The sequence below is a fragment of the Harpia harpyja genome, chromosome 3 (assembly GCF_026419915.1).
Source record: "Harpia harpyja isolate bHarHar1 chromosome 3, bHarHar1 primary haplotype, whole genome shotgun sequence".
Lineage (NCBI taxonomy): Eukaryota > Metazoa > Chordata > Aves > Accipitriformes > Accipitridae > Harpia > Harpia harpyja.
Genome location: NC_068942.1, coordinates 35,077,796 through 36,231,228, shown reverse-complemented (window position 1 = coordinate 36,231,228; position 1,153,433 = coordinate 35,077,796). Strand labels below are relative to the sequence as shown.

Genomic DNA, 1,153,433 nt, shown 5'->3' with positions numbered 1-1,153,433 from the left:
GGTGTGTGGTGAGTGAATCTCTCTTTAATAAAATGCTATTTATGTTAATTTTAAAAAGGAACTTAATAGCTGGTATGTGATGGTAGCTTTCTGAGTGATGCTAATGTCCTCCTTATATTCTACTCCTTTTATGCCTAATTCCGCTTCCTTAAGGAAAGTTCCTTATGTTACATCTGCCTTCCATTACGTAAGAAAAGCTGGATGCAATTCCTAAGTCAGGAATATTTCTAGGTCAGCTTTGCTTTACTTCTGACAGGGAACAAATTGTGCCATCCACATTCCAGCTGGTACACTAGTCTCTTTTGTTTTGAAGTGAACAAGGCTCCCCAGGCAACAGTTATTAGAAAGAGACTGGGCGGTACTGTTTCCATGTTACTTTACAACAGATACCCCCCAAAAAATCAACTCTATCTTGAAAACGAGCTCTAAATATGGCTTGAGAAAGTTATATGCATGACAGGATTTGGGTCTTTAAGCAAAAATAAGGGAGTGGGCTGGATTTGAAAAATACTCCATTGCAAGTCCTAAATTACTCTTCTAAGATTGCAGTTACTTCTTTAGAACAGCTGATTTTATGAGACTTCCATTATACTAAACTTGTATTTTTGTTACCTGTAAAATTTATTGTTAGTCTACTGAACACAGTGTAATTACTCTGCAATTACAGGGATGTTAAAAATTGTAAACCAGGCAATTAACCTTATGACCACAGGAGTGTGTAGTCAGTACAAGTAGCAAAACATGTTAGTTCAGAATAATGACACTGCCATGTACTGAGTATGAAACTCATGGGATAACGATGAAGAATTCACTTCTGCAGTTAACCTCCCTGTTACATGAATTAGCTGCAATTACTGATATAAAAAAAATGTATCCATTATATAACTACATAGCAGTTGAAGAAAAAAAGAAAAAATTCTCATAAATTTAAGATTCAGGGGCACACTCTTTCAACCTTTACCTAGTAAAGCCAATTAATCTCCTTCTGCTGCCAACAGAAAGAGAATCCCCTTCCTGAGAGCATTTTTAAGACCTTGCCACAGTTTAGGAGATTGAGGGTCTATGTTTCTGTCCTAAAATTTCAGAGCAGACAGACAGGTGGACACAATGCATACTATTTGCATAATAAAACCAACAGCCCAGATCACAATGTACTGACTGTTGGTTCAGTGTGTGCACAGTAGATCTGTATTTTGATTTCTGAAGGACATGTAACTTAGTCAAAGCTCTGCCTCGGCTTAGCTCCCTGGCATGGATACATCTCAGAGAAATGATGAATTTTTCTCTTCTTCCTTTCACAAAAATTCAAAGCAAAGAGAGAAAGGATGTGTCTGAAATTCTGGATGGATAGTAGTACTAGAAGAGTCAGCTACTGACCCCTAGCTAAGTTATATGCTTCAGGAGATAAAAAATTTATTAATTCTGTATTAATTCCTCCTATTATTCCATGCAAAAAAGCATCACAGAAAAGCTAAAAGAATTTCTCCCATGGCAAAGAAGTCAGATCTTGGAGCTTACAATTGGATATGAGCCCTCTTGCTATGTGCATGGGTTCATACCAGATTTAAGAAGTACCAGTACAAAGGTGTCAAGAGGTTCTTCAGGAAGTCTGGCCCACCCGTTGCAGAGTGGTGTTCTGTTATTATCAGTAAACACTATATGGTCCTTTGCTTAAAAAAAATCTCTCTCCACTGTTTGACTAGAACTATTGATACTAGTATGGCACAACTGCAGCATTTCTACCCTGTTCCCAAGTCAAAATCTTCTCATAGATTAGGAAGTTGAGATTGCTTTGTTAACCATAATTAGAAAGGTAAACTACAAACAAGTAACTATATTTTGTCTCCCTAAGTTCCCTCCCTCTGCAGTTTTAATTTCTCAATTCCCAGTTTGAAGTATTCATGGCATTACTATGTACTGTTGCACAGTCATCCTTCACTTAATTAGCAGCTGCTTCCTAGTCATGAGTAAAGCTTTATCTTGTATGATATAAGTAATAACTAGTATGTTCTTTTGAAATAAAACACAAATAACACAAAGTACTCTCAATCAGTAGAACTCAAACTGTTTTCCAAAAGAACGGCCCTATCTTTCTCTTGAGGAAACTGAGGCACAGACTTGTGAAATTAATTGCCAAGATTTTCAAGAATGGCAATAATATCAAGTGGCAGAGCCAGGAAGAGAAGCCCTCTCTCAAGTTCAAGGGCAATGCTTTGTTTACCAGTGTTCGTTATAAAGGTATAATATAAAATACTATGTTCAAAAGCAGGAGTAAGCGTATAAATCTTTGACAAGAAAAAATAAGTAAGAAAAATAGAACTTTGCCAAATTCTGAATCCTCCTTCTGTTGCCCATAGTCAATGATGATAGCAACATGCAAAGAAAGTCACTCATTTTACATTAAGTACTCTGTGCTTTTGAGACTGAAATTTATTTGATAGAGGTCTAATCCCTTAATAATCTCGGAACCTGAAGGAAATGAATTTTTAATGTGGCATCTTTCTAATCACAGTCAAGATCAGAGCAGGAAGAAGCTCTCCTGTTTTTCACAGACAAGAAAACTCCTCAATCTTAAAATTAATTTGAACTTTTTCTACTAATTCCTACCAATCACAAAACGGATCACTGAAAACAACCTCTAATAAAGATATTTAGTCTCTTTGTGTTATGGACTTCCACCAGGTCTTGTTAAAATATGTAAGTAAAAGAAAAAGTATCCCATTATACACTAACTTAATAACTGATAATGGCAGAAAGCCCATGAGGGTTAATTAGTTAGGTGGAGATGCAGGATTAAGCACAGATAGAATAAAAGAGGGATAAATCTGCAAATATAACCAAAGGTGTCATGAGGTGTACATAGCCCCTGGAGATAAAAGTTAATAGGAAAAAAAGTAGGAAATTGGACTTGGGAATTATGAGAGTTTCATCAGAAGTTATCATAGTTTCAAAGTATTTCTCCGTCTCAGTCCAAGTAAATCACAAGGGCAAAATTCCACTCACTCATTTGTTAGCAGAGGTAAAAGGGAAAGGCAGGCCACAAACTCTTAAGCTGCATGGGTGATTAAAATAACTTTGTGGGAAGTATGTCAGAGGAATCTCAGTCCCAGCAACACACTCGTAAGAAGTAGTAAGAAATTACTGCATTGAAAGCCAAAGATTTAGGAGAATAAATGCAAAGAAGAAACCTTGCCAGGAGGGATTCTGCGGAACAACCAATTTCAGTTGAATGCAAAGTCAGAAACTATATATAAAAATGGCTACAGAAAACTCAGATATAAGTGTATTAATATTGTAAATCATATAACTTGTTTTTCTACTTACTAGAATTGTATTTTTGGTAAAATGATAAAATAAGCACTTCTTCCTGGAAGAACTGAAGAGAATGGGAAATAATTAAGTTAATCTCCAGAAGTAAAAAAATGTAGATAAGAAGTACTTTGAAATTTTGCTTACTTTGAGACACTTGGAGGGAAGTACACAGGCTGACTTACAGTCACTGAAGTTCTTTAATCAATGACTTAAAATAACATCCTTGACTTGGAATATATTTGAAAACTGATAGTCCAAAGATTATTCCCCCAAAATACAACTCCTCAGAGAAGGCCTAAAGTATTTAGGGGTATGTGGGGGGACTTTTCTCTAAAACACCTTTATTGTAGATAAGCACTGCTTCACTTTATGAAACTTGTTCAGCTATGAAGCAGTCTTTTCATTACCTTGAAAAGCACACATTAGCCTTTTGCACAAGTTGAAATGAACTCAAGTCTTCTGGGGTCTGCAACTGAAAACCCCATCAAGGGAAAGTTAAGTGGGAGTTTCTTCCACAGAAAGCTAAAGACCTGAAATGTATGCATGGAACCTTCAAAGAGGAAGAAGATGCTCAAAGACGTGGGGTTAATTGTGACACTGAACTACGGGGTGCTGGTGAAAAGACATAAACCAGTGAGAACAGAAGATGGAATTTTGGAGGAAAATGGATGATTGGTTTTGGAGGTAGGATATTACAGGAAGGTTTGTGACACAGCACAGATGGCCTGGAGAAGAGGACATACCTGAGAAAGAAAAACTGAAGAAAAAGAAGTTCTTGAGGTAGCAGTGGGTTAGAGTCGCAGTTGAGCCGCTTCAAAATCAGAATGAGAAAGGTGAAGAAAGGCCAGAAAGGGCACAAGTATTAGATTCCACCTGCTTGGCATAGGCAATGCCTTCTCCCTAAGAAGCCATCTCCCACTGTGAGTATGCAGCCTCTTTTCCCAGTCTACTGTCACAGAATTGTTTCAGTGGCAAAGGGAATGCTTCTTTTCAAACTTACCATGCCTTGGAGCTCAGCATGGAGCTAGGAGGGAATACAAAATTTCTTACATTGCCGTCTTGTAAAGCCACAGCAGTTCACAGACTCTCATTGACTTTATTTTCATAGCAGGAGCTAAGGTAAACATTGGATCAGCTGTTCAAGGATGTGCTGGGTTTCTTGCTTGTTTTCATATGTTATATTGATTAAAACAGCAGGAGCAGCCTCGCAGCACAGCCCCTTCAGTCAACTCCTCAACCTAGTAATGACTTGAAATATATGAATTACTGGCCAAGAAAATACATGCTATGGATGGCAGATGAAGAAAAATTGTATTTAATAATTTTCAAATGTATTTTCTTTCCCTTTCTCACTACCTTTGCTGTTCTGTTCTAAGCCATTTTGCTACACAGCTCATGTGATTATCTGATTCACTAGCACAAGCTAATTTGGTGCTTGCCTTTTATTTCTTTTAATTCTCAGAGCAAATATAAGTGTTTTTGAAGTAAATTAATCATTACTTTTATTCTTCAAAATAAGCTAAGGCTTGCGGCCACTTATTTACCTCTTCTCCTGTTTGCCCAGGGATAAAAAAGGCAACTTGGGACAGTCCTCTGATGGACATCTGCTTAGAAGACCCGTAGAAGGCAAAGGAAAAAGTTAGTCTAAGTTAAGAAGTCATTTCTGTATCTTTATTACTGCGCTACGACAGAAAGGTGCAGATACTGAAAAGAAGCTGTTCAAAGAGCCAATGGAAAGACTATCAAACAGAAATAAGTAAATCATGGAAAACAACACTCACACTTTTCATTAACAAACTCTTCTTAAGAAGATATGACAACTGGAAAACATCAACCATATAAACTTCTTCTGAACACTGAGTAACTTTCTTAAGTCTAAGATTTGGTTGTTTGGAAGCTGTTTTTTCCAGCCAGCTGGAAGGGTTGAGACTCTCCCTGGAGTCCCACTTCTTGTTCACATTTGCTGTGTCACCTTTGATGTATCACCTGCTAAAACGGGGGAAGAATGGAATGCAGTTCCTGAGGCCAGAATCAATATGTGTTTCATGCTGAGTGGCAATAGAGTAAAACTTTGGGGAACAAATGCCACCAAAAATGTTTGTGTTGGAATGGTTTGCTTATTGTGAAGTAACTTTTCATCTTTAAAATGGGGTTTTGCTAAATGTATAGAAAAACTGTAGTAAAAATTTGTGTGAGAGAGCAAAATAATTTTTTAAAACCAGGGGGATTTTAAGAAACTTATAATATAGAAGGAAAATATTGTGTGGGTGTTCTTAGGAAACATTTTCAAGTATTTTATTTGTATCTGTAGTTAAGCTATGAGAACCATAGATGTATTTTTTGATGAAAGCTTTATAGCCCTTACTGTGGTAAAAGTACAGCAAAAGTACAAAGTTCAAAATCCCTCTTCACTGATTCTTCTCCCATGACTTGCAATACCATGTCTTTCCTGGGCCAACACCTCCATGGACTCTCCATTAGCTGCAACATCAAGACTCAGTGTCCCCACCTCTATTATGCATTCTGCTCTGATTAAATCTTCTTGTATCTTTGCGCTTCACTAAAAATGGAAGCTACTACATAATTTAACGGTTTTTTCTTCAATGACATTTCTTCTGTGTAATGCCATCTACAGAGTTCCTACATTTTTCCCTTGTCTTTCCCTCTTCTTTGATATGTGCAATACACTCTGAAAACTCTTTCTAAGAACTATTCTCCTTGAATCATAGCTGAGTCAAACTGGAGAATGGTTTCAGTTTGTCTGTCAGCTACATGGACTCTTTATCTATATTGGTTAACTTGCTTTCCCATCCAATTCTTTACATATGAAATGAGATAAAACCACTCCAGTTTTGTTCCCTTTCTTTTCCTCTTCTTCCATGGGTTACCTCCATCATGTGTTTCTAGATCACAAGAATTTTAGAAGAGTGCTCTTTATATTTTTGTAAGTAGTACTGGGCATACTAGAAGCTCTTAATAAACAGGAAATCGAAGTTCAATCTTCTTACACAACTAAGAATATATAACCATACGTTTTAATTCTTTCTCTGGAGAGATAGAGAGAAACTAGGATTGAACTAAATGTCATCAAAGTCTCAGTGCATTCATTTGCCAGAATGTATCCATGTATGTGCGCATATATACACTTATGTATGTTTCCCATACGTTTCTACCCAGATGCAGTTTTTGAAGTGGAATAGAAATCCATACGCCAGTTTCTAAATCACAAGAGATTTCACAGACAAATTGATATCTAAAGCCCTGATGGAGGTGAACCATTATGATGTACACTCATAGAAGGATCCAGTCTGAGCAAGAACTCAAGAGGAGCTACAGTAACAGTTGTATTAGCTTTTCCATGTCATATCCTATAGAATCTGACAGGCAGGCACAGAGAGAGCTCAAGACATTCCAAGGTTAGGGGACAGACTGAATCAGTGAACCAAATCAAGTTACAAAGCATCTTTTTAGTCCTGAAACTTTGTTTCTTCCAGTTTTAAATAAAATCCTTGAATAGAAAAGCTTCTTAGTGGGCTGAATATCACCCCTGTCAGAAAATCTGTGGAGCCTGCACTCTCTAAAATGCACTGCATGGATGATAGAAATGAATCATGGAAAAAAAAAAAAGTCTTTACATGCAAGCAGCAGAAAGCATCACTATTTTAATTTCTAAAGCAGAACTTACAAAGAACTTAAAAAGAACTTACAAAAGAAGCCATAAAAGTTACTATCTATATAATTCAAAAGCTCTAGACCAAGAAACTTACTTAAGAATAAAGACTTTTAATGAGCAAGGTCTTTGTTTTGACATGTGCAGACTAACCATGCTAAAGCTCAATGTATTACATGAGTTATTTTCATCTGCTGATGTTCTCATGTTTCAAAGGCCATGCCACAATATTACTTCTTGATCAAGGGGGTGTAGTACATCTGCTGGAGACAAAAGGACAATTTTAAGGTCAACAATAGACTAAGAGAGGCCAGAAACCTAATCTTAAATCATAACCTGCTTTGTATGGCTAATGGTGAAATGATCCCTTAAAATTCCTGAAAATAAAATAAAGTTCTTCAGTAGTATTTACTTTTCAATCCAAAACCCAAGAATGGGCTCAATTTTCAGTTCTGTTTTGTCAGGTATGACAAAAACCTCATTCATTTCAAGAAAGATCATAGTCCAGGATGTTAAAAATGTGTTTTACCTAATGAATTTAGCTCTTGCTTTGAAATTCAACATGATGGATGTCTTAAAAGACTCATAGTTTTTGGAAGGATGCTTCAGTTTGGGGTAGGAAAGCTCAGGACTCCATCATAAAATAGCCTTATAATTTGGATAAAAGTTTGGATCATAGCTGTCATAGAACATGCAACTGGTTCTACTTCCTTGGCCATATATTACTGCAAAGAAAGACGGATAGATGCAATTTTGAAAATTAATATTATGCCACATGTTCTGTTATGTATGGCAGAATCCAGAGGAAAAAAAAAAACCTCCCAAATGTATAGAACTTCTAAGTTAGTCCTTCTCCAATGAACTGTTACTGTTATTGGAATAGAATATGGAAATATATGGCATAATATATATTTTGTCACTAGTTTAATGCTTCAGAGTCTGTTTCTAAGTAATGTTAAATAGTCACCATATACTGACGATATCAAAGAGAACCAGAAATTCATTCCTTACAGTTTGATTTTATTACAGTCAAAACACCATGTACCCATGGAAAATAGCTGAGTTCCTTTTGAAATTGTAGTGTGTTAAAGAAAATCTAGAGCCAGAAACCTATCTGTCAAGTTTAATACAATAGCACATGATTATTATTCTAGCTAATACATGCCAGGTTGCCATGGCCAGTTAATACAGATATTCCCATTGCCAAGACTACCATGTTTTACATAGTCAACGTTGATTTATTTACCTGCAAGGGGGGAAGAGGAAGAAAGAACAAAAACCATAGAACAAAATTCATATTTTTTTCACACAGAGAAAAAATATTATTATGATATTAAACTATAAAGAATTCATTAGTAAAAATTAACACCATGCACAAATACTTGAAATCTTGAAAAGCTAACAAGGTAAAGACTTTGAGATAAAGTATGTGTGCCATAATGCGGATGGCAGCAATACAGAGACCAGGAGTGCTGGGGTGCATCTGCTGCTACAGTTTGCCTGGGAAAATTGAACAAAGTTGTTCGATGTTATTTTCCCTATTCTATCCTTTTTGACCATTTCAACTAGTTCTCATCTTACATATATAATATGTAAGTTTTTATACATTAATTTTATTCTCTGACTGAATTAATTAAAATTGACCAGGGTCACCAAGACTATACTGAAATTTTATGACTCTGAGGTTGATTCATTGTTCTGAAAATACATGGTCTTCTCAGTCTTTAAGTCAAAATACCTTAACTGTATGTAATTTATTCTTGCTTTATTCACGTGATTCTGCAATCTGGTTGAATGCAGTATTTTTTCCAGCTAAGGCAAGACATTGCTGACAGTGTTATGTGACCAGTTTGATTTATATATTCTCTTATTTTTCAAGCTACAGGAAAAGAGTAAGTTCCTTTGATACTGCTAATCATATATAAGTCCTTGAGCATTGTTTCTAACTTGGACATAAACTATGTATTGAGTCAATATTGCGATGCACACTTACAAACCTAAAGAAAAATAGAACTGTAGAGTTCCCCGATCATCCAAAGATCTCAAAGAACACTCTAAAATAGAATTATTCTTCATTCTCAGACACATCTACACTGGTTATTTATCCAGAGTGACAAAGCTAGTCTGCTGAACCAATTCTGGGTGACCTTTGCCTCATTTGTATCTCTTAATTCTGATGCTTTATTTCAGTGATTGGATTTTGAAAAATAATTGTTTATAAAGATTTCATTGTATCTGACACACAGCATTTGGAGTTTAAATTAAGCTAACAAACTTTAAAAATATCAAGGTTTCCCATAGTAGTTTCCAACTGGTAGTTCCAACATCTAGCCAAATATCCTCTCTTCTCTTCCTGAAAATGGAAAAACCACAGAATTTTTTAAATTTATGTGACAATATCTGGTTTTTTAATATTCTGTGAAATCTGGAAATCTGAAACAAATAATACATTTATAATTTTCTGGAAATTAAAAATCTTTTTTTGACTCACACAGTTGCAAATTAAAAATCTTTTTTTCCCCTGCAGCTTTTGGCTTTTTTAATGTTTTATCAGTAAAAATAAAAAAAACTAATCTTTTTTTATAAAAGCAGGTAATTTTCAGCCAGTTGGAAAACCAGAATCTACTACTGAAACCAGTTCCTTAGTAGAAATTTTTCAGTCAAACTAAGGACATGATATTCTTCAGGTCTCTTACCCCACGCTTACCAGATGCACTAAGTTGATTAAAATAATTCCAAAGAAAATAGAACAATGACATTGATAATCAACATCTTTCTTCTTCAACTACAGCTACCCAACCAAGAGCTGCTGGATTGATCACTAAAGCCCAGGCAATTCGGAGGAAATTTTTCGTTAAGAAACCTATTCAGTGAGAGTCTGTCTCTCTTGAGCTATTTCCCCAGGCCAAAAAGGTATTTTATCTAAATGAACACAACTAATTACACTACATATTGCAAAAAATCGTTCAGGGCTCCTTTTATTAAATTTGAACTGGTCACTTTTGACTGCTCTGATGGTGCTTTCTTAAAAGAATAATCTCAAGATATTATCATTGGTCAGGGGAAACCTCCAATTCTACCTTTCCTTTCCCTTCTTAGCATTGGTACTCTCTTTAGCACATTTACTAAATATTGAGATGAGTATTAAACACCTTAATCCTTCTCAATGAATAAAATTATGGTTTATATAGATTACATTTCTTGCTCCTTCACATGACATTCAGGGATATGAAATAAAGCCCCCAAATAAAATTGATTTATTTCTTGAAATGATAGTATGTAAACCAAAATTAATTTTAATTTCAATCTGGATTAAATGTACCACTGAAATTCAACATCAGATTATTAAAAGCTTTTATCATCAATTTGACAGTAACTGCTGATATACTGGGAAAGGAGAAATTCAAGTCAGGCTGACTTTTTTAACATTGACTCTAATATATTTTTACCCAAAATGGAAAAAGGGATGAAAAATGTTTAGATCCAATCTAGAGTTTGGATCAAAGTATGCTCTTCCAAAAAATCTGAAGACATTTTTATAAGACTTAAAGAAGCAATGAAAAAAATATTAAAAATAACCATATACACATAGTATAACAACACCATAATGACATAGAAAAATAATGTGAAATTTCAAAAGGGTAATTTTAATTTTTATGCAACACAAATGAAGGAATAATCAATCTCAGCCTGGGCCATAGCTAAATGAAACAGTTTTGCATCCTTTAGGCTACATCTATACGGTTCTTGTGATCTGCTTCAGGGAATAATTGCTGTTTCCCCCAGCCAATTAGTCTGGAGCAGTGTGCATCCCCTCCATTCATGGCTAGCTCCTTTTAAAACCAATTCGCTATATCTACACTGGATAGTGCTTGGAATACAGCTGGCTGAGAACATATTCTGGAAGCTACTGTGCCTACTTAATGCAAACATCCTTCAGCACGCTGCGCTAACCATCTGTCTGCCCTCACGTGCCACATGCCTGCACCATCAAGCTTCGAAAACAGCCATATGGAGCCAAACTCTGCTCAGAGGTCCTGGAGACGACAGGCTGCACCTCCAGCTGCCACTGCTGCATTCCCTGCGTGAGAAGCTTTACCATCTTGTCAGGTCTGCCACTGGGTCAGCCTTGTCCTCCTATAACCAAGGTCAGGCTTAGTTATAGGACACCAATGATCCAGGTTTCTCTTTCAAAAATGTCTTTGAAGAAGAAACAAAGGATGCAGTTGTTGGTTATGTGTGGAGAAGCACAATGTTGCAGCATGGCTCAAGAAACCCAAACCTGGACACAGGACTCCAGGCATGGTCTTCTCAATTGCAGAGTGGAAGGATCATCTCCCTGGACCTCTCGGTTTTCTTTGCTGCCAGGGTGCACTGCTCGCTCACATTCAGTTTGCTGTCTACCGGGACACTTGGGTTCTTTTCTTCATAGCTGTTTCAGACAATTAGTCCCAGACTGCACAGTTGTGCAGGGTTATTTCTCCCCAGCAGCTGGACTTTGGATTTGCTTTTGATGAACTTTCTGAAGCTCCTGTCAGTCCCTTTCTCCAGCTTGTCCAAGCCATTCTGAATAGCAGCTGCTCCCTCCAACTTGGTGTAACCTGCAAACTTGCTGAAAATACACTCCACCTCATCATCCAGGTCTTTAATGATGACAGTCCCAGTATTGAGGGTAATCCCAGTGAAGTCACAGGTCAGCAGTTGTGCCAGACTGCTTGTTTTGAACTTGTTTGTTCCATGTGCTATGCACATTAGCATACAGCTCTTTGAAATCCCTCCTGAATCATGCTGCTTTTACAAGGGATGTGTGTCCTGCCGTCCCTCAAGACTCATCTGCTCTGTCCCTTGTTCCCTTCCTCCTCTTCAAATTATGGTAACCATCCCCTGGCTTATCTAGTTTAAAGTCCTCCTCAGCAGGTTAGTAAGACTGTTTGCTCACTTAGTTGGCTTCCAAGTAGTCCTTGCTCCTCGAACAGTCCACCTGCGACACCAGCCATGCAGCCTGGTGTTGATCCACTGGATATGCCTACTTCCATTTGATCTTTTCCCCTCACCAACAGGATTCATAAGAGCACCACCGGACCACCTGCCCTTCACCTCACCCCAAGAACTCTGCACTCACTCTAGATGGACGCCAGGTTAACCCTGGCAGCATTGCTGGCACCCGTACAAAAGTGCAGCAAAGGTAACAAGGCTTGCCAAGCCTCACCAGTATTTTTTTGCAACTTCTCCGAACCTGGTCCCTGCAGGAGGAAGTCTCCAAAAGCCATCACTTGCCTTTTCCCCTTTGTACAGGAACCAGAAGCTAGCCCTCGGTGCTGCAGCACCCAGAAACCCAAATGTGACGGTCTGACAAATTATAGTCAATGTCTCAAACATTCATTAAAGAACCTTGGTGGAGAAGATGACCTCTGTAAAAGCGCTGGAGTTGTGTGAACAGGAAAATGTGGCTGGAGGAGAGGGCCCCAAGGAGGGTGGGACCACGCTTCTCCAAAGCCACGATTCCTTATCTTAAGCAACCATGAGAAGAAGCACAGTGTATGTGCCTGGAGGAGGGGGCCCCACGGAGGATGGGACTGCGCTTCTATCTTACGTGGTCATGTCGGCAGGGAGAGAGAGGCAACTCCCCAACGATCCCTCCAAGTCCCCCAACTGATTCCAGAGAGCCCCAGGAATGTGAACTGCGCATGTTGAGACCACCGACTATAAAAGAAGGGAGGACAAGTTCTTGGCGCGTGCCTTCTGGAACTGGATCTCTAGGCTGGCTGGACCAACACTGGACTCAGGACTGGTGAAACCCTTTTCTTCCCTCTTCCTTCCTTCCTTCCTTCTTTCCTTCCTTCCTTCCTTTCTTTCTTTCTTTTTTTCTTTCTCTCTTTCTTTCTCTCTCCCCCCCTCTTTTTCTTTCTCTCTTTTCCACAGTCCCTATGCCTCATCCTTTTAAACATAAACCATTGACCAAGTCTGGGACTAGGAGTGGATCCAGCTGCCCCGGGGCTCCTCTTTGAGAAGGAGTCCAGAAAGCAAGAGGGTCAACTCTGAACGTTGTCACTCAACAGGAGGGCTCTCCTTCTGACATAGTTTCATGTTGCTTTTTCTGCTTCTTTTTCTACACCTCCCTTCCCTTGTCAAACAGTGGCTTAATGACATGATGTAAGGTTCATGTTGATGAGTTCACTACTACTTGGGCAAGGTTAGCTAGGTTGAATAAATGTTGATTGTTGTTTGAACTCCCCTGGTGTCATTGCACCTTAATTCTGACAAAGGAAATCCATGAACCTGAGTCGCTCCAACCTTCGGACGTGACACCAAGGTGCCCTAAGCATCTCCCAGACTAGAAGCAGAGCCCAAAGCTGTCCCTCATGTGCCACACAGCTGGTGGGGACGAGCACGCGGTGGGGTGGTCTCTCTGGGGCTGCTCCTAGCTACCTTGCGAGCCTCTCACACCTCTTCTGTGCCACACAGGAGCTCCCAACTTGCTGAGGAAACAACATTTCTGTGGAGCAGCGGTGTTGGACAAGGCTCCTGGCTTTTTCCTACCTGGATCCTTGACCCAGCTTAGTGTATTATGGGTATAGGTGGCTCGCATCTGCCCCACGTCCCCACTGGGGGCACAGACTCCTGGCCCCCTCTCTCTGCTGGGTGCCATTGCGGGGAGGTGGGTTCCCCCAGTTGTGAGGAGTGGGCAGCCTGCAGGCTGCTGGAGGAGCCCCCCTGCGTGGCATCTTCCTAGATTTTCTGGGGAAAGAAAGGGGTTTGTGCCACTCTGTGAAATCACAGAGATGAACAAGGGAACTACAAGGGTGAAAGGAGGAAAACACAGGAGAAAGTTTCTTGGGAGGGGGTGTATAATTGCTGCTTTGCTAAGGAAAGTGTAAGACCAGCATGACTTTTTTCCTGGTGCCCGTGCATGTTGATTCTGAGATTGCAAGAGGGAGTAGGGGAGAACGAATTCTGTTTTGTCACTACATGCAATGACATTTTAAAAAGTCATCTGTTTACTTCACTGGTAGCTGCCCTTATGAAATGATGATTTTTCTGTTGTTAGATCTGCCAGTTTAAATTTTATATATCCAGTCTAGCAAAGGATTTCATTTTCAGACAGAAGTGTCTAGGCACTCGCTGGTCTTACCTTGTGAGTGTTTGTTGTTCAGTGTCTTACAGAGACAGGGACAGCAGCTATTTTTTTTGTGGTTTTTGTTGTTGTTGTTGTTTGACATTGCACACTTTCATTTTGCTGGCAGATTTCCAGTCTTCTGGTCCCAATTAGGTTCTCACCGCCGGGGATGCTTGCTTGAGTCCTCACTCATCACCATCTCAAGAACAAAGTGAAAGGACTATTGAAGTGACCTGATGTAGTCTGAGAATTTGTCAGCAGCTGAGAGGGATACCTGTTCTCTCAGGCCTTGGTCACTAACGGTGTCAAAAGCCAAAAACCTGTTTGGAACAACTATCTTGTATACATATACAGTATGTTCCGTTTCGGATATAACTTTGTCATTTAACCTTACAAATTATGTTCTGCATTTTAGTCTGTCACAGAGTTTTCAAAGTAGTTTCTGTGACATTAATGATCATATACTATGAGTGACAGTGCTATTACAAGCTTTGCTATATTCAGGGTATGTCTGCATATATATTGACTTAGTATAACATTATTCCCTTAATTTGCAAGACCTCACATAGCCCTCCCTATCTCCCTTTCAAAAATCTATTGATTCTGTACTGGTAAATACAGTTGGTTTACTGTATAAAAGCTTGCTTGGATTAAAAAAAGAATATTTATTTGGCATATGTTCTTGTCCCAAAGCTATTGAAGTTTTATGTTAGCAGTACAGTTCTTATTTATCCATTCTTATATCCATTTTATTTATCTTACTTCTCCATTTTTTTTTGACTTATCTATTTTTCTTAATTATCCATTTTTTATTAATGCTGATGCTATTTGTCTTGGTAACACAAAAGAGCATGTCCAGAATGTTCAGATAGAAAAGAAAGGGAACCAAGATGTTTTAAAAGGAGCACAGAAGTTTAGCACCTCAGTAGAGTGGGGACCTATACTGGTTTGGGCTAGGATGGAGTTAATTTTCGTAATAGTAGCTTGTATGGTGCTATGTTTGGATTTGTGATGAAGAGTGTTGATAACACAGGGATGTTTTCATTACTGCTGAGCAGTGCTTACCCAAAGCCAAGGCGTTTTCTGCTTCTCCCCCACCCCACCAGCGAGCAGGCTGGGGGGGCACAAGGAGTTGGGAGGGGACACAGCCGGGACAGCTGACCCCAACTGACCCAAGGGATATTCCAGACCATAGGACGTCATGCTCAGCATATAAACCTGGGGGAAGAAGAATCAAAGGGGGGGATGTTCGGAGTGATGGCGTTTCTCTTCCCAAGTCACTGTTAGGCGTGCTGGAGCCCTGCTGTCCTGGAGATGGCTGAACACCTGCCTGCCGAAGGGAAGTGGTGAATGAATCCCTTATTTTGCTCTGCTTGCTCATGCAGCTTTTGCTTTACCTATTAAACTGTCCTTACCTCAACCCACAAGTTTTCTCACTTTTACCTTTCCGATTCTCTCCCCCATCCCACCGGAGGGGAGTGAGTGAGCGGCTGTGTGGTGCTCAGCTGCCTCCTGGGGTTAACCCATAACTGGAGTTGTCTTAAAAGGAGCACAGGAGTTTAACACCTCAGTAAACTGTGGAATCAATACAAGATTGGACTGAGCATACTAGAGCAAGTTCTTCCTAAAAATGATCAGTAGTGTAATACCTAATATTGACATATAAATGGTCCTTTTTATGTTTCAAAGTTAACAAGTAATAAAATGAACGAGGCAGTTTAACTCTGTCCTGCAGAGATCGCAGTAGATTATCAGCAGAATTTGAATTAAAAGAATCTATGTATTAATGTATGAAATACATCTGTTACGCATTATGCAGGTATTCTTCAAAACAGGAAAGCTGTCAACACACTTGATATGTTCTGAACCATTTTTCTTACTGTGATTCATAAATACTGTCATTAAGTGTCTTGCCAACAACTTGAAAAATATGCAGGCCTGTTTACATCTTACAGATAGAGATTTTTTTTCCTTTCAGTGCCTCCCTCCATCAGTTCAGTTAAACTGCAAGATTGGACTTCATGGATCTGTAGTTTACCAGTATTTAAAGTAAAACGTAATAATTTTGTTCCATTTTTGCCAATGTCTCTGGCTAAAGATCCACGTTATCTTCGTTGGAATTCCTGGCAGGATTTTTTCATAAAATACTCCATAACAAGAAAATTTAAAAATTAAGTGTTCTTTGGAGACCTCATAGTCTCCAAGCCCTCATTAAATTGCCATTTATACAATATGCTTCCTAACCACCAGGGTCACTTTGCTGTGAAGGTACATCACAAAGGGAATGCAGTAAATCTCAGTGAATATTTCACAACCCTCTCTGGCAATTGAAGTTTTAAATGGCATCTTCTCTGCATAGCCAATAAAATGAGAATCAGAAGGCAACTGCAGGATAGCCCAGATAAAATGAGCCAACTGCTGTCCCATATTATTTCACAGTGAGAGAAAAAACACATACTAAGCTGAAAGACAATATACATTGTTATGGCACTGCGCTGTGTAGCAACAAAAAAGTTCTATGGAGTTCTGTTGGCTAATAGGGCAAAATACTTGTAGGAACTAATTTCAAATATACTGAATTTCTTTATCATCTAAGCATTCAGAGAATAACAATCCATTTTCTTTCTCTCTTTTTGAGAAATGCAGTCTGTTGCTGAGGATTGCCTCTCTTACTTTGAAAGACCTTCACTGAATTCAGTCTGGACAATCTCTTCAGTGCTTCCATTTTCCATTAAACTGGGAACAGGATTATATGATATTTCCAGCCAATTTTAGGAGTTTTCAATCCACTGATCACGCTAACAGTTTTTGCAGGAACATCATAAGTGATGTTAGAGTCTCAGAAGATAGAGGGTTGGCGTTTTTTTGGAAAAGTACTTTTGCTCCTTATATTTCAGATTCTTAAAAATGCTACAGCGAACTGCGTCAATGCAGCTCTGTGTTTCAGTGCAGAAACAAGATAGCCCAACATTTTATCCAAGAATTTTGTATGCATATGCTTTTCAAATACTAGCTAACCCTCATATCTTCTGTGAAACCTAGAGACATTTGAAATTACATTTTGAAAAATAGAGAAACTATGGTGGAAATTCTGGAGGTGGTTCAGCAAGGGTGGAAGATGAATCACTGTCACATATATGTGGGTGAATATATGAAAGATGTAAAAATCTTAACTTTATTGCACAAAAGTGGTAAAGCCATAGATGAACTCTTAAGTTGCTAGTGATGACAATCCATCTGTTATTTATTCCAGGTATGGTATTTGTTATTTCTTATTTAGGGACCATTTATTAACTCCTGTCACTGAATATTATCTTGCTACAGCAGTAGTTCATATAAATTAATAAAAACATTTATTTAGCAACTCAGAACTTGAGGAAGTCAAGAAGTTCAAAATTTGCTTTTTATTGTATAAATTTAGAAAAATATGTGATCAAGTAAGGCAGTCCCCAAATTACCTGCATGTGTCTTGACAGTCTTAGCAGAACTTAAAAATAAACATCACTGATATAAGAACAGAAAAAATGTTAAGATTTATTGAATATTCTATAGGGATCATTTCTGTGATGGCCCACTTGCAAATTGTGTACCTCCCATCATAAACTTCTCTATTTAAACAAACCCATTAAATCCTCAAAACATGTTAAATTTAAAATTTGGTTTTCATCAATTATTTTTAACAGTAATGTTGTATTCCAGAGTTTCCTAGCCTTCTTTAGTGTGTTGCTTGATTGTATAATAAAGTATCACTCTTCGGAATGGAAAAAAAAAAAATTACTAACACTACCAAGATTATGAAATAGTCAATAAAGCTGCATCATTTTAAAGTACAGATAATATTAATCTTGGGTCTTCCCATCTGTTACTGTTGTAGGAAACTCCATCACACATGAGGAAGAGGAAGAAGATACTTTGTTGTGCCACTGAACAGTTAGAAGTTGCTCAAGACTTGAATGTTAGAATAGCAAGTCCGATAGAAACTTACAGTTGGCAGAGAACTTGTTGCAAGGTAAAAATGAAACCCAACTACTTTTTCATATGGCTGTACCCCATATTGCACGCTATTAGCTTCACATGCATGATTCATTGCACATATATATACGTGCTCCTAGCAGTGATGATTGTAACCATATTTTTGGAAAAGCAATTAAGCACTTACATTAAAAATCCAGAAACAATGTCATGAAGTTATATTTTTTGTGCAATCTTTATGATCACAAGCACCTAGGACGTTTTAAATCCTTTGAAGATCCATTTTAGAGTCAACATACTCTTTCCTTCTCCCTGCCACAAACTTAAAAAAAAACCCGAAGAAGAAAAAGGGGACAGACAAAAGAAAAGGAAGCACAAATCCCCATAAAAGATATTGTAGTTTTTACCGTCTTGTCTCAAAGGATTAATGACGCATACTCATAAGTGTAATACATATCTATGTATCTTTGAAACACCGGAGATAACACAATATATTCCCTTGAACTTACTCTGTGTTTCAAACTGCACTACAAAGACATGCTGCAGAGAACAGTTGTGTGCTGGATCCCATCTGTGGTGGACCCCAGTGAGTGGTAGAGGCTTGTGTCATGAAAAATGATACTTCACTGGAGTCTTTTTCTTCATCCAGTAAATCTGCAGAGAATGCTGAAAAACACTGTTCCAAAAATCTTGAAATGAAAAAAAAAAAAAAGTGCTGAAACAGACAGGATATTTCTCAGTAGAGATAACAAAGGATTTCTTTTAAAATTATGCTTCATACGGCAAAGTTTCACTCATGTGCATACCATGACTCAGAAAGTCCAGCAGACTGAACTGTCAACACTTGCTGAACTACCAGACACAAGGAATTCAGGAGACAAATTTAAATGTGGTAGTCAAATTACAGTAGTTTAACATTCTTTACTGGCAAGATTATTTACACTGGTTTGACCCTTAATTGTTGAAAAACTTATTACTGCTTCTAGTTGCCAAAAAGTTGGAGAAATTTGGTAAAAATTAGGAAATACTACTTTACTTCATTTTAACCCAAAAAAGCATAGGCTTCAAGGGCATCTGCAAGCCAAGTGGCAGGCTGACACACATCCAGGGGCTATTCCTCAGTTGTGTTTCTTTGTGCTCTTCCTTTACGTGATGTCACTGACTACATGGATGCTCCAGAGCAAGGTAGAAATTAATTAAGCACTCATCAAACGTTTCTAGGGCAGACCTTTCTCTACCTCATTCCAGCAGCATGCTGGTGTGATGTATTAGAGGATAACAAATATGCTAGGGAACAACGTTACTTGGAAGGAGTGCAGCTAAGTTTGTTCTGGTGATGTTGCATTGACCATGTATTGACAGTTAGGGATTAACTTTCATTTAATTAATCTGAATTTTTTTCTTGTGCACTGGACTTTTACAATAACCTCTTCATGTGGTCAATTCAGCAGCCTTTGGGTTCTTAAAGCTCAGGGAAATATGTCAGAAAAGACTCCTAAGGAGTATTTTTGTTCTTCTTTAGTTGTCTTTGTATAGAATATGGCAAAAACTTCCTGTCAAAAACCATCTCCTCTTTGAAGGTGGAAACCCACAAACATTTAGTCTAACACTATAGGGTCCTGTGCTCTTGCAATATCCCAAGATTTTACTAGTTTATTTTAACAGTTACACCAGGAAAATTTTTTTCAACTAGTTTCCCCTACCCCCACCCCATCGTGGTTTAACCCCAGCCAGCAACTAAGCACCACGCAGCCGCTCACTCACTTTCCCCCCCCACCCAGTGGGATGGGGGAGAAAATTGGGAAAAGAAGTAAAACTCGTGGGTTGAGATAAGAATGGTTTAATAGAACAGAAAAGAAGAAACTAATAATGATAATGATAACACTAATAAAATGACAACAGTAATAATGAAAGGATTGGAATGTACAAATGATGCACAGTGCAATTGCTCACCACCTGCCGATCGATGCCCAGTTAGTCCCCGAGTGGTGATCCCCCCACCCCCACTCCCCCCAGTTTATACACTAGATGTGACATCCCATGGTATGGAATACACCGTTGGCCAGTTTGGGTCAGCTGCCCTGGCTGTGTCCCCTCCCAACTTCTTGTGCCCCTCCAGCTTTCTCACTGGCTGGGCATGAGAAGCTGAAAAATCCTTGACTTTAGACCGAACACTGCTTAGCAACAACTGAAAACATCAGTGTTACCAACATTCTTCTCATACCTAACTCAAAACATAGCACTGTACCAGCTACTAGGAAGACAATCAACTCTATCCCAGCTGAAACCAGGACACCCCCCCCCCCCGCACCTTTGAAAAGCAAGACTCTAGAATCTGTTCTACCTCTCCATTCCCCAGCGGTAGTTCCTATGATAAATTAACTGATGTAAATTTTGTTACCATAGTGGCTATGACTGTGTTAAAACCAGTATCCAGTCTCGCAGCCTGACACTTGGGGATCACTAAATCTGCCATCTCCAAGCAGAAAGTAAAGGCTGTCATTGTCATTTAGTGTGACAATAAGTTAGCTGAAGTTGCTCCTGTGTGAAAATGTTATCTTTTGGGAATACCCAGGAACAGTTGGAGTGTGAGAGAGGGAAGAATTCCTTTGCAAAATGCTTAATCATTACTGCTTTTGCTTGCCTTTGAGCATTTGCACACACAATTTGGTAATAAGCAGATTTAATTGCTTTCTGACACTGAGGATTAAGTAGCCTGCCCTGCTGTCCACTCTCAGAGCCATTAGTGTACATGTCGCTGAGGTCGACTGAGTCCATTTCAGTACTATTGCTCATCCATTTCCCTTTTACTAAGTGAATACTCCAGGATGCCTAAGTCATATCAAGGGTTCCTAAGGCCCCTTTTTGTCTCTACTGTCTACAGCAGATGATTTCAGGGTAATCACACCACTTCTTTTACTTTGGGAGCTATTATTTATGGTAATACGTAATCAACCAACAAAGTTCACAAATTTATCGGTGTTCAATACTTTTTTCCTGACACAGTGGCAATAAATAATAATTATAGAAAGCATGACAGAATCATTGATCATAGAATCAGAAAGCAGAATTCAGCTACAGTGTTAAAGCCTGTGAACTCATGTGGATTATTTAACTTTTCATTAGTTTCTCAAGTCAGGTACAATCATTTCTACCTTCTATTTACCCTAATATTTACAGCCATTTGCATGTTGTTTTCATAAGTCTTGAAGCCACTAGAAGTTGAAAGAAAAATGCTGGGGTTTAGTATGCTTTTTCTGAATTTCTATGGTTAGCTCATTGAATTGAAATTTCTTATTACAGTGGTGTCGTGGTTTCAGCCCAGCCGGTAACAAAGGACCACGCAGCCGCTCGCTCACTCCTCCCGCCCCCCTCCGGTGGGATAGGGAGGAGACGGAGGAGAGAAAAGAAAAAAAACCTGGAACCTCGAGGGTTGAGATAAGGGCAGTTTACTGGGACAACACAAAAAAAAAAGGTTACAACAACAACAACGGTACTAATGAAAGAATATACAAAAAAAAAGTGATGCACAGTGCAACTGCTCACCACCCGGAACCCGACGCTCCGCCACCGAAAATCGAGAGAGCTCCCCCCGGCCCGCTCCCCATTTATATACTGAGCATGATGTCACATGGTATGGAATAGCTCCTTGGCTAGTTCAGGTCGGCTGCCCCGGCTATGCCCCCCCCCCACCTCCCAGGTTCCTGTAAAAATTAACTCTATCCCAGCTGAACCCAGGACAAGTGGTTATACCCACATGTAGGCCTATGTGCCATGCTCCTTCATGTTACTTAACACACATACTGGAGTTGAATATGGACTGGCGAAGTTTCTTACAATCAGTGAATGTCTATATGGTGTCAAAACATACTATAACAAGAACTATTTTCCTTATTCTGAAACATGCGGAGATACTAGCAAAACACAAAGTATTGAAACATATGCTTTCTGCTGGAAGAAGACAGCATAGATAGTGGTTTAATTTAACTCTCCAAAAAACAGCTTGGATTTGCACTAGGGAAAACTACAAAGGATTTATTATTTCAATGCACCATTTGAAGTGGCAAGGGCAAAACCAACAATAACAAAAATATTCTTTGCTCACAGACAGAAAGGCAAAATTTGAGCCTTTTAAAATTTTTTTTTTTTAATCTCTTTTCTCCAGGATGGAACAGTGATTTCACCCTGGGCTTGTTAAGGAGGTCTGTGAATAGTGAAAATTTACAAGGATTTGGAAAGCAAACAAATTAATAGAAGAAAAATCCATCTGGAACTTTTAAATACAAAATCTCCATCTCTAGTTGTAAAAGTCCCCAAATGGTAAACTGCTGGATTCTTGAAGAAAATTCAAAGTGTTCCTTCTCTTCTTGCTCTAATTTTATGCTCTTGCCAGAATACTGTGGACTGCTTTGTTCAAAGAATGCTGATTTAAACGGGCCCAACTGTATTTTCCACATACTTGCAAATGACCTGGAAAAGGAAAATGAATAGTAAGATGACTGAGTTTGCTCGTGATGCTGGATTTTCAGAATAATATAGGTGAGTACCATCTTCACAGAATGATAGACTTTCTAAAACTCAGTGGGTAATAGAAAGAAAAGTTAAGTTTAGTGTAGATAGATATCAAATAACATCAAACAAATATAAGACTTCATATGTAAAATGATGGGTTCAGAGCTGACCATTACTGCTCAGGAGTGAGATCATGGGGTTATGACTCACAGCTCCACAAAAGCATCATTTTACTATTTAGCAATTATGAAAAAGCAATCAAATGTTAGAAATTATTAGAAAAGAAATAGAGAACAAAACATGGTATAACCACTTCTTGAATACTGTGTGCATAATATAGGAAATAAAACTCTGATCATCCTGTTCTTACACTTCTCCCTAAGCATCTTTATTGGCCATCATGGAGGACAGGACACATAATTAGATGATGCTTTGATTTGTCCCAGTACTTCCCCATATTTATGATGTTATGTTTGGATGTTTAGATTAATTATTTAAATTCACTTCAATAAGCAATCAAGAAAAGCATAGGCACAAGTCACTACATTAGTTAGTAATGTAATGAAGAAACTCATTTTTTAAATAGCCAGTAGAAATTTTGGCCCTGTGCATGCTGGCTGAATAATGTTGCTTTGACCTTAAGTCCGTAAGTCCTGTGTCTCCAAACTAGGCACACTTATAGTATAATGAAACTGTTTTCTGTTTTGCGCTTTTGAACAGATGAGTTCAGGTGTATTAACTATCTGACTAATCGTCGTGACTGTCCACACTGACTCATCTGGTGGAAAACTTCCATGTTAGAACTTTCAGCTCTGCAAAATGTTGCCCTTGCTATAGGAACAGCAGCATGTGGCCACTCTTCCACCAGTCAAAATGGAGGTTGCTGGCTAGAGTTTGCCTAGTAGGTTCCACGAGTTTGCATTTTGACAGTTCTTTTCCAAAGTCTGGGCTGTCCTAAATTTAAGCCAGTTTTCAAGCTAATATTGCAGAGGAAATAATTGGATAATACAGACTTCTGTGCAAGCTTGACTATGAGTTAACATGATTAGCAAGGGCACATTCTTTATAACCAGTAGAAGATTGCTTTTACATTGCTGAACTCATGCTTTAAACCATAAATATAAAACTGGAGTTATGTCCCAAAGAAGCGTTCCATTGTTAACAGATGTATTATGAATATGGAAGCTTTTATCTCTCATTTTAGACACTGTCAAAGGCAGGTCGTTGCCATGACAGACATATGGTCTGATTCAGGATAATCTTGTCTGTGAAATATTAAGACACACACCTTCTCTAACCCACGCACCCACCTGCAATTGTCTCTAAGAGGGAAGAATAGCAACATTGGAAGGAACATACCATGCAGAACATTAGGAGATTCAGCTGATTTTAGTTAACGATAGTTTGTTCTGTTCCTACTTATTTCATACACTAACATGTTTCAGGATGTTGATTTTATCAATAAGTGGATGATTTGGTATTATGTCTTTGACGTTAACAACCATTTTTGTTTTGCTCTCAAAGTTTATAATAACACAAGAAAGCAAAGACAAAATTTCAACCTCTTATGTCCAATTGGGTGCATAATTCCTCCATTATTATTCTGATTATTATTCTTATCCTATTAGCTTCTTCACCTTGAGCTAATATGACATTTCAGTGCTATGGGAAATCAATGGGGCAAAAATTTCTCATGCTACCACAAACAATTACTGTTGATTTAGGTACAAAGACTAAATATCAGATAGATAATATGGATAAAGAGGTTAAAGAAAACTCCTCTGTTATTGGATATCTGCTAAGTGGTTTGTAAAAAAGGGTGTGGTCTGTAGGGAAGAAAAAAGCTTGTTTACTGAGTCCATGTAACCTGAATAAAACTTACTTTCAGCATAATTAGCTGTAGCTGTGCATCCAATACTGGCTGCATACTTCAGACTTGATCAAAGCTTTATATTGTCTTCCACTTCAGTATTCGCTGCCTGATTGTACATGTACATGTAAGTGTTTGCTTCTGTACCTCAAATCCGTCAATTCCTTTGATTTTGTAACTCTTGTCACCTACTGACAGGAGGCATCATATGCTACCAATTATACACACATTCTGATCAGGAAGATAACCAGCCCTTTTGCCTGAGGAGAGAAGAAGATATGAAGGAAGGAAACTCCTTGATCAGACTATTGTTCCAGTGCCCCTCAAAGAAATCCTGTAATTATACTAAATGATGTAAGAGTTAAGGAGGGCGATGGTTGTAAGGTGGGTGGAATTGCATTTAGGAACTACTTTTGGAGGCGCCTTGTTGGTTTTTTTGTTTTAAAGAAATTCTCTGAGGACTTTACATCTTCTGAGGCTTCTGGTTTATATTTAGTTTAGAAAAATAAGATTAAACAGCATTTCAAATGTCATTTTCAGACTGTAGGTTTCCTACAGACACTAAAAGTGTCAGGATAGCTGGATTGAATTTGGGTGAGATTGGAGAATAAAACTTAAATTTCTGACTAAAGGTTTTTGTGACCCCTCAGTTAAATGTAAGGGGCTGACAAGAGAAACAGGCTACCAAATGACTAATCCCTGGAGAACCTTTTCCTCTGGGCCATGGCTGGGAGCCTTGATTTCATTCAGCCAAATGTTGTATCTACATTTAGGGTTGGGAGAGAGACAAAGTATAGAGCTGCAGTTGTAGTCAGGTTGTAAATTGACTTCAATGGGAATTCATAGGCTGCCAAAAAATTGTCCCCTGAGGCCTTTTTCCATGGCTGTGGGTCCTTGAGATAGACTCAGTCAAAGCCAGGCCCTAGTTTTATGGTAATTATCAGGATGGCGACAAGCCCACGGCCCAGAGGAACAAACTCTCATCTGCCATTTCATTTTCCGCATACACTTTCCCTTGAGAGCCTTCTTGCCACCCTGCTGCAGCTGCAGCACCAGGCTTCGTCTCCCTCCCAAACTTTGTCCTAATCCTAACCCAGTGCCCATTGGCTGAGCCTAACCCAACGTGCTGGTTTTGCCTGGGATAGAGTTCATTTTCTTCACAGTAGATAGTATGGGGCTGTGTTGGATTTGTGATGAAAAGAGTGTTGGTGACACAGGGATGTTTTTGTTACTGCTGAGCAGTGCTTACCCAGAGCCAAGGGCTTTTCTGCTTCTCCCCCCACCCCACCAGCAAGCAGGCTGGGGGGGCACAAGGAGTTGGGAGGGGACACAGCCGGGACAGCTGACCCCAACTGACCCAAGGGATATTCCAGACCATAGGACGTCATGCTCGGCATGTAAAGCTGGGGGAAGAAGGAAAGGGGCGATGTTCGGAGTGATGGCATTTGTCTTCCCAAGTAACTGCTACTTAGTGTGATGGAGCCCTGCTGTCCTGGAGATGGCTGAACACCTGCCTGCCCATGGGAAGTGGGGAATGGATTCCTTGGTTTGCTTTGCTTGTGTGCGGCTTTTGCCTTGCCTATTAAACTGTCTTTATCCCAGCTCAAGAGTTTTCTCACTTTTTACTCTTCCAATTCTCTCTCCCATCCCACCGGAGGGGAGTGAGCGAGTGACTGCTTGGGGCCAAGCTGCCGGCTGGGGTTAAACCAAGACATCCAATAACTCCCAACTACTGCTCAGAGGGAAGATATTTCAGGGGACAATTCTTTTTCAAACATACCTGTCCGTTAGGAGTAGGGTTAATGGTGGCATTTACAGTTAGGGTTTTGAGAGACACAAAGTCTAGTGGATAAAGACAGAAAGTGCACTATGTGGCTTAGTAGTACCCTAGAAGAGGTGACCTAAACTCTATAGGGTCATGTGGTTAACTGCGCATCTGTCTGGATTGTCCCTTTCATTCTTTTACCTTGTGTTTATTTCCTTCATTTATGCTTGTGGTTTTTCTGGAAACTGTTTAGCAGCTTAGTCTATGTGTTTGTGTATTTGAAAGAGAGAATCTAATAAACAGTAAATATGGAAAAACCTAGAGATTGTCTCTGAAATCAGATTTATTTGCACGTAACTGCCTCCTAAATGAAAAATTTAACACCCCTTTTCTCTTACCAGCAGCTAAGGATTAAATTTTCTTCTCCATTGTGCTATGCAAAAATTTTTTCAAGGTCAGAAATAAGATTTGTCCAAACTTGACTTGAAGTTTCCGTAGTTCCTCTTTCATTCTTGTTGAATGTGAGCTTTTATGGCTATTATTTATTAAATATTAATTTGGAGATGACCACAGTGGAACTGGCAGGGAAAATTCTCTCTCCTATTGTTCTACAGCATTTAGACAACATTTAGTAAGGTAAAACTGACTTTTACACACAAGTAATTTTCTGATGGAGCTCTATGGAGATGCCCTTTATATGGATCAGTATAGTTGGGTATGATGGGACTCTATTCTAACACAAACGTTTATTGTATGTCTAATAAACCTTCAGTACTTCAGATTTGAATAGTTAATCATAGCAAGCAATTAATTTTGAGAGGACTACAGCTAGCAGAAGTGGCAGAAGTTTATATTGCTGAGGACCGATTTATGTTATATAAACACATTAAAGGTAACATGTTCCCTATGTACATAGCAAAAGGAATGCTTCCTTTCCTGAAGTGCAGCTTTCTGACACATTTGCTTTTCAAATATTATTTAGAAAAGACATCAGTCTTCTAAAATGCTGCTGACATGTTTGTTATTAGTCACTGGTTTGGCAAATTGCCATTTCCTTCTCCTCCCTTTCCTCGCCCTTATGTACAAGGCTACCTATCTATTTATTTATTTTTCCTGTTGGAATGTAAAGAGAGTGAATTTACATAGTTCATCTCCAAGTGCCATAACAGTCCTCTTCATGTCTAGAAAGGAGATTGTGTCAGCAAATGACTGTCACAAATATGTTGCCTACCTGCAAACTCCAAGTGGGACCACTTAATGAAACTTGACTTAAACAAACATGATGGTTAATAATATTTAATTCAGGCTAGCAAGGAAGGACAGGAGCCTCCTTTCAAAAAGGACTTATTTCGGATTTCATGCCAACTGCTATCCGTAATCCATTATTGCTGGTGTTCCATCCTGCATCTGCTAATCACATACCTATGAATCATTATAGACGTGAGCAATTTAGACAAAACAGCATTACACACAAAAAAGAAGATAACCACTTAACAGGCGTTCAAGACTTGGCCAGAATCTCAGCAGATCAGAGTATCAGTAAATCCAAGAATTAGTATATGAATGGAAAACTTGAAATCTTTGCTTTTATTATAAATGCTGCTCAAACTTATATTTTGACATGAACATGTGTATGAGAGAAGACAAAGTTAACAACTTTTGACTTTTAAAGTTTATTTTAGTTAGAGTTTGAACAAAAATAAGAAGAGTTCTTGGGCAGTTCTGATTAAGAAAAAGTAAAAAAAAAGTGCATCCAATATTTAGGATGTTTTGGATTGCTCTTTTTTGCAGTTAATGAAGCCCTTAATCTCATGTCACAAAAGACTTTATCATGGCAGGCAGACCAAAGAAGGAAAATAGTGAAAAGGAAACAGTAGAACAAAAATAACAGTAAATATTAAGTCTCTGTGGACAAAGTAGTCAGAGACTTTTAAAGATGCTGTTTGTTCTGCTTTCTCTGAATGAGAGAGAGATAAGGAGGGTTACAGGAAAATAAGAATCTGTACCAGCTTAGCTGTAGAAACATTATTTATTCATATCTTACTGACTGGTTTCTACTATCTGCAAATTTGGGTTGGGTACCTAATGCAAAAGAGTTTTCTCAAAGGTGACCAGTGTACTCCATTTGGATAGATATCCTGATTTATTTCAATCTTTTGTTCTGGAAAGAAAAGACATGAAAGAAAGGTAAGGAATAAAATCTGGCTGATGGCTTGTCATCTGTCTTAGCTTTCCAGTACTCCATGATATTCCTATGGTACTACAACATTGCAATTTATTTTTTCTTCCTTTAATTCAACATCTCTTTTTATTATGCAGTTTATTCCCCAATTAGTATAAAATTGTTCTCTTAATATTATAATCCCTTTGAAAAAAACACAAAAGAAAGTGATTCAGCTGGTGGAGACACATCAGAGAAAAATGTCTCCCAAGATGCACTTCATCCTGCTTCAGATAAACTACTTAGTTGTCACTCTTTCTTTCAAGTTTCCCAGCTTGATTTCAACACCCAGTATAAAGAGATAACCTTAGCATATTCTCGGTGGTTAAGCAATGAAAGATATTTTCCTTTTATAATTTTAGCAGCATAAGGCCACCAGAAATGGAAGGGGCAAACAGGGGTGTTAGGGATTTCCTTACTACAGGAGAATTCGAGCACCGCGGAGTGGGTTGTACTGAGAGGCAAGACTGAGGCTGGGCTCAGAAAAGAGAGAGATGGAAGGGAATATTTTCATAATATGTGCTCTATCAAAATTCTACCTTCCAGACAGCCTCTAGATGACTATAAAGCTACCACAAACTTATAGCAAACCTTTGGTCTATTCTAATGTACAGAAGTGGCTCCTGCAGGCCTAAGCCTAACAGAATTTGAACAACATAAATATAATCTGATGTTTCTTGTCATTCTGTGTTCTAACATCATTCAGGTGGCAGGGATAAAAAGAAGACAGGAACTTCGGGGTCTGAGTCTGTCCAGTTTTTTGTTTCTACTCATCATTTTTCTACTGTGAATGTGACAACAGTGAATTTTCTTTACTGACATCAAACATTCTCTTTTCTTCACAAATATTTGGAGAGTAAGTTCCTCCTTTTGTATTCTTATATTTTGATACTTGGGCTGGCCACATTATTAAATAACTGCTCATGTGTTTTGAGAACAGTGTGCATTCCTTCTTGCAAATCACAGGGAGCATTAAAGCTTTAAGCTGTCACCTTAGAAGCTCTCAAATGGGTTTTTAATCAGGGTAATTGCCAGCACACATAAGCAGTCAGAAGAACTACAGCACCAAAGTGCTTTAAAATGGAGAGAGTGGAAAACTGTCAGTTAGGAATTTGGCTATAAAGATTTCTTAACTAATTCTGTAAAGATTTCTTAACTAATGCGCTTGTTCAAGTATGCAGGACTTGATCCACCGAATGCAAAGTTGCACCAAATGTAATCGTTAAACATTTCCTGGGGAGAAAAAAAGTGTATGTGATAGCTCCTCTAAGTGTTTCATCTCAGCTACTTGCATTTTCAGTTCTGTTAAAAAATTAGTTGTAATATTTCCCCTGTTACATGATAAATTGGGAAATAGAAAAAACCAGCAGATTACTGATATTTTTTCTCATGCTAATCCATTTGTCTGACCTTCCTAGTACACAAATAGCAGCATTTTTGCTCAGCAGCCCAGATTCAAAAGTGGATTAGAGACAAAGCACCAGAGTTAAGAACCCAAAGCATCAAAACAGAGCATTTATCAGCTAAACATCCCTGTGACCTTGCCCCGCACAGAATGCAAGTCAGTTCATTACATGTCTCAGATATGAACACAGAGTGTATACTTTACTCAAGATCAACAGTGTGACCTGTGAAAAACAATGACATTTATAACGGAGCCAAAGGTAGAGGGTTTTTATATTTTTCAGTGAAATATCAAGCTAAAATTCACATGTAAGGATTAATAAATGTAGGGGTATGATCCTCTATCTCAGCGGCCACCAAATCTCCCAAAAAGTTTTCCCTGATAAGTAGCTGTCTGTCTCAAGAGATGAACAAAGCTGGAACAGCAGAGCTTTTGCAGATGTGTTTCTATCAGGTATTTGATATGCAACTAGAAATCAGGATAAAGGGATAGTATTAATATCAATGACAATTTGATTTTCTCGTTGTCTGCATACCTACACTGCAGATGGGAGTAAGGACAAGATGGCTTTTCTGCAGCACAAGAAATTAAACTGTTCCAATTATTTAATGGGTACACTAATTCCTGTCGGATATTTGAATGTTTCTTCTCAGGCAGGTAACTACACATTTTTGGGACTACATCTGCTATTCAGAAGAACAGCTTTTTTGCCTTTGACAGTGGTGATCTCTTAGCTTTCCACACATTGCCAAGTCCAAAGGCAATGACATGTAACAGCTATCCATTTTAAATGAGAGGTACTTTGTGAAGAGCAGAGAAGGACATTTAGCAGCTAGCATAGGACTCTTGCCAAATCATTTTACTACATCTCTGAAGTTAAGTATTTCTCTCTGTCACTGCATCATAGTTTACTGAGACTAGGAGAGTCAGGGAAAGTAAGGGAAGAGTTTCCCTACTCCTTGGGCTTCCACTCAGTGGGTGATGACAATTTTGTAATGGTACCTAGTATCGTATTTAAGTTGTAAGCTGTCTGTGTAAAGGACATCTTTTTTCCAGTGTTTGTGCAGCATCAATGCAAATTAATCAATGAAAACGACAAGTGGCGAAGAGCTAAAATGTTCAAAATGAGTGGAGAAGCTAGTCCTGCAACCCAGGACTAGCTAGTGTCTGAACTAAAACCTAATGTACATCCCTCATTTTTAGAAAGTTATTTTAAAAAGATTTTCTTTGAGATGATATCAGTGTGTGTACTTGATCTTATTTGTTTCATATTGTATAAGCACGCACAGATACCCCCTAGCATCATCAACCTTTCTTTATATTCTGCATTGCTTGAGGACACACACAAAGACCTAACAAAATTGCCTGATGTAAATACTACTGAACTGTCCTGATACTTGCATAGCTAGAGGCAGAGTTTGACAGTAAAGGCTGGATAATAAACATTAATGTTTTCACTCTAAACCATGCTGCTGAAGGTGTTGAGATCTTCTGGGATCCGTATTATATCATAACAGTCTATAATGGCCATGTCAGAAGCATACATATTCTCTGGTGTCATAACGGATGATTCTGGCTTTAGCAGCTCACTGGTAATACCTATATGAACAGAAATACAAAAAAGATGAGTGGAGGATAGCAGACTAGACCTATAGATGCAGAGTATCACCACTGACCTTCACATTATGCCTGAAGGAGCTGTTCAGGTGATTTGATTAGACCCTTGGGTATATCCAGAAGAATCAGAGAAATCTATTCCATGTCTCCAGTGTACTCAAAAGTTATGCAGTCCTTTCAGGTAACATTTTTCCCTGCAGTCATTTATGAGATGAGGTCAATGAATGAGAGAGATGGGTCAAAAGCATTTGTAACACCAGTAAAATAGCTAAAGCATCCTTTTTCACCCACATTTGGGTACTATGTAGGAATATAAAATTTGCCCAATTTCCAGTGTTTGAGCTAAATGGCACAATTTTAGAGATAAGATTGCTGCAGTGAAATATGGGATTTTTTGAAATAGAAAGTGCCATATCCCAAGGGTAATCAAATACATTCTTCAAAAACAGCCAAGCTAAAATAGCACCCCTGCCACAGATAATCTCCAAAAAAGTGAGCAAAGTGATAGAGGCAAGTATTGCTTTTTAACTCTTAACCTGTGGCTAGAACTGGCTCATGGTTTAAGGTAAGAGGGAAAGTATCTGTGAAAGTATGAAGTACCACATTCAGCTTGATTAGCCCTGCTTGATAAGCAGGGCAAAAAGCAAGCTTCCTCTCACTCCACGCCTCCCAACAAAGGGTGCATTTTAGCATCTCAGTTGCAGAAGAATTGGTTTTTTGGCAGGCTTGTTCCATTTTCTTGTCTTTGCCAGCTGACTCTAGTACCCACGTGGACAGGACAGTATGAGCAGCCAGTACTTCTATATCTTATTTTCCCAGGAGATTTTCTGTCCCTGGAGAGTCTCCAGTATGGATTTATTCTGCTAGAAGTCTACCATATACTGCAAAACAATGTAGGAGAAAAACAGCCATATGATGAGGGAGCTACATAACTCAGGCTTTGAATGCCTGTTCAAGCAAGCTATGGTTCTTGGTCTAATCCACGTAGACTACAGAATGTTGACTTAACACCTGGTCATGAGAAAATATTCTCTATAACTGGCAGTTCTCTAGCTACCTCTATAGGAGGCCAATGACAGAACAGAGTTTCCACTCTCATACTATCTGACTCTTGTAGAAAACAGGTACTTATCAAGGTGCTTTCAGGACTCTTCTCTCCCACAGTGTTAGAAGAAAGATGGAATATTCTTGGGCAAGGCTCTGGCCTCACTGTGTGTTGTCCCTCCCTGTGTCTCTGAGAGCTGGAAGTAAAACCAGATCAAAACAAAAAGGCTGACTAAATGCTCCTCTCTGGCTCAGTCCTATCAGGAAGAGTTTTCTCAGCATCTTCAATAATAGCAAAATCAACTCTTTGGCATTTTGGAGTCTGTCACTTCCTTCTCATTGCTTTATGAATTTTGGCTTACTGAGCAATGAAAGTAAACACTTCTAAGACAGCCAGATTAACTCTTTCCTGTGCTCCAACAATTAAAGTCAACTAAATCTCCTAGTCTGAATTCAGAACTTCTCTCTTAAGTGAAGCAGATAAAATGAGTTGAGTAGATAAAATGAGTTAAGTAGACCTGACATTCTCTTCTCCCATTAAAAATTAATGTTTAAAAATGTCAGATTTCTATCCTTACTTTAGCAACACATAGACATGATAGAGGAGGAGCTAGAATAATTTGAATGAGCACTGGTTAAGCAAGACAAAGTCAGGATTAGCTGTGATGAAGCTCAGTGCTTCCTCTTTTTTAGATTTATAAGAAAGAAACAGCAAAAAGAAAACTGAACTTTGTAGGAAGCTTGTTAGAAACTTTAGCTTCAGTATAGAGAAGACACTTATTGGGTATTTGGGAAGTTGGCATTTTGTAAACCTGGTTTGGTTTTGTGAATCCATTCTTTTAATAATCTAATTTTCTTCTTATTTCTCAACCATAACTTTAGTAGAAATGATTTTACCCCAGTTGGGATTTCTTCTTTCTTTTTTTTACTAAAAGAGCAGTAAACCTGGTAATACAGGAAGAAATAGAAATTGAGACTAATTCCAATTTTCAAATGAAATGAAAAAGTAGTTTTTTAAGTATTAACTTTCATTGCATTTATTCATGATTCTTATTAATTGACAGTATTTAGTCATTTAAAATGGCATCCTTCAGTTGTTATTATCAATTATTGAGATTTATATTCTATAAACAAGCATGCTTGTATTTCTCTGCACTACAGCTTACATCACCTAGACTTCCGATTTTTGTAGCTCTACCTTTAAGCACTTTGTGTGCTTGGAAACATGGAGTTCTTTCCCAGTGTACACAATAACATTCCAGAGCTATTCAAAGCACCAATTTGACAGAAACAAGAGAAGAAGTAAAAAAGAAGAGGAAAATGAATATGCTTGTTGTTGGAGTGGTTTCCAACATACTTTTCTACAAAAACCCCACAGCGTTATGTTTTATCACAAAGATACCTTAAAGAGAGTTGTATTATCTTAACATCATCTTAAAACATTATATAAATACACAGTCTGTATTAGATCTCCTGTACCATTACCTGTGGTCTCGTGTCCAAATGGTATTTGGCCTGTTGGAATAGAATCATCACTGAGATTGAGAATACCTGCTGTTTAATTACAGAGGAAGAGGCTAACATCAAGGCTAGCCAAATGGAACATAGGCTGGGGTAACTGATGGGCCGAGAGGACCTTTACTTCCTTTACCTTACCAGTTTATTGATTTTATCTATCATTTTACCTGCTACTGACCTGAACACTAATTTTTCATCCTGGAGACAGAGGCTTGAACGTGAACTTCCTTACGAATGGCACAGAGAGTTCTGAAATCTTTTTTTCTTGATATCACCGTGGAGACAGTTTGTGCCTAATGAAAATGTATTGTAGGCCTTTATGTAGTAATCACTATCAGAGTGTTGCACATTTTTAATCATTTAAAGATGTCATTTAAATATTATCTATCCTCTATGAATATTTGATGCTCATTAAATATTCCTTGGAAAAGTAAAAATAACACTTACATTTGTTAAAGGATTTTGGCAGCAGTAATATCACCAGAATGTTTTTCACTTCTCCTAGAGTTAGTAATACATCCTTTTTCTGCAGATGCATCTCACCCCTAAGTATTAGAAAGACACATTCCCAAAGATGGAGGACAAACTGTCTGGAAAAGGTCAGAGGAGGCAGAATCAGAAGTAAAGCCACAACGGAGAACCATAGGAAATATTTCTATCCTATTTCTTCTGTAAGAGCAGTCTATTGTGAAATTTTACATTAAGAAAATGTATTCTGAATTCCAAAGAGCTATAATGCCTAAACAAAACAACCCCCACTTCAGATCGCAGAACATTTGAAAAATGAAATAAAGGAACAGAACACAGTGGTCAAAATCATGATGAGTATTCCATTAATTCCATTCTCTCCACTTCCCTCATCCCACTATACAAATGTGTGTAGATCTGCGTGTGCGTGTGTGGGCACACACACACACACTTAACTTAGCCTGGGTAGTTTCAGTTACTTATACAAAGTGAAGTTATCCTTACATAATCCTTTATTTACGATTGCTGTGTAAATCTGATTTACACATATTTTTAGGCCTGTTAACCTTTTGTCTCAACAATTTTTGTAGCCCAAATCTCCACAGGATAACTGTCATACAAAAAAGACTTTTATTTTGTCATTATAAAATGTATTGTGCTTGTTTTATTCTGATGCTATGTCAAAAGGGCTCCCGTTTTAATTTATCTAAAACTGTTTATTATTTTGTGACCTCTGTTCATTCCTCTCTAATGATAACAACAAAAACCCCGTAGTTCTTCCATTGTCTGTTCAGTTACTGACACCTTTTTTAGTGAATTATTCATCTGCCTGCTGCTTTTAAAATTGCTTTCTCATGATAGATTTCCATCCCAAGCAGAGTAGCAGTGTTAAGAATTTCTTAGGTGTTCTATCAGTTAAGGATTTTCCCTCTTTAGTCTCGAAGAAGCTGTAACAAGCTTTAATACTCACAGTCATTAGCTGTGTGTCTTGGATATGAGAATGCAGCAAAGCTGCTATTCCTCTCATAACCTTTCCTGCAGGGTCTGTAATGTGTGTTAACACTTTATTATATTAGAGAAATCAGGGAAATGATATGTTTACCACTGCAACTCAGGAAATGTATGGTTAAATGTCAGTTATTAGCATGGTCATAAACCTTCACAACATCAAAAAATGGCATTTATCACCTCAGGAGAAGGCTAATTAAGCTAGAGGACTTTGTTTAAATTCTCAAATAGCTTGAGCTGCGTGAAGGTCCCTTATGCATAATCCATTCTGATTCAAAATGCTACAGGAAAACACGAGCAAGGTAGAGACAGGACTGGAGGAACAATGGGGCCATGGATTAAAGGCACATACATTATTCAAACTTTTCTCTGATACTGGCTTCAGTGGAGAATTAAATTAAATGTTTTCCAGCTTTCATTGTTGAGATACGAAATAGAGTTCTTCCTGCCTGGAGAGGTAAGAGGGTTTTGTCAGAATGGTAACCAGCCAGCAGGAGTGAGGTATGTAAGTACTAGAATTAAGGGAATACCAGCATGAGCTTGTTCTCCTTATAACTTTATACATAACAGGCTGAGACCACAGAAGGCCTTTTATTTTTATTTTTTTTTAAGGAACCTTTTATCACTCATGATTCTGAAAATCATGGCTTGCTTTGTTCTGTATGTATGAATATATGAGTAGTTATGGCTCATAACTTTCCCCAGTGAGTGTAGCCATTCTGATGTGACGCTGGAATTGCAGCTGCAGTGAGCTAGGCGAGGGCTTACTTGTGGATCTGGAAAAGAGAGGGGCAGTCCCAGAGTGAACACAGCAGTCCTACAGCAGTAAGAAGAATCAGAAGCCATGCTGGGCCCCGTACACAGAAAGGACAGTTTTTACAGCAAGGGACTGCAGATAGAGAAGAAATCAGACATTAAAAATCTTGTTGATAACTTCATATGATATAAAAGCTTTAGCAGAAAAGGCAAACCAGCTGTTTTACGTGAAGTAGACCACCAAATTTTTAAAGGACCTGTAGAAATGATTGGGTTTCTGACAAGATGTGGGCATAAATTGAGCTACCACCTATGTGAAGGGTTTTGAAGCAGTACCTTACCTAGAATCAAGAGTTGAGAATATGCAGATTTATTATTTGCAAGAAGCAAATAATCCATGGGATCCTATTCGGAAAGCCAAATAATTATTCCCATTGGGAAGGATATTATGTATACAGTGTGTACATACGTATGTATGTATATGATATATCTGCTTAGTCTGGTGGAATACTCACCTAATTCAGATTTTCCTACTTGTGAGCTACTTTATTCATTAATAGCCAATGCACTAAACCAAGTGCGTTGTGCCCATCTTGTAGCTGAATGGGTCAGTTTTCTGCAAGAGTGTTGATGTATACAAATTTTGATCTTTTGTCAGTTAATCTGTTGAGGAGAATCCCAGCTTTGCAGCTTCTCACACCTTTGTCCTTTATACATGGAGTTATGTGTACTTTCATCTTTCTTCCCATAGATTTTAATTTAGTTTAGTCTCACACAGTAATCTCTATTGCTTTGTTTCTTCATGTTTTGATTGTGCTGACACAACTGTCTTCTCTGCCTGACTGCTACTTTCATGGAAACTTACCTACTAATTACTTTTCATATATTCCCTTCCATTGTTCTCAATAATGATTGAGAACAAAATCTGTCTTCCTTAAAAAATGCATAACTATTTAGTTGGCTTTAGTTAGAGGTCAAATTGATGAAAGTGCACTGACTCTTTGTTAAAAAAAATATTTCTCTTGGGTTTAAAAGGATTTAGAGATATGTTTGCTGACTTAAGGTCTCCCTGTTGTAAATGAGCCCGCTGGGATCATTTTATCATTGTGCTCTAAATTTAGCAGATGAAGAAATAGTTAATTACACAGGAATGCAGATCCAGCACTTTTCATCAGAACTAACCCACTCTAAACTAGTTTCACTAGAACTAAAAATCTCTCATCTACCAAGAACTGGTCTCCAGCACCTAGCAAGTACCTCCTACAGGGCATGTCCAGTTGCAATGACTTTCAGTGTTGATGCAATGTGAAATCAGATCAGACCAATTCTCTTACAAGAAAAGAAGCTGAATAACGTTAATGCATATTCAGGAATGTACTGTCTCTTGGAATAGGTTAAGGACAAAAATTGTTAGACCATTGATGCTTCAAGGCAGTGTGTAAATACTTCAGTTAAAACATTGATTCAACTATAATGAGAGTTCTGTGGGATCACACTTAGGGTGAGGGGAAAAAGGAGGGCTTTACCCCCCAAGGAGAAACAGGCCAGAGGGTCCTGCCGTTTGAGAAGATAATGCAATCTGGGGATAACTGAGAGAAATGAGAGGAAAAAGTAAAGGAAAAAGATATAAATGAATTTTAAAGCTCAGTAAGGCAGTGAAGTTTCCCATGTTTTGAAATAAGCTTTCAAATACTTGCAAATGCAAGTCTAGGCTGTGAATTCTTTCATTACTGTTACCTTTGCCCTCCTAATAGAGCTACCCTTCTTCTGTGTGAGAAAGATAACTTTCCTTAAGAGCAGCTGGAGCTGTGGATGAAAATGAGTGCTTTTCCAGCATTTTCTGATACGACAGCAACTGTTCGCTATACTTTGTTATGAGTTACAAATAAGCAACTCTCAGTGATGAGATCTACACTAGCTAGCAATTTGGTGCAGTAGCAGTAAATCAGTAGACAAAAAAAGAAGTTGTTGAGGACCCTACACCAACATTACAGGCAGTTTGGGAATCTTACTTGAGACTAGATCTATTCTTTTCTGCTGGATCAGTCATTGTCACCATGCATATGGATTGAAACTATCCAAAAGACCAGTCTTTGGTTGTGACCCTGCGGTCCCTGGGAAGGGCTGGAGAATGTTTGGTGCATACTCAAACCAGTGATTCTGGTTTAGCTCCCTCCCAAAAGAATCTATTTAACATGTATCAGAATTTCTCTGAAAAGTGAACCAATACAAGATAAATTGGGTAAAGTGAGGGTTTTTCTTTGAAAGCACACTATGACTGCACACTAAGGCACTTTCTCTTCTGTCTCTGAATATAAAACTTGTGACAGTTTGTTGAAGGAATGACTGACAGAAGGGGCTGATAATGGCAAAAAAATCTTACACAATTGTTTTCTCATTTTGACAGTGTTTTTCCAGCTTTTCAGCTGGTGCTGACATAAGGGAAAACGAATTGCAAGCTGATTGAAGAAATCCTCTTCATAACCCTTCTGTGAATAACATGTTAAAGAAATCCACTCCATGTTTTAGTCTTCTGGAGGAGACTAAGAACATTACTTGGTGCTGTTTGGATGCCCATAGCACATAGGCAGGATCAGTAATGTGGATAATTATTTTAATACTGAGCCATAAAATATTAACTCAAAGAGCAATTCTGTTGGGATAGATTTCCAAATCTTTTCACTGCTGCCTTTTTCAAAGAATTATATTCCATTTTAGTTCATCCGCAATTTAACACATAACTGCTGTAAGTAAATGAGCTGTAACATGCCTTCTTTCCCATTATGTGTCTCCAGAGACACTTCCGTTATCAAAAAGTTTCTCACTGCTGGGTATTACCCCTACCATAAGGAAAAAAAAGTGCATTTCATTTGGTCACAGTAGCTTCTTCTGAGAAAACTGATTTTTTCATTTGGATTGGAAATAAAGCATGTGTCTTCAATTATTAGTAATAGTTCATAGTATAGAATATACATCTATATATAGATAGCACCAAAGACACAGTAATGCTCTTCCAACACAAAAAGGTCTTTTTCCCAAATTTTCCCAAATTCCTTCCAATAGAGGCTTTTTGGGGAAAAAATGTAGCCACCTGGAGTTACATATTAGGACATTTCATTTCGTCCTTCAGCTACTTCATGGTGGTAATACTTAGATTCTCTAACTGAAAAAAATTGCATTAGCAAATTGAGCTAAAAGTTTGTTATTAGCTCATGTTGTTCTATCATCGTTCTAGTATAGAAGAGGGATTCAGATAAGTGTTGTGTTTATTAATCAGAATGCTATAGTTTTCCTAAATACTTCTGAAAGATACTTTTTTTGAAGTTTATTTCACTTCTTGCAAAGCTTAGAACTTCTCTGCCGAAAGAAATACCGAAACTTCTCTGCCGAAAGAAAACTCTTCAGAATACCATGTAAGGATGTGGATGAATAGAGAGGGAGATGCAGCAAAGGCAGATGCCACCACTGCACTCCCTGGTGATAAGACACTGCTGGTGCTCTCTTCTCTCACCACAGGATAGGGGAGGGGAGGGCACAAGTGTATTATCTCAGCTGTTGTGATAGATTAAGCCTGACACGCTGCCAAATCTTATGTGTATTAATAAGTTTCTCCCACTGATCCCCAATGGCAGTCAGATGGGTTCATTGGTAGATTGTGGTGGACATTTAAATGTTTGAGCTGGGCAATTTGAGATGAACTGTCATGATTCATTAGCCCTGTTGAGGGAACAGTGCCAGGAAGTATCTGGCTGATTACTTGAGAGACACCTAGTAAGCAGAATAAAACCCCAACTCACTCAGCAAATCTCACAGCAGTGCTAAGGGGTCTAAACCCAATGACCGATACAACACACTGCCACTTGTAATAGCCAGGAATTAAAAGCTGTTGTTATCAGGGACTTAATCTTAAAGGCTGGCAAACAATATGCTTCCAAATCACAATTTAGCACCAACCGACGACTGCCTGCCCCTTGCCTGCAGGGTGTATCTGTGCGTGTGGAAGCAGACTGGAAGCTGATGAATTACTGGTTATAGGAATAAGCAGTTCCTCATTTTTTCAAAATGTGTTTCTCCAATGTCCCTGCCTCCCTTTAAGGAGCTGACTGTTGACAGCAGTGCGGAGCTGAACCAATTTGCAGGACTTAGTAAAAACTGTAGGCTGAAGGGTCAAGGTGACAAAGGGAAGACTGACCAATTGCTTTTGAATCCAGCCTGTCTTCTTTCACCGTATGTCTTGTAAGCAAAGGGAGTTCAATTGTTTTACCTTCCTTAGTTTCTCAGGTAATACACAGCATCTTCAGTATCGTGACAATAAATCCTTCTACAAATTCCTAGAGGTTTTACTGTCCACTAGGCTGACTATCATGGAATGTTGTGTTTCTATATTAAAAAAAAACCCAAACAAACAGCATTCTCTGATAGAACAAGAAGAATGCTAAAACTCTAGGGAAGAGGAGATGAGACATTCTTGCATGTATCATATTTGATTTATAACTTAACATAAGGAGAAGCAGATACAAAATAAGGCTATTCAGAACTTTGCCATTCATGGACAAGAACTGAGAATCAGCTTTTGTATTGTTGTATCTCCTGTTCCACACATCTTAGCCCCACTGAAAGATGATCTGTTCTTTATGAAGGAATGCTTTTTAAGAGACTTTCTTTGCTGTTTTTTTTTTTTTTCTGGATAATCAAAGCTCTCAAGTTTCTTCACCTGTCATTGTAATTACAAATATATTTACATACTTCTGTGAATAAATGTATGAACGATTTTTACCCAGTTCCTTCTAATGATCTGTAATTAACTATTTTTTTACCACCAGGACTGAATCTACTGGCTAAAGGTCAACCTTCACAAGTTTACAGGTGTTCCCTTCCAGTCATATTTTCAGAACCACTTTGCTCTCTTTATACTGCCGCTAGTAAAGCTTGCCATGCCTTGTGGATTGCTGTCAGGCGCTTGTCAAAGACTATAAAATAAATAGTATTTCTTCAAAAAGTATTTTCTTTTATCTCTTATCTGTCATTTGTTCCCTCATCCGTATGCATTTATTAAAGACCTGACAGAATGAATGTTTAGAGACGTGATTATTTAGCCCTTTTGGTGGAAGAAAAAAGCAACTAAAAATACCTGAGGAGCAAATAAAATACAGTAGTCTTTCATATTTGGATACATACTTAGGTCATTAGAGAAAATTAATTTTGTGACCTTTCCTACTACTGTCCTTTGCTGTGCAGAGTTCAGTATGAATGGTAGTTTTTGCTTTGAAGGTAAATTCAGTAAGTTAACGTTAGGGTACACAGCTGCCTGAGAACCATGGTGTAGAATAACAGAGAGCAGTGACAATCAGGAATGAAATGCATTTGCAAAGCTACTATGGACAAAGGTATAATTATGTTGTATTATGGTTCTTTCGTGCATCTCCTAGTCTATAAGTGCAAATACACCCATTTGTCTTGTCTGGATAATGCTTTAGTTTGAAAAAGTTCTTAAGGAGTCCTCTCATCTATCATCTAGTGTTGTGGCACAATGGTTTTATACGTTTATAGACAGTACAATTTGGCTAAATTGAAATCTATAGCCAAAATAGAGCTCAGTGGGATCTGAGTTTGTGTTTAATACCTTTCAGTGTAAAAAAAAAGAGAAGGAGTATCTAATTAAGGCTCTATGATGATGGGTGTGTTAAAAATGTAGTAGAGAACAATTTCAAATCTTTATATTGTAAAAAATATCTTCCATGACAAAATGTAAAACACAGTATAAATATAGGGAGAAATCTTTGAGTTTTTAAATTTTTTTTTTTAATAAATGGGTAGATATAAATGTTATCTTGTCAATTTGTCATCAGATTCTCTACTTCTTTGTGTTTGTTCTTGCAAGAAACCAGACATACACTGGGACTCATGTTTTCATGGACCTTTTATTTTTTTAAATGCTGATTCTTAGAATATCAGCATATAGGCTAAAGAACAGATGATAACTTTTTATGCAGAAAAAACCCCAAAACATGTACCAAAGGTAGTGTGCTTCAAAATAAAATTCCTTAAAGTATAAAATGCTTGACTCTAGGATGTGCTGCTTATTGATGTAATTAATACAACAGCATATGAGGTCAGTGCTAAGGTGTTGCATTAAAATTCATGTTTGATAAAACTGGTTATCTGCTTTTTAGTATCTCATCTAGGGGAAGAGAACCTTACATATGTTATCAATTAGTGATATAAGCAGTATGAAAATAGAACAGAAAGACAGACTTTCCTTTAACTTATTCTATACAATCATGGGAAATTTCAGGTTGAGTAGGCATATATCTAGGTGCTGCCATACCTGTGATTAAATACAACATTAATTTATCACACATATGTGAAAATCTGACATACTTCAGAAATAAAAAAATTCAATAAAATAAAATTAATACTGTTCCTTTATATCTGCAGTCAGGAGTGTGAAGGAGGTTTCAGCTTGATCATTGATTTAAATCAGCTCAGATCAGAAAGAATCAGAAAGATGCCCCCAGATGATTGCTTTAGGACAGGATTTGATAGTTTTGAAACCAGTTTCTAAGGAAATAATGTCTGACTTTCAGACCACACCAGGGTAACTAAAACTGATTGTTACCCACTTTAGCATCATCAGGCAAAGACTGGGGATGGAAATAGCTTACAAAATCAACTAATTCTATACCCTGCAGAGGTAGTATTTTTAGACCATGGCACTTCATAAGTAGCTACTTAGGAGAAAAGCTTGTAGTGATTCTGGGTTTTGTACAGAGGATCCATTGTTCAGGACTGTCAGTTCAGAAGCACAAAAAACCATGATAAGCATTTACAATTTTGAGCTGTACACAGAAGTGGAAGCGCTCCCTTTTGGGACAATGACACTCTTAGAAAATACTTTAAATAAAGAAATTTAGAATCTGTTCCTCATCTACAAGGTGGCTTAGTAAATGTGATAGCATTCAATTAGACTCTGGTTTTAGATATACTGCGACTAGGTCAAGTTGTACAATGTGTATTGCACAGAAAATAAACAGGACTGTTCAAGATCAGAACAGATAAGACTGTTCAAGAACAATAAATGAATGGGTCTTATTCTTCCCCCAGATAAATGGAGTAGAAATTGGAGAATAGCTCTGACAAGTCAAAGGACTTCCTGTTTTATTCTTTTTCTCCTACATATATGAAATATGAATTCATGTATAGGCACAAAGAGGCTAGTTGTGAGTTTTTTTCACGTGAACTTACAACATCCATCCATCCAAAATCTGCCACCTCCTCTATTCTGCTGTAACCAGTTTTGCCTTTTTGTGCCTGTTTCATACACACAGTCATTCAGAGCGGGCACCACTCCTCCATTCTGAGGGTTTTGTTAAGTTATGTAGAAGTGGGCATAAGTGTGGCTAGTACAGAAAATACATAGTAAATAATAAAAGAAGGCAGGACTTTTCATCTCTTCCAAGGTGTTTGTTACTTTGAAAGCAAGTATAATGTGTCTTATGTCATCTTCTCTTTCTTTTTTCTTTCTCACTTTCTGATCACCATTTGTATGAGTAGAGAAGAAAGTCATCTATGAACAACCAACTAATTTAGTTTTAATTTGCATGTAAAACTTTCTGCTTCAATTTAAATCAATAATTGCTTACCACAGGTCTGACTAAGCATTCCAAAATTGATTCGCAAAGCAAATTTGTATTTGATAATTCAAAATTTTCTGACTGTCAGTCATTTTGTGGGAGTGTCCTGCCCAGCCACACAATGGTAAATCAAGATTCTCTGCCATGGTTGATTCCCTCTGTCAGAGGATTTAAATCACATGTCCTGACTATGCAATAGTATATATTTGGGCTGAAGAATGTAAATGTGTTTAATAAAATCCATTCAAATCCTTTTTGTAGGCCTCAGGATTACTAAAAGCAAGACAAATCCTCCTCTTAAATGACATCTTAAGATCTCAAACTCTGTCTGTTACAAGATTATCCTTAGTATATACAATTCTATTTCATTCAATAATGAGTTAGAGTAGGTACTCACTAGCCATGAGTAGATGCACGCAGATCTCCTCAGATTTGTCATTGGTATTTTGCTCCTGTACTTGTAACACTAATAATTTTCTTTCTTTATATTCAGTGACAAGTATTTGTGATTTCAGAGCACAAGGGTCTGGTTTCTGTTCCTGTTAATGAAGTTCCAGGTGACCATGAAGTGCTGCAGAGTGACAGCTGTGAGATCCTAGGTGGCCACAGATTTGTTAGAATGCAAAATAGTCACTAATAGGGCACCTAGTGAGAATGGTCCTTTTTTGTCTTAAAATATACTAGATCTAGACACAACTCTTTCATCTACAATGTCAAGAAACAAAAAAGTGAGGATTTTTTAAAGGAGAATACTGTAATTTTTAAGACCCACTGACAGCTGTTTCAGTCATGTTTCAACGTCAATATTTTTTTAAAACCACAAGTGTTAAACTGAAGTAAAAAATTACCTTACATGTCCTATGTGTGAAAAGTGCTCAAGTTCTAACTGTGCACTGGGGTGAAATAAATACGTCACAATGTTTACTCTTTGGAAACCTTTAGTTACCAGCATAATGGTTAAGGCTGTAAATCAGTAGGCATTGTGTAAGTATGTATTTTGCCCATATAGCAAAGTCATATACTAACGCAAAATCATTGGAACTACTTCCTGATTTCCCTCACTCAAAAGCCACAATCATAAAGAAGGTCCCCTCAAATTTTCCATGTCGTATTGCACAAATTTGAAAATATCTCTGTAAATACTGTTTTCCAAATAGAGAAAATCAGAAACAGACGTCAAAATATTTACTATGCTTTAATTAAAAAAAAAAAAAATTAAGCTGTGACTCTATATTTTTTAAAAATCCCGTCTAGCTTTTAGGGTTGGGTTTTTTTTTTTCATTTTCACAGCGCAGTGACATGATAGGGACTTCTCATGTTGTGTAACCTCATGTCAGGGCCTGGAGGGGGGCAATAACAGCCTGTACTGGCCCCGACCACAGCCCGGCCCTGAGATGGGCCAGACCCGATGTGCGGGCTGACGTCCCGGTCTGGTTTTGTCCCGTCCCCTTCACTCTGACCTTGCCCCATGATCTGGGTGCCTGGTGGAACCTGGCCACAGTCTCTGGGTCTGCCCCGCTCACCTTGCACAGGTATGGTGGGGCTGGGGACCGACTGGTGAGGCCCTTGTCCTGCCAGCCTAGCTTTGCTAAAAAATTGGTAGGCTTAAGCGTACGCTTGAGGTGAAGCAAGTGTTTGAGTATGTAATTGAAATAAGGACGTGTCTATGTTGTCTCCTGAATCAGGACAGTAAAGATAAGTCAGTCACAGCTAACCAAAGTCATTCCTGAGAAAGGAGCTGACCATATTAATTATACAAGAAGACACCAGTCTTAAAGACTGCCTTCAGGCTATACTTACCTAATATATCGCTATTCATTTATTCCGGTGTGGGTAAAGGAGGGCCCACTGCTCGTTATCTTATCAATCTTAACAAATGTATCCTTACCACTCCAGCATAAAGGAGAACAGAATTGTTATTCTTACACTTGAGACAGAGACATGGGGACAGGGAAATGAGGCGCCGGAAGGTTGAACTAAACCTAAACTAGTGGATTTGGGAATGTTTTAGAGTCCCTGGTCCAGTTAAGTGTTCACCCTCCTGACTGCCGCTTGGATCTACCTGTTGTCGTGGCAGCTGTGGGTTTCCACTGGAAGGAAACACAAGTGTGCAAGGGACTTCAAGGTTAATTTGGTGACTAGGACAGTGTACCAACTATGACATATAATCGCTGCTAGATACAACCACAAAGTCCTTGGTAAAGTCTGAAGTAGATGTCTTCAAAGTCAGAAGATACCTGCTCCAGTTACCAGAACATTCCTTTTTCTATTTTGTTAACGTTATGCTCCATTGTTTATGACAAAAAACTAAATGGTCAGCTGGATTGTTTAAATGCCACTAAATGGCACTGTTTCTATGTTACAGTATAAACAGTGATACCCTTACTCATGTTAAATAGTATCTTGTGTCAATGACAGCTATTGAAAAGCTGCACTGTAAAACTGAAAAAGCAGTATAAAATCCTGTCTTGTACCACCTTGCCACTTCTGAGTCATCCTAAACTTTCATTTGATCTTCCTTTTCTATCTCAATGAAAAATACATGACACCTTCATGCTCAGAAATTAATCTGCCCAACTCTCAGGGGCTACCATCTCTGAGAGAAGCTATGCAGTTTTTGAGGTTTGACAATTCCAACAAATTTCAGATCAGGGAGGAGCTGGGTGTAAGATGGCAATTTTTGTATTCTTACCTTTGTGTTTGAATTTACAGTCACACTGAGTGAACTTCCCTCTTTCTCTCTCACTCAGCATCTACATATTGTGAATTATGTCTAAATACCAAAGTGTTATTTAATGTAGCCAAAGAAGAAAGGAATGAATGATAGCCCATTATTGCTTTACATTCAGAGATCATTCTCAGAGTTCAGGGCTATTCTTTTAGCCATGCCACAAGAATTACACAGGCACGACTAGTTTTTATAACCCCCTTAGGCAATGTTGAAACTATAAACATGATGGGAATGAAGTCTCACCATGTGTATCTAATAGCACCAAAGAGAGTAACTAGAATTGGTGCTGACACAGCATTTGGCTTGTATTAAAGGTTTAACACACTACCCAAATCCCCTTGGCTGCTTGGTGTCAGGCTTTTATATCATTAGGAGAGGCTGTGTGGAGGCACGGTCCCAAAATATGATGCTAGTGAGGTGTCTACTGCTGCCATAAAAAAGTATACATACTGAGGTGCTTGGTTCAGTTCTGGACAGGGATCTGGGCAAATAACACTGCAAAAATTCAGGTGTATGCATACATCTAACTCTTGTTTATGCAGTAAAGGGATGGCATGGAACAGTGAAATGTATACAGAAGTAATGCAAAACTATGTAAGATAGGGGCATATATATACACACATGTACGCATGTATCTGTGTGGATACTGCTTAAGTTTTATGAAACCTCTGTACATTGACACACAGCTTCAGTCCCATACAGAACTTTACTTTCCTCCCAGTTAACTGATGTAAGAAAGGAAAACCACCACTGCAGTCAGAAGTTACAGAGAGATTTAACAAAATCAACAGTATGAAAATTAGGCCATGAAAAATAGATGCAGTTGTACATCAGAACTTCTCTCTCATATTCATTATACTTTAAAATACTGTTATAAGAAACACTTTGTTCCAAGTGAAAGGTATTCTAAGAATTCTACTTTAAAAATTTAAAACCGTTTTCAGAAAATACAGATTAAAAAAATTATTAGACTTATTCTAAACATTATCTTCAAACGGATCATTTCTCCTTGCAAATATTTCCACTGAACAATTTTGACTGGATTTTCTTTCTTGTTTGGATATACATTACATGAGGAATAGCTTCTTTTCTTCAGTGAAATTTGTCTACCTGCTAGGAAGTCTAATGTGTTTGATAAATGCTCAGCAAAATTAGTCACTCAAACATTGAAATTACAGGGAAAGCAATTTATAGATGCACCGACATAGGACTTCAGAAAGTTTGCCAATAACTTCTGTGGGTATTTGTTCAGATTTAGTGCTAGCATTTCTTACCCTTCGGCTTTCCTAAATGAGGATTTCTTGATTTCAGGCTTTCTCCTGTGGAAAATTTCTCCTATTTCTGACATTCCTCATTACTTTCAGTTTCTTTGTTTAGTTGCTATTTTATCTTTGCTATCAATTTTTGTTACTTCAGTTGCTTGAGCATTCAAGTAATAAGCCTCCCACTGTTTCTTTTTAATGACTTCTATAATTCATGTTTTTAAGCAATGTCAGCCATGTCTCAGTTAACTATAACCCTACTCCCTTTGTTTGATAATATAAAACCTAAATTCAATACAGCCCTAAATCAGGAGTTCAGGTTTTATCCCTAAAATAAATCACCGTCACCTTGCCAGCCATACCAGAAAATTTCTGTCCGATTGAATTATCAGTAAATTGAAGGTCAGCCGGGTTTATTACTTAATATTTGTATTATAGTGCATACTGCTTAATGATACCTTAGCCTCCAACGGTTCCCCAGGCTTCAGTATATCCCACTTTCCTCAGTTTGTATGTTTCCTGCTAGCCATCAAATGTACTTAAGGATTAGCAATTAAAGCCTGTTTCTGTATTACTGATAATATTTTGTATAAAAGAAAGATATGATAATTCAGAGAATGAGTGCACAATTAAATGCTCTAAGATGTAGGTAATTCAGCAGAAGTGCATGTGAAAATTGCCCATCACATACATAATTCTCTATTATACATGCACAGTGACCTCATTTGCATGTACAACTGTAGCTATTTTTCAAAAAAGGTGTGCAGCCTTATTTATATATGCAACTACACAAAAAAAGCCTGAAAACAGTGCTTCTGGTGAATTATAGAAATAGTTTTTCATGATTATTAGAAGTATCCCCACTATGACAAAGCATCCAATTTAAAAGACTAGTAATAAAATAGGTATAAGATCCAAGTATTAAAAAAATCACAGTAAAGAAAACTGAAGATCCTTCCTGCTTTCCTGTGAAGGTTTCCCTAGACCCTGTATGAGATCAGTGTCTCTGGTGGTAAAAAGTGTCTAGAAAGGTAATTGGCCAATTGTGAATTTCCTGGAAATGGAGGAATCCACAGGGAACATAAAGGGAGTGCAGCTCCCAACAGAGGACATATCAGCACATATTGTAGCTCTCATGAATCAGAATGTAAAGGCTACAATTTGGGTACAGGCAAGGGAGAGAATTTCGGACAAAAGTCTCTTATGTCATAGTATTGAAAGTATCCAGAGTGTCATAGCTTTCACCTGAGACAGGCCATATTTCAGAATCAGCCTCCTCTGTAAAGGTTGTAGCATATTTATTAAGCATCTTATCCGTTCTGAGGATTGAATTGGGCCTGTTTAAAACCTTATTTCTGTGTAATTGCTGTCAGTATTTATTAAGCTTCATTGCAAAGATAGAGCAGGGCAGGGAAATAAGCCTCACTGGTGACAGTCTGCATTAAATAAAAAGAGCTAGTAGCCAACCTTATGCTGTATTTGTCATTTAGGTCTAGGTTTTATTTTAAATGCTTCTGAGCAATTTTGAATGATCTCTAAAACAATTGCATCATAGCTACTGGAAATTGAAATCCGGTACACAATTGCATCTTTTTTATTATGTTGCCCTAATCTGAACCTCATATTTTCCAGCCCAACTTTTACCTCTTCCCTCTGAGAGCTTGTGGAATCAGACCACATTGATAGACAGACCCAAAGGTCAGTTAAAAGAAGAATGAGAAATTTTTCTGGAAAACTTTTCTGCAGTCATCGTCTACTGCAATCACAGACTTATGCTCTGGGGAACACGGCAGTGCTCTGCCTCCAGGGCTTTCATCTCAGGAGAACCATAAGAACCAAAACTGATCTATGTGATTTTTTTTCCTTTCCTTTTTTTTTGGGGGGGGGGGGGGGTGCCTCTATACACCAACACTGAAGGGTTCTTCTCTTCCTCCTTTCCAAGATTACTCCCTTGAGCAGTCTTGGTCTGTTTTATCCATCAGTGGCTAACTCTTAGATGACGCTCCTGTAAAAATGCTATGGTGTAGCAGTAATGGAATAGTTATTTTGTCCTTAACTTATCCCATCTCAAGCTGCTTCATCCCACCTCAACTGATTCACAACTGTAGATATAGAGGGACAGCCATGGTCTTTAAAGATTCCTTCTTTTTAGTCCAATATTGCCTACATTTTCCTGTTCAAAATTTCGTTCCATTTTTATAATTTTAAACTTCCAATGGCATTCAAACATTTCCTTTTGAAATTTGTATCAATCCCAGCCATTTTGTTCTAAAGTTCTAAATGTCTCATAGTAGCTATACTTTGGGAAAGCGCTTGAGTTCCTTAAACTTTTCAAGTGTCTTAAATTGACAAACTTATGCTAGAAGTCTGGTAAAAGCAAATCCTCTGTGAGAGCTCAGATACTCCTGAAAAAGTTCTGTTCTTTCTGTCAACAGTGTGCTCTATTAAGTACATGAAATAGAAACAGCCACCTATATTTGCTGGGGAAACTGAGGAACTGCGAAAACTTACGTGACTTTCTGAAGGACACAAAATTACTCTGTCCTAGTTTTAGGACTAGAAATAGACATGCAGATCTTAGTCCTATGTATTAAACCTTAGTTATAGTTCTGAGTAGAGGGCCTTAGAAAGCCATGTAAGTGAGAACTGAATTCAAACAGTAAATAAACGATCATCAAGTCTCAGCTAAGATGTTTTATTGCCAGTGTTGGTGTCCAGGAATAAAGGAAAATGCCTGCATTTTCTATCATAAGGAAAGTTTATAAATCTGGCAGTTAAAAAAGAACAGCTTTTGATTTTCACACACTTTGGATGCACATTGGGATCATAGGGAGAGAACTAAAGCAGAGTTAGATTGGGTGATTACAGAAAGCTATTTATTTATTTATTAAAGATAAATCGTTCAAAGATAGGGCTGGAAGGAACTTCAGAATGTCAGTCAGTTCACCCACCTTGAACAATGCAGGGTAGATAAACCTGCACTATCCCAAGGTGGGATATAAACCGCAGTCAAATCTACTCTTAAAGGTAGCTAGCAAAGGAAATTTTACATCCTTTCTAATCCTCCAGGTAAGCTCTTCTTTCCAGTGCTTCACTAATGTTATAATTAGAAAGGTTTCCTAAATATTACTTACCACAAGTTGAAGCTCTTTGTAATCACAATCACACTGCCAGGTTTCTAAGGGCCTTTAGGTGGAATCAAGGGTAAGGAAGTAAAGGGCTTTTCAGAATGGAGGAGAGGCAGTCTTTCAATATCTATATGTCAGTTAAATTTCCTGCAGAATCACTAAGCAAAACTATCCTTCTTATGCCTTAATTAAATAACCCTTGAGGATGAAGTACATAAGGGAGAAGGTCATGGTGAAAACTGTAATTATTTCCTGGAGCTATTGATTTTATGCTAATGATTTTAAATTATGCATATAGCTTGCATCTAATAATCTTACCTAGAATGGCAGGTGGTGTTTTGAGCTTTCTCTGTCACTTGGGAGGAGGCTTGTTTGGACATCTTTCAGTGTGTCTACATTGCTTATTGCAAAGGTTGGTGTGGGGAGGAGAGGGAGCTGAATATCAGGTCAAAGGAAAAAATCTTTACTTTTTGTTAGGGGAATGAAAAGAACCAAAGCAAATGGAGAGAAGAGAAGAGAAGCTAAAAGAAGCGAAGAGAAGAGAAGGAGATAATGTGTGAAACAAATCAGAACAGAATATCTGTCCACCCACTGAGTATGACAGGTTTTTGAAATCAAGATTCTGGTGGATGAGATATAGTTTCTCTTAGGAAACTCCCAATACAGAGTTCATCCCTGAAGTATCATATATCAGGATTCCTTCCTTGTTTGTGTATCTTCTGAAGACCTAGTCATGGAAAAATATATTTCTCTAAATCTTCCAGTATATTTTATCTTCTTGATGTTTATGACTTAAAAACTATCAGCTATGGATATCTTCTCAAAAAATTGTGTATTTCACAGTTTTTAAGGTCCAAGAAGAGATCTATTCAATGTGTTGTGAATGTGTTGATTTTTTGACTCACAAAGTCTTCTCAGCTCTCTGTAATTTAGATGAGCACCATGCTTGTACTGTGAATGATTTTACAGTGTTGTTCTTTATTGATAAAAGCTATAAATCTGGGTATTCTGCTTTAGAGGAGCAACTCTTTTCCTGGAAGAGCTCAAAGATATGCTCTGGAAGTGTTCATGCTATTCTACTTTGTGTATATCACAGATGACAGCTAGAGTTTGATATAATCACATAAACTGCTCTTGTTGTACTGTTTTTTAATATGTTCAGGTAATAGCCACCGATGTGGGATATTCTATAAGATTAAAAAAAAAATCAAAACCCAAATGGATCTTAATTTGTGTATAGTTCACATTCACCAACCTCCACCAAAACATTACAGGACGAACAGCCTACCAAGGTTTGCTCATCATAGAATATCTTGCCATGTTCCAAAGGCACACATCAGGTTTTGCACTACATGCATGGCAAGGCTGAACATCACTTTTTAATTTAGAGGGATGACAGTTGCCTGCATACTTTTAGTCTCATTCTGCATTGACCGCATCTGTCACCTTGATATCTCTCTAGATATATAGTTTTTATTCTAGCTGAATCCAGAAAACACTAGTTATTACCATATTTACACTAAATACTCTGACTTCCTTAGCTGTGGTTGAAATGGAGTGAAACTTTCTTACTTTTTAAGACATCTGATTTGTCTGCAACACAGAAGGAACAGACTGGCAGGCAGTAGCAAGGAGAAATTTTCTTCAGCTACTGCCCATGGTGTGCCTTATTGGAAAGACTAACATGGACTTCAGTCACTGTATCTGTCAATCTCACGCTTCCCACCAGTTCACAAGTCAAAAGTAAAGAAGTAAGTAAATGAAGCAGGTAAAAAGAAAACATTGTGGAAAATAATGGGGATGGGAGAAGAAAGCGCTTGAAATGATGAGAAAAATTCCAATGTACTGATTACTTACCTGCCAGGTTTCTATTCGCTAGGTGGTCTTCACATACAGATGCTATAGCTGAAAAGGTTTTTAGTATCACTTGGGTTTTCCTTGTTTTTTCTTTCCCACATTTCAGTGTCTATATGTCTCTCCTTAACGACTTAACATAGTTTAATGTCTCCTCTGCCATTCTCACTAATCATCACCTCCAACTACTAACGGCACCAGGCCTCCCTGTGATTTGCACTTTGTGGCCAGCTACTTTTAATTTGGTCTGCAGCGACTGCAAAAAGGGCAGAGAGCAATTACAGAGCAGATTGATGCTTGGCAATAGACTTAGAGGTGCATTGTTTTGGGGGGGATGTTTTAATCTTTTTTTTATTTATTTTTTAAGATTATGGGACACACTAAAATTTCCAGTTTGGGAAATAATTTAGAGAGATTATAACTCCATTCTGATTCAATGTGCTACTAGAATGGAAAAAACCCCCGGTTTATATGAAGCTTTTTAAACTGATAATCAGAAATCCAACAGTCTGAATTGCAATTCTAGACACATACTACACACCTTTTATGATAATTTACATGAGTAATACTGCTGCAGTGTTTATGTGAATAAGTGTTAATCAAGGACTAAAAAAAGTTCTGAAAGAAACTGTTTGTAAACAATCATGAGGCTTTCCTTGTAACATTGTTACTAGATTAGACTGCTACTAATCTTTGTATGTATAGCATCTGCTAAAACCACAGAAGATGTTAGGAAACCACGTGGTATGAATAACTGATATTAGTTCTCATGGAAATTTAGCCATTTCTAGTATGTAATATGACTGTTATTTAGTGGCTTAAATAGCACAGCAATATTGCATCATAATTTCAGACAAGGAGAGAGAGAAACTTGTGTAAAATTCAAACTGCAAAGAAAATTTACTGTAGTTCTACTCCTGTTTTTTCTAATAGCCCTCCATTAGTAAATATACATGTAGTAAAATACATGCAGTAAAGAAAATGGCACATGATCTTTACTAAGCAGGAACAGCTAGGTAGGTCAGTGATTCTTTATTTCACTGTAAGCTTGCATCCCAGGCAGAACAGCATCAACCACATAAGGATTAATTTAGTACTCAAAGAAGGGGTAGACAAATGTCACTCTAAATGATAGATCCTTCTTCGCTCATGCCTCTAACAGATTTACTTGGAAGCAAACAACCAATGCTACTCTTCTTTTGCTTTGTAAGAGTTGGCTTTCCTTTTTGCTCCACAAATGTAAGTCCCACCAGTTTACTCCCTCACGTGCATGCACACAGTCTTCCTTTTACACTTTAGTGTGACAACAGAGATGTTTAGATAATTTCTGCTCGTTGTGTCATAGATACTTCTATGGTATGATATTTTCTAACGCCAGGCCTGAAGGTCTTATAACCACCACCTCCACAACTAGTCAGTGAAATGCTGGCGGTCCCTGCCTTTCTTTTACTGAAAGTTATATTTGATCCACCCTTTCAGTCCCCTGTTATCTGTTACCACTACTGATCAAGGGAATGACCAGCCTGCTCTCAGAAATGGCTGTGATATGTCAAGGCAAGATGACAACTAAGTCTGAAGAGCAGTAGTCAATCTGTGGAGGGAATGCAGAACCAGAAATAACAGATAAGGTTGCAGGTTGTAGTTGAGATGCAGTAAGATGACTTTTACAATATGTTTACAGGTAGGGGGTTCTGGTGGACCATGTGAGAATTCATTGCTAGTGTGCTTGAGAGAAAAATGTGCTTAACTCTTTGCCTACACAATGACTGCCTGAAGCCATAATTCTGAGTCCATTCAAATAAAATACATAAAAAAAGTAAAGGACACTATCTCTTGGAAGGCAAGATAATAACATCATGTGGCACTTGTGTTTAATTTTTATCAGTGTCTTGCAAAAATGAGATCAAATAATTATCTACTTTCAAAGCACAGTCTGTAATGCCTAGCATCTTTTATTATTGCAAAAGCTCTTACCAAGGAAACAAAGTCTCTGCCAGATAGGAACTAAACGTAATTCTACAGCTATTACATCCTAAAGTAAGATGATGCTTTCAGTAAAAGGATATTAAAATGCATCAGGTGACGGTAGTACATCATGTATGTATATGTTCTTGGGCACCCAATAAACCTCAAAGACACTGAGATGCTATCAGATAACTTTGTGTATATGTCAGGTGATATTGACCTCCTCCTTACTTGAAATAATGCAAGCAAAATTTTTAATATATATCTTTTTAAAAGATTTTAAAACTCTGAAGGATACTGAGAACATTTACCATACCTATAGGACATTACAATTGTGACTTCTTATGTATATAGGATGACTCTTTTCGCTTCTGCCTTAAAGGTGCCAAACTGACAACCTTAAAGACTCTGAGCTCTAAGCGCTCCTTTGCTGAACAGCACAGAGCAGGCAGAATTACTGAAGGCTTCATTTGAACTGCATCACCATTTGTCTCAACTTTCAGCCTCCAGGGATCTGCCCTAAGTAGTAGTGGTGCACATTCATAAGGATGTCACTTTTGGTAGCAATTTTTATGAGACTGCCAGAGGAACTAGTTTATTTCATGTAAACTACTGAAAAGACAGCAGTGGCATTGGCTATTTGTATGGCTTTGAATACATTAGCAGAGGCAGAGACATGTTACCTAGAAGGATATCACATAGCACAGAAATACAGATTACTGTACGAGCTCCTCTCTAAAAATTACCAACACATTCTTGTAATATATAACCGATTTACTAATTTTTGAATATTCAAGGCAGGACACTGATTTAGCTGCAGAATTCTCAGTGCGCTAAAATATACGAATCTTTAAAAGAACTCTGTCAAGAAATGTAACCACCAAGTTCTACTAATGTTTAAAAATAAATGAAGATGTGGGCCGTTGCTCACAAAATCCATTATAAATTGAATTGCTTCCCTTTTTACTTGAACTAGGAATAAATTTAAAGTAGGGAGATTTTTAATGTGTTTAAACTTCCTGCTTCACTTTGAATCAAATTTCAGTAGTGTTACAAACTTGTCCAAAAGTGAAACAGAGTATAGACAGTGTATTTGGCCAGTTTCATCTCACTGAACCTCTGCTTTACTCATCCTGGCATGATATAAACAATAAAATATGAATCAGGTTTTTAAAACAATTTTTGTTTCAAGAAATATTTTTATCATCAACACTTTAACACATCTGATCTTGTATTGATAAAATCAGTATTTTTAAATCAAGAAAATTGAAACTGCAGCTTCTGATCTACCTAAAATTATTGCTTTGCACATTTGTCACAGGTTTTCCAATCAGATTGATACAAAACTTGAGTGGTCGAGCTGAGATCCAAAAGAACAATTGAGTGTAACACAGAAGAGATAATTTGTGCTTTTCCTGCAACTAAAGTTTTGAGAAGATGTAATGCAGATTTTCTTTTTAAAAGTAAATCCTCAATGGACATATTTGAGATACTCCAACAGTCTATGGAACATTAACTTTTTACACTGTCGTAGGCGCTGGCAAAGGGTTGCCGATATGAATTAGAAACACTATGACTTCAACACAAAGATTATTGACGTGATCAAACTGAAGACATTTCCTGTATTTAGAAAGTAATCTGATGTAGAACACTTCTTTTCCCCATTCACTTATTGTGTTTTACCTGTTTGGGATTCAGTATTTATATTTTACTCACAGTATTTTTCTATTTCATGTCTGGAGTAAACCCAAAGCAAAAATCTTTTCCCATATCTTTGTCAGATTTTGTTCTACTTTCATATCAGAGAGTGATATCATATCAGTTCAATCTAACCTTTTTAGCATATTTCCTGAAATGGTTGGAGCTTGCAGAGAACAATAAACATGAGTGGGAAACCTTATTCTCTGCTAAGATGCAATAAGATGCTTAGTGAACAGAGAAAATTCCTTGAAATTTGATGCTTTATGTGCAAAAGATCTGTTGAGACAAACAACAGCCACTGCTCTCCCCTCATCCACCAAGCTAGTCACCTTATTGTACAAGGCTATCATGTTTGTTAAGCATGATTTCCCCTTCATATACTCATGCTGACTGCTTAAAAATTGACTAAATTTAGTTTTTGATCCAGCTGGCTTACTGACCACATCTCCAGTGGGAACTGCCAGGAGAAACAGTCAATATTTTGATGATTTACAAACAAGTACTGAGCTGGAGAACTTTTTGAAAGGCATTTATGTTTTTATTTGTTCATTTTTCCTGATTGGGAGGGCTATAGCTGATACCCACCACAACCGCGCCCATGTCAGTCTGCCTGCTAATTCTGACCTGTAAAACCTCTATGAAGTACTAAAACATTGAGCTATCCAGCTTCATAGAAAATCCAGGTTTGGATTTCTTTCATTATTTGGATTTCTTTCCTCATTATTCCAGCAGTTTTGTTCATGAATGTGATAGCTGACAGAACATTAATATCTCACACTAATAGACAGGCTTGCCAATATTGGAAGGACTAATGGCCTGATGATGCAGACTGGGTTGAAGTGGTCAAACCTTTTTAGTACTACTGATACTCTCCTGAAACCCCGAATTATTTGGTCAAAAGTACAGAGACATGTATCAAGGAATTTTAATTGCAGTCAGTCTGTTGGTAATAGATTTACCCTCTCTTGGGCCTTCTTAGAATCTGACTACATTTTTTTTTCAAAGTCCACAGCTGCACTTCAGTTGATTCACCAAATCATTTGGGAAGTTCAGTGGAGTGTGGCTTAACATATATCAGAAGAAGAGTATTAATATACTGACACTCGTCTGGCATGAGAAGCCACTTTGGCTGAAGAAATGATAACATGTTCAGGCACTGAATAGTCAAGATGTGCAAATGAAAAAAGGAGTATTAGTACAGATGAATAGAGACTAAAGAAGTCTAATTCTCACTTAAAAATGACTTGTTAACACATCACTCACTGATTTTACAAGTTAGAGGCAGAGCTTAAAGCAAAACCATATCAGCTCTTCTTCAAGAATGAGTTTACATGTCTAAGAGAGAGTCGTGTGCACTGGGAACAAAGTAGGCAGTGCTGCAGTGACCCAATATATTCTTTAGAATATAGAGAAAAACAGTGTAGTAAATAAGTTAATAACTGAATGCATTAATAAATTAGCAACTTATTCTATGAAAATTAAAGAAATCATAGAAAAGAGATGGCAAGCACCTTGGAAGTCATTGTCTCTCCTCAGTGTCAGAAGGCAGGGCCTATATCACCCCTGACAGACATTCTTTGACTTATTCTTTAAAATCTCTCATGGTCTCCAAGCAGACTAAACTAGTGCTCACTATCCTTACCATTGGAACGTCTAGCACTGACATAGTCTCCCTTGTTGTTTTACTGTTTGTTTATGTACAGTCTCCTCACAGTCTGTGATAGGCTTATATTCCATTTCTCTCATCACAGAATTCAGCTACTGCATCTCTGATTATTCTCACTGACCTTTGTTTTCTCCACGTCTGCTTCCTTCTTAAAATGTGCTGTGCAAAACTAGACAGGACTCTTGGAAAGGACAGCTTTACAAGGGTAGAAAGGGTTCAAATCATTACTTCGTACATCTAACATAATATCATCTCTGTATATACTTCCTAGTATGATTATTGGTCTTTGCAGCAGCATGATATTGTTGGCCCATATCCTACTTCTGAACCAGTATAATCCTTAGATTGTTTTCTACAGAATTGCTGCTCACCTAGTCACTCTGCAATAGCGGTAATTGAAATAATACACTATAGAATGTGTCACACACTTCTGTTTTCAGAATAGCATTGGCAGGCTGCAAAGAGGACCTTATCTATTTGCCCTTCAGTGAGAACCTTGGTAATGTTTATGCTAGGAAGAAACATTAAATTGTTCTATATATTCTATATTCTATAATAAATAGTCAAGATTTAACTTAAAAATCCTTGTTACTGATCTACCTCTAAAGGATTTATTTGGCTTTCAAACAATATTTAGCTTTGGGAATCAACTAGTTTCTTCAAATTGTGCTTTGATTGTGCTTTTTGTACAAAAATTGAGAGAATATAAAGAAAACCTTCTGCACTATCTGTACAGAAGCACTGTACGATTTGGAGAAATATGGAACTAGTAAGGTTGTACTTTAAAAACAGTTTTACATAAAGGCATCAAGTTTTCAAGTTGCTAGAGTAAGAGTTGAAATGATAGGTATCTCCTATATACACAAATGATAGGTAGGCATCAGGCCCTCCTGTGATGAGCTATCCTCATCACTCCCTGCTTATATTTAGCAGTCTTCCTAGCAGAGAAAAGCATAATTGTAGAAAAGACTTTTTTCAGGGTTGCATACTGTCAGTGTGAGAAGTCAGCTTTCTTACATGCTATGTCCCAGTTAGCAGTTTGGGACTCGTTCCCCTTGCTGGTTTGATTCCATGATTGTCAATCAGTTTTTCTTATAGTCAGTAACAATAAACACGATTGCGGTTGCGGTTAGCTGTCAAAGCCTGGAATAGTAAATACATGGGGCTAGAAGGAATGCAAGTATTCAGAACAGATTAATTGAAACATCAGTTAAGGAGGTAGGACAAAGGCAATTACTATGTTGAGGAAAAAACTAAGAGCCCATTCAATAGTAGCTGATTTTAAGGATGCTTTGTGCAAAACACAGACATGAAGAAATGAGAAACAGGATGGTTATCCAGTGACCAGATGGGGTATGAAGCACAGAGGGGAAAAAGCCCCATTAGGTTAAATTTGTACCAGGAAAGCAGCTTTCCACTTGTGTTAGAACCTCACAGATACCACTGTTGTTGTTTTTTTTCCTTAAGATATTTGGACTAGGTGTCATTGACTGCAGCCAGCTTACTAGCCACTTTTTTCTTATAAACAATGGGCTTCAAGTTATATGCTGATTTGAATTTCCTTCAGTGTCTTGTCAAATCAAATCACTCATTTTTTCACCATTTCCTTATCCAAGATCCAGTACTGTCTATAACAATATTCAAAAATTACAATATCAACTTAAAATTATATTGATTTTGAAAATAAAATAGCATTTTTTCCTTTCTTTTTTTAACTAGATAATTACTTTGGATCTTAATAAGAAAACTAGGATACTTATTTGATCATTTTATTGCAGAGTCTGTCTTAAAGACTATTGCAAGACTTCTGATAGGAATGTGAGATTTGTCAACACTTGTGTCGTTCTTTGCAGCAGGTTATCATTGCTGCTGGTCACCTTGGGATTTTTTTAATGTTATCATTTTCCAAAAATTCCTGAGCTCAAAAGTAAAGGTGATTTCCTAAATACACAGGTTTTGTAATTTCTTTCTTCATTTTTTGCAGCAGCCTACTGGGAATGACAAGTCATTGACAGAGAAGACTCCTGTTAAGCAGAAACTGTTCTTCTCAGGCATGCTGTTAAATCTTTCTCATGGCTGAATCTAAACACCATTTTTTAGATCTTTTTCATGAGCAGTGTGGATAAAATGGGGATTGAGTCAAAGGGAACAGCAGTGCAAAGGCTGTTGCTAGCTTTGCACTGTTACAATGACAAGTATTTATTTGGCTGTCAGTCTAATGTGCTGCTTTAATAGTCATTCTCTATATTCTCTGAGGCTACAGCAGAAAAGGTATGGGATGGATGGAATAAGTCCATGGTCTGGGCATAGTTTATTTAGACTAAATAAATGTAAGCCATGGTAATAAATAGGAGGCAGACAAGGGATGAATTAGCCTAAACAAAACTGGAAATAGGACCAGTTTTTACAGCACCAAACTGATTTGGGAAAATGAAGTTAAATTTTCTGTCTTTGTGGTGGGTTAACCTTAGCTAGATGCCAGACAACCACCAAGGCACTCTCGCATTCCCCCTCAACAGCACAGGGGGAGAAAATAAGATGAAAAAGCTCATGGGTCACAATAACAACAGAGACATCAATTACCATCACAGGCAAAATAGACTCAACTTGGGGAAAATTAATTTATTGCCGTTTAAAAATAGTATGATAGTGAGAAACAAAGGCAAAACTAAAACCACTTTCCCCCCTCCTTCTTCCTAGGCTTGGCTTCACTCCTTTATTCCTGACTCTTCTACCTCCTGCTGCCCCGAGGGTTGTTTCTTTCACGTTTTTCTCACTCCTTTCTCTCACAGCCGCTGTGCAGTACTTTTTACCCTTTCTTAAATATGTTATCCCAGAGGTGCCACCAGCATCACTAATGGGCTCAGCTTTGGGGACCCAAATGGGGAAACTGGTTCTGTCTGACACCGGGGCAGCACAAAAGCCACCCCTGCAGCCCCCCTGCTACCAAAACCTTGCCACAGAAACCCAATACAGTCTTGAAAAAGATCTTATACCTCAGTTCTTACAGAATTGAAGTTAAAAGTACTTCTCTGCTTTTTCAGATGTTTACAGAACTAGGAAGTAGGAGATGCGTATATGCTAACTAAGAAGCAGTAAGCTTCTTTTACAACAATGGCATAGGGACTAAAAGAGAACATGACTTATTTTCCTAGGGACTGCGGATATACTGTTATGGCACCTAAACCTTTTTGCTTAAAATATCTGTCAAATTTTATTGCTATCTTTATTCTGTTTATAGGAACCATTTCAAGGAAAAAATTGGAAATATCTGTTGCTACAGGCAAAAATCCTATGCAGGTAAGATTTTTCCACTTCAGATGCGAACAGCACAAGCATTAAAAGCAGGCCTTCAAATTAATATTATTGCTTAGAGGTTTTTTTTGTTTTTCACAAAGTGTATAATTGAACCTTTTTTGATCTCTTTTTCCTTTTATTCACTTCAAAATGATAAAAAAAATCAAATGCTACTGGATTCTTAATTTCTTCCACCTGAATGATATAACCATTGTACACCATCACAAGGTTTAAGGAAGTAGATGCAGCAGTTTCCATACCATGCTTGTGTAGTTCTGAAACAGGAGGCAACAAACGGTGTTGACAGGATAGGTCAAGTCTATGAAACTTGTAAAACTTGCCCTCGAGCATTGTAACCAAATATAGAAAGAACTCAAACATTTGACAGTTATTTTTAAAGATTCTTACAAATTCCTGGAATGTGAGTCTTGTTACCTTTGAAAACAGATAAAAAGCACAGAAGGACAGATGCATGCACACAAAAAGCTTCTTCCTCTGCTGGACTTCTAAAACTGACACCATGTTTTGCAGAAGATCAGTGAAAGATTCTTCTGCTTCACTATAAATGGTCTTTCCCTGTTTAAAATATGCTTTTATGTCAAACAATTCACTGAAACTGTGAGAACTGTGTGGTCAGTTAGGAAATATAAGATATGGTATATCCTACCTATAGAGAACAGGGAGGGGTTTCTGGTTCACATGTGCTGCTTGGAGAATAGAAGTCAGCTGGCACAGTCACTCACTTGTCAAGGGAGTTTCTCTTGTTCTTCCCTGTTGCATGCTGTCTAAAGTTTACTAGCATATTTCTAAAAAGGTGACTCATATTAAGTAAGGGTTTACAAGTCACCAGGGTCTCTGTTAACATGTTGGCGCTGTTGAGCTGTTTTTCTGTTACTGAAGGATAGGAAACAATATCTATGATGTAGCTATGACAGCTTTGTGATACCCATTTTCCACTTGTGGTCAGTATAAAAGAAAAAACTTCTATTGCCTCCTGTAAGAACTGAATTAGGTAGTTAATATTTCCAAGGCCTACAGTTGTAGAATTTCCATGACCTATCATTCCCTGTTTGATGCTTTATCATCCATATCTATAGTCATTCCAGTGCAGCTCAAAGTAACAAAAGCAATTTGAATACAGTGATACAGAAACTGAGTGATTTATGCAAGATAAGCACCAAAAAGTTTGGGATGTTTTGCCAATTCTTTTTGTCTTCGTAATCTTGGACTGTACAAGTTACACATGATAAGGTTTTCTCAGGATTGTTAAGTCCCCTTTTTTTGTGGATGAGCAGAAATAACAGCTGTTTGTGTGAATAAAAATGATAAAGAAAAAGTCAACCAAGGTTGTTAAAGAAGGTTATGTCAGAGTCAGGAGATGAATCATTCCAGTTCTGGAAGACAAGTGATACTTAAGAAATTCACCACATTCCACATTATACGAGTTCCGCAAGTTTATGCAAGATTGCTGTCAAGGGAAACTGTGAATACGCAGGTCTATAACATCATTTTTTTCTTACACAAAGTGAGGACAACACATCCCAGCAGTACATGCAAAAGTAGATTTTGCTGCTCTAAGGACTCAGAGAAGGAGTTTTGCAGACCTTACCCAGGATCGACTGAGTGTGGTTTTCGGTCACAACTGCCTAAGGATACAACTATACAGCAGTGCTCCCTGTCAGCATCTTGTAGGCCCTGGAACTGATTTTACAGTCATCTTATTTGCCATCCTAAGAATGTATTTTCAGTTGCTTAACGCCTAAAGTTGTTTCTGTATTAATGTTGTATGGTTGTCTAAACATATTGGGAGAAGTCAGGCTTCTGAAAATTCAAGGAACTTTTTTTTTGCATAGTTTCAAGTGCCCCAGTATCCTAGGCTCTCACTGCATTTGTGTGCATCTGTTTCTTTGCTAGGTGAATTACTGAAAATCTCCAAGAGCAATAGAATTAAATTGCTTTAAAATGTCAGTATAAACACAATGAAGGAAATGCTTAAGAATTGTAACTTGGAAATTTTTTTTGAAGTTCCTCCTGTACTAAGCATTTTATAGAATAAACAGAGACATGGCTCTTGCCCCAAGGAACCCTGTATGTTTTACAGTCTTAACATGAAATGAGGAAAGGATGGAATCAGGACATTTAAATCACATTTTGGCTTCAACCCTGCTGTTCACTTGGTTAATTAAGACAGATTTCTTTGGAGAAAAGAAAAACATTATACCAGTTATTTTTCTATCCTTAGCTAAGCAACAAACTTGCGAGTATTTTAGGAACAAGTATATGACAATAGCCTCCAGATATGAAGGCTGTTAACAAGCTGACATGGAACATTTCTGCTTCTACACGATAGAAGGGGAAATATTGCAATGAGACTGTAAGAATATGGATACATTTGGGAAAAATAAGCTACAGAAGATGCAAGTATGACCAAAAAAAAAGGCACTAAAATGATCGTTAAACCAACTGAGACACCCTCTGAATTTATTAAGAATTTTATTATGGTGAAGCCAGCAACCCTATGTGATACCATCCTAGTTTAAGTGTCATGTCAAAAAGAATGTGTTAAAGAAAGCCAGTATGCACACTAACTTTTCAAGGTGATGATGCTGGGTTAATTTTAAATACAGACATATTGAAGATGGGCATTTTTAAAAGCCTTTCTGGTCTCAAAAATAACTATGTGAAAATGCCTTTCTCCAGCAAAACAGGCCTACATCCTGTATTTAATCTGACCTATTTTCTGTTGCATCTGAAGTATATTTTTAATAATATTTACACTGGTTGACAATTAGAGATTTATTTATAGATGTTATTTTATTTTCAGCTAAGAAATACTCAGCAAAACTGTAGACTGAAATATAGCTGAAGTCATTAAGCTTCTAGTTATATGACTGTTTGTTAGAAAAAAACCCCACTATATAAACTTATTGTTTGAAAATCATGAAGAGATGATGAAGTTGCTAAATTTCCAAGTACTCTGTGAAATGTGAACTACTAGCAAGCCACCAGTTTTACATGACAAAATGGGCAATCCTCTCACTTCATGTGCCACGGAACCAAAGAAATGTCATACCGATTTGGCTGACTCTGTGGCTACGGAAATGCTTTGAAAGGTGCATTAGATCAGGACCTATGTGGAGAGATCATTTCCCTTGTACATCTGGACAGCTTCCAGGGGTTAATTGTTACAGAATTGTTATGAGACTTTTTAGCTGAAGTTGAATCTGTTTAAGAGTTACTGAGGGAGCTAGCCTCAGTAAATTTCTCTAATCCCATTTTTAGCGCACGTATGTTTCTGTGATCATAGGGCAATGAGTTCCACAGATTAGTATGTACCACACAAGAAAATACTTTTCTTTCTTGTCAGTAGTACTGTTTCCTGACAATTACCCTGACAGCCCTCTAATTCCTGTGCTGCTGCCTTCTTTTTCTGCTTTCCTTCGATGATTTGTAGACATCTAGGACATAGCCCATCCCAGCTGTCTCTTTTCCAAATGGAAAGGTTTTATTTAGTCATTCCTTGTATGGTAGCTCTTTCCTACCTGAGTTATTCTTGTTATCCTCCCCTATATCATCTTTGGTTTTACAATAACTTTTTTAAGATGAGATACCAGAACTGCATGAATATTCAGAATGTGGAAACATCTGACACAAAATAATCTAGCGAAATGTTCTGCTTTGTTAGAATTTCCTTCCTAAAAATCTATGACTTGAAAAATCAAAGCACTTCACTTTTCCAGAATAAAAAGAACATGTACAGTGATGTTACATTTAGTCACTTCCTTATTTTAAAACTAGTCACTTTGCTAGCTACACGGGAGTTTAAAAAGCAAAGACTTACCATTGCACAAATTTAGCCTTTATTTGATTTCATTGCCCTCCTGATCTTGTGCAAATAGCTTAAGGATTTTGTGACTTTGTGAATGGCTGCTGTGATAGAATTAAGATGTTAACTCTGAAGCCTAATGACAATGTAAGCAAAACTGTTATACTACTCACAGTATGTCATTTTAGCAGAAATACTGAGATGCTTTGGTAATATGAAAGATGACAGTATACAAATCAATATTTTCCATTCTCCAAGATCCATTGTAAGCATAAGATTCTATAAGACATCTGCTCCAGTGCTTTATATTCCATTTAACATGTACTTTTAAGACATTGTGTGATTTGTTTTCGATAGGTTACACACGTGTCCTGCTTCGGTTAATCTTTTGCTATTTGTCAGCATTTTGTTAGCTGTTTCTATAAGTGTATATTTCAATAACTGTATAGAAATCTCTGCTTTTCATAAGTATTGTCATTGAAAACATTCACTCTTAAAGTGCTTCTGACAAAACAAAGCAAAGTATAAAACCAGCATCAGCGGCATTACTTCACACATGCCATGGACATTAGTGATACAACAGCGGTATCACGTAGGAAGTGTGCTGAGATTTGATTTCTTCTATAATGAGGTTTTGGGTAACAATTTCTTCTGTCACCTGAGAGTTCAGCTGTTAACTCATACAATTAATTATGCATATTGTTCTGATTTTCCTCTTCTTTATTTTGTAATCCCTTCATTTGATTTCAAGCATCTGTGACACACCAGTTTGTTTGTGCTGGAGAAGAATAGAAGGGAAAACAGCTATCCATCTGCATCACAACGCTTGTGAGCACTGAGAACGTGGTTTCTAGATTTTTCCTATCGATTCCTGGATTGTGGCTTACATTCACTTTCTCTCTGACAAAAACATACTGAAAGGCCTTTTCACAGAGACAACAACAGGGTTTGTATGCCATCATTCTGCCAAAGTACACTGCAACCCATTGACTCATTTCATATTGAGTCGCCTATAGAACCAGTGTGGTCTGGCAGATATGACTCAGCTGACTTTGTGTTCATTTTTCAGCAGCATAAAGTAAAAAACCAAGCTGATCTTTCAAACATAAACTTTTGTCTTCTCAGTAGAAACCAATTTGCCAATTAATTTCAGCCACTGGGCTACTAAAAAAATTTTGCCATCTGCAATTTATTTATAATTGTTGCTCATGAACATTCAGCATTTGACATTATGTATTGTAACAAGTAAATTGAACAGCTTCTGAGATGATTTTGCAGGGCAGCTGTATTGAAATGTAATCATGTAGCTTAGAGAAAAAACAGTCCTGGATTATATATGTTACTGTTGATATAAAAAGATCCTATAACTTGAAGTTGCCTTCCATTTGTTAAGATCACAGGCGAGCTGTACAGCTGTGTTAAATTGCATCCAGTAATGTGCCTGTCACAGGTGGCTCATTTGAGTAAATGAAGACATGCACTGAGAGAAGACTCAAGCTTGGACGGATAAGATTTCTTAAGATGCATTAGCTCATCTTCACCCATCGGACCAAGCTCTGGCCATCCTTGTCTCTACTGTCAGTCTAGGCCGACATATTTGTCTGATCTCAGCAGATTACCTGCTATCTGACTGTCAAAGGATTCCTAATATTGAGCCTTTCCTCCACTTTTATTTTTCATATGCTTGTAGTCCCCAGCAGTGATCTTTTCCCACATGTGTTTTTCCTCTTTAAGTTTCTTCTCCTTATACTTTGCATAACAGAAGTACTGTGCATTCTTTAATGGATGTTTATAATGAAGTCCAGTGAACTTCAGTTATGAAGTAGTCTTTAACTAATGTTAGACTGAGGTAGTTATCATGGGATGTTCTTGATCTTTCCATTTTAGAGAATAATTCAGAGCTGGGCATCTTGGATTCAAGTGCTATTTAGCAGGAGAGGAATCGAAAAGCCATGAGTAGTTCCCTTGGCTTACAGCACCAAAAAGTCAGGCAGCATATTGACCCAAAATGCATTCCCAGGGGTTTTTTTTGTTTTATTGTGGTTTTTTATTGGTTTTTGTTTGTTTGGTGGTTGGTTTTTTTATCTTCCCTACAAGGTCATATATATGGTTCAGGCTGGATTGAAATAGTCTTTATTTCTATGTGCTCCTTCCCTTTCTCATACAGAGATAATGTTTCAGTCACACTCAGCTTTTACCCAGTGTTCAAGCAAAGTCCTTCTGTCTGGAATTTTTGTATTCTCGAGTATGTTTGCATAATGATATGGGCAGGTGTGTCTATTTCAAAAGAAGAGAAATACCTAAATTTACCAGTCTCCACAAGATTTAAGCCCCTTCATTACCTAATGGGTAATTAGAATCCTGAACAATCCAAGTAAGGAACCAGCCTAATTCTGGAGAATCTCTTAAAACCACAGGAACTGCATTAGCTTATGCTTAAATCACCCACTATCTATCTGCTAAGATAAATTCCAAAGACCACAATTGTATAGAATTCTTTGCAGAAATACACAGAGTGTGTGTCGCACATCTCTCAATTAAGAAGGTGATGATGTAGGTAAATTAAACTAATTACTTGTTGTGAACACTCATCACTTTATAGAAACAGACTCAAAATCTCATTTCTGTCTACACTATTTGGAGCAACTTTGGTCCAAATACTCCAGTCATGCAGTTGCATGTTGCAACAACCATGAAATTGCAGTGCACAAAGTTGCCCTTTTTCAGTTTCTGTGAGTAGGACTCCCATTTCAAGATTTTTGCATTCACAAACCAAGCTGCGACATGAAACTGTTTACCCAGTGCTTTCAGGGAGGTGAGAGATGATACCTTTTGTTTTCTTGTGCCAACATCCACCCCAAATCAGAAATAAACTTTTCTATTTCACAGCTACACACTGAGAGGTAACTTTGAAAGTAATTCCAACATGCTTGCAGAGGTAGAGGAAGATCTAAAAGTACCTCACTTGACACAATTTTCTGTATGAACAAATATTTATACATAGCCCTGTACAATTATAGAGTCTGCTATCAATGCAGTTGTAAGTATGGGATACGAATATTCAGAAAATTAGGGATTCCAATCTGCAAATTGGTGGAGCATGGGTGACAAATAAATTGACAGGAATTTCTCTTCCATTGAGTTGAGGGGGGGATGGTATCTTCTGACTTTCCTTTCATTGTCTCAGAGAAATATCCAAGATATCTCTAACTATAGTAGGTAATTATGTCTCTCCAGTATCTGTTTCATGCTATGACAATCATGTTATGCCTTATTTTGATAAATTTTACATACTAACATAAGTTAGTGCTAAGCATTCTACAAATTATTTTAGACCGCAGCAGTTAAAAATAATCCCTTTATGCAAATAGCCCGCAGTATTTGCCTTTTCTGTTCCTTGAAGACGCTTGAAGTTCATAGCTGTAAAATCATTTGTGAAAAAGTCCTATACAAAATAAATGCTACGCTAATATGAGGAGATACTGGAGCTAAATCAATAATGAAGTGGTTCAGATAAAAGATATACGTGTTATTTTCTATCCTTAATATTATTTAGCAATGTAAGATGCTGAATTTCTTCATGAACTCTTTCTGTCATGTGGGAATACCTTCCTTCCCTCCTCATTGTGTATAACACCAGAGGAGTGCCAGATGTTTTACAGACAGCAAGGAAAACCAGCTATTTTAAGGAGTTACACTATATGTATATATATATTTATAAATAAAATGATGCAGAGTATTATTTGAAATCAGAAACTGTTTCTTAGGAAAGATAGGAAATTGTTCTGCATATAATGATTTATCTCTATGCTATGTCTGCTATGGGCCAAGCAAAAATTAATGTCAAAGCAAAATGGAATCTGGAAGTCTTGTCATCTAGTTGTAATTAAATAACATTGATGTAGCAAATTTGGGGGTTTGCTCAAGTTGATTTTTAGAAAAGATTTAAAGGAAGGTGAGGACACTTGTCAAACACTGTTAAGGAACTAGTTCCAAGTTTATTATCACACAATTCTATTTTCCTGTGTACACTCTGTGTTAGTCCACCTTTTTTCTACTATCTTTTTCACCTTTCTTATCTCCTAATCTTCATTTTTCAGAACAATTATCTTCTAGTAGTATTTGTAGTCTAATTAGAGCCTGAAAGGAATGTATTTCTATTTCTTATATACTATATTAAGACAGTAGTTCTCAGTGTCTACTTTTAAAATAGAAGGGCACTTTGGGTGGACTTCTTTGGGGGGCTTTCCTGGATTTGCTGGTCTTTAATTATTTCATAAATGATGCTATCATAGGTTGCTTAATGAACTTTTAAGTGACACCAAATCCTGGGAAGAACTACAGGTAAATTGGGAAAGGGAGTACAGTGCAAATGATTTGCATAAATTAGGGACTGTGAGAACAGAAAGTTAATGAATATAGACAGGTACACCTGTATTCCTGTCAAGAAGACAGCAATAAGAACGATCAAAGATCTAGAAAATAAGACCTCATGTAACGTGCAAGTCCTGAGACAGTCTGGAAGAAAAGAGTGAAGATGTTACTGTCAGGCATTGCTACAGAGGAAAAGAATAATCTGCTCTCCACGACAAGTAATGAGCTTAAACTGTAGCAAGTATTTCAAGGTAGATGATAATTTTTTTCTAACTCCAAGGAAAGCAATACCTGCAATAAATGGTCTGGAGATATCATGGAGTCTTCCTCATCAGATGCTATCAAGAACAGGTTAGAAAAGCACTTAAGAAGACTGATACAGGCATGCTGATTACTCCGTCAGTGAATGAATTAGAGGACCTGTGAAGGTTGTTTTCTGCTTTGCAATTTTATTATCAGACATTAGTGGAAGCAATACCTCTCACTTTTCCCACTTCTTGTGCAGTCCTCCATATTTTGCTTGGTAACAACTGTAGAGTCCTGCATATAGGGCTGGGAAAATGTAGGCAGAGTTCAAACAGTTTTGGTTGGAGAATTTGGGACAGGTTTGGGGGATAAATCTTGACCTTTGCAAATGAAGACCTAACTGTAGAATGATGTCAACTAGCTATTAATATTGTGATATGAATCATATCCCCTCCTAGCAGTGCCATTCATTAGTGCTCACACACCAGAATGAAATATTGTAATGCATTGGCTTTGATAGCCAGTCTTTGTGGCCTGTATTGTTTTTTCCTCTTACGTTTGACATATTTACAGAATACGTTGAAAAGCTAAATAACAAAAGGCTTTGGACTACTTAGCAATTTGTTTCTCTAAGAAAAGAAAGCAGGTTTAATGTTTCGTATTTGCAGTGATATAGCACCAACAAATAGGCAGCAGAAACAATGTCAGCTTAACGTCTATTGCAAAGTGAAATGTAAATGGAAAACTGCTTTCCGCTGCTGCCACCCCTACAGGCAAATGCCAGTGAAATAGTTGTCAGGTCAGGCAATCAGTGATGATATTGATCACATTTTGTGTTTAAAGACAATAAAAAAGAAGGGTTTCACCTATTGAGCCATTCATGTTGAGTTAGGTAAGCTTTAAAGCACCATAGAATTATGAATAGTACACCTCCAACCTTTCTTTCCTGTCCTTTAATATTGTTTAATTCTAAACAGATCTGTTTTGACTTTGGACAGCATTTTTAATTATACCTAAAAAAAAATATTGTGAGTGAATGAGTGAGTGAGCGAGTGAGTGAAGAGTATTGTAGGAATTCAGCACAGAAAAAGAAAAGAGCAAGGGAATAGCACAATAGAGATCTTGATAAAGTTTCTATTACCTACCCAAAAAGAAGCATAACTACGTTGGAAATTCTTGCATTTTAAATTGCACAAGCTGTTTCATTATAAGTGAGATTCTTTTCAAAGAGTGCGAGGTTTCAATAGATCTTCAAACAGTCTGCTTAGCATTTTACATGGGACTATTTGACTGTATTCAAAGTAGAAAAAGTAGTTATAGAACTGAAGAACAGAGTGTAGTCAACAGCTGATTGAAAAATCCAGAGAAGGTTATTCTGGTAAATATAGTGATCCTCTTTCTCAGTGAGCGTTAAACTAGATAAACAACATGTGGTCCGTAACAATACCAGCTACTGAACAACCGGAGGCCTAAATCCTGTGATCATAAAAATGCTTTGGCTGCATTTTCATGAATAGTACAGACCAGACATATGTCTTGGGAAAATAGGAAAGTTAATTCTAAGTAGTATTTCCTCTTCTCTCTAATGTCACTTGAAACTACTTCTGTCGTCATATTTGACACTAAATTTCAACATGTATTGTGGTGCAATAAACAGCTGCACCACAGATGTGCTGCAATTTACAGATGGATAAATTGAAATGATTTTCCCACTCGATAGCAAGGAAAAGTTTTACATTCATTAAGCAACCTCATGCTACATCTGCCTCAAGGGAAACTCCTTCAGAGCACCCACTAGGATGTCACTGTAATAAGGTATCATTTACAAATCCTAGGAAATAATAAAGGATTCCTTTTTCAAGAGATTATTCTATTCCTGTTTGACTATAAGTAATATTCACCAAGGACCTTTGCATGACTGTGCAAAACTAAAACTGAGTTGCTTCAGCAAATGTTGGTCAATCGTTCCTTGCCAAGAATACTCATCCTTTCCTTTAGCAAATTTATGAAGCTATAGCATTACTAAAATACTGAATAATTATATTCTTGGGGACTGAGCAGGACAACAAAACAGATATCAGTAGTATGTTCTGCTAGTATCAGATGGTGGAAGATCTTCAGATAAATTGGGGGGGTTTTTTAGCCTAATCACAAGGTATGACAGTCTGCTTCAACAGTAACTACTTTTTGACAACTCCTGAGGGATTTGCACACTAAAACCCCTATATTTTCTGGGTACCAGCTGAAATAAAGATGATTTGTCAATAGCTTTGAATCCAGAGCTACCCATATTACTATTTTTAAAGATTATCTTATTTTTTAAAGTTGACTAATAAGATAAAACTTTTATATATGTCATTTTATGCTTATGCATGTAAATACCTATAATTTTTTTTAGAGATAGACTTTCCACCAACATGTGTATAAAGGGTCTACAAATTATGAATTCCACAGTATTGGTTCACAGGGATGATTTTGTAAAGACAGCGGTGATATTGGTTTGGATTTATATGCAGTCCTTAATTACTGCCCATTTTCTAATATAAACAGCAGTTCCATACACTGAAAAAAAGGATAGAAAGGAGAATTCACCATGGGTTTTATTCATTGAGGATGGCTGAGGGTATGGTTCAAATTCCCGTGAAAGAGTTTGAGATTTGATAATTAAAGCTGATACCTGGGTGCATATATTTACAAATATTGAATTTAAGATTATATAGGAAACCTTAGCTGAGTTACTTCTGAAGTTCTGGGTGCTGTGCTTAGTAAATAACATTTCTGTAAGGCTGACATTAGAGTTTTGTTTTTCTTTGTACTTTTTCTGAGTTTTAATATATAGTATGCACTTCAAATTCTTTAGAATGATTGACACTTGTAAATACACATTTACTGCCTTACATACTTTCCTCTTCTAACAGGTAACAACTTCAAAGTAGTTATTAGATTTCCTAGAGATTTACCCCAGTTTGACTTGAGTATAGTCTGTTTTTATATCATTGTCTGATATTTAATCTAAAGTTATTCTCAGCTAGTCCTTCTCTTTCCTTGCCACAGAAGTTTCCTAACTAGAGTAACATTACAAAGCAGAGATTTGAATCAAGAAAGAGATTCCAAAGCATTTATTCACAAGTGAATATCTGATATAAAATGAAAAAGGAACAGGGTAATGAAAGATGGAAAAATGCCTAGGGAAACAACCCTGTATTTTTCTTACCAGCCTATGAACTACTAGTAACACACATAAATTCTCAGGTAGATTAATTATGTAAGAGAGTTTAAGGAAAGACTCTATTCTAGTAGCTTTTGCCATCTAAGACTTAATATGGCCTATTAAGAGGCCAATGGAAACCTTAAAATCACCAGGAAACCATTGCTGAAAAAATAGTATTTCATGCTTTTGCAAGCATCCCTCATAAAAGGCTTCTTATGTGGTATTTTTATGTGGGGTTAAGAAATTTCCCTTATTTCTTGTAACTTTTACCTTTTCTGGTACATACACTTAAAAAAAAAAAAATAAAAATCCTTACTTTCTGTCTCTTCCTATCAGGGCTCCTCATTCCCATGAGAGAACAGGAGGGCCTTGGTCTCTTGTCAGAATAAAAAAGGTTGACTCTCTTTTTTTCTCTTATCCTTCCTATACATATGCAATGTCTTTCAGCATCTCTGTGCTATGGCACAGGTAACTGATGGCCTTTTGTATTCTATGGAAAATACAATTCTATGACTTTTACAGCACTCCAGAACCTATCCATGCTCTATCTCTGTCAAGGTATTTTAAATCTAAACTGACTTGCACACCAAAGGATAGATTCATTGATACTTGCAAAAACCTACGTCTTATACCTGTCTGATTTATCTGAAATCACTCATAATAAAGGAACGGTTTAATGAAAAAGGTGTAAATATAGTAAAGCAATGAGTTATGTGCTAGTTGATAACACTAGAAACACAAGTTACAAAAAAGAAGCTCCAAACATTACAATTATTTCTTTGTCCCCAGTCTCTTCCCAACCTGTGAGCTTCAGAATTTTTTGAGACTTCTTTCAACTGAAGATGCCATACTCTGCTGCATCAATGTTCTGCTTCTAAAAATGGCCTTCTGTATGCATTAGATATGTCGGAGTGTGCATATGACTTTGTGCCAGTCAAGGGGAGGATGGGGGAAGGATGGATATTTTAACTGATATTTGCTACAGATGAAGCTTCAAAACCTGTTTCAGCTAGTTCTTTCCCAATTTAGGATCTTTTGTTGGACTGTGGCTTTGTTCATTTGCTCACTGCTTGCAAGAAAGTAGCATTCTTACGCTTATCCGAAAATATTTTTCCAGTGATGTGGATATGATCAATGATTTTGACTAGTACTCAGGTTTACCTTTTTTTTTTTTCTCAAGGTGTCAGCTGACTTGCAGTTTTGAAATTTTGAAATTTGAACATAGCATTTCATACATATGACATGTGACTGTCTTGCTGTGTGACAGTTTCAATTGCACTTTGGCTTAGTGACTTTTTAGAAAGACCACACACTGGTCTTGAAGCAGGTCCAATCCCACACACAGAAACATGCTGTTTGTTTTAGAGGTCAGTGAGTCTTCCCATTGAGTTTAAAGCATGGTTACTGCTGTGCAAAATTAGAATTACTGTAGTGTGGGTAATACTTGTTTTAGACTATTCCTCTGTTCTGAATTTTGGACTATAATTATCTGTGCTCCACAGTATCATTTGTGGATTCAGCACTGCTATTTTCCTTAGTCTTCCTACGGTCTTATCAGGCTTTGTGATAGGTATCTCTGGCACAGAGGGAGAGAGAGAACAGTCGCTAATTGCCACTTGGAAGTCTATGGGATTCAGAGTTCTATGTAAATCTACTGCTTGTCAAATACGAATTTCATGGACCTCAGATGCTGCCATTTATTATGTTGTACATTCCTGGGGCATTGTTGTACCTGATCCTCTATAATGTTGGTTACTTTTAGGTTCCTTGGAGAGCAATATAAGATGCTTCTCTGAGTCAGACTCATGAGAGGTTAGTGTCTCTGTAAATGTCCTTTTCACCTGTTATACAGCTATAACACCTTACGTACAGTATGTGCTGCATTTAACATATGCTGAATGAGTGGTGGAGTGGTATCTCATAAAAGATTGGTCAGAATTTATATAAGCTGTATGTTTTATTCTTCCAGTTAAAACAGATGAAGTTAACAGATATACACTAACATATTTTCACCTTTTCCTCACCAGTTATGAGTGGACAATGTCATGAGAATGGGATAGTATGCTGTGGTTAGGAGCTCTCAGGAAAATATTATTCCATCATTCATGAATCTTAAATTCAGGCTCTGTAAATTTTTATGTGTAGACCATGTAAGAGCCAGAGCTAAAACAGACTACCATGCTGTTTATTATCTTTAATATTTAACTTTGTTTCACTGTCTATGAAACTAAAGAGTCATCACACATCCCAAACATTTACAGAACTGCTAAGATGAGCCCAGAGCTGTTCCCACTGACTTCTGCTGAGAAGCTTCAAATGATGCACATACCAAGTTCAAGCAGGAAACAGAGAAAAATTACTATCATCTCATGCAGGCAGATCATTGCCATGGGATGTGTATTTCTTAAACTAGTTTTAAGGTGAAAAGCCCATTGACACTGTTTGAAAGTTCATCAACCAAGAGTTTGAAAAAAATTATAATGCAGTATTAGTCCTTATTTCTCATAGCTGGAAGGGTGTTATGGTACGATAATTAATAATTTTTTTTTTACTGTCTTGTCAGAATGTGCTTTGCAAATGCATTACTTTTAGTTATGTTTTAAGAACAAAGGCAATGTTGTTGACATCAACCATTGCTTTATGAAATGGAATTAGTATTAGACAAAATAATTTCCTGATCAGTTCTGATACAGCAAAATTCTGTTTATGCCAGAATATGAGTTGTCTTAACTTCCAGTTACTTAGAACATGTTTGCCTGTGGTTCTTATGATGCTCCCTGTTAGGAAACACATTTCTCTGGGGAAAAAATATAGATCTGTCTCTTGGCCATTCCCATTAGCAATTAATCTGATGTGGAGAAGAACAGATGAGGATTTAGGAACGGTGGTGAAAATTCAGCTCCCTCATTGTTTGTACTGAGTTGAAATTAGCCCATGAGCTGTGACTTGGCAGAAGATTTGTTTGGACACTTAAGTCTGTTTTTAGCCTATGTTTCAGTCTATATTTCAGGAGTTGTAGATTTTATCTGTAGCCTGATTTTGTCTTTCATTAAGTCAGTTTCCATTTTGTAAAATAGGACAATAATAGTGACTGAAGTGGTCCAAAATTAATGACAAGTTTAAATAAAATCTCTATCTCTAGTCTAAAATAAAAAAATTCCCACTTTTACTATATAAACCCTAAAAATGCCTTTTGTTCTGTTAATATAAAATGCTTATTAAAAAATTAATATGTGAAATACTATCATCTGATCATTGCTTATATAGGTCAGTTTAATATGTACATGTCAGAATGGGTGAACATTTATTTCTGAACTACCTAGGTATTGCAGTAACAGAAGCCATTCAAGCCTTAGATAGATTAAGATCTTAAACACTGAGAGTTGTTGCTGTCCTTCTAAGTCCCAAAATGTTGTAGATAAGATGTTTTTTTGATGAAATATTGTATTTTAATAGAAATCAGTTTGGCAGAAGGGCTAGGAAAGTAGAATGGAAGCCATTAGATTTATTCTGCGTAACAGGAGTCTTCTGGCTGCTTTCTCTACTGTCTTAAAAGTGCTGTTGTTCCATGATTCTCTGAAAAAGAAAAGGCGACAGAAAATGTGTACAAATGCCATCTAGCTAATTAAAAGTTAAACTGCAGGACGTTTTGTAGGGCAAAGGCAGAAAACTGATTTACCACCATACTTCTCTTTTTTTCACTTTGAGGCCACTTTTCTAACAGAAAATAGATTTTGTGAGGACAAAGCAGATGTGTTGTGAGCTGCCTCCCTGTGAACTAATTAAGCTCCTTGAGACTGTGTTGAGAGGTAAATTGTCACTTTTTTCTAAGAGAAAATGAGTTTTAACTTCAGATTTATGTGAGCATTTACATCAACAAGTCTGCTGGGCTTGTTTACACAGGCAATGTTCACTTAGTTAGAATCTGGCCTTTTGCGAATCCATGTGGAATGTCGTAACTGATAAAGACATCGAGTCTACACAACAAAACCTACTTCTGCAATGTAATAAACTAAGCAAATCGGTGCTTAATGTGTTGTTCTGGTTGTCACTTTACGCATAACACGTCAACATTTTGCTGCGGTAACTAAAGGAAACTCTCATGGTTCTTTTCCAAAAGCACAAATATATATATTATTAGCTGGTAGCCATGGGCAGCCCATAAAACATAGTTAAGTAATCTTCCATACTGAAGAGGGTAGTAGTACACACAGTTAACCTATGAAAATGGTAAGGCCCATTTCTTTTGCAAGAAATGTTCTGGGATGCATGGTGACACTGTGAGCATAACTGCCTTATCTGACTGCGTGACATGTCTAAAAGAAATCAGATTAAGGTAATGGGAACTCTGGTGGTTGCTAGAACTGGGGAAAGGAATCATCAGCATGTCTATTTGCCATAGACCTAAGCCTTCTGATTCCTTTTATATGTACATTAATTTACATCTGAAATGAGAAACTGGGAAGCTTGATGCTTTCTGCCTAGAGAGTAGATACTTTTATATTCTAACTACCCTGAGACATCAGTTTCTTGCTTGTTGCCCTCATTTTGAGCCTTCCCTGGGACACTTGTAACTTTACAGCTTGAACAGTTTGGCCTGCCCCTGGAATCCCAAATCTTGATGATGGAACATGACAACAGTTTTTTCCCTAAATAATCCTATCATACTTAAGTAAAGTTCTTGGCAGTGGCTTATCCCTAAGTAATCCCATCACAGGGAAATTCTTGGCAGTCAGTCCTTAAAAAAACCAGAGAAATTTAGTTTAAAATATTAAACCAAATAAATAATATGATCACATTAAAAAATAAAACAAGAAAGGATTAAGTGAAGAGAGGGAAAAGACAGATCTGATTGGATTTTTTCCATTGTAAATTAAAGTACAGCTGCTTGGGGTGGATGCATGATGCTGGGTTCTTCTTGCAGTAATTAGAAAGCCAGTGCTGCCAAAACCTGCTTTCCCATCTGCCACTCAGTTTGTGGGATGTTCCTAAAGCCCCTCTCAGAAGGCTGGTGTTCACTGATCCTACTCAGTCATAAAACTGAACCTCCAGCACATGTTACATCAACAAAATAAGCCTAGAGAAAGAAACCGGGAGAGTACTTCACTCTGTAATCACTTCACAAACTATTTGAAAATCTCAGAGAAAGCAAAGCCTTGATACTGAAAAGAACAAAAACTTTGTCGGTGTTAGTGGTTCCCATGCACAGGGAGGAATGGTTGCCCTTTCAACCAACCTTTAAAGTGTTACATGGCATTTTTTGATCTTTTTCTCTGTTTTGAGTTGCTTTAGAAACAGGCTTAGGATGTTTTGAAATCAGCCAGATTTGGGGTTTGGAAAGTTGTGTCTTGTTTTTATTTTCAAAAGGTCAAGGTTCAAGATTGTGAAGAAAAGGTACTGATTAATTTCCATTTTTGTGATGGGGAAATGATGGGGAATTAGTTGAGTTTGGTATCGGTTGCAGAGGAGTAATAAGGGAGAAAATCTCTCCTATTGGAACGTACAATCATAGAAATATCTAAGGACTCTTCTTCTGCAAGTGCACTGTCTTTTTCTATAATACAACTGTTATTAGCTATTCTGATTTTGTACATGTTAGAAGACAAAATTTCTGTTGAATCACTCAGTTGTCATACTGGTTTCTATATTTCCCACATGAATTAGGACCACTGAATGAATATTCAGTATGCAGAAGTGAAGCTGATCACTTATAACATTAATATGCTATAATGAGGCAAGGAAATATTCAATCAATGATGTTATGCATAATACTTCCATGTGGGTTTTGTTGCATGTGAGCTTAAGTTTTCTTAAAAGTGGGGTATGGATTTTTTGAAAGACTGATATAAAGGGCTATTATTTTTTAAATCTCTGATAAGCAGAGATATTTCAGATATTTCAGGCTCATTAAGAAAAATGCCATCTAGTTCCTTAGTAAAACTAATGCTGAACTCTGTAAATATTTAACACTGTAAATAGTATAAAGCCTTATAATTTGAAATGTAGATTGTTGTTGATAGATTTTAAGCCAGATGTAGTAGGTATGAGTCTAATGGTGTTACTTAAATGTATCTTCACTTGGTTGCCAAAACAATTTTTCACATACAAATTTATAACAAAATATTTAACTCTGTTCCCTAGCATGGACAATTAAACCTGTCCTGAACTCATGCCAAGGTGGTCTCTCAGCCTACATGGGGTATTCAGATTTTGCAGTGTGTGACAGTTAGACGCTTCAGAGCTTTAAAAGAGTGATATATCCTCACAGTCAGCTCCAAATGTTTCAGCACTCTGCAAGTAAATAGCTAGCAGCATGTCATCCTTCAAGCGAATAGCTGATTGGACTCTTGTTCTGGTAAGACAGAAATCTGTTGCCGATACCTAAAATGGCAGAGAATTGCAGACCAGACAGTAGACACACGTTGACCTTGAACCACCCACTGGGTGAGCTGGTAGAGCTTCCCTCGACAGGCACAGCTCTCGGTAGAGCAGCGGGAAGAGGTCATTGCGCAGCATGCTCTTGGTCATGGCTTGCTAGCCACTTCTGGAAACATTTCCTTAATATCTCTGCTATACAGCAGCACTACTTTCACCTGATCCTGAGCCTTTTTGGATGAGCCGATGAGCCCAGCAACTCAAGAGTAGAAGCAATCCTGTGACCTTTGCTGCATCAATAACCACTACCACTCACATAGTGCTTAGTATTACGAATACAGAGACAGAGAGACAATAAACTTCTTTCAAACAGTGCCTGAAATCAGCTATGCAGAATGATAAAAGTAAATGTATTCCTTTGGCCTTTCTTATTTTCTTTTCGCTCACATCAATGCTACAGTATAAATCACATGGCTAGACAGAGCACATTAACTATTGCTATACCTTCTGGTAAATCATAGCATCCACAGGTAAATAGTAAGAACTTTTTGTTACTGAGCAAGTGGGTATAATAACTGCACAAAAGAAACACTTGTAAAATGAAAGGCATTGAAACAGAATGAATAATTAAAATATATTAGTATAACATGCTTAAATGTGTCATATACAGGCAAGAGGTTTAGTTGGATGAACATTAATAGCTGGAGTAACACTGTAACAGACTAAGCATCTAGGAGATTTCATCATCAGAAGATACAGCATGTATCTGGGAGGATTTCTGAGTTACTTTAACAGAGTTACTACTAGCTCACTACAGGATTTTTGGCACATCAGCTAATATCTTTGCGCTTCAGTTTACTCCTATGCTAACGATGAAAATCAAGCATACTTAACTGTTCTGAGAATCACACAGAGCTCTGACATAAACTAAAGGTGCAACATTAAATGCAAAGAAAAGCATCTTTGGCTGTCTATATGGATATTAGACTGGCTGTTACAGAACTTACTGGATACTTTAAAGTGGTACAATGTTACAGAGCATGCTACATGGAATAAAATTGAAATAAAGTGTTGAAAAAAAATGAGATACACTTCATAGCAAAGTGTTTTGAACATTTGTCATAATGGATATGTCATGAAAGAAAATGTTTACAGAACATTGCAAAAATATATAATTTTTCCAAACCAGCAGTAACATCATCCCAAAATTAATCTCCACTCATGATACAGAAACAATGCAACATGAATAAAGTCAACCCCAAATTAATCTCCACTCATGATATGGAAACAATGCAAAATGAATGTATGTTGCAAAAAAGTAAGAACACAAGAATGCAGGGCAGCTTGAGGTATGACATAAATAAATGTAAGGGATATTAGTAAGATTAGTGTATAGGAGTGTTAACACAAATCAACATATGCAGTACGAAATTGGATTGCTTGCTGCACAACAGAAGAACAGCAGTCTAACAGAGAAGATATAGTATGTCATAAAAAAGCACAGTAGTTTCCAAATATTAAATAAATATATTGATGTTATTAATAACAGGGTAGTGCAGGACCTTGTGCCTGTTCTTATTAAACACCTTCCTTAATAATTTGCATCAAAGGGGTAACGTCATTATTAATGAAATTTGCTTCTGCTGCTGACTTCGTGAAGTTGCAACCACTCTCAAAAGATATTAAAGCACCTGAAAAGCCAGGAATAGGAACAGAAAATTAATTGAGAATTAGTCTGGGAAAAAGCACCTGCTACAATTTTGCTATCTTCATTGCATAATTAACTGAAGTTTAGGAACTCCTGAGACATACATAAATACAAACATGTATATGAATGGCATCTAAAAATGTAGCTTCAATTGGAGAGAAAAGCCTGAGAAGCAGAAACCTTAAACTGTAGTGTGTGATAGAAGAGCCTGTTGAAAATTATTTTACAATGCAATATGGATAGATTTCTGATCTATTTTGGGCTGCACATACATATGTACCATATAACATGGCAGGAATGTATCTATCTACAAGAAGTCTATGGTGCCATAAGACCCCTACCTTCAATATGTGTACACCATCAGAGTCATGTTGAAGTAAATGATGTGGAAAAAAATTATATGACTCTTGTATATTAAGGCATAACCTGAATCCAGAGTTATAAGTTAAGTAAATTGTTCGGGGAATTTGCAAGAGCACAAAACCAAGCAAGCAAGCAAAAAGTTCACAGAGCCAGGAAAGTCTTACCTATGACAGAAGTCTAAAAATTATAGGTAAACTTCTGTAGCGCTTTTAAATGACAAAGGGCAAGTCTCTGTTTCAGTCACAGAAGTGTTAAAAGTGATGGTTAACTTGGGTGTTCTGTATGGGTATATGGTCTAAAGCTTTGACAACAGAGATTTCTTTGCATGGGAAAATCTGTCTCATGAGAAAACAAGGAAGTCATATCACCTGGCATAGTAAAAACCAAACTTGACAAAATAATAAAGAGTTTGAAAGCAACAATCCTTCAAGTTGTAAAGATAGCTCAGTAGATTAAGATGGATTTGCACAACTTCCCCGGCTTCTATAAATATTATCAATATTTATATCCATCAATACCATGTATCTATCAAAATCTGTTATGTTAAACATATTAATGATAAAGTATGGGTTTTTTAAAACACTGAAACAAGCCATGCATACATTTGTATTTTCAGTTCTCATAAAATTGAAATAAATGATATCTTAGAATACTGTCTGACAAGTATCAAAGCAATTCAAATGATTTGTCAAGAGTTCAATAGGAAATAATCACATATTTCATAGGAAATATTCAACTGAGATTTTCCTTTGGCTTAGATATGTGCTGTCATTACAGTACAATGCATGCTATGCAGAATACTGATTCATGTATTGCACAGAAAAGTCAGTAAGGAAACCCTCAGGAAATACAAACTATTTCTTCACAACTATTCTGGTTCATTTTAAGAGAAAGGATATGCCTACATCCCTTGCAATGCTATGAATATCTCAGCCCTAACTCATATCAGTTTGAGAAGCTAGTTAAGTCTTCAAGTACAGAAAGTATAAAGGTGAGCATTCAAAACCAGCCATTTCTAACAAATCATAAATACCTGGTGCTGAGGTGCTGATGAAATAGTTTAACTGCTGATAATGCTATGGGGCCAAGAGGAAGGCAGGCATCCACTGGATTTTATTCTTATGTGTTAGCAAAAATAATTAAGCGTAAGAGCCTTTTTCACAGTAAATAATTTATTTGCTGAAGAAGGCACTCTTCTCATGAATGACCACTTAGGCAAAATGTGTTGAATGTTCTCTACAAACATGTTAAATCCATAAGTTGCCAGTTATAGTGACTTTGCTGCAGTTGTGTTACTGGTTGCCTACGTCATACTAAGTTTTTTTCAGTTCTTTAGTGCTGGACAAGTGAAATTTTCCTTGGACAGGGTTAGCATTTCTGGTATTAAAATAAATTGTATATTGTAAACAGACATTGCTTGCAGGTGAAGAAACATTGTAATGTCATGGTTAATATTCAAGTACAAAAGCCATATACACCAATATTTCCAAAAAAGCGATGAAAAAGTAAACTGAGTTTGTGAAATGTTCTTAAACATTGTCAAGCCTCTCAATTATGTTGCAGTAATTGTGACTGTTACATAAATGAACACACCTTGTTCAGCAGATCAGAGATGCATTTGTGGATCAGGTAGTAGCAGCTTGAACCTGGAAGTCCAAAGGAAAGTAAAAAGTATAAAATTCTACAATGCTGTATTCAGAGTCGCACTGCACATAAAAAGCAGTATACTGGCATTCATGCTAACAGTAACTACTGTAATATTTCAGGTAAAAGAGTATATGTCTCTAAGGGATTGTACACTCAGTTAATTAGGGATCAGAATCAGGAATTGGTTCTCACATAATTTCTGCTTTTCCCCGCAAGATAATTTCAGAACTGTCAGTAATATAAATGAATAATAGTAGCAACGCTATCTGGCACTAATTATAGCACTTACCCATACTGTGATAGTAAAGATTGCCTTCTGCAATGGTAATAGCTAACATTTGAATGGTGCCTTTCATGTTCAAAAATCCCCAAATACTCGACAAATTAGAAACCTGATCTTTCTGGGTATATGTAAATCCTTGATGAAGGAGGTCCGAGACAGAAGGAGTATAGCTTTTTTATCATCTATATGTCTGATGATCCTGTAATCTTTATCTAGAAGCCCACATCGATTTCTGGAGGTTAAATGACTCAAACAGAAAAAATGATTGGGACATCAGGAATAAAACCAAGTGTGCAAATCACATCTCCAAAGCCCTAAACATTTATTTATTGGCAAAAAATGTTCAAAACATTGTACTTTGTAATGGTATTTTTTTCCTTCCTCCATCTTGGCATTTCTTTCATAAATGTCATTTTCCTTTACCCAGTTACTCACATGTAAATATACAAAACTCCTTGTAGCAGAGACATGGCTTACTATACATATTTGTTATACTTTTTCCCAGTATTAATTGTACAATTACCACTGAGGTATAACTCCCATCACTTCAACTGAGACATTTAGAACTGGGAATTTGGTAAACAGGAGTTCTTCATTTGTCATAGAAATGTGGTAACTCTGAGCCAGCATGGAGGTTAGGAAAATATATAAATAAGCTCTTTTTCTAGTTTGAAATGACTGAAGAGAAATGAGCTATTTTGTCAGGCTGAATGTGGTTACTAACAGTGACATCTGGACTCAGACTCATGTTCTTATGGAAAGATTGAGGGGCCTTTGCTGGTCCCAAGAAGAGATATTGTCTATTTTCCAGCTCAGCTGTGACTCAGTGGTAAGAATGCGAGTGCCTGTGTGAATGTTACATTTCTGCACAACTGGTCTTCATTACAAGCGTGGTTATTCACCTTGCTAGAGGAAGGAAAGCTCATTTTGACTTAGCATTTTTTAATATGGAAGAGATAAGACTTTACTTCTGATTTACCCTGTTTAATGTTAAACTGTATTTTCTTCGTCAGCTGGTGAGATTTCACATGGAGGAAGCAAATGTTCTCATTCATTGCAGATATATTAACACATAAGTAGGGGCTCCAAAATTCTCAAAGATCTTGAAGGAAAAGCCAGAAATGCGTTTCCAAATTTAGGCTTTAATCGGGTTGCTAGCCCAGCTTTAGCACAGCACTGAGGGACATTTCTGAGACCAGTTTACTTTGATGGTGTATGAGCACCTGCTTAAATTGAAACACATATTTAAACAAGCACCTGCTTAAGTGATTTGCTGAAACTGAGTTTCCACTACTTTCTCTGGGAGAACCTTTGTGCCCTTCTCAGCAGCAAGCATCAATAAAGAGGCCTGATTACATTATAAAATGTCTAACAAATACTGTTTAATGCTGACTTTTTAGGTCATCACTGCTGGGAACAGCAAATAGTTTTTACTTTGCCAGGTGAGATTAATTTGTAAATAAATGAGGCTGCAAAATACCCTACACAGCACCTGTGGGCTGTTCTGCTCCTATGACTGGGGAGAAAAAAAAGATAATGATGCTTTTTAAAAGCTTACGGTTTGAAATATGTTGCAATATCTTTTGTTTATTTTCTTTCATTAAAAAAAAATGAAAAATCCCAACTAGAATGATTATAGGTAAAATAATGTGCAATAATCTCTTCTTGTAGCTCCTGTTTTAAACAATATGCTGACTTTTTTTCTGTCTGTAGTTTTGAAATATACCAGCATTGATATAAATGAAAGGTACAAATAGAAGAAGAGTGACCAGCTCTCTTGAGTGCAAGCTGTTAGTTTTCACTAAAAACCTTCACTGTTAAGAGCGTCGTAAAAAGAAAAAGAAAACCAGAGAAAAGCTTCTGAGATGTATTTGGAATGGGGAGAAAACAAGTAGGCTTTATTAGCAAAACCTGACTGCTGTCAATACAAGTAAACTAAAGCTAACTTACTGTATTCAAATTGAATGGTGCCTAATATGAGTCTGCTTTGCTAATCAGTGAATGTTATTCAACTGTAATTTTACAACAAATACTATGTAAAATATTTTGCTCTGGCAGCTTTTATGCATTGCTTCAGCATTGGTACCGCCTACTAGTATGAGTTTTTTAGAAGGTCTTGCTTTGCAATGAAAGGGACATTGTGAAGAGGTTGACTGTGGTCCTGTTGATGGTTTGGGATATTCAGATGGGGTTCAGATCCTCTTTCTTTCATAGATTGCCTGTGCAGACAGGTCTGTTACGAAATTGTGCTGAAGTTCCCTTTCCACTAGAACGAAGTTATTGTGCTTCCTTGAGTTATTGGGCTGTTATAAATCCATAAACACAAAGCTACTGTTCCAAAAACAGGGAAAGGGAAGCCTGGTGGAGGTAAAGAGGATAGAAAGGACTGTCTTTCTGTGGGCTGAATACATGCTAGAACAGAAAAGGTCTACTTAGGACAGATTAATCTCTTCCGATTTCTAATCCATCCCTAGAAGAATCTGTTCTACTGGTGAAAACAATAGCTGTGTGATATCGGTAACTATCATCAGCCCATTCAGTCAGCCTTACTGTTAGGTTAGGTTAGGTTAATGTTAGAGTTAGGACTTAATCAGGGTTTCTGTGCTAAAATGCATTTAGCTCTGTCATACGATATTTTATTTCATTGCAAAGGAATATGTTTAGCACTTCCCTAAAAACTTCAGTGATGTACACAAATATATAAAAAAGTTGTAATCCTTGTAGTCTGAAAAATTCAAGTACTATCCAAATGCGCCAAAGTGGGGCAGGAACAAGAATACAGAGAAAAATACTTACAAATATATATTTCCAAATCTCAATTTGAAATTAAAAAATTGGTGGGTAAATCACCTGAAAATTTTTCCTGGAAATAGTACAAATCTTCTATTTAACACATTGCTCAGCCTTGTATCAGAACATCCATTCTAAAATTAATCATGTGGAATAAAACTAAACTAGAACCCAAGAAGTGTAGTCCTCCAGTTTGTAAAATATCAAAGATTGTAAAATACTCAGAGACAATAACCAGTGCAAACAGTAGAAGGAAGACTGGAAGCCATTATTTATTTAAAGGCAACTGGCATTTCAACTAATTATTTTTACAGTATACTGTTAAAAAGTTTTTATACTAAGAGACTATATTTGCTCAATGTCATTTACACAAAGACAAATCATATTGCTTTCTTTTATATTGTTGATCCATTGGAGGCACATAGACTTCATTTAAATTTTAACTTCCCTTCCTGACCCCTAATCAACTCTGGTACACCAGAAGGTATTAAGTTTCTCCAGAAAATCAGTTTCCATTTGCTGACCAGTTGGCAAAAAAAGTGAGTTAATTATTTTTATTCTGTTCAGTAGATGTTTTGCTGGATTCTGCTACATGCTTTAATTGACACACTCTATCCCTTTAATGATGGGGAAGAATAGAATTAGTAGAGAGCTACTTCTGTTCCTCTCCAGTTCCAAACGGTAGGATTGATGTCTCTTTCACAAATACCTGATTTTCCAGATGTGGTTTGTGCAACAAGTACTTATATAAGTTGTATGTCTTCTTTTGACTTCTTTTATCATATTGTATGACCAGTAAAAAAACAGAATTAGGAGACAATTTTGTGAGCAGGGCACATAAGTAAGTGCCTGAACTCATAATCAAGATCAAGAAGGTAGATATCTGAACTTTCAATTGTATGAGTAGAACCCAAAATCACAGTTTTTGTGGATAGAAAAAGAGATTATTATTTTTGCCTTCTTGATTCTTGCTACATTTTAGCATAATTTCAAAACAGGATCAAAATCTGTAAGTCAAAAAAGAGAAATAAAGAGAAGCTCATCTGTTTCTTTGAATCCCTTATTAGAACATGTGAAAGTGAAGAAAAATGGCATTCTGATCATCTGAGTGCTTCCTCTAATGGTATTAGCACTTTCTAACTACGCTCATATTTATAGCTTTGCAAGATTTTTGAAGAACCTCACTAATGGCTTTTCAAGCACAACAGTGCATGACCGCTTTCTGGAGAATGTGGTAAGAAAATTATCATTTTCAATAGGAGAAATATGGGGACTTCTGCAGTCAAAGGTTTCAGTAACCATGTTCATTGGTGGCATAGATTTATCCTGCCCAGAGCATTACTAATTAACAAGGTTCTGTGAATAACTGCAGGTCTGGTCAACCCCCTGTGCAGAAGTTTCCAGCATTTCCAAAGGTTTTGCTGAAGTCTTCTATGGAATGCATTTCAAATTCTATATGTAATGTGGTTACCATAAAGACGTTTTAATGTATTACATGTTTTCCAGTCAGGTATTAAGTCTCTGACACTGAACGATACTTGGTGTTTCAGCAAAGGGAAAATAAATTATAATGTCTTAATTTGTGACCTAAATCATGGGATCTGGCAACTTGTATTACTGTTATACCAGTACTATGACCTCTCATAAAGTTGTCAAATTCTAGCAAAATCCCAACTGCAGTAAGTATTTGTGTTGAGTATACTTTGATTTCTTCATTGCCTTACATTCTTGAAAGATCAAAGCACCTTCCTTTTTTAGTTTTTTTTTTATATCTGTCTGTGTTCATCAAAATAGGCTGGTGAAAAACAGTCAGATGAGCTGGTTGGTTTTGGAGGCTGTCTTATGGTGCAGAATCTAATATTCAGGGGTGCTTTTTGTTGTTTGATTACAACAATGAAATCTCAAGGCCACAGACTGCAAAAGAAAAACTTCTTTTTGTAAGCCAGCTATAACCTGCTACAGCAATGTCTTTCTCTCTGTGCAAGTGCCCAGAGAAATATAAATGCCTCAGCAGGGTGCTAACTTTGAAGCCTAACAAATAATTATTAAATTGTCCAATCACAGTACTGTTACTTTCCCTGCCAAAATTGTCCTCGCTCACTCCATATACCATTTGCCGTCTTTTATCTGATGCTTGGCTTGCAAAGTGGCTTGGGCAGGGACCGTTACATGGCTGCCCTATAGGCAGTAACTCACTCTTGATCTTAGGAAATACTGCAGTAAAAATGTGAATAAAAGTGTGAACACTGCAATAATAAAGAGATAGGGAGACAAGGGGTTAAGGGTAGTATTTTTTTTTTCACTTAGTTGTTATGAGGTATCCAGTCACCCGCTCTCCCTCTATAACCTAAAAGAGAGTAGTTCTCGTCTTACTACAGACTAGAGATGAAACCAAGATAATTAACACAGATTGGAGCCTGTTAGTAAGGTTAGAGGTAAATGAGATGAAGTGTACCCAAATATAAGTTTCAAGCTTCTGTTTGTAGATTTTGTTTAAAAAGGATCACTGCATTAGGAATACTAGTGTAGTTTATCAGTGGTAGCTCATCACAGTGCCTGAAGAGTGAAGAGCTGAAATTGCTAAAGCTTGTGGGACCTATTTTTTGCTTCTGTATGTTACTCTACTCAGCAGTGACAGGCAATTACCTCCGTGTTAGAACTTTGAAAAATGCAGATTAAAAGTAAGAGGATGAGGTTAAAATGCAGAGGGATCTTAGTTCAGCTAAAGGAGTAATTTAATCCTCATAAGTTCAGTGATAACAGAAAACATCAGACTAGTCTTATTTCCTTTTACATTTTATAAATAGTTGTTATAGGAAAATGAACTCCATAAGACCACTTGTTTATGTATTTCTGTAGCCCACCTCTTCTCATTTTCATTTAAGAAGATACAAGCCTAGCACCTCACATATCTTCAAAGTGAACTTCTAACTCAGAATCAGATTGCTCTATGCAGAAAAGCTACCAGCAATAGAGAAAAAACCCACTCATCTATCCAGTATTTATGCAGCTGTATTTATAAGTTAATGGGTTGCATTGTGCGTATGATACAATTAATTTCTTATCCAGAATATATTATAGAACACTGTGGTGAATACTGCAACCTTCAATTTGCCATGGAAATTAATAAACTATTGAATTCAGAGCACTCATGGTTCATTCGGATAACCACCCCATACGTTAGATCACTTTCCATTGCCATTAATATATGTAACATCTGTTTCCTTCCTGCCTTTCTTTCTCTCTCTCTGTCTCTCTTCCATTTACTTTTGTTATGGCAACAGGTAAGCAGTTTAAAGTATTCACGGTATATGAGAACAACCCAATGACACTTAAGATACAAGAGCACTCCACATTTGTAGATCTTGTCTCATGGTTCCGTCTCCTGCGTTACCAAAAGTTCTTACCTCAAAGAGTTCAGGGTAAAATCCGAACTCTGCTTCATCTCTTCTGCCCAGTAAATGTATATATTTTTCATATAAGGATAAAATTCTTAACAGATTTACTTCCTTGTGGAGGTAAGCATCAAAACTCCACAATTACTGGAGGAAATAACAGGAAATTGAGATTTCAGACTGCTTTCTCAGTCACAAATGCTCAATTCAAATATTCTTGAGTCTAAGAGGCAGATAAATTGTTCCGCTATGTTAGAAAATATGTCTCTGATCTTTCCTTTACGTTTGCACACAACAAACATTTACTGTCACTTTGTGACCTAGGCAAAATTATTCATTTCCACTTGAACCAGCTGTTTCAAACTATTTTTGAACATTGCATTTACCAAAGGAAATGCAACATTTTCTTTTTTACATTTTTTTAAAAATGTGTCATGGAGTGATTTTTACACTGATAACTTTTCCTTTGATTGCTTGGATCTTCTTCACTTGAATGAAAGAGAAGTATTTTGAGAAGCATAAAAGTCCTTGACTCTATCTTTGTAAGCCCTGGGAGGGATGAGTGCTGCCTGCCTTTTTCCAAGTGTTTGTTCTTTCTTTGCTATTTTTTTCTGCCGTGTTTTGACTGGAGCTTCTGTGCTTTTGCTGAACCTCCGTCCCTCTTGGGACTCAAGCTGATAGGAAATTGTGGTTGCAATGCTTTCAGGTAAAAGCATGAATCAGTGCCTGAAATGCTCATTTTCAACTCTGAGAAATCCAACATGAGTACTGTGATTCATGTTACAGCACATGCCAAACAAAAATGAGATGCCTGTCGTGATGCTGCGTTAGCGTCTTGTGACATTGCACTGCTCTGAAATAAAGCAAGCCAGCTGTGTCCCTGTCCAGTGCTCATAAGAACACGTGTTCTAATGAACTTAGCAGTGTAGCACTGCAAAAAGTGGCTATCTCCCCTTGTGGCTTTCAAAAATAATTCCATCTTTCTTACAGGAAGATCATTTTGTGAAAAGAGAAGGTAGCTCTTTTTTTTCCTTCACACAACCAGTTCAGCAGAAGTTCACCCCTAAACTGAAGCACAATTTTATCTATCTCCCATTGGGCTTCCCTTTCCCATTTTTTTGGAACAGCAACCTGGTATTTTTTTTACATAATTCAGTCCCGTGTTTTACCAGAATATGCTTCCTTTCATTTGTTAATAAAGGTCAAGGCCAGTGTGCCTCTGGATTGCATGCTAAAGCCTCAGAAAGTAAGTCTGACAATGCAGTGTGCCTGAGTCTGATCAATCTGACCTGTGCAACGGCATATACTTACTCCCCTCATCCCTGAGAACTGGTAACTCTGATGCCCTAAAGATAGCCGTTTGAGTGTTGTCATTGTTTATTTTTATCATTTTGTCAGCTCTGCTTCTCCTCTGTGCCTGAGTTTATAAACAAGGCCCAAAATGTCAGAAGAAAAGTCCATTTAGAGGAAGTAGAGTACTTTCACATCTGGGAGATATTATTAACACAACATCATGTAAAGCAGGAAAGCTAATGAAAGATTAAAATATAGTTAAAAACAAAACACCCCTCACTTTCTTTGATGATAAATATTTTAAGAGTCATTTCCAGCTGGAGGAGTTTTTGGTGGATTGTTGTTTTCTGCAAATCAGCTTCCCTACACAAGTAGAACATTTGCTCAGAAAGTCTTACTTCTTGGGAGAGTACATCAATTCTTTCCCTCTCTTCTAATCAAAAAGAAATAAAAATAAAGGCAATGCACCCTTGGGGAAGTGATCTTCTATTAATGACTTGAAAGAAATTTTAATCATAAAAGCAAGAAGCAGCTTCTGTTTGCTCTGTTACTATTATAAAATCGTTTATGGCCAATGTAATTGAAGGCCCATACCAGTCATTAACAACCTCTCTCTCAAACTCAACAGCTCTGCATATGTAAGATCTGTCTGGGAAGACCAAATAACAGCTTGAAATTAATCATTTAGCTTCTGGTGGTGAACTTACCATACCTTTAATAACATCTAAGCAAGACTGCATGCAAAAAAGTGACAAGGTGTATCTCATCACTTCCTGTTTTCAAGATTTTTGCCAGGAAAACCACTGCTGGAATATGACAGAAGTATTCCCATGTCCCCAGCCCTAAGTGACATCTGATACTAGATGATATTTTGCTACAACATCTGCTGCCTTCTTGCTTGAAAAGGTTTGCACTCCTGGATTCAGGGTGCAAGGTTCCATCTGCAAGGTTCAAGGTGGCAAGGTTCCATCTGCAAGGCACACACAATTTACCAATGCTGTGTTTGTAATGCAATTGATTGGACTTTTAATTTCTTGTACAAATGGACAGAATTAGAAACTCATAAACAGCTTCCCTCTAGGCTTCAGTTACCTGGAAATAGATTTATTTGCTGAAAAAAATTATATAGGTCCATTAATGAAGCCTTAACATTCCCACGTTCTGCTACTCGTTTTAGCTGCACAAAGTCTCAGCTTGCAATATGTGCAGTAAATTTTTCGTGTTAAATCTCTTGAGGACTCATTTGGACCAAATTATTACACTTAAGAACATCCTGTACCTAAGGCTGGAGCACAAATAACCATGTTACTGCCCTAGGAAAAAGGATGACCGGTGTCTTCCTCCAACAGGGATGGTTTGCACTTCCAGCTATTCTCTTACCCACAGGCAATTTGGAGCACAGGCAGAAGGAGCTGCTCATGGATTCACGGCTCTGGCAGTGACAAGTGGCCTGTTCGTGACCACCATTTTTTTCCCAGAGACTTATCTGAGCACTTGAAAATGTGTAGCGCATGAGCAATGCAACTCAGAATGATGGAAAAGGCAGCCAGGAGCCGGCTGTCACCATCAGAATAATTTATCTAGCCTAAAGTCTGCTGCCAGAATGCCGTCTCAAGAAAAATGACATTCAAGAGCAGGTGGAGGTCCAGGTAAGTAGACCTAGCTGACCTCCTGTAACCTCATACAACTCATAGAACCTATGAGTTATAGGCTGAGCATGCCCAGTGTTGGAGTAGGTGCTCATTTTCTGGCCAGCACAGAACTTATTTCTAAATCATGTTTTCGAGTGTTCCCTTCAGCTCATGTTTAAGTCTTTAAGGACAGCTAAGAAATAAAATTAAAAATTATGTCTCCCTGCCATGGGAAATTTTGATATTTCCACATTTGTTTTCATCAAAACTCAAGCTGAAATGCTGAAATACCAGAATTTCTTGTGAAACAAAAGGTTTTGTACATATTTTGAATTGATAATGTTGGTATGTCCCCTTTTCCCATAACATTAAGCTATCTGAGTTGCTGTGTTAATCTAACTGGAAGTCCTCCTTCAGGGGCGTACGGGCAGAGGATCAGAAATAGAGACATTCCCCAGAGGCACTGTGACTACTTAGATCAATAAAGAGTCTGAAGGTAGACTGACCCCAAAACAAACATTATTGTTTGCTTTTCCTGACAGAGAAGTGATCAGTTTGAAAATTTCGCTGGAAGTGTTGTCTTGTAGAGGCCTACATTTCCTATGAAACCACCATTGTTATAGAAAACTGGCCATTACTTATATTTATAACAAATATCAGTTCTGACCTGAAGAAATCATCATTTATATATGATCACCTTGCTAGCTTGTTCATAAGTCTACATGTGTATCCATGTAGTGTGCTATGTGCTGATTTAGGAGTACCCAAATAGGCTGCCGACATGTTTGAAAATGAGGTGCAAAGTTGGATGTCGATGAGAGATGGTGCACAAGGACAAATTAACTAACCACCGCAAGTTCAAATGGAATTTTCAATAAGCCCCGGTGGTAATAGGTGTGGTAATAAGAAACAAGACAGTCTCTATATTAATTGACCTCATTACCACAAATGATAGTTGGACTTTTTTTTGACAATTTTCCAGGTGTCCTCACATTATTCTTACAGCCTTACGAGAGGGAAAAATGTGGTATTCATCACTAACTAGCCACTATCTAATACTTATGTAAAACTAGGTTAGTTATAGATCAGTCCCACTAAATACATAACTGCTTGATGTTAAGCAGCTGTGGAAGTGCTTTGCAACTTAGGGCTCATAAATGGATTTTTACTAGTAATTCAGCAGTAAAAAGAGTCTTAAAGTCATAACCGTGACAACTGATCATACATTCTCTGCGATACTTGGTGACTGTCGCTTATGCTATTGCCTTTAATAACAATTATACGTACACATAAGTACATACACACACACAACCAATGGGTTAATCTTCCAGGTTGGGAAAGTGTTTCAATTCCTGACTGCAAAATGTCGTTTTTTAGTAAGGTATGCAGAAACTGTCTTTAAATGAATGAGCCTATTGCTGGATATCAGAATCCAAATGGGAAATGCTATTTAGTAGTTAGAATAAAATGGTCTGTATGGTGAGGAATAGATTAGGCTGCCTCACAGTGACTGAGCAGAGATAATAGGAGGTGATATGAATGTGGAAATAGTAATTTGCAATGGGCCCTGTAACACTTGTAGCATGTGTTTGAACAGTCAGAACACAGTAGAATGGTTCTACCTTTCCTTGTTTAATAAAAGATGTGCTCCAGGCATTTGCCTGACTGTGCCTTGTGCCACTATAAGTTTGCTGACTCTTCTGCTCTACTGTTCTATTTGGGTCAGGTTATCTAAACAGTTGCATTAAACAGTGTCAGATTTCTTGTTAACAGAGAACATGCATTTTTAGCCAAATTTCTGAAAATAGCAATTCTGGCCTCTCAGTTTTGTGACATCCTCTGCAGTGTTTCATTTGACTCTCAGAAATAAAATTCTTTTAAATCAGTGACTTTTAAAAAAAATATTCACCAGTGTATTTGAAGGCATGATTCATAGGGTTGGAAGATGGAGATCTAAATTAGTTGCCAAAAATAGAAGTGAACGAAGGAGGTTTATCTGTCTTTGTCAATGCTACAATATTAACAAACTCAACAGCTTCCCTGGGGGTATCCTGGGAATCTGTTTGGGACTGAGAATTTGAGTGAAGCTGCAAATTTTTCAGTGTTGCTGAACACATAACAAAGCAAGCCACTCTGACAGCCAAGCTTCTGTCTCCAGACATTTTTTTTCAACAGATGATGGCCTGAGCAGCCAGCTGGACTTAAAGCTGGATCCAGATTTTCAAAAATCAAGAGTTGTGAATCTGAAGATTACTTATGGCGTGTTATTGAAATACTTTTGTTGATGAGGTGATGCTCCAGATGTTTCAGAGACTGGCTCCATCTTGTCTTTTGTCCAAAGAAAAAGAATCATTGGAGAAATTGAACACATGGAATTATGACAATGATTCCATCAGTACCAAGGTGGTGTCAGAAGCTCTCTCATAAAATAGTAAGAGAAAAAAACATGACAGAGGGCTTTCTGCCAACTGTGGCAGCCTGCATACTTCTCTGACCTGCCTATGCAAAGGGACACTTGAGTTGTGGTGCTTAATTGTCAGTGGTTCTTTCATGAATTTTGGACTTTTTTTTTTTTTTTAAGTTGCTTACAAGCTCTTCTTCTACAGCTTGAGTTTGAGTTATCTTTGGAGAACAACAGGGAAACAAGGTACAAAATACCTTTCCTGACATGGATTCATCCTGTTTTCTGGGTATTAGGCACTAGAAGGATATTAATCTTAGTTTTATCTCTCTTAAAAATAATGTTTACACCCACCATACCTCTCCTAGTGTTGTCTTTAATAACTTGGATTCAATATTGTCCAATTCTGTGCTACTTCACACCAATGCAAAGGGAAAGCATAATGCCACCAGATCAGAACAATAGTATTTCTCATATACATTTACACTCATATTGTAGGAGAGTAAATGATAACGTACTGAGGGGCTTAGTGCAAATTTCTTTCTAATCTTCTTATACTTTCTTAGGAACAAGCTGTATTTAAAGCTGCATTAAATCTTAATTTTTTGTGGCCTTTTCCTTCTATCATTATTTTCCATCTGTTTTTAGTTAATCTTTGCACAATTCTTTGGAAGAGCAAGCACCAAGTCTTGTTTTTTCTTTCCTTCTATGTGAGGGGAAAAAACCTGACAGCCCTATACATAAAGATGAATGAATGAGTTATAAATAATTCGAGCAATGACTGCTGCTACTTTATCATTCAGTTATATCCTTTTCATTGACTAATATAGAATTGCAGGGAGCCCTGTACCTTCATCTTCTTTAAGCAGCAGAGGATCTAACTGCTAAGTATATGTGCATGCAGATACAAAGAATTACGTAAAGACATAGAATATGCCCTAGGTGACTTGCTTAGCCTTATTGGCTTGTCATTTCTTTCGGGTGGGCTAGATGTCAGTGAACAGTGCAGTGGGACAGCAAACCCACTACCATTCAGATAGAGAGCTCATCAGTCCCGCTGACCACAGTACAGCTGGCAACACATTGTGTCTGTTCCACAGGTGAGCAAACTGAGATATCAGGGTGACATTAATAGAGAAAAATATTTAGCATCTCTGAGTGTTGAGCACTTCTGTTCATTTGGCTCGAGGGTTTTTATGATGGATAAGCAAGGATGAGAGGCTGCTTTTGAAAAGTGCATTAGCACTTGCCCTGAGATTTTCTGTACTATCATCTCTTCCTCTCTCCTTAAATAGGCAGACTGTGTCTGACATGTGTTTTGGGGGGAACCTTAAAAAATCCACATTGTGTTATTAATAGTAAGTGTCACCAAGCTTTCTCCCATAGGAGTAAATATTAGTTACTGAACATGAACAATGTCAAAGGAATTTTCCTTGTGATTAATGGTGTGACAGTGAATAACAAAAGAAGCATTAATAGTTTGCTGCTTGTTATCAGGGTTTGCTGTTTTCTTTCTACAGAACAACAATTTGTCAGAAAATTACCTGGGCAGCACTTAATGGCAAAGCTCCAGAAAACATGTTCACGTGATAAACAAGCTGCAAGTGTGATGGGCTTTTCTAGTGGGTCAGATTGTAGCACTTTGCTGGGCAGCATGGAGAGGAAGAAGGTTTCTTATGAGTCTCTGATGAAGCAATATGTCACATGCTGCCTCAAAGTCAGATTTGGGAGTCAGTCACACCATAGTCATCATCACTACTGATTTTGAAATATCCAACCATCAAATCTCAAACAACAGTGGAAGTTCATGAGCTGCCATGCCTCTGCACCTAACACTTATTTCCTGAGGAAGGCTCTGCAAGCTCTTTTAGCTATAGCTTGTCAACTGGATACAGAGAAAGAGGAAGGGACATTTTATACTTCAACTTTGAAGAAGGTTAAACATGGCTTTTTTTCCTTTTCTGGTGTCTATACCCTGATAAAATCTTGTAATATACTGCCTATTCCTTTTTTTTTTTTTTTTTTCTTTTTCAATAAATTGTGTTACTGCCTTTATTTTCATCTGGCATGAGAAAAGGATCATTTCAAGTTCCATGGATGAAATCAAGTCACTCCTCTCTTGCAGGTGTCATTGTTCACTGGAACATTAGTAGACTGTCATCCTAATAGATTTCCCTGGAGTACTCAAAGAACAGCAAAATGCAGCTCAAAACAGCACAGGCTCTTTTAGGAACTGTACAATACTGGCCTGTAGAGATAGCATTACTCAGCATTACCCAGGAAATTTCATGAACCTGTCACAAGAGAGGCTATGAACCACAAAGGTCACAAATTACTTTGTAACACCAGCTAATCCTGGAAAATACAGGTGAGGGACGTTGCAGTTCCCTTACTTTCCTCCACCGTCTGCAAGGCAACTGTACTGCAGGAAGAGACCGAAGCATGAGAGACTCCCATTTCTTGCCTTCTCCAATTTTTTTTATCAGGTATGACATATTCACCTGTTCAGGCTTCCTCAGTTCCAGCAGCCAGGGCTTACAGAAGGCACAACCAAGACAACAGGGAATGGAAGTAGTTACCTGGATCAAAACTGTGTAAATGAATATAGTGAAGTCATATTCCACTTGTCAGTACAGCTGCATAGAGGCATAGGAAAATCTTGTCCCAACTAGTGGGAAATAAATGTTGGAATGATAATCCATTTTCTGCACTGATAAAGAGATATTTTGCCAATACTTTGTTTTCACTGGGAGGTACTGAGTCCCCACAGAAGTTTGTTATTGCTTGACAGACTTCAGACTTACCTTAATACTAATAAGTTTTGATTGCACCTGTTGCAGAAACTAGCTTTCCAGTGCTTTGGGATTTTAAAAGAAAACTTTTTAGGAATATACTTGCTTCCTGAATTCTATTTTGCCTCCTTTTTTATTGCAGCAAGTAGAATCTCTGTGGCAGACACAGTACTTAGATCTTCCACAGGGAGTTTCACAGAATATCTAGGAAAATTTCTAAGAAATGTAAGGTCTTGACAGCTATGTCATGCATAGAAGCACATAGGTCATCAGCTTCTTCGGTCTCATTTAATAATGCCATGTCCCTTACACATTTGCAACAGTCTGCTTTGATAGGGATTACAAGCCTTTAGGTGCCAGCTGGATTTCTCTTAGGAGGGCTGTACTTGCCAATTTTCTATGGAAAAGACTCCATTTCATTAAATTGGAAAAGTCCCCACCCCCAAAAGCATTATTAATTGGCCATGCTTTGGCATGAGAGCATGTGCACAGAGAAGAGAGGAGAAGCTGCTGGGAAGCAAGTGCACCTTGTACAAATAAATCCAACCTTTATCCCTTCACATGCCATGAAAAGAAAAAAGGGGGTTTTGTACACACGGATTACACAGACTCTTGGAGTAGCTTGGTAAGATGGTTACAGACATTCCACCATGAGTTTTTTTGCTTCCTGTAAGTTAAAACCCATACAGAATATCTGTCCTCTCTGCTCGAGTGTCTTCTGTTAGAAAGCGGTTGTACAGAGCCATGTGGAGGATAGTATGGCAGCATACAAAGGTACACATAATGCTCAGTTTTCCATACCTGTGGCTTGGAAACAGTTTTTACCATTAGATTGAGAAAAAGTGCATCCACTGAGCCCTCTCTCCATGCCTTAGAGAGCCTGTGTTAGGAAGGTTCCTAAGGAGGTCTGAACTTACCTGCAGACCCTACTAAGGGAAAATGATAACAGAATTATGGCTTGGTTTACTTACCTGGTCATGATTTAATCCTCCTGGGGGTTTTATGGGAGTGGTTTGGTCTATTTCTTTAATCAGTCTCTAAGAAGTTATGCTTACGATACACTGATTGCATTTGTCTGATTATTCTACTTCTAAAGATCGCTGTTCTACTGGAAGTCACCTTCCAGGAATCAAGCAGTACAGTTTTATTCCTGTGAGATAAATTACAATAGTGTGAATACCAAGCACATCCTCACGGACCCACAGCTCTGTCAGTACAGATATTGCAGCAGTTGTCAGAGCATAATTATATTAACTACATATTCCAGCATTTATTCCAAGTCTAACCACTATATGTCTTTTTACTTTTATAGGACTGTTACATTTGCTCTGCGATACTGCAACAGACTTAATAAAAACTTCCTCTTCTCACCTTGGGGCAACCAAACCACACATTCTAAAATTGCAGATACTTCCATACAAATCTTCCCCAGCCTCTCTGATTTAAAAATCTGACATGAGAAATCTCCTGTGATATTAATTTATGAAACTTTAGTTCTAAAACATTTATTTCTCATTGTTTACATCTTTCTGTTTGTAGTAATGGACAATACTAAAAATATAGCATATGAAAAGTTAAATTAAGTTTATAAATATGCATAAGAATACCTAATGGGTTGAAGACAGCCTCGGGAAATCATCAGTGCTCATGTTTATCAAATTAATTAGTGGCTTTGACAGCTCAGCTGCTAGACAGGTGGCCTTTTGCCTCATTTTCACAGATCCTATTAACTATTTGGAATCGATGTGAAAGGAAGATTCTCAGACCTATGTTAAATCTGGACATACATTGCTTAGACTGTGTGTTCTCAAATGGAGACAAAGTCTGTGCCCTAATTTTTGTCTACTAATGATGGCATTTTTGTTCCACTAACTGTAGTCAAGAGTTTGGAATCTGGATCTCGATTCGCTTGTATGAAATACATGACATTGTCCATCTTGTTTATAAAATAGAGCTTATGAGCTCTGTCAAAAATGAGTCATACAGATTAGCAAACCATAAAGTGCCATGCTCTGGTAAATGACAGTGGTAAAATAGCTTTCTTTTTATTGATATTCCACTGCTCTGAAACAAAATAGCTATTAAGCAGGAAAATGAGAAAGGTTGGTTTTCCCTCCCATAACTCTTACTCCACTAGGCAGACATCAGCCAAGACCAATAGCGAGGCTTGGTTCATAAACTGAAGTTTATGATGTTTTATTCACTGGCAAAACCTGCATGGTGCCTTGAGATCTCTTGATGATATATGTGCAGCAAGTGTCACTCTGCTTCTTAGAACCAATATCACACACAACGTAGTACTGTGAGGAGCAGGTGAGGTCCAGAAGAACAGTGCTTCTAGACTTGTGGTAAAACAGTGAGGGAGAGGGATGGTTAGCGTACAGAGTACAAAAAAAGAATTGAAATAATAACAAAGTAAATAGGAACTGACTCATTTTTCCCATCTCACATTTTCAGCTATCTAGTCTTATGGGTGTGACCTGATAGAAACAAATGTTCATTTCACTGTCCTGAATACTCTTTTTCTTTCCTCATCTGTCAGATGGGTACCAAATGAAGATACAGACAATAGGTAATGATCCATCCAAACTCAAAGTTAGTGTCACACTGAGCATTTTAAATAGAGAGGCTGAGATATTTCAGTTATGTATGCAGAATTTGGTGAAATGTAACACAAAACAGGAGCTTAGCTAAAGATGCAGAGTGGAAACTTCCAGACAAATAAAGTCCTGTTAAACACCCCACACAGTTTCAGCCTGATGATGTCTTAGTACAGCTCAGGTTAATGTTCTCCAGTTGTGGGTAGCAACTGCTATGGGAACCGTGAAATGGGATCACGGCTGGGGAAAGTGAGTTGCTGAAAATTTTGCTGGAACCTAGTATCAATTGTTCTGCTCTGCCCTTCAGGATTATGTGTTCTCTGATAATCCTTTGTAAAGCACACACACAGGAATCGTGCATTCTTGTCAATGAAATTTCATTCTTATTTAACAATTCAAGGGGTTTGCCAACCTGAGAATGATGAAAAAAGCTGTCTTAAGTCACTAGTACTTCTAGCTACTGATGACAAGAAATAAAGTAAGCAGCAGATAAAAGGCAGGGTGCTTTGTTTAATACACAGTTAGCTTTCAAAGTCTTCTCTAGCCTTGCCAAAAGGCCATTATTCTATAACTTGCAGTTCTTGTGAAAACAAACAAAAAAATTTTTTTTCTTTTTCTGAAAGACTCTCCACAACATATTTGGTCTGTCAGCTAACACTCTGGAACTGAAATATGGCCTTAAGGACAAGTATATATATAAAGACGCACCTTCCCTTGATTGTATTTTGTTTCTCTCATAACAAAGCAAGAAGATGTTGAGTTAGAGAATAAAATAGAGTTTGGGGGAGCTGTCTTAGTATATTTTGACAAATCTCTTCTTTCTTATGCCAACTAAAGCATCACAATATAAATTAGTTGCTCCAAACTGCTTACTACCGTAATTAACTCTGCTATGCTCTAGTGTCAGAAATAGCTGTTTTATAACTGTTGCAAATCAAACTGCTCTGCCATTGAAGTAGTCACTTGCCAAGAGACCGTGACACCTCATCCTTTAGATGGATATTGCTTGAAAACACCGCCTTTTATTTGTCCCTGTGAGGCTGAATGGACATCCACTATAAAATTGTACTGAGGGAAATGGGAGTTGAATCAGCGACACGTTTAACAATGCATAACCTTTATTATTCTGCTCCCAGGAGCATTGAAATTTGCATGGCTTAGCAAGTTGCAAGCTGTAATGACAGCACTTAGGACAGACATCAGTGGCAGCAACAGAGTGATCCAGTGAGAAGAGCAGAAATAACCCAGCTTCAGAACCCACAGAGATATTGCAGAGATGTTCAGCACCTGGCTAATAGCACGTAATTCCTTGGGTATTCTTTGTAAGACACCATTATCCATGCTAAGGCTACTTGCTTTTAATAGAGATATAATGTGTAACACTATCAAGAAATCCAAGTGATCCAGCCATTACATTTTCAATATTTTCTATTTTTGCTACTGTGCTTTATCCAGTTGAAAGGTAAGAGAAACACATGCTGTGTGATAATGTAACTACATCTGGAACAAAAAAAAAATTCCCTAGCTCTGAAATAGTGGTATAATGACTCAGTTAGTAGGTATATGTTTATAGGAGTAGATGCATATAGAAAGATAAAGTCTAGCTACAGATAAATATCTTTAAATCAACCTAAAACATGCATTTTGCTCTAGCTAAAAAAACTTGAGTATTACTAATATGTATAAAGCAAATTTATTTCATAGTGGTGCTCATTAGACAGTGAAATAGTATCTAGCATATAAAAAATATATAGCATATGAAATAAAAAGTGAAATGAGTTTTTTCTGTCTCTATTTAATAGATTTTAAAATTTGTTACAGCTATATATAATATATTCCAGGAGAGTATTTTGTACTTACCTATTAGCTGATCTTTTTTGATTTCTTGGGGTGAATAGGACAGGCAGATATGTGTATGTGCAGAGTATTATTTTCATTTGATTGCTGGGCAGGATTGGTGGCCCTGCACGCTTTTTTAAACATTGGACTAGTTTTTACCAATATTCTTTTCTGACACTGAAAAGTCACAGAAACTGGTAGGAAAAATCCTTGTGCTTTGCTTGGGGATAATAAAACACGAGATGTGCAACTGGTGATGGTACAGTCAAATACTGCATTCTTTCGGAAAGAGATGATACCCGTGGTTTATCAGGTTTCCATGTTTAAATGTTATCAGGAGATGGTAATCAGGTGAAAGATCACTGATTACATCTGATGACAGAAAGGACCTGGTGATTATAAAGGAGAGAGGAGGATGGGTAGAGGAAAGAGGAGAAAGGAAAGCTGGCTGCAGAGTAGAGAGGTGTCATCGGCAGGAAAGCAGTGGGGTGAGCACATCCTGACAAATAAAGTCACATCCCAAAATCCAAAGGTAAACTCAGGTTAGGATATAAGATGAAGAATAGCGTGTATTTGGAACCAAGGAAAACGAAAACGGTTTCGCTGTCCGGCAGCGGCAAGGGCAGGAGCCCTTCTGGGAAGGCAAGGGGTGAGCGGCCAGCAGCACTGTTGTGGCACTGGGTGTCCTCCCTCCCTCCCAGAGCACCAAGAGCAGGGCAACTGCTGATGGTAGCCAGGGCCAAATGGGAGCCCTGATCACCCGGGAACAGGGGTCAGCCTTGGCTGAGGCGTCTTCTAGCTCTTTCTTTCAAGGCCACCAGCTGCCCGAATGTTGGCCCTGAGCCCTCGCAGCCAAACCCTGAGAAGAAGAGGGACGTGTCCAAGCCCCTGACACACTTAAGTCTCTGAAATGTTAAGCCCAAGCCAAATTGCTCATGGGTCATGCTCCAGGAAGAGGCATGTTTGCAGTATAGAAGCTTTTGGGGGATCGCCTGTCAGCAGAACCGACAGCACACGGCGACGGCAGGACTTGACTTCCTGACAGGGTATCCTACAAAACCTCTGTGCCAAAGAGGTATTGTGGGGAGATGGGAACTACAGATTGGCAACGACTGGGATCAAAGCTTCCCAGGTAAGAGGATCAGATGCCTACTGATCGTTCCGTTTCAGGAGCTCCACATGGGCTCCACAACAGCAGCCTGTTGCAGGTTTTAAATAGTTTTCACGAATTATTCTGAGGCACTCAAACGCACAAGGTTCTTGTTTTGCTGACGTCAAATCATTTCTAATACAAGTAGTGGCACAGAATTAAAGGACTAGTCACTTGAATAAGAACTTACAATATTAGACCTTAAAGGTCTTATTCAAACACTAAGTCAGTGATAGACTGAAGAAACATGATCTAATTCAGGTGGTTCCATGAAAACCAAATGGCAGTTTATAGAGAGACTGTATGGTTATATATGGACATAACAGGTCCCACATGAACCCTCTAGAGTCTGTGTAAAGGAAATCCAGACTGACAGGGGGTGGTGGAGGGATCGGTGAAGTCTTAAGTTTGCTTCCCACAGTGACTGACCTCGCTCAAGTGCCATAGTAATCTGCTGTTTGCAGAGACCAATTGCACAAGTCACAGGAGAAAGATGGAATAAGGAAAGGATTGTCTGACAGAAGTGTCATTATATCCTTCCTCTTAACAAAGGCAATGTGACATAGCCAAAATTAGCTTAAAAGGAGGGAAAAAGTAAGGCATAGTAGCAGTATAAGTCAAAATGGAGGCAGATGAAACAAGGTCTTAAGACTCACCCTTGAATTTTAATGCGAGTGATTTTAACGGAGTATTGACAGCAGAAGGTAGACTGGTGATTTCACCAGGAGGTTTTATAAATCTTCTAAGTAATAAGAAGACATAAAGAAAATATGTTTATCTTGTAACTGGTAACTTAGCTGCTTTCACTCTGTTAAAACATCAAGCAATGGATTCAGATTCTTCTGCTTGGAACTACAGAGAAAAAAGGTCAATGAATTAGCAGTTAGATATTATGCACTGCCCAGTAAAAATAAGCCAGTACCTAAGTTAATAGAAAGAAATGCTCTTTTGCTAATATAAATTGCATTCACTAGCAGAAGAAAGTAAATAACTTCAGTGTATCAGCCTCTGGAATACACCCAAATGTTGTTCTTCAGCTAAGGCATTTATCACACTGAAAGGATAATTCAAAGCAAGGTCCCTAAACATGTACAGGTTGGGTTTTCATTGACCTTATCATCATTTATTATTAGAAATTGTAATGAATTATTATATTTAGAGTAGGTATGCAATGAGAAACTATATATAGACTAAGAATCCATTTTGGGTTACTGGAAAATACTATAATAAATAAAAATTATTAATAAAAAGCAATGTGTAATAAATTATGGTAGGTTGAAATGTAATTGTAGAGCTTTGTGGATATTGGGCTGAATTTAAAGTTACTTGTGCTGGAAGTTTAATGACTCCTGACTTTTGAACAGGGCTGCATTAATTAATCAATTGGTAATTACAACTGTGATTAACAGCTGTGATCATGATTGGTAACAAGTATTGATTAATTCCCCAATAATTCTGGCACAGTTTAGAATAAGAAGCACTTCGCAGGATGCAGGAAGCATGATTAACAAAAGCAATAATAAAAACACTTCACTCTCATTACAGAGCTGTCTGGGGGGAACAAGATTTGTGAAGGTGGGAAACCTAGGTAGATTTGCCAAGGTAAAACAGCATTATGCCAAAGATTACCTTAATGAAAGAGAATTATTGGGAAAAGTGGGTGCATTTTTTCATAATGATAAATTTTCTCCAGACTTACAGTCATTATGTCCCCACTACTGAAGTCTTTTTTCATTACAATAGCGTGTTCATTTCGAACTGGACTCAGAAACTCTTTTTATTCCCATAAAAGATAACATTTATACACTTTCCAAAGTGCCATATGAATAGTGGCTCATTATCTACTCCTACAAAGAACTACTAATGAAGGGCACAAGGAGATGAAATATGCATCTGCTAACCAAAGCTGACAATTCCATTTTGTGACAATGTTTTCAATTTTTATTTTCTTTGTTCCATAGCAGAACTGAAAAGAAAGCTTTTGAGAATGTTTGCAAAAAGCAGGATTATGCTAACATATCTATTCAGAACCAAAGTCTTAGTTTTATATTGTCAAAAAGAGATAGGTATGTATGTCATCTACTCGCTAAGGCATTGGCATATACAGCAGGAAGCCAAGGCTCCTCTTCCTTTACAGTCGGTACAAAGATTTTCATCTAAGGCCACTGTGGGCCAGGTGCAGAATGGATATATGCATTCTGAATCAGTTCCCTAACCATCACAGTATAGAAAGTCTTCTGGTTAGCAAAACAAAACAAAACAACAACAAAAAAAGAAGAATCAAGTACTACTACACTATTGCTGTTAATGTTGAAAAAGATACAGCTGAAGAGAAAAATATTTTTTAGTATGTCATTTTCAGCATATCAACTTTAGGCACTATTCCTTTGTACTATGAATGAAAAGTAAGTTCATATAATAATAAAATATAATAGTTCATATTATATTTCCCATCTGGAAAACTATCAGTGACAGGATTTTTTTTTCAGTAAGTTTCTATCACTAGGGAAAAGAAAATATAAATTTAAATCAAGGACTTCTCTCCCTACTCCATAATCTTCCAATCCAAATCAGAACAGACACTTCTGAGTCAAAATAATTTCTATATTCTCAACTCTTGCCATTTTATTATGATCTTTGTTGTTTATTATAATATTAATGTTTCAGCTCTGGGAAGTTCAGTCAATTGAATATATGAGAATTTAATCATTTAAAAAGAAAACTTACTATTTGCTAAAAGCAAAAAGAGCTTACTCACTCGATTTTAAAGAATAGTTTCAGTGGCATAGGTGGATGGCATGGCATGGGTGACTCCTAAACACTTGAAATCAAGAGAGAAGACATCAAAAAAGTTTTAGTTCTAACTTTTAAGTCCACTCTATGATTTCTGAACATGCCTCACCATTTTAATCATGTGTTGATACTGCATTTCAAGTAATTTTCACAAAGAAGCTCTCTGATCCTGGAGGTCTCTTGAGTCACTGTGGTCCCCTTCGTCTCTACACGGTGCTCCTTCAATTTTAATAGACTTACATAGTGTGCTGCTGGTAATACCCTTTAAGATGGCCAATTCCTTGCCAACGTTATCCTCTACCTCAGATCATTCTTCTGCCATACTTAGTATGATCCCAAAGTGGTGTTAGGCGAAGGAAGGAAAGGAGGTAGGTGGGGGGAGAGAGAGAGATGATAAGTCTCAAAGTTTAGCTGTGGATTTGAACCTCCCTGAAGTTCTGTGTGTTTGGGCCTGGGCTTAAGCACATGCTCTTTCAGAATACATAGGAAACTAACAAAAGCAGAAGCAAAAAGTCCTTCTAAAATGAAATTACAATCAAAGCAGGAAAAAAAAATTATAGCAATAAAATAAGAATGAGATCTGATAATTATATCAAAAGGTTTAGCATGAAATGCAGCACAATGAACTACAACACTTCTAAAGCTTATCACTCTCTCACGTAATGTTTGTGATACCAAGAGGTAAGAATTAAGACACTTGAAAATTCATTTTAGAGACTATCTTTATTCAAAAGTCCTTTTGAGACCAGTACCAAATTCAGAAAAACATACAACTGATTTTGCCAAGAAGACGAAAGACTGAATTTTCTTTTTTTTTTTAGATTTATTAAATAGCATTGTTAAATAAGGTATAAACATAAGACGTGAACAGATGCTTTTATTCCACAGAGTCCAGTTCCGTAACTCTACCCTTCCATCCCAGTAACTTTTCAAAGAAGATCTGTCTTCCTGGTCTTCTCATTGCTTCCCACCCTTGATGGGTGAATATTTTTTAAAAGGCTGTAGGGACTCATCAAGTTTAAATGGCATGATGCACACATTTTATGCCATTCTTCGGCTGCAGCTGGAGACTGCAGACAATAATAATATTAATATTATTAATATTAATATTAATAATCTAAAAAGCTTCATGCTGTAGATGGAAATAGCTTTCCCTAATGTTCTTTAGAGCATAAAAATGCTAAGAAGGACTTTTGATTTTGAATTATGTAGTCCTGCACAGGACATTTGAAATAGCAGCTGACAGGAAATGGTGTTTTTTTCCAGAGTTTTACACATGCATGAGGCCACCATACTGCTGCAGGTGATATCAGATGTTATAACCCCTGTCAAGGATACATTGTTTGTGGCATCTGGTTACTGATAACTAGACTATACTTTTTTTTTCTCTATATATTTAATAGAAAAGGGACTCCAAGATGCTATACAATACAAAATGCTGAGTTAAGTATTAACAGTAGAGCAAGCAAATATGCCATTAGGCTGTCAAAGGTCATGAATGACCTGAGCTTGTTTGCTTCAGTCTCCCACTCTCTGGCTTATTTTCAGGACAGGCTTAACTCCAGTTATAAATCATGTGACTCCTTCTCTTTAGCTGATACCATCCTCACTTCATGTAATTTGAATGCAATTTTGTAACATGCTGTCTCAAACTTTAGGCTTCCTACCTCAAATACGTCTGAAAACAGCACAACTCCTTGGTAAAAATTGAGGGCAGGATCTATGTAGTCATTTTTTCAGTAGTAAAAATCAAAATAGTTTTTGATAATTGTTTTCATCTCACTCTGAAGTATAGCTCCCGGTGCCACAGATTACCACACTGAAGACCTTCTATGGTAACATGTAGTTATTGTTGATTGCTGACACAAGAGTAAAAAATTGCACCTTTTTTTTTTTTTAAGATTAAAAGTTGGGTCTCCACAATCCTCAAGTGTTACTGAAGTAAATAAAGCCAAACTTTGACTAACATAGTTTATGTACCAAAGACATTCTGTAAATTGCTACAGAACTGTGGAAGGTCAAGAAATCCTTTCATGTTAATGTCTAGGGTTATCTACTATACAATAAATTTCTCTCAGGTGATCAACACTTTTTCTGCATCAAAATTCTTATTTTTAATCAAGACTTTTTCACATATAGCAGAGATTTTGCCACCAAGGTGGTTTAAATGATACTATGCAAGTACAAGTTACTATGTTTAGACCCTCCTTAACAAAGTCTATATTCAAAAACTACCAAACGCTGTTAGTTGTCACATTTGAGATCAAGTAAGCGATGGTATCGTATCTAAAGAACTAGGAATCAAAAGTAAAGATAGTTTCTTTATGACAAGACACATTTTAATCAGAAATTTTGATTTGTCAAAATGAGAAAGGTCTGCTGAAAAAGCACTGCTTAGTTTCCTGCCAACTTGCACGGGAATCTGGTTTCTACAGCAGCTGGGACTCTGTTGTCTGTGGCTCACATGTTCATCTGCAAAACTTAAGCTCTAGGTATGGGTCAGGGGTCCAGGGTCTTTGGCAAAGCATCTGAAAGTGGTCAGAGGTCTGTCTGAGATGAAGCTTTTCAGGTTATCAGGTTTTTATCAGGTTTTCTGCCTTCAGGATCTGAGCTGTATCTTGGGATGGGCAGCTAGGATGTGTGTCACTCTGGATTTGATGACCTCAAGATTTTCAAATATTTGTAACCCAACTACTATCTCAGGACTTGTTGCAGGGCTTTTACTCCTTTTGCCCCCCAGTAGATATGGGGAGTAGCTTTGAAGTTAGAAGTACTGGGAGCTTTAGTTGAGATTGGAGGCCTTGGACTTTGGGTTCCCACACTCCCTTTTTGTTTAAGCAAAGCTTCTAGTGTAACATTTCTATAATTTTTGTAAAAATTTTATTTCTCCATAGTTGGAAATTCTTACAGTTCTTCCTATTCCTTCAAAACTTAGACAGCTTTCTTTCCTAGCAGGTAGAATTTTCTTGCAGGGCAGACAACCATTCCACTAGCTCTGCCTGAGAAACCTGAGTTCTACTTTCACCACCCGGATAGGTGATCACACCTCTCTTTTTGTTTCAGTTTCTTTATTTCTAAAACTATATCTGTAATAATCCTGCTTTTATTTAAACTTTTTGAATCTGATATCCTACAGCTGAGCTAAATACTGCTTGTACAACATCATGAGTAAGCCCATTGTACTACATGTATGAATATTTGAGGATGAATTCAGGTTCAGATTTAGTCTGACAACATGGGGATCAGATTTTCTCAATACAGATATTTTTCAGTGTTTTGGTCCTCTAAGGAAGGAAAGAAAGAAACAAACCCCCCTTGCTTAGTTTAAGCTTAATGTTTGCTTAACATGTATCAGAAAGGTTCAAACCAAAAAGTACAGAGGATTCAGAGGCCATACAGCTTCTACGAAAGGTATGAAAATATCTGTATATTCTAGTGAGCATAACTGATGATTTGCTGCATGGCAAGGTTTCTTACTATAAAAACTAAATCTCATTGAATGCCTTCTAGCACTATTGCAAGGAATAAGTAGCAGAGTGAATCTCTGTAGGTACAAATTTCATTTTTCAGTAGTCCCCTGGAATCTCTTCTCTTTCGTCTGACGGATTATCACATCCTTTTCTATATCATTTCTATTCATCTTGCATTGGAGCAAAGGAAGGAAGGGTAGGATGAGGGTGATCACCTCTGTGTCAGATATATGCAGCAAAGCAGCTAAACTTGGCCAAATCCATAAATCCCCTTAATAAAGCAATTTCATTTCCCTTCAACAGGTAGAATCAATCAGAATGCACTTTCATATGCTAATATCTAGAGAATCTACCAGAAAAGACATAGCAACAAGATCCTTACACACAGCAGAGGGGAGAGGACAACAGATCAGGAGGAATTATTAGATCTGAAAACATTACAATTTAATGAATCATCATACAGTTACCTTGTGGCCACCAATAAGCATTCCAGGCTATGCTATGATTTACCAGGCTTGAGAGACCTTGTTATCTAGTTGGTGTTACACCCAGAAAACCTGGATCATCTTCTTTTCTAGTAGGTCTATTTCCCTTGCCATTAGCAGATTTTATTTTTATTGTCATCCTGTTTGGGATTTATTTATCCACATGGTGTATTGTGTACCACGTAGGAGGCATGTGATGTCCAAATGTCTTCTACCTTTGCTCCAAGAGAGCTTCAGAGGACAAACCTGACTCTTCCTCAGCAGGTGACTGTAGGAAAGCAGATAGTATGCTTATGCATATAAGGATGTACTTTCTTTATGGAACCAATCTGATTAAAACTATGTCCAGAAAGAGAGCAGACAATTTCATATAGCATTTTCTTAATTTGTCTTTTCCTAGTATCACAGAAGCTTGCGCATTTGCATTTGCTATCTTAATTGTGGGTAATTAAAACCACAAAATATTCTTTGCTCTTTAGCAAGCGTGTAACTTTACTTATGAGTAGCATATGAATACAGTTTATTTAGCCCACAGGTGCCAAGAAACTGTAGCAGTGCTATGTTGTCTGCATTATAATGATATACAGGCAAGACATTACAGGAGAACTTTTCTTTCATATGCTGATTTGGAACAAAATGGACCAGCAAATATTCTGCACTTTGTCCAGCTGTTTTGGTCATTTGCAACGTAAGAAGAATCAACGTGAAAAGAGATAGAGAACAGATGAAAGGCTTCAAAGACAGCAAACACAAGCAGCTGTAGAAACAGAGAACATAGAAAGGCAAGAGACTTGTACACATATTGACAGGATCTATCTGTAAGGAACTGCAAGGTATGTGGTGGATTGATCTCCTGGCTATTTCCTTGGGAGAAAGAAAACTTTACCTTGCTGACAGGACAGCAGGAAGAAATACCAGCAGAGAAATCATGTGAAGATTTTCTTCCCAGAAGACAGTCTATCATCTCAAAGGAAAAATTATTTACTGTTCTTAACCACAGCCCCCTTTTTGTATCTCAGAAGATAAAATTGGAATTTCATCATACTTGGGAAGTATTTCTAAATACGGAAATGTATCTGTGTGTTTCATGCATTAAACTTTTACTTAGAGAAGTGTCAGAAAAAATCATATACCTATAAAGGTGTGGGGAGGGTTCTTAACACTTTTAAACTATATAGGGATGATGATCATTGAACTCAGTTCCTGATTCTGCCTATAGTATGCCTATATCCTGTTTGTGACTTATTTTACAGTAAAAAAAACCCTTATGATAATTAAATGCGAGAATTGATTAGTGAGAGAGAAACATCATGAGTGGTCTTCTTAATATACAGCATGAAAGATATGATACAATAGAGTATTGTTATTTTCTAAAGCTGGTCGTTTATTCAGATAAATGTGGTAACCACGATAATATCTACTGCCAAACAGTGGAAGTTTGCAGGCATCTTTTAACTGAGGAAACAGCACTGTGATTCATTGTCAATTGGAAACCTACTGGGAAATTCATGAAAATATCCCATCAAGCTTTCAGTAGATAGCACTAGAGGTAACAGATTAATAAGAACGCATTTAATTTTATGGCGCTGTTCAACAAAACCTTCTAATTACCTCACAAGCATGCAGTTAAAATACATCAAAAACAATAAAACCTCTCAGAGTAATACATAATTAAAATAGTCAATCAAATTAAGAACGTTTCCCGGAAAAGTAGATGAATCTGCGAACCTTCTACGTAGTTCTTTAATGGCTGTGATGTTGACATACATTCCACTTATATGATTCCTTTGCTACTCTATGGATGTTAAAGTTCTGTACTTACTTTCCATGAACAGGAGTTATTTTAGCCCGACTAGAACATGTGAAAACATAAAAGACCATCTGTTTAGCTAGTAAGAATACAGGTTATTGTTTAGAACAGGAATGGAGAAAGCAATCTCCTGACCAGGGGCCAGGGCATGAGCTCAGGTGCTGCTCTGGAGCCAAAGGGTGTAGGGTGCAGAAATGGAGGCTCAAGGTGGGGCTTCTCTCAGGTTTTTCTCACAGCTTAGCTGTTTTCACCAAAGCCTGGTTCAAGGTGTGCTGTAGGAGGGTAGACCCCAAGGATTGTGATGGGAGAGGGAAGACTGAAGAAGAAGGTGGGTACAGGTTGGTCAGGGCATTTAGACCCCGTTGGTGCGCTTGGGACTTTGACAAAGACCATCTCAAATGTCGTGCTAAAACGTAGTTTGAGTACCTACAAAGATGGGCAATAACACTAAATCAGCAACTTCCCATGCTTCACCCATATATTTATCCCTAGAAATGAAGGGAAATAAAATGAGCTACTGTGACTTTAACTTCTGTAATGAATTTAGGTATTGCTTAAGATTCACCTAAGTTCCCATTTTAATTCATTGGTGGCTATTTATAGTCTTCTTTCATGCATGACCAGTTAAATAGAGATATATGTCAGTGTTTAATTCTCCATATGACCAAATGATCATAATATAACTTAATCTCCATGATACAGCGGTGTGTCCTACTGAATCTCTGAAGCAAAATGCATGTCTACAGAGAACGATTAAAGTCACAGAATCACAGAATCGTTTAGGTTGGAAGGGACCTCTTGAGTTCATCTGCTCATGTCCATTCAGGAATCAAACACCCCACATTTACTTTCAGACAGCATAAATCTCTAAGCAATGATGTTTTTCCTCAGGAATACTTGTTTCTTGGTTATTTTTGGCCTGTGCAAGGTTCTTAGTTTTCTCTACTTTTATTTCTGTTCTTAGTTTTATTCTATTTGCCATCCATTTAAGAGAATTCCAATGTTTTTTCATCCATGCTAGGCTCCCAAATGATGAACCATCCATCTCTCCTCTGGGAAGGTCTTCTTTACACATCCTCACACAGTTATGATGATTTTCTCAACAATATTCCTAAAGTTCTCTTAGCTCAATTTCATCACATGAATTGTAATATTGGGGGGGGGGGGAACACTTTGAAGGTATATTCCCTTCTCTCAGATGCTTCTGACATGTCATTCCCAGCATCCCAATATATCCAGGAAGACATTCAGCAAAACAGCCAGCTGAAGGGCTTCATACCACTTCATTTAGAAATACTTTCAGCTGGTGACTTCAGATAATGTTCTTTCTGTTTAACTAGGATGCCTAACATCAAGCAGCGCTAGGGCTCTGAATTCAGCCCTGTTCTTGTAATAAACTTTCTTCAGAAAATTCATCTTTCCTGTCTCCCCCAAATCACAGTTGTTCTTAGAATTCTCTCTAGTTTGCCTCATATTTATTACCTAAATAAATGTAAAAGAAAGTCTAAAATAGGACACAATATCAAGCAGGGTATTATTTTAGTAAGAAAACAGTGATTAGAAGTGTTCAAGAATGACTTCTGTGTTCAAAAGATCTGAGCCAATAATGCATATAAATTTCCCACAAATTTTCATTCATATTTTCAAATGGATTCATATATTCATGTGCCTTCTCTTCTTGAGCTCACTTCCACATATATTTTTGTAGTTAAACTGAAGTAACGTTAATTTCAAGGTTGTGCATATGACAAAGTACAGAAGCAGAAGATTGCATCGACTGTGGGAGTACTGCTTGTACAAATGCTTGCATAATCTCTGAGCAGAAAAAGCCACCATATTGCAAGGAGCAATGAACATATCTTTGTTTTACCCGTGAGTGGGTGTATATATACACCCTACTGAATTCTCCTTTGTCTGTGTTCTGTTACTTTCATATCATGTTTGTAGAAAAATGAATTTGTATGAGCAATGTTAATAAGGAATTCTTGCTCTGTGGTGCTGTCTTTGGACAAATGTAAAAAGGCAAATGAGAAAAAAGCAATAGAAAAAAATGGATACTGGCAGCGACTGAAGCCAGGGTTTGTATTTATGAGATGTTAAACTGGCATAATTGCAGCTAGTATATTAAACAATGCCTTGACTGTTTTTTGTCTGCTGGGCTTAGAACCATGTGTGGGGAGCTCCATCCAATCCCAGTGCAAGGCAGTTTTGGAATGCCGCCTTCTCTGTCCTCTGGATTAGGTTCTTCATTACCCTCTTCAAATCCATTACCCTCTTCAAATCCACCAGCTTTTTTCTGGTCAGGGAGAGAAACATTGCTAGAGTAGAGGTTAGGCAGATGATAGCTTGGGACAGAAACACAGGTAAGGGAAAGAAGTTCGGTCACAAACCAGACCAATGAAGAAAAAGAGGAACTAGCAGAATCATAAAAGATTTATGAGATCACAGCACAGGGCTTCTATCACAGCTACAAGTCTTGCATGTGTGATGCAGTGACTCGTATGATGATATCAGCAAGTGTTAACTTTGGTGTAATTTCTTATTGTCTGTACTCAGAATTGTGACTCCACTGTAGTATCAGTAAGTCAGTCATACTTACTTTTATCCTCTGTATAGGCATTTCAGTTAGTTTAGCTTAGGGTGCTCCCAAAGTAAAGCAAGGGGGAAAAAAAAAATATACTAGAAGAAACAAGAGTTTTGTCAAGATAACTCAAGGGCTTTATTAGCCCCCCTACCTTATATTGTAACTTTTTATATAGGCAATACCATCCTGAAAATGCCAAAAAGTTTTCCAGTGGGTATACTTATTTGCATGCAGAACATCATTGCAGTGTTCATCATTAACATCACAGAAGGATCCCAGTAAACACACCAAGTTTCCTATAGGGCTTTTTGCATTTTTACATGAACAATTTAGTTAATGATGTCACACAGCAAAGTTAACTAATTACATTTTTAATTAGTTTCTGGAATTAAAGTGGGTTATATTTAGAACTTATTTAATTAAAATAGGCAAACTATATTTCATGTGCATAATGTAGATATTCTCAGAACTTCTCACTCTTTGCTCCACCACAAATATAATTAACAGGAAGATTTTCAGTGCATTTCCAAGAAGAAAGGGCGAAATATCTTTTCCCTTTCTAATGATAACCAGCAGTCTCAGCTCCTTGCACTTTTAAAGTGGGTAGGTAAGAAATGTTTATTATTCAGCTCAATACGCCACAGTGACATAGGACCAGAGGGTCCATAAATAGTATTTGCCTCCTGGCAACTCTATTCCATGATAATATCCTTTTGATACCAGGGCTGTGCACAGCTGAAAGAACCCCCAGGCTATCTCTCTACTTCCAAAAGTTGGTAAACTGTTTCCTGGAGAAAATAAATAAACAAATAAATAAATAAATAAATAAGAATAAGCAAAAAAATGCAACAGAAGCAAAAGTAACATTAAATAATTACTGCATTCATTTGGCTGTAACAAAAGCAAAAAAGATAGCTTAAAGGTTACAAGAGAATCACAAATGGAGAATACTGTCCCACAGATTCTCTTCTAACTGTGTATAATTATACTAAACCCCTGAAGATATCCATGAAGAGCGCTTCAAAATTCGGGACTTATCATTCAAATAATATAAAGCCTGCTTTCCTGGAATTCTGAATCCATATGGCTCTTTCTGAAGGCAGTTTTTGGTTTTCTTGACATCTTTGAAAATCAAAACTGTTTTGTGTAAACCCCTTTTTGTACTGCGAAGAGAGACACCTTTTAAAATCTATCATTTGTCTTGACTTCAAGACCAATATTATTTATCACAATTTTCAGAAATGTTCAAATGCCTGTTAAAGGACAAGTTTCGTGTCCAAAGGTGTTCTCAAAGAAAGGACCCGATTCAAGGCACGTTAAAATTACTGAGGGCTGCAATTACCTGTGCGCAAGGGCATTCTGTGCAAGGCTTTGCAGTCTGTGACCTCTGTCTCCTGCTTGTTTGTGCAGTCTCTCGCCCTGGAATTCGGTTCATAGAAACCAGGGCACAATGCAAGAGAAGAGTAAAGGGCAAATTTCTGGGTCCCCTTCTAACAAAAATTTGGGAAGTGGCTGAGGCATGATCCCAGACTGCCTTGCCACGAAGCACCCACAGAAACTCTGTAGGTGGAAAAACTGTCGTGCACATGGAGTGATTCAGAGATGAGATCCCAACCCCCAAAGGCCACAACGCTACGACACTGCATTGGCCTGAACAGGGCCAATGTTTTCTATCGGTTCTAAAAGATATCTGCTGAGCTAAAACATTGTGAGGTTATGTGCAGTTTAACAGTTGCTACCCTCCGGGAAAGAAGTGTGTGTGCCTCCCTAACTGGCTATATGATTCTTGGGTATAGAAGGAAGTCTGTGTAACAAGAAATGCTTTATGATGCGAGACTTAAACATTGTGAAAGCTGCTTTACCTTAGCTCCTTGGAAAGCCTTTTAAACTGTGAGGTGTGGTGATCATCCCAAATGCATGGAAATTAATACTATAAAAGCAAATACCTCTGTTGCACTGCTGTTGATTTCAGAACCATGCATTTACAGCATTTAAAAAATAATTTACACATAACTTACTTGGCTTCTGGTTTAGCTCTTTTGCATAACTTTGTGTGAACACCCCTAGGAATTTTTCCCCACATGAAAGCTAGCAAGCAGCTGTTATTCATGGAAATACACATATTCACAGGAAGACTGGTTGCTTCAGCTGATGATTTAAAATAAAACCCTGCATTTCCTGAAAACAGTCTCTCTTAATCCATTAAGTATAGAAAAGGTAGCTTTTTCTTTTCTTTTTCTTTTCTTTTGTTTTTTTGTCAGTGCTTTGTCCCCAGTGAATATTAAGGTGCCTTCTCTCATAAAACAGAGGAGCAGATCAATGCAGTGTCTTCATTTGTTGTCTTTGCATTTGTCGCTAAAGCAAACCTAAAAGTCACTTGGGGCAGCCTCAAAGCTTGTTTTCTACTCAAAGAAAAATTGCACAAGACAAAAAAATGCCTCTGAGGTTTAATTATCCTTCTTTGTTACATCTCACTAGGAAGAAATGTACTGTAGCTGTGAGTTCTTCCATGGCCAAGATACCTGTACTTGTTGCTTTTTTTTGTTGCCAATGGCAAATAGGTCTTTAAAAATGAATTCTTCCTGCTTCCTTTTTTGCCCATACTCTCAAGAGTTTCTCCCTTGTGCACAGATGTGCAAATTTGGTGATGGAGCCTGGGAAAAAATTCATCTGATACTCCCCAGCTGTGTTTGTCCGTTGATGTGTTCATGTCCCATGCTGGATTTTTCTCTTACAGGGATGGAAACCTCAGTTATGGAATGGTTTTCTGATCTCCAGTGCTCTCCATCAGCTGTTTCTTTCATTGGGCATCAAATTCCTCTTTCCTGCTTGGCTGTCTTATTTCCTCTTAACATTCTGTTAAAATAAATAAATAAAAAAACCCTACATTTTTCTTGAATTTTAAAGTGGCAGCCTTTCGCCTGCCAAAACCAAGCGTATTAGACAAAAACTTCCATCCGCTCATTTCCTGCGGTGTTGCCTGAGTCACCTTAGGAATAAAACTGTTAGAGAGGCAGTTTAGAACAAGCTACGTCCTCATTCTGTGATACTGTTGAGCGACTGGTACCTTCTGGTCCTTCTCCATCTGGTACTTTTAAAATTTTTACTGAATGTACTTTATTTAACTGCACAGTTCCCACAGGGTAACATTTGCTTCACCTGCATAAATGAGAAATGAAATATGAAAATTGACCCTGTCACATTGTGAGGGTCTGATGTAGCATTTTTCACTCCCACTACATTTGCTATTCCAACTGACTGGAATCTTTCCAATCTTTCTGCACAATTTGAGGCTCTTGAAATTACTGCATATACAATTATATTTCCAGCAACATTATGCAAGGCCAGGACAGAGGCCTCATTAATGGCCTGGAAAGGGAGCGTAGATCTTTGTCCACTTTTCCATCTGTTAACATAGCTTGTGATATGGAGATGCTAACTGTTGCACAGTGCGTGCGTTGTGAAATTGTGAAAAAGACTGACCTCACGACCAGGACTTACCAAACATAATTACCTCATTTCTACAGAACAAATTCTGTGCAGCTTTATGAGGCATAAATAATGGATATATGTTCTCCCACCGGTTTACTGAGAGAGTAGCTGTCTATATCCTATGTGGTCATTCTAGAATAGTCTTTCTGTTATTACACACTAGCACTAGCGACCTTAAGAAATGTATCATATAGTCACAGGCAACAGAAGTCATAGGAAGTAACTTTCTGCCATAATTTTCCTTCACACAGATAGTTTTAACGATAGATGACTTCATCATCTACAAATGTCTTAAGACATGCAGAGCAATCAGAGACGAGACGTTAATTAACTTTGTTCAGTAATTTTTTGCTTGTACACGATTTACTTCACCTGTAATGTTAAATGTAGAGATAAGAAGACATTTAAGGTCCTCAGGCCCACCAGAACAATGATCAAAGACTGAAGCAAGTGACAGCTCAGGCAGATTATAACAGGAAAATTAGGATCTGGGTTTTGAACCCTTTTCTTACCCCCCTTTTTTATTTCTTTTTGGCAAAGAGCTAATGGGATCCTCTCCAACTGCTTTTGACCTAATTGGCCTTTCCCTACTTGTGGAATAATTCTGCTTTTTGCTGGATGATTTGCAGCCTCTCCCACCAGAAGTGGCTAAATTATATATGCTTGGAGGGAGAAATGAAATGAAAATGTCTAGTACTATAAGAAACAGACAGCAGCATGAAGAAAGCAATTTTACCCTAGTGTTTATTAGTGTACAACACCATAGTGATAATTTTTGTTTTGCTAATTAATGACAGCAACTTACTGAAGCGGAATGTAATAATGAAAGTTATTGAGCTGTTTTTGTCCATGGTTCTGAGGCTGTTTGAGTATCATTACCTACTGAACAGGAGTGCTGGCTGGGGTAGAAACAAACTAAGGAAGGTGTCGGGGCCTGGGGGAGGATGACACTAATTGTCTTTACTGGTCCCACAGCCCCATTTCAGCTCAGCTCGGGGCACTATTATCTCTCCTAGGCAGCGGCCGGCCAGCAGCGAGGGCTATGCTGCCAACGGGAGGGGGACGGGTCCCAGCGAGACCCTCCGTGGGTCCGGCAGGAGTGTGCGAGGGATCACTTTTGGGGGGCTGCCCGGGACCTGGCCAGTGGCTCGCACAGGGCAACGCGCAAGGGCCGAGGGACGAGCAGAAGCGGGAACCAAGGCTTTAGAAAGCGGTTTTCCTTTGGTAGCTCTTGTTTCCTTAACCAAATGGTTTGGTTGTGTTGATTTTACAGTACTCGTCTCAGAGAGAAACAAATGTGTTCCAGCAACACTTGATATTTTAATGTTTCAGAGACAATACGTTCTTTTCTGGAGGGGAAGGGATAAACTGTAATGATGTCCATGGTTTAATATGACGTCCTGCTACTTAGTGATTACTTTGTCTATTTATACTCTGCCTGGATCCACAAACTCCATTTGCAGCTCAGGTACATATATCTAGCTGTATTGTTTCGATCTTGCCTCAGGAGAACGGTGTTTGACAGTGAGTGTCAATTTGCAAAAATGTGTTGTCTGCACTTTTTGAAGAACAAAGCAAGATACAGATTTTTTTTTTTTTTTAAGCCAAGCATAAAGGTTTACTATTTATTTGGGACATTAATTTCAATGAAGGATGGGAGCCCAGTGGAATTAATTATGAGGCAAAGGAGAAGCATCCCATAAAAACTTCTTTTCTTGATACCCTTTCCTACGTGTTCTTCAGTAAAGAACAATTATTTCAGAAGTCTTGGCTGGAAAAATGGATTATAGTGACAGAAAAGAGTAGTTCTTTTATATTTGCTGAGGAAGACCATGCACCTGAACCACATGCCAACTGCATCAATGGAAATACTTTTAATTTGTGGCCTCTTCTGTCAGTGTTGTATAGAAAATGTGGAATGCAAGCATGAGACTGAGGAAGAAAGATAAAAGGAGACTATAAAAAATGGACTAGTTAAAAGGTAAGCGATTTACAAACACTTTGTACACCAAAGTAGACGAAGAATTATCTATTGTGGCTTAATGAGGTTTGGCTAGCAGTAATAGAGATTTAGGATAAAGACCTAGCCTGTCTATCAAGGGACCTTCCCAACCATAGGAATTTTTTCATTGTGGAAAACTTTAAGGTTTTTATTTCTGTGGTCTTTTAAAATCAGGTAACAATAGAAACTGTAACTTGTGGAACAATTTGTTCCTATGCTTAGGAAAAGCGGCATGTCCTTCAATTACACTTTTCATGTTTAGTTTTAGGTTATTTCTAAGCACTTGGTAATTTTCAAGGGGGCTGTTAATGAGTGTACTGGGCTGGGGGGCTCTGACTGTAGTGAATCTGTAGCTAATTTATTCAGCTGCACTGTGTTCTAAGATTTTTGTGTGTGCTTATACCCCGATGACTTCAGAACAAGATCATACTGTGAAAGTATGATTACACACTTTTACTGGCTTTGCAATAGCTAGCAAGAAAGGAAGGGTTTGTGCTTAGCAGAGGTTAAAACATAAAAGGCACAGTGGAAGACTTGTAGATGCCAGGGATCAGAGTTGCTTGTCAAATTCTGTCAAATACCGGGTGCAGTATGGATCTAGTCTTTACTGTGATGGTGGAGATTCTGGTCAAACAGAATGCCTTGTATGATACTTCTCTCAAAAGCACTTGTAACTTTTGTTTCACTTAGGCATAGGGAGGAGATTATTCTCTTGATTGCTGGTAGCGATGATTTATCTTCAGTCCCTGTCGATAATGGCCTTCTGCTAGTAAACACAGGCTAAGGGGTAAGTGGTGAGTTGAACACAGGGTGTAAGTACCTATATGAGACCTATTTCTGATAGAAGTGCTTTTAATCTAACCAATACAAGAATAAGGGACCTAAGGCTTCAGGCTTTTAGTCATATGCGATATGGTGTTAAAGTTTTACTAGGGAAGTAACCATGCAGTAAATATTCCTCATTTTTCCTTTAGACTAAAACTGGATAGCATCCTAGAAAGACTCATTATCACACAACCAGAAGATACGTAAATGATGTAGCAAACACTTACTAAAACTCTATTGTCTGTGTTATGCAGTTAGATTAAAGGAATATAATGATTCTTTTAATTTGGTCCTATGAAACTGCATGCAGGTTTGCATTGACAAATACGCTTGCATTAGTTTGTTCTGCTCAAAAGTCAAAGTGGACAGATGTAACCTAAGTCTCATCCAGGAGTCATACGTAGTACAGTGTCTGAGCAAATACATCTTATTTAGTCTTTAAGTACCCTGTTAGAATACAGCAGAGGAAATAAATACATATTCTGGTCACAGTGTTCTGATGATATGGCTGTATATGGCTTCTGGACCAGAGCTTGCTCACATTAGGCAACTGGAAATGCAACCAGAAGGAATTCATATCTGCACGCATACCTTACAAGCCCTCTGTCTTCAGCTGCCCTTAAAATTCCCATCAGACTACTGACTAGAGGTAACAATTAAGGTATCAAATATTGATATCAAAGACACTGATTCTTAATTCCACATTAGAGACTCAGCTGTTTCACCTCCTGTTTCATGAGTTATCAGCAAAATAGAGTTCCATTTTGCTGTTAGTTTGATGAAGGGGGAAGGGACGATATAAGAAAGAACCAAGTGATTGTATAGAATTTGCAGCACAGTTATAGTGTCTGTGTATGCGTGCATGTCTGTACACATCTTCTGACTTCTAAATTCAGCCAAACTGTACACAGAATCATTGAAGAAATAGAGCTTCATAATGTTATTTTTATGGACCAGGTTTTATAACTGGGCTTGCACTTAAAAGTGTCTAGTAGAGTATATAGTGTATACAGGATGCTAAAAAAGTGTTAACTTTTGCAAAAACTTCCTAGCCCATGTTAAACCTAATTTAAAACATTTTGGCTTTAGTGTCATCATTTTAAAATGATATAATTAAGTATTTTTCAAAGGAAAATACATGCTGATGTCTCTGCATAGTATTAATTATTTAAAATGAACATCATTGCTGCAAATTTTGTAATGGAAAATAATTTTACCAAAGCAGATCAAATGACTACATCACGTCTCCCTTGTAGTAAGTGTATCCTGCTCTTTGAATTATTCACCACTATATATCTATAAGTACATAAAATATACATGCAGTAACTGTACAAAGCAGAGCCTGGGTGAGTCTATTGAAAGCATGCCTGGAATATGTTCTGTAATATCCCAAATCTCAGATCAAGCATAAAGCATACTTAGCTCTGTGTATTCCATGGTAAGGATTTTCCCGAAAATGACTGAGTGCTCCAAGTTGTGGTGAGAGGTATAATGACATGGTATATGTGACGGTCTTTTGGGGAGAACTCAACTGACCTAGTATGAAGAGAGCAAAGGAATATTGTGTGCTGCTTACCTTAGCCTTGTTATCATGTCAAAATTTTGATATGTAAAGCATTGAAACAAAAAATGGTAAAACACAAGTTTAGCTGGACTTGCGAACACCCACCAATCATTGTTGGCAGGCAAGTAATGTTAGTCACTGAGACAACCAAATTGCTTAAGGAGATTACATATGTATTGCATTTTTACCCTATTTTACTTCTGTTTTGTTTTTTTTTTATTATTATTTGTCCTGTGTTTGGAGTTTGCACCGTGAGCACTCTCATTCCCTTTACTCCCTCTTGCCTTCATTACTGCATCTTCCTTTCATCTTCAAAATCCTAGCTCTCCAGACTTCCATATGTACAGAACGCTATTGCTAGCTTCATTCAGGATCTCCTTTTCCACTCTAGTGCAAAAATACGTTGAGGCCATTAATTTCTATGAGAATGTACTTAGAAAGCTCGAAGGAGTGGAAACAAGAAAGGCCACATCCAAAGAATACAATGTGGGTGGCAGTTATGGGACGTTAGTGTGCTGGGGAAACCTGTTTTGTGATCCCTGATTTGTATTTCTAAAACTCCTCTCTAAGCATAACACAAAGTCTTTAGGTGAGACATTACTTGATCTACCTCAAATGTCCTGGATAAACATATGCAAGTATCTCATCTTCCTGGTGTGGAATCATATCTGGAGAATAGGGAACATAATATTTCTTTATCTTGTAATGGAACTGCAAAGTTCATTAACGTCTCCGAGGTGGTTGTGTACTTCATTTATAGGAGCTATCTAAGCATGACATGAACAATTACATTGCTTTGCAGCTTGTTTCTTTTTAACATCAGTTTCATCTGATTATTTTAACACTCTGTCTATACCATTTAAAATTGTCTGAAATACAGCTTATATCAAACAAATCATACAAAATAGTGATACTGAAAGTACTCTCGATGCCCTTTTCTGCTAGCATTCAGAAACAGTTAGGATAGACTTGTAACTAGAAGGTATAAGTAGCAGGCATTGAAAAAGGAAGTCTGTTATTCTCGGGGCATAACACAATTTTTCCTGAAACCATAAGTTTTTTCCGTGTTTTAGATACCTGTCCTGATGCTCATATTCTGATATTCTTTGAACTTTGAAGCCCGAGGTCTGTCAACCAATGTACACTGAGTACTGGAAAAGTAATGCTAAATTGCTATGGCAGTTCACTGGGTCTAAGGAGATAAGCTATTCTTTTTTGTATCAATTACCCTACTAAAGATGACTTTTCTGAGCCTCAGTGTCAACACTGTAGAAAGAGGAACAATACAGATGACTTTACAAGTTACTTTGAACAGTACTAAACAGAACTAGGAGGTCTTGCTATTATCGCAGTCTACTACGGTAAGTAGAAATACCCAGCTGCTTTTACTCTGATACTGTATGTTCTAGATGAGAACTCTGTGTTGCACATAGATAGTAATTAGCTGGTTTGGTTTCAGCAGCCTTATACAGCCATGGCTTAAGCAGACAGTGCTGTCAGGAAACAACTCTATGTTGACTTGTTGAAACAAGTGACAGTTTTTCCCTATGCATAGGCTACATTTGTTCTTGGCTTTGCCTAGCAAATCTAATCTCTGAAAGAAAGATGGATAAACTCTCCTGGCTTGTGTAATCTCTTATAAATATGCTATAAATTGAGCAGATGTCAAATTGTCATGCTTGTAATGCCATACGTGTATAAAACTTTATGGCATGCATGGCAGTATGCTCCGGCAGCAGGGCTAATGGCATTAGTAACACAGTAGTCAAACAACCCTAAAGTGGAAATAACAAAATTGCTAACAGGGATGTGCAAGAGGCCAATCATTTTAAATCAATCCCATCTCACATGACACAACAGGGCCCTCTTAATTTACTGCTTTTCTAGGTCTTACCAGAAAAAGGGTGCATCATAAGAAGCAAGATATATCTTGAGGCCTTTTCTTAAGCAAGGAAGAGAAAGTCTTATTCCCCTCAGACCTACAAAATAACAGGAAGATGCTGACCTTGGTAGCTGTGAAAAGGAGTGCGGGTAATAGCACAGTTACTCAGTTTCAGTCATTTTAAACTAACTCACTATAAGACAGGGCACTTGAGACCACAAATAGAATTCTGATGGTCTGTCAGATGTGGATATACAGGCAAAAGTATCTTCTGTGCCATCAGAGACATTGATTAGTGACAGGTAATGGTCAGAAACTTATTAATGGTGAAATGTGTTTTTTGTACTTAACTCTTGTTGGTTTTTTCGATCTGCATCAGTTTTGCAGTCAGCTGGGATCGATGGCATCAGACTGTAGGAATACCAAAGGAAAGCAGAAAAAGTCCAAACCATCTAAATGCAGCCTATTAATTCTGACTCATCAGGCTTAAAACCAGCGGTATTTGTGTCCCTGCTAACTTGCCCGATCTAGCCACAACACTCATCACACTGGTAGCTGGATGCCTTCCTGATGTCCCCATTGTGGGTAAATCAGCCTAACTTACACCTTCTGACACGTACTCATTGACAGCATGACAACTGGTAGGACGCAGCGTGGTGACTTGGCAGCTGTTAGATCTGCCTCTGCAAGGCAAATCGGATAGAACTAGTTTGTAAGGTTTTGTCAGCGACCTGTACAGATCGCTTTATCAAGGAGAAGGACAATGAGGTTTATGCTTTGATGTTTTTTCAGTCCAAGCCCTTTGTTTTAGTATGAATCTGCGAAGAATTTAAAACCTTTCCCTCAGACTTCCTACAGCCACGTGGATAACGAGAAGTAAAACTTGTCTCTGAGAAGATGTACTGGCAATTTGTTCTCTTCAATCCATGCTTGGATTCTGGCTGTTTGCTATGAGAGGTGTCAGAGAGCTGAGCATCAAAACCATCTCATGCTGGCCATACTCATCATAGGCAGGTACCACGTGTCACCTTCACTTTCCCTAATACAAGGAGACAATGTCATGAGGAGTGTCAGGGAAGATTTACAGCCCATTGAGATCTCTTTTTCTCTTTCCCAGGAGCTAATGTAAGCAATAAAGTACACAAGCTCATGGAGCTACATAACTCTTTTTGTCAGCTGTGTCACTTGGATTCAATATATCCCATACTAGGTGACAGGAGTGTCTGCTATTGTGTGGTGAATGTTCCAAAAAACCAAGCATAGCTCTCACCTCCTCCCTTACCACAACCCAGCAGACAGAATCAAATCTTTGCACACCAGCAGGACAAGTCTTGCAGGTACATTAATCTGTCTTACCTCCTGATTTCAGAGTTTTGCTAGCTAGTTCTGCTGCATTTGCTTTCGCGCATACTTTCTGGTTTTTCCTTCTTTCCCTTTTCCGCTCTCCAGATACAGAAGAGGCAAAGCCCTGTCAAGTCATCTGTAATTCTTGACAGCATAATTTCCTTGGGTCAAAAGCAAAGCAGTTTAACTGTGAGGAAAAGGGTATTCCCCTCCTTTCCATAATGGCAAAGTGAAAGTTCCAAAGAGATTTGTCACTTTCCGGAAATAAAAACTTGTGATGAGTGTTTATATAACTTTGGGTTTAACTTATTTCAGTGTTTTTTAATATTTGTCAGCACTATTGTTAGAATAAACAGCTCTTTAATCTTCATGTAGATTGCAGGGTCACACATGTGAGATTAATGGGGGTGTGAGAAAAGTCACTCAGTCATCCCCTACTGAAAATTGGAAAGTGTGTATGTATTCTGTTTCTTTTTGGCTGAACTGGAGCGTGGTGCTGGCTAACATAAATCTGTTTCACTGAAAATTAGGAGAGAGTCACTTTACTTGTGCACCATTGTGAAGGAGGAGAATTATGCTGGGGAAAAAAACAGTTATGATGTGGCAAGTATTAGCATTGACACGGGTAAATTAGTTTGCGAAAGTTCATTTCTGTCCTAGTTGTCACTGCAGAGATTTGAGTAGCTACTTAGGTGACCAGAGCTTTGTCACAATATTGTGCAGGCTGACAGATAACGTCGTGCAAGAAAGGTTTTCTGCTTCCTTGGTGATATTTCAGGTGACATTTATTAGCTAAGTAATAATACAATGCATTTATACAGGAAATATGATCTGTGGGAAATTATTCATAGAGCTGCACGGCAGAATCAGTAATCCATTCCAACAGAATCCACACTTACTACATTGTCCAGAATTTAGCCATCTTTGTTTATATCTAAAGGGGAAGAAGCAGTGCATAAAAGTATGTTGTTGAAGATAGACAATGGGCGGGTGAAGGAGGAAGTATACTATGACATCTGGACAGATGTTATCTTAATACAAGAGACTGATGTTACTGGTCACACCAGCTGTCTGGAAAAAATGCCTATTTTTTATCTTTATTAACAATCTGGGCTGAAGAAATTCAACAAAAATAAAATGCTTCAAGGCTCTTTTCTCTAGATCCGGAAGACTCATGAGAATATTCAGTTAGCCAAGTCTGTTCTCTGGCCTTTTAAACTGTACCAAACTAATAAACACTCGTAAAATATTTTCATCCTGTAATATCTCCTCTTCAATTTCTCTGTATGTATACAGGCTTTTTGCATCTCATTACTTTGTTTGCCTTGAAGCAAGACTGACATTTTCAGCAAGGGCTGAAATGTGAGATTTTTTGAGATAATGAAATCTGTGTCCGAAAAAAACCCAAAGCAACTAGAAAAGGTTTAAATTAGAAAAATTAATGTGCTGTATGCTTAGCTAATTATGTCAGGATTTTTGTATGGTTTCTTTTTAATCAGGCACCACCTAGAAACCTGTGAGCTAGCGACTTATTTTTCCTTCTCCATTTGGCACTTGAAGGAAAGGAAATTACAGTTCTAATTCTGTTTTAATTTTATTGGTTTTGTTGTTGTACTTATAATTAATATGTTCTGTACTGCAAGAGGGTGAAATTATATGCTCATTATAGAATTAATTAATGTCAGATTAAGTCAATTGATTCCCCCACCACCATCCCTGCTGTGATAACACTTCTTGGGGCCTTTTGTCACTAAGGCATCATTACATTCTCTTATTTCCTCTGGGACTAGGTAGGAACTTCTCCCTCATCCTAAAAGAAGAAATGCAATTGCACCTATTTGTTTTCAGTTCCATTAGATTTACTCAGTGCTTCAGTCTTGCTTAACGTTTGGAAAATTGCAGGAGTCAACCTGAAAGCCAGCTTTTTTCTTGTTTGGTTTTTTTTTTTACCTTTTCCTGACAGAGTTTTCCCAGGTGCTGTCTCAGAGCTCTCTGATCCTACTGACAGGGGTACCTATGTGTACTGTAAAACATGTAACACGATAAAGAGCTTCCCCAGTGACTCCATGGACTGCTCCCCTCAACCTCTCTGCTTATCTGTCCCCTTTGTAATTCCTGGATGAAGTTCTAGAGCCTACATCAAACAGATGACTACAGCCATCTCAATGAAAGTCGAACATTTGGACTCCTCACTGTAGGGGGATAACACTCCTGATTTCATTGTTCTACTCCAAGCACAAACAGAATCTACTGTGGATAACAAGAGAAGTAATTGGTATTCTAGTAAATGTTTATGGTTTAAAAGACATCCAAACAAGAAAAAAGGGAAAAGAATATTAACATTCCCTACAGAAATGTAAATTGAAGCACTGGAGTTCTTACTTGACTCCAAGACTGAGAAGAGCAAAGACTAAAAACAGAATGTGTAAGTAATGCATCTGCTTTTACAGTGTGAAGTTCAAAAAACAAGTGAGTAAGCACTTCTCATGATATGATGCTGTAGGCAGAAAAGGGAAGGCCAAAGTCTTAAAATTGGTGTGCCTTACACTGGCAGGCAAGTTCCATACTGAAATGAAGTCAGTGAGCTGTGGCTACCCCCTGTCTTCTGGAACAGGAGCTGTTTAGTACATATGTGTAGCTGTACTTTCCCAAGCAGTATGGTGTTTCCAGTATGAAAAAACACAAGGAAAGATACTGAGAATAAAGATAATAAACTAAGAATTCTTAAAGTATTAAATTACATCGCCAGTACAATTACCTGAAGTTCTTCGCAAGTAAAACACTTTTTCTTTTAATAGAGTTCTTTGCTGTTTAGAAAATGAAAAACCGTCTTAAAAATATTCAATGAAAGGGATGTCACCTGCTGCAACATCAGCAAGCACTTCCCAGCTGTGATTCTTCTGGAGCTGTTGATGCGGGGAAAGTGTCTGTATTCTCTGTCTGTACGGTATCCACCTTGTAGTTTACTTGAACATTTTGTTGAGGGTGCATTTCTTATGCTTTTTGTCTTTGCCTTCTTTGTGCTGAACTTTATATCCTTTTTAATAAGACAGTTATTCTGCTCTGCATTTGCCAAGGGAGTCATGCAGGTTCATTCTATTTTGTAGAAGTGTCTTTTCTGTTAGAACAGTAGATAGCCACCTACTAATTAAAGTAAATGGCACACATTAATGTCTCCATGGTGCTTTGTTTATTTCAGATTGATATTTCTTGAGCAGCTATTTCTCACTTTCGATAAGGAAGATATTTGTAACCTTCATTTACTTGTGTAGCATGTAAAGTTTACTCTGTTCAGGGATCAGATCAGGGATCTTTGAACTGTTTTCTCATTTCTGACACTGGTCTGCTATGTGACCTGTGCAAGTCAGTGACAAGTAATTGCTACTTGAATTGGTAGTTTTGGATATTCAATATTGCTGAAAAAAGCTGCTGAGATGGAATTTCAAGATGTTTACATATTTTAGTACAAATAATACTAAAATCACTGGGATAGTTGAGCATCCTACTTCAAGCTTGCTTAGCTACCTTATAGAATAAACACTATTAGCAACAATGCTTTGGTGCTCCTTTCCAGCTACTGAGTTGTAAAAATAATCCCCCTTATTAAAATGGTTTTCCCAGTGAGGTTACTAAGGTGATGAGCTACTTTGGAATAGCCAGTTTCATCTTCATAATTTTAATACTACACTGCTGTTTCAGAGGCAAATATGACAGAAGGTGTCATGAGTTTAATAGGCTTTTCATGGAAACTATTAGAGTTGGCAAGGTAGATATATTATTAGTCTGTAAGTACTAAGTAAGTTTACTTCAAAGGTAAATTTAGTATTTTTTCCAGGACATTAAAGAACTGTGATGAATCTGACATATTTGGGAAAAATAACTTAAGCCTATCATTCTAAAACTTATTCTGAATGATCACAGGAGTTTCTTACTGACATGACTGCAGCTAGAATACTGGGATTTCTCATTTCTCACTAGCCTTCAGTGTCCTCACTTTGCAGACAAAGCAACTGAAGTTCAAAGTGATTTGCTCACTCTTACAGGAAGACTGTGGTGAACAAGGACTTCAACATAGATTGCCTAATACTTCTTTACCTCAGAGTCTCACATCAGTAAGCGCAGGTGCCCTTAAAAAAATTGCCACAACCATTAAGTGTATTTCCATTTACTAGTCTACCTTTAATTGGTTGTGATGTAAAAGTGATTAAGTTTTTAATTGCTACAGGGTGAGCTGTAGCTTGGAAATGTTGATACTGATTTTCTATTCCTAAACATTGTGCTTCAGAAAGGGAGGAAAATCTGGAGACTCGCAAGATTCAAGGATAACAGACTTTCTTAACTGATCCCAGCTCTGTCAGGTCCTGGTTGCAACTGTTTCTCATCAGTGTACTTGCATTTTTTCCCCCTTGTTAGAACACTACTTTATTGTAGTGAATCTCTTTTCTACTATCACTAGGCCAGGAGACACCTGACTGCAAAAAAAAAAAACAAACCAAAAAACCAGCTAGGTTCCAGAACTGGAAGAAATAACTCCATGCCAGCAACTCATCACTAGTGTTGAATGAAAGGAAAATACAACACTGTCAAGACATGAAAGTCTAACAAGTCTTCTAAACTTACAGATTGAGATTTATATTCTCTTTTGATGTGGATACAGATGTGTCTGACATGCTGTTCCTTGTTCAGGTGATCTTGATGAATGTAGCTAATTGTTCTACTGCTGTTATCTGTTGCAGGTTGCCTAATAAGTCTTCATAAAATGCCTGTGCTGTTACCCTTGTAGTCTTTGAAAGGATGCTATAAAGCAAAACTATTAGACTTGCCCTTTGAGGCACCACACCAAAGACTGATAACTAACAATACAGTATCAGGTGAAAGAAGCATTAGAGCTGCTAGCAGGAACGGCATCAAGAATTGGGGAGCTTTTATTTTTTATGCTTTAAAAATGACCAGACTCTTTGGGCCAAGAGGGAGGTAACAAAGGTTTTCTCCTTTTTTCCTTTTCTTCTAGCAGTATTACTAGCTGATTTTGCAAGGGCCTGGAAGGTTTAAGGGGAAGGGAAAGGAAAATAGCCGAAACAGGCTGAGGAATAAAGGTAGGATTTGGGGTTTGTTTGTACTTTTATGGTGCTAAGGCACAGCTGAGCCTTTGGTTTTGATTTAGCCCTTTGGACACAGTCAGAAAGTTCTCTGAATTAAGGTGTACTAAGGAGATTGCATTAGATCAATCCTGGAAGAGTTAAAAATAGTTCCCAAAGTGGGTGCTGGTACACAAAATAAAAAAGTGGATCTCGGAAGAATTTAGCTCTGGTCTTTAGAAAATTGATGATGCCTTCTGTTCATAAAAAAGGCCCTTTTATTCAGGGGTTACAAGGCAGGTGTAAATCAAGTCAATAGAAGACTGCAGAGGCAAATTAATGCTACTATGCTGGTCAATAGATTAGGAAACTAAAATATGCGCAATAGTTAAATGGATTCTCCAAGGTCTTTGGTCTATGAGGAATTCAGGAGACTTGATGTAGTTAATCAGTTACCTGGAAAGGAAGCTACCGACTACACAGATTCTCAGTATATTTCAATAACAAGCCAGGGCTTACAAGTGAGCCCTAAAATTTTTCAAAGGAAAAGCATGTGTAGGTAAAGGACCTCATTTGACAGATACGTGAAGACTACTCAAACCTGTCAATATTTCCTCAGAAAATTTAGTAACAGCAATAATTAGCTCAGAGTAAGTCTTTTTTCCTCAAGTTCCTTTTTATTACAAGTAAGTTGATCTGCAGCCATAAAAATGATTGTTTTAAAAACTAATTGCATTTGGTCTTTCTGGATTTTCTGTAGCTAAAATGAGCTTGATTTTTAAATAGATATTTTGTATGCACCCATGACTTCTGGGCATTAGCCTCATAATGTACATAGCTGAACAGTTAGTCAACATCTCTAAGTAATACAAACATTGACTCTTCAAGGTCATGATGAAGGTATTTTCAAGGGCACTACTGTCCAGTGTAAAATTTTGTCAAATAAAAGGCTTAGGGCTCATCTTTTCTCTTAATATAGATATATTCATTTTGGTCCTATCCAGAGATTGACCCTGGTGATTTTACTACCTGGGAAAACTGAAGTGTATTGTCTTTACTATGTTTTTATTGCACATATGTCAGTTCCAGAGGTTAAAAAAAAAAAGCTACTTTTTAAAGTACAAAGCGTTACATTTGCTAAAGAAAATCTTCAGGAATAGCTCATTAACTTCTGAAGGGGCTCACTGGCTTTGTAGAAGTCATGCGTGGACAGATTTGGCTTCAGATACCGAAATCTCAGAAACTTTCAGATAAAGAAGCATAAGAATTAACCTGCAGATATATATAACTAACAGGGTGGCTTTATCTAGATTGCAGCATCCCACATAATATTTGACATTTCCATAGCACATTCTTGATTTATAAAGCCTGAGAACACCTCAGGAAGGTAGGAGGATGTTAATCTCCCCGTTTTTATACACTTAGAAACTAGGTCATGTTATTCATTCATTTCATGAAAAGATTTTCCTTCTCTTTTGTTCCACAATGATGTACCTTTTTTTTTTTTTTGAACTGTCAGTCAAAACAAGGTGTAAAGACCACATTGCAGGACAAATGGTGTATAAATGGATTTTGTAAATTCTGTCATATCTATGCAAACATGACAAAAAAAGGCTTGCAAGTGTGGATGGTTTAAACACAGCATGGTTCACAAGCTGATAGATCAGCTTTGTAAATGCCTCTCAGTTGCAGCCATCTTCAGTATATTGCTTCTGGAAGTTAAAACACATGAGAACTTTTCTTACACTGGAAGTTAACCCCATTTCACTACAGAAAGGGCCAGAACTTGGGAGTATGGTAAGTCAAGACATGTGCAAATAGGTGCTTTTAGCACCATTTCACAGCTCTAATTCCAGTGCTGTTCTGTGCCAGACAGTATAAGTGTTAGAGAAGCCCGAGGGCTGCCATGGTCACAGGAATGAATATGCATCAGTTGGGTGTGAAATAGCTGGCAAGTTCTTATCTTTGCTCCATATATGCAAAGTTAGCTCCTCTGAACGGATTAAGGTGATATGTGTAAGGTAATAAGGTAATATGTGCAGCTATTTTAGGCATTTAAACATTTCTTTCCATTGTAACCTATATTTTATTTTCATTAATGAGAGATTTATGTGGGCATGCAACCATTTCTACTGGTTTTACAAGAAGCCAGCAAAAAGCAGCAGAGTAATTTTGGATTTTCTGGTCTTATGTCAGGTTGTCCTTATCAAATGCCATTCCACTTTAACAAAATTCAGGCCATGCATATAGCATCTTTCTTCCATTAGAAGGACTGCCTTGACAAAACAGTTACTGTCACTGTTTTGTCAGGCTTAATCACTGATTTAACATCACTGCGGCCAACTGACCATGCTAATAGGATTTATGCATACCTTGAAGAAATTATGTTCTTTTCTATGCTCTCACTAAAGAGGATCTGAGCACAGCTGCCAGTACAACACCTTGTGACCCTGTTGCATAGACTCTGATCCAGGATATTGGCATCTTGAAAGAATCCTAATATGCACAGTAAAATTTAATGTTACAACAATGAGTACAAACAACTGTCCTCTTTGTTCTTCCCTCTTTCCACAGAGCATAAGTGAATAGGTCTGGAGAGCTGGAGCATCTATCTATAAAGGAAGTCCTTGACCAGAAATGTCAAGGAGAGAAAAAGCCAGATTTTTTATTTTTTTTTTTTTATATTTAGCTTTGAGAAATCCTATTATTTCAGAGTAAAAGATTAGCAAGGATATAAGCCATCTACTAATCGAGTTGATAAGATGCCTAGTGGATATCAGAGATAAACAGCTTTATTGTGCATTTATCTTGTAGAGAGTCTAAATTTTATCCTTACTGTCTTCTTTTTCAACATTTATCTTGGAGTTTCTTTACAGATCAAAAGTTTATTGAAAGCTCCACTAGAAGGCACACTTTCATACCCTGCTGGGAACTTTTTGGCATATCACTAAAACATGTGGACTTACAAAGATAGAGACAGGAACTGAACAAAACCAATGACATTCAGTCCAAGAGGAGCCAGAGAAGAAACATTTGAAAGAGGAATGACCCTGAGTGTCACCAGCTGGTGGATGGGTTCAGCAAGCCTTTCTCAGTGGTGCTGAGAAAAAGTATTCTGAGCCTTGAACAGTGCTGCTTATGGTATAATGGACTGTAATTTAAATCATCTTGCTAAGAAGAGAAATGGAGCCATCAAGGGACAAAAAAGCTTGTCTTTTTATACCCACCCCCAAGGTTTTGAGCAAGCTGAAAACTGCATAACTAGGGTTTACATTGTCATATGACACTATCATTAAAAGTTGAGGCAGGTTAATTGGAATGGTAAACCAGCATGTGGGGAAATCTAAAGGCAACAATTAATGTGTCCTAAAGCTGCTGAACATCAGAGAGAGAAAACTCTTTGGTAGTCGTTATTTTATTACCTTTTCACTCTCCTTTCGTTAGAGCAGGGACAGCTACCTCAGGCACCTCAATGTATGACTGCCTGTTCTAACATGGCTTTTATCACCATCATTTGGAGCTCCATGAGGGCATGGAACCATTTCTTGTGATGTATTGCGGACCAGTCATAACCACCTTGAGGTGGGTCTGAGGGCTGAAGCAGAGGTAATGAGACAAGACAGGCCCATTTTCACCAGAGTTCAGGGAGTGGAAGATTAATTAGTTGGAATAGTCTCCCCTTGGACACTGCTTTAAAAGGTAAAATATGTTGAACTAAAGTATCTCAACTCTATCCTTTAGTCTCAGTGGCCCTATGTATTAAGCAAATAAGCGTTATTTTCCTCATTAATCAAACAGGTAAAACTAAAGTATAGAGATTATGCAGCATTAGATTATGTGTTTTAAAGGGATCAGGGTTTAGACTTACCATTGTGACTCATAATGACCCATAATTCTTGTGTTGTTTCTGCTGTAGTAAAATGACAGCACCATGGTGGCATTCATGTCGTGCTGACCATGCTATACAAACAGGATGGATCTTGCTTGTTTTCCCAGTGGATGCAAATTTTTTCCAGCTCCTGTCTCATGAAGTCTTGGTCAGCAGCTACACTTCAGATCCAAGCTTAGTCGTGAAATTCTTGCAGGGTATGCAGAAAAACTCAGAGCTGATGTTGTGCTATTAATATTTATACTTTGGGTTTTATATCTCTTACTATTTTTTCCCCCCTCTGTTGAAGATCTGTCTTTTTACTATGCCAAGCGCAGCTCTGCTTCGCAGTTTGCAGTGCCTTCATAGACCCTGGGGCCAGCACAGATAGTGCTAACTCACAGTAAGCTGAACAGAGTAACCACTTAAGGAGCTGAGATGCAGAGGCATCCTTTGTTCAATTAAGCATTTCCTTCTGTTGGAGCTCTGTTGAATTCCTAAAAACTTACTTGCTTTCTCATTAATTTCTTAATTCGATTGCATGGCCTGAAATTTTCTTTTCTGGGATGAGAAGGCTCTTCCTTACACATCCCTTTGAGCTTTGGGGACTCTACCAGTTTGTTTACTGCTGGTAGCAGCAGCCAGCTTCACTCCTGTTCTTCCAAATTAAAATGGAAAATGCTTTTTCATTGCTTTCACTGCTCTGTACAATGGATTTCTCTTCTGATTTTAGTACTTCCCATTTTTATTCTTAAATTTTCATTGCTCTTAGATTTTTCTTAAAAAAAAAAATCCAGCAAATCATAAAATCATTTATGTTGGAAAAGACCTTTAATATCATCGAGTCCAACCATTAACCTAACACTGCCTAGTCCACCACTAAACCAATTCCCAAAGTGCCACGTCTACATGTCTTTTAAATACCTCCAGGGATGGTGACTCCACCACTTCCCTGGGCAGCCTGTTCCAGTGCTTGATAACCCTTTCATTGAAGAAATTTTTCCTAATATCCAATCTAAACCTCCCCTGCCGCAACTTGAGGCTGTTTCCTCTTGTTGTATCACTTCTCACTTGGGAAAAGAGACCGACCCCCACCTCACTACAACCTCCTTTCAGGCAGTTGTAGAGAGCGATAAGGTCTCTCCTCAGCCTCCTCTTCTCCAGACTAAACAACTCCAGATCCCTCAGCCACTCCTCATAAGACTTGTGCTCCAGGCCCCTCACCAACTTGGTTGCCCTTCTCTGGACACGCTCCAGCACCTCCATGTCTTTCCTGTAGTGAGGGGCCCAAAACTGAACACAGGACTCGAGGTGCGGCCTCACCAGTGCCAAGTATGGGGGGACGATCACTGCCCTAGTCCTGCTGGCCACACGATTTCTGATACAAGCCAGGATGGATATATTTGAGATTCTGTGAATTCCATTTACTGGATGGATGATCGGTTTTCCTGGTACAGATGAGATTTTGGCAGGAGATTAAATAAGAATGTTTATCACTTGCTCCTTCTGAACTCCTAAATTATATGTACACTTAAATAAGCTGTTAAACTCCTTTGGGAGTGCCATATTATAATTTATCTCTGCAAATTTCTACTCTGAACAGAAAGTTTCTATCTTAGTAACCAAAAATTAAGTAGTTAGTAACTAAAAGACATGCTAACTGCTACTGAGTAATAATGTTTTTGTGCTACCACAACTTTTATAATTCTGTATTAACTTATTTGTTGGAGGATTATTTAGGATGAGAAGCTTGATCCACATTAGTACTCCTAAAACCAAAAAAATCCTGGATATATTTAAAACCTTTGAGTTTTGAGTTGTGCCTCTAAGATATAAAAAACCCAGTGCACCAAATGACATGTTCGGGATTTTCAAAACTAAGTCAAGTCAGCATTTTTCCCCTGTAGATCTACTATTCCATGTTTTGTATGCAGATCCACAACATGCACAGGTTCCTTCACAAATGATACTTTCCACTGAGGCTGAGCTGCTTCAATGTGGTATTTGGCAATGCATACGGTTCCCCCGCACAGCACTTCAGAACAAGCTGAAGAGCAGTCTGTATAGCTGTAACATACAGGTGGTTCTTACAGGAGCTGTAACACCTAACTTGATTAACAAGCTGATGATGGCAACAAAAGCAAGGGGTAAGGGCACCAGGTTGTGTTTGGTTTTAAGAATGTCTAGGGAATCTATATTAGCCTTTCTGTTATCTATCTGGAGATGACATGGCCTCCAAACCTCCTTTGTAATCTAAACTTCTCTGTGTTTTGAAACTAGACTGATGTTCCAACTGTTGGTCTGATGTAAGCATTCCTGTAAAATACCTTGACTGCATTCTCATATGCAATTAGAACTTCAGCTGTAAGTTCTGAGGGCTTTTTCCTGTTTTTCTGAGCTTAACATGGAACTTTTCAGTGTCAAATGGTAATAACCACAACTATAAAGTATAGGCTTCCACTACTGTTACTACAACAAACAGAATAGCCACTTGCATCCTGCCTCTTATGTAGCATTGTCCAAACAATTGTCCTGAAAGCAATCACAAGTGCCAGAGCTGCGCTGCTGCCTGTCATCCCTCAATATTCACAATCCATAGCATGTGATAAGCTTCAGAGATTTTTTTTATTTGGTAGCTTCCCTTAAGTCCTTCCATTAAGATAAATCATTCTTGTATCTAGGAACGATTCACAATAAGTTTTTAAAGTATTGGTGATGAGAATAGTCACTGTTATTTTGCTTCTCTGGTAACTATGGCTCTGAGGTATTAAAATAGCTTTCTAGGCAAAATGGAGTCTTTAGTAAGCTGCAGCTTTTCAGTAGTCCAAGACATCATGTGTGGAATGTTCAAATCAAAATCCACACAGTGGCTTAGCACCTTTTTTGAAACATTTTGCTCTTTCCTTGGCTTTTAGTCCTCGATAGGGACTGATGGATTTATGTGCTGAGCAGCAAGTGCAAGAAGCAATGTGGAAGATCCCTTGAGCTCTTGCCATCAAAAATCAGTGACTGTGAGCTCTCAGTATGATCTCCTGCAGTAATTAGCTGTTTCTAACTTTATCCACCACACCACAGACTCTGTGCACTATGGAATTTAACATCTCAGCCCATTAGCTGATATCCCTGAGCAGTCAAGATGCCAAAAGACTATTATGTGTAATCCTTGATTTCCTATCAGCTATATCCCAAGATTATTCAATCAGCAAGCAGATGAACTTTAGTTTGTGATCCTTTGGCATGATTCCAGATACTGTAACATCTGAGATGATTTGCAAGGTATTTGTACATTTTAAATAGGGGGAAAAATTCCCCAAACAACTCCAAATTAGCTGAAGAACAGAAGGAAAAAAATCCATCAGTTATTTACAAGAGAACATATGCTCCCTCCTATTCTTTTTTGCACACATGACTTGTCAAACACCTTTTTTTAGACATTTGGAAGCCCTAAGGAAAATATTATTGCTGCAAATGTATGTATATCTAGATGTATGTAGGCAGAGCCAGGTGCAGTACAGTAAAACCTCCAATAAAATGCATCACAGAGAGATAGTGCACATCGTGATTACATGCTTAGCACTGGGGTTTTTCTAATGCTACTTAATCACGTGTCTGAATCCGTGAGTGTATACTGAGGGAGTTGTACATAAGTATAAAGGTTTGCACATAAGGGTTTGGTCAGAGAACTGCTAACTATCATTATTTGTGACTATTAAAGAGTTTTTTTCCATTTTCCCTTCCATTTTGTGAGGGAATAACATTATGTGGTTTCTTTTCTCATCTGGATAATAGTTTTTGATAAGTCTTAAATAATCTAAAGTTCCTTAGGGACTTAGGCCTAAAATTCAGTGCATTTCAAGTAACATTTAAAGGGATACTGTAAAAAAGCACCAAAGTCACAAATTTTCCTACAGAACTGAAAGCCTCACTTCCTCTTGCACAGAGGTTCCTGACTTTTTCTTTTTTCTGTTGTTGATGAACTTAATCTCAAAAGATGTAGCCTAAAATATGTCCACATAGCACAATGCAGTACTTGGGTCACCTGAATTATCTGTGGGACAGGCAACATGAAACAAGACACAACATGGGATCATACAGAGAAACAGCTCTGCATCCTTGAAGCAGTATATCTCCACATTAATTAGCTCTGTCTCTAGCAGGGTGTTATTGAGCGCTATGTTACTAATTAGAGTTCCCAGGCCAGGTCATATGGCACCGATGTGGAGTCTCTGGTTGATGCTCAGCTCATACTGTAGACATTCCTGTTAGGTACCTTTGAGAATTTTACTTTTAATCCCTCTGCTGCAGGTTCCCTGTCTGTAGAACAGAGAAGGTAAAAATGCAATAGTACTTCTTATCCTTTTGTTAACTGCTCTGTCATCTGTTAACATGGAATTTATGTAAATAAAAAGCATTGTTATAAAAAAAAAAAACAACAACCATCCAAAAAAACCCTGAACAGATAAAGGCATTGTAGCCATATTCATCTGTAGCAAGTTTCTCCACAGCTGCCCAAGACCTGTCATCATCATTCAGTAGATTTGCCTTCAGCAAAGCACTTAGATTTTTCTGCTTCTTTTCTGAAGGCTTTGTTGTGTGTGCCAGTAATTACAATTATTCTAGTAATGACAGCCCTGTAAGTGACATCCTAGACTTCTCAAAGCTTGCTATCATAGCCAACGGCTATCATAGCACAAGTGGCACATGCTAGCTTTCCCAAGTGAAATGTCAGTCGAGTTACCTTCTTGCAGTTTACCGTTCCATTTTAGGTATGTGCATGCACACGTGCACACACAACTTCTGGGAACTGACAAAACAGACCCTCTCTGTTAGGCATCCCAGAAGAATTTCACAGCAGAGCTCCAGCACAGATACCAAAACAAGTCCTCGATTTCCCTCTCTCTGGCGGCCACCTACTCCACCTGTTTATTGTTGCCTGCATCTGGCTCGGGGAAATGTAGAGACCTGGTTATCAGTCAGAACCACACACGCTGCAGCTGGCAGCTGGTTTCCTAAAACTTGGAGAGATGTCTCCAATATATTGGTAAGCATTTGTTATGATAAAAGTGCTGACATAATTTCAACATGAAGCAAGGTAAAAGTGTCAAATTACATCAAGAATGTGAGTCAAATGCTTTTGTAAAAAAAGAACAAAAAAATCTTTGTGATGCTTTGATTCTTCCCATCCTGTATGAAACAGAAACAGTAAGGAGTCCTTGGATAAAGTGGGTTTCAGATTCTGTTGCAGAGCAAAAATATCCTGTAATCTTTGCAATGACATTGCAATTCTATAGAGTTTTTCAAAGCAATATCAGAATATAAAATCATTAATTTTCATGTTTCTGTGGATCACTATAGACAAAAAGTAATTGCTAACCTTATTCTACAGAGGAGTTGGCAGAAATAATGAAGTATCTTTTTGCAAGTATGATTGTTTGTATGAAGTAATTGTTACATAGCAACCTAACTTCTGCATGAAAATAATTACTATCTTATTAAAATGTGAATAATTTCTATATAAAGTAAATAATTAAATGCTAAGAAAATTTTTCAGAACTGTTCCATGGAGTACTGCCTTACCATATTTGTGTGCAGAATTAGCATGCTTTATTGTTTATCTGCAGCTTAGATGAATGTTAATGCTTTATAATCATACCCATCACTAGCCGCTGAAGAAAACAGATATGTATTTGTATGGTGCTAAATTTTCATAGAACACCTCCCACATAAAGGTTTTATGGAAGTTTATTCATTTATTCATAACTCTTACAACTGTGCAAATCCAGAACAAAATGGTTAAAGAAAACCTATACAGAGGTTATGTGAGTCTTCATTTGGGGGGGTGGAGATCTTTTGAACTCTGCAGACCTTCATGATTTTCAGAAATGTAAAACATTGGCAGCTGTAAGAGAATTCAGGCAAGTTCAAAAAAATTCACTTTAAGATGTCTTAGGTTAAATATAAAAAAGTAGAGACTTCCATATACTAGAAATGGTATGAGTGACTTGTCCAAAAAGATACAAGACAATTGACTTAAACTGAGAATAGTTCCTAAGTCTTCTGACTCCTTTTTGTATACCTTGAATAAAACCAGTTAGAATTTTCCTTCCTCTGTCTTCCTGAATGACTCAGTAAAGTAGGAGAAAGAGAAGCATGTTAACTGAGAAAAGAAGGAAGACCAAGATTTACCAATGAAAGCCACCTGCAGTCTTGATGCAAAGAGTGAGAACTTAATGGATGTTTTAATGTTCAGTGCTTCAACGAATGATGCATACTGCTCCTAGCTCCCTTTTATTATGTCTTATCTAACCTACATCAGTAGATTGCTGTGCTTTCCACCAGTGCTTTCAAACAGAACAAGTTTATTTCAGATTAAGGTCTACTAGTGAAACAATGGTGAAAGTCAAATCTCTGTGAAAGAATGCAGAGTCCTGTGTTGCTTCTGGAGGAGTGTGCAGCATTCTCGAATACAAAATAGCATCTAGCTTTGGAGGAGAGCAGACAGTTTCATAAGATCAAAACCATACTGGTTTGAATCATAGAATCATTTAGGTTGGAAAAGACCTTCAAGACCATCGAGTCCAACCATCATCCATGCCCACTAAACCATGTTATGGAGTACCCCGTCTACGCGCTTTTTGAATACCTCCAGGGATGGTGACTCAACCGCTTCCCTGAGCAGCCTGTTCCAATGCCTGACAACCCTCTCAGTAAAGAAATTTTTCCTAATATCTAACCTAAATCTCCCTTGCCACAACTTGAGGCCATTCCCTCTCATCCTATCTCCAGCCACCTGACAGAAGAGACCAGCACCCACCTCACCACAACCCCCTTTCAGGTAGTTGTGGAGAGCGATAAGGTGTCCCCTCAGCCTCCTCTTCTCCAGACTAAACAACCCCAGTTCCCTCAGCCGCTCCTCATAAGACTTGTGCTCTAGACCCTTCACCAGCTTGGTTGCCCTTCTCTGGACATGTTCCAGCACCTCAATGTCTTTCCTGTAGTGAGGGGCCCAAAACTGAACACAGTACTCGAGGTGTGGCCTCACCAGTGCCGAGAACAGGGGGATGATCACCTCCCTGCTCCTGCTGGCCACACTATTCCTGATACAGGCCAGGATGCCGTTGGCCTTCTTGGCCACCTGGGCACACTGCTGGCTCATATTCAGCCGGCTGTCAACCAGCACCCCCAGGTCTTTCTCTGCCAGGCAGCTTTCCAGCCACTCTTCCCCAAGCCTGTAGCGCTGCATGGGGTTGTTGTGACCCAAGTGCAGGACCCGGCACTTGGCCTTGTCGGACTTCATACGATTGGCCTCAGCCCATCGATCCAGCCTGTCCAGATCTCTTTGTAGAGCCTCCCTACCCTCAAGCAGATCGACCCTGCCTCCCAACTTGGTGTCGTCTGCAAGCCTACTGAGGGTGCACTCAACCCCCTTGTCCAGATCATTTATAAAGACATTAAACAGAACTGGCCCCAATACTGAGCCCTGGGGAACACCACTTGTGACCAGCTGCCAACTGGATTTAACTCCATTCACCACAGTGCTTTGGGCCCACCCATCCAGATAGTTTTTTACCCAGCAAAGAGTGTGCCCATCCAAGCCATAAGCAGCCAGTTTCTCCAGGAGAACGCTGTGGGAAAAGGTGTCAAAGGCTTTATTAAACTCTAGGTAGACAACATCCACAGCCTTTCCCTCATCCACCTAGTGGGTCACCTTGTCATAGAAGGAGATCAGGTTAGTCAAGTAGGACCTGACTTTCATAAAACCATGCTGCCTGGGCATGAGCACCTGGTTGTCCTGTATGTCCCACATGATGGCACACAAGATGATCTGCTCCACAGCACTCCCCAGCAAGGAGGTCAGGCTGACAGCCTGTAGTTCCCCAGATCCTCCTCCCAGCCCTGCTTGTAGATTGGCATCACATGTGCTAACCTCTAGTCAGCTGGGACCTCCCCAGTTAGCCAGGACTGCTGATAAATGATTGAAAGTGGCTTGGTGAGCACTTCTGCCAGCTCCCTCAGTACCCTTGGGTGGATCCCATCCAGCCCCATAGACTTGTGTGTGTCTAAGTGGTGTAGCAGGTCGCTAACCCTTTCCCCTTGGATTATGGGAGCTTCATTCTACTCCCTGTCTCTGTCTTCCAGCTCAGAGGGCTGGGTACTCTGAGAACAACTGGTCTTACTATTAAAGACTGAGGCAAAGAAGGCATTAAGTACCTCAGCCTTTTCCTCATCCTTTGTCACTATGTTTTCCCCCACACCCAATAAAGGATGGAGATCCTCCCTAGCCCTCCTTTTGTTGCTAATGTATTTATACAAACATTTTTTGTTGTCCCAACCAACAGGTCCAGCAGGGCGCCTTCCCTAGTTGGCTCACTCACCAGCTGTGTCAGGAAATTATCTTCCACCCACTCCAGGGACCTCCTAGACTGTTTCATCTCTGCTGTATTGTATTTCCAGCAGACATCTGGTAAGTTGAAGTCCCTCACGAGAACAAGAGATAGCAATTGTGAGACTTCTCCCAGCCGCTTATAGAATATTTCGCCTGCCTCTTCATCGTGGTTGGGTGGTCTATAACAGACTCCCACCATGATATCTGCCTTGTTGGCCTTCCCCCTGATTCTTACCCATAAACACTCAACCCTATCATCACCATCATTAAACTCTATACTATCAAAACACTCCCTAACATACAGGGCTACCCCACTGTCTCTCCTTCTTTGCCTATCCCTTCTGAAAAGTTTATAGCCATCCATTGCAGCACTCCAGTTGTGTGAGTCATCCCAGCATGTTTCCATGATAGCAACTATATCATAGTTTTCCAGCTGCACAATGGCTTCCAGCTCCTCCTGTTTGTTGCCCATGCTGCATGCATTGGTGTAGATGCACTTCAGTTGGGGTATTGATCCTGCCACCTTTCTGGGGGGAGAAGCCCTAATTCCTATATGGCCATTCTCAGGCACTTCCATGGTTTCTAGCACATCCATAACCCTTGCATCTTTGCTGCTGCACGGATCTCCATCCCCTACCTCCACTGAGATGGCAGACCAAAGGACCTCACTAGCATACCATCCCTCAAATGTTGGCGTGCCGCCCGCAGGCTTTTGTCTAGCGAGCCTGGTTTTATCACTTTCCCCCTTCAAATCTAGTTCAAAGCTCTTTCAATGAGCCCTGCTAACTCCTGTGCAAAGATCCTTTTCCCCCTTTGAGACAGGTGTACCCCATCTGTCGCCAGCAGGCCTGGTGTTGTGTAGACCAAACCATGATCAAAAAACCCAAAATTCTGCCAGTGGCACCAGGCTCGGAGCCAGGGATTGATCTGCTGGGTCTTCCTCTTTCTGCCCTCATCATTCCCTGCAACTGGAAGGATAGGGGAGAACACTACTTGTGCTCCTGATCCCTTAACCAGTCATCCCAAGGCCCTGAAGTCTCTCTTGATTGTCCTCGGACTTCTTGTTGCAACTTCATTGCTGCCTACCTGAAAAATCAATAATGGATAATAATCTGAGGGCCGTACTAGGGTAGAAAGTTTTCTCTTCACATCTTTAACCTGGCCCCCAGCAGCAGACCCCCTAAGAAGTGGGTCTGGTCTGCACATTAGGCCTTCTGTTCCCTTCAGAAGGGAGTCTCCTATGACAATGACCTGTCATTTTTTCTTTATGGAAGCAGTTTTGACACAGGTCATAGACTGACTTAACCTCAGCAACACCTCCAGGCTAGATGAACCATCCTCCTCGTCATTATTTGGTTCCACTTGCAGAGCCTCATACTTATTATGCAAGGGCACCTGGGAAGGTGCGGTAGTCTTGGAGGAGACATGCCTGCTGCACCGGGCAGGAACTTGTCACCATTGCCCCCTGTCCCTTGAGTCACCGCGTTCAGCCAGGCGGAGAGAGGATAGGGAATCCTCCGTATCATGTGTCGTGTCTGCCGGTTGGGCCTCTCCCAGGGAAGGTAGGGTGCGATTCCAGTAGTCCGCCTCTCTCTCGAACTCCCTGAGACACCTCAACCTACTCACCTCCACCTGGAGCTCTGTCACTCAGCGGAGGAGTTCCTCTCCCTGGGCACACGTCCCACAGGTGTGCTCACTGCTGCCAGCCGGTGCTGGCATAAGAGCAGGGCACAGCCTGCAGCCTGGCACCGGGGTGGGCATCTGCGCCAGTCGTGGTGGGTGCAGAGCTTAGAGAGGCCATGGCTTTCTGCTGGGTGAGTACCTGTGAGACACTGAAAGAGTTAATGTCTCGAACATTGTGGTGGGGCAAGTTCTGCTTAAAGACAAACCCTGCGCAGCAAGCAACCAAGGTGAAAAGCCCATCAGCTCAGACATCAGCAACAGGAGGGGGAGGGCGTGCTGGAGGGTGCGCAGCTCCCTGTTCTGATAAGCTGTTCTGATACAAAGATCAAACAATGGCCAGGTCTGCAGGGAAGAAGTTACTTCCCAAACGACCCCCAAGCCCAAACGCTCACAAACTGCTCACTAGCCTAATGAGTTCAAGTGCCCACCCAAAGGAGGGGCAAAGATGATAAAAGGACACAAACTGAAGCCCCGGGCACGCAAGCCCACCGGAATGGGACCCCTCAGCTGACTGGACCCCTTGGCTGACTGAACCAATGCTGGACCCAGGACCGGTGAAATCTTTCTCTCTTCCTTTCTCTTTCTCTGTCTTCTTCTCTCTTTCCTTTTCCACAATCCCTACACCTCATCTGTTTCAAGATATAAACCGTTGACCAAGACTGAGACTAAGAGTAGATCCAGCCACCCCTGGGCCCTTCTCCGAGGAGGAGTCTAGAAAGCAAGGGGGTCTGCTCTGAACCTCGTGACTCAACGGGAGGGATCTCCTTATTCCCTGAATTGATGTATATGGTTACATGGTTTACAGAAGTAGTCTTATGCCGATTCCTGTTGTGAGAAACCCTGTCACCTACTACCACGCTTCCCCAGTTCAGTTTGCTTCTGTCATAAATAAAATCTTTAACTGATCGTTTGGTGTCGTTTCACCTTACTTTAGCCCGAGGGAATATCAAATTAAACACGACTCCCTGGTGTGTCCAGTCTGGGTCGTGACAGTACCAGTGCTCCCTGGTCGAGCTGGCAGAGTTTCAGCGCCCTTGCGCATAAACTGCCATGGTGCTCCTGGTCGCTAGCATTCCCTAAGGCCTCTTTCTATACATGGAGGGGGGCTGGGCCACCGTTGCTCCTGGCCATGCCCAGGTCTCATCAGCCGCCGTCACATGAGCTGTGAGCTCCCAGCGGGTCTCTCGGGAGAGTTTTAACAACACTGAAATAGCTTGCAAATTCATCTTGATTTTTGTCAAGCTCTCCATGTCACTTTTACAGAAACCTACACAAACAGCTTTTATCCATTTTATACAAGGAACAACTGGAAGTAACTTAGTGAAGGAGCAAATCCATAATTAAATGGTCCCAAATAGTTTTTCACTTCCCTGATTTGGCAGAATTCCCTGGGAAAGGGAGATTTTATGCCATATGAAGAAAAATAATATCAGAATTGACAGAAGATTAGAAAAAAAATAATTGTGTAGTTCTAGATAAAGTCTAAGATGTGATACATGCAGTTTTGTCACAAGTTGTAAGATAGTTGTAAGACTCGATCACAACTGTAACACTGAATAGAAAGGAAAAAAAGAGATGACTTCAGACTGTACAAGAGAAAGTAATTTAAGGCCTTTCAGTCATCAGAGGATGCTTTGGATGGTTCCAGTGTAACTGCTGTGATTTTCTGCATTTCCTTAAGGCAGAACTTCCAAGGCTAGATAATTAAGTTTGTAAATGATGCAGAAGACAGCTATAATGTCAGTCAGCACATCCAGGTGGAATTGAATTTGTCTTTCTAAACAAGGAGCTTAAACTCAAAGTGGTAATAAACCACCTTTTGGTTATATATATCTCTCTAGTGTTTATTTATTCAGCAATGAATTTATTCAGGCAGCTGGTATGAGCAAAAAGGTGCAGAGCCATCAGTCTTGTCCAAGGATGTCCTGGACAGCTTGCCTCTTTTCTTCCCTCTCATTTAAAATTATGCAAGACTGGAAGGTAGTGGAACTAAGCCAAGAAAGAAAAAAATCTCTTCTGAAAGCTAGAGATATTTGAGGAAACAAGTTAAAATAAAAGTAACTTAGTTCACTGTGGAGCAGCTACGAGCTAAGACAAAAAAGACTGGATCTTCCAGTAAGAAGGATCTGGGATGATCAGAAACTGAGAAGACTGGGTGCTAACTCAGTCTTTTTGGTTATATCTGCACTGCTGTCTCAGAACATGCTCAAAGTCAAATTATCAGCCAACTTGTATTAATATTTGCAGAAGTGTCTCCTGGCTGGTCCTGGGGCACCTGATTTCAACCTCCCCAAAGGAAACTCAAGCTGTATGCTGTACAGCCTCCACTGTCTTGTGATGATGCCAGGCAGAAAACATAAGCTGGGAGCCCTCCTTAGAGCAGACTAGGTTCTTCACAGAAGGTAGCTGACATAGTTGATTATACTGGTGAATGGGACTCTTGGGCAGTCGGGATGGAGGGTGTATGCAACAGCAGGTTTGGTGCCTGGGGTGAAATTTTTTTTCTGAGAGTTCTTTTATGTTGCCAGAAAGGTTATTATTTCTATCATTATTATCTAAAGTGATGTTATTACTGTTTCTCTGCATCAACCAGGATCTGAGGGAGGAGGAAGAGGAAATCTGTGGTAGAACCTCTAATGCAAGTCCACCTTCACCTAAGAGTGAGCTTACGAAGTTCTTATCTTCCTCAGTATTTTAGAGGTCACTGTAAAGGTTCTTTAGTGAAGGAGCAATTATCTTATAACAGAAGGAATTTTCGATTTATGCAGTGCCAGTGCAGTATTTGCATTGGGAGATCCTAGCATAACACAAATAATTAGTATTATGCAATTGCTTCCTTTCTTGGATCCTTCTGTTTGGGTTTTTCAGCATTCTGACCCACTGGCTTTCCATTCGGTTCCTGCTTTGCTTCTTGGACTTGATATACGTTGACTCCTTGACTTGCAGGGCCTTAGTCTGGCTTCTAATACCACTTATGCTGTGCTTCTCAGAATTGCGTATTGCTGCTTCTTTCCACACCTGACCAAGGACCATGACTGTGACTCTTGTTCCTGCTTCTTTCTCCAACCAATATGAGACCAGTAGGGATTACAGTCACAATCCCAGAGACAGTAAATGCTTCATTCCTGTATTGTCTTTCATGCTTTTTGAATAATACCTGTTGTATTAATAATTCCACTGAGCTTCCAGATCATAGGCAAGTTAGTCTTGGGGGTTTATCAGTTGCTTTCTTCCCTATGTTCTTTTAATTAACATCTACCATCCAGTTGGGTACATATTCTACCATTTTTGTCCATTCATTCTGAGATGAGCATGAAAGCTTGCTAAATGCTTTAATCGGTAATTATGAATTCTGTTATTTTCTCATGCTTTCCAGTTAGGTATTTTTCTCAGTCTTGCTCATGTATCTCCGTGTACATTTCCAATTGCTTCAATCTAAGCTTCATACTAGACACAAACTTCATTTTTGTCAATCCATGTTGCAAAAGGACTATATGGTGTCTTTTTATCACAGTTCTTTCAAAAAAATCAGTCAAACTTTATTCATTTGTCACTATATTTTTCTCATCCTTATGCTCCAACTCTCTGAAAAAAATCTCCTCATTTTCTAACTACTTACTTTGCTTGTAGTATTGTTGCATCTCTATGTATGTCTTAAGATTTTCTGACTGAACTTAAAGTTTCTGCCTAATTTCTTTTTAAAGTGCTGCAATAAAATCTTAAACTAAGATTTTTATTTTAATTTCTGCAACTCTTAGTACTTGTCTGCTTTATAGTTTCCCACTCTTCTCCAAAAATTAGGCTTCATTATGTTTTGTCTATAGTGTTTCCCACTGATGCCTTCTTATGTCACAGCAGTTTCATTCCTTTTTTCCATATTTTCCCAATTTTGTCATCATCAAGTTTGTACACCAGTACAGATTTCATACACCTGTGAAGTACTTAATTATCCCAGAAATATTCAGTAATATTTCTGTGACTTAATATTCTTTTTATTCATACAACTCCAGGTACCTTTACCAATTTAATCCGTACCTTACATGTCTTACACTGTCTATATGCTTCCATTCACTCCCTGTAGGTCGGTATTTTCCAGTTGGTTTACATCAAGAATGTATTTTAATCAATTAATGTATTTTACATCAATCAATGTATTTTAAAGTAAAATACATGTTTTGTCATTGCTGACACTGTACTTGCACAATTACTCTTCAGTTACCACTTTCTTTTATGGCTATGGTTCAAAGCTGTATATGTTAAAAATGTCATCTTCTATAAAGCCAAATTGGATCAATTAACTGTACTTCAAAAAAGTTATCCCATTTCCTTAGGCAATCTCTTCCTCTAACTACCATCTTTTTGGGGATGTGACTTTTTCCACACATTGTTATGCTGGATTCCTCTGCCTCATTTCATTGCCACCTGTGTGTACATATACAAAGTGGTATCAGTCTAGTGTGGAGTCCAGCTGTAGAGATGCACTTCTGAATTTAAGTTGCAACACCGCTCTTAATTTCAGGATATTTCATTTGTTTGTGAATCAACTATAGTTAGGCTGTTTCCTGTTGGAGTACCAGGTTTAGATTTTGTTACTCACATACTAGATAAAGATGACTCTGATTATTTTTTTCATGCAACACTTCCACTCACACCTTTCCTGCTGAATCTAATAACTGAGGCAAAGTGCATCAAATACCAGAGAGGACATAGCTGGACTTCAGGATAAGGAAGCCAACAAGTATTGTTACAGGTAATGAAGAAGAAGAAAACATTAGCGTCAGTAAATACCAACACTAATGCTTTGACACCCACTCACATATCTTAGGGAAGAGACTGAAAAGGCACCAAGGACGTTGCTGTGACAGATACAGGGGTTTCAAGAGATTGACTGACACGTTGTTATGAAAGATCCTAATTGAGCTTGATGGCCTAGTAAATGGGAACCAAATGTTGCAAACCATGGGGAAAGCTCTGAAATAGTTGGTTCATTCAATTTCTTCTTGTTTGTCAGGGTAGTTAGCAAATTGCCGTCTGATACGAACTCACTTCATGTGTTACTAATCAGAATTAATATCAAAGCCAAACAGTTACCTCCTATGAGGAGATGGATTCAATCTTCTCTAATATACTTTCTTTGTCTCTATAATGCAAAAAAGCAAAACCACATATATGTGTATGTATACAAGGCAACGAAGTGAACAATGATTTCTTCTAGGGAATTAAGTTTAGTATGTCACCAACAGAAAAATTTATAGTTCCAAACTTTTAAAACACTAACTAGTCAGAAGGAACAAGGCATGCTAAAATAACACACCTTGGATCCAGCACTCATGGGATAAAAACTGTGAGGGGATGAAATTCCATTCCACAGCAGACATGTCCCTTTCAGAGTCATACTTCAATACATGTGAAAGTTAAATCATAAATTTCAAAATTTTCTGTTAAAAAAAAATAATCCATTCCTCCTGACCAAAATACTTTAGGCCCCTTGCACCATCATATGACATAATACAAAATAAAAGTATTTGAAATAAGTGATTTCAAAACACAACATGACCTGTCAGGATGGCTTTTCTCCATAGCAGAAGGGTTACATTATTGATTCTGTTTCACAGAATAGGTGGCTGCTTTAAATAGAAGTACACATTCTAATGCCATGTGGTTTCCTCAAAGTGTTAACACTCAGCTCTACCAAACATTATAGAAACTCAAATACAGTGACAGGCACCATACAATTGTCAAGAAAGGAAGAAACTATAAAGAATAAGCAACAGAGATATTTCAGCGTTTTCCTATTAGATGAATCTGTTTGGAAAGACTGTGGATCAACATTGTTTGAGTGTCAGCAGAGGAAGAATCATATTACAAAAACTGTTCTTAAAACTCTCATGGTGTCCAGAATCTAGGCTTTCTCTTTTTTTCATGTAAATCACATATCAAGGGCAGATTTCTCCTAGGTTTTTTTCCATATGAGATCATTGAATATGAACACAGGATTCTGCCTACATGGGTTTTTTCTGAAGCTTCCATAAATCTGAATCCTCCTTCCAACTTTAATTAAACAAAAAATTCAATTAATTCTGGAAATATCAAAGCAATAAATTTGAAATAATTTTTGAAAATATGATTTTGGGGGTGATTGGTGTAGGAAGAAATAGATGATCAGATGAAAAAAATGTGTTATGATTTCTCAACTCATAAATTTTTTTAAAAATCACTATTGGAAAGCTAGTGTAACAGACATCAGTATTAGACCCTACACTTGTAAACCTTATTGCTTTCATTTTACGCTGGTTTATGTGTGATGTTTTGGTTCTGATGTTTAATTGAATGTTACATGAGCTGTAAAAACTTTTGAGTTGTAGGAAAAATGCAGGAGACAAACACTTGTCACTTAACAGTGTTAACACTGAATGTTAATCATGGCTTCCCCCAGATAAGCCCACATGCTGCTTGTTTAACTGTGACTTTCAAAATACTAGAAATGTACCGTGAACTGAGGTTTTATCTTCTATATGAATTTATTTAATTAGTTCATAGCATCTGTATTCATCTTTGAGGTTTTAAATGCAGCCAGCTGAAGCTATCAGTTCAGCAAGTTTCTCCAGAAATAAATTTTAACTGGAATGAGCTGGGAATGAGATGGGATGGGAAGGACACACATATTGGTGGGGGTTTTGTTGGGTTTTTTTGTGGAGACTGGCAACCTTAATATTCTAGTTTATTTAAAATCTGTGACTTTCCTAATCTAATGACTATGAGGGAAAGCTTCTGAATCCTATAGTTATACCTGTGCTGTGTTACCCGATGTGTTCTTCAGGAATCTTCCACTGTCTGTGTTTGTTAGTCACATTGAAGTCTATCCTGTGCATATAAAGTTGCCTAAATAAAATCTTTGTGGGGATGATGTATTTAGTCATTGGCAAAAGTAAGGAAGAACCATTTAAATGAGCATATTTTTATAAGAACAAGCATATAGGAACCATTTACATTACAAAATATACCTAAAAAATTGAACGTATTTCCAAAGCTTACCCTCTCAGGTAAATATACCCATCCAACCAATTGCCTTGTGAATTTTGAGGCAGGTCAAGGTTTCTTTAAAAAGATTTGGTTTCCCCTGAAACAAAAGTACAAATATCAACTGTATGCAAAATCCTAGCTTTGTTCCAGAAGTCATTGGTGTCTGAAAATGAACATGCAGACTGATACACAACAGTAAATACAGATTTAAAGGGGGAGAAAGGGAGGGCGGGTTGCAGTTATACTTCCCGCCCTGTTAGCACTGTCTCTGTACCAGGGTCTGGGCAGCTTCTCAGCCTAATATACTACAACATCAGGTCTTGATGATAGTAGTAATTCACTTCTTTTCAGAGCACTAGAGTAGCCTGACTTATAAAACATTGACCAAATAGTTGATGCTAAGAAATCTTGTTTCTTTTACATGCAAAGCTTCTCAAATGCTTGTGCATTCTCCTTTTGCTTACCTGGCAAAATCTAATCCAAAACCAAATAGAAGGGTTATAGCTCTGTAAACCATATACAACAGCATCGTGCTCATATATGTTTACAACTCATGTTATAGGCATTGCTATAGTTATGCATCGCGCAAATTTGTGAGTGGTATCACATGGCTCATGTAGGTATTTTCAGGTATTAATGAACAACTAGCCACTTCATTTGTGCAACTGCTAACTAGCTACTATTGTCTGTCTTTGGATGGAAGAAACTAAATAAGGTAATACGAAGTGTGCCTGCTCTCTACTTTATCTTTCTCTGGTAGTTATTTAAAAGAAAACAAGTTGGTCTTTTTTTTCCTTGTCACTTTTGACAAAAATGCAAGAATTCATATATTTTTGTCTGTTTGGAAATACATTGTATACTCAGCTCTTTCCCAGCTGATTTCACATCTACTCTCCTGAAATTTTCTATATGGTAATACAAACTGCTGCTTGTGCATTTAGCATGGTATCCTTCAGTGCAGTGTATGTCAGCTAGCTTTTTCTCTCCAGTCTGTAAAAAGTAGTATTTTGATAGTGTCTGAAATTAACCTCTGTGTGTGGTTTTTTCTTATTTTTTTCTTTTTTTTTTTTTACCTTTGGAAATGGAGCAGCATAAAGCACTGACTCTTCTGTTCATTGCAGACCTTTTGCATTTTTAGATAAAGCACTTGATTGATCACTTGTTTCCTTATTTGCTGATGATGATTATCTAACGGTGTACAGCTTCCTAATAATTGGATATTGTGCTTTCCCATTTGGTGTATTACTATTCTATATCACTTATTATTTGTCAGGTAATTAACTTTTAATTACACTGTTTAAAGCAAAGGGCAATGTTGATTGAATTACAACCTGGCAGACGGAACACACACTGGAGATATGGAACTGAGCTTTTCTCATCTGAGTTTGTTTTTGCAGCAGTGTGGGGCAATCATCAAGCACCCAGATACTCTAGTCATAACAAAACACGCTCTTGGGATTTTTTAACTTGATTTTAAAAATCCATTTAGCTTCAAGGAGCATTACAAAAATGATAGATCTGAAATCAAAGTACTCTGTTTAACAACACAGCTGTTTAATCATAAATGGTAGCTCTATGAATTTCCACTTCTCTCCCATCATAGCTTCAACCTGCTTCAGAGAGAATGCCTCCACCAGTGAAAGTAATTTCTTCTCTGATTCTGTCTTTCAGTCCTTAGCTAACCTGCTGAAATCACTAAAGAGCACTAACCACATGTTATTCAGAAAAGGATTTTCTTCTGATACAAATGCCTTTTCTTTGGAAATGGCTCCAAATCCATCAACTTTTTTCAACACAGTGAACAATAATATTATTGTAATATTACTGTCACATTTTTGTAATATTCAGATTAATTCTAATCCAAACCAAGGCAAATTTCCAAAGCATTTTTCATGATCAAAACCAAAACCTTCTGATTTGCAAAAAATACAAGCAAAGAATGTATTTTTCTGGGAGTTTTTGGTAGAAAACTCCAACCAAAAAAAGCTTAGACAAACATCTGAGTCTTTTTCATCTTCCAAACCCAAGACTATTAATCACCATTTTGGTCCAACAAAAACTGGTTTTGTTGTTGGTTTTTTCACTGTTTTGTCACCTCTATTAATTTGATATAAAATTTTTAAATACCTTCATATAATACTTAATACATTGATTTCTGTTTGAAGATGTGATAAGCTAGAAGGCAGATCATCTCCATGGAATCAAAAAGGAACCAAAGCCTGGAGGTAGTTAAAAAAAAAGCCTTACACCATATTTGTGTAAGTGGAAATTGTGTCTCTGGTCTCAAGCCAGCTGAGCAGGAATTGCACTAAAGAAAGATCTAAACAGAGAAAATAATTTCAGAAAAGTGAGCAATCCAAAATGGCTCAATTACAGGGTTGTGATTACCATTGTTACTTATGTCTGGCAACAAACCGGTAGCTGAAAGACAGACAGTAATTTATAAGAAGTCCAATGTTGACAAATGCTTACAGTTCAAAACTGGTAAAACTTGTCTCTTTTTTCTGAAACCAGATGACATAGCAAAAAATCCCGTTACGGACCTGTCAGTCATAATAAGATGCATTATGCTGAAGTGATGTAAAAACACAAATAAAAACGTACAAGAGCTACAGAAAATGAAAGTGTCTTCTGCCCACATAGAAGCCCTTTCTGCCTCACCCCTGTCTTTGTTAATGAAAACAGATTTAAGAGGTGGGATATTTATTATGGAAGCAAGTTAAAGAAAAGGACTTGTCAGTTTGATGGAAGATGTTGTTTGTGAAACAAAACCAGAACATGATATAAATTGCAAGTAAGACTAACTCAGGAAGGGCCAGCCCTGCATATAGTATGCTGTATACTGTATATGGGTAATAGGTATATTTCTTCCAGTTGATATAAATAACTTGTTATCATTCAGGACTAAAAGGTAACAAAAGATTGAACCAGAGGAAATGGCTGTGTGGAACCCATGTCTTTTATAACACTTACCAAATACAGCTTGCTGTGGGTGAGAAATTAAATTGTTCAGTATGGCTTAGCTGACATCATCTTGGACAAAAAAGATTTTTTCCTATGTGAAAAGTATTGTGGAATTTATCCTAGCTTTACCACAGAAGAGCAAGTCATTCAGTCATTTGCTGGAGTGTTTGAACATTAGTCATCTATTGCCTATTTGATATGTGAAAGTCAGGTCAGGCTGGTCCTGAGCCTTGACTTTTATGGTTACTAGTAGTACTTAGATGGATTCCCAGACTTCTTCCGAAACAATACAAGACTCTACAAGACAAGTGATTATATTTTAGAATTGATTCCCAGTTCGTATGCAAGACTGATGTACTGATTTTTCACTTGTTTACAAGTTTATAGAGAACCTGCTTCCTGATTAAAAATCTGAAGTCCTGCTGAGTAAATCTATTGATTTTATGACAAGGCTACCCTCTATGAATGCTCTTGATTTAATGGTTTATCAAAATCAATCATAAAGTCTTTGTCAATATGAAAGAACTATGTACAGAGTATAAAAGAAAGGAGGGAAACTATTTGTTAACAGAAGTCAGTTTAGAATGGATTTCAACCTAGCTGGGGACAGTATTCATCTGTTAATGAAAAACCTTATGAAGACAGAGCAGGCAGACATCTAACTGATGTAAAGCTGCATCTCTGCTATATTTTTCCTGTAAGTTAATCAGAGGAAATATAAATAGGACTCAAATTTTCACTGCAGTCATAGAAATTTAATATGTAATTTGCCAGACACTTTCAATCATCTGAGAAAAAAACACAACCAAACAAAAAAACCCACTTTCTTCAAACCTAAATAAGAAAAGGCACCTAAACTAACACAAAACTGTTGGTGTAAATAACCAGAAATAAACCAGTCAGGCATATTTGCAACTTGCAACTGCAAGATTTAGTTTTATATATCCTATCATTGCCATGTTTCAAAAGGCAATAAAATCTTTACTGTGAAGAAAAAAAATCTGGTTTTAAAATATGTGCATTCTGTGTGTGCATAATTATTTTAATTACAACTGATCTTTCAGTAACTGTGCTAAAAAACCACCATGAAATACAGGTAAACCTAATAAAAGACAGTGAGACTATATCCCCATTCCTGTCCTTCTCAAAGTCAATAAAAACGTCAAGGCATTGGCACAAATGTTTGAATATAAAAGGAATGCCACTGGAAGATAGGAAGTTTTGCTCAGATAAATTTTGTTGTTTATCTTGGCAAAAAACATCATAATATTACCTTCCAAAGTTACCATTTATCTCACCAAAATGAACATTAATTTTATGTTTTCAGTGTGAATCTGAAGAAATCATGGGATGTGATCCACTGTCCTTAAAAATCAGAGTAGTCAGACAGTAACTTTCAGCTTTAAAATAGGGAGTTAAGTCTTCTGTTCCCTTTGTACAGCCACATAATGTTAACTGAAAATTTTAGGGCCTGCTTCTATTTTATATTTGTATATTTAGTATTGATTAACTCTGGCAGAGAGCCTTAGCACATATCATTAAAATTCCTTTCTGTACAGGAAATGAAGAGGAGGTCTGTGCAAATCTTATTCCACTGACAATATACAAATATATGATATATTTTGGGTCTTTTTTAAAAAATGTTTGTTGTATTTATGATTGACCCAGCAACTTCATCAAGAAGTAACATGAGCAGATAGCTATTAGAAAATGAAAGACACCAAGACTAAAAAACTTATCTGAATATAGAAAAAACACCTGGTTTAATTTTTGAAAAAATACTTACCAGGAGCCAGCTCCAGGGGCGGTGAGCGGAGTGTCAGTTAAAGCTAAGCAAACATAAACACTGTGCTAAGTACGGAGGTACAGATCTTGACTGTCAGAAGGAAGGACAAAAATAGTTACTAAAACGTCTACAATGTTTTCCTACTGAGTTAAGTCCTGAGCACAATCCTGCAAAATTAACTGTATTTCTAATTTATACTTCTTTTTAAATGAACAGAGGCATCACAAACATTTTACCTAAACCTTCTCCCCATGTTAGGGATTCATATCACACAGCTTACCTCTGAACAGCTGTGAGCTGAAGAGCAAAACCACTTTGAATTTTGTCTATCGTTAACCATGTGAGGCAACCTCAGCTGAAATCTAAGCAGTGAGAGTACAAATATGCCCCTGACCAGTCTGGCATGAGCTGAAGTGACAGGAGGGGACAATATTTCATGACATAACCAATCAAAGGTAGCAGTAGGCCCTCTCTCCAGCAAGTCTCCACTCTGCTACTTTCCCTATGCAAAACTCCATGGGGTCAGGGAGACATGAAGGGGCGAGCAACTAGAAATCCAGTAACCAAATAAATATCTAGATAAATCAGAGAACATTTTTTAAAGAAAAACTAAAATTTTTTTGTAGATAGGACTAGGAAGTTTGCTCGAGGAAGAAGAGCAAGTAGGTGATTTGTGGGTAAATCATATGGGAGAAGGAATGGACTTTCTGATAAATATTTCATATAATGAATGCCTAGCAGGAAAGGGTTACTTACATAAATACGTCCATGTTTCTTTATTTTAAAATATCCTATTAAGTAGGCTTGTTGTGCTCTGTGAGTTATACCTAAAGATACTTAAAAACCTTTCCTGCCAGATGTTAAAGGAAAAGAGTAATAAATAACTTGAGGCAAAGTTTTAACCTTTTTCTACTCTGCACTCATTTTTCTGTTTATTGGACCAGATGAATACTTACCACAAAAATAAAACAACAGCAATAATAAAAAAAAATGCCTGTGATATTTGTGAGTTTTAACTCAGTAAACAGTAGAAAGATAGCAGCTAAATTAAAAGACAATACTAGTGCAGGGGAAAGTTGGGTCCATTCCCCAAAAAAGCAGCAAGCCTGACCTCCCAAGAATGCTTTGTAACTGAGGTCAACTTTGGATGCAGATTTTGTGTGGGAAAAGCAAGTACCACATGAAGTATTGGTGGATCTGGATTAAGTTTTGTAAATCGTATCATTTCCTTGATGTCCTGAATGTCAGTGAGGGATCAATGCACAAGGTGCATTGGGTTGATGAATACACCAGTTTTAAATCAAAATGGAAAGCTGAAGCCTGGGTTGTGCTAGGTCACCTCAATATTTTTCACAAGATGAGGAAAGAGCATAAGCCTCATTTCTCAGGTTAAATCTCTTCCTGGGGAACCTGCATCCTACTTTCTTAGGTAGGATATACCAATACTAGTAGCTATTCCACTTGCTGAAGCTCAAAATCCTCAGCTCACCTTTTTATTTTAAATATATGAACTTGCCCATTTTAACAAAGAATTTGTAAAGAAAAGAAAATGGCATGCTGGCAATTAAAAGTATTTCTATCTTTCAAGCAGCAAAAGTTCTCATTTTTATTCTGCCTGACAATTTGACATGAATAGCATGGAGATGCTACATAAGGTGATACAAAGACTGATGAATTGTCTCCTGCCTCTGGGTAGGAATCAATCATCATCACTAAATATTATAGATCAATTAATTTCAGGCACACATTCTGCATGTTATGAATGGATTCACCCTTAAAAGGATTTGATGGCCTGTGTTTATACCACAAAAGTGGATGTTTTACACTGTTTGAGTTCCATCAATGCTGGCTTGGTGGAGCAGAATCACTGTCCTGATTGATAAATCAGCATCAGGTCAGCATTAAGCTAAAACAAAGTAAGGATGAGCCAAACTAGGAAGCAAGGAGCCAAACATGCCTCGGTCATCCTTGAACCCTTCAGAGTTCAAATAAAAACTTGGATGCAACTCTCTAGCATCCTGCTTACTGGAGGAAGGACCGAACAAAGAATTCAAACCAACACCTTCTTTATCTGCCCACCTTTAAAATAAGGGCTGCATTATATAGGCTTGACCTTTGCCAGAAATGCACCTGGAGGGGCAGGGCCCTGAGCACATTCCCCCCCACACCTCTTTTGGGGGTCTGGCAGCAGGGCCCAGGGCCGGCACAGCCCAGAGCTGCCCCGTTCCCACTGGTGGTGGCTTTGGGGTGAGGCTCCCCGGCAGCGCGGCGGGGGGGGCCTGGGCCAGGGCTGACCCCCATCCTGCGGGAGATGCTCCAGGCTGGCCGAGGATCCAGTGCTGGGCTCCGCTGGAGCTCCCGTTGCCCCTGCCTCGCAGCTGGGCTGCTGCCTGGTCCTGCGCTCCTGGTCTGGACCCCAAACTGGTCTGAGATTATCAGAATCTTTAAAGATCAAGACCAGCAGAACCGTTCCCAAAATATATGAGGACTCTTATTTGGCCAAGGAAAGAAATTAAGAAAGAGCCTTTGTTCTCCATCTCAAATACGTATTTTGGTTATAGGTTTAAATGGCTCTAAACATTTCAAAACTCCTAGGTTTACTAAGACATATAGTTACATTGCAAAAAGGGCTTTAAAGCATTCACTTCAGACTCCTGATGGGAATACAGTATGCATTAGGCTTTTTCATTTTGTCATGTCAGTTTTAATCCCAGCACAGCAATGAAAGTGGCGCGGGGCATCACTTTAGGATCTGGGAATAGTTCTGAAAAGAAGCCCAACAAAAACTAGTTGCTTTTTTTTAAGTGAAACTGGTCAGGGCTAGGCTGGCACACCAAGTGCATGGCTACGAATCCCATGTATGTGTCCGGAAATCCCAGATCAGCAGCTAAGAGAGGACCTGATCTCCAGCCATAAACTGGGGCTGAAAATTCCAAAGATCAGAAACTTAAAGAGACTTTTAGCTCCAGAGCTGTGCCTTGAATTTGATCCCAAGTGGTGGGAAGGGAGCAGCAGCTATCTGAAGCCATTCTACAGTTATTCCTGACGTGCATTGTGCAGGGCTGTAAGCCATTATATAAGTTTAAGTATTAACATTAGGTGTATCCCAGACAACTCAAAATTAGATTTGTCATGATACCTAAAAGGGGAAGTGAGAACTGGGATCTAACCTAGCTGCAGTTTAGAAAGCAAATATGTCCCAGGAGGTCTTCACCATATGAATGTTAAGTTGATTTCTGTTTCCAGAATTGCCCTGTGTTTTCTTACTGACAAAGTCTGTCTGTGCTAGCTTAGCTATTGCTGTCTTACATATGCAAAGAAGCCAAGCACTGCAATATTATGAATTCAGAGATGGTTTACCCACACTGCCATCTACAGAATGTTACACAGATCAGCAAATTATGAGAGATGCTATACTAACAGATGCTCCCTTTTTCTTTTTTCTTTCTCTGTCTTTTTTTTTTTTTAAGTTAATGTAGCTCACTCACATGACTATTTGCTTTTTACATGGATTTACAACAGTAAACTAGAACGCTGCACTGTGAACACCTTTCCAAGTATTACTGCCTAGCACTCCTACAGCTCATTTCACCTTATTAAAGTCTAGTTTTTGTCTGGTGTGCATTTTACTGCAACTTTCCCAGTTTCCTTGTGTTACATCAGGTCATAGTGTGTTACCTTAACGCGTAGTCTGTTAGGTCTGTTGCACAGTACTGTGGTTCAGGGCACAGCTCCAAGGTCCACTGGAGCTCACTCATTGCTGCCTATATCTGGTTAGTTATTCTGTGAAGATCCCAGTGAAACCCACTTTAATCTAACTGTGGTAATACAGTACCGACCTTTGTGGCCCATTTGCTGAGCAGATGAGAAACTCCAGTATCCAGCTAAGCACCTTTTTAGTGTTTGGTCACTGGGCAGTAGACACAGCTCTGCTGCTGCTCCATTCAGGACCCAGGCAACATTTAGCGTAGAAGAAAAAGCTTCAAGCTGTTTCCTTTTCATTCAAACTACTGCACTAAGGAAGGAATAGCAAAGCGTGCAATCTCATCAGCAAGACTTGGCAGTTATATGGGGGATAAAGAAGGCTGAAAAGTATTGTATATGTTCAAGAATTCTCTAAATATACTATAAAAATACTCCACTTGTCATTCTTAATGATTCTCTGCTGCCACTTATGGTGATTGGAGCTCCATTTACAGTTTTTTTCATTTGAAAGCATTTCAGTCTTGGAACAAATCGAATAGATCACAGAGAGTTCACATTTCAAAGTGCTGAACAGAAACTTCCTCGTTTTGGATGCTTTTTGTAATTCTTCGCTTCTGCCAAGATTTTTCCCAGGCACATAATATGCTGTGTTGCTGGTATACAAAACTTTGACTTCTGTAAATAAATGAGCCGCAAGAGGAACTGCTATATTCTCCTGTTTGAATGATTCATGTACCTCCAGCAGTAGGAAATAACATACTATACAGAATCTTACAGAAGTAGCCTGTGTAGCTGGCACAACAATGTGATGGGATGCCTAGCATTGAAAGATAATGAGATTTCCTGTGAGCTGAGTATGTATGGTAAGCCCTCAGGATTCAGTAGAAGTGTGAAAAGTAGACAGTGGATTATGAGAAGAAAGAAGGATGAAGATAAACTTTTAAGATCATTCTTCAAAAAAGTGCTTAATTTTGAGAATTTACAATACATCCTCCAGACAACTGTTCAGACATTGTTTTTCAAATGCAGGAAGTGTTACCTGAATCTTGATCGATCACTCTCCCCTGATCTTTTCAAAGGATGCAGGATTTCCTTGTGTCCCCTCAAGAATAAATAAAAGGATTGAAGACAAAATCTTCCCTGACTTTATGCCCGTTCTTAGATGTCTTACCAGCAGTCATCTTTTGAAGCATATATTATCAGTCTCCCATTTTAGAAATGAGGGAGGTTTTTCTTGTGGTGATGTTCATATTTTGTCCTGCAAAGAATAGCAGCCTTCAAAGATTGTAACAAACCAGCTTCTTACAGGGATAGATAAGAAAACCCACTGCAGTCAACAGAGAGCCTGACACTGACTTTAGAGGGCCCAATGTAGACCAAGGCCAGTGGTTAATCGGCTGTGAATGGGTGAGAGGGTTTGGGAACCAAAAGTCAGACCACATTGTTTTTAATTAAATGTGAAATAGTTAAATTTTTCTGTTCCCTGTTTCCCTGCTCTCTCTAGCAGAAGTAGTCCAGGAGTACACTTTGAGAAGAAACTGTTCTTCTAATGCTCTGAGTAGCCAAAGCACCTGTATTTCCCTCCTGATGTATGCATCACAGGCATGCTTGTAGCTACATTTAAGAGGACTGTGGAAAGATCTGTGGGCTAAGTTGTTTAGAGACAAGAGCAGCATCCTCTGCAAGTATAATCTGACCTTACTCTAATTAGATAATTTTTTACCAGCTGAAGATCAGCGAAGGGGAAAAGAATCATTTATTTATCCAAATACTAATTCATCACAAAAAGACCTTTCAAGTGGAAAAATGCTAGGAAAAATCTACATGATTTCTATAAATGTTTTTTTTTAAAAAATATTCAAAAGCAACTTTTTAAAACTTACACTTTGGCAGTCTTAAAACAGCATGAAAGTGAAACATTTTATCAACTATACTGAAACAAAACTCATTTGGGACCTCTCCAGGAGGAATTTCTTCTACTATTTCATTTGCATTTGGAACTGAAAACCCACGATATCCGTATTTTGCAAGCAGACAGAGGAGTCCTAATAAAAAGGCATCTTAGAGTGTTCCTAGAAAGTTACATGGCAAAGTTCAGATCCCTGGCAAGGCAGTGAAGCCCAGGAATCAGATGCACAACAAAAATGGGATCAGATCTCTCTCTTCTGTAACGTCTTTTCATTTTTATATCTGTTCTCAATCCCTCAATTTTTGAAGCTTCTTTAAAAACCTCTTGTAAAAGTTATTTCCCTGTGTTCCTTGATTTGAAGAATGATAATGGCAATGTTGGAAACTTTGAGTGGTTTTTTTTAAATGATTACTAGTAGTAATGCCTACAAATGGTAATCCTCTTATAAGCAAAAGCAGTTATTCTTAGTCATACACTGGGAAAGGAAGGAGCAGACAAGTGATTTAAGCGATTTGCCTTTGGATCTGTATGTAGCTGAATTACAGGCTCATTCTCTAATTTTTGTGTTACATTATGTTGGATCACCTTGTTTGCAGGACAGTGGTTTTTCCATGCTGTGTGCTACAGAATGTTTCTGGTTTTGGCAATGAATGTTTCTCATGTTGTTCTCCTAATAAATGCACAATCAATAAAACAATTCAGCTGTTTATTCTGAAGAATATTAGCTATTTGCTTGAATAAGCAGTTCTTTCTAGAAGATATTTATAACTTCCCAGAATCCAGCCACTCACCTCATTTCTAAGTAACTTAAAAAAAGAACAGAAATGTCTTATGGAAAATGATGAAACAGCCTTCATTCCTAAATTCTGCTTCTTCACCTGTCATTTGTGTGTTACTCAACTACGACAGCTGTTTTCAGGGCATGAGGAAAGAGCTTGATTACCAGAAATAATTTTTTTTTTTTCATGATAACAGAGTAATTAATGAGTTATGTGGTGACTCAGCAATAAAAAGACATTTTGAAATAAAGGATGTTAATCAACAGAGTAATTTTCATATTCTGGAAAGCTGATCTTTCTCAAGGAGAAAAGATTCTGAAGAATCCAGCACGTGGATTTGCCAGGCTTCCTGTTCCAGCTTTCCAAAATAAAAATTTTCACCACAGGCAATATTGGGGTGAAGTACAAAAAGATGTGTATTTTTCTCGAAAGGCATCTTAAAACCTGTCATATAATGGAAATGCACTTATTTCACAGAAAAAAAAATCAATTGAGAAAACCATTGACTTTTTTCTTCACATAAATTCAAAAGGGCTAGCTGCTTTCCTTTCATAAGAAATCTGTCATAAGACTATCAATATCTTATAACTGAGAAAGCCTGTAGTACTTACGAAAGTGTTAGTGGTATTATACACTCATCAGTTCAAATGATTTTAATAGGAAAAATTTAAGGCAAAAGCAGAATTAGACCCTTGGTGTTCAGTCATGGTGCTAGATCATAGCTCATCATTGCTTCTGATCTGCATCGCACACTCTGATCCCACGGCAATTACAATGACACTTGGTCAGCTCCATTCCCCAAACATCACTGAAGAGCCTCACGTGTCAGTATTCTCCATAAGTGACAAGCAGAAAACACTGACTGTTACGGCTGGAAGAGCAGAGCCACTTCCAAAAATTGGGAAGGGAGAGCAGGACTTTCCTGTTAGTGCCTTTTCCATTCCTTCATTCTGAAAAAGCTAAAGGAACCATGATATGTTAGTCTGCTGGAGCCAATTTCCATCACTGGTTTTGCTTTGCCTAGGCCCTTGAAAACAAACTGGTTGCTGGGGGAAACTTTATTAAAAGCGCTGTGATATTTTCTTCTGGCTTTTCTTCTGACCTAAAAATGCCTCCAAGATGAGACAGAGAAAACTTTAAAAAGCTGGTTTATTCCCCTCTCCCCCTTTTCCCATCACACATATACTTTCCCCTGATGATTCAGATCTATTCTGTGCCTTCAGAACTTGCTTTCTTGTGAAGGAAAAGGACGCATATCTGGAGCATACAATCAGCATTTTGATAAGGGCACACGGAATACACATATAGGCTCGTCCCTGATACTTCTTTGCTGCTTCTTTCTTTTTCTCCACTGTACAGCAGAGGCATTTCACAGATTCTACTCTAAAAAGAGCTAAGTGATTTGGGGGTTTGTTTTATCTTCTTTTTTTCTTTTTTTGGTAATAGTAAACTTGCTGGAATCAGCATCCCCAGACTATTTGCAATGTCAAAATGAGTTCCCCCTGTCATTTGATCTGATTACCAAATAATGCTAATGGAGGATAAAGTCACGAAATAGGAAGTGTTTGGATTTTTGGCTGTTTTGCCAACACTAAAGATAAAACATTTTTATTTTAAATTGGCTGGAATTCCTAACAGCAGGGAGGGCAGAAGCTGTCTAAGTGAAAATAAGAAAAGAAAACATGCTACATTGGGTTCAGATCAAAAGTTGTGGGTTTTTTTTAAGTTTGGCTGCTGAACTAAAAAATCAATTATTTTCACAGCTCTTCCTGAAAAGCAGTACCAAACAGTACTTTTCTGACAGCTTTTCCCACCATGGAAAAGGCTTAATAAATCCTAAAAAAGTGGTGGTTCAGTATAACACCAAGACCATCCCTGCAGGTTTTTTGACAAGGCTGGGAAACCCCATTCCCTGTCTCCTCTCTCAGTGCCCAAAGGTGGACTGTGGACGTTACCATTTTTCAGCTGCAATTGAAAGGATTTCCCGGCACAGCTCGGCTAGGGCGGCCACACGCCCAAGAGGGAGCCTGCGGTGGTGGTCACCTCAGGTGTGGGGAGTGAATGGCGAGAGCAGCCCTGTGCTCAGGATGGGCAGGCAGCCCTCAGACGCGTGTACAAGGAAGCTGATTGCTGCCTCTTGGAAGCCCATCATCTAATTTACGGTTTAGGGCTAAGGAATAAACTGCCTTTTCCAACCTGTGCTTTGGCTGTGGCCGTTGGCCGTTTTATCTACATGTTGAGCTATGAGCCATGTGTAAGCTGATGCTGCTTATAGATCTACGCCTTCAGGCACTGGTGTGACAAGACACGGGCACTTGGTCACAGAACAGCTAGTTATAATTGTGGGAAGACTGGGGAGGAGAGGAAAAAGAGAAGTGATTCAATTTGTGCAGAGTGAGCTTTATTTGGTTTCAGTAACCAGCAGTTATCAATAATCAGCTCTTTGTATCAAGTGTGCTTCACTATGCACTTTATTTAGACTTAGAAAGATGGTGACTGAACATTAAGTAAATAGTGAACAACTATGAAGAATTTATTAGAGTATCCTGATTATGTAGAACAGAATTTAGAATCATTTTTTACTAATTTGGAAAGTGTCACAAAATTCATTCAGGAAGTCCTTATAGTCTTACTGTTTTCCAGTGTGAAATGCATTGCTGGCAGCTTTTTTCCGCTGGCTCCTTTGGTGCAAGAGGCATGAAGACAAGTCTGTAGAGATCAGCAAAACCACTACAGCACTTACTGTGGAAAGCGTGGTCCAGGTTTACGTTGATGCTGTCCACCGGCTATGTGCGGTGTAGACCTGGTAAGGATCTCAGCATGTCAGAGCAGTACCAGTCCCCCATCTGGCAAAAGAGCATCCCCCCATTAAGCCTGTTTTGAGTAACATCAACTTCTTCCAAGATAAATCCACAGCTTTAAAAGGAAGAAGTTCAGAGACAGCTGAATTAAAAAATAGGAGTACTGTATCAAGTACCGAAGACTCATCAAAAATCTTATTCATCCTCCATCCACGCCAGTGGTTACACTTGGACTGGCTCATCAGCTGCTAAACACTTGCTGGCTCATTGCCAGTCTTCACATATACTGCTGCTGTTCACCTTCCTGCCTTTTGCTTGAAAAAGGCTCCCAGTTTGTTCTCCCAGTCAGTGCATCTTCAGTTTGTGAATCTGCTGGTTTAATGCCAAGGTTATATTAAAACTACAAGGTGTATTTTGAACCGGTCCTTGTTTTAGCGTTAAGCAGCTAGCTTCAGGTGAATTATCCACGTAGCAATTCAGGCTGTTCCAAGGTCTGCCCTGAGCAGGATCAGTGTGTTGATCTTGCACTGTGGTTAAGGCATGTGAGTGTTTCTAGGCAACAGCCCTCCCTGAAGTGATGTCTCCAGCATCACAGCAAGCTGCTCTGACCTTCCTTGCCCAACAACTGGCTGCTGACAAGCTGGCCAAAGCCTTGTCCTCAGTGTGCACCTGGAGTGAGGCTGAATCCAATGACAGTCACGGCTGCCCCATGTAACAACTGCACACAGCATGTGTATTAATACAGTTGCTCAAAAGGCATCTATTAAATAGAGTTGTTTTCTTTCTTATTTTAACCACTAGGAAACTAGAACAGAGAACTATTTGCCTTAGGTAATTCAGGAATTTTGTAGTGGAAATGGAAATAAAATCCAGGTGTCTGGACTCAGAGTACTGTGCTTTACCTACAAGATAACACACACTTTTTTCAACCTCTTACAAAAAAACCAGACTTTGTAAGAATATAGCTCTGGTTTGCTTATGGATCTCAAAGGACAGCAAAGTTTGGATCTCAGATTTGAACTCGGGGCTGCCTAGGGTTGTTAAAGTCCTTTAGAAATATTAGGGGTACTGGACTACTGCACATAGCACTGCTGTAGACATTAATCACAGCACTGTGTAAACATCTTTTCCATTCAGAATTCAGCATACATTTAATCTATCAGTTCAGAGACATGCTGACAACAAAGAGTTATTTTCATCTGGCAGATTAATTTCTCTTTTATTACCTCTTCAGAACATCCTACACTGGTACCTCATCTTCTCTCTGAATCATCCGGAGAGTACAGGGAATTGGGTATATCTATAGCCAACAGTTGCAGAAATCTAGTTTATAGCTAACAGACAACCATCCAAAAAAGTAACTGAAGATGTTTGTATAAGGCATTGAGGAAAAAAAGGCACTGGAAGAAAGAGAGTTGTAGGGAAGTCTTTTCAGGTCTGTGTTCCCCTCAGTGATACTAGATGAGATGTGAACAGACAGTCTTAACTTCTTACAGGCATTAAGTAATATTAATGTTGTTTATGGAAGTTCACAAGAGCAGGACAGCAACCACATGATGTTAAATTTTACCACAAAGTAGGAAGTTCTTCTTCAGAGTGATTTGTGTTTCTGTTCCTGAGGAATGGGCTACCTCTGAATTGAGGAAGATGCAACATTCAGCAGTGTGTCTTCCATGGGTGCTGTTTAGTTTCATGCATAGAAATAAAGAAACTATAGTATTAGTAGTACAGTCATCAACACAGTATACAGATCTAGAGATAGTAACACTATAGCATGCAAAATAGCCCACTCAGGCCTCTTTTTTCTCACACAAAGTGTTATATGTATGTGTGATTTCCAATGTACATACTGCATTATGTCCTTCAATTCCTCTTGCAGTGCACTGTGGTGCTGTGAACTGTTAACCGTTGCCTTCATCTTCAAAGAAAAATGATTTAGGTAGCAGATGAAGTAATACTTTTACATAGCTTTGTCAGCAATCTGGGAACCATCAGGAAAAAAATATGCAAGTTCTGAGACAAAGTACTTTAAGAGTTTCTAAGTCTCTGGTTTCTACTACCACTTAGTGACAAATGCAGCCAAATATCCATGACCATGGCCTTAGGCTGCACCTCAAGATTGCTAAAGCTTTTCACACGCAGTACTGGAGGCATCAGTTCACATTAAAAGTTTCTAACGCAGCTGTGAGCACACTGCTTCAGGGTTGAGAAGTGCTGAAACAAAGCAAAACCAGTGCCTAGGCAGCACTACTGATTTCTGGTGGCATGGCATGCACTCATAGACCAGAATGGTGTTGGAGAGAGAAAGAGTTGGAGAGAGGAGAACAACTTTAATAAAGATGACTGCTCCTGCAAGAAGAGAATAGAGAAGAGAAGAGAAGAGAAGAGAAGAGAAGAGAAGAGAAGAGAAGAGAAGAGAAGAGAAGAGAAGAGAAGAGAAGAGAGATTAATGGAGCTGCTGACTGTGCAGAGAGAACAGATGTTGGAGGTTAATGGAGCATTAGTAAAAGAAAGAAGATCAGTCTCCTAATACCTGGTATGGTTTTTTTAGTCAGAGGTTTCTTTAAAGAAATGCACAAGGTTTAATCGTAGTTGAAATACAAAGTAAAACACTGCATGGCCTTGTTTAGCATAAAGGGTTTCAGCAGAGCCATACTTGGCTCCAAGATTGCCCTCTGTGAATTTCTCACTTTAGAAGTATTATCTGCTGCCATTGCTATCAACCTTATTTAACTATAATCATCATCTCTCCAAATACAGATAAAGTTTGGAACCCTCCTTCTAATGAATTATTCTGTGTAATGAGGATAACAGATTAAAGAAAGAAAAAGGATACTCACTTTAAGGAAAAAAATATTCATGTAATACATAAATATATCCTGTATTTATGTTGTACAGTTACAAGGTATATAAATTAACAGCATGTTTGCTTTTTTACCAGCAGTAAACTACAGAGATAAGTGCTTTCAAACTGGTTTCTAAAAATTACTTTTTCTGGTACTAATAAAGACCCCACCTAACACTGTAAAAATGTAACTTATAACTTCAGGATTCCATTTTCCTTTGATAAACTAAGGCCTGTGAGCTCCCAACCTCTTACGAGAATAGTTTAAAAATCACTAGGTGCATTTCATTGCTAATAAAAGGAACTATGTGCTGACAGACTTAAAAACTGAAATTGATTGCTTATTGAAAGAAGCCTCAAGGTAGTGGAAAAGATAGCAAAGTATCCTCAGGCTGCTCAACTGAAGAGTCTCAGACTTCAGCCTAGCTAAGTGGCCATATATCCTGGCTTTTCAGCTGATACTTATTTCTCCCAGGAACTGTTTTGGGTACTCTGGAGGTGTTGAGGATTCCAGTTCATTAGTGGAAAGTTTTTGTTTTGTAACCACAAACCATTGTCTTTTTGCTCCAAAAAATATTAATGGTTCTTCTTCAGTGTCTCATAACAAATTCATGCAGGCACCAGGTTAGTAGGAAAGTTCTGTATTCTGAGAAACATGAGCATATCACTGTCGAGTTACAAGCTGGCCATAGTGATGTTAAGGCATCTGTTTTAAAGATACTTCTGCATGACTACCGCAGTAGAAAAATGGGAAACAGACCAGGCTTATTTTAGTACACGTGTGCAATGGTCTGTCTGTCTATGAACCACAAGACTACAGCCTATAAACTGAATGAATGAAGCTGCAAGCTGGGTATAGGCAATGGGCTGTTGGTTTTTAGCTTGCTTTAGAATTAATGTTTAACTCAGATGGTACAGTGACGAGCCCAGTGTAAAGTAGAAAGAGTGTGTTTGTGTTGTCAGTGTATTTCTCCTCCCTTCTCAGTCCACAGCCTTGGTGCCCATATTGTCTCTTCTGCACATATACCAGACTGCTCCCAGGTTCCTGCTGGAGGGAGCCAGCTTGGCTCCTGCTCAAGAGAATATGCACAACTCACACGACTGTTTTCTCCAGCATTGAGTTGAGATAGATTATACAAACATGGACTATATTGACTTTACCTACCTCTATGTAGGACAGTCTGCCAGTGTCATCCCAGAACACTCACACACAACACACAGTCTCAGCACGTTATAAAAATACCACTCTGATGGCTGCAACTAAGCCTTCTCTTTATTTCTGGCATTTGGCAATGCAAACACACACAAACACACAGATGACAATCATTCTGCCTCAGTGCCATCAGGATGCCTTATAGGGCCCAGAGTCTCCAGGGCTGAGTGTAGCACTGTGTGGATATGGGCAATCCACTCTCACTGTGAGAACAAGCCAGGCTGTACCAACCAGCCTCAGTCCCAGAGCTCACTTTCTGGTGAGATCAGCAAAGATGGTTTGGATGCAATATAAACCGCTGTGTGCTTCTCATGTCTCCTACGTCAGCTAAGCCATCAGGTGTGAGCATGTTTGCATGTTACGTATACACATAAAGTTACTGAGGAGATGTATGCTCAACAGCTGTGGACAAACTGATGATAATTTGACCTTGCAATTTTATTCCGTGCTGAATTAGCTCATCTAATAATATCTTCATCCAGAAGGAGCTTGTAAAAAGAAAAAGAAAATAATAATATGATGGTTTTGCCCATTTCTCTTTTCATCTGGGCTCTTCCATATGACTTTGTTGTCCATCACACAAGAATCTTTTCAGTTCTGCGTGTTCTGCCTGCTCATTACTAAGGTACATGATCACTTTTTATTCTTGTTTTTCGACAATATTCCAGCAACTTTCATTTTTTCTAATCACAGCTGAAAAACAATAAGGATAAGTTCTCAGTGACTTCAGTTGAAGGCTGTCGGTTGATGACAGCTGAGGGTCTGGCCATTTTGTTCTCCATGGCTGGCCTTTAAACTCACAGCTCCTCTGCCATTATTTATCATTTAACTTTCTCACTGTTTCTTTTAACTCTGTAAATATCTGGGGGATAGAGATTGCAAAAGAAAAGATACAAAAAAAAAAAGCAGCTGATGTTATATTGATGTGAATTACCTGATATGCTGTGCATGACAAATATTTTTTTATAAACCTAGGCTTAAAACATGAATACCAAGATAAACATAGAATCATAGAATCATAGAATCATTTCGGTTGGAAAAGACCTTCAAGATCATCAAGTCCAACCATTAACCATGCCCCCTAAACCATGCCCTGGAGTACCCTGTCCACTCGCTTTTTGAATACCTCCAGGGATGGTGAATCAACCACTTCCCTGGGCAGCCCATTCCAATGTTTGACAACCCTCTCAGTAAAAAAATTTTTCCTAATATCTAACCTAAATCTCCCTTGCCTCAACTTGAGGCCATTTCCTCTTGTCCTGTCTCCAGCCACCTGACAGAAGAGACCAACACATCTTATGATGCTGGTGATCTTCGACTGTCTGTGAAAAGGCTCCCAGGTGTTTTTCCTTTTTTGCTTCTGATGTTCACTTCTGAGTTTTGAAAAGTGTTCTTCTGTCATGTATGCCTGTTTAAACACTTCAACTCTTAGCTAATTATGATTCTAAGACCTTTTTTAAGTCCAGCCAGTAACAAAGCACCATGAAGCCGCCCGCTCAACTCCTTCCTGCCCTCCCCCTGCCCCCCCCCGCGGAGGGATGAGGAGAAAATATAAAGAAACACTCGTGGGTTGTGGGTCGAGACAAGGACAGGGAGGGATCACTCCCCACTTATGGTCACGGGCAAAAGACAGGCTCAGCTTGGGGAAGAAACAAAATCAATTTAATTTGCTACCAATCCAATCAAAACAAGGATATTGGGAAGTATAAACCCAACCTGAGAGCAGCTTCCCCCCCACCCTCCCGCCTTCCCGCCTCAGCCCCACTCCCGGTTCTCTCTCCCCAGGGGAGCAGGGGACGGGGGCTGGGGTCGGTTCCTCACCCCTTGTCTCTGCCGCTCCTTCCTCCTCAGGGGGAGGAGGACTCCGCGCTCGGCCCCTGCTCCGCCGTGGGGTCCGTCCCTCCCGCGGGAGGCAGCCCTTCACCAACTGCTCCAGCGTGGGTCCTTCCCGCGGGCCGCAGTTCCTCACCAACTGCTCCAGCGCGGCTCCTCCCCCGGCGCTCCTCCTCCCCTCCTTCCTCACTGACCTCGGTACCCGCAGAGGGGTTCCTCTCACATCCCAATCCCCCACTCACCGCAGGTTTCCCCCCTTAACTCCTCTCTCCCAGAGGCGCTACCGCCGTCGCTGAGGGGCTCGGCCTGGGCCAGCGGTGGGTCCGGCTTGGGGCCGGGGGAGCTTCGAGCAGCTTCTCACAGGAGCCGGCCCTGCAGCTTCCCCCCCCCCCAAAACCCCACCACACAAACCCAAAACAGACCTTCAAAATGAATAGAGAAATAGAATTTTCTTTTCCTTTTAAAATTAGTCTTTGAACTGTAGTCATTCCCCACTCCCATGGAGAGAGAAATTTTTATAATTTGTTGAAATCTCAGTCCAATATGAGATAGGAGATGGCTGCTCGGTATATATAAACTCCCAACTACACTGTGATATGTTGTGAGACAGCAGTCTGCAAGTATTTCAAGAGTATAAAAAACAACAAAGGAAATGAGTTATAAATGTCTGGGTGCCTAAGTGCAAAGAATAGATTGAGAAAAGAAAAATCTAAGCTGAAAAGTTGCAGATTTTTCCTACAAGGGAAGCATTCTAGACTGTGAAGCGAAGAAACAGAAGCCTCATCCCTTGGGGCTTTAAAAGCAAACCAAAGCAGAAAAAATGTTCAGAAATACATTTTTGTGAAAGGCAGATGTATCTCATAAGGTTACTTCAATAAGGAAACACTTTGGAGAAAAACACTGTATTAGTAGATTAACAGATAGGATTATTTAGTAGTGTTTTCCACATGTAATTTCAGACTGTCTTTTGTTAACAGACAGTGGTGTAAACTGAATGTTATGGTGTCCTTTAGACAAAAGCAGTTTCTTTTGTTTTGCGTCACAACCTCCATGGTAATAATGTAGATATTGTCAAACAAACTAATGTTCCCTGCTATTGCAATCTCTGCACTAACTAACGTCAAATCCTTCAGAAGAGTATAGACTGTGAACTGGGCTAGACCAGGACCCTGTCTCAGAGAATGACCAGCAGAACATTCATTTCAACATATTTAGGAAACGACACACAGCACAACAGTATGAGCAGTCCTTTGAGACACAGTTCCAGGCCCCATTTCCTGCACTGGCAGCGGCCTCTAGACCAGAAGAAGGAGCAGGTAAAAATAATCTTTTCATGTCCCTGATCTGACATCAAGTCTCACAGTTGGTAAGTATGAAGATTTTCATTCTGTTAATTCTAACTGCAAATATGAATCCTGTTCATATTAAAAAGGAATGATCTGTGTTCAAAACTTCAAGGTAATTTAGCTCTAATTGTGTGTTTTGTGTATTCTTCCTATTTTTAGTGGTCAATCTCATGCTAAATCTTAATTATCAACTACAGCACAAAAATATCTTGTATTTATGTGTTTCTCTAGTGTCAGCAATATCTTTCAAAAGAAGGCATTGTGTATAAAAATATATATAGTGTATGTGTGTGAACACATGGTCAATAGATGAAGCAGACCCCGCAAAGATGCAGGAAGACAGCGTGTGAAAGCTTGGTAAATTTAAGACTCTAAGGAGTCTTAAGACTCCTTCATACATCAGACTTTAAATTTTTAAAACTTTTTTTTTCGGATAATATTTGCCATTAGCAAAGAGAGGAGATAAGAAACTAAGTGGGGAAATTATATAAAAGATGGAGACAGTTTAATTTTTGCAACTGTCATTTCAATTCAGACTTTGGACTCCTGTGTTTGTCTAGTTACTGGTGCTCGCAGCTCTGTATCAAAAATGGCACTGAATGATCAAACAGACAATCCCAGTTGTACAAAATTCCCCAAGAAAATACTCAAATTTTTTTTCATGCCATTTCTTTTACAGGAAAGTAGAACAGTTTGAAAGAGACTGTGCCACCTAATATTATGCTAACCATTACAAATGCTAGTAGTTACCTGTAGCATATATGACTTAGGAAATACTTTCCTTTCCTTGTAAATTAGAAAGTGTCCTAGTTATCTTTGCATGCATATCGTGGCTGAAATATCAATGTGTCAAACTGATAACATCTGTGTAATGCAGATAACTTTTCAGTAAATTCCTCCAATTGCCTGAGCTTCTGCTATTTCCCATTTGTAGCAATGATCAATTTTTCACTGAAAGCAGAGCCTCAAGCATTAGCATATTAGCTATCACTTACATTTTACAGGATTGTCAATGAAAAGTGACACCAACATTCTTGCTATACAAAAACCTTAAAGACAACAAGGCCTTTTGTACACAAGTACCCTCACCTGGACAAACTGTTGGTTAATTACATTCTTTTTACATAAACCTTCTTGCATTTGGCCAGATATGCTAGTCTTAGTCATTTCCTGTCCTAATCAGTTGTTCAGAGTGGTTGCAAGAAATTAAACAACTCCTGTTTTCTGCCTACCATATTAAATGGCTGCATTGCATTAGTGGAGGCAGTCATATGTTTCACCAACTTGGTCTCTCCAGCTCTCTTTTTCATTGCCTGCTACCGGGAGATTTTCTCTGAGAACAAGAGGGAGAGGTGCATGTTTAATTTTCTGAAGTGCCAGGCTCCCACAGGTCCAAAATGAAGTCCCTATATTTTTCTTCAGTGTACTTTGGCTTCCTATCAAGATGGAAGATTGTGTATAAATGGGAAAGATTGATTTATTATCACATTTCTTTCAGCAAGAAAACAAATAGTTATTAGATGGTCTGGGACGTAGTCCTGGCAGCTGAAAGGAGGCAGTGTAAGATAAAGAGGAGTTCTCCATCTCTCTCAATTTAAAATTACTTTTTAGGAAGAAAACTGCAGATTCAGGAAAAAAGTTTAAACTGACTGTTAGTTTTCTTGTATGAGCGCATATATCAACTGTGATGGAATGGAGCTGGCTTGGTGGAGTGTATCATTAGAGGAGTCTCTCATATATACCTCACTCCTCCAAAACGCTCAGCTGCTTTTCCACCTGGCACTGGAAAAACACCATGTAGGGAGTGATTTCTGACAAAGAGTGGGAGAAAAGAAGACATAGTGCTGTGCCACTCTTAAATTTGCTAAGAACACTTGTTTTTTGACAGAGTGGTAGGAAATGACAATAGAAGGCAGTTAGGTCAAATAAAAAATTAAGAAACGAGAAGTGGCTGTAAAGAACAGTTTGGATTAAGGAATGTCTGAAAGCCATACCTGTATTGTCATTCCATCCATTTCACACAAAAGGGCCTCACAAAAGCTATGGAGTACAGACACATTTGTTCTACATGTGACTGTCTCTAATGAAGATTATAGCTCAAAGTACATTCCATCACAATTCCTCCAAAGTCAAGGGACTGTGCTAAACTTCCTTACTGGGAACTATAGCCAAATTCCTTCTACTGTCCACATACACCCTCTTAATATAAGTGTAATTAAAAGTAAAGAACAAACACAAATGTGGCTCATGTCAAGATAGGTGAACTTGACCAGTTATGGTGCCCTTACCACAATCATTAATTACATGTTGCCTGTTCTGTGGTCATGCCTAGGACAGCTTTACTCTCTGTGGAAATTAATTTTCCTCCTTGAAGATCATTCTGGTAAATTACGCTACAGATGACACAGCCTGGTACAGCTACTGTGGTTCTTCAGGGGAAAGACAAAGCCATGTTCACAATAGGGTAATCTTGCTGGAAGTAGCTATTACAAGATGTGACTACACGTCAGCCCCTGTTGGATGGATAGCATAATAAAGAAGAGAAAGAGGGCACTTCTCAATTCAAATCGACACAGTGAATCCCAGAAAGCCTATTTTAACAAGATTCAGTGACTCCAGGACAGAACTATTATGACTACATTTCTGCCTTTCTCTCACTTTCAAACCAGTCATCAATACTTGCAGTATTTATATGCCTTTGCTGTGGGTAGGAGCTGATAACTTGGGAGCAACATGTGGGCTTCAGTCTAAGTCAGGCCTGTTGAAAGTCTACATCTGTGACCTGAAAGCAGTGCTCAAATAAGTTGGCCTGTTTGGGCATATGTTGCCCACAGCAAGCTCTGCTTCCACATCAGAAACTCAAGTTTATGTTGAACCTTGCATGTATTTTAAATTCAACAGTTACAGCTGGCTGATGAAACACGACTAAGTGAAAAGCTATAGAAAAGCAAAAAGCTGAGAGCAGTAGGAGGAACTTAGGGGCAGAGTCAACAGGAGGAGACGAGGTGGCTGTCAGCACAATTAAAATTGAATTTTTATTTAAGAAAACCCATAATATTGCAGAAGTGAGGAGTTGACTCTCGGTTTCTGCTTTGCTGCCCCTCCTTCTTTCATCTGACCTCTATAAATCGCTTCTTGCAGACTCCAGTGAACAGGAACAGGAACTCCAGGAACAGACTCACTTTTGCTCTAGCCACTTAGCAATAAGGCTAGCAATATGAATTGCCAGTCACATCAGGCTATTGTAGTAATTCTTTGTAAGAAGAAATTGGACCAGTTTTATAGGTCACATCACTTTTTAAAAAATGTAACCCAAGCAACACACTGTTTTATGCTAGCATGAAAACACAGATCTAAAGCTATTAAAGCAAAATGACAATTTGGGGGATGGAACAGAGTCAGACAGGGGTTGGAAACAAAAGATGATTTCTCCTGTGCTGTCTTTAATTATGAAGCATCAGTATAAAATCCTTTGTAGCAAGTTCAATACGAAAATGTAGTGGGATTAGCAATTAGCACCATCAGGGTCCTTTTAAACACTGCATCACCCACACAGTGCCTTTGGGGATCAGAGAGGGAAATCTGAGTTCTTGTTCATTGTTGGAGTCCCAAGTGGGGAAATTAGCAAGTAACACGTACTCATATGCAGTACCAGCACTTCACAATGAGCCAGCCTGATAGCCCACTCATTGAGATGACATAATATGCCAGCGAGAGTCTGCTCCTGAAAGAGACATTGCTGTGGCTGCTGCTGTTGCTGCTATCCAGTTAAAATAACATGCAAGGAGAAGAAAGATAAAATAATCCAACATGCACAGCAGTAGAGTGGGATACAAGTTTATACCTTTAACAAAAGTTTTCTGGAACTTCTTCGCTGGTAAAGGCTTTATCCAGATAGGCAAATAAATCTTCCTCTGTGCAATGTCTTAAAAATAGGAAACAGAAACTTTGGCTTGGCCAATCCGTGCTGGTGGAAACATGAAATTTTTGATAATCAGATAACAAAGATGCCATTTAGGACTGGCAAAGACCTACTATTTTTCTGCATTTCTAAGTGGGACTTCTCAGAATTTGAATCCTGCTTAGTCCCTTGTTTGGATAGAAGAATTTTTTAAGCAATAGAGGTATTTCAGTTTCCTGAGTGTAAAACTACCAAATTAGCTTTTAGGAGTCCAGGATTGCTGCATTTCCAGGATTGAATACAGGGAAAATCAAAGGGATATTCTAGTGTAGAGACCAGAGAAAGAAACAGATAAGAGTCTTGATTCCTTCCCATTCTAGGGCTGCCAAGGGCCAGTTTGACAGCTGTGGTAGCATATAAATCAGCAGGAGATTTTTGTGGTGCTGAATTGCAGAACTTCCTGCATGAAGACTGTTCTCACTGTAAAGGGTCCTTATCCTGACTTGCCCCTTTTACCCTCTTTCTACCCTGCTTCTTACAAAAGCAGTTCCTGGACCTTCTGGTTGCTCTTGGTAGGGAGGGGAGACACTGCATGTTTCACATTATCTCAGCCACAAACCCTAGGAAATTACAGTGTTCTGAATACAGCTGTCATCTGTAAATACACTTAGCAATCTTTGACATCAGTTTCTAGATATAGATTATCCTAAACTTTGAATCAGACAGATTAGAGATGGTAGAAATTGTTCCAGTGCAAGTGTTAGTTCTTTGAAATGTCATTTTCAGCCATGACATTTGAGTTTGCTTTTGCTCTAGGATCATGACACATGCTATGAAAACTTTTTCTGAAGAGGAGCTATGGAAAGAGAGTGGGAAAGCAACAGTTATTCTGAGTCTATCTCCCAGGCATGCATATTGGAGGCATTTTTTCTTTCATATTTCATAGGCAATGTTGTCTTTTTCATATTACCTGGTTTTGTTTCCCAACTAAAACCACTGTGGCTCCAGCTACAAGGCAATGGGATATGAGGAATTAATTAGCATGGAAAGTGGCTGGTGGAGAATAAATGCAGTGACACTGAAATTAAATAAATGGATGCAGGAAAGAGAAAATAAAATGAGAGTTCAAAAAACAGTAGAACTTGCATAGGAAGGGAGCAGGGCTATTGTGAATGGGTCCAAATACTCCCTTATAACTTCTGTGATGACTGCAGATGGTGACGAGGTGACATTTTGTGGTTGCTCTCCTGACCTAGACATAAGCCAAACATTAAGGAACTATTCACAGAAATCGTCTTTCTCTTGAGGCTCTCAGCTGTCTCTCTGAATGCTTTGTCCCTTTCTCCTTCTTTCGCTTTCTGTTCCTGTAGGCAAAGATGACAAGCTTTATACCCTCTGATGTTCCTCTGTAGAATGTCAGCCTCAAAAATTCTGCCTGAAAGTTTCTCTCCCCCCCATCTGTCTTCTCTCTTCTGTCCCTGGGTGACATCTGGTGTATTGGCTGAGGTCTCCAGGCAGCTTCATGGCAGCTCCAGACTTGCCTAGGGCAGCTGGCTAGAGCTATCAAAGGGGACGACTGGGTTGTTTTGTCCTCGCTGAATGTTGGTTTCTTTAAGTCACCTTTGGGTTCTGGGAATTTTCAGAGCAGCTTTTTATCTGCGACTCGCACACAGTCTTAACGTTGGAGGAATGAAAGCAGATTTCAAAGAAACCTACAGTTTTCTTTAGTTCTTGAAATGTGCTTTCCCTCCCCATCCCCCAATCAACAAATAACTAAACGGAAGAGACTTTCATCTTGGAAACAATGGTGCTTCTTTTTAATGACATGTTCTGTTCTGTACTGGAAAGTCAATAAATGTTCTCCACATTTGGAAAGGGGAAAAGTAAAACTGCCTTTGTTGAGAGCAAAGAGCATTTTCATCAGAAGTGAAGCAAATTTAGTATATTTCTTATGTGGAAGACGTCAGAAAGAAGAATGTGTATAGATTAAATTTTTGTGGTGATGGAGAAGTTCCACTGTCTTGCCTGACCGTCTTCATCTTTTATCCTAGCTTACTATCATCTCCTCACCTGCTTGTTTCCTTGACATAAATATTAGTGACACCAGTCTCTCCTATACACAGTTTCTAAGATAAATTTTTTTAGTCTTTTTGTATTCTTCCCTTAACTTTCTGATTAGGAGTTGGCTTTGTTTTGCCTTCACTCACAAGATCTTTCCCTGTTCATCCACTCTGTCTCTTTGGGCTACCACAGTTGCTCTGTCCATGATGGTCAAAAAGCTGCTCTTCATGTCTATGGTTTAATCTCGCACCTCATGCCCCTTAGCCTATTCCATCTGAATTGACTTCTGAAGCTAAAGCTCCTTGATTCTTTGCTGTAACTGGACAGGAGATAGAATGGTAAACTAATCCTGTCCCCAAATACCCTGAGGGCTAGACAGCCAGCATTTGTCTTCTGCTGAGAGCCTAAATTCCAGAAAAAGACCTTTTCATGCAGAAAATCAAAGTACAGAAGGATTCTGCTGATCATCTCCTCTTATCTGGGGGGTAACTGGCATAAGATACAGCTTTGTCATCTCTGCCAGTTTTCCAGGAGCAAAGCATTTGTGTGCCCAGGCAAATCCTTTGGATGGATATGTGTCTCAGACTGTTTCAAGGTGTCTTTGTCTTCAGAGAGATGTACTGTTTCGAGACAGACACTCAGGTTATAACTTTCTTATAAACTCAGAGGATGAACTCAGGATTTTGCCGTGGGCTTTAAGTAGACTTGCATAGTACAGTGTACCTCTGCTGAGATGTCCTCAAGTTCTGTAGGAATTTGGCCTTTAAGCACAGCTACAGTTACTTTGTTGAACTCCAAAACATGCACAATAAACCTTTTCAGTATTTATGGAGTGCAGTCTTACAATCTACCTTGGGGTTTGTAGCATTTTGAGGGCTGGTTAGTAGCAGAAAATCCACCAGCCATGGTGCTCAGTTCTATTTAAAATACATTAGTGCTTTAAAGAGATCCAGATCTCACACAGTGGATTGATTGTAAAGTTTCAGGTTTCTAGCCATTAACTATGGCTTGAACTGATATATGTTCTCAATGGCAACAGCATTCTTCATGTAATAACTGGAGTCATTTACCTTCATCTCAGAGGGTGCTTGCTGAACTGCACCCTGAATATGTCACCCAGCTACCTCACCTCCCAGCCTGGCAGCCCCTAGCATTCCTCAGGACACTTAAGACATCCAATATACACTAGAAAGTAATCAGTTATGCCTACATGAGCCTTAAGCTCCACTGAATATTACAACCTGAAATGCAGGACATGCCTGCTAGTTGTATTTTTGTAATTGCTTAAGAGCACAGTACAGTGTTATCATGTGTTCAGAGTGTGCGCAGTCATTAGAGGAGACATGACAAACTGCTCAGTCATTCAGCCAGAGGTATTAAGGGAGCTGACGATAGTGTACTTCAAAAGAAGCTAAAATCCTTGAGTGTCTAAGGTTATCTCTCTGTTAACAATGAAAACTCTCCAAAGGAGAGACTGGAGCCTTTGCGGGGTCCAAAGGTGAAGGAAAAGAACATTCGTAAAGGCAGTAAAAATGGAATAGAAGTGGAAATTTAAATTGAATGAAAAGAAGTTCCAGTAATCAAGTTTACCTGGTAGTTGAGTTCATTAATGGAAACTAAGATCTGCGCTCCTATTGTCCTATTTCAGTCTGGTGAAGAATGAGGCCTCTTGCTTCTACAGAGAGAAAATGACATTGCTGTTTAGGGACCCCTGCTTTTATTCACTCTTACATGCTCTATTTTTAGAGCAAATTATACACCTTTAGTCAACAGAATGGCACCCAAAACCCATGTTTGCAAGTGCAGCTGGAAGGATGTTTTTTGTTCTGAAGGGTGATAAAATCTGAGTGAATCCCAAGGAGCTGGTTCTGCTTCCAGGAACAGGCTGTAGCCTGTTTTCACACATCATGCAACAAAAATAAAAGAAGTCAATAAAGCAGCCAGTTGGGGAAGGAAGAGCAAGGCTTACAAGCATGAGATAATGTGATTTGTCAAAGAAGACATGTGCAAACAGAGTCATCTTTAAAAATTAAAAAACCAGATCATAATAACTGAATGTCTGACACATTGTCTTTATAAACAGTATACCACATTAAAAAACAGTGGTGTGGGTTTTTTCACACATTAGTCAGTTATGTCCTGAGAGGTAAAATTCAAATTTCCTTTCATTTCAGGTACTTCCCACATTTACATTACCATAGAAATTATGAGTATTGGTTTTCCCCTGACAAAATCTGATTTATGAATATTTCTAAAGGAACTAAGCATTTTTCTTGACTCAGCAAAAATGCTACTCTTTCCCATTTCACATTGATGTTTGCAAACGATTCACAAATACTAGTTTTTGTGCCTGTTCTGGTTATAAGTAGTTGAATTGAAAAAGTGCTTATTGAACCATTTTAAACTCTTTTTCAGCTTTAGCAAGTCTACAAACATTCTGTCCAAATACTTTGCTTAACTGTGTTCTGTGGGCTTTTCTTATGTCACTTCCACCATACTTCAGGTACATAATTCTTATGATTAGGAAATGGTCTTTAATGAATCCACTTTCAGCTGCCTGGTCAGTAGGGAAATGGGAATGGGTTGGAGAGCATTTTAGAATTTCCTGAGTGTGTATTGCTCCACGTATCACTTTCAGTAAAATTAAGGGACTGCTACAGTTGTTTGGCATGATGAGCAATCTCAGTTTTGACCTCCAAGAATGCTATCCATTCAAAGTAATTGCCTGGACAGGAAGCTTCCTAGTGGAAATGTTGGCAGTCAAATCCCTATTTAGCTAATTTAATGTTTCCTGGCCAGACTCGAGGTGTGTTTTTTTGTTGTTGGTTTTTTTGCTTTTGTTTTGTTTTGTTTTGTTGGGGTTATTTCCTATTGGAAAAAGCCCACTCTTACAGTTTTGCATAAATTGCTTCATACTTCAATGTTCATGATTCTGTTTGGATTCTGATTTCACATGCACTTTTTCTGAAAATCAGTTGCTCAGCTGTGCATAGTGTTGACAAAAGAAATTGTATTACTTAAGGGAAATAATTTGTTCTGTGACATTTATGTAGTCTTTTCTCATAAAGCATGATTTCACACAAGAAGTGTGACATATTTCAACCACCAGTTGATTAAATACCTATGAGACAGGAAACAGAGTGTTGGTTTTCTTGCTCCAGGGTTTTCACCAAATGGGAAAAAGGAGATTTTCATCAGCTCTCAGTACTGATAAGAGTTCACATCATCTTTGCAAGAGTCAAGCTGCTCTAAGAAAAAATCACAAATACCTAAGCAGAGGTATTTTCATGCTGAAGGTGGCAGTATTGGATATAGACACCATCCAGCTCACTGCAAACTAGCTCTAGGTCAGTAATCTTACCCAAACTCAAGGATTTTGATGGAAAGAGCAGTGGTGCATATTAGAGAAAAATGTCCAGACTTGCTTTAAAATGCTGCTAAACAGAGGATCTGACATGGGCTACATTCTCACTGTGCTGAACTGTAACCACTTCAGGGCTATTAATAAGGTCAAAGCAAACAGCATGAGGAACTAAAGCACGAGCTTCTCCAAAATGCCTCACCTCGTGGAGGCAGAAACTACTTCCCAAGATGTGAAAGGAATTTAATGTGTTATTAATCCTGTATCATACTGGTGAATGATATTAGAGGAACGAGGTAATGCCATTTGAGACAAAGGGGTTTCTGGTGTGGATATTTGGATCCAACACACTTTTGTCTAGATTTATGAGATGAAGTAAAGATTGAGTGGTAAGAGCGATCACTAGTGTCAGTGACTACTAAGCACTCTCTTGTGACAAAAATATGCTCTGTATCGTGGTTCCAGTTCAAATATGTGAGATTAAATACAGTTTTGCTTCTGACTATACTTCTGATAAGGTGTCAGAAGAGAAGTCTGTGGCAAGGGAGGAAATCAAGCCATCAAGGAATTTGGCAGAGAAATAAAGAAAAGTCTGAATTTTCCTGGTGGCACCTTTTATTGCAGTGCACCGGTGTACATCTGTAACTAAGTCTTGTACATGTGTAAATAGGAAACTTGGTTATTTGACACCTAAATTGTCAGTCTGGTTTCTCGAGATCCTTAATACCACACAGCGAACAGAGAATAAATTAATCCCTCTGTTATATGTCAAAGGCACTGGAGAGGCACGGGAGTTTTATGATACATTTCCTTAGGACCAGTATAATGCCAGCCACTGACATTCAAAAAATAGAAAGAACACTTTCATCTTGGCATGAATGGCATTTTGGGAAAGTCATTTTCTTTGCAAGAGAGAAGCCATCAGGTGAAACAATTGAGCCTTGTGTCACAGATCTCAAAAACAAAAAACAGCTTTGTGAATAGAACAGTTGTTAGGATGAACTAATTTGTGGTATATTTGAAAACATGATCAAACAAGGGTTAAGAAATAGGTGTGACAGCGTAAAGTAGGGATATCTTCCAGACTTATAGAAAATATGCCTCCATAAATTCAAGTTTTAGTGTGCTTTGGAGAGAACTCCTAAACCTCTGTGCAAAAATCTGCATCTAAACCTATAAAATGAGTCAACGTCAGTGGCCAGATTTGCCTACAACAAATATGGAGTCATAACATGTTATGAAATTTCCAGTCAAAAGGATGCATTGGCGTATATACCCTAACAGCAACCATTTCATTAGAGCATGGTTCTCAATATCAGTTGCAAAAGAGATGTAAAAGCAAGGTACGTCTATAAACACAGAAAATCCAAGATGTGATTTTGGAAAGAATTGACAGACTTGATCACTGAAGATCTGAATTTGTCTCAGAGATTTGAGGATGTGTACATTCCTAAAGCCAAAGGAGAAACCTGCTTTCTTTCCACAAAACTTTGCCATTTTTTCAGGAGCTTTACCAAGTCCTTGATGAGACATTGCTGTAAAATTTAACTTTTCTGTTTGTGGGTGAGGATTTTTATGTTTAGAAGTACAGGGTTTTTCCCCCCTCAGCTGTACCTCAACACCAGGTACAATAGCAAAGATTCTTCATCAATAGGAAAATCGTATATAAAGCAGGTTTATCAGTCAGTCAATTTTAAATTCAAAATATAACAATCAAACATCTCCAGCTTTAAAAATTTCTTGCATTAATCAGCAGCAAGTAGAGCAGCAAGTAATGAGCCAGAAGTTCTTACGGCAAATGAAGACGTTTAGAATTCAGTACAGTGAAGATCTCATTTAAAAAAACCTAAGTCTCAAGAAATCACCACTGTCTAACCAGATAACTTTGAAGGATAAGAATTACTATCCTCAATACTGCCTTATCTGTCTCAGAAGCAACAGATGCATCAGAAGTTATTACCTGCTAAGTGGAAAATTACAGACCAGATGGAGCTAATTAATTTGCAATTAAAAAATTGCCACAAACCAAATAATATAATTAATTTTCTGCAAGATATGGTTATGCAAAAGATTGGTCTGTCACTTTTAAGGCGTCCAAAACATTCATAACAGTTATATAAGCTGATGGATGCTCTGGAGCAGGATAAGCACCTACAAATTCTGATGTGTAGCAAACTTAGGTGGGAAATTGCAAACCTGGACAATAAACTTTCAAAAAGCTCTGAAACTTGGTGTTAATCTGGCAGCTTTTTGATCTCAGCTGAAACCTCTGCTTGGAAAGCAAAAAAGAAAAAAAAAATAGAAGTTTGTCTTTGCAAAGCTACAAACCAAGTTACAGAATTACTTTTCCAGCTTGGAGTGTGTACTACTACAATTTATGTGTGTTTCCAACTTGGACTGTGCATTTCTACAACTTATGTGAAGCTCTGAACCATGCAGGAGTCTGTGCTTCCCTGTGAGACTCCTGTTGCTCTTGCTTTGACTCCTCAATATATTAAAAAAGCTTTCTTGCTGTAGACATGCATAGCAAATAGTCAAGTGACTAGAGGACTCAACCTCCCAAACTTCATTAATAAACCTAGAGCTATTTTGAGCTTTTTTTCATGTGTGTGCAAGTGTGCATATATATATATGTATGTATGCATGCATGCGTATGTATAAATAAAAGTTTCAGGATCAAGCCTTGCTGTATAGCTTTAAAAAAAGATATTTTTATCCCCTTGATTTTTGCTCAGTTTGGATATTTTTGATACAGAAAAAAATTCAGTCATGTTTGTGAAGCCATGTAAAACCCTGCTAGCTAACCCTGTGGGATAGAGAGATGAAAGACTTAAGCTATTTCTCCTAACAACAATGTGCTCAGGACTTTCACGTTACCCTTTATTCAACAGAATCACCAGTTCCTTAATCTGAAACAAATAAGGAAACCTTTCCAGTCAGCTAATGCACTTCACACTTGGAGAGGCCTCCTCCCGAAGGGAGACACAAGTACAGAATTGCTACCACTTCTCTCACCACTTTTCTGCACAGCTGTGGCAGCTGCTTCACTGCAGTGCACCCTGTGACTTTGTGGGCACTGGCGAGTCATGCTGTCACACCAGGGCTCTGTGGGCACTCCTGGGAGCTGGGGACATCAAAACCTCTCCAGAGACTGATGACAAGGCACCACACACAGTAAGTGCATCTAATGGAATAGGGGAAGACATGTGAAAGGCTAACTTAGGAGCTCTTCAACTTAACTAGGCTCTTTTTTTGATTTAAACATTTCCACAGAAATAATGGGACCTGGCAAAACCTCTGGATATCATGCAAAGTGGGAGATAATCTGAATAACATAAAACTAAACCAAACAAAAACCCCCTAAATTAGCAGAAATTCCTAAATTAGGGGTGCTGTGTTAGCAAAATCTGCAAAATGGCTGTCACACATATTCCTAAAGCTATAAGAACCATATCTTAACAAAACATGGAATAATGGAGATATAGCCACACTTATTACCTGTTGTAATTTCTTGTGTAAATTTAAATGATTTCATAGATAATTTGATTGCTTTCCATTTCTGTGTTCTGGATAGTAGCATGATGAGAACCTTGTAAATACATAAATGCCTATGCAAGAAACCTTTTGAAACTGCAGCATGTAACACTTCATGTTCCTGTATTTGCAATTTATTTTGTACTTTCTTTCCATGGCACATGGCACCACAGAGTAGCCAAGAATTCCGTGTTCTGCTGCTTCAGGGATCTTACAGACTGGTTTTACTGAAGGGGAAGATGTATAGGTCACTCCACTGTCCTGCATCCTTTGTAATGTTGTTCTTAAAAAACCAGTATAGTTAACCTTCACCTTAATCTTCATTTTCCTTAGCATCTTTGACAACAAGTGGGTGTGAGATTCTGTCTCACTACATCCTGACCACAGGCTGTGGTCTAATGACAATCTAAATCTTTGGAAAAACCAAAGGACATTCTGCAATGGTGGAAAAAGACCTGACCCAGAGATTCATATGCAAAATCATTATTTTGTAGAAGCCTTCCCCCAGGGGAGGTACTTGGGGGACTTTTCAAGCACTTCAGTTCACGTAACCTTACTTACAGGGAAATGGTGAGAAATAGGTAAGAGAAGATTTAAAGTATTAGGGATCGCAGGATCTTAGAATCACGGTAAAACTAGGCATAAAGATGTTTCAAATGAAATTTCCCAAATCTGAAATGGTTACACTTACTGACTGCTTTTGAAAATGTTGCTATGTCTGAAGTCCTCTCCCTCTGCCTGATCCTTTAACGAAACAATAGAATATGTGCTTCACAGTGGTATGTTCATACACTCAAATGCAGTTTGAATAGTTGGGAATTAGTTACAGTGTAACAAGAAAAACCTCTGCAAATTTGCCAAGTGCTCTTTATGGCTATTCAGAAGCATTTTTTAACCTGATGTTTTCAAGAACATTTAAAATGTGTTAATCACTATTTTAGTCTTATAAATCAGGTACAGTAACTATTAATTTTCTTACTTAAGAAAAAAGACACCATGAAGCTTATTTCCAGGTGTTATCCACTGAAACCAAGCAATAATCTCAGATAGAAACTGATGACTAAGTATCAAAATAAATAGAAATATTGCCATTAATTTTAATTATGTATGCTCCTTCTCCCAATTTAAGGTGGGTTTTTTGTTGGGTGGTTGCGTTTGTTTTGCATTTAGCTCCCTCATATATATTCTGAATTAGCATATTAAAAATGGAATGAAAGATAATACAGTCAGTAACCAAATATGAGTAGGATGTTTTATCTTACTCTGCTCTCTTGCATTCCTCTAGCTCAATAACAATACAACACCTCGGAAACTTTGAATGGACCTACATACCCAAAATAGACTACAGTGATTAGTTTCCCCCAGGTACCATTTAATAGGACATATGTAATGATATATACAGGAACCACATGCAATACTTCTGACGACAAACATGACATCTAAACTTCATGACAGCTAAACTTCATAAATGGGTCTCTCAGATTTTAAACTCAGAAGCATTAACTCCAAAAAATGAAGGATACACAGAAGTCAACAAACAAATTGTTTTGTTTGAGGACTAAAGCTGTTCTGAATGTAGCTTGGTTGGACATGACAAGAGCTAAAACAGCAGCTTGTGACAAAATCAGACCTGTTCTAACACATGCATCTCTGACCTTCCAAGAACTCCATTCTGCAAGAAAAAGGGAATATTCTGATCATTTTCATAGAATCATAGAATACTGGGTTGGAAGGGACCTCAAGGATCATTTGGTCCTACCTTTCATGGCAAAAGCACAGTCTCAACAAGTTGGCCCAGCACGCTGTCCAGCCGAATCGTTAAGTGTCGAATGTTGGGGAATCCACCGCTTCCCTGGGCAGATTATTCCAATGGCTGACTGTTCTCATTGTGAACAATTTTCCTCTTGTGTCCAATTGGAATCTCCCCAGGAGTAACTTGTACCCATTACCCCTCATCTCTTCCATGTGACTCCCTGTAAAAAGGGAATCTCCATCTTCTTTGTAGCCGCTCTTTCAATACTGGAACATGGTGATAAGGTCTCCCCTAAGCCTTCTTTTCTCAAGGCTGAACAAACCCAGTTCTCTCAGCCTTTCCTCATATGGCAGGCTCCCCAGTCCTTTGATCATCTTTGTGGCCCTTCTCTGGAGCCCCTCCAGCCTGTCCACAGCTTTTTTGCATAGCGGGGACCAAAACTGAACACAGTATTCCAGGTGCGGCCTGACAAGCGCTGAGTAGAGTGGGATAATGACTTTATCTCTGCTGGTGATGCCCTCGTTGATGCAACCCAGCATCCTGTTGGCTTGCTTTGCCGCAGCAGCATGCTGTTCACTCATACTGAGCTGCTTGTCCACCAGGACCCCCAGGTCCCTTTCCACAGAGCTGTTCTCCAGCCAGGTAGATTCCAGCCTGTGTTGCACTCCTGGATGATGTTTTCCAAGGTGCAAGACCTTACATTTCTCTTTGTTGAACTTCATAAGGTTCTTGTTAGCCCACGCTTCCAGCCTATCCAGGTCTTCCTGCAGGGTGGCTCCCCCTTCTGAAGTGTCCACTTCCCCATTCAGTTTGGTATCATTGGCCAACTTCATCAAAGTACACTTGATCCCATCATCCAGATCACTTATGAAGATATTAAACAGCATTGGGCCCAATATCAATCCCTGGGGGACCCCACTTGTGACAGGTTGCCAGTTTGAGAAGGAGCTATTTACCACCACCTTCTGGGCGCAGCCTGTCAGCCAGTTCCCCATGCACCGCACTGACCACTGGTCTAGACCATAATGCATCAGTTTCTCTAGGAGGAGGCTGTGGGAAATCATATCTAAAGCCTTGGAGAAATCCAAGTAGACAATGTCCACCACTTGCCCCACATCAGCTGAGCAGGTTACTTTGCCATAAAAGGCAATCAGGTTTGTCAAGCACGATTTGCCCTTGGTGAATCTTTGCTGTTTTTTCCCAGTCATGTGCTTCATTTGACTTGTGATAGCCCCCAGGAAGATTTGTTCCATAACTTTCTCAGGGATTGAAGACTGATGGGCCTGTAATTTCCTGGATCCTTCTTTAAGCCCTTCTTGTAGATGGGGGCAACGTTAGCCTTCTTCCAGTCTTCCGGGACATCCCCTGATCTCCACGACTTCTCAAAGATTATGGAGACTAGCCTCGCAACAACGTCAGCCGGCTCTCTTAAAACCCTCAGGTGGTTATTGTCAGGGTCCATCAATTTGTAGGGGTCAAGCTCTTGTAATAGTTCACATACCAACTCTTCCTTCACTGATGGGTCTGTGTTTGCATCAACCTGGATTTTTGTTCCCAAGGCCTGGAGCTCAACAGTGGTGGTAAAGACAGAGGTGAAGAAAGTGTTGAGAACCTCTCCCTTTTCAGTGTTGTTGATGACTAATTCACCACTCCTGTTTAACAGTGGGCCACTATTTTCCTTCTGTTTCTGCTTGTTGTTTATGTACCTGAAAAACCCTTTGTTGTAGTTTTTGACATCTCTGGCCAATTTCAATTCAAGCTGAGCTTTTGCTTTTCTAACTGCATCTCTGCACGCCCTGGCAATGCCCTTGTAGTTCTCAGCGGGTATTCATCTGTTTTTTCCATCTCTGTATGCTTCTCTTTTGGTTTTGAGCAGACTTAGAAGCTCGCAGTTAAGCCAAGGGGGTCACTTGCTCCACTTACTTCCCTTACCTTTAAAGGGGATGAACTGGTTTTGTGCTTTCAGGAGAGCATTCTTGAAAAACTCCCAGCACTCACTAGCTCCTTTATCTTCCATGGAAGCTTGCCATGGAATCCCTCCCAGTTGAGCTCTGAGTGGGCTGAAGTTTGCTCTTCTAAAATCTAAAATCTTTGTCTTAGTACTAACCTTCAGCGCGCTCAGCAGGATCCCAAACTCCACAATATTGTGATCACTGCAGCCAAGGCTGTCACTAACCGAGATATTACAAAGCAGGTTTTCTTGGTTTGCGAGTAGCAAGTCCAGCAGTGCCTCATTCCTGGTTGGCACATCTAACATTTGTATGAGGAAGCAGTCCTCTACACATTCCAGGAACTTGATGGATGACATGTGAGCTGCTGTATTGTTCTTCCAACAAATGTCTGGATAGTTGAAGTCACCCATAAGAACCAGGTTCTGTTGACTCGAAGCTTGCTTAAGTGACCCAAATATTGCTTCATTTGCCTTATCATGTTGGTTTGGAGGTCGGTAGCAAATGTACTGTAAGATTCCCTTGGAGACGACCCCTCTGATCTTGACTCAGAAGTATTCGATAGGGCTTCCACAATCACTGTAGTTGACTTCTATACATTCAAGGTTCTTCTTAACACAGAGTGCGACTACTCCTCCTCTTCTTCCCTGCCTGTCTTTACAAAACAGCCTATAGCCATCCATCATGATCCTCCAGTCATGTGAGTTGTCCCACCATGTTTCAGTTATTCCTATGATATCATAACTTTGTGACTGGGCACAGAGCTCCAGTTCCTCCTGTTTGTTCCCCAGGCTGTGTGCATTTGTATACATACACTTGAGGTGGTTGGTCTTCGGATTCTCATCTTGGGAGGCAGCCAAGGAACATTTGTCACTGCTCTGGTTGGCCTGGCTTATTCCCCAGTTGGTTGCAATAGTGTGAGCATTGCCATTTTGGATCCTGTCCCCCAGGTCCTTCAGTTTAAAGCCTGCCTCACCAAGTTGGCCAGCCTGCTGCCAAAGATTCCCTTACCTTTTCTAGACAGGTGGATCCCATCCCTCCTTAACACTCCCTAACAGGCTATAGTCATCAAAGAATGTCCCATTGTCATAAAAGCCAAAACCCTCACAACAGCACCAGCCATGAAGCCAGAAATTGATTTGCATTATGTCTATTTCTGGCTGCACCCTTTCCTCTAACTGGTAAAGTGGAAGAAAAGATAACTTGGGCACCAATACTTTTTGCTTGCACCCCCAGGGCTTTGTAGTCTTCCTGGATTATGCCCAGGTTCCGGCTTGCAGTGTTATTCATGACCACATGAAAGAGTAGCAATGGATAGTGGTCTGTGCTCTTGACAAGTTGTGGCACCCTCTCAACAACATGTCAGACCTTAGCTCCTGGAAGGCAGCATAACTCTCGTGACTCCCTGGCAGGCCAGCAGATGGGTGCCTCAGTGCCCCTTAACAGAGAGTTACCCACTACAAGGACTCATCATTTCTTTTTGCTGTGTTCACTGTGTGCTGCTGGTACAGTTTCTCCTTGCAGACCTTGCTCATGAGTGTCAACACCTGTTAAAGCTTCATATCTGGTTTTGGTTGTAATGCTGGAGGGTGGGGACTGAAGCAGAGTCTTGCTTTTGTGGGTCACCAGGGTCCAAGGTGCCTCATTCTCTGTGGTGTCCACCACAGGAGCATGCTTCTGAAACTACTTACCTATCTCTGTCTAGGCCCCTTTAATACTGTGCAGCCTTTTAACTGTTTCCTGCAGCTCGGCCACCTGACACAACAAATCATCAGTCTGTGCTCATATTTTGCAGGTATTTACCTTTACTCTAGGAGAAGGGTCTGGGGACTCATTGCAACCTACTGAAGTCTCCTTCCTTACCAGTTCCATCTGGGTGGAAGCATCAGACTTCTCAGGGACTTTCTCTGTGGAAACTGGTTTTAATGCTGAGGCAAGTGTCCACCATCCTGGCAGAGACCTAGAGCACTTCCCTGGGCTATGGGCCTACAAGCAGGGTACACAGCCTTTCTCATGCACCCTTCTGCACAAACTGCTGCACCTTCTCTGTGCCACCTCTCAATCCCTGTTTGCACACCCTGTAGAGGATGAGATGAGGATTTATCCTCTAACACATCCTCAGCTAGCAGAGCCATCAAGGATGGCCTCTGAGTGAGCCCATCATCAGGAACCTCAATGGTAGAGCAAACTAAATAGACATCTGTACCCACCCTGGTGTTTCTGGACTCCCAAATAAACACTTAACCCCAGCTTTTTAAAAGCTTTTAGGAAATATTTGGACTATGTGTATCCCTTTAAAAACATTTAGAGAAGCCTTGCTACAGCTGAGCCTTAATCAGTTTTTCAAGATACCCACTGATGAGATTCTGCATGTCAGCTGAAGTTCCCTTATTTCCTCTTTTCATTTTATAAGTGGCCACTTGCCAGCACTCTTTTTCTGGCAGCCAGTCATGTGGTGATGATTAGCTGACACTGATGAGCCATTTCTTTCAGTCCTTTTGCCCAGGACTTCCCAACTGAAACAACTTTAAACAGAAGAGAAAGAAATAGGTTAATTATTTCAAGAAGTGGGAAGAGAAAATACATTCCTGAGGTTTTGTTTATGATCTTCCTTTTGCAACAATTGTAGTAATTTAGTTCCATTAAATGCATATATTGGAGTCCATGCATGCTTACTCATAATTTTGATAAGAAAAAATATCCTGGAAAGTCAATGACAGAAATAGAATTGCATCACAGGATCAGGGAAATACTTGTCAAAAGGGGCCTCTAGAAGTCAATTAGTCCACCAACAACCCACTCAGAGCAGGAATACTGTCAACATAAGATCAGATCATCTTTCACAGGATCTCAGGATCTGTGTTCCCACATGAGCAATACATCAAAAATGGAAGAAAGGCAAGGGCTAGAGGGATGGAAAATCCTTCAGCTGGTCTTATTCTTCCCTATTTGGTGCTGTGCACATCTGCTCCTTACAGACCTAACTAAAATCTGTAGGCATAGAGGTGTCGTGTTATAATATTTCTGCCAGAGGTGGAAGAAAAATTGGGATGTTCATTTTGGTAGCTACCCACCCTTAAATCCATAAATTATAAATTATAGATACCTACAATGAAATTATCAGTCTGCATTCTTTTCCGTACCACCAGGAGAGTGCATTGTGTTTTTCAAGTTAATACAGATTCAGGCTCCATGTATTCCAAATTTTCAGTGTGTGATGAGAAAGAAATCTTTCATTTTAAATGGATTTTTTTAAAAAAACATACTTTGCTTTCACTTGCCCAAGACCAACCACTTCATTTATAAAATCCATGTGTTCTCTGGCAGACTGCATCTGGGCTATGACTAGAGTATTATTACTGAGAAAGGTGCATAAATGATCATAGGAAAAGTAAGACTTGCTGTACTATTCTACTTGATGATCTGGTCCTCTCTAGGGTTAAGACTGAGTTCTAGGTGCTCAGACAGGTTCGCTTGATTGATATTATTAGTCTGGAATTGTCTAAAGATAAAAAAAAGGTTAAAGTACTAGTTTCTTTCTCTAACTGGAAAAACAGTCAAATTGGATTTACATTTCAGAAATTGGCAAGAAGAGACACACAACAGAACTGCGGCTAAGAAATAATGTATTTTTTTCCTGACTGGCACTGATTTCCCTTATGACTCTCCTCACCATGCCATAATGATGAAATTAATGTCCAGCTTCACTCTTTAAAAGGTCAGTGCATCCAGACAAAGAACACCCTAAAGTGAAGCTGTTCTAGATTTATTATCAAGCTTCCTGAGGAGCTCACCCACAGGATCCAAGAATGATCCTGAAGTCAAAGGCAAACCGGAGCTAAATATTTTCTCCTACGTATTGCGGATTGTCACAGAATTGCACCTCGGAGTGTTTTGTTCTATTCACAAACTGTTCAACATCTCCATGGGTTACCTCAGTTCAGCTATAACTCTGTATCACCCCTGTGTAAGGACATGCCACCCCAACCACTTTGACTCTACAGGTAAACCTGAGCTCCTTAATTTGATGATCCCTCCAGGCTCTGCAAAGAGAACCGAAGCCTTCACAGACATTTGGATATCATCTGGGTATAATATACTTTTATGCAAAGCAGCATTTATTGGTCATCTGGACAGAGAAGCAACGGTCCTGAGCAAAAATGCCATTTTGTCAGAGGCCTGGCAGTTCCATAGCACAATTACTACAGTACTTCCCTAAATCTATTTGTCAAGGTGCCTGTGCCTGCCTTCCTCTCCCTCTCTGACTCTCCTGCAGTTTCTTTGAAGAGCTGTCTTTCACATGATTCATCTTATCAGCAGCACAAGGCCAGTAGTTGTTCAGTTATTTCTGGAAAGGTGTTTACCTCAGGATATTGCCTCATTCCGTTTGTGAATGGCCATTGGCTCTAGGTGATACCTTTAAATGAAGAACCCAAAGCAATATTTTAACCCATTCCTCTTAGAAGTCTTCCTCTAGGGCAATTAGCTGTGGCAATTATGTGTGGCAACTGCTCTACTCTACATTCAAACATCACAAAGGATTCTTAAAGTCAACAAAGACATTCTCAAATGTCAACAATTGCTAAACAATGCTTGGTTTGATTATTTTATGTGCATCAACCCAAGAAGTTTTCAGATATTAAAATTTCCAGAGAAGTTGAGGTTATTATTTAGGGAGCATATATATGGAAAAATTTCAATAAAATGGTAAATAAAAAATGCATATCTCATCTGGTGATTAAAAAGTACTACACATTTGAGTTGGGGACAGTGTCACTTGCCATGGCTTTGGGTAGTTCAAATGGAGATAATGTTTTAAGTAAGCTGCACATGCTGTATAAAATTTGCATGCAAAATTAAACTTTTTTTTTGGTAAATAAATACTCTTGTAATGCTCAAACAAGTAGAAACTTTCAGAATTTGACTAATAATCACCATTATGTTTTGCAGTATCCTATAACTTCTTACAGAAGCATAAGAGGAAACCCAGTTAGGGAATGGCACCTTGTTAGAGCAGAGACTCTTCAGTGTCCTCAACTATAAAAATTATTGTAATAAGGATAATTCTTTACTTGTGGGAGAGTGCAGAGTGGGCTTTGATGGCATTGCAAAGCTTAATTGACTGTTTTTTGGTATGTGGGCTTGTTGAATTGGGAGAAGGAGGAGGAATAGGCATTCATGTTGTACAAAGTATTCCTATGATTTTTGTTGTAATTTATTATTTATCACCTGCTATGTACATAAAGGCTTTCTCCTACTCCACCTGGTTTTGCCTTGTAATAGTCATCAGCCTCCAAGTCTACAATTGTTCATGCAATATTAACATTCATGATCTTGCCAAGATGTTTAGAACTAGAAGCCAGAATACACTTGCACACTTGTACACACCAGGGATGACATACTTTCGGATCACAGAGGCATTATCCCAAGCATATGAATGGACTATGTAAGCAGAACTTGAGGGATTAGCAAAACTGGAGAACTTGGCTGCAATTGATTGTATAATAAAAGGTTAAGTAAAGCCTTTCCAGTAATTTTTCGCAGCATAATTACTCAATGCACTGCATTTCACAGGGTGGAATGCTTTGAGCAAGACTGCTTCTGAATTGGACCAGTAGTTGTAGTTCAAGGTGATTTTTCTTTCAATAGAAGCCAGTATATTTACAGAAGCCACAGAGATGCTATATAAAATTGTCTTTAAAATCTTATCTTCTATTTGGAGGCAGAAGTATGAGCCAGATATTTTAGAGCAGGGAGAAACACATCTACCATTTGCCTGGGAGCAAGCTACGTATTGTCATAATTATAGCAAATATTATTTTTCTCCTGTTGTACTATATAAAATGGAATAATTGGATGAACAGCCTCACTTCAAGCAATCTCTGCTAACTGGTGAGGAATGTCAGCATATATAACCTAGGGAACTGTGAACCATGTGAAAAAGAGGTATCCCCATTAAAGTACAATGAGGTTGGATCTAATCCTGCAAGGGCCTGGTGAGGCTAGTGAGGCTACACTGAGCATTTCAAATTCATAGAAAGCCAAAAAATCCAAAAGGCTTGGCATGAGAAAGGGTGTTTTATTTTCACTTCAACAATCATTGGAAGTTCTAATTATAGTTTTCACTTTTATAAAGTTATAAACCAGATGATCTCAAAAGGCATTACAATCCCTCATGAACTTAATCTCATAATGCCCAAGAAATAGAAAGCTTCTTTAAATTATATTTTCTAGGGTTTACGGGACACTGTTAACTCAGCCAAGCATAAAACCAGATCTCCTTACCCCCTTATCTATGCTTCAGCCATCGAAAAAACTGTGTAACTAATGGCTCTTACCTTCTCATTTTATTTTCTTAATTTTCTCTTCAATGAGATAACTCTGGTCTTCTTAACAGGCATCAAAAAACTATGACCAAACAAAGCCAACAATCAATTTGCTGGAAAACCAGACTAGTTCTTGGCTAGATCTCACTATTTCAAGTATCTTTATAAAAGGTTTATACGCTAATTAAAATAAGTAATAATAAATTACAGGAAGATGTTGACTTATTTTATTTGTTTAAGAAGACAAACATAATGAATTTCATCTTTATTTAGTGAAAATTTGCGTGCAAATAGATCTTGGGTAACTTCACTGAATTTGATTGCTGGGGATCTTATATAAATTGTTAACTAAGTTTCTCTTTATTTCACTTTTTTCCCCTTTTCTCCCCCCGCCCCGGTCTCTTAAGGAAACTCTTCTTTTTTACCCTTCCTTTATGTTTCACAGAGAGAAACAGAAGAGATTACATCTTTTTTATTGTAGGAATAGATCCTATTTAATGCTTCTGGAATTTCTCCTTTGTGTCTCAAATCAGCAGAATTTGAGAGCCATAATGAGAAATAGCAAGGTGAAGTTTAAAGAGAATTGCTTCAGACATAGAAACACGTGTCCCACTGTCAAAAACTTTCCATTCCCTTAGCAGCAGAATGGAAGATGAACCCTGCTAAGTTCTGAATTGCAGTATAGATCCTTTGTGGAAAATGGGAGAGACCCAACTGTAAATATAAATGCTAAGAAATATAATCAGAAGAAAACAAATTTCTGAAGGAGGAACAAACAATATTTTTTCTTTCAAGTAAATTAGTAAAATAATAGGAATAAGTTAACCAGTCTTTTGCCATTTACAGGTGGGATATGAATACTGTATTAATAATAGAGATACAGTCAGCCTGCTATCTAAATTACCTTTGTAATTGTTATTACTCTATTGATGGGCTGTGGTGTAGGTGGCAGATGTGATTGTATGATGTACCATGTTATTTTCATTACATTTTTCATTCTTAAGGGATGTTAAAATTGGAAAACACATTTAACCAATGCATTTTTAAATCTCTCTGAACTTCAGTTGTTTGGGAGCAATGATTGCAATTTAGGTTAGCTGTCTGAGTTCTGTAACTTGTGCAAAAATTCCAGGAAGGACAAAAGAGGTTCAAAAGGGACAGCTATTGTAACTGCCAGTCCTAATGCCAAGAAAGTACAAATTTTTCCAGTGTGTTTGTCTCATGACTTTCTGTAAGTCATCCATATCACATTAGATAGGAATTAAATGCTGTGGTTACAATATCTGTGGTGTTTTATCTGAAAACTGAAGGCAAAATTAAAGGCTGGTGTTATTTTGGTAAGTTAGAAAGGGTAGCATGTAATAGGCTGAGAAGAATGTGCATGCTAAAGGAGAGCAAATCTTTTTGCTGTGAAATCTGGGCCATTACTGTTGGTATGTGCTGCAAAGATGTTTGATTTCTGACAGATGCTAACTGACAGGTTGTAGCTTTTGGTGTCCGTATCTTCATAGCACCAGAAACAGTCTGCTGCCTGAACAATTTTCAATGCAAAAGAACAAAAATGAATATATAATTTGGATAAGGGTAAAGATAAACACAGTATCAATAGAGATTATCACAGAAATATTAGCTTGAACTACTGGGTTGAACATAAAAGGAAGAAAAATTCGGGTGTATTTCATCAAAAAATACACTCTAATAGTGAAGTTTTATTAGACTGTGGAATAGTCCCATGGGGCAGAGGTGGACCTATATCAGATGTTCACAAGTAGCCAGGAAAAAGCAGCAGAAATAAAACTATAGGAAGCAATTTTTTATTTATAAGTGATGTGATCTATTTGTTGATTTCTCATTTCTACAAGTGCTTTCAAGATGTCCTGGAGCTTAAGCTTGCAAAAAGGCTTGTCCTATCCACCCTGTACTGCACATGTAGCATCCTGGTTGACTTCAATATTTCATATTAATCCCATCCCTAGCAGCTCCTTTGCTTCCTATTGTTCCTGAATTGTTGGCTCATTGTTTTCAACTGCTGCCCATTTTCTATTGCAATTGCTCTCCTACCCTTGTGACCTTGGCAGGCAGTGAACACTTTTGAAGAGCTAATCAGGCTTTTACAGATTTCCACTGAAGAGGCCTTGGAGTAGCAACTTGTTGGAGAATGCTGGGTGGACAAACCTTACTATTTTGTGATGCTTTTTCTATACTTGTTTTGACACACACAGATCTTTGTCCATACAGCTGATACAAATACATACAAGCAAAAGTGATTTATGTTTAATTAAAATTCTTTCTACAGCTTGACTGAGCATAAAAGTCCTTCAAAAATACAGCCCCCAAATAAGGACTCTAGGGAAACATTTACAAAATGAGATAAAAACGAAAAAAGCACAACACAATTACTTAGCAAACCAAGTTCCAATTTAATAATTCATGCCATTCCTCCCAAAAGCCTTCTAAATGTACACTTTGAGCTTTCTGGATATTTCAGCTTTCTGTGTGGGTCAACAGAATCAGTGCTTTGAGGATGAGTGCATCCTCATCCTAGAAATTATCTTTTGATTTATTAACCGTTCAAGCTAACTCCCAATTGTAACTTCTGTAATTCATTAGAGCTGTAATTTTGTCCATGATTTGCCTCAGTACCTACTTCAAAGTTTCACTCCTTCCCCCTTGGTTCACACTCGGTTGAATAAAATGACCCTTTTTTTCTCCTAAGCCTTTATTTACATTTGTATGCTCATACAAACATGAAGAGGGACTGTGAAACCACCTGTCATCTGAGTCTAATAATCACCAATATGCAAAATATATACACTACTTTATCCACATTTTCCCATAATAAAAACTCAAATATCTACTCTCTCTATTTCATAGGTGCAGAAGAAATTTGTCAGGTAAGAAATCTTGCTAAACCTTGTCCCATTTTCGCCATTTTGACTGCTGAACAACACTACTTGTCTTGTAGTACTAAATACACAATGTCATGCTGTTCCCAAGCGGTATTACAGATATGTCATCATTTGTTTTGAACAAGGGAAGCATGGTAGTTGGTTAAAGGTCTGAGATTACTAGTCTACCAGGTATAATATTCTGGTATTGGAAATAACGGGGATCGATGTGTCCTGACTGACCCTTTGTTCCTCATTATATAGTGGGTTAATCATGTGATGTCAAGCATGATGCAGGAGAGGAAGAAGAGTAGATTCATTTTTGCTCCTTATGGTGTATTTTGACACTTCAAGGAGAAAACATAACTGGAAACCATATTTTTATGTCATTTGAAAACTATGAATTCAGTAGGGATTTACAGGACAGGAAAACAGTGAATGCTTGTCGTATTTGCATGTAGAATAAGGCTTCATATAGAGGAACAATGTAAGGGGAAGACAACTAATTTGTTGACAATGCAACTCCTTTCTGCCCATTAAGGAAATCTGAAGAGAAATGGGAAGTCTTGTTATGGTGTTGTCCCACAAACAGGGTTCATTTACCTGGTGTGCAAGCCAATAACACACAGAGTCAAGGTATTTTGAAATTAAAGTCATTGATGTGTATGAATGGGTGCCTGTCTCAAGACAGCACACCTTTGTCTCAAAAGTTCTTACTTTTATACACTTAACTAATACATATTCATTGTTATTTTCCTTAATGATTGGCTCTTTCTTCTTCTCCCCTCATGTAAATTAGTTCGCAGACTCTATCTTCTTCCTTCATTGTCTTCTTTTGGGTATGTTGTATCATTTGAGTAAGTGGTCAATGAGTTGGTGGTCGATCTTTCCCTGTAGGAATTACCTTTTACCTACTTACTCTGTCTTGGCAGTTCCAAGCGGTTCTTCAAGGTTTGTTGACCAGACCACAATCCATTACCTTTTCTGACATAAACATAAAGCCTCGTTGTCTAATAGTTCCTAAACCCTATATCCTGTCTAGTTATATTTCCCTATTTTAAATATTAACTAATGGGGGCTGTATACAGGACTTTAGCAGTTCCCTGGTTATTTCAATCATATTATACATATTAATTGATAACAATGCTACCATTGTAAGCTCCATTCATATAAAACTACAGAGGGCTTATGGTAAAAGGATTATACACTGAAACTGCACAAATACATTTATTTTTAAAAAATGTTTCTTACACCGTTCCGCTGTAGTTACCTATACCTATTGTATGAGTGGTAAGAGCACAATCAACTCCCATCTTGAGATTGTAAGAGGTTGCACTCTCAGGATTGCAAGAGGTTGCACCAAGCCTAATAGCTCTGCCACAATGTGTTCTAGTTTTCTGATTCATCTAAATAAAACAGTTATTCTCAATGAAATTTAGGATGGATTGATGTCCGTTAAGAACTTTCCACCAGCCTTAACACCGCTGTGTGTGTTATTGCCGCTCTTTGTCACTGTTTTCTTTCAGCCTCCTGGCAGTTAGTTGTTCTGTTGCCTGTTGGTCTGCAGACAGTTGTAATTCAAGCATTAGGATAAGAATGAATGGAGAATGGAAAAATCTGGGTGTGGAAGGTGCTGAAGAAGATGGTGGCAGGGAGAAGCTAATGAGAATAGCAGGTGTTGATGGTACCAACATTAGCAGGTCATCAAGATCCCGGCAGAGGGGAGAGAAAAGACTGGAAGTAGTGCTGGAAGTGAGTATAAATGCATGAATTGTAGTTAGTGAAATCAGTTTTTTTTCAGAATGAAATTATCTTCTCCCACTACAATATTGCTTATTGAGCTTTGCTACCTTGTTGCTACAATGCAGCATCACAGTTTCCTACAAGTCAATAGCTGTCAAAATACAGTAATACAACTAGGTAGTTGTCCTGGTTTCAGCTGGGATAGAGTTAACTGTCTTCCTAGTAGCTGGTACAGTGCTGTGTTTTGAGTTCAGTATGTGAAGAATGTTGATAACACTGATCTTTTCAGTTGTTGCTCAGTAGTGTTTAGACTAATGTCAAGGATTTTTCAGCTTCTCATGCCCAGCCAGTGAGAAAGCTGGAGGGGCACAAGAAGTTGGCACAGGACACAGCCAGGGCACCTGACCCAAACTGGCCAACAGGGTATTCCATACCATGTGACGTCCCGTCCAGTATAGGAACGGGGAAGTGGGGGCAGGGATTCGCCGCTCGGGGACTGGCTGGGTGTCGGTCGGCGGGTGGTGAGCAATTGCACTGCGCATCATTTGTACATTCCAATCCTTTCATTATTTCTGTTGTCATTTTATTAGTGTTATCATTATCATTATTAGTTTCTTCTTTTTCTCTGTTCTATTAAACCGTTCTTATCTCAACCCACGGGTTTTGCTTCTTTTCCTAATTTTCTCCCCCATCCCACTGGGTGGGGGGGAGTGAGTGAGCGGCTGCGTGGTGTTTAGTTGCTGGCTGGGGTTAAACCACGACAGTAGTGCATGTCATTAAGATGGAGTGCCGGGCAAAGAAATATATCCCATAGAATTAAAGAAAATACCAGTAGCAAAGGTTCATCACTTATGCTGCAACAGCATCACTAAACTATTTTCTTTCCCCCCAAATTGAGCTTTCTTCTACCTTCCATTTTCTAATGAGCAGGCACTGTCTCACACACAATCAAGTTACATTTTGTGGCTGAATACTAAATATGTTTCTTCTGCTAGAAATAGTGCGGAATAGCTTAAGAATCTTAAACATAATTATATTAATATAAAAGCTTTTCATTCCCATTAAGGTTTGCTCCTCATTTTTCAAATGTCATTCACAACAATTGATTTGTATCTTGTTGATTTGAAATAATTCATCTGAGATTGAAAATAATAATAAAAAATAGTGGCATAAATGACACTTATTCTTTAACACGTTTACTATTACAAGACATCTGTCTAAATGGGCTTCAATGTATTATCAATTTTCTATCATTGCATTTTCCAAAAATAGAATGATGATTTATTTCATTTTTCTCATCATCTTATCTTGTGTTATAGCTCTCTGAAATTGAAAGTGCATTATACTGTGGATGTCTGTACCTTTTTATATTGCTGTGGTAACATACAGCTTTCCTCTGCAGCTCAGACTTCTAACTTGTTGTCTTTTACCGAGCTGTATAGAATTGTTACACGGGTTGGCAGAGCCAAGTAGCAGATCCAAATCAGCTAGATGGAGGTTGACAGAAGCAAAGGTGGAACAAGGACAAATAGGTGACAGGAGAGGACAAATATAAGGACTGAAGAAACATAACATCGCCACATAGCAGTGATAGCTGGGGATTCAGAGTCCTGCAATTTCTTATTCTACTATTGATTTACTGTGTGAATGTCTTAAACTCCAACTGGGTGTTGGTAGAAAAGAATCCCAGATTTTCATTTTACACATCTCCCCTACAATTCAGATTAGGGAGGGAGGGATGACCAAAATTCATGTCCCAAATGACAGGAATATTAGCCAGTTATATATAGCTTTGCCTGTCTTTTAACTTAGTATGAAGAAACAGACAAGTTAAACTTGATATCCAAGAAGGTTGTAAACCTGAATTCCTAAAATGCTGTTGAATATATTGGTCTTACCTTAGTAATTAAACAAGATTGGTCACTGGATCATCTGTACTTAATAGACAGTTTTTAATATTACAAATGTAGCAAACATTTACATCTAATGACACTTATTAAAGTTTTCATAGATACCATAAGCCAAGGTGCACAAAATTATTTCTTTTTTTTTTTTTTTTCATTGCATGCATGCAAGTCTTCTCTGACTTTTCATTACTTTCTTGGCTTTTCAGATTTATCTCAAAATGAGATCTTATTGTCATGCAAACTGACTCAATAAGCTGGGAAAAACCTCAACTGAGATTTATAATTGTCACAATCAACCTTCTAAATAAACACCTGATGGGAAAAAGGTGAGCCAGAAGAAGACTGGAAAGAGGAATGAAAAAGTTCCTATTCAGACAGCGGAGGAACACATTAATCAGTCCCTTTGTGTGTGTTTCCTCAGGTCTAGTGCATACCACCATCTAGTGGTTCTGAATATAATATAGAAAATTACACCTAACTTTATTATAATTTGTTTTGGTGTTTGAAACTGAAAATCCTCAGATAAACTTTTACAGGAACCATTATCGGTAATGCAAGACTTCCTGCAGCCCTACAATCCATCAGAATTACATGTGAGATTGCAAACTGTCTTAGCCTTGGCTAATACAGAAGTGCCCTGCCAGAATACGAGGCAATGGAGGTGGGAAATAAATATTCCCTAACCCCATTTTTCTCTCTTCTTGGCACAGAGAGCCACTGAAACAGAATATATAATACCAATCTACAGAGGGGGACAACTTCTGCCTTTAATAAGCAGGATTGCAGACACATCTGAAATGAGCTCTAATATTGTGTGAGATGTGTAGTCAATTAGAAAAAATGACTTTGCATCTACCTCAGAAGAATTTTTTTTCAAAACTATTTCTGTGGTATATAATGGTAGATCTTTCTGCTGCAGTATAAGGCAGTAGGTAAAAGCAGTGTTATAATGTGGGGTCTGCAATTATGGACTTCAAGACCTGAGGTAAATGGCAACTCTTTGGAATCAGGATAACCAAAACTCCATACCTGAGCATAATTTAAAGCATATGAGCTGTGTCGATCCTGAAATTCTTTCATGATCAGTAAGGCTTTATATAACAGCAATAGATGTTTCCCTATGTAGAAGATGTTCACCGAAGTCTGATCTTGAATTCAACAATGCAAAGGTAGTCTCATTAGACTAGATGCTGAACTGTACATATGGAAGTCATGGGATAGAAGATGGGGACAAGAAAAGACTCATAGACTAGATTCTACATTTTTGTTCTATCAGTCAAGTGATAAATTATAATTTCTTGTCAGTTCAGACTACATTGGACACTAGGAATGCCTCAATCAAGAGAGCTGGCTAGAAGAGGGACTAGAGGCAATGTTCCACTATTCAGTTAAGCTTTCCATGTAGTCCAGAGACCAGAGTAGGCTTGGCAGGTGAAATTCCCATACATATTGATAAATAACCCCACATCATGAAGGTGGACAGAACTCTGAACAATAACTAGGGAGCAGAAAATAAAGAAAAAGGAAGAGATGAGGAAAACATACAAAAAATAAAATGAAGGTCAGATGGCCTCTGTCCTATCTATGTGCGTATCTGTCAACCAGTTAAAGATTACTAGGTTGTTCATAATGCTTCCAACAAGCTCAGGGCCTCTTCCATAATACAGTGAAGTCACAGAAGCTTATTCTGTGACATATTTATTAATGACTTTGCTCAAAGAAATGAACAAAGCATGAAAATAAAAACCACAACCCCCTTTCCTAGCAGTATGTGTACATTTTATTCTGTGGATGCTAACAACTCTTACCCACAACAGTTTGCCTGTGGGAATCATAGGCTGCAGCTGGACATACCAGGCTTTATCTCTGTTAGTGGCCAATACTCCCTGTGGTGATAATGGAATTTAAAAAAAAGTCAGCTTTATCAGTCAGCTTTTCAGAAAGCAATTTTGGAGAGAATATTCCTATCAGGATCACATGTAGATTTGTGAAACAAGGGTATTTTCCAGCAAAACCACTGTTCTGCATTACATTTATCTCATTTTTTGCAGCTTCCACAGTAGAAACCTTCAAACATGCTTTGAGCAGTGCCAGATATCCTGCTGGTTACTCATCAAAAGCACAGTTTAGAAGTGTTATTATGGTATTTTAGCCAATATTCTCTCTCTCTCTCTCAAATTATTTTTGGTTCTTTTCAGCACACTCAAAAGAGTTTAATATGTGATGGAAGTTGTGACAACATGTTTAGTACCTAAAACTGTTCATATTAATAGTGGCCCAAATCAGCAATTTAAACTTGTTTGAACTCTTGGAAGTTTCTTACTGTAAGGTCATTGCACAAAAGGAAAACATAAACTTTGGATATGTAAGAAAGAGTAATTACTAGAAGAAAATAAATTATTTTACTATTCTGCTTATTACTCATGAAAGTAATATTAAACATACCTTCTTTAAGAGAGATGCAGTTGGAAAGAGTGAAGAAAATATAGAACTTGAAGAATGAAAGGAATACAGGGAGCGTAAAAGGGCCTGTTTCTTTATCTTAGTAGGGTAAAAATTGAGAGGTGATCAATAATTGTAAAGCATCTTCACTGACAGGAAAATACTAGGTATTGAAGAAGGTCTACAGTAAAGTACACACATATGCAACAAGAAATTATGTCTATAATTGTAAGAATTAAATTGGAGATATGGCGTGCATCTTTAGCTGTGAGGATAATTAATCATTGCAAAACATCACTTAGGAAAATTGTCCGTTCTTCACCTCTTCAGTGAAGACACAAATTATTGGACTGCAATCAGGAGTGACTGGGTGGAATTCAGTGGTCTGTTAGACAGGAAGTCTGATTCAGATAATAAAATCATACTTTATTGACCTTAAAAATCAATAAAAGATTTGTAATTTTAAGCCCTAAGTATCATAAAGAAAACTAATCATGCAAATCTGATTTGTCTGTGTTATAGTGAACCTTCATACTGAGAAAAAGTGTCAGAATAATGTAGTGCAAAAGGAACTTTCCCTTCTGCTGCGGCTTCTGCCTGTCTCCATATGGTCACAACTCTGGGGCTTGTCATCATATCCATTTCTTCATTACATATAACAGTTCTGGATTTGTTCTGGAAATAGTTGTTTACAGCCAAACCTGATGCACTGGAATTAAGTGCAGTGTTTCCAGTCACTAGATCCACAATTTGTGAGCATTTGTTATTAGTTCACAGCTATACTCTGGCAAGATGGGTGGGGGTAAGCAGGGGGGGTAAAGTGCTGACTACTTAACTTCATGTGTGCGACTGTAGTATTTGCTTCTGATAACATTGCTTCAGTCTGTATCATCCCACAAAGCACATGGAATTGTGGTGCATTTTCATGCCAGCAGCAAAGCAATTGCTGTCCTCTACTAACCCATTGTAGAGTACTGATCTATTAGATAACTCTATTTACAATACAACAGAACTCTGTATTATATGTGGATATCGACTGTCTCTCCCCCCCCCCCCCCCTTTTTGTATGGCTATTTTAGCAACAGTGTAAGAAGTTACACATGACAACACAAATTTGGGGTGGGGGGTGCTGCGTATGGCTGCAAAGGTATGATTGCTTCTGTTTAAGCCCTGCAGAAATCTATCTATCTGTGATGCTTATAAATAGTTATAGGGGGAGAAAAAGGCATTCCTAATTTCATTCCTCAGGAGAGGGGGAGAGAGATGACTTACAAAGATAATCAAATAGAGAAAGATCAGCCAATATTAGCATCCTGAATAATAACACAGAGATCAACCAAAGAGATTTAAACACTTCAACACACCCTGGAAAAGAAAATCCATTTTTCTGATAACAGTTATTGAAGTTGAGCTATCACAAAACATAGTTTACAGAATGCATGAGTGACTACAGCACAGGAATGAAAAATAACTTAGTACACGATCTGGAATGGTCAGATGCCCTTTTGGGGCAGATCTTGTTACCCATTAGTTCAATGGGTATCTGTAATACTAGTCTTAATCATGAAAGTCAAGATCTGTTTCCAACCTATTTGCCCTGATAGCCAATTAGTTATTCTTCAGTGACTTCTTTTGTAAACTGTTTTGTTCTGTACTAGGCATGAAAAATGTTTGGTAAGATCACATTTTTCACATTCTGCAGTGCAGGTGCTTCATACAAATCTATATCTAGTGTCTTTTATTCACATGAAGTAAATTGCTCTTGTTCAGACTTAGTTTATCACACCAAAGTCAAATGGACTAGGTCAATTTGGGGCACTTTTTACATATTTCATGGTCTGGGGGGGGTGGTGGTGTTAGTCTCTGATAATTACAGTAACTCTGTAGCATAGATAAATGTGTCAGGCTTTGATAATCCTTAGAAAAAAAGCCCACAGAAATGTTAGATGTGAACCTCCCATTGACAGTTGAACCTATCTCTTAAGCATTCATCCACTTTAAAAGCAAGGTATATGGCTAGTTTTGAATTTGAGCAGTACCTTCTTTGCTTTTAGGCCCCAGCCTACATGCCACAAAGTGAGTCAAGTAACAAATTTAAATAAAGAAGATTTTGCACTAACTGCAAAAAATTATTCAAGCAAATATGGCGGCAGTAAAAATGCTTTATCTTTAGTCTGGGCAATGGGACCATAATTACTGAGCAGCCACCAAAGACTAAATGTACTTTGAGTGTAACAGCTGATTTCTAGTTGCCAAGCCTGTAAGAATCTTGCCAATTTATATTAGATTTTAACTCATTATGAATATCACAAAATATCCCTAAAAATCTGAGCTTTTAATAAGTCAAAACTCACCTCATCAATAGCCTATTTGATATAATACACTAGAATGATATGAATCATCCAGATCCAGACCAGGTGTTTAATTGCACAAAACTCCTGGCTAATCACAAATGATTGGTATGTTTGGATTAAAAGATTTCCCTGCATTTATCAGCAGGTTTAGTCAATCCCCACAAACAAATGCCATCACAAGGACCCTCATTTAGGGGACACTTTTGCATAAGTTATTAATGTTTAATTTGGGGAAAAGGCGTAATCTCATGTTTCTTCAGTTTCTAGAAGAATGAGAACAATTTGGGCCATTCATAACCACCTTAGGACTGAAGAGCAGCGTGGAGATCCATCACCCCACTGTTTCTTTGTCTTGAGCCAGACACAGCCAGGTGGGGCAAGTTTTACAGTGTTCTTCTGCTGCCTACCTCTCTTTTCTCCAACTCATTATCTTTGGTCTTGGCTCTAATTTTGCAATGTCATTTTCAGTTAGTGGCAGTTAAGTGTTTTTCAGCTTTCTAGATCTTTATTGCCAAATTAATATAGCCTTACGATGTATTAGTACATTTTGGAATTTTACCACAGGTATTTAAAGAGAGCTCAGGTTAGTTTTAGATAAAATGTAATGTTTCATACAGAGTATGAATCTGTGTATATAAAGCTATGTGTATAAAAATAGCTGATTAACTGATTAACAGGACTTTCGGAACAATATGATTTTGTTAGTTTTAGCATGATCTTTTGTTGTTCTGGTTGTTGCTTGTCTGGTTACACATACAAGAACAGGGATAACCCTGCCTTGTCGGGAGTTTAATTATTTTCTCATCCATACTTGGTTTTGAAGCTTACCGGAGGAAAGTACTGTGGGCAGCGCAGCTGTCTCCGTTATCGCTGTAGCAACAAATACAGTAGTCCTGATTCCCATTGTAATGCAATTAATCTTCCACTTTGCACTAATGGATGAACAAGCATATTTACTGCAGCATAAAATCCTAATTATTTCCTGAACAGATGCATAAAGGGAATTTAAATTAATGGCAAGTGACAAATGTGATAAATGTAGATAACATCTTTAAATACTAATATTCTGCATTGCAGACATTTTTCCAATGCACACAGTTTCTAAACCTACACAGGATGTGTTTTCCCCTTGTAACGAAGCTGTCTCACAGACAGATGTTTCAGACACCAGGTAACTCCCCCTGAGGACACCCCTGCCCAGCAGGCATGACTGAGTTGTGTTGCATTCGGAGTTGTTGGTCAGAGTCCTCCTTTCATCCCAACTCCTTTGCTTTATAGTCATGCAGTATTTCCTGTCAAAAACTCATGAGTGAGGTCTTCATCCTCCTCTCATTGAACTGTCTTAAAGATTTTTGCGTTACATAGAAATACAACAGATTTGGATTTTTTTTACAAAATTCTTTACAAAGTAAGAAAGATTGCTAGAAGACCATATGGAGTGGTCATACTAGCAATGTGAACTTTAACAATGTAGTACCTAGAATTTGCCACATCTCCAGCGAAGGCTAACCTGAAATTTCATCTGCAAGGCTTCCAAGGACCATCACTACGTGACGTACGATTCTGTCTCATTCACAGAGCACAGACATATTCTAGGATCTGGATGCAGAGAAAATGTCTTCTGCTTCTCCAGATCCATCAAGGTCTGACTTGACTTGACAAAGCACCTTCTATTTGTATGTCACGTAGGTTCTGAATTCTTTTCAGGGCAAACAAATGCATTTATTCACTACTTTATTTCAGCAAAACAGCCCAATGCATCTTGCAAGCTATATCCCTTGACAAAACAAGGGTAGTATCTGGTCTGTGCAGCTGTACTAATGCTTTCATAAAAATAGTAATTTTTTTGTGGGGCTAACAGCTTTCAAATTTTTCATATTGTCCCTGTTCAGATTTTTCTCTGCAGTTATTCTCATCTTCTTTCACTCAGTCTTAGGTAGCCTTTGAGATATCCATGACCCCAGAGATTCACACAGGTTCCTTTTTTCCCAGTGTCCGTTAATTTTTTCCTCACTCTCTTAGCTCTCCTTGTCCTCTTGATACTGCATTTCCATGTCATCTTTGTCACTTCCTGGTTCTTCTGTCTTCTCTGTCTGGCCAGATTACTGCTCCATCTTGCACACTGCTGTTACCAGCTCCCGACAACTCCTTTCTCAAGTGTGCCTTAGATTTAGATATCAGTATAATGATACAGCAGGGACTCCAAAAGTGCTGCAAATTAGATTTGAAAGAATATATTAAAATGAACTCTCTCTTTCTCTCCATACCAAGGGGGATATTAGGAGAAACTAGGATAACTAAATGTTTACCACTCCCTGGAAATAAATGGTACAGGCAGCAGAACAAAATTGCAGACAAATACAAAGGAAAATCGGTGTAGTGTACCAGTAGAATTAATAAGATTAAAACCTAGGTTTTAATCAGTATATATTTAATTGTCGTGGAACCTTGTTAGAGGCATTCAGGCTGCTACCTGTTAGCAGTTAACTTCTGCCCTTAAATACGAAGGTTTATATACTAGTAAATTTTTATCGTGTCTAAGTTCTCATTATCCATGTAAATGTATAATTCTTTATTAATTCCATTTAAGCTCTTAACCTCAATTATATCCTGTGGCAGCAAGTTCCACAGGTTAATTACGTATCATGTTTAAAAAATTTCTCCTTTCATCAGCTTTATATTTATCTCTTAACAATCCTTTCTTTATGACCCTATTACAATTTACGTAATTTCCTAGGAATTGCCTTTCTTGTACTCCAGCTCTGGTTTTTTTCTCTTCTCAAGAACAGAAAAGTTTGACAGCTTATCTTTTTTATTATTTGAAACAAAGCAGCTCTAAAATAATTAAAATATGTGAGACCAGTGTAAAAAATGTTTCTTTGACCTCAGGGTCACCCGACAGAACACCTTCCAACATTTTATTTCAGAAATAGAACTAATCCAGAATGTTATCATGCAATAAAATGTAATTTCTGAAACAGACACTTTGTGTAGAGGAAATAACTCTTTACTCAAACTGTTGTGCTTGTTAGCAAACTTGAAATTGTGCTAATTAATTTTTTTCAAGCTGAAACTGCAAATCATGAGTAAAGTAACAATAAAATCACCTTGTTTCTCAAAAGCCTAACCAAACCAAAGACCATGAATGCTATTGGCAGAGAACTGGACTGCTACAAATACTAAGTTGGGCCATGGAAATGTATTTTTCAGGCTATATTTTCCAAATTCATAAACACTTAATGCACAAAGATAAAATCTGGGGAGAAAAACTTTATGGAAGTAGTGTCTTATCTAGATTTTTAAGTATTAGGTATAGCCATATACATAACCTGGTGTCTTTTGCAGAGTCATTGACTGATATACTCAGTGTATTGGAAATGTATGTTCTAGATATGAGAAATCAACGTTGCCAAAATTAGATTATCTTTCTAGTCCTTTGTTTCCTAATTCTCATCTTCAGAAAAGCTTATCAGAGGAAACATTCTGACATATTTAATGATTTAATTCACTTTTGCCTGATTAATGCATTCAAATTTTTTTTCTCCCAGTCTTTCCATATTATTTCTGCTATGTTATTGCTGCTGAAAGATTATGATAGAGCAAGCACAAGGCTGACCACAAAAACATCATCTACAACAGAATTGTTCCTTCTGCTTCTTCAGGCCCATATGTAGTTCCAGTAGACAAACAGGAAAGATTTTAGTATTTATTAGACATGCAGATCCAATACAGCTGTGCAAGAGATGTTAAGCTCTTCCTTGTTTTGTTTGCCTTGAGCAGAAAATGGAAGTTCCATTTTGTTTCACTGAGTTCCTTCCTAGCACAAAACTCTGTAAAAGGGCTGGTGGAATTCCACTTTGCCAAGGAAAACAACCAGATTTGCCGAATGATTTGGAGTGTGTCATCAGGATGACAGTTCCCTCCATCAAGACCGCCCCAATGTCTTTAGGGTACTCTATAAACTTGGAGACATAAAAGACCAGTACGGAGAGGGTAGCTCTTGAGGCCTTCGTCTTATACATACATAAAGGAATAACTCTTCCTGATTTTTGAACTGGTGCCATTTGATCTGGAACTGTGGGAAGAATCAGCCTGGAAGCTCACTGGCCCATGACTTCTGTGATTAACACATCAAAGAAGAGTTTCAGTTCAGTTCTTCAGCCTTGTCAGTTCTGCATTTACACAAATATAGAAAAATAAATCCTTAAAAATGAGCTGAGACTCAAGTTTTATGAATCCATTTTTCTGGCACAAGTTCAATGGACTGAGTTTTATGAAAACTGCAAGAAGAATGAAAATGGATGAGAAGGTTCATTTTTATGTACCTTTCTGTGTATCTTTTCCCAGTCTCTGTAGCCTCTGCTACACAAAAATCCCAAACAATTACTAGGGTTTCTGAGATGTGATGATCTTCTTCTACTACCTCTATTCTGTATAATTATAAGTGAATTCTGGAATGTCATCAGCCCCACAGCTCATAGTTATTTCCACACAAATCCTCAAAGAACAAATATCATGCCTCTTGGTATAGTGCTTAATTGTGGACACTCCAGTAAATCTCACTTGGTAAAATAATAGGAAGTTTAATGCATCTAATTTGGTAAAATTTGCAGTAGACTTAATAGAAGTTAAGCCTGGCCTATGTATAAAGTAAAAATATTTCTTAGAAGTAGAGTGATGTCAGGAATTCTGTGTTGGATTTGTGGAACTGTAGGCACAAGGAAGTCATCTCTCCTCCCTATAGTCAGGCTCAGAAACAATGACAGACCTGGGAACAGAACCAAGTTTTCTCATGAGTGATCCCTGTGATGATAGTGCCCTCTTTCCTTGCATGCTCTGTAGTCCTCTCAGGCTTTTGGTATTCAAGGAATGGCAGGTGAGACCTTTCGGACTGCAATTATATCTAGAATACAGTGCTGAAAATATGTGATACAATTATTTTCTCTCTTGGTAATCTGTCTCCAATTACTAATTGGCAACACCAAGTCCAAAATCCACACCCAAACCGGTAAAGCCCCTCCTCTTCTCCCAAAGAAAAGCTTTTTGCATTTAGGCAAGAAAAAAAGCTGTTGCATGCTCTAGCCAGGACCAACACCAAAAAAAGGAACAGTGCTGTACAGGAATAAAAATTTCAATTTGAAAGAAATTTGTCATGATAATGTTTGTTTTCTTTTTACTTCTATTAATATAAACTTTAAAATGAAAGGTCACTTCAAGATTAAAAAAAAAAAGAGAAATATCCTGTTCCAAAAAGATTAGAATGAAGCAATTTCCCTTGTGAAGAAGCCTTTTTCACTTTTCCTTAAGAAAATGCCAGTCAAATTGACATATTCATGTCAAAGGTTTTCTTTTTTAACAAAAATCTATTTTCTAGAAGAAAAAGAAAGCAGTTTCTCCAGTTCTAATAAAGATTTTGTGTTTGAGACTTGGATAGAAAATTCAATAATTCACAAGGTAAAATAAGATCCAGTTAATTCTAGCTTAGTGGTTGTGCCCTTCAAATCTAATGGGAGGAAACTTGTTCAGTCAGAAAGTAGGAAGACAACTCCAAGGTACTCTAGCAAGCATGTACATGGATAAGGAGTAGCTGCTTTGTAAAGGCTTGTTTCCTGACCGTAAATATACTTTAAGACTACTCGCCAGGACACTGGGCAGTTACCAGTTACAGCTCTCTTAGCAGTTACAGCTGAACAAGAAAGGTTGCTGTAGACTGGGGGCGTCATAATAATCTCATTTCAGATGGTGATTTTTATACAATTCTCAGATTGTGCTACATGACACTCTGTAGCACGATATGAAGGAACAAATATAAAGTATTCATTACTTGTTATAACGGAGTGAAAGCAACAGCAAGTTATGAATAGACTGTATTGCCACATACAAAATCTTTCTTTAAGTGAAGATTTACTATGGCCCGTTATGGATCCACCTGCATTGAGGGACAGCTGTGTATTGTGGCACAGGTCATAGTGCCGGGTCTTTGGTCACCCACAGCTGGAGCTGTTGGTCCTGGCTAGAGCATACAACAGCTTTTTTTCTTGCCTAAATGCAAAAAGCTTTTCTTTGGGAGAAGAGGAGGGGCTGTACTGGTTTGGGTGTGGATTTTGGACTTGGTGGTGCCAAGGTATGGCTTTGGGAGACGAGAAGGATGGGCTAGTGCAAAAGGTCCATTGGTGTAGATATAGCCAAAGACCACATTGTTCTACTCAAGTAGCTCATGGGTGACTTTATAGGTCTCAGGGTAGCCAGTACAGGAAAAATACTTGTTCAGGAGCATTTTTGGTGACGGCCTTGCTTCAGGCAATTTCAGAACTTGTCGTGAAATCTTTCTGTGAAAAACTCCCTAGGGAACCAGAAGAACTGCAGCCAGTGCAAAAGCTGCAGAAGAAACCTAGCAGCTCAAACTTTCTCTCGGGCTGGCCAGCTGACCATCAGTTTTCATGGCTCCCAGTCTCTGTCTTCTTCTAACAAATATGAATATGTATTAGAGCAGAATTTCAGAACCGAAGACCCCACTGAAAGAAAGAGGCTGTAAGACCCCTAGTATCTTGTGAAACAGCTCTTCTTTCTCAGAGACAGATGATTGAACCTTTATGTACTGTGTCCAATATTAGCCTTAATTTTCTTTTGTATTCATCTGCCCTATGATGACAGCTAAGAAAAGAAGTCATTCATGTAAAAAGATGATGGCACTTGACAAGCAAAATCTGTAGTTTATTAATAATTAAAAATTATTTCCATGTTCTGTTACTGATGGAATATTTAATCATTTGTTCAGTCAATACCAATGTCTCATTTATTATTCATTAAAGATAAATACTGTGTAGTGCTTCTGGATTGAAATGTGTTACACCAAGATTATTAAGAGCACCCAGAGTTGATTTATTATTTAGAAATTGATTAAACTTTTGTACAGAATTTAATGACTTAAATAACCCTCCAGATTTTTAAAGTTAACAATAAGTTTTATTTAAAGATTGGTTATGTGAACACAAGCAGTTATGGAGAAAAAAGAAGCTCTCAGACCTAAGTTTAACAATTAAACTGAGATCGTTCTGGAGAGAAACACATAACTAATACCAGGCCTGCCTCACACATCCACAATGACTTTCTTCTATTTTTAATGTGAAAGTACATCAGTACATGCTGTGCTGTGTCACCATAACCTTGCCACCGCTTAGCCCCGTCCTCTGAGGAATCAGCATGGCCCCCCTTCATCCCCCCAATTTTTACCCCCTTCAGGCTGGGTTACTAGACTTTTTTGAAGGGACTTGTGTACGATTTATGGAGGTTGTGCTGTACCTCTTCTTCTCAGTCTGTATCCTGAATAAAGCCAAAGATCAGGAAAGGAGAGATTCATCTCTTCACATCCTGTCAGTGGTAACTTACCACCTGAGGAGTATAAGGAGATGAGACACTTCTTTCTTCTCTGCAAGTGGACAGTCAGCCCAGCAGCAAAAGGTCTGCTGTCTCTCTCTGTAAAAGGGTTTCTAACTTGACTGGTAATGACTAGCTACTAAGTGAAACCAGTTTTGAAAATGAAGTCTTTGATTTTTATAGCTCCCTAATTGCTGGGGCAAACCTGGAGGCTGCAGCCCAGGTCAGGGAATTGAATTTACTTGAGGAGACTAAGAAGAGAATAAGTCATTACCTGAGGGGATCAGGTAACAACCGTGGTATCTATTGTTTGTAGCTTCAAATTAGAGATCTCTGGCTAGAGTATGTTATGCAAAAATTTTGGAAAAAATAAAAAGTTCAGTTTATTAGTTTTTAATAAATAAACAAAAAATACCTTGAGGTATTAAAAGAAAAAGTGAAGGGTTTTCTGTACTATTTCCTTTTCAAGCTTATTATTCAAGGTTTGGAACTCTTTTCTCTCCCTTCAAATAATGCAGGACTTCCTAACCTCACTAAAAGAAATTTTTCTGGTCATTCTTTTCTCAGACATGGGGAACAGCTTGAAAGAGTTCAACTACCCAAAAATATATATTGTAAAGACTTACAGGCTGTAAGGGTCATTCATGTGGGTGCCATATGCTTTCCTTCTGCCTCCTGCAAACCGCAATTCCGGAAGTACCTTTGTTTCCCCATGCTTCTCAGTTAAGCACATGCAGATATTGGTGTTGGACAAGGCACCAGAGGAGAGAACCTCGATAGATCATAGATGTACCCTTTGTCCCCCCTCAGAGGAGGTATGACAGTGCAGAGGAGAAAGTATTTATTAAAATTCAGAGATATTCTCTCCCCTTCTGGCTCATCCACACTCAAGGGGAGTAGGGAGCACCTATGCATCTCCTGGGTAGATTTCCTCCTCCCCAGAGCAGATCTTCCTTTTTTTACTGTATACACATTGCTGAGATTACTGACATAAGTATTTTCCATGCATGTATTTTTGGGAGAAGGAGGATATTTCTCTGCACATTTAAACCATGCTTTATTCCATGAATAGTGCATGTAAATGTCAAACAGGACAGGCAGAAAGGTTTTAGAGTACTCATTGAAAAAGCAGTCCCCACGTTGTTTGTGCACCAAAGCAAGGGGTCCCCGTGTCCAGTGCCGAGGCAGTTGTAGCAGAGCACCAGGGCTGGCAGGAGCGATGGAGGCTGCTTCGTTACAGAAAGACTTGATGGAGAAGAGAGACTTGAGAAGAAGGAAGTTTTCTTTTAGAAAAAAAAGTAGCCTTTGGCTGCATCCTAACAAACTAGACAATTAACAGTAGAGTGCTCTGCCGTGGGAAGGAGTAACACCTTCTCATCTGTCATACAAGAGACAAGTGAAAATAACTCCTACTCTGTAGGTGTCCACAAAGGCTTGTCACAGGCTTTACCCTGGGAGCATTTCCTCATTAAAAGTGAAGGGTAGAGACAGAGTGTAAATATCACCATTTTTCTGTAGTTCTACCTGGTGTTGGCTTTATTGAATCAGAGCCCTGCTTTTCTTTAAATTCAGATCCCTGGAAAGAGAAGGTTTCTGGGCTGAGAAATGCTGCTTGGCGTTGCTGAAAGACAGTGTGGGACTGGATAGGGCAGGGTGAAATTCAGGAAAAGATGGGATTCAGTGGTGAGCAGAGGATGAAAGTGCTGATCTGGGGAGGTCTTCAATGAAGATAAATTTGCTAAGTGTTACAAATGCGAAATATCTATCGGCATATTTCTAAACACATTGTAATTAAGATTACATTACATATGCCAATCTCTATAATTAATTGTTTAATGTTACAATTATAGAAACCAGAAGAAAATTGAGTGATTACAATATGATTAACATAAGTAATCACATTAGAAAGACAATCTTGAATTCTTCAGTACCAAATCTTGGATTTAGGTAAAGATTTTTTGACTCTTTTTTAATTTCTCATAAAACCTAGAACAGTGTTAAGTCCTTAACAACAAAATGATTTCTGTGTTCCAAAACTATCTGAAGTGTTCCCAATGTGCTGTTGATACAGTATATCAGTGTCCTGGTTTCAGCTGGGATAGAGTTAATTTTCCTCCTTGTAGCTGGTATAGTGTTATGTTTTGGATTCAGTATGAGAAGAATGTTGATAACACACTGATGTTTTCAGTTGTTGCTAAGCCGTGTTTAGACTAAGTCAAGGATTTTTCTGCTTCTCCTGCCCAGCCAGCCAGAAGGCTGGAGGGGCACAAGATGTTGGGAGGGGACACAGCCAGGACAGCTGACCCAAACTGGCCAAAGGCATATTCCAGACCATGTGATGTCGTGTCCAGTATATAAACTTGGGGCAGTTGGCCTGGGGGGCGGATCGCTGCTTGGGCACTAACTGGGCATCGGTCGGCGAGTGGTGAGCAATTGCATTGTGCATCACTTGTTTTGTATATTCCAATTATTATTATTATTATTATTATTATTATTGTTGTTGTTGTAATTTTTTTATCATTATCATTATTATTATTATTTTCTTCCTTTCTGTCCTATTAAACTGTCTTTACCTCAACCCACGAGTTTTACTTTTTTTTCCCCAATTCTCTTCCCCATCCCACTGGGTGCAGGGGGGAAGTGAGCAAGCAGCTTCGTGGTGCTTAGTTGCCAGCTGGGGTTAAATCACGACAATCAGAAGGAAAAAGAGTAGAAGACAGAACTTTGACACTTTTAAGTATGACTTTTAAGTAGCTTTTAGTGAAGAAGATGTAACCAGCTAGGAAGAAGGAATAAAAGAATTTAAAATAAATAAACCTTTGGAAATGTGGAGTGGATTGTGTGCTGTAGAAAATTCTGGTAACTTGAAAGCTTTTCACTTACAGAGACCTTTCTTAAAAATTAATTACATCAAGAGAAACACTTTCATCTGAAAATTACTTTGCTGGGTCTATTTATGACAGACTTCATGGATCAAAATCATTGAAAATACAGTTAAAGAGATTTTCAATGGAACCCACAGCCAGTATAGGACCTGAAACTTATTTGCAATCTTTTATGTGTTATAGCTGGGATACTTTTTTTCATGTTGTTTTAAAGAGAGATGTGCTTTCTATCAGTTTATAACTAATCAGATCACTAGGAAGAAGATAGCTTTAGGGCTTTGTACTGTTTTGCATTTATTTTACCTGTACATATATTGTGAGTAGTGTAATTCCATTAACAGCAAAAATGGACTAAAAATGCATTTTTTACATTCCTAGAAACAAGACAATAAAGCAGTGAAGACATCCTTCTCTTAATATGATGAACTGTTCAAATGCTCTGTTTTCAGTTTGTGGGTACAGCAGAACATAACATATTACAATTTAGATGTGTATCTCAAAGATGCTCAGAATACGTGATGTGACTAATTTAGTACTGATGTCAGACATCTATTGTGACTTCACACAGATCTGTAAACTGCTAGTTCTGGGCACAGTGCTTACACTCCTCACTGGTCCTACTGTCTCTAGGAAATATTTTTGCTGGGTTGGAATCTTTATTTTATTTATCAGTCTGCAAAGTTAACTCTTTGTTAAATATGGTTTTTAATAATTTGCAATATCTCTGAATCTTACACTTTGTTACAGAATGTGGAAGATTATTATAATAGTTTAAATATACTTAAATATTTCAATATAATACAATGAAATTAGAAGGCATCATTGAAATACTGCAGTCTTTTCCCTCCACAATTTCTATATTACGTCTTACTCAACACCATAGGATGGGAACGTGTGCAATATAAATGGGTTTCCTCCCTGTCTTATTTTAGTTGTAAAAACCATCTTCCATTAACTGTGTGGGATTTGCAGTTTGGGGACTGAACATTTTTCTTGCCTATAGCTGTATTGATCCCTGTGCAGTTCAAAGTCCTAGAAATGATAGTTATAAATTCCATGAGGAAAACATTGGAGGCTGCCAGCACTTCCCTCCTATGGAAGAAAGATAAATGATCAGCAGGAATGCAAGGTTTGAGGTCTTGATATTTGGTGGGTTTCTTTCACTTGACCCTTTCCTGGCAAGAAAACTCCTATAGATAGGACTGTACAGTAAAGGAAGCAGAGGTTGTTGCTGGCTTAAGCCATTAAAAGCTCTTTTTCAGCTCTGAGGCAGGGATTTTACTCTCCTAAAGGATGGGGAGACAGTGATTTAGACGACCAGTTTTTTCAAACATACTGAATGGTTTATACCTACAAATATTCTATACTGTTATCGTCATGTAAGTTATCACTTAGATTGGCTGTGTAACAGACCCATGAAAAATAGTCTGCAGGGAGTCTTCTTTCTGACCGGTAATGGACAAAATGGACCACAGTCCTGGATCTCCTTCCAACTTTAAGTGTTGGGAATCTGTAAGAAGCCAAAAGACAGCAGAGCATGCAGAGTTTCACAATTCTGCCTAAGGCAAGCATCTTCTTTATTTAAGTGCCACAATCCATCAGAAATTCTTGACCACAGTATGAAAGGGTCAGATAATAATCTTTTGAAGGCAGGGGAATGAAGACCTTTCACAAGTGCATTTTAAAAACATATGGTAAGTTGTTTTTTTTCCTTTTCTAAATTTGATCACACACTGTTACACAGTAACCAAATTACTGGGAGACTATTCTTCACTGGGGAATAATCAGTTTACAGAGCTTTCTGTCTCTAAGATCATGGAAAGGCTTAACTAGGAAAGAGATCATCCCATATATATATAATTTCTGGCATCTGAACTGAATTTGCATTTTAACCTCTGAAGGCCTTATGGTTTGTGTCACCCACAGCTGGATCATTGTCAAGTGGAGTGAACATGTGATGAGAAACAAGAGTTTTGCTTGCCTGCCTTTGCTATTGACTTGCTGTGTGACCTTATATTTAATATGTGGGCCAGTGTTTTCAAAATTACTCCCTTATTGTTCATACTTCATGTAAGTCTCCGCATGCCCTACTGGAGATACGTTTAAATATTTATTGGCTTGTGGGCTTGATTCTTCCCTTTCCCATATGATTGCCTGACACATAGGAAGGATATCATTAAAGCAGTCTCTGACTCTTCTGTGTCAGCACACCGATCCCAGTAGCAAACACACCTAATGAAGAAGTCCAAATGAAATCTTCTTCAGCAGCTTGCTACGGAAAGCATTCAGCCATGTAGGGGCGTGACTCAGGGTCAAATGTCAAAATTCTCAATTTTGCGATAATGCCGAAGACTTTCCAGGGAATATCATACCTCATCCAGCTCCAGACAGTGCTGGCAAAGGGAAAACCGACTTTCAGTATTTCAGTCGGGCCCATCTTCATACATGGGATTGATGTGATGAAAGCTCTCTTTAAAGGGATAGCTCTCCATTTTCTGAAGTTTGTGAATAAACACTGTGGTGAGAGCGATAAATTACATTTCCAGGATACCAGAAGTGCAACAGTTGGATGGGGAAAAAAGAGATACTGCAACAGAAGTTTAGCTTAACAGAAACTGTATTTCAGCAACAAACCTTAATGCCCAGTTGCAGGCTTAAGGGCCACTTCTGGGTATGTCCGCCTCAGTTGTCATTCACCAGGTGATCTTAGGCAATCTGACATTTCTCCTCTCTGCCTGAATGCTTTCCGTGTGAGACTTCATGGTGAAGTGTTGCCAGTAGCCAGCCTTCCCAAATCCCCAGAACAGCTTCAGACTGTGCTAACCTCTGTGGGGCTGTGGAAAGCCCATCTGTTCATTCAGTCTTTTGACTGTGGCAGAGTAGCTGTGATGAGGTTTTGTTTATAGGCTTTCGAAGGTAATAGGTTGGATGCTACCCTTGTGTTTATGTTGTTATAGCAGGGGGCTGCAGTTATAAATTTAGGTTCACTTCCTTTGCAGGCAGTTGTTGGCAGTATGATGTTAAATGGAATGTAATTGCAAAGTAAATTCACCTAGAGGGACCTTTTTTTTTTTTTTTAATAAATTGAAATATACATTTAGAAATGAATCTCTGTGAAAAGGCATTAGTTCACAGAACATCTGCTTACTGAATGTTACACAATACTGAAAAGAAGTTGTTTAACAGAAGTTCTTTGCAGAACTGTGTCTCATTTAATTCTAGATCAGCAATGGACATTCCAATGTTGCCAGATACTTACTCTTTTGATTGTGTATTTAATTTTATTTCCTGGTGTCCAGTCTGTTCTCCTGCAAGTTTGACATCAGTAAAGCTCAGGCAGACTCAAGAAGGTTACTTGTAATTTCCAACAGTATGAAGTAAGAATTGGATCTTTACTGTCCAAAACATGTACAAGAGTTCTGTCAGAATTATCCCTGAATGCTGCTGTGAATACTAGAGCAGACAAATACACACCTCTTGGGAGAAATCCTGCAGTTATGAGAATCCCATGCCAATTTAATGAAGCTGCTGAGACATTCAGGTGAAGTTTGGGATACTTAACTAAATCAAGCTGTTGTGGATTGTCTCATGCCTGTCTATTCATTGCTGATTCACCCTTAAATTTAAATGGAGCTTGTTCCAACCAGCTACTTCAGCTGTTGATAAGAGTGATCTGAATAGCTGTGATTTTGCTGTGCCCATTTTTCTCTAATAAAATAATGGTAGTTAATTATCACAGTTGAAATATCTTTTTTGATATCAGTTTTTTTTCCTTCCTTCGCTTTTTTGGCTTATCACCACTGATATCATTTCAGATGACAGCCCCTCTGTATTATTTTGCTAATGCTGCCAAAGTCCAGTGAATGCACTGGCTAAGTACCAACAGCCGTATTTCTTCCACTAGATGCTTACCTTTAACAGTGAAATCCCTAATTGGTGTTTCACACAACCCCTCTGCTTCAAGCATGTTAGCACTTGTTAGGTGGATGAAGTAATGTAAAGGAGTGTGGTACAAATCACAGAGAGCTTGAGGGCCTTTCCGGGGGGGGGGGGGGGGGGGGGGGGGGGTTTGCAAATATTTTTGTTCTTTAGGAGGTGAAGCTCTGGGCTATCTGTGTGAAGAAAACTCATTCCTCTCTTGCAAGATCTTTCAGTCAAGTCATAAACTACCTCCGCCTGGCATTGTTGAGTCTCACCCAGCTCCTATTTAAAATATCTCTAAAAGGTGCTTATCACATCATGGCCTAGATTCTGTTGAGGTGATTTCACTACCAACTTGGGAGCTACTTTCTTATTACTGCCCATCTGTACCCAGTCTTGTACTAAGGATCTTACTGAAAGTTTACATTTTGTGGATTGCAGATTGCTGAATGAAATCAGAACGCAACAGGCACGTTCTGCATTTGTTTTTAAAAGGCTGCAGTATGCTGCTCTGATCTTCCATATGATGTTCATTTTTCTTCCTATATTGAAAAAATGAGAACTTCCAAGTAGAGGTTTGGAATAAAGAGTTGTTGATAAGCTCTACATTTTTGTAATGCTTTGGGACATAAGCCAACATGAATGAGCAGAAATTTCATAACTGCTTGAACATTACTCTGAAACATGGTGTTGCTTCGCCCTGGGGTCAGAGCTCTTGGCTACGTGGGAAACTGATTCAATCCACTGATGTGGTTTCTCTGTTTCAGGCAAATTAATAGAAATGTTGCCACTTACTGCAATGAGAGCACAGGCAAGTCAGACGCTAAAATGTCACAACTGTTCCATTCTTTGAAACAGTTCAGCTACATAAATTTTCACCGCAGAAGTACATCTTGGGGGAGTACTAGAGGAAACAGTGAGGTACACAAATTAATTCCACTAGGATTCTTAGTTAGGCCAAATAGAGTTTATTTCTTTGCTACTTTACACCTTGAACAACTAAACTCATTTGCAAAGAGCAAGTGGAAAGTATATATAAAATACAGCTGTTCCACCCCCAGCAAAATCTTATACATTCTGTGCAGAGGCAGATTAAAAATGGCAAAACAGCAGATAATTTAGCTTACACACTTTATGAAACTGTGTTTCAGACTGAATATGAGATAGATGGTGTTTTCAAAAATCTAGACACAGCTCTAAAATCTCCTAAGCAAACCCATCAGATTTATAGGCAGGATTCAGAGAAATGATAGTGAAATATAGAATAAAGTATCTGTTTGTCTAGCAAGTCTTGACTGAATATTAATTTTTTTTGTTATGTATCAGCAACTCAAAAAACAACAAAGAAGGTCTCAAAAAAAGCTACATTTCAGTATCAGCTTAGAACTGCTGAGTAGCTGTACAAGTATTAGCATCATCTCTTCGGCTTTGTTTTGATAAGATAAACAGATTGAATTTTTTTAATTTCTCACTGTAAACCATTTCTGTAATCCTTATGTCATTTTCTTTTCTCCACCCTCTTAACTTCTTTAAGATCTTCTAAATATGTGAGAATCTGAATACCTATCCTTTTCTGGTTTTCATCCCATCAATCACATGCAATCATGCTTTACTTGTGCCCACTACAACCTGTTCATCTATCCAGGGATTTTAATAGCCCATTTGACAAAACTGCATCCTAAAAACTCACCTTGAGTTGCTAGTCTGCTATGATCCTTTCATGTCTATCTGATTCTTAAGATGGGGTCCTCATTCTATGTATTTGGCTGGCTGTCTTGGTTTGGGTTTTTTTCTGAGATAATACCTAACTTCAGTTTTGACTGCATTAAAACTCTCTCTTTAGAATGTTTAACTCAGTAATTCAAGCAAATTACTCAGCCCTTATTATTATTTGGCATTTCCTGCTTTTTTTTTTTCAACTTGGAATTTTCATTAGTGATTGCATGCTTTCCCTCGTGTCATTGACAGAAACGGTAATAGCAGGAGCATAGTAGATGCAGAGTGTCAATCCATGATTGAGCCAAGGAGAAACTCCCTTCTTGAATACGAGTATCACACTGAGAACTGTTTTTCAAGATCTTTTAGGTAGCCTTTATTCTAGATAACACATGGTAGTTGATAAATTGTAGCAGTATTTTTCAATCAAGTAGCCATGGCAAACACTTTTAATGTTTATTAGATGACTATAGATCTTGTACTGAGTACTTACTGAGATCTCAATCCCAAGGTACCGTAGTTTATGATCACGTGACGCAAATTCCTCCCTCTTCTCCACAAAAAGCATGATCCTTCTCTGACTTTAGTCGTGCTTTTATGGTAATTTTCTTAAGCAAATGCAGAGAATGACATGAAAAATCCTCCTGAATAGACAGCATTCTTTTCTCTTCAACCTCTTCTAGCTATGAATTCTTTCTTTCCATTGCTGTCATTCACCATTTCCACCATATCAGTTATGTGCCCATAAGAAATGAAGAAAAAGTCATTTATCATTGCTTCTAAGTGTTATCATGTAGAAGGAATGCCCTATGACTGAGCTACATCTTGAGTTGTTTTCAGATTTTTTTTGGCAGTGATATTAAATAACCAAGACTGGGTAGTTACTGAGAGAACTTGGAAAAAAAGAAGAGTAAACTTCTCTAAATAAAGCATCAGTGTACTCTACTCAATTTTGTGAGCAACTTAAGCTCTTGCTAATTGCAGTTAATTCTTCAAAAAGCGTCTCAGAACTTTATATTATAACCTCCGCATGGATGATTGTATTCACAGAGAGTAAAAAGAAAAAGGGGAAGTGAAATATATGAACTTGGAATGAAGCACAACTTTTTAATCTCTCCTTTTAATTGGGATAAAGTTTGGATAAAGCTTTTTTTTTTCTAAAAAAACAAAGTCAAGACTTCTTTTTACAGATTACAATTCCTTTAAAAAGTTTGTGTGTGTATTGGCAAAAATACCTCCAGCCTTCACTTGTGTGGTATTTCCACAGCACCATGCTCTGAGCCAAGCTGGCATGGCAGTGCCATCCTCCCGGGTCTTCCATGATCGGGCACTCCTGCTTTCTCTTTGCAGAGTTCATTTTCTGCCAGTCTATCTCCATGAAACAACTCGCTCATGATTAGACAGGCAGCATTGCTGAAACAAGAGAGGACACATAACTCAATCTACGAGCTAGAGAAAGAGGGCATGATACTCTCATTTGATTTAGAATGAGCTTGAACTATCATTGTACCTAAAAGATAGGAGAAAGGGAAGAAAATTTAGGAAAGAGAAGTGAACAAGTGAAAAAAAAAATTAAACTAAAAGTCATTAATTCTGTCTATAACTGTGTTATTTTTACAAACAAGGAATAAATTGTCCTACTAAGCATTGGAGGCCAAATTATTCACTCCTGTTCTGAGGCAAACATGCCTTCAAAGTTTCACAGAAGTCCTGAACTCCACCAAATAGTGCATTTTCTTATCAAGTACTAATTTTGGACAGGAATGGAGCCTGGAATCACTGTTACCTTGTCTCTTTAGTGTAACCTGGAGGTGAAAGTGTCAGGAAAAGTGCAGGAGTCATAGGAAAACCTATAGGTTCTCAGAAACTGTGTTTAGCTGTTGTTAGACCCCAACTTTCCGTGTTTTGTTCAAGGCTGCCATAACTTGAGAAACAGGTTCTTCACAGTCCTTTTTTATAACTGCTGCATAACTTGGGATCAAAAATTGTCTACAAATAGTGAACAATCACTAGTCTGAGACTATAGAATGCCAAAATCCATAGGGTATGTGAGCAAAGCACTAAAACAACTGACGTAGTTTCAGAAATCAAGTTCTGTTATGGGTTTATTTTCAAATAGAAAAAGCAGCAAATAAATTATTTCACTGAATTTATTACTTTCTTCTATTTTTTAATAATATTCCTGGCATTGCCAGTAAGACACAGTGTAAACACTTTCAAGGAAGAGAGACTTCACAGCTGATTTGCAGTACTCCAGTGGCAGAAATAGGAATGGAATACATAAAAAATGATTAGAGGTCTGAAGGATTCCAGAAAAAAAAAACCAAGAGGAAAAAATATGTTTACAAGATCTTAGTGAAGTAAAACTAGAAATGCTGGGGGAAAATGAAAAAAAAAAAGCTTTGAGATATTTTTCTCTTGGAATACACAGTTAAAAGATTTTTCAAGGAAATTCTGCTTATGCTGCATTACAGTCCTTCAAAATACTTATTACTAACAAAAATATTGAACACGATGCTACTTTATTTCCAAGTATGTATGTGTATATATATACACACACAAGTATATATGTTTATTTCCAAGTGTGTCTATGTGTGTGTGTGTGTGTGTGTATATATACGTTCCACAGGCAGAAAGAACTACTTAATTTTGTTTTGGACTAGCTCCACTATAATGTCTATCCACCAGGATATCGCATATATTTTCAAAACTTTTTCTCTAGAAACAAAAGGTTCTTCTATATTTGCTTTATAATGTTATGACCTTACTTTTGCATCTCATCTCTATAAACATTTCTTTTTGTCTGAAAGTCAGGCATATCAATTCCTTTTCTTTCACATTTTTATTCTTATATCTTTAGGAATGTCATTAGATCAAAAGTGTGTGTCTGAGATGGTAACATAGTTCTGTCTTTAATAGTAGGTATATGTGTCATTATTCAATATTGTAAATTTATGCTTACTTTTTCACAAATATATTAGTAATACATCTAAAGCGTCAATTATTCATAATATGTCCGTCATAACAAAATAAATATATAGATGATTTGGCAATGAAGTAGTTGTATCAGACATTTCTCCCCCCCCCCCCCCAATTTCCAAAAACATTCTAAAACACTTGTGAAAGTTCTTTGTCATAATAAGGTTTTATTTTCTAATGTGGAAAACCCTAATGTTGACACTTTCCATGTTCATGAAACTCGAGAGGCCATGGCACTTAGAGAAGAGTCAACAATTAGGAAATAAAAGAGGAAAAGGAGTTTGGGAAAAATTATAACACACATAATATCTATGGCAAAGAATCATATATATTAATTTAGGCTGGAAAAAAGCCTAAATTTCATTTCAGTCTGAAATAACTGAATTCAAATGAGAGATTTTCTCATACATTTCTCACTTGTGAACTTTTAAGGGTAGGTTCTTGATCTTTTCTAACAAAACCTTCTAATACATCCTAAAATAGCTTCTTGCAAGTGGGTAGTGAAGTATTTATGAGAAGTATTATTTGCACTCTGTCCTTTGAACAAAGGGAATGGTCTTGTGCTTGCCAAAGAGGTCACAACTTTATCAGTATTACATACCAGCTGGGTATCTGATTTTCAAGACCAAGATAACTAGAGATAATTATACTAACAGGTTTTTTTCTTTTTTCTGAAAAGATTGTCTGACTTCTTTGCCATCTTAGTTTACACGAGCATGTTACTGGCTTGATTTTCACTGAGGCTATCACCTCTATCTATATGTTGGAAGACTTCCTTTTGTCCCTAAAAATCATTCTTTCAGCATTGAAGATACTGAGGAAATCAGTCACGTAAAACTGTTTGTGTGTGCAGTGGAGAAGATGATGTATAGATACTTGCCCGGCCTCTGATGGTTTCTCCTAATTTGGAGGCATTTACTGTCAGCTGAAGGGATTTTTGCTCATATGGACCCACTGATCAGTTCCTGGTCATGAGAGCATGGAAGGATGAGCAGAAAAAAAATTAGCATCTTAAACAGTTGTGAACACTAGGCTTCATTGCTAGCTTTGGTAGGAAAACAGAAATTCTGCTTGTCTGGAAGTTCTCACATATTGAAAATAATTTTTGCCTTCAACCAAGTGGAAAAGCTGACATTTCAAAATGTTTCATAAACAGGTACTTTTTAAAAAAAAAGATAAAACATCAAATATTGAACCATTTTGTTTCAGTAGTGTAGACATAACACAGCAAATAATATAAATAAATGAGAAGTCAGCATAAAATGAAACAATACTGAATTCAATACTGCTTTTTAACTTTGAATTTTTTAAGAAAATGTTTTGTAATGTTGCCAGAATTTGCACATTCCTGTGAAATAGTTTTTTACATGAAACAGCATTGTCCAAACAGAATACTATTTTTTGTAGCCTCTTTATATAATTTTCCTTACAACAGCTGTATAATAAAATTAATTTAATAACTAAATAGATAATGATTGCCCTCTTTCTTTTAATGGATTTTTTTAAGAGGTAGTGAAATGCCTAAATATGTTTATCTGAAGAAGTTTTTGCGTATTTTTCATGCTGGAAAATAATTTGTTCATTGATATTCTCATAATTGCAAATAATATTCACCAGATAATTTTGAAGACCAGGTAAATAATAATAGAAAATGTCAATGAAAGTTATAAACTGAATTGGTAATGAATGATGGCTTATCTCTTGTTAACTGTACCCAATTCAAAAATTCATATAGTTGTTTAATTATAGCTACTTCTGTAAGACATGTTATTCCTCTTCTTTCTTGAATGAGTCAGACTGCCATCCAGCATAACGTATCTGAACTGTTGCTTTTAAAATGGGCTTGTGAAAATCTCACTTACATTTTCTTTCATACAAAATATAATTATTCAGGCTTCAAATGTCTTTTTCATAATATTTGTGATAGCAAAGCATGAGGACCTGATGCACACGGGTTATCTATCTGAAGGAATTTCAAATGCAATCAAACCGAAATTTATACTGAGATAACAACAAACATAATTGCAGAAAATTTCCAGCTAGTTTTCAGCTTGAAAAATTTGCAGATCAGTTTCTATTTGGATGACAAGTTGCTGATATACAGTCTAGAGACTTTCTAAATGTATTTCATTTTAAAAGAGGTGGCCATCAAAAAGCAGATAATTAGTTTGTAGTTTCAGACTGAATTCCTGTATTCAGTTTTCCAGAAAAAAACCTTAGCCCCATGGTGGACTCTAATAGGAGAGGTTAGGAAAAGGTCAATCCTTCTCTCTCTTTTCAGCATCTTCCTTATCAAGAAATTGCACTCTAAACTCATATATACAATGTGAAGACTTGCAATACTGTCAAGGTGAGAGTCTTATAATGTAGCATAACATCACTGTCTGATAATTCCTTCTATAGCCTTCATAATACAGTTATTTTGCAGCTTCATAAATTGAATCTCAGGACAGGACAAACATTTCCAAACTGAGGTATCTAAAGTTTTGGTGACTAAATGGAGTTCTTTGTTTTCCCCATAGTTCTGAAGTCAGTGCTATGGATGAGTACATGTTTCCTTTAAAGCTTGGTAGCTTAGTTTTGGCACTCTTTTGATGCATAATGTTTAGTATTTGAATAAGAACAGCTTGCACTTCTATGGTGAGTGCTTATCGAAGTAACAGATGAAATGAAATCCTAACTCTGACATTACTCATAGCAATTTATGCCATTGATTTCAAGAGAGCCAGTTTTGACACCCCTTTCTTGATCCATTGACAAGAAAAATTTCTCTTCTGAGTACAACTCAGCTACTGTTACATATATTTCTATTATGTTCTTACAGTATTTAAAAACAGAGAGTGAAGTGAATCTTTTTTTTTTTTTTTTCCCTGTATTCAAGATGATAAGCACCAAACAGGTTCACAGAATCAGGCACACCTTCAGGTTGGAAGGGACCTCCTGTGGTCTCTAGTCAAGCCTGCTGCTCAGAGCAGGATCAATACTGGATGTAAAGCAGGTTGCTTAAGGTTTTGTCCATTTAGGTCTTGGACACCTCCAAGGTGGAGATTGCATTATATCCTCACAGTGATTTCTTTTTTCCACTTACATCCGGTTGGAGTTTCCCTTTTCAGTTTACGATTTTTGTCTCTTGTTCTCCCACCACGCACAAAACATGGGACAGTCACAAGATTAAGAAGTATTGAATATTCTGCTGAGGTGTAAAAGAAACTCAACACTGTGCTGCTCCTATCCTTTCTCTGGATAGACTTTGGCCTGCTGATCTCAACTTGTGTTACTGATGGTGACACAAGATGAACTTTCAGCAAAATGAGAATGCTGAGGACTCTGTTTATTTGTTAAAATTCCTCTACATTTTCATCAGCTGTAAATGTATTCCTCATGTAGGGAGAATAACATGGGGAATCTGATACCATAGGTTGAAAAGCATAGTTTCATTCTCATAGCATGATACACCTGATCCTGCAACTTTAAGAAAAAATGGCACAACAAGTCTGACATGTGGCAGAGGTCTGGATGTGTATTGTAAACGGGAAAGGCCTACCTCAGGTAAAAGCAAAGGCGTTTATTTTTTACATCGCTTTTGTATTGTTCCATGCAGTATCAATAATATTAGGACATGTTACGTTATGACATAATTAAAAGGAATTGTGCTATGAGAAGAGCTGTCTAAAAATAAATAAATTCCCTAGCACCAAGTAATATGTTGGCTGAATGTTTAAGACAACATCTGTATTTTGAGTTTGAGTAATAAATTTTGAAACAGTTATACAGGGAGCATCTATTCTACTTGGCTGGCTGATGTGCTAAAGCTTTCCCTTCTCTTATACCCACAGTATGATGCTATGGTAGGCCAAAACATCCCAGTATAAAGTTGGTTTTGGGAGGAGCAGGATTTAGAACAGGAAATACCACACACTGAAGCTGGACTAGAATAACTGGCCAGACTTTGACAGTTTTATTGACTCCTGAAGTCTTTTAGTCCCACTTACCAACAAGGGAAATGAGATGAGGAAAACTAAAAGAAGATCCTTAGGCTTCAGGTCTTTATAAAACTTCTTGCAAGACTTCTTAGGGTTTCTAAAACTCTACCTGCTGAAGTTTGGATAGTATTTGTTAAACAAGGATGGTTGCTTTTTATTTTCAGTCACTACATGAAAATATTTGTAATTTTCATATCATGTCAGATCAAAAAACGGACACAATTTATTTGTCGAAATGAACACTGAGTATTTGGACCACTTGCTTCTGGACCACTTGCTTTCCATGCATGGTCAATAAATGAAGCTGAACCTGTTATCTGTCTAGCTCAGTAGCTTACCTGTCTTCAAGTAAGACTGCATGGAGGGTTGATTGGTTGTAGCAAGAGAACCCAACCCTTCTCATCTCTTAGAGTATAAAGTAAATATTATCTCAGAACTTCTCTTGCTCTGTGTCAGATTAAGTATGAGATGTAAGTTATACTTTTGAAGTAACATATAACAATGCCAGTGTAGGAGGTTCTTTGACATCTTTATCTGGTACCAAAATAATATTGCCTACAACATGTTGTGATTTATGATACAGAAAGTGTCATAAATCAACACACAAGATGCTGGTTAAAATAGAACACTTTTGTCAGACAATGTCAGGTTGTACCACATCGATTATTTTTGTGTGCTGTGTAAGACAATTTTCCATTTGTCTTACATTGTATGGATGTGAATTAGAACATATATGAATGCATATTCAGTGAAGGCTATTTCTTTGTATTTCACCTTCACAATAACTGATGCTTCATCATTTAAATTGCTCAGAAGATCATTGAAATAATCTTTTTATAATGGCTAAGTTGCATTCATTTTTTCTCACTCTCGTATTCAAATGAAATGGCTGAAATTTTCCTGCTCAGATATTTCTAGTATCATGTTGAAGATGCTAAAATTAGGAATATTTCAATCATTAGAGTGAGTATTTGAGGTTTTTGAGTGGTTGAAGCATGGAGTTAGAAAGAAGCCCTTTACAACTATAATTTTGATTGTCACTGCCCTCCTGTCTTTCATGTAATATATTTATGCATCACTTTTAGCCTGAAATTCTTCAGATTCAGATCTTAACTATGAGCTGGGGTTGTGTTAATATATGCAGCTGTCACTGTCTCAGCATGACTAGCCTTATAGAGATACTAGTGATCTAATGGTGGCTCACAGCTTTGGGTGGAAATCCAGTCATCTTTACAATGTGTTTCAATCACAGTGGAATTATATTTTTACCTGAGGAGATGTTCCCATCTCATTTCCTGTAACTCAAGTGAAAAAATATCTGGGGCTGAATGCAGAAATCAGCATCTTTAATGCCACCAAAGCATAACAGGAGTCACATTTGTTTACAGAGCGAAGGCTCAGTTAAAGAAGGGAGAAGGATTTCAATTTCATCCTTATTTGATGTGGTGTCCTGGTTTTGGCTAGGATAGAGTTAATTTTCTTCCTAGTAGGTGGTATAGTGTTATGTTTTGGGCTCAGTATGAGAAGAATGGTGATAACACACTGATGTTTTCAGTTGTTGCTAAGTAGTGTTCATACCAAGTCAAGGGTTTTTCAGCTTCTCATGCCCAGCAAGAAGGCTGGAGGGACACAAGAACCTGGGAGGGGACACAGCCAGGGCAGCTGACCCAAACTGGCCAACGGGGTATTCCATACCATGTGATGTCGTGCCCAGTATTATAAACTGGGGGGAGTTGGCCTGGCGGGATCGCTGCTCGGGAACTAACTGGCCATCTGTCAGTGAGTAGTGAGCAATTGCATTGTGCATCACTTGTTTCATATATTGTGATTCTTTTATTATTTTGTTGTCATTTTTATTTTATTATTATTATCATCATCATCATCATTATTATTATTTTCTTCCTTTCTGTCCTATTAAACTGTCTTTATCTCAGCCCACAAGTTTTACTTTTTTTCGATTCTCTCTCCCATCCCACTGGGTGGGAGGACTGAGCGAGCAGCTGCATGGTGCTTAGTTGCCGGCTGATGTTAAACCACAACCTATGGGGTTTTTTCCTTCTTTTTCTTAAAAGACGATGAATCTTCAAGTAAAAAATAACAGGAAAAGCTCTGTCTATACTTGCATGTATATTCATAAGCAGACCTAAATAATTTAGCAAGAGCTTAATCCTTTTCATTTTTAAATACATTACATTAATCCATTTATATGAGATCATTATTTCTAGCTCTTCTGTGAGGCAGAGCCTTAGTACCTAACATAGTCTTTTCGGTTTTAAAAAAAAAAAAAAAAAAGTGACAAACTTCCATGAATAACAGCAAACACAGGGTTTGTTCCCATTACAGTTTGCATGCTGCTAGCTTTTCCCCAGCTCACAGATGATTAATACCAGTCCAAAATCTGAGCCAAGCTCGGTTTCAGTTTTCACATATAACACTCCCAGGTCAGGTTCTGCTTCTCATGCTTTGCCCCCTGTTCGGTCCCAGGCACCCCCTGCTCTTGGCGGCTCTTCCCTTCACCCAGACTGACAAGGAAGCACCTAATTCCAGTGCAGGAGCATATCAACGTCCTATAGCTCTGATCTCATGACTTCTTTGCAGATAGTCCCAGATAACGTACAAGATGGCATTTGTAATCATAAAGGGCCCATTACAGTAAATTCATCCTAAATCCTTTCCAAAGGCCAGGCTAACTGTGAAGTCTCTAAGGAACCAAGTTTGCCCTTTGCAAATCAGACTGTCTGTGTTCCCACAATGCATAATTCAGTGGAAGCATTCCTTGCAACAGGGCGCTGTGGATGCTTAAACATTTACATAGAGTCGAAAAGCAATTAGACAAATTAGAATGGAAAATAGATCCATGAAGGTGTTATTAACTACAGGTATAACATTTTTGGTTCAGGAAATCTCTACGCCACAAACCCCTGGAGCTGGGGAAGTCTATCAGAGAGTTACCACTGTGTGACCTCTAGGCAGGCACTCGCTCATGGCCATCGCTCATGGCACGTTACCGGGCTAGATGAACTTTTATGCTGATCTGCTACAGCCACTTCTCCAAAGTGTGAGGACTACAACATTTTGAATGGATGCCACAGACGCAAGCCAATAAAGCTTTCCCTAACAGAAGGTTAGATCTGTTTTTGGTCGTCAGTGACAGCTTTGCTGAAGTCAATGAGCCACTGGGGACATTCCATCTAAGGTGAATCCAGGTCTGACAGCGGTGAAGATACTTGTTGCCTGAGTGTGACTAATCTATGAGGAAAAGGGTGAGTGTATAGTGGTGCTGATTTCTACAATATTGAATGTGTAAATGAAGACATATTGAAAAAGAATTAAATCTAATTAATAACAAAAGGGCCATAGTTGGCTGATGCTTATATAGCTGAATAAAACTGCTGGAAGTCTGCAGACCATTCTTAAGAGCTTTACAAAGAACAATTGATTCTCAAACATTTTTATTTTCTTTGTCAGTCACATGCAAAGAAAAGAAAGTTTGGTAACTGATAAAGTTTCTGGGATTTATCTTGTCTCTTATAACAATGGCAAAATGGGAAAGGAGGCTAAGTGGAATATAGGAAAATACTCACCTGTTAAGAAACCTGTCTCATGGTAAATGAATTAATTTGTACTTAGATTCACTGCATCAGCTCAATTTCTATAGCTCCTTTCATCCAAATGTGTATTCCCTAAGTACCATTCAGATTTACTCAATGGATGTATAAACGATGTACAGAAAATACTGGCATTTCTGTAACAGTACAAAGCAACTCTACCTAAGCCTGCACAGCAGGAAGTGACTTGTTAATATTAATTGTTCACATGTAGATAACATCTCCACTGAACCAAGCGCTGTCTGTGCACATGTTCTTTGCAGTGAAATTTGGAGTCACCTCAGCAGCTAGTTCTGCCCACAGTCCCAAAAGCAGCACAAAAGTGTGAGCTGATGAGAGAGTACAGGTGTTACTGATGCAAAATTTAAGGAATGATTAGAAGATTCCCAAATGACTGGGGAAACAGTTACCAAGACCATCAGTGTGCGTGCTTAAGGGCATTTAAATTGCCACCAAATAGCTCAGAAAAGATTTACATATGTTATGTTACAAGGCTACTCTGGTTGCATTTTCTTCTGCTTTCCACTGAAGCATTGGATAAAGGACAAGCTGTCTGCCAAAACGGTTGAATAATTTATTTCACAGAGGCATTTGCTTACAGAATTCATTCATTATATTTACATAGGGTATTCTCATGGACTCGTAGTGTCTAAGTTAATTGGTCTTTCTATATGTATACAAACCTGATAAACAATTGCAAAAATGCACAAAAATACAATCTGAAATTCTCCCCAGCAGCTAGTTATGCTGCGTATTTTACTAAATCTTTTTGCGGGTTGTTTCCAGCATTGGTGTAGCTGCAAGTGTCATAAAAGGACACTGTAGGGCTGGTTATCCATGAAACAAATGTCATGGCAGTATCCATTATGGAAAAAAAAAAAAAAGGTTTTACCCACTCCACAATGTAACTGCAACAGGGAAATTGAAGAACAAGAGGTAGACTCATAAATTAAAATTATGTATCTTATTTCATCATTTCCATTGCTGTTAGCATGATCACAGTAGGTGGTCCTAAAATTAAGATTTTTTTGTGCACTTAATTTTAAAGGATGAAAACATTCTATTTAATTCCACCAAAGGAAAACACATTTCAAAATCTAACGTTCTGTTATTAAACTCTTTCATTTTAAAAAAATCCTATTTCTTTAAAGATTATTGTGAAGGATAATGTGTTTTATTACAATTCTGAGCTAATACTATTTGGAACTGTTTTATGAACACTGGCATAATAACATTTGTTTCGCTTGCAGGATTTAGCTAGAGAAAAACGTTACATTTGCTAGACGCTTTATAGCATGAAATAGGTATTACCAATACTTGCATACTGTATTCCATTAATTGCTCTTGGTTGGTAGCTGGTCCCATTTACAGTACAGATTATGTGCTGAAAGACAGGGAGCACTGATCCATTGTAAAGATACTGCTTACACTCCAGCCTGTTACAGTCTGTCTCATGACGTTTCAGTTAAACTGTTTTCCATATTTTTTTCTGAGGACTGAGATGAAAAGCTCTAAAGTGACTAGAGATTATTTGGTTTTGCTGAACATCAGTTGTCCTCCAGACTGATGGAATTTGGAACCGTAGAGAGCTATGTTGGGTTATTAAGAACATCTTTGAACTCGATGCAGCATGGTGTTGCCCTGCCTCAAAAGGTGAAAGCCATCCTCAGCCTTGAAGTCCAGGGGCAGCGATCCTCTGGGAAAAGCACCTTTCTTTCTGCTATTTAGTACAGTATTGGATGCTTTTTTTTTTGAAGGGTTGAAATAATGTTACTTAATTGTAATAAACAAAACACATTTCAAAATCTTAACTTTCATGTAATTAAAAACTGTGAAATAGCCTATTTCTTTAAAGATTATGAGAAGAGTAATGAGTTTTAGTGCAATTCTATATGCATGGTTTAAGTTAGAAGTCCTGAGAGGGAGGAAACTAGGTCTTTTCAGTATTATTTCATCACCTCTTCCCAACTGGAACCAGACAGGCCAGATGTCAATGAAAGTGAAAGCTGTTTCAATTTTTAAACCCTCAGAGGCTAAGCTGGTCTATTATCTCCACCAGATCCGTTCAGTACATCCACTGGGTCGAATCCTGCCACTCTGTTTTTCTCCAGTTCTAGCTGCATCTAAGTATAGTAATGTCGAGTATACTCAGATATAGGAGGTTGAAGCTGAGCAGCTAAATTTAGGCAATACAGCTGCATGTACACTATCTTTGGAAATTCTTTCCAAATTCAATTTACAGAGTATCATGTGTAAGCTGTGTCCACACCATAGCTTTTAGTTCACCTTTGGCATGTCTGCACTGCACCTGAGGAGAAACAAATTTGGACAAACTGTATGACTTGCCTTTTGGGCCCTGTTAAAAGGAGTTTTCTAGCACATACACAATTGCCCTACCTCACCAGCCTCACGACACCCCTCGGCATTCTAAGAAGAAATAGCTACCTGAGCACCCACGTGGGTGTTTATAAGACATGCTGCTCAGTGATGTTCCTGCTATGCGGCTGCACAATATCTGCAACACAATTGGGAAGACCCTTCATGGCTTTCTGCGGTGAAGCCACAGATACTAGGAGGTGGGAAGGTACAGCCTTGAGGAGGCGAGGAGCTATAGCTACAATATTTCTTCGAAGACCCACTTGAAGGTGAACAGAGCTGCTTGTGTGTTGTTTTTATAGGACAGAGAAAAAAGCTGCTGATGGGATCATTTTAATTCTGTACACCTGGTATTCTTAATAATGGATACAGGCTTTAGGGAGGTGAAGTATAACTTTCACCACATTGCTGGGGCTTACCTTTCTCCATTTTCCTGCGGCAGATTATACATTCAGACCTGCTCTATACCCTTTTAAGTGAGGACTTGGATTTCTCTTTTCTGAAATAACCCAGCCTGATGACAGAGAAGTTATCCAGGAAAAAGTTGGGATGATTTCACATGCCAAATGCTCAGTGAGCAGATTGGCATAGGATATCTTAGCACTTAAGGATATGAGAATGTGGAGAGGGATGCAAACCTACAGAGATTTCCAGTGTGATACTGTGGGATGCTAGGCTTATCCTGCTATATCCATACCATGGAAATGAATGACATGGATGAGTTACTTAGAAAGGACAGTGGCAGGATAACTCACCATTTGGATGCAAGCAGATTGGAACAACCAGAAGCTTTTCCATTCCCTTGTTTGTTTTAGATATTACTAGAAGATACATTTGTTCCTTATGATCTCTGCTCGACTGAGTGATCCAAATTAACTGAAGCTAAAGGAGCCACATGATGCACACCAAAGGCTCTGCCTAGAAGCGATGGAATATACACATGTACTTGTGGGTTTGTGTATTTGTGTTTTTATCAGCCACTCTGGGTAAGACCTCCTATCTCATAAACAGGATTCCATGTGCTGTGGTTAACTCCATCCCTCTTATAGGCAGCCCCTGTATGACAGAGCAGTCTCACATGTAATAACATTAAGAATACTGAGAGGCAGCAATTTTTATGAGCATTGTTGTTTTTGTGTGACTGCATCAGAGATGGAAGGTACTGTATATTGGACCCTCTATGACTGTTTATTGATCTGGCATTTTGAGAGGCTATGCGAAGTCAGAATGGCCACAGCTACCTTCCAATGTCCAGTGAAAATGCCGCTGCTGGCTTGCTTTCCAAATCTGGGAACATCTCTCAGTGGAATGCTAAAGAGCCAAAAGCCTTATGAAATGAGGTGAGATATTATATACTGTCTGAAAAACATGCTGACAAAGAGAAATTTTGCAGAGAAAGTCTAAAGAATTTGGGACTACTTGTATCCAAAGGATGTTACTCTTCACTGTCTAGACAGTCTATTGTAGTGGGTTTTATCTCTTTTTACCCAGAAATGCTTTTGTTCTAAGCAAAAAGATGTTTTACTTAGGGTAGGGACAATTTAGCCATTGATTACTGTTGCACAGTCCTGAAGGGAACAGGTTTGCAGGGCACAGACGTAATCAGACCTGCTGAGCTAGATGAGAACTTCTATCACAGGACTATAACCCAGATACTTACCTAAAAAAGGAATAATCTTGTGATTAAACCCCCAGATACAAGTGCTAATTAGAAACTGAAGAAACAGACTCCATCAAAAAATTACATGAGGTTTTGTTAGAGAGACTAGGAGGGAGACAAAGCTGTGTTTTGCCTGCTAACTGATCAGTATTTTTAAGAATAAACTGCTTCTGCCCCATATAATTTCATTTTTCTTCAACTTAGAAGAGGGTATATGTTTTTCTCTCTTCCTCTCATTCTGTTCTAGACACTTACTTCACCATGTAAAAAGTTAGTACCCTCATCTGTATGTTGTGATGATAATAGGTGTTACCATATGTGACAATTGCCTTTTACCAGTATGAGGTCTTGAACTTGCTTGAAGAATAGCAGGAGTTCTGGAAAGGAACAGGGAGCCAATTTACCTTTCAGGGTCCCCGGAGTGAACCCTGCTGAAAACATTAAGCGTAGCTGACTTTGCAGGCTGTGCAGTGCCATGTGCATGTATGTGTTTAAGGTTTGCCGGGAGACCAGATACAGAAACAAGAATTTCTTTAGGTGTTCAGATGGGTATTACCCGGTTATCAAAAATGAAACATTTTCTTTAGAGGATACCGGATGTCTTGATGCCTAAGAAGCCTTAAAAAGCATGGTACATTTTCTATTGTAGCCATCTGATTTCAAGTCTTCAGGTCACACTGAATGTGAATATGATGTTTTTAATCTTGTCACCGGTCAGGATTTGAATGCATTAACCCAGGTTTGTTTAGGAGAGCTTATGTGAGAGCACATGGTTCATGGCTTTTTAAAGACAGTCTTATCAGGTTCTGATTGCTGCAACACAACTACTGCATCACGTATTGTGTTTGGAATAATCTTCTGTGCTTATTCAGGGAGTGGGAAAGGAACAGTGGAAATTTTGCCACAGTATTTCATGTTCAGAGTTAAATCATGGCATAGAGAAAACAGAGAATGTAATTGTGATCGAGCAAAAAGAAAAGATGAAAATAGGAGATATATTGACCTAAAAATTTAAGAGCACTTTATTTCTCTTGAACATTAAAGGAATGCAGTTATTATAGACCTGGAATTGGGGATATAATTTTTCTCTTCTGATCAAAACTGCTAAATAGCTAAAGGAACCTCCCTGAATAATTCTTCTGAAAGTTTTGGCACAGGTCCCACTGTTTGCTGAGAAAAGGCTTTGGGAATTTAAAACCTAAATAACATTGCTTGCGAAAGGGATTAGAAGAATAATATCTCGAGGTATACTGGGCCGGGGAGGAAGTAAGGGAGGGCTATTGAAGGACTAATGGATTTGAAAGCAAGAAAATATGAAAGCAGTGGATATTATGATTCGATTGGAGTAAAAAAAGGCTGTAGCCTAAGACTAAGAAATTCATATACGTGATGCAAGAGAATTTTAATCTGAAGAGGGACAAAGAAAAAATTTGAAAGCATACTGTCGGGGTAAATGCATACATGGATAAAGTACTTGTGCATAACTCAGTAGAGCTAGGTGACTGTTCAGTACTCACAAGCAATTCATTTCTGCCAGTAGCTTTAAAATACTTATTTCATGTTCGTATCATACATATACGCCAGGTCCTCAGTTCTGTGCGTACTTGACCAAAGTTATCATATTTTCCTTTCAGCTAAGCCCAATTACATATGGAAAAATGCAAATGCAGGAATTTTATGCCCCTGGTCTGAATTTTTATTCTAACCAACACTTTCCTCCCCCTTCACAGCACACCGCACTAGATTTTTATATGCAAATATCTTGAAATGGTACAGCTTCTTTCCCCCTCTGGTGGGAACCTGCAGAACTGCAGATGCTACAAAAGTTTTGTAGCAGATACTTGTCAGCTCATCTGTCCTGGAAACGTACCTTTTTCTCCTTCTGAACCCTTGTCTCATGCATTTTGTTTCGTGTTACCTGTGCTTATTCTTTATTCCCAGTGTTATAAAGTTGCTCTGAAGACTAACGACACCAAATAAAAAAAGGCCTATGGTGTGTAACAAGGATAGAACAACTGTATTTCTATCAAGTTATTCCAATGACCTATAGAAGATAGTGAAGAATTCTTTCTCTTCAAATTCACAAATTCGATGAAGAGTGTTACTGACACTGTCCTTGTAACAAAACAAGTCAGCAGCAAGGTCAAGCCCAGAACATGGCAGGGGGCAGGAGGAAGGGGGATGCTGCCCTCCTGTCTGCTTCTGTCACGATTCGTCAGCGGTTTCCTTCTGAGAACAGTCCACGCTGTCTTAAGATAAAGTGAAGCTATCACTGACCTGAGGTTAAGCGACAATCATTTAGCAAGCTAACGGGCTTCCAGCAACTGTCCTATCTGAGGAAGAAGAACCTCAGAGGAGGCTTTTATCACACTCGCAGTCCCCAGGTCCTTGTGTTGAGCCCCAAATCCTTGCATCGAGCCACAGGGACAGCTCCTTCTCAATCTTGTGGCTGTTCTCTAACACTCAGGCACCTGTCAATCTCAGCAAAACAAGACAGGAGGTCAAACGAAGTAGGACCTCTGCAATAAGAGGGTGCACAAGTTATGGTAGCCACCTCAGGTGGTTGTAGATACTTCAAACAGATATGAACTAGACATCTTACGGTCTCATGAGTCATCATAACATGAAAGAATGAACACTCCTACGTTGTTTTAATATGAGTCCTCTTTATCATCTCCAATTATAAGATAATATCCCTGACCATTACCTTTAAAAAGACTCTGGTAGAAGTGTATGTATTTGGCTGTAGTAAGTGCACACATGGATCCATGATAAAAATACAGCAAATGTTTTTTCCTTTTATAAGTTTTCACAAAGAGGTACAAGAGAAGAAATGTGATAAGACCCAATTAAAGGTTGCAAATAATTAGACTTTCCAGAAAAGAGCAGATAAGGATCTGTTCTTACTTTGTGACAACCAAGATTTTAAAGAATTAGGATGTAGACTGAACATCAGAAACACTTGTTCAGCTGGAGATTATATAAAATAATACTACAATAATAGCACTTGGTTTTGTATATCATCTTTTACAGGCCCCATATTCCTTAATAGTTTAAAATGGTAAGTAATACAAGTGAAACATTTACATGCAAAGTGAATTTTCAATTACTGTACTATGTAGAGGTTATGCTGAAATTAATGTCTACCTCATTCTTGAATTTTCGAAGTACTTTAGCTTGCCTGGGTCTAGAAGTAAACATTTTAATCTCACGTGAAACTGAAGTTAAAATTTCATCTTTTTTTTCTGAAAATTGGGCCAGAGCTCTAATCCAGAGTCTTGACAATGAATAATGCTCCAGCGATGCCCTAATCACACTGTAGACTTCTGAAAAATCAGTGACAGAGCCAAACTTATGAAAAAACACACCCCCCGCCCCATTCAAACTTAACATCTTTTCTATTAATTTGCCTTTTCAGTGTTCCAAACTCACAACATCACTTTGAGAAAAATTTCAGACTACAGTTAAATCCCCAAAATGTTTCTGTCTGCTTTTGCCTGTCTCTTTAGCACTCTGCAATCTTATCTGCTTCTGTAGTTATTTAAAACGGATCTTAAAAATGGAGGGAGTAGTTTAAAAAAAAAAAAAAAGAAAAAGCTTTTTTTCAAAGGATAGTGAACTACTAGTAAAAATTTCAAATGGGATCTGCTCCACGGCTAGAGAAACATTGCAAAATTTATATTAACACTGTATTTCCAGGGAACTGGCGTCAGAATATAATTTTGGCAGAAGAGCAAAGAACAGACATACTTCAGGGAAAATTACCATGCAGCAATAGGTGCTAGGTGTAAAAAATTGGTAAGTGATGTTAAGAGAAGGTTAAAAAGAAACACAATTATTATAAGATTAAGGATTCAATAATATGTCAGGAAACATTTTGTAAAAGTAATCTAATGTCAGAGACACTGAATAACGGGAAAAGCTACTTAAGGCAAGTAAATTATAAACTGTAAGTAGTAGGTAGAAATTCTAGTAGATAGAATTAAGTAACAGTGAGAACTTAATTCCCCCTTCAGCATCTAGGTTTTTGGAATAGGCCCAGATTAGTCACCCAGTCAAGAGCCTACACAAGAACTGAAAAATTTTAACAGCTACAAAAACAGCTGCCTTCTAGGTAGATTTAATGAACAATAAATTTAGTTGTACACAGGTTTAGTGCTCCTGAAAACTGAAAACCCAAGAGCTTTGTGGCATCTTCATGTGTACATAGACAAAAAGCTTATATAAGAATATCAAGAATATCTGTACTTATTATCTGTATAATAAACTGCACATAAAAGGAGAGTTTTGATGCCCTTTGGTGATGCTGTGAGTACCAGTCATCGGGTGAAGCAAACAGAAAATGTAGCAGAGCCATGGAGAGAGTAAGAGAAAGGATGGAAATCTGGCCCAGAAAAGGTCAAGTGGGAAAGTAAAAGAACTTCTGAACACTCCTGCTTTGAAAGAGGGAGCAAATAAATTGCCTTTTGTTGTTTGTTTCCTTCCATGGTCAGGTTCATGGTCTCTGCAAATAAACAGGACTGCATCAATGAAATGCACAGTGCTGAATAGGTGTCTTCTCCAAAGGAGAAAGACCACAAAATCTGAATTTTTACTGTTTTGTCTATCAAAAAATAATGATATGTTTCTCAGTGTGGAATAGAATTCATGTAGTTTCTTTTTTTTTTTTAATGCAACTGTCATGTCAAAAGCTTCTGCTTTTAGAAGAAATATTCACCACTGAGAATATATGGGGCTTTGGTGTTTATAAAACCTAAAGCAGTAGTTTCTCCAGAAAAAAAAAAAAAAAAAAGAGTATTTCCTAACTGAAAAAATCTCACAGTCAGAGAGAAAAGTCTGAGGGCAGTTGGAAAGCCATATGCCAGGCAGGAATGCTGCCCTAATCCGAATGCAAAGAGACGGGCATGGCTGTACAGCTGTACAGCTATTTCTACTTCAAGCAATACCTGAATGCATGTGCAGTGCAATTGCAGAGGCAGAGACAAGGAAGGAGAGGAGCTATAGACTCCTCAGGTGTATCCTGAATAGCTGTGACACCTTACAGTTACGAGCTCTAAGAGCATGTTCAGCACTCATCCATGACAGGTCACGGACTTAATTTTTTAGGATAGACAAGGAGAAGACAGCCTGGAAATGACCAAGAAGCCCCAAAACATTAGGGAGTGAGGGATAATCTGAGCCAACAAAATAACCAGTAAGAAGTACCTCCCAGTCCCGGATTAAGAAAGAATCACAAACTATTGGGTACTCCTGTGAATGCCGTTCAGCACCGATAACCCTGCGTTTGCATTGAGGATGCTTGCTTTGGTCCTGATGGCTACTTTAGCTGTGGAAGCTGAGAGAAATCAGCACTTGCTGTAAAATCATCCGAGCTGAGTTAATGTTTGGGCTCTTAGCCCAAGCTAAGCTGCATGCTGCTAGGCCTGCTCTGCTTGCAGAAGCCAGTTTACATGAATTATTTACTACCATCAGATTTTGCCTTCTCACTCCCTTTTCTTAACTAGCTTTAGAGTAGCTCAGATATGCCTACACAAGCTAGAAGCACAGTTGTGCATACGTGGGAAATATATCCCAGGTCAAAAGCTATTTCTTTGCCTGTCATTGGAACAATTCCACCATCCCTTTCACATGGCATGGATTGAAGACTGTGATCCTTGTTTTTCCGATGAGAGTGCTGAGTGCCAGGGCTCTGAGGGCATCCGTGGGCGTTGATGGCTCTGACCACCTCACCTGCAACCCCCACCCTCTGCCAATGGTCTTGGGACCTCTCAGGTCCCTGACACTAGGTTGCGTGTGATGATATTATGAAAATATTGCTTTTAAGGAATTCATATATATAAATTATTCCTGGCTATACTTATCAGTGTGTCAGTTTCACCATTGCAAATGCCATATTATGAAAGTCCCAAGAAGAATGATTGTTTTGGGAATTATGCACCTCAGACTACTTCTTGCCATGCGAGACAGTATGCTTTTCCCCCAATATTTTCCTCATATTTTCTAATTATGATATAACAAAAGTTATTCTGAGCTAGCTAAGTATTTACTTAATATTTAAGTAAATATTAGAATACTTCATGGACAATGCAAAGCAAACTGTCAAGCTATCAAAATGTTTGGTGTGTAAAAAGCCAGGATCTATCCTTTACTAACATAATTGCTATATTTCCTCTGTGATTTAATGCTGACATATATAGAGAAAGCAATAGTTTCTAGTCCTGTGCCTGCTTTTTTTTTTAAATTTATTTCCCTTTTGTTATGTGAGTTCATTCTTTGATATATAGCACGAAACATCAATAACAAAGTAAGGGAAAACAAATAAATTTATATCATTTTTTGTTTAAATCTCACCTGTCAACTAAAGGATCACAAAGCATTTTAAAAAAAGTATTAAGTGTCTACTGAATACACACTGAAGTTGATGGGAGTCTTTCCACAGACTTCCCTGTGCTTTGGATCAAGGCTTAAAGAACTAATTCTATTAGCAACCCAGGGGAGTAAAATATGGTTAGGAAAAATTAAAAGTAGAAGAGATATCTTAAGAAGTTATAGATGCTGAATTAATAATACTGGGGATAGAACTGAAAAATATTTTCAGTCCTAAGTCATGTACCTCAGACACATGTTGCCAGTCATTAATAGCAATCATTTTAAGACTCACAGGTACTATGCAGAAATCAGTAAATACTTCTGGTATTGGAAGAGTACTGAAAGTACTAAATGCAGCAGGATAGAACAAATTTAACCTGTCAGTCTTCTGTTTGCCCCTTCAGGTATGTATTCATGCATGTGTAAGAGTGAGCAAGAAAGCAAAATAACAAGAGGAATACAATAGTAAAGACTCCACCTCTTCCACTAAATGAAACTCATCATTTTTTATTGACCAACATGAAGAAGAAAAATCACTGTTCCTGTTAGAGAAACTACATTTGGTAATTTAAAACAATATACTTGGAAATATCTGTGAAACATTAAGGACAGCCAGAGAAAGCAAGCTTTCTACACAGCATCCTGTCAGAGTTATCTGATTCACTGGTCAAATAAGTTTAAAATAACGGCCTTTAGAAACATTTTATTTGATTTACAGTAATTTCCTTCTCTTTTCCTCTTTAAAAAACAATAACATATTGATATAGTTTAACATCCTACAGCTCAGAACAGTTCCAGGCATTCTATGAAATGGTCCTAATCTATAAAATATGGTCTTCTTGCTACAAATCATTACATCCATGAGTAACTTTATGTACATGAGTTATTCCAGGGATTTGCTGGGACTGTTTACATCTCCTCCCTTATTCGTTCACAGAGTGTGTACATTAAAGGTACACAGGTAACTTTACCTGTCACTGTAAGGCAAATGCTGAAGTCTGAATACTGCATCAAATTAACAAGCTAGTGGTAGCAGGGTGTTTCAAATCTGCCTGTAGGTTTCATAAAGGGACCATGACTTTTAAAATCAAACCCACAATACTGGTTACAGGGCACAACAGAATTTGTGCAGCAAGTAGAAATCCACACTGAAGAGGAAGAAAGGAGAAACACATCTCGAAGTTATCCAGATTTGTTAAACCATGTGTGGGATATTTGATACCAACAGTATGAGGAGTGTAACACCTTTAGAAATCAATTGTGTAGTACCAGGACTATGAAGAGCGAGGAGGACAGCTGGACGTGGTGTGCAGGAGTTGCTTAGAGAAGAGAAGAGGGTTATTTAGTGATGCACTTGGCTGTGAGAGATGGTTCCCCAAGTCAGTGCCGTCAACTGTCTGGAGGGTAGATAGCTGATGTAGTGATGCTGAACTATGACAGTGACTGGGAGTGATAGATGCAGGAGAAAGATAATTAGGGGAATTGGCAGGGCTGGAGGGAAGAAAGCTGAAATCTATTGTGACCATAAAGAAGATGGGAGGAATAGAAGGGCTTCTATCTCCTGTAAGTAAGGAGGGACTTGAAAGCTCTCTGATGATGGTAAGACCTTAGTGTCAGAAGGTGGGGGATAACCTGAAGGATGACAATTTGCCAAACTTGAGCCTGCTGCTTTGTAGAGAGCTTGTCACTTGTAAATGAGGAGCTTTCGACATGGGAGCAAGATAGAGACAAAAATATCATTTGGTGTCCAGAAAGGTGGATGTTACAGACATTCACAGAAAACACTGGCAAAAAATGCAGTGTAAGGCTGAACACTGTGATCTTTTTAAGATGACTTGGAACTGAATTTAAGTTAACCACAGCAATTCAGCGTTAGCCGTGATAATAACGAAAAAGAAGGCAATGTACCTTAGAGTGATTCAGTCAACTTCTTCTGGACATCTCATGCCCTAGATGTCTGTCACTGCTGAAGTCTGCATTAAGCAAACTCTCCTTTGGACCCTAGGTCCTTTCACACTAATGTATAGACCCTCAAGTGGATAGGAATCCCCATGCAGATCGGAGTATCAAATACTGAAAGAAAGCACAGAACCCAAGAATAGCTGTGCTTGGTCAGACCAAAGGATCCTTCTACTCCAGTATTGTGCCTCTGATGAGTCGAGATAGGAATGGAGCTGGTGGCAGGCATAGGAAAGCCTAGAGATAACTGGTTGCTATTGTGGTGTTAAATCAAGTTGCTTTCAACCCTAGATTAAAGAAGAAAGTCGTTATAACTGTGGCCAGGCTTTACTGCTACGTATGTGCATTTGCTTCACTCACATAAAGAAAGACTTCACTTCCACTTCACAAGGCCACATGTTTCTTACCTGGGCATTCATCACCTGACTGATAATGACTGTTCTCTGTACTTGGATTCTTTAGGGAGCGGGCTGTAGGTAAAGTACCTTATAGTCCTTGGGTGTTTATATCCTATTAATTTCATTGAGAGTTAGGCAACTAATTAGAAGGTACATGCCTGAAAGCCTTTGATAAGGTAGGCCTTTGTCTCTGCAAACAGATGCTATGCTGCTGATAGCATTGCAACAGAATGAAGCTACAATGTGGATGGTTTCGTACATAAGTGAGGAATTGGACCTTAGAAAATCCAACCTTTTTTCTTGAATGTCCTACAAAGTACTCTGTGACTTAGTTAAGTTATTCAAGCTCATTGGGTCCCAGTTCTTCATTAGCCATTTTCAGTTACCAACATCTGTCTCTTTTCAAGACACAATAAGGGTAATATTTTCAAGATGTTTACAGAAATATAGGACCAGATAATTAAAAATTAATAGAGAGATGAAAAATAGATGCAGAAAGCACTGTATTTTATACATTTTCAATTGGTTTCTATACAGCGTACATATACCTTCTTCCTGACTAGGTAGGGAAACAAAACACTTTCTTGGGGTAATGTACAGTAAAGATCCATTTTCATGACTATCTAAATGTCTCTGTCTCTTTCAGTAATACAAATCCCTCTATACTGTATTCTAGTACTCTACAAGTCCAGACTGAAAATAAATGCCTCTGGAATTTTCTTTTTGTCGGTTATTTCTGGCTCCAATAGCAAGAAGAAGTGTATTTTAAGGGAGAGTTTGGTTTTTTGGGGGTGATTAAATGTATAAGTCTGCCAAAACACACTTGAACTAAACAGTAATCCCCCAGGAAGCCTGTGAGACTTTGAATTTTATTACTGAAGTGAGTCTACAACTAAAATGGTTTCCTTGCCTCTTACGTGTTATTTTCTCACAGTTACACTGGAGAGCAGAACCTGATTTTATAATAAAATTTACTTAGTATGCAAAATTCCAGATGCGGAATCAATGAAGATGCTCAAACAGAATTTAATGGTGATGATGAGTGACAGATGAGAAATCAGCTCCCTCTTCTAAACCTGGAATAGCTCAATGAGGCCACTGAATTGTAGGTGTTCACTAATTTCAGAAATGCCAGTAATTGTGAATTAAACAGAGATCAAGGATGGGTTTGTTTAGGGAAAATATGCCTTTCTAAATAGTCAGCACTAAGAAAAATAGTCTTTTAAAAAGTAATTTAAATAGCAGGTTTTAAAAATGCAATACCTGGGCTTTTTGGGAAAGAACTCCCTCAGTGTTTCTTTTTCAAAGAATATATGGTCTGTATGATTGATGTGGTTGATACACTGTGTGAGCTGTGATCCCGGTGGCCAATTCACAGCAAGGTGCAGCTGGGTTAGTAAGGGTTGGTAGTGAGGTACATACAGCATTATGGAGTCCGTCATGGGCAAAACAGAATCGACTTGAAGAATTTTTACTGTATCTTATTGCCAACTAACGCAAACTTCTAATCACCGATTTGAGTATTTAGGAGGAAAATACCTGTCCCCCACCTTCCCCAGGCTTAGCTTAAGTCAACACCTCTGCCCCCCACTTCCTAGGCTCAGGGTCGGCGCAGAACGGTTTCTGTCTGCTGCTCCTCCGGTCACCCACGGCTGCAGTCCCTCGGGGGAGTGCCTGCCCCAGCGTGGGTCACCCACCGTTGAGGTTTTGGAGCTCGGTAAGTTGCTTACACCAGTATTGGAGCCATCGGCGTGGGGCAGTTCATGCCCTTCTCCCACACTGGGCACCACTGCAGCTCCCGGTACTTAAAGCAGTTCAGGCCCAATACACTCTTCTATACTTCAACAGCAACTGACAACTTTTTCTTAGGCTTGTTTTTTTACAGCCATCTGGTAGAATTTCAGAAAATTTAATTAGGAAATTAAATCCCTGCTACAAAATGTCATAGGGTAGCTAAACAACAGCGTATAAAACCATTCAAAAGCGATAATGCCACGTCCTAAAAGCTGACTCTGTTGTACCTGAGGCAGGAGGGTCAGTGGCTCTGAATTGGTGTCAGAGCCCTTCACACACTGTGTCGATACAGCAGCAAAAAGTTCCAGTGACTTGCTACTAGTGAGACTGTCTTTGCATCAGTGCTTGGAAAGGCATTTAGGTATGCGGTGGGAGGTCCCACCTCTTGGGTGGATAAAGGTTGTGACAGTAAGATAATCTGTCTCATTTAGAGATCTCGCGTCATTTTTTGTTGAGAGCGAGAATAGTGGAAGTCATAGCTGCGGCTCAGATGATGGCGATGTTTACTCTGAAGATTTAGTTCCCTTTAGTTCTTCCTCATTTCTTTTCCAAAGCTACTACTTGGGCTGCATTGTCCATTGCAAAAGTAGATTTGGACATAAAACCTGAAATCCTGATGCAGACAAAGCAATACAGGGTATTTATAGCACTGTGGTCAGTTTAGGTAGATGAGAGGTATGGGGGGACAAAGTTGATTTTGATTAGTTAACTTTAAAGTCTGCACCATGTACAATTCCAACAAGTTTGCTGCATCTGTGAATAAATGAGATTTTTTTTCCCCAATTAAGATACAGTCATTATTGTGCTCAGTTGAACAATAGCAGCTTTTCTCTTTTGAGGGCTGGTTTGGTTTTTTTTTATACTAGGGAAAATAATCTGTCACCTAACTCTCATTTAGAGTTCAGCCTGCTGATTACTCATAAAGAGCGTGGAGACACTAGGATCAAGGTCAGTATGTGTGAGGCAACAGCTTGCTGAAATGGCTATTTTAAAAGCCTGAGGTTAAACATATATAACCAGTATTTTTCTTCTGTGAAACGACAAGCATATTTCTCTTATTAATGAGAAACACAGTCTTTCTGAACTTGAATTTTATCTACTGAGGGTACAGGGTGCTTTTTTTTCCCTTGCTGCCCCCCCCAAGTTGTTATCCCACTTTTAGAGAGTTATGCAAAGATTTTGTCTTCATTTTGCAACACGCGACAATGAATAAACACCCTTACTTGGGTTACAGACCATCAAAAGTAATGCTAATACCTTTGCATTCAGGGATATTCTTCAATGAAGTCCTTTGATCTGTAAAATTAAATATAGAATCATAGAATCATAGAATCATTTCAGTTGGAAAAGACCTTCAAGATCATCAAGTCCAACCATTAACCATGCCCCCTAAACCATGCCCTGGAGTACCCTGTCCACTCGCTTTTTGAATACCTCCAGGGATGGTGACTCAACCACTTCCCTGGGTAGCCCATTCCAATGTTTGACAACCCTCTCAGTAAAAAAATTTTTCCTAATATCTAACCTAAATCTCCCTTGCCTCAACTTGAGGCCATTTCCTCTTGTCCTATCTCCAGCCACCTGACAGAAGAGACCAACACCCACCTCACTACAACCCCCTTTCAGGTAGTTGTAGAGAGCGATAAGGTCTCCCCTCAGTCTCCTCTTTCCTAGACTGAACAACCCCAGATCCCTCAGCCGCTCCTCATAAGTCTTGTGCTCAAGGCGCCTCACCAACTTGGTTGCCCTTCTCTGGACACGCTTCCCTCACTATCTGTATAAAACCCTCTAACAGCCCTAAGTTTTTCTAAATTACACTGATTTCTACAGTGACATTTTAATTATGAAACTTCTTCTGAAGAGAATTCTTGAACTAAGACATCTTTTCAAAGACAATTTGCCCTCAGTGCGGCGCAGGCAGCTGAGATACAGGACTCGGGGATAACGCAGCTGTATTGTGGCTTAGCAGATGACAACAGATGCAGAATAAATTCTTTTAGCTTACCTCTCAGTAGAAGAGATTTAGGCTGAGGTATTTTACCTTTCATTTGCAATGGGTTAAAGTATTTCTGCTCAGCTGTACTCAGTAACTCATTAATCTTAGGTGGCTCCAGCTGTGTGGGAATGAAGGTGCTCATATGTAGGTTCACAGGAATAGTTGATAAATATAATTTTATATCAGTAAGTGTTAGAGGCCAAAAGAGAAGCTTATACCAGCTTAACATTATGGCTTTCTTACAGGAGTACAGGAAACCAGTGTGAACAGAGAGTGGAAACACAGCAGTTTCATTAGGAAAGCCCTTAAGGTCAGTGGTAAGAAGAAAATCATTCAAATATCAATTTCCTAAAAGAACAGAAATACAAATAAGTCCTAAGAACGCCTCATTAGGACCAGGTACATTAGCTATTAATACATATGGGTAACCGAAGCACAAAGCCTTTGGGATGACTTCCCGAGGCCACGTAATGGGTGCTGGCGAGGCCACAAGCAATGTCACTGCGTTATCTCTAACACCCCAGAGACGCCCAGGCCCTTACAGGTTTCCCTGTGCCCTGGCTGGAGCTGCAGGAATAACCTCTGTGTGTTTTTATGCTGGTGACGATACAACTCGTGCTTATTCAGTTAAACTTGCGGTTTTGCTGTGCCCGACCTCGTGCCTTATTCACTGCAAGCGCTTCAAATGCTTTTCTGGGAACAGAATTGTTAGGCAATAGGCTTTTCCATAGGGTTTATCCTTAGACCATCCGAAAGTTTAATGAATATTAATATTCCACTGTTATTTTCCTCTGTTCTTCTTTAATAAGGTGGTAATATGATTCCCATTTTACATATGGAACAGAAGCTCAGACCATTTCAGGTTAAAAATTAGAGCCATGATGCAAGGCGCCCAGTTTTTTTGCATTTCATGCTCTTTGGTGCAAGCTCTGATGCACCCTGACTGCTAGCAGCTGGGGGGTCAGGGCCAGGCTGGGGGTACTTATGGCCACCAGTGCCCAGCTGGGGGGTCTGGGGGTGGGCAGCTTTTCAGATGTGGTCTGGGAGGGCAGGAGGAATGGCAAGAGCTTGTGGTGAGCAAAGGGGTTTGGGGTAGTGGAGAATGGGGTTTTTTCTTCCTACTCTGTTTGTGGAGCTGTGTTGTACTGAGGCTTGGTAGTAGGGTTATGGGTTTCCTGGGGTTTAAGGGAAAGACTTCTGATGTGAGGGAAGGTATTTTCTGGGAAAAATGCAGAGTGGCTGAGGAGCCTGAACGCAGGACTGGTGAGGAACGCATATGTGATGAGTTTAAGCTGCCTTTAGCTAACTAATGGGAAATACTGATTATGGGATGATGTATGGAAATGCAAAAAGATGGGTGTGTAAAATCTTTCTTCTTCTTCCCGAGTTTTAAACTCAGGGAAGCTTTATATGGTTTGGAACCCTCTTCTGAGGGTAAATATTCTGTGCTCACGGACTGTGTAAAACTTTTTATTGTATTTGCTGTAATGTGGTACTCAAAAATAACTGTGAGGAAATACTAGGTGGGAAAAATGTGTGCTCTTTCTGTATGAGAATGCTGGCTGGGTTAGGCATTCAGGCAGCAGGGGACCTGGGCTCACTCTTGCTGTGAGGAGTTCCTGTCTACTACTTCTAGCTCTTAGAGGACTACCCTGGTCCCTTGGACTTCTGCGACATCCACTGTCTCTTTCCCTCTTAGCGCAAACTCAGCTTTGTGTTCCTACGATTTTTTGTTCTTCCCCCTCCCTGTATTTTTAGCCTGTGCATTTTTCCTAGCCAGTCTGACCTTACACCTTTCAGTAGCCTAGCTGCCAGTTCATAGTATCTCTCTGTTGAATGGGTGTGAACTCAGTGTATTTAGGTTTTGCATGTTTGTCTTACAAGTTCACAACGCTTCTAAAATATGGATGACAGAAATTTTCTGATGCTGGGGAGAGCTGCCTGCTAAATTAAAAATTTTATTCCAAAGTCCAAGCATGCTAGAAGAATTCAGTGGATTAGCTGGAATGCTGTCCTTAGTAAATCAAAGTATTTTTACTGTAATTTTTGCTTTCTGAAGTTTCTGAATTAATTTTCTTGAAACATTTAGCCTGAAGGAGGTAATTGACAGGACATGTGTAATCCAAAAGTGCTACGGTTTTGTAAAATTCTAAACTGTCAATGAGAAAGTATTTTCAAGATTTTTGGGGGTTTGCTTAGAGTGAATGGTGTAATCAAGTAACCTTGATTATGCATGGTGTAATAAACACCTTCTTAGCAGTTTGGCATGTAGTCCTTCTGAAAAGGTAAATAGAAAGGAACAACGTTTTTCTTGTTGGAGTCTTTCTAATAACCCATGTGGCAACAAAATCCTTGTTTTTCTTCTGTATTTGTGTCTTCATGAAGAATCCCAGCAGCTGTTTGGGTCTTCTCTGTTGGATCATGGAAGCTAGCAATGGAAAAGACCTCCTTCATTAGGTTACCTAATGCCCCTCACCCTCTGTACGAGACTATTCACTATTGTACTATTATTTTGTCCAGTCTCATTTAAAATGAGACCTATGCCTGGCCTTACACTATTTCCTCTGAATGACACTTCCAAAGCTGAAAATGATACAATTATCATGCGTGTTTTGTGCTTTACAAGCTAAACTTTTATTTACCTTAATTTCATCTAACAATTCTTAGTGAAAACTTCTTTATGATGTAAAATAACTTTCAGCTCCCATTTCCAAGGTAGTCTATGGTTATTTTGTTTCCATGGTACATATCCCTCTGAGAGCTATGTTTTCTGCCAGTCTTCTGTTTCCATCTAATGGACCTAAATCAAGTTTAAATTTAAGAAGGTTTTCTCTTCTTACTCCTGAATTAGTCAAGATAACTTAGCAAATGTTTTCTTCCACACAAATTATTTGCAGTCCAAGTTAAATTCTGAGTAGCTTGTATTTATTTGTTCTTGAGCTAAAATCCTGTAATAAACTCTCAGTGGCAGCAACTGGGCAACCAGTGAACCTCAGTGAGTCTTAGAATAGATGCGACTTGTTTTTGATGAACATTATATGGAGTAGTGTGCTATGGAAGGAGGCGAGGTTTGGTTGGATTGTTTGGAGTTATTCTAAAGAAGGACGTATTCCTAAAAGTTTTCTCTAAGACGTTTACTTCCGGTCTTGTACTGTAACTTCCAAGTCTTTAATTGTGCTTTGTCTCTTGCTTAATCCTTCAGCCTTCTGTTCATATGAAACATGGATTTATTTTTTGGGGGGTGGTTCATTTTTAGTCACAAGTTTTCAAACTTGCTGATCTGCTATGTGCTTCTGCACCTCTCCCTGCAACATTCTCCCCAAACCCCTTTGCCCTTTGATTTTTTTCTGTCCTATGCTACCACTCTAATCAATACTCTCTGGTGTATTTCGTGTTTGTTCAAAGATATTGTTACTCTTCTTTCCCAGAATCTGTGGAGAGGTTTTTCTGTAACAGCTTCTTCCTTCCCACCCCTGCTCTCTTATCTTTCCTTCTCTCACCCATGGCAGAAAGAACAAGTTCACCACAATGGCAGCTAATAGAGGTAGTTCATATGCAATTTCACCAGTTTTCATTACATCTCCAAAATGTATCTGGTGAACCTCTTCAGGTTCTCTTAACTGTGCTTTCAGTAATTGCAGCAGACTCCAGGGCACACAGCTGATTGAGGCAGAAATGGGATGTGAGTCTGAGTATTGATCACAGTACAGGGAAACCTTTATCTCCGGATCATCCAGGCCAGGTAGGTATAGAACAAAAATTGTCAAGCAGAGGAAGACATCATGTCCCTGCTCTAGGACTGACAAAGAACACAGAGGTAGCATTAACAAGAACAGGCAATTAACTTTTTAAAACGCTATTCTCGAGGGTTAAACTTTTAAGAAATACTCATTTCTCATGGTTGGCAGCAACAGCCGTTGGACTTAGTCTTTAGAGGGAGCTTATTTATTTGCCAGGCAATGTATATGGCAGGATACTTTCTGTAGAGTGATTGCAGATTAACCCTCGTTAACAATCTGCTAACAGCAAATGTAAGCACCTGCATGAAAGGTGTCTGTACTGGAGCTGGTCACTCAAGCACTCCTGGGCCTTGGAGGGTCTGGTCTGGTCTCCTCCCAAATGTAGACGCCTAAAATGAAACAAATGATAGTGCCCTGAGGTATCAACTCTTTTTAACAGTGACTATAAAGGGAGCCTGAAAAGACAAGCTCGCATGTAGATGTATGACCACAAGTGAAGGAACTGCTGTCTTTAAGGACAGTTAAATGCTATTTGTTCTGAGACCCATAAGAAAGATGCCTCTGTAGGTATCATAATGTTATTAAGATTATTATTGCTAAAGCATGTCCTTGGAAGTGCTGCACTGCTTTGAGTGAGGAGGAAAAAAATAAGCAAACCATCCTTAACTTGAAGCCCCAAATGATCTGCTCTTTTCTATCATCTGTAAGCTTGAAATTTAGCACAAGAAAAGCTAATATTTTGCTGTCTGTTGCCTGTGGTGATACGTAGGTTTTAGTAAGAAGAGTAAAGGACATTCTTGTATAAAAAATGCTTCATTGCACGTGAGGGACATGGATGTAGTGGCTGACAAAAAATGTTTAATAGGAAAATAAGTTATCTAAGCCTGTAGCAGCCTCTATCAGCATATGCATTTTTGAGGTAACAGAACTCAGTGCTCATGCAGTGGATCTTTACAGCATTAACTTTGAGATCTATTAGGCTCTGGAACAGTCTCCCATGAAAAGTGATGCAAACCCTCTTGCTCAGTCTTTAAAACTAGACTGCAAGCCGGTGAATGTATATTAGAGAGCAGTAACTGAGAGATAAACTTGGTTGAGAGAGATGGACATAATAGATCTCCATTTCTGAATGACGTAACTGCCAAGGTAACAATTAAATCTAATTACTTGATCAGCCTAAACACAGAACTAGGTTTTCTTTTTTAGGTTTTCCCCATTATGTGCCAACTTCCTTCTTCATGGAGCACGCTAACCCTTAAAGTCTTGCAAGTGCAGTTGTGTACAAGGTTTGATTAATTTCTCTCCCAATAGATGTATTAGCATAGCCATCTCTCTGTTTTGAGGCTGAAGTAGCTTTTATTTTGGAACTTCTGCAGTAGCTGCAGATCTCTTGGGCTCTCACAAGCCTTTGTCCCCCTTGTGAAGTAAAATGTCTTATTTCAGGCCTAGCTTGGGTTAAGCTAGGAAGTATTAAAATACCCTATTTCAACATGACTTTGATATGTGAAGTTCTACTCGCTGTCACAGAACTCTTCTGAATATACATAAAACTCAGAAAGGCTCAGGTCTTTTTGCCCTTCTTGTGAATCCTGAAATTAGGGTGGTTTTTTTTTAATTGTTCCTCTTGTTATTGAGTCACTATAGGTTGTTTCTGCATGCAAGCAAATTTTAATGATTGGTGTGTCTGCTTGAAACTTTGTAAATATACTAAAACAACTTTCCAAAATACTGCACAGTCATAAACATATGAGAAGACATTTTGACTTCCCCTGATCATCTTGGTAGTCAGCCTGCAGTGTTCAGATACATGGAGAAAGCACACCTTTTTGATAAACTAAAGCTAATTTTACCCTCATCCTGATATTATTCCTTGTTTAGAAATGACTATCCCACTACTGAGTATCAAGCTGGTTTGCTGAATTCCTGTGCACACAAGTAAGACTTGAAAGGAAACCTGGAGTTGGGGCTGGAAGGAAAATGGCCATCTCAGGAGCAGGAATATTGATGAAACTATCCCTCAGGCATTCTTAATTGCAGCCAGTAAAACTTGAGTCAGTGTAAATAATAAACTACTGATGGGCACAAGGGGTACAGAGAGGATAGTCAAAAGCTCCTAGAGAAATAAAGCATCTGAGACTCAAAATATTGGTTTAAGATATATGTTGTAATCACAGCTTCCAATTTTTCTTTCTCTTTTAATTTTTTTTTTACCTGAATGTATGTTAAGTTAAAGGTCATGAAGAGATCTATGACCAGCTAAAAAAATCAAATTAAAATCTCCTTGCTGCCTAGAAAAGAAAAATCTTCTAGGGAACTGAAATGTACTAGTGTAATACTCTGATCTTTTTGTTATCAATGCTTCTTCAGTATAGGATAAATCAATCCAAGGTATTTAGTTTTAGTTTAGTAACTTTCAACTTGTTCCTTAAACAGTGATGCAGTATTTAAGGCTGCCTGTATATTTCAACAATCCAGCTGTTTTTAGGAAGTGTTCAATGATGTGAGAATAAAAACCAGACAAACAATTTCACTAATTCTGTTTTTGATAAGAGACATACCGCACCCTTTTATTCTTGCAACCCAGCTCTCTACAGAGGGGAAGAGAGATAATAACTGTCACAGATATATGCAAACAAATGTAAACAGAATGGTAATATTAGCTCAAGCTGTGGGTCTGTGTATTGGAGTATTTTGCTTGCAGCAGTGGCTGTGAGTGGATGCCTCTGTAAGAAGAAAGGCAGGGCAAGCACAGGCAATGTCCCTGGCCTTCAAGTATTTTCTCAGGTGTCTTGACCAGAGAGGACAAACTATAATTTCTTTTGTGGGGTGGTGGTGGTGAGGGAACAGGTATGTATCAGAATGTAACATTTATGTAGGATTTTGGGGTTTGGAGTCTGTGGGCATGGGGTTTTGATTTTTTTTTTTTATTATGATGAACTGTAAGCTTCTAAAATAGCCTTTCTTTTTAAGGGTTGGAAAATCTGTCTTCAAATAATAGCAGCCAAATAGCACAAAATCAAGGTGATGATGATTTGTATTTCAGCATTGCAGGATTAATTTGAAATCATAGGCTTGAGGCCCTGAATTAGAATAAATTTTTAGGCAGAAGGTTGGAATCTGATGGTAAGTCTCTGTTGGAATTAAAAATATCTACAATGAAAACTGCTCAATTTGCTAAAGAAGTTGTCCTAAAAAAACCCAAATGATGCCACTATATGACATGCCTATCTGTATTTTAGGGCAGTTAATACCTAAATATAAAACCTAGTGTGTTTCTCGGACTCTGAGGACTCCCTTGTGTCGCTTGCTAGACTATGTGAATCTCAAGATGTAAAGAACATGAAGAATCTGTTTGCTGTAGTTATGGTGTTGTACTTTCTCCCTGGGGAAGAGAAGTTTAGGATGAAATAATTATTACTATTATTCATATGCCTATTGCAACAGGAATGGATACGCTTCCTACGACATGCTCAGAACAGTAGAAATCCATTTACCATTTCTCTTGAATATAAACTTTGGCAAACTCCTGAAATGTTTGCAAGAATTAATTTCCCCCCCCTTCCAGATAACACATTCTCTTGCTTGTCTGCTTTTCCACTTTCTTTTGCTGTCTGTCTCCTGAAAATCTTTGTCATTATAAGTAGGCTTCACAACTCCTGGGAGGAAGGTTCCTTGAAAAAGCAATCACAGTGCTCTTAGTATTGTACGGCTTGGCTATGGAGATGCCTCAATCAGCGGGAACAGCTGCCGCAAGCCGCGTGTGCGGTCTGTAGGCTGGCGTGTAAATTTACACTCTGTGTTGATCCTGGCTTGAAGTTAGGACTGGCTGGGGAAAGTGGTGGCTGAGAAACTGACCTGTATTTGCTTCTGATGATTGCTATGAGGGTGCTCACCTGGGTGGTGTAGACAGCTGGCAGTAGTAACTCCTCAAACCTCACCAGCCAGAGGTGCCTGGTTGTAGCTGGTGACAGCCTTCGCCTGTCTCGGTGAGCCTCCTGGACCATCTTTCACCCCTGCTACAGTCCTGCTAAGAGCTATGTCAGTGTGGAAATTGTAGTCTTAAATATGACTTTTCCTTGATAAAGTCACTGAAAATTAAGAGGAAGCAAGGGGGCTGGGCTGAGCTGACAAATAGCATATGGATTTGGGGTTCACTAAATCAAAACAGGTTAACGTAACCGAGTGAAACACTGCAAAAATCTTTGAGGGACTTTGGAGGTTTTGTGTGTGTGTGCCTGTGTGCTGGGTCAGTACTTTCTCTACCAAGGGCTCTACTGAGCAATAAGCTCAGGTGCTTAACTTGCGCTAAATTTCAGATCTTGTTTTCAGAGGTGTGATGTTAACTGACAGGTCATCAAGTTCAGCTGAGTTTGGTGAGGGCCAGAGTGAGAGGGAGTTGAAGTAAGGTTTTGGGGGGGGGCAGGGAGCGGTATATCTGCCTGTTTCATAATGTTTTGTAAACTGCCTTTGTTTTAAGAATCATGTGGGAATATGAACGAAGATGCTTGTAAGACTGTAGTAGTCAGGGGACTGATGTTTTGTCCAAAGTGCTACACGTGTTGCCCCCTGGGGGGACAAAAAAAAAAACAACCCCAAACCAGAAAGCAACCAACCCTTGGAAGTGCAAAAGATGTTTCTTCCTTTTGATTAACATGAAAGTAATTAGTGGGTGGTATTGTTTTAACACAGATGTAAGGACAGATGAGGTAGAACGGAGGTCCTTGCCTACACTTTTGGGATTATGATGAGCAATAACTGGAAGATACTATTAACAATAACTTATTCTTGCACAACACTTAATCTTTTTTCTTCTTCTTTAATGTGTAATCTGTGTCATAGAAATTAGAATGCAAGTCAGTTTAATTTTTTGCTGTTGTTTACAATCCGTTGGACTGGAACATTAGATGTGTGAATTAGTTTAATTAGCTTTGGTGTAATTTTTTTGTGTACTCAAGAGATTCTGACTGCACCTAGAAAAACAACCTTAAGGTGGTGGAAAAGCCTGTCCATAGTGGACTTTGGTCTAGACATGAGGTCTGTCTTATGAAAGCTGAGTGACTGGTTAGAACTATAAATGTTACTTCACTGATAAAGTTAATGTTCTGAGAGTAGCCAAATTACTCGTGCCGCAGTCTTAGAAAGTAGAACATGAACCATTAGTTTCATTACTATGTGTTCTGGGATGATGTGTTCTCAAAACAGAAAGTATCAATGTAGTGCTATAAGCTTGTGGCATGCCTGTGGCATTTTGGACACTGCACGAAGTGGAAAAGGTTTGTGACAAGAGTGCTCAAGTGAATAGAGCAAAGTCGATATGAGGGACAGTTACATACATCAGGGCTTCTCAGCGTGAAGAAATGAGTCCAGGCAGCATATGACAGAAGATTATAAAGCTGTGAGTGGCGTACCCAAGTGCGCAGAGCGTTCCTGTCTCTGACCTTGCAACTTCTTATGGCACAGACAGTTAAAGGTTGGGACGGTGTACTTGGGAAATATCACTATTTGCTTCCCGTGATCTGATGGCTGTCTGTGACAGTGACCAACACAGGCAAAATTTTGGCTAGATGGACCTTCAGCCCAAGCTACTGTGGCTGCTTATGTTCCTGTGTGGATAGACTCAGTTATGGTCATGGATAAATGAGAATGCTGTTTGCTGTTTTCTTGACTTAGGCATCTTAAACACAAATACAAGGTGTCATGCAGTGTTGGGAATAGGATGGGTTGTGGAGAAGAGAAGAAAAATAATTGCAGCAAAGAAAAAAACATTTACCATTTACAATGTCTCCTGTTAGTTCTGTGGACTTTCATATAAATAAATCATTTTAGATTTAAATTATAATGCAAGTTAAGCTGAGAAAGTGAACAAAAGCCCAAGTGACTACACGTGATTAGTGGAACAGGGCTGGTCTTCCATCTTCTGAAACAGCTCCCTACAGTGCCCTATATTTCTCTTTCCATATACCATGAAGATCCAGCCTTCTCGTCCTGTGTGGTTTTGTAAGTTCACTGGCTGTCAAAACTGCAGGGTTTACTCACCAGTAGAAGGCTTTTACTCAGTGTTACTATTAAATATTGTGGCAACAGTGCTTACGGACAGTGCCATATTAGATTGCAGTCCTCTGTGCTAAAGTGACATTAATACTGCCATGGTCAGGGCATCCCGGCTTCTTTGCCAGCTTCCCTACGGATGGGCTATCTAAAACTACACCGGCATTTCTGTCTCTGTGCTTGTACAATCACAGTTTAGTTGCTAGAACTTGCTGTGGTAAGTGATCTTTTGTGATCTTTTTGTGATCCAAAGCACCAGACTCATTTCGCTAGCTCATTCAATAGGGAGCTCTGTCAAGTGTATTTGGTTATTCAGACCTATGAACTGGTTCCTTACCAGTCCCATATAGTTATAACTTACTGTAGTAATCCCCAAGCTGCATCTGAAGAATGGTTTATTTTTGCTTTCAGGTTTCCGAAGGAGTCTCAAAGTGTCATCTGCTGCAAAAAGTTGGAATTATGGATGCCAAGTGAGACAGCAGTGCTTGCATGCTGAACCTGATGTGGAAGGTCCAAACTACCTGTGGGAAAACAAAGGCAATATGACTGATTTCATATTTCATGGGAGTGAATTACAGCTAGGGCTTGCACTTGCCACAGCAGAATACCCACGCTCATGCACCGATGTAGGTCAGCTGCTTGGACAGTACATGGAAAATCTGTTTTGGCTGTTGGACTGAGAACTTCAAACTTGTTTCACAAGTGAAAGGTTTCAGCAGAACAATTCTTGGTAAAGGAGGGAATTTCAAGCACCTTCATAAATGCAGCGCTGGATGTCTGCCTCCACTGACTTTCAAAATTTTTCTTTTCCTGCCAGAAATCCTTTCTTTTCTAAAAATATTTACTTGACTCTGCATATTGCTGTCTAATCTAGAGATGGATAATACAGTGCTGATTTTAAAATCCTGACTGGTACAGGATATAAGCATGACTTCTAAAATAGTGCTAAACCGAGTTGCTTCGGAACAAATTTTCTAACCTAACGCGCTCTTCTGGGTGTAGCGTGGTTTATACACCACCGCCAGCCCCCACTTCCCCCCCCCGTAAGCAGTCCTGCTATCCTAATCTTCTAGACCATTTACTACCCTCCTCTTATCCCAAGGAAAATACAATTGCTGGCTCTGATATTCATTAAGTGATAATCCAGATTAATTCAGACTTTGATGTAGAAACAGGTCCTATTTCGGCTGCAAAGAAATCCAGATCGCCCCACGGAAAATGCCCCTGCACACACACGCGCACGTACACACGCGAGCAGGCAGTATGTAGAATGCCTTAAAGAAACTGTAGCTAACCACCTTATTAGTATTCCTCCCTCCTCTGTGTTTCACTTGCAGCAACAGAGGGCTGAGCAAAATGCAGTAGAACAGGGACAGAGACAGAGCTGGCAATCATCTCGGTGCAGGCTGCTGAATGTAGGGGGTGGGGGGGATGCAGCAAAGCAAGATTAATAACCTTGCCATAATCCTGTGCACCCTGGAAGGAGATACCTCTGGTGACTGAGCTGTTCTTGCCTTGATTAATTGGACCGAGTGACTGAGGGGCTGGCAATCCACCTGGTTTGGAGGCGACCCCCTGGTTTTGCTGCTCTCTGAATCCTCTACCCATCTGGGAAGGTAACAGTGAGACATACCATCTGCAGCACACACAGCAGCTATTGGAGGCTACTACTGACAGTTTGCGCTACAGTTTTTTGGTGAGCGAGGAGCCAGGTATATCGTACAGTAGGATATTTCTGTGCTCGAGCTACCGAATTTCACAATCTGGTCCCTACGCTCCCTTTTCCAATTGCCTTTGAGTTCTGGGCTTACTTTTGGCATAGTCTCCTGGACGCATTTTGCTGGGGATGGAAGAGCAGTAAATGGAACCTCTGAAAACTAATTGTTTTGCTTCTGTGTGACTCAAGAAAGAGAAAAGCGAAAAGAATCAAAGCCAGCTGGAGGAATTTAAATTTCTTTCGGAGAAGTTTACAGAGGGACTGTACAAAAGGTAAGTCCAGGGGTTTGTCTGCCCCTTCTGTTTCCTTCTCTGTCTCTTGCTTGCTGCTTTGAGCTGGGGAAAAAAGCTAAAACATGAGTACTGGGTGCATATGGAGTGTGGTGTTTGTAAAGTCTGTGCTTGTAATTGGCATCCCCTTTTTACTTCCTTTTCTGTTGGTTTTGGTTTGTTTTTTTTTTCGGTTTGTGGGGTTTGGGGTTTTTTTTTCCCCTCCCCCTGGCATTTGCACAGTAACAAAAAAATGCTTGGACAATAATGATCTATACTGCTGGAAAATGTTAGTTAAGTAGCACTATAAGGCTCCTTTCATTTCAAAGGTATTAGAATTTCTAGGGAGATAATTCTTTTTATTAAACCAGCTAAAATATTTGGGAAGTATCTAGAATGGGCAAGAAATACAGTTCATAAAATACCTTCATTAGAAGTCTCCATATTTTTCATAAATCTTGTCTGGTTTTTTTCTCTGCATTTAGTCAGCTCTGGAATGATGAATATGTAAGTAAAAAGCTGCTTCTGCTGCTGTTAGCGGAAGTAGAAGGTAGCAGAATGGAAATCTGAGGATTTGTGCATCACTTATGTGAAGTTCATCTGTTTGCTTCTCATTAACCTTTTGAATGCTGCTGCTTTTTCTTTTTTTCTTTTTTTTTTTCAGCTACAGAATTTATGAAATAGGTAGGGCCAAACAGTAATAACTCATACGGAACAGAGTCCCAATCGCAAATGAGTTCTTGTGGGCCCTGAATTTTGGGGATGGAGGTGCTACCAGGTGCTGAGGTGACCAAAGTAAATGTCTCATCCAGCATGGTTCATGGCACTCCAGTATTTCTGGAGATCTATCAATCATACGGCTGTGGTGCAACTCGGTGTTTAAACCTGGCACTTATCTTCCCCCCACACACTTCCTCCCCCCCCCCCCCCAATGCAGTTTCTGCAGGAACAGTATGACTCTGTAGCCTTTCCCATCTTTCCATTAAATAATAGAAATAAAATACCATTGCATTGCAATAGAATCGGAGCTCTTGTAGTTGAGCTTTTTTTTATTGCTGCACTGATAGTACTTAGCATTCCCAAGAAGGTGAGAAAACCATCTGTAAATACATTTCAAAGATGCATCGTTCTCCAAATGGAATTGCTAGGTACTCACTCCTTCTCAATTATATGAATATGAATGACTAATATTGAAGGATATGGTATCTATTTGAAAGACTGCATAGCTGGTTATTTAGTGTAAAAAGACATGGCTCAAAATTCAGTTCTACTGAATAATCAGATGTTGAGGGGCTTGTATTTGTATGTATACATACGTAATGTATGTGAAGAAAAGGGGACTTACGTCAGATTTATAAATATAAGGACACATCAAATAGGATGGACCTTTGATCCATTTGGCACAAAGAAGTGTAATGACCCTTCTTGTAATAGATCCTGTGTTGTAAAGCTAAAAACTTAATGAAAAGGCTCTGCTTCAGAGTAATCAAATCACTTCATGTTATTGCATCCTGTCAGTCAGTCCCTCTATTTCCCACTGGTTTTGCATAATAGCTTTAAAGGGGGATTAAGGAAGAAAGCAGAACTGGTTATAGGTGTGTTTCCCCTCATTTTCTGGAAGTGATGCTCTGTGTTGCATGTGCCTTTACTCTATATGATTACATATAGACAAATCTTTCTGGGCAGGATGCAGTTTGCCCTCCTACTTTCCTCAAGCCCCATTGCATATAGCACACGAATCTATTTCACCAGGCAATGAGCTATGCTCTCTTTTAACTATGGGGAATGGTCTGTGTGTAATGAGGGCTTAAAAAAAAAAAAAGGTGTGTGTGGAGAAATGACAACTCCTGATTTTTAGAGCCTGGTTTTAGAATTGAAGTATGTAATGAGACCATCAAAGCAGAGATGTTGACTGGATGAAAGCAGGGGAAGGAACGTTCTGCCTGGAGATGAAACAACTTTCGTGTTCTGGGGAAAAAGACAACACATTTGTTCCACTAGTATTTCTACATATTCTGATGTGTAGGGTATAATTTAGCAGTGTTGCCCTAAACTGAGTGGGAGGGTAGTCACCTGTATGCTGGAGAAGAAAGATGTCGCTGCTCTCTTGATAGCGTGTCCAGATGTTGTTAATCATCTATCTCTGTTGATCATCAACCCTACTGAAGTAAGACTGGTGTGGATTTTTTTGCATGTAGTATTATCTCCTTATATACTGCAGACTAAAGCAAATGGTGGTTATTTTACATTTTTAATAGATTCACTAAACAGGAAACCTCGTGCTTCTCCCTGCCCCCCCCCAACCCTACCTAAGTATTTATATTGGTTTAGTAGATTTTGATGAGAACTATTCCCAAATTTCCTAATTATATTGTCATATTTTCTATTTTTTGTTTTTGTTTGTACATCTTATAACATACAATATTGTATATAACATTATATCACAGGATCAATTTGGGTTTCTAATACCATTGCTGCTATTATGGCAAGAATGGAAATGGATAATACTTGGTGCTAGCAGGTTTTATGTGGGAACAGGCTTTAGCACCAGTTGGACCGTGTGTGGGCTTTTTAATGTTGAGTTAGAAAACTGTAAAATGAATGTCAAGTGTTTCATTTTAGTGGCACTTCCATTTTAATTGCATTTCATAGTGTAATATCGCATATACCTTCGATGTCACCTAATGGGGAGAATGCTTTCTTCTCTACCGTTGGGGTGCTTGTATGGGCTCAATCTACTACGCGTTGTGTGTCTTGCTGGAATAGGAAGGGAAGGCCCGCACGGGTCTTGCAGTGAGTGTATCGTAGGTAAAGTCTCTCAGCAGGAATATGGGTACAATGAGATTCTCATGAGCTGAATTTTCTAAATGTTGTTCTAAGAATAAGTGGAAGGTAAAGAAAACTGATATTTCTTTTTCACTTAGTTCCAGTTAATCCAGCAGCTTCGTTTTCTCATTGCTGAAGTCAGCCAACAACCAGGCACTAAGCTTCTCCAGCACATGTTGCTGTGTTTCCAAGATCCAGGGTACTTTGCACATGAATTTCTCCTTCCTTCTGAAACAAGCTGGGCTGACAACTGGTATGTCAATCTTGGAGCTCTGCAGCTGCATGCAAGCGAGGGGAGGATGGGAGAGAGGAGATGTACCAGCAATTCCAGGACTTGAACCAAAAGAACAAGCTCTGTGGGATGGCAGAACGTGTCGTTTTGATTGCTGACTCATTGTGTTGGTCTGCAATATTGTCTTAAGCTAATGTGATGACATTGGGCCTGGCTTTGAAAGAAGGAGCCAGAAAAGAGTAGTTTATCAGTAAACCCACACTGCTTATGAATGTGTACTTCCCTAATGACAAATGGTACGATCACTGGAAATTCCTGTGGGTTAGTGTTCCTAAATCTCTTACTTTAAGAGAATTAATAGCAAGTAAAATTTACTGCTTTTAGCCACTTAAGAAAAAAAAAAAAAAGAAGTTACAAATATATCCTTTCAGTTGACAAGTTAGTTGACTGCAGTAAATGACTTCCCACCCCCACCCCCCCCACTACATTGCTGTCCTTCCCTTTTCTTTTCATTCCGTGTTGAAGGATAAGGTTTAGGGATGAAGGAGAATCAGAACCCAAAATTCCAGTTCCTGGGCTGGCAAATAAACATGTTGGATAAACTCAAAACTCTTAAGCAGCAGATTAAAACCAATTAATTTTCTGCTTTCAGTACTCCTAGTTGCAAGTGTGAAAATGGAGTTTGTTTGGGAGATTAATTTCTTTGCTTTTCAAAAGGACAGTTACTCAGGTAGTTTAGGGAAGACCGCCTTTGTGGTGCTACCTGTTATTTGGCCTTCCACAGACTGAGGTAGCCAAGGCGGCTTCCTTTAGTAGTAGGAGTTCCTTATGTTTTTATGAAATTAATACAAAAGATCGTGTATTTTTCTTAAGTTGTATAACAAAAACCCATGAGAAAATGTTGACTTAGACACTGTAGCTTTCAGGAGTGGTCCAAAAGAGGAGTGTTGAGAGCATGGTATACATATGCAGGTATTTGCTTCTAGAGACTGTTACTGTTGAGGTTGGCAAGATAGTGATGGTGACGTTCTCAAAGTTAAGATTCAAATGCCCAAGTGGTATGCTAAGTTTTCCACAGTTATTTCATATTGCTGAAGAGGAAACTTACTGTTCGGTGTTCTCAAAATCTGCGAGATGCTGCCATGCAAGAGCTCTTGCTGCCAGACTCAGAGTGGTTACGTAAGGTAGAATCCTATTGATCCTGGAGGAGGGTGGTGGGCAGAGGTTTCTTCAGAAACTGGAGACTTACTTTCTCGGAACATGTACTGCAGAGGCAGAATTGTAGCAAGGAAACTAGGTCTCTTCCCAGCATGTATTGAAGAAACTTTTCTCATAGAGACAACAATTATTTTGTAACTTGCCAAAGTTTCTTTACTCAACTGGCCATCAATGGTAGGTACACTGTTTGTGCATTGCCAAGGCTAGCAGAAATGTCAGTGTAAAACAACAGCATGCTTAAGTGAGGCTTGTAACTGCAAATATAAAGGGCTTCTCTTGTTGCATTTTTGACATAGCTTTGAGCTTGCAACCCATGTCAGGGAGATTTTCCTTGAGGCCCATTATTCTAACCTCTTCAATAATTTAAGATGTTGTTTTGGTAGGTTAAATTTATGTCAAGTGCTCATGAAGTCCAGCATGTACTAGTAATTAGAGACTGTCAGTTCCAGTCCTGTTGTTCATTCTGTTTACAAGAGTAAGAACAGGGTTATATCCTTCTTTGTTTAGCTCCTCTGAAATAGCTGAATTGGCATGAGGTAAAGATACAGACAAGTGAGGTGGGAGGCCAGTAATTTTTTTTTTTTTTTTTTTTGCAAATGTTTGCTTGATTCGATTTAACTCTCTGTGGGAGCAAAAGAATCCTCCCCTTTATATTGTTTAGTCGTAGGAGAAAATCTTATCAGTGCAACGTGGGGCTATCAAGCAGTGGGCATGTTTTCCATAGAATCTTGGCTTTCTTCTTCTAATTTGTCTACTACTAGTAATATAAGCTTTACAGTCTTTTCTGCTGTCCCAGAAAGAAATTGGCAAATGAGAAAGAAAAGTGACACGTCTGCACTACATATGTGGTGGATCATCAGTTTTTATAAACCAGTAAGACATCGTTTTGGAATTATTAGGTAAAGCTAGGGATGGCACTTCTTTGCCTGTGTGATTCCTCCCCTGCCCCCATTATTAATCAGTTAAGCATGTTGAAAGCATCAGTGCAGCTTCTAGTTGAAGGGACAAAGAGAAGGTGAATGTTCTGAGATGAGGCCTTTCTACAGAGGCTCTCCCATTGAGGCTGTGTTTATTTCAACCTATATTTATAGGCTTTTCTCTGGAGCTACTCACTATAATAACTGTGCATTTCATGTAAACCTATAAATCTTCACTATACCCTCAGTTATTTCAGGAAGAAAATGAGGCACTTCAAAGTGAAATGATCTACCTACAATTTACTTAAAACCTGCAAGAGCAGCTGCCTTCTAGAAAGCAGAAGATTCAACCGTAAAAACTGAAGACAAAAGAGCGGAATGGGTGAACTCAAAGTAGGAAGGAAAAGTAGTGCAGCGATTACCCCGAAGACAAAAGTAGTTTCATATTCTTGTAAGGGTACAAGGAGGGATTGCATTGTACAGACTGCACATGGAAAAAAATGTTACTTTTGTGTGCAGTGAAACTGTGTTTTTGCAGTTTGGGTGGGGAAAAACGGGTTGTAGAATGTTCTTTTAAGCATCTCAAGCATATGCTTCAGAAATGCCACTTAGGTCCCAAGTGTGCATTTTTATTTTGAACAAGGGTAGATAGAGCAAGGTTAATAACAGGAGTAGCATTATCAAAACTCCATGAGGGATTTGGATCTCTCTTGAAAAAGCTTTGAAAACTTAAGCCTTGGACTTTGATAGGAAATTTGAGCTACAGTTCCTTAAAGGAATATATATTGAGTAAGAGTAAATATCAAGTAAGAACATATCTTCCTGGGAATAATGCCTCACCACAGACTCTTCAGTTATTATATTGGAATGGGGTTGTAAATATTAAAGTCATGTTCTTTATCTGTTCAACTATGCAATCATTCCTCTTGGGTGGAAGTGCAATCTAGCTCTGAAAACAAATGAGGTGAGAGATGTAGTTTAGACCACATTTGGGTGAAAGGAGCGTATGAACTGGAGAAGGGTGCAGGCCCAGGAATACAAGACTGTTTGTATGGTTAGAAGTTCATACAGGTATGTGCTAAACTTGCGTTTAGATGGGATTGTTGGGAGAATGATGAGAGTGGTGGGTTCACAATAGTTAACATTTGGATCAACTGAATTCAGGAAGTCTGAAGCAAACTGAGGACATCCAGAAGAGGTAATTTAATATATAGGTATGCAAGAGCCTAAGAATCCAGAGATAACACTCAAATAAAATGACCGATGCATTGAAAACTTGTAAAGGAAGTGTGTGAAGTAATGTAACTGCAGGGGTCGGTATTTTAATTCATTTCTGGAAAACCAAGTATTACAGTTTCTGGAGTTTGTGAGCTAGACCTTAGAATATTTGACTGTGGCAATTTTTATGTAATCACCCACATGTCTTCCGGTGAAAAATGTAAGTCAAAACTGTGCAAGCTTTGAAGATTTTTAGTGACTAAAAAAAAAAAAAATCGTGAATGGCTTTATATTATCACCTCTAGAATACGCAGAGGAACTTGGCTGAATTAATGTATGGCTGGCTTAATGTAACCTGGTTGTCAGGCAGTAAATACCATGCACTTTCTTCCTCCCCTTCGTATCACGCCTGATCCGCATGCGTGTTTTGCCTCTGAAGTTTCAGTGGATGCTTGCAGTGGAGTGGGCTGTGTGTAGCAGTGCTGCTCAGTGGCACCTCTTGTTTTCCTGTGACCTCCAGCAGAATTATCTGTACTGTTTACTGGAGAACCAAGTGGCCTCAGGGGAGCAAGGACTGCCCTAAATCCTTCTTGGCTCTGCCCTGCCCTGCAACTACCATGCGATTGAGCTGAGTAGTAAGGGAGAGACAGTATAGCCTGACTTGTTAGCTTTCCTTTTCCTCCTTTGTCATTGATATTCAGGGATTGCTGCAGTAACCCGATGCCCTCCTTTTACAGAAGTCACAACCCTTTCGAACCACAAAAGATCCCATCAGACTGGGATTCCCTTGACAATCAGCTTTATAGTTTAAGCAGCTTTATGCAATACTGAAAACAGTGACAGTTGAGAGAGGTAACTAGGAGACTTCTTATATTATAAATACTTGGCTTGGCAAAGTATGCTTAAGGGTCTTAAGCTGCCTAAAAGAGTCTCTTAATCTGCCTTAATTCTTCTTATTATATTCTTTTTCTGAAGTAGGAGGAGATGCAAGATCTTTCTTTTCATTTAGATGAATAGAGAAGCTCTGCACCTGTCTCCAGATAAATCGACTCCATTCTGTAGTATGCAGGCTTGGGATACCACTTTCGAAGTGAATCGTCAAAAGTTAGGGATTACTGCTTTAGATTTGTCCTGTTTTTAGAGAGATGCATTTCTGCCTACATCTGAACTTTTTTCCTCTCAAGGGGAGTATTTGCCACCAGGCAAGTGGGGTTAATTGTTCTGTTTTCCTGTATGGGAAGTGTTAGATTAAAAATTTAGAAAGGGAGGGTGGAATTTCCTTGATCCCGTGAGTTCCTCGTTGTGAAGATTTGTGTGAAACTTTCCAAGAGTATTAGCTTTAAGTCTGTTTATGAAACACCTCATTTAATATATGGGATGTGTATGTTCTACTAGATGTGTTTAAGGAATGTAGAAAGACAGGGGGAACTTGGTAAAAGTTCTGTCCCAAATACTTATATTTATGTAATGTAATTTCCCATTTGGAATCGGAGCTTTGTTGTGAATCATGAGCATTTCAATGATTTTTCCATCTGGAATTTAGTGGAAGCTTCTGAGTTCTAGCAGTGGAGAAGCCTAACTTATTTCATCATCTCTTATCTGTGTGACATAAACTTACATCTTTGTTCTAGCTAGGGATGACCCAGTTTGAAGTCTTTTCGGTAGTGTCAGTAGGAAATATGCTTCCCTGCCACCACCTTCCTCTTCACGCTTTCGGATATGGGGAGGGAAACGTCAGGAGCAAAATCTTATAAAGTGATCATCTTGGATGCAGAGGAAGTAGAAAGGGGTAACGCTATTACTCTGATATTCATAAACGTTTACTTTGCTAGTGGAAGTGAGTTTTGTGTTGTATTGAGGGAGGAGAAAGTGCATTTGGGAAAGTAATGATTTTTCTAAATCTATGAATATTTGAGAAAATACCACATATTTCTAAATGCAACGTAAGTAATAATTTCCTAAAGTTATTTTGTCCAGGTTAAATGTCTATTGTACAGTAAGAGTGCTCTCCTGTTTTATCAGAAACAATGCCTGAGCTTTTAACACTTAAATTCTTTTACTTCTGACTGTTGCTGATAGTTGTCTCTTTCTTTCTTTCCATATTGTTTAACTGTAATTGGTGTACTAGAAGGCTGCTTTCATGATCTTGTCCAGGCCCTCGGGCAATGGAAAGGAGTAGGTAGTTCCAATAAGGATGTCAGTTCATGAGAATAAGCGTTTGGCCTCCAGTTGTTGTTCTACAAATTATTGTCTAAATAGTACTTTTCAAATGTAGGTGCATTTCTGCAACCACTTCAGGCTTAGGTGTGTTTAATTATTTAAGCCTAGCAGTAAGCACTGTGAGCAGCAGTGGAGGAAAGGTCACTGGAGAAAGAAGAGCATGTCTTCTACAAAAGGCCCTGATGTTGCATTTGATTTTTAGTAGGATAACACAGATACTAGAAAACATTAAGAATTTACACAGGCTTTATACCACTGTTAGTAATGGAACTAGAAATTGCCCTCTAATAGTGTAATACTCTGAATTTTTAGTATTACAAATGAAAGGAAACTCTTTAATTGTTTCAGTTTCTAAAACAAATGGGGAATGTGCTCCTACTTTTAATGGAAACTATCTCATTAGGAGGTAATACCTCTTAAACAGCTAATACAGTTGGAAAAAGCAAAAAGCTATCATAGCTACACTAAAAATGTTTTGGGCAAGACTACTAGTGTAAAACTACGGGGTGTGGGGTTTTGGTGGTGTTTTGTTTTTTTTTTAAACATCACATCTTAAGGTCTGCTACTTGAGCGATAGTGTTTTCCTTTTTTTTTTTTTTTTTTTCCCCTGCAGTTCTCTAGAGTATAAATTTTATTTTAATGACTCGAGGTTAGTATTGAGTTGATGTGTGGGTGATATGAAATGAAACTAGTGGGTTTTGCTCTTGCTTTTGCCCCTGATTGGAAGTCTCTGTTGAATTTCATTTTTTTATGTAGACTTTGCCAACAAAAGAAAATAATACACCTAATCAATACTCTTGTTGCCCTACTCATTAGACATACTAACCCAAATAGAATAGGCAAGATGCACTGCCTTTAAATCTAGGGTAGTGCTCTGGCCCTTTTGGAGGGAGCAGGCTCTCTTTCTGTGCCTGTTGACGTTATGAAAGTTCAGGTAGCTGTGGTTAGAAGAATAGTCTTATATTTGATCTACTATAACCATATGCCACTACTCTGTGATCTGTCTTACTTGCTTTTGCTTTCTCCGTGACCTGTTTTCCTGTAGGGTAAAGAATCTATAGATTTATATACTGTATGGACTACTAAAACTGTTATTGAGCTACTGCATTAAGCTGGTAAATTACTCCCCAAATGCATGGCTGCTACCCCTCAGGACAGAAATGAGAAGCTTCCTCGCCGCCATCTTGTGTACTCCTGACACTTGTGCTATTTCTGATTAACTTGTTTTCTCTGTATTACAGTAACAAATATCTTTAATGGCATTTCATTATACATACAATGCCCTGAGTTTCATAAGATGAAGAAATGCTTTTACTTGCTTGGGCTTTCAATCTCTACTTGCAGGCACTCGGCAAGCAGTAATCATTTTTTTGATTTTATTGTTGAATGGCTGTTAAAATTCAGTCATTTTGTGAGACAAAGCAATACCTCCCTTCTGAGATCATACTATTTAACTTGGCAGAACTGGAACAAAACAGGATGCACAATCAATGCAATGCAGTAAGGGTCAAGGCTGTGGTTTGGATATATGACCTCTTGCTACCTGTGACCTTTAAAGCCAAGATTATTCTATTAAACTGCTCCTCCACAGGCAGGCGTAAGGATCAGAACGCTGGTCGTTGCCTTGCCGCTGCCTTCTGCGTTACCTTCAGTGGCCAAATAGGTTTAAAATCATGCTGCAGTAGAGCAGGACAGAGGTGATGGAGAAATAGATCACGTTGGAGATGCCTACATCTGAACTACCTGCACCGAGCCCTGGCTAGAACTGATGTGACTGCCATTCATGTTGGATGAGAGGGCAATAAACGTGGGTCACCATGTCAAGATAGTGGGCAGCGTCTGTGTCATTTTAGGGTATAAGGAGGAACTAGACTATTAGCAAGGTTAGTTTGGGGTTTGTTTCTAAACATTGCCATTGTTAATTCATTCTTTTTCTTTGCTTTTTGCTTGCCCTGTGCTGGTAAGGATGGAGATGAAATATGCAAGCAACTTCTAACTCATTCTCTTCCACACCAGCTAGTCCAAGAATAATTTGAGAAGTATTAAGCAAGAGTTGAGTCACTAAATCAACCATGAAGTTCTGACTTGCTGTGTTGGAGGTTATGTCTCACTTCCCATCGCTTTGCATAGCCCCTGGTTCACAGTGGTTGTGAAGCTCCAGCCATAGTCTGTGCCACAGCTTATGCCAATACATCACGTTACAAACCATGCTCTGGAATTGCAAGGTTGATTGTGTTTCCCTCAAGGGTAGAAACAACAAGAGCAGAACTGTGGGATCAGTTTGAACAGTAGAGATGTGTATTACACAACCCATGCAGGTGGTGTGCTGCTTTAATTGCTCCGTAGCTGCGTAGGGAAAACTGGAGGACTGACACCGTGCTCTGAGGACACCGATGGGTAAAACTCGTAATAGTCGGACCTTGCAGCAGCATTGGGGCTTAGAGACCCTACAGCAGTCCAGCCAGCTGATCCCTTGCAGTGTTTGGTAAAACAAACCCTGTAGCAAGAGTTTTAAAGAAGATAAGACTACGGTGCATGAAATCTACAGTCACAGATTTAGAGGAACCTCTGCCCGCTGAAGAAGATCCATATGGCATTTAATGGATATGAAGATTATAGGCGTCCATCAAAAAGTAATAGGACTACATGGTGATTACTCTTAAATTTATGGAATATAAGGAAACATCAATATAGCGCTTTCCTGTAGGACTTGTTCAACTATCGTATAGCATTTCTTGTCTGGGATGTAATTTTCTATTGAACTTGATGGGAGGATCCCAAAATAGAAAATTATGATTAAAAAGCAGATTTTTTTTTTTCCTCTTGGTATGTACTCCTTACAGAGCAAATATATTTTTAGGATTTTATCTAGAGTAGCAGCACAGAAGAACAGTATGACTTTTTACCCTATCGCTTCTGTTGTGGTACAGAGGACACATTTAAAACGTTAACTAAACTTGCTGTTAACATTAGTTCTATATTTAAGGCTTCATCTGCATTAAGTAAAACAAATATCCCAACAGTGTAATCAGGAGAGGTTGTTTGAGAGTGTGTGAAATGGGGAAGGAAGGTTCATAAAAATGGTGGCTTTGACTTCTGCTTTTGGAAATCAGTTCATTAAGAACTTACAACTTGATAAGAGGTGAGGAAACTATGTGGGGTTTAAAGTTTTCAATTCTCAGACATGATAAAGGCAAAACTGAAACAGTGTATACATTCAGTGGTGTGTATATATATTCTTCCTCTAGAAAGTTTTAAAATAAAAATGTTTTTTCTAAATCAGAGTAAGACAAGAAGCACTGAATCCTTCAAGATAGCCCCGGCCATCCTCTGCATAAATCTAACTACAGTTTAAATAATACAGTTAATAACACTTTAGTCTTGTCATTTTCTGTCACTGTCAGAACAAAGTTGTGCCTGTATCGAAATACTTGGGCTACTTTGCTTTATGAAGTAACTTGAGTTGACTTCATGTTTTGATCTCAGATCTTCGTAGATACCACTCTGCTTTCTTCATTATTCTCTTAATACTGCACAACACTAACTTTTCCAGACTTTGGTCGGGGAGTAGCACAATATTTATTTAGAAATGTGTTCCTGTTCTCGTGTCTACAGCTAGAAATAATGTGTGTGTGTGTATAAAACACCCCCCCCATTTCTTTAGAAGGTTCAAGTGCTTCTGTCATATTTGCTCACTTCTGCTACAACAGAAGCAGATTTTCTGTGCAAAAACATTAAAACTTCTTGTACTTCTGAGGTGAACAACTGTCAGGATTTTTTTTTTTAGATGACCTTTTCTTTTTTCTTTTTCCGCGGTCTATGGAAAGAAGGTAAAGCTTCAACTGAAGAGTTGGAACCGGTGTTTCCCCATCCCCCTGCCTTGTCTCCAAAAATTAGCCTCAAGTTTTGCTTCCCGTAGCCCTTTGCCTCCGTTCCTGGAGGAGAGCAGATCTGAGCGGTGTTTCCTCGGGCAAGTCTTTTTGAAAGATTATATCTGGAGCTAAGCCTTAAAGGACGGTTTCAGTGCGCCCTATCTCTACTTCAAATCTTTCGAGCGTTTCCCTTTGCTGTTTTGGGGGTTTTTTTTCTGGACTCCTTACTGAGTTTTATCACGAGTGGAAGTAGACCGCTTAAAAATCAGTTTGTTTCCTTTGCGACCTGGAACTGCTTTACGCGTAGCTCGTAAAGAAGAGTGATTTCCGAATTCAATTTATCGTGGTGCAGCACTTAAGTCACCCGCAGCGCTGGCGAAAGCACCGTTTCGGCGTGGTTCCTCTCACTTAATTGCAAATTGAAAGGGGACGGAGGGGGTGAGAAGGCCCGGGGGGGGGGGGGCGGGCTCGCTGCCCCTTCCCGCCGCTGCTGAGGGGATCGCTGCTTCCCGCCGCCGGGCTGGGCTCGGCGCCTGCCGGGATCCTCCTGACTCCTCTGCCTTGCTCGTTTACCTCATTAAAGGCGAGTTTTTCTAAGGAAAAGTAAGGCGGTGGTTCTAGCAACTAATTGTTTCATTAGCTGCGTGTATTGATGTGGCTTAATGTGCTTACAGGCAAGTACATCAGCCCAATAAAAATGAGGTAAAATGTGTTCGTCGCCTCTCCCGATCCCCCCTTCCCCTTTTCTCATAACAATAACTTCTGTAATACAGAAATTTAACTTCGTTGTTACCCAGTCTTGCCCTAAAAAGCTAGCTAAAGTTCAGGGCGTTAAATACTCCGTTAGGAAGAGGTGGTGATGGAAGTAACTTGACTTTGCTGAATCGGTTCACTCAGTAGGGAAGGAACTGAGCAGCTGAACAATAATCTAAGCTTATTTCAGGCACTGATCAGTCCAAAAAGAAGGCCTTGATACCGAAAAGCCGGTCGAAGAAACTCTCTAAGACTCGTTTTGGAGTTTTAGAAAGCAGGCGTTCTTTATTGCAGCGCTGGGTGCACGGGGGATAGTTCCATCTAGCGTGCATACCACAGCTTTAGCACAAACAGGTTATATAGAATAACTAATTGCATATTAATCAGATTAGTATATGTATACATAAAAATGATTGCGACTGATTATCTTAGTACTGCCTACATCCGATCATGCGCAGTGAAGGATCCATTTGAGTCCAAGGGCTGCTTTTGCGACCACCGACCCATTGAAGTTCTTGCTGGCTGTCCTTGAAGTCTTTGTTCTTGTCCTTGTTCTCTGATCTTGAAGCTTAACGCAGTTTCAATCACATGTGGTCAGTTTCAACATTGTTCTCATCTAGCGTACAGGAACATCTAGTCATAAAAGCAAAGAACTGCAAAACTTATGAATAATTACTAGTTAATCACTTGACTAGACTTTGTAATTATCTCCCCGGTTACCCTTTGTCTATTGTTTCAACCATAATGTTAATATATGATCATTTAGCAAATCTCACTTGCACAGTCACCTAGCAGCAAACCAGTTTTCATAGAAGGTACAAAATATTAAAACCATAAAAGTTTGAACAAACCACATGAAATGTATGGACATATGCTATCAGCCTTAATCTTTAGAGAAAGTGACGGGAGGCTTTTGTTTGTGGCGTATTATTTTTGATCATTCCCTCTGATCTGTTGTGTGTGTGTTTTACAGGTCTGTTGGGTGCAGAGGTGGCTGTTCAAGGTTACCTGGTTCTGTGAAGGAGACTAAAACAATCTTGCAACTATAATGAATAATGGTTATTCACACCTCGAACAATGAAAATGTTCTAAAATTATAAAAAAAATTCTCTTTCCTAGATGGAGGAACACAGGTACTCCACCCCCACCTTTTTTTATTTTTTCCTCGAATTTTTTCTGCACTGTTTGCTCCACCACAGGGTTCTTTTGCCAGGTTGGATTTGGTTAATGTGGAGTGTCAGAAAGTAAGTAACAGTACTTTGGATCTACAGAGTGCTTCTCAAATCAGTTTCTTGTTCAGTTTCTAGGTGCACAATGAGTATTCCCCCTTGAGAGAGAGATAGCTGGCCGCTTATGCAAGAATAGCTAGTAGGGGTAGTTATCCTTAGGAATCGGAGTCAAATCCCATTGAGACAAATATCAAATGTTAAGAACTCTCTTACCGTGATTCATGTAGATTTTGGTGCGTATAATTGCATTACTTTTACCTGGGTCGTGGTTTTTAAGGTGGTTCTGAAGTCATAAGGTCTTGAAGTTGGAAGACCTGAAATCTTCAGTTCTATCCTCAACGAAAGCCCTTCACCAAAGCGCTACAGCAGAGGGCTAAACTTTGTGCAGATTCCACAGCTATAAAATATTGAAGTTTTCTTTAAGTATCTCAATTTAAAACTGGCCCAAATAGAAGTTATGACTATAAGAATGAAACCCAACTTTCTGTCAGGAATCTAGTCATGTCCAGTCTCTAATGATTTGGAAAGTGATGACATATTGATAGCGTACCTCACTAGCAGTATAACAGAGTATGTGATGGAATTTGAGTAACTGTTATCTTCATTTCTGTGTTAATCAACCTGACTCTTGAAGTACGGTATCTTCTTACTCTTGCCTGCCATGTAGAACTACTCTTGCAGCAGGAAATTCAGTGGCTTGATTTACGGATGGACTAAGTGATTTCATAAGTCGTTAATGCTTATGAATCCAGCAGTATGAAAAAAAAACCCCACTGTTCTACTTATTTTAGTGTAAGCATGATTAATTTCAGACTCAACCTGGAAATACAATGTGTTCTCTCTTTCTTGTCCCCCATTAATTAAAAAAATAAAATATCTGTACCTTTAAAATGGAAGTGTCCATGAAGTTTTGTAAGCTTAGAGAGAGAGAATAGTCCTTGAAGTCTTTCAGGATTGTCTTGAAAAACCTTATAGAAACAGGACTACTTTTCTTCTGGATTTCTTTCAACTATCAAAATTTCTTTGAGAACCACTAGCCTTTGCTTTTCTGAAAACACATTACTCCTTTTGGCAGCTGCTTAAATGGCAGCTGATGCCAGGACTATATGAAAGGCCATGGCACAAATCAAAACCATATGTATAGAGGACCGTAATACATCTGTTACTGGTAATGAGATGCATTAACATGGTGGAAATGATCCTAATTCTAATATACGTATGGGAAAGGGGGAAGATTGGTGCTCATAGCAAGGCATGCTAGAGGTTTATCTCTTTAAAGCACTTTATAACCATTATAAAAATGTTTTTCAGCATCCTCATGATAAAAACCAGTAAATGGTCACTTTTCAGACAGAAGATAATATTGAGGTATCAGCAATTCTGGTGCGTTTGTGTTGGGCTAACACTTTAAGAGGTCCTTGCTACTAAGCTAATGCTCACCCATTCATTATGTTTTCATAAGGGTAAGCGTCTTGGACGTATGGGGTATTCTGTGAGCTAGAAGTCTAGTACAACACTGAGTATTTCAATTAACTGGGTATTATAAATGGCCCTTCAGAAAAATCCTTCTGCATATTTAATTTGTGCATGTAAAATAAACTTGTAATGAGATGTGCTATGGTTTACCTCTGTGCCACAAGTTAAGGTATTGATCTTTCTTTTTGTTAAGGATGTTTAAGAGTGAAGAAATAGGCTATCACATGGCAAGCTACTTCCATATAACTCTTTAAAGGACTAGAACAGAGGTGTGAATTGGAAAAAAATAATCACAATATTTTCTTGGTTTTTTCTTTAGCTGTAAAGAGTAATACCAGTGTCAGAAAGATGCAGTCTGCTGCGCTGTAATTGATCCTTTTTCCTGCTTAGAACTGGGCCCTTATTAATAGTTTGTGTAGTTGGTAGTGATTGTAGAGGTTTTTTTGAAAACAGTTACTTGCTGCCACTTCTGTCTCACTTTCTTTTCTTATCTGCATAAACTTTGTTCTTTTCTGGGAAGAAAGGCATTTTTCTTTCCCTCTAGAAATCTCACTTGACATTTAGCAAGGGACGTTTTTAAGAACGTCAGATTGATGAGAGCTGTTTGCTGAAGTCTCACCATGTTCATTCAGCTGAGCAATATCTGTTGTTAACAGCTGTAATTATTATGAACAGGTTTAAAAGGACAAGCTTATTGCTGTAGGTTGGCAACATGCTTTTGAGCTGCTGGTTACACAGTAGTAATACTTTGCATGTTACATTGCTTTTTATCTTCAAAGTGCTTACAGGTACTGGCTAATTAAATGCATTAGAGGCTCTCTGTAGGTCCCTTGGTTGGGGGGCAGTAAATAACTGCTTCTTTATTTATGTTGTACAATTTGTGAGTGTTTAGGTTCATAATGACAAGCAACAGATAGAGATGTGACCCTTGTGGTTGAGGTACGACTCGTTAAGTTTTGCTGAAGACTTTCGGACTTGGTTTCGCTTTACCATATACCCTATGGGAATTCAGTAACTGTAAAGCCTTTCTTCTTTGGTAAGAAAAGAGAGCACAGGTGCGGCTATGCAACCAAGATGAGGCAGCAGGATCACCTTACTGAAGGTGCTGGAAGCTGCTAAGAGTGAGTGAGAACTTCCAGGACCCCTGGGAAAATCAAATAAACTGAGTTTTGAAGTTACAAATACACAGTATTTGCAATACAAGTGACCTGACCCACAAGTTGCATTACTGAATCTTAGAGTCCTTTAGTTTTTACCTGGGATCCCTTTCATCAGGTGAGTTCCTAGTGATGGCTATTTTGCAAAGAAAAATGGAAGCAAAGGCAGCTTACTGGGCATAACAGAATTGTCATTTGTTTTCTCATGTTTCTTGGTTAGCCAAGCGTGGGATGTTTAAGAAATAAGAGATTCCTGTGCTAGCTTGAGTATCTTTTACTTCATTATGCAGACAACTCTGGGCAGATATGTAATCAGATAAGTACTTGAGCTCAGGCTCTAGTGACTATTTGTGCTAATTGATAAAAAGATTGCTCCATAGTAGCCTAAGTGATGATTGGGCCCTATGTTGGGAAAAGAAAGCGCGCGTTTGGCCAGCTGACTCTCAGTATTTGTATTGGTTTTGTGTGGCAAGGTTTTGGTAGTGGGGGGGGGTTACAGGGGTGGCTTCTGTAAGAAGCTGCTGGAAGCTTCCCCTGTGTTCGAGAGAGCCCATACCAGCCGGCTCTAAGACGGACCCGCCGCCAGCCAAGACCGAGCCAATCAGCGATAGTGGTAACGCCTCTGTGATAACATTTTTAAGAAGGAAAAAAAGTTGGGACGGCGGTATTCGGCAGCTGGAGAGAGGAGTGAGAACATGTAAGAGAAGCAACCCTGCGGACACCAAGGTCAGTGAAGAAGGAGGGGGAGGAGATGCTCCAGGGGCCGGAGCAGAGATTCCCCTGCAGCCCGTGGGGAAGACCACGGTGAGGCAGGCTGTCCCCCTGCAGTCCATGGAGGTCCACGGTGGAGCAGATCTCCACCTGCAGCCCGTGGAGGACCCCACGCTGGAGCAGGTGGGTTCCCGAAGGAGGCTGTGACCCCGTGGGAACCCCGCGCTGGAGCAGGCTCCTGGCAGGACCTGCGGATCTGTGGAGAGAGAAGCCCATGGAGCAGGTTTTCTGGCAGGACTTGTGACCCCGTGGGGGGCCCACGCTGGAGCAGTCTGTGCCTGAAGGACTGCACACCGTGGAAAGGACCCATGCTGGAGCAGTTCGTGAAGAACTGCAGCCCATGGGAAGGACCCACGTTGGAGAAGTTCGTGGAGGACTGTCTCCCGTGGGTGGGACCCCACGCTGGAGCAGGGGAAGAGTGTGATGAGTCCTCCCCCTGAGGAGGATGAAGCGGCAGAAAATAACTTGTGATGAACTGACCGTAAACCCCATCCCCGTCCCCCTGTGCCGCTGGGGGGGTGGTAGAGAATCCGGGAGTGAAGTTGTGCCCGGGAAGAAGGGAGGGGTGGAGGGAAGGTGTTCTGAGATTTGGTTTTATTTCTCATTACCCTACTCCGGTTGATTTGTAATAAATCAAGTTAATTTTCCCCAAACTGAGTCTGTTTTGCCTGTGATGGTAATTGGTGAGTGATCTCTCCTATCCTTATCTTGACCCACAAGCTCTTTGTTATATTTTCTCTCCCCTGTCCAGCTGAGAAGGAGGGGGAGTGATAAAATGGCTCTGGTGGGCACCTGGCGTCCAGCCAGGGTTAACCCATCACAGTATTGAATGTACCTGACAAGAGAATGGGACAATGTCTTACCTATGTATTTCATGTATATCTAAAGCTAGAAATCGTGATGTAGCTAAATAGCTACTGCAAACGCAAAGCTCTTTTCCCTATGTTTTTGAGACAGCATCCCATTTGTGGAAGTATCTTTGCATTGGTCATCGTTTTAGTTTGTGACAGATGGAGAAATACCTACTTTCCTTAAACTTCTCTTTGAGTTTGGAGGAAGGTGATTGCAAATGCGTTTCAGTACATGACTTTAGAAGCATCATAAACTGTGTAATTTGCTGTTTGGGCATTTATATACATCATTGCCAAGAATTATGAAATAATGTTTAGCTGATTAATATTCCTAGTGAACTGAAGCGTGCTCAGAACAGCTGTACTGAGCTTGAAACCGTGTGACACATTTGAGCCTTTTAGACTTAGAGCAATTACCAAGAGATCTCAAAGTTGGATTTTCTTAGACCTTGTGTGCCCTTTTTGCATAAGCAAGCAGAAGTCACTTTGAAAAGTTCTCTATGCATACTAATTCTTGTTGTGGCATTAATAGCTATATTTGTTTCAAAAGGATTGCCTGCATAGTAGTCGACTCTTCATAATCTGACCTTTATTTGGACACATGAATTGGAATTAAGCTTTTAAAAATTCAGGCCTTTGTTCCCTCTGGCATTGTTTAGATTCAGTTATCATATTTTAGCTTTACACCCTCCCCTTCCCCACTTTATATATCTGCAGTTTTGGCCACAGTATTGCTTGTGATCTTGAGACAGTCTGATTGCTCACGGACATAGCTGGGAAATCATAGTCCCTGTCTCCCTGGGCTGAGTTTTTAGCAGGCCAGGTGTTGCTTTTCTTTCAAGTCCTGAGGTGCTGAAAAATAATTAATGAGATCATGCACCTTTCTGTTAGCTTGCTAGCTTCCAGTGAGCCTTAGTTCCCACTGTACAGCTCTTCTTTTGGAGAAATTGTCTGAACTGACCCTGAATGGCATTGTTGGCTTTCTGTCTCTGAATTAAAGATATCCAATTTGGGGGAGGAGAGTGATTCACAAACTTTAAATACACAGAGCTTCGGGGTGTGCTTTTTATGATTCCTGCCTACTTACCTATTTAGCAATGTCTCATATTATCAGGGTTTGTATTCATTTTGGGAATGATTTCTGATGAAATGGAGCTTAGGGAGGGGGAGACCAAGCCACTTTGAGGCTAAAAAGTAGGCAGATCAAAGGACAGCCTTGTATAGCTCTGAGTTTGGAAGGATGTCAGAATGGTGTCTGTCCATATGTCTGTCCACAGAAGGATCAGCTATACTCATGTCATCTTTGGCAGATGTCTAATTTCTTTTTAAAGACCTCCAATGATGAAGACTACACAGACTCCCTAAGCAAATTTGTCCTATATATGAAGCTAGTGAGCTGTCATTGAGAAGTTGCTTGTAGAGCTTGAATGTTATAAATACAACCGATAATATTAATGCTGTCAGTGCCCTCGTCCATGCACCAACACACTCATGCTTATTCCCATCAGCGTGTGCCTGATGATTTCACAGATTATGGTCCTTTAATTAGAGCATGGCAAATTCTGCTGGGGATTGACGTTCCCAGGCCCAGTGCAACTTTACGTATTCTGCCAGACTACTGCTGGGAAACCTGGGGGTTTAGTTTCACTTGGGGCTGGTTCTGGGGAGATTGCAGGCATTTCTTCTGGAGCTTGATTGAGGAAAGAGGCAGCTGCTAAGGACAGTCATGTGAAGAACTTGTATTTAGGGTTTAATTTCTTCCTAGTATCTTGTGGTTTGCTCTCTGAAGTCATTTTGCTTATAACCGTATGATCTTCCCTCCAGCAACCGAGTATGTTTTCATAAACAGCACATAATGGATTTGATGATACTTTATTATGTGACTAGGGTTGAGTTTCCATACCCGAAAGGTAGGGATACCAGATAAGTGATAAGAGCAGATGGCGCAGTCATTATCAGAGGAAAACAGCTAAAGAAGTTGCTTGAGAGCGGGAAATGAATCAAAGAATACTGTGCATAAGCATGCTCTCAGCTGTCTTTATGTACTTACAATTTTAGAGTCACCTCATACCTTCTTACGCTGCTTTTGCTGCTTTGCTCTACTTTCAGCTATAGGTGTGTCCTCCCTTTGCTCTGTAGACAAAGAGCCATGGCAGAGCTGTTGACCTAGGAAGCAACTGGGCAGGAGAACGTAGGACAGAAACATTCTTCCATGGCTGGAGTCAGAGTCCCAAGGGATCAAGTGGAGGAACAGAGATGGGACAAGGTGGGAACTGTGCCAGTTCTCGAAAACCTCCAAGCCTTGCACAAGCATCTAGAGCTAAGCAATCTCCTTGCTTATTTCTCTAAGTGCTCTGTCTGGTTTGGTCTGCCGTATGTGTTCAGTTGCTTGCAGTGCTTACTTGCTAAGATTTATGAAGTCTCCATAATGTAGCTGCATCTTGCTCATCTTCCTTTCCTAGGCAGTTACCTAGATGCTCTAGGAGATGAATAAAGTCAGTGTTGAAAATTTGAGCTTTGTGTCTAGGCTGTAGAGAGAAATGCTGTCTAACAGTCTTGACTTAGGGCTAGAAACTGAAATTTCTGTGTTACTCCCTGACTTGCAAGTAGATTTTTGTCACAACCCCTCCCCCCAACAACAGAAAAAACCCAAACCCAAAACAACTTTTTGTAAAGCTGGGTCTGGGAATGTAGTGTTCACTAGTCTTTGGCTGTCTGGAGAAATGTTTGCTGGTTGTAAAGTGCTTAGAGACCTCAGTACACAACTATAGTACAAAATATTTTGTCGTAGTGTCTACTTTGCATGTCACTCTTCTCACTTTTTTGTTTTATTTCTGATTATCATCCAGCTGTGAATTTTTTTGTTTTTCTTCTGATATGAATCCTAGCTTATAGAAATGTTTCCCTCCAGACTTTTTGGTCTGGATTTTAAAACTGTAATTGAAAGTATACCCTCTTTCTCTCCGGAATCCTTATTTTTGTTCTGTTGTGGTTCAGTTGTCTGTTTCATGTATCGTGTTATTGGTTTTCTACTTGTTATTTTGTTACATTCATTCTTAGGCTCTCAAGAATGTCATCCTATTGTGCTATATGCTTTGCAAATGTAGGAGAAAGATTATTCCTCCTTGCAAGATGCTTTGCTTTCATGTGAGATGGGGGCCAAAGATTGTTCAGACACACAGATAAGAAAATATAGCATGTGAAGGGTGCTTAGCATATTAAACTTGATGTAGGCAAAGAAAATTCTATTTTAGGAGTCAGGATTCTCTATTTATAGTCCTTTGCACACCTTTCCAAGAGACACATTAAAACTGCATCACCTGCCGTGATCTAGCAATCAGCTCCCCGAGAAAGCGCTCTTTGAATGCAAAGGGATGGCGCGCCTATGAAAGATGAAAGAGCAAGTTCCTCAGTGGCTCCTTACTGCGCTAATTAACTGAGACAAAACCTTTTTCCCCTTTGCTATTCTGCTTGCAAAAGCAGAACGGTGCTGTCTTGCCTTTTGGCTGCTGCCCCGCGGCAGCGCTCCTCCGGCTCCTCTGCAACAGGGTCCTCTCCAGGGCTGTCAAGTGTCAAGATGCTGCCGGGAGCCTGAGAAGAGCTCTGGAGTCCCGCGTGGTGATGGGGACGCGGGGAGACAAACAGCTCTTTCTTCCCTCTTGATCCCCAGTAAAGAATGAGACAGACGCAGCAGCTCCAACAGCTGCACCACGGCGAATGCGAACCGGCGGCTGGTAGGGCATCGTGAGCTGTTCGTGATGCTGTTTGCTGACTTTTTTTATTTTGACATGCTGCCTTTACTGTGGCTGCTGTTTTGTGTCACGCTTGCAGTGAGTCCTCAGCAGGGCTTCTCCCCTGCCCCCCTCAATTTTCTTGTATACCTGTAAAGAAATATCTTCATCTTGAAGGAACTGGTGCAACTGAAGAACAGTGGGAGTAAATAAGTTGCTGCCCATGGCTTGCTTGTTTTCCTTTTGCCTTCAGGTAAAGTTTGCAATAGTGCAAAACCAGAAGGTTTTCCTGTACACTCTGACAGAATCTGTGAGCACTCACTTCTTATGCTAATTTTTGTGATATTAGAGTGACCCATGGTAAAACTTCTGACTTTGTTACTCTCAACCTGGGTACCTTCTGCGGAAAATGCTTGTGAACGTTGCTGTGGCTGTGGTGGAATAATCATGGTAAAGATGAGGATGTGAATCGCAAATGCCAGCAGTACTGTGGGATGTTGCCAGCTACTGCACCTCCTCTGTGGTTTTCCCCCGCTTCTGCTGAAGTACCTTGTCTTTTACCCACTTTTGCTTTATGCTGATGCTTTTATGGAATCTCTTGTGGTTCTGTAGGTGTTTGACCATCGTTTTGGTCTGAAATACATTCTGTTATTTCAATACTCGCCACTCCCTGTCCCTTGCTGGTGACTTTACACTACACAGAGCAAAGAACAGTTTTGCAATCTGGTGTAGGCCAGTGGTGCAAAGCCCTTGTAGAAATAAACAGCTCCACTGAGAATTAGCGACTTCATTTATGTTGGGTATTGAACAGGCAGGACACAAGTGTGTATGTTTTACCAAGGCTGAAGTAGGACATAGCAGATCGGCAGAGTCTGCAGCGAAGGACAAGTGTAACCTTCAGTGGAATTTGTATCCGTGGGATTTGTATCTGTGTATCCAGGTCGCTTTCCGTCATCCTGTAACCAAGGGCTCAGAAGTCACGTGTCCCTTTCTGCAGTGTTGGTGCTGTAAGTGGAGTTGCTTAAGGCTGTATATAAAAACCTCACTACAGGTATAATTTAACTATTCTTTCTTCAATTGCAGAAGCGAAGAGCACTCTCTGTACCTTGTCATCCTGTATGTGCTGCAAGAGATTTTTCTGTCGTATCTATACCCACATGTATTTCCTTCCTCTTGCATAATTCATTATTGAAGAATTTGCATTTCCCTGAAGTTGAAAGTTTCAAGAGTGTGTTGTAATGGTGAGAGAAACAGGGGTGGAAGGAGCTGACTGGGTTTGTTTTTTTTTGACCTAGCACTTTTGCAAATTTATTTATTGTACAAAAACCTCTTAACTAAGAGGCAGTTGAACTGGTGCCAGTGGAATATTTCAGACTTTAAAAGTGACACGACCCATTTATATTTTTACTTGAAAAAGCATTTTCTGAGCTGCCTCAGCACAAGGTGATCATCTGCCCATGTCCCCTGCTGAACTGACAGTGCAGGGAAGCTAAGCCTTTAACTGTCCCTACGTACAGATACCCCCATGCCTTTTTTTCCAAAGTCAGTAGTTTACTATGTCTTTGATATGGGGAAATGTCATGGGCAAATGGGCAGTTGTCATGGGCAGATATGCAACAGGGAGGTTTTTGGTGCGGTACCAGGTACAGGGCTGTTGTCACAGGTAATAATGTATGAGTAGCCTATACTGACAACCAGTCTTTAGTAGATGTGGATCTGATAAAATGCATAGAGCATACGTTGGGATAGCTACAGTCCTTTGAATGTAGAACGCGCTTTTCTTGCATAGCACTGTAAGAGGCAACCATGTATGCTAAAGCATGCATGTGGCTTTCTTCACAAATCAGAATGTGAATATCTTTCATTTGGGAATCTTTCCTTTTGAAGCAGATGAGCAAAGGACACTTCCAAGAAATTCTGACTACCTCTTTTTAGTAACTCAGTTTATTTTTTTTTTTCATGGATGTACCACATCCTACAGCAACAAGGCTTTAAAGCACTTAAAAGGAACTTGGTGAGAGAGCAGTTGGCCCTCATTGAGGGGTACTCTATGTTACGCCACGTCATCGGGTCATGGGAATGGAATACCAACTATTGTGCTAGTTCTCCCCAGTACCATCTCTTCCTTGCCGGGGTGTCACTCTAAAGGCTTCAACCTCTATTGCAATTTAGCACCACAGAATGTGGGATGGAGGCTGCACCAGGTTGGGATGTGGCTCATCACAATATCAATAACGTTATTGATGTTACATGTGCTGCTGCTTGACGGAATCATGCAAACCTAAAAGACAAGGTAATCAATTGTAGCTGAAAAGTACTTAGCTGGGAGAGAGGGCATGCTGAAAGGCTGGTATGACCTTTCCAGATCATCACTCTATTTAGTATAATTAATGAAAAGCTTCCTGCTGGACTGAAGTGTCTAGGTGCTTTCCTTTGGGGGAGGGGAGCCTAGGGAAAGATGGAGATACCGCTTTTGAAGAGCCCAGACGACAAAATCTTGTTGTGAAAGAAGGAAGATCATAAAGAATTAGGCAGCTCAGGTATGCACCGCTTCACCGTCGGTCGGATTATTGAAATTAATGTCTGTGTCACTGTTTACGTCACTGCAACATGTCTTTTGACACCTCTGGCAATTTCCCTCTCGACGGAGAATCATTTTTCATCTTCATGATGCACCAGGAATTTCTTATCGCTGCTGCAGAAGTGCTGTATGTGTATTCATAGCTTGGCTTAGAAGGAGAGGTTTTTACAATAGGTTAAGAGCTCAGACAGCCATAATTTCCCTTTTGGCAATGCTCTGTTTGATCCTCTTTTACAGATCAAATAAATACACTGGAGGTCAAGGGAAGCAGTGAGTGTAGCAAACCCAAACACCGACTGACACAGCCTAAAAGCCCCCCCATGCTAGTTAAATCTTGTGTTCACACAATGCTGCCACCGGTTCACTGTTTAAAAACAAAAATGCCTTCAAGTTTCTGCCAACAACCAAAGCTGTCCAATTTGTATTTAATCAGTTATTTGTTACTGTCTGGCATATTTTGCCTGAATGGTTATTATATGTCTATTTGTCTTTGTTTCCCTCCCATGTTTTGCTGAAGCAACAATAGCATGGAGACATTTGCCTTGCAGAAAAAGAATCTCGGTGAATCATTCAAACCTGTTTCCTTGGCTTTGTCATAGTAAATTTGTATGTCTGTGTAGGAAGTAAAATAGACTGGTCACTTGCTGTGTCTTCTGCTGCTGCTGCTTCCCAATGGCTAGTTATAATTTCAGATTGCTTCCTCTGAGAAACACAAAAAGTTGTATGATACTTAGTCCTTTAACAACCAGAAACAAACAGAGTGAATGTAAAATTGGTGTAAAATAGCCTCTGTTTAAAAATATTCTGCTACCATTGCACTGTGAATAAATTGTTCTTTTTAAGGCCTAACTGATTTTAAATTTTAGGAATAAGCATATGGGGGTTTGGGGTTTTTTTTGTTTGTTTGGTTGGTTTTTTCCCTTTGAGACTGCAAAACTTAAATATATATTTATTTTTAAAAACTCCATCTTGTACACTGGGCACTGTAGAGTCACTGTAAGGCCAGACACTCAGTAGAGCAGAATGATTTCAATGTGAATTTCTCACCTCAGCAAAGAAGACTGCTTTTTAGTCATCTAGGGCTGTAGTCAACACATCCGTTTCTCCTCACTTCAAGAATATGGTTTTCGTAGTTAAATACTCCGAACAACTGTCAGCAGGTCTTCCTCTACACATGGCAGAGAGAGGGTGTTCTGGCAGTAGTTGCTTTTAAATCTTGAGTTACCTTTATTATGACTTGTGCTGTTACTGCAGTGCTTCCTATGCACCTACTGCAGTGTGACTTTCTGGAAAATTGGAAAGTATTCAAAAATGGCTCACTTGGTTGCTTCTAAATTCACAGCCACCTTCACATCTTATGATGGAGACAGATCTGGATTCAAACTGCTGAAGAACAGTCAGTTTCCCATGGGCTCTGTCATATCAGTGTCCTAGTAGAAAGGCCCCACAGCATTTAGAGAGTTTGGAAGGCAGTGGATAGGGAGCTCAAAGTGTGTTGTTTTAAGAAAATGCTGGTCTACTTTCAGCAAAATAAGCCATTTGTGAATGGCTGGCTTTTTCCAAACGCAATAAACAGAGACCAATATAGAGATAAGACTTGACGTGTCTCTATTTTGATAGGTCTATTTTGATATAAAAGCTGATGACATTTTGTGCAGAAGACGACTCTTGTTTTGTTCTGAGTGTTTATTCTTCTACACAAAGGGGCAGGACTGATGCCACTGTGAAGTCTTTGTGAAGTTTTGGAGAAAGATAGTGATAACTTTTGGAGGAGGAATATTAACAATAGTCATCTTGCACAATATGTACTTAAGTGGTTTCTCACAACTTATGAAGGCTGATGTAAATGCAATACTGCAACTTCTGTGGCTAATGTGAATCCCATAGCATTCTGTAGACCTTTAATTGTGTGAAGAACTGGTGCAAAAACATTGTTCCTTAATTTGGGAATAGACACTTGCCTTGTTTGGGGCAAGATGTGTGGCCTCCTTCAGCCTTTCCACCTATAAGGATATCAACACATCTAAACAAGTGGGTTTTTCAAGGAAGAGGAGATACTGTGGTCTGTTTCCACCAGTTGCTGCTTGCCTGTGTTGTTCTGTTTGACCCGGTTCAGAGATGGAAATCTGCCTTTTGTATTTGGCAATATACACTTCCAAACTCAGCCTTTATGGCTAGTGGTGGAGTAGACATAACTTTTTGGATGCCAATAGAGAGCTCATTTGTTTGTCTCTGATCCTTCACTCTTATCTTCCCCGTGGGGTGCTTTAAAAGAAGCATCATTCTTCTGCATAGTTTGTATCAAACAGTGAAGGTTTGCTTGATGTAAAAATGATTCACTATATGTCAGCCATCTGTTCTTCCAGTCTTTAAATGCTGTTTCTGATCAGTAGAGGCCCTCAAATTTTTGAGTGAAAAAACCTTGAGTGAGAAAATGGCATTAAAGTTTTATGTCACCTTCTTTTGGCTCAATAAACAATAGTGAAGTATACAACGGATTAATAGATCCTTCCTGCAGGGCCTCAGCTATATTATCTGGAGGAATTTTGTCTGCTAAAACATGAGCCTTACAGTACCTCTGCAGGCATAAATTATTTGGCTTTTCTTCTTGTGAAGGATAGCCTGTCACCCTAAAGGCAATTTTTCCTTTTCCATTACAATGTACCAATGTACTATAACTTTCATGTGCTTGTTCCAGTACACGCCCCCATATGCAGCATGTTAACTTCCCTACATACATAAATGTTCGTGCCTTAACAAAGAATCAGATCTGTGCTTTTGTGTAGATAACTGAATGCTGGTATTGCATAGAGCTGACCAACAGAAAATCTAAGACACAGCAATTTAGAACAAAAACAAAGCTTACCATGGAGTGTTTGTGGCTTTCTCTTGCTCTCCATGTGAGATTATGGTATTGCTGTAGGTGTGGGAGCTTCAGATTCAGGTCTCTATTTTGCCTCCTGCAGAGTGATTTTGCAGATGAAAGCTGCTGGCCTCAATTAGGCAAAACAAGGACCCTAACCTGAATGTTGTGCCATGAATCTCACAGGTGGCCTCTTGCTGAGATGGCTGTACTGTTGTGTTTTCCCTTCTCCAACAATCAGAATTGCTTACCAAAGTTTATCTAACATCTCTCAAATGTAACTGTGCCTGAAGTTGCAGGAGGTCAGAGTGCATATTGAAATTTTCTTTTCCTGCTTCTAGGCATCGCAAGATTAACATAAAAAGCTTCACCTCTGCTGTTTCCCTTCTGACACTTTGAGAATGAAATTTACTTTTGTACAGGGTCGATTTAATCCAACTTGAGTACTGTGAGTGTAGGTATGAGCACGTGTTTGCAGCGCTGTCTTCTGAACACGACTGAAGTGAGCCCAAGATAGGCTTGATTCTGGCTCGGTCTGTAGGATTCTGTTTCATTGCATTTAAAATTCAAAGTGCAGAAGTGCACAGAAGTTTCAATCAAGTTGGATAAAGCTACACGAACCTCAAAATAGCATCTGTGTTTGTGGCATTGTATATCCTAACCAGATGTTGCACAGGCATTGCTTTATCAAGCTGCTGTCTATTCCTTTGGTATGCTGAAGAATTCGTAGTTTGGTGCTCAAAGTAAATCCTGGAGCAAGAACTGCTGTGGCATCAGTCTTGTCCATCATACACCAGCTCATTGTTTTTGTTAGGTCTTCATATGATCTGTGTTAGCACCTCGAGGCTGTTTTAGTCTATGGGTTTATAAAGCCTGAGGTGTTAGTATTGAAAGTATTGGTTAAAGTTTCTATAGACAATTTCAGACAAACTTCTGTTCTTACCTTTGTAAAGATTTCACAGTTCATACTGTTTTCTGTCTCTTAATCTTTTTCTTAGTGTGATTCCTCATCTCTCAATATTAAAAGATTACTTCTGTATACGCTGAATTTTTGTGCTTAAGGTCAGCAAAGCTTGTGGAAGTTTCCTTTAGTAAAACAGAAGAACAAAGCATGATTTCTTTGTTGCTCAGAGAGCACTGTTGCATTTGTTGACCACCATCACCTTTTGTAAACCTTTGGGGACTGTAAAGAAGCTGTTGCGTTAATTCAACATGATCCAAATCAACCAGTGCGGTTTGTGTCAAGAAAAATATTTTAGCAGGCCCATTATAATGTTTCTATCAGATTCAGTACACTAAAGAAAACAGAATTGGGGGTTATGCTTCGGACTAAAGTTCTTTACACTATGCTTTCTACAAAGGCTTACTAGAGGAATTGAATTACTTGCGTATTGAAGGATAAGATTGTTGATTAGAAGCTGGTTGAGAGACAGAATAATGTTTGGAATTGCTCAGTCTTGCATAAACAAAAAGCTGCTGGCAGCATCTTGTCTCAGAATTGGATAATATAGCGAGGCAGGCTGTTGAATATGCTTATTAGAAGTTATTTCTAATTATTTTTCTCACTTCTAAATGTTTGAATATAGGAAAAAAATTGAAAACTGAAGCTTTCATTTTCAATATAAAACCCACAAAACTGAAGAAAGCAGAACCAAACTTTTTCCCTGTTATTTTAAGATCATTCTGAATGAGGAAAATGGAAGAAAGGACACAGGTGACAAAAGGCATCTGAAGTGGCAAAGATTTGAAGAATAATAAAATTGTTAGGTTTGAGTCTTTTTTTTTTTTTAAGTTCAAAGTGGCTTTTAAAGAGTTTTATAAAGTTGTTACAAAGCTAATCCGATACAGAGAAGTGCACTTAGAGCAGTCTGAAATGCTCAAACCCATTGATGGGTTCTAAATTAAATGCCACTATTCTCTTCACACAATCTTGGGCTTTGTTGTTTTTGGCTTACTGAAAATATCTACTTAGTGCTTAGCTGTGGTCAAAATTATTTTAAAAAAATCCTGCTTGACAATAGCCTTTTAATAAGAAAGGAATTGAGAATATACTAGGAATATGCTGTTGCTGTTTCAGCAGAAGTTATATAAAATATTTGCTTGGGTTTTGGTGGTTTGGTTTTTTTTTTTTTTTCTTCCTTCATTTCAAAGATGAAAGAACAGGGAGAAAAAGTTGGAGAGCAATAAAAAAACCTGGATTTTTCTCTGGTCTTAATGGAAAAGCTTCCATTGACTTTGGGGATGTTATGGGGGAATTGTGATGAGCCTCTTAAATAGGGAAGAATAAAGACAACAAGACCACTGAGCTCATAAGAGATCATACAATATTACAAAATGAAGAAAAGTAAAATAATATAGACTATGTCATCTGGATGTACTGATTTCTGCTTTTGGACAAGTAGGGGTAACATGCTTATTTAGTGGGGAGAGTGGAAAAAAATAGCACTTTCAAGCAACTTTTATGGAAAAATTAATTTTATTTCTTGTTGAAACATAAAAAGCTTGAGAATCTCATGGTTTTTTTTTTCTCTCTAAACCTTTCCCTAACAACAACAACAAAAAAGAAAATCGAGAAAATGGGTAGGAAAGAAGTATGTTGTGTCTCTCCTCACCCCCCCCAGTGGAATAAATGAGACTAAGCCAAATGTTCTCGAAATTGGAGAACTAGAGAAAACCAAGAGACTTGTAAGGTTTTTTGTTTGTTTGTTTTCTCCATTCTCTGTGTTGTGGCTTTGTTTTTGTGGGCTTTTAAGGCAATCTCTAAGAGCACTACGAGAGGATGAAATAGCTTTGATATTAAAACACAAGAAACTGAGACAGGATTTGATTGAAGAAAGTACATTTCCTTAAAGAAAAGCTTTATCCCCAAGTGCACTGGTTTTATAATCATGATAGGACTATGAGCAAGCTGTGGTATACCAATTTTTGTGCTTTCAAATATGTGCCAACTGCTGACCATTGGATTTAGGAAGATATTTTCCTCACAGCATTTGGTATTACGTAGTTATCATTACAATTCCTCAGGGAGAAAATGTATATGAAGGAGGCAATGTTATAATTTCCTTACAAAGACAGGGAAGTGCAGCATTAAACTTCTATCTGAAATGTCTTTTGGACAGGGTATTCTTGGTAAGAAGTGTGGGATCACTGGCTTATTTTCCTTGTTTAGTCATGGGACACCTTCAGCTCTGCAGCCCACCTCTGCTTTAATGTAAAGGCCCTGTTGCTCTCAGATCAGGTGAAGCGTGGGTCAACAACCATGTCTTGCCTCTCAGTAGTTTTGGTGGCAATTTCCTATGTTACATATATATGATTTTTGTCTAATGTTATTGGGCTGATCTGTATCTCTTTAATTGTTGTGTCATGACCTGACACAAAGGACCATCTTGTACACAAAAATACTGAAGAAAACATACTGGAGAACATACTGGGATATCTTAGAACTGCAGTGTTCTCTACAAGATTATAAAGTGAAAAGAAAGCCTCCTGAAATGTGGTACTTTTACAGTCTTAAAATACGCATAAATTATGGCTTCAATTCAGTTTCAGGCATTGGTGACACAACTCCTATGGTTTATGGTATGAGTGGCCTAAGGCAACAGAATTAAAGCAATATTGTGTTCCATTATTTCCTATAATGAATTTAGCACACAATAGGAGTGTGTACTAGTTGTTTACTAGGACTACAGTCTTCGGGGTACTGGGTAACTATGCACTGAGGAATTCTGTGGATTTCAGCTGTGTGCATTATAGGTGTTGAAATGACTGAAAATGGACTGTGTCAGCAGTATAAATCTGTGATAACATTTTCTTGAATATGAAATGTGAGAATACTTATTTATTTGCTTTCCAGCGTTAGCAGTATGCTTTCAGCCAGTTATTTAATACTGTGGGGGTTTTTTGCTAGTGGCAGAGTTGGTTTCACTTATGGGTAGGGTGGCTGTTACATGTGTTTGCATGCATCTGTATCCCTGGGATTTTTTTAGAGAAAGTATTCTCACTTGTCTCTTAGGATTTTGTCCTCCTTTCTCGTTGGAGAAAAGTTATTTGTGCTGAAAATGTTGAAAATCCTGAATCTTGAATTCTTCGTTCTTTTTGCAGAACCTGATCTGCAAAAGCAGTAGTAGCTCAAGCTTCTGAATTCACCCGGTTTAGCTACAGATTGTCCTGGAAAGGCTCTTTGGGACTGAATTAATTAGTTCAGTGCTGGGATGGAAAAATATGGTAGACTTCTCTGTTAAGACTGCTGATTGTGATAGTAGATCTTTGGATAGGAACAGGTTTTATTTAGTCTTACTTGGTTTTTAGCACTGGGCACGAACTACGTAGAGGGAAAACACTAGGCAGTTGTAAAAGTCATCAGAATGCATTATACTTGCAAGAAGACTATCACTTTCATTAGAGTAACTGATGTCTTTGATTCTCCCCTCTCCCCCAATTATTTTTCTCTGCTTATGGGAGAATGTTCCTTGCCCAAAGAAATACTCTAAAGATGATGTAATGATCTTAGTAGAGATGAGCTAACTGTTAGATTCCTCTGAAATGTTTTGGTAACTTACACCTTGTTTTATTTTAGAATCTTTTTTTAGAATGTGTTGATATTTGGATGCGAAACATTATAATGGTGAATTACAGTTTGTTCTCAGGTGTCGCTTTTTGATATCCATGGGTGCTGTATTTTCCTTTTTCTTTTCTTTTTTTTTTTTGTCTAATGATTAACAGTACATCTGAGACAAATAAAGGATGGCAGCGTATCTTTGGTGCTTTTATACATGGATATTGCCAGTCTCAATACTTCACTACTATGGAAGTAGGTTTAAACAACACACGTACACCCCAACCGAAGAAAAACCCTAAACTGGGAAAGAACATGAATGTACAGTGCAAAACAAAACTGCCTTAGATAGAAAGGAGTTCTGTGTAGGGTTACTATAACCTTTTCTCATTCTTTCCTGCTATATTACTTTTTCTGCTGTAATTGTAAAGTATTTTCTATTACCTATGAGTATTTAGAAGGGTTTTTCACTTTATTTTACTCACAGCTGGGCAGGACTGGGAAAATCAGAGAGAACACAAAAGATCAGAGTATTAAAGGAGGTCTGATGGAACAGGCAGATGAGATTTTTCTACATGTTACTTTGTTTTCTGTGAAGAAAATTGTTATTAGGCAACTTACCTGTACAGCCTTGAGGAAAATAAAAAAGGAAGTTCTGCATAGCTCCGTAATAACATGTTTAGAAAACGTAGTTTCAAAACGCTTCAATTCTTGGGCACACAGAAAAGCAAGAAAGCCTCACTGTTTATTACTGCTGCACATTGGCGTAACTCAGTAGTACATAAGCCTACACTGAAGTGTTTCTAGTTATGAACATATGACACTTATGTATGTTAATTTTAAAAATATATTTTAGCTGACTAAAGTATTCATGTCAGTGGTTAGCACAATTAGAGATGTTCACAATAGCACTCAGTGTTAACTGTTGTACTGTAGCAAACTCCAATTAATTGTCCCTCTGCATACATAATTACAGCACATGTCTAATCAGGGTTCAACATCCTGAACAGTATTACTTCAACATGGGTAATTGTTAGAGAAAAGTAATTAATTAAACCTTCCAGTGTGCGTTTGGGTGCTAATTGTTTCACTGTTGTTCCCCTGCCCCACTTATCCCTCACTAAATTTTTATTCATTTTTATTTTTCCTACTGAGTAATTATTTGTACTTTGTAAAAGTCTTGGTGAAGTTAGGCGGGTAGCATAACATTCATAAAAACATCTGTTCACAGGTACTTTATCCACCTAGTATTTTAGTATGTACACAAGAGTAGGATGAAATTACAATGTCTCTGTGCCCCTAGCCGGAAGAATTCTTAGTGGAATCTATTTACAACGTTTGTGTCAGGATGATGATGTTGTAACAAGTACTGAGAAGTAGCTTTCCTGCCCATTCAGACTTCAAAGACCCCAATGACACTCTTCAGCCAGGGAAACAGTGAAGTACTACGTGATGGAAGGTGTCTGCAGCTGCCTGATGTGGGGGGGACCCTTTGCAGTAGCTGCGATTTGAAGGTCATGGTACTTATTAGTATTGCTGACGCTAAATGTATTGTTCCAGATGATATTTGCAGATATTAGTACTGGATGTGTAAATGGCATCTCTCCCACAGTCAACTTCTGCTCCAGCTGTTGTTCAGGAAAGATGGGTTCAGCCCGAGAAGTGTCCTCAGTAATCCTTCCAAGTCTTGTTCAATTTGTTTGCTTAAAATATTAGGCTTATATTAAGCTCAGGTGCTAGAGTTGTATGTTTAACGTTGTGTGGTTTGATAGCTATTTTTGTGTGCTGGTAAGACATCCTGTCTGAAACACTTTCCCTAGTGCACTAATCCTGATCTGAACTGGATCAATGTACAAAATGGTGGACCAGGCTGGATTTGCTGAACTACCAAATGGATTTATGGTGACCTTGATTCCTCAGATAATTTTTTTTTTTTTTTTTTTTTTTTTGAGTAATGCTTGAAGTTAGTTTGCAAGAGCGAGCTCCATGGACAACCAGCTGGGAGCAACTCATGCCAGGGGAGCTGTAATTACTTACTAAATGTACCCTGCTTATATGAAGAGGATATGTTTACTATCTTGCCTCTTGAAATGCCATCACTGCTTTATAAGAATTAAAAACTGCCAGCTTTTTTAAAGGTGCCTAAGAAGATTAGCACCAGTGTGGGCCTTTGCAGTAGCCTGGAAGCTGAAGGCAATACCTTCAGAAATACTCAAGCCACTTAAATAATTGTATTAAGTTGAAATAGAAATGGATCCATACCGCTCTTACAGTTGTTATTGTCTTGAACAAACTGTTACATTGGGCAAGAATGGGAGGCTGTATGGATCTTTCATATTCTGTATTTACCTGCTCATGATAGGTATAAATTGTTGAATGTCTGTTCCTTATGCTTTCTAGTTCAAGGAGAGGATGTAGCCCAAATATTGTTTTGGCTGAACCAAGTGAAATTGTAGAGTTAAATGATAAACCGGGGATTTATTGGTAGTAGATGTAGGGAATATATACTGAATTTAGTAAAAAAAAAAAAAAAAAAAAAAGGCATTTTACTGCAAATATTTACATTAATGGAGAAGTTAACTTCAGAGAATGAAATTACTGAAGGCTGGAAAGCATGCAAGTCCAGCTGAGGTGCTCAGCTCAGGACCTCTGGCCCCTTCTATTTTTAAAGTTTATATAGATTATATTTTAAATTTTTGGGGGGGAGGGCAAGTAATACGAACTAATATATGAATTGGGAAGTCTTGTGTATGTTTTTAGAGAAAAATTTGTAATGGTAAAATAAATGCAGCCTTCATACAGGCATGGGGGTGGTGGTTTACGCTGTAATATATGCAAGCCAGTTTTTGAAGTAAGGACTTCTCTTTACGGACCTTTATACTTTCTTAGTATTTTCACCAAATCCCTTTCTATTCATGATACAGCTAATTGGAATTCCATATACTTTGTTAAAATCAGATGTACTTTGTACCACCACCAACGTGCTAAGCACAGCATTGACTTGCGTGCCAACAACAGTCGTTGGAAGCTCTTTTTTTCCCCCATCACCTTCCCCTGAATTTTTTTCTTCCATGTATCTTTTTCTGAGTTCCATTCCCACCAAAAAAATCACTGAAAGAATTATAGTTCCTCAAATATTTGTGTTTCTTGTTTGTGGGTGTCTCACCTCCAGTGGTTCTGCTTTATGAGAAGAGTGGAGCAAGGATTGGATTGCTCTGTTTTCTCCTTGTGGTTTCGCAGACCTTTGCTGCCACTAGGCTATCGAGTTGGGTTGCTAAAACAACGTGGTTCAACGTTGTTTCGATAAACTCTTCAAAAGAGAATCCATTGTAATTTTTCTTAAGCCTGGTTTCCTAGAATAAGCGCACAAACTTCCTTCCCCTGTCTGCATGTCTCTACTTCTTAGTCTTTCAGTTGGTCATCACTGGTATTAACTGAATTTATAAGAGTAGAGAGATTTTATGAAAGTGAGTGGGACGGATATACAAGTGAATCCAGACTGAAGAAATACTTGAGCATTGGTGGAAGTATAACACATTGGGTAGAAGAGAATCCATCACAAAATGTATAACCATTTTTATATTTCTGGGAGAAGAAGCTTTGATCAAAGCTTGGGAGTTATTAGAGACAGGCATCCTGATATCCTGTGTTTTGTTTTCTGTGTATTGAACTGTTTTGAATCTGTGAGAGTGCTCTTGTCACAGAATATTTTGTTAAATCCATTAATGTGTCAGTTTGCTTGCCTTGGTGACTTCAGTCTTTTCTGTTCACTAGTCAAGCTGCCTCTATTTCCTTGCTAAGCTTTTGCTGCGTATAGTTGCTGTGTTCGTTGTGACACAATGCTGCAGGTAATGCTTCAAAACTGTTTTTTAGACTCACAGGAGGTGAAGTACTTGCCTTGTGACTTCTTCCCTCCCTTTGTACCCAAAGGTATCCTCCTGTTCAGTGACCCAGTGAATGAGAGACAGAAATGAAAGGTGACTTTTGTCTTCATGCTCTACTCTGCTGGAATGAAGGAAGCCCAGCTGCTTTTAGACAGCAAGACTGAGGAGAGAACCAGATTACATGCTGAGAATGGTTACACACTGAGAATAATTAGAACAACATGGATTTAATATCATTATTGCCAGGCATTATTCTAGTCATTGCATTGCAACTGCTCTGTTTCTGGCTTCCATAAATAACACCATTTTCAGGGCAACCGGAGAAAACAAATTCAGATTCGGTTACCTAAGTTATTGCTCATGTTCTTCTTCACCTTTTCTATTGCCTCTTCATTATAACCTTTTTCTTTGACCTAGATAATTTCTCATTTGCCTCTTTGAACATAATAACCAACAACAGAAAAATTGAGAATTTTCTTCCTTCTTTTTGGATGGCTTTGAGGTTCCTTTCATTGGTCCTCTTTCCTCATACTTTTCATTTGAATTTTAACAGCCTTGTAGTGTGTGTGATACTGCCTTCTGAATGAGGGAAAATAAGAAGCAATGGAGGAAGCACGGGGGGAAAGGGAGAGGAAAAAGAGACTGTATGCTTATAAAATCAGAGATTATGTTAGTGGCCCCAGTAACTCTGAAGGTCAGCTCTGTATAAATGTAAAATTCCAGCTTTTGTGAGATGCGACGATGAGTGAAAAATTTGACGATGAGTGAAAAATTTGGAAGACTGTAATCTGTGGCACTCACTGATAAGCCGTAGGGCTGTGTCCACTGAGTAGTGCAGTTACCTTCTGGAAAATGGAATAATAGGCTTTAAGGTGCGTAATGAAGTCCAGAATAGAAAATTCGGACATAACTATATAGAAAAAAAATACTTAGCTAGTAAAAAGTTTCCTGGTAATAGTGTTGACTTGATGAGATTTTTCTATGGGGGGAAAAAAAAACCATGGAAAACTAACCTTAAAAAGGCAGTTTCACAGTTGAGATGGTAATTACATGTATCAGCGCTGCTGAGTCAGATTTATTTATTCATTTATTCCTAAAGCAGACCACACCTGTGTAATTTGATATTCCACAGTGGATGAGGAACGTGAGATACTGCCAGTAACTTGCATATGCAAGCCAGTGGGTCTGGAAAGTGTCCGTTTTGTGATGCTCTTGTCTTCTAGCCCTGTGTAATCTGGCCCTGTGTCAGTCAGAACCTGCATAGATGCCTTCTGCAAGGGATGTGTTTGCACTAGTGAGCTGATTTACATCAGGATTGTGCTTTTGATATTGATGCCCCAATCATTATCACCTGCCTTGCTTTGGCTTATCTCATAGGTTGGTCGGGGAGCCCAAAACCTGACTTTTAGATGAGCCTACCCAAGGTGAGGGTGTCTCCTGTGTTCCAGCCCTGAATGAGTGCTCAGTTCACGGGATCGGACTGGGGCTAGTCAGAAGTACATCTTCGGCACATGTACCATGGGAACGCTGAGTCTCTCACTGGGCTGTAGCTCCTACTCAGTGGTACTACTTGCCAGTGCAGGTGTAGCTTTTGGCACCAAAGCTGTAGGTTACTGGCTCCTGTAGCAACAAATACGATGATTGCTAGGAATGAATTAAATGTGAACAGACAACCTTAACAGTGTCTCTGTCTGACTTGGAGTGCTTGACCTAATGATCACTTCACATCCATTTTTGTGATATGTGGATGGAAGGTGTTTTTCTCCAAGCTGTGTAATGCTTTGGATTTTTTTTTTTAAGTGGCAATGATCTGATTTTTCAGTTCTGTTTTCTTTTTACTGTAAATTGATGAATTGCAGTGTATGTTTTCCTTTTGTCCCACAACACTTTTCCTGTCGTTTTTCAGTGTTTCTTTTGTGCAATTTTAATTGACTACTTCCCTCTTAATTAGATATATGGCTGTAACTTTGAAGGAAAAATCCTGACAATTGTTTTCCCTCCCTAAATGTGTGTTTTGAATCTTTTTAACATTGATACAGTGCTATTAAACCATAGCAGAGAACCTTAATATCAGCCTAGCTTACATAGGTGAATTTAAGATAGCAATTGTTTGCTGGTATACTTTCTAATACTCTGGTCAATGGGCAGAATAATCCTCCAAGCCCATCTACTTCTAATCTTTGAGTGAAAATAGAGCTGGGTTTACATATAATTTGCAGGTGGATAATCCCTGATGGCTGCTGTATTCTGTTAGGGTATCAGCACCAGAAAAAGTCATAAAACCAGCTGAGCTAGCAAGGTTAAGGAAGCAGCTACTTTGCATCTATGTAGTAATCCCATGGAAGTGAGACTGCTTGCAGATCAAAAACATTTAGGGGAGGAAATCAAATGGCATAATCTTTTTGAAAGAATACTTCAACTTCAGCAGCCACAGTACTGCGTACTATTTCCATAAATTCTTGCAAGCTAAGCAGGAACTGGTAAAGTTAGTATAAAATACTGTGTAAGGTATTTTTCGTACAAGACCTGTTCCCCAGAATGCTTCAGAGGGTTGAGCAATGTGGTGTTACACTGGCACTAAACCATATGAAACTGGTGGGAGCGAGGGAAGCAGAAGGTATTACAGAGCAGGGAGGGGGTTTGCAGATGAGATATTTTTTTTTTCTTTTTCTCCTAATGGGAAGGAGAATTGATGAATCGGAGATACTGGGAAATTAATATGGACAGGAGGTGGCAAGGTGTTAAGGATTACTCTTCTATGCATGTGAGGGGCTGGTAATAGGTAAAGAGGGAAAATAGAGGAGTAAAGAGGATGATGTACCTGTGGATGAGGCTGGAGGCAGTGCAAGCAGAGACTGCAAAAGCACATTCTAACTTGAAGTAGAACATTGAATGCATTGCTTTATTTACAGGGAACCTCTGTTATGAGGGTAATGGTACTAAAGTATTTCTCCTTCTGAGCTAATACTGGGCCAGCATCTTCAAAGTAGTCTTAAGTGTACATGCTTTCTACTTTGGAAAGTAGAGCAAACGTGACTGCTGCTGTTGAACATCCCATTTTAGTACGTAAAGGTTTCTGCTAGTTTTGTTAAATAGTTTCTTTAAAACAAACAAAGAAAAAAAACTTTTTGCATCTTATTTCAGTGTTCTTTTTTTATATGAAATATCCTGATTTTTTTTTTTAACAGTCCTTAGAAACACTGGAAGATCTTAAACTTTTTAAAGGTTAAACTATTGTTTCATTTCATATTGAGAAAAAATTAATTTGATCTGAAACTATTTGCTTTCTTTTTGGAATTACTAAAGAGATTTCTTTATTTTATGTGATACCCCTTTTATTTTAGAATGTCATTGTATGATTGAATTTTGATCTTGAATAACTTCATTCACCTTGAGTTTTTCCATATAGTACCTATATATGATTTTTTAAAAATTTTGTTGTAACCTTGAGTACTTGTGTGCCCTAAATATTCTAAAGTTTTCTTCTTGGAAGTGGTTATATTTAGTGCATGGTTGAAATCTGTTTGTGTTCTGGTTTAAATATTTTTGCCAAGTTTGGGGAATTTCTGGCTGAAAACCACTATGCTAATAATGTCTTCTTTAGCAAGGTATTCAGGATAACATGAAATAACAAATCCTCCCCCCAACACAGTTTTTGCTATATTGGGACTGCTTTTGTATAGTTTTCAAGCACCAACTGGTGGATCTTTATATAAAGAACACAGAGATAGCTGCAGCACAATTTTCAACCCTACTGAAACAAATGACTTATGCCTTGGGGCGACGTCTCTAGTTACACGTATTTTAAACCTTCCAGTAGGGATCTGCATGCTTATGTAAGTAGTATTAACTTTCTCTGACACTTTTGTTGCACAAAAGTGGAATCATAGCAGTTCTTGTAGCTTTCTGTACCTACCGAGTTGAGAAACATAGCACAACCTATGTTAATGTATTGTAGATGGTATGGTTTAAGCTTGTCTCATAGGATGTTTGAAAGGCCATACATGCTCGCAGGTCCACTAGATTTTTATATGCTTTTCTACGCTCATAAATATTTACACTCATCCATGCTTGAACAGCTGAGAAAAGTCTTTCCAAAGAAGCCTTTTGGTCTTATCGATGCAATCTGATAGAAATTCCCTTCCACAGTGTTAAAGGCAGAGAACGCTTCTGGAGCTCCGGCTGTGGAGGTCTGAGCCTTAGCCACCTGCGTCAGCAGCATACTCGCTCTCCTGTGACACGAGAAGTGAGAGTGGGTCAACATTCGTAACGGTCTGAGTGAACTAAATGCTCACAGTACGAATATATTCTCTGATCTGTGTCCTGCCAGTTGTTGTCAAACCTTTAAGGATTTAAAACTGTAAAGATGTACCAATATAATGAATCAGAATAGCAAATCTTTACTGTGCTCACTCCTCTTCATCTGTGGAACAGTATCTCCTACTTCTTTCCCATGTTGTACTGCTGGTGAGAAAATATGGGGGTGCCTATGGAAACTGTAATATGGAAAAAAAAAATTTAAAAAAAATCTTGCTTTCTGTTCTGGGGAACATCATGAATGGCTGGGAAACCCAGAACTGTAACAGTGAGAAAGCAGTAAAAGTTTCCCTTATAATAAATTAAGGGAAACTAAGGAGAAGAACTTAGTTTTGGACAGCATACAGTATTCGCAAGATTGTGTTTGAAGGGTATCTAGCCTTTTTTAGGGTTTTAAGGATATCTGATTACTGTAGGCTCTAAAAAATAGTGGTAAAGGTGATATAAGCTCTCAAGGGTGCTCACTCCGAGGAAGTGAGACTGTGTGGGGATATGGGTAGAGGACTCCTGTAACTCCTAGCTCTTTTTCCTTTTCATAGTAAGGACCCAATATCTGTTGGAAGTCAATGAGTTCTGAATGCCTTTCTGTTTGCAGTAACTCGAACCGAGTCTTCTCTGATTAAATGTGTTGTTCAGACGTGGTAGGTGCCCTCTGGGTGCCTGAGCGCTGGCAGGAGAAGAAGAGGTACAAGCAGCTGGAGACATTAGGCTAGCTGCAGGTTTTGCAGATGCGGGAAAAGAGACTGCATGTAAGTGAGCATGTAAGCGCCCTCCTTTCTGGCAAGCTGTCAGGATCCATTTGGCAAACTGACGCTCAGCCTGAGCGCGGGCTGAGCCTGCCCTGGAGAGACTGGCTGAGGCAGGTGCTTGTGCACTTGGCAGCAGGTTGGGCTCTGGGCTTCGCCGTCTTCAGGAGGAGGGGTCTGCTGGAAGCTGATAAATTGCTATGACAAAGAGGTTCTTGTTCCTGGTGATGATGTTATGCAGTAACTACACTGTAAAGGACTGATTTAAGTGTGTATTCAGCACAGCTGGTACTGCATCACAAGAGTTTTCCTGAAGTACTTATGGGAAAGAATGTGTTAATGCCTCTCACCATTTTTCTTCATAAATCTTTGAAATAAGTGCCAGTTACTTAAGCTGTTAGGTTCAATTCAAACTTGCTGTGTCTTGGTTATATGATTGAACTACTTTAACCCCACAGAGAGGTACAATATTACACATATATAACATGGTGGTTGTGATACAGAAGACCTGAAGATGGAAACTGCCAATCAGTACTGAAATCATTACTTTATGGGGCATGATTTATGCCATCTAAATGCATCTAAGTCAAAGTTTAGCATCTGGCCTAAGCCATAGTGCCATCCCTCTTCCTATTCCTGTGGAGCCAAGGTAGGGAAAAGATTACATCTGTCAGATGATTCATACTATCCAGATTTTTTTTACACACCTAATTTTAGGGTATGGTGAGTCATATTTTTGGCAGTAGATATTTCCAGAAATTGATTACTTAGAGTACCTTTGAAAATTTAGTTGTCTAGACTAATGAAGTTAAATGAGTTGGATTCGAAATTGATTGTTATATGCAGGCCAACTAGTGTCTTGCGGCTGGTTTCTTAAAGATGTAAACATAAATGTCTAGTATGGCACCCATTAACTTTTTGGTGTTAATCAGCCCTTTTTTTCTTTCTAAAATACATCACAAAAATAACTTGCTAATTTTCACTGGGTGATTTCAAAAGCCAAAACAAATCAGGAAAGTTGAAAACAGATAAAAGAATTCTAGTCTCTTAAGTCTATTTACTTCTAACTGTGGCCTAGACAACTGAAGAAAAACAAGGAAAAAATTCTGATCTTAGTAAATACTGCTTCTGTAGTATGTGTAAATATTACTGAAAGGGCAACCTTATGATTAAAAACAAAATAAGAAAAAAAAAAAAGAGGTAAAACAAGTGTCTGTGAGCTATGGATATTTTGCATTTGGAAATTGGGTACATTTTATTCAAGTTCTCATTAGACAATATTAGCTACAGAACACTTTTTGTATTTTTTACAAATATCTTGCAGCGTCTTTTGGCAAATGACCAGACAAAATAATAAAACTTCCATTTGGAGTAAAACCTCTCTTGGGCAACACTTGTTTGCATAAGTCCTGCTTTGGATTTAGCCAATTGAGTGATGTGGTGCTAATCATTTTGCTTGCTTAAGCATGTGTGGTGTAAAAATAGCAATTATAATGTAGTTGCCATGTTGATGCAAAAGGATGTGCTAGCTCAGGGTGTCTGTCGCTGCCATCTGTGGAGAAGACTGCGTGGTGTCTCAGCTGCATGTGTTGAGGGTTATACTGTTAGTTAAGATTTTTCCAAAGGATTTAATATTTAGGACCTTTAGCAATGTTCAGGGAAGTCTGAACGCAGTCCCTATTGTTTTGTTGTTCTAAATGCCCAGGAGCCATCAGCTTTGTATGTTTAAATGGTGTGGGGGAATGGAAAGCTTATGAGTCTACTAATATAATAGCATGGCAATGGGATTAGTGTTGATCACTCTGTTCAGGAGAGAGGCTTGATTGAGGGAGATGCCTGGTAATATTACGTTATGTTTCTGTGTAATCCACTCTGTAGTAGCTGCTGTCAGGTTTGACTTTGGACATTAATCACTGTTTGTCCTCCACATGTACTCAGGTGGGGTTGAACACCGTTAGCCTTCCCTCTGTAGCTATCTGTGATTCAATATCAAATCCTGCTCACAGTTTGTCCCCGTCTGTATCGGCAGTCAGGCTATAACAGAGCGTCTTCAATCACAGCTAAGCGTGGAGCTGGAAAGGACCTCTATTCCATACCCATTTTCAAACACTTTTCCAACTCTTAATCTTGACCTAGATTTGTCTAGCTCTCCTGAGAATGTATTGTTCATCCAGGAACAACATCTTATACACAAACATCCGTCGTATACCTACCTAAAGTGAATGGCAGATGAGACCCTTGCTCTTGAAGGGTTATTTTTCTATATATTAACTTACTGCTGATCAATTATAATCTGAGAATTTGACATACTGATAATTTTTTTTAATGGGAAACCAGTTTACTTCTAAAAGTGGTAATGTTCCTTGTAACTTGCTCTAATAATCAATTCTAATCAGATCCAATTACGACATCTGACAGCTCTTCTACCAAGTCCGACATATCTTCATCACAACTTCGGATTCAGACAAAGATCGTTCCCCAGGATTTAAGTTAGTTACTTTGCATCTCGGTGAGCAAGGCTGTCTGAAGAGCCGGGTGTACTTATTCACCAGCTTTTTTCCCTTCCCCAAAATTATTAGTCAGAAGGAAAGATAATTACAAGGTTGAAGATGAATGGTCTAATCCACTGTCTTGAATTTTCTCATTTTCCTGCATTATTCATATTTTTTGGCTGGGTGTGGGAAGCACAAGCTGAATGCTGATGCCTGTGCTGGCTGCTGTCTGTCCAGTGCTACCTGTTTCTTTCCAGGAGAATATCTCCAGTGAGCACCTGTTCTCCAGCTTGTGATTTAGGGAAGTCACAGGTTTGAGTCTCTGGTATCTTTTAATTGTCTCCATACCACGTGCTTTTTAAAGTCTCTAAAGCAGAAAAGTTTTCTGACTGGGAATGAACACAGGCGGCACTACTGCCCTGGGGGCTGTAAGCCCCAGGGAACCTGGGAGTTTAATCTCCTCTGCCTAGGAATGAACTGGTTTTGTCTGTCACCTCTTGCTAATGCATTCCCGCTTGGCAAAACGTGCTCCCCCCCCCCCCCCCCCCCAGCTCTTCTGGAGAGAAACTCCTTTCTTAGCATTTGAAACTGGGTTTTTTCCTCTTGTTGCCACTTCTGAGTTAGCAGCCCTTCAGACTGGTGTGTGTTGGTTCCTCTGGTCAAAGAATCACTCTGACTTCTGGGACTTGGGTGACAAAGGACAGGTCCAATTAAGAGACTGTTTCATATCAGCAGTGACGACAGAAAAGAGACCTTATGGCCCCTATGTTGATAATACAGACTGGGGTCCAATGCAAGGCCACAGTAATAGGAAAATCTGAAGCCAGCAATTTGGGGACTTGATAAAGTTGTCTCTGTTAGTACCTCAGTGATGAGAGTTGATAGGACTTTTACTCCTGACTACACCAAGTGATTTTGTAAATCTAAAACTGAATTACTTCAAGTGATGTTACAGCCCTTGTTTTGCTATTTATGTTGTTTTCTTTTGAAAGTAATTCTTTTCACACGCTTCTGTAATGTGAATAAAAACCCCCAACATATTGTTTTGGGATTTATTCTGTTATTTTTACTGAATAGAGGTCAGAGTTTAAATACATTAGTGAGATGAAATTCTTTCTGGAGAATACTTCGAGTACAAAATAGCATAATGATGCTCTGGGACATTCAATACAAAGGTTAATGGAACAACTGTCTTGATGGTTAACGCTCTTTCATACAATATAAAGTTTTATTGTATGATCAGGAAAATGTATGTCAAAAAAAGACAAGGACCTACATCACTTGCTTTGTAGGGACCTATGTGTATTTATTTTGTAGCTGTCTTTGTTAGTTCTACTGGCAGCTGTACCAGGTGTGAAAGCTTCCTAACAGTATGGAAAACTACATCGTAGAGAAGATATTAAAAAGATAAGACAGAAACATGATGTGAGTTCTGATCTGTGCTGTAGAAGATATTTTTGCTTAAGAAACAAATTAGTTGCTGTTTAGTTTGTCTCAATTTAGAATGTCTTCTGCTGTTCACAATCTTTAACTCTCTGAGGTCTGTGCAGTCCCCAGAGAAACAGGACTGGGTTTCAAACAGAGGAAGTTTCTGAGATAGACTAAAATAGGAGACGTGATATTGCAAGGTGAAACCTCAGTCTTTCTAGCCATATGCTACTCTACTGGGGAGGATCTTCCCCATGTAGAAGGTGACAAGAGAGGGAGAGAAGGATGTCCAGCAGACAGAGAAGGACCTACAGCTCCAATCTCAGTCTTTCCACAGAGAGGTACAAAGTAGATGGGAAGAGCTGAGAAACTCTGGATGAAAACTGGCAATGGTATCTCAAAAGTTATTTGAATTAACTATGGGAACGTTGACTGGGAGATTGAATTAAGCAGGTACCTAACCAGTGTGCTTGAGTCTGTGCAGGGTTGGGCAGTCAGAGTGATCAAGTTTTTTAAAATACCAGTACAGGAATAATGGAATAGGGACAAAGGCACAGAGTTTTTCTACGGAAAAGGAGGTTGTCTGGGAGAGGATGGTCAATAGTCCTTGGTCAGTGCTCAGAGGCTACATTGGAGCTGGAGTTGCAATCTGAAAGTGCAACTGTATTTGCGTGACACTCACTTCACAAGTGTTAGAGGAATATGAGGATTTCCTCACTGGCTTTGATGAGCAAGAAGTGTACAAAATGCTGATTTAAGCAAGTGACCTACTGTATCCGCTTTCAGTTTTGAAAATGAACCTAGACCAGTGTGAGTATGCTTCTCTGTCATGCCCTTAGCAGTGACTGTGCTGCTTCTGCCATCCTACTTGAATCACTAGAAAAATGTTACAAGTTTATGCCATTTGCATTAGTGCTGTGAAAGTTCTGCTGGCTGCTTGCTTTTCCTTGTGTTTTAATTCCATCCTCTTGTAGTGGCAGTTTGAAGCTTTTCGTGCACTAGGAAATGGAAATTTCAGAGCAGTTGTGTTGACTGACTTGTTTACACCCGCCAACCACTGATTACTTTGGGTTTTCTCTGTATACTTTCTTTCTATGCATGGGCAGTTTCAAATTCTGCTCTGCTTCTGTAATAAGTTAACTCCTCTTTTGTGCTGTCATCTCCTGGGACGAATCTTAGCTGCTTATTTCTACTTGATATTGGGTGGTTGGTTTTTTGGTGTGTGTGTGGGTTTTTAGGTTTTTTTGTTGTTGTGTTTGGGTTTTTTGGGTGTGTGGGTTTTGGTTTTTTTGTTTGGTTTGTTTTTTTTTTTAAGAAAGCCACCTGTTTGTTTGGATTCAGTTTGCTTAATGAAAAGGATTTTGTGGAGCAAAGTTCTGAATGATCTTTCCCATCCCTCCCCTGCCCTGCCTCTTTGTCATGAGGAACACTGCTGTTAGTAGTCCATTAAATATTAATGACTCTCATTGCAATTTCTCTCTAATGTGCTTTATTTTGGTACTAGTCCAAGCTGTGGAAATGAAAACCCCCTCGGGACCTTATGCAGAATGTCATTTGCTCTGCAGTTTTGGCTGTAAACATGATAATAAATTAGAGGATGTAATGAATATTCATTGAAGCGCACAAGGTTTCTTTCTTCACCCATGTCTGCCTATCAGTTTCCCTCTAAACTGTACCTGATAAGAGACGCGCGTGGATGTTGGCAGCCCCAGTGGCTTGATATGTTCAGTCCGTTAGTGATGTGTTTGCCTTGAAAAAATGTTTACTAAAAAGGGGTCAAAAGTGTCTTGTCCTTGCAAAATTCGGGGGGGGGGGGAAATCCCTAGGTCTTCCAGCCAGTTTAATGTGGGTTAATAAGTTTAGAGTCATAAGTTGTCCTTGTGTGTGGCTGCAACTTCACTGCCTTAGTTATCCTTGTGTTGGGATTCGGGTCAGCTCATTCACTGGAGTGAGAGGTGGTTTGGCAATCTGCTAAGGCTGTTCTGTCAAATCCTACTGCTCAGCAGGATTAGGCCAGGTTAGTTCATAAAATTCAGTTCATAGCAAAAAAAGTGGTTTTGCACATTCCAGTGCCGTTCAATCCTTTACAAGAAAACTTGTTCCACTTTCAGTAGTAATTCTCACTTTATTCCTTAGCAATACTAATTCTCTTTTGGACTATTTGGAAATTTGTTATTGTATGTGGGAAGGATAAGAAAGGGTTTGTAACATTTTAAGTTACTTAATTTGTGGAGTTGTCATGAGAGATTGTTAAATTCTAACTGCTTCTAAATAAAAAAAAAAAAGTTGAGTAAAGTGGCTACCTAATTATCTCTCGGTATGTAACTATTTATAGAATATACACTGAGTATCAAGCATGCCAAATATACTACATGGGCTTTGGATGAGGAAAGCTTCAGTTTAGGAAAACTCATCCTGTAACTGGTCTGAAGCTTTTTCTCTCTACCCAACAGCACTGAGAAACCATTATGAATCCATTACTATTTTTTTGTGGTCAGTACCTAATGCTTCTGCTTTCATTTAGAAACTGTATGAACTTTATCTATAAATCTTTTTGGTTAAATAAAAAGTTTTCCATTAAAACTTTTTTTTTTTTTTTTACTTTCATCTTTGTTATCAGCTTTGAAAGGAGTACAAAGTCTGTGTTTTCATAGTCTATTGGGTAGTTTATTGGCTTGGGATTTCTGAGAGAATCCAAGCAATCTGTGCTTTGATTGAGACAAAGCAGCACTTTCAATCTGGATCTGTCACAGCCTGACTGTGGACTTTTACATCTGTCAGGTGATAAAGTGTGTATTTTCTCCCTTCTGCTGGAGCATTTTGGAGCACAAATAAAGATGAATGTTTTTCCATCCAGAATAAGTTATTTCTTAACTCTTTTTGCTCACTTGATTCTTTTTCGTTCAGTTTGATGCTTTTTGTTGCTCTTTGTGTTTTTTCATCAAGAATTTCAAACTTTATCAGGAATTAGTATTTCTGCTTTAAAACAGTTCTAGTGTAGAGAATATATATGTCAGGGAATCGTAGTGCTGCAGTGGGAATGGTTACAAAACCCAATAGATTGGTTTCAATCTTGGAAATACCACTTCCTTTACTTAATTGATGTTTGTTAACAATACACATTGTCAGTGGCTACCTCTTAATTGTTATCACTACATATTAACACAGTTAGTCCATAACAATCTATCCTAATTCAGCTGCGAGTATACAGTCCAGTAGAGGTGATGCAGCTATCAGTGCCAGCAAAGTGGCAAGTCCTTGATGGTCTTATTTGAAGGTGAGGGTGATCTTGCTTAGGTGCTCTTTTGAAGGAGGGAAGGTCGAATGGAAGCTAGTATTGTGTTGTCTTTCTTCCCGTCCTTTCTTGTTCTTTACTGGTATCTTATCTTTCTCTTCCCCAAATAAGAATACTGTCTCATTGGCTAGTTTCAACAAGCATCTTTCCTGTTTGTATGGTGAATCCAAAATAGTCCAGCAGAATGTCTTTCCTATCTGTTTGACATCCTTTGTTACCTTGCAGATTTTACTACTTGCACATGTCTTCCTCGGTCCCATTTCTGCAACTCCATCATAATTCTCTATTTGCCCCTTTGCAATTCATGTTATTTATGTTTAGCAGGGTTAGAAATGCTCGTTGCTGGTTATGCGATTAGTGGTGTAACAGTGTCACACAGGTACTTATCTGCTCTTGCTGGTTGTGCTATTTTAGTTTGCTTATGCCTGTGCTTAGGGCATATGAATATTAATTAGGTCTTGCTGAGTATGATTTTACTTTGAGTGCAACAGGTGTCTCTGCTTCAATGGCACTCTGCTGGTGCTGGCGAAAACAGCCTTCTGAAGTGCTTATGTTTCTTTGAGACACGGATGTCAAAGTTGCTTGTTTATTCTTCTGTCTCACTGGGTGGTATAAACAGATCTGGCAGAGTATTGTGGGATTCCTCATTTGGTATGCTGACTCATATATAGGACCTGACTGTCAGAAATACTCAAGATGCCTTCATTGGGGGGATACTACTGCCTTCTTAAAAAAACTTTTATCAAATTACTTTTAATGTATGGTGACTTAGTCAAGTAACTCATCTTACCATCCCTTCTCTCACCAGTAGCTTATGTAAGTGAGCTTATGTAAGTAGGAATTAACTTTGTTATACTGGATTAAAACTGAGCGCCAGTGTTTTCTGGCTGTTGTAATGTCACAAACTGGTAAGGAATCTGATCTCACCCTGAAGATGTCATGGTTGGTGCTTTTGACGGACCCTGTTCTGGCAGTGCCTTTGAGTAATGCTTCCTTGCCTTCTCAGCACACACATCTCTTGGAACATGTACACACAGGAGCCTCGTGTTCTGCTGTTGACAATGCCCGGGTCCCTTCCCAAATGCAGAATCATCCTGTACTTCTAGCTTCTGACCTAGCTAAGTCAAATTCCCAAGCTCCAGCTGTTGGACTCTTCAACCTGTTTGGTTCCTGGATGCTTAGAAGGAGCCTGTGCAGCGCTCACAGACAGCAGGCTGGGCTGTACGTGGTACTCTCCCAAGAGCCCTGTGTGCCAGGAGTATTTCTGGACTATTCTTGATGTCAGCAATTCTGTCTTAGAAGCAATTTCTCCAAGTTTAAACTGTATCGGTACGTGGCTAAATTATCTTCAAAACAGTTATGTCATTAAATACAGATCTTCGTAGTCACTATCATCTAGTTACATCATCTTCCTTCATTTCTGTAGCTAATCTATTAACATTTCCTAGTATACACATCTCTTGCCCTAATATCTGTACTGTGGTATGCTTTTAATATGTGCTCTCATAGTGTATGTTTGTTTAAAATAAATAGGTTTGTTCAATGCTGTATTTAATTAAAAAAAATTGCTACTAGTATTCATGGGGTTTGTATGTTTATTTAAACTATATTTTTCCAATATCCTGTTTTGTAGAGAATGAAGACCCTGGAATAAAACTAAAATAGAAAAATAGTGAAAGAGAAAGGAGGGACTTCTGCAGAGACATGAGGGAAACAAGGTAAATTGGCCCTCATACAAACAGCTCTGTTGCAATTGTAAGAACATTTCTAGTGCCTCTGGATATTTCTTATCAACTAAACCATAAGATGTAGCTTCTTATTTGAAGTATTAAAGTGGGTACTCTAATTAGTCTGCATCAAACAGTAGGAATTTATTAAGACCAAAGAGGGACATGTTACCTCCAGAGAAAATTATGTATAATGGCAATAATAATAATAAAAATAAAAATCCATGAAACCCAGAATATGAATTGCAGACTCCTGGTTCAGGTCATACTCCTTGCATGAAGACATGTCATGTCATGACTAATCTAAAACTTTTCAAAAGGAAATTATAAATATATTTGGATGTAGTATTTTCACTTGTATGTGTCAGTCAGAGATGTAGCTTTTACATTAAACTTTTCCATATCTTAGTGAGAGTCTGTGTCACTTGGAACTGACTGCAAAAAGGTGATAAGGAATGTGTGACTGTATTGGTTGGTCTTTCAGCTCAGTCAGATTTGTGTGTTGTCATTAATCTGTGGTTAATTAGCAGATGACTTTAATGTCTATGTATAGCCTGGGATGTAAAAGGATTACGCTGTTAATATGTTAAATATAAGATTTTGAGATATTAAGTCCTTTTATTACCACAAATTATATTTGATCTTCAGCTAATATTCTGGAGGGAATTAAAAAAAAAAAAGCAACCTATCCCTTATCAAAATGATTTCAAATGTCATATCAAAAAACCTATGGATATTTATTTATATTTAGGAAAGGATTTTAAGATTAATCTAGCAAGATGTGTCGAGGTATGCAAACATAAGATCTCTGAAGTTCTTTGTAGATTAATTTGTCTTCACAACAGTTCTGCTTTAGTGTAAGCACCTTAATTTTGAAGATGGTGAAACTCAAACTAAAAGAAGTGAAATGTTTTACTTGTGTGAGGCTTCATCAGCAAGGGCATTGGAAGGATCAAAATGTAGGAATTACTCTTACCATTTTTTTTTGTTTTTTTCACTGCTGTGACTTATTAAAAATCAGATTCTTTAATAGTTGACTTCAGTTAATGATCTTCTTGAGGACAAATAGATTTTAGAACTGGCTTTGAGTTAAATACTGTTCTTAACCTTTTCTTTTTTTAAATAAATATTGATAATTCTAGAAACTTGAGAACTCTGGAGTTTTTCATCATTTGCTTTTCCCATGCAGTATTGAAAATAGCAGCACACCAGGGATTGTGGATATCTTGATAAAATTTATTAAAAAAAAAAGATATATTTCACTATTTATTGTTTCTTATTACCTCCCCCTTTTCTTTCTCCTTCTATGGTATGATATACTTGGACTTCTTTTTATATAAAATAACGTGCACATTTAGCCACCAATTATTTTTCTACTCTTTTCTGGTTAAGAAATTCAGGAATGAGAATTAAAAAGTTAGCAAATGTTGTGATATTATGGGTAGTGCTAATAGCATTCACTTATTTGGAAAAAAAAAAAAAAAAATTGTAGCTTGCTTGTGGTCACAAATGGTCAATGCAAGTTTCCAGTTAGAATTTAAAACTAGTTTTCCAGTACTGGTCCAGGAATGTAAGTGAAAGCTGATTTGTAAAAACATATTATGGTGCAAATATACGTAAATTGTTGCCTTTTTATTTCTGGTGGATTGAGAACTAGGACGTTTTCACAGCATTTCAGAAAATGAGTGCACCTTTACCTCTTCCATTAATGGCTTCCATTAACTCTTCAATTATCAGCATAACAGCTGCTGAATATATAAAGCAAGGGCCAACTATGGTGCCAAAAGAAATAACTGGGAAAGACAATGGAATCTATATAGCAATATTAAGGAGTAATTCTGTATTGCAGAATGACTGTGTTGAATGACCTAGCAGTGCATATTTGCTTTGAAAAGTGACAGTAAAAGTAGATATTTTTCTTTATCACACATACCAGTAAAAAGATTTTTACACGTCAATGACCCTCTGTCTTCTGCAAGGTTATAACCACTGGAGGAGTTTGATTCTATAAATGAAACTTAATTAGATGTGAAGCTGCATGAGTCAGAACAGAGTCCAGCTGGCTCACTTTACAGAACTAACAGCAGCGAAACCAATAGAAGCTTTTGTCAACAAATTCATTAGTGGAGACTGTGATGGCTAAAAACATTAATTTTTTTTAAATATATTTTTTTATTTTTTATTAAAATATTCTCTTGGCCTTTGAGTTAAGGGGAAGCATGGATCGTAATGATAATGCTTGATGCAGTACTGTTTAAAGCATATTATGAACCCAAACGGGTTGCTTGTTGACTTCTCATCACTTGTGTTCCTCCAGTGAAGACAGAAAAACACTCTGGTTGCTATTATCTGTTCCTTTCATAAATAGTACAGGACAAAACGTAGCTGTTGACACTTCTTCCAGGTCATTGCTTGGCTGTCTTCTCTCACTTATCTCAGCAGTTAGATGAATAGGTTCCAAGGTCTGGTTTCCCTATTTTGCCCAAGTACAAAAAAAAATTCCCTGCAAAAGTTTGGGTAGGAGAAGGGTAGCTCTTGTATATGGCAGTCAAACCAGGAAAGGGCTTTGGTATTTACTATTCCGATCTGTATGTTTAGGCCAACCCCTAAAGGTAGATGTTATTGTTAGCGTTTTAGCCCTACTTCATACTATAGAGTAATTAATCATACTGAGAGTGTTCAATTGTATCAAAGCATTTTTTCTTTCTCTTTTGTTTCCCTGTTTCTCACTTTTTTTTTTTTCCTATTGCTGATTTATTTGGAAGGCTGCTTAGTTACTATGGCGGTTCTTAGGGTGATAAGTGATTGGAACAGGTAATTTAAAAATCTTACTGTTCTCATTTTCTAGATGGTTAATACAAAAGAGAAACCCACTGCTGTATCAGTCTCTACTAGAGACCTTAAAATAGAAGAGGCCAAATCAATGGCATGAATATTTAGGACAGGGAGAGAAGGGCAGGGGACTGCCCTGTGGAGAAGTTTGGGTGAGGGAAGCTTTGCAGAATGGATTTCTTCTGCATGTATTTATTGGGATGGGGAACAATGTTGGGGGAAAACAAAAAAGATAATTTAAAGGAAGGCAGAAGACCTACAGTCCAGAAATAGTTGTCTGCTTTAATGAAAAAGAGTATGACCTTGTTCCTGTGATGCATTGCTTACTTGCTGCAAGTTAAGTTCAGCATCCTTGCTTTTTCTTGGAATCAATGAGAAATCTGCATGCTTGTGGTGGTGGGATCAAGTGTTATACAGAAGCTGTGTTTTAATTTAATAGGCTGTTATTGTAACTGTCCTTCCCTCCCTCTCTCCTTCCCTCCTTTTCCTTGGGAAAACAGAAAATAATTTGTGGATATGGGGAGGGGAAATAGTACGTATCGCTCTTCCTCTGGATACATATTGGCGTTTGCTTGCAACTGCTACTAATAATGGAGCACAGATAACTAAATAGGGACGGAGCATATGCTACATTTTGCATTTAATAAAATTTGTTTGTATGCTAGAGTTGGGATGGACAGGACTGGCTGGGTCTGCTGTTAAGGAGGACCAAAAATTAGGACAGTGGGAGTATGAGGAAACTATATGGACAGAAACTTTATGCTGCGACTACACTATGGCAGTAAAATACCATCTCTAGCCAAGGTTGGTATAGGAGATTTTTTTTTTTCCCCTCCAACTTGCATGTGTTAAAAGAATTGTGAAAAGGTTAAGATTATATTTTATGGTCTTTGCCTGTGTTATGGTTCATTCTCAGCTCAGTCTGTGTTCAGATCCCCATTTCTAAGACCATAAAATTTCTGTGGAAGAAGGGAAAAGCTAAAAAACAACGACAAAGTGCTGATGTTCCAGCTGTGAAGACGAGATTCTCTGAATTTCAATGTGGAAGTCTAGATGGATCCTGCTGCTGTTGTCACAGTCTAGACAATGAATTTGGAATAATAGGAGATTATCTTCTATGATCTGCACATGATATAGTAATGGACTGCATCTACCCATCACTTCTGAGTATATCAGGTGCCATTCTTCCAGCAAGTGGTGGATAGGAATGTACGTGGGGTGTAGGGTGTGGTTTGGTGGGGTCCTGTTTTGTTTTGAGACGTGCCAGGGACAGGCATCTTCTGTCATGCAGCTGCTGCTTTTATTTGAAAAATTTGTAAAGAGTACCCCAACTTTTAAAAAATAAAATATGATTGGTGCATATACTGTGAAGTGAACATACCATATTTTCCTACAATATGCTTTCATGAAAAAGAATAAGCAAGGAATAGGGAGAAGAAAAGGTGGTTGTGTGTGTGTAGAATTTAATGAGGTCTATTCCTTGTGACCTGATTAAATACTTGGTCTACTTTATCTCCTTCTGCTCTTGGCCTCTGCAGTCATAAATAGTCCTTGGGATCTGCACACTGACAAGGCTGCTGTATGCAGTGGATTTCTTGCCCTTGCTAACTATTATGATTGACAGTGTTAATCTGTATGTTGCGATGTCATACTGCTGGTGTGTGTGTGTAGATATGTATGAAATTTGAGTATAGGCTACTGACTATTGATATGCAAAATATAAGCAGACTAATCAGATTTTCAGTTTGCCCTTTGCAAGTCTCGAATGTCATCTCTATGAGAGCTTAAGCAAGATTTAGTAGCTTGAACAGCACATATGAAAGTTTTTGTTGTTTTTTTTAGCAGCATTTAAACCCTATATTTACAAATCCTTGTGCAGGTGCAGTTACAATACACAAGTGACACTGAAGTCTGGTCTTCTGCCGTTAAGAAATGCAAGCCTCCATCCTGGGAAGTAAAGAAGAGTTTGCTTTTACTAGAGCCGGAGTTTCTGTGTGCTTTTTGTGGGCCAGCTTTTGCTGGGCAAAATCCAAATGGCAAATTACGTTCCTCTCCCAGGTGTCAAGCACTTAAGGATGGCAAATGTTGCAAACCTAGATTAATATTCTTTCAAAGTCTTTGCTATAATGTGCCTCCCACCTTGATAACCTGCTTAATCTCTCCTGCACAGAAAGTGCAGTGCTCTTCTGCAGTCCAGTGCCAGTCCCACCCAGCTTCCGCAGATGGGCAAGTCACACGTTGGTCTTGTATGAAAGGTTTTAAGGAATTTCTCTGTGTGTCAGGCTGTGTTCGGTGTTTAGGCTATGGCTCTGTGACACAGTAATTGGTTAGCTATGGGAAGCTTTTGTTGGTAGATACATGGGGGGGATTAATAAAAAACTTAATATAAAAGTGCTTTCAGATCAACAAATGATTTCTAAAAGGCAGCAGTAACTTCAGCCTTTACCAAGTCAGTTACCCTTTAGCTCACCTGACCACCCCATGGCTATGTACTCCATAGATATGCAAGTCCTGGTATACTACTTTTTCATTTTGATTCATCTTTCTTTCTCAGCCATGTTGGTGGATCTGAATTTTTGCCAATGCCAGTGTAACTTTATCATTTAATTCTTCTGTGGTCTGTTCCTCCATTGATAAAAAATTACAAAAGCACTCCTATAAGTGTGCTTTGGATACTTTCCATTAACTAACTTTAAGGGACTTTCTAAATGGTCGTATTAACAGCTGGAGTGAACTTCTATTACTGCATTGGGCAAATAATGCTTTGACTTAGCTGGACTTACTGCAGTTTGCATCAGTTGGGAATCTCGCTGAGGCTGGAAGCAGCAGTCCTAGTGATTGCTTTGCTTTCCTGCCTGTTCCTGTACGTAAATGAAGCACAAGCTTGTCTGTATTCTTTTTCTGAAATCTATTCTGCCTATGCTATGCAAGGTAGGTCTTCCTGAATGCTGATGGGAGCCACACCTGTTTGCTAAATTAAGAACAAAGAATGTCATTTACTTACTGTTCCTCAAAATCAGTGTTTCCCTCACATGAAAGCTTGTGTCTACTGGTGCCAGTGAGAGCCACCTGCATATGTCTAACAACATCATGTAGTCATTGGTAATATGCTGCAGAATAGGAAAGGAACAGGAATTGCTGTACTCCAGATGGAATAAAACCAGAAAAACAGGAGTGCTAATGAGGCAGATGACCCTGTATGATGAAATTACCTTCTCTTCCACTTGGTGAAATGATGTAATGTAGTCATTTCCCAGGTCCTTCTGTACATTGCCTCTTCCGCTTAGTCAAGAGCAAGTGCTGCAGAGAATCACAGCAAAGTGTTAATGTATTCTAATCTACATCTCTTTTCTTACAACAGGGACTTGCTTTTTCAAATATAGTAATTTAAGCAGAAAAGGAATAGTTTGAGCATAATGCTGATGTTTTGATATTTCAGAATGAGTCACAAATGGCTCAACTTAAGCTGCATGTTTAAGTATAAAAAAACTTGAAAAACCTAAGCAGGTCAAAATTACTATGACTGAATTTGCAATTGATTGGTTCCAGTGATAGCAAGTGGTATACTTGTGGTAGGGAAGTTAAATGCTGTGTTGAAGAACTTAGAGGATCAGCTGCATTAAATCACTGGCAAATAAGAATCAAAGCAAAGTTCAAAGCAAATAGCTCATATTTAAAAAGGGTTACTTTTTTTCAATTATTAGTTTGGCTATTAAAATGTTTTGAAGTTTGACAGGTATAAAGAGATACGTTGTGTTTGCTTATGATTGTGGATCTTTGATTCAAGATAGAAAAAACAAAACAAAAGGCTGGATTTTTTTTTTTTCAGAAGTCTAACTCGATGATAAAAAGTGTTTAGGAGAACTCGGCTTACTCGGTGCTTTCATGCACAATACTGGTGTCTGGCTCTATTTTCATCCTCTGAAGTGGCTTATTATTTGGCTGGAATGGTCCTTGTCTCATTTTGTATACTGACAAGGGCAAATTCTGAAACAACGTTTCAAACAAATGAAAAAATGTGACGGAAAAATTTTTATACGCAGTAACTGCTGTTTTTGAGTTATTAAAGTAGCCTTCTGTTATCCTGAATAACAATAGGCTTCACTACTAAAAGCAATGATAGATCCTGTATAGTGGAAATGTAAGCAAGGTTAATTATAGGGGGGACGTGGGAACTAGAATGAACCACAGTGTTTATAACACTAAAAACATCCCTTTCAAAAGACAAATATAATCCTTGAATGTTTTACAAATATTTAGGAAGGAAGGTCATAAAAGAAGGGTGGTTGTTTTGTGGTTTGGTTTTTGTGGTTTTTTTTTTTTGGTTTTTTTTTTTTTTTTAAATTATTATAGCACATTTATCTTTTGTACCCATAAATATGGCAAAACAATGTAGTGGCTCCCCATAGGAATCACCAGGATGGCTTGATGCTGGAGCTTTTCAGTGCTGTCTCAGAGTTTGTTTTCTGTGTTCACATGATAAAGGAGAAGTGAAGGAGAATCAGTGAATGGAAAATGGATGTATCCTTGTGAGCCCCTCTGCCAGCGAGTAAGGGGAGCTGTGCGTCCACTTGTTGAACAAGATTAGGGAACAGATGTGGCAGGTAAAACAGGTTGTTTTGCGTGGTTAACTCTCAGATGGATTTGTTCCAGAGTCTGAAAGATGCACAGGAATTGATAGGGCAGAAGCACACGGTGATAGGTTGATTGCTACTTGACAGGTTTTATGTCAGCTTAAAGCAACACACTACAGTGGTTTCACACTTGAGTTAAGACTGACATGCAGCAGGAGGGTGGGCTCTCCTTTTTCCTTCTCTTCTAGCTGTTTCTACTGTTGCTTTCGTGTAAGTTGGGGGGTGTGTGTGTGGGTTTTTATTATTTTTAGTTTACGTGGCTGCACAAATAATCAGGCTAATTTGCTAATCCAGTAGCAGAGTAATCCATTGGAACAATTTGCAGCAAACTGAATTTGCATGTCTCCACGTTGTTAGCGTTTAGCCCGCAGCTAAATACTAACCTACTAAACCTACTGTGTAGTTGGCCTAAGGTAATCGTGAACCCATTTTTAAAGACAACTCGCATCCCACTCCTGTATATATTTTGAGGTGCATGCTTTGTAGGAGATAGCTACACCTAGGTGTAGGTGATAGCTTTTGACTTGTAGGCTGCTGAAGAGCTGTTGTTCGACTGTTGTGTGGCTACAGTCACCTAATATCAGGTACTTCATCTCAGTGAATGGCTGATATCACCAGTATAATGAGTGCCCGGTATATCACTAACATACAGTCTAATAAATTTCTGATTTAAGTCTCCTACCTACTTTTTATATAAATGACATATGATGCTGTAAAAACAGATGGCAGACTTGGTAACAAAGTCCTTTCTATTTTCTGTCACCTACTGTCAAGTTTATGGGTTCCCGGGTGTCGCTTCCATTTACTTGTTATTAACTCTTGTCAAAGAGGAGCTCCACGTTCTTGGTGCTGCTGGATCTTTACCGTTTAGTTTAGCTGCTTGTTAATCTGACAGAGCACTCAACATTTGATTGAATAATTCAATCTGTTTTTTTCTGAGCTGCTCACTGTGATTCTGAGGTGGGAAGCATACTTTAAAGAGCTTATGATATGCATATTAAAGATTTTAAGATAACTTTGTTTTTTTACATTCCGGCCTATGCATAGTAATGAAACAGAACTTTTCATTTAAGCTCTAGTATAAAATAAATAATTTGGACTGAATTCCTGACAGCAGAGGTTACAGATAAAGGGCATGTGTGGGGGTGTGTGTACATGAGCTAGAGGAGCACAGTACAATCCATGAGTCATGTCTGTTTGAAATACATAATATTTCAACAGCAAGCAAAATAGGGCTATTTATGAGCTTAGAACTGAAAAGCTTAGAAATTCTGATGTGTTTTCATGAAATTTAGCTCTATGATTTTTTTCCAGTGAATTTTTATCAGATATTGATTTGGATACTGAAATATTACATCTGCTTTACAAACTGTTAAATATTTACTCTTTGAAGTTGGACCTTGCTGAAGACTTCCTGGCCTTGAAGAGTACAAACAAAACAGTACTGTGTGCATCTTGATGCCAGCAGTGTTGGCTGAAACTAAGTGTACTGAAGTGGTTGTTTTCAAACAGTTTAAAAACCAAACAAACAAAAGTTATGACTCTATGGAGGAGGACTGAGTACAAAGCTTAATGACCAAGCAGCTTCTGGATGAATGAAGTAGCCAACAGGATTTCCAGGGAAGCAGGTTTGAAGGATGTTTGGAAGAGAATTTGAGAGGCTTGTTTAGGTACACGTCTGTGCTCAGTACAGTTGCAGCCTAAATAAAGATCATGACTTTTGATTTGCAATTTGGGCCATATTTCTTGTTGTTTTGTGGGGGAAGAGGTTAGTGGTGGCAGGGTTTTTGCAGGAATACAGGTTACTCTAATAATTGATTTACTGTGTTGTAATAGTATTGTCTACAGTCTTCCAATTTCATACCTATCATACCAGTATATATGCCCAGAAGACAGATAATCCTCACTTGAAATTTTATATTCAGGTGAATAAAAGAATTCTTTTCCAAGAGAGTGATAGACAGCAGGAGAAATGGTTGTCTAATAGATATGAAACACAGCTTGCTCAAAGAACAGGGACTCCCTATGACTTGATTTAATGGAGGTGATACAAAAACTAAAAAAACAAAATGTTTCTGGAGAAATGGATCACTTCAGAGACCTTAGAGTAAACAGGAGAAAATTGTCCCAAATATCCTGGATCTCTTTTCTGATCAACAAATAGAGGATGTACTTAATGTGAATCAATGACTAAGCAGGTGCACACAGGATGCTAATGTATTTTGGTTCATCTTCAGTGGAAGGATGGTGCTGTACAACTTGTGATTTTTGCCCAGCGTAGAGGGAAATTGTGTGCAAAGAATGAGTCTTCTAGATACATCAGAATCTCATTAAACTCATGACTGAAGTGCTGAGAAGGTATGGAATGGGGTATTTATCACAGAGTCAAAATGGAGAAAGGCAACCATCAGGCTGCCAGAATATGAAAAGAAATCTTGTAATAGCCAAACTCAGTGTTAGGAGCTTAATTCTTCTTATTATTTTTAAGATTAATTGGAATTACTCATTTCCAAATTTAAACTTGACAAAGTGGTAACTAAAATATGGCTATTTCAGTCCCTGGAATTGAAATGTTAAAATAAATATTTATGACCTTATTACAAATGACTAAGTGGGTGAAAAAGAAATGAAGTTACATTCATGTAAAATGATGTTACTTATTTCCAAATTCCTGGTAACTAGGAGCAAATGCTCTAGAGTACTTGCATGTTCATGATATAAAATGTAAATATAGTATTTATTATTCTCCTATCAATTGCCAAATCACACAAGAAAATGGAATATTCAGTTCTTTGCCATCTGTAAAATGATGGGAGAAAAATGCTTTAGCATAGATGGTTTTGGCTTGAATTACATATTCTGGAGATGTAGCGCTGCCAATGATGTGTGGTGTCCCTTGTCCCCAACCCAAACAACTTTAGCATTTCTATAGACTACAAATTCCATGTTCAGAAACCTGACATACAACTTAATAAGTTTTATATTGGACATAAATCTGGCAGAATATAACATGACAGAACTAAAAAGTACATGATATAATAGGATTATGGCTTACGCGCAAAAAGGAAACTCCAAACCAATAGAAACCACGCAAGGTTTTCAGTGCAGCTAGGTACAGTTGAAAACAGATGAGATTCCTGAACTGGGAGAGGGTATTTGGAGAGAAGACTAATGCTTGGGAACTGTTTGCGGAATGTTTTATAATTATGATCTTAAAAAGTATGCTCCATGGGTCAAAACAAATAGTTTGTAGAGAAAATGAAACTTAAAAAAAAAAACAATAAAAAAAATCTTAAAGTACTTTTTTTTTTTAGCAACTACAGATGATGATATAAAATGACACAAAGAGGTATCTCAGGGTAATAAACAGAAGGATGATGTATAGAAATTGTGTTTAAAATATATATTATAAAATACATTACATATTTTTTTAAATAAGCATGTATGTCTTAGGGACGAAAGGAAATATAAGAAGGTATAAATCTAACAACGTGGAACCAGTGGTATTACCAATAGTCAGGAAGATGAATATGTCTTATATTTTTGTTTTGGAAAAGTACTGATTTATGTAGTTAACTGATAATGAATTATCTTCCAGTTTCCTAGTAGGTAGTGTATTTGTTGAAGCAAAGTATTTTGAACCTTTGAGTTCCATCAAGATATTTGGACTGAACTTCTTGCAGCTATTTTAAAACTTACCTGGACAAGTTATCTGTAACATTGGTATATCATAAATCTTGGAGCATTAGGGAAATTCTAGAAGGTGCTTAATAGCGTTGTATCAATATTAAAAAGAACAAAGACTGGATGAATGTCCAACCTAATATTTGTGTCTTAAGTATAAAAGGTAATATAATTATTCTAATCAGTAAAATAAAATAATAATAATAAAAGCACTGTCGAGCTAGCTTTGTGTTTTTAATTAAATTCCAAGTGTAACTAATAGTGCTTTAACTTTGAACCTTTTTAGGTTCAAAATCTCATATTCACTCTTTAGTCCCAGATAAGACTTGCATAATGTCCCTGAAATGCATCATGATCAGCAGCAAATGAGATTCATAATTAACACAAAGTTAAGAGGTGTGCAAGGTGTGCAGAGGTGTCTGAATCCTGGCTCTTTAGACACCCTAGGTGGGTGAGTCTGGGATTCACACCCTATGCTCCCTTTCTGACTTCAGTTTTGGGTGAGACCCTTGATTTCAAGGACTAGTTGGTTCTTCTAGTGGAAGTAAAAGTTCTGTAAAGTGTTCAGCTACCCTTGCAAGGCTTATTGTCTCAGTGTGCTGATGCAGCAATGATGGTACTTTCAGTGCTAAGATGGCAGTAGCTCAGGTGACTTGGTGTTACATGTATTTTGTGGCAGAAACATGTCCTTAGACTTTTGTAAGGCATTTTAGGGTGTTGCTTTTATTACATTTTAAATAGAATAATAAAAAAAATGACACTGTGCATATTGACTCCATTAGAAAAGCACAATCATCTCAAAAGGTTATTGCAGATGTATTTCTACTGCTGCCCATCGGGGATCAATTTCTGATCCCACACTGTTTAATGTTATTAACCTGGAGGAAAACTATAAAGTAGTTAAGATCTCTGGTAACATGGAGGTTGAGGAGTAAAATAAGCAGTTTTTAAGATTCAAGTGAAGGTAATGATATTCTTAGGGAAGGGAGATACAGTTTCTAAGTTGAAAATTAGTAGAATTAAGCATTTTTGTTGTGAACAGTAACACAGAGGCTTGCAAAATTAAATGGTGAGACACTGTAATAGTAGATGATACAGAAACTACAGTGCAAAAATACTGCCTAAGCATGTTCCACTGCAAAACAAAAGCAGTAGGAAGACAACAGAATGGCAAATAAATGTTTTGAAATGAGACTTGAAGTGCCTTTTGAGTAAGGAAAATATGGATAAAAGCTGCCACCAGAGAACAGGAGAGAAAAACTGATGAAGCAGCTGTGAAGAATATGGCAGAAGACTATCTGAGACTATTTACAGAGAAAAAGATTGTGACAGGGAGATAATATTTTCCATGCAGTGTTACTGAAACATCTGTTGCTTCTGGTTTTGTTCTTCTTTGTTTAAACTTTTGGCATTAGGGCATGTTGTTGCATCCTACTTCAGAGAAGATAAAATGAAGACTAATGTGTAATTCTGTAGTAAAAGTACTGGAGTATAAAAATTCTAGGTTTTAAGTCATCCTTCTTGCATGCTGTTGATGTTGGATATAGAAAATCCTATGGTAGACTAGAAAGTCTTGTTTTAAATTAAGTTAGTTAGCCAAGATCATTCTGATCTTTTCTATTCTTCCTGATTAATGGTGCTTCACCTGGAGCACTGATTCTGATCCTTTCTATTCTTCCTGATTGATGGTGCGTCCCTCTTGGCAGGAAAATGAACTACTGACCCGATACAGAGCGACTTAGCAGTTAAAGTAAGGAGGGGATACCTCCTCAAATGTCCACCAAAGACCACCCAAGACCCCCTCGCATGCGGAGAAGGCATCTGATGTGTCACGGTTATGTAATCCTATGCATATGCATTAGATAGTTTGACTACGTACTAGGTAGAAGTAGTTTAATAAATCAGACACAATTGTTACTGTATAAAAGGGACACACCTGATGAATCTGGTGTGCTTGATTTGTGGAAAGTCCACCCAGCACCCTGCGCAGAATAAAGCAGTATCTCTCCTGAGTGTGTGAGATTGGTCTATTGCACACCGGGTAATGAATCCGCTTTTAGGACAACGCTATTGGTAACTTATGCCTCAGTTTCCTCATCTGAATGAAAGGCCATGAGGGTATTTCTGTAATTGATTGAGTTGAGTTTTAAAATACTTGAATGCTTTGAGATACTTGAAGGAACAGTCTTTCTAGATCTTAATTAGTTGTATAATGATGCAAGAGAAGCATATATAATCTTTGAGATGTTTCACCATTGTATATTTTTCAACGTAATTAATTTTTAAAGAGGAGGATCAGGGGAAAATCCATCTTTTATTGGGTAAACTTCATTAAAGACATGCACATAGTCCATCAATAATGAGATTTTCCATCTCCGTGAGCTTCCTTGTCTATTCATTTTTCTTTCCCACCTGCACTCACAATGGTGGCTGTTTGCTCCCACATACATTCAACAATGCATCATTTGTAAGCTGGCCCTCATTCATTTCATTCCTGTTTGAAAGGCCTGACAAAAAGCCCTGTGAGAAGCCTTTCAATGCAAATGCCAGTTTAATGACTTGGTTCATTCAGCAGAGAGGAATCTGAGATAACTTGACTTCTCCTTGCTGCAAATACAAGAAAATGTTTTCATAAAGCCTTGGACGTGTCATGCTTTTTAACAAGACACTTTCAGTTTGCAAACAAAATCTGATGGCTTTAATTTTTCGTTAAATAAAATCTCGAGATTTTTCTGCACTGTCAACCTCCTACGCCTCTCCCTGCGTGCAAGGAGGCAGGAGGGTGCGAGCTGTCCTTGCTCCGCAGCCTCAAAAATGCATCTGCCTTTGAAAGCTTTGATTTGCTTCATTTCCTCAGCAGAGCAGCAGTTCTCCTTGAGGATAAACCCTTGTTTGATTGGCTCTTTCTGAACGTGTTTAAATATCAAATTATTGGGAAATTAAGAGTGTAGTTACTCTTGTTAAAGCCAAAGGACAAACACATTTAGTCTGTTTCAACAGCCTGCATTGTGGTTTGTTCTTGGGACATGTATTCTTCTTAAATTAATTCTCTTTAATTTCTAAATCATTTGTTTACTGGATTTTCTCACAGAAGGATGAAATCAAAGTTATGATAATAAAATAATGGCACTGTCTAGGCAGCCTTTGGGTATTTGGTACAGAATTTGAAGACAGTGGTTTGTAGCATTGATGTTGTAAAAGAAATGAGTTGATCTTCTGTTTAAATTCACAAACCTGTGTTAGAGTTATTGGAAAGCTGCGAGGAATTGACCAGGGATAGAACGAACAGCATTTACACAGACTGTGATATTATCAAAATTAATGTTGACAGAGAAATTTTTAGAGAGACTTCATTTTCTGTGGGTTGTCTGGCCAGGATTTTGAATGTAGCAGAAGGATGACTTTTACGTGACAGTCTTCTATGAAGCAAGACCATAAATTTCTCATCATAAGTTTGACCACCATTCATGGTGTTGCACAAATAATTCCACTATAATATTCACTTCAGTTGCCACATCTGCTTGCACATTAGCCTTCCACAAACAGTATTAAAATATTTTGAATGGTATTCTGTTTTAATATTATTTTTAAAAGAGATATTTAACTGATGCTTTGGACTTGACGGGTGCTCTCAAGTCAGTAATGGAGTATGCCACACAAATTCTTTCTCATCTTTCCAAATAAAAATTAAGATTTTACTATTTCTGGTGTATAAATCTAGAATTGAGCTAACTTCCTGTGAAAAGCTAGTGAGTGTACCAATCTTTACTAGCGTACAAGAACTAAAACATAGTTTCTGTGTGGTCCTGCAGCAGCTGCCAGATTTAACATTTTCTTGTCCCTGCTGACCAGCTTTAGACACAAGCCACTCATCCTGGCAGTAGCTCCTCTAACTAAATGCTTAGAAATCAGACTGGAAAAGTAGAATATAAGACTATATTCTAGAAAGGAGGAGAAGAGGGAAGAAAAAGAAGCTACTCTTGTGTTATCAAGTTCCATGTAACACATTGACAACTCATTCTCTATTGATAGTTCTTAAAATCACAAAAGCCATGATATTTTAGGTGGTATTCAACTAGGAATATTTCTTAGCATTGTAATACATAATGATTAGGTAATTATGCTTTTCATTTTCTTAGTGCTTCGCAAATATGTGCTGGTTACAGAATCCTCATAACAAGCTGATGTTCAGTTTCATCCCTGTTTTAGAGCCAGGAAGACTGATTGAAAGGGTTAAGCTGTTAGCCTAAATCTCCAGAAAGAGTTGGTTTTGGAACCAGTAGTGGTTTGTGCTTCTGTGATCACAAAACTAAACCTATCTGATGAGGCTGGCTGTCTTTAAAAAAACTGGGGCGAGACCCCCCCATATCTTCCAAGTATAAAACTTCAAAACAAACCTCTTGAAGATGTTCAGTTATGTGTGTCTGTCTTGTAGAAGATTTAAATGTGAACCTCTTGAACAAGTTGTTCACTGTTTTAAAAAACCTTTTAAAATTAGTACACAATGACATATTGGCTCAATTACCTTCAACCTTGTTAAGTCTGTTCTGTGCTGTAATAATTTTATTAGGATAAATACAGAACATGTACCACCATAAATACCCATGGATCATGTTGTGCTTTTGTGTGTTGTATTTGGTTGCCCTTGACACACACAAGCAAATGAAAAATGAAACACTGTATGGCGTCTACTATTAAAAAAAGTGAAGGAGAGGTATGTCAGGTGATAACATTCATATGATTAATAGCAGAAGCATTTTACAAAATATAACAGAAAAAAGTACTGACATTAGAAGTGACACAGTATGTTAATTGTTCTTTGAGTCTAAACTTAATCATTCCAGTATGAATATATCTTCTGTTTGTGGGTGGTTTGGGGTTTTTTGTGTGTTTTTTGTTTGGTTTTTTTATATCATGCACATAGTTTCATTGTTTTTTTCACTGGACCAAAGGACGTCTCCTGACTTTCATTAACAAGTGATTTGATTGTTGAATGGGGTTTTTCGTCTAGTCTAATTTGCGTTATTAAACTGTGTTGAGTAATTTACAAAAATCAGGGGCTTTTTGCAACTACTATGTGTGGGAGGAGAAATAGCTGCCTCAGATACTTCATTGACTGAACAGATAAATTTGTGCTGACTTGTCCAAAGTGGGGAAGCAGGCTACAGTGATAGGGCCATAAATACTGACTCTTAGGCTTGTAACTTTAACTTGGTGTTGGAATTCAATCTCTTCCTCTGTGCAGAGCACTGAGATTGCTGTAGTGGAAGGGAAAGACGACCCCTGTGACTGAGCTATTGCTGGCGTGAAATATAACGGATCTGCACGCCCGAAGTCAGTCTGACCTTCCCTACAGCACATCTCATGTGATTTGGATGGGTAGCAGGCTGCTACCAGGGTAAGCATAACTTTTTTGCTGCTTCCCCCTTGCTGACTCGAAGGCAAGGCGGGTTTGAATTGGGCAGCTGGCAGTTTATCCAAGACTATGTGGCTGTAGGTGTATCTGCATTTGTGAGAGGGGAGTATGTGTTGAAATGAAAATTGAGCAGGAAGACTGGATTTTTCCTTGTTTGGTACGAATGATAAATGCCTGGGGTAGGTGTCGCTGTCCTTGTTTTTGTTCTCAGAATAATATCTGCGAGTAAGAATAAAACAAACTTGGATGTTAATCTAAATAGAATGATGACAAAGCTAAAAGATTCACTGGGTTTTCACAGGAATGGGAGGATAACTCGTAAAGATTTAAAGAGCTTTTCATTCTGTGGCTATTACAAATTGATTTTAATTGAAAAGTATATTTGATTCTGATAATACCTGCTTCTGAGACACAGTATATTTTCAGTTTTTTGCTTTACTGAGAGGATCCTATGATGCTATGTTTCAGAAATACAAACTCACCGAGGACTCATTGCAGGATTATTCAAATGTTGGACTTCAGTCTGGACCACAAGTAAACTTGTTGCTAGACCTCACCGATTTCTCAGATGTTCTGTTCCTGTGTGAGAGCCCATATTATTATTTTCCTGTCTTCTTAGGGTACAGGTTACTGGTTGTGAAGATGGTATACCAACACCAGGACGCGTAGAGGTGGTTTGTTGTTCCTTCCTGGGTGTCCTTAGCAAAACTGCTTTGCAGGCCTTGGAAAAGTAATTGAATAGATATTGTACAATGAATAAAAGGTTTGCATATATTTTATCTGGGGAAAATAAGATAAAAGGCTTGCACACGCCTAGTGTTGTCAGGCTAGATGAAAACCCAGAAAAAATATTTTCATGCATAAAGGAAATATCATAACTAAGGAGTTGCAGAGCATGCAGGTGGACTAGGCTGGAAACACTGGAGTCCCAGTACACAATGTAACCAAATTAATTTACTTGTCCCTGCTAACAGTAGTGCCTGCTCATAGCTTACGAATAGACAGTGAGTCTGTATCACAGAGCAAAGGGATTCAAAGTCTGCTCAGTTACTAAATAGGCACATGTTTTTTATATATATGTACACACGCACATGCACCCTTGTATTAAACTAGGGAAAGAGATGCAAGAAATTCTGATACAAACCATGAGAAAAGCACTTCAGTAGAGGGGACTGTCATACCAAATGCTGATCACGTGTATCTCACTGAGCGAAAGGAGGCACACTTGTGCACACTTAGCTCTGAAAAGCCTAATGGAAAGTCTAATGGAAAAACCCCACAGATCTCAAACCTGGTTTTGTAATACAGACTAAAACATGCTAGTATAAGAGACCCTGCCTATAATAAATGTATAACCCATTGCACTTTTGGTTTTAATTCTGAAAAGTTCTCTTGCTACATAGTTGTTTCAATTACAATATATGTTGATCTTGTAAGCCACCAGCTAAAGGCTTGGAACAGTAATTGCAAGAAGCAAGCAGTCTAAAAATCATGTAAATTGAATGAGACAGGGAATGAAGAACAATCTGTTGAGCAATGAAACTGAGTGGAGGGGAACAGGAATGCTAAATATCTCAATAGATCTGGGAGAGAAGGGGTGGGACTTTTTTTTTTTATCTAATGAAGAAACAAAAGTAAATCATCACCACATATAATCCTGCCATTTGTCGTATGCATTTATTTTAGCAGTCTTAAACTACACAATGAAAATAAATGTCTGAGTGTAAATTTATTTCTGAAAGATTTCTGAGCGGACATTACCTGCTATCTTAATGATAGGAGGTAGCATAAAGAAGCCAGAAAATTTCTTCTGAGTTTTCGTTTCCAAAATCCTGACTTTTCCCAAACACTTCTTTACAGGGAGCTAGTCTAATGTGAAATGCCTCATTAGACACAATACTTCTTACTGTATAAGACTTTAAGAAATCATTTGCCCTGCTATAGAGAGATTTGAGTTTTTAGATATGTTTCTCAATGAAAGTGATTATGTTTGGCAAGGTGCCAAGAATGATTTAGGATATTTGGATAAGACAGACACAAGGCTGCTTCTCAGATTATTTAGTTTCCAGATGTTAGTGTGGCTGACTCTCAAGATTGTACATTGAGTCTGAGTGCATTTAGTCAAGTCTTCCCACCCAGAACTGGTTCTTTGATTTGGTATAGGTGATGCAATGTTCTCAGGTCAGTCTTGGGTTTCATTCCTCCTCCAACAGGCTTGAACGTAAGTTTGTCAAAGCTGTATAATAACTTCCTGGAAAATTTCTAGAACGCTTTATTTAGCCAAGTTTTAAAATTGTTTCTTGCTATACTTAAAAAATAAACAATAAAAAAACCCCACAGCCAACCAAACAAAAAAACCCCCAAATAAAATATTTTTTAAAATTAGTGAGTGAAACAGACTGCACCAGTCATGAACTGGAGTACTGTGTGTGAATGCTGGTCATTAGTGCGAGGTAGAGAACCAAAGAGGATCTTGAAAATCTGAAGTTCTGGAGTCCAGACAAAAGAGAATTTTCAGGAACAGTTAAGTTTAGGCAACTCAATCTGATTTTGTTTAGAGTGGGTGATAACTGGAGTTACGATTTGAATGAGACTCTTTTCCAATCCTCAGGCCAGGCTGGAGGAAAGACTTTGTATTTGAAATTTTAATACTGTCAATCTAGGTTAGTGTGAAAACACTGAATTCTGATTACTATATTTTATCTATGTTTCCATTTCAAGTATCTGCCTCCATTGAAAAGCTCAGGATGTATCTGTAAGATTTTTGTGATGACATCTTCCCCTCTAACACTAGATGCCTTCTAACAGCATTTTCTAAAGTCAGATATTTATTAGCTATCCAGTTTTATCACAGCTTAATGGTAGTTGTTACAATCCATAACCAGACATCTTGACATTGTTCATTGTTATTCTACAGAAGACTAAACATATCTCCAACTGTCTTACCACATATGAATTTGTAACTTCCTAATATCTGATTCTGTGAAGTGTTTAGCAGCTGTTAAGATTGGTAATGGTATTTACCTTTCCTGTGGGAGAAGAGACCACTAAGTGTAAGATTTCTAAGAGTATATATTGAAGTGTTTTTCTCCTTTTGTGTTTCTGTAGAAGTCATGCAGTTCATTTCCAGGATTTAAACGCACCATTCTTTATTTTAGTCTTCACTGACACGTCAGGTGTATCATTTTCAAAACTTGTCTGTAGCACTACTTCACATTTGATCCTTTCCTAACTAAGAAGGAAAGCTGCATCGTCTGTTTCCAGATCTGATGTGAATATTTATGCTTTGTCTGCATCTTTATAAATTAGAGAGCAGCGAGATGAATGAAAATAGTGAATCGGCGAGGACGGTGTGTGTAATGCTGGCAGAAATTTACTGTCCAATTTCTACTGATGAATTAGAGGAGGTAGTCCATATCCACTTCAGTCAGTTCTTTAATGCTCTACAACATTGGAGGTTTAAGTTTTACCACTGTGTGGAGGCCTTTTGGTTTATTTCCAGACCAGTGTATTAAAACCATGAGAATACTTAGAAATACAACTCTCTAATTCTGATCTTTAACTTATTTTGTTCCAATAGTGCCACTCTGGCAATAAATTGCACTATTTCCAGAAGTTGTATTTTTCTTTTAGATATGCCTATTACAGTTCAGCTTCGTATAGAAATTTCTAGACTATAGTGCAATAAAGACCAAGTTATATGTCTAGCTCAGTAATTATATCATTAGAATGAATTCAAACTCCTATCCTTATCCTCCCTTCCCCGTCTTAGTCTAGCTTTGATTCCATTTTACAATTTTTTCTCTGCTTTTGCTCTACCGCAGTGACTCGTCGTGTCCTGCCTAGTGCACCATGAAGCTTAAAACTTGATGCCAAATTGATTTATCACAATCATGCATTTCTAACAGCCTGGTTCTGCTAGTTAGTCAATAGAAGGAAGGCTAAAGAAAAAAGTTAACAATTGAGAACAGTTTTGCATGAGCATTGCTGTCTTTGAGAATCATCTTGCTATTGTCACTTTGATCTTTCTCTTCCTGTCTTGTTCTTTTTTAATGATGCTCTGTTGTATAATGTCAGGTCAAGATATGTGACAATGTATCATCTTTGGTCTTATTAGCTTCTTGGAACATTTTGCCTAATTATAAAAGTGCTGATGAATAGCTTATATTAAAAATGTAGGGAGATCCCATAGCTGTAGGAAAGCTACTCTGATAATGTTGGTACTGAAATTAAAATATAATAAAGAAAACATTTTCAAGATAAAGTTATATGTAAAAAGCAAACAGGGTCAGCATTCAGCATTTCCACATGCTGTGAAATGGTAATGTGAAGATACACAACTAAAGTACTGAGAAACTAAAGCATGAGAAAAACCCTGATTTAGGTCAGCTCTGTGTCTTTTATGTTGATCTCATGGATGAAAAACACTGAACCTTAGAAGTAAAGTCAGCCATGACCTAACCATTAATAGATCTGAAACAAGGTCATTGGATAGATTTTTTTCATCTCCATCCCTGTGATTGAATTTTTGTTTAACTGTTCAATTCACTCAACAAGAGCATTACTTTTACCTTGGATATTGCTTTTAGCGGTATATACTATGTCCACCTAGTATATTCAAGAACAGTATTTTTACATGTCTTTGGTCTTAATGTAACCATTTGTTATTTGCACAGACTGAAGAACAACTATGATATTTTCATATCACTGTATCACATTGAAGATTTTTTTCTTTTTTTTTTAAACCTGTTTACAAATTTCTTGTACCTTTTCTGCTTTCTTTTTAAGATAAACAAACTGGATTATGGTGAGGAGAAGGCACAGGTCTTCAGCAGAGGGAATGGGACTCCTATACATTATTGCCACTAGCCACTTAGTACCAACTAGACTAGTGGATTCTGCAGCTGGTCAGTAGTGCTTCCTTTCACATTGGATCGCTCTTTTGAGGTTGAATAAATGATCTTAAGCCTATGTAATGAATTTGCCATCCTACTTTATGGAGAGGGAGTGGAAAGCAGAGTGAAGCACTGCAGAATCCAGATAAACCAGAAATATAGTGTACAGTAACAGAATATGTTCCTTACTCCATGTGGAAGATAAGACTTGTGTGCTGTCTCCTGGAGGAGTCCTTATTTTTGAGAAGGATGTAATTATTTAAAAAGATCACTCTCAAAAAATGTTTTCAGACTATGCTCAAATGTTATTGAAAGGTGTAACTTTTCTCCCTGTTTTGTATTGTCCCCCTTTGTAGCTTTCAAATATTGTGGATTTAGCAGGGGTGTTTATTAGTATGCAGGCAAAAAGTCTGCAAAATGTTAATAGCTTATCTGGCAAGTAAGCTATGCTGACTCTTACTACCCAGACCTGCAGAGAGTTGAGTCAGGTTTTGTTTATCTGTGGACATTTCTTGTGTGTTTGCTGCTATCACATCTGATAACTAATGATCAGTAATGGGGAAACAATACTGTTGCTATTTTCAGTCTGGAAGATAGAGGCCCAAGGACAGTTCAAAAAAGCTCTCACAACTCTCATGAAAATAGGCATCTTTAAAAATCTGAAAAATGACTAGGATTAGATCACTTTCCCACATCTGCATTTCTGTTCTTTGTCTCTAGTCAGTCTCATCTGGTTTATGAGCTTAAAATACAATAAAATTCAGTAGTAGATTGGATGAGTTCGTGGAAGATAGTTAAATGAAGGCTACTTCATGTATTGGCATCACATTCATTTCAGAAATTGTCTCAGGTGAAAATGGTTTGAAGTTCGGAGAGCATTGGCTGGAAATATGATCTATGCATTCATTGAACTTGTTTTTTCCCTGGTCAAGTGTGCAGCCGCTGCTGGAGATTGCGGCATTTGGTAGAGCAAAGCCCTGTTGACTTAGTACGCTATCACTGTAGTCGATTTTCTGGGATGATGAAGAGTAGTTTCTCAAGATAGTCAAGTAAACAAAAATCTCTGAAACTATGAAAGCTTGGGTCTGTGCAATTATGACTGTTAAGATTAAGAGAATAAATTTAATGAGATCTTACAGTTGTTATTATCTTGACACCTTTCACTGTTTCAATTCATTAACTGGAGTATCCATGTTGCACTTGAGATAAGTATGACTAAGCCCTTACAAAGTAAGTAAGCATTCAGAGCAGACGTTTTTGGGTGTCTTGAAATTTTAAACTCCTGGGCTGACCAATCTGTTGAAGTTACTTAAGAGTGGCAAATTCTGTGGAGCTAGTTCCAGCAACTGCTCAGACAGTGGGACAGTATTGGAAAACCCTGCAATATCAAATATAAGAGAAAATAATTCCTCAAGTTATTTTCAGAATAAATAACTTACTAATGGCTGATGTTGCAGGGCCATTTGTCTTGCATAAGGCTTTTTGTCATTTATTTTTATGTTCTTGTGTATATGCCAGTAGGGAAAGGAGAAAGGGAGACTTAATAGCAAATTTCAATTCTGATCAAACAAAGGTAGGCAATCCTAGCATTGTGAATTCAGGAGGACAAAACTTGTTTTTCACGTAACAGTCAAGAAATGTGTGTTGGACACACAAAACTTTGAGATTCAAAATAGAACTGAATTTATGGCATTTGGGGGTTTCTTCAATGGGCTTTGGTCTTTGGCCGAATTTGTTACACTTACTTTATAAATACACGTATGTATATAGGTGTGGGTGTATGCATGTATATAAAACAAACAAAAACCCAAATGACCCTACTGTTTATTCAAGAGATGATAAAATATAAATCAAGATCTGTATCTTGTTAGAGGGATGTCTTATGATGATGTGCTCCTATGTGTTCCTTGCAATAGCCAGTTGATCATTCCTATTAAAGCCTTTTCTGGCTAAAATCCTGTAGAGCTTTTCCCCCTTGCTTAAAGAGTTTCTATTCCTTCACTGGCCAAGGATTTATCAGTAGGATTGGGAGCAGTAGGCCCACTTTCTACTTAGTTTATTTTTTTATATAATGCAGAAGATGCACATGAATGCAGCTATTGCTGAAGCTCTATAGAATGATCTTTTCCCTTAAAAAATACTGCAGCTTTTCTGAGCACGTTTGAATTGCACATTCATATGGCACAATCTGAGAGGAGTGTGAATATACCCCTAGGTTGGCTTTTATGTACGAGCCAGCACAAGGCACATGCAGTGGCTTTTGAGAGCAAGTTTAGGCCCACGTTACATCTGGTCTAAAAAACTCCAGACTTGTTTTGGCTGAAATTTTAGAGAAATGGAGCTGTCTTCCCTTGTGGCCTATGATAGAGAACTAAGTTTTGTATCTATAATTGGAATCGCTAACAATATAAAGCAGATAGGGAGGTTCTGTATGAAATCCTTTCATGGGAGGAATAAAAGGTGCCACACAGAGTGTCGATACAAGTGTCAGCAGTACCTACTGTAGACAGATTTTTTTAGCCTTTGTGGATAGAATATGCTTGGTTAATGCTTCTGCAGTGAACACAGCTGCTTAGAGAAAAGAAAATAAAGTCAACAATGACTTTTCATGCTGATATAAAATGCAAAGCATTGTGCCAAAAAAGGCCATTTGTATTTTTCTACAAATGCTCTCAACTTTCAGTAATTCTTTTAAATTTAAAGTAGTCACAAGCACCGTAGTATTCCCAAGCTATCTGATGGGTACTACAGTTGGCTCCAGACTTTGTGTAGGTTACAATTACATAGGTTGACTTTACTTATACTCCTTATGGCTTTACCCATTTTTAAGAATGAATACCTCAGACCATATGTCTGTGTTTTCTGAATAGAAATGTAGAGCACTGTTTAAAGGATATAGTTCATATTGCAGTTGGGTAATTTTTACAAAGGATGAAGGCGGAGAGTAATGGAGCTCTGCCACCCACAGCACTAATTAAATTTATCCATGTGAAACACAAACATCCTCACAAGCTACTTAAGGCTAATGGACTGCTATTTTTTTCTATTTATTTTGTTTTCAGCAGAGTGATAGGTGATGAATGCACCTAATGTTTTGAGGGTGCTTGGTTAGAATAAGCTGAGAAAAATCTTACTCAAAGACCCTTCTCTTGAGGAAACCTTCTCCAAAAAGCCTATGTTTTTGACTTGAAGGTTGGAGGAACTTGTTTAATATCCTTAATGCAAGAATTAGCTGTGAGAGTTCTAGTGCTTTGAGTGTATCTGAATATTAATGAGATCATCTGAGTTGATCTTATGGGGAAATTGCTTACTGGAAAATGTTTTATCAGATTTTTTTTTTTTTTTTTTTTTTTTTTTTTTTTGAAACTTATTGCCAGGGTGCATTGAGGCTTGGGGCTCCCTGAGGGTGGGCGTCTGTGGGGTGTCCCCAGCAGGGCAGGGCTGGGGGGGCTGTCAGGGGACAGCCCCAGCCCTGGGGCATCAGGCACCTCCATGGGACAGGCCAAAGATGTTGGCCCGTAGGTGGGGGTCAAGATCAGGCTTGGTGGGGAGAACTGGAGTCAGATAAAGCCACGGAATGACTGGGCAGGGCTGTGGATATGGGGTGGGACATTCAGCCCTCTCTTGTTGTTTTTCTTCGTGGAGTTTGAACGCAACAGTTGGTGTCATCTCCCACCCTGGTCCTGCATCAGACAGAAACGACTGTTTTCTGTCTCTTCCATTTCACAGAAATAAATGCTCCTTTATCCTTTCAAATTCCTATTGTCAGTGGTCTTTGCAATTTAATGTTCAGCACTGATTCTTTGCTCTATCTGCCAGGTAATTGAGTATACGTAGTTACTGTTACTGACAGAAGTGATTGGTTTGAACGAGCGGACTATGAGATTTGTTCTTGGTTAATGTACTGCTTATGTCTCAAGGAAAAAAAGGCTCCCTGATGTCAACCATCTGTAAATTCTCAATTTCAATGAGAAAGGAAAATATCCCTGTTTTCACAAATAGGCAGAACTTTTCATAAATCGGTAAAGACCATTGGTGTACTCCTGCTGTGCCAGCTATCAGCTTTTTTGTACTTCTTGTGTATGTTTCTAACTTTAGCCATTAAATATGTTCTTAGTGTTATTGTTGAATTTTAAAGGTAGGCTCTAATTTCAGGATTAATATTGGTAATTGGATATAAAAGCAAACAACTTTTAACATAGCATTTTGTAATGTATAGATAATTTTGCACGGAAGAATTGAATGGGCTGAACCTATAAATCTGTAAATAAGGAAGGTGTCTCTGTAGAAGAGTAGGCATGAAATCGAAGGGAGTCTGAAGTTGAGAGCCCAGGTAGCAGAACTCCAAGACAGGAATGACAGGATGTCCTGCCTTTTCAGAATGCCTTTCAGAATGTCCATTCCTCCTTTCTAGCATTTTATTTTTTCATTTCCCATGGTTGTTTTTACAGGTTTAATATTCTGGGATAAATACATGCTTAGGTTTATAGATGATTGATTAATCCAATGGATGATACTTTATAAAATGTTCATTTTGAGTTTAGGGGACAGTAGGTTTCATATATGGTAGGCAAGAATTTGCCTATTTCTAACAGAAGAATAGGGAAGATTTTTCTTCTGACGTTAGCTATATTCTGCAAATATACTTCTAGTACATTAAGAAGTACTTTTTGGGAATTTAGCTTCTCCCATTTTCTAGATATAATCATTACCCCTGGATATAACCATTTCCCTAGCCTTTAATTTCCACAGATGAATGGTTTGCTACATATAATTTCAAGGACACAGTACCTGGACTCCTGTTTAGCAATTGGTTAATCGGTCCAAGGCTATCTAAAGTGCAAGTCAGCTTACATGCAAAATTATTCCATTGCCAGCCGCTTTTTATTTTTCTCCCTCCTGTTGAAGGCATACTTCTGCTGAGAGAAGTCAAAGACAAAATTAGCATCTGTAAATTGAGAATGCTGGCATTAAATTAAACAAGCAGAATACAAAGAAAGTTTTTGGTTTTGAAAATCTTACAAAAAGCAGTTGCCTATGATTACTGCAGCTGAGAAACAGCAGCTGTACTGACTTACTGTATGAATTTAAAGAACTATACTTAACTGCTCTCAGCATGTTCTCAAAAAACCATGAGCACTCAGCGAATGTTGACTTTGTCGTATGCTTATAAAGTGTTTAGTTACTTCTGATAGATCCATATTTGTTGCATCACGAGTTGACCTGTGGAATGGAGTAATGACTTGGAGCAATTGCACTTTATTAATCTTTTAAGGTCTAATCGATATTCCTAAATTATTCTTAGATTTGTGAATTACAGAGTCTGTAGTAATGAATTTTTATTACATGAAAGAAGTATTGAAGTGCTAGAGGTAAATAAGACTACCAATGAAATGGCTGGATGTCATTGTATGAACAGATTGTGATTACAGTTCTTTTTCTTTCTGTAACTCAGCTCAACTCCATGAAGAGTAAGCCTGAACTCTGCCTGTTCAGGAGTTTTCAAGAACATTAAACTAATATTGTTGTATATGCAATCTTGATAATGTAATGATAGTTACTAATGATCAGCGACTGGTATGGGATAGCTGTGAATGGGCATCTAGGATTAGGTGAAAAGAGTACAAAAGGGAGAATTTTACTATCTTGTGGGACAAAGAATTAAAACATAATTGTCTCTGATCTGTTGGACATCGACTTCTTCCGAGTGGTCTAGTTTCAAGATGTTGGGAAGATGTGACCTGTGAGGCAGTTTGCTTGTGATAAGGTTTAAGCTCCTGGAGCTTCTGAAACCCTTCTGAAAAAGTTATTCTTGGCTGTTGCCTGCAAACGTGCAGACACCTGGAGCACTCGAGCAGAGCTCCAGCCTCCTTACCCATGGCCTCTTTCTTTTGTCTCCGAACCAAACCCTTATAAATACTACTGTATGAAATGTGAATTAATAGGTATATCTGGAATTAGATATTAGTGATTCCAAGTAGGAAGCTACTCATACTAAGACCTTACTTGCTTTTATGCCTGAATTGTATTTGAATTTCACTCAACACAATAGCTTTTTCGATTTTGTGTACATGCAGCAGGTATCATAGCTTTTATTCAATGGATGAATACTGAGAGTGAGGAAATATCAACTGTCTTCCAGAGTTCAAATGCTCAAGTCTTGTTAATCACACTTTAAATGGAAAATGCACAATGAGAAATGTCATGTTTTAAACTCAAGGACTTTAGTATTTAGCTGTTGAAGAGTTGAAATCATTTTCCTGTTGTAATATTTATTTTTCATATTTTCTCACTACAGTCTTTTGTTTGGATGCCTAACAGATTAGTTTTGTAAAGCTATTTTGTAACTGAGGATGGTATTCATATACATCCTGTGGAGGGCAACCAGAGATTGCAGCTTATATGGACACATCCATGTGGCCTTTAAAATGTCTGTGTGTTCTGGTGTAACCTCCTCCTGGTTCATACCAGTCTTGTTCAGATACTTTTACCGCTGGGAAAGGGGCAGGATATATAATATGTCAGCAAATATATATTGGCTAATATGAACAATAAATAGGTAGCATCATTAGTTTTACTGACCCTGATGGGACAGCTGATAAGTGTCTGCTGGCCAGCAGTATTCAGTGACGTGAGGAAGTCAGCTTTTATTTTTCCTTGAAACAGGCCAATCTTCTATCATCTTTCAATTACCTTTTCTAAATTATTATTCTTAGCTTTTTATGTCAATATTTTTACTATCAAAACTTTAAGCTGATAAGGATCCCTGTATCAAAAATTATACTTCTTCACTTTGACTTTTTCAGTCTTTTGTGGTCTTAGCTCGTGCATTTCCTCACATCTTGAAATAATCTTTTTCAGCAAAACTGAGCCAAGGTCACACATTTGCAATGCGCTATTTCAGTATATTCACTAATTGCGTCACATAGTTGGGCCAGGGATGAGGATTACAGTCAGGCACAGAACGGAGCTCCAGCTATAAGATTGAGGTGCTAGTGAGACAGCAGCATGTGTTGAACCAACCGCTCTGTGGTTATTTCATCACTGGTACTGACACTAACTACACTAAAACAGCTTTGGTATTGCTACGTGGGCTACAGATGCATACTTTGTAGGTTGGAAGCCGTTGTTTAAATGGGAACATCATTCTGAAAGAGCCAGTTTAAAAATTGAATGCCTTCACAAGGGATAAACAGTTTGAGTGAAATAAAGAAATTTAAATGATATTTTATAAAAATCAGACATGTTTCTAAAAATATAATTTGCAAATTGCAAAGTACTAAAATGAGGGTTTCGTTGATGTAATTTATAGTATTTAAGTTTACAGTCTTTAAGGCTGTTTTTATTTATTCTGAAAACTCTGCATCTAGGAATTAACATTTGACTTAAGCTAGTCACTGGTAGCAAAAGACTAATTTTCAATTATTTTTCATATACTTCATAATGGTCGCTAAGAGAAAGCTAGTCTCTTTGAATAGTTTTGAAGTGTTTCTGCAAAATAAGTTATTTAGGCTTAGTGGTCTACCAGAGTCCTGTTCAGTTGGCATGTATTTTGAGACTGGGGTGTCTCATGAAGGATACTTAGCAAGTAAAGCTGAATTGTAAGAACAAACTTCAGAAAGTCAGCAGCAAATAAGTTCTGAACGCTAAATGACAGGTGGAATGCTTCTGTCTATTAGATCTAATTGTTTAGAGCAAAGCCCTGGGCTATTAACTATGCATAATGGGTCATTAAACCCAATGAAATCGACTGTCTTAGGTCAATACTGATGTTAGGTCATTGTTGTTATTATCACAACAAATATTTCATTGGGTCCTTTAAAATTAGAACACTTTCACTGTAATTTTTCCCCCTTCATTTCTTTGATGAGCAGGAGAATGTTTGTCATAATAATATTCCATAGCTTGCTTTCAGTTCATGCTTTAGATTTTCTTTGGAAGTTTGGCTTTAGGCTGATGTCTTAGTGTCAGAGGAAAAAAAAAGTTACTTATGAAGATACTTATGATACTTAGTTTCATACATGTGGTGAAGCAGAAAATCAGAGAAGGGGTTTGGTTTTTTAAACTAATTTTTCTTTCCTGTATTAGTAAATCGAGTACTAAAACTGGAGACTAGTTCAAGAACACTCAATTTATTAATTTTAAGAATTTCTAACTGAATTTTGCTGAAGACAGCAAGTATATATTAAACAGACTTATCCTAAACCTTTCTGCAGTTTGTCATATCAAGTCACTGATATACTTTACCTGCAGCTGGAAATAATGTCTTTATAATTTTGTATTTATATCTTAATACCATTGCATGTATATATAAGCTGTATTATTTGCTTTCTGCCATTCCAATTCTTCCTGCTTTTTGTAGAATATTAGAAATTTTGGTTAAAAGGGATCTCTCACAATCTAGTCTAAGCCAGCGCTATTGCCATGCTGAATCCTGAAAATTTCTGAGGATGGAGGTTTCAGCAGCTGTCCCCTGGCTGCCCCGCCCTCTTGATTAGCTTTTCCTTAATGTCTAATCAGAACCTTCCAAGCTGCGAGCGGTGACCACAGGTTATTGTTGTAGCATCATGCGGTATGGAGGGCAGCATCTCTGACATCAATTCTGACTCCCATTCAGATAGTTGTAGGCTGGTATTAAATTCCCTCTCAGCTTGTCTTTAGCCTGGCTAAACAAGGTCAGCTCAGGTTTACGCCCAAGGCATTTTAACTATTTTAGCTGGCCTACTGCCGAAGTGCTCACAACTCCTGGAAATGAATATTCTTGTTCTTCTCCTATGCCTTGTTTTGTTTTTTGTGTTTTTAGACTCCTAAGTCCCTCCCTTCCTTCTTTATCAACGTTTTCACAGACACATCTGAACCATGGTGCTGTAGTGATATCATGTTATCTGGCATATCTTTGAAAATTGGTTGTAATCTTTAGGGCAGATAACTCTTATGGTAGTCTTTATCAACCATAAACCATCCTTTTGACAGAATAGGTATTTTGTCTGTAATCATAGGTAGATACTAGTGCAGAATATTCAGCGGATTGTGGCAGTTATTTTTAAGTGAGCTGTTTCAATGTTTTAAATTATCATAGCTTGCTACCAATAAGCACGTCTAATAAATTTGCAGATAAACAGCAGCTAGATGTTTTTTCGATATGTATTTAAAAACCTTCCTTATAAACTGCAGAAAGATTTTCACAGTAGTGTCTCAAGTGCAGTGGCATATTTGTTATGCAGAGTCAGTGGCGCTCAGATCACTTTCTTCCAATGCTCCCTTTTCACTGGTTGGGCATGAGCTTTCTTGGGAGATAAAATCTTCTTTAAGAAATATGTCTGTTGTCCCTTTTATGTTTGCTATGAGATAATACAGTGAAACATTGCCACATAAAATTATCTAGCCTATGCTTCAGACATTGATGGTGGAGCTATGTTTCAGTTGACCTCTAGCTCTGTGGCATGTATATGAATATAACACTGTGTTTATGAAAGATGCCGTTGAAGGAAAGAAGCAGTATATCAGGAGGAGCTGAGAATACACAGCAAACGATTTCACAAGAGCTTAGATTTTGTCTGTGACGGATATGTTTACGAACTCAATAGTTGTGATTAGGAATTTTCTGTTCCAGCCAAACTCCATTTAGTACACGTTAGGCAGTGGCAGAACAAGAACTGGCTGACCTCAGTGTCTCCCACTTCCTATGCTATGAAGCCAGTACATATCCTTAGCAAACTGTTTAAAAAGAACCCCTAAAGAGTAGTACTCTATGTTAATAGAATGGGATAAAAAGCAGTCAAAGCAGAAAGCTGGTGACGGAGTATACATGGTGGGCACATCCCAGAGGGAATGTTGGAAGTTCTTCAGAATCATAATGTGGCTTTCCTCTGCAAATGTTGTCCAAAATATCTTAGCAGTGTCTGTTAGGTCTGAGCGATGAATATCTAGAGTAAAATCTTTGCAGGGAAACATAGCAAGTGTTAAAATTGTCATGAACTATACTGAAAAACTTTACATTTCTGTTACTACTGTGCTTATTTTATACAACTCCATGTTGAAATGAATTACTACTGCTCTATAGAAATGCAGTTCACTGTGGGCTTCCACATTATCTTCCCCTGTTATAATGCTGTATTTGTTATTTAATCATCAGTGTAAGAAAAGCAGTAACTTCAGTTAGCCATGGCTGAGGGAAGACTACTTTAGATATACCAGGCTGCTTAGTAGTAGTGTTAGCTCTAAAAACACTCTGTGCTTTTTGCTTCACTCCAACATTTATTGTATTTATCCATCTTAATGCTTTTCTAGTATAACTTTCTGCACTTTGATGGGTTTTTTAGCTACTAGATAGCTGTTAGCATAAAATTTTGCATGTACTACTTAATCTACTGTTTTCATGGTAAAAATGAGGTTTAGGGTGTTATATCTGCTTAGAGTGATTTGGAAAAATTAAAACCCATGGCTTCAAAATTTCAAGATTGATGACAACATTATAGATAATTGCTTGGTGTTTAAATATCATTGATCAACTTTTCCTTGTTGAAGATGGGGATGCTTTCCAATGACACTACTGAGGTGTTCAATTTGAGCTACCCTCCACTGATCTGCTTCCAAAATAATATTCAATTGTAAGCATTAGGTAAAAGATCTACTTTAGAAACTCTAAACTTAGTGTATTCCCCAGCAGTAAAAAACTAGGATGTCGAAAAACTTAGGCAGCACTTCACCCAATTTGAATGTCTGTGTGTTATTCAGTTTACCCGCTTGCCTCTGTGAGCCCTGATCACATACATTTTGACTGAAATATATGTTTCAGAAGGGATCTAGCTTTGATACCAGCACACTTGAATATCAGATGCTGCACAGGATTCCTGTTATAATATCTATGGCTTCCCAAATATTGAATGAAAACGTTAAATTATTGAATGAAGATGTTGAATTGCTTATTAGCTTTTCTAGCTGAAAGCTTCAGTGGATGATTTGATATGCTCTGTTCCCATATATGTTAGAAAAAGCATAGTAAACTTCCTTTCCTCCTCCCTTCCACTGAGGAAAAAGTGAAAGCAATTATGGGTACAGTGGACCTGAATCATAATGTTCAAATTTAATTGAATTGAATCAGCTGGGTCGGTTCGCTGTTTTGTTTCCTCTAAACTGCTATGATGCCTTAAAGGAAAAAGTGCATGGACTAGACTCTCTGCCTGGACTACATCCAGAACTATGTGTGCCAGTTTAACCTTTGGAAGAACCACTTTGTCACATTATAGGAGAAACATCTCAAAGACAGGATGGCCTGCAGAGGGGAATAAGTCACAGGGCACTACAGCGACTCAAGCAGACTCCACACAGTCTGAAATCTGGCTGACATGGGTCGTGTTGCTTGGGAATGGTCAACTCTTCATTTTGATCCCAAGATCTTTGTCCTGGCATTTCTGGCATTCTTCATAAATGTCCTTTCTGTAAGTAAATGGTAATCCTGATGGAAAATGAAAATGTAATTTGAAGTGCTGGATTTTCTCAAAGAATAGTAATTATGACTTTTCACCTATTTGTTTGTCAGTTGTTAGGCTTTCTGGATAATTTAGAGCTTTACTATCCCGAGAAAGTAAAAACTCGTAGCAAGTAATCCTGGCACCATGCTAAGTATACATAATTTTTGTGGGCTTTTTAATATACCTTCAAAAGTAATAAACATGCATTACAGTTATTTGGAAATCTTAGCTGATGTTTCGAGGTGAGAAACTTTCAGATCACATGTAGCACTTCAGTTCCATTTCTTTTTATGGTTGGATGGCTGTAAGTTACAAAAAGAAAGAATGGGTTTGGAGCAATTGTTTAGGTGTGGAAATGTGGCCACGTCGTGTTTGAAACGTAAAGGCTTGGTAAAACTAGGATTAATTTCACCCAGGAGAAGAATTTTGTTAGCAGGCTTGAGTCTGCACCCTCATGGAAATCAGGTATAATTGGCAGTGGCGGCTGTAATGCGTTTTTGCTGGTGGGGATGCCCCACGCGAGGGCTGCTGCACAGATGCAGCGTCCGTCCAGCTCCCGCCTGTGCCACTGCCTCTGGTATTGCTGCAGGGCTGAGCTTGGTGCTGATGCCTGTATTGTCCCTGCTCCGTGCAGGAGGGAATTAAAAGATAGAAAAAGCTGAAGGCGTAAAAGCTTTAGTGGAAGTAGACCCGCTTGTCCCTACTGTAATATCCATCCCTGGTTATTAATGGTTTGTAGTGAATTGTCTCATGATAGGTGTTGATGGTAACTGTGCTCTCTGCATACAAGAAAAAGCCATTCAAATGGGAAGAAGCGAGGGAAGTTTGTGCTTTCTTGGCAGTCAGACAATTTTTATTTTCTTTCAACACTCAGGTTTAAAATGTTTGTAAGGTTATTTAATAATGCTATTACAGAATTCATTTAATATTTATTGTCTGTTGTAATAAAGGCCATCTTTAGTTGCATGTAGTGACAGATAGCTCCACTCCACAGAGTGTTGAATGGAGGTGATTGTTACGGATAATTTTCCAGACCTGCAAACTCCGAATGAATAAATAGATGAGGAAGGAACTGCAATCTGAAAGTTTTATCACCAAACAGTCTTTAAATTCTACCAAAACAATTCCTTGCATGTTTCCCTTCAATTTCTGGTGGAATAGCTGTGCATGTGTGGCAGTCACATAGAGCTTAGTCTAATCTGTAGTATATCCTGATGATTTTTGTATGTTAGCAGTACTTTTTATAATTTACACAGTTTTTGTGAGGGGACTCAGGCAAACAAAGTAGACTTGTGACCACCTGGAGTGGGAGAGGAAAAAGGGAATCCTTCCCTAGCAGTGCAACACAGGGAACTTCTTTCCTCTCCTATTGCTTATGGATGTCTATTTAGAAAATGTTTTTCCATTTCACAACTGCATGTATCGGTATCGGCCATTTACCTTATACATCAACGCTTAGCTTGAACACAAGTAAGATGTTACTTTTTGCTTCATATGTGACTGATAGTTAATTATACTTCTTGACAGCTATCCAACATGGACGTCAGACACTTCTAGTTTTCATAAACTGCCTTTTTAAAGGAATTGTTTATTTGTGTGATGTGATTTAAAATAATCTATCCGCTGCACACTTACACTGGGCTATGGCATAGCAAAGGCATCGAGTCCTGCTTCATGCTAACCTTATTTAGTATAGGCTTCTCTTTTATTACTTGTGTTATAGCAAAGGTAAATCCCTCTGCTTGTCTTCCAGTGTAAGAAAAATGAATTAAATTAACTGAACTCTTCTGTTACTGAACAAGGTGTCTCTATACATTGTAAGGGTTAAAGTGCTCTGGCATGGCTGAAATGAAGCATCTCTTACTTAATTAGGAGCTGCTTTAAATACATTCTCACAGGGATTATCAGCATTTTAATGGGGCAGTTTTTCTCATTTCCGTCACCAATACCTGGATTTGCATGTGTGCTTGAAGTTTTTATGACTCTTAGTTCCTGTGACAGTGTCTCTAAAATACAGTATTTGGTTTAGATGACTCACTATCTTTGAATAATTCATTTCTTCATTGTTTATATATATTCTCCTAGTAATTAAAAAAATTTTTTTTTTTCCTAGCAGTGAATTCATTAGCTTGCTTGTTTTGAGCCAGTGGAAAAAATCAGACAAGTTAATCTATGTATGAGGTTTTTTTCCCTCAGCTGATGAAGAGGAGGAGGAGGAAGGTGATGTAATTCATGGTGCCTTAGTTCCCAGATGGGAAACAAATACACAGAGCAGTTGACATATAATGGCTTAAAATGTAGATATTTGGTTGTACCTGGTATGTATGTATGTATGTTTTTCCGTGTGATGTTTGTGGAGTAAAATGTTCTCCATGAGGGCTGTGCAGGATGTGTCCTGTGAGCTGCTCCGAATACGGTGGTTACCGTGTGTCAACTGGCGGAGTAGGAACTTCTTGTGAAGCCAATGTGCATAACTTCAGATAATGTTTGGATCAGCATGGCTGTGAGTGGTAGAAGCAGGGACCCTGATACATACCGAAAAAAGAAGTATTAAAAAAACCTGTCAGCTGAGGTAACGTAGACAAGTCACATAACATTTAAAAGAACTCACTGAACTGTGAAGACTGACATTTGCATCATAAAATCAGGCTTTGTTTAACTAAGTTAATGCATTTTAAGCTTGTTCTGTCTTTTGGTTTAATAAAATAGGAGCAATGAATGATTGGAGAATTGAAAACAGATTGGCTCCCATTTTAAACCACATCAAGTTTAATTTAGTAGATATATTAATTTTGACTGTTTTTATAGTTGAAAGCAATGGAAAGTATTCATGAACAATCTGAGTTTCACTATGCTTATGCATGGCACCAAGTTTGACCTTCAAATGCAAGTAATTGGAATTGTGCATTTCCTACAAAGCAATTCTGGGATCCTGAATGAAGGGAGTGTCCCTTCCTTCCCACCTCCTTTCCTCCTACAAAACCAAGGGACCTTTCCTCCCACCATTTCAAAGAAGAGGTTTACACTGTTGCTATGAAATTACAGGATAGCCTGGGAGATGAGAACGATACCAAATTCCACTTCTGCTTTCTCCTCTCCCACTAGTTCGTCCACCTCAGCAGCAGCCATTTCACTACTGTATTTATACTCCCTAATCTTCTGCTATGATATAGCCCCTTTTTTCATGAAAAACCGTGTAGATTTTTTTTTTCTACTTGGGCAGAAATTTTTTTCTAAACTAGATTATGCTAATGATTCATTGGGTTATTTTTATATGGTGACACTGTTTCACTGATACATCTCTCAGGTGATGAGAAGATGAAGTTGAATGCTCAAAGTAGGTGATACTTCAGTTGATTGATTTCTGCATACTCAGTCAATAGTTACGTGCAACTTACTTGATGGCAATGTCTGCTTCCATGATCCTCTTCCTAGTTCCATCCCATGCTTCTCTCTTCTTTACTGTCCTTTTATGTTAAGTGCAATTGCTTGTTCTGGCTGCACAGTGAATTAGATCAGGGAACTAATATGTTAGAAAAAAAGAACTTGGCAAAAAAAATTTACTTTCTAAGTGTATCAGTGCATAGGAAAGCACATCTGGAATTGGTATGGATAAAGTGTATGCGTAGGGTTGCACCTGCACAAGATACAGCAGCCTCAGTTTCTTAAGAGTACAGAAGAATTTTTAAAATTTTAGAATCTGTTATGCCAAAATTAATTAGAGCAAACTTTGATCAAGTGTCCTGAAAATCAGCATGTGTACGTACAATTGTCCATTTTTGCAAATGTAGCTCTAAATATACCCCTAATTTCATTTTTTTAACATGATGATCAGGAAGTTAGGGATAGTATGATTTTACTTGTATAATTCTAGAGCTGATTGAATGATGGAAAAGCAGGCTGACTTAGCTGTTTAAAAAGTGATTAAACTAAAACTAGTATGCACTCTTTCTATAAAGCATAATTCAATTAAAAATACAGTTTGTTTGAAACTATAGCCTTCCAAAGAAATGTATTAATTTCCATTAAATTTTCCTATAAGTGATCTCAGCTACAGGGCAAAATTTTTGAGAGAGAAACTTCAGAACCTCAGAGACCAAGACAATCTTGTGGGTGGTGAGAAACAGTCTTCTCGTTTATAACAAAAGATTAGAAATGGATCTGCTAAGTGAATGGTGTGAGATTAATGAAAGCCAAATTTCAATTACTCATTCGTATCAAATTGTTTGCGCAGAAGCTACAGCAGGAGCATTAATTACCAAACTTTTTAATGACAGTAAGCTAACAGATCAATTTAAGTAAATTGGTATTTACTCAATAGTACTTACTCAATATATTGTCTTATATGATTTTGAGTTATTTTCTCATATTTAATGTTATCCTTTTCTTTCCTATTCCCCTAAACTTCCTATATTATTTCTTCAAATTGCTTAACAGCTGTTCTCTTCAAACCAGGCATAGCTGCATATTAGTTTTTTTTTTTCATGTATCTTTTGAGGTTTTAAAAATTAGTCTGAACTTATATTGCCATCTTCTGCCAATAAAACCTATACACAAAATTTTTGCTCTTTCTGAAGTTACAATTAGTGATACTGCCTGAGCTTATATAATGGAAACCTTATCTAAATCCTTCTCTTTTTTGCTGTTTCATATCACACGTGCTGTCCACAAACACCTGCAGAACATAGGCTTAACAGGGTGTAATTGATTTAATGATGCAGACCTTTGACTCCGACTAGAAGGACAGACCAATACGTTGCAGCGCAATTCTAGGTATTAAGCGCTTTTAATGCTGGGGAAAATGTATCAAATTTGATGAAAAATATCTTTATGAGCAAAACAGTGAATTTAGATCAAAATCAGCAAAGCGTGTAAATGCTGGCCTTTTGCTTTCTTCTTTTAAAGTGAAGTTTTTCTCCGAGAAGTCTACTTGATTGGAGAAAAAAAAAAAAGGCTACTCATGCCTCCCCCCAATATTTTGTTGTGGGATGAACAAAATATCTTTTTCCATTATGGAAATTTTAATTTCTTTTTTTGTTTCATTTTATAAAAAAATGCTTGACACACCTGTCCCTCATCTTCCTGTCCCCAGTGTGGTCATCAAATGAAAAAAATAAAGTTTTATAGAGAGCTCTACTTTCTATTCCTTTTAAAATGTTGCACTGAATATATGTCATGCATTCACATGATGCCGCTCGCTCTAGAGTCATGGTGCTCTCTGCTAGCAAACGCTAGCAATGCTGGACATTGTGCCACCCGACCTTCACCACCTCCAGCTAAATGCACTTGTTCTTGTTCTTAACCGGGAGGTGCTAATGGGGCTGTAGGATGTACACAGTCACCATAAGCATCTCTGTTGCAGGGACGTTTTTATGCCTGTTCTGGTCTCATCTCAAAATGAATAATATCAGGATTCATACCATCTTTAAATAACTCCTCAGAGAAATTTTCTATTACCTAGGTTGATTTTTTTACATTAATCTATATTAGCAATTTTGTTCATGCTGGTAACAAGCAGATATAAGCCTCCAAGGAGAGAGAATATTTAAGAAAGTCCAGAGAAATAATTGAAGACATCTTGTGGGACAGAATAAAATGACCAAAGGGACATATTTTATTTCCTACTTAAAACCAATATTTTGTGGCTGTACCTGTCAAAGATCAGAAGTTTCTCTTTGGCTTCAAGGTCGGGATTAGTGCTAAAATCCCCTGCAGATCCAATTAGCAAAATCTCCAAATTATCATGCTGGCTAAGTTATAGCGATTGCCAAATGCTTGGAATACAGCTTCAAATGTTCTTAAATTTGCTTTGGTAGGGGTTGCCAGAGTTTCTAGAGGCATACCTGGACACCAGGATTTTCTGCTGACCCTATTAGTATAGTCTCTTGTCCTATTCTGTCCTATCTGTCTGAACCAATAGTTGGTTCATTACAGGTGGTTACTTTTGATAATTGTGGTTTGGTGTTTACGTTATTTAGGAAGTGTGTAGCGTTTAGTTAGCTCGAGTAATTCTTGAAAAAATACTTGCTAAAGCACCTTTTTTTAGGTACGTGATTATTTGGAGGTATGCGAGTGCTGTAATGCTCATACACATTTAATTTTAATTATTACAAATATAAAGCTTTTGGCTACTGGAGTAAAAACCATTGTGATAGGGTTCTCATAATAGGAGCTACCTCCAAGACTGCAGGAGCAGAAGTAGTCTACACCCATGGGTGAATTTTCAGTAGGCAAATTGCAATTACAGTGCTTGAATTACTTTAGGGCACTAGGGAAGACATCTTAAACTCTGTGAACTTTTTTAATAAATAGGAAGAGTTTTAATGCTGTTTCATACCTATACCAAAAGATAAATCTGCCCGTGAAATTACTTTCTTTTATGTGGTGGAGAACACCACGTTCTTCATGTTTGGCATGGCTTCCTGTAATTTAATTTAACCTTCCATCTGCTTTGTGTAGCAGTCCACCATGTTGTGCTTTGCCCAGCTTGCATACTTTTTAGCAAGACCAATACCTGAGACAGTATTGGCTGCGTTTTTCTTAGCTGTTTTAACCTAGGTTTTCCTGCCAAACCGTAGTCTCAGGGCAAAAGCACCACTTTGTCTATTTTCCGTACTTATTTTAAATATTGAACTTCTTTCTAGTGACTCTCCGCCACTCTTTTTTTCTTTCTAGTTTTTTTTTTTTCCACCAGCAGCTTCCTTTCTTCCCCAGCAGGTGCCAACTTGGCACCGTGCAGGCTTCCTCTGAACTTGGTGCCGTGGCTGTTTCCAAGGCTGTCGAACAGGGAGCTCTTATGTGAGCAAGTGCAGCTGGAATTTTGCTCTTCCTCCTCCTCCTCTTCCTCCTCCTCCTCCTCTCCCCCCGGCTTTCCTCCAGCTCACTCCGCAGCAGCGGTGCCCTTGCAGCCTGGCGAGCCGGAGAGTGAGAACACTTTGTCTCCCGCCAGGAGCGAGCCTTGCACGCGGCTGGGCAGCGTGCCACAGCTAGCTTGGATAGCTGCTCGGTTCTCTTAGGATAACATGCACCGCGCGGGTCCGCAGCTGCGCGTAGCAGCCGTGCATCTCTGCTAGCTGAACTGCCACCAGTCTCTCCTCTTACTTGGATTTCCTTCGGCAGGAGCTTTGCAATAAAATCCAGTCTCCCTCATGAACTGCATAAGAACATTCTTTGTCACTTTATTCCTTTTAAAAAAACCCAAAGCAGTAAACTTCTGGCATAGCTGATGGGGACAACTGAGATAATTAATCTACTCAAAAAGTAACAACAACCGTGATCTTAGAACTGTTTACTGCTTTAGTGTTAAAATGTAATAAAATGGCACTAATGCCTGTTGGAATTTTACTGTCTTATTGTATCTGAACTATAAAAAAAAAGCACTGTGAAGTTTATCTTATTACGGAAATAAGCTGTTCAAGCACAAGAGAGATACAAAAGGGATGTATTGTTACTTGTCGCAAATTGGGTCTATTTTAGAGCAAAGTTTTGTTGTGCCTTCATCGTTATTAACTAAAATACCTTCACAGTAGATCTGTAAATGCTTATTAGGAAAGTGTTAATATTAGCTTTAATATAAGCACTAATATTGGCATGAATTTAGCATTAGCATTTAGTATTAGCATTAACATAAGCTTTAGTATTGAGTTTTGGAGATAATAGAACAGAAGTTACAGGGATGTAAATGACTTCCCCAAGGTTTTATAACACATCAGTGGTAGAGAAAGAATTCTAGACAAGTATCCAGATGCTGCTGGTGCTCTTGTACAAAGAGACTGGAGAATGTCTGGGAAGTTCAGGACATGGTTTAGTGGGCATGGTGGTGGTGGGTTGACAGTTGGACTTGATGATCTTAAAGGTCTTTTCCAACCGAAACAATTCCACGGTTCTAAGTCAGTCCTTAACTAACTTGTTTCTTGTAGTCTCTGTCACTTGTTCTTTTCTTTCCCACACAGTAATTGGGGGAGAGAGACTGGGGAGAAAAAGAAAGGATTAGTAACCTCAGAACTTTCTCAGACTGCACACGTGCCCGTGTTAAGCTTGCATAGATGTAACATGGGGAACCAGTGCAGTCTTAGTGAGATAAGGTCTGCAACATCGCGAGGAGCCCCAATACCAGCAAAAGCATATGTTAAAGTGCTGCTCACATATATTGTGTGTCTCTGTGTGTAAACATGTGTGTGTATTGCTGTTAATGATGGAGAAGGAATAGGATATGCAAAACCTCAGCACAATATCTATTGCTCTGTAAAAGTGGTTGTGCTGGAGATGTCACCTACACTTAGCCTCCTGGGGTGGCCCTGAGTGTCAGATACTGATAGTTGCATCTTCTTGGGAGAAAAAAAAAAAAAAAAAAAAAGCAACTGTGTCCTAAAAGTAAGCAACACACTGATGCACTCAGAATGCTTCAGCCGGCAGACTGCTTTAGACATGCTCACACTTTTCCTAAGGAACAGGGTCACTGTAGTGCTCCTTTATTGTTGCTTCCTCAGCTGCACAGGCAAATCTGATCCTCTGAATATTTAAAGGGACACAGTGTGCAGGGGATCGCACAGAGAGGTGCTGCTCTGGGCTTGCTAGAGTACTCCCTCATGTTGCACCTCCCTCGCTGCCACCCTTCACTGCTGCTCTCTTGAATGTTCTAGTTTTCTTCTCTGCACCTGATTAAGAAGCAAAGCTTGCCTTGTAGAGAATTTACAATGCTGTATTTTAGTCTTAGTGTTTTCTGAGCTGTTTGTTCAGAAATGCAGGGAAAGTTAGTAGTTAAGGTCTTGTGTCACACATGCTGTACTATTTTTAACTGCGTTGTATTTCAAAGAAGTTGTATAGTTTAAAGCAGGAAGGGATTATTTGGCCTTTTATTTTTACTTTGTTATAGGCTATTAAATTTTGTCAAGATAATCCTATGGAGAAGTCAGTAGCTTTAGTTTCTGAGAACTGTCATGCTATACTATAACCAACCTGTTCTGTGAGACAAGCAGAGAACAGGAGAGAACATGGTATCACTGTTATGCAAGGCTTTGCCATGACAGCATGTTGATTAACTGACAATTCATACTCCAAAATGAGATAAAGGGGAAAAAAACCCAACAACAAAAAAAATAATTTTTCCTGCTGCTGTCATCTTACCAAATCTGATGATTAACTTAATATTCGGATATGCAGCTGAACGATTCCATTATGTGTTCAGAGCTAGGTCATCCTCAAAGATACACGTCAGTCTCAAAGGAATTGTGGAGAAGTTAGTGATACTTACCCGAACACAAAGCTAGCGTTATGAGCACGGCCAGGGCAATGCATGTAATTGTAAAGACAAACAAGGAAATTAATGGATTCACCAATCACAGGCATGGAAGAGATTACTTTGCCTAGGCATTTTTGTATCTCAAAAACAAACTGCAAAGTGTTCCCAGAAAGCATATTCACAGCATGATAGTTAAGTCCCTAGATTCTGGGGACAGGTAATGGTGGGAGTCTCTTCCTTCACCTCTTAGACCATTTCAGTGTTAGTTCCCTTATTCCTAGGAAACTGTGTTTTGTTTCAAGACTTAATTTTTCAGTTATGTTTTGCTACTAAGAACAGAAGACCTCCATGGGACTGTGTGTTTTTCATGCATAGGTATGTCTACAGAGACATGAAACCACTTCTCAGCTTGCTTTGGGATCAAATGGGCTCTACCATTGCATTGTAAGACTTGTTTTTTCAGTCCCCAAGTCCTTTTTTGGTGGTGGTTTTACTTTTGGAACTTACTCATTTTTGTGGAAGGTTGAATACCAGCCGTGCTGGTCAAAACACCAGTACAGTGTATTACTAAGATGACTTCCGCACTTAATAGTCTCCTTTTACACACTCAAAAATCTTAGTAACTTTTCTTGACTTAATTTGTGGTAGGTAAAGGTATGTGGTGACCCTAAATATCTCTGAGTCTGCAACTTCAAGGCAAACTACGCTTCTTATCAAATACTTGAATCCACTGTATCATGCTAGTCTGTATGAAAAAAGTGTGTGTGAGGTTGTTTGCTGAATTTTGGTATTCATATCTTTGTGTAAAAGTACCTACTCTCATTATTACTGTCCTGTTGGCCTGCATTCTGTCCGGAGACTATCTGAAAATACAGATTGTTTTTTGTTTGTTTTTTTTTTTTTGACTCTGGTTCAAAAATCAACTTTCAAATATTAAAAAGATCTGCACTGAATAATTCTGTATCAGACTCTATTTGGAATGACTCAAGAATATCTGCCCTCTAATAGGTACATTAGAATCTGTGTTTAATCCATCTACTGTGAGAGAAGACTTGCATAGGCTTTCAGCAGTTTTACAGTCATCATGAAGCATATATGGGTCATGCATAATCCATGAGGGAATAGAGAGAGGTTATATGAGTGTAAGATACTATTATGGTATCACAGTGGTGTTTCTGCTAGGCTTTATACCAGATGTACTACTTGGTTAAAATCAGATGCTTTGTTGAAGAAGTTGTAGCAAAGAATCTGTTTTTATAACTCTCCTGGAATTTTCTGAGAGCCAGAAAATACTGCACTCCTTTATCACTGCTGCCAAAGAAAGAATAGATGTCACTGATCTTGATAGTGGGCATCACTTACTTGAAAAGTTAACAGGTTTTCCCAGTTCTTTCAACATCTGTCTGGAGGATTGCCTAAATCAATTCCTAATGGACAAAACCTGACCAAGAAGTGAAAATTATAGCTTATTTGATTGTTCTTGCTGTGTTTCCTTTTTCTCTTTTATATGTTTCTCTGCTTTCCTTCCTGAAATTCATTACTGCCATGGCAGCAAATAGTTTGAATGAAAGGACAGTTCACTTTGATTTAATTTTCTAGAGGGTTGTGTACTTGTGTTTTCCATCTCACAAAACAGAATAAATAATAAAAAATACATTATAATGTGTTTGCAATAGATTGAATCCTCACTGTAAGAGTCAACCTTGTTTCCCAGCAGAAATCTAACCTACTCTCCTGATAGACGACGTAGAAGGAGATAGTATTGTTGTTGTTATTGTTGCTATTATTATTATTATTATTTTATTAGATGTTTTGTGCCTTAGGGACAGGAGTATGAGTTGGCAGTTGCTACGGAAACTAGTTTGAAAAATGTTATTGAGAATCAGTGAATCTGCTTGCAAGACAGCTGTCACTGTGGACATAAATTAGATCTATCCTCATTAGTTAGGGGCTCTCTCTGGGGGGGGTGGAGGTGCTAATCTGACATTTTCCATATTTGAGAGAGAGATTTTCTTGTGCAATTCTCTTATTTACAAGAACAGTATAGCTGTTAATGGAGTAAATGTTTTCATTAATTTCTTCTTGTTACATATCCTGATGCTAAGTAAAGTTTGTTTTCCCAAGATGCTACTACAGAAAATAAACTTTTTTTTTTTTCTTTTTAATTCCACAAATACTGGTGGTATGTATTCCACAAATTCGAGGTGGTAAACTCATATGACAGAACACAGACTTTTTTTAGTGTGACAGAACTCTGCATCCTTATGGGTTGGTCCTTGGGGTGATAATTCAGCCTTATGGTTGTTTCATAGCTATAGCTGTTCTGCCCCATTAGTCTTATACCCCAATCTACTCTTCCTGTAGCTCCTGTATGCGTAAAGTAGAGAATCCATTTTAATCAGCCAGTGTCATCTTAGCCAATTGCTGCCTTTGGGGAATTGAATGCAGGCTCTTAATTCTGCATTTTTCAGCTGTTCCTCGCAAGACATTTCAACAAGTATACAGTTTTCTTCCAAGGGAAAGGGTGGTTATTCTGTCTTCATGTCCTGGTGTGGTCTGAAACTTCTTATTCATATGCTGCTTATTTTTTCCTTTCCAAACACTCTCTTAAGGGACATGTTTTAGGACTGAGCTCATCTCATGTAACCTGTGGATGATAAGTTTCCCCTACATCTGCTCATTTCAAGAAGAGTTTTGTTGGTTAGTAATTTTTCATCTTGGCCAGCTGGAGAAGTAAGTATTTCCTATGTGAGTTTTTGGTGTATTTTCAGTCTTTCACCATTCTTCATTCTTTTCATAATTTCATTCATTTTCCACCGTTGTATCTTTCTTTCTGGTTAGGAGAATCAGTATGTTGATTGTCAGAAACTTTCATTGGGAGGGGAGAAACTAAACCTGAACTACCCTCCAGTTAGAAATGTTTTGTTACAGAATACTTTAGGGCTTTCTAATCAAGCTGGGAAGGGGAGCAACTGCTTTCTCCTTTTATAAGGAGATAAAAGGACATAATTATCTTAGAAAGCTAAGGCCAGCCAAATTTAAATTAGAAATGGGTACTTTTTAACATGATTAACTGCTAGAATAAACTGTCATGGAAGGTGTATTTTCTCATCTTTTGATGTCATTTATATCACTTTTAGAAAATATGTCTTAGCCAAATACAAGTTAAACTTTCATTAAATGCAAATTAATGAGCTCAGTGTAAAGGCACATTGGTGACAGACAGGAAGGCGGACTACCCTGAATGCTCACTTCATCCTTAACTTTAATAAATCAATAACAGTGCAGTTTTCCCTCACTTCCCTCTCATTTATTTTATAATTCACAAGATGAAACTGACCATAAATAGTATTTTGGTATAATAGTTTTTGTCGCTAGCTTGTGTATTAAAAAATATTTTATACCGTTTGTAAAAAATTCATGAGAACCTAGAGAGAAAAGTACCTGAGTTGAATGTAGGAGACTGACACTATCTCTACATTTCTATAGCAATTCCTTAAATGCAAACCTGTAGACTGTGAACAAATGGCACTGTAGCTTTGCCGCCATGCTGCCACTTCATTAGACCTGTGTATGTCCTATTGTTGCTGTATCTTCTTGTCCCAGTTGAGATTTCATTCCTGTAAGAGGATCTGGTGTCACGTATGATGATTTTTTTTTTTCCAGATGTGGATAGCTGCTTACTAGAGGCAACCAGATCTGGCAAAGTAATTTCATTATAAATGAGCCAATAGTCATGAGATTCTTAAAATATTTTGTTGCTCGCTAAAGGACTGGACTAGGTTAACTGAACCTGAACAGCTCTATCTCTATTTCTGATTCTTTTTGCTCATGCAGTCATCTTGTTTTGGTTTTACTTGCCTGCACAAATAAATGTACAAGTCTTCCTACCCTATTACATTTTTTTCTGTACTGATAAGGTTGCAGGAGGAAAACATTCTATTTAGTAAAGGGTGGAAATGGAATAATGGAATTAACCCATTTGTGACATTTGCATTTTTAAACTAATGTGTTTAAGGATTATATGAGCAGGTTGAATTTCATTTTGGTTCAAGATGAAACTTGCTTGTTATGATTGTTCAAATGTCGTTTCTCTACACCTGTGTATGTATGATATTAGATGATACAGTTGTTGACAGAATTTTGATCACCAGACTCATTTCATCTATGCTATTTTTCATTTTAAAATTGATTTGAATGATTCAGACTTGGGGAGTTTGTTTGCTAAGCATAGGTTTGGTCATTCAGTTCTCGGACCACGTTATCTCAGATGTTCCTAGAGCTGCATGCCACAGTTAGAGTTAGAAATCTGTGTCTGATTGCAGCATGCTTCTGATACCTGCTTCAGTGCAATGTATGTTATTAGGAAGATTAGCAAGTAAGTGAAGCGAGAGATCTATTCATTATATTGTATATTGCACAATAATTTTATTGGATTTTTATGTGCATAGATGTTTGAAGAACAATAGAATCCAAATAAGGAATACTGCTGATTTGAGGGATAAATACAAACCCTAAACAAAAGTTTTCTGTTGTAATTTTAAGACCAACTTAGGCAATTGGTTTCAGTTGATCTTTGCAGGGCAGCCCGAGACCTTCATGAATCTTCTATTACAAATTTATTTGTACACACACACATACAGATATGAACTTTCAGTTAATACCTTTTCTTGAATACAGTTTTCAATGGCTTAGTTATGTATATGTTTTGAGGACCATCACATTTAGGAATATTTTTGTGAGGAAAATAATCTACTGTTTTGCTTGTAATCATTTTGAGAAAACATTTTAAAGGACAGGCAATATTTAACCCTGGCTTTTATTCAAATTGTTGGGCTCAAGCTCTTTATAATCTGTTTAACCAGTGATCGATGGTCCTTGATGTGTTTTGTGACTTATCTCAAAATCATCCACATTTTCATCTGGAACATGAGGCTAGAAAACCTTTCATCTACCCTGTGCTTCCTATTAATAAAATTATTAGGAACAGCATTTGCTCCTATTGTAGTCATGGGCTTAAAGCACTGCAGAGACTTCCTACGTAATTCTATTTATGCAGGGATTTCTGATGGATTCTGGAGGGCTTATCAACCCAAATGTCACTGGAATTCTGTGGAAGCTTCTGAGAATCTCAACCATCTCTCTGTGTCCCACTTCACTGTCAGTTTAAAAGAAAAAAAAAAGAAAAAGAGGGAAACAGAAAAGCCCTCTCACTTGATGATTTGTGCTTGGTTACTATAGTGATGAATCCTGTATGAAAACCCACACAGTTCTGACTGGAATCCAGACATGCAGATACTTGTCAGAAAAGAAAACAGAGAAAGAGAATAAATTCAATAGTATAATATTGAATGGTTGTGTGAACCAAATCTATTTGGATGAAATTATTATCTGAATTTTAATCTGGATCTTCTTGTTTTAGACACTGATGTTAAATAGTTCTTTCAGACAGCTTTTAAGCACAGAAAGCATGGACACTTGCTGGGGCATGGTGCAGGAAGGCTAAAATTAAACTCAAAGTACAGTCCTGGCTGACATTCCCAGGTGGTGTGACACCTTCAATATTTAGTCTTTCCACCTGTATTTCCCTTATCCAAGTGCAGGGACCATAACAATTAGGTATTTTCACAGCAGACTCCCTTTGTGTCTTCAAAACTCCAAGACATTTCTCTTCTTGAATCTTCGGTTTCCTTTTTCTTTTGAGTAAAATCACTTCACCTTCTCTCAAAGTAGCTTCTGCGCAGGCTGTGAGGTTGGGTTTTGCTTCTAGACTTGACCCTGTAGCTTCCAGGTCCCCACCTGTAGGCCTGGGGTACTTCCAGTCCTTCTGCCAGCTCTGAGGATTGCTGCAACTTGTCCCTGGAGCATCTTGTCCCTGAGGCAGTGACAGGAACTAGATGAGTCCTTTTGCTTCTCCTCCAAAGGGTATCCTGTCCAAATTCTTTTTGTTCCTATTCAGTTGAGTTGGGAATTTCTCTCCAATTTTCATGGTCATTCTGTTGACCTTTTCTGAATGCTGGGCTGTTGAATTGTTTGAGAATTTTCCACTGTTACAGTTTTTAGCAAGAAGTTACAGATGCTTGTATTCACATTTCACAGAAATACAAGAATTTTGTTGAATTTGTGATTTAAAAATATGCCATGGGAGTTGTACTGGTTTGCTTCCCACCTGGTAAATGGTGGGCTCAGAAGGTGCAGCCAGCCTTGCTGCTTGGACTGATTTGGACTCTGGAATGTGCCAGACTTAAGTATTTCTGGGTCAAAGAGGAGCACTCAACCCCGAAGAAAAAAGTTCTTGATTCTGTTGGGAAGCCAGGACTCTCTTTAGCCTGGAAATCCAGCTATGGTCTTTCAAGGCTTTTAAGCTCCCAGATTGACATTTAGGATATCAAACAGTGGTGAGAAAACCATAAAGGAGATCCCTTGATGTAGTCTGATATGTTTTTTTCTCATTCCTAGTGTACCAAAGCTTTTCTGATCTGGGACCAGTCCCTCTGTCCCCCAGGTGGGTGCTCTCAGAGATCTCAGAATTAGGCCATGAGCAGGAATCCCAGCTCCTGCCTCTGCAGCAGGTCCCCTGGCAGCCCGGGCTCCGGGTCCTCATAGTCTAGGTGTCTGGCAGTGCTAGAAGCATGGAGAGACTCACCAAAGCCCAGGATCTCAGGTCTGGGCTCTCAGCTCCTTGGTGACGAGTGCTAGGTGTGTGATACCCCATTAATTTCAACATCGTGTCCATGAACTCTGAGGTTTTTAATCTCTTTACAGCTCTGAGGTCATCCCAGTTCTGGGTTTAAAACATATAATACTCTCTGTTTTAAACAGATAATAAAACTAAAGAGGATAATGTATCTTGAAATTTCAGATTTAACTTCACAGCTAGCCAAACTTTCTCATCTTCACACTCACTCTAATTCTCTACTTTGTCGTATCTGAACTTTTTAACAAAAGTTTTACACTAACGTATCTTCACAGCATATGCTATACTAACTTACTAAACTTCCCGCCCTGAGCAGATAACCCCAGTGAAACAGACACAACTCACCTTTTGAGTGTTTTAATTTCTGTCTGTTATCTCAAGTCAGAAAAAGAATCTCATTAAAGATGATAATAAATTAAGCTAATTGTTGCAATGCTATCTATTAATGACTACTATATTACATGCATCAGAAGGCTGCCTTTAAATTTTTTTTTCTCTCATTATTAATAATTACTTTTATTAAGCTTTTGTCTTTAATGTTGTTTCAGTGCCTTACCTGAGTAATGAAAATGCTTGAAAAAAAAATGGTAAAGTAATTTAACTGTTATTGTCTATAAATACAGAAAATACTGGTCTGGCTTTTAACAGTATTTGCAAAGCTTGGTTATTACTGGTAACAGCTATGTATTGTAGATCATGCAGAACTTTAATAGATGACTTAGACAACGTCACATCCAAATGATCCAGACTTGCATTTACTGTGCGATAACATGTACAAAGTCACCTCAGTGGGATTCGGTGATGACCCCTTTATCTTGAAGCCGGTGTTACTGTGGCTGTAACAATTCAATCTTCCTTTGTCACTGCACTGACAGTGTCCTCCTCCATGGTCTGGAAAAGTCACTCGTAAATGAGATCAGCAATTTCTATCTACTGAAGCTCTAACTAAGGTAGCTACAGTGAAATTTGAAACAACAAGCTTCACTCAAAAAAAACCTCGTCAATAACAGCCCCCCTCCCTGGTCCCTCCCACCCCAAGCAGGGGAGAGAAAGAAAAGATGGCAAGTCCCCTCCTGTTCATGGTCACTCAGCTAGATTTAAGCTAGGAGCATATCCAGGAGCTGCTCTATCTTGTCAGACTAGTGGCACACCTACCTATTTTGTCTTGGGGGCAACTATAATAATTGGTATTTTTCAGAATGTACAAACCGCTCCAAACTAGGGAGTTAATGATGTTGGGAAAATTTCTTTCTGAACCCCATGTTTAGTTTCTGCTGTGAAGCGTGAAAATTGAACTGGATTATACCCTTATATTTATTATGCATACTGAAATAATCCATTATAATTGTCTCTTAAACCTTTTTTTACTCTTGCCCCCAGATGGTATCTGTAAAGTATATAAATGTACATAAAATTAATTTTCTTCTTATTCAGTTTTTAGGTTGGAAATGAAGTATTATATACTTTGCCACCTAGAATACATTTTAATATGTTACTTAATTGTTTCTTCTGAGGTTCTGGTAGATGCTGCACCCCAAAATCACAGTCAGCAGAGCATCACTTAGGAGGGCTCCTTATCCACTGAACTGAAAGTCAGTCGTTTTAGCTTAAATAAGTAAGTAATACTGTTTGGAGTGCTAGGTATCTGGAGCAGTTAAAATGTTGTCCTGTTGTCTTTAACTGGCTGAGTTGTGAAGCTGGTGAGTTCTGGCTAACAGTTGGGTGATGGGTACGGGAGACTAATGTAGTCTTCAAAAAAGTCTGTTATGAGTCCAGATAGGTTGGAGAGAAGTCTGTTGGTCTGCTTTAAGAACATGAGTTTTATTAGTTACTGTGGCACAGCTCAGAGGTGGTAGTTCATTAAGCTACCCTACTTGAGCTAAATAGCTATACTTTTATGCTTCACTTAAAGTAAATGAGATGAACAGTGCCTTCTGAAAATGGGACTTAGAGCTCATATCTTGCTCGGGGACTTCTGAAAAATTGACTTCTTATTTTTCTTTTCAAGCAGCTCTTCATGTGACACCAATTAAGTATTTTGGAGGTGGTGACTCATTTGATAGAGAGGTAAATGTCCAGATGGTAAAAATCACTTGGCAGTAACTTCAAGTAAAAGGAATTGATCTGAACAGATATCTCTTTGCCAACTCAGTAGTTTGCTAGAATTATAATTTAAAAATAGACAATTAGGGAAATTAAGTGAGTTTATTAGAGAGTTAACCAGCTCAACTAATGAACTAAAAATAGTCTTAAATGGTGGTAATAGCCAATTTCTTGAAGATTATTGTTTCATTAATTATCCCATTTCAGCATTTCTGTCTCATCAGAATTAGTGTCTTCTATATGACACTGTTCCTACAGATATGTACTTGTTCTTTATCAAAAAAATATAGTGCACTGTGCAGATCTTGTTTTTAAAGCATTGGATCAAAAATGAGAAGGTTTGGGTTCTGTTCCTAATTTCCCTTTTGTCTATTGGAGGCAAAGAGTACACAGGGGAAAAATCACCCAAGTTTGGTTTTTTTTTTTTCTTTAGACATCCGTCTTTGGCCACTGTTCAGAGGTAGGATATAGGGTACATAAAGCTGTTTTCATATTCTTAATATGTGACCTGAAGCAAAAGACTTTCATTGCTGTTGTGTACTCCTGGCTTATATTCTCTCTTCCCTCATTTCCTGCTAATTTTTTTTTTTTTTTTTCAGATAGTCTGTATACTTTCCAAGCAGATGCTGCTTGTGCAGATTATTTCACTCTGGGGGTTTTGGTACTTGTTTGAGCCTCGAGGAATTTTTTCAATATCCATAAGAACAACAAAATTATTCCTTCCTAATAATTACTGGTTTTTGTAATTTCTCAAGAAAAGGAGATGAATAAATTTAAAATCATTGGTACATGACAAGAAGGGGACTTACGGAGTCATCAAGATCAGTTCTTACTCATTATATAAGCTTGCTTGAAAATTGTTTTCATATACACATTGAATTGAAAAAAAAAGGGGGGGGGAGCCTCAGTACTCCTGCTGGAAGTCTGTTCTAGAATCTCATTTCTCTCATGATTAAAAAAACTGTTTAATATCCATCCTCTTTCCAGTTTATGGAATTTCTTAGTGATTTTATCTTGTATGCCTAACACTTGTAGCATCTTATTTAGAAAGACAGCCAACCTTGCTTTAAAGACTTGTTGTGAAGGATTTGTTATTTCCCCAGTAATCTATCTCAATGCAGTTTCACTTACTGCTACTATAAATTTGCATTGTTCCTTTTTTTTTTTTTTTTTTAAGGTTTGAATTTTCTGACTACTTCCAGCTATTGAGGGTTTTTTTATGCCTTTGTCAGACTGAAAAGGCTTTGTAATGTTAAAAGTTTTCTGGTTTTGTACATCAGTAGACCATTAGCAAATTAACTATATTCCTGCTTCTCTTTTACTTAAGCCTTTCTCGAAGATTGTAGAAGGGTGTGCATCCTTGGAGAAGGTGCCCTGAAAGGGGACTTTCTCCTTCACTTCTTAGGCAATGAAGCCACATTAACTCCAGAATGCAACCAGTCTGAGGAGGCACAGTGTTCCTCTGAACCTCTTACTGCTGCACGGGAGAGTCAGAAATTAGGATAAATAAGGCTGATGCACACAATCATAAAGCCTAGCCAATATTTTTAAGGTATTTGCAATTCTAGTGTTCTAAGAAAACAAAAAAAACCCTCAAAACAAAAAAAACAGGTCACCTCGTTTATTTTGTGGATTTAGTGTTGGGGGGTGTGTGTGTATAGACTAATGAAGAAAATAGCAAGGTGTTGGTTTTTTAAGGAATATTTCTAGTTTATTTTTTTCTTTCTATTCTGTAAGCATATTTGCATATACTAATAAGGAACCTTGAGCCTCCAGGACCTAACTGCAATCTAAGAATGTATTTCCCCAAATTTGAGGATGTGCAGTTTGAAATTGTTTTTTGTATTAAATCCTGGCCTGCTGTAGAGAGAGTGTTATTATGAGATTCTCTTCTCACCTGGAAATTTAGTGAAATTAATGAGTCTTGATTTAGTGCTGCTGTGATTTTTGTTGTTGTTGCTTTTTTAAAAATTTTATTTGAAGGAAACAGAAATGATGTGTTTGCAATAGCCTTTTGCTTCTCCATGTAGCCGATAGGAGTGACATTGCTTCTATTACAGGTGTGCTGGGTTGACCCTGGCTGGATGCCAGGTGCCCACCAAAGCCTCTCTGTCACTGTCCCCTCAGCTGGACAGGGAGAGAAAATACAATGAAAGTCTCTTGGGTCAAGATGAGGACAGGGAGAGATCACTCACCAATTACCCTCACAGGCAAAACAGACTCAACTCTGAGAATTAACTTAATTTGTGGCCAGTCAAAGCAGAGTAGGGTAAGGAGAAATAAAACCCCAAATCTTATAACACCTTCCCCCCACCCCTTCCTCCTTCCCGGGTGCAGCTTCACTCCCGAATTCTCTACCTCCTCCCATCAGCAGCATGGGGGGACAGGGAGTCAGGGTTGGGGTCAGTTCATCACACCTTGTCTCTGCCGCTTCATCCTCCTCAGGGGGAGGACTCCTCACTCTTCCCCTGCTCCAGCGTGGGGTCCCACCCATGGAAGAGTCTTTCATGAACTTCTCCAGCGTGGGTCCTTCCCACGGGCTGCAGTCCTTCAGGCATAGACTGGTCCAGCGTGGGTTCCCCGTGGGGTCACAAGTCCTGCCAGAAAACCTGCTCCAGCGTGGGCTCCTCTCTCCACGGGGTCACAGGTCCTGCCAGAAGCCTGCTCCGGCGCGGGCTTCCCACGGGATCACAGCCTCCTTTGGGCACCCACCTGCTCCGGCGTGGGGTCCTCCCCAGGCTGCAGGTGGAGATCTGATCCACCGTGGACCTCCCTGGGCTGCAGGGGGACAGCCTGCCTCACCATGGTCTTCACCACGGGCTGCAGGGGAATCTCTGCTCCGGCACCTGGAGCACCTCCTCCCCCTCCTTCTGCACTGACCTTGGTGTCTGCAGGGTTCTTTCTCTCACATATTCTCACTCCTCTCCAGCTGCAGTTGCTGTTCTGCAGCAACTTTTCCTCCACCTTAAATACGTTCTCCCAGAGGCACTACCACCATCACTGATGGGCTCAGCCTTGGCCAGTGGTGGGTCTGTCTTGGAGCCAGCTGGCATTGGCTCTGTCAGACCTGGGGGAAGCTTCTGGCAGCTTCTCACAGAAGCCACCCCTGTAGCCCCCCACTACCAAAACCTTGTCATGCAAACCCAATACAACAGGCAACATGATTGTTACTACATGTCAAATAATAATGGCCTGCAATTTTGGGGTAAGAAGTTTCTTTCCCTTCTTATCATTAGTGGACACGCTGAATTTATACTAATCTTAGAGATGAACACCACCATAGTAAGTCTATAAATTATTTTTCTATGAGAGGATTAAAAATGGGTACCACAATACCAGTCAGGAAACAAAGCAGATATTGAGACATAAAAGACAATATTATTAGTGTTGTTTAAATGGTTACAATCTTGAGTGTGTCCGTATAAACTGGCCATTATTGATAATCTCTCTAACACTTATTATGCTAGAGGTAACACCTATGACACCCGTCTGTATAAATTATAGTTTACATACATATATTAGTGTGCTATATTTCAGGCTGTGTGTCAGGATCTCCTGACTTAATGAGACAGTGGGAATTAGTTGCCTAAATATTTTTGTAGATCTCATTTCAAGTTATGGAAGCAAAGCAATATTTAGAAAGTCTGTACATACTATTAAACCTCAACACGAAGAGAGTATTACAGCCTCATTAAGATCATTTAGTTGAGCAATTCCTGTTCCTGATCTGTGATCAGAAACAGAATTAAAGTTTTGCAGAAATAAATAGTAACTGGATTGTCACCAGATACTAGTATTTTAGAAAGGCTCCTGATATGTCTCAGTTAATTCCGGCTAAAAGTGGAGAAAACAAAGCAATTCCCTGATTTTGAGAATACTCGGGTTTCTACTACGTCAGTGCATCCAAGATGTTGCAGGTAAGCTAGGACAAACTTAAAAATAGGCACGAATCTCTTGGAAACAGTAAGCTGCCCAAAAGGCACCCACGGGGTTAAATATGCTGCTGCCACTAGGTGTCATGCTGGGATCATCTCCTGAAGCACGAGTGCTCATCAAAGGTGCTGAATGAAGACACGGGATCTCCTTTCTGTATTTTAGTATCTAAAAAGGCTAATTCTGCAGGCTGTAATTGCCACGGGCCTGCCCGGCGTATCGGGTGCCTTCGCAAGGGACCAGACTCGGACCTGGGCGCATCCGTGCCACCCAGCCTACAGCAACGCAGCTACCGAACAGTTCCTCTTTCAGTTCAGATGATAGAAACCCTTGAGTCCCACGGACCTGCTTAGGAAACCGTGCTTAAATGGCTTCATGTGGGTGTGCTTGGTAATATGGGGAAAAAAATACAATTTTTTTAATCCCCCTCCAATGTTTCTATCATGTAAAGATCAAATGAGCCAAATTAAAAAAAAAAAAAAACAACAAAGCAGCCCCTGAACATAATGCAGCTTTTTATACAGAAAGACCCCTGCAAGAAGAATTTGGTTTCATAAGCACTGAACCCAATGTCAAGTAATAAACTTTCTGTTTATTGCAATTAGTTTTATAATACGGAAATCATCACGGGAATTGAGAATACAAAATCAGTATGAGGGCAACTGGTTTTATTTTTTAGCCTGCTGCACTGTGTTTGTGCACTCATTCACAAAATTGTCATTGTTTCTTAACAGAGGCATGTTACCAATATGTATAAATACTTGATGGGAGGGAATAAAGAAGATGAATCGGATCTTTGTAGGTTGTGTCCGGTGAAAGGACAAGAGGAAATGGACACAAATTTGAAATGCTGGAAGTTCTCATTTTGTGTAAGAAAAAACTTCCAGCTGTGAGGTGATGATTCCCCAACATGTTCCCCAGGGAGGTTGTAGAATCTCTTCTTGGAGATGCTAGAAATCACCTGGACATGGTCCTGGGCAGGCTGCTGTGGGTGGCCCTGCTTGAGCAGGGGGCTTGAATTTAGATGTACTCCAGAGGTGACTTCCAACCTCAACCATTCTGTGGTTCTGGGTGTTTCCATTCTTCATGTTGATCCAGCATTGGGAGTACTTAAAAAAAACAAACAACAACAAACAAACAAAAACCGAAGCAAAAATGCAAGAAACAAAACCCCAATACACAATGCTAAGCATTGTGATCATAGGCTTTAATTGTCAAGTAGCAATGAACTTCTGATAGGAATTTTTGTTACAAAAGGAAAAAAACTTTCTTTGCACCATATACTATATGCCTAAGAGGTGATGAAGTAGATTCTATCTTTTCAATCTGTTACACCTACTGTTTTGTCCCAAGCTTGTGCATGGCTGGAATAACTCGGGTCCTGTGAATCATTTCTCACCGTTCTGAAGTTGATTGATGCTAGTCCTCCATGCACTAGCAGTTTCTGTGCTGGAAACTGAAGTATTACTTGTGTGTATATATAAACATCGTCGTTGTTACGTGTGCAAGCTTTTCTCAGATGTTTCAGGTATCACAAGCAACCGCCTTACTATGGCAAGTTTGAACCGACCAGAGGCGAAAGTGTATACAGCCCACTTACAGGATAGCACGTTATGCGGTATCTGTCCATCAGTGTGATGTTTTTGCCTCACAAACTCGGGTGTATCTACGTTAGCAGAGTTGTGCTCTCCACCGCACAAAATATGTTGTTATTTTAGTGTGTGCTATCTGTTACATAACTGCCTACTCTCAGTCTCTCACCTGAATCCTCCATTTACAAACATGAGGCAGATTTCCTTAGAAGTTTTGCACAAAAAAAGTGAGTGTATGTAGGCCAGTGCAGTGTGGTAACAGATATGCCGTGACTTCACACAATAGCTTCTCTTGGGTTTCAGTTCTGTATGTGTGAATTCTGTTATCTCAGACCAGTGATGTGCTGAGATACAAAAACTTTAAAATATACTTCCAAAGATTTTTTTTTTGGCTGTTGGTCTGTATCCTTTTGTTGTATCTGTGTATACCTATACTAAATGCTTTATTGCAGGGGCTGCCTGTTTGTCGCACAGTGAGACCTTAATCCATGTTCTTTTTGCCTAGCCAATATGATGGTGAAAAATATATTACTAGTAATTAAAGAAGCAGAAAAGTTTCTCATTTCTTTGATTTGGTATTTTCATTAATAATGTGTGTGAAGTAATAACGAATATACATGTACATGACATCATCTTGGGAGAAATAGCGGATGCTTGGGAAGACAGTATTAGAATGTAATATTTTCTTGACATTTATGGGGAGAAGTGGCCTAAAAAGAAAAAATACAAAATTCTGTGAAGATAAATGGAAAGTGCTACATGTAAAGGAAAACACATGTATAGGTGCCAAATATGTAAAAAGTGATTAGGCAGTGCATCATTTAGAAGTACCTTGGGAGTTACAGGAGACAAGATACTGTAGATAAATGAGAAATATTTTGCTGTTGCAGGATAGTCAAATCTGTTGGTGTTTATGGAAGAATTATGGGGTGGTTTGGCTTCATTTGGCAGGGATGAGGATGGGGCTTCATGAAGTAGTATAACTCCTTGTTGGCAGTGCGGTAGAGAGATGCAGGCGGCTTGCAGAGGGTAGTGCTTGGAATGTGCTAAACACAGAGCATTGCACGTTGATGGTGTCTTGGAGATAAGGAATGAAGGGCTAGACCTGGATGGAAAAGAAAATATGGGAGAGGCCAAGGCTTTAAAATATTTTCATTCCAATAATGTTAATGCCTTAAAAACAAGATCTGCGCAGTACTTTTTTTGATACAGAACGAGTATGTAGCTGCAGAAACAGCCCCATATAGTACATTTTAATTCTGGTAGGATGGAAACGCTGAGATGTAATAATGAAAGAGAAATTCTCAAGAAAATTGGCCATTACCACCATTTACGACTATTTTTAGTTCCAACAGTATCTCAAAATACTGAGACAAAAGAACAGCTCCTTGAGTAGTTTGTTGACTGGGCACCTGTCTGGATCACCAGGTGTCTGTCAGCCTGGGCTTCAGTTTCTGTCTGTCTTTCCTGTTGCTGGAGCATTCTCATTAATAAAAATAAATATCCCTTAGTTATTATGATTCTGTAACTTGAAATTTAGGGTGGTGATGTGAACAATGTTTGCTTCATCTAGGCTATTTTTATATCATCTGATTAATAGTTGATAAGGGCTGTTCTCTGTTTGAAATTTCACCTTAGAGCAAAACATTTATTCCACTCCATCCATCATCCCTACCCCAAGGGTGCGTGTGGAGTGTCTGAGATTGCGATTGATAACATCTTAAACTGTTATTTGTTTGTTCCTTCTCATATCTTTAATAAAGGTGGGTATTGACAGTTGACCATACATCCATATAGTTTGTGTTCTCCGTTAAGATGATAACATGGGATTTGTATTCATCTTCCTTTGGACAGGTGACTAATGTTGGGTAAGAAGGGTCAATCCATTTTCTAGTTTAATAAAGAATATCTCCACATGTGGGTGGTAATTAATGGTATTGCAATGTGACAAAGATTTTTAAAAATAATTGCCTAACATCTCTTTTTGGAGAGGTAAGTACTTGGCCTAGCATTTGAAACTTCTTAGTAGCTGCTATTATAGTAGACTTAATACTCCTCATTATTATGAAACTCAGGTGTTTTTTAGGTACTTTAATTGTGGATTTCAGAGCTTAATTTAAGCTTAAATTTTTTGCTAGTATTAAGGCTGCTGTCTAGAACCTTTCACCCATAGAATTTAACTTGCTTTAAAAAACCCCCCACAAACATGTTGAGTGGAAAATTTGGTTTATACCATAGACCATATCACAAAAATACAGTATTTGGCTAATGAAGAGTTAAATATCTTACCACTATCTTATGAGTTAATAGAGGGGAAAAAAAGCTGCTTATCAGTATGTTTTGTCTTAGCTTAATGAACGAAGAGAGAGACTGAGCAATGGTTCACTTAAGTAATTTTCTATTAAGTAATTTTTTTAGCTATCGGTCATTGGAAAGTCCCCATTGTCTCATAATCTGGTTGCTTGTCGTTTATCCTAACAAACTGGAAGAAGCAAGTTTTATAAAGGAAGGTGAATGATGTATATAAATCCAGCTTCAACCATTGAAAAAACCAGAAAAACAACTCAGGAAATGGAAAAATGTAATAAATAATTTATATTTTCCTGGGTTTTACATGATGCAGATTAAAGGTGTTGAGCTGACCACAGTGTTATCTCTTTAGAGGCAGTACCAGCCTTTTCTTGCTACTGGGTTTCAGAGGGTTTGGGCTAGATGACCTTTAAAGGTCTCTTCCAACCCAAACCATTCAATAAGTCTATCATAATATTTCTAAAATGGACAAAAAACATGTGTTGCATTTCTAATAAAGAAATCCTAATATATTCAGCTCAGGCCCAGTGTCTGCCAGTGACTTGTTACCTTGTTCAGACTTGTTGGATGATGTTCACGTGGACCCTCTTCAACTAATCAAACCTTCACTTGTTGCTGCTTTCTCCAGCCAGCTACTTCCAGCTCATTCCCAGCTACTCCCCTCTGCCAATAATATACCCTTCACCTTCAGAGTAGAGGTATGAGCCTTTATTTGAAGAAAAAGAAGAAAAAAAAATTAAAATAAATAAACAAAAATACAGATTATTTCACACTTCTAATTTGGGTGGCTCTCCAGCTGCGGGCAGAAAAGATTCTATCTTCAGTTAGAAAAGTTATTTTTAGCTAACACTAGTTCACTGGTACTTATGTGTAATATGGGACGGGCAGTATCCTGACATGCCTCAAGCTGTTAATTTTCTTTACCACCACTACAGGTTGTTATACTCAACTGAGCAATGCAACTGCTTTTAGGCCTGTGCTGTAAACTAGATTTCAGTTTGGAAAAAAAAAACCCACCCCATAAATCTTTTAAGAGAGAAAATTGCCTTTTTCCTTCATTTCTGTCTTTCAGGACTTCACGATCAGTGCAAGTCCTCTGAATTTTGAAAGTGCTCACCGTAATTTATTTGCTACTAAAATCTAATTAATACTAGACAACGGAAATGGAAGGTCTTGTTTGCTTTACTAAAGCATAAACTTTTTGCTCGTCACCTTGTCTGTGGTGTGGTTCGCTTTGGAGCGAATGGCTTAAATACAAGGGGTTTGCATAGTCTGAATGAACCTTGAGAAGACACTCAAATGTCACGTCTCTCTGAGTCTTGTCACGGTGTTCGTCCCTTCAGAGACTTCTCTTTTGCTAGCTATTTACTTAGAAAAGAGTGTTAGAAGCTGCATTTTAACAGTCCTTTTCTTGGGGATTTGCTGACATTGGTGTGTCCTTGTTTCACAGAGCATGTCTTTGCTGAATGGAATTAATGAGTTTTATTGTAGGCTACGCACTGTAAACATCTAAGGACGATTGCCTGTAAAGCCAGTTATTAGGAGTTTGCTTGATCTGGAATAGGTTGATCGATCATAATATTGTTTGTAGCATTAGGTATGAAACACCACCGCTGTCACATATATGCTGCCTAAATGACATGTTTCTGTGTATCACAAGATATGTTTAGAACCGGGGGTCTTGTGTTGTCCCTGCTAAAGCCACCATGCTTTGTGTGGCCCAGGGACTTTCCCTGTAGACACACAGCTCTCACTGAGAGTGTTGGGATTTTAGTGATTTATTGAATTGTTTCACTGAGTCTAGAAGAACAGCAATAATGTGTTCCTTCTTAAGATCTTAGTACATACTGGAAAATTTGCTGGGTTTTCTGTTTTGGTTTAGACGTCAACCTTTCAAACAGTTAGTATATCTGTGATTTTCATATGGACTTTGGGAAGGAAAATAGTAGGAGTAAAAGATCTCAACCTGGAAACTGAGTCTCATTTGCTTTTACTAAAATAAGAGCTGCTGGACCAGGACGAAAACAACTGAACAGTAAGAGGAAAAGTGGGGAAATAGTGTTTTTTGTAACTTAAAATTTATGACACCTGGGAATGGTAAGGCATGAAAACTGAATGCAAGCAGAGAAAACGCACATTAATTTTTTATTCTGGCATGTAGGAAGTATAGGTTATTTATGTTTCTCTCTCTCTCAGTTTCAAAGGGTTTGTTATACAGTATGTCTTAGTTTTTCATTAGAAGTTTACCATAGAAGATATTAGACTGTTTTGAAGAATTCTAATTACAGATGGGTTTTGAGGATGACTTTTCATATAAATACAGTTCATGTACTTACTGTATGCTTTTGTGTGTTCAGAGTTCTGTTTTTTTAACAGGCCTAGACTGATTGATATAAATTGATGATGTGTATTATTTCAATTTTCCTTAGTGTATATATTCAGAAACTAAAGCAACATAGCAGAACATGATACTTGTACCAGGCTATTGCAATAAAAGTTGCAGTGGGGGCTGAAGGGAGGGATTGTCATCTCTAATCTTATGTCTCTTCAACTTGTGACCTTGCAATGCTTTTGGAGGATACTGTTATTTTTAATACTTTGACAGTGGCTTAAAAAGCTGAATATATTCCTGATGGAAAAAGCAGTCAATTTAATTTAATTTTAATTTTTTTTTTTTTTTAAGTAAAGAAATTGAAATAAAGGGGAAAGGGAGTGCTTCATACTAGCTTAAGTGTTCTTACGAATTAAAGCTCTTTTGGGGTTGGGGGCAAGGGATACTTAAGCAAAGCTCACAAACTTCACAAAAATGTGTGCCCTGTTCATTAGACTAGGTGAAGAATATTATGGGGTTTAGGACATTTTGCTCTGTCCCCTGAGATTGCAAGGTGGTTTTATCATGGGGGTAAACACCTTGAAAAATCACAGACTGGTAGAATTTTTTAAAACAATGTTTTTATGTAAACAGATTTTAAGCAAAAATGTTTCACTTTGAGTTCTACATCTCTCATGGTGTGAAGTAGATCAGGTCTTTGTGCAGAGCTACAGAAAAGGGATTTTTCATCTCCAGAAAGCATTCAGTGATGTGTTGTACCCTTGCTGGGGAGGGAGCTCTTCCCATCTGTATCCCACCCTCCCATCCCCCAAGTTTTAGGTTGCTTTTCTGTCCAACATCTGTACAACATGGCTGGGTTTTTTTTTTTTTTTCTTAAAAACACGGGCAGTTACTCAAGTGGAATTTGCCACGTTTACAAGCTGTAGCACAGTGCTTTTCAAATTGTGAATTTCTGCCTGCTCTGTCAAGTTGATGGGTTTCCATGACTTCACTCAATGTTTTTGAGCATACACTGGAGCTGAGGTCTCACTTCTGAAATAGGTCTCACTTTAGTTATAAAATGGGGTTGTTATAAAGGTGACAGGCATGATAATGACCTATTACAAAATAGGTCTTGGTTGCATAGTTTTAACCTTAAAAACATTAAACAATAAATTTTTCACTTGTGTATTTGGCTCATAGGCTATTTGATTTGTCCTTGTGCAGTTACAACTAACAAGGTAAACAGAATATGAAAAATTCCCCATTTGTGGGGAACTGTGTTAGTAGAAATGACTGGAAAAGATGCAGATCGACAGAAAATTAAACACAGCGTATTTACCATCAAATGACTGAGACTGATGAAGTAGATAAGGTATGTTTTTGTGCATGACTGTCAACAACACTGAGATAGAGGTGAGAGAACAGATTTAGAGGGGGAGGTAGATTTTTTCTTGGAAGATCAATGAAAAGAGGTTTGATGATACATGCTGGCTTAGGGCTCTTATGTCTAAGTGTTGGGGGGGGAATAATGTTGATAAAGCACAAGGTGAGTGGGTTGCCTGCACAGTACAGAAAAGCATTGTTTTTGTTGGCATTGTCACAGCATGTGTAGTTCCATGTGCTGCTTGTGTGGACTTTGACTTCTGGGCTTCACAAATTTTCTGTCTAGGTGTTTTTCTTGCATCATCTTGAATTCTCTGTCATGACAGATCGTAATCTATCGCGTAGAAGTTTCAGTCAGGACTGGGTGACTTTCTCTACTGAGCAGATTCCTATTGCTTTGTTGATAGCTTATTCTCGATTTTTCAGCAGTTTCTTTCTGAGTTTTTACTCTCGGATTGCAGTTACAACCTAGTATGTTATGCTCATCTCAGCCTTTGAAAATAGCAAGATTGGTCCTCAGCCTTAGACCATTCGCAAACTTTCAATCTTTTTCGTTCTCTCATATAAAACCCGTGTTCCCTTTTCTCCATTTTACATTAAGTGCAAAACTCAGAATTTGGTTTCACAGTCGCTTTTGCCTGGCTTTAGCACTGCTTATTGTGACACGGTAGCCATAGGTTTCTTGTGGCCACACAGTGTTTGCGGTACAGTGAGCAGTAATGTTTAATATTCTTCAGCTGCCCTGACCATATAGAAGCTTTATTGTATGGCAGGACCACTGACCACTCCAGCCCTTCTTTCAGGCTGTCCTTTAACTTGTTTTGCTCTTGGTATGGTGGCTCAGTAATGAGAACAACCAAAGAGTATGACTTTGGTTCTAATTAACTGGTGTTGTAGAACATGTATACCACAGTCTTTCCAGATGACTCTTAACAAATCTTTCTAAAGGTGTGATTCCTCATAAGCAATGCTACCAGGTGCCCAGGTTTCATTTATAATAGTCTGCTACTCGTTCTGAAAATAATTTCTGAATGTGTACATATGCAAATCAACTCTACCATGTGTGCACAGTGATTTCAGTGCCTTGAAGATACATCAAGCCTGTTAAAACTCTTCTGTACAGGAGATCTGCACAAGAAATGTGGTGGAACCACTTGCTTCCTGACCAGGAAATCCAATGACTGAAATAAAGGGCATCTGCTCCTGTGTTTAGGTACAACAGAGGCAGATTTTAAAATTTGTTTATGTGTAGCATTCCTATTGTTAGCCGAGAGAGACAATTACTACCTTTAAAAAATACTGATCTGAAAGTTTAAGTATCGGAAATTCCCGGGCAGGGATAACAGAACGTACTTCTGTTGTGTCTGTGCTGTTCCTTCATTTTGGGGACCACAGATGTCAGGAGAATGATTGCTTATTTGCTTTTTGCTGCTTTCCTCTCTTTACCTAACAGCTTGCTCAGATAAATACTCTTGGTAGCTCCCCCTGCTGCAGTTTGGAAAAGCAGTTCAGCATAATATAGTAGACAAGGAAAAAAGTAATGTGTTCACTTTGATGGCAGAACTGAAAAATAATGGAAGGAAAAAGATAGTTTTGGGATCAGCCAAAACAGTTCTACTCTCACACCTGAATTGAGACATGTAGTGTCAACTCATTCTTTGAAATATTTTTAACTATTCAATTTAACAATTTTTCCTTTTAATTTAGGTAATTTTCTAAAAAGTTCTGTTATGAGTGAAATACATGATTTAAAAAAATCTGCTGATGCAAAATATTACGGTGTATCAAACCCTCTTTTATAAAAAGACAATAATCAGTATTTGAAATGTTCCCTTTTTATCTCAAAATATTAATTGAATTTTGAATTGAATATTTATAAATTGAATTCAGATTAACTCTTTTCTCCAAGACTTGTTTTTAATAGATGTGCTGCTTATCAACAAATCTCTAGCATACAGGGTGATAATAAGAACCAAAAAAGGAGGGCAGGGAGGAAATCCATGTTTCTGCTGTGGAGAGGATTAAAAAAATTTCAAATTTTCATGTCAGAATTTCTTTACAAATCAAACTGAAGACAGAGGAATTGCATCTATTTATGGAAACTAGTTGTAACAACGTTGAATGTGAGATACCTCACAGTGGTTTAAATTGCAGGAGTATGTAGCACGCTGGCTTCTGACATTTCAGATTGTCATGACATCATCCAGGCTGTGCCTGCCATGGGTTGACAAACTTCTTAATGCTGCCAACCTAGTACCTATAATTATCATGACACAAATAGGAAATCTCTTATTCAAAAAATGAAAATGAGGCATATTTATTTACAGTTGGTATTTATAATTGCTGCAGCTTGTGCTGAACAGGCTTACTGAGTGATTTCATTTACACAGAGACACCCCTCACCCCCAATGGAAGGAATTAACTTTTCTCTACAGCACCATTTGTGTATTAATGACAGAAGTTTTAATCTATTCAACTTCTGCAATTAGCTTACTTCCAAAAGTCGTCCTCTTCCTTCCTATTTTTTCTCCACGGTTTCTCTTTTCTGCTTCACCATTGCTCAAGACTAACTTTGTGCCCATTGATTCTGATTACACACCTCGATGTCAGAGAATTGTCTCCTAGAAAGCCGGTATTTTTGCCCTCCCTTTTTCCCTCATCTAGATACTGTTACCAACATAAAATAAGGACCATGTGCTTTTCTGATGCCGAATTCAGAATTCACTGAATGCAGTTACTGTCAGTGCTTCTCCTTACCCCTATGCCAGCAATACTTTCTAAGTGTAGCCAGATCTATGTTTGTTATTCTTGGAAGGAGGCAATGTAGTGGAATGAAAGTGGGTAAACAATATTTTTCCAAGATGCTCTTATAGTATCCAAGCAGTGTATAAGCACAGACACTGAAGCACAATGACTATGTTAATTCCTTTCTTCCCACTGCAGTAGTTCTGAGATGATGTTTATTTCACTTGCTGAGGTAATGAGTTTTGTGACTTAATTAGTAGTAATATAACATCACCTGGTTTTGTATATTTCTTTACAATTTACAATTGATTTAATTCAAAGCTTTCCTATGACATTTATCGCTGGACTATGTCAGATCTTATTAAGAATAAGAGAGTCAAGGATTCAGAATTTTTGAGCTTCATAACTTTTCTTGTATGCAACTGGAGCTGTGTATCCTCATGCCAAAGCTTTGAAAATTGATGTTTATAGACTTTACAAAAGGTCGGGCAGTCAGTCCACAGCACAGCCAGAAATATAATCAAAATTATTTGATGTGTCCTTACATTTCTTTCTAAAAGGCATCCTTTCCTTCCATAAATTTACAAAAAGTGTATGTTCTACTTTAAAAAGATTGACTTTAGGAACAGATTAGGAATGCATCTATGTTGTCCGTAGATGTAGACAAGTTTTCAATTACCACTAAATATTTTATTGCCCTTTTTAAAGTGCTGAATTTTCAAAAGTCCTGCTGAAATTAATGGAATTGTGAAATACTCCAGCACCTAGAAGAAAGCTATTAATAATTTTCCCATTTCTTTTTTTGTTCTGTTTCCCCTCCTCTGTGTTTTCTATGGTTTGCATTATTATTTGATAACTCCAAAATTTGAATACATGCATGACAAACAAGACAATGCCACTTGTTGAATATAAAGTTGTGTGTTTGTGATAGAAGAGGTTTTCTGCTGTAATATTTTGTGAATGTACATATGAGGTTGATACTTGACTCTTAATTCTTTAAGAGGAGTTACTTTACTGGGTGGAAGGCGATTTAGCTAAGAAAGCCTTTCACTTGGCTCTGGGGAGTCTGAGATGAGTTCACTTTTTCTAGGGCTGAAGTTAGAAACAAAAGAATACTGAACAAACATGAGAGAAAATAGATACTGAAATGATGTTGCTGAGCCAGAATGGTTCAGTGCTTCCCAACAACTCCACAAGCACTGATAAGTAGGAAAAAAAAAAAAGTCAGAATTTCTGTGCGCTTTGTAGCACACTGTTAATGATAAAGTAATGCATAGTTTTGAAAATCATGTTCTTGACACTTTCGTCATTGTGGTAGTCACAGGATGGACTTTCACAGGACGGTTTTTGGACCTGCCATCAAAGCTGGGAAGGTGATGGGGGATGAAATGGAGGCTGCAGTCAAGCAGACCGGTCTCATTGACCGAATTGCTGCTTTCACTCAGGGAAAGGTGAGGACAATCCCTCAGGGTCGCAAGACCTGAGCAGGATTATAATGGCTCTAAGCCACCTTGTAAAGAGGGTGACACATTTAAGTGTCTTTCCTGAGCCTTTGTTCATGTCGTGCTGTTTACCTTCACCTACAGTCTTGTGATTTTTGCATTGCTCTTACCTTACCCTTTGAGAATGTCACAAATAAATTGCAAATAAGAAAACGTTACTCACAAATAATAACGCTGCTGTTCTTGATTAATAAATGAAACTACTTGAGGAAAAAACCTACCACTCCACACAAGTAACAGTCTAGATGTGACCCTTGAATTTTGTGCATTTTGGAAGGAAAGCAAAGACAGTTTAATATTTTGAGATGGGAAGGACACTAAACCACTAATTTAAATGTGGTGTGGGCTCTCTGGAGTGTAAATCATGAGGAAGATGAACAAAACATCTGCTGTGGGAAGGAGACAGAAAGTGCAGAATTCAGATGATGGTAAATGTTATTGATATTTCATAAACTGATAAAACCCCAGTTACAATTGGATTTTTAGCTACTTCCTTTTTAAATAGTGTGATCCAGGAACACCTGTAAGGGCAGGTTACCTCTCTGATTTGCTTTCCAACCTGATTGTGTAGCACAGGAATGTTTAAAAGATGGACAACTGCAAATTATGCTTTATGTTAACAGCTATATATTTTTTTCTGCCTATAAAGGTAGCTTAGCAAAAAAATTCTTTGGATCTGGATCAGAGCTTCACTGTCTAAACTCATCATGAAGCTTATGTGTCCTGAAGAATAAAGGAAATGCCAGAATGAAAAGACTACAGCAGGGTTTCAGGTACTTGACCATTAGGGTCAAAAGCTGAAGCTACATTTGATATGCAGTTTACATGGCTAGGTTAGTGTATCTATGAAGGTCGATAAGCAGGCAGAAATAAATAGTTTAACAGAGCCACCTCTTACAGCTCAGTGCTTACTTGAGTAAAGTGACAGGCAATGTAACCTGCAAAGGGTTTAAAAAAAAAAAATTAATAAATTAAACCTGAGCATTTTGATTATGTAGAGTCCAATTTCTTGTTATATTAGAGACAAATAATGGCATACAATTATTTTTATCAGGTACAGGAAATCTTTTAATAACAGTAATATCTTTGAAATATCAAACTCAAATATATTATTCCATGAACTATCTAATCTGTCTTCCTTATATGTCTAAGGCAGCCAATTACATAGCTGGAAATTAACTTTTAGAAACTAAGGATTTGAGAATTCAGTGAACTGATAATACAGGAATAGTGAGGCTCAAACTCTGATTCCAATCTAATGAAAGAATATAATTATTATACCATAGCTTTAAATATATTTTTCTCTTTTGGATATATCTATCTTGCACAGAACTCAGAGTTATCAAATGCAATCACCTAAAAAATGGCAGATCTTCATTCTGGAACTATGATTTTATTAGAATAATTTTTGCCAACAAATTCAGGAGTCTGTCATGAATCATGACCTTTCCACTAGGCTCTGTGAAATTACAGACAAAATCAGTTTGTTCTTAGTATCAAGATGTTATAGTACAAATGTATATGCTTGTGATGAAGTGCAGAGAAAGTACAGATTGCTGTTGGTCTGTCCGTTAGGTGTGATATAAGCATGCAGCGGCCTGCAGTCGATGCCTTTTCTTTACGTAAAACAAATTGGTAGATGTCAGAGTGGATTTTTAAAGAGGAGTGTTAAGCTCCCTAACGAAGCAATGTAGAGAATGTTTCTGATGAGTACTCTCTAAAAGGGGGAAGGACAGCATGGGAAAAATGATCAATAGGTACAGCTGGAAATGTGATAAAATTGGTCAACTATAGTAGGGAGACAGCCTCTTCATAGCACGTGAAATATGAGGCAGTAAGAGTAAAGACGATAAAGGATATTAAGCATGTAGCAGCACGTGCTACTGGTTATGTGACGGATAGCTAACCTCATATCTGTATAGCAGTCACGTATTCATAGTGTCTGCTTCTAGGTTTGGAGATAGGTCTGGTAGTAAGAAGGACTGAGAGTAGAAACTTAGAATAATGTCTGGGAAAGAAAATTAGTTAGAAATGCTGCTTTAGTTGTATTGAGCTTCATGTGTGGGTCATACTCCCAGTCCCATGCATTGAACAGACAGACTAAGACTTCATTTTGGAGATAAGTCAAATTTGAAATAGAGAGGTAGACAACTGTTATTGTTTCTTATGGATAAAGTGTCTACAAAAATCCCAGTGAACACTGGAGAGGTGAGTGACAGCTTGCTGAAGGAATGAATAGAAGAATATAAAAGAACAGGAATTCAGAATCACAAGAGCTAAAAGAATAGAAGGATGCAAAATTCTGCACAGAAGAGTTTTAAGTGGCTGGCAAACTAAGCAGGGTGAGGGTGGAAACCTCATTCTAAGCTTTGAGCAGGAAAAGATTGTTCAGAAGCATAGCTGGGAAATTCCCTTTATCTCTACCACACTGAGGTGTTTCATGCTGATCTGGGAAGGAACTGGTGCCCCAAGTCAGTGGTAAATGGAGTCCTTGGGCTCACTGCTGAAATCACCGGTGGGGAATGTATTTGCATGTTACGAACTGGGCTAAAGCCCCTCAGTCATCTCTCAGAAGTCATCAGATAGTCTTTAGTAATTGCAATGTCTTTAATAACTAAGATAAATCTTGAATATGTCCTGCTAGAAGGCAGGCTTGACTTTAAACCTATTTAAAAAATATATAAGCTATCCTACAGCCTGAAGCAAGATGCCTTTATCTCTTTTCTTCTGACATATCTAAATATCTGCTGTGGATATTTGGCACTGAAAAAAAGCCTGCCAATCTAGCTAAAAGGTTTATGATTTTTTCCTTCGTATGCTTTTAAGAAAATTAAGTACTTGTTGGGGTAGTGGCTTTCAGAACTAATTGAGGCTTTCAGAACAGATCTACCACTGAAAAAATAACAACAAAAATGATTGTGTGATAGCTTTTGTAGAGCATTTAAAGATGTTTGGTTCTGTTCCTGCACAGATAACTAGAACTTTCTCAATATTTATCAGGGAAGAACATCTGAGGAATAGAGTTCGAATATTTCTCCCCAACTTGACTCCAAAGGGTAGAGCTTCGAGGAAAACATTAAGGCACGCTGGCAGAACTCAAGGGGAAGAATCTGACCCTGTCATGGCCTGAGCCATGTTTTCTCATGAAAAATTCATTCTCCATTCCTAGTACTTTTTCATGACAGAGAATGTGTTTAAAGAAAAAAGTATAAACTTTTCTACACATACAGAAAGTAGGATATAGTATGAAGCGTAGTAGAAATATATTATCCTATATAAAATGTACATGTGAAACAGTTTTGATTTTCTAATGCTTGTAACACTTAAAGTTATTTTTTCTTAAATGTAAAACTCATGCAAAACCATCTCCAAGAAAAATTGCATGTTTTTGCCTGAAATACTCATAACAAAATTTTTCTTCTATTCAAATAGAGGGGGTATGTCCACCATATCTACTAGCCTGGTTTTTGAAGAATTTCTTTTGATTGAAGAACTGCCTGGTCATTTTCACAACTATTTTGTTCTTTGCACAGGAAGGCCTCAGGCCAATTTTTCAAGCTGATGAGGAATTCCTATTGTCTTTTTTTGATGGAAGGGATAATAGACTGTTTAAAGAATTGGATGAGACCTGCAGAAAGTTTACAGACATTGATGTGCTGATAAGCAAGACCATCTAAACTCTGCCTGGTAGCTTCATTACTCTTAATTTGTTCTGGTTTTCATCCAGCAGGGTTGATACTTTAGCTTGGCAAATATTTTAGTCATTTGCTAAAACTGTTACCTATACTTGTGGAGAAGAATCTGCTTACTGTTTGCAAATATTGCTGTAGAGATGCGTAGCTGCAGAAGATCTCAATATACAACAAATCATATAGACTTATTCCGATGCAAAATTGGGTAAAACTTATTCACGCAGGATAAGAGGCTCAGAAACACCAGAGGAAATCCCTATAGACACTTTCCAAAATTAGGTTTAAATAGGATGAGGGAACTTAGAGCTGTAAAAAGGAAAAGGGATGAAAAAAGCAATATTTTGCAACCTGTTGAAAAAATTCTAAAATATTTCGTATGCCAAGTTTAGTGTTAGTACTGACTCATGTTGACAGCCATTGATAGATCAGAATTTGTAGATGCCTACAGGGTCAATTGTTGTTATATTAACATTTGTATGTCAGACTATAATTCTGTGTGACATGTGGTATTAAAGCTACAAATCCTGATCTAAGGAGCTTACAAACTAACTTAAATCATTGGGAAAAAATAACATAAAGTGACAACAGTCCAATAATGTGTGTCTCTGCCGTGAAAGTTGAAAGACTTTCTTTGCCAGCAAGTAGAGCTTATACTTTGATTCTAATGACTGAGAGAATCTGAGTATCTGGATTCTGCTTTTGGTAGTGGCCTTACTGTCTACCTGCTTATATATAGCACACAGAGTTCTTGCCTATCAAAGTAGTAACTGGAGGCATATGAAGATTACAGAGACCCTTGTTATGGGGACTGCTGTCCTCTAATAAGCAGAAGTGACTGTGATATAATTTGTTTCAGAGAATTTATTTTATGAAAAGCTCTGGTAGTTCACTGAGGTAAAAAATCCCAGGTAATAAGCAAAGAGGATTTCTGGGGGATTTTCTTCCCCCCAGAAATGGGGAAAACATAAATATCACATACAGAAGCTTAAATGAAAAAACTTGACCTTTTTATTTTCAAGTTGCCTCAGTAACCTGAATTTGATGAAAATTATTATTTTAGAATTCTTTCAGTCAAGCAAATTATATTCCCACTGCATGTGCATTAGTATATTATCACAGGATCCTACATTAGAAACTAGAAGATGGCTAAATATTTGCTGGTTCAGGAAGATCCTTCACCACTGCCTTCATAATCTGGCCTGAAGAGCATCTATGACTTGACAGAAAATTCATATTGGGGGAAATGTCCATGAGGTTCCTTGACAGCGAGCATGGTTATTAAAATGTGGGGGTTTTTTTGAGGGGGGAGAAGGGGACGATGTGAAAACCTTCTTTAACTTAGAAGTAACTTAAAAATCAACCAAGCAAATGCTACAGTCTCTGCATCTTGGTATCTGAGTAGGTGGAATAAACATTTTCTGAAGAGGTTTTTTTGTGAATGCTATCTTCCAGTTTGATGTCTTTCTCATACCTTGTTCTCACAAGTTAAGACTAGTGAAAACTTACTATGATGCCATTGACCTCATAAAAGAGTACTGTATCCAGAAAAAAAACCTGCTTTCACCAGTTTCTTCAATCTCTTTTATTTCAGAAGGGTGCCCTTTAGCCTACCACAGTTGTGGCCCCTGTCAGAGACCAGTTCTTGTAGCAGGAAGAATACTGTCTACATTGACAATGTGGTAGTCTCTAGTCAAGATAGGCAATCCTGTTTGAATTGCCTGATAGTTTTACGAGCCTCATTCTGGGAAGTTTGTATCATTAGCCTGACTGAACATGCTGTCAACTGATACGGAACATAATGTTTGAGCTTTGTGAAAAGAAAGGATAAGTTGTGGTGTGTCCTTGACAAAAATCCTCAACCCTTCCCTGGCGTATTGCATAATAGTAAAACACAAAAGCATGTCCATACCTTTCCAGGAACTACGCGTAGAATGTTTCTCGTTTTGCTAGCACAATTTGCCAGTGGCAGCCTTCTTGCAGGATGGTACCCTGAGGAAGGTATTTGGGATAGATGCCAGTGTAAGGCATCCCAAATGTGCTTCAGAAGTTTCTCTATTCACTCTTTGCAACAGCACCTGGATTTTGGTAGAGCTTCGTGCTCAAAGGAAACGCATCACGTGTGGTAATGGGTGCAGTGTGGACTTAAAAGAAAAATGGAGAGCAAAAACCTCTAGTATACTGAAGTCAAAAGATAATTCCATAAGTGGAAACTATTTGGTTATTAGAAAAGAATGTGTAGCAGCAAATGTGCTGTTGAGTTGCCAGAAATCCTGCTTACTTGGCAATTGCTTTCTATTCATTGCAAATTAATGTAGATGCTAATGCTCCACAGCTTTAAATGAAATGCAGATAAAAGATGCAAATGATAGAAATATGATGTGCTATGCCTTCATGTAGCTGTATACATTGAGAGTCCAGTATTCCTTGTGTTTTAAAAAAACAAATTACAAAGTGGGGGAGGCAACAAAAAGACAAGTAAACATTGACTTTCTGTGAAAGGAAGAATCTTACTATTCTATTGGATTTGGGAGGGCATTTGGAAATGGCACGTGTTGGCTTCAAGGCTCATTTTAAAGAGAAATTAAAACAAACTTCATTCAGGCCTGAGACAGATGGATATCACTTGAGTGAAGTGTTCTGCTTAGAAAGCTTGGACAGAAAAAGAATGATTAGGAAGCAGCGATTCTGAGAAGGCTTAATTAGAATTAGAACAAGTGCAGGGAAAATAACCCACACTTGTACATACATCAGAAGTATGGAAAGTGAATGCTTATTCCACAGTTCATCTATATTGTCCATTATAATATATCCAGGGTGTTTAATTTAAAAAAAACCCAAATTTAATTAAAATGAAAATAGTTGCCTAACAGTATAACAATTCATTTATTTGATTTATAAATTGATCTGGTTGCTGGTTTGAGAGAGTGAAAGAGAAAAGCAGCAATAGGTGAGGATGAGGGAAAGCTTGTAACCTACGTGTCATCCTTAAGAGTAAAGGACATTTACAGTATCACAGTAAAAAGAAATACCGTATGTGAAGGAATGAGCAGTTTCTCCACAATGCTTTCAATTCAGGGAGAGGTGTCAGAGGTTGAATGTATGTTTGAACGTGTTTCTTTCTCTGAAGAAGGGAACTTCTTCTGCTTTTCTCCATTTGGATGTATGAACTCTGACAACCACATTTCAATTTTATAAATAAATATAAGTGACAAAGCACTGAAAAAAATGTACTTGTGCTTTTGTCCTGTTTCTCAAAGAAAAGTAGGGAGGTAACAGAAGCGTGTTATGAACAGTGGGGTTAAGTAGCAGCTTCATGGTTTTGCTGCTTTACATTTTATAACTGAATCCAAAACACTCTTGAGTGTTCATCCATAACTACCCAAAGAGAAGGCTGGGTAGCCCAGTTAAAGGGAATAACACACTCCTTTGATCATTAGAGACTCATAGGCATTTGAACAGCAGTCTGACCATCATTATTTCTTCCAGCCATTCTGGTTATTAAGTTGGAAATGGATCATTGGTTCATTTTGCATCACTTCACAATTTGTAGTGATAAATGTTTTTTAATGGTCAATGTCAGGCTATAATAATAAAGTGGAAATATAATGAAATGGGGCAGTGAGCTTCTAGGCTAGGACTCCTAAGGTAAAGGGAAAACAGAAACACTATTAAGCAAGATGTCCCTTCATTCTCTCAGTGAAATAAAGCTGCCTGCACGCCCTTTCCATTTTCCCTTGATTGCCAGTTGATTTCCAAAATTTATTTCTATGTAACCTCTGATTTTGTGAACAGAGTTAGTTCTGAATTAAACCACCAAATCTAGGCGTATCTGAATTTCCACCTCTGGACAGCATGATTGAACTCTGTGCCTTGGCCATTTCCAAAAGTGGTATGAGAGACAGGTTGTTTACTCTGTGTCATGCTTCAGCCTTACTAAATGCCATACTAAAATGCCAACTATGGAACCAGTTTCCATGGTGTGTGTTAGGTGGTTACCTTCCTCAAAATAGCTAAGCTTAGCTCAGTATCCAAAGTCACTAAGCAAGGTCCTGACATTCAGATACTAAAAGCACAGCTTCACACAGGTGAGTTCGAAAAAGATCTAAATCCAGTAGGCCCTGGGCCATCCAGCCCAACTGTAAAAACTAATTGTCAAACCTATTAAAAGTGTAAATTCCCACCCTTCTACCCCTACCCCAATCCTGGAAGTCCCACTGAATTCTTTGACCGATTATAATTCCAAATACTTTTACTTAACATCTTCATCTTTTCCAATGCAATAATTAAATTTCTCTGGCTCTACTGAATTCTTGATTGCCATTTGATTTCTGGAGCTAAATTTTGAAACAGAACAAAATGAAGTATCCTAACTGGTGCTGTGTTGATCAGTTCAAGATCAAATCCTTGGTTTATGACTCCTATATTTTAATTTCCTATAGGTAAATCAAAATGTTAATGCTAGAATTACTCTTGCAGCATTACTGTCTTTTTTTCAGACCCTTTAATCTAAAGAATACTTGATTCTAGAGAAGTAGAACTGAATGCCACAGAAATTTTCTCCCAAGACTAGGCCGTCTCTAAATTTCCCTTCGTCAGTAACTCCTTTTCAGATTGTAGTTGTTACTGAATAAGTACCACTCCTACATCTCTTATTCAAAAGTGGATTGATAAGCCAAAAATATCAATAAATGTGTAATACTTCATACTGCTTAGCCTTTTCCCATTAGGATAATCGCCTACTAATGGTGGCAGGTTCCAGGAGACTGATAACATCGTACTGCTCTCTAACCATTGCAATTATATTTCAGAGCTCCCATTAAGCATAAAGTCAGAATCAGTATGTTATACTATCTATATGATTTGAATACTCACAAGCAGTGTCCTTTTTCAGAAAACTTTTCCAAATAGTTATACTTTTATTTCTTACCTTTAAAAAAGTTACTTCTGTAACTCATGAAGCGAGAGTAGAAGAACAGAATACCAAAGAGTAGAGCAAATAAAATATATTTATAGCTCGTCTTCTTGTTTTTAAACCTCTTAATAATGCCTATAGCAAAAAGACAATGTCCCAGAATCAGAGAATAAAAGGAATAAATAAATGGGCAGGTAAAGTTCTGAAAAATATATAGTAGTGACCTCATTACAAATTTGATGAGCAGATCATTGGCTTACCAGACTGTTATTTGATTTGATGCTGTTTTTATCTTTCTAAAAAGTCAGAAGATGTTGACCACTCACTGCTCCTGTGAAATCAGTGGGAGCTGCAGATATTTAGTATCTAGAAAAGTCTATGTGGTTCTCAGGATTTGAAACTCTGTATGGAAAACAAATTTTCCTCATATTGTTCATTTGATAATAAAAATGTGGTAGTTACTATAGCTAAATTATCTTAAACCTTCAGAGATAAATGACCTACAAAGTTCAAATCACAAAATTGTTCATTTAGCTTAGTTGATGATTTTCCCTTTGAAATTATACATGAATGAACAGATGGCAAGCAATCCAAACCCCTGACTGTTAGTGGAGTACTGTCATTTCAGATCAAGATTGCAGTTCATTAGCACAGAAGAAATAATCTGTTGTCTCTGTAATGGGACATCTTAGTATCAGGCTTGATCAGAAAGATTCGTTAAGCAGGAAAAGTTGCAAAAAGAGTTTCTGTTGATACTAACTGTTGATATTGAAGTGTATGGCCTAATAGATATAGTAGAGGACTTGGGTTGTGTTCTTGAATTTGCCATGAAATTACTTCGGACAAGTGACTCATTCATTCTTGATTCCTCCATCTGTGAAATGTGAAATTCTTCTCCAGGGTAGCATAAAATCTAATGAATGCTTTAAAGCACTATTCGTTTCTGAGGCACAAACCACTTGCACGTTGGTATGTGTTTTGTGCTACGTACTAATCCAGGAAAAACAGACAGAGCGGGAGCCTTAGAGCCAAAACTTAGTATGCTTTCTTTTTCAACGGTGGACAAAGATAGTGCAATGATACCTGACAGCAACAGATCTTTCAAAACGCATTTTGCTTTATGTGTACAGGGAATGGAGTGGAGTAAAAAGAGCAGCGACTGCGTGGATAGAGGCAAGAGGTGGACTGCTTTTTTCAAACCTACTTGTAGGCTCAGATTCTGCTTGTTTGAGCAATCCCAATTTTGTGAAAGACAAAATGACTAAGTAAATAGTAGGCAGCAGAGAGCAGGACCTGTGTTAAGAGGACTGTTTCTCAGTACAGTTCAGTTCCCATAGGTGTTGAAATAATCACAGGACAGTTATGAATCATGTAGAATAACTGCGTTATGAGATGGAGGAAATGACAGAGGCTGGATTGGAGAACAGGAAGGAAATTTTTCAGATGAAATTTAGAAAAGGTTTTGTAGCGAGGCGGTTACTGTTATTGGAAGTTGAATGTGAAAGAAAGATAACGCAAGGATTATTGCTACTTCCTTCGTGCTGACTTTTTTTTCCCCTTCACTGTGATGTGTGGAGGCTTCATGAAAACTCTAGTAGTTATGGGGTGGTATATTTTTTATGCAAACTTATTTACATTAAGAACATGAACAGAGGTTAAATCGAGGAGATGTTTTGGCAAAGATTTTCTGTCTTTATGTGCTTTAGCTTTGATTATTCATATTCTCAGGAAGAGAACTATGAATTAATTTTTTATCGGTGCCAAGAAGCATAGGAAGATCCTTAGTCTTTTATATATTTCAGCTGAACTTATTTGTAGCCACTGCAGTATGCAGTTCCAAGGCTGCTGTCCTTTAGCAAGTGAAATACTACTTCAGAGGTGAAGCTTTAGTGTTGTTACAAGTAGGAGCTTTTGGTGAAACAGAGGACAAAGCGAAAGACATGTTCTGTAGGACACATGCTTGGTGGATATAACTGGGTCCAGATCTCTGAAATTAGCAGAAATATGCTGGGTTTACAAATTGAGTTTTAAGAGCCTCCTGGGCTAGCGAGCATAAATTGTCAGGAGTTTTCAATCCTTGTACTCAGAAGATCCAGAGAAAAATCTGTATTTTATGGCATGCTATTACGTGATTTGCTGTGCTTTTGGGGTTTACAGCATCCTCTCAGCATCTGTTGCAGGCCTTACTGTTATCAAGGAATTTGTGTTAGGTAGGTCACTGATATCTTTTGAAATAGATACTACCTTGTATCTTGGTGGAACTGTTGGAGTTACCTTTTTAAGGTCTGCTTCTCCAAAGCTTTCCAGCTGGTCCCTTTTATTGGCATGTATGGACTTTGACAACTTATGCTTGGTCCTGGACTTGACAATGTATTTGTTCCTATTAATAATATCTTGTATTTGTTCGTGCTTGTGTAATTCTCTCACGTATCCCAGTGTCTCACTTGGAGTGAAATGACTTGGTGACTTTAAAAATATATATATTTTTTAATCTCTTTGTATATTTGTGATTTGAGAGTTAGTAGGCCTATTAGCAGTGCAAAGATTTTCACCTTTTTCTCCCTAGTATACTGGAAAGTTGTTAGAATCAGCTTAAAAGTTGCATTGATTGGAAACAAATAATTAAAGTTCATTTCCTAACAAATTGATTTGAGCTGAACAGCCCCTGAACTGCTACAAATTCACTAAACAAAGTGAAGACGCAAGTTATCAAGCTTTTGTCATTCATCAGCAAGCCAATCTGAGTCATCATTTTTCGCTCAGTAATAATTGCTCTCATTCATCCTTTGTTCTGCCTTTATTGTTTTTCTGTTTCTCTTCTTGTAAACCAATCTCATCAAGAGAAATAGTAGGGATTTTGCATGTCGAAAATATGCCTTGGAGCAACGCATGAGCGATGCTATAGCCTAGCATAGAGTGCTGTCCTTGCTTGGTAGTGTGTTCCCTGTAGGAATCTATCAGAGCTACTCACTCTTAGCTTGCAGCGGGTGATTAACTTGCTACCTGTGGAGCACAAAGGATTGGTTTATTTATTCTGCAGTGAAGCTTCAGCAAAGCTTTTTCTCACAAGGCATTTCTCCTTCTTTGAGGTGCAAGAGTAAAAGAACCAACTGTCATACTTCTCCCACATAAGTAGTGATTTTTGCCCAAAAGAAAGATGGATGCATATTCATGTTACATTTTTTTATCCTGGTTAAAAAAAAAAACGTGTTTGCTACTATTACTTGTTCCATGCTCATAATTCAAAAAAATACCACCATAAAATGCTCACAAGCTCTGTGGCTTAATATGACTTGTATCATCTTTATGCACTAAGAAAGAAAATTACACCATCTGATGAACCTATAGTATGTGTGTGTGCATATTGCTATTCTCATAAAGGAGTAGAAGTAGTACCCATTTACATGCTTCCCTACCCCCTCCCTCTGCTGATTTATTTACCAAAATTGCCACTATTGGCACAACTCCGGTCAGGGTGGCAGGACTGTCTCGGGTAGTATCTGCCCTATTTAAAGGATCTCCTAATCAACCTGCAATAGATCTATTGCCAGTGCAAGGGTGATTTGTTAGGGGGGAGGAGGGAAGGAGGAAGGGTGCTAGTGCAACTACCTATTATTAATCTTCTACCTGGAAGTAACAATCGCTCTTTCATCCATACTTTTAAATTGTATTTTCATATGAGAGTCTTTCCATATCTTGAATAATTTTTTTATATCTGTCTCTTGACATCTGTTGATTTTGTATTAATTTTCCTTTTAAATGTAAGTTACAGGACATTACGATAATGTAAGTAATCTTTAGTAACATATATTAACATAACCACTTTGTTTTTGGCTGTTTATTCTTGCATCCTTTGTCATACATGGGTCAAAAAGATGTTTACTTTCTCGTAGGTCTCTCAGAGGTGATGGAGGTTTTATGTCAAACGTTGCTGGCATTTTAGGCAAATGTCAAGTAATAACAAACTCTGATAGCCTGTAATATGATTGAAGTTAACAGAGCCAAAATTAGCCTGTTAGGGAATCTGGAGAACTGTAGGTAGCTTTGCATGTTCTAGCTGATGCAGCCTTTATTATGGTTGCTTACTGTCAGTCATTGCAGCAATTACTGTGCAATTAAGTGTGAAATATCATTAGGTTTTAATCCTGTGTTTTCTTGTCCTCCTTGTGAGGAGAACTGAAGAATCGTTTTGAATGGTACTAGGCTACGTTGTGCTAAAAGAAGTATCATTTCTCTGATGCCTTCATTGAGCCACTAGAGAAGGTTATGGCTATGCTGAAGAATCCCATTCTTTTTTTGACCACGCTTTCCAAAAAGAAGTGTGTTACTTGTGGGGCTAGAGACAACTGTGCTCTAATCGGAGAAGTATTACTGTTTCTACTTTTCTGGTCAGGAACAGACACAGAGCAACTGTTGAAGATGTCAGAGGGAAAAAGAAAAAATCCTGTGGCAAATGTGCGAAGTAAGCTTTTTGAGACAGTCCAGCACCTTAATTGGAAGACTTTCTTCTTGCTGGCAGTGGGTCTTCTTGCCCTGCTCCTCCAGCTTTCCATTTCAAATTGTAGTATCCTTGCTGGTTTTGCATTATGAATAAGTGCTATACTGGAAGCGTAGTTTGGGGCAAGAGGTACAGTTTAACATTAAGATTTGATGAGGAAGCTGTAGCAGTCCTCTAGATACTATCATCAGTAAATCCTGAATTTGACATAAACTTCAGGTTTAGAACTGTAGGTTTAAAGTGTTGTTTAAATCATTTTAAACATAAATTGTTTAAATCATTAAAACCATCAATAATTTTTATTATGACTTTCTCTGAAAGAAAGATTCTTTGTTTTGTGGGGGAAAAAACCCTGCACGTAGCTGTGTGGACTTTGTTCAATTTTGAAATGAGCAGGCTTGTTCTTAACATCTTCTCAATTAGTGCAGAAGAATAATTCTGGCACTTGGCCACAAGATTTCCCAAACCCTTGAGGTCATTGAAATTATATCCGTGAAGAATATACCATTACTATTTTTAAAATGCAGCTCGAATTATTACTTTTCAGTGAAACCAAACATCTTTCTTCCTCTCTACCTGCTTCAATCCAGTGATGCCAAAGTGGATAGCAAGCATCTTGTTATGGACATCATCTCCTCTCGCTGTAATTAATTTTTTAGAAAAGTAACCTTCCCCCCCCCCGTCTTCCTGTTATTTCTTCTGGTTCAATGTCTCTCAAGCAAATGTGAATACATAGCTTGTTATTCCACCCCATGAATCCATGTTTATAACTGTTGAATTTTTTGGTTAATTGTCAGAATGTGCAGTACATATACTGTCATGGTTACCTTTTGACAGATGTGTGTATGTTCTCACTTTAGGAAGACATTTGAGTTCTTTTCATGAAGACAGGGTTCATTCAGATCATTAAATCCTACACAGTTCTAGTTAATAAAACAGAAAATCTGCCTGCACAGTGTTGAATTCTCTCCGTGACTCAGACAACTCTTCACCTTCCCCCAGCTTCTTAAGTCATTCAGCAGATTGTTTTTTAATACCAAATTTATTCGGATAGCCTTGATTATATTCAATACAGGTTGTATATGTGAGGTAGATGGTACATTCCTGTGGAGCGTTTTATTTCAAAGGCAATGCCAGGACACTGTATTTCTAGGACATAGGTAAAGTTGCATAGTAGTTAGGTAATTATTTGTGCAAATAATAAAGCAAAACTTTACTGGTGATTAGTTTGGGGGACTTTGGAGTGCCTGGTTATGTGAGAAAACACTGTTCATAGGAGAAAGCTTGTACCTTTTCTATACTTGGTTTTGCCCTATGCAATTTTTTTCTGTCTCTATCTGATGTCTGATTTAAAGGAGACTTCTGTGTATGTTTGCTTCCAGCTTTTCTTTCTCCTTGCCTGGGTGTTATCACGTTGTTACACAAAGTCCTGAATCCTGAGTCATTCTAAAAAAACCCCAATGATTAAATGCACTGATCAATTAATTTGAAGTTTCTTTCTTGTAGACCTTTTAGATGGTCTGTGTCACTGATTTAAAAGGTTCCCCTTTCAGCTATTTCAGTTGTTAATAATGTGATAAGCCTTGCCTGTTGTTCTGCCTCTAGTTGTAAGCAATGCTCTGAGGAAAAAGGTAAGTCTTCTTTTGAATATTAAGAATTAAAATAATGGAAAACACAGTACAGCTTTTCTGACCCTTGTTTTATTCCCAGCTGGTGCCTCAGCACACTTCGAACTGATTTCACTTGCTACTATGGCCCACAGTAATGCTTACAGAAGTACTATTTTGAGCTACAGAATACCAACTGAACTTTGTTTTGCTCCAATTTTCCATGGATTTTCTCTTAATCAGAAAGAAAGTAAAAAAAAAAAAATAGAGCTTTTCTGGTGTGTTTGCTCCTTTTTCCACTGCTGCAGTTTTGTTTCATGTGGCCTCTCTTTTCCTGTTTTGCATGTGATATAGAGCAGTAAACAAAGAAAGCAGAAACATAAAAAGGAAAATAAAATAGGTAAAAATTGTTATGCGTTTCCAATGAAAAATAATCAGTGTAGTTTTGGGATAAAAGTTTATTTTTTTGTGCTACAAATCATTGATGTAAAATGCTCAGTATCATAGATCCTGTCTTTTTACTAGCACTGTTAGATTCTTTTCAGAATAGAACTGTGTTCCCACAAACACTTTATCCTTTGAAAAGGTGTTTGAGGATGTAACGGAGTAAGTAATCTTTTAACCTCAGAAGAGATACAAATAAAAATGGACATGCTGGGTTTATTAGGTTGCACTGAGAGATCCCCTGGTAAATACCATATGTGAGCAAATCCCTGTCTATGTATGTTGCTCTTCGAACAGCTTTTTATTGTTCTGCCTTTTCCCCTGTTACAAGTATAGAAGCGCAAAATTGTCAACCTGCAAGCATTTTTTTACTTTTAGACATAATGTGCTCCAGAATCACTAGATGGCATCGTCGCAGGCTGAGATAGAGCTGTTGCTTGAGGATAGTTGCCTTTTCAAGCGAAACCCGGTAAAGGGGTCGGCCTATTCTGTGGATACCATTGTGAAACTGGAAAATGATATATAAATATCTAGTGAATTCACTTTCTAAGTGAGTTGGAATCTTTAAAAATTACACGAATGAGCTGAAATCCCCAATCAATACAGAGATCTTAAAAGATGACTGGTTAAAATTGATTGAGACCAATATAAGATTTCCAACTTTTCTTTACTAGATTCTTTTCTTATCCCTTGTGTGACCTGGACCTGCCTGTGTTCATCTTGCATCATTTGCTCCTAATTGCTTTCCTTGTGGAGTTATTCTTGCCAAAGTAGGCACAGAAAATGCATTGCTGATAAAGTACCCCAAATATTTCTAAAATAATCAGTGAATCTACAATTTTTGCTTCATCTTCCGCTGAAAACATATTAAAAATGCACTTTTCCAGGCAATTACACAATTGGTTCCTAGGTTTTTCTTGGAAATTCCTCTGCTAATTATATAGATGTCTGGAGAAGGCTGCAGCTCCCTGCACTAAGGCTTTAAGACAGTGGCCCAAGGCTTTGCCATCTGTTGTACAGGTGCATGATATAACCAAAGGCTATAGGGAGAACAAAAAAAGCTCAGAAGTTAGAGCAGAACTGGTAAATTAATTTATTGGACTGTTGTGAGATAGCAGATACCTGCATTTTCATCCTGGCTTTTGCTCTGATGCCTACTGAGTGAGTTTACGTCTTTTTTTTGCATTTCTTCCCCCATATGTGGAAAAGATGCTATTTTTTTTTCTCATGTGCAAGAAATGCTGTTCTGAAGAACAGAATGATCCTCAGTACATGTTTGAGTGCATAGATGTGTGCATGCCTGCATGTGCCCATTTGGGTATATGTATATTGGTATATCGATTTAAAAAAATATTTTCATTTAGACAACCATTCATGCATTCTGATTAACAGGCTCCAGTTACCACTGTAAGAAAATGCTACTGGAAAGAGATTCACATCTTGGTAAGAAAACTGGCACATGCATCTATGTTCCACTGCTCAGAGTTAGGTTTTCTCTTGTTTTTCTGTAACTAATAGTGGTTGCATCAGTATTGAATTGTATTAGCAAAAATGAAGCTAAATACTGAAATTAAAATTGGAAACTTGAAAAGCAATTCAGGATTTTTAAAAGTCCCTGGAAGGAATAAATTCTGATGTAGTTTGACATTATGGTGAGATGCATGTAGCCAGTAATGCCTCTCAGACATTTGCTTCAAGCTTCTATCGTATATTTCTGGATCAGTCAAGATTGGTTTAAAATTTAAAGCCATTTTCTGTGTTCATGAGGTTTAGAATCTATGTTAACAAAAATCACGTGAACTCAAAAGGGGTGTGCGTTTATGGGTACTAATTAAGTCAAAGGTCTGCCATGCTTTGCAGTAAATTAAAGTGACCCATTTAAAATGCTGACTCTGGAACTTTTTTGGTTGGGGGGAAAATAATGTAAATTTTAGATTAAACATTTATAACTGAAATCAAGTTTTGAGCTTTGATGTCAGGACGCATTTTTATTCCTCTATTACAACAAAAGTTTGCCATTTTTTTCAGAGCAGTTTCTTCACTTTTGCCACTTTTTTTCAGCTAGAGAAACAGTGAGGAGGATGCACTGAAACTGCCTATTTTTCTGAGTGCTTCTGCAATCAGTGTGGGAAAATTTTGTTTTGCTTTAGTTTCTTCTGCTGAAATGGTTTGTTCTTTCTGTGTGTGGCTGGAAGGAGAGAGGGGAGTAAGAAAAGAAAGGTTTCCTTATGTCTTTAAACTCCTTAGTCTTCCAGAGGGCAGTAAGAATAGAAAGATTCCCATATGTCTTTAAACTCAGTCTTCCTTTCGTGATTTTTCTATTCTCTGTTGTTTCTTCAGATTCAGAAGAATTTTGTCTCCTAACAGGCTTGTTCATTTATTTTAGCTGCAAGCGATTTCAAGTTAAATCCCAAAGTACTCGCTATTCCCTCTTCTGTTTGCACGTTGTCCCTTTTTACAGTGAACTTCATTTCCCTAAGTATTTTTCCTGTGTGAGGTAATTTTTCTTAAGAAAATCTTACACTTACTTTAAGTTGCACTGGAAACTGATAATATAATGTTCTTGCTTACAGTAATTGTGTTCCCCATGTGGGAGTAGCTGGTGATTTACAAGGAAAGGTTTGCTCTTTAACTTTAGTAACTTAAAGGTTTTTAAGGATGTAAATTAGGTCTTGGCTCCTATAGGAACTCTTCTAGACTCTATATGGTCACTATTTGCCACATGAAAGGAAATTCTAAGTATTTGAATTCCACATTCAAATTCAGGTTTCAGTGAATATTTTTTCTAATTTTTGACTTTGAAAAGTTTCTTTTCAGTTGTTGTAGTAGTGATAGTAGAAATTATCTTTGTCTATTACTATTTGTCTGCCTGCCTTATTTTACATAAGTTGCTGAATTTCAAAGTCTCTCACAGGAGTATGTAAAGTGCCTTGGATATTTGTGTGGTTTTTGGAGAGCATCGATTAGGATGGCAGCTGGGTACATCTAGCCTATGATTTCCCATGTTCACATCTGTGGGATACTTATGTGCGTGTATGTATTGCATGGATGGGATTAATGAATCTCGCTCAACAGGGAATGGGAGATTTTAGGGTGAAGATTTCCAAGGTGAATCCAAAAAGGTCTTGGAATAGTGGGTTCACTGAGTGTCAGATTTTTATTTATTTATTTATTTTTTTTTTCATATCATGGCTGGACTGTAAATGTAATCCTTGTTATCTATCCAGCTAGGTCTCCTGACCACTCTTCATATGCCATCTTGGAATATAATTTCACAGTGGACGTTTTTGTTCCAAGTTTTGTGCTTGTGTTGTCTATTTGCACCCAAAATATTTGTTTTTAAGCAATTTTTCTTTTCTTCTTGAGAATTTTGATATATAACTGTCTTGCTTTGTAATGTTAATTTTTTAAATTGAGGTTTCATCTGCCGATGAGAAATTATTTTTTCTCTCACTGCTTTTCCTTTTTCTCAGATAACTTTTTCCTGCTGACTTTATAGTGTGAATTGAAAAAAAAAAAAAAAATCTTTCACTTTGGCTAGCCCTTAACAGAAGATTAGAACAAAAGTCCTTGCTATCATATTTTTCATATTTCTTCTTAACTAGGTCATCATATTACAACAGGTAGAAGGATTCACAAATCATTCTCCATCTAATCATTTCTCATTTAAACCACTTGTAATTCCCTGATGAGGTCTTCAGAAGTGAAATGGTAACTATAGCTAGTGCTTTCTTTTTGCTGTCTTTTGACATTTTACTCTGTCTCTCGCATCTGGCTCAAGTTCAAGTACTGACACTTAAATCATGTTTGCTTCCTCTCCTTTAGATTAATCTTTCTACTTTTTCACATTTTCTCCTTAAGTTTGAGAAAGATCTTCTCTACCTCTTTCCCACTGGGTCAGAGCTTTCTTTTCATCTGTTTCATCTGATTGTTCCACCTCTGTCAGTGTTCCCTTGTGCAGCAAGTTACTCCGGTCATGAAAAGAATTTTTAAGTCTTGCTTTGGAACAAGTTTTCAAATATTTGTGGATTGAAAATAGTGAAAAAAAATAATCAGAAATTCTAGAAATACTTTTCACCCCACAAAAACAAATTCAGAGGGAGGTGTGATACATTTGGGAAAAAGAACTTGGAATGTCAGGATTGTTTGAGAATTTTCTGAATTGGCATGTTGCACACAAATAGTTATGAGTTTATGGAAAGAGTATTCTTAAAAATAATATATTCTGAGAACAGGTTCATGAAAAGTGCTGTGTAGAATAAAGAGAAGTTTGATGTATTATATCACTGCTCTTTTGCTATCTGCCACATATTGATAATACCCAAAGAAGAAATTTGACCTTTTCTTAAGAACTGCTTGTGGGCCTCTGAATGGAGGAAAGATGGTAGTATGGTAGTTCATGTGAGTGAGAGGAAAAGCTCGCACCATTTCTAATATTGAGACTGTTTTTTGCTTTTGTTTGTCCTATTACACTGAAAAAAAAAACCCCAACCTTTTTTTTTCTGGAAAGGAAGAACCAAGCCAGTTCTCTGCTTCTGAGCAAAGTCAAATGTTATAAATGTTTGCTAAATCTTGCATGACTATTAGGAGAGAAAACTATTCTAAGTGCTTTAGAAATCTCTCTTTTAGAAAGTCTTTTGTTTCCATTTCAAATAAAGTTTAATTACAAAGGAAGGCTTGACTTCTCCCTTGAGTATTTTCCTGTAATAATCTTTCTAATGTAGTGGTCCTCTTGCAAATAAGAAATGTTCTTGGTTTTGGAGCATGTGGATACTTATTGAAATGTGCACACTCCCTCTGGGCTGTTCAAAATACCTGTTCAGGGATGAAAATTGATATATTCATGAGGCCTGGCATCTGTTACAATTAGATATTTACAGTTTGTGTTCCCTTGATAGCCTTCAAGAGATAATGGAGAAGACTGTTTTTCCCTTTTTGTGTGCATCTGTAGATGGATAGTACGTTACAAATACATTGTTGCTAGTAGACATTGTTTTGCTGTCTTCATAATTGTTGCATTCATTAAAAATATAATGAATGGTAGATTAGCAGTTACACTTTATACTTTTGCTTCAATATTTCTTGCACTTGGTGGCACTTGCAGTAACTGGTATCTATTCTGTACTGAACAGCATCTGTTACTCCTCTGGAAAGGCAGAGCTTCAGGGAGTGTGCTGTGTACATGACTGAACTTTAGGACATAAGAAATAGCGTTATTTTCAGAAGCAGTTGGAGAGGTCAGTCATCCTCATGGTTAAATCTTACATCAGTTCACCACTGGAAGCAGTTCAGTCAGTAGCTCTTCATCTTGTGCTCAGTAGCCTTTAATCCCTATTTTTGGCCAAGTTGCCATGCTCTACATACCTTTCTCAGCCTTGGCTCAATAATACTAACAAAGACTGAATCTGAAACATGTAACAAAGCAGTCAATACTTTAGTACTTCTCTAATTGCCAGTGCTCTGGAAAGCAATGTACAGATCAAAAATTTGAATGGTAAATGTGTAGATCATCACTTGATACTTAACCTCAACCTTCAGAAGAATCTGGTTTGTGAAGACCAGGTAAACATTAAGGTAGTTCAGAGCGAATACCATGGCAGTTTTCATTGAATTAAAGTGGAAACCACAACTCTTTTGTCAGAATGTGGACGAGATCTTTGAAGAACACAATACACTTCCCTGACCTGGAAGGTAGGTGAGAGGGTAATCACAACAGGCGTTCAAGTTTTTCTGGGGAGACTGGCTGTGACTGTGAGATGGGCTGCCTTTTTTTTTTTTTTTTTATAGTAATTAACTTCCCTTTTCTCCCTTTCCCTGGTCTCATTCTCAAAGGTGAGGTCATGCTGTTCCCCTGACAACAAATAAATAGTTATAATTAAAAAAAAAAGAAGAAAGGACATTTTTGGTTTTGGATCTGAGCCAGAAATTCAGTTCTTGGCTATACGCCTTGTTCTTCTCTGTGCTTCTGTAAAGTTGCACCTCTGTTAAATCTTACAAATAGAGTTCGTATCGTTATGCCAAGTGTCAGAGATGCTTCAAAAATGTGTAACACTTTATCAGTTTCTTGACATTGAAATGTGTGTTCAAAGGAGTCTGCTAAGCTATGTTCCCAATGCAATTCCCATATTAAAAAGAATGTGTTAGTTCTCACATTAGTATGTGCAAATGGGTACTTAAGGGCACTGATGACCTCTTGCATCCCAATTCAGCACTATCCTAAGAACTGGGTATCTTGCGGTCTGCCTAGTAGGTTATGTTTATACTTGAGGATTTTCTGTGGACATTTCATTTATAGGTACTACACATATTAAGTGAAAAATCGTCATGGATCATTAAGTGGATAAGTGAATATGTAATTATGGTTTTCTTCAGGGGAAAATACTTTGCAAGATACTAAAAAAAAAAAAAGTTGAAGTCCTTTGTATTTTTGTTTTCATTTGAGTGGTTAAGATGAACAGTCTTTGACATTTACAATAAATCATGGAATTGCTGAAGGTTGTACAAAAAGATTTGAAATCTTGATTAGATTAGAAATTATGTGTATGTTAGGTGGAGAAGTGAAATTTTGTTGAAATACCCTGTTTCTGAAATGTTTTGAGTTTACCCCGCTTTTCTGGAACAAGGTCTCCTCACTTTAGTAATTTGGCCACCACAAAAAAATAATCTAGTAGGTAATCTACTACTCTAGTAGTGTTGGTGAACCAGTTTTGTCTGTTTAATGCCATGGTCTGCATAGTAATGATTTTACCTTGGTAAAGACAGAATATGAACATGTTTCTGTAGCCCAGGAAACGTATTTTTCATATTTCTTCACTTAAGAAAACAAACAAACAAACGCCACCACCCTGCAATTTTCTATTTGTGCAATTTCCAATTAAAAAAAGTAATACACTATGTTTTATTTTCTTTTCAGTGAAGAATTAAATTGGATTTTTTTTAAAGCCCAATCTCTCTCACACACAGAATACAATTAGTCTCTGATCCAGTTGTATAAATGTGATCTCAGTTCCCAGAGAGTTTAGGATTTGCATTGTAAGGTAATATTCTGTGTTGAGTCTTACAATAAAATGTCCAATTATAATCACTTAAGAAGGTAAACCCTTCTGATAAAGGGCCTTGCCTACTGAGAACTAAACCTCTAGTGATTTCACACCTCCCTGATGACTGTTTAAGAACATAAAACAAATGAACAAATTGATTTAGGTTTAGATGTAGGAAACATTATTTATGTGGTGGGGGATTAAAACATTTGGTATGAAGGCAAATAGCATCCATTTTTAATGTTGCTCACTGTGTAAAATATGGCTTTTAAACTACCTTTTAATTTCCGATCTAAATAATAACATTTCACAGAATCACAGAATAGTTGAAGTTGGAAGGAGCCTCTGGAGATCATCTTGCCCAATCCCCCTGCTCAAGCAGGGCCACCTAAAGACTGTTGCCCAGGACCACGTCCAGACAACTTTTGAGTATCTGCATGGAGGGAGACTCCCACCACCTCCCTGGGCAACCCGTGCCAGTGCTTGGTCACTCTCACAGCCAAAAAATGTTTCCTGACGTTCGGAGGGAACCTCCTGTGTTTCAGTTTGTGCCCATTGCCTCTGGTCCTGTCACTGGGCACGCCTGAAAAGAGCCTGGCTCTGTCCTCTTTGCACCCTCCCTTCAGGTATTTATAGACCTCGGTAAGAACCTCCCTGAGCCTTCTCTTCTCCAGGCTAGAACAGTCCCAGCTCTCTCAGCCTTTCCCCATAGAAGAGGTGCTCTGGTCCCTTCATCATCCTCATGGCCCTTCATTGGACTGTCTCCAGTCTGTCCATATCTCTTTCGTACTGAGGACACGATACTCCAGGTGCGGAGTAGAGGGGAAGGATCACCTCCCTTGACCTGCTGGCATTGTTTTGCTTCACGCAGCCCCAGGATATCATTAGCCTTCTTTGGGGCAAGGGCTCCTGTTCAACTTGGTGTCCACCCAGACACCCAGGTACTTTTCTGCTAAGCTGTTTTCCAGCTGGTTGGCCCCCAGCCCTGCGCTGCCACATGGGTTTTTTCTTCCCCAGGTGCAGGACTTTGCACGTACCTTTGTTGAACCTTTCCTGTCAGCCCGTTTCTCCAGCCTGTTGAGGTCCTTCTGGATGGCAGCAGAACCCTGTGGTGTATCGGCCACTCCTCCCAGCTTAGTGTCATCAGCAGACTTGCTGGGGTTACGTGTTGTCCCATCATCCAGATCATTAATGAAGATGTTGAACAGTTTTGGACCCAGTATTGATCCCTGGGATACACTGGTAGTTACTTGCCTTCAACTAAGCTCTATGTCACTGATTACTACCCTCATTTGCATCTATATCATCTTCTGATACCTAGTAGGAGCCCATGCAGTGTGCAGGGAGGGGCAGCACACTAAGTGCATATTTTTATTAAGTAGATTCTCTGAACCACCACAGTGAAAGAGAAAGGAAATTCTGTAGCTGAATGTACATTTTACATATACTCAGGACTGAAGGACAGAACATGATTTTAATGTATGCAGGGGACAGGTAGCAATGCGTTTACAAGATATTGAGTACCTTTCATGTTTGTCACAATTTCGTGTTGTATTAGTGCAAGTGGTTTAAAAATCTCTAAACATTCTTAGACTTTTAAAGTTTATAGTGCTGTAGCTCTGTTTCACAGTGAGTCCCTCTCTTCTTTTTCTTGTATATAGTATTTGGCAATTTTTTTGCTTCATTGTTGAAGGACTATTTCAAAAGGCGGTTTTTATAGTCACCAAGACAGTTAATATATTTAGTCCTGTACGAAATGCAAAGGTAAGCAAATCAAGTACAGAAAGGGGATGGTATTAAAGGCAATACAGAGGTAGAGTTCGTAAAACATTAAATGGGAGGATGAATGACTAGGAAACAAATGAGAAGGGAATGAAAGTTTTCTGTGCAGTCACAGGTGGAGGGCTCGGGGGAAGGGACAGGGCATAATGACAGTTTGATAATTAAGGCTGAACAACAGAGGCGGCTGGTTTGAAATAGGTGGTCAGGGAAGCCACGTATGAGGTAGAAATTCAGGGTAAAAATACAGATCTCTTTGTGAAGATTCTTACCAGGATGTATAAACACAGCTCTCTGAAAGGCTCCTTGCCTCCTGAGAAACAAGGAAAGAAAAAAAATAATACATCCTTAATTCATAAGCAGACTGTGTTCTTCAAATACCATGAAGTTCAAATCAAAATGAACAGTGGGAGGATCAGTCCCAGCACCCGGCTTCTTTAGTACTTAACATTTTAGTAGCAGTTGAGATTTGTAGTTCCAGAGAATTGAGTCCAGCCAGCTTAAGAGTGTAAATTGCATGCTTTTTTTTTGACTGTAGCTCTCTCTATTAGCCCTTGATGCCATCAATTTAGGGCATGTCACATTTGCTATGTGCATTTAGAAAGGCCCACTGAACTCTAAATTATAACAATGTATTTCAGAAAAAGAAGCCATCTCTTCAATGATTTTCCAATAATTCTAACTTTGGCAGGCGCGTTCTTTGGGAATTCATTATCATACTGAATTCTTTCTGCAAAAGGAAGTAAGAAAATCAATTATCTCTGCTAAGATAACAGAAGGAGCCTTAAGCTTGGATGAAGTTGTAATACTTTGAAGATGAACTTTGACTTGCGTATGAAAATAACAGAGATCTTTAAATCCATGTACAAAAGGAGACATTCCTCAGCTGACACTGTAGTTCAACTAGTGGTAGATATATAGTGGAGTAGTGTTTAATTCAGCATGTGGCTTATAAGCGAAATATAACACTTGTGGGAAATTAGACCTTATTTAAAGCCCATTTAAATCAGTGAGAGGATTCTCATTCGGTTGATGAATGAGTAAGTTCTTATTTTTGCAGATCTGAGAAAATACTTTACCTCCATGGCATTTCACTGCTTATAGATCTTAGAGCATTTTACAAACTTTAATTAAATGAGTTCAAACATAATTTTGACAAATGTTTTCAGGAAGAAACAGGAACAGTAGAATATCCAACTGGAAAGAAATGTGGGGAATGCAAATAGAGGGTTGATGTTTTTGAATTAGAATGAAGGCTTGTTTGTAATTAGCATTGTTTGCTCATCTCTGCTGGCAGAGAATTCTACTATACTTACAGTTTTTTCTGGTTTATTTTTATTAGAATAGTGGTAGTACACCAGAATCCCAGAAATTATTTGTTTCTCTATTGGCAAATTCAGTAGAATTCTGCTCCCATGCAGCTTCTCATTCCCCCAACTTTTTGCACTTTTTTCCTATCAGGTCATTTCAGAAATACTTTTAAAAGTACCTTCCTAAGAATATTTGCTTTAAGAGGTTACTAATCTGTATTAAAAAATATCAGTGAGTGGCTGGAATTGAGTTGAAACCTCTTAAACTGCGTTTGTCAGTTGTGGGATTGCTGTAGTTGCAACCCAGCTCTACCATGTGTTGAGTGAACAGGGCAAAACTGGTTTCTGCTCTGGGTTGCTTCTAATCTAAGTAGCAGATCAATAGCACTAGGTGTGGGAACACAACATTATGCTGAAATAATACTGGTTGATTTGATGGCAGTACTAGTTCCAGTACAGTGGTAGCACATCCACTATCAACAGAAATTAGTGATTCTGGAAGCCCTGTAACTAACAGGATCAAAAGAAAGGGAGATAGTAACATAATGTGCATTATCTCTTTCTAGAAGTTTAGTGTTATGCTATACCTGCACTACCCACCCACTTTTCTTAGACAAGAAGAGCTTGTTTGTGTTCATTTGATAAATCATGGGAAACTTTCCAGTTCTTCATTAATGTTCTAAATCCCAAAGTCTTGAACCACATACGCTGAGTTCTCAGTTATCAGTAATTCACTGGCATGCATCAGCATATCCATATTGTTTTGTTATTGGATGGTTGGCTGAAGTTAGAAGGGGTTTTTTTTGTGTTACGTAGGTGAGCTTGAACTCCTTGTAAGCTTAACCCTTTGTTCTTACAAGACAAATGGACTGAGCCCCATACAGCCACTTTTTAAAAATGAAACTTTAAATACTTCCTTTTGGCTTTACTACCTATGAAAAGGAAAAGGCAGGTAGCTCAGGAAAGCAGGCAAGAGAGTAAGTAGGGAGTGTTACAGCAGTGTTGCATTTTGCATTCTGTGATACATTCCTAATATAGCCAGCTCTTACTTTGAAAATTGTAGTATTAATTCACAGTAATTAATCACTCCTTGCACACACCATATTCTAGGTAGTATTAAAAGCATAACGCTTCTTGACATGCTTGTTTTGATGGGATCTAAATTCCAGACCCAACAGACCCTGAATGTTTCCATCTTCAGCACAGTATTTCTAGCTGTTTCTTCCCTTCCAGAAGTTTTGGGGATTTTTTTTCTCCTGAATGATTAATGTTCTTTATCATTCTGATATTAGAGGGATGAAAATGCAAAGCCAAGCTTGGTGCAGAACAATGGTGACATCTTTGGTTTTATCAAAACATTAACTTGATTTCAGTCGGCCATAATCAATTACATGTAATTTCCAGTATGTGCCCTTTAAACCATATGAGGTCTAGAATCAAGCTGGATATTATAAATTAAATGAGAGCTGCTGTCTGAGGTTTCCTAATAACAATGACTTCAGAAAAGGGAATAGCAAAGTATGTTCTTAGTGGCAGAGCCCTATGCAATAATGAATAGTATAATTTTGCTAGTCATCTTTATTTTACATTTTCCTGAAAATAAGCTATTCAAATGAAGTGGTTTTTTTTAATGACATCAAGCTAAGAAATTTCTGAAAAGTACTATCAAATACGGTATTGAAAACTCATACTGTGGTTGAATGTTAGGAAGACTTCTAATCTTATTTTGGTGGTGTTTTTGAAGATTTGACTGGAACTGGATACAAATCTTATACTGGACTTCATGATGATCCACTGTAGAGAGGTGAAAGTCATCACCTTCCTCAGTGACTGAGTAGTTTCCAGCTGCACAGAATGGTCAGATCTTGGGTTTTCAAGCAGATTGAATCTGTAGGAAGTTGTGTCGTGGTTTAACCCCAGCCAGCAACTAAACACCACGCAGCCGCTCACTCACTCCCCCCCACCCAGTGGGATGGGGGAGAAAATCAGGAAAAGAAGCAAAACCCGTGGGTTGAGATAAGAACGGTTTAATAGAACAGAAAAAGAAGAAACTAATAATGATAATGATAACACTAATAAAATGACAACAGAAATAATGAAAGGATTGGAATGTACAAATGCTGCGCAGTGCAATTGCTCACCACCCGCCGACCGACACCCCGCCAGTCCCCGAGCGGCGAATCCCTGCCCCCACTTCCCCGTTCCTATACTAGATGGGACGTCACATGGTATGGAATACCCTGTTGGCCAGTTTGGGTCAGGTGCCCTGGCTGTGTCCTGTGCCAACTTCTTGTGCCCCTCCAGCTTTCTCACTGGCTGGGCATGAGAAGCTGAAAAATCCTTGACATTAGTCTAAACACTACTGAGCAACAACTGAAAACATCAGTGTTATCAACATTCTTCACATACTGAACTCAAAACACAGCACTGTACCAGCTACTAGGAAGACAGTTAACTCTATCCCAGCTGAAACCAGGACAGTATCCACCCCTTATTCTATACCATTGACGTCATGCACAGTTCCCATACCTTTAGTTACATCCTGATCAATCATCACCTTTCCATCCCTTTAAGACATATGAGCAATGATATATATATATATGTATACACACACAGAGATATCATTCCTTTAGTTCATGGGTCATGTTCATAAAATGTTCATTGAGTTCATTTAGTTTCCGACTCTGGGCTCCATCTGTCATACCAGTCTTTCTGGGCAGGAGGGATGGTGCAAAGTCCTCTCAGTCGGTAGAGCAGAATTGGGCTTCAGTGCAGTGTGACAAGCAGGTGACATTTGGCGCAGCAGGAGGATGGTGTGCACCGTTGGATTGTTGCATGCTGGAGTCAGTTCTGGTTCCATCACTACTGCGCTTTGTTCAGTTTTGTCACAGTTCTTTTCTTGCTTGATCTAAGTGATTCTTACTATAGTACTATGGATATAGCACATAATTATAGTAAGGATAATATACAGTAGCAGGGTTATATAGCAACTAATATACAGTTTAATTCTGGCTGTTCTCACCTAAAATTAAATCCCCTTGAGGCACACATCGGACTTCCCCATCTTTTCGCATCACCCACCAGGTGCACCCAGGCCCTTGAGCAAAAGCAATCCCACGAATGGGTTTACCTTTGCCTGAGGCAGGAGTAACCCAGACTGTCTTCCCTAACATATTTTTTATGTGCACTACAGGGACTTTATCCCCTTCTACAGTATGTAAAAATTCTGACTGGGCAGGGCCACCCCGATTGGCAGATCCTCTGGTGTTGACTAACCAGGTGGCTTTTGCTAAATGTGTATCCCAATGTTTGAAAGTTCCACCCCCCATTGCTCTCAATGTAGTCTTTAACAGTCCATTGTATCGCTCAATTTTCCCAGAGGCTGGTGCATGATAGGGGATATGATACACCCACTCAATGCCATGCTCTTTGGCCCAGGTGTCTATGAGGTTGTTTCGGAAATGAGTCCCGTTGTCTGACTCAATTCGTTCTGGGGTGCCATGTCGCCACAAGACTTGCTTTTCTAGGCCCAGGATAGTGTTCCGGGCGGTGGCATGGGGCACAGAATATGTTTCCAGCCATCCAGTGGTTGCTTCCACCATCGTGAGCACATAGCGCTTGCCTTGGCGAGTTTGTGGGAGTGTGATATAGTCAATCTGCCAGGCTTCTCCATATTTATATTTCAGCCATCGCCCTCCATACCACAGGGGCTTTAACCGCTTGGCTTGCTTAATTGCAGCACATGTTTCACATTCATGGATAACCTGTGCAATAGTGTCCATGGTCAAGTCCACCCCTCGGTCACGAGCCCATCTATATGTTGCATCTCTTCCCTGATGGCCTGAAGCATCATGGGCCCACCGAGCCATAAATAGCTCACCCTTATGTTGCCAGTCCAGGTCCACCTGAGCCACTTCAATCTTGGCAGCCTGATCCACCTGTTGGTTGTTTTGATGTTCTTCAGTGGCCCGACTCTTGGGTATGTGAGCATCTACATGACGTACTTTTACAACCAGATTCTCTAGCTGGGATGCAATATCTTGCCACAGTGCGGCAGCCCAGATGGGTTTACCTCTGCGCTGCCAGTTGCTCTGCTTCCATTGCTGTAGCCACCCCCACAGGGCATTTGCCACCATCCATGAGTCAGTATAGAGATAGAGCACTGGCCACTTTTCTCTTTCAGCAATATCTAATGCTAGCTGGATGGCTTTCACCTCTGCAAACTGACTCGATTCACCTTCTCCTTCAGCAGTTTCTGCAACTTGTCGTGTAGGACTCCATGCGGCAGCTTTCCACCTCCGATGCTTTCCCACGATGCGACAGGATCCGTCAGTGAACAGGGCATATTGCCTCTCATTTTCTGGCAGTTTATTATACAGCGGGGCCTCTTCAGCACGTGCCACCTCCTCCTCTGGCGACATTCCAAAATCTTTGCCTTCTGGCCAGTCCGTGATCACTTCCAAAATTCCTGGGCGACTGGGGTTTCCTATGCGAGCCCGTTGTGTGATCAGTGCAATCCACTTACTCCACGTGGCGTCAGTCGCGTGATGTGTAGAGGAGACCCTCCCTTTGAACATCCAGCCCAGCACTGGCAGTCGGGGTGCTAAGAGGAGCTGTGTTTCAGTACCAACAACTTCTGAGGCAGCTCGAACTCCTTCATATGCTGCCAATATCTCTTTTTCAGTTGGAGTATAGCGAGCTTCGGATCCCCGATATCCTCGACTCCAAAACCCCAGGGGTCGGCCTCGGGTCTCCCCAGGTGCTTTCGGCCAGAGGCTCCAGGTAGGGCCATTCTCCCCAGCTGCAGTATAGAGCACATTTTTAACATCTTGTCCTGTCCGGACTGGTCCAAGGGCTACTGCGTGAACAATCTCCCGTTTAATTTGTTCAAAGGCTTGTTGTTGCTCAGGGCCCCATTGAAAATCATTCTTCTTTCGGGTCACTTGATAGAGAGGGCTTACAATCAGACTGTAATTTGGAATATGCATTCTCCAAAACCCCACGACACCTAAGAAGGCCTGTGTTTCCTTTTTATTAGTTGGTGGAGACATAGCTGCTCTTTTGTTAATCACATCCATTGGGATCTGACGACGCCCATCTTGCCATTTTATTCCTAAAAACTGGATCTCCCGTGCAGGTCCCTTGACCTTACTTTCTTTTATGGCAAAACCGGCTTTCAGAAGGATTTGGATTATTTTCTTCCCTTTCTCAAAGACTTCTTCTGCCGTGTTGCCCCATACGATGATGTCATCAATGTATTGCAGGTGTTCCGGAGCTTCACCTTTTTCCAGGGCAGTCTGGATTAGTCCATGGCAAATGGTGGGGCTGTGTTTCCACCCCTGGGGCAATCGATTCCAAGTGTACTGGACACCCCTCCAAGTAAAGGCAAATTGTGGACGACACTCTGCTGCCAGAGGGATTGAGAAAAACGCATTAGCAATGTCAATTGTGGCATACCACTTGGCTGCCTTTGACTCTAGTTCGTATTGAAGTTCTAGCATATCTGGAACGGCAGCACTCAGCGGTGGCGTAACTTCATTCAGGCCGCGATAGTCAACTGTTAGTCTCCACTCCCCATTAGACTTTCGCACGGGCCATATGGGACTATTAAAAGGTGAGCGAGTTTTGCTGATCACTCCTTGGCTCTCCAGTTGGCGAATCAACTTGTGGATGGGAATCAGAGAGTCTCGGTTGGTGCGATATTGCCGCCGGTGCACCGTCGTGGTAGCAATTGGTACTTGTTGTTCTTCAACCCTCAGCAACCCCACAATCGAAGGGTCTTGAGAGAGACCAGGCAGGGTAGACAGCTGTTCCGTGCCCTCCGTCTCCAAGGCAGCTATACCAAAAGCCCATCGATACCCCTTTGGGTCCTTCAAATACCCTCTCCTGAGATAGTCTATGCCAAGGATGCACGGAGCCTCTGGACCAGTCACAATGGGGTGTTTCTGCCATTCATTCCCAGTTAGGCTTACTTCAGCTTCCAATACAGTTAAGTCTTGGGATCCCCCTGTCACACCAGAAATAGAAATGGGTTCTGCCCCTTCATAACTTGATGGCATTAAAGTACACTGTGCGCCGGTGTCTACTAGAGCCTTATACTCCTGTGGGTCTAATGTGCCAGGCCATCGAATCCACACAGTCCAATAGACCCGGTTATCCCTTTCCTCCACCTGGCTGGAGGCAGGGCCCCTCTAATTCTGGTCAGAGTATCCAGTATTCACTTCTCGTAAAATTGGCTCAGAAGTCCCTTCAAGAGGATCAGAAATAAGATCAGCCCTTCTACTCTGTCTGGAAACCGGAGCGGCATTTTTCCTGGTAGAATCCCCTTTTGTGGTGTTTTTTCCTCGCAGCTCACGTACCCGTGCATTTAGGACCGAGGTAGGTTTTCCATCCCATTTCCTCACGTCCTCTCCATGATCACATAAGTAAAACCACAGGGCACCTCGCGGTGTGTACCTTCTATATTCTCTCTCTTGGGCAGAGGAGCGCTCACTCCTAATAGCTGAGACATTGGTCCTTACAGGTGGGCAACAGGACATCTCCTCTTTGAATTGCTGGAAATCCTCGGACAGCTTCTCCACAGCCGAAATGCATGCTTGTAGGGAGGAGGAGAGATTTTCTTCGTATTGACGGAGTTGGCGAGCCACTTCATCCACTGTCGGTGCCTCTTCGTCTTTCCAGGTCATTATTGCCAGTGAGTTGGCATAGGACGTACAAACTTCCGCCACATGGGTCGTGTGCATTGGACTTCGTCTGGATCTTTGGGTAATTGTGGGTTGTCTGGATCATGATGAATTGTCTCTAGCACAGCTAATTCCCTCAGATATTGGATACCTTTTTCCATGGTTGTCCACTTGCTTGATTGACATATAACATCTTCCTTAAAGGGGTACCTTTCCTTCACACTTGACAGGAGTCGCCTCCAGAGGCTGATGGCTTGTGTCCCTCTTCCAATTGCCTTGTCAATGCCACCTTCCCTGGCAAGCGATCCCAGCTGCTTGGCTTCCCTACCTTCTAATTCCAAGCTATTAGCCCCATTGTCCCAGCATCGGAGGAGCCAGGTGATAATATGCTCACCTATACGGCGGCCAAAATCTTTTCGCATATCCCGCAGCTCACTCAAGGATAGGGACCGGGTTATTACCTCTGGTTCTGCCTCTTCCTCCTGTTCCCGTGATGACCCTGGTTCACCTTCATCCTTCACTAAGCGAACTGGTTTTTTTGTATATTTCTTTTTCTGTACGGGGGCAACTGATACTGGTGCAGGTTGGTCCGCTGGTTCAGTTGCAGTACCGCTCGCCGGGTCTTGGATAACCGCAGTGTCTGTTGCCGAGGTTTGGGTAGCTGCCGTGCTCGTCACCGGGGCTGGAGGGGCCGCAGTGCCCGTTGCCGAGGTTTGAGTGACCGCAGTGCTCATTGTTTTGTTGTTAGGTCCAGAGACCTTCTCTTCCCCTTGAGGGTACTGTGTGGTGTCGAACAGGGCTCGATAGGCATGGGCCAGGCCCCAGCACGTTGCAGTAATTTGTATCTCTCTGGAGCTGCCGGGGTGACAGCATACCTTTTCCAAATATTTTACTAGTTCTTCTGGATTCTGCACTTGTTCAGGGGTGAATTTCCAAAACATTGGAGGTGCCCACTTTTCTAGGTACTTGCCCATACTACCCCACACACCCTGCCACTCATAATTCTCCAGCCTTGGGGCAGATCTCTGGGTGATTTTCTTAAATAGTTGTTTAACCTTAAACGAGAGCTGAACCACATTCAGAAGCATGCTAATTCCTAGCAGTAGGGCTAGGACCGTGCTGGTCCCAACATCCCAAGAGTATTCAAATTTTTCAAAATTCTCAAACACCATTGTAACTGGACTGAAGGAGAAAGGAGAGGGGAAGAAAGGTATCCCACCCATAGACTGGTTTTCCAATGAGGAAAGGTAAATGGTATAATTATTAATAGTTTTCCACAGATGGCTTCCACAGTATAAAGGTGACAATGCTGAGTGCAAGTACCGGATTAATCCCACAGCCGACGACTTTATCATACCATAAACCAGTGTTGTACAATACATCAAAGCGAAAACCTTAATCCACCTCCCACGGATGATAAGCAGCAGAAGAGGGACTACATACAGCAAGTGAGGTGATACATAACAGAACTTTAAAAACCAGAGCAACAACTCTAAGAACACATAAATCAACATAATGACCAGCGACTATTAGACCGATATAATGAATGCTTGTAACAAATTTGTTTTAACAAGCTCTGGTCAGGTTTGTCGTTATCTCAACCTTTCGTGCCCCACGTTGGGCGCCAAAAAGGACTGTTGTGGTTTAACCCCAGCCAGCAACTAAACACCACGCAGCCGCTCACTCACTCCCCCCCACCCAGTGGGATGGGGGAGAAAATCAGGAAAAGAAGCAAAACCCGTGGGTTGAGATAAGAACGGTTTAATAGAACAGAAAAAGAAGAAACTAATAATGATAATGATAACACTAATAAAATGACAACAGAAATAATGAAAGGATTGGAATGTACAGATGATGCGCAGTGCAATTGCTCACCACCCGCCGACCGACACCCCGCCAGTCCCCGAGCGGCGAATCCCTGCCCCCACTTCCCCGTTCCTATACTAGATGGGACGTCACATGGTATGGAATACCCTGTTGGCCAGTTTGGGTCAGGTGCCCTGGCTGTGTCCTGTGCCAACTTCTTGTGCCCCTCCAGCTTTCTCACTGGCTGGGCATGAGAAGCTGAAAAATCCTTGACATTAGTCTAAACACTACTGAGCAACAACTGAAAACATCAGTGTTATCAACATTCTTCACATACTGAACTCAAAACACAGCACTGTACCAGCTACTAGGAAGACAGTTAACTCTATCCCAGCTGAAACCAGGACAAGTTGAAAGTAAATTTACAGCACACCTGAGGAAACGTTTCTGATGGGGAAGTACAGGAGGAAAGTACAGTACCTACAGAAGGCACCTTATTAGCTCAAAGCCACGAACAGGTCAGACAAGACAAATTGCATTGCATCACAGAAACCAGGCAACTTTTCCTTAAAGTTACATATTCTCTCCATCCTCCTGTGGCTGGGAGATTTTTCTTCAATTGCGTAGCAAGAAGGTAAAAGGTAGTTATGGGAGAATCAGAGCAAATGCCCCTCTGGGCCAGAAGAGCAATGGTCAATCTGGCCTAATATTCTGTCTCCAAAAGGGTTCGTGGGAGCCCTGGGGATGGGGAGAGCTACAGGAAGAACATGCACAAACCTGGGTGCTTGTCGTGGTCCGCTCTCCTGTACTTGCCCCCTCATTTAGAATTTGGGATTTTAGTGTACATTTCTCCTGTTCCTAGGTGTATCAATGCCTAATAATTGTTGGACATGGCTAAATTTAGAATCATGTTGCTACTATGGCATCGATTTACTTTCTGAATTGACAGAGACGGTCTTTTCTTGTAAGTGATCAATACTTAAAATAGATGTGGTGTGTTTGATCATTCAGTTCTGCAGTGCTCAGTATGGCTTTTGGTTAGAGAATAGATGATAAATAATAATTTTGTAGGAATGCATTCCACATTTTCCTCCTTCCTCGACGCTATTTTTTTTTCCTTAGGAGAAATCAGATATTTAATATAATCAGAGTTTTCAGTAGAGTCTTACATATTCTAAATGTTTGGCACTGTAAGGGCAAATTCTCTTCCTAAAAACAAATCAGTCTTTTTCTCCTTATTTCAAGTACTTTTTTTTTTTTTTTTATCCTTCACATATGCCCTGGTTTCATTCACTCTGTTCCTAGTCTTTGTGTTGGAATTTATTTCACACAGTTTTCTCATCGTAACTGAAAATGGCTTCACTTTGAGACCTGAGGAGTCATGTGTGACCCAACTCTAGATAACAGATGTGAGCTTTGACTTGTATTTTTTTATTTCCCTTAACTTTAATGCCTTCTGAAGGCACTGATATGCTGTATTTTTAAAGCAGGCAGCTTGTTGCGTTCATCCATTACCAAATATTCCTGGATCCAGGATGCTGCTAGAGAGGCATGGCAGGGAAACATGCAATTTGTAGCTTCTCTTATTGAATAATAATAATTTTGAATTTGTATCTTGGTAAGTAATAATAGTAAAAAAAAAAAAAAAAAAATCAGATTATCTTCTGCAGTGTTGATTCCTAAGTGATTTTCAGAAGCATCTTCTGCCTTTGGCACTGTGTAGTAAAACCATTATCCTACCATACAGTGCAATAATGACAGAACACATGCTGTGTAATGTAAACTTACGATCCAGTTCTAGGCAGATGTTATTAGGCTGTCATCTCTTCGAGCAGCAGTAGTGGAATTAAAAACCAACCAAACAAAAAACAACAGCAAAACCCCCGAAATACCCTTCTCTCCCTCCCACCCCTCCAATAGCAATAGAAACTGTATTCATATCTGCTAAGTGATTTTGCATTGATGGAGGCTTTTCTTCCTTTAACAGATTCTTTTTTATTTAGGTTTTTTTTCCCTTGCCTCACAAAGGAAGGCCAATTCAATCTAGACTATATGTAATCTAGTGAATAATGTGACATCGCTTTTTTTTTTTTTTCTTTGAGGGGGGAGTTTACTTTCAAAACTGTCCTTCTTGAGGACTAGAGGAGAGCCTCTGGAAAATATATGTTAGGAGCGAAACGTATGCCATAATCATTCTGTGCACCTATATCTGATTTTGTAAAAAGGAGTGAACCTGCTTTCCATTTGGTCTGTTTTAGATTATAAACTAGGACTACATCCAAAGACTTAGTGACTAAATAGTTCTCAGCCTCATAATGCTTTTTTTGTCTATCGATGTTTGTGAGTTAGGGAAGCATTATCATAGCAGCCATGCAGGTAATTAAGTTCCATGTAAAAAGTCATTCCAGGCTGCGGGGAAGTGTATCTGAGCACTAACTTGATCCTCATCTGTAGTTTCAAAATTTCCGCATTGGTCTGGGTTTGGTGGGGATAGATTTAATTTTCACAAGAAGCTGGGAGGGGGCACAGCCTGGACAGCTGACCCGAACTAGCCAAGGGGATATTCCGTACCATATGACGTCATGCTCAGTATAGAACTGGGGGAGCTGGCCTGGGGGAGGAAGAGAGATCTTGGCTCGGGAATGGGCTGAGCATCAGGTTCTGGGTGGTGAGCAATTGCATTGTGCATCACTCGTTTCATATATTCTATTTATTATTATTATTGTTGTTATTATTATTATTAATATTATTATTATTTCTTCTCTCCTTGTGTTGTTTTATTAAATTGTCCTTATCTTGACCCATGAGTTTTTACCTTTTTCTTCCGATTCTCCTCCCCATCCCACCAGGAGGGAGGGGTGAGCGAGCGGCTGCGTGGTGCTTAGTTGCCAGCCGGGCTTAAACCACCACACGCAGCTTTCACTGACACAACCTTGGGTGAGAGAGGAGGGAGCTCTAAGGAGGGGCTTATTGCAAGCCCTCAACATTAGGATGAATTTCTTTTTCCTTTGAGGTTCAAATTCCCTTTACTTTAAAACTCAATTCTATGTTGAGTCTACGTTGTCAATACATTCTGTCATTATAGACAGCATTTCTGTCAATTGTTATATTGACAGAAAATGGTCTATTTCTTGGTGGTTTTGTGTAATACTGTGCTATCGCTTCATGTTAAGTGAATAGTTAGAGAAACTGAAGGTCTCTTTCTGAGCTCATCTCTATTCTGTGATTATCACAACACTGAGTTTTCTCTCAGCTTTGCCCTGCAGGCAAGAGAAATTTGGGGCTTTCATGCATGTCCACCAGGTGACAGCCAGGCTATACCTAGGGTGCTGCTTGTTATGATTGCCCCTTGAGATCCTTATTAGCAGTCTCTATGACCAAGCAGTAGATGGAGACAAGCGTTTCAGTCTCTTCTTGCTACACAACAGTGATGTGACCCTCTGGTTACAGCAGCATCACATTTTATTTCTTTATTTTGCACACAACTTTATGGATTTTTCAGCTTGCCTAAAATATCACTGCACTCATGAAGGAATGGAGGAAAAAAAAAAATCTTTCTTCAAATTCCTTTTTATGCAGCTTGATTTTGATCATAATTTGCTACAGCATTTACATCTGGTACTTTCTTTGGACATAAACAGAGAAAGAAAAAATAAACAAGAAATAAGGAATAAAACATCACTTCTAATAATGAGCTTTCTCTTATACCACAGTGACTTTTTTTCCTATAGGGAATGACTTGTGGATCTTGCCATCTTGAATGTTTGATAGGTACCTTGCACCACAGAAATAAATAAATCCATCAGCTTGGTTTAATGTGTACCCTTCAGTTGAGGCACAAGGGAACATGTTGGATATGTAAATAGTTGCATAGCAATTTTATACTGTTCCTTAAATAGCCGCTATGTGTACAGCAACACTTTGGTTTTGGAAGGAAATACTCTGTTGCAATTTATATATGAATAATAATATGAATAATGTGAAGGTCACTTCATCGTTCAAAGGAAGTCCTCCATCTGTCATGTGAATGGCGTGTATCTTGAATGTTTCCATTGAATTCTCTCTCCTGTAGCATGCTGAGTGCTTTTCCTACCCTCATAAAGATGAATTCTCAGACCCACAAGGATCGCTGGCTAAAAGTCACATCCAAATTTCTTGAGAATGCATGCACCCGAAGGGTTTGATTTGCTCTTTCTGCGACTAATTGCTAAGGAGAACGTTTGGATTTGGCCTTTTCCCTGCCATGCTCTAGTTTAGAGTGACTTTTCCCTACATGTTTTCTGCAACGGGCAGGGTTGCATGCAGCTTCCCTAACTGGCACAGAAAAGGGAGTGATGTTCTGCAAGCGCACGGCTCGCGGCTGAGCTCTTTAATGGGACACGTGGCCAACTGAGCAGCCGGATGGACCAGCAGTTGTAGGTACTTTACACTGAACGCTACTCAGGAATTAAATCTTTGAAATCAAAGATAAACATACAGGGAATGAAACAGCAAATTAGTGCTGCCAAGAGAAGATTTGGTAGCCTCTGGGATTTGTCAATAACTTCCAATAGTTTGCCCAGTAGCAGGGAGGAAACAGACCTTTTAAAACGAGGAAATCCTCTGTTTGGCAGGGAGACAGGAAGAAGATCCAATATTCTGCCGGAAACAGCCAGACTTCAACAGTGCTAGAGTGAGGGAAAAATGTTTATTATTAGTTGTTTACTGCCAAATGATTATTTAATGTTCTAAATATTCTGAAGAAATAGGCCAGGATATAAAGCCCTATGATAAAATATTTACAGTTGTCAGGCCAAGTGAGGTGTATTGGGGGGTGGTTGGAGTGTTGTGTGTGACCTAGATATATTTGAAGTCTTGCTAGATGGTGGAATATGATCTGAGAGGAGTGATCCCTGAAGATTTCTATCACATATCAAAACCAGGGTGGTTGTGAAATGTTTCTCTTACTGAGATGATCATGCCTGAAAAACCACTTCTCAAGCCCTTCCCAAATTCTTTCCTAAACCTTTGTATGCATTTATGCTGCTGGTGCATATTGCGTAATATTCTATGAACTGCAATAGTACGATCTTCTCTAGTTTGTCTTTAAGAGAATAGTGTTTTCTGTGTGCTGTCCAAGGGAAGAGGGCACAAAGAAGTGGAGAGCACTGAGATGTAATACAATTGAAAGTCCTAAAAAATCACTGATTTTTTTCTCTTCTTGGAAGAGGTGACTCTCTTTGGATTTTCTTAATCTGAAAAAAGTTGTCTTTGTGCAAGATGATTGCACAGTGGCTAATTTTGAATGGGCTGTTAAGCGGTCGAGGGCTTGTGAACTGCCATTTTTACCAAAAATAGCTGGTTTATCCTTTATTACAATTTAAAGTACCCCTACGGCTCCCCTGCTCCATTTTCAGCTACTCGTGTATCCTGCTGCAGGTGAGGTTTCCACCACATGGTTTTCTATGTCCTAATAGGTTGTAATCCCGTGAACTGGTCACTTGGCACACCTGAAGAAACAGAAAGCTTTGCAGCGGGAGGATAGGAATGAGCAACTGGTTGGTGGGGGAAGGAGGAGCTTCCCACAATGACCAGTTGCTGATGAACTAGAAAGTTTTGGTTAAAAAAAAAAAAAAAAGTACTAGTGATTTTTCTTTCTGCTTCCTCTCTTACTCTTCAGTGATGCTGAGAAGGTTACATGTCCACTGGGAATGAGGTACATACCCCCTTCATTCCTGCAAAAGTAACTGCCCGCTGTGTTTACAGCAGTAAATGAACACTTCCTATTATCCAAAACAATATTTTTAGAAGACATAGGGTTATAGTCAGTTCTCATGAGGAATTTTTAAATCAATATTTAGTTTACTGAAAAAATTAATACTGAAAAGATTTGTTATGCAAGCATCCTATTTTCAATGTTTCTTACTTATAAAAATGCATGATCTTATATTCTGTAGTTTAATTAAATTTACGCTAGAAGAAAGTTAAAAATGGGGGAAAAGAAATCAAAATTAGATATTGAAGTTGAACCAGTCTGCTTCCATTTTTCAACTACCTTTTTGGTTCATTAGTAATATCTAATTCCCCACCTCCCACCTACCCCCCCAATAAGGTGGACTTCTTTTGTCTTTAAGAATTTTAGCATATAGAAAAACTTTACCTTATCCTTTCCTTGTGGATGGAAGTGACCTAATTCGTCTTACTGAGTCCCTACAAGATCAGAATATGGTTCCTAAGGGGACAAAAAAGACAAATAGCTTTTTCTTTATTTTGGGGTGAAATGGAAGATATGATAGTAGATTCTACATTCTTCCTACTGAGAGCTGAGTTGTTTTGGTGAAATTTGTTAGACAGTGGTTTCTACAATGATTGTAGTTCCTTAAAGATGCTGAGTGCCAACTCCATTCGTGTCCTAACTCACTGAAGTATGGAAAAAATCTGGGAATCTTATGTAAGTGTGCGCTCTTCAACAACTTCACACAACAGTGGTAAGCCAAGATGGTTGAAAAATTATAGATATTCCTACGCTATTTTATGTTAACTAGGGATGCTTACTTAGGTATCTATTTTAATGTACATGCTTATAAATGTGTTGTCTTTATTAATGTTTGAATCACTCGTTGTGTTTGAGTTCTTCTGCCAAAAGAGTAACTTAAACTTATACTGTCTTTTGGCTTTGCAATTTACCTAAAGCACAAAAAGGAGTTTCATCTTTAGCCAGCAAGAGCTTACCATGTATTGATTTTTTTTTTTTTGAGTAAGAATTTCAGACAAATATAAAAATATTATTTTATGTTTCATGCTTTGCATTTTCATGTTTCTAAGATAAGTAGGTGGGATTAAAAACATGCCAGAAATACAGCTACAGTGTAACCATAGACTGTATGCTGTGTATTGATCTTTTCAGTTGCTATTAAACTGTAATACACCCAATGTTGGTAATAATACATACTTTCAAATTGTTGATCAGTTCTGGTCTCTTATGTTTATAATCAATAATTGGATAGAGTTTAAATGAATCGTGTTGACTTGGTCTTCTAGACATTAATTCAACTTAGAAATGCAAGCTAATAGTCATTAAAGTTAAATGAAAAATTGAGTCTCTTGGCTTATAAAAACTTTACTAGTATTTGTGGTTCTGATCATTTTCCTAAAGATGCAGATATTATAATATCAGCTGTTTGACTTTTGCATAAGTTAGAGAAAAAATACAAAGGTATTTATTATGCAAAAACTGGCAGGGAAAAGAAAGAGGAAACCAAATGGTGCTCAGTTATTTCAGATAAAATTGTCGTTAGATGCCCCAGTGAAGAGTAAATCTCCAGATTATATTTTTAAACTTTTTTCCTCCACACACTACAAAGAGCGATAAGATCTTAGAAGCTGGGGCAAAACTGATCCATGTGACAGATCTTTACATGTCTGTCACATCTCCCTAGTCTTCTGGGATAGGGTGCGTTTAAGCCAAAAGACAGAGCGAAGGATCAGATCAAGGCTCAAGGGGACAACGGGATTCTTGGGGATAATGTGAATAATGGGATTATGTGGCTCAGTACTCTGAAATGCTTGCTAGGATATCCAAACTATGCTGTGTATCCTGGGCTAAGAACAGAGCCTGGATTTCAGCCAGATGCTAGATGTTCAAGGGACCAAGGGTTGGAACTCAGCCTGAAAGCCTGCCCCCAAAAAGGGCACATAACCAGAGCTGTGAAAGCAGCATTGTTTGTCTTAAAGCATTTCTGGCATTTTTGTTTCTACTTCACTGGAGGAAGATGGGTATAATATCCCTTACTCTCCCTCTGGTCTAACAGGAAAAGCTAAAGATAAACAAGGTTGAGAAATGGCTCAATTGTCTGTAATGAAAAAAATGTGCTCAGTGGACACTTTCATTTTACAGCTATTACCCTTAGGACCATCCTTATTCTCTCAACTAGCTTTTGCTGATGAATAAAGTCTTGACTGATCATTATTCTCTGAGGTACTTTGGTAGGATTTATGGCTTTGAAGTGGTTGTCACATATGCCACTGAAGTACTTCACTCTTTTTTTTTTTTTTCTCCCATCCTGACACCTCCCACAACCAAAAAGGGTTGGCTGGACTGGAGTTCTAATGAAACTGAAATCGTAGCAGCTTTGCCAGTGAGGAAGGGTTTGAGAGCAATTTAGTACAAAGACAAGGTGCTAAAACCAGAATCATGGTGTTTCAGATTATTATTCCTGGGTAAAGTTTCATATTGCTATTTGTGAAAGTCTTTTCTGGTTTTTGCGTTACTGTTCAAGTGATTAAATCTGTAATGGAAGTTATGTTTGTGTTTTGTGCGCACAGCATAAGAAGGTAAAGATTTTTTTATAGGCTAGCTTTAAGAAAAAAAGTAAACCCGAGTATTAAGCTGTGCTTTTATGGAGTTGTTACATGCAGAAAAGAATATTAGAGGTGCTACACCAGATCAGTGGAAAATGCTCCGTTTGGGAACCTGCTTAGTAGGGTTAAACCAGAAGAACTCGGATGTGAAGCCAATAAAGAGAGTGTGTAGGGCTGAGGCAAATCCTTAGTGGGAGAGCTAAGCAGGTCCTCATCAGCCATGATCAAAACCATTATTCCTGCAACGTGGAGCAATGAAGCATTAACATCACTGTTGAGTCAGTACCCACTGTATGAACTGAAATGGGTAAAATGCTAAAAGTACTGCCAAACTTCTGATCTCTTCAACTAAGTGAGGAAAGCTGAGGCAGGATGAAAGGACTGATTTGGAAAAGCAGTTATAAAGAAGAAGAGAAATTTTACTGTAGTCTAGTTTCAAGTTCTTCTCATGAAAAACAGTTGAAACACAGGCTGTGTCTTTTCAGCAAGTGGAATAGAAAAGGAATCCAGACTGCAGGACAAATATGAGTTAGCTGAGGTCAGGGCAGAAACGGGCATTTTCAAACCCATTATTGTCAGGGTACCGTGTTTATATGTATGTGATAGTTTAGCTAGATCTGAACTCTAAAAAGTGCCTGACGTTACCATTTGAGGGTAGAAAGGGAGTACTATGTTCTTGATCTTAGTTTGCTCTTTGCTCTTGTGATAGTCACTCAAGCAAGCAAATGCCAGTGTTCTTTCTCAGTGTAGTTCTGTGATGTTTTCTCTAGCGGTTGCTCAGTAGTTTCTCAGCCGAGTTGACAGAATTGTTTTTTCATGGGGCTGTGTTGTACGGCATTGGATGATCTAAGTTAAACCAGAAAACTTCTTTCAGAGGCAGTAGGGCTGACCCTCCTCACAGAAGATAGTTGTCTGCCGTAGGTGTGTATTATTATCAAGAGGTAGGGGTGATGATCTGTGTTACCATACCCTCATGGGAGACCGGCAGGCAGTGGTACCAGTTTCCTTTTACTGTGTGCATGGGAAATGGGGTAGCTTGTTTTAAAATAAGGAATAATACTTAATATCACAAATCCTAAAAATGAAAGTAAAGAATATTTTGAGGATTTAATGAACAAATGTTCAAAAAGTGAATGCCATGGCTACAATGCTTGTGATCTTAGAGGTGAAACAGTAAACAGGAAGATTTCCTTACCCAGTGTCTATTTCTTATGTTTTTTCTTGCAAACCACCAGAGTACATTTTGTACCAGTCATAGTGCCTTAAGTTAGTCTCCAAGATCATCTAGTTATTTGATTCCCCACTGAGACTACAACTGTGTGAACTGGAAAAAAAAGGGGGGTTGTGTCCTGATCTGATACGAGGAAACCTTTTAAAAAATCTTGTTTTTCTGCAGCTTAGGAATTGACAGCTTTAGTTCTGGCAGTTTCAGGGAAAGGACAGGAGAGAGAATTAGCTGTTCCCTTGTCAAGTGTCCTCATACTGTAAATGTACTTGGTGCAGCCATTAAGAGCTGTAATGTCAATATAGCTTCTTTTGTTGTCAAAGTTTCCAACTCAAATGCAGAGGTGAGCTGTTAAATACTCTAGCTGATCTAGGTGACAGCCTTTACCTTTCTTCTGCAGTACATCCCCCCTCTCCATTCTTACCTTGTTCCCTGTATCAAGGTGTGTCTCCCCAGACTCCCATTTCTTTCTCCTTTTCCCTTGACATGCTGGCTGGCATTGACTCCTCCCTAAAGGAGGCAAAGCTCCAAGATACAATAGTACAACTAACTTGCAGGCCAGCGTATCTACTGCAGGGATAGAAGCACCGTGGGGTGGCCAGCTAAGAGGCAGCCAACCACTTGGACTAGATGGATGCCATCTGGCTTCTCTGTCAGCACCTATCTATTTGCTGGCCAAGATACATGAGCTATCTGACTGCTTCACTATTCAGTACCCAGAAGGTACGTACTGCTTTTTTAACTCTTGTGGAGAGCTGAATGTCTCATATCTGCTTTTGGACTGTATTTTGTCTGTAGTACGCAGCCTTTTGTCTTCATTTTGTTGGTGGGGATTACATTTAGGGATTGTTCTTCAGAAAAAAACCTCTGTCTTGTCATTATTTCCTGAAGAATTTTCAGCACTTCAGTTTCTTCATCGTTGCAAGTCAGACTTTGATGCAAGAAGACCCTATAGGATCTCTCTGTCTCTCCCCCCCCCCCCCCCAAGTTTTTTATTAAAAAAAAACCAAACCCAAACAACCCCCCCCAAAACGCCCACAAAACACTCATTAATTCCTTTGACGGGGTGGGAAGAGACAGCTTAGAAAACTCAACATTATATCCTGACCGTCCGAAACTATTGGATTCTTTGACCCAGGCAGCTTGATGAAAACTGACTCGGTATCCTGTCCTGTCACAAAGGACCTGTAAGTACTTTTGATTGCTCTTGTAATGTGTCTTCCTCCAGAAACAGTGCCTGTGGTTAACATTTTTGCTATTAAGTAGCAAAGTTCAGGGACAGAAAAACTGCAGTGAATGTGGTGTGTGAATTTCAATCTCTATGGTTTTCCTTGTGCCCTTGGAGAGATTAATTTTCTGCTGTTTGACACACGCTGAGCCCAGAAACACTCCTAAACATTCTTATTCTCCCTCTTTTAACAACCTAACATAGCTTATTTTATTATTAAAAAATAATAATGAAAAGAAGTAATCAGTGGTTTTCACTTGTTTTTCAGATACCTAAGCATAAATGCTTACATGTGTTGGCTGAAATTTATTGTTGTCCCGAAATGATGAATGTGTGTACGTGCATGGAATGAAAAAGTCAGCATGTGTATGAGGAGATGCTAATGGCATCATATCTCACGGGGTCTATGTTCTTTCCCTGTGCACAGTTTGGTAAAAGGGAGGTGTTATTAGTGTCATGGTATAAACATATTTTCATATCAGAAGTGTAGCGATATGGCTAACTGCTACATATCTTTTATGAGAGAAGATTCCTGCAGCAATAGTCCTCAAAAACATGGTCGTTACCAGGAATTACTGACTGGATTTTTAGTTAATGCCCCAGGTAGGACAGAGCAGAATCATTTGTGTCCTGCCTAGCTAGTCATTAAATATGGTAATGACTGTGTTTAGGAAAAGGGCTGTTCCTGTTATAATAGTAACCATCGTTGTTATGATAGAAATTCAGTCTGTTCTTGCCTGTGTTTCTGAAGTCCATCTAACCTGTGCATCTGTTTTGGAAAACTGGTTCTTTGTCAAGAGTTAATTACCAACTTTGAAAGAAAAAAAAGTAGAAAGACCTTCAGGAGGACTTTAGAGAATACAAATTATCCTGCTGTAGAGAAATATCATTGTTTAGACAAGTATTGCAATTTGGGAGAGAAAAAAAATTAAGAATGGGCCTGGCTGGCTGAGTGGCCTTAATACATTCTTCTCTCACTGTCCCTATAGAAATTTAATTCAAATGAGGGTTTTTTTGGCACTGCCTTTCTAAGTTCATTGGTTTGCCTGAATTTAAAGGATGCGAATGAGTAAACCAAACCCTCATATTTTGACATAATTCACAGCATTTGAAGGCCAGAACTAGAATCTAGGAGTTTTGCAGGACAGATTCAGTGGAGATGCTGTCTGTCAATACCAGAAACTAGGGCTTAAGGGGTCTGGGATGGGGCCTGGAAAGGTTCGGCACTGTTGAATTCAGTGTTTTGCAAGCTAGCGTTTGAGTTTTGTAGAGAAGCTATATGTTGCAATGAGGGATAGAATCACAATATGAATAAGAAGGCTACCCTGTTGAAATGGATTTGAGGTGAGTCATGCATTAAATGAAAAAGAATTAAGAATAGTTTATGTTTCTGTATTGCTCTTTTACTATTAATTTAATAACTAACTCTGAAGAGATTTAATAAGATAACGAGGGAAGACAGCTGAGAGTGATGCATTGGGAGAGACTATTAAGCAAGCCAGCTCTATAAAGCTTGTCTACCTCTGTTAACATTAAAATACTGTGTGTGTTAAAATGTTTCTGAATTACAACAGAAAAAAACAGTTGGTGTAAGCCCTGTACTGTAAACTGTATTGTTCTACTATTAAGACACATCGTTGTCCCCTTGTTGCTGCTCTCTTGACTAACTTTCCTTTACAGAGAATGTGTTTACTAACGGTTTACTGCTGTGGAGGAAAAGGAAATACATCTTTTGTCAGCAGGCTGTATCTTTTCCCTTTGTTTCTTAGGGTCTTGTTTATATTGGAAATATTCTTTGTTATATGCTAAGTTAACAGAGTTTTAATCAATTTATGGCCCCCAGCCATGACCCCTTTTTAACTCTTGAGAAACTTTCCAGGCTCCTTCAGCATTTGGATGTTCATTTTTATCATGTCTTTTGGAGTTAATTGGAAACCTTTGTCTCTTTCACAGAAAGTTATTTTACCCAATCTTCCTCTGTTAAATTCCTCAAGTATTCTAGATTGATTTATAGACCGTTACCAGGTATTGTCATATTCTTTTAACCATTGAATATATTTCCTCATGTTAGAAAGATAAAAATGTCATGTGTTTCCTCGTATCCAAAAATTAAATATAACTACAAATCCAGAAAATCAAGTCAGAGAAAGTAGGAGAGAAATGACGTTCATGTCAGCCTAGCAGTTATCTGCTAACGCACCTTTGCAATTGCTTGCAGTAGGAACTACTCAGTTCTGGGTGACCATTACAACATTCCCCTTAATTGTTTCTGCTTGTTCACTAAAACTTGTTTGACAGCTGAATGTTTTAGTTTTCTGACAGCTAATAATAATAAGAATGAGAAAAGAGAGGACTGGCATCGTGCTCAGAAAGCCTTGCAGAACAGTGGTGAGGTCTGCCACGGGGAACACAGCCTCTGCTGTTAAGATACTTAAGAGACCCTGACGGTATCGAAGGGAAAAGGAAACCACAGGGACCCCTGTTAGGGACTTGGAGTCAGTTAATGGGAAAACAAAGATGAAGACTGAGATGATTCAGAGATGAACAGGATGAAGATTGTGTGGTGGGGAATGAATAAGAGAAGAGAGAAATATAGCAGAGAACGAACTGAGAAACTGATACGTCTGTTTGCATTTTGGGGATATGGGGTATTTCTATTTTGGGGAAAAGGAGAAGGGACATAAATGGGGCTCTGATGGATAAGAATAAAAATAAATAGGCTGTGAAGGGAGTGGAGAATAGGATGTCTGCAGAGAATTACAGGGCTTGTAGAAGTTAGGGGCTCCCTCCCTCATGAGCAAAAGGCTAGCAAGGTACTATAGCTATTAAGTATACAGGTGGTATAAACACACACATACAATAGAAAAAAAGAAAGCCACTGATTGTATGGACAGAGTCAGGGCCTTTTCATTTCTTTAGTCTGGGCCCACGTTGCTTGTCCTGTATTGCTTGGGAAGGGAGGTTCTGGGGCTTCTGACACAGAAAAGTCCGGGACAGCTGTGTCCAGGGAGCTGAAGTGCTGGGGTAGCAGGGAGCATGTCATGGGACCATTGTGTGTTCAGTGAACTTGGCTTTCAGAAATTCTGAATGTTTGATTCCTCTGCAAATGCTTGTCAAGTGTATAATTTTTGAGCATCTCTCAAATAGTAATGAGTTTCATCTAAGTGATACACAATTGGTACGTTTCACCAATAGTTTGATGCAAAGATATCATTTGTCCCACCAGTGTGTGCATTTGTTGTCCTATTTGTTAAACCAAAAGATCATTATTGATGTCCAGCCTTTGAAAAATTCAAGGAGACATCTGGAAAGGTAGGTCAGAACAGTAATTTCCACTTTAAAAGTCTCAGTGGGAGGATTAGCTGAGGGGTGGGATTAAATTCACCTATGTTTGTGAATTGGAATTTGATTGTCTGGTGAAGCAGAGTTGTAAATTGCATAGATCTGTGTTCATATTAATGTAGTGATTTGTATATTGTGGCTACCATAAAAGTTTTATAGGGCTAGTGGTAGGGTAATGTTTTGTCCCTTTTGCCAACTTTTGTCATCCAAAAGAGCGGGGAGACACAAGCCAAGCGCAGAAGTATTTTAATCTTCATGCTTTGCATGTTTTACATCTTCCAAAGTGGAAAAATAATTCAGTTCCTCGTGGCACATGCTTTGGGTTTGGAAGCCTACTTTAAAAAGAGTAAATTTGGAAGGCTTTTTGCATGACATTTTTATTCATACATTACCAGATGTCAATGATGTGCGTGGTACTGACTGTTGCCCAGCTCTGTCAAGATCAGCAACTTGGATAGCGCATTTCTATTGGCGTTTTGGTGACCTTTCTTTTAAACACCTTTGAGTTTGTCTGATGAGGCTGAACATTTAAAGTTCCAGCCATACCTAATGAGAATTGCATTTGCAGCACCTTTTCAAAACTGGGCTCTTAACTGGGTGTGCAGGTTGCGTTTATCAAACCACTTCATATCCAGAGTCAAATTGTTTACTTCCTTATCTTTTGTAAATTCTCAGTATCACATTTAGAGATGGTATCACTCCCTTTTTGTGGTATGCAAATGACACTGAAATCTTTCCTTTGAATCTGTGCATGGAGTGATTGAAAAAACCCAAGTAAATGGAATTTTAATCTAAACATGAAAAAGAGGACATACATGAAGTAAATGCAGGTTGAACTGTGATAAATAAGAGGCTGTGATTCTGCAGGGAGGTTTAAATTGTTATTAGCAAAAACCTGCTAATCTTCACGAGAGGAAAATTATTACAAGTAGAGATTTTGGAGACTGCAAGGATGGCAGTTTCATCTGAGCTGCCTCTAAAATCCTGTGGGCAATGAGATAGCTAGCAAGGATTTCAAGTTAGCTTATTCTCCAGTGTTCCTAATCTGCTTACTTTATGTTGGGGTTTGATGCAATAATATACTTTCCCTCTGTATTGCAAGCTGCTCAGTTTGAGTCCTTACAATTTATACTTTGGCATGAGAAAATAGAAGAATGCTGTATCAGCTGTCCCATCACAGTCGTTTTGCCTCTCTATGTGAAAAAGAGAGGTTAGAGAGGTCTGCTGAGGAGATTTCACAGTGCGATGGTGGCAAGGGTTATATTACTCATGGAAGCAGCAACATGAGAGAAAAAAAAAAGATAAGAGAATAAACTTTTCTCTGTCCTTTCAGGGTAACCTTAGCAAACACAAATCTGGATACTCTTTCAATAAAGCCCAGAGCACCAGAACAGTGGAGTGCATTGCCCTTTGACAGGTCATTAACCCATCCTGACAGTGAAAGGCAGCCAGAGGTAGAGGCATGATGTGAGAACAGATTTTAAGAGAGTTAAAGTGCAAAGTCTTGTGTTAAAGAAAAGGGAAGGAGGTATGTGCTGTCCTTCTCTACTAATTTTGTGTCAGGAACTTCACAAATAGCAGGAGCTATTCCTTCAGACGTGTATGTCCTGTAGGAGTAGATGTATGCAAAAAGATAAGCATGGTTGAATAATGGAGAAGTGACCAGGAACGCATGTAACTGAGAACTGGTGGAAAATCGGGACTCCTTCTGTCAGTTCTAAGTTGGGTGGGGTTTTGGCAAAAAAGAAACAGGGGTTTGTTGTTATCTTTTGTCAGGCTATTTATTGGTTTTGCTAAGTTCAAAAGTAGTGGCCTGAATAAGTCTGAAACCATTTGTATTGTGGTTTAAATCTGTTCCCTTCATGTGCAGAACAAGTCTAAAGGGCTATTTCTGGTTAATTTGTGTTTATTCTAAATTTCTTATGAGCTGTCTGGTCTTGAATGGTTGTATAGTCATTTAGTTATGTGTACAATTGTTGCCCACTTACAATTGTATTTTGTCTAATTCCTGCCCACATACTTCCTGCCCAAATTTGTCTGCTTCTGGATTACTATGCATTAATAGTTTTGATGCAGTGCCTTTGAATATGGCATTGAACATATATGCTCTCAAATGTTCACATCTATTAGTCTTTGCAATCTTTAAATTCTCCCCTTCTTTGCTGTCTCCTCCAAAGAGCCCCTGGAATGCTGTTGTATTAAATAGAATTTCAACAACAGCCAACAGACCTTGCCACATGTTATGCCATTATGCTTCTCTCTGACCTTATTACACAAGAACAACCATTATATAGAATTTATGCTAGTTAATTTGTATTGCTGTCTGCCACCGTGTCACAGTGTGCTGGTAAACAGGTCTTTGCAGAATGAACTTTAGAAGTGGCCATTGTGGCAAAACTTACCATTTTACTTTCAAGGGAGTTTCCTAAATCCAGGATAAAGAAATTTAGCTATTGGTTAGTTATGGCTCACAGTGATCTGGAATAAATTCTTGGTAAAAAAAAAATCAAACTCAGCAGTTTTTTGTTAAAGCCCTGCCTTTTGTGAAATCACCTTGTGAAAAGTTGTGTTGACTGATGGCTGCATGAATTCATTGTGGAGCTTCATGTAACCTTCTGTGAAGTTCAGTGAGGGGGAAGGTGTTGGAGGTATTCCATACATACTCTTTTCTTAGGAGTTCTTAGGTTCAAAGTTGGTGTCAGTTGCATAGCAGATTTACATATCAACTTGCTCTTTCAATTGATGGTTGATCACCTTTTAGATCCAAAAATGAGTTTGGGTGACTGCTTATATTTACCATACAGGAAGAAGTTAGTGCCATACATATAAAATGAAATCTGGGGACCTCTTTTGTACCCCTGAATCATGGAGCACATATAAGGTAGCCTTCTGTCAGAAAGCCTGAGTACACATTATAAATAAATATTGCTCTGAACAGTCATAAATAACACTCTTAGCTTTTAATGCATAATTAACATTGAGTAGTAGCTAGTAACACAGCCAAATAATTATGCCGCATTTTAAGACTATTTCTGTCTGCTTCAGCCACACAGTCAAGCAGTTAAAATATGGCCAGTTCTTTGGAGTTTGGCACAGTAATTTTTAGCTACAAATTCCCAGTGAGCTCTTTAAAAATCTAATTAGTAACAACCATTAGCGTTGGCTTATTCCTCTGCTTTAGACACTAAATAAGCAGCATGTTTTTGTAGGGTAAAGTCCTACAGCGTACTTGGAATACAAGCTACAATGGTTCGTTTTCCTCTTCCTCCTGAACCAGAGCACCTTAAATTACCTAGTGGTGTGAATGGCTGAATCCAGTTATGAGTAATTAGGTACCAGACTACTTTCACATCCTGATTCCCTGTGACCAGGACGTAACCGTCCTGCAGTAGGAGCTGAAAGCCTTCACTCGCTCACATATTTGGTGGGGACCTGTGCTAAGTGATCTGCTTCAAATAAATACGCAGAAGAGAATGATTAGCTGAGGTTGACCATATGAAATCTGACTGAGGTTAGGTGAGAAAACTGATCTAGGAGGTTAGAAAATACAGTTACTCTCAGAGTTTCTCCTCAGTTCTCTACTCAAGCGTTTCATTAGGTCACAACACGCAACCCAGCCCGATTCAAAGGAGCAGGTTACTAGCTGTGGTATGACGTAATGTATGCAAGTATACAATCTTAGAGCTGATTTTTAAATAAAACCATACAGCTGCATTTCGGGTGGTTTAGCCTGTAAGATGCCTAAATGTTTAATGTGGTATCTAAATTCATAAGTCTAAATTTAAAAGCCTTTGTTTCCTCATTTACAAGTGTTACCTTGTGTGAATGTAGCGGGGTTGACCTGATTTAATATTACAGAGTTCTTAGAGAGACTTTCCAGAGAAGGTTTCAGTAAAAGCAGAACAGAGAGTTGTAGCAAGATGCATGTCTCTGTAATTATTTGATTCAAGAACTATGCAACAAAAATGTTGCATGCACTGGAGAATGACAGTTGCACACTGAATTGTATGTAAAGCCAATTTTGTGCTCAATAGCTGCATTTTGTCAATACTTTATAACTAGCTGTTATTATTTGTGTTATATATGTATATTAGTAGTATATTTCACATTGAGTTTGCAAATTGTGTACACGTTATGCAGCATAAGGCCACGGATACCACTACAGGTCTAGAAAACAGGAAATACTTCAAATGCTAATTATTTTATTTTTAAAGTATTTTTTCTGGTGCAGTCCAAAAGGACATAGAAAAGAACTTTCAAAACTAAATAAAAGTAGAATACTTTCAAGGCTACTTAAGACTTCTTCCCACCTGCCTTTTCTAGATATAGTAAGGTATTATTAGAAACAGTTATCTTCTGTCTTTTAGGGTTTTATTTGGATGATCTCTGGTTCTTAATTGAAGAGTTGATTTCCAAAATGACTAGATGTTATTCTGATTTGACTTTATGTAGGATTTTGTGTAGTAATTGTTGGACGTACTGGGACATTGTAGTGAAGAGTTACTTAACACATACTTAGTTTTTGTTTTGTGGTTTGGGGTTTTTTTTAAGAGTATTATTTTCCAGGTAGCTTTGAAGCCATGTTTTTATACGAGCATATATTATTCTTATTTTTACAGCAGATCCTTGACTATTAAGCTTTCTTGTGATCCTTGAAAAGTTTTGAATTGTCTTCTGTGTATACTCAGAAGTTGAGTCAGCAGGCTGAGTTGCCATTTCCTCAAAAGGCAAAACTTCAACAGTAAAGATGTAGCCTGATGATCAATTAATAGATGAACCCACAACTTAGTTCTCTCTCCAAATACAGCTCTGTGTAGCTTATTTTAAGGATTTCTCTTCTCCCCTACAGACAAAAAAAAAGAGGATAACCTAATTTGGGTGTTCCTCTGTCTGGTCACTTATACTGTGCAAATTTCCAGACAGAGATCATGCCTACGGCTTGTTTCATCATATTTTTTCCCCCAGTCTTTAATGCTGTTTAGTCTGCAACTGTATTATTTTGTATTTTAGGCAGAGGAAATTGGGAGCCTTGGCAGTACCGGGGTGAATTCTGAACACAAGAACACATCGCCCCTTTCTTCCTAATCGAGTGATACTTTCAGAAGATAAACGAACAAAATCTCCCCAGTTGTCAATGCTTATAAACATAATGGCAGCAGAAAGTATTCCGAGAGCAGCAGCTATCCAGCACTTACTGGCACTGTTAGTGCCTGCAATTTTACAGCTGCTGATCCACCCCCCTTTCTGGTACAGAATACAAAGTTCCCCTGGGGAGATCTTCTGTGGCAGAGTTAGTAAGTCAAGCACAGGACCATTTTTAAAAGTACTGATTTTCACTACCTGCTCCATTATTTCTATCCCAACCATTTTGGTTTTAGCATGGAAAAGGTGTTTGAACACTTTCCCTATTCTTCCTTGAATGTGGCAACTCATCTGTTTCTCGCTGCATCCTCATGTAACTGGAGAGAAGGGCAACGTGTTTGCCTGAGTTATTATCTGATCTGCTGGCTCTCAGATTGTCTAGCTAGGAGTTCTCACTTTTTCCCCCTGTATCTCTTAATTCCATCACTTAATCTCTTTATAGTACACTTTGTCCTTTCCCTTGCTTTGTTTATCCAGAGAGGCGATGGGAGTCACTCCAGCAGGGACACTGCAGACATAATATGTCCCAAGTTCATCACAGAAGGCTGAGGCAGTGGCCTTGAAAGATACCTACTTAATTTCTCTTCCCTGCTATGGATCCAAGCAATTTTCCCTGCTGTAAAGCTCTGTTTGCTAATGCAACCCAATAACTGATATTTCTGGCCTGAATTCATCCTTGCTGGAAATAGCCCCTTTGCTTTTAGTAGAGCTATTTTAGGGATGGATTTAGTCATCTAGCTTGTTAAATTATGCTCCTTTCTGTTCCTTGATTTCCTGCTTTCCCACAATGTGAAATCTATAGTCTCCTCTCTTGGGTCAGCATTTTATTTTCAATGTGAAATACAAGTCCTGGCTCCGAGGCAGTGATAAACCACTGGAAGAGATTCTATTATATAAAGGATTAATATTGAAGTATTTATTCTAGCACTGAGTAGTAGGAGTTGAATACTGGAAGGTCTGCTATTTTTTGCCAAAATGTGTTTCTTACAAGAAGGTGCCAGGCTAATAATGCGTAAGATTGCATTTTTTCAATGTCAAGAGACAACAGAAAATCAGGAAGGGAAGGAGGAGAGAAGATGCCTGTGGATTATGCAGCTGACATCCAATGGACCTGAGAGAATCTGAGTAGTAACAGGGAACTGGCTTACTGTGAGTTATTTTGGCCATGTAAATTCTTGAATTTTCATGTCTGCAAAGCTGTTTTGCCAGTTCTACTAATGATTTAGATTAGCTTCCTTATTGGTAAGGTCTGTTCTATCGCTGGTATGAAAATGTGCTCTAAAAAGAAAAGTGTATAATTATGAATCTGCACTTTTATCAGTCCTTTGAAGACTAACAGGCTATTCAATGCATATTGGAACACCGTTTCTGCATCCACCTCAAAGGAATTTAAATTTGAGAAGATCAGTTTTTATATTCCGTGCCTGAAATTCCCATAGATTAGAATAGAGTTACAACAGTAATCCAGAAAACTATCCAGACTGCTGAGATACCTTCTTGGGTGTCTGAGGCCTCTCTTGTGATTCCCCCCACCCCCCCCCCCCCCCCCCCCCCAGTTCTGAACAATGCATATCAGAGACTGTGTTTTACATTTGCAAATATATTAAATCTAAAGTACATTAAATTTTTATATTCAATATAAAAACAAATAGCTTAAAGTATTATGGAAGTGATACAGACCAAAACTTTTGTTGTTGTTGGTGGTGGTTTTTTGGTTTTGGGTTTTTTTGTTGTTTTTTTTTAATGGTCCCATCTATAAATTTAGCAGACTGATGGCCCATAGGATCTGTTTCTGGCTTCATTAGCAACAGTGATAGTCTACACAAAACATAACAGCAGAACTTTGGCACGTGCAGCCGAAAAGAGAAACACCAATTACTGATACTCTGTCCCTGTGGGTAAGCTTTTGTTCATGTTTCAGGGCATGAAAAGATCAGTACAAAATGCTTATGATACAGCAGTCTAAAAATGGGGTTACTGAGGCATATGCTATATTTCTTTGCTTGGTCTTCCTGTGTTAATGACAGATTTTGAGGGCTTAAACTGGATGAATACCCTTGAAAAGTTATTTCAGAGACTAAACATTGTCAGCAGTAGAGGCTGTGCAACCAAGAGATGACATGAACTGGCCAGGACCAGAAGAGAACTCAGAAGGAAAGCAAGGATGAAATAGCCAAATTACACTACACATAACCAATAAACGTGATTTGTGTCCTCTTGCTTCCTGCTGCCTAGGTACTTGAAGGCTGTGAGGTGCAAAATACAAGTTCCTAAACAGGGCTTCAGGAAGATCTGGAGAACTGTACGTGGCAAATTATTAGAGTCTGTATCAAACCCAAAAGGCCTTGTGGATAAATACACTGGGGAAGGGTCAGCATAACTTCTGTGAAGTGAATCACGCTGTACAAATGTACTGGAATCATCTGAAGGAAGAGCAGCATGGCTGATAATTAAATTTAGCTCCGTCTCCTAAAGGCTTGTGAGAAAGCCCTTAAGGAGGCAAGAAGCAGGGGAATAAGAAGAGAATTCCTTCAACGGGTAAATCAGCGATTTAAACATGGGAAACACAGGGCAGGAACAAATGATCAGTTCCCTAAGTCACCAGCGGAGTTCCAAAAATATCTGTGCTGGGACCTGGGCTATCCAGCATGTGTAACAACGTGCAACCGGTGGAGTAAGAAAGCTTGTTGATGGACGTAAATAGAAATACTAAAATTAAGTTGAAGAATTGGAGGAGGACCTTAAGCAACTCAGTAGCTGCCTAATCAAATAGCAGATTAAATTTGGTGTAGGTTACGGTAAAATTTTTCACATGGGAAAAGTAAATTTTAAAATTGTATATGAAATGATGAATTCTGAGTTGATTTTTAGCAGTCAGAAGAAGACTCGTGAGGTTATACTATAGAAAGTCCCATAAAAGTATCAGCTCGGTACCTGGTAGCAAATCAAAAGAAATGGAAAAACAAACTGTTAGGAATTATTAGAAAACAAACAACTCATTGTGTCACTATAAATCCAGAGTTTGCCCATATCTTGGACATTTTATATTCCCCTAATCAACTAAATCTTTAATATCTGCAAATGTGTCTGAGCTATGGCTGGCTGGAGGTTGGGAGATAGTAGGGCAAATATGACCTGTGTTTCCTCACGACTTGTATTCATTCAGATGAGACCAACTTTTGGCTACTGTCTGAACAGGGCTGGAGCTTTTGGGCTGAACCAGGATGACAAATCTTAGTTCTTTGCTTATGGTAGAGTAGAAAATATAAATAAAATGTCAGCTGACTTCTATTTCTACCATGTTACATTTTATTCTTAAAATTAGAAAATGAGTTTCTCTTCAGCATGTGTGCTGAGTCCATTCTTTAGCACTTCGCATTCACACACAGTAAATAGCATTTAGTATCTTGGATTTGGGAGCTCCTCTAACAAATTGCCATGTCTAACAACTTACCATGTTTTAGTCATCGTTTTTTGCCTCAGACCTAGAAGCATTTGATTCTAGTTTGTGAAAATAACTATAACGTGCATGCAGATTCTAGAAAAGCTATTTTTCTTCCTTATTTTCCTCTTTTTATTCATCTCATGTTTAGCATCATGCTTTTGGTATCTCCATCACACTGTAAGAAAACTTCCTTTGAAGTGCTCAGCACTTTGAAAGCAGGACAGGAGAGGAGAAGGTCAGAAGTTTCGTCAGGTATCTGCTGAGATCTGCCTGTTTAGAAACTGAGGAGTACTTGACCAAGGTACTGACTGAGGCTTTTCCAGAAGGAGTTTTTTGATCCGATGTGCTGTTGGTTTGCTTTTAGGGGTCAAGAAAACAACATGCAGCGCTAACATCAGGTTTAGAACAACACAGCTTTTCTTTAGCTATACTTTGTGTGTGAACTAAGGAATGGAAAAGTCACTTTGCACAAAATAAGGTATAACAGGGACCACGACAGGACTGAGACCCATCTATCACCTCTGCACACCTTTCATAGAACTTTCTGCATGCTGTGTAAAAGCTGTTGTTGCTTCCTGATCTGTTTTCCTTTTATACTGTAAGGTATGGAGTCATCATTTCAGATCATTTCAGACTCGGCAAGTCTGGTCACTTGGAATAAACTGCGTGACAGATCAGACTAGTTAAACTATTCATTACCAGTGCTATTAATTACAAATGCAGACATTTCTTTCCCTTGCCTTTTAATACATCCGTATTTCTGTGATTGTCAGAGTCATTCATAAATATCTGCTATTTTTAGCAAACAATTTTCAACTAATGACATGAAATGAACCATTGAAAATGAGCAATTTATTTGCTTCAGTTATTTGTTATTCGCTGCTTGGGGTATGGCTGGCCTGTACATCATTTGTTATTATTTTTGAATAGATGACTGAAAACTTTTTAATCTTGGGAATGATGAATGTGGTGATGTAGAGTTAACTCCTGTTCTCATTTCCAGCTGTTACATTTTTCACTTATTTGAGTTCTTATCATATGCAATTCTTTAAGTATTCCAGTTTAAATGTAAATGTACAAAAACTGGAGGTGCACAGTTCTTTTACCAGTGGTGGATAAGTAGATAAGTGATATGGAAGATCACTCGAGAGGAGGAAGTCGATAGATTTATGAATGGGAGAAGTGTGTACAAGGCAACCCCTCCACCGAGAGGGTCCGACGCAGTGACAGCATGGAAGAACTCGTGTGTTGGACTATGGAGACTTACTTTAACAGCTGAGTTTGTATTTTACGTGTAGTGGTTTTACACAAGTCCCTGTAGTGCTGCTAAGTCATGCCAAGAATACACATACAAAACGCTGTATTTGTTCTCCTTTACCTCTACCTTCCCTGTCTTGTCTTTTCCTCTCCCTGCTGCTCTCATTTAATATACGTCTGTTAAGAGAGTGAGAGTTAGATTTACTTATCAGTTCATTGTTTACTAAATCTGTTAATTTACATTATCTGGCATATGTTAAATGCAAGATTTGGTAGAATATCTGATGGCTTTAGAAATGACTAGAGATTCCCCCCCCGACCTCCCCCCTTCTTCTGCTGGCACTAAGGTGTACAACACAGAGCACCGCTTCCATGGGCCTCTTGGAAAACTAACTTAAGGCATAACAGCTTATTGGTGATATGACAGTTTTCAGAGACATTATGTTAAAGGCAAAATGATAAATTATTCCTCCTCTGCTGTGGAGGAAAGATAGGAAATAGAGATCAGCATGGCATCATCAGATGCCTTTTGAGAAAATTCAGTAATCGTACAAAAAATGGAAACAAAAGCACATGACATTCAGAGGCAAACTAGGCAAATGAGATCTAAATAAAATCACCACTATGCAAGGAGTAACTATACATATTTTGTAGACAGCCTGGAAAAGCATAAAAACGGTGTCCTGCAGTAGCCACATTAATTGACACTTCTGAAAGGTAGCTCTGATCCGCATCTTCTATCCATATTCCTATTAGTTTGATAGTAATGTTAAAGGTGAATGTCCTAGTGAGATTCCACTTGCATTTGAAGCAGTCTTGCACTTTTGTCTCCTGACTGTCAGACTAGCATCCTGGCAATCTAAAATTAAGTAAAATTGGTTTTAAAAAAATGTTAAATTTATGTGAGTGAAAGCTAATGGGTTATTAGACCATTTCAAAGGTGTGGAATGTGAATAGAGATTTTCAGATGTTAACTGAAACTGGCAAATGTGATCGAGTAACAGAAGTCTACTGTTAAAATAGGTTTAATTTAGAAAGAATACTTCCGTTAACAAGATGAGTTTGTGCATGACAGTCAGTTGTACAGACTGTTGGCTTGTGGAGACAAAACTGTATGCAGAGGTGTGATGTGATCTTCTGTTACTTCTGTTGATATGCTCCGTGTTGAAACCGTGAATCTGGGATTAGTCGAGAAGTGAGCTTCTACCTTTCTACCAAAAATGCAGAGTGAGGGAGTTCTGTCCCCTTCTGTTAGACCTAGAGCCATGCGCTAACTCACAAAAGCGACTGTGAATCCTCAATCATATCTTTAGCTGATGTTCGCATGTTGCCCGGTCCTGGAAAATAGGAGGGAAGAAAACTACTGGATCAAACAGAAAACTTGGTGCTAATCCTTTCCTTTATTCCCTTGGTACGCTTTATTTTTCCTTTTTGTTTTCATTTGAGCTGCTGTGTTGCGTCTCCCAGTGTGCTCTGTAGGGAGGAGTCTGAAGCAGGTGGCAGAAACTCATTGCAATGCGAAGGTTCAAACCCCGCTACGTGCAGTTTATAAGTAATTGTGTCATGGCTCACAGAAAATTACCAATCCGTGCCAATTAGCACAAGATAGATTTTTTTTTTTTTTTCCTTTTGTTTCTTTTTAAAGCTTGGGAAATTCTAAAAGAGGCAGCAGCAAAGTTTACTGTTTGTTATGTGCAGGTTCACGTTGAATTATGAAATACGGGTTAGCATGCAATTTCTGGTACAATTGTGTTCTCCATTAGCAAACTGGAGGCTTCATTTATACACTGAAAAACACAACAACAAATTAGGTGGGTGACTGCATAGAAATATTAGAGTGAAAAGATGGAAGGGTGCATCTGGAATGTGCAATGAGGAAATACACATTATAAAATAAATGTCTCCATTTTAATATTTCCACCTACTCTCCTTATGGTGATACCATGTGGTTCTTTTTCTCATTTTTGTCTGCCTTAGTAGTTTCAAACTTTTGAGAAAAGGAATATTTAAGAGAATAAAAATATGAAGAAAAGCAGTTTGGCTGTCCTCTACAAGCTGTAGTTCCTGCAAATGAGTAGAAGATTAACTTTCAAATCTTTCTGCCCTTGAGCTTTTCATGTTTTTATTTATGTCCTGAAAAACACAGCTAGTCTTTTGTATTCCTTCCTTGTCCACTTGATCAGAAATGGTAATAAAGTTGTAAAAACATGTGGGAATGGCCTACAGCCTGTAAACAAAGAGTAACTTTTACCAGAACATTCTCTTATGGAACAGAAACAGTGGATTCTGGGATTGTTGACAACGACTGTAATGGAGACAGGTCTTAACCTATCGCCTTCCTTTCACGCACATGCAACTTCGAGTACTCTATCTGCATCTTCGTTTCTACAAGGAAGTTTCCAAACACCTTCTAGGATTTCCTAGTGTTTCTACATACTTCCAAAAGTTTGTGGGAGATGGTTTTGGCAACCTTTTGCTTCCTCCGTGTACTGACTGCTAGTAAAAGACCATCACTACTAGAACACTTCAAACTCTGCCATCTGTCTTTTATACTATTAACTGAAATATTTTGGCTGTAAAACTACCGTCTGGCTCACAGAATTCAATATAAAAATATCGGCAAAAGAAACAGAACAATATGGAAGAGAATGTTAGGAAGGAAAGGAAGAGAAAATGCTGGGGGATGGGGGGGAGAGAAGAACAGGAACACAATGAAGAAAAAAGGCACATGAAGAAAAGGAGTCACAAATTATGTATTCCTGGAATGAAGCGATTTTGAATGCAAGCAGCAGTCAGCTGGGGTTTCTAAAACCCTAGCAGATAGACATGCTTGTTTTTTATTTGCCAGAGTTATTTTTCTCTAGTAAAAAGAAAGCAAGAAAGGTGACTTACTGAAACCATGCTGTCATGCTTCCTTCTTTTTTGCTTTCCATCTCCAATGAGTTTTTCCTCTTTTTCTGCCTCAGGAGGTGAATGGTCATGACTTCTCTGCAGTGACTCCTCTTGTTCTACATTTTTATAAAAAAACCCAAACAAACCCTTATTTCATGTTGATATCTCAGCAGAACTTTTGGGGTGTTGATGATAATAGAAAAAAAACCCAAAGAAAACCCCAAATGTAGCAGTAATCCAAATAACTGTAGACTTCAAATGTGAGTGTCAGACCTCTGGAGTTCCGCCATATAGACCATATAGATATGAGTTGGAGTATGGATGGTGGTCTACATCTAAACTCAAGACTAAATATCAGTTCTCTCAGAAATGCATTCTTTAATGTAACACAAAGAAAGTAAAAAAGTATTAGTAGCACACTGCAGAAAAGTCAATTTGAGCCCATCTCTATAAGAAAGCAGTTACTCAGTTCAACAGTTTGAAAGGGGAAAAACCCCTGTCTGTTCCTCTATTCTGATATTATCTGCTTTTTTAGAGTCTGTTTTGAAAACCTTTCAGTTATTTCAGATTTATGGATTCCATAACTACTCTTTCTATTTGTGTGGTTCCCCCCCCCCCCCCCCCCCCAAATTATTATATTGTCCTGTTTCAGATCAAGTGTCCTTGAAACTGTGGGCCTATGTTGAGAGATGAGCTTCATAGAATCTACACATTAACAGTTTTATTTGCTATTATGATGATAATTAAGAGGGACAACTAATTCCATATTAGTACAAAGAAAAGCTGGAGAAAACTAGAGAAAGGAGGAAAACATTTACAGTACCCTTAAACTAACTGTTGATCTGAGGAGAAGTAGCTTAATATTTTTATCATATTTAATGGAAACCTAAATAAAATGTAGTTCACCAAATAGCTGTACATTCAGGCAGAAACTGCCTTTGACTGTATAGAAACACAAAGTGCTCACTGCTGGTTTTTAGGTTTTATACTGCTGAAAGCTATGGGTAGAGTTCCTTGTTTAACTCAGGTTATATGGAATTTGGCTTCTGTAGGAGTTGGATCGATTCAATTCTGAGTACTATTAGGTAGTTTATATTTAGTATTCTTGCCAATGCCACAAGTGATTGTTGTCTTGTATAATGTCATAGAATCATAGAATGGTTTGGGTTGGAAGGGACCTTAATGGTCATCTAGTTCCAACCCCCCTGCCATGGGCAGGGACACCTTCCGCTAGACCAGGTTGCTCAAAGCCCCATCCAACCTGGCCTTGAACACTGCCAGGGATGGGGCAGCCACAACCTGTTCCAGTGCCTCACCACCCTCACGGTGAAGAACTTCTTCCTTACATCTAATCTAAATCTGCCCTCTTTCAGTTTAAAGATGTTACCCCTCATCCTACCACTGCAGTCCCTGATAAAGAGTCCCTCCCCATCTTTCCTGCAGGCCCCCTTTAGGTACTGGAAGGCTGCTATGGGGTGTCCCCGGAGCCTTCTCTTCTCCAGGCTGAACAACCCCAACTCTCTCAGCCTGTCCTCGTAGGAGAGGTGTTCCAGTCCTCTGATCATCTTTGTGGCCCTCATTCCTTAATATATGTAGTGAAAACAAATTAAAAATTTGAATGCTGGTCAGTGCCTTCAGTGACTTTCTTCTATGTTCTTTATTGACTAATGGCATTAGTATTAGGAAGTCACACTCTGTCAAAGTTGGTGAAACCACCAACTTTCCTTAAATATGCTAATAATATAATCTTTTCTGTTTGATTCTCTTGCATTAGGGTAAGACTACTTTCACTTTGTCAACTAAGAAATGTGATCTAACTTACTAGCAGGTACTACAACACTATTTAGGTGGCATTACAGGGATTTGTGGCATAGAAAAGAAGTGAGAATCCTCTGACACTCTGCTAAGGAAAATACCCGGATCAGCCAGAACCTGCTGGGAAATTAGCATACGCAATGTAAATGATGCTGGAGACATGAAGCTGGATTAGCAGACTTAAGGGGATTTGTAATGAAATAAATGAGAAGAAAGCTAATACCTTAGGGACTTTTTTTCCCCCCAAAATGAGTGCAGTCACATTTTCTTTTTGCTGATACCGCTTCTTTGAATATTTCAGTGCTAAGCAAAATATTTTCAATAATATTACAAAGTAGCTTTTTTTCAGAAGATGTATCCAAAATAAATAAAATTAATGGCCGGGTTATAGTAATGTTTCTTCGAAATGTTAATTTGGTCTATATCATAATTTGAAGTGTTAATGTTCATAATGTCTTGGCCAAAATCCAATCGTGGTAATTACAGTTAGTGGATCAAATTTCACCTGGCAGTTTCCAATGGAGAGAATAGGTTTATTTCTTTCCTGCACCATTACCAGGTCCTCTTAACAGCTGTCATGTCTAGCCTTGGAGATCTATTCATCAGAAAAAGTCTTAGTAATATACTGAAGTGAAAAGCGTAAGTCAGATTCAAATTTTAATTTTCAGATTATTTTATAGATTACTGTTATTAGTAGAAAAAACCAGACTCTTCAGTAATAACGTATTCTGATTTTCAGTCTGTGTAACAAAGATTATCTGTATTTTTCTACTAACATGCTCTAGACAGTGGAGTTTAGATTAGACACTGATTTTGCAAGCTAGCATATGGCTTATTTCAGTGAGAATACTTACAAACTCATCTTTCTGGCCTTGTGTCTGGGTCTGTGTAGCCATACAGCCCAATGCAGTTTCAGTAGCTATATCACTAGAATAAGGATTTAACTTCTGAGATAAGATCTGAGTTATGTTCTGTGGCATAAAGGTTTTTCTTCTGTCTTCTGCTGTTTGGTTCCTCTGATACCAATTTTGCTACTATTTTCTTCTTTTTTCCCCCCTTTTTTTTTTATAGATGCATAAACTGAGATGTAAGGCATGGGCGATTTATTCTGAGTGATTCCATATGTATGATATTATAAGATAGAAAAGCAAATTAATATTGTTTCATAGGAGAACCCATGCAGTTCTTTCAAACAATGCAAAGAATCTCCATCTTTAACCTCAGAAATGTACATGCCAATCACATAAATCAAGACCTCCTACAAGCATGCAGGACAGCTGTTGAGTAGATGACAAGAACCTGTGTTTTTTAACAAACATTTTGGTTGTTTTTAGTGAATCACAGTGGCTTTTTGGAGTTACTAGAAGGCTAAAGTTATATTACTGCTTTGTTTTTCTTTTAATGATAATGTATCTGGAGTATCACTGAGATTGTTTAAGGGAAAATTACTTTGTTGCAGCATCTGTGATAGAGTTGGTGCATTGCGAGGAGGATTTTGGTCTCCTGTGCTGCATTAAATGCAACTTGACAGCATTTAAAAAAAACCTTTGGCAGTAAGTATTTGTACCTAGGATGGAAAACATTACTTGGTACGTGCACAAGATCTCAATAAGTAGCATTGGAGGAACAGGTTGAATCCTCTTCATACGAGAATGAGTTACATGTGAGCAGGAATTGGCTCTTCTCTCACCACTCACTGTACAGTACATGGAAATTCCAGGGTTATTCCGGGGCCTTCTCAGGTAGGATGGCAAGGAGTGATTCTTTTGCACAGCTTGATGTACTGTAGCCTGCAGAGAATTTAATTCAAAGCAGCGGTTATTGTTCTTTTGAGCAAGAACAACAGGAAAAGAATTTTTGTGAATTTTGTCTAGTGCTTTGGTTTCCTTTGAAATCACTACTGTATGCCACTTCATCCTCCAGAACACAACTTAATTGGCACGTAGTGATGGAGGCAGTGCCACTAGCTCTCATAACTTTTTCTGTGACTCACAGTATTTAGGGGTTTTCTTCACATACCAAGTTCTAAATTTCTATGATTGCATGAGAATCACAACAGGAAGTTGAAATAAAAGCAAGTTTCTAATTCTCTTGATTGCAGACATGAGCTTGATAGCAGAATGCAAAGTCCAAACTTTAGCCGTTTAAAAAAATATCTTGATTATTAATACAATGTCAGGATTATTTTAGAACTTGACTGATGAACTCTGAACTTCTCAAGTTGACAACAGAGTGCGTGTGCTTTTTTTCCTGTCCTGTGTGAGTGATGAATTCTGCCTGAAGCCAGTATCTGCCAAGGTACTGTTTATATAAACCTTTAGTCTAACCCAGCACTTAGAAAACACATTGCCAGATGTATTTAAAATATCTTTTTCTCTTTAATAAATAAACAAACAACCCCAAGCATAATACATACAGTCCTTCTCTTTTGCACCTTTCTGCTCCAGCTGCATTGTGACCTTCTTCTTAATGCTTCCAATGCAGTGAGTGTAGAAGAGCTTATTATTTCATAACCTTCTGAGTACTGAGGTTTGGATTGTTTTTTAATTAGCATTTTAATTGCTCATCAAAGTAATTGAAAACTGTGTTGGAAAAATGGTGCATTTACTTATCCCTTGGGTACCAGTCAACACTAAGCTTTTCCCAAGGTCAAATGTGTGCTTGTGATAGTGGGAACTTTCTTCAGTGACGTGATGCTGAAGACTTGGTGAGCAGAGATGTTTTTACCATGCCTTGCAATCTGCCTCTGCCTATGGTGGGGGAACAAAGAGGTATTACTCTGTGCATAGCTACTTATGCAAAGTTTGCTCTGAGAAGATGTATTACCTTATCGCTTATCAAAGCTAGACCACTTGTTGTAAGTATACAAGATGAGTCTTAAGTGGTTAATGGTGGTAGGGAAGCTTTAATTTATGTCAGTGCTCTTGGACAGTGTGTGCACTCAGGGACACTCATCCCACTGCTAACATACGATCGCTGGAATCTAAGGTAAGGCTCAGTTCCTGGAACTGTCTATAGAGAAGACACTCAACAGGCAAGAATTCAAGCAGGCTGGGTCACATTAAGCTGGAAGCTGTGCTAAAAGGCTATGAAATAATTGTTTAGATATTGTTTAAACAAGCTGTCTGAGCCCTCACTAATTTTTACAGGAAGGAATGAAATGACCTTACTGATCAGTTTGTCTTACGTTACTTTGAACAATCCTGCTCATTGTCTACTCTCCTCAAGTTGTTTGTTTTACCTTGCAATGAACTTGCCCTTCTTCAGCTGCAAGATCCCTGCTGGGAGGATTCCAGCAGTCTCTCAACAGGGAGCTCAGTAAGAATATTGAAATGTTAGGTTTACCTATTTTCCCTTTAAATTTATAGTTTCACATAATTCATGTGCTGTCTTGGGACTTATTTTCCCATCCCACTTGTACAAAGGCAACTGTGCTCATTGTTCTATGGTCCAAAAATTGGGGCCTGAAAAGAAAGAAATGTGAGGCGAACCCATCCTCTTCTGTGAATGTCTCCTTTCTGCTTAATCTCCCCAAATTCTTAGTAGTAAGTACTTGACAGTGCTCTATTGAAGCTGATGGAAGAGTTCCCTTTTGTTTGTTACTTGTAAGGAGGATTTGGGCATTGCAGTCTTTATAAACTATATTATACGTCTTCATGCAGTACAAGGCAATGCAATTCACAAGTCTTCTCAATGGTTCTGTAGGATTTTTTTCTAATTATTTACTAAAAATGTTTGGACTTGAAATGTGTTAATACCCATAAAGTTTCACTGAGGAATTAAAATGGAATGAAATAGAACAAAACCTTTTTGTTTCAGAAATAGATTTTTGTTCAAATTTATGTTGTATTCTAGGTAATTGTTTTATACTACCTTTTTGTTTTTACAGTATTTGTGGTTTGTTCCATAGCAGAGTTGCATAATAATATTAGAAATTACCTGTGGAACAAATTCCAGGTCTTAGCAAACTCAGGTTGCTTTCCTCCAGTCCAACCCTTCTGTGTGAGCTGAAGATGGACTATTTGTTCTTTAGGCTCTAGAGTTTTTAACCTGTAGAGTTTTTAATGTATGAAAAAATGCTTATATAAATTGTGTACTTGAGAGTATTGTCCTTTCAGTGACAATTTATTCTGATTTTCAGAGCTACTAACCAGTCACAATGCTTGCTAAAGTTAGTAGATGTTGTTTTAAGCCCACATATCTCATGTTAAGAATCTATTTTTACATCCAGTTTAAGAGATAGGCCTTACTCTTTTCAATCAACCAGTTTCTGAAGTGGAGGTATTCTGCCAGTTGAGCAAGAGGGGAAAAAAAAAAAAAAATCATTTTGCTAACTTTGAACCTTCAAAGCTCTTCTGGGTATAATAATGGCTACAGAACATCTGAAGTCTTAGAAAAAGCATATTTTACTTTGTGCTCATTGGTAAATTAGGATTAATCACTGGCTGAGCTTGCAGTTGATGTGTAATTGGCTCATTGTCACTGAACAGGCTTAAGAGGGGAAACTACACGGGTTATTGCTTTGGAAGTTAAAAAAGGAAGTCTCTGCTATGTTTGAAATGAAAATAAAACAGCTAGAGATTGACCCATTGAAACATTTCATACTTTTCATTGCTAGCAGGAGATCCTCAGTGAGGCAGATCAAATGTAATTATTGAGAGAACATAAAGAAAACATCTTTGTTTGCTGTGTTGTAATGAGGACAGCTCAGCAGGATTGGTCCTGAGTGTGCTGGATTCTGACTGGTGTACAGGCTTGTATGCTGCAGAGTTAGCAGGGGTCTTAGTCGTTTAATTACATGCAGTTATTTTTGCTTTTGCAAGCACTTGTAACTTTCTTCTAAAAAGAGGTAAATCTTGCAATACTTAATGTGCACTTCATATCCTGAAGGTGCTTTACAATTATTAAGCAATTAGTGTGAACGCCACCCAGGTATACTTCTATCCCTTCATACGTATGTCGCAGTGATGGATATAACCTAAACCCAAAGATGTCTGTTTACAGATGGAGAAACAAACCAAAATGAGTTCTTTTGGCATGTCTGAAATCAGGTTCAGAGAGTTTAAAGGAGTTGTTTTCCATGTGATAGCTAATCAATGATGAATTTGGAAATATGACTTGGTAGTGAACTCCCGGTCCTTCTGGACCGGATGAGGGTTTCTCAACTCCAATATTAATGTCTGTCTCCTGAGTCCTGGCTTCCAGTTCTTGTACCCATCTTTTTCTTTTACGAGTAGGAACTTGAACATCATTTAAAGTGGGAGAAAGGAAAGGATATTTGCACTTCTTTGGTTTAGGTGAGAATGTTCAGTTCTTAAAGGTACATTAGTTTAGTCTCCGAGAAGTCTACCTAAAGAGGACAGAGAATCTTTCAGCAGGTGACTGTGGACAGAAACGTGATGGAAGAGGTCTGAGTTTTTCTCTGAAGAATTCTCTTGCTCACTGTGGACTACATAGGGACCCAAGGGAGATGAGTCTCCTAACTTCACTATCTAATGTTAAGCAATGTAAATACGCTCTCCTGTCTGTCTGCCTGAAAATCCAAGTATGAGTTTCTTATATGAAAGAGTTTCAGCAATGAACACCTATATACATAAAAGACTATGGCTTTTAAATTTGAAAATTGTGAACAATATATGCCAAGAATATATAAATAACATATGTCAAAAAGAAGTCATCTTGCAGTACAGTTGATAACAGTTCTTAGTGATCATATCTTGACATTAATTTTTTTGGATACAGACGACCACTGAAGCTGCAAAGGGTTTATTAGTGGCTATAAACGTACTGAGACAGCCATGTTTTACATTTGTATATGCTCAAAATCATTATTTTCTTAGGGTTCTCAATGTGTCATATATTTATCCACAAACAGCCCTTTGAAGTTACAAACAACTTTGAATTATATTTCCAATGGGAAATCCCAACAAATTAGCATTGTTTTGTTTCACTTCCAAGTTGAGATGAACAGCTGCATTTCTTGTTTCTTAAAGAATTTTTTTGATAATACCAAAAGATGTTTCTTAGTGCATACAGTTCAAATAATATCTATATTGTCATAGTTCAAAACAAAGGAGATATTAAGGATTAATATTTACCTCATCAAACCAATATTTGAACATTACTGAAATTAAATGGGAATGTGTAGTAATTAATTTTGACATTGCTGTGTATGAAATTCTGCCCACAACAACGCATTCTTGCAAAATGCTGAATTTTCTGATGGAAAACCATTTTGTTAGTTTTCACCAATTCTTATAGGAAAGTGCTGTTCTCAGACATGTACATAATTTGCACTAAGTAACTTTTCCCTGAACACATGGGGCATTGCGTATTAAAATGTATTGTTGATTGCAATCTTAATTTTTCTCCCTTTGCATAAAAAACATCTTGGATCAAATGTGGCCGAGGTTATAAAAAAGAAAAAAAGTAGTAAGGAAAATTGGATTACTTCCTTTTATTTCCTCAAATTAATCTGAAATATTAAAATATTGCTCCACTCATTAAGTAAAATCACTTTTCGCGGCGATAAGATTGATTGCAAGTGGGTCATTTGTTGAACTGCAAGACCCTTCTAAAAACTGCGGCTTGTATCTTAACCTGGCTCGTGCGTAGGCACGTATGCCACAGGTTCACTGGTGTGCTCTTCCCAGTACTTCCAGCCTCCCTCCAAAAAACCAACAGATGTCTGAGTCCTTGTGTCCCAGATGGTCAGTACTAGCTGATAGGTCTCTGGTACTTGATCTTCCTAATTTCTTCTTCCTCTTCTAGGTCTTCTCCTTGTGACTATAAGTATCAGTCAGAATGCTTAATCTCTCCAGAATGGTTGTGTGCTCTGTGTTTTCAGTTTTACTAAGCATGGGATCAAGCCCTTGTGAAAGAAGAATATTTTTGCGGAACTGTCTTTCTGTGTGCAAATCATGCTGTTTTTTCCTTTGGTTTACATTCTTCAGAGATGTAGTTTTCTCACTCAATTGATGCTGCGTGTGTGTATAAAAAAAATATACAGCAATTTGTTTTCTTTCCAGTTGTATTGCTATTGTCTTCCTCTGATCCACTCACCCTGGAATAGGAAGGAAAATCTTACAAGAGCTTAGAAATAACAAACCTTGTATCTAAGAAGTGAAAATATCGATGTTAAGGTAAAAATGATAAAATTTTATTTTTCTTTAAGCAAAGGATGAAGAAGGATAATAGTTCTTTGTTGTGACATATAAGATCATGTCTTGATTCACCATGGGTACAGAAGCTTGTGAGAAAGGGTATGATCACTAGGGATTAGCTGTTTAAAAAAATCTTAATGTAAAATTCCAAAGCATGCAGAAACATTTGTTTCCTAAGTTACCCTTCTGTTCAGTTGTATTTTCACTGTTTCTGAATTTAATTTGAGAGTTTGGGGTTTTGCTGACCAATCCAGAAACATGACCTTATCCCTCTGATATATATTCTCTCCTAATCTGCATAGTCTTACATTACATACATCACTGCAATGTCCGTGTGCCTTAAGCAGTGGTTACTAACATCTGTCACATGCCTGTTACATATGTCCTCAGGCAGAGAGGTATGAAGAATCTTTTTCTTTTTTTTTTTTGTAGGGTGTTTCCCCACGGTCTTCTCTGGTTTTGCTTATAAGCAGAAGGCAGGACACAGCTATGAGTTGGGGTGCTTCACAGCATGTAAACTTTGGACTAATTTGGGGGGATGTAGGGTGGTAGAAACTTATGGTTTATTTTGGAGATTTTTTTTTTTTTTAAATCATGAGTAATACATGGAGAGGAAAGTTTAAGAAAAGGATACCAATGCTGTGGTATTCATACCTTAATTAGTACTCTAATCACTGGACTATTGCCTATTCTGGTGTAAATATTATCTCTTTTTTCCCCTCAACCCCCCCAATATGGTATTATTTCAGCAGAGACTGATTTTTGTTTTGTTTTGGGTTTTTTTTTAATATTTTCTTTCTTAGGATAGGAAAACAGATCTGCTTACCCAGACCTCAAGTGCTCCAGTATTCAGCTATTAAAAGGATTGTTTTGATCGTTAAGTCAACCTGACTGTACTTTAAACCAGCTTTAAACCATGCTTTGCTTTCATATATGCTCCCTTCCTTTAAGTATGGGAGGGATAGGGAAGGGCTGGGTGCAGACACCCTCCTGACAGGTAGTAGAAATCAGCATGTGACTGTTAAGGTTGTTAAATGCTTGGAAAAAAAAAAGTTTGTGTTGATGGAGAGATCTTCTAATGATCTTATGTGCCTTAAAACCAAGGATGACCCCCTAAAGAAAGTGTGTGGAACATTATACCTTGTATGTGTAAAATATGGTAATAGAATTAAATAGATAACAAAACCGTCAAGTTGGGAATATTTTTTTAAATTAAATTTCTTTATATACCCTTTATTAGTGGATCACTTATGTGATCATTTGATCTGCCCTATTGATACGTATAGCAGTAGGGGTATTCCTGGCGATGTTATATTGCATAGAAAGTTTTACTCTTCAACTTTCTTGCATTTCCTCATCACCCTCAAAACAGTTAATTTCCTGATTCTGTTTATTCTTCTGGTTTTTGATTTATGCTATTTATTAAATGCTTCATAGTTATTGAATACTCGATGCTTCATTTTTCCTTTATAACATCTTTGTTTGACAGTCCTTTTATTGAAGGAGAAGATTAAGTGATAAAGTAAGGATAAAATAAATGCATCAAGATTTCTTCAGGTTCATTTTATCATCTGATGACTGCAGAACATGTTTTCAGCAATGGGGAGATGACTGAATTTCTCTCCGTCCTGGCCACATCTGGATTGCAAAAGAAGACTAGTTAGTGTGCTGCTGATTTTCCATCAGAAGGAGGTAGCAGTGCGTGGGCAGGAAAAGAGCAGCAGGATTCTTCAATGGCATTCAAACCTGAATAGCTAGGGGAGCAGAACTTCAGGATATTTGAGTGCATTTAGCAGGCAGCGTAGGCACAGCCTTTATGTGCCTCAGCCTCTAGACAGAATAAAGGATAACCTGCACTAAAACCAGTAGATATATTAAACAGTATTAAGGCTGGATTTGTTAAATGGGAACAACTTCCTCTCTGTCTCATCCTCAATGTCTTCGGTGTAAGTAAACCATGACAATTGTAGAGAAAATGAAAGGCAAGGAAGGAAAAAAAGAGAAGATCTATTCCAGAACATAGCCATTTTGTCTGTATGTCTGTCCTTCTCTTGGACAGCTAATAAGGAGGGACAGAGTTAGAAAAATAATTTTACTTTTCAACAGTAATCAGGAAATAAGAAATCTTATATTGTTCTTTTTTGTTGTATTGGTTTTCTGCAAAATGAGGCATTTTCCTTTTCCAGAGATGGGGAGAAACAAACACTTCACCAGTTTTACATCATTTTGCATTTCCTCCTGGCTGATCTTTTATGGTTTTTCCTCTCTGACTCATGCCAAGAGCTATTTCAGCTTGACATATTGCAAGTGCATTTTCTGTCTATTATGAAATGGAGAAATGTGAATGATGGATGTGCAGTAGGCTTGCTCACTCCTGTATGCCTTGCTATTGATAAGTAAGCTTAGGTAGCCAGGAATGAACTTGTATTTACTTCAAAGCCATCTGGGCGCCTTTCATTCAAGTTGTCTGTAGCACCGTGGGTGTCCTCTTGTCCTTGCAGTGATTCACACCTCTTGCTACAGAAGATTTCCACTTTCCTCTTTACCTCACTCCTTGTAAGTAAGTCAAATAAAATAGGTCACTTCTTTACATGGCATCTTTTAAATGTATGATCTTTCCTCTTCCACAGACAGCTAGATCTCTCCTCTGTAGCTTTATTAAGAGCATGTATTAATGTTTTCATTTGATTTCTGTAGTATGTACATACCGATATTACTGCAGCCAGATTCTAACCTGTTGTGCCTCAGTTTTCCAAGTGTAAAGTGAGAACATGGTATTTCCTTACACCATAAAGATCATTTTGTAGCCTTGCTTATTAATATCAGTAGCATTTCATGTAGTGAAGTCGGTTACTGACAGAGCATGAGTTAAAGCTCAAGCTCATCTGCTTCTCCATGGATAATGTCTTTATTATTTTATATTGTGCATTTCACATGTCCTCACTGATTCATTGGATTTTTTTATTCACAGTTGAGTGTCCTCTGACACTGTTATATGGTGTTTTGAGTTCAGTATCTGGCTGCTGTTAGGGGAGGCTGCTAAGAAGATTATGAGCGCTATCATCCCACTCCTAACTAATGGTAGTTCCATTTGGGTGTTAGGTTTGTCATTTCATACCAGTAGGATCTGATCTCTCATTCAGCTTTCAGATATATGTGTGAGATTCTTCTTTCGCAAGATGAAGGTGAAGCTGACTGAAGAGTTACTGTACCTTACCTCTCCCTTCGCTTCCGCTAATCAATTTGAAGGCATTTCAAGGTCTGACTCAACTTCTAAATGCCTGAATTAGAAAAATCTGTAATATTTTTTCCTCTATTTGAGATAAATTATGCATTTGTGAAATCAGTCAGGACAAGTAAATCTCAGTCATGTCAAGGAAATAGAAATATTCCCATGGGTAGGATTAACAGGCCTAAATTTGCACCTAGTCTTTCTCTGGATACAGGCTTAATTCCCATTTCCTTATCTGTGTAGGAAGCTACGAGGTGTGCTGGGTCATCAAATGGGACATTGGGAAATCACAAACCGACTTGGGAGATCCATGGATTCTGTGGCATGTGAGTGGAAATCCCCAGTCACGTTTCCATGCAATCAGCAGAAATCTTTTTTTTTTTTTTTTTTTTTTAAAATAGAGAGCGAGAGAAAAGGAAAAAAAAAAAAAAAGGCTTATTATCCACTGTTTTATTTTGGGAGACAATGTGCTAGTATCCTTAACAGTGACGTTCAGACCTGACAGTTATTTTTCTAGCCACCTGGAGATGTTACTACCTGAAGCTTGGTTCGTGCATTAATGTTTATTTCAGCAACCATTAGATCTGAAAAAATACCTTGAGCGAGATAGCCAGAAGTTCTCCATGCCTCCACTTGGACCCAATCTTCAAACTGAGAGTGCTAGGTGCTAGTTATTTTATATAGCTGCTGGATTTTAGAGAAATTAGTGATCTACAGTTCCCAGTAGGGGTAATGAAGACTTTTGGTTTATAGTCTTTTCTTACATTCCTCTACTCGATTCTGCAGTAGCTACAGGAATTTGAGATCATTTAAAGGGTCTAATTGCTTTGTGCTTTTACTTTATATTACAGATAATTATTTAAAAATGATGGCTAGAAAATTAACCTTCAGAAGCTGAATAATGGAAATTGAATGGGCACATAGATACAGGCTACCTGGTACCCAGTAAATTCTCAGTTTCTTATTTCTACCCTTGACAGTGTTTTCAGCCAACAGCTGTGGAAAGAATGTATTAAATCTAAAGCTGTATAATCCATTATTTTTCTTGCAGTATTTATTATTTTCTAAACCTACAAGCAGCTTGAATCTTGAACACCAAGATTATATTTTCTCTCCACGGTAATTAGCAGTATCTTGTCAATTCAGCTGTGAGATACTGTGTAAGGAATGATCTTATCACCTTGAAAACTTCAAATATTTAAAATCAAATGTGGGAATGTCCATAATGGGGTTCTAGGAGGGGAAACAATTTTGAAATAAGACCTGGTTTAAACTGAAGATGCTGCTTATTCATAGGTTTAAAACAGACCTAATAAGTTATTAATTTAAAAGTTCAGGTTATTAAATGTGTGTTTTCCCTCATTCTTCTCTGACCTTTTAAGTGGATCATTGTCTTTCTTGCTGAGAACCTTAGAATTCAACACAAAAGATGCTATCAGGACTCTAAATATTAAAAATTTGACCATGTTTACAGTTTTCTGTGGGATTCTGTAATAACAGTCTTTATTGACCTGAACCTTAAAGAACTCCTTGTTGTCCTGTCAAGTGGATTTTAAGGTTATAAAAACTTAATAACTTGTTGGTTATTAATAAGTCGGTTATTAATAAGTCAGTTATTAACAAGTTGGTTATTAACAGATGGTCCAGTAAACATCTTAGCTTGAATATTAGGAATCTGTATTTTGATGGAGAAGTGATGAGATGAAGAAAAGCATCTCAAGAAGAATAGCCCATGCTCTGTCATAAGAAGCTATTTCAGTTCTGCCTTGGACCTCTACAGGTCAAAACCTGGAAATGCAAATTTTCTTTTGCCTTAGTCCCCTTCTTTTTGGGTCACATATTCTTTGCTACCTTCCTTTGGAGATGTAGTATGAAGATTTTTTTTTTTTTTTTTAAATAGGTGATTGTTGTAGAAAGCACATCAGCTAGATGCTTTTAAAAAGTAGAATGCAGCTTGGTGCAAAGTGCGAGCAAAACTGGAGTTTAACAACAGTTTAAAAGCATGCTCCATCAAAGAGACCGTCCCTGCTGCCTGTAGCAACAGAGTAATTGCATCAAATGCATTACAAATAAACAACCACACAGTGTTTTCTGTTACTTTCAGAACTGCTGATAACAGAGGAAGGTCTCCCCAAAGAGTGTTTCAAGACAGTAATGTAATTAGAATTAATAATAATAATTGAACACAAATGAAAGGGAAATTCACAGCGGTTTCAAGAAAGTTTAGGCTTTTAAACTTGTTTATGTGTCTGAGGTCTTGTGTTGCATGAATACTCATGAATAGAGTGTGCCAAAATACAAGGTTATCTTTTCTTTGTTGGAAGATTTGTACTGATTTCCAGTGCTTTAGATTAGACTGTTAGAGGTTAATAAAAGGGATCATGTGGTAGGTGTGAAGACTTAGATTCTCAGCATGTGGAACTGGTATATGTGTAAAAATAAATCAAGTTTTTCTTTATTGATCCAGTCTTAAGGGTGTAATACTGACAGAGATTTTTTTCCTTGCCACTCCACAGTTTCAATGGCTTATTTATTTTTACAAGAAGTAATCATGGCATACATTATTAAATTTTAACATGCAATTAGTATATTTTTATTCCATTCCATATAATTTTGTAACCCATACTGTACACTTAGTATAACTCTGAGCTTTAAGAGAGTAGTTTCAGTATTGGCTGTTTTCACTGGGAAACTAACTGTATTGAGGACAAAAGAGATAAAGGATTTATGTTCAGATTTACTTGGTGGCATTACAGAATATATTTATCTCAATCTTATTTTTAGACCTGCACAAGGATGTTTACTTCAGTTCATTTCAATAATTCTATGAGAATATATAGAAGAAAGGAAAGCAAAATAGTTCATTAACTTCATAAAGAATTAATAAGCTATTAGGAAGCTGTCACTTGCCACGAGTAAAGTAAATAACATTTAATCTAATAGTATCATAGCACATTTCTACCTGTGTAACAAAGTGCAGTTATTCTACTCATAATGAGCAGATGACATTCAATTTATAGTTTAAGCCAAGTCTGCTAATTCCAGGGAAGCTGAAAGATCCCAATATCTACAGACTAACATAGGAGACAATTTTCTCACATAGTGGGTGAAAACGTGCTAACACATCTGCACATACGTTTCCATCTCGCAGGATGCTCCACTGGAACAGAAATGTGTCTTTATAATAGTCTGAAGGTTTGCTGTCCTAATGGTTCCCAAGAAGACAAGGGATGTTAAGTGCAGTTGCAAAATGTTTGTGGTCTAGTTCATTGAACAACCGTGATGTTTCTGCTGTCATGAAGAGAATTTCTCTGGGGGTTAGGATGCTGGCCAGGGTATTGCTGATACCCAAGTAAATTTTTTGCTGTGTCTCAGACAGGTAACAGCCTGTCTGTGTGAAATCCACAGAGCTTTTGACAGCTGCTCTGTGGGCCTGAAGTGGCCACTTCTACATGACAGTAGTCTGGAAGAGCCTTGGAAGGACCAGGAATGGTAGATCACTGATAGCAGGTGAATTGCTTTGTAACACTTATAACAATATTGAGGTCCTTGCCTCTACTGCCTAACCTGCCAGTTGAAAAGAGTGCAATAGTAGCAAAAAATTGCAATTTATACTGTTCCTCTGCTGTCCCTATTTTAGAGAAAAAAAAATTTCTCCAGGTGATACTAAGCAAATACATTTAAACTATGTTGTATGGTATCTAGATTATGTGTTAATGCAATAGTGTCTTGCGGTTCAAAGTTGTTGGAGTAATTTATTTAGTGTTTTCTAAAAGTCCATACTTCAATGCTGAAAGCCTTATGTTTCAACACTGATAATTAATGAAAAAATACCACACTAGGTTGAAACCACCATTTTTTGGTTACCAATTTGGTTTTGAGTTACAGTAGAGATGCCTGGGGTAGATCTTACTGGGGAAGCTGTGTGTCTGGGAACAAGGGAAGTGAATTCCAGCTCTATGCCACATTTCTCTGGCTAGATTGTTTTCATGTCCTGGACTGTCATTCAAAATTAGCATAGTTGTTCTGCTTCTTTAGAGTAAACTTTAGTATGATTGCACGTTGGTGGGTGTAACTTAGAAAAAGTGTATGGATTAGAATCTCAAGATAAATCTCTTTTACGTTTATGAAATCACATATGTATCATCTAGATTTTTCAGTGAAATCCTAATTTTGAGCTACTTCTTGCAGTGTGCATTGTGTCTGCAAGTAATTGTCTGCTCATCCTTTCTGTGGAAGAGCTATGAATGGCGTAAGGAATAGGCAGTTTGCTGGAGCCTTGCTTCCTTGTTTTTATGAATGGGTTGGTGCTTCAGCTGCCCCACTGGCAGAATACTTGTGGGTTAATTTTTTTTGGTTACTGCACTGCCATTTACAGTGTGCTTATAGAGCAACTCAAAAAGAGGTGGTTCTTGATGCCTGAATGTAATAACATACCTTATAAAAGAAATGGGAACAGTTCATTTTGCTGATTGATTAAATACTTATTATTAAATGTCTTTTAAGCTAGAATTTTCTGAAGAGCTATTAAATGATGTAGCTGATTGCCGAATTTTGAAAGCACAAGCCTCTCTTCAGCTTAATCACAGGATCTCTGATCTTTTCGTTATATTTAAAGGCCTCTTGAAGTGACAAGGTTGATATGAAAAAATAACATGCAATCACAAAATAACTGCATGTTATGTTTTCCAAAACACTGAGGTAGCTACATAATAATTACTTTTGGAGCTATTAAATGAAAATGCACAGCAGTATTCAGGAATATGTGATTACTCAGAGGATTTCTTTATTAAATCTCTAACTTGTATTAAACAATAGGTGCCCCCTCCCTCACTTTATGCAACACCTCATGCTTGATGATATTAAAGTCTTTTCCAAATTTGGTTAAATTAATCCCTGGGGCAAATCTGCTCAAAACAAAGGTATGGTATCAGTGACTAAGCACGGACATTAGTTAAGACTGAGTGATACTGTACAATAGGAGGAGGATGGATGAAAGAAGGTATTGCACTCGTTTTTGAGATGCAGATTTTCAATGCAAAGAGAGATGCACTTCAACAATGCCATTGTCAGATTTGAATCCCATGGTTGAAGCTCTATTTTGCAAATACTAAGTGGTTTTAATAGGTTATTAATGCATTGAAAAAAATGTACTCTACAGTGTTTTCCTGAACAGTTTATAAGAACAAACGTTGAAGAGTTTAACATTTCATTCTAATTTAGAATCATGATTATTTTAAATTTCTGATTTGTCTTTTTGTAGTACACCAGTTCATGAAGAGTTAATAATGCACTCCCTCTGTTCTCTGCTCCCCTCCCCACAAAGAGCAATCAGGACTCATAGTAGGACACTTCCTTGCTGAAGGACAAATACATTTGTGGAAATTCCAGATGCCAAGCATGTCTGCAAGAAGGATATCTGTTTCCAGACAGGTTCAACGTGTGAGTAGCAGTGATCTGTCGTAAAGCCTATAGCAAACCAAGGAAGAGCTATGTTTGCACCTAAAAACTCAGCTTTAACATCAACACTTCCTCCTCTTTATTCTTATTTGTATTACTATTATTATGATGATGTCTTCTAGCATCTGTTTTACAAAACAGTTAAATCACCTGTGGGAACTGCAAGGACAATAATGGCTTGAATGTATCTGGATGTGCATAATAATATGTTGTGGAGATGGAGTGCATGCAAATTTAGCACAAAAAGACACAGAAAGCTAGAACAGGTGTACTTTACATGTGGTATAAGAGTGAGTCAGAAGAGATGTTTAATAATGAATATTATCAGAAACAGAAAGCGGAAAATTCACAACACAGGTAAAGAAGATTTTTAAAAGGCAAACTGTGAAGCAATTTGTGTGGTTGAGGTTACTGAGAGGACAATTTGTACCTAGGGTGCTTTAAGTTTAGAAAGGGACCTAAATCAGTGTACCAGACATACCAGGTGGAAGTAATAGTTGATGGCAAACATGACGTAGGATTACATTTGCCCTGGGTGATGCTTTGGGCACTGCAAAGTATTCCGGCAAGCATAGTTAAATGGTCATGCTCACTATTGAAGGAAAGGCACTGAAACCTGTTTGCATAAGCATCTTTTCAGCATAGAGCTCTGAGAAATTCTTTCTGCGACTGAATTGTCCGTTTTCACCAAATCTTCCAGGTATAGAAGGCCTCAGTTTTTGAATACTGTATGTAGGAAAAAATGATGGGATTTGAAAATGAGAGCTTGGTTGCCTGTCTTCGCCAGAAGTACAGGGCGAGTTATCTATCTTGAGGAAACTAAAGAGCTAGAAAATGTTTAAGAAACAAGATATTCTAGAGATCATGGCTAACAAAGAAAATATAATGCATTACCATAGTGGTTGACAGACTCAAAGTCAATGATAATTAAAACTGTTTCTTGAACTACAGGTTTTGTTATAAATGAGTTAGCAGGAAGATTAATTGCTTTTGGCAGCAGCCAAATTTTTGTCCATTTTTGAAGGAAGCACAAATGTATTTCCATTCTTATACATTACCATGACTACTGAGAAGGTTTTTACCATTCTCTGAGCCTGAGAAAACAGACACACAGTGTATACATGATTTTCCAAATGCATCAGTAGGTCACAGATACAAGTTTCTAAGGTATGCATGTTTGCTATGAACATTAGAAGCTTCATTCTGATTTTAGAAAAAATACTCTGATTAATAATTGAAGTCTTAAAAAAAAGAATTCACAGGAAAAGAAGTCATCATTTTCCATGAGTTCTTTTAAATCACTATGCTAGTAAGGGAAAGTAAAACAGGAAGCGAGACAGATGTTGCATTATATGTTTTTTTCCAACTTGAAATAATTGGTTCTCCAAACTTTCCTTGGGTCAAAGTAATAAAAAAAGATCCACACCACTTCCCCATCCCCCGTCCAGTATTCTCCCTGCACGTTATTATTTACCAAACAGCAATATTGTGCTTTGTGGCATACAATAATACAGTACACAGATGAAGACAGTCACTGCCTGTCTCTGTTAGGTCAACAGAATTCCAACAAGGTTTACTTTATATTTTCCAACATATAGAATGATAGTGTGTGGTCTCTGTATTTAGATTCAGAAAAAGCTCAATCTCTAGTAAGTAATGTGTTAATGGAATTGAAGGCTTGAGAGTTTTCTTTTTTTTTTTTTCCCCTCCCCACTCAATGATATTTTTATTTTCTTCCTTTTTTGTTCCGAATGTTGAATAAGACTATTTTGTTGTTTTGCCACTGACAGGGGATGTACCATCTCTCTTGGATATTTTTAGGAATGTTTAGTTTTCCATTCATTGGCATAGAAAAGAAGTAACAATGAGACTGTTCTCATTGGAGGTACACTGATCTTTTTTACAAGACGTTTTTAGGACCGTGTGTGAGTTTTCATCATATTGCTTTTGTTGTTCTGCACTGTGGCAAATTGGTGCTTTGTGGCAGCCGCAATGGACCAAAACATCCATAAAACTGAGTGGCATTGGCTGGTCTGACAGCATAATTAGTCTACTGAAAGAGAAGTGTTTAACAGAGTATGTAATTGTTCATTCTAGATTTAGTCAGAATAATATTCTAACATTTCTGGCTTTTAGAAAAACTCCTTAATGATCAATACCTCCATTGCTACATTCTATTCTGCATACAAAATTAAAAAGGTGAATAAGATGTTAGCAACCTTGTCCTTAATATGCAGATGTAGATGCAATTCTTGCAGCTTACTGTGAGGTGACAGGTGCTTGATAGTGCAAGCAGCACAAAGGTAGCTGGAGCTGTTACTGCATATGGAGCTGTCTGCTAACTGTCCAGAATTACAGTCCTCTGTTTATGAGACTGGCCTCCCTTGAGGTTTTCTTCTAATTTTAACAGGAGCTGCTCAGTTGAGGCTGACAAAATTCAGCCAGAGATACAATAGCAAGACGGATAACGTGTAATCAGAGAGTAACACTTAGGGAGAACCTGTGGTGTCCTCATGCCAGCATAACGACCTTGTGTTTATTAAAATAAATATCCCCAAGCAAGACAGTGCCAAGGAGTTCAATAACAGAAATATTTTTGTGTCCTCCTGCTGCTGAGTGAACAGGGTCTGAAGGTGCCACCTCTAATTGAAAGCAGTCTGCATGCTCGTAACAGTTAAGGCTAATTTATTTGTTTATGACGGATAACTGCATGCAGACTACATGGGAAAGGGGTGGTGTAAGGCAAAATTGAGATATATTTTCCAGCTGTGCTGAGGAAAGATAGCAAATTCCCTGTGTTGTTATTGTAAGTGATGATGGTGACGGTGAAAACAAAAATGAGTCAAGGCAATTGCAAGTGTTTTGCATTTTCCTGGTTTATAGGTAGGTTTATTGTTCCAGTCACACTTTTATATGGCATCTTCAAATGTCTGCAGGTCTGGTAGGAATATGTGCCATGCAAATTCGACTTACCACGTGAGACCTGAACTTGCAAAACAGAAAGCTAAAGTGGTTACCAGCAGTCTTCTGTTCTTGATACTATCTCCATCCTTGGAGGTATTCCAGATACTAAGGACCAGATACACATGGTCCTGACTAAGCTGTTCCAGTTGACTGTGTTTTGAGAGAGGGATTGGACTTGGATGATCTTCAGAGGTCCCTTCCAGCGTCAACTATTCTGTCATTCTCTGAAATTGTTTGCGGTATATCCTCTGTTGTCAACTGATATAACCTCAAAATACTCCTGCAAGGTGGAAAATTCTAGAATTATAGAGCTGACAGAATTGCTCAAGGTAACGTAGTCACCCTTGTGACGTAGGATACAATCAGGTATGTTTATGTCATTCCTGATAAATGCTTTTTCAGGAGGACTTGAATCCATGGAATAACTTGGCAGGAACCTGTGGAGGTCATTTAGTGCAGCTGCGACACAGTGTATGGCCAGCTTAGATCAGGTTGTTGAGGGCTTTGTTCACTCAGGTTTTTAATATCTCCAAAGATGGAGATAGCACAGCTTCTCTGGACAACCAGCTGCAATATTTGACAACCCTCATGGTAAATTTTTTTTTTCTCCCTTGCATCTAAGGAGATTACCCTTGTTGCAGTTTGTGTTAATCTTTCATCTGTCACTGGCACTGTTGAGAAGGGTCTGGTGCTCTCTCTATTCTTGACAGCTTCCCGTTAGGCAGTTCAGGTAAGATGGCCCATGAGCTTTCTCTTCGGAAGACTGAACAAGCACAGTTTTCAGCTTCTCCTTGTACATTGTGTGCTCCAGGCTCTAAATCATATTGGACTCACTTCAGTACATCAACGTCTGTCTTGTACTCTCTGTCTTATACAAGAAATACACGTGGACAACAGTTGAGTCTCACAATTGCTGTAGAGGGAAATAATCACTTTCCTCAATCTGCCGGCTGTCACTTTGCTAATGCAGCCCGTGTGCAGTTGGCGTGGGTTACTCCACCCCAGCGGCAGGACTTTGCATTTGCCCTTGTCAAACTTCATTAGGTCTCTGTCAGCCCATGTCTGTGGCATGCCAAAGTCCCTCTGAAGGGACTAATTCCGGGGACAGAGGCATCACAATTTCCATATTATATTTTACTGTATTATTTTCCACATGGTTAGATTTTTTTTTTCCTTAGGACTAACTTGATTCTTCCTTTTGATGCAGTTTAAATCTGTTACTATTGGTCATGTAATCCCTAGGCATGGAAAATCAATTTATGCTATCCTCTTTGCAGCAGCTCTTTAGGTATTTGGAAACTTACCATAACCTCCTCTTACTCTTTTCTGGTTTTCTCTCCTCCTCCATTTTTCACAAGTCATATTCTCTTTGTATTTTTTCTTGTTTCGTTTGGACTATCTGCAGCTGACCCTCATCTTTATTGAAATACCTGAAATTTGACACAGTATTCTGTGTGAGTCTTTACCCTTGGTAAGTACAGTAGGGGATAATTTCCTACCTTTTACAGGCTGTGTATTAGCAGATACATCCCAAATACAATTTACTGCTTTTATAACAGCATAAAATTATGTTTAGCTCCTGAACCGTGAAAACTTCCAAATCCTTTTCAGTGAAACCGTTTTTCCTTGCTGTATTTGTGTAGCATGTTACTGACCCTAGATTCAGAATATTGTCCATGTTTAAGGGTATTTTGGTTCAGTTTGTTTTTTCAAAGCATAGTTCCGCATTGTCAAGATAACTTTCAGTTCTAGGCTTGTCCTTCCAACTGGCTCTGTCATGTTTCATCTTTCAGCATCCTCATCATTAATGAAAACACTGAGTAGGCCTGAATCAATAGGGAACTTCAATAGATGTATTGTTTCATTTTGATGAAATGGCATTGGTAATAACTTTCCAAGAACTGTTCTCTAAGCAGCTTTGCCTCTGTGCTAATCTATTTTCATCTAGACTGTGCGTTCTCCCCTGTTTATGAGCATATCAGATGAGGCAGTGTCAAAATCCTGAACTCAGATGGTAGTATATGAAACCTTTGTAAAACCTTTTATCTTGTCAGAGAAAGAAAATCGCTAGCTGTTACTCATTTTTTTTGAGTACATGTTACTCATGTTTTGTTTTTTTTCCCAGTATTTTTCCGAGAACTGAAATTTAGTTCAAAATTTGAAACTCCTCAGCTTTCTTTTGTTCCCAAGGGTAGAAACAGTGTTTTCCCTCCTCTGGTTCCACCCCTGTGCTATATAGAAATACTGTCATAAAATAAGATGTCAAGCATCATAAAATTGTCATAGGACACTATATATGTTGCTGAGCAGTCTGTTTCACACATTATTCTCTTCCCAGTAGCCAGCTATTTAATTAAATTCCTTAACTATCACTAGGCCCAGTTCTTTCTGTTCACCTAATCTTCTTAGTTTTGTAATCTATACTAGGCGACTAGGTCCTACTAGAGGTCTGAACACCTTTATAATACTTGGATTAGTATGCGATTGGCTTAGATGCTTGGCATGCAGATTCACTGTCCTTCCTTTGTTCCTTGCTGTGAATATTCCACTTCTTCCTGAATTTTTAGGGTTAGTCATAATTTTTCTGCTTCTCTGTGGCTTTCTGTTACTGTCTCCCCTCAGTCATGAGGAGGCTTGTAATTTGGTAAGCAAAATATTTTTTTAATCTATCTGGGCTGTATTATGTTGTTATGAAACACCATCCTGTAGTCAAAGGAGCCAGACCCTTTCTGGACCCTCCTCTGCAGAAGCACACGTTGTCTTCAGGATGCATCTGCTTTCACTTAAGCCCAGTACCTTTTCCTGAGAGGACTGTACACCCCAAAGCTGATTGCGTCACCCCTTACACCACTACTGTTTGCTTTATTGGCACCTTTTATCTTCTTAGAGAAGACCCTGGCAATATCGGTATCTGCATGATTTTTTTTTTTTTTTTTTTTTTTTATATTCACCAGATGAATTCAGTAGCTTTAGAGGAAATTTTCAGATACAGGCTCCTAAATGACAGCGTATCTCTCAAAGCTTTGTGTGGATTGTATTACGAACATTTCAAAATGGAGTTTTAAAAGTTGAAGTAGCCTAATTTCAAAAGAAACTGGAAAGCAAATTTCAATCTGATTGCTTTTCCACCCCAGATTTCTGTATGGCTCCATATTGACTATGGATACCTGCCAAGCTAACATTTGGTTATGCCATCTCATCAATAAACAATGTCCTTCCAGGAAACCACTTTAATTCAATTAATGTGGCAAGTCAAGCGAGGTCAGAATTGAAATTCTGTAGATATTTGTATTGCAGAGACATTTTTTAATTACATACAGTTTTACATAAGGGACCCTCTCAGAGAAAGGCTTTAAAGGGGGAAACAAAAGTGTCCAACTGTAATCAAGCCATCAACACACATTCTGTGAAGGTAGAGTGTGTCTGATATTCCATATGAAATCAAAAAAATTTAACTGGGGAGGGGAGGAAAGCTGTCTAGTGAATGGTATTTAAGTGGAACTTCGTTGATGAATATAAACCTCCAAAAGCAAAGGTAATTGAAGAAAAGACACACTCATACCTTCAATGAAATAGGGTCAAGATAAAACTCTTGTGTATGATTACATGCAGTAATTGCTGAGGAGATACTAGAATGTAATGCAAGTCACTTAACAACAGTATTTGAGAGACTATCTACGTTCCTTCCACTCTTCATATTTAATATATGAAAATCAGGCAGGCAACAGCATTGTACTTGTTCACAATTTTATTTTAATAGCAAACATCTGACATGACATTTTAAGTCTGCCAAATTTAAACAAAAAGATAACTTTATAGAGAAGAAAATCATGTACATCATGTATTTTTAATTGTCAGTGTAAGTAGAATTAGATGATCCTTGGTAGAAAGAATCACAAATTGTTGGAGGAGTGAACGGTTAGATGAGTTTTGTACGTTCCGACATTAAGTGAAGCAATTATTTAAATAGTTAAAGGTATTTTACTTCATATTTTACCTCATGTGATCTTGTGCTGGTTTCTCATGAGTTTTTTATTGCATTGAACGAAAATGGCCGCTATCCCAAAAATATTGTTGGGTTAGAAAACAAACACCAAGTAGGAACCTGAAAGTCATATTGCTTTTCTGTACAACATCAGCGTAACTGCTATATGTATTAATCTCCAGATTAGGTATGCTTTTATGAGAACGTAAACTACTTTGAGACGAATTCAGAGAAGAGTTTCAAGAATGGCCTGTAATCTGGGAACCGCTACCAGTGAAAGACTTCAGAAATTCAGTCTGCTGAATTTATCAAAGTGATGATTAAGAGGTGATCTCATAACAATTTTCAAGTATGTTTGTAGGAAGAGATTGCACATAGATTGTTCTTTATCAAAAAGTTGCAAATGTGGCCTCACAATTCAAATAGGAAACAAACTGAGGCTAGAAATAAGACATATGCAATATATCATGGGACAGTAGAGCTTCTTTCTTTACTAGTGGTGTAGACTCAAAGTTCTCAAGAGTTTGCATGGGAGAAAGTATCACCCACTGATTCCAGTCTCCCAGTTATGGTAATTAATATATTTTGAGGATATCAGTAACCTAACTGAGTGTAAAGTAGCACTTTCAAGAACACCGAGAACTGCCTCTAATCCTTCTCAGCACCTGATTTGTTAGCCTTGCTGTTTCCATACATCTTCAACTGAAGATGCAACTCTTTGAAACATAGAGCATTTAATCATTAACAGACATTTGCTAAAATGAAGTTGGAGCGGTTGGTAATACTGTGGGATTTATAGCCCATAACAACAGGCAGGCGCTCAGACAGCTTTATGGATGTGTTATAATGATATGAAGTGAAGAAACCTCGGCGGGAGAGCAGGGACCTGCTTCTTCTGTTTACTGTAATGCAGTCTCCGAAGGAAAATACCACATTTCTGAATTTGGGTGGTTTTATTGACACACTTGCTACCTGAATGGGGTCTGAATTGCAGCCACAAAACTGATCTGTTTTGTCAGATTTTGAAACTCTAGTCTCCTTTAAGAAATAAACCATAAAATAAGACGGGGAGGTGCTGGCAATATCTTACTGCTCTGTTCAACCGTTACTGCTGTGAGGAGATGAAAAAAACCCAATATCCAGGTAGGTGGCTGGTTTGCCTTCATCACACTTAAAAGCATGGCACATACAGCCAATACAAGATATGATTATGTTGTATTTTGTGAATCCTACATGGTAGCGGAAAAAATAGTTGTTTATCATCATTACATGTCCACCCTACCAATGACAGAGCTGTCAACCAGAGTGATTACCTCAATGCAACAGAAACTACAACAGAAGGGCCAAAGTAATTTCACTAGCTAGAACAGAAGATTAACTTTGTTTAGGCAGTTTAATGACTGCTTTAGGCAAGCTAGCATTAGGTGTAGGGCAATAAAGATTTTACTCCTAGGATGGTTGGTTTTTTTAAGTTGTTTGCTTTATAGTAATCATGTGTGCTAATGCCAATTTTTACCTAAATATATTCTTGATTTTTTCAGAATGGTATTTAACAAAAGCAGTTATTGTAATAAATTTTAAGCATATTAAAAAATATATATTCTTAATTAAAAAATAGGATTTTTTTTTTTTTCAGACAGCATCTGATTCAAACAAGCTGTCACAGTTTTTTGGTCTTGAAAGAGAATGATCTATGGAGTAACCGGTGTGGTTTCTGGGCTATTATAACACTTGGTCCCATGTTTCTGCATGTGAATTCTAACAGCTCCTTCATACATAGGCCCATTTTATCACTGAAATCTTGCTTAACTATTGCTAGGAGTTTGCAGTTGTAAAGTGCAGTGGACACAGTTTCAAACATGAAAAGAGACTTGGACCTTGAAATATGTTCCTTTAATGTCATATAATATTTAGTAAGTCTGTGAAAGGAATAAGAATATTAGTATGTAATCTCATCCTGAAACTTGTGAGATTTCTGTATCTCTGCTGCATTATTTCCAAGCAGACAGGTGTTCTTAGCTGCTTATTTGCAATGCAGATGAAAGAGTGCTTCAGCAGCAAGATTTCAGTCTTTTGCCAACAGCTTTAATTTTCATTTAAAACAATGTTTAAGAAGTGTTCAGAAGATAATATAGCAGAACTCATTAAGAGAAGACTGCTGTGTAATACACAGGATATTCTAATTATTACAACTGACTACAAAGAAAAGTAGATATGAAAAAATTGTGTTTTCAAAAGCGTCTTAAATCAACTGAAGTAGGACTAACACAAAGAAGGAAGATTCCAGCTTCCCAGAAATCAGATAGGCTTCAACGAATTGGTAGAATCTACTAGAAAGGATCTTGTATATTATGTTGTTACAAAAATAAAATATTTTTTTTAAGAAAAGAAATCATGTTGACTTGTAGCTGTAAGTTGAAGGTGTGGTGCTTGCGTTTAGAAAAAACTGACAGTTCTTTAAGTCTGAAATAGAATGTCTTCTCACACACACTAAGCGTGTGTAATGCCATTTTTACAGAATAAAATTTTAGAGCAGAACTCACTCTTCAAGGAGATAAAAACCCCAAACCTATAAGTAATGAATTTCTCCCCCAAAAGTAAAGAATCTTTCTCCAAAAAGAATCCTTTGTCTCAGCTTAAGACCTGCCTACTTCTGATCACAGAAAGGGACAATGAAAGCTCTCTGACTGTTTCAGATATACAAGATCCATCCCCTTAATAGTTTAAGTTATATATATCTATATACACATATATTAATATAAAGTATGTAATATAAAAATAATTCTGGGTATGTAAAGCATTATAGAGTAGTTGAGGTTAGAAGGGACCTCTGGAGGTCAAGCCTCCTGCTCAAAGCCAGGACGGCTATGAGGTCGGACTAGGTTGCTCATGGCTTTACCTAGCTGAGTTTTAAAAACCTCCAAGGACACCAAGACTGCGGTTTCTGTGGGCAACCTGATCTGGTACTTGATTGTTCTCATGGTGGAGAAGTCAGAACCTCTCTTGTTTCAACTTACGCCTGTTGTTTCTTGACTTCCTTCCTTGCATTGCTGTGAAGATACCCTCCTGTAGGAACTGCCCCTGCCACCCCCAATCCCTCAAGTCATTTATTCTCTAGGCTGAACAAGCCCAGCTCCCTCAGTTTCTCCTCACAGGGCAAGTGACCCCAACCCTGACCATCTCAGTGGCCCTTCACTGGAGTTGCTCCAGTTTATTCTTGTCTTTTTTTGTATCGGGAAAGAAGTGACCATGTTGTTTTCAGTAACTAAAAAGTAACAAATCCTGCTTTTGTGTAAATGACCTCTTATAACTATATTTGGAGATATTTTGACTCAGACCCCGTTTCTTTGGGGGCACACTGCTTCTCGCTAAAGTCATAAGATTTCCTGGAGGAAAGAACAGACTTGGCACTTTGTCTCTTCTCTTCAGATTTCGTGGGAGATCTCACAGTGGAATATAAAAAAGGACAGCACAGAAAAGACTTCACCCTCCTCTCTACTGGAAATCCTACCATTTTGGTACAATTTTTATTTCCTTAGGGTAAAGAAATTTTTCTTTAGAGGTTATTTGGATCACAATTTTTATTTACTCAAGACTGCAGAAACACGTCCTACTGTGATCCAGTCAGCTATTGTGGTTTGCCCTGTAAAAGCTTAAAATCTACTTAGTTTCAAGCAAATTTATTTTGATGGGATTGCAGCCCTTTTTTCCCCTCTTCTTTGTGGGAAGTTGTTGACACGTAGAAGAGGAAGCTTGATTGTCCAGTCTGAAAGCTTAAAGCCTGCCAACTGTAAGGGTATGACAAAAGAAAGCAAAAAAGATATCTTTGTTACCATAGCAACACTAAACCTCTTCCCCCAACCCCACTGAAAAACACCAACTCTCTGTCCTCTTCTCCTATACCGTTAAGAAATTAGATGTGAAGCATTAGCTGTGGGGTATTCTACACTGGAGTGAAAAGCACATTTGCTTATGAAACCGAGACCTCCACCCACAAGAAATCTTCATCTTCATGCAAGGATATCACAAAACCCTTTTTAGTTTCCACTGGAACTTTCTCTAAATTAAATTCAATTAGCAATGTTTTATACAGAAAAACACCGTGCAAATCCTTACTGTGCATTGTATTTCACTGTATTTTTCATCCTTATTCTGTTCCAGAAAGCATAACATGGGGAGGGAGAAGTTTTTGCAAAACCGAACAAAGGTCAACGCTGGTCTACAGTGTTTAGACTAGAAAATGGACTCATTTAGTTTCCTACTGAAGAACTTCAATTGTCAAAGTGACTAATATGTTTATTATTATTATTGTTGTTGTTGTTGTTGCTTTTAAATAAGCCACACTTTTATTTTCTGTATCTTGAAATTATCATTATCGTCCGATGGGAGGGGACATTTCAAGTACTGACCATTTTGGGAATTTAACTTGATTACAAGACTATCCTTCCCACTCCCCTTTGACCTTCATAGTGTTAAAACTTCATGTGCATATTTAGAGCTGTCTGTGGTCACTGATTATGTTTCTAGTGTCACTTTGAGTAGCAATTTAAGAGAACTGTAGTTCAAAAAAGAAAAAGGGGGAAACTCTGATCTCTGTAAATGCAAAACCAGTGAAATTAGTGGCTATGCATACATATACCAAAGTATCTGTGCCTAAGTCATCAAAGGCCTTCTGCGGTACAATCAACAACAAATTTACAAAATTACTTTCTTTAATCACTGCAGATATCATGCAACACATGTATATTCTGCTTGCTTACTAACATGATGCTTTATACTTGTACACAAATATAAATGTATTATGCTAGGTTTTTAGTAAAGCATGTATGTTTGTATTTATGACTAGACCATTTGACACTCATAATAAAATAACTTTTTAATCTCTGTAACTACCCCAAATGTTAAGATAGTTGCCATATTTTTTCATGTATAAAAATATCAATAGATACAACATTTTGGAAGAAGTTGATTTGATGTTGCTTCCTCATATTTTTGAGGCATAAATGAATCCTGCAGTCTGTATTGTGGTTTGTTTTGTTGGTGTTTTTTTTTTTTTTTTCCTCTCCTGCTTCTCTTGTAAATCTAGTGTCCTAAGCGTGAAAGTTCTTACTAGCCTTACAGATATCTAACCAGCATCTAGGTATCTGGCTGTGTTCTTTTGGCTTTAGATATTATCACTAGTCATCACCACCAATGAAGTCATAGATTTGGAGCTAAGATGCCCAAATGAAATCAAGCTTTACTTTGCCTTTGTTATACTGCCTTGCTTATATAGTAAAAAAAAAAAGAAAAAAAAAGAGGTTTTGTCAGTAGTCATCTCTGACTCAAAAGGTCAAAAGAGGTGTTGTGTTTTTCTACTTAGATTAATGCACATTTGAGCTGGAACTGTCCTGTGCTCATGTGTAAAAGTCTCTAGCAAGTTTAAAACTTCAAGTACTTAAATGTTAAATTTCAGTGGATTTTGTATCAATACTTAAGAATAAAGCCCTTTAATTCCATATTGGGCCATATTTCTGTTCACACTAATTGGGGCTACCAGTCTTCAATCAGAAACGTTTCCCTGTGCTGTATTCATGTGAAAGCTAGATCTTCATAAAATGATTTATAAATCTGCCATATCTGCCTTATACGCCTTACAAGTGACTGAGATTCTCACATTTGGTAGCTGAAGTTTCCTATAAGCACTGTGACTACTCTGGCATCCAAGAAATTTTCTCTTTCTGCATTTTTAGATATAAAGCAGAATATGAAAAATTCCATCTTCTGAAATCTTATCTCCATGGATGGACACTTAAGGTATCTAAAGATAAATAGAGACCGAGTGTTCACTGTTGTTACGCTCACATGTAAATCTGGAAAACCGTGAGCTTACTGCCCATATAAGCTGCTCTGAGCAGATGGCGGGGTCATGGCATGCAATCTTGAAGGTTGTATGTCAGCAGTTATTCCAGACATACAACATTAAAATAATGAACAATATAACTAGAGATAAAAAGGGAAAGTTTATTTTATGGTAGCATGTAGTTAAAAAAAAAAAAAAGAGAGAGAGTTTCAGAACTAATTGCTGAAAGTAGTTTGAGCATAATAGCTGTGTAGACTTGTTTCTCACCAGAAACTGCATTGTTTGGTTCTGCTTAGTATAGCATCACACCTGTCAGTTATGTAGAAAATTGCTGCGTAGGTCCACCAGAAGATCTCCTGCTGTATGCCTTGGCTTAAGGCGTGATAAATTCTGTTGCACAGATGTAAATTCTGAAGAGTTGTATGTTGCGTCTTGCAAACATAACCAGGTGTTTGCACTCCTATTCAGAAAGAAGGGTCAGTCTTTCAGTTAAGATTTTGGATTGGTCATTAGAGTTAATGGCATTAATTTTTTCATTTGTGGCGATCTTGGACAGATGTCTGCAACTCTATTCACTCTATACAAGCACCTCAGCACAGTAACTGTCATATACGTAGCATCACGTGTATTACGCGCTTCAGTGGGATTCTGCAGGATGCCGACACCACGTGCGTAAAACCTTTATGAAGGGACTGGGGGGTCCGCGGAGACAGCGAGGGAGCGCAGTGCTCGGTAGGACTCGGGCTGCAACGGCAGCTTGAGCTAACAAACGGCTGTGTGGGAGTGTAACCAGGCTCTGCTGAGGGGACAGAAAGCACATGCTAGCTCTGCACAAACTGCCCTCTCCCCTCTGACATGACATTTTTAGTTTAGGAAGAGGAGAGGCAGAAAATCACTCAGTTCATCTGGATTCTTGTTGCAATGGTACAGTGGAGATCACTCTCTCTCCTACCCCCTTCCTTCCTCTCTTTCACCCTACTTTTTTTCTAAACGATCCTTAATGAATAATAAACTTGCTTTAACTTCATTCTCAGAATTGTCTTAGTATTTGTGATCTTGCAATGCAAAGGTGGAGGCGTTTTCACCTCTGTTGCAAACATAATTTCAGTTATATTTCATGTGACTTGTGTTGATTGACATCAAAGTGGACAGTGATGTTTTGGGAACTTTATACGGCTTCATACTGCCATTGAATGCAATATGGATTTCAGAGCTTTAATGAGATAACAGCATAGAATTATTATACAGAAAATAATTTGGGAAAGCTATAGGGCAGATATGCTTATGTTATGTATACGTATATATATGCCCCTAAGCTTTTTGTTGTAATTTCTTTCATAATTTAAAAAATCAAAAAGTATTAAAATTATGTTTTGACCCTTTACCACAGTACTATTATAGTTCCTTTTTGGCGGGGGTTGTTTACTTCTAAGTAGGCAGTGAAACATCATCCTAAGTCCAATTTTCACTTGCAGGTTTTCTGTTGGGGTCACTCTGTTAATTTAAAATCATAACATAAGACTTGAGTAAGATGCCATTCAGTATGCCTTGTGTTTTCTATCAATTTCTTGTTCTAAATGTCATGATCTAGTTCAATTGTGTTATTTTAATGTCTACTCTTTGAATAACTTGTAATATAGGAAACGAAATCAAGGTAAACCACAGAAGATTAAATAAGAAAACCACAAAAATCTTGTCTATTTACAGTAGATATGATTAATACTAGATTTTAGCTGAATGTTTACCTCTTTCTTACTATATGTGTTAATATCTTTTAATAATGAACTGCCTTTACTACATCGCCATTTCTTATAAATAAAACTATCAAAACTTAGTAAGGATGTAGTGCTGAAAGGAATCAGAATGCGTTTATTCTTAAACTGGATAGATTAATATATTGTATCACATTGGAAGATCAACGATTGCAAGTTAAAGATCCGAGTCTCAGATTCCATCAGTTCTGTGAATTGTAATCAGTCATCTCATTGCCATTCTCTGTCTGTCGTTTTAGAGTTACTATGACACTCTGAGCATTGGTTGGGGTTTTTTCTGTCATCTTTTTCATAGAAATGTTTTTACATTGCCAGTTCTTCATGTAATAGGCAAGTTCACATCTCTGGAAAATGGAAACATTAGTCAGTCAACTATTACACATAAAGAAAACATTTGTACTATTAAATTGGAATGGGTAGACAAAAAAATATCTTCAATAGTCTTTTGTCATTTCTTCTACTCACCTTTTGTTTCCCATTGAAAAACATAGCAGCATAAAACCTAAATTAAAATAAACATACAGTGGCTTCAGGACATAATTTGATTTCCTCTTTGGTTTTAACCACCACCTGCTCATCTATATGAGGAATACTGAGAAATGTATAATGATGGATGGATACTTCTGCATAAACTCTAAAAGAAGAAATATTTTTTAATTGAGATGAATGATAAATGGCCAAGGACTTACACCTTTGACTTTCAGATTAACTTGTTTGACAGCTGCATATAATTATGGTGTGTCCAATGTTTTGGACCTTCTAATTCAATTTACTCAAATAGATATGATTTATTAATTTTACGTTTACTTAAATTAATGAAGGGTACTTATTTTTCCCCCTATGTGAGTCATTCTGATATTACAGACAGTACTGCTTTTTCATGAATTTGATCTCTTACGCTTTTGTCATGCTTGTTGAGTTTTTTGCCTGTTTATACTAAGTGTTTCAACTTTGCTACAATATATTGTGGAATATCCTGTGGTTTGGGTAAGGATAAAAGTCGTGCATCCTTTTTGATTAAATACTTTTAGCTGCCGTGATTTCAGGGACCGAGCTTGATGGACCAGTCCTTACAGATGATCTCTTCCAGCCATCTGCTTCAATATTTCCAGCAAATCTCATGATACTCTTAGCAAAAGGTATTTTGAGTTCAGTAGGCTGCTGCATCATTTTATATAGTCTTCAGTGGAAGCATTTAATTTCATTCCTGTCTTGCATGTAATTCACGTATTATAAGGAGCTTTCTAGTCAGTCAAACTGAGGTAATATGAATTGAGCAACCTGTGAAGGAAGGTTTTTTTCTGTTGTTTTTTTTCTTGGGTGTTTTTTTTTTTTTTTTCTTCCCTAGATCGAACCTTTCTCTTCATTCATAGATTCCCTTGACAGAGCAATTTCCTACTGGAATACTAAGTGACATTCAAATAAAATTGAGTCAATTCTGTTAAATTTTTCTAGAAAAAGAGTTTTGTAAGCATCAAAATGAACTTTCTAAGAATTGTTACAATTTTCTGGTTATTTTTCTTTTTTTCTCTTTTAAATTTCATACTGTGCTTATGTAACTTCAGAATCTTTTGTATTAAAAAACCATTGTTGTTCCTAATTCACTTGGGTGCTTTAAAAAAATTAATCTTTCTTGTCCTCTCTTTAACTTTAGAGGACAGAGAATTACTGTGCACAGTGAATACATAGTAAAGGCAAGAATAAAGCTTTTTGAAAGCTCAGATTTACATTTTAATTGTTGTGCACTCTGACGTGCCACAGTGTTTCACCTTTAGACAGTTTCCGTAGTTAAAAAAACAGTCTTTAAGCAGAATTTACTCATAATTTTGCAATACTGGTATTCAATTGCCAATGCTGTATTTTCCGTTACTGTTTGGTTTCTATTTTCAGTAGGCTGACGTTGTGAGGTCAACCTCAAATCTACACATTTTAGTGAGATCATTCTGCTTTTAAAATAGTTGTCTACACTCATTTAAGGAAATTGGCTGGCACTGCTGTGCTTGAGTGACACCCTCTGCTAGAGTTTACTTTCCTCCTCCATACCTGTGGTAGTACTGACTTGGAGTTATATAGTATGTTCATGTTTGTCTTAGTGACACAACTTATCCTGTCTCAAAACTGCACAGAAAAATTGATGATGCAGGAAATAGAAATTTTTTTTTTTTTCTTCCCATAACTGCACTGTTGTAATTATCTAGAAGACAGGTAGGATGCAGGGTGGAGCTGCTGAACAGCTTATATCAAGTGTGTGAGAAAGCATTTTAGTGCCACAGCTGTCATTTCTTAATAAATTTACCTGTTTGCTGAAAAGTGACCGTGTTACCGAGTTCCACAGACACAGGATGTACAGGGTGCTGTTTTCTTCCACTACTTCTTTCTTGAACTACTTTTTCTCTGCTATTCAGAAACTATCATACTTTTTGATGGGGAAAAAAATCTTTTGCTTCTGCTCTGTAATTTTATGAGCAATTCTTACCTAACCTTTAAGGCTTTAAGGAAAAATATTATTTATCTGTGTTAATTATAGGAAAATAAGTAGAAACTTTTCCTATACATATTTGTTGCCTTGAATTGTATAGTTTGGACTTGTGCTGTGGAATGAAAAATATGGGTTCAGACAGTACAGATTAAGTGTTTAATGTACGTCCTGGAGGTGACATAATCATTCTTCAGTATATGATAAGTAGAACTACTTTCAGCAGCTACTGTTCTCTTTGTTGGATTAAGCTTCTTTTGTGTTGTCTTTGACAAATTCTAGGTTCCCCATTACTTAGAGTTTTTCTCTTTTTTTGTTTTAAGTTTTTGTTGTCAGTAGTGATTGCTCTTCTTTGCTGACCCCACAGAAAACTCTGGCCCTCAGCCAGATAATTCCCTCAGTGGGTCTCTGTATGCCAGGACTACTGTGTCTTTGCTATTCAAGACATCTTCAAAGCATCAAAATTTACCAACATCCTGGAAACACTTCCTCTCTTACTTCTCGTATGGTGGGTTTCTTCCCCTTTATGCTTTCAGAGAAGTCCTCATCTTTTTTCTGATTGAAATCCTTTTTATGGATTCCCTTAAAGATATAGCATGTTCTGAAACTTTCTTAATAATACATACTGTTCCCATAACACTGTGTTCATTCTAAGTCATATGCATTTTGAGGGGATTCTTTCAAACTCTCTGACAAAATAGTTCTGACAGGAACTAAAATGGTATAGTCAGAGCTATTTCTGCTCCAATTAATCTTTACATTAGAAGGTGTTTCACAGAGAGCTACAGAAATGAAAATTCATCTCTGTGGGAATTGTCAATTACCACCAGCACTGTAGCTGGCTCAGAAACTCTTACTAGGACCTATAAAATTAAACCGAAAGAATCTTTTTCCTGACCTTCAAACAGGTTAGTGTTACTTGCTTCCAGTAAAAACACAGTTAATATATTTTTATAGAATTAAATTAAAAAATGATAAATTTAGGCAGACTCAAGAAAAATCGTAGCAATGGTGAGAGTTATTAGTTTGCAGGACACTGAAATTTCTCATAACTTTTATATTTATCCTGTCACTGTACTGGTCAACAGACAAGAAAATATATTCTAAGAGACAGCATTGGCCAGAAAAAATAGTAGCACAGGAGCTGAATTAGTCTGTTGACCTTACGTATATATGTTCTAATCTTCTGTAATGAATTATTTGTTGCTGTACTGCTGAGGCCAAGCGGTGTGTGGTCATCTGATATGTGGGGGTCTCTGAATACTTGAAAAGTTTGGTCAATTTGCAGGAGTAGTAACCTCCACGCTGCACCATACAGCCCATCCATTTTGTCACATGCTGTACTGCTTTGATTTCTTCATAAATAATCCCTCCCAAAATGGAACACCTCCATTTGCTTCTTCTATACCCGGTTGTGCCGGCTAAAGAGAATGGCGGGTTTGTGCTCCTTGGTGTTTTTGTTTTGATTATGCTTAAGGAGTTTATTGTAAGGAATGAACTTGAAATCCTAGTAAATAAAGTATTCTGATATAAAGATGTAGTTATTTTAAAAATTTATCTAGAAAATCACAGAAATGTTTTATTTTGACTAATGCATACTTTGATGCGCAAACCTGATTCTTCAGAATACTTCCTGGTCGTTTATTCAGTAGAACATTGTTGTGGTTTAACCCCAGCTGGCAACTAAGCACCACGCAGCTGCTTACTCACTCCTCCCCCCTCCCAGTGGGATGGGGGAGGGAATTGGAAAAAAAACCCTAACTCGTGGGTTGATGTAAGAGCAGTTTAATAACTAAAATAAAATATAATAATAGCAAAAATAATAATAACAATAATAATTGTAATGAAAAGGAATATAACAAAAAGAGAGAAATTAGACCCAAGAAGAGACAAATGATGCATGATGCAATTGCTCACCACCTGCTGACCGATGCCTGAGCAGCGATCCCCCCTCCCACCCAACTGCCCCCAGTTTATATACTGAACGTGACGTCCTGTGGTATGGAATATGCCTTTGGCTGGTTCAGGTCAGCTGTCCTGGCCATGCTCCCTCCCAGCTCCTTGTACACCTGCTTAATGGCAGAGCATGGGAAACCGAAAAATCCTTAATTTAGGATAAGCGCTACTTAGCAACATGTGTGTTATCAACATTATTCTCACACTAAATCCAAAACACACTGTACCAGCTACTAGGAAGAAAATGAACTCTATCCCAGCTGAAACCAGGACAAACATCCATCAGAACTTTGAAAGTGGCCAGGTAAAGGTTCTTGAAAATAACGTGCAAGAAGTGCTGTTGGCGATGTGCACTCTCACAGGGATCTTGGCTGTCTCCCTTGCTCTTAAAAATTAAAGATTAGATCCAGTCTTGAAACATGAGGGTTTAAGTCTCTTACTAAACACTCTGATACTTCCCACAAGCTTCTATTATAAATTTGTAAAGAGTTATTTCTATAAATGTCTGGTTTCTCTTTATATTCTAATTCTTAGTGTGAGAAGATAAACTCATTTCTACTGGAAGTGTGGGCACATTCTTTGGCTCTTATCTCCTTCCAAAGCATCTAGTGGCCATATTCCATTAGCTGTTGCAGAGAGTGCTTCCTTCCCAATGTTTTATGCTCTTTACTGCTGAAATAAGTAATGTGTCCGGCGGGAGGAGGAAAGGGTGTTCTGCTCTCCTGATTACTGCTGTTAAAATGCCTGGTCAACGTACAGTCTTTACTAGTTTGAGTAATCATTCATCAATTTTCTGTGTGCTTGTCTGAAATTTCGTATTATATGTCTTTAGGAAGGAGCTTTTTTCAGACTTGACTGTTTTCAGTTCTGAGTATGTCGGTATAAAAATCATGGTTTGTGTCTTTGCAGTAATAATTGAGATCCTGAAGTTCTGAGTTTTCCTTTGAAAGATGTAAATTCTGTTACAAAGTATTCTTAGTGAAAGTGTGATGACCATGGAGGCACTCTGTGATGTAATCAGGCAGATCAGGTGACTACAATACTGTCTTCTGGCCTAAAATTTCGAGTAACATGAGAAATTAGAAATTGAAAAATGCTGGAAACTTGAGGTGGTAGTTATATAATGTGTTTGCTATGTGTGAGTTGTATATTCTGTCTGTAATCAACAAATAGATAGAAATGTGGATACCGGGGACCAATAGTATGGGATGGCAGTAAATATCTGTAATGTTGGCGTCAAACATAAATAGAGAGAAACTAGCAAAAGACTAGCTTTCCCAAACTGGAGATTCAGGAGGTGATGGTTTTGATCTTGGTTGGGTTTGCAGCTATGCCCCAGCTAAGCTTGGAAGAGCAGTTGAGGCAGGGCTCTCAAAAATGTCCTGATGGTGCAAGAGCGCAGCCATCCTCCTTGGGACCAAACAGCACCTAAGTCACCCATGCACAGATTTCTAGTTGTTCTCAGTATCTAAATCAGTATCCTTCAGTTTTCATATAGGAGGAGATAGTACTTTTGTAATGAGCTGGAGATAGACAAGAGCGGAGCGTTGGTCTTCTGGCTAAGCTTTTAAAAGGTTAGCTCAAAGGATGAGGTAGGAAATGAAAGTGTTGGAATTGACCGTGTTGTATTTCCCAACTGGTTGCTGCACATTTGGAGCTCTGGTGTCCATGGGAAGTTAGTCACATACGTGTTTAAAGCCTTTGTGCCATGGTACCTGAGCTGTCAATTAGAAACTCCCGGTCAAGGTCTTGTTACTGGTTACTTCTACTCAAGGATTTTGACTGAGCATGTCTTAGGAAATCACCTGTGGGTTGCTACTGCCAGGAATACAGGTTAGTCACTGTAAAAGTGTTCCTAAGAATAGGTAATTCATACCCTTTCAGCGTTGGCACTGAGAATTACCGGCATGCTGTCACCTTAAAACTGTACAGTTTAGAACATTTGTCTGTTTGACTACTTGTGCTGCAATTATTGCATCGTAAATGGATTCATGGCCTGACGTTTGCTGCTCTCATTATAACAACCATTGTCGTAAGAAAGCAGTATTCAAAACTGCAGTGGTTCAATGCCTGACTTCTGAGAAAACACAACTGCCACTGATTCTACAGTCACAAAATATGCTGGCAACTCCCATTCTTTTTACTAGTATTTCTGTCCCCTTGAGGCAGTAAGAAGGGAAAGAAACAGGGTGGAGAAACTGGTATCTGTTGTGGAGATACAATTAGTTCCTAAAAGTATTCTTAAGGCCTTTCTCATCTTTCAGATATTCTGGATTGAATGCAGTAAGCGTAAGGAGACCAGAGCTCTGTTTCACTGATTTACTTTTTCCCTTTAATTGTCGGTATGTCAAACTGATCTAATTTCCAGGGTTCCCCTCTTCAACCACCATAAGAAATTAATCAACACTAATCATTATAAACAGTTCTGATTTCAATGTTTCTTTAATTTTAAAACAATTACCAAATAATTCCTGTTTATTTCCATTTTCCTGCTTTAATCTAGCAGCATTATTTGAGTCCTTCGAGTTGTTCTTCCTTTTAATCATCATCATTATAATCCTGGAATCTATATCTCATTTTCCCCTTTTTAAGTATGCTCATTATATGTAATTTAAAAGTATCTTCTTTGTCTGAAAGTTTTTCTCAGCTCCCTCAAAGGACACGGGAAAATTTAATATAAGTAAACATTAAAGTCCTAGAGATTGATGTGAAATAGTTGTCTGGCTCTGTATCACTTTTATCACTTCAAGGTCTCTATTTCAGATGGACATTGCCTTGGAAGCGAGAGCGAGGAGAAAGATTCTCCCTTACTAATGACATAAATGTTCTGTCTCCCACCCTTACCTTGCTCAGTTGCATATGTTATTCATAAAACTTCAGGTGTTTTCTGTGTCTAGAGAAACTGGTCTGACAATTCATAAACCTGGTTGTGAGACCAGAATTAATAAATATTTTTATAAGCACATTATAACAGAAGAGATAAAGCTGGTCAGGATTTGTCGATATTAGTCATGGAGAACAAATAGATAAAGTGATGGTCATTAAATTACTTCGATGTGATTATTAACTTTTTAGAAAGTATAAATGCAGAAAAAATGAGTATGTCTGTAACTAGATCTTGCAGTAAAGTCCCACATTTCTCTTTCTCCTGTAAAGATAGCTGAAACCAGAGCAACCCGCTCCAAATAGAATGAGATTTCAAACATGATCGAATATCGCATTTTTATAGTAAATCAACTACACCAAATTTCCATTCCCAAGTGTTTTCAAATATTTTAACACTCTTGAAAATTCACATTGTTCATTTTGTTTGGATTCAAAGGTCTTTTGATTTTTCTATTCACATACACTGTAGTAAACTTGTCAAAATATGACACTGAAACTGAAGATCAACAGATTTGAAAAATACAGAAGTTTTTGCTCTGTGTTCTGTGCTCAAGAGAATTTGTTTGTAAATACAGAAATGAACTGTGAAGTTAAAAAAGACAGATGTTACAAGTTCTGTACACGATTTTCGTCTCAGATATTGGGAGACCATACGTGGGTTGATGAAAGTATATTATTAGTCTTGCATTTTGGTTTGCATCTGATGTTGGTCTCACTTACCAAATTATGCTTTTTGCTATTGTGGATTTTTTTTTTTTTTAAGATTTTATATTTTTTCACCATTTTTAATCAAAGAAAGCCAAGGAAAAAAGTGCAGAAAAGTCAATAGCTCATTAGCAGGATACTGATTTCTAATGTTGGAGTTTCAGGTTCAAGACCCTGTTTTACTTGTTCCCAGATCTCAGGTAAAAATGTTTAAATTAATTGGGATGTTGAATATTTGTCCGTCTGGTTTTGACCAGAAAATATATCTTTAAAGTGAGCCATTTTTCATAATAAAATTTTTCCTTGAAAATGTTTTTTTCTTCTCAAAAAATCAAAGGAATGGACCATACAAATAACCATACTTACTACTATTAGCCTAGATTCTTCACTGAAATGTCTTTGAATTTGGTAACATAAGATCCTTATCCGTGGCCATTTTATTCTTTCTCCTGTTAGGAGAGAAACTGAGAAAGAAGTCTATGCTATTTCATCCCATAAATGAAAATCAGGTGGAAAAAGCATGTGAAGTTCTTATCCCTAGTTGATGATGACATTGGTTTGGTCCCTAACAGTAAAATCTGTATGGAAGACGTATTTCTAGTTTCTATTATAATAATCTACAGCAAATCTTTACTGAAAACTACACTTTCATTATTATTCTTTAATGCTATCCAAACTAATTTTCGTTCATTTCGAGATTAAGATTTTGTTGGTTAATGATTTTCATAAATCCAGCTGTATTAGAACCCAAAGTTCCTTCCTTTCTTTCTTGCACTTTCAGCTCTATGCCTTCTCTCCTGCTTCTTTTAGTACTTGGAATGACTTCTTGCTTGCATTAAGTTTCCTTTCTTCTGATCATGTTTCAAACTTTCCGTACATAATCTTTTGCAGAGGCTTCCAGTATGGGTTTCTCTCCAGCTGTTGTGACTGAAAAATCAGTTAGCAATAAAATGATTCCTGTTTAAGCTCTAAATTAAAAGAAGATGACACAAAAATATAATGACGCATATTATTCCATTTTGTTGAATTTTGTTTTGTCGAATTATTTGTTTGACTCTTGGTCTGGATTAGTCAAGATTCTGCTTATATGCTGTTACAAGGTTTCATGCAGTGCTTTGTAATGAATGTGCTGATAATACAGTGTAGTTTTGTCAAACTACAGATGAATAATTAGCTGGTTTTGAAGATGTAGGTCAACAAATCTGAACTCATTTTTGATTAATAAGTTGATAATTTCTTAATAATAATATCCTAATAAGTATTTATTTCATGTTCAGAACAGTTCATCTGTACATAATTCACAAATACTTTCAAGCTCATAGCTAACACTTGTTAAATTTTGATTAGTTTCAATTATCTCCATAGTTTTATTTCTGTATCGAAAGGTTATACAACTAATCAACGCAGTTGCAAATTTCGAACTGTGTATTGGAGGAGGTTTGTAGGTGTCATTTAAATTCTTGATATTTTCCATGTAATTATCAATTTACTTCAGTATATATTCTAATATTTGCTTTTAGATTTATTTATGATGGCTAGATTCTTTCCTGATAATAGAATTTGGCCAATACCTGTAAAATACAAATATTTAAATAAAAAAATTAAATTAATATTTAAATAAAGATAAATAAACATCTAAACTAAATATAACAATTTGAAGAAAGCTTTTATCATCAAATGTAACCCCTTTCTGCTTTGGTTGATATCAAGGCACCTAGGATTTATATTGCAGTACAACACTGCGCCTTTCCTCTGGCTCTTTTTTTCCATAACTTATATAGGAGGCTCTTATGCCTATTCATAAGACCGTTTCTATTCTGAACAGAACATTAAGATTTTAATTCAGTTTAAAAGCAGTGATTAAAAGCAAACTTTCAATTATATTTAAGGATAAATTTTAACTTAAATGTGTAAGTTCTGACTATAATCGTCATATGTACAGGCACTTATGCAGGGGTATGAGTGTAATTAAGTCAAATGGTTGCAAACATGGTACAATAGAACTATAATTACTATTTGATAATTGATATCATGAATGTTATAGCCTTTAGATACTATTATGAAAAGCATCTGTCTCAGCAACTGGCAGGAACTTTTGAAAATAATCTGTAGTTTTTGTCTTCGGGTTTAACAAAAGTCACACTAACTATCACCCTATAAGCTCTGAAGAACAAATCAGTATATGGCTTGCTGCCTCAGATTTGTCTCCTGGTTTTATTATAACCGACAGTACATTGTTACTTTATTGCAGTTCCTACAGTCATGGTTTTTATTTTTTAAATATTCCATCCATCAAATTTACATGAATGACATTGAGTTCCCATGGCATTGCCTGCACTGCTTTTAAGTTGTCTACTGTTTTAACACTGTTTATAACTTCATACAAGTATTTTGATATTAAGGAGGTAATCAATGTTTGAAGACCTGTTGGAAAAGAAGCACTTTGCAGCATTCACAAAATTCTAAGAAATTGCCAGTGATTGGAATACATATTTATAAATGCAACAAAGAGAAATTAAGTAACATCTTACCTTTTAATTATGAGACAGTCTCAGAATTGAAATGTAACATTTATGTGTTGTTTTCTCAATTCATTTTAATTGATACAGTGTGGCTCTTCTTTCTACTTGCTTTTGAGAGCATAGAAATATTGCAACCAAACTGGCTTTAGTTTCTTTCCATGCAGAGCTGCAATTTCAGGCCTGAAAGCATGTAAAGTTGTTTAAACTTATGCTCTGACCTTATGCTTTCTGAGCTGTGTACCTATTTGCCATCAGTAATCTCAAGAAACTTGTATTTCCCCCTTCACTAAATTGGAAGATTAAGTAACACGGCAAAGTTCATGAGGGCGATATGGAAAATGAAGTGAATCCTGCATGTATTAACCTGTAAATTTTGAGTGTTTCTTGACAGGGCACTTTAAAGTCCATTGACTTAAAATAGCTCACAGTTCTGTGAGTGACCAGCATTCACAAATACCTGACCTGTTTTTCTGTGATTTTTTTTTTCCCCAGTAACACACACAGACTGCCAGAAATGAAGTAGAATTTTCTTTTTAGCTTTCCTTTTCTCTCCAGAACTCTGATCCTGCACTTCTGAAATATGGGAAATACAGGAATAAAAGAAATTTGTAAAGCGTTTGGCTAAAATGGGGAAAACATTAGCTAACGCTTACATTATTTGCAGTATTCCCTCAACAGCCAGTGTGCCAGCTTGAAATAGCTCTTACTGGGAGGCAGCAGCACTGTTCTGGGCTCTGAAAAGATTCTGCAGTCTTTCGTGATGTTGATAAATTCTGAAAATAGGTTGATTGAACTAAAAATAATGTCTTGCCTGGGCAGTACTTGGCATCATTCAATGCATTTATTTTAGGAAGGAAGGAAAGGGGGAGGTTGTACTAGGAAAGAGTAAGTCTATCCAGTGGCGTTGCAAGAGAAAAACTCCTAAGCCTTTGTAATTTAGTTGTGAGATATAGTGCAAATGTTAAACCCCAAAGCAACACCACCTAACATCGTGACTGTCCCTGCAGTTGCAGCACTTTTTGCAATAATTTGAGTAATTTCTCACAAGCTCTATAACACACCTGGAAGCTTAAAGTGCTACTCAATTAATTTCCTATGAGCAGCCTTCACTGACTGTTCCTTATGTTGCAGTTGTAAAACAAGCAAACAAACAAACAATGTAAGAGATAAGCTTGTGAATTGTAGGCACTGCTCTACCCTAATGATTCTGTATTGAACCAGTGCCTTAGAAAAAAGAGTTTGAAGCTGTCACCTGCTCTTCTGGATGAAACATAAAACTAAAGCTGAGCTTTCCTGTAGTAATTACATTATCTATTGCTTGGCTTTTTAGCAGTAGAAATATTGACCAAAACCCGAGCTCTTACAGTTAATTCTGTGTAGCTGTATAAATTCTGAAATTTCTGTTTGAATAAAGCCAATGCTAACTTGAATTGTTTTGTACTGCTATTGTGTTGGCTCTTAGACAGTTGCTGTGTTCTGAATTCCCAGAGGGGTTTTGATTGAGTAGTTGTCCATGCCACTCGGCTGTATTGGCAATCTAATATTTTTAAGGTAAAGAATTAATTCTAAATGTAAGAGCAATGTTATATAAGACCCAGGTATGCTAATCCATTTTCAAGATGAAAATTGAACCTGAAGCCAGGTCCTTAATTGGCCCTTCTGTTTCCCCAGCACTGCTGAAATTAGGCACAATTCAGTGGGGTTTTTTTGGCAGAGAAAGCTCTGTTGTTATGTCTTCTTCCTATTTTGCTCATTATAAGCATTGTTTTAGTCCCCCTACACTATTACTTTATGCTCCCCTAAGTTAATTTAAAGGGACTGACTAGCAATGAACACTCTAAATCCAGATGACATCTCAGGTTTTGTTGTGGGCTAATTGGTTGGCCTTGTGTCAACTCAGTTGCTCTTTCTGTCATCCAGAAAACTTCATTTACTTCGCATCGTAGTGCTATGGGTTGCCTTTGCAGAAAAAAAAAGAAAAAAAAAAAGCGTGTGGTAGAAAAGCAACATGGTCGCCCCTCAGTTCTTAAGAATCTAAACGTTAAAAAAGAAATCATTAAGAGCATAAAGAAGTTGTAGCTACGTATAGAACCAATGTCTATGTAAGGACAAAATTGGAAAGGCTGGGGCAAAATGAGAATTATAACTACCAAAAGAGTTACAAGACTTTGTATGGGAAGGCTTTAGAAGAGTATTAGATGTAAGAAAATATGAAAGATTGCCTCACCAAGGCGATCGGCCCCGCTGCAGGTGCGTTCCGCAGCAGAGTGGGGGATTGCGGCGCACGGCGGCGGGGGGTTTCCTCAGCCGGGGAGACCCCAGGGGAGCACGCAGATCCACTGGGAGCCGGCAGCTCTCAGGAGGGAGAGCGGCTGAGGAGGGGCGGGCAGTCTGCAGTGGACCTGCAGCCCACGGCCAAACAGCCAAAAACTCCCCCGCCGGCACACGCAGCAGGGAGGGTGGCCGATAACGTGGAAGAATGGAAGCTTGCAACGGCGAGGACCTGCAGGAGGAAGAGACTTCCCCCGAAGCTTGAGGTGCCCTTGCAGAACCGCTTCGCCGCTCTGCAGACTGAAGAGGAATGACCCAGCCCGTCAGGAGAGATGCTAGAGCTGAGTAAGGCAGCCCGCTCTGCAACCCACGTAACAACCAGCACAACTAAGAAAAGGTGACGGGTGATAGTAGTAGGCGAGTCTCTTCTGAGAGGTACGGAGGCACCCGTCTGCCGACCTGACGCATTCTCTAGAGGCGTCCTGATTACCGGGGTGTCGTGTCAGGGGTGTCACTGAAAGACTGCCAAGCCTTGTACAGCCCACAGACTATTATCCTCCCGGTCAAAGGGAAGCGGTTTGAAAGGGCCAGTCAAATCTGGCGAATCAACAAATGGTTACGAGACCGATGCCGCAGGCAGGAGCTCAGCTACTTAGACCATGGGACTCGCTTCACTGGCGGCTCAACTTAAATGCCTCTGTAAACACGCGTAGCATGGGGAATAAACAAGAGGAGGTAGACGTGCACGCACCTCCAGGGCTGTGATCTTGTTGGCACCGCAGAGATGTGTTGGGATGGAAGGATACAGGCTTTTTTGGAAGGACAGGCAGGGGAGATGAGGAGAGGGTGTTGCCCTCAATGTCAATGACCAGCTGGAGTGCATGGAGCTCCGCCTGGGGATGGATGAGGAGCCGACCGAGAGCTTATGGGTCAGGATTAAAGGGAGGGCAGGGACAGGTGACATTACAGTGGGGGTCTGCCACAGGGAGACCTCATAGCAGCCTTCCAGTACCTAAGGGGCCCTGCAGGAAAGATGGGGAGGGACTTTTTACAAGGGCATGTAGTGATAGGACCAGGGGTAATGGCTTTGAACTGAAAGAGGGTAGATTTAGGTTAGATGTAAGGAAGAAGTTCTTCACCATGAGGGTGGTGAGGCACTGGAACAGGTTGCCCAGAGAGGCTGTGGCTGCCCCATCCCTGGCAGTGTTCAAGGCCAGGTCGGATGGGGCTTTGAGCAACCTGGTCTAGTGGAAGGTGTCCCTGCCCGTGGCAGGGAGGGTTGGAACTAGATGACCATTAAGGTCCCTTCCAACCCAAACCATTCTATGATACTGTATGATGTTATTGGGCTAAGTGAGCATATAACAAATGTCTGAAAAGAAGGTGACTTATTCAGTGACCTTATTCTATTAAACTTCACCAAAAAAAGTGAATTACAAACCTATTTTTAATAGTAAATAACACAGAAAATAAATAGAGGTAAGACTAATGGAAAATGAGTTAATACAGATATATGTAAGTTTTATATTGTGTCCTGATAGCCTGGAAGTAAAGTAACTAGGAACTGTTAATGTTGGAGAAATTGCAGGGCAGAGGGCTCGAAAAGGGTCAGCATTGCACATAGCTGGAGCTTATAGCAGACTGTAAAGTAAATGCATTTGATGCATTATACTGCAGCTGAAACAGCAAGTAACAATGAAAAAAGAATAAATATACCAGAACTGTATGTATGACATAGTAACGTTTCCACTCCACTTAACAGCGGATGGGGCATTTTATTTACAACTGGGTACTAGAGAAGTTTTGACAAATATAAAGGTTCTGATAGCAGGAAAAAATGAAGGTGAAATCCCGGAAGGACTTTAGTGTTGGTTGTTACACTGAAGGCTGTGATCAGTGGTTTTCATGTGCACTGTAGGTGAGACAAGAAGTTATTGTTTCTATTTGTTGCTTAAAGACAATGGGAAAGTAATACTAAAATAACAGAACAATGGAAAAATAATGTCATGGATGCTTTCTGCTAATAGTTTCTAGGAGTAACTAGAGGTAAGCAGGCAGAAGGCTGAAGATCCTTGATTTTATTTCAGAAAATTAGTGTGTGCGCTAGATGATTAGTTGAATTCTCCTGAAATCCCATATTTCTAGGCTATTAATAAAGAAAAGTAAGCGGCATTACTCGGCAGGTATGGATATTAGATAAATCTTACATATTTTGCTAAGTCTCTAAAGTCGCCGTATATAATCATTATCATTCTCTTAGCTACAGTTTTTCAAGTGGAAGTCTCTCCGTGGTGTAGACATCACTAATTATAAAAGCCCTGACTAATGTTTGTGTAAAATATATTAGTACAATAACAGCACAAAAATTTAATAATGACAGCAATAATGCATCATGCTGATTAAAAGTATTTTAATCTTTAGATTCTCACCTTCATTTATACTCTTCTCTTACTACTTTTTCTACTATTGCTATTACGAATGTCACTGCTAAACCTTTAACTCATAGTACCAAACTTACAATAATGTTTATTAAAGCTTAAAACATTTTTACATAAGAAGCTCATCAGTTCCAGCTCTTTATGTTTAGTAGTGATGGTTTTGGTCACTATTTGAGAATGAACTATGAGAAAGTATTTTGAAGTACTTCATCTTTCTACTGCAGATTTGTTTCCTAAAACCATCATACTCTTCCTCTTCCCAGAGCTGTGTTCTATAAGGCTCTATAGTGATGAGTTCTTAAATGTCAGTAAATAGATTTTATTTTTTAAAGTTTTACATTTCTCTGGTTTCATTCAATTTTTTTTCTCTCTCAAATTTTTAATATTTTTCTTCTAGTGATCTTTGTTTCCATATACTGTATATGCTTCCATATACTGTATAATCACAATATGTAGATATTTCTGTGTAGTCGTCTGCAGGCCCTAACCATGCCTGTGCTTTTAGGTGGCTGTCCTAGTGCTATGTGGCCACATACACATCTGTGAAAGCTTAACTGTATCATCCAAGGCTGAGAAGCTGCATCAAACTGCTGCGTTCTTAGACAGAAATAAGTTATCTTTTACCTGATCCTGTGGAGACATGTCTATGAGAGTCAGGGGAGGTGAGCTGCATATGAATGAATCGTTGGAATTTTTTTTTATGGGAGACATAGTTTGGTGAAGGAAAGGCTAGAGCTATCTAGCTTAGAAATTTAAATATTATTTTACTGTGTTTCCTATGATGCTTTTCTCTACTCCCTGTGAACCCATATGTGACTTTTGAACAACTGGAAGTCATCAAACAAGGCAAGGTGTTATTGAGAATATTCTATCTTTTTTTTTTTTTTCCTTTTTTTTTTTTTTCCCCTGCACCTCATATACTAAGAAGTTTTATCTACTGTCTCACCACCTGGCTTTTTTCCACCCATTTAAAGGAGTGCATATTTCCTTAGGACTAACATAGTGAAGTAAAGGCAATATGCTTTGGTGGATTCTGGAAGGAGAGTCTTCATTCCCATGATGTGAGGATGACTTCGATCAAGACTGCACCTTTTACGAGCACTCTGATTGCTTTCTGCCAACACAGGCTGGCCAGCCTTACTTGCTTTTCACATATGAGATATTTTAAAGAGTTCCACTACAGAACGCTGGCTTTATAATTTGTTTCTCAAATATATGCCTTCGCTGCCAATTTTGTGCTTTGTCATCACACTGTTTTCTAGTCCTCAGTGCACAGTTGTCAAGGAACTGAGCACAATTTAGCCCTTTTTAATTGGCTAAGTCATATGAGTCACTGAGCACCTTCTGAGAGGAGCAAACAGTGCTCTAGCTAGCTGGTAGGACTGAACTATCAGCAACAAATAAGTTGCATACCCTGTTATCAGCCTGTAGATGTAACTGTATTTCTTACCTTTTTAAGCTTCTAACATTTGCTTAACTCAAAAATTCTTAAAGGGTGAGATTTGTTAAAAGTCCAGATTACTGATGTGTGCCTGAAAATTTCCAGAACAAGGTGACTCTTTTGAGATGTTTCTAATCACTTAAGTCGTACTGTTGCCTTTCCATATCTGTATGTCTAACATTGTAAGCCAAGCTAATCTTGGCCGTGTGTGCTTACAGCTAGTCTGTATTTCTTTATGGCTAGATAAACGCGGTATGTCAGAATCACTGTTCCACGAAGGGCTGACAAAACTGGAGAGCTGTATCATGCTACCTGCACTCATTCCTGCGTGCCATCACTTGTTTCTTTGTAAGTATTTGATGAGGCTTTAGATACTAAGCGGACTTATTGGACAACCTAACAGATTCTCTCACTGCAGCTCACTCTCAGTAGTATTTTCTCTCAGTCTTGAAAGGTTTAGAATTACTAAAAGCTTCTAAGTCATCTTTTTCTCAGTATTTAGCATCCTCTTCTGTAGGACGGCTGAGGACTTTTTCACAGGGGGTCACAAAGAGTGTGTAAAAAACTCAAGCCTATTGTCATGAGGTTTAAATTCATAATTCAGGAATCTGCAGGAATATGGTCACTTACCAAAAACGTTTGAAATTCACTCTTGACAGCAAGGAACATTCCACAACACTGACTGGAAATCTTACCATGTTTTGATATTTTAGGATAAGGAAGAAATAAAACTTACTAACCACACTAACTAGAAGATATTTGCTTAGAGGTGCAAGAGGCAAAATTTTTTAAAATCAGTCTTATTTCCTACTAGAGGAAATATTAAGCTCTCTTAAGCTGCTGTCAGAGCAGTAGGAATGAACTGGATCTCATAAATTGTACTATATCTATCTGTAAAGCTTCTACATTTTCTTGCGAGTCTACTCAGCTGTTAAACTGATTTCACTGTAAGAGTCTATTATTCAGCCTACCTGTTTCTTTTCTTCATGTGTTCTCATTAATAAATATCAAAAAGAGATAAAGAGAGGTACTCTGGGATATAATCTACAGGATTTCGTTCAATCCTTCTACCATTAATATTCAAGGAAAATGTGATATCTTTTTCTTAAGAAAAATGGGGTTTTTTTGGCCAAGATTCCATTTTCTTTCAGAATATTTGTGAAAGGTCTTTTTGATTGAAACTGGGAATGCATGCTTCCTGAAAAGCAAAAACTTTGTTCCTGGCAGAGCAAAATAAAACAGAAATAATAAACTCCCTGCAGCTCCAGTTACTTTTTACCTATATATGAAATATATTCCTGACTCTTATAAAATGCTAATAGCATGTTCATACTCACAAATAAAGATTTAATTATGCAGGTTTTTAAATGAAATTGTAGCATGTTCCTGTAAATTTCCCAGCTGAGGTTTTACTTTTTCATATATTACCAGAGCATGACTACTGAAAAAACTGCCAATCATTTAACCTCATGTTTTGTTTTGTTTGGTTTTTTTTTGTCTTTCCAGAAATGAATTTCTTTATTGCGAGAAATCAGGATTATTTATTGATGCAGAAAGCAAACGGGCTGATGTTCTGCTGGGTGTTCTGAACAACATGTAAGTGTAATACATTTACTGTAACACTGATTACGTGTTCAATTTAGCTAGTGATTATGATTTGATTTTAACAAAGAAACCATTGGTTAGAGATGTTTCTTAATTTATTGTTATCAGAGCAGCAGATAAGGTTCGATGACAGATTGTGTCTGAGGCCATACCTTTCTGAAGGTATTTTTGTCCCCTTGTTTTACTGTGCACATTAATCTCCATCAGACCCCACTACACATTCATAAGCGTCGCTCAGGAAAGACCATAGCAACAGAAGTCAAGATTAATGGTAATTGATAAGCAAAGCTCTAAAAAAAAAAATTATACAGGGCCTACCTGGTCAGTAAAATGACCTGACACTAGATAAACTTCTTTATTTGTTAACATCCCCCAAAATAGCAGTTTTTTGATCTTTTATAGTAGGAACTGCAAAAACAAGGCTACACAATGGCTGACAGAAATGTAAACTCTGATTAAAATCTTCAGTTTTGAGAAGACACTAGGTAACATAAATGACCTTCTCAGACTTAATGCATTACTACGCAAGGAAAGGCAAAAAGGCCATTTATTCTTTCCCACAGCAATATGTACTGAGCATTGTTGCTGTTCAGTAACAATACTGTTTCTGCTATTGCTAGTGGGATGACAATCTTAAATTTTCTTCTGTTTATGTTTGATTGCATTGTCATACACATTTCTTGCCTGATAAAGGTCCAGTTCTTGAGACTGATGTTGGATCTCTGAGTATTCATTTGACTTTTGAAAGGCTAATTGATTCAGCTTTGTTCATGATGTTGTTTCAGTCTTTTATGTGCACAAACATTTGTGGGGATGATTTTATTGGCTCCAGTATTTGTGGGCTGAATATCTGTCATTTGAATAGTCATGCACTCATGCAGAAGGAGGATTTTGAGCATCCTATTATACAGTATTTTCAGCATGATTCCTGTCACTGGTTTTGGAAAAGCTTCAGTCCAAGAGTAGAAATGATACCAGCTGACTGAGGTGATGTGTCATATATAGTGACTAGTGAGAGCCTAAATGCGAGGTTTGCCACACAGCCAGTCAGCTTGTCTTTGTTCATGTGAACTTTCCTAACAACTCTAAATAATAAATTACTTAATAAAAGATGGTCTTTTTGAAAATAGCTTATCAATTGAAAGAAAGAGTGGTTTGAATCTGTCTGTTCAACTGTAGAGTAGGGCAGGGATTCCCAGACTGGGATCTAAAAGCTATGCAATGGAAACTGCAGCGTGCCTGTATTCTCTGCTGCAAGACTGACAAGAAGAAGATGCAAAAGTGGTCCTCTGGTCAAAAAAATTGGAGGTGTGGTGTCAAAACTCTTATTTTAGCTAGGAAGTTGACACAGGTGTTTGAAGCTGCATGCAGGATTAGACTAGGGGAAAAATAAGATCACCAGGCATCCCTTACCAAAGTCTATATTTTGTTGTTGTTGTTGTTCATAAATACTCTCAGTGTCACGATCACATGATTTAAGACCAATTTTTTCATTGTTAGGGAAAGAAAATAGATGTTTTTCCTTACTGCATTGTGAAGATGAATTCTTTTACTCTACGAGCTCCTTAGATTTTGTGATAGAAGAGATCAATTTGAAATAAAAATTAAATGGATTAGTACCATCTTATTATTGTCCAGACTAAAAGTTAGATTGCAGTTGGCCTAATACAACTGTGTAGCTATTGGCTGTAGCTGATCAGGAAGCTTCAGCTTTCCGTATATGACATCCCACCATTTACATTTTCTGCTGTTACAGCCCTTGTAATTTTATGATGCCCAGTTCTTCTCCCTGCTTTCTAGAAGGTACTGCCTCCTAGTCCCTGTTTCTGTAAAAGGGTAGCAAAAGGTGCACTACACACAGTACTAGTAGAGTTACATGTGCCTCAGTATAGCACTTAACAACATAACTGAACACATGTGCAGCGGGTGTTTGATTTTCAGCACATTCAGCAATCAAAGGTATTCTGGCAGCAACAGGATGACACCGCTACTGATGAGAACTGATCAACATTTTTCAAAAAAAATTTTTCACATCAGAAAATGAAAATTGGTGGAAACTAAAATAGGTGTCCTCAGTCTTTCACCACAACAGCCCACCTGATAACTTTTAGTAATACCAGTGCTTTTGCAATATGTGAGAAGCCAATTAAATGCAGCTCTATAATGAAAGCTGTCTGCCACAAAGCCTGGAGGGTATAAATTGGGGTGTGCTCCTAGCCATGCTTTTTTGAGTGCTAGGCTCTCCTGGTATGAAGAGATACCAAGCCCTAGTACTCCCTGTTCAAACTGGTGGTTCCCTATTACCGACTCCCTGCAGTCTCACACGAGAGTTTGGCAGCCTTGGAAACCCAGGTCTGAGGGGGACTGGGGGGCTCTGGAGTAGCTCTGTGACCCCGAAGGCCTGGGAGATGGAGATGGAGATGGAGCTCTCGGTGCTTTGAGAAGGCTGGTCCCATGCAGGGAGCTTCACTTCGGGGGATAAATTAACCCCAGCCCTGTGGATGAGCATACAGGATTTTTGAGTACTGGCACTGCCTTGAGGGTCCGTGAACCTGGGGCAGCTCCTGATATTTTTCTTTTGTTTCCTTACTCTCTTTCATCTCTGTCATTTGCTGGAGTTCTTCCTGATTCAGAGAATTCAGCGTTTTTACAAAATATCATTATTTTGTGGAATAGAAATTCCATGTTATGGGTTTTATTGCTGTGTAATTTGGGAAAAAAAAATTAAGCCATCTGAGTAGTGCTGATAATAATCCAGGTATATATTATGTTTAAGGGGGTTTTATGTGGATAGTATTCTTCAGCTGAAAACACTGTTCGGGAATGATTAATTTATTTCTTTCTGTTGTTAGAGAATTGGCTGCTAAATGGAAGCATTTTATACTGCACGGTTACTTGAGGCACCGTTATTTTCAATTCAACAGAACTAAGAGCAGAGAATGAGTGACAATATGTTAAGGGACTGTGTATCACAAAATACACAGCTTCAGCTTGCATGTGAAAATATCACTTAGCTGTGATAATAGAAATTAGATTTCAATGAGTATGTTCTTTGTTATTAATCCATTTTTCTCCTTTCATCTGAAGAAATCCTAATAACAAGTTAGACAAATCATACTCTTTAAAACTGATTTGAAATAAAAATGCTTTTGAATCCTTGCAATTTCAGGCATGCATTTTGTAATAATTATGATAATAATAATAATATGTTCCTTTGCTACTAATGTATCGATGCGTACTTGTAAGCGTGCACAATGTTGTATTTTTATTTTTGGTCCAAGTTTATTGTTAAGAATGAAATTATTCTTCCTATTTAAGCAAATTTGTGAGGGAACTGTGGGAGGTACAGTAAGAACATTGAATTTGAAGACCTAAGAAAGATGTTAAATTATAAGGACTGATTATTAATAAGTAGTGTTGAAGTACTAAGGTGAACTTTTTCCTTTGGGGCAAAAGGGGTGGTGTCTTAAGTCTTTTTAATTTTAAATCTTTGATGTTGCATCAGTTTCAATTACTGTCTGAAGTTGAGGAATTTGTAGCATGTGTACCCAGGCAAACACTTCTGTGTGCATTCTGCATAGCATAACTTCTGTATAGGTTAGTACTATTAGAGTCTTAACTGAACATCTTTACGAAGCTTCTTTCAAGTAGCCACTTTTTGTGATACACAGAAAGACACTGATCTTATTATATATAAGGGCTTTTGGTCAGCTACTGTGATTCTCTTTTTGGTCTCTGAGGCCAGCTTAAAGAACAAAAGACTTTAACTTTATTGTCAATGATGTTGAGAAATTACTGCTAATTTAGTAGCATTTCTTAGTTTCTTCTGCTGATTTTGGTCTGGCTGTGACCATTTTTAGCTACCCAATATCCCCTTTTAATTTCACCCTTTCAGAGGGGAGGAAAGAGAAAACAACACTATTGCTTTTCTGTTAGTTTATTTTGTTGAATTATAGTCAGAGGTTTATTACTTTGTAGTCTGGAAACTTCAGCACCGTTCTTGTTTCATAAAGGAGCGCAGGCTGGGGTCAGTGGCAATGGCTCCTCTATATTTAGTGCCTACAAGGTATGGCCCTAACATGCTCATGATCTAACACACAAAGATGCTTGTACACGATGCATGTTGACAAAGCATTAGTACAACGTTATGCAGGCTTCCCGAGACCAATACAAAGCATGCCTGGTTTCTGACAACCCTTTTTATACAGTGTTCAAAATTTATCAGACTATACTTGCATCCCTTCTTGGACATACACTTTCCATCCCTATCACGAACCATTAAGTCACCTTATGTTCAATAAATGTCTGCTTTATGTCCTCTTCTCTCTGTTATTTTGGAGATTTTCTTTATTATTTTGATACCGTTTATCTTGCATCATATTTTTGTGTAGATACTTCATCTATTGTTCACAGCTTCTGTGGGGCCTACTTTGATTAATGCTTTTATCAACTGTATCTGTATAATACTGAATTCTAATCAATTCTCCACCAAAACCTACAACCACTAAAGTGTCACTCAAGAATGAAATAAAAATGTTCCTAGAATATACTGGCCAAATCTATTACTGTCAGTGGGTTCTAGGAAGTTCATAAAAATGTCGAAAAGAATAGCATCATATTTTGAGATTGAAGAAGGGCCGCAGATTTGTTTTTTTTTTTTCTTGTCCAAAATAATCAAGGCAACATTCTTGATTTTCATCACGAAAGAAATTATACAGATTGCAATCATTTACGTGGTAATGATCTCTGTGGAGTACTGAGAGAGAAAACATTCATTTTTCAAGGAGAGCTACAATTTCTTTTTCAAGAATGTTCCTAAAGGAAGCTGTCTGAAGAAGGGGAGCTTTTCCACCTGGTCAGCATTATTAATAGCTTGGTTTTGTCTCACTACTGCAACTGCTCACCCTGGCTCCTCAGCAGAAGAGACCGCAGCAGGAGCTGCAAGGTCTTTGCTGTCCGCTGACCCTGTAGTCTTTTCTGATAAAAGTTTATTCATGTATTTTGTGATTTCAAACAAAAACTTTTGTATTTCATGCAAAGATAGCCTGGCTTCTTCCTACATGTTTATAGTGCATTACATAAAACGCTTTTAATTTCTTTTTCCTTCCCCCCAAATACAAATGTTTCTCTCCAATTGGCTTATTATCGTGCATTACCACAGAGGGTGCTGAATGAACAGTTTCACTTTCTTTTACGGTCACAGCAGTAGTTTGTTTCTGACTCGCTGAAGAGAACACAAGATTTGTGTAGTCACTTGTAAACATCCCGTTGAAGTAACCTTCATCTGTTCCTTGATTCATTGCTTGAGAGTTTACCAGTTAGACCCTTGAGACAGCCATTGTGGGGTAATTGTTATGATGTGAAAGAATCAAAGGACTAATAATTCCAAGGCATTTAGAGTTAGATTCAGCTTAGTTAATTTAGGTATCTGAAACTGTCTAAGATTTAACTACGTATGATCCTTCTGTATGAGAGGACAGAAGCTGACTTCTCTAGAAGGTGTTTCCTACATGAGTTTTTAAGACAGGTATGATGAATTGTCCCATAGAAGTGGGTATTCTTTTTTCCCATTAATTTTAAGGAGAGTCTGCAGTGACTGTTTCAGACTTAAGCAACATACTTTAGGTATTTAAATTTAAACAGGAAATCCCACCCTTGGCAGAAAGCAAATTTTGCTTGACAGATTGATAACACTTAAGTCAGTATAAGAACGCCTTCTACCTTGTGATCTACCAGAACACTTAGTTTTCCAAGTTTTGCCCGTGATCTAATTTATTGTGGCATCTCGTGTACAGTATGTGAATGAAGGTTGAAGGATGCTTTTTCTTTTGTGCTTTAAGGTATAAACTGTGAAAAAAAAATCACATTTTATTACGGCACGATAATTATTCCTAGAGAGTGGCATTACTAGTTAATGCAGACCTAGTTTAAAATTGAACCAGTCTTGCCTCTTCAGATGCGTGCTGTCAGTTAAGTGCCTGTAATGCCTTGCGACATCATCTCTGTGTTGCTTAAATCAAGGAGTTTTTCTGTGGGTGTCGTCCCCCGCCCCCCCCCCCCAAATCTTTCACTTTGTTGCAGAGTGACGTCAAAGATCTTCCTGATAGTTCGCCTCTTGGTCCGCTAATTCTCATGCTCTGAGTTTGCAAGCAAATTCTGGTCTGGGAGCATGCGATTATCAGTGGCAAAATTTAAAGCTTTTGGAGGTATTCTACTGGTATTGTTGTTTTGGAAAGAAAATACACTCTATTTTCTCAGGCTTTTATGTAGGTCACTTAAAATACATATTTTTCAGCAGCCTGTCAAGGGAATTTGCAAATTTTTGGGTTGTTTTTTCCCATCCACCATTTAAAATGGATCCTTTTAAACTTAATACAGCAAAACTAATGGCCACAAGACTTTGCTGCTCTTGTACCCTCACTGTGATCTAATCTAGTTATGTGTATGGGTATAGGAAAAGCACTCAGGCAATGGGAAAATGTGCTATTTTAAGCATGTTCTCTGTATGATTCTGTTAAATTAGTCAGTGGTACATCTGTAGCTTCCTGACAAAAACCCACATGCTTGCCAGATTACAAGAGGACCTGGATGCATCTGTTGGCGTACCAGGCTTATAAAAAAATCAATTTGAAATGTTTCAAGCACTAATGTTGTTCCCAACAAAATAGAGCTAACATTATTAGATACCTGAGCCCCTTCTACATATCCAGGGCAGGAAGTGAAAGAATAAAAAGTTTTTGATTAAATTACATCAAGACCACATTCAGTTCAGTCTGGTTATCATAAATGTACCTGTATGTTAAACACAGTTGAAGGTGCAGCAATATTTATTTACATGTTTAAATTATATTAACTTTAATACTACTAATTAAAAATATTTACATTTATTAGATGCTGTCATCCACAGCAGCCTAGTACACTGTGTATTATGTATACCATGGTATTGTACCTTAAATACAGCCCTATTCACAAAAATGAGAGGTCTATTGACTCATTTGTATGCTTTCAGTTATCAGACTGCAGATCTGTCTGACAGTGAAGTTACTACAAAAGTTGTTTTGTCACTAATTGGAAGGTCCCTTTGGAGCAGAAATAAGAATGTCTGTTGTGCATCACCAGTTGTAAATTTAAAATGTTGTTTCTGGTAGGTATGACATGATTGATATCAATCGATTAGCTGAAGCTTCTTAAGTTATGCCCTAAATGTTGGTAAATGCCATGCTTTTTTCATAATGTCCTTACAGCTTTGATATATTTACATAAATCTTATAACCACCTTCTGAAGATGAAAAATAAAAAAATGTGATCCATTTTTACTCTCCGTGACTACCCTTTAAAATACCAGAACAATAATTCTAGGTTTGAATTTGCCCCAATTGGAGTGTCCTTGGTTTTGCAGAGAAGCTTGACGGAATATTTAGCTGCAACCTCTTTTTGTCATATCATCCTGTGATCTCTTAGACCAAAGACTTAAAAGCTCTCATGGGTGACCGAAAACTATGAAAATACCATGGTTTTGTGTATACTTGTTACGGGCTCTTTTTCTATTAAACAGCAAGATGTTTCCTAGGTTGCAGATTCAGACTGCTGTGTCAGCGAACTTGCTGCCGTTCCTGTGTTTTTGGAGTGGCCGTGGCCGTGGCTGGGGCAGGGCGTAGGGAAGCTTGGCCCTCACCACGGGTACGGTGTGCTGCCCTGAAAGGTTGCAGTTTGGTTTGGAGTTGAGGCGTATGCCAAGACCATACATGTGGTGAAATGATCTTGTTTGGAAGGTGAGTTTGGATAGAAAGTATTGCAAGACTTTGAACGTCGTACAACAAAGAGGCACAAGAGTCGTGCTTTTCACCAGTACTAAAAAACGGTGTTTGCAATTCCTTGGTTTCGAGGTATTGATATCAAACCAGCTGTTGTCTTGGTGCTTTGTTGTTGTTGCTGCTGTGTTACTGGTATGCTGCCAGTCCTTGTGTTTGTTGAAGTTTCAGTCTCTTACAATTCTTCTGCTTGGTAAATGTTCCAAAGGGCTTTATTAAAACAAAAGCCAGATACTCTTGTGATTCTTATGAGGTATATCCTGCATTTATTGTTAGTCGAGCAAAGGGCAGAATTGATACAGTAAGGTTGTATCTATGGCGTGGGTAATGGATACCAAGATTTTCAGCCATGGTTTTCTTCTCTAAGAAACTGCATTATGCCTGACAATAACTTCCAACCAGTAGTTACCAGAGTAACTATTCCTTATGGTTTTCTCATAAACATTATGATAAATATATGAGCTTTGTATGATAGTATAGTTTGACATTCGCTGTGCACAGTTATTTTTCTGGCAGATCTGCTTCCCTCAAAGATAAGATGGCGGGCTGTGATTTATCTATATGTCTGTCTACATAATCTAAATATCAATGTCATAGAGAAGATGTATCACTTCAGTTCTAGTACTCACTGCCAGTTTTGTTAGAGACCTGTCAGTTCTGTAGATGGAAATACTTAAAATGTAAGGAAAGAGTAATTAAGCGTGGATAATGCTGTTTGGCTAAAATAAAACTAAGCTTATTTCTTTCTTCACTAAACTGAATTCCAAATCTGTTCAGAGTTCTGAAATATTAATTTACCAATAACCTCACCATGTATGTAATAATGTGTGTAAACACGTACTCACTCACTCCTGTTCTCCACTCAAATCTATTTTGTGCTTTTGTATCCCTCTGGATAGATAATGTCTCCAATCGGAAGTATCTATCTGTCTCCATTTATTCTCAGTTGTGGTGGTCTACGTCCAGATGTATGTATATATTTGTTCTTATTTTTTAAGGCAACGTGTCTTGTAACTTGAGAAAACAATACTTTTAATTATGTTATGGGCATGACTGCATACTTCTACCTGGAGAAGCCGTATGCTTTCCTTACATTGACTCCCACTGTAATGAGAATAGTATGAGGAGAAAATAAGAGCTAGTAAAAATACCTATTATGAGAAATAGAAGCTGCTTAAAACATCATTTGGAATATTAAAATAAATTCTGGTGAAGAAGGTTCATTACTAGGTGATGTGGTTAAAAATACATGGTCAATCACAAACAGCTGGATAATGAATAAGGTGTATGGATGATAAACACAGCATATATTTCTCTAGCTTATCTTCTTGCATTTATCTCCATAAATATGCTGGTTAAATATACAAAGGAAAATGGGCATTAAAATAGGAAATATGGGAAATTTCACAAGATGTTCAGTTCAGCACAAAATAATTAAGTGCTATAAATTGTTATAAATAAATAGGCATTTTATTAAACAGTCACCCCAATTCTGTTGCTCGCCCTCCATAAGCTTAGATCGCATTCAACTCCTCAACAGTATCTGCTTCATATACTATGGCTCTGAAGTCATGGTGGGACCTGCGGCTAGAGTAAGCTGTGAGTGCCGTCAAGCAACGTGAAGAATACTGCTGTTGTCACCCTCAAGACATCTGAGATGAATCAGAGCAGCAGCATAGCCTTAGACATCCCTGCTGTTGCACACCATGAACCTGACAATGGATCGCTTCCGTTCTCCGAAACACGATCAAAATGGTCTCGACAAGGGAATTAGAGAGCTGCCACAAGCTGTCTCAAGGCACTAAAGGTGTAACTCTTGGAAGCCTCCTTGGTTGAGCCGAGAGTAGAAAACCTCAGTAGCACTTTCTGTATGGAGCAATCAGCCTGTGAGCTTTGAACGAGTCAATAATAACGCAGGGACAGAAGGTGCTTTTACATCATAGGAGACAGTCAGTAGGGCCACCCTTTTTGTGCATATAGGGCTGAATTAAGTAAAAGTAATAAAACAGAGCTGACCAAAACCAGAGTTATAACAGTTCTAGAGATACAGAATAGTCTGTTCTACTGCCCTGGTCTGAATTGGGGGAGCCAGACATCTGAACGCAGGTGGAATCCTAGCCAATAGGTATTAGATATTCTTAGACGCATCTCTTGTTTTTACTCACTGTCAGTTCCATTTTACGTCTTAAAAAATGTCTCCTAAAATTTACTATGTTTCTGTGAGTTTTGGGCGGTTTGATTTGGAAAAAAAAAAAGGTCAAAAATTTTAACTAACCTCAGAAAAATGGGTGTTGAAGAAACCTTTTTGAGGATCCTGTGATTCCTGCTAAGGCAACAGTCCTGTTTCAGAGTCTTAGAAGACAGGAGCTATCACTTACTGAAAGATTGGATTTTACACAAGCTTCATAGTCTGCATCTCCATTAGAAAGTACTTAGATGGTTTTTCTATTTCAAACTAGCTGTTATCTTGGATAAATGTCCATGTTTCATGCTCCAATTACTGTACATGTCTTTTAATGCTAATATCCTAGTAAAACAATTGGTAAAAATAGTGGTGTAAAAATGGTGAATGCTACTTAATTTATATTCCCTAGATAAAAAATAGAAAATGTAAAAGAAAGCGTTTTGTTTCCTATTCCCTGTATTAGTACCATTTGGAGCCACTTTTCAAACTTCCATAGAAGCATTCAGCCAGAGAAGTTGAAAAGGGATCAGAAATACGAGCAGCAAGCCCCGACTTCCTGCACTCTTTATGCCCTTTCTGCCAAGCCAGAGCAAATGTTTATTTGTTACTCTTCAATACATGTTATGAATCAGCAGCAAAAAGGAGAAAAGATATAGAAAGATGTCATTCTAGGTGGGCCAGAGTGATATTTTTGTAATCCTTGCATTATGCCTTCTATTTTCCTGATGTTATTGTCCTCCTAAGTCCTAAAGCACTTTAAGGAACAATACAAAATAGCTTTGATACCATACCGACTCAGTTTCGATGTCATTAACTCCTCCTCCATCTCATAGAAATTCTCTCATGGTATTCTGAACATGACTTTTTCAATTCTATTTCATTTTCCTAAACAGATATCTGAGTGTCCAACAAAGTGCAAAAGTCTGTCTTTCTAACACATATAGCCAGAAGGCACATAAACATATAAAATGGACTGGAAAGTTCTATCCAGTGCCATTAAGTGGCAGTCGACCACTTAGAAAGATAAAATTCTGGTTAATACAGTGATGATGGAGATGTATTGCACAACATAGCTGGAATGAAATCTGTTTATCTTCACCTCCTTTACTCCTCATTCATAGTATATATTGTGATTTCACTACTGGAAAGGCCTTGTAATCTTTTACGCTGTTTGAACGGAGTAATTGATGTTTAGAGCTGCGATATCTTTACTCTCTTTAGAAAAAACACATTCCTGAAAAATATTTAAGATTTACAGAACAAATAAGACAGGCTTTGCAGAGTGTTAGCTCCTTATCTTTACTGACATTTTGTCTATATTCCTGGTTTGTGTAATACTTCCTAGATGTTAATTATTTATCAAACACTAGCAGGTTGCCTGATATTATCCAAAGATGACTTTATGCTTCTTGCCATGATGGCATTATAGGATTTATTTTTTGCCATGTTTGGTTCTGTGCATGCTTTCACATGCCTATGATCACTGCGGAAGCCCAGAAGGCGATACCCTCACATAGAATAAAAAAAAAAGAACACCTTTAAAAATATTCATATGCTCTTTTTGAACATGTGATAGACTATATGTGTGTTTCCCCATAATATCCAGCATTCGTTGAGGTTAAATGTGGCTTGTTCAGCGTACAGTAGGCAATTCTGTTGCAGAGGCACGTGGTGGTTGTTTCAGGCCAGGTAGTACTGCAGATGGAACCTCTGATTTTGCATTGAGGATACCATCCCACCAATGTCTTGACTTCTGCTGGCAGCATAGCTCTATTAACTGCACCAAGTATTTGCTTTTATACAGCATAGGAAGAGAGATGCATCATCAGTCATACATGTAATATTCCTTAACATGTGAACAGATGCTGAAAACCCTTTGTTAAAGAGAGTCTTCATATCTGTTTGAATATACTACATCAAGGTAACTTCATGGACTGTGAAACATGGAGGTTCTTTCCTAGATTTAAAAAAAACAAAACAAAACCAAAACCCAAACCCAGCAGTATACGAACAAAGTCAAAGTTAATGAATCAGTGTCTAAAATTGTATTTTGAAACTGTAAGAGACTGAGAATTGAGGAGAACTTTAACTGTCATAGGTACAGAAGGGTTTAAGGAAGCCTGATAAACAGGATGGTAGAAGCAACTGAATATATTTAAGGGAAAGAATTGGTATCTGTCAATATATTGACAAACCGGCACGCTAATTCATCCATAAAGTGCTACAGGAATAGTAGGTTCATTAGACGTACTAATAGATTAGATTGTCCTACCTCTTGGATTTTTGAATCTGGATATGTGCAGAGGACCTTCACCAAAAAATAAGTTTACAGAAATAAATCTCAGAGGAAATAAAACTCCAAATGAAAGCTTAAAGAATACAGCAACAAAAGAAATAATAACAAAGAATTTTTGCAGAACATGGTATCTGGTTCTGAAGAAATAGTGTATGAGAAGTGCTTTGCAGTTTTTCCTTGTGTTTTGTTTTTACCAAGAGGGATAATGTTACTTTTGAAATGAAAAATTGAAGGAAGAGCTGACAGTAGTATTTCATTCTTGGTAAGGCTTGCTGGGCTCCAGAGCCCCCTCCCCGTAGGAGAACTTTTGTTTTTCAGATGGAGGCTATCAAACAGGAGCCTGATTTTCACAGGACAGATGCAAGGCTTGTCTGCTACTGTAGGGAAAAAGCTATAAAACTCAATTTGTCCCTCCTGAGGAGTTTTCTTCTGTGCTGCCTTGTGTATAGCTCCTGAGCAAATCAGAACAACTATTTCTAGTGAATACAAACATTCCTGCAAACTTCATTGATGTTACTTTTTAGGTCAAGGAGAATAAAATGAAAAGGGGTAATATCAGTAAAAGTCTTACTGAAAGATCACAGAGAATTAGAGAATATAATCTGAACACTAGAAAAGCAAAAGCTAGATACCATTTACAAATCAGGGTAGTTTCATTACAAAAAGAAGTAAAATGAAAAAAAAAAAAAATTCCAAGGAGAACAGTTTCAGCGTTGTCTGTTTTTTGAGTGGTTTCCAGATTTTGGGGGAGAAGATTTTTCCCAGTCTTCCTGGCAAACTGTGTACGTGCAAAGCTTTGCACTCCCAGCTTTTCCCAAGGAAATATATGTAAAATTTTAAAACAACTTCTTACTTGTTATTACTTTGTCTTTCTGAAAGCTTAAGAGTACTAAGCATGATTACTTTTTAAACTGGAGCCTGAAACACACAGAAAGTATAATACCAGCATTAATAGCCTAAGATTCAGGACATCTTCTAATGAATTATAATCCCTGGGAAAATTGAGCTAGATTTTCTGAGATCATTTGTCATTTCTGATACAGTCCAAGTGATTTATCTTCATGCATTTGCCTAATGCATTACTTATTTTAACGTCGATTAGGCTACCAATGCTAATCTGATAGAGAAGACAGCATTTAATGGTTAGAACAATATTGAGAGTTGCTGTTTGTTTGTTGTATCATTGACAAACTGCCTGAATATTAAATATTTCTTTTCCTTGTTTGGTACTTGTAAGCAAGTTTTAATCTGTTGTGGGTCAATTGTAAGAGAACCTTCGAAATTAAACCAAAACCTGCTCTTGAAAGTAAGTGAAAACACTACTGCTTTTCTACTGATCGGATAAACTGTTCAATATTTATATATACCTTTCCTGCCCACCGTTAAATAGAAACAAATTGCTTAAGTGTATCTTAGGCTGCATATTGTTAATAATTGAGGGAAGGTGGTTGAATTATCAGGGCAGGAGTGCAATGTTTATTTTGTGCTTTCAAAAGTAATTCCTGGAGGAACCAAAAAACCTGGTGATTACAGGCTTATTGCAATGAAACCTTGAAAGCTCAGAATGGTTCTGGCAGTAACAAGCTATACTTACTGTATGCAACAGCAGTTTGTTAACAGATTAGGTGAATAATCAGCCTATTATCTTTGCACGTACTCAGTAACCTTTGCAGTGTATCAACAAAGCTACGCCACCATTACATCAAGCATTTATAAATGTGAAAAATCACTTGATATTCTGGTAACGTAGTCTGCATAAAAAGTTTTGAGACAAGAAAAAGAAAGGGGCGCGTACTCCTTTCTAGAGAGAGACAGAGGTAGATGCAGCAGAAAAAGCAGCAATTAGAATACCGGCAGGTGGTAAGACACAGGAACAACTAAATAATTATATACATTTTTATAATTTATTTTTTGTTTCTTAATTTAGCTTTTTATGTAAAGCTATAAGATATTGACTGTTAATTTCAGAAGTCTTTTTCATTTCATCTTTGAAATGTTCATGTTTTGCTAATGTAATGAAAAAAGAAATTGTGATGTTTGAAAATGAATAATTCTTCTTTACTTAAATTTCTTCAGTGGTGCAAAAAGTTGTCAAATACAAACCCTTCAAGATTATTGTGCTGAAAACTAAGACAACATTCAGCAGTTATATCATGGCTTCAAAGATTTTATCTTTTAAAAAGCCTGCATATATTTTGTGTATATGCAAATAACAAATTTCTGATATGCCAGTTTTATCTTAGGAGTACAAAATTCTTGGTCTGTGCATTATTTGAATTAGCCATCAGTTTAAAATCCCAGATAACAGATGCCTGAGCCAAAACGGCAGTAATCAAATAAGTTGAGACTGAGTTCAGCTCCACTCTGAAGGAGGAGATACATCGTTGACTAATCAGCTTAGGCACAAACAATTTCTGAATAGAAGTCATGGTCCACTCTAAGACTGTGAAGTAGAAAAGCATAATACATTCTCAACTCACCGGTGGATTTCTTTAGTGGTTTTGTGATATTTATTATCCTCATCGTTCCTCACTTCCTTCAGCTTTAAAAATGAAGATTATAATTTCTGATACTTTATTTATTAGATACTTTGAGATGAAGAATTGTAGGGAAGCATGAAGACTTGATATGTACATTTCAAGTAATTCTCCAGCTTCACTCCTCTTTGGCCCCACTACAAACCCAAATATATACAAATATAAGTTTTTCTTATGGTTTGGTATATAGTTTAAGAGACCTGAGATTAAGCAAATCATTATTTTCCAGTGAGACTTCATTTTAGCATAACGTTTCTGACCAACTATAAATTAGACTATTAGTTTATAATATTGCTAGTGGTTTAGCTGAGAGCGCCCAACTGCTTCTTTTTTGCTTTGTCTCCTTGTTATACTTATCTGGTTGCATGGTACAGGTTATGATCAATCATGATTCAAAAGGAATGTAGGTTGTTTTCCCAATCCTGTTGCCTTCAGTCTGACAGCTGCTCCCTTGACATCTCCCCAAACTAGTCAGACCTTAAAAGTAAATAATGACAGGCAAACTAAGAACAGCAAGGGATTTATCTCTTCACCCACTGTCTCTCATGCTGACAATCATTTTTCATTCCCAAAAGAGACTGTCAGTTTCTTGGATGACCGCTTATGCTTCTTGGACTCCAGCCGCATTTGTTTTTATTTTTGAGAAGTTCAAGAGATGGCAATGTGAAATGAGTGACCCTTTTCATCCTTCATCTTGAAGAAAGAATGAAAATGACAAATTTGTTCTATTTCAGCATAAACTTAGCATTTTCTCTTCCTTTCTTCAGATGAACAAAGTGAGAGTTATTCCATTAAAAATGTTCTGAGTAACTCAATCCACTGATTTTTTGCAGTGCTCAGAATGGGCAAACATGGCACCAAAAGTATTCATTCTTGCAAATGCAGCTTGCTAATTTGTTTCACTGGTATTTCTGACCCCTTCAGATAAGTACTATTGTGAAAATTAGAAACAAAGGAGAAAAAAGTCTGTTTTAACAAAGTAGTGATGAGATGTTAATGAATAATTCCTGAACTGAAACCAGAATTCTTTCTGCTCTTATTATTTCAATGAGAGTGCAGTGCCATGAGACCTATGGAGCCAGTCACGTGTACGCGAGTAGAAACCCACAAATACTAGGAATAGAAAATACTGACTGACTTTCATGAGTTGAAAGTTGTTCAACAAACCTTTAAACAAAACAGATAAATCACTAAATAGTGTCCTTTTTCTTTTCCAGTCATAGAAAGAAGAATAGGCAATGTGCACTCTTCCAGTGCAAGTGGAATGAATGAAATGAAATCTCCAGTAGCTTTCTCCATAGAGGGGCTGGAAATTAAAATATAAATAAAGCACTTCCATGATGACAGTGCATCTAAAAAATCCTTTGAATTTAGGCCAAACAGCTCTAGAAGAAACGAGAAGTTCCTAGTGCTTCTTGCCAAAACAAAACAAATATGTTTTGAATTTAAAAGCCGTGAAGACAGTTGCATATTTCTCGTTATGTTATACAGTGGAAGTATTGTTTATTGTTTGATTACATGAATGCCCATTGTAGGTCATGGTTTTTAACCTTCAATACAAACAGAAGATATGATAACTATTGATCTTCTAGCCTCACTTCATGACATTCTGTTTTTATTTTTCAACTGAAGGTACATGAAATCCACACTTTAGAGTTATCTAAAAAAAAATTGAACTACAAATTTGATTGCGTTTCATTCAACAAACATGCGTAGGAATTAGCATGGCAATACAATTTAAGCATGCTCGCATCTTTTGCTGCTTTCTGAAATCCCTCCCTTGCATTTCTTTTGGTCCCTTGGGCTATATATTTTATCTCTTTTCAGATGTAAAGTATATTTTATTTAATTCCTTTCCACAGATATTCAGAGGTCTGAGTTCTTCCTTGTTAAACAGTACGCTGATTTGGAAGTGTCTTTGTCATTATATGGAAAGCCTTAATAGGATGTCTGGTTTTTTCCTCAAAAGAAGGTATCTGAAATATCCTCTCTAAAAGCTTATATATCAGAAGAAGTAAATGTGCAGTGTTAGTAATGGATGTTAAACCGAATGGAGAAATGGCATTAAGAAGGAAATACCATTATATTTTGTACATAGCTAACCTGAATAATCTATATAATTATAGAAATTACAGAAGTCAGGTATTCAGAAAAGGATTAGATATGTAAAGTTAATAATGAGAGTATCTACAATGACGTTAGTTAAGAGCAGATCTGTAAGGATTATAGCATTTATTATTTCAGGACATAAATCAAACATCCTAGGAATTAGGGATAAATGTGCTTCTTTGGTTAGAGTATAGCTGTAAAATATTCTCATTTCATTGTAATGTTAAGGATAAAGTAATGGATCAGCTCAGATTTAACATGGCACTTTCAAAATTTTGGATTTTTTACTATTTTGGAGTTATAGAAATACTGTGATGCCAAAGGCAGCAGAAATAGAATGGGGGGAAATTCTAAATAGGAGAGGGAGAAACTTCAGTGAGGGATGTCTTTGTCTTGGCAGCACAGAGCATCATCTTGGTTTTGGTTAATCGCTGTACAAATTTTATGGTCTATAATTATCTTTAATTATAGGGATACACAACCATTATTATGCTAAAAGGAAGATGATAGTTGTGCACAGTCGAACAACCTGTAAGCTCTTATATATCTTTTTATTTTCTGGAAAAGAGTATAGGATTATAATGCTTGTAGGTGTTTCTTCTGTCAGTTTTGGAGCAGTATACATAACAATTATTATCAACTTTCATTACTCATTAAACAGCTTTGCAGAGCTGGGAGAAATATCTTGCTTTGGAACTATCTGTCAGTAACTGGCAAAGGGAAAGCTGTAGAACAGCAGCAGGAAAAAGATGAGGCTATAACTACAACGGTGTCTCCAGAGTCGTCGTCACTCTCCAAATGATCTGAGGCACTGCTCTATGACTGCTGGGGAGGGCATTCCTCTCTCACCCAAAATTTACCATCACCGCCTCTCAGTCAGGAGCGACTGAGCGGTTTCAAGGTCAGGGAGGAAATACTGTTAACCCTTGAGGGCCCCCAAACAGGCTCTGGAAATGTGTCTGGATACTGCTCTGATGTGGATTTGCTGCTCCCTGAGGGAAAGAAACTTCTCTGTGCTCGCCATATCCTACTGAGACGACGCTTAGTGCTGTGAAGGTACTTGATGACACAACTGGAAATGAGTTGCAAAAGGAAAAGCAGGACACCTCATTTTCAAGACTTAAATAAGGTATAGATTTGCTTCTGACAAGCCGGAGTATATCATGGAGTATATTTCTGCCCGTCAAAGCTGGTAATGTATTTTCAGATCATTCTCCTGAGTATTATTTCTCAGAATAGGCTTCTTTCTGGAGTCAGCACTCCTGAATTTATCAAACATCAGGTGAAAGGAACATATCAGTGATACATAATCTGATGACGATCTGCAGTTTTAATAATTGCTTGTTTTGCTATTTCTTTTTACTGGAGGAGGAGACTAAGTAAAGGGAAAATGAGAAATTATATAGTAGTATGATTAATTGTATATTCTTTGAAATATCTTTATTATATAACTTAGCTACAGTTCCTTTAGGATTGAGGTCTGCATGTCTTATAAGAGCTTTAAAATGAAAAGGCAAGCAAGGACTGAAGTTTAGAGACATTTGTATAGCTTGCTTTAATGTACAGGGTAAGTACATAAATACAGGCCGAACAGAACGTTACAGGGTAGATGGATGAACACTGAAAAGAAGGTAATCTCAAAACAGCAGTTGTCAGTAAAGTTAATTGTTGGTTACCTTACATACATAGAAAACTATTAGAAAGCAAAGTATGAGTGGGAATTGTGTTACAGAAGACACTGACTTCACATGTGGAGGCTGGTGAAAAACTGCTACTTATAAATAATGGTAAGGCTAAAGTCTGAGAATAACAGATGTGTTCTCTAAAAGTCACTAAATCAGAAATTAATGCAGTTCTGTCATTCATTTTGTTGTTTTGCAAACATATTTTTTAAAGAGGTGGGTGTAGTATATAATCCCTCAGGCTGAATAGCAATTATTTGCTTCACCTTATATTGAACAGAACAAATTTAAGGAGGGCAAGGACTGGAATTTGTTAAATGGAAGCATAAATCTGGAGGAAAGTTATGATTTGGGCTCCTCAAAATTGGTCTTTGAGTGTAATTATATTTAACATTGTTAATAGCTTTGTCATAAAAAATGCTAGTCAGTGTGCTAATGATGTGATGATGACACAGAATTAGAAAAAAAAAAGTCCATCTATTCAGCAAAAGACTGACTTAATATACAGAAATAATCTAGTGGTTTTACAGACTGGAGAGACAGAAATGGGATGGAATTCATTTGTGTAAAATGCAAGTCATGCACTAGGGTCACAGCAAATAATATTTTTTGCTAAAGCTTTTAGTCAGTTGTGACAAAGAAAGATCTGGCTCAGTGTGAATCACCTAGTGTGAGGAAGACTTTTGTGGGACATTGGTGAGATCACATATAGAATATTGTACAGTTGTGCCTATCGTGAGCAATAAAACCTAACTATAGTTGTCAGCTTCCTGGAGTTAATTTGTGACAGTAAATAGAGGAAAGGAAAGATTATTTGTGGTAGGAATCTAAAAGAACTTGGCTTTTTTTTTCTAGCAAAGACTAAGGGGGACTAAGCCATAATGGGGGGTAAATTACTAGATGAGAACTAAGAAACAATGCTGGCACAATTACAAATGACTATTTGTAGTCAATAGTCTACACTAAACTGACTAAACTGTCATCTGCAGAGTTTTTGACTGAAGAAGCATGTGGCTTTTATTTATATGCATCTTCTTTTGCAGCTGAAGGTAGGTTTTGCATTACTACTTAGTAATTATTTGGGGGAGGGGCTCCTTTTAGTTTCTCTTCAAATTAATTATAGTAATTCTAAGAGTTAAGAATGAAAAAAAAAAAAAGGACTTAAGTCCTGATGGTGAAAACTGTTTTGATGCCATCAAACTAATATGCCCAGGAAAGATGAAATACTGTGGGACTGCTGTCCTGGGCTCTTTTAAAATGGAACTGAACAAAGCCTTTCAGAATATACCATGGCAAACATTGTTTTTAAAATGAACTAGTGATTTTCTAATGTCTAGGCAGAATTAACACTTCCAGAAAGTGAGAGTTTGGTGTAAGAGAACAGGAGCTCGGTTTGTTGGCAAATTACGCCCCTTTTGCAGAGCCTTTAGCCCCAGGTAGCCTGAAGAAGTGTCTATTTCTTGAAGCCCCATCTCAGTGTAACAGCTGGAAAAAACAGATCTGTAAAAAGAACAGATCTTGTGGTTAAATTATTAAAAGTAATAGAGAAATCTTCAATGCAACCAAGATCAAGAGACTTAGGGGTACCCAATGCATTTGTTTTATAAATAGGGCAGTGATTTGCCATCACTTAAATAATAATCTTCAAACAGAAAAGAGGGAAGAGAGTATATTTTGTAGAAACTGCAACATTCATAAGAAAATATACTAAAAAGTTACATGTCAACAGCTTCATATAATGGAGGGCTACCCTCTTCGAATCATCCAGTTTCTCAGGAAATTTATTCTTGAGGCTGATTTTCAGAATAGTAGATAGGTTACTTGCCCATCCAGTGTTTATCTAGCACTTACCTAGCAGAAGACACAGATATGTTGTTCCTCCACATGCTCCATTTTTTTACTTGGGATATCGGCAAGAAAGATTAAAAACCACCTTAATTATGGTGAACCTAAGGAGAAGATAAGACATGATTTAATCAGCTGAGAAATGCTAACAAAATACTATCTAAATAAGAGTTTTAATTTCTTTTTAAGTGTGTACTTGTTTAATTATATTTTGTAAAAATATAAATAACACTTGTAGAGATAGAGGATTTGCTAAATTGTAGAGGTTTATGTAACAAATTACTTTTTCCCTTTTATAGAGTTGAGCTAATCATTAATGATGTTTCTTACATGGAATAAACCAGTATACTAAATCCCCCAAAATCTTTTGCAGCAGTTGCTGTGTTTAGCATTTCAGGTTTGTAATGTCTGAAGTGTTATGTTTCGCGTATTGTTTTGTTGCTCTGAAAACAAATACTACACTTGGAAGACCGTGTGGGTGGATGAGATGGCAAAATGGAGCCGCTGACAGTTCTGCTCCGTTGGTTTTAACGGGAGCACGCTAAAAGGCAGTTGGTTTTGTGTCATTTTACAAGTCAAGGTAGTACATTCCCCCTACTTTCGGATCACGAGCACCTGTCTTTGATCACCCCACTTTGTCCTTCACTCGACAGACCTGATTAGAGAAATACTCATGCCATGTTCCATTTTCCAAGCACAAGTGGAACATATTAAAAACCTGACGCTGATTCAGAGGAAAATTGCTGATATAATGGCAGAGATCTGGCAGCTTCCCAGGGGCTGCCTGGGAGCTGTCTCCCACACAGAGCGGAGGGGAGTGATTGCTTTGTCATGGCAATATGTGCGAGGTGTGTAAAGACCAGATATGCATCAGGCACTTGAATGGTGGCAGGCCTCTACGTGATTAGATTTAGGTTCTATCTAAATGCTTGTCAGGTTAGATTTAAATCTGTTTTCAGTTTCATCTGTTGATGCTACTCACACGGTTCTGTATAAAACTTGACTTAATGCTGTTAATGAAACAATGAAATTACGAAGAAGAGGGATCAGAAAAACCCTACACTGTTAATAAATTTGAGAAGGGAATTTCTGTGACAGCTGATAAATATTCTCTGCTTTCATCATGATTGCATTATTTGCCTGAGAATAGATCTGCTTTGTCCTTTAAAGGGGCTCCTTTTTTTTTATAAAAAAAAAAAAAAAAGGTGTAGTATTAGGAGCCCTGGAGGCATGCATAGCATGGCTTCGTGCTTTCCCAACTGTTTTGTGTCAGAGGTGCTTAACTGTAGTTGAGATTTTGTAATTAGAGGAAATTTTACATAACTGTATTTTCAGTTTTGGGCTTTTTTTGTCTACACAGACCACAAAATGAACTTTGTGCTATTTGTGATGTGCTGCTTTGGTGGTCTTCTTACTCAAATACCTGTCCATTAGGGAATTGCTTACTACCCTAAAATGCATTTCACAGAAACAGCTAAAAACCCATAAAAATAGTTTTCTTTAGCCAAAATAGATCTAAAGAGCAGCAGCCTAGTGATGCCCATTGCTCCTCCTAACTCGTGAGTTGCACACTTTTTCTCTTGCAACCTAAATTGGCTGCAGGTTACAGTATCTGACCAACTTTCATATCTTTGCTGAATAAAACTTTTACTTCATATTACCATACAATTTTTATAGGGCAATTTAAAAGAATCCTGGTTTAGGAATTCTTTTCCACCATTCTTACAGAGAGTCATCTTTTGAATATTAGCTCTACCAGGTAATTGTTATCCAATATTTCTTTTTCATTTATGAGATAGTTATTCACTCATTATTGAGGTAGGCAAAGATAACATTACAATCTGAAGTATGAATACATTGCTTGATATGCAGCAAAGTCCAGCCATCCTTGTCAAGAAATCAGTGTTACGGTTATATACTTGCTTATGGCCATGGAGTGTTCATAAGGGTATCAATGTTTAGAAATTCTACTGTTTTCTTAAAGTCTGATTTGTTTACTTAATATTTGATGGAGAGGTAATGCTTTTTTTTTTTTTTTTTTTGCTTTTCTTTGGTACTCCTTTTTTCTCGGCTACTATCAACATGTATAAATAGGGCAGCAATTTTGAAAATTCTCACTTCGTTGAGTGGGACTTAGGTGATTACAGGATCACCAAAGACAAATTGACTCTTAAAATATTCCGAGCAATGAAGGAGGAATTTCCAGTGGAGGTAGGAAAATAAAAAATCAGTAGTATGTTAATACTGTTACGGTCTCCTCTATCTGTTCCATATTCATGTCAAGATTTCAAATTAGAGTAAACAATAGCATCTATGATACTCAGAGGAATAGTGGCTTCCGTTACGAGAGGCATCTGGAAGAGGATGATGTATTTAATGTAGAAAAACGAGAAGTGAGAGGGGAATGTGCTTATTTTCTCTAAATGCATGAACAGGAAGAAAACTATTAAAGCACAGTGCTGGCAGATAAATAAATGGAGAAATTAAGCCTGAATACATTTAGGTGGAATATTTTAAAAAGGGGTTCTATATTTTAGCTAGCAAACGGCTAACTTTCTGGAAAAAGGGAGAATTCTTACCACAGTGCTTGACAGCTTCTGATAATTATGACTGTGGTTGCTTGGCAGCACGAAGCTGGATCCATTGACCTCTGCATTCTCAAGTATATTTCTGTTGTCTACTTGCCTCTCTTCCTCTAACCCCTGGCATCTCGATATGCAAAATCTTGTCCTCTGTCTCTGGCTGTCTGTCTACTTTTCTGAGAAAAAGAGGATTTTTCTTCATTTTTCCCTTCAGTCAGCTGGTCTTATCTAGGATAACGGCAAAAGGAAGGCTACAAACATGAGTAAAACCAGCTGTTCTGCTGAGTGCTCTCATTGAAAATATCAAAACAATTGGGACCAACTTAGAAGTGTGTCTGTTGATTTTAGAAGTTCAGGAGACGTTCTAGGTAGACAGACTGTAGGCAAATATAAATGGTCTTGCAGTGCTCTGTGGATTCATCCACAGTAGGTTTAAACAGAGAATGTGGTGAAGCCTGTGGAGCAGTGGGTCTCTATTCCATATAGGGAGCATCACGTTTTATTAACTTTCTTTCATTCTTGATGTCCAAGTCACATTAAATAAAATGGTTAAACTAAAGAGATTAATAGTAGAAATGGATGTAACAAGCTGATACTACGTAAATGTCTTGTATTTCAGAAGGGGTCAGTCTTTAAGGACTTTGCTGATGAGATAAATAACTGTAAAAAATTATTATGCTACAGCAAGTCCATTATCCAAAACTGAAGCATAGCTGTTCCTCTGGGTGATGTATGGCAGCTCTTCAATAACCCATACAAACATTGGAGAGTAAAAAGGGATTAAAAGGACAGGATTGTAGCCATATGGTCACCACTGAAGTAGGTATATAAAAGGGAAAACCTGTTTCAGATCAGTGAATAGAAGTTTTTTTTTTACCTCTACTTGCAGAGGTTAATAAGCAAAACTGAAGGAATCCTCAGAGAACCCGTTGTTATAGAGGGCTGAATTATTTTACAGATGTTGAAATTCAAATTTCATCTGTTAATAATTCACTTTAGAGTGCACTTGAAAAGGCCTGAGATGGGGTGAACTTCTACAGCTAATTTTGTTCATTGATAACTCTTTTGAGGGTTATTGAATTGTTGGAATTTTCAGAGAGGAAAAGGACGTTTTTAAGTGCCAGCACTGTATTATGGCTATCTTCCTTGGTATTTCCCTTGGAATATTGGAGGCTTTGTAGGAGAGCAGGATCCTCTATGGTCAAGATTTCATGTTCTACCTTGCTCGTGTTTAGCATACTTCAGCTAATGTGAAATCTGCTGAAAAGATGCTTGGATTCAGCAGTACCTGAGAATTAAAATTTTTACTGGTTTTAGCTAATTTGGGAAGGCAGAAGCGAAGATAGACCTACCAGATGTAATAAATCAAACAAAGGTCTTTCCACAGGAGCTTCTCTGAGATTGAAAAAGACGAAAACTCTCTGTTTAGGTTCTTTGAATGATGGAGCGTGCTGAACAGGCTGCTTGGTGCAGAGAAAGGAGATGACCTGTGTTTGTGCTCACAACATGAACGAGTGATGCTCTCTTTTGTTAGGTTCAGTAGTTCTGTAATTGTCCTTCCTTTCTTTTATGATGACTTTTTTGCTGGTGAAAGCTATCAATCAACAACCCTGAAGACTCTAATCCTTTCTCTATCTTTAGATCACATACAGAGTATACAAATGCAATGCAAGTTTTTTGAAACTGTCAGTGTACCTTAAGCCTGACCCATTGAAACCTTGTTTATAAACTGAAGAAGCTCCATCTCCACAACCAAATCACTGCACAGTTTATAGGCATTTAAGAGGCAGTATTCTTCATCCCTCTGGTTTTTCTATTTAAGCAGCACTGCAATCACCAGATGGTTACAGTAGCTTGTTCCATATAAATGAGGAAACCAAGAGGTAAACAGTTGATTGATAGCCTAGAGCTCTTCAGTGTGTTGATTATATTATTCTAATACTACTGTACTCTGTTAGATAATTTGCACTGTTCTTTTGAGGGTTGAATTTGAACTAAGTTTCACCTGGGGGCTTTCACTGAATCTGACTTTGTTGTGGACTTTATTTATTGGTTTAAACAATACACACACATACACACATCCTTGCCCCTAGTAAATTTGTGCTCTGCACAGCCATTCAAAATTTTGAAACTGATGCAGATCAAAAACACGTCTCTTGTTTGTATACAATATTTATATATCTGTTGTATTGGTTTACATTTGGTATTTGAATTTGCAGCTTACGTTATCTGAGTTCAAACAGGAAACAAGAAAATCACAGTTTCTGGCATTGTAGGTGTTGCCAGTCATTTACAGATACCAAAAGATCACTGGTAAAGTGCTGTTATAATGTAAGTCATAGTGGCTGGCTGCTGTATTTCAATTAATTTTTTAGTTACTTTGATTGCTTACCAAGTTAACAAGATTAATGATTACAAAGCCAGTCATGGCCCAGTGTAGAAAGAACTGTGCTAGAAGATGTTTAAGCCAGGGTTTTTTTTAGCCTTTGCTAAAAGAGCTGAGTTTGGACTTAAGTTCTTTATATAAATTCTGGCATAATTTATTAAGTCACTGTGGCTTTAAGATGTTCAAATTGGGAAAAACAATGTGAAAAAATCAAATTTATTGTTCTAACTCTGGAATGCACTTTTAGACCTTGAAAACAGTTTATACATGGAGGAGTGCTTTCTTTCCTGCATTAATTCTGTAGAGAGAGGGAGAAAAGCCTTGCAGATTAATAATAATAAACCCACAACATTCAATTCCTTTATAAAAAAGGACAACAGTACAGCATAAACAGTCTGTAGAGCAAATGATCTAACAGGCCGTACAATATGTCTAGGGAAAAAGATCAAGTTTCTAAAAGAAAAATATTTTCAGTGGAATTCATGTTAACCCTAAGACAAAGTGCAATAAGCAATTAAAAAAGCAACACTAAGTTTTAATTAGAAACTCTTTAATCCTCAAGGAAAGTCCTTCTAGAATTGGGTCAGAATATTGGAACAGTGACTGTGCGTGTCTGTGTTTGTGCAGAAGGTAAAAGCACAAACACGGATGTGGTTCCTGGGGGGATAGGGAGGCTTTGTGGCCCCACCGAGGGGTGCAGGCTGCACTGAGGGGTACCGATGGGTGGATGAATCATCCCTCCTGCTACTCTCCAGCAGCAGGTCTTTATTAGAAAACTTTTCAGGCTACTGGGGACTTTTTACAGTGCTCTCTGTTGTTCACTCTGCTGGTGCCCAGCTCCATCACTGAGATGTTGCTGAGATCTCTCGTAATTAAAAATTTCCCCGAACCAGAAAACTAGGCTTTGATGGTAGGTCGTTGTTTGGGTTTTCTTGCTTAGCTGTTGTTTTATTCTCTGCACCATATCAAAGTTAACCTGAGTTTCTGTGTTCTGTATTAAAGGACATGATACAACATTCATTTCGGAAAGGGAAAATCACTGCTCTGAGTTTTTGAGTTGGTGGTGCATTGCTCCCGAAAACCAGCCTTCTACAAAAAGCAGTCCAGGTACTCAGGTTACTTGGTTGTACATGTTTCTGCTAGAATCAAGAATAGGATATATTGAACAACATAATAGGTAATGCACTCAGCAGTACGTAGTTACTGCATTGCCTCTGTGATCAATTTGCAACATTTTGCATTTAAAATATTATCTAAAGATTATAAGGTAGCTAAACATCATTGTTCTTTTCATTTTCAGATAGGGCGGTTGAGGTGCTGTGATGCTGAGGTACTTGACAAGAGTTCACACAGGGAATGAATAGCCTGTTTGGCTGCTAATACTCTAGTATAAAATGACCAAACCCATTCATGTCCTTTAAAAAAATATGTTTGTTTGTATGTCTGTCTAAGAGTAAGTTAAAAATCAAGTACAAAATCTTAGACAGCTCACTCAGATTGAACTTCATCAAAGATATCTTCATCCCTTACTGGAAAAATAGTGTCTAATATTTTGATTAAATACATATATAACTTTTAAAGAGATAGCCTTTTTAAAAGTTTATTTTACAACTACAGTGAATTAACACAGCCTATGGGAGGAAAACCAGTTAGTTTAGGACTTTTCCATAACTGAAAAAACCCCCACAGTTTTAAGGTAAGGTAGTTGGATTGCCTAAAGATTGATGGTTATGTGCATATTTTATCATACTTTTTGAATAAAGGTATCTCTATCATCTTTTATCCAATCCATGTATCCATTTCAAAGGTAGGACAGATTATTGCTAAATCTATTTTTTCATATCTCTAATTTTAAATTTTAGGAATTATTCTAGCACAGTAAAGAAGTATGAAAGTATCTCATACCCACTCTGGCTATTAAAAAAATGTTGCATCTTAAGTGTAACATACTAAAGAAGTTTTTACAGATAGAGTACATATGATGCACAGTATAGCAAGCCTGTGGAAACAACTTCTTTTTGTGTCATCTGGTCTTTTTGTAACCCTATTTTCTTGTACATATTTATCTAGGAGCTGGTAGCAAATCCCTTGACATTCTTATCAATATGATAGGATTAATGACAAACCTGCTGAAATTAAGGGAAAACAGGGGGACGGAGAGGAAGAGGTAGGAGGAAAAAAGGGTGTTGAATGACTCAGACAAACTAGCTCTTTTAAGATATTAACAAGTAAGCCAGGAAAAAAAAAAAAAAAAGAAGATGATTCTTATGTAGCAAACTGAATTAAACCTAAACTATTTTTTCTTTCATTCTTCGCGCCATACTTAACCTAAGGATGTAGGCTGCATGGCTGAACAGTGAACTGCTAGTACTTCTTCGGTATTTATTGTCTTCAGATTAGCAACATTTAACTCTTCAACCTCTTAAACTGCCACAAAATAGGAGAATATTAATTGTATTTCTTTTATTAGTTATAATCCATCTTCAACTGTCTTTGCCGAATGATTAAATTGAAGTATTAGTCCTTGTGATTACAGTCAAATACCTCTTCAGTCTGGTTGCACTCAATTTTGAACAGTGATACTTACCAGATCAGTTTACCGGCTAATGCTTGTAACATTTGTCACATGACAAATATTGGTACAATATTAATCTATTCCTACTAATTATAAAACTATGTCTGGCTAATTATAATGCAGACTAAGATTCTGATGACTTGATGACTTAATTTGTCAAGGACACAGAACTTTGCTAGTGAAATCTGTAACTTTTAATAGATACACTTGTAGGAAGTCCTTCCAGTCTCTAAAACCAAAAGAAATTATGTTGGCACTTTCAGAATAATTTCTATTTATTTGTATCAGTAGATAAGATGGGCAGAAATTGTAGGACAGAAGTGGTGTGTGTAGCACCAGCTTGCTGCTTTTTGAGAGTTTACAGTGGAAGCTTGATTTAGTTGCCTAAATCTAGCCTCCAGCTGCCTTTTCCAGATGGACATGAGTCTCCCATAGATCCTGTTATATCTGCCAGACTCCTGACAATGTCTCACATAATCCTGGAATATGTCAAATAACATTAGACGTTTATGTTTAAGCAACAGATTGAGCCCTGTATGTTTAAATACCAAGAGTATACGTCAGTTAAGCTTCGCTGAGGGACATTAAGAAGCTCTGTGGAAAAGTAAAATGTTTCTGAGCTGGGATCAGAACAAATTCCGTAGGTTTGTCCAATATGGATCAGGATTTAACTGCAGGCCATCAAAGGGGAACCTAGTATGAGTCCCGCAGATGGAATTAATTTTGTCTAAAGTCAGATCAAATGCAGTATTCATTTGGAATAAGGATACATCTGCTTTTATGTATGCCTAGTAATGTTTCCTAGTGATTCTACATTAAAAAAAAAAAGGAATACACCTCCAGAGAACAGGGATATTATTTCTGGTTTCTTTGCTATTTAGAAGTTTGGCTAATTCTACTCTGTCTCAAAGCACCCTATGGTTTTTAAATGGATAAGATATTTACATCTACCTACTATTCTAAAGGGCTGACAGTGTTCATCTGTGCTGTTAAACCACTGCTGTGTTCTGTCTCGGAGTTGGCCGCAGTTCAGTAGTAAATGGAATGATTCTATTATTATAGAGTTGTGAAGTGCTTTGAGGTCTGTCAGGATATAAAATATTTTGTGACTGCTTGCCAGATAGGTAAATATCTCAACCATTTTACCCTCTAGAAAAAAGAGAAAAAACTTAAAATATATGTTGACATTTTCATTAGCATTATTACTTCTTTTTAGCTCTTTACAGGAAACAGAAATGCTGAGGAAGAAGTGGTACACTGAGAATTATCCTGACACTTTTTTTAGAAATACACAGTAGGTGTTTGCATAGCATGGAAATATATTCACTTGGATTTGGGGGGGGGGGGGGGGGGTTGGCTCCTAATTTTGTTTCTTTTTTAAGGTTTAAGCAGATGAGGAATTAATGCGGCATTGTATGATTTTCCTCTTCAGGAAATGTGGAATTTTGGGGGTCTTTTTCACTGTTTTGTGGGAAGGAAATTCAGCACTTTTCATGGAACCACAAAGCAGAAACAATAAAGTCTTTCTATCTGACATGTGTTAGTGACCTCAGTAGTGATATCATACAGTAGCATCCAAGAATAATTTAGGTTGGAAAGGACCTCTGGACGTCGTTTTGTCTGGCTGCCCACTTGAAGCAGGACCAGCTTAGTTAGATGAAGCTGCTCTTGAGTCTTGTTCAGTTAAATTCTGAACAATCCCCAAAGATGGAAATTCCTCAGCCTCTCTGGGTACCTGTTCCAGTGTTTGATTACTGTCATTGTGAAATGTTTTTTTCCTTATATCTAATTTGAATTTCCCTTGTAGCAGCTTGTGTCTGTTGCCTCTCACCCTGGCCCCATGTACCTCCAAGACAGTTCTGGATCTGTCTTCTCTCTACCCTCTCACTAAGTAGTTGATGATGGCAATAAGATCCCACACTGGCTTTTTTGGGGGGGGGATTGAACAAATCCAGTTCTCTTAACATCTTCTGGTACATCAGGTGCTTCAGCCCCCCAGTGATCTTGGTGACCCTTTGCTGGATTTACCGGAATGGTGACCCATTCTAGTATGGCAATGACTTTCTTATACTAGGAATCTCAAAATAAAACACAGTATTGAAGATGTGGTCTCAAAAATACTGAGTGGAGGGGAATAATCACTTCTGTTAACTTCCTGACTAGTATGGTTTCGGTCATCCTTATCACAAGGGCATACTATTGTTGTCCTTCTTTCTATCCAGATAATGTCTAGCCTGTCCTGTTGCACAGGTTATTTCATCCTAAATGCAAGGACTTTGCATTTCCCTTTATTAAGCTTCATTTATTCTGTGCATGAATGACTGCAGCATGGGAATCTCACAGGAGAAATGAGAAGTCGATGTGCAACTGTAGAGCTATGATCTCATTGGAATCACAAAGTGGTGATAGGATAGATTACATAATTAGTATGCTGCTTTGGATGGATACACGCTCTTTAGAAAGGATCAGGAAGGTAAGGAAGAGGAGATGTACTTTGTCCAATGAGGAGCCTGGAGCTATGTTTCAGAATAGATGATGAGCCATTTGGGAACTTAAGAGCGAGGACCAGATCAGTGTGTGTGACATTTTGGTAGGCATCTTCTATAGACAATCTGATCAAGAAGAGAAAGTAGATGAAACCTCTTTTTGGAGAACTGGACAAAGAGTCATGATCACAAGCACTGATCCTTACCGTGGACTTGAACATCTTCTGGAAAGACACCGTTACAGTCCAGGTCTCTGGTGAGCGTCAAGAGCAACTCTTGATCCAGGCCATAAGGAAGCTGACCAGGAACGCTCTAGTAGACCTGCTAGTGCTGAATAAGGAAGAAGTGGTCAGACTTGTGAAGTCTGATGGGAGCAGTAACCATGAAATTGTGGGTGTTAAGTAATGGTAACTTTCAACATGCTTGAATTGTGTGACAGTCAGATGGGGTGACACACTGAGAAAATGCACGTTAAAAAGTTGTAGGTTACTACTACGACTTTGCATTGGGAGTTTGATGGTATCGTAGGTCAGTGCTAGAGATTTGTGTAGGTAGTGTGTGTTCTGCTAGAGTCTTGAGTACCACTAACAGTTTTTTTGTTTTGTTTACTAAAAGATATAAAAATACAGGATAAATGAGAACAGAGGTATTTTAGGAACGCTAGCTCCAAATAACTAACCTTGAAATATTCTCACAAATTGCTTGGAAACCCCCTTAGGTATTCAGAGAGGACAAGGAAAGAAAACCTCAAAACCCCCCACCCAAACCATTAAGGGAATATTGCAGGCCAAAAAATCCTGTACTTGCTGCAAGATAGGTGATCAAGATGCACCTATTACATTTTGTTAATTCTTCATGAACAAACAGAGGACAGAATTGTCAGGATTTAAAATTTCTTTTCCAGACAAACCAATAGCAGAGAAACAGAATAACAAATAGAAACAAATTACAGAGAGAATGATTCAAAAAATAGCATGTAAAAGAATTATGTTTGGGCAGTAGCAGTGAGAGAGTATTTTTATTCCTTGGACTCTTACTTTATACGAAATACTTGGCAATTTTGAAATAAAACTTACTTCTTTACACAATGATCTGAAAAACAATTGGCTAGGCAAAAGTGGACTAATAAAATATTGTAGCATGGACTTTACAATGCCAGAGTACTGGAAAATGATCACAGATTGTTTTCCATTGTAATGAAATGAAGGGCAAAGATGAATCACCAGATGATAAATGGATTAGTGTTGCTTCTAATGATGTACATTATATTCAGCTCTATGTAGTTTGCAATTTTTATCGTATTTGGCTTCCAAACAATGATTTCATTCATGTGAAGAATGTACTATGAGCCCATTTAAAATATTTCTTTCGATTTTCAGGTCCTAGCAGAGGGAATTTATATGAGCTGCCAAAGTAAGACTTGCATTAAGGTGCACAGGGTTTTAAGTACCTTCTGTCATGTAATTGTAGGAAAAACCTCTCTTATTTCAGGGCTTGTGATTTCTTCTGGAAGTGCACTGATGAGGAAGTGTTTGGAGAACAGTGAAACTAAACAGAAAGCAAAACAATAAAGATGCTCAGCCATAACAAAAGTTTGGCTTCCAATACGGAAAGTGCCTAGTCCTTTTCACCATTGCTGGCATTTATGAAATAAACATAAAAAAAAAAAACCCAAAACAAAATAAAAACAAAAGTCCTGTTCAAACTGGTAGAGAAACTCCAGTAGAATGGCACTGGAAGTCAATGGTATCTGTGAGTTTTCAGTCATCTTCTACAGTATTTGGTATGTAACATATCAGGAAAGAAGTAAACAGGCTTCTCTACAGCTCAGAAATTATGAATCATGGTAGACACAAAGCTAAGTTGTGTTACAGGCTAAAAAGAGAGACAGCACCAGGTGTGTTTGAATAAATAGAGTCCAGGTGGTATAATCTCCAAATATTTGATGCAACATGGAAGATAAATTTTTCATGAACTGCATCCCAGTATACAAGATAATCTAAGAGATGAATCACTTGCGCTAAGGTTACAGATCCTGAAAAATAAGTGAAATGTCAAGTACATTTCTAGCTGTTACTTCGGTTAGCAAAAGGCATTTCAAAATCTCATGACAAACATAAAGGAAAACATGTGTGCATGAATTCCAAGCAGGTCCCCTCTTTGCTGATTCCATTTTTAAATCCTGAGAACTACTGATTATGAATGGATTTGAATAGCACGTAGAGTGTGGGTCACAGTTGAGCTGGAATCCTGAAATTAATGCAAGAAAACAAAGATGTTGCTAGCTATAAAGCTCACAAGCGTCTTCACTGATTTTTGATTACAAAATGCACGTAACAGCACTCATATGCATTTTTATTGATCCTCCCCACCCTCGCCGATCTCCCAGAAATGTCTAGGTACACAGTGCCTTTTCAAAGCAACAGTGTGCAATAAATGAATAGTTTTGAATGTCTGAAAAATCTTTTTTCTGTAACTTTGGACTTAGATTCTGTTCTAAATTGGCAGTAACCCTACTGAGTGGAAACTAGTGTGGGATCATATTCCATTCTCTCAATCTTTTTGCTAAGCCATATGGACTTTGGGTTCCCTATAGCTCTGAAAAGTGTCTTTCTGTCACCACTCTGGTTTTGCTTGTAGAAATCCACTTTGCACTTATTTCAGTAAATCCCACAATAATATGTTGAGGTCTCCTTTTGTGTTTCTTCAGTGCAAAGCATCACAAGAAACTTGGACATGGTCATTCTACCAGCCTCTCATCATTCATGGTAGCAGCAACAAGGGCAAAGCATCAGAGAGAAAACAGCACACAGGATTTCTCCTGCTGCTATGTGTAAATGTTGCAGAAGTACAGATGCAAACTACTATTGCAATCTTAGGAACCATAAAGTAGAGAAAAACTTTTCTCCTATTCTCCTAAAGACGAGTTTAATTAATTTAATTTGGGTCAAGTTTCCTTGTGGTACAAAAGTAACCACAATGTTATTTGTTGTGCTGGCACCACTGGAAAAAACATATTTAAGAAAGAAACAGGCAGCTGAGGGGGTGGAAGCACCCATCTGGAGACACACTCTTGGAAGGAGGCACCATGCTGGGCAGGAACAGCCTTGAAGGACTGTGGCCCATGGGTGACCCATGCTGCGGCACTGACGCTTAGAAACAGAACCGCAGGAAAACCTGAAGAAGCAAAGAACATCTGAGAAAAGGGGCAAGAAGCAAAGCATGGGAGAGGAAACCAGGAAGAAGCAAAGTATTTGAGAGAAACCATTGTGCACATGACCCTGACATCCTTTGCAGCCTATTGCCTCCCTGCGGAATCGGAATGGATTTAGTAACCTGCAGTGAAAACAAGGCAAGCTTAGACTAGGAAGTGGGGAGGAGATGTGTTTGAGTTATATTGAAGCTGGGGAAAGGGGGAGGAAGGGTGTTCACATAAGTGGTTGATCGATTGTGGTTCCGCCCCACCTGACTTGGTGATCAAAAGTTGGTGTTGATTAGCAGGAAGTTAAATCAAGTAAGAATTCCCCAAGTTGACACTGTTGTTTGTCACATATACACGTAATGGTGAAAAAGCAGATTGCATATGTAGCACTAAAAAAAAATCAACAGTAACTGAAAGCCTGTAGAGCTTAATTTCTGAATCCTAGCCTGATATTAGGCACCAGTTGTCTTCTGAGAACATCTGTATTTTAGCTTCTCAGCCTGGGAAAGCAAATATTTGTAAACAGCCACATTTAGATTGTTTCCACTACCTACCTTATACAGGGATAAATACTCTTTCATGTAATAGGCTTTTCTTGTGAAGCATCACCAGGAGGTAGTGTTTACACTAATCTGTTGTGATTTAATTTAGTCCTTAGCATTTGTTGCATTTGAAAATAATTAGAAATTATGAAAAACATTTCCAAAAGCATATATAGAAATGTTTTTGCTATATTTTCATTGTCAGTATGCATTTAAATAAAACACACTTCTCCTATATACGCCCACATACGGAAACTACAGGAGCACCCTTATGAGTTCTTACCCTATGCACCGCAAAAGTATCTTCATCCTTTACTTTTATATTTAGAGGTAGGACCACTGGTTTTAATAGTGCCACTCAAATGCGTAGTTAGTACATATGTATTTTGAGGCTTGTGGCACTAGGGTTTTTTTCTTTGTTGACTTGAGTGATCGTAGATCACTTAAGTAGATCCATTTTCTGTAGGGTTTTGAGGAGAGTAATCTGTTGCTATGTCTCCAAATGTCAAAGGAAAGACACCCCCCCCCCCCCCCCAATTCTGCAAACAAGTTTGAAGATTCACATTCTTCCTTCATTATGATTTAAGATCTGCAAGATCAGCCACCAGGAATGATAAAAATTGGTGATGACATTTTCTTTTTCCAGGTGAACGTATTCTATAGAAAAGCCCTGTGAATGGAGTTATGGAATCCAAACATCATTGTATCCATCTCAAAAAAAGAAAATAACAACTTAAGAAGGTAAAGAGGAGCACATGTGTAGAATCAGGCAGTTTAGAGTCACTGAGCTAAAATGTTATTATGCCTTCCCTTTGTGTATTCTATGATAGTGTTAATTTTCCTAACAGGTAGCTTGACAGATTAAAAATACTAAAATAGGCAATGCTTTCCTCTGTCTTAGCCTATTTTCTGTGGCTTTTAACCAAAATTATAAGGAATATCCTATGTTTCAGACTCAACCCTGTCTTTTCTATGAAAAATGCATACAACCTTTAAATTTTCAAAATTTTCATTTCCTCTATGTAATTGCACACAAACTATCATTTTATCTCATATTTTATTCATGCTTTTAGTATAGGACATAGACTATGAGGTTGAAAGAATGAAAATCTTACTGCCTCCTATGCTGTCGCTACAATTTTTATTACCACCTTCTCTGACAACTTAGTAACAATCATCTGTATGATGCTAGGAGTGACAGAAGGAAGCATCTAGTGAGCAAAGGTCAACAGAAAACCTTGGGTTGTGTTGGAGGGACTGGAAAGCATCCGACAGGAAAAAATTGTGAATCTGGTATTTCTGTCGCTAAACATCATCTCCACTCTTCAGTCTCCCCTTATCAGTATCGTTTCTTCTAATGTTCAGATTAGAGATCTAAGCCACTAGAGAATGAAAAATAGGGTTGGGGATAAAGAAAAAGCATGCAATATACATTGGAAAAGGTGTAAAATATAGGTCATGATATTTCAAGCTGAAATGTAGGAAATGCTCTCCAAGAAGTCTGGCCAACCTGCCAACAGGCATGCTGAATGTGAATGTATTATAGAATATGACTTAGAGATGCAAGCTGCATTTTAAACTTAGCAGATAGTGGAAAGAAAATCTAGAAATAGACAACTTGTTTTTGTTAAAGGTCTTTTCTCTATCTTATATGATTCTGTTATAATTGTTTTAAAAAAATTCAATTTCTATCATAGATCTTGCAATAAGGTATAAAAGAGCATTGTAAAGACGGTATTTCAATTATTTTTTTTCCCCTGGATTTGCAGACTTATCATGACTTGGTATTGATTATTGGTCTCTGTTCATTATACTCTATTATTATAGTTCTCTTTGGAGCTCGTCTAATTTGTTATCTGAAATTTATTTTTCTAACAAACTTATAAATACAGCTTTACAGAGAGCTAAATTATTAGTTTAGCCATAGGTTAACTACTGAGAAAAATATAGCAATATATGACTGTTTTCTTACTGTTTTCTTTTGAATGAAGCGGTATATATGTCATAAATTTATCAAACTAAGTTGGCAGTGCTTAGCTGCATCTTATAAGCCTTATACTGCTAGTAACTAGGGGGGATTGTCCTTGGAGATCATTTTTTAGAGAGAAGGGATCTGAGATCTATTGGCATGTTCACCCTAAATGTCCCACCTGAGTGTGTATCTGGTATTCTTTATTTTGCTAAAGATTTTTTTTTATTTTATGGGATAAAACCCATTGTAGAATATCAGGTAAAATAGAAACTCTAGCAGTGATTCTTTGGACATTACATATGTTGCAGATGTGTGATTCTGGAGGGGTTCAGCAACCCAGCTGAAATGGGCAGCAGGTGTTTGAAATTTGGCTGCTGTGTTATTTCCTACTGCTTAATCTGTTGGTTTTAGTGTCAAAAGGAATTACAAGATAGACCAATCACCTGAGTGACATTAAGAAAAATCTGTTCTTTTTGTTGTTCTGCCTGACAGTTTAGCAGGTGAATTGTGGCAAACATTATTGCATCGACTGGAGTAAGCATTAGGGTCACTGGAGGGTCAAGTTTTCCTTCTTTGACTGAATGTGCTATATTGCTTTCTGAACCCTCCAAATGGCCTAACACCTCCCTCACTTATCTCTTCCAATAAAGCATCTTTGACAGAAAATGCAATCTCTGCTTCTTTCTCAAAGGACACACTAGAGATGCAATGGAGTACGTGCCTGTCATTCTGTTGAATTACCCTGTTCATGAAGATGATGATGTCCTTAAGTGGCTTCAATAATCTACTTCTCCTCACTCTCCCTGGGAAAACAATTTGGGAGTATTCTGCTCTGGAAGAGAGCAGAAACAGCTAGAGCTTGAAACAGCTCTAAATTGTTGGGGTTTAGTTGCATAAATCCTATAGAAACAAAATGCATACCGATCTCTTTAGCTTTACTGAATCTGCAAAACTCGATGTGGCAACAGCAGCTCAAGTACATCGTGGCTTTAGGACTTTGTTTACATTTGAAGCAAATGTAAACAAAGAATAATATGAAGAAGATTGGGATGTGACAGAATGTTGATGAGAAAATTCAAGATAGGGCTTTACTTGGTCTAATTACTTCATTTTAGATCATTTATGGTAGTATAATATTATATAGCGTATAGTAGTATAGTAATTTTTTCTGATCCAATTATCTCCAGTTTACCCAACAAATGAAAGATTAGGAAAAAGATAAATGAAGATACTGAACTTCCACCAGAGCTTTAATGCATAGAAGGTTAAAGCTAGTTGGCAAGTTGCAGAAATGGGACTTGAAAAGTTAAAGCTTCCATTTTTGACTCTGCCATAAATCAAACTCACTTCATTGCTTCATCATACCTGGCATTGGTCAAATCACTTAGCCTTCTACTTCCTCCATTTTTCCATTTATCTCACTGCCTAAGGATCTCAATTTTCATACATTAGCACAGACAGTCACTGACAGTGATAACTTTGGAGGCTACCTGTTATTACACAAGCATGTGAGAAATCATGTATTTACAGTTTGTGTATATTGACACACAGTTCAACAGAAAATGACAAGCTAACTAGTCAGCACAGATGTAATATATTTATGAAAATATATTTTCATGAACTTGATATTCTCAATTGCCAAAGCATGTTGAGAAGCCCAAGTAGGACATATCCTGCCCCAGAATTTAGATGTGGGGGAGAGGTTTATGGAGAAACTGATACAGTTCCACTTCTTGAAGGAGAAGGGGATTTTAGAGAGATCACAGGTTTTTAGCCATGAATTTCAAGGAAGAGTACAGGAGTCTTGATGAGTATATCACCAGAAGATTTTGATTTTTGATCTCCATGAGCATTTGAAAGAGGTAATTTGCAGTAAAAAGCCCCTTGTATCTAAGATGTATAAAATGTAGAACATAGTTGCCATGGATCTTATGTTGAAGTACTGAGAACCCTCTAGTTATGAGCTGTTATCTTCAACCGCTTTATATTTACTAAATCATATACTGAAATAAAAAATAGATTGCTACATTTCCTAACTTTCACTTTCCTTTGAAAAAATGCATATGGTCAATAAATGTTCAATGCTCATAATGTATTTTTTTTAATGTTGTGGAATGTGACAATAAAATACTGAGAATCCTGGTTTTGGTTACATTACAGTTTTTTTCTCTATAATAATTTCTAATCTAATAAACTTTTCTAACATTGCTGGTAATACCATTTTAGCTATCTTTCATCTTTTTGTGTCTTTGTAATAGTTTCTGATCTCCCTTTCATCAGAGTGCATGCCATCCTTAGCAGCAGAATTTCGACACCTCTGTCCAATGTAGTATCTCATCTTTCTTGTATTTATCAAAAGCGAAAATTGTTAAGAAATGCTAGTAGTTTTTGCTGTCTCTTTTAGAGGCATTATGTGCTCCATGGAGACTAGCTCAGAGATGGAAAAGAAATGTTCAAGGTTTTGCTGCTATTCTTAGAAAGTTTTCTTCTTCAAAGCATGACAGCAGGAAGTTACGCAACTCGTGTTTTGAAATGTATTAAGATGTTGTCAGTAATGGCGCCATGTTATATATATGTTATTGTCCACCAAAAATCAGTAAATAATACTATTCAAAGTTAAAAATGAAAGATATGGATAAAAAATGCAGAGCCATGGAAAAGCTATGGTAAAAAACCAACGCATGGAAAAGGTAGTAAAATGTGCTTTCCTTGTTCTATGAAACTTCTCTATTTTCAAGTGTATTCAGTTTCAAAGACAAAACAGTGAATAATAATATACAGAATCAACACCTTGTTGTTGTGTGCTAAAAATAGGTGTTTACTGAATCTTCATTTAACTACAGTGAAAGAAAAGCAACTTTTACTCCCCTGAGAATACCTTCATAGGAAACAGCCTGTCAATATGAACATGACTAGACTGGACACGGACACACGGACTTTCCATGGCAGCTAAAGAGGCCCTCTTTGCAATGCTTGACTTTCAGTGATGAATGACTGTGTTGGCATGAATACTGAAAGACATGGTTTGACATGCTACTTCTGTCACTCTCGTTCCAATGTTTCTCTATGGCAATGTGAGTGTTAAGGAAAGAGTGGTTTCTAAGTATAATGAAAATATTCTATGGTTACACATTTTCATGGATTCTGTGACAGAAGTCAATAGTTTCCAATCAAATGTATCCCATAAATGAAAATAACCCATTACTTTAAATAGTACATATATCTGCTTAGAAAATAAAAATAGTCGTAAAAGAATCATACCAATACAGTACCTTTTGTGTCCTTTAGCTGGAACTGTTTGCTCTGTAGGAAGGTTTTAAGGTTGCTCAACACTGAACAGTGTTAGTAATGATACAGTACTAGGCCTAAGGCCTATTTTCGGAACTAAGAATAGTACAAAGAAAGCTTGTGGTTTGCCTGAGGGTTCTGCAAGTTAAACTATTTGCTACTCTTCTTTCTTTCAGTGAATGTGCTAAATGCTAGAGTGTATACTGGGGAAAATAAAAGCTACCTCCTTCATGGTCTTAATGGCTAATCTGATAGAGATTGAAGATGAGCACCATTGTATTGGGTTTGTGTGACAAGGTTTTGGTAGCGGGGGGGCTACAGGGGTGGCTTCTGTGAGAAGCTGCTAGAAGCTTCCCCCATGTCCGATAGAGCTGCTGGCCAAAGCTGAGCCACTCAGCAACGGTGGTAGTGCCTCTGGGATGACATATTTAAGAAGGGGAAAAAAAAAACAACCTGCTGCAGAACAGCAGCCAAAAAGAGAGCGTGAGAACATGTAAGAGAACCAGCCCTGCAGACGCCCAGGTCAGTGCAGAAGGAGGGGGAGGAGATGCTCCAGGCGCCGGAGCAGAGATTCCCCTGCAGCCCGTGGTGAAGACCATGGTGAGGCAGGCTGTCCCCCTGCAGCCCAGGGAGGTCCATGGTGGAGCAGATCTCCACCTGCAGCCCAGGGAGGACCCCACGCCGGAGCAGGGGGATGTACCCGAAGGAGGCTGTGACCCCGTGGGAACCCCACGCTGGAGCAGGCTCCTGGCAGGACCTGTGGCCGTGTGGAGAGAGGAGCCCACGCTGGAGCAGGTTTTCTGGCAGGACTTGTGACCCTGTGGGTGACCCACGCTGGAGCAGTCTGTGCCTGAAGGACTGCAGCCCATGGAAGGGACCCATGCTGGAGCAGTTCATGGAGGACTGTCTCCTGTGGGAGGGACCCCACGCTGGAGCAGGGGAAGAGTGAGGAGTCCTGCCCCTGAGGAGGAAGGAGGGGCAGAAACAATGCGTGAGGAACTGACCCCAACCCACATTCCCCATCCACTTGCACTGCTGGTGGGGAGGAGGTAGAGAAAATTGGGAGTGAAGTTGAGCCCAGGAAGAAGGGAGGAGTAGGGGGAAGGTGTTTTGAGATTTAGGTTTTTATTTCTCCTTACCCTACTCTGATTTGATTGGCAACAAATTAAATTAATTCCCAGAGTCGAGTCTGTTTTGCCCATGACAGTAATTGGCGAGTGATCTCTCCCTGTCCTTATCTTGACCCATGAGTGTTTTGTTATATTTTCTCTCCCTTGTCCAGCTGAGGAGGGGAGTGATAGAGCAGCTTTGGTGGGCACCTGGCATCCAGCCAGGGTCAACCCAGCACAATCATTTAGAGTTTATAAATAGATAAAGAAGGTGAGACCGCCTTTCCACCCATGTCTTCCTATTACGGTACACAGGTGTGTGAATTCTCAAGGTTCCTCTAAATAATGACTGTTTTGTAGTTATTCCACTAGTGCATCCTAACTCATCACACTACAGGAAACCTTGGTGATGAAGGATGGCCCCTCATAACAAATCATACCGAGGAGGCTAGACCGAACACTAAGATTTGAGTTTCCACAAGTCACTACTCTGAACAGCAATTGAAATTCTTTGGGGGCCTGTACCTGACAACCCAATGTTCAAAAAAGATGATGAATGAAAAGATAGATAATTGCATGAAAGACATTTGACATTTTAATTTACTTAGAATTCTAACTGCAGTTATTTGGAAAGATCACAGTTTGTTTTCTTTGCAAGGGGTCACTTCTAGTTCAGGAGGCAGCTCAGTAAAAAAATGGAATTCTCAGCTGCTCTGTAGGTAACATTATCTCTGCCTACTTTGCCCTGTGATATTGATAACACCATACGTTTTACTAAGAAAAAGGGCTATACTAGCTTTGTATCACAACATTTGTTAGCTTTGTGAAGGTTGACTTTGGATTTGGATTTGATTTTGATTTTTACTGCCAATCTGATTCTCGTGTTATGTTCTGGATATATTTGGAGGTCTGGACCTCCGTAGAGTAACCCAAAATGCAAATATGAATTGATGCAACCCTTCCCCTTCCTGTTCTAAAACTGATTGAATCATTCAGAGTCTGAACTGGTATCTTCATTTAACATAGCAGATTCTGCTATCCCTTAAGGGATTGACTGTGGACTTTCCTGTTGTGTGTTTTGCTCTACACAAGCCAATGCTATGTTGCTCTCAGAGCGGGAGCCCCTTCGGAATGGTGCTGGTTTTGCTAATATGCTATGTTTCACCTTGCGTAAAGCAGTATTCTGTGATAGGAGCATGTGAGCATCCAGCTGTTACACAGGACCTGAAATTTCTCAGCGACAGTTCAGTCATAGGGAAGGGTTTCACCCTGACAGATTTTGGAAGGTAGTATTACTACTCCTCGTTATTATGCAGGTATTAGCATATTCATTACTTGTGGAAGAAACTAGGTTTCTTTCTTCTCGTTGTAATGCAATCAATTACTCAGCGGGGATATTACTGAATATAAATCAATAGCACTAGTGTAATAATGCAAGTGCATCTTTTTCCTGAGAAATGGAGAATGGCAAGGTTAACAGGGAAGGATACAGGCAGTCACATCTCATACATATCTCATTGGATGTTGTATGTAAGAGCTGCATTTAATGCTTCTGCCCGTTTGTCATAAATGCGGATTGTTGCATTGTACTAAGTAAATCCAAAGATGTAATAAAGCTGGGAAATGCAGTAAGAAATCCTGAATTTCTTACACTGTTTTTGGAGAGTGAAGAAGTGAAGACATTACTTAAAAGCCCTATTTTTTTTCAGGGAATAGATTATTAAAAGAAACGTATACGTTTCAGAATTAGTAGTATGACTGTGTCAGAATGAGGGGAGTTTTTTAACAGAGTAGAGGAACAGGGAATGAGAGAAGAAAATCTGCGCTGCTGAACTTTCCAAATTTCACTTTCTGTCTGAGACTGCTGAAAATGAGATATAGTTGGACAAAAATTACCATTTTAATAACATTTTAAACATCAGAAAAAAATTAGTCTGATGCATAAAAACTATGAAAGGATACCAGAAGGTCCTCCAGCTCATCTCTGGACATCTTTCTATTCTCCTCCTCTGGAAGAGAACACCTGCACTACGTAAGTCCTGAAACATGATCATCTAACTGGATTTTAGAAAATTAGTGATGCAGACTAGGCTATGTGTTCCAGTGCTTACTTGCAGAAATTCTCCCAAAGTGTGTCACCTTTGTGGCAATTACATAATATTTCTTTTTGAGTGACCCAGAATGCTTACTGAGAATAGTTTAATGTCTTTGTGATGGTCTTTTACATTCCTCAGTCGTGTCTTCTCTAAACTGAACAACGGCTATTTTCATTTGCTGTCAGAGTATGGATTCTAGTTCAATGTTCACTGTTCTTAACTCTCTCAAAGTGATCAACATCTTTCTAGCAGTGTGGCTTCCCATTACAGAGATAATTCTGAGCTGAAGCCTTACCAGGACAGGTTAGAGTAAAAATACAATTTCCTTTGTTTCACAGACAATTTCTAGTCTATACATTGAGGTTTCATAGTTAACTTTTTCATTAAGGCTGCTGATTTCGACTTGGGTTCACTTTCTGAACCACAATATTCCCTTTGTTTCTGATCTTTACGGGTCAGTCCTTTCTGAGAAGACTTCAGTTCAGTCTGAATTATTTAACTGTAGTGAATATTCTGTGTTATCTGTTGGTACATGTTGATAAGATTAGGTTTTATGCTCAGAAATGTGATGAAAGACTTAACAATTCTTCTGCATGTTGAGAGTTGAAGCGTACTATCCATTAAATATTTCAGTTACCAGGAACTGTTTTACTTAAAGTGGCACGTTGACTGCTGCTACGACTGCTTTTTTTGTGCTGAGCCCTTTAGAGGTAGTCTGCTAAGGCACACTCTCTTCCATCACTTCATTTGAAATAACTTCACTCACTGACTCATGTATATGTTTCCTAGAATGTGCTGAGAGTATCTGGTAGTGTACCAACCTGCCCGCGGCTTTTCGTTACACATCTTGTCGTTTTTGGTTGGCTTCATCTCATCGTTGTCATTCATGCAGTATGTCAGTAAATGGATATGAAGAAGTTCAAACACTTTTTCTTTGAAATCCATTGACTTTTAGTCTCCTGGAATAACACTACTGTAAAAATAAAAGTAAACCCTGTCTGGAATGAACGTTTCAGGTTATTGGCCACCTATACCAAAGACATTAGTTTTTGTTTTAGCTCTGTCAGCTAGTCTGTGGAAAAGTGTAATCACTATATATACACACAATTGGATTTCACTAACTTATGCTTGTGATTACATTTTTTAATATTTATATTCCTGTTCTTTGGGGAATGAGCTGATTTTCCTCTGGTTGGAAACTTTCATATACATAATTTAGGTCCCCTGTATATCAATAATAAATAACAGGAGAGATTCTGAGTTTTAGGATAAGGTTGCTCATTCACTTTGCTTTCTGTGTTTTTGTGAATAGATCATTCTCCTAACATGGCATTTTAGAGATTTATCAAACCTGTGTTGAATTTGGTAAACTGAATCAGTTTGGAGAAGTTATGTTTCTTTTATCATTTTCAAAATTGGAACTTCTTGATTTTTGTGACATTTTACTTTGATTTTTTTTTCTTTTTTTTATTTATTGATATTTATTTTCAGGAACAGGAACACTCCAAAATGAAAAAGTGGGGGTTTTCTCCATTTCAGTGAAATTCATATTCACTTAGAGATTTTTTTTTTCCATGTTAGTTGTTTTGTCAGTTCTATATCAAAGCAAACAAATCAGTATATACAGACTAATTCCTAAAACCATCACTGAATCATGTGTGTAACTGTTTTTTTTATGTATGTATTCACACAAGTAAGAAGCACTAGGTATTTAGAACTTGTGAAAGTCCAGAGAGTTTTGATGCTAAGGACCTTGACTGACCATATGTGGGTAAATAAATAGAAGTGTGTTGATTTTCAGTGATTCTACACAGCAAATACTCCTACTGACTAGAGTAAAAAGAGCAAGGTGCCACCAGGAACTTCTAGAATAGTTGCTACCTTTGTTTGGTTATTTGTTTACTAATTTAAATGCTTAACTGTACATTCACAAGAAAAATACTTTTTTTTCATAGTAAGTATTAGGGTTGTCATATTTTCATTTTTTACTTCTCAAGTTCCTGCAGAATTGTATTCAATTTTTAAAAATGGCGAGAGAACAAAAATAGCTTACCGTTCTGTTAGAGAAACTTTAATTATAGTGCTTGCAGGTGGGAAGAGAGACAGTAGGTCATGTCTTTATTAAAACATACCTAATTAAGTAGTGTAGATAAAGCTTTCACTTCTTATAATGTGCCTCCTTTTTGATAGAAATCTGACGGCTGATTGGGCTGGAGTTAAAGAGTAGGTTTCAGGTCAACCAGTGCACTCAGATATTGCTTTCCCATTGAAGTCACACTCAGCCAAGGCAACAGGAGTCAGTTTTAATGAGGCTCGTGCTGCCCAAGAAGGAGATAGATCATAAATTAGTCATACAAGAAAAAGGAGACATAAAGGGATATACAGAGGAGATAAAACTGTTTTGGCGGACAAAGAAAGGTGACTTCCTACTGAGGACACTCACAGGTCCTTCGAAATGAAAATAGCTGATAGCAGGGGTATTGTCACCAAGTTGGAATGATAATTCTTTAGAAACTGATTATTGTCAAGGATATTCCTCTGATGAAGAATCAGAGATGGGATTTTCTGAAATTTGATTGACTGTCTCCTGTTTGTTCTCATGGAAGACAAACCGCTTTGGACTGCGTCAAGGTTTGACTCACACCATGCTAGTGATGTCCATATTGTGTTTAAAACCACGTGCACGAATGATATGTCAGAGTGCCGAATTTTGATGGAAAATCTGCAGCTTGGATCTATGGTAATTAAAATTAAACCCTTAAAGCAAAATTATTTAGACAATTTGGCTTCTTATCTGTGAAGGGGATGACACTTCTGTGGTTCTCTTTCCTACTTCATATTGGAGCACAGTGTGTACCCCAAATGTCAGTAAATTCATCCTCATAATGAAAAGATGTTTTAAGAAAATGTTGTTAAGTCTCTTTTCTCAAAAATAGCTGAGACAAAACAAGTAGACAGGGCTTAGTGCCTGTAAATTTCCTTTATTATATTACTTATTATTATTTATTATATTTTAACAACCAGCTTCTTAGACCTCTTAAAAACGTAATTGCCTATTTAGAGTATGTATATTGAGCATCTGTGTTATGTTGCCATTACTGTGTTACGTACAAGCCATCTGAACCCAGCAAAATTCTTGCAGAAGCCGATTATATTTGGCACATGGACAGTATTTCAGGAAACTGAGGCCCAATGTAATGAAGCCACTTGCCTAAGGTTGCCTGAGTAGTCTGAAATAGAGTAGAGATGTGAAGGAGTTCCATGACAGGACCGCGAGTGTAAGACCATCCTTCCTCCTTGTATGTAGTGGCTCTGGGTAGAAATGCATCTATTGAATTGATATATTTTTTAGATAAGAAAATGGAAGTGTTACCAATACACTTACTACTTTCTTTAGCAAAGCTCAAAAAATTTAAATCTTAATATTCTTTATGTCTATGGACTGTCATTATAAAAAATATGCCAATTACATCTTTTCAGCTAATTTATTGGATTGATGCATCATAAATCAAATAGCTCACTAGGTTTATTCACTATAGGCAGAAATAGTTGTGTTGTTCTCAATGCTTTCAGTACAGCTAATTATTGCAATGCTGTAGACATTAACTACCGTGAGCGGTTCCAGCTGAGTCAATTAATTTAATGAAGCTTGCTCAGAGTAATAAGAATTAAGTCACTGCTAAAAACTAAGCTATGATAAACTATGTTTTTGGGGACAATTTATGCAAAAACCACTGTTGATTCTAGGGATATAGTGGCAAAATATTTCAGTAATTAAACATGTCAGAAAAGGCCATATTAAAGTGTTTCATTGAAGAACTCATTCCTGGCATAAGATAACATTTTATTTTTTAGATTTTCTTTGAGTATACAGAAGCTGGTGACAATCAGTGCTCAACGGGATTAACAGAATTGAACATTCCCACCATTTCAATCATTTAAACCCCTGAATCAGATCCTAAAAACCTCTCTTCCTTTGGTTTCTGAATCTCTAAGTGGTTGGATAGTATTTTCAAGTTTGGGTTTTTGGTTGTGGGTTTTGTTTTTGGGTTTTTTTTTTCCTCCTTTCTATAAATGTAGCATTAGAATCTGGTTACAGAAAAAAGTGTGAAAATTAAGATTTTGTAAAATAAATTCATTCTTGGAGTAGTGCTTTAAAGATAAATCCAGCATAACAAAATATGTGCTGAAACAGTAGGAGCTGTCAGCATTACTAATGATGTAAGACTCATGCTTTTTTTCAGTCTGCTTTCTACAAAACAACTAGTAAATTTGGTCATTATATGTAATTAATAGTCATTTGAAAGAAAGACAAATGATATATTAGATAGCATGTGTGAGTCTTTCTGTGCCGGTTCTCAAAGCACTTTTCTAATAAAACTTGTATAGAGTGACAGCACATCAGTAATGGCGTGAATCGGTTTCTGAAGGTGGCAGGGCTCAGGGGCTGCAGACCTCCCAAAGGCAGCTGAAGGTTTCCTTTCCATTCTGGTGTTCTGTTTTACTTTACAACTTAACAATACAATATATCAGAGTGCCTTGACTTTTGTTCTGGCTGCCCACACAGAAGTCCACAGAGATAACCCCCCCTGGTTTTAAGAAAAATATACACCCATCAAGAAAAGCCAGGATATATTACCGTATTTATTTGTTCAGTCTGTGATCTCTTAGTCTTTCTGTTGATGCTGTTTCAGAGATGATAACTTCAATGTTAGCATCAGTGAGCTATGAAGCTGTATATTTCCAAGCTTTCCTCTGACCAGCAAAAAGCCTAGAGGTTGATATTTTTTTCTTTACTCTCCTGAAAAGTTGACTTTTAATTCTTTGGCAGCAAACCAGCATGTTTACTGGAAGAAAGCAAACTTCTGTAAACTTTGCAGACCTTCTCCCCTATGTTTTCTTTGAGTGCCTGATTATTTTATACTACTTAGTAAACGTACTAATTCAACACTGAAATCTCAATTTCAAGAGAAGAGCATAGAAACAGGAAGAGTAAAACGTCTGTATTGCCTAGCCATAGAGGTAAGCTACAGTTAATGGTTTGTTGCAGCATATTCTGTGCCATCTGCACACACTGCTCTGGTCGTGTCAGCCAGGACAACCGTCTGCCTCCCTGGTTTGGCAGATCTCAATAGCCCTGCTGCTCAGAGATGTACGGGGCGATCAAAATGAAGGAAGACTCCAGTATCCCCATAGGTAAATTTGGAATCCTAAACCCAAGAGGATGATTCTTGAAACCCCTGCCCTGGGTTGGCTTTGGGTTTGGTCATGACACTTCCCTGAACAACTGAAGTTTTGCATGCTCAAACTTCTAGTCTGTCGATGCGACTAAACAGTGTCACTTTTGTCGTATGTGTTAGTAGTAAGGAAATACAATTTTTTTGGTGGGGAGGGGAGAATGTGAAAAAAGGTTAATTTTCTACAGGAAGGCCCACATTTATTAAAGAAGTATTTTAATTCTCATGTTCTCTTCCTAACATCAGAATCTCAAACACACTGGTACATTTTAAATGTTTTAAACAAAGTAAGAGGTAGAGGTCTAAAACCTAGGTTGATCTGAAAGGGTCGTTGAACTAAGGTTCCTCAATTCCCAGAGGTTATTAAGGACATATTAAACAATACCAACCAAGTTTTAAGAATAAACATACCTCGTCAAGATAGACTAGATGATATTTTGATTTTTTTTCCCTGCCTTATTTTCTGTGTGTAATCAAGTATTTCACTTCCAAAAAGAACAATCACACAGTCTTTTAGAAATCTTCGGGTATGCTCCCCAATATGCTGTCAGGGACCTTTCTTTGGTTAGCTCTTTCTTCAGAAGATGTTTCTTCTTCTTCTTCTTCTTAGACTTTCAAACAGGCCCGAAAAGCTTATGTGAAAACATACACACTTTATCTTTTAAATGCTCAGGAATTTAAAGAGTATGTAGGAGTTGGGGTCCTGCTTGATTGTCCTAATAAATCACTTCTAAAATCCCCTTGATCAGCTATTAGTTAACTTAAAAAAACCACAGTAATTCAAGGTGAGTTGAAGTGAAAACTAACAAACAAGAAGTGGTGAGTTTTGCTTAGTTTTTACCAAGTGTGAAACAGGGAACACGATTTCTGCAGTTTGGTAAAGACACAGATTTACGTAATTGTAAAGAAACAAGACTGTCTTTGTGTAGCATTTAGATTAGCTTCAGAAGTTCCTATTTGGTTTGACTGACTCCTTATATCTTCTGCTGTGTTCTGTGGAGGACCATATTCTGAACATTCCTCAACTACTTCTTCACAGTCTTGTTCACAAAAAAACACTGCGCAAACCTTGGTTGAGTCAATCAATTGACAGGCTTTTATATACTTTTGAAGTTTCCTGGTGATTTTGTCTTATTTTTTACTTGGATTATCAAATGTAGAAATCAATAATCATTCCAAACAGAAAAATAAAACCATTTGACATATTGAACATCTACTAATAAAGAAGACCTATGTGCTCAGTTGAAAAGAACTACAATATATATGCATTGGCCTGATGTGACAACAAGTTTATAAACTATACCGCTGCTTGTATTTAATTTTTTGCTGACGGTGGATTGAATGTTTTAGGGGGTCTGAGTGGGCCAAAACAATTAAGAGAAAATCACACTGGAAAGACTGACATTACGATGCCAACCAATACCCTTATGACATCAGAAAAATACAGAAGTTTAGACAGTGTGCCAAATTCTGTGTGGATGTAGTGTCTTGTAAGCCAGACAAGGCAAGTCTCTGAAGATAGTAATAGCATTGCTCTCAGAAGTACTCTGAGGCAGTTACTGAAATAGAGCTGAACTCAGTTACATTCCCTCAGTACTTTCCTATACAAAATTTATTCAGCCTAAGTAAAGCTGCCTTTGCAACCCTCATCATTTGAAGTTGCAGATAATGCAATACTTTAAGTGCAAACGAGCTTCTGTGAAATTCTGCAAGGTTCTTATTCTTAGTGAAGTGTGAAGATAGACTTGTGACTTTCACATCATATTTCTCAAGTAACTTACTAAAACTGACTGTTATGTGGTAGAGATGATCGTTGATGTGAACAGCTCCACTGAGATGAACGGAGAAAACATCTTTTCTCTGAGGCTCCTTTGCAGTCTTTTCCAGGCTGCCTATTTGCAGCACTACCTTATATCAAGTTTTCGTACAGAATGTTACTTTCACAATTAGGAGGTCTAGCAATAGTTTGTTGACTTCTTCTTTTGCCTAAGTTAGAGATCCAGTACTCCAAAGACTGATAAACTAGACCGGAATCAACAAAAAAGGTCTTTTTAGTTTTTCAGTTCTTGTTCTCATGGAATTATTTTCAAAAGGCAGCAAGTGCAACAAACATTTAACTTGTTACTCTATTAGTTTATTAGTCAAAATTTGAAGCGGAGTGGCTTTTCTACCAGATACTTACAACACTTGTAAGTTTTTGAGATCCTAAAGGGGAAACCATAATAGAATATAAACCTGCTTTGATTGCTGTCTAGCAGCAGGCAGTCTGTTTGTTCATTTTGATTACTTATTATCAAATTTGATTATTTTTTATCAAGTAGCTATCTCCTTCACTTGAAAAATAAACTTCTGGTGAAGCATGCTCAAGTGGAAGGACCCCCACTAAATTCTCTCTTCTATACAATAGTATTTTATGGTATGGTATTCAACTGTTGGTATGGATTCACTGCACCCAATTGAAAAACACTTTACATTTGGTCACATTTTGACTTTGTAACATGTCGAGCTATACAGATAATTTATTCACATAATGTAATTTTTTGTTCAGTAGCCAAGCTAAAAAAATAACATAATTAAATGGGTTTAGGTTTTAAGTAGGGAGGCTGGAAGAACTAGTGCAGAGGATAAAGTGAAAGCATGACTCTTGGTTAAACATTAAGGTCTTATAATTTTACTTATAACTTAATTGTACACTGTGGAATGAGAGAAACATATACACATTCTGTATACATTTTAAAGTAGAAAAATTAAGAAGACTTCTAAACAACTTCCTGAATCTGAAACAAATTAATTTGCAGGATACATGCATTAAAGAAAGTAGGCAACGCCTAATCCCTTGGTATAGTTAAAAATGCTGTCGTGGTTTAACCCCAGCCAGCAACGAAGCACCACACAGCCACTCACTTCTCCCGCATCCAGTGCAACAGGGGAGAGAATCGGGGGGAAAAATTAAAACTTGTGGGTTGAGATAAGAATGGTTTAATAGAACAGAAAGGAATAAAATAATAATAACAACAACAACAACAATAATAAAATGACAGTAATAATAATAATAGGACTGGAATATACAAAACAAGTGATGCACAATGCAATTGTTCACCACTCACCGACCGATGCCCAGTTAGTTCCCGAGCAGCGATCCCCCCAGGCCAACTCCCCCCAGTTTATATACTGGGCATGACATTACACGGTATGGAATATCCCTTTGGCCAGTTTGGGTCAGCTGCCCTGGCTGTGTCCCCTCCCAACTTCTTGTGTCCCTCCAGCCTTCTGGATGGCTGGATATTAGAAGCTGAAAAATCCTTGACTTAGTCTAAACATGGCTTAGCAACATCTGAAAACATCAGTGTGTTATCAGCATTCTTCTCACACTGAATCCAAGACATAACACTATACCAGCTACTTGCAAGAAAATTAACCCTATCCCAGCCAAAACCAGGACAAATGCTTTGGGTGTAGTTATATAAAATACATTTTTAAAGACAATCTGACCAAGCCAGGAGCAGTAGTTAGATATACAGCAGAGGTTTCTGATCCTAAAACACATTCCAGCTTCTTTTATGTGCAAACCACTTAAGAGCAGGCCCTAATAGCTGTGAAGAATCATTCTCATTGACATTGCTGCTTTTTAAAAGAACTCTTTTCTTTATTAGATCAGTATGTAAGGAACAAATTTGTATAGTACTGAGGTAATCGAAAACACATGTCAGAAAAGAAGCTGAACATATTAAACCAGTACCCCTCTTATACCTAACATGCACTGTCTTTCCTAGCATGGCAAGTTCAGATTGAACTAGTATTTTTTGTAAAGCAGGCATGCAAGCTGTAAATTTGACTTAAAGCCAGTGATTGCTGCTTTCGCTGTGTTCATCAGCACAAGAGTTACAGTGGCATGTGGAGAAATTTCCCTTCCCGTGCTAGAATTACCACGAGAAAGGGAAGGCAAAGGAAATGTAGGCTGCTTGGTTTTTTGCTGGTGCTGAAATTCTTCATTTCAGTAAGGAAGAAGAAAACATAAGCAATTGTCAAAATGGTTGTTTTGTATGTCTGTATTAGTTCTGTGTTACTCCTCTCTGCAGCAAACAGTATGCTTGTAGGGGACTTTTCCTGAATGATGGAAAAAATATTTTTCAATGGTGTCTAGAGTTCACTGTCTATATATACCCATTAAACATATTTCTCGTTTTACACCCTTTCCCCCCACAAACAAGCTTTCTTAAAATTTGGAATGAGCTATTCCAGCAAATTCAAATAAGATTGCATGGATGAATTTTAATGTAAGTTGGGAGGACAGATAATTGCAGCTGTGGAAATTAGATTTGTGATGATCAAATACACTTCATGAAGGCACACTTATACAACATGGAACAGATCATGTACCAAAAGGGAATATAGTGCAGTTGACTATAGCTATATTATAAAAGCTGTCTAGGTACCCAAGGTGGCATTTAGGAATCTGTAAAATTTTTGTGGAAAGCAGGCAGGTCAAATGTTGACATGGTTTTTTAAAAATCTGTTCTGTACATATCTTCTTGAGCACCTGGTGTCAACTTTTTGACAGGATCAAGTCTAAATGAAATGAAATGCACAGTAGCCTGGGCATTAACAGCAAGTAGCAAGTTAAATACAAGTTGAAAACCAGTGGTGTAAGTTTAACTTGATTTTAGGCTATCTGCTAGGGAAATGTGTTGTTATCTGTGTAGTAGAAAAGGCTGGGGCACATAAAGTGGTTAGCTAAGGGGCAGAAACTATAATGTACCATAAAATCAACCTCTCTAGTGAGTCCATGATCTTCATATTTTGCAGAGGTATGAATTTTAGTTTCTGGCCTATGTCTTTGAAGGTGTGTCATAGTTTTCCCCTGGCTGTAGAATCAAAAGTTCAGTACACGAGACTCTCTTATTTTGGGGGGAAAGATAAATGCATGTGGGGTACTGAAGGAAGAGTAATGATGTTTTAAAAACTAGTGCAAAAATTCTGTCTCCAATCCATGCTGAACTTACTGTTGTGTAAGCCCAAGACTACCTGAGTATTTGAGGTTTTAGAAACAATTATTTTTAATTTACTAGAGTATGTTGGAAGGAATAGATTTGCTGAATACCATTTAGTAACTGGCAGAGGATGTATGTCTGGGAAATGTGTTTGCGGTATTAAGGGCAGAAAGTGTGAGGAGATTCAGAAGAAACTGTGTGCACTGGAAATGATTACAGAGAATCAACAGGGATATCTTTGATAAGCAGTTAATGCGAATGAATTGCCAGACTGTACCATTTTACCTGAACACGTAACTTCTTAAAACCAGATCTTATGCTCTGGAACGTGCATGAAAATATCTTTGCCATACAAAGAAGAAGGTACCTTAACACCCTTAATGTGTATAGGCATAAATCACTCAGTTAATATTTACTTATTCTTTAAACTCTATTGGATTAGACCTGAAGTATTGAGGGCCGAGATTTTTACCATCTTTGTCATTTGATACGTCTTCAGTATTCTGATAAAGTGAGGTCCCAAACATTTCCTGTGTCTGGGGTTTTAAAATGATACTTGGGAGAGAAAAAAGTTAATTCAGGAGAATTTGAGGCATCTTGCTTGCTTTATTTTACCTTTATCTTTTTGACATAGGTGAATTCAATTTCCAACTTTGAAGAAAACCAGGAAATGCTTTGAGACAGGGTTTTTTATTTTATTCTTCACATGCTTTTTAGTAAATCAGATAGTAATATGCATATTTTTGTAAAACAGTTTTTTGTATAATGCATTTCACCTCATTGGCTCAGTTGTTTATAAAATGTGCATTCCTAGTGATTGTTTTTAATCTAGGATTCCTTTTGTTTGGGGTTTAGATAGGTTTAAAGGAAATGCTGAAAATGAAAGACAGAAAAAATAATTTAGCAAATGAATCATATGAGAAAACTCTGTGGAAAAATTTAATAGTCCTGTGGTGGGCTAACCCTGGCTGGATGCCTGGTGCCCTCAAAAGCCGCTCTATCGCTCCCCCTCCTCAACTGGACAGGGGAGAGAAAATATAATAAAGGGCTTGTGGGTTGAGATAAGGACAGCAAAAGTAAAGGTTGTGCGCAAAAGCAAAAGAAAGCAAAAGATTTTATTCTCTACTTCCCATCAGCAGGCGACGTCCAGCTGCTTCCCGGGAAGTGGGGCTTCAGTACGCGTAGTGGTTGCTCTGGAAGACAAACGCAAATAACGAATACCCCCTTCCTCCTCCTTTCTCTTAGCTTTTGTTGCTGAGCACGACGTCATATGGTATGGACTATCCATTTGGTCGGTTTGGGTCAGCTGTCCTGGCCATGTCCCCTCCCAAGATCTTGCCCAGCCCCAGGCTACTGGTGAAGGGGGGGAAATGTTGGAGAGACAGCCTTGATGCTGTGCCAGCACTGCTCAGCAGTAGCCAAAACACTGGTGTGTGATCAACACCTTTCTAGCTACCGATACAGAGCACAGCGCTATGAGGGCTGCTATGGGGAAATTTATCTCAGCCAGACTCAATACAAGTCCTCATTTAACTCCCAATTGGAACATTTTCTTGAAAGATCGTCTGCCTTGATTATTCTAGTTTACCATAGAACAAATAAATAGAAGACTTATGTGGCTGCCTGTATTTGATCTGCTGTCATTAAAATATCTATACCCAAATGTAGTTCCTCATGTAATAATACAGATTACAGTGAAGTGAGAGAGAGCATGGAGAAATAAAATGTAATGAGGGGATAGTTTGGAATGGTCTGAAGATCTAAAATTGGCTAGAGTTTATAAAGAGTTGTTTTTCATGGCTGCTAAAGAAATTGGAATAATGCAGTCATCCTGAGCCATAAAAATCATTGAAAGTTCGTTACCACTGGAAAATAAAAAGTATACTGTAGAATCACGAGTTATATTACAGCAGAGAAATGTTACTCATTTGACAAAAACAGGTGCTTCTATGATACTTTTTTTTTTTTTTTACAAAGTTATGTAGTCTTTAGAAGAATAACTATTACCCTTTTTTAGGGGAACATTTAATGATATATTTCTTTGGGAGAATTAATTTTATGAAATCACATTTTGAGATGTTCTGGTGAAGTATCTCTCTTCTGTTGATTATAAAGTGAACCTGAACTTTCATGTCGCAGTTAAGTGTCTAAATAAGGCAAAAGATGTATTTGAAGTCTGAAGGTGATATTACAATGAGCTTCATAGAATCATAGAATGGTTTGGATTTGAAGGGACCTTTAAAGGTCATCTAGTCCAACCCTGCTGCAATGAGAAGGGACATCTTCAACTAAATCAGGTTGCTCAAAGTCCCATCCAACCTAACCTTGAACACTTCCAGGGATGGGGAAATTAATTGAGGTATTGTTCAGGGCCAGGAATCCAGAAATTCTGTGTAAACGGGTAGTGATCTTTTGTGGCCAGCACCAGCGTTAAGGTAATTTTTAGGTCTCAGGTTGTGTCTTGGAAGTATATGGACTTCAGAATTTGGAGATCAACTGAGTTAGCTGCAGATTTTGCATCTTTTATGGCAGGAATTTCTGTAGCCATGTACTTTCAGCTATGGAAATCCAGTACAAGAGAACATAGGAAGCAAAACCAGACTGTTGTGGTTAACTGTGGATGTTTGGCAACGACGAATTAAAAGCTGGTGCTGCAGGCATATTGTGATGATACTTCACAGAAAGAGCTACAATATTGCACAATACTTCTGGGTTTTGGTCTCTTACTTTAGCTTTAAAGGAAATAGATGCATGTATCACTGTATTTGAAAATATATTTAAAAGTCAAGTAAACATAATTTAATATTATATGAATAATATGCTACTATTATTAACACTAGCAAATGGTCATTCTCCATCTAAGATGGCAGTACCTCCTGCTAGTGCTTTAAAAAATGGAATAATTTCATATATTGCAAAAATGCAAGAACCTTAAGACTGAATAATGGTATCTGTTTACAATGGTGGACCACAGCTCAGTGAAGGTGTATAAACTTCAGTATAAACTTCTACCATGTTTAATACCAGTGAGATTGATTCACAAGTACAGTTCTTATGTACAACAGAAAGTGTTTGTCACATTGAACTTCGAAAAGGAGTAATATCTGTTTGCAGCAGGTGAGGCGATGTTAGAAGAATGTAATTACTTAAACTTGATTTGACCATGCTGTGAAAAGCAACATATGCTGCCTCATAAAATGATGCAATTTTTACTTTTAAATGGTGTCTATTCTGTCAGTAACTAACCATCTAATTCTCTACTCTGTGCCATGAAGGAGTAGAAGAGTAACTCAAGTTAGTGAAGCTGCAAAAGACAAAGACAGAATGTGGGGAAAGGAGGGAAAGGACACAAAAAGCAATACAGGTTAAAAAATCGTAGAATTATAGAGTGGTTTCGGTTGGAAGGGACCTTAATGGTCATGTAGTTCCAACCCCCCTGCCATAGGTAGGGACATCTTCCACTAGACCAGGTTGCTCAAAGCCCCGTCCAACCTGGCCTTGAACACTGCCAGGGATGGGGCAGCCACAGCCTCTCTGTGCAACCTGTTCCAGTGCCTCACCACCCCCACAGTGAAGAACTTCTTCCTTACATTGAATCTAAATCTACTCTCTTTCAGATTAAAGCCGTTACCCCTCATCCTACCACTGCAGTCCCTGATAAAGAGTCCCTCCCCATCTTTCCTGCAGGCCCCCTTTAGGTACTGGAAGGCTGCTATAAGGTCTCCCTGGATCCTTCTCTTCTCCAGGTTGAACAACCCCAACTCTCTCAGCCTGTCTTCATAGGAGAGGTGCTCCAGCCCCCTGATCATCTTCATGGCCCTCCTCTGGAATTGCTCCAACAGTTCCGTGTCCTTCTTATGTTGGGGACCCCAGAGCTGAATGCAGTACTCCAGGTGGGGTCTCACAAGAGCAGAGTAGAGGGGAGAATCACCTCCCTTGGCCTGCTGGTCATGCTTCTCTTGGTGCAGCCCAGGATACAGTTGGCTTTCTGGGCTGCAAACACACATTGCTGGATCACGCTGAGCTTTTTGTATAACCAACACCCCTAAGTCCTTCTCCGCAGGGTTGCTTTCAATTTTACTCATTGTCCATTACTGTATTCGTTCTTGGGATTACCCTGACCCAGGTGCAGGACCTTGTATTTGGCCTTGTTAAACTTCATGAGGTTTGCACAGGCCCATCTCTCAAGCCTGTCCAGGTCCCTCTGGATGGCATCCCTTCCATCCAGCATCTTGACCACACCACACAGCTCAGTGTTGTCGGCAAACTTGCTGAGGGTGCACGCAATCCCACTGTCCATTCACCAACAAAGATATTAAACAGCGCCGGTCCCAATACCGACCCCTGAGGAACACCCCTTGTCACTGGTCTCCACTTGGACATCGAGCTGTTGACTGCAACTCTTTGAGTGTGACCATCCGGCCAATTCCTTATCCACCGGGTGGTCCATCTGTCAAATCCATGTCTCTCCAATTTAGAGACAAGGATGTTGTGTGGGACAGTGTCAAACGCTTTGCACAAGTCCAGGTAGATGATGTCTGTTGCTCTTCCCTTATCCATCAATGCTGTAACCCTGTCGTAGAAGGCCACCAAATTTGTCAGGCATGATTGGCCCTTAGTGAAGCCATCTTGGCTGTCATGTGAGGTCTTTTTTTGGTGTGCATACATACACACATACAAATATAAATTTATATGTCTATGTATATAAATGCCTTTTTGTCATGGTGAGGGCTTGTATTTGGGAAACCTAAAATTTCCTTTCGGAAGCAGAGATGAAAGTTTGCAAAGTAGTCCTTATTTCCAGCATTGCTAAACTGATTTCTCAGATTAAGCTTTAGTGACATTGGCTTCGGTCTTGCAGGGAACTATGATCCTGATCCAGTGAACTGTGTAAGGATATATTTAATTTATACAAATAACATCCTTATATTAGTTTTGTACTGAAATTTAGGTGTATAGGTGAGTGCTCCACTGGATTGGGATAAAAATACTCATTGCTTTGCTGAACTGAGTGCACTGAGGCAAGAAATAACCATTCAAAGGTGTGAAGCAAATATTAGTGTTACAGCTGTATAGTAGTGTCCTGTGTAAAAATAATTCTGTCTGATATTTGGCTCAGATTATTGGCATAGTTTTGATATTTGGCGCTTATACTCTGGAATTCCTCTGCCACTTTTAGTTGTATTTTTTTTTGAGTGTTCCTCCATTAGCAGACAAGGGGAAAAGTAGCTGATTTCCTTGCAACTGAAGTCAGATGAGAGAATGTTAGTTTTGGGGTTTTTTTATTAAGTTTGAATAAATATGTCCATGCACTTTACCACCCCCACCCCCCCCTTTTTAGGAAAAGAAGTAATTGTTCAGGGCCACACCGACTTAGCCAGGGGATGTGACAAAATGTTATTGTGCTAAGGTGAGACGTGGCTAAAAGCAAATCTGCCAAAAACATAATTAAGGTAAATGGAAGCCTATATTAATGAAACTCATTGCGAAGCTGATACAGGAAGAAAATGTGGTTTGAGAATAATTATTTGAAAGCAAAATCGTCAAGGCTTATTCCATGAAGTAAAAAACAGTTATGCATTCAATGACAGTTTGAAATTAAAAGAAAGTAAAGGATTGCAAATCAATAACAATAAAAAGTGCACTAAGCTAATGGATCCCTTGTTTCAAATTGAAAGTGACAGTTTTGAATTCCAGAGTAAACTCTTAGTGATGGCGCTTTTCATTACCACACAGCAGCCCTGCCATTTTAGCTTCCCCAGCTGTACTCACTTGGCTACACGCTGCTTTGATCTATGACTCTATTTGCTATGCCTTTCAGGGATAGGGAAGTGGGAACTCATTACTGAAAAACACCCGAGTGATTTGGAAGATAGATTTTCATGTCACCAGCTGATCCCTGAGGCTCAGCATCCACCCTTTGAACAGAAAGTTAAGTAAAACCTGAGAAGATGTTTTCCATGTTGCTCTTTCAAAAGGGACTTTGCTGACTAACTGATTTAATGGGCATATCTGTTTACAGGCACTTCTGTGTTTTCCAGTAGAGTAAACACTTCTCCTTGTAGCGAAGAAATAGCTCGGTGGTTTTCTTAGTCCTGTCTCTTGCTTTTAGCTGTGTGCTATTCCCATAATACTCTGGACCACTGATGCTTGACGTGTAGGAGCTGAAATAATCAGAACTGATTGGAATATTCAAGATAAAATAGCACAAAATTATACCATAGGAGAAAATCCTGGAGACAGAGGAGCTTTAGTCTCCCCTCACTCCCCCAATCTCCTTAAATGCTACGATCATTGTTTCCTGTAAGACAGTTCTGATAGTTTTTTCTCTTAATTAATTTTAAAATATCTTATTTAGGGAAACAATCAGGAGTACCCTACGTATACTGGTATGTTCATACATATGCTTTGAGATAGCAGCTGGGTTGTATGAATAATTAGTTTTGTTTCTCAGGATAAATAAAGGATGAGTCAACCAAAAATTACATGAGGGATCCTGTTTATGAAAAAAAAGAAAGAAAAGATTTAATTATGAATCAAATATTATGGCCAAGGAAGCTATTTAATGTAAAAATAGGCAAACAGATAAACTCAATTTAAGCCGCTTAACATTAGAGACAGTGGCCTCACTTATATCTGCAATGACTGAGGCTTTCCCTCATATTTTGAGATCTAGGTTCTGTTTACCTTCTTGGTTTTTTTCAGTAGCACTTACTTTTCAGAATGGTCCCCTAAATTTTATGCTTTAAAGGGCTTTAGATATGTCACCTCCCTTTTAATGTTTGACTTCATATGAACTATATTCATTTTCTGTAAGTAAAAAAAGTGATTCTTTATATTGTTTTTGTAATATTCACCAGAGAGATGAACACCTAAATTCAGCTCCAAATGAGTATATTAGAGAAAAGTATCAGAAAAGAATATTGAGGAACCATTCCTGAACACGCACTGGGCATTCACATGCTTCAGCTCAGGAAGAAGTGGATTCAAAGTATATCACTTGAAGAAGTGAATCGAATCTGGGACTAAGTGAAAGTTAATGTGAATTCATTAAAATTTGAGTTTGGGTTTTTTTGGTGAAAAAATTAGCGGAAAAACAAAATGTAAAGACAGCCAACCTGCTATCCGTTTTTCAGAAGAACATTTCTGTGTCTTCAGAGAAGAAAAATCACAGCTATTAGAAGAAAAGGTAGGTGGAAAAATGTATGTGGGGATAACCTTTGAAGCCCTGCTTTTAAAAGCAGCTCACAAGAAAACTTAAATGTAGTCTGTTAAACTACAGAATGAGGCAAAGATTTTTAGCTTTGTTAATGTCCATCTTTTAGGGTTTCTTCTGTGAAAGAATTGGGGAAGTAAACAACTATGTTTTTCCTTAGCTAGTTGCAGTTTAAGACCTTACTTCTTTCACCTGTTCCATCACTGTCCCTCCAATGTACTTCAGTATTCTATGGGAACACACTGGAATTCTCCCTGTGAGTGACCTTAGTTTACATTACCACAGACTAAAATCCTTGTAGTTCTTTGTGCTAAAGCTTTTCTTTGCACTGAAACAGAACAAAACCAGTCACCTTGCCTGGTGTAGCATTTCAGATATGAGATGGTAACTGTAAGAGTATTACTCCTGGCTAGTTTGTGCACTAGAAGCTTTATTGACAAAGTGATAAATTTTGCATCTTGGAAAACAATTGATGTACTTTAACATTATCGAAAATATTCTTATTTTATTTATGTTTTTAACAAGAATGTCAAACATTTTTGCAGTGAAAACGTGGGGAGAAAAAATGGTTGTGAAAAGACAAAAGCAAGTTTGTATTATAAAAACATTAGAAGCCTTTGAAATAAATATTTCTATGAGCATTCTTCCAAAGTGGCTATAAAATAATAATAACCCGTTCTATACTCCAAGCAGAATAAAACTTCTGTTTTGTTATCATGTACATGTTTACAGGTTATCAAGTAACATACTGCAGGGAGTAATAATTTAACAATTGGTGGAAATAATGGGAGTCATCTTGATATTGTCTAAATAGCTTACATTCAGATGATTGGAATTATTTGAACATTTAATTGTCACTAAAATTGGTAGGTATTATATGCCTAATTCCGTCATCCTTGGATTTGCTCTAATTCTCTGGCTTTGCAATTAATGGAAAAATTCTTAACTGCAGTTTTGAGGTTTAGATTCTTCATGCATCCATTCCTCCGTTCAGAAAAAAATGGTTAAAATGATCCCTAGCAAGTGTCTTGATCTGCTTAGAAGAAATCTGAGGCTCATGCAATGCATCAGTATATACTGGGGGCCAACCAGGTGGAAAAGAGCTTTGCAGAAACAGACCTGGGGCATCCTGATGGACACCAAGGTGAACATGAGCAAGCACTATGCCTTTGCCCCAAATAAGGCTAGTGGTATCCTGGGCTGCCATTAGGCAGTATTGCTAGCAGGTCGAAGGAGGTGATCCTTGCCTTATATTCAGCACTGGTAAGGCCACACCTGGAACACTGTGTCCAGTTCTGGGCTTCCCAGTACAAGAAAGACATGGACAGGCTGGAGAGAGTCCAACAAAAGGCCATGAAGATGATGGACTGGGGCATCTCTCCTATGGGGAAAGACTGAGAGAGCTGGGACTATTCTAGCCTGGAGAATAGAAGGCTCGGGGGGGACCTTATCAATGTCTAGAAATACCTGAAAGGAGGCTGTAAAGAAGAGAGAGCCCGGCCACCTTCAGTGGTGCCCGGTGACAGGACCAGAGGCAATGGGCACAAACTGAAACACAGGAGGTTCCCTCTGAACATCAGGAAACATTCTTTGACTGTGAGAGTGACCAAGCACTGCCACGGGTTGCCCAGGGAGGTTGTGGAGTCTCCCTCCTTGGAGATATTCAGAAGCCATCTGGAGATCGTCCTGTGCAACCTGCTCTAAGCGGCCCCGCTTGAGCAGGGGTGGTGGACCAGATGACGTCCAGAGGTCCCTTCCACCCTCAGCCATTCTGCAATGCTGTGGTTCTGTAATTTTATAGTGTTCTCTTGATGTAGTGGTCATCAAATACCTGATGATGAGTCCCCAGAGAAGTAATTTATCCAGATTTGAGATAGACATAGACACACGTGGCCATGCATGTACTACACATACATGCATGTGCTGGCCATCTTATTTGTTAAAATGTTAGCATAGCTTTGGAATTGTTTAGTGATATAGTTGAACTTTCACCAATGAAATGAGCGGTATTGCCATTGATTTCAATGAGACAATTACTGTGTTCTGTCAGGAGTTTTAATTAGTATTACTGTTATGCTATAGGATTAAAGGAGGAGAATTAAAACTGGGAACTCAAAGACAAAGTTGAAAGTTGTATTTCTGGTTTAACCAGTGGCTTGCTCTGTGAGCTGGGGAAAGCTGTTTTAATTATCTGTGCCTTCATTTTCCAATTTGTAGATCCCAGATAATAAAATGCACCTACCTTGCAGGGGTGTTGTGAGTTTCAATTAGTGCTTGTAAAGTGCTCTGAGCTCCACAGATAAAAGACGCTATAGCAGTAGGAACTTTTATTGTTGTTATATCATTATAATATATGTTAGCTTAGCTCTGTGACATTAATCTTCCTTTATCAAGAGACTTATAACTCACTCCTGGCTACCTCTCTTGTGCATTATAATTTTCTCTATGTACCAAACATATATGTCATATTGTTATATAACCATGTTGAATTTTATATCTATATGCGCTGTGTATTCACGAGATAATAGATTTTTTTTAAAGCTGCTGGAAATAATTCATGCTCATTGATTCTGGTGACTTTACTCTTGACTGATGTTATATTTTTACCTGTTTTTAAAAAGTATTGTAATAAATTAATAAATTAGTTCCTTGGTTTCTTGGTTTTTATGTGGAGCTCAAATAAAGTGTTGTGTCATGTGGCATTATTTCCCTTTGTTGAAGTGTATCAGTATGAAAATCATAATGTGGACTTGCCTTGGTAACTGCATTATTGCATATCAAACATTAGGACAAGTACAATGCTTTACCTTCAAGAATGAAACTTATTTACTGCTCACAATGTCTAATATATTACCATTATTGTATCTGAAGTAGAGAAATTGTACTAGCAGGGTTTGTTGCATAGCATTTGCTTGCATGGCTATATCCTTCACTGAGTAATCAAACATATTGCATGATGCCAGAAGAGTTTTGAAGGGAAAAAGCTATGTAAAGCAGTATTAACAATAGGGCATGTGGTGTCAACTGACGGATGTTCTTGCCTTATGTATCAGAGACCATCATTAATAGCTGCTGACACAGATCCCTCCTTCCTGTGTAAATCATTAAGTTTCAATAAGCAGTATCTGCAAAATCATTTTCACTTTGTTTTGTTCCTTTTTGCTCTAAATGCTTTATAGGCCATTTTTTTTGCTAATGCCCTCCTATTGTTTGCAGAGTTGCTTGACATTTTGAGAAAGGTGAGGAGTCTTATTTTTATCTTTTAGTATTGGTTCAGAGACTTTACTGATATAAGTGAATGTGAATATAGAAATATAATTTCTATAAATATTATATAGTAATGTTAGATTGATTAACTAATATTAATTATATTATTCTTTAGAATTATATCATGTAAACCCATTATTAATGATTATATAATGTTGTTTAGATAATATAAATAATGATGAAGGTGAATATATAAATAATACATTTGATTGTAAAATGTAATACAATTTCTAGTTGTTTTGTTGTGTGTATGGTTATCACATGGTTTACAATCGTCAACCAAAATTATTACTAGATTATGAGGACAAGTGGATGATGGTCAAGTAATTGCTGCAGAATGTGAAAGAGATGTTTAAGATGTTCCTGCTTTAAGCTGTATTTTCAACAACTCTCTGTCCTCCCATCTGTTGGACCGTGGAACAGATTATTCAGTTAATCTCAGAAGCAGTTTAATGTAGTTTGTATGGTTTTGTGTTAAAGCACACTACAGTGCATTCATGCCTTGTGTCCAGTTTGCATTGATGCAGATGAGGAATATTATCTACACATTACTTCTGTTGTGAGGCAGAAATCTGTGATGAGAAGGTTGACAGGGTGGAAAACAGAAGCATAAAGAGCCATACAGGAGGCTTTTTGCAATTGTTTGACCAAAGCCACAGTTCAAAATCCTTTGATTCAAAACGAAAAAGTCTAGGTTCATACTTAGCTACAGCAGCATGTTTAGGTAGTTGTAAGTTTAGGTATCTAGAAAACTATTTGCATGGTGAAGATTGGATCCTGAGGTGGATATTTGCGGACTGAAGTGTCTTTTTCCAATCTAGATTAATTATTACACTATTTCACTTGTAAGAGTATGATGCTTCATCAAAAACAGTGGCATTTTACACACAGGTTGAACTGGTAATAGTGAGTAAAAGGAGAAAAGCATATTCTTGAATACAATTAAGCATCGCTTCTGTCACAAACAAACATTATAACATATGTTTTTCATTAGTACTTCAGGTTCTTCTTTTCCATTTATTGGTTTTACGTACTGAAACAAAAGGAGTACTTTCATGCAAATGTCTCTAATTGTATTAGTGTTGGCAATTTTATTTAGAATGGATGTTTTGCAACCATTTTAACCTCAAGCAAATATGTTGTTGCCCCAACCAGCCTAATTTAATTGATGCCACAACTGAACAGAAGTGATTCATCCCAAGCAACTCTAATGTTTTCATGAACTTAGTACATAGTGAGATAAAGGGTACGTTCATATCATGCAGAAAATTTAAGCTGGAAGTTAAAGTTTCTACTCACAAAATAAGACTTCTAACAATTGACAAATTTAATCTTGAGCAGGCTTCCTTTCTACTTACAGAAACATTGAAACATTTTAATGCTCTGTAGTTATATCATATTTTTCAAGTGAGATTTTGGAAGAGAATTTTTATTATATGTGTAAAAAACAGATTGCGAATGCTCTGAGGTAGAAGGAAGTTTGATTAAGGTCTTCTGGAATGTTTAAAACTTGACAGAAATTTTCTTCTCAGTAGATGTTTTGCCTTGGATTGTAATGGAGCCAGGGTTCAATCTCTTAAGTCTCAATATCTCTTTGCACTTTATCAGAACTGGGAAACTCACAGGTTAGCTGGAAAAAAACTTAATAATTATTTATTAAGTCAGACATTGGATTTGTGGTTTTGCTTTTTCTTCTAGCATGTCAAATAGTCTTTAGTAAGCAAATTTCTCTATTGTTTTTTCTGGTGTAGTTTTAAAATCCCTCACTAATCATCATTGTGTGTCTTTTTATTAAAATACTCGACCTTCCTAAAAAGGAGCTACTTGTATGTTTCTTTCTTTCTTTCCTTCTTTCTTCTTTCCTTTTTTTTCTTTTTTCTTTTTCCTTCCTATTGCCAATCATATGTCAAACTGGTGAGTTTCTTTTCAGATACTATATATGAATAGTTTGGCATAGTTGGCTTCCCACAGTCTTTTATCAGCGCTTGATTCTGAGTGAGTATTTTTAATTGGATGACAACAGTAAGAATCCTATTCACTGATGACTTATATGCATCGTGTATGTGGCTTGCTTTTTTTTTTTCCTCACTCCCCCCTACCTATATTCAACAACAAAAAAAGATTTGTTAGCAAGGTATTTGATTTTAAAGCAAATAATGTGAAAGACAACTTGTTAAGCTTAGCACATTTCTAAAAGTATTTTGTAGTGAGTTGTATGTGATAAAACAGAACTTCTAAGAGAGTCACAAAGTCCCTTTCATTCAATAATAATGAAATGATGTATTTTCACTGCACATTGTGAATTAAGGAAAAGCCACTTCGCTGCTGCTAAAGCTTTTTTTGATACACACTGATTTTATTATTTCTTCACAGGGAGGTTTTTGGTTGAGATATTATTAAGCAAGAAATGCGTTTTTGATACAAAGCAATAGCCTTTGTTCAGAGTAAGGCTGCCAACTTCCCCAAGTTGTGAGAGATACTGAACTCATGCTCAAGTGTTACTGGATTTGAGCTCTGCTGAAGAAGGCTAGAAAAGTCACTCCATTCAAATTGAAAAAGAGAGTTATGGGAAATACGAAGTGGAAGAGAGCATACGATATATGCAAAGTCATTTCATAGAAAGGACAGGGAAAGGTTCAAATGAAAAACTAAAGCCTGTAAGTTCTTTACATCTGTTAATGTTAGTGAATTACCATCTGGCGGTATAAATGGACGAGTCACATGCAGGATGATGAAGCAGATTTCAAAATAATGAATAAAACTGTTAGTCTAGCTAACTGCTAGTTTATCCTGCTGTTGGCACACGGATTTATACAGCGAGCTGGTGATTATTAAAATTATAATCAAAATCATGAGTCATATATGCTTAATGAGAAATTTCATGTGAGATGCAATTTGCATTGAAATGCATCTCCACATTGCAAAGAGTGAAGAGAGTAGTCTACCATCACATTTGCTTGAGAGTATTAGTTAATGAAAGAAATGGCACAACTGTAAACATGTGGTATGGTCTTCCTTTTTGCAATTAAATTCATTGTTACCTTGGATGGAAGTCCCTGTTTAGAACTATAGAAAAACAGCAAAGAAGTAAAATCTTTCAGTGTATTCCTTCTTTCCATTTAGGAAACCTTTGCCTCTCCACCCCACCCTTGTGTAATATGCTATCTATGTTTTTCTCTTCTTAATGTTATTACATTGCTGCTAATTATGCCAGCTAGAACTGGAATAATTTTTCCTGCTTGTTTATTCCTTTGACTACTTCTTTTGTGTAAAATTCCATGTTCTCATTAATCAATTTGACATATATTTCTCTCCTCTGAATTTCTGTTTACTATGACAGTGCACTTTGGAGGCCCACACCAAGAAGTGAAAAATAGGACAAACTTCTGTCTTGGAAAGTAGACAACAAAGCTGTATAGGCTTGCATTTTCTTAAATTGCTTATGTGGCCAACAGAAGGTATTGCAACTCTCAAGTTAAAAACATTAAATTAAAATTAATCCTGGTTTAATTAAATGATTGTGTTGTTGGGAAAGCATCAGTTTGCTTTAGCTCGCAGAAACGTGACGATGCTGTTCTTTAAAGAATGCTTTTGTCCACATTCATGAATAAGTTTCTAATTTTCTTTAGCAGCACATTTTATCCCAATCCTGAAAAGTGCTGATCTGCCAAATAGTCACAACTATTTTATTGGATTTTGCTAATCTAAGTTCATGTCAAGATTAAGCTTTTTTTGTGGTGAAATGGACTTTCCATAGAGTATGTACATCTAAATCACTCAAGAGAAAAAATAAATAAAACCCTATGGAGTACAGAAATTTCCTTATGGAGCATTTTTGTCCAGTATTACATGACAGGGACAAGTAAATATGCATGAGTAAGAGACTACTTCTTCCTTTGACTGATGGAGTATTTTGGTTTCCATGTTAAAGAGAGGATATCCATTAGAATACAGTCTGGGTCACCCATATATATAGTTATGGTAATATAATTATTGTTCCTAGAGCAGAATTACAGGAAATAGTTGGATCCTGACAGAAAGGAAGTAGATTTCCAGTTTCCAAATTACGAATGCCAAATGATTTATATAGGCTGAAAACATGAATCACTGATTTCAGTAAAAATTGCTTTAGGGGATTATCAGATCATCCTGCAGTGTGTGGGTCTGTGCAAGTAGTGAGTGCTTTAGAATATTTACTTTACTTGTGATTTCTGTGACATTCCGTCATATAATCGGGGATGCAGCTGATTTTTCTGTTATATTTAATAAAACCTGAAGCCTCAAGCACAAAAAGCATGCATTCCTGAAATAGGAGATTCATTTATAAGCAAGTAAGAATGCTTGTAGTTATGGTCAATAGTTATTAGCAGCAGACAATGGCAATTCATTAGTCCTTCTTTGGGTTTTTTTTTGTTGTTTGGGGTTGTTTGGTTTTTCTGTGTGTTGGTTTTAAATGGTGACCAAGAGCAACTTAGATGAATTGGGTGTATTTCTGTCACTTGTAGAATTGGTCAAACTCCTGTGAAGGTTCCTATATATCATTAATTTAGGTTATAATTCCAAGCTGGAGAAAAAAAATGGAGATACTTAATAGTTAGCTGGAATGTCTCTGAAATATTGTTAGATGTTTTCATATATTTTGATTGAAGTTTTAAATGAGTGTTCAAAATTCAGAAATCATTGTCCAGTTCTTATTTTCTGTTCTAGACATTGAAGAAGTACTACTGCTTAACCAGTTGTATTCAGTAGGAGTTACCAGATTATGTTTTCCTAATGTTCACTGCTCTCTGCCAGCGCCTATCCCAAGGTTCTGCTTTCAGAACTGCTTTCACAACTTAGCTGACAATAATGCAGATGATTTCAGAAGAGGAAGCTTGGTACAACATACTTTACTCTCCAGTAGTGATATTTGCTATGCAAAGTTCAAAGGAGCAGAAAATTATTGTTCAAAATGGTTGAGATAATTCTCTGAAGATAGGAAGGGAGCAATTGTATTAAATGTCATATTTTCTGTTATCGCTTTTCGGAATATGACAGCACTATAAAATACTGCCAACATTTGTATGGTACCATATAATGTATCTAACAACTGGCCTTCATCTTTTATAACAAGACATGAATTAAGTATGTTTACAGTTGGCAGCAATCCATTTCAGTGCTAGGATATAGCACTGGAATTATGTGCTTCTCCCCAGCCCTTTCTCTGCTGTCTTTTAAAGAGCATGATCACATTCTCACAATTTAAAAGGTATTATATGGAAGAAAATTGTAAGCCTTTGTCTTCTGACAGCAGAAGAGAATTACTGACCATTTAAATAGCCTATGTGTTTTGTCTAAATAAGTGATTCATGTTTGATTTTTCATAATGTCTTTTGTTAGTTTCTGTGAAAGTGAAGAACAGCATGCAAAATATGGAGACTCACACTTTTAAAAATTGCTGTTAAAAGTTATGTTTTAGAGTAAGAGCAACCATCCATCTTTGTTCTTCCTTCTCTACAGTGTTTCTCTAGTAAATCAAGCCCAAAAGAAAATAAACAAAGGAATAGTAGGTAAATGTCTTAGTTTTTACATTGTTATCCTTGTACATTTAGCGTTGCACCATCGTGTTGGTGTTGGCTCAAATCGTGAAACGCGTACTTTATTTACGTATTTATACTACAACAACTTTAATTAATCTGCAAAAATTCTGCTAAAATTTTTCATCAGATACGGTCCAGTTACTGTAAAATTTGGGATTGAATTATGATATGATAACTGATTAGAATGTTTGCCGCTTGAATTGTGCCATGGAGAGAGAGCTGTGTTAAGAAAACAGGAGAAGGTCCGTTGGAAATAGTGTTGCACTCTCTGGATCAGTCTGGATGAGTTTTGCTATACACAAAGAGACTGCACGCCAGATACACTCCACCTAAAAGTAGAAAGCAGTATTTTATTGACTGAGACACAAAGGATGTAGCTAGAACTAGCTATCTACTAGGCTAACCACTAATATGTTTCATCACCCTTGATGAGGCCCTTGGTGGGGAAGGGTCAGCTGCTGCTGCGCTTTGGAATGGGATAATCCATGATATTCCTGAATTGCCATGTTCCAGCTCTGGTTTTCCCCTTAGATTTTTATACTTTTTTTCACATCCTTGGTTTTTCTCTTGAACCCTTGAGCTGCTGACAATCCTCTTCTCCTCTATTTTACCTCTGCAGTTTTACCTTTTGTGTCTTGCATGGCTTTAGGCTATGTACTTTGTCACAGCTCTTTCCTGTAACATAGCGGGTTTTTAAAAAGTCCTAGCCAATGTTATGCACCCGTGCTGTGTCAGAACTAGTGTGAGGTCACAGAAAACTGAACCCCTCCAGAGAGAGAGAGAGAGGAGGATTTTTTTTGCTGAAGCATTCAGGGGCTGTTCCACAGCTTGAACCTGAAGTGCTCTTGGTTCCATTAAGTCAATACTAGTATTACTGTTGAACTAAGGAGGCCTAAAATTTCCTCTTAAGTCTCTAGATGCTCATTCCTGAGACCTTTCAGCAATTACTTTCCTTAACTGCATTTTAAATTAATAATAGTGATTTTATTTTGATATGTACTTAATATGTAATGCTGCTTCTTCAAAGAAGATGTAATGCATATGTTTTTTAAAAGTATGTACATTTTCTTACTCATTTGATCAAGAAAAAAGGTGACTTTTTTGTCCCAAGAACTAACCTACTTTATAGATGCAGGATTCCACAAAAGTTTTAGATTCTTGAAGAGTCAGAGGAAAGTAGCATAGACATAAACTTACGTTATAGTAAAAATGGATTGATAGATTCTTGAACAGAGGTTTGCAGTAGATTTTGACTAGGATGAAACAGAAGGATTCTGTTTTGCATCTTTCCTGTCTGATTTCCAGAGCACTATAACAGGTGCAGTGGTAGGGTTGCCAAATGGATCAGTCTTTTCCTTGTCTTTCATTTTCAACTCTACATGTCTCATCTACTGAGTATTTCTTAAAAATTTCTTATGATACACTTCCTCTTTCTCAACTTTGAAATGGTACCAGGAACTGAAAGAAGAGGTTGAAGAAGACAGATGATTGGGAGATTAACAACAGAATTTGTAGGAGGATGCAAAACTTCTTCAGTCTCTCATCCAGCTGTGACCTGCTTGTCAGAGTGTAATGCTCTTTATTCTAATGTGCTGACTCCAGTGTATCTGTATGAGAAAAAAAAACAGAAGAAAACCAATACCTTAAGCTCTGCTTTTGGAATCCATCCAGAAATATTTTCCCCTAAGCTTGTAACAAACAGCTGCCAGGACTCCATGAGTCCCGTAACATACAGCCGTGAGTACTCCTCATGAACATTGCATTAGTATATGTGCTTGGTCAACAGTTTCACAGAGGATTGAGCCAAAGATATACAGAGAAGAAACAAGGTCTTCAGGGACATTGCTGTACTTTCTGCCAAAAAACAGTGAAAACATAAAAATGTCTTTGTTTTATGCTTAATTTCCACTTCTCATTCAACTGAACATTTGTGGAAGTGCAGTATGCTATAGGTATCTCTGATTTCACTTGTCTTTCCTTTTAATATATTGAGAACTCTGTTTACAAGTTCTGAGCTTTACCCCTCTGTTATAAACACAAGCCCAACCCCAAGACCTATGCCTCAGATGCATATTTCTAAGAATTTTAAAGTCATCAAATCTGCTTTTAAAACAGAAAATAAAAATTATACCAGTATCCATGGTATCCAAATTTTCATCCATGCAAAAATAGTTAACTGAATGCAGGAAGAATTGGGGCACAAACAGGAAGAAAAAAGGTTACAAAAAATGCTGTAGACTTAATTGCCTGACCTGAACAAGATCAGCTTTCATGTGTGTACCTGAAAGAAATAAATGGTGTATTGCCTTGTTTTCTAACATTAGTAGCTTGTACAAAAAAAGCCCAGGGTTAGTTAGACACTGGAAGGTGGAGCTTTAAAGAGAACTAAAATTTCCCTGTTAGTGGCATATGTGATTCAGCAGGTGGTGCTCTTCCCTCTGCTTATCATTGATGAACCCAACGTTGGGGCTGCCTCATACAACTCAAAACTCTAGACATTTGTGGTTATTTGGTTATTCAGTAGACCATGTCCCAACAGTAATGACAGTAAAAATTAAGAGCATGTTTCAGATGAAGCCAAAGCTTACTTTTCCCTATGTGCACACTGCCTCTCCCCCTCTTTCTCCTTCCCCTGAAGTGTAAGCACGGACTGGAGCCTGAATACTCTCTTTGCCCTGTGGCCAAAAGCAGTATTCAACATCTCTGACTTGAGTAACTATGTTGACAAGTTTGTCTCATTTGCCTAGCGGGTTTCTTAATCATAATTAGTGATATTTCTTATATTTTCTTCACCTGAGGATCAGCCCTTCTCTTGCTAACAGTTAATAAACACCACGCCCTTCTCCTGAAAAAAAAAAGGGGTGGAAAACCAGACACTGTCACAGCTGTCACAGCTGTGGATAACGAATGATGCCAATGAAACAGTCTCATGGGTATATTCAAGTGGACACCCTTCTCTTCAGCTATACCTTCCTTGCAGTGTCTTCTCAGTAATAGCCCCTCTAGCACACTCCTCAGAACCCAAGAGCCCGGGAAGGCAGGACACTGCTGGAGTCCCAGCTCTTCCTATACTGTTAATGCATTTCTTTTTAATTCCAGACACCGGTCTATTCTATTAAATATTCTTTCCATCAGTGCTTTCTCAGACACCTCAACTTTTTCTTGGTCTAACGCATAGGACACTATGGGCTGTTTCCTCTAGTTGGGGAAGAGAGAGTAACGATGTCAGAAGACAAACCACAGTGCAAAACTACCCGTGGGGAATCTGTGCATTCCTGTTGATGCTCTTTTGAGCGCAATCACAGAGCAGCCAGTCAGCCGTGCTTGGCATCTGGAGTCCCAAGAAGAATGACGTCGCAGTGCCAACTTACAATTTGGAGGTGCCAAACAGGTGCCATTTAGTAAATTATCTACAAGACTCTTGAGTGCTGTCAGATCTCTTTTGACCTTGGCAAGCTGTGTATCAACATATAATATTGACTCAAGTTTTTATGTGGCAAAGTGTAACTTTAAATACAAACACACGGCAGAAGGAGGTAAGTTAATATTCCATTCTCATGTCTTTTTCACTTCTGCTTCAGAGTCTCTGCCATTGTGAAAAGAGAAACTGCTTCTGTTCTTCAGTAGCTAGAAGTGAACAAGCCATTATGGGCTTGTCTGTCAGTGTAATGCAAACTTTTATATGCAAAACCATATTGTCTGTCAGCATATGAACATTATAACAATAGGCTTATATGGCCATCATTGTTACAGGAAGACTGAAAGGGCTTTCGTATGAGGTATATGAATCTAGTTTAAAGTTTGATTTAAATAACGCACAATTAATGTAGGTTGCTAAAGTGCTTTAACATTAAATGAATCCTCTCTGTGTGGTCATCATAAAAATGTGAGCTCTTGCCAGCAAACCATTATAGATTTAATTTTTGTTGTGTAGGAACATTCTGCTGTATTCTTGGCATTCATATATCTGTTGACAGTTTTTGATTTTTAGTAATTATTGCATGTTTCTACATTTTATCATAAGTTACTTTTGTTTTTAATCTACTTATGCATTATAATGTTTACATTAATGTTTTGTTTATTTGAGACTGAATTTCTAAAAACAGGGGAAAAGGTAAGTAGATCTTTAAGATTTTTCTAAGCCTTTCTTTTGTGTGGTATGTGGTATTAATAATGCCCTACAGGGAAATAATCTAAAAACTTTATTGTAATACTGTGGTTCAGAAAGGAAGCATGACAGCCGTACATTACTACTAATTGAATTTAATGAGCTTCTTAGCACCATGCAAGTGAGTCTTTGAAATAGAAGCTATTCAGTTTAGATCATTTGGATTATAATTAAATAATTTCACATTTACCACAGGGGCAAGTTTAATCTTAATTAGACCTTTTTACAGAAAGGTGATGCTGTATATCTTTGCATCTGTATAGATGTACACTTTTGAAATACTTACGTTAATCAAAGTTTAATGTTGAAATAGATAAATATGGCAGCATTTTCTCTAGGGAAATTTTAGTAGTGATGCAATTGCTCATTTTGAGAAAATGAAAAGATATTTTCTTCAAAATATTGTTATGTCTACAATTTTAACAGAGTGATACCAGACAATTTGCCTAACTGAATGATATTTTGACTTTAGCACAGTTGCAAAAGAGAGGAAGCTTCAGTCTGTATTGTTAAAATTACAGAAAACTTATGAGTCTTTGTTACGTTAGCTGATTGAAGTGAAGTTGGGCTTGAACTTGCTTTCACTGCTATTATTTTCTTACGCTACTTTTGATCTCACTGAAATCCTCAATGAAGTTTTGAACCACAGTCTCAGATTCACTTAACAGTGAGTAAGAAATTGCCCACATGTTAAATAATCAATGCAGGTGATTGGTTAGTTGAGCTAACACTGATAAAATATATCTGCTGGTTTTTAAGTCTTCTTCCCCTTGGTTACAAAATCTATATAATCAGTTTCTTTTTCTTGCAATATGCTTTCCAAAACCTTGCAATACATCTTCCCCCATTTTTGGAGTATTAAGTATCTAATAGGAATAACATGACTGACTGTGTTTTGTCATCTCCGTTGAGAAACAAAGGATTTCTTTTTTTTTGCAAGGTGACTGCTAATTTAGGTTCCTAGAATCTGAGGTGCCTCACTTCAGTACGACAAGGACTTTCATCTCCTCTTTCCATAGGTTCAAGTTGCCTTTAATTTCTTTGAAAGTCAATTTGAAATGCAGGTACTTATCAACCCTGCAAAAGAGGCCACAGATGACTCAAAGCTGTAGGCATCATCCTGTAAAATTGAGAAGTCTTTTACCTTTAACAGTAGTCTCTCCAAGTGGGTGGCGGTGAGAAAGAGCTTGTAGTACAGCTACTTATACCATTTCTGTTCTGTGGATGAAGAGAAAACTTAAGTCTCCAGGGCTGTCAATCCAGCATGAAATTCAGATATTTTTACAATTATTATTTTAGCTCTGTGAGTCATTCTGTGATACATAAGGATATGTGCAATAAATAGATAATGGGTTAGATCTAGCCAAAGTGTTTAAGTGTGATACTGGAGATGCACTTGTTATGCCTTTTTGTCTCTGTGTGATTTTGTAGAGATATTTCTAGGTATGTAAAAGCAATGATTCAAGCTTAGGTAATAACATTTTAAATTCTGCTCATTATCTTTGTATTTAAAAAACCAAAGAATATATAGCAAGAGTGTGTGATTGTCATTTCAGACACACACACTCACGTCCCTGTCTCTTGATTCAGTTCCACTAGCCGTATCTGATCTGATACCTCAAAACAAGCCCTGCAACAGAACTGATAACCCATAATGCTGTATGGAAACAGAAGAACTTGTGAAGACCTAAAATTCTCCATAACTCTAGTAGCAGTTTGTTTGCTGCACAAACAAGAGTGTTGATTATCCTTGATTTAGCCTTAATGAACACAGATGTATTTAGTCATGCAGTTATTCAGCATTTAGATATCTAGCCATAATATTTGACTCGGTGATGTTGACAGCATTGATACTGAGAATTGAAAATGCTAAACAAAGATAAGTGTTCTCAGTAGTATATGGAAAAGTTTGTTATTGGTTGGTTGGGGTTTTTTTGCCCCCAGTGGAATGTGTTTAAAGAGCAGTAAGGGAGAATAAAATATATTCAATGCATCTCTCTTACTGTTTAGCATCTTGTGTGTATGTCTTGACATCAGAAAATTGTACCTCTCAAATGTTCTTCACGTGCATATCTTGAAATCAAGTGCAAGTCTTCCACGTCCTTTGTAACAGTTTCAGTGGTGTTTCTCCATTGTGTATCAGCATATAGGAATATATGATACCTACAGGTGAATTAAAATCTGAGCACGTACAAACACCAGTCAGAGGTATTTAGATTTTAGATTTGGATTCCTCTACAAGTTTAGGAGATGAAGCTGAACTTAGGAACATGACTGCATGCCAGCATCACTCCACTGAGCTTAACAATTATTTCTACAAAATGCAAGGAGAAGGAAAATCAAGCATTTTTAGAATAAGAATTTTAACATCCATTTACCATACTCATCTGATTAGTATATCTCTTCCTTTACTGTATTGAAAAAAATCCAAAGTTCTTCCTAGTGACATTTTTCTTCATTGCTCCCTGTCTTTTTTGGAAGTTTTCATAATGGGCCTAGGATGACTAGTTATTAATTGAAAGTTGGAACCGTATAGACCTGGCATGCCCTGTGCCACTGTATGTGGTAGGCATCAGTATGACAAAACTAATATTCCAAACTTATACTATCATATATGTGAGCCAACTCAGTGGGCACAGTAGGTTTTGAATGCGGAATTGGTTTGCCTTCCACTTAACGCTGTAGAGAAGTCTTGTTAAAGGCAGGTGCACGGTCATTTCATATGTTGTTCTGAGAGCAAGAGGAGAAGACTTACTTCTGATTTAGGGTTAACACAGTAAAAGCCCATTAAGAGAATGAGCATATTACTGCTAGTGAAGAGCACTAAGCTTTACCTATCAAGGAAGGGTAGTTTCCTTGATTTGATTTTAATATCATGTCATGAATATCTACTTTAGAAAGTAAGTAAAAGTATATAATACAAATGAATGTTTCAAACAGTACTAGGGAAATGGAACAAATTAATGGTTAAGCTATTCTACAGGTGTTTATAACATCCTCTTTCTTTATGATGGTCTGTATACTTGAGTTTCTCCTATTTCCTGTAACCAAGTTTCTGCCAAATGGCTGAAAAGAATAGACTTGACAGATGACATCCTTTCTTTTCCCCAGTTTTTGCCATCTTTTTCTTTAGGAGGAAAAACAAACATGCAATTATATTTTGTCATTTGAATATGAAGAATTCTTACCTATAAGTTATGTTAGTTTTACCCAGACTAGGTTATGATATATAAACAACACATCTGATCCTGGTTATTTTTACCTTTAATCTCTATACTTGCAAAGAGAGATTTTTCTTATTGCTGTTGGTTTTTTGTTGTTGTTGTTGTTTGTTGTTGTTGTTGTTGTAAAATAACTGGAAATGGTGGCCTTATAATACAACTGTTGCCAGACACTGTCATCCCAGTGTATGTTGGGGCAGTGGCAAAACTGTAATTCATCTAGCTTTGACACAGCAGGGCTTTTTGAACACCTTCGCCTCTCTTATTCTTTGGAGGAGTACAGACTCTGCTATCCTATCCTTCTAGTTCACATTCTTATTCTCCTATATTCTTCCATGACTTGAGGAGTCTTGAGACAATTTATCACCTCTCTTCAGGACATGGTTTAGTGGGCATGGTGGTGTTGGGTTGACGGTTGGACTTGATGATCTTAGAGGTCTTTTCCAAAATTAGTGATTCTATTCTATTCCTTTGTCCATGGCACTTAAGATAAAGATTCAGAAACTGAATATACTGTATTTTGGGGGTATCTGCTTCAGACAACCCTTTCCAATGTGGTATTTAACCAAGATACAGGTGCCATATAGGTGAAAAGATCAAGGTCTGAGGAGTGGAGGGGTTTGACAGTGTTGCTATGCTTTTGTGTTAAATCTCATTAATGCTTAAAAGTGAGTTATTTTTCATTTAGTTGAATAGGTGTGTTTCATTTGACCTGGGGAATTTGTTCACCAAACAAGGTTATTATATTCTCTTCCCACCACCAGCCCCATCTATTTAGGAAAAAAGCACTAGAGTAAGAAAATCTAAGATCCTTAGCATAAAATAGTGAAGGACTCCAAAGCTACATTCCAACTTTTCCTCCCCATCTCAAGGAGTATAAACCAGAGCAGCAGAATGGAGTTATCTTCTCAGTGCCATAAGCTTTAAGATCTTCACAGCACTTCAAGAGCTAGTTGTTTTTATAGCAGTACATAGTTACAGATGGACATGACCCTTTCTCTTCAGCATCCCCTTGGTTAACTGCTCATCAAGAGTCTAGAGACACTTCCAAAAACTTGGAAAACTTTTTGGAACTATAGTAAAACTGTGACTATTTAATCTGTATATGTATTTTGACAAAAAATAATAGAAAAAAAATTACAAGTTACTTTTTATATTTCTTGTCTCTGTTACATATATGAATCTCTAATACAAGTTTTTTGGAAAGTCTTCTGCGGGTGAGTGGATTTGATGCTTCTTAGTATCTGATAATGATGGGATAACTGGTGGAAGGCCAGAACATACTCCTCAGACCTACTGTTCCTGTTTCTTTGGGGAATTGACTGATCTTCACTGCCTTTCTTATTGTGTTCATCCTGCCACTGAACTGATAAGAAAACATAAGCTGAAAATAATTTAGTAAACAGTTCATTAATACACTTGGTAGTGTGTTGGTTAACTTGTTCAAATTGTCAGTCTGGAAAGTTCAACTGTGTCTATAAATTCTCCAGACTCTTTGTGATGAATAGCGAGCTTTCATCCATCCAGCTCTTTTAAACTTGATTTTTGGCTAGCTAGGTGATGGTCTGAATGAAAGGCCAATGAAGTGATACATATCTTAATAATAATTACATATCACTAAAATGTTAATTTCCATTAATTAAAATTACCACTCATATTGGTCATGAAATAGAGTAGAATATGCTGATACACATTGTCAGATTCCAAGTTAACTGGAACCAGTCAAGAGAAAGACGCCTAAGTATTGCGGTAGACAGATAATGAAAATACGGAAAAGCTTGATGTGCAGCAGAGAAATGAAAGTAAATAGAGCGCTAGCACACATAAGAATAAGGAAATATATTGAAAATGCTATGCAATTATATAAATCAACAGCGCTATTTCCTTTGGGTACTGGATTCAGACAGGGGTAGGTATTTACTTTTGCAGAGTCAATAAAGCGGAGCCCTGAGATGGAACATAAATGCTTCTATTGCAAGGAAAGGAAATGGCACCTGTGTTTCTATCTGCATGTTGTCTCTGAGAAATTACTAGTATGGCCATCATAATCTTATCTGAGCAGAAATACTTAGCTGGATAGATCGTTAAGTGCTGTCTTTGACACTGTGACACATCTGTATTTAGCGTTCACCAAATTTTGAATGCAGATCTGAATATGTTTCCAAACCCGATTCTGTTTTCCTCCTCAGCCAATTTGTTGTTCTGGAGAACGTTAATATTTGTGTCCTTTTTAGTATGTGTTGGAATTGCTAATGTAGTTCAGCTGTACCGCTACTTTGAAACATTTAGAAGAAAATAAAGAGAAAACAAAGCCTCTGTGAATAAAATCTAGTAAGAATAAATTTCTATGTTCAACTTTCACTTTTTGTCAGGTAATCAGTAAAAGAAAATGCCTGGAGTATTGCAAAACCCACTCAGTGTGCATGCATATCATTGTATCCCTCCATAACAACTCCATCAGTAAAGCTGGGGGTGATGAGGAATGACTAGCAGTAGGAGCTACTGAAGTAAATAATCATACAAGTAGGAATAATTGAAAACTCAATTTTTTGATGTATTTCAGGCTGTTTTGAGACCATTTATATTTTAACGTGCCTAAAGTACCACTATCTCTAAACCTTGTTTTGCTTCTGAAGGGGCAACGAGTGTCAGATTCTTGATTTCCAAAGTAAATACTGTACTTTAAGGGTAATCCTGTGAGCATCACAATGGAACATGAAGAGAATTTTGTGAATTGGCTTATGTCACTGACCAACTAGGGATGGATAATGTACCTTCAGCCAGACTACATTGCATTGTATTACATTTTTCATGTATCTGCATCTTGGGATTTTTTTTGTCTTCTGAATTTTCTCTGAAAATTCCCAGATCTGCAGCTCTTGGGAGCATTGCTCCCACTTCTTTTGAGTAACTTTGATATTTATCCATCTATAATCAAATATATATATATATGCCTGTGCTAATAGATTATATAAAGATCTTTGATGTTCCTTCCTTTTTTCCCCTTTTTTTTCAGAGTGCTTGGCTTTTGCTATATCAAAGTCAGAAATCATAATAATTATCACCAAAGAAGGTTCTTGTTTTCCATCTGAATCTACTTAAATTCCTATAAAGACTGAAATAAGAGGGTAGAATGATCTCCTTTTTTGGCATCAAAGGGTAATGTTCCATGTACGGATATCCAGACTGCACAGCCCAGTCACTTCACCATAGAATATCCCTGACACCCACACTCCTGATTAATGGACTCTATGCAAAGAAGCAATGTATAGTTAAAATTTTTATCCTTCTACAGGGCTGTCTTGTTTTCCACTGTTGTAAACACCTCTCCATGCATGTTTTTTTCATTGGTGTGATGATATAAAGACCATGTCACTGCATTATTGATTATTATGACTAAAAAAAAATAGGCTGCTTTTATTTTCTTTCAGGGTTACTATATTTTAATACAATTGATATCATTTCTAATGCCCTACCAAGATTAAGTTTAAGGCTGCTTCAAGTTTACTTAAACAGAAAAGGATTAATCTTTGTCTTTTATTCCATCTAGTCTTTGGATGTATTTGTAATACTTTCTCTATTTGTTGCTTTACGTCTATCTCAGACAGTGATTTATTCTTCTTTTGTTTTTCTTCTTATGGAATGTATGTATTTAGAAAAGTCATGTATAACGGGCATATTGGCAGTTATATAATACTCATGGGACCTTACAATATTTACAAGGATAAATTGGGACCATAAGTCCACTGTGGATTTGGTGACTTCGTCTGAATTTAATTAAGAGATGAAGGGGGGTGTAATAATATTAATTATTACAATAAGCGATAGTACCATTTGACAAGGTAGAAACTTTTTTCTGATGAACCAAGTGTTTTCATATCACTTGTGGCCAGAACAACAAAGAATCTACTGTGATCACAAGTGACGTACCATCCTTGATCTGTGGCTATCTGGCCATGTATGTGACTGAAGGGGGATGGTTGTGTAAAGCAGAGAACAGGGGTGATAGGCAGATGATCACCACATCTCCATCTGTTTATCTCTCTATCCACTTAGTTGCAGAGGCTGAACTTCACTGAGATTGTCAACAAAGCCATTATTCCACTCATTGGTCAATGTGTGTTCATTTTCTGCTGACTGCTTCAGGGATCGATGCACTGTATGCTGATCTTTTTCTCAGGTTCATTTTTCCAAGGGCAGTTATGTGTAATCCCCAGTTCATCTGCATCGTGAAAACATCATGATTAAGAGGTGGCAAATCACTGAAATAATAATTCACCTGTGGGGAAACCGAAGGACAAGGGAGTGATAAAATCTTTCACCTCTCCTATATGAAACTACTGTAGTAGTCATTATGATTGTTATGGTTTGTTTGCTATTTTTTCGCTTTATTTTTATTTGTCTGGTAACTTCATCTTTTGGTTATTTTTAAATTTATTAAAGGAGCTCTGATTTGTGTTTTGACCCTCTTGGGCGGGGGTTCTGTTCATAGATGGATCTGGAAAGAGGAGATGGAAGGAAAAGTAAACAAGCAGGTTCTCAGGAAAAAAACCAAGCTTTTTTCTTCCATTTAACCTAATCTGTAGCCTACAGGGATGCTGTATTGCTGAAATAAAGAAATTCTGATAAAAAAAAAATCTCGGGTCTTTCACCAAAAATGTTCAATTGTATTTTATGATATGAGAAATGTCTTTTAATTGAAATGAGTCTCTGGAGGGTGGGAAATTACCTAAGGCAGTATTTGAAAGAAGTGCCTTGATACAGCACTCCGAATGGCATATTATGAGATAAATAAAACCATACTGAGCATAAGCAGAACCACGTGGCAACTTTCTGTATAATGCTGCCTGTGAAAGGCTCATATAGGAGATAAGATATACTGACTCTATCCAGTTAGAGATCTCATTTTGGATCAAAAGCTTTTGAGAAAACTGAGGTTTAGACTGATGTTTGCTTGATGTATGCTATTTCTATTACAGATGGATTGACTTTACTAGGAAATATGAAGAACTAAATCTGCAAACCTGCAAATCACAATAAGGAAAATGTATTTCTGTAAAAGTGTAGGTTACAGGTTATCAGGATTTTTGCTTGCTTGTTTTGTTTTTAATTTCAGTCATATCTAAGTAGTAATGATAGCATTTCTTTTGACTTTCTCAGGGATAGGAACCTGTCTTATATTCACAAATTGCAGAATGTGTTTCAGCTTGTCTTTAATTCTGAGCACACACTGCTCTAAGGGAGACATAGTACAATACTTTTAAAAATATCATCCTACTACGAGGCTTAAATTCTGTTTCTAAGACATTTGTAAAATATAATAGCAATTCCTATAAACTCAGGATAGATAATCTGATTATAGGATGTTATTTATTTAAATATCATTTATCCACATCCATATATTTATGATAATAGGATAATTCTTTTTTACATGCATTAGGTATGAACTAAGATTTTTAGATGTTTGTGAATTCTAAGTGTATACAAATAAATTCTGTGACTTAGATTGTTCAATTGTTAATGAATAAATATGAAGCTTATTTTTTAAGCGACATAAATATAAAATCTTTCTGGTTTAGCCACCTTTAATGAATTCTGATTAAAGCTAAATATTGTCCTGTCTTGATAAATTAAATCATTCGAATTTGTCGATCGCAGTGTGGAAAATAGCTTCTGTTTCTGCATATATAAATAGTAATTATGATAGGTCTTTTCAGTGTGTCCAGAAGTTGCTTTCCCTCTTCGTGGTAAGGGAATTCATCTATACTGCCTTTCCTAATTGAATAGCATCTGTCACAGAGTATATGAAGATGACTTAGGTCCAGGTATAAATCTGTACTGAAAACCAGTAATGACTCATATCTTCAGTTCTTTCAGGGTAAGCCCCAGTGTAGACATTCATATTTCAGAATAAGTGTCATATTTTGATTTAGTTTAAGCTAGCTAAAAATGACTTAAATCAATGACTTAAAAATGACTTAATATAATGCAGTGTTAAAGTTAGGAATGTTCACCGAGGCTTAAAATACCAGTAGTCTTTACATTGCAATTTCATGCAAACTGTATATGTAAAACATCATTTGAAAGCTCTACAACCAGTAAAAAGCTCCGCCGCATTGTCCTGTTTCCCAGTCTCTCTCAAAGCCAGGGCATCTCATGTTGTTTCTCTTACATAGGAGTTGAAGGGACAGATTTGAACATGATGTGAGAAGGATTTCCTCTGAGGAAACCTTTTGTGCCTGGGCAAGGGCACTCTGGCTCGGCTGGTGGGGCTCCTTCCCATTTGTTTGGACCATGTGGCTTCCCCTGCAAGGTTGAGGGGGAGGCTCTCCTGATGCCCAGGCTGTAATTGGATATCCCCATAATTAAATATAGCAGTTTTCACTCTGCCTTGCAACATATGTAATCTTTTACACCTGGGTAAGACAGGTAGAAAAGGTTCCTATTCTGATTTGCTTGCAGTGTACACTTGTATAGTAGTCATTCCGCATGGGTGTTAATGAATCCACCAAATGCCAGACACTAGAGAATGAAATGAAAAAGGGTGGTTCATAGCAGTGAAAGTTAACTACCATTGTGTTGACGTTACTTTTTATTTTGTTAGGAATGGAGTGGTAGCCAAGATTTTAGACAGGAGGGAAATGAAATTATCATTGAGAATGGAGAACTACCCTCTCACCCCTTCAAAAGAAATCAGGTAGTTTAAAGCAATGACAGAATAAGAAAACATCTTTGGAAAAAAGTGCCTAAAGTTTGGCCTATACCCTATGCCGTGATAAAGAAATCTTTTATCAACCTGTCTTTAATTAAGCAGTTTTACATGGCTGGAAACTATATCTCTAAAAGCTATATAGTGGTTCATGCATGCAAGGCATTTTTTTTGTGTGAATACATGAATGTCGTTTAAGAAAGAAAAAAAAAATCTTAATTTGAAACATTTTAAAAAATCTTGTAGTTGAGTGCTGAGGGAACTTACTTCAGTGAGTGTACTAGAAGTCCATGTCAGAATTACAGCGTAGGAAACATTTTAGTCTTTTTTTCCCCCAGGCAGTAAGAGAAATATGTGTGGACATTTTATGCCACATTCTGCAACTGTGACTATGCCAACAAGTTGCTTGATTTATTGCTTAGTAGGAACAATGGAGTGATTTCTATAAAAATCCCAAGTATAAATCCAGCCAAGACTCCTACAGTGTGGTACTTTGACCTAATTTATTTAGGAGTCCAATTCTTTTCAGCATAGAACCATCATAAAACAAGGAAATTGCCCTGCACAAGGTGCTGAAAATTTACATCATTTAGGAAATTCTGGATAACTGCATGAGCTTGCAGAATACATTTTGTTTCACAAGTACACTGACATGCATAGCGTTATGCAAGGGGAAGGAAAATCCAAATAATTCAGTCTCAGTCACCGCTCATCAGGGAACAGTAATACCATGGATTTTTTCTAATTTGTCCTTAAAAATTTGTAATGTGAAATAATTTGACCTTGTTATATCTGTGGGATGATGAGGACTGTGAAAATAAGGTTTTATTTAAATACAACATGGTGATGGATGAGGGCATTTGTCCTTCCTCAGTCATGTAGTCTTTGCTGTAGAAACAGTGGAAAGATGAGCTCATCAGATTGAGACATAACATTTATAAAGCAGAAAATACAATGTAGTGATACATCCTGTCAAACTACCAGAAAGCAGAGCCCAATCAGGATTCAAAATTAAAGGGTCAAAAAACGAATTTAAAGTTTTGAGGCACTAACAGGTTGTTGAAATACAGTAGAATATGGTAGGTGTTTTAACAAGAAAATATTGCACTGCTGGTGGATGAAAGACCAGTCTTTTCTTCAGTGGCTGTTGTATTATAGGAACATGATGAGGAAATAGGATTCCATGACGTTAGATGGAGTAGGAGAAACAAACAAACTAAATGCTCACTTTAATAGCACTTCCTCAAAATATTATAAGTGTCTTTGAAACCTGGCTTCAGGGAAAACAAGAGGCAATGGGCACAAATTGAAATACAGAAAATTCCATTTAAACCTGAGGAGAAAACTTTTAATGTTTGGGTGGTCAAACAACGGAGGTTGGATTAGGTGGTCTTCACAGGTCCCTTCCAACCTCCAAGATTCTGTGATTCCCAAATACAGAATTAAAACTGTTTAGTAATTAATCATATATGTACTTGTATTTATACTCCAGGCAGTTCCTCAGTTGCAATTATAATGTAATACTTGTTTAACCATAAAAAGATTACTGGTGTTATTACTTTTATTGCAAAAACATAAGTGTCAGGTTGTTATCACTGCTGCATGCATTGTACAAATTGTTCTGTCCATTGTTTACAAGTAAAAGGATAAAGTAAATTATATGATGAATTACTGTTGCCATTTTACAGATGGAAAACATAGGCTGAAAGATAAAATCCATATGCTCAATGCTTTTCAATGCTTAACGCCCATTACCACCCTTGGTGACCCAGTTTAAACATATGGCTGAACTAGAAACTGACCCTCAGCAGTCAGAGTCCCAGTCTCATGGGCAACCATTGCACCGTCCTTTCCCTGAATTGCGTTTGGAAGCAGAACAGGAATTGAATGACAATAGTGCTTACCAGTATATACGGTGCATATGTGAGTGTGAACTCTGTGTCGCTGAAATACCCTGACTAACTTTCAGGAATTATTGTACTGGCAAAGCTGGATTATTATTAGGTGCTAATTAATTCTGTGATATATTAAAAAAGACGGGACAGATTAAGAAAGTTTTTCATTGAAGCAATACCTTCATACTTTTAGTATCAAGCGGCCGGTTTTTCTGTAATTATAGACTAATATTCACTATTTTGTGCAAAGAGGGAAAGTATGTGATCTGGTGTGGAGATTGGAATGCCGTCTGATCCATTCCTGTACTGCTGCCAGAGGTAGTTCTCATAACATCCTTGTAAAGGATAAAATACTGATGGCAGGTAAAATATTTGAGGTTCATTTAAAATTTAGTAAAGCATTACTGTAAGATGAAACATACCTCCCGTTCTCCTTTGGCAGAGTGGCTCACATAGTTGTAATGGTAACGTTAGGCCAAGTTCTGATCTTCATGCAGCACAGGAGTAAAATCACTTTCCACAGGGAAGTTCTTGGAATGATCCTGGTGATTAAGTTTTAGAACAGCAGTAGTCTCTGTAGCTTTCCCTTATGTAATAGTAAGTTAAACTGCGGGATAATCTGTGACTCTGAATATGTCTGATGCATTTTTGTCTCTTGTGTCTATTTTTGTGCCCTGATTATTCTCATTTGTTATGGAAGATGAATAATATATCAGTGGTGTAGGTGTATGTATAAAGGGTTTTTTCCCGCTTTAAAGAATAACACTTTTTACTTTTATATTCTATTCCCTATATCTTATATTAATATATATTTGCTATAAGATGTTTCTATTTTTATATTCTATAAATTTGATGAAGAATATATTTACTTTTAGTATCTGTGCCCAAATGGAAGTTCTTTCTGATGGTAAGAAACTATTAGATCCCTCCAGTTAAGTTTTAAATAATGGTTTATTGCTTTTCTAGATACTGAAGCTATTTTTTCTTCTATACATAGAAAGCAGTCAGCTGAGACAAGAACCTGACAATAGAATAATTTAATTACAGTTAATTAATAAACCCACTGGATCACAATAAGTTAATAAAAGCAGGTGATAATATTTCTTTGGGATAGAAAATCACTGCTTGGAGAAAACATGATGGATGTGATCAAAACATTCCTTGTATTTCCATACTGCATATTAACTAGATACATAATTTTCAGTTATTCAGAATTATTATATATAACTGATGAGATCTGATACACAACGGCTAGTGATGTGCACTGTTGTAATTTCTGATATTCAAAGAGAAACTGCAAATATTACAATATCTCAAATTAAGCTCACTATTAGTTACAAAGGAATGTTGCCACATTTTTCTCCCTGAGTTTTCCTTCACACATTGCTTTCAAGCATAGAAGAAATGAGCCTTCTGGAATTTGAGTGACTTATACTAACCATATTGTCTATGGAAGTATTTGGGTTTTGGCATGAATTTGTTGGATAGCATACGTCTGTGATCTTTTGATTAATTAGGGATGACCATTATATTTACTCCCAGATGTTTCTTACTTCAAAAGAGAAATTACATTTCCCGGTATTTGAACAGTTGCATCGTGCAAAATTAACGTAGGTTAACATAGTACACACCTGCCTTAGAATTTTGGTGTTCTTCAGTGGAATAACATGAAATAGTTTCAGATGAGTAAAATATTTAAGTAGCCATTAACGACTGTCACAGCTATATAAAATCACAATGGAAGCAGACTGATGAAAATGTTGTCCTAGGAGATAAAATAAATATATTGTTCAGATCTGCAGTTAGTAGGGAAAATATATGTATGTCATGGGGATACCTGGCTTTTAATTCATGTCAGGAAGTAGCTCTACTGTGTCAGAGAGAGTTTCTGCACAAGGAATACCCAAGTTCACAGGTGCTCCCTAGCATTGTTCATTTGGCGTTGTTTAACGTACAGTTCCTGCCAAATGCTATAAAATGCTATAAACATTGGAAAAAAAGCCCTAACCCCCAACAAAATAACTAGCTGCATTTCAATGTGTGCAGTTCAAAAAAGGATGATGATTTTTCTGTGTCATTGAGTCATGATGTGAATTGGCCCTACAGTATATGGATATTTTGTCTGGTACATGGGATAATGGCTGTAGTATAGACTGTCCACTCTGTGGTGTCTCAAGAACAAGTTCCACATTATTATTAATATTATTGTTGATGAAGATAAGCAGAACAGAATATAACCTCTAGTCAAAACCAGATGTATTCTCTTTTATTTTCTGTGTTTATAAATTGTAGGTTTTACATGGTCTGCCTAAGAAATTTTAAGTAGTTGTACTTCAGAGGTGTTTCTATTTCATAATTAATCATGAGATTTCTAAATATGCTCATTATAAAGCACATTATAATCTGGTGCTCTGTCAGCATAGATGCACCACACCATAAAATATTATCTTCCCCCCCCCCAACACACACAGGTTGCCAGAAAAAAAGGAATGTGCAATGGAGATAGTTAATAAGGAAATATCCTAAGATAGGGAATACCATTTGAGAAAATAAAGACGCTGCACTTTGGCATGAAGGGTAATTAATTGTACCATGAATTACTGAAGACAGATAAACTGAAAATCACTTTCCTTCCATTCTTTCATTCATTAATACTGTGTGTCTGCTAAGGTCTGCTGTTACCTTCTTTCCAAACTTTATTCTTGGCTGTTCATCTGTACCTTTTCATATAGTCATATATGGTTGTATAAGAAAAAAAGTGTTTAAAGGGGTGATTGGTGATCAATTTTTAGGACAGATCTCAAACTGACTTTTAAGTTGGCAACTGTAGGCTCTCTGTTGGTAGCAGAAGTAAATTATAGGGAATGGATTTCTTGGGACTCATCTATGTCAGTGTTGCAGCCATGTTTGTTTGTGCTTAAAGCATATTCTGGATCTGGATGCCAGTTGCATCAATAATGGAGAAAGCATTTGGAAAACTCTTGCATGCTCTCTTTCTTTCTGACTTTTGCAGCTTTATAAAGCAATTAAATGAAGCCAAGGATGGATGCTGTTGAGCTCTAAGCTAAAGAGAGAAAACATTTAGCAACCTAGAATGAATTTTAAAAAGGCACAGCCTCCTTCCTTTTTATCATGTTAATATCAGAAATATACTTTTAAATATAGTATTTCAGGATAGTAGTAGCCCAGGCATCCCTGTAGCAGGCAGGGCACTCTACCAGAGTTTGTAAATTACGTGAAGTAACAGAATCACAGCGACTAACATTAAGCATAGTCAAAGCAATAGATGACATTTTATTCTTGAGTTGATTATGTTATCTAGGAAGCGTAAGTATTATTCACTAATATTCAGAAAAGTCTGCATGCAGTCCAAGGGATGTGGGGGGCAGCCAACATGGAGCCTTTTTTAGAACATCAAAGTATGTTGAGGTGAGCACAGTCTTTTATTTTGTATTTGCACAGAGGAATACTGAATCATGAGAGAAAGTTAGGGTACAGATCTTTCATTACCGTGGGTCTGATTTCTCACTTCTTTGCATCCTTGTAGAGTCATGGTTGTGAAAAGTGAATTCTGATGGCTACCAGCACTGGAATGGGCATTTTACATTTTCACATTTCAAATGATTAAATGGATTTTGAAACCTTTTGGTGGTGAAGAATCAGTTCTAGTTATGTTTTTCCTTGTACTAGAGTTTTCAGAGATTTTTTGCTGCATGTGAGTATGCTATTAAGTGAGAATTATTTTGAGTTGTGAGTTCCACAACCATCCAGGTCTTACCAAAAGCTTTTCAGATAAAAAAATGACAAAATTAGAAATAATGATATTATAAGAACGTCGGGTTTATTTTCAATTTTCTCCCCCTCCCCCGCCCCCAAAGAAAAGCAATCTGTATAAATCAAGGGAGAGCATTATTTTCTTCTAAAGAATAATTTGTTTTCTTATTGGTACTTTCTAAATGCATAGAAAATCATTTTACTGAAGAGCAGTTTTTAGTATGCCTTATAGTAGAGTGTTGTTATGTTCTGCGATAACACTATTAGAAATTAATGGACAGTGATGAATGTCATGTGTTTTGGAAACTGCTGAGCGGTGTTTGATGAAAGTTTTCGGTGTGTTGATGCAATACAATTGGAGAACTTTCAAAGATAGTGATGAGCTAAATTAGAATAAATTTGCATTGGTTAGTATTAATTTAGAGGCAAATTGAAGAAATATAGAAATTCTAAATGAATTCCTAAATCTAATAAACTGGATGTAGACTTGTCTGATTTGATATTTAGTCTTTCTTTCTCTTCCCCTTAGGAAAAAAGAGTTAAAACTGACTTTCTACTATAGGTATTTATTCTATTACTGCCACTTGTCTTTGAGAATTCCTATCTCCAATCTGTGTACCACCTGCTGGGTGGAATTCTGCTCATTTATTTATATACGTGTTACAGCTTCAGGGGTTTTTTTGCATACTATTTACTGACAGGTCCTATCAGGAATATTTTTGGCTAATATATAAAATTCTTGAAATTGTATGTCTCAGTACAGATAGTACCATTGTCAGTCTTAGACTTAACAAAAATATTTTTTAAAATACACTTTAGAATTTCTTTCTTACACTGCAGAAGAAAATTGTTGTGTATGAATTAACATTCCATAAATGCCTGCTTGAAATTTATGGGTTTCACATTGCTTGAGGAAGCACAAATGGCATATATGGTGTTTATATCATCTAAATACCCATACTATTATTTTCTGAATAAAACAAGAAATTTGCAGGCTTGTGTATTGGGTTTGCATGGCAAGGTTTTGGTAGTGGGGGGCTACAGGGGTGGCTTCTGTGAGAAGCTGCCAGAAGCTTCCCCCATGTCTGACAGAGCCAATGCCAGCCAGCTCCAAGACGGACCCATCACTGGCCAAGGCTGAGCCCATCAGTGACGGTGGTAGTGCCTCTGGAGAACATAAAGAAGGGAAAAAAAAGTTGCTGTGGCACAGAAACTGCACCTGGAAAGAGGATTGAGAACATGTAAAAAAAACAACCCTGCAGGGAAACACCCAGGTCAGTGCAGAAGGAGGGGGAGGAGGTGCTCCAGGCGCCAGAGCAGAGATTCCCCTGCAGCCCGTGGGGAAGACCGTGGTGAGGCAGGCTGTCCCCCTGCAGCCCAGGGAGGTCCACAGTGGAGCAGATCTCCACCTGCAGCCCGGGGAGGACCCCACGCCGGAGCAGGGGGATGCCCGAAGGAGGCTGTGACCCCGTGGGAAGCCCACGCTTCAGCAGGTTTTCTGGCAGGACTTGTGACCCCACGGGTGACCCACGCTGGAGCAGTCTGTGCCTGAAGGACTGCAGCCCATGGAAGGGACCCACGCTGGAGCAGTTTGTGAAGAGCTGCAGCCCGTGGGAAGGACCCACGATGGAGAAGCTCGTGGAGGACTGTCTCCTGTGGGAGGGACCCCATGCTGGAACAGGGGAAGAGTGAGGAGTCCTGCCCCTGAGGAGGAAGGAGCGGCAGAGACAAAGGTGTGGCGAACTGACCCCAACCCCCGTTCCCCGTCCCCCTGCGCCACTGGCTGGGGTGGGCGGGGGGCGGGGGGTAGGTAGAGAATCCGGGAGTGAAGCTGTGCCTGGGAAGAAGGGAGGGGTGTGGCGAAGGTGTTCTGATATTTGGTTTTATTTCTCATTACCCTACTCTGATTTTGATTGGTAATAAATTAAATTAATTTTCCCCAAGCTGAGTCTGTTTTGCCCATGACAGTAATTAATGAGTGATCTCTCCCTGTCCTTATGTCGACCCACAAGCCTTTTGTTATATTTTCTCTCCCCTGTCCAGCTGAGAGGGGCAGTGATAGTGCAGCTTGTGTGGGCACCTGGCATCCAGCCAAGGTCAACCCACCAGAGCTTGTCATAGTGATGCAGGGACGTATTACATCAGTTAACCTTTTTTTTCCCCTTCAGCTTAAATGGTAGGTTTGCAGGTTTTTCAGCATCAACAAAACCTTATTATCTAATATTGGACATAAATTGGACAAAATAATAGCATTTAAAGTAGTGTGCAATAAATACACTTGTTATGGTGTTGCCATTTTTTTCATGGGCGGCTTAACTTTAAATAATATCATAGTGTTTAAGCAAGTTTTGTTGTAATGGTAACAAAAATCGCAGTTTATGACAGTTTTTAATGCAAAAAATGTTCAGGTGCATTACCTGTACTTTAGCAGTAAGGATTTTTAACCACATCCCTTCATAAAAGCCTTAACAACAAAAAGTAACTTTATCTTCTCCAGCTGGTGTAACTTGAGGAAATGGAAGGTTTAAACCTGAAAAATTTCATATCTTTTGAACAGAAAGGGACTTATGTAAAATGCAGCTTCCTTCTCAAAGAGTTGGCCAATCTAAAATTTGTTTTCAATGGAGCAAATATTTTCAAACATGTCTCAGAAAGCCCTTAGGCTGAGCAGTATCTTTCTCTTCCATGGCCGAAGAAGATAAATAGATGTGCCTTAGGCATTTTGCTCTTATGGGTCAAATTCGGCATTGTATCTCAAAGTCTGGACAACTAACTTTTTTTGAGAGAAGGCAAACATTCCAAATAATGTTTGTTATGGACCACCAACAGGTGATATGTCAATGGCATTTATTTTCAAAATTTCATACTCAGCTTGGGTAATGAATTGGACCTGCTGAACCTGTGTCCTCTCAGATCTTGTCAACTGCATGAGCAAAATTTCCTTGGAGCTTTTCCCAAGGAGCAGGTTGAGAACCAATGCACTGTGAGAAAACCAGGTATTATGCTTGCAACTTCTGCAGGCATTAAGTAAAAAACATAAGTTGAAAATAATGGCTCAATAGTTAATGACTTTGTAATCCAGATAGTATAGTCCTCAAAATCCACATCAAAATCATGAAGAAATATTGTAGATATTTAGCCTTTAACATGCCCCAGAAGGATCAGATTGATCATGAACGTACTATGCTTTAAAGACTGATGTTTGAAAAGTCTTTGAAATGGTGGCCTTGCAATCAGAAATCCATATATCCTGACCTTCTTGGAAAACTGTCCTTCTTGCAAAAGATTTTCTAACTGACCAATGAAATTTAAAAAACTGTTTTAGCAACAGCTTGTATTCTTAGCTGAGAAATGTTAACAACTTCACTATTGTCGTGGTTTAACCCCAGCCAGCAACTAAACACCACGCAGCCGCTCACTCACTCCCCCCCACCCAGTGGGATGGGGGAGAAAATTAGGAAAAGAAGCAAAACCCGTGGGTTGAGATAAGAACGGTTTAATAGAACAGAGAAAGAAGAAACTAATAATGATAATGATAACACTAATAAAATGACAACAGCAATAATGAAAGGATTGGAATGTACAAATGATGCGCAGTGCAATTGCTCACCACCCGCCGACCGACACCCCGCCAGTCCCCGAGCGGCGAATCCCTGCCCCCACTTCCCCGTTCCTATACTGGATGGGACGTCACATGGTATGGAATACCCCGTTGGCCAGTTTGGGTCAGGTGCCCTGGCTGTGTCCTGTGCCAACTTCTTGTGCCCCTCCAGCTTTCTCACTGGCTGGGCATGAGAAGCTGAAAAATCCTTGACATTAGTCTAAACACTACTGAGCAACAACTGAAAACATCAGTGTTATCAACATTCTTCACATACGGAACTCAAAACATAGCACCGTACCAGCTACTAGGAAGACAGTTAACTCTATCCCAGCTGAAACCAGGACAACTATTAGAATATTGGTACTCTTTAACTTCTCAGAAGCTGGAAGAGACTAATTACTGTGAGAGTAATGGGGCAGGGCAAAAAAGCAAAGGACAAGTACAAATGTCAAAAGTGAAAAGCTAGAGCAAATATATTTAAAAATATTTGAAATCCTTTTGGATTAAGGAGTTTTTTTGTGACCTTATGTGACATTCAAGAGGAAGAGTTGTTATTCCAGAATGATGAAGAACAGGCTGGAAGTGCTCAGAGTTAGACCTCAAGGAAATGACCTGCTGTCAACAAGTTTGGCAGATAACATGAACTCTTGCAGCCAGTAGCTGATGACAACTTCTTCTTACTGTTCAGCTACAGAAAGACGGCACTGCTTTCTACTTGGGGACTAGCTCACTGCTTTTACTTGCACACTTCACTGAAATGTTTGCAGGATTATGTTCTCTTGAACTTGCACTTTCTTAGTAACACTTTGACGTGCTTGATCCAAGCAAGTAGGAGTGTTGCCAGAACTGTAATATTTTACCCTCGTCCACAAGATATCATATATTTATGGTTTAAATCTTTCCCCATGCGTTTTCTTCCTTTTCAGAGATGTCATTTGCCACTGAATCCATGTTTCTCAATATGGTTTAAAAACCTCTAGAAAACTTGGCCTGTATTTGAATTGTAATGAAACCTGAAAGCAGAGGAATTCTGACAGTGTTTCAGGGTACTTGAATTTTGAACTTCATGTCACTTTTAAATTAAAAATGTGGCTTTAAAAATTAAAAATTAATTTTAAATTAAAAATAAGAATTGTGTCTAGAAGATGACAGAAATGCCTCTCTATGTAAAAGAAAGGTTGGATTAAAGGGTATCTTATAAATACTAAAATTAATTCTTTTGCAAGAAAATAGAGTGACAGAAATTTTGTAAGCATCAGTATTTTTCATGCATCTTATTTTCTATATAACCCTGACTTTATTTTTAATGTGTGCTCGAAGAGGAGATTGTCACAGGTGAGAATCTGAGCACAATTCCAGTTGAAATACATGAGAACCATTTGTCTCATTTCCCACAGTGTCTTTGAAATATTTAGCATAAATCTGTGAGTATTTTGTCTTCCCTGAGGCATACGAAGTTTATGGACAGCTCTACTTCTGATTCAAGGTGTGGACTATATTGCCTTGCTGTGTAAGCAAACAACTTTGTGATTCAAATGACTGTTTTCTCTTCACCCTTCCTGCTGCCACCACAGGTAGTTTCCACATGAAGCTGCATCATTATGCTGCTGATCAAATGTTGCACTGAAAATCTCCTACAGTTTAAATTCCCTGTGGAAGGATATGACACTGTTATTATGGAAGAATGCTTTCAAGTTTGCATTTGTCAGGAAACAATTAACATTGCTTGGGCAAATGATCAGTGCTGCTAGAGTTACTGAATATACTGATATAAGTTAAGAACGTTTACAATTCTTAATAATACCCCATTTCCTTCATTTACAACTGTCTCACCACACTTTCAGAAAAACAACAAAAATGTTAGCCATGTGATTCAACATAGATATGATAGTAGGCCCCATCTTGGAATGTAACACATCAAGCAGCAAAACAATCTTATGACTATTGTTTCCAGTATTTGTCTGCATGTAGATGTTTTGGCATTTTAGATCCTTAATAACTCACTTGGATAATTTCTTTTTTCTCTTTTGTCTGTTTATCTTTTTTATTTTTTCTCTCTTTTTTTTTCCATAAAGCTTCATATTTCCAACTCTGCAAAATTACAGGGTATCAAAACTTAGAGATTCAGGAGTGAATATTTCTCACATCATGGGACAGGGGTGAGGATTACTGGAATAAAATAAAAAATGTTAGACTCTGTAGTGGCTTCTGAGACAGAAGTATGGACTGTGAAAATGAATTAATGAGCAAAGTGCACGGGAGGAGTGAAGATCAAAGGTTCATGGTTAAGTGCATTATCATAGGGACATCACACAAAATGGTATCTAATCAAATGATTAGTTGCAAGGCTAGAAAGGTCTCTAAAAAATACTATATTTTACTGTCTTGATTCACATATCTGGCTTAATATGTGTGATTTAATGAAAATGAAGCGCCCTGAAATTACTGATACCAGCTAGTCTCTGTATTTTATGTAAGTTAGTGTGTGCTTAACTGCATGTTAGAACTCTACATTTAATTGAAAAAACTAGGAATTACTACAGAAATAAATGGTACATAGTTTTCAGTGAACGCTAGAAGTACGTGAAGAATTGTTCTAGCTGTATATGAGAACCCCCTGAGCAAGGCTGACATATGGCTGGTGATATCCTGTAGGGAAATGTACAGTGCAAGGAGGTAATAATAATCCTTCTTAGAAAATAAAGGTCACTAGTGATAGTAAATGCCAAGAAGTCATCAGGGATTTTTTTAGAGCCTATTGGGTCAGTAAAACCTTAGTAGGCTCATGTATTTCTTTAACTGTAAAAAAGGATTCGGTTTGGATCAGGGAATATAAGAGCTTGTCAGTGAAGTAGAGAAGGAACTTCTTCCTAGCTTGAGCCAATGGTTGTTTCTTCTAGGAGGATATATTAGTTTGGGGAGGTTATGCTTTTGAGCCATTGACCTGATTTCCAGCACTGTTGATTTCCTGCAAATTCAAAGTCAGTAGAAGCTAAGACACTAAAAAATTCAGGAATTCAGTTCCTGTATTTTCATATATGGATAAATAAAATATATTTCTGGAAATGTAAATTTTAAATGCTCATATGTTTAAGAATGTTCTGTGTTAACAAATGATTGATTGAACAGTCCAGTAACCAGAAGCTTAACTTTTTCCTTCTAGATTATCCTTTTCTTTTCATATAAAGAATTATGAAAAGTAATTCTGTTTTTTTAAAAAATGGTGGTGGTGATCACTCCAGGTTCTGAATGATGGATGTTCATATGGCAAAAGTTATTTTTGTGAACAAGTTATCTCTAAGTACAACTGGCATGCACTTAGCTTTTAGGAGTATGTTCAGAAGGTAGGAATGGAAATAAAGTCATGTTGTTGATGCAACCGGATAAGTGTTAAGACACGTAGGCAGAAGAAAGTATAGCAGGAGTTAGCACGACCATTAACTATTTTGTACATGGAGAAATACAGATTTTCAATTACCATCTTTGCCAATCTAAAACTTATTGACCTATTAACTTATTTACTTCTCTATTGTAATTGATTTTGGAACTACACATATTAATTGATATGTAGCCCATGCACTTATATAGACAAATATGAGAATGCGCCTGTTCGTGTTTGTGGTATGCAGAGACTTCCAGAAAAAAAAAATTATCTCAAAGAATACATGTGATAATAATGCTGGCAAATTATTTGATTTGCCATACTCACCTTTATTTGGAATTCAGTTGCTGTATTCTGTCTCTCTGTTAAACATCAGCTTATCTGTGCTTGAAAATATTTACCCCTGCCTTACCAATTATAATTCACTACTTTTGAAAAGACACCTTTTTTGTTAGCATGAGGTTGCTTCTTGGGATTTTTTTCTCCCAGACCCACCTTTATGCTTGCAATATGTTCCTCACACATGTCTTCAGAGCTGAATTCTTTAAAAGCTCTCTTTACAGCTTTTCTTTTCATGGTACCTGTAATAGTTTTCTATTGTGTGCCAACTGCTGGTGTCCTGAGATCAACAATTCTCTAGATAGGAGCTCTTTGTCTGCCATATTGCTGTGTTCTTGTTCCTCAGCATTTACCATCCCGTTCATCTGTATTTGCAAAAAGCTAGCACGATGCAGCTCTCATCTGCACCTGCACTACGGGAACTTGTTACCATGGCTGTCATCAGAATTAGTATCAGTATTATTATTCATTATTGCTGATGGAGATTTTTTTACTTCTAATTTTTATATAAACTGTGCAGGCTGCCTTAATTTGGGGAATTTGATGACTCCATGATAGATAAGCTTATCAATACTTTCCTTTCAAAATTGAATCTGTCTATATAGTTTGTTGATATTGCAGTATAACTCATCCATCCATTCAGACCAAGCTTTGTGCTGAATTTTAGCATTATGAGAATCAGCATACATGAAAATTACAGAGTTTTTTAGTAGACAGATAGATTACAACAACAAATTGAATAACAAAAATAACAAATTACTGAATTAAATTCAGTGAGTGCTGTATGTCTGTAAAAATACTGAACTCTAACTTTACAGAAATATTTTATTATCCACTAATCTATTTGTCCTGTTTCCAGAGGTAAGATTTTAATCCACTATGCTTTTTATGTCTAAACAATCTGTCACCAGATTACTTGAGAAACCCTAAGAATATAATTTTCTATTTCCAGCTACTATCAAAATATAGTGCTGTTTTATACTTCAGTATTACTATTAATCTGGTTCCTTCTATTCCTTGGCAATTGAGAGTTACTTCTCGCTCAGTATGGTTAGGATTCTCTATTAGCAATAATTGATAGCATTAGATGAGTCTATGATTCTCTAGCAATTGCATTAACAGGAGATTCTCAGATGCTTGTAGCCTTACCCATTTGGGCCATAAGAAATAAACAGGTTTGTACAGGTTTTGTAAACAATAAAATAAAATAAATAGGGAAGCTAAAACCATAATGATTACTATAGTGCTTTTTCTGGAATACTGCCAATATGACTAGGAAGATCACTTATGAGATTATTCCAGCAATTATACAAGGCTATAGATCTGGTAAAGTGCATACTTTATATAACTAAACAATAAAACAGCAAAATAGGAAGGGGGAGAGAAGAATAAATGAAGGTCATTTAACGGTGGTTTTGTCAAATGCTGGACTGTATTCACTTATATTTGATGATATAGCATCCAGCTCTTTGTTCTCCTTGTCATCTGTCCTTCACACCAGATGTATGTGATTTATGAAATGAGTGTATGGACATAGTTCAACTCTTGATGTGCAAGCACTTTCCCAGGTCAGGTGGAGTCTGCAGTTTGTGAAACTCCTCTTTTCCACGCACAAGATCTTTCCTCTTTTGGTACTGATTCTAAATGTGTATTTAGAAGAACTAACTCTGGCTTGTTAACATATTCTCCTTTTTCATATTTACTTGTGATTGGGATGGGGTCTTTTTTGTTTGTTAGTTCTTCTGCCCTTTAAAATACTGTATTTTTTACGCTGGGAGACATTAATTTGTGGGAATGTCTGTACCTAGATGTCCTGGTTTCAGCTGGGATAGAGTTAACTGTCTTCCTAGTAGCTGGTACAGTGCTATGTTTTGAGTTCAGTATGCGAAGAATGTTGATAACACTGATGTTTTCAGTTGTTGCTCATTAGTGTTTAGACTAAAGTCAAGGATTTTTCAGCTTCTCATGCCCAGCCAGCGAGAAAGCTGGAGGGGCACAAGAAGTTGGCACAGGACACAGCCGGGGCACCTGACCCAAACTGGCCAACGGGGTATTCCATACCATGGGATGTCCCATCTAGTATAGGAACTGGGGAGTGGGGGCGGGGATTCGCCGCTCGGGGACTGGCTGGGTGTCGGTCGGCGGGTGGTGAGCAATTGCACTGCGCATCATTTGTACATTCCAATCCTTTCATTATTACTGTTGTCATTTTATGAGTGTTATCATTATCATTATTAGTTTCTTCTTTTCTGTTCTATTAAACCGTTCTTATCTCAACCCACGGGTTTTGCTTCTTTTCCCGATTTTCTCCCCCATCCCACTGGGTGGGGGGGGAGTGAGTGAGTGAGCGGCTGCGTGGTGTTTAGTTGCTGGCTGGGGTTAAACCACGACACTAGAGCTTACCAACTTTTAACAGCTAAAACTCGATTTCAGTTTGTAAGGAGAAGAGCGATTGTTAGGCTCAGAGTAACTGCTCTGTTTTTGAAAATGTGATTTGATACAAAACGATATGTAACAATAAATGACATATTTGTTGGCAGATTCACAGAGAGCTCAAATAATCAGTAGACTTGTATTTTTTGTTTGTTTGTTTGTAGTGGAAGACCCTTACTAGCAGCGCTGTCTTCAGGTTGTGCCCAGTCAAACCGGGGCTGCTGATATGCAAGAAACACCCTTGCAGCATTTTTTGTCCTCTGCTGCTTAGCCTCATTAATCCATGAAATGTTTGAGACTGAGGCAGAGCACAGAGGTAATTCTCTGACCTCTAACAGCTTGTTTCACTGAATTCTTTGAGGTTTTTGAGACTGGTTAAAGCACAGTCAGCTTGAACTACGCTGGGAAAAGCAGGAAAAATGAAGAATAAGATTTGACCAGAGGCATGTCAGTTCACTGTTGAAGGGGATTTTGTTGAATTAGCAGCATATTCCCTTCAAGTAGAGTTTCACTTCAGGAATTACTCAGGCAGGTTAGACAAGCAAGCATCTTACAGCAATTCTCCAGGTGGAGCCAAGTCAGTATTCTTTATTTATTATCTTTTTAGTGCTTTGAGGAACTGCCCTCTCATTGAATTAGAATGCCTTCAATCCTCTAGCCTCCAGTGATAGAAGGAAATAAAGACTGACTGCAAAACCGAGTGTAGTTACTGGGGGGCTGTGCGCATGTGAAGCATGTTCTTAATGTTAGTGCTCCTTTCAGAGTAACAAGCAGCTATGATCATGAGGAAGAAGGGAATGGTTTCTGTTGGCTTTTGCATTTGTGTGCTCTTATTCATTAGATATGTAGACATTGTGTAGATGTAAATTAAGGATTGGCTTTATGGAACCTGTACATTTAGCTTAATAAACAATCTGTACTTCCTAAATGCTTATACATCTTTGCAAGTCACATGAATGCAAGATTTCAGACCATTACGCTTCCCTAAAACTGTGGGTTTTGCCTTTTTTTTTTTTTTTTAAATCATAAATGCAGGTCAGATCTCCTATCCAGCCAAGTTTTGTCAAGTTTCACTGAATTTTTATGCAATTCATTGACAGTGAAATATTTCTATATTTAGACTAATAGGGAATCAGGGTGTTCTAAAGGAAAAGCCAAAGCATGAGAGGAAGAGAACAAAACTGCAAGTTTTGTCATGGTGCAGACTATGGTAATGGCTTTTAGATGTCATGCTGTCAAAGTGGATCCAAATGTAAGGAAGGGGGAGACAAGTGTAGTAGCATCTTGTCTGGGGCTCATCAGTCTGGCTGTTTCATTTGCCCAAGGTGTCTTCAGATCTACTCCCATTTCTGTCATTCCAGGGACAGCTTACAAGGTTTCTTCCTCCCAGGTTCATGCTGCTGCTGTAAAGTACTTTTGACTTATTGTTCCTGTGTACAGATAAGGAAAAATGAATGATGATTTTAGAAACTCCTAGATTCTGAACACAAGAAAAAGTACTTCCTCCCCTTTCTCCAGTGCTGCTTTGTAGAAAGATGGAAGGGTGATCAGCTTTGAGAAGGAAAATTGCTTTAATGCTACTTGATTTACAAGAGGTTTGCATCACATGAAAATTTTCATGTTGTTACTGGGTTTTTCTGAAGAGTGTGGAGAATAAAACTGTTATACTTTTTTTCTACCTTTAGCCTCCTTTGCCTTCAGGTATAAGGAGGAAATTTGATGCAGCAGTAGCGCTGCTCTCTTATTTTGTGGTGGAAGATAGTGGTAACATAAAACATACATTTTGAAAAACTCACTGCATACCTTGGAAAACTAGCATTAGCAGAGTAGTTCATAGGTGGAGGATGATAAAAGCTTCTTAGGGTTTCTCAGTTCCCTGGTAAGTGACGGGGCTCAGCCTGGAGATGCAACTGGACTCCAGAGCAGCCCTGTGATGTTAGCTTCACAGCTCCTTCCACAGAGATGTGTATTGCTCAGCAGCACCCACACCATGATAGCTTTGCTGCCTGGGCGCTTTCCGTGCACAGGAGAGAAGTAGTGGCTTTGATGGGTTTAATGGCCCTCTGGAGGGGTATCTGTGCTTGCCAAGTAAGTGGAAAGGCTGCCTAGGTATGTAGTTTAGACCAGCTGTCTGACTTTTAGATAGCTAGTCAAGTGAAATAAATCCCACTGCGGGTGACCCAAGCAAAAGTCAGTACCCGCTTCCATCTCAATTTGCTCAGTGGAATCCTTCCTATTGCCTGCTTCGAGGGCAAAACACCGTACAATTGGCATTGCCATACAGGAGCAATTAAAAGGTAAGGTGGTAGGTAACTACAAATATTTTTTAAGGAAAGTCATGAGAAGTTTTGCAAAACTTCTGAAAATTAACATAGCTTTCCTGAAGTCGATAGAGCAGCACAGATTGAAGCTATCTGAAAGTTTACTCCATACATTTTAAAAACTAAAGTTCTTTGCAATTAAAAATGTTGGCTTGACCATGGTTTCATTGCACAGGTGGGATTGACATCAAGTTTCCCAGGACACTTTCCCTTCAGCAAATGCAATGCAGGCCTGTTCTGATCTTACTGTGCCCATTTGATCATTAATTTTTGCTACTGTTGCCAAGAGTGTGCCAGTTTTAGTTTGACTGTTGACAGTGATTTTTCTGAACATCAGTCTGCTATGCACTGTGCTGAGATCCACCAAACTTATTTCAAATAACAAGTGAGAACATCCCCCCCTTTACTCCTCCACACACTGCTCTTAATATAGCGATTGTATTCACATCAAAGCTGTCAGAAGGTTTCTGTGATCTCATTAGCTATACTTATTTCTACCTACAGAATAAATGAATCATCAACTGAAACAGCATAAAGACCAACTGGTAAGACTCACATGGCTATATGTATATCTGTGCTGAGAATAGATATTTTCTCAAGTCTGTAGATTCCACATGTTAAAATTGCTGGCTTTGCAGACCTAAAAAGGGTTAAGTCATTTCTGAGATGAATTTAGTTCTACAGTCTTTAACATGGAAACAAAATTGTTAAACCCTTTAACAAGTAGTTTTATAATTTCATATGCCATATTAAAAAAAAAGCCCTTTCTGTTTATAGAACACTGAAGGAACTGAAAATATAATTTAATGCTTGTGGATTTTTTTTTGCTTTGTTTTTGTTTATGTGGTTAAAACACAGAGTCATTTCATTTTATGGCTGTGTGAGGTAAATTAGATAGATGGTACCCAATAGAAGTTAGCCGAGTTGATTCAGCCAATTTAAATGCTTCTGAATATAAGCATGCACTGTAGAGGAGTGAAATCAGATTAAATGGGAAAATGAAGAGAGATGGGACACGGCTAGAAGCTAGGTGTTAAATAAGTGATGTAGGGATATTGGTGGTGGATGATAGCAAGTACAGGACATGCATAGTGAAAGAGTAAAAGGATTCTGATGTCTAGCTACTGGTTACTCATACTATTTGAAGATAATTTTAGATGCTAGTGGGAAGAGTGGTCACTGGAAACTAAAATCTCTAACAGCCAGCAGCCATGTCTAGAGGAGCTGGGCAGTACAGAGTGTGTCAGTCAGCAAGTTGAGGCAGGTACCTCTGAAAGTTGAGGACTCTCATTCATTCTTCATGGATGAGAGAAATAGGTCTAGCAGAGAAAAGATGGAGAATTCAGAGTTGGTTAGTTGGACATGGAATTCTTCTAATTCTGTATCCTCTTTCTTTATGGTTAAGGGGAAGGAGTTCTACAGACTTGACAAAGTGAGATTTATTCTGCTGATAAGGAGTATAAAGTGAGGGGAAACATAAAACTCTACATCCTCTCTTTCTCATTCAGTGAAACATAGATACCCAGTCTAAAAGCATTCTTTGTACAGAGGAGCTCCATGTGTCATTGCCACAGACAGCTCCTCTGCGTCCATGCAGAACCAATCTAGTGGAATAAGTGAATGTCTGACCAATGAAAACAAATCTTACACCAATACACAAGCACACTCATATTCTGAAGTGCAGGAGAAACAGCTTTTCCTGGTGTAGCTTTGACAGGAGTTTGTGTCTGTGTCTGTCTCATTTCCAGAAACAAGAACAATAGATCTGTAAATCTGAACTGGGATTAAGAATTCCAACCTACACAACTAAAACTTCCTATTTCCAGAATTCAATGCCTCATTTTGGGGGGGTTATAAAATTCTTATAAATGGAGGAATGACTTTTGTAGATCTAGAATAGTGTCCCTTGTGATAGTGTGGGGAGTTTCCCAAACTATCGGTTTGAGATCAAAGTACATTGCATCCAAATTTCATTTCCTAATAGTCTCTTGCAATCGTTCAATCATGTCGCCTCATTATTGGATGCCAGAAGGCCTCTGTAGATATCCAAAAGACAATCTTCATTGTTTCCACATCAGGCTATGTTGTTCTGAGACAAATGTTCATAGGCCAAAAAATAAATCTACTAAGTACTGGTAACCTATGTAACTCAAAAGGCAAAAATTGCCATGTATAATCAAGCCTTGTGAGTCAGGAAAACATTCTTCTCAGGTAAATTGGCTGAATGTTACAAAGATTTACATGAACAGTGACCTTCGAAAATCTGGTATTTCAGTACCATGAACCTGAGTAATAAATTACGTGGTAGAGTGTAGCTGATTTAGCTGATTCTGTTCACTGCTAGTCTGCATGGCTGGGTGTCCAGATCAAGGAACTGGGGAGTTCAGCGCAGACGATCTGAATGTCATGCAGTTAGCTCGTGTCCGGTCAAGTTGGCTGCATTTGGAAACCAGGAGGTAAGAAGTTTTTGGGGGTGACAGCTGCCAAAGGCAAATGAAGAAGGCAGCAGGACTCACTTCAGGAGCGGATGGAGAGGAGTCTGTGGGAGCAGCAAATACCAGCACTGAACTTTCCAGCAGTTCATTTCACAGTGGTGGCCAGCCCTCGTGATCTTGGCAGGACATGTGCCACGCATGTCAGAGTACTGAGCGGCAAGGGTCAGAGCCAAACAAGGTGGAGGCTCCCAATCTCATTCCCCTGCAGACGGGCAGCCCGAGTGCCACGGGGGCTCAACGTGTCGGTGTCAACAGCACCTCCCCTCTCTTCACAAACATACACATCATCGCAAATAATATCGACTAGAAGCACTCCCAGGTGTGCGTACAAAACTGAAGTCAGTAAGATGCCGCTAGTGCCATGTCTCACAGGGACGCTTTGATAGGTAAAAGAATTTAAAGATAATTTATTTATCAAATGTTGTGATTTCTTTTTTTTTTTTTTCCTTTTTTCCCTTATGATAAATACAGTCATCTTTCAGGAAAAGTGATTTTATATGTTACGTTCCATTATAAACAAATGGCTTAATGGTCATGTCATAGTCATAGGTCCTGAAATCTGTCAGTAGGCAGCCCTTTTACTTTAGTTCTTGTCTATAAAATGAAAGAATGATTTACAGATGCTGCACATTTACAGTTTGAGCTTTGCAAAGAAGTCCTTGCCAGAACAAGATACTTTGTAATAGAATAATACCCTGGGTTTGCTTTACTTTATTTTTCACCATCTTTATAAAGTCTTGCATCAAGATAGAGCTTGGAAATAACATCATTTTTTTTTCTTATTGTCTAATTGATCTAATTTATCTATCTTATCTCTATCTTTCTTATTTATCTTACTTCTGTTTTAGCATAAGCAGAGAGGCTGTAGTACCCAGAAACACAGCATGAGAGACATAGTCTCAGCTGATAGAAATCAGTGTAGCTCCTTTGAAGGCCAAGAATCTGGCCATCAATATCATGTAAAGTTACTGGGTTTTGATTTCCAGGAGAGTTGACAGAGCACACATATCTCCAGGTAAAGTAAGTGGAAGAGACAGGCTCAATATCTCTGAAAATCAGGCCCATTATTGCTAATAGGTCATAGGAATTTGTAAACAAAGGATTAAATTCTGCTATATCTTACTGACCTAGCCACAGTTACACAGTTGTGTGTGGTACCCAGGTATAATTCAGCTTATGGAGAATCCTGTTTTTGTGTTTTTTTGCTTTCTGGTTTCATTCTGAAAACATGTTTGCTTCCAGATATATTTTCTGTGTTATGATCCACCGTCTTGTTTGCAATTTCCAGTTTTTTAAAAAACTTTGATGTGTCTGGTAAAGAAACAATGCATTAGGACAGATGGGAGGGGCTGGGTAATGCCTGTGAAATGTTTGGGGAAACTGAGTAAGATCTTTGCTGCAGGGAAGCTTTAAATACCAATTCCCTTCCAGTAGGGAGTAGGCAAAGGCTAAAAAACTATTTTGGAACTTACCCCTTTTCCAGTTCAGGCAAGTAGCATTAACAAATGTCAGGTCCAATTGAATTTTGCCTGTTCTATGATCTGTCCATCCTCGAGGCACATGCTGCCCATGAAGGTGACAGAATAACAATTATTTTCTCCAACTTCAAGGAGTTTTCACACACATTGGGGATCCTGCTGATTCACTGTACAGATTATCATTAAAAGTGAAGTGCTATGCTAAAACCAGATTGTAAATTGTGTTACTGTATGTCTTTGTATGGGTAGAAAAAAAGGAAGCACGGGGCAAAAGTCAAAAACCTGAAGTAATGTAAACTTCTGTTACACTTGACATTTGAGCTTTTCCAGTGAGTTCTTTGTGTAAAAGTCCATTCCTGGGCATTACTGTCACTTCTGCTTTCACTATGGAACATTAACTCTGTTTTCATTGCTCACATCTAGCAATGATCAGATGAAGCGTAGCATATCCAAGCTGATAAGCTATCATTTGCTTGCTTTTAAATACAGACATACACACATATTTCAGTACCATCCTTCTCCTGCTGGCTTCTTTTGTTAAAAAGCTGGTTCTTCCATGCAGAAGAAGAACCCCCCCCCCCCCAAAAAAAAGTGGTTTTTTTTCCTTCACTGATGAAATATTTGAAGATGTGCTTGTGAAATAATAAGACTGTTCCATCAGGCTGGATCTTAACAGGCCATAAGGCAGCTCGAGCATCACACCCATTATCTGCTATGCAAATTTATTCATCTTTCAGCAGTGAGTTTTGTTTCGGGTTAAAAGAATTACAGGAGGAATGTACCTCTGCTATGCATGTAGATGTGTTTTGGGGGGTTGCTAGTGAAAAGCCTTGCCTTGGGAACTAAGAGTGATGAAACAAGCGACTCCACAGATCTTCCATTTCTGGAGATATAACCATAATCTGAGATACCAGTGATACTTTCATGTACCCTACTGTCAAGGTCGATTTCCTAAATGCTGCAGCCCATTAAAAACTGTGGAGATAAACTGGTCTGCAAAACTGCTGGTGTGGCAGCTTGAAAGGAATGTGCATAGCAGAACTACCTGGTGTAGGCAGAGGGGCTGTGTTGACAGGGCAACTGGAGACTGAAACAATAGGAAAGTTGTTAATCTGGGATGCAGTGCAATCACTTAATTACAGAAGCCTACGAGATTTAGCTTTACATAACTTTCTAGTGTTTTGCAAATTTTCTGTTATTACATCACCTGCCCTGTTAATAACTCTTACTAACTTCAGGGTGATCTGAACTAGAGTGCCAGGATAGAAAGTTTGGTCCTGTATGCATTTTAAGTGTTGTGGTATTTTCTGCCTCATAAGGCTATAATATATCTTGTAATGTAGGTGATAACATAACCGTGATAGAAAGGAGTGAGGCAGTCTAGTAGGCAACGTAAAGAAGAATGTGATGGGGGCAGAGGGATAGAAAGAAAAGTATGGAGATTATAAAATGAGGGTGATTACCACTATGTAATCATATTACAACTTTTGAAGTGCTAATTTTCCCTTACCCCTGCATGCCCTCCTGGTCTCTGTAAGAGGAGAGGACAAAGCTAAACCAGGTCATACAGAGACTCATAGAGGCAAGTGAGAGTTAAGCTGTTGGCCACGAGACTTGATATCCCAGTGATTAGTATGTTGAAATACACTGAATTAAGTAAGGGAAGGTGGAAGAATCTTGCATTTGTATTTATGCTGTATTTATTCTTTTGAGCATTGGGTGTTAGGTGACTTTGAAAAGAAAAGCTGCAGGTTTGCTGGAGATCCAAACATCTCCTATACCCGCAGTCACTAATTCACTAGGAATGTCTTATGTCCACATGTGACAATCATTCATTTTCAGAATTGCTCAACTCTTCGTGCAGATCTGTGGCATTTTCAGATTTAGAGGCAGCCAAGTGCATGAACTTCACTAATTTCCATATACTGTGTGGAAAATTATCCAGAATGTTTTACATTAAAATTCAAGGTTTGTACAGCACACCTTCCGTATAGCACTGCTGCAAATTAAACTCACTTATACATTAGGAAAGGTGCCAATGCAATCATAATAGAAGGCTGAAGTGCTGAAATGATAAAGTAGTTCTTTTTCTGCCTTCCTTGGCACATGTTCAGCACCCCACTTCGATTCAAATATCATACTCCATTTGGGAAAACTCTTGAGAGCAATAAAAATTATGCATTATGAACCTGATTTGTAAGGAGAGGATGCGAGACGTGCTAGAAGTCTGGTACAAAATAACCGTAGGTTTTTCAGATCCTGCATATAACAGTTGTGGAAATTTGGTTCTTATGCATGTGTACTTCTGAATGAAGAACTTCCTAACAGTGACTCTTCAATAAATGTCAGAGGAATATAGTCCTTGTTTGGACATTTGCCAGACTGAAGAGCAGCCAGTCCCCCGTTCTCATCTGCTGGATTAAGCACATTGAGTTACTTTGTTCATGAAGCGACGTCATCTGTGTCAAAATCATGTAGCATGTCATTTTTCTGTGCACTCAGACTGATTGATTAGTTCACTGTCATTCTAAATGCTTTTCTGTTAAATAGTTTGTAGAGCTGATTGCTTTTGAAAGGATTTTTTTCATTGGAAAAGGTCATTAATCCCAATAACACTTTTGAAAGGAACTGTTGCTTTTGGCATTTTATTTTTGTTTCAGCATTTTCCATAGATACACTGTTTGCATTCATTTTTATTGGAAATGTTATGAAAACATTTATTGGCATTTCTAATTTGCGGCTGATCTAATATTCGGTAAATGATACAGAATATTTTGATGACTTCCTAAAAAATCCCTCAAATACTTAAAAGGACAAAAAAGACACTGCTTACAGACACAGTAACATGAAAACAATATTTTATAATGTTTAGAAAATGTTTTATGCATTTTATTTTTGGTTGTTTAAATTTCTAATGCTTCTTAATGCTAGAAAGCATGTTTTCCTCACCAGTAATTTCCATTTTAAAGTAGCATTTGGAGGCACTCTGATTAAGTTTCATAGGAAGTCATCAAACAGATACTGTGTTCTACCTTCAGGTTGTAAGGATTGTATTTGTTGATGTGGTGGGCCTTTTTAAATATATGCAAGTATATGTAAGTACATATATATGGGTGCACAAGTAGTCCTAATAAGAATGAGGTAATGACTTGTTATCAAAGGACAGATAAATAACGGTAATAACATAAAACTTGCACTTTTTTTTTTTTTCCTGATTCAGAGCTGGAGGCAAAAAGATGACTTAATACCTTTTTAAATAAGATAAATTATTTCTTAGACAAGGCTGTATTCAAAAGTGTGAGTGCTGTTATTAGGCACAGATTGATTTTATCATTCAACAGTGAAAACCAGGGGGTGATCTTGTCCTGAGTTAATTGCTCTAGATTGAAATCCAGTAGTAAAGTCTGGCATGAAGGGAACTCTACTAGGAACTTAGATATAACCTGAGAACTTAAGAGTAGGAGGTGGTAGGAGAAGGAGGGAATCTGAATGTATTGGTCAGTTAGAGAATGACTATCTGCTGACAGTGTTAGGTAGCAGGGAAATGATAAAGGAGGTTCTAAAAGGCATTAAGTGAGTATTATTAGCAGCCTTAGAGGAATAATGTGATTTGGAACATGCTCAGAGTAGGGAGAGATACAGTGCAGTTCAGAGAACATGAGGAGACATGGCCTGTGTATTCTAGTCCAGCTGAAATTGAGAAGAGATAAAGTGATTTTCTATAAACATATGACAGCCTCTAATTTGCACTTTTATTTGTGTTAATCTTAAACTTCAAATCTTTCCTGGTCATTTGCTGAGACCAGGGAGGTTGTTTTCTCCTTTCTCTTCTGCAGTTGCAGAATTCAGTTTTTAAATGACTAGAACTAAAATCCAAGGGCAGACAATATGGTGGCAAGTTGCACTGGAATGAAATTCTCCTGACTGGTTCGTTGGTGTATCCTACTCATATTTTTAAGTTTACATTTCTCTCCATATTTAAGATCAGAAGGAAATTTAATCTCCTCAGTTCAAGTCAGTATGGCTGTCTTTTTTTGTTCTGTCCTTTTTTAAATTGTGGTGGGGTTTTTTTTGCTTCTCTTCATTCCTTGTAATGGGGGGAGTATAGTTCCATTTTCTAGGGTGATTTGGAAATTGTATTTAAGGAATTCCTTGCTTTCATTCTTATATAGGATATGTATGATATTACAGTCTTCTTTGATCTCTTCTGTTCTCCTTCTGTGGCACATTATAGTTATGGAATTTTGTCTCTTGCTGAGTGTCACAGGCATGGCCAAACCACCTTAGCAAGGATTCACAGAAATCACTGAGAAATAGTTTTGTCAAAAAAACCCCTTCTTTTTCCAGTGTAGGATTGGTTTCTCAGTATACATGGACTTAAGCTGCTGAAGGAAGTTTCTACAATATGAATTCTTCATTTGGAGAAAGGTAATTGGATAAAGACACAATATATTCTCTCCATTCTGTTTGTACAAATTAAAATGGTAATTGTGTGAGCCCAGTACAAAGGGCCAACTTGAAAGGAAGAACTTTGATATGTGAGAAATTTACTTTCAAGCACCATAAACAAAGACAGGTGAAAAACTGTAAAGCTTCAGAGAAGCTATTGCACTCTCAGAACATCTGTGTCTCTTCACATGTGTTCCCAGGACCCACTCATCCCAGTAGACAAAGCAGATAATAATTGTGCTTGTGGGGCTTTTATTTAGAATTTGCATATGCAAACAGTAACAGCTGCTTGTACGTGCAAAGTTCTGTGCTTCTATAATTGCATAGCCTAGATGTTGATAGTTTTCAATCTTATTCGTGTGTCAGAACCGACTTTCCTTTTCCCCTGAGAATTCTTCCTGCTCCAAGGGAAAAGACCCAGATAATAGGCAGGTAGCAAATTATAAAGCTCTTGGTAAAGTCCACACCTGGCAACTCAGAAGCGCTGGTAATAACAGCAGTTTATTGTTATTTCACAAAAGAAGTACAATGTACGCTGTCTGGATCCACCTTAGGCTGTGATTTCTCAGGGTTCTGTAATCCAGGAGGCAGCAGTTGGTTTGACTACAAGTGTCTCCAAGAGGCTCTGGTAGGGTCATGTAAGGAGTGAGAATGGCCTGGGGTAAAAGCTGTGTATCAAATCCTTGCATTGTATGCCAGCTGGAAGATGTCCTAGCTTTTGATAGAGTTGCAGTAGCCTTAAGTGGGACAGTGGACCTAACATTTAAGTGGTATGCTTGGACAAGCTTCAAATGAGAAGTTAGTCTTGAAACTAAAAATGGTAATCTTGTAATCAGTAAGGGATGGGTAGGTGAGTGAAGGACCTGAATGTTAACTGACTGTTTCAACCAAAATTAAATCTGTGAGTTACTTAAGCAGAGAAAGCGATTTGTCAAGCTGAGTAGATGTAGTGGGAGTGGAGGGCTTCAGTCTGAATGGCCGGTGATCATTTTGGCTGCGGTGCTCTTGGATTTTACCATCAATTTATTAATTTCATTGCTCACTTAAAATGTGGAGAGCGTCTATCTCCATCCCATTTAATGCAAAAAAGGGATTTACTCTAGGTTTGTAAAGGATGTCAAGAGCAGGAGGTGTGTAGGTACTGAAGCGGGCAGACCGTGGTGGGGCAGCGGGTGGCAGTGCCGGGTGACACCGGTGTACGTGGGAGGGTGGGCTGGGTGGGGGGGGTTACAGTGCGGTAGCATCTGCTTTACAGGTTTTTTGACCTCATATGTGCTTTTGCTTGCTTTTCGCTACTGCAGGGATATAAGGCTGCAGAAAATCTAGTGTAGTCAGGATAGTGATTTCCTTTGTGGCAGTCATACTGTATCTTGTGAAATCTCTCAGTCTTTAAAATCTTGAGGTATTTATTGGTTTTCCTTAGTGTCGCGGTCATAGGGGTTAATGTAAGTCTCCCATCTGCTAGAAACACCTAGTAATTAGGACTGCAGAGTAAAAATATGCTGGTGTACACCAAGTGCAACCTAAAGTTCAGAAAAAAGCAGATAAATAAAAAAGGCAATCCTCTAATCACACAACAAATCAAATATATTGATATTTGCTAGAATTTCCTGATTTCATATGACTGACATCTATTATATAGAACTGGTCTAGAAATTTTTATAGGTAAAAGAATTTTTTGGTTTTAGTTTGAACTCTCCATTGGATCCTCCTCAAAATTTAGAAGCAATCTGTTGTGGTTTAACCCCAGCCGGCAACTAAGTACCACACAACCGCTCGCTCACTCCTCCCCCTACCCCAGTGGGATGGGGAGGAGAATCAGAAAAAAATTTAAAACTCGTGGGCTGAGATAAGAACAGTTTAATACTTGAAATATAATAATAATAATAATAATAGTAATGAAAAGGAAGATAACAAAAAGAGAGAGAAATAAAACCCAAGAGAAACAAGTGATGCACAACGCCAGTACTCACCACTGACTGACCAATGCCCGGTTAGTTCCCGAGCAGCGATCCCCCCTCCTGGCCAACTCCCCCCAGTTTATATACTGAGCGTGACGTCCTGTGGTATGGAATATGCCTTTGGCTTGTTCGGGTCAGCTGTCCTGGCCATGCTCCCTCCCAGCTCCTTGTGCACCTGCTTAATGGCAGAGCATGGGAAACCGAAAAATTCTTGACTTAGGATAGGCACTGCTTCGCAACAACTAAAACATCAGTGTGTTATCAACATTATTCTCATACTAAATCCAAAATACAGCACTGTACCAGCTACTAGGAAGAAAATTAACTCTGTCCCAGGTGAAACAAGGACACAAATAATGTATTCCCTCTCTAGTTTTTAGCTTCAAAGTATAATGGGAGAATATTTTGAAATATAACAAAGATAAGGCGGATATCCGTGTATTAAAGTAGTGATTGGTTGGCTTACTATAATCTCTAAATTTGAATATCAGATTATTTGAATTTTCCTGGGATACAAAAGTTTTATAGTGATGGCAACAGATCTATCCAATGTATTCAAAACATAGCATGTATGTGTACATGCATGGAAGTGTAAAAATTATACATGCAAATATATGTGTATGAATGTGTCCTCCCACCCTGTTTTACTGTGGTCTTAAATTGCTAATGCTATAAAGCAGGCATTATGATTTCCTAGGTGTTTGTGTTTTTGTAGCATCTACTATTAAAGGAGATTAGGTGTTAACAGTAGTTGGACAAATGAATACTTATTTCAGTTATTTATTATTGGTGAATATTTTCATTTATGGTTTTGAAGTGGCAATTGTTTGGGTTGGGTTCAGAATGTGAGCGCATTAACTTCAGTCAACTCTAATAAATCCATATGTGTTTTCAGTCTTTAGAAGTATTTTGGATGAGGTGCAACACAGGATATGTATGAAATAGGTGTTGGTAAAAAAGGAGATAAAATTCTATTTAATGCATTAAATAAACAAGTGGCCATTAAGAGAATGAAAGTTAATTAAGAACCTGTATAGGAGTTTAATGAGGTACTCATAAGAATGCCAGGCAAATAAGATGCATTTAAAGAATGCTTTTCTTCCATTTCATAATAATTTTCAAAATTTTAACATAGTTCCTTATTTTAAATTGGGACAAAAATAAAATTTCCTAGTTATTTTCTAACCTGTAAATACAACCTAATCTAGAAGAGGTTTTCTGAAACACATGTTGACTATTTATTTCCATTTTGAATTTTAAAATAATCCTGTATTTATTTTTATAATTAAGCTTAATAGCTTTTTTTTTTTTTTTTTGTGAACAGAGGCTTTAAAAACCTTTCATTATAACAATTTTAGATAAATAAGAGCTTGCTCAGGACCAGCCCTCCCAATCAGGCTCAGCAGGCTGAGACAGCTGATGTTTGGAATGGAAGAGTAACTAAAATTTGCCATAATGCAAATTAACTGGGCATAAACAAAGAGATATTTTCCTGATATTTCTTTGCCTCATAATCAAATAAACAACCACTAAATATTGTGTTCTTCTAGACTCTTTTACTTTCTGTGTCCTAATTAATATTTATCAGGATAACTTTTGAAAGTTAAAAATGTTAATTTAACTCACTAGGTCTCTTGCTTCATTAATGTGTTCAGTAGTGTCATTTAGAAGAAAATGCTTCATCAAACAGTAGTGCTTCAATCATAAAAGGATGTAATAGCAGAAGCATTAGAACTCACATGATCCAAAGCCTCTCTCAATTGTTCACATCTCATTTTCTAAATGGGACCAGTCATTATCTTTCTTAGCTCATTTCAGACAAGCAAAATACTCCCTTACTTTTCATATAGAACCTTTTATTCCTTGAGGGTACCTAAGGGCTCTGTGTACAACATTTATTATTTTACCTTCAAATATGCATTCACCTCTGGGCTGGAACAAAGTGGAATGCTTAAAGGCTCAAAATTTCCTGCTCTTTCTAGATGACAGTGGTTCTTTAGATTGCTTCTGTAATGAGAAAGCAAATGGTGCAATCTGTTCTAAAAGCCACCCCCAAGTTACGCCAATACTGGAATCTGCAGGCTCAGCATCTCTTGGGGGATTTGATAAAAAATAACTATTTGTTTTCTTTTTGCAGCTTTCAGCTGAGGACTTTCTAGTATTTTCTAGCTGTTAATAAAGTTGGCTTCAAAAGCCTGTTAGCAACGTTTGCTCTTATTTTTTTGACTTTACCTGTGTTTGGCTAACAAATGTATCTGATAGATATCAGGCATGATCCTTAAACTATGCATGGCTATAGGATCATTCTGGATACTCTCAAATTATGTTTTATGTCCTCTTTTATAAATTTACATATGGGATTGCCCAGCACTACTGATAAATGGTGAAACATGATCCAGGAGTTCTCATTCCCAGCTATCTCATCAAATGATGAGCTCACATTGTCTAGATTCTCTGCTAATTGTATAGTGAGCAATCTGAATGAAGGCTTAAAATAAGCACCCAGATTTGATTGTTATAAAGGATATAACACAACTGTTAAACTAAGTCCTCTTCTAAGTTTATTATCAGGGAATATAGAGGGAAGAGCAGCTCCTCTCTCTGTGGTTTGGATCAACCCCCCAGTTACAGCATTTTGGGGTTAAACTCTGTAACACTCTGTCTTGATTTTACTTTTGCTCTTAATGCTTTTTTATTCCCCCTCCCTCCTCTTCCCCCATGCTACTCATGCAGATTAATACAGCTCAGAGCAGACTAGACTGTTCTTTTCTGAAGTGTTGCAGCTCAATTTCAAATCCCAGCCTCACTGGGCATCCTGTGATTTATACTCACACAGCTTCTAGGGGATCAATTTGGCTGCACCGTCTTCTGAGGGATATGCAAACCCTTCTTTTATGTGTGATTTATAACATTTGAGACAGATAAACACCTGATAATCTTCCTGATACTAGTTCAGCTGCACTTGTACTCCAGTGAATGAATGGCAATTTGGAATTCATTCCTATCTCTAACACTTTTGCTTTACCACCTCCACTCTTCTCTCTAGTTTTTCTGCCCACTATGTAAAATCTCTGTCTTCTCTACATTATTAGAAGAAAGAGTTCACATGAAAACCTGACTCTGCTGGTGCTCCTGGAGTGAGTGATATTTGATTCCAGTATAACACCAACTAGCTCATCTGGGGAGGGTATATAACTCAGCTATTATCTTCTGAGGGGCTTGAAATTTAATAAAGTGTAAATGAGCCCCGCCATGTAACCTTTAGAGTAAGTACAACAGCTTTCAAAAGTCTGAAATTAATTGGCTTGGCTTTTTTTCTGTATATAAAGCAAAAGTACGAAAGACATAGTAATGTTTTTGTCTGCATCATCCTTTTTCTATATTGAGATGTAGACTTGGGAATAAATCTGTGTACAGCCTCTGAATTCTTTCTGAGACTATGTGTTCAATCCACTATTATTATTTTGCCATATGCTTGCCCCGTATGTCTTGTATTCAGAAGACAGAAAACAGGCTACATAGCGTGGAGATTGGAGGACCATTGAAGACTGTTGAAACCCAAAAAGCTGTTGCCTAAATGGAACAATGGTGTGGCTGTATGCCAACTATTTTTATCCATCCTAAGTGCAGAGGATTCCTGTTTTAAGGGGTAAAAGAGTCTTCCCAAAAATGGAGAGATGGAGTTGTTGATGTAAGAATCTAAAAGTCCAACAGAGAAAGTTTGGTGAGCTAGCCAAGAGAAAAAACTGAAGAAACAAAAGGGAGGGAAGGAGGTATGTTGAGAGTAGGATTAAATACAGCTAAAAAACAAAGACTACAAAGGTTAGAGAAGACTTCTTGGTCTGAGAATGTGTGAATGAAGTAAGGATGGCTACCACAACACTGTAGATAGCTAAAGGGCAGTAGGGAATCTAAGGCAAGAAATAGTACGAAAGAAGTTAGTATTTTATCTGGATGAGTAGAAGTCCTATGTGTTTTAAAGGTTAAAGATGCTTAGTGTTAGAAAATGTTTACAAAATCTATTCCTTTTTCCTTAAACTATCATTTCTATCTGAAATTTTATGCTGTAAACCAGCATCCATGGGCCTAGAACTGAGGAAGAGCTGGGTGTTTAAACTTGTGGCATTTGTTAGTTCATCATTTAGACTTCTCTCATCATTTTGTGGATGGGAACCTCTGTAGACTGAAACTGAAACCATTTCACGAAATCCCTTTCAGGTCAATGAACTTTCAAGAAGTCACATCTGAACCTTTTTGTGAGTTTTCTCAGGGACCATGTTTCCTGGGTGCACAGTTCTGGGTAGCCAGTTCTGCGTGTTCTCCCAGGGGTGTGTGGGAGAGACTGTTGGGTTAGAATGGGAAGCCGTGCAGTTTGTCTAGGAGCTCTGCCTCATCTCCTCCTTGACTAAAATGGTGGATGAAGCTTGATAAGGTTTTCCACTTCAGTAAAGACTTTCCTGCGATTTCAGGAAATCTGTTGTGCTTCAACTGTAGAATTAATGTCTAAATTATTTTTTCCTGTTTTGTTTTTTTACTAGTGGAATCTGAGTGTAAGCCTAACGGTTATGTGTATATACCAGGCATGAATACATACAAACACACAAATACATTTTTTATTTCTGTATACATTCTTGCAAGATAAAACAATTCCCTATTCTTTTTAAGGGAGGTTACAATTTTAGTGTAATGAAAAAGTGATGGTTATAACGAAAGGGAAAGGAAGGAAATTAAGAAGGTATTTCTAAAAACTTGCCCAGCAATTTTTTGCCAAGAGCACTAATCATGACATACAGATAGAATTCCAATTTTTTAAACGGTTACTGCGCCTTCAAAAAAATTCTATCAATTTCCCTGAGGTTAAGGATTTACCTAACTAAAATATTGTGGAAGCTTTTTTATCTTTTCCTCCTCCTCCTCCTTCTTTTCCTTCTCCTTTTTTTTTTTCTTTTTCCCCTTTCCTCCCCTTCCCCCTCCTTTTTTTTCCCTGTGGTTTTTGTTTGTTTATTTTTAAGGCTTGATCCTACCTTTATTAAAAGCAATGGGAGGTCTGCTCAGTGGAAGTGGTATGCCCCCTTAACGATCTTGTGTGTTTTGTCCCAGTTGTGGCTGCCTTTCTTCTGTTTATGAACTGATTTGTATATAGTACTTTGGGATCTCTCCACAAGATGGATGCTACATAAGTGTGCTAATTAACAGAAGGCATTTTTGTTCCTATTCGAAAAACTATAATTGAAAAATGATCTGCAAATGTTTCTACAGCTGTTAATATATTTTCCTCAACTTTTCAGAGTCATTACCAGGCACACTGTGAATGAATTCAGAGCAAAAGTAATAGAACTTTAGACTTTACTCGTCTACCCGTGAACAGGTCCATTGACTTGCTGCTGGGTGTGAATAAAATACCATCCTATTGCATATCAGTGACATAACTTTTTTTATCCAGTTATACAGTTTTAGGTCCTATTCTTCCTACCTAAAAAGGAAACGAAGCCTGAAAATAGTGAAAATATATTTTCATTTCAAGGCTGTTCTTTCATCTGACTTATTATACTGCCATCATCTTCAAATCATGCAAAAGCTGCCCTTTTCATACTGAAGTATGGTAAGAAAGTACTTAATGACAACTTACAAAAAAATTGTACCTGAATGCAGTAGTATCAGCAAAACATTAGCGTGCCAATATCTAGTGTATATACTAGCACAGTAGATGCTGTATATGGACATAATTAACGTAGTCATTCAGCACATGAACTGACTTGGTAGAGAAAATGCAGCCACATTTCTAACACTATATATTCAATGCCATACTAGCCATTTTTTGGGGGGGGGCATACTCCAGTTTTCAGAACTAAAGTAGACGTAATGTTTGGTTGTACCTGATCTTGGAGCAGCTGGGTTCTGAGATAATGTATGGAGTACATTCAGCATCACAGCTGCTGTGCTGTGCTTAATCTGGCAGTGAGAAAGAGCTTCACAGTAAGAGTAACTGTTTGCCCTAAAGATAGTATACAACACGTGGTTTGCATTTCAGAAACCATGGACAATAAGACTTTACATTGATATCCTAGCCTTTACTATTTCTAGCTGTCTTTGTGGTATCTAATGAGGAATCAAATCTGATTTTCAGTAATAGCATTACCGTTCTATTTTTTTGGTGAGTTTTGGTTGGGATCTCCACCTAATAGCAAGATTAAAAACCACAGTTTTCTGGTTATAACAGGTTTCTACCATGTAAGAAATTACTTTTGCCCTCTGCCAGTGTCTGGAGGAGCTGAACTGGAATAGTCTTACCTGTGCATCTCTCTGTGCTTATCTTTGAAGAAATACTTAACGTAAAGCTTGTAGCTCCTTATGTATTTAGTACATTCTGTCTGCTAGCATTACATGATAAAGTAAAACAAGGTTGCTTGGGAAGTGGGGTTTAGAAATCTCAAATTACTTTTTTTCCCCAGCCTTATAAACATTATTTAATACTAACCCACCTGTCTCCTGGCACTCCCTGCTTCTCTACTTACGCAGGTAAGACTGTCAGTTTAGTGTGGAGGCTGGCAGGCCATTAAGGGGTGCTTTGTGCAAATGGGTTGCAAAAACATAGACTTCTTGTTTTTTATAGAGAAGAGGCCGGCTCTGAGAAAGCTTAACTCCGAGTATGGAAACATAAATAAAATCTAATGCCAGTTCTTCAGAACTATCTATTTCAACAGTTTGTGGGAGGTGGTCTATTTCTGCAAGGGTCTGGATTGCGCAATGAGTCAAGGAGCCGATTAAAAGTCTGACCATATAGGCTATTGCCGAAGTCAACACAGGATCAAGACCGCTTTGTAATGGCATTTTGCAGCCCAATCCAGGCACCTGGTAGCATCCTCAGGTTAAGCATTTCATGATTCCCTGATCTTAACCCCCTTGTTGAAATTTGTAATCTTTTCTGTTTTGTAGGTGGAAAGGGGAGAGTAAGATAATGGTTGAGAGTTGATCATTGGGAGCCTGCATGTGCTTTGCCGAATCCTAATCCAACCCTGCTTTATCATCTGCCCTTATTTCTCTAATATCTACTTCCCTCACAATCTTTAACATATTCATTATACCGTGAACTAGAAAGGTGTTGTTAATGCTGTTGCACAAATGAGGAAATAAGATACAGGCTGAACGCTAGATCCACAAAGGGAAATTCCTGACTCTTGGACTAGCTACCAAGTTAGGCATCTGAACTGTAGGGTTTATATATATGCACTATCTGGAGAATATCTATAGTTATGATGACAGTAAGTATGAGAGCGGGGCTATAAAAGTCCTCCAGTATGTGAGCAGTTTATATTGGAAATAAGTTGTTCTTTTTACAAACTGAAGAGAGTTTTTTGGTTTCTCTGCAAAGACAACAGGGAGAAGAGGCAGCAACCCAAACCTCCTACATGCCAAGTAAAGGTTAATAAAGAGGCAAAGCTCCTCTTCTGGATGAACTTTAGCATGAAACAGGTGAATACAATTGTATTTTCTTTTGACCTTAATTCTGTAGGTATTTCTTAGGTAAGCATTTGCTTACTATTTTGGGCCTCATAGTGGTACACTGAAGAAAATACCTCAACTGTGCATTTCAGGTTTAGGCATGAAAAAATGTGAATGGCCTCAGTTTTGACATAATAGAAACAGTACTTAGTATTTTCAGAAACAGCAGCAGTGCCCACAGGGCTTTGCTGGTTAAAAGTCCAGTGCCTGGCACACGTGATAGAAGCTTTGACTGACCTTCCACTCTTTAACTTAGGTGACTATACTGAGGAGAAATTTGGATCCAGGTATGCTAAATCTAAGGCAAGATCTTACCACTGTACAACTTTTCCAGCCAATTGCCTTTCATAAGCAAGTGCCTTCATTTCACAGTGCTTCAGTGTCCTGGGTTCGGTTGGGATAGAGTTAATTTTGAGATAATGACAGATCTGACCAGGGCACGTTAAGACAAATTTGTTGTACGCATTTCTTATATTAGTTAAATAGTCGCTGGTCACATTGTTGGTTCATTTGTTCACATGGTTGTGTTATGTAAATTCTTAAATGCACTATGTATTTCCTGCGGTGATATTTATCACTTCTGGGAGAGGGATCAGAACTATCATTTTGCTGTACTGGGTAATGTCAGCTTATGATATGATTACATCACTGGTCATGAGGTTAAGCTGGTGTTTGTACGTGGCAATGATGTCATGCCTGTAACTCGGGCACCATCTCTCGGAATTTATTAGTAATCGCACCCAATTGATGGGGAAGATGGGGTGGGGGATACTGCCTCCCGCTCTTCCACCTCCCCTTTCTCTTTCAGGCTCATTACAACAGGTTTTGAGAATTTTGAATATCCCTGGGATGTTCAAGCCAGCATGCTCTTGTTGCTATGTCTCCTGAATGTGTCTCAGGTCTTGTTTAGGGTTACACAAACGTTTTTTAAGAATACCACTCAGAGATCTGCCCCAAGGCTGGATAGTCATGGGTGTCATGGCATGTGGGAGAATATGGGCAGGTATCTAGACAAATTCTTGCCTCCAAAGGTTTGGAACTTCAATCCTGAACAACTACAGGACCCTGATAAAGTGATAGAATATTTGAAAGGAAAATGCTGTGGTTATTCTGAAGAGGCGCAACTTGTCACTCTGTGCTGGGCCCTGGCCAGTGCCTGCCAAACACTGCTCAATACTATGCAGCACCCTCAGGGGGAACGGAGGGAAAATAGTCTGACAGGCACTGCGGCTACTCCAATCCTCATGACAAGCACTGCAGCTACCCCAACCCCAGCGACAGGCACTGTGGCTACTCAAATCCCAGTCACAGGCACTGCAGCTGAACCAGAGAACCAACCTCTGCCAGTATCAGTTGCCCCTATACAGAAGCAGAAATACACAAAAAAAATCAGTTTGCATAGTGAGGGATGAAGATGAACCAGGGTCATCATGAGAACAGGAGGAAGAGGCAAAACCAGAGATAATCACCCGATCCCTGTCCCTGAGTGATCTGTGAGATATGCGAAAGGATTTCAGCCGCCATCCAGGTGAGCACATTGTTACTGTGCTGCTCCGATGCTGGGATAATGGGGCCAGTAGTTTGGAATTAGAGGGTAGGGAAGGCAAGCATCTGGGATCTCTGTCTAGGGAAGGGGCCATTGACAAGGCAATTGGAAAAAAGACACAAGCCCCCTCGGCCTCTGGAGGCAACTTCTGCCAGGCGTGAAGGAAAGGTACCCCTTCAAGGAAGATTTTACATGTCACCCAGGCAAATGGACCACCATGGAGAGAGGTATCCAGTACCTGAGGGAATTAGCCGTGCTGGAGGTGATTTATAATGATCCAGAAAACGAGCAGTCACCCACAGATCCAGATGAAGTCCAATGCACACAACCGATGTGGTGGAAGTTTCTATGAAGTGCACCACTGTCGTATGCCCGGTCATTGGCAGTAGTGTTCTGGAAAGAAGGCAAGGGACAAACGGTAGATGAAATGGCTGGCCAACTCTGGCAATACGAAGGAAGTCTCTCTTCCTCCCTCCAGGCCTGCGTCTTGGCTGTGGAGAAACTGCCAGACATGCTAGCTGAGAAACTGTCCCGAGAGTTCCAGCGATTCGAGGGTAAGTTCTGCCCCCCACTTGTATGGGCCCGTATCTCAGCTATTGGGAGTAAGTGTTCCTCTGCTCAAGAGAGAGGATATAGAAGGTACACACCATGGGGTACCCTGTGGTTTTACCTGCATGGCCACAGAGAGGACGTGAGGGAGTGGGATGGAAAACCTACCTCGACCCTAGAGGCATGGGTATGTGAGATGCAAGGAAAAAGCAATCACAAAAGAGGATTCTTCCTAGAAAAATGCCACTCCAGTTTCCAGTGGGCAGTTCCCCAGACAGAGTAGAAGGGCTGATCTCACTTCTGATGCTCTTGAAGGGACTTCTGATTCATGTTTACAAAAAGTGAGTAACGAATACTACGACCAGCATTAGAGGGGCCCTGCCTCCAGCCAGGTGGAGGAAGGGGACAACCGGGTTTATTGGACTGTGTGGATTCAATGGCCTGACACGTCACACCCACAGGAGTATAAGGCTCTGGTGGACACTGATGCGCAATGTACCCTAGTGCCATCAAGTGATAAAAGGGCAGAACCCATCTGTATTTCTGGAGTGACAGGGGGATCCAACAGCTAGCTGTACTGGAAGGTGAAGTGAGTCTAACTGGGAATGAGTGGCATAAACATCCCATTGTGACTGGCCCAGAGGCTCTGTGCATCCTCGGTGTAGACTACCTCAGGAGAGGTATTTCAAGGACTCAGAAGGGTACCAGTGGGCCTGTGGTATAGCTGCCTTGGAGATGGAGGAAACTGAACAGCTGTCCACCTTGCACGGTCTCTCAGAGGACCCTTCGGTTGTGGGGTTGCTGAGGGTTGAAGGGCAACAGGTGCCAATCGCTACCACAGTGGTGCACCAGCAGCAATATCGCACCAACTGAGACTCCCTGATTCCCACCCATAAGCTGATTCGTCAACTGGAGAGCCAAGGGGTGATCAGCAAAACTCATTCACTCTTTAATAGTCCCATTTGGCCAGTGTGAAAGTCTAATGGAGAGTGGAGACTAACAGTTGACTATTGTGGCCTGAATGAAGTCACACTGCTGCTGAGTGCTGCCATACCGGACATGCTAGAACTTCAATACAAACTAGAGTCAAAGGCAGCCAAGAGGTACACTGCAACTGACATCGCTAATGTTTTTTTCTTAATCCCTTTGGCAGCAGAGTACAGGCCACAGTTTGCTTTAACTTGGAGGGGTGTCCAGTATACCTAGAATTGACAGGAGTGGAAACACAGCCCTACCATTTGCCATGGACTGATCCAGATTGCACTGGAACAGGGTGAAGCTCCGGAACACCTGCAATACATTGATGATATCATCGTATGGGGCAACGCAGCAGAAGTTTTTGAGAAAGGGAAGAAAATAGTTCAAATGCTTCTGAAGGCTGGTTTTGCCATGAAATGGAGTAAGGTCAAGGGACCTGCACAGGAGATCCAGTTTTTAGGAATAAAATGGCAAGATGGGTGTCATCAGATCCCAAAGGATGTGATCAACAGAATAATAGTTATGTCTCCACCAACTAGCAAAAAGGAAACACAAGCTTTCTTAGGCATTGTGGGTTTTTGGAGGATGCATATTCCAGATTACAGTCTGATTGTGAGCCCTCTCTATCAAGTGACTCAGAAGAAGAATGATTTTAAATGGGGGCCTGAGCAACGACAAGCCTTTGAACAAAATAAACGGGAAATTGTTCATGCAGTAGCCCTTGGGCCAGTCTGGGCAGGACAAGATCTTAAAAATGTGCTCTGCACTGCAGCCAGGGAGAATGGCCCTACCTGGAGCCTCTGGCAGAAAGCACCTGGGGAGACCCGAGGCCGACCCCTGGGGTTTTGGAGTCGGGGATACAGAGGATCCGAGACTCGCTATACTCCAACTGAAAAAGAGATATTGGCAGCATGTGAAGGAGTTTGAGCTGCCTCAGAAGTGGTTAGTACTGAAACACAGCTCCTCTTAGCACCCCGACTGCCAGTGCTGGGCTGGATGTTCAAAGGGAGGGTCTCCTCTACACATCATGCAACTGATGCCACGTGGAGTAAGTGGGTCGCACTGATCACACAACGGGCTCGCATAGGAAACCCCAGTCGCCCAGGAATTTTGGAATTGATCATGGACTGGCCAGAAGGCAGAGATTTTGGAATGTCACCAGAGGAGGAGGTGACGCATGCTGAAGAGGCCCCGCTGTATAATAAACTGCCAGAAAATGAGAGGCAATATGCCCTGTTCACTGACGGATCCTGTCGCATTGTGGGAAAGCATCGGAGGTGGAAGGCTGCTGTATGGAGTCCTACACGACAAGTCGCAGAAACTGCTGGAGGAGAAGGTGAATCGAGTCAGTTTGTGGAAACAAAAGCCATCCAGCTCGCTTTAGACGTTGCTGATCAAGAAAAATGGCCAGTGCTCTACTGACTCATAGATACCGGCAAATGCCCTGTGGGCACGGGCCGTGCCAAATACACCAGCCGTGAGCTCTGGATGCAGCATGCAACAATCCAACACCATACACCATCCTTCCTACCCTGAAAGACTGTTACAACAGATGGAGCCCCAAAGTCAGGGATTAAATGAACTCAATGGAGACGTTAGAGGGATGGCCCATAGACCAAGGGAATGATATCTGTGTGTGTGTATGTATATATATCAAAGACAGGGAAAGTGGTGGTGATTAATTGGAAAGTGTAGGATCTGCGCATGACGTAGATTGGTATAGAATAAGGGGTGGATAATGGTCTGGGTTCGGCTGGGATAGAGTTGATTTTCACAAGAAGCTGGGAGGGGCCACAGCCAGGACAGCTGACCCGAACTAGCCAAGGGGATATTCCGTACTGTACAACGTCATGCTCAGTATATAACCTGGGGGAACTGGCTGAGGGGGAGGAGGGATCACGGCTTGGGAAGGGGCTGACTGTCAGGTTCTGGGTGGTGAGCAATTGTGTTGTGCATCACTAGTTTCATATACTCTATTATTATTATTATTTCTTCTCTCCTTGTGTTGTCCTATTAAACTGTCCTTATTGCAACCTGCAAGTTTTTACCTTTTTTTTCTGATTCTCCTCCCCATCCCACTGGGAGGGAGGAGTGAGTGAGCAGCTGCGTGGTGCTTAGTTGCTGGCTGGGCCTAAATCACGACATTCAGTTTACCCATCAAATGAGGATAAGAATGTCATTTTTTATTTCAGAGGAAGTGCTCTGAGGCTTCGTGAGGTTCAAAAAATGTTTTGAGAAATCCTGGGATAAGCAATAAGTACCAGTAAAGAAGATATATCCTGGTTCTGTAATGAATCTTCCTCTACTGGTTACGAACTACAACTGTCTCTTCCAATGAGAAACCAAGAATTCTTATTTCTATTTCCAAGGCTCAGGCTTTGTCTTCAATTGCATTAATGTTTTGTGTATGCACAGAATTGTCTGTGCCCTGTTATACTTTCTGATTTCTAAACTTAGGCAGCAACTTTTCTGCACTCTTGTATTTTCTATAAAATATTTCCTTTTAATATACACAAATGCAGAAAAGTAGGTAGGTGCATAAGATGAGCTGATTTCTGGTTAAGGTTGAAAAATCAGGAGAGCTATACATACATTTTTAGGTCAGAATTTGTCCTGATAGCTTATACGTCAGTAAAGCCGTAATAAAAGTAAATAAATAAAGGCAAGATTTCACATTGGATCAAACCTGTGATCAAGTGCTCATTTCTGATCATGCCTGTTCTGAAAAGTAGATCATAATGGAATGAACTTTTTAGCTTCTCTCATTTCCCGGTTGATGCGTGCCTTGGAGCTTGAGGATTTGTATCTCTCAAAAATTATTCTATTTCACATGTTCTTATTAAGCCTATTAAGTCTAATGCTTATCTGAATTCTAATAAGCTCCTATTTTCTGTACTATTTTAGCACAGCTAGAACTATAGATTAAAGGTGCTTTATGTTTTAAATTTAAAAAAAGAAAAGCTTTTTGAAAAAAACCCACTTTGGGATTTAATTGAATACTGCCCTGATTGTGTTCTTCTTTGAGTGGTAAAGATAAGTAAAACCGTATCTATATCTTCACTGCTGTTTCAAGAAACTCCAGGGAACCTCTCCCAGTGAGGGTTACCTAGAGTGGCGTATCACTTTTGCATTGGCAGAATAGCTGTGTAATTACTGCAGATTGTTAGGTAATCTCCAAATCGTGAGCAGGTGGCCAAGAACATCCATGGCAGGACCTTGAGTGCAGTAATAGCTCTAATGGCCCTGACCAGTCTCACCTGGGGCCTCCATCCACGTCCGTGCCCATAGGCCCAAGGGCTGCATTTAAGATGAGTCCTGAGTGTCTGAGCTGTGCTGTAGGAGCTTTGGTTGCTAGCTAGCTCAGGCATGTCTGTGCCTAGACATAGACCCTGTTGATCTTGGCCCTAACCCATGGACTGACTTCTTGGCTTGACCTGTCTTGTCCCTCTGGACAGTATCTCAGCCTCATTACCCTTAACTGCTCCTGACTTCATCTTGGACCTGCCTTATTGCTATGAACTTTCCTGCTGATCTGCATTCTTGGTTGAACCTGGTAATGATTTCTGGATCTGCTCCCTCTCTGAAGGGCCCCTGCCCTGCTGACCTTTTTAGTGCACTTGGCTCCTGTCTCCTTGTCACTTAGGGAGCAGCTAACCCTTGCTGTGCCCTGATGATCTTTCTGGATGCAGGCATGTGATGAGGAATGATAGGAGAGCTACTGTCTCTGAAAGCTAGCTCATCAGGCTTCGTGACCTGATGGTCACATGGAGGGCGAGGAAACATAGAGCTTAAAATACAGGCATCCTTCTGGGGCCTTCTTAGAATATTATGAAACTATTCTTCACGTTTAAATGATGTACTCTCTTGCATGATACATAAGCAGAAAAGAAAGAGTGGGAGAAGCCTCTCAAGTTTCAGTTCTTAAAGTATCCACAGAAATTAAGCGAGGCTCTAATTAGCAAGCTCAGAATTTGATTGAAAATAAAAAAGGGCTCAGAAGATGTTCTACCTTTTGAAACTGGGCTGCAAATCAAAACTGAAGCTGACTTGTAAGTAGTCTTTTAAAATATCCATTTTATTAAAAATAGTGACCTGTCTTGTGGAACAGAATTTTCATGTAGCTTTTTGTGACCACTGGGTCACCAGCAGGAGACAAATTGCAGGTACTAGAGAAAGGGAGAAACATGGACTAAAGGCAGATCATTGCTTACTGTCATGCTTTTGGGTGCTTTCTGTATTGAATCTGTTCTCTGTGTGTTGAGTCTGGCTACCTTAAGGAATGCTTTACTACGGGGATAGGATTTGGCTTACCGCACCAGACATGAGGACAGCCAGGACCAAATACCATTTTCACAAGTTGCTGTTCTTGTGCAAGTGTATCCAAGCTGGCTAGTGAATCCTTATTCAGGATTGGAGAATGTCATCAGAAAGTAGTTCCTGGATTTAGTTATTGGGTAACTATCTATTGTAGAGTCCCATCATCATCACTACTATGTACAAGGCCTGTGTTAGCTAGTGCCACATCTTGATCTGGAAGGTGAACAAGGGAAACAGAAATCTCGTGGGTAATAGAAATACTAACATTTAGCTTACTTGTCCTCCTTGTAGAAGCATTATGAATTTTTGGGGAAGAGTTCTTGAAAGTGTAGTCGCTGGTTGGTGGAAGGACTTGGTATGATTTTCCTGCTCTTGGCAGAGTGGTTCTCGTGGTAAGGCCCTTGGGTATTCTGCAGACAGGACTCACCTTGTTCTTGCTTTCTATTGAAAGTGCAGTATATGACTATTAACTTAGTTGAGACCTCTTTGCTCCTGGTACAGGGTTTCTAATAGACAGTATAGTATAGTCTTAAATAATAAAGGGCACTGCTCTTGCTAACAGCTGTTGTAGTTGTTGACCATCATAATGACTGTCAACCACAAATCTTCTGGTGCTAGAAAAGCAGACTTTGATTAAAAATGTATCTGTGGTATGTATTTATGGTATAGTATGTGTGGTAAGATATACGTTAAGGATATATACCTTCTTAAAATGATAGAAGCGCATGAAATTCCTCAGTTGTCCAGTAGCTGTTCTAGCTGGCACACAGCTGCTGTCTCCACTTGGTCAGACAAGTATATCTCAAAATTTTTTATAATGCCTTCATATTCTGAGTTTTTTGAAGAGTCTTATCTTTACAAAAGAGTTAAGACTTACTGGTGAGATTATCATTGAGGATCCTTTTGAATTTGGTGCAACAAAGATAGTTGTACTTTCTGTTATGTTCAGTTCTAAGTTTGGAAGGATGGCTTGGAGGTTTTCAATCACTAAATGCTAGGGTAAGATGTCTCCTGAAGTTGAAAGCATTGCAGAGGAGGCAATAATGGTGTTCTTCAGACTGTGTGATGTGTCAGTTCGGTATGTTTTTGCTTTTAACATGTTTTTAGAGGGAGGAGGACAATGATTCTTGTCCCTCCTTTTTCTCTTTCAAATAATTCATCCTAAAATGCTTCTGAAGCTCCTCTGATACAGCCAATACTGAAGTGAGACAATCTTAAATGACACCATCAGCAAAACATTTTCTTGGAAATGACATGCTAAGTAGTGCAGATACTGATCTTCATTAGATAGTTAAATATTTAAATAATTAAAATAAACTACTGAATAAATATAAATATTTAAAATAAATCTGAAAGCAGCTTGGACGTGCAAAACAAAATGGGTGGTTTGTTCATCACTCAAGTATTGGTTTGCCCATCAGGATGGTATCATGCCTATGCTGTGTTTGAGAGAGCAGGTACTGTAAGCTGATCAAAGCATCTTGCACAACATATTAGCTGAAATTGTTGACTGCATGGTTCTAGAGTATAAAATTCCAAAGCTCAAGGGTGCAGTTTTCTCAGTTTATTACACTTCTGTTTATTACATTTATTTTTAGTAGCTGAAATGTTCCCTTAGGCAATATCATCAGAAGACAAATGAGAATGTTAAGATTAGAACATGAGTTGTAAAATTATGCAGCACATTTTGGGACCTGCAGCTCTAGTTTCTGATCTATAGAGCCGCTTACCTTCATGGCTTATAGTCCATGATGTTCGATGTTGTGAATCATTCATTTTATTTTTTTTTTCCTCCTTTGCCAAATAAAGGAGATTAGAAAATGCATCTATGTCTGTTTTTCACAGATTAAAAAAAAAAAAAAATCAGCATCAGCTTTTCATTGTCTCTTACATCCAGAATGAAACCTCTACAAGTCTCAAGTGAAAAAACAGTAATAGATTTTCACTTAGCACAAAAAGCTACTCCAAATGAGTATCGAAGGAAAAGGGCCCTTAACAAAATGTTTTGGTAACAATAAAAATTCTTTTAAAGTGAGTTCCCAGAATGAAGGACAGACCTTGACTAGGCTTTTGAAATTTATTTGAAACTGAAGGAAGTTTTGTGAAGTAGAATTTATTCATTGCTTAGCTGAAAAGCATATTGTATACAGAAATGCCTCTAAAAGAAATTTCTGCTTGTAAACAAGCATCCTTACTCCTGAAGTACTTATCTCCAAAGATAGATTAGGTATTTTGACACAGGATTTAGACCCACCTGACAGCTGCACCAAAGGGCACTTACCTTTTTTATCTATGGAGTAAAGAACTGTGTTGCTAGTAGAAAGCTAATAGCCACTTCTTGTTTCATTTCATTTTTGGTCTCTGCCTTTGTGTAATAATACTTTGGGGCTATGTACAAGAAAAGGAGTCAGTTGGAATATTAATGCAAGCTAGCGTTTTCCAAATAAAACCAATGTCAAAATGTGCTAAGCATTAGTGCCTTTACTTAGAGCAGAACATTAATGCCTAAGTTAGAAGTTTGAGCATCATTCAGGAAAGCTGGCATGCTATATTGCATGAAGTACTCTGCATACATTGAGTACACAGTAACATTCAGTCAAGTTGAGCCTCTAGCTCAGCATCTGAGGCCAAATCTGGAAAAAAAAAAAAAAAATTAGTTTTGTGGTTTTTCTGTTGTTTTGTGATCTGCTGCCCTGTACAGTTCCAGAACAACCTGTTAACATGAAAATCATCACTCTTCTCTTTGTGTTCAGGTTATATTCTGTATAGCTTAGCATTTTGGCTTACCTGTCATGGAGGAGTTGGAAGAATTTCTTCCATATTTCTAACAGCAGAAAGTCCAGTCAGTATTTAAACTCACTTGGCCATAATAACTTGACATTCCACTATTTAAATTAGTATGTCTATAAGGAACTGTCCTCTGGTGGTCTGGAAAGTGTCTTGAGTGTGCAGGTAGCTCTGAGTCATAGTTACTGTGTTGCTCTGATTCCTGATGCCCTGGAAGCATCCTTCAAGGAGTTATAGATCAAGTCCACAAGTGCTAATGGGGTCATTCACTGCAACAAACACTACAGCTAACATGAATCCTAGCTTGCACAAAATTTCTGAAAACTAACTGTTCACGTGTTGGGATAAAAAGTGGAAACAAATACCAATAGCTTATATGACAAAGTGAAAGAAAACAGCTTGTATTAAAATATCAAATGGCGATCACGGTTTGAAAAATGCATTCTTTATTACTCTAAGTTTCATTACTGTAAATCTAATATGCCAAGTGAGATGTATAGCAGCTGTGCTTTGGCCAAGAGCTGAGACCAAGGCAAATGGTCTGAACCTGTTAAGTCAATGCAAACAAGACCTGAAGGTAGGGAGCTGTGATCTGAGCTATGGACCAAAAGCTGAGAGAACAATACCTGAAACAGCTGGAAAGATACGGCACAACATCACTGTGGATGGCTCGTACTGCCAGCCTGACCTAACCCTGGTTATATCCCTTGCTTAGTCCACTTAATTCATTGAATGTAGTGTCTTTTTTGCTTGGTACTCCTTTCCCACTGTGACAGGATCAGATAAGCTACTTAACAGTGCACAGTATGACTGTTCATGCTTTTGTATATGCAAGCGAAGAGAATTATATTTAGACAGTAATTGCAATCATTTTATAATGCTGACAAAATCCATGTCTAGTTGGTATCCGTGTTGATAGTATCAAACTGAAAAGGAACAAGGTGAATCTAACAGGCTGTATGAGAGTAAAAATTCAATGGTGTGAGAATCCTCCAAGTTTAGGTTGCTTAATTTCCTAGAAAGGTTCTTCAGTTATTCTTTTGAAAGTAAGAACTGTCAGGGCTATAGCAGTATGCTGAAATCTAATAAGTCTAATGCTGGGAGAAATAATAATTAAAAAATCTTGTAGTTCTTTTCCTTTTAATTTTGCATATGTTTGGTAATTTATTTTCATAATTTATTAGATTATAATGCAAAAATTGCAGCATATGAAGAAGTGCATTCACATGGTTATTGAACACCTACTGAAGAGGAAAACTTTCCTTTCAGCTGTAATGTTTGTCTAGGGTACATAGCATGTTCCTAAGATGATTTCATGTATAAAAGACTGTGAGACAAATTAAAGCTGTCATGTTTCTGAGACCATGGTATAAATCTGAAAAATTTACCTCAGGGAGTTTGGGGTAGAGAAGAAGAAAAAAGGGGGTGGGAACAAAAGAGGAAAAGGAGAGAATATCCAAACTCTGTGTGTGAATGCATAGAAGGATAAGTGATGGGCTTTCTCTGATCAAATGGAACTGATAGGGGATCTGCAACCTTTTTTATTAATTCATTATGTTAACTGAAGGTAAAACTCAGTTTCAGGGGCTGAATTGCCCCAGTAGGAGTAATTTTACTATCTGAAGGATTTTAAATATTCTTAAAAGAATAAAACATTATTTGTAAATTGGACCCAAGGATAGCAGGTTGACTCCTAAGGTTGCCTTATGCATCCCCACCTGTATATTAATTCACGTATGCTGTTATTACCAAGTACAAAGATAATGTGTGTGTTTCAAGATCTTTTATTCATGGCTTGAGGCATCCTCATCTTCAGTGGTATGTTTTCCATTATCTCTTATGGCTAGTTTCTTCCTGTGATGAGGGTAGACGGCAGCGTTGTTGCCTGATCCATTAACCTGACCTGTTGCCTGTGTGTTTCCCCAGCTCCGAGTAGGTAATTGGCTTAATATCCCAAAACACTTTTTGAAGGTTGAATTTTCTTTCTCTTCAGGGTTTTTCAAAATATGTACCGGGGGAGTGAGTTGGGCCTGTGGAGAAAGGAAACCTCTATCCCCGAGTAGCCAGGGCTGACCCCCATCCTGCGGGAGATGCTCCAGGCTGGCCAAGGATCCAGTGCTGGGCTCCGCCGGAGTTCCCGTTGCCTGGACTGACCCGGCCTGGCCTGGCCATTGCTGGGAGGGAGCAGACAGGCTGTGTGTCACTGTAATGCGGGCTTCCACATCGGAGGCGAAGCCCTTAATGGTTTTTTTTTTTTTGGCAAAGGTTTTTCTCAGTAAGGTGTTTTACTCCGTTTCTTCTTTGATGAACGGTTGTTTTTACTGAGTCTAGGAATGCTGTGTCTGATCCGGACAGCGTCCACATTAATCTGTTTGTTCTAGAAAGCATTTAGATAATTTGATGATTAAATTACAAGCATATTCTAGAAAACTCTGAATATATTTTAAAGCGAGATACTTGGATCAACCAAGGTAAGAGAAAACACTGAATGAACTATTTCACATGTATGTTATATGGATGTAATTCTTTTACACATTAGGGATATAAATCTGGAAGAAGTCCATTGGTGGTAATCTAGTGCTTTTTGTAAGTGCTCGGGACTTTCCACCAAATGGCAAAAATTATCAGTATTTTGTGTGTATATTAATTTCAGAATTTGCAACAAAAGTCTCGTGTGGTTGCAGTTGAATGCAGTCTGGGAAGTTCAGAGCCGAGTGAGATATTTCTTCTAATGAAGTAACTGAAACTCTTTTCAAGGTAGTATAGCTTGCTCATGCCACACTTTCCCTCCAAAGATCAACTCCAAAGGCTATAAAGACTGACTGCATTAGTTTGGTTTTAACTCTGAATCCAAAGGACCTTTTACTTAGCACTTTAAGAAATACCAAAGGGACCTTTATATTTACAGTTTTTGACAACACCCTAAGCCTCACAGGCCTTTCTTCCTAAATTAAATAAAATCTGCAGTGCAAACTATGCAAATGCATTTTGTCATTCTCCTCCCCGAGTTGCCTCTTAGCATTTTATCACCTTGCGCATGGTTAGGTTATAGTGGTTTTCCCACAAGCACCTGTTGTACATCTAAAATGAGAAGAAAAAGGAGGGGAAAAATACCCCAACCCATAGCCTTGTGCTAGGGAAAATTGTGTCTTATTTTCTCCTCAGAGAATGACGTTAGCGCTGACACCTATAAATGTGAAATCACTTAAGATATCGACCATTAAAAGTGTTTCTGATCACTTCATGTGTGTGGTTTCTGTAGCATATCCTAAATTTTCTTCTTCCAGTCAGATATAAAAGTTAAGATCATCAGCACTTGAACTGACTAGAACAGTAATCCATGTAGTTCAGATGGCACTTTTTCCAGATGGAATCTAGGGCTGAGGGGCAGAAATTTCAGAAATATCTTTCTTTGGACTCCATCATCACTAGCATAGAAATCAGTTGTGGAAAGGGTGATGCCAGCTCCCATCAGCAGGGTCTGGTAGCAAAGGAGTGGATGTTACAGTCTGTGGATTTTTGATGAATAGATGAAGCGCAATGAGCAGGAAGAATGGGTTACATTCTTCACTGATAGCAGATGTGTACAGAGCGATTAGTGCCCTTGACAAGTACCCAGGTAATGGTGTATCTCGCTGCCATAGATGCATGGTTTTCATCATGACAAAATAATCAAATTTATGTGCTTCCCATTCTCCACGTTTAAGACAAAAATTGTTTTGTTTTAACTTTAATCTGTCATCCATGAAGGTGTCAAGTATTTCCATATCATATGTGTTGCATTTTAAGTTTATACATAGTTTTAACACCTTGTAATTTGGGGGGGATCTAAATCTAACTTGGCTAGAGCAAATGAAGTATTAAGTTACTGATGCTACTGAAGCCTTTTTTCAGGTATCGGTTTTTTTTAATGAGGCCTCATCAGTGTGGCTTCTCCTCAACCAAGAACACCCAGTGCTCCATCAGAACCATTAGAATTAAGGCACAATATTGAAACCCTTACCTAGCAGAAGCAATAATCTGTCATTCAAAGACTGTATCATACCATAGTCAAACAATGATTTAAAAAATAGAAAATAGAGTAATGTAGCCATAGACTAGATTCAGCTCTGAAAATAATGAGAAATACCACCTTAGATGATGTACAGACTTTCTGAAAAGATAAGTAATGTAAATGTGTATGAGTATCAGGGGAGTTTGCTTAATATGTAATGATGTATTATTGAGAGCGGAATTGTGTAAATTGAAATTCAGGGAAGGAAAGAAAAGGATAAACTTTAAGGCTTTTGTGGTGGAATAGGTGGCTGGAGCCTGTAAAATATGTGCAATTAGGGCAGGAGAACAAAGATGGAATGGTGATACTATGGTCTAGAGAATAGCTGAGAGATGAAAAGCAATTATCAGTGTGAAAGAAGAGAAGGAAAAGTACTACAAGTAAAGACAGAGCTTATTTCCTCTAGACAGCTTTTGGAAATAGCTACAAAACAGCTACTGAGAGAATTGCATCTGAAAAAAACCCCCAAACCAAAACCAAATACCAGAAAACAGAAACCCAAATCAAACCAAAACCAACCCCCACCCAGACAAAACAAGAAACCGCCATAATTTTCAGGTTTTCATTTCCTCTGGTGAGTGGGGACAGGCTCCTTCACTCAGCTAGAGAGCAGACAATTACTGTCCTCCAGGGTCCTAGCTTGGCTCTTTGTTGAAGCAAGTGTGCAAGCTGTGTGCGTGGACTGTGCCCTTGGGGTGCGTGCAGGCTGACTGCTTGCAAATATGGCTGTGTTTACTTTTCTGCTGGTCAGCAACACAGTAGGTGTTTTGTCTTTTAATCTCCTACAAAGCACAAATATTTTTTTCCCCTCTATTTTCTTTTAACTTCCATAGGTAGTTGCCCAAACAAATCAACCATGAAAGGAAGATATCCCTACCCATGGCAGGGCAGTTGGAACTAGATGATCTTTTAAGGTCCCTTCCAACCCAAACCATTCTATTATTCTACAAAAGGTGTACCAGTTCAGTGAACAAGCAAAAAGCTTGAGCTAGTAAATGCATAGCCTCAAGCAATGTTCCTGATGCTTTTTTCTTTAGTTGTCTTAGTAGCTTTATGTACCTATGATGGATGATGTGATACAGGATACTGACAAAACTGTGGGTGTGAGATGTTCAGGCATCTCCAAGACTGCAAAAGAAGCTGTATGTGTTTGTGAGTACACTTGCACTAAAATTCATATGGCCTGGGGGGCATTTTAATGCTTTCGTAAGGTGGAGCTGAAACAGTATGGGTCTAACTTTACTTACGATAAAGAGATTATGTGTATACATGGGTAAGACATGGGTCTCAGGTTGTTTTAATGCCTACAATTCCTCTCTTGCACAGAGTTTTCTAATAATCCTGGGGAAAACCTGCACGTATAACAAAAAATATCTGTCAAGCTTACTGAGAAACCTAAACTAGGATGTAAAAGAAGGAAAGATCATAAGAATAAAGATCTGTAGGTATCCATGCCTGCTTATCCTAGAGCTGTTTCCGTACTTTCTTTAGAAAACAAAACATAACAGAGTATCTCCTATTAAGAAATCAGGATGCTAAGTAAGCAATTACAATTAAAGAAGTAATTGAACTGTTCATGAAGGTTAATGGTTTGTCATCTCACCGTTTCAAATATTCCACAAATAACTAAGCTGAAGAACTCCCTTACAGACTAAGTATTTGTATTTGCACTTTAGAGGAATAGAAACTAAAATAACTTTCTTGGCTGCACAAGAATTAGTCTGTTATGAACAGTTAAGGCAGAACGATATGGATTTCTAGTGCAATGCCTTGTAAAAGAGGATGAGAAGCTGAGGAAGGATTTCAGAGGTATATATATGCTCAGCAGTTTATGGGCAATTGCAAAGATTTGCTGAGACTTTCCTGGAAAAAGGTGTTGTGATTGTGTCCCCACCTTCCCCATGTCGTCTTAAGAGAAAAAGAGCTTTGGAACTTTTTTTCCAGAACCACATAATGAGTGACACTTTCTCTGAGGTACCCAACTAGGAACTGTGGAAACCTTGAGAGAGAGAGAGAGAGAGATACACAAACCTTTGTGTGTGTTTATATATATATATATGTGTGTGTGTATATATAGTCAAACACGGGGGTGTTTGACTGGATGTCTCCAGAGTCCCTTCCACTCTCAGCAATTCTTTGACAGATACAATTTGAAGACGAGGGAACATTTACTGAAGGTAGATAACACATTGGAGTGTAGTGCTTCAAAAGATGATGTAATATTTAGATAATTCTGGAATTAATTGGTTTTTTGTAAGCTCAGTTCATTACTTGGAATCCAACAGTCTCTCCGTAGAAAAAAGGCTGCATCTCCATGCAAAGTATTACTGTACTTCTCCTTAAGCGTTGAGACCTTATTCTGCTCTCACATGAAAGAAGTCAGAGTAGCTCCATTAAAATGCTTTTGAGTTCCTCTATCGTACACTGACTATAGGACCTCACTGAGACATGCTGTTTCTAGAAAACTGAGTTTTCTTAGAGGCACTGAGTACTCAGTTTGCAGTGGTTGAACATCCCTGCAAGTGATGGCAGTACAGTTTTATCTGCGAATAAATTTCTAAAAGATCTGCATATATGTGTTCTTATACTATGCTCTATTTAGTTTTCTTGTGTTCTCTAATTTTGTAGTAGCCAGTGGAAAACTTTATCGTAAGGTTATCAAAGGGAATCAGCGCCCAATTAGTTTTATGGGTGTGTGTGGTTTTTTTAAATGTCATCTTTCATTGATAAGAACAAATAACATGTAGGAGGAAATATTTTTGTTATTTTTTTAAGTGAGGGGAAAACAAGCAAACTAAAACTTTGTCGTGTCATGTTAATTCAGTCTTAGAAGACAGGCCTGTGCACTGCAGAATCAGGTAAAAAGAAAGTGGCACATGGATATAAATAATATCCACAAATATAAAATAATTATATACTAACTTGGAAGAATATTCAAAAGTGTGATGGACTCCATAAAAATTATCAACAGATTCATTTGAAATATTGGCTACCCTGGAAGACTTACGTGCATGCAGTGGTCAGTGTTTTTCTTTTAGCTTCAATATTATTTGTTTACAAGAAGAAAACCAGGTTTTGCAGGATATCATTACTATCCTAGCAAGAAATTTATTTTGTATCTATTAATTTTTTTCTCATCCAAAGGAAAAGTAATATTTATATTTCTTGTTCATTGTTTTTCTGAAGCACTTTTCTTATGTTTTCCTCTTCCTTATATTTCTGACTTAGCTGAAATTAATATAGCTAGTTCTGTGTGACCCTACCTTTCAATACAAGGTTCATGCACCCAGAATCTTCACTTATATCAAAATGATTTAGCTTGTGCACCTGTTATTGATTTCATCAGTACTGAGGAAAAATATTGTGGTGTGATGCACTTGGAGTTTTTCAGAATTGCTATCAAAAAGATCTTTATTGACCAGCCTCATTCCCCAAATGTACACTTAAGTCTAACACAAAGATCAGTGTGGCACTCAGATTACAGTAGTTTGCAAAGAAAGTATGTATCACCTAAAGAAAGCATAAAACACCTGTCATCATGCACTTCTGATGTCTCATTGAACTTATCTAAACAGTAGTTTTATGGTTCATGCTGTCAGGAAAGCTTTGTGCAAGTTGGTTCAGTTCAGCAGTGGCTTGTCTGTGTGTTTCTGATCTATGGGAATAGTAGTGTTAGTAGAAAATTCTTTCCATGGTTTTAGAATTAAAATATTCTTCTATATTCAGGTTGTATATGTTACACTTGAAGGCATACTTGCCAAAATGGATAAATGATTTCTGAACAAGTTTACAAGGACATTATGACTAAATCAATGATAAGGCTGATTGCAAAGACACGTGGGGATGGCAAAGCTGCTGTTTTTCCCTGTATCTGTCTTGTGCCTCTGGCGCAGAGAAAATGAAATGTAAACAGCAAACACTCTCCAACTGGAGAAGATCTCTGGTATTTTTGTAATCCAGTCTCTGGATTTGGAAAGTTGCTGCTCCCAACATAAACCATAATTTCAAACAGTTTACTGAGTTTATGTAAGGACAGTTATTTGTACGTGCCTGTCCTTTTCACTAACGAAATCTGAGTGCTCTACTGAGACAATGGCCTTTTGTATCTGATCCTTCCCCAAATAAAGCAGGGTCAACTGTCAGACACCATTTCTCATTTCTGTGCAGGATTAGTGTTGGTTTATAAATATACTGGGTTGAGGGGGAAAAAAACAACAGAAATTTAACTGCTTCAATCTAGTTCAGGCAAATAAATGTAGACATGCTTGGTTCCTTCTTTAATTGTCTTAAATGAGCCATCTTATTGGTTGCTTAAAGCCAACAGAATAAGCTAAAACCAAAACAATAGGACAGTTGAGGTGACAGAGAAAATTGAGAAAAGTGTGTAAAGGGGTGATTTATAGTTCTGAGGCCTTTGGGGTTTTTTCCCCTTCATTTCATTCATGGGTTCAGCAGCCATGTAGTGAATTCATTCATCGTGCAGAATTATTTCACTTAGTTGTTCTTGGGGTTGTTAAGTTCATAAACTGCATGCAGCCTTGGAATAGATATTGTCATTATATTAGGTACTGTTAGGTTAAATAGTTTAGAGGTTAAATGGCTTAAAATTAACTTCTATAGATAATCTGTTTAGATTTTTAATTCTCTGACTTTGAAAATAAGATACATCTGCCATATAAGACTCATACTTTATTGAGTAAGTACACGTTCTCTTGTCACTGTTCTTCACTGTCATGTTTATGTCATTCAGTCTAGCCATATCTATTTCAGTGACATTTCCATGTTAAGCTAATAAAATTGCTCCTAAACATATGCATGTAGGCTTTGAATTGAAGAGGTGAAGAACACGATGAAGAACACACAGCCACAGGTCTCAAGTCTGTGGAGCTGAAGTCAGGAACCGGTGTACCTCTGAGCTATGTGCTGAAATCCTGTTGGGCTCACTGCTCTGCTAACACATGTACCCAGTTTCAAATCCACGACTGCCTTTTTCGTCTGTTTCAGAGAAGGAGTTTAGGTAAAGCTGATAATCACAGTCCGGATATGACTTTGTTCTAGTTTTCTATATTTGCGAAGTGGAACACAGGTCATAGTCTCTGAAGGTATATGTAAAAGGAACTTAGTACTTCAGTAAGGACCTTCTTGTTATTGTGTGAAAACTATGCGAGAGAATCAGCTTTTATACAGTGGAAGGTTCTACACAGAAATAACCAGTTTAGAGCTGCTTCTTGCCTAGCAAGATCCTTTTCTTGTTTGTATGAACTACTGTACCACTATGGTTAAGATGTATTGGACTCTCAAGATGTGAGTGATGACCTTTTTTCTATCGTTGCCCTATTTTGGCTTCATCAGGTATATAATGGATTCTGTGTTTCAGACAGGATTCGAAACTCAAGCTCAGACCACGTGTTATATGTGTCATAACACCTTTTTTCCCCCCTCAGCTTTACTTGGTTGGTGAGATATTTATCAACTTTCTATTGTATGACATTGTTACATAGTCATTATATTTTCATCCAGTGGTCACTTTTGTTAACTAGCTTGTAGAGCTATGAAAGATGATTTTAGACATTCCTTGTAGTGGTTATGTTTTTTTTCTGCCTTCCTAGAGAATAAAAATACTTTTAAATGCTGATATTTTATCATGCTGACAAGGCAGGGGGAAGGTAAGCATTGTTTATTTTCTAAAGGCACGGAGACACTCAACTAGGTGTCCAACCTGCACGTAAGTGTCATCATTACTGGCTTAATTACAGCTGCGTGTCCTCAAGTTCACTTAGTCTCAAGTTTAGCCGCCTGATGATGTCCACTGTGTGTGGTGGAAATAGTTTACAGAATGCAGTTGTGTTCTTCAGCTTAGATCATTCAGCAGATCTGCTTAGATCATTCAGCAGGTCTGATTTGGGTCCAGGCTCTACAATTACCTTCCCCCTTGAATTAAGACCATGGTAGTCTATAATCAGATAATTTCATCAAGACAAAGCTATATTTGTTTAATGCTACAGTATTTTGAAAAAAGCATATCTTAAAAAATTATCTCTTTTCCAAGTCCTTATTTGCCTATAGGTATCTGACCAGTAATGTGAGGACCTTAGACTAACCTTCCATAGAGACACTTCCAGGCTTCCCTCTCTCTCTGCTTGTCTTCCTGTCAGAGCTCACTGATATCATACCTCACAGACCCTGGCAAATCTTACTTACTGGGAATGAAGTAACTTTTAAAGTGTTTTCATGCTTTGCTCTGCTCTGGTAAAGGACAGCTTTTCCATTCTGTGGGTTAATGATTTTAAAACTTTGTATCTTTCTCATTTTTTAAACAACTTCCAAGGTTGGGTGTTCTTGTGTAGGAAGTCATTCTGTGCCTCTTTTTTCCTCCAAACCCTAGTAAAACTATGGTCCAAAGACATAAAAGAAACCAATGTATTTCATTTTACAGTATCTTCCTCTCTCTGGTCCATATGGTATGTGGTGTTTATAAATTTATTGTATTGTATTTAGTATTACATCTAGACTATCCACTTAAGAAATAGATTCCACACTACTAACACGTAGCATCTCTACTGCTCTATTGATAGAACAACCTATCATAGTTTGTAACTGTATGCAGTAGGAAGTCGTTATTGTATGAAAGGACATGGCATTTTTGAAAGACGTCTCCTCTTAGGATGAAGGAGTAAAACAGTAGTTAATGTTCCCATTGGCCATGTTGCCACTGACTGCTGAAGCAGACAGTCTAGACTCAAGCAACTTGTTGCTCTAATTACTAATAGTCGTGTTCATTTGCAAGTGTTTCAGCAATCACTGGGAATTTACATGGAGTGAAATAGGCTAATTCAGTTACATAAACCTTAAAGAAAATTCTTTAGCCTACCTCCTCCCCTGTTACATTTTAAGGCAAAACTCAGATGAAAGGCAGACTGATACACAAAAGCTTCATGCTGCCAGCAGTTTGATACTTCATGAAAAGATGAATCTAGTAAGAGATCCTACTCTATTTAGGTAGAATCCTACAGTGAGATAGCATTCAGAATAGCATAATAATAGGGATCGGTTTCTCAGGGAATTGCAAAAGGAATATGGAGATGCTGAGTGGTTTTTTTTTTTTTTTTTTTTTTTTTAGCCACTAGCACAAACCCCTTCTAGTTAACTAACTTAACAGAATATATCCTAGCAGGTTGTCTCAGTCCATTTACTCCGTAGACATGGACATCATAGATGCAGTCAGTCATCATTTGCACTAGGTGGTCACGTCATCTGGAAGTCACAAAAGGGTAAAAGAAACAATTTAGTGTTTCATGAAGACTAAGCTATGCTTTAATTTCTAAAACCAGGTTCTGTTCTCTCAAAATGTAAGTGGTGGTATGGAGCGATTTTGCAGATGCAGCACTACTTCTATGGCTAAGCATGGTGTCTGTACTCTCAAATGCTAAAAAAACTCCTTCAAACTTGTGTCTATGCGTTCTAAGTTTCAAATTCACTTAAAACTTTAGAACAGTTCTTGGTTGTGACTATCTGCAGTAGGGGCTAGTGTGAGAGGTTTATCTTGCTACTTCATACAGTGCATGGAGACTTTTAAAATAGTATTTAAGTCCTAAGAAACAACCCCTGATCCTGCTGTTTTCACATGGACAAGTAGGATTTACAATTTCATTTCTCAGAGGTGAAAAGTTTATTCTTAAAAACAGAAAATGACTCTCATTTTGCCAAAGCTGTTTATTTGCTGAAAGTAAATTGCTTACACCAGAAATAGTTTTGATGAATCAATCAACTTGAAATAATATATATAATGGAAAGGAAAGGATTTCTAAAAGTATTGAAATATCCTGTTTAAATTTTATTTTTTTTTAAATAGCAGTTTTTAGTTGGAAATACTGGCAAATTTAGCTTAAGATAAACAAAAAATAAGATCAAGATTGCAAAATGAAATATTTTAGCTGTCCCCAGCTGACCCTGTTGAGAAGTTCTTGATTGTGTGGTTAAAATATTTTTGAAGCATGGAAAGTAATATATTTAGTAGGACAAGAAAAAAATTCTCAGCCAGTTCTTGCAGTTCCTCTGTAACACGATGTTTCAGTACTGTTGAAGATGGACTGAAATCCACAGGAAGGAGATGGCCCCTTGGATCTGATAAGTGAAGCAGTTACCCGTTACAGGGTTGGCAAACATTAATGCATTCATTTAGCTATTGATTATATTAAAATTGCATGAAATAATTTAGGCTTAGTGATATCCTGAAGTGCACATTTGAGACAACTTTCAAGTGTTAAGTGTAAAATGCTCTGATTTGGTATTCTAAGTGCACCACGCGATGTTCTTGTGGGAGATTCTGACACTAAAAGGGTCTGCACTATCTAGCCATATGGCACCTTAGGAAACATTCAAGCATACTATATTATCAGGATTATTCTTCTAGTATATTTTCAAAAGACAAAAGGCAAGCAAATATTCCCAATATTCACAATGTCAAAAAAGGCTAACCTGAGAACAGAATTCCTCTACCCAATATATTCTATTTCTGCCCAGTGCAGAAAGAAAAAGCAAGATTCTTCATTACAGTGGTAAGAAGAATTAGTTTGTTTGTACAGTTTTGGGGTTTTTTTTAATTAAAAATAAGTAAAATTGCAGATCAGAGCTACACACTACTTCTGCTTTCGGTCCTCTTGACAAACTGAAAATCAAAATAGTCTTGACTGACCTTTTTTACTTTGTTTTCCGGAAGTTTCTTATCTTTTCAGAACTTAAATCTAGACAGATTTCTGTAGAAAATTATTTCAAAATAAGAACCATTTATAATCTGAATGTGAAAAATACCTACGGTTTTCAAATGTATTTATTTTTTTAAATAAAAATTAACAGCTGACTTCCATATGAATTCACCTCTTCTCACCTCCCAAATTAGTTTAGTGTCCAACTAAAAAAAAAAAAATTACCCAGATCTTCTCACATGCATCCTCTTTCCTTCTCTTAACATGAATGTACTGCAGTATTTTAAGTCACCTATCAGAGAGGAATTACTTAATGTAACTCACGATGCAAAAAAAAAAAAAAAAAAAAAGAGCAGTTTATTCATTAAGCTGGTAACACACTTATTAAGCTTCTTGCTATCTAATAGGAGAATCTTAATTTTCTGAGAAAAAGTCAGTGTTCACTTCATATATTTAATATAATGGAGACATTTGTGTGTTGATTGACCCCATAGCAATATACTTCTGCTTCCTGGCTATGGGTGGAAGCATGGGTGTTTGAGGTAAGCAGAAATAATTCTCCAGTAAGTTGGACATCTAATTATGGCATTTAAGTGAAAGGCTTTGAAGTAAGTAGAAATATTTTCCTTGTCTGTTCTTCTTTTGATGTTGGCTTAAAATATCTTTCATGAAATACAAACTTATCTGTGTAGAACTTTTTTTAGGAGGCTAGAAATATAATGTTTAATGCTCAGTGAAACAGAATGGGATCAAACCTCCTTAAACGCCTTATGATCAGCTGTTCTGAAATTTTAATAGAATATCATATGTCCAATTGGCTCAAAGAAGTTGCAGCAAACTAATCTTTGCTCTGACTTAAGTTTGGATCATAGATTCCTCAAGGATTGAATTAACTGGTAAACAAGAAAGCTTAACTCTACGTTTTCTGTAGTACAAATTCTTGTCAGGAGATTCTTATCTGAAGATGAGACAACCATAGTGAGATGTCCCAGTTCATGAGGAGCTTTGACAGCATATTTCTTTGGACAGTAGGACAAGAAAGTGCTATTAACATAAATGCCGTCAGATGCTGCATCAAATCTGTATTGGCTCTGTTGATTGCTGACATCTTTTTTTCTCCATCTCTCAGGGGGTGGAGGGGAAGTGGTGTTGTCTTGAGTGTTGAGCCTGCTTAAAAATAGCCTCTGAAATGATCATTTTGCAGCCTAACTTTTCTGGTAGGTGTCATGGTTTCCTGTTGCTAAGTTCCAGTGCCACAATTTATTCTAATACTGGATGCTTCATATGCTAACATAGAGAAATCACATATACCACAGGTATGCACTGCTGCTTTACTTATTACTGCCTAAACCATGCTCCTCACTTCTCAAATACCTGAAAGTATTCATTTGAAGGAACCATAACTAATCTCATAATTCTAAAAAGTAGGCAATCCATTACTTCCTACACTAGAAAGTTTTTTTCACACCAGCAACATAGGTCTTAAATATTTTTCCAGTGTGGTTTTGGTTTTTCGGGGGGGGGGGGGGGGAGGGGGGCTGGGGTGTGTGGCTTTTTTCTTGTTTTTTTTTTTTCTTTTTTTTGTGAAAAGCTAAGAACAGACATTTTCTTTTTTCTATATATACCTTTGTAATGTCATAGCACTTACGTTCTCAAGATTTATCTGGGGGAAAAAAAAAATCATATTTGTTCGGAAAGCATTTCATGAAATAAAGTTTGGAGAAACATAAATTCATTACCCTTAGTGGAACCATGTCAATGCTATTGACTTATATGAAACTGTAATAGTTTAGGTTACATGAGAATCTGACTATATTTTTGTATATACATAGGAAATCTACACTTTTGAAGCTAGATGCCCCCGTCACCTGGAGAGCGTGGGGTCCAGGGGTGCTGGCTAAAGGCTGCTGTCTAGTGAAGACAATGCTAGGTGGTGGCTTGTTGAAGGATTAAATATTTACTTACTCTCTTCCTTTCCTCCACTTGCCCTGGTATTAAAAAGAATGTGGTGACTCCTGGCCTTTACCAGGAAAGATGCAGAAAACAGTGGTATGGTGACGTTGCTTGTACATTTCCTTTGGCGTTTTGACTGAATGCAGTGCTGACTATAATTGATTGAGGGGAGAAAAATCTAGTCTAACTGTAGTGTCTCCTGCTAGAGTTACCATTGTTGATAGTGTTTCCCTGTTTCCATTATAAACATCTCCACCCTGCCATTTTCAAGGTTTATATTTTCAAGAATCTGATGTACAATATCTTAACTCAGGGACAATTTTTTAATAGTTTGTTTCACTATTTTAGCTTTATTTAAAAAAAAAAAGTGTATTGTATTATAAAACAGCTCTGCTTGTTCAAAATAATGTTCCCTTGCTACAATTAAATGGATACCTGGATTTTAACATCCTTTTGTTCATCAGATCATTTGTTTTGGTTGCTCAGCATAGTTTCTAATTAGCTTACGAAAAACATGCTCTGACTTTTAAGTTGTAGGTAACATTTTATTCAATGATTACTACATACATTACTGTAATTACATAGTAATTGTCTGCTTAAACAGATCTATCACATTTTAATACAGAAAGCTTTCATTGTTTTGTGTGTGTATGTACACACACAAATGCACACAAATTATTGTTGAACTTGTAAAGAAAATAATATTATAACGCACTTTGAGGCCATTGTAAAAAAAAACCAACTTCAGAATTCATGCAATTACTGGTAGTATGTTTAGCAATGATATTAGAAGGATTGTAGGTAAAGGGAAGTTCTTCTAAAAACAGTCTGACTTGAGAAAAAGTTTGAGAGACACAGAATAAACAGAGACCTGGGAAAAGTGGGAAAAGAATTACTTCAAAGCAGTGGCCTTCAGGAATATGCTCTGGTTCACTGAACTGGACCAAATTATCCAATGAATATATTCAATAACCTGTTGTGACTAAGGGCAAAACAGAATGTTTACCAGAAGTGAGCTTCTTGAAGAATAACAGTTGACTTAAATTGAAAAAAACAGGGAAGATGCTGGTAAAAATGGAAAACACAAATAAGAGGGCAAGTTGTCATCCCTAGCTTTCACAAAAGTCAGAGTCCCCATTAATCAAAAATATTGAAGTTCAAGCTTCCCAGTTGATTCCTTGGTAAGCTTTGATGTAAGCTTTGGTGCACCATCAATTATGATAACTTTTATGCTTCATTTCAGACTTTTGAGAAGTTTTGACCTTTCCTCCAGCGTAAGATCCAGATGCCAGTAAGCCATACATATTATATCAGTTATTTCTAAAAGTAATTAATCTTCATTGCATCAAAGACCAAATTTGGCCCTTTAGGTTTCTGTGTGGTGTCCCTGTGAACCACTATGCAAGATGCATTCTCAGTCAGAGATTTGGCTGCCTGTGGAGTACAGGCAGATTCAGTATGCCATTATAATTAGGAAAAGCTGTTTCTTTTCCTTTCTATTCAAAGTTATCCATCCAGCATTGCTGACAAAGAAGAGGAGAAAAAAAAACGCACCACTTTTGTCTCAACCTTGTTGCATTATCCCTTCAAGCTGAGTTTTAACCTACAACAGGATAAACAACACCATAGCCGTGCTGGGATTTTGCTGTAGCTATTGATTTTTCTGTTTACATCCCTTGATGGTGAGTGGTGACAATATCAAACACCAAAACAGTTGCAGAAGAGTAAGGTTTTGTCCTTGGAATTAATGTATTATACCGATTGACCAAATTTCTTTATGTTGTTTCATGGGACATCAGAAACTGAGAGACTAGGGTGAAATTGGTTTAATTCCAAAGGCAAACACAGTGCTAAATCAGAGATTAGTCCCTAAATGGTCTTTAAATAGGGTTAAAATCATCCCCCTGTAAAGGTCTAAGTTATTACAGAAAGTGCTGGCTACTTGTTTCCTGCTATCTGTGAGAATTGTTTCATTAGGTTTCTGAGCGTATGTTGCTACTGGCCAAAGCATATGGATATTTTTAGCAATTCAGTTTCTGTATCTCATGTCTGTGGACTACGTTTACCAAGATACCCACCTGCAGAATAACAGAAAATTATACAAAGGACTATTTACAATGACTACCCAAATTTCTTGAGGTTTTTCTACTCGTTTCAACAGAACCATCTGAAGTGTTCCTTACATGAAGAAATGGCAACCAGACACCCCAACTATTATCAGGTACCCATTACAGGTACAATTAAGATGAACACTGTCTTTGTCACAACAAGCCAACCTGGTATGCCTAGAGAGATTTTCAGCTACTATTGAAGTGTGAAACACAGCATTACTGACAGGTATCTTGCCTGCCTGGACTCTACCTCATCCTTCTGTGGACAGTTTGTAAAAAATTACAAGCTATCTTTCCTGTTTTCTGCCTTGCTATTCTTTCTTGGAAATGGGAATAATAGGATCCTGCTCTTTCTGCTCAGTCAGTCTCATTTTTAATGAACTCTAATGGGTTTCTTTGAACTCCATCATTACTACAGATCTATAAATAGTAAAAAAATGTTCCAGGACACTGATATTCAAGGGTGGTGAACTATGAGTAAACCAGGTAACTCAAAAGCACCTTTTCTATGACAGGCTTTCAACAGTGTGCTTTCCCCTTGTTACCATCTGCAGTGCAATAGATTATAAGATCATAATTTGATACAAATATATCTTACTGTGTCACAAAATGCATTTTCAGAAAGGTTCATTTGTGTGTCTTTGTGAAACAGAAATCGTAGAGCTGTTGCAATTCAGTGAAATCTTCTACTTGCTTTTCCCTGCATTGATGTAACTCATCTGCTGTCTGGACGCTCTCTGCTATTGCCAGACAAAAGTGTGGTCGTAATTTTTGAAGCATTTCACGGGGAAGGGCATAAATTTTTTTTATTTCTCCTCATAAATTAAAAAAAAAAAAAACCACAAAAAACCCCCACCAAAACCACTCATTGACCACAGGAAAAATTGACTGACTGTTGCATTCTTGTGTGAGACTGCAGATGTGGATCTATTTCTGTCAAGCACTAGAAGAAGAGAAAGTAGTGTTGAGGAAATGGCACTATCAGCTTGCTTTGGAGTTGAGATGGAGGAAACAAAGATACTCAGTATTGGCCGTGTAGAATGTCTGGGCCAGGAATACTGAATAGGATGAAAAGAGGGATACACAGCTCACATCAGAAAGAGGGTCATGCTTCAGGTTGTTCTAGAGACAACCACAATTGTATTAGCAGTGCTGAGCTTGACATTAAATGTCATGTTCAATTGCAGCTTATTTAAGGTGATGTCTGTGGCTGTAAGAGTGGTGAAAAGGCAGATGAATGTTTTATCTAATAATAACTGGGAGATCAATGGGAGTTTGGCTAAACACTGCTGAAAGGAATAGAGAAAGATATCTACTTCTTTGTGTTATTAAGCTGTGCTTTTCTATGTGAATTTCTAATTTAGTTTCCCTCTCTTTGCTTATATCTTATTATAACAGAAATATGTAAGTTTACAACTGAAAAAAACACTTTTGAAAATAGTCTGTAAGGAACTGTATTTGATGGGGGGTGGCAGAATGGATTGAATGGCATAATCATTCATTTCTGTCTCTGATGTTTGTATGGAAGGAACTTGTGATTTGTTGTTTCCAGCCAAAAGATTCTTTCTGTATCTGTTTCAGCAGAATTTGTGTGTGATCTGCATCACTGGACACCACAAAAATCACTGCACTAATGTGTAATTTGACACCTCATATCTTTGTTCATTGGTTTATGGCTTGTAGCCACTCCAGATTTAAAAAAAAAATACTCTTTTCTTGAATAGGTCTGAGACAGAAATAAGTATAATACTCTATATTTCCAATTAACATTGGATTCCTTATGAATGAATTGTGGACTAGATAGCTACATGTACAGCAGATGTCTCCAGGATGTCCAGAAGTCTCTTGGGAGTTTCTGCTACAAAATTGGACATGTAGAAATCCTGGACAAACACAAAAAAATCCTTGAATTATACTTGGAGAAAATTTGCAATGGAAATAGAAAAATATTTCTGTAAACAAGGGATGTAGACTAGCCCTAAAGGGAGGTCTGCAATATGGTCCCAGGCTTGATATTACTGATCACTCTGCCAGGGTTCAGCTACTTGCATGACAAGCTAAGGCAGGATAATTCACTGTTTCTCTCCATTCCTACTGAAATAGTGATAGATATGAGATACCGTCCTGCCTGATTTGAAGTGACCTGGGGTGAAAATTTATGCCCCAGTTCAGGTGGAGCAGGACTTGGCCATAGTCTTCTGACATGTCATGCCTGTGTTCTCATCGGGAGGCCACAGAATCTTGATAACCTACCCTCTTCATTTCTATGGGGATGTTTTAAAAGCTCTTGCATTCTTCAGAAATGCATTAGAGCATTCTACACTTTGCTGCTATGAAGGCTGAGTTAGAGAGAACATCCAGATTGTGAGTCTAGATGGTGGATAATTTCCTATATCCTATATTCACATCTGATTGCTCCCAAAATTCTCTATGTGAGCTTCATGATCTAAATTACAGGTAGGCAATGAAATAACTAATTTTTAGGGAATCAAACCAACCAAATTCTTCAGTTCCAGTTCAAGTTCAGCTGTGGCTGAAGCTGTTGTGATTCAGTTTTAGTCCTGGCTAGTAACAGTTCATTAACATATATTTGATTAAACTAGATTTGAACTGGATCACTGTAGAAAATGCATCATTAACATTAACATTAATACAGAGTTGCATGATGAGCATGGAATTAAAAATGTGACTTCATCTAGGGAAAGATTATAGCTCCCTACTTAACCTGCTGGAGCCTGGTTACCATTTGCCTTTCCAGTGCTGCACGATCACTTCTCTCCAAGTTTCTCAGACTTTCTAAGGGCCGGACAGAAGACATTGTGCCGTGTTGCACTAGAGATAAAAGTGATTCCTCCGTGGTAACTGGAAACTGAGGGAGAGTGGATGGAAAAACTAACATCCACTAAGACTCTGACTTCCTTTTCTTCTAATAAGTCCTGTATAGACATGCATAAGACAGAAGTATGGAGGTGCATACATACATACATGTGGTCATGACATGTCTGCAAGGGACCTCCATCAGTGGAATTTCTGGAAGGTATCTCAGAGATGAGCCCTTGCAGGCACTTACAGGATGTTGTTAGTTACACAGCTCTTCACCCTGTGATACAGGAATGAAGAGTATGGTTGTCACAACTACAAAAGAGTTTAGTAGAGTTCACTTTAACAATGAAGAGTCTTCACAGTGAAAATGACCTTGAAATAATTTGCAGAATAGCATGATATGGTACAGAATGGCGAGCTTGTGCTGTACGTGATGGCATCTACTGGGGAACAAAACTTTTGTGATGTTCTGGTTTCATTCAGGTTCTCCCAGGGAACAGAGCTTTTTGTTCAAACCATTATTCTCATCCAAAACTGAAAACATTAATTTTTTTACCATCTAGTTCTAATCAGGGTTTAACAAAGGCTGCAAAAGAATAGCTCAGATTCAGTAGTGATTTAAGACAGGTGGGGAAGGCTTGAAACAGGTGCTATGGTTCTTCAATTTGTCAAGCTCAATCAGTTAAAAATCTTTGTTCCCTTGCCAAACTGTAGCTCTGGGATTTATTACTTACCTTGTTGTCACAAGAACACTAGTGTCCTGTAAACGATATGGTGCCTGGCCCTGTTGTAGAGGTTGGGTACGACTGTTAGAAGGAAAATAAATAACAGTAAACTCAAATACAGTAAATAGAATATCTGTAATTTCACTTCTAAGGCCTGATTAAAGAAGATCCAATTTTGTGACATAGCTTTGAGCAAAGAATGTATCTGTTTAAATCAAAGATGCTTATCACCACACTTGTAATACAAAGCAGTATATTTGATGTCATTAAACAAACAGAATCCTGAGTCCTATTCAGACCATAAGTTGTGAGACCCAGGCTATAGTCCTACATCATCAACTTCTTTGATTCTTATTTGTAAATACTAAACAATTCTGTCTCTGTTCTGTACCTTCCCTGCCTGGTACCCATTCTTAAATAATGAGGTTTTCAGTTTTAAATTATTAACTTGTAAATGTAAAAAAAAGATTTAAGGACAAATCAGATTTAAGGACCAGAATAAATGCACCTGGTTAAGATGGAAAATGGCAGAAAGAACAACAACAAAAAATAATGAATTTCTAAAATTATTAAAATGGTTAAAAATTGTATTTTCTCTTCACATCCTCAGCTGTCAAATTCCGTCTCTCCTTGCTGGGACTTCCATGCAGAACGTGTCTTTAGCTTAGCAAAAATTGAGTTTAATGTTTAATAATTTTAACCTTCTGATTCCCAATATTATTATATGCTTTTGTAAATTCTTTGTGAATAAGTTATTAATGATAGCTGACTTCTTTTTATGAAATTCTTAGCATAGAAGGAAGATCTGGAATAAGGAACTTGTATACAAAACAAAAATCCATTCCCAGATATGACTTGTCCCTTATTTCAAAGTCATGTAATCAAGAAAGGAAGAAACCACAACATGCAAAAATTTCTATGGGATTTCCAGATAAATTATATTCTGTATTACTTTGTGCTTGTGGCCTCTTGTTTGGAAGCTTTGTCACTTTTACTCTGAATGAGACTGCATCAGTGCTCCTTAGGGACCTGACAGCCTGGGCCACATTTTCAGTATTTGTGCTCACCTCCACTCTTGGACAGGTGGCTTTGGAGTAGCTGAAGAATCAGAATCTTTGGTTTCCTTCTCCTCAATCCATTTATGACTCCCTTCTGTCTGAGAAAATCTGTCAGCACTTTTCTTCTTTCTGAAGAAAAACAGAAAAATTCACAGAAGTAGCTGGACTAGATGAAAATGATAGTATTCAAAATGTCGTTTCCCTCTCCTCCCACCTCCCCCAAGTAATTTAGCCAGGGAGAAGCATGCATGCAGCCAGAGAGAAACTACACGTGTAATTTTCCCTCATGTCTAATGAACATTGTCTATAAAAAAAGTAATCCCAGGGAAAAAATGACAAAACTTCTTGTTTGAGGACTAAATCCATCTCGCTTAGGGCAGACTTTTTCCGTATTATCCTACCATGCTTTTCCTTGTATAATTCTAATGGATCCATATAATAAACTTGACAGACTAGTCAGCATTCTAATTCAATCTGCCCAACACCTATTCTCATCTTATTTACGCTCATCTCATCCTAGTGTTATTCCAATAGCAGATGAATTAGCTGTGAATTTCATTAAGAATTATATTTACTCATAGGAGGTTTTTTCTGATATTGACTTTTTATTGAATATCAGAATGGTTTGCTGAAACAGAGTTTGAGTGATTCTTTTTGGCCTTGCTGAGGTAGAGAAGAAGTACTATTGACTTCAGTGGGGAAAAATGTGAGCTAGGTAAGCATGTTTTGTGTCACTAAATGCTGAATACCTTTACGTACAGAATTACTAAAATTTTTAGTCTAGAGAGTTAGTTTTAAGCTTGGCTAAATATGTTATTGCTTCCTTTTGTTAGTGTAATGTCTAAATTTCATGAATATGCAGTGTTGCTTAATGCCTACACTGCTAATTGCCTTTATGTGTGGGATAGTAATTTTTCAGACTCTCAAGTTTTAACTTTTTTTTCCTTTTAGTCAGTAAATTAAAAAAAAGTAAAAAAAAAAAAATTCCCTTTCTTCAGTATTGAGAGAAATTGAAATTCAGGGGGATATCCTTGCCATCAATTTTAGGTTACTCAGGCATCTAATTAATAGACTGTAATGTGACTCAAAGCATCAAAATTTAAGTCCTAATGTAGTTTGTCGAATCAGTTAAGTGCATCCAGAAGTTGATTTAGAGCATTTAAGTTATATCAGAAAGCAAAACACCTTATATGACTTGCATAAGTCCAAGTAATTTTATGTAAAGATACTCACAGTTTAAAACTAGATAGGTTTTTTTACCTAATTTCTTAAGCCAATCTTTAAATTAAAAGTAACCAAACACTTTGTATTATGAAGAAGTGATTCTGTTCTTTGAGTTTGAGGAACCAATAAACTAGCACTTTCTACAGCAGTATAAATTATTTACATTTAATTGGCTTTTTGTATTTTGAAAGCCGTATATTATCTTAATTTTACTTTCCTATTTTCCATCTATCGTAAGAGTTTCATAATACATGATGCTTTAGCAACTTTTTTTAAAAGTAAGAACACTGCACTAATCAAAGTAAGTTATTAAGAATTCAACAGGAAAACATCTAGGAAATACAACTATGTTTTAAAAAAAATACAACCTTTTAATCTTGATTTGAGAATTCCGGTATTGAGCTGAAAAAGAATTTAGGTAGTTTCCAATACCTTTTGAGGAACATTTAATAACCATCAATGTTTTATTGAAATGTAAAGGCCTGAAGGAGCTTAAACAAAAATATTTTCCATGTGAAAATCTTTTGCATTTCTGACTGTGTTTAAACTAGAGGCAGATAAAAAATAAAAGGTTTGTTTATAATATTCTTTGATTTATAACAGTATTTTTGTATTCTGTATTAATGGTTTCAAAATCTATATTAGAAAAGAGAATAAGTGGACAAGCAAAAACTTGATAAAAATTATAAAAACCCTGCTTTTTTTAAGATTCTGCATTAAAAAAAATAAAATTCTAGCCAACAGTTGGGTTTTGACACTTCATGTTTCCCAGTAGGTGACAGAAAACAAAACCCTCTTGTGATCTCTTAAATGACACTGAGTATCTCAAGAATAGAAGTAAACAAAGGAAACCACTTCCCTCCAAGAAAACATTTCAAAAATGCATAATCAATGGTATGCTAATCAAGGATTGTGAAAATAGTTTGCAGTGAGCTAATGTAACAGGAATAAAGCCATAATTATTTGAATAATAAATACATTAATGAAATCTGGGGTTTCCCTCTAAGTAGTGTTTTATTTTGGTTGGGTTTCTCCATTTCATCTCACCTCTATTTGGAAATTATAATTGATGGATCTATACCAGGGGACTGGCAGTGTTAATGTCATCAGAATTGGACCCTCTGACATGAAGTATTCAATTAGCACTGAGAATGAAATTATTACTATTATTGCTGCTTTGAACCTAAGCTAAAATAATCTGAAATACTTTGGAAATGTTGACAGAAAGTAGTGGCAACAAACTTCCAATTTCTGAATCCATTGCAACACTTAAAATCAAATCCACGTATGGGGCTTATCATGGGCAGACAAAAGTAAGCTTATTGGTTTTTGTATTAATTGGAAACCACATGAACTTAGTGTGCTGTTGAGCCCAAACTGATGCAATGTACCTTGACTCTGAGGAGGGCTTACTGTCGTAGAATCCATATCACATTAATTGCATTTTCATAGGTTCTGTGTGGGAAGAATGAGGCACTTTTTTATAATCATTGGTGTTTCTAGAAAAAGTTTTATAATGCTGCTGACATTCATGTGTGAAAAACAATGGCTAGAACAGGGCTGTAAGTGGGAGGAGGGGGGTTGAAGTGAAAGACAGAAGTGTGAACACAGTGTTATGCTCTTGGGTCTGATGTCTCATAGATGATACTGCCTCTGTATGAAGGCAAGATACTCCAGGTCAGACAGCAGCACCTGATCAAAACTACTCCAGAGTTCCCTCAGGAACAAAGAAGGAATGTCTTGCTATTCAGTGAGTTCACATGATCATACTCAGAACAGCAATTTTTTTTGTTTTGGTTTTGGGTTTTTTTGTTGTTTTTGTTTGTTTCTTTTTTTTTTTTCTTTAAGATGGAGGAGTTATGATCAATTGCTGCCCACTGATCCAATTCATGTTCTGGATAGATAGGGAAAAAACCCTCTTTAGCCCACAGCTATGTCTGTGAATCATTCATATCTGATGGTATAACCTTTGTCTTTAGTTGCAGTTCTTCCTAATATGGTGATTGTAAGACTTGGCAATGTTTTTTGACTGTAACACCCTGGCAAATGGGAATCCTCCTGACTCTTCTCGCATGTTTTAGTCTGAGATGCTTACCTACTACCATGTCGGCCTCCAGCTGAGTCACTAAACAGAATGATCTAAGATTCCATGACTTCTTTGCAAGCTTCCAGTCACTTACATTTACATCACTTTTATAGTGAGACCAAGAATCCCCAGATATCTTGATTTAGATTATAAGTTCTCCATACTGAACTGTCATCATTTCAATAAATAACAAGACTTAACAGCTCTGGAAATCAGACTACATACATGTAGGTCCCAGAAAGTTTAGTTAAAATCTGAATTCCAGCTAGAGGCAGGACAACCTTTTTATCTGCTTCGGTAAACAGCACTGGGTGGTACCTACAGATGTGGTGATTCTCAATCACTTCTTTAAATGAAGATATTTTATTAAACTTTAAACTACAGCTGAAATAGAACTGTAGTGCAAAAACACTGGGTGAGATATGTCAAGATATTTCATCTAAGATGCCATGGCCCATAATGATAACAGTAACACCTGCCCATAAAGTCCTTGCTCATGTGGCTGTTACTTTCACATCTGCATGTTTAATCTTTGTCAGTACGTCTTGTCAATGAAGGGCTCACAAGATCTTAAGCAAGACTTTAATTTTTACCCCCTGCCCCAATGGCTAAATTGATGAATGCACTAATTGTGTGGATTGAGGAGGATTCCTAATTCATGCTCTAGAGGATTTTTTCTTTGTTTCTTTGCTCTGGCTTCAACAGAACCTTGTTCTGGAAAATGTATGTGTTTGGGAGGAGGTCATTTAGAAGAAAACAGGCTGGCTAAGAAACATGCAGGTGAAATAGTCTTGCTATTTTAAGCAAAGCTGTGCAAAAATGTTGAAGAGCAGATGAGGCTGGGACAGAAGTTGAAGGTTGTTTAGTGGAAAGTTAGTACAAAGCTTACAGAAAAAAAGGCAGAAGAATCCTATCTCCAGCTGAAATGGCAGGAATTATTTAGGGTAGGCTGAATGTTTTACCAATGTGCAAATTTGTCAAGGATATGAATAGTTAATTGGAAGTCTATCTGAATCTTTGAGAGGTTTGAAGAAATGTCTGTCTTTGGTAATATTTTGTCAACCTTTCTGCAGCACTGATGTCATTCACACAATATGTTTGCTCCCAGTGCACACAAGAAACAGTTACATGACTAAGAACCACTACACCAACTCTACTCGGTTCAGCATGTTCTGGAGCAGGGGAAAAAAAAAAAAGCTTATTTCCGACAGTACCTCAGCAGCATAACTGGAACACACATGTTATACAGTAAAATTTATGAACATAAATAATGTTGTATACAGGAATAACACTACTAAAATCAACATGGCTGCACAATCTGAACTACAGACAGTTCCTGGCACCAAAATCTGTCCTTTCAGGCAGCCTGCACTTAAGACTTAAATTAGATTACTGCAAACCTGATCAGTACTTGTATTTGGGGACATAGGTCTTCCTTCAGAAATCAGTATAAGGCAGGCCTTTGAGAAGACCCAGTCATTTTTTTCAGCCTGAACTTAGTGCTATAAAAATAGAGGGCTTTGCTAGAGAATGCACAGCGTTGGGTTTTGAACTCTGAGGTAAGCATCAGGAATACCCATTGTTTCTTCTTTTAAATATGAACATGTATATGCCAGCCCAGCCCTGTGGATTTTCCTTGAGTGACCAAAAGTGGCAGGTGGCTGCTTTGCCCTTCAGGCCTCCCTACACAATGCATTCACGCATTTTGTGATGCCTCCGATATTTAAAGCTAAGTACATGTTTAAAGCGTGATGTTGGATCGGAGCTGCGGCGCAGTGCCAGCACTCTGAAATGCTCTGCCGCAGAGCATGCTGAGAGGAACAGAGGTGTGGTGAGCACAGTAATGAGGATATTACTCCTGTTTACCAGGTGAAACCTTACTTGCGCCGAACGACTTACAGCAATACACCTGTCTGCCCTGCTGGGGCGCACGCATGAGCAAAACTGTTATCAATTATCCAAATCATGGTTAGACCGTATTCAGACATGTGTTGTGACGTTGCAAAAATGTTACTTTTGGAGTTCAGAATTTTAATTGCCTTTTTTTAAACTGCATCTTGTATTTGGTTTGTGCCTTTTATGGTTGTCTTCTATTCCTTTCTCATTCATGTTCCTGATTCCGTCTAAAGTGTGTGTATGAGGGAGGGAGAGGAACAGACTTCTAAAAGTACTTAAGGGATGAGTGGGGAGGAGTAAAATGTAAACAGGGTTTGTTGTTGTTGTTGTGTGTTTATTTTTTTTTCTTCACAAGCAGAACAAAACTGCTAGGTAGTCTCTCTGTATTTGGCACCCAGATAATTCAGCTAGCTGTAATTAACTCGCACCCCTTGTTGCCTTCACACACAAAGGCATCATGATTCTGATGAAGACTGCGTGCCTTTGGTTGTGGTGTTTGTTTGGCATAAGCTAAGCTCCAGTAAGGGAGTTCTAAAGATTGCTTTGTGCCTAGAATGAAATAAAAGTTTATGGCAGGTGATGCAAAAACTGAAAAGAATGTGATGGTGATTTAGAAGTAGCTGTCCAAGATAAAAACACCTTCTGGGTAGCTTCCATGCTCTAGGGAATGCAATGCGAAGTATGGCATGGGGAGAGTGTCTGAGAAAGCAATGTTCCCCCAAATACTTTGAGAGTGCACATCTCTTCTGGGCTGGCTGCTTCTCCATATATTTGTTTCTTGCCTGTTAAAAGTCTTATGGCAATGTGATGTTGTTTCTTGCCTATTAGAAGTCCTATAAGCAATGTGATGTTGGAAGCCAGCTGCATCATATCTCACTGTCTCAATCTTCTGAACTTCAATTCTGACAGCAATAAATTCAGAAAAAATATATTAAGTATTTTTGAATTAGTGGTTGTTTTTCTTTAATTTAAATTATTAACTTGTGGCACCTAGTATTCCACTTGTGTTGGGTTTTGGTTTTGTGGGTTTATTTATAAAAAGAAAAAGGAAAAGGCATAGCTGTGCAGGTACATAAAATCACAGGTGAAAGCCTGTGATGCTGTAGGAGTAGGACTTAAAGGTTGTAGGGAATGGAGGTAATAAGGCCAGTTTCAGAAACCTCCTTCTCCAACTCTGGACTAGCTTTGTGGTCCCCAAAGCACCTGTATCTTCCGCAGTGCTGCATTTGTATTTTGCTTAAGCTCCATGTGTCAGAGATTATGGGGAATTTAAATTAAAAAAAAAAAACCAACAGTAATAGTTTCCTTTCATTCCTGTAGAGCTGGTAACTAATTTCCACTTAACGTGTGAATGTTAGAGGTCAGATGTGTGTAAAGAGGCATGAGTATCAATGAATACTCAATGCAAATATATCCATAGCCTGAAATCCCATCCAAGTCAGAGCCAGCTTTTAATCCTTCAGGTAAAACACACGAGATTTTACGTTTTGTGTGTGAGCAATATGTTTGTGCTTCGTGTACAGTAAACATTCCAGGGTAGGGTCCTTTTTCAAAGTGAAAAGCCTCACTTGAATATTTCTGAAGGGTATTTTTCCCATTTACCTTGTGCTGTGTACCTGTTGCAGGTAACTTTTAATGTTGTACTTAGAAAAAGATATCAAGAAGTAAAAGGCTATTCAAAACCAAACTTGATAAATTCTGCAGCCACACACTGTGGGAGGTAACTAGATTAATAAGAAATTAACTAATTCTTTTGCCTGAATGCATGGTGGTAGGGTTAGTTGATAGCCTGCGTTGTGTAGTGCGTACCATTTACTGTTTTCAATTGCTTCAGTGTGTGACTTAAAAATGGAGGGTCTTCATAAATGACAAATAAAGTGCATTCTATGTGCACTATTCTGTAGCAAAAAAGGTATTTTTTTCTCTTTTGGCTGTCCAAAAGGATATTCGGTAGTGTCAGCTTTAGCATATGTGGTTGATAGATAATGATGGCCCAAATGCTGCAGGGTTAAAGTACTACTTGTTTTTCACAGAATATAATTAGCTATTAACACAAAAGTGTTTAGCTTGGAAAGACAAGTTATTGACAGGAAAATGCATGTATAAAACAAGCAGTAATGTTTATCTGGCAAATTTTGTTTTTATAATTAAACCATCTGCTGTATCGAGTAAGATTGTATAAATATCAGTGTATAGCTGTCCTAGAAATACATGTTTACAAAATACCTGTGATACTTATTAGTAGAAAGTTCTCAAGAAATGAAGATGTAGCAGGAAGAGCCTTGCAGAAATTATTTCCAGAGTAGATATAGCACTTTGAAATTAATAGGTAACAAAAAGTATCTATGCAGTGGGGTATCTACAGGTAGTCTGACTATTGGTCACCTCATCAAAAACTAGTCACAGGAGTAAATGAAGGTAGGCAATGAATGACAGCACCTCCTCTGTGAATGACCTATCTGTTACCTGTAACAGTTACACACACGCAGTTAAAACACCAAACTTCTCCCCTTTATGTATTTGAGTCTGTGCTAGTTTTTTTGAATTTAAAGAGAATTGTATCAGTGTTGTACTGAGCTCTAATGCAAGGGTGAAACTAGCAAGCAGAAAATCACGAGTCATACAGAGAAGTCTAGGGTGCCAGTTATATGATACGATGAGAACAGAACAGCAATAATTTATACACCCTCAGTATTTTTAATCTGTTTCAAAATGATTACTGAAACCTCGTAATATTCAAGCAAAGTAGATATTATTACTCATTTCATTCTTGCCTACAAGAAACCTTTCTGATCTTGCGACACAGAAATTCTGGTATCTTTGGGAGCTGAATTCTGGATTTCTCACTCAGCAGTAAGCTTTAGATCACACTTAATCCAACTTTGCTTTCTACTGAATCTTGTGTTGTAATGCATGCCAAGCAAAATGAATGTGAATTGAGTATACAATGCTGCCAAAATCAAATTCTTTACTACCTTGTGTTTGTAACTGGGCTTGCACATACATTTCATTCATTCTGACTCTGGTGATTATAACAGGTTAAAAAAAGAAAAGGCACAAAATTGCTATGATGGTGAAGAATCAGACGTATTTATTAATTGATATAAATAGCTAGTTTGAAGACAAGCTTCAAAACTCAGAGGCTATCATGAGGTATAAACAAAGCTCTTTGTGATGTTTAAGGAGGTGTGATAATTCTGCCTACATTCTATATAATATCATACAGACTTGGGGGATTTATGTGGGTGTTCTTAGATTACTGACATTCTACAGAAGCTCATTACTTGAATGCGCTTTCTGAATAGGAGATTTGAACAATGCCCACTGTGCTCCCACAATATACATGGTACCTAATATTGAACTTAGATGCTGTTTTAATGAGAAATAATAACGAGCAGTTGAAGATAAATTGCTTTCATTATAATCTAACATTTAAGAAACATAACATTTTACTTTTCATCTTAGAAATGTGATATTATCAACTAGAAGCAGAAAAGAGCTCACTTGAATAATATAATTTTGATGTTCAGGTCTTAGTACTTTAAAAAAAAAAAAAAAATTAAAAAAGGCCCCACCAATAAAATTCTTTTGTAAGAACAGTGTTGTAATGCGTCCTGTTATATGAGAGGGACAGTTCTTCTTTGTCATTGGAGATATTTCAGGAGGATCTTTGATTTCAGATACTGCAAGAAGCTGAAACTCAATAGCTGTTGTTTGTCATTCTGAGGATTTACCGGCTGGCAAAGTAATGACTGTTTATGGTCATTATCAATTGAATTTGACCAGCAGATTTTTCAAGAAATCTAGTATCAAGCTCAGATTTCAACCTACTTCTGAATCCTGATGATTGCATTCTACATCCTTAAATTTGTCTGGCACTTTTCTGTTGTTGTACTGAAATGGTAACAAATACAGTAAAACACATAACTCCCTTCTCCTCCCCCCAGAAAAAAACCCAACCAAACAACCCCCCAAAACATCAAACCCTGCATTGTTCCATCTTTGAGAGACTTACACTTTGGCTTTCTGTATTGGGTTTGCGTGACAAGGTTTTGGTAGTGGGGGGCTACAGGAGTGGCTTCTGTGAGAAGCTGCCAGAAGCTTCTCCTATGTCCGACAGAGCCAATGCCAGCCGGCTCCAAGACGGACCCACCACTGGCCAAGGCTGAGCCCATCAGCGATGGTGGTAGTGCCTCTGGATGACATATTTAAGAAGGGGGAAAAATTGCTGCGCAACAGCAACTACAGCTGGAGAGAGAAGTGAGAACATGTAAGAGAAAGTACTCTGCAGACCCCCAGGTCAGTACAGAAGGAGGGGGAGGAGGTGCTCCAGGCGCCGGAGCAGAGATTCCCCTGCAGCCCGTGGGGAAGACCACGGTGTGGCAGGCTGTCTCACTGCAGCCCATGGAGGTCCACGGTGGAGCAGATATCCACCTGCAGCCCGGGGAGGACCCCACGCCAGAGCAGGGGGATGCCCGAAGGAGGCTGTGACCCTGTGGGAAGCCCACGCTGGAGCAGGCTTCTGGCAGGACCTGCAGATCTGTGGAGAGAGGAGCCCACGCTGGAGCAGGTTTTCTGGCAGGACTTGTGACCCTGTGGGTGACCCACGCTGGAGCAGTCTGTGCCTGAAGGACTGCAGCCCGGGGAAGGGACCCATGCTGGAGCAGTTTGTGAAGAACTGCAGCCTGTGGGAAGGACCCACATTGGAGAAGTTTGTGAAGGACTGTCTCCTGTGGGAGGGACCCCACGCTGGAGCAGGGGAAAAGTTAGGAGTCCTCCCCCTGCTGAGGATGAAGAAGCAGAGACAACATGTAACGAACTGACCCCCAAAACCCATTCCCTGTCCCCCTGCACCACTGGCAGGGGTGTGTGGGGGGTAGGTAGAGAATCCAGGAGTGAAACTGTGCCCGGGAAGAAGTGAGGGGTGGGGGGAAGGTGTTCTAAGGTTTGGGTTTATTTCTCACTACCCTACTCCGATTTTGATTGGTAATAAATCAAATTAATTTTCCCCAAGTCGAGTCTGTTTTGCCTGTGATGGTAATCGGCAAGTGATCTCTCCCTGTCCTTATCTTGACCCATGAGCCTTTCATTATATTTTCTCTCCCTTGTCCAGCTGAGGAGGGGAGTGATAGAGTGGCTTTGGTGGGCACCTGGTATCCAGCCAGGGTCAACCCACTACACTTTCCATAAAAAGACTTTTCTACACACATAACTGAGGGACCTTTTTGATGAAGGTCTTTATGATTCTTCAAGGTGAAAACAACTGTATAAATATAGTTTTAGGCCTTCACCACCTTAACCTTCCAAAACCATCCAAATCTTTTATTCTGTACTTCATTTGTTGACCTTCGGCTTCTGTTTTTCCCACTTGAGGGATCAGTTCATTATGGTCCATCTGTCATCACTTCGGAAAGAGATGATGGCTTGACCCACAAGAATCATTTGTGCATCGTGTTCCTGATCGTTGTGTGTCTAGTATGCCTGTTTATTGTGGGTTCTGCCACTATGACTTAGCTTTTTGCTTCCTAACTTATTTATCTTCTTGCGGATATGTGTTTGAAAAGGTATCAGCTTTTCAATATGCTAATGGAGTAATACTACTGATTTACTTTCCTTTGAGTAGTGATATTGAAGAACCTTCCAAAGAAAATTATACCTTATGCAGTTCTTTGTCATTTACAATACATTTGAAGACAAGTAAACAAGTCCCGATAAAAAATTAAAATCTTCCCCACAGCACTTTACGTTGATTTTTAATTATGAAGTGTGGCTTGTAAAACTGGAATTAGAACCAGCTTTCTCCAGTATTAGCAGGACAACTCTTTGCATCAGGAATTCCCAAACTGCAGTTTGTTTGCCACTTACGGCCAATGAAGTATCTTGTGTATGCCACAAAGGAGCATTTGCACAGCAGTCATTCTCAGCAGAGCATGCTGATTGTCAGGGCTGTAACAGCTGCAATATTTCTTCCAGCTGCTCAGAGAGCTGGAGCTTTCTGCAAATGAGATGCCAGAAAACCCCTCAGCTATACACTCTTGATCCCGACTCCTTCCCAGACCAAGACACAGTATTGGTATTAGTTATGTATTCGGTTTTGCCACTGGTCCACTAGTGCCATTTAAGTGACCGAGATGAATGTAACAAGCAAGAAGCAAAGAAGGGACCATATGGTGAAATGCAGCTAAATAAAATAAGGCATGGCACACCACCTCTGTGAAAAGAATTTTTGCCAGTGAGATGAGATTTGTGATCCCCTACATGATATCTCATCTTTCAATGGCTTTCTGCTTTAGGAAGGATACTTCAGAAAAAGTCTACTGGCTTTGACTGTTGCTAGAATACACCTCTTATGAGAGATTCTGAAAATCTTGCTTTTACTCTTTAATTAAAGATAGAGAGTGAGGGAGGTGCTGTAGAATATTTGGCACTGAGGAGACAGAAAGGCTTGTTCCAAATACTAAGGTTCTTATCAGCGTAACTGAAGGTAGGACTTCTTTTTAAAAAAAACAAAACCAAACAAAACCCCAAAAACCAAACACAAAAAGCCAAACTAAACAACCCCAAACACTTTAGAATCAGAAATTATTTATTTTCACAATTTGAGCTCCAGATCGAGCTCCAGTCGATTTGGTTCCTCAGAGAATTGTGCGGAGAGAACGTGAACCATATACTGACAGAAGTTGTAATAATGCATATAATGGTTGAGAGTAAGGCAAAGGAATGAAGAGAAAACAACATCAAAATTAAACAGCTTAAGGAGTAGGCAGAGAAACAGGAGAAAATAAGGATAGTCCTAAATGGAGGCACATGCACTTACTGTGAAGATTCAGGTCTTTGATAAAAAATGTGCCTGTTTCTGCAACAGTAACTTAAGAAAAAAATGCTCTGCAAGGTGTCACTTACATGTTTCCCTTCAGTATTTTTTATTATATTGTTTTGTGGGTTTTGGTTACTGGAGCAGGAGACTAGAAGCAACAAAACATCAGGATAGGATGTTTTCATGGGATATTTTGAATGTTCGTAAGAAGTACCTTAACGTTACTGTGGGCAAGACTTACACTTCAGCTAAACAACTGCACTTTTTTGACCTTATCTGGAATAACTGTCTATAGTCAATCAAAATGATTACATTAATGACTGTAGCTAATACATACTCGTAAAGAAATAAAGTAAAATGTCCATAATACAGATCACACTGGGTATGCCTTCTCTATCACTAAGTACAGAAATTTAAAATGGGTACTATTTGCAGAATTTTTTAGAAATTGAAAGATGCAGTGCACAAAAAAATTAAGAAAAATCAATCTTGTGTTAAATACGAGTTGGCTTTTTTCACCATTGTCCTGTGAAATACTACAAACAAAATCCCCCTTCAAAAATACTAAAATGCTACAAAAGGTGTCGTAGTTACAAGAGAGAATATTTTGTTATTATGAAGCTATTTATTCAAGTAAACTAGAGAATTAGGTCACAAAGCAGAAGTTATGTGTCTCCATCCTTTGGACATGCTTTGCTCTTGAAAGTGCTACCATTTACCTCAACATTTGCAAGTTTAGGGTATCTTTTCCTTGAAAGCAAGTTGAAGATGATGAATCTAGCTGAACATTTATGCACCATCAAGCAACAGGACGGACATAAATTATCATATATTCATTAAGTAAATTAAACATGACACCTTCAGGGCTGTGACTTGAAAGTGCTATAATGCAAATGAGATAGATACAAAGAAAGTTAGTGGGAGAAGAGCAACAAATGCTCTACACAGAAATAAAGTACCCCTGTCATATGGCGTAGAAAGTAGGTGACTTCCAAAATTCCATTAGAAGCCTCTCTGACTCTTCAGACAATTATTTTTGTAAAATCATGCTCCACCTAACTGGAGACTAAGCATGGAGACTACTCCAAACTTTTGTTTAGAAAAACTTTCATTATGGCTTCAGATCTACAAGTTGTTTTCTGAACTGTTACACAAAAAGTGGCTGTTGCCAGGGAAGTGTTGGCCAAAGCACTTTCAGCAAAAAATGTAAATGCAAAACAATTTCACGAACTCTGGAGGGATTTGTCTCTGGGATGTAATAGAAATATAACAACCCACAACCCTTGCCTAAAAGGAAAAACTAAAAAGCTTGGAGAGGGGGCAAATCAACTTCTTCCCTTCTTTTAAAATAATCATATATGTTTATATTAAAGAGTTTTGCCAGCTGCTCAAATTATATTGCTAGTCTAGTCTTCTCTGTAAGATTTGCTTCCTGAAATCAGTTTAAAATTTTACTTTGCTTTAAAAACAAGGAAACAAAACCCAACAACCAACTCTAAAAGGTAAGTTTCTGGATTTGTGCTTGCAAAGACAAGTGTCAGATTGCCATCTGATAGAGAAAAGAAATGCTGTATTTATTGTTTTCAACTTGTGATGTCCCTATGCTTCTTGGAGGAGACTAATGTGATTTGTTTGTTTGCTTTTTAATGTATAGGGCAATATATACAAAATGGACAAGAACAAAATGGAAAGACAGTTCCTTTTGCTAAAACTTATTGGTACCTTAGGACATAGCTTCAATGATCATGAAAGTGCCCCAGAAACATCTGAGTTAATGCTGACTTAGTTCAAGAACCTAACTACGTGTAGTTGCGTGGGTATGGTTCTGCATCTAAATTTACCTTCCTAGCTGAGATTTTACTTACTTGATTGGTGCGACAGTAGTGTCTATATACTTCTGACACCTAAGGCAAGGAGCGTCCTTAGGATTTACTAGTAAATCTTATTTTACCAGCTGTTTAAAGCTTGCTCAAAAGTTTCTGCACTTAGATTATGCACTTAAAAGCACAACTCCCCATTGGAGTGTATGGGTCATAAAATCCAGCATCTGCAATTGTAAGCAGTCAAATCATATAATCCCTTTCATAAATATTGTGCATGTGGGGAAGGGGAGATTTATGAAGAGTCAATGCATGAGTGGAGTGATTCACTGTATCTGCCGCCAATTGTCCTATGGAGCTGGCAAGAAAACTGGGTATCAAAACCTGGATTTTTTCCTTTAGTTGTCATGTTAATGTGTCGGAATTTTCTAGCAAAGTCATTGCTGTCGGGGTGACAGTTATTATAGTGTGTTTTGTAATGGGAATCTAGATATGCTTTCTGAGATATTTTTATGAGCTTCTGCTCCCTTTTATAAATTGCTGTCTTGGTATGCTGTCAAGGTGTGCTATCAAGGTATGCTATCAACTGCTTGAAATATTTGCTCGCTTAAGGTCCGACTACAAAACAAACACTCATGTCCACTGTTGTTTGTGGCAGGAATCTGACTAAATTGATTAGGATACACATCAGCAGACATGTTATCCTATATGGAGTCACTTTTACACAAACAGCCTTTTATACCATACTCCTGTGCCTGAGAATTAAGAAATGTAGTTAATCTCTCCCTGAGTGGCTGTAAAAATAATTAACTTTAGGTTGTGTAAAATAGAAAGGATTTTGAAAAGCCACGGGAGGTTATTAGCCAGTGTTATTTTAAAATTATTTTCCATTTCAGTTTGGGATGAAGGTTCTATTTGTAATGTCATTTAATAAGGCAGAATGCTTTCTTTTTGACACATGGTGACAGAGTATGGGAAATTGAACAAGACTGGCAGGTCCCTGAGAAATTACAATGGGGATTTGTGTAAATGAAGATGATTATGCTGCAAACTTGTGTCAGTGAAAGCAAGATATATTTAAAATCAATTTCCAATGGACATAACTAGTTCTTCAACCTGAAAAAGATCTCATTTTTGGATGGAAGATTAGCTTACAATAAAAATTTGTATGTTAAATTGCAGGCTAAAGAATTTCGTCAAATTATTGTTTTTTTTCTTTTAACGATAAATGTAAGTAGCCATTTCTGGCTCCACATGCTAAGTGTTTCTAATATACAGATCCTGGATATCACTTTGAACTTACTGAACACAACATAACTGAAATTTTGCATTCTCTATTATGTGTGCATTGGAAGACTCAGTTTTTAGAAATTATGGGTATCTTTCAAGATTGGTATGGCTTTGATCTCCAACTGTAAAGTATGGACATCAATGACCACAAAAGTTCACTGTTGCCTTTGGGTCTTTTTATATTTATTTCATATATTGCAGATGAGTCACGCTTGCTTTGCCTGTGCTTCAGTAAAAAGAAGCTTTGTAACTAGTATGGTCAAGCTAAAGCCAGGTTAATAAAACTTTCTGAATATAAGAATCTATAGGATGGGGATGCACAGTGGATCAGCTACTGCTGCCTTCATTTCAAAATGTGGCTCTGGAAGAAGGTAATGCAGCCATTACCTTTTAAGTACAGATAGATAGCTAAGATACTCAATTCAGACAAGGGACACCAGGGTCTGTGCCTGTTGGATTTTAGATCCATTTGCACGTTTCCCAGGAGAGAGGTTGCATGGCAGCTGAAAGAGTCATCATACCTATGACAGTTTAGGATGATGTCTATCTGTGCTTGCTGTTCATTTCTCACATTCATTTTGATCGTTTACCCTATGACTAATAACCAGATTCAGTTAGTGATTCTTTGGAGACATTGAAGTATGAAGCTATCGTCAACATGTGTCTGAAATTATTCCAGAGCACATGGTCAGGGATTATATGGATTAAAGATGACCCTGGAATGTCTGGAACTATAAGAACTCAATGTGTTTATCTTTTTCTCTGCTTCTGAAGGAAAAACTTGTGCTGCAAAGTACTACAGAATAAAACATGGTACAGTTTCCCAAATAGATGGGGGATAGTGGGTGATCATGCATTTTTATTTAAATTTATTGCTCACAGGAGTTTTGATGATTATATAAAATCACCATCATCAGGATAGATATAGATCATGACTTGTTTTAAAGTAAAAGTTAAAGTGCTTCTTAGCAAAATGCATCTAACCTGTCCTGCTAGGAAGTTCATTAAATAATACAGTGTAATGTATTTGTAATCATTACTTCATAACAGACTCTTAGGTAATGCATGAAATCTGCTACAGAAGACAACACACGATCCCAATTGCTCATCTGCCTCCGTAAGTTCTACACGCAGTGTGAAAGAAGACAGAATATGGGCATAAACATCTGATCTACTACTGGAAAATTTTATAAAGACTTAATAAGTACCTACCTCTTGAGAAATTTATAAAAATAGTCACACAATATGAAAGGCAGTGTGGGGGAAGGGGATCGGGGAGTGTGAAAATGACATTAACTGAAGAGAGGGAATATCCCTCCTTTTTATTCCGTGCTTTTAGCCATCCATCAATATCAGTGCTGGCTTTACATAGTAACAGTGCTATTAATATTCATCACTGCATTGCTTTAAATTTGCAGATAAAATGAATTGGCTGGGAGAGACCAAAACCACCCCCCAAGTACAGTTGTGCACTTCTTATTTCAATTACAGATCTGAAGAAAGCACTGGCATCGCATAGAGAAGAGCTTTTAAAAGCAAGTCCTACATATAGGTAATGGAAATTTTTGATGAATTTTTAAACATGGCATTTACTGCCTGAGGAGTGAATGGTGGGGAGATAGTGATTAGACAACAGTTTACTCTCCCATTTACTGGTGACATCAGACTGGGACCAAAAAATTTCCTGTGAAACTTTTGAAAACCAAAGACACTTATTACATGGGGATAATCAGCTTATGCTTTCATGAGTGAGAAGCAACTTTTGAGCAATTTCAGCTACAGAGAAAAAAACCCAAGAAAACAGCTAGAGAACGCTGATGATTAGCATTACCTTGTTGCCTTGTTATCCCCATACATGTTCAGCCCAATGACATCTTGTAACAGAGCAGGAGGACCATTGTTATATCTTTCTTATCAACTGCTCCCAAAGCTCCCCAGCTACATGGTAAAACTTTGGAGTCATCATTAGACCGTGAACACCCTCACCAGAAGACACTTACCAACTTTGGCTTTTCTGAAGTCTAGTGAGCCCAAACCCAGAGCCTCCAGATTCCGTGGCTCTTTAAGAAGGTAGTCCACTCTCCCTCTTCCCCTTCCATTCCTGCACCTGAGAATGGATTATATTAAGAATTAAATTAAATTGATTGATTCTAGGATTGGAATTTGGTTTGTGGGATATTGTTTTCATAGGCAATGCTTCAGTTTTAACTTGGCTGTCCCCCTGCTTGAGGGACACAGTATGTCAACATCTCATTCTGCCAGTACTGCCATTTTCAAGAAAACAGTGATGACCTTTGAAGGCACTTCTTGCTGGAGGAGTATAGGAAAATGCATCTGAAACAGCTAGCATATAAGTGCAAAATTGAACTGCCTGTTTGGCATCAAATCCCCAAATGGATACCCTTATTCCATACTTGGAGACTTTCTGTCAATTAAAAATTAGATTAGTCCACTCTAATGGATGTGGGGTGTGGAGAGATACTGTGAAGGAGCTGTTCAGCAAGAAGTATGACACGCTTACGGTTTTGTTTCTTTTACATGGGTGATTAGCCAGGAGATTTCTGTTCACTTACATTTCCACTGAAAATCTGTACTTCAAAATCTGAAAATGCAGACTTCCCATAATGTCTTTCCATTTTAACCTGATGTCCTGTAAGACAAAGTTACTGCTGAACTTGTTATTGATTCTGTGTTGTCCTTGAATCAGATGTTTTCACAGTGCCAAAGCAGCAGAAACTGGATTATTTGGCCAGGAGAATACATTTCTGTAGAAATAACAGTGGTCAGAAAATTTGAAGTTAGTTAAGTAAGATGTAAGTTGACTGTAAAGCCAGGTTCCTAAGGACTGTTTTGTCTTATCACAAGACTGAATATATTTAAGGAACTTTCTTTTCATAAAGGCAATGCATCTTATACACTCCTTTATATACTAAGGGTTAAAGAGTAAATTAAGAGTTAGGATTTTCATCCCTTTCTCCTCTTCTTTCTTATAAAAGATGGAGAAAGGTAGCAACAAATGTTTAGGTTCAGTTTCTGGAAAACTGATGAACTTGTTCTTTAGGATATCCTGTGGCTTTAATCAGAGGATCACTTGATGCCCACATTGATCATTAGATTAGACACAGCTTGCATGTGTGTATGCGTGCTGCTTTCTATAATGGCATGAAGGTCGTAGCAGTTGGGTAGCATATGCTGCTAGTCTGCTGCATGGTTACACTGAATTTGCCCATTAAAGCCATGCGTAAATAAAGCTCCATGGTGATTGATGGGGCTGGACATTTTCTTACAACATATGGCTGTGGATTTCCAGGTATCTTGATGATTTTTTTTTTTTTTTGACAGTTGAGAAAATTATTCTAGTTCTGATTCAATTCATCCTGTTACCGTAGGAGAAGCTGTGAAAGATTCATAACCTTCTGTAGGGTTAAACCATATTGATAGCTGAGATACCATGTGACTGAGAAAATACGTACCTGGTTTTTTCTGAAATTGCTTTTAAAAATAATAGGAAATATTATATGAATTCTAAATAAGATTTAAAGCTTTGTAAGGAGTAGGAGTCACTTGTGTTCATTCATGTTTCCACACAATTTTTATACTGTTTTGGTTGTTCTAAATTATGGTATGAATTCTGTCCAAATTCCAGTTTCGCTAATAACTGTATTCTTATTTCTTAAGTACTTCTCCCTATATTTTTCCAAATGAGAGAGATTCTTCTTCATTTTTTACTTGTAATTGTTCTGCAATATTGCTATGAGTACTTTACTAAACTTTTGCCTTTATTTCAGGATGAATACAACAGTTGTTGGTGTCTTGCTCTGCACTTTGTGAAGTCCTTTGCAGCGAGTTGAAATGAAAAACATTATTTAAAAAAAAATCTCAAAGTGATCTATAGTAATATAATTTGATAGTATTTTATATCTACTTTGATTCATTTATCTTTCATTTTGTCATGAATAATCGTTGAATGATAGCACTGTCTGATGTTGAAGTACTCGGTTTTCTAGCTGACTCTGAGTGCAGACTTAAATTGTGAGGGTCCCAGAGAAGGGAGGACACTATATGCACCCTGACAGGTTTTGGCTGTGAAAGTGCACATGGGTTTTCAGCTCTTCTTCTTCACCAGCCTACAGAACTGTACAAATCATGGGGGGCCAGTGCACAATAAGCAGGAAAAATGTGGGACAGCAGGAGTGTAAGTGTCAAGTATGCAGTCAGCTGTGACAAAAACAATTTAGTTAAATTGTAAAATGTTATCTGAAGAGGTAGAAATTCATGTCTTGGCTATAACTAAAGTTGGTCCTACTGCCTGGAGTTTATGCTGATTAGAAACTCAGAATGGTAATTTCTTTTAAATTAATGATCATCTGGAAGACCGGTGGTTGACTCTCTGACAGGGACACAACTAGCCTGACCAGCAATGCTTAGACCTTTTAATAGAATATGGATTATTTTTATGGATGCTACAGCTTCAAACTGGTATCCATAAGGCATAGCTAGAAGCCAGATTCCATTACTTTAGCTCTTTTAAATGCCTGTGTGATCTGTCTGCATTCTCTCTTACTGGTTGTGGGGACTATGTCAGAGCAGCCCTTTATTCTGCTTCTAAAATCTGAATTTGTTCCAAAATACTTCAGAGGTCTATGGTTTAGTACTTTTGCCCATGCTGGGGTGGTGGGGGCGGGAACGGGGAGGGGTGAGAAGAAAAGGCTGGTAGACAATCTTAGCCATGATAAATAAGCAACTACATTAATCAACTTCTCTCATCATGACAACAAACAGGTCTTCCTGGTTCAAGTATCTACCTTTGCCTTTTATAAGAGAAACAGAAAGAGAATCAGACTCTGATAATACTGCACTGAGCTCTGAGGCTCATCTCACTGTAAATTTTTAAAAGGCCATAGAATGCCACAGTTATGTTAAGATTTAGTGACCCTTACTCAAGCAATGATTACATGAACTAATAACCCAGTGCTGGCCTATCATAAAAAGAATGGACTGTCCTGCTAGCTTCAAAGCTTAAGAGGTTCAAAGTGGTTATTTTCAGCATGTAGGGTTTTCTTTCGCAAAACAGAAAACATGCAATTACTGCACAATGATAGAAGGATGGATGTTCATTGAAAATAATAAAACAATGAAGAAATCAGCAACAGTTTGTGGCTCAGCTGTGCTTACTCCATTCTCTACTCAACCATCCCCCTACATCCCTACATACACTTACTCTGTTCCTCTGCTTTGCCCACTTACACCGTCAGTAACTGTGTCACCCGTTGCTACCTCACCATACAGATGTATGTTTTAGGATAGAGCTTTGGAAATGTAGGCTATGCTGCTCAGGTGGAGTGAGGCTTGCTCCCAATCCAGGAGGAAAGGGAAGAGTGTTTTTTGTGACTCCAGATCACAGTCTCTTTCCCAGTGGGACAGTGTACCCAAACTCAAGGCTTGGGGGACGTCCATAAGTAAGCCTTCGTTTTAAAGGATTGTACTTGGCATTTAGACAGATACTACTGTATATGAATCTCAAGGTCATTCAGACTTAACAAAGTACCTCTCACAGTAGTCCTGAGAGCAATTATCAAAGTTGAAAGTTTCAGAAGTATTACTGGCTGTGTGTGTCTGTACTGAACTAATTGTGTCTTTATTTTCAGAATTGCTGAGTATCCACAGATTTCTCTGCAGATAGTAAAAGCAGCGAGTATTTTGTACTCGGTGCAAGATACATAAAACTGAAACATTGTTATGCCACCAAATTACTATTTTGAAATGATCTATAAAGATAACCTTAGAAACATCCTTTTCTTGCCTCCTTTAAAGCAGTGTTTAAATGAAGAAAAACTTGTTCACGGTTAAAATGAGAGTACTTTTTCGCTCCAATGAAAAGGTATCACTACTCCTCCTTCTACCTACAGGACAATACACCTCCATTTGGTAATGAGAAAGCTTTTGTTATACTCCGTATGTTGGTTAAAAGTGAGGTGTCTGCCTCATGCAATTGATTCTTTGCATGTATTTCGGAGTGAAATTGTGGGGAGAGACTGCTACTGAGACAGCCAGTGTCATTTCAGCTGTTTTAAATCGCAATTTGTCTTTAACAGAAGGGAAAAAATGAATACAATGTAGTACAATAAAGTAGTACAGTTGCCTGTCATTTCCATAGCACCTTGGAAAATAAGAGAACTGAAATGGCATGTTGAGTATGTTGGGGAATAGATGAGACCAGAGAACAATGAGCCAACTTTGTTTCTAGGCGGTTATAGTACAGAAGACAAATAGTAACAATACCAGGTTTACTCATTACACAGCAGAGTGCTTACTATTGCTGTATATGCATGGTAATTTACGTTCACACAGCACCGTTGGTCTAAGGTGATCGGTGCAAATGTCCATGCTGTGGCCAAGGATGCTGGCTGAGTTCGAGAACCATAGGACAGTGTGGAAGTAAGAACCAGCAGCTTTGTGAGGCTTGGATGGCTCGAGTTCAATTCCTGTCTCTGCAACAAGTTCTCTTTGTAGTTTGAGACATTTTGGTCATCTTGGCTTGTTTGGCTCTTTTCCGGGGATGGGGGGAAGCAGCCATATTGTCTACTCCAGGGGCTAGAATGTATTGTCATAATAGCACAATCATAGAATCACAGAATCATTTAGGTTCAAAAAGACCTTTAAGATCATCGAGTCCAACCGTAAACCTAACACTGCCAAGTCCACCACTAAACCATGTCCCTAAGTGTCACATCTACACATCTTTTAAATACCTCCAGGAATGGTGACTCAACCACTTCCCTGGGCAGCCTGTTCCAATGCTTGACAACAGTGAAGAATTTTTCCTAATATTATATCTAAACCTCCCCTGGTGCAACTTGAGGCCATTTCCTCTCGTCCTATCACTTGTTACTTGGGAAAAGAGACTGACACCCACTATAATAGATGGGGACCATGCAAGGGGATTTTTCTGAGCTAACGGGTATCATAGGGAAGCCGTCCAAGTATTGCAACCTCTGAAATGTCTGGTGCCGGTGGTGTTGGGGACTTTCTAGCTGCAGATGTGCCCTGGCTATGCCTGATGAGATGTGGTCACTCGATAGACAGATAATTTGGTTTAAGTGTAATCTGGTTTTGCTAAGCTGTGTTCAAATGAAGATCTGTGTTCATCCTTACTGCACAGTTAAACAGCCATCGTATTTTAGTGTGCAACAAGGATTGGGATGTAAAAAAAAGAATACATATCCCACTTGAAAATGGAAGAGAAAGCTAGGTTATCTGAACCTGACTAGGGATCTCAGACGTTTGTCAGAACATCAAGAACAAGGTCTGTCTGCTCATGAATGGCATCATGAAATTCTTAAAATCTAACGGTTGCCAGGACCTAATTTTAAGGCTCGTGCTATAAGATCACCTGCCATGTAAAAGTGTAGCAGTTTAAGGTGCAAAACACCTTAAGATTTATAGAAGTAATCTGACTGTAGATGTTTGATACTTCCATTTCATAGTTGTACCTCAGAAATCATTTGCAAAGTGAAATATCAACTCTTTTTGTGTGTCTCTTTTGTAAAAAGATAGTTTAAACTATCATTCTGTATAATGGACAGTGACTGGATTCAAGTATCCAATGTAGAACATCAACAAATATCAGTCTTATTTTCATGTTCCTTCTAACAGGGCTGCCTCCCATACCAAAAGGGATATTATCAGATTGTGTCACAAACCCAAACTCACCACACAACCAAACCAGAAAGTGGAGTTCAGGTATCTAAGAAATCTTTCTTTCTTTCTTTAGATGGCATGCATTTGAAGTAAAGCTGAGACTAATGGAAACTTAATTTGATGTTAACTCTGCAAGTTCCTTTAACATTTTACAACTCTTAGTTTGATTGGTAGTATTTTACTATTTTTATCCATTTCACTGAACTATCACTAATAATGTGACAGTTGCATCAGAATGGTTTCCAAGGCTTTAACGATCTGGCAAGAAGATGTGAATTGTTCAGCATTAGACTAGATGCCTCAAAAGTATGTCCTACTCACAAGACTTTTGTACTCAAAATCACCTGACTTGTACTTCTGAAAGCACTTTATTAACTTTAAAAACCAGCCATAATGAAAGAAAATCTGCTAATGCAGGAGGTAGGATTTATCACAGTGAATTCAATATTGCTTGAAGTATTTTGATAAAAGAATATTTTATATATATACACAAACACACCCCCATCAGCATGATTTAAAAAACTCTAGACTGTTATCTAAATGTGATTTTTATCCCAACTGCCCTCATCTGACCTTGAAAGAAGCCCAACATAAACTTTCAGTGATGGTATAAAAGCAGATACCTTTTTTCCTTTGTATCTATCATTGAAGAAGAAAGTAAAATATTTACTGTTTGTCATCAGGCTGAATATCTGATCTAGTAGTTGAGAAACCCAGAAAAGGTGAAAAGGATGGCTGTTCTGTAGATTTGTACAGCTTAGTGCAGGCATTATCTTTCTACTGTGAACCTGAAGGATGTACACACCTTCACTACGTAATGCAAGGAGACTCTCCCTCCTGTGTAGCTGCTGTTTTGGAGGTGACAAATTAACTAATATTTCAATTTTCAGAGGTTTCCAATTTTCAAAAGCAACAGGGCAGCTATACAAAGGTATTTAGGCATCCAGGAAAACAATATTAGTAAACTACTAATCCTATTGATTTCATCAAGGTCTGCGAGTTGTCAGTTGTTTTGGATCTTTTATAAGCCTCACTGGCTTCTTGTCTGGTTTTAGCTGACTAAATACATTTGCTAGTATGATCCTTACATACTGAAGATCTGAAATTTTTATTGATACCCTACCATGAAGTTGAGCTAGAATGACCTTAAGGAAACAATTAGCTTTAAGAAAACGAGCAGCTTTTATTATTGTTACATTCAGATTACAAAGAATCTATTGAACACAGAAAATATATGAAACATATAATGTATATTGTTTTAGCGGTTACAGTACTGTCTAATACATGATCCTGGAACATTGTTCATTATTCTCTCTTTTTATACTTATTTTTCAGGTGCAAGAAAATATTGTTTAAATTTTTATGGTGGTTACTACATTTCAAACACAATTTATTTTTTGAAATCAGAATTTTATGTTGAAGATTTTCTTTAATATAGAAAAAGTTAATTTCTTCCCTCTGTTAAATTGTAAAAGGAAACTCTAAAAAACAAGGAAACAAAACAAAAAAGCTTGGCAAAACTGAGAAAGGACAAGAATATGTTGTTAGTAAAGTGGTAACTACATTTATTTAAGACTAATTATATTAGTGGTTGCTAAATAATAGATTTTTCCAGATGTGATTTAAAAACAAATAAAATTTTAAAAAAAATTGTGTTACGATTGATTGGAAAACTTCCAAAATAGAATAAAATAAAAAGTTAATCAAATGTCATTATATGCAGTTGCTTTATCATCATGATGCTTGATTCTGAGATATGCTCCATGCTTCCATTACATTCACACATTTTTATTCCTCAATTTACACCTGTCAGGCTTTTTCTAAAAGTGTCAAATAAAAATGAAATCATAGTTGTCTGGAAAAATATCTATACCCCTGCTAGATACCTTCTAAATCTCCCTATAGTCAATAGGTTTGGTGGAGCATACAAGCTCTTTGGATATTCTGGAAAGTCTTACCTTTCTGATCAAAGGCAGGGTGCCTGGTCAGAGGTGAAGAGTAATGGTGGGTGCAGCAACAATTAGCTCATTTGCATCAACTGACATCTGGGCAGCTCTGGGAGAGTTCTCTCTCCCTTTCTTCCTTCTAACACTTTCATCTAATAGTTTGACACTTTAAGACAATTATAATTTCTGCCCTTTTTTTCCCCGATAAAGCACTTTTGATACAGATCAATGCATCTGAATGTCCCTTTATTTTTAATGGTGCGGCAATGTTAGATACTGACAGCTGGAAACCTTAATTGGGCTGATGACAGGAAAGTAATGGCCGTTTGCAATCACTTATTCTGTCTGACCTTGTATTTAATATCAAAGGGTAAATGTTCATTTTTATTGGAAACCTTCAAGAAATTGAGAGAATGCAAAGATAGGTGGGAATGTGATCTTTCTTAGAGATACCATAATATTGTTACAGGAAATATGCATGTCTCACATTTTACCTTGCCTTTTAAAAAACTAAGGATGGATACATCCTGCTTGTTTGTCATGATTATCCATAACATTGTGTTATGGATGCCTATCCATAATTCTTTTAACCCTATTAAGTACTGTAACAAAAATGAAGATAAAATGAGAGAAGATGGTGAAATTTTCCTGAATTAAATTGGTGGTGTAACTATTAAACCTGCAATATTCCATCATTGGCCAATTAAATGACCAACATCATGTCTTAAAAACTAAAGTTTCAGATTCTCAGAGTATTTTGGCATTTTCTTGGTTTCGGGGTTTTGTTTGGGTTTTTTTTTTCAGATGAAGGTAAGATTCAAACATTGCAGCATCTGAATAATTCACTGTGAGCTGTGTACTTCTATTCCCCACTGCTGATCTAAAGAAGAGGCTTCTTTATGACCAGCAGAGATTAGCAGTTTTGTACTCCTGAAGCATGAGAGTGCACTACTGTAACTTTCATGGCTAGAGCATCCCTGCTTTCAAAATCAGCTTCAGCAATTAGGTTCTATAGGTTGGCTACACATTGCATATTTAAGTATTTTCTTCTTTCTTATAGTAACTATAGTGCAGTGTATGCAGTAAAATTAGTGTCCTGGTTTCAGCTGGGATAGAGTTAACTGTCTTCCTAGTAGCTGGTACAGTGCTATGTTTTGAGTTCAGTATGCAAAGAATGTTGATAACACTGATGTTTTCAGTTGTTGCTCAGTAGTGTTTAGACTAATGTCAAGGATTTTTCAGCTTCTCATGCCCAGCCAGTGAGAAAGCTGGAGGGGCACAAGAAGTTGGCACAGGACACAGCCAGGGCACCTGACCCAAACTGGCCAACGGTGTATTCCATACCATGGGACGTCCCATCCAGTACAGAAACGGGGAAGTGGGGGGCAGGGATTCGCCGCTCGGGGGACTGGCTGGGTGTCGGTCGGCGGGTGGTGAGCAATTGCACTGCGCATCATTTGTACATTCCAATCCTTTCATTATTGCTGTTGTCATTTTATTAGTGTTATCATTATCATTATTAGTTTCTTCTTTTCTGTTCTATTAAACCGTTCTTATCTCAACCCACGGGTTTTGCTTCTTCTCCCGATTTTCTCCCCCATCCCACTGGGTGGGGGGGAGTGAGTGAGCGGCTGCGTGGTGTTTAGTTGCTGGCTGGGGTTAAACCACGACAATTAGTAAAACCAAACTTGCATTTTCAGTTTCATACTTTGTTTATATTTTCATAGACTAAATATGGATTTATTCTAATTATACATAGAGCCAGTTCTCACTATATGTTAATGCTGATGTGTCTGATGTCTGTTCATAGATGCATGAATGTTTAATTGAGGACAAGCTTTCATTTTCTTTTATTTGGGTGAAAGCACTTGACTTTCAGTCCAGTATTCAAATACTGATTGTACCTGCAAATATTATCTCCTTTATTTCAGTGAGAGTAGAGCTAGGAACTTGTTCCATGCAGGAGTTTTCTGAATGACTTATTTGCCAAAAGAAAGCACTGGAACTGGGTAAGGAAGTTAATGAGTTACCATTTGGTATGATCTTGACAAATGTTCTTATTGGGAGCTCAGGAGTTCTCTTGCTTGAAATCAGAGATATTGCCTAGAATCCCAGTTATATGTTGGGCAAACAAAAGATAACATAGGCCTATGTAACTTGGGATAGAGGCCAGCCTATAAACCAGTAAAACCCAGTCTTTTTACTTGATATGACTTTTACTGGGTCAGCTACAATAATTTCTCTACCAACAAGAAGGGCCTAATGAGAATATGAAGCTGAGCAGGCAAAATCTGGACAATAGTTGAGAGAAATATGGGGGCGGGGGAAAACCTAGACTTCCGGAAGTGGTAAGGATATTTCTAGGAATATTTCTAAGGATATTTCTGGAATATTTCCAGGAAGTTTTATTTTGTGCTTCCAGGGATACAGATAAAGATCTTGACCATGCTCAATGTTAAAGCTCTAAAATAAAACTCTGACACTGTAGATGTCAGGTTGGTAATCTCTACGTCGTGGTCAAATACAACTTGGTTTATTTTATTTTGCCTCTGTAATTTTATTCTGCTCTTTCTATTGGTTACAATGAGTGGCCTCATTCTTCCTTATGCAGTCTGTTTTGTCAATGCAAAGTGAGTATAAAAGACGCCCAGATCAGAGCAGTAGAGTTTTTCCCTCATTTTGTTCTGGTAGAAATGTCTATGTAGTTTAGAAGCTAATGAAGAACTGCTGTAGCCAGAAATAACTGGAGCAGTCCTGAAAATTAAATGGATTTACGTGCCTCTGCCACGTCTAGAGCCTTAGTTGGAAAAAGGGTACTTTTTGATAACTTGTTCTTGTCAATGCCTATTACCACAATTGAGGCTCGTGGTGTGTTGTCTCATGCCACCTCTAAGATGGAGGCCACACCTTACTGTATAGAAAGAGAGATTTGTGTCTTTCTAAAGCATTGGCAGGGGACAAAGCACCCTTCCAGTTGCATTTTTACCTTTTTCTGTGAAAAGTAAAAGATGTGTGGTCCTGGGAGCTCTAATAATCTTGTGCTCAGCTCCACAGCTGCATGAATGTGCAGCTTCACTGCCAGCCCCTGCCTCACTGGGACAACTGAGCCCTTAGAAAATTAAGTACCATCCCCAGAATTGCCTAAAAATTCTTCTTATACAGGAAGGGTGTCTCAAGCCGGTACTTCCTACACCTCTATTCTTATTGTTTCACGCACCTCAGGCTGTGAAGAAGAATTTGGCCAATGGTCTGACGAGCTTTGGGAAACTTGTGGGAGTCAGGTAGCTATATAGTTGTGAGATGTCATTATTATTGCAGTAGGTCGGCTCATCTTCCTGTGCAAATATGTGTGTTTGTTTTACACTTGTATCTACACAGGTTGAACAGAACCCATTTGTTAAAATCTAAAGGACTAGCTAATGCTCTGGGGAAACAGAGAGAAGAACCTTCCATTGCACTTTTCTTCTGAAATGCATCACTGATGTGCAGTGGAGGCAATAAGCAGTAAATTTAATTAATAATGGATTTTTTTCACCTTTCAGCTTCCAAAAGAGAATGTTTCTCCCATTCTGTAGAGGTTTATTTTATTAGCCACACAAAGAGAAATAATGCTTCATTTAACTATGTCAAAACCAATCTAAACTCTCTGCTATTTACTTTCCTTTCTATAAATTTTAATGCATTTTTAATTCCACCCCACTGGTTGGCAAATCAACCATTGAAGTTATTGCTGCCCTGTAATGTATTTCAGTCATTTCTAATAAACCTGGACTTTAAGATGATTTATTATTATCTCTGTACACTATGAAAATGGATTCACTGCCTGTGCTGAGTTTCAGCCCTTTCATTACTAGGAGTAGATATGTATAAGATTGAACAAACAAAAGTCACTAATTGGAATACAGACAGTTTCTAATCTTGCTTTTCTTTTGTGAGGAAGAACCATGTTTGAGGGAGAAAATACAGATGATGGATGAGTATTTTATGCATTTAAAGGAGCATTATCATGAAATTAGAGCAGCAAATAGATTAAAAGTTATTTTAACAGAATTTTTTATTATAAAAGCTGGGGGGTTTTCCTGTTTGAAATTAGCCCTGAAATATTCTGTAGCTTCTTTCTTAAGATTTTATGGAAATGTATAAATTTATTTTGTAAAAGTTTGTACCTTAAAAATTAATTTAAGATTTCAGTAAGAAAGTTGGAAAAGATTCAAAAGTAAAATTACTGAAATATAATAAAAATATCCTATCAAAATGCTGTATCATGAAACATCCTCTTCGTTTGAATTTGTTTGTTCAAATACAATAAGAATTCACAATTCTCATTTTCTAGAAGCCACATCAAAATTACCTTGTTCATCACATTTATTACAGAAAAATAATTACTATCAAATAAAAGCATGCTCATTTACGTTAAGTTTTGTACAAATCAGAGCGGTAGACAATTGAGTCCATGTTATTCTCGTCCTTGATTTCTTAAGAGTTCCTTTGTGTCCTTAGCAGTTTGTTTTTAGAATTGTTCTATTCCTTTGTATGACTGTTCCTTGTAACCCAACATCTTCATACGGAATATTTTTCATGGGCAGGGAAAAAGATTTTCAGCTAGTGTTATGACTGGCAGCTGAGCAGTATTTTCAATCTCTCTCCTTCAAGCTGAGTTTATTCAGAAATTGCCCAGGGAATGTCAGGTCAAAGTGAACAAATTTATCTATTCTTTCTTTATTCTTGCTTGTGACTAGAGGTTCTCAATTTCTAGAGCAGATACTATTTCAAATTCCTGCAAAGTCTTTTATAAAGATTAACCTTTCTTAAAAGAGCTAACAAAGCCTTTAAAATGACTTTCAGTGTATTTTGAAGGGATGAGCTATTCCAGTAAATGATGTCGTGCAAAATTTCCTTGAAATGTTCACTTTCTGTCAGTACTATGCTAAATTAACCATGTTTGTCTTTAATAACTACACTGTATGGCCTGTTTACTGGAATTTGGCCTGCTTCAAAGATGTCATTAGGCAAGCTTGTATTGCTTCTTAATAGCTTGCATATTTTAAAAAATTAGTTATTTTGTCTTTACAATGTTGCTTTGCTTTACAAGAAGTCACAGCCTGCACACAGTCAGCTGACACTGAGGACAGGTTTTGTAGGGACTGTCTTATATTCATGCAACTTCATCTATGTGGTGAGTCTCATTTGTGTAGGATTTGGGTGTAAAGTACCAGTATGGTACATTGGAACAAATCTGTTTCATTTTGGTCATGTAAAAATACACTTGGCACTTTGTGACTCAGCTTATCTATTTTTAAAAAGTAGATGATGACAAGGTATGCTAATCATTATTTTTTGCTTCTATCATGAATGTTATTTCAATTGCTAACAATAATTGTACTAGAGAGGTATTTAAATATATCACCTCTTGTGAGAAGTTCACAATCTAATAGATGTTAATTTGCTGAGGTTTTTAAAGCATCTCAAAAGGTCATGTATTGTGATTAAGTCAGTCCCTCCTCATGTTGCTCTGCAACTTCTACTCAGTAGGAGATACAAATACAAGCTAGATTGCAAATGGAATACAAGTATAGGCTAGATCACAGAGGAAAGGAATCTCATGCAGATTTTATTGATATATGTCAGGTGGCTTTTTCATAGCAACCATAAAAATCAAATGGCAATCCATATTTTCTACAGCAAATTAAAGACTTCATAAAGGGGTAAGGGCTAATTTGTTCAGTTTTTATTCTACCTTCTTGTTGTTCTTTTAGGTTTTCTGTGTCTTTATTATTAGGTGTCATTTTCAGAGCAGATGGCAGTGGTGGTGAGGGGGAACTTCCCCCTACATTTATGCAAATGTTTTTAGTGTCCTTCTTCACATTGGTGACATACTTCCCCATATGTTGAACTTGATCAGTATCTGACCTTAAAATGTCAGAGGTAGTAAGAGCAGATAATAAAAATCTTTGAGATGTGGGTAAGAGCAACAAGAATGATTAGAGGCCAGAGCATTAATTTACAAGTAAAGATTAAGTGAACTAAATATATAGTGTATAGCTTAGCAGAATGAATTCAGTTGGAGAAAAAGGATCAAAGGGAGAAGCATATAACCATCTTAATATCTCTAAAGGTTATAAACTGCAAAGCCTGAAATGTGCTAGTTAGTCACAGACTCGATGTGGACAGTGAAGAGAATTATCTTCAGAGCTCAGGGCATAGAAGGAAAAAAGTTATGCTGTCTTTTAGGAAATAGAAGACATACAAGGTCTGTTCACCGTGGCATCAAAAGATGATATGGAAAACAGCAAAAAATTTTTTGTTTTATGTCAGACCTTTCACACTGGCTAACTCAAATATAGACAACTATTCTGCTATTCTGTATTATGAGGCAGGCACAATCAGGCCCAAATACCAAAACGGTTTAACAGTGAAACTTGTAGGTAAGCAGCACTGCCAAATAGCCTGGCAGTGGAATATGATTGTTATGAACTGATTTATTGGATCCTTTAGAACTGAACATAACCGAGTTAAGGCCCAAATCTGGATTCAACACTCCAGACTTTTCGTGCAGAAACTTTATGTCAACTTTCAGGTTCAGAACCTTTCCCATACCTGCCATAAGACTATTTGAACACCATTCCTCTGAATGTCCCCCCCAAAATATCAATTTTCTATCTTGAATTTGATTACTATTTGAGCTCAACTATTAAGCTTCCTTCTTCACATTTTCTGAAGATTTTCGAAGCCATCAGGACCACTTTTCTGCCTCTTTTTGCCCTACAGCATCTTTCTAGCTCTGCAAAATACCATTTAAACATAAGGAAAAAAAAAATACCATCAGGGTGGTCAAACAGTGGAACAGGTTGCCCAGGCAGGTTTTGGAGTGTCTGTCCTGGGCAACCTGCTCTGGTTGACTGTGCTTTGAGCAGGGAGGTTAGATAAGATGATCTCCAGAAGTCTGTTCCATCTTCAAGTATTTTGTGACTGTTTGGACTTTGGCTCCCCTAACTGAATAATGTTTAGAAACTTATGTCAAGTTTTGAAATATAGGTGTTTTTTTTCTCTGAAGAACGCTGTTTGCAATAAATCCATTGCAACCTTTGCTTAAAATGATTTTTTTTTAATAATTTTTATTTTTTAATTCTAAGGGCTGGTTAAACTTCAGCATAACTACTTTAAACATTAATTGAACAGTCCTATCTTTTAATACCCTGTTGAACTGTAACGCAACCATCATTCTTATTTTGTCTGGCTAATTAACTGTTCTGTTTTATTACTGGATTCTATATATTAATTGACTTTGCACATTGGAATTGTTTTCTTATGTCAAGGTAAAATTATATGAGTAATGCTCACTAATAGTTCTGTTTTAATTTTATTCTTGAAGTAAATAATGCACATACTTTTAGCTGATAACAGGAGATTGAATTAATTTCTCCCACTCCTCTAGCCCTCTGCCCATTTTCTTCTCCTTTCTTCCTCCAGACTAGTGCAAGTGTGCAGAAATACTTTTTGCAATGAATCTCTAGTACTGATACTTATTTTGGTAGAAAGAGAAGAAATCTAATAAAAATGAATGACCAGTTTTCATTAAATTGATGAGTTTTGGAGGCTTCCTTTGATCCAGCACAGTGAAATGGTTCATTCCTGAAGAATGAATTTAGCTGTAAGAAATCCAGAAATGAATGCTGCACACCTCAATCAATCAAAGGAATTTAAATAACTCCAGGGCAAGTTGAAATGAAAATAGACAGGCTATTTCCAAATGCTGACAAACAGGAAAATCAATATGACAGGCTTGGGGTTTGCCTCCACTAAAATCCCCAAATTTATTTTGGGTTGCAGTGTCTTTAGCAATCACTCTAATTATCTAATTGTGTGGATTATGAGGTGATTGTGGTTTGTTTTTGTTGTTTACTCTTGATTGAAGTACATGGTTGGTCTTGGCACCTTCATAGCATCAGATAAATCTGTGACAATGTCTGTCTTTGTATCTATAGTAGATGTTTCTGTTTTGAAAGTAGCTGTTTCAAAGATGTACACAAATCATTAAGTCATATCCTAACTCAGGTGGCTGGTGGGATAAATATTGCTTTGCAAACAAGCAGCAAAAGGATAAATCTATCCAACATCCATCATCTTCAGTGTGTCTCTTATTCCACATGCACATTTTGCCAGGAGTAAAGAAGGAACAACTAATATTGATCCCTTCATCTATCTAGGGACAGGAGTCTAAAATTTTTCATTTGCAATATTTTATGTCTCAGTGTTGCCAGCATAAGGACTACATCTGGATTAACTAATACAACATAGTTGTCTTCTAGGTAATAGTGATGGTTCCCGTCCAAATAGGAGGAAAAATGGAGAACTTTTTAAGTCCTTTAAACTACTGTCTGGACAAAGAGATTTTTTTTTTTCCCTAAGTTTTCATTTTCCATGTGCTTTGTGAAATATTTTGGGTTTGAAAAGTCTTACACACAGACCTTCCCTAATATCTGATAAACTACATGAGCCTGCATGTTGTAATCGTGCTGGAGTCTTGTATGCATTTAAACAATTTTTCAGTATTACAGGTGTTACAGGAAGCTGCTTTGAGAGATCAGTTTGAAGACTGTGTCTCCTCTTGTCTCATAATTTCCTTTCCTGTTATCACTGGAAAAGTGGAGACATTCTTCCCAAATGTCTGGGGTCTAGGGATGCTGATGACAGAGAATTTGTATCATTCTACATTCACCTTGCATACGCATTTCCCACAAGAGCATGTACTCTAAGAACTTAAGTAATTCCTGTTTATTTACAAAGTAGTTGTTTACAGACTGCATAACCTCTACAGCAAAAACCTTCCTTTCCCCTATTCTTCTTTAGTCAGTATTTAAAAAAAAAATATTGATTAGTCCACTTAATTTGTCCATGATAATTTGTTTGACTGAATAGGCTGAACCAATATTTTTATAGTTATTGAATACGTCAACTGGGATTGTATGAACTGGTTGTGAATTCCAGGTGATAGCTTATACATATGACTCGTAAAAAGCCTTAAGTTTCTGCCCTTCTGCAGCTCTAGTCTCAAGTATTAACCAGAATACTTATGGTATTGGCTTCAATCCAACAAATCATTTGGGTCCTTGCTTAACTTTAAGAACATGAGCAGTCTTTTTGCATGTAATGATACTGCACATCTGCTTAAATGTTTTGCCAGATTGGGACCAGCATTACAGTAGAGTAGAATGAAAATTGGTTTAGATGCCATTACTGTTAATCCCAAGGAATAAACATTGCCTTCACTTAAATTTTCCTCTCAATCTTTAAAAATTATACATTTGACTGACAAGACGTGGAAAAAGTCTTCCTTCTGTCTGTGTATTTTTGTTTGTTTTGAAACGTGGTTAGTGACAGGGTACTAGACCCACATAGGAAAATAAAAGGTAAAAAAAAAATAACAGGATTCATCTAGTTAAAAAATTATGATTTCTTCTAGCACTGTATAAAACTGGACTGAGTTTCATCTTAAATATTTACTAAAGTTTTGGAAGAAAAGGGTTTAATTTTACATTTATGGAAATTAAGAATTGGTCAGGTTATGTATTACTGCATAACTCAGATTTTCCTCCAAGTTAGTTCATGATTGAAAGACCCACACTAATCTGCTGAAATAAACATTGATATTTTTTTCACAAGCCACAGTAGTAAACCTCTTCATAAAGGACTTATTTATGTTTTGCCTCAGTGATTTTCTCTGCACACTTAGACAGATAAAATGTGATTACACTGAGTGGGTAAATCATAGTTTATTTTCAACATGTTTTCACTTGTGGTCTAAAATCAGATTGGTATGTTCTTCAATGTATTGGTTATTTGCAATTATTTGATGTTTAAATTACAGTAATAATTCTTCTGTAGTTCAATAAGCAGCAACTTACTGTGAGTTTTTGAATTTTAAAATGTGAAAGGATGTTGGTCATTTCTGATACAGTGGAGAGATGATCTGCTCTTACCTTATAAGACTCTGACTTCAGCTTCTGCTCTGAAAAAATACATAGGATAAATTGAAAATTCCCTAGTGCAAATATTTACAATCTACAAGTTATTTTTGAGAAAGATGTCTCCTAGTAAACCAATTTGCTAGACTATTTCCAGGGAGAAAAACAGAAATGAGCCTAGAGGTAAAAAAAAAAAAAGTAATTGGGGGGTGAACACTGATAATTCCTAAGGCACTAATATTTGCCTAACATTAGTAGTGGTATTATGTTGTATTATCTGCCAAGTGAATACATGGATATAATTTTTTCCCCTTAAATGCCTTCGTCTGTACTAAAGCACAGTATAACTCTACACTGTTTATCTTGCTCACTGTGCTACAAAAACGTTCAGTCTCTTATACAGTGGACGAAACTATTTCAAAGACCAAGGTTCAAGTCCTCCCTTGTGTTTAGATCATGGAGATCTACCTTCATCTGTTCCTGTCTTATGCAGAAGAAATAAGAAGAAAAGCATTTCTCAAAAAGCCTGCCCTTCTTGAAGGGAGGGAGCCATCTGTTAAAGAGCTGGCTTTGCTGAGCGCAGTTTCTATGAATGCTATCCTACTGAGCAACAGGCTTGCATCTGAGAATGATAATGACCAAGATGAGTGGCCTTTGCCCTGCTTTAAACCTGCTTTTTCTAAGACCAAGATCTCTGAGGTTGTAGGCACTCTTAGTGCTTTAAGTAACATTCATTGAAGCAACAGGCTAAAAGATTTAATTCAGTTCAGACTGAATTAAGCAAATGGAAAAAATATACAAAACATTGAGAAGGCACATTCATCTTGGTCTTTTTGTTGGAAGGACAATATTTTGTATAAATTATTGGATCAATTCATTGTCCTGCTCTTAGAGAGCCTATTACTTAATTTATGGGAGAGGGAAGTAAAGCAGCTGACCATTGTAAATTCCTGAAGTGGAAAGAAAAGTAGGTAACTCTGGGAACATTTAAGTTGTCTTTTGGTTCAGTTGACACTTTCCAACATGTGGTCAATTATGTCTTATGATACAGTTAATTTCATTTTGTATTTCTTCCCAAGAGAGTGTATAAATATCTTTCGTCATGTAGAACGTGTGTTGTCCTAAAAGTGGATTCATTACCCTGTGTGCTTGATTTGTGGAAAGTCCACCCAGCACCCTGCGCAGAATAAAGCAGTATCTCTCCTGAATGTGTGAGATTGGTCTATTGCACACCGGGCAACGACTCTGTTTTTAGGACAACATGGTTTACGGGAAATAAAATAATAGTTTTAAGGAATTTTGGGGAAATAGTTTTAGAGGTAGGGGTGTCTAACTGGAGTTTTCAGGGTTGAAAGTAATTTTTTTTTTTTTCAGGGGTGTACATCTTTGGCTTGTTTCCCTCAGCTAGTAATTACTGCAAGATCTGTGGCTGTGTAGTGATTGATGAAGGAAATGTCAAAATCTGCAATTGTTCCTGTTGCTTTCAATAACTAAAATCAAGAAACAGGGCCATGGTTTTCTCCCAGAGATAAAAATACTTAGAAAGATGTAGCAATTGGTGTTTGTATTTCAGTAGACAACACTCATGTCTCCAAATCATTATGAAATGAAGGCTTTTGTACTAAAAAGATGCCATGCTTCTTGTGCCATCGTTCACATCAAGTGTAAATCTGAACCTCAGTGTGCTGTCCAAATTCACACTCTGGTAGTTATATTCTGCCCATTTACATTTGCTTTGCAGTTTTGGTAGACTGATTTTTTTTTTTCACTTTCTGTCTGGAAGTATTCTAGTGTGATCAGTGCCATTATTCTGGTGTCTCCTTGTTTTCCAAATAAATTTCAGTTTAAGGTAGCATATTCTTTTTTTCCATCCCTGAACTAAAACCGTAAAACTTTGTCTTCATAAAAGGAATGCTTTGTTATAAGGACTCAATATTACTTACGGGAACTTGTTCTGCATGGGGAGGATGAATAGCTGTCTGTCTACCGCTAATTTTGAACCACTAGTTGTTGCAAAAAGGCAACCACACCCATCAACAATTAACACATCCTAGGGTTTTTGGTGGCATTAATAATTATATTTCTGAAAAGCAGGATAGTTAAGAAAGGACCACTCATTATTTTGTCATGTTGGGAGGCTTTGAACTGGATCCATCGTGGTCAGGTCAGTGGTTGGAATGGGCTGTCCATCTTCCTTCTGATTTTGTGAGCTGAATATTTGTGATACTTTCATTTCTATACTATTACTGTGCAAACAAAATTAATCGACAGAGAAAGCAATCAGCACATAATGCACCCACTGGAACTTCTAATGTAAAATGTTGCCTGCTTCTCTAAACGTTGTCAATTATCAAAGGTTCTCAAAAGGGGAGCAATACTCTTCTGCAAAATAAACAGCCATCATTACAGACCATAGTCCACATATCTATTACTGTGTGTGGAATAAGTATAACTTGTTGGAATACCTTATAAATATAGGCATAATTTACATTCATCTGCACAGTATCAGAAACAATACATGCTGATGAACACATTGCATCAGAGCTTACAGCACTTACACTAGAGATAGAAACAATCATATTTGTTTTTCTGGCTTGGTCCCTGCACTTCATTCTCCTCCACCCTTGTTCCGTCCTCTTTTCTGGGCAGTCACTAGTGCTTTTAGTGCCTTGTCTTGCTGATGAGTGTGGAATAAACTTCAGAAAAAGGCTAGTGATGGACAAATATAAAAACTGACTAAATTAAGAAGTTACATAAGTTGGTCTTGGTTAAAATGTCTTAACGTAAAACAGTCTTTTTTAAGAATATCAACAAATTAATCTCTGTGGTGTCAACAACTTCATCCCGTCAGGACATACATCTTCAAAACAAATTGCTAGTTGTAGATGGTACACAAGAGTGTGATGGGTGTAACTTCAGAGTGTACTTCTTATGCAAGTCTTTTCCATGTATAAGAATTATTTGTGTAGATTGCCTATATGCACACACATATTTGATTAATTTTTTTATATATAATACTCTAACAATTTTGGAGTATGAGTTTTGAACTAAAAAAAGCTACAAGTTCTCACCTAATGGCCCTGACATTTATTTTTGATACTGTAGATATGCAGTTAATCAAGATACACAGTAAGTCCCTGATAAAAACATTTCTTCTCAGGATGTTAAGATTGCGCATCCATTATTATCAATCTTCCTAAGGAGAAAAAAAGCCCTCAGTTTTCTGTTGCTAAGGAAGGTTGCAATGCATATGTCTAGTTTCTTATGTGGTCTTCATTATTGTAGTATCCTAGCATTCTCAAAACAGATGGGGAGATGAAGTACCATGAAATTAAATTCAAAATTACACAGGAAGTCTATACCAGACTTAGAAACTTGAATGAGTCTCCCAGTTTGTTTAATATAAAATTGTCCATTCATTGTAAGAAAGATGTACTATCTGAAGTAAGGAGCTTCACATAACCTTTTCAGAAATCATAAGGAGCTGTTGATACATGGAAAAATGAAGTATGGTCTCATGTAATTATCAGGGTTCCCTGCTTGAGGATTTGGTCATTGTAGTTGTCTTGAAGATACCTCAAGCTACCTTTTCAAATTCTTTTAGCAGGCACTCTATTAACTAAGAAAAACTTTGTTAGCTGCTTCCTTTATTCACAAATACAGATTTTTTTTTTTTCAATCAAGTTGAGAAATGACCCTGAAATTTGCCATCCCCCAAGTCCTCTATCTCTTAACATTGGTTCTGCTAGCCATACTAGGTATTCAAATCCATGATGTAGGTTGCATCTGGTGTTTTACTATTACTGGAAGGTTCTTGTGCTTTTCAGCATTTTTATATTTTTCCCCCTACGGTCAGGGTTAATGCAGATCTTGATTTGTAATAACAGATGGAAAATTACAATTTTAATAACCTACCTGTATCTTCATTGTCATCTGCATTTCTCCTTTACCTTTAGGTCATACTGTTTGATAGACTGTGCATATGATTTTTTATGGAGCCTTTTACCTTCAGAGGCTCCCACAGTTTTGCACACATATCATAGAATCATAGAATGGTTTGGGTTGGAAGGGACCTTAAAGACCATCTAGTTCCCATGACTCTGCCATGGGCAAGGATACCTTCCACTAGACCAGGTTGCTCAAAGCCCCATCCAACCTGGCCTTGAACACTGCCAGGGATGGGGCATCTACAACTTCTCTGGGCAACCTGTTCCAGTGCCTCACCACCCTCACAGTGAAGAACTTCTTCCTTACATCTAATCTAAATCTACTCTCTTTCAGTTTAAAGCCATTATGCCTTGTCCTATCAGTACATGCCCCTCTGAAAAATCCCTCTCTGGCTTTCTTGTAGGCCCCCTTTAGGTACTGGAAGGCTGCTACAAGGTGTCCCTGGAACCTTCTCTTCTCCAGGCTGAACAATCCCAACTCTCTCAGCCTGTCTTCATAGGAGAGGTGCTCCAGCCCCCTAATCATCTTCGTGGCCCTACTCTGGACCTGCTCGAGCAGGTCCATGTCTTTCTTATGTTGGGGGCCTCAGAGCTGAATGCAGTACTGCAGGTGGGGTCTCATGAGAGCGGAGCAGAGGGGGAGAATCACCTCCTTCAGCCTGGTGATCACGCTTCTTTTGGTGCAGCTCAGGATACGGTTGGCTTTCTGGGCTGCCCACACACATTGCTGGGTCATGTTGAGCTTCTCATCAACCAACACCCCCAAGTCCTTCTCCGCAGGGCTGTTCTCAATCCACTCATTGCCCACCCTGTATTTGTGCTTTGGATTGCCCCAACCCATGTGCAGGACCTTGCATTTGGCGTTGTTGAACTTCATGAGGTTCGCACGGGCCCCCCTCTCAAACCTGTTGAGGTCCCTCTGGATGGCATCCCTTCCCTCCAGCGTGTCGACTGCACTACACAGCTCTGTGTCATCGGCAAACTTGCTGCGGGTCCATGTCACTGACAAAGATGTATGGACTGGAGATATACTGGAGCTGAAATGAGGATCCATCTGGATCATAGAGAAACATGGAAGCATATCTCAAGGACTGGATTTTATGGATCAAATCTAGTACAAGAAGGTAGTTATATTCTGCAGCCAAAATGCTATTAAGGCCAATACTTTTGAATTTAAGGTACCAAATCTGTAATCAGCATAAAACATTGCCCCCTCCGGCTGCAACTAATTGTAGCTATTTATCATTTACTTAGCAGTTAAATGAACTGTTTCTGTGTTGGAATACTACAGCTGTTTCCTAGCACTGAACAATATTTCAAAATAGTTTAAGTGAGGAAATAGAGAAGAACCTGCTGAAAATGCAGCTACTTTCCTCAGAATATAATGTTCTGAAGACTCTAGAGCTAATAATAGCCACATTTTCTCAAAAGGCATGCCATTTCAATAACTACGTGTGGCTAGTGATGAACCTGAGATGAAAGGGTTGTGTACATCAGAGGTCTTACGTGGCAAGCTTAGACACTAGCTTAGACTGTTTCTTTGAAAAAAAGACTCCAACCTGGCTAACACATTGCTGACACTGCATTGAGAAATACCCAGTGTTTTTTGTAAAGTTTCTATCCAAGTACAGCTAAGCATCCTCTAGCACTGTTTTACAAACAGAGCCTGAGACTGTAGTAAAGGTAGTATATTGTTTTTACAAAATTACTTAGATTTTAAGTGATAGTGCAAGCTAAAGATAATATTACAGCATATCTAATTATCTTTTTTTTCATCTTCCTGTTTATGACATTGATTTAATTTGGTTAATCTGCATGCCAGTTATATTTCCAGTGGCATAATTCTTTGTTTCCTAGACCTTTAGCCTGGTAGATATGCTTGAATAATAGTGTTTCCTGGATTAATTTTTGGCACCAAGGTTTTATGCTATCTCCAGTTCTGATGTTTAATCCAACATGGTAGTATATTTTTACAAAGCATGGAGACTTGTGTGTGTTAGTGGGCAGCATCAGGCACTTCAGAATTTGGAAGCTGTTTCTAGAATCTCTACCTTATGTTATTTAAAATGGAAATTACTTTATTAAAAATAACTTGGTTCGCCTCAATGCACCTGTTTCTATGCAACAGCAAAGGCACCTGTGTCCTATTAATACTTACATTATGCAGCACATTTGAAAATGTTATAACTCAGGTGGATTATCCTCCTGGGAGCCACATACATCGCTCTTGCCTCAGCTCTTTCTCTCTGTATATGTCAAATTGTTAAATGATCTTCAGGTTACTTCAACATGTTTGCAGCTTGAATCCTTAAAAATACGTTACTCAGGCAAGTAAGAAGAAACTGATTCCAGCTGGCTGGTAGCAGGTCTCCATGTTTTTCTATATTCTGGTTGCCCAATATCTATTTTGAACCCATCCATTCTTTTGCACTGCAATTTAAAATAAAAGAGATATATAGCTGGTAGGTTGTCTACATTTGCTTGTCACTAGCTTAGTCTGTTGTTCAGCTAGAAATAATAATGTCTTTCATGCTGTGTCTTGTCTAGGTCAATTATTTTTAATATAATATCAAAGATTGTGGAAATATTTTTTAAAATATTAGGTATTTTGTGACTACAGCAATGTTAATTAAATATTCACATTAACATATGGCAGTTGGATCTCAAGCTTCAGTTGACTCCCACGGAAAAGACGAAGAAGAAATTATACTTCTTTTGCCCAGAATCTTATTTAATTTACCCTAAAACCAATAGCGTAAATTGACATCAAGGCTATGGAGCAGGGCTGCATATCACTTTGTTAACTAAATACGCTGTGAAACATTTTATTTTCTGCTGTGGCGTCACTATGCGTCACTACAAGTGGTATACTAGGAAATGGCCAATCTTATGTTACATTTCATATGTAGTAGCCAAAGACTGACTGAATACAATATGAACCTTGTCTAAAATATGGAACTCAGTGGTCATTATCCAAGATTTTTATTTCCATTGACTTAGAATAGCATCTTCCCTTATCTACTTCATTATTTTTCTTAAATTAATATTTTAAAAGACAGTGACACTCACTAAATAGGTTTTTGCTGTGTTATACAGCAAGGAAACCCACTACGAGTAGTATAACAATCGTCCAGGATGAGTGGAGCTTTATTGAAAGAGACCTAAAGAGGTCAACTAGGCTATCTCTGTCTTCAAAAGTAAGATGAAATATAACTAATTCCTGACATGTATTTATTTAACACATTCTTAAAAAACCCTCCTAGACTTCACAGGATCCCTTGGCTGACAGGTAGGTCATAGGAAACCTTACAGAGCCTTATTCTGATAACCTCTTTTTTTAACATGTTTGGGCCTTTTTCCACTTGTAACCTTTTCATTTGTTCCTGTCTTCTAATGACGTGCTAAGTTGATGAAAGTTTGATCTGCTAATATCCTCGAGAAGACTTGATCATTGTCTATTCACAGTGTTTTCATGATATTTATTTGGTTCTAAGCATAAATTATATATATTATATCCCTGCAGACATGCTTTTTAACCTGATGTCTTGGGTGGGAGGAACACAGGGGCTAGCGTGTTTTCCTTCCTTCGAAATTTAAAATGCATGGAAGAAGTATTGCTTGTGATAGTTAGAAATCTGAGATCAATTGTGTCAGGGCTGTAGCAATCACTGGTTAGTGACTGAGGTTAGAAAGGAATTTTTACCCACTACTTGAGTGGTAAGGACCTTTTTAGTTGGTTGGTTGGTTGGTTGGTTTTGTGTCACATTCTATAGTAGAGAGCCTGGACCACTCTCTGGGATCATGCAGTGAAATGCTTGCAAGCGATTGGTGGGAGAACTGTGTAAATAAGAAAACTAATGTAAAAGATCTGTTACAGCTTATACAGTAAAAATTCTGTTAATATAGTGTGCTTCCTAACAGTCTTTTCAGGGCCTTTTGAATTAATGAATGTCCTGTCCTGTCTGTAAATGGTTCTTACATGCTTTAGTTCATTGGAAAGCTTGTTAGACACTCTGCTTGCATTCTGGCTAAAGAAAATTTTATCAGTCTCCAGGGCTGCCAGTTTAGATAGCATTAAATACACTAACCACCACTGTTTTGCTTTAGAAGTCAAGCTTATGAAATATTTTATTTTTATTTTATTTCTTTTTAAACATGTATTTTCACCTACTCTTTGCTTTGTGTGAAATGGAAACTGATACTATCTCTGTAATGTGGACTTCTTCATTTCTCAGGGTCATGTTTCAATTGAGATCCAGATGTCAAGTGCTTGCATGGAGCAAATAATTAATTTTTGTTTTCTGATGCTTTCCTAGATGAGCCCCTTGTCAAATCCTGACAACTTGTGAAGATTGTAGATTTTGGGACAGAAGGTATAGCCCTGATCTCATGAAAGTGAAAATGTGTATGACAACTACAGCATATGATTTATTAAATAGCTGTGTTACTCTGTTAAGTTAACCATTGCATCATATCTGCTTCTACCATGTTTCTGATGATACTTATTTTTCTGCTAGAAGCAGAGAAATTATACACCTAACTCAAAAGTATGAAATCAGTTTTGACTAAAGATCTCTTTTGAGATGAAAAATATTTAAGAAAGGTTTATGACTTGTTTATAGAAAAAAATCTCTTTAAAGGATTGGAGGATTATTCTTATGATTTGTCATACACAAACATCCAGTGTTTTAGAAAATGGTATTTGTAAATGGACCAAGACAGTACTTATGGGTACAGGATTTTAAAATCTCAGCAATATGTTCTTATTACTGTATAGTATCCAAAGCAAAAAACTTCTCTTACTATGTATGTTCATATATGAGATTGCATGATGACTGGTCTTCTGCCTGAATCAATGACATTGATCTTCCTTGCAGAAATGAACAATTTGAATGTCAGTTACTGGTCTTCCTTTGAAATTTGTCCTGAGCTCCATTCCTAGCAAGTATTCAATTATTTAAATTGAGAGGTATTTTTTATTGATATAGGAATAAAGAAGAAAGGTAGTAATAGCATTTACTGGGTTGTGGGTTTGGTTTTGGTTTTGTTTCTTCTGTAGTCTTGTATTTGGCTTAACTAGAACTAAAAGCTGAAAGTTTGCACTACTAGAGACCACTTTTCCAGATTTTTATTTTGTTATTTAGGATTCCTGTCATATCACTAGGCTGCTTCAAGTCTGTAGCGCATTACAGCATTCTAAACGACATTTGGTTCTGCCATATGTCATTCTGTGTTGTGGCACACCAGAGTAATATCATGATTTATCAAGTTTATCAATACTTAATTTGTCCTTAACACAGTTTTATCTAATCCATCTATTCATTTGACTTATACTCTTAGTCACTAACTGCCAAAGCACAGACACATAGTTTATCCTGGAAGATGGTATTTTGAGGTAAGTTCCTCCTTATGCTGTAGTTTAGGAGAAGTTTAGAAGCAGTTTAGCCAAAAGGCAGTTGTGTTGCATTATGGCATTTTTCAGATGAAATTTCAAAAGGGTTCATTCGGAGATTATACCAACCAGCTGTGAGGATTTATCTAGAAGATTAAAAGACTAGGGCTCAAATGTGTGAATTAAAAGAGTGAGTTTCTTGGGCCTAGTTAGTTGTTCACTATCAGTGTTGCATTTATTTAGCCACTAATACTTTATTATGCCAATAAGGCTATTTGTGTGCATTTGGAGTCCAGGAAGGTCAAGGCAGGGAATCAGAATATAATTCCTCAAGAAAAATGAGGAGACATGACTGGTTAACAGTGTTTGTGGCCCCATTATTTTACAGAACACAGCTAAAAAGTTTTCAAAAAATGCATTACTAAGTAAAGGTTAAGGGAGCTGATAGACAACAAATACAACAGATAGAATGATGTTCTGGAGAGATTCTGTTTTTACTCATATAAAGACATTTTTATCTTCTTTCATATTGAAAAAATAAATAAAAACAGGTTAAGGGGGCTAGTTAGGAACTGGGTACGTGAAAGAACATTTCTGGGCTGCGGTGATTTGCCCATTCAATCATGCTGTACAAAACACTAAGCATAAGAGCTCAAATAAGGTGGAAAATTTCTAAGGCAAAAAGAAATTACTCCATGGAAATGAGGTTGATTTTGCACGTATTTGTCTGGAGGTCGGCTGTTCGCTTTGTTTTACTGCTGCATTGCCCACAATAAGTCATAACAACAACAAAAATGAAAACTTGCAAATACCAAAACAAAAGTATTTGGCTAGAAACCAAATTATCTTGAAAATGAGATGTAAATGCATATAAGGGGAAATACATAAAAGGAAAAGCATTTTGACTTCTCTAATTATTACTGTCACCTCTAGTAAAGTCATGAATAATTTGCTTCTGCTGTGCCTTTCATTTGCTCTTTGCATAGAACAATATTCCGATTAAATGCTGTGGACTGTGGAGGGAGTTCAGTGTTTCCTTAGAACATATAGTCATGAAATTTTTCTTTCTGTCTTGTCTCTGTTTTCCAGTTAATGTAACCCTTTAAAATGTACATATGTACATGTACTATGAAGTGAACTATAAAGAAGGAAGTTTTGCAAATACCACATGAATATATTTTCACACTGAGTAATAGTTGCAGGAGCCTGAATTCTTAACATAATATATTATATTCTTTCTCTTATCCACTGGTCACTAAAAACTTAATCTAAAGCCTGGTGAAGTCAGTTGAAAGGATCTACTACTGCAGAATTTAATTTAGTAATGGCTGTTAACAAAAAAAAAAAGCAAGCTGGAAAGCTGCAGGAATCTTTTTTTTCCCTTTCATCTTCCCTCCCCAGTTGCATATGCAGTCACTTGAGTGATGGAAGCTAGTGAGATTTTTTTATGTATGTGGTATAAATCTAGTGACTAAAAGATCTCACCTATTGATAGCTGTTCTCGCTGTATATTTTGATCTGTATGGATCTTAGCAGATCTTAAATCTTTAGTTTCCTTCATTGAAACCTGGAACTTCCTTTCACTTCATTGAAATCATCATGATAACTGCCATCCATGTATCCTCCTTCTCCCCTCCAAAAAAAAGCCCTATCAATGAGATCAATATTAGATAGTCTTAAATTCCATTGATATGATAAAATCCTATTTATTCCTAGAAAGGTTAACGCTTGGGAATGTTTTGTATGGAAATGATGGTCCAGAGACCAGAATGGAGGTGCATCAGCAGACAACTGCAAGCAATCCTTGCTAATAACTTTTCATCCCTTGCTGTATCTGTCACGTAACTATTCATTTAATCTTTATGAATTTAATTATTCATGAATCTTTAATAGAAACTTGCTAACAGTTCTTATGTGACTTAGGAGCCTAAGTCTTATAATCGTAAATTAATTACATAAGTAGAAACCAGAGCCCCATTGACAGTCAATTAGTTTTAGGTCATAAATGCAACTGTCACTTTGGAAAACTTAGGCTTATAAATCATTTAAGTAATTGAATATTTTTATGCTACGTTTTTGCTACAAAACAGGCATAAAATTTTCTGGTATCAGCTATTGAATCTGAGATAAAGATATACGTGTAAATATTTATAAAAAATAAACTTCACATGAATGAAAATAGCAGCCATTCTACTCAGTAAATTTTAGGTCCAACAGGAGTAAATAGGTGAGTAAGTACCTGTGCTCTAGTTGCAGATACTTCATCACAAGAACCCTCTGATTATGTAGAGACCTGCCAGCCCTAAAAGCCTTACATAGTGTCAGGTGTTCAGCTTTCCTAAAGCCTGAGCAATAGGTCAATTCTGCATCCTGCTTAGAAGTAAGGGAAGGGAATGCACCAAAGAGGAGTAAGCTACTAAAGAAGCTCCTAGAATTGCCTGCACGTAAATTCCTTACCAGTTTCTTTTAATAATGATCTGATTAGTAGCTTGTTTGCAGGAAGTTTGCATGCTGCTCTTGTGACTTCTATTCTTGGATTTCTTAGTGGTAAAGTTTCAGATGTCACCAACATCAAACAGCAGGAAGGAACATCTGCTGCCCTCATAAACTTCCATTAGATATCTTCCCTGATGGCTCTGAGTGCAAGCCTGAGTATGGCCTTGCAGATGTATTATACTGAAGTATTTTCTAGGGCAGATGGCCAAATTAAAATTATTTACTTATATAGCACAAGACACAGTATTAAATCTACATGAATTAGTCCAATAAAGTACGTACTACAGAGGAGGAGGAGGAAGAGGACTATGGTTTAATTTATAAAAGCATGAGGTTGAAATAGCTTATTTTTAAAAAATTTCTGCTGAAGAGGGAACATCTGAGAATAGTAGTGTCTTTAATATTGGTTTCCTAACATCAGTAGTCATATCTGCTACTTTTGGCATAAATGGAAAACTAATGTATTATGCTGGTAACTATATGCATCACAATACATAGTGAATGTATATACACACATATGCACAGAGTCTGTGTATGAGTTATAACATATGGGCTATATGCAATGATGGAAGAATTAAAAACCCCAACTATATATGTTTGAATGTTTTGTTCTGGAGGGCTTTTGTTTTCAGAAGTGAGTCTGCTTCCCTCAGTCATGAATATAACTCAAGTATTGTATTGTTATACGATTTTAAATCTTAGTCAGAGTATCAAGCTGACAGAGCCCATTATGAAAAACAGAAATGAAAATACCTTATAAGTAATAGTCTTGACTAATTCTTGATACAAAAAAGATACGGGTGGAGATGAAATAAATAGCTATGTATTTCTTTAATTATTTGCACGTTGTGTTCATCCTATAGCAGGAATTACTGTAAATTTAACCAAATTAATATTCTCAGAGAAGGTTCTACACAATCTGAGTAGGTTTTTTTCCCTAAGAACATAAATATGAGATTCTGATCTTTTTCTACATCTCAGAATTTGAGATATCAACAGATGGGCAGGGGGGATTGCCATTGATTTTTAAGTTTAAATAAATTTCATGTGAAATGGGATAAATATCAAAGCATCCAATGTAGTATTTATCATCCTTATTCTTTACTGTGTAGCTTCTTACTGTGTTATTTGGAAAGGTTAGAGAGTTGCAGTATATTTAACACAAAGATTGTTGGCAATATTTGGCTTATACCTTCTGTCTTGTCTAGTAAGGAGGAAGGTGGGGGGAGGGCAGCCCTCAATGAAAGGCTGCTGAAGGATCCTACTGGATCTGCATTGAGTATGACAGCATCTCAAATGAATAAATCCAGGTGGCTCAGCAATTTGAACCTATTTGAAATTAATCGAGTAGTGACCTGCAGATGTCACAGATTTCAGTGTTTATCCGACTTGATCTGAACAAAAATGTGTTTGGAACGAGACAGAGCATAGCATACAGATATTCCAGGATTTCTTAGTCCATGCTTCTCTAGCTAATTAATCAAATACTGTCTTTTGGAGAGAGTATAAATCAGCTCTTCAGAGAAGTGTCTTCTTTTCTGGTTTACAAAGTGCTTCCTCTGACAAAAACTCCGCATGAAACTGTTTAACATCCGTAGTCACCAGTCACTCTGCTTAGAGAGAGAAGTCTCTAGCTCTCATGCAAAAAAATCCTCCCACTCCAGAGTGTTTTACTGGGTCATTATAGAAATCTGCCTCTAGTCTATGTATTTTAATGTCATTGGAATATGCTTCTGTTTTTTATCGCTAAACTTTTTGGCAAACATGAAAGTGATCAGTTGACCATCTGATAGACTCAGCCAAGTTGCCTGTCAGACTTCTCGAGTTGCTGACTCCATCTGGTATGAAGTCAGGAAAACTGACTGAAAACAAGTTCTAATTTGATTTTTTGACTCCTTAACCTTTTCGGTGAGTTCCACCCATGAATTCAAACCGGCCTGAAGAAAGGCCAAGTAATTACTTTGTGATAAGAAGAGCAGCACTGAAGGATTTGCCTGGGGCTCAGAACACTGACGGTCGGATAAAACTCAACGAAGTCCGTGTCCCCAAAAGGCTGCTGAGGCTGGATCTGCTGTAGGCTAATATGCTTAGAGGAAAGGTCAGGCAGTTGTGGAAGCCTGAACAGCAGACTGCCTCTCAGCTCTGTGGCTGGCCGTGTTCAGAAGCCGAGTGGGGAGCAGAAAGGGATTGATATAAATGAGTTCACTGATACCTTTTTTTCCTTAGACCCATATTCCCCAGACGCGGGAGCAGGTGTCGGTGCTGTCACTACAAACAACCGGAGCTCTAATGTGGGCCTCCTGCATAATTGCTGTGGGACAAGAAGACCTGGAGGTCTCAGGCTCCAGGTCTAAAGGTTTGCCCCCACCTTTTCGTAAACGAAGTTGTGCATTTACATTAGAATGAGTGTTCAGAGCAGGAAGAAATTCTGTCTTTCTTCTCCTCTTGATGCCAGCATATTTCTAGGAGAAAGAGTATTCCTGGTAGCATCCTATTACATCTCAGCCACCCACCCTGACAGGAGTGGCTAATTGTTTCTATTGGCAACCACTGAAAAATCAGAGAAGCTTTTTAGCTTCGATTTATGATAGAAACCAGAATAACACCCGGGAAGAACGTAATAGTGGTTTCACTTTCAGTAATTCTCATCTCTGCCGTGTTTCATCTGAGTGCAGTTAGGAGCATAGCCAGGTGCCTTCAGCATAGCCACAGCCTTCGATAGTTGCTTCCACAAGTAATGATTACACACTAAATGATGGGGGACTGCTGGGATTCCTCTTGAACTTGTTGTAAATACGGTAGCTTTTGTTTACTTGAACATCCTACTTCTAAGACTGTGTAACTAAAGAAGGATAGACTAGTTAGAAAGACTGCCAAAAGTCAGTTAAGACTTGTCTCTGCTTAATAACCTTACTTTGTTACCAGTGGTTTTTTCCAAGAGATATAATAGAATTGACTTAAAGCTACTGCAAGAGGTAAACACTTTTTACCTGGGAACAAATTTGTCTTCTAAGTAAAATTAATCTGTTGACTAGGATGCTTTCGTAGTCTGAAATTGCATTTATCTTCTTAATCCTCTTAATCATGCTTTTAAATATTAATTGTGCATTTAGCCGTTACAGAAAAATAGTTGGAAGTTGTTTTTCTGATTGTCAGGGAAATTCTGTAAGATTTTTCACTCTTTTAATATTTCTTGAAATATGAAATATTTTTCTTGAAAGAAACATAAAAAAAAAAGGGGTTATGTACTACTGTTTTCCCTTTTATAATCTCAATGTTTTCAAACAATTCTGCATCTTTCATTGTTGTTCTTCTCTGTGTCCTCTTTCTTTATATGAATCATAGGAGACATTTTAAAACCTATTGGACTGGCAAACTAGAAACCGAAGAAAGCTTCTTTCTCTGCTGAAATAACTGAGTCAGAAGGAATCACTTTCAGTGGGTGAGTTGTGACCCAACCTGTCACTGGCTTCTTTTCTGAATCAGCTAAATAGCAGATACCTCTCAAAAATGTTTAGAAATCACAAAGTTGACATCACCACCTGTTTTCATGTAAGCTACTGAACAGCCACCAGCAGATAGTATTTTATCTTCCATAATTTCCTGACTGATGGTTATGAAAGTAACTGGGAAAGCACCTTCAAATGGGTTAACTAAATGAATGTATTTTTTACAGCTACTGTCTAGTCCCACTCTGGCTTTATTTGTTGATTAGGTTTTGAGGGATCAAGTGTTCATGGTAGTTTTTGTTATTTCTTTAAGTAAAGACTGAATTATAGCTTCTGTTGCCAATTCAAATAATAATTTCAGGATGAAAAAAGTGAAAACGATTTAGTCCCTATGAAGTTCTCTGAGTGCGGGTGAAAGTAGAATTTGGCTAAATCTTGTACAGCTTGCATTTATATATGAGAATTGCAATTTTATTACTATCACCTCTGCATGGAGCTCTGACAAAAACTGAACCTACTGGAAAGATATTGTTTGTGCTCAACTTAGAAGAGGAATTGAAGTCACTTTTCACACAAAAATAATATGGGGCAATAACAACAATATTCAGCAAAAGAAAATTTGTACTTCCTTGGAGTCTTATTATTTGTGTTTGAAAAATATACTAATTATTTGGTCAAGGTAAAGATTTCAACTTCAACTAAATTTCAAACCTTTGTTCTCATTGTCTTGCTCTGACTCAGAAAGCTGTTGTAATTAACTTGTATAGGGAATCTGTAGATGACCTAAAATGCTGTTTTTCTTCTGGGTAAATGAGGCATAGTGGATATGCGGGCAAGGAAAATGGCCCCGTTATGCTCCAGTGATTGGAGGTCTTTACTGTATCACAAAAAATATAGGTTGGTGTGACCGTGGATTTGCTTATATGTCAGCAGATGAAGGGACGAGGCGGGTCTTTGAAATTGAAAAGACATATCAGATAGGTTTTAGTTGTATGTTCATGGGAGATCTCACTGGGCAGAGTGGAATATATGGCTGCACTGTTCTCTTTTGAGCTACTGTAGCATATATAGGGAAAAAACAAAACTTAGAAGGAGAAGTGCGTCTTGTGTAAAATGTGAACGTGGCAGGAGGTGCTCTGTCAAAATAACAGAACTGTAATCAAAAGCAGCCGGGGGCATTGTTGCGTTTCTGTTGTCACCTCTAGGTCAGTGTATGGAGGCCATCAGTAACTTTTGTCTGATAGTGACTATGTGCAGGTACTTGTGGACTCTGGCGTTCATGTGTACACGGCAAAGGTTTTAAAAAACACTCTGGTGCCTTGAAATGACTCCTTCTCGGAATGAGTGTCTGTGGCAGTGCTAAATGTTTCCTAGCAGACGAGTGCCATAGGCACTTTTAATCGAATTGAGGAGCTGATAGAAAGAGGCAAAGTGTATGCTGAAATCCTGCTGTCTATCTGCAGCACAAGTCTAGCAGACAGGGACAGCAAAATCTTCGGACACTCAGTAAACCCCATAAGAGGTCTCCAAAGGGACTGCTTCTAGGACTTGAACCGTAACCTTTTTCTCTGTGGGTGTCACAGTCTGTCTCACCGCACAAAATGCTAGCCAGTGCTCTAAAGTTGATGTTGCCTGTGACACTGGCACCTTTCCCCTGAGAGGTAAGATAAACATGCTAATCTATTTCATATAGGTGATAAAGAATGCTGTCTTCTTGCTGGGAAAGGTGGAGCATTTCCTCCCACTGGCTTACTAGTAAAGGGTTTTCTATACTGATACCACTGCAGCAATGCATATAATGTGCCCCCATATATCAAAACATAATTGTTGGCCTGCCAGTCCATACTGTAAATTGCTTGGGAGAAAAGCGCTAGCATTGTTGCAATTGTAAGGGGAAGAATGAGCGCCATCCTAGTTGCTGCAGGTGACTTGTAAGAAAATATTAGAATAATGTATAGGTCTTTGCCTGAAATTTTGTTAAAGGGGTTGGGAACGTTCTCCCAGGAATATTTTTTGTGGATTTTTTTTAAATTAAATTCTGCACAACTAAACAAGATAGGCAGCAGTATTTACCAGATACTACAGGTGAGATTTTTCAAAAGGAGACTTTGGAAATTTTGAAAATACAGCTGGCATTGTTTCGCTGAAATTTTCTGCTCCTGCAAATGAGGAAGGATGTATTTTTACAGGCTGCACTATTGAGTACAAAATGAGGTATTTTGATGAAGGAGATCAGGACATTGTTCATGTCACTTAGCCATAGCAAAGATGCATCCAGAAAGCTACTTTGCAATGAAAACCAAAATATTTTTGTTATCTGCAAAATTAATGTAAGAGTGTCTGAGAAGTAATTTGCCTGTTCATGTCCTGCAGCCACTGACCCTGGAAATCTGGAAGGATCCTTCTCACTGAGGCATTGTGTCAGGCAGATCTCATTAGAATTCATAAAAATTGAATGTTTTCCATTAAATGTTATAAGTTTGACGAATTTATTAATACCAGTAACAATTTGGGCCATCTTTTTGGTGCTGTTTGAATCAAGCTAGTCTCTGAGAGTAGAAGACTCAACTTTCTATACTTATAACACTTTTCAGTAAAATTGGAAAGCTTTGTTACTGGCCCATCTAGAGAGCTCTCAAGATTTTCAGAACAAGAAGAAATAAGAAATCTTCCTGAGTCGACTTTTCCTGAGTACACTGGTATAATTTTGAATAACTGGAAGTAGAATACCTGGATATCAGAGTAACCCATGTAGTCTAAATGTCCATGTACCAGTTGGTATTTACTTTTGCTTTAAGCCACATACTGCTCAACTAACATTTTTTACCTATACATTCTGCTGTTTTGATTGTAATGCTTGGGAACATTTGCAGTCTCTCCTGTTCACTTCAAAGTTGGTAACTTTATCAACTCTACATATGCCAGATACTGCTCTGCAGCATGTGGATGTTAAGCTGTTTAATCTCCCTGGGAGAATCTTGGTTTAAATCCATGACTAACAATCATACAAAAATATGTCCAAGACAGATGCCTTTCAACTTGTGCAGCTTTTGATATTGGGGTGTCTCAGAACTCTCCAAGTAAATTTTTTATTTCCCCCCACCCTGAAACTTATCTGGAAACAGGCTTGTGGTTTAAATACATAAAATATTTAGTTGGCTTTTCGACCTCAAGAAGACTTTGAAGATATTACTTATTTCTGTGGTTTTATCTTGAGATCTTCAAGACACAGAATTTATGGTATCAGTTTTTCACATGTGAGAGTCTTGCTGCTTCAACACTTGTTGGGGAGACCAAAACTATGCATGTGTCTTGAAAGGATAGTTCAAAACAACTCTAGAAAGATATAGATATAGATAGATAGATAGATACACACACACCTATAATATGTAAGTATATATACATGCATTTGGCTAATTCCAGTGGATAAATCAGTAATACTTTAAGTTGCTGAGAATTTATATGAACATAAGAAAAAATTAGTCAATATCTAGTATTATTGTTACCTTTCTAATGGTAGTTCTTAAAAACTCATTAAAGCTGAAACATTTACTTTGTTTCTAGATTCTAAAATTTCATTTTGCCTTTTTAGAATAATCTTTATTGTTTTCCTAACTGTGTTGCAAAGGGCCTTCTACCTCATTGAAAATAACATAACTATTTGTTTGGGAATGCCAGGAAAATTAATATATTCTACACTTAGAACAACTATAGAACTTAATTGGGGGGGAAATGAATACTTTTTATATAAAAAGGGGGTTTATTTTAAAACATTTGAATTTTAATTATTGCATTTATTTAATTTAAAATTTTCAATTTCAAATTTATTTTTTAAGTCAGTAAATGAATTTTTTTTAATATGTCAATCTCCATTTCTAAGACTACATACCTTTAAATTTTTACCTCCTAGTTGTTCTCTGCCTTGTTTTTCCTTTCCCTAAAGTAGAGGAAAAGTTTGCCAAAACATTTGTTCTGCAAAATTAATTTTCGGGTTTTTTGGGGGGTTTTTTTGGGGGGGGGTGGGGAAGTTGTTTTGTTTTTTTTTTTTAATTGAAACTCTGTTTTTCCCCTCATAGAGGAAACCTCTGCCCCGCAAAAACGAAAAAATATCCCTTGAATAAACAAATAATTTAGACATTAGTAGTTATGTGATCCAAACAAGGAAAGAGAAGTTCAGAAACATAATTAATTATATCTGGAATCCCACAGTAAGTTCTTTGTAACAGCTCTGAACCTCTCTCTCAAGACTACCATGTCTGTCCTTAATGTATTTTTGACCATTGCTTGACAGTGCTGTATACACAATCAGCAGCAAGTAAATACCAATGAGTGCAAAAATAAAGCAAAACAAAACAGTGGGACATTTGAAATATGTGTGGCTTTAGATTAAATTAGACAATGCTGTATGATCCCAGCCCATTCTGTTGCTTATATGCTAAAGATTTGAGTCCTATGGTAATTCTCTACTCACTTATTAAGAAAAAGGTGCACAGATAGCTCTGACTTAGGTCTCTTGAAGATGTAATAAACAAAGCCAAATTCTAATGAATGCAAATATTCACCATTACATTTTAGCTGATTTGTTTTATAAAGGAGGTTGGAGTGAAAAAAAAAAAACAAACCCCAAACCAAAACCAAGCTAAGAAAGGTAGGGTAGCCTTTAATTAGTCCAGGGTTTTGGTGGAATATAACTACCCAAGATGGCAATGTGACCATACAATGAACCTTAACACCTTTTCTTGTATCAGGTAGTGCAGTTTCAGAAACTACCTCTTAGTTGTAAGTGCTGTACAAGTGTCTGTATTGGGACACAGATCAAACAAGCACTAAAAAGACAACCTGCTAATTGCTGCAATAATGTCTTCTTATTGCAACACACTACATAATATTCATGACTTTGAAGATTATTTGGCTGTCACATCATTCCATTTTGGGGTGGACGGGGTGTGGACAATGACACACAGAAGAAGACAGTTTCGGTGGTACCAAAAACTGTCTAAGAGTAACTTCACCTGAGAACTGGTCAGACCACATATTATATACGTATTGAATGATAATCACAACATACAGCTGTTTATTTGGTGTAAACATTATTCTGCCATTTATTTAAATTGAGAACATTTCTGTGTTAGAAAATGTTTTTTTAGAAACACAAATATTTTTCATATTTCAGCATTTCATATTAGGCATTTCATATTTCAGTTGTTTGTCTTCATCATGTCATTGCTGCTTCCCATGTCCACTCAACATTACATTAGTACCTTTTTCAAAAGAGCGAAGGAAAGAGTGAAGGTGAGGGGATATTTACTCCTTTACACCAACAGCTTTTTAGTGGGTTGTTTGTTGCCTTTTTTTTTTTTTAAAGTTCTGTGTTCTACCAAGAGCTTTAGAGAGAATAAGCCTTTTGAATATTCTTGTAAAATATTGTTACTCTGTTCTCACTGTGATGCAGTATTTTTTACTATTTTGTATATACTAACAGAGAGGTACTTTTTGTTGCAGTCACCAGCATTTAAGTGAAAGATATGTCCTCAAAATGATTGTTAAATCAGTTATTTTTGATCATATTAGAAGTCATATTATTTACTGGGTATGCTGTAAACATTTTTAATTCACTGAACGCCAGCTAAAGCTAAAATAGTTTTTCTTTTTTCACATTTTACGTATATCTATGGTCTTTTTATGTTGGTTTTTCTATTCTTCTATTTATTATCAGTCATAATAGATGTTACAGATTTGTGTTGTGGGTTTTAGTACAAGACTTATAAGGCTCATGCTAATGCTGTCTAGACTGTTTCTATTTAGATTGTGAGAATGTGACCTACTTTCATCTCTGTCACTGCATCTGCAGATTCTTCTATTCATGTCATATTAATTTGGCCAAATTTAATGATTGTCCTGCCTCATTAGCTGGACTTGCAGGACACATATGGGAAACCTCAACCAGGCCAAAACTCATTTCTCAGTCATGCCAAGAAGGTGTCACTGTATTTTTCCAGCCCTTTGTGACCCAATGGTCTCAAGTAAATAGCTCTTCTAGTTATTACTAATGGTTGCTGAGATACATTTCGCAAAGTTTAACACAACTACTTAATGATGGTCTGTCCATCTGTGCTTTTAATGATGAGTAACTAATATCCATTCTTATGCATGCAGTTGCAGAAACAAGAATTGAATTTTAATGCTGACTCATTTTTTTCTTTGAGTATTGAATAGAAGAAAATCTTTCACTTTCAATTTGTGTCTTGATGCTACATTTGATTACAGCTTTTGCCAGAGTTTGATGCCTTTTGTTCCTTTGTAAATGTAGAAATTTCTTGAATTTTGTGCATTGCTATTTGCTGTTTTTCTTACCATCTATTCGCTAGTTAGTAAAACAGAAAGCACGTCAACATATTTCACTGAAGAAAAACTGGAGTGGACATAAGATTTTTCAGATAGCTGTGCACGAAGGCAACTAGATTTGTCAATTCAGTATTTAGATCCTCTGGAATATCTCAGCAATTGCATAGTGAAATTCCCTCAAACTCTTCTTAAAATAATGCAGTGTTATCAGCTTCAATTCTCCTATTATTTTCCTAAGCACTACTGCTTTAAATATTAATGTCTGCATGGTATGGAACATAATATTTCTTAATTATGACTGGAGAAGAAGAGAAAAATGCCTCAAGTTACACAGTTAATAGGTTAAGTTAACAATAATAAAGTTTTATGGGTAACTCCTTATTTGATCTCTCTGCGCCCAAACTTATCTGTTCTTATTTTATATACTCAGGGGAGGTTTTCAAGGGGTTGAAGAGTGAAATTGTTGCATCTTAAGATGGTAAATTTGGCTTTCTGATTTAGTTGTTGAAACGTTGCGTGCTGTGTGGAAATTATGGTTCCACAGCAAGATGTAGTTGCACTTTTTTGCTGGTTATTCTTGTCAAACTACACTTCAGTGAAATTGAAACACAATAGAATCATAGAATCATAGAATCATTTTGGTTGGAAAAGACCTTCAAGATCATCGAGTCCAACCATTAACCATGCCCCCTAAACCATGCCCTGGAGTACCCTGTCCACTCGCTTTTTGAATACCTCCAGGGATGGTGAATCAACCACTTCCCTTGGCAGCCCATTCCAATGTTTGACAACCCTCTCAGTAAAAAAATTTTTCCTAATATCTAACCTAAATCTCCCTTGCCTCAACTTGAGGCCATTTCCTCTTGTCCTATCTCCAGCCACCTGACAGAAGAGACCAACACCCACCTCACTACAACCCCCTTTCAGGTAGTTGTAGAGAGCGATCAGGTCTCCCCTCAGCCTCCTCTTTTCTAGACTGAACAGCCCCAGTTCCCTCAGCCGCTCCTCATAAGACTTGTGCTCAAGGCCCCTCACCAACTTGGTTGCCCTTCTCTGGACACGCTCTAGCAGCTCAATGTCTTTCCTGTAGCGAGGGGCCCAAAACTGAACACGGTACTCGAGGTGCGGCCTCACCAGTGCCGAGTACAGGGGAACAACCACCTCCCTGTTCCTGCTGGCCACACTGTTCCTGATACAGGCCAGGATGCCATTGGCCTTCTTGGCCACCTGGGCACACTGCTGGCTCCTATTCAGCCGGCTGTCAACCAGCACGCCCAGGTCTTTCTCTGCCGGGCAGCTTTCCAGCCACTCTTCCCCAAGCCTGTAGCACTGCATGGGGTTGCCGTGACCGAAGTGCAGGACCCGGCACTTGGCCTTGTTAAACTTCATACAATTGGCCTCAGCCCATCGATCCAATACTTCTGACAAGGAGCAATGTACATGCAAGATCAGAAGAACGTCCTGAAAGTTAGGTGCTTAGGCATTTACCTGGTCTTGCTGAACAAGGATACATGGATTGGAAAGAATTTGAGAATAACACTTTTTGTGAGTTTAGTTGGGCAGAAAGCTGAAAATACAAAACTGATGTGGAGCTTCAGAAAGCTGATTGTGAAAGACAAATATTCCTTGCCTAATCAGATGTTCTAGGTGTGGTCACTAATTATTAAACTATAATTAGTTTATGTGCACATCATTTGGATATAGGAGTTATTCAATGTGTAGCCTGGTACTAACCTATCAATAGGAAGTTGTCTTTATCTCAGCAGATGAAATAGTCCTCTGTACAAAAGATTCATACAAGAACTATAGACTATTTAAATCCTCAGGTAGAACGTAAGTGGTTTGTAAATGGTTGCTAGACCTCCTGTTGGGTTTCTACACCACTGTGTATTGTACTGAAGGGATGAATTAGGAACTTTGGTAGCAGGAGTCCATGTTCGGATTGAATTTATTATATAGTTACTGAAATACGTACTGTATTCAGCACACAGTTTTCTTCATTGCTTTGGTGTTCGAATTAAGGAAAAAGCACAGCATCCTAAAATTAGAGAATTAGCAAATTCTCATAGTACTTCAGAATCTCAGTGCTTTTCACTGATCTTATTAATTCCCCTGCTTAGATTTTTTTTTTTTTCTTGAGGAAGTGTATCTAATGTGAATATTTTCCTTGCAAATCTTTTTTAATATGAAACAGAGCTGCTATGAACATAAGTAAGTATCTCATTGTGTAAGCGTTGTATTTGGACTAGATCTTCCAAAAGTGAATGTACATTTGCAATTAGCTATGACTCACAGAGCATTAAAACTCTGCAGTGAATTAGTTTAATTGTATATAAAACACGAGAAGATGTAAAACTTAGAATAACTTTTCCAACAGCAGAAGAAAATCTTTTCTCCTTCTTAGTTAAAAAGACTCTGTCATGTTAACATTACCACATTAATTGAACAAACAGAAATCTTTAAAGCATTTATTTACAAAACTGCACTTGAAGTTGAAAGTCTCCCACCCACAGGAGATGGGATGGAACCCTAGCAAGGCTAAGTGATTCATTCAGATAGTTCAAGAAATCTGGAAACTGGATTTCCAAATGCAAGCCTGGGATGCTAAGTTACATTTTTTGAATACCACAGCTCTCAATACCCTGATTGACCTTTGATTTGTGAGTTGGCTTTTACGAAGTTTTAACTTCTAGTTTTAAAATATTATTCAAAAAGAGTCCTTGGGATGAACTTGGTGATTTTGCAGTGAATTTATTGTTTAGGATTACAGGTACAGAAAGTAACTATTTAAAGACTAGTGCTTTTGAGAATTGCATAGAACATAAGATACTCAGAATTCTTTTCCTCTGCTTTTTGGGGAAATAGTCCTTCCTTCCTTTTTATGTCAAGCACTCAGCAAGTGCCAATATCAGAAGCTTTTCATAACTGCCCAGAGCAGCCTAGAATGGTTGAGTTTACAAGGAAATGTTTGGTTTTGTTAGGTCATTTTTAAAAGAAGTCTACGAAATGGAAAACAGTTTAGACTTGAGTCCTGTACAGGTAGAGATGTGGCTTCCTCAACTGATGCCATCATAATGTAAATGTGATGCCAATGCAATGTGAGATATCATTTTTCTATATATGCCCATTCAGATAGTATGACCTAAACAATATGCTCATGTTTTCTAGTTATTTTATGATCAATGATGATGTAATGAGCTGGGTAACAGTAAGTTAAAGCCATTTGTATTTTCCACTTTCTCTCCACAGACATTTTAGTTATTAAAATTCAGTTTTAGAAAGTATGTGCTCTTTATTCTATTGAGGATTAAAAGATTCATGTATTGTAAGTGCTGAAAAAGCTTGCACTGTAGGATGATACTTGGCACTAATGCTTTTATTAAACCCAGCAATATACTTAAAGAGATTTTCAAACAGTTGTTTGTTTTTTTTTTTTTCTCCTAATAGAACCCACACAGGCATTTTCATGGGAATGACAAAGACATCGCTGCAAGTAATAGTTATTTGTAGCTTGTCATGCATCAACATTGTCACTTTTCAAATGTAGCATGAAGAGTTGAAAATCATCAGTCTGTGTCAGATACAGTGACGTTTTTCTCTCTCGTCTTCACTTTTTGCTCTAATATATATTATGATTATTTCTCTCTTTCCTAAATTGCTGATCCAAATTACAAATATTAAGAGATCTGGGTGTCTGGAATGCATTGGTCAGAAGATTAATAGGAGCGAGGATATGAATTTAAGCTTAAGTATGATTAAAGGGGTGGTATGCAGTCTTTCATCCTTTTAAGACCCAGTACTGTGTTTAATACAGTTGTTTCAAGTGAGAAAAAGGAATGGAAACCAAACAAAGAAAAGTTAGATGGAAAATCGTAATGTTAAGTACACACAGAACCATGTGAATAATAAAATACTAGCTGTGTTACTAGAATGACTTGACAGTTACTTAACACTGAATCTGACAAAGCATTGCAGAATATGATGTAGGAAATAACCCCGAAATTCTTGAGGCTGTGGACAAAACATTTATAAACCGATCGACATTTTCAAAAGTAGTTTTTAAATGTGTACATGGCAATCTTGGCAAACCAATTTTTTATGAATAAGTTATTTTATAAGTGCAGATTGTATATCTGTTAATAGTTCGGATATTGAGGCTATTGAAAGGGTTTACATTTTCGCCTTTGAGTTTGTGCAAAGCTTCCTCATTTTGAAAGACACAAAACATGAATGCACACAGTTTTTATGCAGAGATACAAAAATAATTGATCTTCCAACTCATCCTTTTAACTACAAAATCAAGAAGGAAACATATACTGTGATCAAATTAAAATAAATTTTTCTCTCTTCTCTTCCTACTAAAACCAAACTTGAACAAACCATTTTGGACCAAAAGGCACATTTTGTTTGATCTGAAATACAATGTTATATTTTGTTCCTGTCATGGATTTCTGAGTTTTTTAATGAAATTTTAAATTCAACTTCAAAAATGAGCTATTACATATGATGGCAATGAGGAGAAAGGAGGTCTGGAAAACTGGCATTTCAGAAAGAACTGAAACAACTGACATTGAAAAGAAGAGAAGAATGAGGGATGGAAATGAGGGAACAATAAAAGTTTTCAGCACATGAAAAGTTGTTGAAAACAAGAGTAATCCATGCTGACTGTGGGCAGGATATGTAGTGCGTTTACACTGTAGCAATTTTTTCAATGTTTAATATCGGGAATCACTTTCTAATAAAGAAACTGAAATATTGGACCGTAAGATAGTGGAATATCTATGACTGAATTCTTTCTGAACAAGTTAGAGTGCATATCAAAAAGGATGACAGTTTACTGTGTGAGAGAGGTAGTGAAAAAAATTTACTTGCTAAAGGGCCTAATTTTCTAAATACAAAATAGGATAGATGGGTTCTAGAGCCAAAGTAAAGTCTGTTTTTACACTCAAATCTCATAAACTTGACTTTATTTCTAAATTTTAGTGTTTCTTTTTGTATTGGTATTTGAAGTACAAACCTGTTCTTAGTTTTGAAATTGTGAACAGACTGGTTTGTACTACCTCTCTCACTTGAAAATAATATATTTCTGCTTTTTACAGACTCTCTCCAGACTCTCACAGTATAAAACAGCAGTGATTCTCCCATAGATTGCAAGAATTACTTGTTTTCCTTAACCAGCAACTATAATAAGAAAAATTAATTAAACTGGTGGCTTAAACTAACGACAATAATTTTCAAGAGCAAATAAACTGTTCAGGGTCATGTGGGAGCCAGTCCATGAGAATGAAGTGCAAAAATACCACAAAACCACTCTGAACTAAATATTCTGAAATTTTTGCCAAGGGAAACAAATTGATTTTTCCCCTGGGACTTACTTCATGCAGATCATTAGAATATGGCCAGTCCAACAAGAAGTAAATATGTGCAAATCAGAGGTTTTTCTCCAATTCTAGTGGCAAGGCAGCTATTTCTAAATTCAAAGGCAGGTTATTGTTTTGCACAGAGGGAAACTATTGCACATTTATGAGATATCCTTAAATGTGTTTTCCCCCCAGCACCACATCTTTTTCATTTGAGTGGCAGCCGAAGTGCAGAGTAATATACTGAATTAAGTGAAGGGCTAAATGAAGCAACTAACTGTTCTTTCCAAGACAATGGAGGCACTAAGTGTGATTTAGAACAGCTGGATGTTGACCCTCTTTTTGTATAGGAGTCAGGGCAGGAGAGGTAAGCGTGATCACAGAAGGTTTATCTCTGCTCCTTTTTACAGCTCCTTGAACTCATGTTATGCGAATTCATGTAACTTCCATGTGTGTGAAACATTTGCATTTCCCATTGGGAAATTCTGGGGAACCTAGGAAGGAAGGAAATATTCGTCCCTGCCTAGCCATCTTGTTGCTAAGATAGCAACCACAGCTTTATGACTGTTACAGGCCATGCTTCCTATTTTGATTTACATTTCAGGCTTTCCCTTATTGTAAACTGCAACCAAATCTGACATAGGCGAGAGTGTTTTTGGTATCGTGCCAAGCACAGATTTCCTGGGCTTGATTCCACAAGTAAAATTGTGCTGGCTTTACAGCTGTAAAGAAGCAGGTAGGACTTTACCTAAATGTTTCAAGGGAAGTATATACATCCCAGGGATGGCAACGGTTCAGCTCATAAAGTTTTACAGGGCTGCTTTCATTTGTATTACTGTGGTAAAGATTGCAGATTCTCATATCTGGTAGACGGGCTAATCTGTGTGGAAGGTTACTAAGCATGGACGTGTAGTCTTCAAAAGGTTTGGTTCTGTACTAACAAAATGACTGAAGTTTGTTTTACTCTAATACAATGTGGCTCTAAGACCCTGTTGCAGAGTAATTGTACAGCTCTTAACAGCGTCGTTGATAAAATGGTTTTGTTTTCTGTCTCCAAATTTGTGGCAAATTCACATGGCGTTAGTATTTCTTCATTTTGTCTTGTACTTTTCTAGTAACTTGAGAATTATTCAAGGATGATTTGCATGTATCAGATTTTAAGATAAGGCTGGGAAATATAGGGAATGCATGCATAAAATGTGTGCTTTGTAATTTAAGGTCATACAAATGCAAATGTTTGGAAAAGTCTGTGTGCAGCCTTTTTTCTCCTGCAAAGTGCCGTTACACAGCAACAGATTTGAGTGTCATTAGAGTGGTTATTGAGGGCAAGGAGAAAATCAAGCGTTGACTCGTGTATTTGCTGAGTTTACCTGGAATGGGGGATATGCAAGTTCATTTATTTCTGTTAGGTGATTTGAACATTTTGGAACTTGAATTCCAGTCAAGGTTATTTGTAGAAGTTTGTGGTTACATATTCTTAAAGCTAGAAAGTTTTCTCCCCCACTCCCCCTAGTTTTCTTCTGGTGCTCTGAATTAAGCTGATTTTTTGCTTTAACTCACGTAGGTGCCAAGAACAATTAACAGAGGTCAGTTTATAATGATATGCATGAAAGTTAGTCTTGCTTATTTTCTCCTACCAGCTGTGTTCTGGAGGAGGTACAGGACTGTGCTTTAGAGTTATGAAATCTTTTGGTTTTTGTTGTTGGGAATAGTTAGTAATCAGACTTGCTTTTTTTAAGACCTCGCGAAAATTGTGATTCTGTTAAGGGTTTTCATTAACTGTTATTCTGACAGCTGAAGACAACATATCCTAACGCTTTAAATAAGCCATTTAGTATAAATCAGGTACAATCCAGTAGGCATAAGTCAAAACACTGCTCTGCAATCTCACAGCTAGTCTTCCACAGGTTTGTGGCCATGTCTCACAAACATGGAAAAAAAGGCATACATAGCCAGAAGTGTATTCTGCTGCATTTTCCATCACTGTCACCTTTATTGAAACCTGTACAGGGAAAGTTCCTTGATGAAACAGCATTAAATAAAAGATCCTTTTGGAGATCTTTACAATACACAGTTGTTCTTGTAAACAGGTAATAAGAAATGAAACAATTTGGTCTCCTTTTGTTCTAGTTTTCTAATCAGTTGGTTCTGTTTCAGTTTCCTTAATGCTATGATAGTGCTGGCAGGCAGCATAGAAAGACTTTGGCAGAGTGAGACATCTCTATTGCTTGTCTGAACTTTGGCACAAGAATGACAGTTGTCAGGAAATACCTCAATTGATACGCTGATCCCTAATAGAGTTTTCATGTCTTCTGGTAATTTAATTTTCTCTTTCCTCATATTAAACCTGCTAAATTTTATTAGTATCTCCAAGCTATTTTCTCTGAGTTAATATTTAGAGCCATATTTGCACAGAAAATGATTCTTATTCTGCTTGTAAGGAGCAGGCAAAGTAAGTGTGTGTGTATACACACAGATGTATGTATGTGTAAAACAAGTAGGTGGAACCATAGCTGACAGTCATTTTATATAGGTGAACAAATAATTCAGCTTTCTAATTGAGGTAATTCTGACAAAGTCATTGTGTATACTTGCTTAAGCAAGTTAAGTAGGAACTGGCCAGTAATAGAAATATCTGAGAATTAATCTTTAGGACACGTTTGGCCTCCCATTTCAATAGACATGCATCATTCTTAGCCACAGACTATCTTACACTTTTTCCGTTTTTTCAAGTATCATTTGAAAGCATAATATTTTGATAACCTCAGTAAACCCATTTCTCAGTATAGTCATATTCTAAAATTACCTATGACTAAATCTCATAGTTTCTATCATTTTATTTGGATTAAATCTTTTCTTTCCTCTAAGAAAAAGAAACATTCTATCTTACATATCAGTATATTAGATAAACCTCTACATATTTTTTATCAAGATAAAAAAAAAAAAGTTCTTGCATTTTATCTTTCATGAAACTTCTTTTTAGCCTGACTTCTAATGATTCAGAAACATGTACCGTATCTAATAACAGCATAAATTTATGGAGGCCAGATTAGGCCAGTTTAATCTGGAATGATCCAATGTAATTTGAAATAGAAAATGCAGCTGCTTCTGACACATTTAGGTAATAGTTACACTGTACCGGTTATACTTTATATGTATTTTAAAGACTGGAATTAGAGATGAACTTTTCTATGTTGGATAATTTCATTCCTTCTAACTTGATTTTCAATATTGAATATGTCCAGGACACCAGAGAATCATAAGGAAGAGCAGGATATCAATAAAACTCACAGAAAGTAACCAGATGTCCCACGATGCCCAGCTGATAATTTTGCATCAATTCTCTTAGCTAATGTTGCTGGGATACTGGAGATACAGAGGTTCTCTGTTCATTCTTGATTCCTTGTTCCCTCCTTTTCCGTTTTTAGAGTTGCCTCTTCAGTATTTTCATTCTACAATTAGAAGTATAATATTTCATTCCGGCTTGAACATTTCTAGCACATCAATTAGCACAGATGATGCTGTTTATTCCTCTGACATCAGGTAGTAGGTTCCCATTCAATAGATATTCACAATGGTGAATTCAGCACAAAGGACAGAAAAGGCAGTGTTCCTAAGCCATTCCTCTCTCGTGGTTAGCTCCCAGCCTTTGCATTAATAATAGGGGGAAAAAAATACAAAATACTGTGGGGGGTGCTTAAAAACCAGAACAGATTGGCCAGAGACATTGTGGGCTCCTGTAGGTCTCCACTGGATGTGCCCTGAGCTGCTTGCTCTAATTAGACCTGTCTTGAGCAGGAGACTGGACTGGATGACCCTTGGAGTTTGCTTCCAACCAAAATTATGACTGTGATTTTATTTGTACCCTGTAAAGATTAATGAAAAAAAAAAACACCAAACCCAGAATGCTGTAGACAGATCATCACATACTGAAATAGTATATTTTCTCTCTTCTTTATTTGTCTTTAACTTACTTGTTTGTTCCATAAAAAGTGTAAAGATGGGGGATTTTAATACCAAGTTTTGCTAGAAGTAACTGGATAACAATTCTGAATGTTATGAAAAATTAATCATAGATGGTACAGGGCTTATTGAAAGAAATGGATTTGCTAATGAAGAGATGAATATATAAATGCTGTCTAGTTTTCAGTTTCATGTTCATCTTGACCTTCCCATACCACCTTTGCCAGCAGGCACATTGTCCTAAATTTCTAGCTTACTGTTCTCAAAGTACTCAGCGAGGTAAGACATGGTCACACTATGAGGAACATGCTTTGTGCATGCCGTTAAATTCCTGACCAAATTAGAAAGTTTAGTTCAGGTCCTTTGATCACTGTCTTTTGTATAATGACAAAAAAATGACAGTGCAGTAGTTGAATTCTACTTACATGATTGTATTTTGCCTACTAAAATTTTAAAAGAAATTCAACAGGAATGCCAATTCTTGTTCTTGGTGTGAAAATGCTATGTGGTACTACTGTGAATCATTTCCCAGAAGTTATGAGGCGGGTACATTTTGGTGGTCTGTAAAATGGTTCCTATGTGATGATTTTAGACACTGTGATGAAAACACCTGCATGAATACAACTTAATGGGTTTTTTTGTTAATTTAGAGGTAATAAGCTTACAGGGGGTTTTATATTATAATATTACTAACAAACTGATATTATTGATGGGGGGCATGATCATTAGCTCCTCTGTTAGTATTTTCCCAGGAAATGTTCTGCTCTTCAATCATTATTGCTCAAACTACTGCTCTAAGAAGGAAAATTACAGTGTGATTTGTATCCTGTTATCCACTGTGTTCTAAAAGAAGCATATTAGCATGAGTAAAGTCTAGATAAGGTTTGGAAGGGCTGCTAGAAGGTTTCACACAGGGCTGGTTGCAATGGCACTACAATAATGCTTCCTGACCTGATAATTATGTTTAATAATTATTTCTCTGAATTGCTGCTGAAGTCTGACTTTAAGGTTTTTTTATTCTTGACTCCCAGTCAGAAGTTTATTTTTAAAAAATAAAATTAAAAAAAACACTGCAAAACCAAAAAACCCTAAACAGAGAGTGCTGCTGTATATGGGGAAAGAAGACAGAGAGAAGCAGAAAAATGGAAGAAGTTATCTCAACATTGCAATAATTTTAAAGATGGGGGGCGGGGGGAATGAATTTGCTCATTGTGATTTCATTTTCTGCAAATACTTGAGGAAGCAAATTTTTAGTGGAAATAACACATATAAAGTTTTGCTCATGCAAGCTAATTTTCAAAGCTATAAAAACTGTTTTTAATTATTTATAGCCATAACTTGAGATATTCTTATTCCAGAAATTCAGACTGCCTTCTTTCTCTAATTGACTCCTTTTCTGTTTTGTGTGTGTATATTTAAACCTGATGCCTCCGTTCGATCTCCTTACTTTGCTGCTTTATTTCTTTATGTTCTTCCTGAGTGATTTTAAATTTTTATATTTATGCCTTCTCTGACCCTGCAGATTCTACCTTCTCTTATTAACCTTCTTCCTCATTGCAGAGGGTTGTGCTGACACCCATACCCATACAACTGTTTGTGCATTTGACCTGTTCTTTGTTCAGATCACTTTCTCCAAGACTGATAGATGTGGTTGAATAATATGAGTTTTGTTGGTTGTTAGTAACCAGTCGATGATCCCCTAGCTTGTGCTGCCAGCTCTGTTCCACAAAAAGCAGCAAACCTGTGCCTGGGTTGTGACAGAGGTATTTCCCCCAAATGACCCGTGCCTCTGCAATCCTTCTCGGTGCCATTCAGCGCTGACAACGCGCGTGCTCTCTGCTGTGCGTTATACCGGTCTGAGTGACGCGCCGTGCAATGAACGATGTGTCATAGCTGCAAGTAGGTAGACCTTCCCTCTCTCACTTCTAGCACTTTGCCTAACTCCTCTACTCCCACATAGTTTTGTGACAAAGGGCTGGGATATATTTATATATACTTGCTCTCATTTAACCAAAGCAGAAATCCTCGCCATTCTAGAGCTTAGCATACAAGGTCTTCATCAGCATGGTTGCGCTATAAATATCCCACTTAAATACCTTACAGAATCAAATCCTGAAGGTGGGCATTGGTATAACACAGAACTAGCCCAGGGTAAACATCAATCGGTTTGCTAAAGAAAGAACGTATAAGATGCAGGTGTTTGAAGTTTTCTGCAGCAAGGTAGGGAAGTGGTACCTCAGATATTTTCTCTGTCTTAATATTAGCATGTTCTGGAAATAAATTTGAATCTGTGAGTATATTGTCTAATGCATTTTCTCTCTGCATAGAATCACCCCAGTCATTATGACAAGTTTTTGTTTGTTTGGGGGTTTGAGGGGGTTTTTTTACTGACCAGCAGGCTTAATGACTGACTCATAATCCTGCCATACACTGCCTCCCACCTAATACCATAGTGACAAGCTGCTGGTTTTCTTCTGTTCAAAGGAAGAAATAGAGCTAAAGTCTTTTGAAAAATGGGAGAGCCACCGACATCTTGGTATGATTAAGCTGATATGAATGGTGCTGACTACCTGTAAGAAATACTCCTTGCCCTTTCAAGGTTACGCATAGACCTTAAACATTTAGCACGTGTTATTTTCTATTATATTAGCAAACAAACAAACAGTGTTGTTTGAAAGGCTTTTGAAGATGGAGACATATGGGAGTTAGGTGATTAATGCACTTAGACAAAAGTGTAAATCACGGAATGTTCCAAATCCATGTGTTTAAGCACCTGAACACCTTTTAAAATCTATCCTAGAGGCTTTGTTTGTAGACCAAAGTCAGGTTTAGTGACATTTTGATGTTGTTCAGAAAAGTTTAAATTGAAGAATTTCAGCAAGCTCGAGTTCTTCTGTGAACAAGAAGAACTTCTTATCTTAAACACATTAATTTAATGGGAACAATGCCAATGCCACTCTGCCTACAAACAAGCAGAAAATCCTAGACTGTCGAGTTTAAGGACCAATGTGCATCTACCTCTCATTCCAGTGTATTCTTTTGTAGATTTAACGAGCATATACTTTGCAATAGCTACAAGCTACATTATTTAAGAATAAATCTATGAGAAATTTTCTGTATGTTTTAAGTCACAGATGTTTGAAAAGTTCTTTTATGAAAATATCCATTCCTACAGTGGTTTTGACCATAAAAAAGTGCCAATGACAACATTTAAGCATTACCGTAAGCCATGATAAACATGCATGTACACAGATCATATATGTATCTGTATAAAAGGCAGAAACAAACTAATCCTTGATTCTTCTATCTGTGGTAGTCATGCAGGAAATGAAACAGTTATTTCAATGTAATTCTGTGATTTTAATAACTACTTGAATTCTTAAGAGAATGTTAAGGGAAAATACTTGTGTAAAAAAAAAAATCACTATTATATAAAAAAATGTCAATTGATATATTGATATTTTCTTTGTTTTTATTTTCCTAAGAAAACTGGGGGGAGGGGCAGTTATAAAAAACCCCCAACAACAAATTATCAAGGGTAGTTTGATATTATCAGTATTTTTGTTTTAAACATAATTTGTCTTTAATTATCATATTTCTGGGGAAAGTTTTCAATATAAATATAAAATTGAAACAGCTTTATAACCTTACTTTTGGGAGAGATTGCATTAAATTTGTACTTTGAACCTAAATATCTCTTGTCTTCTAAATTTCTCTTCCAGATAAGGAATTCTAGTAAAATGTACTGTAGGTACTTTAGGACCAGATGGTTAATTCCTGCTTCCGGATCTATGCCTTCATATATGGAATTATTAAATGTGTTTTCCAAAAGTGATGATTCATTTTAGTTGGGTCATCTTTGGAAAATGCATTTTAAATGGGGATGGATTTAATAAATATTGCCGTACCCACTTTTGAAAATAAGGCCCACTTGAAACATTTTAAATGAAAGCCCATATCCCTTGACCTCCTGATTTTCACCAAATGTATTTGTGAACAATTTTGGGAAAATTTGAAAACTTGAGCCTAATATTCTAGTTTTCTTAATATTCCCCCTACTTACTGTCCAGGCACTATCAGTACTGTAAACTTTGATGCTAATACTACTTCTTATCTCTTAAACAACAGGTATTTTTATTAGCCTGTTGGAGATAATTTCCACCTACGTGCACAAAGGAGTGTAAAGCAAATACATTTGTAAGGAAATGCAGTTTCAATCCAAGCTAGTGAAAAGTGCAAGGAGAGAAAAACAGAAGGTCTGAAAAACCCTAAAAAGCAATTGGTAAAAGTGTTGACCAAATCCAGACTCCTGTGTATCACCTCTTGATTTTTTTTTTTTCCTCTGCTCCCAAACAATCCTATAGTCATGATGTACAGCTTCTTAAAACAATGTTTCATTCCTTGCAGGTTTTTTTATCCTCTTCATCACCAGAAATAGTCCCCTTAACAGGAAACTCTTCCCTAGATCTTGAAGATCAGATCTGATTCAGTAAGGTGAGTTTCGATTTCAAACTGTACCCTACGCACTGGGAATGAAGTTTGGAGAGGGGGTAGGAAAACTGAATCTAAAGTATCATTGATTAAAAAAATAATAATAATAATAAAAAAATATACACACACACACTTTAAATAATCATTATTCTTTCCATCATTTTCACCAGCTGTGACTGACAAGATTTCTTAACTTCTTACCAGGATTTGTAACATGCAGTCAATAAAGAATGAGAAATGTTCTCAACCACAAGTTCCTTTTAGAACTTCTCAAAGGATCCTATCCTAATGGGGACAAAGATGTTTATTTGTATTAAACTGGTTTCCTCTTATTGTCTCCAAAATATAGAGTTACAGTTTCCCCTTGTAACCTTTCCAGGGCTTAAGTGCCAATCCAACGCAAATGGGTCTGGGCTATTCTTCCACTTATACTACTTAATGAAATGAAAGTTGTGGAACTACCTGTTATGAAATAATCCTGTATTCTCTTTAGAAGTGATACCATATTGGACTAGACAGACTATTGGTCTGTTCTGGAGTGGCAGTAGCCAAGTAAATTCCAAAAGAATTTCAAGAGGCTCATTATTGTCTTAAAGTTTTTCATCCACCTCTTTAAGAAGAAACTGAAAGACGATTAAATATTTCACGTTTCATATGCTCTTTAAACGATGTACAGTTTTAATGGGAATGTGGAGATAGAAAGGAGAGCTTAACACTGGGTCAGAAAATCTAGAGAACTCAAGATGAATATCGGTCCGTTAACTAACTTACACAGTGTTTCAGAACACTTGTGAGTACAAATACAGTGCCTCCTGCCTTCATTTATTGCTAGGTCCTAAATTGTTCCCTGACTTTCATCCATCTAGTTTGAGTCAACATCTGTCAAAGTACATTTATATCACAATGCATTCAGAGATCTTAAATTATTTACTATCAGGTATTGACTGCTAGGGTATAGAAAAGAATGATAATTATTTAGAAGGGTGGGGTTTTACCCTCTCTGCTACCTTATATTTTTCCTATTTGCCTTGCTTGGTATAGTGCACATCATATTGTGGTTATGGTGTCACATCACGCACTGACACAACTGTGAAACTTTACGCTCCCTGGTCCAATTAATGGTGAGTCCATCCTGTTTAACACATTCAGAAAGTATTGTTTCTATCTTACAGGTAGGGTGACAGGCATGCAAAGAAATCAAATAATCTATCTTGAGATCATGCAAAGACTCTGGAAATACGATCCCAGTGAGTCCTGGCTATAACACTTTTGATGTCCTCATCACTGGCCACAGTCGTGCAAGCACTGACGGTAAGGAAATTGGTTCTTATGTATATTTATATGCATTATAGTATTTCAATCCATTTGAATTTGGGTAAATCTAAAAAAAAAAGTTTCTGTTGTTTTCCAATGGCCAAGGATAAGCCATTAGTGATTTAAGAAGAAAAAAAAGCAAAAAAAAAAGAGTTGAAAAAATTCACTATAAAAAGTACTTGAGTTTTTTTTCATATTGACCAATAAGGGCTAAGTGGAAATTTGTCTGGTATGTAAAAATGATGTCCAGATTTTGGGTATAGAGGATGCTGAAGATATTTAGTTGAAGTAATTTGTTTAGAAAGTTATTAGTACCTGAAAATAGATCTTGAAAATGAAAGTTATCTCCTTGGCTAATGTTATTTGTGCCATGAACTTTTTTTTTTCCATTTTGGCAATTACCTCTATCAATGATCTCTTTGCATACAACATTTCTTTTCCTCCCCAGTTTATTGAAAGCTATAACTTTCTTTGCAATCTTGCATGGTTAAAGCAAGCCATTATCCTTTTTGTGATGAAAATATAGAAATCTGCTCTGTTACTTTTTCCTTGTCTCAGAGGTTAAACTGAAGGTCTTTTCCCCATACCAGAATTTCACTTTGAATGTATGCTAAACATGAGGACGAGGTAGAACAATATGGCTGCTAGGTTGTTTCTCAGTAATGTTTTGAAGCATATGTAGTTAAGATTTAATTCTCGATAAATGCAAATTGTATTTTCCAGTCACAATAACTCCACAGGAGAAGAAATTAAGATGTCTGATACATTCATCTCTATGTCACAGTATCATACTCTTGCTATTTAAAATTCACTGAAGAAAAAAAAATGCTGTCACACTGTAAAGATATTATTTCTAAAGTGATGTATCATTCATGTCCAAGTCTAATTGTCTATATTCTTAAATTTTACATTCCTAAAAATTCCATTTAAAAGAAACAGTCCTCTTTTTCACTGTACTGACATTTTCCAACCTCAATGATTCTATGATTCTGTGATTTACAAACCCAAATATATATTAGATGGGGCATGAATATAAAATGAGGGACCATGCTCTATTCTCATCTATACCTGCATTAATCTGGAGATGCTCCATTGAAATTAAAGGAGTTATTCCTCCCTTTGGAGTGAATTTACGACAGTTTAATGTCAGTGGCAGTCAGTCCTGCAAAGGAGAGAATTTGTCTAGATTCAAGTTCTAAGGCTGAAATTAGTGCCATAGGAAAACGTCAGGACTGTTTTAGAGTGAAAACAGTTGAAATTTTGTTCTAAGCCATTTTGTGAGTCAGATATTTAATGTTGAATACCATAGTTAATTTCAGTAAAAAATGTTCACATTTTATAGGGAGTTGAAAAACATAACCATTGCCAAGAACTGGAAATGGGAACAGAAAAATACAAAATCCTTTTTATTATTATTATTATTATTATTATTGTTAATAATAATAGTAGTAGTAGTGCACAGCTTTTGTTCTTTGCTAGGGTTGCTACCCATGAAAATCACACTTTGCAATTTGATTTTGTCATGTCATAGAGGTTTTGACATGCACTTCTTCCTAATCTGGACTAATTAGTTTAAGTAAAAATTGGGATAGGATGTGAAAACACAGTACTGCAGGGCTACACGGCTACTGTTACAGCAGAGATTAAGTGTGCCCTTGATAAAATGAATACATGAAAATGTATTTCAGGGCAGATTCCACAGTCTATTTCTAACCAAATGAAGGTGAGTTAACAGTGGTTTCGAACAAATGCATTCGGGTGTGTGCATGTTGAGAGGAGCTGTTTGTTACTCAGAAACAGAAAAAGCTTGTCCTTCATTGTTTTGGGAATAACTGTAGGAAAAAAGAGTGAAGATTAATGTTGATCTTCAAGACGCTGAGCTCACAGACAGAGTTTGGAATGGAAGTTAAAATTTAAAATCACATGAAAAAAGATGCTCTGTAAAATTGTGGTCTTATTTAAGTCAGCAGAAATTTTGTCATTGACCTCAGTGGAACCAGAATTCTTCTGCTGGGTACAAAGGAAGCTTTTGCTTTCTTTAATATGTAGTTACTTTTGTGAATATGTGTATACTCTTAGGGTTTAACACTCTATTAAATGTTAGGTATCCTAAAGTCATGCTACAATAAACTTAAAAGTGTTTACCAACCAACCCTAAAGTGTAAGCTCTTGATAGTGACATAATTTCATTTATGTTCTAACGCTAGCTGTGTAATATCTATAGGCCCTAGTCAGAATTGTAACACAACAATCCCAAGAGCAAAGTTAGGAAAAAACTGTTTTGTTTTTTAATTGTTTTAGAAAAAAAAAAATCTCCTCTGCTAGTTATGAGTTGAATGCTAGGCATGTAATTCTCCTAGGCACACAGGTGAATAAGAGAATCTGAGAGCAGATTAGAAAAAATATTTTTACCAAATATGTATAAGGCTTCTTACTTTCCTCCTATGAAAAGACTTTTACGAACTTTTAAATTACAGATTCAGAGAATGGCTGAGGGTGGAAGGGACCTCTGAAGGTCATCTGGTCCAACCCCCCCTGCTCAAGCAGGACCACCTTGAGCTGGTTGCCCAGGACCATGTCCAGGCAGCTTCTGAATATCTCCAAGGGGGAAGACTCCACCACCCCCCTGGGCAACTTGTGCCAGTGCTTGGTCACCCTCACAGTGGAAAAGTGTTTCCTGATGTTCAGAGGGAACCTCCTGTGTTTCAGTTTGTGCCTATTGCCTCTGGTCCTCTCACTGGGCACCACTGAAAAGAGCCTGGCTCTGTCCTCTTTGCACCCTCCCTTCAGGTATTTATAGACCTCGGTAAGAACCTCCCTGAGCCTTCTCTTCTCCAGGCTGAACCATCCCAGCTCTCTCAGCCTTTCCCTGTAGGAGAGATGCTCCAGTCCATCATCTTCATGGCCCTTCGTTGGACTCTCTCCAGTCCGTCCACGTCTCTCTTGTACTGGGGAGCCCAGAACTGGACACGATACTCCAGGTGTGGCCTCACTAGTGCTGAGTAGAGGAGAAGGATCACCTCCCTTGACCTGCTGGCATTGCTTTGCCTCGTGCAGCCCAGGATGCCATTAGCCGCCTTTGCCACAAGGGCATGTTGCTGGCTCCTGTTCAGCTTGGTCAATCGGTTGTCTCCGCTGTAATGGAAACACTGACAAGACAGGATTCAGTTCCATAAGCAGAAATTCTAGAATGTCTTTCTAGGCAGCAGGTTGCTTTTCAGTGATGGATTGTTAACGTACAGAAGTTCTGAGAATATGGTTCCTTTCAAATATAAACAGCGAAAACTACCGTTCCGTTCCATCTTTACCAGGAACAATAGATATTATGATATTATAGAGAAATGAGTTTATTGAACAGTCACTTAAATTTCCATGTGCCAAAAATCACATGTGCTGTGGTTTTACCCAGATTTTCCTGAAAGGAGGATATGTTTTCTTTTACTTCTTCCAAGCTTCTGTGACCCAATAGAAATTACCTATGAAACAAAATTTCTCACTAGAACTGTAAACATCAGAACAAAAATATGTGAAAATGAAGTATAATAGTCAGGCAGTATAATAGTCAGCTGCTAATTTTGACAGTTATGCACCTGCTTTTAGTGTTCTTCATATTAAAGAATTGAACAATAATCAGTGAAATCACATATACAGGGAAATATGTACCATAAGCTTTCATTACATTACAAAAATCATAGTCTCCTTGTGAGATTGTGTATGACATATTTTGTACAGTCTGAGATTTTTAGGATCTCTCTTGAATCCCTAAATTGATTAGTGAGCTTGATCCTAGATCCGTGCAGTCAAAAGTACGTTTGTCAGCATTTTTTGTTCCCTTTTGAAAGTAGTAAGCCGTAAGAGGATTCAAGTACTGTCTCCATATGCAAGCAGCTTCTTGTCAGCAATGCTTAATAAAATAGAAAGAATAATATGTTCAACAGCTTCCTTTATGATTTCTTCATGTTTATTTAAAAGGAAGGCAGGGCTGCCACTGACTTAGAACAACTTGAAACTGCTTTTCACTTTACTTTGTATAAGCAAAATGTTCTGGTTTCACTCTTTTCCTTAAATTTTGGCTATGCTTATTCAATTTTAAAGGTTCGCTACTCTTTTATCTACAGGTCAGAATTGTCTTTTCTTAGGCTTTAGTCACGTTTCTCTTCCACCAAATGACTGACAATTGTGAATATCTAGTCTTTTCCACTGGTGTCGTCCAGTGCTAATCACACACAGAACTTCAGTTCTTTAACTTGCGTCATCTGTCAAGAAGGAAAAGCTGTGTTATAACAATCTGTTGTTGTCCGTATTTGTTATGTGAAGATTTGCCGGTACATACATTTGAGTTTTGTTATCCTCCCATACTCGGGATCAGGCAGTTTTGTCCCATTATATGAAAAACAACGTTCCCTTGCCAGTCTGCGTTTAGTTTTCTTCACAGCTCACCCTTTTGACTCATGATGATCTTGGTCCCTAAGATGAACCAGGACCCAGTGACCTCCGCTGTGTGTTTGGGATTTTGTACCATAGCAGGAGTGACTATTCTGCAGGCTCTAGCCAGGGCAGCTCCTTCTCCTGGAAGGAAACTCCTGGGCAAGGAGACGACCAAGTAAAAGCTGCTCTTAACACTTGCTGTCCTCCTGAGTGTGCCCAGGGCTGGGGAATGGGCACGAAGGATAGCAATTCCCTACTTTAGGAACCGAACAGAAGGCCCCGGGATATTTCCTCTGTCTCACCTTGTCAGTGCTAGTAAAACATTGCATCACCCAAAGTTTTCCATGGGGCTTCATCATCTCACCATGTTGGATGGCTCTTATGAACTGATATGTAGGGAACTTGCCCAGGAAACGTGCAAAATAAAAAATTGAAGGCAATATACAAACAATATGGTTTGGAGGCAACAACGCACAGTGTACCGCAGGAAAAAAGTCACACAAACAATTCTGTCCAGCGCTAATGATACCCTTTTAACATTTGATTAGTGAATGACGTATTGTGATAATACTAAAATATTTGTTTTACAGAGGTTTCACACACAGATGGTATGCGCGCTTGTAAAACAGATAATACAATTATATTTTTTATTTTGTTTAGTAAAAGGACATTTACCTTTTCATATAGCATGCAGTGTCATCTCATAAATATCACAAATTAGATTGCTTTAAAGTTATGTTCTAAGAAGCTAATCACTCTATCTTCTAAGTTTATTAGGTGATAAAGCATAATTGGTATATTAAAAAACCCCAAACTTTAAGAGAGATTACATCATAGCCTACAGCGTATTGCAGTCTTGATACTAATTTTGTGTTTAGTCACATCTATGCCAGCAAATACATTAACTTTGTGCATATATATATATGTACATTTATTTAAGTACTGGCATCTGTTAGAAATGTGTATTTTGATGTAATTTGAATGACATAAAAAGTACAAAATGTACAAATTTCCATCAAAAGTGAAATATTAGATTGTATCCACAGAGATACTGTAGCTATTACAGATGCTTATGTCTTAGACTCTCATTAGATCCCCAAAAGCTGTGTGTCTTCTGGTTTTGATGCCCATATATTTGTTTAATTCAGCTATAGAAACCTTCACTTTTGCTTACAGGCTTTTTAATATTAGCAGGAAATTGTTCAGGCACTTTTTAAAGAAACAGTGGAGCAGACATGGATTAGGCTGTGATGTTTTTATCCTTCTGGGAAAAGGAACAACTTTGTGGTTTTTTCGGATTTTAAGAAGTAAAAAGGAAAAGACTCTGATAAGACGTTCGTAGGCCCAAAATACACCAGCGGCATCAATGAATCAGACGGGAACAAAATAAGCTCACCAACTGAGAAAAAGATCATTACTTGTCAGCAACTTCATCTCCTATCACACTGCAACCTTCTCCAAAAATCCCCAAAGTCTTTTTTAGCATTCTTGAAAGACCATTATGTTTGGGTTATTCATTATTACTACACACTCAGTCTTTCACCCATTGTAGGTAATTTGTGTTTGCCATTGATTTCAGTGATAGTAAGATCAGATGCTAAATGATCTAACGGTGATTAAGGACCTGGTTCCAGTTGCTTAACTTATATCTGGTAGAACTTTCTCATCAGAAAGCCCGCTGAGTTGGTAGAATAAATCTGAAAGTCAATGTTAATGATTCAGTAAGTTTTATTTGAGTGAACTCAGCTAGCTTATGGATTTTATAATTCTAGAAAAACTTATGACATATAACTTAAAAATTTATTTTCTTTTGTTTTCAAGTATGCTGGTTTCACACCAAAGTTGAAGGCTAAGTAAGAATACCAAACATAACTTGGCTATTTGAGAGAGGACTGAGCAAAGCGCTAGCTCTATTATTGCATGCATGGAATAACTCAGAGTTACTGCTTAATATATGAAGTTTGCTATAATTACCATGAAAGCACCTGACTAATTCTTTTTTTGGGGGTTGTGTGGAGGAGTTAGATCTATAAATAATTTCTTTCTGATTTTGAGAGAGACAAATGCTGGCACATCCATCATCCATATTCTGTTTCCCTTGATCCTGGAGAGGGTAGCACATTTAACTTCATACATGCAAAGTTTTCAGTAAAATTTCTGTTTAATTTAGGGCCCTGAAAAAAACAAAACACAAGCCCACTTCTCTGAGCATTTTAGGTAACATACATAAGTACATCTAACATACCTTGATAAGTAGGTAAGTACATAAGAAACATGTCGGTACTTTACTAGCCCAAATCAAGGAGTCAGTTTAGAAACCTCAAAAATCCTGGTCAGAAGTCATTCTAATCAAACTGCAGCAGATTTGATGGGAGACCCTAGACCTTGTACTGTTGTTGTATTGCTGTCACTTAACAGCTCGCTGGAGCCATCACTTAAACCCACTGAAACCTCGAAGCGCTTCGTAGGGCTTTTGGCCTGGAACATCTGCCAAAATGGAGTTTTAGGTAACTTTTATGTGTATACAAGTTTTAAACAAACATTTATTTCTGTAATTGGAAAAGAGATTGTCTTTCCGTGCAAATTATTTCCACTGTTACTTTTTTTTGCAGAGATAACTCTATATCTCGTTTCATTTTATTGTCATTCCTCTGCGTCTGTGGCTGGAGTTGGTACCAGGGCATACTGGCTGTTCTGTACTTCTTTTGCAAAGACAACTTTATACCTCATTTCATTTTACTGTCATTCCCTCTGCTTCAACGGCTAGGCTGGTACCTGTGACTACTGGTTGAACTGTCAGAATCAGGCAGGCTTTTAAGAAAATGAGTTTTGACATTCCTTTCCTTAAGATGATCTCTTGTTTTTCAATTACTGCTTTCTGACTTTGGAGATTTCTTAAGGTAACCCTGAGTTTGTTCCCAGACTGTCAACCAGGTGGCAGCAGTGCCACGTCGGAGCGGCTTCCATACCTTTTCCCTGACATCAAGTGTTAATGCGATTGACCAATCAGTGCTAAGATGATGGGAGGTAATTGGGTAATTGTATTTTACTGATCGCAAGCAGAGAAAAGAAAGGGGGGGGGAGAAGGAGTCAAAAAAAAAAAAAAGAGAGAGAAAGAGGGGAGAGAACGGAAGGGGAGAAGGAGAAGTGTAGCCAGCAAGACTGGCCCTGGGACATTTGCAAATCCTAGGGTGCTACTGAAAGGTGGGGAGTAAGAGAAAGCCAGAGCGACAGAAAAAGCGGAGCTACTCCCAGCAGCACCAGCAGCAGCTGTCGGGAACTGGATGTATACATACATGCGTACGTACATGCACACACAGGGAGAATTCAAGCTGAAGCTAATGGGAGGGAGGAAGGGTTTCGGCTGTGCATTTGAGGGATGAAACTAAAAACTGAAAGAAGCTGCTGCGCTCCTGGGAATGTGTCATCTTGGAAGGGAGGGAGGCAGGCAGGCAGGAAGGAAGAAAAGGGGGAAGATAACTGGCATATGGAAGAAGATGGGAGACTAACTCACTGCTGTGCAGAAGGGAAATCCAACTTGTAGATCTGAAATACACCAGGCTGAGCTTGGAAATGAGATCAGACCTGCATTGAAATAGAGAAAGGGAGGAAAAGGGAGGCAGAGACTGGAGAGCTTTTATCCTTTTCCTCTATCTCTTTCCCTCTCTCTCCTCAAAGAAGAAATAGAAGTTTATCTGTCTCGGTGCTGCTGGATCTTGTATAGCTGCTGGACAAAAGATGGAGAGGAAGCTGAAATGAAAAGCAAAGGGTGCTTGTGAAATTTACAGCTGAGAGGACAAATCACACCTCCCCGGGCTTCTTTTGTGCCCCGTCGGGGGACTTTTAACATCAGAAAGGTTTTGAGAAGTGTGGGGGGGTGGGGGGTGGGATGGCAAAGGGGGAGAGTGGGCGTTAAAAACACCCGTCCCAAGTGTTTAAAAAATAACAAGCGGATGGATTTATTCTTGACAGCTGGTGGGAACCTTGAATTTTTCTCCACTCCCTCCCTCCTTCATTCCATTTAATGTGAGATTATGAAAATGCAGAGGAGTTGGAGGGAAGGCAAAAGGATATAACGTGGAGTTTGAAGCGAGGAGAGGGTGCTGATGCTGTGGATTGCTGGCTTCTTGCTGAAATCAAAAATCCAATTGCGCACTGGGTTGTGATTGGAAATCTAATCAGATCTTTGGAGAGGGGGGAGAGAGACTAAAAGTTTATTGTTTTGACAGACACAAATAAAATATTAAATGCAAAAGGAGAGTCTTTTCTAAAGGAGTGTGGGGGATAGAGAAAAAGAAGAATGGGAATCCCCGTTCTAATGTGGAGACACACGGATTGGATAATTGATAGTGCAGCAAAGAAGGGGGAAGAAGAAAATTGCCTGGCAAGACCTGGATCTTAACAGTCACAACAAAATTACATTAAAAGAATACAGATGGAGGGTTGCTTAAAAAGAAATACAGCCCTTTCTGCTCTCCAGAGAAAAAAAAAATAGTGAGCAATGGAGAGCAGTGGAGCCAGAGAGGCAGAAAACCTCAGAAAAAGGAAACTAGGCAAAGGATCCACAGTGGAATGAAAAGTTTCAGAAAGGAGAAGGACCATTCATCCTCTGCAAGGATTTTTTTTTTTTCCTGTTATTTTAAACCACTCTTCTCCAGTGAAGGCAAACATCAATGTTACCACTACAGCAGTTTTAAGCAGAAAAGTTGAAAGCCACAGAGAAAATAAAGGACAGAGAAGAAGAAAGCAAAATTGCCGGAGGGGGAGAGTTCAGCAGTGTTGGGTTGGATTGGCACCTGTATGGACTGAAATTGCTGGGAAATTGCAATCGGATATCCTTTATTTTTATTTCCTGTCTTGGTTTTTAATTTTGGTTTGGTTGCTGAAATGAAATAGTTTTCTAACCCCTCCCCCACCCTGGTTTTTTGTAACCACTCGGATTTCCAGCTGGGTAGTCTTGGAGGATACAGTAAGTACACTTTCCATTTTATTATTTTTTGGAAAAGGATATATGCCCCATTGCCTCTCTTCTTTCTTCCTTATCCCTCTTTCCTTCATCTTTTCCCCCACCTGAATAAAGAATCTGACTGAATTTTGATAATGGCTGGAGGGGGCGGTTGGGAACGGAGGAGGGAAGCAACGAGGACAGAACTGAATTCTCACAGTAGCTCAAATGTTCCTCTTAGTAAAACTCCAACCTTGGTAGGATGTTGCAGACACCTGCCTGCGTGGCTCTATAGCATTTGTAAATGTTCACTAGCAAAGAAATCTTCTGAGAAAGCCCCTGCAGTGAGTGGGGGGTGCTGTCTTATTGCCCACTCTGCATGAACAAATGCAAGTTGCATAGAATTGGATGCACAGAGGGGGTTTATTTATTTATTTATTTGGTAAGTGTTTAAAATAAAGAAAGGCTCTGACCTGAATGCTGGCATCCAGTCTGACATTGCAGATCAATATGGTGTATTAACAGGAAAATTTTATGGTCAAGCAGGGAGGTGAAGGATGACTTTTGGCGGGAGTGGGGGGGTGTAGGACAAGGGGTTTTAATGGATTTTGAGGAGGCAGCTCTGAGAGAAATGGCACCTTTTACACTCCATTGTGAAGAAAAAGCAGTAGCAGGCAGAGAGAGGACATTCTTCTGTTGAAGGGGAGTTTAGGAAACTGCTGTACTAGCCACCCGTGCCCTCCAGATCTCCTAGGAAATTCTTTGTGATTTTGTGGTGAATCCTTCAGGCTCCCCTAGGACTTTCATGGCAGTTGAAGGAGATTTACTTTGATTGGCAGGCAGTGAGAGGATACTGTGGTGGTAGGAGGTTTTTGTTTTTATGCTGATAACAAAAATAATTTAAAAGTGGCTTGTAGATGGTGGGGTTCACAGATCAGCAATGATGTGTAACAGACCAGTAAATGTCTCTCCCTTCTTGGTGAAATGTAGTGTGGGGGTGTGGAATTAAGGGAGGATAACATGGTGTTTAAAATAGAGGTCCTTGTTTTCCTGTGGGGAAGAGTGTCACTTCCATCCCCTCTCCTGGCATGACTGCTTAGCTTGTAGATAGGGAGTTTTCTTTTTCTTTCTTCTCCTCTCCTCCCTCACCTCTGCCCTCCTCAACCATGGCCTGCACATGTAGAGGCTCCAGCTGAAAGTATTAGGCCAAAACTGGTGGAGAAGGAGAGAGAGAAACAGCTAATGAAATGAGCCATTGAAAGGATACGGATATTTTTTGGCAGGCAAGGTGCAGAACTAGCTTTGCCACTCATTTTACTTTTCTCTAGCTGCAGTATTCTGGAGGAGGGGAGAGAAGGCAGGGATGGGAGAGGTGTTGGTAGAGTCGGATTTTAATGTTTTTTTTCTGGCAGCTTTTCCCTCTTCACAAGCTTCCTGCATGAAACAACACAAACCATAGCTCTAACTTCCCTTGATAAATACATAAATAAATATTAGCATCTTCCTTTTCCCCTCCCTTTCTTCATTCACTCACATCACTACTGTTACTTCATGTAAACGTCCTGAATCTTTTGGTATAATGGAAATGAGACCTTCTGCCTCTCAGATGTGTTCCATGCGCTTCTGTTTGGAGGTCATACCTCTTAAACATTGGCTACTTGTGAAGGATTAAGATTTAGGGTGCAATTCTGCTCCTAAGGAGATCTCTGGGAGTTTTTGTTTGGCCACGCGAACACATCAGACCCTTTGTGCTGGTGTGTTTAGAAAAAGGAGGAAGCAGGCACAGAAAAAAATTGTTCTTTCCAGCTCCAACTACTCTCATCTTTCTCAGTATAGCTAAATTGGTTTAGTATGAAGTGCTTTAGCCTCATTTACTTCTCTGGGCACATGTTTCCTTGTGGGACACTAAATGGATAGTAAGTTTGTCAGCATCTGAAAATAAGCACAAAACTCTGTTCTCCATTCCTTCATGTATCATTATAAGTCTGTGCCCTATTGTGGGCTACACTTATATCAGCAGTTGCAGTAATAGAGCAGCTAAATTTATGTTAAGCTGCTGCTCAGTAATTACTGAAGGAAAAAGAAGCTGGCTAAGGAAAAGGCATCTCCAAGCTTTTCCCTGGATTGCTGTCAAGTGAACACATAAACAGAAAATTTGATAGAGCAACTCCAATTTTTGACAATAGAAAGCTGCCATAGGTGCCTCATTCATTTTGTACAATAACTAGCAGGAGGATTTTCTTGATGTGATAAGGAAGCACTGAGAAAATTTAGCCACCAGTTTGGGCTGAAATGGGCAAACCTTGTCAACATTAAAAAGCTAGGGATGCGTGTCTGCTTCTAAAGAGGCAACAGTTTCACACTTCAGTGAATCATTCACTTAATACAGTAGCCAAAAGACACACGGAATAACCCAGCGTTTAACTCATTCAGTCTCAAAGTGGGAACGAGTATAGCATTTCTCAGCATTTGTGCTGGGCCTTGTCCAGAGCCCAAAGGGCTGATCTTAAAATAAATGGCCAAAACCATCAATCCCAACATCCAGCTAAATGAGGAGCAGCAAATCTCCTCAAGCAGAGGCAAGAGCTGGCTGTCTCTGCTAATTCCCTCGCATGTGCCTGAGCACAGGTGTATCATTCAGCAGCATATGCTGGTCCTGCGGGCTGTCTCCTCTTCAAACCATGGATAATCCCTTTGGTAATGACCCCAGGCAGCTGGGATTTTGGCACTGTACAGGGAACCATTATGTGTATGTTTAGGCACCAAATGCTTGTACAGAAGGAAAGAGAAAGCTATATTGAAGGGTCCTGCTCCATTTGTTCGCCAGAAGGTCAGAGATCATGCACCTCAAACTTCAGGTATTCTTGGCAAACTGTAGGTTAGTAATGCAAGGGGGTAGCTACTCCATGTCTTTTCACATGTCAGGAATGATTTGCACTGATCTAGAATGGGAGCAGGTTCAGTTTGCTGGAGCAGCAAATTTTGTGTCACAGTATCTCCCAGCCTGATGGCACTGATGAGTGAAAAATGGACTTTCAGATTGGGTGAGACCCAAGAAAGAATGCTCTAGATGTGAGCCAATACAAGCAATCGTGTGGAACTGGAGGAAAAGAAAGGGATTCCCCAGGTGCTGCCATGGCTTCCTCCATATAGGCTTTAAAATTATTTGCCTGTGACCTAAAAAGCTGTCTCCCATTTGACACGAAGATTCCTCCTGTAGCAACTTGAGACAGGAAGATTTTGAATGGGGCTCGGGGCAGGATTTTAGCACATTTTGAGAGAGCTTGGTGTTGGTGAAAACTCACAAGCTAAGCTGTCCAGGAGTGAAGCTGCAATATATTCACCGAAGGAGTGCACGGTGCACAGCAGCAGTGCGCGGGAGCCTCCATCTGGGTCTTGCCAGTGTGCCTTCACTTTGCCTTGGAGATATCTCTTTGTTTCTGATTGCTAGTGAGGGAACGAGGAGAAAGAGAAGGGTGCTGGAATTAGTGCCGCTTGCAGCCTGGGAGGAAAATTACTCTGAAGAAATGCAATTAGTACCCACCAAGTCATTCTGAGAGTAGTCAAGCTGACTGGACTTTGGGCTACTATTAGCAGGGGCCCTCCTTCTACATTCCCATCCATCCCCTTGCCAGCTGCTCTGTGAAAATCATCATGAAAACCAAGCTTCCTTCAGTTATAAAGTGCTGCCCCCACAGGACAACCCAGATGAGAAGGATTTAGTAACAGCAGAGCCACAGCGGTTTGGAAGGCAGCCTAGCAGCATGCTCGAGTCTAGCAGCGTGGGCAAGAAGTTGCCCTTAGAAAGGGTCCTGCTGCCGCTTTCTGTAATGGCAGAAGACATTGGGGCTTGGCTTGTGACATTTCGGAATGGTTTATTTAATGCTGTTATTCAGAAAAGAAGGGTACCTGGTTTTTAGCTGTACTACCACGGTCATTTTTTCTCTTGGGAGATAGAAATGGGGACGCAAGAGGGGAGATGAGGGTGCTAGTGGTGTGTTTTAATTGCATATTCACAAGCTGCAATACATGGAAGTGAATTAACGCGTAGTTCCTGGTAGGGGGCCTGGATACTTTGCTATCTGTTAGAGGAAAAGGCAAAAATCAGATGCTTGTGCATGCACACAATAAAAGAGAATCAGGATTTACATTTGGTATCCAAGGAAGCGAGAGCAGAATCCTGCAGGGCTTTCTGTTCATTGTTTAAATGTTGCCATAGCAATATCTCAGGGCACAAGTTACATGTTTTCCACTTCTAGAGTTGAGCTTTTCTTCCCTCTCTGTTTTTCCCTCTCTCGATATACACTACAACCAGGGGTATCTCCACAGAACTTTGCACAGCAATAGGAAAAGGTGTTTGAAGGCTGCCTTATCTGTTCGCATTTGTCTGTCTGTATGTTCTTCCCTGTCATTTACTAATATGTTGGAAACCCAGTTAGGAGGAAATTGTTGGATAGAAGTGGAGTGTGAGGCTTTTGTTGTTAGGACATCGAGCATATTACAATATTTTGTGTAGTGGTGATATGTTAATTGGATAGCTGCAGGCAAGCAAAGTGTAGCAGTCGCTGACAATTAGAAACAACAATGAACTTCCCAGGACTGAATCTATTCCTTGGGCAGATTAAAATGCATTTCAGGTATATACCAGAGCTTCTGTAAATTTAAATACTAACACCACTGTAAGAATTCTTGAAATTCTGTTTTCACAGTGCTGAGACAAGATTTACCCTTGCTGCTTGTGAAAGGGAGAGAGGCAGCATCAGACCACTGAATAAAATCTCCCATAGTATTTGCTGCAAAGCTTGTACTTGTTATGTCAGGACTGTGGGGGAACAATATAACCAGGAAACCAGGAGAATTAAAAAGGAAACCAACCAACCCCAAAACAAAGCAAAAAAACTCCAGCAACAACGGTTTCATATGCAACTAGATAAAGCATACTCAGAAGTATCACAGCAAGATAAGTTAAATGAATGAATTTTTGTCTGCAAACCAGCAGCAATTCAGAGTATTTATTAATGTTCTTTGTGCTTGAGGGATCTCTTTTCAGTTATTTGGCAGTTATGGGATCCATACAGTCCTGTGCGTTAAAATAATCCTCAGAAATATGGATGTGGCTTCCTTTCATGTTCGTATGGACGGTATAGTGTGAAACGACTTCTAGAAGGCCCAGGAGTTGGTGCTTTTCCTTCACTGTACGTATAAGAATGATTGCTCTGAGGGTGAGACCTAATCCTGAAAGCCAGTGGTAGTAATTTTTAAAAAGTATTAGTGTAGTTCAGATCTCCAGCACATTTTATTTTTGCTTGCAAACCTTTTGTCACTTTCATGTCAATAATCTCTTCACTCATGTGCCATTTTACATTGGAAATGAAGCCAAGCACATAAAGACCCTGTTTATTGAGGGGAACGCAGCATGAGTAATAACAGTGCAGGTTTCCCCACACTGCTTATCATCATACCGCAGTCATGATCTTAAGCAGGAGACTGCCTTAAGACCTGAAGCAGGCACTAATTCTGTTCCTGTACCTTGAACTTGCCCCAGCATCTTTGAGATGGCAAAAAAAGAGGCCAGCTGTGATGGGGGTGGGAGGTACTCACCTCAATTCTCATGCACTGTGCTACTGCCCACTGATCAAATTACTGAAGATTCAGTCTTCAGATTCCATTGTCTTGGCTGAAATTTGAAGTAGGGAGCTAGGGATGAAAGTTTCATCATTATTGGGTCTTCATCACCTATAGACCAAGATTTTACTTTCTTTTTAACCTCCAAACCCAACCATTAGTGGACAGGTGGAAGATGCTAGGATGACAGTCTCTCTGTAAACTGGTATAAGTGAGAATTCTGTCTTGCAGAGAATTAATTAAAAGGATTGTTTTGGTTTTTATTCACTTATGCTCATTTTTCTGTTCTAATGCAGCACTGCGACATGTATGAGCTAGTCGATTCTGTAGTAACTCTTCCATGCAACCAGTTTCATTCCTTTTACATGTCTTTCTCTTCTCTTCTCTTCTCTTCTATCATTGTGCAAAGATAAACCCAATGTTGCTGTAATTAATCTCAATTGGAGCTTTAGTAATTACTTCAGCAGGATTGAATCTGCTCTGTGGGTTTTTTTTGTTTTATTTTTTCCTTCTCCTAAATGAAGCACAAAACCCGTTTTAGTTCCAGAAATAAACAATAGGTTAAGTATTTATTTTTACAGACATAAAAGGTGATCCAAATACCATTTTGAATTAATAGGCCATAAACGTCTAAATTTCTAAATGTTCCATATTCCCTTTGCAGTCCCTGATGACATTCCAGGTATTAATGCTTCTTTTTCATTAGTGTATAATGTAATAATCAATGGATTAATTAAGTAATCTGGCCCTTGTTACTGCCACAGCAAAACCTTAAGCTAGATTGACAAAACCAGATATTTTGTAAAATGTCGTATTTTAGGGCTGAATTCTAAAGTCATGGCTAAGAGAATTTGGTGATGGTGTAATCTCTGTGCATTGACTATTAACATCAATAACTGAATATTGTGACCTGTTATAATTAGTTTAACAAAAAAATGTTATAGTTTACTACTTAAAGGCTACAGAAGAGGATCTACAAGGACAGAAAAGGGTTAAGTTAAGGAACCATAGTCTTCCCTCTCTCAATGCATGCAAGTTTCAAATGAAGTGCACAAAAATGTATTAAATTCCATGAGCTTCTTTGCCAACAGGCATATGTGTTGTGTTAAGGGTTTTTAACTTAGCTGTTTGGTTTTACAAGAATTTTCCCTGCCAGTACTCTATTTGTGAGCCCCTATTGGACAGGCAGTTTCTTCTACAAGTGGTTATAGATTGTTTTTCCACAGGCAAGTTTTTATATTTGTTACATCATTTAAAGAACTGAGGTTCATTTTTGTTAGGGTTGTTGATGACACAGCTACTAAAGGGGAAGGATGGTGACCCCATTAGCCTTTCAGGTTGCTCATATGCAGTGCACAGTCTGCTACTTCAATAAGTTTCATTGCATTTAACGCCCATGTGAATTTTGACTGTATATGGTGCAGGGAATTAAAACCATAATGGATTTCTCTTTTGAACTGGAAAGAGGTCGAAAAACCTCACCTCCAGTGAATGTTCATGTTGATATTCCTCTTTCTGTAATGCACCTTTTACTGAGTAGTCTGGCCCTGAAGATTGAGTTATATACATTAAGTGAAGGCCTGGAGCTAACTGTTAAAGACTACTGAATCAAACCATAGTAGAGGATGGCTCAGTCCTTAAGTAACTTTCCATAACATGTGGAAAAAATAATTGTATTTTTTAATGGGAAATTTCAGGTTTGGGGATATGTATGGAAATCTCATGCAGCAGTAGTAGAATGTCATCAAGAATTGCAGAGGAATGTAGATAATAATTTCCTATCACAAAAGGTATTGCATCTGATTTAAAGTATCATATAGGTAAGATTTTTTTTTTGTGGCAAAGAAAGATGAAGTTGGTGATTGCCTATAGCAAATGCAAGATAAAATGCAGCCCATGATGCTGCTTCAAAAGACCTATCTTCTAAACCTGAGGAAAATTATGAGAAAAATTGACTAGAGAGAATATATAAATAGAAGGCTGTGACTATAAACTAGGCAGTTTCTAGGAATATACTGTTTTACCAGAGAAAAAAACAAATCATAAAAAAGTTCACATTTGACTATGAGTCTCTCTTTGATACATGGGAAAATGAAGCCAAAATTTAAAAATTAAACCAAAATCAAACCAAACTAGTATATAGTAGGTAAAAAAAAAAAAAAAAAAAGAGGAAAACAGATAACAACCCCTATGAAAAATATGGTATAAAATGAATACAATTGATCTGATAGGAAAGAAAAGTTGAGGTTGGTTGGTGGGCTTAGAATGTACCAGAAATGAGAGACTGTTGTTGTTCTTATTGCTGCTTTTATTGGAGACATCCTATGAAGAGTTATTGGCAGTAGTGATGCAGAACTGACAGAATTATTCAACTAATATTTCTATTCTGTATCTGGAAAAATCATGATTAAAAATTCTTACCATGAAAAGAAAAAGCAAGTGAAAGGATATGGAAAACATCTGTTAGGGATAAATATTTTTAAATGAACAGTCTTGTTATGCTTTTCCAAAGAGTACTCTAGAGTATATATATCTGGAAAACATTCCAATGATACAAGTGCAATGAACTTGGTAATCATTGACCATTTAGTCTGTATAAATTTTAGGAAAAATAACAGGAAATCCAACACAGGATTCAGCTGATATTACTTTGGGGGTTTAATTATATAGGGGTGTCTCGAAGGTTTTAGGTGTTTATTGTCAATTTGTAAGTATCTAGTATTGTGGTTTATCTGTTGTATTGCTGATCCCAAGCTGGCAGTGAGTGCCGGTTAATTAAATGTTGTTGGTTATAGTGATGTGATTTAAATCACATGAATTGAGAAGTTTTTCCTTGCAACAGTAAGTATTGGCAGCACGATAAATAAGACAGGTGTGCAGAATGATATTGGATGCAAAATGTTATATATAAGAAGGACAGATACAGGATATACCTTCAGAATGACGGACTTCTGTCTGTAAAAGTAAGTCTGAAAAGGATTTGAGATCATAACAGGCAAGAAATTCCACACGAGTTCCCACAGTGATAGTGTTAAAAAAGACTATGTCGTACCATTGGATAAATAAGCAGAGAAATAGAACAGTGATTTTAATAATGTCAGTGGGAAAACTGGAATGCTGTTTACATTTCAATTTGTCCGTGTTGTGAAAATTGTGTTGAAAAGAAAGGAGACACAAAAATACTCAGTGTTGAAAAAAAGGGAAAAGTTCAGTGCTCAAACTTAAGTCTACTGATAAAGAAACTTGAGAACTGATGTGATTAGTGTATGAGGGAAAAAATAGATGTTTAAATGTTTTCTAATATAGCAAATAAAATTCTAAGAAGCAGCAATAGCTGGAAGCTGAGATCTCATAAATTCAGATTAGAAATTAAGAGTAGATTTTTAATGGTGAAAATAATTCACCATTTTTTAAATTGCTTGGAGAAGTTTGTATTTTCTCTATATCTTGGAGTCCATGCACACAGATTGCATGTCTTTGTGGAAGACTGTTGTGAAGTATGCATTATTGTGTTTTGTATATTGTGATATTCAGAAGGGCAGAGTAGATGGTTCTGAGGTCCCTGTACCCTCAGCCTGTGATTCTGCAGGTAGAAGGAATGTAGCCTGGGCATTCATAACCAAGTTTCCAATCCTGTCATCAACACACATGTCTAGCTTGCAATGCACAGAACACCCCAAAGGATTTCACTACCCAGTCCATCGTTCCCTCTCTTCTGAGATTGCTAGCAGAAAGCTCAAGAAGTTTTGGGGTGATCTGCTTTTTTTGTGGCAGTACTCTGACTCAATCTCAGTGCCTCAGATTTCTATCTGGTGAGTTGGAAGAATGTCTTTTGAAATCTGTTAATTTGTCAAATCTGAAATGTTTTTATGGAGATTAATTTTGAAGGCTGTGCTGAGGGTGAACATATACTCACCGTGCATATTTACTAGTCCACTCAGTAGCCCATCCACTAACTTATTTGTGGGATCAAGCTTCTACCTCCTGTATAGTTCTCTTCATAGTGAAGAGATTTGCAAACTTTGGGTGTTGTATCTCTGAAACACTGGCTTATCAGCAACCTGGGCCCCTAACCTGAAAAAGCCCATTTGTTTAAGCTGATTCAGGAGTTCAACACCTAAAATAAAACGAGCCAGAATGTATTGTCTCAGAGCTTTTTTCTAGCTTAGGCTTCCAGATATGAATCCAGGTATGAACTTCTGTCATAGTTAGTCTTGGTGCCAGGCTTCTTTCCAAGTCTGAGATGGACTAAATATAGAGGTGTCAAAGTTGGTATACACTTCTCTCTGTTTCTCTCTGCTTACAGACCACTAAACATTGCTCTGCCCGCATTTTTTCTTGCTGTGGATGGTTGTTAAGCATTTTAGACTAGAAATGTATTTTTCTGTCTTCATAAAATAACTCCATTTGTGGACTTGTTTTTACTTGTTTCCTTCTTTTGCTAATGCATGTCCTTGGTTTGGGAAAATAGAGAAGAGGAAAGAATGAAGTAAGCTTGCCCCTGCATCCCTGCTTTTGGTACTGTAGATTGCAATTATATATAATCTCAGTAGGCTGTCTTCTCGTATTTCTAGTCATTCTTCACCTGATTTCTTGGACACGGTTTGTTCTAAACTCTTCTGAAAAAATTACTGATTAAAATCTAAACCAAAGATATATATTTCATACTTACAGGTGAGGTTGGTGGTCACTTTCTCTGTTTAGTTTTGAGTTTCATAGAGTGTTTCATAGTCCAAGTCAATTTTTTTGTGTAAACTGTGCTTCCTGCATTCAAGACCCTTCCTGGAGTAGTGGGCAATTTCATTGTTACAGCTGAATGTAGTTAGCCTGAGAGATCATGGACTGTGAGAAAGTATTCTCTGAGGTAGCAAAGGGCATTCCTTCAGAGCTAACTATACTCAATTGCTATCAACTATAAATTGTTAACAGATTCTATGTCCTGAGATATCCAGTCCTTATTTCTTTCACCTTTTCTGAAAAACTCACCCAAAATTGCAAGTCTTAGGAAATCTTGACCCAATTAGTGCTTCCAGAGTGCATGCTCCATCTGTGATGCTTCAGCAGTACCGGTATGCAAGAGGCATATTTTGAAGTGACAGGTTGTAACAATCATACTTTCTTTTTCATCTTTAACCTACCTTCCATTACTTACTGCTCTCCACCCATGCTGTATATATCAACTGCAGCTAATGAAAATGTAAAACAATATTCTTTGATACTCAATTTAATTGTCTCCTCATTACTGTTTAGGCTGTCACTGAATGAGATAATAGGACACATTCTTCTAGTAATGTGGCTTCATGAGATGCTGTTCAGAGTTACTGTGTCAGTGTATCCAAAGGAAAACTAAGACTTATTAGGCCTGATTCTCCTTGTGGCTTGTATTGTCATTTATCACTGAGTGACGCTGGAATTCAGACAGTGCAAAATTGAAAGTGTAGTATTTTATGCTCTCATAAGATAGGTGGAAGTGGCTGTATACAAGATAGTGGGAATTTGAATCCTTTGCAGAGGGAGTCACCCCTTTTCAGTACTGCGGGGACCACAGAAAGCCTGCTGGCCTTTCAAATATTCCTAATTTTAGGAAGCTCAGGATGAGATTAGAGACAAGGTTATACTTCTGACCTTGCTATTCTGTCCTATATTGTGCTCCTTTTTGCACCCTTTACTGTACCCTGGCTTTGGATAGATAATCTTACTTTTGCAGGGATTATAAAAATTAATTAATTGATGTCACGTGCTTGCTTATGGGAGAAAACAATGTGAATGGCACGAGTGTAACATGCTAACCTGTACAGAGCTTGCACTAAGAGTGCTAGCATAGCTACTGCAGGTTAGGTTACATTATACAAAAGCACCATTAATACTGACTAAGAATGTCTGCATGGGTAGTCAGTGTAGTAATCAGCATTCTGAAAATTCATACCCTACCTTAATCCTCACTCGTTATTCCACATGTATGTTCCATGTAGTGTGGTCATGGATTTTCAAGGAGGGAAGTTACATGTCCCTTACTGCTCCCTTACGGCTCCCACAGAAGCCAGTAACTTCCCCTACCATTGAAATCCTACCAAATTGATCATCTAGGGCAATTTTCGTATAATGTTTTTATTTGTACTCTCAGCTCCTCCTGTGTTTTTGTAATTTCATGAGGCGCCCTTCTTTTACATATCCCTCATTTTCTTGTGCACGCTTTATGCAATGTTTCATTCCTTACATTTTAAATCGGATAAGGGATTAATTAAGTGTAGCTAAAATTTTGCATCATCGTTCCATTAACTTATTACTATAGGTGACCGTTTGGGAGTTGGCAAAACAAGGCCTAAGTCTAGCAGGCACTGTCTGGGATGGTCCCTTTCTCTTTTCTCTCTCCCAGTCCCTTCCCCAAATTCCCTTGTCAGAGGTTCATGTAACCACTTCTCAAACCATCAACCTACCGTGGGACCAGCCAAATAACTACAGAGGCCATGTGGATTCAGTTTGCTTACTAGGAAAATTAAATTTTGGCTGGGCTGCTCCTCATTCCTTGACTAGAGTTCCTTATGGATGTTGTCTGTCAATAGCTCATCCCTCCCAGTAGCAACAGAGTTCAGAAACTTTTTCTCATGCAGAGCTTCCAAAGCACCTTTGGTGCCAGACGTCTCCTGAAGACTAGGACTATCATTGAATGGTCATGGCAATTGGGAGAGGTGTCTGAGGACTGGAGAAAAGCTAACAGTTGCCTGTTTCTGAGCATTTCTCTAGCTCTTTTTAATGAAAAGTTAAAAGCTTGCAAGATACGATGCTGTTCTTGCCAGCTTTTCTGTGTAGACGAAGCTATGGACAAAAATGAAGCCTCACTGCAAGTTTTATATTGAGGAAAAAAAGTACTAGAGGAGCTGTCAGATTAATTTCACCGGTATGAGTTGAACTACTTCCACTACTAAAACTAGGTATTCAAATAAGTGTATGTCTGTGTGTTTAAGAGGGTAGATTGCCCTTGAAAGTTTTGGAGTGCATTTGGCATTATGACATATTAAAGCGATGACTCGTTACACAGGAGGTTGCATTATAGAAAAATAGCAGGTAAATAATATTTTTAAATATATTTAGCAAAACACCTGCTTCCATATATCTCTCTGTGTAGGAGGGGGATAGAAATCTCCACATTAGTCATGTAGATCTCAGAAGAATTATAACATTGACTATATGGCAGCTAGGCAAAAAAGTAACTGCTTTGAGAAATGTTTAAGAATGAATAAGTTTTTTTTAAAACAAGTAATGAAACTATCTCCCACCTCCCAAAAGCAAGAAAAAATACCAGATCTCGTATCACATCTTTCCCCCTCTACCATTTCAAATGATACCTTTTAAAGGGAAAATGCAATTAGGAGAGACATTTAAATATAGTATGTTTTGGGGTTGTGTGGTGCAGTTTTGGTAGCGGGGTAGGGGCTGCAGGGCCAGCTCCTGTGAGAAGCTGCTGGAAGCTCCCCTGGCCCCAAGCCGGACTCGCCGCTTTCCAAGGCCAAGCCCATCAGCGATGGTGGTAGGACCTCTGGGAGAACGGAGTTAAGAGCAGGGGGAACCTGCAGCGGAGGAGGGCAGTGGGATGTGAGAGAAACCCCTGTGCAGATACCGAGGTCAGTGAAGAAGGAGGGGGAGGAGGTGCCCACAGGAAGGACCCACGCCGGAGCAGTTGGTGAAGGGCTGCCTCCCGCGGGAGGGACGGACCCCACGGCGGAGCAGGGGCCGAGCGCGGAGTCCTCCTCCCCCTGAGGAGGAAGGAGCGGCAGAGACAAGGGGTGAGGAACTGACCCCAGCCCCCATCCCCTGCTCCCCTGCACTGCTGGGGGGAGGAGGGGGAGAAAATCAGGAGTAAAATTAAGCCTGGGAAGAAGAGAGGGGGGTGGGGGGAGAGGTGTTCTAAGGTTTGGTTTTACTTCTCAGTATCCTTGGTTTGATTTGATTGGTAGTAAATTAAATTGATTTTGTTTCTTCCCCAAGTTGAGCCTGACTTCTGCCCATGACCATAAGCGGTGAGTGATCCCTCCCTGCCCTTGTCTCGACCCATGAGCTTTCCTTTCTATTTTCTCCTCCTCATCCCACCGGGGCCGGGGGGGAGGAGTGAACAAGGGGCTGTGTGGTACTTTGTTACCGGCTGGGCTTAAACCATGACATGGTAGAATGGACAGTCTTGTGTATTGTAGTAGTTGCCCCTAGAGATTCCTTGACTCTGATCTTCGTGTGGCCTCTGACTCATTGCCTGAAACAAGACTCTATGTGCTCCATTTTATCTCTCTGTAACTTAAGAGAAATTACTTTTGCATATTGCAGGACAGATCCTTCCACAATTAAATATGCAGCCAGAACTCTCTATTTGTAAGAGTTAAGACATCAAAACCAATATAATTTAAGAAGTGGGAGTGGGATTTCAGAAGAGGTTTTGTGAAGTTAAGCTTTCAGTTGCATGAAAGGTGCTTGTATAAAAGACATTTTGTAAGCACAATTTTTATTGCAATCAGTATCACCATACATAAACCATAGTGTTTCAGTGCAGAGTAAGAGAGGAAAACAAAAGAACATGTATACCTTTTATCTTTAAATATTCCATTAGTGAAACGATTCTGGAGACATAGGTCAAAAACTTCTTTCTTATTCTTCCATTCTTAAGAAAGGTTTTTCCTGATCTGCCAGCATTTGCATGATACCACTAGCTATTTTATAGTCAGACTCTTAGTGATTTTTCTCCTGACTTATTTTACCTCAGGCATAAATTGAATTGAACAAGCAAACAAACAAACAATTCCTTCCTTAAAGTTAAGCAAGATCACAAGCCTGCCAATTCTTACCCTTAAGAGTAAATAGCTGCAGACATGAGCTTATTCAAATATGGCTTTGATATTCTGGTTCTAACCAAGTGAATAAGGAGCATTCGAGTAAAACCTATTCAGGCTTTCTACATGTTTTATACTACATATTTTATTATTCATTTATTTTCAATTTATACACCGGAATGGTTGAAAAGCACCGTGCCCAAACTCTTTTTTCCCTGGACACTCTGAAATTTTTTACCTACTCTGTCAATGTTGCAGTAGTTCACAAGCTCTAAAGCTATAAAGTTCTTTTTGTCATAATTCACAACTTTGGTTGCTTCCATTTGACTTCTTGATGTGTCAATTTGTTGTGCACTTAGTAGACGAACCACTTCCCACTGCTGGATGAAAGGTTTCTATAGCACCCCATGAATATATAGATTTCCTTTTTCCCTTGAATCCAGGGAACTGATTTCTTTACTTTGTCTTAGTGAAAGGTTAGGACTAATTCAGTGTCAAAGATCTAGACAGCTAATTGCCATGTATATGTCTGCAAGTGGCTGGAAGAATTTTGGCTGTGTTAAGGGCTAGGACCTGATGCAGTTAACCTTAACCTTTGTGGGAGGCGTTTAGTCATGACAATACTTGCTTTGCTTCTCTTACTTGAATTTGCTTATCTAGTCGTTACAAACAGGTATGGAAAGGTATAAAGCCAGCAACTGGCGTTAGGTATTGTTTTTGAAATGTTAATGAATTCTCTGATATCCAGTCATCTCCTTTCAACCTACCCTCTACTTATGCAGACGCTCCCCCCCTCCCTCCACTGCAAATGAGCAGATAGAGAGCCTGGGAGAGTATGTGGGCTTTGAAATGTGACTCAGAGGTCAAGAGATTCAGAGTCTCAGGAGGAAAGTGAAATTCACAGCTAAGGACAATTTACTGTGACCAACCTGCCCCTAGGAAACACCCAGCACAACCAAAGGGCTTGGTGATGTCTTGATTTCTCACATTGTCAGTTGCCATGAGTTTGCATAGGAAAGCATGTCTCCTACTGAATTAGAAATACTCTGATGAGTAAAAACTGTTTATTTGAGAAAGGCTTTTCAAGTGCAGATCTTTGGCTGAATTTAAGGTTCCTGTCACAGTTTCCAGTGTTACTGTTCCTATACATGAATCACTGCAAATTCAGTAAAACGAAATTCAATCAGATGTCTGGTAGGGGAAAAACGTAGTGCTAGGTTCCTTCCTTCCTTTTTTTTTTTCTTTTTTTTTTTTTCCTTAGAGCTGTCTGTGGAGGTAACAACACAACTAAGACACCTAAATCGATATCACCAGTGTGCTTGCCTTTGCTTGGCAAATTAAGTATCTTCTAAGAATTGTGTTTAACATAGAGTCTTTGTCTTTTTGTTTTGAAAGGTGCTTTGAATAGCTTTGGTGAATTGCTTAATTGTTTATTGATCTCATATTTATTCAGTTTGTTATTCCTTTTTTTTTTTCTTCCCCTTAACGTTACTACATCCTCTTTTAAAAGTCCTGGAAAAAGTTTACATTAATTCAGAGTTCCTTATCAAAGTTATGTGCATTCCTTAAATTTCATGTTGCTCAAGTGGTAAGGATGGAAGTTATATAGAGGTAACTCAACAGTTAATTAATCAAATAAAGGAGAAATTGTCCACATGGTCAGAATTCATTTCTCACATTGGGGGCAGAAGATAGTTATGGTGAATTTTGCAACAGGCTACTCCTACAGGGTCATATTTTATTAAACTGAGTAAATTGGATAAGTCAGAGCCATGACTGTCTAGGAATTTAAAGAAAATAATTGACACCATCTCCCAAACATACTGTATTTTTCTTTATTTTTGGTGGGTGTTAGATTAAGAGATGTCTGCATAAACGCCAGTTGATGAAGAGAACAAGATGGTACTCTTTTTTGCATTTTGCTTTGGTTTGCATTCCACGAAGCAGATCTGCTTCAGACATGACTCTCCTATACCCTATACTCCTGTCCTTTACTCTTCATCCAAAAATCCCTGACAGTGTTCATCAGTTTTTCAAATCTGTCTGATTTGCCTCTTCTGTAATAACAGTTGTTCCACTATTATGGTAATAGTGTATGTGCAACAGTGGACTGAAAGTAGAATGCTTAAGGACTGCTTCGAATTTTAGCATGGCAGGTTTCCCTTCACCCTCTGAGTCCATAAATGAAAATAATTGCGCTGCAATGCCAAGAAATTAGTATCCTACCACAACTCCAGAATGCTGTGAAAACATAGCATTGCATAACTGTGATTCCACTGAATGGTATCATTATGACTAAAATTATCTAACGTTGTGTTGCCTTTTTGTTCATATCTGGCAGGAATCAGACTATCTCACCATGGTACACAATACATTTTCTAAATATGGGTGAAAAACTAGAACATTCTTCGGAACAAGTATTGCCTAAATACAACAGAAGTGAATGGAGAATGCTGGCCCTGATTAGTGATACATTCTTGCATTGAAATGTGATCAGCATATCAGTCTTCTTTAGAAGGAAGTAAGCTCCTGTTACCAGATGGAAAATAAATTAAATTGAACATTTCTCGTCCCTCAAAAAGTTGGTGCCAAAGTAGAAATGTCTACATATTTTAAAAATCCTAATCTGCAATGTTTTAAAAGAGCTGAAATTTTAAAATGACCATTTAAAAAACCTGTAAATTTCCTTTTAAAGATCATTGTATTTTGCCTCATGCTACCAATAAACTTACCCAAACAGTGTAAGTTGCTATTCCTAGTTAGTTTCATTCTTCTTGAGTAAATGTGAATGAGATCTGAGTAAATGAGAGACGGTTGTTATGCACCATGAGTAAAAGCAAAAAGCAACAGTCCAATTCTCTTCAAAGAACAAAGATACACAGTATTAATGCCTTGGGACAAAGAATCCTCAATTTAAATTTTATGGATTTTGTATTTCTGGTTTCTTTCTAGCCAGTATTGCAGAAGGCATGGGAATTAGCTACCACCATTATCTGTGATAGCAGAGGGTATAAACTGAAGTCCTCATACTTCAGTTCTTTGGGTGAGAAACTAAACCTATATCTGAACACGTTTACATACATAGTCTGCCTTTGTCAAAGAATCTCAATAGCTGCGGCTCTCATGGACTTCCAACTCCTGGAATGCTATTAAACAACGTTGACTCCTAACATAAAGTGAATCATGTATTTCATCAGACCTGTCTTTCAAATAAGAAAGAATTAGTGTAGTTTGGTTTTACATTTGCCTTTTCAAAGATTATGTTGCTAGATTATATGTTAGTGTGCTTGAATAAACTAGAATATGAATGGTCACTTTGCAGTCCTATGATACAGGCTATGCAAATACTTATTAAATAGGAGTGATAAATGTAGTTTAGCTTAACTGTGCAATTGCATTTATTGCTAGATCCAATCTATGTATATACACATGTACCTTAAGTCTAGTCCTGCTGTGTAAGAATATATTAAAGTGACATGCACAGCATTTCCATGGTGTGCTTTATCTTTATTCCCTACCTGATTCTTTTATAAAATCTACTTTAATTTTCCTAAGATCAGATTATTACAGAGAACATACATAGTAACTGACTTGCTGTGTTAGTAACTCTCTGCTTTGCACTGAGCAAAATATAACACCATTTAATATCAAATGTGCAATCAAGAAACATTTGGGTTTCTTCTGCAGTGTCCCAGAGATGGCCAAGAAAGTTAAATCAAAAGTCATTGAGTAATTGTTCTCATTGTTCATATGGATGAATTAGATCCTATCTAAGTCCAGAGAGCCCCGATACATTAAAAGAACCATTACCCCCTTTCCTTCCTCCTCCCCCAAAGGCATTTAATACAGTGTTAATTCTCAGAAAAATTTTCTGTAATTTTTTTTTTCCATAGCTTCTACTACTGTTCTGAGTGGTTGTACAGGTAAAATGGAGTGAAAGAGTTCCGTAGGCATCAAGATGCAGTAACCCAGAGATACTAATGTTAAGTGGTGCCCTTTTCCTAAAAGGCAAACATTTCATGCTTGCTTCTGTGTAAGGCAGTATAAGTGCAGCAAAATTTAGTACTGCTGTTAGACGTATTGTCAATATTATATATCATTATTTGGCTAGAAACCTATTGATAATTAATAACAAATGGAGTAGCAAACAAAAAATATGCTTAAAATATTGGTAACTTAAATATATTTATAAAAGCAAAAAAGTGTATTAAAAAGTATAATTAGTTCATGACCATAAAACTCATACCCATATGAATAACCCAGCTTGAAAATTCAAATTATTTTATTGTGCATGACTTGACAATACAGATGGGAGTAAATTAAAAGCTAGACTGAACAGTTGTTCAGCTCCTTTAGTAGGGGAAGGAATATCCAGGAAGAATCCCGGGAAGGGAATTGTGATTTAGTTACAGTTCCAACTCAGACAATACCTTGATCCATAAGGAAAACAATTTATTGCAATCTGTTCGTCTTACTACCTGCTTTACATAAACCTTTTTCAGCTTACTTTTGTGTTAGGAAGCAGTGTTAAGACTCTCTCTTCTACTCACTTCTTTTATCATCCTTACTGAAAAGGAAATATCTAGAGACTCCATGATCTGGATACGATCTGCAGGAATCAGGATGCTTTACTGGATCAGGACTAGATCTCTCTACCATGCAGCACTGAGCCATAGAAGAGAAATGCAAGTTGCTATAATAAGCCAAGTGCAAAATTGGATTACAAAGTCATTAGAGGCTGTAGTTGTTCAGTACCTTTTAGGCCCTTGGGAAAGATTATTAAACAAATGAAAATGGTTTCAGAACTAAGCATTCTTTTCTTTCCAAATAGTGGTTATTATTTTTAAACTTCTAATTATTGTGCATGATATTGGATTATATCACATATAAAATTTAGTTTATGATGTCTATGAAAGTAGATCCATGCCTATGTAAAAGCATCAAACCATGATTTTTTTTTTCCTGTATCTGTTTCTGTAAGTTAGAAGTTTAGATAACAAAAAGCTTTTTTTTTTTCTCTTTTTTTTCTAAGATTTCTGGACCTTTTTTCCAAACCAGAGTGCCCCAAAAGACCTTTTAAACTACCTAAAATGGTTACAGTTCTGTTTATTTAATTTTTGCATATTTTCAGTTACTAAGTGATTTTATTGTGTATTTAAGAGAAAATACTTGTGAATATGTCTGTGCAAGCGTTTCTACTGTTATAACTTCATAGAATTAGGAAAATATTGGTTGGAAAGGACCACTGGAAATCATCAAGACCATTTGTCCACCTGAAGTGGGGCTATCACCAGCACTGCATCCAATTAGGCCTTGCTTTGTCTAGTGTAGTTGTAAAATCTGTTCAAGAACAGATGTTCCACAGCTCCTCTTGCTCCTGTGCTCCATCACCCTTCTAATGGAGAAGGTTTTTTTGTAATATCCAGCCTTAAATACCATCCTGCAATTTTGGGCTGTTGCCCCTAGTTTGATCTGTCACTATTGAAAAGAGTTTGCTGTGGTCATCTTTAAATCCCCTTAAACAACTGTAGGCTGCCCCTTAGCCTCCTCTCTACCAGACAAAACCAGCCCTAATCCCTCAACCTCCCCTCCTAGAAACATGCTCTAGACCCTGACACTCTCGGTAGCCTTCTGCTGAGCCCTCTTCAGTTTCTCCACATCTTTATTGAGCTCTGGGGCCCAAAACTCGATGCAGTATTTTAGGTGCAGCCTCACTAGTCCCAGGTAGAGAAGGACAATTAATAACTTCCCTTGATGCGCTGGCTGTTGTGCTCTTAACAATCCAGTATGTGGTTTGGCAAAATTACAGTAACAGCAGGCAGTGCTCCGTGAAAGTGCTTGTGTTCAACCTGTCGTCCAGGATGACCTCCAGGTTCTTTCCCTCAGGGCTGCTACTCAACCTGTCAAATCTCAGTCTGTATTGAGCCGTGGTTGTTGCAGACATTTGGAGTCGTTGAACTTCAAGATATTTCTGTTGACTCGGTCCCTAAGTTTCTTAGAATCCTCTTCTTCCAGGAGATGAAATAAGCAGTGGCATTTGAACATACAGTTCTGGGTTTGGATTGCTTCTTTCTAGGTTCCATAAATTAGAGTTCATTTCCCCTTTTCACTAAAGAAAAAAAATCTCTGATTTTTGAGTATATTATTTTGTCTATGTTCCTTAGTAGAATCACATAATTGCTCTCTTTTGCAGATGTATGATAAATATATTCAGTATTTTGGTATGACTGACCATTCTAACAGTAAGCACACCATCAATGGCAATTATTGTTGATACCCTTCAACTCTTGGCAGGAGTTGAGTGCCTAGGCCCCGGACATGGCAGCAGAAGGGTCCAAGTGCAGGGTAGTCTGCTGCTGTGGTTCTTGTTTGGCTCCTTATGTCTATTAGAGCAAGGATAAGTTTGAATCGTGACTCCAGTTTTGCCACTCGCGTAGTTTGCTCTGAGGACTGGCTCTTGGCTGCCGGAACATGCTGAGAATCACCTGATTAAAAAAAAATAAAAAAGACTCCCAAGTAGGGACTTACTGTAAAACAGCTTTTTGAAGTGTTCTCCGAGTTCTGTAAAAAGAGCAAAAAAACTTTTTCCTAGAATAAAATATGATATTTTCAGAAAAATTCCTCCTTGATCCATACATAATAGGCATAAAATACCACTGTGCATTATGCTCCCTGTAATTACCCTAACATGAGCCTGGGTGGAGGGAATAATTTCTTACTTAACTGTCCTTGACAAATGACCTATCCTTTGAGACAAGTTAGGCTAAATCTTTTGTTTTTCTGAGGCAATCATTCATTTATCTCAAAATACCTATCCCAAGAGGTGGTAAGGGTTATGTGAATTACGAGGACTAGAAAACCACCAAATTCTACTTGACCACAGTAGACCGCCTTATCTTACCGATTCTTTGCATCTTCAGGTAAAGTATGGTTTCTATCTCTTATTATGAACTCTCACATTAGTTCCGTCTTGGTGTACTTTCCACAAAATTCTCTCTTGTAGATGTAGGTTTTGTTGTTGTATTAGGCATGGAAACTATTAGGAAAGATAACCGCCATCTCTAAATATTACTGTATTTTCTTCGAGCTTTTGACTTGCAGTTTTTCAGAAGTGAGCTGGGCTGCACTGGAAGAAACAGCAGCAAAGTTTATCATATGACAGAATAGCTCATCTAGCCTAGTATGTCACAATGTATTTTTGAAATAGTAAGTGAATGCTTCTGCTTTGGTTGCAGTGTCATTGGCAGGTGTGTGCTACAGCTAGACAATATTATTTGACTGTTTCTTCCCCTCCCTTCCTTCCCCCCCCAAAAAAATTACGGATGAGAGCTGAATAAAACATTTATTAATTTCATGTCAAATTCTATGACTAGTTTAAATTTTTAAGAAACATTTCTTCACATTTATCAGAAAGAAATACAAATATCGTGGTTGGTTTCTTTCTACTTGAAATTACTTTTAATTTCAAAGTTTCTTTTCATTGTATTACAAATAAGCAAACCCAAACCCTAAAATCTCCTTAGAATTCAAACAAGATTAGTGTTTAGTGGGTACTAGCAGTACTTTGGTAGTAGTCTGTGTGATGTTTTTTTCCAAACTTAGTTCAGTACATATAGCTCTTCAGGGATGCACAGATAGATTCGATTCCAAGTACTTTTTGTAAGTTCTTCCCCCCAGAGTTCCTGCTCCGTGCAGATTCCTGTGACACAAAGTGTCAGTCAGCCATGAGTTCGTAGCACTACATGTTACTTATTTTTTACTTTCTTATTACCGTAAACCCTTTCTATCAGATCTTCTTTCCCACATGTACACTATGCAGCTCAGTCCCAGATATGCAAAACCTCTGTTATTCCATTCTCAAGTGTATCTTGAGTGCAGTCTGCCAATTGTTGATTTTCACCAGATTATGCAGCAATTAAGATGAATTTAGTAAAGTGTTTGTGTGAGAGAGAGAGAGTGAAATAGATCAATTTAAATCACACTTTCAGACTGTCAATCAAAAAACATTATTTTCCTGGAGTTGAAATGGGAGGGATGATAAGAGCTCCTGCGAATTAAAAAAAAAAAAACCTTAAAATATGCCTCACATTTTATTGCGTGTGCAGAAACAAATGTGAACCAATACACGTCCTTTAAAAGATCCTGCTCTTACACACCAAACACCAACAAGTCAGTTAAAAAACTTGACTGTGTATATATAGGTATTTCTGTTGCATGTACCGCACCAAAAGGCAGTAGAGGCTCTTAGATAAACCCCCTGTTAACTATTTTATTACAGACCACAAGTAAAAGGCAAGTTAGACAAACAATAAAATGTGAAAATAATTTTTAATATTATTTGATTTTTCATTTCTTTCAATGGGACCAAAATCTTTGGTGTTTTGCTGAATGACACGAACTTCCAATTTGTTAATTGAGTGTAATAGTAAGAGTGTTCAGGGGACTGCGATACAAAAATCTTATATTTCAGACACTTGTTGCAAGAGACTCTGAAAATAGATAATGATTTTCGTATTGAAAAAAATGGTAATATAAATTTTTAATAAGTTTTAAGAGGGATACCGTTAGCAGAGAATTTAAATATTAGCAGCTATTGACAGAAAATACAGTGTTAGGATACTAGTGACTATCTTTGTATTTTTCTTCTCTTTGCCTTTGACATTTGAAAGTGTGCCCCCCAAAAATTATTGAAAAAAATATGAATATGACTAAAAAAATCCTAGAAATTCACCACACTTCCCCTTTAGCAGATACAGAGCATTTCAACAAAGATTTACAGATAACAGATATTTCTGGTATTTAAAATACAGTTTCTCAGTAAAGGCAAAACTGTTTTGATTTTTTTGAAACAAGGAGAGATGAGTGTTTATTTTCTTCTGGCATCAAAAGCTTTTGATCCTACCTTCTAGACTTGTGTGAGCATTAAATCTTTTCTATTAAATGCTTGCAGGCTTGTAGGCTTTTCACTCACTTTGGAAGAGCCTTAGTCTACTCTTTGTGAATGAACTCTGTATGTGGCTGTAGGGATGTGGTAAACAGTCATGATACTTGGCATTTCCTCCAGCCCAAATCTTTCTTCATCCATTCATCTGTTTTTTTATAAGGTCACAACAAGATACTATTGTGATAGGTGACCTTATAAAAATCATGTGCCTACAGAAAGCTACATTATAAAGGAGGAATTTTGAACGCTGTGTCCAGATGTTGCTTAAAATAGGTTTTCAGATGTAAAGAATCAAATATGAAAACATTAGGGTAAACGTAGTGATTATACAAATTCTTCCCTTAAAGCAGAAGGAAAAGGAAGGGAAATGAGGTCATGTCTATTTTAATAGTGCTTTTAAAAGCAAGAGGAATAGAGAAAGAAGACAAATGAAAGAGGTGTTAAAATGTAGTGGTGCTCCAGAATGATTGACTAGAAGAAGTAATCTCAAAGACAAAAAAGGCAAATATAGATGATTTAGCCTTCCATGTGATCAGTATACAATTGTTTCTTGCTGTCTTATGCTTTGTATACTCTATTTCCAAATGTTCTCGCCTTACAGAATTACGTCTCCGTTGGATAGATTTCAATCTCATGAAATGTTTTGCTACTATTCAGCTTACTACCTTCATTTTACACTATTGTCATTTTCTTGGAGTTTCATTGTCCCTGTATCATGCTAAATAAAGATTTTCTTCCTCAAGATCTGTAATCTTCAGATATTCATAAAATCCCATCTGTTTATTTAGCCGTGTTGGCCTAATCTGTCCCCCTAAAATAAGTTTTTCTTATCACTCTTCCATCTCTGAATATCCTGTTTGTCATTATCATTTTGGTTACAAGATTGCTAGACTTAGGGTGATTTTGCACCCATGATTGCATCAGGCTCAGGTAGGGTACATGGTGAAGATGATGGACTAGGTTAGTGTGAAGTATACTGGTAAAATTTCTTGGTCATCCAGCATTGCTTTGAATCCAATATTCCTTCAGGTGCAAGAAATATACGTGATCAAGGCTGTGGTGACTGACAGCGTCTCCTCCTCAGAGATGATCATTTCTTTTCAGAGGAAAGGAACAGGGGCAAGGGACAGTCATTTGGTCTCCCTCTGTCCTGAAGGGAAAATGTTGCTGAATTTGAGGATTGTATTTTCGTCAATTAGCTTTAAAACATTCTTCTACACAGTTTCTTTGCAGTGAGACTGCCATTAATGCAGTATAAATGAGATTCAGTATTGGGAATGCATAGTTATTTTAAAGTTAAAAGTTTTAAAGTTATTTAAAGCTTCATACCTGCTTTATTTAATTTTGATTAATTCAAATACAAAATAATGTGGGTAACAGCAGAATAAAACTTAGCAGTTCTGCAGAATTCCATTTATGAAATATTTTATAGATGTTTACTAATTATGATGCTGCAACTTCTTAGAAGTTGGTTAAAAATATATAATCCTTTTTTAAAGGAGTGGATTGCCCTACATTTTTTTAATGGCCTCTGTTGGATGTGTTGGCATACAAGTAACCAAGTTTAAATTCCTGCAAAGTCTGAATTTACAAAATGCTGATGATACATAAGTTTGAACTCACTGGGAGTTCAGTAACCCTGAAGTTCAGGCCATAAGATTTCCATCAGTGGGTACCCAAAATCAGAAGTTAAAAAAAGCGCTTTAGTTAATTTCTTTTTTAAAAAAATCCCAACCAACCAACCAAACAAAAAAACCCCTTTGGCTATAGTTCAGCCCTTTAGACCCCTAGACTTGCAGTATAGCACCAAGTTAAGATTACAGATATTTCATTTATTATATCACATTTTTATATCGTCATGATTTTAGGTGTTTGGATGAAGAGTATTCATTGTGAGACTAGTGGGCCTAAGCTGCAGTGTTTTTCCTTGTAGCAGTATCTGTAATGTGATAGATACTTTCCAGAAAGAAACAACAAATTCAGTCTCTGCTAAAAAATAGCATAATGTATATATTTTCTATTCAGTAAACAGCAAAAGAAGAAGGACAACGTGTTAATATTTTTCATGAAAAATAAGAGAAGAAACAAAATGAGCAGAGTATTAAACAAGTGACCCAAGAATATGTTATGTATATGTATTCAGAGTGTTGCGCTGCCATCCAGGCTGGAGGAATGGGCTGGCAGGAACCTTGTGAAGTTCAACAAGGAGAAGCGCAAAGTCCTAAACCTGGGGAAGAACAACCCCAGGCACCGGTGGAGGGTCAGAGGCCGCTCAGGCTGGGGGCTTGAGCAGGGGGGTTGAACCAGTTGACTTCCAGAGGTGCCTTCCAACCTCAGCCATCCTGTGATTCTGCAATACTCCAGTACACTGCTCTGTGTAAGCACTATATTCCTGAAACTGCTGTGGCCCAAACTGCACTGTTGTCTTTATGGAACTCACAGTGACTATTATCATCAGGTCAGGAATTTCATGGCAGCTGATGACCATCTGGAACAATTGAAGCCATAAGTATATTTGGCCAGTTACAGTGAAGAATAGCCAATCTAAAACTCATTATTGGTGTTAGAAACTCATAATTATCAGAAATTTAAAAAGTACTCTTTTACTTCTTTTTTTTCTCCTTTTAAATCTTCTGTCTCACAAATTTAACTTGCTGTTGGTATTATAAGGTTTAGTTTATATACATATATGCCATGCACAAAAATAAAGAAAATCATAGAAAAGCATGTTTTGCGCGTTCAGTGTTTATAATGTAAGTTTATAATGGGCTATGTTCTATAAAGCAGCATTACCGCATGAAGTAGGACATGATAGGTTACTAACATAATGTGTATATAACCGAAGGATTATGATTATTCCATTAGTGTTACAGTTGAAATTAATGCCTCTCCAGCAGACCAATAACCAGTAGGTGAGAATGGTTGTCACAGATGCTGTTGTGCACACCACACTGTTTATTGTGAACGAGATTCTTATTATTACAGAAAAAGTAAATGCTTGCTGGTTTTGGCTAGCAGATGACTTTTGTTTTCAACTTTTACAAATTGTTTTTCATCTGGAACCAGGATGCTTGGCCCATCACTGTATTTCTCTGGGCCTTACTTGCTTTCTCTTTACCTTGCTTTATATCACAGGATCAAGAAATCCAAGAGGATGTTTTTTACCCAAATTTATTCTTGCATTTTTGTGTCCTTAAGATGATGGATGAGATTAGTTAGTGCATTTCTGAGTGGACTGTTGCTTTTATCATGCCTTCTCGGGCAGGGAACAGATACTTGTAAATTCTCAAAAGCTGCCTTTGGGGTGGGAGAGGGATCTTCTTTTCCTGGACTTCTCTCTTCTGCTACTGATCAAACTACCAGTTACCCTCACATATCCAGAAGCTTAGTTCTTATTGGCTGCTTGGTAGTATTTGAGTATCATTTGAGTTTTGCTTCTTTTTTTTGATTGGCATGTTCCTTTGTCATGCAGACCTAGTTTTACCTGATGCATAGATCCCAATATATTCTAATGGGAGTCACTGGGAGTGCTTGTGTTTAATTTTTGCATCCAGCTTCCAGTGACCGGGTATTCCTGGCGGGAGTAACACAGATGTCATTAACTTGCTGAAACTTGTTTTTCAATTTTTGTATTGTTTCAAACTTCATTGATTATGTTTGCCTGTTTCACTAATAGTGCTTATATGATATATGTGTTGAAAATGTCTCTGAATTGGATGTACGTGTATAGAATTGGTATAGGTATTTGTATATGGCTATAATATAGTTAAAATAAAATACCAGAAAGGCATGATGAAATTTGGAACTTTGATCTTCTGATTCCCAGTTTGGTGACCAGTCCACTGGAACTTCTATAAAACTGACATTATTTTTTAATACCGAGTTTTCCTTTTTAAATTAAATTAGTTTTGGCACTGTGATTGCAGTAAGTAGCTAAGGACTTGCTCTTCTTTTGTGCTAAGTATGCTTTCATCTACCTGATTTTAGGGAGCATTGAGGGCTGCTAGGATTGATCCTGAGTAAACACTTTCATTAGGAATTTAATTCTGTAGAGTGCTGGAACTCTCTTTCTGCTGAATGCTACTGAAGGTTCCTAGGCACCTCAAAAGGTTAGGGACTATCACGGCTTGCTTAGCCCATGGTACTACATATGTCACTTGCAATCTCCGAGTAGACCAGACTTCTACTGCTCTCGCTATAGATTATTCTGTGTGGTTTGGGGGTTGTTTTGCTGCGCTTAGAGTGTGAGTCCATCCCTTATAAAATGGAAATATTCTGTGGATGGGGACTGCTGGATTCAGCAAACACAAGTCACTGAAGATGTGGGAAGAGGAAAGACTTGAGATTTTTGTGTAATAGCAATAAAACTAATTAGTCCCCTGAACATTTCATAGAAAACCTCTCCAGAACAGCAAACCAGTCAATGACTGAGGCAGTGTGACAGTAATAATAAATCTTAATTTTCTTACCGGCTTTGTTAGGTCCTTGTTCTTTTAATATTGTTTGTTGTGACATGTGCTTTCCCACATACTCTGTGTAATGCCAGCAGTATACAGGATGCACTTACCACAAAATAAGCATATCCCCAAAGCCTCAGGGCATTGAACTGCCCTTTTGTTCCATGTAACCTATTGCAGAACTACTCACAGAATGACATGCTTTACTGCGTGTCACCTTATTGCTTTATTATTAGCCTGCATAAAGGTCAGATGGGCCTGACTCAAATTCATGAGGAAACAATGCTGTACAAAGTTGTTTTTCCTCATTTTCTCTCTACTGGAGGAGCTGCATATTTTTCTGAGGTCTGCAACAGTATTTCTGATATCATGTGGAAAGCAGAGAACTGTTTTCAATTCCCATTGTGGTAATCAATGAGATGTAAAATTGCAGCAGTTCCATGCTGCCTAGAGCCTCTCCTGACAAACCTCGTTTGGTTTGTCAGAATGCATAAAGCACTCATAAGACTGTAGCATTAGCTCTATTTCTCTCTGACGCGAATGAGCACAGAAAGAAACCAGCTCTTAAGGAGACATTTTCATTTGCTTAAATAACCCTGCCATGGCTGCAGTACAGCCAAATCTTTCTGTGCTATGCATTATTTCTTAGGATGGGAATAGGAACCATTACCTGTATGTGTGGTACAAAAAAGCAATAAGCCCGTGGACTAGCTCAATAGTTATTTCATTTCTGAAAATGTCATTCACACCTAAAAAAAGTCAGTCAAGGTAACAGTCCAGGTACGCTGTATTTTTTAGCATATTTGTGAATACTCAGGAAAGTTACGTTTGTTGCTGTGCCACTGTCCGTGATCATCTGGAACTTAAGGAAGATACAATGTAGAACTTGCATCCTCCTTTTACAGAAACAGAGAACTCATTCACCTTAAGTAAAATAAATTTTCTAGATACTAGCAACTCTAGGCCTTTGAAAGAAGTAAGCAGTCAGGAATCAATTGAATTATGAATATATAAATTCATTTGGTAGTCCCTTAGAAACTGTTTTACAGCATATATTTAGGAAGAAGAAACTCTCAATGCTGTGTGTTTTGGAAGTATGCGGAGTATGGCATATGCTAAAAAAAAAAAAAAAAAGATTTAGCCCCAAAATATTTCCTGTGGGTGTCATTATAGATGGAGTGATTGGGTAGTTTATGGCATTAACAATGGGTGAGAAGCTTCTTGTCTATGCCTCTGATGCAGATAACTACTGTCATCCCTTATCAATTCCTTGGAGGTGTTTATAAAATGTTCTGTTCTCATTCCCTTTGCTACTGGAGCAAACATCAGTTTTGTATAATGGCATTTGTCTTGATTACCTTAGCTGATAAGAGAAGAATTGAGTGAATGTTTGTAAATGAGGTGTTCTTTGTCTGCACTGGTTATTCTTTTAGCATAGAAACTAAGGGGATTGCAAGTTTCTATCTCATTCTAGAACTGGTTTCCAGAACTATATGTCTTTACTTTGCTTAATGTTGATTTTCTAATGAATAAATATGAATAAAAAGGCAACAGCATTGCCATTTCCAAGCTTTCACAAATTGTGTTAAACTTCTTGGTGACAACGACAAAATAATAATCCTGAATGTCATTGAAAATTGGGATTGTGTTGTAGTTTAGGGATATGTTTCAAGTATTCCAGCTACTCTCTCAACTAGCGAGTCAGCAGAATATGTTTTCAACTCATGACTGGATTGCATGATCTAGGTTTAGGAAAATGCAGACTTTGGAGATAATAACATGTAACATCTGCCAAGAGAATAGATGGAGAGCTGGATATGTTGGAATCACTCTCTCCACATGATTGTGTCAGGAGCTCAGTTGCTGTAACTCACCAGTTGTGAGTTCTGGGCCACAAGTTAGGGGAAATGTATCAGGGAAAATGTGGAGAATGATCTGAAAAGAAGAGTTCTGAAATTATTCCTGAGAGAATTTAACAGTTCTCGTAACCACTAAAACCAATCGTAGTCAAAGATGTGTCACAAACATGATTTTCTCTCAACTTCCATTTCTGAAGTCTGATAGCAACATAATTTGTTGGGTTTGTGTTTTAGGGATTTTAAATTGCTTGGGTAGAAAAATCTGCTTCTGAAGTTGAAACTTGGCCTCATTGTACCAGAATATAGCCAAGGAATAAATTATATTTCTGGAGAGCATTTGAAGAAAGAGGGAAAATCATGGGGTTTTTTTTTTTAAGTTTCATGTTTATAGAGATATTTTTATAGCAAAAATTAGGTTCCTTCTTTAATACTTTGATAACTTGCTGAAATTTTGCTGCATGTAGATTGTCATTTGAATTAGTGGTTTGAATGGTTTGGAAAGTTCCATAACTTTTTGTTCCTAGATGAATTCTTTTATTCTTTTTCTTTGCACTCAGGACTTCAGTACAACTATTGTGGATTTCCTCATGTTGCTGAACACAAGAGTAAAATATGGTCTAGATTTTTTTTTTTATACCATGTGTTCTGAACTCTGTCCCCTGGTCCTGCGTTCATTGCTGCCAGACCAGTTAAGCAGGTCTACGGCACAATTACCTGTTTGTGGTGGGTTGACCCTGGCTGGATGCCAGGTGCCCACCAAAGCCGTTCTATCACTCCCCCTCCACAGCTGGACAGGGGAGAGAAAATATAACAAAGAGCTTGTGGGTCGAGATAAGGACAGGAGAGATCACTCACCAATTACCGTCACGGGCAAACCAGACTCAGTTTGGGGAAAATTAACTCAATTTATTACAAATCAACCGGAGTAGGGTAATGAGAAATAAAACCAAATCTCAGAACACCTTCCCTCCACCCCTCCCTTCTTCCCAGGCACAACTTCACTCCCGGATTCTCTACCAACCCCCCCCAGCGGCACAGGGGGACGGGGATGGGGTTTACGGTCAGTTCATCACACGTTATTTTCTGCCGCTTCATCCTCCTCAGGGGGAGGACTCATCACACTCTTCCCCTGCTCCAGCGTGGGGTCCCACCCACGGGAGACAGTCCTCCACGAACTTCTCCAACGTGGGTCCTTCCCACGGGCTGCAGTTCTTCATGAACTGCTCCAGCGTGGGTCCTTTCCACAGCGTGCAGTCCTTCAGGCACAGACTGCTCCAGCGTGGGTCCCCCACGGGGTCACAAGTCCTGCCAGAAAACCTGCTCTGTGGGCTCCTCTCTCCACAGATCCGCAGGTCCTGCCAGGAGCCTGCTCCAGCGTGGGGTTCCCACGGGGTCACAGCCTCCTTCGGGAACCCACCTGCTCCGACATGGGGTCCTCCATGGGCTGCAGGTGGATATCTGCTCCACCGTGGACCTCCCTGGGCTGCAGGGGGACAGCCTGCCTCACCGTGGTCTTCCCCACGGGCTGCAGGGGAATCTCTGCTCCAGCACCTGGAGCACCTCCTCCCCTTCTTCTTCACTGACCTTGGTGTCCGCAGGGTTGTTTCTCTTACATGTTCTCACTCCTCTCTCCAGCTGCCATTTCCCTCTGTCCCAACTTTTTTTTTCCTTCTTAAAAATGTTATCACAGAGGCGTTACCGCTATCGCTGATTGGCTCAGCCTTGGCCAGCGGCGGGTCCGTCTTAGAGCTGGCTGGTATGGGCTCTCTCTCGAACACAGGGGAAGCTTCCAGCAGCTACTTACAGAAGCCACCCCTGTAACCCCCCCCGCTACCAAAACCTTGCCACACAAAGCCAATATGCTGTTCATGGAGAGATTGCCCCATGAGCTCCTGTACAGTACAGTCCTGTACAACTGCAGTCACACAAGGTGTGATTATTTTTTCTTTCTTTTTTACTTTCCCTAATCTTGGGTAAAAATAGCCTTTCATAGGTAATGTTATGAAAGTTCAGACAGAAATTGAAAAAGTGATGACTCTTATAGCTTATAATCATTTAGGTAATATTTATAACAGTCTTTTCAGGAGGTTAAGAAAACAGAAGATATGGTAGAGCTCAGTGAGGTCTTCTCTTCATCCTTCTTGAAGTATGACTAGGCAACCAAAAATAAAAAGCAGGGTTTTGTCTACTGTAGCTTTAATTGAGCTTGAATCTATTCTTGAACTCTGTTCAAAAGGTATTCATGCTTTGAGTGTGCTGTTAAGTAGAATATAAGTGTTGTTTTCTGGGGTGTGTTCCAGGATACTAATCAACCTATTTTATCTAGTATCCATAGGTACTTTCAGGGCTTTGAAATACTCTCATGAACAATGTCTAACATAGACTGTAAAGCCTAAAATAGATTTCCAGACCAGCTTTGGGTTATTGATCTTGAAGGGCTTGTCCCTTTTATATCGTCTGGTTACAGAAGTATTAATCCCAAATAAAGGAATCGGAACCCAGTACTACATTTTCAAAGCTGGATTGCCAACTTGTGTGCTCCTTCTTTTCCTTCTAGCCCCAGAAGTTTTACATAGCTAGCAAACATGGCTCTGCTTCAGGCCCATGAACTCTAGCGAACAGAATTCTTTTCCAGAAGAGCTGAAGTTCAGCCCATCAAGCTGAAGCAGGAATTGAATTGAGTTTCCCTATTTCCTTGCAAATACTCTAACCGCCGGATTATATGCAAAAGAAGAATGCTTGCACTCCTGGTTCTTTAAATAACTGGTGTTGTTCCCTCAGTTGTGTGGGTACCTGAGACTTTTAATTATCTTAAGCAGAATTTTCATGGATTATTACACATGCATTGTACTGGATCTAAAAGATATACTAAATATAAGTATAGAATAAAAATAGGGAAAAAAAAAAAAGAGGACATTCCTGCAAGTATTGCAGTTCTTCATTTGCAATCAAAAAAGAGGACATTAATGTGTAGGTAATTCAGGTAAAGCTGTCATTCACAGACAATATAAATTAATACTCCAGATGGTAAAATTCTGCTTGCAATAGTTTCTAAAAGGCTGAACCAGATAACCTGCTTGCAAAGTCTAAGTCTGCTATGAGACTTTATAAGGTCTACTGGATGCTAACTTGACTTGATTCCAAATTTACAATCTGAAAATGCCTGTATTTTAGGGCACTGAATTTTCTGGAGAGAAAAATTTACAAGTTGAGTCCATATATCTTAATGAGAACTCATAAAGCTGGGCAGATAGTGAAGATAGTATTTTTGAAAATGTCAGCTCTGCCTTTGGTTATGTTTGTGCCATTTTCTATCAGTTTGTTTCATTATGCTTGTGTGCATACTTCTTTCCCATGCATCTGGTTTTGGCACTTTTGGAAAACTGGGGTGTTGAGCTGGAACTGATAACATTTTTGACATCATGGTAATCAGTATAACACAAAGAAAGCGAACATTGCTGGTAGAGATGTGGTAACTATTCCCTTTTCACCCTTCTGAGGTAATAGAACTAATTTTAAATTGGAGGTTATTTCCAAATCATATCCTTTTTAGAGGAAAGAAAAAGATTTTGATGTCCTTTCCAGGTCTAAAGCCCCAGTTTCTTTTCTCAAAGATGTTCAGAGACTTTTCTGGCCTGTTTCCCTATGTTAAAGCTGGATCATCCATTCTGAACCTCTAACATTGTACTATATGACCCATGACACATAATCAATCTGTTAATATACAGGTTTTCATTATTTTTAGTTATATGTATTTTTTGAAAATTATTGAAAACATCATTATTAGCAAGGAAATATGTCATTATTTTATGTACAATTTGCAGACAGGAAAGCAACCGACATTTTTAACTGCTTTGCTGTATGCTAGTAGACTACACTGTTGCAATAGCACTCAATGAAAATCTTTTGATCCTTAATCTCTAATGGCTCTATGCTGATTGTTTTGTGGTTTTTTTTTTTTCATTTTTCAATTACAGTTTCAGGATTGTTCCCTGTTCTTTTGCAGGTAACAGTGCATTGCACCTCCCAGTAGCGCAAGCTTTGGCGATTTCTTCTCAATGTGTTGCAGGGAATATCAGTTATGCATCAGTCCCTGCTTGTCAGTGTCCACATTATATTCACCTCTTTTCATATAAACTTAGAAATTAGTTTAGATGTAATACATGCAAATAGTTAGTGACACACTGTTGACGTTCTTATCATTGCTTTTTCTTAGCACACTCTTGTATTTTCTTACTTGCTTGTTTATTGGAAAAAGGCAACAAGCTCTGGTTTAACAAATAGTATATAAACTCCTCTGAAATCCACGTCTCATATACCTTTGTATGATCTATGAATTCAACATTGTGCACATTTCATAGGGAGAGAGCATTTTTTGTATCACATATGATGAGCTTTTGGTAGTATGGTAAATTGCTATAGGTTGAAAATGAGATTTTGGTTCTATTAGACCCAATACAGATCTTATTCAAAACCAATATCTGGGGATTTTGCTATCTGAGACTGATATTACCGAGTACAGCTTAAGACTTCATTAATATTCTTCTTAAAATGTGTATTGTGCCACAAATTCACAAATTCAGAAAACAATATGCTTCATGCATGACTGCTGGATAATATGTGTAATGTCTTAAAAGTAAACTATTTTGTGTGTTGCTCTATGGCAATCATTCCATCAGTTTAGCAAGAATTCATATCATAATGACTGCGTAGGGGTGTATTTTATGATGAGATGCACAGTTGTGGTATGAGCATCGCTCCCTCTGTTGGGTGGAACTGGAATTACTCAAGAGATGTCCCACATAGTAGTTCCACCAGATAAGTGAAGCTGTATTGACTTCCAGAGTACAACTATCTGAGTTCTAGTTTGCCTCCCCTGTTAATTTTAAAATAAGTCTTTTGTCCAGAAAAATGATTATCAAATAATCTCTGGATGGCCAAATGATTCATTAAGTTGAACACAGTAAGCTATCAACTGAAGTTGTATTTTCCTTGATAAAGAGTGCTCCACTGTTTATTTTGAGTTGGCAAAAGCATGAATACGTAGTTATTTCTCTGCAGTATCTGTTGAATGCAGTTCATCACTATCCCCTTGCTTTAAGACTATGTGATCTTGTGAATTTCTGAGAAGACTTCCCTTTCCTGGAATTATCCTCCCAGGTATAACAATGATGTGTAGCTATGCACATATAGGATAAGGCAAATCATTTTCTTCATTAGTATAGACAAATCATATTCTTCATATCCTTCTGAAGGAAATCCGTCAGCTAAAAAGCAGGTGACTTTGAAAATCTTTCTTTTTGATACCCCAGGGAAGAATTTTTCTTCCCATGTGTAACACCAACAAGTGATGTTATCTTCTTTTGCAATACCTTGAAGGTACAAAGGGCATAAAATAGATTAAATAATGGGGTAGGTCTTTGCATTATTAATATATTTAAAACTCTCTGTATTGGGAAACTCTGGCTTGGGAAATGCATTGTGACTAGGAAGTGTCCACATGAACTAGTCAGCGGGGGCATCCTGTAGCTCCTTTCAAGCTGTTGGCTTCCATGCTTTGTTTCTGAAGCTGATTTTCATAAATTCACTTCAAATTAATGATTGAAAACTCTAGGAACTGGGCATTAAGTAGGTAAAAGATTCCTAAAATGATGAGATAAGTAACATATAAACCCGCAGAGGAATATTATTCATAGAAAGTAGGAATAATTCCCTTTATGATAATAACTAATAATAATTATTAACATAATTATTAATAGAGTTTTAGTTTTGAAAAGAAAACCCAATATTTTTTAGATGCTTCTCAAAAAAATGAACTTGTGTCTTTCTGTGATTAAAATAGGGCTCTGGAACTCAACACTGCTTTCTGAATTTTTCTGTGGTTCTCAGTCTTTTAAGACGGTCAGCTTCCTTTTTTTGTAGAGATAATGATCCTTGCCTACTCCTTTGGTGATCCTACACTATGGTATGGCAAAATTCCTTATAATCATTGCTAAGCTGAAACTATATCAGATACTTCATCAGGGAGGGAAAATCTAAGTCTAAAACTAAGGTTCAGTAGAATTCAGTAGCACTCATCCTATTGCTTTGTAGACAAAGTGGGTTGATTTTTTACCTAAGATTCACTTTTTTTCTCGCTGGCCCACTTTCTGTTTCATTTCAGCCACACTGAATTTAGCAGTTGATGAAGTTGGCCCTAATTTATTTATTTTGCTGTATTTAAAATGCTAGGCGACACTGTCAAATGTTCTTCACTTCAATCTCTTTCTGTTTGTGAATGTCACACTGTGTTGTACAAACACAGCAGGGATGAAAGCTAATACAAATGCATATTTGTGTCTACAGCACAAAAATGTGTATTTATAGATGAACAAACCAGGTCAAATCTTTCATAGTAAAAAATAAATTAAACTGCCATTTGTCAGACAAGTATCTGGAGACTATTATTAGTAGTCAATAGAACTGATAATAAAATGGGGGAATATGGGCAGAGGGAAATACTTTTAATGACATTTTGTGTTTATAAACACATACAGACACTTACATTACAAAGACACTGTTTTTCATACTGTACCGTTGCTTTGAAATGAATCACTCACAGCTTTGTATTAGGCTGAACAAGACAAATAGTCTAGAAGATTGGTTCAACATGGATTAACTTATTTATTGATTAGATGTACAAAAACATTTCCAATCAATAATATAAGGATATAAGTGAATTTCTTTGCTGTAACAGATCACACAGAAAAGCTGAGAATATGATTTTAGAAATTGGTATTTATACCTAACTCAACTTGTTTTGGAGAGATAGCCATGCAGAATTACCTAATCTCCATCTGCTTAACTCAAATGCAGAAGTATAAAAATATTAGCACACCAGACATGCAACTATTCTTTGTTTTGTTTCCATCTGGCATTCTTGAAAGAAGAAAAATGAGAAGTGCAGTACACACAGAAATTATAGGTCTCATGCAGGAGAATAATCCTTACTCAGGATTTCACTAAGCTAAAGGATCAGGAAAAAAATGTAGTTACGACCTTGCAATAAATAATCAAGGTTTATGGAGGTTTGGCCAATTCCTTAGTGTAAAAAAAGTTCTATTCTGATAAGCATTTAAATAAAATAGAGCTCTGAAATAGCAGAATATGTCAACAACTGAAGGCAGTGAAAACTGGCAAGGAAGCCTTTTCAAATCACAAAGAAAACACTGGTAGTTAGTTTTACTGCACAGTGAGTCAGCAGTTATTCAGAGGTGAGATTTAACTCAACTTCTTCATATTTACTGGTTGTACACAATTTGTGTAAAGATATCTGTCTTTGTTTAAGAAACTGTCTGGAATAGCATTTTCTCTCTGTACCCTCTGGGACTGTTGAAAATCTTATGTGGACATAGCACACTGCGATTTTCCTGTTTTATTAACTTTACCTTTATTTGTTACCTAACATGTAAATACCCAGAGCTCACACACGTTTTTACTAACAGTTGGCAAGTGATTTGGATTTGTAAATAAAAGTATCTAATGCTATTTCACATGTCCTAGGGTATCCAAGACTTCCACAGGAGCAGGCAGATAAGACATAGGATCTACAAGAAACCTGTGCTCTTCTGGAATGGCAAATCAGGGCCAGATGTAGTAAAATAGAGTATCTAAAATAACCTCCTTTCTTTTGGCAGTTGAATACTACCCTGTTAGTGATGTTTATTAAAAATAACAGGAACTGTGTAGCTGTTTGTTCTCTTCTGCTTATTTATTTACTATGTCATCATGGTAGCACATGTTACTGTGTTGGTTTTTTCTTTAGTAAGTCTTCCTTTTACTGCAGTTTTTTTCATCCCTTTGGAATCTATAAAAAATATCTGCTTTGAGAACAATTACCAAAGCCTGATTATAACTTCAATGAGTTTGTGTTACTTATTGCCACAAAAAATTTCTAGAAAATATTTAAAGGTTTTAGACCGATTTTTGATCAGTTACTGGCATAAGTCCGAAGTAAAATCAGTGTACTTGAAATGAGGAGCTGAGCAGTGGATTAATACTATTGATTGTTTTCAAAAGATTTCTTGCAATTCTCCTTGGGGAGTTATTCAAGCAGAGATTATCCTTTATATTAACAATAATGTTCCTTTCATCTTTTTCCTACTAAAACTTCTTTCTCCTCGTAACGTCCTTTGTCCAAACCTTCTTTAACGTTTCATTTTGTTGTAGTCCATATCCAGAAACCTAAGCCATTTTGCATCTCTCTCTTTTCATTTGAGGAACAGAGGAAGGGAGGAAGATGGCCAAAATCAGTCTTTTTGGTATACCTCTTCTTTTGTAAGCATAAGTGCATGGCAGGTGAGATTTTCTGGTGTAAATGTAGTAGATTTAGTACCTAATTATAGTCTTTGAAATTTAGGATGAGACTGCTTGCACGTTATTTTTCCATATATCTCGAGAGACTTCATTTTCCCTAGTTTTTGCTCGTTTCCAAAGGATTTCCTTTGGTAGCTGCTTTGGCATAATTCCCATTTTATTCATTCTGTAGGAAAGCCTATTATAACGATTTTTTATAAAAATCCATGTAAAAAATTCTTTCTCTTCTGTTGTCTATTTACATGTCCTTGAACTTATTAAGAACAGAAAAGTAAGTGAGAAAACAGACATGTAAGTCTATGCTTCCAGTACTCTTCATTAGGTTTATTTTCAGAAAGTTTGGCTTAACATTGAAAAGCATATGAAATCATGATCATACTTGGCAAGGGAGGGAAACGCCACATGCTCAATTTTTGCTTTAATAATGATACTCTGTGAGAAATGAACATACCTATGGGGAAACTGCTTCTCAATAAGTAACTACTTAATTTTGGATTATACTTGGAATTTATTTGTATTACAGTAACTCTCAGGAGTACAAATTGAGAGATTTGCTGGGAACTGCAAACTTATGTCATTGTGTAGGATGACAGAGGTAAAACAACTTAGAAAATTGTTTATAGTGAGTCCATGAATAGAAAAAGAAATCCCAGATCTCTATTTGCTCCCAGTAACTTTCTTCCTCCTGTTTAATGAATCATTTTGCACTTTTCAGTTTCCATGGATGTTTTCACTGTTCATAAGTACCTCTGGAAAATGAAGCTCTTTTACCCAGCTGGTTATTTTTGAATAATTTTCTATCATTCATGTCATTGCTTATATTTTATTTCATTGGACACTGATATACCATCCAATATATTTTTTGTTTCCTGTTATAATATTAAGGAGATATTTTTTTTAAATATACTTATTTTATACTATTAAATTTGGGGTAAATTAATATTGATGCCTAAGTATATATAAATACCATGATTTACAAATGCTTCCATAATCCTATAATTGTTGTCATGCTTAAAACAACCTTATCTTTATGTATATAGCTCTGTTCTTAAGAAACAGAAAGTGGAAGTTAGATCTGGTTTCAGGTTTATGTTCTGTCATAGATTCCCTGTATGTTCCTTAATGACAAAACACAGCTACAGATCAACTTAATCAGAAAGAAGTGTAATGGAGTGATCAAGGCATATTGCTATGTCTCAAGACACATTGGTTTGCTATATTTCAGGCTTCAGTTAGGTCCAGAAGTAAATGGAAACTTTTCCATATGAGTTCAGGAGTCAGAAGTAGTGAGATGCAAAACCCACCCCATCACCATGTGCCCACAACTGTGAACACTTGGCATGCCTTTACCACATCATTTGGAAGAGCATGTTAGGCTCTTCAGGACACATCTTTGACCATCTCTTTCTCCCCCCGCCTTTTTTTTCTGTCTGATTAGGGGAGAAGGCTGTGTTGGTCAGGGCGTAAAGTATTTGCAAAGTGCTGTTTAAATAGAATTGGCAAGAAAATAAGTATTTTTTTCTGTAGCATAGGGATATTTTCTGTGGCATCCTCAATTTTGCACTTATAATAAAGGAAAAAAAAAACCACTGAGGAAATAGGCTCTTCCACAAAAAGCCGATGGCTGGTTCAGGGACAGACAGTCCATATCCAGTTTCGATCTACTTGTAATAATAAGTAGTCCCACCCATAACTTCCAAACTGTCCCGCTTTGAGTCACAGACACAGAAGGAGATCAGTTTTAATCTTCATTGCCCTCCAGTGCTTGGATGATGCAGGAACTGCTGGTGACCCGGTACAGCAGCACAAACCCTATCTTCATGTTAAGTAAAAGCTCCAGGCTGCATGAAAACAGAAGCCTTACATAAACACCTAGTATTTCAGGGTGAAAAAGCTTATCAAAGAATCAAATCAACAGGGAGGGCAAGAAAGATCCATGCCTATTACATCAGGAGCTTCCTACAGAGGCTCAGCTTTTGTCTCATGGAAAGTGGGATCTGCTTAGTTCCCAAGCAATTTCCAGGAGGTAGGTACCTCGCTTTGCAAAACCAAGGACTGTGTCCTTTGCTGAGACACTGAGGTGACATATTTGGAGTCCGGTGTTAGAAGGAAGGAACAAACAGCTCTTTGTTTCTGTATCCTCCGTATAGACATTCTCATAAATAAATATATAAATGAAAACTCTCCAGAATTAGTATAGACTAAGAGAGCTCTGTGGAGGTTGCTAGGCAGCTGAGGCCAAAGGAATAGAAAGCAGGCAGGTCTTTGAAAAACAGAATCAGTGACTTATGGGTTATCTGGAGTCACCATTTACTCAGTTGTCTTTTGTCATAAATAAGAGACAGTAGAATTTATTTTTCTTTAGTAAATGAGCAATGTTTTTAAAATATTTGAAATAAAAGACCTGTTTTATACCTCATTCCTATCAGTGTTTTCAAGCTATGAAATTATAAGTATGATTATTATTTCTGATGTTTATTTATAGACTGACTGAAACAGGAATTTTGTGCAGTATATCCAGGCTATAACTTGAAAACAATTTAGCAGAGTAATTAATTTTTAAACTTTTGCCCAATTTTGATTTTAACCACAATGTGCATGTAAGTCTCTACATGAAGGAAGTTTCCAATGCTGAAAGGTATACCTTGCCCTCAAGAGGTGTGTCTGTGTTTCACTGTTGCTAATGACAAGGAAAGACCTAATTTCTACCACCATACCCTGTATGATGTATGATGAAGCTACTCATTACAGAAATATAGCAGTAACACCCCCCCCTTCCTATTACTGCTAAGCATGCAAAAATACAGGCATTTCCAATAGACAAGGTTTTCATATGCAAGATTAGGTGATCACATTATTGACTAATTGCTGCCTTTGAAATCTCTGCTTATATTTGTGTCTTAAAGTCTTCTTTAAATTACCTGTGCCTTCAAGAGCTGTATTATACATACAAGTACATTGAGGGGATACTATAACCCTACAACTCCCCTCCCTTCTCAGATAGTGTAATGACATCTGTATATAATGTTTTAGTCTACTTTAGTTATTCTCTCCCAATGTCTTCAAATTATGTCTCTAGAAGATTTAATTGCTGCATCATGGTTTTTCAATATTTGTTTCTTCCACAGGGTGGATGCTGTGGGGGGGTCCAGGCAGCTCTGTGGAACAGTCTCCAATGGGCTAGTAGGATGAGAAGGTCCAGGGGTAGTTTGGGAAATGAGGAGAAGCATCACCTCCCAAGACGGTAAACCTACTGAAAAGGTAATTCATGCTAGGATATTGTTATGCAGTCAGCTTTTCAGGCTCCAGGGGTATCATGGCTGCAATGCATGGCAGAAAACTGGTAGGGGATGGGAGCACATACCTTTGGCACTGCCTGAGCATTCATACAAAGTCTCCTGAACATCTTTCAAGAGCTTCTTAAATCTCACTGAGTTTCAACTCCATTCCCTATGTGAGGGAGAATTTGGAGGTTGCATCTTAACAGGGGTTTTCTTCTCTTCCTGTGGACCCGTTAGAGAATACAAATCACAAGTTTACAGTAAGTTTCCAAGAAATTCCTTACAGGACTTAAAACTCATGAAGATGCCAGCTTATCAGCCATATAGCAATTTAGCATAATAAAGTGTTGTTTTACAGGGAGAGTTAATGGCTTTATTTTTAACTGTACATAATCTTGTTTGGTTGGCTTATTTCAGTCGCGCCTTCCAGGCTTAACTACTGTGTTTGTGGAGACTCTCTTTCTCCCCTGAAGCCTTAACTATGGATGTTTTTGTTGCTAGTGTTTCAGAAGTTCAAGAGAATGTGCAAACTAAAGATCTGTCATCCCTCAGTGTAACTACAATGCTTCTTCCTTCATGTTAAGAGGTAGAGTTGAGCCATGAAGTACCAGAACATTAAGTTTCTCCGCTGCCCCAAAAGCTCAGCTATATGGTGTATTTCTGAGCCCAGTTAATTTTCAATATGTCCATGCTATGCACACATTTATTGGTCCTCACTTAAATTAAGTTTGCTGAACAAACAGATTTTGTCCACTTACTGTAAACCAATCATTTCCCATGGTACTTTATGAAATATCCGACAGGCTGACTTGCTGCATTCATTTATTAATGTCCCTTAATATATGCAGAGCGTAAGAATATCAACAATGGAAAATCGCACTGGTGGAAAATAAAATGGGATTTTTGATGCAAAACTTTTTGTAAGGATCTATTCCCACATCTCATGAGACACGAAAAAAGCACAAAACATCATTTAATTAGGAAAGCTTTTTTCTTTGCTCAGGAGTATAGATGTTTTGGCTGGTTGAGTACTAGGTTAGGCTTTCAGATGTCTCTGGGAAATACCTTCCTTTTTGTTGCTGGTAAGCTCCCTCCAGCTCCCTGACATTCATTAATTAAAACCATTCAGAGATTCCACTGCTGCAATTCACGAATTGCTTCCATGCTTCACCAGGCTTGGCAGCTGCCAGAAAACAGGCCAATCTGCGCTCATATAACATTACTGAGAGTTATATCTTTGTATAACCTGTAGCTGTGGTAGACAGTCTAAAAACTTCCCCTCTGGAAAGAACAGAAACTACTTTATTACCTGGGAGAAGTTATAAATGCATTTGTGACACAAGAAAGGTTTGATACAGGAAAGTGAAGGTAAGCATAGGTCTTGCCTCCTGCATTTATACAAATGGTGATTGTTTTCAGTTTATAATCTGCTTTTCAAGACTCTTCCACTAAAAGTTGTTGCTAATCAATTCAACCTAGGTACTCCAGACCTAATTTGGGTTTTTATTATATAGAAGAAATGAGGTAGCATAGCCTTTTGTTAATGAGGGTCCAAGAGTCATTACAAAAAATTGCACTGAATGGTTTTAGGTAATTTGCTGTAAACAAAAGATAAGAATAGCTTGCTTATGGTTGGAACTGGTCTGAGATCCAGAGGGTCTGGCATCAGTCCCTAGCCATGTTTCAGGTGTCTTCTTGGGTGCATTTTTCTACCTGTAAAATGGGTAGACTCTCATGGAAGTTCTGTAATGTTCCTTTGTTGATGCTTTTGTGATAATCCTTTCTCAAAGGGGGAAAAGGATCGTTGCACAGGAGTTAGCAGGGCTCATTGAAAGAGCTTTAAACTGGATTTGAAGGGGGAAAGGGATAAAACCAGACTTGCTAGAGATAAGCTTGGGGGTGGCACGCCAATGTTTGAGGGACGGTGTGCTAGCGAGGTCCTTCAGTCTGCTTCATGATGTGCCAAGTACACTGGAACACATTTGAAATGTCTTTATACTAATGCATGCAGCATGAGGAATACACAAGAGGAGCTAGAACCTTTGGCCCAGTCCCAGAGCTACGACATCATTGGCATAAGTGAAACCTGGTGGGATGAGTCCTGTGGCTGATGGACAGTTATAGGCTCTTCAGGAGGGATAGGCAGGGCAGGCAGGGTGGGGGGGAGTGGTACTGTATGTAAGGGAGGAGTTGGATTGTATGGCGCTTACAGTTGGCAGCGACATGGTTGAGAGCCTCTGGGTAAAGATGAAGGGGAAAGTAAATAAAGTGGATGTTGGTGTGGGAGTCTACTATCAACCACTCAGCCAGAATGACAACACCAATGGATTATTCTACAAGGAATTGATCAAGTTGATCTCTAGATCAACTGCCCTTGTCCTTATGGGTGATTTTAACTTCCCAGACATCAACTGGGAATATCATATACTGGACACAAAGAAGTCCAGCAAATCTCTAAAGCACACTGAAGATAACTTCTTGGTGCAGGTACTAAGGGAGTCAGCTAGGAAAGGTGGCCTCCTAGATTTGTTGTTTGTAAACAGAGAGGGACTCATGGGCGAAGTGGTGATTGGTGACTGTCTTGGTCACAGTGACCATGAAGTAGTTTCAAATCATTGGCGATAGAAGAAAAACTGCCAGCAAAACTTTGACCCTGGATACAGGGAGAGCAGACTTCGTTCAGGTTGCTGAAGGAACTAGTTAGTAAGGTCCCCTGGGAATCTGCTTTTGAAGGTATTGGGGTCCATGAATGCTGGTCACTTTTTAAGAGCCATCTCTTAAGAGCGCAGGAGCAGAAAATTCCAAAGTGTTGGAAGTCAAGCAAGTGGGACAGAAGGCCAGCTTGGCTAAGCAGGGATCTTCTTCTAGAGCTTAGTGTATTGGTTTTGTGTGGCAAGGTTTTGGTAGCAGGGGGGGTTACAGGGGTGGCTTCTGTAAGTAGCTGCTGGAAGCTTCCCCTGTGTTCGACAGAGCCCATACCAGCCGGCTCTAAGATGGACCCGCCGCCGGCCAAGGCCGAGCCAATCAGTGATAGTGGTAACGCCTCTGTGATAACATTTTTAAGAAGGAAAAAAAGTTGGGACGGGGGTATTTGGCAGCTGGAGAGAGGAGTGAGAACATGTAAGAGAAACAACCCTGCGGACACCAAGGTCAGTGAAGAAGGAGGGGGAGGAGATGCTCCAGGCGCCGGAGCAGAGATTCCCCTGCAGCCCGTGGTGAAGACCATGGTGAGGCAGGCTGTCCCCCTGCAGCCCAGGGAGGTCCACGGTGGAGCAGATATCCACCTGCAGCCCATGGAGGACCCCACGCCGGAGCAGGTGGGTTCCCGAAGGAGGCTGTGACCCCGTGGGAACCCCACGCTGGAGCAGGCTCCTGGCAGGACCTGCGGATCTGTGGAGAGAGGAGCCCACAGAGCAGGTTTTCTGGCAGGACTTGTGACCCCGTGGGGGACCCACGCTGGAGCAGTGTGCTCCTGAAGGACTGCACACTGTGGAAAGGACCCACGCTGGAGCAGTTCATGAAGAACTGCAGCCCGTGGGAAGGACCCACGTTGGAGAAGTTCGTGGAGGACTGTCTCCCGTGGGTGGGACCCCACGCTGGAGCAGGGGAAGAGTGTGATGAGTCCTCCCCCTGAGGAGGATGAAGCGGCAGAAAATAACGTGTGATGAACTGACCGTAAACCCCATCCCCGTCCCCCTGTGCCGCTGGGGGGGGTTGGTAGAGAATCCGGGAGTGAAGTTGTGCCCGGGAAGAAGGGAGGGGTGGAGGGAAGGTGTTCTGAGATTTGGTTTTATTTCTCATTACCCTACTCCGGTTGATTTGTAATAAATTGAGTTAATTTTCCCCAAACTGAGTCTGTTTTGCCCGTGACGGTAATTGGTGAGTGATCTCTCCTGTCCTTATCTCGACCCACAAGCTCTTTGTTATATTTTCTCTCCCCTGTCCAGCTGAGAAGGAGGGGGAGTGATAGAACGGCTCTGGTGGGCACCTGGTGTTCAGCCAGGGTTAACCCATCACACTTAGGCAGAAAAGGAAAGTGTATGGACATTGGAAGCAAGGACAAGTGACACAGGAGGACTACAGAGATGCTGTTCAGCGATGTAGGGAGAAAAATTCCTGCAGCCAAAGCTCGATTAGAGTTCAGGCTGGCCAGCACTGTGAAGGACAACAAAAATATGTTAACAGCAAAAGGAGGATCAGAGATAACATTGGTCCATTACTTGATGAGGTCGGTCACCTCACAAATAGGGATGTAGACAAAGCGGAGACATCTAATGACTTCTTCGCCTCTGTCTTTAAAACTGATGATGGGCCCTGGAGCCCTGTGTTGGAAGATGTGACTAGAGGGATGATAACATCCCAGCTGACCCTGAACTGGCTGCTCCAGCTGGATGCACATAAAGCTATGGGACCTGGTGGGATTCATCCCAGGGTACTAAAAAAGCCAGCTGATGTTATCATGGGACCTCTCTCCATTATTTTTCAACAGTCTTGGAAGTCTGGAGAGGTCCTAGTCAAGTGGAAGCTGGCAAACGTTGTCCCAGTTTTCAAGAAGGGTAAGAAGGAAAAGCCTGGTAATTACAGGCCTGTCAGTCTCACTTCAGTGCCTGGTAAAATTACAGAGAAGGTTGTTCTGGGAGTTATTGAAAAATACTTGAGAGACAATGCAGTCATTGGTCATAGCCAATACAGGTTCACGAGGGGAAAGTCCTGCTTAACTAACTTCATTTCCTTTTATGACAAGGTCACCCATCTAATTGACCAAGGGTAGCCAGTAAATGTGGTGTTTTTTGATTTTAGCAAAGCTTTTGATACTGTCTCTCACAGTATCCTTCTGGACAAAATGTCCAGCATATAGCTAGGCAGGTCCATAATACGTTGGGTGAACAATTCGCTGATGGGTCGGGCTCAAATAGTTACAGTAAATGGGGTTACATCAGGCTAGCGGCCAGTCACCAGTGGGGTTCCCCAGGGCTCAATTTTAGGGCCAGTGCTCTTTAATGTTTTTATAAATGATCTGGATGCAGGAATCGAATGTACATTAAGTAAGTTTGCTGATGATACTAAACTAGGAGGAGCTGTGGACTCCCTCAAGGGTAGAAAGGCCTTACAGAGAGGTCTGGGTAGACAAGAGAGCTGGGCGATCACCAACCGTATGAAATTTAACAAGAGCAAGTGCTGGATTTTCCACCTTGGATGGGGTAGTCCTGGTTATATGTACAAATTAGGGGATGAGAGGCTGGAGAGCAACCCTGCGGAAAGAGATTTGGGGGTTTGGGTTGATGGCAAGTTGAATAGGAGACAACAGTGTGCTCTGGCAGCCAAAAGGGCCAACCGTGTCCTGGGGTGCATCAAGCACAGCATAGCTAGCCGGTCAAGGGAGGTGATTGTCCCACTCTACACTGCGCTGGTGTGGCCCCACCTCAAGTACTGGCTGCAGTTTTGGGCACCTCGGTATAAGAAGGACAGCAAACTATCAGAACGTGTCCAGAGGAGGGCAACCAAGATAGTGAAAGGTCTCAGGGTAAGACTTATGAGGAGCAGCTGAGGTCACTTGGCTTGTTCAGCTTAGAGAAAAGAAGGCTGAGGGTTGACCTCATCACGGTCTACAAATTCAAGGAGGGCAGCAGAGAGGGAGGTGCTGATCTCCTCTCTCTGGTGACCAGTGAGAGGACACAAGGAAATGGAATGAAGCTGTGTCAGGGGTAGTTCAGATTGGACATTAGGAAAAGGTTCTTCACTGAGAGGGTGGTCAGTCACTAGGACAGGCTCCCCAAGGAAGTGATCATGGCACCAAGCCTGTCAAGACTTCAAGGAGCATCTGGACGATGCTCTTAGTGGTATGGTTTAGTTTTAGGTAGTCCTGTGAGAAGCAGGGAGTTGGACTCGAGGATCCTTATGGGTCCCTTCAACTTGAGATATTCTATGATGCTATGAATCTAACATCAGTGCCATAGAGAACGGTCTGGACTCCAGGCTTTATACTGGGAAAAGAAGTTACAACCCTTCAGAGCAAATATGAAAAGAAACTGAAATTAATGAGCTGACATTGTGATATCTTCATCTGCAACATACTAAATAAAGTTTGAACTTCTCCATCCCTACACTTAATGAGAAACAGGCAGCTTAATGGATTGATGTTTCAGTCTCTGATTCACTGCTTAAATTGTGTTTCATGTGAACTATTGTTGGAAATGCTATTTTGACTGAAGGAAGGGGAAGATAAGAATGCTGTTTTAATATAACTTGAAATCTTGATGGTAAAAGGTAATTTATATTTTCAGTAAGAGGCTTTCATCTTCATTGGAGTCTAATGATATTGATCTGATACCAGTACTAAGTATATATTCTTGAATTCTGACCAGTTTCTGCTTCTGGTGGGAACCACAAATGTTTCACATTGCTCCAGCAAATGGAGCTCTTTCTGTGCATTTCTTTGGCTGGTCAGTGGCTGCATTTTGCTGTTCTGTGTGATAAATATTTTTTTGGGTCTATTTTAAGATGAATGGTTCTAAATTTTATATTTGTGGCAATCGCTGTGCCCCTTCAAGGGTATTTATAGTAAAGTCATAGTAGTCAATGCTGGGTTTGGTTTTGGTTTTCCTTTTCTAACAGCTAAGAAACCAGTTGTGTTCCATGATTTATGGAAAAGTTCAAACCTTTCAAATTAAGTGAAGGGTATACAGCTTCAGAATGAATTATGTTCTTAAACATAATGAAAATCTCCATTTGAGAATGTGGCGTGTCCTGGAGTTTGGAACAGAACAGAAGAAATGAGGTATTCAAATCAAACCAGAAGTTCTTTTCACCTAATAACAATTCACATAGCCATGTTTAGAACAAAGCTTGTATTTTGAATGGCTGTAAATACTGACCTGTGTGTGCACAACTAGTTCTACACAGCTGGCAATTGATAAGACTACAGTCACAAAGCATGCACATGCAAAACTGTGTAGGCAGTGCCCATTGCTAGCAGGCAAAGGGAATACTCAACTAAGTAATTTTTTTAATCTTCTTTATAGCTATAAATTAAAACTGGGAAGCTTCTGTTCAGTCTTTTTCTTTTTTTTTTTTCTTTTTTTTTCTTCCTTTTCACCAAGAGACCTCTAGGGTTTTATCTTAGAAGAAAGAGCCCTTAGTCAGAACCAAAGTCAATAACCCTCAAGAGACAAATGGAGACAGGAGAACTTAGGAGCAATTCCTTCAATGTTTCACAAAAAACTAAAGACTGTGACATGACAAGAATAGACCATTGGATCTCTGAAATTATCTAAGAAATCAAATATGAAAGAGATGAGTTACCAGATAGTCTTCACCTGCATTATTCAATGCCATATACATTGCTCTCTTCACAGCTGATAACACTGTATATAATAAATCTGGTATGTTTTGTGGGGAGAAGTGCTGTGTTCTTTTTGTTTAAACTCACTGTGTGAAATTCCTCCTTCACTAAAACCTGGTAGAAAAGCTGGCCCCTTTAGTGTGTCAGGATACCAGTGATTCAGTGTCTCAATTTAATTCTTTTTCTTCCTCTCTCTAGGGTTGTTTTTTGTTCATCTGCTACTTTTGTTTTCTATTGTTATTTCTCCATTATTATTTAATTTCTTACCAATTATGTTCCACTTCCTGATTTCCTGTTTAATTCCTTGATTTCTGTTATGATAGGTGGCAGAAAACCGTTCACCTGATACTGAAGGAGACCAGTCTGGGCTATTTACTCTTTCTAAGACTGAATGTTCAGGCACCTTCATCTGAATGTTTTGGTTCCTGTAATGTTGCTGGATCCTGTCCTGCAATTTTTAACACTTTAGTGGAAATTTTACTTTGACTACAGTAGCATAAAACTGGTGGTAGAAAAGTTGATCTGAATACCAAATAGTAAAATTTCTTTCCTTAATTCCTTTGATGTCTTGGGGAATTGCAAAGGATTAGCTGTTGATTTTGCAACATATAATTGATAGATAACAAAAATTCAGCTTCAAAGCACTTTAAACCTCTTCTGACAAAAGAAACCATGTTAAAGGATGGTAAAGGGGAGGTAAAGAATTTACTCTCAGATGCATTAAGCAGATCACTTTTTATTGAAGTGACATGTACCTGTTGTAGAAGGTGAGGTCTCTGTGAGAAGTTGTTAATATACCAGAGATCCCATGCATAGCAGCTTTTGTTTATATCCAATGTCTGATATAATATTTATCAGGAAGATACTGAAATCTGTAACAAGGATTGAAGATTACCAAATGAACAGCCTGGATTAGGCAATATGATTATTGAAAAGGAAAAGTGAAAACAACTTACTTACACAAGGTGTCTGACTGCAGCTAGAATCCCCAGGGCATTTAAATCCGTATCAAAGTACCTGGAGATGGAAGTTATTCTCGTGGAGCCTCATGAAGTGGGGGGAAGGGGCGGAATTCATGACTATGTGGCCTTTGAGCAAGAGCATGCTGAAAGAAATTGGCATGAGGGATGTGATTGAAACATAGTTCTAAGCATAGATTAGAACAATAATTTATGGGGGTTGTTTGTTTTTTATTTTTTGCTTGCAATGCTCTGTTTGCTTGGACTATGTAAAAGCTTAATCTCAAGTTTTCCTAGGTATAGCTTTCTTTTTTATTTTTAATCCTGTCTTGTATTGGGAGCAAGATGCATCACAGTGAAACAGTAGGGCTGTCTACATTGCTAGAGGTAAAAAGTCAGAAGAATACGTATGAATACGTATGCAGGTAGTGGAAAAGGAGCTGCACCTTGAGACACAGGTGCTGAGAGTGCTTCCTACTGCTCTGTTAAGCATCAGTATGGGCTGATGCTTAACTGCAGCTGCCAAATATCAGCCTTTGGGAAGGAATTCCCTCTGGCAGAACAGTCCTCTGTTCTTCCTGCTTAGAAGCAGATGGCAGAGGCAGCCCACATCACCAGGCAGACCTGGATATGCTGTGCCTCTTTAGGCTGAAGATTACTCTAATCTAGTAAATCGTTGTTCATTTCAGTCATACAGCTATTTGAACTGACTTAAAGTAAAAGAAAAATTATTTTGGAGGTAATCCCTGCCATTTTTCTATAAAGCAAGTGAGCAGTACAAACAAGGCTGATTTGTACAACATAAAACATAGTAACTAACAGGTGAATTAAAACTGTGAATATATTGCTAATATATTAAAGCATTGTTTTATATTGGCCAAGTAGGCTATTATATATTGTCATAATATTATTTCCAATAGTTTTCTGACATTGTTATATTATGGCAGTGCCTATGATAGTTTATGAAAAGAGCTATATGAGCACAGAATAAGAGAGAGCTCTGCATCATTCAGATGCTGCAGTGAGGGAAGTAATGTCTTTATTTAATCCTCTTGATTTATAACTATGATTTTTTTTTTTTAACTGGGCTGATTACAAGAGTATTTGACCACTTCACAGTCATTAACTCCTTTAGATGCATAAAGTAACAAGAGATGCCTCTCTGAACAGTGAGCCTCTGATCAATACCTAAAAAATACAGTACATCATAACAAAAATGGCAGCACACTGGCTAATGTATTAAATAACCAAGCAGCACAGAAATGCTCAACTTCTCTGAATATTGCACTAGAAATGGTTTTCTTTAGCAAGATTTCATGTTTAGAAGCAGTAGGTTCTGAAAGTGAGTAGGTTTTTCTTTGCAACTCCTGTTGTTTGATCTCCAATTTTACAAAGAAGCTGAGGCACAGAGATGAAGCATTAAGAAAGTTAGGAGTTAGAACCTCTTTCCTACTGTATTTGATCAGGAAATCTTAGCCTTTTTCCCCACAGAAAGCACCACTTAGTCTATTTAAATTCATTATCACATATCTTTATAGGGTTTGAGGATCCGAGATACTACAATTGAAAATCATCCTAACATGTCTAAACAGAGAAAAGATGCTTTAGTCATGGGAATTAAATACAGAGAGGTAGTGGTGGTCCTGTCTGCAGTCCTGTATGCTTTCTTAAAGATAAAGTAGCCCTTTTAATAGCAAGGGTTAATAGCTAAACTAGACAATATCGTCCAGTTGCACAAGTATCCCTAATTAGTTTTGGTAGGAATACTAAAGTTTCAGCACCACACAGTCTGTATGTTTTGAGCTGTAAGCAACAGATCTCCCTATTTCTCCTGTCCTGGGCTCTTCTAAGTATATATTAAGCATTGGAACTAGTTGCTGAGTTCCACAATAATGGGTAATGTTGGCAAATATCCACTAGTGACAGATCTGAGAGCCACCGCAATCCATTCCTTTACTGCAGATTAAAGTTGAATTTAAAATTACCAGCATGAAAAAGAAGTGTTCTTTTTGTAGAAATTGTAATTTGATACCGAGTTGGTGGTCGTTTAAAAATGGAGTTTCAAAAAGAGAAAAGTGTCATGGTCCAAAAAGAAAAAAGTGAAAAATGAGGCTTGGACACCAAATTGGATTGATCTGTGCTAGCAATAACAAATTCAAGCTGCATATAAACTTTATGCATCCTGCATGGTTGCAGCATGAAATCAATGATTATTCACTTGCTTAAATCAAAATTCTGATTAACATGATTAACAGCAAAAAAGTAGAAAGTGTATGCTGGGTTTAGGAATTTGTGTCAAAGTAATGACACCATTGCTGTACCTACCGTACTCTACTATGTCAGAGCTAGGTGACCAGGCAGTGCTAGCTAAAGAACCTCTTGAATATTAATCCAAGATCAAATGATAGCTTGCACTTTTCTTTAAGTCCATCTTTGGGAAATTTGTCTTCCTCGCTATTTTGTTCTCTGATATTCCAAGGCTTTTTTTCTTCTAATGGTTCTGTTTCAGACAGAATGCCACCAGAAGTGTTTTTCTAACCTCCTTCCCACTGGCCCAGTTGACAGGCTGATGAGATTCAAATAACAGCTGAAGATTGTTAAGAAAATCTGAATAAACCAGATGTGCGGCCATTTACAATAGTTGTATTTTTTATCTTTATATTTCCTATTTCTGTTTGATTAAAAACACAATATGAATAATGTTTTAGAAGGTGAAAAGTAAAATCTGATTTTCATGGGATTTAATCTGATGTGTGGGAAATGTAAACCTAATCTTCTATTTAGAAGTGCCTTGTTTGAACTTACTGGCATGCATTTTCAGTTCCAGTTTACTGAATGTGTTCTTCAGCTTCCTTCGTTTATGAATGTGTTGAAGGAGGAATATTAGACATTACTTATCTTACTTGCCAAAGTTTCAGATTTTCCTGAGCCAAGCGTGAACAAAGAATTTCCTGTAGGAGAGTCTAATGTGCAATTCGGTGACAATTTCAGAATTAAAACTGTAAGCTATTCTGTCTGCAGGATGAAATAACAGGGAGTCTTTATTCCATCATGCTTAGAAATGACTTCCTGTAAAAAGATACAGTATTCTAGGTTCTCATAGGGTACCACATTATTCATTTCTTTATTTTGAAATTAGGCACACAAAAAAATGTTGACACAAGTAGCTATAATCAAAGAACATGTAAAAACTAAATCAGGGATGATCCAGATGAGAAAATTTTATTCACATCTTCATAATGAAGGATATAGCCTCCATTTTTAGTATCAGAAGCAGATTTCAGTGTGTTTTTCAGTCATTTGTTACTCCTGATCTCTGGAGTCATCATAAATCAAACGAGAAATAGGAAAAAATGAACATTTTCTGATATCAAACCACTTTTTCAAATATAGCCTGATCTGAAACCTCTTAATTCTGATGGAAAGGCACTTTCTGACTTTTGAGAGGGGTGTTGGAGCTTTGCCTTAGCAATAGGTTGCCTGTCCGTTCAGCTACATGAAGATATATATATACTTGAATTTTTGTTTCTTTTGTTTTCATACTAGCTTGGACAGAAACTTCTTTAGTGTTGATTAAATTGTATGTATGTATTTTGATGATTTACACATTACTACAGCTAAAACATAAACTTCAGAAGTGTTGGAAACAACTGAAATGAAAGAGAGGGACTGACTTAGAATGTAGGAGAGCTATTTTTTGGCTATAATAGTTAAGGTTTATTTGGAAAAAAAGAGTTAAATTACTTCAAATCAGAGGGAGGTTACAGAGCTGTTGATGTATGGTGCTAGAATCATGCTTGCCACACTGTTATACCAAGAATGCCACAGTTATCTCTAGTGCCCTGCAGGTGAAAAGGACAAATTCAGTCTCATTATTATACATTATGTTTGCCACTTGAAGAGGCTACGTATTCCCTGGTCATGCCTGTGAATTTAGTGCATGTAAGAAATTATATTGAACAGGATATGTAGCAACTGTGTTGACCCTTATACTTCTCAATACATAACCATATTGATTATAATTTTAAAAAAAGGGAATAAAAAGGAAGACCTGGGGAACTACAGGCCAGTCAGTCTCAACTATATGGCCAGCAAGATCATGGATCAGCTCCTCCTGGAAACTATGCTAAGGCATATGGAAAATAAGGAGGTGATTGGTGACAGCCAACATGGCTTCACTAAGGGCAAATTGTGCCTGACAAATGTGGTGGCCGCCTGCGACAGGGTTACAGCATTGGTGAATAAGGGGAGAGAAATGGACGTCATCTACCTGGACTTGTCCCACATGACATCCTTGTCTCTAAATTGGAGAGACTTGGTTTTGATGGATAGACCACTCAGTGGATAAGGAATTGGCTGGATGGTCGCACTCAAACAGTTGCGGTCAATGGCTCGATGTCCGAGAGGAGACCAGTGACGAGTGGCGTTCCTCAGGGGTTGCTGTTGGGACCGGCGCTGTTTAATACCTTTGTTGGTGACATGGACAGTGGGATTGAGTGCACCCTCAGCAAGTTTGCCAATGACACCGAGCTGTGTGGTGTGGTTAACACGCTGGATGGAAGGGATGCCATCCAGAGGGACCTGGACAGGCTTGAGAGGTGGGCCTGTGCAGACCTCAGGAAGTTCAACAAGGTTACATGCAAGGTCCTGCACATGGGTTGGGGCAATCCCAAGCACAAGTACAGGCTGGGTGATGAGTGGACTGAGAGCAGCCTTGTGGAGAAGGACCTGGGGGCGTTAGTAGTTGAAAAACTGAATATGAGCCAGCAATGTGCGCTCGCAGCCAGAAAGCCAGTCACATCCTGGGCTGCATCAAAAGAAGTGTGGCCAGCAGGTCATGGGAGGTGATTCTGCCCCTCTGCTCTGGTGAGACCCCACCTGCAGTACTGTGTTCAGCTGTGGGGCCCCCAACATAAGAAGGACATGGACCTGCTCGAGCAGGTCCAGAGGAGGGCCATGAGGATGATCAGGGGTCTGGAGCACCTCTCCTATGAAGACAGGCTGAGAGAGTTGGGGTTGTTTAGCCTGGAGAAGAGAAGGCTCCAGGGAGACCTCATAGCAGCCTTCCAGTACTTCAAGGGGGCCTGCAGGAAAGATGGGGAGGGAGTCTTTAACAGGCAGTTTAATGGTAGGATGAGGGGTCATGGCTTTAAACTGAAAGTGGGTAGATTTAAATTAGCTATTAGGAAAAAATTCTTTACTGTGAGGGTGGTGAGGCACTGGAACACGTTGCCCAGAGAGGCTGTGGATGCCCCATCCCTGGCAGTGTCCAAGGCCAGGTTGGATGGGGCTTTGAGCAACCTGGTCTAGTGGAAGGTGTCCCTGCCCATGGCAGGGGGGTTGGAACTAGATGATCTTTAAGGTCCCTTCCAACCCAAACCATTCTATGATTCTATGATAATGAGCATTAAAATGAAACTAAATTTGTGAGGGCTGCAAAACTTATCAATGGTAAATTAATTTGGAATTTCTTAGCTTTATTATTTTATTCTTATTTTAGTCATATTTTATATTATTTTTACTGTGTTACTCCTTTGACAAGTGTAATAAAAGTGTGCATGCACAATCCATTAACACCTCTCCTTTTAATTTCTTCATTTTCTTAGACAAGCCTCACTGAAATAGTAATTTGCCATACTTCTTCACCTCCTTCTTTTCCCCTCTTCAAAATGAATGTAGTTCATATCTAAGGATTGCTATGGTAGGAAATCTTTTTTATTTCTAGTAAAATGTGGGAGGGATGAAATAGTTATACTGTATACATCTACATAAATGTTATGATGCTATCTTTAAGTGCACAATCATGTTTTAGTCATTCCTTCCCTTATATTCACCATCCATTGAGACCTTGCCTCATTCATTGTGCAGGATGAATTAAAAAAGGAACTGCAGACAAAGAAAGTCTGGTATTTTTTTTGAATGCTTGTCTTTGCAACTGAAAGAACTTCCATTTTTTTGAGGGTAAGTTGTTTTAGATGTAGTACATACACAATTTTTTTCCTTCTATTATTAGGAAGTTTAAACTCTGTCAGTGAGTACTCAGAACTCCCAGTAAAAACAGCTGGAGATCTGTACATGGAGGGGAAGCAGACTGTCAAGTTGAGCTCAGCAGTGCATCTAAGAAAGGAGGGTGTTTCCATAGAGGTTTTGGTTTTTTCTCTGGCAGTAGGTGGTATAAAGAGGAGGGATGTTAAGGACTAAATACTGCAGATGCCCTGAGTTTTGCTGCCATTTGCATATTTTACACTCCTTCAGTTTCTCTCCAAAAGAAACAGGTATGCATTTATAACATGACTTTTGTTGTGGTTTGTTTTAACTTGGTATTGTTTATGTAAGTTAAAAGGAGAATTGATTAATTTTCCAGTTTTTTCCTCCCTCAACTCTGAAGAGATGTTTTTGGTCTCCTTTGATCATTCTTACTGTCTTGAGTACTGGAGTATTCTTACTCTCCTCCCTCTGCATTTAATCAATGCTTCTGTATTCACTTGGTCTTGTAGTTCTGTCCTTGCAAGCTTCAATAGCCTCATCATATTTGGTTCTGCTAAAGACCTCATGGAAAACACTGAAAAACATTCTTCTTGGAAACAATTCTACCAACGTCTCATTGATTTCATTTGCATCAAATCATGATTTTTTTGTTTCTCTTGTTGCTGACTCACCCTGTCCTTCTCTACCCCAGATACATACAGTGGTTTCCTGACACCCTCTGTCATTCTGTCTTCCAGATTGGTGTTCTAGTTCGTAATTACTCCTTGTCCTTGTGTCCCCTAGCTCTATTCCCACTCTGTCCTGAGGCAGTGATTCAGTAGCTCATTGTGCTTAAGTTGATCCTGTCCCTGTTGTTTGCCTGTAAGACTGTTTATGGGATTGCATGATGAAACAGATTACTGACCTATTTTTAAAATATTCTGCCTCTATGGGGAGGCTTGTTATTAACCTGGGAGTTATAACCTTGTTCCCTGGAGATCTATGCAGTGAGTGGAATTATACCCGCACAACTGAACATGTGTTGAGGGGATGGAAACTTTTGGCTGGGGACACCGGAGGCAGGAGCTTCCCAAGAAAGACACCATTGCCAAGAGAAATGGCTGTGGAACAATGGTCTATTTTCCTTGTCATCTCTCCCCAGATCTTTTACTTTAATGATTACATTTAGCCAACTTTCTGAAAGTTAAAGGCCCTTTCAGTTCGTCTGTTTTTGAGTGATCTCCACCAGTCAGTATTAACCAGTCCCTCCAGGACAGGAGAGTGAAAAACAACTGTGCTTATCGACTTCCTGATTTTGAAGGAGCTGAGCTCTTTCCAGCAATTAAAGGTAATTTGAAGTTTTCTGGGAAGTGTAAAAATTGGAGTAAGTAATAATAGTCCCTCTTATTCCCCAACCCTGCAGGGATTGACCTGTTGCTCACTGACAGCTCTCTTTTTTAACCTTTGTATGACCTCCAAGGGATTTATGACCCACAGTTAGAGAAAACAGTGCTAATCTAGTGCTTTCCTGGTCTCAGATGCCACCTTTCTGTGAATAAAATGTGTCATATGCTCTTCTCTTCTGACTCTTCTCTTCTCTTTTGAAACACCATCATTCTCAGGAGAAATGCAACATCCAACATTGATATTTACTAGATTTATGGCAGGAATTTGAAGCCATACATGAAACTTGTTAAGCAGTTCAAGTTAACTAGGTACAATAAAACAGTAGATGGAAGCCCAGGATGTAAGATCCGAAAGACAGAACCTCAGGGATGGTAAGGGATTGTATAAAGATGACACCTTCTTACCTAGTATTTGCTCTTAGTTGATCTTTGCAGTCTTTTTTACTGACAGAGATATGTGTTTTATGAAATTACGCCAAACCTGTGTTGCTATAGGAGGAGCTGGCTCCCTTTCCACTGTAAGCGTTGTGACATGTCAGGGATTTTATTTCTGGTGGGGATGACGTAAAGTGCAGAAAGTAAGTTGTTGGGCTGGCTTTCCAGTGTAGAGTTTGTGATCCTGTTACTTACAGGCATGGTTATTCTTCCCCATCAGTGAACAAACAAGACTGCAGTTTCTCCTCTTCTTCTTTTTTTTTTTTTTTTACTTTTATTACTTACAGTGGCCAGTAACAGGAAAGTTTCCTTCCCTTCTCTTGCCTTGCAGTCATACATCAACAGACAAATTTTCTATCTTTATTTTAATAATCCTGCATGTCATCAACAGAATGTCCCTGGTCCTCACTTTGGGCCTGTGTTCACTTCCAGTACTTTGCTAATCTACCTCAGTGCAATGGCAACACACCAGTAATGACCATTGGATCCAGTGCTGTAGTTTTTGTTGCTAGCACAGTACATCTGCTGCTGTGGAGGCTTTTTGCCTTTTGTCTTTCTCACTAGCTGGTGCCATGCTTTTGGCTGTTTAATGGTTACTTTGCTATTGAACTCCACAGGGGAACATATCCCCAAACATTTCTCTAGCCTCATCCAGAGAAATCTGAGAGCTCTTCTCCCTGTGTTCCCAGCAGGAGCTTCCTGCTTGCTTTTTATGTTTCAGCTACTACACACACATGCTTAGGTCAGACTCCTTTGGTAAAAGCTAACCTAATGAGCTATCACAGAGAGCAGCTAATGCCAGTGCAGCCTCCTCCCCTTTCCCTATATAATATTTCTTATCTACTTATGAAGTCTTTCTGCACTGTGTGATTAATTTTGCTAATCTCAGACTTCTAAATTAACCATTAATTATTACATTTGGCCATTACTCTATTTGAGATCTGCATGGCCTTGTGCTGTCCATACATTTTTATATCAATGTACTTAAATACAGTGCTGTAAGTTATTAATTGGTAAACAACCACTGAAAATTTACTTCACACACAGGTTATTCTGTAGAGAACTGTTGTCCTGGGGAATACCTGTTCCATCTCATTAAAATCATCTTGTTTCCTGAGACATCACATATTTGGGGAACAGTGGGTCAAACCCATTGAGGGATATAGACCTAAAATGCATGCTTAAATTCTTTCTCAGCATCTCTCTTGAGCTGATCCCAAACTGGCTCCATCTCAAATGTTCTTGCTGTTATTGCTTATCGCAGTAAATTACTCCCATCAGAAATTCTAAGCTGTTTCCAGTGCTGCAAGATATCCCTCAATATCAGAGTGTGGGATTGGTATGGTGAAATAATATGAGGTATATTCACTGATTTTTTTTCAAGTTTCTAGCAAGGTAAAATTTGATACTTACATGATATGACTATGATTTGATATGAGCTGTTAAATGGCTGGTTCAGTCATGCAGTATTTGCATTCACCTTTCTAGAGAAAGGGAGGGATCTTTCTTCTCTTATGTTTTACTTCCTGATTTCTTTTCTGTCAATGTTTTCAGTCACATAATATGTTCAAATAACGAATGAATTTGACAATTAATTTCTGCTATTGCAATCCATATAATGTGGAAGGTGTTCAGATATAACTTTGAGGGAATGGGAGAAAACCCCAAGAAAAACAGACAGAAAGATTAAACCTTAGACCAATTCCTGCAGGGTCCTGTACCACTCCAACACTTCCCTCAACTTTGGACAACAGTTCATGTGCAGTTCCATTAAATAGCTAATTTTCATGACCCCCAGAGCATTCACAGAAGTTCCATTGTACCACTTCAAGTAATAAGAGCATCTGATACTGTGAGGGTCTAAGAATTTTTATGTTCAGTTTCACGTTATGAGGCTTTTGAGTGATCAGTGCTTTCCAAAATTCAGACCTCTAGCTTAGTGCTGCGTTCCATAACTTTTTGTGTCTGAAGGCTCAGATATTTGGCGTAATATATATGTAAGAGAAAAAGCTCGCTGCATTTTGAAACCAAGATTGTAGAAAATTATTTTAAAATAATCTTACCATATGCATTTCATTCTCTCTTGTCATGGTGCCTATTACACTCTGAGCTCATAAAGCACCTGGATGTGTAGTTAACTGACAAGTTAATCAGTAGTGCTGCTTTATTCATGACTCTCACGTGCAAAGAGCTGACCATGAGGGAGCTAGAGCCTCTAAGACAAATGATGAGAAAATAAAAGGTAATATTAAAAATACTGTGGTTTACCTTTTTTCTTTTGATTGAAAGAAGGAAAACTAATATGGAGACTGCTTGATTTGGTATTGGTGGCTTAACGGTAGCCTGCTTTTAATGTATGTCTTCAGAAAGTATAGGGTTCTGAAGAGGAACTATTAAGATGGTGGCCAGACTTGTATGGACAGTAAGGAGCAAGTGATCAATGGTGAATATCCAGAATTAAGTAGAATGGGAAAGACTGCAAGTATAAGAAAACAAGATAAGCATCTATACTGTTTCTTAAAGAGCTCTGTAATAATCTAGGTTTAGACATTTGGAATTTTAAAATTTTTACTGCCTGCTTAAGTGATATATGCAGTGTGGGAGTTGCAATTACATTGCTGCAAGCATAACTACAACAATAATATATGCTGTAGACAACTATTTTATATGACAGTGGTGCATACAAGAACCCTGACAAGTTGTGAAAATTAGAGCTGTATCGCTTCTTGCATGATATTCTGGGAACTATGTTAAAAGGAAACAGGACTAATCCTAATGAAACATGACCTCTCCACTGTGCCAAACTACTATAAACTGAATCTGACTGGCTGCTGCACTGGTGACACTTTCTAATCCAATTTAATGGATTCTAGCACTTGCCCGGGCAGCTGTTGAAACCTCCCATTGATTGCAACTTATGTCATCTTTTCATCTGCCTGTTTTGCATTTCAATTATCATCTCCACCTCATTTTGCCTCTTCTGATCAGGGTATCTAGCAAATGTCTACTATCAAAATAATCCCAATATTGCATGTAATTTCCTGTAATGATTCTATGCCACCTCCAGTTCACATTAGGCCCTTGTCTCAGTTAATAACTAAATCACACTTCACAGATAAAACTTGTTATTTACCCTCCATGTTTTCCAGGCACAGTCTGCCCATTGCTCCTCACTGAGTTTTGTTTCTTCACTGCACTTTCATGTAAATTTGTGACAGTCAAAATCCTTCCTCCATGCATAGAACATACATTTTTCCTTACTGTATTGTTCATAAAAGAAAGTTGAAATCTCAGTTTTCAAGTCTCTTAGTTTTCAAGAGAACTAAGATGCCCAAGTTTTTCTTTTACCACTGTTCTATATTATACACTCTTGGATATGTCACTTAAGCTGTTCATGCCTAAGTTTAAAGGTCTTTAAAATGAATACCACAATACTTAATTCACTAGATTATTGTGATCTAATTAATGAATCCTTTGAAAAAATCCTTTGAAGTTCTCATTTGTAAGGTGCTTTATAAACATGTAATAGCCATAGCAATAAATTCACTTAATTTCCTGGGTTTCAGCCCAAAATCATATGGATTTGGGACTTCTGTTTTGTTTTATTCTCCCCACACATAGTGCTTCATTTTGTGGGTCATAACTAAGTCATTTCACATCTCAGTTCTACCTCTAAGTAACGATTGTTCCTTGTGCATACATGTATCAAAGAGAATTTTAAAGGTTCAGTATTCATATTCCATATGAACCACTGGAGTCCTTAATTATAAAATAAGCCTCTTGAAAAATGTAGATTATTTTCCTTTCAACCTTGTCTGCAGTTTAGAAGCATGCAGTGAAAATACGCTGTTTATAGGGGAGGCATACTTCCGGGACTGAGAGTCTTAAATGGGCCAAAATATGTGAAGTATTATTAATACTTTTTGATACTGTGAAATATTTCAAACAGGGTACCAAAATCCCAACTTACTTTTTGACCTTAGCTTCATGCTTTTTGGTGGGCAGAAAAAACCCCTTACCATACAAGTGCTGTATGTGTGCCATTGTCTCTGAAACACAACTAAAACTAGGGAAAACATATAACAGTGCAGAATAAAAAATTTTTACAGGAACTACTGAAGGACATTTAAATCCAGTTGTAACTGTAGCTTTAGACTGATGTAATCTGATTTTCAACAGATTACTGAATTTGAAGGCATCGTTCCTTTTCTGCTGATTGTTATAGGTTACTTAAATGTCATAAGTGAAGAATTCATAGAATCATAGAATAGTTTGGGTTGGAAGGGACCTTTAAAGGTCATCTAGTCCAACCCCGCTCAATGAGCAGAGACATCTTCAAGTAGACCAGGTTGCTCAGAGCCCCGTCCAACCTGACCTTGAATGTTTCCAGGGATGGGACATCTACCACCTCTCTGGGCAACCTGTTCCAGTGCCTCACCACTCTCATTGTAAAAATTTCTTCCTTATATCTAGTCTAAATCTACCTTCTTTGAGTTTAAAACCATTACCCCTTGTCCTATTGCAACAGGCCCTACTAAAACATCTGTCCCCATCTTTCTTACAGGCCCCCTTTAAGTGTTGAAAGGCCGCAGTGAGGTCTCCCCAGAGCCTTCTCTTCTCCAGGCTGAACAACCCCAACTCTCTCAGCCTGTCCTTACAGGAGAGGTGCTCCAGCCCTCTGATCATTTTTGTGTCCCTCCTCTGGACCCGCTCCAGCAGGTCCATGGCTTTCCCATGCTGAGGACCCCAGAGCTGAATGCAGTACTGCAGGTGGGGACTCATCAAAGCGGAATAGAGGGGGAAAATCACTTCCCTCGACCAGCTGGCCATGCTGCTTTTGATGCAGCCCAGGATATGGTTGACCTTCTGGGCTGCAAGCGCTCATGTCCAGCTTTTCAGCCACCAGTACCCCCAAGTCCTTCTTGGCAAGTCTTCTCTCAATCCTTTCATCCCCCAGCCTGTATTGGTACCAGGGGTTGCCCTGACCCATGTGCAGGACCTTATACTTGGCCTTGTTGAACTTCATGAGGTTCACGTGGGCCCACTTCTCGAGCAAATTATCCATTTCAGTTTCCTTCCTGTACTAAAATCTACTCGAGTTTTGTATGCAACAAGAATCCAGCCCCACAATGTAAGTAAATCTCATATATAAGTAAAAACATGGCTGTATTAAGTGCTTGTAAGATCAGGACCCAAGAATGGCATTCCTCCTCCTGTGTTATAGCAAAATGCTCCATTTTATTTATATCTTATTTATACTTTTAGCTTGCCTTAATTTCAAATTATTCCATTAGCATGATCACGAGAATAGAAGAAGTAGGACAGTTTAACAGCTGAAGTGGCTTTTTGGAAAATTGCACAAGTTATTGGCATCATTCACAATTTGCCTGGCACCATTATATCTAATGTAAGATGACTAACTTCATTAAGGCTGAAATATTAGCTGTAGGAGGGGCAGCTGACTGAGGCTATAGTTCTCTACCCAACTGTTGCTTAATCATTTCTATTTATCAGTCAAGAAGAGATTGCTCCAGAATTAAAGAACATTTACTTACCTGTACAAATATAAACATCACCAATTGCTGTGAGTTTATGAAACTAAAAGAACAGAAGAGGCAAAAAGTCTGTAATATGTCTGGGAACAATACTAGAATTATTTGAGTTTAGAGAATAAAATCGGGAAAATATTAATAGACTGTCAGAGAATAACACTTGTAATAGCATGGTAAGAATTACTCTGCATATCTTTCATGGTCTTTTACAAATATTGGAAACACAGCATTTGCAAACTTTAATTAAATCCTCACTGTTCCACTGAGAGTTAACATTTTTAACCCTACTGTAATGAAAAGCTGTGTAGTAGTATATTTTTTTATAGAATTAGAAACTGTCTCCTAATCTTGAAAATGGAAAAAAAATATGACCACAGCCTTTTTTCTATATTTATATTTAACTTATAGTAGTACCTCAGGCATTTAAATATTTACTTATGCAATCATATTAATCACTGAGATAAGTTTATATAATGATCAAAATAATGATGATGTCATGAAGTCTAAAATTTAAGAAACATTTTAAAAAAGATGAGAATAAATTTTCAAACCTAACTTTCTATCCTTTAGCTATATCATTTGCACTCACAAATGGCTGCTTGCAGGTGTAATGCAGGAATATAATTATCTATTTTTGACATGAGCTTCATACAATAGTTTCACATACTGTTGTTGCCTTTGCTGTTGAAAGAATATATGCGATATTACAGTTTTGAATATTTTTCTCAGTTTCCTGTAATTTAGGAAGCAAACAATGAAAGAATAAATAAGAGATTGATTTCATTTTATTTAAGCTCTGTCAAGGCTCTGATTTCTGAAAGGGCTGATATAGCAACATCTGTAATGGGTGCCAATGACTGGGCCTAGGCATAGGCATCTGTTTTGAAAATCCTGGCCCTGGTTAATTCTGTGAAAGCCCATGGGGATTGAGAGACATCAGGTTGACTGTAGCCTGAACCTTGATCTTTTACATTTCTTTCTTCTAGTAGCTCTACATTAAACACAATTATTGTACAAAGGACTTCTTTTTTAAATGGAAAAATACTGGTGAAAAGATGATAGATATTTAAAAAATAGAGAGCATGAGGAAATGCCATGCAAGTAGTAGTTTAATTCCTAAGCCTTTTTGCTCTGTTTTTATTATTCTCTGTAGTTAAATATTAATAGAGTCAGTGCCACTTAAGCAAAGTCATTCGTATCATCTCACTAGCCTACATGGAATTAAGGAAGAATGAACTTCAGCTCTTTAAGTGAGCAGGAGATAACAATGCAGCACGACACAGAAATGATTGAATTTGCCAGTGTTTGTGCAGTGCTCGCTAATTTACAAGGTGCATTTTCAAGCGATTCAGTGGCTGGGATTCCTTGGGGGCAGTTCTCTTGGGCACTGAAACTGAATCAACGTTTAAATGGTTTTACTTTTAGAGTGGTTTAGAAAAATCGTAAGTAAATAGATGTTTTCATAATTAATACAGTAACTGCAAATCATGCATGGATCATTTGCTTTTTGAAAGGAGACAAAACAGTGTTCTCATTTGGCTGGGCATCTTGCACTGTGTTTGTTAGAACTGTGGAGAAATGTAAAATGCAGATTGCTGGATTAAGACAAGACCAATTACTGACTGATCTGGATGAATCCACTCCATCTTTAGTAGATAATGCATCTGCTGTGGAGGAAATAAAGTGAGCTGGAAGTCAGAAAGTTGAATTCTTCTCTATGCTCTGCCACTGATGTGCCTGTGCCAAGGCATCCCACCTTTCCCTGCTGCGGTTCCCCTTTGGCTAGAAACAGGAGAGGCAATGACCCCTTTCAAAAGAACATTCAAGTACTCAATTTTCAAGACACAGTGTGTTATTTCCACCCTGTAAGTTATATTTCCAACCTACAGGAACTCCTATTGTTTTTTTCCTTCGTAATGTCCCCGATGTTTTAAAATATGACTGTTAATGTTTTGCTGCAGTGCCAACATTTCAGTAGAAGAGCATAAGGGAGATTGCTCTGCTCCTGTATGTGTACTCTTTCTGTGTATTTACAAAGAGGGACAGGCTGCTAGACATTTGCCATGTTGATGCAACCTGCGCTTACTTGATTGCTGTAAAATCTAATAAAGCAGGAATTTGGGGGCTGGATGTCTCTTTTTGTGACAGGGAGGAAGGTGACATTCTGGTGAAGGCATAGAGTGGGAGCAAGAGACAAGTCTTCTATTCCTACCTCCTTGATTTCCTGCATGTTTTTGAAAGTCTATACAAAATAAAGTCAAAAATCCTTTTTAATTTTTGTGAGCAGTAATTTTTTTTGGTAAACCGTTGGCTTCAGTAAAGCTGCTCAAGCTTCATCATTGCTAGTTGCCACCCTTGTGTCTATACTAACTCTTTTTTTTAAACTCTCTCACTCTACATAAGATAATAGGTAAAAAACATATTTATGGAGTACTCAAGGGTTTAAATGTCTTTCTCTTGCAAAACCTCTGGAGGGAAAGATATAAAATGCAATTCTAAAAACCTCGAGGGAGCTGGAAACCCCCAAATGGCAATCCCTTGTCATCAAAACAAGGAAAAAATATTTTTGTCTTGGGCTTCTTTCTAATGAGCTCTTGAGATTTTCAACATTGCAAAAGGGGCTTCTGGAACGAGCAAAGTTGGCAGTTGCCTAAAGGAGCCCACTGGTGAAGACAGAAAAACAGCAATGCTTCTTCCGTCTCATTTATATTTAGCAAAACATTAGGAAGTGAAAGCATTGTTCTTGCTAAAGAGGTAGTTCAGGCTCTGGGGGATGAAGACTATTGCTTGACTCTTCATGTTGCTGCTGTTGCCTATTTTACCTGCCCTTCCAATTCCTTGAATTTTCCTTGACTGCCCTAGTTGTAAGTAAAGAAAAATTCTCACAGGGTCTTTTGGCTGAAGCTGGGTAAGGCCCTTCAGCTTCTGCCAGTCTTAATACTTTAGAGCTTTATAGATTTACCAGATGAAGCTCCTTCCCCAAATCTGTGTCCTTGACTCCATCCAGTAGATTCTGAAATTGCTAGCTGTGCGAAACTTTTAGAACAACAGAAAACTTCTGTCTCTGAACTAATGCTTCTCTTTGCTAGGCTTATATTACCTAGAGAAAGGCTGCAAGAATTTTTTTTGAAGTTTTTTTTTACACATACTTGTTAAGATATGTTGGTTTTTTTTTTTTATTTTTTAACTTTAGACAAAGTCATTCGGTTATTTTCCTTGTAAAAATAACTCAAAAGTAAAACTAAAGAACTGAAAGGACTGCTGGGAATTGAGTAGCACTGATGATTAATAGCCTGCTGCCTTTGAAAACTGCAAGTCAGATATGAAATTTCTTTGATAACATAACTGGAATTTTATATTTTAGTTCATATACATATACACACATATATTACTATACATACATGCTTTCTTCCTGATGTACATGTGAGCTTTCCGTGGAAATTCTTGTTGAATGCTGAAAGGTATTCAGTTAAAGGAGTTATGTTGTAATTTCTGTTGCTGTAACAGCCTTTGGAGCATATGAAGTGACAATGAATTTGACAGGGGACTCAGATCCGGTCGCTAGATATTCCCACAATGGTTGAGTTTCAAATCAGAGTATGTCGGTCATGTTTGGGGAGCTGGTAGTAAATATATTGAATTAATCTCAGAAGGAAGTTAGTTTAAAACCAGCTGATGCTTCCCATAAGGAACAATTACCATGTTTGAGAACATAATTAAAGATAGAGTCTCTGAGGTCTGGCTTGACTGCAAAGTCTGTGTAAAAATGTGGGCTTATACTTTTTCTTCCTTCCTATTCTTACCTCCTATTCTATTCTCATTGAAGTGAATTTCATTAGATCTTTACTTTGGAACCTACTTTTATTTAGTTCAAATTTATAAAACCATATTATCTATTTCAGTTTTCTGTTTAAGAGGCACAGTGTGAGATCCATCCTACTTTGACTTATGGAAATACTTCCATATGAATTATTACTGGAGATCTCTACTGTACCCAGACAAATGGCTGCCAATCACCTCTCTGACAAGATATTTCCCTCTGTTGGAGGTTGTTGCTACGTATCTTTCATAGTAATCAGAAGTTTGAAAACACTCAAACAATTAGTGGATATGTGGCAAACTGTGTCTGAACAGCTTTAGTGGTGAATTTCTTCCATTTTGGAGATGCCACTCTATAAAATAAAGGGGAAACTGTGCTGGGCTCCAGGGCAATCTACACTGCGGCAATATACAGTTGGTCACTAACCAGGAATGACACCAGACAGAGCCATGCCTTAGAGTTTTTATCCACATCATTAAACAACTGGAGTTTTGCCCACAAGTTAGAGCAGAAGACTGATGCCAGTGACTTTGGGTCATAGTTGTGCTCCTGATTTATTGCATGGCATTAAACAAATCATCTTGCATCTGTCCTCACTTTTAAGGTCAATTTGGGGGTAGGATTCTTTCAGCATTACCATCGTGATTCGGCCTTCCAGGTGTTACTGCAATATATTTAATAACTGTAATGAAAAATAATATAGTTCACCTTTGCATAAGAAACATTTGAATGCAAAGTATGTATCATCCTTGATTGAATAGATTAGTCTTGAATTGGTAAGACCAACCTGTTATTGTTCAGGTAGACCTAAGCATATATTACCTCTGGCTCCAACCCATGCTATCAATCATAAACTGTTAAATCTGTTCTCAAATGGTACAGTCACTGTCTTTATCTTACCATTTAAGTAGGGAAAAAGTTCTATTTGTGTAGGGAATACAGTAGCTTCACCCCTATCTTCTTTTCTTTTTAGATGAGTCATAGACATTAGCAGATGCATAGAGACTAGTCAGCTGCTTTTTGGTATTTTCAGAATGGGGATAGGCCTTAATGAAAAAGAAAATGCTACTGGCTGTAGAGTTAAGAGAGAGCATAAGGCTGTTTTGCATTGTCCTGGTTTCAGCTGGGATAGAGTTAACTGTCTTCCTAGTAGCTGGTACAGTGCTATGTTTTGAGTTCAGTATGCGAAGAATGTTGATAACACTGATGTTTTCAGTTGTTGCTAAGTCGTCTTTAGTCTAAAGTCCAGGATTTTTCAGCTTCTCATGCCCAGCCAGTGAGAAAGCTGGAGGGGCACAAGAAGTTGGCACAGGACACAGCCAGGGCACCTGACCCAAACTGGCCAACGGTGTATTCCATACCATGTGACGTCCCATCAAGTATAGGAACTGGGGAGTGGGGGCAGGGAATCGCCGCTCGGGGGACTGGCTGGGTGTCGGTCGGCGGGTGGTGAGCAATTGCACTGCGCATCATTTGTACATTCCAATCCTTTCATTATTACTGTTGTCATTTTATGAGTGTTATCATTATCATTATTAGTTTCTTCTTTTCTGTTCTATTAAACCGTTCTTATCTCAACCCACGGGTTTTGCTTCTTTTCCCGATTTTCTCCCCCATCCCACTGGGTGGGGGGGAGTGAGTGAGCGGCTGCGTGGTGTTTAGTTGCTGGCTGGGGTTAAACCACGACAGCGTATACCGCGTTGCAGCTCATTATTTTAAACAATAGAAACAAGTTTGTTTGGTTTTTTTTATTGAACACTAGAGATATACCAGATCTATATGTCTGACTTTGACTATGGAACCATGAAGAAGACTATTCACTTAGATAATTCAGCCCAGATTTTACACTAGCCTCATATGTGCTGAGTCAAGACTGTAGGCGCTGAGCAAGCCTGGCAAGAGCAGTCATGTGAAACAGAGCTTATTGCTAAGATGCAGGCACTCCCAAACCATGGTCTTACATATCCAGGGCAACGTAAGATACACAGCCAATTCTCTCTGCTAGGCTCCTTTGAAAATCTTCGCTTTAATGTAATTAAGCAACATAGTGAGCTCCAGTTGCCGTGATGGTTTGAGTCTCATGCACCTGGCTGACAGTTTCACTGTGTTTCTGCATTATGTCTCTACTTTGATTAGGCCCAGATACATTTAATTAGCAGGTTGTTTGATCAATTAGATAATGAACCCTAAAGTCACCTTCTTGCTTAGATGTGCTTTGAACAACAGTTTTAATCTTAGTGACAGCTCCTCTAGAAAGAAAAGGGGAGAAACCAATGTAATTAAGATGTCAGTGCACAAAAATGCCTATGTGACTGCAGCATAAAACTAAAAATACTTTGAACTCTAAAACATGGATGACATAGAGTTCAGCAGATGTAAACTCCGAGGTTTTCAGTTGAGTTATCATGTGTTTATATCTAGGTCTATGATGAACAGGAGAGAGAAATTTGAAAGCATTTGATGTTGAATCGTCTTTGCTCCCACTTCATTGATTCCTCTAGCACCAGAGTTAGGCTAATGCTGAGTGGAAATTTAATGTTGTTTAGTGCCTATGCGGTACTGTTGTAAAATGCTGCTAAGTCTCTAATGAATAGCAGTAGGTAAAAAACAAAACCAAGGAAAAAAAAAAAAACTATGAGCACTTACTAGAAAACAGTTAGTAGAAAAATACTGGAACCTTGGGATGGAAGTAAGTGGAAGTTCCCTGTCTGGCAATCAGAAATTGCCCCAACCTTGTTGAATTAGTGGAACTGGGAACAAGGATGGGTCAGGGTTCATCTTGGCTTGTGAGATTCTGAGAAGGCCACATTATACTGTGCAATAAAAATAAATACTAGAAAAAAAGAAAATGTAAGCTATTTTGAGAGGCTGGCTTATCTCCCTACCTTCAGGTTTTGTTCCGCTTCTGCAATTTCGAGGATGTTCCCCGATATGGAATCTTGGGGTATAAGTAAAGAATTAGTATTTAAGGCAAAGTAAGTTGCAGTGGCAATTAACGTGTCCATTTTTTAGTAGCTACAGTCACTAAATTAAGGATTCAAACACTAAGATAATTCCCCTGCTGGCATCTAAACTTTGGCCAAATACATAAACAAGGATCAAAAGAAACACTTTTTCAGATGTTTAAAGTGATTTAAGAGGTGGAAACTTAGCCCAGAAGGGGTGGGAATGAGAAACAAAGATTTGTATGTGTGCACACCATGCACAGCCACATACGTGTTCATGTGTTCTAATATATGTGTCTATAGCACTCTCATGTTGAATATTTCTGTTCATTGTGTTTTCTTGTCATGAAGGTTAACTTTGAAACATGTTTTGTGGAGAAAGAAATCCACTGTTTTCTATTTGTCTTCTTATTTTACTGTGTAGCATTGATAGGATGTAAGCTGTTCAACAACAGGAACAGAAATTATTTCTGTCTGCACTAGTGGTAAATAGTGTGGAATCCTATTATTACTTAGATATTTTGTTTGTACTACAGTAGTGAATGGTGTATTGTCTGGTAGAGGTCCACTGGAGATACTTGATAGAGGGTTTTTTTGGGCTCCTAGACTACCTATAGAATTGTTTATTATTTTGCTCTGTTATTGGAAAATATCCCCACTGACTCAACAAATCTTTCTACAGTGCTTAAATCGAGAGAGATTTCTTGTGATGTGGCTTTATTAAGAAAAAAAATGCTGGATTGTTAAAGGGAAATTATTCATGTAAGTAACTGGTACCAGCAACATTAAAACATCCCACTTGGTTACGCAGATACCAATCCAGTTAGGACAGGGTTAATTATGTTCTCTTGACTTCACCTCTCCATTTTCTTTTTGTGCTTTAGTCACACACTTGTTTTCAGATTTAAGTACCAAATTCCCGCAGAAATGCAAAATCAAAAAGTAAACCTCCTCATATCTAACAAAGTCAGTTTTGTATTTGCTCTTTCCATTTTCTTCTCATATCACTGTGCTCTCTCCTTTTTCCTTCACTAGGCGGTCTGTCACTTAGGAAGATGAGTCCTTTGGAAGATCTGATCAACATGTTCCTATAATGTATGATATTGCTAATATTTCTGGTCTCTGACATCATTTCTTAACAACAGGAACATAAGAATGGTCTTTCCAAGTCAGACCATAGATCCATGTAGTTCAGTGTCTTTTTCCTGTAGTAGCACTGAGTAGATATGTATGGAGGAATATAGGAAAAGAACAAAAGCATAATAATAATTTATTGATTTACTCTCCAGTATTTTCAACTTGAGACTTCTCTGGGATGGTATTTTTGTGGTAGTTTTCATAGTTTTTCATTCTACTATCTTGTCTCCTCAGTTTTTGATGCAAGATCACCCAGGTAACTGCTTTTATCATGATGAATGCCTCTTAGCATAAGGATGGTGATACTGGTTCAGTATCACCACAGGCTTCTCTGTGCTGGTATTCTGTTTCCAGAAGGAATTATATGAACACACCAAAGAGCTAGAGCTGGTCAACTGTATATGCTTCTTCCCTAGCTAGGTACTCTTCAGTCTCTGACTGTTTTCAGCTCAGATGAATTTCTGACCCTAAAGTGGATTTATATTTAATAACTCTTATTGGATTGCTCTTCCAGATACTTGTCCAGCATCCATTTGTTTAACTACGTACTTTCTGAAAAAGCATTTCTTTTTGTGTCCTGATACATTCACTTTACACTTTCTAATGCTTGTACAGAGAGAAGCAGCAAAAAAATGATCAGTTCATATTCGTTATTTCTGTATCATGTGTTGTTTTATAGACTACCATTATTTTGCCCTCCTTTGTTTCTTTCACAGAATTCTCATCCATTTTGTCATGTCCCATACAGAATCTGTTCCATGTCTTTCATCACCTCAGCTACTGTTCTGTAAACTTTCTTCAGTTCCACTATATCCTTTCTAAAATGTGGCACAATGTTCAAGAAGTAGGATTGTCAAGCATTTAAATAGGGAATGGCAATGTTTTTGTTTTCTATTCTTTCTCTAATAGTTCCTGACATTGATGTGCTTTTTTGACTGCTATAAAATTGTTTTCCCAGAGTTATCCATTACAACTTCACAATCCTTCTCTGCATAGCTTTTCCCCTGCATTACAGAATAGATTTGTCTGCATTATCCTCAACCTCCTGCAGACTATCCCATTCTTCCTACATGTGCCCATCCCTTTCTGCAGTAAAACTGGCTGAATGCTGAAAGTCATTACTGCACAAGTAAAAAATAAAAGCAAAAAAATATTAATTGCAGAATGAACTTTACAAATTCCATGTGACTCAGGAAGTCTGAGATATTGTTCCAAGCAAACTGAAGTGATGAGAGAAAAAAAAAAATATTAAGATTCCTGAGCTGCTGAGGAAACCAACATTCTTTCTTACATAAGCCTTGGTGCAAAGATGGGCAACAAGAAACTCTTGGAGAATCAGCTTAAGCCAGACCTACAGAGCTTCAAAGGAACATGCTCCAGGGCCACCAGGTCCCTCACTCTGCAGTAGGCAGAAGGATGGTCTTAGATATTGTCTCTAAATAGGGCTGACATGCTTTCTGGGCTTCCCACTCCACTGGAAGCCCTGACAAATTTGTCTTATTGCCAAGGATTTTGTGAAAAAAATAATGTCTTGTAAAATTCCTGACCAGTCTTATTATTCAGCCCACTAAGCATAAAATCAAATCTAGGAGGTGGCCATTAACTCTCAGGGAAGCCTGGCTTTGTTTTATTAAAAACAGCAAAAAGCAGTGGATATTTACACATGGACTGTAGCTGCTTCTGCAGCAAATCCTGGTATGGAAATGTGGCCAGTAGTCATTTCCAAGTACAGAAAGCATCATGACTGACTGCAGGACAGTAATATAATTTGACACTTAAAAATAATATCTCATTATAAAATCATAAGAATTGTCAATAGCAGCACAATGACTCACCAAGGCAGGTAACTCATTATCATGACCTGAATATAAACGAAGTAGGAATGGCTCTGTTGAAGAGGAAAGATTAAAGCATCCTCAGGGAGGAAAACTACCAGCAGCTAAGTTTGAGGAGGTCTATATAGAAACATTCATATTTTTAAATGTTAAGCCATTTTGTTATTTTTCATGCAATAATAAAGCCTAACCACAGGAAAGGCATGAATTTTGGACTCTGCTTTGTGTGTAGAGAACCCTGGGAAACATGCCTGCTCACACAGTGTTACTAATAATAACGTAAATTATTAAAGCTGACAGATTTTTTATAGCTAATGCATGTGCTCTTTGCACTCTGCACTTTCTTCAGCTTGGACAATGAATAAACACCAATCAGGTTTTGTTTCTGCAGTTCATGTGCCAACACAATGCTGTTATTTGTGATCATAGCACTGCAGGAAAATGTTAAAACATAAAGAAGAAAAGGTGGAAAACAGGCAAATAATCTCTTGGGTTTAAATTAAATTTTCTGTTGACAGTACATTCTTGTAATATTCCTTTCTGTAATGGAAAATACAAATATCTAAACAATGCAAAATTTAAATACATGTCCAATGGCTTTGATAGTCTCATCATTAAGATTGACATTGCTCTTTGTGACCTTTCTAATAAACAAAAATTAAATTTTTCTTGTATGTAGGAAAAAGCCATATTTTTAAACTGAGATCTTAAACTCTAGAGAGATTTGTGAAGACAAGTGATTAAAAAAATGCTTTGCCTTTGAGCTCAGAAGAAAGGGAATTAGCAGATACAAAAATAATTTTGTCAATCATTTCTATATCTTACTAAATTTTTGAATGCTTAAAACCTATTTATATGCACCATCAGTAAAACACAACTTTAAAATAAATTTTGAGCATGCAGTTTTCAGGCACTTGAGCTTGCATTCTAAGGGTTAACTTTCTCTAGAACAATTAATAGACTAGCATTCAGGAGCTGGGCACTGATTTTAATGAAATCAGCTGGCTAGGATAAGTGTAAATTTGTAGAAATGCTAGGTAACTTAGAATATATAGAGCCAGACTTTGGCAGCTGTGGTCTGGAGAATTTGGTATAGTTTTCTACGATTCTTGTGTATCATATTTTGCTGAATATTTCTGGTTCTAGGAAGGATATTGCCCATGCAAATAAAGTTGCAAAGTATTCACACATGCTTTATCTATATGCATATACATACTTACTTTTAAGTTTGGTGCAGAAGGAAATGCCATAGATTTATTTTTGGACTATGGTCACAGGAGTTGGAATTGCTTCTGTGCACCAAAAGGTTTTCCTCAACAACTTTAGACCACGCCTTGTCCTCTAATTACTCTTTTTGCAAAAGATGGCCATGCTCAGAGTTTCTCTGACTGCTTTATTCCTTGTTACTCTCTGCCCACTTTTGGGGTATGAACAGCTATCAGTACGTGATTTTTCTCTCATATCCTGCCAAGGGAGGTCTCTACTGTGCACAGCAATGTGACAGCGATTTAAAAGAATCCTTTCCTGCAGGAAGCAATAACACTAGAAATGATTAAAACAAAACTAAAATGTCACCTTCAACTAATGAAATTCCATCATCAAGCAATACTGAGTTAACGCTTCTGTGAGACCCTTTAAGACTCAGATTAAGAAGAGAAAATTAAACTTGAAATGAGAAGAAACAAAACCAGCTCTCTTTTCCCTGGCAAGAGTTGAGTACAGTATGTTGATTATTCTCAGACAAGCTGATCTCACAGGCAGTGACCCCAACTCGGCATAAAGAACAGCTAACAACATGGCTTTAGACGGCTGGCAATGTTATCTATTGTTCATCATCTTAAAAAATGAAATATCCATCTGTCTTGGAGCTAGCTGATCTGTAGCTTCACTCATATGTCCCCTCATATGCGGGGAGACAGTTGAGGAACTGCCTTACTAGCTCAGCCTAGGGATTATTCTCATCCATTTTCCCATCCCTGAGAGTGGGCAGTACAGAGTGCTTCAGTGGAAAGTATAGGATTCCTGCGCAGATGGCAGTTATAAAATAACCTGTGCGTAAGGGAGTTTTCTTTTAAATTCATCTAATTATATCTATATCAATGCCTGCTTGCAAACGCAGGGGTTTGTAGCTTTTTAATTCAGTAAAGTTGTGGTTTTAAGCCACTTCAAGGGATGTTCACAATACCAACAACCCTCCCCGGCCCCCCCATTCAAATCTCCGTGAGCCTCTGCCCCTGGTGGTACCTCTTAGTGGTGAATAGCAGAGACAGGTCGCTTTTTGGGGGAGGGTGTCAGTGCCTACAGAGGTTCCTTGGTTTTAGTGGAGCACAGACGTGAGAGCACAGCACTGGGGAACTGTTTCTGTGAGCTGCAGCTTTCCTGAATAAGGAGGTTTAAGTCTCCTATAGGGGCACTCCCGCATCACCTAACACCGCTACCTTTGGCTGCGCAAGACTGCCAAAAATATACATTTAAGACATTTAGGCTGAATCCTGAGGTTGGAAGCTTTAGCTGTTTTTAGGATCAAGTAGAAATGGGAACTTAACTCAGCTAGTCCCTGCACACTCCAGCATTTCTCTCTCGGCAGCTCAGCTGCGTGTGAGAGTTTAGATGTAATTTTGCCTTGGGCACGGAGCCAGTCCCTGCAACACTGAGAGAAGTGATAGTTCAGGGCTGCTCTTTTACTTCTTTTCATCACCGCTGAGTGTTGTTTTACTTTCCTTGTTTCAGAAAGAAACCGATCATCCAGCGTGTGGGCTGTCAGCAGCTCCCTCGCTCTCATTTTTTTTCCGCAGTACAGCCCGGCGGGGACTGCCAGCCATCCACCGTGTCTCCACACCCTGGCTGCTCTGCCCCCGGGGGGGGCTGCCCAGCCTTCTTTGCCTGCAGTGCATACCCCCAAATCCCCCCCCAACCCCCCCGATGGACACGCCGTCGCGCACGGTGCGATCACTGAGGCCGCAGCTGCCGTTGGATAGAGAGATCTCACGGTCTGCTGCTGCCTACAAGGAGAGGTTTTACCATACTGGATCGGGTCGCACGACCACAAAGTCCAGCGGTGAGCGATACCTGACGTTTCAAACGAAGCTGAGAGCACCTAACAGTGTAACTGGAGAATTGCGTGTGGCTGAAGAAAAGAGTTTATCTTACTGGCTCTGCGTGCCTATGAATCGGAAGCACAGCTACTTCTATCATAGGCTATAGAGCCATGAGTCCCTTCTTTGTCTGGAGTTGGACTTAGGAACACTTCAGTAATAACGACAGACTGTCTTTAATTGGTCTGGTAAAAACCCATGGTGAAAGCCGGAGAGGACATGTGCAACTTAGACTCGGTGAAAAATGTCTTTTCTATCTGAATTTACAGGCAGGTTGGAATTGTCCTGGCCAAACTAACAAAACTCATTGAATTACATGCTGCTCAAGCTAGCACTTAACTGTGCTGTTAACGTTGTTTCATTATATTTTATTGCTGATTGCAGGGCCACTGGTATGGAACACTGTGTGTTCAGATAAAGCTCCTCTGAAGCACCAATTTGTTGAAAGAGTGGAACACTGATAAGGATGTACAAATTAAGATACCTTTAATGGGTTATAAAAGCACTGTCCATATACAGCTGTTCTTAGAAACTGATAGTGATTTCCATGTTCTAGTGATCACGTAATTTTGAAAACAGTGATCTTTGCTGATCTTTATTGGCTGTGATAATTCTGATTGAATTATATATGCTGGTGGTGATAATAAGACTAAAATGTTCTGTGTTTAATGTAATTTGATTTTCAAGGTTTCAGAAGGACCAAAACCATGGGTCACAGATTTTTAGATGAAATCTTTGATGATGCGGAGTTTCAGGAGGTCGGCTTAGTGCATGCTGAATCCCAGCCGCAGCAAGCTGTACATCTTTGTTATGCTGCTGGATATCTTTTCAAACGAAACACTAAATACGGAAGCCATAGTATTTTGTGGATGTAGGGATATCAATTATGTCATGAGAACTGTTTTTTAAAAAGGAACAGGTCTTCAACAAAGAAAGATTTTCCAAGTGATTCAATCTTAGAAAAGTCAAGGTGGGTTTTAAATAGACCATACAGATCTTTGTTCCTTTGTTGGTAGACTTATTTCCCAATGCTCTTCAGTCCAAAGGATGAACTAGAACTCAAAAATTTCTTCAGCTACTGTAATTAAAATACTGAGGTAGCAACTTTATTTTTAAAATGTGAATTTTTTTACTCACATAGGAAGATATATTTGCCAATTCCACAAGACGCATTTGAAGGAGATTTTGATTGATTCTGGGGACTGGAATGGAATTCTCTCATGTTTGTGTCTGGCCGAATACAGACACCACTAATTCGGAGAATGCTCTTTTGCTTCACTGTGCAGAGATTAACTTCATTTCAGTGAAGGCAAAATTTTGGGTCCTGATTTAAAAATAGGTATTGCAGACATTCAACAGAGGAAAGCTCTTTGAAATGTCTCCTTGGGTACATGCAGTTCCCTGCATTTGTGCTTAGTAGTAGAGCATAATTAGATTTCAAATTAATGGATCACGTGACTACCCTCAAACAAGGCTAGGCTAGGGTGAGTCAGTAGGCAAGTGAGTTAATTTCCTCTTTCGAGACCTTAATTCCAGTCCCTACCTCTTTTTTTAAGCATGTGCATCTGTGAAATACGTATGCTTTGTATGTTCATATGTACATGTAGTTATCTGTCAACTAACAATAGAATAGGTAGTCGGTTGGGCTAACGTCCTTGGCAGGACAAAATAGCATTTGTGAATGTCATTATTTGTTGGAACCGCACACTGCAAACAAGTATCTGAGGAACTGGTCTTAGCAGCTTTAAGGCATGATTATTCTATGAAATAGAAAATGGTAACGAAGACACTCATCTTCCCATTTCATTACCTCTCCCCAGAAGCAATTCTGTTTCATTTGCACGGCACAATATTCAAGTTGTTGAATCCTAGTCTCTCAGGACTGTCTCAAAGGACTAGTAATGATTTCAGACCCTCTGCGTAAACATCCATTACAGACTATAATTCTGCACTTTCTCAGCTCCATCATTTTTCTTATTTCTATCTGGAATGTGGCACTAGTAAGAAGTTAAAAAGGGATGAGACTAAATTAGGGACGGAGGACTTCACAACATGGTTCTCTTTCTAACTTAGAAATAAGTGATCTATATATTACTCAACTGAAGCCAATATAAAATGACTTTTAAAAGTCCAGGAAAATTACAATAAACGATGCAATAACAAGCCACAAAGAGTAGCTCTGGCTCAGATTCTCACAACTAGGTAGGTACCTTACTTCTACTTCAGGAATTAAGGATTTGATTATCATGAAGCATGCTGGCTCCAGTCCTTTAAAGTCTCCAAGTATCTATCCTCACCTGCAACTGACCCACAAGAAAATACATGAGTGAGGGAGGATGGGGATGTAGCTTTTAACAGGGATGAAAAGAATAGAGATCTTGTAAAAATGGAACAGGACTGCATTTCTTTTCTTCTAAAACCATATGGAGTATAATGAACCTCTTGTGGAAAGAAAGTGTTTTTCTAATTATTTTACTGGGGCCAGCATTTCCTCCTTGGAACCTAATTAAAAATGATTTCTTTTAGATAATGGTTTGGGGTTATCTTGTAGGATGGATAAAACTCTCTTGTAAGGTCTGTAGAAATTAAATTCTTTAGATTTTTATCCCTAGGCTCTGCAAAAAGTATTTCCAGTCTTCTGAATAGTTTGTTATCATCAAAACCACTGTGTACATTTCAGTGTATTGCATAACAGGCTATTGTTCAGTAAATTCTATTGGCAGTGGTTTTGGAAGGGGTGAGGAGGTGAAGGAAAAAAAAAAGAATAAAAAGGAAACTTAAAAAGAAAATATGGCTTCTAATTACATTAAAATTATTTTTTTCTGGCAAGCCCTATGGTTTTTGCATGGTGTACCTATTTACCTGTTAAGCTATAGATATATAGATATATCAGATGGTCAAAGGAATACTTGGCCATAAATCAATGATTCTATTTAATTCATAGTTACAAAAGAGCATTTTGCATGTTTAGTTTTCTGGGGTGCAACCTTTTCAGTTGTTTTTTCTTACCACATGAGTCAAGGGCACTAAAAGCCAGATACGGCTGTAGTAAGTAACAGAGATGACCTGCTTTTTTTTTTTTTTTTAATCTGACCCTTCATTGAGAAACTTTATTAAGAAACACTTTATAACTCCATGATCTTGAGTCAGGAAGCTACTCTGCTGAGTTCCAAGACCAAATCAGCTTCAGATCAGACTGAGCAATGACCCCCCCCAGCATCTTTCAGCAGCAGGGTGTAAATTTCTGATCTTCAGCATTGCAGCACAAAAGTTCTGCTACATGTATTACAGGAATAACTGCATTAGCTGTGTCACAAGACTATTTTCTTCACCCAAGAGTTGCAACTAATGGCAAATGTCGCACACACCACTCAGCTTTGCTGTGAGAGAACAAGTGATAGTGTAAATAATCCCTAAATGGCTTACAAAAGCCAAGTTTTAATTGTTTTTCCGTAACATGTTTCAGTTTAATCTCTTAAAGCCTTTTTGCAGTTTCCAGATTTTGCAGCCAGCTGCTCTGAGTAACAAGAAAAATTCTATTCGCTCATACTTGTCTTTGTATGAGTAAGAAAGGAATCAAACATCAAAGATTACGGGTACTGTTTTCTAATACAGTCCTGATAGTTTTATACACTTTGCTCTAACTCAGTTGAAGTGCTGTCAGGCTTCATTAAGATCAAACATTCAAGATAATGGAAGGCTGTGATCTTCTCCAATATACTTTGTTAACTCGCATTTGGATAGATCTGTAACTTTTAACAGAAAGGCGAGATTTCTGCATATTGCATAAGAGAATTTGATACTGGTAAGGGGTATGGCATTTGCCTGAAGGGACAAATGGCAAACAGCAGTGTAATAGAAACATGTAGAAGCAATCATCCCAATTTCCCTTTTGAAATCCTCTTAATCACTTCACTAGGTCAATGGTACATGAGTTATCCTTGAGTGAGTTGACTGGGCAAATAGTGGAGATAAAGTGATTAATTTGATTTCTACAGTTTAAAAAAAATAATCATTTAGGATGTGATCATGGAAGTAAACCTAAGGTGGATTTAATACTATTGAGAAGACAACATTGGTTGGAAAAAAAAAAGGCAAGCTTAAACTTGGAACCTTTGAGTACTGATCCTGAATTTGTTTGTTAATTACTCTATGGTTTTGGCAAGTCATAATTCATTGGAGAGGAGTAAAAATGGAATTTAAATACTTATACTCTGCACTCTTTAATGTCTTCATTCCAGGCAGAAGACTCTCATGCATATCAAACACTGAATTCCTCATAACCATCATCTGCACCTCCCTAGAAAACCTCCCTTTGTTTATTTCTTGTGGCAGAAATCCAATAGTCATTGTAAAGGACAGAGACACAAAAAGTTGTAGGGGATTTTTTTGACCCTGCTGTTGATTAAATTGAAACATTTTTTGAGAAATACTGCATAAAATATAATCTTCTTAAGAATATAATGAACTACTTACCAGATAGATATTAAAAAACTAATCTTCATTCTTGTTCATTAACAATGAACAAAGAGAGGTGGTATCCTTTTTTGTTGTCATTGTTTTTCTTAAGTGTAAATCCATTTGCCCTCAGTTGTCTGTCACCAGAACTTGGATAAAAATGTAGGATCAGGAGTTTGAGAAACTATCTAAATGGATGCAGTGAGCTAGATCCTGTGCCAGTGAAGATACACTGATTTATACAAGCTGCGGATCTGGCCTGTGAATTTTATTTTTGACAGTAAACGCTATTACAGCACAGTCAGGACTTTCTACAGGCATTCTTCATGCTATAGAGCACTGGCTCAGCATCCATAACTGTAATTTTGTGTTGAATGACCTGATCTTCATGCACTGAATTGAAATGGAAACTTCCCATTAAAAGAACATTCCAAGATAGCAAAATTCAACATGCGTTTAAGAAAAGAGAACTTTTTTCTCAGGGGGATGAAGAGTCAGGTCACTTTAGTTGAAGTATGAAGTCTGGATATTTGAATTTTTTTTGGGTTACTGATGATTGCATCACCATGTAATGGGCAGAGAGGCACAGCCAACGACCTTTGTAAGGTACAAGGTCTTCACACAGCCGCTCCCTGGGCTAGACTTGCTAGTTCATACTAATGTATGAGAGAAAGGAAAGACTGAATGCCCAAACTAATCAGTAGCGATCCCTTTGGAGTTTGTGTCCAGCTATAGAACTTGCATCCACAATATATAGAAAGAAATTAAGTGAAAGTGTTTTTGTTGCAAACGGAATCAGCCATTATTCCTTGCAGTCTGCAAGGAAGGTGCAGCAAACTTGTGTTCAAAATCCTTGAATCCATAGTCCGAGAATCAGAATTTCAAGAAGAGGACAGTAGTAGCACTATGCCAATTTTCAGATGTACTGTCTGCTGTGTCTGCATTGTCTGTTCAGCAATCACTAATGAAATTATTCCTCTCACTCTCTAGTATGTTCTTACTTTGCCTTTCAGTAAAAATGGGGAGATAAAGAACAGCAGTGAAGAGCAATTGAATATGGTCTAGTAAGTGCCTTTCTCACTCTTAAGTACTGCTTGTTAAATTTCATTTTGAAAAATGAAGCTGTATTTAGTATAAATCTGCGGGATCCTGGTGAGAAGAAAAGGACCCCAAACCATTAAAAGAAAAAATCTGTTCTTTTTGCTGCTGTATAATTTTGAAATGGCTTAGCAATTTGTACTATACTTAAGGAAAAAAAAAAAATTGCTGACAACTTGGACACCAGGCTGCAGGTAAATGAAATTTTAAAAGGAGGATTTAGTACTCTTTAAGAAGGAAAAATGAAGTTTCTGAATTCCCGGAAGACCTTTAATTAAATTGAAAGGTGTATTGCTATGCTACTTTTATACATTAAGGAGAAACTAGTAAGGCTGTTTTGCTGACTGCAGTATACTGCAGTCTTGCAGGTTACATTGCTGGGCTGCTTTGTGGAGCAGCAGCAAACTCTCCCCCCTTAACCAGCTGTAAAGAATTATGGTAAGATTTTAATACAGCTTTCCTCTCTTGTTCTTGTGGTTACCTATAGAGAGGACTTTAAATCCCAGTATTTGCTACTAAGCATTAATTTGTTACCTGTTTTAAGTAAGAAAAGAAGCAGCAGTTGCTGAAGGCAGTCTAAACAGGAGATACCGAATGTTTATAGATCCCACCAAATGATGGCTACTCTCTTGCAGTATTTGTCTTTGCTTTCAAGAAGAGGTAAGATAATTCATGGCTAACTCTTTCCTGAGTAATCTCTCATGCCCTGGCTCACTCCAGACAAATGTCAGGGATAAGAGAGACTGTCTAGCACATGCTTCTGCAAATACCGATAGATTATCTGTATGCATATGTTACTGTTGACTAAAGGATGTGGAGTACTAGTCTGCTTGTATTGGATGCCTAGCTTTCTGTCTGCCCTGAAAAAGATCCGTTGTATCTGCTGAACAAGACAGAGAGTTGCAAGAAGCTATTTTAGGAACTCCATAAAAGCAGATTGTTCTTCCAAGCTAATCCTACAGCAGTGCTCTAGTGCTGTTCTGACAGAAATACTGCTCTCTAACATGATACCAGTGAATGAGAAATCCACTCCACTTGGAGCCAAGCCTTCTTTTGAAAATGCACTTTCCAAAACGGTAGGGGAGTTTGCCCTAATTGTTGGCAGTCTTCAGTATTTCTTGATATTACGTGGTAAACTATAAAAAACCTGCTACATTTCTCTCCAGAAATAGCTAGATTTCAGTGGAGAATAAGGTAATTCTGATATATATATATATAGATATATATATATATATATGTTGTTTGTCAATGTAGGATTTAAAGCTCACAGGGAAACTTCTAGATAAAAGTCAGTATACACCTGTAAGCTATTACCATCTATTAGTCAATGTAAAACCTCCTAAATCCCATGTACACCAGACATAACACATTATAAAGGTTGGAGATAAGGACCCCTCTTCATTCATTGTGGGGTATATCTGCTGGTTTTATTTCATAGCTACCATTGCAACCCTATATTTCATGGTACTAAGGAATAAAAAAGAGAAACACAAAGGAGATAACTTATTATTTAGAAAAAGGAAAGTTTATTTTTTAGAGAACTAAAACTGAATCCATTCTTAAGGTATGATTACCATTCTTTCAACATTTCAGAGATCTTCTTTATTACACAGTTAAAACAAAGGCATTTATCTTATCTTTACCATTTGAAGCCTATTTTATAAAAGCTGCATTTTCATAGCAATTGGCTATCTGAACCTCCTGATATTCCTCAAGAATGGATCAGTCTAGTTTAGAGGGTAACAAGGATCACAAACTTCAGCTGGAATAAAAATCATTCTAGTTTCATTGACTTGAATGGAGCAATGCTACTTTATCCCGTCTGAGAGCTAGACTAAATTCAGCCAATTTCTGTAGAATTACAGAGAAAAAGGTTGCCTTCACACTTCTGCAATGGTAAGAATTATAAAGAAAAGAAGCCACAGGAATGTGCTATGTATATAACTTTTTTTTTCCCCTCAGAGCTATAGAGGAGTTCACATACAAAAAAAATTTGTTTTTTCTATCATCCCCTCCCTGACGGCGATAGCTTAGGTTTAGATCTATGGCTGCAGTATTAGAGGAAGTTCTTAAATCTATGCATGCTCCTTATCTCTGATACCCAGCAGCTCTCCTGTCTTCCATGAAAGCCGCCTGAGATATAGATCCCAGTCCAGAAATCAGGTCTAGTAAAGGAGAGCTCTGTGCTTCTGTGTGAAGAATGTGAGACATAACTCCCTGTAGTCTTTGCTGGTTCTAGCTGCTGCTATTACATCTTGTCACTTCCTGAGCTTTCTTCAGTATTGAGCATATGGACAGCAATATGAGTAGAGAAATGAAGGTGTTTTTCCCAAGATGCTTGAACCCAGGTTTTAAAATCATTCTTGCAGAGCGAGGGCAGACATTGACAGCCAATTACTTGGTAATAGCTGCCATTAGGTATGCTTGCACAAGTAGATATAGCAAGAAATATCAGGCAAATAGCAAAATCTACTCTACAATTAATTATGTAATCTTCCAGACTAAATGGTCCACTGTGTAATGTAGGTCTGTAAGGCAGAGGAGTGCTGGGGATATATATGCTATACAGCGTCGATATTTAAATGCAACATTAGCACTTACATTTGTCATTGTTCTTAGCAGCCCACAACCACGTGGAAGTGGTGTGAAATACTCTGGTAAGAGAGTGCCTGATGATGCCAAAAGTCTTCATAGAATCATAGAATCATTTAGGTTGGAAAAGACCTTCAGGATCATCGAGTCCAACCATCAACCATGCCCACTAAACCATGTCCTGGAGTGCCTTGTCTACGTGCTTTTTGAATACCTCCAGGGATGGTGACTCCACCACTTCCCTGGGCAGCCTGTTCCAATGCCTGACAACCCTTTCAGTACAGAAATTTTTCCTAATATCCAACCTAAACCTCCCTTGCCGCAACTTGAGGCCATTTCCTCTCATCCTATCTCCAGCCACCTGACAGAAGAGACCAGCACCCACCTCACTACAACCTCCTTTCAGGTAGTTGTAGAGAGCGATAAGGCCTCCCCTCAGCCTCCTTTTCTCCAGACTAAACAGCCCCAGTTCCCTCAGCCGCTCCTCATAAGACTTGTGCTCTAGACCCTTCACCAGCTTGGTTGCCCTTCTCTGGACACGCTCCAGCACCTCCATGTCTTTCCTGTAGCGAGGGGCCGATCAGATGCATATGTCATGGGAGGGCTGTGTTAGCAACGTATTTGTCCACTTGAAGTGCTTACATGGCCCCTTGCTAATGACTGCCTGAAAATATTTAATGTACTTATCCTCATGCATCATTCTGGAGAAGAGAGTATAGATAAGAATCCAGGAAATAGTTCTCAGCCAGAGAGATCTGGACACATTAGCACTTTTGTCATTCAACTATTTTTTGATGTGCTCAGCCTGAAGCAATAGTTAGAATTTAAAAATTCAGAAAATATTTTCCTGATAGGAAACAAATAGATTTTTAGAAATACTGTTGAACTATATTTTACAAAGTATATTAGGTATACCTATGCATGCATAAATGTATGCATTTGAATGCAAACTTCATTGGCTTCTTTGTGTTTTGATACTATCTTTAACTATATGACCAGATCATATTTTTCCCCTAGTAACTCTTTGTCTTTCAATGCACAAAATGAAAAAAACCAACCTGAATTCAGTACTTGGGCTTCTATAAGTAGTGCTCTCCTTTTTTTGTAACTACTTGTTACCATAAGGTATGACAGCTGCTTTAAAGCTGCTTTGAGTGTGTCTGTACAACTTTCAGTGACTGTACTATAGGTATATCCCTAGCATGGAACATTTCATCTGTAAATGGTTAAAATTTTACAAAGTTGTAAGAAACTGAAAACAGTCTTTCACAAAGGCAGATGTTGGACATACTTAATAATAGGTGGTATCACTGCTGTCTGTGATAAATATATTTGTACTGCTATACAAGTCAGCAGAGTAATGGAAAGCTTTACTGCAAACAGGTATATTTCTATCCTTGAATAACATCAGCTATCAAATTTATTCTACTTTGGACACATAATTTTCAAATTTGTTTTGAACCTTGGATTCACTCTCTTGCTATACATTTTTAAAGTAACAGAGTAATTTCTTGGAATCTTTTAAGAATCTAATAATAACTTGACATTTTAAAATATTACATAACACATTTCATAGTATGATTTCACATACATGAACTCTGTCGTTTTAGCTGTCTCAGTTGCTACTTTTCCTTTTATGTTATGTGACAGTTTTAATTAAATGAAAATTAAATTTCCATCTCCCTGAAAACTATGCTAAAAAAATGGGATCAAAGCCCTAGTGCTTACTACAGCAATAATCCGTGGTTGGCTCTGTATAGCAAATTCTTATTGATATATGAGATGGAGTCCTGACTCCACTGAAATCAAAGTCAGAACTCCTGTCGGTTTCTGTAGGAATCAACTTTTACCCATGATTTTCTCTCATGGATCTAGTTCAAAATGGAAGTTGTGGTGGGCTCATGAATCTAGAATACTGTATCAGCACTTCAGAGTCTGAACAGCTGAACAAGCAGGCAGCACTGCTGATACTGGACATTGTATCCTGTTGGTTAACTTGACGCAGATAAACAGAACTTCAGTGAAAGTGATCATTTGCTAGAGAAGTATATGCCAGCTTTCCTGGATCTGATATGAATTTCATATTGATGTAATAATAAGTTGAATTTGGCCAGTGATTTCAATAAGCAAGCTATAAGCAGCCTATGTAGAGAAGCTATTCCATTGCATAAATGTATATTCATAAATTGTAAAACTATGTCTACATGAAAATATGAAGTAATCTATTATTTTTCTCTATAACACTTATCGCAGTGTGAAGTTTCAGAGAGATAACGTCTTCTCTGCCTTTATCATTTATGATTCTTGGATCTTCGGTCATAGGCTTGCCAAGCTGGTGAAGAGGGCTTTAAACTAAAGTTGCCGGGGTACGGGAGCCTCAATCCAGACTGCTCCTACCAGTTTGATGCCAGTGCCAGCAATAGATGCCCAGAGCCTGGAGAGGGATCACAGGTCAGCAGGAGAGCACCTGAAGAACAGCACTGAGGAATTCCAGCCACTCCAGCCAGTAAGTCAGCTTCATCGGGGGCCCAACTTAAATGTCTCTGTGCAAACACACATAGCATGGGGAATAAACAGGAGGAGGTAGAGATGTGCACACGCCTGCAGGGCTGTGATCTTATTGGCATCACGGAGACGTGGTGGGATGGCTCCTATGACTGGAATGTTGGAATGGAAGGCTACAGGCTCTTTAGGAAGGACAGCCAGGGAAGATGAGGAGGGGTTGTTGCCCTCAATGTCAGTGACCAGCTGGAGTGCGTGGAGCTCTGCCTGGGGATGGATGAGGAGCTGACCGAGAGCTTATGGGTCAGGATTAAAGGGAGGGCATGGACAGGTGACATTATAGTGGGAGTCTGTTACAGGCCACCCGACCAGGAAGACCAAGCAGATGAGGCCCTTTATAGAAAGATAGGAGCAACCTCATGTTCACAAACCCTGGTCCTCATGGGAGACTTCAACCACCCTAATATCTGTTGGAGGGACGACACGGCAGGGCATAAGCAATCCAGAAGGTTCCTGGAGTGCATTGATGATAACGTCCTTCTTCAAGTGATAGAGGAGCCAATCAGGAGAGGTGCTGTGCTGGACCTTGTACTCACCAACAAGGAGGCACTGGTGGAGGAATGTGAAGCTCAAGGGCAGCGTTGGCTGCAGTGACCCTGAGGTGGAGTTGAAGATCCTTAGAGCAGCAAGGAGGGCGCACAGCAAACTTACAACCCTGGGCTTCAGGAGACCCTCTTCAAGGATCTGCTTGGTAGACTAGCGTGGCATAAAGCCCTGGAGGGAAGAGGGGGCCCAAGAAAGCTTGTTAATATTCAAGGATCACCTCCTCCAAGCTCAGGAGCGATGCATCCCAACAAAAAAGAAGGCAAAAACTCCAGGAGGCCTGCATGGATGAACAAGGAGCTCTGCGACAAACTCAAACACAGAAAGGAAGCCTACAGAGGGTGGAAGCAGGGACAGGTAGCCTCAGAGGAATACACAGAAATTGTCTGAGCAGCCAGGGATCAGGTTGGGTAAGCTAAAGACCTGATAGAATTAAATCTAGCCAGGGGCATCAAGGGCAACACAAAAAGCTTCTATAGGTGCGTCAGCGATAAAAGGAAGACTAGGGAAAATGTGGGCCCTCTACGGATGGGAGCAGGAGACCTGGTTACCTGGGACATGGAGAAGACTCTGGTACCCGATGACTTTTTTGCCTCAGTCTTCACCAGCAAGTGCTCCAGCCACACTGCCCAAGACACAGAAGGCAAAGGCAGGGACTGGGAGAATGAAGAACTGCCACACTGAAGGAGAAGATCAGGTTTGAGACCATCTAAAGAACCTGAAGGTGTACAAGTCCATGGGACCTGATGAGATGCATCCGTGAGTCCTGAAGGAACTGGCGGAAGAATTGGCTAAGCCACTATCCATCATATTTGAGAAGTCATGGCAGCCCAGGGAAGTTCCCACTGACTGGAAAAGGGGAAACATAACTCCCATTTCAAAAAGGGAAAAAAGGAAGACCCAGGGAACTACAGGCCAGTTGATTTCACCTCTGTGCCTGGCAAGATCATGGAGCAGATCATCCTGGAATCTATGCTAAGGCATATGGAAAATAAGGAGGTGATTGGTGACAGCCAACATGGCTTCACTAAGGGCAAATCGTGCCTGACAAATTTGGTGGCCACCTATGACAGGGTTACAGCATTGGTGAATAAGGGGAGAGCAACGGACGTCATCTACCTGGACTTGTGCAGAACATCTGACACTGTCCTGCATGACATCCTTGTCTCTAAATTGGAGAGACATGGATGTGATGGATGGACCACTTGGTGGATAAGGAATTGGCTGGATGGTCACACTCAAAGAGTTGTGGTCAATAGCTTGATGTCCGAGTGGAGACCAGTGACGAGTGGTGTTCCTCAGGGGTCGGTATTGGGACCGGCGCTGTTTAATACTTTTGTTGGTGACATGGACAGTGGGATTGAGTGCACCCTCAGCAAGTTTGCCAACGACACCGAGCTGTGTGGTGTGGTCAAGAAGCTGGATGGAAGGGATGCCATCCAGAGGGACCTGGACAGGCTTGAGAGATGGGCCTGTGCAAACCTCATGAAGTTTAACAAGGCCAAGTGCACATGGATTGGGGCAATCCCAAGCGCAAGTACAGGCTGGGCAATGAGTGGACTGAGAGCAGCCCTGTGGAGAAGGACTTGGGGGTATTAGTGGATGAAAAACTGAATATGAGCCAGCAGTGTGTGCTTGCAGCCCAGAGAGCCAATCACATTCTGGGCTGCACCAAGAGAAGCATGACCAACAAGTCAAGGGAGGTGATTCTACCCCTCTAATCTGCTCTCATGAGACCCCACCTGGAGTACTGCCTTCAGCTGTGGGGCCCCCAACATAAGAAAGACATGGACCTGCTTGAGCAGGTCCAGAGTAGGGCCCCAAAGATGATCAGGGGGCTGGAGCACCTCTCCTATGAAGACAGGCTGAGAGAGTTGGGGTTGTTCAGCCTGGAGAAGAGAAGGCTCCAGGGACACCTTATAGCAGCCATCCGGTACCTGAAGGGAGCCTACAAGAAAGCTGGAGAGGGACTTTTTACAAGGGCATGTAGTCATAGGACAAGGCATAATGGCTTTAAACTGAAAATGGGTAGATTTAGATTAGGTTTAAGAAAGTTCTTTACTGTGAGGTTGGTGAGGCACTGGAATACGTTGCCCAGAGAAGCTGTAGATGCCCCATCCCTGCAGCGTTCAAGGCCAGGTTGGATGGGGCTTTGAGCAACCTGGTCTAGTGGAAGGTGTCCTTGCCCATGGGAGGGGGGTTGGAACTAGGTGATCTTTAAGGTCCCTTTCAACCCAAACCATTCTAGGATTCTGTGATTCTATGATTTATAGATAGTCTGGACAGAAAGAGAATAACTCATGTAATTTGCCACTTTCTCACAAACTCCTTTGGAGCCTTTGATTTTCACCAATCTGCATTGAAAGCTTTCTTTTTTAATGATAACTTTTCCAGGCACATATACATTATCAGTTCTTGAATCAGTCCATATATTCTGCAAAGATATGCACTATGTTTTGGATACCTCAGAAAAACATGATACTGGATTGTGCTAGTGCCTTATTTCAGCCCATGTAGAAAAAAAATGTTCATTATTAATGAGTTACTTCAGAATTAATTTAACATTTGAATAAAATTAAAACTGGTTAAAGTAAAAATACAGAATTATTTTTGTTTGCAGTGTTCAAAGTAGATGACACGGTTATGAAATTTGACTTAGTTATATTTCTTTGGGTTTGCTTCCAGTGCTTGACTAAGCTGTCAAGGGAAAGGATGCTTTTTACCTGTCAGGGTAAAATTCATATGTAGTCTTATATATACATGTATGACCCTATGACTATGCTTTATACAAACATATTTGGGGGTTAATGCACTTATTATTGGAATTTAGTAGTTAAAACATTAGCAATTAGTCACTTCAGAGTGAAACTGGTTTTGAGGCATACTATCTTTCAAAAGTACTCTGGTCCATGAAACATCATCAGTCCTTTACTGGGTCAGAAACAGATGTTTGTGGCAGAAGGACTGACACACTTGAGAGTATATGGTAATTGCAAATGGGAAAGGTGGAGTTCATATTATCCTGGACTGGTGCAATGGTGCCAGAAAATACTTTGCCTAGTTGCATGTGAAAGAGTTATAAACCTCTTAACTATTACCCTCTTCCCCTTCCTTCTTCGGCTAGTGACGATAGTGTCCTGAATGTGAACTGTTGTACTTTTTCAAGTGATTTGCATCTTCCTAGTTGGATAGCCCCAAATGATAATGAATTTGAAACATCACATTTTGCCACTTGTACAGTTCTATGGTAGGAATTTTCTTTCAGGTTGTTTTAAACATTTATAGTTAAAAATCACTTCAGGGCTTGCCAAGACCCTGTCTGACATGAGGCTTATATAAAAGCTTTCCTGTGGGCAAGGATCAGAAGATCATAGCACACGTATTGGAAAGCCTTGCCAAGAGGAAGCTTCGAGAACAGTTCACAGGGAAAAGGTGACAGTAGGTCGCCAGGAGTCCCTGCCCATTCCCACTGGAGGAGGGATTGGACTGGGTCCCAGGTGATCCATACCAGCATCTGTGGCCTGTTCTTTGGGTAGAATTGAGGAACACTGCTCATGAGATGTCCAATGAGTTTCAAGAAGGAATAGCATAGCAAACATCAAAAAACGTCATTTCAAACTCACAATGTATTTCTTTAGACTTGCCAGCTATAGTATCAACAGCTTGTGGCAGATACTTCATATTACATACCAAACTAGACAGCATCCAAATACAGTCCTGCAGGAGAAGGAATGAAAGAAAGGGTACGCAGATGAAATGACCTATTTAGGATATTTAATGTGTTTCTGGAAGGTGTGCAAATACTATGATAAGAAAAGTAATGCAGGAATCTGTAGAATAGGACAGAACATTTTCTAATATTTAATCAAATTGAGTTTTAAATGTCATGGCATGTTGGTCTTCTAATTTAATATGTAGATAAAGTTCACATTCTAGTAGAAATGCGATTCAGGAGTTCTGGGTCACCGTACTGCCTCTGCTGCTGACACTTTTCATTATAGTATATCCACTTGGACTCTTGTGGACTGCTGTGAGCAAGATTTATCCATGCTCCGCTTGGATGCAGACTCTGTCTTTGTGCTCTTAGGGCCAGGCTGGAGCAGCACTGTGAGGCACATTAGCCTGGGGTCAGCAACAAGCTAACAGTTGCTACATGGCTATCATTTGGAGCAACACACATTGCATCTAGTCAGCATGGAGCTTGAAGCTCATGTTTGCAAAGTATCATGTAGACACATGCAAAATTTTGCCAGCTGATTTAATCCATTATTGCCTCGCTTTCTTCAGCCATAAACTACCATAATATTATCTATCTTCTTTCCAGAGGCCTTGTGAGGATGTGTTTATGTTTGATGTCTTATTAAGGTGATCCAATCAAGGATGGATCATTGCCAAAACTCCCATTGTATGCAAAGGGCCCTGGGGCCCCTGCATTCACGCAGCTCCCAACAACAGAAGTCTCAGGTCAAAGTTTGTTGTTCAGAACCAGGAAAATACTTGTAAGTAGTTGTTATAGTCCCTCTGAGTCATCACATAGTTTCACTCTTCATTTTATTTCACTCGCTGCCTCCTAAATTGGATTGAAACATTTTCCCACTTGTAATATTTAAAGGTGTACAAATACTGTATGCAAGAGCACCTGTGACCTATTCATTGCCCAGCAGTGATAGATCTGGCAATAATGTGCTTGCTATTCTGGCTGTGCTGCACTTTGGTAACACCTAGGGTTTAATTGAAATACACCCTGACCTTGGTTTTGTTCATGAGGCATAGAGTGGACATAATTACTAGGAATCTACTGAGGGATATTACGGCAAAATGTCATATTACTAATTTTGGATCCTCACACCCTTTTGGAAAAAAAAAAAAAAATCACAAATCTCAGTAAAAAAAAGTGTGCTGCAGTTTCATAGAAGTCCTAAAACAAGTAATTTTCCAAAAAATTAACTTCTTATATTTCTCTATACCTATTTTTTTCTCTCAAAACACTATCGCAGTATGATAATTGCATTGCCCCTAACAGTTTCATATTCCTTCATAATTAAATAAACAGCTTGTAAATTGCAGACCACAAAATGCCTGTGTTCCACTCTTACCTTAAGGGGTTTCCATAGTTACCAAGGACAAGAAGTTTAACCATCATTTGCCAGAGTCGAGGCTATTTACAGCCTTAACTTTTTACCTCATGTCTCTTTTTCTCTTTGTCTCTTTGTTTATTAACACAATGAGGGAGTAATTTGGACTCAGTTAGCCACTACAAATGCAGTGATGCAAAATGGACTCCCTAAAGTTACCAAGGTTATGAAATACCTATCAAGCACTTCTCCAACTCAACATCAAACAATTCAGACCTTAAAAAAGGAAAACACCTTTCTTGACACAGCATTATGTCATGATAGTATTTAAGCAGGTACCTATTTTAATTCATATCCCCAAAAATATTTGTGCAGATTTTGCATGGCTGCTTTAATATAATTCCCTTTCATCCCTCAGTCTCCTCTGTTTTACATATTACAAAATGCATTTGCAAAAACTGCACTTGTTAAGGCACAAACTTGATTTTTTTATGCCACTGAAATGGATAATCCTCTGATTTGCTAATCTCAAAATAATCTTAAAATCTTTCTAAATGACTTCAAATTTTACCAGAGCGTCTCTGTTGCCAAAGTACAGAAACTACTACGGATCCACAACTGCATTATATATTCATCAAAATAAAATATTTCTGTCCTCTAGTTTATATTATCTACTGAGGTCAAGAGCTCAGCAAGGCTCAAAGGATGATTTGCATGGGTAACAAGAATATTCAGCATTATCACATTCAGTAGACAAATGCACATATTGTAATTTAGGAAAGGATGTTTTGGGCTTTAAAAACTAGACTCCAATTTTCTAAGATTAGGATGAAACTTTCTTAAGGGCAAGTATATACTGTAATTGCCAATTTTTTTTTTTTGTTGCTCTTCATTGTACTGACTATATTTGTATATTCATACTTAGACTGTGGTGTTCTGATCTGACATTTTCTACATCTGTTTTTGTAGTTTGTGAGTAGCGAGAAAATTTTGGAAGGAATCAGGGCTAACATCTTGGATTCCATCAGCCTTGCACTTTTTTGTCTTTGCATCTTTTGAAAGACACAATGTTTTAATATTTCATATACTTAACCTGCAGATTTTTGCCTGCTAATTTGAAATCTTGTAGTATGTTGTTGCAAAGGATGTTAATTTATACAGTTTAATGCTTCCATGTAAAAAAATTTATAATGGTCTACCAGACCAAAACTACTTTGTTTGAAATGAAGTATCACCGTAGTACCTTTAAACAGATGTTGTCTTAAATCACTACTAGTCTGCTAAAACCCAAGTAATGCTACAGTGTTTCAAAATAATGACCCCACTGTGACAGGAGTCAAAATTACATTGTTTTGGAGCAGTGCTTTAGAACATTATATAATTTTTTATTAAGGGTTGGTTTTGTACTAATTTTGTTGTTGTTCACAGATGCCTTCTGAATGGGGATCTGTGATTTTGCTTTGATAGTAAACCAAAAAGGGATTAAGAAAGCATCCTTTCAATAGTTATAAATATACTGCAGTTTAATTGTTGCTCACTGAGGTATTTGTGGTGTAAGATAGTGAAATCCTGAAGGTGCTTGTGTGACTTTCCCTTCTATCATGGTTGGCACATGAGATGTAGTGACATGCTGCTGTAATTAAAAGAATTTTGTTATCAGGGCTATTGTAAAATTTCTTCTGTACAGTTGCCTGTTTCTCCCTGCATAAATATCTGTCCAGAAAAATATAGAAGATGAAACAAACAAAAAAGGTTCAGAGAAACTGTGTTTTATCAACTGAATTAGTGAAGTGAGAAGAGCAAAATGGGACTTGAATAACCCAAGGGATCAGTGATGAGGTAGAAAACCTTTTTACCTTTATGTAATTGGTTTGAATCGAGCCCAAGTCAATACAGAACAAAAGTTCTTAATGTCTACATGGGGTCTCAAGAAAATGAATCCAAATTAACTTTGAAAAGGGACTAGCTAAACTACATTATGTTCTTTTATGGACACTCTTAATTGAAATTACTGTGGCCTTGATTCAATTTAGCTTAAATTAAATTCTAAATAAGAGTGTCCACACAAAGATTTAATGCAATATAATTAACCCACTTTAAAAGTTAATTCCAATTAAATTTCTAGAATGTTTCTGGGTGGACTAGTACCAAGCTGTATTGTGGTGGCTTTTATGAAAGAATTTAAGTTAGTTCATCATGAATAGTTCATAAATTGCTCCTCTTCATACCACTGTGAGCAGTCTGAACAGAGATTAGGACTGTTTTGTCCTCTTCACCCTTTGGGTGACATCCAGGGAAAGGTCAGTAAAGAAGTCAAATAATTCCTTTTAATAAAAATAAGTATGTCTAAAGAAATATCCATTACATAGTCTGATGTTTCCTATGATTTTCCTGTAAAATTAGCAAATGTTATGAGTTGTACTGAGGATACAAAGTGCAAATGACACTTGGAAGTAAAAGAATATTTATAAATAAAGGGACATACCAGACTGATTTAGCTTAAAACACTGTGAAAACTCTTAATTTCCAGCTAAAATGCAAATATTTTTGCCTGGACCATCACGCACTAAAATTCTCATTTTTAAAATGTCTCTTTCATGTTCATTTCTGTTACTTGAAGTTAAGGAGAAAATTTTAAACCTTAGAAAGACATGAGAGAGGAAACATGAAATCAGGCTGGAAAATGAGGGGTGTGAAATAAAGCTGTTTTCTGTATAACAAAATGAAAGAAAAGAAGAAAAAGGCAGACTGGGTCAAACTCATCCTTGATTGAACTCCCCTGAAATCAATGGTGATTCAGGAGGATTGAATGTGTCCAATCACATTTAGGTCTTTGAGGTCAGTGTCTTAGTGATTCAGCTGAGTCTTAAAAGGCTTGCAGAAGAGAACTGGGAAGTATCTGTGGTACAGCAATATCCACTTTGCCTCCTACACTTACACGCTTCAAGGGGCCATAGAAAATCCTGACTGTGTCCCAGAGCGAAATGGTGAAACATGCAAAGAGGAGAATAATTTGCATTGTGAGTGTTTTGATTTATCTGGTCTCATGAGTAATCAGTTTGCATTGCAGGGCTGCCTATCTAGGCCTCTTTGGCCTCCACTGTACTTAACTAAAAATAAAATAAAACCCAAATAGATAAAAGCTGCTGGCTTTGAAACCTCCCAGGTTTTTAGGCATTGCAATAGCTCCCTAAACTGTTGTTGAGACTTTTAAAGTCCTATAGCAGTGAAAAGGGAAAACTGATTTTTAAGAATGGAGGAAAAGATACAGAGCTATATAGCTGCGGTGATGGGTTTTCACTGTAAAACTGTCTGTTTGAAAAAACCCAAACACCTCAGACAGGAGCCAATCCGTGAGAAAAAAAAAAAAGATAAGATGAGGAAGAGAAAGATATGAGATCTACTGTAACCCAGTTTCCCGATTTTGCATGATGATTATTGTGAAGCTTGATTACGAACACAGCATGTGTTCCTTTGTGGGTAGCAAACACATTGAATGGAGAAGTCGACTGGTGTCGTTGTACTGTATATGGGCAGGGAACAGCACGCAAAGTGTTTGTACTTCTCTTGAACCGAAAGCTCTAGTCCTCGGGGGTTCAGCCAGGCGGAAAGGAATTTCAGGAGAGAAGAGGCAGGGAGGGGAGCAGGAAGGTATGGTGAGTGAATCCCCAGCAACGTGGTTCCATCAGCCCAAGCCTTGGCAGCTGTACGGGGACGCACATCGCAGGCTGCAGGAGCATTTGCAGAGCAGATGTTGGTAGAGGATTTCTGACCCCAGCGGAGCTCCCTGCCCACAGTTCAGTCTCTGTTCGGGGATGAGGGTTTACCCTCGTGTGTTTCAGTATTTTGTGGAGATAAAACATATTGTGCGCTTGTCTCCTGGTATCTACACTGAAATTCCCTTGGCTTCCTCTGCTGGCATTGCTGCCAAAAGGGGATCAGTCTCAGGCCCTGAGAGCATTCACAGTTCCTGAAAAGAGAGTCAAAAGAGTCACTTCTGCATAAGGTCATCCTGGGATTTAGACCTATTTTTATTGCTGTACTCAGTGCTCTGTTCCATACAGAAACTATTTTCAATTCTCCGATGCTGATACTACTGGAAGAGACTTCCCAGCATAATTAGCTGCTTGACACACCTAGCTCCTCTTCATATGTTTGGAAATCTGCCATTTAATTTGCAACTGTAGAGTGGCTTGTTTACTAAAAAATGCAGATATCTTTGCAAAGGGTTTTTCCTCTCAAAAACCTCTTTAAAAGGGTGTGATGTACAGCATACCTAACTGTGCTATATAAAGTGAAGCAAAGGTGCATTTTCTGAATGCATCCACATACTTGTCAACTTGAAAAAAGTTGTAAAAAGTGATCTGAATGTCCCTCATCCCAAAGTTTTCTCCACATGGCTGAGGGAGAGTTGTGATGATTTAATTGTGCTTTAGTTGAGATTTAACTGTGATGTCCTTGTGATGATTTAATCACCTGATAAATTCTGTCTATATTTTCAATGCAGTGACATATAGCATCACAGCTCATTTTTTAATGGCAGATGTACAGCACCAACCAAAGTGTGTTAGATCGTGCTGTATCATAAACCATATACTGGGATAAAGCCATGGCCTTTGCACTGCACCGCTCCACTGCTGAGATAGTTAATCATAGACTCACAGACTAGACAGAAAGCTAAGTATGAGTTGCCACCAGCAACTAAACTGCTAGGGATCCAGCTAAGGGTCAGTGGAGCTTGGGAAAATATCTTTGCCACCTGCCATACCTCTTTAGGCAGATCTTTGGGAATGGTGTAGAAGTTCTCTTTTGTAATCAAAGCCCACCATTACAGGAAAATCCTTCAGAGATCAGAGTGAGTATAGTCACTTTCTCCTGGTAAAATAACGGAGAGATCAAAGTACATCAGGCCTAAGACCTAATTACAAAAAAATAGAAAAACGAATTGTGGGTTCCATTACAATGCCCATAAGGAAGACATCTCTGCATACACATTTGGCAAAGTTACCTTTCAGTAGCATAACTACTGCATCCTTCAAGCTGTCCCTAAGGGAAGCTGCACTGTGCATATCTGCAGAGGTAGAGTAGCTTTGTCATTCCTTGCTTCATCTTCTGCATTGGATCTGAAGAGGGCAATGCTTTTTGCTCAAAGGAAAATGTGTAGTACATCGAGACTAAGTATCAGATAAGCTATAGAGAGGAGAACATGCATATCAAACGTCAATTTGAAAAAAGGTGTTTGAGTTCTGTGGTTTGTGTTCTGATTTGAACACAAAACAAATAACTCTCCATATATGTATATGTATGTCTCCATGGCCATAAAGAGAATATACATTACTGTACTAAAATGGCAGATAGTATATGCTTTGGTAATTAGAGCAATGCCACAGACATGCTTAAGGTCATGTTTGGAAACACATTTAATAATTGTACGGCGTCTGGGGAGCTGACAATGCAGTAAGGAAATTCTTTGCATTTTAAACTACATTTTAAATCTATACAGCAGAGGGCACTAGTGTTATTGAATTGACCATAGAGTTGATATTTTGGTACTAGAAAAATGAAGGGGGAAAAAAATCGCTTAGAAGAAAAAGAGGTGTCAACAAAGACTAAAGAAGCTGGTTGATGGTCTGTGTTCCATGTGTGGATTTATAAAGCTAAACCTTCATGTGTCTCTAGCATAATAGACAGATATTGAATAGCAAATTACTCTAGTACAGAGTTCCAGATGGGTCTTTATGTAAAGCCCATTAAAATATTTCCATAATGTTCTTCAAGGCTTTAAATGAATTTTCCATTGTGGTTTTGTGCGGGCTAATTTTTTTCCAGGGTATTTCCAGGGTATTTATGATTTTAAATTACCCTGATGTGAAATGACTGCACTAAGACTTCCTGAATACTTAAGCTCCGAACTATGGAAAACCACCAGTATAAAAGAGAGGACCTTTTTAATACATTCCTACTGCCACTAGGAATCTCACTGCAGTATGTTAGCCTCACGCAAGGCTCACCAGTTGGAAGTGTGCATTTGCAAGTCACTGCCTAGCCTATTTTCTGCTGGTCATGGTGGCGTTTTTGAATCATCAGCTCCCCTGTACTTTAGCAGCACCAAGCACAGTTAGTGTGATCTTATGCTACATACTGCATTTTGCTTCCTGTGTTACCAGAGATGAGGGAAAAAAGTTTAGTAGTGTAAATAAATCCAGAGTTAAATCAAATGGTGGCTACAAAAGCTAAGATTTGCTCTTGCTGCCTCCCAGAAAACGTTCCAGAGGAATGGCAATATAGATCTTCTATACTTACATATTAAACAAAATACAGCTTAGACACAGAAAAATCATCCACACCAACACATGAAAACGTATCTAGAACTTTCCATCTACATCTCACAAAATGGTGATCCTGTCTTCAAAATTATACACTCAGAGCAGCTAATAAGTAGTCAGTGACCAAGCTGGTATTTGAAGTATACACAGATTTGAATTTTGCAGAAACCTGATGGTTGCAGAATTTCCTGAGGGTCTTTGATAGATCATAGTTCTCAGGCATATGTTTGATCGAGACATCCCTCGTACAGGACGGGAAAAAGGTAAATGTAAAAGCCATGGGCAATTTTGGCCTTCAGCACAAGGAAAGAGCTGTTCTATGTGACTGATTCATTGTTTGAGTCAATAAAAAAAATGGGAGGAACATAGGGAATTTATTTTAAGAAGAAAACAAAAAACATTTCTTTTAAAAATCTTTTTGCAACTGAAACATGGAGACATTTTGGTTTGGGTTGAACAATTTTTGCTAATCAGTCTCATAACTGGATAATTTATTTGTTATAACGAAGTACTGTATTCAAGTAATATGTTTTTATCTTTTTTTCTTACCCATGGAGCATATGTGTATTGATGGAAAGGGAAGTTTTGCTGGATAAAGGAGTAGGTGAAGGGAATGGTGGTTCCAGTGAAGACAATAACATTGTACCAGTGCAATGGTAAAATAATTGGTTTGGTGTGTGTATTGGTTTTGTGTGGCAAGGTTTTGGTAGCGGGTGGGGTTACAGGGGTGGCTTCTGTAAGAAGCTGCTGGAAGCTTCCCCTGTGTTCGACAGAGCCCATACCAGCCGGCTCTAAGACAGACCCGCCGCCGGCCAAGGCCGAGCCAATCAGCGATAGTGGTAACGCCTCTGTGATAACATTTTTAAGAAGGAAAAAAAGTTGGGACGGCGGTATTCGGCAGCCGGAGAGAGGAGTGAGAACATGTAAGAGAAACAACCCTGCAGACACCAAGGTCAGTGAAGAAGGAGGGGGAGGAGATGCTCCAGGCGCCGGAGCAGAGATTCCCCTGCAGCCCGTGGTGAAGACCATGGTGAGGCAGGCTGTCCCCCTGCAGTCCATGGAGGTCCACGGTGGAGCAGATATCCACCTGCAGCCCATGGAGGACCCCACGCTGGAGCAGGTGGGTTCCCGAAGGAGGCTGTGACCCCGTGGGAACCCCGCGCTGGAGCAGGCTCCTGGCAGGACCTGCGGATCTGTGGAGAGAGGAGCCCACGGAGCAGGTTTTCTGGCAGGACTTGTGACCCCGTGGGGGGCTCACGCTGGAGCAGTCTGTGCCTGAAGGACTGCACACCGTGGAAAGGACCCATGCTGGAGCAGTTCGTGAAGAACTGCAGCCCGTGGGAAGGACCCACGTTGGAGAAGTTCGTGGAGGACTGTCTCCCGTGGGTGGGACCCCACGCTGGAGCAGGGGAAGAGTGTGATGAGTCCTCCCCCTGAGGAGGATGAAGCGGCAGAAAATAACGTGTGATGAACTGACCGTAAACCCCATCCCCGTCCCCCTGTGCCGCTGGGGGGGTGGTAGAGAATCCGGGAGTGAAGTTGTGCCCGGGAAGAAGGGAGGGGTGGAGGGAAGGTGTTCTGAGATTTGGTTTTATTTCTCATTACCCTACTCCGGTTGATTTGTAATAAATCAAGTTAATTTTTCCCCAAACTGAGTCTGTTTTGCCCGTGACGGTAATTGGTGAGTGATCTCTCCTATCCTTATCTTGACCCACAAGCTCTTTGTTATATTTTCTCTCCCCTGTCCAGTTGAGAAGGAGGGGGAGTGATAGAACAGCTCTGGTTGGCACCTGGCGTCCAGCCAGGGTTAACCCATCACAGTGTGTTTCTGTATCTGTTTTATTACTTGTTAATGGAATTCATTATTCAGTCCAAGTCCTTAGGGGTTAAGTTTTAGAAGAATTTAAAAAATGAGAAAGGAAAGAAAAGACAAATTTACTGAATAAAAAAAACAACTAGTGACAAACAAAAATGCTAATACAATCGCATTAACTATCACAGAAGATGGTTAATTACTATTCAACAGCAAAATCCATGGATCACAGATATCTCCAACTCTCTACAGAGTTTTGCCATATATTGTGTTCAGCACCTCTGAAGAGTAAGCCTGCAGTAAAAAGGAAGGTGTATACAGCAGCCACCCCTCATCTAGTCTAGCACAGTATCCTAAACCCGTGGAGCCGGTGTTCCGAAGTACAGTTGTTGGCAGAGGGAAGGGATGGAGAGGTGGGAGCAGTAACATCTAACACTACAGCCACAGGGCTCTCCAGTCATATGACAGAAGTGTAAGCCATGGAGAGAGAAATTGAGTGACTTGCTCAAGGTTGCAAAACACATTAGTTTCATGAATCTTTCATAACGAGAATGATGTTTTATAAATAGCACTTACAGAACAGATCAAAACCACAGATAAAGCCCAGATTTTCCAATTCCCATTCACAGGTTTTTAACCATTATATTGGCTTTCTCTGCAGTAAATTATTAAAAGTGAGATGAGAACACTTGCTAGCTCTGAACCATTATAACAAGTTTTAAAAAAATTCAGAAATGAATTCTCAAAAACACATTGTCTGAATATATAATTAGAAAAAAAGTCCTTCGTTAAATGAATTGCTCTGAGATGCAAGTTCATCTACTTTTTCCTGGTTTGTTTTTTTTAAAGCAAGATAGGTTTTTTTACACAAAATAAAACAATTCAGAGCCTGGAGTGGCAAACCATTGCCTTATAGTATTTTGTTTTACTGAATATATGTATTATGCATCTGCGTGCTCTAGGTTATAAATATGCTTTAAGCTTGCTGTAATTTATAAGACTTCACTTTTGGCTGATTTATAGAAAATTTCATTAATCTCTACAACAGAGGGACCTTGCACTGAGCAGCAGATTGAAAATGAACTGAGGGCTGGGGGCTTTCAGAACTACCACAAATGAATCAGTACCGAAATTCTTAAATTGGTAATGATCATTTATAGTGTAAAGGTCTTTTTTCCCCTTACAGTAAGATCTCTAGGGTTTTTTTAAAGGTGCCAATGAAACTGCCAACCCTGAAGCTACAGAGATATATTTCAGCATTTAAATGGCTATTCTCATTTCTGTGTTCAACACACATTTACTAATGAGTGTTTCTCTGCTGTTGGTGCCAAACAAAATAATTGAGGAGGAAATATCATGAAATTGGATGATGCTGTTTAACGGTAGGGAAGAATTGATGCTCAGCATGTTTCTTTTGTATTTTTTTTTTTTTTGGATTTGAAATAGGCAAGATCTTGCCCTGACATTTGCATGACCTGCAACATTCAGTATTAAAGGCTTTACTTCTAGTTAAACTCCGGTGCAGGAGTCACATTTGTATAGGCAAAGATTTTCACCCATACAGAACAGGAGTCTCTACTCGCTCTTCATAGTATCTGTTGTCTTGTCTTAAAATGTATCAAGAAAGTTAATACCTTGAATAGTCTGAGGATTCCTATCTTACTCATTTTTGCCTTTTGAGGCCGTTGTCACTTCTTTCAACTCTCCCCCTGAGTTAGAACATTTCTTTTAGGTATCCACTGTGGTTGAACTTGTTATGTGCCATCCAGCTACATGCTTTATACATTGGAATGAATAGGAAAAGCTAGTCTCTGGCTTTTTCTTATCTCATTGCCAATTACAGCTGACATACATAGCTGTACAGGAAACAAAATATTAGCATTTCTACAGCTATTCTCACTACAGAGTTTCATGAAATTGGTAGAGTTGACTGAAAGGACCTGAGAAGTCTTTCTTTAGAGAGCACACTTAAAGATTTGAGATTAATTTAATGTTCTCCTTCTCCCTTCTTTCTTTCTTTCAGGCTATTCAAACTCCAGAAGGACCAACACCAAATAAATTATGAATGTTGAACAAGATGACCTTACATCCACAGCAGATAATGATAGGTCCTAGGTTTAACAGGGCCCTATTTGACCCCCTGCTTGTGGTGTTGTTGGCTCTTCAGCTTCTTGTGGTGGCTGGTCTAGTGAGGGCTCAAACTTGCCCTTCTGTCTGCTCCTGCAGCAACCAGTTCAGTAAAGTGATTTGCGTACGGAAAAATCTGAGAGACGTGCCAGACGGCATCTCCACCAACACCCGGTTACTCAATCTCCATGAGAACCAGATCCAAATCATTAAAGTTAATAGCTTCAAGCATCTGAGGCACCTAGAAATCCTGCAGCTCAGCAGGAATCACATCAGAACAATTGAAATAGGGGCTTTCAATGGTCTGGCCAATCTCAACACTTTGGAACTCTTTGACAATCGTCTGACCACTATCCCAAATGGGGCTTTTGTATACCTGTCAAAACTGAAGGAACTGTGGTTGAGAAACAACCCCATTGAGAGCATCCCTTCTTATGCTTTTAACAGAATCCCTTCTCTCCGGAGGTTGGATTTGGGGGAATTGAAAAGGCTTTCGTACATCTCAGAAGGTGCCTTTGAAGGTCTGTCCAACTTGAGGTATTTGAACCTTGCCATGTGCAATCTTCGAGAGATTCCTAACCTCACCCCGCTTGTAAAACTGGACGAGTTAGATCTTTCTGGGAATCACCTGACTGCCATCCGGCCAGGTTCTTTCCAAGGGTTAATGCATCTTCAGAAATTGTGGATGATACAGTCCCAGATTCAAGTGATAGAAAGGAATGCTTTCGATAACCTTCAGTCACTTGTAGAGATCAATCTGGCACACAACAATCTAACACTACTGCCTCATGACCTGTTCACACCGCTCCGCCTAGAAAGGATCCACTTGCATCACAATCCTTGGAACTGCAACTGTGATATCCTTTGGCTCAGCTGGTGGATTAAAGACAAGGCACCCTCCAATACCGCATGCTGCGCCCGTTGCCACACACCTCCTAGTTTAAAAGGAAGGTACATTGGTGAGCTGGACCTGAATTACTTTACGTGTTATGCTCCAGTCATAGTGGAGCCACCAGCAGACCTCAACGTCACAGAAGGCATGGCTGCAGAGATGAAATGCCGGGCGTCAACCTCCCTGACCTCTGTCTCTTGGATTACTCCAAATGGATCTGTCATGACGCATGGGGCCTACAGAGTTCGGATTGCTGTGCTCAGTGATGGCACATTAAATTTTACAAAGGTAACTGTGCAAGACACAGGTTTGTATACATGCATGGTGAGTAACTCTGTTGGGAATACCACGGCTTCTGCCACGCTGAATGTGACTGCCCTGGATAACCCTGGTTACACATACTTTTCTACCGTCACAGTAGAGACTGTGGAACCTTCTCAGGATGAGGCACAGACCACAGAGCAGGTTGGGCCCACACCAGTTACCAACTGGGAGACCACTAACATGACAACCTCACTCACTCCACAGAGCACAAGATCAACAGAAAAAACGTTCACCATTCCTGTGACGGACACAAACAACGGGATCCCGGGAATAGATGAGGTTATGAAGACTACCAAAATCATAATTGGTTGTTTTGTGGCTATCACTCTCATGGCTGCTGTGATGCTGGTAATTTTCTACAAAATGAGGAAACAGCATCACCGGCAGAACCATCATGCTCCAACGCGGACTGTAGAGATCATTAATGTGGATGATGAGCTTACAGGCGACACACCCATAGAGAGTCACTTGCCCATGCCAGCAATAGAGCATGAGCACCTAAATCACTATAACTCTTATAAGTCTCCTTTCAACCACACAACAACAGTTAACACAATAAATTCAATACACAGTTCAGTGCATGAACCGTTATTGATCCGAATGAACTCAAAAGACAATGTACAAGAGACTCAAATCTAAAACATTTATGACATTATGGGGTGGGGGTGGGGACAACAAAAGATGGTTTATAAAACAAATGACACAAATGACTGGGCTAAATCTACTGTTTCAAAAAAGTGTCTTTACAAAGAAAAAGAAATTTATTTATTAAAAATTCTATTGTGATCTAAAGCAGACAAAATTATGTGTATTCCTCAGAACCTGGTTTTGCTGCACTTATTTACCCTCCTCGTTCCCCTTTTCCTCCCCAGCCTACCCTGATTCCCATTTGCCATATTTTTCATAGGAGATCTTGATTCCCTAAAAGAACTGGTCTAGGAAATTTTGTAAGAATTCTGTTACACTTTGGGAATTTTTATGGTGAATTCTAGTGGTGAGATTCGGACTATTTTGTCACTTTTTCTCTTTTTTTCTTTTGTTTTCTCATGCCCTTTTTGAAATCATTCAGTAGAGAATGGAATAATAACAGCAACTTTACAAGTGAGAAAAACAAAGAAGCAAACCTTTTTTTTTCCATGTAATGATTTGCTCTGTATTTACTGAAAGCACGGTTCTGTGAAAAAATGGAAGAAAAAGTAAAAACAAAACAAACCAAAACAAAACAAAAACCACCCCAAGAAATTAATTTACTTGTGAAAACCTATAAAACCCATGATCTTTTAAACAATTCTAGAACCAGAATTTGTAGTTCAAACACTAAACTAAGATTATAAATAAAATATTGTTTTTTTCTGTACTTGGACATAGCTCATTTTTAGTGTGGATTTAAACATCAAAAGTTTGTTAAAATTCTTACGATATTCTGCTGTGATGTTCCAAAACACAATCACTTTAAAGAGAACAATTAAACCACTTTGGATCATTACTGAAGAATAGCATAGTTTTCATTTTAGTTTATGTAAGCAGCCTACTGGCAAACAAGGGTGTTTGACTTTTAATGCAAGATTAAGATCATTCCTTCTAATGGTGTTTTCAATTATCTCTATTATATCTCAAGATGTATTTCACAATGCCAGGAAAAATTTTGCGAGGAGTTTCAGTTATCACTGAATTTATTAGACAAAGCTGAAAAGTTTGTTCTGTTTTTTGTTATATATAACTGTCAATAAGAAAATTCATCTTTATATCAAAGCTAGTGGTTTCCAGTTCTGTTGTTCTGGGACTCCTAGACACAAATATGAAATACGTTTTGCTGTCTATGATACCTATAATCAGAGCTGTATCCCTATGTGCAAAATGAAATCAAAATGCTGTTATCGGAGTAACTCACAGGAAGAAGTCTGAGGATTTTGGTTTAGAAAAACAGAAAGAACAGAGTCAGCCAAATCAGAGGAGAGTATAGGTTACTGTAATTTGCATGACAGTTAGACTCCCTGTAGAGTAACCAGTTTACATTAATTTAAACTGAGACTCATTTGCCAATAGGAAATGTACACTCTTTTCCTTTCTCTTTATATATGTTCTCTGGGTTTAGCTTATTGGTATAGGAATGGTGTATACCTTGCAAGCTGAAAGCTAAAAGGAAGGCTTTGCATAAGAAAACCAGCTTCAGGACACTCTTCTTCCAAGTAGAAGTTCTGCCAAATTAAACTACTTTATGCATTGGCAACTGAATAGAAGCATTTTAAGATGATTTAGATTAGGAAAAAGAATCATATATATAATCTCTGAATGTCTTTTCACCTATTTTCTTCCTTAACCACCTTTACTGTGAGTTTTCAGGATCCTGTGCCAGGTAAATAATGTTCTTAGTTCTTACCAAAATCTCTTTGGACCTTTCTAGTATGCAACAGCATGCAGGATGAAGAGCCTACTGAAGAGTGTACTTCTATTCTGTAAATTTAAGAAGGAATTTCTGCTAGGTTGAGGGGGTAAATATCTCTTGTTGGATGCACAGTTCTGAAGGTTGCAGGCGAATTTTGTAGTAAGGCGGCCTGATGTAAAGAGGACACAGTGGAGATAGGTGATGATGAATCACACCCTGCAAGGAGTCTGGTAAGTATAATACAGAAATAAACCCAAAGTTCTATAATAATCTCAAAGAAACACTTGGCAAGACATTATCCTTTGATGTACTACGTGAAAAATAATATCTACTCTAAGAGAATTTTAACAGAGGACAAAAAAGGACCTGAATGTAAAATGCTGCAGTTGTGATTTCTAGTTTTGCCTATTTCTTCAGAGTGCATTAGAGAATTTCATTGGTGATTTCTCTTAAGCATTGTAATAGAGTCTGTACAGAAACACTGCAATTACACATTGCGATTTGTACCTTGCCCATCTGGCTGGTAACATTGTGTCCATGACCAATGCTTATCTGAAAATTGAAAAAATTCTTTCCAGGAAACCTAAATCTCGGCCATCTGTAATCAATGGGTTTATGTTAAAAAAAATATGACTACTCTCTAATCAGTATTTGTGAAAGCACTTGTGGTCACCATGGTTTTATAAACATGTAGTTTTTACTAACTCCTAAAGGTTATGCATAGGAGACCTTTGAGAAAAAAAAAAATGTATAGCTATTGCCAAGTGGGACACTGGGTCAGTGACAATCTTTATTCCTTTTTGGTGTAATAAAAAATAATATCAGTGACTGTTTTAAACAACATATACATTCTTACTGAGTGTTAATCTGGTTTTATTGGCTAATCAGAAAAATCAGATATTCCTGCTTGCTCATAATAAGCATAAAGAAAAAGCATTTTGGTGTGTTTGGTTGGGTGAGTATATATGTGTTATGTGGAAAATATTAGTTCTGATTTTCCCAGCATCTTCCCTATCCTTCTTGGAACCACAGAGATTATTTCTGACTCCTTCCTACTTCTATAAAACACACAGTACTTTTTCAGATTAATTAAATACCAGAGTTAGAGATCATCACAGTTTAAATTATGAACTGAGCTCTGCAATAAAGTGAGAGGTGTGCTGTGCTCTCTTGTTTTGGTGCTCAAATCACATGCCAATGCCGCCTGTTACTACTCCAGAGACTACAATGTTAAGAATGAAGCCTGGGTCTCCTATATGGCAGACCACAATTGATAGAAAGCTCTAATGAAATGTCTCTTGCAGGTGACCACGTTGTAGATGGTGTGTGATGTAAAAAAATTGTGCAAAAAAAAAAGTGATCTTGATTATGAGCTATCGCTTTCTAGTGGGCTCATGAGAAAGGATGAATTAGTCTTCATTTCATTTAATGGAGTTTGAAGATGTTTGTCTGCTGTCCTGTACAAAGGACAAGTCTTACAAATCTTGCCATGTGCAGAAATAACATGTGAAAAGCAAAGCAAGTGAGTACGTTTCAATTCCACATACAAGATGGACATTTTATCTTACTTTGAAAAGGGCTAAATATATGAAAATTATTACAGTAATTGTATTTTTTTGCTAAAACATTCTAAAGCGTTAAAAATTATATGTAATTTTTTCAAGATTCCCTGTTCCCACTGATGGCATTATAAGTTGATCACAGCATCAGAGAAAAGATAACTAAACTAATATTATACTTAGTTGTACTGGCTTCATAGTCTTGTGAAAAATATTTTGTAACAGCTGTTACAAGCTTTTATATGTCAGATATGACTATTACTGTAGTCTTTTCAGTGAGGAGAATGGAAAATCTTTTCAACCTATTCATCCTTCTCTAAAGTTTGTATTCCATTTTTTACATGAGCTAAAAGTACAGCATTTTTGAAATTTTCACTTTTTTTCTAAGTCCAGACAGTGAAGGTCTAGGAAGTGTTAGGAGCTACCTTACAGTTTCATACCAAAAGAAGTAAATGAAGAAATAATTTATCCTTATCTTCAATATATAATAAGAAGAGTTAGACTTCAGTGTCTGGGTATCTGTTTTTCTTAGTAGAACTATTTAATGCATCTTTTTCTCATTTGTGCAGGTGCTGCCAAAACCCCATCTCATTTCAAACTTGCATCTACAATTCAGTCTACAGTTAGTCTGAAGGTAGTGGCAGACATTTTGTTATGGAGGTGGTATTATAATTAGTATTGTAGTAGACTAACACCCAGAGCCATCACTACTGACACAGCAGGGGTTCATGGGCTTGGGGAGATTCTGGGAAAACTACCCAGGAAATCTACAATTTCTGTGGGCCCTGCAGCCAACACTACAGTTGCGTGTTTGTGGCTGGAAGAGCACAGCAGGGCAGAAAAGCTTTTGGGCCACAATTTCAGTGGCCGCTCCCCACTTAAGAGCATAGATGGCGAAGTAATCAGGGTGTAATAGTTCAGCTTCAGACATGCAGTGTGTGACTAGGAATGATGGAATTCTTTTTCTTGCTTTTCGCTGTTGTTTAACCCCAGCCAGCAACTAAGCACAACAGAGCCACTCAATCACTTCCTCCTCCCCCCACTCCCGGTGGGATGGGGAGGAGAATCGAAATCAAGTAAAACTTGTGGGTTGAGATAAGAACAGTTTAATAATTGAAATTTAATAATAATAATAATAATAATAATAATAATAATAATGATGATGATGATGATGATGATGATGAAAAGGAAGATAACAAAAAGAGAGTGAAATATAACCCAAGACAGACAAACGATGCACAATGCAATTGCTCACCACCTGCTGACCACTGCCAGTCCCACAGCAGTGATCTGCCCATCCCAGCCAACTCCCCCCAGTTTATATACTGGGCATGACATTATATGATGTGGAATACCCTATTGGCCAGTTTGGGTCAGCTGTGTCCCCTCCCAACTTCTTGTGCCCCTCCAGCCTTCTGGCTGGCTGGGCATCAGAAGCTGAAAAATCCTTGACTTAGTCTAAACATGACTTAGCAACAGCTAAAAATATCAGTGTGTCATCAACAGTCTTCTCGCACTAAATCCAAAACATAACAGTATACCAGCTACTAGGAAGAAAATTAACTCTATCCCAGCTGTACCCAGGACAACTACATTTATTCACAAGTAGGTTTTAAGGCTTAGTGCACACTAAACAATTGAAAACTTGAAGAATAAAAAAGTCACAGATCTACAGTGCAAGTTTTACACAAATAGCAAAGTCATATTTTGACAAAATGCTAATGCTGGTTTGAAGGAGTTTGGGAAGTTTTTTCAGTATTAACTCTATTAAGACAAATGAAATCTGTACTTGAATAGCTACACGCTATTTGCTTCACAAAGAATAAGTCATGCTTTTCTTAGGCGAGATCTGTTAAACAAAATATTGTGTTTAATTTGTCTTGGGTTTAGTCCTTGCTTTCATGCATTTATAACTTACACCTAGACTATCTGATAATCGGAGTGCTCTCTAAAGGGCTGAATCAGTGAACCCTGACTGTAACTCCAGTGAGGTATGGAATTTTGGAATGAGGAGGAGACACTGAAATGATGACATCATCAGATGATTTTATGGCTATCTTTTGTAAAACAAGAAAGAGGAAAATAAAGTCTGTCATTTTTGAGAACTTTTAAAACAAAATCTTATGTAAAACCAGGAAACCTTTGTAAAAAAATAGAAGAAATGAGAACATTATTGGACTTGAAAGTAACAATAAGATGTAATGATTAAAGCAGTGGGAGTCATGTATCCCACATGATCTTTATATCTTTTCTAACAACACGATCTGCAAACTCAAAAATTTGAGTTACTTTTCTATGTATCATTCAGTTTGTGCAAGGATTCTGGCTGCCCTATCCATGGTTTTCTGTTTTCTTCTTAAATTTTTCAGTACATATATGATATAATCTGGGCTCTCAGTTCTAGAACAGTTTTCCAGACAGAGCATGCAAGGGAATTCCCTGCTAAAAGTCATCCAAACTCCACCCATTGGAGGTTCATGTTTAATACTCTCTGGGGCTTTATTCAATCTACTTGAAATGACTTGTGCAGTGTAAGATTCCTTAATTTCTTTGATCCTCTACTACACTAGCACTATATGATTCATATCCTAGTTTGGAGAAGATGGTTTTGCATGTATTATATTTTAATCAAATTTAAAATAAAAATTGCAATTGTATTTTATTTTAGTTTAAAATTTTTAATTCTGTTGACTTGAAAAGTACTTCTGTTCCTTTCACAGTAGCTCACTTAAATGCAAGTAAATTACAAAAAAAAAAAAATCGAAAAAAGAAACTATACCTTAGAATGCTATGCATGCACACGTGTCTGTATATATGTATTATTTAAAAACTGATTCTACAGGTGAGATTAAAGGAATAAAAGAAGAAATGTATAAAAAGGAGAAAGATGGAATAAATGAGCTGAGAGAGAATCTAGTAAAACAGAACTGCAGTTAGTGGACTGCAGAATTAATCCAACCCCTACAACTAATTTAATTCTGTAACATGTAATTCAATTTGATTTAATTTGCTCATTTAATTCCTCAAAAGGACAGTTAGTTGTTTGAGCAAGGAGGTGGAAATCTGAGTTCTGTTTTTGACAGTACCCACATGGTATCATGCAGGTCTTCCTCTTCCCTGTCCTCCTTGTCTTGCCATTTCTGCCTCGCCGCTCAACTATCATTTTCTGAAACTGTCTTCCTGAGGCACCCACCTCTCCAGCCTGTCTTGGGACTGAATTCCAGTGGTCAATGGCACAGAAGACAGGTCACTGTTGTGCTACTAAGTAGAGTCTCTGCAGATCTGGGTACTACATGTTTAAGTCCACTAACTCCTAAACAACTACTTCCTATTTGATACTGCAAGGCAGTTTCATAAATCATTTATAGGTTTTTTTAATATTATATATAAGATTAGGGTTGTTGATCACCTGCCCTGTGTTAATTAACTGTCTTTCAGGTCTTTTTTTTTTCCTGTTGGAACATACCTTTCTTTGTGATGAACTATTTGATCAAATTCTAAGGGTTGGAGAAAAAATATCAATGTCTTTGGATATTCAGACTATAAAAGGATTCCAAATTGTATAAAAATACACTTAAAAAAAAAAAGAAGACAATAAATAACAATGCTCTCAGATTCCTAGAAAGCAAATGGCTAAACAAACATTGTTTCCTCCCCACCCACCCCCTTTTTTTTGGTTAAGAACATTTTCTCTGTTTGACTCGAAGAAGTCATCAAGGCCTTATCAGACTAAATAAAGCAGAGGCACTGACAAGTTCCATGGCTTTTGCTAAGACTCGCATGACAGAGATGATTTTGTTCTGCTAATTTTTTTTAATAAATTCTATTGCCTTTGTCAGCAGTGTTTCCATCAGGATGGATATGAGTAATTATTGTTGGAAATACTGTCACCTCTTGTTTCTACCTGGAGAAACATTGGTTCTGAGTGTTTATCTTTTCAACTCCCTGCTGATTGCTGACACTCCTGTGGGGAAGCAATCAATTCTGTACTGAAAGGGAAGCTTTGGCCTACCTAACACAACAATGAAATAATAAAGGGCTGAACCAGGCAAGGAAGAATAAAATAAAATGCAGTGGTAATGGGGAGAGAAGAGTCCTGAAAAGATAACTAAGCATTACAGGGAGAGAAAAAAAAAAAAAAAATTCAAAGAAGAGAGGAGTTGAAAAGGAATGAGAAATTATTCTCTCCTTTTGTCTCCTCCTTTTCTTCTCATTTCATGCATTTTGTTTCCTGGTATAACTGGATAATAGTTGAACACACTGATGAATGCATTCTAAATAAATCACAATGGAAACTGTCTGAGGGATTATTTTAAAAGTTATAAAAGCAACAGTCTTTAGCCTTGTATGTGTCAAACCAGTCTCAGAGGACTATTTAGGATGTTATGATATTGTACTAAGACACTAAGAGATTACTGTAGCAGGAGATTTAAGTTGGAATTCTGAAAAAAGCTATTCATACTTTATGAGTAGAAAATAGTTTCCCAAGAGAAAAAGTAGAAATTTGCATTCTGGGAGCACCCAATTAGCAATTTCTGCATGTAAATATCATTTTAACATTAACCTCTGCTGCTTTTAAAATTGTTCCCTTAAAATGAATCTGGAAGAAGCACTAAAATGCATAGAATGGACAAGGATGGTAGTAGTGAAATGTTTAATTTAATAGAACTTTCCATTTCTATCCTCTGGGATTATTTTCAGTAATACAGTATTTTTAATTAGGAAGTAAGAAGAGGTTTATTTGTACATTTTCTTCCCCTTCCCCTCCTCAAGTGGGGATAAACATTTTTTGGCTGGCTAATACAACTGGTGTTAGAATTTTGTAAAAAAAGAAAGATACCTTGTGAAACACCTGGTATTTTAGCAGTATGCTTTTGCTTTTTGATTGAAGTTGCTTTTTGGTTTAAGTTGCTTTTCCTTGCCTTTGCAAACAAATATAAGTTAAGGAAATGAAACAGTAAGATAGAAAACTTGACTCTATGGTAAAGTTTGTGAAGGTGTAAGATTTATGTCCTTACTATTTTCTTAATTTCATTCTAATTTGCTGTCACAAAAGGGTAGGAAGCCCAAATAACTACTCCTTATAATTTATTTTATGATTCTTTTGCTTTTGGATATGCTTTTTTCCTCCACTGGTCAAATAAATTTTCTATGCATTTTATTATGTTTCAGATTAGCAGCCTTTTTCCTTGTCTCTAATTACAATTTCAGCTTTTTTCTGTACCTTCAGTATTCACACAACGTATTTTCTCAAAAACTGAGTGGTTTTAATTATGCATTTTCTTCATGATGCACAGTTCTAGGATCTAAGTCTGCATTCCCCTGCTATGTACCCACCCTAACTTCATGGCAGTATCTGCTCTCATTCACTACCCTCACAGCAATATTTGGTTGTATCATACTTTGTGTCTAATTGAGAGTCAGTCCGGAAAGTCGTTAGGCATCTTTCTGCCACACAAACACGAAGTGTTGCTATTAAATGGAAGTGTGGAAGAGTATGGCTGTCCAGCACTTGTTTCAAGGCTTAACAGCAGCTCAAACTTTTGAGGCTTCTGTGGCAATTGGGGTTTGGCGGCAGAAAATCAACAGAACAGCCTGACTGGTGTGAGGTAATTAATCTCTTATGGGTATCTTAACATGGGAAGAGGTTTTCTCTGAATAGGAGAATAATACTGTCTCCTCTAAAGTTTGTTTGACAACCTTAGTAGAAAGGAAGCTGATTTTTTCAGTAAGCTGTTTTCTTATTTAAAATTTCTGAAACCTATCGGTGGTTTAGATTTCTGCAATCGTATTTCATGCATGGTTGATGGAGGTGCTGCAAGACTGGCATTCAGTCAACACCACTGAAGGAAGCCTCATCACCCAAGTTGCAGAAGGCAAAGGCAGGGACTGGGAGAATGAAGAACTGCCACACTGAAGGAGAAGATCAGGTTTGAGACCATCTAAAGAACCTGAAGGTGCACAAGTCCATGGGACCTGATGAGATGCATCCATGAGTCCTGAGGGAACTGACGGAAGAATTGGCTAAGCCACTATCCATCATATTTGAGAAGTCATGGCAGCCCAGGGAAGTTCCCACTGACTGGAAAAGGGGAAACATAACTCCCATTTCAAAAAGGGAAAGAAGGAAGACCCAGGGAACTACAGGCCAGTTGATTTCACCTCTGTGCCTGGCAAGATCATGGAGCAGATCGTCCTGGAATCTATGCTAAGGCATATGGAAAATAAGGCGGTGATTGGTGACAGCCAACATGGCTTCACTAAGGGCAAATCGTGCCTGACAAATTTGGTGGCTGCCTACGACAGGGTTACAGCATTGGTGAATAAGGGGAGAGCAACGGACATCATCTACCTGGACTTGTGCAAAGCATCTGACACTGTCCCACACAACATCCTTGTCTCTAAATTGGAGAGACATAGATTTGACGGATGGACCACTTGGTGGATAAGGAATTGGCTGGATGGTCGCACTCAAACAGTTGTGGTCAATGGCTTGATGTCCGAGTGGAGACCAGTGACGAGTGGTGTTCCTCAGGGGTCGGTATTGGGACCGGCGCTGTTTAATACTTTTGTTGGTGACATGGACAGTGGGATTGAGTGCACCCTCAGTAAGTTTGCCAACGACACCGAGCTGTGTGGTGTGGTCAAGAAGCTGGATGGAAGGGATGCCATCCAGAGGGACCTGGACAGGCTTGAGAGATGGGCCTGTGCAGACCTCATGAAGTTTAACAAGGCCAAGTGCACATGGATTGGGGCAATCCCAAGCGCAAGTACAGGCTGGGCAATGAGTGGACCGAGAGCAGCCCTGTGGAGAAGGACTTGGGGGTATTAGTGGATGAAAAACTGAATATGAGCCAGCAGTGTGTGCTTGCAGCCCAGAGAGCCAATCACATTCTGGGCTGCATCAAGAGAAGCATGACCAACAAGTCAAGGGAGGTGATTCTACCCCTCTAATCTGCTCTCATGAGACCCCACCTGGAGTACTGCCTTCAGCTGTGGGGCCCCCAACATAAGAAAGACATGGACCTGCTTGAGCAGGTCCAGAGTAGGGCCCCAGAGATGATCAGGGGGCTGGAGCACCTCTCCTATGAAGACAGGCTGAGAGAGTTGGGGTTGTTCAGCCTGGAGAAGAGAAGGCTCCAGGGAGACCTCATAGCAGCCTTCCAGTACTTTAAGGGGGCCTGCAGGAAAGATGGGGAAGGAGTCTTTAACAGGCAGTTTAGTGGTAGGATGAGTGGTAATGGTTTTAAACTGAAAGAGGGTAGATTTAGATTAGATGTAAGAAAGAAGTTCTTCACTATGAGGGTGGTGAGGCACTGGAAGATGTTGCCCAGAGAAGCTGTGGCTGCCCCATCCCTGGCAGTGTTCAAGGCCAGGTCAGGTGGGGCTTTGAGCAACCTGGTCTAGTGGAAGGTGTCCTTGCCCATGGCAGGGGGGGTTGGAACTAGATGATCTTTAAGGTCCCTTCCAACCCAAACCATCCTATGATTCTGTGATTCTATGATTGTGCCAGCCTGTTTTTAAATGGATTTTCCTTCTGCTGACCACAGTTAATTATGGGTCTTTTTTTAAATGACTGTTAAGTACTGATAGCATGGTTATGGAAGCACATTACTAGGAATGATGCCAAAATTTTGCAGTTGTGCAAATTTGTGGCATCTGATCCACTGGTAGTGGTCTGTTGCCCTGGCTTAATTTTAAAGTTGTGATGTGACATGTCCTGCTATAATGGTTCAGTAGGGGAAATTATTTTGTTCTTTTAAAATGTTATTTAAGCTCTAAGAGAATTGTTGGGCTGAGAACCAAGTCCTTCACATTGCTTTGCTGTGACAGTGTTGCAGCTTTGACTTTAAGGATGCACCAGAAGTGTGAGAAGTGTTCAGTTTCCCTATCTGCTCTTTTGCGACCAGTCTTCTGTGACAAATGCACTTCTCTATAAGAACATTTACTCTAAGATACAAACTCTGTCAGACACATTGCAAATAGACCACAGTATATTCATCATGGGGTATTAATTGTAATATCTCTTCCTCCTGAGTTTGGCATTGTGGTTAACTTTCCATATCTTCATTCAAGTTTCCATCAAGTGCTCTATCTTAGTGCAGCTGCAAAGTGTTTGATAGCTTAGAGCCTGTCTTTGGAGGGTAAGTTATACAAAAGTAAGCGAGTTGTCACTATATGTCTGTTGTTCAGATACAAACTGCTCTCTGTCCATCCCTTACAGAAACTTCCAATAGTCATGTTTCTCTGCAAACCTAATTGATAAGATTAATTCTCTTTATTCCATTTCATTTCTCAGGGTGTTTCCAAGGAATGGCACAAGTAATGGCAAGAAGAAAGAAGTTGGTGATTTTGCTTCCAGGACATACATGAATCCAGATAATGTTTGTGTAAAGAGCCCATGAAAAAAACTATTAGAAGTAATAGATCAGTCAAGACACAAAAGATTAAAAACTGTCCTGGTTTCAGCTGGGATAGAGTTGTCTTCCTAGTAGCTGGTACAGTGCTATGTTTTTGAGTTAGGTATGGGAAGAATGTTGATAACACACTGATGTTTTCAGTTGTTGCTAAGTAATGCTTAGTCTAAAGTCAAGGATTTTTCAGCTTCTCATGCCCAGCCAGCAAGAAAGCTGGAGGGACACAAGAAGTTGGGAGGCGACACAGCCAGGGCAGCTGATCCAAAGTGGCCAACAGGGTATTCCATACCATGTGACGTCACGTCCAGTGTATAAACTGGGGGGAGTGGGGGCAGGGGGATCACCACTCGGGGATTAACTGGGCATCGATCGGCAGGTGGTGAGCAATTGCACTGTGCATCATTTGTACATTCTAATCCTTTTATTATTACTGTTGTCATTTTATTAGTGTTATCATTATCATTATTAGTTTCTTCTTTTCTGTTCTATTAAACCGTTCTTATCTCAACCTACGGGTTTTGCTTCTTTTCCCGATTTTCTCCCCCATCCCACTGAGTGGGGGGGAGTGAGTGAGCGACTGCATGGTGCTTAGTTGCTGGCTGGGGTTAAACCACGACAAAACCAAATATAAATTCCATTCTTTCCTCTATTGTATACACCCCCCCCCCCGTAGATACATGTGTAGATATATCCATACACTGTCTTGTGGCTCTGATGCTTTTCAGCAGGTCGGCTCTAGAAAGCAGTGCAGGTGCAGTGGAGATGCAGTGCACTTCTCACGGGGTGGCTAGCTGCCCACTGGCATGTGTGGCAGAGGAGGAAATTAAGACACAAAAAGCTCTCACCAAAGTTAAAAGTTCTGGTGTGGATAGGGCCCCGCTATCCCTGAGGTAAGAGTCAATCCCATACGTACAACACAGTGAGTCTGGAGGATCTGCTATATGACAGGAAACTATGTTTGCTTATGTATAAACAGGGAAAAAAAGGTGAGACTCTCCACCAGCAATTCAGAGTACTCTAGGTATCTGAAAGAGGGAGAAAGAGAGTGTCTGTCGCCATAGTAATTCTGGGTTTGCCACTGGTCTATGCTATGTAATTACTATGTAAAAAACTCTTTATATGACTTTTTGAAGCAGTTTCCCCATTTGCAGAATGTGTTGGGAAGCACCAACAGAAAAAACAGCGTGAATGCTGGTCATTACTGCTGTTGCTATTTTTGCTGAGGTTGGACTTTTTATTCATTTGTGTTTCTCAAGCGCTCAGTGCTTCTCTTTGAGAATTTCAAACAGAAGGGTCAACAAGTCACAATCTCCAAGTAAAGCAAGTACATGATTTTATGGTGTTACTTGATCGATATGTCATGTTTTGTGCCTGTTGCGCATCTGTGACAGCATTTGCCAAGACCAGCGACAGCACATTCAGATGGTGTGAGATGTGAGCCAATAATGCAACACACCCCTTGTTTCTCTTGTAGCTTTCTCAAACTTTAGCTTTGGGAGAAAGGGCAAAACAAATGCATTTTCCATCCTCTAGGAAGAAAGAGAAGGGATGCAGGAAAGGTACAGGCACAGATTCATGGAACAATGAGAAAACACACAGAGTTGGGAGGATAGACTTCACCTGGGGAAAGCTGTAGGAAATGGCTTCTCCTCATCTTCCTTCTAGAGAAAGGCATCTCTTGAGTAAATAAGCTTCTGCAGCTTGTTGAGGGTTTTTTCCTTTTAGGAGCACGTTCAGCCTTATCTGTTTCAACCTTATCTTAAATATGGACAGTAAAGTGTTCCGCTTTCAGGAAGATTGATTCAACTAAAAGGCAGAAAGCCATTACGGAAAAGAAACAAGACATTAAAGAACTAGGACTTTGTGTAAGTACACCAGAGTGAATATTTGTGCTGATAGGGGTAAGGAGGAATTGCTGTCGTTTACCGTTTCACCAAATCCTTCCATGAGGGTCTTTCAGGTAGTTTGCAAACAGTTATTCACGATCCCCCCTCCTCATCACCTGTTCGAGGAGGGAAGTTGTGCTAAAAGGTGTCGGAGTTGTTTCGTCCCAGGGTGTGAGCGCAGTGGGTGCCTGGGGCAGGGCCAGATTCCCTGGTCAGGGCAAGGGCTTCTCCCCAGGCCCGGGCACCTTCGGGGAGCAGAGGGTCTTGCAGCCCATGGATGGAAAGAGAAACAAGGTTGCTGAGACTCTGTAGGGGTGTAGCACTGAGAAAACTAACTATTTGAGTGTATAAACATATATTGAAAAGTCTTTGGCTTTTCTGTTTAAATTTTTTTTTTATCATCTTTGATCTCAGTGTGGGGAGAGGTTGTGTTATATTCATCTCAAAGTTCAGACTGCCTTTGTTTCCCATTAGTGAAGCATGATATCTATTTTATAACGGAGCAATCTGGGACAAAGATCAGTTGAATTACGTTGTGTCACAGGTAGAAAGTAATCTTTCTTCTTTTCCCTTTCACTGTGTCAATGCTGTACTTACTTCCTTCTGGGCCCCAGTATACATCATCTAAGTGTCCTACAATGTGTGATTATTGTTGCATTAACTTTAATGTTTTTTTCTAAGAAATAGTTGGAAGGCTTAATATCCAAGGCTGCGTCTTTATTCTCCAAGCTCTCATCATTGACAAATCATGTGATCAAAAAGGTGGTCTTAATGTTTATTTATTATGCTATTTTACTCTTCAAGGCTGAATATAATTCTTTAAATGCCTAGTGTCCAACTCTTTTAATTGAGGTTGAATACATTTCTCTAATAAATTTATTAAGCAGCCTGCTTCCTCAACAGTGTGTTGTAACATAGCACATAACAGCAGTATGCTGTAGAATCAATATTTTTAAAATTCAGTGCTGTTCTGTCAATTAATAAAGAACACAGAAGCAAAACTAACTCTAGCATTCAAATGCAAAGATGTACTCTTTTGCCAATGTTAGCAACCCAAACATTGCTGCATTCTTCCAGTTTATGAGAACTGAAGAGTAAAGCTAACAAGAAACTATGTTTTCTTTTTTTCCAAAATAGAAAGGCTGAGGATAAAAGAGCAGTGTAAACACTGAAGAGTGTGTGTGATTATCAAGAATGTATGTATGTATTTAAAATCTTAAAAAATATTTAATTTAATAATAAGTAATTATTAGGAGGTAGAGTCACTGAGTAAATCTCACATAACCAGCATAGCTTAAGCATTCAAATGTATTTCTTTGCCTGACATTCAACCTTGTAACATTGCTCCTACTAGCAAATAATTCTAATGTCAAGGAATTATAATGAGGCAAACTTACGTATGAAAACAGTAAAATACTTTATTCTCTCTGACTAACTTATGATAAAAGTCTGATGTGGATACCAGTGGAAATGTTGACTTTTTGTCTTCTAATATTGGCACAGTTGTTCATTTCATGGGGAAAAAATAATAAGAAAGGTATATTCTGTAGCTCCTTGTTTCACTAAAAACAAATGAACAAACAACCCAGGGAAAAATCTGGGGGATAGTGATGTTCTCTGAGGTGCCACAAGTTTGTCTGGCTCTCAAAATTATTTTCCCTAGGCAAAGTATAACAGTTTCAGCACAATCTCATCACAGAAAAATAATTTTGAAACAGATTAAAAGTCACTAACAAAGTATTTGCATCCGTATTCTGACTCTAAGTTAGGAGAAAGGGTTGTATGGTTAAAAAAGACTTTTTCCACTAATAATAGTCTAGAAAAATAACATATAAGCAAGTGTGGTTTTGTTGTTGTTGTTGTCCATGTGAGTTAAGACAGCAATGACAATGACAAAGTTCTGTGGGGAAGAATAGGACTTACTTTCACAGTATTTCTTTTTAAGGAGAAAGAAAAAACGGCATGTGGTTTTATGAAATATCTGAGGGAACCTTATTTTCATTATCGTTATACATTCTGGGGATTTTGGGGCGGTTGCTGACTTAGAGTATTCTGATATAATTATTTTTTTAATTAACAAAGCCTTTTAATGGAAAAACGTCCCAGTCCATGAAGGAGACTAAGCAATTGTCATAGGCCTGTGGTTACTGAACTGTGAGAAAAGGGGCCTTGATTGCAACTGTAAAATATGAGAAGAAAGCCTTAGCTTAGAGCCAGCTACAGAGAATAGAATATAAAAGGGTTTGAGAACAAGTTGTGGCGTTGGTATGATGCAAAGGAGGGAGCTGTCGCTGTGCTGCAGTACTGGGATAGATGATCTCATTAACCACCAGTCTGACGTAATCATGCTGTTCATGCTGGTTTATTGTTTGGTGCTGGACAATCCACTTGTACTTTAATAGAATCACAGTTTTGAGGTACGTGATATCTAACAATACCAAAGCTGTTCAGTGCCTGTTTAAGATCCTGGTTTGTTTGGTTTTTTTCATTGGTTGTTGCCCAGTCCTGCAATGCTGGGTCACATCATTTTTGCCTTCTGCCCCATTTCTCTCATCAGAATTGGCGTCCCCTGACCAAGGCTCCTAGCTCTGGCAGTGATGTCTAACTGGATGTGAAGACGGACAGACAGATGAACAGAAAGATAGGTGGTGTTCTGATTTTCCTTTTCTTTCCACTTAGAGCCATGGGTGCTGTTCGTGAGGTCAAATGAAGCTTTGCATGTCCTGAGGCAGAAATGGTGCCAGGTGGGGAACACTGAGAGGGCAGATCCTTTGGCTAAGGGAGGAAGGAGAGGAAGAGCTGGTCCTGGAGCGGAGTGGGGCTCACGTCTTTGGAAGTTGGAAAATTTGGTTCTCCGCAGAGTGAAGGCCTGCAGGAAATCAGATTTGATGGTCAAAAGGAAATTAGTGGAGGAGCAGGAAGAGATCTGAACCTTCCTCCTTTCTCTTATGTGTCCTATGTTCAAAAAACGCAATAGAATTGTGCTACCTGATATGATAGTGATACTTCATTTAAAAGAGACCACATTCAAATATTACTTCCTGTTACTGCTACAGCTGGCTCTGGCTTAAACACTTTTAAGAAGACTAAGTCAAGTCCAAACCAAAGAACTTTAAACACTTAGTAGATGAAGTTGCAGGTTCTAACTTGATGGCTGGTATATGTGACGTCAATCAATTTCATTTGGATTCAGTGCCTCAGGCCTGTCTGTGAAGTCTATATAAATAAGTTTTATGCTATGAAGAACATGGTCTTCTTGATATAACTATCATCTGTCTTCCAGCCTTCTCCAACAGCTTTCTTGTCTGTAGGATTTATTAACTGCTTCGCGTACTTCTCACAGTATCATAGTAAATTAACAAAAATGTCCACAGCTTGAGGTCTTAGATTAAAAACAAAAAAACCAAACCAAACAAACAAAAAGTTGTGTGTCTATGTGAAAAGGAAGTAGAAAAATGTGGGAAGAAAAACTCTGAAGTATCCTAAATTTCCTAGCATTTCCTTTAGGAATTTCTTATGTTATTATATCCAGAGAGCAGACAAGATGCTCACAAAACCAGTCAATGCTGTATATCTTCCCCCCCTCACCCTACACCCCCAAGTAATATTTGTTTTGCAAGATGAATTTCCCTTAAAAAGCAATACTTACTCAGGGTTATGTAGCTAGGTCTTTCAAAATCAGAATCTGGCTGCTCAGGCAACCATGACCACATTTTAAATTGCTTGATTATTTTTCTGTGGGGGGTGACTGTTTTATTGCCTGAAATAACACAATTATGTTGCATTCCTCAATGCAATGGCTGTCACAAAGAGTAGATAAAGAAATAGATTGAGCTTGTTTTCAGTACATTTTGGATGATAATTATTTGAGGATACAAACAGGAATTGTGAGGCAGTACCCAAGAGACTTGAAATCTCACTTCTGAATAAATAGTCACCACTTAAAATGCATTCAAGCTTCTAATATTATTAACCCTCTTTTGTGCTGTAGGCCATATAGTCCAGAAGCGATTAAATGGCGCCTATTTGCCAATGAATCAATCCAGCTGCAATGTAGAAGAAACACTGTAGCTCACCCATCAGAGAACGTTTGTAACCAAAGAGAGTTGAATTATGCTGTAACTGAATTGTGCTGCGAAAAGCCACATTCACCTCTGATTGAAATCCAGTAAATTAAATCCGTACATTTATTTGAACACATAGGCATGTTATACCTTCTCTTTTGTAATGGATGTACAGTGACTTCCAGTAATAAAGCCGGGGTGACTTTGTAGTCCAGATAGCAAGATATAAGAACTGTATTAGTTATGCATGCCTTGTATATTGGAAACAGTTCTCCCTAATCTTCGTAAGAGTGTTCAATTTACTTTCCCCCTGCCCCCATGCTGCAAGGAGTTTGCAATTGGAGTTTGAAGGGGGGTAGTGCCAGGCCAGGTCTGGGATGAGGGCTGTTGTGCAATTCCACAGGTGTTGCTGAGTCTACAGGAGGGTTACAAACATACCTCCAAAAAATTAAAAGAATTGATCTTAAGGGCACATAATAAATTTTACCAGGGGTGTGTGGAGGTGGATTTTTCAAAGCTAAAAATTAAAATTCCTACCCTTTGCAGAAAACAGGTTACAGCTTGGTCTCAAATACTTCGATTTGTTCATTTTAAAATATTCCCTACTAATAAGGTATTACAGAAGAGAAAGAGAGTAGTTCCATACAGGATACACCTTTGATCTGCAACAAAGCTTTTGGTTTCCTTACAGTTATCAACTTCCCCCCCCACTCCCCACATCCCACTCTCAAATACATATAAATATATATATTCTTATATATTTATTTTTCCCCTGTGCATCTTTAGTTTCCTGAAGCTAATATAGCTTGAAGTGTTTATGATTAGAGTTGCCCAAATTAGAAAGTTCACTGCAGAACACAGTTTCTGGTATGTACCTGAGAATAAATAAGGCTATGATCTATTAAATAGGAAAATAACATAACATTGGGAAGTAACAACCAAATGGAACAGGAAACCAACCAAATGGAACAAAGCCCTGCTAGGACTGCTGCATTTGGATGTTTAGTATGGGCAGATTGTTAACCTAGCTTTGAAAAGGAGGTAGGGTGAAAAAGTACTCAAGCAAAAACTGAATCCCTAAATAGTACGCAATTTGCTAACTCCATTCTCTGAAGTATGAAATTAGGATATGGGAGAGGATAGGAAGAATCATGGAGAAGGTGATGAGATCCAACAGCATGAAATCATGTCAGTGGTCCTACTTCTTCCAAGAAGCAAGCAACCGAAACATGGAGAGGCATAAAAGGCACACAAAAGTCAAGGATGTCCAGAGGAGAGAGGTACCTTGTATATAGCTCATTAAAACTGGAAGAGTGGGTCTAAAAGTATTACTTTTTGGTTTAACGTAATGTATTAGATAACTTATTAGGAAGTTTGGCTTCATAACGAAGATAAATTATGGGATGATCTTCATTGCCAATGTAAATTTTTCTCTCAGAATATTGGACTTTACAAACTTCTCTCAAAATGTAAGATGTTTGTTCTCAGTTGTCAGTTTGTGAGTAAAATTATTAGTATTAGAGATTTTTAATGAAGAGCACTACCATGAAGAGCACTCACACAGATTAAGTTTATTGTCATATACGTTTATTTGATTTGAGGTTGCTGATTGAGCCTCTTTGGGAGGAGGCTGAGTGTGAGTATGTAGATGTGTGTGAGAAATTGCATTCAAAAATGTCTTCAATGAAACAGAATACAGTCTTATCAACATCCTTCTCTCAGATGCAGCATGTGCACTGGAGAACAGTTTCCATTTAATAAGCTTCTAAAGCTCTTGGGGGAAATCTGTAGGCCTTTATCACTAAGTGAGCTCAAACTTTTAAGTGTAAATGAAAAAAACAGCTTGGGCTTATTTATTTATTTATTCTTTTTAAAAGCATACTCTTGGGACATAGCAAGTACCTTCAAATATCATTAGAGAAGCAATGAAATAGATATGATATTTATATATCTTAATGGCTTGATGAAAGAGCTGAATCATGCTGAGGGATGTGCTAACACTTTCATATATCATAAAGGAAGACATTAAGCCCCATGCAAAATTCATCCCATGTTGACTCTTAAAGCTTATCAGGAATTTTTAGTGGTATGCTTGTTTTCCTTATTTTTTTATTTGTTTTCATTTAATTTATTTGTTGTCAATGGAATTTAATTTTTCTTACAGTTTTTCAGTGAAGCCAACACCAGAAAAGAGTAAAAAAAGGCATACAAAATTGTCTTCCCAGGGTATTTACTTTTGATGTCAGATTATGCTACTATTTAAAGTCACTTCCACTGAGCCCCAAATAAGTATCCAACTTTGAACAATCCACTAAACTGTTTTCAAGCTTTTCCTACTGCACAATTCTACTAGTAAATGGTTTCAATTTAAAAGAACGTGTTATTCAGACTAACCCTTAATGTGAAATGCAAAATATTGTCTCTTGCACAAATGCATTTTCAGAAAGTGTAACTGAATATGCAGTATTTTTCAATCTTGAGTCCTAGCTATGACAGGTACTGTGGGTGGTTTACTGGAACCTGCTGGAAGTTTTTTGTTGACTATAGTAGGGTTTGACCATTTTGCAGGTTTTACAGGTTTTTTTACCATGCAAATAAAATGCTACTCTCTTTTGATTTAGTAAACTTACTCTTGGAGGTGATTTCTGTTCTCTAAGAATTATGTTAGCATTTAAGAGCAGTGACTTGCGTCAGTATTTTGCATGAAATTTACCTCTTAGCTATCTTACAGTATATAATGGTGAATTCCACCTCCAGGATACACCCATCTAAGTCCATGAACATAGCAATGTTCATGCATCACACATGATGTATGGTTTAAAGATAATGATTAGTACTTTCACTCCAGAAATCTATTAAGGGATTGTGGTCAAAGAGATGCAGTCTTTTTTTCAGTTGATGTAAATGAGAAACTGTGTAATATTTGGTGTCTTCCTCATCATATGTTTTGGAAGAACCTGGGCTGGGGCTTACGATCTTTCCCATTACTTCATGGATTTTCTGGAAACAAGAATCAGTGACGTATTGTTTGAATCAGTTTTTCTTCAATTAAAGGAAAAATTTAAATGGGACCTCAAATTACAATGAAGTGAAATCACCACATTGACACAGTGCTTCTCAAAACCTCTTGACAGGTTTCTGCCATTTCTGCACTGGAGTTAGAAACACTTGTGCTGGTGTGAGTCCCAAACACCAGAGCGCTGTGTGGCATGACTAAATTGTACTTGCCATATTCACATTACTCTTCACGTTGCCACTCGGGCAAAACCTTCCCCTGGGGATCGCTGAGGTTTTGTTTGGTACTTGGTGGTTTGTCTGTACTGAAGCCAGACAGGCAATACCAGATGATGACCTGCTCTGCACACAAAGAATGAGTGGGCACTTGTGTTTCAGCACCAGAACTTTCTAACTGTTATGCTGTTGCTCTCTATTTGATATTTTGATGGTGATGCAGATTTCTGTGTGCAGATTCTCAGAACGTCTGAGTTGAGTATGTCTACTGACCTCACAGGAGCTACACTACTCGAGATTCTAATCCAAATATCTCATATGTGGCGCTAGATAAATTACCATCCACTCTTTCTCCATTATACATTTTCATTTTAAATTTTGCTCTGGTCCTCTTTTTCTATGAAATAACAAAGCAGATCATGGAGCATCATCAAAAGCTGGATAGGCATTTATGTCTATTCTGAGTACCTGCAATTATACACCTCCAGGGTAAGAGAACTCTGCATCATGATCCCCTTGGCAACTGCAATCATCCACACAGTGCATAGTTTACATCATTCCCAGACCAGAATTTGCTACTCAAGGTCATATCTGAAGCACAGAGAAACAATTCAAATGACAGTCAAGGATGGGAGATACCAGAAAATACCAGAGGTTGTTTTTGGTTTGTTTGCTCGTTTGTTTTCTTAAGTAAATGGAGAATTCTGTTCCAGATTTTACTTTAAAGACATTGAAGACTGCAAGACAGTAGGGTCAATAAAACCATACATGCCATGCCATTTTTAAAACACAATATGTTGAATATTAGGTCCATTGGGCCATTATAACTCTTTGTGGCTGTATCATGAAGACCAAAATATGCTGTGACCAAATTTGTTGTGGGAGGTTTCTGTCCTTAAACAGATGTACCTATTTTCTCTTTTTCTTTTTTCAAAGGTGCTGCTGAATCCTGCTAAAATTGAAAAATTGAAAAAGTGAAAGATTACATACACATGCATTATTTCTGTATTTTTACAATACTTTGAGGTATTCTTAAATGAAGTATGATGAACATATATACACAAGCATATGTACTTATCTGTGTTCTGTTACTACATCTGAAGTTTTAAAGCATGTTTTACATACCAGCTTTTGAATAGCACATTGTTTGTAATGACCTCTTGAAATTCCGAGAAGGTACATAATGTTCAGATAGGAGGTAATGCAATTTTTTAGCAGATGGCTACATTTGATATCCCTGTGGAATATATGGAAAAGGCACCATGGCTTTGTTCTGACAAAAAGCCTCGGCTTTCAGGGGCAGCAACGCACACGCACATATACACGCACCCTCGAGATGTAATTTCGCCATCAGCTAATGAATTCTGATTTCTGTATTTGCTAGTTAACAAATTACAGAAGTTCATGCCCAAACCCAAAAGCCAGTTTTGGGCTGGCTTACAAAATCCTTCCAGTTACCTAGCAACGAGCAGGAAGGATGTGGGGGAGCAGGAGGGCTCCGAGTCAATACACGGCAGCAGCAGTGTCAGCTCAGCAAAGCAGACTTTATATAGGTCACCATATTTATATAGGTAGCTCTGTAAAATTAATATAGTTACTGAAATGCAATAACTGCAGGTGTTTTGTGGTCTGACACTAGCATCTCCTAATGTGACCTCGCCAGAATGGCAGCTTCTATGCCCAATATATTCTCACATAGTTAGAAGAATAAAATAGCGGCAGAAGGGAAGGGTGGCAAAGCAGAAGAACAGAACAGAGCATTTGACTGGAAATTAATTGGCTGTTATCAAATATGCAAGGATCTATTTTTTTCATGCCTTTTAAAGGTAGTGTCTTGTACAGAGGAAGAAAATTCCTTTTACAGTTTATATCTGCACTAGAAAAATTAAATATATTTCCCAAGGATTTCACTATGCATTCATCCATTTCTGACTTCTGTGTTTGAAAGGGGAAAAAACACCCAAACTAGTAATTCAGTCGTTGCTTATAAAATAAATTCTGATGTTAATATGTCCAATAAAATTATTTTCATATGAGTGTTTGAGCATACCCATTAGAAAGGGGAGAGGGAAACAGTTATGGCACTGTTTGAAAAAAAAAAAGAATTATATGAAATTTTCTTGTTCATAAATTCATTCTGAAAATGTAGGATAATAATGTTTCTTTTTAACATCTGCTTTTCTGATTTCCCTTGTAAAGGCCTCAGGACAGCATTTCTTCCTTGTTATTGTTGGAGAGATCCCTAGCATAGGAGGACCCTGTTCTCAGTTAAGTAAAAGTTTGAAGGAACTTTGATTTGAGTGCGAGGAAGAATGTAATTATTTTAATTTGAAAAGAAAATCATGATTTTATGTAAAAATATACTCTTGTTAGCTTAAATGAAAAATATAACATACCCAAAGTTCTAATTCTGAAAAACTTATTAATTCACTGACATGCTCAGATATTTTCTTTGGGAGAATTAGGGTTAATTGCAAAGAAGAAACTGAGCCACTGTAGTCATTAACCATAGTCAGAAAAAAGGTGATTTCTCCCTTGAACTTGGAATGCTTTAAAGGGAGGGAGGGGTGGGTTTTTTTGTTTGTGGGAGGTTTTTTCTACAAACAAGGAAGCAAAGGTAGATTTCAGTATGAACTCCTTTGATTACAAGTGTGGCTTTCTAGGGCAATTCTTTAGTCTGTTGTCTACGAAGTTGTATCAGGATGACTTCTATTCATAAGAGTAGCTGTATTATAAGCATCTTTATCATAGGACAGTTTGACCCAGCCGGTATGGCACTAGTGCGACAGTGTTATCAGTGGAAAATGAGGGTGCATGCAAAACACTTGAAGCAATGGCCGAGTGCACTGCCTGTCCCAGGTGATGTACCTGCTGCCTGAATATGGTCCTGACTTACTTTCCTTTACTATAAACACAAGATATAACTTGTTCTTACTGTCGTAGTGGGAGAGTGACCAGCATCTCCACATGCTGGAGGTACTATCTTTGACTCTTTGCTTTCCTCAGGACCTCAGCCCTACCTGTCTTTTTCCTCTTTTCCCACGTATTAAACAGTATGAGAGAAATTTCCGTTCTCCACTGCAATTAATGGATCCTACTGCTTAAACATTTAGAACTTCTTCAATATAAAATGTTTGACGGTTATTATAAATTATTTAATGAGATGTCATAAACTAAAGATACAAGTGATCCCCTCTAATCCTCCTCTGTACCATCCTCCTTAGCCTGCTGCTGTAAAACATTAAAAGCCTTCTTTGTTATGTGTTGATTGGTATTAATGGGGTTAATCTTTGCAAAGTAGAGATTATCTTGCTTTAGTCAGACATTCAAGGGAGAACTTAATTAACCAAAGGCAAAAAAATATGGAAATATAAAAAGACTTGCATACTGATGCAACCTGTTTTCCTATTGCATAGTCACACGTGCGGATGTTGGGCTGCATTGTTCATTTTCAGACGTGGGTCCCAAAACCAGAGCCACACTGTCCCTGCAACCCAGCAAGGAGGGATATGTTGAGGGGAACTGCTGTTCGTATTTATTTCATTTTGCTCTCTTCATCATTTCTTAAAATCTACGTGGTGAGATTTTTGTCTCACAAAAGATGGAGAGAAAAGAAGGTGCGTTATTTACGTGAATTATTCAGCTAGTCTGCTAGATAAATACAATCATAATAGAAGGCCCAGAAAAGTTTATCCTATCAAAAGTGAAAATATGATTTTATTGAATGCAAGTAATTACAGAATGGGATTTGTTGCCAAATATAGATATATTTGCTGGAGATAGATAGCATGTCCACAAAGGGGGAAGTAGTGATTGTAGAATATTCCCTAGTCAAAAAAACTTTCCACACAGGCTTGTGCCTTTTTTGGCCCTTTTCATGTCCAGTCTTCATAGTCTCAGTGCTCACTATCTGTTGGTTTGGATGTCATCTTCACATCATTAATATCTGCATTCTCTTTTCTAAGATCTGCAGCCTCTGGTGACTGGAATTTAAAAGAGCATTTCGTTAGAAGTTAAGTTTCACAGTGTAGTCAAGCTGATTGGATCTTTTTCCTTGATGGCTGCATGAAATTTCTAAGTATAGCTTATTTCTAAACCAGTTTAATCTCAGTAGCTGTTTGAGAAGCTAATTGAAGCTATGTGCATGATTTAGAAGGAATAGTACTGTTTAACTGTTCTCTAATGTGTTGGTATTTGCTCATTAAGCTATTCGAGGTCAGCATAAAGTTTCTACCTCCTTCCCTTGAGCTGGGACTTCAGTACCCAGTGAGAAAGAGATCTTTGGGAACAGCCTCAGACTGGTTTTTGTCAGTTGTCAGTGGCTTCCCATTATTATGGGAAGAGCCTCCAGTTTGGTACTGATCCTCTACTTTTTCTGGGCTTTCATAAATATGGTTAAGGTCCCTTGTTTCTTGACATCTGGGAGATTTAAAAGCTCCATTTTAGCTTAGAATTTAACCAGGAATGTATTTTAAAAAAATACTTTAATAGCCTTGATGAACAGCTCCCAGTGTCCAATGAGTTCAGAGATCAGGTTCAAAAATCATGTCTCATGATGCATAACAGTACTTCAAATTAAATAGAAAGAAATAACAGTTAAAAAAATCTTCCATCCATTATGTGCAATAATGATCCAGACATTCAAATTTGATTACTACAATAATGGCAAGTTCTATTGCTTTTACTAGTGCCTTCATGTAAAACTGCTGTATTTTCTTCTTCTTTTCCTTTGAAAATTCTGAATATAGAAAGTTAAATATTCATCTGGATATGACACTTCAATGTGAACTGTTATTTTATATTTGTTAAGATTTTGAGCAAAAAAGCAGGTGATATATGTGAATGTCTGTGGCTTTCATGCAGAAAGGTGCTGGAGGATCGACTGAATTACAAAACTGCTCCTGGTTGCCCCTGCAGCCATTGCCTTGACCAATATGCAACTCTTATTACAATGTCCTTTTTGTGGACTATTTCCTTGCTTCCAAGCAAAATGCAGACACTTTTATGTCAGATGCTTGAAAATTATTTGAAAACACAACCTATTGATTTAAAAGAAGAAAATGCTAGATGCTTATATATGATAGACATCAGTGCAAGAGCACACAAATAAAGTTAACTGTTGGGGTTTTTTATACTGAGAAACTAAAAAGCCCAGGGACAGGAAGTACAGAAGGAATATATAATGTGTATGTACATAGCTGGTTCCACAGAGTCAGAAAATGGCAACTTCCTCTATAACAAATGTGGGAAACAATGCTCATTTTGAAAATGGAGTATAAGAAAAAAGGGTTATAATACACAATTCCAAGTTATACCAAGAACAGGACAATTTCAGTGTGAATAGAACTTTATATCTATCTCTAAATTACAGTATACTGGATGTTATGGGAGATAATTTGAAATGAACCCTTACATTCTTTAGGATTCCATAAAATACTAGCATTCAGAAAGTTAAATTTGAAGCAAATCGTTTTTGTATAAAGTACAAAGATGTTGAACATTGTTTTCCATTTTTCTTAAGTATTAAACAGATTTTTCCCCTGAATTCGATGTTATTGCTCTAATAAATTCATCAAATATTTCTCAGTGTGCATATTCAGAGATCCAATTATCACAGCACTTTTGAATTAATGATAAAAAAGCAGCTGCATTTAGCGCCCACCCCCCAGTCAACAAAAAAACCCTCTAAGAGGTATTTTCCCCTTGGAGAATAATTTGCTTCTTATGCTCATTTTGATCAGATGCTGGATACTTTCAAAATACATTTGCCACAATAAACAATTGGTTGTTTGCTTTGAATATATTCACAAAACCATTAGGCAAGTAGGACTTTTTAGACTGTTGTAGAAATGGCTATACCATTTAACATAGTAGCCTCTCTTGGCAGAGCTAATAGTAGATGCCTGAGAGAAAAATATTGTTGGAAAACAGAAAAATAATGGTAGCAAAGAAAAATGCTTCCCCCAAGCTTATATTCTAAGCTACTCGTCATCAGCAGCTTGGGCATCCCAACACCAGAGGTTGCAACTGCATTGTGTTAATTATCCTTGACGGGCCTTACTTCCATGAACCTCTCTAACCACTTTCTAAACACATTTGGATTTTGTAACATCCTGTGGCAATGTGTTCCATAATTTAATTATGTATAGCGTGAAAAAGTACACCTGTTTATTTTGTACCTGCTGCCTAATAATTTCATTTAATGCCTCCTGGTTTTAATCTTATGTGGAAAAAATGAATAAGTGTGCCAATTCTCCCTCTTCATGCCATTCATGATGCCACTAGTTTTTCATATCTCTTCTTCACTGACCCTCCTCCAAACTAAAGAATTGTCTAATTAATCTTTCTCCGTTTTCAGTCAGCACCATACTTCAGCTCATCATTGCTCCCTTGTCTTTTCTAGGAACGTTTCTAGGAACTGTTCTAGATCTTCAGTATTCTTAAGATGAGGCAATGATAAAAGAAAATAATATTCTAGGTGTGGATCTAACATGAATTCATACAATGGAACAATGGTGCTTCCTGTTTTCTCTGTGTATTTCCTAGTAACTTTAAACATCTGTTTGCCTTTCTGATTGCTTTTGAGCTGCATGCTTTGAGCTGATGATTTCAAAGAACTACCAACGCTGACATCAAGGTTTTTCTCCTGAATAGCAGCAGATCCTGTGGAGTCTGTTACCGTGTATGTTTAGTTAGAGTAGTTCCTTCCCCATGTGGATTACTTTGCATACTACTGCTAGTTTGTCTGTGCATATTCATAATTCAGGCTGACTACTGATTAATGTTGGTTTCTATGAAGTGGCTGTGTGACCCCAAGGAGATGCATGCATTAAACCCAGCAACTCATTTTGTGTAGGCTGCTGAACAGACATTAGACGAAAATGACTCCTGCTCTCTGTTCACCTGGGCTAATTTCAAACCAAAGTCATAGGAGTGAAGTGCTCTGTATCTTGTTTCGAGTCCCTGGAGTTTACCCAGTCGAATCCATTTGTAATTCAAAATTTATTTGTCTTGAAAGATGTGCTTTGCTTCTTTTACAGCTGGAAACAAATAAGAGATTTATACATTTTTTTCCACCTGAGTTCCAAAGGAAGATAAATTAAAAAAAAGAAGTCTTCAATCCTGCTGTCAAGAAAAAAACCCATTTGTTATTTACAGATACCAAAGCGTCAAATAAAACTCTACTCATTTCTCACCCCAACTTCATGTACACATGTAAATTAACATTAAAATAAAACTTAATTTGATGTTCCATTGATGAAACCCTGTTGGCAACTGTCTGAGTGCCCTGGGTGTTATTCAAGCCTCTGAGCGCAGCACAGTGAGTCTTTGAAATGATTTTTACTCTCTGAATGAGGCAAAGAAGCACTATCTGACCTGAATTTATGATGAGTGTTGCTTATCAATGTTAGCATTAATTTCCTGAGACTAAACAAAGCTGCAAGGAGTAGCACACAATCGTGTTCCCAAAGGTGTGTTGGCATGGTCTGCCACTTTCTATTATGTGCATTTAGGCTGCATTGCTTTAATTATAAAAAGTAAGATCAAAAGGCTTTAAAAATATAAAAATCCAAAGAATTTATAAATTCAAAGCTCTGTCTCAGAATAATATACTGCCACTGTTTAACATGTAAGTACCTCTTAAAATGCATTATGCATTTGCTCCTTCTTTATATGCTTTTAAAGCGCTCATGTCAGAATTTTGAAGTCCCTCTGCACTAGACGCCATTCTCCAGAGTACTGAGTTCACCCTGTAACAAAAATAACTCTACTGCCTTCTCCTTGATGTCAAATTGTCTACCTTCCTGGTGTTAATCATCATAGTAACCAAACATATCACAACATTTAAATAGTGTCTGTGGCAGGGAAGTATTATCTTTTTCCACTTCACAAATGTTAATCTGAAGCAGCATAAAATATCAAGAAACATAACCGAAAGCTTCTGAAATCACCACCCTGGGACGACTGTCCTCCAGCCCAGGCTTGAGGCTGGGAATGGACAGAGCATACATCTCAGTAAAGGACAAAAAAAGGATCAACTAACTTGATCTTATTGGCCAGCCATCCTTCAGTCAGCTGAGCTGAAACTAAGCAAGTGGTAAATATTCTCACTGAAGCTGATGCAAGTTCCACTGGTAATTTAAATCAGAACTGAGACTGAGATCAGAACTGGTAACTGATGCTATAGATAAATGGTAAAGATCAGATCAGGCAAGTAGTTCAGTCTTGCAAACACTTATGTAAGTAACTGATTAGTCGTCTTTTTGTTATGAATGGTTTCTGTAAAGCCCAAAGGCTCCTTTAGGGGAATTCAGAGTTCCTACTGTATAGGGACTGGACTTGTCGTCTAATCTTCCGCATCTTTGATTGATAAAAATTGTTTTCCTCTTTCGTCTCACAGCTTTTCTACTTCAATAGGTTACATATTATCTACGCTCAGCATGACCATTTAGATTAATAGGGTTTATTATACCAAATATAGTGTACACTTGTAAATTTCTTAAGGAAATTCATCCTCAAGAAGGGAGGAAATCATTAGGAAACAGGTATCTAGAAATGTGAAAAGGTAAAATGTGTGTTTAAAATAAAGCCACAGTATTTTCTTTTACAGCTTCAGGATTATCTATTCGTTATCAACCACTCCCAAAGTAAATGCGTCACACTGAGATAAATGGGAAGTAGGGTGAGTTAGTTCATTCCAAACCTTTTATATAATGACTGCTTCATAATTGATGGGAAAAAAGTAGAATATAATGGGCACAGTCTAATACTTTTGAGAAGTGGCACCAGAACTTTTTTTTCTTGTTAAAGTTTTCATCAGATTTGTGATGAATGACCCAGAATCTTTTTACATGTGCATGCTTCACTGTGGTGGTGCAGTTAGAGGCAGTGACACGGTGTAGCCCAGAAAGACCCACATGGCAATGGCAACCACTGGGGACATGCAATGGAGAGCTACACTCTGAAGAAACCCTGCCAGCTCATTCTGCTTTCCATGCTCCACGTAAGGGTCTGTTAACTTCATTGAGCTCTAAGGTTTTACCATAATTTCCCTGTCTGTCTGGGAGGGAAAGAAGCCTTGGGCAAAATCCTGGAATTCTTTTTATAGCTGGCTTCTTTCAGTCAGTCTTGAGAGCTATCACAGGGATACCAACAGTGATAATTTACAGTATAATTGGAAGTCTGTGAACTCATTCTCTATTAACACAGTGGCTTAAAGTACTTTGGGTTTGCCAACACTATCAAAAATATCCTTGCCTTTAGCTGCTTGAGCCCACTAATAAGCAGTGTCCCTGTACTCAGGCTTCACGTGACAGGAGACTGCTTAATATTTTGCACTGTGTTTTCTGGCAGTCATCAGAGGTTGTTCTTAATAGGTGTTAAAACTAGGAGGCTGTAACAATCTGCTATTTCACTACTCAATTATGTTTTTATTACAGTAGATGCACCAGTCTAATTTTGTAAATCTTTTCTTCCCCAAAACCATGTCCCCAAATGTATGTACTGAGTTTTATAGGTAGTAATACACAGATTCTAAAGCAGATCTCAGGTGCTCCTTAAGTTGTTATGGACAGACAATGGCTATCTGGTTTGGGAGGTGAAATGAACTGGCGAGTAAGTCAGTGACTAGACAGCACGTATTCTTAGTTCAAGCTGAAATAAGGTAAAAAAAGATTATGGTGAGTTCCTCTACATTGTGAATACAGGTCTGTGTATGTATATATATATGCACATGCACACATACAAATATGTATATATGAATCTATACATAAGACAGTCTCTCCTGAGATAAGAACCATTCTATGAAAAAGTTAGAAAGCTCCCATGTTCCTCTATTATATAACCTTTTAATAAATTAGGTATAGTGCAATTAAACACCACAATCTGTTTGTGTAGCTACATATAAACAAAATGTTGGCATAGTGATAATTAACCTTACTTTCACCCCAGATTTAAATTAAGTAAATGCTTTGTAAGGGGAAGCCTGTCTCCTGGCTTGCCTGCTTTATGGCTCACTAGGAAGGTCTGTTTTCTTCTGCAAATGTAAGGCAAAAGAATATAGATCCTGAGCTGTTTGAGTCAGTGGTATCTTTAATCAATTCAAAGAAGGTCATACGAGTGTTTCTGCAGGACATACGGCAGATGCTTTAACTGATAGTTATTGGAGCCAATCACTATTCATCATCAAAGTTTCACTGGGGCTTGTGCTGTGGAGAAGAAACAGCAGGTTTTCCTGTGCAGCTCATTGAGGTCATTCTTGTTTGCCCATTAACCCCTATGACAGCGCAATATTAAAGCTGTCCCAAGAGTGGCATGTATTTTTCAGCATGTTGTGCTCTTTTGGAGTATATGCTTGTCTTTCTAAGGTATCCTAATATATTGCGGTTTGAAACTACAGGTAGGGTGGGAACAATTCTTATTGGAAACCAAAGGATTTATATCACTAAAAACCAATAGCATGCTTGACATTGTAAAGAAGATAGACACATACGATTCCTGCTCAGGAAGGATTTGGATTTTGTTATCTAAGTCCCGAGCCCACTGCAGGTAAGATTGACTCGGGTGTTAGGACCAACTCCTTAGCTGTCACAATTTCATTTACCTTAGGAAGGTAGGCAAAATTCCAACGGAACTTTTGGCCTCAAATGTATTGTGAATAAACTCTGTGTGCTCCTTCTTTGGCTTTTGATATAGATTTTATCATTCTGTCCTGAAGATAACTGGTAATAATGTGTTCTTAGAGGGTAGAATGTCATGGCTGCAAGGTGTCAAGCTCTCCTGTTTTACACTTCCTCTATAGCAACTTATTCATCGCTTTGTTGTGCAATGCAGTCTGGACATCGCTTTCTATCTAACCCTGTTACTAAGAGTAGATAGTGTCTTTGTTACATGGAGATCTCCGATACAGACTTAGCTTAAGTATGCATCTACCCTGTCATTTCAATTTGGATCACGAATGTCATTTTGAAGACAGTCTCTCAGTCAGTCCCAATTTCAGAGTAAATTCAATTAAAAGATGTTCTCTAGGAGGAAACTAGTAACTCCAGCTGCTGATGGATGCTCAATCCCTAGGACAAGGATAGAGTTAGTCCAAAGTAAATGCCGTTTGTAATGTCGTTGTGGATGCTGAGTCTTCAGCACCAACTGTTTTGCTCTACAGAGTCTGCTCCTCTTGCCAGCATAGTCTGAGAGCCCTAACAAGATTACACACAGTGGGACATTAAGGTTTTAAACAGATTTTTGAGTGATAAAAATTCTTCTGATGTAAACAATACTTGACAGAATGAAAATCAACATGAATTTCCCAGGCTTCTTTTAAAGATAACAGTTCATTATTAGAAAGTGTTGCAGTACTTTGATCCAAAGCAGGGTAGCTACCAGAAGTGCTGAAACCATACTGACAAAAGCAATATAATAAATTTTTTTTTTAAAAAAATCATAAAGCAAATCCACTCTAAGTTTTGTGTGAGGCTGGGCACTGCATGCTGTGCCAAATTTGCTGAGCATGCATTGTTTTTCTCAGCGATAATTAAACAACTTGATTTAGGTATGTTATTGTTCTACTGAAAGAAGCTGCTTAACGGTTTCATATATAATGTAAGTTGTTTAAACACATGCTAATACAGCTTCAGACCTATTACTTTTTAATCATAGTCAGATTAGATTGTTCCACAAAGTGTATTCCAACATGGGGGAACGCAGTCAGAAAAGACTGTTACCTGTCAAGGTAATGCAGCTATTGAAAAATCAGATACGATTTCAGACTGTAGCAGGCAAAGTAGTTTCAGAACCAGCAGAGAAATATTGATATCACTGTTCAAATCACTAATAAGAACGCATCCAGAGCAAGTGTCCATGACTGCTAAATTCAAAGAAGAGCAGGTAAAGACAAGAACAAATAAAATGATCAACAGGACAGAGAGCCTGTTTTATGGACTCAAAGAGCATGGTGTTTAACCTCATAAAACTAAGGCTGAGAGAGGAGATGATTGCTCGCTATGAATGTCTCAGAAGATAAACATCAGAGATGAAGCAAGCTGTTTGAACTTAAGGACAATTTCAGCACTAGAAGAAATGGAGATAAACTGGCTAAGAGTGAATTTAGCCCATAAGGAGGTTAGAATGAGGCTTTCCCATGTTTGGAAAAGAGAGGCAGAGAAAACAATATAGGTGATTTATAGATAGAGTTTAAATTATTTATGAATGAGAACCCACAAGGAAGTCACCTGTCAAAGGAGGATCCCAAGTTAAATAACCCCACACAGACCTTCAATTTTCCATCTTCATACTTTAGAGGATAAGGATAGTCTTGAGCTTCACAGAGCTTCACAGAACTTTCCTTGTGAATATGTTTTTTCCATAAACATTTGTACCAGATTGCTGCTGCAGTAAAGGATTTCACAGAGCAGTAAAGGATTTATTCAGAATTCACAAAGATTCTGAAAGCTGTGTATAAACCAGAAAAAAATATGATTGAACTTAAAAGTGTCATGTATTTTGACAATAAATGATAGATGACATTAAACTTTTTAGGAGCTTAAACATTCCCATCTCATTATAAAGAATTTTAATTCAACCATGTACTGTCCATAATACTCATCTGGAACTCTCAGCAAAGGTAATTAAATATGTAATAATAAAAAGACGGTGATGAATGTCTTCCTAGCATCTCAGCTCTGCATGTAAATGACATCAAAACATTAAATGGGGAATGATGGCAGCAAATGTAAAGGATTCTGCTCTTAATAACAACTTCGTAAATTTGATGCTGACTTGTCTAAAGTTGATCTTGACGTTGACTTCTCTAAAGTTGATCTTGATTTATACCAGCATAGTCAAGAGAAAAATGTGTTTCAGAGTCACTTACTCAATTACAATACATCTTAGATCAGTGAAAAATTAATTATGTAAAAGTTCAGTGATTTAAATGGCATTAAGTAATCAGGATTCTACTAGTATAGATTTACTCAGATCTAGACTGGAGTTCTGCTCAACTGATTTTTTACTACTGATTTCAAAAAGTTCTACTTTTCATAAAATTTCATTATCATTGTTATTCAAAACCACATTTTTTTTTATATGCATTTCCTTTTCTTTTTTTTTTTCCTTCCGGAAAATCTGTACCATAAGATCAAATTCCTGAAAAACAAGCTGTGTAATAGGCCTGGTTGGAGAGGTCCTTCCTCACCTTCACCTCACTTTTTTACCATGGATAGTTAAAGTACATTCCCTGTTTCTTCCTCTTTTCATTTTTACCATTCTATTAAGATGACTTTTGAAAATTTCATTATTTTGCTTCTAGTGCACCAGAACACACATAGGAATGATAATTTCAGTTAACTAAAAATTGGAATAATATCAGTTAGCCAAAGGATCAGCTATGATTTGCCCTGAAATGGTAATGGAGTCTTGTACAATGATTGAATTATTTCCCATTAGAAGGTTGTCGTTCTTTAGCAATTTTAAAAAAATCAAATAATTCCCTTTGACATTTAGTGAATACTGAAGTTAGTTCAGTCTTACAAATTGATATATTTCTTAAAAGAGTTGAGCAATCACCAATAATTTCATGTTGATTGTCAAGGACTTTATGCCTGCAAAATAAAGAATAGACTGTGAACCTGTGTTCTTACATTCAGTGATAAACTACAAAAACAAATCCAGCTTTATAGTCATTGATTTTATACAAGTTATGCCCTTCTGAAGGATTTTTTTTTTTTCCACACACATAAAGTGGCGGTAAAATAAAAAAGAATTATTCTTTTCACAGAATTATAGGCACTATCCATTGCAAGTATTAATTTTTGCCTTGAGGGAAAGGTATCTGGTTTGAAGGTACCATGGACAAGGAGATTTTTTTCTGTATTTCAGGTATAACTACTAGAGCATACTCGTAATTTCCATTTGTATTAATCCTTGTAGTTCCAAGCACTTTCTAAGGCCAAGCACTGAACTCACTGAATTTCTGTGACAAGCAAGGTGAACAATTTCCACAGCTGAATGAAAGGAAATAAAATTCTTGAAGCACATGAAAATGACAGCAATGATGCAGCAGCATTACATTTTAGGCTATCTGTTGTTTCGGCCTAAGGAAGTACCTACTGATTGTGTTTTACTAATCTTTGTTTGCTTTGCTTACAATTAGTGCCTTAGAAGTAAGAAAATCAAAATGCATTTTATTTTGCTGCCACTCTGGGGACTAAAAGATTTTTTCTTGATTATTTTCTAGAGCAATGACCTTACAATGAGTGAGGTAATGCACAGTAGATGGCTTCAAGCATGATTTTCTATTCATCGCTCTCCATTCATACGGTATTGCAGGTAGTGTGATTCTGACTCATATCATATATTACCTATACTTAAAATTTATTTATTTTGAGTGACTTTTGGACATGTTTTTTTATTCATTATTTCTGTCTCCTTTGGTGTCCGCTACACAGTGCAATTCTATGTGTCATTTTTGAAGGAACCTTCTGAGGCTCTTCTTGCCCAGTAGAAGTTATCTGATGTTTACAACTTAACTTGTAAAGGGAGAAAACTGCAATTTGTTCCTTTAGACTCCTAAAACTATCTAAATAATGTTTTCTCCTGTCTCAGCATATAGGTGCATATATGCATGTGTGTGCATGGTTCTAACTCATTGCAAATGTGCTTAATGTTTGGAGACATCAGTTGATGGCTAATATTTTTCATAGAGGGAAATCTGAAGTGAAAGCTGCTGCTTACCACTGTTAGATATCAGTGTGAGTGTAAATTCTAATGACTCTATCACATGCAAGGATGCGAGTTAAATTGATCTGTAAGCTCATATATGACAAGTTAGACCACTGCTTTTTGTCTGACAGTAGAAGAAGAAAATGTATCTCTAGTAGAAAAAGAAAAAAAGTTACTTTAATCTTTCCAGAAATAAAACAATAAAGAATATCAAACCATTAGTGAATTATTTGATACCTTTAATACCTTAATACCAGTCAAGAGTTTAACACTATTTTGTTTTAGAACTATTAATTTTACTTGATTTTAAAAAAAAAAAATGTGGGAGAGTAAAATTAATGGATTCAAGAGGCCTAATATAATTTGGTTTTAATATTAAAATAATTATGACAACAGGCTAGAAATTTGGAGGAAAAATGTGGTTTTGAGGCTACTCTTCCTAAAATAGTAGATCATATATTTTATCAAGAAACCTCACCCTTCATTCACAGACAGGAGCTCAGCTGGCCAGCCAGGAGTGGCTCAGTCTGTCCACTGCCTGCTTCTTGCAGTTTCATAGAATCATAGAATCATAGAATCGTTTAGGTTAGAAAAGACATTCAAGATCATCCAGTCCAACCATCAACCATGCCCACTAAACCATGTCCTGAAGTGCCTTGTCTACGCGCTTTTTGAATACCTCCAGGGATGGTGACTCAACCACTTCCCTGGGCAGCCTGTTCCAATGTCTGACAACCCTCTCAGTAAAGAAATTTTTCCTAATATCCAAACTAAACCTCCTCTGCCACAACTTGAGGCCATTTCTTCTCGTCCTATCTCCAGCCACCTGACAGAAGAGACCAGCACCCACCTCACTACCTTGTTTCTTCCAGTTCCTCACAGCAACATCAGCAATGCTAGAACTAAGGAAGAAACATCTACACATTAAAAAAAATAAAAATCATAGGGCATGAAAAGGCTTAGTGATCCCCTTGTTTTCTTTATCAACTTCTCTCTCAGGATTTCAAGATGTTTAAAAAAACCCACCAAAATCAATTTATTTTAGCAGCACCCTTCTGTTCTCATGTTCTGCTTAAAAGAAAGTCACAGAAAGTACTAGGCATATGAGAAAAATATCTAAAGTTTCACTTTCAGTTTTGCACATGTTCTTCTGTATCTATAAATCATATTTTTTGCATTTTACATAAGCTGAGTTATGAATTTATTTTATTATTACCTGATGTTAAACAACTTTTTTTAACGTAATGAATTTAAGTTAGAAATCTTTGTGTGTTACAATGGAGTACTGATGTGGAAGTCACTATTCAGGGCAGACAGTTTTCTAAAGTGAATCGTATTTTTCAGTTTCCACTTTCAGAAGTTATAGGAAAGATGATAAACAGACCTTTCAGAACTCTGAAATTCTAGTGCTTTCCAAATGATTAGGTATCCAGAAATCAAGTTATCAATAATCATTGCTTATTATAGACAGTGAAGCCAAAAGTTTAATAACTTCTCATCAGAAGCCAGTGTAAGTACTTATTTGTAAGCAAGTCTGTAACAAGATACACCTTTAGTCACAACTTTAAAAACAATCCAAGTAGATTGCATTGAATTAGAAAGAAGCTAATTAAGAAGAGTCAAGCCTGAATCCATCTCTCTTGCTTCAGTAATCTGGTATCACTACTTTTTTATATCTTTTTCCCTTTGAAAAGCTATTTTAAGTGCCTATTATTTTAAATATACCTAATTTCAATTTCTGTGTTTGCAGCAAGCGTATGTGTCTCACAAAGTGTAGGAAAAATAGAACCACAGAAGATAAAAAAATACATTTTCTGGAATAGTTCTAGTCATTCTATTCCTATTTTGCTTGTATGTAGTCTCAAATTCTCTTCCACCACTATTTAAAGTGAATGTAAAAATCTTTCTCATTTCAGGTAAAAAGAAACAAAGATCTTTTTTTTTTTACCCTGTGCTGAACTAGACCCAAGGTCTATTTGTGTGCATCTGTGTGTGTGTGTGTAAAGTCAAAAAAATCCAATAATATCCAATATCAGATTTTTCAGATAAAGCTGTAAGACATCCACATCCATTCTTGTCTTTGATTGGAGTAGTTGCTAAATCAGATATTATACTGAAGTTTAATATTCCTTCCAAATTTTTAAGAGTTGATTCTTATAATTCAGGATAACTTTAACTTTCTTAAAAACCTTCAACCTGTCTTATGTTCTTGACCTCAGAGTTTCCCACTGACAAGGAGTACCACAGCTTAATCTTGTAGTATTGACATGAGAAAAAAACTTTTTTTCTAGTTTTGAAGTGTTCATATTTTATGCAGTCTTATTTGAAGACTTCAAGACATTTCTACAACTTTAATTTCCCATTTTCTGCAGAGATAAGGATATATGACCATTTGCCAAACTTAACTATAGTCAAGGTTAATGGTGGAAAGAACTACTTTCCCATTTGCTCAGGTAAATATGCATATGTGATCAAAAATTATTCTCTTTAATCCTATAGTGAAGTAAAAAACAAATTAAGTATGATCTTAGACCACTTAAGTATTTTTCCATTGTGCTAACTTTGCCAATGCACGCTGATTTCAACAGGTGTCAAAGGGATCCTTCAAATTACTGAATTTAGTAGAAATACATTGCAGGACTGAGATGCTTGTTTGTTCCTCTATCTAGAAGTATTATTATCAGTGTGTATGATTTCTAAACATTTTTAACACCTCCTAATTCTCAAATGGCTTTTTAAAAAAATCTATCATTATTGGTGTGAAGAAAATGTATTTATGGTATTAACAATTATAGTCTGAGATAAAAATGTAAACCGTAGCAGAAACAAACAAGCAGAATCACCTCATTTTTTATGTATTTTTCGGTCTGTGATCACTTTTGTGATGTGAGTCTATGAATTTGGCTCAACAGAGAATAATGATACTATAAACTGCCTCAAAGTCATTTCAGCTATTTAATGGATGAAAAAAATGAAAATTTGTAAATTTTCATTTTATCTAAGTAATATTTTATTTTCTGTTGTTGTGAAAATGGTAATGTTGCAACGTTAATACTATTTGCTATGGGAGAAAGATATCTTTACTGCTGCATAGAGATAAAACCTGCGGATTACTTTCTGAAAGAGACAAACTGTAGAGTGCTAGACACTCGGCTGAAGGTAGGCAACCTTCAATAGAGACATAAGGCAATATGAAAAAATCTGTTAGCTGTTAACAATAGGGAAGTGATATTAGTGTTTGTATGCTTCCAAGACCCACAGTATAGACATGGCACTTGTAAATCTCTGTTTCGGTATTGCTATTTTCCCTGGCCTATTAGTTAGCATATTGGTCCCAACAGCAGGCAAATTCCAGCCCTTTCTCAAATAGCTATCAAACTATTTTATAATAAACGTTGATCAAAGTAAGAAGTTCTGAGCTTCCCAGCCCCATGAGAGTTCCCCGTTCCTCAGGTGTAGGCCCACACACTCATCAGCTTTCATTCACTGAGTCTTAGTTGGACAGTGAAATTTTAATTATCCCAGTCATCCTTGGAACAGCTTCAGTAGGAGGTACCAAAACAGCTTGATAACCATGTGTTTTTTGGGGGGGTGCTAGCTGGGCAAAAAAGTGCATGAGAAAACATTCTCAGAAAACATTTTGCCACATGATCATGTTCCAGTGTCCTGGCTTTGTTGACCGTTCTAGCATGGGTATAGGTCTCAGTGTCTGGGGACCTCAGTTATATGAAGATAAAGGCCGAAGGGTTGTGGGTGCTTCTAGACAACAGCTGAACACAGGCCTTTAAGATCAATGTTGTGGTGGAAAGGCCTCTGTTTATATACAGAACTGTATATAAAACTATGAACTGCTTTTGTGCTCCTGTAATTGTCTTTGACTTAAACAATATCTCCTGACTATGTGACTAAGGTGGAATAAATGCTACAACTAATAAATGAATACTAATGATAAATAATAAAACTACTGAATGTCACAACTTTATGTAAAGCCTGGCACAATATTTGGTACAAGCACTGGTGACTTATTAGAACTGCAGTTTAGCAACCGATGATTATATCATTTATGAACCAGAACAGGCTGAGAACAGTAAATTAGGCAATTCACAGTAGATTGATGAGAGGTCAGATTTTTTACATCTCCCATTAGGGATGCTTTGTTCACCACAGTTTATCAGGTGTTGAAACTTTGGCAGAACTGGCCTTCAAAAGAGCAAACTTGACTACCTGTCGGTTTGGGGCAGTACTGTTAAATGTCTTTGTGCTTTAAGATAACATATATGAAGTCTGGTTCTTATTACAAGCGTTAGCTCCAGGTTTGAACACATAGAATGGTGGATGACCACTCTTACTACAGATTTTGGGGCTAGACTCACATTTACATGAAACCCAGCTTTGCGTTTACATTTTGTATCATTCATCCTCATCTCTTTCATATCCTCAGGTACGAACCAGGAATACATGTATGCTTCTGAAAAATGGTCTGTGAAAATGGTGGTGTTTGTATCATGCAAAGGACTCAAGAGATGTAATACCACCTTTGATGAAAGTAAAGCCATGCGATAAATTTAAAACATCAGTGCTTTTTTCCAATTTCCAGTTAAAAAAACATTGCCTGAGGTAAATTGAACCTGTAATGGCCATGTAAATGAGGCTATGGAAATCTTCAGGACTTCTTAAACAGGTTCTTCCTTAGCCTCTTCCAGCTGAGTAAGACAAATTCCAAATGTAACTTGCTTTCTGATTTCCCCAAATCTGTTTTCCTTCTACACTTTATAGCATTTTACCTTTTTTTCTCTTCCTACCCTTGAGTCCTTGAATTGTTCCAGCAGTGCAACAATTCTCTCACAGGCTGGCACCAATATACTATGAATTCTACAACTGCTGTTTATTTCAACAAAGCCTGCTACTCATTTCTGATTTTTGGTTGTAAGTCACTCAATTTTTCCACTTTGTATTCCAAGAGCAATTTTGGTGATAAAAATCTAAAGAACGAGGAAAGTGGAATTTAAGTACCTTTGGTAAGGTACTCAGTAAAAACCAAAATATATCAGATGAATACAAGTAGAAAGGGTAGATATGTTTCACATGCAACCCAGGAGTAGCAGACTTACTACAATAAGAAAATTACTTTGGTAATTATTTGAAATCTTTCTCTTGAGCACAATAGTATATCATGCTATAAAACTACATAGCCAGAAAAAAAAACCCAAACAAACCACCTCCATTTGAGGAGAATATTCTCCGGAAGCAATGGAACAATTGTGGGGCAATATATGATTTTTCACTTGAGTCTACAGTCTACAGAGAAGATGACAGACTGATATTTTCATATTAACTGTTGTACGAATTTTCCACTTGAAAACCTTTTAGATAAGAAATATTCACAGAGGGGTCCATGCCTGGACATCCAGCTAAATATTAAGTTGTCCCAGCTTCCTCTCACCTCCCTGACTTCTGCATTCTATGTGTTTTTCCATTAAAGATGGTGTTACATCTCCCGAGTCATCCTTTTCTGCTTTCTGAAAGTCTGGTCATATGCTTGGGGAGGCTTTCAACTGCTTATCAGACAAAGGAGAGCAATGGGATGGTGTCAGAGCCCTTGGTAATTAAGTGCTCACTCCCTTGAAAAGGGTGAGAAGTCATTGAGGGGTAGAAGTAGGGCTGACAGGAGTGAAACTATGCTGCCAGGGGAGCCAAAATAACCAAAAGACAGAAAGCTGATGATACCCGAGTACCATGCATAGTAAAATTCTTTCCTTTCTCATATAAGCAATGATATTGTACAATATTTTATTGCCTTGACTGTTCAGATCTCTGAGTAGTTCAGGGAATTAGGAAGACTGCAGTTTACAAATTTTCTTTTCCCTTCATATAAGCTGAACAAATCTCTTAGTGAGCTGTAAGTATTTAAGCAATAGAAAGCCTAAAAATGATTCTTTAAATGACGGTAAAGACAATAGAGTATGCTTACATAAAAACAGGTTTTTATTAATTCTGTAGGCACCATTTAAACCTCTGCATTGGTCCTCCACAGTAATGTGGTACTGCAGCAACTTCACATTTTGAGTATGCCAATATACCACAGTTATTAGGTACCTGGAATGGAAAATGTAGGTGGTTTTTGGTGTTCACTGCTGTACCTAACTTCAGTCTGCGTTCATATCACAGCATATATGAAGTGATCTACTTAGCTTCAATCCTATAGTAAGCTTTTCTTTTTCAGATCCATTAAACCCAATTTTTGTTTATCTTATTATAAGTTTTGGCACTTAGAAAGTATCTAGCATACTGGTAGCCACTAAGACATTTGCATGGTTAGTATGTTATACTTCCTTCTCTTTGACCTGCAGGGTTAGATTTCTATTAGGATCTTCAAAATTCAGTAGCTTTCAAATTTTTTTTAGATTCAGATTAAACCAATCTTTAGTCTCATCTATTTGTGATGTTTCCAGCTGCAGTTCATGCTAGTTTTGGGGTTCCCATAGCCATGTAAATTTGCTATGTAGGCAAAAATTTAAATCCTTTAAATCCAGGTTTACAAGTCATTTATTAAAATAATTCATAATTAATTGAGTTTCTAATTTGCCTTTTGGTGAAGCGCCCCTAAACGCATGGCATTAAAGCTTCTATTGAAGTGTGGCCTGATTAACTGATTAATAGATTTTGCTTTTTACAGGAGCCTCTTACATATGTGAGCATAATTATATTCTATCACTTTCAGGGAAAAATGGAGTAATTCAGGCAGAGAAATGCTTTGGTCTTGTTATTTAATTAATTTAATGTTGTGTGAAAAGGCCAGATTGACAATTCTGCACAATCAAGTTCTCTTTATTCATAGCACTGTTCAGCATTGAACTGACTGCCCCCCCCCGATTCCTATAACTTCTTTCTGCTTACCAGTGTGCTCCAACTTCAAGCAGAATTAGTTTAGAAGGATCAATTTACTGTAGAATGCTGAACTGTATTGAATTTAATTATTCAAATTCATGCAACTAACATTCTTGCTGTTTTCTAGCTCTTTTCCTTCCTTCCAAAATCCTTTGATTTCTACAATCTTGGGTATCTCTTTCTGAACCATAATTTATTTCCCTATCCCATCCACTCTTTCTCTAGAACAAGTCTTTCCTATGGTATTTGGGTAGGATTTCCCTTTCCACAGTATCTCTGAAGGCTTCAAGTCTCAACTCCTTTGTAAGAATGATGGTGGTCTTGGTGTGCAGGAAGATACTATTCAACCCTTGCAGTGTATATAAGATACAAAAGACCATGATGGCTTTACCTTCCATGTAGGAAAGGAGGCTAAAAAATCTTTCCTAACATGCATTTGCTAAAAATGTGGGCATATTTTTACAAAATATCTGAAAATGCATTCACTTGCATATCTGGTATAGGGTTCCCTGGAATCTTCCAAAATCTACACACAAATAATCTGAGAACTGATATGGTTATTTTGTATATCACTAGTGATAACTCTTTGTAGGGGTGAAAGATTTGTGTGTCAATATTCCTACAATACCTTTTACCTGTAAATAGATTTCTATTTGTAGAGCACCTGCAAGAAAAAGATTAAGATTAATTTCATCTATTTCAGATGAACAAGAAAAAATATTTCAAGCCAGGATGAAAATTACAGTTGCTTTACAGAAAGAAGCATGTAAGTTCCTATACAGTAGCATTTGAAATGAAGAAGAGATGAGCAAAATAAGTCACTCATTACCATAAGTAATGAAGGCTGACTGGGCTTGATAGGAAAAGCCTCATTGCCACTACAGCAACAAGCTGATGTATAGCAAGCAACTAGGGCCACAAAGCCTGTAAGAAAAAGACAGTGATGCTCTTTCTAATGAAAATGGCTTATGTGCCCTTGTATCTTACTTCCTGATGTGAGCTGCAGTGTTGTGCACGTTGCTTTATCTCTGGCTTCTGAAAGTATTTAAGGCTAAGCATTTCTACATCTTGTGGCAAACCTTAGCTTTTACCGTATTCAACTCCTCTTCTAATACAGGAGTTTGTTGTTGGCTTGAACCACTTCCTGAAATGTTATTTCTGTGCCCTTGAGACATGTTTTTGATGCACATTGGTCCTTCACCTTCTTTCTTTCTTTGCTAGGACTTTCTTCAACAGAAATGCATATATATAAAGTTGGTATTGGTATTAAGGTTTCACAGTTTCCCTACTTCTGGAGATCTACTCAGTATCATCCCATCCCAGTTTACAATGACCTTTCTGCTCTTCAGTGGTTATTTTTACTCTGGTTAGTCTCAGATCCTGAAGGTTGTGTTTGCTTATCCTGGCTGCAGTTTGAAGGGCTACAGATAGAGTCAACTGTAAGTATAGTAGCATTTCCCTGCTCTGTGCTCCTTGCCTGGGACTACCCTGAAACACCTGAGACAGTTAAGATGTTTTTCAACAATAAACAGCAACTCATAGGCCAGCAGGTATTCACATCCTAAAACGTTCACTTTGGAAAATGACCTCTGGGACTTCTTGCTTCTCTACTGATTGAAGTTCTTGCTGACTAACTGCTTCGTAAGGAAGGTTGCCAAGTGACTACAATATTGATGCCAACCTGAGTTTAGAAGTACGCACTTAGAAAATAAGTTCAACTACCTGTATGCGACAGTGATGATGTTTTTTTCTAGTGGCAAAAATAAATATATTTACTAGCTTTAAAAACTTTCATTGATAAGCTGCATTGCTGCATTGTAGGGCTGAAAACGCCTCTAGCATTTGCAGCCAGTACGAATAAATCTCTACGATATGGTGCAAAATAACTCTTACCAAGAAAACAAGCCTGTGCCCTCTGTTTCCTTGAGTGAAAGATTTGGAGCTAATTGAACAAGCAGCAAAGTTTTAACCCTAAATAGTGTTTACTTCTAGAACTGCATATTTCAACCTTGACATTTCAGTCCTGCCTTCGTAACCAAAGATTGTGAGAGAGGATCCTTCAGCTGTTACTGTGATTCACTGCAGTCCTAACCCTTCATGTATTTGCAATGTCAGGACTCAAACTCCTTCACCTCTCCTGTATATCACAAGCAGTAGTAATTCTTATCTGTAGTTCTCTACTATTTCAACATAGCATTTTGATCTTGGCTTGGAGCAGTTTCTAAACTAACTTCCCTATAATCTTGAGGCAGCCTTTTCAGAACACGTCAGTCCTGATCTTCCATATTCCCAGGATCTGGGGCTCTCTTGCACAGAAATACACAGGCATTGGAAAATTTCTATGCTGCTTTTGAAATGTGCAGAAGTGTGAAATAAAATATGACCATTCTAAGGAATTTTAACAAACTTTAGTCCTGAGCTGAGATTTAAAAGGGCACTGCCTTTACATTCTTTTTTGTGTTGTTGATTAGTGCTACACCAGATCAACTCTCTGTCTTTGTAATATCTATCTTAACATTGTACAGTTCTGGATGGAGAGTTAACATTTTTTTTTGAGTTGGGGTAGTCAAACTGGTATGTCAACCTCATTGTTTTAAGCAGTTTTGAAATAAAATGGGAGACGGTAAGTATGTTGTAAGAAGAAAAGCCCAAGTACTTTGAATCTAAAATGTTCTCTCACACTCTCCTTTTTTTCCCCCAAGAGATTAAATTGGTTCAGTACAGCTCTGGTTATAATGATCTGATTCCTGGTGCTACTGTGATTAAAAGGGGTGCATTAAAGTAAGCAATGATAAATTAAAAGCACAGTAGAAATCTTGGTGGGTGTGAACAGATGAGTAATCTTAATTGGAAGTAAAATATGCCCATTATTCTGTGCTATAAATGGACTTTTATATTATGAATTGAAGAGATAAAAACTTGATGTGTTCTGCAGTGCCACATTAGAAAGAAGTTCAGTACAACTGTACCGAGTAAAGTCTTTTCTTAGATTAAGGACAAACACAAGCTTTCACGATGCCTCAGTAGCATTTCTTTGCATGTGCAAAACCAGATGCAAGCAGCAACCTTTCTGTTGAACATTCAGATTTTCATAATTCTTTTAGAAAATGCCCTGTAAGTACTTTTCTTTAAAGTAGTGACACAGTATATTCCCATTTATTTTACTTCCTAGTACTTCCCAGGCTAAATAACATAATCGTTACTGTTTTGAAATCCATACAAAATGGCAGCAATCTGAAGCTGCAAAGTAATTACTTAAAGCCCAAAGAATCTAAGAAAAATCTGTGTCTTTGAGTTTAATGGTTCCACGTGATCAACATGTATGACAGGATTCTCCATACAAAGTATATGGATACAATTGGCTTTTGTGAGAACTTGTTTTTTTATTCAGAAGTAGTACTTGCTATTATCTTGCTTCATTAGTAGAGTCTCTCATGAAATTTCCATTGCTTCTCAGCAGGAACAGAAGAATGGACTGTGTGGGCTGGGTTGCCTATTGATAACACAAAACCACATTTGAACCTATTGAGTCAAAACTTTCTGATCCTTATCACATTTCAAGAGCCTGTTGCACAGGATGCCAGTTGTGAACAAACTCTTAGGCAAATGTTTTGAGGCTGTCCCTTTTGTGATTGCTGTGTGTGGAGCTACACAGATCCTACACTCAAATAAGAAATTACAAAATCTCTGTCTTCCCAGAACCTAAGTATTTCAGAGCATTCAGAGCTCTAGGAGGCAGTCTACGGTGTAATTTGCACTTCTACCACATATAATATTGTTTACCTGAAACTAAGTGATAGTCTTAAGAGTAAAAAAAACCCCCGAACTTCTGCCATTAAAATTATGAACAAAAATTAGATTAGTCCCAGTGCTCATCTCTGTAACATAAAGCTCCAGATTTATACAAACAAGAGAATTTTGCTTTTGAAAGTAAGATTTGTTCCACAGAGCCAAATGATCAGTGAAAGAAATGATCATATAACTTCTACTATAATTAGACCGCAACATAGCAATGAACCAACCTAGATAATTAACTGAAGAAAGAATAACCATGTCAGCTCTGGGTGCTGACAGCTGGTGCTTTGTGTTTGCCAACATGCCCTGTTGTGTTAAATTTAGTTACGCTGAAATAACCTGCATGTATTATATTTGTATTAAAAGAATTTGTTTTGCCTTATAGAAGCACTGCTCTTCATGCAGTTCAGCAGTCTGAGGGCTGAAGGTGACAGGGACAGAGAACTCACTAAGTTGGAGAATATGATCTAATAACTTTGTTCTACTTTACACCTCTGACCCTCATTTTAAAAATTATTCACATGCGGGTGACTGCCAAATTCTTGCTATGTCTGCTTTATACAACATTTCAACTGATCCTAAACTGCACAGGATCTGAGGCAGCCACCTTATGAGCTCATATATCACATTTATAAGCATCTCTAGAGACAGCTAATGCAGAGATACAGATAATGCAGAAAGATGTTCCATGGACTGCAAAGTTTGAGGGCCTGTAGTCTTGAATGGAAAGTGGAAAACAAGGTATGTTCTGGCTCTTGCTCATGTTTTTCTTATGCCAGCCCAATTTCACTGAAACATAATTTATTTGCTTCTTTCCTACACAGCAACAGAATAAATCTATGAGTTAATCCTGAGAAAGTGTGTAGAAATTGATAAGTATCCTGCTTTAGAGTCACTAACGCTGGAATTAGCTTTTCTAGTTGGTCCAAGGAAGCCCGAGTGTGTCAATCCTCACATTCAATATGTGGTGTAAATCTTATATATCATTTCCATCTTCTTCCTGTACCAGAGGTAACACAGTGAGAGCACAAGGCTTGGGGCGGTCTTATGCTAAGTTTGTTTTTCAGTTAAGTAAATTATGTCACTGTGTCCCATGTGTGCCTTTTATAAATCTAAAATGAATAAATATCTGTTACACTCCATCATTACACTAATATTAATTACAACCTCAAAGTATGTTGTTCTTTTTCCCCTGTTACATCTATAGATTTTATGCCTTTTTTACAAAAGAATAATACTGACTGCAAAATGAGTGAATTTGAATGAGTGAATTGCTACACAACCAAATTCAAAGCTAACCCAGTATTTAGTAAAGATTCAATGCCTTTGCAATACTTTGGACTAGACTCTCAGTAAAGCAGCACTCAGGCCTTCTCTCTCCTAGGGATTTTTTGGAGTCCAAGGGTAGAAATATGTCTCCACTCTCAATACAGTACATGGAAAGAATGAAGTGCCTCTGTATATACTGATGCTAAAACTCTGAGCAAGATGCCTCATAACCCATTGAACCTATTCAAAGGTGGATGTGTCTAAGATCCTACCTCCCTTTTCCTTGCGCCCCAGAGCTGAGGAATTTGCAATTGGAGGGGAATACTACTTTACTTCTGGTGTACAGTCAGGAACCATTTATGCCCAGAAATCTCTCCAGTCATGGGTTGTGGTGATGTTGTCCTACCTTTCTTATTATAATAGTCATTGCAACAACTGTGAAAAAAAAGGAGGTCAAAATTCAGTTACTGTCTAGCAGAAAATCTTAATCACTAGGCTCTAGATTCAAAGACTCTTCTTGAACTTAGTCCAGAAAGTGTTTGCTGGCCCTGAGTCGAGTGGCATGGCTTGTCTTGTACACCTTCTTAAACTTTCTTGTTGTTCCCAAAACGATGTTTCTGCATGCAAAGTGCTAACTGGGAACAGGCCTTAACACATTCTCTGAGGCGGGTTTTACCTGTGCCAGTGAGGTCAAACATTTTTCGGGCAAGATCAGAGAAGAGCATTTGCTAACAGTTAAGTAGATGTGACCTTTCTAGACTTAGGTGTGAGCTCCTTAGCTTGGAGCTTTTCTCTGCATGCTCAGAAGTGGAACTTGAAGGACCACAGGCTTTTGAAACTGAGCGCAGGCAGAGGTTGCTGATCTACCCTAGGTTAGGAATGCAGATATTTTCACTGATATGGGCCTAGCAGTTTAAGAAGTGCCCAGCCAATATGCCATTTCCCCATAAGTTTACAAGTTATAATGATAATAGCAGAGTCCTTTAATCTTTTGTAGTATTTACTAGTAGATATGCGCATGCTATTGGTGCTGTGCTCTTAATAATAAATTGACAAGGATAATATGGTCTGGCAGGGATTTAACACTGAACATTCAACTTTTGATTGATTCCCAGAGATATTTGTAACATAAAGTTGCGGAACTCATCACTGTTTATTAGGATGTTTTACTTTGCTTCCTTTTTTCATTTGTGCTGTCTTTAGTGGGCAGCTTCAGACCAGTAACTTGGTATGAGGCTGTCAGGCTTCCTCATTGGATTTATCAAAGACAACAGCACAAATGAAGAAAGTTCAGACTGACATTCTTTGAGGTTATGGAGCTTAAACAAATTCACATTGGCCCTTTATTGACAATAGCTCTCCATACACACCATGCATTGCCCTCTTTTTTTATGCTCATCTCAGAGCTAATTACCACCCTTTAACCTGCAGTGACTTTGATATCAGATCTCTGTTCTGCAGCTATTAGCTGTGCACATCAAAGTGGATGGTTCACAGAATTTGGGACTGTGGTGGTATTGGAAGAGGATAAATAGGGTTTTCTTCCTATGTTTTACTGGCTGACACTGCCACCCTGTGAATTCACGTCCTTCTTCCTAAATAGATATACACATGCCCATTTGGAAATAACACCCTCTGTGTTTTTGTCTCTTGGCACTGAAAATAATGAGCTGAAACTTTAGTGAGCCTTTTATTTCTCATACACTGCTTTATTTCATTTCATGTTCCCTAGCATGACTTAGAAAAAAATAAATGTAAGAAATAGAAACTATTTAGCATCAGATTTTGCATATGAAAATGATGACCCAACTAATGGCTCACTAATTACAGGCTTCCCAGAAGGCTGACTAATAAATCTTGAAATAGATTTGATTTGATCAGCTATTGGAAATTGCATCCTTTTCAAGAAGCTAAGTTTAGAAGATTGTTCTCATATCAATATAATGCATGTGCCCCACTAAACATTTTTCCATCTTAGTATTAGCAGTTCCTCAATATTAAGTAAGTATTTCTTACACACAAAGAATTTAATTTTTAAAATAAGCCATCTAACTCCGTGAGGTTATTCTGTATAGCTCACACTAACACCTCGTAGCTGCCTGTTATGCAACCAAAGCTGTAAGACACCCTTGGCGTGTTACAGGTTTTTCATAAACACCAGAATAGGATCCATTATCATATCTGTCGAACCGTAGCGTGAGTGGAAAATGTAAGCTGTGCCTCCTAACTTATTGTAACAAGAGAGTCCTCAAAAGGCATCTTTGTGGCTGTCAATGCAGCGTGTATATATCTCTGGGGTAGTTAAATTCTTTTTATAAATCTCCAGCATTTTATGTGACATCGTTGCAGGAAAGACTGAGTCCGTATTTGTTTGGATGTTTTCTCAGGTTCTGGTAGAAATCAGTGTCAGAGGTAATGAGTAGCTTTGCGCACTAAGGGAGATTAATTCCATGAAGATGTAAAAACAGCTACTGGAAGCATATGGGTTTTTCAATATGTTCCAAAGGCTGCAGATCAAATGTCTTCTTCAATTTGTAAGTAGAAGAATATTTGGGGAAGAAGGGGTCTGTTGTTCTTTTAATTTATTTCTTTAATAATAATAGTTGGGTTTTTTTCTTGAGTCTTAAGGCTACAAATGCAATTTGTGGTCCGCTAGTCATACTGAATGTTTTGTCTTTCCCAGTCATTGGTCATAAAGATTTGGTGGCCAAATTCTGTCTCCATGATGTCTGTGCAAATCTGGTTATTCTCCTGGAAGTGGGGGGAAGTCACAAATGTTGTCCTATATAGGCTACAGTAATACTGACGAGGAGTGTTAAGAATGGGGTGTTTCAAGTGCTGTTACTCATATCGTTCTTCTTGTCTACTGGAAAAAAGGCTGTAGTCTCCAAACAGTGAAACAAATATTTTTCTCAATAGTTAAATTCACATGAAAATAGGGGGAAAATAATATTCCTCTAGTAGAATGAATATTTGATGAATCTAAGGTACCAACTCTAAAACCTTCAACAGTGATCTTGGAAAAGTCAGGCAATGTCGTAATGAATGCATAGCTGGAAACCTTCTTCTAAATGTCTTTTTGTTAATAAAGTCAAAATTCACACTGAAATGTTTCTCTTCTGAGCTCCTGAAAGCAGGAAAAAGTTCAATGAGTTTCCACATCTATTAACCTATTGAAACAACCTAGCAATCTATTAAAACAAGGATTGTAAATAGGGCCTTATGTGAAAGTTCATACCAAAGTACAGAGGGCATTGCGGAGCCACTTACCCAGTGTCAGTTAAGATAAAGCAGGCAAACTGGCAAAAAAGAGAAATTCCATATTTCTACAGTGTCCTAAAAGCAAAACTTGTCTTAGTCGTTTTGGCTTCATTTAACCTGTAACACACTGTGATATGTTTTAGTCAGATATGGAGCATGGCCATTCAGCTTGCTTTAGTTCAAATACAGCCTAGAGTAGGTGAAATAAGTTAGCTAAAAAAATCGAGGCATCTCTGCAATATCAGGGTCAGGGCTTTTAAAGGCTTGGATGTAACAGGATTATTCAGTACTGAAGAAGGCTGTTTTGCCAGCACCATTTTTTTCTAAGTTACTTTGTTAGAAAATCAGTATTACTATTGTTCTTAGTATCTAACTGCAGAGTAGGTTATATTGCCTACACAATTCCAGGTGTATAAATGATAGAGTATATGAAGATGTTAATTATTAAAATGTACAGAGATATTTTAATGATTGCAGAGTACTTTGTGAATAAAGTTTCTCCATGTCTATGTAGCAGAAGTTTTTTTGGCTTCAGAGAGAAGCTATTACAGGGATTGTACTGAGTCTACCTTCTCAAAGAAGACTGTTCTCAGAACATGTGGATGAAGATGCAAGAGTCAATACCCACCTTTTCATGCAATATCCATCCGAGTGGCTAGAATAGTCATGTGGGTTATGAACAAATGAATTTCAGATCTGTCTTTCTGTACTGAGAGAAATTTGATTGTAACATCACACTTCTCAGAAAACTATGCCAACTGTTGGGTGATGAGGGGTTCTTTTCAGTGCTTGCCTAAGATGAACCTTTTTGAGTTAATATGCATTCACTGGTGACAAGTTTCCACACATAATTCAGAGTATTTAGTAACTAGAGCCACCTTGAATGATACATTGATTTGCATATGCTTCAGAAACACAGAAAAATGATTCATATGTGCTTTGATAATAAAATGCGTATGATATACACATATATGCTACATATATATTGCTATATAAATACCTGATTTTCCTCATCCCTGATGACTGTGATAAATAGCAAACAAAGGAAGGACATTTGTTTCTGCATCTCTAATCAAAAAGTCAGAAGGACTAATTTTGTTTCAGCTCTTGTGAATCCCAAGTAGAGATAACATCTTCTTCTAGTCTCAGTTGAGGATTCTCAGTACCTTTGACAGGACAGACCTGGGCACCTCCCAAACCTTAATATTTCCTACTAAGCTGCTCAGTTTGCTCTTTTGGAGGAATGAATTTTTTATTTCTTTTATGCCTAATTGTTGCTCCTAATTGTTGTGTTGTAATAAAGGTCCTACTGTTCCTCTGGACATCAGGATGGCTAAATTTTACATTGTGTTTAAGTCCTAATGGTGACTGTATTCTCAGGAGTCCAGTTTTCATACTGAGTGTCTGATAGAATGCTTCCACTCAAATCTAAATCTTTAAATAGTTATGTGGATACACATTCTCAAAAAATATTTAATGTGAAAACTGAACTGTTCTCAATACATACTGAACCATGATAAGGGGCCAATGTAATAAAAGCAAAAAAAAGCTCTGATTGTACATGGATACTAGATTTGATTTTTTTTCAGGTATTTAGGTAGACAGGCATCAAACTGCTGCTAATCTCCAGCTGATATTAGAAATCATAAAAATACATAAAGAATCTTTTAAATAGCGATAAAATAGTAAAACCATGGTGGATCAGTTATTGTGTTCCAACTTATTTGACTACAATGCAAAGTGCACAAATATATCCAAGGACAGAACCCTACCTTTGAGGTCTGAAAGCTTGATGATGCTGTACTTTTTTGGACACAAAAGATGTTAAATAGTTTCAGAGACATGAATGGACCTTTAATGAATCTCCGTAATGGAGAAGTGACTTAGAATGAATGGAGATAATTAACAGATTGAAGTTCTGCAAGCAACAAGTAATTGGATTATTGGTGGATAATTTGTTTCCACAGACATTTTTACTATCTGGCCATATGCAATATTTCATTCTTATCTTTTTATTCAACAGAAAATTGTCTTCAAACCTTGGATTATCCCCAGTATGATCTTGGCTATTAAGTTACTGGAAGAGAAGGGTACCATTTAAAAAATATTAGTTTTTAGTGATTGTCCATGTCACTCATTTTAATTGTAAATAGCAGTTGTTTCTGTTTCCATATGATGGCTGTACCATCAGGATCCCATAAGGGCTGACATAAGGATAGTGTCTTTATTTTTCTGACACTAAACATACTTCTAGTAGTGGTGCTCTGAAGTAAGGGACTATGGTGAATTCATCAGCAAGGCCAATAAGGAAATTGTATAGAGCTTCATAGGATCAAACAAAACAGGTGGGCAAACGACAGATTTGAAAACTGAAATGATTTATTGAACCTGTATTTGTGCATGTTGCTGGGCTCTTGCATAAAGATAACCCTGTAAGATAGGATCATGGACAGTCCGATACAAACCTCTCCTGTATTTCCTTCCTTCATACACAGTAGAATTGTTTTCTCCTTCAGTCCTATAAAATGTCTTTAACTTTTGTCCCCCTTTGCAAAGTAGTTGAAATTGCTGTTCTTTCCCTTCCCTTGATATTTGGCCCCCATATGGATAGGATTACTGTTCCATAGTAGATTCACTCTCTACCAGATACAGTGTGTCATCTTCTGCATTCCATCATTCACACATACCTTTCTTTTGTTGTCTTCTTTCCTATCTGGCTGATTTTTAAATAGGCCAAGAGCTAGTCCTGGTGATTTTTAAGAATACATGTAGTCAACGCCTCTGGCCAAATTAATTTAATGGTTTTTTTCCCAAGATTAATGTTAATGTCAATTGTTTTTTTTCTCCTTAGAAATTGTTTTAATGACTGTCGCTTGGTAATCCATGGTGCTTGAAAGCAAACCAAAGTACATTGCTTTTCTGTGCACTAACTCAACAATCCAGTCAGCTGGAACAGACAAAAAGGAACACATGGCCTAATAACATTTGCATTGATTGGATGTGAATTTCAGTTATTACAATCCACCTGTCTGGAAGGATTGGGAATTTGGTGCTTATTTGTGTGTGTTTTTGTTTAAGAGAGACAGCAAAGGAAGATAGTGTGGTTCTTTATTGACAATAGGTACTTATAGTAAGCTGCTTTGATTTCTTCTCCAGAGGTGCTTTAAAATTCCCCTATCTTGGCAGAGTAAGTACAATTCCATTAGGAATACGACAGTAGAAATTTCCTACTAATTTAATGAAGATGGACAATTCTCTATTTTTATATTGTGAAGAACTGTGGGATCCTGTCACCTCTGACAATGTGTCACATAACCTGACTGCCATTTACTTATGGGAAGAGCTTGTTCTATTTCACCTTTTATCCTCTCCAAATGAGAGCAGTTGACAGACCTGATATGAAAAAGTAAACTTTTTTTCACCATTATACAAAATTTCTTTTTAGCCACAGAAATCCAATTAAGCTCACACAATTGTGTCCTCCGCCATAAAAAAAAAACCAGTCATCAGAGGTGACACCAGTTAAACACCAGGCGTGTTTAAACTAATCAAAATTTGAAAGGATCTTGTTGAATCAAGGCCTGGCTTGTTAAAGTTTGACCATTGGTGCTATGCTTAGCAGTAAGAGCAGCACTGATTTCTGTTTGTGTGTTTTATGATTCATTTCTTATGGGTTATTGCAAATCCATGTTTCCTTTTGCAGGTATCATGAGACGTACATATCTTCTCTGGAAATGATGGCTAGCAGCATTCTGTGCTCCTGGAAACCATTTTCTATTCTGATCCATGTTACTGCAATGTTGAGTTCTAATGTACACGTTGTCTATATCTTAATACCTATTGATTAAGTACAGCTTTCTTTACAGCTTTGGAGGTTTTTATTTTCCTCCACAGACTGTTTCCATGATTTTGTAAAGAATGTTTAAGACGCAGCCTTTTTTATTTAGAGCAGACATTGATTGGGAAATTCTGGTAAAAGAAAAGTAAAAGTTGGTGACTTGGTAGTCTAGAACCGACTTTTCCAGCAGGTCATGATGTCAAGTCATCCCTTTTACAGATCACTACCGCTACCGAAGACAGAATGTTAGACCTATATTATCACCAAAGACATTTGCAGCTGATATTTTAAATGGTGATTTTGCATCAGGAGCATTCTCCATGCCTTGAGCATGAACAAATCCTTGTAATATTACTTAGGTAAAAGAGGTGATAGAATTCAGCATTGAGCAAGTAGGCAATCAGTAGAGGTTCCACCATCATCCAGTGGAAAATGACTAGTTATAAATTTAATAGGGCTAGCAAATTTGTATTTGGCTTAATTGTCGTATAAGTACATTGATAATTATTATCCTAGATACAAATGGATAGATAAAAAGAAAAATGGACATACTGTGTTATTATTTGAGGCTTTATGATTAAGTTCATAAGATAGCCTGGCAAGGTACATAAAAAATGATCGTTATGCCCACTTATTGTCATAGTCAACGGTTTATCAAATGAATATCTGTGCTCAGGATGATTTAATTGGTTCATTGAATTCTCTTCTGCTCTGGTTGAAAACTGTCATTCTGATTTCACAAACTTTCTAGGATAGAGTGCAACTGCTAAGCAAGTGTCTGTTTGGTTGGAACAATTCAGAAAGGTAAAAGTAGGCTGCTAATAGACTGATTTGGCCTGTGAAAATGAATGTATAGGCTACAGTGTGAAAAGATTAAATTTTAGGCTTCAAAACAAATATGAAATCAAGGAGAGGTACTTTTGGACAAAATGAACTGAAGAAAATATGGTTTTAAGAGTCTACTTACAGTCCCTTAGCACAGTTTCTGATGCTTTTTACACTTTTAGTATTGAGTTCTGTAGGCAGCATAGCAAAAAAAAAAAAAAGACTAATATAACTGGCAGTCTTGAAATGACATATGGCTTCAAAGCAACAGAGAGAAAGGGGGAGTCCTGGGGTCAGAGTACTGGGCATGCCCAGTAAGAAGTTCATTATCACCTGAGAAGGCTGCAAAACATCGTTTAAACCATATCAGAAAAGAGTGGCACAATATTACTGCCCAGGGCTGCCTTTCTAACCAGCTATGTTTGCATATTGAAGTGCTTTATTGAGATAGAAGACACTGAAACAAAATGCAAAAGTGAGAGGTGAAAGATTTAGTTCAAAATTTCTATACAAAGAATTTGTATGAACTGTAACCATAATTCATCAGTGGAATTCTTGGGGTGACTCTAATCCAAAGCCTGAAAAGTTACTCATTCATGAAAACATATTTAACAAATCTGACAGTAATGAAGCTTGATGGTGTGATTCATATGACTAGAATGCTAGCATCAATGGTTATGGTCTATGTAAGTGGATGAAAACAAAGTCAGGTGACATTTTCTGAAAAAGACCTTTTTCTGAGTGAGGCTGTAAGAAGATAATTGGCTTCCTAAGGACATACTTGTTATGTTTAGAAAAAAAAACCAAAATAAAGCACCTATGTTATCATAGGGGACTTTAATTTGAGAGGCTTGCTAGAAAGTTTAGCAATAGCTAAATATTGCTAGAATTTCTAAAAATTATGGGTTACATCTTCATCAGTCAAAAAATGCTGCCCAAGGCATAGGAAAATTTTATATTAGGTATGATTTCATTATGAAAAAGAACAATGAGCTAAATAATATAGAGAAAAAGTACTGAAGAGGAAAATGTAAATTACCTCTGGGAATCACATTAAGACCATTTTACTGTATAAAAGGAAAAAGTTGACAACACTCATTTTTTAAACTACGTATTGGTTAAGAGTAGAAATGGAAGAAAATTCATAACAAACCAAGAGAAAAAAGGAAATTTATAGCATTGAATATAATGGAAAAGAACTAGATTATAGAAAATGGATAAAGGAAGGAAAAAAAACCCTCAAAGAGAGATCTTTGGGAAACTGGTTAAGAGCAAAGAATTTTCACAGTAGTACTAGTATAGTATAATACTACTATAATATAGCACTGAATGGAAATAGAAAAATGTCAGTAATAACATACAGAAAGCTAGAATATTCAATAACTATACCTATTTTGTATTTGGGAGGAAGGTATGTCAGAACCAAACCTAGCAGAAACTAGGTGCCTGCTTCTGGATGTAGTAACTGAAAGGTTAAAGGAGGGTAGTACATAGAATCCATAAGGATTACCAGAAAATAGTTGTGGTTGAAAAATTTGTGATTGCTATACATACTAACCTGCTACAAAGTGAGAGGCTAGATATCCTGTTTTGGAAGATTATGGGTTTGCTTCAAGAAGACAGCAGGATCAATGTTACATTTCCATAAGGTATTATCTTTTGCCTGACAACATTTTAATTTAGAGACAAGAACACCACAAAATCAATGTAGCACACATTAAATAGCAAGGTAATAAGTCTGAAAAAAATAGCACAAACTGAGTTGCTGTATTTCTAGAGAGGACACAAAGTAATTACTTCTTGGCCTATGTGCTATATAATACCTATGGCTGGGAAGAGGCACACCAAATCATAGCCGATGAAGTTTGAAAGCGATACAGAAGTTTGTGAAGTAATAATAAGAAAGACAGGTCCCTGATATGAAAACATCTAGATCCTTGGTTAGCTGGCATAACTAAATTAAATATTTTATTATACACTCCCAAGTCTTCCTCCAAAACAGTACTCAGAAGGACTAACGCAGTATCAGTATGTCTAGATAAAGTAAGTACAGGAAGTTTGTATTTGTGTATGTTGGAATGCCATGACTGCTATTGGAATACTTTATCCAATTCTCATGTTCACAGCTGAGAATAATAATGAAAAATGGAGAAGGTTCAGATAAAACCTACATGTTATTTCACTGCTGGTTAAGAAATATTCTTTTAGGGACTGACGTCTTGATGCTAAATCTAGTTTAGGATTTGCTATTGACTTCCTTCACACCTGCAGGGCTATGATCTTATTGGCATCACGGAGGCGTGGTGGGATGGCTCCTATGACTGGAGTGTTGGAATGGAAGGATACAGGCTCTTTAGGAAGGACAGCCAGGGAGGATGAGGAGGGGGTCTCACCCTGCATGTCAATGACCAGCTGGAGTGCATGGAGCTCCGCCTGGGGATGGATGAGGAGCCGACCAAGATCTTATGGGTCAGGATTAAAGGGGGGGCAGGGACAGGTGACATTATAGTGGGGGTCTGTTACAGGCCACCCGACCAGGAAGACCAAGCAGATGAGGCCCTTTATAGAAAGATAGGAGCAGCCTCATATTCACAAACCCTGGTCCTCATGGGGGACTTCAACCACCCTGATATCTGTTGGAGGGATGACAGAGCAAGGCATAAGCAATCCAGAAGGTTCCTGGAATGCATTGATGATAACGTCCTTCTTCAAGTGATAGAGGAGCCAACGAGGAGAGGTGCTATGCTGGATCTTGTTCTCACCAACAAGGAGGGGCTGGTGGGAATGTGAAGCTCAAGACCCTTTATCAGGGACTGTAGTGGTAGGATGAGGGGTAACGGCTTTAAACTGAAAGAAGGTAGATTTAGATTAGATGTAAAGAAGAAGTTCTTCACTGTGGGGGTGGTGAGGCACTGGAAGAAGTTGTCCAGAGAGATTGTGGCTGCCCCATCCCTGGCAGTGTTCAAGGCCAGGTTGGATGGAGCTTTAAGCAACCTGGTCTAGTAGAAGGTGTTCCTACCTGTGGCAGGGGGGTTGGAACTAGATGATCTTTAAGGTCCCTTCCAACCCCTAAAATTCTATGATTCTGTGATTCTATGGTTATTACTTTACTTAGTATGCGTTCTCAGTCATTATATTCCTGCATCTGAGACCAGAGATGACTACAAACAGTCATGGGAACACAGATCATAGTTAAAATGTGGTAGTGGGAATAGGTCGGCATTTGTATAAATAATTTTTTGTGATTGCTAATTTTACTCTTTTTTATTGCAGTTTGCTCCCTATCTTTGAGCACGACACTTGTCTAAGTAATACAAGTGGGTTTGAAGGGTATGCATTTCTCCCTGATTATCATGTTATCATTGTCATTTTTTAAATTTCTAGTAAGAAGAAAATAAGAACATGATAAATCCTCTATTAGATGAGACTAAGGTCTATCTAGCCCAGTGCTCTTCCTCCAACAGTGACAATAACAGTTTTTACTTAGGGATAAATAAAAATCAATATAATATATGCACTGGAAAGCCGGAAGTACCATTCAAATGCAAAGAATAATCCCCTATTGTTTGAAATTGATACAGAAGTTCCTTCATTCCTTGCCGAGCAGGAACATGTGGAAGAAAGGCCACTTCTTACCGGTGTGGTTTAACCTTTCCTCAGGAGAAGCAGCAGAATTAGGGAGGAAAGGTGGAGCTGTCCCTGACGTCAGCTGCAGTTTCTGTCCCTGCTTCTTCCTGCCCTGGCAGAGTAGGGAGGTGTGCTCCAGAGGATGTCCTGGAGCTGGCAGCCGGACACCACCTCTTGCCTCTACAGCCCTGTCCCATCTCTTGCCCTCAGTTGGAGCAAGTTTGACTGAGTCTTTTCCTGCCTGCCTTCCATCAGTGCTGCACAGAGTTGTACAAGGAGAGAAAGGGCTGCCAGAAAAAGATGAGGTGGGCTGCTTGGCCAAGAGGAAAGCATGACCAAGGAGGGGAAGAAAAGAAAGATATGAAAAGAGAGAAAAGCCCTTCCCATACGCTTTTCCCATGGCCTCTCCCTGTTCCCTCACACTTTGCTCACCCCTCCCAGCTCTCCTCCTACTCTGTCTTCACTACAGAAAGAAATTTCACAACTTCCCCCAAATTATCAGCTTGTTGGAAAACTAAACTTTGTCTTTCGTCTTGTTAGCATTTTTGAGCTATCTTTGTTTCATTAGGAATATATGCCTAAACTGACTGATGCTTAAAACAATAAACTGTGTATTAAAATAACAAGATATTTTGACAAATAAAAATAAATCCCCAAAGTGAGCCTGATATAGGTTGTTTTGATGTAAATCCCCAAAGTAAGCCTCTTATAGGTTGTTTTGATGGCTCCACTGCAATGACACACATAAAAGGGAGAAAAGCTTTTTCCAAACAAAGCATTGTTGACTAAAAGGTAGAAGTGGGGAGCAAAATAAAACACAACACAAATCCACCTGGGACATCTGCAATAGTGTAATTGAGGAGTTACTTTCTTCTCCAATATTTAAAATAGAAAAAAACATTTCTTTCGTCAGGTTATATGACATCGTAATCAAATACTTCTTTGTAACAAAGCAAAGAAGCAAAACTACATAACTAAGATCTGAGTTGAACAGGATAATACTGCATCAGGATGCAATCTACTGCTGAATCAAAATTGGGCAGTAATGGCTAGTGCTGGACAAATACAGCAGAGAAGTATTTCGGAACATTCATTCTCACTTAAACAATGAATTCACTTTGCAAACCTCTCTTTAATTTACTGGTCATTTCTGTAAGCCAAATTTAACATTCTACAAGTATGCATGTGAGTTTGTATTTACATTTGAATGAGTTGCAGATTTGGTTTTCATAAATCTTGCCAGACCACAGTACAATTTATCATGGTAGAGAAAAACACATCTTGAGACATTACAGCCATTGTTTATTGGTTCAATACTTCTTTAAAAACCTTTTCAGGCCTGTGCTAAAATGCTTATTTATATGGAGTCCCACTTCTGTGATTCCATCATGAACTGCTGTATCTGTGACTAAAACGTAGCATCAGTTTTGATGTACACGTGATGAGCAGTTACAGAAAGTTTTGAGTTCCGGAAAGTGTTAAGAAGCTCTTTTCTCCTTAACTGAAATAAAAATCGTAGTGAACAGAAAGAATGGTCTAACAATTCATGGCTTTCTAACATACCAAGAAATGGCACCTCTAGAGGGTGAAGTCTAAACGATGTAAGTTTAAACTGGAAGTGAGGTCTATGTTTTCTTACTGTTGCAGTAAAAGGATGTAAACTTGTATTCTTCACTCAAGGCCTGATATTTCATGCCTCGTGCAGGAATTATTGGGTCACCTTCATTGGCTTTGTGGTATGTGATAAGTCGGAAGAGCTAAGCCTTCTGATAGTAGAAGCAGTGAAACTGGGAACAGTTACCCAAACCACCACAACATCAGAAGTCATTTAGACTACTCATATGTGTAAAGCCAAGGCTTCAGCGTTCTGCTTTTTTCTTTCTCAGGCTCAAGTGTTCTATAATTTCAAGACAGAGCTCTCAGTCTGTGCTCGAGAGCAGCGAGCACACTTTCCTGAGCTGGCGACAGGGCTTGTTCATTTTTGTGTTTGAATGATAGTACAAGCCACACATAACACAGGAGAAGTGGTGAGCCAAGTGAACATGATGTTATTTTTAGCCAGGGGAATAATGTTCACACAGTAGGACAAAAAAAGTGAAACACACAGAAGTTGCAGGAAATGCTTATCAAATAGGTAGTAAAAAGGAAAATTTCCTTTGTTTGTGCTTCTAGGCTGCTTCATTTCTGATGTTGAAGAGAATCTCTCTTCAAAGACACTTAAGACAGGAATAAACTTTCCAACATCTAAAGAATGGAAAGAACAGTGAATAATGAGGAAATATTTGTGTTGCTCCTCAAATCAAAGGCAAATTTGAAAGCATTAATAAAAAAGGCACCCTGGGTAGCTAAACCTGTATTAGTACCAGAGGGATGACAGGATGATTTAAAACATGGTTCCAATTCATTTGAAAGTGTTGAAAAGGATAATCTTTATAACTGGAGGTGATCCTGACTAAACATTTACACCCTTTTTATTTGCCTTTTTCAGGGTCATAAGAGTATGATTTTCTCTTTCAAATTGCAATGGGTATATGCAAATACAACACTTATACTAAGGGCAGAACTAAAAGACTTGCCTACAGAGAACGTGTTTTTCATGACAACACATAACATTTTTAATTACAATGAAACAATGAAGTAGTGGTGCCACGGGATCAGTGTAAGATATTGAAATTGATCATTTTTCAGCTGAACTTTATGATCCAGCAAAGAATTTAAGCATGTATTTTATTTATGTCATATACATAGTTACATTAATTGCAGTGGAATGTACTTACTTACTGTACCTAAACATTATTGTGCGCCTAATGGTGTTACTGGATAAATGCTCATTTCTAGGTCACTAGTACTGAACACCTCTTCTTCAGACCTCTTGAAAATGTCATTGATGATCCTCATATAGGCTCTAACCATCTAACTGGGTAAATGGGTGAATTTTCATGTGTTCACAATGGCTACAAATGGAGGATGGAGGTCACAAAATCCTGATAAACAGACCTAAACCCCACACATATATTGAGCAACATGAAAATTAGCATGAATTTGCCTTCTTTTTGTGATCTTAGAAAACATCTGAAAAATTCTAATCACAAGGCTTGTTTCTCTGAAACAAAGAATAAATTTGGGGAAGAGAATAGGACGGTATTCCTATTTTTATACTGGATTTGTCAGTCATGGTGAAGAACTTCAGCCTGTCGGATTCCAATTCACTGATGCTAACTTCACTGCAAAAAAACCCAAGCAGGTAATGGTACCTGTTCTGCAAAAAATGACGTCAGAATGACTTGTTAATTAAATTGCTTAGAAGAAAAAAATATTCCTGCTCCATCTTCTGAAAATGCATTTCCATTTTGATCCAAACCACAGTCACTTAGACGTAACAAACCTTCATTTCCAAGCGCAGCAGTACCGCACAATTACTCTTCATATTTCAAAGAGCCAAAAATTTTCCTTTTGTCTTGATTCTGAGGATGAACTCTTAGCAGCTTTTAACCTTTTTCTCTGTCTGCTGAGATGATTTCTTATTAATATTTGCTTTCCACAGAATATGAAACTTACGTACATTCTTTCTGCATTCATAACTGTAATTCTTTGTCGTTGATAACATCAGGAGTTATATCGTTCAACAAAAGAAGATCAGAATAATTACAAAATCTGGGACTTATCTGCTGATTCTTAAAAAAAAGATAAAGTAGAGCTATCAAATGGAGCTTTTTAAAAAAAAAGAAAAAAAAAAGCAACACCGCCCAACCTCAGAGTGCTTCCCCCCCAGTCACAAAGTGGCCATCCAGCTACATTTCCCAGATTGTGTACGAATGTGTTTCCAGCCTGTGCCCTCCCTCCTTTGCTCCCTTCATATCATATACCAATGGGTTCCATATTTCAGATCTGAATGTTAATGAATTACTAAAAATGTAATTATGGGTACATATTTATACTTCAAAGTTTAAATGTGAGCAGTTTACTGCTCACAAGTATGAGCAGTTTAGCAATAAATTCAAGTCCATTTTTTCTGCCTAATCGTAGGAATCTTTTTCCTAATTATGAATCTTTGTTAATCTTATCTACAAATGTAGAAATAGACGAAACTACCCTCTAGATCAACTCAAATTATTAATTGTGAATAGAGCTGATAAGAAATAAAAAAAGGAATAATGGAAATTATTTCACCTTAGTTGGTTTTCTTGGTGTTTCAGAGGTGGCAACTCCGCTTCGGCTTCATTCTTTTCTCATAATGCTTGAAGTGGCCTTATGCTGTAGATTACTCATGCATTGTACACCATGCCAAAATGTGATTTGATTTCAAGTGTGTTTAATTTCCATTTTTTGTAAGGGTTTCCAGATTTTTAATGTCTATCTGTATAAAACATATATAAACCTGGAGCTAGAATTTTAGTGGGAATTAAACACTTAACTTCTATATGTTCCCTCGAAAATCGATGTCTTACTCTCTTCTCCTCCCTTCTTTCTTCTAACATTTTTATTACCAACTATATAAACCTTTAATCTTTTCTCATAGCCTCAATTTTGGATTTAATGATTTCTTGTGGGAATGACTGCTACAAGTGGACTAGACATTGTATATGATCTTTTTATGTGTTTTGTATTTATTGCTTACAACACTCAAAGCAATTAAAGATCTTGAAAGCTGTCTGCTTTAATACTGTTTTACATCATATTTATTCTTCAGAAACAGAGAAGCAGTTTAATTCTTTTTATTTGTTGATATTCTACCAGCAATTTGTGTTTCAGAAACTGTGCATCTGTTAAGCAATAACATCAGTCGTATACACTGTTGAGTTAAATACATCTTCCTATCAGGGCTATTTTATATTTCCTCATCAGGAATACTATTTTATATTCCTGTCATCAAATTTTTGTTCCTGTAAAATCACTACTCTTGAATGACTTAGCTGTCACAAAAAACCATCAATGACACAAATAATTGAAATTTCATGCTTCAGTAATAATTCATTTCAATGTTTTTAGACTATTAGCATTTGAAACCTTAAGACATTTGTCAAGTCATGTTAGATAAGCCTTTGTAGAAAGCATCTCCAGGTTTATCTCAGCCAACAATAATCCCCTTTGGAATATTTTGTAAAGAACATCTTCAAACCTCATCTCGGCCAACAATAATCCTCTTGGGTCTGGAGCCCAGAATGTAGCAGGCTGTATCGTTGGTGCTTCAGTCCCCAAAACCTCTCACAGGAAGTCAAATAATCATGAGTTTCTTCACACAGGACAAACAGTAGATTTTGAAGGCACTAGATTGCCAGGACAGTACCCCTTTTGCCTTTTATGATACATGTCTGCACAAGATGCACAAAAGTTTCTGCTTCTTTCAGGTATTTGCTGATGGCTATATGAAATGGCAAACACAAGTATTTCATTTTATAGACATATGAAAAACTTTGAGAAAGAAAAAGATAACAAAAGAGACAAGGAAAATATCTAACCCAAAATTAAAATACATGATAGGAGATTAACAGATACAAACCACAATCTTACATACTTCTTGACTTAACTAGGCAAAACGACCACTGAGATCAAACTATTTTAACATCAAATCACTGTAGCATTGGTCACATATGGCTCATTCCACTTTTACTTTTACTTTTTTCCAGAAAAAATGTATCTCTGACTCAAGTTTTAGTGATGTGTTTTGGTTCTGTGTCTGAAGCAAGACAAAATGAATTCCTGAATGTTTTCAAGGAAAAAAAATCTCACCTTGCACAAATTGAAGGGAGAGGATGGGAATCCAGACCTCATTGCAACCAATGAATATATTGCCACTTACTACTGTACTTGGGCAGAGTAGAATAAAATCACTTTGGAAAAGTGATTGATGATATTTGTACTTTCTTTTTTTCCTCACATAAAATACGTATATGCTTATTCCAGGTGACCAAATAAAGGGTAAATTATCTTTCAAAATAGAGTTTTGCTGCAAATAGCCAAAGGAAAGGAAGTCAGTCTGTAACTCTAGAGAAAAGCAAAGTATAATTCTGTGCACCCTGAGAAAACACTAGAATCAATGTGATTCAGAGTTTAACAGGGAATAATAAGTAATGATATCTGCCTGAAATTATCAGTATTACCTGTGAGTAGAATTCAGTTCTTTGCTTTGCACTAGCGCTTTGTACAACGATGACCTTCCTAACATAACAGAAAACCTTGTGCTTTTCAAATACAGCATGCCATGAGTGACGTTCAGAGTAAATCATACACAAATATTTTTGAAAGAAAACTTTTCATCATGTGAACACAGTACATATTCAGGAAAAGGTAGGTAAGTCTTCAGGTTTAAAGCCATCCCAGCAATCAAAGACACCATTTCCCTCCTTTGCAGGTCTGAACAGCTAGGAAGTGGTTTATTTCGGACATAATCCATTGTTGAAAGGATGGAACTACTATTGATGGGTGCATTTATACTTTATGCTAAATGTCATTCTGAAACTGTGATCATGAATAAATTTGCTAGCCATACAAGTTGCAAGCCTGTGGAAACAACCCTTGCTTATTGCAAGCCATCCAGATCTTCTAGAGTAATGTAGAACCAACTATTCCTGGATCACTTATCTGATTATCTGGTGTTATTTACAGATTTAATATTGACATCAAAGATTAGACCTCCTTTTCTCAATGCTAGACCTCTTTGCCATTACCAGCTGTCCTGTTAAAAGATCCTGGGAAAAGCTGCATCTAGCACCTTTCAGCTAGGAGGAGACTTATTCTGATAAGGCTTTTAAGGAAGAAACTATCTAGTATGAAGTTAAAAGATTCACTAGTTTCAGAAAGTATAGGTTACTTTCTTGTCTCAGCTACTGAACCAGTGTATAACCACACGCAGGTAACATGCTCCCATATATTGTTATTTCTTAATGTTTCTGTTTCTTATGCAGTAGGTGAAAACATGTGGCCAAATTCCTGTCTTTTCCTCATTTCTGCTCACACAGAACTATTTCTTAAGTAAAATGGATGTTTGTATTAAGAAAGAATTATGTAAAAGTTGTTTAAGTATTTATTTTTAATTGCTAGCTCAGCTGACTTTCTGAAATTAAAATGTGGACTTTTTGTCTCTCTATGTATTTAGTCTTTCAGAATATGACATCCATGGCAGCTGCACGTGACCCATGTTAGCTGACACAATTTAGAAAACTGATGTACCTTAACTATAAATACCTGATTTGTGACTCAGAATGAACCTTTGAATGTTCTGCAATAGGTGTTTAGTCTACGACCGTGGTCTTCATAACATCTGGAAATTTATTATGTAAAAATAACCAATAAAATTTGGCTTTGTCTTAGAATTAGCTTGTTCTGTTTTTTTAATTCTGGAAAGTTTTTCAGTAGTGCAAGCAGTCCTGATGAGTTTTCTACTTACCAGAAATAAATGGAAAAGGCCTGGCATGGTCCATTTGGGTTGTAAATTACAAAAAGAAAGTTGTTTAATTGTAATAAAAGTTCAGCTGTGAAAAAAACAATTGGCAAACATCACAGGGATTATGTTATACTTAGATACTGATGCAGGGAGCAGAATGACAATCTTCCAACAAAGTATGCTGCTTCATTGGCTACAGAGTAATTTCCACATTCTCCTTGGCTCAATGAATATTTAAATATTTTTTAGAAAGTGGAAGACTTTCAGTGGAAGTGACACATCTCAGTAAGTGTAAAGGCTTATGTCTCAGTCTGCTAATATTCTGACCTACTTGAGCGTTTAAGAAGCAGCAGTATTGCTATCTTTATATAGGCATAGCTTAGATTTCTAGCTCCAGTAGAAAGATACGACCATGAGTACTAACTGGCAGAAGGTACCTCAGTGGTTGAGAAAGTGAGGCAAAGTGCTGTCCTTCTTGTTGGCATTTTGTGCTAGGCAAGTGTCCCTGTGACTTCGTGGCTTGGAGAAATCTTTTTTTTTTTTTTTTTTTTCAGTTACGTCACTCCGTGTATTATATGGGGATCCTGACGGCTCCCCTCAGAAGTGTGAAGACCCCGACAGGGCAGGGCAGGTGAGAAATAGGAAGTGAGAAAGTCCTCTATATTCTAGTTTGAAGAATATAGATGTGACAGGAAAGAATGTCCTTCTGAGCCTGAAACATCCTTCTACAAGTGCATAATGCACACCTAAGCACACCATAAAATTGTCATCTGAAGAAAAAAATGTAAACACCGTCAGAAAGGGTAACACAGACTCTCTTCAGAACCTAATGCAATTAAAGATCTGCACACAATATTGTACACATTGTTAATGAATCAATTATAAACAATAGGGGCCTATTCTTCTCTCAAGGCACAGATGAAATTCCTGCTAATTCTAGATGATTTTTCAAATCTTAGCTCATTTACATATCTAAAGCAAGCAAAGATAATGTGAGAAAATCAAATTAATTAGGACTCTTACAGGTAATCTGTTTCTTTCCCTTTTCTGTTCCTTTGATTCAGAAAAGTGCTGAGTATCTTCTGTCTTACTGGGCATGAATTGTATTTAACAGCAACGGAAATTCACTGTAGTCAGGAAAGATGCCTAGTGTGGACTACATGTGTCATATTATATATAAGCTTGCTTTTTCCATTATTGTTAGAGTTGTGTCTCGATAATGGCTTGCAAGAAACAAGACCAAGTGGTGGATACCGAAAAGGGGTTGGACTACTGTCTTTCAGATAGGAGCTAACTAAATAGTCATAGTGAATATTCAACATGAATTGATAACTTTTTTTGCTCTTTGAGAGTATACTTATTCACTAGCTTCAGCTGGTGTAGCAGTTTATGCTTGTACAAAGGGAGGACAAATTTAAGGTATAAGTTATTTCCATAGTAAGCTGTTTCATGGCTCTTCTGCATGCCTGGAAGTATCATCAAACTGTAAGTAGGTGGACATTCAGATCATCTGTTATCTGGAACCTAGATGGGTGACATGTTCTTCTCTAGAAATGCTATTTAAACATTAGAGATTGTGGGCTCTTTCCTGCATCTTCTCCCAGGTGACTGGTATACTATGTTGCTGACTGTACAGATAACTGAGTATTTTTAATAGAGAAGAATTTTTCCTACACAGATACTTTTGGTCACCTATGAATATAAGACGCGATATACTGGACAACCTTTTATCAGGATTTATGAGAATTAAAGCTTCCCTGCAAATGTGCATGAATAGGACTCAATAAGAAGAAATGTGGTTGAACCAGATAGCAATTCAGTATTAATTAAATATTCATAGGCACTGTTTTGCAGTGTTCAACCAGCTCTAGTAATCTTATGTAAACCAGTTTCCCTGTCAAAGTTATCTGCCGTACTCTCAGGTATTCATCATGCTGAGTATGCTGCTTGATCTATCTCACTGCACATAACACACAACTTAATGAGTCTAGAGTTGTACTTGGTGTTCCCATACCACTATGAACCATGAAGAAGATGCACGACATCTTTTAAAATCTTGCAATCTTTCCAGAAAATCACGATAACTGATAACAGCTGTCTGATTCATTATTTATGAAAGTGTGTGTTAAAGGCAGCTGAAGAAATGTCATGAAAATATTCTCTTGTTAGGCCCTCTTTATGCTTCAGTAGTTCATTAAATGCTATCTTGCTGTCTGTTTAAGCATATGCTTAAATACCTGACTACACGTACTTTGCTGAATGAGGTCTAAATGCACGTCTGTTATAGTTCTGATAATCTGTCTAATTACGTATTTTGGATAGACTAGACTGTAGGTGTTTAAACAGTGGCCACCAAATTTTTTTTTGGAAAATGGTCCGTGCGTCAGCATGGATACAACTGGGTCAAGACAGAATTTGGCTGGAGAAAGGATGTGATGGTAGCTGAAGTGTAACAACAGTTTGGATGGATGTTGTAATGGATAAAAAGGGTTATGTTTTGTTACTCTTACAGAAAAACATTTTTCAGGATTTTTGGCATAGCTTATCCATGAAGCACTGCAGAGAGTCAAAGATGATGTTCTTCTTATGGACCTGAGGGACAGGCAGGATATCACAGGTATTCACAGTTATCAAGGAAGATGGTAACAAGTAATGTTTCATGGAAAGGAGGAGTCAGAGAATTGTTTTAGCTGTGTTCAAATAGACATCTGTAAGGAAAAATTATGATTACAGTCTGGAGAATTTTTGGACAGAAAAGATGAGACTGGGGCATTTGGGAGTAACTCATATAGAAACAGGAGATAAACTTGTGTCAATAGGTGACACAAATCCAGACTGGAAAAACAACAGACCATGTGGTGGGTTGGCCCTGGCCAACAGCTAAACTCCCACCCTGTCTTTTGCTCACTCTTCTATCCCGGGAGATGGTAAGAAAAAAAAAATTGAAGGAAGGCAAAAAGACTTGTGGGTTGATACAATGACAGTTTAATAAGAAAAGCAAAAGTTGTGCGTGCAAGTGAAGCAACATAAGGAATTCAGTCACTACTTGCCATCAGTGGGCAGATGTCCAGTTGCTTCCTGGGAACCAGGGCCTCAGCACGCCTAATGGCTGCTTGGGAAGACAAATGTCATAACCATGAATGTCCTGCCCTTCCTCCTTCTTCCCCGCAACTTTTACTGCTGAGCACGTCATATGGTATGGGCTATCCTTTCGGTCACTTGGGGTCAGCTGTCCCAGCTGTGTCCCCCCCCAACTTCTTGCCCACCCCCAGCCTACTAGCTTCGGTGGGGCAGGGGCAGCGAAGAGAGAAACAGAAGGCATCGCCGCTGTGCCAGCACTGCTAGGCAGTACAGGGGTGTGTTATCAACCATGGTTTAGCCATAAACACAGAGCACAGCACCATACAGGCTGCTATGAAGAAAGTGGACTTCATAACTTCATCCCAGCAAGACCCAGCACAGGCAGAGACAGGATGATGAACATTAACGCCTTCCAGCAGAATCAGAGAGAAAGCCAGAGGAGAGTACACAGCAGCCAGGGCAGTATATCCAGCAGCTGTAAAGAGAAGGGCAGAATTAGGAAAGGACAAAGAATGGGAGCTAGATGGGGGTCAAGACTACTGCAATGAGTATGCAGAGATTTAACTAGGAGGCTTTATGCAGGTAGTTTTAGTTGAGTCCAATTAAAAGAAACTAGAAAATCTAGGGCAAAAATTACTTAGGTGGAAGTTATAAAGGATGTATTCAACTGTTTTAGCAGTAAGGGGAAGAGGCAAACAGGGACACCTATGTAGGTGTTTTTATTGTTTCTAAACATCAGAAAGACAAGGAGAGGCACAGGGAGGGAGAGACACACACAGGCAAACCTTAAAACATGCATTCCATTTAACTATATTTGCATGCTAATATTTCCTACCAGCCTGAGATGAGGCTATAGACTCTAAATGTTCAGTTCATAAGCTTATATTGGAACAAACACGCAAAAGAACTTTTTTTCTTACAATGAAGTCAAATTCTCAATGTTTAATTTTTGTGTTCTGAAGTATAATTTACTTAATGTTGCCTACATTGTTCTTTTTTGTCTCAGATATATCGTTACTGAGTTTAGATAAAATCTGTTTATCCAATTTCTTTAACTGCTCAAAGAGCTGAAGTTTGATAGAACATGTTAATTACATTCTCTTTCACAATAGTCTCCATCAGCTACTTCCTATTTAATTTTACCAAATTTAAACCAATTTAGGAAGAGAGTTTCCTTCAGTCTTTTATACTTAAATAGCCATCACAAGTACATTAAGGGTGTAAAGACTGCATTGGCTTCATGGGACATTGGTTCAAAACCCTAATGCCTTTACAGTGATATGTAATTTCTGATAAAAGTTTATATGCATACTAAACTTTAAAGCATTTTGTAATAAAAGAGCTTTGTGATATATGGCTACTTCTTAAGGGAATACTGTCAATATGAATGTAAAATACTGAGTTTCAAGTATTTACATATTATACCAATAAATTTTTTTAAATATAGTGTTCCTATTAATTTTGAAAGGATGTGCCTGCAAACAAGTTTATGCTTTTCATGCTGCATTCAAACAAGAAACCCTTATTTGTCTGAGTCCTTCTATCTAAGAATCAAGTAGATACACATCCAACAAAAGTTGGAACTACAGAAATATTTCGGGATTGAGTATGAGCTGTGTCAGATTCATATTTCTTTTAAAGTTCTTTATATATCCATAAAGCTTACATTAGAGTCTAAACTAATTGGATTTTCCCCCTTTTCAATCATCTTTAAAAAGCCAGGCCAAATTCTCATTTCAGGCTACTCCAATGTACTAACTTTATAATCTAGTGGGGTAAATGAGAAAGTGGATTTGATTCCTGTGATTTATGGTAGTATAGACCATACAGGAGAAAACCAGACCTCTGGAATCATTCAACTAAAACTGATTTGACCTGCTAGTAGAATCATTTTATATGCCCTTATGGGGTACAGCGGAACTGGGATCTTTCCTAATCAGAAGATACAAGTGTGTAGGTGCTTGCAGCATTTACAAACTGGATTTACATTAGCTTTTACAAACAATGGATAGCTGTCTCTCAGTAAAATCTGCTTGAAATATTCATTAGCTATTCTTGTGTAAGCTAAGGTGGAATGGAAATTGGACAGCGGGGATAATAGGAAGGTAATGTAATAAATAATATTGCTTGGTAGATCTTCTGAACAAATGAGGACATTTAAAATGTAAGTATTTCCCAAGATGGAGGAATGAGTTTTATTGGTAGAAAATATAAATAGCAAATCAAGAGTCAAATGTTTTCATTATTGGGGACTAGCATAGTGGGAATGTATGCCATAAATGATCTCCACTGCCAGAGCCAGCTTGAACAGTCTTACTATCACAGTGGTATAATTACAAATATGAAACTAAAATGCATTGAAAACATTATACAGACTGAGCCAATTCTTATAATGGATCAGAATATAAAATCATGGCTTGTTAATAAGAAACACAGAAACTGGAATATATTTACAACTGGATGAAATATCATTGGGTGTAATTCAAATCTAAAATCTCTCTTTTAGTTTCCTGCCTAATGGTATTCTACTTCATATAATCTTTGTAAGATTTTTAAGTATTCTAAGATATATATACATGCATGTGTTTATGAATATGTGCATATCAAGATGCATGCAGTCTTCTTGACACATACATAGAAAAATACTGAAATTGGTTCTGTAAAAGTTAACCTTACATAGTGACTTATGTTTGACTAGTCTACTTCCTTGAAGATATTCAGCTTTTGTTTGAGGAGACTGGATGCTGCACTTCCACCACATTGCTTTGAAAATCCTTTTCAATTTCATTCACACAAGCTCAATAAAATTCAAGACGAGTTTTTTAAAGATGGTTTCACACAGAGATAAAGTTTTCAGTTCGCTTAGATCCTAGCCCAGACTCCAAAAAGGACATATCCAAGTTTTGCCTTGATCGGAAGTGTATTCTGTGATTTAATACTTACAAACGTAACAGAGCACATCAAACGGTGCAAAGAATTCCATAAGCAGCACCAGCAGGTACAGCCATTAAAAACCAGAGAACTTCCAGTACATAAAATTGATGATGTTGCACTGTATATATGCTTCATGTTTCTACATGAGCATAGGCCATGACTTCTCATATACACTGTGTAGCTGAAGGGAATCTAAAGCTCCATCAGAAACACTGAGTAACACTGCAACATTTTAAAATAGTAATTAGGACTTATGGGTAGGTCTTTAAGAGAAAATATAGTCATAAGGTGTCTTGCATTTTCTGTCACTAACCTGATCAGTCCTACCTGGAAGCCCTGATGGAATTAAATCTGGCCAGGGACATCAAGAGCAACAAGAAAAGTTTCTATAGGTACGTCGGTGATTGATAAAAGGAAGACTAGGGAAAATGTGGGCCCTCTCCAGAAGGAAATGGGAGACCTGGTTACCCAGGACATGGAGAAGGTTGAGGTACTAAATGACTTTTTTACCTCAGTCTTCACTGGCAAGTTTCCAGCCACACCATCCAAGTTGCAGAAGGCAAAGGCAGGGACTGGGAGAAGTAAGAGCCACCCACCGTAGGAGAAGATCATGTCTGAGACCATCTAAGGAACCTGAAAGTGCACAAGTCCATGGGACCTGATGAGATGCATCCGTGAGTCCTGAGGGAACTAGCAGATGAAGTGGCTAAGCCACTATCCATCATATTTGAGAAGTCGTGGCAGTCCAGGGAAGTTCCCACTGACTGGAAAAGGGGAAACATAACTCCCATTTCAAAAAGGGAAAAAAGGAAGACCCAAGGAACTACAGGCCAGTCGGTTTCACCTTTGTGCCGGGCAAGATCATGGAGCAGATCGTCCTGGAATCTATGCTAAGGCACATGGAAAATAAAGAGGTGATTGGTGACAGCCAACATGGCTTCACTAAGGGCAAATCATGCCTGACAAATTTGGTGGTCTTCTACGACAGGGTTACAGTGTTGGTGGATAAGGGAAGAGCGACTGACATCATCTATCTGGAATTGTGCAAAGCATTTGACACTGTCCCACACGACATCCCTGTCTCTAAATTGGAGAGACATAGATTTGACGGATGGACCACTCGGTGGGTAAGGAATTGGCTGGATGGTCGCACTCAAAGAGTTGTGGTCAACAGCTCGATGTCCGAGAGGAGACCAGTGACGAGTGGTGTTCCTCAGGGGTCGGTACTGGGACCGGCGCTGTTTAATACTTTTGTTGGTGACATGGACAGTGGGATTGAGTGCACCCTCAGCAAGTCTGCTGACTACACCAACAGTCAACACACTGGATGGAAGGGATGCTATCCAGAGGGACCTGGACAGGCTTGAGAGGTGGGCCCATGAGAACCCCATGAAGTTCAACAAGGCCACGTGCAAGGTCCTGCACTTGGGTTGGGGCAATCCCAAGCACAAGCACAGGCTGGGCAATGAGTGGACTGACAGCAGCCCTGCAGAGAAGGACTTGGGGGTGTTGGTTGTACGAGAAGCTCAACATGACCTAGCAATGTGTTTTTGGAGCCCAGAAAGCCAAATGCATTCTGGGCTGCATCAAGAGAAGCATGACCAGCAGGTCAAGGGAGATGATTCTCCTCCACTACTCCACTCTCATGAGACCCCACCTGGAGTACTGCCTTCAGCTGTGGGGCCCCCAACATAAGAAAGACATGGACCTGCTTGAGCAGGTCCAGAGTAGGGCCACAAAGATGATCAGGGGCTGGAGCACCTTGCTTGTGAGGATAGGCTGAGTTGGGGTTGTTCAGCCTGGAGAAGAGAAGGCTCCAGGGAGACCTCATAGCAGCCTTCCAGTACTTAAAGGGGGCCTACAGGAAAGGTGGGGAGGGAGTCTTTAACAGGCAGTTTAGTGGTAGGATGAGTGGTAATGGTTTTAAACTGAAAGAGGGTAGATTTAGCTTAGATGTAAGGAAGAAGTTCTTCACTGTGAGGATGGTGGGGCACTGGAACAGGTTGGCCAGGGAGGTTGTGGCTGCCCCATCCCTGGCAGTGTTCAAGGCCAGGTGAGATGGGGCTTTGAGCAACCTGGTCTAGTGGAAGGTGTCCCTGCCCATGGCAGGGGGGTTGGAACTAGATGGTCTTTAAGGTCCCTTCCAACCCAAACCATTCTATGATTCTATGATTCATTTTATGATATCCTTTACAGGAAGGTGTATTAACTAAAGCAGGAGGAGAGCATCTTGCATAAACTTATGGTTAGAGCATCTGCAAACAGTATAAAAAAATGTGAGCTGGATATTGTTCAGTCTAAGGAAAGAATTAAACCCATTCTCCCACTCTTTGGATGAGTATCCTACACATAAGGTAACAATTTCCAGCAGACTCTTCTCCATCAGCATAATAAGCGATGTTCTGACTGCTATCGTTCATCCTGTGAATGTATGCTAGTTATTGCATGGAGCAGCAGACTTGCACACTTTGAGGGTGTCCTGATTTTCACAGGTGTTCAGCAGCTCTGAAATATAAGTCTCTACTTTTGTGTTTAGCTAAGACCGAGACCTTCAAATTTGAGCAACTATTTATTTCCAAAACATAATTAAGGACTTCTGACATGTATAAATTTTATAGAAATCCACATGCACATTTAAATAGATGTTTGATCTTTACTAAAATTCCAGAATGTAGCTTGTCAACAAGTTCATCCTCCCATACATCTTGTGTGGTAGGTTTTTTAGCTAGTAAATATAATTTTTATCCTTTCTTATAAGTAGGAAAACTGACAGGAGAAAATGAAGTCATTGTTGTCTTTATTTTTGGGGATGCCCTGACAACAAAAAGCATCCCAGGTTTATGTAAGAATATTGGAAACACAGCTTATTAAAGAATAAGCCTACCTGAAAATTGTCAAGAGCTACCCACTTTCAATCATGCCTTCTTTCTTAAGTATGTAACAAATGACAGAAAAAAAAATCCTTCCTACGCAGTATTAAAGGGCAATATGGTACTAAAAAAATATAAGACAAAATGTATTGAGTTTTGTCATTTTTGCCTTAACCAGTATAGTTCCTGAAGGACAGAATAATTATACCCATAAGACTCACAGAGAATAGCAGTGCTGGAAATGTGCTGTAGTGGAATCAAATCAGTAACTCTGAGACTACTTCAAACTCATTTTAAGTATTACTCTCTACTCTCCCTAGGTTTGGGCTGTTGATTATAAAAACTGCTGCCAAGCCTTCTTTTCTGCATAATTATATCCTATGCTTGTTTTTGTTGTTTGGGGTTTTTTTTAATAATGACACTGGAAAAGATGAGACTTGGATGAATGTATTATTGAATATGAAAAGGCTTAAGTTTGATGCTGGGCTTTCCCACTTTTTACAGGTAATTCTTGTTTTCATAAAAATAACTGTATTTTGGAAAGCTATACACGATATCATGAATCAATTGTAGTCTTTTCAAATAAGAGCGGGTGAGCTACAAATATCTTTGAATACCTGAAAATCTTAATCCACGTATATTCGATAGACCATCAACTTGATGTTTTCTTAAAGATTTTCTTTCTTTTTATTTTATCTAAAGAATTGCATTGAAATATAAGTGGAAATGGCTGATCAATTGTACTAGCTTGAGACTTGATTCTCTGAGGTGCTGAGTATCCTTCATTTTCATGGAAGGTTGCTGAGACTGCTTAGTATTCCAGATAGTTGCACTGAGTGGTTAGATAAATACCTTTTTCCAGAAACAGGTATATTTGCAGAATTTTATCTTTACCAGAGATGCTGTTCAACCATAGAGATAAAGCTTAAAATCCTGCAAAATTTAGTTAAATCTACTGAAAGCATTAAGATGTATTTACAGGTTTACATTCCGCCCCCCCACCCCCCGACTTCCCTTGGAATATGAAACAGCATAATTTTCTTCCATGATTAAATGTTCCTATTTATTGGCTGAAGTGCACTGAATGGTGATAGGAAATTGTTTGGTTTGCATTTATTTGGAATAAACTCCAATCTACCAAATATTAGTTCTGCAAAAATTGAGAAACATAAACATTATGTAAATAATCATATGAAGACTTTTTGATACTATATACTTTAATTACTGATCACTACTGGACTAAAACATGGACAGTGCATGACCTATGAATGGAAGAAGAAACGTTTTGCCCTTCTAGGGTTGTGTGACAGGGATTGCAGCCCAACACTGTCATTTGCTGTGGCTTTCATTGTTGCAGGATTTCACTGTTACAGTTCAAAACCTAGTGAAAGCTATGGTAAGAAATGACCTTTTCAAGGTGTTTCTGTGTTTATGTGAATGCAACATTAGTTTCTGGGTCTTGAAGTCCTACACAGTCACAACGTGGATTCTCTGATTGAAAGAGTGAATCACAGAATCATTTAGGTTGGAAAAGACACTTAAGATCATCGAGTCCAACCGTAAACCTAACACTGCCAAGTCCACCACTAAACCACGTCCCTAAGTGCCACGTCTACATGTCTTTTAAATACCTCCAGGGATGGTGACTCAACCACTTCCCTGGGCAGCCTGTTCCAATGCTTGACAACCCTTTCCAGTGAAGAATTTTTTCCTAATATCCAATCTAAACCTCCCCTGGTGCAACTTGAGGCCGTTTCCTCTCACCCTATCAATTGTTACTTGGGAAAAGAGACCAACACCCACCTCATTACAAACTCCACAACATCCACAGCCTTTCCATCATCCACTAAGCAGGTCATCTTGTCATAGAAGATCAGATTAGTCAAGCAGGATGTGCCTTTCATAAACCCATGCCTGATCACCTGGTTGTCCTATACATGCCTTGTGATGGCACTCAAGATGATCTGCTCCATAACCTTCCCTGGCACCAAGGTCAGACTGACAGGCCTGTAGTTCCCCCAATCCTCCTTCCAGCCCTTCTTGTAGGTGGGCATAAATTATGAAAATGATCTCCCATTTTCTATAGGCTCTTTTCAATCCTTTAAATCATAAAATGCCCTGCATACTTCACTGATTTACAAACTATAGACCTGATCTTTATGTCCTTGCAAAAGAGAGAGCTTTTGTTTTCCACTGCAATAGATCTTCTATTTTTCTTCTTGATGAGTCATAATATACCAAATTTGCATACTTTAGACATTCACTGGTAATGTATTTAATGTTTATAATGAACCATGTTCATCTGGAGGCTAATGTATGGCAACAGAGGCAAGAATTCTTAAAATGCTTTAAAAAAATTGGCAGACATATTTGAAGTCATATGGAATATGCACAAAGGACAGAAGATGTGATGAAGGTGATGCATCACATAATTGTGCAATTTGCTACATTAATATTACCAACATGCAGGCAGTAGATATCTGTTCATATAATAAAAGCTGGTAAAGTGTGTTAGTTGTTAAATTCAGCTAGACATCTGAAGTCTAAAAGCTAATGTTTTAGTGCTATGTAAATTTAATTGGACTAAATTGGACCAAAGGGTCATAAATGTTTATGCAACCCTGTTGCTGTACAATGCAGAAAATGAGGTCAAGGTTTCAATCAAAACAGGCAGGAAAACAGAATTCCTCATCTTATGATATGCTAATAAATCTTAGACAGAAGCTCTGAACTGCAAAACCAACTAAATTTAGGCTCACTGCTTTTTTTCTAGAAATTACTTCTGCATAGCCTGTTTAGGTCCTTTTTATTCTGTGGTTATTCTCCCCTCAGGAAAGGAATTAACTTACAGAGAAAAGGAAAGAGAGCAGGAGGGAGACTGGGAAGGACAAGAAGAGGCCTATCCCATGTGTGTCAAATTGTATTCCTAATAGGTCAGGACTGAACACCAGCTACCCTCACTATGGTCCAAATAGGCTGATAACCTACCCCTTATTTAAGGTGTATTGCTCATTTAATTAATTTGCTATATGAATAAAGGGAAGGCTGAATTCAGTGAGTACGTCTTGCAGAGCAATAGTATAACTGCTGAGAGTATAGTATAACTTCTGTAAGTACGTGGTAAGCTTTGTTTTAGTGCCAAATTAAGCTTGAAGAAACACAGTGTTCAAACAAAGTCAATCTCAGAGCTTTGAAGGAATTAAATCTACACTGACTTACTTGTTAAAAAAATTATACTGGAGTTCAGAATTTTATATTTTAATATACATAATATATAAAAAAAAAAGGGAAGAAAACAATAGAGGAAGAAAGCCTCCAGTGATATTCATTAATAACCAAGGTAATTATCACTTCCTTCAACATACAGATAATAATATTTTTAGTTGGGAGAAAAAAGAAAAAAACAACAGGGAGTACTTTATGCAATGAGTACTTTACAAACAATAATGGAAATCAGCTCCTTCTGATACAATCTCAGGGGCTTACCAGAAGCACCTGGAAACATTTACCCATGGTGAGGAGTTTGTGCTGAAGCAGCATTGCAGTTGCTGGGGGCTTGGCTATATTGGTCTGTTTTCAGCTGCCAGTAAGATTTCGGAGTGTAGCCTTGGAACTTGTGGTAGAGCTGGAAAAAGAGATGGGAGTTTCTTATGGCCTAAGTGAGGAATTTGGGGAAAGAAACAAACTTTAAAAACGTTCTTATAAAATGTGAGTAGTATTTCCACCGGATCTTGCCACTGAAAAAATCCTGGAGAACCGCAGTGAGTCTAAGAATTGGGAACAGTTTAAAGAAGTTTTATGAGTTGTCACTTCCCCAAAGGCTGAAACTGCATTTGGTTTTAAGAATATTCTGGTGTAGATTGTAGGAACTGGATTCTTCAAGAATGTTGATTATTAAAAAATGAGACAATTTAGAAATCTAGAAAATGTGAAGGCCAATGCAGAAGCAACAAAAAAATTACTATAATTTTGTCAGACATCATCCATTTAGATCCCTTGATTTGCATTTTTCCAGCATCTTCGTACTACTTGGTAATACAACAACTTTGTGAATTTCTAATACAATATAAATGTTTCTTTCAGTGAAGAAAACAATTAACAGTTTGCCTGGAGGGGAGGGGGGAGATGTGTCTTTTTTTTTTTAAATTGTTAAATTGTTTCTTATTTTAAAAGGAATGTATTTTGTCTGCAAGCACTCCTCCTTCAAGCCATGGAAATAGCAAAATGTTTTCAATAGCTGCTTGTTACCAGTCATGAAAGAGAAATAACCCATTGTCTGTTCATGTATTTTCAAGTCAGAAATGAAACTGCATTAGAGACATGAATTACTGTCAAATGGTTTGAAAATTGACAGTGAATCACCATATGAATCTGTTAATGGTACTTCCAACTTTAGGCAATACCACTCTTTGTATAGCAAGGAGAAAGGAAAAATGAATGTTTTCACCTACCTAATTGTCCAGTTCACATGTACAACAGAACAAAGCACAATACATACAATTATGACTTGACTCTCATGGCTGCATAGCTAACATTCTCAATCACTTTTCATCTGTCAGAAAGTTATTTCACAATGTCCTAAGAATGTCTTTTAATATAGCTTTAACTAACTGTACACGAGTTACACTTAATGATATATTTAATCATACACTGAATCATAGAATGTATTCATTGAAGGTTACATTTCAAAAAAGAGTATATGGCAAATTCTTTATTATTAAATTATTTTTAAAAATAGTAATGCTAAACAAAGTAAAACAATCTTTTCCAGTGTTATATGCCTGAATTGAATGTGGGACTTCCTTTTTTTTTTCCAGGGAAAAAAAGACAAAAAAGTATTTTTTCAGGAACATTGTTTTATTCAGAGATTAAATTTTGATCAAGATTGAGTAATGTGAGTTATTTGCATAAAGAACTGTTTAATGAGTCAATATAATCTGTAAATCTCCTTCAGAAGTTCTGTGTTATGTTAAGGTCCAATGTTTTATAATCCAATACAGGTTGTCTCAGTTTCTTGGAGGTCATGAAATATATTACATTTACTTTCTACCTTAAAACCATGGCAACATTACAAATACATATATTGTCTGTATGTAATCAGATTTGGACAAGTTATAGAAAATTAGCAAGTTTTGTTTTTCAGTCACCTGAATTTCATATTAATTTCATATTAATATATTAATATGCATTAAGTTCATTTCAGTTATAAGCATTAAAAAAAAAGTTTTTTAATAAAACACTTGGTTTGACTTGATATATAGTCAGTTATATAAAATTAAATTGAATTCTATTTGAATGTTTGAGGATACTTGATGGAAAAATCGTTATATTGTGTCGATGCCTTGAACAAAGGCAGGAGAAGGAAAATTTTACTGTATCGCTGTACTAATGAACTCTTGCTTGCTTGAAAACTTCAAAATTTTGGTATGTACTAATTACATAAGAAAAACCTTGAGCTTTGTCAATGGTATGCGCTAAAGGTGCCAACAGACAGGAGGCCTCGGGCCTGATGTGCCTTGGGTCCTGATGGTAAGCTTTGAGTTCTGCTGAGTTTTGTAATTAAAACTTGCCAAGGCTGGTTAACTAGGAGAAAGAGATGACCCACACTGCGTGTGACCAAAGGGTGGACACTTTGTAAATGATAATATGAATATGTATGACTAGAACAATATACATTTTGCTTGCTGTAGGTAACGGTGTGCACGATAGGTGGAGTGATCCCCCGTGCACCCAGCGCCGCAATAAAGAACGCCTGCTTTCTAAAACTCGAAAATCGAGTCTTAGAGTTTCTTTGACTGGCTTTTTTGCTAACAGTGTCAAGAGGTGTTTCTCTACAACAAATGTAAAAGTAAACTGTGTCTTGTTTTTCGTTAGGTCATTCCCTATCTGCATCCAAGAGAGGGAATTTTAATTCTAATGACTGAGGACAGAAGCAGAACTGAATCTTTGGACTAAGGTAGCAGTTGTCTGCCTTTCTCCAGGCATCTTTTAAAAGTATCACCTACTCTTTGGGGTTTGACAGTCTTTTCAGTCTCAAAATGAAGACTGGATTAATAGATTCTGCCCTTTGATTTGACTTGACTTTACTAAATTTCAAAACCAGTTTTCATACAATTCTTTTACCGTATCTTCCTGGTTTTTACTGGTTATGATCCTCATTGCACTGCCCGAACTGAAGTAAAACCTTACTAGTTTTGACTAATTCTATATTCATTCTCTTTTCGTATATCCCCGTCTATCAGTGTTTGTATCCCCATGTTATTTTAACATTTTATGACGTTTACTGAGGTGCAATAAAATATTTACTCAAGATTAGGTGGATAAAGAATAATGATGTTACTTAATTGTTCTTCCCCAAAATAAAACCCTGCATGAGATACTAAATGTAAGAGTTGCATTCTTCTTGAGAGAAAAATACGTAATGCTGGTTGAAAGCTTCACAAGTTTGAACTGACAATTAAATAAGGCTTGATTCAAGATAAAAATAAAGACTGAATACTGTAAATACTGCAGCCACCCAATTCCAATTGCTCTGCCTCTTTAGTTCTTGGAACAGGCTATGAATCAATGTCAGTATGAGTCAATACACTTGCTGACAAGACAAGCAGGTCCCATTCATATTTCAGGTTTCCTGGACAGCCACAGTATGGTCACTTGATAGGGCAGGGACAAGAAAGACTTGTGTCAGTGTAACGTAAGGAGTCATGTCAGGTTTTATGTTTGATTTTGCTCTTTACAACTCAGAACTAGAATTCCTCTGGCTTAACCTAAAGCATAGTCTAGACAGAAGGCATCTTGATGGCATTTACTGATGGCATCTTGAAATACAGCAGTAGTTTTATTGACTGTTCTCTGCTGGGTCTCTAGTCTGTCATCTGTGCTGCTGTGCCCTAATGAAATGCCACTGGGGCTGCAGTGGAGCACAACCGACCCTTTGCTGCCAGAGCACCAGAACTGCATTTTTCTCAGCGTACAGGGTCATGGCTGAAAAGTGTGCGGTTTTGCTTTGTGACCTTTTAATATTATTGAAGTATTCACAGTAACCTTACAATTGTCTCCGCTACCCAGAATGTTCTCAGTGTTGCAGCAGGATTAATGATTTACAAACACACATAAAGATCATAACTATCTGCCTCTAAGGACGTTGGTTTGCAATGTACATCTACATTCACTCTGCAAGTAAGAACATGTCAGCAATAAGCGTTAAAAAAAATGTGTCATTTTGGACCATATCCTCAGCATCCTTCACATGATATATAGTGTCTCAGTCCTAAAGCCATTCTAGTGGAAAGCACTGTACAGTGAAATACTCTAAGGATGTAGAAATCAAAAGTTGTCTTTTTAAGATTAAGGTTACGTTCTAAACCCCAGGTGACTGAAATTCACTAAAAGAAAGGAGGAAGGAGAGAAGAAAAAAAAAGTTAAAGACATGTATTTTTGTCAGCCAGTGAAGCAAAGGTATATATTTCTGTAAGGCAATTGCAAAGAAAGAAAATTGCAAACAAGGAGAAAATCCTCATACAGAAAAGAAAACACATAGCACTGGTGCTAATTACAGCTATGGTTTCTTCAGATTGGCTTCTCATTTAATTTGAATATTGGGTGCATACCTATATTAAATCAGTGTTAATTTCATTGATTTGATGATAGCAAAATTGAAATTTTCATTACCGGACTAGAGTTTGAAAACCACTAAAAGATGCTCAGTGGTTCTTTTATTTCTCAAGGAAGAAAGGTGTGTCATCTGCACACCAAATTGAAAAATACTTGGAAATGTGGCTGACTGGTCGATTTGTTCTTCTATATCCAAAACTCTGAAAATTTCTTCTATTATCCACTACCTGTAACGTGTTCTTGTCTTCTGTTTTGAGTCTGAGTGAGACTGAGTGAGAAAATATGTCTATCCCACTACTGAAAATGAAATGTTCCTACACAGTACAATTGTGTCTCTGAGAATTAATTTTCTATGAAAGCACTTAAACACTGCAGTCAAGCTGGCAGAGGTATAACACAGGACTTTAAAACAATGTCTTTCAGCCCACTTTCAGTGTATCCAATGAGGTTAGCTGTTAAAGACCTGTGTCGGAAAATATGATGTGAAGTAGTGCATTGTCAGTTCATTACATTGCTTGGTACAGACTGAAAAACTATTTCATTCCTATTAAATATGATTACTAAAGACTCCACTTTCCACAACAGTCATTCTACTTCAATTACTGGTTCACGCATTGCTGGTTGAATTCAAAACATTGACAGTTTTACTGAAAGTAAGACAGGGCTAGAAGAAAATCAGCTGAAGCTGAAACCGTAAGACAGACCTAGCCATATACAGGAGTGACTAATATACAGCCTCAATTCTGGTACTTTACAAAGCATTTTAGGGGTTTTTGTTTTGTACAAATAGGTATCCACATAGTCGTAGATTGTTGCTTATTAAAGGATTAGTTTAGCCAATTTCATTGCATCATTTGAAACGAGGTATATGAAGTTCATGTAAATGACAGAGGGAAGGCAGTGCTTTTTCTGGGCTCCCAGTAGAGTCTGCTTATTTAGATAGTCATATGACTTAGAGCAGTGGGGAAGAACTGTATGATTCAGCAGTGAAGTTCAGGACTGGATTATCAGCAGTATTGCAGGGTATCATGAAGTTTTTATTGTCCAAGAGTATTTTATGGAAAAGTATTCATCTTCTCATTTTCAATCCAATCAAGATAGTCTGATCAGTTATTCTGTAGTAGGCACTAAATTCATTCTCGCACAGATGTATGAAAACAGGGTTTGGCTTTACAGAACCTGAACAAAGAGCCTTAAACACTGACATTCTAAGCAAGGCCTTGGCTGATGTGATGGATAATGTTTTGAGCAGCTCAAGACTTATTTTGCATTGTTATTCTCATCCTTTTTTAATCCTGAAAGGTCAGCTGTCAGGAAGAGCCAAAGTTTATCATCTTTTTTTCCCTTGCCTCAGGTTTTTAGTTAGTAAGAAATGATGATGAATTTCAATAACAGGTACTATTTCAAATCTCTTACAAGAATGGAAGCATGCATACAGTGTCCTCGGGTACATGTCTACAGTGCTCTTGCCAAGAGTAAGGAACAGGTTTAAATGAGGAATGTCACACACAAGCCTACTCTAATACGTAATCTTGCGGAGGAATCATTGGACCAAAGAAATCAGACTAAAACTTTCACTGCTTCTCACAAAACTGTAGTATAGACACTCAGTTGGAGTGGAGACTTAAATATCTAATCCTTTTCTCTATAATTCAGGAGTTTCTATAGGCATATTCCAACACACAATGACTTCGATACAAGTCAATTATCATTTAGCATTCAAATTACTGGTGAGAGTAGGCAACAGGAATTCAGCCTACTTCTGCTGAAATCAATGGCAATCTCATTGAATGTAATGCCTCTGGATCAAGATCCTGATTTGCCATGACCACAGACTGCTGTGCTGACCATTTTATCTGGTGGGCTTCTCTATCTTTTTTTCTCATCTGTTGTTGCTTGTCTAAATGAGAAAGTGAGAGGTGCTGTCAGAAGCTAAGACATTGAATTAAACTAATGCAGTTTAATGCAGTGATACATGAATAGTCCATTTACTCTGGGGTAAAAAAAAAAATCATTAAAATACTTTTTCTGATTATTTTATGTTGTCTGGGAAGTAGTTTCAGCTAAACTTGAGTAGTCATTTGCATTCCAAGGACAGGGTAGTTGCTAAGGGGGTATAATAAAAGAATGTAAGTGATGAACTTTTCCATGGTAATGAGGAGTTGGATGGCAAGCCTTCAGACAGAGGGAGGCTATATCTTTGTTATGCATGTACAGGTGCTATCACAAATATGTCTCTAATCCTGAGAGACATCTTTGCCCGCTACAGTACTGTATGTAATAAACAGCATTACCATTTGCCAATGTGTAAGTGATGATCACAGAAAGCAGTTCTGTTCTGCTCTCTTCTATTTCTGTTAGTACAGCAGCTAGGAAAAACAATGAGTGTACAAGTCAATTTATAAAACCTAATTTTTTTTTCTGCAATGGAATACAGAAAATATAATCAAAAGCATTCATTCTTAGCTCATCCACATATCCTAATGATTTTTATATGGTCTTTTTTTATATACAGGGCATATTCTGTGAACCTGAGCTTCCATTCTGTAACAATTTGTACTGTTTTTACTTCAATGTAAGCAAGTGTTAAACTTTCTGAATAATCAAGCAGTATTTTGCACAGGTAGAAATGCTGGTACAAGCTACAAGCAACAAAAAAATCAGACCTTAAATATCCATTTTCAGCCCTCTTTTTCTTTGTGTCCCTTAAACATGAGTCACTCTTGGCAGGAACAGCCAGACCTTCACGTGCACACAAATGGTATTCTGTTTTGACTGGCTATGCTTCAGTAAATGATTTATATATTAACAAAGAGTCAACAACAGCCTGATTTGGGATCTGGAGCCCTGGACTGAATCCATTGCAGGCTCTGGCACTGATGATTCTTGATTGCTAATGTTCACAATGGCAGCATTGGCAGGGCACTAAACAAAAACTTATTTCTGTCTTCTGAATTGCTGTCTTCAACAGCTCATGATTTTCTTTTTCTGTTGATCCCTAAACGTAGCAGATGAGAACACAGAAATGCGGAACAATCTGAGTCAAATTACCTGAAAAATCTTTCTGTACACTTACTAAACAGTTAAAAGTGCGAGACTTGACTTACCATAGTTCTTGGAACCGGCAGAAGACCAATACACTGTTTACATTCCAATTAAATTTTAATTTAGGGGTGTTAAGTGAGTTATAATAAGTAGTTCATAGGCCTTATGCTGCCTATCTACACAGACATGAATTTCACTTTGAGATAGATAATTCTCTGGAAAATAAAGACTATATATGCTGGGACCCCATCAAAATGGTTGTGAAGGGACTTTTTGGATTATTGGTTATCTGTTGCATAAGATACTTCATGTTATACTATTGAAAACTAGGACATTTACATGGCATCTTAGATATCAGCTATAGTTCATTATTAGTGTTTCACTGGAGTCTGATCCAAATAGTGCATTAACTCATAAAGAAAATCTGAACATTATCTTGGCAATACATTGTATATGTTGACATTCAAACAGTAAGAACAAGAAGAAAAAAAAATATTGTCCTGGTTTCAGCTGGGATAGAGTTAACTGTCTTCCTAGTAGCTGGTACAGTGCTATGTTTTGAGTTCAGAGCGAAGAATGTTGATAACACTGATGTTTTCAGTTGTTGCTCAGTAGTGTTTAGACTAATGTCAAGGATTTTTCAGCTTCTCATGCCCAGCCAGTGAGAAAGCTGGAGGGGCACAAGAAGTTGGCACAGGACACAGCCAGGGCACCTGACCCAAACTGGCCAACGGTGTATTCCATACCATGTGACGTCCCATCCAGTACAGAAACGGGGAAGTGGGGGGCAGGGATTCGCCGCTCGGGGACTGGCTGGGTGTCGGTCGGCGGGTGGTGAGCAATTGCACTGCGTATCATTTGTACATTCCAATCCTTTCATTATTGCTGTTGTCATTTTATTAGTGTTATCATTATCATTATTAGTTTCTTCTTTTCTGTTCTATTAAACCGTTCTTATCTCAACCCACGGGTTTTGCTTCTTCTCCCGATTTTCTCCCCCATCCCACTGGGTGGGGGGGAGTGAGTGAGTGGCTGCGTGGTGTTTAGTTGCTGGCTGGGGTTAAACCACGACAAATATATATATATGAAGACAATAATAATCTCTGATACCTCAAAAATTAGATCTATGAAATTATTTCATAACATTAAGTACTATAGCACCTACTTTTCAGTACACACTCATAACAATGAAGCCACATGTGTTGCAGTAGATATCCAAGCATAAGAATCACGAAAACTGTAGTCAGTAAGAGAAGGAAATACCAACAGGAATGTTGTTTCCTAAATACTTGTCTCTCTCTGGGATATAGGATTTAATTCTTGTTTGCAAGTTAGTTGCTAATTCGACTTATGAACTTTTGTATTGAGATGACTTTCTTTCTTTTATGGAAGACAGCAGAAGCTGTGTGGGTGGAATGCTCATGTGTAGGCCAAAAACACCCATATTTTGTTCTCTCTCTCTGAAAGTATTTGAACTTCCAGCTTTCAATAGTCAGCTGTAACAATAAGTTGTAAGGAAATCTGAAGCAGATGATGTTGTTGAAGATGATACATTCTGCATGTATTATTTATGTATTATTTTAACGGGAAGAACCCTTGGATAAAAGGTACAAATTCCCAAGCAATTAATATAAAAGAGCAAGCAATTATATTGAAACTTGGATTTCTCTTTCCAGGAGGCCATGAATCTTGTAAAATATAGAATCAGACTCCTTTTCTTATTTAATGAGCTGATGAATAGTATGAATTTCTTTAACTGGGAGAGCAGCAGTCGTGCTCTGCCTCAGAGCACCTTGGAAGTTGACAAATTTGGAGCAATCACCTGAGCTGTGAATCAGTGACTTCAAGCAGCCAAAGCAATGGAACATAGATCTGTGTCCTGACTAAATCCTTCTCCTGTGCTAGATTTAATAAATAAATTTTAAAAATCCTTTTGGTGCAAAGACCAATCGATTAGATGCTACACCTTAGTGCAGCTATACGTCATAGAGCTATGTTTGTTTTGGTATTCTAGTCCTTCAGCTGTCCCCACTGTCTACATATTGGTATAAATGCTGAGATTCTCCCTGATACATAGGTGGTTCCTTTGGTGAGAGAAGTAGAAGAGCTGATGTACACTTGAGTGCTTTCCCTACATGTAGAATAGGTGTTTAATCCAAAATTTAATCCAGATCCAAAGAAGCTATACACCATAGATACAACTTGTTTTCACCACTCAATTCCAAACTATGGTGTGCAGGTATATGCTTCTTCCACTGATAGTATTACTGGAGCCTCTGGAAAGGCCTATAAGAGCTAGCCCTGGAGAAGAAGAGGAATCATGAAAAAAGTTACCTAAAAACAAGTCCAAAATTACTCTGCATTCACCTAGAATGTCAGCTAAGGAATTTTAATGGTGGAAATGAAGGCATGGTTATACTGTGCAAATTAATACTCTACAGATAGCCCAATGCTAGTGAAGATTTAAGTCACCGAGTTCACGTAACAGAGCTCTTTACCAGACCCAGCTTGGATATGGAGGAAATACAATCATCTTCTAACTTAATAACCGTTATAGCTCCGAGAGGCATCATGAAGAGATCAACGATTCAGAAGTCCCTGACTGCTGGGGAAGAAAGAGGTGCTACTTAGATTGCTTTGTTAAATAGCAATTTTCTGACATCACTGAACATTAAATAAGGTAGTTCTGTCCCACAATATGAGATAAGATTGCAGAGATACACATAGGCTGTCTCTATTATCTCAGTTTCAGTAAGTAACTGTTACACGAAAGCTCAGTGTCATGACCTTTTGTTTTTGAAATAGAAGTAATTTTCTATTTCCCATATCAATTGATTATCATTTTTGTAGGGACACTGAATTGCTGATTGGAATTGACTCAGAAGACTTGTGTCCAAAAATGTACAGGTATATCAAGATACGGTATTTTTTGCAAATGAAAAAATCATACCTACACTTTTTTTCCCAAACATGGATTAAAAATGCTTCGTGAGAGCTCTCTGAAAATTCAGATTTCAATTAGAGCAATATGAACTGAAACTAACATGTTTTTCAGAACACGATTGAGTCAGTTTACCTGACCTTGCAGCTCCAAAGATTTCAAAACTTCAGCAGGCCCCCAGCTTTCTCAGACACAGTGTAGATCTGCTATGCATGCCTGGCCCACGGCTGGCTGTTCTGGGCTTTCCAGCTGTCCCAGCCCTGTGATGGGTCAGTATGCTGTTTGCAGAAAACTGTAGCTTTGATGTTCCAGGTCCCAGGACAGCTCAACTAGATATTAAAGCAGGATTCCTTCAGTGGAGTTGGTCAAAAAATATATATATTTCCTTTAAAGTACTATTTGGGCTTTTCAAGCCTGTTCTTTTAAGAGCATTATTCCTACCTATTTTAAAGGGAGAAATGGTGCAACAGACACAGGTTGATTGCCAAATGTCATTCTGTCAGCCAGTGGCAGAGGCCTTAGTAGTATACTAGAGAAGCAAAGTGTTTTGTTTTGTTTTGTAAGGTGGATATCTTAATACTAGAAGCTATCATCTAAGATACAACTACTTCTACTCTTCACTAAGCGTAAATGCTGCAAAATTTAGTCATCAAGCTCTAGATTAAATTATCAAATGGAAATAACAAAGATCTCAGAAATATGTAGAATTATCCTTCTCATTATTATTCGTATCTTCTCCTCACAGAGGCGGCAGAACCTTTAGGAAGTGTAGGTACCTGTAGCTACCGTAAAAATCTACATTTTGTGTCTCCAGTTAGGACAGCTGTAAAGTTTTGGTACATAATATGGCTATGCTGATTGCCATAAGTTAGTTTTTAGGATCACATCCTCTCTGTGTTACTTAAGTTAAAACAGGGTAAAAGTACAGTCCTTACCTGCTTCTGTTGTGGAAAATAGAACATTTAAACTTTTTTTTTTTTATTTGTGATTCCCTCACTGGAGAAAAGTTTTCTTTGCCGCTATTAGCTTTTTCACTTCATCCTGTTAGTATTTCCAGATTCACATATTGTTTTACCACTAGCTCAGAAGACTTAAAAACAGAAGCAAACTTTGAATTAGTCTGGTAAATGTAGGAGAAAAGGATGGAAAAGAGATGGCATTGCCTGCAACAGAAGTATTTTGTAGTAAATAATTTTTATAACTTTTTTTATTCCAGTCGGCTCAATATTATAGCTGAGGCACCACTGAAATGACAAAAGATCAATCATAAATTTGCAAAAGAAGTTCACCATTTTCAGGATGAAAACTACTGCAATGTACCAAGACAAACCTGTTTGTCTCGGCCTGAGACTGAAGAAAGTAACAAAACTCTAAGCATAAATATCAAGAATTCTCAAGGTCTTAAATAATTTTTTACTTCCTTTAGCAAGGATAATGGAAAGGACTATTGCAGTTCTGCGATTTTCACCCTTATCAAAAATTTGAACTTTTAAACTGTATAAAGCCAGACTCTTCTGGTAGAATAATCAGGCAATTTACATAAGACTAGTATTCACTCAGAACCTCAAAGGCTGGACTTTGTTGGTATCTGACTGCAACACCCACAAGAAAAATCAAGGAACTGCAGGAAGCAATACCAACGATTTAGTCAGTGGGTTTTGTTGAATTAATGGCCTGACAAAGCTAAAATTCTTCAGACTTTGTGTTCTACTCTAAATGCTACTGACTGAATCCTTTTAAAATCAAAGGGTGTTGACCAGGTTGTAGTACTGTTTATTGTGGTGTAGGAACAAAGCACAACCTCCGCGTCCTGCATCTCCTCTTAATGTTAAGCATTATATAAACAAGCAGGAGAGGATACAATCATTGCTTCAGAAGCTTACAATCTATGTGTCAGACAGGTTGTGGCAAGCAGAGGAAAAAGACCAATTAAGTATGTTTTGTGAGCAGAAGTAGCAATCTTGTTTTCTTTTTCCTTGGGTTTTTCTTTTTCCTCCTTTTCAACCTAGTAGTGAAATGAGGGTCTGACAGCAGAGGAAGCTTTTCAAAGAGTTAGTAATTTTTATGGGGGATTTTTCTTGTGCTTTAAAGGTAGCTAACGGAAGGAATTGTGGAGGTGTTTGAATAAGCATCAGAATTCTCCCACAAGGTTATTTATATATTTTTAAAAGGTCACAGAGTTAGCCCCAATGTTATACACAGCTAAACTCTGCAGCTTTGGCTTGTTATCATGAGTTTCTACATGTTTTGTCCTAAAATGTGCTTTAAAGCCGTTAAAGGAATTTCTGTTTTCCAACTTGCATCAGCCTTTATTTCACTTGAGTGCAAATTGAATCTTGAATGTTTAGGAATCTCTCAGGGAAATGTATTATGTCGATGTAAAATAGAATGAGACTCCAAAACTGCCTCGTGAGGTCAAAGCCCAATGATTTATAAACTGAACAGCAACAGAAATCTTCAGAAATTTTTACTGAGCACTAGACATTCCTGACATGAAATCAAAAACAGTTCATAAAATCAAGTACAGTAATTCCTTATTGGTATTTACCTTCCCTCCATTCTCAAAGATTGCCAATTCAATGCAAGTATCTCATCCAGTTCAATAGAAACGCATTCACTAAGCTGACCATGAATCAGCTTTTTCTTTTTTTTTTTTCTTGTTGTTTTCTGTTTTTAATTTTAAAAAGGAGCAGAGGGGAACTGACATGGGTATCACAGAGGCGGCTTAATGTTATGGAAAAACAGATGCATTCTGTGTTTGGTGTTTCGGGTTGCGAGGGTTTTTTTAAAGGTAATACAAACCTAAAGCCATGATGTCAGCCAAAAAAAAGTACACAGCATTTCTTAGATCCCTCCTATAAAACGTCTAGTCCTTAGGTGAGTTGTGAGTAGTTTAATAGCGTCCTTCTACAAACTTATTCACTTTTTTTTTTTTTTAACAAGATGATTTCAGTGTTTGCAGCTGGAAAACTTATTTGTGCAAAGTATCTGTGTAAATATTTGGAAGATCAAATCTAACTTGCAAGGGCTCCTGTGACTTAAAGCTGTGTAAACCTGAAGAAAATTATTTAACTTACATGGATATCTTATCTTACTTGCATGTAGCTGTTATCAGAATTGAATCCATTTCTTCTTTCCCAACCTAAAGAACATGAGGAGGAACACCTTATCTGGAAAGCAAAAGCCATCTTTCAAATCAAACAGGAAAAACCTACAGTTATTTACATTTGGTAATGCCGCTCCTGTGCCACACAAGAAAGCATGATGGCTTTTGTGATGCCTGTGCAATGCACCATGCAACTCTGCTCAGTTCTACACCACTCTCTGTTTGGATTGGCTTTGTCTGGCAGAGTGTAGTCCTGAGGTTTGAGTATAAAAGGAAGGGAAGTAGGATTATTGTGTGCTTTTTAAGCTTAAGTGCATCCCCACAAAGAGTTGATTTTGCTATTTCCAAATATGAAAGGGCTGGGAAAATGCCTCCTGGCAACTGCAGGTATTTGCAGCTTGGGTTGGAGCAAGTCTTATCAATCCCTAGTTTTCTACATTTCTGCAAAGAAACAACTCCTTACATGGGTGCCTCTGAAATTCAGTAGTTCATCTCTCCAATAGAAAAGACTTCCCAAGAAGCCTGTTTCTCTTGAATTTGGTAACTTCCAACCTGAAGTATGATAGATATAGCAAGCAGTCAATAAACTAAGATATCCAAGAGAATGATTACTTTTATATGCCTTGTCAGAGATTTTGCTTTTTGCTGTTGTCTTCTAGGGGATTCTTGAATATTTTGTAAGACACGTCTATTTCTCTGTGCTTTGTTATTTAAGAATAACAAATATATTCATATATAGTATGAATGTTGCAAGCTTCAAGATATGATATGAACCTTACTTCTCCAAATGTTTGAATGAAATTCAGTGAGCATGCAAAAGTAGTTTTCAGTGAATAAAAATACTCAGAGCAATGGCTTCCTATCTCGTGGTAAAGGGTATCACAAGCAATGAAATTTCCACTAACAAAAGTTAGCAGGAGTTCCAGTTCCCATTCACACTTCCACAATTACAGTAAGGAGTACATGTAGCTTTGTTATAAGGCTCATTGAAGAGGGAGAAATTATGTTCTATTTCTGGGACACAGACTTTGAAGTTGCTTTCTTATTCTTATTTCTTTTAGAAAAGTGAAGGTATGTGTCATAGTTTAAGCCCAGCAGGCAGCAAAGCACCACGCAGCTGCTCGCTCACTCCTCCCCCTCGGCCCTGGTGGGATGATGAGGAGAAAATATAAAGAAACAGTCGTGGGTCGAGACAAGGACAGGGAGGGATCACTCCCCACTTATGGTCACGGGCAAAAGGCAGGCTCAGCTTGGGGAAGAAACAAAATCAATTTAATTTACCACCAATCCAATCAAACCAAGGACATTGGGAAGTAAACCCCAACCTGAGAACAACTTCCCCCCAACCCCCCCCTCCTTCCCGCCTCAGCCCCACTCCCGGTTCTCTCTCCCCAGGGGAGCAGGGGACGGGGGCTGGGGTCGGTTCCTCACCCCTTGTCTCTGCCGCTCCTTCCTCCTCAGGGGGAGGAGGACTCCTCCTCACTCGACCCCTGCTCCAGCGAGGGGTCCCTCCCATGGGAGACAGTCCACCAACTTCTCCAACGTGAGTCCTTCCCATGGGCTGTAGTTCTTCACGAACTGCTCCAGCGTGGGTCCCTTCCACAGGCTGCAGTCCTTCAGGCACAGACTGCTCCAGTACAGGTCCCCTGCGGGGTCCCTGCCACAGGAGGAGTTTACAGGCTAAGTCAGTTATTCAGGCTAAATCATCAGTTATTCTCTTTTTATTGAGACTAGAGTGAAATGAATAACGTTTGTCCACACATAAGGCCTAGTCCAATCCTAGCAGTTTCCCCACTGGAAATTGTGAATAGAGGGAAAAAGGATTGACTACAGCTATTGGAGCCTGATAATTCTTAAGTCTTAGCTTTTCTTCAAACTTTAGGCACTAAAATACCAGTAAAATCAATACTGGGATTTATCTAGTTCTAAAAAGGAACATAACACATCATGGAAGTGCCTGGACAATAAAGACAAGACCACATAGGGCTGTTACATGTTTTATTTTTTTCTTCAGTTATTAATGGACTTCATTGATGCTTCATCATTTTTAATTAACATATCTGGATCTTACAGATACTTGGAGCCCTGAACCCCTTTGAGTTCCAGAGAACACAGATAGATTTGTTTCAGTAAGGCACTGTACTCCAATTCAGTAAAAACATTAAAAAGTTGAACATTTTAGAATGTATTCAGGATAGAATTTAGCATCTAGCTAATTGTCTGTCTTAGTGGAGTCTCAAAAGAATTTTTTGTTATTCTTTCTTTCTAAATACCTCATGAATTATTAAACAAATAAATAAAAATGCACTATTTTTCCTCAATTATCTCCAAAACAAAAGTAATGTTTTATATTCGGATCTTAAATAATTTAATTTTCCCCATTTTTTAAATATCTATACAGGGGTTGTGCTGGAATACCTGCATTTTTCAAATTACATTTCTATGCAATCAAAATCAGTGGTGCATTGCTAGCATAAAACTACAGGCAGTGGGAACCAGCTGAGGAATTACTATTGCATGGACACATTTTCAAAAGAGCTACTGCAGAATTCTCTGGGTAAATATGTCCTGAAACACTGAGGTCAACAATAATCATTGCTTTTTACAGTGTAGAAACGAAAGTTAAGGAATCACATAAGGAGTTCAGCAGAAGTCAGATTTTTAGACTTCTTTTTTTTTTCTTTTTTTGGTCAGGACATGGCCTCTTTGCAAACTTGGGCTTCATATTATTTGAATTAAAGGTGGCAATTTTAATCCTACTGGTGCATGGGAATAATGACAAATCTATTTTGTTCGTTCCTGTGGACTTATATCTTCACTTATGACTTCCTCCACTAGTCAAAATGTCAGGTGTTTGATCAGGAGCAGATATCTATTTTTGACAGAAAAGAAATGAATGTTGGAGGATGGTCAAAACCATGAAGCAGCTCATTAATCTAGCATTGTCTGATAAAAAAGAAATAGAAAAGCTTTTAAACTTTTTTTCCTTATTTATTTATTTATTTGTTAAATAACATTTATTTATTTGGAAGAATTTTGAAAAACCCAGGGGGAAGAGGCTATACTTTTAGCTGGAATATTTCTTTGCCCGAGTGAACAGAAACAAATGTCTGCCTTTGATAACTGTGCAGACATTAGACTCTGAATATTAAAAAGGGTTGGCAGCTACAGTATAAACTGGGGCACTTGCCATTTCTGGACAAACTGTGTCATTCTTACTGGAAAGTCAGCTAGTAAATGCTCCAGCATTTTGTCTGCTGTGTTTCTTCTTTGGCAAAACAGAAAACGAAGAATAAATGAACTGAACTGGGAATTCTTTAAACTAGTTATTTTCAAAAGATGAGTTTCCAATTTAGCTTTAAATGTGCTATTATTTAGTGGAATACCAGTGCTCGGAGGGAGGCGGATTTGTGAGTGGTTTGCTGTATGTATAATAAAATGCTGGATAAATAACAGATAGTAGACAAAAAAAGCCTGCTCTGGTCATTACAAAGCCTCCAAGTATTTGGACAAGCAGAAGGGTAAATCAGTCTGCAGTATCTCCCTGACAATCCATATCAAACCAGCCAGTAGTCTGTATACTAATATAATATCATACAATACACTACTTGTGTAACTTCTGTTAGGATAGACACCACTGTATTCCTGAAGAAGCTGCACGCCTGTGACTGGTGAAATTAACGTCTACTTTTCGTTTAGATAGTGCACATTTTAATCCTCAGAGGAGCTGTGGTTGTTTGAAGGCACTGTCTCTCTGCTGTGGATTAAAGTTGGCATAGAGATGGCAAATACTTGGTGCAGTTAGGGCCAAAGCTTGAGCCTTTTCTTACTGGTGTCAGATGCAAAAAGTTGATTGATTTTGGTACTTGGAGAACTAGGCTGCTAGTCTGGAAATGCTGGTAGCTCTTACCACCGCTCCACCTCCATTAATGAAAGGGACCTGTGCTTAATTTCTCATCCTAGTAGTGTTTTGCACATCTGCAAAGCAGAAATTACAGCCAGCCTTCAGGGGATTATACTATTTATGGGGTTTAAGGTACAACTTCTTTGTGATCTGATTGTTTGTGTGTGAGGGAGAGTTTTCCAATTTGGGTATTACGCTTTCTGTCTGTACTGGCTTAGTTTCATGCCGCTGGTATGAGGAAACCTTTACTCAACTCAAGTGCCTGCACAAAGAATTTCTCTAGAGCAACAAATGACCGGTCTATATGAAATAAGTAGACATGTTCCAGTTTACTGAGAACTATGTGTGAAATCCACATATGCCATTAACAGTTCTTTGAGACATTTATTTGATATTGGAAACAATGTGTTTTACAACACCTGCTTGATCTTTTTAAATTATTTGAAGAAGTATAATGTAATTTTAATTTTGATAATTGTAGTCATTCTGACCATGTTTTCTTTCTGTCCTGCTGAGCATGATGGTCAAAATTTTACCTCATGACCAAACCTATTTTGAGACTCTTGAGTAACTTAGAATAATTTCATCTTTACTGTCACCTCCCTGCTTTTATTTAACTTTTGTTTCTGTCTCCTTGTTGTGCTGTGAGATTTTAATGATCATATTCAGAGCGATTTACACTTCTATAGCTAGGCTCTCAAAGTGCTGATCAAACATTAATAAAGCTTCACAGTGGAACTGCTTAGGAATATTTTGATCACCTTTTTTATGGAACACACAGATTCATCAAAACCAAGAATCTGTTTTGATAAGTTTTCCATTTAGGAAACATTGTGACAGAGTTCTGAAGCAGACAAACCCCACGTGTTTCAATAAGAGTTCCACAAATTTTGGAAATAGCTTTTCATTTGGATGATAATTAAAATTTTAAAAAGTGAAGGCAAATTAAGCATTTTAAAAGCATAAAAATGAAAAATTTAGATTGATGAGATTTGAATCGATCAAAGGTTTAGTTCCCAAATATTTGCAAAATTTCAGTTCAGTGTCCCATCTGAGATCAAGGAAAGAAATGCAAAAGGAATATACTTACCAGGGAAACTGAAGCACTTGAATACATCACTGAACTGTGTTGCATTATCTACGAAGCTTTGTCCTGACAAAAATGCCAAGAAAGAAGACAGTTTCAATAATCTAATGTATGCCTAATGTATAATTAGTAAAATCTTAGGTCACTTACAGATATCATCATTCTTCTGTCTATTCACAGGAACACACACCTTTGGAGAATAAGCAAAATCAGACAGTCTCAAGGGCAGCGTTCACTTTTCTGTTTTCTTCCTGCTATACTAACATATAGATGACACTGTCTCCTGCTAATTAATGCCTTTAATTAACTTTAGGCTAAGAACGTGGGAGTCACTAATTTCCATTGGCTAAATTAAGTTTCAGGGAGATTTAACTTTAATGAGTTGACTTGCTAACCCTGTACATATTTTTTTTCTATTTTTAACAAATTTGTATGTATTAACACAGTTAAGCGCTATTGTACAATGTATTGTACAGTGTGATAACATACTATTTCAGAAGCAGCATCTATGAGCACATAAACAAAGGCTGATTTAACCTGTATGTGCATTTACATCACACTGTATATAAACCATATGACACACAGGTGTTCTATACACGAGGAATTTAAGGTAGCAGTCAAAGGAAAAAAAAAATCACTTTGAGCTTGTTTTTGTTGGGTTTTGGTTTAAAATTGATCTGATCTGCTAAGGTTTATAGACAGACCACATCAATGCTAAATACTGAGGAAGGAGACAATACATGGTAATTAGTCCCAAAGCTGTTTTCTAAGCTCTGGATGGGAAGCTCCATTCTGCAGGGTCCTGGGGGTCTATGGAAAGATGCTGGAGGCTCTCAGCTCTCCACTGGAAGATGCACACAATTCATGCTTCATAGCAGCACTCAGCATGTTCCAGGATGAAGCCCATCAAGATCAGTAAGCACACTGATCTGAGAGCAGTCTGATCCAAGGTTTTAATTTCATTTCTGCTCCCCAGAATCAGGAAGTTCATCAGCAAGATCCGCTGTCATTTGGAACAATATGATTATAGGTTCAGCAATTAGATGCTGTCATGAAGACAATATGTTTATCACTGGCATTTCTTATGCCTTTCTCATTTAGAAATTACCTTCAGCATTTAGTTGATTTTCCTCAGCAATTAAATGCATAGGCTTTAAATAATTGGGTTTTCTTAGTTACCTCAGTGTTACAGTAATAAGTTTTATTCAGCTGATAACCCTGTGTGGGGCCAAACTTACAGTGAGTAACTTAAGGAAATATACTGTTGTGGTAAGCAGCCTGTGTTTGTACCTGTGTTTGTTTGTTGGGTTTTTTGTTTGTTTGTTTGTTTTTTGAATATTATATTCAAGTAATGCAAGAGGCACATTAATAGGTTTTGCCTGTGCTGACAGTGATTTGGTCAGTTCTCTTAAACCCACAGATTTTCCCCAAAGTTAGTGTTAAATTGCCACTCTTCTTTCTTGGGGGTTTGCCAATGTACACTCTCTGTGTTGTGCTAACAAAACTAAGGTAATATTCAAAGACAGCTCAGCAATGGCAGGCTGTTATCCCAGGCATGCAAGTATCTCCTCTCTTGCTGAAGTGGTGTCACCGTTGGGCAAACAATTCAGCAGAGAGGATGCACAAAATAAAGTTTTTGGATTCCTGTGGTTGACAAACTTATCTAGAAATGGGGAAAACTTTGGTTCTAATAACTACTTAGCAAAGTTTGCAAAACCTCAGTTTTACATGGATGTGAAATACAGAATCAAGCCTAGGAATGTGGGTTAACAACCAGTACTTGATTGTCTTTCCTCTGCTTTTCTCTTAGCCTATACTGTATGCTCCTGTCGTGGTTTAACCCCAGCCGGCAGCTCAGTCCCAGACAGCTGCTCGCTCACTGCCCCCCAGGTGGGATGGGGGAGAGAATCAGAAGGGTAAAAGTGAGAAAACTCGTGGGCTGAGATAAAGACAGTTTAATAAGTAAAGCAAAAGCCGCATGTGCAAGCAAAGCAAACCAAGGAATCTATTCCCCACTTCTCATGGGCAGGCAGGTGTTCAGCCATCTCCAGGACAGCAGGGCTCCAGCACGTGTAACGGTGACTTGGGAAGACAAATGCCATCACTCCGAACATCCCCCCTTCCTTCTTCTTCCCCCGTTTTATTTGCTGAGCATGACATCCTATGGTCTGGAATATCCCTTGGGTCAGTTGGGGTCAGCTGTCCCAGCTGTGTCCCCTCCCAACTCCTTGTGCCCCCCCAGCCTGCTCGCTGGTGGGGTGGGGGGAGAAGCAGAAAAGCCTTTGGCTCTGGGTAAGCACTGCTCAGCAGTAACAAAAACATCCCTGTGTCACCAACACTGTTTCCAGCACAAATCCAAAACACAGCCCCATCCCAGCTACTGTGAAGAAAATTAACTCTGTCCCAACCCAAACCAGCCCAGCTCCAAATATCAAGAAGCATTTTCCTGTATCTTTGAATGGTTTTAGCTTTAGGAGGCAATGGTTTGGGGAGGAACATCAGATGGTTTTTGTTGTCCAAGGTGACCATTGCTCAGTTTTTACCCAACTAGCTCTAGATGTATCTCCTTTCAGTATTTTATTGCTTTTTTATTTTGTTTTGAGATGTCTTGCATAATGTAGGGAGAAGCACATGCCTGACATTGTTTTCTGTGCTCCACTTCAGAGAAACAGGGGAGTAACGAGGGTGGGAGTGAGAAGTTCTCAAAAGCTACCAGCATCTACCTTTACCTTCCTAAGTTCTTTATATTTTGCCTAAGGACAAACAAAAAGATCTGTGTCATGCTGAGAACTGAATTCTTTTTCAGGTCTTTTTTTCCTGAAGCACATGTCTATTCTTCCTAACAAAGCACTGACCTAGCATAACTTAATTTATGAAATCTGATGAGACCGCAATCCTTTATGAAATAAGTTCAGGCTAATTTACTTTTTATGTTATTGTAAAACTACCAAACAATAGTCAACATGTGATTTTGCAATTTCAAATTTTGCACTGAAACATATAAGACTGCCTACTGGCAGAGGTGTTCCATATAGAAGAGCAAAATATTTAATGGCCTATCTGTATGCCTGGGACATGTAGGCTTCGCTGGGCTTTCCTAGTAACACCAGAATTCTATCAGGGCTAACCTGTGCCCATCGTACATGTACAACTTTAGAAATGTCTATGAGTTTCCAGCTTCTGAATACATTGTATTTTATGACAAACTTGCACCCCTGCAGTTTTTGAAGTTTGCAGAACTGGCACCAATAACACAGCACTCAAAAATCTGCTGCATAGAAATTGAAAGGTGAAAACAATGATGTACCAAAGTCTATCTACATATCATTTTTGTTCGTTCACTGAACATGCAAATGGTCTAGTACCATCCAAAGATATTACTTCTGCAAAAGAGATATTCTAGCATCTGGTTACTGGTATATAGAAGAGACCTATACTTTTGAGAGCTTTTTTTTTTTATAAAACATTGCAACTACTGTGTTTATGAGCACTTAAAAATTCTCCAGTGTTCAATGTTTTATATTTACTGTGCTCTAGACTCAAGAGAATTCCAGACCAGTGAAGAACAGCAAAATGCTTGATTAAAAATAAACCACTTACTTAAAGCCAAAACAATTTCTGGCTTTTCTTCCTCTACAGTTTCCATGGAATTCTTATGGCAGTTTGCTAGAGAGTGTGATTTGGTTTTATGACTTTTTTAAAGTCATAGTTTAAGTTTAAAATAACTCCACTTTAATACTGTGAGTAGTTTTATACTTGCAAGGGGAAGAAATGGTTGGGAGATTTTATGGTCTACAGCTGAAATGGAAACCTTGCTCGCAAGTTCTGTTTGCAAAGAAGCAGAGAACTAGCAATGTTTAATGACTGCAGTCTTCTGAACATTCAAAGATTAAAAAGGAAAAGAACTCTAGAAAGACCCTCCTTACCCCATAGCTCTGTAGTTCCAAAGAATAGATTTTCTTTTTTAGATCTGACTACAGATAGCCTAAATTACTAGCTGTGGTCCCACTTAGTTTCTCCTGAGATTTTCTCAAACTTCTAAAATAATCAGTTTATGTGAGTTTTTTACATAAATCTCCATAGAAGTAACAAGCTGGACTAGCTCATCACTTATCAGGTTTTGAGAAGAAAACAACAGTATCAGTCTTATGAATCTGGCTTTTGCCTGTGCTGCAAGCTGAAAGCGTGGTAAGCAGGAAAACATGTACCTACCTGCCCATGCTTTAGCTATAAATTAATAACACCTATCACACTTGTGGCACCAAACTTTTCCTGTACGAATGGATCCCAGTCAATAAGACTCTCTTGAGGCAGTTGTGCTACAGTGCCTGGATCTGAAAAGATATTTGTATACAACTTGCAATATAACCTGGCAGTAAGCTATCTCTTATTTTCTGTCTTTATCGGTAGGTCCTAAAAAATCTAGTTCTTCCTGTTGATTTGGGCTCCCATTTGTGTTCTTTCTGATGTCGTCTTGTCTATATGGAAAACAGTTCCAGTAAGAAGCCAAAGCAGCAGGCTTAGCTGCAGGAAAAATGCATAAAACCAGAAGAGTTTCATGTCGGACACAAAGAAAAGTTCCTGAATTCAGAGCACCTATCTCTAATACTCTTAAACTGCTAAAAATAAAGCAAACAGATGAAGAGATTCAAATAAGAATTGTATCACTACATGAAGTTAAGTGAAACTACTGAAAAAAAATGAAGTATGACATTCTGTGTTGTTAATACCTGTGGGATGAAAACTCTAGTATCTTTTAATAGCCAAGGAGAAAGAACAGGCCAGTTATCAAAGCGATATGCAGAGGTTTGGAAAACACTGCACTGCCAGCAAGATTCTCCTTTTTAAGATATCAGCTGCATATGAGGAATCAAAAAGAGGAAACTTGTTGAAATGTTTTTCATAATTTTGAGACCATTTATCTAGAGGACACCTAATTCAAGACTAGATTATGGTTGAAAGGCTGCAACCGAGATAAGGGTTTATAGAAGTTACTGTCTCAAACTTAAAATAGCAATCAAAATTTTCCAAGCTGATGAAACATTTTGGATGGAGAATTGAACAATCTTACAGTACAATCACTTAGCAAATTAATAATTTTTCCTGTTTATGAAGATATTCCCTTAGCAACTTTGAAATGTTACAAAAGGTGAGAAAAGAAAAGCAGGACAGTCAGTATAGCTTGGAGGGAGGTTAATTGGATCAAGTTTTGGTGTCTCCCTTAGGACAAGGTGAATTGCTTTTTAGATTACATTGACTGTATTAGGTCTGCATTGACTACAGTGAGAGATTGGACAACTGTCTTGGAGAGAAGGACTTGCAGTGTAAACATCAAGACTGGGTGAAATTAATCCCATCCTTTGAAATTCAACACAGGAAGGAAGGTAGTAAGAGGAGAATATAGTACTCAAATACAGGCTGAACTTCCTAGATGTGTGGGGAGCAATGGAAAATGTTCAAACAAGATTTTTGTCTCTTCATGAAGCCTAAACAATGTCCTGCCTTTGTAAAAAGCTGGTATGCTTGTTAGAAGGAAAAACATTTTATAACATAGAGAGAAAAGAAAAAATCCAGAAGAGAAGAGTACCCGAGGAGAACAGCAGGAATGTGTAACTACTAGGAATTGTTCAAGAGGCAGCTTGTGATTGGAATTGGACCTCCAACTGAGCAGGACATATGAGCAGGACACCAGTGCCTGAGACAGCACTAAATACCCTAGTTAAAATAATGAGAAAAAAAATAGAAATAGAACATAGACAAAGAGAACTGATTAGGTACTGGGCAAATAATTTTTTACTACATTATGAAAACTGGTTAAGTAAAATAACCTTGAAAAATTTTGTTATTGTTTTAGAAAACAGAGGATGTAAGCTAAAGTTGGCATGTCAGACAGTGTATCCTTTCTGAGATAAAGATAATGATGAAGACCTTGAGCCCATGAAAATATATTTTTTAAAGTAACTAGAGAAGCTAATGAAACAAAAGCAAACCCAAGAATGTATGTTTGCTCTGTATTATTATCCCACTAGACAGAAATAGCATTATTAAAGAATACAGTTGCAGGAAATGTCTCAGATATAAGAACTGTGGGAAGCCAACTATAGTAATGGTAGACAATCAATAATAATCTGATTTTGTACATTTATATGTTTTTTAGAAGAGTATAAATCTAAACACAAAATTCTAAGCCCAGGGTATCCACAGTCTAATGATCTCATAGAAAATGGTATTATAATTACTAAAAAAATCCATTAAAAATTTGGGGTCTGATTGGCACAACAAATTTATGTAGCAATGCTCTTGAGCCTGGGATTGTCACTGACTAACATGCTGTTCAACAGGAAGTTTAAAAGGAGACTACCTGACTGTGCAACCACCTAAAGATATAAACAAGGATATTCTAAATTCTTATGAATAGTAGAAAAAGGTCAAAGGGAAAATATAATGTGATAAAACACCATGTGTGACCCTTTGCAGCAGCAAAATAATGTGTGTGCAGGATGACTAACAGTGAAAGAAGCAGAAGATTCGTGTGAAATTATTCTTTGCTCCTGGAAGATAACTGCTAAATGAGAACAGACCTAGAAAGGAGCTGAAATCTTCTACAGTAGGAAGACAGGGGGGAAAAAAAGAAAAGGTTCAAGCCTTCAAATGCTTAAATTAAGCAGAAGTCAGTAGATTAAATAGCACAGCGTAAAAACAAACTAGCAGGCCGATGCAAAACCTAAGTAAAACAGTGCTGATCCCATGAGTTGAATCAGAGACCAGTTGAGAGACTGGTTGTGAATTATGTTTTACAAATACTTTTCCTTTAGAAAATAAAGGATGCCAAGTATTCACCATTACAAGGCTTTGGACAAAACGTTACATGCTCTGAACTGTTCTGAGTAAGACTAATGGTACGAACAGCTTGAGTTCATATGTCCCTAACCCAAACTCTTGAAAACATTTGTTAGTCTACCTGTTATACTAAGGACTCATCGTAAATATAAGAGCACGTTGAATACACATTAATCACCACCTGTGAATACTGCCTGATGTCTGCTTCTTGTCCTCTGCCCACTCTCTCCTCACTGCTTATTCCCCTTTGTCTGGATTGTGTTTAACAATTTCTCACATCCCGTTTCTATTTTCGTTACTGAAATTCTTTCCAAAGATTCACTTTTTCTTCAATTCCAGCAAATATAGCCCTAATATCTTCTCTGCCATGTTGTTTTGACAGAGGAGAAAAAAGGTAAGTCAAAGAAGCATTAAACAATTTCAAATATTCACTTTCTTTCCTGTTACATCCATCTTTTGATGTCTATTCTTTCTCGTAATATCTTATAAGCAAAAAGACTGTCTTTGCATTTGTACTTCCTTAGATAAGGCTCATATTATTGTTGTCACCTGAAAAGAAAGAGACAAAATTTAAGTTAATGACTTGGAGGCACATTTTATAGTTTGTTGCTGCAAAAGGCCTTATTCTCCACTCAGTCACCCACATACAGCACCAGTGCAATTGTCCCGCTGTCAATGGAATTAATTACAGATTTAAATGGTGTCGATGAAGGAAGAATCAAATCTGGTGAAATTATAAGAACTAGGAGACTGATGAGCTATTGGTGAGAATCTTGTCTGGCTGTTATCTGCTTAGCTGCTTTCAGGCCTCACGAGTGTTGCGTGCTGGCATGTGCTCAAGGAAGGCAGGAGGAAAGAGCTCACCAGCAGGGAGGATCACAGACTATTTAGCATCTCACTTTCCAAGTAAGGTGTAGTTCTCATCCCCGTGTTTGAACAATACAAGCCCCGGTTCTTGTGCTGAACCTTAAACTAACACTGGTGGTAACTCTGATATAACTGGATGCACTAAACCTTTAGGAGGTACTGGGGGTATTCAGTAAGCCGCTGAGTTTGACCTTACAGCAATGGAAGCTATAGGGCCTTTACAGTTTTTTTTCTATGAATTGGAAACAGAGGTGGACAAAGAACAGAACTCATACCCAGAAGCACATATATAGTTGGTATTTTTTGAGGTCTATTCTTCCCTCTTTTGTTGTGTGACCTTCCTAAATTAGGCCATCGATCCCAGAAATCTGAATTTTTGAAACAAGTTCTCACGTAAGGCAAAAGAAATTTATTTGACACTTTTTAGTAAATTACTTGTCTGCTCTCAGAAGCCATTGTAGAGTGGCTACATATCACCATATCATCTTTTTAATTTCCCCATTCTGCAGAATGTGTTAGGTTAATCATAAATTATTAGTACATGTTTGTGAAAATATGAATATATACTACTTCCTAACTTCTTCCTGCTTTGGTAAGCAGAAAATGGGACAAAAAGAACAGAGAATTCATAATGGAGATGTGAATTTTCAGTTAAAGCTTTTTAAGTTTCAGGATGTAGCAATGCTCTTGTATAGCTTTACTCCTTGTGCAGTCCCCAGCTGCCACCTTCCCTTCTGTAAGTCACCTGAAGTACTAAAGTCAGAGTAAGAACGCCACTTTCCACTAAAGTGAAAAGCAGTTTTCCATAGGTTTGGTTTGTAGTCTTGGAAAATAATACTTTTATTTACTTGGTTTTACTATTGAAATCTCAAGGTTCCTTCCCTTCAAATGAAATAATGACATTTTGTTGACTTAAGTTTTGGGTGACCAGTTAGAAACACAATAAAGGAGCATGATTTGAGAAAAGTACTGATCATCAACTCTCCAGAAGTCCACCATCTGTAAGACTCTTGCCCAAACATTGAGGAAGGCAAGCCACAAATAGTTTTTTTGTTGCAGTTGTCGTTCTCTGCTTTTCTTAGTACCTCATTTGCTTACAGATTATACATTGCTGTGCTTTATGTAGTTACTGGCAAATAAATAGTGAGATACATATGTGAAAAAATAAAAACCACCCCATTTTTTGATAGTTACTGGCTTGAGCAACCCAAACTAGCAAATAGTTGCAGTAGTAATAGGCAAATAATAGTTACTTTCGTTCTATACAGTTATATATAAAACCAAGAAATGAAAAGGAAACTTTTTATGTATGACATGCTAAACCAAACTGAGTACCAAAATGTGTGCTGTGAAGTAAAGTGAGCTGAAAAAAAGCACACTGAAAGCATGTGAAAAAGCATGCTCAAAATAAACTCCTAATCTTTTCTAACAGAAAAACTTTGGATCTGAAATTCATGCTTTTTTCTCCAAAAGCTGAGATTTGGTTTTCTGTACTGATCCCCTGTATTAATGATCATTCATCTCAAAAATAGTAATAGGACAAAATCCAAACATGCAAACAATGAGGAAGAAAGAGCTGTAGAAGGAAAAATCCCACCTGAGCTCTGGAAAGATCTAGATACGATTCTTGGACTACTTTCTCGTCTCTTTTTCTAAGTAAGAAGCAGCAACAGAAGAAATAAAAATTGCAAGTTCACTATCTATTCCTGCTTTGTTCTGGAAGTGTTGAATTATTTTTAAGAGGAAGATTTGCTGATTCATATGGCATAAAAAGCAGAAATGTCCTCAATTTCTGTAGAGTGAAAACATCAGCAATTTTTCAGCATGAGGAGACAGAAAGCTTGACTAAAAATACATAAAAGCGCATTTGGAATAAGGGGAAAAACAACCTAAAAATATTACTTGGATGAGCATAACCTATTTAGGTGTTGTAAAACCACTGCCAGATTATGTGGTCCCATATTTCTAGGGCTCTTACAAGGTCATCCATTAACTCTGCTTTCTTTTCAAAATGGCTCATTCCAACTGTATTTAGCAGAGTTGTTGTTTAGATGCACACATCTACTTCTAGTTCACTTCATCCCTTGTTTATAACCCTCCTATCAAGCGAGTGAAGCATCTATGGTGATTGAAATTGCCAGTCTGGGAATAGAGTAAAACTCTGAGTAAACATTTGACTTTTACTTAACTTGAGAGAGATCATGCTGAATGGCACGGCCAGTTTTTTGATCCTTTCCTTACAAGGCAAGGAACATGCAGGCTTACATGTGTGTGAGCACTGAGAGGCTGGGATTAGTTTTCAGTATTGGGGGTCTGTATTATGTGAATAAATGAATATAGTTATATGGATTTTCTCACATTCCTTCTTTCCTCCATCTCTAATACCAATAGGCACCTATGTTTACGACTATAGCTGATCTAGTGTTGTGGAGGAAAATGACTATATTGTTTGTGTTTGAGTTTTTCAATATGAAATAAGTCAATTGTCAAGCACCATCAGAGCTGGCATTACTTCTAATCTCCCACTACTTTATAGTAAGCTACACAAACTTCCTGGGCTGCACCAATCTTCAGGATACTCCTAGGATATCCAGAATGATGAAGGACAAGATAAGGTACGGATTCTGGAAATCCAGATCACGAAGTCCTAGAAAGTCAGGTGAATTTCTGTGAGGGAGAGGAATTCTGGAAGCTCTGTGACTTTCAGAGTTGGAGGAGCAGGAGCACTAGGAGCCTTGAAAGCACCTGGTCAGACACTCACATATGGAAAGATGCATGTACTGGAAGCTCCCAGAAACGAAGACCAATGTTCCTCGGCTGTCTCCCAGCAGGAAGGCTATTACCCTGAACTAGCCCATGCTCAAGCAGCTGTTAGAGATCATCTAGTCCCTGCCACCCCTCTTGACGTTACTGGCCCAGAAGATGGTAAAATCCCATGCTTCCTAGAAGTCTATCACATCAGACCAGGCCTGAAAGCATGAAGCTTTGAAGTAGTTTTCAGAGGTAGATCATCAAATATGAAATATTTTATCAAAAGGTCGTTGTGTATGGAAATATTTTCTGATTTAAAAAAATAACGTTGTCTTACAAAAATTGTGACAGCTACCCCCTTGTCAGCCAATGCTTCCACTGGGTGCTGTGTACAAACACTCTGGGAAGCAGGAGTGCCAATGAATCGTGGTACACAGAGGCAAAACTAGATCATTTGGGGTAAATCTACCGTTTTTTTCCTCATTAATTAATCTCTGTTTATTAGGATGATACAGCTTTTTGTTTGGAAGAGAAAAATTTAAAAAAAGGAACAAAACAGATTGTCCTGTGTCCAAGAGAAGGGGTGGATTCTAGAAATACCTTTTATCATTAAGAATAGTGAAACTATATAATTGATTAACCCCACATTGTAGTCTGGCACTAAACTGAGAGAGAACAAATGCAGGCATAAAAAAGAGTAAAAGCTACTTCTTTCTCTCAGGGCATTTCTTTTTTTCAAATATGAAAATGCAGAATTTTCTTACCAAGGAAGGGAAAATGAGGAAAGATGTCAAAATCATGACAGATACATGCATTTCATCCCTTCTAGCACTTAATAGTTCCCGTCCTACAGTGATAGGACCAATTGTAGAGACACACTTTCAATCTTCACACAGTCCAAGTAACAAAGAGCTTGAGGTTTTTACTGAGAGATTGCCAGCTCCTCAGGGAAAGGACTATTTTGCAGAATAGATGGGGCAAGCCACCTTCATGGTGGTGAGGTGACATATTCAGAAAGTGAGAGAAACTTTGGGAACTTACAAAGACTTGCAAGTGATACTGTAGAGCTTACCCCCCCCCCCCGAACATTGAGCCAGAAGGTAGTGTACAAGTTTCATGGAGCCTATTTCACTGAGCCTCCCAAATCTCAGCCCTCCAGCCTCCATCTTGGGAGTACGGGAAATAGAGAACCCCTCCATAAAAGCTAGGGTCCTTGTTCAATTTCAAGGCAATAAGTTTTTCCACTACAAAGTCAGAATGGATTCCACTGTGCACAGAATATGGTCTGGAGAAAAAGGTCCTTTGCAGAGCCTGAACTATATCGATCCAAAGCACTTACGCTTTTTTCTGATTTATTGTGGAAGTAAGAGTATCTTAGAAAGTGCAGAGACCAGTCTCCTTCCTTTATCACCCTCAGGCAAAATGTGAAGAAGAAGGAAGGCATAACAAAAAAAAAAAAACCAAACCAACCCCAAACCCAAAACAAACTGCTTTAGGCCGTTGCCACTACCAAACTAGTACTAAATGCAGTAGTGGCAATGATGATTAGCCATGGTGAATTTCAGAAAATTAAACTTAAAAAAAAACCCAAACAAAACTCTAAAAAACAAAACCACAAAACCTGAGCTATTCTCCAGAGCAGGTCCATCCTAGGAGAATATTCTATTAGACAGTGCACTGTGGGATTTAAATCTCTACACATTCTAGAGTAAAAAAAAGGAGAAAAAAGCCAAAGCAAGGTATGAAGAAGTAGAGCTGGTGCACACTGACCCCTCTGTGAGGAGTATATACTGTTACAAACACAGTAATACCCAGGACATAGAATTTTATATCCCCAGGGGCTTTTGGGACTGTGGGATCACATAAAGTTCCACCGGGTTGCCAGTATTTTTGCTAAAGATATGTGCTCAAAGTTTTATTACTGAGTCTCCCAACAAACAGAAACATGAAAGGAAGCAAATAGAACTGAAGCAAAGGACAACTGAGGTGATCAAGAAATTGTCAGTGGAATTATCTTCCTGGTGCAATCCTGGCTTATGGGAGTTGTACAGTAATGTTAAGTGGCAAACCACGATGGCTGAACCCACCTCTGATTGTCAATTGCCAACAAATTTGTCAGCAACAAGAGGAATTCAGTCTGACACTTTCAGTAGCATGACTGCTGTTTTTGTGGGAAGTATGTTTTTACCTCCTAATCCACAACTTTATCCCCCTGTCCTTCCCAGACAGGCCAGTTTCAATAAAGGACTGGGAGGATCTCCTTCACTGGCCCAGTGCTATTCACCTGTAATCCCCAACAGGTTTTTCTGGTCTTGCTGGATATATATCTATAAACATCAGAGTATGTATAACTTTAAAAAACAGATTGCACTTATATTTAGCTCTCAGAAGTATTAGGAGTCTGAGTGTTTTGTAGAATATTCTCCCGCAACTATTAGGTAAAATCAGTAGAGCAGGTCAAGAGATTACTCTCTGCATCTGGAATCCCAAAGCTGAGGGAGATATTGCAAAGCACATATACAAACAAACAGTAATAAACAGCAAGGCGGCTATATTTTGGATTTTGATTGTTAATAATTGATATACACTCCTGGCACACACTTTTCCCCAAATCATACATTGTCTTCAGGTCACTTACACCCTGCCCTGTGGAAGTCCTGAAAGTGGAAGATGGATGGGTCAAAATTCACCCACAGATTTACTTTTTGGAGCCTGCTTAGCTGATATTTGGCTTCCACTGACAAAAGAAATTCTAAAACTGTATAATTTCATGCCAAACCATTCACATAAGGGATTCTTACCGGTGGCAAATTTCCTGATATCTCATTTTACTTGTGGCATCTGTTAAGGATTTTCTTTTTTAAAAAATCAGAACATCTCTGGATGCTGTCGGATAGATATTTTCAGGATTCAACTGGTACGAATATTTACTGGAAAAGTTAATAACCCCCACGGAGGAGTAATGAAAACATATGAACATATCTTTCTTCATTTTTACCTCAAAATGTCATCTTGTTACACAGTCACAGATTGAAAATTATCAAATGGTCCACACATTTTATTTATCATTACTCTAAAAACAATTTAAAATTCTTTCCCTTTCTTTGACTGTCATATGTAAAGTAAATTTTATCTACATTTTTTAGATGCTTAAATGTGTAGAATGAGTAGCACAAAGGAAAAAGCGTATGAGCTTGCCAAAAGCTATCAGGCCTTGATATTTTAAAACAATTATGTCTGCAAAAAATAACACATAGGACCGTGTGTAGGTCTATTCGTGGGCAAAAGCTGAAAACTATCATGAGCCAAATTCTTTGACGAGGTTTTATGCGGATAGAAGGCTTGGAGAAAGATAAGAGAGAGAGGGTGGTGGACAAAGTCTGTTGTTTGAAAAGATGAAAGTTTTATACCAGGTTTAAAATGTTTAGAAATATGACATCATTTTTTCCTGGCTTGAACTTCAGACAGCATATTGACATTAAATCAATTTGGTAATATGAAAGGGCTTCACTTAAGAAAGGATCTGAGAAATCTAAACTGAGATTCAAGTCTCCCTAGGCCCGATCTTGCTTTATTCTCAATAGCAACAATGTCAGAAAGACAACCAAGATCAAAATCCCAGGAGGGAGTAATTTTTTTTCCTTTGAAAATTTCTATGCTTATGAAGACAGTCTGGGTTTCTGCCTTTGGAATATTAACTAAGCTTTCTTTAGGAGGAAAGCACAGAGCGAGTGTGCCAGGAGACAGGAACGAGTCTCTTTAGTCATGGAATTTGTTCTCGGTTGTGGTGATGTGTGAACTTGAGGCAACTTACCAGCTTTGGTCAAACGGAGATAGAGGGGAAATACTGCATTCTCAGCCTTACAGCAAACAGCTGACAAGTCGAAATACTTTATGAATTATAGCTCATATAGTATGCCCAGCTTTCTTATTTCGTCTCCCTCCTGGTGTTATAAATCCACACTGACATGACTATGGTATTTTATTTGCTAAGCCCCCTGGGGAGGGGAAATAAATAAAAATTAGTATTTGAAGAAAAGGATCGATTTGAGATCTGCATTAAATGCTTCATATTCACTATGTGATGGATATACTGCCTCTTTCTTGCTGCTTAGAAGTTATTTAATGGTCCAGCTGAAATGAGTTCCATAATGAAGGAATACATGAAAACAAATACTGCAAAGAACCATTGCGCTGTCTATCTATCTGACTTAGAGGAGTAAATGTATTAAAGGGAAATAGGAGCAGGAGGATGCTACTGAAACATTGACACTACAGGTAAGGAGGAAAGCAAGACGATCAATAGATTCTTAAGAAAACAATGACAGCGGGATAGGCAGCAGTACAGGCCCTTCACGTTGACTTTTTTTTTTTTTTGCCAGCAGGAGTTCTACATATTTAAAGGGTTTTGAACATCTGAACTGCTGATCATTCATGCCTTATAAAGGCAAGCTCAAATACGAACTCAGTTCATTCAGAGCTCAGAAAGGTCTGTTAGGTTTTTTCATATATTTTCCTAAAGGAACTGCGGGTTTATTTTTTCCAGGACACTTTTTAACCTTCACAGCTAAGGTCCAGTTCTACATGATCTTCATCTACATTACTGGAGTTACTGTAGCCATACTAGCTGAGATATCTCAAAAAAGAAAAAGAAATTAAAATCATGAGACATCTAGAGGGAAAAAAAAATCTAATTGCAAGAGAGACAAATTAGGTTTTCACTCATGTTTTCTGTAGGAAAGATGTGAATTTCCCTGGGAAGTATCCAGGAAAATGCAATTACCCTAAAAAGTATTTATCAAACAAAATACTCAGTCTTCTACCCAGAAAAAATAATGGTAAAATACAAAGTGAAGAATGAAAATGTATTAAATAATTAAATAAATTAATAATGTTCATCTTTCTTTCCCTTCAGTAGGAGAAGCTTGAGGAAGGAAATAATGACAGGACAGTGACAAACTACCCTAAAATTCAGTGATAAAAATAAAGCTTAGTCAGAATGAAATGGTGTAAATTGATATTACAGATTATTATATGAATCTATTCCCACTCAAATGTACTAGGCCTGCATATGCAAAAGACAATGAATGGACTAGCACTAGTGAAAGATATAATTTCCTTAAGTAACGGCAGGAAAATTAGGAAGACTCACAAAACAGGCGAGTAGAGAAGGCAGGGATTTATTGGCGTTGGGAAGGCAGAAGGCAGACCCGGTGGGGAGGAGCGGGAGCTGGTCATCATCACCCAGCTCCCCGGCCCCACGGGTACAAGGAGCAAGGATTGCCGGGTGGCTCTCCGTAGGATGATCCAGGGGCATTCCCAGGAGCACATACCCACTCCCAGGAGCACACAAATGTTGTTGAATGTCCCTGTCATGCCAGATGGCAGGGAAGGAGGCTCAGTCCTGACTTGTGTTCTAGTCCGTGGTGATAGGAAGAACAACAGAAACTAAAATAAATACAGATTATAATTTCTGAGAGCTGAAAGTGATAATGGAACAGGAAAAAGAATGGGAAACCCAGGTACCATCTTCCACATCTATTTGTTTCATTTTGAAACAGCTAGACTGAGACGGCTCTTTAAAGATTTCATAATGTGATGCCTTTAAGAAACCAGCAGCAAGAGCTGGAAAGTATTTCCAATCTATTTCCGTTAGGGTGCTACTGATATGATCGGTTCAGTCCCTTCCATCGGGCACCCACAAGAGAGGGCGAGGATCAAGATCACATTATTCTGAGAGGGTCATTGTAATTCTTACCAGCACTTTAGGCACAAATATTAACTTTGCAGACAATTGCATAATTGCAGAACACCACTCATTAATGTATTAGCAAAACCGTACTTTATTAATACCAGTCTGTAGAGTTTCTCTTTAAGCAAACATGGAAGAAGGCTTGTAAGCTTTTTATATCTGTGATAAAATTTTCAGTGTGAGGTTTCACTGGCCTAGATAAGATGCATAGGAATGGAAAAAACCCAGAGAATGAAGCACCTTTGCCATTGCTATTGGAGATTTTCCTGCCAGAGGTAAATATTGACACAGTGGTGGCCAGGGTTACTGAATATGATAAAACTGTTGTCCTGATCAGTTTGCAGCAGATGCAGTAACCCAGCCACCCCCAATTCCATGAGAATCTTCTCCATTTTAACTTCAGTGGCCAAGACCATGTTCAGACACTGACGTGGTCTATTTCGTATAGCCTGCATTAGGCATAACTTGTGGATCAATTTTTTCCTAACACACAAACTTGAAAGGCTGCACTAGGAATAATATTTCAGAATCACTATTATTTAGGTATAAAAATTATCTGTTAGCTTGACAAGTAAATACTTGTAAGTTGTTTTCAAAATATGGTACATAAAATTACAGTTAATTTACAGATGTCAGTTTACAATTGCCTTTATAAATCATACATTTAAAAAAATCACATTAAAGTATACCCTACCAGTGCAGAAGCCCTAGCAGACAGAAACATATATTAAATGGGTAAAAACAAAGCTTTATCTTAAAAAAGAAGACACAGTGTATCTTCTGCCTGAGTACTGTATCTGTACTGAAATGATAACTTTGGGGTTTTTTTTCATAATTATTTTAAAGATGCACAAAACTGCTGGTTGGTAAATACTTTAGTGAAGCTGATCAGACATTAAGATGTCCCATCCTTTCCTCTAGCACCCTGACTGGAGGCTGTGATTTCTGTGTTTCTTTGACACTTTTATTATTTTTCTTTCCAAGCTGACAAGCTCTAAATTTATCACAGTGTATAACACATTCAAATCACTTCTTTGGGATCACTGGAAAGGATATTACATTAGTTTTACAACTAAAAGAAAGGCATATTCCAACTATTTTGCAGGAAAATATGGCAATGAATGTGGAAGTGTAGCAACCGTCAATCCCTTTGGAGTTCAAATAAAGTTAGAATCCTAAAGGCAAAACTAAAAGTAGGTTAAAATATGTGAAGTTTTCTTTAGTGGGCAGCTTTCAACTGCTGGTGAACATGCCTTTGTGTATTTGAGGTATTCTGATTTATGGTGAGAGCTGTGAAGCCATAGCCTCTGCAGGCAGAAGAACACATATTTAAAGGCTAAATCAGTCTGTCCTTACTATGTTGCACTACTCTTATGACTGTAGTATAGACAGCTTCACTGACTTATTCTTGTACAGACTTCAGGTTTTGAATGATACTTGCATGACTTGCTGAACTGTGCCACAAAACCTTATGTGGAGTTATCCTAGATATAGAGTTGTAGATAAACTACATTACAGCTGTATCTTTGGCTGTTTACTTCTATCATGTTTCCTTTCAGTTCTCACCCAGGTGTTGGTGTTTATCTTCTGTATTTGAACATTCTCTAATTTTAAGCCCCACGGAGCAGGAACAATGTTTATTATGTGTTTATATGAGTGAAATTGAATCAGGTCTTACGATGTGATCTTGTAGCCACCACTACATTTCAGATATATTATAAAGAATTAAAAATAGTAGTAATCATAATAAATAACCAGACTGATTAAATTGTAACTCTACTCTCTTACATCTGTAAGATTGGATGATGAACATTTTTTAAGTTGATTGTGGCATTTCCTGAAGAAATAACAGATGCCACGTGTATATGCAGAAATGTGCGTTTGAATGCTACAGACTGAAGTGAGAAAAAACTGTTCCCAAAAGTTCACCCAGAGAAACATCATTTGCACAAATGCTCATAGGTCAGTAAAGACATAAACAATAAGCAAGCAAATTTCAGAGCATAAATTTGTACTCCTTAAATTTTTATATACCTTCAATATTACTGTATGGTATTTGAAAATCTGTCTGTCTTATACCTGCCACATGGTGCTTGAATATCAAGAAGAATACTCTGCACTTAGAAGAAGGTGTATTTTTCTCAGACATCTTTGAATGCTTTACAGACATTAAAGCACTGGATCTCTAAGATGCTGTGTGAGGCAGAGAATCATCATTATTTCAATTAACCTACATATTTATCCTACACTTGTACAGTTTTCACAGAAAATCTGTAACATATTAGCACTGGAATCTAATGATGTAAACTGTTAGTCCTAAACTTCTCTTCAATAAAATATAAGTTCTATATTATTATTATTAATATTGTTGCTATTTTTACTATACTTTTAATCATCATTTATATAGTGGAAAATGTGAAGCAAAATAATGCATGAACACTAATTTGATTTTGGAATGAGAGCTGTCCTTTAGTCACTGCCCTGTATTGATTTTTAACACATTATATAGCTGCATGTTTTTGCATAGCTTCAATTTTTTGTTTTGTTTTGTCTTACTGTTCATGAATCTCAAGCAGGCTTTTTACATACAAATTCTGCCATACTACATTTTCATTTAAAGACAGCAGTAGAAAGCTCGGGGTGGTATTGAGAAAAAAAGAACTTGAGTTTGATTACTGTATTAAGAAATCAATATGGTTATCTAGTCTTTTATGTCTAATTGGAAAACATAGAATCATTTTCAATCATTAAAATGGTGGCAGCGAAAGAATATGAAATAGCACCTGCTTATCATAGGACTTTTCTCCTGCCATTTCATTTCTTTATGTTCTTTGCCTTTTCTACATCTAAAATAGTTTGCTTTGCTTATTCAGCTTATCCTACCTGCAGAGCTGTGTGGCGCTACCGGTAAGCAATGCATCTGCTAAAGAACATAGTGATCTATCAGAAGGTTTTCTTTCAGAACTGGGACCTGACATACCAGTATTTTGAAAAGAGCAGGATCTGCCATAATGTGTAGTTCAGGCTTCTGACCCTAACCGATGCCGTAAGCTTTCACTGAGGGTACTTACCTAGTCCCCTCCATTTCCTACTATTGCAAGTCTTACATTTATCGTTTGTTATCCTGTCTGAGAATTATGAGTCTTTTCCCCATTCTGCTGAAGGAAACAGGAGCCTAAAAGGCTTCAAGTGGCCTCACCACATACTGTGAGAGTGAAAAGTCCTGATATTTGGTAAATGTAACATGTGCCTGCTAATGATAGCTAAATTTAAATACTCTCTCCCTGTTTGAATACCAGCCTTAAGTCCCTTACTCGGCTTGACATCCATTAAATGCATTAACTTCAGAACACTAATTTGTAATTTTCTGCAACCTTCCTGTGACATGAGTGAAGCCTGGATTCCTCCTCACTAGGTAATACCCCAGGGGTAACAGTTGTGGGCTTCTGGGGTACCCTGTGCCCTGACCAGTTTGCTGTGCTTTGGGGTTTGCTGATGTTTCATTCATTTTCACTTTCAAGCCCAAATGCCCAAAGGTCCTGATCCTGCAATACCTACACCCTTGGCTTTTAAGGGGTTTAAGGGACTGGGGGCTTAAGTTAGGTTTGAAAATCACTTCGGATGGGACAAGCAGCAGGTCACCAGCCGAAGCAGGGCTATGCTGCAGCGGGGAACGTGCCTTGGTACGGCAGCTGATGTCTGCCCTTCTCCACCGGTCTGCACAGGTTGGATAACAAGTACGACGTTGTGTCAAGGCAGCGCGACCTTTCCTGGTTATTACAGTCCAAGCAGCAATATATGCAGTCACTGGGAAAAGTATGGACACTGAGAACCTTTTCTATAAAAAAGCCATGTTGCGTAACCACAAATGAGCATCTTGGGACTGTTTGCTAACAGCTACTTTTACTCTTTCCAATGCTGTTGGTTTTCCATCCTGCTTTTAGCCAACACCTTTTTTAATTTGTCTGCCTCCTGAGACAGGTCAAGACAGTGGAATCCATATCACGTTAAAAAAAATAATAATTCATTGGCAGAATAGGTGAATCCATTTCTATGTGTCTTATTTTTACATTGTCCTAGAACATCATTTATGCATATGCAAAACATACAGGAACACAAATTTGGGGATTACTGTAATACAATTTCTTTCCATTCCGGAAAGTCTGCATGTTGGTTTCTCTGCTATAGGCAGATCGATGTGCATAGGACTTCTGTCAAAAGGGTGTTGCAAAGCTTAAAGAGTTAATGTTTTTGTAGTGTGTGGAAGAAGAGTTATGTTTTACAATAATCTTACAAGGAAATCAATTGCTATAATTATTTTTAATGCTTTAAGCTCAGAGAGATAAAGTAGCAGTTTCCAAACTTGAGAACTTTTTGGAACAATGTCTCATATTTGTTCTGTAACCATTCAATTAGCAACTTAAGGACTAGAATACCCACAATTAAGGACTGGAATACCCACTGTGTCTTTTCTTTTCAGAGCTGTTGAGGAGGTTTAGTCAGCGTTGTTTGTGCCAGTGCACTATGCTTAGTGATGACTGCTGAAGCATCATCAGTGGGTGTTAGATATACTTCTCAAAAGGCACCTACATGCACTATTTCTAATCTGGTAGGTCAACATGTAGTTACAGCAGCTTCTGGCTTTGGTATGTGGAGGATCATACAGACGGGTGTTTAAACATCCGTTCGTGTTTTTACTGGTGGGAGACGTCCACCAGCTCAGACCCCTGGCTGTAGCAAAAATATTCTTTGAGATGAAAAATTGTACTGGTTGCCTTTAAGCTTCTTCTAGTGGTCTCATCCGGAAGCTTTACGGGTTCTCACCTAGCCTCGATTCAGTTTCCATCTGGTTCCCAGGATGCCTAAAATTTTGCACAGTACAGCCTAAGTTTTTATAGCTCCAGGGGACTTAAGGATCATCAGTATGCAGGGTCTTCCTGTTCGTATCTTCTTCTATCTATCTATCTGACAACTTTCTATAATGCCATCTTGAAGGAGATGCCATCACACCCACTATTGTGATCCTGTGACATCTATTGATTGCCTGTTGCCAGTTAAGACAGCCTTGAAATACCTTTGAGTACTACAGCTCTGCAACCCTGCATTATGCAACAAAGAATCTCACCTTCAAGTTATAGGCCAGATTGGGATCACAGCCGTTGCATTTATAAATCCCGAAAAGAAGTTCCAATATCATTTATGTGCTTGTAATTGTAAAACAGCATAATTAAGATCAGAATTATATTTTTGGATAATTTCTATAAAATAACTTAATGGTTTGAGGTCTGTCCCCACTTTATATTCAAACATTGCATTACGATTTAGTTGCAGGCACATGAATTTGTTTTAGAGACATGGCAATTATTAACCAAATCCAACAACCTGAGCAATTATTTGCAGGAAAACAATTTGGTAAAGATGGTAAATTATATTTGTTTGTATTTGTATTGAGGAGGCATTTGATGGAAAAAAGCTTGTAGCCACAAGCCCAAATGTACAACTAGATGAAAAATATTTTGATAAAAATATTTGGTAGTTTGAATGAAGCTGTTTAGAGGAGCCATGTGACACTTTGTGCAAATTTATGTATGTGCTTCTTAAAATTCTTCAGAATAGTCGTATTTTTAAAGGTCTTTATGGGAAATAGTTAATTTCAAATAATTACTGTATTTTTCTAGAAGTGTACCTATGTAGCCTAACAGGAGATACATATATAGATATAGATAGATATAAAATTTAAGCAAGGCTAGGGCACAGTACCAGCAAGCTATTCTCTTCACTATTAGTGTCTTCCCTTTTTAGCTTTGCTGTGTGTGAAATGGTGCTCTTCAAGGCAATACCTTTGTACAGCTGAGAGGACAAGGCATTCTGATGTGAACAGGACTACTGCAAGTTTTGCTCACTTCTTTGTTATTAATTTGCTTACATTTTTATTCAGTGTTACTGGAAATTTTTCTCCAGCTAACGTTATAAGCCTTCACACCACAACCAGTGGCAAGCAGCGCTTGCGCGTAGGTTCATGCTATTTAAAAACATTCTAATGCACAGCAACAGTGCCCTTATATTTCTACCCCTACTAGACTAGAAGAGTAATATAGGACTAACAATAACTTAAAGCCAAAACAAAGCCAGGGCCAACTTCTGTTAAGTGCAGATACAATCTCTGCCACTTGGACTTGGGGCCAGCAAATAGTGCCTGGCCCTGTTTTATTTGTCACTGTAGATATATTCTCAGGTATACATACCACACTATTAATCCCATACTTAAAGGCAGTTGCTTGTGGACCAAAGTTTTCCTGCTCTGCATAGCAGAGAAATAGGAAACAGACTCTTCAAATGAATCTACAGCTATTATCATCTCAGGAACAAAGCATGCATGCTCCTTCTGGTTTCTGGTATGGTCTTTAAAAAAAAATCACTTGCTCTCTTATGAAAACCATAGAAAAATATGGTCTATTAAGGAAAATAAATATATATACAGTCAATTTTACATCTTAGCTGAATAGGGTGCTTCCAGGATAACCTTGAGGTATGTGTTTTGTGGAGTCATTATGAAAACTATTTTATTAGATTTTTAAGTTTTATTTTCTATATATTTATATTTTTATGAAAAGAGAAAAATAATATAAATACATGTTTTTATGTAAATTTTTGTCCTTTTTTTCTCAAATTAAATAATGTTCTGTCATTTTAAATAAAGAAAAGCCATAATTTATGTCCAAATATTCTACTGAAAGCAAGTGCCATTTTCCAGGCAGACATGTAGTAGCTGAAGAAAAAGCTCAGCCTCTTAAATAACCATTTTAGCATCTGGGGTTTCATTCCACCTTGGTGGTGACCTTGTTCGACCCTACTTAATTTTTAATATCATCTTATGAAAACCCTGCCCAGGGTGGTATGGCTGAATACACAGTGAACAGCCAAGCTGCACCATGATTTGTGATTAAAATTATACTTCACAGAAACAAGCAAGTACAGATGAACTATATCAGAAAAAGAAGAATCAATGGATCTTTTAGTCACTCTGTGAAGTGAGAGAACACTTCCAACTGCTCATCATGCTCTCTGGGCTTACAATTGATCTTCTGACTAATTTACCTCAGCTTTTAATTACAGCACAAGGTAATACTCCAAAATCCTTATTTATTGCCTTACTCTGAAAATAGTCCTACTGGTTTCCATGAGATTGTACCTATGGTAGGAAAACATGTATCGGAAACTGTTATAACTACTATGGTACATGTATCAGAAACTACTATATTGCATAATTTTTGAGATAGCCTTCCTATTGTTAAGTCATCAGAAATTTTACTATAACAACTCCCTTGTCTTCCCTTTTCATAGAAATATTTTTAATGCAATGTCTTAAAGTTAGTACCATTGTCAGAGTTAACACTATGTGTTACTAGTTAGAATTGGGCATTCTTGTCTGCCTGTATTTAAGATTCAGGTACTGTCCAGAATAGCTAGCTATGATTTGGTCCATACGGCCATTATGATGCAGGCAGTAGTTTTGTTCAAAGGGGCTCAGAGGAGTCTTTGGGGATGGGGGTTGCGTGGAAATCTAGGGTTGGTTTGCACAGCTATTTTCATGGCCCAGGATAGGTCTCCTGTACACGATGTAAGTGCAGGCAATGACCCCTTTTTGCCCAGTCAGTCAAAAAAGTTATTTGTCTGAGAGCAGAACAGAGGAAAGGGGAAAAAAAAAAAAAAAAAAAAAAAAAAGGACCTCATTTCTCATAAATAAATTCATTGGAAAGATGAATCATTTCTTATCAATACTCTTTAACCAATCCTGGCTTTACATGGCTCATCAAGGTCTTCCCTGTCAGCACCTTCCTTTCACAATATTGGGAGAGAGAAAAGGTGAAAGGAAAGCAAACAAGCAAAAAGGCTTCACACTAGCCTGAGGCTAAAGTAAATGTATTTTAAAACTGTGCCCAACCACTGTGACAAGAGCAGTGTACTGTAAAGAAGTTGGCAGCATCCAGCTGGAGAAATTAAATCTTGTTTGTATGGCAAACACTTAATAACTTTTTGCTGTGTTGATGGAAATGATTCATGCAGATCTGTCTGTAGGATGTCTGTAACCAAGAAAGGCACATTTAGGAAGTGTCTTTTTGTCTCCAAAGCAGTAGAATATGCCCTGGCTGCAAAGAAGTAGAACTGCAGAGCACAGAGAAATAGAAGTTCTCCAGTTCTGTCATAGAACTGATGCCTGCAAACTCTGAGATACTACACAGTGCTAAAACTGGGTACCTTTCACTGAACAAAGCACTTGGATCAGGGATCAAAGTTCACATCATTGTATCCTAAGCACTTCTTTTGCAATCACGTAATTACATCAGACAATGAAATTATTTCTACAAGCCTTGAAGTGTTATGTGATTTCTCTTCTTGTATGAATCTTAGATAATTCTAACGGAAATGCTCCCTTACGCATCATAAACCCTGAAGGTGGAAAAAAAAAAAAAGTTCCTCCAGCTTGTGTGGTTAAGACCTTTGGTTTTAGAGCAGATGACTTGCCTAATAGAGGAGTCATATTCTAAACACTGAGGGGATGCAGCAAAGTGTCAAAAAAAACCCAAAATATCTGTGAAATACTTGGCTAGCCAGGTTTCTGATACTTTTATCACAATGCTACTTTGCTGCAGGCACTTAACTTTAAAATAAGTGCCTTTGATTTTCTTTCTATTAAAGCTGTGGGAGTTTGGGAAAGCAAGCTTGGTGAGTTGGTTACCTTTTATTGCATAAATAAATACCTTAATTAATTTAACTAAATGAAGATCTTAAGACCTAGCAGCAGCTTAATTAGAATCAATGGAGAAATTAAAAATGGTTTAAAATGAGCCAATGTGAAAATAAATCAGAAGGAAGACACAACAGAAAATAGAAACAAACATCCCTACAATAATCCAAATTTTAGGCCCAGTTTAGCTAATGCCAATCAGAACATGCAAATGGTAAGATCACATGTAAACTCCCCCTGAGCTTGAGGTTTGGAGCTCATAGTGGTGATGTGGGCCAACTGCGCAACAGCAAGCAATATTTGTGCTGAGCTTTGGGATACATATTTAAACAAATATAAATATGGATTTTTCTTTCTTGATATATTCCTTGGAAGGCAAAATACTGCGACAAGGATTTATTGCAGACTTTATTTAGTACAGAGAGTTTCACTGCAAGCTGTACCTAAATTCAGATCTCGATCCTCAGGGTAGAAAGGAGAGCTCCAGTGTCCATACTGATGCAAAGCCCTTTGGCAAAAATTTTGCAGCATTTCTTTTCAGACATATTATTTAGTTAAGTAGGAAAGCGGAGCTTAGGGCTCCAGAGTTTCATTGATAGATCTGCCAGTGGGAGGCCAACTTATTTTCTGTGAGTCGTAGTTCACGTGGAATTTAATTGTTTGTTTAAAAAAGTGCTTTGGGAACCAAAGTTCTTATGCCTGGTTGATTATTTCTGGTCCTCCAGTACGATTTGCAGCCTATACGGTTGTGTCAGCATAATTGTTTGTGGGATTGTGTCGTAAAGCAGATTTACAAAATGATCCAGGTTTAAAAAACAAATCCTCCAGAAGTGTGTTTGTTTATTTAATTCTGATCACGATTTCAATCATGTGGTTTATACTAAGGCTCTGCAAACTGTTGTATCAAAACAGCTGAAGGGGCAATAAAGTGCTACTGGGATAGGAGTGAACAGTTGGGGGTAAGATTACTGGGAATTTGTAAAGTTGACTTTACTACCAAAAATGTGTTGAGTAAATATACAGCAGCTTCTTTGAAAGTCACTGGAAAGGATTTCACTATCTTCCACTCATGTTCCATCAGGTCACAGGCTACCACTTGTAATTTAAATTTTGTTTATTATCACTGCAAAAATACACCACTTTCTGGAAAAAAAAGAAAAAAAAAAAAGCGTGATGTTTCATTTTCCCTACCTGCACATACATTTTGAGCTTATTAATGCCATTTTTAAAAATCAAAGACTGGATTTGATTAGAGCTTTCAGTGTCTCTGAAATGCAAACAGTTCTATAGTTTGCTCTTTTAAATGAATAAACAAACTGATAAGTAAACTGTTACTCTTGAATGTGTATTTTTGTAGCAGTGTTTTTCCTCCAGCCAGACCCATGGGGAAATAGAACTGCCAAATTGTTACATTGCATCAGAACATCATCACATTCGGAAATAAAATTACAAAATAATGCTATTTCAGAAGTCATGGAAATCTCATAAGCTTTGCTATGAGGTTTGTGCTCATTTTTCTTAAAATGGGATTCCTGAAAGTTCTAAGACTTAGGCAACAGGGGGATTAGCAGAGAACAACATCACTGGATAGAGCTTTGAGTCATCTAGGGCAGGGGAGTGGAAAAAGCAGAATAAAGGAAGGAAACACAGGCTAGACATGGAATGGAGGGACAGCAGGCACACTGCTGAAGCTGGCAGGGAATGACCAACAAAAATGTCATCCTTTGGCACCAATGCCCCAGGGGGGTTTTATCAGTGCTCTGGAGGACCAAATTGCCAAGCTGCGATGCAGTATTTGCTCAATTAAAACTAATAATAAGATGCATCTGTGATGATATAAAAGAACATGGAGATCTGATGACATCGGTGCCAAAAGAGAGAGATGGATACTAATGGTGGGGGTTCCCTTTTCCCGAGTTAGTGTTTTACATGGCCACTAAGTGATTCTTAAGCATCTTTCCCATCTGGCAGCATAGAAGACACTCCAGATAATAGTCTTGGTAGAAATGAGTTAGGCAGGGAAAATAATTCAAGGAAGTAGTGTTTTTTGTTTCTGTCTCAGTTCCTTCCTCGTACTGTTAACTTGAATTTCACGTCCGAATTAAAGCAAGATCTCAAAGCAGAATTCATCTGAAACTGCTGTGCTGCAAAGCAGAAATCAAAAATTGTGTCATTTTCATTCTGACTGATAAATCCCTTTAGATTGTTCAAAGCTCAGGGCAAGATGAGTGATTTGGCACACAGCATCTGTATACATCCAGACTGCTTGTTCCGACCAGGGTTGAGATTGGGTTTGTGTCTGAATTTACCACCCGCTTGCACAGCCAAGGCACTAATCCTATCCCGTTGTGCATCTTAGCTCTGTAGTGCTTGGGTCAATGAAAGGCTGGGACATGGGTGCAGGAGTAATAGCTCTGCTCTTTGCAGGAGTGAACTGAAGTGGTACCACGTCGATGTATCCCGATTAAGACTGTTGACAGACATTTGCTCTTCTTTTTTGTTCTACTCCAGAATAAAGTCAAACAGGTCAGCTTAAACTATGGGTAAAGAGTAGTGGGTAAGTGTTCATACAAATGTGTTGCCCTGGCTGGCAGATGATGATACCAAAGGCATCCATATGAGAACTTTTTCTCTTCTGTTTCCCTTTGGAGTCAAGAATTTTAAACTAAACCATCTGTGATTTACACTGATCTGGTTGGTTATACTGGAACAGAAAGGAGGACAAGACCTCTGGCTGGGAGGCTAGTATAGTGCCCTTCACTTCTCCTCCAAGACACAATTTGTGTCCTAATCTCAACAAAGTAAGGCTAGGATTACAGGATCAAAGTGCAAGTATCAGACCCAAATTATGCATGTCAACAAGATCTCTTTTTCAGATGATGTATAATTACATAGAAATAATACATAGAAATACATAGAAATGTATAGCTATCTGTTCTTTGAAGGCCAACCTTTTACTCTAATATAAATGTGGCATTTGTCACATTTGTCTGTCATTTCTCGTGATACAATCTCAGACATTGAACATCAGCTTCCTGGTTCAATAGAAGTCAAATACAGATTCTGGCTATGTTTTAAGGGTCCACATGCGTGGGATATTTATTAGTCTAAACCCCAAACTATATAACTAACATAGTATTACTGTAGTTAAAAATACAAATTAATTAAGTTCAAAAATAAATCTACACAGGGAATTATATTGTTGTAATGATACCAGTCTAATTATACATAAGCCTTTAGTATTACTTTTTTTATTTACATGTATAAACAAGTCCTGGAACAAAACTTAGAGCAGCACTCAAACAATACACATTTCCAGGAGTCTCAGACCACATACACAAATGTCCAGTTCCCAGATAACTCCATTTTATGCACAAATTGCCTCTAAACAGAAAGAATGAAAGCCGAATTTGGGTTCTGTCATATGGCATGGTTTCTTTCTCAGAGTTATTCCTAGTATAACCCAACAACAATACAGTTTTTCTTTAAAGGTCTGGGGCACAAACATCTCACATTAAAATCAATACAAATTTTAACATCGAATTGCAATGAGGAAAAGTCTCTTAAGCCTCTATATTCCAAGGTTGTCTTCTGCTTCTAACAGTGCTCGTAATAATTATCTAAATAATGAAGGAGCAAGGAGGTTGAATCCTTAAGGTCTAAAGTGTGCTTTGAGAGATACAGCGGTGCAAAAATTTTTTGAAAGTTGATATGTTCATGTTGTGAGCTAAAAAGCTCTGGAATTGAAAATTGCTATATCTTCCTATACTTTCTGATGTTAAAATCACAACAAAGAATAAGAGAAAGGGGCAGGGCGGGGGGACGACACCATAGACTGGCAGATCAAATTGACCGTGAATTGTTTACCTAAAAAAAAGGAAAGATAACTTTTAATAACATGCTGCTTACAGTACAGTGTAATCAGAACTTTGTTTTGTAAGACTTGGAAAATAAGAAATGGCTCATTATGAATCTCACATTTCTTTATCTTTGTTTATAACCAGCAAAGCGATGCTATCAACGTAATATCTTTGGACTTTAAATCTTCTCAGCCACTATATAAATGGATTTGACATATGCATAATCTGTTGCTAAGATTTATAGTGGACATTTATTAAAGGATTAGGGAGCAATGAAGCTGTTCATGGCTGTGCTACTACATATTTTACTGCATATTTACCAAAAAGGAATGCATAAACATAGTAAGGATTTCAGCAACTTAAATTACTTTTTTTCCTAATCCTTGCTTTGCTTTGGAAATTCTTACATGAGCTGATTTGGCAGGGGGTGGATTAAAATATTTGCTTGGATATGGATACCTTCCATACTCAAGGTACCTAATGTCTTAAAATAATCTACGAATTCAATATTCTGAGCTATGCCCACAAAAAGATTTAGGCACCTAAACGCGGGACAGTGATCAGTTCTCAGTTTAGCTCTTCTGTGGGCCTTGGAAGTGCCTCTAATCCAACAGCATCTCATTTTCCTGTTAGTAAAATTCCCTGAGCACCTAAAAATCTGCTTCTGAATGCTCCCACAAGCATCTCGGTCTGCACCATACTAAGCATGTAAGGATGAATTCATGCTTACACACTTTCTGGAGCAAGAAGTTAAACATTTATTCTTCTCCCTTATTTAGAGGTTAACAACCACTCTGTCTTCAGCTGTGACTGCTCATGGATGCCTAGGACAGCCTGTAAGCATTAGAGAAGGGGACATTACCATCTACTTTCCTGCAATACTCACCAGTTTCTCAGCAATTTGAGGTTCAGAGACTTCCTGAATTTAATAATCTTTTAGTATTCAATAGCTCTTGATGGATATTTTTCCTTCCAGTCATTTTTTTAAAACCTCTGAAGGGTGTCAAGACTCAAAACATTCACTGGTAAAGTATTTCACAGATTAAATAGGCACTGTATCAAGGACTATTTCCATTCATTCATTTTGAACCTTATGTTAGTTTTATTTGATGTTTTCTACTTTTGATGCTTTTGGAAGAGACTCCTATTTGCTTTTTCCAAGCCACTTCCAATTTTACACACCTTCATCATATTTCCTGCTCATCTTTCTCTTTTCAGGTTGAAAACTATTAAATTACGTTTTTTTTTCATCATACGAAAGCCATACCATATCTTTGAATATCACTTCCAGCCTTCTTTGCATCTTTGCCATTTTATCATATTCTTTTTGAAATAGAAAGGCCAGAACTGAACAAGTATTCAAGATTCAGATGCACCAGAGATTTAACTATGGCATAACAGGGCTTCCTCTTTTGAATTCTATTCGTTTTCATATAGTTCCTGGCCTTCTATCTGCTTTCTTGATAACTATTGAAAATTAATTTGATACTTCCTGGAATTCATTATTATAAATCCAAATCTCAATCATGAATAATAAGAATCAGTTTAGACCCCTTTTCTATACAAGTAAAGTAGGAGTCTTTTTCTCTATATGCATCATTTAACATTTACTCATATTTAATTTTGTCTACCCTTTTATCACCAAGTTACTCAGTATTGTGAACTCCTCCTCCGCTGCAGACCATCATCTTTCTTACCTGTAATAATTTGTTACCATGAATAACTTGGCCACGTCCCTCATTTCATCTCCTTTTCTGATTCATTTGTGATTATGTGAAACAACACAGATACCAATGCAGAGCCACATGAGACATCCCTCCACTTTAAAGGCTGACTATATGCTCTTAGATATTTCCTTTATGTTACAAATTTCTTTATCCATGTGAAAATGTTCCTTCTTATTCTATGACAGCTTAATTTCTTTAAGAGGCTTTGGTGAAAGACTTTGCAAAATGTTTTTTGAAAATCAAAGCAGACTACACCAACTAGATGTCTCTTGCCAGTATGTCTATCGACTCTAATGAATTTCACTACATTTATGTGACATGATTGCCCTTTAAGAAATCATGCTGATTCTTCACCAACATATAATTTTTAAGCCATGTGGCTCCTAAATTTCATTTTTAGAAAGCATTCTACCAATTTACATGGTAAAGATATCAGGTTTACTCATCTGTAGATTAGTTAAGGAGCCTAGGAGGCCACGGAGGGACAGAGCTTAAAAGCACGGTGTCGTAATGCTAAAGCCCTTTGTGAAATTAAGCCATATTTGCAGGGAAAAAAAACCATACAGAATATACAGATATTTCAAACCTAAAACTTGAAACCAAAGTTTTGATGCTGATCTCTTGGGATAATGCATGATTCAGACTTTTCATACCAGGGTCTTAGGTGGTTATTAATATTCTAACTGCCTAAATTTGCTTTCTTTTTCATTCCCTGTATGAAAGTTACGTATTATCTTGTCATCTTGGCTGCTAAGCAACTGCAATAATGCCTATCACAGGCAGCCTAACAGATAGCCGTGACTGCTGTTTACCTTTTCTATTGGTGATAATAGTATATGAATATAAATAGGAGATGGCAGGCAATGGCAATAAAGGAACAAATTTCACTGAAACTTTTGAAAAATGTTAAGTTAAAGCTTAGGCTACATGGGTGGTTGAGAAAGTTTTGTGGCAGGGTCTGAAATTGAAGGAAGAGAAGCATTCACTGTTGTGGGAGTGAGCTGGCAACTCATTAATTGTAAATTAATTTCTTTATTTAACAGCTTATGAGCAGTGTTAATCATATTAGTGTCTGAGTTCTTATAACCAGCAGCGGATTTATCCTCCAATCACCTGAGTTATATTAGAAGTATTATGAACTTTGATTTACTGGGGCACAAAAAAGACAAGTAGATCTCGCTTAATTTAGCATCTGTGTAAACCCCTATTAATGAAGAATTAAGATCTTAATAACATCCATCCCCACCAAACAAATAATTTAAAATGTTAAAAAATCAGTATTGTGCATAAAGGTGTTTCTTTGGTGAGACCAAATGGTAAGGAATTTTTTTCCATTGACCTCAGCCAACCAACCTTCAATCTCATGACGTTATGATTTTGGAGTATAATTCTAACACAGTAATTGCATTGTTTATTATTAATAATTTCCTTATTTTAATGAGCTAAGCTTTCCTTCAGTGTGAAGGAAAGTTGACAAAACTTCAGCATTACCTTTTGCTTTTTTAAAGCAACCCCCCATACATACACAGAAATCCCAGTAAATTTCATTCTTGTATAAATTATTAAGACCTTAGAGCTGTAAATGATGCTCTTTCTTTTAAAGCACGGTTTCCCTTCAAAAGGGAAACTGAGTGTGTCCACACTGAAACGGGGCAGGTCCCCTGCAATCCACACCAGAAGATCACCAAAGAGCAAGAGACGTATTCCAATGTGTAATGCTTGCTCAGCCGCTAACACCAGTATCAGGACTGCCAATTACCGTGATAGTTCTTGTTACCTGAATGAAGTCACCAGTTTATAAACAACTGAAACACTATTAGATGATAAACAAATTTTCTAGAATAATATAGTACTTAGCAATTATACATAACACTTTTCATCTTCTGAGTGCTTTACTAATTTTACCAGAAGAGGCTAGAATTGAACCAGTGACCTAAAGGCCAAATGCTCGTTTCACTGAAAATGAATTCTCAAAAGGAATATCAAGGAGCACTAAAATAAATTAAGAAAGAGCAAGGTGCTAATAGAATGAAGGTAAGATTTCTTTCTACGGAATATAAACTAAACATGGCAATGGGATCAAAAGCAAGAAGTGCCCGATAGTGAGAACACGCTACTGAAATACCCTGTGTCTTACTTGCTGTTCATTTGCTACCTTATTGTCTGATTTTAAACAAAATTTTTCTCACATTTGTGTCTTATACTTCTACCTACCTTGTGACAGGAAGTTCCTGCCATCTTCACATTTGCAGAAGGGACATAGTCTGTCTGTCTTTTATATTTACAATGGGGCAAGGACCATCTTTGGAAATAGGTCATGTTAAAATAAAATTTGATTTTAGTGCTCCAAAACAGGGTAGCAAAAATCTTTGTATTTCAAAAAGTTATTTCTGACTAATAGTGATGAAGTGCCAATAATACTTTTTAAAATAAGTGACATTCTTCTTATATATAGTAATTATCTTGTAACAGATACACAGAAACACGAAAAAATAAGTTACGGTGCCAGTGTATACTTTTAAAATTTGGGACTGAACTACAGATGCAATATCACTTTCAGTAAAACGCCTTGGCAGGACAGTTCGTTATTTTCTTCACATGTCATAATACGTGGCATGCTATTTTACACGTGTTGGGAAGTGGGAATTTCTAGAGGTAGATTACTGGAGAGCAATTTCATCTTTGGAAGTAATTAGGAAGTCCATGCAACATGATCATTTCCCATGAGCGAGAACTGATAGAAGCATATAAAATCTTTTTAAAAGGTACTGCTAATGTTCAACAGAGTTGTTAAGGAAGTCCATTAGAGAGAATAAAGAGGAACGATTGGGAATACACAAGGAGGGAAATTTGGAACATTTTTCATATACAATGTTGTTTTCAGCAATGAAGGCTGGGATAGTTAATAACTTCATGGAAACCTATGGGAAATGGAGTACATGTAAGTGAATGAGCTTTTAATAAGACAGATGATTGTAATTCTCATACAAATAATTGTCCTCTCATTACATAAATGACATTGGAAAAATTAGAGGGCATTCCAGCAAAGCCAACTAGAGTAAGTCGATAATTGGAGAATACAGCTTATGGAGAAAGTGCTGGGGAGCTTACTTTAAACTCTAAAAAAGACATAGAACTTTTTTTCTGCAAGGTGCTGGGTTGGTCTGGAGCAATACTGAATACAGTAAAGTAAACAGAATCTGAGGTGCTCAGAAGCTGGAAAGGTAAAATCTGTCCGGCTTCATCTGACAGCAGTTGAGTGGCAGTGTATGCTGGATGACATACAGCCTGACTATGCATATAAATTCCTCTTATTCCAATTACAAATTAAAAATAAAATTTGTAAATAGGTACTAGGTGTCCCAACATTGGTCCTTATTATTGCTACAAGTTTCAATCTATTTTCTGTCCATGAAAAGGATGTCTTTTTTCCCCTAAACTACTCAGGTATCTGTCTAAAATTCAATGCCTAATGCAAAAATATACTGGATAGAGCTCACTGGAAATTTGTCTTCAGAATATTTTTTCTATGAAAAGAATAAGTTCAACAAAGGAACTCAAGTTTTCATGGGAATGTTTCATAGAATTGAGCTGGAAGGAAGATCTGCTCCAGAATGGATTGGTGATTATAGCACTCAATTGAATTCAAAGCTATCCTTTGCCTTATCCCACCTCCTCCTGACTCAGCTAATAGTTACTGTCTCTGTTTCAAATCATCCCTGGCAGATGCCCTAAACCCTCCCTTCCTCGAGCCCAGGTTATCAGCAATTCTAAGAAGACGCTTATTCTTTTTTCTAAGATAATCAGTTTCTGAAACCTAAGGTTTTGCACAAATCAAGCTTCTGCCTTAGCTTTTTGCTGGCTAATCACTAGATCCAAGTGAAGAAAGGTGCTTCTGAGTTTATTCAGCTCCATGTCTTTCACCAGAAGTATGCGTGACCTTGAGCGCTCATCTGCAACATTTTCGTCTGTTGCTATGTTTGTCTATAAAAGTGAGAGAAAACTTCAGAACTTGTTTAGAAGCATTCATTTTTTGACAGCTATTGACAAAGATGCCCACATAAAATAGCAGACTTCATACAAAATGGTGCAAAATAACAATTGGCGCAACTATATGACACAAACAAAACACAAAGCTCTCACTGTAGGAAAGAAATGAAAACCAGAAATGGTTTGTCTATTTTTTTTAAAACAGAGCTGCTGCAACAGATCATGCTCTAGAGCACTTTGCTCAGTGCCAGAGCTACAAAAAATAAAAATTGATTCATGTTAATTTTAAGCCTCTGGGTTCTCACTCCTGGGGTACTACACTCACCAATGATTAATTCAGAAGCTTGGCAGACAGTAGTGCTTTGCCTGCAACTGTGCCAATGGGAATTACTCAAGCATAGAGACTAATCTCAGATAAAGAAACTGTGAGGAAAAGTCACAGACAGAAGGCAGTGTTCAGTATTTGCCTTTTAGGGACATACAGGTGAAATCTTAGTTCTTGTCACTTAGCTAACACATCACAACATGAGTAAAGAACATATATATCCATACCATGATATTGATGTTGGATTTTTTTATGGTTAAAAACAGAGTAAGTTATATTTCTATGCAAAGTACTGTCTCTGTAGCGCAGAAGACTATTTTTTACATTATATCCTCAGTAGTGGAAATTGGCATTTTCTATGGAGCTATGATGATAACTTTTGTTTATAGCCTGGCTGGTTTTTTTCAAGGTTGTACTCAAATAGCCAAAACAATGTAAGCATTACACAAGGTGTTTCCTAGCAGAGGGTAAACAGAGTTCAAGCTGATTGTGGTGCATTCATTCCATCTGGAAAATATTTCCTCTAGCTGTTCCTACAAGAAAGAGGTTGACAGAGTCAGAACTCAGCATGAGAGGGAAGTTTCTGAATTCTCTTGCATTCTGGAGAGCATGTAGGTTAATCACCACCGCCTTAAGATGTTGGGCAGGTAGCACAGCGAGACTAGGAAGCGTGGAGATCAGAGGTGACTTCACCCCATGTGAGCTGAATGTAAAGGAAAGCAGCAATAACATCTGAAAGTTTAGGTTAAAGTGCGCAGTTTTAGCATGCATTGCTGCAATTTTAAGGAGGAAGGGAAGTTACAGCAATGTATAGAGCTACTAACTGTCTCTTCCTGTGTTTTCAGAGACCATATGCTCTTATGCAGTTAAAAAACAACTTCCTACCAGCGTTACTATCAAGGTGACTTTGATTCTAGTTGCCCCAATCCTCTGTGGCTGCTTTCTGCAGCACTTTAAACAGGTCAGTGTGTGTGACACTGTTTATTAGAGAAACCGCTGTTTTTTTGGATTCTTTTTGCCTGCTTTAGATCTTTGGGAAGATAGTTCAAAGCTGTCCATCCCTTTAAGGGAGGAACTTAGAAAGGTAAAAGAAAAAAGCAACATACCCACAGAGTGATAGCAAGGAAGTAGATGTCAGGACTCTTCCTTGAATCATACAAGGTATAGATAATTTAGTAAGCCTGCTATTTATTGCAGGATAAGACAAGTAATTAGGTACATATCCATGTGTAATTTCAAAATGTGGGAATTCACTCCCTGCTTCTTTGTGACTTCTAAAAACATCATGAAAGCTTCTTGTGCTTGTTGACAGTACTCCTTCCCCCAATTCAGAGGCTATTGCACTGTCTGTGCCTATAGATTATGTCATTCAATCAATAAGGAAGCCTTCGCATGCGAAATTGGACCAAAGCCTTAATAACTGTGGGGCCTGTTAAGTAGGGCTCCAGTGCGTACTGGAATATCCTATTTCCAAATTCGCTGTGCTCACTTAGTCTATTTTACATGATCCCATTAACTTTTAGCAAATCTCTTCTACAAGGCATAATGAAACAGTGTGTTTTCACAAAGGTCAGAAGAACAAAGTCAGACATATTGAGAAAGTAATCAATAAATATGTCTTTTCTCTGCTGTAATATTTAGCACTTCAGGGGATGGATGGAATGCTTTAGCATGAAAATAGAAATTATTTTTCCAAGCATGGTATTTTCAGTTTTGCTTACTATCCAGCGGCTTCTCACTAAAAAGTGCTAGTGGCCTAAGCACGCTACTTCATAACTTTTTATGACTTTCCTTAGTATCATACAACATTTAATGATTGAAAGTAATTTTTAAAGAATGGCTTTATAAACTTTTTTATTTGATGAAAAGAAAGAGGGGTAACATTCCTAGTTTCTACCTAAAATGATTAGGATCAAAACTAATTTTCAGCATTCATAATGTTCATAATTCAATATATACATACTATTTTTGGATTAATACAATTTTAAAATGCTAATAGGAGATAATTGTGGCTTTGCCAGAGATTATTACATTAAAGACGTTCCAGTTCTGATTCTCCATAGCACGTTGAGAACCTACTGGCATGCTTTGCTCTTTTGCATAAGCAGAAAGCCTAGCCTACAGCACTTTTATTTCCTTTTACCATTATCACAAGAGTGTAGCTATAAATATTAACTCTCATGAAGTACATTTGTTGCAGAAACATGACTGAAAAACTTCCCTGTCATCTCATGCTAAATTATTACTTGCTTTCTATACCAGATGTTCTTAACAGCCTGTGAGACTGTTCTTGTTTGGGGAAAGAGCCATTTAGGACCCCAAGGAGTCCGATATAAAGGTGATCATAGATAGGAGTGAAATATTGGGGGGAAATATTAGAGACTTTCAAGATAGTTGCAGACCAAGAACAAAAATATTCTTTCTCTTTTTAGAAAGAGGCTCAGATATTTTATTCTACATATACAACAAAGCAACTGTGGTAAGTGCAGGGATGATGAATATTAAATTACAGATAGTACCTACTGGTTATCTTTTAAATATCACTCAGTTTGTATAAACTTCTTCAAAAGTTTCAAAAGAACATATCTAAAGGATCTTCAATTATCTTGCTTGGGGAGACTTTTGCTCACTTCCGTACAAAGTGCCTGGTTAGGTGTACCTAAGGCAATACTGACAAGTTAAATATCATACAATAAGTCACACCTGCGTTGTCTTATATGAGATCATCAAGGAGTGAATGACCATAGTGTTTCTGGCTAAGACCAAGGCGTATCACCAGAGCAGTGTGAGAGCCCAGGCTCAGTACAGCAGAGCAAAGGCAGCAATGTTTTGGCAGCCCTTTCTGTAGGGAACCAGTTTGGTGCTTGCCAGCTTGTGCGTGTGCATGCAAAAGCCATCTTCTTCCTGTAGCATCACAGGAATGGAATAGCATAGCATAGCATAGCATAGCATGGAAGAGAAGAGAAGAGAAGAGAAGAGAAGAGAAGAGAAGAGAAGAGAAGAGAAGAGAAGAGAAGAGAAGAGAAGAGAAGAGAAGAGAAGAGAAGAGAAGAGAAGAGAAGAGAAGAGAAGAGAAGAGAAGAGAAGAGAAGAGAAGAGAAGAGAAGAGAAGAGAAGAGAAGAGAGAAGAGCCTAAGCTGAGGTAGTACCTTAAAAGCAGTGGAAAGGCCTGAAAATACTGATTCCCGAATCTGAAGGCTTCAGCAAGAAAGGCCAGGGATCCAAGTCCTCTTGAGTGCATGAGTCTGACAGGGAAGAAAGGGATACCCTTTTGGCACAAGGGTTCTCAAGCCTAAAGCTTGGGTAAGAGCCAGCCCTTCAGCCCCACCGTGCTCAGGCCTGGCTCAGCAGCTGGCCCAAACAGCTCCCAAGAAAATGGGTGAGTGCTTAGCAGTCGGGTACGGACAGGTTGTTGGCAGGGAAGATTTCTTTGGAGCCTTCCTGACTTTCTGTCAGGACTTTGGTAATGCTGAAAACTCTGGTAAATATTTGATTTTGAAGAATCTACATTCTCCAATGGAAGATTTTTCAGCTGAAGAATTTCTGTCAGGTTCTGTCAAACTTCTATACTTGGCACATTTGACCTTTCAGCAGCTCTCCTACTAGTTCTGACACATATGGCTCAACTCAGTGCCATGAAGTACTTCATTTTCACTAAGATGAAATTTGTTCCTTTATAGTGAGAGATGGTAACATGGCATTTAAAGTCACAGTCTTCTCTAACTCACGGTGTACCTCTGTTCATTTTAAGTGTACATCATTCCATTTTCACCATTACCCACCAGGAGTGGACTGGGGCATCAATCACCATTATTTCGGTGACAAAAAATAGGCAGACATATTTTCCTGCAAAATATAAATATTATTTGCAAACATTCATATTGTTTGGTAATGTGGTTTGAAAAAACAGCGATGACAACCTGGCATTGAAATAAATTTAATTTTGTTTCTAATTAAGCAGAAATGAGCACTGAAATTCAATAAAAGCAAGCAGTAACTAGGGGATTGAGTGAGTTACCTTTTTCTATTATACTATAATCATGTTATATAGAGAGGCTTTCATGACCTTTAGAGCCACTTGAGAATCTAATAAACAGCATCAGGCCCAACTCTGTCAGCAACAAAGATTTTTATCAAGATATTACTGTTACTGCCACTGTACTGGGCTTTTGTGCTTTTGTATGTCATTTTTGTCTAATCTAGAATTTTAAAATGTTCTAACATTTATTTTTATACCATATATTAAGCTGTTGCTTAGTGAAGTAACTGCAACATTCAATATATACACAATGCATGGATTTGTGCCACTAACCTCACCTTGTTTCCATGGTTTTCTGTTGTTCTCCACGTATCTAGTCTGTTTTTAACTCGTATGTTATACATATCTTTGGGAGGAGGAATTATCAGGCAATCACAAACAGGCACTGAGAGAGCTGGGACCTTAAGATTATATTGCTAGCTGTTTAACTGGCAACAGTCAGTTAAAACAAAAGGCTGAGAATCTGGATGCAAGGAGTCTATTTATGCTTCTGTCACCAATGCATTATATGAACTGAGGCAAATCACTTTACCTCATTGTAAAATGGCATAGAAAAATTTATCTCAAAAGGCTTCTGCAGAGACACAGGCAAAAACCTATTTTTTCATGCCTATTTCTGATGAAGGTTTTTTTTCTTCAATAGAAACTGTTCTTTGAAAAGAGTTGTTTTTCATTTGTTTAGTAAAAACAAAATCCAAATGGCCTTTAATGCCAAAAAGTTGGCTTGAAACTGAAAAAAAAAATGGTTTTTTTTCCCAGGAAAAAGGACAGTTTTAGGGAAAAAAATGTATTGAATGAACCATTTTCTGAGGGGAAAAAAATGCTTTGAAGGATATTTTTTTATCAGTTCTGGTACTGTATGTCTGAGATATCTTCCCAAAACAGGCAGCCTAAAGTAAAATGCGGGCAGGTGGGGGATGGGATAACCCATCCTTCTAAAATGATGTCAGAGGTGAATTTGGCTGCTATTGTTACCTTAGTTCACTGCTTAGGGAAAGAAAATTGTTAATGCTCCAGCTGCTCGCTAAGATTCCCTCTACTTACTTTCAAAATTGTTATATTTATGTCCAGCTTACACAAGCGTGAAAACAACCAACAAGCATTCGTAGACATTGTGTAATAAGAATTCAGATACTTAAATTACTTTTGGGCAAACTATTCTCAAGTATTAGAAAAATGTAAGTCCACAATTAAATCTCTCTTAAATAAGGCTCTCATTGAGAACATGACAAAAAAATCTGCTAAAATAAATAATCAAGTGTTCAGGAGCTGTCGTATTTCTCATATTTTTTATTTAGGTTTACCCACTACACTTGTTCATTTCTGTTTCATTACCTTTGCCTGATATTTCTGAATGTCTTGCATTCCATCAGTGATTGCTACCTGTAATGTCACTGACATAGCTTTTTTTTTTCCAAAATTGAAATAATGCAACCATTGACATTTGAAATGACAAGAAAAAAGTGAAAGAGGCTTAAAGGGAAGAATTTTCATATATTTCTATATCTGAGCCTGTAATCCTGGCCTACACTGTTGGGACAGATATCAGTGCATGACATCTAGTGGTAGATGAAAGAGATCCATCGATCTGTGCTATCAAGGAAAGGTTCTTAAATTATTGCATCCGCATGTACACAGCACAAAGGAAAATTATTCTTATCTAAAAGCAGGTGATCATATAAGGTGAATTTATTCTTTATACATCCCTGGACAGTACATCCAGACAGACTCGCAGTCTGTTTTCTATTTTAAGGGATACGCTTTATTTTCATCATTTTCTGTTTCCATTAAAGTAATTCTGAGAGGCGTTTGTTTAGGTACACTAAAGGTTTTTCAAGCAATAATCATGGAAAGATTCATCAAGAATAACATATAGAAAATAAGTGTTATATGATAATTAGAAAGCCCTTTATTTTTCTGTAAGCGGTAAAGTGTTCCAAGGTGTTACAGGTAACACAGCAGTCCTGTATTTTCCATGGAGACATCCTGGACTTCCTTGACCTCCTAATACCTGCATGATATTCTCCACTGTGAATTATAGTAGGAATTTAACTGGATTGAGGAAGAATAATGACCAAATAATATTAAAGTATTCCTCCAACTTTAGGCTGAAGTTTATTTGGAAAGATGGACTGGCTGTGTACAAAGTATCTGTTCTGGAGATATTTAAAGTTTTTAACATATCCAGTTTACCAAACCCCAGTTTTAAAAACTGGATAGTTCTTTCCAAGTTTAGAGCATGTTTAGGCACCGTACTGGGTCAGAACCTCCCTGTTTAACCACACTAGAGAATCCATTTCAAGTTGTTGGTCAGTGTTCTCAGCAGAGGGAAATGTTTTAGCTTTCTGAATTCCCTTCAGTAGCTTTTTTGTTTTTCCCTCCCCTTCACTTTCCTTTTCCCTCCTGGCTAACACTGTTCCTAAAAATGCTTTGATGTTTCTTTTCAGAACTACTTTTCCTGAAAAAATGACACTTTACCAGGATTTTTTTTTTCCCAGATGTATTTGTGATTTTTCTAAACATAAGACTTCCCTTATTAAAAAAAAAACAAACCCAAACCGAAACTTCTTTCTCAAACCTACAGCAAGACACTACAAGTTCAAAGTGGGGAAGGTAGAATATGTTTTATCTGGACAAAACAAGATTCATGTTCATAAGGCACTAGATTGTCTTATTTGAAATGAGTTTCCAGATGAGTTCAGCTGATAACAGAATGTTTAACAGCAATTCTCAACCCAAATTATTTAAATCAGCAAAAGTATCAACAACTAACTAAACCCAGGATTCTTGTAAAAGAAATTCATAAGCAACTATGACTGGATAGTGCATAACTTCATTGCCAGCCATGCCACGCTAAGTCAGCAAGTATACCTTTTTTCCATGGTTTTCTGTAATATAATATGCTTTTCAGTTCTTTCAAAGTAAGCATATTTGGAAAATAGTATATCAACAACTGGGGTGGGAATGGTATTTTTTTTCCTTTGGACATTTGCACGCTAATCCTGCTTTAATCCAACATATTAAACAACCGTAAGATGGAAAAGGTTTGCGAGAGAATGCCCAGTCCTGGAGATGTACTGGCTGCTTTCCATCATGGACAATGAAGCCAAGAGCAAGGGAGGTTTAGCAGGTACAAGAGACATGTGGCATTGTGGCTCTGTGTACGAACAAGAGTGGAAAATCAGGGCTGAGGTGGATTGATAAGAGGGAAGCTGTTGAGACTCAGCTGATGTTCAGACAAATATCTACATAAATAGGTATGGGCGTGAATCTGAATGATCATTCTGAACTCTACCTCCTGTACCATATAGCAGTAATAACCATTAACCTTTTCTACGGTCTGAATACAAAGATCGCCCTTTTAACTTAATGGCAAAGACATCACAGGGACAGAATGCAGCACGTAAAGAACAGAAATGATCTGTGAAAGGACAATGCAGAAAGGAATTTCTGCTGAGCCTCCTTCAGTAACCTTTGCAGAGTCCTTCGTTTCATTGAGAGTTCATACAGTTGCTAAAGAAATGTTAGGAAATATTTGTTATATAATGTGAAACAATAGGACAGAATGAGTTACTTTTGGTAAACGGTAATGTCCAATTGAGCTGCAATCAGCGTGCCCTTTGATTCACGCTTTTTCTGCTGCCTCTGCAAGACAAGGCACTAAAAACTCCTTATGCTGTCCTGTTTAGAAAGAGGGAAATACAATAAACACAGTCAAAAGATGCCTGACCTTTTGTACAGAGCTACTGCTGGAACTGTTGCCATTACCCATTTGGATGATGGGGAATTGCAGCAAGACTGGGTGAAGGAGAACAAAGTGGTCACCCTGCAAGTAAAATAGGCCAGAAAATGCTTGTTCCTGAAGTTCGTCCCAATTTTCCTTCCTCCATCCACCCTCTCACACACACATATATACACACATGTGCACGCACGGTCTCTCCGGCTGTCTCCACGGTAACAGCAGCATCGGGATTTTGCTGCTGCTGCATGTTTTGGAAGCTGCCTTTGCTCAGGGAATGGCTCGCCCAGCTCTGCTTGTGCTTGGATGGCAGCAGCATCACCTGCCAGAGACTGTTCCTGCGTCCGAAGGGCCACTACCTGTTGCAGTACCCCACGTGTGCTGCTATTTCTTTTGGCCATGGGTGGTTTATGCTGACAGGTAGCTAAAGTGCTTTGTACCATTTGTACGTTAGGCAGAGGGAATAAGTGCGTGCAGGTTTATTTGTGTAGAGAGCTACCAACTCAGGACAAAAAGTGCATAGCATAAGGAGGCCCTAGAAACAGAAGTGCCCTGTTTTCGAAACTTGGAGAAGAGGTAAATTCCTACTGAAGGTGTTGTGGTTTGCAGTGTCTCTAGGCAGGAGTCATACTATTTACTATACTAGCGTAAATCCCCAAAGATACAAAAGTCAACTCTGGGGCACGCTGAAAGTCAAGGGTACAGAGGGTAAGCCAGAATCTTGCCCACTTCAGGCTTTTGATGGAAGAGGAAGGAGCTAAACATGTACAGAGAAGGTGAAAGTCCTCTGTTCCACCAACTCTCATGGAAGGTGATGAGAACTCTTCTTACTATCTACCAGTAAGCACCTTTCTGAGTTGGGAAGTGGAAGCCCGGTGATAAGTGCGTTACGGATGTATGCATAACCAAATCCAACAGGTGTTAAAACTCAGATTTATTCTTCAGTAAAAAATTAGTTAGAAGTCCAGTAACATTTTATAGAACCACAGGCTCAATGATGTAAAGAGAATTAATACCACACAGCCAACTCAAGAATTCCCAAGACTTAAAAAAAATGATGGCTCCAAAACACATGTATCACTCACCTAAAAGCTGAGGGCTCTCTCCCTCGAGGAGTTACCTCAGGCGGTGCCCCAACCCAAGGCAGGGGTGCCCAACTGCAGACCCACTGCTCCAGGGAGGACTGATTCCCACATGTCCTCCGGCTTATACCCCTGTCGAATCTGACCTGTGGTCATTTAATCCCTATTGGCCAAGAAGGTCACCTCAGTGTACCTGGCACGTCTCAATTGGCCAGTTCAAATTTCAACCTGCGGCCTCCAGGGTTTAGGTTTTTTTTTTTTTCCTTCCCCTTCTCCCTGCCTGGAGAAGTTTTGTTTCCTGCTGGAAGGATGGGGAGGTGGGGGGAGTGTACTGCCACAAAGTGCCACATTTATAAAAAGATCATGGTTAAAGTCCTTCATAGAAGACACACGAAGAAAGAAATCCATTGTGTTCGATATTTTTAATAACACTGAGCACAAATGTGTACTTGATGTAGGTCAATAATTTTTGTGCTAGATATTCCTCTTACACAGTGAATTTTTGATCAGTGGTGATGTATTATTACCTGTTACATTATGTTAGCTAAACAACGTTATACAATTAGCATTATATCAATGCTGTTCTATTAGCTTTAGTTAATAATACCTTTATTAATAATTTAATAATTTAATATTTAATAATTCAATAATAACCTTCTAAAGAGGAGCAAAATTAGAACTGTTGCACAATCGAAAGTTGACCATGCACCTAGAAATAGGAAAGGTTTGAATCTGTTTCCCAGTAGGGTGGTTCAGGCTTGTGACTTTAAGCAGCAGAGCAAGAATACAGAATCTCAAACGCTGAATCTTAGAACTTGAGTGATGTTAGCTGGAATTCCAAATACTGTGTTTATGACATAATAATAGCAACAATAATAACATTTTTCATTCATAACTTCTGTATAACATTTTGTCCTACAGTTGTGTATCCACAGTCATCACTGAAATAAATTTGCCTCTGCGATAGATGTTGGCAAACAAACAGCCCAGGGAAAATCAGCATGCAGCACAGCAAAGAGAGGAAGACAAATTTTGGTCAAGGACTCAGGGACAAATCCTGCTGACAGTGAAACTGCCGTAGGCTCTTTAATGTCCATGCAGCACAGAAAGACCAATGCATAGTAAATGTCATGGCATTCCATTTATTTGCTTTTTATATACTGTTTAAATGCTTCCCATAAAACACAATCTTTCCAATAGTGCTCTTCATTCACCATTCTCGTGCAGAGATTCTTTTTTTTTGTCTGCATGTTAATTGCCCACATCAGTCTTTTGCTTATTTCTTTCACATATACCTTTAGAATTTTTTTAACTGTTTTCTTATAAAGGATGCTCATGTCCAGTCAGTCAGCAAAGGCTACTAACCAGCCTGTTCACTACCTCTGTTCCTCTTTTTTTCACCTCTTTCTACTATGATACCTATTACTGAAAACAAGTTAGGAAACACTTGTCTGGTGCTTAAAGAGCTACGTCAATATTTCATATTCATAAGACCAGAATAAGATTTGTCTCAAAATCCTCAAATCATAGCTGTTCATTTCATCATATGTTTCTGTTAGGTTAAATCTCTCTTGTGTGTTTTGTCCACTTATTCACAATTACACTCTTCAGTTGCATCTTATTGTTAGAGTCAAGTAATATTCCTGAATCAAGTGATGTCCTTTAATAAGATTATAATTCTATTGAGCCCCAATCCCAAGGAAGGCATTAGGGTGTAACTACATTGTAAAAATCGTCATTATGGTTAATTCAATGTATGGATAGTGAGGGATTTTTTTTTCCCACTGTTTTTCTTTTTTTAACTTTTATTTTAAGCTATGGCTTTTTGTGAATAAGTTCATTAGAGAAATATCTCTCAAGCTTAAATTCCATATTACAAAAACAGCTGAGTTTTGAGGACATGAATTCAAACACAAAATAGAGAACAAGAGAGACAGGCTTCACTGATGTGGGCCCACTGGGAAGTGGCAGGACTGTGAGCAGGAATGCAGTGAGCCTGGACTGTGGCATGAAATAAAGAAGTAAAATCCAAAAGGAAAAAAAAAAAAAGGAAAAAAAAAAAAAGCAAGAACCCCTGCAGCCATTGCATTTGACTTTCTAATAAAGTCAGTCTCAAAGGAGAGCAGAGATGGAAATGAGAAAGGGTGCACTTGTGATGCAGTCATTCTGGCTGTCATCGCCTTTATGGCTTTTCAGCAGGCCACAAAAGGCCAATCCACTAGAATATGAATGAAATACAGTCATGGCCCCACCAAGTAAGTAGGAGGCATCAGACCTCCCTGTTTGGGTCCTAATATCTTTTTCCAGCTCAGTAATCTCTCACTGTAAAGAAAAAACAAGAAAAGACAAACAAAGAAAAAATGATCCTCCCTCCCCATAGCCTGTCTCTGCCCACATCCCTTTGATTATTGTTCTGAAGGGCTCCAGAGAACTGGAAGATTTAATAGTCAACAGGGATTCGGTGAAGTAAACCCCTCTTGGAGTGAGTTTTATTCCCATCAACTAGACTTCTGGATTAAACATGCAATATTGTTATTCAGTTATGTGTGGCAAGATCTGACAGATAGGCATGGGGAAAAAAAGGGTTAAAGGGTCTGAGAATTTAAACAATGGATGCTTTCTCTGAAATTGCTTAGGAGAAAGCTGAGGTACTCATAGCGGAGGTATTTTAGTTGATGCCACCAGTGCATAGAAAGCGTATCTAATCTCCCTTTCCTAACAATTATACTAAAGACACCTTTCCCTGATTTCAGCTGTGATCTAGACATTTCCAGACCCATATTTAAGATTCTGATACATTGTTCTGCCTCTCTCAGGAGCTGCATGGGTTTCGGCAACAGTAAAGCATAACAACGGGAAATTTCCGATGACAGAGGGGAGCTTTGTGTTACTCAGGAGAGCACTGTGCCAGCTACCTCACACAAACTCACCCTGGAACCAGTAGTGTAGCCAAGGGCTGAAATAATCTTACTTATGAAGATTATGCTATTTTGATCGAGTTAGAGAAAGCTCTTCCTGTTTAAGTGTGTATTGTACCATACAGGTTTGCCTGTTGATGGGCTCCGTTCTCCATGGTCTGGTGTGGTACGGAGGTATACGGCGTTGACTCCGTGGACAACCAAGCATCCTCTGCTGACAGTACTAACTCAGGAAGCATGGAAGCAAGCTGTGGTCCAGCTCCCATGCTCCTGTTGACAGTAAGATAATTGTATACTCATTGCAACATTAGCTAATTAATTCTGTCAGATAAGTAGCCAAATATTACTAGTCCCATTAAGATCAAGGGAAAATTTGGACAGCACGGTTAGGTAATTGGACCAAGGCCGTTTCAGAATGTCAGAGTAATGTTTATAACAGAAAATACTTGGCTGGATCATGTTAGCTCTTAGTCTTTACTGCTGTCGGCCTTATGAACTAATTGGAGGTAGCAGTGGCAGAGCTGCAGACTAGTCTGAATTAAGTGTGTATCCAAAAAACAGCTCTTCATTGAGGTTTGAGATACATGTGATTGAAACATTGCATATACTTCAATGATATTTATTTCATTACACATAAACTTTGTGCCTGTGAAAGGCAGAAATAGCCCTTGACATATGACTTCAGCTAATGTTATTGGCAGAAAATCAGTTAAGATTTTTTTTTAATACAATTTATTTTGCATCTTTAAATTACTTGAAATAAGATACTTGAATAAAACTTTTTTGGGGATTTGTTTTACTTGACTGATCAAGAAGATAGTGATGTTGAAAAAAATGAACCTTTGGCAACATACCTTACCCTGGGGTTTTTGGATATTATATATTGTTTGGACAAGGAGGATTAAGTTGTTTGACAAAATACTTTTTTTGGACAATGTGAATATCGATTAAGGTCATTCCTGCAGGATGAGAGGAATTTAATCAGTTTAACCTAGTTCTAGGGAAAATACACCGAGGAGACTGATCTATATTTTAATAAAAAGCATTCTGCGGTGCTATTTCTCATGTTCACTGGCTGAAACTAAGAGGACTTACTACTATCCACATGGCTCAACCATGGGCTAAGAAATATGAGGTTTGCATTTAAAATATAGGTCTTCTGTTCAGCCTAAAACCTTGCACAGGACCTATTCACTGTTTAAAATGTGCAAATAAGTTCTTTATCATACTCTATTTCTGATGGATCCAGTTTTTAGCAGGAAAAGTAGAAGCTTATTGATCTTTCCTGATGCACTCAGTACAAGGCAGACCTGGGAATGGAAGATACTAATTCCCTCTTTTAATCATAAGTGTCTCACCAACAACATTGAAAGCCATAATCTGATTCTGAAGTCATCTTTAATGAGGTAGTATATATGTATCACTGCATTCTAGGAAAACATGCTTTGAACCACTGACTTTGCCTGTCTTTAATACTGTCTGTTTATACTTTCCTTTATTTCTGTTTTCTTTCTTCAGTTTCATCTCCTCATTTCTGATATAAATTAGATAACAATAATCTATATTTCTTTCTTTCTGTCTCTCTCTCCCCCCAGATAGTTAAAGCTATCCATATCCTAGGAAAGAATTACAAGAGTATTTTCTTGTCCAGAGTTTAGACATGCCAATGCATCACTTTAATCTCTTATCACCTTTAATCGTATTTCAAGGAACTAAACTTTTAAAGGCTGAAAAAGAAGCAATAAAATTGTAAATTATCCTTATTCTAAGTTCATATCTCCCACCCGCACCTGTTCTACTTCAACACCTGCCCTCCAGCACTGTCAGGGCAACACTGAGGCATGGAAAAACAACTGTAGTAGTATGACAACTACGTGATAAAAACTTCTGAGTTACTTGATTTAGCCCCTAGCAATCTTTCTTACTGAGTTTAAAAGAAGTTACTTCCTCTGTTGCATGATGCCATTCAGAAGTTTCACATACAACTTCAATGTACAGGATGCCCATTTTGCAGCAGTAACATCTCATATCCAAACCTATTTGATTTTCTGTCCTTGAGTTGCCATGGAGAACTTACACAGCCTCATGTTTTTGCCTTGCTGAATTGTGCAATTTGCAAGGTAGCTGCAGTGCCCATTCTTGATATCCCAATCTACAGAAATTCAGGCAACCCACTAGTACATACACAACAGTGTATCCTGAAGACAAATGTTATCAGTCCTGGGATCCATAAGAACAAAACTTTGCTCCCTCAAATTAGATTCTTAACCCGTGAAGGCTTGGTCTTTTGTAGTGATAAATACAGAGTATTTCAGAGTGTGTATCAGAAAAAGAAAGAAGAAATATTAAAATAAATCAAATTTCATAAGAAACAACCTTCAGTACTGAAATCAGTTACTTTGGAGCAGAGTAATCTGGATTTATAGAATGTTTGTATGGTTCAAATGTAGCAGTGGTAATGTATGAGCATATCCTTCCGGTACACTTTATGATGAGGTAGAGAAAAATGTTTAAAAGCCTGTGTTCATAAAAGACCCTAGGTAAGTTCCAACATAGAGAAATTCAACTCTGCAGTTTGACAGAAGTATTAAGTATGGACAAGTTTGAGATAGACCCACGCTTTATACTTAATCGGTTTTATTTTAACATTAGAGGTACAAATCCTGTGATGCAATGTAGGAAAAAAACTGCTGAGTGAATACTTCTAAGTAAAATTACTACATTCAGTGATATTCTGTTTCATTTTATAATAATGACTGTTACTGACAAGTGTTTAGATAAGGTCTAGAAAAATACATACAGTGAAACTACAAGTTTTGATTTTTTGATTACTCCTTTCACCTGAGAATTTCTCCCTGAAATGTAGTACTTGAGGTTCATCATTCAGTATTTACCTGTTCCAAGTATCCAAAATAAAGATGCATAACCCAAGTAACCAAACACAATGGAAATGGTGAATACCACATTGTTTAATGTGTATTCAGCAAAGTATTTCAGAGGTTTTTGTGAACAAATTTCCGTCAACTTATTGATTACATACATACAGATATCTAAGAAATATGGGCAAAACGAGGCTGGTTTTCAAACAATTCATTCATCAAAACAAAGGTGTTAAATTCATAACATTATTCCTTAAGAGCAGTTTTAATAATTTTTTACCTCCTGTTCCTATTAGGCAATCGAAGACAGTGCAGAAACCAGAGAAATACAACAGAGAAGATGGAAATTTTTTGAAAAATTAGTAAGTAGGAAAAGAATATAAAATTAAGATTTAAGTCTGCCTTTCAATGCATATCAGTTAGTCTCTGGCCAGTTTTGTATGCTCTAAGAAGGACAAAACAAATATCCAAATCACAAAAATGTATAGCTTTTGGCTTAAAAAACCAACAGTGCCTTCAAGTTCAGAGCACTGAAAAAAAAAATTATGAAATTTATTTTAGCCATTTCCATTATATAACCTATACACATGTAAGGTACATGGATGTGTATACAGGTCACATTGGACCTAGATATACTCACTATGGACATAAGCAACAGTTTTTTTCTGAAATAAGTAGAAAAATAGTTAAATCAATAGTGCTGGTGTGCACCAGCCTGTGCTAAACATTTCAAGAAATGATTGGGTTTAGGATTCAGGATTTCTCTTTCTATTTGTCTCCCTGACTACATTCCCTTCTTGTCGTCTTTAAAATGGCTGGCAAACTTGCAGTTGAAAACCCTACCCTGTGCTCAGTCTGTTAACTTTCTAAAATTTCGTGTTAATTTGGAAAGTAAATGCCTTGTGACAGGTGTAACAGACATAGACAGAAATGATGCCAGAGAAAGAGCCATACTAACTAATTAGATATCTAGAAAGTGATTTAAATTTACATCACTTGGATAGTTATGTATACAATTTGTCTTTGCTATTTACCTCTTACTTTTTTCCATTTCTCTATGTGTGTGTAAAGACTGGAAAATGGTAAAGGCAAGGCATATAATTTACTGATGAGAAAGCCTCAGTGCAATCTCAGTGTCAGTGGAATAAGAAACTGTAAGACTACATCTTTTAATATTTTAAGAAAAAAAAAAAGTCCTGTAACAGCTACAGTGCCTTTGCCACCTGACACTAAAAAAAAACATGGACGGTAATTTGAGAAAAGCACAAATGTCAAAAGCATCCCTGTTCTGTACCTGAAACAGATATTGGATACAATCCTATGGGAAAGAAGTAGGCATGGAGAATTACCTATAGCAAAAGAGCTGGCAACATATATTAAATTAAAAGAATTTCAAATCTGCAGGCATGAATAATATGTAACTGAAGAGCTAGAATTAACTAGCTGAAAAGCTCTATGAAACTTTAATGTTAATATTTAATAAGTATTGGAAAACTGGAAAAACTAAAAAGAAGTAGAGGACTGCCATTTCCGTTCCATTAACAGTTTAGAATAATGGGCAACTGCAGGCTGGTTAGCCTGGAAAAGTAGTTGGATAGGTAATTAATTCATGACTCTATTGAGACATCTGTGCACATTTCACTTTTAGATTTTTTTTTTTTTTCCCCCCGAACAACTTTTAGGGCATAATGTCACAATTATCAAAACACAGTCCACCAGTGGTACAGGCATACAATGGCATTTCTGTGGAGTTTGAAATCAGAGTACAAGATAAGGTGTTTATTTATGTTTTTTTTGTAGACTTTATCTTGTGCTAAAGAACAAGGCGATAGGTTATGTCTTGATTTACCATAAAGTTAGAATGGATCCAGAATAAAAATAAGATCTCTGCCGTAAAGTTTTGTCGTTCAAAGTTAACTTTTTTTTTTGGTCTTTTTTTTGTTTTGTTTTTAGCAAACCTGAATGAGCAGAGCAAGTATATATTGTAATAGTGATTTGCATCGGGGAGCCATGAGTGGTGGCGATGAGCCATGTAGCTATGAGGTAGCAACTACGATGAAATAAATGAAGTTGTATTTATGATACTGTTGTATCATGGTGTGAAGCATCAGACACTGGCCTCAGCAAATCAAAAAAGGAAATCAAATGTTATGGTAGACAAGTTTTTGAATGTGGTATGAAAATCTCTCTACGGTGTCTGGTTGATTTGCCTTGCTTATATACTCAGGATTATATTGTTCACTAAATTTAGAGCCAGACAGGAATTTCCTCCTTCATTAGACTGATAAAGTTCTGATGCAGGCTTTGCTTTCAGTTTCTAACCTTTCTGTAAAATATAGAATAAAGTAAACTTCTTATGATCATATGGATATCATCTCTTGAGAACACCTCAGGCTTTTTCCTGCTGATTTTTCCCTCAAAATCAACTAAGAATACAAAAGCAAAAGCCTCTGAGTCACAAATAATACAGCCAACATTGTGGTAAATGAAAAAAACAGCATGTTGGCATATCTTTCTGATGATAGCTATGTATGTTCCTTAACATGACACCAACCAAACACAGACAGGAGATAATGTCACAGCTGTTCCAGGTGCTTACTTCAAATTTTGTCTCGTGAGAATCTAGCTTAATTAAAAATTGTAGACTTAATATATTGCATGACGTACACAAAGTGATCACTAATAGTGAAACTAAGTGATCTAATGGTTTCTCCTGGCCTTAAGCGCATCTGAATGCAGGATTTAATATGCTGCTTGGATGAGGGAAGAAAAACTCATTTCTCTTTCCACACGGCAGCAGGGTCTGGCTGATAAAGAAATGTCAGATCTGAGACTTATTCTTTAAGCATCTAAGGTCTTTGTTTCTCTGCTATCTAAATTCAGAATACCTTGTCTAGTTATATAATCAAGAAGTTTATATCTTGATTTGCTTATCAAACTTTTCAGCTGCATTTTCTTCCTTTTTTTCAATCCTTATTCCACTAAAATTGTGTCTCATTTCATGCAGGCAAACTTAAAAACCTGTCCAAAAGAGAAAGCTTTTCTTCTATATGAACGAAGACAGAGTTATCTGCTTCTGGTACGTTTTATTACCACTAAACTGCCTTGAAGGATTATCAGGGAGGAATATGCACCCAACCCAGGTCTACACACTTAACTCAGTGGGCTATGGTGGTTGCCTAAAGTCAGCATAGAGGAACACTTGCTGCTGTTCCTCCTAGTTGAGCAACTGAACGTAAAGCAACACCTGACATTTGATGGGTTCAGTCAGTGGTAGATATTTCATTGTTGCAAAAAAAAGATGTATGTGGTATAGATGAATAGAATTACAAGAATATGTGAAAGCAGAAAGGAATCTGTTTGTCGTTAATCTAGATGCTCAGATCTTCTTTTCTGAATTTCCTGGCAGAAATCAGCTCATTCCCCAACAACCTCTCTAGTCCCACTCTAAATTGTAAGCATAAAAAGAACATTTAAAAAAAATAAGCCTGTACTTCAGTTATGCCTTCATACATTCACATGTTAAATAGGCATCAAACCAGCTGTGATCCTTTTGTCCTTGGCTATTATCAGAGAGTTTGTCTGCAAATTTTGATTATTTTCATTATTTCTGTACAAATTTGGCTATACGGCTGAATTCTGTGTGGGTGAGACTTCCTTATAGCATACATGAAAGACAATGATCTACAATGGAACATTTCAGTACTGTGGCAATATAGCACTTGCAGTAAATACCTGCAAACAAAGCTTAGAAGCCATCCTAGAGAAACATCAAGAGATCTCTGTAAAAGGTAATACAGATGCTTTTAACTTTCTTTCTGTTATGTACTTTTGTTCATTAAGCCAGGACCAGAAAAGCAGTAAAATTGGACATTACAGGCGGGGCTAGAGCAGGAGGGTTCCCATAACAAAATGATGAACATGTTAGAGTCCTTTTCTCTCTCTGATCTTTAACCTCTGCACACTGAAGTCCCTTTCAGCAATTCAGCTGCATGCAAAAGAAAGCCCCGCGATCCATTTCATCCATTTTTAAAAGGCGTAAGAGATGATTTACTGCTGTCATACATGAATTAAAGAATCTATTTTCTCAAAGGTGATTCTTCATATGAAAATAACACTTCTGTAATATATAGGTACTAGATTATTTACACTGAAGAACATTGAATAATTGTATCAATGACAAATTTTAATTACAGAGTGGCTGAGATCAGTCTAATTCTTTCTGACTCCTGATCTGTCAATAATCTGAAATATAATTTCAATACAAATTTGAAAATCTGTTTCTGATTTGCAGATTAGTTAGAACCGCTGCCCCCGCCTAAGTCAACATTTCTATATTTTTAGTCCTATTTCTAATACAGCTATCATTAACTAAAATGAATGAACGACTGACTTGTTCGAAATTGTAGTCAGAGTTCTACCTGTTTCTATAATTTTAAAGTATTTGAAAAATATCATTTAGGGAAAATAGTTTTCCTTCAGGTCAGATCATAATGTAAACCCCATTCTAATCAAGGTCTATAAACTGCAACTTCATTTTTCATTTGTGATGTTTCTATCCCATTGCGAGATTCTATTGTGGTGGTGGGGTAGTTGGTCTTGGGGGAGTTTTAGAACAACTTCATCGGTATCAGTATCATTATTTTTTTTAAATAGAAAAGATTAAAAATAAATTTAATGACAAAAGAAAATAGATAATTAAGGATTTTAGATGCTTTCTCTTATTTGTATGAGCATATAATTAGAATGAGCATTGCCCCTTTTTCAATTGAATAATTATGCCCCAGAGATTCCCCAGAGAAACTTAATATTCTGGATGGCTTTCTTCTTCAAAGATAAGCCACAAAGTAATGGAATAAAGCGTTGCCATCCCCTTCATGTAAGTAACACAAGGACTTGTAAAAAGCTGAGAGAACACGTGCTTTTTTGAAGCCATTAGGTGGAATTTTCCTTCTCTAGTCAAAAGAACAGTGTCTAACTTCAACAGACTTTGGGAAACAAAATTTCAGCCAGAATATTCCTGGTCACTAGTCTTTATAGTCAATATCTTCTAAATTAACATGCTTTACTTCCTTTTACCTAAACACTGAAACAACAAACTTTTTTTGGCATGAAAACTAAAGCTATGCTTGGAATAGAAAAGGTGTAAAGAGTATGTTTACAGTCCTTATAAACTGAAAGAACCATTTGTAAACTGAAACTTATAAATTTGTTTTTAAACATTTAAATTAATTTGCCATACATGGGAAATAAATTTTGTCAAGATGGTGCTTATTGTCAAAACCAATAACAATGCAAGTGCTCATTTTCTATTATTTGAAAGAGAAAATTTAAGAGCTACTTTGGGAGTCTGAAGTATATAATTTTTGTCTTTTTTATTATTAGTTATTCTAGATCAGTCTGATGTATTGAGAAGTACCTTAAGCGGTGATTTCAGTGATGCAGAAGTATTTCACATGACTCAGAGTCATGGTTTGATGGGCTAATAAATTTAGATAGCAAACCTGTGAAGAAACAATGATTACATGTAATTAGGCTTAATATAGACAGAATGAATTCTTATAGTGGATTTTTTAAATACAAAAGAATTTAGTAAAACAATCTCAGGTCTGCTGAGGAGCAAAAGCACATTGGTTCTTCCAGGGGTGACAGATCTTCTGTGACAGAAATGTCTGTCCACTGATGGACTGCAGTGAATTCTAAGATGAAAGATTTTGTCTGAAATGGAGTACTAGTATGCCTGATGCATCCCTGTTTTAAAATTATATATATAAGCATACAGGTTTTAAATTATGACTTTTTTCCCTTCAGTATTGAAAGCTTTAAGTCATTACCATGGAAACTGTTTGCATCAGAACACTACTTTTCTTTCCAGCTATTTCAGTATCATTAAAACCTTGCTAATACTTTATTATTCACTATCTTTTAAGCCCATATGCATTTCAGTATCTAATTTACTTAACAAATTGTGTCTGACAAAAGAAAAAAACTTATAGTACAATAAACAACACTATTAATTACTCTGTTGAGCAGAGAGCCACTATGTTTGTCAGCAACACTACGCCTTCAAAATAATGGCACCCAGTAATTAAGTATGAACATATTCTATTATTAGAGCATATATCCTTTTTCTTACATTTACTTATAATAAAGAAAAGTGAAGTTGCATTTATTATAGCTGTGGCCTTTATCCTGCTAAAACAAGGCAAGAGGAGAAGAAAAAGGCATTCAGCCTGGGAACATATAAGAAAAAATACGTCACTATGGCAACCAAAAATGTCATTTGTTATACTTTACTCATCAGAGCAATGGAGATTACTTTATTAAAAGATAGAAAATGTCCTCTAAATTTAGGAAGGTCATCAATTACAAAATATTTATTTGTGGAAGGCCAGTTTGGGTGGTTACAGTTTAAGGACTGTATCTTAAACCTCTTATTTACATGATCAAGTCCTCACTGATGTAGGAATTTTCATTCATCTTATGAAGTCTTCCTGCTTAAACAATTTCTACACAGAAGACATTAGGATCAAATTCTGATCTTTGAAATACCAATTTAAATAAAATGTAACTCAACTGTAATTGTCTTCAACATCACACCAAAGTAATCAAGATGGGATGTTGACCTCTACTGGAGAGAAAGCTGAAATTGGCTTTAAGTTTGCTGTATAGTGAATATTACATATAATACAAACAGTGTCAGTTCCTTAACTAGTTTTCTGCAGGCTATGAAATCAACCTCTTTGAAAATGCAGCATTTACTTTGGAACCAAGTTGGATTGTGTGTTCTGGGATCTGGCTGTGCAGCTAAAGAAATTGGAAGGAGAGATCCTTGGCAAGAAAAAGAGAAAACACGCCAAACTGTTCAAATTTGCTTTTGAGAGGCTTCAAAGACCTTGTGAGTTTAATGTGCCGGCTTTATTCTGCTGCAGCATGTACCTGAGCTATGACAGAGTCAAAATGCAGTGACATCGGACTGGCTCACATGATTCATAGCCACGTGATTCAGGATGCTGATTTTCCTTTAAATTACTGCCATGGCTCCCATGCAGGTCAGCAGTGTGTACTTCAGCTTGTCCTTTCAAACTATGCAGGCAGATACAAAAACAGCCTTTTGTGCTTAAATTATAGCTCATAAGATTTTTCTTGTTTGCTTCCTTCAAACCACCCCAAACAGTGAAAAAGAAAGAATAGTTGATGGGAGTTTCCATACATAAGGGACCTCCCTTTTCCATTTTATTTTGCTTGTAATTATTTTTGTCTATTTAATTCTTTAAGGGCTACCTTGGAACACATGAACCAAGCTAATATTTATGCTTTGTTAATTTAACTAGTCCTAATGCATATGGGATATAGCGTATCATAAGTGTTTTTTTTTAACCAATGAGGCAGTAACCAGCTGGCCAAAATATTTTTGGTGATAACAATACCAGTTCATCCTTATATCATTTGCCTGAATTTTTTTCTATCATGGTATAAAATGCTCAGCTGCTGACTTCTGCATTGTTTAGAGCCAACCTCCATTATTAGAAGTAAATTTGTGAAGAAATCTGTATGCACTGCTGCTCATCATGTGTTACAGAAACATCTGATCACACATTTATGATTCAGTAACTATTCTCCAAATGCTTTTGCTGTAGTGCATACACACTTAAGTAATTATTGCTATCATATTGTTTTTCAAGCTTCTCTATTCCTTATCACTACGATAATCTCTATCTTAGGAGTTAGATACTTCATATGTTGTGATATTTCTTTTCCTCTAGAAAAAGATTATTTTAGCATTTTTTTGTAGTTAACAAGAATAAAAAGTAAATAAACGTTTAGGTTTGTAACATGAGCCCTCGTACTGCTGAGAGCAATTCTGCTGGCAGTGTGACTCAGACCTCATGAGAGAACCTTCCCCTTTAAACATCCTCTTACCTTTAGTGAGCCACCTTTAAGAAAGCCAGTTAAGTTGGCTCCAGTGCAAGTCCCTTTTCCTGGATTCTATTGATAGTGTCACTGTTCAGTGTATATCCCAAACCATTTAAGAAAATAAAAAATACCATTAGTGTGCTGTTTCTGTTGTGAACTTGGAATGCAAATATTCATGAGGTATGAATGATTTAATGCAGAATTTTCAAGACACTTGTTTGCTCTTTTTTTGTGCCTGTGTGGTAAAGTCCTCATGTTCACTGCCACCTGGCCACCAGTAACCTCAGGGAGCAGAGAGACTGTGCTTAAGTGTATTCATGCAGTTTACATTGCGCTCTGACAGCATAGAAGGAAAAAAGGCACGAGAAGGAAGCTGTCACAAGATAATGTGCTTAAGCTGTTATGTACCTTAGTGCTTAGTCACCTCTCACCATAGTTCTAACCACCTAAGCACTAAAATGGAGGTAATTTTCCAGAAAGATTAGTGCCCAAAACTCAGAAACTATGCTGATGCCTCCATGAGAGACCAGGCCAGAGCACTGTAATCTAATTATTGATTTGTTTCTCCTTCAAAGACTAATGTGAGATGTTTAAGCACATGTCCTTAAGGGAAAATGCCTTTTTCCAGATCCTAAAGATTTGCCTTAAGTACTGTCAATTTTGCCATGTCTATTATTGTAATATTTTCTGATACAAAAGGAATCTTTAAAGTGCTCAGGCACTAGTTCACGGAGTACTTTAAAGCAAGCCATCTGGTTCCTCTACTGTATTTCAATGCCAAAAGCAGTAAGTTGGCTTTGAAGTTGCTGTGTCTGGTCCGGATGATTGTCCAAGCTGAACTCCAATTTATGGTAGCTGCTATTGGTCATTGTCATGGTTTAACCCCAGCCAGCAACTAAACACCACACAGCTGCTCACTCACTCCCCCCCCACCCAGTGGGATGGAGGAGAAAATCGGGAAAAGAAGCGAAACCCGTGGGTTGAGATAAGAACGGTTTAATAGAACAGAAAAGAAGAAACTAATAAAGATAGTGATAACACTAATAAAATGACAACAGCAATAATGAAAGGATTGGAATGTACAAATGATGCGCAGTGCAATTGCTCACCACCTGCCGACCGACACCCAGCCAGTCCCCCGAGCGGCGAAATCCCTGCCCCCACTTCCCCGTTCCTATACTAGATGGGACGTCCCATGGTATGGAATACCCCGTTGGCCACTTTGGGTCAGGTGCCCTGGCTGTGTCGCCTCCCAACTTCTTGTGCCCCTCCAGCTTTCTCGCTGGCTGGGCATGAGAAGCTGAAAAATCCTTGACTTTAGTCTAAACACTACTGAGCAACAACTGAAAACATCAGTGTTATCAACATTCTTCGCATACTGAACTCAAAACATAGCACTGTACCAGCTACTAGGAAGACAGTTAACTCTATCCCAGCTGAAACCAGGACAGTCATGATGACTACAAAGTACAGAGAAAATTGCATAAGTACCATGCGGTCACCTGTTCACCATCATTTGTACTGCTTCCTATCTCTTTGTGTTTTACTTCCAGACTTTGTGCTACTATTTTGGAGGCAGAGGTAGATGTCACTAGAAAAGCAACGATGCCAACTCTTTCCATCATTCTTGGGTATGGCAAAGGATAGGGCTGTGCACTTGAAAGTTGGTTTTACTTTCTCCCTTTCATCCTGGGCATCCCTGTATCAGCAGTCTTGCAACAGACTTTGTATTTGAGGAGTTAGTGATCTCGGGCAAGCCATGTCTGCACTACTGGGTCTTGTACTTAAGAGCTTGAAAAGCCCTAACGTTGAAATTATTGCCATGCTAGCTATCTGCACATAAATCCCTCTGGTCCAATTACTGTTATAGGTAGAAATGGACTTTTAAATAAGAATGCAGTACTTTTTGATAGCTCAAAGTGCCCATAGGTGGACTTAGACACCAGCACTGTTTTTCTCCAGGTGCTTTTGAAGACATATAAGCTCTCTCTCCTCCCTGGTCAATAATGCTAGCAGACAGACATAAACAAGAGCTCTGTTGTTCAGCAACACATAGCTCACATATTTGTGAGCAGTGCTGGATAAAATTGTCTTGAAAATTCAACACTATGCCAGACATATGCATTGTTCATTCCAAATACCACCCCTGTTTCAGCAGCAGTCTGACACACATATATAAATACTTGGACTCTGTTATGCAAGTATCATGAGGATAATGATATATGAGCAAATAGAATGTTATTTTGAAAGAATCGATGGATCAGCTATAACAAAATGAAGATTTGCAATAACACAATAACTATAATATGCACTAGAGTTGGATCAAATTTTCATGTGACATTTTTATCAGATCCACATAAAATATGAATTCAGGTTTTTTATCAAATTAGTTTGGCCAGAAAATAAAGCTGTTTTCAACTTCAGTTTTTTAAATTAAACAGTACTTTATTTCAAAATTTACATTTTTTAACTCTGTCCACACCCTATAAGGTAGGCATTTAAAGTGGGATTTGTTGCATTTAACTTTAGCCAAATAAATAATACTGTTTAGATAAACAATAATATCTGGTCTATGTGTATCTCTAGGAACACTTCTTTTATCTTCAGCCCTGAAGCTACTGAAAAGGAAACAAGAGTGAGAGACTTATCTCTAAATATTTTTCATCTTTATGCACATGTTCATAAAAGCTGAATGAATCATCTTCTTAATAAACCTCTTTCCACTGATTATAGATGGAGCACACGCTTCTCAGTCTAAGCATTTGACTTTTTAGAAGGTTAAAGTTAAACAAGAAGCATTCAGTCTCTGGTTGCATTGTTTGACCTGAAAGCCCTCTCGCCCCCTCCTTTTTTTTTGTTTGGCTTGTTCAGCCAGCAAGCCAGGAAAAAAATCAGCTTTTCCTACAGCTCTACAAATGTTAAATATGCTAATATTCCCATCGCAGTAATACTAGGGGTCACAATCAATTCTAGGCCTGTTGTATAGGGCAATGTACAAATTGGTTGAGAACAATAGTCCATTCCCCAAACTGTTTGTTGACTGTTAGATAGGACATAACTCATGGATAAAATAAAACAAGGAATAGGAAGGAGCTGACTTCAGTAATAACAATGGAGTCTTTTAGTATCAGCAGTAACAGTAATCACAAAAGAAATAAAAGCAAATTGATCAGATCTTTGTTCAAAAGAATGCAGAGGGGAAAGAGAAAAAAAAGCAAAGCAAATAATGTAATACAAATGTAAGATGAATGATGACACCATTTATATTTTAAAAATATGGGATGCTCATACTGCAGACATGTAAAATTTTTACAACATAAACCTAATCTGAATTCGGTAAATCTATCATTCCACCTATCCTAATCTAATCTTTCACCAACACTCATGATTGTAGTAGGCTAGCAATCCTGAAATCCAGAGTTCTGACTCTAAAAATGCCAGATCTCTTCGCTCTAGAGTATTAGAGCATTAGAGGTGTATTTCAGATTAATCTGAAACTGAACTTTTGATAACATGAAGACTGAGAAACTGGAATAAAACGTCCTGTGAAAAGCCCCGTAAATCAAACCTCCTTAACTGGACACAGCTTTAGGCACAGGACAATTTAGGAGGACAATGCAGATGTCATGAGTTGATCCCACCAATGGCTATATGGTAGAAGTTATCAAATAAACCAAATGTCAACAGCAAAACGAACAAGAAAGTTCTCATCCACTTATCATAAATGTGTTGAATTTTCTCCTTCTGACAGTTTGAATGGATGATTCTGTCATCCAATTTCACCTCAGGGAAGTATTAAAAACACCACAGCAGTAGATGCCATCTGCGAGAAAAACATGAATGATACTGTGTGAGATTGCCCCTGGAATATTAAGGATATACTAGAATCCTCTGGTGGTATGTTCTTCCCTGGAAACCTTGAAACTGTGCAACATGTAATGAATGAAGCAGTCAAAATACGGTTTCAATACAAAAGTTTGTGTGGAAAGAGGCTTTTTTTTCCACCCCACAGTGCTTTTCCATGCAGAGGTTACTTCACCGAGGCCATTCCTCTTTCTTTGCATTCTATACCCAAGGGAATGTTATGTACAACCACAAAAAAACCCTAATATCCTTGCAGAAAAGATCTTAATCCTTACTGAAGAAGGCTTCTGTATCAACTGTGTTTGTCTGATCACACAACTGGCATAATTTCTTCAGGCAACTTCTCTATTTTTTCCTCAAAGTAAATGAAACTCTGAGAACAAGTCTGTATGAACACAAACCTTGCCTCTTGCAACCATGTGCACAGCTAAGTACAGCCACAAAGTCTGGGCTTCCCTTTCTTTGTTGATTCCCAGGACTGTGGGAAGATTGTGAGAGGTGAGATGTACTGAAAATGGTCTCCTCATGAAACAGATAACTAAACTGGTTCATAAAAGAGAAGTAGAGAAGGCATTGATTCTTTTCAATGTTATTTTGTAGGCAGTAACTCCAGGGAGTTACCAGAAAGGACGGTATACATAAGAAATTATCAGTTTTGCATAGGGTTTGTACCTAGCGGTCCAGATGTTGTCAGCAGTCTTATTGCCAGAAACAGATCCTACCATCATGCAGACATCATCCTCATAACTTCCTCCTATGCCTGTGCCCTCCACTTTCTACTGGACTTATAGAAGTAGGAACCAGCAGGCTGCAGCACTGTCCTTCTGTCATTTCTGAGTCTGCTCTGATAGTCTAATACTCTCTAGCCTGATGCTAACTTGGTCAGGTATAAACTGGAGTCCAATACACCAATGGCTTGTCACAGTATGTAAACTTCTACAAGCTTTCCAAAGTATGTAAACTTCCACATGGATAGTTTAAATTGCTTGTAATAACTAAAATCAGCCAACTTGCTATACCATAAAGGACTGGGTGCAGAATACATACAAAACTTGAGTTTAGACTTGATTTCATTGTTCCTAATCAGGTAATTTGTATTTGCAGACAAAGAGTATAAGTACTGCTACAGATCACTGAACCCATCTCATGTTATTGAGTTAGTGCTACAAAGGAAAAAGTCACCTGGTGATTCAGATGATGGATTGGTGCTTGAGATCTTCTGGAAAGGATGGGGAGTAAGGAAGTAAAGCGGCTTAGCATTTGTTTTATTATTTATTGGCATTTTGTATTGTGATGCGTATTATCAAACATCAATTATGGAGAAGTAGAGGTTATTATCTCTGCAAAAGAGGAGAAGGACAGTTCTTGTTCTACTATTTCTGACTTATGGCCAGCCAAACAGCTCACAACTCAAACTGGTCAACTTTATTCAGCTTATGGTTGTCAAACATAATTGATACCTCCTGTTGAGTCATAACCCAATTCATCCCAATTTTTCCACTCCCCTATAATCCTGAAACATTCATGAGGGACAGTTGTACCAATTTTATACAAGCTACTGCTCACAGTCTACAGCTACCAATGTAAAGTCTTTGTGATGCTCTGTTATCAGACTGCATGTCCTTATATTCAGTGGGAACTGGCTCTAAGGAAATATGAAAATAAATTAGCTATTAACTTTAATAATTAAAATAGTCATTCTGGTGGAAAATAGGAGGCTCTGATTTTAAACTCTTAATTTCATGAGTCCATATTAGCCTGTTAAGCTCTGTAGGTTCCCTCTGCAGCCAAGAGAAAGTCAGGTCCCTCCAGAAACTGATTTAGTTACTTTGAATCTTAGTTCAGAAGAGTTTCTCCCTTTTACTACAGAGATTACCTACGTAGATTAATCTCCTAATTTAGGTACCTAAATGATATGTTTAACATAAGAATACTCCACAGCATGATTTGTACCTGTAGCCACACTACAAAACCAAGATCTGTTACGAAATCAGGACCAACCTGTAGATCCAGAGACAAAAATAATATGCTTCTGCATCAAATATATGTGTAAGGGGCACTGGAGTCCTAAACTATATTTCAGTCCTGACTGAAACACTGCGTGGCTGATGAAAAAATCATAATGGTCCCTGGGCTTCTCTTTTCAGCCTTGGTCTCTCTTCTGAGACTACCAATTGCAAGATGTTGGCAAATTCAGGGGTTTTTTTGTGAAGTGGATGCCTGTCAGTTAACATCTATGTTGAAATGCAAATAGTTTTATACAGTTGATCTGGTGGTCATGTGGTAACACCTACACTTAGTCACCAGTAGCTGCCTTACATTAGAACTGATGACCTAAGTGTGACCATTCTAGACTTTGTTAGACATCCAGTCTGACATGGTCATATTTTCCCATGTTAAAATACAATGTAAAGCTCTCTGCTTTTAAAACTATATTTCACAATCGGTCACCTCAGGGAGTGAATCAATTATATGAAATAACTGTTCTCCCTGGGGTGAAAACCCAAGCACACCAGATGCTGTATTAATACAACACAAAATTATTGGCTTTCACATTTTGGTGAAAATACCTTATTTTTCACCTGTGGAAATTTAACTCCTTATTGGTATATATGTGTTCTAAAGCATGTATTACTAGGTTTTGCCAAGAAAATTTTCAGCCTAAAAGACAAAAAGAAACAAAATGTGAACATACTGAGACATTTGTCAGCTTGGAGTTGAAAATTAAGAATTCTCTTTCTTATTTCTCTTATAAGTAGAAAACTTCTGTTTGACATAGAGTTTGGGTCTCTGTGGGAAGACTGAATTTTATTGATTGTTTTCTACACATGGGACTGCACAGCAGAAAGCACGAAAGTGAGAACAGGAGAATAAAATTAAGAAGTAGTGTCACCAGTAGCCACAGCAGCACAAACAAATGAGGAGGGATGTAGTGAGATCTGAGATATAAGGTCACATAATGTTCTGCAGAGCTTTGGCAGTGAGAATGAGAACTTTAATATGATGGCAAAGAAGGAAATGAAGAAAGGAATTACAAGAATGAATTTATAGATTATGATTGATAGGTGAAGAAGATTATTACAAATGCTAAGAACAGAAGTTGTATTCTCAAATATTTGCCTCCTATTTTGAGCATACAGTTTTGTATTGCAAGCATGTGTACTTATTTTGCAGTATTTTTCACATGCAAGTTGTTTGATGCCCAATATGGAAAAAGGTCATATAAAAAGCGATCAAATTTGTGCATTCAAACAGTGTTGCTTAACTTTGCACACAGATGTGACAGAAAACAATAGCTTTTAAACACTTGTGAAGGGAGTGGTTTGAAATAAATAAAAAAAAAAAATACAAAAAGACCTACATTCTTCATGAATGAAAGACCATCTGGTTTGTACTGTAATAGCTTGTTGTGAACCTTTTTAATGACATTTAGCACAAATGACCTGTCATGTATGTGGGTTTGAATTCTGAAGAGTCTTGTAGATGGTCTGACATTGTGCTTCTGCTCTTGTCCTGTTTTACCCCAGTCACCTTAAGCTCTAAGACAAGAACAGTTCTAAGTTCTGGACTATGGGTTCCAGTTTGAATTAAGTAATATCTGTCACAGGTGTTCTGCACAATTTGTAGTCATGAAAAAATGCTACCACATTTCTTTAATTGCACAGATCTCTCTTAGTGTACCTGTGCAAGGCAAAACAGCCACGGTGTGCAAGTGAGTCTAATCTCCGTGATTTTGGAAAACTGCAGTTTTACTTCAGTCATATCTTTTAATATTATGTAGGTGTAGTAAAACATAAGCAGCTAAAGTTCACTGAAAGTCTTAGTCATATCATTGTGATTTCCATACACACACACAGGAATCAGAAGTTATTATATATGCTCCTTAAAGTAGCAGTAGCATCTTTCCATGTATTAGCACATTATTTGCAACAGTGAATTCTCCAAATACCACTATTTAACCAAATGACTGTCATTTTTTTCCCACCCAAGCCTACGTGATCATTCTGACTCAAACACCTACATCTGTCGTAATGGATATAGTTTAAAAATGAGGACAGTACAAAATACTGGTGTGAAAGGGTCAGCATGAAAACTTCATCAGCACCTTGGCTCAATGGCTGAGAACTGCTGGTAACCTGATTCCAGTTAGAGGTTAGCAAAAATTTTCTGCTTTGAAACAGAGAAAAAATGCAATTTGAAAACTTTGATGAAGCTGTCAGGCTCTGAAAGTCAGAGAGAACCCTGGGGACAAAGATAATATTACTGAGTAGAACAAGCCCTCTTTGGTAAAGAAAGATTCATTCTCTTAGGGGTGTAGGAGGAGGATAAAAAGTCTTTTAAGTGATTTTGTGATGGATTATGTTGGCAGAGGTTTTGTCTTTCTGGCTTTTAAAGTATACACGGAACAAGGACATCATCAATATGACAATTTCATAATGAACTTTTCAACTGTGTCTTGTTCTCAGCTGAAGAAGGGCAAAATCCTGTTGCTTAACTTAAGTTCAAATCCACTTTAACTTGAATGGTTGGTAATTTTACTTGTTATTTGAATAGACTAATTTTTCTTCTTTGGAGTGTCCGAGGGAATAAAAAAGAAGACATGTAGAACAGTTACAGAGAGGTGTTAGATAAACAGGTCAGAAAGAAAACTTTAAAGTATATCAGTCATAGAAAATAACTCTGGAACTAACTTTAGTAGATCATCTAGTTCAGTTCATATTTTTACCTCTAAACTTGACAGATAGGCAGTCTAACATATGAAGGACAACATTACCTATGCTTTGATGGTGCAAGGTAGTATTTCCTTTCTTCCTTTCCCTTTTCCTCAAATGCATGAGCTGTCACATAACCAAATCTTCATCTGTGATACCTGTCATTTCATGAATATTTCTAATCTTGACACTTAGTGTACATATCTGAAATTCATCTGTATTCTAACTGTTGTAAGAAATAAACCAAAACCAGAATCTTCTTCTCAGTTCCCCAGACTGCAGTGGCTTAGATAAACTGAGGCAACATATTAAATTTTCCTAGACTGAATATATTTGTGTGATGTTAGAGTTGCTCAGCCTGATAGGACAGATACCTGTTGCTATAGAAATACTGAAGAACAGGATTTAGCAAATTTCTTGCCAAAAGATTTGATAAAAACAAATGAAGTTTCAGGCTTACTAAAATATACTTTTTGATGGCTTGACTATATTTTTTCTTAAAAAATGAAAATGAAAAAACAAAACCCATATTCTTGTGATTAATAGGTGGTTAACACTGATTTTTCCGTTACCCGATATCCCCTTTGTATGCCAGAAGAGATCTAAGACTTTGAAAACCAAACATTTCTTAAATATATTTGTCGATTATATTAAAAAATATTAACAGGATCATACCTAGTATCAAGATTTACAGATGAAAACTGAAAAAGAGTATCACAAACAAAACCACAGAACTTTCAAATTACAGTAACAGTCTTCCACAAATAGGCTTCAAAAGACGGTATCTGAAAAACAAGTTATCATTCATTTCTTAACACCCAGTGGTACCCACATTTCATTGCTCTACGCCCAAATTATCCAAAACCTGAAACTAGAGCACGCACTCTGTATCTGCATGCCAAATATCTATTCTTACCAGTGGGGCAGAGCCTGTAATCCTTTCATTTTTTAACTAAAAATTTTTACAGGGGCCCCTTGTTCCCCTCTGAAGTTCAAGCAGGACTTCTGCCTTGTATATTGTGGGTTATGAGAAGTAAAATTTGAACTAAATTGAATGAAGAGACTCATACTGAAGCTTATCTGCAGACCAAGTTCACTAAGATTGTTGTATGCTAACGAGACACCACCATGGTAAGTGCTATGCCATGGTACTGTATGGATTTTAGAAACAGTGACTCAGAAATGTAATACGTGTCAGTGGTTTGGGGCCTGAATGAGGCCTAGATTTCCAACACCCGTCAAATAGCATGCCAGTTCTTATTTTTATAGAAAGTAGCTGGGTTATTTTAGAACCGTTGACTAGGTAAGATAGCCAACAGTTGCTGTGAAGTTGTGATAAGGTAGCTTGGGTTTTTTTTTCTTTTTTTTTTTTCCTGTTTTTAATTTGCATAGTGTGCTCAGTTATTCAATATACACTAACGGTAAATCTGTTTATTACTCTTGAAGTAGTACTGGAGAGAGAATAATCTCTTTATATTAAAATTGATATGTAAAGAGCCTTGGCTAGAGATTAAAATTATATATTTAAAAGATTCTACAACAGACTCCTGTGTTTTCAGCAACTTTTGTTGCCACGGCAACCGTATGTAATATTTTCATTAAGTTTTTCGTTTCTTTTGTTTGGGGTTTTTATACAAGAGAAAATGAGATCAGTAAGAACATTTACTTAATGACTAAATAGCAAAGAACTTTTTATTTTATGTTTTGTTCTGTTCAGATGTTAAAATTTAAATGTAAGCTTAAAGTCTTTACTTTGATTCAATATGTCATACAATTAAATTAGCAGAAAGCTTAATTAACTGTTTCAATCTGGCTGCTAATCAAGCAATTTGGTAACTACTTGCACAGTTAAAATAAACTGAACTAGTGATATAAGGATGTAGACAGCACTGGTTTTACCACTATTACATTAATTTGTTGCATTCCAATTATACTGGACCTAACATATTAGCCAAATTATGTAGGTACCAAAGAAATGTTTGTAAACCAATAAAACTTTTTACATCTTGTACAGGTGAAGACTAAGGTCTTTTCCATGAACAAACCACAGCAAGAAAACATAATTACCAGAATATGAAACCAAAAAAAGACTGTGACTTGTTTTCCCTCCGAAAGGTGACATAAAGCACACTGTTCTAGTTGAGTCACTTAAATTCTGTTTAAGAACATGAGCTGTCTTTGGATTAGTCCAATACACATATACATTTGATAATATATACTAGCTAAGAAGAGATTATGGGCTCTTGTCAGTTCAAGAAACATGAGATGGTTAGCTCCCATCAGCTCTCACAAGAACTGTGAAGTTGATATATTTATGAGAAACTACATAGAACATAACAGACTCCTCATCTGAAACATCTGGAGAAAAGACAAAGGAAGAGCCACCAAATGGATCATGCTCTGGTCAGAAACAACCAACTTTTTATCATTTTTGCTTCTCATACTTCTTCATGAGCTCTGAGTATAAAAATCAGCTTAAAGACTTGACCCGTACCTAGTTATCCTCTTTTATAACCTGAATTTGTCCATATCTCCAGTTCGCTCTATTGCCTGTATCTCTTCTCAATCCTATCCACACCATCTTTTTTCATGGAATATCTCCCTACTCAAATAGGAGCCAAGGACCTCTGCATTAAGCTTCCTGAGCTCTGAGGAAGAAGTTAACTTCTATTACAATGTCCATTAGACATTCTCAGCACCTAAAAGGTAAGCAGGTAGCAGGGAGAGATATCTGATCTCTCTAGTTTAATTCAGACCCCTTTAGCTGCATGCTTAGTTGGTTATACTCTTCCAGTGCCTTCCAAGTATTTGTCATAGAGACTGTCCCAAATTTATTTGCAGCCTGATTAAGGCAGGAACCTGGACTGGAATCAGCAGCTTCTACAACAGTAGGTGCACAACCTAATATGAAAGTAAACTACTTGACTTTTCATACATTGTCCACTTCTGCTACATAATGCCATTATTTCTCAACACTGGACACTACCGTTGTTTTCTAAATAGAATGAATATTCATGTGACTGACAAGTAGGCCATTAGTAATTTGGCAGTTGGCACTTCAGACACTGAATTTAAATGAAACAGGATTTATACACTTCAACCCACCACGTTCATTCCACCATACACTTTTGCCCTGAACAAAAAGACAAGGTTGAATCTGTACTTCTTAGCTCTGTGTGCGTAGTGTTCATGTTGCTGGCTCTTTTCAATGGAGATAAAAAGACATATTTGACAGCATGCATTGCAATGACAATAAGAAATTGTGAAAAATTCTAATGCAATTATATTCTTTTAAAACTGCCTTCAGGACTTTCAACTTGGTCACATATTTTAACCACAGAGTTTGAGGCAGTCTTGGTAATTGTGCAGACCTAAGGCATATGTTTTGGTCATTATTAATTCTTGAAAAGTCATAGGCAACATACTTAATAACGTTGATAAGAAATTGAGAACTTTTAATTGGTATTTAAATGTGATTTTGATTTTGTTTAACTGGAATTGGTGTAACCCTTATCCGAGTTTAAACAATTCATACCGAAGCAAAAATAAAACTGTGACCTGAAAAACAAAAAGAAAAAAGAAACCCAAATCTTCATGAGACTTTCAGAGAGAAGACTTAGGTGGACAAAACAAAATATGCCTAGAAGAACGGGGATGAAAGGAGGTAGAGGCTGCCCCTTGTTTTTTGGCTTCCCTCCTGTTTATTAGATCTGGGTGTCCTGAGAAGCTGCCTGTGGACGTGCTGTGTGCCTGCTGTGTGCTGGCCTGGGTGCTGTCAAAGCCTTCTGCCATTCCTCCTTCTGCTATTATGCCCTGCAATTCCAATTTGTTCTCTGTTCAGACTGTCTCTAGTGCTTACACAACAAATCTCTATGCCAATATGAGCTAAAAGGTTAAAATTCATATCAAGGTGAAGAATGAACACCTTGCTATCCTAAAGAGGCTCTTATCACCCTGGAAGGTAGGGAAAAGTCACTACACTTACTCATCAAATGCCTGCCAAGTTCTGTACAATTCACAAACCAGATTCAGTGGAGACTCTCATGCACCGAGGAATTGCCATCAGAAAAAGTAAAACAGAAGAGAAACTCAAACATGTCAAACTGTTGCGAAGAAATGAAGAATTCTGTCCTGTTTGAAACCACAAGCAGCGTAATAAGAAATGGCAGCTTGTAATACCTTCCCGGAGTAGTACCTAAAAATCCCTCACTTGCTCTCACCTAAGAAAGCATTCATGTTATAATCTGAAAGGCCTGTAGCCAGACAGAGAAAGAAGAGAGAAAGTGTTTAAATACCTGAAGTTTTACCATCACCCCAGGAGAGGAAAATTAGAAGATACTCACTTTTCTTTCTGATAAGCTATGCTGATATCTGAATGTAATATGAAATGTGCTATAATTTAGAATTCTTCAGGTTTTGTAATGCAGTAGCTGAACTACAGAACTGCATTATAGGGTAATAGAACCTACAGGTTTTTCTTATTCAGGTTTTAAAATAGTAATAGCATAAATAGGAAGACAGTAATAACAGTAAAACAGTAATAGCACAAATACTTTCACCCCAATACATCCTGAATCATCTGTCCTAGGCTACATTGGACACTAATTAATATATTCTTTTTGTCTCCCACTATGCAAAGTTAGCAACATTTCATGATACTCATTTAGTGAGAAAGATCCCCCGTGCAACCTTTTCTAAACATTTTGGTTTATCAAACATACCAGTAGCAGTAGTAACAGTGGCACTGGAAAGACAACAAATGAATCAAACTTTTTCAGTCTCTGCATTAGTGTGAAATTCGAATCAGTTTGATAGTAATTCCCCTTTTACCAAACTAGTTGTCTGTACCTTCCGTAAGGGTTAATTATGGATCCACTTTATAGGCCCTAAAAAAGCAGTTTTGTTCATCTGCTTCTTGCAATAGCATAGCATGTGATTTATTCAGTGCAAAAATGAAAATTGAGCATTAGTACATGTCAAATTATAGAGAATGATGTAACGCATATTCTAATTTTATATATACTTTGGTTTGCTCTGGAAAGGGTTGAAAACCTTATAAATCCCCTTTTATGGATGGTTCTGTCCCTTTTTACCAAATTTAGATTTTTTTTTTTTTTCCCCCAGTGGAAGTGGTAGTTACTTGTGATGAAGCCCACCTACTTCAGACACCTATTTTAGGAAGAGATGAATCATTTCTTGTTGTGCCTCTCTGTTGACTATGGATGAAGCATAAAGGAGTAGTTATCTAAAAATAAGACATCTAAACTAAGCTAAAGTTAGGCCAGAGGAATCCTAGGATAGCTAGCTAAATATATAGTATCCTTTAGTGCTTAAAAAAAGAAGCCATATTGGAAAATCTGAGCACAAGAGACATGTTTTTAAAAAACGTATGTCAGCAGATATTAGACATCTAAATACCTTTTAAAATGAAAAGGCATTAGGAATGCATCCAAAGCTAAGACTTGTGACACCTATAAATTTTAAGTGCATTAGGTAGGATGCAACTGGTATTAGTAAGCCTTGAACCCAAATATAAGTGTACGTTGCTAATAACTCTATATAGGTATTTTACAACACTGTGATGGCATAGCCAGGTGCAATCTATAAGCATTTTACCTAACTGTGAGCAATGCGACCACCAAAAGGGCAAAGACAGGTGTATTTGCAGACAGAAGGCATACAAGTGACAAAAGCTGCCAAACAAAGGAAAAGATGATGACAATGGACTGCAAGGTGGTGGGACATGTACCTGAAGAAACAAGGATGATAAGCGGTATGGGGAGAAGAGGAGACCCCATGTTTTGGGAGCAAAGAGCAAATAGCATAAAAACATCAGGCATAAGTAAAGAAAATCAAAAGAGAAAGAACAAATTGCCTGCCACTCTTCTAATTAGATGTACTTTCTTTTTCTTTTTTTTTTTTTTTTAACATTGTGAACTTAGAAAGCAAACATAGATTATGCTCCAAAACATGGATTACTGCATATTGCATAACAAACTTACTCAGCAGAGCCTAAGCTTAAAGTGTCAATAAACTGTGGGCATAAGGAAGCATGTGGTAAAATGTGTTTGACAAGATGGTCATTCTGCTCAGTAGCAGGTAATGAGATACACCAAGGCACACACATATTTGGTAGGAAGACAAAGAGGCACAAACCATAGTGCATTCTCGTTTTATACAGCCTTCCAACAACTCTTCTAACACGATTGATGACTTAGTTAAGAAGCTGAACATACAACCTCCCACTATGCTCAGTGATTTGGACCTTTGCTGTTGGGTTGTGCCTTAAAATACTAATCAGTTTAAAAATGTGTGAGGCTTTATTAAACACATTTTTCAAACAGTTGCAGCTGCAGAGGGAGAGCATTCCACATCCCTAGTGTTTACAAAATAGCCACTTTCCTATTTATTGGCCTTCATGCTTTGTGATCATTCATGGCTGCTAACACAGAGAGGCAAGAAACAGTAATCTTCCTTACCACGTACAGTTGTCACTAACAGGAATAAAAGCTCTTCATTTCCTCAGAGGTAGCCTTTCTTAAAGAAATCAGCCAGCAACACTATCCTGACCCAGATGATCTGTGACTGAAGAGTTCCTAGTTAACAATTTTTCTATCTTTCTTATTATCGTCATCACACTGCAGCATAGAAAAGAGACTACAATTTTTATTGCACTTTTCTGCCTTTAGTAGAACCTATTATTTTAGTTAACCATGTTACTGCAAGGGAAGGAAATATCCATTTGCTGTCCCTGAAGAGGAATGCCCGTAATGATGAGACAGGAAGGCCAGGCCAAAAAGAACAACTCTAGGTTGTGTTCACAATTAATGGCCCAGTGTGAAAATAGGGATAACTGCTTAATGTAGTTAAGTGGCTTAAACAGGAAGCAGGGAAAAAAAACGTCTCTTGACATTCCTGTTGCAAGCAAATATAAGTTAGGTAATGTATGTATCAGGGAATTAGATATCACTGTGATGGAAGCGTAATGGACTGATACATCACATAGGTGTTATATTTTAAAACAAAATTTACTAAATTCATTCATTACAAACCATTTATATGCTAAATTAGTTGTGAGTATAGAATACTATATGACCTGATATGTGGTCCTTGATGATTCACACTTTGACGGTGTGAATTGCTCATACGCTTACTTAAAACATTTATCCATTGTGTCTGGCTATGTTATGACAGTCTTATGAAGTACTCGCATACTGTTGTTAGTAACACTTATACTTTAGTATGCTTATATTTAGGTTCAAGGCACATTAATATTAATTATGCCCTGCTTAGTGAACTTAAATTGATAGATGTCACGGGCCTCTGCTTTGGCTACCCTGCAATTTAAACAGTGCAAATAAAACCCCCACATTTTTGAGGTACGACAGCAGTTCAGCTGACTCCTCAAAACTGTATTTTCTGGTAGTAGCAAGGACTTGCTTTGTTGGTTGCTGTTGTAAGTTCTGAAGATTTAATGCCGATGATATTTTTGCCCTGTGGCTAGCTGCTGCCTGGATATGGTAAATGTAAAACGGCATGTTTCATTGCCTTGCACTAGCAGTCCTACATTCTTGATCAGTGCTATAATCACAGAAAATATATATAATGGTATCAATTTAACTCATAGGTTACCAGAATCAATCTTCTGTTAATTTTTTATTCCAACACGTATGTAGGAATTATGGTCTGCATGGCAAGCAAGGTTGCTCTGTAATTAATTTTTTGTACAGATACTGCTTCACTGTTCTGAGCTCAGCTCACTGAATCCTATGGAAAAGCAGTTTCCTGAACCAAGGGTTGGCGTCTACTGCAAATTCCCAGGTTATTGGTTCCTTTCTAGTGGATGGTACTAACAGAAATTTGGTCATGTGTTAAATCTTTCAGTCTCTTAGGGTTGACCTTAGGATCTATGTAGGAATGGAGCAGATTGGCTGCAGGATACTGCTTAGAAATGTACGTCTCTAGGCCTGGGATAAACATCTTGTTTCATATCTGATAGCCTGTTTGTTAGAGAACATGTCTAGATATGACTAGAGTATAATTCTTCAGCCTTTCTAGAAGTCAATTGTCCCCATGCAAGAAGGCAAGTAAAGTCCTAAGTCCTGAGTCAATAAACCTGCCTAAGAAAGCTGTATGGTGGCCCATCCCATTACATATAGACTCCCATCATTGTCTACGTCTGAGTACTAGAGTTTTTCAGTAGACACACACCAGTAAGCATTCTGGAAGAAAAAGAGAAGATTGAGGCAGAGCAGTAAAACCCAATTCTGTTCTGAGCTCTACAGAACAGGTCCATTACTGTTGATTTTGATCTTCCAGTTCTAGAGCTGCCTTTCCATTTTTATTTTGGTTTATTTTCAAGCTTTGCTGCCCTCAGGGTTCTCCTATAAGACTAGCACTTTGTGACATTGTAATGTATAAAAGTATCTACATGCCTTGACAAGGTATTTGTAGCAGTAAACCTGGGAAGCTAATGTGCCTGGAGCAATTCTACAGCTTGATAAGAGACACATTTGTGGTGTTCCATAAGTTTTAAGAACTCCCTAAGTGCCTCCACTCTGTATGAAGTATACTCTGAACTGATTCATGAAAGACTTGGCACCTAGACTACTTTCCCCTTATTCTTACCACCACTTACTTTATTTGCGTCAAACACATACACCCCTCTACCCACTTTTCAAGATGCTGATATGGCTATGGATTGGAGTAAAAGCCAACCGTGCTTCTGAAAACTTACATTAATATTTTAAGAAACAGTAATCATAAAATCAATCCTACAGTACAAATAGGTCATGCCTCAGTCAGAATTTGCTCAAGCTCAGTTTGGCTCTGCCAGGGTCCACTGATCCAGCAGCAGGACTGAGATCAGAGTTTTTTCACAGCATTCAGTAGTAATGCTTACAGGACTCACTGTCTGAAATATAAATTTGTTGGAGAATACTTCCCTGCCATAATACAGTAAACAAACAACTCCTCCAACCCAAAATTTTATTCAAAACACATTCTAAAATTAAATTGGTCTACATTCAAAATACTGGAAAACATTATATTTTCTTCCTACAATCAATAATTCTGCTTGTCCCAATAAATCAAACTGAGTTGAAATGGGACACTTGATTACCCCAGGACAACATGGCAACTTTAAAGAATGGGTGTTCCAAGCAATTATTCATAAAACCTTTTTCTGTGCAGTCCAGATAGGAAACATCTCTACATCAAAGAAGAGGGAATGCCAGAGGCTTATAAGGTCAGTGTTTTTTTAAAAAATAAATAAATAAATAAAAGAAAAAAAGACATTCTCTTGTATATAAAGCTTGCTAGTTTGGCAGTGATACAACATGTGCTCGTATGATATAGGGAGGAAATCTACCTGTTTGTCTCAGTGTTTATATTTATATAGTCACTGCTCAGCCCTAAAGCTGTTCTTTAGATCTCCAGCTCAAATAAATGTCACACACTGCTGAATTATTATAAAAATAATTCTGTTATTTACAAATATGACAACAAGCTGGTAACTTACGGAGATTCTCCAACGGATTTTCAATCTTTACAGAGATACATTCCAGCCAGCATATTTCCACTCTCCCTGAATATCATCTTTTAAATTCAGCTGTTAACCACTTGCCAATAGATGTGCCCAGTTTTAGTAGCTACGTATTATGATGGATATAAAGGACATTATCAAATATTGGGAAAAGACTCTTTATGAAAGACAAAATTGCTCTCTCCCTTTTCATTTTTTATGACTGTATTTGGCAGCAACTTTTATCCCACCTTCCTGAGTGCAGTGGGATTTAAACAGGATGAGGAAATGAGAATAAAAATTGAGAATGAGATTTAAAATTAAGTAGTATATGCTGATAATGTAATATGATGACAATGTAATGCAGGATATTTTTGCTTAGCAGCACTATTTTTATTATGCAGGATAAATTTTTTGCACATGTAACAAAGCAGATCCCTCTCCCAACACACACACACACATTTTCCATTTCAAAATCCACAAAACCAGCAAAACGTTTATCAGCTCTACTATCAATACACAAATAAATGCAAAAGCGCTCTATTCTGTTCAAAACAAATCTATTCTGTATTTCTCATGGCAATTTTTTCTTACTGATATTAATTACTCAAAAGAGATCATGAGACTGAAAAAAATTCTAATGAGTAAATTATTGATTGCCTAAACATTTTTGAATATTCAGTATGGCTTTGACTACAGATGGCCTGTTCTGAAATAATTTCAGCCAGTGAAATAATTTCATAAAAGATTTCCTTGTGGTGATCCCAAGCAATACATGGATAAAGCTAGACTGAATCATTTTAACACATCAGCCATTATTGATAAATCTCTTCTGCAATAATTGGAATATAATATGTGTATTTATGAACAGGCAAAGTGAGGGGCTGAGAGAGTAAGGTAAGTGAAAACGAAGGGGGAGAACATACTTCTGACAGCTTGCTTTCCTGTTTTTTCTAGCCGTAAAATACAGCTTTTGTAAATTATCAACACATGAACATTGGCTGAAAAATACATGGACTGGTATTAAGTGTGAGGCTAATTAAACCTAAATAAAGGAAATAGTAATAATCTACATACTTAATCTTTATGTTGAGTAAAGGCATATTTACAAAAGCTTTATCCAGTGTCAGTCACTATATATATATATATATTCAAATTCTTCAAAAGATAGAACTTATCAAGGGATTAGAAAATCTATTCAGCTCGAAAGCTCTTCAGGAGTTCAAAACATCTGGCCTTAAAGAAAGTGCAGGTAGTGATTATGGAGTATATGTATTCAAGAAGAGACACAGAATGCATTTAAGTTTTCTTTCACTTTACAGCAAGATGGCAAAAGGCATAAACTATGTTCTCAAACATACAATGAAGACATTTCAGTGGGTATCAAAGAGGGTGTTTTCCTCCAAAAGCACTATTAGTATTCAGAAGTCACAGTGGAAGAGTGACTACATTGCACTGAGTATTCTTATTTAGAATAAGGAACCGGGATCAATTTAAAAAGGTGAGGAATGCATACGTAACATCAGTCACACGTTGAGCTCTTTATAGTGTTATGAATAAGGACTTTATATCGCAGTGCCCAATAATATTAGTAAAGCTGTTTGATGAAAAGTAGAGATTTCTATCTAATGTCAAGGGATTTTAGTAGAATGGATAATAGTTTCTCCTCTCCTTTTCTCTTTAGTGAACTCATCATCATGATACCTAATAGCCGTATTAAAAAAACACAGAAGCCAGAAATTACAAAAATCCTGAAGTCAGATGAGTATCCCTTCAGTTTCTGCCTCCAGCACTGGTTGATGGCTTGAAGAGTGCAGGGCGGAAGAATATAGTGAATTGATAAAGATTTGCTACTTTTAATAATGAATAGCAACCTATCTTTTAGTCTACTGAGGGAAAACTTCAGCAGACAGACCAGAGTCAGGTGGAAGAGAAGAGAAAGGTGTGGGATCACTGCCAGCAGAGGAGGAGGGATGGAGAACATCCATCTCTGTCTCCAGTCCCCTGGGAAGAAGCCAGTACAGAGCAGGGATGTGGCCAACCAGGAGGCACAAGGCAGGGGATAAGCCCAGCAGTTTGGGTATTGGCACCCAACAGCTGTACAGGTTTTGGTAACTTCTGCAGATAGAATTGTTGCATTCTGTTTTCCAAATTTAGGGGATTGCTACAGATCCCAACTGCATAAATTAACAAGCAGCTCTTTTCTTTTCATAATGCAACTCTACCAGTGCAAGTGCGGAATTGTTGAAACAGTGTGTTAATCTTCTAACTGTTGAAACACAATATAAGAAATAATTCCCTGCAGAATTCAGACAAGTATTGATGAATTTCTGTGAGATGTAGTTAGGAATAAACTAAAGAATAATGTAAGTTACTAAACTGAACTCTGGGCTGGAGGAGGCAGGGAAAGAGATACCATATGCATTTTTTAACTAGATCCCATCTTATCAAATATTTAAACAGTCCAACAATACAATCACACTTCAGTCTGACTAAACAAACCAAAAGCTTCTTTCTAGGCGGGGAGAATTTTCTCTTTTAAGAAGAATTCAACACCCAAATTGAATATCTTTGGCCTCATTTAGATCAGCATTTTAACTTTCTTGCCAAGGAGCTTTGAGTGCTTTGTCCAGATTACAGTCTTCTAGTAAATTTATGTCTAAACTGTATGATGACAACTGATACTCGGTACTCCATTAAAAATGAAAGACGACAATGTGTCATGAACATATTTTTCTCTCCAGAAATGGAAACCTGAGGGTAGCAGTAACTCAGAGTTGCTCTTTCGCCATATAAAAAGGCTATAGTTTTCTGTAGTTTAGCAAATAATAACATCTAAAATAAAATACTTAATATATGAGAAAGGACAATGCATTTAATTTGCTTCAAAACTTCATTTTTCAGAGAATGACTGAACAACTTAATTCTGTGGTACAGGTTCTTGTGCGGAGAAAGGAGAAAGAAGCCTTTTAACTATACTAGAGTACAGAAATTCCATATACACTTTAAAATTAAGATGACAGTATTTCCTCGATGCCAGAGGTACCAGTGGAAAGCAGATGCCCTGGGATCTGCCCAAGCATCAGAGAAACCATCAGGTTTTCAGCCACATTAAATTACTGATGTTAAGTAGCCTGGAGGGGGAAAAAACCCCAAACAATGTCACTTATCTGTACTTCTAAGGTTCAAACTGGATTTTTTAAGGTGGCAGAAAAAGTCATCAGCACAATGAGGCAGAGTCAAAAACTGCAAGGATAAGTGCTTGTCACAAAATCTCATTAAAAGAAGTTTGAAGGCTACACACATCTCCTAGTCAGGCCAACTTTTCAGCTCTGTGGATGAAATCTTTGATGCTATACAAGAGATCAGACTATCTAACTGTTTGGCTGTAAATGTATGAAATATAACCTCTAGAAGTGTTTAGACCTATATTAACAAGGAAGGCAAGAGATATAAAATATGGTAAAGCATTTATTTTTATAATACTCGAAGTCAATTGCCATCTTGGTTGTATTAACTGAAGAAATAAGAATCAACTAGGATGACATTTTAGTTTTTCTTATGATGTCTTCATAAAATGTAAAACCTTTTTAAACAATTTGTAACGTAGCAATCGTGAAAGAGAGACATGAGGAAAAGCTATAGTTCATCTGATTTCTATATCTGCACCTGCCATTCATCAACTAGATTTAGAACACAAACAGTAGAAACAAAAAATTATGCACAAGTTTTAATCAGAGATTTATATAAAGAAATCCTTGGATGGAATTCAGATACAATCTATTGATAGAGAAGCAGTAATTCATGCCAAAGCTGCAAAAAATTTGTTGTGGTTTTTTTTTTTTACTTGACTTTCTAAACCCCCAAACTTTTTACAACTCAGGACTTCTTTTATGTCTTTACAGATGACCCCAATAGGAATTTGCAAAGATGTATGAGAATTTCAAAGCCAAAATTAAAAATTTCATTTCAGAGCTGGCGGAGCCCATAGATACAGAAATCCATAGGCTTGTCTGTACTCTCTGTACTTTTCTTATATAATTCTGGGTAAAGAACCCAGTGCAGCAGATTTATGATTCTCTAAGCCGCAGAACAGGCTTTGGTTTTACAGTTAAGGAGTCGGATTGATGCTCCTACAAGTGACTACAGTAGTTCCTTTTAATTGAACTGAAAAGAGAAACACAGGTTGGAGCGGTGCAAGGTAATCAGAAGCTTACAGAAATACAGGCTTTTTGAAGAGATTCACTGTTATTGCCTCAGCTACTTTAAAAATAAACAAGTGTACAAAGAATTAACATATGTAAAATCCTTCATTAAAGTGAGATTGACTCATTTAGAAGCAGTAATACAGCAGGAAAGCAGCCTGCAGCCAACAAAAGGGCTGCACAGTGGGAGGCTTATCCCAGCAAACAACAATTCACACCTGTTAATTACTCTGAATAGGCTTGCACACAATGCTAGGCATGGCATTTATCCATTGTTTAGAAGCAATACTAATGTAATCTCTGACGTTATTGTTACAAGTGAAATGAAAACTTAACATGAATCTTTGCCTTGCAAATCATCAATTAACTCATCATAGCATTTGCCAGAGGACCCATAAAGATCCAGTGTATCCTAAAGCTATGTAAATAATGAGTATTTCAGCTTCGCTGACAATTATGGTAAGGTTGTTGGTGGTGGGATTACACAAACTCAGTATTTCAGGGAAATTTCTATTTAAACCATCATTTGTTATTTAAAACCTAAACCACTCGTTTGTATCAAGAATACCCCCCCCCAAAAAAAAATCTCACAGAAGTTTCACTTACAATTCCAACACTTTCTAATTAGAAAGCATGTCAATCAAATTTGAAGGTTTTAAAACAATATTTAAGTAATTTGAACACCAGTCAAAATCTAACCATTTAACTTGACACACTTGAAAGACTTAAGGCTTTTACAATTTCATTCTGCTTTTTCACATTAGAGCTTCGATGAACACAAACTGAAGGCATGAAATATTTTGATATTTCTTTATCACAATTATTTGACTAAAAATACTTTTCCTACCTGTACCCATCTATGTACCTAAAACATTTATTTGAGCAGCATTACAAGTCCTGTCCCTAATCTTAAACACTAGCATGCTCAGTCTGCTAACAACTTCAAAGGGAGATTTCAGTACTGAAGGATTATAAAATATTGTCCCACTGCTATTTGTGTACTCAGAGAGTTCGGCCTGAATATACACCCAGGCATTTTGCACATTAAAAATGGTAGACTATATAATTATATTGAGAAATTTATTAGGACAAAATGGAAGTCATAAAGGAGAAAACAATCTCATAGGGGTTTGATAAAAAATTCAGTATTTATACAGATCCTGAATATGAACAGGACTGTTCTGATTTTTTTTAATATTTAAAAGGCAAACAACAACAACAACAATTAAAAAAACAACAAAGCCCAGGAAATTTGGAGGGAATAGGTAGGAAGAGAGGATAGACATACCATCTGTCATCTAAAATCATTAAATTTTTAAGATGATATAGTTTAAACTGGTCTTCTCTGCTTCCACAATAAGCAGAGATCAATGCCTCTGGAGGGTTATTTATTCTCTATTTCCCTCCCCATCTAAATTGGTATTAATTTCCCTTTAAAAGCAATTCCCCACTGATTTTAGAGAGTCTCAATGACCCGTTTAGACAAGGTCCTTAACTTTTAGACTGGGAACAGGAATCCTTCCTGAAATGTTTGTACTTATTAATCTGTTTCGGGTGTCCACATGAAAATGAAGGGATTCTAGGCGATGTACTCACAAATATACTCACAACTGATTTGTTTTTGCCCTTTTCTCGGAGGGCTAAGGCGTAAGCCTGGTAGTCAGAGTTCACAGCCAATATGATTTATTTTGCTAAATTATTACTACTTTTCAGTTCTGTAACTAACAATGAAAAGGTCATGATTTGTTATTAATCACAGAATGGTTGAGGTTGGAAAGGACCTCTTCAGTTCGTCTTGTCCAGCCCCCTGCTTAAGCAAGGTCAGGTACAGCTGGTTGCCAAAGACTGTGTCCAGTCGAGTTTTGAATATCAGATGAAGACTCCACAACCTCCCTGGACAAACTTTTCCAGTGCTCAACCACCCTTACAGTAAAAATGTTTTTTCTTGCATTCAGATGTATTTTCCTGTGGGTTTATTTGTGCTAAAGATGATTGTGAGCAACAGGTAGTAATTCAACCCATGATCAAGTTTGTTCAAGGACAAATTATATTCAGAAAATCATAAGTGATTCTTATTCCAAGCAGTTTTCTGCAATGATGATGAATTGGGCTTGTTCTTAGCTGTATTTATGAAATGTTCAACTGTACTAATTGAAATTCCCAATGCTAATGACTTCTCATAGTGCAACTACATATATTAAGTAGGTTTTTCTGTACTAGTATCTTCTTGATAAACCAATGTATAAATAGATAAATTCTCTGTACACATTTAAATAGGCCAGTGGTATGGCTAATGGTGTTTTTTGCCTGTGGCAGGTACATTTAATAAGAAGGTAAAATCTCTAGATACGTAGATATGCATGTAGTCTGCATCAGATCTCTTATGGGTCCAAGTAGAACCAGTATTTCATTTCTGACATAGAGGTTGTCAGTGATCTAAAACTTTTTTTCCAAACTTTTGATTCTGGTTCTACATCTCAACCAGGTTTCGGTCTCACTCCAGGGGAAAAATAAAAGTTTGTTTGTGTGCCTTCTCCTTTGCCTGTTTTTCATCCACTCTTATTTTCACAGGAGTACAATACCAGGCACACCCATCACGGGAGTATGCAGGGCTACAAATCACAGTAAGCATACATCTGTCTCCAAATTTAAGGCATTTCTTGCTTCATTCTTAAGAGACCTCATTGAGATCCTTCTTAAGGTACTATAAGATTTGAGCTATCATACAGTCCCTACCATAAGGGGGTTTAATTTGATACCCTTCAGGAAACCTTTTATTTTCTTCCATTCACCACAGCTGATGAAACAGTAAGGATTCAATTTTCATTAGAAGTTTCCAAAATTAGTTTCAGGCAGAGTTGGGCAAATGAACACTCTGGTTTGTTCTGCCCTACCCAATCAAGACAACCTCTGCTCTTCTTAACAAAAAGGCAAAGGCAGTTTGAGAATGTGGTTCAAAGATACAGTGAATCCAAACTTACAGGTACTAACTCCAGAATAAGAAAGTTCACCACCGGTGCAGAACTAATGTACGTTTTCTTTGCTAATTCAGATTTGTTTAAAAAACAGCATATTTTGTGTTACATGTTCTCTTATGTAAACATAAAGTTAGTTTAAAAGCATAATGTCAGCAGGAAATCCTTATTATGTGCCTCGGCTAATTAAACATAAGTGCAGCCATATCTCTCCCTCTGATATAGATCCTGCTGGGCAATACAGCATGTAGCAAACTAGTATTAATAACTGTGGAACCATAGCCTGAAAGGATGCACGTAGGAAAGAACTTGCCAAACGTATAAGATGCTTTTGCCGCAAGTATCTTCTGTCTAATTTTGAAGAAAAGAATATTGGAGACATTTATAATACAACAGAATAAGGAAAGAATAATAATGGAAGAAATCTGACCTACTGCCAAGCATTTTCCAGAGCCGCCTCCATCAGAACACGAGTATAGTAACATAATCGCTAGAGTCTGTTGGTTAAATCATTCCGAGTTCAGATGTGATCCACCTAGCTTCACTAACATTACTGGGTTTTCTTTCAGTCATCCCTTGGTCTTCTGCTTCCATTTCGTTTGCTAAGGTGCCTGGGACAAAGGCCCTATAGCTTTCAGGGCTTGGTTCCATATAGGGCCTGAGAAAGTATCACTCTATCTTAAAAAGCTGTGCTTGGTGAGCCCTGGGATGGATGAATTCTCAAAGAATGCACGGTGCTTAGTATGACTGGCATGTCAATAACCAGAACGCCCTCGCAGCTTTTTTACAGGCAGTTCTGCTATCTTTGTCCTTGGGGCATAATGGAGCGGCTGCACTTGTGTGAGAGCACCGAGATCTTGATGCCAAAGAGCACTGCATGAAAAAGCACAAAATCTGCCTACACATCACCAAAGAAACCTAAGAGACTCTTGGGTTTCCTGAGGTTAAACCAGTTTAAATTAGTTTTGAGTGTTTTGCAGATTGTCACTTGTTCATCTCAATAGGGTGCAGCTAGAGCTGGCTGGCCATCTGTCCCTTGTTTCAGCTGCCAGCAATCAGCCACTTGGCAGGGCTAAAGCAAAGAACATCTCCATTATATTTAAAGAAATACTGGACATTTTGCCGTCAGAATCCTGCCAGCAGTTCTGTATTTAGGAAGCATCTGAGTAGAAGGAAGATGCAAAACTGAAAGTAGGCGGAGAGCTTCAGACTCAACTATGAGTCTGAAGAATAAGTTGAAATAAACATTGAAGCCTTTCAGGGATTTTAAAAGGTTAGTAAATATATTTACAATGGGTTTTTGTCCTTGCATTTTACAAGTCAAGCCAAATGTATAATTAGATTATTATGAAGTGAGGCGGTTCTCCCACCTCATCCTCAAAACAGATTGAACTGAAATGTAGTGACATATATCTTTAGGTATCTTCATTTTCTGACTCAGCAAACCTCCTTCCCAGAACGAAGTGAGGCTAAGCCTGAACTGCATCAAACACTAACCAAACAGTACAACTGTAATTCATTTCTGAGCTTTGTTTCCAAACCCGCAAAAGAAATCAACAACAAGCCTCCTCCACCACAAAAAAATCCTCAAAATACCGCTGAATATTGCTGAAATTTCAGATAACTACTTGACCATCAGGACATAATCCTAAAGAGCAATGTTTGCCTGTATCTCCTGTCGGAATTAAAGAGAAAAGTATTCCTCATTACCCCTCTGAGTTTCAAAACCACAAAAAAAAGTTTGGATAACTATGCATTAATGAAAGATACAAAACTTTGTGGTAGCTAGCAAAAAACAGAGAGCAAACATAGAGGAGACTCACCATCCAGCGAACATTCACCAGCAGAAGTTTTAAGAGACCACTGTGTTGGAGTTAAGTCACCCTGGTCTGAGTAAACTTCAACAGCATTTTCCATGGTTCATCCAAAGCATTTCTTAGACAAACGCTGCTTGTGACTCATTTTAAAAACAGCCCATCCAAGAGTTGCTCTTTCCACAACAGTCCAACAATTTAAAAACATTTCCCATAAAGTTTCAATCTAGTTTAAAATTCTTTCCACAGGCACGTGTGGCAGCTGATGAGCATAACACACTGCATTATATTACTGTAAAAAATATTTCTCTTTTAAACAGAGAAACACACATGTAGCTTAAATTTCCTTACTGTTCCTGCACGTTTCTGAGGATTTTGTTAAAAGTTCTCCTGGACGTCTCTTTGCTCCTGGAAGCTGCCACTTTCTCAATCTGGTCTGATCAAGTTTGCGGAAAAAAAAGTCTTTTTTTTTTTTTCTCTCTAACCTTAAAGGGATTGGGTAAATTACCCCTCCTTTTTTAAAGTTACAGCAACCTATGCAATGTGATCAAAGTTACCAAGGAAATGAACCACTGCTTAGTCACTAAAAGTATTAATGCAAAGTAACCAAAATTTCTGTTCATCGGTTCAGTTCCTTAACTCATGTATTATCCTTCTACTTCTAATTTGTGAACAGAGACATGTACCAACCACCAGTGGTTAAGATCCATTTATCACATTTATTGTCTTACTAATATTAATAATGAAAACAAAAATGTTTTTTCATTCCTAAATGAAAAAAAGTCATTAAATAATTTTATTTTTACAAAACCTAAACCCTAAAACTGTTCAACAGATGATGTTTACAATTAACAGCATCAGAATGATTATGCTGGTTAATGGCCCAGAGAACATAAATTGAAGGCTTATGCAAGGCTGATGAGCAGTAACTCTGAAGCCAGTTTTGATAAAATGGTGCATCATTACTCTATATTTGCTGAATATAAACCTATGAGAAGATTTAGAAATTTGATGACAAAATCTGGAATCTTCAGCCAATTTTAAACTCATGGAAGATTAAGTTAGGATTCAAAGGATGTTGGTTTCAGATTCTTTTGAGTGATGACTGTATCAGTTAAAACATCACCACTAATAATGGTGTAATCTCATCACAAAAAGCAACCGGGTTTTTTGAAAACTAGCTTTTTGAAAACTAAATGCCGACCCTTAAGAGACAGCATTGGAAACTTAGTTTCCTGTGATCCATAGTTTTAGCTAAGTTAAAAGATCTTTGTTTCTAGTTTGGATTATTTTTTTTCTTGCATAAATATAAATTAGCTGGACAGCCTGTAAACAGTAAATTATACGCTGTGCTTCGCTACCAGCATAAAATGGGCTTTATTATAAGTAAAGTCCATTTAAAATAGGTACAGGCATTCTGTTTTTCAAAACACCTTTAATGGTAAATACAAGCAATACATTTTATGTAGTAAAATCTAAAATAACGATGCAACTAGACTATAGCTTTTGAGATTCACCATCACTACTTAAACCTCCTTGTACCAAACAGCTTTGGTTTGTGTATTGCAAGCATAAAGAATAAGTTTTAACAAAAGTGTTAAAAGTACAGACATGATGTAAATAGCTTCAGCAGTTGGCATGAAAATTTTAAATGATATTGTTTCTTATGTTACTGAAACAAATAATATTTTACAGACTTCATTTATTGAACTTTTTGGACAGGAAAAGATCACAGCAGCATTGAATAGATTTTGCACAAAGATTCTTAGAATCAGTCAACAGGAGAAAACAGAAAATTGAGAGCTTTGAAATAAGACAGAAAATGAGAACATTTTATGATACAACCGCAACTGCAATTTTAGCAATTTATTTTTCAACAACATAAAGGAGAAGAAAGAGCCTCCTTGTTGTGTATATATGCAATCCACATTTGTGTTAAATCAGTTTTATTTTATTACTTTAAAAAATGGCAGGAGATTAAGAAAGTAGATCAGATTCTCCTCTGTGCCAATATCCATTCTTGTGGCATTGTCAGTAAGCTGATTATTGCTCTCCAGGATTTTTCAGCTAATCTATACAAGTCACAGGAGACTGCATATAAACTGTGGTGTATCAGAGCTTCTTGGCGTTGTGGTTTAAGCCCAGCCAACAACTAAGCACCACACAGCCTCTCGCTCACTCCTCCCTCCCAGAGGGATGGGGAGGAGAATTGGAAGAAAAAGGTGAAAACGTGTGGGTTGAGATAAGGACGGTTTACTAGGACAACACAAGGAGAGAAGTAATAATAACAATAATACTAATAATAGAATATATGAAGCGAGTGATGCACTATGCAATTGCTCACCACCCAGAACCCGATGCTCAGCCCATTCCCGAGCCACGGTCCCTCCTCCCCCCAGGCCAGCTCCCCCAGTTCTATACTGAGCATGACGTCATATGGTACGGAATATCCCCTTGGCTAGTTCGGGTCAGTTGTCCAGGCTGTGCCCCCTCCCAGCTTCTTGTGAAAATTAACTCTAGCCCAGCCGAACCCAGGACACTTGGCCTCCAGTCACCCTTTTTGCCCCAGCTGTTTAGCAATCTTTGCACTGAGAATGGATTGTGGGTGAATACCTGGGTTGGTTTGATGGGTGAACAGTCATAACATTTACTGCATGAATAAATAACATGGGCCAAATTCATGCTTTGTGTAATTCCATTTAGAATGAATATGTTTACACCAGACATCAAAGTAGTTTGCTGGTGGACACAAGGGCAGCAAATTACCATGGTACCTTCCTTCCCTGAAGATGTAAAATGTGAAACAGAAAGAAATTCCAAGGCCAGCCAAAAAAAGATATTTGATCTATAAAGAATTAACTAGACATTCAGTAGTTGAAAAGGTCTGGTGCTCACTTTGGGACTGTTTTGGACAAATGTAGGTATTCACATTTCTCTTTGGCCTTTTTTCTTCATAAGTACATCAGTTTCAGTCTCCAAACAACAGAAAAGCAATAAACCTTTCATCACAGACACTATCACCATCATAAAAGTGTTTCCTTTGTACACTCTTCATTGGGTTTACCTGTTATCAGCCAATTTTGGCATTAGACTTACGCAACCTAGTCAAAGTATAAGATATAAAGTAGAATGTTAAAAAGCAAGCAACTTTCCCTGAAACTTAGGTCTCATGAATAATAATTCTCAGTTAATAATTCTACACATTCATGTGCCTTTTGATGTAGTTCCCATACCAGGAACTTTCTGTCATATATATATGTGTATATATATAGGAAATACTGTTGGAGCATTTTATCAGCAGTGTACCAAACATCAATGCAAGACCTTAGAGGAGGGGACAGTGATTATATTTGAAATGAAAATTGAAACAAAACAGGTTTCACTTACTCTGTCTCTCTCACTGTTCCATACTCACAAACACCAGAAGTCTGTTTGGTGTCCAAGAAGTCTGTCCTGCTGCCAGGCACCACGGCAAGGGTGTTCGGTCTGTCCAGCCACAGTCGGGCACCGTGATGGTTGTGTCCACATGTGGGGTCCAGGATCTGTTGTAATGACAGGCAGTACAAAGGATACCAGCTGGTTTGTCCTTACATGTCCTAGATACTTCTTAGTTCGGGGACTATGTGCAGGTTTGGGATATGTCTTTTTGTACCATTTTGGAGCTGATGGTGATCGGTGTGTCTGTCCTGTCTCAACTTCATCACACCTCAGCAGTCCATACTGTTCTTTTTGCCTCCACATCTGAATGTCTTGTAAAACTTCAGGACTATGTGCTGGAGTCTTGACAGTGCTCTGTGGCCGACTATTACCTAGCAGCTGCAGTCTGACCTCTGGTTGCTTCTGTATTTAGCTTGAACCAAAATGTCATGGAATCCCAGAGAACTATCATATAATGAAAGACTGAATCAGACCCACACTTGCTTCTGAAAAGCCATTACTCGTTACCTGACTGGGATAAGTTAGACAACTGATCAGTGTCATAGGGCAGAAACATTCCATAATCCTTTAAGTAGGTTCCACAGAGTTATTGTTAAGCCCCTTACCTTAAATTTAGGCTTTGACACTGGCATCTCATGTAACCTTAATTTAATTAAAAACAAACACCACCCCCCCCCCCTTTGGTTTCTTTCTCTCCAGAGCTGCTGATCTACTGCAGTTTACAGAGATCAGCTCTGTCCTTCTGTCTTTTTAGCTCATCCATCAGTCATTACCAGCTTAGAATCATCACCTTCTTTTTTCCACTAGTCACCTATTCTGAGGATGATGTACTGGAGGACAGAGGGGAGACAGACTGATTTTCATAAGCTATAACATCAAAAGTTGGAAGGAAATTGTTTTGTTTCTGTAATATACAGTTATGGTAAATTGACATGGGAGAAACAAAGTATATGAAACTTCAGAGATTATTCTTCAGAATTCCTTTTTAGAGAGAGAGAAAAAGAAGAAAGGAGAGAAAGAGCAGAGATTTAGCTCGATGTTTAAAGTATGGAAGGGCCAAGTATTTTATTGGTGTAACTGGGCATAACTCAACCGACTTTCAGTAGAACTCTGTGTATCCATTAATAGTAGCTACATTTCAGACACATAAAATGTTTTGTTTATTCTGCTTTAAATTCATGGGACTAGATGCAGTACACAGTCTACACCAGACAAAGTTAATAGTGATAAAAAAGTTTGAAGAGATACAAAGGTTATGTAGCATTAAAGGGCCATAAACCCTGTTTATATTAGAGGCTGGGAAGGAGAAAAGAACTACTAGTGTGCCAGTGCTGCATGAAAAAGGGATTATTGTCAGCGGGAATGAAACAAGGCCATGATCTCAACTAATTCAAAGCTCCTTCCCAGCTTTTCTTTCTGTCTAATCTGCCAGTTTAAAGATTTCTAGTACTCTTAGTCCTCTGGATCTTGTTTAGTGAGTTTTTAGTACAACACAACTTTAGACAATATGATCATTAAATAAATTTCTAGTTTATGCTAATATGCTCATTAGAGATAGTTGAAAATTTCTATTGAAACAGTTTGGGCCTGAAAATTATTTTTTGACAAAAATTATAAACTATACTTCTATCTATATATATATATATCAGTGTTATATAATGCAGAACAAATCTTGAAATAGAATGATTTCTGAGAAATTAAAATTTTATTTCTGTTTTGATTTTCCATGTTTTAGATGCTTTATTTGTTATAAGCAGATGTGTTAGCTGCACTTATTTAATAACTATTGAAATATTGAAGTCAGTTAAAGAATTTCCATATAACAATTTTTCTTGAATAAGACTCAGTGTAAATCCTAAACCTTAGCTGCATATCCCATTAAACAGGGAGACAGTACCTTGATGTAGCACTTCTGATTACAGTGGAGTCATTGAATTTGACTTAAATGATATGGAAGTCAGATAATATAACATTCCCCTGCTCTACTCTTTTTAACATATATATTGGGGATAGGGAAAAATATTAAGGGAAACAACCTTATTGGTTTTTATCTCACCTTTCTCAACTTGGTTCTCCCACTGTTCTATTTATTACCTTTAATAAATGCCAAATTTATCAAATGCAGACCATCTGGTTTTAGACTGAAACAAAGCTAACATCTTAAATGATTGGTGATCACCTGTGTCCATGCTGCTTTTCTGTTCCACCATGTGAGATAGTAATAGAAAGTTATAGTAGGAAACTAGCAAAGCACACTCAATATTTTTTAGGACTACTCAGCTGAATGCATTGACCCTTACTCAGAAAGCACAAGGAGCCTGAAAAGCAGCTTTCAGATTAGGTGGGGTCAGCACCTGGCTGACAATTACAGGTCTTATAGTTGGTCAGTCCAGGTAGCTCTTTCCTGGAAAACACTGCATTCATGTCCAAAGGAAATTCTTCTTTAATATGAATTTCAGATGTAGCTGCTTTTCAAAACTTTTACTGAGAGCCATCCAACATTAATGTGTCTTTTAGCCCAGTCTCATTGCTTTCTCTTCAATTTATTACAGTTTTATGGAAATTACAAATGAGATGTGAGAAGAAAGGGAGAAGACATATTTTGGGCAAGCTTTAATATCCTGTTAGCAAGCTCTCCAGAAAGAGTTAAGAAATCTTGATAGGATGGATATTCTTTTTTCCTTCCCTCCATCTTCTTGCTTACTAAAAATAAACTGTATGAAGATACACAGTTTCATAGAAAATCACTCTGCAATAAAAAGTGCCCATTATAGAGTGTCAATGGATGTGATAACATGCATAATTTACCTCGGGGGAGTATGTAATTAGAAAATTAACCTTTTACAATTCGCTCCTTAATCAGCTGCAACAAATGACTAGAGAATAACACATTAGCAGCTGCATTTACTGTATTTACATGCTATTAACGAGTGTCGTGGTTTAACCCCAGCCAGCAACTAAACACCACGCAGCCGCTCACTCACTCCCCCCCACTCAGTGGGATGGGGGAGAAAATCGGGAAAAGAAGCAAAACCCGTGGGTTGAGATAAGAACGGTTTAATAGAACAGAAAAGAAGAAACTAATAATGATAATGATAACACTAATAAAATGACAACAGCAATAATGAAAGGATTGGAATGTACAAATGATGCACAGTGCAATTGCTCACCACCCGCCGACCGACACCCAGCCAGTCCCCGAGCGGTGAATCCCTGCCCCCCCCCACTTCCCCATTCCTAAACTGGATGGGACGTCACATGGTATGGAATACACCGTTGGCCAGTTTGGGTCAGGTGCCCTGGCTGTGTCCTGTGCCAACTTCTTGTGCCCCTCCAGCTTTCTCACTGGCTGGGCATGAGAAGCTGAAAAATCCTTGACATTAGTCTAAACACTACTGAGCAACAACTGAAAACATCAGTGTTATCAACATTCTTCACATACTGAACTCAAAACATAGCACTGTACCAGCTACTAGGAAGACAGTTAACTCTATCCCAGCTGAAACCAGGACAACGAGAAACTGAGTATGCTTGAAGAGAAGAAAGAGGAGAATTGAGCCTGTGTCTATGAAAAGTACTGTGCTTGAGATGGCATGATGGCTCTTTGTATTCTTTTTTTCTTTTCCTTTCATTCTCGCAAAGGTGCATTACCAACTCCAGGTATCCTAAGGGCATGTCAGAGCATCTCAACTTTTCCTGTTTTCAGGAACAAATGCATTTGTCTTGTGTTGCATCTTTCTACCATGGTGATCCCTGCTTTGAAAAGACTGAATGAAAAAGGGCTATTTAGTAGCAATTGTAGTCACTTTTTCTTTTTTTTTAATGAGATGAATATTTTTCTATTAAGAAATGGATAGACAGCAATTTCATTATGAAAGAGCTGTCTACAGGTAATAATGTGTTTTAATCACTATGAACTTTATCTGAAATTATTAATATAACAAAATTAAAGTCTCCATATCTGACTACCAATATCCAGAATATTTTTGTTCCTGTACTGTCAGCCCTACAAAACCTTGTCTGTGATGGTCTTGTTGAAAATATTCTGATAAAGAAATTAAAATCCAATTATATATATATAAGAGTTTGGTTTGATTAAGAAGTAGAAAATTGCGAAGCATAGGTATGGGAGTGTTAAGTTTGAAATGTAGTCATAGGAACTTAGGAACTTTAGAAAATGTACTATGTGTGACTATAAGAATTCAAGTATTGTCTAAAATCAGTTAACCACAGAAACTTTGACAACGATTTGTTGGTTTGTAGTGTTTTGTTTTAGGAAACTAAGGAAACCGTCATGGACACCAGTTTGTTGCTTGGAAACCCCCTTACCCCTCCCATCTCGATGTGAGTATCGAGGATTCCAGTCAGTAGAGTTAAGTGAGATTAACCAATGATTGTTTTAACATAAGAATATTAATAAGATGGTGTGACTGAAGGACCAATCATTATAAAGGTTAAATTTAAGAATAGACATAGTATGCATTTTTATGTAAACTAATATAGATGATGGTGAGAATCGTAGTGCGCAGAATCACCTGAGAGGTCAAAAAGCGGACAAGTGAGGAAGACTATGAAAGACCACCAGAGGGCTTCTGAAGACCACCAGAGACCTTCACTGCGCTTGCGTAAAGAACATTTACATATGTTAATAGTTTCCCGGAAAACTAATGATTATGTATAACATTTCTCGGAAATCTAGTAAATATGTATAACAGGTGTACATTTAACCTGCGTAGTTAAACCAGACAGGTGCACACGATAGGTGGAGCGATCCCCCGTGTGCCCAGCGCTGCAATAAAGGAGTGCCTGCTTCTTAACTTCTCATTGCTGTTAAGGAGTTTTATTCCGGATTTCGGCAACAGTTTTGGCGACCCAGATGGGACCTTGCGAGTGAGACTGGACGAGATCGAGTGGTGATCGAACTCCAGCCGGCACCGAGGGATTCTCGGGAGGGAACCATCACTCTCGACTCGCAAAACTCCTCGCAACGTTCCCTGGAGAAAGGGTAAGGCACTTCTTCTTTGCAATTTGTTTGGATAGCCTGCCCATAAGGCGCGGCGAAAGCTTTGCAGGGTTGGGGCTCAGAGGGTACCCGTTTGTGTAGAAGCCTAGGCGTCTGCCCGTAAGTCATAAGCGAAAGCTATTGCTGGGTTGGACATTTGTGTATTTGGGACAATTGTCATTTGCATTTGTTTGGTATTTGGTTTTTGGTTTTTGATATTTGGTATTTGGTTTTTGGTTTTTGATGTTTGGAACTTTGATAATTGATATTTGGTGCATTTGGTATTTGATATAAGCATAATGGCATTAGCCAAACTATTTAAGAGTAAGAGTATGAGAAATATAACCACTGATGAAAAGATACCGAAAACATCACCATTGGGATGTTTATTGACACATTGGAGTGAATTACATGATGATTTACGTAAAAGTCAAATGATTGAATATTGTAATCATTGGTGGCCTTTGTATGTTTTGGAAAATCAGGAAAAGTGACCAACAAATGGAATTTTAAGTTATAATACTATATTACAGTTAATGTTATTTTGTAGGAGAGAGGGTAAATGGAGTAAAGTACCATATGTGGATCTGTTCTTTTATTTGAGGCAGAGAACGGATTGACAAAAAGAATGCAAGTTAGTTAGTCGAGACAATTTGGTGATGACATTGACTTCAGAAAATAAGGAAGCTAAGAGTTGTTGTTCAGCTTGTGATATTGGAAGGAGGTACATTAAATATACAGTACCAAAAGAAGATGAAATGGAACTAGAATTGAAAATAGCCCCACCAAGGGAGGAGCAGGATCTCTCTCCCTCACATTCACGGGAAAGGAGTATTGAGTCAGGGAGAATAATTTATTGGATAGTACTGAAAAACAGATGATATTAAAAACTGGAAAAGCACAAGCAGAGGCAGCACTTATGAATGAGATGCTCTCTGGAACTTTGGAACAGAGTTTTCCTTCGGGAGATCCCCAGTGGGATCCAAATGACCCTGTACACAGGAGAAGGTTAACTCGATATCAAAAATGAGTATTGTATGGAGTAAAGCATACAATGCCGAAAGCTTTGAATTGGTCTAAATTATATGAGATAAAGCAAGATAAAAATGAATCTCTCTGTGTTTTTGGAAAAATTGAAAGAAACTGCTAAAAAAAAATATACTGATTTGAAATTGAAAACAGAGGCAGAACAACAGCAATTGACTTTGATTTTTATGAAGCTGCAAAAATGATGACTTTAAATGAATGAAGGAGACCGGAGGGGAACCCAGCTGAACCTCTGGTTACAATTAAGCTGGGAAATGATAAAGTTGAATTTTTAGTTGATATAGGAGCAGTATATTCTGTTTTGAATACTTATAAAGAGAAATTGGGAAATAAAACAACTAACATAATTGGAGCGACTGGGAAACAAGAAAATAGACCATTCTTTCAACCCCTTGATTTAAAATTTGGAAATAAAACAATTACACATGAATTTTTGTATGTGCCAGAATGTCTGATACCCTTGTTGGGTTGAGATTTGTTATCCAAATTAAATGCACAGATAGCTTTTGAGGGAGGAGAAATTCTTTTAAAAATACCAGAATCAAAGACAGGAAAAATACTGATGATACAGGAGAAGGTTAAGATTCAGGAGATGCCGCAAGAAGTTGATGGTGCTGTGATCCCTACAGTTTGGAACACAGAGATACCTGGAGAATCTAAAATGACACAGCCTGTAAAGGTAAAACTGAAAGAAAATGTGAAACCAGTGAGATTAAAACAGTATCCAGTTAAACCTGAGGCTAGATTGGGAATCAAGAAATTAATTGATAAATTTTTGGAATATGGAATCTTAGAGGAGTGTGAATCTGAATATAATACTCCAATTTTACCAGTGAAAAAGCCATCAGGAGAATACAGATTAGTACAGGATCTGAGGGCGATAAATCAGATAGTGAAAGACATACATCCTGTAGTGGCCAATCCATATACACTTTTAACAGCTCTAGGGGAGAATCACCAGTGGTTTACAGTGCTTGATTTAAAAGATGCTTTCTTTTGTATACCCCTGGAAGAAGGAAGTCGAAAATTATTTGCTTTCGAGTGAGAAAATCCAAAAACAGGACGAAAAACACAATTGACATGGACAAGATTGCCGCAAGGATTCAAGAACAGTCCAACAATTTTTGGGAACCAATTAGCAAAAGAACTTGAGATGTGGAAACGAGATGGTCCCAAACCTGGACATTTGCTCCTACAGTATGTAGACGACATATTGATAACGACAGAAGAGAGACCAGCGTGTATAAAGGTAACAATTGATCTTTTAAACTTTTTGGGGTTAAGCGGATACAAAGTCTCTAGAACTAAGGCCTAGATAGCAAAACAGACTGTGATATATCTGGGTTTTGAAATCTCACAAGGGCAAAGACAGTTGGGAACAGACCACAAAGAAGCAATTTGCAGTATCCCGGAGCCGAGAAATACCCACGAATTGAGAACCTTCTTGGGAATGACTGGGTGGTGTCGGCTATGGATAATGAACTATGGTCTGTTGGCTAAACCTTTATATGAAGCTCTTAAAGGTCCACCATTTGAATGGGGTCCAGATCAGCAGAGAGCTTTCAAGAATCTAAAACAGGCCCTGATGACAGCACCAACCCTGAGACTTCCGGATCTGACTAAAGACTTTCAGTTATTTGTACATGAGAAACAACACCTTGCACTGGGAGTGCTGACTCAGAAGATGGGAAGTTGGAAGTGACCGGTTGGATACTTTTCCAAACAATTGGACTTTGTAAGTAAAGGCTGGCCTGCTTGTTTGAGAACAGTAACAGCCACTGTGATGATAATACAGGAGGCCCGAAAATTGACTTTGGGAAGGATGATGGTGGTATATGGTGATATCAGTGTTAGAACAAAAGGGGGGCCATTGGCTCTCCCCAAGCAGAATGATGAAATATCAGGTAATTTTGATGGAGCAAGATGATGTACTTTTGAAAACCACTAATTTGACTAATCCTGCAGTCTTTTTGAGTTCTATACAGGAAGAAGGACAACTGGAACATGATTACCTGACTACCATTGAGTATGTATATTCCAGTCGAGAGGATCTGAAGGATGTACCTATGGACAATCCAGACTGGGAATTGTACACAGATGGTAGCAGCTTTGTTGAAAATGGAATCCGCTATGCAGGATATGCGGTAACAACTGAAAAATCAGTTATAGAAGCCAATACTTTACCAAATACAGCTTCAGCTCAGAGGGCGGAACTAGTGGCTTTGACAAGGGCTCTAGAATTGAGTGAAGAAAAGAAAGTGAATATTTGGACTGATTCAAAATATGCATTTGGTGTGGTCCATGTCCATGGGATTTTATGGAAGGAAAGAGGATTATTATCCTCTCAGGGGTCCAACATTAAATATAAAGAGGAGATTTTACATTTACTACAAGCAGTTCGGAAACCAACTGCAGTAGCAATCATGCACTGTAAAGCACATCAGTCAGGGAATACAAAAGAAATTATAGGGAACAGATTAGCAGATAAATCAGCTAGGGAAGCAGCCAAAAGGAATGCCCTACAAATGGCATTAATTCCTACAAAAACTATTGCAATACCAAAGGAAAAACCTAAATATTCAGAGGAGGATGAGAAATTGGGGAAACTATTAAATGCAAGGAAAAATTTGGAAAGATGGTGGGTGACATCAAAAGGACAAGTACTAATTCCACCATTTGTAATGAGGGAAATAATACAGACAAAACATAAGGAATGTCATTGGGGGGCAGAAGCATTAATAACTCTTTTGAAAAGGCAAGTAATATCAGTAAAAATGCTAGAAATAGCTAAAATGACAACTGCGAAATGTGAGATATGTTTAAAGAATAATCCAGTTGTAAAAAGGAAAGTTCAAATGGGAATGTTGAAATCAGGAATGGAACCAGGGGATTATTGACAAGTAGATTTTTCGGAGTTACCTCGACAGAATGGGTATCGATACATTCTGGTGGGGGTTGATACGTTTACAGGATAGCCAGAAACCTTTCCCTGTCGGACCAATCAAGCAAAGGAAATCATTAAATGGTTATTACAAGAAATTATCCCGAGATTTGGAGTACCAATTGGAATCTCTTTTGATAGAGGTTCCCATTTTGTTGCAGAAGTGGTCCAGGGTGTTAGTAGAATTTTGGGAATTACATGGGACTTACACACACCTTGGAGACCACAATCTAGTGGGAAGGTGGAAAGAATGAATCAAACATTGAAAAGACAAATTAGTAAAATATGTCAGGAAACTAATTTGAAATGGCCTCAAGCACTCCCACTGACCCTTTTATGAATTCGGGTTCAGCCAAAGAGTGGGACATTGATCAGTCCCTATGAGCTATTATATGGTAAACCTTATGAATCTCCTAAACCAAATCTGAGCATACATTTAAAAGGAAAACAAGATGTATATAACTATCTGCTTTCTTTAGGAAAAACTTTAACTGCACTTCGGAGTATGGTTGTTTAGAACAGACCTCTGTCTTTGGAAAATCCAGTACATGATTTCCAACCAGGTGATTATGTCTATGTGAAGACATGAACTTTTGAACCTCTTCAGGAATGCTGGAAAGGACCCTTTCAAGTATTGTTGACTACTTTCACCGCTGTCAAGATTGCTGAATCAGATGCATGAATCCACTATACTCGGGTGAAGAAAGCTCCATCATCTTGGAAAGTTATATATAGAGACCCTAGAACCTTAAAACTGACTTTGAAGCATGCCTAATCTTCCATATAATTTTGAAATCTAGGGGAAATGCATTTTGATTTGGAAAATAATATTGGTGGGGGTCTGGTCTGAGATTGTGGCTGAACAACAAGTAACAGTGAACTATGGAAGTACTTTGGGATTAGGATGTAACTTTACTCAGATTCCAGAATTTGATCCTGACAAATTAGAAATTAGTTGGATGAGAGAGAAAGGAAAAGGCAAGTATCTAACAAGACAAATTGAACTGAAGAAAAAGGCAAGAAATAAGAGACAAGCTAAACAATTAATTTACCTCCCAAAGAAAACTCAGGAAGAAAATTTGATGGTAGGATTGATTAAGGGATTTGCTAATTTCCAGAATGTGACACAAATTACTGCCTGTTTACCAATACCAAGGGCAGTTGGTGAATCTGTTCCATGGGGAATTTTGACAATGAATTTGACTAATTTAGAACATAGAAATGTGACTAGCCACTGTGAACAAAGACCAGTAGTTGGATGGCAAGAACAAGTGACAATTATCAAGAAACAATAGAAGTCTCCAGGGAGCAGGGCAGATTGTGAAAAATTATTAAATTCTGTTTTTATTAAAGTTGGGAGATTTCATAATATAAGATATTGTACTTATGATGAACAAGTTAAGAAAAATACAACTCGAATGATCATGGAATGAAAATGTGACAAGGCTAATCAGACAATGTTAGAAAGGACAATTAGTTGAGAACTCAGTGTGGTCTATGACTATACTGTCTCAATTCCAATATATGGCTAAAGCTCCTTGGTGTTTTACTTGGGATGAAACCATTTTCACAACTTGGACTATTCAGAGTCCAGGACACTTAGTTTAGACAATGAGTGATGGAACCTGGACAACCCACCTACCTCTTGATAAGAAGGTAAAACAAATCACTTTGGGAATGCCAACATTATACCCAATTTAAAAAGAAGTCTCCTTTTAGAGGATCATTAGAAAATTTGAAATTGGAATGGACAAAAATGTCAGAAATAGATGATGAATGGAATGAACCCTCCACTGGAGTTAGAATTAGTTGGACCCTAGAATCTCTACTAACCCCTTTGACAATATATAGGAATCGAGACTAGCTGTACCAACTAACAAGACAAGTAGAGAAACTGGCCAGTGTGACCAGAAAAGGATTTAAAGATCTAAATATACAATTACAGACCACTTCCAAAATGACTCTACAAAATAGAATGACTTTAGATATGCTTTTACTCAAAGCACACGGAGTGTGTGGATATTTAAAAGACAGAATAGACCATTGTTGTATACACATTCCGAATGTAACTCAGGATGTAGAACATGATTTGGAATTATTGGGAAAAATTGAGAAAGACACTCAAGAGTTACAACAAGATATACAAGAGAGTTGGATAGACAAGATTTTTAAGAGATTAAGTTAGAATCTGAGTTTTTGGATCAAATCATTGATTAGTACAATATTAACCTTGTTGATAATTTTTGTAATGATCATTTTGATTTATTACTTTTTGAAAAGGCAAATTACTCGTAAAACTTCTTTTAATCGCATGATCATCCAAGCTGTTACAAGACAACAAGATGGACAAACAATCTCAGAGTTTCCCCCACCATATAGTGAGTGATTAGTAAAATGATAGTGAAAGTATTGAAATGATTTTCAAAACTTTCAAAGGGGGGAATGTTGAAAATATTCTGATAAAGAAATTAAAATCCAATTATATATATATAAGAGTTTGGTTTGATTAAGAAGTAGAAAATTGCGAAGCATAGGTATGGGAGTGTTAAGTTTGAAATGTAGTCATAGGAACTTTAGAAAATGTACTATGTGTGACTATAAGAATTCAAGTATTGTCTAAAATCAGTTAACCACAGAAACTTTGACAACGATTTGTTGGTTTGTAGTGTTTTGTTTTAGGAAACTAAGGAAACCGTCATGGACACCAGTTTGTTGCTTGGAAACCCCCTTACCCCTCCCATCTCGATGTGAGTATCGAGGATTCCAGTCAGTAGAGTTAAGTGAGATTAACCAATGATTGTTTTAACATAAGAATATTAATAAGATGGTGTGACTGAAGGACCAATCATTATAAAGGTTAAATTTAAGAATAGACATAGTATGCATTTTTATGTAAACTAATATAGATGATGGTGAGAATCGTAGTGCGCAGAATCACCTGAGAGGTCAAAAAGCGGACAAGTGAGGAAGACTATGAAAGACCACCAGAGGGCTTCTGAAGACCACCAGAGACCTTCACTGCGCTTGCGTAAAGAACATTTACATATGTTAATAGTTTCCCGGAAAACTAATGATTATGTATAACATTTCTCGGAAATCTAGTAAATATGTATAACAGGTGTACATTTAACCTGCATAGTTAAACCAGACAGGTGCACACGATAGGTGGAGCGATCCCCCGTGTGCCCAGCGCTGCAATAAAGGAGTGCCTGCTTCTTAACTTCTCATTGCTGTTAAGGAGTTTTATTCCGGATTTCGGCAACAGTCTCAGAGGGATTTAGGATGCTGGCAGGAGACATAAATGCCAATAGTGCAATCCTCTCTTTCAAGGTGATTTACATGTTGTGTTACCATCTATGAGAACTGACAAGAGGTATGAGAGGACCTTCTCCCTTTTTTCCAAGCACTGAAACAAGGTGATTTCTATCATTCTGAAGAACATTGTTGCCCTTCAACAAGAAATATACATATACATTTTCACAGGAAATTTGATAGAGTTTCACTAGCGAGTGGAAAAAAGTCAGAAAGACAAGCAGCAGTTGGGTTCTGGAAAAATAAAGGACTGTTCTGGAAGATGTAGGGATCACAGTATTATCGTAACTGAGATTGTCCCATGCCCCTCACAGTAAGGAAAAATGAATAATCGGGAAAAATGGTTTGATGGTCACTCTTCAGAATAACTAATGTCTCACCAGTGATTCTTTCATTAGCAGGAAAATTTACAGGATGGTAACAAGCCAAACTCAAGAGTTGTGCTTCTCTGCCTGGGTCACGTAATCATGGACAAGTCATTTGTCTTCTCTGAGCTTCAATTTCCTTGTCTATAAAGTTAGGATAATTATAGTCTCTTACCTCACATGGGTGTTGATTGACTGAATGCATTAATGGTTATAAAATGTGCAGTTGTAATGGGGATCTGCATCATAATGTTGCCGAAATCCGGAATAAAACTCCTTAACAACAATGAGAAGTTAAGAAGCAGCTCCTTTATTGCAGCGCTGGGCACACGGGGGATTGCTCCACCTATCGTGTGCACCTGTCTTGTCTAACAATACAGTTAAATACACACCTGTTATACATATTCACTAGATTTCCAAGCAAAATGTTAATTCCTTTTCAATGATTGGTCTTTTAATCATACCACCTTATTAATATTCCTATGTTAAAACAATCATTGGTCAATTTCACTTAACTCTACGAGATGGGAAGGGTAAGGGGGTTTCCAAGCAGCAAACTGGTGTCCATGACGGTTTCCTTAGTTTTTGAAACAAAACATAGAAAGACCAGTATCTTCCTGGTGAGGTTTCTATAGTCACACATAACACAGTTCCTAAAGTTTCTATGACTACATTTCAAACTTAACACTGCTATACATTATGCTTCACAATTTTCTACTTCTTAATCAAACCAAACTCTTATATAATTGGATTTTAATTTCTTTATCAAAATATTTTCAACAATAAGCATCTCAGAAACCATAAATAAATCGCAGTTCTATAGACAGGAGTTTTAATCAGTTTTTCTCTCCTTTGTTACGCCTGGAGAATACTCCACAGAAATTCCTCTTTATACAGTTATCTGGGACACCTTGTTCTGATTTTGTACTTCCCTCATCTACTTCAGAGTTTCGATCTTAGAAATGTGACCAGAATCTGGCTAGTTGGGCTTGATCAACAGAAAGGCTTAAATGTACATATCTAACTTGTATGGCTTTAGATTCTACTCTTGAAGGTGTTCCACTGTGCATATATCAGAGTGACTGGGAAGAGGAGGTTCAAGAGGCCCCTTTTCAGGGTTAAATTCCCTTGAAGGGAGGAGTCCCAGCCCTCAGTCTTAGGATTTTATCATCTTGTTAATCACTGAGGCTGAACTTGGGGTAAATGAACAGGAGTGTCTCCGACTGGAGTACCACCACCTCTTCCTTCTCCTGTGACGCATTTTTAAACATGAAGCAGCTCCATTTGTGCTTTTCAAGGTGTCAGATCCTGTTGCTGCATCGGGAGGTTTCCTGATGGATGTTCCTAAATCAGGATCCTCGGAAAGCAAAAGCTTTGTCCGCTTTCCACCCCCATGGGGGTGAGCTCTTCAGAGCACAGATGTCCAGAAAGGCTAAGGTGGATCTTCAGCAGAGCATTTGCCCGTGCACTGACTTTTGTCACAATTCTGCAATAATGCTGGTACACATTCACCTAAGTACTGTGTGAATAGACACGTAAGCACACTACGTGTACGTGTAAGTACATGCAGAATCACAGTGTGTCTTACATATACATTGTGTGATATTATATACATATATGTGTGATGTTATATACATATATGCATGTATACATGCACTTTTGTTATTATCTCCACGTAAACAATAGTTAAAAATAAAAACAACAATCTTCCTGTGCAAACATGGGACATATTCCCCCAGATTACAGCAATTGAACATCGATCAGGATGTTGGTTTTGTCTACTTGACAGGCCACACCCCAAATATAAAATAAATCTATTCAGTTTGGTTGCAGAATGGTTTTCCCCCTGGGATATTTAAAGTAAATTGTTACCATTACATTCAATAATATTCAACTTTTTTTCCTGTAGATGATAGAAGTGCAAAAATAGTGCTTAAAAAGTGATCTTCTAGACTGTATTTTATAACTTTCATTGGTTATGATGAATTCTCTCATTTTTCATCAATAGGACTATAGATGAGTCACTTCATCTAAAATGTTTTGGGTGAAAATAGAGCTTGTAGAATTTGATTTAGCGTATTGATATATATTTTTAAACTTAAACAGGTCCTTCATTTAACTGTAATTATTAAAGCACTTATGTAGATGCTGACCTGTTTTTTTGTTTTATGATTGCATTACAGACAATATTAGCTGCTTTGTATCATTTTTGAAATGACAACGGGTCCAATCTATTTCCCCACATAACTTAAAGGTCGCCCTGATATAAACTGCTCTCTGCAAGGTTCTGAGAAAAATATAATAGTAAGTCCTATCCTTCAGTACCTAAACAATAGAAATGCCTCCACTGAGACTTGTATTGCAAATTTGATTTTATATAATTAACCAAATCAAAGCAACAATCTGCTTCATTGAGACATCACGCTGAATAATCATTATAGTTGGTAACTTATTTAGTAGCTTGTTAACAAATGAGCTGTTCTGAGAGCTATTACTACTATTCAATTAATTTAAGTATGGAATAAGAGTACAGTTCACGTACAAGAACACTATTTTTTATTTTCTAATACTGCATGCATCAAGTTTCCCATCATTACATCAAAGTGCTATGCTTTTTTACTAGCAGGAAAATCAAAAACCTTGATAATAACTGATGAATGTTAAACATTTTAGAAGTACAGATAAGCCTTTCAGCTTCTGATACCTTCATTTAGTTTATTCTGACTTATTTTCTTTTCAGAGAAAGGTGAGAAATTGATGAAAACAAGACACGTCATAGGATATTAATTTCAATCCTCTCCAAACCAAAGGGCAGAGATACCAATGTAAAAAATGATGCAAAAGCATTACCTAGCGTTGAAAAGGCTCCTAAAATTTTAAAGTTTTAATATATCCAATCCTATTCATGTAGTTATGATTAACCATTTTGTCAGGCCTAGAAGTACTATTGTTAATTTAATATCTTTTGCAGCAGTTGCAAAAACATTAAAGGTCCCAGAAAACTTAGTGTAAAGAACAGGCTCACAGGACACATAAATGCAATCTGGTTCATAGCGTATTTGAAAATGGAAAGCCCTTGTGATGGAGTTTTTTTCCTTAGGTCTTTCTGTGATATTTGTGCAAAGGGAACCATGAGTCAAATGACAAACAACATCAATGTTGACTAATCTTCTACAGACTAAGAAGGTAAAATTAGGCTCATGGTTTTATTTTTATTAGTATCTAAAATTGCTACTATTATTAATACTGTATCTGTTACTGGACCACCAGATAAAGTTGATTTGACCTGTAATCTGGACACATGAAGTAATTTCCGTCAAATTAGCCAATTCACATGGTTTAGAGTTTATTCTCACTAGAAGGCAGCAGTTGATACTTGAAAAGTTACAGGAGCGCAAGCATAGGATGGTATAAATCCTGTTAGAATAAAATTAGCCAGTCAAGAGGTCTGCTTTATTTGTTTTGTTTCATTTTGTTTATATTTGTTTTTGTTTAGGGTTTGGGTTTTTTTTGTTGTTGTTTGGGTATTTTGGTTTTTCGTTGTGTTTTTTTTTTTAACAATATTTGAAATTCAAGTTCAGCAGTCCTTTGCAACAGCTCTATGAGTTCTGTCAGTCTCCGCTATTTCCTGTATGAGTCTTGAAGTGCATCTTCTGTCAGGAATACTTCTTAACCTTCCCTGAAATTACCTCACGCAGGTAGTGGATGAGCACCACTATGCCAATATTGCCCATGAGGGTATTACCTCAATGGTAAGAACTTGCAGGAGAAATATTTAAACCTTGTAACACCGACAGGAAAGAATGAATTTTGGTTAATGGTTACTTCTATGGATGTATATGGTATCCCAGCACTTTAACAAGAAAGACGGGGTGTGAACTTTAGAAGCTGTATATAACAAAGTGATTTGCAGGTGACTGAAAGCTAAGATTAAGTATGAGTTGGTGGCAAATAATAAACCAGCAAGACAGTTTTGAACTGTTCAGTTTTATCATAACCCTGAGCCAAAAGGGGATTAATCATCAAGAAAATATGACAGTATTCTTATAATCTTTGCATTTTATTTCTATTTACATGATTTATTTCATCCTCTACAATATGGCTTTAGAACACTGAATCCAAACTTTTGGGCAAAATTCTCCTTTTGTACCAAGCCATTAATAAATTTTTTAAATTCTAAACATCTCTAAATCAACTTTGAAGGTAGGTCTGTCTCAGGAAATGTAGCCTATTTTTGTTGAAAAATCTGGTATTCAAAGCAGTAATGCTCCAGTGCCTCATAAACCAGAATGCTTCTGGGCATTTTGTGTAGGATCCATCTCAGTAAACATTAGACGACTAAAAGTTGTCATCTAAACTAGTCATCTAGTCTTCCTTTATAGCCAATGGAGAGATATAAACACCTTCAGGGAGTGATTCATCTCATTGAAGATAAGCATCTAAGACAGTTTAGACAAATTGTCTGCCTACAATGTCTAGTTCTCTCAATAAAGAGAGCTTATACAACTAGCTTAGATTGAGACAATCTTTCAGACATTTGAAATTAGACAAGACAAATCCCATGTTTCATGCCTGTTTGGAATCCAAGAACACAGAGTAGGAGAAAAATAGCAGTAGTCTACAAGATTAAATTGTTCCAAGAATAAGTTAACCAAATACTTAACAAATATTTTCAAACTATCTCTTTCAGATTCTTAAGTATTTGACCAATGAACAGAAATGGTGTCCAGAAATACACTAGTCAGCTCTTCTTAACCAACATTTGTTGAAAGATCTTGCGATGTCTAAAGTTCAAAGCATAAGTTCACTTTTGTTTACAGGAATTAAAATTATGTCTTTACATTTTTAAAGGAGGTAAGTATAGATTACGGTGTGCATTTGGACAAGCAGAACAGTTAGGGGAATGGACTAGGGGGGTTCTTGAAACAGAAATCATCAAATCATAAAACAAGAGGGAAAAAAATAATTTCTGGCTCCTTATGAATCCATATGTTTTTCCTATAGTAAAAGATAATCACAATGGTAGAAGATTTGCAGGCATAATAAAGATAGAATATGTCTTAGAAGATACACTAAGGAAGTAAAATTCCATTACAGTGCAGATTACCGTGTCAGAAGGGCTGAATTAATTAGAAGAGAAGCTTGGACTTGCTAAAGCTTAGGCAGTTAAATAGTGGAAACTGATTTGTAAAACATCATCATCAATGGTAAATCCAGTGGCATTTCATGTTAAGTTTTTATTTAAGTGTTCTCACAGTAGTCTGTCACTATACAGATGACAGAGTAAAAGTGATTAGCTATTTTAGTTAAAATTCTTTGCATTCATATTATGTGATACTTAGGGTCCCTTTTATCCAGTATATAGATGATAATGATGTGTTCTGCAACAGTATCTAAATATTACTTGAACACTGAAGGCATAACTGAGTTTTTATTTCAAGTGGCTTTGGTTTTACCAACTGAATCTCTGTTGTAACTAATCCAAAAAGTTAACAGTACTTAAAAGCCAGTGAGACAATCCATGTAAATTTTAAATGACATTTAAAAAATCTGCAACGAAATAGAATGCAATATGATTAGTAAGTAAATTATTTCCTTATGGAATAGGGAACAAAACTACAGCTGAAGTTACAGAAGTAGTCAGGACTTAATAAACACTTTCTACATGTGCCACAGGATGTTCATATAACTATCATTCAGAGGTACCCAAGAATCTGTACACTTCAACTCCTCTTCCATAACCTCCCCTATATTATGCAGTGCCTGAGTAGCAATAAATACTTCACAGCATATATATTTAGAGTATTACTGCTATAGGAGGTGTGGGAAAGCATGGCAAATCTACCAGGATCATGTGTCCTGGGATGCTCACATTTGGAGAAAAGGCAAGCTTTAATGTAAAGGGAAAAAGTATACACAGACTTCATCATCACTTACCACCACTATTGAATGGAAAGAGGTCGAGTCTGTTCTGCAATGTCCTCATTTGTAAAATATGACTATTGAGCACACCAGAAGTTGACAACAAAAACTACTCTGCAACTTAGTATACATACCGTCTTAAAAAGTGGGAATGATAAGGGAAAAAAACATTATTATTTTCTTTTTTTTTTGGCTATTTGTGGTATTTGCATGTTTGACAAAGAACCTTTTTTTTAGTCCAATATGCCGGTTAAATCCCCGGGTGAATTAATTACAAAACTTGCTTATTTACATGCTTCTCTAGGTTCAAAATGAGCAGTTGCTTTCATTTACTGTACCAAATTGCATTACAAGTAATGGTGGGGAAGGCTCCATTTTAGAAATAGTTAAAATTATCTCTTTAAGACTGATTATTCTGCAAAGAATATAATGGAACAGCTATTCACAGTCCCTTCAGCCCAGTATCTTGTTTCTGAAAATAGCCAGTTGTGAATGCTTAGGGAAAAAAAGTATCAGAACAGAGAAATTTATACTGTAAGACTTCCCTGACTACCTTCTCAGCTTCCAGCAATTTGGAATTTAATATCTTAAGTCAAATTCTGTCTTCAGCTTTGTGTTTAATAGCTCTTGATAGACATTTCTTTCATTGGTTAGTCTATTTTTTTTTTTAACTGCAAAAAAGTGATAATTATAAAACAATGTTCATTTTTCATTTTGATTTTTGATGGGGTATTTTTTTATTTACTTAATAGTTTGGACATTGCTGAAGTGTCCATTACCTGCATTCAATGAATATTAATACTGCAGAATATGTTTTGTCAGTCCAGTAATGCCCACAACCGGTTAGGCATTATAGATCACTTCAGTAACATTAACGTGAAGACCAGTTTTCTGGCCTTGAACCATAAACAGTCATTACAATGATAGCACAATATGTGCTAAAATAGAGCAGAAAGAGTTATTGGGGCTTAGGAAATATGATCTGTAACATTATTTGGATTTCAGATATGACAAAGCATTCATAGATGAAGTTTGGGTTTCGTTTTGACCTGCAAGATGTAGCCGTACGACGTGGCTCACTAATGTAAAGTGGGTTCATTCCTTGGCCACATGAAATGATTTTAAATCCTAACAATGAAAATCACCGTGTAAGTGTAAGGAAATAAGGAGCCACCGATTACATTAATGTAAAAAAGATCAAAAGTACTAGAGAAAAGTCTGGAGGGCTGTATCCTCTGGATGTGGGTTCTGCAGTGCCTGGCCCTAGAGCCTTGCCCTGCAGCAGAGAGCTGGCCTCTGGCCGGAGTTTGTGTGCCTTACTGGCAGACCGCATTACAGCAGGGAACGAGGTGGTAAAGTAAAGAATGGTGGTCTAATGATTAGGTCAGTAGGTCTTGCTGACAAATGGTTAGCGTATATATTGGTGGTTAAAATTAATATCTTTATTTTGGCTTCTGATGAAGCTAAAGATAAGCATCTGATTATCACCAGCAGAGAAGACTCGGTGTTTTGATTTAGATACATGCACATACAATTTTAGAAGGTAATCTACAAAGCACATAAAATCCATAATTTCTTGTGGTGATTTTTAACAGGCTGTAGTATTGTCTTTCGGGGAATCAATGGAAACCTCATTGGTTGAAATTTGTGAGGCTCAGCTGGAAAAGATTTTGGAACATAACTTTATCTAGACTGGCTTCTATCTCAGACATTCTAGTTCTGTTTTATATAGCTCTGTTGAAAGAAAGCAGAGATTAAGATTTCAATTCTGCTGTGTCAGTACAGCGGAGCTCAGTGTGCAAGATGACATCTACATATGGTTAAATGCAGAACGGGGTGCTTGCAACAGAAGTTGAAGAAAACCAAAAAGGCAAAAAGATGATCGGTGTAAATCATACTGTTCCTTCAAAAATTAGTATCAGCATTGTCGTGGTTTAACCCCAGCCAGCAACTAAGCACCACGCAGCCACTCACTCACTTCCCCCCTACCCAGTGGGATGGGGGAGAGAATCAGGGAAAAAAAAAGGTGAAACTCGTGGGTTGAGATAAGACCAGTTTAATAGGACAGAAAGGAAGAAACTAATAATGATAATAATAATAATAATGAAATTACAATAATAATAAAAGAATTGGAATATACAAAACAAGTGATGCACAATGCAATTGCTCACCACTCACCGACTGATGCCCAGTTAGTTCCCGAGCAGCGATCCGCCCCCCACCCCAGTCAACTCCCCCCAGTTTATACACTGGGTGTGACATCCTATGGTATGGAATACCCCGTTGGCCAGTTTGGGTCAGCTGTCCTGGCTGTGTCCCCTCCCAACTCCTTGTGCCCCTCCCGCCTTCTTGCTGGCTGGGTATGAGAAGCCGAAAAATCCTTGACTTAGTCTAAACATGACTTAGCAACAACTGAAAACATCAGTGTGTTATCAACATTCTTCTCATATTGAATCCAAGACATAACACTATACCAGCTACCGGAAAGAAAATTAACTCTAACCCAGCCAAAACCAGGACAAGCATAAATAATAGTATATATTACAGGATAAAATTTAGTATGGAATCCAATCACACCAAATCGAATTGAATCAAATAGAACCAAAATGAATAAAATAGAATATTTCAGTTGGAAGGGTCCTGCAACGATCATCTAGTTCAACTACCTGACCACTTCAGGGCTGACCAAAAGTTAAAGCACATTACTAAGGGCATTGTCCAAATGCCTCTTAAAAAACACTGACAGGTGATTCTTTTTCATTTACAGGTAGCATTTGTGAAAATACTGCAGCTGACAATTTATGCCCCATTTTCCCATTTTGTCTTTCCATTTCTTTAATTATATATTATTAACTTTTCTAGGAATCAATGTTTTCCTTAAATGACTTGTATTCTAGTTCTGCAAGATCCTCCAAAATGCCAACAAGAACTAAAAGTTCCTAATAAGTCGTAGAAAATGTGCTCCAAGTATAGATGGTGCCTTGGTTTGCCTAACTTCCCAAGAAAAAACAGCCGATTTCTAGCTTCACAGTAGGGCATTTCACCTCTCGTGTTGCACTGCAGTCCCTGTTATGCTGGTGGAATGAAATTACTTGGTCTATGTACTCTAAAATACTGGCAATGATGTCCTCTGTTGTCATGTACTAGATACAGATTTACAGTAAACTTCAAGCAATAAAAACCTAGAATTGAGATTGTGACTTTTAAGGATCTCAGTCTGGCTCTTCTAGACATCCTTAGGATGGGTTACTAAATTTCCTCACAAACTTTAAGGACTAAGCCCAGGCAGACCGATCCTCTTCCATCTTCTATCATGAGAAGACTAACTTAAAAAAAACACGTGGACATTCCAGTCTTCCAGACTGGTTGGGTGGAAGAGGTGTGGACCAATTCCAGTTCCAGCCCAATGAGCTCTAAGCTGGACACAATGGGATAGCCACAGCCAGTTCACTTCCTTGAAAATGGCAGAGTATTTACGAAGCACCTTGTCAACAATTCTTATTTTTGTTGTTGCTTTTATTGTTAAGATTATTTCAAGCTAGTATCTCATAATTGTGATGATTAACTTATTTCATACTGAGATTTACACAAGCAAAACAATTTAGAAAACAACCTCTTAGCATACTATCAATTTAAAACTGTTAGCTGAAGGAAATTTCAAATAGAAAAATCAAAGTAGGACACTGGGATTTTTTAAACATGAATATAATGAAAAGCCTACCTTCTGTTATCAGCAAGCACATTGCCAGCTCTGTGTCTATTTATAGGACAAATTTTGACCTTGGCACCTCTATTCATGTGCATGAGAATTCTGGGGAGCTTCACAGCAGAAGCAACATAACAGCTTCATGCAAAAATGGGTATCAGAACATGGGAAACTCAAACCTGAAACTGTTTTCTCAAAACCCCTGCGCTTTACAGAATTAAACCCCAACAGGTTTATATCCCCCATACTACTGTACACTGCATTTCAGGGTGGCCCAGGGGGTTACTGGTGGCTGTGCAGACTTAACTGGTCACTGGCAGGACTGTGACTGCACAGCCAGGTGGGCTTACGCTCAGTCTTCCTTCCCTTCGGCAATCCATGGGAAGAGATATCTGATCTCAAGGCAGGTACTTAGGATAAGTTTTGCATTAAGATGGCCTTTCTCTGTATATTACATCGCTAACACCTGAAATGTTAGGAACATGCTGAGGAAGCTACAAGGAGCCCAAATCTTTTAAAACAGTTCATCTAGGATTTACAGTAGTCTATCTTTTAAGCATTGCCTACACTGAAAAAAAATCGTTTTCAGTAATGTATCAGTGAATAGAAATATATTCTTTTTTTTAGCACATACTGATTGCATCTTCTGTACTTTACTACTGCTGGTGATCAACCAGGACAAAAGGATCAAAAGAACTGACTGTGTATTTATGCCTTGCAGATGTTATCAGAGAAGATAACAGGTCAAATTGTTAAAATCATTTTAGAAACACCAAAATTATAGCAAAAAAGATTATCTCATCAGCAGCGTTCAGAAAAAACCACACACAAGAAAGAAAATAATCTACTCCAAAAACAAAGATAAAAAACTCCCTTCTTATTAAAACAGCCCACAGAGTTTAGTTCAGGATTTTGAACTCTGGGTAAGTTAAGAGTAATTCGTGAAATTTAGATGCTTAGTTTCTGAATACCATAGCCATTCCAAAGCTTTGCTTTGGGTTTCTTATGGGGTATGATCTCCATCAATAAATAATATTTACCAAGAACTATAACTTTTTTATTGGGAAATGAAGATTTCTATCAGTATAATCTATCTGTTAGCAAATATCGTTTCATTAAGAACAACTGCTAAAGAAATAGCTTCTGTTTTTCTCCAGAAAACTCATGAGTATAGAAAATATTATTTTTCCATAACCACTGTGAACTGTACTTTGTTTTCAGGAAAAAAAGTATCTAATACTGAGTTAATGTATCAGAGAAAAAATGGGGTAAAAATATTTGACACTTTCTCTGCTGTGGAAATGGTATCCATAAAATTTCTGGCATAAAAAATTCGATCCACTCATCCATCATCCTTTTTTTAATGTCTCTTTCTGAGTTTTTACATAATCATTTTACAAAAAGGTGTCTTGCTCTTACTTGTCCTTCACGAGAGAAAAAAAATCCACTTTTCTTTATGCTTCAGTAATAAACAGAGGTAAAGAAATCAGGCATATATCAGACCTCACCTGGCTTGCTAAGGATCAGGGATACCTCAGATGAGCATGGAGCGAAGTGAAGCAGTGACTTCTGACTGGCACATATTTGTGATCCAAAGAGGTTGTGTTTTCAACACATAATCCTTGGATAAGGATCAAGGTGGGGTAATTTCTTAGCAGGAAAAAGTGCGTATGAAGAAAAGACCTGAAGATACGAATTGATTCCTGTTGTTATAAAACCAAATTAAGAGATGCCAGTTTCAGGCCTTCATGATTTGTGATGCTGCTACCTACTTGTGGTCGTATTTTATTTAGTGCTTTTTTGTCAATTCCTTTCTGTCTTTCAGAGACTTGCTCAGCTGCCACAAAAGAGTTAGTCAAATATGCTGGCATTAAGTGGATGTGCCTTCAGTGGAGGTTAAGCATTTAGTTCAGATTGGAAGAAATAGTCTTTATTTGGGCTTTGAATATTCTCCCATACTCATAAGTCCTAAGGTCTGACATGCAAGAAAAATATAAGTGTAGATGTACATAACAATAAATAGTTCTTTACAGGTTCTCAGCTGAGAGCTTAGTTCATTTCTCAAGTGCTTTTGCTTAAATACAAATCTTTTCTAAATCTATGAATTTAAATAAAATATTTGTAATTTCTGTCCATGAACATTCTGAATATTTAAAAAAGTAGTGAATAAACAGCTTTCAAAAGCACGATAGGAGACTTCTGTCTCTTTAAGGAATTAATTTAATAGTTAAACATAAAATAGTCACAATATTTTTTGCAGAATGATTAAAGAAATCTTTCTTTCCTTCCTGTCTTCCCTTGTGTCTGTCTTCCTTTTAGCAAGCAGTGGCTTGGCAGAACATTCTATGATTGACATATGCATGAACTCAAGTTGACTGAGTCAACACTGACTTCAATTACATGTTATTTTTGTAAAATATGTCTTCGTAACACCTGGTGTTCTTTTAATGCTGTGTAAAAAGAGGTTTTTTTTTTTTAAATAAATGCATGCAAACAAGAGGGTATTATTAATGAAAGTATTATGCTACAATTTTTAGGGCTGATTACTCATTTCATAACTCCTAATAATAGCTAGGACCATTGTTTTATTTATTTTAAACATTTGAGATTGCTTTTCCTCTTTCTGTAAAACATCTTTCTTGGAGCCATTTTTATTAAGCAAGAGTAACTTGGTAATTCTTTTCCTCTTATTTGCTCCAGGGGTTGCAATGGTGATTCTTGGAAGATTGTTCTGAATTACCCTTATATTTCTGTTGCTTTTTCTAAACTTCCCATTAAAAAAATGCAAAGATTAAATTTAATTAGAAATTCTGGTGCCTCATAATTTACTCCATAACTGACATAATGTGAAAGCAGAATGCGTGGTCCTACATTTGACTTTAGATTATGGGAATAAAATAGGTATCCAGACATAACAGGTTTCATATTTTCTTTGTATTGTTTATTTGCATGTATTATCCTTTATTGTACAATGTGAATACAAAGGTTATGTAGAACAAAAGCTGACTGATAACCTTTTATATGCCCTTTGCACCATTATAAATGCTGACTAGTAGGTGAATGCAACAGTGGTAGTTTAAACATTTGATTCTGTGAATTAGATTTTTTCTCATAGTCAGCCTTAAAAAACATATCCAGGGGAGTTCTGAGCTGTTGTATATTATTCCATTTTACATTAAAAAAAAAAGTATTTTTTATATTTAAATACACAGGTACACAATTTAAGTAAAACACTACTTTTGTCTTCTTTTCCAGTAGAGGAAGGGAAAAAAAAAAACCCAGCTAACAATCCTTCCCCTATCAAAACATAAGCCACTTCTTCAAACAAGTACTTGAAAGAATAGATAAGTCTTTTGCTGTGTTGTAAAGGTCAAAAGACAGCCTCTGCCAGACCATATAGGAAATATTAATTCCATTATTTCTGGTTATGGAGGTCTCACTATACTTGCACAGTTTCTCTGTATTTAACTTCCATTATTTGTGTTTACGTGCTGTTGTATGGTCTGGAGAAAGGTCATGTTTAATAAAAACATGGCCAGTCATGCTTTTCGTTATTTTTTGTTTCCTATTTCTCTTGTGACACTTTCAAAATTTTATGTTCAGATAAGCAACGTTCTTCTGTAGAAGGCCAGATGAATAACTTAAAGCCTCACACAAGCCATCTTCCTTCTGTGATCTGTAGATTCTGTTTTTTTAAAACAAACTATAAATAATAATTTTTCTTAATACAGCAGCCTTCTCATTTCAGACTATTTCTATATTGTACAATAATTTAGTCTTATGAAGAGCTTTCTTCCCTTCAAACTTTAATTTTTTAAGGGACTGAAAATTCCGTTGATAGAAATCTATGCATCTGTGTCAATATTCCCACTACCTCTTGTTTACTTTGTCAAAAAGGTTTAGACCGGGCTTAGACCAAAACTTTCACAGACTTTTATATGAAGGCCCTTAGACTGAATCTGCTGATTCATTTGCATGAATCACATATCATTAAAACATGGAAAACATAGAAAATGCAGAGGAAAGAGTTGTGAGCCCCAGAATTCACAAAATTGAATATTTGCAAATTCAGATAAATTTGACTGGAAATTCTTCTCATGAGAAGAGCAAGGAAGTGTTTTTGATAATACCAAAATGTTGTATTGTGATACTTTTAAAAATAAACATTTAAAATATTTGTTTTAAATTGAAGTTATTTTAAATTTAATATCCAAGTTAACTTTGTTTTGATCTTGTACTACAAGTCAAAACAAAAGTATTTCAATAGATCTACTTTCTGGGTTTGCATTTTACCTTATGGAGCATTCAGAAATTTTTTTTTTCTCCAACTGGTAACAGTTTAACTTCAAAGTCTTGAAGTGCTACTTAAAAATACAAACACTAAACACAAATAGAGATCTCATCTATCTATAGATATAAGTAGTATAAAAAACCTAATGAAATTTCTAAGGCTTTCTAAAGAAATAAATCTAATAAAACAAACCCAAAACCAAAGAGGAAAACACAGCAGAAACTTCGACAAACAAGCGAAACCCACATTAAGACAAGGTGCTAAAACCGATCATTGACACAATACTGTGAACTGTAAACTTAGATAAGTGCCCTTCAGTGCAATACTAAATTGAATACCAAGGAAAGTTTGCTTCACCATTTTTCCATTTTAAAAAAATCAATTGAAATACATGCAGAAATGGAAAGCTGTCAAATCAGGGTGTAGCACGGTCAGCTTCTCATGCTAGTCTAGATCTTTAACACAATAGATTGCAGGTGGAAAGAGGCAAATGCTAGTTTTGAACCCACCTTATTATATATTGAGTGCTCTTGGTTTCTTGAATCCATTTGTTCCTCATTGAATGTTTTCACTTGTTTGGGGACATTAAATGAATATTTTAATGCGTACAAAAAGATCGCTGTGCACAGAGCCAGTCTCCAGAGTTGTCAACTGATTTCCATCAGTCCTCTGGTTTAAACCACAGAGATCACAATCTTGAGGGAATCTGTAACGTTTCATAAAAAATGTGGCATGAAATAAACTATATTGCCTGGGATGGAGTTACCTTCCCCATAGCAGCCTTCATAGCGCTGTGCTTTGTATTTGAAGTTAGAATGGTGTTCGAGGATCTAGGCTGTGCGCTTCTAGCCTTCTATGAAAATGCCATGGATTTTTTATTTTAAAAGGCTGAAGGAGGCAACACACCAGTGTTTTGGCTACTGCTGAGCAGTGCTTGCACAGCATCAAGGCTGCCTGCTGTCTCTCCAACTCCTGGCCCCTCTCCAAAGGCCAGCAGGCTGGGGTTGGGCAAGATCTTGGGAGGGGACATAGCCAGAACAGCTGCCCCAAGCTGTCCAAAGGGATATTCCATACCATATGACATCGTGCTCAGCAATAAAAGATAAGAGAAAGGAGGAGGGGAGGGGGCATTCGTTATTAAGGAATTTGTCTTCCGGAGCAACCGCTACACATACCGAGGCCCTACTTCCTGGGAAGTGACTGGATATCCACCTACTTAAGTTGAGAAGAAATCTTTTTGTTTTCCTTTGCTTCCCCAAACAGTCTTTGCTTCTTCTTTATTAAACTGCCTTTATTTTGACCCATGAGTTCTTTTTCATCTCATTTTCTCCTCTCCTGTCCTGCTGAGGCGGGTGGAGTAATAGAGTGGCTTGGTGGGCACCTGGCATCCAGCCAAGGTCAACCTACCACATAAATACATTACATGTTTTGTAGGAAGTAGCTGTTCAACAAGCAGCTTCCTGTTTAAACTTCATCCAGTTTAACAGTCTTCAAAGCCACGAGGAAAATTAATTTCACCAGCAGTGGATTTAGCCCATTGAATATAATACTTCTCTGAAGTAGATAATGAACTTTCTTCATTGAAGTTTACAGGGTTTATGTTTCCTATTTATCACTGACAATGCATGGTTGTAACTTAGTGAAGAAGATCTAGTATTCACAATTGGAAAAACTGGTTTTAGAAAGTCCAAGATACTAATTTTGAGAAAACTGAAGTGATACTGTGTGTCCTTCCCTCCCCCTCTCCCCCCTCTTTTGGATCTTTTTCATTAAATGACCTGCCTGCATCCAATACACAAGGTTCAAAATAATATTAATATTCTGTGTACCTTATTGATTTCCTATGCAGCACTAACTTAAATCCTGTGATGTTTTTCTATTCATTCTAGTTGTACTGATCATCTTATAAGTTGTATACATCTGATACTTCTTTCAGGCACTTTAATTGTATTTGTATGTTTATGAGTTGCTGTTGTATCTATTCCTTTTAAAAAGAGTAAATATTTAACAATAAATATTTCAAAGGAAATGTGTCTAGTAATTCAAACAGATTATTTTCTGAGATATTTTAACTTAGATATACCTTGGTAGTTTTGTAATGACCTTTTTGACATTTATTGTTTGAAACTGTTGAAGAACTGTGATTAAGAGAATCGTAGCATAACCTGAGCAGGTAGGCTGCTGGTTACACACTTGTTTCTCAAATTAAGAAATGAATGGTTTTGTCTTTACTGACAGAAGTGTATTGCATATGTGTATATATGCATTTGTATACATAAGTATACATTTGCACAAACACATATATGATATTTATTTCAACGTGAATGTGTAATTCTGAGGAATAAAACCAAACTTAAAGTGATACTTTTCAGTTTTAACACAAGCAAACGAGAAAAGTTTGGAGAGATCTATCTTTATTGAGGTTCAACCTGGGGGGGTGGTTCATATGTGTTAATTAGCCTGAGATTAAAAGGTGATTTTTTTTTTAAAGCTCCCAGAACAAGATCATTGCTTCATATTATCAAGCATTAGTAAGATTACGAACTTTCTATGCCTAAGATAATAGTTTGAACTTTATAAATACTTTCTGAGAAATAATAGGGACATAGCACGTTTAGGATTAGACTATCACTTTGTAGCTCTAGGTTGATTCTTTAAATGAGAAATTGCTGTAAAATTTTAATGCACCTTCCTTTTAAGATTGTTTTAGAAACAAACAGAAAAACTGTCTGCAACAAACAAGCAAATGAATAAGTAAAAACAGAAGTCAAACCAGGTGCAATACATATAGTTTTAGACAGAGACATCTTTTTATCTCCAGAAAACTTTTGTCAAGAACTTTCCAAATGCAACTTTGCAGAGCATTGCAAGAGGAATTCAAGCATCTGATAAACTCGTCTTCTCTGAGCTTTGATAACAATAATGGTGATATTTTTGTGGTGTACATAATTAGCTGTGCACTTCAGGATACTTCATTCACAGAGATATTACTCTTTGGCACTTCTTTTGACATGGGCATCTATAATGGTGATTTTTGAGTTTGTTTTTTTTTTTTTTTGCCAGGGTGTTACATGAACCCAGTTTCAAGCTAATTAAACACAAAACACTAAACAATTTTCATCTAATAATGTCTCTGTCATTAAAGACTTTGGAAAGTTTTAAAATTTGACCTTAAGATGGAGGTTTAGCTCATTACTGGTCTTCAGAGCTAGATAGTCTTCCAAATCCAAGGCTGACCATGGCCTCCTTCAGCCTTTTAAAATAAAAAATCCATGGCATTTTCATAGAAGGCTAGAAGTGCACAGACTAGATCCTCAAAGCATCAGATGGTGTCAGCTATTAAAGGTTACTTCAAGCAGTAGCCAATTCAAGTACTCATGTCAGCTCAAGGTGTGACCCACAACATCTAGCTATTCTAATCTAAATCAGCAAATCCCTGAGAATACTGACTAGAAGAAGCAAAGCAAACCTACAGTTTGTGTTGTCAAGAGAATTGTCAAGAATGAGACTGTTCTGAGTGCCAGTTATCCCTACCAGTTTAAACGTGTGCAATGTACATTCAAAGTTAGTATTAAGTTTACTTTTCTCACAATGACCTTGAAATAGCATCCCTCTCATTTTAGTAGTTTTCCATCACATTGCAAAAACAGACATAAGAAAAAAAACCACCTCACAGTCAGCATCTCAGAAGCAGCCTCTGGTCACAATAAACCCCATTCTACTTATTCGTGCCACTGGATTTAGACAATTCCTTCTTATCACTGAATGTGAAAAAAAATTGCCCTTATATTACCACTAGATAACTAAAACGGATAACAATTATCCAACGGCAATGTATCACTTATGCACAGCAATACATACTATTATTTATATTAGTGTGAACACAAAGTATATCTATTCCAGAACTGTATACAACTTCTGTGGGGAAAAAAAATAAATACATAAACCCCAAACCTCCTAATGATATTCAAAACCTAGGGCCAGAGGTCCCGTCATCAAGCACAGAGACATAGATGTATCACAATTAATCCCTAAGGACTTTGCCAAAGGATATCCTGACATATCTAGCATCGCTATAGCCATTCATGTGCCATCATTCCTGGCCTCAGCTACGAGGGGAACGGGAGGGATGTTGCTGCAAGAAGCAGCCCTACAAAAATGTCTTTTTTGTGGAGCAGCGTGCTGAGGTAGAAGGCAGGCAGATAGCCCGTGGTGTGGTTCAGCCCTCAGATAGTCCCCGGGTCAGGGGAGGGTGCTGGGGCAGAACAAGCAGATATCTCCACTGGGGAGCCCAGGCTGGTGGCAGGCAGCGTGGAGAAGAGGCCAGCCTCACCAGCAAGGAGACTGACCCGCAATGTGTGAGCAAGCAGAGCGGGGAAGGTCACCAGGGCTGGAGAGCAGTTGCCAAAGCAATCTGCAGCGATGAGTCAGGTCTATCTGGGGAGCCAGGTCAGCAGGACCGGTCAGGACCAGCAAGAGACGCAGCCCAGCACAACAAACCTGCCACGCAGCTCAGGCGAGAACTAAATGTTGCTCTGGAGGGGAGGGAACGGGAGGCAGCCCCCAACAAGGCTCCCCACAGCTCTCCCTCCTCTGTTTGCTGGTGGTTCCCCAAGTGTGATGGCTTAGAGCAGGGGGAGCAGAGGCAGCTCAGCCCCTACGAGGGGCAGGGGGGAGGTCGTGGGGACTGCTGGTGTCCCCAGCGTCCCCAGTGAACGTGTCCGGCCACCTGGGCAACCCACCTCGGTCTCCACCCAGCTCTGAAGCTTAAGCTTTCCATGAGCTGTGCGATGGCAATGTCTTTCTGTTCCTTTCCCTTTCACTAATGCTTGAAGGGGAGAAAATCCAAAAGGGATTGTTAAGGCCTTATTTAAAATTAATAAAGATGACTTCCAGATGTTAAAAACCGGTCACATATCTCTGATGTTACAAATAATAGGCAGAAACAGCTACAGAAAGTAAAATAAATTTGATAACTCTTTAAGTAGATTAGCCTGAGAAGAACATACTGTGTGCTTGCAAGGAGGCGGCAGCGGCAGCAGAGAGGAGAGTCTCCAAAAGCAGTTTTATGCTCAGAGTGCCAGAAGCTGAACACTGGCACTTGGAAAATTCACGTTTGTCTGCTCTCTTTAACAGGTTTATCTTACGTTTTCAATGACATAATACATCATGAAATTTAAGCTGGAGTTTTTAATATCCAGTTAATGTCTGACGTTATAAGAAAAGAAAGAGAGAAGTGCAAAATATTGTGAAAGAAAAATGCATTGCCCCAGGGTCCCCAGACAAGCAGGCAGGAGCATCCTGTCACTCATGTCTAACATCTAATGTATGAAATTATTGGTAAAGGCACAGTAGGTGCTCTCTTTGTCTATATACTTACTGCAGTGCCAGCAGATGAAAAACTCTTCTTATTTATTTATTAAATGCTTTTTTTTAGAGCGCTGGAATAAAAAAGGCTTTATGGGAAATGATAATTCTCTTCTTTTCTGCGTATTTCTGGCATATGGATAAATAATTAAGAAAGTGTTTTCTTTTATCAGTGTCAAAAAGTTAGGAACATCTCAGGACTGCAGCTTTGTAAGAGATTTTTATATGAGATAGTTTGCGAAAGTGCCAGACTGAAAAGTTTTGCTCCACAGGGAAGGAGTAGAAAACGACAAGTAAGTTTCTACCATTTCTGTCCAAACTTCTTTAAATTTACCTTGAAAATAAACTCAACAAGTGAAAGGACAGCTCATCTGCCATTAATCATTCAGGTTTTGACCTCTTTACGGAGGCTGCCAGCCAGGTTGCTAGTCATTGTATTTTCCACTATTAGCTGAATTTGGAACACCAATTTTATCCTACATCTATGACGGGGAAGCAACATTTAGTACTTCTAGAATTTAGTCGTCATATGAATCATCAACCCTGCGCTCTTCCATTCTATAAATCTGAAATAATGACCATTTACAGTGCAGGTATATGTCAACTTGCATAACAAAGTTACCATACGGGTTCTTCCTTTCTGTAAATACCATCACTGGTAGTCGAAGTAGTTATCTATTTCTGCTGGATGTTTTCTGACCTCTGCCCCTTCACTTTGCCTGTTGAAAATGTCATCTTAGCAAGGCTCCCAGAATTGTTAATACTGATACAGCTGTACAGCCAAAAGCAATAGTACTTTTAAATCAAAAAAGTCACTACAGATAAGATTTTAGTAGTCTCTTCCAGAAGATTTGTTCTTGAAAGCTCTTTCTGCAATATGTAGTTAAACCTCTTCAGCATGCCGAAAAGGAAATAGAAATCCATTCAGACTAACAGTTCTGTCTTACCCTTTTGCCCAGTGTAGACAAAACCTTTCCATCTGTCAGACAGACGCTGTGAGCCTTTAACTCTGTGGTGGGTATTGTTAACACGACACACTCCCTCCAGCATAGCTGAGCCAGTGATGTTACCACTGAAAAATTGTGGTTATCTTATAGAGACCAGAACACTAGACTTTCCCCTTAGTGTTTGCGAAGGGGAAATGAAGGATAATTCTCATGCTGGACAAAGCAGCAGACCCTTTCATGCTCACCTGCTATCAAGAATCGTAACTTCTCTGTATCAGTTGAAATTTGTCAAGAAAACTTGTGTTTCTATCTTCTTTCTGTCAGAAAACTCCAGACCAATTTAAATGTTGGCAACTGTTCACATTAGAAAGGACAACAGATAAAAACCCCAAACACTTAAACACATTATTTTCTTTTTTTCTAAAACACTCAGCTGCTGCTTGGTCTTTCTGCCCAGCACTAAGTGCATTCCCAGCTAGTTCATCAAGATAGGTCATCCCTTTTAGCCTTTCTAAGCTGACATAGCACTTAAAATAAATGAAACTAAACAAAATGAAGAAGGTACTTCTGGTTTGCCTGTGTGTTTTTCACTCCAAAAGGTGCTCTAGCTCTGAAACTCTAGCAGACACTTCTGTAGCACCAGGAGCTTGTTTGTGTGGCGGTGTTTATGCTCATCAATCCCCACAGCTCCATTGGCATTCAAGTTAAGTGGAGAGTGTTATGATTTTTACTGGATTTAATTTCTAAAAGCTAATTTTTGGCTCCTTGTTTTTAGCTGGATTGCTTGTTCTCCTGATGAAAAGCTGATTTAACAAGCACAGTAAATGTCAGATAGTATTGGAGAACTGATTTGCAACAGATGTATATATGTTGTTCAGAAATACCCTGGAAAACGGTAGCTTGCCCAAAAGGCTGCAAAGTTAGAGAAGTATTTCCCTTTCCTTTGTGCTGAATACCAGTTTTGAGTGCCAAATCAAGGTGATAATCCTGCACCAATTTATGAAAGAGCGGCATACATTCAGAAATGAGCCACCATTTAGCAAAGACTTTTGGTAAAATAAACTGTAGGATCCTCCAATTTCCAGGAACTCCCTTTACTAGAAGAAAAGGATCAAGTTAGAAAATAGTCAGGACCAGGCTATTTTGTTTTCCTTTAAAAGGCTGTTATACCTTGGCAGTTAAATTGTGCACTACTGATTAAACAAAATATTATTTGTTAGTACATTACATGTCCATCAGTGTCACTCATTAAAAACTCCTTTCATGTGGAGGCTGGGATGAAATAGGTACAATGACACCCCCCCTAATGGCTCTCCCCATGCAAACAAATGTCATATGGTAATTGGTGATATTTTTCAGCCTTTTCTAATAAATTAAAGGTTTTAATTTGAAGAGCTTTTTCTTTTCTAGATGAGCCCTTTCCTGCTTGTTTATTCTGCAGTGGCAGTATCTATTATTAATACAAAGAAGAGGATTATCAAAAATATGGAATCTAACTTTTCTCTTCCCAAGAGAACTAAAGTTTCTAGTATGTTCCAGTCAAATCCAGACTTGACACAGGATGTTTTGTTTTAAAATGTCAATAGAAGATAGTGGCAACTTCATCAGATTTCCCAAAGTTCATACAGAGATTCTCAAGTCTTTAAGGAGCAGTCCACAAACTGTTAAGGCAACGGAACTAGTTGTGGTTTGGCTTTTATCAGACACAAGCGGTGTCCCATTTGATTACTTTTATATACACTTCTACAAATAATAAAAAATCCCATGGATTGCACAGCTCATAGGAAAATACTAGAGGCACATTTTCTGGGTATTACCTGCTTATCTCCTTTCTGAAATAATTCTTATTTTGTTCTTTTCCTCATCCTTTCTTACACTGCCCCAAAATACTTTCTGTCTCCTGAAGACCTATTTTTTCCCTATATTTATAGAATCATAGAATCATTTCGGTTGGAAAAGACCTTCAAGATCATCGAGTCCAACCATTAACCATGCCCCCTAAACCATGCCCTGGAGTACCCTGTCCACTCACTTTTTGAGTATCTCCAGGGATGGTGAATCAACCACTTCCCTGGGCAGCCCATTCCAATGTCTGACAACCCTCTCAGTAAAAAAAATTTTTCCTAATATCTAACCTAAATCTCCCTTGCCTCAACTTGAGGCCATTTCCTCTTGTCCCATCTCCAGACACCTGACAGAAGAGACCAGCACCCACCTCACCACAACCCCCTTTCAGGTAGTTGTAGAGAGCGATAAGGTCTCCCCTCAGCCTCCTCTTTCCTAGACTGAACAACCCCAGATCCCTCAGCCGCTCCTCATAAGACTTGTGCTCTAGAGCCTTCACCAGCCTCGTTGCCCTTCTCTGGACATGTTCCAGCACCTCAATGTCTTTCCTGTAGTGAGGGGCCCAAAACTGAACAAGGTACTTGAGGTGCGGCCTCACCAGTGCCGAGTATGGGGGGACGATCACCTCCCTGCTCCTGCTGGCCACACGATTTCTGATACAGGCCAGGATGCCGTTGGCCTCCTTGGCCACCTGGGCACACTGCTGGCTCATATTCAGCCGGCTGTCAACCAGCACCCCCAGGTCTTTCTCTGCCGGGCAGCTTTCCAGCCACTCTTCCCCAAGCCTGTAGTGCTGCATGGGGTTGCCGTGACCGAAGTGCAGGACCCGGCACTTGGCCTCGTTGAACTTCATACGATTGGCCTCGGCCCATCGATCCAGCCTGTCCAGATCTCTCCGTAGGGCCTTCCTACCCTCAAGCAGATCGACCCTGCCTCCCAACTTGGTGTCGTCTGCAAACTTGCTGAGGGTGCACTCGATCCCCTCATCCAAATCATCAATAAAGATATTAAACAGAACTGGCCCCAGTAATGAGCCCTGGGGAACACCACTCGTGACCCGCCGCCAACTGGATTTCACCCCATTCACCACGACCCTCTGGGCTCGGCCATCCAGCCAGTTTTTCACCCAGTGAATAGTGCACTTATCCAGGCCACGAGACGCCAGCTTCTCAAGGAGTTTGCCATGAGAGACAGTGTCAAAGGCCTTGCTGAAGTCTAGGAAAATAACATCGACAGCCTTTCCCTCATCCACTAGGCTGGTCACCTGGTCATAGAAGGAGATCAGGTTGGTCAAGCATGACCTGCCTTTCGTAAACCCATGCTGACTGGGCCTGATCCCCCTCTTATTCTGGAGTTGCCATGTGAGCGCTTTCAAGACAAACCGTTCCATAATCTTCCCCGGTACCGAGGTCAGGCTGACAGGCCTGTAGTTCCCCGGATCCTCCCTCTGACCCTTCTTATAAATGGGAGTCACATTGGCAAGCCTCCAGTCCTCTGGGACCTCCCCTGTTGACCAGGAACGCTGATAGATGATAGCGAGTGGCTTGGCAAGGACCTTTGTCAGTTCCCGCAGTACTCTTGGATGGATCCCATCAGGTCCCATAGATTTGTGAGTGTCCAGATGGCGTAGCAGGTCCCTAACTAATTCCTCCTGGATTAAGGGGGGTATGTTATGCTCTTCATCCTTACCTTCCAGCTCATGGGGTGGAGTACCCTGAGGATGACTGGATTCACTGTTAAAGACTGAGGCAAAGAAGGCATTAAGTACCTCGGCCTTTTCCTCGTCACTGGCTGCTACGTTCCCTTCTGTATCCATTAAAGGATAGATATTCTCCTTGGGATTCTTTTTACTGTTAACATATTTGTAAAAACATTTTTTGTTGTCCCTTACGATAGTGGCCAGATTTAGTTCTAGCTGAGTTTTCGCCTTTCTAATTTTCTCTCTGAATGATCTAACAAGATCCCTGTACTCCTCCTGAGTTGCCTGCCCTTTCTTCCAGAGATGATAAACTCTCCTTTTTTTCTTAAGTCCTAGCAAACGCTCCCCATTCAGCCAGGCCGGTCGTTTTCCTCGGCGGTTCGACTTGCGGCACGTGGGAATAGCCTGGTCCTGAGCCATTGAGATTTCCTTTTTAAAGAATGTCCATCCCTCCTGGACCCCTTTGCCCTTCAGGACCGTCTCCCAGGGGACTCTCTCAACCAGTGCCTTGAAGAGGCCAAAGCTAGCCCTCCGGAAGTCCATAGTGGTGGTTTTGCTGACCACCTTCTTTGCCTCACCAAGAATTGAAAATTCTATCATCTCATGGTCACTAAGCCCAAGATGGCCTCCAACCATCACACCTCCCACCAATCCTTCCCTGTTCATAAACAACAGATCTAGCAAGGCTCCTCCCCTGGTTGGCTCACCCACCAGCTGTGTCAAGAAGTTATCTTCCACACACTCCAGGAACCGCCTAGATTGTTTACTCACTGCTGTGTTGTATTTCCAGCAGATGTCTGGAAAGTTAAAGTCCCCCACAAGGACAAGGGCACACGATTCTGAGACTACTGCCAGCCGCTTGTAGAACGATTCATCCATCTCTTCAACCTGGTTGGGTGGTCTATAACAGACTCCCAGCACAATATCTGTCTTATTGGCTTTCCCTCTCATCCTCACCCATAAGCACTCCACCTTGTCATCAGAATCGTGTAGCTCTGTACAGTCAAAACATTCCCTAACATACAGAGCCACCCCACCACCTCTTCTACCTTGCCTATCCCTTCTGAAGAGCTTGTAGCCATCCATTGCAGCACTCCAGTCATGGGAGTCGTCCCACCATGTTTCCGTGATGGCGACTAAGTCGTATCTATCCTGCTGCACAATGGCTTCCAGCTCCTCCTGTTTATTGCCCATGCTGCGTGCGTTGGCATAGATGCATTTGAGCTGGGTCATCAAATCCACCCCTAACATCGGCACGCTGCCCCCAGGCTCATCCCTGGTGCACCTAGTTTTATCCCTTACCCCCTTCGAACCTAGTTTAAAGCCCTTTCTATGAGCCCTGCCATCTCATGAGCAAGGATTCTCTTACCCCTTTGAGACAGCTGGACACCATCTGTCGCTAGCAAGCCCGGTGCTGTGTAAGCATCCCCATGATCAAAAAACCCAAAATTCCACCTATGGCACCAGCCTCTGAGCCACGTATTAACCAGGTGTGTTTTCCTGTTCCTTTCAGTGTATTTCCCTGCCACTGAAGGGATTGAGGAAAACACTACCTGTGCTCCCGATCTTTCTATTAATCGTCCCAGTGCCCTGAAATCCCTTCTGATTGCCTTTGGATTCCTCTCTGCAATCTCATCACTGCCAACCTGCACAACCAGCAATGGGTAATAATCAGAGGTCTGAACCAGACCAGGGAGTTTCCTGGTAATGTCTTTTACCCGGGCCCCAGGGAGGCAGCAGACTTCCCTGTGGGATGGGTCAGGTCTGCATATCGGGCCCTCTGTCCCCCTTAAGAGGGAGTCGCCTACGACAATTACCCTCCTTTTTCTTTTTTCAGAGGATGTGAGAATGCGTGGGGTTGCCCGACTGGGCTTAGGCACCTCCCTAGGTAGGGTTTCATCTACACCCTGATCTTCACTGGCCTGGTCCTCAAGTTCCAGAGCCCCGTACCTGTTGAGTAGGGGCAACTGGGAAGGTGAGGGAGACTGGGAGCGGATTCACCTGCCTCCCCGAGCAGGGACCTGTATCCATTCCCCTCCGTCTCGTAGGTCCCCTCCTGCCTGGTGGCAGGAGGGCAGGGGAACCTCGGCTTCTTGCGGAGCCTCCATCTGCTGCCCCTGCCTCAGGGATGGTAGGTGTGGTGTGAGTGTGTGGTGTGTAGGGTGTGGGCCCACCAATCTGTCTCCCTCTCACGCTCCCTGATACTCCTCAACCTTTCCACTGCCTCCTTCAGCTCTACCACCAGGCTGAGCAAATCACCCACCTGGTCACACCTCACACAAGAGGTGTCCCCGCTGACCTCCATCATTTCTGACAGACTCAGGCACTCCCTGCAGCCAGAGACCTGGACAGCTGCACGTTTACATGGCACCTTTGTCTGCGTTGCCATATTTTTCCTAACAATGGCTTTCCCCCGAGTGGCGACCATACCTGGGTCTCCCTCCGGGTCGACACCCACCGCTTGAGTAGCCGCTCCAGCTGGGAACAGGAGGGGCTGCGCCCTGCCTGCACGAACTGCCGCGCCACGCCCTCTCTGACGCACCACGCCCTTTCTGACGCGCTCCTCGGGGCCGTTCCAATCTCCCGCGGTTGCCCCTGGCAACGCCCACGCCGCGTCAGCCTCTCCCGCGAGAGCCGCCGGCTCCGGCCGGGTCCCTCCGCCCTTCCCCGGCGCTCCCGGGCCTCGGGAACCTCCCGGTCCGCCTCAGTCTAGCGCTTAGCCGCCGACTTACCGTTGGCTCTGCTGGCCTCGCCGCTGACTGAATGTACTCCTTTTGGCCTCTTACAATACTGTGTATACTGCCTTGGAAGGTCTCTGCTTTTCCTGGACATACCTCCTGCTTGTTCTGTCTCCCTCTCCCAGACCGGTGATTTCATCCGACCATACAGTTCCTTATATCTCGTTTGAAAAAAAATGAAAGTTTGGTTGAAAAAAATGAATTTGAATTTGGTTTACAGCTGGCAATAAATTAACAGGGGCTTGTTTTAGAATTAATTTAAACTTCACCATTAAACAATTCTTATTTGAGACTTGTTAGGCTGTTTATTCTTTAGTGAAGCTGATTTCATAGTTTGCTTTCCAACTTCTGCAGAAACCTAAGCAAACATCAGAACTCCCCAGAAGGTTTGCAACAGTATGGACCTGAAAAAATAGCATTTGTAGGTCTTCCAAATTTACATTTCCATACCAGGGTGTGTGGAAGTCCTTTAAGGTCTGGATTTCCTAATCCTAGGTCATACCGTATGAAGAGTTGTGCTGGTTTGGGCTGGGATAGAATTAATTTTCTTCACAGTAGCTAGTATGGGGCTGTGTTTTGGATTTGTGCTGGAAACAGTGTTGATAACACAGGGATGTTTTCATTACTGCTGAGCAGTGCTCACACAGAGCCAAGGGCTTTTCTGCTTCTCCCCCCACCCCACCAGCGAGCAGGCTGGGGGTCACAAGGAGTTGGGAGGGGACACAGCCGGGACAGCTGACCCCAACTGACCCAAGGGATATTCCAGACCATAGGACGTCATGCTCGGCATGTAAAGCTGGGGGAAGAAGAAGGAAGGGGGGGACGTTCGGTGTGATAGCGTTTATTTTCCCAAGTCACCGTTACACGTGCTGGAGCCCTGCTGTCCTGGAGATGGCTGAACACCTGCCTGCCCATGGGAAGTGGGGAATGGATTCCTTGGTTTGCTTTGCTTGCACATGCGGCTTTTGCTTTTCCTATTAAACTGTCTTTATCTCAGCCCACAAAGTGTTCTCACTTTTACTCTTCTGATTCTCTCCCCCATCCCACCGGAGGGGAGTGAGCGAGCAGCTGTGTGGGGCTGAGCTGCCGGCTGGGGTTAAACCATGAGAACAGTGTCTTCAGCTCCACATGCTTAGGGACAGGGTGAAGCATGCTCTCAGGGCTGGCTGGCCATTTACCTCTCGGGGGCTGCAGATTATGAGAGAGCTAGGGATTACGTTGACCGGTTTTGTCAGACTGACATAGTGAAGAAGCCACGGGAATTTCCGAAAGAAACTCTTTATTCCTGTCAAAAAAACCCCCAAACAAACCAGCTCATTCTCACAAGTATTTTGATTTTTGCAAATCAGCAGTTTTTAGTACAAACTATCTTCCATATGAAAACCATATTAGGTCAACTAAGCAATAAATAAGGGCTATAGACTCAGTTCCACCATCAAAACAGATTTTTTTGACAAATGTAATGTAATAGGACATTTCTTTTTCAACTGCACTAGCATTCTGTTTTGTTGTGCACTCAGTGTAATAAAATACTCAACCTTGTGATGAAAAGACAGATTATAACACTCAGAAAACACATGGACCAAACAAACACTTGTGCTTCAGCAAGACTTTATTCAAACAAATAGTCCCAGTGACATCCATAGTAGTATGCACATAAAGATGTCTTTCACAGGCACATGTGCATATGAGAAGATTTGAAAATCTCAGATAATATGAGCTTGTCCATTTTCACTTCATGTTTTAAAAAGTTAGTTCCATTTAGGATTGGTAAAAAAAGTGATCAGTAAAACATTTAATGATGAAGTGAAAAATATTTATAAAAAACACCTGCAGATATGACATTTTTCTGTTAGTTTCAGCAAAACCTTCCTTTCTTTTTACTTTCCCTTTCCCTCCATCTTATTTCCTTTTTCCATCAAAGTAAAGCAATTTAAGCAATTAAATTTAATTTAAGCAATTAAAAGATAGAGATTTTTTCCCACACTTTTTTATTTTCTTCTAAAAATGGGATAGCAGACAAGAGTTCATCTGGTCTGAGCGGTCTGTAAGGTAACAGTTACATTTTTCTGTGTTGTTCAGTAATTACTCTGAAAAAAGAGACACAGCCAATATTCACTTAATTCAGTAAGTGCACTGGAAGGATCAACACTGCACAGTATGACACAAAGGTTCCCACTGCCTCGTGGCCAAGCTTATTAAATGTTCCCCACATTTCTTTGCAACTTCAAATGCTATTTCTCAGACTGCGGGAAAACTGTAAATGAAATAAAACTTTTACTGAAACAGAAGTGAAACTAAATTAGTGATGAAATGAAGTGTGTTGAAAATTTGGGTTGATGACAGGTATTGATAAACGTTGGAGATCTGGCAGCTCATCCGAAATTTATTTAGACTATGTAAACAACCACATCTAAACCAGCAGAAATGATGTGTTGAAATTTTCATTAATTTTCAAAATGTCAGAGGAGCTGAAGCTTAAATGCTTTCCCTTTCAGCTGGCACCATTAAGGTAATAGGTGCTTCTCTATTTAATAGAAAAATGCAAATATATAAACAAACTAGTTAAGACTCAACCAGACTTTTCCAAACCCCAACAAAATTTGTCTACATGATGATTGTTCCTTCCTGCTTTCACGCTCTCAGGCTATGTAATTTCTGAGAAGGTTTACCTTGAGTTTCTATACAATTGCACTATCTTAAGTTAATAAGTTCCCGAACTTCAAAATTATTTTCAGAAGAAGGTTGAAAAATCTTTGAAGGCAATATGAAAAACAGAGATAAAAGCACTTTGTATAGCACTCCTGAAATGAGCATTTCATTATAGCCTTTCCAATCAAAAAGAAAAAAAATCATCTTCATGTAGTGCCATTTAAACATTGGTTATATTGCATGAAAATTATTTCCATGGAAATCAGTTTACTGTCACGTATAAATTAAACTAGCATCAGAATAAGCTAGTTTCCTGTCTCTTCTTTTGAGAGACTAAAAGAAATAAAAAATGGAATAAAGGTGATCTTAAGGAAAATAAAAGAACACTTTAACTGAGTTTATCAAGCCTAAGGCTCAGTAACTGTCTGTAGCTATCAGGTTTTTGTAAACCGAACTTGATGCAATGGACTCAGAATAAAACAACATATTAGAAAGTTTTATTTTGTCACTATATTATACTGTTGATTTCTCAAGTTCTTCTTTATACATCTGCTAAACTGAAACAACTGTCATGCACATTTTCAATTTTTAATCAAGCAGAGGCCAAACTGACATATGAAAACAGAGATAGCATATAATACGTATAAATTAGCATATAATACGTATAAATTTTTTTTTTTCTTCTTCTTCTTATGAACAGTTTTACTACCATTTATCACTCCATTGGTTAGTCAATCCTTTCAGGGAAAATTAAAATTGATTAATATTGGAAATCAGTCTGACCAATCATAGTCTTAGGAGTTGGAACCATTTTCTTCTTCACAGCATCAACACAAGAAAAGTGAAGCATATTGCAAAAATACAGAGTGGCAGCTACTTTCCTTTAACTTGCTTTAATTCTTAGTGAGCTTGCACAATGTGCATCAGTGATAGAGCTAAGGGTTAAAGGAGAATCAGGCCTGCAATATTGAAACAATCAAGTCAGATACATTCAGGTTTAAAGTTCAGTAAATGTGCATAAGGTTCAGGTCCTGCTGGATCATCTGGAGTGAAGACCATGAAATTCAAGTGCAGCTTTTACTTCAGTTCTGCTGTCATCTTCTGATGAGAAAACGATTTTATCTTACCAAAACCTTGTCTCCAAAACAGGAGTAATATTGTTTATTTTTTTGGTCCTTTGTTTTTATTGACTATTTATACAGTGAGCTCCTTGAGGTAGCTATTGGTATTCTTTACAGGTGTACATGCTTTTAATAGAATTACGGTATTGTATTTTAACCCTTGATGTAAGAAAATAGACATCTTACAAGACACTACATAGTCCTTACAATACTTGAAATCAGACATTTTTCTAAATCTGTGTTAGTCTTTTCTCCAGAAGGAAGAGCATATTGGTGTCAGAAGCTGGCTTGAAATATCTTGATTCAAGATCAATCATCTTTTGTTTCTATAGAAGTATGAAAAGAAGGTAAAAATCCAATCTCAAAGGGTAAGCAGAAAAACATGTATGCATTCCCTTCAGTATTCTGTTGCCAAATTATTCATGCTGTCAAATACATCATACGCACCTACAAACATAATTTAATTAAATTATGAAGAAGAAGAAAGAAAGCAATGAACAGAGACAGAAGCTGTACAAGAATCATTTGAAGCAGTAGGAAGAAGAGATGGTTAATCAAGCTTGAAAAAAGAGCTGTGGGGTAAGCACTCAGATTCCATGAGTGTGAACATGTGTTCTTAGTTAGGGATGTCTATCTCTAGTTAAAGAAAAAACAAAAGCGCAATATAATAAAAATTTTTAAATAGAATGTCAGCTAAAGTATTACGAAGCACATGAAGCAGGCAAGCCTAAAAATGTAACAGTAACTCTCCACCCAAATATGAAGATGAAAATAATTTAGAAAATTATGCACACTTTTAAAGAACTATTCACTTTCCATATATATAGAAACAGGCTCTGTTCATCCAGTGATAACTTCTAGAGAGAGATAGTGCTGACTTAGAAACTTTAATTGTCCCATTTCTATTGTTAATATCTAACAAGCCGACAGGGCAGCAAAAAAAAAGTATTGCTTGAAGTTTAAACTCAGGTGATTTTTCATAAATTTAAGCAAACTGAGTCAAAAATGCAGACCTACTTTTTTTCTGCTATAATAAATTAACTAAAAAATCTCTACCTTTCCTAAATTATTTACCAAACGTTAATGCTCTAAATCATTTAGGAAGAAATGGACAGAAGAGATTTTTTTACTGCTCAGTCTCTTTCAGTGACATGTTCACCTCCACCTCTGAAGAACACTCAATACCCCCTTGTTAGAAAATCTCCATAATAATGATAAAAGGTGGCTGAACTTTCCCATAATAATAAAGAGAACTAAATATTTGCCAAATCTTGGATTTCTGAAGTGCTAAGTAGAAGTGACTTCATTCTCTGACAGTCTAGATCTTTGCTGTTTGCCTGTATCAAATGTACCAAAACCAAATGTTTTATTTTGGGTTAATTTAATTACTCACATTCTATAAAATGTTTATTTTTCTGGGAAAAAGAAATTCTGTTAAACCTGAACTGATTTTTTTCAACTTTTTTTTTTTTTTTTTACAAGAAAACTGAAAAGTTGGTTATTTGCAAAGTCACAGTGACCAAATTACTAAATCTTGATCCAGGCATCCTAATGTCATTGTGAAAAATATCGCTTTTCTTCAGTATAGTGTAGTTTTGAAGTTGGAATTTACATCAATAGGAGGTGAAGCAACATTTTTATGGTAATTTTATTTACTAGAGTTAAAAATCCTAGTCATTTGAAGCTTCTTAGAATTGTGGAACATTAGTAGTAGTCAAAGTGAAGGCAGATTAGAGGACAGACTGTTAGTGATGTGATAAAAGCAAATGACAAATGCGGTTTGGCATTTGCCTCTCAAATTCCTTACATGCCTAACACCACTGCATCTGTATTACTCCTATAGACAGTCAGGAAATCTTTTTTACAGATTCCTACCAGCATTACATTTCTAGTGAGTATTGTTATGTGCACAAAGACCAAAATAAGCAGGCAAGAGCTTCAAACTATGCTAGCTTTGATGGAAAAGCCATTTTAAAGCACTAAACTTCTCTCAACCATTTGAGTGTCAAGACATGTTGCAGATTTCTGTTTGCAGTTGTACCTAGACTACTTTTCACGGGACCATAACTAAGCTGGATCTGTGAAAAGATCTAGGTAAAAATAACTTCTGAAAAAATTAAAAGGAAGAGGACAAGTATTTTATTGTGTAATTGATTTGGCTACAGCACATTGCCATAAATCACTGCATCGTAACAGCTGGAGAACTGGACAATGCGGAACTGAAATGTTAGGAGGAATGAACAGCCTGGAGTGGGAACTCCTGAACTGAAGTTTACCAATAAAGACTATGTACTTTGAAACCTTATTCTACAACATTTAATTTCAAAAGCATGGGGAAAAGTGAAAAAAATCCCAAATCAACACCACAACAAAAACCAACCAACCAAAAAACCCCCAAACAAACCCCCAAACTTTGCAGCCTAGCTAACCTCAGCAGCATAGTATTTCCCAAGATGTTGTTATTTATAGGCGGTATTAGATTAGGCTGAAGCAGTTTAAGAAAATCACATAGGTAAGACTTTCATTAATCTTCCAAAATAAAATTATTAGTGTAGTACATTTGCTGCCTTGTTCAATTTTAAAGATCAGCAGAACCTTTGAATTTCACTTTGTGGAACAACTCTATATATCATAATCTGTTTTCATTCCTATTTAAGATAAAAATTAATGATTTCAGTTTAAGAGTGCAGGTAAAAAGGAAACTCCACAGACATCTACTTCCAGGGCTTCATTTTCCTAGTATGGGCTGTCTGCCCCACAGAGATGATAGAGATCTGGAAAGTAAAATGGTAGTTCCCTATCTATATAGTGATCAAATTTATGTTTAGTGGCTTTTATTTATAAAATGGTCAATGGCAGAGCCATTTAAAAATAGTCCTACTTCCCAGGCTTTTCCATTCACAGTAGCCCCGCTGCCTTAGGGGTGCTCATACAAGCGGATCAGAGGTGGTGCTTTCAGCAAAGGACCTTCGTAAACCAGCATCGGTGCTGATGGTCAAGCCGTGCATTGGGGAACAGTGGCCTGAAGAGAAGTAGCGTCCAGCTGACAAATTGCTAACAAAACAGCCATTAGACAGCACAACAAGGATCTTTGCTTTGGACAACCTTTCTGAAAGACAAAACAAATTCTCTGCTGAAGTTTTAGTCAAATATTTGTTAATTTACTCTTGAAAAGCCTCCAATAAGACACAGTTTCACTGTGAGATGAACTCCCTTACTGTCACATTTTTCATTTTTTATTCCCTATAACGGTGATATCTATCTTAATATTGTGATTTTTTTTTTTAGTGCAGACAGGATTTTTTTTCCCCTGATAACACAGCTGGCTAACGGATTCTTCAAGAGAAATGTGTATAAAATGTCAACAATAAATAAATACTGGAAATATTCAAAGAGGCAGTTTCATCAGAGTCCTGATCTGTTAATATCTCACTCTGCATATGAAATGCCATTACTTTTAGGAAAACAAGTAATGTGTATATGTTTATTGAAAACACTGCCCTAGCAGCTTGGTTCTTGCTTTGAACAAGTTTTAATTTGACCCACTGCAAGTGTGAACTGTGAATCTGAAGCAGACTGAGTTAGATGTTTTCACTGCAGCCTACAGTTCATCTTGCAGGAACATCTTTGTGCTAGTTGTGTGTACATCATGTGGGCCTCCGGGGTAGAGAGAAAAAAAAAAGCTGACAAATTGGTTTGGTAGTAAATAGGAATTGCTTCTTCTCAGAACTATGACCCATGCCCACAGGAGAAGGATTTATCTATATACGTTCATTGATTCATCCAGATTATATATTGCTGATCATGTGTGGATAATTTTTATTTAAGTGAGTTGCCTGACCTAGAATAGAAAGAGGGGGGAAAAGCTTTAGCTGGAATAAATAAATAAATAACCATTTCCACCTACATCTTCTATTTATGAGCTCCCCAGGTCTGTCTTTTTATTTATTTACCCATAATAACGTTTACAACATATTAACTTTTATTTCTGAAGCAGCCAATTCTTTTTCACTGATCAGTATGAAAAGCAGAACTGTGTTGGAGGTCAGTACTAAAGAGCTTTGTTGCAGTAGCACAAAGGCTGCCAAGACTGGAGTAACACAAGATTATCACCTTTATAAGGAAAAGACAAAAGAGCAATTTTAAAGGTTTGGCCAAAAACACATCAGCACCCCTATGACTAGTAGCTTTATAAATATTTTGTGATGAGCTGTCAGTATGTGCTCAGCTTTAAAAGTTTCTCTAGATTGACTCAAGCGTCTTTCCCTATTATATCATCAAATGTCACTATAATTCTTGCATAATAAGGGTACAAAGACAGTGCCTACAAAACTTGACAAAAGTACAACTTTGTTGTCTTGTAGCAGAACATACTTTCCACTGAAGCAGTTCACTGGACTGAGTTGACAGTAACACAAGACAGCATAACATGAGAAAAAAGGGTGGAAATGTTACATATGTTAACTGCATAGTTATTCTTACTTTCTCTGTAACAATTACAACTGATTTATTAATTATTCAACTTCTAAGATTTCAATTATACTAATAATAAATTATTGGCTTTAATTATATACTAAGCATGCTTCCTCTTTGTCCATAAACAAGACTGAGTCTAACAAAGTCCAGAGTATTTGTTGAACTATGACACAAATAATACTGGTATCTTTGAAGTGGTGAGCTGTGGTTTTACGACTTCAGTGAAATGTCCTCTGTACTGTCTGCACTCTTACTATCCAACGATTGAGAAAATGGAATGCAATGCTTTGTTCAAGTAGTCAGCTGGGGAAAAATGCTGTGCCCTTTTTTTTTATTTCTAAATCTACCTTGTTCTCTTCCTTGTTACAATGTTTTCTGATAGAGGCAATTAATTTTATTTCATGTTTCTGCAATCAGACTGCAGGGTAGTAAATACTAAGACCTTACTGCTTTGATTTAGAGGAGAAATTCCTTTGGGTCAGCTGAGCTGAGGCCAGAGCAAACCATTAATGTTCTGATTTCCCAGAGAGCAGAAGAGGGGTATTTTCTGATTCACAGAGTAGCACTGACACTTACTTACCTTTTGCTTCTGAGGGAGAGCTTCTCTTAAGAAGACAGCAGCTTGAAGGTGTCTGCCTGGCTTGTTTCTTCTGCATGCAGTGCTGCGAAATGACTTCTTCTGTCCCCTTGCGTGTCACTGCTGGAGGGTTTGTGCAGCCACCATCCACCCCGCCGACATCTCGGGGGAGGCTGTGACTGCACGGCCGTGTTGGGAATCACAGCCTGGCGGGGCCGCTCAGCGTTAGAGCCAAATTTGCTGTCACCCAAACAGATGAGTTATCACAACTCCCGGCTCTTCAGCTTCTCAAGAGACTCCCGATGACAGACAGCTGCTTCTGAGCTCCTGTCAGGAGGTGCCTTATAAATAAATGGACTGTTAAATGCAAATGGTGCCTGAAGAAGAGGAGAAATGGGTTAGGAGGGTTTCAAAGACTTGGAATTACCTTAGAGATCCAACAAAGATTGTGATTTTAGAGACACTGTAAGTAGGTTTCTTTCAGATTCCAAGGAACGAAAATAATGGAGAGAACCTTCTCCACTCGGCTGACTAGAGCCTAGAAATGCCAGAAAGGGAGGTATTTCATGGTGATCTTGGAAAGGAAAGAAATAGGTACTAAATATCCTGAATTTAGATTATGCTGTAAGTCGCTTTACAAAAAGGAAAGAGAAAACCAAAAAAATTCTAGGAAATTTTCTTATCAGTTTAGCTAATATTACTAAAAATTACATTTACTTAATAAAAATACTAAATCTGGTTACATGTATAAAATTATAATGGAGTCATTTTCATGTAGCTTCAGCCAAAATGCCCAGATCCTCAGGTGTCTATTTCAATAGATATTGAAATTCCCAGGCATGACCAAGAGGCATATAGGCATTGCTGCTTGAAGAGAGTCAGGACTTATTAGTCTATGTCCTGTTTCACATCAAATATTGGTACTTCAGATATTTTGGCTCTTATAAACTTTGGGTTTGATTTATTTAGAAATAAATAATATATATAACAATCCTGGAAGGAAATAAAATTCTGGTCATGCTATTTATTCAAGTTTTAGTGACTACAAAGTCAGTAAATTTGTTTCCTTGAGAATTTCTAGTTCCTCCCTGAGCTTGTGATGTAGGGAACAAAAGTGAATTTGGAACAGCAGTAGGATTTTAAGTAGCAATGTTGCAAATCTTGAACAAATGTTGTACTAGGAATATGGTGACTTCAGCTTCAAGAAGGCTAGAGTGTTGTCAGAATTTCACCAGTGATTCCATTTAGAGTATGAATGGGGCAATGCAAGCCTCACGTGATATAACACAAGAAAGATTCTCTGCCAAAATAGCTGGAAGAAATTCCTGAATCACCTGCTGGGGACTCTTCTACTACACAAACCAATACGTTTGCACATAACTGTCCCTAACACTGAAACTTCTAGAAAAGCACCCAGGCTTGAGAAGACTTGAAAAGATGCTGAATCCAATATTTATCTTTGTAGATATTCCAAAATTTAATTGCCACCATTGTGAAAAGTGCACGCACTATTTTTGATTAGAATTTGTCTTAAGCATTGGAACTATTGGTTGCTGTAGTGCCTTTCTTTTCTCAACAAACACTGGTGCATGCCAGGATAGAGACAGCGTGAATGAATGAATGAGCATATCCTAAGGGAAAGATGATTATTATTCATCAGTACTCAGAGCTGCTGATTAATATTTCATGGGTATCACTCAGACTACAGAAATGAAGAAAGAGTCAGTCATGCTAACATGACCCATATCAGAAATATGGGTCAATAAACCCAGGACAATTATTATTATTATTATTTTAAACTTATCATTTGTCTCATGCTACTTAGGACTGCTCAGAGAGCAGTTCTTTCTTTTTATAGCCACAGTCAGATAAAAATATGGGTGTCACATGTTTACAGGCAGAAGAGAGTGAAAAAAACCCCAGGAAGACGAACAATAGTTTAAAAAAATAACAGATTTTGCAGCAGATTTCCACTTCTTACTGTGACTCAGACAAATTAAAATGAGATATAACCTTAGTATGAGAGCTATATGCCTTTTATACAATGACTTTAGTAGCATTCTATTTCTTTGTACTTTTTTTGCTAGCACTCTAAACTACTCCACAAACCTTTTTTCCAAGTTGCTGTTTTCTTTTTACTGTCAAAATTTATATAAGTTTTCTCAAATTAACTCATGCAAAATTTCTGGTGCAAAATAATTTGAAAAATACACTTGTGTGCATTTTTTTTTAACACATTATCTATTGTTTGTTCCATTTTGCAAGTATTTGATAAAAACTAAAACTAGGAAATAGGTGGGTTTGGTACTTTTCTTACCAGGTATTGTCTTTCAAAAAATTGAATACTTTTCACTTTTACAAGTGAGATAAGGCTGGAGAAGGCAGAGAGAGAGAGAGAGAGAACAGAACATCATACAAGGGAGTCTTAGAATTTTTTTCTTAATTTATGTTCACCTGGCTAATACGCATGTCTTTCCCAAGATATTACTTTTCAAGAAAAAGAAACAGCTATATCAAGATTAGCTGGTGGGATTTGTTATTTTCACACATTTTCAAAAGAATATGTCCATTTATCTGTAGTTTTAGCCACAGTATGTTGAGAGCAGGGCAAAGTTCACTTAAAAACCTGTTTACTGGGCTTGATCAAATTCTTTGTTACCTTTCTCTAAACAGCAGTCTCCAGGAGTTAACTGGATTATTTTTGTCCTTTGAAAGCATCTGAATGCTGACCAAAAAGTTAAAAAATTGATGACTTCAATTTTGGCATGTCACTGTAAGCCTTGACAGAGTTGCACTTTGTACATCTCAGACTCCTATTTGTCTCTGCAGTCCTGGCGCCTTAGTTTATTTGCACTGACAATAGTATACCAAGTTCTCTTCTTGGAAGTCTTAATTTCATGGTCAGCACCTCCTATATAGCTCTGCTGCACCACGGCAGATAAAATCTGGAAGGGGATCTTATCCCTTTAGACTGAATGGAAAGTCTTAATAAGAAGGGGTAAAAAGAAATAAAGTTGCTTGTATAGACACACAGATAATACATTTTTTGACCCTCCAAAAAGAAAACTTTGGATGTCAGTCACTCATTGGGGTGGGGGGCTCTTTCATTTTTAGAAGAAAAAGTAAATGAAAAGTGACATTTCAGGTGCATAAACACACACCATTCAGTTCAAAGCCAGCAGTTTGAGTTTGGTTTTTTTTGTTTGGGTCTGTTTTTAATTTTTTCCAAAAGGACATTAAAATTATTTCCAGTTTATAATTAATTTTTGCTGTGATCTCTCTAAGAAATTACAACTATTTGAGTTGTAATGAAAAGCCAACAGCTGGGATTCAAGAACTGTTTTGTTCTATGCTGTGTAAAATTTGAACTAGTACTTGCAGTATACATATTTGAGTATTAGCCTAGTTATATCAAACATACATTATAGACAAATCTTGGCAGGAACACTTGGACACAACCATCCAAGCTTTGCTGGAGCAAGAGCATCCCATAGCAGCTAAATTTGGGGCCACACCTTAGCCACCCATTTCCAAAGGAAGCTCTAATACAAAATTTGTTTTACTTCGCCTCTGGTTCATTATTTCTTTTATTGGAATTGGGTTACTAAAGCTTTGATTTCAGGACCGCATTCCAAACACAGAAGGCAATGGTGTACAACTTGTTTTAAAAACAAATCACATAACTTTTGAGGTTTGCCTGTGAGAGATTTTGTTCCTGATTAATAGAATAAATATACAAATGAACCTTTTAATCCAAGCCCTGAAACTGAGCAATTCTTCACAGCCCTGAGGACACTGTACTGTAACTACCAATTAAAAAAAAAAAAAAAAGCACAAATTCTGCCAAAATTGTGTAAAGAGACTCCCCCACCGTCCCCTGCAAAGAGACCCTGAGGGACTGGAGTCAAATTCTTAAGGTGGATGAATAGAAGGAGCAGAACAGCCAAATACCCAGTTCTGTTCAATTTTTGATTACGTCGCCAAAATTAAGTCCTGAATAAAAGTTAATACTAAAAGATGGAAAGTTAAATAAACATCAAAATTAAGGGATATTACATATGAAGGATTTAATTCTCGCACAAAATATTTATGACAATAAACGAAGTTTGAGAGAAGCTGTTTTACTAGAGAAATTTGTCCTAGTTTGTGGAACACAAAGGTGGGCATCTAAAGAATATGCAAAACTTTAACATATTTTAGAGTAGCAGATTTTCATTGATAAAAGACCTAAAGGTCTAGCAGAACCAGATCTCATGGGTAAAGTTTCTTTTGCTTTCAATTCTTTACTTTTGCTTTTGTTTGAAATAAAAAAAATATGCCAAATCCTTGCAAATCAGTGATATTATAGAGAGAAATTATTTCCAAATGAAATAGTATTAGTCACTAAGATATGTAAAATGTTTTGGGATTTGGGTTTTGGGTCTTGGGTTTTTTTTGTTTTTTTTTTAGATAAAAGCATGCAATTTATTAGATTAGGAATTGAGAAGTAGCTATTAACCTAAGGGAAACTGTAGGAAGAACAACATTTCTAGACAATCAACATCCAACATCAAAAGACTTATTTTCTGATTTATGCATGAAAGACAGAATTGGAGGAACAGAAAGGAATTAGACATCTCACTTTCTTGCCCATTCTATTAAGAACATCAAAATACATTATATTTTATGCAAAGAAGAACCTGAAAAAAGTTAGCATTAGCATAAGCTTTCACAGGTTATTAGATGTATTAGTTCATTCTAGAGAAAAAATGAACACTCAGAACCTCATTCAAAGCCTCCCTTCTTCCCATAAGTGCTCTTCTGTCCTCCACTCTCATCTTCCCCACTATTCTGCTCGTTTTACAACTGAAACTCCAGGCAATGTGGAAGTCTCCAAGGCAGCTGTAGTTGTTTTCATAATTCACAACCACAAGAACTACATGACGTCAGAAGTTGCTTTGATCTTCTTGATTCCAAGGAAGCACAATGTCACCTGAGCGGAGGGAAAAAGTGACAGCAACAGTACAGAAAACTCCCAGGGGACTGTTCAGCTTCAAGCATCAGGTTTTTTAATGAACTACTCATGGTATTTTCATATGTGGATTTCAAACAGAATTTCATTTTATGGATGTTAAATGTGTCCCTGAAACTTTGAGTGTGTTTCTTTGATATTGTAAATGGGTTTCAGGGAAAAAAACAATGTCCTCTTGTGGGGTGGGGTGGGAGGTAAGGAGGGAGAAACAACCCGCAAACTGTAATTTTGGGAGAATTTTGTATCCCTGGAAAGCTGGCATGTACAAAAATTCTTACTAATATTGCTCCAGCTCTCTACCATCACACAGGCATCTGCAGAAACCAGAGTAATCCTGAGAACTTGGCAGCAACAAAGACAGTATCAAAAGTGATGGAAAAGATCTCTTGCTTGTTTGGGGAGCTAAATATGCTGTGGTTTTATTTATATTAAAATAATAATTAACAGACCTGTTCATTTTTTCACTTTGCCAGATAGTTTTGTACTACTGTAACAAAAAGGTTTCAGCTCTACTGTTCTTTCTCCCCATCACATTTCCTTACATGGCTCTCACCTATGCACATCAGAAGACAGATGACTTTCTATATTACTTCAAGAATTCAGCGAGCCTTTTTGAGAAACGTGATATTCGGCATGTACTTGTCATACTTTCTGCAATGTTTATGATTTTTACTTATTCATTTAGATGGACTTTTATACTGTTTGAATAATTTTCTCACATTCTTGTCTATGTTTTTCCTTGTTCGTATTTGTAAAATGAAGAAATGTATTTCTTGAAGTTGGCATACTAGTATATAAGAAAATAAACTAACCTTTCTCTTGCCCAGTGTTTCAGCTTGTGCCTTTTTCTTTATTTACAACCTGAAATATAATTCTGAAGATGCTCAATATACTTGGGGTCATTTTCCAGCCTTGTCAATTATTTTTTCTTTATGTACCCTTAAACACTACATATATTCGTTTTGCAAGAAATACTACACGGAATTCCGTTGTTTGCATTACCTGTGAATTCACACTAGATTATAGCAGTGATCACCCTCCAGCCATGAACTCCCACTTTATCCAGGAAATTCCACTTAGCTCTCTAGAAGCAAAGATATTTTATCCCTACAACAGCCAAAATCCTCCAAGAGTTGGTGCAAAGCTGAAGTAACATCCAGTGCAAGTTTGTTGGTGTGAGGTCGAGAGTTGGATTGGAATTTGCTAAGTGAATACCTTAGAGTTTGATGTGGTCTGTTACTGAGATCTGTTCTCTCCAAATGTGAAGGTGATCACTGTCATCTATATAGATGTGGAAGGTCATCTTCGTCACATACTTTCTTCTCCGTTCAGATGCTGAAAGCACCATGGACTTAGGACAGGGTTAACCATCCCAGAATCTCTACCCCGAAGCATATTTACTTCAAGCCTGCAGATGGCCTGGAAGTCTAATTCAAATGGATGCCAAATTCTTCCCCCATTTGGTGGGATACCTTATTTTTCATATCCTGACACTGCCAATATTCTCTCTTTGCCGGATAGGCCTGTAGTAGGAAAAGAGTTACTTGATGCATCATGGGTTAACTAACATAATCTTCAATTTCTCTACTGCAAGCCTATGCAAAGCTCACTGGCCCTAATTGATTTATTGATTTATTCATAATGAGAAAACAGTGTGCATAAAGCAGATGCTAAACATAACGAGCCATAACTTTAAACCCAAACGGGATCAGTAGCATGGCTAACAGAAAATTATTGCTGTAATTTAATAAGTTTTTAAAGGTGCCATGGTGGTATGAATTGGTTCTTCGTTAATAAACTCTGCAGTGCATGAAGATAACAGGGCCATCTTCTTTCCCTAAAGTATTCTGTGGCGGCAGGAGGAAAAAGATTTTTTTTTTTGGTAAAAGAATGAGAGTGATGAAATCCATGCAGGGTTTACTATCTGTTCAAAGGCAACACTAAGCCTGTTGATAATACACACTGTGGCACATCAGAAATTCAGTGCGGCAGGACTGCCCTATTGAGCATATCTTATTTTAGAATCTCTACTGGTTGTACTTACAGCACATGAAACTGGATTTCTTCAGTAGTCACAGCAGCCTGTTCTGTACCATGAGGAAAAAATGTCTGTCAAGCAAGAGTATCTTTTAATATGATATTGCTTCCCTATTCAAGGGGATTATACTATTTTTCTTCTGTGTATAAAAAAAAGCTGATTTTTATTAGAGATGGGGCTAACCTCCCAAGAGTGAAGTCCAGAAGGACTCAGATGCAGAGGTTTATTTGACCTTAATGTAGGGACTAGATAGATAGAGAGCTGGGCACAGTTGATTTCCACTTAATAATGGGAGCCAAAGCTTTGGGGTTTGTTTTGACTCATCTTTAATTCTACCACCTTTTAATCAAAATACATAAATAAATTAAACCAACTCCTTTTCAGCCACAGGCAGTGCACAGGAGAGAATAGAAGCAGGCTACACTCTAGCAAAACCTAGCTGGAGAGTACCACACAGAGAGATGAGGGAAATGCAGGGACTGCTAGCAGATGGAAACATTGAACTGAGCTGGGGCTGCCAGCCTGGGCATGGGCTGTAAAACCTGAAGAGTTCCTACAGTGCTGAACCAAGGTTAGGCAGGGCAAAAGTGAATATTGAAGAATAGTTCCAGCTTCAATCTTGAATAAGCTGCTCACTTTTATTCTTTCTTTCTGCCATTTTCTTTTCTCTCTCTTTTTAAATTTATTTATTTATTTTCTTTGAGCACAAGCAAGTCAAGTCCCTGCTCTGTTTCCCCCTCCTTCTTCTACAGGAAATTCTAGTAAATGACTGACACTGAGATCCTCGTTCTTTCTCCTCACTTTAAGCATTCATTGACTGCTGTAGAAATACAGCTGTGACTTTGAAGCTCAGAGCTAGTTTAATTTTAAGAAGAAATTTAAACAGATCTGGGTTTTGCTGGGTGTGATGAATCTTTTGATACTTTCAGAAAGATACAGATATAGCAAAGAACTTTCTTGCAATATTTGGAATTCAAAGTAAATGTCTTTTAAATTTAAAATTATGTTTTGGAATATCTGTAGCATTTGTCTTATGGTAAGTCCTTGATTAGTATATAGACTTTTGGCAGTATTTGACCTGTTTGTTAAACAAAATGTATAGACAGCATTATGAACTGTAAGCATATTCTATCAAACAGCAAAGAAAGAAGAAAAAGAAAGCAGAGCAAAGAACAAAAGAGAGAGAAAGTGAGAAGACAAAAAAAAAGTACTCTAAATAAAGGGAGTTACAGTGATTGTAGTTTATGTATTATATATGTAATGTGATTCCATGTAGACCTGTATGGAATAAAGGTGTTCTAAATTTTTGTCTGTAGAGATTTTTGCACCAATAAGAGCACCAATTTTTGAAAAATAAGAAAAAAAGTTTTCATCTGTCTTTAAAAGAATAATCCCTATTTTCTCAGCCTAGAAATTTTTGAATTGTAGAGGCAAGAGGCATGTCTGTCCATCGCTGTGAAATGAACTGTGAAGTGTATTTTCCAAATAAGGTTTTCAAATTGGCATTTTGCCATCGACTGGCTGTGGCTACCATCTTTCTTTAAATGTTGCTTTAGCAGAGACACTGAGATCCTGAGCAATTCTGCTAGAGCCTGTATATACCACTGTGGTTTTAAAGGAAACCTGTTCAACTATTGTTAAAAGTCAAAATAAAAGTACTTTCAAACTGAATATTTACATAGCACTGTCTTGTGAACTTTGTACTGTATGGATCATATATGTCCATAATAATAAAGAAAAAAAAAATCTTCATCTTCTTCATCCTCCCATACATAAATTCAGTGTAGCTGCAATGATGTTTGAACTCTAACTGTCATATGTTAAACAGAACAAAACCAATCATTCACTATGCATTTTGGAAACCATGTGTTTGTGGTCAGATACATAAACTGTTAGGTTGGAGAGATAAAACAATGTAATAAATGCTTAATTCTGAAGACAGCTCAACATGTCCGGAAATTTTAAGAGGGTCTGGATTACAAACAATGGGCAATACTGATTTCAGTTTAGGCTTTGCCCCCCCCAGGCTGTTTAATCTTCCTTACAACATATAAATTATAAACTTTTAATAGTTCCTTTTTAACAGATATGATGTCCTGTGGCTTTAACCACTGTTGTCTGAACAGCATGAGTACATGAATGTTTGAATCCTCTGAGAATCAGGAACAGTGATAATTGTCTACCATATAAATGAAAAAAGGCATGATCTGAGGACAAGGCTAGAAAGAGTGCTTTGCAAAGCTAGAAGTTAACTCAAATTTCCTAAATTTAAGTCCAGCAACTTAACTGCAATCACATCAGAAGTCTTGGAGCACTGCCATCTAATTAGAACAGTAAGACCTACAGAAACAGGAACATTTAATTTTTTCTTTTCAGTAGAAGAGTTTACAATACTATGGGAAAAGTCTAAAGATAATGTAGAATACTCTGACCACTCTGGTTTTATCTTGTCAAAGGAGGATGCCACTGAAAGATCTCAGGGAATATTGTGTAGGAAGAAACATAATTATAAGCATAGGAACACTTCATATTTTCATGGTGTAATGAGATAAACTGATTTTAGTGTTATTATCTATTATTTGCAACTAACTTAAGGCTTTATACTACCTCAGCTGACTGACATAATTGGGATCCTGCGTTCTCTATATGAAAATATATTTCTTCATATCACTTAAGCTGCAAGAAGTGGGGGAGTAACATATAACATCTTTGGGCTCAAAGGAAGAAACCATAGGCTGGGATTTGAGTTGGTACTTTTAAAGTTGGTTACTTCCTCCAACACTGCATTAATTTGAACAGAAAACCAAGATGAATTGAGCGACCAGTAAATCCTTTTTCACTGACACCATTCCACTGACTATTGTTAGAATATGATAATCCCAGGAGAAGGCATTTTCCTTACAATTATTGCAAAAGACAGAGATACTCATTTTTCCTGTAAATAAGTGAAGATATTATAGTTGTAAGGGAATATGACTTTTAAGTAGTTAAAATGTTTAAAATACAATCAAATGCCAGTAATCATACTTTTATATTTTATTTCTACTGTATGTCATTATGAAAGACTGTCCTGGTTTCAGCTGGGATAGAGTTAATTTTCTTTCTGGTAGCTGGTATAGTATTACATCTTGGATTTAGTATGAGAAGAATGTTGATAACACACTGACATTTTCAGTTGTTGTTAAGTCGTGTTTAGACTAAGTCAAGGATTTTTCAGCTTCTCATGCCCAGCCAGCAAGAAGGCTGGAGGGGCACAAGAAATTTGGAGGGGACACAGCCAGGACAGCTGACCCAAACTGGCAAAAGGGATATGACATACCATATGACGTCATGCCCAGTATATAAACTGGAGGGAGTTGGCTGGGGGTGGGAGGTGGGGTGGATGGCTGTTCGGGAACTAACTGGGCATCGGTTGGTGAGTGGTGCCTCATTTGTTGGAGCATTGTGCCTCACTTGTTTTGTATATTCCAATTCTTTTATTATTATTATTGTAATTTTATTATTATTATTATTATCATTATTAGTTTCTTCCTTTCTGCCCTATTAAACTGTTCTTATCTCAACCCACGAGTTTTACTTTTTTTTCCCTGATTCTCTCCCCCATCCCACTGTGGGGGGGGGGGGGAAGTGAGTAAGCGGCTGCGTGGTGCTTAGTTGCTGGCTGGGGTTAAATCACGACAAAGACATAGAAATTTGGAGTTGAAAATCTACAGGTCTGGCAAGGACATAAGGCCAGATGATCATAAAAATCATGGTCTTAAAGACCTACAAAGACTGATTCCTCCTGGTAAGGCATCTGTAAGTGTAGCACTCTGGTTAGTAATGAGCCGGTGTCAGTTTGGTTCAGTTTTGAGAAAAATAATTCATGTCACCTCATGAGCATCACAGTCAAACTATTAAAGGTGGGTAATTTTGCCTAGGTCAGTTTTGTTGTATGCCTTACTTTCAAGCTTCATCACTCACCTCTTTGTGTTGGCATTCCTACTTTGTCTAGTGTATGCTTATAAAAGTATCAGTTTTTATCTGCTATTGCAATATACTAACCCATCTGTATGCCTCTACTGACAGTACTGCAAGAACAGCCCCATGAGCTAAATCACCAATTACCACTCCACATCAAAGTTCAGGTGTGGATCACAGTTCAACAGTATGCAAGAGCTGCTGACCTGAACAATCCAAACTAGTGTGACTGCCAATGTAATGAATGCCTCGGATCAGATATTAATGGAACGAACAAGCTAAGAATAATGGCTAAGATTATAATGCCTTGAAGAACAACTGTGTCAAGCTAAAGAATTGAGATGAACATCAGGACACAAGACAGTTATGATTTTGGAAATACTGGCTATGGAGAGACTCTGCAGTTCATTATTCTTGAAATTTTAGTCAGGAGGATTTACACTTGTGTAGGCCACATGTTTGAAAAATGGAATATTTGAAGAAGATTCAGAGGACACAAATTACCAAATGAACAAATTTAGCGTCTAATTTTATAGGGAAAAATGAACCAAGTATAATAGAAGGAAATAACAGATTTTTTTTTTCTGCTTTTTAAATCTTAAAATATAGAAGCTTTCAACATCTATAAAGCTCTGTATTTATTTTGTCAACATTCATACAAAAATAAACAAACCCTGACTAGACTGGAATTTGAAAACTATGCTTTCACAAATAGCGATGAATACACACTATGTTATTATCTGCATAAAATGTTGGTTTTGTGAATCTCTTAAGCTGTAAAATTCTTTCTTTAAAAAGGTGGAATGAAAATAAAGAGTATAAAGTTTTTGCCTAGACAAACTTCTTGTTATTTTAGCTATACCTTACTCCTTTTCTTTTTAGGGCACTAACGTAAATTATGCCATAATATCTTGACAACTAATTCAGTACCTGGAATTGTTCTCCCATAATCCTAGGCTGATACCTAATGGTGAAAGAGGGAAATATCCATCCCTCTGTCTCCCCCTTGGCCTCAATTATGTCAAAATAAAATGAAACACCAGGACTATATCTTTCAAGATACCTATCATGAGAGGAGAGGTATGTACATTTTTCAGCTCTTGCATTGGTCTGCCTATACCCAGAAGCACAAAATTTTATTATCTTGATCTGATCATGCATAAAATACATTTTGTATTAGACCTGGAATTATCCAATCCCATAAAAATTATTTTGTGAAAATATATGAGTGTCAGTTACTGAATCCTTCCAGCAAAGAATTCCACAGGTTATGATTAGATGCTGCATACTTTTCCCTTCTTCCTAATTACAAAAAAAATATGCCTACTGTTATTTACTGGTCTGCTTGCATTGATACAAAATTTCTTTCTTGGCTCAGAAAACACAACCACAAATATAGGAAGGCACATGCATCTACAAACTGCATGCCGACTGACTCTAGATGGCCTATGTGCTAAGGCACGTGTCACTAACTTTTCTCAGCAGCCACCAGGGGTTTTTTTCACCAGATAAAGTCCACCATAGATTCAGTACTGTTAAGAATAAAAGTTTGAATTTGATTCTACAACACAGACAGTAAAGTCTATACAATGGTATGTTTATAAATAAAATAATTCTTAGGTGCTTGCCATAATTCTTCAGATGCACATATATGTAAGTTCTTAAAAACTAATTATAAAAATCGTATTAGTACTCATGGCAAAACAAACACAACCATCTTGAAGTTAATCATATACAATAAAGGAAGATACTAAGTTTTGTTTACCTTTATAGAGACACTCCTGGTTAATTTTCTTTATTAAGTTTCAGTTCTGACTTCTGTTAGAATATCTCGTTTTAATGGAAGCACAACACCATAAAATACGAGAAAAACCATGATGTATCAAACTATCACAATTTAAAATTCCACCAGGGAGACAAATGGGCTGTAGACAGCAGAACATAAGTATTATTTTGAGATCTCCAATTAACCGGAAAATGACAAGTTACACTATGTAACAGGCATGACTAATTGGCAAATTCACTTCCTATTGAATATACACCTGACTTGAACATGACCCTCTCCAATCTGGTTCAGCCTTTCTAATGCTTTTTTGCAATATTCATGCCTTTGAGCATATTCCATTTACGCACATGGACCATGTGCCAGTTGTGGATATTTTTCCTGTCATAACCAAAAAAATCCTCTAAAGCTAAAGTTTGCGTTAACCATTCTAGTCATTCTAGTTCTATTTAAACCAAAGCCTAGAGCCCACAACAAAGCTAACCCAGCAAGCCATGCAGAACCTAGAATTCACAAACTGAACTCTACTTTTCAGTTAGGAGCCAGCTATTGGTCTCTTCAGTTAAGCAAGTTTACTGTTATAATAACTTATGTAGAAAATTCTACTAAAAATTGTTTTAAACGGAATAATTTATGTGAGAAAGTCAGGTTCATTCATTAAATCAAGTGCACTTTAGTGCAGCAGAGCCCACATGCCTATCAGGAACTTAAATAAAACCCACTAATGGTCCAGATAACTCATTTATCTAGGAAGCAGGATTTTGTTTGTTTGGGTTTTGTTTTTTTGTTTTTAAAATAGCAATTAATTCTTCTTGGATCAAACTAAACTTTGCAAGTACTGCTTATTTACACTCTGGGTTTTTTCTTAAAATTGAGTGAAAATTTCATGTTTAAAAGAATCTGGGGACAGAAGTTAGCCAAGCGTATCTGTTTTTTCATACAAATTTATCCACAGTTTAGCCAGAATTCACTCAAAGGAAGTGGTAGATCAAGACTCAGACTCAGTTTAGTTCTCACTTCCCTAGAGAAACACCAAAATGAGCACAATCTAGGTATTAGGTCTCTTTACCAAGGCAAGCCACAGTTTTCATGAATGTCTGCTGTTCTTCCTCTACTTCTCAACCTATTAAACAGAGAAATCAGGAACAAGAATACCACTGCTTGTGAATTAAATGAAGCATAACTATTTAATATGTCTGTAGAGTACTGTTTATCTGGCTTCAAATTCAGGAAGTATAAAGACAAATTTATGCTGCTAAATGCAGATTTTTGTATCAGATTGTCTTGTGGACTTTGATTTGATCAACAAGAAAATCAGAATCTGATCCTTCCCTTTAAGCTTTGTGTCAGGCTAGCTCTCCACAGGTCCTAATCTCTGCTTGTTTCCTTCTAGAGGATGGCTTTTAGTGTCCTGTCTTTTAGTGTGAGTCCAGCTTTTAGTTTGGGACAGGAAAATTTGAGGAAAATTATCAATGGAAAGGACCATGTCTGGGACATACAAGGTCTTTTGTAGAACTAACTTGATTCAAATTATTTTTGTTTTGAAGTGTGACAACCTTTCCATATTATGTTGTTTTTCAAGATGGAGGTCACAATATTGGTTTATTGGGAAATTTGATGCTGAGCACTTGTTTATCCAGTGATGTGAATTTGTTGATGCTTTTCAGCATATACAGTTACTAACCGCAGGTTTGAAACACAAAGTATCAAGGAACTATCTAAGGGTAATCGAGGGACAGTGTGGTCAGCCTCCACAAAACGATATACTAAATAATTCTTAGATTAGCACGGAAGTAGTTTTTTCCTTGGCTAAAGGATAATTATGTTGACAGTATTGCCCACTTGGAAGATAAAACAAAATGTATCAGCAAACAGATGTCATCACAAAGGGCATTTCAGTACACTCCGTAATTACTCCTTTGGACAAACCATGCTTCTCTTAAAAGCCTACCTTATTTATCGCAGAGGTTATGCTAATGGATGCCTAATAATATTACAGATTTCCTACTTGATAAGGTGGACATTATCATGAGTTTAATACCTCTGGACAGGGGACTGCATATTGCACCTGCTCTTCCATCTGTGATGTTTCCTAGGACTTAATTCTTGCTCCAAACACCTAGAGAAGTGCTGTCATAGTCTTTAGACCCTATTATCTGGATCTTGGGAACATGAGCTGGACTATGAAGAACAAATAAAATAAGTTTAGTTAAGTGACAATAATAATTAAAAAAAAAAAAAAGAGTTACTTGAAACTGCTACCTTGCCATCTGTCTATATTACTGAATAAATAAATCCAGGTCTGGAAAATGAATAATGCTCAGAATGTACATCAATAACTTAGGAGTACTTGGAAACTAGCACTCCTCAACACAGCAGAAAGTCATAGTACTGATGCAATCTTCACCATTTGTGAAGAAATACCGCTAAAAGGTGCTAGAAAGTGCAACCAAGGATCCAAGACATCATTCCCTTCAAAAACACAGTGGCAGATCACAAGACCCAGACTGTTTTGCTCAGTACTATAAACAAATCATGTCTCAAAAAACTGGCAATAAAAAAAAGTTAGGAAGGTCTGTCTTTCATGAGCAAGTCTACTTCAGACTAATCAAAGACCATTACAAGATAACCTAGCTTCCTGGATCATACCAGGTAATACATTGTTTTATAGGAATTTCAGCCTGTAACTGCATTCTCCTTCGGGTTCAGCAACAATGTATCTTGGAGCTTTTACCAGGCTTCTTTCAGAAACTGCAGGAATTCATACGTTATATGTTCCCAAAAGGAACGTACCTTCTCCAAAAGTGCATGCTATTACTGGCTTTTTCACGACAACAGAGGTTAATTGATTCCAGCTAAATAAATCATATGTATTGCAGTCTCCGGTGACTGTAGACCATTTGAAAGGAATATGGAAACGATCCCTGCAATGGTTATTAAGCCTAGTAACTCCACCAAGTTTCAACTGGCACCTGATGCATAGAGAATCCGGACAGTCAGCAGATACCTGGTTCACCAAAGCCAGTCCTGAAGCTTCCGCAGTGCAACTGTTCAAACCAGATAGGAAATCCGTCCTTAGGCAAACCCCAGTGTACAGATACACAAGCTGTCATCCTGTACCAGCCAAACAACAGCTGACTGAAAGTAGAATGGTTTACAAGAGCATCTTACAGAAGACATGAAAAGAAGGAAATGTGTTTTTCAAAGGCGCCTTACAATACAATACATCCAGTAGACCTTCAGGAAGGAAAAATATTATATTGTAAGAGTTTGGTATATTCTTTCCAGTTCCTTGTTTATGTAACTCATTTCATATGTAAGTTTAATGCTATAAATGGCATAAAAATATATTAATCACTGTATTAGAAAGTGTCAATGTTAAGAAAACAGTTTATCCCTACTGAATTAGCACTTAGCAGAAGTTGCATCTAAACAACATTCATAGATAAGACATCTTTAAAAGAAGTCATCATTGAAGTTTGCTGCCTCAGTGATATCACTAGCTGGATGTGTGATTTTTGGATCACAGACTAAAAGAAATATAATTGATTATGATGATTTTTTTTTCCTTCAAAATGGAGATACTCCCTGAGTTGGAAATTAAGATGAAAATCCAATACCACTTCTGCCAAAGATTGCTAGGAACAAACAAACCAAGATGGGAAATGTTTAATTTTATCACATTTCTTTTTAGAAGCTGCCCACTTAAAAAATCACATGTGGAAAAGATGTAAGGACTTTAACAGCTGACATACTAAGTTAGACAAGAATCTCATCTATATTAGTGACCTGTAACAGTTGTTTAGGAAAAGAGCCTAAGCAACAGGTTATACCTATCATGTCAGTTCTTAGCATATCAGTGGTTTAATAAACTCTCAGTTAATTTTTTTTTTGCATATATTTGTCTAAACCCCTTCTGAGATCACTTGTAATGTGTCTTGCAAAATATTGTGTCTGTGAGTACTGAATTTTTTTCTGTTTACTATTTTTAAAGTTGAGCTTGCTACCTTCTAATGGGGCATCCTAAAAAAAACCTCAATAGTAATAGTCTTACATATTTTTGTTGTTGTTATTCATAATTTTAAAGATTTTACTATATCTCCTCTCATATGTTCTTGTGTACAGCGTTTCTCACTGTAAAAAAACAACCTCATACCTCTAATTATTTGTGTTGTTTTCTATCTTTTCTTTTTCTATTATATCCTGTTTTGAGATGGGATTAGCAAAAATTTTAAACCCCGTCATAATAATGTTTCCCTGTTTTGTTTGTTTGGTCTCTTCCGAATAGTTCCTAATATTCTATTTATCTTTTTTACTGTTCCCACAGACTGAGCCCACTGTTTGAAAGAACTAGTCACAGTAATTCCAAGATCTTTCTCTTAAATGATAATATCTAATTTAGCTCATATCACTATCAAAGTTATTTTTCTTATACACATTACTTAACAAAGAATTAGGAAAGGATTATCAGAAGTTTATCTGTTATGGGACCATTTTAGTCGGTACTTGCCTTGAAAGCAAGCTTCACTCTCCCAGTCAAGAATGTCCTCCTTCTTTTCTTTTAAAAGAAAACCACAGCAGCAAGATCCAGAGCAGCTTATAATGTCACAAATCAGATGTATAGGCAGTATTTTTTAGAGACTGGGGTATTCAAAATTAGATATAACAGAAGAGTAGGGTATTCCAGGAGGAAAACGATTAGAACAGTGAGGAAAAGAACCCAGAAGCTGGAATGGCAAAAAGGAAATATAGTGGAGAGGAAAAGGGAAAAAAAAATTAACCTTGGAAGAAAAAGAACCCAGAAGAAAACAGGAAAGTGACAAGAAACGAAGCCTCCCTTTGCCTTTGTTTTTTCACAGGCCTCACAAGGCCTGGTGAGTCAGCAAAATGTTTCATGCACTGAGCACAGGTGTAGGTTATCTACAGGTTAAAGTTTATCTAGAATCAGAATCATAGAATCATAGAATGGTTTGGGTTGGAAGGGACCTTAATGATCATCTAGTTCCAGCCCCCCTGCCATAGGCAGGAACACCTTCCACTCAAGCAGGCTGCTCAAAGCCCCATCCAACCTGGCCTTGAACACTGCCAGGGATGGGGCAGCCACAGCCTCTCTGGGCAACCTGTTCTAGTGCCTCACCACCCTCACAGTGAAGAACTTCTTCCTTGCATCTAATCTAAATCTACCCTCTTTCAGTTTAAAACCATTACCCTTTGTCCTATGACTACATGCCCTTGTGAAAAGTCCCTCCCCATCTTTCCTGCAGGCCCCCTTCAGGTACCGGATGGCTGCTATAAGGTCTCCCTGGAGCCTTCTCTTCTCCAGGCTGAATAACCCCAACTCCTTCAGACTGTCCTCACAGGAGAGGTGCTCCAGCCCTCTGATCATCTTCGCGGCCCTCCTCTGGGCTTGCTCCAACGGGTCCATGTCCTTCTTATGTTGGGGGTCCCAGAGCTGAATGCAGTACTGCAGGTGGGGTCTCATGACAGCAGAGTATTGGGGGATGTCCTGGTTTTGGCTGCGATAGAGCTAATCTTTTTAGTAGCTGGTACAGTGTACTCTGGATTTAGTGTGAGAATAACAGTGATAACACACTGGTATTTTAGTTGTTGCTAAGTAGTGCTTATCCTAAGTCAAGAATTTTTTGGTTTCCCATGCTCTGCCAGCAAGCAGGTGCACAAGGAGCTGGGAGGGACCATGGCCAGGACAGCTGACCTGAACCAGCCAAAGGGATATTCCATACCACAGGATGTCACGCTCAGTATATAAACTGGGGGGAGTTGGCCAGGAGGGGCAGATCGCTGCTTGGGCATCGGTCAGTGGGTGGTGAGCAACTACATTGTGCATCACTTGCCTTTTCTTTGGGTTTTTTTTGTTGTTGTTGTTTTGTTACAGTTATTATTATTATTATTATTATTATTATTATTTAGCATTATTTTCCGATTCTCCTCCCTATCCTACTGGGAAGGGGGAGGAGTGAGCAAGCGGCTCCGTGGTGCTTAGTTGCTGGCTGGGGTTAAACCATGACAGGGGAGAATCACCTCCCTCAAACTGCTAGCCACACTTCTTTTGTTGCAGCCCAGAATGCGACTGGCTTTCTGGGCTCCAAATGCACATTGCTGTCTCAGATACAGTTCTTCATCCACTAATACCCCCAAGTCCTTCTCTGCAGGGCTGCTCTCAATCCACTCATTGCCCAGCCTGTATTTGTGCTTGGGATTGCCCCAAACCATGTGCAGGACCTTGCACTTGGCCTTGTTGAACTTCATGAGGTTCTCATGGGCCCAACTCTCAAGCCCGTCCAGGTCCCTCTGGATGGCATCCCTTCCATCCAGTGTGTCGACCGCACCACACAGCTCGGTGTCGTTGGCAAACTTGCTGAGGGTGCACTCAATGCCACTGTCCATGTCACCGACAAAGATATTAAACAGCGCCGGTCCCAATACCGACCCCTGAGGAGCACCACTCGTCACTGGTCTCCTCTCAGACGTCGAGCCATTGACCGCAACTCTTTGAGTGCAACCATCTGGCCAATTCCTTACCCACCGAGTGGTCCATCTATCAAATCCATGTCTCTCTGACTGAGACACAAGGATGTTGTGTGGGACAGTGTCAAATGCTTTGCACAAGTCCAGGTAGATGACATCCCTTGCCCTTTCCTTATCCACCAACACCGTAACCCCAATGCAGAAGCCCACCAAATTTGTCAGGCATGATTTGCCCTTAGTGAAGCCATGTCATCTGTCACCAATCACCTCTTTATTTTCCATGTGCCCTAGCATAGTTTCCAGGAGGATCCGCTCCATGATCTTGCCGGTCACAGAGGTGAGACTGACTGGCCTGTAGTTCCCTGGGTTTTCCTTTTTTCCCTTTCTGAAAATGGGGGTTATTTTTGCCCTTTTCCGGTCAGTGGGAACTTCCCTGGACTGCCACAACTACTCAAATATGATGGATAGTGGCTTAGCCACTTTATCTGCCAGTTCCTTCAGGACTCACAGATGCATCTCATCAGGTCACATGGACTTGTGCACCTTCAGGTTTAGTTTTGTAAAATTAAATTAAAAGACCAAAATAAAAGCAAAATACATGACTTGTTTAGGGGTATTTTTTAAAAAATAAAGCAAAACCAAAATAAAAGAAGGTTTCCATATAGTTTGAACTCTTTCATGATATAAAAGTTATTTATTGAAGTTCTGTATCTGGCATAGCTGAGAATAGTCAGAAACAACACCCTAGCGACCCTCCCTCCCTAATAAAAAGCACTGTGGGCATTTACTTGATATTGGGGATAACCTTACTTATTTTTTTAAATGTAGTTGTAGAAAATAAATGTGCTTGTTATTAATCAAAGGGGGCCTTTGTCAAGCTGCTTTCACAGAATTTAAAGCAAGTTATTTCAGCTACAAGTGATTTGATGCATATATTACAACTGCAATATCTAAATACAGCTGTTGAAAGTATGTGCTTTTTCTTTTTTAACAGTATCACTGAGGATAAAGGGAGAATTCCCACTCAGAGATGAAAGTGGATTAACCTTATATCCTTTGTCTGTCCACTGAGATTTCCGTATCAGACAGGAGGACTGCTAAATTGAAGTGATCTTGTGAGTCACTTCACAGTTGAATAGTTAAAGTAGAAATAAGTATAATGTTGCTGAACAAATAATTTTCTGCTGTGAGGCACAGGACAGTTTAGTGGTATTACAGGACACTCAGTCACTCTGTGGCAAGAAAGGAGAATTATGTAAGCTGCATTTATAAAATGATTTATCTACTGGACCAAAATTAATTTAATAGTACCCAACTTCATAAAATATAGTCAGATTACTTGCAAAGATTGGAATAAGTGCTGAGTAAGAATTTTATTTGGTTGCACTTTAGCAATATTGCCACAAAACATAGATTATTCATAAATAAATAAAAACTTTATCATAGAAAAGCACAAAATACCCATAAGGAAAAATCACTCTTAGCCATTGAGAGTCTCCATTATGCTCATCACTAGAGTAAATTTTCAAAAGTGAACTTAGGTATAATATTTTCTCTCAGTTTATTGCATAATTTAACTGGATGGTGTTTTGCACACCATATTTTCCTATCAACAAATGTACTTGCATTAAACTGTCAGAAAATTAATCTGATTTTTTTTTTTTAATTTTCAGCTACGTCCTTCCTTTTTCTCTAAATCCAAGTCCATAGATTAGAAAGGTCACATCTTAGCTGAGCTAACCATTTCCCTGATAGTGATTATTTGAACTGTTTTGTAGTGCCTTGTGGAAGCCATTGTAGATTACTGAAGCAATAAAAAGAAGCTGAGACAATATTGCATTTTTACCACAAATGGTAAATGGACAATATATTTTGTAATACTAAAAGAAGAATCTTGCAAACAGTATCTTCTTAGAACAACTGTTATGTATAACATTGGTGTAATGCAACAGTCACATGGAACTATATAAGCATTTCATTACAAGACAAATAACTTATGTGTATGCCCAAACACAGTCCCACCTCACAAAGTATTCTACCATCCATGGATCTGTTAATGGATCAGTTCCCACATTTCAAAGCCTGATAAGCTGTGCAGTACTTTATGTTCCTGTGAATAATTCACTGCAGTACTTTACATCTGTGCACAAGATACCTCTACCTACATATTACATCTCTGCATGTCTCTCCCTAACTTTGTATTGTGACATTCTTTTGGTCATTCTCCATGGTTCAGCCCTGCTGACTTCCCTCTGCATCCTAGGAAATTTTATTTTATTTTATTTTATTTCCCATCTCTCTCCATAACTTATCTGTCCTTAAGTAGTTAAGCTGTTACATAGCCATCCTTCCTTTTGCAATCTCTGCCTGGATACTCGTGCTGGTTTTTCAACCTTTACGGTGGGGTTTATTTCAGTTTGGTTCCCTTTAAGCTTAAATGCTTCTATGCCCTGCTTTGTAAACCTCATTCAAAAGTTCAGTCCAGGGTAGAAACCTCTGATGGTGTTCTTATCTTTGGATCAAAACCTAGTTCTTGATTGAATCTGAACAACTGTACTGGAATATAACTAAATAATGGAAGGAAAAATTTCTTTTTGAAGCTTAATGAGCAATTCCACTTACCAATTAAAAAGTATGAAATCTGTAGTTCATACAAATTGAAAGTGCAGTTAAGAAAATGAAAAGAGCTATGTTTGTCCTTCAGTACATGAACAAAAGTGAACCCAGCATACTAGAGGAGATGGAATGTCCACACCCTTATATAATAGTAAGAAAAAAGATATATTATGGAGTTACACTCTTCTATGAAGAATTCCAGATTTGCCACAACTGCAGATAAAATGTAGGATTGTAAATACATGTCCTTTTCTGTATTTCTATAAAGGGTCCAAGATGTACATATGAAAATGAGAGCTATGGATGATGATTTTAGTGCCCAGACTCATTCAACCTAAGATCCTAATTAAATTTCGAAAGTGTCTCTCTCCATAGATTTAAGTTCTCAACAATTCTTAATAGAGGCACACAACTAAAATTTGGTGCCACAATGAAGTTTTTTGTAGCTTTCAGATACAGTTTCCTCCTATAATGTGATTTGTCCGTTTCTTCCTTTTGAGTTTTGGTATTTTCATGTTTGTACCCAATCACAACACATTTACATATAGCCTAACCTGCATTAATGCATTTCTTAAGTTTTTTATAAGAGTAGCAGAGACTGGAGTCTTTGCAAAAAAAAGTTTTTGTGCAACGAAAGACTGCCAGAAGAAAGTCTCTGATAAACATAGGGAGCCAAATGCAATCAAATCCAGTACTTGGTTGCAAAGATTAAGCCCCATCTCTTCTTCACTGTATCATAGCATAAATTTTACAGGTTTCTTTTAATTTAGCCAGTTGTTAGGACTAGAAAGGATCAGACTTGTAGGATCAGTGTATCCATTTCTTTTTCATGTGGCAGGAAGATCTTAGCTTATGATCATGATCAGCCACATTGTAAAACATTCAAATTTGTATGTTCCGTTACACGTTAGCTACTTTTACCATGTGTACTTTGATACTGCCCTTCTGCAAATTTCTAGCTTCAAATAATGAAAAAGATCTAGAATGTGTTTTAATTTCAGCTGTAGTATTTAATCGATATTCCCAAACCATAATAACATATGACTGATGCATTGGGATGAAGCACCACAATAGCAGGTTTTTCTTATGGAAACACTCATTGCCAGAGAATATCAATGTCTTCCTAACTACAGGAATACTGTAAATAGAGTCTGCCTGGAACAACTGTTATGTATAAAATTAGCATAGTTTAAAATTCACATACAGATACAGAAGCATAAGTCTATTTATTTGTTCTGGTTTACTTCCTGAGGGGGTATGTTTCCTTCAAATCTAAGCAACAATAACAGATGATGGCCTGGCCACATTTTACTCATCTTTTGGCTTTACAAATAACTGTTTGATGTGCAAGAGAAATCACAACCTCCAACATTTAAGACAGACAGGAGCATATGCAGGGCTCTTTGCTGTCATTCTTAACTGCAGTACCAGTAGAAGAGCTCTTCAGACTGAAGAATTTAAAAGCTGAGGGGTAAGACGCACATGTACAATCCTTCGTCTACAAAAGGGGTATGTGCAAATTCTCTTTTTCTCAAAAGGTGAAAGAGAGCACAAAATATCAGCTGGCGCTTTTTCTAGCTGATACATGCAATGAATAGCCTAGCTGTCTACAAAGAAAGGTTGAAATACAAGCAAACCCTACAAGCAAAGTCCTCTCATTTTTTTCCTTACTCATTAGTGGATGTCCTTAGTACTGAAGGACTTACAGAAAAGGACTGTCCTTCACAGAAAAGGACTTTTCAAATTCTTCAGAAAATTATCTGCCCACTTTTCTTCCATTAAGAAAGGCTCATGGTTTTCTTCACTTTCAATATGGGTTTACATTATATCCCATAGATCTCTTAGAATCTCTACAAAGTGCTATCAGCATCTACTATAAGAAAAATGGGATATAAGAAAGCTTCCTCTCTGACGTGGTGGCTACAAGGGATCTTCTGAATATACTGATTCCCAGCTAAGAGGCTGAGAAGAGAATGAAAAGAAGCACTGCCTCCATGCTTAGGTACGGCCTGTACATTGCCCAGGCATTTCAATTCTCCTTGGATGAACGAATCCTTGGATATTTGAAGCACACACTACTAGATTAAAAGAAATGAGTTGAAAAATGCACGGAGGTAGACAACTTTTTCCAGTGGAGTTATATTAATGGAATTTCCCACATACTCATGAGGCATGCTCACCTCTCCAGAAAATATAATATAAGGCACATGAAATTTATAGCTAATACTCTTTGTCTGATAAAATGTCAGTATAGATCTGTGTCCTATTCTGGACTGTTATACTACTGAAGGCAAAATGACTGAATAGATGAAAAAAAAGGGTAGAAAGTGTCATACCCAAGTAAATACTTGGGTATACTCTTCCATTAATCAGTGATTAGAACTTCCTTAAGTGGGATTGCATCCATATTTTTCTGTTTTGTAACAATCAATATTTGTGTCTTCCATAGCTTTGTCTAAGCCTTCTGTGTGTCTGTTTGTCTAAGACAGAAACAAACAAAAGCACTTTTTTTTTTTTAACCATAGGACATTACTGAGTAATTTATATTTCTTGCAATATGAAAGTAAATCCTTTATTTACCTTCTTCATATTATTCATTGTAAGGATTTCTATCATATCTCCCCTATTTTATGTCTTTTCCAGGAAGAAGAAACCTATTCTGCTTTGTTCTTCATCCCTTCCATTCTTTTTCATACGTTTTCTAGTTCTACTGCACCTTCCTAGGAAAACACCTAGGATTTTATTCTATAGGTGTTTATATGCTAGGGGGGATCTTGTCAAGCGCTTATAGGAATTCTTATAATTTCAAATCTCCTCCAGTCTCCACTCTTAGGAAGGGTAAAAAAGAAATCTCCATTCTTTTTCTTTTACCATTCTCTCTACTGTTTTCATTTAATTTTTTTTTGTACCAGCATAGAGGTCTGCAAAATTGCAACCAGAGATGCAATTGAAGCTGCACAGTATATTACTTTCTTGCAAAAACATATTTTCAGAGTTATTTCTGTCTTTCAAGAAGTGTGCACTCTCCTTCATTCACCAACTTTGGTCTGAAAGACTAGAATAGTTCCTGTTTGACCTAATGGTAAAATGCCAAGTCTCCCTCTCTAAAAAATGAATAGGAATTAAATTTTTTTGTGCTTACGATAGAGCAAACTATTAAAGACATACTTTATAAATCATATTCTAAAGAACTGGTGTTTTCAATCCATGACAAATCTAGTTAGATTTATTTCACTTCACATACTTTTCACTGAAATATTTTTAGCATTACTTATGAAAAACAATTCTATTTAAAAAATATTTTTTCTTAGGTTAAAAGTAAAATCTCTCTTTCACGAATTAAAAAAAAAATCTAGGCTAAAATTAATGTTTCTTTTCACTTTTTTTCCTCCAAAACCAACTTTTTGTCTTCCCCACTGTCTCCCAGTCCCTAAATTGTGATGACATGAATCTCCAAAAGGAGAACTGCCCCAAATTAACTTGTATAGACATAATCTGGCTTGTCCTGGAATAGCCATCACTCTTCAGGGACAGATAGCACAGGCTATATGAAAGCTTGCTACTCCATGCAAAGGCATGTGGGAACCTCAGTATCAGTTTGAACCCAAGTCCTCAGTAAATCCATTTCCTCAGATAGACTAGGCAGCTAGGCTACTACTCTTTGTGACAATGACAGGGAGTTTCTTAAATATGAGGACTTAGAGCTCAAAATGAGCTTATCCCTCATGAAAAGTCTACCATGACTATGACTGTTTCCTACTACTTATGTCCTATTTCAGGTCTTGCTTCCTTTTTAATATTCGTAGGATCTCTTGTCTTCATCCTTCATCAGTGACAGCTCTTTTTACAAATTAATGGCTACTTTTAAAAGAGAAAGGAGGCAAAAGTGTAGTCCTTTCCAGCTCATGAATAAAGCACCAAGAGAAATCAATCACTCAGTCCCTAGATGAAGAATATTGTGCTTCCCTAAAGTGAAAAGTTTTGTTTTGGGAATCTTAACAAATTTTACCATAAATTTGCAACAGTGCTTTAGCAGTGGAAAGCTAAGTATGAAAAATAAAACGGCAAAGACTGCTCTGAAATTTTACTTTACATAGACAGCATCAGAATTTGCAATGAATATAAAAAAGGCAGTCTCTGGATGTATTCTGTCTCTACTAACTGTGACACTGGAGGAATCAGTATTAGAGTAAAATGGAGATTGAGAGAAAGCTGGTTGGGACCCTTTAATATAATACTTTGCCAATAGGTATCTAGGTTTACTCTAAAACAAATTACCTTTAATAGATGGTTCTACATGGTGCTACAGAAAAAACCCCACCATCTTGGTTTCAGTGAGGAAGACCTAGGCCAGTATAATGGTCTTAAACATCCTACATCATAATCTCTCTAACATTGGGTCAGAGTGACTGAAACATGGGTGTTTCTGCTAAATTTATTTTGTAATAAAGCAATAAATGTTTCTTCAGTTTGGTCTATCTGGCATATTTCACAAACAGCAACATCATGTTTAGATACAAAAGGGAAAGGAGAGAAGTATTTTTAAATAGGGATGCTAGCATAAACAACTTGCTACAGTTTTGGGTATGAACTTTAGTTTAACAGTTTGTGACATTTAAAGGTTCCTAAAGCTGTTTCTCTCTTCCTCTTCCTGAAGCATTCCTGTCTGTGAATATTATCACTTCTTGTACAGCAATACCAGTACGACTGCTTTTGTTTTTTCCTGTGGTCACAATTAAAAACATTTTAGTTAAACTCTAAGGAAGGAAATGATTAAAGGAATCCTGATGTTGTTAGTTATCTGATACCAGCACACAGCTGTATTTTCCAAGATGAAATCAAGAGGATAAGAATTATGTTAATAAGTGGTTCAAGAGGAAAATTAAACTCTTACAGCAAAACGTTGTAGTAGTCTGATGTCCTGGTTTCAGCTGGGATAGAGTTAACTGTCTTCCTAGTAGCTGGTACAGTGCTGTGTTTTGAGTTCAGAGCAAAGAATGTTGATAACACTGATGTTTTCAGTTGTTGCTCAGTAGTGTTTAGACTAATGTCAAGGATTTTTCAGCTTCTCATGCCCAGCCAGTGAGAAAGCTGGAGGGGCACAAGAAGTTGGCACAGGACACAGCCAGGGCACCTGACCCAAACTGGCCAACGGTGTATTCCATACCATGGGACGTCCCATCCAGTATAGGAACGGGGAAGGGGGGGGCAGGGTTTCGCCGCTCGGGGACTGGCTGGGTGTCGGTCGGCGGGTGGTGAGCAATTGCACTGCGCATCATTTGTACATTCCAATCCTTTCATTATTGCTGTTGTCATTTTATTAGTGTTATCATTATTAGTTTCTTCTTTTCTGTTCTATTAAACCGTTCTTATCTCAACCCACGGGTTTTGCTTCTTTTCCCGATTTTCTCCCCCATCCCACTGGGTGGGGGGGGAGTGAGTGAGCGGCTGCGTGGTGTTTAGTTGCTGGTTGGGGTTAAACCATGACATCTGAACAAAGGAAAGAGCAGCAGTCTGGTGCAGGATTTGGATCTAAGACTAGCTCCCCAATGAACACCCTAGAAAGATTCCAGACTGAAGAGGAACTGCAGCAAGTGTGGTGGAAGTTAATGTACAAACCAGAGCTGGCCGTTTTCCTTCCTTGTCCAGGGGCAGACCAGTTATAAGAAGACCACTGAGTTTTTCGCAGTGTGTCAAACGTAGGATCAAAGATTGTTCCCTCGCAAAACATTGTTGAGATTTCATGCTAGTATGACACCTCTAATAAAAGTGGTAAATGCATCTCTGGCATGAGAATTATGTAAATTAAAAAAAAAACAAACCAAAACCCAACCAACCAAACTTCCATACTTGTCAATGTTTATCTTATTTATTATGGTTCCACTGGTATTTGCACTACTCCTATGTTGAGAAAGCCCAACTAAGTTTGCTTTCTCACAAATAGGATTCCAATATGTATGGGGATGAGATATAGAAGAACAAAGTAGAAACAAAACTGAAGCAGGAGAAACTAGGAATTGCAAACCAACTTACACTATTTTGTCTCATATGTTATTTCGTTTCTTCACTCCTCTCCAACTATAACAAGTTTTATTCAGAAAACTCTAGAAAATGTAGTCTTTTCTTTTACATAATTTTAGTACTGATGCATTTGATTTCCAGTGAAGATTTAAAAATTTCACTGATAATCTATAGTGCAAGAGAAGTTGTAAATGATGTCTAGATTGAGGCCAAATGCTCTCGTAGAGGTCATACTATGTTCAATATACTATTTTCTTTGCTTTGAACAACCGCAAATTAATTTGATATTCTATCAATACAATTTTTTTTTTGCAACTTTTATTGGCAACAACTTTATTTTCATATACATATGTATACTGTCATATGAAGTCCAGCTTGATGCTTTGTGCATCTAACGCAACCAGGTCTCTCTTCTTTCTCCTCCTTTAACTTTTTTTTTTATTCTTTGGGAAAAAAATGTCTGAAGCATCCTCTGGCTGATTGTTAATTGATATGCATCTTTACATCTGTGTCTTTCAATGTGAGAAATTAGCATGACAGAGCATGCAAGCAAAAAGCTTTAGAGTAACTGCATAGATTTTTTTGTTGTTGTTCAAACAGAACTCTTCACCATAGTAGAAAAAAAGATATTGCTTTTCTTTGATCTTTATGTCTTTATATTAATAAGCAAATGATTACTAATATTAAAGTAATCTGATTTCCCTGATATGTCAAATCTGTAAAATATGAGAAAATGAGGAAAACACACCAGAAAAGGTGAAACAATCTCCTTTAATTCATTGCCTAAAAAATACAACATCATTAATGTTCCTATTTGGTAGATTTAACACCTTTGTCTAACTGTCCAGTGAAAGTTAATTATAGCATGTTAAATCTATTTAAACCTTTTTATCCTGAAGGAATATAACATGCTTTACACTTTGTATATAGATTTTTGATATATGTGCATGTGACAGTAAAGCAATTATTAAACTAATGTTGGATTCCTGACTTAGAGCACAAGATGGACAATGCATAGTGCGCAGAGCAGAGAAAATCTTTCAGTGAAGCTAATATTTTTTTACCACTACAATAATTTAAACTTAATCCTGTTCTATGCCATAAAAGAGACAAAATATCTACATCTTTAACTTATATTGCCACATCTGAAGTTGTGTTTCATTGTGGTCTCACTGTGATTCTCAGAAAAAAACGTAAACTGTAAAAGTGGCCAAGAGTTATAGAGAGTAAACATCTACTGCCTGAGACAACAGTCCTTCACAGTGTGTGGATTTAGTGGCTGTCATTCAACTTAACATTGAATAAGACATGACTCCTTTATATTTCATCATTTATTTTGAGGATGATCTCATGAACTTCCAGGGCTGAGGCACATGCTGCTCATGATGGGCTCTGTTTTGCACTACATCAGTCAGAAGAGTACCCATGCACACTTACACGAGAACAGCTTTTCTACTACGTAATTTTTCTGTGCCCCTATTTGCCCATGCATTTCTGGTCTATGTATATAGTTTTTATATAAATGCAAAACATATAAAGTTGTTTTTCAAGATCTAACCTCTCCTGGAGAAAGCAAAGCTCTTTACAGTATTCAGTTCTTACTCATTTACTTTGCTGGCCACCTACAACGTGTAAATTGGAACATTATTCTCTGTGACCTCTGACGAGTCCATGCAACCCTCTGCTCTGAAGAAGAGGCGGAATAACAGAATTCACAGAAGGGCTAGAGAGGTGAATTCTGAAAAAACAATTAAATTAAAATAAATTAATGAAAAAATAAATAAGAATTAACTATTTTTGTTCTACAGTAAATTGTGAATCTTACATATGTATATGTGTATAACCACCACACAAAAACATACAGATGCATTACTGTTCCCATTTTACAGTCTACCGTTTCACCTCCTTCAAAACTCCAGACCTCCTAACTTTCTTAGAGCACACAGCATGCCTTACAGAATTACTGCTGTCATTTTTCAACACACCACTTCAGGCTTAGAGAAGGCTGAAATAAATGTGTGTTGGAGGCATGTTTACTCTTATATGACCCTTAATTATAATTACTCATTAGTGCTCATAAATGCTAGCTATATATTTCTAGATGCTTTTAAAAGTTCCATGTTATTTGCTCTAAGTGAAAAAGTCACTACTGCAGTTATTATCTCTGATTACTTTATTATGTGACACTAATAAAATTAAATTGCTTGAGGAATTTTTGCATAAATTCCTAGTTTTATGTAATAATTACATAGGCCAAAAGAATTACCTAAATGATTTGTTGGATAACTCTGTAGAATTTGAATAAGATTTCAAATTGTGAAGTGAGATCACTAACAGGTTAATCATTTTTGTAAGTGCATTTCAAATTTATGATACACAAATAAATTAATTGTTCTTTTGAGAATATGTACTCTTGGCTTGGAACTGATTAGAAACTGTTACTGTCTGATGGCTTTTGGGAGCAAAAGTCTTTGAATATCTGATTTGTTACTGTAGATTTGAAACTTTGTCCTACCACAGTGGTATGTTGTGGTCAGAGCAATTCTTTGGCATGTAAGTTCTAGAGCCTCAGGTTCTGCTCAGTCCTACATTACTGCCAACTATATAGTCCCACTGCAGATCACTGGTTTGAGAAGTACAGAAAGAGCAAAGGGTTCTTAGCCATTGGTGTGATGTCTGGATATCTGCTTGCTATAAACAACACTTAAACTCATAGGCAATTGTCACAAATTAAAGTAATATATGGCCTGCTCTGATTTATATTGAAAAATAAACCAACAATTGGCTAGTTTGAAGCTCACTGGAACCCATATATAGTCAATACTATACTGACTGCCTCCTGAGTCTTAAAATATCCAGATGCTGGCATTTCTGCAAAATATATTAACGTAGGTAGACTGAGAAGAAAATAAACAATGTGGATGAAGTATTCTCCATATCAGCAATGAAATACATTTAGGGGCAGGAATAATGGCCTATTAAAATAAAAAAAAATAATTTAAAATTAATTAAGTTGTGCCTTTCAACAAGCTATTTCATTTTCTTGTTTGTATATTCATAAACCCACAGATATTAGCATAAACAATTATGAAATCTAATAATTAAAGAAGAAAGGGTTCTCACTCATCTTTCCTTCTCCCCTCCATCTCTGCTTTCCCATTTCATGAAGCTTTAGCTGCATAAACTTTCTTCCTGTATCATTTCCTAATTAAAGACCCAGTAAGGGAGCAGAGCAAATAATTCAGCTGGCTTATTTTTAGAGAATTATGACGGAAGCTTGTACTTCTGCTAGTGATGTAGCCTCTGTAGATAAAGACATAAGTCAATTTCCAAGGCTGTCAACACTTTTCCTGAGTGTTAAATTCATTTTTAGAGTACTGTTAAATTATGAAATACTCATTTAAAAAGGAAATATGCTTCCTGTGTTTTGGATAATTATTGTAACTGTCTATTTCACACAGACTAGTGTGAATAGATGTGACTATAAGCAATTGATAGGGGGTGAAGTTCCAGGAGAGAGCTTTATTGTTCATGAGTAATTAAGTAGTTTATCTAGTATTATTATCCGCAATGTGAGGACACAGAGTCAGTACCAATGTCAAATGCCAAACCTAACTTTGTGACTCTTGTCTCTTCTTTCATCATAGAAGGAATAATTGTTCAACTTGAGGGGAACAAGAAGGGGCGATGAAGGCCTAGGGTTTTAAAACAAATGTAGTTCATAGATATGGATGACATGCTAAGAAGGGAGAGCTAGAATTCACCTGCTCAGAGGAGGTGCTGGCTCTCTTCATCCCTGGCACTCAGCAAAAATAACTGGGAGCCATTCATTTTCAAACATATCCACACTGAAGAGATCCAGCTAAATCCAGACTTTATAGTGACTGCCAGGGCCATGGGTGCATCCTTGTTCTCCTGAAGGTTTGGCTGCCGAGACTCAGAGTGGCCAGCTGAGAGTGGAGCTGGTGGTCCTGGGAAGGCAGCGCTGCAGGAATCTCTGCCAGGACCGACCCTCCTTCCCCGTAAGCTGCTTTACACGGAGGTCCTCACCCTGCCCTTGCCCTCGTCCTCGCTGGGTGATGGATGTCACTGGCATAGACCCTGACACAGATTTGCAGACAAGTGCTTATTACGTAAAGAAGGAAAAGGAGAATATTTTGTCAGAAAAAAAGATTTTTCTGAAACAAAGGCTCAGTTTTTCAAGAAGGTATTACAGAAAAGCAAGCAAGTGAATAACATATGCATTTAATCAAAGCCTAGAGACAGTTCAGAGCAGAAGTTTAGGCATTGAGCTCATAATTCTGAGCCGCAAGGCAGCACAACTATCTGTCTTATTACTCCCATGTCTCTCTTCTCTTGAGCTCATCGCTCCAGTGTTAATTAATGATCAACTTGGAATGAGGTAAATTAATATCTAGACCTTCTGGTAGAGAGAAAAGAAGAAAGAACACTCATATGATTTTCTAAATTCTCTGGATAAAGCAAAGGAGAGAAAGAATGGAATATCCATGGACTTCCTCACAAAAAAAAAAAAAAGAAAAAAAAAGGCATTATTCTGCAGTTCTGCTAGCTATAAAAATCAGTCTGTTACAGTGAATTTAGGCAACACTTTTCATTTCCCAAAACAAGTTCTCGAAGCATTTTACATATGTAAAATCACAGAACCATAGAAAGGTTCAGATTGGAAGGGACACTCAAAGACCACCTAGTCCAACCCCCCCACCGTGGACAGGGACACCTTCCACTAGACCAGGTTGCTCAAAGGTCCATCCAACCTGGCCTTGAACACTGCCAGGGATGGGGCATCCACAACCTCTCCGAACAACCTCTTCCAGTGTCTTACCATCCTCATAAAAAATATCTTCCTCATATACAATCTAAATCTACCCTTCTTCAGTTTAATCTAAATTAATTTAAATTAATTTAAAATATCTGAAAGAGTTGCTGTAGCCATCCTAGAAAGGGCACTTGCAGTTTGGAACATAAGTGGCCATGACACTTGCAAGTACTGAAAAGAATGCAATTTTCTGCAGCACCAAGAAAGAAACAAGCAAACCTTACAGAATATTATCGGATAAAAAGCTATCAGAATTTCAGATGTAAGTCCCAAACTGCAGTGCAATCTCACTTAGCAGCCTTCTGAGGCTATGTTTTTTTAGTTCCTTAAGATTTTAAGGTTTTTGATATAGGTGTTTATTTATTCCTTTGGAATTTTTCAGTCAGCCCAGCTCTAGTTTCAAAATCCAGTTTGAAGGATTTTGGTATTTCTTTTTTATTCTCCTAAATACACATATGCAAATCCTTCACCCCTTATTTTGCCATTATGACAGGAATGTTAATATACAGTTGAAAACGGAGGGAAGAAATTCATGCAAGCTTCCAGCAGTATTTAGAACTCACGTATTTGTAGAACTTCTTCCTCTTCTATTCCTGACTCTATTAAGGCACATATCTACATGAATACAGGGGCTCATGACTTCCTTAAATTGGAAGTCTAAAATTCACTATATCGAAATGCCATCTAATCAAATAGAGGTGTTTGTATAGAGGAAAAATTTACTTTTTTTTTCCAGAAGTTTCCTCTACAGCAATGAAGTCTCACTACTAATTGCTGACCTTTCTATATGTCTATTTTATGTGAAGTAATTCATCGATATCACAGTTACATTTAGGGATTGCATTTGTATCACTAAATTTAGTAATTTTTTTTTGCCATTGGCTTTAGTAGTATTGGCTTAACATGATAGGCTTTTTTACTGCTTAAATTTTTTTCCCATTGACTTTACACGATAGTCATTTTCCCAGAAATGAAAGGAGAAACAAATAACTCCTGCAAATACTGGAAGCAGGCACTGCTTATGTGGAAGTCCATGGGGTGGATGCTTAGGGAACAAGGTATAAATATAACACAAAATAAGAAAAAAGGTAACAAGCTCTAATTGCATTACTGTTAAGATGTAGAAGTGCCAGAGTATGACAGATAGATTTGCTGGGATAATTTGCTGAAAGCAATACAAAGAACACTCGGAAAGTAGTTTGCTCTTAAAAAAAAATTTGAATAATTGAACAGTTTCACAGCCATAATGAAAGTGATTTCTAAAACTTCTAATCTATTGTTATATAACAACAGAGAAGGTTAAAATCATGTAGCATGATTCATGTAATTGCTAATATTACAGCTGAGCTATTTAAGAACAGAAATGCCATGTGAGAGAGAAAGGAAAAATAACCATACATTATGCATTGTTCTCCCCCTCACGCACATACACATTTCCTTTGCCTCCGTTCCTACACAGCTACTATTTGTAAAAACTAGACATGGGAGAGCTTGCACATATTCATGAAAAAAGACCATTTTGTGATTCACTTAACTGTCTAATATCTCAGCCACGCTGTGGCCATGATGGGTTATTTTAATGAAAGATGAGAGAGGGATTTCTCACTGATTCAGGTTTCACCAGTGCGAAGGTCAGTTCCTCACGGGAGCGGCGCAGGGACACCCATCATCCTTCATACTGAATACTGGCCTTATTCTCCTATGAGAACCTGCAGTTCTGTGGACTCTATGACTTGAAGGCTAGCAGAAAGTCAAAAGACAGAAAACAGCTGGCTTAATCCCAGTGCTTCACGTATTAATATATTTCCCAAAAGGCAGCAAGATGAAAAACAAAGGGAAAAAGTCCACACAATGGGACTTTTTATCATCAAAATTCAAGTGATACAAACATACCAGCTTTTCTCTATGAAAGAGAAAAATTAGAGCTGAACAACTTCTCATTAATTAATAATAGTGTTGCTATCATCATGAGGGTCTAAGAACTGAAGATTTGTAAAAAGCAGTAATATTTTTATTAATTTTATCTCTTTGAAATAGACTTTCAAATTGTTTTCCCAAACCCTCCTCTTCATAATAGAATACTCTGCTTTCCTATTCCTTTCCTAAGCTGTTCTCAGGAACATGTATATGCATGTGATAATGTATTTTCAAATGAAGTCCAACATATGTGAACAATCAGGAAGACAAAGTGCCTCTGTGAGAAGGTGCATATCTGCTTTGCCATGCCAACAAGTGCATGATCATTGAAATAATGGGCAGTAGCAAAACCAGGTTCTGTGCTCTCTTAAATGCAGTAATTACAATCAATAGCCAGAATCTGCTCCAAGGGAGTGTAGAAAAAAATTCTCCTTTTACTCTCCTTATCATTTCTGTAGCATTACAATGTACGCCTGCAGCTTGCCTCCCATAGCAAAATTTTTCAGTGTGATCAAAAGTCTGGGTGATCATACACCTACAATTTCCTCCTACTGAAAAATCCAGATGATTTTAGCTGGTAACTAATGCAGAAAGAACCTCTAATGTATATTTACAGGCTGTATTACTCCCCAACCCCCAAATTCCCTCAAAAGGCTTTACAGCACTAGAATGTGTTCTTCTTTGTAACTAGTCTTTATAAATGTTGTTAAAAATATTTAGTAACTCTTATTTACGAAAAAAACTTTCAAAAATTAATTACCTCTGAACTAATTTAATTTTAAACTGTATAGTAAAGATTCTTTGCTTTGGCCAAATTGAAAAATGTAGAAATGTAGTCCATGACAAAGTCATTGCAGTTGCTCACGAAGGAGCCTCATGAAAAATTGATTGGTAAGCACACCAACAAAATCAAACTTATGTGACTGGTGTATTCATTGTAAACCTCAAACATGACCATCATTAAATTATAAAATATGAATCACATTGCTCACCTTGGCTAGTTTTCTTCCTGCACAATTAAAAAAGTTAAACATTGTATTTTGGGCTGATAAAATGTTTGACTTGAAAAAAATTACTTAGCTAGAAATATTTAGGCAATAGTACACAGAAAATTCTCACTACTCAGTGCTTGAAATAAAAGGCAAAGAAACAATGAGCTAATATCTCAAAACTGCCAGACTGTTTTAATGTGAACAAAATCAAAAAAGTTTAGATAGATATTAATGAAAGTGTACTTGCAAAAGCATTATGTATGTAAAACACAAACTCATACTTCATATATATTATTTAATATAGAAAGATATAATTATGTGGACACATATCTCTGTATAACTTACTATTTCTTCTAAGTTATCAGGGTAAACAATCATGAAATTGTACTGGGCTCCATGATTATAGCAGAAGCCCTGAAAGTAGAGCACAGGATGATACCAGAGGCCCCACAGATAAAAACGCAGATGGCTTTAGAGGTTTTAAAGCATAACAAAAGTAATTCTTACAACAAGGGGACATCCACGGCTCAGCTGTGGTAATGAAGCCTTTAGTTGCGTATTAGAAAGCTGCACCCTTACAGATGTTGAAAAGAAAAAGGACCTTGTATTGATGGGAAGCATACTGTTGTATAGGGGTCACGTAATCTGATTTTTTTTAGAATTGTGTAACAATGTGCCAAAGCTACCCATAACTAATAGCATAGGCCAAGCTGTCTTTAGACATATATAAATCGGCAACAAAATCTAGTAGTTGAGCAAGCACCTTTATTCAAAACTGGATATGCACTGGTGTCGCATACACATGTAATTATTAGCTTATCATTAAAAAATGGGAAGCATGCCTACATTGTTTGGGTCCGGTCTAGCAGTCTATTGCTTGTGTTTGGTACGGTACCCTGCTCATGGGGTATGGGTGTAATTTTGGCACAAGAAGGCAAAAAGAACTGCCGTACAAGTATGACAAGTCAAATCCCACTAATGCTGAGAAACAGGAGAGTTAAACCAAAATCACATTTATTCAGTGTGAGCACCTTATCACTGCATATTAGAGTCATTACTTTTCTTAGCTTACTTCTGAAACCTAATGAATATTTTAAGCACTATATACATTTTTATATTGTGGAATGATACCTACTTTGGAGAAGGACAATTTGCAAACCCCTCTAGGGATATCCAATAAATACCCCTTGTGTCTTCAGCCATTTTTATTGAGCATTCAAGATCTATTGAATTAAGTGCATTAGATTTTATTCATCTTTAAAATTTGTGATATAACTACTCATTTCTTTGGCTTTTGAGAAATGACCTGAAACAAAAGGGTAGCAAATAACAACTAATTTTGCAACATGCTAATTTTTTCAACATTGCTTTTATAGTTATGCAATTTTTTTTTAGGCTGAAATTATTTGGCAAATTCAGCTTAATTCTACGAACAGTTTCACCTGTACTTCAAAATCCTATTGTTTTGGTGAATAAAATGCTTCAAATTTTTTTAAACCCAACAGCTTACCAAAATTCAAATTCTGGATCACATCATTAGTGATATGGTCCAGAATGCAAACTGTACAAAAAGATCATGGCATTCTATATCTAAGCTCCAGATCCCTATTCAGTATCCATTCCTTTTATTAGGCTTTGATCTTTTTTCTAAAATTTTTTTTTTTAATGTGTCAAACATTAATGAACAAACAATTTCAGGATTTCAGTGACATTTAGTTTCATGTGGAGAGCTTGCTTAGGATACATGTATTAGTCTGAATAATTAATAACTTTGTAAAGAGAGGCAAGATTTTAATGTAATTTCTGAGTTAAACAAAGAAAAGAAATAATAGCACCCAGACACCCAATAAACACACTACAGATATTAAAGTTGCCAGAGACATAGCCAAAGAAAATTATTCACAGACTACTTCTCTGCAGTTAGTTCATTCAGCTCATAGGAACAGCTTTGTACAAAATATTTGTTAATCGCTGTGTTTAACAGGAGATGAAATAATGAAGTCTTTCCCAGGTACTACAAGGGAAGCAAAAGTCTAAACATACCAAATCAGTTGCGTACTGATTTGTGGTTTGCCCAGTTTTAACAGAAAGCAGGAGTCCTGTGTCTCAGATTTCCCTGGTCTAACCATTAGACTGTAATGCTTTAGCTAATCACAATGAAAATTTTATGTGTGTATATATATATACACACACACACTTCACCCAGGAAAGTCCATTGTGATATTATCCACACAACTTAAGTACTTGTATTGCCCAGGGATGTGCTATAATGCAATACGGATAATGATAAAAACAAAATTATACATAATTATCTCATTTGTCTTTTTATTTCCAAGAAGAAAGAAGACTAGATAAAAGAAAATAAAATTTACGTGAAACATGCTGGAAGTCATCAATGCAACAAGAGAAAACTCTTGGCATGAGGAAGGCTAACAAGATTATACTGTGCCTCTAGTGAATTGTGTATGACCAGAACATAGGAAACAAAATTAGTCCTTCCTATTACTAAGTTTCCTGTCACAGCTAAGAGTCATTTAAAAGACATAAACAAAAGCTATGTTACAGCTTATGATATGATTATTCATAAGCAGAAAAGCAGATATATTTCGGATACCCACTATCTATTATACTGCTTTACACGGATGCTCTTATATGCCACGGAAGAGAGAGGAGCGTTTCTAGTGTTGATGATTTCATGGGAGATCGTATGTTAGTCCCCAAGATTCTTAACTCCACAAAAATACCTTTTGACTAAAAGGAATTTTCACAGGAATACAGGCTTTAATGGAGCAACAGTAATTTGCAGGAAGAAATGAATCTTTCAAAACTTCAGTATTCCCAACTGACTAATTTTGGAGGACTTTATTTTAAGCTCTTATTATATGTTAGGTTTCACAATATGGACATTTACCAGTTGAGATCAAGGGAGAGGTATCATCAGTGTATATTTAAAGGAAAATTATCTCATGAAATGTTTCACTTCAACATTCTCTCTGACCTCTGGAAATCCCAGAAGAGCTCTTGTTCATTGGTGTAGATCAGACCATCAGCATTCAGACCTAACTTAGAAATCTAAGAATACGGTTAGTATTTTTAAACTGGTACAGAATACTCAAACAAAATTCTGATGTTATTTTGTTTCCTTTCAGATTTACTATTAAGATTCAGTTCCTGAAAGATATTTAATGACACAGATCTCTTAGAATCATGTGGCATTTTTGCAATAAGCCAATAAGATTTTAATAAACAGCCTATGATAATGACTATCATGAACCCTTCTACCCTTCTCGTCTTGGTGGTTTTTTCCATTCCAGGTAAACCTGAAATTCAGTTCCTTTTCTCCAAAAGCCTGGTACAGGAGATAGCGTTGACACAGCTGGTTCAACTTCATCATTGGAGGTTTTCAAGACTAGACCAGATAAATCCCTGAGTAACATGGGTCAGCCTCACAGTCCATCATGTTTTGACCAAGAGGTTGGACTAGAGACCTCGGAAGGTCCCTTCCGAATTGAATTGTCCTGGGATCCTGCGATACAAATGGTACAGTGAAGCTCTATGCAAATGTGTTGGATTTAATGTGAGCATAGGTGTACGAGGACTGAAGATTGGGGCATATTAGCTTGGATAAATCACCGCCCTGTAATTAGGAACGTTCATTATCTCCCTGTTTGGCCCCTAGAATACACACTCAATCTGCCTGCCTCTCCTACTTCATTTGTTGTCCAGGAGACAGGTCAACACAGAGCTAGTTTGAATGTTTCTGCACTGCTAGGTAGATACCCATTTATTTCTGACTCCAGTAAGGACTACTATTTTTCTTAAAACTTCCTTATGATATAATTCTGAAGTACTTACTCTGTCTTCAGTTTTTATTCAAGAACACTTCAAAAGAGAGAAAAAAAAAAAGAAGAGTTGCTTTAGGAGAGAGAAAGACTGGACTACTCTTGAAAAGTGTAATTCTAATTATTTTTAGTTATTCTGCTAATTATGATCATTTCTCATCTTATGAAGCAAACTATATACTTTTCTATCCTGCCAGAAAATTTCTGTAAGTAATTTGCACTGTAAGCAGCTTGCAGAAAATATTCAGTAATCACATTTCGAAAATTATTCTGTTTCAGTTGAAGTAATAGATAACAGTTTTCACAGTGCCTAGAATTGTTCTTTTCATACCATGACTGGAATAATGCTGTGTAATTTTCACCTGTGAAAACTTACTATAAGAATATAAAAATAATATTTTGTGAACAGTGTAGCAAGTTAACTTATACATTATTCTTTCCATATTTTTTTCCCCACTAATGAACCAAAATATTGAGATAGATGAACTTTGAAAGATACATTTCAACCATCAGAATAAGTACTTTGTTAAATTCTGCTTTGGGAATATATAAAGGATTATGTGGTGCTCAATCTCAGCAGCTGAACAGCAACTAAAAAATACTGACTGGGAAATTTGGAAAAATATTCAAAACATTATTTTGTGCAACTTACTGAATATAAGTATAGAAAGCTCAGTATTAAAATCTGAAGTACATTGAAGCCATGTGGGATTTTCTCTATATGTAAATGTAAAAGGAAATTTTCAAATCTTGTGTCTATATTATTAGCATCAACTGTAAACCATTAGTAATTTCAATATTCTGGAAGTGTGAAAATTGTTTTTAAATAATTCTTAATTTATTGGGTCCAATGCTACTACCTTCACTGCAGTTGAGAACAGAGTTAAAATCCAGGTGCTATGAAGACAATGAAGAACAATTTTTTACATATCTTTTCAAGAGTCTGGAGAAATACAAATGACAGACTGAACTGTAGCTTGATCGCTTAATATATCACCCAGGATATTCAATGTTATACATTTGAAAAGAAATGGTTAAGAAGAAACAATAAAAAAAATTTAAAAAACCACCTCTCTGTACTTTACCATCTATTTCTGACTATGGGGAGACTTTGAACAGAAGACAAAGATATGGAAATGTCACATTTAAAGCTAAAATGAAATGGAGAGATGCATGAATCCGATGTAGTCAGAGACAGTAGAGACCTGAAATGCAAAATGGCTCTCCAAAATGAAATTCCATGACTCACAGTACACTAATGACAATAATCTTTGCTGAAAGATAGCCTTGCTGTTTGTTGAGGTGTGATAGGGGAGAGACATTCAAATGAAATTAAATCGCAGTTCTTTAAAATAGCACAATCTATTGGCCTTAGGTCTAGGCAACCAGCTGAGCTAAGGGTAACAAGCACGTCCAACCAAATAGGGAGCGAGGGGAGAGCTTGGGAGGATCAGGTGTACAAACCAGCGCTTGTTTCTCCTCCTCTTGCCTGAGTCCAAAGGTGCTGCTGGCTCTTCACACCCTGCCTTGCCCTTAGTCCTCCAGCAGAACTGCCAGCCCCCAGCATCCCTTTGATAAATAGAAAGCAGCTAGTGTCCCAAGGATGGCTATTAATCTCCTCACAAGATTAAAGTAAATGGAGGAGCTGAGCAATGCTTTGTAATTACCAATTCATGCATGCCCTTCCTGAGTTTGAAAGAAGTTTCAGCTGTTCCTGCTTCGAACATGGATTAGTTTTAATTGATACATCATCACTCTGAAATTAAGAAACCTGTTGTAGCAAAAGTTTAGTCAAACCTGCTTGTTTAGGAACATTTGGAAACATGAATCTGACTACTTTCTGCTAGGCTGTATTAGTAGATTGATAGACAGAAAAACACTTTTGGGATGTTGGTTGTACTAACTGTAGTGCCTTTTTTTTTTTTTTTTTTTACTTTTTTTTTTCTCCTGCTCTATGATTTTCATTTCAGGAAGTAGGAGAAATGAGTGGTTTGGTCCTAACATTTTCTGTTCAACACTGATCATGCTCTGCTTACTTTTCTGATGATCCACTGAAATGTATTTGAGGGATTAATATAAAATGCCTTTTACTAGGCTGAATTTACTGTTATAGAGAAGATTCGATGTGTAGTTTGGGAAAGCTCACTGTTTCTATTTCAACTATCTAATTCTGCATTCTAGCTCAAAACACAAACACTTAAGTGCACACCATGTTTCCAGTATGGGTTTGAGCAATCTTTCTCTAGAGCACTGCTTTGAATCAGATGTATATTGGTAGTGATACTAGAACAGGTTCATAAGCTAAAACCTGTGGAGAAGTGTTCATTCAAAATAATTGCTCAGTGAAAAACATCCTTATTAAAACCAAAATTATTCATAAGAACTTTCATATTTTTTTAAAAGGTTTTCATTTTCACTAGAACCAATACAAGGATTATTAACAAAACTCAGAAATAAATTTTATTTTTCTAAAAGCTCTATAATACTTCATTAATTATAAAAATCATAGATACAAGGACTACTTTACAAAATATATGAATGTATTGAATAAAATAATAGTTTTATTATAAAAAATGAAAAAAATTCTGATTGGCTTCAAGGGGCAAGTACTTCAATCATTAGTTTGACTGGCAACAAATTATAGTAAATTGCTAAAAAAATAAAATAAACCACTGAATTTCAGATTATAATTTCATTATACAGATGTTACTTAAGTATTTTGCTAGCAAACAATTATACAGCTTTACTCCAACATATTGTCTATTATCTTCTGTCTTGTATTGTTAACTGATTATTTTTCTTTGCATTAAGATGTAGCTATCCCAAAATAATTTTGAGATGGCATAACTCAAGCAGTTGTCCAACAGATGCTTTCATAGAGAATGAGGATAAGAATAATGCTAGTACAGCAAGAAAAATGCTTAAAAGCTCTAACAGGAATATGCCAGTTAAGCAGGGAATTTTTCTTAGAAGATGGCCAGGAGTTAGACAGACACAGAAATATTTAATAGCCCAGTAGTTAGGACACCATCTTAAGTATTTAAAGCCAACTCTATTTATTTTATTTCAGAGTAAGGATTGAAATTAATTTGTCATGAATCAAATTAAAGTATTTTACCCACCCAGGTACTGTCTTAATATAAAATGGCAGAAATTCGAACTTTTGTAATTTTGGAATATGGGTTGTATTTTCTGTGTTTGTACTGACTGTATTCACATAAGTTAATTGATACCATTTTGTCTTTACTCTTTCTGGTATGCAGAAACTGTATAGGTTTTGCCATAGTCTCATATTTTGCTAAACTGAAGCAAACATGACTATATATATGTGTATATATTCTAACTTAAAACTGGTAGTTTTGGTATAAGTGGTCTCTGTTATATCTATATTAGTAGAAGCTAATTTCAAATTGCTTAGCGTATTGTAAAAGCAGTAGGAACCACTTTAAGCTAGCTATGTTCTTAAAGCAGTCTTATTACTTTTAAGGATATGCTGAACACATTATAATAAAAAATGTAGATACCTGTAGTTGATACAGTTCACCATTTATGGACACTAGAAGAAGAAGAACTGACTAGAAGCTAACAGAAAAGGCATACATTTTACCTAAGTGTATAGTAATATAGCCTGTTTTTTACCAGATACTTTATATTACAATCTCTTTCTAAGAGATTCACGTGGATTGTGAGAAGATAGATTGACAAATCAAATTTGGGAAGAGTTATCTCATGAAAATTTTTGCCACTTCCAAGATTTTTGTGTTTTGTGATGGGAATAAACTCAAAGCTTTCCAAATTTGGAAGAAAATAAAGAGAAAAACATCACAGCTACAATCACATGTAACAAATAATAAAGCAATGATTTAAGCACTAGAAAGTTGAACTTCTGTTTCTTATATCCCATGTGATTTTATCCTAATTAAAAATCATGTAACTGGACAAGTGTTACAGTAACATAGATTAAATTATTGTGGGCCACAAGGCCTATTCTAGCAGTTGCCTGTCTGCAGTGATCACTTTTTCCCCAGGCCTATACATGACACGAAAGGAGAAGGGAGGGAAATTGTTTGTACTTGTTCAGCTCAATTGCTCCGGTGTGTTCAGAAATGGTTTTATGTTCCAAATTATGCAGGTACACCCAATATTAGAAACCCTATAGGTATTGAAATGAAACATTTCAGGTGTGATTCTGTCCAGAGAGGCCTTTATTCCTATATTCCTAATGAAATGAGAAGCAGCTGGTACCTTACTTGTCAGGGTTTAGAGCAAAGGAACTATTGGACAAAGGTACTTGACACAACCTCATCTACCCTGTTCTGCAAGTTATAAAGGGCTTAGTGCACAAACTGTTCCCAGATTTAGTACCTGGTGTGTCTCATATACAGACAGTACTGCACAGCTGACCTGTGTGTCTGTCTGGCAGATATTTTATGGGCAACGATCTTATCCTTAGTATATAAATATAGACTAGGAGCAGTAATAATACCAATAAGGAAAGCCTATCACTACAATATCTAAACATTATGTGTGTTTTAATGAAAGCGCAACTACTTCAAGAAGGGTTTTTAACATCCTTTATATTTTACATCTCTGGTTCATTGCTTATTGGAATAGAATTTCTGCTTTCATAAAGTATCCTTCCTTCATTCTCTGCCCCTCAATTTATCTCCCCAAGAAGTCTTTCTAAAGGCTTTTCCAGTGGGAGTTATCTGAGATCCTTTCTTACACTGTATGAGCTAAGTTATTTTTCTTTAGAAACATGCTAGTTTACTCTTTATTCCTCTATGACTCTTTCTTTCATTTTGTTATACTCAAAGCAAACTACAGGACTTAAATATTTTAAGTGTTGCTAAATCAAGGCAAGCACCCACATCCAAGATCAATAATGTTACAAGGTGACAGTAAATGTAAAGCACTCAAAGCCTTGTAAATATTTTAAGTCTGTTTCTGAAGATTTGCAAACAGTTGATGCAAATGTTCAAAGTACTGAAAGGCCATCAGAAAGAGAATTGGGGCTGTCATCATTAAATAGCGAGACTGCAGTCTTTGTGAAAAGTGCTGAAATAGTTCTGAGTGTCTCAGACATGAATTTCTTTGTACTCTCTTTCTTTTGGAACTTCAGGCTCTTGATATATGAGTAAAGCAAAAAGGAACGGAACATCTGCTTAGAGAAAACAAAGGAGTAAGGGAAAACAATGATAGCACTGAAGGAAAACTTAAGAGATGGTAATATAGAAAGAAGAGTTCTTATTAAAGGCTGACTAAAGATGTCTTACAACTGATGAAATGACCCCCATGCTAAAAAAGAGCATGCTGAGATTAGATAAGAGAAGGAAAAAACCCTTCCTAATCAGGAGAAATTCAGCAAGAGTATTTCCAGGGAGAGACATCAGCAGTGGGGATGCTCACAAAGATAAAATGTTGAAGGGAACAGCACAGAGAAAACTAGGTGAAATCCTACTGCTCCCAGGCAGTAAAACAGTAGTAAAGAAATCCTGAAGAAGCAGGGGAAGACAATTTCTTTCCCAGGGATCAGCATGAAAGTACAGACCAGGCTACTACTAGCTTTGCAAAAATGGAGAGACTTTCCTGATTGACCCATATTGTCTTAGATCCAATAACCATGACCTTCATTGCTTTCATAACGTAACCCTCTGCATTCTTATAGAATGAAATACAGGACAAAAGTGAACATCTTACAGCAAATAGAGTCCCTGAATTTTATTTTTTTCCCCCTTGTTTGCCTTGCTTACTGTACATAAAGTTTTCATGCTAATTTTGTCAACCTTGAGAAATTATTCTCCTAAAATTGTAGCTCTAGATACACCCCTAGGCATGTTTCTGTGCTATTTCCTTTCAGTCAAGTACTCTAATTTTGAGACTTTCACAGTTGATATTGGTTTGGTACAGAAGGTACAGAGAATTTTGTAACCATAGAAACTGAGTTAAAGACAAAACATCTGTCTTAACAAAAAAACTTTTCTTTTTTAGTTCTGGTTTTGTAGAAAAAAAAACTTTTAATATATACTCATCTCTGCTTTTTGCCTTCTGATGAACTGGAAACAAAGGGGAGGGGCAGAAGCACAGGGAAAAATGCAGATACACTTTAAAGCTAATTTCAGCCTATCTAGAAAACTGAAGTACCAGAAGTCAATCCTGACCTCCTGTGATTTATAAACTGAACTTTTTAAGACACACTCAAGGACTTCTATGTGAACTGAATCCTTATTGTCTTTGCAATGCCACCCTCTCAAAACTGTTGAATTTTTATTTATTTTTTGCTTTATAATACATGATAAAGAACTCTTTTTTTTTTTTTTTTTTTTAAGGTCCTATCTGAAGTAATGGTAAGATTCTGCATTACTTTGCTCAAAACTCAATACCCTACTGTGTATGTGCCAGTTGAATTACACAACAAAGCAAAGGTATTCTTTCCCTTGAAATCATATTTCCACTATTAAGCTGACCTTTAAATGTACCATTTTGTTAGGCAAACACCGTTATATGAAATTAGTCACAGCTTTCTTGTTTTGTGCAAGCAAATCTTGATTACTCGGCTTCCTGTAAAGCTGCTACTCAGTTTAATAATTCATGCTTCTCTGCTTATCAGCTTTAGAAACCAAAACACTGCATTCTGATATAAATCATACCCACTGCTGCATTTCATTTTAATGCACGGCAGCAAAACACTAACATAATTGGTGCAATCTGTTATTTACAGATATGTTGCGAGACACAGGTGGCAACCTACTTTTTGTATTGTAAGAGAAGAGACGACCTCCTTCACAACTTGAGTAATGTTTTAGAAATTATAGGGATGGTAGGATAGAATTTGTTTATTCTCACTCACAGTAAACTTTGATTCTGTTATAATGACTTATATAGTTTTTTCTTATAAGTTCTCTGATGGGACCTTACTCAATTTATATATGAGCTAGAATGAAGGAATATTACAATAAAACAGTAAGAGAAATGACTTTGTAAAAAGTACATAATACCATATTTTTCTCATTTGCTGACTTATTCTACATAGCCAATTTCTTCTGCTTACAAATGAAATTATACGGAATTTCTTTTTTATTAGTAGGAGAAGTGCTGTAGAGTAATACAAGCACATACAAGAAATCAATGGCAGACTTTTATTCCCAATTTTATTAATAGTGAAAGAATCTCAAATACAATCAAAACCACTCATTCCTACTATACTGCTCAATCCCATTTGTCTGAATTGCATGGTGACCAGAAACATTTGCCATAGATCTGTGATTAATTATAGGTAGAAGTGATTTGAGACTGAACTGGGAGACAAGATATTGAAGGCATTTCAGCAATTGCTCATTTGGATCAGAGCTGTTTAACTAATATGAAGGTACGCTTATTATACGGAAGAAGAATTGTTGGAAACTGTTTTGAAGAATACTCCAGGTAAAATATCTAGAGCTGGTGAAAGAGCGAAGACATCACTGTATGAATAATTCATAACATAACAATAATATGCAACAAATTATTTGATTTTTTAAAAAATACTGTTTTAACTAAATTGATGGAATACTGTCTTCAGCAGCCTTTATTATTTTTCTGAATCATATGAATTCATTGCAGTAGGAACTTGATCCAACCTAGTACTCCATCACAATTTTCCTGTAATAAAATGATTTTTCTAAAAAGACTGAGACAAAGACTTTAATTTTTAAAAGGTTGCAGTCCACATAGGAACCTCATTAGCTGCTAAAAGCAGTGCTTATGGTAAAATCAAGGGTGAAAATGTAAAGTGAATATCAAATAAACATTTCCTGAGTGAGATCTATTAAATCACAGAACATCTGTGGCACATTTTAAGAGGCTTGGAAAAAATACTGTAATACTTTCTTGCATTAAAAGAAAGCACTAAGTATTTTACACTGTCATTTTCATCTCCAGTTTCTGTTTTTGTACTGTTCTACTTTATTAATTTCATTTACTGTGGTTGGTCTGTACAGAGAACTGTGTGGGTTCCATTTACAAAGTACTTCTGCAATAGAAACCTGCATAGCAACACTCAAATACATTTTGAAGCAAGGCAGAAAAAATAGGTTTATCCTCTTTTCTGTCTTTAAATAAGAACTTCCATGGAAAGAAATTGAATCAGAATTAATCAAACCAGAAGAACCTCCCTTGCACAAGAAAGCCAAGAGCATGTTGTCTTTGTGATGCAGCAAGAGGGTACTGCCACAAAAAGCGCTCTGCTCCTGCGGAGGCTCCTGATGCTGCCTCTTCTGATGCCAAACTGGCTATCACCACGTCATCCGCTGTTGGTGCTGTTTCATGCTTTTGTATGAAGGGCCAAGGGAACACACTCTAGATTGTCTCATGCCAAGAGGAGGAATAAAGCAATTTGGGAAACTGAACGACGTAACTACTAGTGCAGAAGACGAATAAACCCTGCTGATTACTCTTTGGCACCAAGGTCTGAGAAGAGGAATCCAGAACCAAAAAAAGCATAAGAGTGTAAATTTGGAACAAGTTTGGAACTTGATGAGAGTCACAGGTAAATGTCAAATGTATCACACCGGAGCCTTTGAGCAGATTACAGACAGAACTTTGGTACAAACAGGAAAAAAGTATTTAGTTGCAATTGCCACTGTTCAAATGACTAATAAAGGTAAAAGGAAAAGCAATTATGAAGCAGAATATATTCAGTAGTATAATTTTTAAAATCCTATCGACGTTTGGAGCGAATGGAAGGTGTGATGATTTGCTCAGACATTCAAGAGTTTATTCACTAACTCAACACCTATTAAATGGCAGCACTGCAAACTGCAGCCCCAAACAAAACCATGTGGAGTACTCCAAGTCCTCCTTGGATCTGGAGGAAGCTACTATGGATGTCAAGAAAATAGGTCAGCCATTTACAGGCAAAGCCAAGCTGCCATTTGGCCGTGCCAAAAGTAGAGTCCAGTTAGTGAAATCTGGTGTTCTACTGGGGTGTAGGCACCAAACTTTGAAAACATCACATTCATTTCATGTAGGTCACAAAACAACAGTCTGGTAGTAAAGTAGCTATATATTTGAGTTAGAGTTAGACTCACTACCTTTTTATGAAGTATTATTTATCCTATTGTTTAATCTCTAAAGTGTCTTGTTCCTTGAGCTTCTTTCCAATGACACTTAGCTGTAAATATGAATGAATAAAAGTACTATTCATTCTTAATATTTATTAATGTATATAAAATTTAATCATACTAGCTATGATATTTGCCCAAAGCATTTTATGTACAGATCTATGTTATATATACCTTCAACCATTACTGTTAAACAGCCACTTCAAGTTGAAGTGCAGCTTTTACAGCACAAAGTCAAGGATTAGTCAAGAGTTCAGAGCCACAAATGACATAGCATCTTTACCATAGTACTAACCACTGACAATCCAGGTAGAGCTTCTAGAGGAAAACCAAAAAAAAAAACCCATTAGTCATGTTAGCATTTAGCCAGAAGAACAGGTTTCAATTGCCTACTCTGTAAGAAAAAGTAGGTAGATATTTTAAAGAATCTTTTTATGTCTCATCCAAAAATCTGCACTTCCAGGTATACATTGGCCTTTAGCACCACCCAGAAGCAAGCACTCACTAACAAGCCAAAGAAAAGAATGTCATCTTCTCAGTCAGTGATATCCAGATGTTGTAACAGGAAGGTGGTGGCTGGAGTTCTACCATCCAGGTACAGACATGGCTCCATCTCTTTCAGGATGTAGGATGGGGCAGGATTTCAACTGACTGTGATCAACGGTAGCGATGTTAAAAATTCCAGCTTCTATAGAAAATACTGGCCACAGCAGGCTTATAAAAATTCGCCCTGTTAACTATATCCCTGTGAAAAACATACTAGCTTGTGACAGAGGAAACAAAGACATCACTTTTGCATGTTCCACTGAGACGATATGTTGATTAGTTCCTCAGCCTGTTTCACACAAGCCAATAGCTCCTCTATAGGAAATTGATGTTTCTAGTGATACAAATACCAGACTTGCCTAGGGACTGAAATGACTTTGACACTTTGATTTCTAGAGGATTTCCTAAGTATGCTGTCAGAAACGGGTATTGGCATCTCATGTTTACTTTTGTTTACCATCCACTTTAGATTTGTGATTCCTTCAGGCTACGTGCCAGATGTATATCCTATCGTGGTAACACTTTATGATGACAAAAACTGCTGACATGTCTTAGTTCAGACAACTCTGAATGTCTCTGACAGCACTGGGACAAGTTAGCATTTGAGCTGGTAAAGCAGAAGCAGAGAAGGCAATACACTAACATTTGCAAATTTTTATGAAAAAACCCTATGCCCCATAATGCATGCTTATGGCAGCCTCAGTTATCAAATTTTACTCATGAAAATTAATTCATAAATAGTACTACTAGCAAATTCAGATAGCAATGCATTTTCTTCAAAGTGAAGGAGAGCTCTGATCTACATCAGTCTTACCACAAATGGCAGTCCTTAGTTAGACTCAGGTCTGTCAGGTTCTTCTCTTTACAGCCACTAGGTTAATTAAAATTAAAGATTAGCCAATTTAACTAACATGATGGTGAAAAAATATGGAAGTTAATGACTCTATGTTAAATTTTTAAAAAAACGCTACCACTGGTGAAGCAGTGTAAATAGGGATTTTCTTCTTAAACTATGCCTACACAAGGCAATCTTCTTTTGACTGACTCATGGGTTGATGTTCATAAAAAAATAGAGAATAAGGTAAGGAAGGTTTACTGTGCTGCTTACAACAGCCACTTGTTTTTCTGAAGCTTAATATCAGTGTATAAAATATCAAGCTGTGATAATGTAAAATCTGGTTTTACAATAGCACTGTGTTATGTTTTATGAATTGAGAAGAAACAATTTTTGTAGAAAGCAGCAAAACTGCTTGTGCCAGTAATGTCCAAAGAGTGGGGACAAAAAAAAAAACTTGAAAAAAGAACACTTCTCCCAAATCAGTTATCCTTTCACCATTAGAATTTGTCCAGGAAAAAATAAAAAAAGTTCAGGAGTATTTATTTAAATTAAGATCTGACTCATATCCTTAATTATTAACCATTATTGAATATTCATTCAAGTAAGAGCTTTGCAAGAATAACTTGTCAAGTTTCTCCTTCATGCTAATATGAAACAGTTCCAGAGGCACAACTTCTTTATTACAAAATTTGTGTAGCCTTAAAGTCTCAACAGTGTTTTAAATTAGTTTAAAAGTCTTTTTGGCCAGGTGTCAATAAATACTTGGGACAGTACTAATTAAGGTTTTTTAAAATTAAATATGAATTCAATGCAACTGAACATGATTTCAAAAGTAATATTTATTCATGTTCATGAAAGAACTGGAAGAAGTTTTTTATGTCTAAATTTTGTAGTCCATAGTAGTACCACTCAAAAACCTAAGTCAAAGGGGTTTTCCTACAGCATTTACTATAGTCAAAAATATTGATATAAAGCCAAAGTGTGAACTTTGGATCAGATCCCAACATGCAAAGAGAATGTACTTTCACAGAGGTATATCAAAAGTCTATCAATCAAACTTCACCTTTTGTTTACAAAAAGAGACATAGCACACCTTTTGAGCATTTGAGCCAAATGACAGAAACTGTATTTTTTGATCCTCTAAGATAGCTTTTCTAAGTTCATACTTTGAAGAGTCACTAGATGCTTAGTAATGTGTGTTTGCTTCTCTTTGTGCTATCAGCAAGTTTAGGCCTCTTTGGGTCAATGCTGCCAGCAGCAGAGCAGTGTAAATCTGAGATTTAATAAGACACGAGTGTACATCTGCATGTGTATACACACCCACATGAACCCGTGATAGTATCAGTCATCAGAATGGAGGCTTGACAGAACAGGCCTCATCTTCTCAGCATTCACTTCAAAACACAAACCGTATTGCAGAGATCTAGTGATAGATGCAGACCTGTTTCAAAGTGTCACTACCCTACTAAAAATCCAAGAAGATTTTTTTTTTTCTTTGATGTTTATTATGATGATAGACTCAGTAGTCTGTGAAATATAATATCTGTGAAATATAATATCCTGTGTTTTTATCTCCTCCTTGTTTGGCCTATCATCTGCAACATTTTCTCCAATACTTTCACAGAGTCAAATAGAAGTCATCGCATTCCTTTAACTCGGCACAAAATAGAATACACAGCAGCACAAGGGGTAGCTAAAGACTGAGTTCACGGTAGCAAACGTTAACACACTGAAACACCAGGTGCTGAGTTGGACATAAACTAGACTATTGAGATGTTAGGTTCAGGCCTCTCACGTATAGATGCAGTATACATGCAGTGTGGTGTTGGCATCTCAAAGTCTTGTTCGAACACAAGGAGAATGTTGGTAGAATTGCAGGAAGGATTTCAAACTCAAACAGAATTAATGTCCTTGCATGTCAAAATATGAATGCGCACTTCATTCACTACTACCTTTTTCTTTCCTTGTCTGCTTTTTCTTTTTTCCTGATAATTTGCCATGCTGCAAACTGAGTCAATTAATTGTTTTTTTTACAGCAGGATATGTGCAGATCTCTAATTTCATTTGAATTTCAGTTCAAATAAAATCCTTTAGATGAAGCAAACACCAATAACCAAATTATTATTTCTGCTATCTTGCCTTCCTTGTAAAGGATGTTTATTTTAACAGGGTGCAACAAAAACATTAAAAAATCTTCTGTAACATACAACTGAATACCATATGCTGGGTAATACTGTTGCCACTGCTAGAAACCTGTGCGTTGCTTGAACTGCATCTTTGAAGTATGCATAATTCTCATGATCCTCAGCCTGCAACCATGCTGGCTGGGAGCTATTTACAGCCAAGTAAGTCTCTCATTTAATTTTCTATAATCCACCAAATCACTATGGCTCCAGCAACATGAATAGTGCCCACCAACTTCTTGAAGAGCAGATTCAAGCTCTCTTTCATATTTCAAGTTCTTATGTAAATTTTAAATATTTTAACACTAGATGTGCTGGTTAGTCTAGATATGAAAATGGAATATCTACACAAAGCATTAGAAGTTGCTTTAGCTCAAATGCCACTTTTCACATAAAAGCATGACTGTAACCTCATCACTCACATAGAATATCTTTCTCGATGGAATGTCAAAGTCAGGAACTGAAATAATTTTGTCCACATTCAATATGTCATTTCTTGTTATAGAATTATAGCCTTCCAGCAAAATTAGTTTTGCAAATATAGTTTCCTGTAGGTGTGCATACATGGTGTATGACCGTCTATATCCAACCGTGTCTGCATGCTGAGCTTATGGGTTGCTTGTCTTCTCCATCAGAATCCACTGAAATGCATTTAACCTCCAGCCACACCTGCTCTAACAGCTCTTGCCTCACAGCTCTTTTCTCCATACTAACAAAGCAATTAGAAGCAAATATTCTCTCATACAACAGATTACCATTATCAGAAGTTATGTTTCTGAATAGTTATGCAAAAGACCTAATTAAAATTGGAACAATAATTTTGATATTCGGCATAGACCTGGTTTTTGCTTCCTCTGTTGTTGTGACTCCATCAACTTTAACACTTCATGCTGCCTGGAGAGTTGAAGACAATAAGCTGGGAACCAGTATTGTGACCCACAATTTTCTGTTGTGAATTTTCTGGTATTTTGCTACTATTGGCATGGTGATCAACATCGTCACATTGATTAGACACTTTGTAAGAAGAACCACAAGAGTGTGCCAAGACTTGTATCCTACGTTCAGGAGCAGATATGGTGAATCTCCCCAGAGGGAGCATTTATATGTTATACAACAGCTGTTGGGGTTTTGGGTTTTTTTTGTTTTTGTTTTTTGGGTTTTTTTTTGTTTTTTTCTTCAAAGAACTGCAGGTAGACCATCAACAGAAAATCAATATGGAGTGACTAAAGATGAATAGGTTTAGTAAAAGTCTGTAATCAGGAGCTGTCAGATATAAAACTTTTCTAAGAACCTTCAATACCTATTTTCCTCAACTCCATAATAGGTGAAAATACTTGAACATAGTAACATTGTTTTACTAATTATATAGCAAATGATTGTCTTGTTGTTGTGGTTGCTCCAAGATCATTACTGACTGCCTGATGGCTATTGGCTTTGATTTAAAGATGTTAATTTTGACCTTGGCATGAGAACGTAGTTAAAATGAGCACAATAGCACATGACTATACTCACATTAACAAGACCATATGCTCCCTAATGAAAAGCACTCTTGTTTAAATGAGAAAGCTATAGGAAAGCTGTTTTTCATGAAGACCAGATGTTAAACTTTGTTTCCCTTTACCTACAGCTGACAGTTTCAATCTCTGGATCTTTCCAGGCTTAAGAACAAAGAAGAGTGTAGAGAGGACCCAAATAAGTACAACTCCAAGGATAGCTCACAGCTGTAGTAGTGTAAGATTTTATTTCCCTATTTTCTAGAGGGTTCTGGTTTTATTTCTGTGATAAATTCTACATTTAAAATACATGTTTTAGCCCTTGATGCACTATTCTAACCTTGCTCATGTAGTTTAAAAACATTATTTACTCCAAGCAAGCTTTTTATTTTCAAAATATAAGCTGAATCCATTGAACCTGATTGCTGTCCAAGGAACACAGTCCTTCCTAAGAATTTAATGTGGGCTGAAAAATAATTCTCCAATCATCCTTGATTTTTTTCCAATTTCAACACAGGCTTTCCCTGAGAGACAAAAAAATCAAGTCATTATAATCCCTAATAAACACACACATGTGCACACTCACATAAAAATAAGTTCATCTCAACATTCACTTTCTAATACTTCCTGAAATCCAATAGCTACTTGTTGAGGGCACGTACTTCAAATTCAAATTGTCAGGTACTCATTGAAGAGATGCCACTAAGGGTTAGCAATCATTTGCAAATTGCAAGAAAGCAAGAAAGCACAATGTGTGCAGTCTGAACACCTGAGAACACAGTGTATACTGTTCCACAGTGGCTGTTTAAAACTGTTTTGTCTTTCAAAAACAAAATATTTTTTGTCCCATTATCTAGGTTTATCAGTTGTAGACCACCACCGTGGAGTCACTGCACAGTGGAGAGAAAGAGGAAAGCTTTGGTTAATTGCAACGCAATTACTTCTGAAGAACAGGAATTGGTTTCCATTCAAAAATCAGCTTTTGAAGGGTAATTCAGGTATATATTACTAATAATCAGAGAGCTAACATTCCCGTATACAGAGGAGTAACACTCCTGCATCATTTGTAGAATGGAAGATAATATCCATTGACATTACTGTCCTCTTCCCTACAACAGCCCTTCTGTTTTGGTTTCAAGAAGGTAAACATCTACAACTCTTTTTGTGAAGGACTGATTCTGTCAATGCAAAGTACACTCTAAACATCTAATATTCCCATTCCAATACTGCACAGGAAACTTAGGAGTGTCTTAGGTATAACCTGAAACCTTAAAGCTGGTCATGCATACAAGAGAAGTGCAGCTGCATAGGGATCTTTCAGCCTTGAAAGGAGAAATTGAGCTGGCTTAAGCACTTTTACGTCTGACTAACAAGGCATCTTTTTCTAAAGATTATGTAACCCCTAATTTAATGTCCTTTTTGTTCCAAGTACCCAATGCTTCTAATTTCTTGCTTAAAGCAAGAATATGTATTGTAACTAAGAACTTAGATAACAATCATGATTCACACATGATTAGCAGAGAGGACAGTAAAATCCAGCAGCTCTTTTTAATGCAAAATAATATCCATTATGTGTTAGTTGCCACCAAATCATCACACTGTTTTGGACCTGAAGATACAAACATTAATCACAGTGTCAAAAAGTTACTCTTACTTACGTCTCAAAGTATTTTCATTGACTTCATTTGAGCTTCAGACCTCATTCTAAGTCATATTTGGACATTGTGTATGAACAAAAGGCTTACTGAAATGAGTAAAGATTGAAAGTCTAAATCCAAATGCCTAAAAAAGATAAGGGAAAAGCAGCCAAAGGAGAAGTTTACTTATTTAATTGAATATTATGTTACATACAATATAATTAAACCACACCAAAATGAAAAGGGCAACCAACGAACCTTGAACTGATAGCTATATCAACTAAGAAACCACTGAGAGAATAATGGCTGTGAAAATGGAAACTTACGCTGTACTCTGGAAGATCTGACTCATAAATAAACCTTTTCTTAAGGGTCCTACTCCTAAATAAATCGCTTTCTTCCCACAGTAGGAACCATCATCTTTCTGTGTAGTAATGCACCCATTTTGAGATTCATTCTGAGAAAAACATGTATGTTCTCAAACTAAGTACGCAGGCTGTAAATACAATATGCAAATAGCACACATTCTAGAATAAGCCAGAGGCAGAGTTGAAGTGGGGAAAAAAAAGTCCATATTAATGTGTATGACAGCCAACAGATAATGGGAGTTCAGTGAATATATTGTGTTGGTTTTGAGCCCTTGCTGTACCCAGGAGGGGACAAGAAGTAGGCATGCAGCCTGAAGTATCCACCACTGATAACCTTATCTTGTACTGCTAAATTATCCCGTGTTGCAAATGCACTTCTTCTTTGTCTCATGTCAGTACCAACACAGAGGTGAATCTGACACTCAAATTCACTCCATTCATTGGATGATCCCAGATTTCATTGCACTCTGAACCCTTCCACTTTAACTGACATTTTTTTTTCAATGAGGAAGAATTACTTAGCTGTAACTATGCAACAAGCATTACCTTTTTTGGCATGTTAAGTTCCACACAGGCTAAGATATGTTGATAATATTTTGGTCTGAAATATGTGTATGCACTAAGCAGTCTTTACTATACTGTAAATCACTAACTGTGATTTACCAGATGTTTTAAAGATTTTATGGTCCACACAATAAATATTGCAGCTTGCAAAAGAGAGTGAAGCAGTGAAGAGACTTGCATTTTTACCTACTCACAGTAACAGAATCATCTCTCATTTGAGGGTTTCAAAGTGCTTTACATGCATTTATTAGATAACTAATTACACACCTTCTCTGAGGAGAAGGTGAGCATTAGTGTATCCATATGACAACTGTGCAAACTGCTGAGGTTCAGCAGTCTGGGGCATGATTTTGAAATCCTTAATCACCTAGCCCTTCGAATTACCTAGCAGCACACTTCCCCCGGACCCCCCGCCACACACAGAGACACGCGCAAAACAAGTAACAATAATTTTCAAAACACAACTTCTTCCAGTGGTTTGGCTGTTAGAAGTAATACATCCACCTCCCCTCATCCATCTTACATACTTAATCCCTGAGAGGCAAATCAGATACAGAAGCCGTACAGTCTTTTCAGTGTTGCAAAGACCCAAATGGTTCAGTTCACATGAAGGATCCTGTTTGTTTCCCAACTACACTCATGCCAGTTGCAATCCAGTTTGCAAAAGGTGCAATTCTAATTCAGCAAGGTTTCTGTTTTGAGTAAAAAAGAGTCACGTGGGGAAAGTTTTCCAGGAACATGTTGTAAATGCCACTCAAGATCTGTCAACACGTTGATAATATCAAATCTAACAGACCTGCACATCATTTCCTCTCTCAGTTATGAATTAAGAAATTAATTTAGAAGGCTTGCACTTCTCAAAATGTTATCACCAGAAAAAAATGTACAGTCATAATCCTATTCAAATAAATTAATGGCCATATCTGAATTTGTTTTAATTATCAGGAAAATCTTCTTGAATATTATTTGTTGATAATTCATTAACTTAAAAAAATCACTGTGATTCAGTAATAAAAACTGCCTGTATTTTTTATAGGTGGAAGGCTTTATAAAAATCAAATGAAACAAAATGAAAAGGTGCTTTAAAAATTTTGTCAGGAGGATTGACTTTCATGAGCTTGTAGTCTGGCCAGTGAAATTACTTGGGTGACATGAAGCTTTTACTTCTCTTTTCATATAATTTTAATAAAAATGGATTGCTCCTAATAAAAAGACACAGCTGTGGTTTCCTTCCCAACCTTTTTTTCAGTTATACAATGTAGCTAGAGAAAGAATGCAGAAGAGGAAATTCACTTTGAAGTTAAAGTTTACTATTCTGCTATCAGTCAGTAACTCTCATTAGTGACTTTGCAATCTCTGTTTCTGAGAAGTGACAGATATAGTTTTATTTGGTTTGGTTTTATTCTTTTCACTTAAGAGGTAGAAAGTAGAACAAAATCCAAATTAAAATGGAAAATATCAGATTTGCACGTATGTCCCCAAATATTATGCTTAGCAACTTGAATCATTTAAAACCACTGTATGAAAAATTTATGTTCTTATGTTGGTTTTGAGTAGTGAATTCTACTGTGTTATTTTTTATACGATACACTGTGACCCCCCCCTAAATATCTTGCATCTTGGCAGACTCAGAAATAACTACATGGTCACTGACCTAGATGGAAAAGTGCAACTACAATAAAGTTTAAAAGGGTTATAATGAACTAGAAAAACAAGAAAAGAAAGTTCAGAAACCTGCCCATCTAAATTAGAGGATGATTTGTAATAGAACTTGTAAAACCATTTGTCTGTTTTCAGAGCAATCTTCAACATCTGTTCAGTAAGTAACAGGTAGGAGGGCAGCTTTGTGGCTTTTCTTCACAATGTTTGTACTAAGAGAAAATCCTTTTGGCTGCCTATGGCTTACTTGGTTCTTCTATGTGATCTAAAGGAGCTAAATTTTGGGGAAGGAGGAAAGACTCTAGAAAAGCCTTGCAATGTCAGTTTTACAGTTTATTGTCAAGAAAAAAAGAGAGGACTAATTAGACATTGATATAGTTTTTTTTCAATGCCAGGATGGTAAAGATATATAGGGGGGGTGAAGGAAAGGGTTTTTTGTCTCTCCTTGAAAATGAAAGAACAGAATGAAAAAAGAAACTTTAAGCATTTTTTATATCATTAAAAGATTACTATCAATCTCTTTAAAAGCAGCAGTAGATAGAAATAATACTAGAGCTGAAAGACAGCACTGGCACAAGCACAAACGTATGTGAACAGTTTTAGGGTGGAATTAGAAGACAGTTTCTAATTGTCAGCTCAGTGAGGTATTGAAAGAACTTTTAATTGTACAGCAAGTTCTAAAACAAACAACTTGCTAGAATTAATAAGGATTACTGTGCTATATAAAGTTTCTGTGCTGGGCATTGAATTTTTTTTTTTTTTTTTTTAATAAAAAAGGAAAATAGAGCTAGACTTACCATCCGTATATTTAAATCATTTGATGATTTGGTAATTCTTTAGTGATGATGTACTACTGCTTTAGTTTAGCCTCACTGGAAGCATGGACATACCAGTTTATTTTCTTTGTTGACATTTGAAGTGTTAAACAGATATTTCAGAAATGTTTTACTTAGTTTAAATTTATTATTCCTTGTGAGAACATCTAAATTTGAATTGATAGAACCATTTGGAAGAAATACAGATATATTTCTAGTCTATAAAATAGCAACAGAGATATTGCTACCCAAATAAACTATTTTGCATAGCTTTCCAGGTGGTCAATATAATCTTTAAAATTCTACAACACCAAAAGCTTGTATATGGGCCTTGAAACCTTATGCTGCAATGTAACTGGAGAAAACCTTTACACTATATATATGAGTGAGGACATCAGAACTGCACACATCTATTTCCATGACAAGTTTTATATAGTCTTTAGACAATACAATGAGAAACATGCTTGTACTTAGTCTTTGGTTCATGTCCCAGCTGCTTAGCGCTGTCAGGCATAAAACAGACAAGAGCTGCCCTGAGAGGGCATCTGAAAATTTGCACTTCAGAAGAAGAATCTTGGGGTGAGAAAAAGCTTACGTGATTAGCTCCAACATGTATTATTTGGTGTTTATCAATGGAAAAATCTGAGCTGGAGCTGTGAGGAGTCTTGAACAGTAAAACAATAGGTTAACAAATGCTAGAGAAAATAGATTTTAACAAAAGAAATTTTTCTCTCTATGCCAAAACGTTCCAGGAAGGGGAACATTAATTCTTAAAGGTGCAAGTACTGTAGTTCCAACTTTTTCCAATACAAGGCACGTCAAGTATGTGAAGGGAACCAGAAGGTTTCACAAAAAGGTTACAGTCTCCATCAGCAAGGAGGATGGAGGATACTGGTTCAGTAGCACCCAAGAGCTGCTGTAATTCATCAGAACCCCAGTCCTACAGAAAAAAAAATCTCAGGTACAGTACTGACTCAGTCCAAGGAGTATCTCCTTAGTGGATGGTACAGAGACTTCTTTGTATTCTCCTTGCCTTGAAATAAACTACTTACCAGGATGACTTTTCCTGTGCCAAGTGCTGTGCTGCTATGACTACACTGCTTTTGATGTGATACCTGGTTTCTTTGAAGCTAAATTGGCATGCCATGCACAGTGCTGCAATTTGCAGTATTGGGGGAGCAATAATGTGGCTTAAAAGTAAACCACTTTTCCTCTTCAGGTCTTCCAAGTGTAAACTTATCTCAGCTGATGCCAGAATCTGCTGTTGTCAAAGTAAGCTCTAAGCAGATGTAGAATTTTTTTGGTTTACTAAGGCTTTATCCTCTGAAATCTGGCTTGTGTTTTCGCCAGACTGAGAAAACTGTCACATTTCTACCTATCTTTATTTGTTTCTGTTGTTATGATTGTGATGATATATGCATAATACACTCAAGACTGCTAGAAGACTTCTGCAAAAGATAACTAGTATTCTTCTCAGTATATCTGTGAGATAGACAGTAGTATTATTCTTTCAGTTTGGTAAACTGTGACACAAGCAAAAAAATTGTTAGTCCATGGTGATGTTAAGAGAACTATCCTGTTTCTCTTGAAATCATTGGGATAATACCTCCAGCCAGTGTAAGTTAGGGTAGTTCCTTTACAATCAGTACAATTGACATATATTATCTAAGGATTTGGTTCAACACCTGAAAACATTTATAGACTTTAGTAAGAGTGAGGCACTTCTCACAGTGAGTAGGTAATTTTTCTATTATAGCAGTCAACATTCACATCTTGTAAAGACAGCAAAGTGGCATGTTATTTTTGCCACGTGTCTCAAAAACTGTTGTTTTTTTTTTCCTTTGCTGACCTGGGAATTATTCCATCACTGCTGCATTTCCAAGGCAAAAGCATGCAGTTTTATGGTAGCAAAAGTGTTGTTTTCAGGAAGAGGGACAGGGTGCTTAAACATAAACAGTGACCATATAATCACTGAAATGCAGTTTTGAAGATGGTTAGATTAATGTCCAACTCTTGCAAACAGTAACCTGATAAATTGTCTGTAATTCTCTTTAAAGCACTGCTGAGGGAAACAGAGAATAGTAAGATCCATCTCATCTCTTGTGCACCACTACATTAGGCATGTTCTCTGTTTGGGGAGAATATTATGCACTCTCTCTTATTAAAAGCTAAAAAAGGGTCAAAAGGTCTAAAAAGATCAGAAAAGATAGGAAGTGTGGGAATAATTTTTGTGGTTTGGGGTTTTTTTTTTGTACTTTGTCCCATCTTGTTGTCTTCGCTGGTTTGGCAGTTGGTACTGAGCTAGCTCAAGGGAAGAGAAAAGACATAATACTTCTATTTTGTAACATAGAAAGAGTTGTGATTTGGAATTACAGTATCATGCCTACCGTGGCAGAACATATTCATGATGTTCCTGAAGATTCAATCTAGGCTAAGAGATGGTAGAACTTCCATGTCTTATCTGAAAAATTGATTATCTTCTGAAAAATGCCAGGTTTCCTAAAGAAAAGTGTCGACGTACTCAATAGTGTTCCCAGCAGGAAGAAGGAACAAGTATCGTTTGCTTCCAGTATTTGGAATTATGAATCAATTAGATGTCACGAATTTGACAAAAACGGAAGAAAGTGCATCAAATATTTTCAATTCCTTATCCTTCTGCATGCTCAGAGAATCAATAAATAGGATGCAGAGCTGATAAATTATTTAAACTATAATAAAGGAAGCAATAAGTACTGCTTTTATCCACCTGTGCTGTGAATACAATGCTTTTCATTTATGACTAAGCTGCACTTTTACCCATATAAAATGATTCTTCTTTCTCTTTTATTGCTGTCAGTTTTTAATATAATTACATGTGTTAAAAATGAAAACAGTCATGGAAAAATCTGTTCTATTAATGGAATTACTTCTATATAATATTGCTCCCAGATGCAAAAAGGTCATCTAGTCATGTCTTTTGTAGCCTTCATCAGGCTGAAATGGTAATAAACTGACAGCGCACAGATAGGAGAGATGAGCTACCATGCTGGGAAACATGTGCTGCAAGAATAGATGCCCATTCACGGATAACCATGGGTCACCATTTCTCTATGTAATGACAGCAGTGTCACCATTGTACAGAATTCAGTTATTAAAGCACTAACAACTTTCCAATTGCAAAACTAGATAGGGCTGAGGATCTTCCAATATTTACAATACCACAGAAGAAAAATTCTGCAGCAATAGTGATTTAAATAGATTTATAAAGGTGTGACTACACAGATTTCTGTGTAGCATAACTCCAGAGCTAATCATAAATACCACCTTTAGCCTGATTATGGCAGACCAGAACTCAGTGAAGGCATATTTGCCCTAGGTTTTATGCCGCTACAGGTTACACTATTGCCTTGCTGCCATCTGCGTCTTTTCTGAAATTTTGCAATATTAGACCATCTGAAGCAGAAATGGATCTTTGCAAGTCTTGTTCTCACAAAGGCAGAGCATTTCAGCTCATTCTTGAGTCTAACAGCAGTGAGACTTTGGCCACTTCTTGTAAAAAATGCCATGTTCTACCTATATTTATGTGCCCTTTGAGAAATTCTATTTTCACATGAGGCAAGAATTCAATTAACCACACTGTCTTCTAGGCGTACTGTCTTGGAGGTTCTCAAGTTTTTTGTGACGATTCTGTCATGACAGTGAAGAAATATTTTTTTTCAATAAAAGTTTAATAAAAGCTAATTTTGCTCTATAAAGTTTTTATTTTTTAAATTTTAAAACTCTACTAAGAATAACATTAAACTATTTCTGGGAAACAATGCTCCATGAGAACTGCATGTTTTGCCTCTAAGAATTAATTCTTTCAATTTTTCATTTCAAAACAACTTTTGTTTATAAATTAAACTTTATCATATTATAACTTTAAAGGTCAAGTCTAGACACATGAAACCAATGCATAAAAGAAATTATGAAATAAATTTTTTAAATGCCTTTAACAGAAAATATATGTAATTGTGTTTTTTTCCTGCGCAAATCTACAGAAATTTTGAATTGCAGTTCTAAGTTCACTTCAGCTTTCATTTTAATGAGGTTCTACACATACAAATATTCCTACAACGGACATTTTATGCTTTTGTTCATACGTTTGCTCTTATGTAAGATATTTTGATTTCTTTTCCTTCTTCCTTCTACAAGGCAAACCCTGTATTAAAATGTAAAGAAAGACATTTCTAAAGATACCTCTTATTAAATATTTGTAGCATAACAGTGGTTCTGAGATATCAGAGAACAAGCTGTTGTTTAATACCAAGGCAAGATCTCTAAGGTAACTCTTATCTGTAACTTATTTTTCTTCTAAATTGCACTACTAAAAATATTTAAAAAACCATACAGATACTAAACATGTCAGTTTAAGTTTCAGCTCCCAAACTTTTCAGAGGCTTGTTAATACTTCATTACAGAATTAAAAATCTGTGTTTTGTTCACTTCCAACCAGAAATATATAATTGGACTTAGTGCATTTAAGATTGCCGTTCAATAACTACCCAGGTATCACTAGCATGACAGTCTTTCTGAACAGCCTGCAATTTGCATTAATTTTGAAAGCACTCAGAATGCTTTCCTGCTATCCCAACACAAAGAACAATAATAACAATGCTGAAACAGTCAAGTCATTTTAAAAATAGAATTCAGTAAAGATGAAGAAGTTTGTTTCAGCTGCTATCATAACATTTTTAACACTGATGATGCTTTGGCTCAGAATTCTACCAGTAAGTGAACAGAATCAGAATTTCTCTGTTGAAATTCTCTTGCATATTTACACTGAATCTTCTGGATAACTTTGCATGGCATACCCATGTGATGATATTTACATCATTAGCCAAGGACCAACAGAATAGGTCCAGGATGAAAAATAAAAGCTAACTTTTTCTTGCTTGCAGTGGAATTTTCTGTACAAACTCTCAATTTAATCTTTTCTCAGCTTTTCTTTATATTCAATCTCTGACTGACCTCAATTGCTTTCATTCTGCCACTTTTTCTCTACTGTGTATTTCTAATGGTGTATGGGAAGATACAGTAGGATCTCAAGCTACTAATATGTGCACAGGTGGTGGCAGTGTTCCTTTTCAAATAGCAGAATTATTTTGATTTTAAATACAAATTCCATAATTGTTGCTTTATTCTAGTGGAGTCCTATTCTACTGGCTGCTCTTACTGATAGAAACAATTGTTTGCAGTACTACAGTATTGAGTTTAAGGAAAGGGTTTATTTCATAGCATAACAAATGTTCTGCTTTCAAATAATTGTAACTAGGGAAAAAACCACCTGCTTCAGGTATACAGATAATTTCTTGTCTCGATTTTTAGATGTTAGTTGCCTAATTCAATTCAAAAGGTAGAAAATGATCAGGGAATCCAGGAGTCAATATTCTACAAAATGTATTTTATCAGAAAAAAGAGACTGGACAATGAGCTCTTTATCAAGAAAGTGAAAAGCGCTTTTTACCTTTCTTAATAAATTGGAATGTCCTGTGATATTCTGGAAAAATACAGGGAGAAAAAAAAAAAGAAAAAAAAAAAGTATGAATTACTGTTCTCCCTTTTCAAGTCTTGACACTTGGAGACATTGTAGAATATTTTCTAGGTTGAGTAGAGATGATTAGAGCCTGTAAGTTTTTTTGGAAATTCTAGAGGGACTTGCTTACCCTTGGATTTAGGAATATAGCTTGAGTTTCTAAATATTTTGTTCAAATGCGTGAAGGCAAGCCAGGAAGCGAGTCTGTAGAAAAACAAAAATAGATGCAAGACAGCAGACTCCCAGGGCTATGACTTAATAATCACAATAGTGTTTCATTAGAATGAATGTTGAGTTTTAGATAAAAATGTTTATAAATACACTGTTAGAAGTATGTTGAGCCTGCACAGATCAGCATTCTGTAACGTTCATACATAATAAAAACGATGAACAGAGCTGAGCAGGGTTGAAGGTTCTTTTTGAACTCCTTTGTGTATAACAACTTCTGGAGAAGTAGACAGAAAATCCCCCCAATATTACAGCTGTTTCAATCATTATGACTTGATTAACATATGTGCAATGAGTTGAAATGTAGCCTTCCCCAGATGGTGGTTCAGCCCACAATACACAAATGCTGAAGGGCAAGCTCTGTCTTTAATTAAAGTTGCCCAACACTAACTGAATAATTTTCAGTTCCCAAACAATAATTGTTCAGTCTGAAATTTTCTACTGACACTTTCCAGTTTGGAAATTCTGTTTCAGGTTAGTGGGATTTTGGCTGGATAGAGTTTGGTCATACCTGAAAATGTTTTAAAAACAAGGAGGAGAAGAATGAGGATGATAGATATCCATATGAAGACATGCCCTCTAGCTTCTATGCATCACATGAAACAGACATGCAACGAAATATTAGTTTGATACAGATGTAGAGCAGGTTGTGGGTATGAAAGATACAGTAACGGTAGAATATTATTAATACAAACACCTTCTGCTAATAAAATTACATGCAGAACTAGAAATCTCTTTAATCAGCATTTAATTTATGGTCTTTTATTATTGATAGATCTTCATCTTGGGAAGGGCATTAGTTCAAGCCTTCACATAGAAGTAATACAGATCAATGGATTAGCCCTTCAGGAGAGGGACTAATTATTTTAATGAGAACATCCTAATTAGGCAGGTTTGAACTGATGATTAAAGAATCCTGCACACTTGGAATTTTAATGGGGTTATCATTGAGTAAACATGATAATGCATGAAGAATGTATGGTTAGAATCTCTGTTAAAGAGCATCTTAGCTCTTAGCATCTTGGAATGCCTGAAAAAATCATGGAAAAGACTTTGATGACAGCCTGAATTCTGCATGCCAGGTGTTGAGATTATAAACTTGCAGATAGAAGACCCAGGAGTTGCATCCACTATTCTGTTTGTGTGCTAGAATTTATTAATAATACAATTGTAATAGAAAACAAGAATTTCTATATTAAAAAGAACTTCCTAAACCCAAATTATCTCATATTCAGTGAAGCATTTGGGTGATCTAATTTCACTCTATTTAGAGAGAAATTGTATTTGCAGAGTACTTTCAGAAGTGAGATGCCAACAAACTTTATTTTATTTATTCTTAGAGACAAGATTAAATGGGAAAGGGGGAAGTGAAAATGTAATATAATTGAATATATTTTCATTAAACATCTAAACTAATCTGATAATGATATAGTAATGCTCCAGTTTCTCATATTTTGCTCATTGACAGCAGTGATCTAAGTAAATAATTGAAAAGGGGTTTTGTGAAAATTTAAGTAATTAAAAACCCACTTATTGACACCACGGTAAATGTTGATAAATTCACTTGTACTCTTTTCCCCGCCAGGTACTATGTATTTTATGGTTAGAGACACTACAAAGAGGGTGTCAATTAAGTAAATAACCTGAACTTTATATGTCTGAATATTAGGCCTCATATTGCTTTTTCTTTTCCATTACTCCCTGCACTGCAATCTGGCATTTTGCCCATCTGTTACAGTACCTACACAATAAAAAAGGCATGCCAAGCATGCTTAGACAATTTGAATTACATGTTCTGAAGTAACATTCTTTTAAGGCATCTGTTAGAATAATAATAAGAAGCATGATAAGAAAACATGTAGAAAATAGTTTTCTGATCACAAAATATTTTTAGGATATTAAGGGTTACTTTCTTTATTTTTCCTCGGCTGCATCAATACATTCTACATGCTGAACACATTTTTCACTGAAAAATGTGTGACAGGATGTTTGAACCCAAATAGCCAATGTCGGCTAAGCTACTCACCTAAAATATAAGAAACTAAGGTTCAAATCTATGGAATTTGCAGATCTCCTTATTCTAGTGGATATTTTAAACACTAAAGATCTCTCTTCACAGACAGACATGTTTTGAAATAAAGCATCCAAATTTCTTTACGTATAACATCTATAGATATACACGGCATAATTTTTTTGCCAGTAGTTCCATCACTGAGATTTTCAAACCACAAAAACTGGATGAATGAAAGCTTATTTAAAAATACAGTATAGAGTTAGTGAAACACAAAAGCAATGCAGTAATACATTATCCCTTGCTATTCTTATAATAGTATCATGTTTAATAAGAAATAACTTTGAATTAACCACTGCTTTTACAAATAATTTCAGAGTAAAAACTGAATTACAAAGTCCAACTAATTCCATCACCAAGTGATGTCTGACCATGGATTAAAAAAGAGGTGAACCTCCTTGCAATTTTCCAGTACTTAAACACCAGCTACAAGGAAGACAGAGGCTCTCTCTTCACAAGAAACTACATAAAGAGAACAGGAGTCAATAGGTACAGGTTGCACTGGGAGAGGTTTCATCTTTATATTAGAAAGAAATTTTTTATATTGAGAACAATCTGGAACAGCCTCCCCAGGGATATAGTGGAGTCCCCATTGATAGCATATGTCCATACATTCTGTATGGTATGTCTAAATATTTTCATGGTTTTAATATTTTGTACCAGCCATGGAAACTGGCTTGCTGCTAGATGACTGTAAAAGTGAGATTTGGTAAATAATTATTAGAAGTCTTATACTAACACTATGATTGAAACAATAGACAAAAGTATAGCCAAGCAATTAACTAGTAGAGGCAGTTACTCATAAGTTTTGCAGTTCTTTGCTCTTATGACTAGATGTTCCTGTAGGCTAGATGAGAACAATGTTGAAACTGACCACGTGTGGTTGAAACTGCGTTAAGCTTCAAGATCAATAAACAAGGACAAGAACAAAGACTTCAAGGACAGCCAACAGAATCTCAAATGGGTTGGTGGCCATAAAAGCAGCCCTTCGACTCAAAGGAATTCTTCATTGCACATGATTGGACATAGGCAGTACTATGATAGTCAGTTACAATAATTTTTATGTATATGTATACTCATCTGATTAATATGTAATTGTTACTCCATATAACCTGTTCGTGCTGAAGCTGTGGCATGCACGCTAGGTGGAATTATCCCCCGTGGATCCAGCGCTGCAATAAAGAACGCCTGCTTTCTAAAACTCCAAAACGAGTCTTAGAGAGTTTCTTTGACCAGCTTTTTGGTATCACCATCACTAGAGGTTTTCAAAATGCAACTGGACAGAGTGCTAGACAATCTCATCTAGTCTCCCTTTTCCATGAAAGATTGGACCAGATGATCTTTTGACGTCCCTTCCAACCTTGGCCGTTCTATGATAAAAATTATTTTATTAGTTATTAGACTGATGTTTCTTTCTGTCACTAAAGTTGCATGTGAATTCAGAAGAGCAGATTAAACTCCTGTTGAACTATAAGGCAGTATGGATGATGTTAGCAATATTGTCCAACATATCCATTTTCCTGATCTTGACCTGAACGGGTAGCCATATGCTGGATTAATATCACAGCAATGTGCAGGAGGCTGGAAAAACAAAGCTTTCCAAACATTTGCCTGCTTTGAGTATTACCAGCAATTAACACTAATATGCAGAACGTATTACCTATTTCAGTTGCCCAATTTTTGCCTGTAAAATTCACCTGGTTTTCATCCTAGCACAGTACTTCCCTATACTTCTTTTCCCATTCTGAACATACATACTTGCCCAGCTCTGAGATACATTTTTAACTTTAAGTGCAGTAAGAGTGAACGACTTTTTAAGAAGCCCAAAGTAACCAAATTTTGGTCTCAAAGGACATGCTTCAGCCCATTTAGTTTTATTTTGTTTCAAGAAAAGCAATTGTAGCAAAAATTTTCAGAAAAATATTAGGTCCAGCCCGTTATAAGAAACCTGTTCAACATTGTCCAGGTTTTGAAAAGGAAAAAAATACTTGTCTTATATAAAGCTTCTGAATGAAGTACAAGTAATTAAGAGAAAAGAGTATGAGTTCATCCAGTAAAGATCTGGAGGAGTTTGGATTTACTTAATGACTGCCTTTAAGATTCTTTATTAATTTTAATTACTAGTATTTCAAATGGAAGCTTCGCATCCAGTATCCAGTCACTGTTTTCAGATTTGGACTCCTGCCAATTTCTTTGTTATACTCAGAGGTGATGTTGAATAATGAAAGAGAGTTTAGCAATTCTTTAAATGAAGCATGTTTCAAAGGTATTTTTAGTCAGGGGTCATCTACTTTGTGTCACACTTCCTTTCCCCCATTCTTTCCAACAATGAGTGAATGGAGGAAAAAACCTTTGTATGTGGGTTGCCAGCCATTAACATACTCCCCTAGACTCAAAGCAATAGACACTTTTGGTATTGGAATTATTTTGAATTATCAGGGTCAGCAAAAATACTTCTAAACAGGTTTTGCTACTCCTGAATTTTTATACTGAGGCAGTAATATTGGTATTATCTATCAGCTCTTCAGTAAAGAAGTGGTTATGTTGTTATACTACACTTAATTTGTGGGATGGGGAAGATTGGGATTGTAGATGAACTGAGAGGTAGGGGGAAATTTTATCATCAGGGACAGAATATAATAAAAGGATGCATAACAACCTGCTAATCCTTGGAGGATTAGCCTGGAAACAGTACTTTATATAATTTCATTTACGTACTACAACACTAAGAATAGGATTGTGTTGATAAAATGTATTGGTGGCATCACCCATGTGAGATGAACAGAATTTCATAGAGAAAGCAATGAGTAACCTGAAAGTAAGAGATGGAATGGAATTCAGTTATACAGAAGCAAGGCAGCATACCTGGTAAATAAAATGTCTGGTATTACTTAAGATGTCATCAGGTAGAAGAAAAGGGCTACATGGTACTTTTCAATGTATAGATGCTGTTGAGCTGCCAGTATAATATGGAGAAGAAGATTAAAACAAATTTGGGGTGTACCGGTGAAAGTATTTCAATCAGATGTTTTAAAAGTATTGCAAAAATCACTGATAAGACTTCATTTTAGGCTCTGATGAGCTCTAGTAAAGAAAGGTGAATTCAAAATAAAACAGGTATGGGGCATGACTACTAAAATGATCAGAAGAAAGTAGAAGCTGCTACAGAGGTGGTAACTGGAAGAATTTTGTTTGTTTAGCCTGGCAAAATAAAGGTTGATAGAATGAGGGGGGAAAGATTGCTGTCCATAAAGATGACATAGTAGGTAAACACCATGAAGTAGTTATTTAGGTTTCAGAAGAGTGATAGTAATAGAGCAAATGAATATGAAGTACCCATGAATGAATTTAGCTAATGTTCTACAAAGCTTTTTAATCCTAAGAGCTGTGATTCCCTGGAATCACAGCCTTTATTCGTTATTATAAGGGCAAAATCCTAAATTACACTTTCTGAGATGAAACATAATAAATGGTGATATAATTTATATCCTGCAACATATATAACAACAGGGTACCAGATTAATGAACAGAAGAACCTGTCCTGATTTCCAATAATCCCTGCCAAACTAAGTTTTCCTACAATACTAGAGATAAATCATATATAATCAGTATAAGGACTAATTTTAGCTCTAGTTGGAATCACAGGTTATTTCCACAAAATGGTAGAATTCTTGCTAGAACATTCTTAGAGTTTAAAATCAAACGGTAAAATTGTGAATTAATCTCATAAAAGAGAAACAGCATTTCTTTTTTACTGGGGTGTGAAACTGGACATAGTAGTCCAGACTCCGTCTCGTAAGTATCTAGCAGAGTGCAATAATCGCTTGGCTACACCCCTGCCAATGCAGCCCTGGATGTTAGACTTCACCACTACCAGGGAGCACTCCTGACTCATGTTCAATTGCTTGTCTGCCACCAGATCCGTCTCTCCGGAGCCAGTATCTATCCAGTTTGTACTGTTGCAATGGATTATTCTGTCCTAAACACACTTTGCCTGAACCTCCAGCTGTTTGGGAGGCTTCTATATGGCAGCCCTGCTCTCCAGTTTACCACCCTCCATTCAGTGCCATCAGTGGACTTGCTGGCAGTGCACCCTATCCCACCGTTCAAAGTCATTAATGTTGATGTTAAATCAAGTCCAGTATCATCCCTTGAGGAATGCCATTTGGAACTGGCTGCCAGTTAGATTTCCAATCAAATCCAATTTCCTTTTTTCCTTCATGCTACTTAACAATTTCACTTCCAGCTGGGCTTTGAACTTAATTGTGTTATCACATATCTGAAGGAGGCTTATAGATTATTCTTGGTAGTGTGTCTCCATTCTTGCAAGTGAATATACGTATGTGTATCTTGTATGTATGTGTGTGTCTACATACGCACATATACATGCCTCTATGTATCTAGACTTACCTCAGGGAAGTAGAGATTGCTGTGATGGAAGTGTTTAAAATACCGATAAATCAGGCCAGCTTCAAAAGAATTTTTTACTAGATTCAAGGCAACCTAATATTGAGTATCTCTTGATTTGTGTAGTTATAATTTCTGATTGTCTCAGGCTTCTGCTTTGGCTAAATCACTGCCATTAACAGTTTCCTTTTGCATCTTCTCTTGCACAATGGAGCAGACTGCCTCTGTGTTACAAGGAGTTTGTCTTTGAAAATCAGTCATCTCCCCTTTGCCCTTCAAAGCAGCATCCCAAAGCTCCTGCCTGCTACTTCCCCGAACAAGCTGAAGTTTGCTTTCCTTTTCCCGAAGTTGCTGTCCTTTAATCTGCTACTCTCCTTCCTCGCTTTCCTTAGCTTCTTAAATTCTATCACCGCACGGTCTCTATGGCCGATGCAGTCACTGACTATAACAAACCCCTCAGCAGTCCTTTCCTAACTTAGGAGTACCTGCCCAAAAGCTGCGTGCCCATGTTAGTGCAAGACCACATCTAAGGTGCTCAGCAGTGTTTACGAGCGACATCTCTCACCATGATGGTCAATGGGCTTCTGGATGAAACGTGGCTTGGAGCAATCTCTTATATCCCCTTAGTATATGGAATGTTAAACAGACCCTAATGTTTAAGAAGTCAGTTTGATGGCAAGTTATAGGTATATCATTCTGTATTTGTTTATCCAAGACAAGTTTGAATATGCTAGAACTATGATTACATTAAATAGTTGCAAGGAAATTCTAAGGATGTTGGGCCAGTTCCAGGCCAATTTTTGCATCAGCATGTTTATATTGATTTAGATAAAGTAATGTGCAAAACAGCCAGCAGAATCAGGGTCTTCACTTAGCCATTTTGACAGATTTTCTATGCATCTCAGAGACTATTTTTATACACACAGACTTTTCTCAATATAGAGCAGAAGGTTTTAGTCAGCAGAAGAAACAGGTTATATTTCTACAATATAATTTGGGGTGAGATCAAGGGCATTTTCTTAGAAACAACTGAAGGAAAATAGTATATTCTTTATACAACAACAACCAAAACCCCCCACAAATGAGCAGGGGAAAAAAAATCCACAGAAGTTCCCTAAACAGAAACAGAATTCTCATTGTAAGCATAAAATCCATTTTTAAATTAGTGCATGGTGTCACAAGGAATATTTATCTAGAGACAGAAGAATTCTATAGGTATAAAAATACTGGAAAATAAAGGCCTGTAGGAGACACAGTATCCCATCAGAAAACAAGAAGAATAAACACAAAATTTTGCATGTCATTATCCTGTAACACTGAGGACAGCTACCAATTTAACAAAACGATACTAATACAACAGCAGCACAAATATGTCTCATGTTATGATTTTTCAGAGTGCCAAACTGAAGAGAATTCTATACCTACATCTTAAATATATCTTAAAATATATTCCCATAAGAAAAAGTCTGATCTCTCCATAGAGCTTTATCAATAGTTGTGTACCAGTTAAGACCACTGAAGTTTCAAGTTTAATCTCATGTAAAATATGCACCCAGATTCTCCTCTGCTTTCGAAAGAAAATTTCATTCACAAACTGAAACCCTGAAGTATTTATTCCATTTATTCTCAGCTTTCACTCAGCCAGTATCTCAGCTGAGGTAAAAGGATATGAAATCTTTCTGAATGTGCTCATGTACTGGAGGTAGAATTCATGGAATTCTGCATAACTTAATGAGCCCTATACCTGCATGTGGACTGACTGAAAACAGAGGGGGAAAAAAAAAAAAAAAAAAAAAAAAGAGGGGGGGAGGGAGAGGGAGGGAAGAGAAAGAATTAACTGAACAAATTTTGTATGGTTTTCATTGTGACAAAAATAGTTACAGCTTGAATTTCTTAGTCCAAATATTTTAACTACTATGTAATGACCCTAGAATTTTATGGATTTTGATCTGCAGTTTTTTCTCCATACATTTAATAATTATCATGGAATGGTAAGTTTTTATTCAAGCGAGGCATCCATTGAGAATTGGCCTAATAAGTAGATATTTCGACCTCCATTTGTTTTATTTCTATCCAAATGAATGTGGCAAATCAAACTTAAATTCAATGCAGAAAAAGTAAGTAATTTCATAGGATATCAGTAGTCACAAAGATGGAAGAACTTGCATCATTTTCATGCCCTTAAAGTATCAATCTGTCAGCAAGTATCTGTTAGATAATTATCTCAGGATTGTTTGCATTTTTAAAACTAATATAAACATCTACTTTTTTTTTAAAATACATGCATAGCAAGCAGGAGAGGAATGAGTCCAAGAGTAGAACAAATTAGTGCACTTCGTATTAATGGAGCAATTAGTTATTACTCATTAAAAAGCTATTAGTAAAACATTGTTATTTATGATAAGTAATAAGCAGCATGCTGCTAAACAGTTGGCAATAGAAATTAGAAAGTAATAATATTTATTAGTTGGAAAGTGAATTAATCTAAAAATTAATACCTTCAAATGTTTAGCATAGTTTTTGTTTAGAGTGATGACAGTTAAAACATTTTTATTAATCTGTTCTTTATAAAAATTAAGCTCTCCTGTATCTGTCACTTAGGTATGCATGTTGTCTTAAACTCCTAAACAAGTGAGCACTATCGTTTATTGTCCCCCATCCATCTAATCTCAGCTGTAGGTCTCCAGTTAGTAATGCTGCAGAATAGTTTTCCCTATTAGCAAATAAATCTTAATAAGTGTATTGTGTTAATAAATCATTTATACTTACAGACCTTTTGGGAAGGGCAAAAGCTCCCAAATTTTGATTTACATGTAAATATTCAACATTGAGCTTTGCAGTATTTTTCTTTGGGACTGAGATCACCTTTTTTTTTTTTTTTTTTTCTCTCTTCTTTTTTCCTTACAGTATAGCAGCCTTACTGCATAGTTTTCTTAGAGCCTCCACATCCATATGCATTATAGCATACAGGTTAAGGAACATTATCATAGAAATAGATATCTAAGCTTTCTGAAGATTAAAGTGGATAAAGTGCATTGATTTAAAATCAGTGCAGTTAGTTAAATTATAATTTAATTTCATCATTTCATTACCAGTAGATTTAAAATACACTGATTAGCCAACAATAGAGCCCATATGGAATTTTTAAAATAAAATACAAATTCTGAAGAACCTCGTTAAACTATTAAGGTTTGCCAAGCACCTAGAATGCTGCCTCCGCCTTGCTTCTAACTGAAGTAACTGTGACTTGGCTAATTATCTTAGTCCTAAACTCATATGTAATCATGAGCAGGATTATGAAGTCAGGTAATTCCTGCATAAGTTCTTTAAGCAAGAAACGGTTAGTGATGGTTTTGCCCTTTTCATAGTTGTTTGGCAGTTTAAGTGTGTGTAGGATCTAGGAGGTTTTTAGGTTTAATTTTCTTTCCTGCTTAAGAGATTTGAACCTGCATCTCCTACCTCCCATGAGAGGACCATTACAAACAACCTATATGCACCTCTCTTTTTGGAGCTGTTCACTTGCAGAAAAGGAAGCCAGGATTAATTGGGCCCAGGGGAAGCACTACACTGTACCTTGGTTTATCATGGAGAGGTATAAAACTTAACTGTAAAAATCTCAGTTGATTACCTTAAATGATAGGGTCTCACTTATGTGTTTGCATTAAATAGTTATTAGGGAAAATACGTAAAACTGGGAACAGGACAAGAACTCTCAAAGGAGAGTCTCAAATGCACTACAAATTTGTGCTTCCACTAGCGTGCTCTAAGTCCCAGGAATCCTGTAGTCCTGACTGTCCAGTAGCACAGTTTAACCAGGAGGGATGGAAGACAGCCTCATCTAGCATCACTTAATTCACTAGGATCAAGACACTCTCATGGGAAGTACAAGCTTTGGTCTGAGCCATCTCAGATAAAAGAGATGAACCCATATTCTATACTTTCTGGGCGATTTCTATAACAATTTGCTTCAAATTCAAAGTATTGTACCAGTCATCTTCTCCCACTACCTTTTTTTTTTTTTGTATGGAACTGGATTATTTGAATTTAAGTCATCTTAGAATATAATAGATATACTCTGAACAGTGAATGATAACATAAGTGATTTAAGGGGGTTTTTGCTAACTTGCTTGATGTTTTCATGAAGGTATTCGGAAGCATTCGCGTGGGCAGTATGTATCAGCTGGAAGGCAGTAATTACAACCAACTAGCAAAGAGCCCGTGAGTGCTTTTAATCCATCTTGATCTAGCAGGTTACCCCAAACCACGCTGGTTCATCGTTGCACAGAAAGAGAACTCAAAGAGAGCTCCTGGAGCTTGGAGAGCAACCACAGCTGCTGGGCAGCAGTTGAAGAAGATGCTTGGCCTTTCTCAGCCTGCTCCCATACAAAGCTGAACAGGGCATCTCAGCCTTTCTGTTGTGGGCATGCACAGGGTATGGTACAAAAAAAATTTGAGGTCCTTTGTGGGAGCCAGCTGATCCTACCTCCTTGCCCTAAATTTATCCTCTCTGCATTACGAGGCTGAGGATTCAGTGCAAGCTGAGAATTCTCGTATTCAGCCAGTATTTGTACTGCCACAAAAATATTCGTGTTCTTTTAGCATTTAATTCAGATAGAAAAAAGGCAAGACTGGAAAAATGTTGATTTAGTTAAATGATAATGAAGCATAATTATAACCAGAGAAAACAATTGGTCTGTGAACATGACTCGTCTCATTAAATTAATTAATCCAAAGGAATCAGTAGTTCCATGTCAGACCTACAACCACAAAACAGATTTTCTAACACAATAATTTTCAATTATGTCCAGAGATTTACTTCCTGAAATTAACTATTTTGTGACTTTTCTGGATAAAATAATTTTAGTAATGAATTTTCTTAAAAATTGTTAGGGACAGAAAAAAATATTGGTTATATGGGAAGATGAGGTATTCTAAAAACAAACAAACAAAACAACCAACAAACCAAACCAAACCACCAAAAAGACCAAAAGAACAAAAAGTGGGAACAAATAAAAGTGCTGAGAGCTATAAGTCTACCTTTATAGAAAGGCCAAAAGAAAGACTAGTATAAATGTAGACTTCCCCAAAAGCTATAAATTGCAAACTTAGGTATCACTAATAAATCCAGTATGTCAGATACATCCTTTTTTTCTATAAGATAAACTAACTTGGAAGTAACCTCTTCACCCATATTTGGAGGGTTGGGAAGAGAACCAATCTTCAATTTTGCTCAAAACGGTCTCACATTAAGCAGTTTGGCAAGTGACTAGATGAGAATTTTAGAAGTAAATCATACCAAAATAATTAAATATGACAGGCATGTAAATTCCTAATTATCAGCACTGAGCCAGGTATTTAAGCAATTTGGATTTGCAAATGATCATACAAGGATTTCAGTAGTATTTGTATGTATATTATATCCAATTAATTGAACTAGAAAACAAAGATGAGGGCTTTAAAGTGAGAGCTTTAAAATTTAGAAAATACATTCTGCATATACTTTTTAAACACATCCCTATCCTCATTCAATCTGTCTTCTATTTTACCAGTCCCCCCAAATGCTTCTCTATTTCTTTTAACACCTGTACCAAATTCTAGTTAAAAGTATACCCCACTCTGAGATTCCTTGTTTCCTTAACTGACAGCCTGTGTTTCCCTTCAATCTCAACCCAGCTTTTCTTCATTGTTCATCTACATTTTCGCAATCAATCAGTCCTGGTACCAAAGATATCTTTCAAGTGATACATGGCATGAAAACATTTAGACCATTTATGTAATGCTTAAATAAAATAATATTCAGTCAGAAATAGGATTACATAATAGAAAATGAAAGCCCATAATGTGTATTATCTTCTGACAAACCTGAGTTGCATGAGAATTTTTACGTACATCAAATAATTAACACCCCCCTCCCTCCCCCCAAACCCAAGACAGTTGAGGACCTCGGTCTTCAAAATTAGGAATGTCTGATATCCCATTAAAACTCAAATTTTTGACTTACATAAAGTTTAATGACATTTAAACAGAAAACCCAGCTCCTAGCTTTTCAGAAATCCCATTGTACCATGCAATTAGGGAAGTTCATTCCTCAAAAATTCAAATAATTGAGTGATTACACTTCAATGCCTTTGAAACCACTCATAGTCCACAGTAAGCAAATTTCCAGAAAATGTTAAATATCGTAATATTATTGTATTGGCACTTGTTTTTTCGTGTCATTTTCTCCCTCCCTGATTATAGTATTACGTATAAATAATAATGTATGTGTTTTCACTACAAAGATTTTCTTTTCTCATTATACAAAGAGTGGGTCAAACATGATGTTATATCAATTATTTCATTATAAAATGGTACGTATCAATATGCATATGTCTCATAACTTTACGAATTGATCTAGATATTGAGGAAGAAAAAAAACCCAGAAAACTGTGCTGTCACTGAGCAAGTATATTCCAGAGATTCTTGTCTTACTGCCAACACACAAAGCAAGTTTACTTGCATCTCAACCAGTCAAACTTGACATAAAGCACAACACAGCTAAAAATACATGACGATCTAAATGCACGATTATTTTAAGAAAATTATACAACACGGAGAAGTGAGAGATGAGCTTTGAACAGTTATAGAGGCATTATTGTATTGGGTGGATCTGGAACATAGAGGTTTGGTTTTTTTTTTCCTGTGATTCTAACCTGTTTAGGTCAAAAGAATAAAGTATAATTTAATTTTAATTTTTAATTTCTTTAAAAAATAAGTCACTTTGGAGCAGATAAACCATAGGAAAGTAAGCTAGGTTATCATTTGTGCAGTTATGTCATGATTAGTGAAGATTTCAGTTATAAAGATAATGCTGATTTCTTGAATCACCATTGAGGTGTATAGGTTCTGTGAGACAGAAGAGGGCAGAATTTGAAATTAATGACATTGAACAGCTGTAAGTATACAAATGAAAAAAACAGTCTTTAGAATTTTTATTAACAAGGTGTATAAGACTGAACAAATCTAGCTTGTCTTTTTTGGATCTGAGTTTCAATGTCATGTCAAAAACCAAAGCAATGGTTTTCCTGTTAACTGAGCAAATTTGATTGCAGGTCACATAAGAGTTGTAGCCAGAAAACAAACACCACAGTTAAAAAAAAAAAAATACTTTCCAGACTAGAGAAACAATTTATCAACTTTCTTGTCAGCAGTATTAAATAGCATATATTCATGCTTCATCTCACACTTAGAAGGCAGTTTTCCGAAGAAGAAACTTATCTATGATGGGTGTTGTATTATGACACAAAATGGTTTCTTGAGGACACCAGATACAGAACTCTTGATTCACAGAAATCTGTGCAAATATTTCTGCAGATTTAGAAATATTGCTTTTTGCATGGTTGTATATTTTCAAACAAAACTTCGTTCAAATTCAGAACTTCATCTTATATTTTTACATTTAGGTAGCACATACCACAGTCTACTCCGTGCTAATTAGACGAGAATATTTACCAACTTTGACAAGCTGACATTTCAAAACTTTCAGTCTAACCTCTATGGTTTGCTGTGAGCTAAATAAAAAGAATTATTTCGGTATGTTCACATTGTGATTTGTTTGTCATCTTGCTCACAACGACAATTGTCTTCTGTTTATAAACCTTCAAATAATCAGAAATAAAAGTAAAATAATTCAATTAAATCTCATTGTCATTTATAAATGGAGATAAACTGCCTCCTCTCTAGGTTCTAAATGTGCAACATGATACAATTTAGAAAGAAAGATCTGATCACTGATTCTTGGCTTCTGTTCTCTATGTTGCTGGCTGCTGCAGAAAGGAGTGTTTTCAGCAGGCAAAAATTGACAGAAATACATAAGCTATGTTGGCAAGCAAGTTCACACTTGGCCTTTACCAGTTGGTGCATCAAGCTGATAGCTGGCCAAAAATAAATTACAACAAAATAAAAATGTACTGATCTTAAAAGAGGAAAAAAGCCCTTCACGCATGCCCCCCACCACACACACATATATATGTAAGGGAGAAAGAGGTGCAAAATCAGAAGTGGAACTCATAAAGAAGGAAAATAAAAACAATACTAAAATCTGTCATATGCCTTTTCCCATCTTTGCACTCTCCATTGTTTCTTGTTCCACTCCAGTCAGACACAGCTCTTCTCAATTAATACCAAGCTCATTTGCTCCCCTCAGAGGACCTTGTTTTCTACATCACCTAGGGCATTAAGATTTTTTTCTTTTTTCCTGGAATGCTATATGAAGCTGCAGGGAGCTGCAGAAGATATATTAATCACAGCTGTTTCTTATAGCCTGTGGAATGGAAAGTTGTTTGTGGTTGGGTTTTTTTGTTTGTTTGTGGGGGTTTTTTTGGAACAAAGCCATTCACTCTGAAGCATCATAAAAAAATTTGAAAGATTTGCAAGACCATGTTCAGCAGCAGCAGTATTTTATTACACAATTATTTCAAGAAGTTCTAATGATTTCACAATTAGGGAAATGGTCTCCTGATTTCTATTCCTACCTCTTATTAGAGATGCCCCAAATATAGAATTTAACAAAAAGCCTAATTAATTGACCTTCACGGTACATAAAGTTTGCCAATTTATTAAAAAGTTAAAATAATTTTATCTACATTTTTAGGCAGTTTTAAGATTTGACTAATTGATGACTTTTGTTGAACAAATATTGGAGGTACTTAGCTATACATTTTTTAAAACTTTAAGAAAAACAGTATATATTCAACAGGTATGAAGACCAAACTTTCAAAATCATTTAAATGCTGCTGTCAAGCAGTTCTAAACGTCTTCCAGCTCACCTATTTTATAATCTATTAATACACTATTATGCATTATCTATTAATACACTATTACAATCCATTAATACACTATTACGCATGTCTGCCAAGCAATGCTAATGGACCCCAAGGTCCACTAGCAAGTAACATAGTCCCTAGTAAGTCCATAACAAGTGCACTTGTTATTCAGCACTTGGGTTAACGAACCAGGTCAAAATTTTTAGGAGGATGAATTTTTGTTTATTATCAAAACAGCAGGTAAACTGAGTGTATACTCCCAAACGATCTGAACTGAATGGTTAAAAGATCTCAAAGGCTATATTCTGATTATATTTCTAGTAGAAGAGAATATTAAAGAAAAAAAAAATAACCTCAAATCTAATTAATCAGACTTTGCACAGCTTAGGCTGCAATTCTAGAAAAGGTGAATAGAATGAACCCGACTTTAAAAGTTGCTGACTTGTAGTGTTCATTGTAAACACCTCACATGTGAAAGACTAAGTTAAACAAATGTGGACATCAATTACTAATAACTAATGCTGTGCATGTATAATCACTGGACTTATTAGGTTTTGCAAAAGACTGTCTTTAGCACCAAGAAAAATAGTAAGACAGTAATAAGAAACATGCCTAAAACATTTCAAAGAAAGAGGAAATTACTTTTTTTACTCTCTTCCCCAAACTTAGTATTATAAATTTGAAGATAAAAGATAGATATCTAAAAGGACAAACAAGATTTCCCCCACCCAAAATGAACAACAACAACAAATTTCTTTGCCTGAGGTTCCAAATCATCTTCAGGAGAGAAGTTGTATGCCATGATAGTTTTATACATAAGGTCTTGGTAGTGAAAGTGTGAAAACATAACTAAACCTATGAACTGCAGAAATACAAACATAAGCCATAGCTAGCTTGCACCTTCCATCACTGATACTTAAGGGGAACTCCACCAAGAAGTGGAAAGTCAAAACATCCAGAAACAGATGACCATTCTAAGGCAATAGATTTCATACTCATAAAAAGTACAATTTGATGAATGTTGTTTGTTCTGGGAGGTTCTTCAGAGAATTTTAGTGGTTTAGATGTCACTTAATTCAGAACTGACATGTTTTTACTATCCGATGGCTGTTCAGGAGCTTTTGAGAAATAAGGTCATTATTTTCCTTTGCTTACAAGTTTTTCTGTGGTCCCTGTGACAATATTTTCTGAAACCATGATAAAGACAAATGGATTTATCTTATTCCTTTGGTGCAGAAAAGTTTTATTACTGCTAGCTCACACAGAGGGAAGTCGAGAAGAGAATGTGTGAAGACTCCTCACCCATTTATGTCAGTTATTTTTGCAAGTGAGATAGGAAAGATCATTTTGACTAACCAGGCTGACTTTGTGCTGTAGCATTTTGTTTGAAGTACTTAATATGCTGCTTTTTCTATTTTCTCTATCATGCTCATTTTTTCCACCTGGTGTATGGAGAAAAGCAGCTGGATGCTTTCCACAGCTGCTGGACTTTTGTCCATGCCACAAAACCAGTAGTCTATGGACAATATTTTAGAAGTAGAACATAAGATGTTACTTTTAAAACATAAGAAGCGAGAAAACTGCAAAATTTTCCTCTAGACTTCAAGTCCTCTGCTTAAAGATAATTAATCTAAATATTCACTTTGCAACAAACAGGAATAGCTGATAGGGCTGCTTGTTCTGGAAGTCTATTTAGATTCTCTTGCAAGAAAACTTGCTGGTTTATGATAGCTACTGAAAACTTCCTCTTTCACTAAGATAGAAATTATCACAGGCAGAAATAATAAAGTTGTTAACTAGAATAAGGTATTGTACTTCAAACTTGTTTCCAATAGTGTATAAGAAACATAAATAGACTTTGGTTTTAACACAGAACAGTTCCATACTTCCATGTGTTTGCAGCTACTTCTTTAAGTAGTTCCCACACTAAGTACATCCTTTGCATTCAGCAGGCCTGAGGAAACAAGGTCTTGGCTACATTTCAGGTGTCATTTAGCTTTTCAAAAGAGCTTATTTAGCATATTTTCCTGCATCATTTGAGAAGCTGCCAACCTTACCACATTCAATTTTCAATGAAATCTTTTCCTTTAAAAAAATTGGATTTCTCATCTCACATTATCATACATCAAGCAGATCTTCAGTAAAGATGTTGAAATGAAATTGTAAACAGCATCCAACATGAAACAACATCATGGTTTTATCAGAAACTGGAATGTGTTAAGTTTTTGTCTTCTTGTATTTGGGGAAAAACTAGTGAATACTGAAATAAAACTAAGCTTCAAGCTTTAATTGCCCTCGAACTATTTTTACTTTAATCATTCTTCTGAAAACACAGCAGGACTAGTCATCATAAAGTAGTTCATTTTTACATGTGACCCCAAGCGTTTGGCTAAGTCAATTCTTTGTTATCTCATTCAAGCTGAACAGTTTAAGAGGGAGTCACCAGCAGTTTATTACTGCACATTGTGCCTTTGTGAATTCTGCACTGCTAATGAGAGGTAATGAAGATACTATGACTATGGTAGACAGACACACTGAAATCACCAACTGTACCAGAGGAGAATAAGGTTTCTCCTAGAGAGTCACTAGAATGATTTGGGGATTTTTGAAACACTGTTTTTCTTCAGAAAAAAAAAAAGTATTAGAACAATAATTAAAGAAATCGCAATCACTTATAAACTTAATAGGAAAACCAGCATCTCTAACAGTGAAAAATGTCATTACAGTCCTCTGAGTTATGAAATGTATCTCCAAAATAGTTGATGAAGGTCATAATATATTTAGATTTTCAGAAGAAAAAAAAAAGCCAAAAAACTTTCACAGTATAAAAGGATGTTAGATATCTGAAAGTTAGTTGTATAAGTGCTAGCTGTTTGCTTTGGCTCCCTTTATGATTAATGATGTGAAATAGGTAGTTCCAGAGGATAGCTCATCCCAACTATATTAAGATCATCAGATCTCTCTCCATGGAAGAAGTATATACAATTAGCTTATTTTTGGACAACACATTTTTAAATCTCCAAATATTCAACAGAAGAATTATGTATGCTCCCTAACACTCATGAATATTAAAAGTGAATTCCTACCCTGAAATTTCAAAATTGGCTAGGACAGAGAGTAAAAATATAATCGTATCATTGAATTTCACCAATTTGCCCAATAGCTTATGATAGTTCTGGAGTGGTATAATTAAAAACAGTAAATGATGATCTGAGGAAGACAACCACCAAATAGGCACACAAGCAGCTATTAATTTGATAAGCTGGAGAGAATATTGAAAATCCTCAAACAGATTTAATGAAAATAATGGATGGATAGTACATACTCACATATGGGTCTCAATAAATGTAAAAGGTGAAGTAAAAGAAATACAATTGCATGGTTCATATATACCATTAGTTTCTAAACTTATGGTAAGCACTCAGAATTTAGACCAATGGATATAGAGAGCTCAAAATAGACTTCTATTCAGTTTCAACTGATAGTCAAAAGGCATGCAAATTGTTAGCTTGGAAATTCAGCTGGGATGAAAAATACATAAATAAGTTACTAGCATGCAGCTGGAATGTCCTCGAGTTTCATCATTACACTTTCACATTCATATTTATTTGCAGTTATCTATATTCAATATAGATCTATTTTTCATGTGTTAGGCCAACTTCTGTTTGAGGTAAAGGTCCTTTGTGGAGCTGGTATTGTTTCTATTAGTCACCACTAAAGAAGTACAGCAACCAAAGAGTGCTTTTTACAAAATAAACAAATCTGGGGCTCATCATTGACGAAGCCAGAGAATCTGGGATGCTCTATTATCCCAGAAGTCCATCAAAATTAGAGGGTTATTACTTATACCCCAAGAGTGGTGCTACGTGACCAAGGTGAAAATGTGTAAATAAACTGTTATTTCTGATCCAAGGCTGATATGTTCTCAAAATAATTCTTAATGAAATTCATTTATCTTTTTCTAATAATCTCTCCCTCTCAACTTTCATGTTAAATTATATATATTGGCTTTTAGACTAGAGGACTATACTTTTTATTCTTGTTACATTACATTTAGATCCATTTGATCTTGAGACCTTTTCAGAACAAAAATAAAAATGCATCCAAAATCTCCCTTCATTTTATAATCTAAAAATCTTGCCTGAATTTGACCAGTGTTCAGAAATAATTTTAACCACTACTCACTTCCAGTTCCTTCAATGAATAAACTATTAGTCGAAAATTGTTTTGCCCAGAAGTAAAACACAGTGAATCTACAATCAATAATGGTGTGAATAGAACATTTTGCTTTCCTTTTTAGTTCTCAGTATGATAATTCAGTAAATAGGAACGCTATACAAAGGAGTTTTTTGCATCTTAGATTGGCACGATGCTGCCCTCCTCCTCCGTCTGCCCACTCTGTTTACATTGGTATTGATTTATGTCACTTACATCTTTTAAAAGTGGAAGAAATAGAAGAAAGGAGATGTGAAACCACAGCATTAAGCACCAGAGCTCTAAGAAGGTGGTGTACCTGTGCCATGCGTGGATGCAGTTAGAGAGACGTTTTGTTTTAGGTGTATCGAGTAATTAGTGTGTCAGAAGAATTTCTGAAGGAAAGATTAAGTTAAGGGAAGAAATAGCCATACACTATACAAGACTATAGAAGACCACATGCAAGGTGATGTAGGTTTTCCTCTAAATACTTGAAAGATAAGATAAAAGCAACTTGGAGTTGTTAGAAAATTCACACTCTCAGAGAAAGTTATAAAAGCTGCAAATGAAACACCACCTTGGGCACTGCCAAATTTAACTTTTATGAGGAATAAATGTATTTCCACATTCCTATTTTTAAACCATACTGTGCTTTCTTGGTGTTTGTATTACATATAGAAAAAAAAAAATCTTTAAATGTTTGGAGAATTAGACTGAAAAAAATGCTTGCTTACCACTTCTGTGCATGCAAATACCAGGGCCTGTCACATGCATTCAGTACGTCCCCTTATAACAACAGGAATCTTGTGCTGACTTCTGGTAAGACCCAAACTCTTCTCACTCAGTGCTGAAAGACTGCTCCTAGCTCAAACACACACACACTCAGGATTGGAAAGGAAGAAGATTATAAAATTATCTTCTCAATACATTTACCAGTATACAAGACAGACAGAAGCTATAAGATTAAGGAGGTGAATATTTGATGTGCTAAAAGCTAAAAAGAAAAGTGTTTTGATTTTGTGAAATGCTGTCTAAATCAGTTATAGCTTCCTCTGTGATTTAAGGTGTATGTATTGTTTTAAGGAACAAGTAGGCTAGAACAGTCTACAAAGCTTTACTATTAAAGAGAGCTAAAAGGTGGCAAAAAAAGGAGAAATGTCAGCTTCATTTATTGCAAATTATTAAGGCAAATCTGAAGTAAATCCCACCCAAATGCTTGTATTGTGGATGCCAGGTCCTTATCACCAACTATTTTATTCCTACGAATCGGTTCCTAATGGGCCATTCTACCTGCTAGCTAGATTTTTAAATATATGGGGTGGGTTATTGTCAGAAATGGGTTAACAGATTCTCTGGCTTCCATCACTGTTGTCACAGTAGCTCCAGGTGTCAGATTTGGCCAGTGAAGCCAAAAGAATAGGTTTCTGGGATGATGCCTTAGAAATACAGGAGAGCACTTCTTGCTTATTGAGAGGATTAGCAAGGGTCATATCCTCAATTAGAGGACGTTGGCTCCCACAGCCTTTCTGCAGAATCTCTTGGAAAGCTAAACACAACAAAATAGACTAATAAATAGATGTTATGATACATCCATATTTAAGGTCAAATAGCAGAAATAAAAAATTAATGCCATAAACACAAAACCTATCCTGGTAAAATTTACTGTAAGAAACAATGATTCTGAAAAGAACTCATGGACAGTGATGAATGAACTCTCTGTGTTGTGCTGTGCCCAAAATAAAAAACGTTATCCTTGGATGAGCAAAAAGGAGAACACCGAGTAAGATTAAGGAGAACATATAACCTCTCATTTGATGTTTGTTGACTTCCACTGTAACAATGGTGTCCATAAATCAGAACGAATGTTGATAATGTGAAGAGAACCATACAATAAAAGAAGCCAAAGGAGCTACTGTAGCAACCTAAAAAGAACATAAACTTGGAAATGGAAAGTAAGAGAGGGCTTTAAAATCTGGTAGCCATCAACCAGAAGGTTACCTTTGTTCTCCAGTGGTTATCACCAAATGTAGATTAGTACAGACTGGTTCGCAATGCCCATTGTTTAACAAACAGTAAATTAGCTATCAGAAAAATTAGCTGCTGTTATGGTGGATTCGCTGTAATTGTGCGTTTTTTATTCAATATTGTTTTCTAAAAGAAACACCAGTTCAAACAAGAATCAATTCAGATTCATCAAAAGGTCACGAAGTCAACAGAAAATAAAGTGTGCTACTTTGTATAGTCTGCATCTGTGTTAACTAAAGGATTTAAAAAATGAGACAAGTTCTAAGTGCATATCTATCTTTATATCTCAGTAAAAGCTCTTTCTAACTGCCTGTTTCCTTTAGATGCCCATATTCTCACTAACAGTAAGCAACTGTATCCATCTCTCCCTTCAATAATAGTAACTGAAAAAGAGAAAACTCTGGGCCATGCAAACAGAAAAAAGCCCTGCATCTCAGTCCTGTCCCTGCTATAGCTATCTCAGAAAAGGACATTTTAGCTCATAGATTTTTATGATGAAGAGCTTGCTAAAACAGCATGTTAAGCAAACTAGGAAAAGATTTAATAGGAGAACCCATTAATGAAGGATTACTAAGTCCAATGGCACAAATATTATGTGAACCAGATGGATCTCTTTTCTACTACCTTTTACAGCTTGATTTTTGAAGGCAGAAATATTTGCTCTCAGAAAGGTAAGCTTTTCTTTTATTCTTCCATCTCCAAGCACTCCAGAACACATTCAGTTGTCACAATGGTTCTCCAGCCTTGTTGCCCATCTAGCTCTCTACAAGACTGCAGGCTTATTTAGAATGAGACTGAGTTCTATGAGCATTACAGATTTTCATAGCACACATGCACAACTGCAAAGTTATGCAAAGACCACATATTTTCACCTTTCTGACCGTTTTTACAATTCTGTAGAAGTTTTAATACTCTTAAAAATGAGAACAGGATACTTTGTTGATCCTGATAGGAAGACTGTTGCACGTTTAGGAGCCAGCGATTCACAGGACAGTTAACCCGAGCAGGCGCAGGCGTGCGCTGCACACACAGCGTGGCTCTCACGCCTGTGTCGTGTTGTACAAACTCCTTGGCTGCAGAATAACCTCACTCAGCTCGGTGTAACAGAGGAGCCTGCAGGCAGCTCCCACTTGGTACCAACGATTACTCCACCTGCATGGCCTTACCTTTATTTAAAAGGGCAGCAAAAAGTTCTCATGAGAACATCCTTTAGGCATAGAGTTGTTTTCTTGTAAGGAAATTCTATAATAGCTCAAGTGACTGCACAAGCTTGTCTCCATGGTCAGCATGTGCTTTGTTCAGCACACTGGAGGAAAATCCATCCAGGCTTCGTCTGATGCTCCACACATGTGGGGTGCTCAGCATCTGGAGGGATGCAAGATTGACTCACTAGCTCTTATTCTGTTTTATTAAAGGAGTTCTCTTATTAAGCCATTTGTTATCAGGCCTTTCTTACTGAGATCTGGAGAGAACCCTGCACCATCCGTCTCTCACCTCTCCTCAAGGTGCTTCCCCCTCCATGCCCCAGTACAGAAACACATTAGTGAAATGGGAAGTGTGGGTTATAGACCTCAGCTGAAAGTGAGGATTATCAAAAAGGCAACCTAATGCGAGAAGGAAATGAATGAAAAGAACCTTTTTCTTATTTTTTACTTCAAGCAAGTGCACAGTACACACTGAGCAGCTGATTCTCAGATGGGTCAGGGAATTCTTTCATTTCACATTATTAAAATGTTCCATTGCCAAAAAAAAAAAGAATTATGTTGTATTGGGTTTGCTTGGCAAGGTTTTGGTAGCAGGGAGGGTTACAGGAGTGGCTTTCTGTGAACAGCTGCTAGAAGCTTCCCCCACGTCCAACAGAGCCCATGCCAGCCAGTTCCAAGACAGACCCACCACTGGCCAAGGCTGAGCCCATCAGCGACGGTAGTAGCACCTCTGGGAGAACAGATTTAAGAAGGGAAAAAAAAGTTGCTGTGTAACAAGATACTGCAGCCAGCTGAGAGGAGTGACAACGTGTGAGAAAAACAACCCTGCAGACGCCCAGGTCAGTGAAGAAAGAGGAGGAGGAGATGCTCCAGGCACCGGAGCAGAGATTCCCCTGCAGCCCATGGGGAAGATCACGGTGAGGCAGGCTGTCCCCCTGCAGCCCAGGGAGGTCCACGGTGGAACAGATCTCCACTTGCAGCCCAGGGAGGACCCCACGCCAGAGCAGGGGGGATGCCGAAAGGAGGCTGTGACCCCGTGGGAAGCCTGTGCCAGAGCAGGCTCCTGGCAGGACCTGTGGCCCTGTGGAAAGAGGAGCCCACGCTGGAGCAGGTTTTCTGGCAGGACTTGTAACCCCACAGGGGACCCACGCTGGAGCAGTCTGTGCCTGAAGGACTGCAGCCCAGGGAAGGGACCCACGCTGGAGCAGTTTGTGAAGAACTGCAGCCCATGGGAAGGACCCACACTGGAGAAGTCTGTGAAGGACTGTCTCCTGTGGGAGGGACCCCACGCTGGAGCAGGGGAAGAGTGAGGAGTCCTGCTCCTGAGGAGGAAGGAGCAGCAGAGACATGTGGTGAACTGACCACAACCCCCATTCCCCATCCCCCTGCACTGCTGGGGGGGGGGGGGGGGGGGGAGCAGGGAGAGAAAACCAGAAGTGGGGTTGAGCCAGGAAGGAGGGAGGGGTTGGGGGAAGGTGGTTTAAGATTTGGTTTTATTTCTTATTACCCTATTCTGGTTTGATCAGCCATAAATTAAGTTAATTTTCCACAAGTCAAGTCTGTTTTGCCCATGAAGGTAATTGGTTGAGTGATCTCTCCCTGTCTTTACCTCGACGCATGAGCCTTTTATTATATTTTTCTCTCACCTGTCCAGCTGAGGAGGGGGAGTGGTAGAGCGGCCACGAGGTGCTTAGTTGCTGCCTGGGGTTAAACCACAACAGCTAGATTATCTAAAAAAGCCTCCCCTAGAGTGGTGAGGCTAGCTAAACTCTAGAGGAACTACATGAACAGTAATGCTTTGAGACACCTCTTAGACATGGATTACCTTCAGTAGGATAATAATGTCATACTAGAATCAAGTTTCAGTATCTTCTGTGCTTTCTCATATCTGATGTTGGGTGGTTTGTGGGAGCAGTGTCAAGGGATTACTCACCTAATACAGGAAGGATACACTCAAGGACACTAATGGGCTCTTTTACTGTCTTTCAGGAATTTGTTTTTTCCTGGAGAATTTAGACTGCAGATTTAAAACATCAGGAGCTAGCAGAAGACATCCTTAAAATTGCAGATGTAAATGTATAACTCCTCCCACTAAAAAATAATGTAATTGTTTAACGGAACATGCATTAGCTCTAGTATGCTTGTAAGCTTGGGTCTATTATTATTAGGCTTCTGAGTTAAAGCTGAAGAAAACAATAAAACCTATAATTTAACAATATATTTGGCAAATTTTGAATCCTCTATCGAGAAGCAAATGAACAAACAAGCCCCCCACCTTTCCAGCTTTGAGAATTGTCTAGACCACGTCTAATTATTCCTTTCTATAAAAGAGCAGGCATTTATTTTGCCATATTGAACTACTTCCCTGCCTCCAAATCACATTTAATTATGGAAATGGCAAGCCACAATACATGTAATGTTTTTCCTGATGCCCAACAGAACTAAGTCCAATCCTATCGTTAGACTTCATCTACTTAGTGATCAGCCACTTGTGAGCTTTTCTTGAATTATTCTTTCATTCATGAATGAGGTTTGTTTCTATGTCAAATCCTTATGAAATTTCTTTTACAAGAACAGGGAGGAAAATATTTTGTTCTTTACATTTATTTATTTTAGAAAAATCATGTCTTTGTGACTAATTTCTATTAGAAATGTGTTAATGGAGTTTAAGTCCTTAATATTTGTACAAACTCTGAAAATGCAAGAAGTCAGCCGTTTTCTAGGCAATACAGCAACTGAAAAGGCACTCTATCTTTTCCTCTACCAAGTGTAGCATTTGGAAAGTAGTTAACTTTCACTCTCATTTAGAGTGGATATTTATTCCATTCTTATGCAAGCCACCATGTACATTTGAATTTCAGATGTCAGTCTTGCAGAATTATATGTCTGTCTAACTTTATGGCTAATAGCCCTTTTGAGTGGGTTAGATAACTTCAAAGAGGCTAAAGTATGTTTTAAAATCCAATGGTGAGCAACGTGAATAAAGAGAATTCTTGATTTGCGTGCAACTTTTTTTTTTTATGACTCTTGGAAAAGACACCTAAAGTATATAAACCCATCACTTTCGAGCAGTTAGTCTGTATTCAGGAATGAAAATATATTGATATGTAATAACACAAACTTACAAAATGAAGAAATAAAAACTCATCTGGCATTCACTAAGCCTGTTGGCATGTGCCAGTGAATTTGCAATGAGGCACAGAAACAGCCAAGCTCACGAAGCCTACATTTTTAGAGCTGTAGCAGTCGTCCTATAAATTATTCTGCATCTAGGTCTACATAAATAGCAAAGACAGATGCACAATACTAGTGCCAGTTTTACAAAATATTACCCCAGTCAGCAAGATGCTGCAATAAATAGGTTAATCATTATTAATGTCTTTGATATTCATCATAACAACATTAATCAAGATGAATTAATTTGGAGTTAATGTGACTGCAATATGAATTGCCAATGGTATTTACTTGTAAATTCAGTTTTTGAGGACAGACTTAATCTCCTTCACTTTCAAAACCACTCTTGATTCTGCATTATTCCACATGAACTACAGACTTCCATGCTATTGTTGATACTGATGTATGGTGGGTTTTTTCCCCTCAAAAATTTTTATGTTTGCAGATATCAGCCCAACTAGCAATTCTGGTAAAAAGTTTTTGACCCAATTGACTAGTACACTGTTGAACAATTGCATGAAAAAAAGAAGTACTATTTTTCTCCAGGAAAAAAATCAGTCTCAGGTACCATCAGATAGATAAAGCTTCTCGTACGTAATTTGGAAGTCAATAGAAAAACTCTTTCATATGAACTTATAGATATCTATAAATATGAAATACAAGTTCCTGGGTTTCATTTGTCATAACTATAATGAATTCAAATCATTAGAACCTGAGAGATAGCCACATCACAAATAGACATAAATTCTTTTATAACTAGAATATAAATTAGAAAATAACTAATTGCCTTCTTAAGTACCGACTATATAGAAGACCATGGCTACTGACTCTAGTACAGAAGAAGGAGCAAAAACTATGTTAAGAAACCAAAAATCAAAGACCCAAACTCTTTAAGTTCTGGTTCAATACCTCCACAATATAACCATTCTTTGTGGCTCTGGGTCAATGTTCACTGTATTTCATTAACAAAATATTAGGTTTAACAAAAGCTTCTGATACACCTTCCCCCCCTCCCCCCCCCCACAGTAATTTATAGTTCAACAAATATTCTGAACATTTCAGGATCCTACCACTGTAAGTTCCCTTCAGAGGATTCTAAATCTCACTCATAGGATGTAATTTTAGCATCAGACACCAGATGGTAATGCGTTAAAAATGTGCATAACCGTTACATGTACATACGTATGAGTATGTAGATGTGTGCATGTATATATATACACACACATACACACACAAACACACACGTGTTGTAGTTCTCCAACTGGACACCAGATGGTAATGCATACTAGAGCAGATACAAAGCATGGCAAGCCTTCTATGGTCAGAGCCATTGCTGTGGAGGTGAAAACTCATTTGCTTTTGCAGTTATGCGTGATGAAGTTTTTGATGGAAAGGAGATGGGGGAAGTGGGAGGCAGTTCTTTATGTGTTTACATCTTTTTTTGAAGTGTATTGGTGCATTTTAAAGTTAATCACACAGAAGTTCATATCTATGACTTAATTTAGTTTTAACCTGTTTTCTTAGCATGGTTTCCAGTTCATAACTATGAGAAACAGGTCTGCTCTCTAATTGCAGTACTGTAGTATATGGAAGTACCTGAATAGGAAGCATCAGGCCTTGTCCTAAGTTTTGCAATTTGTTCCACTGAAACCAAGAGTTCCAGTTCAAGCTGCCTCTGAAGAAGCAAAATTTAATTATGGTGAAAAAGTAAATGCATTTTAACTAAGAGAAATGTAGTAAAAACTTCAAAGCGAAGTTAAAGGGTTGCTCACAAATACTTTGTAGGTTATATACCTGTAAAACAAATATTGTTTTCTAGTTTTCTCGTTGTCTTCCTCTAAAACCAGTTAAAAGTTTAGTAATTAAAAAATAATCATTTGTATTAGATTCTAAATGAATGAATATGCAATTAAAGAAAAGGTAGCTCTAATCAATCATCTTTCTTGGAGTAATTAAAATTCTTTTGATTTATGTCAAGTAGTTGCCAGGTGGGAATATCAGGTCTTATTAACAGTACAATTAAAAATAAAGAATGAAAAAGGTACATTAACACTATTTTCTTGTTTCCCAAATACATTGTTCTCTTTCCCCATCTGTTTTGGTTAAGTCATGAGTACCATAGAACCAATAACTGAAATGGAAGCAGGGCAGTCAGAGATATCTTAGGAGGTACATCAAATCTGAAAAACCAAATACTATCACCTTTGGGCTGTAGCATCTCATTCAGTTCCATAATCACAGAGGCCCACCCAGCTTTGCTTTGCAGTTCTGCCCAAATACAGAGGCCATGACTGCAGTCACCAGGAAAAAAACAGAACGTGTTTAAGAATCACATAGAGGTCCAATGAGATTAGAAGACTGGGTGGTAAAAAGCAGAGGTGAATCTTATATGCATATAAAAAACCCTTTTTTTTGGAAGTATATTTACTTATTTAAAGAAAGTTCAAGTAATCACATGGATTGCATGAAGGTCAGCATACTGCACTTGACTTTTTACTTTATCAATTTCACTCTTCCTTCTGTCATCTCTAAAACTTCCATTTTCCAAGAGTTCACCTGCAATTGCATGCTGAATTTGTCAATATGAGTACATTGTATGAACAATACCAATAATTCACATATACCACAGCAGAAAACATTCATCAAGTTCACAGATATCTCTGTTCAATGTTCAAGATATTCCTAGCTCATAGATGCGTACAACCAAAGATATTTCATTTGACACAACCAGGTCAGTTGATCTATCTAACAACACATTCTAATAGCTAAGCCAAAGTTTTACACATCTGTAAAGGTGCTACTGAAAGCAGAACATTAAATAGCCCAAAGAGTACTAACAGAAAATTTACTAGATATTTTAACACAAGATGTTACGAAAAAGAATTCCATTAATTCATAAGCTTAAGGAAATCCTGCTATCGTGTTTTTTTAAAAAGTCTAAAAAGAAAATAAAAAAACCCCCTCCAAACAAACCAACACCTTCCCAGTAATCAAAATATATTCTTTCTGTTTGTACAGAAGCCAGAACCATTGATTACTTATCAAAAGAACAGACTAATTTGCTGAGGACTATGAAGAAAATCATTACAGGGTTTGAAGGATTGGAAGAGTCCCCCTGAAAAGTACAATTTAAAAACCAGAGCAATTCTACAGAGATTTTTTAGATTTTCAATTTGTCGGGTAGTTTGAGCAACAGGCTTTGAAAAGTCACTACTATCACATGGAATATAATTTAATTTTATAAAACTACAACTAATAAGTGCTACTTATTTCCTGTTGCCCTTCCATCTGCCTTCTGGACTTTTAACTGCTCTTCGTTATTTCTTGACTTCTGGTTTATGATGCCCTATAAAGTCTCCATTATTAATCTACAGGGAATTATAGGGCATAACCACTGTTTAGAGATGGCTAGAGAATGGAAACCCTGCAAAACCTGGTGGTTAAAAGATACAGATGGAATGGCCACTCATGATACATACCAAAAAGTATGAAGAAATTGCATGGAGTGTTGTCATTTAACTCCTACTAAAACTGCTGAGCTTTCAGCAGCAATGTTTTCCTATCATACTCATCTATACTCCACATATGGGTACAACCATACACTTTCAGTCCATCAATATTTTATTTCTAATCCAATTTTTAAGACTGTTTCTTAAAAACCCCCCAAAACCCCCCAAAAACAACCCAAACAAAACCAACAAAAAAACCACCCCAACCCCCCTCCACTAAAAAATAATTTAAAAAATCCTAAAACCAAAACAAACACAAAACCCCACCACAGATATTTTTCAATTGATATGCATGTATTTGTTTCTTAAAAAAGAAACCTATAGCTCTGGCTCAGTAGAGGAACCTGTGCTAATTCATCAGGAGGATGAATTTACGCTGTAAAATGAACAAAAAAGATTGGGGGATGCAATGACATTTAAAGCAGAGGCTGAATTTTGATCCCTTTGACAGCGAGACTCAGCATGTCCATTGCTTAACAGTGCTTGACTTCACTTTCCTCCTACCTTAAGAGAGAGAGAAAATACAAGGGGGCTGGGGGTGATGTGAGGAAATCAGAAAAATACACTAAAAATGATTATTTTTACTTGTTTACTGTATATTCTTTAGTTATCAGCACAGTTCCTTTCTGCTTCAGGATCTTGGTAAGAAGGGGGAATTTTTCCAAAAATGAGGGCGACAGTCAGAAGACAACAGCTCTACCCATTCATCTATTTGAGTGAGTGCCCTGTGTTATCATGTTCATGTTGAACTAAAGCATACTGCAGTAATAATACATGACAACCTGCTTGTTTCACAGACCTGTCATATAAGAATATTT

At 37.9% G+C, this 1,153,433-nt stretch overlaps 1 protein-coding gene across 8 annotated transcripts; it reads left to right on the top strand.

Moving 5' to 3' along the window:
* The first annotated feature begins 261,160 nt into the window (after window positions 1-261,160).
* Window positions 261,161-826,393, top strand: LRRC4C (leucine rich repeat containing 4C). Of its 8 annotated transcripts, XM_052781907.1 has the most exons (8): window positions 261,161-261,904; window positions 490,092-490,181; window positions 710,626-710,712; window positions 711,882-712,020; window positions 762,581-762,713; window positions 807,697-807,880; window positions 812,804-812,978; window positions 823,717-826,393. In XM_052781907.1, the coding sequence occupies exon 8, from the start codon at window positions 823,759-823,761 to the stop codon at window positions 825,673-825,675; it is 1,917 nt and encodes a 638-aa protein (XP_052637867.1). In that variant the 5' UTR covers window positions 261,161-261,904; window positions 490,092-490,181; window positions 710,626-710,712; window positions 711,882-712,020; window positions 762,581-762,713; window positions 807,697-807,880; window positions 812,804-812,978; window positions 823,717-823,758; the 3' UTR covers window positions 825,676-826,393. The 8 variants fall into 8 exon arrangements, with proteins under 8 accessions (XP_052637867.1, XP_052637868.1, XP_052637869.1 ...); XM_052781908.1 differs by lacking the exon at window positions 807,697-807,880; XM_052781905.1 differs by lacking the exon at window positions 812,804-812,978 and having other exon boundaries at window positions 261,162-261,904.
* Window positions 826,394-1,153,433: the final 327,040 nt, after the last annotated feature.

Coding starts and splice junctions, on each gene's coding strand:
- LRRC4C (XM_052781909.1), top strand. CDS start 823,759: ATGTTGAACAAGATGACCTTACATCCACAGCAGATAATGATAGGTCCT.